At 44.7% G+C, this 939,851-nt stretch overlaps 1 protein-coding gene across 6 annotated transcripts; it reads right to left on the bottom strand.

Moving 5' to 3' along the window:
- Positions 1-106,957: 106,957 nt before the first annotated feature.
- ARHGAP44 (Rho GTPase activating protein 44) lies at positions 106,958-926,673 on the bottom strand. Of its 6 annotated transcripts, XM_069654564.1 has the most exons (23): positions 926,240-926,673; positions 460,893-460,932; positions 409,285-409,389; positions 402,217-402,324; positions 348,226-348,302; positions 346,804-346,915; positions 345,684-345,760; positions 321,685-321,802; positions 307,552-307,620; positions 307,360-307,441; positions 291,572-291,699; positions 286,934-287,045; positions 286,710-286,791; positions 285,385-285,465; positions 247,435-247,548; positions 245,905-245,996; positions 239,925-240,105; positions 211,197-211,418; positions 153,689-154,120; positions 136,049-136,194; positions 131,833-132,207; positions 130,323-130,374; positions 125,136-125,269 (listed from the first exon to the last, which is right to left on the bottom strand). In XM_069654564.1, exons 1-22 carry the CDS (start codon positions 926,290-926,292, stop codon positions 130,367-130,369), a joined length of 2,814 nt encoding a protein of 937 aa, XP_069510665.1. In that variant the 5' UTR covers positions 926,293-926,673; the 3' UTR covers positions 125,136-125,269; positions 130,323-130,366. The 6 variants fall into 6 exon arrangements, with proteins under 6 accessions (XP_069510663.1, XP_069510667.1, XP_069510668.1 ...); XM_069654562.1 differs by lacking the exon at positions 130,323-130,374 and having other exon boundaries at positions 106,958-125,269; XM_069654566.1 differs by lacking the exons at positions 130,323-130,374; positions 131,833-132,207 and having other exon boundaries at positions 106,958-125,269.
- Positions 926,674-939,851: the final 13,178 nt, after the last annotated feature.

The following is a 939,851-nucleotide window of genomic DNA, read 5'->3' as shown; positions in this document are numbered from 1 at the left end:
CCCATTAACTCTGGCCAGTCGGACCATCATGGCCCGATTTGGTAAGGTCTCATGATATCCGGTTTTGAGTGTTGATTTGTGTATTTTATGAATTTCCAGGAAGTGATATCATGCTTATTTTGAACCCAATGACACAAGAGGAAGTGATATAACATGATGGTTTACCTACCTGAACTGACTCAGGAACTTGCTATTTGTTCGCTCACCCAAATGATCTATTCCCCTTGTGATGACAATTTCAACAGCCGATTAAGAAACAAAAGCCCTGCTCATCAGCATTTGAGGAAGACTGGATGAATAATAAAACACTTGAATAAATCTGGGAATAACAAGTAGGAGGCTACACCTAAGTGGTGTTTTCCGTAAGTAAAAAGGGGTTGATTTAGCCATCTGGGTAACATGGGGTATACAATAGGTCATTTCTTGTTCCATAGCTCCGGGCAGCACCAATGAACCGATATTAAAACTGTCTACTACAGTTAGAGTTAAACCCTGATTTCTGAAAATGGATACTGTTGTATTTAGACATAATGTATGTTTGTATGTGCTCCTTGAATAGTGCATAAAGTCACCCTGAAGCTGGATCAAAGTGATCCAGAGAAATTTCAGAAATGAGGGTGGCAGGAGGGAGGCGCAAGCGACAGACAGCCACATTTGAGCTGCTAAAAAAAAACCAAATAACATGATTGCTGAATTAATTTTCAACAGACAAACTGCTTTTGGGGAAATCGTGCGAGTTCTCAAAAATTGCGAGTCTTGAGAAGAATGTATACATTACTTTCAGGTTCTTTATTGTTTAACACATTCTTCTGAATCTTAGTGGAACATGTGTTTAATAATGCATCAAGCTACATGAGACATCACTTATCCAGTACATTTAAGAAATACGTGAAATCAGTGAAGTCTGGCTTGATACCAAATGCAATGGTGCAAAGCAGAAATTAGAAAGCAAATGATCAAATCAAAAGTGGGGTCAGACTCCTGAGAATTGTATCTCATCTATCAGTATGCAAAATAAATACATACAACCGTAGAGCGAAAATAAGTGATTTTATGTCTGTATATTGTGAACTCAATGATGTTTCCTCCACTGGTACCAGGCTAAAGATAGAGCTCATGCCCAAATAAATGATTGTTTGGGTCCACTGAGATCAACATACCTATAGGATGCACCTTCTGTACATTGATGGGTATCGGCCTCTGTTATCAAGTCATATGAAAAGAGCAGAACACTGATGGATATCCTCTAATGAGCGCAGGTGACATCTAGCGCACATCTCCAGAACAATGGTGCGTTACCTCCCCTGCTATCAAGTCACATCTAGAGCCCATCTGCATGTGAATGATGGGCGTCCATTGCTTTTACCAGGCGTGGTGGAATAAAGTGTGTTCTAATCAAACGAAACATGAAAATAGCATAAGGGCTCTAGACTCAAGAGAAGCGCCAATATACCGAAAAGGCTACATTCGTCTAGGCTAGGCCATATGACTCTAGACTGGTCTGATTAGGTAGAACACTCCATCCTGAAGCAACAAACGCTTGCCTACAAGATGCTTTTCTGCTTTGCACGCTAAAGCGAGAACATTTGTTTTTCATCACTAAGCTTCCGTTTGGGGGGCTACTTTGTTAAAATCTGTTCACTGTTAATTGCCTAGTCGAATCCCGGCTGACATCGCTTTTAGCCGACACTAGACAAACTATTGTAAATCCACTATAACAGGGTTGCAGCAGCAGGAGGATATGTGGGATGGCCAGTACAGGTCCAGTGAAAATGAAAGCCTAATAGCATGTGTTTGAAGTTCCCGAACATAAGCAGGAAACAGAAAATGCCTCCTTGCAGTGAAGTCATTAGTTTGTAAATCCACACCTCTCTGATGGGTTTCAATGTATTCACACATGTACAAAAACTGAGACATTTAGGGAGGGGCACGCGCATGGATTTTTTCTTTTGGCAGCTGTCCTGTCAATGTATATGATCACGTCATATATTGCTTCCCTTTGCTTTGCCACTCTTAAAAGATGCACTAAGCTGACCACATTCATCATTTGATCTCGAGTTTGGATTTTCCATTATGCAGGCCATGCTAGGAGTGCCATATCTGTTCAATTATAGGATACCTCTGCTGCTTGATGGTCGCCACAAGCGTGCACCATGAGAATGAACAGAGGGTCCCTGGAATGGCCCTCAGCTGCAAATGTCAATCCGCAGAAATAAGAATGAAAGGTGGAACTCGTTGTTCGGCCAGCCAACAGGTGCACCAATGTATCAATGATATGACAAGAGAGAGTCTCTCAGACAGCCATTTATACCCTATCCAGTTGATGGTTTCAAGGGGGCCGAGGTCTCATCAATGGACCAGGTCGACTGGCAGAAACACCAAGCAGTGATGATGTCATTAGAGACATCACGAGACGCAGAGCTGGTGTCCAGAGCCAAGGATAAGGACGGGTGGAAAATTCCTGGTTCCCGAGGCAGCAAGCCACCTGAAAGAATTCAGAATAAAATCCTCATAGTTGCAGACAGAAGGGCTCAGTTTTGCGGTCCATTCATACGTGACACAGCAGAGCAAGACGATGCCCATTTACCCGTGATGGGAAGAGAAGCTGTTCCCAACGAGACAGGGTAAAATGATACAAGTGTTGCCCACCAAAACTGCGACCTTAAGGCACTCTCTCATGCTAGGTGATCAGACCAGTAGCAACAATATGGAACACACAGCACTCCATAGTCATTCCCATTACTTTGAAAAGGTACACTGAGCTCTGTGAACAGAAAGGGGTCCCAGGCCTGGGAGGTCCCACTTTAGCCAATCCAGAAGCTCCATTTGTAAGATGGTATGAAATGTTGCACAGGCCAATGGTCTTCCTGTGACCCTGCAACAATGTAGTGGACACTTTTTGGGGTAGTCTCAGGTGGAGCCACCTGACATTGTGAACCAATGGGATAACTAATATAGGTGATTTCTATAGGTGGTAAACCCAAATTAACCAACGGGGATGTCTCATAGGTTTTTGGGGTGGACCTGATTCTTGTGACGTCACTAGGACATAAAAACCTGTGACACAAGTTCGGGACCTGAGATTGCTGGAGAATTGCCACTGCTGAAGAAACCTGGCCTAGACTTAACTAATCCCAACAATCTGCGCCCTATAACTAACATACTCTTCTTGCTCAAGGTGAGTGATAATATTGCCACCAGCCAATTCCAAAGCCATCTGGAATTCAAGAACATCCTCCACCATACCAATCAGGATTCCAGCCTGCTCACGGGGTGGAGACAGCCTTGGTGGACCTCCAGACCAAAATGCTGAACAGGGGAAGGCAGGCATCCTGATACTTTTAGACCTATCAGCAAACTTTGACCTGCTAGACCATTCCTGCCTCCTAAACTGAATGACCTCACCAGGCCAATGCTCTGAAAGTGGCATTAAATGGATCTCCTCATTTCTAGGATCTCGCGTGTGAGCTGGGGAAAGGCCTCCTCGGGATCTGAACCCATTAAGGAAGGGGTTCCCCAAGGTGAGTGTTTAATCCCTGCACTATTTAACTTGTTAATCGGGCCCCTATGTGACCTGCTGCATTACTTAATGTGTATTTCTCGAACTATGCAGATGACACTCAACTCATCTTCAAGTTGATTGGCAACTATAACCAAGACTTAGAACAGTTAGAGCATATCGTCCATATTATCAACAACTAGACAGACATTAATTCTATGTGCCTCAATATATCCAAAACTGAACTGTTGGTCTTTGGGTCAGCACATGCCTGATGTCATTCTCTCTAACTCATGAATCCATTTTCACGCACCTGAAGTCAAACTAGGTAATTTACATTTCTAATTATCCTTGTTCATTTGTGGTCACGGAATATATTGTGATTGTCCTACCCCTTTTCCTAATAATGGGAATTGTGAAAACCCTAATCCATAACCTACGGTTCGTGTCTTCCAGGTGGGGCTAGTTTCGGTATCCCTTGCAGCTCCCTGTGGGGCTGTAATGACCCTCTCTCTTCCTCATATTCTTCTTGTGCATCAATCAGCACTATGCTTCTATGAAATAATCTATCTTGTCATCCTTTCGTCCCCTACATCTGTTCATCTCATCTTCCCTTCTTAGAATCTCTTTTCTCTTCTTCCTCTTGCCTTTTCTTCAACCTGTGTACTTTCATTCTCTGTATTTCTATCTCCTCTTGCTTCTTCTCTTCTAGTCTCTCTTTTTCTTTCCTTGTCTTGTACCCTTCTTCGTTCTTCCTTTTGCTTCCTCTTTTTCCTTCTCTTCTTTGTATGCTCTCTCATGTCCTCTTTCTTTCTTTTCCCGCTCTTCTATTTCTTCCCTTTCTTCAATGCCCTTGTCATCTAGCTTAAGTAATATCTGTCCTCCTGTCCATTCATTGTGTACTATCGATACTTCCTTAGCCATGTCTTTCACTTCCCTTTATCTCCTTGCTTCTTCCTCTATCTCCATCTGGTTGTCATTTTGTCTTTTCTCCCATCACACTGTTTACTGTTATCGCGTGTTGGCATATATTTGCATTCTCTACCCTTGCTCTCTTCCATGTTTTCCTCACTGTTATAAGCAGGGGGCTCATATGTCAGATTAACATACCCCACTGCTACTTTCAATTCCTTTAAAGAATATAATCTTTGTTCCTCAGTATTTGTAATCTTGTTTTCAGAAGGAAAAGAGGAGCTGAAGGCTTTATATCCTGTGCCTTATGCTGATTAAGCATCCACTCCTTCTCAGGTGGATCTTCTTTCTCCCTTTCATAAATGTTCTACAATTGTAAAATAGCCAATCTTTTCTGTAATTTCTTGCGCTTGTATGTAGCAATTAACCCCCCTAATGCCACAGCATTAGTGTTTTATTAGTCGTGCCTCTAACCCATTCCACGTGATACTGTCTTATCTTAAGCGTGTATCTCGGCAGTGTCCTGTATAGGTGCAGATGAGGAGTGTCCCCCATGAAGACAAGTCAATCTAGACTGTCAATACTTACCAGATCGTTAATTTTATTTATTTGTTCAAGTATACCACACTGAGTAATTTGAGCAGGAACCATCAATCACCGCTTATTACCCAAAACATTTTTTTTAACCATTTTAAAAATCTATGTAACAATGTTCTTTTTGTTCCTTCATTTATATATTCTATTAATTTTAACTGTTTCATTTTTTATTATTAATTTTTTTAAAGTCTCTTCTTTGTTTATTATTCTCCGTAGATTTTTACCCTCCTGATTGATGTCAAACTCTTGATTTAAAAATCTGATGATTTACTTTTTACTAGAGTTTAATATCTCCTAATCTAGACACAATAAACATTTTATACTGACATATTTATATCCCCATACATATGTGCACTTTTACATTTTCTATGTACGCCTTCCTTCACTATCTTAAGTAAATGTATCTCATCTTACTTTTTACTTCATTTTGGAGTTTGATACACTATCTTATTCTTGGGGTTGCCTCAGGAATACTTAAACAATACCTCTATTTGGAGTTTTTGTCATACCCTTCGCCCCTCTTGGAACCAGGAATCGAGGTATCTATTCCTCTCCTTTCTTATCCCCAAAAATCCTATTACTTCTATACATATATTTATAATATAGTCCCTCGCCCTATTTCTGCCACCTTGGGTTTTCTACTTACATCTTTGTCTCTGCTTGAGTCCCTCAGCATTGACTCTTCCCCAATCGACCAGTTCACCTCATACATGTGCATTTGCATGCCGATCTCGACTAGAAGCTCACCGGTCTTCTGGCTAATTGCGGAATCAATGAAGAGTCCAAGAGTCTAGATCTGGGTCTAGGGCAATTAGACCAGAACCATCCTCTGCTAACAAAATGTGCTCTAGCACCTTGGAAAATCTCATGTGCTCGATGGAATTACCAATAATGATCTCAGACCCAAATAGCCGGACAGACTCAAAGAATATAGCAAAGTACAACTCTATTATCAGCATAGAAATAAAGTAGGGCAATCCAGTGAATAATGGGCAGCAATTCACGCACACACACCCAAATGTGATTATACAAAGATTTTATTTCTCAATCTGCGTGATCTATCACATCATGCTATGTGGAAAACTAAAACCTATTGAAGGAGGGATGGTACATATGTACCTATAGTATACATAAGTGTTAATAACTTCATTGGCTGCCCATTATCTGGTGGGAATGCCTCGGACCACTTGTAAACATGTATAATACTGATTATAATACTGATTATAGCAGAAAAATGGCAGCAGGTTGGTCTTTGAAACATTGTGTAGCATGTTGCTACATATACCCTCTGGTACCGAGAGCAATGTCAGACTACTCCCCACTTTCCCACTTAGTTCATTGTCTCTGATCAGTCAGGCCACAAGCCAAGGCTTCTCCTTTGTAGTTGACATCAAAGCCTGCTCTATGTTCGGGGACATTCAAGGGTGCGTAGGCACACTATTATCTTTGTTTGGGCTTAAGGAATAGCCTTTGTTTTCAAATTCTGAATCACGTGTGAGGAGATCACACATGTGTCCATCTCAACCTCTATTTACTGCTATTTGATTAAATTTGAACTCTGTCTCTTTACCCTTCTTAGCCTCTGGAGACTTACTCACTACAGCTTACATGGGTTTTAAGCATCTTTAATTGTCTAATACTTGCAGATGTTTTCTCCTTGGTTTAATCTAAGAGAAATATGTCTTACGTACACGGCGTATGCTTTTGACTCTCCTTGTGTCTTGCAATTATTCCTTGAAATAGCATCCTTGTTCTCAAGCCAATAGATTCATCTTTATTCCTCTCGCAAAGCTTGTTTTCCAGCGTCTCCTGACTCTGCAGCCCTCGACTGTCTCTAAGGTAGCTTGATTACTTTTAGTATGAGTCCAACATCTATCTTTCCATCATTGCCTCTCTAGCCATGTTAGGCTTTCCTCTGCAGCAAGCTTGTATATATCTCATCTACTTTACGTTTCTGCGTATATACCTTCATTAACCAGCAGGTTACTTTATCTTCTTTGCATACATAATTTCTCCAGATTCGATTACATGTTTCTCTGTTACATCAGCTACGTCTTTATTCTTTAAGTATTTGCATATCATTTCAGCAAATCTCAGTATCTTTCCTCTATGTTGTCACACTGCTCTTGTCAAATTTCACTTATAGCTCTATAATGTCCAATGGTGTGTGCAGACATACTTCCACCCTCTAAGTGCAAAAGTACATTCGATATGGTCATCTCTCATGCACTCGATGCAGTATTGGGATGATACCTGATGTCCCACATAGAGCTCTTTTCCTGCTGTTCCAGTATGACGGAGGTGAATGGGTGGGAGCTAGACATAACATGTCCACCTGCTCCTCTTAACTAGACTTCATCCCTGTTAAAATATTACTTAAAATCACTATTCTGTTTCATCATACTTATTGCTGTTCCTTCCATGGTGGCCTTCCTGGCTACACTCTTCTTCCACTCCGGTCAGTTCTTCATTCATCTGTTAGACAATTGTTTGAACTTCAGTTTTAGTCCAATTGTTTCAGACGACAACACATTGACAATTGCCATAGTCAATTCTGGACATTACTAATGCAATGATTAGGGCTACACACTATGCAGATGCGATGCAGCAAAGCGAGAACCCCCTGGCTTGAGGTGTAGATTAATAAATGAATACTTTATTTTGCACCATGGTCATTGGGGGTGGGGGGTGACAGAAAGGTCTTAATTAAATAAAACACCAGACCACATGCAATTATTAAAGTTAAAGTGGGTGTTCTCCTGCTTAGAGACTAGTAAAACAGAACTCAGGAGATAGGATCAGCATTAATCACTTTCTCTCTACCCACCCCTCTCTCTCTCTCTCTCTCTCTCTCTCTCATGCTCCATCTCTCACTGTGTATATATATATATATATATATATATATATATATACATGTGTAGCTGAGTATCGAGTACCACAAGAACCAAAAATGAATTGCTAATAACTTTTGACTCGTACGACAGATTTGGCTGGAATTTTAAAAACAAAATAGCACGTATGCTCCCCTTCCACCCCCAACCCTGCCCCCCTCCCTCCTCACCCCCCAGGCTGGACATTTGGGAAAGACCCATTTAAAATTAAAGAAGTAATTAAGAAAATAAAAAAATGCAATTTTGGCCTAGTAGCCATTCATTTCACCATAAAGGAAATCGTAAAAATGTGCTTGAGCGCCCAGCGAAAACCGCTGGATGGGACAATGTGGGCACAAAGCATTGACTCGATTTTCTGGGGTGGGGGATGATGTTGGGGGTTATCCAGTAGTCTTTAAGAAATATGACGGAGTAGGGGTTGCTCGCTTCTCCCAAAATTATAGTGATATCTCCCATGGTGCTTTGCAGCAGGGAAGCTTTTCAAAAAGGAATAAGCAATCATTTCTTTGATGAAAATCACAAATATTTGGGGTAGTATTCAGGGTGGAAAAACAAAAGTGGAATAAATGCCTTTTGGAGGAGGGTGGGGGAAGAGGATGCCATGTGAAATTGGGGAGTGGGTGGCCTGGGGGATTGCCTGGGGAGGGGGTGGGGACCAAGTTCAGAGCTCGAGGTTTTCCCATATTCGTGGTTATTCTCGCATATTCAGGGTTAATTTTTGCATATTCATGGTTATGGCCGAAAGCTAAATCAGGAATAAAAACTGTTTCGCAAGAATAATAACCACAAAGATTTTTGTAAAATATTCAGTTGTTTGTAGGTTGGAAAAAGATTTTTTTGTTTTGAAGAGAGAGTTTAAAAAATGAGATTCATGCAAAAAGTGGCATTTTACAGCTACAGTGAGGTGTGGGGTAACCTATTGGGGCATCATGTCAAGGGGTGTAATATGGCCCTGGTCAGTGAGAATGAAGGCTGTGCTTACTGGCCAGGCCCCTGGTAGTGGGCCAAAAAGACATGTACAGTGGCTGTGTGTCCACCTAGTGGGCCCAAAGGAAACATACTGGGGGAACATCTAGTGGGCCAGTAAGACAAGTTTAGTGGCCATGGCTGAAAGTTGTGGCCACCTATTGGGCCCAAAAGAAACATATTGGAGGAACATGCAGAGTGGACATGGCCAAAGACCATGGCTAGTGGCCGGTAGTGTTTTTAATATATACAGTGGGCACGGCCAAAGGCCTTGCTTACTTACCAGGGCTAAAGACCTTGGCTAGCTTTTTGGACCAAAAGACATGTACAGTGGCCACAGCCACGTGTCCACCTAGTGGGTCCAAAAGGAACATACTGGGGGAACATCTACAGTGTACACAACCGAAAGCCGTAGTCGCGGGCTATCACTGAAGGCCATAACTAGTGACCCAGTAGTGTATTATAATAATCAGAGGGCACTGTTGAAGGCTGTGCTCATTGGCCAGGGCCAAAGGCCCTGGCTGGTGGGCCTGAAAAAAATGTACAGTGGCCCCAACCACATAACCACTTAGTGGGTCCAAAAGAAATGTATTGGGGGACATGAACAGTGGGCACGGGCGAAAGCTGTGGCCACTGGCCATGGGTGGAGGCCATGGCTACTGGCCGGTAGTGTTTTAAAATAAACATTGGTGTCACCGCCAGGGGGAGCGGAACATGACGGACCTGTGAGCTCGCGCTCCGTCAGCACCGCGGGGCCTAGTGTGCTTCTAGGATCCCCGGCCGGGATTTTAAAGCAGCCCCAGAGGAGACCTCTGTCCCCGGATTAAGGGGGAAGCCCCACTCGCCCAGCAGCCCGAGACGACAGCCTCCCTAGGCGCAACCACGGAGAGAGTCGCTGGGAGCGGGAAAGACACAGCCCGCCGAACACGCGCGTCGCCTACAGCGTGGGAGACACCTCCGAGCTTCCGCCGAGCGGGCCCCTTGTAGGCACACGGGAACCGCCAGCGGCGTGGGAACTACCCCCCCACAATCACCACAATATCAGGGAAGCCGGGGCGCTGGGGGAGGCACCCCCTCATCCACAGCCCGAAGAGAGACACCAGGGGCCAGATACCAGAACGCTGGGGGGAGAAAGATGAGGCCAATCCGGACCCGACCCTGGCCAGAGAGGACGGGACTGCCCCATGCCGATCCAGGCGCTCCCCGGCTGCACCCCGCGTGAAAGCCTGGGCGCCTGGACCACAGAGGACCCAGAGAAAGTCGGGCCGCACACGTGAGGGACCACGCTCCTGCAGCTCTCGGGCCCCACACAGGTGCCTGGCCTGAAATCAGCCGCCGATACAAGGTGAGGAGCCGAAGGGGGGGAAAGCAGGTTGGTGTTGGCATTGTGGCCGCGGCACCCTACAACAAGAAGGGGCCGTGATCCCCGACCTGAGCTTCTAGAACATTCCAGGGGGACCCTGCATAGTGGCGCCACCTCCCGGGTGCCTGCCCTACCCCCGATCCTGGAGCAGACCTCACTCTCTGGCGCTATTTAGTTCTCTCCAGCGGTTTCGCCGCCAGTCCCCAACCCAGCCCGAGGGCCCCAGAGTCATCATGCCGGCTGTGGGGGACCCCCCCCGACAGCACTGACCAGGGATGACCTCAAGGATATCCTCCAGGAGATCAGAGCGCTCTGCACAGACATACAAGCCTCCATTGTAGACCTCAAGGGGAGAGTGGACACCCTGGAAGACAAAATGGAGGGGATGGAAAACAACCATCTACAGGCGAACCTCCTCGACATGAAATATGAGGCCAGGTTAACAGACTTGGAAATGAGAGAAGAGGACATGATCCTTAAGATGGACGATCTAGAGAACAGGGAACGTCGAAACAACCTGCGCATTATGGGGGTGTCTCAGGAGAGAGGGGAGACGCCCGCGGATGTGGGGAGAAAAGTCCAGGGCCTAATCAATCAACTCTTTGCACTGGAGGGGGGCAAAGAGGTACAGCTGGAAAGGGCGCACCGAGGTGGAGGCGGTGCAGGGGGAGGCCCAAGATCCATCGTGGTGAGGTTTCTCAGCTACAGGGAGAAAATGGAAGTACCGGAGAAGGCAAAGAGGCTGGGGAGCTTCATCTTTGAAGGGGATACCATTAAGATTTATCAGGACCTTTCGACCCTCACGCTCACCCGCAGGAGGGAGTGCCGTCCACTCACACAATGGCTGACAAGCCAGGACATGAAATACAGATGGTACTTCCCGTTCGCCCTATCCTTCGAACGGGCGGGGGTGGACTACAGGGTGATCAGTGGTAAGGAGGCAACGCAAGTTTTACAGGCGCTCAAGGGAGACCCTCGGGAGGAGAGAGAAGGAGCGGGAACCCAGCCCAGACCGGAAATGGAGAGGGGACCCTTGGGTCCCTGGTCGACAAAGAAGAAAACAAAGGATAGGAGGAAATTTAAAAAACCCAACTCCCCACCATCGGAGGCTGGAGGAGACTAATGAAACAACTATAAACTCCTGGGATACATCAGGTTCATAGTGGCACAACCCTGGCCGGGGACAGGATTTTCTTTTGACCAAGAGAACTGCGGTGCACAATCATGTTTCGGCTTTGGCGGCTTGCCTGTTGGCAGGTGTCACAAACAGGGGAGGGAGGGGGACAACGGGCTAGGGGAGGAAGGAACTCTCGGGATCTCCTCGGATCCAGTCATAACGGGGGACAGGGCAGCTCCCGCCGAATCGGGAAGCCAATGAACACCATGCTTGGGAATAATGGCAGACCATGAGAGAAAGGGACGGGTCGAGATGATCAGAATTGGCTCACTCAACATCAAAGGGCTTAACTCCACAACTAAGCGCTCTCTTCTAGGGCGAGAAATGAAGAACACGGGGACAGACATCCTCTGTGTGCAGGAGACCAGATTGGTGAAGGGTGAGGAGAGGGCCATCCCCGGATCGCATGTGGGCCAGGTATTTTGGGCGTCCAGCGCCACTAAAAAGGCTGGGGTTGGAATCCTGATCCACATGCACCAAAAACTAACAGAGGTTTCCCATTGGGAGAGGGAGGATGGGAGGGTCCTGATGGTATCCGGTAATCTCCACAACTCAAGAGTCTCCTGGGTATCCATTTACTGCCCCAATGTAGGCCAGAAGGAATTCATCCACGAGGCCATGGGAGAGGTGATGCGCAGGGTGGAAGGTCTCCTGGTACTGGGTGGGGACCTCAACATGTGGGCGACCAGGATTTGGACCATAGCGGGGGACCACCCAACCAGGCGGCGTGGGGGGAGGCCTGGAATGTGGGCTCAGAGACCTGATGTGGGAAAGGGGACTTGTGGACATTTGGAGGGAACGTCACCCAAGAGCAAAGGGGTACACCTTTTACTCAGCAGCCCATGGGACAAGGACAAGAATAGATTATCTGTTCACAGGTCACTAGTTCATGAGTAGAATAGACGCGTGTGATATTCGCCCTGTCAGTTGGTCAGACCATGATATGGTCTGGTCGGACCTAAGCATCTCTGGCTTAAAGGCCAGGGAATCTTTGTGGAAATGCAACAACTTCCTGCTCAGGGACACAGTCTTTAGAGAAGAAATGTCCTTGGCTATTAGAGAATATTTCGAGCTAAATGACACAGGCGAAGTGAATCGGGATATCGTATGGGAGGCGGCGAAGGCAACTTGGAGGGGTAGGCTGATAAGTGAAGGAGCCTCCAAGAAAAGAGAAAGGACCCTTCTAGCTCACAGAATGAGGTCGGGTATACTCTCCCTAGAAAGATCGGAGGGGAAGGGGGAAGGAGAAAAAGAGGGGGACCTAGGCCTCGCGAGGGAAAAGAGACAGGAACTCAGGGATCTAGAATTGGGCAAAATAGTAGCAGTACTCCAACACCTGCGTCAGAGGTACTACGAGAAGGGGGACAAGGCCGATGCTATGCTGGCGGCCAAACTCAGAGGTCAGAGACCGGACAGGTGGGTCCAACAAATCGGGGATGATGTAGAGGGGAAATGTACGGATCCGGAAGACATAGCAGAGAAATTTGCTAGTTTTTACGAGAACCTATACGGAAGAGAGTGGGTAGTGGAGAGGGAAGCACAGGAGGCATACCTCAATGGGGTCTCACTCCTGACCCTTGGAATGTTGGAATCCGCGGCCCTAGATGCCCCAATAACAAAGGAGGAAGTGCTGAAAGCAATATCAGGGCTGAAGCTGGGTAGGACCCCGGGGGAGGATAGATTCACTGCAGGCTTCTACAAGGCTTTCTCGGGTTTACTGGCGGGTTTCCTAGCGGGTCTATTTTCAAACATAATGTAGAAGAGAAGGCACCACCGTCATTTGGCAAGGCACTAATGACGGTGATCCCGAAGGAGGGGAAGGACTCTACGGACTGCCGCTCCTACAGACCTATCTCCCTCCTTAACGTGGACGCGAAGCTGTTCACGAGAATTGTTGCCACGAGGCTGGACGCCCATATGCCGAACCTAATCCACCCAGATCAGGTAGGGTTTATAAAGGGAAGACAGGGAGCCGACACCCTGCGCAAAACTCTGCATCTCATGCGGGTCGCGGCTCCGATGGGTGAGAACCCAGTCCTTGTGTCCATAGATGCCGAGAAAGCATTTGATCGGGTCGACTGCGGGTTCCTACATGGTGTCCTAGAAAAGCTGGGCTTTGGAGTGGGGATCAGACGGGCCGTCAAAGCCCTATACATGTCACCTTCGGCCAGAGTGACTGTCAATGGTCGCCTGTCTCACATTTTTGGCCTCCAGAGGGGTACGAGGCAGGGCTGTCCCCTTTCGCCACTTCTCTTTGCCATGACCATGGAGATTCCCGCAGAATACCTCAGAGGTTCTTCCATGGTGCGGGGCATAGTGGTGGGAGACCGTACCTTTAAACTCGGCCTGTACGCAGACCACATCCTGCTCCACCTGAGGGAACCCACGCGTTCTGTCCCGGCGGCCCTTCAGATCACCGACCAGTTTGGCAGTTTCTCAGGCTTTAAAGGTAATGCCGGCAAGTCCGTGATCTTCCCATTTTCCCCGGATGCCGAGAGGTGCTTACCTGAATTGCCCCCTTTGGGCCTTCAGGTCTGCGTTGATGGGATAAAATACCTGGGGATCAACATCGTAAGACCCGATGAGGACCTGAGCCTGGCAAACTACCCGCCTCTGTTTGAGAAATTGTTCAGGGAGATGGAGGGTTGGGGGAAGGGACAAATCTCATGGATGGGTAGAATAAATGCGATAAAAATGAACCTGCTCCCCAGAGTGCTCTACCTCTTCCAGATGCTCCCATTGGAGGCCCCGGTGGCATACCTCGGAGAGGCCAAGAGGCACATACTGAAGTTTATTTGGCAAGGCCAGAAGCCCAGAATAGGGTATGAGACTCTCACCCTTCCCAAAGAAAGGGGAGGTGTGGCCCTCCAACCTCTCGACACGTACCACAGGGCCACCCAGCTCAGGGTTTTGGCCCCCCACCTTAGAGAAGACCCCAACAAACAGTGGGTCTACATTGAAAACTCCTTCCTGAGCCCAGTTACGGTGGGTGAATGGTTGTGGGTCCCACTTAAGAAACTTCCGAGAAGAATTAAAGACCACCCCATTATGGGAACTATGTGGAAGGCACTAGCAGGGAAGGGACATAAGGATGGAGTCACCACATGGCCCTCCCCACTCAGTCACATATGGTCCACACCAGTACTGGAACAGATTCCGGGACACAAACATTACCAGTCCTGGTTCGAAGCGGGGCTTTGTAGGGTTGGCAAACTGGTGAGGGTTAACTCTTTCATACCGATCCAGGAACTAGAGGAGGCGCTGGGCATCGGCAGACTTTCGCCACTCCTATCCCTTAGACTCAAGGGCATTCTAATGAACCCAAAACTGAAGAAATGCTTACAGAGGGGGCTCACCCCGGTGGAAAAAATACTGGACTCCCATACGGAAATGAAGGGCCTCATCTCATTCCCGTACACGGCCCTCCTGGCTCCCCAAGAGGGAACCACTGGGAGCCTCAGAAGAAAATGGGAAAGGGATCTAGGCTGCACCATAGGGGCTGGTCTCTGGGGGAAGCTCTTCACGAGGGCCTTCAAGACGTCGACTTCATGCCAATATAAGTCCCACGCTGTCAAGCTCCTCCACAGGTGGCAGTACGACCCGATTACTCTTTCCAGGATGTTCATGGGTGTGGGGAAAAAGCCAATTACTGGCATATGTGGTGGACCTGTCACAAAGTCCAGACTTATTGGTCTGAGGTGCTTAGTTGGATCAGGGATGTGGGGGAGGGGGACTAACCGTTGGACCCAATACTGGTGATTTTTGGCCTGCAATATAGAGATGAGCACTGGGAAAAGGTACCGGCCTTGACACACGCCCTACTGCTGGCTGCTAGAGCGGCACGGGCCAGGACCTGGAAAAGACAAACACTCCCAACGAAGAGGGAATGGGTGACAGTGGCCAAGGACATTTACTTCATAGACAAACTAACGGCCGCAATACACGGCTCTAGTGTACAGATTGAAACCGACTGACTGCGTTTCATGGAGGTGTTTGTCAACTCGGAGGACAAGTCTCCAGGGTAATAGGACACCTCCACCCGGCCCATAACTACCTTGTGCATGGATCCTTATGCATGGGAATCTGAAGAGTTGATTATACATAGTTGGCCCCGGGCCCGGCTGGTGCTGCCCAGAGAGAAGAATCACAAATTGCGGACTCTGAGTTCCCGAGGGGGGTGAGAAGGGAGAGTGAAAAGCGTTAAAGCCTTGTGTTCCTATCAAGGTTTGAAGTCATTATGGGCATGTGCCCAATGTATACTACATGCATAAGTTTGCTTTTTCTCGTTCTTGAAAAACCTATAAAAATTGAATTTAAAAAAAATAAATAAACAGTGGGCATAACCAGAAAAGTGAAGGAAGGTTTTGATCTGCCAGCCCACAACTGCTGAGGCTTTTGAGCATGTCACAAAAATATTTGAAAAACCACAGAAAGCTGTGTCTATTCAATTACAACTTGCTGTGATGTTGGCAATAGAGTTACTGGCCTATTCCTTGGCAGAAAACTGTGGATTCAGATGTTTTCTTGCTCTCACTGAGTTGGCACTTCTTCTTTCGAAAAACTGTACCATGCCTCTAAAACCATGTTGTGGCATCAGTGGGAATGACACAGACCATGTGGGCAAGAAATTCCACCTAACAATGGACTTGTAGACCAGTCCTCGAAGCACTCAAATTTCATGGCTATCACTGTGAACTGGGTCAACTTTCCCCATACCTCCTCAGTAAAACTCATTTGCCAGCAGGACATTTTGTGTACAGTTGTACATCCTGGACTTGATCTATGGTTGTAAGTAAAGGAGTGTTACACTGGCGCATTCCGGTGCTTTACAAGTGGGCTTTGTGGCAGCCAATAATGGACCTTATGTTGTATCTGCCATAAGGTTAGGCATAATCATGCACATACCCTTCTTTGCCCAAACCTTCCATTTTGTGGTGACAAGCTTCATAATCCAGTACTCACCACTAAATGAGATGTTAAGTGTGGTTCAGAATATATGTACCCACTTTAGATTGCACTACAGTGCCCGGACCATGCTATAAAAGATGCAGTCACGCCAGCTAGACACTGTAATGCTTATTCAGTGGCATTCAACCTACCAAAACCTGGAGCATTTGCGCAAACAGTGCACACCTTCACCATCCTTTCCCCTCACTCTCTGTCCGGCTTCCCTTGGCCCTCCTGCTACCCCTACCTGTGAGGCTAAGAACCTCGGGGTCATCTTTGACTCCACCTTTCCTTCTCCGCCCACATCTCTGAGGTCTCTAAAAAGTCAAACTTCCTACTGCACCTCCTCAGAGGTACTCTGCCTTTCCTCTCCTTCCCCCAGAAGCTCATGGTATCCCAAGCTCGGGTTCTCTCTAGGTTGGACTCTTGTAACAGCGTCTTTCTAAATCTACCTGCCTCTACTCTCTGCCCTCTGAAACTAATCCAGAGCAGGACTGCAAGACTTGTCCTTGGCCTCAAGCCATGTGATCGTATCTCTCCAGCTCTGAAATCTCTCCACTGGCTCCCAGTGGATGCAAGGATTAAATTCAAAACCCTCTGCATTGTCCACAAGGCTTTCTGGGCCATGGGTCCAAAATACCTTCAGCTATCCCTCCGCAAATACTTCTCCTCTCGAGCTCTTCACTCCCCTACCACTAACTCCCTCAGGATCAGTTGTTTTTCAAAGAAACAAGCTGGGGGTCGATCACTGTCTTCAGCTGGGGCCTCCCTCTGGAACAGCCTCCCTGTCACTCTAAAACTTGAGAAGCATCTCTGGTTCCGGAAGCACCTCAAGACCTTCCTCTTTTCTTCTGCCTTCGCTCCCCCTCTCCCCTGCTGATCTGTTCTCTCTTGGCACCACGCACCTGGCCACGATCTGTCCTCTGGGCCCAAGTACCTGCTCATCCTGCCACTCTCCCGCACTGCCTCCGGGCAACCCCTTGCACTGGGGTCTGTATCTGTACCCATACAGCCTCCCCTTTTTCTTCCTGCACTTATCAAACCTACCCAGTCTGCTGCCTTAAACCTAGCACTTGCCAATTGTTGGCTGCATTAGCACTGTTTGTTGCCTGTATTATTTATTTTTCTTATTATTTTTTATCTGTTTCTCCTTTGCTTCACACTTTCCACTTCTCCCCCCTTCCATGTACTTTCCCCCCCCCTCCAATGCACTTGCACGTTCTCAATGTCTCTTGTCCTAGTAAGATCGCTGTTTTGTTTTCCACTGTTCCCCTCCCTTGCCTTGTCACTCTTTGAAACACTTGTGTACGAGCGCAATAGAAATAAAATATCAATATCAATTAAATGAATGAGCACTGGATGGTGTCTACTTCGCACTGGCACAGTGGCAAATGTTGGACAATGTTTGCTCTTTGTTGTAGCCATTTGACGAGGCCACCAGTGGTTTACTCTGTGTGATACATAAATGAGCAAGGTGTTGCCAATGGGGCATCTTTTTGAATTAGAATTATCCAACATAATACATTAACTTTTTGGCATTACAGAAGCACAGCAACTGGCTATAAATCTCCTCTCAACCTTTCAACAGTATCCACATATTGTTTGGTATTAAGGGGACTTTGGAGTACCTCCTGAATCTTTTCTTGAACCAAGATTTAAAGTCAAGTTGTCAACATTTAAACAGCATGTGGGTGAGGATGAGGAAAATGCTATGGTTTTTCATTCACATAGGGAAATGCTAGCCATGTGTAAGAATACAGTAAAGAGATGTTTAAAAGCCTGGCTGGAACAAGAAGAGAACCTGAGGTCCTGGAACAACAACCCCGTTTGGTATCCCACTACTGGAAGAAAATGTACCTGCCAGTGCACATTAATTCTCCACAACTCCAGACACCAAGCTGCATCATAGTGAGCTTTTAGATAGTGGAAAACTACAAGATACTGTGGGAGAGAGACCTTCTCCAGTGTGGCGTGCTTTATCTATTGGGGTCACCACAAAAATTCTGCAGGCCACTGAAGGTTGATTCCCAAGTTCTCAACACCTGCCAACTTGGTAGTGTGACAATGTCTGGCAATTATTGCTTGGCAAGTGGTCAGTGTTTTTGCATGTCCTGTCTTAATGACCTCCTGAGTAGATAAGGACTCTGCCCACTCGCAGTTCAGCTTGGAGACGAGTCTAGCAGCCATATGATGCAAGCAGAATAAGATATAAGTCACTGGAATGACTACAAAGGGGCATCTCCCCAGGCCAATCCAGAGCTGATCTGTGCTCTTGCTAGAATTATTATATTTGTAATTCGTGGACCTCAAGGTGTTTCCCGTTCCTCCCTCACATCATTAGCATTTTACAACCCTCAAAACCCGACATCTTACTCACAGGTTCTGCAACCGTTAATTGTATATTGTCATGACGTTTCCTAATGCACTATGTAGGGAAGGCAGGGTATCACAAGTATGGCACTGACACAATGGATACCATTTGAAAAACCTTTATTGAAAATGTTGGGGTCGGAGAAACTCCTATTGCCTCAATAACTAAGATGGAAGTAGTCTTGATCATCAATCAATAAACTAAGCAGTCCTAGTGGAGTCCATCAAATCAAAATGGCCTATGCTAACAGAAACCTAATGCAGGTAGTTGAACCAGCTCTCCTCCTCACGAGTAAGGCTGTTCTTGTAGGCAGAATGACATACTCTGGCTTGGTTTCTTACATTCTAAGCAGTTCCAAACCATGGATTGAGGCCTGCGTGGTTTTCCACCTTAAAGTCTCTTTCTTGACTTTCATAAAAATTGTATTCCGATGTAAAGTTCACAAAGGTCCCCCTCTGCCTGGCTCAGACCTTGCAGCACACAGTTCACGCAGGCCCCCCTCTGTCTGGGTCAGACCTCTCACATCATAGTTCAACTCAAACCTGCTGGGGGGCTCCCTTCCCCAAGCTTATTGTACTTTGTGTCTCCCTTAAGCGGGCTCGGACTCCTTTCAGATGTCGAAACCTTTCAAATGTGTATGGCTCTCTTTATAGACCACCGCAGGACCACTTTGACCTAAAGTTCACCTTTAGTCACGCTTAAATCACTTTTGCTGTTTGTTCCCTTTATAACTTCAAACAGTGTACCTTTCACAGAGACTTTCGAATGGGCTAATTCCTTCCGCCGGACCACTCCGTTATTTAGTAATGTTAATCTCGCAGCTGCCTTTTACTTCAAAGTTCATTCACATGTCTGCCTTTCTTCGCATCTCATCCTCACACGTGTAGCCTTCCCTTGTGATATAATGTTGCTACTACCTTCGCTTAAACACACACCGGTCTCTCGGGATGCTTGCCAACTCATTGGCTGTGTGCGCTTCTTCCTTGTTTTGCTATTTCCATTTTACCATTTCCACAACTCTGACATTCACCCGGGAGGGTCACTGGTGTCCTTGAAACACAATGCAATCTTCAATTGTGGGATCTGGCCTTCTCCATGTGTCTTTGGTGGTCTGTCAGAGGCAACAACCTCCAGTAGGGAACCCTAGGAGTTTTCGACCCGCTGCTCTCGTCTCTTGATCTGTTGCTCTTCTCCAGTAGGTGTGCCTTTGTCCTGGAGGTTCTGCTCGTAGTTGTGTTCTGCCTTGCTCAGGGTGTGCCTTTTGTTGTTGCCTTTTATTTGTGTGAGGAGAGCTAACTGATATCACGTGTATGTCTGACTTTGCCTGACCCGATTAACGTGACATGTACAGTACGATGTGAGAGAGTAAGTCTGGTTACTCTCAGTCAACCTCTTCCTTGGTCCAGTGTTTATGTAAAAAGGGGGGGGTTGGGACTTCGCAAAATCTTACAAAATAGGATGGGTAGATGAACAAAAAAGGGGGAATACCATGTCTCACCATCGGCTGTCTCACCCCCACTCCCTAAAACCCCACTGACCCAGATGATCCTCCCACACTGGTCCACCTCCAGGGTCTGGATCCAAAGGCAATGGCCATGCCCTGGCCACCTGAGAGAGAGAGGCCCTCAGGGGCTAGTGGGTGAGACACCCTCTGGTTTTTCACAACACCCAGGTAGAAGAGCGATTGAACGACTTTGAGAAAAGAGAGGCAGAAGAACAAATCACACACTGCTGTTGATAAGCTAGTCACACAATATTTACTGTACCCGTATTATACCAGAGTCAAGAACAAGCAACAGTATGTATAAAATAAGCATTGTATTTACAAACGTAGCCCCTCAGTTCTTCTTACCAAATCAACATAAGGTTCAAACACATTTTTTGTCATTTTCAAAGTTCTTATAGTCACCACTCGTAACTAAATCAACTTGACATCAATTCTCCCCACATGGGGCTCAATCCACATTTTAAACACAAAAAGCCCTTTCCAAGGAGAAGTGCAAAACTTTGCAAATAAACCAATCTGCTCAGTTCAATGAAACAATACTGTACAAGGTACTCAAACCTAATTCTACTATTTCCAAATCAAACCAAAAGCTTAATTCAATAAAGCAATCACGTGCATCTTAACGAAGTGAAACAATTCAATGCAAAGCACAAAGCCGCAGGACCAGAATTGCACATTTATCAGTCACGTAAAACCCAAAGTATTACAAACCCTAAAACTATACATAATTTAAAGGAGAGGCTCAGAGCACACCCCTGTCTGTAACCTCTGGCATGGCATAGGCAACCACTCTGGCCATTGGGCCAGCAGCCTCTTTACACTATTTCTCACTCGGAATTACCCCTTGCCATCAATGCTGTCACTGTTAGACGAATCACTCAGCTTCTGGCACACTGATTTTGAAGTACCTCCCTTTCTCCTTAGGATAATGGTAATAAATATATTTTGTACCACCTCTAGGCGCTCGGACGATTTATCAGTGTCTGCTCCATGCCGATTTATTAGTGATGGTAGCAAGAGGATTTATCTATCTGACCTGCCCTGGATGTCCCAATCTCAAGGCTTCAATGTCACATGGTGATTTGCTTAGCTTCCAAGCAAGTTGCTGCCTACTCTGCCAAAATAGAAAATGGAGTGGATTTGGTTTCACTGCTTAATCTTTATACCTATATGTTTGTATAAGTATAAATGTACTGGACTGCTCAAAACTACATTACATGCATGTATGTTATGATCAAGCTGCTTAGTGTTTTATTATGTTGAATGATTACACAAATGAATGAGTAAATGAATGTTAACTCGAATTGCACACTTTTCACTGTGTGTCTTTGACATTACTGCTATAGCCCCTTTGCTATGTAGCTGCTTTTGAGTACAATGCTAATATAGGCCTCTAGGAGCCCATTTCAACACTAAAATGCTTTGAGTATACTGTTGCTGTGACGTATTGCAGTTTATACTGATTTAAGCGTGCATCAAACTACTACTCATTCTACCTATATTTAAGCATAACCTAATATATCCTTTCAGAATATATTATAGGAATCTATTTGCTCATTCCCTTCAAGGCACTATATTGTACTAGTTATGCCTTCTAATACAAATGCTATAATTGTACTTCTACTATGAGGGGGAATTCGGAAATGAGATGGTGTCTCATCTGTTGCTCTTACCCTGCAGGGCAGAATGGGCTGACATCCCATGACAGTGTGGCTATTTGTACTTGTTCAATTAGCTGCCCATCTGCTAGAGTGCTGTATGAATGTGTTTTAGCACTGCTGGAGCTATTGGCGCACACCACGCGATATTATGTAATGACACACATGTGAGAGACCTTACTTCCATAAAAATATATGAGCATCTTTTCATCAATGACTATGATAAGAGGAAATACCAATGCCATCAATTGAAAGACCACACAACAAATTCATCATCAGATAATGAAGAGGTTTGTGCATGCACGCCACTGTCACCTGGATGGCATGCCATGAGGAAATACTTTGGAGGCTTGGACTCTGACAATAGTGGTTGAGTGGATTACACAAGTAAGAGGCTGGTTCATGGAATTATTTGCGCCAAAAAACAGGGATTTGTGCGCCATTCTGCCCGCAAATCCCTGTTTAACAAATGGGGAGTTGCGGGCACAATGGCGCACAAATCCCTTTTTTTTCGGCGAAAATAATTCCATGAATCTGCCCTTAAATCTTTCGTTTTTCGTTCATCATAAATGTATTTGGCCCTACCAACCAGCAGAAGCACTCTCTGAGCCCAAGTACCATGCTCACAAGCTCAGGGCTCTGCCTCATTGTATTGGGCACTACCAACCAACTGAGCCATTCTCCGAGTCCTAGTACTACGCTCACAAACTGGTGATCTTTTTTATTTTTTATTTATTTGACTCTATCAACGAGCAGAACCATCTGTCATTTTTCAGCTCTGCCACAGTGTAGTGTGTTGCCCTTTTTAATAATTGCTTGTCCAGTCATATAGAAGAGTGTTGGGTGGTGCAGAGGTACGTGCTTCTTCATGGCATCCACCAAAATCTCGCCATCCAGCTACACCGACTGACAGATGCCATGCAATGCATGCAGTATGTGCCTGTATTCCTGATTGCTCTCTCTCATCTGTTCTTCTTAAGTGTCACCCCACCAACAGGAGGCTGCACTGCTAGTATTGGTAAAGTGTCTCTGCTAGGTAATGGCGCCACCGGGTCAGGCTATTCTGGGGCCGACATGGGGGAGTTGGGGAGATGATTTTGCTGGCCTCTATGGGGTCTCTTGCTATAGCATTACCGGTGGCCAGTTGGAGTGTCACCTGACATTCACTTGTGACCACCGTCACCACTGCAGAAGATTGCCCTGCTAGCTGCATCTGTGGCATATGATTTGCACTCCTTCAGCACATCTTTGTGCCACAGCCTAATGTGCTTGCAAATTGAATACATGCCTACGGTACTCTTAATTGTGTAACCTCTGACTCCTGTCAGAGGTTGCAGATTGGACTCCCAACCTCTCCTGTGATACTCTCACCCTCCAGCAAGCTGAAATAGTCACACACCCATGAACAGATTAGCCGTGATGTCATGGGTAGGGATGTCGTCTTCATCCTCTTAAGGAAAGCTCAAGTCTCTGTGCCCCCTCCGCACAGGCAGGCAATGCTGATGTGCCGCCATTCCCTTCCATCTGAGCCATCGGTTTTAGGACCTCATCTGTCTCCTCCACTCGGTGCTCTTTGGTCTCCTGTAGAACTGCAACCTACTCTTTTCTCCGCCACTCACACCTCCTACTTCTCTCTGCTGCTCTTGGAGTTCTGCCTCTTCTCCAAGTGCAAGGGCAAGGTACTCATTCAGCTTCCACAGGTACATCCTCCTCAATCTTTGTCTCTCCCTTCTTGTGCTCCCCATGCTCTATCTCCTCCTCCCCATTCATAGTCATCCTCAACCACCGCCTTCCACTTATCAACAACCATCTCCTTCCCTCAGCCACCGTCTCCCATTCCTCAACCACTGTCTCCCCTTCCTTAACCACCATATCCCCTTCCTCATCCACTGTCTCCCCAACCTCATACTTCATCGCAACCTCCATCTGCCCCTCCTCTTCAGACTCTGTCTCAACTGACTCACCCATTCTCTGACATGGAGGAGGAGTAGTCCAGCTCCTCGTCTTCTCCCCCGCTACTCCCTCCAAACAAAGGGACTTGTACTAGCCTAAGGCCACAGTGTGCAAAACACAAATGTGCCTAATGTATCAATGGGAAAAACACAAAACAAATGACAAAAACAAACAAAGGGATTATCGCAGGAATTGCATGATGGGAAAGGGTTTTCGAAACACACTAACAGTAGGGAGGGTGACTGAGCACAGGACTGGAACATTTCTCGGGTTCGTACACAAAGGTTACTCTACAAACACAGAAAAGAAAAGGTTTAGGAAACCATTTTTGTTCTCGTTAATTGTTTGGGTGCCACAAAGGGAAATGGCAAAAGTATATAAGGAACGCTTTTTTTTTTTTTTAAACTCCCAAATTCTCCTAAACATGCCAAAATCACTTCCAAATCTCCTGCAAAAGCACCAGAATTGTGAGCCTTTCAACCTTTAACTTCACACCCAAATAAAACTAAGATAGGAAACGGGAAGCAAGCTGGGCTTTTTGAACGTCTTCAACCCTATTTTAGAACTCTCCTCTCGAGTGTTAGGCCTGGTTATTAGATTTTGGGCCTCAAGCCATGTGTGTGGATGTAGGGGGCAGTTCTACATTCAGCAAACCCTGAGATAATACCGTGTGGCAGCCCAAACCTGCCCAAAATATTCTTGACTCCCTTGCGTGGCAAACTTTGTTAAGTTCAAGTACTCTTACCTTTTAGTTTGATTGCCTTCCTCTGCAGTCATCTTCATAAATTTGCTCGGGAAACGTGAATCTTGGAATTCGCCGGTTTTCTCTGCACAGCTGTTTGATCACTGAAAGAATGACTGGATTTTGAATCATTCGTGTGTGGGTTGAGGGCTTGGGGTCAGAGGAGGTTTATGGCCAAATGGGCAGAATGGGTGAGATAAGGGGCCCTCCTTCATTGTTTTACATTTTGTACTTTGGAGTGAAAACAAATTTCACTTTAAATTGAATTGATGAGGGCTCTGGGAGGTATCCCTCCTGCAAAAGTTTTCTTTTCTTTTGATCCCTGATATGCCATTTTGGAATGTACTGTAGAGCGGTTCCACACCTACAATTCATAATAATTGAAGTGTATAGAAAACTAGTTGTTCAGTAACCTGTGTTTTTCAACAACAAAAAATATACATTTATTTTGGAAAATAGCCCCAGTTCCTTTTTGCAGATTCTGGGCGATGCCGTTGCAGAAGTTGATAATCACCCCAAAGTGGGTCAAAGGAGTTGTTTTTTAAGAGAACAATACATGTGCACACCTTTAAGGCAGCATGAAATATAAAGGTGGACAACTTAAGGTAAAACGTATTTGTAGAGCCAAAGAATTAGCTATTTGTACATTGTGTTTCTGCCAAGGATTTTAAGAACAAAATCATGCATAATGTGATGCAGATGTTCTTCTGTAACTGTGCATATATCACGTGCACATTGGTTTACTGCTGACCAGCTGAGCAGCATCCAAAATTAAGTGATTAGCTACAAAGAACACATCAACTAAAATAAAGGGATATTCTATAAGTGCAAAAGAACAGTTCTGTAACTATGATATCATGTGTACATAGTTGTTGAACTACAATGGTCAAAAATAAAAATAGTAGAACTTAGTGCCCACCTTTGGCCTACGGAAACTCCTCACCACATGTTACTTAAGGCTTAGGGCCTCATTACGACTCAGGCGGTAAGGGGTTTACGGCGGCGTAAACAGCGCCGACCCTTACCGCCTGATTCCGAGGTCCCTTAGCGCCATGTAGGTTTTAACACCTGCTTTTAGCAGGTGTTAAAATCCATGGCGCTAAGGGACCTTGATGTTAATTACGCCACCGTAATTTACGGTGGCGCAATTAACGCCTTCCCCACTCCCATTATGCCCTATGGGGCAAAAATGGGAATGGGGAAGGGTAAATGGGGATTGGGGACTTACCGCCCCGCCAACCTCGGAATGGGGCGGTAAGTCCACCAACCACCATGGCGTAAACGTAGTTTACGCCATGGTGGTAAAGGTACGACCCAGGCGGTAACTTACCGCCTGGGTCGTAATGAGGCCCTTAGACTCTTATCACAGCAGAGCGTTATTTCCACTATCTGCCGCCATTCGTCTCTTTAGCAAATGCAGCCTCGCGCTGGTCCAGCTATTCCACACTTCAGCCTCGGAGCCTAATAAACAAACAGCAAAATGGCATGCAACTGTCAGAGGTGTACTATGTAGCACCCGGTCACATACAATTTTGGGGTGTGGTCGTAGTATATGGTCATATCTATTTGCATTGTCAGAATGGACAATGATTATTAATATTATTGTATGTATTGAGAATGGACCGAGCTTCGAGAAGCAAGAGAGCGCTTTACAGAAGTATATAGCAATACTGATAGATAACGGAGAGCAGGCACGTCATTTGGGGGTCGCAACTGCAACCCCTGATGTCTCCCTTGCAACCCCTGTGGTCTCCTTTGTTACCACTACAAATGGAAGGTCCTGGGCTGTGGCCATGTGGCTCTTAGTTTATGGGGTGGCTCGCTTTCTTGTTCAGGCCTCTTAAAAAACAGGGGGTTGCACAAGTGTAACACTTTCAGCAGTTACCCCAAATTAAAAAGAATAGGAATAACCAATAGTCTTTCTGGAATTCTATGCAATAATTGCTTGACAATTGTTTTAAAAGTTTATTTTAAGCAGACTTTAGGGGTTAAGTCAGAGATTTAGTCTGTTTTTAAACACCTCAAATTCACAATGCAGACAAAAACTACATGTATTGAGTCGCAGTTATAGCATGTTTTTTTTTCTTCTGATGCTGTCTCTGTTACGATCATCACAAGACATTGCATCTCAGTGTTCTCGGTCACTTGACAAAATCCTTGTGATTCAGATGTTCACTATATAACAGACAAGCAGTATGCGTATTAATTTCAGATGGAGGGACAACTTTTATTTAAATAGGAACGTTTTTAATCTCTTCCTGGAGATTTCCAACGACGGACAGGCTTGAATGTCCAAGGGTAACTTGTTCCAGATCTTTGGCCCAAACACAGAAAACATCCTGTCTCCTTTACATACCTTTTTAGTTCGAGGTACACACACCAGGATTTTGTCTTCGGAGCGTAGGTCTCTTGTAGGGTGATAAACAGAAACATTGGTTGCAAGATACCCAGGTGCCAGGCCATTAATACACCTGAATGCCGGACAAGCCACCTTAAATTTAATATGGTCTTCAACCTTCATCCAGTGCAATGATCTGCATAAGGCAGAAACATGGCCCCTCCTCCCCAAGTGCCCAATGAACCTAACTGCTGCATTTTCTGCCCTCTGTTATCTGTTAATCTGATTATCTGGCAGGCCTGCAAGGAGGCTGTTACAGTAGTCTAAATGTGAGTTGGTTAGCGCGCCCACCACTATTGCCTGGTTCTCCTTTGGAATGAATGGAAGCACCTTTCTCAACACCCGTAATGAGTAGTAGACTACCTTCACTTTGGCACCCACCTGTGCTTTTACACCCATGCTCTCTTGCCACAAGCACCCAAGATTTCAAGCTTTCTTAGAGTAACATAGTTCTTCCCCCCATATCTGTGGAGGGGGTATTTGTTTTTCATGGATCAATTTCTCTTCCGGACCGAACAATATAAGTTTGGTTTTTGAAGCATTTAACTGCAATTGATTGCCTGCCATCCATCTCTTGATTTCTCTCATACATTGATCAGTTTTTTCGAGTGCATCTTTGAAATTATCGATCTCGATGTAAATTTGGGTATCGTCTGCGTAGGAGTGGAATTGCAGCCCATGTCTCCTAAAGATGTTAAATACTGGGTGAAAATAGAGATTGAAAATCAGGGGAGACAATGATGATCCGTGCAGGACACCACATTTCATTCAAAACTCTGAGAGAAATCCTCCAAGGGCAACCTTTTGTGTTCTACCCTTTAGAAAAGAGCTGAACCACTGTTTCACTAATTCCGATGCTCTCCCAACTTTGCTTAAGCGTGCCGAAAAGCTTGTGTACAGTGTAGACATTTTTTACCATAGCTCATTAAGTGGCCCTTGACTTCATTATGCCACAATTAATGTTTTGAAGTAATGTGTCTGTTTCCTATCTCCCTGGCATGCTGTTCAGGATGTTTGTTTGCATGTATGCGGTAATGAGTGCCCAGAGTACAGAATGCCATGTGAGTGCGCTGCTTTCCCTGCGCTTATCTAAATTCTTTAATACAAAGTTATGAACGCTCCCAATGCCATGTATTTTGCCACCCTCTGAAGCCTGAAAATTAGATCCACGCAGGCTTGACATGTGTCCAACTTTGCACCAGACCTGCAGATGGACGGGCATGCTGTTAAATCTCAGTTACCAGTGTATTAGTATATACTACAGAGTGCAATTTGCTTTCTGACTTTGAAAACATTCAGATATGTAATTGCTCATTTTACTATAACTGGTAGGAAAGCTATAGCTGGAAGGATCGCTCAGCGGGTTGAGTGCTCATTGCTGCAATGTGTGTGTGGGATCTGCAGGTTGCAGGTTTGAATCCCGGCAAAGCCAACTCAGCCTTTCATCCTTCTGAGGTCTATAAATGGGCACCAATACAGGTAGGGGGTTATTGTAGGTATATTTGTTCTATATAAAATGCTTAAATGTAAGTGCTATAAAATATCACATCATTATCATTTGGCCTTGGACGTCTGCTTGCATTCATGGTCATTTGGTAATATGGGCCTATACACACTGACATTAACGATACATATGGTGATTCATTCTTGTATGAAATGTATGTCACATTACAGTGATATTGTAACCATATGTATCACAGTGTACTTAGGAACAATGCTATGTGATGCCACTTCCTGTTTTGTCAAGGGGTGAGAGGTTGTGTTCCATCATTTCTGGTGATGTCACTTCGGGGTGGGGTCAAATGACATCACTTGCTGTGATGTCATCAGAGGTCAAGGGTCTGGTGATATCACTTTTGCTACCCTTAAGCATTTTGGTGAAATAACAACCCTGATGGAGTGCCTTACAGAGGTGTACAACAGTACAGATGCATAACAGAGTGCTTTTCAGAGGTAACAACAGAACAGATATACAGGTGGGGGTAGGATACAGAGGGGCACAGAGGAGGGGTACAGCTGTACAGTGTGATGGGGAGGAGTGGGAAGGGGTGGTGTAATTGCCTAGGTGTTGAGGAGGAGAGACTCCTTGAAGAGGTGGGTCTCGAGTTCATTTTTGATTTGTAGGAGCATGAGGGCGAGTCTGATGCTGACAGGGAACAGGTTCCATAGTCTTGGGGTGTAGGCAGAGAAGGCTTGTTTTCTGGTCCTTTCCTTTTTTCAGTGGCGGATTTCAAGTCTGCACATGTCCTGGCTTCTGGTGATGTGCTGTTCACTGGTAATGCTGAGTTTTTCTGTGAGGCAGCTTGGGGACCTGAGGGCGACTGACTTATAGATGATGCAACAAGACTTAAAGGTGATGAGTGCATTGCCCCCATTCAGGTGGGACAGGACCAGGGCTTGAACAGTGGATCTAAAGCTGTCCGGTGGGAGGAAGGGCTTGATTTTCCAGAGGAGGGAGAGCTGATACCAAGCAGTCTGCATTTTCTTAGCTATGTTTGTTTTGAAGAAGAGTTGTTTGTTTATGTGGAACCTGAGGGACTTTCCGCAGGATTTGAGCTCGGATGTGAAGCCCTCCGAGTTCATGGTTGATTGTCAGGTCTTTACATCTGGGTTTTCAGTGTTTTTGGTGAGAAGTAGGAATTCAGTCTTGGAGGGGTTGAGCTTCAAGTATGCACTGGAGAGCCAAGACTGGATCAGCGAGAGGCAGGTTTTGAGTCTATGGATGTCCTTGATGAAGTCAATCTTGAGACATAGCTGTATTTCGTCTGCGTATTGGTGGAGTTGAATGTTTTGTGTGGCTAGAAGGGCTCCCAGCAGTTGCATGAATAGATTGAAGATCACTGGGGAGAGGAGGGAACGCTGCAGAACTCCACAGATGACGGATAGCATGCATGACCTAGAGGAATCCATCTGAACAAACAGCTGGCTGTTGGCGAGGTAGCACTTCAACGAGTGTAGTACAAGGATGCTGAGTCCCATGCACCAATGTAGGGTGGCTGTAAACACCTGGTGGTCTGCTGTTTCGAAATTGGCCAGGAGGTTGAGTAGAACCAAGAGGCATATGTGGCCGTCGTCAAGGTTGCTGAGGTTGTCATCAACCACCTGTGTGGTTGCTGTCTCCATGCTGCATCTGGATCTGATCCTGGGTTTGTAGGTTTGGAGTAGATTGTGTCGATGTGTTGCTGCAGTTGTGTGGCTATCACTTTCTCGATGATCTTACCTAGGAAGGGAAGATGGGGGAGGCAGCAATAGTTACCCACTCTGTCTGGATCCAGAGTGGGTTTCTTTAGTAGAGGGAGGATTTGTCCTGTCTTAAAGGTCAATGGGATGGTGACTTGAGTTAGGGAGCTGTTGATGATCTACAGGTATGGAAGGAGAGCTTCTACAGAGAAGGTCTAAATTAATACTGGGAGGTTGTCATCTGCATATGATGTGGCTTTGAGGTTAGCCAGGGTTTCTACCAGGTCCTCTGTCTAGAGTGTCCTGAAAGTTGTCCAGGGTGTGCAGATTTCACGAGGAGGGAAGTGGGCTGCTGTCTATGTGCAGGCGCATCTTGCTGATATTGCCAATGTAGAAGGTGCTGATAGCATTGGATTTTTCGATGGAGTATGGTATGACAGGGTCAGGTAGTGGATTGATGCAGTGCTTGACCGCTTTGAAGAGGGCTCTGCTTTTGTTGTCGGTTTCTGCTATGGTGTTTTGATATGATAGTAGGTGGTATTGGTTGTGTTGATTAGTTGTCAGCGGGTTGCTCAGAGTTCCTTGAGAAGCGCCAGGTCATATGCGGTCCTGGAGCAACACCAGGTTTTCTCTTGTTTCCTGATGACTCCTTTGCTGAGGTTGAGTTCATGCGTGTACCAGGGTACTGACGGTTTCAGTTTGCAAGTTCATAGTTTCAGAGGCGTTTATCGGTTCATGGAGGCTGAGAGGGTGGCATTAAGTGCTTCCAGTAGAGAGTTGCAGTTTGGTTGTGAGTGTTCGGTCCATGTTAGATGGAGGTGACGTTTTTTGTGAGGGCTTCCATCGGTAAGTTCTTGAAGGACCTGAAGGTTTGTCTGATGGCTTTCTGCTGGAAGTGCTTGACTAGTGTGGTGTGCAGGATGTTGAAAGGCACGGCTTGGTGGTCAGACCAGTCAAGTGGGAGACGGGAGGTGTAGTGGAGGGAAGATGGTGTGGTAATGATTAGGTCAAAGATGTTACCTTTCTCGTGTTTAGGGTCTTTCAAGTGCTGTGTGAGGCTAAGGGTGTCGAGAAGGTGGAGGGCGGATTCCTTCAACAGTTTGGTGGACTTGTTCCCTGGGAGGTTGAAATCGCCTAGGAAGATGTTGTTGGCATGCGTGATGGACATGGTGGTGACAGGTCAGTGAAGTCTCCGATAAAGCTGATTTGGGGTTTGGGTGGTCTGTAGATGAGATGGAAGGTGACTGTGTCGGTCGGGAAAAGCGGGAAGTGGAAGGAGAGGGCTTCAAAGGAGCCAAATTTGTTGATATCAAGTCTGGTGCATGGCCACATGGTCTTGTGGATGATTGCAAGGCCTACGTCTGCCTTGTTTGCCATCGGGGACAAAGACATCAAGGATGCGGGTGGAGATGGGTGTCAGCCAGGTCTCTGTGATGACGATGTCATCAAGGTTGTGTCTAGTGATGAGGTCGGCGATGTCAGCTGCATGGGTGATAGCAGAGCAGACGCTGGCGAGCATCAGCTTCCGTGTTGTGGACAGTGAGGGGGTGAAGATGGACTTGGAGCTGATGTGTGGATCAGGTTGTTAGCCTGTCCAATAGCACAGCGAGTAGAGCGCTCGCTTTGACATCAGTGCAGAGCCTGCTGACGCAGGTTCGAAACCCGGCAGGGCCAAACTCAGCCTTTAATCCTTCCGAGGTCAATAAATGAGCACCACATACCGTGGGTAATAATAAGCAGCGGTCAGATGCCTGAGGATTCGTAGCGGTATTTAAATGCTATATTATTATTATTATTATTATCATTATTATTATTATTATTATTATTATTATTATTATTATGGCAGAGTCCATGCCTTAGATGAGATGAGGGGTGATGTTGACATTGCCTGGTGATGGTGGGGATGGCCTGTGAAGACCAAGGGAGAGAACACACATCGGAGCATGCTTACCTGTTGTCTGAGCAGGGGTTTGGGCCCTGGGTCCTCCCGGTCTAAACAGGTCCATAAAGGAATTGCCATTTTCTTCATCTATCCTTCACTTCAGACGCCCAGGCAAGAGACACCCTTGATCTAAGAGTTAAGAGCAGAAAGGAAGAGGCAGGTCTAAGAAGGTGGGTGGGACTTAGACCATGTGACCTAGAACCACTTGTACCTGCTCACCAACTGCAAAGGAAAAGAGGATGGAGTGCTTCTTTAGGGAAAGGGTGGCAAAACAGGAAGGCACCAACAGTTTAAAGCTATTGACAGGCAGCCGGGGCTTCGGCCACATGACCTAGATCCACTAGCACCTGCTCACCAACTGCAAAGTAATGAGGCGGAGGGCTGCTTAAGTAGGGGGAAACGGTGGCAAAACAGGAAGGCCCCAACAGTTTAAAGTGATTGACAGATGTACAGAGGTTAGGCTATGTGCCCTAGATCCAATTGCACCTGCTCACCAACTACCAAATGATGGTTTTTAGATGCTACTGTCGGATTATGTAAAGGATGTAGCACCAATAAACAAATGGGCAACCAGTGCAGGTATAACAGGTCATTCTGAGGGTGCATCAACATATTCATTTTGAATAAAATAGGTCATGGCTGGCGTTTGTAAGAACCATGATGGTTATCGAGCACTGACATACCAGGTCATAACTAGGTTGCCTTTAGCAAAATAATGGGCTCCAAGTGCGGTTATAATGTGTCATTTCTAGAGTAACGCGTCTAAGCATTGCTAGGGCAGTGCAGTGATCTAATGGTAGGTCATCATAGAGTACTAATAGAACAGTGATGTGTAGTCAGTGCTGGTATAAAGAACTTATAATGACAGCACTCCATGACCTAGTTATGGCCTGTTAGATGAGCAATAGATACCGATCATTGCTCTAACAAGACCCCATGGACCTGGACTCTAAGATCAGCACTGGGGACTGTCATTGCATTTTAAAGAAAACTCTTGGACGAAGGCCTATTGGAAAAAGGGGTGTCTTAGCAAGCCGTGAGATTAAGAAATGATAGCTAAAGTGACGTTAAGGTCTATTCTAAAGGACCTAATTTCCTTGGTCCAGTCCCTAATCTACTTTACATCTCTGAGGTATCCACCTAAGATGTACGGTTTCAAGTCATTCACAGTCCTTGGGTGTTTAAAGAGCCAGCCCCTTCTAAACCTTTCTATTGTTGCTTTGGTCATGGTCTTTGATTTGATCATTGTCCCTTTCATTGCCTTGGTCTTTGGTTTGGTTGTCGTCTTTCACTTTTGCTTAGGCTGTGACTCTGCTGCCCTGTATCAGACCACACTTCCCCTAGAGGTTTTCCCTTTGCAATTGAATGTAGCAATTCTCTGCTCTTCTTGTGTACTTTAATCCTCTAACTTGGATCACAAACGTTGCAGAATTCTTCAGCTGGGCTGATGGCTTAGCAACTGCCACCAGGACTTGGGCTATATCCCCCAGCAGACTTTTCTCAAGGCCTCGCCCTTGCTACTTAAGGACTAAGCTCCTACCAGGCTCTCTATTCTTAGCATTTACCTTGGACTTGACCTGGATTAGGATGGGGCTCCATTTATACAGCTATATGTGTCTAGTTGGCCCCCTTGGCTTGGACAGCAGCAATCCTGTCTCTCCTCAGCCCCTCCAGTCTCTCCTCTCAACATACCACGAATCTCTCTCTAAACACAGCCCTAACCCCCAACATTCAGGAAGTTTCTTCCCTATTTGTATACAGGTGTTGGTTGAGGGATGGATCAAATGAGTCTTCTGATTTATTCGGCCATGTTTCCGGTTATTGTCCTTGTCCATAAGAGGTCCCATTCTAATGGGCCCACCACTTCCCCATGTGTTTGGCTTCCAGTTACCCTTGTTCTCACTTGGTGACTGTTTTACTAATGGTGATCGACCTCCATGGTCCAAGTTGACAAAACTTTGGCTGCCATGTTGAGATCAAACAGCACTGCCATGGCGGTCCCTTGATCTGGTTTCTCCGATCCTCTACGTGTCAGTAAATGTGTGCCTTGGTCCTCTGAGCCTTAGGGTGTTATGAGAGAAGAATTGCAGTATCTTTCCCGAAGCAGAGATGTGTTTTCTTTTTAAATAGCTCTTCCTATAGAAAATCAACAGACTGGAATAGTAAACTTTATATATTGCGTCCTCACCATTGCCCTGAGAGAGAGTATACCATTTGGACTGCACCTCAGAGGTAGGAGACTTTGTTCTACGATGGACAACTTTTACATACAAGCGAATATGATGACATTATGTTTGGGAAATAGGCGGCTACCAGATTTATAGACAGAACATACCTGCTGTATTCAATTAAACAAACAAAAGTCACAAGTGTTGGGGGCTGCTCCGGGTCACCGGGCAGCCCCATACTCAGGTCGGGGGACACCCGACATGAGACACTGATGTGCGGTGCTCATGCCGCCGACGCAAGGGTGGGGGTCACCTCAACCGCTACGGGACACCGGAGCTCCACACGTGGCCAGGGCACCCGGCGCACCACGGCCCTGGCAGGGGCACCGTCCGGACGGCGCTGCCCGGCAGGGGCACCGTCCTCAAGCTGGGCCCCGTCCTCGGGCCCAGCGACCACGGCGCAGCGCCAGCATGGCGCGTACAAAGGACAACACCGGAGCCTCAAGATGGAGTGACTGGCGAGCTGGAAGCGGCTCGCTTCTTTTATTATGTTGGTCACGTGGCTACTGCCACGTGACCCATGACAACATCCTGGGAGCTTCCATGCTCCCAGGGGTTTACTTTGCAACAACAACTACAATTGTTTTCACCACAAAATTGTGCACATGCAGTGCAAAACCTTATTGTGAGAATCTGGCACATATTAGATCTAGCACAGCCGCACCTTTCAAAACCCCTTTTTTCTTTTGAAAAGTCTAAAAAAAACTATTGTGAGGGCTTTAAGAAAAGCAGATGATCCAAATAGTGGGTCCCCATCACTCAATTGATTGTAATTGGTTATTTATAACGCACTTAATCAGGGGTGTTGCTAGGTCTGGAAAAGATCCGGGCCTACACTAATGTCGGGAATGTTGGGACTCGGGGCTAGCTAGCCTTTTGGTTGTCGAGCCTGAGATTCTATTGGGGGCTAGAACCAAAAGACCCAGGGCTACAGCCACCTAACAATGCCTCTGCGCTTAATACCCAGAGTTTTTTAAGGGCAAACCCGAGGATCGAACCTGTGTTGCTCCACATCATCTAGGGGAGCGTGTTGCCCCTGAGCTATCCTCCCGCGACCATTGGAATTCAGAGCCACTAAAAGATCATTGAGTTTGTGGTAGCTGCTTGGTGTGCAAATTTACCTTAACAATGACCAAATTCTCGGTTGATTACAAATGGGAACTATGAATAAATATAAACAGTAATATCAGTTTTGCAGTTTATGCAATCTGCTGTTCGTGTAATGTTATGTAGGGAAGACACACATGGCAATGCTCGGCAAATTGAAGATAGATCTAGAATTGAGCAGAAAGTATGTATGTTCAGTGCAACATTATGTCAATTATGGTCCAAGTGAGGATTATATACAATGGTTCATTATTGAAAACCTTCAAAAAGATCCAGCAATTCCTGGTATATAACTAAAGAAAGGCAAATGATGGTTTAAATGAGACGAGCAATAGATACCTTCATTAAAAAGGGGAAATAATGACTCTGCAGAACAGTGTTAACTTCCACAAGACAGTGCTTCAGTGGACTCTCCAACTCCCGACTCCTAAATTGAGCAAATAAAGTGACCGTCAAGTATTTTGAATGCTAATAATAGAGAAGAAACAGGACGGGAAATAGCCAAATTGATTTCCGTTTCCGGGCACGGATGTGACGATCTAAAGAGAGGCGGGCCCACGTGGTAGATGTGATGAGAGATGGTACCACTTCTCAAGGTAGACATAAAACGAATGAGTATAGCCGTATGCAGTGAGGATAGCAGTTTCTTTAGCATTACATTTGAATTTGTACGTCAGATAATCCCAAAACCAAACGAGCAATGTGTACAGCATATTGACTAGTCCCTGAGATTCTGGATGAAAGGTATGTGGGTGCTTAAGAGTGAGTACTTTAATACTTATACGAATTATGACAACTTTAATGTATTTTGTGAGCATTCCCTGGAAATGGCATGGTCTTTCTCTTATTTCGGATTTGGTCCAAAAGAAAAATCAACTTTTCTCAAAAATTCATCAAGATGCTGACTGCTGTGAGACCTTATATGACAAACAGGGTAAATCAATAAAAGTTATAACTACGAGTTAAAATTGGCCAAGAATGGATGACTATCACTACATTTATAGTTTACATTGCTAGCCAGGATTGATTTGGTAATAAGAAAGAATTTATTGTCATGCAATATTTAAGGCTTGACATATGCGGGGAGATAGAAATGTATTGAAATATGTTCACAGCACGATGTATTGCCCAGATGAAGACACGGCTTCCGCTTCAATTGATTTAGCGTTTATTTGTCGAAACTAGTCATTACTAATAGGGAAAAGCATTCAGGCAAAATGATGAATATTGTTATGCAAAGAGTGTGCAAAGCCATAATTAAGCGAAGGTAGATGAATTGACTTAGCATTTCTGGAAATTAGTCTGCATGATGTATTAATGTAAGCGTATGAAATTATATAATGTCTGTATTGTGAAAGGTAATTGGAGTATTTTTTACGGCTTTGAAATATATGTGATTAAAAGTACTATTTATTATTTATTTATTGGGTATTTGTAATTCGCCTATACATCAAGGTGTTTCAAGGAGCAATAAGACAAGGGAGGGGGCAAGGATGAAGAAAAACAAAAAGGTCCTACTAGGCCTTGTGAAATTCACATTGTGCAAGTGCAGTAACAAGAAGTGCGAGGGAGAAGGAAAGGTCCGGTCAGGGTGGAAAGGGACCATGGGTTATGTGAGTGCCAAGGGGAGGCCAGGTGGACAAGCGCCAGGAGAAGGTCCACATGCTAGGTGTGAGGGACGGGCCTGGAAGGGCTTAATGGGGGGCAGGCCCACCCAGGTTAATGCAGGGGGAGGGAGTTTAGGAGGGCAAGAGCAGGTTTAGAGGCGTCGGAGTTTCAGGAGAGACCAAGTGCAGGGGTAGACTGGGCGAGGAGGGCCTGGTGCCCTGTAAGAATCTGACGGAACCGAGCAGCCAGTCAAAAGAAGCATAGGGGGACATTAGCAGGGGAACAGGAGGAGAAGGAGGAAGAGATTTGGCTCAAGCCTGAGAGGGGGAGGGAGGCCATTCCAGAGGGAAGAACCTACGGAGGAGAGAGATCTAGCTACCCACTCTCTGCTTGGAAAACCGTCTGATCTGCAGAGAGCTGGAGCTAGAAGAGTGAAGGGCTCTGGAAGGGAAGTATTTAGGAGACACTTTTGAATGTAGCAGGATCCAAGGCCCCAGAAAGCCTTGTGGATGATGCAGAGGGTCTTGATCTTGTCCCTCACTGCAACCAGGAGCCAGTGGAGAGATTTTAGGGCTATAGAGATGCGGCCCCTCGGCTTGAGGCTGAGAATACATCTTGCAGTCCTATTCTGGATTAGTTGAAGGGGGCAAAGGGAAGAGTTAGGCAGAATGAGGAAGAAGCTGTTGCAGTATTCCAGCCTGGAGAGGAGCAGAGCTCTGGAGACATTGCGTTTCTGGGGGAATGTGAGGAAAGGGAAAATGCCTCTGAAGAGGTATAGCTGAAAGTTGGCCTTCTTGCCAAGGTCTGTGATGTGTGGAGAGGAGAGGAGTTGAAGATAACACCCAGTATTTTTGACTCATTTTTGAGGATAAGGGGAGGTGCCATGGAGGGCAGCCAAAGTGAAGGAAGGAGCAGGCGTCCCAATGAGAAGGATCTCAGTCTTCCTGGCATTAAGGCAGAGATCGTTAGCAGTACACCATGCCTGAATGGCAGAAAGACAGTCAGGAATCAGAGAGGAAGAGGAGGAGGCAGTGGAGGGCAGCTTGAAGGAGAGCTGCATCTTGTCCGCGTAACATTGGAAGTTAGGAGAGAAGGCAGAGTTGAAATGGGCCAGAGGAGCATGGTACATGTTGAAAAGCCAAGGCAAGAGGATAGATCCCTGAGGGAAACCACAGCAGGAGAGTGAGATGGAGGAGAGAAAAGGGCTCAGTTTGAACCTGGGAAGGTCAGGTGTAGAGCCAGATCTGTGATGCAAAGAGTATCACTGAGCTGATTTATAAGGGTGGCATGATTGACCATAGCAAAGGCAGAGGGAAATGTCAAGAAGCATAAGAGCAGAAGGAGAGTTGGAATCACGAGTAGAGAGCAAGTTTTCGCGGGTGTTCAGGAGTGCAGGGTTTGCCCACATAGGGGCTAATGGAGACAGGGAGGTGACGGTTCAGCAGAAGGCCTTTTGAGTAGATGGTGCACTATAAAATGCAGGGCTCTTCGGAATTAGTCAGTTGGTCATTTTTCACGTAATCTCTATGGAACTTGAATACATTGTAGTTTTACCCATTGATTCCATGCCTTTCCTTGATTCAGGAAAATTACTGATTCATTTCAGTTACGGTCAAAAAGTAAGATTTCTATCTAAAGTTGACTCAAGCAATCCTGCGTATAGTTTAGTGCATACGGTCACCGCAATTTAGTAAAGGTGTGTAGTTAGTTCCATAAGAAACCTGTACATTGAAGTACTAATAACATTTGACTTGCAGGACGAATTTAGCTAATATTTTTCAAACAAAAGGATTGTGATGGATCCTCACCCTCCCCCCCAACCCAGACTGAGGATTTTAGGAAACATTTGTTAAAAAATTGAAAAGTTTTTAAAAATGAAAAAAATGTTGTTTTGGCCTACTCCCAATCATTTTCCTATAGAGAAAAGGTCGAAATGATTGCGCAGCGCAGGGCAAAAACCACTGGACAGAATTGGACCAAATAAGAAACAACTTGGGCAAGAAGCTTTGACTCGATTTCCGGGTGGGGTCTATGGTTATTCTGTTAAAATATTTGATGGGAAGGGGTGCAGAGGGCCAGGACAAGTGGGCTTGAAAGAAACCTAGTGTATTAAAATATGCAATGGGCATGGCCAAAGACTGTGTTCATTGGTCAGGGTCATAAGCCATGGCTAGTGGCCCCCAAGGAAATGTACAGGCACAACATGTAGGCCATGGCTAGTGATCACTAAATAAACCTATTGGTGCAACATGTACGGTGGTCACGGCTGAAAGCCGTAGCCATGGGCCATAGCTAGTGGCCCTTGAATAAAATATTGTATGACAAAACCCTTGAAATTCATTGAAAAAACTTTAGTTAAGAGGCATTTAAGGGGATAATATTTAACACAATACCCTTGAAATTCACTGCAGGTGCCAAGTGATGATCATCTTAACTCGGAGTCCCCCCTGTTGCAAAGCCTATGTGCACAAACATGACAGATGGAATTCACAATGACAAAATTAGAGGCCCTCAAGAAAGCTCAGTGGGTTGAGCGCTTGCTGCTGCGATCTGTGTATGATCTGCAGGTCGCAGGTTCGAATCGAAGCTGGGAGTGAAACTGTATAGCAAATTATTTTCTGATCTCAAATGTTCTGCACACTTCTTGTTTGGCTGGTGTTTGTGGAGTTTCTTCCCATAGGGAAAGCAGCTGATGCTTTTAGAGCATCCTCGACCCTCAATCACATGCCTCCTACAATATTGTCTCCTTGGAATATATACGCATTCTGTGCTGACTTAGATAATTGTAACCCTTGGAAATTGACAGTAGGAAGACTTTGGGGGATGTAACAGCATCCTCTGTGCTTGACGTGTAGAGAAGGAGCCAAGTACCGCCACCTCAATTGACCCGCCCCTTTTACCTGTATGCTGTAAACCAGAGTATCTGAACTATACAGAACAGCTGAATCAAAAAAGAGCAAAATATGGACTCAGTCCAGTGCCAGTGAAAGGGCCAGCACCTAAGAGAATCTGGAAGCCAAGGCACCCATAGAGAAAACCTTATCTGCATACAAAGAAATATGATGGCCATCTGAACGAGATCCGTGAGGAAGCAGAACCAATAAACGGCAAGGATGATGGTAGTATTACTAGCCATTGCCAAGTATATGTTATATGGAGCTGAAGATAAAGTACATAAAAAGAGGCAGTGATCAGAGAATGCAGATATTCTATAAGGCATCAAGAAAGCAATAAGGATAACTGACATCTTGGGCTCAAGGATAAGAAACTTATGCCACAGAAACAGATGAAGATATTAAATCATTTTACACATGTACAGTGCAGAAGAAACGCAAGTGGCAAAGAATTCATGAAGCTAGCTCTAAGCTTATAGTAAAATGGATTACGGCAAGCGCCAATGAATACATACATACATAGGAATACGAGAATTATGGATGTTTCCACTAAACGTATTAAACCGGGTTGGACATTAGCAAAAAGGCAGGTCGAGTATGTCACAGTTAAAAAAGCAGACATTTAATTACAGAAGTGGAGCTCAGAAAGGCGAGGTTGGATGAGCCCCAAGAAGTCAAGGTCTTATCAAACTGGAGTAAACTGGCTTTGGATACACGATCGTGTGAAAGAACAAACCTCCTGTCCAGACGGAGTGAACATTACAAGGACGATGTCAGAGGTCTATTGGAGTAAAATATTAAATACACAAAAAGGCTTAATTTTATGGTCTCTAGTCACATGGAAGCATGAAGTTGGATGAACAAAATGGTCACACCTTCGCATGAAGCCAGACTCTGCTGATCACTCCCTAATTTTCTCAGAGCTGAGAACACACTCAGGGACGAAGTTCAAAGGCCTAATTGACAGTAGACCACTGAGGTGATGATGGATTGATATGCTAATTGGTGGGAAGCTAAAGTTAAAGAAAACTCACCAGCATCTGGACGGGCAGCCTGCAGGCTGCTAACATAGGTGGAAAAGTACTGAAGATGAATAGAGTGCCAACCAATTGTGGAGGACCTGCGTATTAAGGAGTCCTATAGTGTGTAAACCAATGGGACGTTGTGTATTTAGTGACGGTCATAGTGGTCATTTTTAGAGGAGAGCTTAGTTGCCCACCTGATGTTAAGTAACCAATCACATAGTTACACTTTTTTAGACTAGTATGGATCATATACTTAGATGTTCTCTTAGAACCAATCACCCATGCTTTTATAACTTTTTGTAGGTTAACAATTTAGGATGACTTTGGTAGTGACGTAGGTCAACGTCATTGATGACATATTTTGCTTATAAAAGTACAGTTATTTCTTAAATGCTTTGAGTTTGAAGATCAAGCGTTTGCGCTGATGTTCTTTATGCTGCCTGTGTTAGATAATTGACATTAAAACAGTCTTCCTTTTATCAACTTCCTGAGTCGGCTCTATTATTTGAGTAAGATCTGCATCCAATTCCATCTCAAGGGTAATTGGTGCTCATCAAAGGGGCTGGAATATCCAGTTCACTTGGTAACAGAGAAAAGATGGTTTAAGAGCCATCGATCTGAGTAAACTTTAGAGTTTCGGTAATATCGTAGACCTTTGCCTTTCGGTTGAAAGTACGTGAAGCTCCCCTTAGATAGTGGTTAGTGTAAAGCCAAAGAAGTGTCTTGCAAGACCAGGTGTGACACGTCCCTGAATTTCAGATAGAATCCCCTCCCACATCTACGCAAAGCAGATCGATCAGAAGGTTGAATAGGCAATAAAAAAGGTGGATGATCCCAAGAGTCAGAAGAGGAAAAGATGGTATCGGTGAGCAAAAAACTGAGTGAGCTGACAAAAGCATGCAGGGCCGTCACAAGGGGGGTGCAGGAGGGGCTAAATGCCCCAGGCCTCGTGCTTGGAAGGGGCTTCGCGGCACCCTCCCGAGTAGAAGGCAGCACAGCCCTCCCATATTCTGTATTCATACGGGGGACTGTGCTGCCTCCTGTCAGCCCCTGCAATGATTTTGATGTTTGTTGTGAGCCGTTTGGCCCCGCAATAAACATCAAAATAATAGGAGAAAGCAGGGCTCAAATGTGAGCTCTGCCGACTCCCACTATTGAACACAGAGCATAGACACGCTGAATGACAAGAGAGGACTCCTCTCTGTCAGACAGCGTTTCAATGCCTCGAAGTGAAGGGAGGGACATCCGTGGCTGCTCAGGCACTTTTAAAGGATATGGTAAGTTTTTTTTGTATTTAAAATTAAATGTGTATATATATGTGTGTGTGTGTGTGTGTGTGTGTGTGTATATATGTGTGGACAAAGGAACAAGCAGCGCCGAGCCAGATGGGAATTCAAGAACACGCTCTGGTCAGAAAAAACAGAAATGAAGAACAGTACCAAAACTGATAACAGTATCATAAATCTGCCGAGTTATTCCCTTAATATGGATCAAATTAAAGTTTTACAGTATGGATTTAACTTCTGTCCAACTTTTTCATACGACTATGCTGAAAGTAGGATTGACTTTTATAAATACATGCGGAAAATTAGATTAAAGAAATTCTTTATTTTGAATCCTCCGAAAAGCAAGCCTAAACAAGTCCTTCAAGGAAAAACAGCTATTTGTATAGAGGATCTTGATGCTTTACTTGATTTGGCAGAATTGGAATCAACAAATAATGATGAAGAGGCCATGTCAGATATCTCTTTAGAAATGTTGAATATAGAGACAGACTGGCCCATGAAAAGCAAATTGAAGGTTAAATCACCTTTTAATCCACTATTTCAACCTGGTGGTAAACTAGAAGCTTTTCAAGATTTGGTGATTCACGATCTTCAAAAAGCACGATTCAAAACAACTAAAGCTAAACCCAATTTTTCCGCCAAAGAAAGACAAACCCTGAAAGAAATACAAGAAATCAGCAGTATTGTCATTAAAGCCTCTGACAAAGGTACTAATATTGTTATACAAAACAGAGTGGATTATATCAGAGAAGCTGAAAGACAATTATTAGATACCAGTTGTTATGAAAAACTTGAAGGAAATCCGACAGAAAGAATAAAACTTAAGGTGGAGTGTCTTCTAAAGAAATGGTCCGATTTGGGCCTTCTGGATGAAGACGATTGCAGATTCCTGTATAATAAATTCCCCAGCATTCCAACCATCTACTTTCTCCCCAAGATCCACAAACATCCTACCAATCTTCCAGGCCGTCCCATTGTTACCCTGAATGGAGCTTCATTAGAAAACCTCTCTAAATATGTGGATCAGACTCTTCTTCCCCTCGTATTCACTTTACCGTCATATTTACGAGACACGAAAGACTTCCTCAGTAAGATCGAAGGAATAGCATGGGAAGAAAATGATATGTTTGCCACATTAGATGTTGTCTCATTATACACTTCTATACAGCATGAGAATGGTAAAATGGCTTGTAAATATTTTTTAAACACAAGATCTCTCAACTATCTTTCACATGGTGAAATGATAGTTGAAATGATAGAGATGTGCCTCACCAACAACATCTTTTTGTTTAATAATGAATTTTACAACCAAATCAGAGGAACTGCTATGGGTACGAGCTTTGCACCAGCCTATGCAAATTTAACCATGGGATGGTGGGAGAAGTTTATAGTATGGACTGAAGGTAACATCAAATACACAAATCAAGTGGTCCTGTGGCTCAGGTTTATTGATGATCTCTTCATCCTTTGGAATGGAGATGAGAGTGATTGGCTGGAATTCCTCAAAATATTGAATACGAATAACATCAATTTGAAATTTACAGAAACCCATAGTCGAGACCAGTTGGTCTTTTTGGATGTGTTAGTGAAAACGAATCAGAAGGAAGTTTTAACTGAATTGCATTGGAAACCGACAAGTTCCAATATGCCTCTTTTCGCAATCAGCAATCATCCGGTGTCTTTAAAGTGGAGTATTCCCTATGGCGAATTCATCAGAATACGACGCGATTGTAGCACAATAGAAAAATTTGATCAGGAGTGTCAATTCACTGCTGCAAATTTCGCCAAACAGCGGTATCCAAAATCAGTTTTGGAGAGAGCCTATTTGAAAGCTCGTCATTTTAACAGAAATACCTTGGTCTCTTCCAATCGTACTCCTGAGAAAGACAAACAAGATGACGAAACAAGGCTAATTTTGACATTTGGAACTCACGCCAATATGATGCGTCAAATCTTTCATCGACATTGGCATATTTTGCAATCTGATGAAGTACTTTCTACCATCCTTAAAGATCGTATTAATATCACTTTCAGAAAATCTCCATCAATCAAAGACTCATTAGTCAGCAGTTTCATGTCCCCCGTGGAGAAAATATCGAACAGTTCTTGGCTAAATGCAAATCCAATAGGATTCTACAAATGCACTAAATGCAAAGCCTGCAAGTACGCCCTAAACAGAACAAACTATACGCATCCAGTTACGAGACAACTAATTGAATTGCAAAATTACATCACATGTAATACGGAGTTTGTGGTCTATGGACTCATATGCCCATGTAACCTTTGGTACATTGGAAGCACTATCGGCAAATTGAAGCTGAGAATTTTACAACACATGCGAGCCATAAAAAACTCAGACCCCTCCTATCCTATGACTGTCCACTTTAAAGATGTTCATCAGGGCAAACTGGACTGTCTAAGTTTCCTTGGCCTACATCATATAAAAGCCAACCCACGGGGAGGCAATAGAGAACTTGATCTGCAGAAAAAAGAAACCAAATATATTCTAGACTTTGAATCCAAAAAACCCAAAGGACACAATCTAGATGAAGAGTTATATACCTACTTGGGAACCTAGAGCCACAGGACCAATATAGCTTATTTTTGGGTGTATTGTCAAGTGCTAAGCTCTCCATATGAAGTCTGTTCGTCAACAAAAACATCTTTTTAAATTTGTGTTGTGTTATATTGTTAAATTTTATTCACCTAGATGGTTCTTATTGCCAGTTCTTCATTTTATGGTTGTCCAGTCAAAAGGTTGAATTGAGAGGTTAACTTTTAAACATAGTCATTTCCCCTACATTGCATAATTGTTCTAAATCCTATTGTACTATGACGGTGCACATATTTTTATTGGTTTTATCGCTTTTGTACTGAGTGGTTTATTTTAAATATTTATGTTTGCAGATTTAATAGCAGAAATTGGTTTTAGCCAAATTAGGCACTTTATGCATTAGCACTTTACCTTTGTTGCTTTATGTAGCAATAGATGCACTTTAGCACATGACACTTTTGAGCACCTAGCACTTTACTACTCTGCTTATATTTAATCAGCTGCAAACATTTATATTGAATCATAGCCTGTCAATCGAATTTTTCAGGCATGTGCACTGTGCAAGTAAAAGTAAAAGCAAAAATGAAAAATTAAGAATTTTAGGATTATATGTTTTCTATTTTTGAATTAATAACTTCTTGACTAATGTGCAATTTCGAAAGAGATATTGGTTGTAACCCTGGCAGATTTACAATAGAGTTAACCCACTCGGGTTATACTTGCCAGAAATAAACCCCTTGTTAACATGGTTTAGGCTATAACACATCCATTATACAAGGTAAATTTGCCACTTACAAAATGGCCGCCATGCTTTTCTCTCAATTCACTGAAGCTATATATATAGCCGGTACTAGAAAGCGACAAAGGACAAATGGCAGAAAGAACCATAGAGACTGGTTAATTGTTTGTAAACCTATATTTACACAGTTGGTGTGGGTTTCACTTGTACGTGAACAAGCTGCGAGTAGGCGGCGAAACGCGTTGTACCGTGCGCTTTTAAATCTGGCAGATGCCTAATAAAACTGGATAATGAATTCAACTCTACACTGCATTGGTTTTTGATTCGAGGAAGTAACTGACACCAGCGTTTTGTGTATTGCCACGAGTGCCATCCCTCCCTGGGAGAACTTGAAATTCTTTTTCCCGGCTTTGCAAATAGACATTGCGCCCTGAGGCAGGCGCTGGATGTGCACCGCTCCAAATTTTGATGCGAAGGGAGTATCGAGTCTCTTCACGGAGTTCCTTTATAACGCTCCAGACCCGGATGTCGCACAGCTGAATGCGGGACAGAGCGGGTGCAGCTGTTTGAGGTCGTCTGCAGCAGCGGAGGTTCCCGCGTATATCGGAGGATAGACGTGAATCCTGAAACTGCGGTAAGACTTTCTCTTCTGGCTCCCCGTCCATCCCTGTATCCACGTCCGTATATGTGTCTGCAAGAGATTTACACTTCCAAGCATTGTGTATTTGGCAAAACATAATAAACGCCTGAATTCAACAAATTCATTCCTCTAGTAAACCCAACTAACAATTGGACTTGTACTTACCCAAGCAGTTTATTCCAGTATATTACTGCAAATTATGGCATCACAGTCAGACAGAGAGAAGGCACGTCGTGAAAAGGCCCAGACTTTATTTTGTGAGACCTTACAAGTTAATGCACCGGTTTCCAACACAGCTGAGAACAGCATTGTGGATAAAAATGAAATTAGCCTACTTAAAACATTGGACAAATTGGAGAAAAAAAAGAAGTAAGTAAATGAGGGGAGGAACATTCCCTCCAAAATTACTTGGATGTTGGCAGAATCCCACGTGGCCTTCGAATTCTAATCTCACCATCTTTTGAGGATCAAGATCCTGAAATGCTCAGAGAGTGGGGGGACTCTACCAATGGATGTTCAGGACAATTTCTGGATATCTTGACAAAATATGCACGTAAAGATAGAGAAAAAACCCTAACTCAAATGGAAGAAATTAATGAACAGCTATCCCAGTTACCAGTGAGTGAAGAGGGCAAAAAATTGAGAGGCAATATGGAAGCGAATCGCAAGACTATTGAAGAAGAAATCAAACAACGCAAACAAAGAACATTTCTTCGAGATAAAGACGATTATGAAAAGGGTAGAGTGTATACCTTTGCCCGGAGATTCGACCATTTAAGGAAAAATCTATCAAGTAAAAATAATCGCATCAATGAAAGTGTAGCCCCTTCATCTAGCGAGACAGCTACAACATCCGAATCTGAAACCTCCATCAGTGAAAACGAAAAGGAGAATGCTAAAAAATACCCCAATTCTTTAGAGGAGATGAGAATGCTAGGACAAGACGGCCGCAGCAACTCAAAGAAATTTCCAGGCAAAGGTCGGGGAAAATCGCTAGGACGAGGTGGAAAAGGAAAACAAGGAGGGGACAAAGGAACAAGCAGCGCCGAGCCAGATGGGAATTCAAGAACACGCTCTGGTCAGAAAAAACAGAAATGAAGAACAGTACCAATACTGATAACAGTATCATAAATCTGTCGAGTTATTCCCTTAATATGGATCAAATTAAAGTTTTACAGTATGGATTTAACTTCTGTCCAACTTTTTCATACGACTATGCTGAAAGTAGGATTGACTTTTATAAATACATGCGGAAAATTAGATTAAAGAAATTCTTTATTTTGAATCCTCTGAAAAGCAAGCCTAAACAAGTCCTTCAAGGAAAAACAGCTATTTGTATAGAGGATCTTGATGCTTTACTTGATTTGGCAGAATTGGAATCAACAAATAATGATGAAGAGGCCATGTCAGATATCTCTTTAGAAATGTTGAATATAGAGACAGACTGGCCCATGAAAAGCAAATTGAAGGTTAAATCACCTTTTAATCCACTATTTCAACCTGGTGGTAAACTAGAAGCTTTTCAAGATTTGGTGATTCACGATCTTCAAAAAGCACGATTCAAAACAACTAAAGCTAAACCCAATTTTTCCGCCAAAGAAAGACAAACCCTGAAAGAAATACAAGAAATCAGCAGTATCGTCATTAAAGCCTCTGACAAAGGTACTAATATTGTTATACAAAACAGAGTGGATTATATCAGAGAAGCTGAAAGACAATTATTAGATACCAGTTGTTATGAAAAACTTGAAGGAAATCCGACAGAAAGAATAAAACTTAAGGTGGAGTGTCTTCTAAAGAAATGGTCCGATTTGGGCCTTCTGGATGAAGACGATTGCAGATTCCTTTATAATGAATTCCCCAGCATTCCAACCATCTACTTTCTCCCCAAGATCCACAAACATCCTACCAATCCTCCAGGCCGTCCCATTGTTACCCTGAATGGAGCTTCATTAGAAAACCTCTCTAAATATGTGGATCAGACTCTTCTTCCCCTCGTATTCACTTTACCGTCATATTTACGAGACACGAAAGACTTCCTCAGTAAGATCGAAGGAATAGCATGGGAAGAAAATTATATGTTTGCCACATTAGATGTTGTCTCATTATACACTTCTATACAGCATGAGAATGGTAAAATGGCTTGTAAATATTTTTTAAACACAAGATCTCTCAACTATCTTTCACATGGTGAAATGATAGTTGAAATGATAGAGATGTGCCTCACCAACAACGTCTTTTTGTTTAATAATGAATTTTACAACCAAATCAGAGGAACTGCTATGGGTACGAGCTTTGCACCAGCCTATGCAAATTTAACCATGGGATGGTGGGAGAAGTTTATAGTATGGACTGAAGGTAACATCAAATACACAAATCAAGTGGTCCTGTGGCTCAGGTTTATTGATGATCTCTTCATCCTTTGGAATGGAGATGAGAGTGATTGGCTGGAATTCCTCAAAATATTGAATACGAATAACATCAATTTGAAATTTACAGAAACCCATAGTCGAGACCAGTTGGTCTTTTTGGATGTGTTAGTGAAAACGAATCAGAAGGAAGTTTTAACTGAATTGCATCGGAAACCGACAAGTTCCAATATGCCTCTTTTCGCAACCAGCAATCATCCGGTGTCCTTAAAGTGGAGTATTCCCTATGGCGAATTTGTCAGAATACGACGTAATTGCAGCACAATAGAAAAATTTGATCAGGAGTGTCGATTCACTGCTGCAAATTTCGCCAAACAGCGGTATCCAAAATCAGTTTTGGAGAGAGCCTATTTGAAAGCTTGTAATTTTAACAGAAATACCTTGCTCTCTTCCAATTGTACTCCTAAGAAAGACAAACAGGATGACGAAACAAGGCTAATTTTGACGTTTGGAACTCACGCCAATATGATTCATCAAATCTTTCATCGACATTGGCATATTTTGCAATCTGATGAAGTACATTCTACCATCCTTAAAGATCGTATTAATATCACTTTCAGAAAATCTCCATCAATCAAAGACTCATTAGTCAGCAGTTTCATGCCCCCGTGGAGAAAATATCGAACAGTTTTTGGCTAAATGCAAATCCAATAGGATTCTACAAATGCACTAAATGCAAAGCCTGCAAGTACGCCCTAAACAGAACAAACTATACGCATCCAGCTACGAGACAACTAATTGAATTGCAAAATTACATCACATGTAATACAGAGTTTGTGCTCTATGGACTCTTATGCCCATGTAACCTTTGGTACATTGGAAGCACTATCGGCAAATTGAAGCTGAGAATTTTACAACACATGCGAGCCATAAAAAACTCAGACCCCTCCTATCCTATGGCTGTCCACTTTAAAGATGTTCTTCAGGGCAAACTGGACTGTCTAAGTTTCCTTGGCCTATATCATATAAAAGCCAACCCACGGGGAGGCAATAGAGAACTTGATCTGCGGAAAAAAAAAACCAAATATATTCTAGACTTTGAATCCAAAAAACCCAAAGGACACAATCTAGATGAAGAGTTATATACCTACTTGGGAACCTAGAGCCACAGGACCAATATAGCTTATTTTTGGGTGTATTGTCAAGTGCTAAGCTCTCCATATGAAGTCTGTTCGTCAACAAAAACATCTTTTTAAATTTGTGTTGTGTTATATTGTTAAATTTTATTCACCTAGATGATTCTTATTGCCAGTTCTTCATTTTATGGTTGTCCAGTCAAAAGGTTGAATTGAGAGGTTAACTTTTAAACATAGTCATTTCCCCTACATTGCATAATTGTTCTAAATCCTATTGTACTATAATGGTGCACATATTTTTATTGGTTTTATCGCTTTTGTACTGAGTGGTTTATTTTAAATAGTTATGTTTGCAGATTTAATAGCAGAAATTGGTTTTAGCCAAATTAGGCACTTTATGCATTAGCACTTTACCTTTGTTGCTTTATATAGCAATAGATGCACTTTAGCACATGACACTTTTGAGCACTTAGCACTTTACTGCTCTGCTTATATTTAATCAGCTGCAAACATTTATATCGAATCATAGCCTGTCAATCGAATTTTTCAGGCATGTGCACTGTGCAAGTAAAAATAAAAGCAAAAATGAAGAATTTTAGGATTATATATTTTTTCTATTTTAGAATTAATAACTTCTTGACTAATGTGCAATTTCGAATGGGATATTGGTTGTAACCCTGGCAGATATACAATAGAGTTAACCCACTCGGGTTATACTTGCCAGAAATAAATCTCTTGTTAACATGGTTTAGGCTGTAACACATCCATTATACAAGGTAAATTTGCCACTTACAAAATGGCCGCCATGCTTTTCTCTCAATTCACTGAAGCTATATATATAGCTGGTACTAGAAAGCGACAAAGGATAAATGGCAGAAAGAACCATAGAGACTGGTTAATTGTTTGTAAACCTATATTTACACAGTTGGTTGTGGGTTTCACTTGTACGTGAACAAGCTGCGAGTAGGTGGCGAAACGCGTTGTACCGTGCGCTTTTAAATCTGGCAGATGCCTAATAAAACTGGATAATGAATTCAACTCTACACTGCATTGGTTTTTGATTCAAGGAAGTAACTGACACCAGCGTTTTGTGTGTTGCCGCGAGTGCCATCCCTCCCTGGGAGAACTGGAAATTCTTTTTCCCGGCTATGCAAATATATATATATATATATATATATATATATATATATATATATATGTGTGTGTGTATTTACATTAAATGTGTATGATTGTGCACATGTATAATGTTGTTTATCTTTGCGTCAGTGCTGTATTTGGTTTTATTTATGTGTGCATGTAAGGGGTTGTTTGGCTGGTGGAAAAATGAATGGGTAAAAGTGTTGTATGTGAGTGTGTGTGCCAGCCCCCACCCCTAAATTTAGTGTCCCACAGGTTGACTGCTGGATTAATGCAGGGGTGAAAGTGATGTATGTGAGTGTGTGTGACAGTCCCCACCCCTAAATGTAGCAGCCCTGTGGGCCACTACATTTAGGAGTGGGGGCATGGCATTCTTTTTAGTTTGAGATATTAGGTGGCACTGCCACCAATAAGCCAAAACTCTTGCATTGGATTACAGACAGTGGTAGAAATTGACTTTATTTAAAGTGGCAGCACCGGGGAAGGGGAGCGGGTCCAGCGAGGAGAGGATTGTGACCATGCCCGGCTGAAGATACAATGGGGACCATTTCAACATGATGGTTGGGGGGGGCCCTATCTAGAGCAAAAACAATCTGAGGCACCCCTGGGGTGCATACATTACAAATGCGACACAGATATGGTTAATGGTCACTGATTTTCACGAGAAGGCCATCCAGCAAGGAGCTTAAACACTAAAAGCCCACTGAAGAGCTGTAAACCCTTCTTTGCCAGCAAGTGGCTGATGTGTAGTATCCAGTCTTAGGAGGCAATGAGGTTCCAGGAAATGCAGCACATTCTAAGCCCCAGAACGAAAACAGAAAAAGGAATATATTGCTGTGTTACAAAGACTACTGACTGGCAGTATGGGGTAGTTGCTGATGCCCCCATGAGGCCCCTTCCTTTGAAATGATTGAAAGGCCCTGATGCCATCCCTGATTGGGAGGGTATAGGGCAGGTATTTTTAGTCACCCTCATAAACATTTGCCTTTTAGCCCCTCATATTTATCATCAACACCTGGAAAATATCCCCATGTCTTATAATGTTGTCAGCAAAGTACAAAATCTGCACCCCTTAAAATGCACATCAGTAGTTCAAGTACAGTGTCACATTGACAAGGGATTTCACAGGGATCCTGCTTAGACCTTCAAGTGGTCTTGTGGCACAATGGGGGTCATTACGACCCAGGCGTTAACCATGGCGCTATTAGCGCCATGGTTGACTGCTGTATTTTACCGATTGCGCCATGGTGGATGGTGGAATTACCGCCCCATTCGAAGGTTGGCGGGGCGGTAACTCCCCATTCACCATTGGCCCTTAGCCATTTGCATTTTTGCCCCCATAGGGCTCAATGGGAATGGGGAAGGTGGTAATTACGGTACCGCAAATTGCAGTACCATAATTACCTCAAAAGTCCCTTTGCAGGTTCCTTCCTTAACGGCTGGTAAAACCAGCCGTTAAGGTGGGGACCCGCACAGGGACCTCGTAATTAGGCGGTAAGGGCTTAACGGCGCCACCACCTTTTACAGCGCCGTTAACCCCTTACCGCCTGGCTCGTAATGAGACCCAATGTCTCACTTCTGACCCTAGAGACCACGGTTCATATCCCTGCCTGACATAAATATGAATGCACCACAGCATTCTAAAAAAAATGTATAGTGCACAGAGGTTAACCAGGATTGTAGAGCCAGCCAGGTCGGAGATCTGGAGAGATATTTTCTGACAGATCTTAGATCCGGGAAGATCACGCCCAATGACAGCATGAGGTACCGATAGCGAGAAAAGGCATATGAGGAGGGACACAAACCTTGCAGGTGTGATTTGGTTGTTTGCCAAACAACTGACTGCCCATGGCCATGCAAATACCTATGGAAATTCCAACCCAGTTCCTGACCCCCCTCCCAAAATACATCCTCACACAAATTCTTGGAACTAGCTTTAATCAAGCCTTACCATCAAACTTTGCACTCTAAGTGCCTGCAAGTTTTTTCTCAAAGGAGGCGTCTGAGAGCTAATGCCTTATTTGGAGTTGTAAACACAACACTGGTGTAATAGAAATGTGTTCACCTGGTCTGCCTCAGCCACTCGATTCAAAAGCCCTATGTGTGTCCTTCACTGAAGTCCTGTTAAAAACATGCAGTGGCAAATCCAGGTGTTTTGGCTTGTGCATATGGATTAGGCATTTGCCAGGCACTATTAGAGGCAGAGGTACTCGAAGCATTTTGCACCTGCTACCATCAACAGCAAGTTAATACCGATACAGCAGTGCCTTGCCCATGCCTACACGAAAGCACATACTGTAAGCATTACTAATGCTTGTTTTGTTTTATCCTTGATGCACAGGACTATGCATCAAGGGCAAACCAAACATAAATGGTAGTAAGTGGCTAAACTGGACCACATTGAATGTAGAGCATTGTAGCCAGTAACAATACTTATGGTGCACTGCCAGCCGGGGTATACTTTCTGTGGCATGGCATTTTTACTTGCTGGGAGTCCTTATATGGCAATAATGGCATATGTTGGTGCAGCATAAATAGACATACATGGGAACAGCCAGCATGAATATATTTTTATACTGGCATATGTTGTCGGAAAAGGCAGCATGAAAAGCATTGGAAATGTTCCCAGGCACAGTTGGTGACTTGCAACTATTGGGTTTTCCATGTTCTACCATACAAAACCAATTGGAAACAGTGTGGCTGTCTACCCAATTTTTCAAAGAAACTTCTGTAAAATGCATCATTTTAAACCACTGCTTCTAAAGTTTTCTTGGAAGTGAAAAACCCTCTCAAGCATCCTTTGTTTGGATTGGGCTCCCCACTGTGCTCTATCGGTCCTGCATAATTGGCACCAACATTTAAGTCTCTTAAGTTCAAAAATTCACCAGCCTCCACTATACATCATCTGTCCACCACTGTGTATGATGTGTTTTTTAATGCGCACACATGGATACAGCACTTCTTAATGCTGGCGTCAAGCACCACATGCCTTCATGCCATCCTAAATATATATAAATGTATACAATACAAAAGTTGCTCTGGCATAAACCTTTCTTCAGTAGAGAAATCTAACTTTGCTGTAGTTGATTTGCAGTTGCAGCAATAAACCATAAAATAAATATAGGTTCCTTCCCACGTAAACTCAAGGTGAGATTTCTCCTGTCTCCTGTTTGTGGCAGTGCCGCCGCTGGCACAGTGCAAAACAACAAAAGGGGGCCTCACCACACCTTGTGACAGCCCTGAAAGCATTGGTGATGAGTGAAGAAAAAAGAGTGTAACGGAGAGAGGCGGGATAATATATAACGTGAGAGTAAGTGTATAATATATGTAGGGAATGAGATATTGACTCAAGTGTGGCCGAGCAATGATATAAATCGTGCGAGTGGCCACGATAAGAGAATACGCCCTGGCCTGCATTTTTTATGATGTAACAGTTTGAAACCAAAGTTCCATAGCGGAATACTAGGAGACGATCCCGGTTAAAGACGGGACTAAAGGGGTAACATAAACTCCAGTCGGACTATTTTTAGAGTTGTAACAAGTATTAAGAAGAGAATTATTAAAAATCTATGTAACCGGGTGAGTTTGTTTGTTTGTTTTATGTGGATTTTGTGCATGGTGATGTCATAATTGGAAAATATAATTTTTTTGATTAGAACTGAACCTGATGGTTATTTTTAATAAGATGAAAGTAAAAAATGGTGGTTAGCGGGATTGGAGCTTGCGAAGATTGGTGCTCCCTCATATTATATTATTTTTATGAATAGTACCTTTTAAATCTGTGAGGAAAAACAAACAAGTGTTATATTAAGTTAAGAGTAGAAGAGTCAAGAATGCAGGATATTACTCCACTCATGCATCTCTGTAAGCAGTTACCAAAACCTGCACCTAAGCTTAAACAGTATAGTGCGGAATGGGTTAAGTGAACCGTGGATAAAATGTTCATGCCGTGGCCACAGGGAGGTTCGCTATTGAAGGCAGTTTTGCAGCATATGATGACATATCTGCATGCAGTATACACAGGAAAGAATCTAGAAAAGCGATTAGCTAGTTTAGAGCTTTTGAAGAAGTATCAACAAGAGGAGGATAAAGAACCTCCTATAGATTGGATTCTTAATATATGATGAGTGGGGGGTGAGGAGCCTTCTGCTCCCCGCCCCAGGTGAAACAGGAGACGAGAATAAGAAAGATGATGGGTTATATCCATTAAGGAAGCTGAAAGCAGCAACAGGATATAGTAACCCAGCATATGAGTCACCTGTGCAAAGCAGTGACGAAAGCATGGAGAAAAATACTAAGAAAGATGTAATCTTTAAAGTCCCACGGGACAAAGAGAGACGCAATAAGGAAAGGAGTGATCGAGCCAGTACATCTCTAGATATAGTAAGAGAGATAAAATGATGGAAAGGATAAAGAGACAAGGCTGATGAGATAGTGATTTTACAGAATGAATGGATGGGTGGTCAGATTTTATTAAAACTCGATGTTAAGAGCATTGAGGATGTAAGACAACCGGAAGATCAAGACAAACAAGACAGAAAAGCTAAGGAAAGAGAGGAACCATTGAAAGATGAAGGAGCAAAAAGAAAGGATAGGTAGAGACGAGAGCAGTTATACCAAGTCAAGAAAACAAGAGAAAGCAGAAGAGCAAAGAAAACGCAATAATAAACAGAGAGCGATCGATGAGTCGGAAAGGTTAGAACAGAAAAGAATAGAAGCAGAAGATAAGGGATACAAGAATACAAAGGCAAAAGGATGATGAGAGATACGCAGGGCAAATGAGAGAAGGGATATGAGGAAAAAGGAGGAAGACAGAGTAAGAGAGGAAGCAAGGAAACAAAGAGAATTTGATGATGCTATAGAATGAAAACGAAGGCAGTGAGCACGTGATCTTGATCGCCTGGAAAAGGAGATAAGAGATCCTGAGCCAGAGTTAGCATGGGACGATATAGAGTAATTTTTTTCAGAGTACAAGTCATTATCAGGCCTGTCTAGAGTAAATCTAGTCTAGAAGATGAGTTTGACTTGAGGAGCATTGGGGAAACAATCAATAAAGTATATCATAAAAAGAAAAACCCAGAAAGAGTTGAAGGGGAAGGAAAAAAAAGATTGACTCGGGAGTACTCATTTGTATGATATAGAGGGAGCCTCATGTAGTATGAGGCCAAAAGAGCTATCTGTACATAGACTGACTCTGAGGAGAGATGATGATGAGAGAAATTGCACAAGTTGGGCACAGGAAATGTCAGATGAAGACAGAGTCACCTTCCATAGGGAAGGAAGAAGGGATCCATGTCGCCCTTAGGGATGTTTTTCAATGGAAAAAGAAGTCAGTTGGCCAGATTTAAACACACCTGTAACCAGGGCGCCAGAACCACTGACATTCACATAGACCTAAGGGGCAATTCCGTAGTGAAATGGGAGAATCGCTGCCTTTTGTGAGCAGATTAAGATCGCTATCTGGTAAAGGCGATGTGGTAATATGGTTTCTGCATTGGACAGACAAATGATGAGAGATGAGAATGAGTTTGGGGCTTCACAGTTTCCCTTATTGGAAAAAGGAGGGGCCAGACCACAATATATACTGTGGCCCCAGATGGATAAAAATAACTTAAGGTGTAAGCTCCCAAGCTTAATTTAGGGTGCTGGAAAATGGATACATGAATTAGAGAAAATGACGGGAGGAAACACATTAGCCATAGGGGACATTAAAGGTCTCTTCATCGCCATACTCAGTGAGAGAGCAGGGTACCCTGGTGTGACTATAGTTAACACTGCTCATGATGGAGCACCATTCAATAACTGTAGGGCGCCGATCTGGAACAAACTCAGAGTACTATAGCCAGACATGTTCTATATATGGGAGCTATAATGACAAAAAGCTGAAGGACAGAGATTATCCATTGCTTTACATTCAACATTTTCAGGAATCTTGGGCTTTGGAAACACGCGAGTCTTGGGCAAAATCTACACCCGTATTTTATCATATATTATGTCAGGGGCTACCAGTATCTGCACAAAAGCAGCTTAAGAAATTAGTGGGTATTGAAGCCAAACTGTGGTCAGAGATTCAGCTGGCCATTGCACACTATTGCATACTCTGGCAGGAGAAGAATCGCAAAAAAGATGATGCCCGCTGCTATACTTTGGGCAGACTCCTGTCAATATATTGGGTCCAGATTTGATGACAAAGCTCAATATGACCATCTCATTTACCGATGAAGGCATAGTGTGCTCAACTCCATGGAAGCATTATTTAAACGTGTCTGAAATTATTAGAGCATTTACAGGACAAGTAGCCATGAGAACAATACCCTTAGAGCCAGAAGTCTTTCATTATGGAGTGCATGTTCTATTGGCATATCTGCCAGGCCTAGCAGGCAAGGCAATGAGAATATCTGATGAATTTCTGCTTAGACCAAAGATACCTATGCGCAAAGAAGAAGTGCAAGTATTTCCCTTGTAATTGCAAGCAGCCATAGTGCGAGGTGAAATGGCTTGGCTTGATGGGAACGATGACAAAGGCAGACAATGGTGTGCAGTGATTGCCATTGGAGAAGGTTACACATTAACTGACGTCACTGATGAGGACATGTTTGACAATCATCTATCTGATGACGAAGTAGTATTTGAGTATTACGTATTGGGTAAGAGCAATCAAACAAGAGGTACCTCAGAAAATGATGTTGGCACAGCAATGTTCTGAGTATTTTGAGGAAGATATGGCAAAAGTGCCACCTTCATTATAGACCACAGGCCTCTACGACCTAGGCCTATTGAAGAGGGTTGGAGAAGTGAAGATTAAACTGAAACCAATAGCAATTTTACCTTGGGAACAACAGTATCCCATGTCTCAAGAGGCAGAAGAAGGTATTTTCAAAAGAATTTCCGCCATGATGGAGCAGGGCTTCTCAGTGACTTCAGAGTCACTGTGCAATACCGCAATTTATCCTGTGAAAAAAGGGAAGGGGGTCTTGAAGAGTAATTCAAGATTTAAGGCCGATAAACCAAATTGTAGAAGCCGAGTTCCCCCTAGTCCCTGACCCAGCCACAATTCTATGTAATATACCTTTTGGAGCACGATATTTCACTGTGATTGATTTGAAAAATGTGTTTTTCTCAATCCCATTGCACAAAGGCTAACAGGATCTGATGTCATTTAGGTTCAGACAAACGTGACTGAAAAGTACTTGCCCAGGGGTATTGCGAGTCTCCATCGATTTTCAATAGAGTCCAGCAGATTGACTTGAACAATATTGATTTGGAAAGTGTTGTTCTGCAAAACGTAGATGACATATTAGTTTGCAGTACTAAGGAGGAAGAGTGCAGACATGATTCTGTCCAGCTGATGATAATACTTGCTGACAAAGGATATAAGGTTGACAAAGAAAGGTTACAGTATTGTCAATAAGAAGGGTTGTACATAGGCTAATTGATTTCACATGAAGGAAAGAAGGTTACTCCTGAGAGGGCTGAGGCTATTTTGAAAACCGCAAAAGCACACACGATAAAACACATGTAGAGGTTTTTGGGATTATGCAATTACGTCAGAGCATGGGTCTTTGATTACAGTTCATATATAAGGCCTTTACTACAGGCTTTAAAAAAAGCACAGGTAACAGGAAAAAGTCACGTGGACTGAGAAAATGGAGGAAGCATTTGAAGAGCTTAAAAAAGCTATTTGTACAGCTGCAGTTTTAGGGATTCCTAATTATGCTGAGGAATTATTTTTATTCTCCACACATATGGCACTGTTATAACAGCAGTCCTTATGCAGAGAACCACGTTGAGGTACCAGCCCCTTGCATATTACAGTAGGATTTTCGACCCAGTAATGAGAGGTCACTTTCCGTGTGAACGGTCTTTGGCTGCCGCCACGTTCGCCATAGAGGAAGCTGCGAGCATAGTGATGGGATGTTCTATGACATTATTTGTAGAACATGTACTATTTGTCATTTTAGAGAAACCTTAAGGGCACATTGACTTCTCTAAGGGCTTCTGCCTATGAGGTAGTTATATCAAATCCAGCAATCACAATAGTTAAATGCAGAGTAGTGAATCCTGCCATGTTTGTATCCAAACCCCTGGCAGAGGGTGATCATGCGCACTGTTGAATCTACGAAGAGGTTTATGATAAAATCCCAAGAGTAAAAGAAAATGCCTTGCCAGGTGGAGAAATTGTTTTTATTGATGGTTCTTCGAGAATTGATCAAAATGATGGACAGAGATACACAGGTGCCGCTGTGGTAAAATACACAGCCAATGGGGAGTTTCAGACATTGGTAAGTGCACGACTCCCGTCTCACTATTCAGCACAAGCTGCTGAGTTGGTGGCGCTGATTGTCGTGCTCGAGAATCATGCAGACCAGGAAGTACAATGTACAGTGACTCCGCCTATGTGACAACAATAGTGCACGCAGGGTTAGCACGTTGGAAAAGGAGGGGCTACCTCCGAGCGGATGGCACACCAGTGCAGCATGCAGCCTTATTGGACAGGCTTATCAAGGCACTACAACTCCCAGATGCCATCGCAGTCATTAAATGCGCAGCTCACACTAAAAGACAAGCTTTATTTCACTCGGAAACCAAGCCTCAGACGATGAAGTTAAAATCGCTGCATGTCCAGAGAATATAATGTCGTTTGAAACAATTGATGTAAATGAAAAATGGTTGTGGTGATGAATGTGGTTGAAAAATATATTGATTTCTCAAAAACGCAGCTTATGAGGGTTCAGGGGGAAGGACCTCAAGATAAGAAAGATTTGTGGACACAAAGTGAGTGTTCTTTAAACCCCTCTGAAGCATTGTTGCAACAGGACAGTAATGGTAAACCAGTGATGCCTGTAGCCTTGCAGAGGGTGGCGCTGGAACAGCTACACTACCCTGCACACACAACTAGGGAGATCCTTGCTGCAACGATTGCTGAAGATTGGTTTGTACCAAATCGGTTAGAGCATGCTACCTTCTTTATGAAAAACTGTTTAATTTGTCAAAAATTCACGCCTGGGCATACACTGTGCACAGTTAGGGGGGGTTATTCCGAGACCCATTGAACCCTTTCAGCATTTGCATATCGACTACATCAATATGGTTCAAGTATGAAATGGATATAGGTACATGATTGTTGTGGTATGTCCCTGTTCAAGGTGAATTGAGGTAGGTCCCTGTAAGCATCCAGACTCCACCTGTGCAGTTAAATGTTTGGTGCAGGAGGTGTTTCCTGAATGGGGAGTATGTGAGGTAATAAGGTCAGCCAATGGTCCACATTTTGTGAACCAAACATTAGAGAAGATCAGCTTGTTGCTTGGAATAAAGCACAAGTTTTCCTCGGCTTATCGTCCGCAAGGAAATCAGATCTGTGAGAGGCTCAATGGCTTGCTTAAGAAAAGGATAGCCAAGTTGAAGCTTACTGTGAACAAAGGGTGGTGCACTGTCTACCACTGGCATTATATGCTTTGAGGAACCAACCATGTTCTGACCACCATTTCAAGCCTCAAAAAATGGTGACTGGGAGGCGGATGAGAACACCCCTAATGCCTCCAACTGGAGTTAGAAGTGATGCTCAGTCAACTGCAGATTTGTTTGGAATGGAAATGCATGATTATTTGAACTGTATGACTTCCAGTATTTCTGTCTTTTCAGCACAGCTGCAGCAACAAGGGTGCTGGGCAGTACAGAACACAGAAGGAGATGCTTCAACAAGTCAATCTAAAGAGTTTTGTCTTCCCAAATTATTTGCTGGAGATGAGGTCCTAATTCGGAACCACACAAGAAAAAGGCGGGAGAAACCTCATTTCAGTGGCCCGTTCATAGTAGAAGACGTCACGCCATCTGCTGTCAAAGTGCAGGGCATGCGTGCATGGATTTCTATTGGAGACGTAAAAATATTTGCTAGAGAAACCTCTCTGCCCTGCGCACCCCACCGAGAAGCACGTACAAGCATCGCGAAAGAACCACAGCACGTGCAGACGAGATCTATGATGAGGAAGAAGGACGGAGAAGCTGACAAATCAGAAAGGTAAAAAAAGTTGGACTGTGGCTTGGTCTAGAACACTTCTTTTTACTGTCTTTGAAAAGGTAAAGGGAAGAAAAATTCAAACACTCTGTCAAATCTGTTGCAGTATTAAGGGAAGATATATATTCTTAAAGCCACAGTAGCTTACTGACTTTGGACTGAGGCATGCTTAAGCATTGATAAGAAGAGCGATGCCAGACTTTGATTGTGGCTTTGATAACTGGAAGAGAGTGCAATATCCTGATTCGTTGACATACTGAGTTCTTGTTAAGAGTTGCCCATGGTGTTATCCAATGACAACGTTTCAAGGATTATATTTGAAGTTTTTCTCTATGTGCTGAGCTGATATCCAGCGATTGTGCGGAGAACTTCTAATATACGTACAGATTTGCAAGATCCTAAAAATGGCCCGATTGTAAGGAGACTACTTGCAGCAATTATCGAGCAAGTGTTGCAGTTACCGGAGTATAGTGGGGATAGCACAAATGCCTCTGTCACCTGAGGCTGCACACAGACTTGTAGGAAGGGTTTTCTTTCGTCTGATTGAAGAATACCCGTATCTTGTTGGCAGACCCACGGATATGCTCACATTCCTAAGGGATCGCAGTAACAGTGAAAATCTGGCTGAGATCTTGGAGAGAATAATTATCCAAGTAAGCCGATATTCTGAGAGAACCCACAGGACGGAGGTGCGACACATTCCTTCAAGGGACAGATCGAGAAGGTTGCTGGCAAAGACAGACATTTTGTTTTATGCTGAAAGAAGTTCATCATGTTGTCTGGCTTAAAGCAAATTCGAGGAGTGGAATGGGAGCCGATATATGTCGTAGAACTGATCTAGACATATTGAGAGCAGTTTTCTTCTAGCTGGAGACATTTATATTTCGCATTGTTAAAAACTGGTTCCAGAAAAATAAAGATTCAGAGTTCATTTCTCTTATTCAGCAAACAGACCAGTGGATCAAAAACGAAGGTGCCAAGGCAGGACAGCAACTTCCAGGAGGAGTGTGTAATGCAGATATATTAAAAAATTAATTTTACCTTCCTTAGGCAATACAAAATGGGTAGTACTAGTAGCAACTTTGTGATCCCGGACATAGAAAGACATTGACATTGTCCACGGAATAGGTGTTGTACATCAACATACCTTTGCCTTATTTATGGTTGCATTCTGTTTATAATCATACTGCTCTCACTCACAGTCCGCACATTCTACTACCTTGATATACATGGAGCTAAGACTAAGACTACAATGAATCTTCCTGAGCAAAGGGAAGTAGTAATTGTGTCAACTACGAAACACCCAAGGCCCTATGTAGTTATTCCTGTTCTTAAGAAAGATGACCAATTACTTGAATCTGAGATAAGCACTATTAGCAACCATTCACATTCAAGAAAGGTTGTAGAAACCTTGTTTGGACACAAGACAATGTGCCTGTAATGCATGCAATACACCTGATCCTGTGGTGAAGAACCCAAAGGTAACTCCTTGAAGACAGACATATATATGGAGTTTATGTGAGACATTTTTAGGCCTAAATGGGCAGCTGAGCAAAGGAAACTCTTCGAACTTTCTCCTACCAGGGGAACCTTCACAGGTGTACCCTGTCCACAGACAGATGTGCCTATGATTTATCCAGAGAGAAGGAGGTATGCTGGTACACTTCATGACATGATTCTGGAAGGTCACATGAGGAGAATGAGAACTAAAAGAAACACTCAAGAAGATGATTTCAAATTAAATGATTATTTGGACAGTACAGCACATTTGGGAAAAACATTTGGTATCAGCATATGAAAGAATTCGGAAGAAGGACCTCGAATGAGGAATGTTTTGTGTGTGCACTAATGCCGTACAGTATGGAAAAGTTTAAAATCTTCATAGCTATTGAAATAGATGTCCAGACAGCTCATTGTCTTTCACACATAGCACTTTGCAAAACCAGTGGCCAGTTCATGGGTCGAAATGCCTACCTGAAATGGGCAAGTGAATGGACAGATCCAGATGAAGATGACTATGTGCAAGATATGAAAACAAGAAATAAAGCCCACACTTGGAATAAGATGGGAAGTGAATGAGAAATTGGAGGTTGCAGGAAAATCTGCAGAGTATGCTTGCAGATGGAAGAATAGAGGTCAAATGCAGATCTGGGGATCTGTGTTATCACCCGATGGATGGGAAGAAGGAGTGGTTGTCTGCAGAGCCTGGGTGATCATTGGATGCTATAAACCAGTCATTGACATTGTGCAGAATGGCTGCAACTCATTATGGCCAAGACTAGCTAAATTACTGACTTGAGTGGAAGACAGAGGAGGACCTCTGCAGATTGTGCCATTGGAAAGTTCAAAGCTGTGCTTCAGAAATAATGGCAAAAGAAGAGTTGGAGAAAATAAGAATTGTGGTTGAATCTTTGATGTTCCAGGATGGTGCACGGTACAGCAGTGATCATGGATCATTATTGGGCTTGTGCATTCAGAGCCTATATCAGATTGCCTGCAGATTGGGGAGGAATATGCACACTGGTGAATGTCCATGTTCCAACTTTAGTGATTCCGAAGGGTCATTTACACATTGATAAATTCCCAAAAAGCAGATGCTCACCTGAGGAAGAAGAAATCTGTGGAGCTGATAAAAAGGATGAAGAGAGATAACTATTTCTCAGCAAAGTCAATAGAAGCCTTAGATGCCATACCATATGATCACAGCACAGACTGTTTAGCCAGACCTCACCTGTGTTCACGTTGATCTTCAGGGTGGCAGGTAAGGTTGGAGCAAACACCAAGTGGCTACAAATCACCAGAAGGAATTTCTGCAGACAATTAACACTGCAATGAAAGGATTCAATGCAACCAGAGAAGAGATGAGAGCCATATGATTGATGACTCTTCAGAACAGATCTGTCCTGGATATAATCATAGCACTGGATGGAGGTTTTTGTGCAAAAATTGGAGAATCATGTTGCACATTTATACCTTCTCTTGATGATGAGAATGGGACATTGACAGAGGCCATAGACATGCTGACAAAACAAACTCCATGCCCAGATGATAGAGGAAGTAGAAGACATTGCTGATGACAGCTGGTTCGGATGACTCTTCTCTTGGGTACCACAATGGATGGAATACATTTTCAAGTTCCTTGGAGCCCTGATAGTGATGATATTGCTTGGATATTGTGTGATCAAGATAATAATCTCACAATGCAAGAAGACAGCAAAGAAAGCCATGGGGATGAAGATCATGAACGTTGTCGAATCAGGATGGAAGCCCAAAGACCTGACAGATGAAGAGATCAGAGACTTTGTGAAAGCCAGTATCCATGCACCTGAGGGGACAAAGTTCCTGTATCCAAAGAATCGTAAGAAATACGTGGGAAGGTGGATCTATTGCAGTCCAAGTGGACAGTGCCAGCTTATGATATGGAATAAGGATGAGCATGTGAAAACAGCAGGATGCCTGAAGGGAGTCATAAAGATATGGGTCCCAAAGAAGTTGTTCTTGAGGCCAAGCTGCCTGGATGTGAAGGATGTTGCAGGAGTGGTCGATGAATCGCCCAGAGGGGGAAGTGTAGAGAAGGAGCCAATTAACCCCACCTCAAAGACCTGCCCCTTTTACCTGTATGCTGGAAACCAGAGTATGTGACATATACAGAACAGCTGAATCGACAAAGAGCAGAATATGGAACTCAGTCCAGTGCCAGTGAAAGGGCCAGTACCTAAGAGAATCTGGGAGCCAAGGTACCCAAAATCTTATCTGCATACAAATAAATATGATGGCCATCTGAACGAGATCCCTGAAGCAGAACCAATAAACGGCAAAGATGAATGGTAGTATTACTAGCCATTGCCAAGTATATGTTATATGGAGCTGAAGATGAATTACATAAAAAGATGCAGTGATCAGAGATTGCGGATATTCTATAAGGCATCAAGAAAACAATAAGGATAAGTTACATCTTGGGCTCATGGTGATGAAACTTATGCCACAGAAACAAATGAAGATATTAAATCATTTTACACGTGTACAGATGCAGAAGAAACGCAAGCAGCAAAGTAATCGTGAAGCTCGCTCTAAGCTTATAGTCCTTTCCTACCCTCACAAGAAGAATGCGATTCAACCCAGATCACCTTCTTCAATAAAATCTCCAAAGCTAGGGACTCTATCACAAACAACCTGACCAACAAAAATGTGACAGTCACTCTTCCAGTTGAGACCGCAACATCATATATTGAAACTTTCAAGTTCACAGAAATTACCAGCAGTGAAATGACTAAAGTACTTGCCTCCATGAAACCTACGACATGTGCAGAGAATATCATCCCCCCCAAAATAATACTGGACAACATTGACATATTCGCCCCTATATTAACAAAGATCATCAATGCCTCATTCAGAGATCAGAAAGTGCCTAATGTCATCAAAATGGTCACAGTGACTCCTCTGGTTAAAAAACCTAATCTCGACCAACGAGATCCGAATAACCTCAGACCTATAACCAACTGCAACTTTATCCTTAAAATCATAGATAAGATCGCCACCATGCAGCTCCAGGCACATGTGGAGGCTTCAAACTCCCTTCACCCACAACAGTCGGGCTTCCGCCCTGCCCACAGCACTGAGACAGCCATGCTAGACCTACAGACCAAAATGCTCAGCATTATTGACAAGGGTCTCCTCATTCTCCTTGACCTCAGCGCCGCTTTTGACCTCCTCGACCATAAACTACTCCAGAATGCACTAAAAAAGACCACCAACTGCTCTGATGAAGCCATCGGCTGGATAATGTCTTTCCTAAAAAATAGGATATCTAGGGTGCACTGGGGGGACAAGTTCTCCTTGGAAAAGGAAATCCTCTGCGGAGTCCCCCAAGTGGCTAGCATGTCACCACTGTTATTCAACCTCTACCTGAGGTACCTATGCCTTGTCCTCGATCATATCAACACCTATTTTACAAACTATGCTGACGACACGTAGCTGGTGTTTGAATTAAGTGGCAACTATCAGAAAGATAGTGAGCAATTTACCATGATCTGCAACAACGTGGAGCAATGGATGGACTCCAATTGGATGTGCCTCAACGGGAAAAAAACAGAGCTCATGATATTCGGCTCATCTTCAGCCCGAGCAAAACTATCTTCCTCCTACACGTCCTTCCAGATTAAAGATATACCCATACCGGTCCTGGGTAAGGTTAAAACCCTTGGTATGATGCTAGAAGCATCACTCGGGGCAGATGCCCAAGTACAGTACATCAATAATAACTGTGCTTACCACCTCAGACTAATAAAAGCTTTTAGACCCTTCATATCAGAGGACAACTGCGAGACTATAGCAAGAGCCACCATCATGTCACGCCTTGACTATGGCAACGCTCTAGTCCTGGGTGCCTCTAAGCAGTGTCTGCAAAGCTACCAAGTTGTCCAGAACAATGCGGTAAGAATTGTTAAGCACAAAACTAGATCAGAGCATATCAGCAACTCCAGAAGGGAGCTTCATTGGCTGAAAATCGAAGATAGGGTGCATTTCAAGACCTTAACCATCGTTCACAGATGTATTTACGGAAAAGCTCCGGCTTACCTAAAAACCAGGATTAACCATGTGTTCCAAGTAGAACATTGAGATCGTCCCAGCTTGGTAAAATCTCAGCGGCCCCACACAAACTTAATAGCGGCCTAGGCAGATCCTTTCCGACCCTCGCAGCCAGTCTTTAGAACAATCTTCCGGACCACTTAAGACTGGAAACCAACTACATCCGTTTCCGCAAACTGGTGAAAACCCACATCTTCAAATAAATGACATCCCCAGCCCATGCCTATTTCAGAGTAAATTTATATGGTTGTCCTGTCCTCCCTGTCTAGTCACTGTTTGTCTGTTTTTGTGTCCTTGTATCTGCGAACCGAGGCTTGTGAGCTACCGGCGCATTATCAATATTAAATAAAAAAAGTAAAGTAGATTGTGGCAAGTGCCAACATATACATGCATAGGAATTAGAGAATTATGGATGTTTCCACTAAACATATTAAAGCAGTTTGGACATTAGCAAAAAGGCAGGTCGAGTGTGTCACAGTTAAAAAGGCAGAGATTGAATTACAGAAGTGTAGCTCAGAAAGGCGAGGTTGGATGAGCCCCGAGAAGCCAAGGTTTTATCAAACTGGAGTAAACTAACTTTGGATACAAAGTCGTGCGAAAGAACAAACCTCCTGTCCAGAAGTAGTTAACATAACGAGGAAGACATCAGAGGTCTATTGGAGTAAAATATTAAATACACAAAAGGGCTTAATTTTATGGTCTCTAGTCACACGGAAGCATGAAGTTGGACGAACAAAATGGTCACACCTACACATGAAGCCAGACTGTGTTGATCACTCCCTAATTTTCTCAGAGCTAAGAACACGCTCAAGGACGAAGTTCAAAGGCCTAATTGACAGTAGACCACTGAGGTGATGATGGATTGATATACTAATTGGTGGGAAGCTAAAGTTAAGGCAACCTCACCATTATCTGGACGGCCATCCTGCATCCTGCTAATGTAGGTGGAAAAGTCCTGAAGATGGATAGAGTGCCAACCAATTGTAGAGGACCTGCATTCTCAGGGGTCCTATAGTGTGTAAACCAATGGGACATTGTGTATTTAGTGACATTCATAGTGTTCATTTTTGGAGGAGGGCTTAGTTGCCCACCTGATGTTAAGTAACAAATCACCTTGTTACACTTTATTAGGCTAGTATGGATCATATTCTTAGATGTTCACTTAGAACCAGTCGCCCATGCTCATACATTTTTGTAGTTTGTGACGTAGGATGACGTTGGTAGTGATGTAGGTCAACATGATATATTTTGCTTATAAAAGTAGTTTTTTCTTAAATGCTATGAGTTTGAAGATTGAGCGTTTGAGTTGATGTTCGTTATGCTCCCTGTTTTAGGTGATTGACATTAAAACAGTCTTCCTTTTGTCAACTTCCTGAGTGGGCTCTATTATTTGATGTATGAGTAAGATCTGCATCTGCTCATCAAAGGGCCTGGATTATCCTGTTCAGACGGGGTGGTGGATAGGTTGGTCACGAAGTCCAGGTGCAACCACCTGCACCATGATGCTGGCCTGCAGACTATACATGTTGTATTCCTTCTAACCATGTCACCACTTTCCAGGGTTGTGTCAGGGAATTCCCACCAAAGATATGCACCTGTACTGCCATCTACTTTTTGAGGTTTTCTTGCGTATGTGGAGAAGAAGACCCCTGCTGTTGGCCAACTTATCTGATTTAAATGCGGTAGCACAAATCAGGGAAAGTAGGTGTAAGTCTTACTGAACCCCCGAGTGCAAGCAGTGCCATGACATTGGGATTTTAGGTTGCTGTGGGAGCCCAGAGAGGAAATGCTACGTGAACTACATTCACACGCCAGAGGCAGAGTTACAGGAATGGAAACCATAATTGCAAACCTCCACAGAGCTGCCCAATGTGGCACCTCTCATTTTAAAACAGGCAAATTGAAACTCTGACATTGGTCAAACCAATTTGCAAGATATACTATCTATCATACACAAGTGGAAGCACTCCCAAGAGAGTACACCAGGGGATGGGTTGGGCCTGATAAAAGCAGCAGGCATTCTGGGAACAATGTGGGTTAAAGGATTAAGATATTGGGTGGTAGTTCTGGGTGATGGCGAAGTGAGGCATAGGCGGGGAAGCAGCAATGCTGCCAGTATTGCTACTGTAGGCACACATATGTTTTCTGTGCCAGTTAATGCCAGTACTTCGACTGTACAAACACACCTGTATTGGTTTTGCTCAATCAGTTCTGTTTTGCCACTGTAAGAAATGACCATGCTGGATGTGTAATAAGTACACACTTCTGTTTGCATTGCACAATAATGCCATTGCTGCCACTGTTGGAATACATTTGTATTAACCTTGACCAATAACGACAATACTGCCATTGAAAGTATACACTCTTGTTGATTATCTCCCGAGGTGCCAATAGTGCCACTCTAAAAAGACATTTCATACTGATGGCGCTTATATATGTCATTGCAGTCACTGTGATTACACACATCTGTTGACTTTGGCCAATAATTCCAATCCTGCTACCGCAAGTATACACTAATGATTTCTTTGCCCAAACACTCCAACACTACTACTGTAATTAGACACTCCTGTTGGATTAGCCCCAAAATGCCAGGACTGCTACGATAGGAATATGCTTGTGTTGGCTTTGTTTATTAATGTGCGTATTTTCACTGTAAGAATACGTTCATGATAGCTTTGTGCAGTAAGACCAGTGCTGCGATTGGAAGAGCACTCATGATGGCTTTGCCCAATACTGCAAGCTCTGACACTGTAAAAATACACTTGTATGGCTTTGTCCAGCAATGCGATTCCTGCCACTGGTAGAATAGTTATATTGACTTTTCCCATAAGGCCAGGACCCTCTACAGTGCCACTGTAACCTCTGGCCTCCCTTGCATACACAACACACATGGCTGTCTTGGCAATTACATGTATTGCCAACATGTTCTTTTTTGTTGCTGTTGTAAACGTACCCGATCTTTAAGAATGGTCCCACGCTTGCTCCCTGAGCAGTACTTCTTTTCTTCGCCTGCACAGAAACAGTAAGCAGGGAGGGAAGATGATTGTCATTTTACTCACTGAGTTATGCCTCCATCACGGCTCAGAGAAAGACCTGGAAAGAGCCTCCATATAAACACCCTCAAGGACTCTCTATAGAAAGTTCTGCCTTGCTTCATCTTCTCGCTGTTGGGACAGAAGTCTAGCTGACCTTCACTTGGGGCAGCATCCCAAACAAGAGTCTACAAGGTCTCCTTTTCTGTGGCCAGCAGGCAAGCATATGGGGGCGCTGTTTGGGACATAAGTTAAGATTCATAAATATATATATTGAAAACTGAAATGTATACATTATATACTGAGATATATATACCATACATTGAGATGCATACATTAGATACTGAAATATACACATTGTCCACCAGAATATATACGTTCTATACTGATGTATATACTGTATTCAGTAAAAAACAAAACTTTGTTAAATGGACGTTATGGTTAAGTTGCACTACTAAAAACCTATGCAATTCAGTAAAAAAAAAACTTTAAGGGGACACTATGGTTGTAGGTTGTAAGCGATATTCAATCAACACTACAGCTAAGTCAATGCCTAGTCTGGGATGCTGAGGAAAACCCTTATTGATGTATTTTTATGTCCAGTTCAGTACTCTGGATGACAACCCTTGTATAACACTCCCCTCTTAGAATCCCCCTGACCCCACTGAGCCAAGAAGTAGGTTTGTTTTGAAAATTAAAAGGTTTATTTGAAAAATTACCAAGATATATATCACACTTTTATAATAAATGAATAATTGATATCGCACTTATGGATATAATGTTGATCAACAATGGGTAATCTGGCACAAGCACACTTCTTTACAATCAATGAGGAGTTAGTATAGGATGGATAAGGTAGCAAAAATACTTTTATGGTTTCAAGGGAAAAGCAATGAGGAATAAAATGCAGTACAGAAATACTTGATATGATTTTAGCAAAAGATAAGATAATCACTTTTTCTCTGGCAATTCACCCCCCCCCCCCCTCCTATGCAATGTAAGAAATGGAAGGAGATGGAAAGAGGAGCACACAGTTCTCAGGAATGCAATCAAATACAATACGAAATTCAGTTCCCCCCAGCAAGCTTAGAGGAAACAGGTAGAAGTTTGAAACACAGGCCCAAAATGCTTTTAAATGTGATGGCAATGGATGGGAAAATGTGCTAACTGATTTTAATTCCCTCTAGAGATTCAGGGTGAGTGAGAGATGCTTGTTGGTATTAGTTCAGGCTCACTTTAGCAATGCTCTATGAGTTATTACCAGCTTGCAAACGGATTTTAACAAAGGAAAGAATGGAGCTGCTATTTTGACAAGTGGAGAAATTGAGCCAAATCGCAAATCGCGGTAAAATTTGTGAGTGTGTGAATCGTGATTACGGCAAAAGTATAAGAAGTAGCAAGTCGGTTTTAGGTTCGTTGGAAAGCCTAGAATCTTAGCTTTCAGATGACAGTTAGTGCTAGGTACTCACACTATAAATTTGAAATAGGCCTCGTCACGGATCTGGTCAACACGTCCAGCGGCGGTTCTCTCTGCTCGGTGGGTCAATCGTGCACCGGTTCTGCTCACAGAGATCTGGGTCTGGTCAGCGGTTCTTGCAAAAGTTCTTGGCAAAGAATTCAAACAGCTCGCCCGGCTGTTGAATAGTTTGGTTAGGTTTGCTGGATTCTGAATGCCTGCTGAGAATACTTTTGCTTGCAGTGGGCCTTCTAGGTTTAAAGTTCTGTAGTCTATGGGTCCCTGGTTCTGGTCTCTGTCTGGATGGGATGTCGGCCGTCAAAATGCTCCGCAGAAATGGAAAATGAATGTCCTATCTGTCCTGCACTGTCTGCTTTTATGTGTTTAGAAAGTGGGTGGAGAGGCTAGCTTCACTAAGCCTGTCCCTCTCTTAATTTGATAGGTCAATAGATTCTTTGGTCCCTGATTTGGGAAGGGATAGTGTGTCAGAATGATGTCATTTTTATGGCCTCCAGAAAGAACACTCCCCTGTCATCTTTACACACAAATCTATTTCTGATCCAAATACATATTTCCCAGGTACACAAGTGGTTGACATTACATGTACATATTACACCTTGCTTAAGGTAGTGTCTGTTCCGATGCTGGCATTTCTAGGAACTTGCATTCAAATATGGCAACTTATTTTCGATTTTAGTGGGTTTTGCAACATTGGTTTTTCATCAAAAATTATACAAAGGTACACCCTCCCTCTCCACACATTCCAGCTATTTACTAGGTTTCTAGCATAAACCCGGTGTCTGTAATATCAATAAATAGCGGGGATTGGTCCTAGAACACCGTAGAAATTGGAGTTTAGACTCAAATCGTGAGGGCATTTTTCATACTAAGAATCTCAAAGTTGTACATTCCTGTCATTTGGTTACAATAAGTTATCAATGTTTCTATAACATATATATTTGCTGCAATTCAACTCCCCAAAGTGTTTGGGTCTGCCTCCAGAAGTCTGGGTGGGTCAATGATCACATGTCTCTTCCCCACATCTACCCAGTCTATTGATTCAGCATGGGTCAAAACCCTTGACAAACCCCCCCGCCCGACTACGCTTTGATTCAAGTCGAGGGGAAGTCGGGTGCAAAGGAGGTTTTGAGCCCTTGCGCTGGTATGTCCACATTATCTTCTTCCAATTCTGTAGATGGCACAGTTCAGCATCTTTTCCTCCACCCAGTTGGATCGATCGGTCCTCCTCGCAGGTCCTGATGGGAATATTGGGCGGTACCCCGGGCCCCTCGGATCTTTGCTCCCGGTCCCTGGGTGTCCTCCTTGGCCAGTCTCCAGGTTTTCTTTCTCCTAGGACGACAAAGGAAAGCGGCAATACCTATTCATAGACATTTCTCCCCCACTATTGATATAGTGGGGCGACATATACATTTTATACTTTAATAGACATACCATTCCAATTTTGAAAAACAAGATATAATCCAGAGACAGTGGTTTACAAGCGTCATAATATTTTAGAGACTAGATGTGGGATATTTTAGGGTTGGAACTGAATTAATCTGGAGCGGTCCCCTCTGGTATTGCAGAGGACTCCTCCAGTTGCTGCAGAGTGTGCCTGGGATGGCAACACTTTAGCTGATTTATATGTACCCACTTGTCTTCCCCTTCCACCAGACTACCTTTGGGGATGCAGATCTTATACGCTACAGGGGAGATCTTGTCTATAATTTCAAACGGTCCCTTCCATGTAGGCAAACATTTTCGCTGTTTGGCTTGGTTCCTTTGGAAATTGTATAGATCGACCCGGCCCCCCACCTCATATACTTTCCTGGTGGTTTTCAGGTCGTAGTGGGTCTTCATGCTATCAGCTGATCTTTCTAGATTCCGCTGAGCACAGGCAAAAGCATGCTGGAGGTGTTTCCTTAAATTCTCCATATACTCATGAGTTGTGGAGGCATTTATCAACGTTTGCTCTTGGATTCTGTAGAGCAAATTCTGGGGAAGCACCATCTTGCGTCCGGTCATCAACTCAAATGGTGACATTTTAGTTGCAGATGAAGGGGTAGATCTGATGGCCATTAGGACCAGAGGTAGTCGGATATCCCAACTTGGCCCAGAATCTGCCACAAACATTTTTAAGATGCTCACAATGGTTCGGTTGTATCTCTCCACTGCTACAGAAGAAGCTGGCCTGTAAGCAATATGTAGCTTCCTTTTGACCCCCAGTATCTCCCACATCTTTGTCATTACTTCACTGGTGAAATGGCTACCCCTGTCTGACTCAATCCTTTGAGGTAGACCAAAACGGGAAAAGATGTGGTTAATCATCAGGGCATCTGCTGTTTCTGCCTTGCAATTTGGGGCTGGGAGACATTCCACCCACTTGGTAAACAAGCATGTGACGGTCAACATGTACTTGTTTCCTCTAGACGAGCGAATCACAGGGCCTACAAAGTCGATTTGCAAATCTGACCATGGCAGTGTCATCCCCCTCTTTTGGAGAGGCGCCCGGTGTGTGAGGGATGATGGCTGAAACTGTGCACACACAAGACACCCCTTCAAGTATTTGTCGAGGTCCTGCCCCATGTGTGGCCAGTATGCAATCTCTCTTAAGATCTCAAGTGTTGTGTGAAACCCCCTATGACCAGCGGTGGCCGCATCATGGGCGTGACTTAACATCAGGCTTCGGAATGAGGTAGGAACCACCCACTGATCATGGCCAGCTTGGGATTTCCTTACCAACAAACCGTCTTGGATTCGGAAACTTTTTGGACATTTCATCAACACTCTTAGGTCCTCTTTCCCGATGTAATCGGTATCCGTCAAGGGAAAGTTCTCAGGGTCCTCAATGTGTTGGTAAAACTTACCAATTATTGGATCCCCCTTCTGAGCTGTAATCAAATCAGCATCAGGGGTCTCATTACTCCATTGTGCAGTTGAAAGATCATTGTGAGCATTTGTCTGGGACCTAGTGATAGCAGTGCCCTGGATTTCCCCCAACATGGACTCTATTTCTATTAGATCCCCTTGGATGGCCCCGGTTTTGGCCAGCTGATCAGCTAAGTCATTTCCAGTTTTGTCTGGTCCCTCTACTTTGGAATGACCCTTGATCTTTTTCCAGTAGATGGTCATCCCATTCGATGTGACCAGATCATCAATATTTTGGATTAGCTTCCCATGTTTCAGGGGTTTGTTATTAGCACATAACATGCCTCTGGTTTTCCAATTAACCAGGTGGAGTTGATGTTGGACAGCAGTGAGGATGGCTTGAGGATGGCTTGATGCACAGCCATCAATTCTGCCACCTGACTACTTCGGGGACCAATTTTGTATCCAGCAGAGGGTTCTGGGGACTCATTCACCCATGCATTCCCTACGCCGGCCACCAGTTTTTTCTCCCCATTGTTGTCAACATGGTACGAGCATCCATCCACATAAACAGTGGGCATTCCCTCACACTTGTCTTCTTCAAAGACTTTGTGTGGGGATTTAAGGTATGCTTCCATGTTGTCCTTGATTTTTAGACTTTCGTCCTCAAGACAGTTTTCTCTGGCACAATCATGCAAGTCAGCCAGACCTTGCGCGAGGGGACTCTTCTTGTTTTGGCCATATCTGACCTCCACAGGAAAGCCTTGCATTGACAGAATCCAGGAAGTAATTCGGGAATTACTCACATTTCCGGCCTGGATTCTGTCACTTTGGAGATATTGCAGAGGCTGGTGTGGAGTCTCCACTATGATGTGTTCCCCCTGGATAAACGGGCGGTAATTCTTCAATGCCCACACCGTTGCCAGGAGTGCCTTCTCACAATCGTTGAATTTTTCCTCCACAGAGGATAAAGTTTTGCTCGCGTAGGAGATTACTTTATTGACCTTGTCATGCTGCCGTCAAGCAGGTATTAGAAAACCCTTTCTCCAGGAAGAACTCCTTGTTTCTGACAGGGTAAGTTAGGCAAGGAGCTTGTGAGAGGCTTCTCTTGAGTTGTCTTAGTGCCTCGGATTGTTCTGGACCCCATTCCCACTTGACCCCCCCTTCAAGAGATGAATCAGGGGTCTGGTGATCTCTGCGTAGTCCTCAATGAACTTTCTGCTGTAATTAGTCAGTCCAAGGAGGCTCCTTAGTTCCCGCAGAGTTGTGGGATCCTTCAGTTTCTGGAGTGCTTCCACTTTCTTTTCTTGGGGACAGAGACCCTGAGGAGTAATCTCATGCCCCAAGAAATTAACACGGGTTCTACACCACTGTGCTTTCTGAAAGGAAAGTTTTGCTCCGGCGGCCCTCAACTGTGTCAGAACATAACAGATCTCCGCTATGTGTTCTTCCACAGATGAACTTTTGATGAGGACATCATCTACATAAGCCAGGTTACCCCTCGCACCCAGGTCGGGCATGGCCTTATGTAGGAAAATGTTGAATTAATTGCCGGAGTTGAGGTATCCGAAGGGAGTCCGGGTCCATGTGTACTGCTGGCCTCCAAAGGTAAAAGCCAGTTTGTATTGGTCCTCCCTACTGACAGGCCCGATCCAGTATCCATTGGTGAGATCTATTGCTGTGAACACTTGTGACCCCTGAATCTGGGCCATCTCTTGGTCAATGTAGGGCAGAGGCCATCAGGAAGTATGGACCCATTTGTTGAGCTCCCTAAGGTCGGCGCAGAGTCTCCACTGGCCGTTTGGCTTCAATATTCCCAGCACCAGATTATTGAAAGTGCTTTGGACTGGACGGATTATTCCTCGGGGCTCAAGGTTCTTAATTATTTCAGTAAGGGACTCCATGGATGCGAAAGGCAAGCGATATTGCTTCACAAACACTGGAGTCATTCCAGGGTCCGTGGGAATTGTTGTGGTGTGGATGTCGGTGCGACCACAGTCATATGAGTCTACCGCAAAGAGATCTTGGAAATCCAAGAAAACTTGTTTCAACTTTTGCTTCTGTTCCATAGTCACGCAGGCATCAGCTAGGTTGACCCTCTCTTCCACCATCTGCCTGAAGCCTGGAAAGATTTCTGGTTTGGCTATTTCAGCGGTCTCCTCCAGCTGGGTGGAGAAGTCCCTGGTCAGAGTGCTGATTTGGACTGGCGGCTTCAGGTGGGGAAGGCAGCCTTCATGGAGCTGGAAAATCACCTCATCCCTCCTGAAGTCACAAGTCACATCGTCCTTACCATAAGGGCAGGAAGTGTACACCAGGAAGTTCCCCCCATGCCGGGTGAAGATCCTGTCTGGTGTTGTATTGTCATTGCTGTCACTGTCAAAACAGTCCTTGGGGATCGGTCCTAACAGTTCATTCCCTAAATCAATGGAAAAATGTCGGTCATCAACCGCCATTCCGATAATGGTGCCTGTGGCGAGAGTAATACTCTTTAAGTCGCTGTTATCCACCTCTATTGGAATGGTGTCATGTTCTATGTTGACAAATGGTGTTGGGTTTACCCCCAACCCTTGCTGTTGGAGAGAAGCATTTAGATGAATATAAGCATCAGGGTTTTTCAATTTTTGTCCTCTTTTAACTTTCACTTCCAGGGAGAATTGTCGGGTCCTTTCTGGGATGGTGACTTCCTCTTTAATCTGAATTTCAACTGCATAAGGTAGCAATTGAGCTGACCTAAATGCTTTTTCTGGATCATCAGAGCCCATGGGATTATCCGCTAATCGGGACCAAGCTTTGAAGTTTATTAGGTCCAAACTAATGGCAAAGCGATTGAGAATGTCACTGCCTAAGTAAAAGGCGGCAGTGACATCTGGCACAACCCAACAATTATGGACTATGCTCTTGTTGCCAATGGAGACTTTGAGCATACACCTGCTTGGCAGGAGATGTTTGGAATTAGGTGCTTCCAGGTCCATTTCCCATTTGTCTATCAGTTTGAATGTGGGAATGGCTGGATCTTTTGGTAGTTGGCGTAACATGGCTTTGCTAATGAAGCTCTTACCGTTGTTCACACACACTCGAGCGAGAACAGAGTCCTTCCCATCATTTAACTGAACAGGGATGAACAACTGCTCTCCAATTTGCTGAATATCAGCCAGGCTCTGAGCTGATTTCAACTCTTCCTGGTCTATAGGAGTGGGAGTGTCTGATTGTGGATTGGTAAAGAATTTCAGAGTGTTTCCTTCCAGTTTGGAATACCACCTTAAACTGGAAGGAAGGTTGATTTTCAGAAATAGAGAGGACCCCCCATCACCAGTCTGTTGTCCTACTGCTCTTACTGTCACGTCTGGAATTTGGTTGTTCTGGAAGTGATATTCTACTTGGTCAGATTTTTGTTCAACCATGTGGCAGGTGCCGTTTAAACTAACATGGTTGACACTCTGTTTTAATTTTATTGGTCGGCTAGTCTGGGTCCAGAGGACCTTGTTTACGCAATCTATTAGGGGTGACAACCTTCTCAGGAGGTCATTCCCTAGTAAACAAGGGGTGCCCTCTGGAGTCACTACTATGACCGGGTGTTTCACCTTGTGTCGCCCAATTTTGATGTGCAAATCTGCAGTCCCCTCGACAGGAATTTCCTTCCCGTCAAAGTTCTGCAGTTGTCCATGATGAGAGGTGAGAGGAATACGGAAATTCTCCCCCCTTCCTGCATTTAGTTCATCAAAGGCCCTTCTGGACAGAAGGGTAGCTTGGGATCCAGTGTCCACCAGTGCGTAATTGTACCCTGCACCTGTACTTATACCGGGGATAATATATTCCCACCTTCTCCTCAAGGGGGCACAGATAATGCACATTTTTTGGACAACTGGTGGGCTAATTTTCTGGTTTTGGACATTGCAAGAGAAGAGATTTGGGCAGAATTCTATGGAGAGCCTTGGGAATCTAAAAGAAAAAGTTGGCAACTGGAGATCAGAGCCATTGTGGGTTCCCCTGGTTCCGGTTCTGGGCCGCCCCCCCTTTTTGGAGGCAGTCACCAGGTTGGGTTTGAACGAGGGGATTTCGGTATTGTGGGTTCTGGGATGAGATGATGGGCGGCGACAGCTCAATCCCCACATCTACCCAGTCTGTTGATTCGGTTTTAGGTTCCCCTAGTTCCGGTTCTGGGCCACCCCTGCCTTTTGGGAGGCAGTCACCAGGATGGGTTTAAACCAGGGGATTTTGGTATTGTGGGTTCTGGGATGAGATGATGGGCGGCGGTAGCTCAGTCTCAATGTCTCCCCAGTCTGGATTGGAATCCCTTGGGACCCATTTTAATTGGCAGGAGTTCCCCCATCTCTAAAGGAGAAGATCCTTTTCCCAGGATCCTCTGAGGATTCCTCTCCCTCAAATTGGAAGATCTGTACCTCCTCCACAAACTGGGCCTGTTTGGGTACTTTGTTTCTCCTACCCCCCCTCTGCTCCTTGGGAGGCAGGCTTTCAGTGGCAGGAGATTTTGTTTCCGGTGCTCTAACTGGGAAACCCACTCAGGCTGATACGGGGCTCTATTTTCTCCCCTGGACTGATCCCGGGAAGGGTAGCTATCCCTTCTCTGGTAATACCCTGGGTTGGGAAGATTCGGGTACCCCTCCACCCTTGGCCTCCCCTCTCCCGGATTAGGTTGTTTGGGCTCAGGGAATTGGGGAAAGAAGGATGGATGATTTTGGGGTTGGAAATTGGGTGGATACCTGGGAAAAAAGTTCTGCCCAGGATTTGGTGAATTTCTGCCCTCCTGGGGGAAGTTAGGAGGGAAGTTCCCTGGGTCAGGTGCTTGGCTGGATCCCCCCCCTTGGGCTGGAGGAGTCCACACATAACCCAGGATGGGTCGGTTTCCCTTGTAGCGGGGACTTAAATAATCAGGGGAGCGAGGGACCCCATTTGTCGGACTACCTCCTAGACTCCCTGTCTGTGACAGGCCCGAGGGCCTTCTGGGCTGTGAATTATTTGGTGCAGGCAGGTTTTTAGGCCCCCCCATCTCCAAATCTAAAACGGGGGCGACCTTTACCTCTGCCACCTTGGCAGCAGCAGGGGTGCTGTTGGTTTTGGGGTTTTTCTGCGCATTATTTTTATTTTCGATGGGTTTCTGCACCTCATAGATCCGGGTAGCCTGTTCAATGACCCAGTCTAAAGATCTTTTCTCATGAAAATCTCTCACGAGCTGGGTCATTATGTATTTGGGTAAGGCATGGAAAAACGTATTGATAAATTCTCTGCTATCCGTGCGCACCCTTCTGGTGGTCTGCGCAAAAGCACGCTTTAATTCTTGCACAAACTCTTGTGGGGCCTGATCCTCCCCACATTGCAAATTGTAGGCTGCCTTGTGAGCCTCTTGAGGATTTCTGTGAACAGAAAAATGTTTCAAGATGGCCGCCCTGTATGTGGACCACCTTGAATGGTTTTGCAAAGAAACTGGAGTATTCTGGTAAGAAGGTCCATTTGACGTACTGGATGCAGCTACTGCTGTCCTTTAAATGGAAAGTCTCCATCATTTGCTCATAGAGATCCAAGTGTTCCCAAACAGAATACTTGGCGTTCTTATGATAAGGCGTGATGACACTCCTTATTGCCTTTATTTGTTTCAATGGGTCCTTAAGCAAGGCCCTTTTTGCCTTATTGGCCATTTTGGTTCGGGTAACCCTGGTCCATTCATCATCTGACTCAGAAGCACTGCTCCCAGAGGTGCCCGTCTGATCTTCCAGGTTTTCCCGGATTCTGGGAGCCTGGGAATGGCTGGCAGAATGTGGGGACCTGGTCTCCTGTGTCCTGTAATGCTCAGAGTAGTCTTCAAATCCCTCCTTGCTGCCAGGATTTGATGGGTACCCCCCCACTGACTAACTGGGCAGAGGTTTTCAGGATGCCCTTAATGGGCCTACTCTCCTGGGGTTCCCCACTAAATTGCACTGTGCTTGGGTGCCCATACCCGGATGCCCGCCCATCCATTCCTGGGAGGTACTGGCCTATGAGCCCCATACTTCTAGCTGGATAGTAATCTGCCATCCCAGTGGCCTTGGGCTCATGTGCACGAGGGGACATGGGGGTGGCAGAGTCCAGGGACTGGGAGAGATGAAGGCCTCTGGTACTAGGGCTCCTGAGGTTATGCTCAGGAGTTTCTCTTTCCCAGCGAACCTCATCTCTATCCGCCCCTGCTCCCTGTTGCAATGCAAGAGCCTGCGCTTTCAGTTCCACTACCTGTTGCTGGAGCCTATCATTGTGCTGGCAGAGAGCCTCATTCTCTCTCTGTGCCTCCTGATTGATCCTGGAGTACTGGGCCAGTCTCTGCTGCAGGAGGGTTATCTCCTGAGTCCCATCCCTACTGGCCAACTCCTTTCTTGCCGGAACCTCCTCCACCCTCCTGGTGTGCTCTATCAAGTTCTGGTGTTCTTTTTGGAGGTCACCCAGTCCCTGGAGGGCCAGGTGATTTTCTTCCATTTTCCTTTTTAAGTGGCAGACTTCCTGGCCTAAGGTATTCCTTTCCTGACTAAGAGCCTGCATCTGTGCCGCCAGGTCGTCCCTTTGCCTTCGGAAGGCACCAGCTTTCTGGCGCTCCTGGGTATCCAGGTCTTTCAGAATCAATTTATTGCTTTCCTCTTTTTCCCTATCTAGGTGGCTTTGCAGGGTGACTACCTGCTCAGCACATGCCCTATTGAAATCTAATTGTTGCTCCAGTTTTTTCTGGCTCTGCAGTAGGGAGTCCAAACCTTCTTGGTACTCCCTCTGTAAGGTCAGAAATCTGGTATCCTGGTCAGCCTTTTCCTGTTGCAGCACATCCATATCCTCCTTTATTTTAGTGATGTACTGTCTGCTGTCATTTTCTGACCCCTGGCTCCTGAGCAGCCTCTGCTCAGAAGAGTCCAGATTAGATTGGGCCTTCTCTAACGCCATCTGTTGCCTATTTGCCAGATCTTGGCCTTCAGCACATTTGTCCTGCATGGCTCCCATATATAGATACAAATATGCCGCTATCCTAACCATCTTGTTGTGTTCATCTTTAGCTTTAGGAGCCATATATAATTCACTCAGGGCCACATGTAATGGACCCTGATCTCTCCATATATCTGACCCTGTTTCAGTGACCTGTTGCGCGATTGCCTGCAACCAGACCGTTTGGTCCTGATGAGTCCACTCACCTCTCACAAATAGCTTATGTAAGAAGTGCTCTCTGGCTATTTAGATGTATACCAGTGTCGTCATTCTGGAATTTGAGTTCCTTCCTGACTTACAGAAGTTTGTATTTTATTTTGCAAAACAGACCTTCTCCTTAGAGCGTTCCTTTGAGGAGTGCTTTACAGCGTACCACAGCGTGGTGATCTGACCGATGTATGTGTCCCGTCAGTTAGCACACTGTATTAAGCTGCACAAGTGCTAAATCTAACCCAGAATATCCCGGACGAGCCCCCACTTTGCAAGCGATATTCAATCAACACTACAGCTAAGTCAATGCCTAGTCTGGGATGCTGAGGAAAACCCTTATTGATGTATTTTTATGTCCAGTTCAGTACTCTGGATGACAACCCTTGTATAACACCCCCCCTCTTAGAATCCCCCTGACCCCACTGAGCGAAGAAGTAGGTTTGTTTTGCAAATTAAAAGGTTTATTTGAAAAATTAACAAGATATATATCACACTTTTATAATAAATTAATAATTGATATCACACTTATGGATATAATGTTGATCAACAATAGGTAATCTGGCACTAGCACACTTCTTTACAATCGATGAGGAGTTAGTATAGGATGGATAAGGTAGCAAACATACTTTTATGGTTTCAAGGGAAAAGCAATGAGGAATAATATGCAGTACAGAAATACTTGATATGATTTTAGCAAAAGATAAGATAATCACTTTTTCTCTGGCAATTCACCCACCCACCCCCCTATGCAATGTAAGAAATGGAAGGAGATGTAAAGAGGAGCACACAGTTCTCAGGAATGCAATCAAATACAATACAAAATTCAGTTCCCCCCCAGCAACCTTAGAGGAAACAGGTAGAAGTTTGAAACACATGCCCAAAATGCTTTTAAATGTGATGGCAATGGATGGGAAAATGTGCTAACTGATTTTAATTCCCTCTAGAGATTCAGGGTGAGTGAGAGATGCTTGTTGGTATTAGTTCAGGCTCACTTTAGCAATGCTCTATGAGTTATTACCAGGTTGCAAACAGATTTTAACAAAGGAAAGAATGTAGCTGCTATTTTGACAAGTGGAGAAATTGAGCCAAATCGCAAATCGCGGTAAAATTCGCGAGTGTGTGAATCGTGATTACGGCAAAAGTATAAGAAGTAGCAAGTCGGTTGGAAAGCCTAGAATCTTAGCTTTCAGATGACAGTTAAAACTCGAGCCTAGCACAAACGGTTCCAGAGATACAGACGATTTTGTGAAGGTAGTTTTTCGGATTTGAAATTTAAAAGTTCAAAATGACAGGTGACAGTTTTCAGTTTTAAAGATGACAGAATGACACGATTCTAGGAGGCAGTTCTAATAGGCTAAAATAGTTTGAATTAGATTATTTTAACTAAGAGATTGGTTCTGCACAGTTCTGCTAGGTACTCACACTATAAATTTGAAATAGGCCTCGTCACGGATCTGGTCAACACGTCCAGCGGCGGTTCTCTCTGCTCGGCGGGTCAATCAGGCACCGGTTCTGCTCACAGCGATCTGGGTCTGGTCAGCGGTTCCGGCAAAAGTTCTTGGTAAAGAATTCAAACAGCTCGCCCGGCTGTTGAATAGTTTGGTTAGGTTTGCTGGATTCTGAAGGCCTGCTGAGAATACTTTTGATTGCAGTGGGCCTTCTAGGTTCAAAGTTCTGTAGTATATGGGTCCCTGGTTCTGGTCTCTGTCTGGATGGGATGTTGGCCGTCAAAATGCTCCGCAGAAATGGAAAATGAATGTCCTATCTGTCCTGCACTGTCTGCTTTTATGTGTTTAGAAAGTGGGTGGAGAGGCTAGCTTCACTAAGCCTGCCCCTCTCTTAATTTGATAGGTCAATAGATTCTTTGGTCCCTGATTTGGGAAGGGATAATGTGTCAGAGTGATGTCATTTTAATGGCCTCCAGAAAGAACACTCCCCTGTTATCTTTACACACAAATCTATTTCTGATCCAAATACATATTTCCCAGGTACACAAGTGGTTGACATTACATGTACATAGTATACCTTGCTTAAGGTAGTCTCTGTTCTGACTCTGGCGTTTCTAGGAGCTTGCATTCAAAAATGACAACTTATTTTCGATTTTAGTGGGTTTTGCAACATTGGTTTTTCATCAAAAATTATACAAAGGTACACCCTCCTTCTCCACACATTCCAGCTATTTACTAGGTTTCTAGCATAAACCCGGTGTCTGTAATATCAATAAATAGCGGGGTTTGCTCCTAGAACACCGTAGAAATTGGAATTTGGACTCAAATCGTGAGGGCATTTTTCATACTAAGAATCTCAAAGTTGTACATTCCTGTCATTTGGTTACAATAAGTTATCAATGTTTCTATAAAATATATATTTGCTGCAATTCAACTCCCCAAAGTGTTTGGGTCCACCTCCAGAAGTCTGGGTGGGTCAGTGATCACGTCTCTCCTTGCTGGCAGAGGGCTGTTGACAGGAAACACTCAAAATTAACATACCCCATTCAACTGAATGGGGCTATTGTCTCTCTCCTCCAGGCTGAAGGGGAGACCCCCTCCCTCTCACTCAGAAGAGCCATGTCATATCCTGCCTCCTGTTGTGAGTCTCTGGGGTGTTAAGAGTTCTCAGCCTCTTGGCCTCTGGGAACAGCAGGTGGCTAAGATTTTTTAATTAACCCACAGGCTTTGAAGTCCAGTTGACTCAGGTCCCTTTGTCAGCCAGTTCTCCTGTCAGAGTTTAGACCGCCAGTGCCGCCTTGTGGAATTTGTCGGTACTGCATCCATTTTTGAGTTGTCTTGAATTTGACAGGAGATTTTTGCTATTGTTTTGATGGGCATCCTTACATTAGAGTGGTTATGTGGAACCCCCCCACAGAAGGTTGAATCTTTAGAGTGGTCTTGTGCCCATGATTTCAGCAACTTTTTGACATCAGTAAAACGGACTTTTGAACAAAGGTCTCCGGTATTAGCTATCTTGCAATGTTTGAACTTGACATTTGGAGCTTGCCCTCAAAGAAACAGATGTGATTTAAAAGCGCTTTTCCTCTGACAGGTGCTGCTATTTTTCTTTGGCACCACCTCTCACCCCTGGCGCTTTTGGTATGCGCACAACTGTGCGTTTCTCCTGGACTCTGGGATGGAATGATGGGCGGCAGCAGCTCATCCCCACATCTACCCAGTCTATTGATTCAGCATGGGTCAAAACCCTTCACAAGGTAAAATCGAAAAACCCCTGAAATTCGCCAGTTATGGTAAACTAAGCAACCATAACTCGCGCCACCACCATGCACTGCTAAGACAAACACCCAGGACATCAAAGATGACATCACAAATATCCTTGATGACATCACTGATGACCTCACATGTGCATTTACATTTCATACATGGGGTTGTGAATGTAATGTTGCCAAAAGAGTATCAGGGATTATTGAGAGATGTGTAATACACTACATAGTTTATTACACAAAGTAGTATTCTAAAGAACATTCCATTGCAGTGTGCATTCTAGCATAGGAACCTATTCATACAGAAATGTAGGTATTGGCTGCAGCATACACCACAGAGGTGCTATATTTGTAATTTTTCAAATTTATATAAAAAAAACAGTGAATGCTTCTGTATCACACTTTTCCGTACTGTGAAACATGCAGTAAGTAGCTAATAATGTATTACTTACAACATATTTCTACTAATACACAAAAACCACAAATAGAGTTCAATGCATACAAATATGAGGCATATACATGGAGAGTAGAATAAGCAACCAAGAGACAGTATCATTAGCAACTGTGTATAATGTACATGCTTGTATTCACGTACAAAAATGATTGCTGTGTTTCAGTCCTGCTTCTTCCCCTATTTATATGCATCATATGATGCGCCTGAACTCTAAGGAAAGTAGTGTAAGAACATATGATAAGGGTAATGTCTACAAATATAGTACCTTTTTGAATTTTCCGTTCGTGACTCAGCGAAGAAAGCCACCTGGCCTAGATATGTCAGCAAACAAAAAAGAAGGAGCCAGACATGTGATGTCATCAGTGATGTCATCAATTGTATTTGTGATGTCATCTTTGATGTCCTGGGTGTTAGTCTTAGCGGTGCACGGTGGTGGTTAGAGTTATGGTTGCTTAGTGTCAGGAATAAGGGGTTGTGCTGCAGGTGTAAGCGGGTACGGCATGCATAAACTACAATTCCCAGCAGGCATGGGGAATGTGTAGTTCCTTGGGTCCGCCGGTACTCAGCTGCAGGCACTTTGCAATCAGAGATTGGGCTCTTAACGGCCGCCCGCCCGTGCTCAGTTGCTGATGATCAATGTTGGAGACCATGGGCACGGTCGCCGGCGGCGGCGGCAGTAGCGGAGTAGCAACACGAGAGGTGTAGGCGGGCAGCGTGAAGAAGTCACGCCGGCTATGCATCCAGGCATCTTCATTCCATGGGCTGCGGCGGTGAACGCTCCCTAATCTGCTCAAGTACTACAGGTCCGGGTCAGCCGCAGGAGGCTCCCGGACCCTCAGTTTAGTGTTCATGTGTTTGTTTGTTCTTGCCGGGCTGCGGCGGTGACACGGAGCAAAAGCAGACGCTTCATTCTTTCATGTCCGGACGTAACAAGGAAACGTCCGGACCATGAGTTAAGTGCGCTCTCATAATACATATATGGGTGCTTCTATCTGTCTAGGTCTAATGTGATAAAGAGGTTTTGGCAAATAAACGCCGGTCTGGTCGCAGGCACATTGCTTTCTTCACGTTCTAAATACAGAGGAAAAAACAACCCTACTAATCTGCATTTCCAGTCCCATTGCTTTTCCACATGGAGAAAAGCGCCGTTCTATGTGCAGTGTTTTTGTGTTAATCCATGTTTGTGAGGCATGTGTGTGTCTCAGTGTTATCAGCTCACTATCTGTGTATTGTGGATTTAAGTCATGGTTGCTAACATGCAGGAGGTCATGTATAGTGAGTTATGTATGGTATGAAGGTTAGGTTCTGTTCTACTAATTTCTGAAGAAAAGGTCAGGTCAGGTTGTAGGAGTATTACGCTATCAAGTCAGGAATTGTAGGGGTCTTTTGCTGTTTATGTCTTGTTGTCTTCCATTCCTTTCCTTTATTTGTCCATCCCCTTTCCCTAACTCCTTCTTCCCCCCATTGGCTGCCATGTGGCTACCTGTAATTCGAACATCCAGGCGCCTGTGCCAACCACGGTGGGAGGGGTCGATCCATTCGGCTTCTGTGGTTCGGGAGAGGGGATTGAAATCCTTCTCCCTTAAGTTCAGTTGTGACACTTAGCTTACCATAACTCGCGAATTTCAGGGGGTTTTCGATTTTACCTACAACCATACCGTCCCTTTAACAACATTTTTTTTTAACTGAATTTGAAAAGTTTTTAGTAGCGCTACTTAACCATAACGTCCCTTTAACAAAGTTTTTTTTACTGAATTTCATAGGTTTTTGTTAGTGCAACGTACCATAACATCCTCTTAAATGGATAAAGACCATTACTACCCTAGCTTCCCAAAGTGGGAACCAGGGGTGCTAAAAAAAAGATGTTTCTTCCCAAAGCGGTACACCTGCGGCGTCCCGGTGTAGGAAGGAAAATCCTTTAACAAGATGGTCACCATGGAAAGGGAAGGTGGGGTTCCATACAGGGCCCCTCTTCACTTCACAACACGTGTGTGCGGTCTTCGCAGCTACGTGTTTTCTACAGCGCATGTGCATGTTCAGATGAGGCGCGTGTGAGCTTGGATTCATCTCATTTCTGCATGTTTTTCTTCAATGCGTGTGCGTGGTCTTCTCAGCTACGTGTTATGGAAAGCGTGCGTGCGCGGTCTTTGCAGCTATGTGTTATCTACAGTGTTTGTGGTCATCACAGCTATGAGTTATGTACATAGTGTGTGTGCAGTCTTTGCAAAAATGTGTTTTCTACAGCGCGTGTGAGTGGTCTTCCCAGCTACGTGTTATCTACAGCACGTGTGTGTGCTCTTAGCAGCTATGTGTTATCTACAGTGCCAGCACATGTGCGTGGTCTTTGCAGCTATGTGTTTTCTACAGCACGTGTGCGCGGTCTTCACTAGTAAGTGTTTTCCGTTAACACCTGTGCGCAGTTTTGTTCAATGCGTGTGCATGTTTGGATAAGGCGCGTGTGAGCGCGGAAATGCGTGTGCATGGTATTTGTAGCTACGTGTTATCTACAGCGCGTGTGCATGGTCTTTGCAGGTATGTGTTTTCTACAACACGTGCACTTTGCAGCTATGTGTTATCTACAGCGCCAGCTCGTGTGTGTGGTCTTTGCAAATACGTGTTTTCTACAGCGCATGTGCGCAGTCTTCAGTGGTACGTGTTTTCCATTAACTCCTGTGCGCGTTTTTGTTCAACGCATGTGCGTGTTCGGATAAGGTGCATGTGAGCGTGGAAACGCGTGTGCGTGGTCTTTGCAGGTACATGTTTTCTACAGCGCGTGTGCACGGTCTTCACTGGTACGTGTTTTACGTTAACTCCTATGTACGGTTTTGTTCAATGCATGTGCGTGGTCTTCTCAGCTACGTGTTATGTACAGCGCATGTGCGTGTTTTCTACAATGTGTGTGCGTGGTCTTCGCAGCTACGTGTTATCTACATTGCGTGTGTGCAGTCTTTGCAGGTACGTGTTTTCCGTTACCTCCTGTGCGCGGTCTTCCTTTCTGCACGTTTTCTTCAACGCATGTCTGTGTTTGGATGAGGCGCACGTGCGAGTTTGAAAAAGAAAGTGTGTGCGCATTTTGACTGGCGCACTATATGTGAAGAGCGGGTGAATTAGTTCTGCGCATGCGCTTTACTGCGTGAGCGTGGTCTACACCGCTACATGCTTTCTTCACATTTGGATGTTGTTTAGTTAACACATTTTTGTGCTTCTTGCAGCCATATTCCATCCCAACCTCATCACTCCTCAGCTCCCCAAACATTATTTGATCAGCTTGACGATGTGCAATGTTGTTTTTTTTTAAATGTTTTGCCACGTTGTCCGGGGACACCGGACGAGAATCCGAGATGGCGGGCGTCTCCAAAAATCTGGCGCACTTCACGCTTCACCCCAGCCAATCAGAGAGCACGTCATATGTCCGCGGACATCACGCAAGCCGCTTGACCAATCCGTGTCCTGTTCGTGGAGCGAACAGGGAAGTGTGTCCATGGAGCAGACATAGATATCACTAATTTTTGTGCCTTACGTTTTGGTCATTTTAAAGAAAACTACTGGACGGATTTACACCAAATTAACAAAAGCACACATTTGGGACCAAGCCACTGCTCCTAGCACACATTTGGTGAAAAACTGTCCAGCAGTTTGGACTCTAGGTGTGAACAAAAACATTTTTCCATTGTGTATATGCAGATTTCCACAAATTTGGGACCCCCTAATAACTTTGCCCCACACCGGACATTTCTTTAAATGATGAAAATGTTGGTACAAATAAATTACAGATATCAGGGTCCAGTCCGTAGACTCACTTGCTGATTCGGGGTCCACGGTAATGCCTGGACCAATCAGAGAGCAGCGCGATGTTTACTGACATCATACATGCTCACTGATTGGTCAATTAAAAACATGAAGTGCGTCAAAACATTTGAAACAATGCCATGTTAGATTCGTGAACAAAACCCGTAGGCCGCAGACATCGCGGTGAAAACATATTAAAAAATACAACATTGCACATATATAGCCATAAAAAGCCAAAAATCTGGTGTTTTTCTTCTCTGGTGTCCGGGAACATCTCAGTTTTTCGGGGGCGTCCATGCATATTTCTGCATTACAGGATCAGTGAAAAGCAATTGTTGGATGGGTTATAACTTTGCTGCCACTCAATGAAACTGCATGTAATTTAGCAATATCATTTTAGACCTGACCCTGAAAGGTTCTACAAAGTTTGGTGCTGTTTTGCCAAGAAAGGGCAAAATTAGAGGGGGGGTCCCAAATTATTTGGAAGGCTTATACATTTGGTGCTTGTTTGATGAATATGCACACAAGCTTGCAAAACAAATTTAGACCCAGCTTTGAATGTTTTTGCAAAGTTTGCATGGAATTTGTCAAGAGGGGACAAAATTAGAGGGGGGTCTCAACATTTTTAGATAACTTTGTTGCTGTTAGACGAATATGCACAAACGTTTTCAAAAAGATTATAGACCTAACCTTGAATGTTTGTGCAACTCTTGATGGATCTTGTCAAGTGGGGGCTAAGTTATACGCCTATTATTTGTACGTACATTTTGACATTTTTCAAAAAATAAAACATGGACAGAATTGCAGCAAACTCACACAAGAAGCATTGGCAAGGACCCGAAAGCAGGGTTTTGTAAGTGTCATAATGTAGTTACAAAAAATAGTGATATACCTTTGGTGACTGAGTTATAAAGTGTGGCCATGGGCAGTGGGCAGTGACCCAGACAATCTGGCTATTGGCCATGACCACAAGAGACCAGCTATGTTGTAAAGGTTTTTGAAATGTAGATAGGATTCAATGGGAAAACAAATTCTGCTTGTGGCTACAGCCCAAACTGCTGGACAGGATTGTAGCAAACATTCACGAGGAGTATCGGCAAGGACCTCAAAGCATAGTTTTGCCAATCTGTCCTGTGTTTTATTTTTTCTAATGCATCAAAATGTAAGTACAAAAAATTGTGATACAGCTTTGGTGCCTGGGCAATGGGCCTGAACCTGAGCAAGGACAACTTTGTACTCTGATTTGCTTATTGGGGCGTGTGGCATGGCCGAAGCCCTAGTATTGAATGGGAACAAATATTCTGCTTGCAGTTACAGCCTGAAGTGCTGGACTGGATTACAACAAACCTGCGTGAGGACCATCAACAAGGACCTGAAAGGATGCTTTTGCAAATCTGTCCTGTGTTTTACTTTTTTCAAAGTGTCAAAAAGTAATTAAATAAAATAGTGATATAACTTTGCTGCCTGGGCAGTGGGCCTGGCCCTCGGCCAGGACACATGTCTACTTTGATATGCCTATTGGGGAATGTGGCATGGCCGATGCCCATGTCACATGGATTGTGCAGATTGACCATGGCTGCAATCCATGAGCACTGCCCATTGGTCACATTATGAGGTTTTAGAGGACACTGAATAAGGATGCAGGGTGAAGTGCAGTGGATAACCAGGGTGGTTTGGTGGAGCTGGGGCCATTGCCGAGCCTCATACCCTAGGCAATTCAACCATGACTTGCATGCTCAGAATGCACTGCTGATAACGACACACATCAGTGTGCATTGCAAAAAATATGTGTGTTAAAAGAGGTTTACAGTTCTTGCATATATATTAAAAAAGGAATTATTAATAACTTATATGCATCATGAAAGAGTTTCACTCATAAAAACCAATGAAATCCACAGAATAAACTTTGTTAAAGGGACGTCATGTTTAAATTGCACTAATAAAAACCTATGAAATTCAGTGAAAAAATGTTGTTAAAGGGACGTTATGGTTGAGTTAAATGAATAAAATCTATGACATTTAGTTTAAAAACTTTGTCAAGGGGACATTATGGTTACAAGTAAAACCGAAACCCCCCAGAAATTCACCCGGTATGTTAAGCTAAGCAACCATAACTCGTGCCACCACTGTGCACTGCTAAGACTAACACCCAGGATATCAAAGATGACATCACATATCTGGTCCACTTGCCTTTGTTCATTGACATATGTAGGCCAGGTGGTTTTGTTCACTGACAGACAGAATATGAAAATTGAAACAGTGCTATATATATCTAGACGTTAACCTTCTTCAATGTTCTTAAAGTACTTTCTTTAGGGTTTGCTCTCATCTCATGGTGCACATATATGGGGTAATAAGCTGGCCTCAAACACACAATGCATTTGTATACATGATGATGAACTATAATTTCATTGACATTTTTGGCTGATGTTGTTTCTTCCTTCCTTACTTTAGTTTCCCTATATGTGCCACTCATGTGTATACATTGTGAGATTTCATATGTATTTTTTATAACAAGTGTGTAGTAAGTGTTGAATTGTCAGCTATGTATTCCATGTTTAACATTACTTAAAACTTTGATAGGGTATCATTCATAATGTTACTATACAAAATGATCACATTAAAAATATTGTACTTCTATGGTGCATGATGCAGCCATTGCCTGTGTATTTACGATTAGGTTCCTGTATTAAGAAGAACACTACAATATAATGTTTTGTTTAGATGAGTACATTTCTAATACAATAAGTTGCTCATAATAGCTCTCCCAATTACCCCTGACATCTTGTTAACAATATTATAACACAACCCCTTGTAGGTACTGTTTATCCAAAGGTATTTCATATATGATGTCATCAGTGATGTCATCAATGACATTTGTGATGTCATCTTTGATGTCCTGGGTGTTAGTGTTAGCAGTGCAAAGTGGTGGCATGAGTTATGGTTTATTAGATTACCGTAACTGGAGAATTTCGGGAGGGTTTCAGTTCTACTTGTAACCATAATGTCCCTTTAACAACATTTTTTCACTGAATTGCATATGTTTTTATTAGTAAAACTTAACCATAATGTCCCGTTTACAATGTTTTTTCACTGAACTTAATGGGTTTTTAAAGTTGCACCCTAATTTGCAACAATTTTGTAATATCATACCAAGACCCAATATATCAGCATATTCAGCCAATCTAGAAAGTTTCTATTAAAAACTGTGCCATTCCCCACCTCCTAGTAACATTCTAAATACTTCTATCAACTGTCTACACTGGTTTTTCTTCGCCGAAATTCGCGAACGTCTGATGTCATCGCAGACTATCTGAACAGTGTCATGTGACCAAGCACGTGCGGTGTGATGACGTGTTCAAGAACGAGTCCATGCTTCACGAACTGAAGTTTTAAGCTGAAAATGCACCCTAGCATAGTTCCTAGTCCTATTCTTACTGATTTTATATCTGCAATCCAGGAGAGAATACATGTTTGGAAGAATTTAGCACAACTGCTATTTAACTTCAATAATGGCATCAGCCATGGCGATTCCTTGTCTCCAGGAGCCACCACCACCACCAGCGAAAGGGCCTAGACAGGGGCAAGTGAGAATGATGCAGAAAATAATCAAGAAGACCAGGAAGATGAAATAGAGGAAATGCCTTCCTCCAGCACCCAGAGAGAATCATGTGTGTGGTGGTTCTTTATCACCATTGGGGGTGTACAGGATCCTAAGGCTACCAAGGTGAAATGCACTGAGTGCATTGTACTCAGCCAGGGATAACCTGGGCAGTATTCTTATGGGACCACCTCTATGTGCCGCCACACCAAATCCAACCAATGGCATTCTCTGAGAAATGCTGTTCCTTTTTCAGGAAGTAGTAGGCTGTCTTCCTCTACCTCATTTTCCTCAACAAATTCTGCCACCACACAGGCTACCCCTGTGGGCACAAAATCAATCCTGCTACCTTGCAAGCCATAAAAGAGGCTGTTGAGCCATATCTTTCGAAGACAACAGTATGCTGTATATACTGTAATATACCACTCTGCAGGGGGAGCAGTTTGAAATGCTTTCAAGGATGTAATAAAGGAGCATGAGAAACACTGCCCCTACCTCAAATTAAGCACATGCCCAACATCTCCACCTGTCTACCTGCCCCTCCATATCTGTCTTTGGTGCACATTCCCTCATTTCCCTCACCACCTTACTTCCTGGCATCTAAAAACCCAACAATCTAAAATAAAAAAAAATAAAAATGTTCCTTTAGGAACCACCTCTCTCAGTAAAAAAATAGACGTAAAAATAAATAAGCTTATAGACTCCATCTACTTTACATTTTTCAGTTAAGTAGTTGGACTCAATACGATTCTTCAACATTCCCAGTAGCATGTTCTACTATACTAATGGGAATTATGGACAATTGTATGCTAGAGAAAAAGAAAAAAGCACAGATACAATTTTCTGCTCCAAATACTTTTCTCTGGCATACAATAAACCATATTCCATGCACCATCATGACTATTCGCTGTCTCTGGAGTCCCCTCTTCAGGCCATGCATCATTAAAAGACCCTGATTGCACATACACACTATCGTCCAAGACAGCCCTTCTACACTTTTTACTTTTATGTTTGAACACTCCCTCATTGCCTGCTTTCAATAAGTCACACATCTATCCACCAAATAGTTTTTAAATCTCTACATATAACCCTATCAACATATTAAAGTTCCACACACAAACTGCCACTTAAGAATGTTCTACAAATCGTTTGTATCTGCATTTTCCTTGCTTATCCCAAAAAATCGTACACAGTGCTGCTATAAATGCATATACGCATTGTGCAGTAAGATAAGTGCATGAATGGAAAGGTGATTGCAAAGTGCTGATAGGAACCCAGAAGAAAAGTGCCAAGAGATGCCAAGGTGGGAGGCCACTGGCTAACTGCTGGGGCATATGAGTCCGCCCAGGGGTGGGTTACACAGCCGCCAGGCATTAGAGACAAGGGCAGTGCTAAGGGGGGTGGGGTGTACTGGTGTCAACTACATATAAGGCCTGGAACCTGTGAGGTTAATGAGGTACCAGACCACCAGTCTCAGGGCTAGTGCTATGAGTTAGCAGGAGAAGGGATCAAGTTAAACAGGAAGAGAAACTCAGAGTTTTCAGAGGTTTCCAGAACTTAAGGAAGACCAGCTCAAGTATAAAGGGAGCAGGAAGGCTGTTCCAAAGAGAGGCACTGGTTGAAGAGGGAGACATGCCTACCAATCTTTGTTTCAAAAAGTGTCTGACAAGATGAGAATTGGAGTTAGAAAAGCACAGGGCTCTAGCATGGCAGTATTTATGGGGACAAAGTTGGAGATATTGTAGCCTTAGGCCCCAGAAAGCATTGTCAATGATAAAGAGGAACTTGAATGTCATCCTTTCAACCACCAACCAAGTGGGAGGTTAAGGAAGAGGCTGTTGCAGAAGTCCAGCCTACAGATGACCAAGACTCTAGAGATGCTGAGCTTCTGGGGAAAGTGAGGAACAGTAGAATGCCTGTAAGGAGGTGAAACTGAAATGGGCTTTCTTTTACAAGCTCCAAAATGTAAGGAGTAAAGGAGAGAGAGTACTTAAAGATGACCCCAAGGTTTTTGGCCTCACAGGATGGTGAGAGTAGAGGGCCCAGAGAGGGCAGCCAGATGGTAGGCGAAAAAAAGGGCACAGGTGTCACAATAAGAAATACCTCTGTCTTACTGGCATTGAGACAGGGATTGTTAGGTGCACACAATGTTTTGATGACAGTCAAACAAAGGGATAAACAATGAGGAGAAGAAATTAGTTGATGGATGTTTAAGTAAAGCTGTGTGCCAGTAACATAACACTGAAATAAGAAAAGAAGGAGGACATCAGGTCAGCCAGAGGGATGAAATACATATTGAAGAGCCGCAATAATAGGATAGAACCTTGGGGTACTCGGCAGGTAGACAGTGAGGCGGTGCAGTAGTAATGGCCGAGTTGCAGCTGGGACAGGCAGTTAGTGAGGAAAACAGGTGAGCCAGTCCACTGCACGGTCCATGATGCTCAAGGTATCATGTAACCGTTTAACAAGGATAAAATGGTTGACTGTGTGAGAGGTGTAGGAGTCATCGAGGAGTGCTATCCTCAATTGTCCTGCTATCATAAATACAAAATACACTTCAATTATATCATTTCACCATATTACAATTACTGTATACTCCACCTACAGTATCTGTAATTACTATACACATTTTATTATAGTGTGTGTGGCCAGAACCACCACAATATAACTAAACCATATAACAAGTACGAATAATACACCTTCAAATAACAAAACTCACCCAGAACCGCCTGCCAATCAAATTATGTCCACGGACACTAAAGTTGAGCGCGAACTCAGCAGCATATGCAAACCCTTTTTTCACTTAGAAAAATGGCCCCATATTAACTTTAGTCCACTACCGCTCACTTTCCTGTCCCTCTTTCAGCCACCAAATAACCCCAAATCTGTTTTCCAATCTGTTTGTTCACACCGTTTTCTACAGACTACCGCAGCGTCCGCAGACTAGGCGGCACCCGCACACCCTTTTTTTCACCTGTAAATACAGTTCCATGTCAACTTTATTCCATTCTCCCACCCTTTCCAGGGCCTCTTTCGGCAATCAAACATCCCCAAATGTGTTTTCCAGACTTTTTCCCCACTGCGCTATCCGCAGACACTGGCAGCTGTTCGAGAATCCAACATGGTGACCGTTCATAAAAATATGGAGTGTCTCACATTTTTCACCATCCAATCAGCGGGCGTGTATGATGTCCACGGACAACACACCACCCCCTGATTGGCCCAGACGTGTCTGCCTACTCCGAATCGGGAAGTGAGTCTGCAGACGGGGCCCAGATTTCACTAATTTTTTTACCTACTTTTTGGCTGTTTTTAAAAATAAAACGACCTGACAGATTTACAACAATTTTGCCAAAGCACATTTTTGGGACCAAGTCTCTGCTCCTGGCACAAATTTGGAGACAATCCATCCAGCGGTTTCAGCTCTAGGCGCAAGCGAAATTATTTTTACTTTGCGTCTGAGGATTTCAACACATTTTGTGACCCCCCTATGACATTTCCCCCCTTCTGAATGAAAACGTACCAAACTTTGCAGAATCATTCCGAGGGGGCCATATACTTTTGTTTGCAAAGTTTGGTGAGGATTCATCCAGCGGGGGCAAAATTGTACACATTTTAGTGTTTGTTAACTGCATCACATATGACGTGGTGTATACATAATTTTTATATGTGTAATGGTACATAATAAAGTTTATTTTTTATACATAGAACTGACCTTATGTCTCGTGGAAGAGATATTTGACAAATGACTCTTAAAAAAAGTGTTCTGAGATAACTGTTACCAGTCAGAGTGATATGGGCGGAGAGAGGGGTAATCAGTTTCCCATTTCTGTCTTTCGTTTGTTATTTTTCCTGTTTGTAAACTGATCCCCCAGAAACAATAAAGCATGGAAAATACCCAATTCGTGATAACAGTGCATATAGATACATATTTTAATATATCACATATGAATTTCACTTGACAGTACAGGCCTCTCAGTATACAATGAATGTTTTTCAGCATGCGGTGTATCTATTTAAATATATAATGCATGCATCTCAATGTACAGTATATACATCTAGTGTAGACTGTATGCATCTCCGTGTACAGTGTGTATATTTAATATCTAACACATGATTCTCAATATATAATATATACATCTCAGTATGTAATGTATACATTTCAGTGTTCAGTATATACATTTATGAATCATTATGTCCCTAATGACACCAATACTAGCATTCCGTCATACACATGCAATGTAATGCTGTTATGAAAGAATAAACGATGGCTACTTCACAGCGAAAGAAGCTGTGCCCCAAAGCCCATTATGCACATATTGCCACTTGCTGTGTGATGCGACCTCTGCTTGTAAAGGATTCAGTAAGCCCATTATGTCCTTTCAAAATACAAGTGAACGGAATGCCAATGATGGATAAAGTTTGTAGAGGTGCCAAAGGGACACCTGCTGGTGAGGAATTTCGATATACAGGTCAATTGGTGCAGTATTCGTTCAGATAGTGATATATCCCTTGCCAAGACACTGTGCTAGTACATGGTCCTGGCGCCTAGAGGCCCAGAAGTGAGGTTTTAATGGGTCATTCCCATGACAGTATGTTTGAAGAGTTTAGGTACACATAATTCATACTTAGTTTTCAGATCCCCTCTGAAAAAGGGAAAATAGAAGCAAAAACTTGATAGCAAATGTCCCTAGGCCTGGGCGAGCCCTAGACACTGTGCAGGAAGGTGTGAACAGGCTACGTCTATGATGGTATATTGGAAGGGTTTGGGTACCAACAATCGATAGTTGGTTTCCCCATCCCCTTTAGCATTTTTTACACCCAGTACAGCAGCTCATTTCGATCAGAGAAGTAGGGGTCTGGCTTATTCTGCTCTTCTTCCTCAGGTGTAACTTGCTCAAGAGCCCCTTGAGAGGTTGGGTCATTCCCCTGGATAGCAGCACAGCAAAGTCAGAAAAGTGCTTCCTGCAAATCCTCTGCAACCTAAAAATAACATTTCAGGCTTTTAAGGGGGATTTGTGGAACCAAACCCCTAATTTCCCCTTCCCATTGGAGGTAGTTTGGAGAAATGTAATACCCCCATGACGAAAATAAGTTTGCTTATATCCTGGATGATAGGGTCCCCCTTTTCAATGAAGTAAGGGCCTTGACCATCGTTAATGATAATTCCATCATCTGATAATCTATTTCACCTGCTTCTATATCAATACAATAATTAACTAGCAAGCCAGACTTGGGGGAAATCTGCCCGTATTTTCCTTGAGGCACCAACATACTCAGATTGGCCTCCACTATGGCCTCTATTCCTGAGAGAATGACAATGATCCGCATTATGACCCCGGCAGTAGCCGTGCTGGTAAAAACGACACGGCTGCCACCAGAGTCGTTTTTTTCCGGTACCTGGCAATGGGAAATTGCCTGGGCATTACAGCCCCGGAGGTCCCAGGAATTCCCCATAGCGAGGTGCTGGGAGAAATTACTCCCCATTCCCATTGAGTCCCATAGTACTCAATGGGAATGGGGAGGACGGATGCACCGGCACTGTGTGCAACAGTGCCGGTGCCATTCTGCCGGCAGAACTCGGAGTGTGCCAGTCCGCTAACATGGCGGTATGCCGGTTACCGGACCGGCATACTGATAATGAGGCACAATGTCCACAGTGCTGTAAAGTTCAAACACAATGACCACCGAGGGACCCCTATAAGGGAGTTGGATTTGGGTGACATAGACATGAGCGCTAGCTTGAGAGGTGGTGGAGGTGGGCTTATAAGGGCTCAACCTTTGGCACCATTGTTACAGGATGGATATCACAAAACACATACACCAAATGAAGAGGTTTCAAAACCTTTAATGACCTCAAAATCGAGGAGTTGGAAGAAGGCCTAGTGGATCGGATTTCAACTTAAAAAGGTCAGTCTAAAAAACATTTGATTGAGGGAAGGATGAACCAAATTACATGAGGCACTAGCCTGATGGACATATTGTCTTGAGACTAATCCCAAGAGGTGATGTTTGAAGTCACTCGGAATCAAAAGACATCTCTGCTTTTTGTTTGCCCCAGTTGTTTTTACTTGTCTTTATCAGTGTTTTTGTCTTTGTCTTGTTTTTGTCTTTCTCTTTTTTTTTCTCCTTGTCCATGAAACTGCTACCTGTGGAATCCTCGTAGCATTCCCCTCTATCTAACCAAGGACATCTTAGGTTCTTCTCTCTGAGTTTGCAATTGAGGCATGATTCTATGATTGTGGTGTACAACCTCCAGCAGTCACCAAGAGCTGAGATAGAGCTCCCAGCTGGCTCTTCCTTAGTGCTGTTCTCAAGTCCTAGGTCATGGTCAACGCTTCCGGGCCAGGCTCTAAGCAGCCTCTCCATCTGGTCTTTTTCTTGGACGTGGCCTAATTGAAGATGTGGCTGAATTGGCACAGCCACTCCCTATTTTTCCATTTTTGTATAGTTCGCCTCCTTGGCTTGCTCAACACCAGTTCTGGCCCTTCTCTACTCCCCTCTTTTATCTCACTTAACCACAGCCCTCTCTCTGGAACACCATCCTAATATCCACCAAGTCAGGAGGCTTCTGCCACTCTTTTTTCATGTGTTGATTGAGTGATTAATCTAATTCGTGTTCTTATTCACTGATTCATGTTCCCATTACGGCCCTTTGTCATGTGATAAGACATTGTCTATTAGCTCCTCCTTTTTCCTGTTTGTTTAGCTTTTAGTTACCCTTATTTTCTGGTGTTTCGCTGTTTTGTTAAAGTAATCTGCACATGCCCCATGCCCCACGGTCCTCCAAGTCTACAAATTGTTGAAATGACATATTAATTCTGTAGAACTACTGCTTATGACCTATACCAAGTCCCCAATACTAATGATAACAGGTCATGTGTTGGTACTTGTTAGGACTCTGGTAGGTACCCTATGCTGATATCAGCAAAACAAAGGAGGTGATGGATGGAACGTTTAGAATTAATCTTTTTTTTTTTTTTATTTCTTTATTGTTTTTTTTTAAACAACAACAAACACATAACATACAAACAACTTTAACATAGGTGGCTTATTGGCACTTCATGCGGATCTTGTCTTTCCATTGTGGTTTCATAGTTTCCCCAGCAACCTTATCAGTTCAGTCTGGACCTCCCGTGGAGTCGAGCACCAGGTCTGGTACGCACAATGTTCTATTCTTGGGCTTCGTGCTAGCCTTACTATTTCAGCTACGGATCCTCTATTTCCGAGGGATCTTCAGAGTTTCCTTCCTCCGGGTGGCCAAAGAGGTCTTGTATTAGTGTGTTCCATGCAGACAACTTGTGCGCAGTTTCACCTTCCCCTCTTGTCACTGCTCTTGTCCACACCACTGTCTCTGCCTGCGCCCACTTCTGAAGGTCTGACCACCATGCCTCCACACGCGGGCCCTCCTTTGAATTCCATGTCATTGCTATCTGTCTCTTGGCCAGTATACTTATCAAATCTTTCATCTTTGCCAGATGTGAATCATGCTTACCCCCTCTCGAGAAGAGGCCCAGTAGGTACTTTTCGGGATGTTCCGCCTGGATTTGAAGTCCACTTCCCGCTATCTTGAGTCTGATCCCGTCCCAGAACTCCTGTATCACTGGGCAGGACCAGAACATGTGTACCATGTCCGCTTCTTCCGACGAGCAGCGGGGGCACCCGCTCTGAACTCCTGTATGGACTTTATTCATCTTCTTGGGTGTGAGATACGCTCTATGCGTTACGTATAGCTGCGCCTGCCTAAATCTTGCATTCCTGGATACCTTTTTTGGGTATCGTAAGGCCCTAGTCCATTCTTGATCGCTGAGGGGCCCCCCCAACTCCTCCTCCCAACGCTGCCTCGTGTGTTGTTCCTGTGGGTCCTTGGCCTTCAGTAGCTGTTCGTATAACCTAGAGGTTGTGTGCGTTCCCTCTGCATACCATACCATACCATACATCTAATGCTGTTTCCTCACCTGGTCTTCCCAATCTGGCCATCTTCCCGTGATGTTTCTCAGCATGCCGGTATATAGGATAAATTGACCCATATGTATTTCGTGTTCATCTACCATTTCGTGGAAGTCCGCCCATCTTCCCTCCCTTCTCAGGTCTCCAATTTGTGCTACCCCTTTAGCTTCCCAGTGTGCTCGGTATGTTGCTAATGTATTTGTGTTCCCTCCCAGGAGACCCGCTAGAGGGATTTGCGTTGACTGCGGATCCTTTACCCCTTGGAGTTTCCACACTCTTTTCCATAAGTCCACTGCAATTTTAAGCATGTTCGGCAGGGTTCTGAGCCGGGGTCTATCGAGCCATAGTATTTCCCTTAGGTAATACTGTTTCAATGCAGGTTTGAAAATGTGAGTGTCTATTGTTTTATCTTCCCCCAGCCATTTTACTGCAAATTGCAGCTGTCCCGCTAAATAGTACTTCTCAAAGTGTGGTAGTCTGATACACCCTTCTTCGTAGTCCTTCTGCAGGGTCCTTATTGCGATCCTATTTCTCCCTCCCCCCCCATAGGAATGAACGCGTTATTGTATTTAGTTTGGTGAAAAAGGCCTTGGGTATGTTGTATGGGATGTTCGTGAGGAAGTAAAGTAGGCGGGGCAGCACCACCATATTCAGGAGGGCTGCTCTTCCCATCATTCACAGTGGTAGTGTCCCCCAGAAAGTCATTGACCGCTGCGTTCTATCTAGAGCGACGAGCGTGTTGGATGCATGGGTATCAGCGTTATTATGATGTATCCCTATACCCAAATATTTAAAGGTATGGGGTGCCCACGTCAGACCCAGGTCCGGCTAACAATGGGGGGGTGTATTTCAGTCCTGCCAAGGGGAAGAGGAGGGACTTCTCTTTATTAATAGCTATGCCTGAAAGCCTAGTATACGCCTCGATCGCCTCTAGGAGGCAGGGTAGATTAGTGGTTGGCTCGCATACGAATAGGAGCATATCGTCCGCGTATAGCGAGATTTGGTGGAGCACCCATCTATGTCCAGTCCGGTGTCTCTATATTCTGCTCTAAGGAATAGTGCAAATGGCTCTAGAGCCAAGATATATAACATTGGCGATAGCGGGCACCCCTGCTTGGTTCCCCTATGTATCTTCCACTCCTCGGAAATGAATCGCCCCGTTTTCACCCTTGCTCTGGGTTCCCTGTATAGTAACCTGATCCACCGGAGGTACCCCTCCCCGATACCAAAGTGGGCGAGTACACCCATCAGCCATTCCCAATGCACAGAATCGAAAGCCTTAACAGCGTCCAAAGACACTATTACACTCTCGTCTTGCAGTTGATTTGTCTCATCTATCACATGGTGAAGTCTGCGGAGGTTCCAGGACGTGTTCCTTCCCGGATTGTAGCCCGTTTGGTCCGGGTGGATCAGCGTGGGTATTACTTGTTTTAAGCGGTTGGCTAGGACCGCCGTTAATATTTTGGCATCCTGATTAATAAGGGATATTGGCCTATAGGAGGAGCATTTCCTGGTGGGCTTCCCTGGTTTGAGAATCGGGACAATTATCGATTCCGACAGGCTTGTCGGGAGACGCATGGTCTCATATGCGTCTCGGAATGTCTCAAGCAATTTCTGGGCAATGGCGCTCTTGTACGTCTTGTAGAATTCCCCCGGAAGCCCATCTGGGCCTGGGGTTTTGCCGGTGGGAAGCTCTGCGATCACCATCTCAATTTCTTCCACTGTGAGGGGTGCATCCAGCAGCTGGGCCTGTTCCTCCTCCAGCCTCGGCAACCCTATTTCTACCAGTGCATCTGTTATGTCCTCCGGGTCTATTTCCGGATTTGGGGCGTACAGTTGCTCATAAAAACACGCAAACATTGCGTTAATGTGCCCTTGGTACCTGATCTCTGCCCCAGTGTGATCGTCTAACACCGTTATGGGATCTTTTTTATTCTCTTGTCTGGTAAGCCAGACCAGGAGCCTGCTAGGTTTATCCCCTTCCGCGTGTAACCGCTGTATGTACCTCCCATAGTTTAGCCTCCTCCCTAGTTTTTCCCAGAGCAACATACATTTAGTCCGCGCTCTATCAGCTCTCCAGGTTCCTCCCCCTCTAATCCCGCTCGTTGTTCTCTCAATTCGATCACCCTCTCGAGTTCATTCAATTCCCTCATTCCCACAATACTCCTGTTTTGCCTATTGCCGCTCCCCTTATTACCACCTTGAATGCGTCCCATAATACGGCGCCACTCTCAACACTGCCCTCGTTTTGCTCAAAATAATCATCGATCATCTCGCGGAGGTGTTCCTTAAACTCACCCTCCCTCAGGGCCTCTGCTCGAAGTCGCCACGTTGGGATAGGGGCTTTCCTATTGGTGTGTGCCCATGTCGCCACTACTGGGGCATGATCAGAGAGTGTGCGTGCTTTAATGGCGATTCCCATGATATCTTGTAGTGATTCCCTGCCCGCGAATATGTAGTCTATACGTGTAAATGTTCTATGTGGTGCACTGTAGTGTGTATAACCCCTCCCCTCCCCATGTACCTGCCTCCATACGTCTTCTAGCTGTAGCTGGTCCAGGATCCTACACAGTTCTTTGGCTGGAGGCGCCGGCTTCTTGTATTTATTATCAGATCTGTCGAGGAGGGGATTCAAGGTGCAGTTGAAGTCGCCGGCCAGATGAACCTCGCCTCCCTATATTGCGCTAACTTTCTGAAGAAGTCCGTTGCATCAGTATTCGGTGCGTAGGTGTTGACCAGGCATACCTCCTTGTTTTGTAGCATGCCATGCACCAATACCAGCCATCCCCAGGGGCAATCCATATTAGTACACCTTGTGCGTAACTTGAATATGTGTGCTGTAAATCTGTCCTCCCCATTTCTAGTCCACCTTGACCTGCCTGTCTCTTGTGAGGTGTATCTCCTGTAACATCGCTATCTTGATTTTCATCCAGTTTAGCTAGGCATAAACCCTAAGTTTCTTGACATACACATTGAGTCCTCTCACATTCCAGGTGGCTATCGTCATTTCATCGGGTTCCATGATCTCCTTTGTTTGCTTGGCTTCATTGTCCCACTGCCATGTCCTTGCACCCTGCGCTTTATTCCTCTCGTGCCCATCTCCCTCGGAGTCCTGGTCCTGGATCTATGCCCCTTGATGCAGCGGCTGCTGCTGTCACATGGCTCCTGTCCCATGTTGCTCCGGTCGCTTATTGTCTGTATTATTTCAGTGTTCTTTACAATAGTCCTTCCGTAGTTTGTGCCTTGTTCTGCCCATTCACTCCATTCAACGTCCATAACTTCAACAAAAACTGAAAAACGAACGCCCAGCCACCCTCCCCCTGCTCGGGCTCCACCTCTTCTCTCGCCATGCTCCTGTAATGGGCGCAGACTCGCCGCAGCGTGATGCCTTAAAACTGACATCCAAACTGATAGTTAATTCTTCTCGGGGGAGCCGCTTCTCTCAGCCAATGCAGCTAAAGTGGGGCCGATTGCTCCTCTATGCTTACTGCTAGCTTCTTTTAACTTACGTAATGCTTATTTTCTTGTTCCAGGTTGCCTTTGTTACTTCTCATCGGGGTCTATTTCCAGGATTATTAGCGTTTCTCTGCCTCAGCTGGGGGAAGCCTTGTGAGTCCATCCAACTGTGGGCCTCTTCAGTGGAGTCGAAAAAACATGTTTTGCCTTGGTGTATCACCTTGAGTTTAGCGGGGAAAAGGAGCATGTATCTCACCCCCGCGGTCCTGAGGCGTTCTTTTGTTGGGCCGAACTGTGCTCGTTGCCTCTGTACCATGGCTGTATAGTCCGGATACATTGTGATCTTGGAAGAGTTCCTGATGATTCCCCCCCCTTGAGAACGCTAGTATTTTCTCCCTGTCTTTGTAGTTCATGATCCTAGCAATCATCGCTCTCGGGGGGGCACCCGGTTGGGGTCTTCCAGTCAGGGCTCTGTGTGCCCTTTCTACCACAAAGCCTTGGGATAGAGTACCTACTCCGACCTCCTGGAAGAGCATGTTCTTCACGTATTCAGTGGGGTCTTTGCCCTCCTCACCTTCCGGAATTCCAATTAGTTTAGAATTAATCTTAACCACTCGCATTGCTCTTTGTAAGCCTCCAGATCATCATTCTCCGCCCGCTAAGCCATTACAGAAAGGGGAAAGACCACATGGAAATCATGCCAAGTCCTACCACAAACGGGGCAGTCTAGACCGAACAGCCTGGTCACATCCCTTCTGCATGAGACCACAAACGACCACATACATGTTTTGGCCTCATTGGGCATCATCAGTGAGGTGCAGGTGAGGGGCAACATGGATCCCTCGGCCAAAAGGAAAAGGGAACCATTTACGGGCATACGCATACCACTCTGGATAACATCACCAAATCAAAGGAGGTTATTGCTGGATGGTTTAGAATTAATCTTAACTAGTGGCATTGCTCTGGACCATCTCTCTTGTGCATCCTCCATACATTTGTAGGTACCCAGTGCTGATATGCCAGGTCAGTTTTAAGGTGCCTCATCAGAGCCATAAAGATTAAATAGTGTTGATGTAACTGGTCACGTCTAGGGTGCCTCATCGCAATGAAAGACAGCCCTGATCAGTACAACGGATAATGAGTAGCGCTATTGTTATAGTCATGATAATGAGGAACTCTAAAGCTAGAGGATGGAGCTGACATAACACTGGGGCGCACTGAACACCGTCTTCTCAGTGATGTGGGCCCCCACAGCAGGAATAGGCACCCTGGTCCTTCCCTAACCTTGAATGCATACCCAGTGACACTGCCCAAAACAATGTGAGAGGGACAACAACAGGCCGGAAAGCACACGAGTAAGGAGAGGAGAAATTCAGACAGGCCGTGGGCTCACTAGAGCAGGCATCTGTGAAGGAAGCACTGCCTGCGAGGACAAATGGCTTGTTCAGAGATGCAAAAATACAAGTGTTCCCGCAGGTACTGTCTGTAAGCCCCCCACCCATGTTAAACTTCATGGGACAGTGCAAGAAGAAAAAAGCATGAACAATACCAAGCCATGAAGAGGGAGAGATACCAGCTGCATCAGCTGATAATGGCCTAGAGTGACATGGTGGGTGAGGATACAAGGGCCTCGGGTAAAGCAGCCACTAGGTGGACCACCAGCCCATCCATGTCATCTGCCAACACTGTATTCCCAACCTCTTGCACCCAATCCACAGCCACAATGCTCCACTTGCCACACCCAGAGGCCAGCATACTATTAGGCATCCTCTACCCAGCACTGGGTGGAATTGAAAGTCTAAACGCACAGCAGATTAGTGTGTTTGTTAGGAGTGGAGAGAGGGTGTTAGGTGTGAGGCAGCGGGCAGTGTAGCAAGCAAAGTTTGCAGTGGAGAGGCAATCATGGGGAGAGGAGGCCAAAGGTGAAGAAGAGAGGGCGGACTGGAAACAAGTGTTGGAAAAGGGAGGTGAGAGTGGAGTAGGAAAACCTGAGAAATAAGGTGATAGGAGGAGCAGAGAGGGGAATAAGAGGATGCACAAAGACCTTGAGAGCAGAGGAGAATTGGAGGAAAAATGCAGCAAATGTACGAGCTGGAGTGGATGCAGGAAGGGAGGCAGAGCTGGCAGAAGGCATGGATAACAGACATGGGGTGGAGAATGCGCAGGCAAGTGGGTGTCGAGAAGGCAAAGAGAAGTGGGGGGGACAGGTAGTGAGGCCAGGAAAGCAATACCAGAGGAGGGAAGGAGAGAAAAAGTAGAACCAGCCAGAACAGAAGTGAAAGTAAGACTGGGTAAAAGGGAAAGGGAGACTGAGAGGAGGTGAAGAGTAGAGGTGCACAGAGGCGAGAAGGGGGAATAATCTGCATGGTGGGGTGACGAGGACGCCCTAGAAGAGCAGGACGAAGAAAAGATAACCAAGAGAGAGAAGGTGGGATAAAGGAGTAAGGAGGGAAGTAGAGTGAAGAAGTAAAAAGTCATGAAGGGCGGTCACCCAGAAAAGTGACCACATGATGAGTCATCCAGCCGGAGACATAGGATGCCAAGCTCAGCACCAACCCAGGGGTGAAGAGACTAGTTTTAATTCCAACGTTCAACGTGTACTCAAGAGCCTGGAGTCCAACTGTCGTCTGGTCGACCCAAGGCACAGTGGGTGTGGGGACAGGTCTTTGATCAATTCAGAAGAAGAAATAACACATCCTGACCTGAATCGGCACAGGCAAGAATGAAGGAGGTGTGCACACACTCAAACCCCCAGATTGACTGCTAGCCGACAAGAGGGCAGATTTAGCAGGAAAGTAGAGGAATGAGGGATTGAGGACCACCAATCGGAGAAGCTGTTTTCTTTGCACTTGTTTTTTTGAAAAACCACCTCATGGTCAAAATTAAACCCAATCTCCTGGCGTTTCCATTACTATCAGTAATCAGTAACACTTTTTGACCCCATTTCTTGGCCTTGAATTGCCTGTCAATTCCGTGACAGTGTCCACTAATGTCATACTATGTCCCGTTTTATGGGGACCAGCCCGTACCCTGATGTGTAATCAGGGGTGTTGCTAGGCCTGGAAAAGATCAGGGGCTAAGCTGTTGTCGGGACTGGCGGGACTCCGGGCTAGCTAGCCTTTTGGTTGTAGCTCCTGAGCTTCTATCCGGGGCTACAACCAAAAGACCCGGGGATATAGCCCTTTTAGCCCCCCCCAGCAACGCCTCTGTGTGTAATCAATGCTAATAAAAATAAATAAAAGCTCAGGTTTAGGGTGTGTCATTGTGTCAGGGATGAACTGATGTAACAGATCACAACAATTGTCTATCTCTACAACAATGATGGGTACTCGTTGCTGATATCAGAGAATACGGCCCGGGCGTTTGTAAGAACACAGCTGTGTATCAAGTGGCAATATGACATGTCCTATCAAGAAGGCTTGTTCGAACAATTATGTGGTTCCAGTGTTAGCAAGCATATCATTTGCATAGCTTAATTCACTATTTTTTTTAAATGACACAGCATGACCCCATCTGCTAAAAACAAGTGAGACAAGAACCATCATCATTTATTGTTCTTTAATATAAAAAAAAACAAAAAAAAACATTTTGAGGAGGTACGGCTGGAAGTGCTGCCTCTTTTAAATAAGCCGCCGGGGCTGCATGTTGTCTGGATATTGATATACACACCGAGTACGACACAAGGACCTGCAGCATGTTTGTCGATTCAGGTACAAGAGATATAGTGGATGTGAAAGAACCCATTTCTAACATGATAATATTCACAGCGATTTGTACATCTTTTTCGGGTACTTTCCTCTCCCTAATTCCCACCCCACTACCCTCCCCCGCCCCTCTACCTCAAATACACAAAATCAGTGATGAGATGCACTTGCCACAGTTTGTGCAAAAGCCATAACACCTTTAACTTGCAAATACTGCTGTGATAAGAAAAAACAAGTCCATAAGTTTTGTACATTTACATCAGAGCTGGTAGAATTTCAATATCGACACCTCAGTTATATATTTATTTTATACATTGTACATTTGTACACCAGTTTTGATGGAATGGCTCAAATATAGAACAAATATATATTATATTTATTTATATATATATATATTTTTCTTTTAATAATAAAAATCCAGCTTTTTCCTATGCGTACACTCGCACACACACGCGCATACACAAACATACATACATACAATCCCAAATCCCTTTTTCGGCCCCTCCCATCTCCCGCGCCAAGTGGTTACAGCAAACAAATCCACCAAACTCCCCCAATATATTTATTGGAATTTGCCCTTGAAGTGAGCCACTTACCAGCAAATTGATTAAGTACAAATTATGTATATCTCAATAAAAAAGAAAACTATTATTTGTTCATAGGATTGTGTTTCTTTTAAGCTTGCCCACTACCCCCTTGTGAGTTCCTACTTAGAAAGGCAATCTTGTCATTTGTCATAAGACAGTCAATCCTTTCTTTTGCCACGATGATGAATAATAATCAGATCAGGAACTTGGTATTGCAGTTTGCTAGGCTGATACGTCAGGGTCGGCTGCACTCAAATCATGGGTGGTACAAACATTCAAATGCCAAAACAACAGAAGATATCCACTAGAACCAGCTTATGATCATTGATATCAACCAGTGGCGGTGACATAGTTGAGACAATATTTACGGTTCTCCGTGGGATGTGGCTCAATTGTCACTGTGCAGCAAGTTGGGGCTAGAAGAAGAAATCTGATGAGTGATATAGGCAAGAATCGAATGGGTGTATATTGTACCTGGATGCCATGCCATGAGAATGACCTGTGGGTGCAGAATCACAGACACACCATAGGGACCGATTAGGTGGAGAAGGTGGTGAAACCACTGCGATAAGAGCTGTGTTTAAGACAGTTCATAATTACACTATTAAGACTGGCCAAAAACTTGTGCTGTTGAGTTTGAGAATTATTGGGAGGCTTAAGTGCTAAAACAAATATATGAAAGCAGAGTAAATTATATCCGGTAGGGTGCAAATTCCTACCTTTGTATGCTGTTAGACACAGACTACTGAGCAATGGTCATCATCAGTTGCTGTGCATCTTTAAGGAAAGATGTTTAAAAGCAGCGAAAAGGACCAATCGCCCATCATAACTTGTTGATCCTGTCATAGGGTTACTGGGGGGCTTGCAACCACCAGAGTTGCTTCTTAGTGGAGATGAAAGGTTATAGAATAAATAAGCCAGAAGATTGTCTCTGAAAGAGGATGGGCATATTTATTTTCACAGGTGGAACTTGATCATCAGTGTGGTGAAGTGTGGTGCATGCATAAAACAGTGAGATGCACGGAAATCAAAATGTGCACGCCCTGAAAGAACTAAGATGGCATACCACTGCGCTTATACTATGACAGGAGCAGAGACTCGTTCTGAATCAAATAGGAATTGCATGAGAAATTGTTGTGATGGAAAGTTTGAAAGGAGTTCGGCCAAGAAGGATGCATCTGAAACGTTTACCTGGACAGGGATATATTTTACGTTTTTTTTTGTTTGTTGGAAACATGGAAACGTGGGCACAGTTTGGTACGAAACTTGCTTCCATTTTTAGTTTCTTTAAAAAAAAATGTAGTTTCATTAGTTCTTACTTGGATAATAGAGTTATGTTAAGTAATGTTTGAGATGATATGTGGTTTCGTTAGCCTCCAAGTTCATTTGTACTTCTGTATTCTGTAGAACATTGTTTACCTCATATAAATCCTCGGGTAATATGAAAACAATCCTGCTTTGTGTATCACAGCTGACCAATTGGCCAATTCACAACCAGTGGCTTCCATTTAAAAAGTAAAGTCTTGGACAGTGTAATGGGTCAAAGCTCTACTGCGCAAAAAACCTTGTTGAAAAAGGAGGATTTATTTTGTGGTTACTTCATCAAGTATAGAAGTGTGGGATATAAAAAAATCTTTTCGGGCAGTTTTATCCCCCACTGACTATTTCTGGTGCTGGGCAGAGTTTTGGAATATATGATATTTTAATTGGTAAACTGGCAAATGAGAGATCGGTGGTAGAAAAAATATCAAAGCAAGTGTCTGCATTCACTTCCTTCAGCTTATCATTAGGGAAATGTCAATGCGTGTAAACCGCAATAAAGCCACAGGAACAGAGAGCCCAGTAAAGGACTGTCAGTTGTATTTTATATGAATGTGTCTAGTGAATCCCTTTGCCCACAGTCTCTCCTGAAGTGGCTGAGTCCCTACGAGAGCTAGAGAATAAGCTGTACAAAAACAAAGAGAGATATGCTGGTATGCCAAAAGGCAAAGAGGGTTCCTTCAATTGCACCATGGCACATTCCACTTCTAAGTATAGCTTGAGACACAAGCACATTATTGCTAGTCAATTCCACTGGTTAAACACAAGAAGACATCTAGATCAGGGACCACACCCCACAGCCACTTGTCCCGCCCCCTCCCTCTTTTTTACAACATACATTTTGCAACTCCTTGCCTGGTAATCAGCAAGGAAAGTTAACCACCCAAAACTACTATTGTTTCTAAAAGATGGTTGAATGAAAACTCATGAATATCAATGGGTTTCACAATGTTTTCTCACCACTGAAACAAAACTGCTTTTCTTCCGTATTTAACACATAAAGATCACAGGCTTTATCAACATGATGCCAATTTTGTAAGTAATATAGCATATTGTTGGTTAGTACTGTGCATGTTTTATTGAAGATTGGGAGAATGTAGATAGGGATAACATTGGTCAGGAAAATGTTTTCTTTCCTGTGAGACACAGCACAGGAAAGAAACAGATGCAATTTCCAATTCTGTAATAATATGGCACATATTGCGAGGACAGAATCTTAATGCATTATGTTTTCCTGTTTTCTTAGTGGATCAGCACATGTGCTATCATAGTGTTATAGCACATTGTCAGATGTGCTAATTAATTGTGGTGTGGGTCTATTGCATGACAAAAAACTGGTTGAATTGTTGTAACTTGACTTGCTTGACATTTTCTCCACAAAATGTAGATAGTGAGTTGGGCATAAGCAATATTGGTAGGGCTGTGTTGGGGGATAGTGGCAGTGGGAAGGGATGCCCCCCCCCCACTTTCTACAGTAAAAAGTTTGAGAAAAACAAATTTGATCCATAGACATACATCCAACGAATTTACTACTAGCCTCCAACAGGAAAGCCAAACCTGCCCTAATGTTTCCCCCTAGTTACTGTTTGTGCAGGAAAACAAGACACTGATATTCTTCATGGGGCACCTGCGAGGTGTCCACTGTGAAAACATGGCCATAGAATGTCTTGCTGTGTCTAACTGAAGGGGCAGATATGAAATGTATGCTATTTGTGTGCTATTCCATGCAACTATTCTAATTATTTTCAGAATTGTCCTATGGGAATTGCTGTCCTCCACAATCCTCACCCACATGTTCTATGTCTTTATTCATTTGTAGATTTTGAAGATTTTCAGATGTGTAACTTAGGTTTACAACTAGTGAAGAGCGCATAAGGAATGCGTAAAATCCTTGTAAGTAGAGTTGGAACTGCTTGTCAATGACATATATATGTCACTGGGCCATAGGGACCTCTGCAGTCATAGTCTTTGCACTTCATCTAATGTTGCAAAAATTTCAACAGCAATAAATCATAACATATCATACACCCATTGGTGTACTGATGCTTCCAGTGTTTAATACATTCTGTAGGAAAGGTAAATACATCTATTATTCTTTTTGGATCAACAAATCTATGGATCACAAACATTCAAACCAACATCTGTAAAAAATGCAATAAATCCATACTGCATTTCCTACAGAGAATTGTTTGATTCCTAGAACAATGTACCATTTTCTCAGAGTTACTAGAGATTCAGTAGCACTTGCAAATATTCCTAAAAGAAATTCTGAAGAAAATCTGTATTGATTAGTTATGGATAATTGATGCTTGTTTGAGTACTTGTAGTATTAACCTAAAAATGTATATTGATTTCTTTTTAAAATCTGTGGAACTAAAGAGGAATGTCTGATAGATTTCTGATTTTGCTAATGAAAATTGTGCACAGAAATCAGAAAGAAAAATATGCAACTGTTTCCATTGAAGATACAGGCCCTTGGGAGCTGTTTTGCCAGTGTTCAAAAGGAAAATGACAAGAAAGAGACTGTAGGGCTCATTATGAGTACGGTGGTGCAGGAAAACATGGTGGTAATGCAGTTCATTATTGCTGCATTACCACACCACCATACTACAACTTTGGTGGTAAGGTGGGTCATTTTCCTCCAGCAAAATGCTGGAGGTTAATCCTCCACCTTACCGCCAAAAATACCACCAACCAGAATAGCCGTTACTGCCACTTGGATCCACAGATTTCCCAGAGGATTAAAAGTGTTAGTAGGCAGTGTAGGACCCCACTTTTTGGACTCCATAGGACTCCATGGGGATTGTTGCAGAACGAATGCAGGTGGAATTATATGAATGGTGGAATCTTTAATAATATTATGTTTTGTGTTGGTTTTTCTGGCTAATTTATAAATGCAATAATTTACCCAATGGCTCAGTTTGTCACCCTATTCTCCTGATGCCTAAACTTTGTAAGCGCTGAGGGCTCTCTCAATGAATTGTCAAGCATAACAATCCTATATAATCGGTGTAAATGTCCTTTGAATCATGGTTCTCAACCTATAAAATACATAAATATTCTTCATTATGATTCCTTTAGAGATGATAGATTTTCATAGATTAAAGGGGATCAATTATACGCACATGGAAATGCCAGTTAAAAGTACATTCTTTACTGGACTTCACCATGATTATTTTATTGGACAGACCTTACCTGGGAATGACTTTAGTCCATGAGTAGCAACAGAATAGTGTTATGATAGATCTTTCTTGACCTTTCAATATTTTGAAGATTTCTTGTTGCATTGTGGATACCGCTCTGGAGCCCGCTTTGAAGAGACTGCTGGCAACAGAAGCAGCAGGCGCAGCCCAGGAGCTAAACAAATGCCCACCTGTAACCTTACCTCATTGGCAAATATGCTTGCCAGTAATGACCTCTTTAGCTCAGGGGGCAGAGATCATCCACATAGCACCAGGATGTTCATGATCATGGCACCATGCCAAGGAGATGCCCTGTCTCTCCTTTCATAAATTGCAAGGGTTAAAGTTAACCTTTATGACTATAACTTTTCCATTACATTTATTTCATGAGTTGGGCTTTGTACACTATTTCCTGATTCAGAAACAACTGATGGATAGTATTGGATGTGCATGTCAGAGTTACATTGAGCGAAATGTATGGAACCATCTTTTTCAGGAAATGTTTTTCTTTCCACTACTTCTCAATATTTATTTTCCATATATATTCTTCCCAGGATGTTTTATTTTCCCTCATGACCGTGCACATTTGAAAACATTGCTTTCATGGTTTTTCCATGATTACTTCAATCAATAATATTTTGTGCTTTTACAGGTGAAAAGGTGGTGAGTCATCTAGCACACCTTGGATGTCCCATGAATATGGTTTGGCCCAATCTGAGTTTCTTTTCGGGAGTAAAGATCTGGTTGGTAACTGGGATATTGTGGGAATGGTGAATAACTGTGACTCGTTTAAAGAAAGTCTTCACTTGATCAAGACAATCATTATTCAATACATGGAGTGATTTTGCTCATGTCAACTTTTGCCAAAACAGTTGAAAAGAATTTGCCAAACGATACTGACTAAAGGTGCCGTTCTGTGCACAAATGTGTACAATCATTTCAGCCATTTTGTTTCTTTTGTTGCAAGGTATTCTCGGAATTCCTCACATGCACTGAAGCAAATTGATGAGACAGACATTGGGGGTCATTCTGAATTGAGCGGTAAGGCTTTACGGGCACCGGTAAGGATGCCGGTGCCGGTAAACCCTTACCGCCCTATTCTGAGGTCCCTTAGCGGGTCCCAGCAGGAACAGCTGGTCTGACCAGCCGTTTTTTGCGGGACCTGTTAAGGGACCCTGGAGCTAATAACGGGGCCGCAATTTGCGGGCCCGTTATTAGCTCCTTCCCCATTCCCATTGAGCCCTATTGGGGCTCAAATGGGAATGGTGAATGGTTTACTCAATGGGGATTTACTGGGTCCGCATAGGTCAGAATGTCCCGGTAAATCCCCATTCAGAGAGACTGGACCCGGACCTGGGTTTGGAGGCAGCCATGGCTCTAAAAGCGCCGTGGCTGCCTCCAAACTCGTAATGACCCCAATTGTTTCTTGTCTGAGAAACTTCCGAAGGAAGAGTCGCAATCCAGTTGCAAAATGGTGTGGTTGTGCTTTTTTTCTGCAGGTCGTATGAATTTTGTCTAAAAGACAGGTTCAACAATGTCCCGGAAGAATTTCGCTAGCATTCCTTTAGAATGTGTGTTTTTCATGAACTCCAAAAAGAAAAATATTGGATAAGATTTCCATGACTTCCAATCTATGCTTCATGCTCGTGAACCCAAATGGCCAGCTTAGATTTGGTGTTGCCCGCCTCATCTCACAGAAATCGAGATTATAGTGCAACACTGTAGATCACCATACCCATCTGCACGAGAACAACGGCTGTAGTAGTATGGTAATTGGCAGAGGTAGGAAGGAATTTTAGTTTCCAACCCACCAAGGATAACAGTTTTCACCACAAGTTATTTTAGGCCCATATCAGAAACGCTCGTTTTTTTCAGTGTACATTTTAAAACTTTTTTATAGCTAATTTCTCGATGTCACCCACTGGACAGGTCCTGTATTACTCGTTAGTTCATAGGATAATATGTCAAGATTGGCGGCCATGTAGCTTTATCCACCTTTACTTTGAAGATATTTGAGATGTTAAAAGGCAATCATGGCTGGAACCTAATCCCCAATAGCGATGAGCAATTGCATTTGTGTTCATTTTAAGCAATTCCTATTTGTATTAATGGTTAATCCCACTCACCCCCTCGTTGCACCTCAATTGTATTTATCACATAACCTCACAGTCAGTCATTTCAGTAGTTATCCTATATTAGACCCATTCACATAGTGCCAGCATGCCCTGTCTCATACAAGAGAGGCTGATACTGCCTTTTGTTTCTATATTTGTGGAATTTGTAGTTCTGGGGTTATAATGGGAAAAGTGACACTACAAGCCCCAGAAGGCAAAGACAAAAAGCCTGGTTGAGCATCAACAAAATGAGATGGGGCATGCCTGCATGTATGACTTCAGCATTTTAGTTAATGTTGTGTCCCTACTGCTTTTTATCAAATGTTCTGAGCGGGAGGAAGATCTACCACTGATATGCAGATTTTCAGACAAGATTTCTTTAAACAAGATCGTAGAGCTAAGGATTTTAAAGAGTGCGTGGAGACATGACACCTGTAGCATTTACAGAAGGGAGGGTCAGTATTATTGAGAAGATGCAGCCCAGCTTGCCCCATGACTCCCACATAGGTTACCTCTCTGTAGGATAGTGGTGAAATAAATATCTGCTGTAGTTAGTTAACAGGGCAATCATTACAAGTACAGTGTTACATCAAATAGGGCAGTAAAGGAGCGATAATTCTGTTACCGCCACATTACCACACTGCCGTACTACAATTTAGGTGGTGCAGTGGAGGATTTACCACCGGGAAAAAGCTGGAGGTAAATCTGCTGCTTTACCACCATAAATTGGCAAAATAGGCAGAATTACTGCCGTGGTAATTCTGCTGAAATCCCCATGAACTCCAATACATGGGGACTAACACCACCCCTTGTAATCCAGCAGCAAATCCACTGGACCAAGTGGCGGTAACAGTAATTCCATTTGGCTTTATTCTGGCAGATTTATTCGTGTACAGTGTGCAAAACCAGGCATATGTGGTTTATGCCTTAGTTGTACACTCCTGCAAATCTTGAATCGATTTGGAGGAGGAGTAGTGGCATGAAATGGAATATGCATTTCCGCCATGCATTCCTCGTCTGCTTTCATGCTTTTATGCCAGCATAAGATTTCTATGCTGACGTAAAACCAGTAGATTCCCATGCAATACACGTGTATTTATCACATGCTAAAAGCAACCAGATTTCATAGGAATCCATTTTAAATGCTGTCTGCAATGTGTAAATGGCATGCTGTAGTTACACCTTTTGCAAACGGAGTGCAAAGACAAGCCTCAAAGGCGATTCTTACTGTTTGCACAATTTAGGTTTGCACTTTGTTTTGCAAATTATGAAAATTGGACCAACAGGATCCAACAAGACATAGGTGCTAACGTTGGCGGTTTTCTCCAAGCCATTCCCAAACACAATGGCCCTTGCTATCAATAGGGGGATATTTACATTTCACTTTTTCAAGGTGAAAAGTGAGGTGAAGCAATCGGGGGTTAAAGGCCCCAAACAACTTTGTTTTAAACATATGCCAGATGTAGCCCTCCACGCGTTTTGGATTACATCTCCCACAATCCTTCACCACTGACTAGGCTGGCAAGGTCTGATGGGATTTGAAGACTTAAATATCTTGAGGGCCACATAATGAGTAAAAATGGCATATGAAACAAATATGTATCCGTTTGATTTTTATTACTGTGAAATGTGGTATTTCCTAACTTAAAAATGACATGGTTGAGTGCTTCAACTATTGATAAAGCTTTGAACATGTGCCACTTGTATGCCTCTTCATGCAATCTTATTGACTATTGCGGCAGTTCTCAATCTCAGAACTGGATCTGGTCCAGCTGCCTATACTTTGCAGAGTCCACGTTATCAGGCTGGGAATCCTGAGAGAAGTCCCATCTCAAATGACGGGGACTATTCAAAGCAAGAGACTCGATGAATGGTATGAAGGCTATCGATGAATGGTATGAAGACTAGTGAAATAATGTTACAAGGAGCATTGGATCATTCAAAGCACGAGACTCGATGAATGGTATGAAGGCTATCGATGAATGGTATGAAGACTAGTGAAATAATGTTACAAGGAGCATTGGATCATTCAAAGCAAGAGACTCGATGAATGGTATGAAGGCTATCGATGAATGGTATGAGACTAGTGAAATAATGTTACAAGGAGCACTGGATCATTCAAAGCACGAGACTCGATAAATGGTATGAAGGCTAGTGAAATGAAGTTACAAGCAGCATTGGACCATTCAAATCATGAGACTCGATGGATTGTATGAAGGCTAGTGAAATGAAGTTACAAGCAGCATTAGACCATTCAAAGCATGAGACTCAATGAATGGTATGAAGGCTATCGATGAACGATATGAAGACTAGTGAAATGAAGTTACAAGCAGCATTGGACCATTCAAATCATGAGACTCGATGGATGGTATGAAGGCTAGTGAAATGAAATTACAAGTAGCAATGGATCATTCAAAGCAAGAAACTCGACGAATGGTATGAAGGCTAGTGAAATGAAGTTACAAGCAGCATTGGACCATTCAAATCATGAGACTCGACGAATGGTATGAAGGCTAGTGAAATGAAGTTACAAGCAGCATTGGACATTCAAATCATGAGACTCGATGGATGGTATGAAGGCTATCGATGATCAATATGAAGGCTAGTGAAATTAAGTTACAAGCAGAATTTGGCCATTCAAAGCATGAGACTCGGTGAATGATATGAAGGCTAGTGAAATGAAGGTACAAGCAGTTTTGCCAGCCAGATGGCGGTGACTATTCGACGCATGGAAAAATCTAAGAAAGATATAAAAAGTGTTGCCGATAGTTAACGCTTTTGTAACCTTTTCTTGTAACACTTCCAGCATAGCCTTCTATGTTGTCATATCATACCATGAACTGAGATTTCTCAGTCCACACTCATTAAAGGAGTGCTTAATAAGGCAACAATACATGGAAGCGCTTATAAAGTACAGGATGAGCTGTAACCAGCTGCCAATTTGCCGACCCCCTCCCTAGGCAATGTTTGCACAAGAGAACAGTTCCTAACACCCAAGTCTAGGTTTGGTGCAAAACATACAAGCAAGTAACCAAAAGCATGCAGGTTTATTAACAAGGGAAAGACCAGGACAAGGCTAGGGTTGTGGTCCTTCAGGTCTTAGATGAAGCTTAAGATGTTTCATTTGAAAATGAGATCTTAAACGTTTATCTTTACGCAATTAACACTATTCTCATATAGAATTAAATGACAAGTGGGCGATGCCTTCCATGCATTGGTGTCTACAATTCTCAGGTCATCTCTCCTACCATCGAACTATTGGAACCTTCCCTCTCTTATGCATCTGTGCTGCAGCACATGCCGGCACCTCAATGCCTTTGGTGATAGTGGACTTCATGCATCTCATCACCCCAATGAGCTACAGAAGTAGCAGACGACAAGGGACATAGAGAAGCGAGAGATTACAGTAACACAAGAAAGAGCAGAATACATGGAGTCAACATTAACAGAGGCACAAAGGGGATTATATACAAAGTAATGGTGTTTCCACATTCGACTACACAACTATCCAAGATATGCTAGCCAGGAGGGTTCCGATATCACTGTCCGTCAAAAACTAGAGTAAATATTGCATTGATGGCAAAACAGCTGATGAGGAAACTCATACACCAGATCTAAGAAACACTGTGGAAGAATTCCTCTACTGCACGGCAGCAGCATATAATGTTGGTCTGCCACGTGGCAGCGGCATACAATGTTGGCCTTCACGGGGTTCCAACATGCCTTGTTTGAAATGAATGAGATTTGCTACATTTGGGGGTGGGAATTTCGCATTGTGAGCTGCTTGGAATAAGTTACCACTGAGGTGCATTCCAGCACTGTTTTTTGTTGCTCAGCTGGGGCCTTACGAGAGAGGGTCAACCAAATGCAATTCCACCTGACTTCCATTATAGCCTGATCTGCTAAGCCCCATCCCCTTTGCCCAGATCAAGAGCATGTTGTGCACGTTTATGCCTCCTTGGTTTTGTCAGTTGGTGTTTTCTGAGCTATTAATTACAGCACAGGTGAAGATCCACGTTTTGATTCCCAATACTAGAGCTATGGCATTTAGCTGGGTTTTGATTTCAAATTACAACTCAATGACAAAGTGCAAAGATGCAGAAAACCTTCTTGCTTGTTGTTGCTCCTTTAAGGGAGGTAGCATGGTCTAGCAGCAGGTTCGGACTGGGATCTGAAATCGGCCTGGCAGCCAATAAAGAAGTGGCCTACAATCACCAATCGCTGTTTGCTACAGTTCTCCATATTTTCAGTAGTACCTGGGGGCATATTCTTGGTAGCATTTATGTTAAATAGTGCTTTTCTATGCATTTTGGGATAGTGCCACTAGTAAAAACAAAAAGTTGTACACAGCACAAATCCACTAAAGTGGCTACAAAACTGGCCTACATGAGCCTCATTTGGCCACTCTTTGGGCATTGCCCCATTGCTCTGTTGACCAATTTAAGCCTGTCCAGTTGTTCGGCAGTTAGCGACATGAATTCACTAAAATTCCAGAGGTAGAGGAAGGGGCAGCAAACATCTGATGACATCACAGAACGGTGTGTCACTTAACCTTTTAAAGCAATGGCATCACAGGAAGTGACATAATATGAACTTTGACACCAATGGCATCACGGAAATGGTAATTTGATTTGTGTACTTATAAGGCGCATATCCCAAGAGAACTAGGGAACACAGCAGAGACTGAATCCGTGAACAGATGGAATAGAAGCTTGCTCGCTGCATAGGGTATACATATATCCAATAGTGATAAAACGATTTACATGAAGAGTTACGTTTTTAACTGTTTCCGTAATATTTTCAGTGAGTTAATTTCTCACAATTTCAGTGGGAGGGCATTCCAAGTCCGGGCCAGCAATGGCAAAACCTCTGTCTAGCCAAGTGGCAGTTCTGGAGAAGGGAACATTTAAAAATCCTTGGCCAGTAGAGCGCAAGGTACGGTTTGAATGATGGACAGTGATCTTGGAGGATAAATAACCCTGAGCCAGATCATGAACACATTTAAAGATCAGAGACAAGGTCTTAAACAGTACCGGAAGCCAGTCAAGGTTTCTTCGAAAGGGAGAAATAAGTATTTTCCTGGGTAATCCAAAGATTCTCCGTACTGCTGTATTCTGGGAACCTGTAATCTTTGAAGCTGATACTTCGGAATGCCCATCAACAGGGCATTGCAGTAATCCAGCCGAGCATTAATTAAGGTTCCCACTACCATGGGTTGATCTTGGCCAGCCTGTATAGGTAGTAGGCATTTTAGAAGTTTAAGTTGAATGTAGACTGATTTGACCGTCTGATTTATGTGTAAATAAAAGCTCAAACAGGACTGCCAAACATCCTAGATTTTTTACTTTCTCACTATATTTTGTTGAGGCCCCAAACAGGGTGGGACAGGGAACCAAGTTTAGTACCTTGGTAACTATTCTTTGGGCCAAAAACAATAATATTGTTTCTTGCAGGGTTAAACTGGAGCTTGTTTTCCCTCATCCAGTTTTGGCTATCTTTGGCACAATTTTGGACTTGTTGCAAGGCCTGAACTGGTGGCTTTAATCTCACATAAATGGGTGTGTCATCCGCAAAGGAATGATAGCACAAGCCAAAATGGGTGAAAATATTTAGCAGTGGGCGGATGTACACATTAAACAAAAGTGGTGAGAGTGATGAGTCCTGGGGCACTCCACATGTGGCATTCAAGGAGTCTGATAGATAGGGACCTGCTTTGACCTGTTGTACACAATCTGCCAAAAAGGACGTAAACCAAATGGTGCGATCTCAGACACCTGTGCTACTGATGACAGTCTGGATCTAAGGATGTCAAAGTCTACTGTATTAAAGGCGGCCGAGAGGTCCAGCATGACCAGCATGCTGATATCGCCATCATCGGCAGCCTCAAGTAGATCCATCCATGGTGAAGTGGATGTAAAAAATAAACAGGTAGTTAATAAAGTAGTAAAAAGAAAATGTTAGATACCAACCATAATGTATCTGTTGTGCTGCCTTGATATGCCCGCATAAACAATAAGGGGGCCTGCCAGCATGTGCCAGTACAGCTGCATACACACAGTTATTGCCATCTTATGACATTATAGACTTAAACATCACGTATAATCATATAATAACTAAAACCCAACATTCCCAGATGCTGGCAGGATATGCCAAGTGATGCTGCCATCCTCTGCCTGCTATATCCTCACTGTTGGGTATTGTTATATGTTACAGACCGACATGTTGAGACTGCCGTCAAATGCCAAGTGCCACCTCTTATATGTAGATACTACCATCCTATGCCTGTTACATCCACACATGCCAGGTATAATTATAATATGGTAAAGCCTGACATGTCAAGGCTGCAGTCCTATGCCAAGTGCAGCCTCCTTGTATGCCTTTCGTACCACTTGCATGCCAGGTATAATCACAATATGTAAGGTGAAGGCTGGCACATTGAGGTGCTGTGATCATATGCAAGTCTCCTGTTGATTGCCAGTTAATGTCTCATATACCTGGTATAGTTGCCATATGGAAGAATACCCATACATGTGCAGGTGATACCATCCTATTCCGAATGCATATTTAAGGTAGAGTTTAGCTTATGCTATTGCTGCCATCATATGCTAAGCGCAGAGTCAAATTTCCCCGCAATGCATTCCATTGCAGTTAAATCAGGCATGTAGGATGCCACCTCACATGTGCAGTTATGGCTGCATTAAGCGATGGGCAGCCTACGTCCCTCCTGCATGCACAACTGCATGCTCACTGTACTGAAAGTACAGCTTGACACCTGCACGCAGAAGCCATCTGCCTGCCCACACCTGCACTTGCTTAGATAGAGGCATTTCATGCATGGATATGATTCATGGTCTCAGCAACAGCAACACACTGATTCATTTTTGCTTCTGTTTCTCCTTCGTGGCTTTGTGGCCGCAGTGTCCTGTTGACACACTGAGGGCATGGAGGAGGGATTCCCCTGTGTTTCCCTCCTCTGCATCCTTGGTAGTCCCTGAACCAGCGGTAGCAAGGGTAGTGCCAGGGACACAAAGGGGGTGGCCAAGTGTAGAGGCTCGACTGTGGCCTTGGGACAGACTGACTTGCATGTGGTTTCTCCTACCTGGTAAGAGTTGAGCAGCGATTCAGTGCACCTCGGAGGTTATTTCTCCTCTCGCACAGAATACATTTCACACATTCCTATCATAACTTCAGTAGTTTGTTTTACATATGATTTAGGATTGGAAGGAGGGACGTAAGGGTATATTTGAACATTCCTTCGAGTGCAGCCCTGCATAAAAAGGAAGTGCAATCAAGCATAAGAAGGGTCATAAAGGAGGTCACTCTAATTATAGATGTGTTCTCCTAGGGATGCTGGGACTTCTAGACCCACAGTAACTGATGGAGAATTCTTTCACCCAGTGGGATCGGGCATTTTTGAGCAGTGAACTGGGGACTTATTCCAGAGTAGTTAACTTGTAAAGAGATATCTCTTGTCAGACGCCCTCTTGTTCAAAGCTGCACTGTACACGTAGTTGGCCATACAATTCTATCAATCCATTCCTTGTTGAGCGCATTATGCATTGGGAGGTTATCAAAAAATGTGGTGACATTTGATCTTTAGTTTCTGAACTAGAGCAAAGTCACTGTGATGCACAGAGTGCATACCTTGAAATGCACCGATTTAGGTCCATTGAGTGAACATCATCCAATTGGGTCACCATAGAACCTTTACTCCTGGGATCTACTGGCTTAAATACAAGTAATTCGCTCATTGAGACCCAAAAGGGATCTAAGTGGCATACCTCTAAACTGGCACGCTTTTGGCGTGTGTCACCCACCATGCAACCAGTTGACTCACCCGCCAATACACTTGAATGGGATTTCAGCCGCCTGAACAAAATCCTCTCTTTTCATCCACCCGGCAATTCAAATTATTGAGAGGTATCAAATGAGCGTCTTCCCACTGAGGTGCCAAAGATCCATGCAGGGGATGATCGCCTTGAGATTCCCATTGAGAACCAATGGGATAGGAGTGAATTTTGTATTGCAATTGCATGTGTGGGCCGCAGGGAATCCTACAATTGACAACCACGGTGCAGACAACATGCAGTGTTGCTGTCCAAAGCCATTGGCAAAAGCTGCAGGAAGTCTTGGCATTGGGACCTACTGCACCAAGTGCAGGAAAAGTGTCTATTATTTAGAAAATCTAGATGATCCCTACAGTCTCAGGTCCATCATAATGACCATAGCAATTGAGCCAATTAACACCAATGAGGCTCACGACAGAATGTTTTGCTGATGTATTCATCTGGGCTAGCTGGGGGGAATTTGCAGTTTATATATTGTGATTTAGTGGATCAGTAGGGTGTTGCCTTTGAGGTCAATTGATCTAATCACAAACCTGCACTACCATTGTGGCATATAGGCCTAAACGCTGGAAATGTGATCACTGAGAAAAACTGGGCTAACCACAGGAAATATTCTCATCACTGATCTCAACTGGAGAAGTCGAAAAAATGTTCCTATTGTGATCTCATTACTTAACCACAGGACATCTTCTCACTGAGATTATTTGGAAATATTTAGTCATTTTACGGTCTTGCGATGTATTGCAAGGACCAGAAGTAATCCTATTTTTGAAATCTACGTGTTGAACCACGTGCATTTCTTCCTATTGAAATTATTTGCGATTCCTACAAACCACAGGAAGTCTTCCCATTGAGGATCATATCACAGAAAACAAGTGCTTCCACAGTGTAATAAACGGGAAATGCCCCTACACGGATCAGTGGGCGGGCCACAATCCTTCATCATTTGCCATGCACAGTAGAGACCCCAGCAAATGCTTCCACTGAGGTCCATCAGACAGATCACGTGGCCCTTGCGCCGTACAATCTGCTGAGGAAATAAATAAAAAATATCGCCCATTAAAGACAATGAGCAGGAGAAAGAGTCCTACAAACTAGTTGTGTACACAGAGTTTTTCTACTCTAGAGGCAAGCATTTAGCCTAGCGTTGAATGGACATATTGGAAATGACTGCAACTTAACTCGTTTTGCAGATAAGCCAAGTCCAATTAACAGAAGTGCCAAGATGGCAGCATTGCCTACTTCAATGCGCTGCGCTGACAAAAATGTCTTCACCAAAATGCGATCTGACCAAACGTAATCACCAGCACATACTTCCGGGTATCCACTTTGTTGGTAACAGTTTGGAGTGTTTTAGTTTAAAGGGGCAGGACAACAGACAACATTCCTTCGAGTGCCCCCAGAGACAACCCCACTTTCACATAAATGCTACGCTGTGGGGGGGGGGGCCCTCTACTGAGAACGAACAGGGCCAACTAGCCTGTTCTCTGGGGTGAGCCCTACTCAGGAGGGTCTACCAGCACGTTTTAGCCCACTGTAATTTTCACAGAGGTGACATCTACATTTGCATGTCAGGCTGGCCCCGCCCACAAGGACAGTCAACCACTAAAATGCCAGGCAGTTCTCCTCTGAACAAGAGTACCAACAGTGACAAAAGATATTTATTTGTGCCGTGTTGGGCATCATCAGAGAGGTGAAGCTAACCCTTTCTAGGGCACAGTGATCAAGGGGTCCACGTCTGGACTACCCTTTTAACTTGGACCCCTTGTTCGCTGTACCCAAAGTCTAGCATTTCGGTGCTGGACTGCCCTTGTGACTGATATGCATATGGATATTTCCCCTCTGTGAAAGGTACAGTGGGCTCAAACGTGGCTGTTGACCCTCCTGAGTAGAAACCATCGCAGCGGACAGGTTATTTGGCCGTTTCCCCCTGTCTTGACCCACTTTCACATGCACTTGTTTTTGCAAGCATTTGAGTGTGTTTCTCAAAAGGAAAAACGCGTTATATGTTAACCCCTCGACCCCCATTGTTACGCACTGTTCTTCAACATACAAACCAGATCCCCGACCAGTCTGATTATGTCACATTGGGGAGTGTACTTAGATGAAAGAAGAGTCACATTTGATGCAAGCATTGTCAAATACTGTAGGAAACGGAAGTGACATCATGTTGACATTACATCCATTACAAAATATACGAATCTTGGAAACATCAAAAGATTGCTCTTTCTTATAGTTACATACCTGGTCATGTGAACAGAACCAGTAAGGTGAGGTTGTGAGTGGTACTGACACTTTAAATAACAAAAGACATCAATCTGACTCCGCCCCCCTCGAGTCCACTGAACAACCGCACTCCTCCTCTCGCAGCTGGATTGAATGTTCTGGGGAAGCCGTACTGTCCCCTCAAAACATAAAAAACCTCAGAGGAGGAGGTTTGAATACCTTACCCAATGACCCTTTCCCAAAAGGTGGAGTGCATGTTTGTAGCATGATTACATGTGAAAAGTACAGCCGTCCGAAAGGCTAAAACTGAATCCGCCAATGCTTCAAAAAAGCAGAGCTCGTGCATCCAACCCACCACCCATGTAAATCTGTACACACTTCCCACAAACTATCAGTCACATATGTTGGGTGCGTATATGGAGTATATCTGATAAGAGTTAGGCACCAGGTAAAAGATAAGAAAGGAAAAGGCAAACATTGGATAAGGCAAATAAATAAAATTAAAACAAAATAAGATTGCATCAAAATGAATGTGCCAAAGACCCTGCGGTTACTTTAGGCCAGTCAGTCTTGCTGTTGGCATCCAATGGGCAAAGTGCCACGCTTGGCAATTTTGCAGTACGTATCCCCATTCGGTAGTGTTTATGCCAGGACTCTGTCCTCTCTTAAACGTCAATAGAGTCTCCCCCCACCCCCCACCAACCCTGCGGGATGGAAGTCCTAATGTCATAGGGCCGTGCTCTCAGACTCTTCATCCGACTGGGTCTTCTCTTCCGCTGCTTCTGAGTCCCTCCTCTTTTTCTCCTCCAAGGCGTCCCGCTGCAACGCGGCGTCGATCTCTATGAGTATGGAGGGGATGTCAAAGTGGACGAGATCTGCAAGGGGGCACAAGGAGAGTCAGCGTTAGCTACTTGGACACAGTCCAGGACAGCTGGGGGCCTAGGATGCGTGGTTGGAACTGTGCCACTGCCCCTGGGGGGTAGGGAGTGGGAGATTAGAAGCAATAGAGTTCCAGCAGTATTTAAAAGCATATAGTATGTGCCCACAGATAGAGAACATAATCAGGCAGCTGATATGTATTGCTAGGTAACACATCTTATTTAATTTCATTAAGCAATAACGTGATGTCAAATTCGATGTGCAACTATGTTTTATTTTTAATGTTAAATATATGCGTTTACAGATCACCTAAATGAACGCTGTGATTTTTATTGTTTATTCTGTGGCCTTTTTTTATGGTGCATATTATTAATAAAGTATATTTACTGCACTCTGCAGTGTTGTTAATATTACCCAACTGAATGGTGTTAATTTTATTTATTTATTTATTTATTGCATTTGTTACACGCCCCAACCCAAGGGTATCATGGTGTTGGTTACTTAGAAACTTCACTTATTACAGACATGGATAAAGGTTAGATACATATATTCGGTTGCAGCATATTAATGACAATGATGGGGTGGTTACAGCCTTAGCCGCATTTGTCAAAGAGCCAAGTTTTAATCATTGTTTTGAATCGCTGGTATGATTGCTAATTTCTAATTCGTGGCGGTAAGGTGTTCCAAAGCGTAGGCGCAGCTATTGGGAAGCTAGATCCTCCCGCTCTTTTGTTCTTATAGCAGGTGACGTTCAGGTGTTCATTTTATTGACATCAGAAAGATGAATGAGTCATTCTACACCTTGGACCTGTGGTTCTTCATGTGGGACACAAACCCTTGGTCTGCCTTATAGGTTTATGCGATAACCACCATGCATCCAAGTACATTCACTTACGCAGAGACAATTTGCTTGGGTGTCATTCCCCCACACATAACCACTGTGCTGCTCTCCGCGGTACCTGCTTGTATGCCTCGTCCCGCCTCCTCAGCCTACTGTGCCTTACCTAAGCAGATGACTGCACTGGGCAAGTTCTCCACGCCGCAGGCCACAATGCCACCGAGTCTCTAAGCCCCCTTCTGTTGGCTACTACTCCTTGTGTGGAGGGCTTGTCAAACCCTACTCCCTCAGCACAAATGATTTCCCAGCCACAGCCACCCAAATCCTTTCTGTGCTCTCGCCCCGATCTGTGAACTATTATGTTCCCTAGGGGCAATCTATGGAGCTACAGATTGGTAGCAAGTGCTGGATTACCTAATGATACACTTCATTACTCCTAGCTCTGCTCGTCCTCATCACATTACTTACTCTATGAAGGCAATTTGCCTCTATGACAGTCATATGCCTGTTTTATACCCAAACCTTTAACTCCACTCTGCTCCCCTCCCTGCCCCTATAAATGTCAGGCACTCCCCACAAACCTCATGGAATACCAAGAAAAGTGGATGCGACCCTGCCCAGGATGGAGGGGTCGGGTATAAGTGCTGGAACGGGGGAGAGTAGGACTTTGAATACCTCCAACCCCCTCTTCCGTGTAACAGTCCTTACTCTATGAAGCATACCAAAGCCAAAAGCCAAGGCACTCTGGCAGACATTCACAGGACACGGTAATGCAGCACACCCAGGGAATTTGATTGACCTGATAGTGTTTTAACAAAGTGAAAAGGGGTAGCCCAGCTGGCAGTCCTATAAATAGCCAAAACAGAAGCCCCATGTGCCTCCTCCCACGAGGCAGCCGCTCCTCTTGTAGATACCCATGACACCCAGAAGGCATTGGTCACACCCTAGAGAGTAGGCCAAAGTGATTGTTTCCTTCATCCAGCACTGACAGTCAAAATAGAGACTTTTCTTTGCCTCCACAAAGCCTCGATTGTACACATAGGCTGCATGAGGACTGAAAGGCACCAGTCCTAGCCAATGGTGTTAGGAGAACTTGCCTGTGGTCCAAATGAGCCATACAAGCAGCTTCTTCCCTTGACAGACCCTCCACCAGGAGAGAAAGGATGATCATGTCTTGTCTTAGGTGAAAATAGGAGACCCCCTGCTGCCTGAAAGTAGAGTCAAACTGTAGGGTTATGGTTTCAAGGGAGACCCGTAGATACGATGGCAGCAAGCCAGGGCCCACCCCACCTCCCTAATCTGAATCTGCTGGGGCAGATGTTACAGCCACCAGAAAGGCAATCTGCAAAGTCAGGGGCTTCCAGTCCACCGAAGTGGGTGAGCATTTCACATTTGGAAGGGTGAGAGAAAAGCGCATTAACAGTGGGGACATGACAGGGGCCGCAGAATCCATGCTCCCAGCTCTCTTCCATATGCCACTTTAACTATTATGAATTCTGCAGAAAAATAAATAAATTATACTAAATGAAAAAAAGAGAAAAAAGTAAATATGTACATGAAACGATACTTGTACTTTTTCTGTGTATAGGATGATTATGTGTATTAGCAATTTCTTTAAATTATGTGCATAATTGTGTGTTATTGTGGAAATTGATTTGTATTTTTAAAAGTGTTATCTGTAACAAGTTTTTTTTTTTTACAGAATTCATTATAATTAAAGACCAAAGACATTTCTAACACACAGTTTAGTGTTTTATTTTAGGAAAAGGCATCCATACTTTAGAGAAGTATTTTTTTTTTTTTTACATCATAAAGTTCATGGGGTTTGGATCTATCCTATTGGACATTATGTTTGTATTGCCTTTTCCATATTGCCCCAAGTGGCCATAGTGTATGTGGCTTCCCACAGTAAATCATGTTCTTCATATGTGTCATTGCCCAGCCTAGTAAAGTCCAGGGCTACAGGGACCATCAGTAACCAAATAAAACTTCATGCCATCTAGGAGAAGTTTATGGAGAGCTGATTTTATCCCCTTACCTTTAGTCCTGGATGAGCTATTAGCTATTAGCACGCTTTCCTCCTAGGAGGTTCCGATCTGTCTCAGCTTGCAATGCCACCTGAATGCGAGTTACAAGTGGAACACTTTTCGGCATGGTGCAGTCCTCGAATACCAGGGCAGAGCATGCATTAATCTGTGTCACATCTCAAGTGCTGTACAATTGAAAAGTGGTGGGGCTTCTACTGCAAAATATCTGCTTGAGCAAATTGGTGTGAATGGCATTTGCACCAGAGCATCTCAAAGATGCTCCAGCTGTAGCCTTTTTAAATCAGGTGTAAAGCAGCAGGAGTACATTTGAGATGCTCACGGGCATCCCTGAGTTGCTCCCTTGCTATTCTTTATAAACCGGGCCCACTGTAACGCGTCTCACATGGAAGGTGGCACTGGACACATTTATCGCATAAACTGGCGAGAGATTTCAGTGAGCCAAGTGCTCACCCAAGACATCCGTGTTCAGCCTACAGGACACAGGTTTTAGTTCTGGCAGTGCCAACTCAGCCCTTCATCCCTCCGAGTGCAACATGCGAAAACCATTCAATTGGGTAATAATAACACCTATTATTCTAGCTCCTAGGAGTGGGAGGAATCAGGCATGAAGCGCTATATAAAACATGGTGTTGTTGATGAAGCTCTGGCGAGAGAAAATCTTCACATTGTTATTATAAATGTGGAGGTAGCCCCTCCGGTATCATTTCGATGGCTGGGTGTTGTGGTGCAAACTAGAGCAGGCTCATGAGATTGCAGCAGCACTTAATTTCCTATTTATCCAGAGCAGGCAATGGGCAAGCAGTATCTGGTTGTTAAAAGTGCTGGCACCCATGATGGTTTAGTACTTGTTCGTGCCAGGTAAACAAGCCAGGAATGGTTCCCGCGCCCAGAAAAAATGCACTCAATTGTTTAACCGGCTCAATAGGAAGACAATGGGGCACTTCAGTATAAATCTCTTCACTTAAGCTTCAAAGCAAACAGTCGAACCTCAGAACACATGTAGGATTAACACCACAGTAGCCCTGAAGAAGGTCACTGAAGTCCGAAACTTTGCCCTAATTATGGTGACGTCTGTGTTATCAATTTGGACCTTAATAACGTGTCTGCCTCTAACACATATTCGAAATAGAACTATATCTTAACTAAAGTAAGTGATTATTGGCAAAGTAATCACATTTTTTAAAATCACTCGAGGCAGGGGGGTAATTTCATTAACTTCACCCCACACTAATATGTTTTAAATACTTTTTAAATATCAGGTTATCCTCTCCAAAAATGATGGGCGAGTTTCACTATACAATCATGTATGTATACAGATAATAATAATATGTGTTGGAGTAGCAATTCTCTGTTCTGTTCTCGTGGCTACATTTGATATGATTTTGAGAAACATGTCAACTCTTTATTGTTATAAACACTGGGGCAACCTCAGTCTATTTCAGGCAACCCCCCTTTTTTTTGTTGCAAACTAACGACAAAGGATTAAGATTAGGACTAAACATATGATACAGATTCTCGGTGGGATGGGATGGGACCAGCACTCTAACGAAGACACCTTGCAAAACGTCCCAAAATAGTTCGATGAAAAACAGACCCTGGAAAAAAAAATCTTGCTCTAAAAACAAGCATCTAGAGATGGTAAGACAGCCTTCCCCACATGCAGCTTGAAGAAGGTCCTGCCTGATGCACAGGATATACATCCTGTGGTGCAGCAAAGTGACACAGTTCCTTCATAAACCAGAGATCAGAGCTGGCTTAACATTGGAAGAGAAAGCAATGGTATGAGGTCCTGGGCCAGCCATGTGTGCAATGGTGAAGGTGAACGCCTGTTATATGCCAGGCCATCATTCAAGCCAGAGGAAAGCAGGATGGTAGTACTGGTCATTATATGATTAGGTCATTTCTTTTTTAACAATGCCAAAAATACATTAAGACCAGGCAGCAAGGGGCAGGACCAATGCAGAAATTACGTGTGAATTTGCGTGGGGCGTGATGACAGTCTCAAGCCATGCACCTTTTCTGGACAGCCCCATGCACAAGGCCAGAGAGGAGATGAGTTAGTGGCAACAGCCGGCATTCAGCTGCAGGTCCGCCCAGGCGGGGTTTGGGTAGGTAGGGTTAAGCTTGAAGGGCCAGAGAGGGGAAGTTGTAGCTCCAGCTTACCCGGAAAATCCCCCTCACACTTATCCAATATTATGTCACTCGCGTCAAACAGCTGCAAGCCCACAATCAGGGGATTTTTTTGGGAGAAAAAAGGAAAGAGAAAGAAAAACACAACAGAAAAAAATCGTTCAGAGTGTTTGTTGATGGTTGTGGGGTTGTATTTTTTGGTTGGTAAAGGCAAAAGAGAACACTGAACAAACTAACTTACATAATGGGTTCGATACATGAAACAGAAAGCACAGGGCAGGGTGAGGAAAACTAGGAAACACATATACAGCGTGCTGGCAACCCCTTGGCAAATAATGCTTCAAACCACCTCTAGTTCCTCCTGACACAACTAGGTCATGTCCCAATGTGAGCGACTCTTTATCTCTACAACAGTCAATCAACAGTGGCGCAATACCAGGCCGCACACATCCCTCCCTTCCCGCTCCCCTAGGGGGAGCAGTGATGCCTCTTTGCATGCAAAATCTATACAACCCTCTGATTGGCCAGGGCAGGGACATCCTATGACAGATCCCTTCCTCAGGGGGGGTTTTACGTCTGGTAAACGGAGCACTCGCAACCAGATACACTCGAACACTTAGCTCACATGCCATTGCATGGGAATCTTGAGCAACAGAACACCACAGCACACCTTTTATGGGGAGGTCTGCAGGTCGGGCCAGAACTGCGGCACACCCTAAATCGCTGAAAGGAGTGGACACCTACAAGCTCACCCATAAATTAGGGGATTCAAAGTTTGGCCGCAAGTCCTCTGAATGGAGCTATCATTGTGACCCTATTTTGCAGGCACACACATACTTTAAACCATAGCATTTCGGTACTGGACTGCCCATGTGGGCGGGACAAAGACTGATATGCAAATGGATATTTCCCATCTGTGAAAGGTACAGTGAGCAACAAGCGTGGGCTGCAAACTCTCATCTCAGAACAGGTTCTCATGCCATGTTCTTTCTGGAGAGGAGCGCCTGCTACCTTTTTTGAAACACCTTTAAGGGGAGGTCTGCAGGTCTGGGCAGAACTGCTGCACGCCCTAAAGCGCTGCAAGAAGTGGAGTAGACACACACAGGTCTCACCCATAGCTTAGTGGACAGGAAGTTTGGCCGCAAGTCCTCTGCATGGAGTTATCATTGTGACCCAATTTTGCAGGCACAAACATACTTTAAACTCCAGCAAAAGTACACCTATAAACTAGCTGCGTCACTCTGTTACATCTTTAGCACACAGAGTCAGTTGTGATGCACTCAGAGGGATTCTAGTTCATAGCACCACAGATAGCACTATATGGAAATATATTGCATGCCACACTTTACAAGCACTCCCAGGCTGGTGGAATGCTTTAGAACGGTGGAGGCCTACGTTATAAAGTGTTCCTGGGGAGGTAGAGCACTTTCATATCTCCTACTATGATACCCAATTGCATATCCCGCTATCATCACACACATGTCGGACTTCAAGCACTTCCCTGCCACATGCAGTACATGTCAACCACGTGGGTGCTTATTACCTGTGGACATGCTCTCCCCCGGGGACAGGCCATCTAACATGGGGTGCTCCGTGGACTGAGGGCTAGCTCCAGGCATGCTTGCTGAGGGGGGCTGTGGGGGCGGTAGCGTGGGTCTCTGCCTTGGCTTAGGAGTGGGCCGGGATTTGGTTAAAGTGCTGTTCAAGGAAGGTGGGGATAGGGAGGGCGTGGTGGCCCCAGAGCCTTGGCACACAGGTAGGGAGTAGCCTTGCTGGTAGTTCAGTCCATACGGCGAAGGGGTGCTGGGAGGGGTGGGGGAGAGGCTGACCGGGGAGGGCTGGCCTGTAGATTGGTCTGACATGCCACCGGACTGACCATAGGGAGCCTTGGGTGGAATTGGTGCCAGCTTCTTGGAGACTGTAAGGAGAGAAGAAAGAGAAAGGAGAAGAAGAGCAAACAGAGCTGTAACACAAAGACCATTTGACGAATGAAATATGCAGGTAGCAGCTGCCATCATGCCACATGAACTCACATCCCATCCAATGAAAACACAGATCGCATCTAACCAAAGCACAGATCCCATCCAACCAAAGCACAGATCCCATCCAACAAAAACACAGATCCCATCCAATGAAAGCACAGATACAGATCCCATCCAATGAAAGCATAGAGACTTAGAGTATGTGCGGCACACATTGCTTGCAACCACTTAAGGAGGCCATTGATATTACATATGTGGACGACATCGGTACCTTGCAATGTGATGCAATAAAGTAAGGGAACGTTGTATCAACTGCAACATCGCTAATTCAAAGCAGACACACAGGATTTAGGTAAAAATATGTAGGGCTTGATTTCCAAAAACAGTTTAACATGGGACGGTCCCATTGAAAACATGTTTGTTAATCAGGCACTAAATATCAGTGTAGTCAGTCTCTGTTCAAATCAAATAACTAGAAGCCCTGAAGCCCCCAGAGCTGTCATCATGGGTATGAACCGGAAGCACTGTGGGCTGTGAGCTAGGAGGCTTCGTGCTACAGTCCCTTTGGATAGCAACAAAAAAAGATGATTTGGGGAATCGTGGAAATCGTGGAAAAAGATTCTGCAGGGCTCCAGCCACTAGCCTTTGATGCAATCTCATTTTAAGAGGGAACTATGTGCATCAACCTTCTCTCTGGGTCCTGTTAATTCAGTCCACAGAGGAGAAAATGTAGCTGGGAGAAAAATAGTTGAAGCGCTTGAGGCAAATCAGGAGGGACACAGGTCAGTATATTTATTTAACCCTGGATTGCTGTTAGAGGCCAATGGAGTAAGGGAGCCACCCATTGAAAGCGACCTCATCACTGGGCGTCCTGGGAGTATCCTACACTAATACTAGTTTAAGCAAACTACCCTGGCCTATTCAGAGGACTCTGTCTCTGATTAATGGGTTAATGGGTCTTCCACATAAACATGTTCTACTTACTATTTTTAATTACATTTTTTTAATGGTATAGTTTGATTACAAGCCTTTCATTAAACATCCTCTAAAAGCATTCATAATATTTGGAAATAAAATGTCTACATTCCTAGGTTCTCATTCATTTTCTATTTTTTAGTCCAAGTCCATATCAAATATATTATATTTGTATCTACTACTATCCTGTTAAATAAAACAGCTTTGCACTGCATTATTGCACATTACAATTTAGCAGTTTGTATCGATTCTTCTTCTTCTCTTAATTCCCTGCTATTTTGCATTCATTACAGTTTCCCAAAATGTGATCACTCTAAAAACGAGGGCCTTGTTATTGCCTAGCAATATCTGTGCCCACCGTTCTTCTATGTCCATTTGAGAAACTTCTTGAGGGAGCGTATTTGCAAATATTTTTCTTTTAGCACACAAGGCTGTACATTCCATGATGATGAGGAATAATGATTCCAACTGATCCGTCTGTTCACAAAATCTGGAATAGGCTTCTCCAACTGGCAATTGTTTTGATTTTGTCAAAACTTCCTGTGTGTGGGGAGCACATTCTGACGCATTCGTAGAAACGTGTTTCTGATCTGTCGCTCTGGGAAGAGCTTCAAATACTGTGGTCATTGATTTAATGCTCTCATTTCCAAATGTGAGTTTATGGCCAACAGATATTGCGCTTTTTTATTTAATCGATCCAATCTTTGCGTTGAATTTCTTTTGTTTACATCTATTGGACGATTGGCTAGCATTTCATGGATTGCATCGGCATTGAGCAATATTTGTGTACATGCTTCTTTCCACATGTTTATCTCAACTTCATTTGTTGAGTTATGTTTGGAACACAGAATGTCAATTCGAGGTATGTCATCATCTATGAGTGTTTTTCTGAATAATTCAAGATATTTCCAGTTTACCATGTATTCTAAGGATTGGATAGCCAGTTCGAATCAAATACGTGGTGTCGGATATGAGGGAGGTTGAGACAATAACTTTTGCCAGAAAATACCCTCTTTTAGATTCCGTTAAGGCCGGGACCCGCAAAGGGACCTCGTAATCAGGCGTTAAGGGATTACCGGTACTGGTACCCTTACCGGTACCGGTAATCCCTTAACGCCAGGGTCGTAATGAGGCCCATGTTCGCTGAGGCAAGGTAAGCATAGTTTCACTCTCGTATGTTAGGCTTGTTACCAACTTCTGTCAGTAAAATGGCAATACCGGTTTCATTGAGAATTTCCCAAATTTTCTATGTATTGAGAGTCCTTGTCGAGCTAATGAAAGGGTTTTATTTTTCAAATATATTGTCCATCCTTTTTCAATTTCAGATTGATTTAGCAATACTCCTAAATGTTTGGTTGATTTTACAAGTTCAATTATTTTCCCTTTGATGTAGACTGCCAGAGGTTTGTTCTTTGAGCTTTTGTGGCTTGCTTGTGATTTTTTTTATATTGATCGTTAGGTCATTCTCCTCAATATACTTTTCTAGACTGTCCAGTCTCTTTTGTAGACCCACTTGGGTCCTATCAAGTATAACAATGTCGTCCGCATACATGATATATGGAATTTCCATTGCATTCAATTTCGGTGGATTTGCAACTTTCGCAGCTTGCTTCTCTGTCAGGTCCGATGTATTCAAGTTGAATAACGTTGCTGCCAAGGGGCAGCCTTGTTTTAGACCGTTCCACGTTGGAATTGCAGTTGACATTGCGCCCCCCTGTTATAGTCTTACTCGAACAGATGTCTCTGAGTAGAGTGCTTTTATTGGCTCCAATAATTCTATAACACATTTCCATAGTGCCAGTTCTTCCCATAGCTTTTGGCCATTCACACTATCGAATGCTAATTGTAAGTCTACAAATGCCGCGTGGGTGGGCGTTTTCTTCCTAAGGGCTTCCAATTTTAGCAGGTTTAGTAGTATTAGGTTGACATTCGTACCTACGTTCTTGATAAAACCAGTTTGCCTTGGATCACGTCGCCCATTCCTTATAGCCCATTCGGTTAGTCTTCTCAAAAGCATTGATGCGAAAACTTTTCCCAAAGGGTCTAAGAGGGTTATTGGGCTGTAATTGCAAGGTGATGTACTATTCCCGTGTTTAAATATAGGAATCAATGTAGCTGTTTTCCAAGTCATCAGCAATTGGGTCTGTTCCTTAATGATGGTAAACATCTGTGGGAACAAGTCAGCCCACGCTTCTGGATTCCGTTTAAGGGTTGCGTTACTAAGGCCATCAGGGCCTGGAGCTCATGATCTTGAGCTGTTTAATGTGCATAGTTATTTCCTCACAATCCCATTTTACATTCCATCTTCTTGTAGGTTCTGATCTAACTTCTACCTCTGGGTTGTTTTTTTTCCCATATAGAGTTGAGAAATATGATACACACATCCTCGTCCACAGTTCAAAATAAAGACAGAAGCCCACATACAACTCTGAACACAAATCTCAGGACGGCAAACACAATGTTGAAAGCAGGCGATAAGCAACAACACTGACCACGGTCGGATATGTATGCATGTATTGTTGGCATTGTGTATCACCTACATGCTTCAAAGGACACCTGGGAACTAATGTGGGCAATGTCACTACTGGGCGGTTCCTCTGAAAGGTTGGTAGAGCTGGGCTAGTTAAGACCGAGTCCTACTGTGATTGACTACCACAACCAAGACAGCCTTTCGGATTAACCGACCCGTCGTACGACAGCCTGCCGCGGTCCATCTCATACCAGCAAGCCATCCGTGTCCTCCCCAACAACTGAAACTCACCTCCTAACACCCACCCACCCTGGTCAAGGCAATTCATGTACCTTTTCTTAGGGAATGGGGGCTCTGGTCCACAGAGAGCTGGCTGGCACCCGCTGCCTGTGGCACACCACCAGGGGGTACCACGTAACCCGAGCCCAAGCTCCCTTTGGGACCAGATACCGGCGAGAGTTCCTTGCTTTTCAAAGCACTGTAGAAAAAAAGAGGAACAATAATTATCAGAACGAAATAATTTCTTAATATTTTGCATATCACACAAAAGAATCATGCACATTATTCATTTCATCTGTTTTCTTTTAACTCTCGGTGTACTTTTTCCCAATACAAAGACCATAGATAACAGCAATGTTTTTCTTTGAAAACTGTTTTTCTTCCAAGCATCTCTCAATATTTCAACATATTTAAGGAGATAGAGTCCTTGTGAATTTGGGGATCTAAGAAGCAGGTCACACTATGAGATTACACATGGTTTGCAATGCATTACTCGAGTCCTAAAGCTGCCTGGCTTCCGAGAAGTTGCTGTGCTGTTTAAATTGCTACTTTGTATTGTTTACTGCAGGGATTTGCACCAACTCAGAAAGAGCAAAGGGTAACAGCAGTGTCTGTGCTGACTGCGAACTGCCAGATTCTGCCAGCGGCAGAACACCGGCTGCACTTTATGACAATGTCATCCCACAGGTGGAATCCTACAGGCTCCTCTGGTTCTCTGCGACAACACCGGTGAGCCTATCTGCAGACAGCATGCAATCCCCGCTTCCGGTCCTTATAAAGTGGCACCCACCACCCCCTCTGAGCCTTGTTGCTATCTTACCCCTAAATCTCCCCTAGATTAGCGATACCCGACTCACCTTTACCTTCAGACCATCTGTTTTCGCCCACTGCCCCTCGTGCAGCCCGTGGCACCTCCTGTGCTACACAGCACAGCCAACCAGCGTGTGGGTCTTTCTGGCGTGTAATACATTGGTGGGCATATAGTGGCCTATTAGGAGGTTGGCGCTACACACCCAGCACAGCTGACTCTTCCCCCTAGATGCAGAATCTGCAGAGTGCCATGCATGCTTAGAATTGATACAGGGTATAGAGAATGCCTGGGCCCTCACTTAAACAAATGCAAGATGCATCATTATTTATTTTGAATGGAGAGTATCTGAAGAGCCAAAAACATTATTTACTGCAAGCTCTGGAACCAGGCAGTTAGTTCCCTTCCCATCAGCTCTATTATACGCTTCTGGAATACTGAAAAAATGTTTACACGCAAGATGCTGCAAATGGAGAAGAAAATGGGCATTTGTCTCCAGAGGCAATACCATATTCTCACCATTATTTAAATACTTGTGTTGGCTTAACAGGGCTAAATCAAAGTAGTGTGCAAAGCAGCCATCGAAACACTTTTAAAACACACATTGGCAATGGCAAGAGTTTGGGTAGGCATGGGAAAGGTGTACAGGCACTGCCCTGCCGTAGTGGTAATAACTGACCATTGAAGGTAGCATATGCTAAATGGTGCGAGGACCTGGGCTTATAATCGCAGTGTATAGAGTGAGGGATATGAGGATTTGGGTGTCGTCAGCGTAGTTTGTGTAAGAGATCACAAGGACATTGATGTGGTCGAACAGGGGCTTTTTATACACATTGTACAGAGTGGAGGAGAGACAGGAACCTTGGTGTACCCCACAGGATGCAGGCGTTGGCTTGACAGCGGCCTCTATGGCAAATACTAGAGAGGATCTGTCGGCCAAGAACGAGGCAACCCATTTGGCAGCTTCCATGGAGAAGCAGGATGAGGAAATGAGGGCATGACAGAGGATCTCGTGGTCTACAAGGTTGCCCTGGTCATTGGCGTAATCAAGCTGTTTTTTGAAACCTAAGAGGGCTGTTTCGGTCCCATGCTTTGGCAGAAACCTGATTGACGAGTCTCCAAAATGTGGTGGTGTTCTAGGAAAGACTAGATTTGTACGTATGCAACGCTTTCCATGATTTTCAAAAGGAAGGGGACTGTTGTGATGGGTCGATAGTTGGTACAGATGGCAGGGTCAGGGCAGGTGAGATGGTACAGGAGGTGAAGAAGAAGTTGATGATGGTGGCAATTAGAGGAAGGAAGGGGATCAGGGCATTCCTTGACCAGCGAGGCTGGGCATATGAACCTCTTGCAGCGGGATAGTTTGAGCCCAGCGACAGTGTTGGTGAGGGTAGACATGCTAATTTGTTGAAACTTGAAAGGCGGGATGTTGTTTCGGGCTGGATAGGGTGGGTGACAGGCAGCTGGTATAGAAGATTGCTTAGCTTTTATTTTCCCTTGTAATTGTGTGATTTTGCCTGTGAAGGTGTCTTGGATCTTGCACCAGGCATTGTGTTTCATGATGGAGAAGGGTGTGGAGAGGTGGTTTCTAGCTCCTGGAGAATGGTGAAAAGTTCATGAGAGCTAAAGGTAGTGTTGGAGATTCTTTCATTGTAGGTAGTTGCTTTTGAGCTAAGGATACACTGTTTGTAGTGGAGAGACAGCCTGGAGAGGTGAGTTTTGTTGGCCAAGGTAGGGCCTTTGTGCCAACAGGCTTCACCTGCTCTCTTTGTAGCTTGAGAGGTGTCAAGGTCCGGGGTAATTACCAGACCATGGGTAATATAACAGATTTCTAATGGGGGACCAGGATGAGGAAGAGGGATTCTGTAATGGATTAATGATGGACTACCAGGATGAGGATGAGGGAGGTGGGGCTAATGTAAAGGATGACTAATGTGCCCTTGATTACTAATGGAGTACAAGCAAGAGAAAGAGGGAGGCAGAATGAGGAAGAGGGATACAGGGTAATACAATGGATGTATAATGGTGAACCAGGATGAGAAAGAAGGAAGCAGATGTAATGGACTACAAATGGGGTACCAGGAAGAGAGAGAGGGAGGCATGGGATAACGTTATGGATTACTAATGGGCTAATGGGGTGAGGAAGAGGGTGGTTGGGATAATGCAGTGAGTTACATATGGGATATCAGGACCAGGGCAGTATAATGGATTACTAATCAGAAACTGAGGTAAGAAAGTATGAGACAGATGTAATGTAAAAGGTTACTAATTGGGTACAGGAATGAAATAAATGGAGGCGGAAGGTAATGTCATGGATTACTAATGGTGCACCAGGACAAGATAGAGAGAGGTGGAGGTAATGTAATGAACTAGTAATGGAGACGGGGGTAAGGAGGAGTGAGTCAGTGGTGATGTAATGTGTTACTGACGGGGTACCGGCATGGGAGACAGGGGTTATGTAATGGATTACTAATGGTGTACTGGGATGGGAAGGAGGAAGGCAAGGTGAGGGATAATGTAATGGTTTATTAATTGGGTTTTGGAGTGAGGAAGAGGGAGTCATGGGTAATGTAATGGATTACTTATGGGTACCATAATGAGTACGGGGGAGTAGAAGTTAATGTAATGGATTAATAATGGCTTAACGGGATGAAAAAGAGGGAGGCAGGGTAATGTAGCTGATATTAATGGTGTATTTGCATGAGGAAGAGGTAGACAGGGGTTGGGGTAATGTAATCATTTTCTAATGGGGTGCCAGAATGAGGAAGAGGGTTGCAGGGGTAATGTAATGTGGTAATGGAATTGATCAATAATGGGGTACCTGGACAAGGAGGAGGGGCAGGATAATGAAATGGATTACCGAGGCGAGGAAGAGGGAGACAGGGGTAATGTACTAGATTTTTAATGGGGAATCTGGATAAGGGTGAGGGAGGCAGAGTTAATGTAATGGATTTGTAATGAGGTACTGGGATGAGGAAGAGTGAGGTGGGGTAATGTAATGGAATAATTTTAGGACAACAGGATGAGGAAGATGGAAGTGGTGGTAATGTAATGGATTAGTAAAGAGGTATGGGGGAATGGAAGCTGGAGAAGGAGTAAAGTTGGGGATTACTGATGAGGTAAAGGGATAATGAAGAGGGAGGCCGGGATAATGTAATGGATTCCCGATGGAGTACGCGCAAGAGGGAGCTGTGAGTGATGTAAAGGATTAACAACAGGCAATCTTGACGAATCATAAAGGGTTAACGTTAATGCAATGGATTACTAAAGGAGTACTGGGATGAGTAAGGGGGGAGGGAGGTAATGTAATGGATTAATAATGAGCTACCAGGACAAGGATGAGGGAGGTGGAGCTAATGTAATGGATGACTAATGATTTACTGGGACAAGGAGAAGGGAGGCAGGGGTAATGTCATGGATTACTAATGGGGTATAAGGATGAGGAAGAGGGCGGATGGGGTACTTTAATGGATTTCTAATGGGGAACCAGGATGTGAAATTGGAGGCAGGCAAATTAAATGGATTTATAATGGGATACCTACCCGGATAAGTAATGGATCACTAATTGGGTAATGGCATGGGAAAGAGGGTAGCAAGGGTAATGTAGTGGGTAAGCTATGAGACTCTGGGAAAGGGGTAGTATAATGGAATACTAATGGGGTACCAGCATGAGGAAGTGGTGCTAATGTAATGCATTACTGATGGGGTAGCGGGATGAGGAAGAGGGAGATGGGTGTTATTTAATGGATTAACAATTGGTTCTGGAATGAAAAAGAGGTAAGGAATAAACTATACACAAGTGTTTCAAGGCGCGACAAGTCAAGGGAGGGGAAACAGAGGGAAGACAGACAGCGATCCTACTAGGCCAGGTGACATTGAGATTGCGCAAGTGCAGGCAGAGGGGAATGGGAAAAGTGCAGGTGGAAAGGGGAGGGGGCAATTCAGTACATAGGACAACAGTAAAATAAATTAAGACAATAAATAAAACTGCACCCAGCTGGTGGCAATTGCAGGGGTAAGAGCAGACTTCGGGGGTCAAGTGCTAGTAGCGGCTGAAGGGATAAAAAAACAGTCCCAAGTGCAAGGGTCGCCAGGGGGCAGTGCAGGTGTGCGACTGGTGGGGAGGGGACCTGGGCCTGGGATCAGAAGGTAGCCAGGTAACCAGTGAAATTCAGGTTCTGCCAGGAGATCAGCAGGGGAGAGGACGAGAGGAAGAGAGAAAGCAGAAGCAAAGAGGAAGGTCTTGAGGTGCTTCCAGAACCGGAGATGGTTCTCCTCAAGTTTCAAAGAGAAAGGGAGGCTGTTCCAGAGGGAAGCCCCAGCAGAAGAAAGAGATCTGCTTGGAGAAGCAACTGACTCTGAGGGATTTGGAGGTGGGTGAATGAAGAGCTCTAGAAGGAAGATATTTAGGAAGAGAGAGTTGAAGGTATTGAGGACGCAGGCCCCAGAAGGCCTTGTGGACAATGCAGAGGGTTTTGAACTTAATCCTTGCCACCACTGGGAGCTAGTGAAGAGATTTCAGTCCTGGAGAGATATGATCCCTGGGCTTGAGGCCAAGTACAAGTCTTGCAGTCCTGTTTTGGATGAGTTGCAGAGGGCGGAGAGTAGAGGCAGGCAGATTTAGAAAGAGGCTGTTGCAGTAGTCCAGCCTAGAGAGAACCAGAGCTCTGAAGACAGTGAGCTTCTGGGGTAAAGAGAGGAAAAGAATACCTCCGAGGTGGTGCAGGTGGTAGTGTGACTTCTTAGAGACATCAAAGATGTGTGGAGAAAAGGGAAGTGTGGAGTCAAAGATGACCCCAAGGTTTTTAGACTCACAGGTGGGAGCAGGAAGAGGGCCAAGAGAGGCCGGCCAGAGAGTGACAGTAAAGGAGGGAGTGGGAGTGCCGATGAGGAGAATCTCAGTCTTAGTGGCATTAAGGCAGAGATCATTGGCAGCACAATACTCCGAGATAGCAGACAGACAGTCAGAGATGAGAGAAGGAGAGGAGGTGGTGGAAGGGTTTGGGTGTCATCCGCATAGCACTGAACATTGGGGCAGAGACCTGTAATGCAGTGGGCAAGAAGTGCCAGGTATTGGTTGAACAACCAGGGGGAGAGGTTAGATCCCTGGGGAACACCACAGGTAGAGATAGAGATAGAGGAGACGAAGGGCCCAAGTTGGACCTGGGAGGGTTGATCGGAAAGGAAGGAGGTCAGCCAAGCCAGGGCCTGATCGGTGAAATCCAGGTTATCATGGAGACGGTTGGCAGGATGGCATGGTTGACCGTCTCAAAGGCAGAAGGACGATCAAGTAAGATGAGGACACAGAGGGTGTTGGAATCAAAGTTGGAGAGCAGGTCTTCACGGCTGTTCAGGAGAGCAATTTCCGTGCTTCTGGCAGCTCTGAAGTCAGACTGATGGTCATGGATGGCAACTAACTGATTCAGTGTGAAGATTTTCCAGGAGTTTGCCCAGGAAAGGAGTGATGTAGATTGGATGATAGTTAGCTGGGCATAGCGGGTCAGCAGAGGGTTTCTTAAGAAGAGGGTGCACAAGGGAGTGCTTCAGGGGGGAGGGGAAGACTCCAGTGGTGAAGGAGTGGTTGCAGAAATCAGCCAGAGCAGGAGCCAGGGTGTCAATGTGGTCCTTAATGGTTTATGAGGAACAGGGTGAACCTGTTTTGACGAGAGTTTCATAGATCGAACTTGTCTAGAAACTTTGTCAGAGGAGAACAGGGGAAAGGCAGAGAAGGAGGGAGGAGAGGTGGCCACAGAATGGTCAGAGGAAGCGCATGGAGTAGAGGGAGGAGGGGGAGATGAAGCGGAAGAGAGAGAGGATAGGATGTCCTGGGTTTTAGAGATGAAATGAGAAGCTAGGCTGTGCAGAGGTCCTGGGAGGGCACAGGAGAGGTAGAGACTGCAGCAGGATTGGCCAGTTCTTTGCAGATTTTAAAGAGTTCAGCTGAGTTGTTAGATGCCGTGGAGACGCGGACTTGGATGTGGGCTCTCTTCTTAATGTGGACAGAGAGCCGGAATTGCCTTTGCAGCAGGTGGCAGGCCCGTTTTTCAGAGGATGTACCGGAAGAACGCCAATTTCCCTTCTCGGCCACCCTGCACTTGCATCTAAGGGTGACGAGGTCTGAGTCATACCAAGAGTTACACTTGGCTTTGGGTTTCAAGCAGAAAAGACAGGGGCAAGAACATCGAGAGTATCGGATATGGTAGAGTGGAGCATGCAAAGGGCTGTGTCAGGATGTGAGTCAGCCAGAGGAGGAGGAGGGAGGGGGGTGAGAAGGTGGCGGCGAAAGCCTCAACTGACACACGCTTCATAGGATGGATGACGGAGAAGGCAGTGCTGGAGTTGGCTTGAGAGCGTAGAGAGAGTGAGATGGGGGGAAAGGAGAAAGTGATCACTCCAGGAGAGAGGAGTGGTGAGAGGGAATGAAAGGGGAAGGTCTGAAGCGATCAGAACATCCAGAGTGTGCCCTGCAGAGTGAGTCAGGCCGGTGGGTAGAATAGAGAGAGAGAGAGAGAGTTGCAGAGGTCACGAAAGAGTCCAGTGGAAGGACAGGAAGCATCCAGGTGGATGTTGAAGTCTCCAAGAAGGAGGAGTTGAGTAGTTGAGACCAGGAGGTTAGAGGAGAGGTCCACCCACTCCGAGAGGAAGGAGGAGAGCTGATCAGGTGGCTGATAGATGGTAGCCACAGTAAGGGAATGGCCGGTAGAAAGAGAGAGCCTGCAGATGAGGCATTTGAAAGAGGAGGAGTAGACCTGCGTAGGTATAACAGAGGCAGGAATCCACTTAGGAAAGATCAGGCTACACCCCCTCTGGAACAGTTGGATCTTGGCATGGGGAGGATCTTGTAGCCATCAGGGAGAAGAGTGTCAAAGCTTGTGACAGAGCTGGCCGTGAACCATGTCTCAGTGAGACCGAGGACATCGAGGTCAAGTTCCTCCAGGAAGCGGCAGATGTCAGAGGAGTGTTTGACAGCTGAGCGAGAGTTTAGAGTAACAATATGGAGAAGGTTGCTGTCCTTGAAAGACTTCCGGGGAGGGGTACAAATCAGAGGTATGCCCTGCAGAGGTGTAGATGCAGCCCGAGAGGGGCAGAAGAGGAAGGAGGAGAGGGCAAGGTAGCCGAGGAGGAGACAGCAGGGGGAGGCAAGGAAGCCGTGGAGGGAAGAGAAGGGACAGCAGGAGAAGAAAGGAAATTGATGAGGCGCAGGAAGCGTCTATCAAAGAGGAGAAGGTTGGCTTGAGGGCCTTGAACAATTCAAGTCAACATTAATGATGACCTTAGAGGAGTGGAAAGAGGACAGGAGGATCTCCCACGGGTGCCACCATTAATCGGAGAAGAAGAGAATGGAGAAAGCACAGAGACCATTATGTAGAGTCCATAGGTCAGGCGAGGGAAGGACAAAGAGGATGTCAGTGAGGGTTTGCCTGGAGGAGGCACTGGTATAGGTGTCAGCGATAGGGAGGCCTGGGTTGGAGACCAGGATGTCCTTTTTAAACTTCTTCCTACCAGATTTGGTGAGGAGAGCAGGATAGTCGATAGATAAGTAGTTAGAAAAGATAGGAAAGACAGAGAGCACCATAGAATAGGCGGGGAGAGGAGAGAGGAGGAGGGGACAGGGAAGGGGTGAACCCTAGTACCCAAAAGTCACCAGTTCAATAAAATACACTGTTCAGTTGGGTTTACTATCACAATTGGATTGGCTGCGGTAAGCGTTCCAAAGTTCAGGAAAGTTCAGAAAGGTTTCTCTCCCACTCACACCACTCAAGGGAAGGCCCAAGCGGGATGGGAGGATGAATCCCTGACCACACCACCATCGATTGTGGTCAGGCTACAGAGGGATAGGAATTTATGCCCATGCAACCCTATGATGCGAGGGCAGGAATAGGCAGCATAACTTTCCACCTTACTCCGATTCTTCCAGTGACCATTTCAGGGTTTCCTAGATACGCTGGGCTCTCTTACTTCTGTGATGTGTCTGCTCGGGAGAGGTCCAAGGGCCGCAGGTACAGAAGTCACTTTTGGTGTCAGGATTGGGTCGGGATAGTACACAGTTCAGACTGCGGTGGTACGGTTCTGAAGAATGGACAGCTGGACCCTCTTGGAACGTAGAGATGCAGATGTCCACAGGACAGGCAATCTCCAGGACATGAAGAAGACTGATTCCCCTGGGAGTCAAAATTATCGGGCGGGTGTCAGTCGATCTTGTAAGATTAACAAAGGAGCATGCCTTGCACAGCTCGTCTTCATTGTTGAAGGCTGAAACTGTGGGAGCAGACGTCCTGATGTCAGGGGCATTGCTAGGATTGTAAAAGGTCTGGGGCTAGAGCCCATGACAAGTTTAGACAACCACATAACTACATCATATGAACGCACGCACTGCGTCACACTTTGAAGCATTCAGATTGCATAGTACACTGCTCATACTCATTTGGCGTACTGCTAACATGTAGCTATACTGCCACTCAGAAGTGTGAACATTCATCCAATAGTGCTAGGTAATACTTTGAGGTTATATAAGACAAAGAAAAGCCTTTGCACAGGAAGGCAAATGCTTTCTGTGGATTGGGAAATTGTATTTAAGCAGCAGCTGGAGAGCTACCCGTTTGCCACATTAGCCATACAGTCTTTTGCTGCTGGTTTTTGGGCTGAAAACTGACGGGGTAGCTAGCAGCCTTAAACAGTGGGACATCTTTTAATAATATAATGTAGCGAGTGCAGCCAACATAATGTTGCATCATCTATAAGTCTTTCACCCTGAAGTCCCCAACCTACCCCACTGAGAAACTCAGCATCTCCGAAGGCCTGCAATCCACCATATGTAAGGACAGGAGCAGACTTCATCTCCGCTGGTGCAGCAAGGTAAGAACCAGAAGACAGGCCTTCTCTGTCAATGCACCAAGACTCTGGAACCTCCTCCCCATCATCAGGCTCGCTCCATCGCTTTTACAGTTAGTAAATAGCTCAAGATGTTCCTGTTGATTGAATGGCTCTCTAACAGCTAGGTCCACAGAGCATCCACTCCCCACGCTACTTGAGACTTGGTGATCTCCTCGCTGTTTCCTCCCCTGGTTGCTTTTAGATCACTGGCTGCCAATTGCTTGCCCTCCCCTGTTGTTCATTCCTGCTCCCTTTTTTTAACTCCCCTCATTGTGTTCTCACCACTACAATTGGGGTATTGGGATGAGAAAGACAGAGGCGGGGGAACTGTTATGGATTATTAATGCGGTACCAGTAAGAGGAAGAGAGTCAGGGTTGGTATAATGGATTATTAATACGGTACCAGACGAGGAAGACAAGGGTAACACAATGGATTACTAATTAGGTAGCAGTTGGAGGAATAGGGAGGCAGGGATAATGTAAAGGTTAACATATAGGGTCCTGGAATGATGAAGAGGTGGAGTAATGGATTACCAATGGGGTACTGGGACAATGAAGGAAGAGGAAGGTAATCGATTACTAATGTGGTACTACAATGAGGAAGATTGAGGCGAGAGTAAAGAGGTACTGGATGAAGAAGATTAAGGCTGGGGTAATGCACTGGATTACAAACTGGGTACTGGTACGAGAATGAGGTAGGTAGGGGTATGCACTGTGTTCCTAATGGGGCACCAGGACAAATAAGGGGAGATGTGGGTAATGTCATTGATTACTAATCATTGGTATGAGGAAGAGGGAAATGAGGGTAATGTAATGGATACCTAATGCAGAAACAGGATGATAACAATTACTGAAGGTGTTTGTGACAAGGAAAAGGGAGGCAGCATAATGTTGGATTACTAATAAGGTACTTGGATGATAAAGAGTGAAGTGGGATATGTAATGGATTACTATTGGATGACAGGCCATGGGGGTAATCACATTTCTTTACATTTAATCTCAGATCCATGGTGAATTAGCCCCAATCAGCTTTAAACCTTCATTTCACCAGATTTTTCTCTTTACTAGAGGTGTTCTAATACATGCGCTGTACTTGGCATATCATACACAAATAAAACACTCTGTCTCTCTTTCTGTCTTTTTCTCTCTCTCACTGTGCTGACTTTTGCTCCGTGTGTCTCTTTTTGTCTCACTGTATGTCTCTGCCTCTCTGTCTCCCCCTCTCTTTCTGTGGGTGAGAGTCATGTTGTGAGATACAACTTTGCTAGAGCCACCACAGCCATTGCTGACAGAAGCATGACCAGATAAAACACAAGGACATCTTGACAAAGGGGGATAGAGTATGTTTCGTTTTCATGGTTAAAAGTAGGAGAACAACGGTGATGGATCACTCCCAAGGTGGTAGCCAGTCCAGTGTTGGATGTGTCCTGTAAGAATGTCACCATCATTGTCCATATGGGGGTAGTTAGAACGATGAGGATTGGACCTGCACGCAGTGCTGAGGTTCTGACAGTCTTTTACAAGGGAGCAGAGGAGTAGGCTGCCGGGTATACAACTGCATTTATTTCCTGTTTATTTCCTGTTTTTGTTAGTGCTTATGCATACTGTAACAAATGTGGGTTTCTGCAGCACTACCACCCAAAGAATGTCCATCACACAAAATTGAAGATTGTCTTGGCCGATCACACAGTAAGAAGATTTAGTTTGAGTGGGAGCCTTCCAAAGAAAGGACATTTTGAGAGACAAAATTGCCTTTTCCAGAACATACGCCAACAATAACAATAAAATATTGAAATATTAAATTGTTATAATATTGCAAACTGACACTTTAAATTAAACAGTGTTCATTTTTAATGATACTGTAGTCATAATAAGAACATTACAGCTTTCTTACCGAGCAAAGCAGATTATGAAAGCCTAGAAAAACCATATCCATTATTTTCTGATAGAAGGTTATCTTTCTGAGATGGACAGTTTGGAACAATACCATTGTACTCTTTGAAATAGCCACACAAGGGGCCTCATTACGAGGTGGGCAGAATGGGTTTAATGGCACCGGTAATGGTGCCGGAGCCGGTAAACACATTCCGCCCTATTACGAGGTTCCCTTGCAGGACCTTCTCAGAATGTCTGGTCAGACCAGACATCCTTTGCGGGTCCCGCAAGGGGACCAGGGAGCTAAAAACGGGCCCGTTATTAACGGGCCCGTTATTAGCTCCCTCCCCATTCCCATTGAGCCCTATGGGGGGATGGGTTTTTTGAATAAGGAATTACCGGGTCCTCCAAGGTTGGAATGACCCGGTAATTCCTCATTCAAGGAACCCAGACCCGAGTTTGGAGGCAGCCATGGCGCTAAAAGCACCATGGCTACCTCCAAACTCGTAATGAGGCCCAAGGAAAAAGGAAGTGACACATAGGGCCTCATTACACGGTAGGCGGAGGACCAAGGTGCTATTAGCATCTTGGTCGATGCCGGTAAAATACCGGCACCGCCTTGGAGGAAAGGGGAATTACCGCCCTATTCCAAGGTTGGCGGGGCGGTAATTCCCCCTTCCCCCATTGCCCTTCCCCATTCCCATTTTTGCCCCATAAGTCTCTATGGGAATGGGGAAGGCGCTAATTACGGTACCGCAAATTGTGGTACCGTAATTAGCACCCTGGTCCCTTTGCGGGTTGCTTTTTAACGCCTGCTAAACAGCAGGCGTTAAAGTACCAACCCGCAAAGGGACCTCGTAGTAAGGCGGTAAGGGTTTACCGGTACCGGTGCCCTTACCGGTACCGGTAAACCCTGACCGCCGTCCGTGTAATGAGGCCCATAGGCCCTCATTACGACCCAGGCCTTGGACCATGCTGCTAATAGCACCATGGTCCATGCCGGTAACTTACCGACCCCGCCATGGCGGAATGGGGAATTACCGCACCATTCCGAGGTTGGCGGGGCGGTAATTCCCCATCCCGCCATGGCCCTTCCCCATTCCCATTTTTGCCCCATAGGGCTCAATGGGAATCGGGAAGGCGCTAAGTACGGTGCCGCAAATTGCGGCACCGTACTTAGCACCAAGGTCCCTTTGCGGGTTGGTTTTTTAACGCCTGCTAAAAGCAGGCGTTAAAGTGCCACCCGCAAAGGGACCTCGTAATCAGGCGTTAAGGGTTTAACGGCGCCGCCACCTTAACGCCTGGGTTGTAATGAGGGCCATAGTACCAATGAATGTTCCTGGCTACTTTGCATGGGCTTGAAGGACTTTATGGGTTCATAAAAATGACCACAGCTCTTTATATTTGACAAATATGTCCATGATAAAAGGGTTGCATGCTTGAGTCACTAAGAACAATACAGACAATGTGCCTAGTAATCATTTAATTTTTCAGAGCAATCACCCCAACATTAAAGTGTTGATAACCTTGAACTACATATTCTCATGCAGTTTTGTAGGACCAGGCACTGGGTCTCAAGGTAAAAAGCTTATCTTTTGGTGCATCCAAAGACACCTTTGGCGAAATATATAAATGATGGTCTTTTTTTAGCTGGAACTACTTACATGGTATTCTTATGATTCGATAACACCCAGAGACACCAACGGTTTTGATTTACACTATATAAGGATTTTAATACATTGATAGGCCACATGGCGGCCATGATAGCATGTTTAGCAAGCATCCTGAATGGTTGTATGAGTGTTCTGCATAGAAACCTTCAATATGTTATTGCAGGCACAGCAGTTTTCTAGTATGGTAATTTTATGAGGCTCACCAGCAGTGGGGCACCAGGTTCTGCCATTTAAGGCCCACAGACAGCAAAGGCGGCACCATTGCAAAGGAGGATATACATCTTAATATCGATTAGAGTCTAGCAAAATGAGTTGTGTTTTTATTTAAATTAACAATTTTGCAACCATTCTGAAATATCTTTTTCAAAATAATCTGCTGTCTTGTAAGACTATTAGATTAGAAAGAGAGCCAGAAAATATAATAGAGCAATACTATCTGAGATTAAAAAAGTCTCAATCAAATTTTGGTTAACTGTTATTGACTTAAAGATCAGTGGTCACATCATTCTGATACCCGTTTCAGAATTGTGGATGCTTAAGCTACCAACACAGTAGTTCTGGACCTATAAACTTGTCTAAGGATCTTGGTGCATGCGCACACGAACACAGCAGGTCTTAACTTGGAAACCGTCCCACCTGCTTCTGACATTGAGCACGCTTACCAAGCACGGAAGACGAATGGCCTCAGGTAAAGACGCAGTTAACAGATGTCACAGCCATTATATCCTCACATTCAAACTTCTGAGTCTGTCAAACTGATTATATATGGGTCATGGTGACAACGACTTTAATGTTAGGGTGTGCAGTAGAAAAAGAAATGAACACCAAGCCAGTGTGCCGATTCACACATTCATCCCTTTTCATCACAGATCTATTTGTGAAAGATACAGTTCTCTGGTAATTCCTGAAGTCCCATAAAGCTCTCTGGTAATTCCTGTAGTCCAATGATGCTCTTGGACTTCATGGAAAGCAGCCAGGTAACTACTGTGTCCTTTGTCATAGTGCTATTTGAAAAGATTCCACTTGATCATGTGCTTTTCTCAGTAAGACAAGTGTAAAGGTCTTATAATAGAGCACACACCAGCACCAATAACTCGTGGACAAAAAAAAATAACAAATGCAATTGAATTTCCTGCAGGCTCGTCCTCTGGTCTCTGTTAGAACCCAAGCCCCCCTTTACCCAAGCAGACCCCCTCCATTTGGCCAACATGTTGACAATGTGATGGCAACATTCCTACAGGACTCACACAATGGCAACATACAACTCTAAACACCAGACGGGTACCCACCTCATGGGGTGCCTCTGCTCTTCTCATTCTTTTAACCATGAAAATAATCTCCCCTTCCTTCAAGATATCTGCGTTATTTCTTTGGTCATGCTTCCGTCGGAAAAGGTTGTGATGGCTATTTGGAACATACATCAGACAATGCTTCTCTCACCCACACGGAGAGAGTGATAGACGTAGAGAGAATGAGAGATTGAGAGATCGCAAAATAGTCAAGAGAGGAAGGGAGAGAGATAACGCACAGAGAGTCGTCTGATAAGCCAGGTATACCTAGTTCTGTTTAATGATGAAAAATAAAAGGCCGGAATGACTGGTTCATCGAAAGATGACACAAGAAATTGGGCCATGTGATAAGCATGCTGGTCCAGAAACAACGGTGCTGGTAAGCTTACAATTGTTTCCCGACCAGCATACTACAGGTCTGCCTGCCAGAGCCACCGAGCCCGACAGGTCTAACCCTGCTGGACACAGCGGCCATGGTAGGCGCCGGGAGTCAGGCACCAGCAAATCATTACGGGTCCGGCGGCAACCTGCTGGTAGCTCCAGCACGGTTACCGCCAGACCCGTAATGAGCCCCATTGAGTTTAGAAACTGGAAAACATACTTCTAAATTAAATACTGAAGCCTGTGTCTCTGAAAAGAGAAATCTTGCAACAGGTGAAACGATTTCATATTGTCTCTTATATGATTGTCCTCTAATGAGTCCGTCCTAGAACCTCAGTACCGATTATGTACTGATTATGACACTGATGGCTTTATGGTTTCCCTTTTTGTTTGCCTGCATGTATATTAATTAACATTCCCCTATCTCCAATTCCTTCTCTTTTTCCCTCCTCCCTTTCATCGTAGATACCAAGTGTAGGACTTTTGTAAAGTAAAATGTGGTGCTTATTTGCCCTTGAATAGTCTGCCCCATTATCAGTAGTTTTGCTACTGATGTCAGTTGTTAGGATATTGTATTAACGTGGGCTAAAGAAATTCATTTAATGTCCCAGTCTTAGCAAGATTTGCAGTGGAAGTTGCACGTAGCACAGCTTGACATAAGGTTGTGAACTATCAGGCTGAGATGCAAAATAGTCCTTACATTTTCCTCTAAGTGAGTACATCAGTAGCTCACTAAGGGCCTCGTTGAGAGGGTGGCAGTGCAGTAAAAAGGGGTTACAAGATTGCCACCACTAAAGTAAGAGATTGTACTGAAACTCAATAATCTGCCTGGTTTCGTGCGCAGGAGAATTCCTCCCCACAATCTGCCTGTTTTTTTGCGGATGCAAAATTTCTGCATGCAGTAATATGCAATCCCCAATGGAGTATGATATGATATGATAATGTATTTATATCGTGCTCCTACACAAGTGATTCAGAATTGAATTGTGTGGGAATCTAAAAGGTGGATGAGCTGAATGGTCTGCATGACTCTGAATCATGCAGTTCCTTCAAGTTACTGCATGCTTGCAACATGTGGTAATGGTAATTCCATTTGGTGGTATTAACACACCTAATCCCACCACACCTGTAATAAGGCCCTACATTTCCTTAGTAACATCCCTCTCCCCAATCAGACGGCCATCCTTCCCCATTGTCAACAACACTGCATAAAGGTAAAACCCTTCTTCCTCTCAATTAAACCTGTTTCTAACTCTTTTTCTTTCCTTTGGTGCAGGCAAGTGCTTCAGTCCATAGGACGATATCCAGCTTCCCCCGCCCCCCAGCCTCAGTCTTCGTTGACCCTGCATGTTATCAAGTAGGCACTTCCTAACACTGCTGATTACACAAGGCATTGATGCTGAACGTGGAGGACAGGAAACTAAGCTTGAGGCCAGCACTGTGCACTTATATCCATTGGAGGGGGGAGGGGTATTGCACATTTCAAATCAGAAGCTTAATCTTTACACACTTGCAGCCTGAAAGTGAACAGATATACACATCTAGACAAAAAAGTGACCAGCTCTGTGGTTAACATTTGTAACACATACCATGAAAAAAGGCGGCTTTTAATGCTTCCAAAATAAAAAATGTTTAGCAGATGCAGAGGTCGAATTGAGCGGAAATGGTCTGGAGTGTATTTTTATGTTTTACTTTTAACCGTTCCACTACTTTTTGCAACCATTTTCACCATTCCGGAACTGTTCCCTGTGAAGTTAAAGCACATGTCTCCACTTTACTACCCATAGCAGATACAGCTAAACTGAAAACATTTTTCACCTCAATTGGCTGTCAAACAGCATGGCTGCAACCCTTGTAAAATGTGTTGTACGTTGCTCCCCGGCCGGTCACAGCTCCACTTTGATTTTGGTAGACTTCTACCACTGAGTACATGTTGATGCTCTGTTATCCATGGGCCTGTTCTGGATCTCCCAATTATCTGAAAACCTCTTATTCCCGATTCCTCAATCGCTTGAATCCTGAAGAATACCTCACAACCGATTTCCTCACCGGTGACAATGATTCGGAGTGGCCCTGCCAAAGCTTAGACTGCTGATAAATCCAGTCTCTGACGGTATCTCCTCTTCCATGGTCACACCTTCCTTAGCAATTAAAGTTTGTCCTATCTCATCTTGACTTAACCCTCATATTTCACAGGCACTTTACTGCAGTGTTTACCATACATTGAAATATCATTTGAATGTTTTTTTGTTTTTTTTAATACTGCTCATCTCAAAATTGTACCACTGTAAAATTAAAAAACCTTGCCCAAACAAAACCACCCCAAAACAGTATGTTTCTAACAAGAGATCTATCTCTTCCCAAACTTCCCATAAACGTATTTTCCACAGCCATCAGTTGGTATCTGTTGTGTGGTAGAAACCCTGGCTACACTTGGCGCAACCTTTTTATTCTGCACACTATTTAGCAAACCCCTATGAAATGTTGGGAAGCCATCTAGGCAAACCTCTTGAACATGTTAGGCTGCTACTGGGGTAGGGTCTGCTATTAAAATGTTTCCAAAAGGACTTTTTGGCATCTCCCTACCAGATATCTGCCACCTGTAAGAATGATGTATTACTTGGATACCGGGGAAAAAAGACAAGCAAATATTTGCAGGCTGAATTAAGAGAAACACGATGGCCCCAAATGAACAGCCCTGAGATTCAGATAGTTGGCAGGAAAAAGGCATTTTAAAATTTGACTAAAAAAGAACAGCACTTTGTACTGAAAAGTAAAGACTTGAGTAATTACCTAGTCAGCCTGGATCCTCTGTCTCTGGAACTTGCCCAGTTGGCCCACGGGGGAGCGGCTGACATAGGAAGGGGGATACAAGGCGTGCTGGAGGGGTCAGGTTTGGTTAATACGAGGGGGGTTTTGATGTACAGGGGTGATATGTTAGTTTCAGGAGCATGCGCGTCAGTGAGGGAGCTTTGTTTGGGAAGGTGCAAGAAGCACGGTTTAGGATTAGAGTTAATGTCAAGCGGTTGATGGGAGGCAGGCAAGGTGTGGCTATACCCAGTCCACCGGTAGGTGGAGGGGCTCTCTGGCTTAGCGGAGGGCTGAGCCTTGGTGAGCAGGTGATGATGGGGGTGTTGGTAGCCAGGGTAAGGGGGGGGTCTGTCATCCTCAGGGGACACACAGTTGTAACAGGAATCCGACCACTGGGACGACACATCACCCGGGCTGTAAAATGTGGGGAAAAACAAACAGAAATAAAACAAGAAAAACACAAGAGAATAAAAAATGGTTTACATTGGGAGATACCAAAGCGAGAGAGAAGACTGGCACGGAAACTAAACAAAGAGAAGCACAGAATTAGAAGGAAGAGGGGAAAGAAACAATGGGAGAAAGAATTGAATGACAAAGTAGCTATTTATGAGTAACAGAGCAGGGCAAGAAGAAAGAATGGGTGGGACGAAGATGAAAAAGATGCAAAAAAGAAAAGACAGACGAATGCATACATCTATAAAAAGACAGACGAAAAGAAAAAGAAAATAAACAAGAAAGAATAAGTAAACTTTGGAAATAAGAGCAGGGAAGAGACGTAAAATAGAAAAGGCAGGACAAGAATGAGTGAGAGAAGGGAAAATAAACTAAGAAAAGAGGAAGGATAAGGGGAACAATGAGAAAATTCAGCACAGTCTTCAGATCAGGGTGCGTTCGTACAACACCTGCCAACTGACCTCGGGTCACACTTGTGTTTTTGAGCGGCTCTGACTTTTATTTTTGCTTTCTCGTTTAATTATGTGATATGTTGTCAACGCCATGTCTGTTTCAGAAATGCAAGTAAACATCCCAGAATGCCTTGGGATCAGGTATAAAGTCGGGTCCAACCCCCATTCACACAAGTGAGAAAGAGAAAGTCAGCAGGTGTGTGTGCGCGTGCGTGTGTGTATGCGTGTTTGTGTGTCAGTGTCGTTGTCAATGACTAACAGAAACATAAGACCAGAGAAGGAAGAGTGCGTAACAGATCAAATGAAAAAAAGGAGACAGAAACATCACAACTGACACAAAACTTCCGAGCTGTTCTCACAGTTTGGCATCAGAATATGTGTGTATTCACTACTAGGCAATCTCTTCTGGGTCTCACACAGTGGCACGGTGTCAGTATGCCTGGCATGACACTGAATGCATGGATTTACTTTAAAAGAAGCATGCCATGTCTGAGCCTGTCCCGGGGAAGTGTGGGCAAGGTTGCAACTATTATATTTCATCAAAGAAGAAAGGATCAAACAGCCATGTGTCATGTAAAACGTCAGACAGAAAGATTTTAACACGTGTTGTATAATGTCTTTTGTACTATACTAAATAATAATCCTTTGAATGTCTATTAAATTATTGTCCTTGGTCTAGTACACTCGCTTTTTAAGAGCTCTAATTGGTCCTTCGTTAAAGCTGCAAGTCTAACGACCTACCTGTTAAGCATGCCATGCATGTGTATCTCTACACACGTCAACTTTCATTTCCTCGCAGTTTTCATCACAGAACAGGGCAAGTCACTCACCTGTAGATGGCATAATACTTAGTTGCACAGGGACTATGCACATGTTCAACTCTAGGATAGGCAGTATTCTTATTTTTATGAATAATCATAACAATAGTAATTATGATAATAGTTAAATTACTCATCAATTGAAGATCTTGCCCTCTCAGTCTTGCAGGTCTGTAGGATCCCTGATAGCGTAAGCCTTAAATGCTCTCGCTAGGTGAAAGACTTAAGTGGGCCCTATTCTTCACAGTATGTGTATTGCAGGAAGTCTCGGATCCTTACAGCAGCCTGAGCCTCCCAAACTCACGTCTACTGAGGGCTCCAACCACCTGCAAAAAACGCATCCGCGATGCACAATGACAAGGCAGGATCTGTCAAAATTATACATAGTGCGGAACACACCCAAAGCAATACCCCCAAAAAACAACCACAAAATAGCACACCGACCTGAAATCTCACAAAATCTAGATAACTTTCTTTACACACAAAAATGTTCCTAATTCCATTGAAACCCACGGATGGAGTTGGTTCAGAGTGGAGGGTTGGAGCGTACACCTCTGCGTTCCACTCTTTCCTCCGCTTAGACTTGTTAGCTTCCTCTTGAGTGCTTCCCTCATCACGCCCAATCAACACATTTAGAACAAAACTTTTAAATCATCTGTTTTGACTGAATTTCTAAGAGCTTGTGGAACTTTCTAGTACTATGCTCCTAAGACTCTAGTCCCCAAAAATGTAGTGACTCCTCTAAGTACAAAATGAATCTGGAGGCGTGAGATATGAATGTGCTCAGAGCCTTCTAAAGACTCCTCCTCTGCGACGCTGTGTCTCAATTTGTCCATTTACGATGAATGCTTTCTATCGTGTCACCTACCTTGGAGGTCACATTGTTTGGACTCCTACCTCTCATTACAAACATGGGGCAACTCGTGGTAGCATTGGGATAGGTGTGGTACATCCAAAGTGTATTCAACTCTGCCTTCCATCCAAACTACCTCCTATTGCTAATTGTAACGACCCTCAGCTTCTGAAACGGGTTATTCAATGCTCAATACGCAAGTGTATCAGGAAACAGGCAATTTTCTCTCCATTTAAATTGAACCCATTCTCACTCGCCAAACATTTGGGTAGGTGCAATTCTTGAACACCTCACTCATAAAACGTCACATGTTCTTCTCGGGGCAGAACGCATTTCGGCACACTGTCTACCACCTACGTTCACCAGTTAACCTCCATCGAGTCCTAGTGATTTATCCAGCCACCCCAACTATGCCTCACCCCTCTATCAACATGATTTCTGGATGCCCTTAATGGCCCAACCCCACTCTTGGGTGGTATGATCTTATGATCACAGAAGAAAATCATTTTGTACAGATCCATCCTCCTAGAACTCTTAGACCGGTTTCTCAATTTCCTCCACCCAAGACTTTCCTTTGTTTCAAAGGCGTTGGTGCACTGCCTTCTTTGCCCTCTTCTCTGTTTTCCACGGTGAAAGTATCAGCTATTCAATGCATAGCATCGACAACTAAGCCTTCCTTCCAGCCTTTCTTCTCCTAATCCTCAACCAGAAGACCTCATTGGACAGAAGATCTGCTCCAACTTTCCCAAATCTAGGCAAGCCTTCCACTGAAGGCATGGGTTCACATATACAATGAAGCTATCTTTAAAACTAGTTCAGATGGAGCTTTGGAAGCAGAGGTAATTATGCCATCCGTTCCTACATGTCCTTAGAGGGCTCAGTATCAGTACATCTGACACTTGCCTCATATATAAATATAGGAGGTTAAGGTGTATAGAAGCTATTCAAAAAGTGTTATTACCAATTCAAACTACCTCTTGGAACTCCTTACTCCATTAATGTTGAGGATGCATCTTCATTTGAGATATTAGTGAAAAGTGTTATTGGCTAAATGGTACACACATTTGGCAAAAGAAATGGCCAACTTGAGAAAGGACTACAACTCATTGGTATTGGAAGATGCAGTGCCATCTTCTTGATCGTCATGAGAACAGTTGGCCGAATGCAAAGAATTGCCACACGAACCGAGCTCTGTGGGGGGGAAGAAAGCCAGACACAACAGAAATCAATAAGATAGGAAGGGGAGAGTGATGTTGAGACATGGGAGGAAACTGACACGCGTCAGGTGTGGAGAACCGTGAGCCTTTAGGTTCTCGCTAAAGGTGCCATGCCAGAGGCATGATCTGTGCGAGGTGTGGTGAGAGGCGGCATCTTGCCTGGATGGGTGAAGACTTGAGCCCAGGTGGCGAGCTGAGCGTACAGAGGATAGTGTATGTGAGTGAATGAATGACTTTTCCTATAGGGGACGGGGTAGAGAGAAGCCCACCGGCGCGTGGAGAACATGGATGGAAAAGAAGTGAGAAAGATGGCAGGTTCTGGATCACCATGTTCCATTGCACGGTGCGAGCCATGGGAACACATTGGCAGTAGCATGGGCGACGCTGTCGGAAATGATGGCGGCGCCAGGATCGGCATTTTGGGTAAGGATAAGTTCATCTGGAGATACAAAGTTAGAGGGATGGAGGGCAAATTGCATGTGGCCAGGTAATTATAGACCATTCTTGGGTGCAGACACCGGGCGACACTAAAATTGAATTAGAGCCCGATGCCGATGAGCTGCTGTTGGTGGGAAAGAAATAACTGCAGTAAATGAAACATAGGGAAAACACATGTATTGCCTGCGTTTAAATGTGCACCTTGTTATGTTACTAAATTGCAAATGACTCTGAGTAAAGGAACAACAAGATACAGCAGATTTAGAGATTTTAAGTCCAGAATCGTATTGAATAGGGGGCGATCTCCGGCATGCTCACCCCCAGGGGCGTTGCTAGGGGGGGGCTAAGGGGGCTATAACCCCTGATCTTTTGGTTGTAGCCCCGGATAGAATCTCAGGAGCTACAGCCAAAAGACTAGCTAGCCCCGAGTCCCAACAGTTCTGACATCAGCTTAGCCCCGGGTCTTTTCCAGACCTAGCAACTTCCCTGCTCACCCCATTTCGTTGATGCAGAAGGAACGTTCAGAGAGAGATTGACAGATCCGAGAAAACTGAAGCAGCTCAGTGGGTTCTTCCCGTGATGATCCTGTGCTAGGCGGCTGGAGGCTTGATCAGGTTGTGCCTAGGCCTGCATTTCCATAATGGAAGCTTATGTGTGAGCAATATGGACTCACGTTCCAGCCGAGATTAGAAGACAGTGCAGCTGCAGTGCACGTATTTTTCACATGCACGCAGGAGCTCTGTAAGTAAATGCGCACACATTCTACTGAGCCAGCCGCTAACTACACAAGTGAGTCTTCAAACTTATAGCTACTCGACCTTAAAGCCTTCAGGTTACTGAGCAGAGAACTCTCCATACCTGCAAAGAATATTTGCTGTTAGTTCAACACTTAGAAGGTAATTGATAATGAGAAGATATGCTTCACACATTAATGAGATTAAGCATTTCTAATTCTTGACATTTTTTAAAGGAATGCTTTTTCTATTTTCTTCTTTTTCCCCTTCTAAACGCCATTTTTGAAAATGCTTCTTGGTATGTATATGTTATATTCAAATCATGTTCTATGTATTTTCTAAAGATGGTCGTTACATCAATCTGTGTATACCTATGGTGGCACCTATACAGGACTCTTTCTATGATAGAGGGCTTGCCCCTGATGAAGGAGTTTGTAATCTCCGAAATGCATTATCATTAGAGCTCTCTTATTTATTTCTGGCCCATAGCTGGCCTTTGCTTTTGTTCAGATATTAAACTGCTCACTTCAGATTGGAGTACTTTTTGAATACTTTCAACGATTAAAACAGAAGACGGTACATTAGAAGAACTTTATTCATACCATTATTTCACTTCCAGTAACCCTGTTAGGGATACAGCATGAGAGCAACTGTTTAACTGGGTGTTTTACTCCGTTTTTTTTGTTTGTGATATATATTGAGTCCAGGTGTCTCTGGACTTTGCACAGGCTGCTCCTTTAAATCTTCATTGTTATCATTTTGAACTTGTATTTACCCTACCTCGGAATTTAGTTGTGCCCATCCTTTTCTTTTGCATTAGCTTATGGGAGGGCTGCCACAAATTACCAAAGGTCAATGAAATGCGGTCCTTGCAAGCAGGGGCTAACTACCTCTCAACATTAAATTCATCTAATGCTTATCACCAGTTCGAATTGTGCAAATAAATGAGACAACTGACCTCTCACCACCCCAGTAAGGGCATTCCTGGTCAGTCGTGTTCCAGCGCCGGGGGAGGAGCTTTTTGAACGAATACACTGGGTAACAGTTATAAAAAGAAATGATGGAAGTGTAGAGGAACATGACCAAGCTCTGCTTCAAGCTCAAGGGATTTAAAAAAGTCTGGGCACCCCCTGAAGACGGAAACATGCAGGTTCTGTATGACAGATGCCACTTGGGTGAGATGTGTGGATGCAGTGGGCAAACGCTCAGCCCCAGACACAAGGATGACTTGAAGACTGTGCAAGACCTGGCAATATATGATTCCATGTTTGGCAGGATCCTTGCAGCGGAATGTGGCATGTTGATATGCTTATTACAAAACGGTAGGGCAGTCCCCCTGCACAATGGATGTCAGAGGTACTGGCCTTAGGTGACATCTTGACTCAACTGGGAGAAGGACAGGAGATGATAATTGCTTTTGCCTCGAGATCCTTACAGGGAGCTGGGGACCATTACTCGATAGAGGAGGTAGGCACTACCAGGTCAGGTGGCAGAAGAATGTGTTACATTTCTTTCTATAGCATTTTCCATTTCCATTGTCTCGGGAGGATAGCTCAGGCACAAAGTGCTCACCTTGGGAGCAAGATAATGCAGAGCACCACAGGTTCGATCCCCGGGTCAGTGCTTAGAAGCCACTGGGTATAAATAACCAATTACAATTAAAATTTAAAAGAAGAAAAGATTATGATCCCGTGTTTTATTTTTTGCGGCCGGTTAAGCGCTATCAAAAAACATCTGGGAAGTACCCGAAGTACGGCTGTTGGCTGGGGATCTCTATCTTGGAGTTTGGATTGTTGCTTTGGTGCTGCTTGCCGTGTTTGGAAACCTTCCGTTCTGAAATTGACAGGACGTCTTTAAAGGCAACACGGAAGTTGCCTGTCCTCGTGGAGCACCAAATACTCTGATTGGTTATTTTCTGCTTAAGCCCGCCCCTGTTACTGCCCACTGGAAGAGTTCAAATACGCTGTGCACTGAGCACCTGTGCGCCCACTTGGGAAGTACCCGAAGTACGGCTGTTGGCTGGGGATCTCTATCTTGGAGTTTGGATTGTTGCTTTGGTGCTGCTCGCCGTGTTTGGAAACCTTCCGTTCTGAAATTGACAGGACATCTTTAAAGGCAACACGAAGTTGCCTGTCCTTGCGAAGCACCAAGTACATGTTTTAAAAACAAACTGTGATTCCGTTAATGGCTAAAGGTTAAAGAGTAAGCGGTGTGCCTAATCCTCATTCTCTACCCCTCCTCTTACAGATACTCTGATTGGTTATTTTCTGCTTAAGCGCGCCCCTGTTACTGCCCACTGGAAGCGTTCAAATACGCTGTGCACTGCGCACCTGCGCGCGCACCTGGGAAGTACCGAAAGTACGGCTGTTGGCTGTTTGCTGCGTTGCGCAGTGTGCAGTCAGCAGCTTTTTTGTCCATGTTTGTTAAACTGGAATTTGGATTAAAGTCTTTAGGTACTGTAGCAGGGAAATACAGCCACATGAATGGTGTTTGGTGAAGGAGGTTGGTTTGAGCAAGGTACGTGAAGTGTAAAACTGTGTATACGCGTATACGCGTGTTAGTTGGTACTCCTCTATTTCCTTAACTCATTGGATTAGTAATGAAAAGAAAGCTTGTGCGGGGTAAAAAAGATCCAGCAATATCAACGAAGAATATAAAAACGCGACATATGAGTATAGCGCATGCTATTGCAATAGCTTGGCCATTACCCTCTGACTCTGATGAGGATCTAATTGAATGTGCCCAAAATGAATCCGCTAGTATGATTACTGAAAAGAGAGATGATGCAATCCCTGCCTCCTCGCAGTCTCTGTTCGATGAGGAGCCGGGACTGGGAGGAAGGGAGGGGATCGATATGGGATGGAATGTGGCGAATCAGTCGCATCAAAGGCAAAATACCGTATCATTTATAGACACACCTCATATATTCGCCTCTGGAGAAATAACTTTACTGGGTTTATCTGAACATTTTGATTCCTCCACACAATGCTCTAATTCGGTGTGTAATATGGTGAACACAGAGGAAGTTTCGAGTGAGTCTAGGAGGTCTGGTTGTCCTCGGATTCCTGAGAAAAATGATGGGATTCATGATGATATACTAAAAGAAGTGAAGTCGCAGACTTTTATTCTAAAAGAAATATTGCTTGCCTTGACAGCTTTCCCTGAAATGCTAACTGAAAATATGGCAAAGTGGAAATTAATGCTAGGGGAAGGGCTGCCTAAGAATCCACCTAATATAGCAAGTAATGATCAACAGGACTCTAGTGAGTCGTATTTGCTTTTGACAAAACCGGCCATGGTAGATAAAGAGCAGGTACATAACACATTGAATAACAATAGCTTAGCGGATGATTTGCTAATTCCTGCTGCAGCCAATGTGCCTATCAGGGTGGCAGATATATTTAATGTCAAGATATCCACACAAAAAATGAAAAAAAATAGACAAAAACTGGTGCGAGATAAAAAGGCTTTGAATGCATCTTCCTTAAAGTTTTTGCGGGACGTTAATATAGGCAACCCTGATTTGGCAATGACAGAGAAAAAAGGTACTGAACAATCAAAAGCTGTGATGGAAGTGTGTGTGGATGATGGTGAGCTGGTGAAAGGAGGGATGATGACAAGAAGCCCCCTATTAAATCCTGCTGCCAAAAAGACAGAGGGGTATACTGCTCAGTTGGGGAATGTTAATGGCAAAAGTACTGAACCTAGGGCGATCCTGGTTTCTGATAGAGGGACAGATAAGGATTTAAAGGTAACTGGTTATTCTGATGCGGTAAATAAACTTTCGGAGGCTATGAAGAATAAAATAGTCACCGATAGAATTGATACTAATTTGAAAAACCTGGAAATGGGTATGCTTGACATTTTTGATTTATTCAAAAACCCTGATGCCCAGATGCGAATAAAGATACCTCTTAGAGATACGAAGATGATTGACAAGTCAAACGATATTACTGAGAATGCCAGTAAGCTAAGGCAAATACATGCAGAGTTAATGGGTGAGCAAAGAGAGGGAATAAGGGGAGAGAGATATCCCGAGAGAAGTCCTGAGAGAACTCAAAAAGAAGCTACGATTGTAGAGCAGACGCCTATTTCGATGGGGGCTCAAGTCATCTGTAACCCTGTGGTGAGTGTCACGGATGGCATAGTAGGAATGCCTGAACCAGAGATATTGACAAAGAAAGATAATATTCCATCCAAAAAAGAGGACAGAGAGGATAAAGAGAGGCCTTTGACTGTGACAAGTGTGCGAGACATAACCCAGGAATTATTGTCAAATAAATCTGGAAGAATGCCGGTGATAGAAAATGCAATCACTGAGAATAGTATGTTGAAGGATATTAGATATAGTGAATTAAGTAAAGGTTCCTGCCTAAAACCTATGCAGGAAGCGAGAGTACCGGTGGCTGTAAGTTCTCATTATGATGATGCTCCTAGGGAGCGAGGGGAGAACGCCCATAGAGTGCAAGATATGGCATATGAAAACTATGTGAATGGGAAAAATCAGAGCAGTAACCAATACGATAAAGTGCGACGGACTAAGCGACCTACTGAACCAAGTTTCATCCTATACTATGTGTTCGATGATGGTTACTATCCGATCTTAAATAGATCTTATATCTTGAATCTGTTTAGGGAGATACCTGAATTAGCTCTTGTTTCATCTTGTGTTATCCAGCTGGTGGATTTTATTGATCCACATAGGTTGGACATTGTGCGCCTAGTGATTGCATCGCCAATGGTGCGAGCCCTTATACTTAAGGAAGCTGGGATTCTGCAAAAGAGGGGTTTGACACGTACGAGTATGTGGATTCTGATGAGAATATGCAAGAGAGAAATGAGGAGCAATTACCTCAAAATAATAATATAGTAGAGAAACAAAGAGTGATGAATCAAGTGGGGGGTGAGCACTTAACACTAAGAGAAATGGATGAATGGAGAGCAATGGCGATTTCACTTAGGGACACTCTGGAACAACTAAAAGGTTTGGGTAAATCCCTTTAGCGATGATAGCTTTTTTAACTTGGTGTCTTGGAATTCAAGAGGACACACACATTTTTGGTACAAAACAAAAAATTATGCATGAATCTAGAGAAATTTGATTTTGTCCTTTTACAGGAAACTTGGGCTTGTGGACCACTGTTATGGGACGGCTTTGTTGTACTCTGCCTATGTGGCATGAAGGGGCAAAGAGGTCGACCCAAGGGTGCTTAGCGCTTGCATATCGTAATGATCAAGATATATCATTGATAAAAGAGATACATGTTCAGGAGTCATGCCAAGCAGCACATTTTAGAATTGTAACCAATGAGGGGAATACTCATCTTATGATCATTAATATCTATTGGAATGATGCGGAAAAGGATGATCTTATGCTTAAAAAGCTGTTGACAGAGTTGAATACACTGTTAGAAGAGTGGTGTAATTTTGCTAATTCCTGGGGCTTGACACGGTTGTTTAACGATAAACCGACCTGGAATGCGCGTGGAGCATTTTCTATTATTGATTTTATCTTTGCTAGTGATCTTCTAATTGGAAATAGGTCAAATATGCATGTGGAAGTCAACTCGGTAAGCGATCATGCAATGTTATCAATAAATATAAATATAAAGAAACAAAATATTCTTACCAAAGCATATTGTGCACAAACAATTGTAAATGTCAGAGGATCGAGAATAAAGTGGAATATGAACAAAACAGCCAAATTTAATAACATGATGAGTCATGATTTTGAGAAATGTGATCTAGAGGTAAAAAAGATTCAATACTCGGTTGATAAATTTGGTGAGTTTTTGGACACAATGATGGACAAGTTAGAGCAACCAACATCTAGAGTAGCGCCAAAAGAAAAAAACCATAGGCACACTTTTGACCTTGAGATCAAGATGCAAAGGGCCAGGTTGAAAACAAAAGTTACTCCCGGAAGATTACAGAGAGCAATGTAGACGGAGGCGACAAGCTTATAGGAATCGGAGGTTATATCATCAAGCCTCCTTATTACAGATGGATGGTGAAAAAATGCTGAAAGCCATGAAGGAAAGTAACTCGAGAAATTATTGGGCTCTCATCAATAGTACCGAGATTACACAAACCCAATTAAACACTAATCCGATTAGTGAAAAGGTATGGTGTGAGCACTTCGATAAGTTATATACACATTCTTGTAATGAGGATTTTGTGTTAGAAAGAACGGCTCTCAATTGGACGCTTGATGTATCTGTGAATAAAATACTATCCATTATAAAGAAAATGAAAGCCTCGTGTGCTCCGGGTCCCAATAATTTGTCTACGGTACTGATAAAGCAAAATGTTCTGTAGTGGGCGAAAATATTCCATATGATATTTAAAAATGTAATTGAGACGCAAACAATGCCAGTCTCCTGGAAAGTTTCTTATGTAATACTGATCTTTAAAAAAGGTAATCGACAGAGTACATCAAATTACGGACCAATTTCTTTAATAAACATCGAAACAAAGATATTTTCAGCTATAATTCTAGAAAGTTTATAGATTGGATGGAGGAAAAGGATATTTTAGATGTCCGCCAGATTGGCTTTCATAAAGATCTGGGTACCGATGCTGGGGGTCTAATAGTGACCATCTTGCAGAATCAAAGATCTAAAATAGGGAATGGCCCCATATATGCTGCATCTATGGACCTCTCTGCAGCATTTGATATGGTGGATAGGCCACTCCTATGGCAGAAACTGGTAATGTTAAACATAGAAGGGGGCCTACTATCCATGATTATTTATATTCAAATACAACGCTAAAGGTTCGTCTTAATAATGAGGGCCTGATGCCTAGGGAAATCCTATCAAAGAATGGCTTGAAACAGGGCTGAGCCTTTGCAGCAATTTTATTCAATCTATATGTCTCTGGAGCAAATGCTAGATTGGAATATGCGGGCCTACTAGCTCCCAAGGTCGGTGGAATTGTGATCAAGTGGTTGGCTTACACGGACGACTTTATGCTCCTCGACAAAACTAAGATCGGCCTACAGAGGCTTATTGATGCCTTCGTCAGCTTTATTAGTGATCTGAAACTGAAAATCAATCCACATAAAACAGTGGTGATTAACCTGGGGGAAAGCAATACAAAATCTGTAAATCCTGTGTGGTATGTAGAGGGAACCGCAGTTCATCTACAGAAAGCATTCAAATACTTGGGCTACTCCTTTGTTAGCAATATGTCATATAGCTTTGTGAAACAATGTTTGGAAGTTAAAGCCATTGATGCAGCGAATCAAATGAGAGTAATTGAAAGCAAATATGGGAAATTCTCCATGAATGCTTGTAGGGATTTCTACATCATGAAGTTGACTCCAAGGTTGGCATACGGAGAAAGAAGTATTACAGTTAAAAAGTATTGAATCTAAAATCTGGAAAAAGTTACTCTTCTTTCTGCCAAAATGCATACCGATGGAATTAATAAGATATGAGTTTGGTTTTAATTCCCTAAAATGTTGTATGGATTGTAAAAAAGCAATGCTTTATAGAAAATGTGTGCTTGCTAAGCATAATTCATTATATCAAGTTTGCAGGAATGATACTGGGAGATATATGTCTGATTTGAAAGCTGAGGTGGAAAAGACGCTGAGTAATATTGGTGCGACAATGGTTTCCCTCTTGGAAAGACCCGCCAAAATCAAAATGATGATTAAAGCCTTTGATTGGGTAGCGAATAATTCTGTAATAATAAACTCAAAACTGTATGCGCAAGTATTATCCATCTGGAAATGGTTTCCCGAACCTGAGCAGTATCTGGTAAAATGTCCATAGCGGAAATTGCGACATAGTATTATGAGATTCAGACTGAATGTTATGAATACTAATGAAATAGGAGCAGTAAGAAAACTGATCCCAGATAATATGAAAGTGTGCAGATTCTGTATGCATGAAGATTTTCCGGAATCACTGTCACACTCGTTACTTGGTTGTCCTATGTTAAAGTAAGAAAGACTTGCTTACTTTGCGGAATTTGTAACTGACACCTCGTGTGTATTCAGAGAGCAATTATGGTTCGAAATGCGACATGTCGCAACATCATATTGATAATAAGGGTGATAGTGTTTTTGGCAAATGTATGCAAAGTTGCATAGAAGGACTCAAGTCAGTTTTTTTTAGTTGAAAGTAATGAATTGAAATGAAGACTGGAATGAGTCTATTTTACGAAAGAAATTGTTTATGCAGTTGGGGACTGAAAAAAAAATGTTTATTTTATGTGTAAAGTGTTGGCTAAAGATGCTTGTTTTAAATCATAACTGCATTCTTATTATTTTATGCCTTGTTAATGAAAATTTGTAAAGGTTTTTTTAAACCAATATACAATAAAGAAAAAAAAGAAAAAAAAAAGATCTCCTAAGTGATGAGGATGTGAACGGGCTGAAAGCAAGAACAAGAGTGGCCATGTGCTAAAAGTGCGGCCAGCTTTGTACTGCTGCTCATCACCACTGGAGAGGCAGATGGTAGTGAAGTCAGTAAGGAGGGAGGTGGAGCGGCCGTGTCACGCGGAGGAATCCATGGTTCCATGATGGCCACCTTAGAGAGTTTGGGGTGATCGGAATCAAAGAAACAATGGGCCTGATTCACGGAATTTCAACCGTGGTGCAAAGTCACTTTTCTCTGGTGCAAATTCACTTGACCTAGCAACAAAGACCCTGATTCACAGAGCGGTGCAAAGTGTATTTTTGCAGTGGAAAGTTACTTTGCACCAGTGCCGAGTCAGTGCACCACTCTGTGAATCAGGGTGTTTGTTGGCAGTGCAAAGTCACTCTGCACCAGTGCAAAGTCACTTTGCACTGCACTAGAACATTCCATGATTCAGGCCCAAAGTCTTTTTCAGAAGATTTGAGCATTCCAGAGGCTCAGAGTGAGTGCAGTTGGGGAGCAAGAGGGCGGAAAGCTCGATGGGGGAGTTCAAAAAGTGAGACGGTTGGGGTAGATGAGGTTGGAGCAAGTAGGGTCCAAGAGAGGGGTACCACTAGGGTGCCATTTAGGTAGTTATTGGGTGATACTGATAGGGGCAAGACGAGTGGGGTAGAGGAGTGGTGGCATGGATTGTGGGGTAGACAGAGGTCCCGTGAGAGAGGGATAAAGAGGGGACAGTGAGAAGTAAGGTTAGAAAATAGAAACATGCTGTTCAGGGAGTGAGAGGGTATTAAGGATTGGGATTTGGGGGTGAGGACCCAACAGTGCATGTGGGTGTGATGCAATCTTTGCCAGGCGTGAGTGGAGTGCTGTATGGCCGGGGCTGTGGCCTTTGGGCTGTCTCTCCTTCACAGGCAGCTGCAGTGTGTGTTGTGTGCCAGCCATATAGAGCACCCTCACCCTGAGCCTCAGAAGCACAGCAGTGGGTGTGGTCAGTGATTGACCTGCCACGCATGCGCATTATGAATTAAGACTAGTTGGGGTCCGTAATGATGAGGTGTCGTGTAGAGACAATGGGTGAGGTTCTTACACTTCAATCTTGTTATCTGCACTGTGAACAGATGTAAGAGCAAGAAAACTTAACAAGGCAGTGCCACATTCAGGACGGAAATGTACTCACATATTTTAAAAGGCGCGATCGTGACTTTGTAAATAAAATCTAATCCTGTGTTTGTTTCATTCTCTGATAATGCTCTGTTTATTATTTTTCTTGTTTGATATATGTCTTTAGGATGGTCGCTTCATCTGTATCTTGCCCTGTTCTTTGCATCTCACATGATGTTTGTTTTTCAACGTAGTTATTAGTAGCATTTATGAGGCATGGATGAAAGTGACTATTGAATATCTAATGCAATGCATCCTTCCTAAAGTCATTGCCAGATATTTGTGGGGCAATTAGGATTATTCCTTCCTATATGTAATTACTGCCAATTACGTGAATGGTTTCCTTTGTATGTTTGCAACTGATATACAATAAAAATTAGCAATTAGTATATCATGCCACGCGGACAATAAATAACTACCAACTACATAGCGCAAACAATTTGAATGACTAAATATGACCCGCCTCAATGCAATCAGTTTCTATAACCTAAACGGTAAAAATGATCAGGCTGGCCGCAGTGACCAACAACAAAAAATGACTAACATTTCTGAATCGTAAAAATGATCAGACGGACATAATGGCATTCTAACAATAAATGATTACGAGCTGTGCCTGTTTCTTCTTCAAACCTTGCTGACAACTATCTTTGTTACAACGTTGCCATCTAGTGGCTATTTTCAGCTTTTAAACACGTCAAGGGGGAGTATGTGCGTTTTATTTACAAAAGAATACAAAAGAGTTACAAAATAAGTCATTCAGCAAGAAAAAGAAAGAGAGAGAGAAGGAAAGAAAGAGAGAAGGGAAGAAAGAAAGAAGGAAAGAAGGAAAGAAAGAAAGAAAGAAAGAAAGAAAGAAAGAAAGAAAGAAAGAAAGAAAGAAAGAAAGAAAGAAGAAAGAATTCTCCAGTGGGACATTTTTTTTTAAAAAGGGGAACCGGGAAGAGAAAATAGACATGAGGCACACAAATATTTGAAAGGAAAGAGACAGAAAGAGGACAGATTCCTAGGGAGAACATAGATAAGAAAGGGAGTGAGAAAGATACAAAGAAGGGGGGGGGGCAAAATGAATGAGAGAGAGGGGGAATATTAAAGAGATGGAAATAACACGGATAATAAGAGATACAGAAGAAATAAGGGCGAACAGACAGACCTCGAGAAAAAAAAAGGGGGAGATCAAGAGAGGATGATGGGAAAAGAACATGAGTATAGATTAGTCTTTTACCTCTAGCCGAGGCTGCCTACTGCAACCATACTAGAGGGGGGCTGGGGGGCACTACACAATCTGCACAATCTGCGGGTCCCAAGGCAACCTCCAATAAATGTGGGTACAGGAGATGGGCTACCCAGCACCGAGGTGGTGCCCCGAGTCCCTACCAAGCGGGCGGATATATACTGACTGGACGCCAGCTCCAAAGGTAGATTTATGGGGGTGCATGGGAGAACCATCTGTTAAATGCAACCTTGTTGGCCTCTGCCCCTAACACAAAGGGGTTTCATTCCTAAACTTAAATCCTACGCATCCGGCGATGAGCATCACACTCTCTTCAGTCAGGGGACATGCGCAGCAGGCTGAGGTGAGAGTAGTTTCACCATTTCACAAGCAACACTGTAACCTCCCAGGCGGCCTTTAAGTGTAGCTTGCTGCCCACCTTCAGACCCTCCTGACTAGTGGAGTTACCTTGCTGAAAATGTTGGGGGGGGGGGAAATGACTCGGGAGGCCAGCTCAGGGGCAACGTGCTCGCCTTGGAAGCAAGACGACCCGGAGCTCCCCGGGTCCGCGCTTAGAAACCTCTGTGTATTAAGCACGTTATAAATAACCTATCATATCATGACATCTAAATGAAAGGGGTCCCTGCCAAATGAATGGGACAAAATGCTGTGAGGTTGGGGTGGGGACAAACACCCTTGTCCCGCCCTACAATTACGCCAATGCTTGTGTCAGGAATCGTGCCAGATTAGGGCCTTAGATAAGCTGCTGTAAAACGGTTTGCAAACGGTACAGCAAAAAGGAAGTACTGATGTAGCTCCACAAGGGGGTGCTATGTTGACTGCGTTCCTTTAAGCGGGATGACGCAATGAGCACTCCCAAGGCAGTCCTTGTGACACCAACACACACAGCAAGGTGTCCGTCTATCGTTTCCCCAGTGCAACGCATGGGCCATACAGCACCAGGCCAATCAGGTCTATCTCCAATAACTGGCGACAAGTGGGGTGGACGTCCCGGTGAAGCTGAATCAGGAGAGAGCCTGTGCACAAGATCTCGTGCCTCACTTAAATAGGCCACTGAGCCCGAGGCATATTTTAATGCAGTCAGAAAAGATGATGATACAGCCAATTATTTGATATTGCTGTACATTTAATTAATTTATTTATTACATTTGTAAAGTGCACGCAAACCCTCAGGCATCAGGGTACTAAGAAACCAGCTACATGAAGCTTAGATGAGAGAGCAGGACACATAAATCATAGTTCCAGAGAAATAGAATAGTTATACAGTTGTTACAGGTCAAGTCGGGTGGGAAGTAATACAGTGAGTGTCTAGGGTTAGTTGAATAGCCAAGTCTTGAGGGATTTGCGGAAAGCTAGGTATAAAGCTTCGGATCTACATGGTGGGTCCGGCCGTTCATCACATCTTCTCCTGCTGATGGCTCATGTCAGGCAGATAAAACAGCTCTAGAGAACTGCTTTTGTCATATAGTGAAAGTGGACTAGGAATGATTTTTGTTAAGAGATGCTAAACAGAGGCAAGAGGAAACTGTGTACGCCCAAGGAATCTGACGTTTACGTGCAGCCTGCTCAGTAAAGAGGATGAAATAAGGGCCCAAGCGATTCAGAACGGTTATGCGGTAAAGCTCTGAAAACAAATATTGCTGGAGCCAGCTATATCGCTTCCATGAATTATGGTACTGGGAAGAACCTATGAACTGGCCGAAGAAGGTGCAGTCACAAGAATGCAGTGGAAGAGGCATGCATAGTGAACAAGACACGCACCAAATCCTTTAACAAGCCTCCCAAAGTGAAAGGTCTGAGTAGCTCCGCGGGAATCTTCACCCACTGTGGTACCATGCTCCCTTACACAGGTGTATGCCTGTTGAAAGGACACACATGTGGACGATGTGGGTGAATCAACCAGTTTGCTAAAGTGTGCGCCTCCCATTTCCCACAACCCCCACACAATAAGGGGTGGGATAAAGTAGCACAAGTGGAGACATTGCAGGATCCCCCAGAAGGGACTGACATAGAAGATGGTGATATATTTTTCATATCAAATATTGTTGGGGCAGGGCAGAAAAAATAAAAGGCAGCCATTATGTGCTGAGAAAATACACTGGTATTAATAGACGCATTAGCAAATATCATGGCATACATGCATTTCAAATTGATATGCGGACGCTGACGACTAGTACCAACCAAGATGCAGATATAGACCTTTGGAGGATCTTAACCAGTTCTTCTGGACGGATCATTCATAGCTGAGGACAAGCTCCAGAAGGTCAAGGCAAGGTTCTATGTGGCAGCAACTACTGAAGCCTATGTGATTGATTGAGGCTGAAGCAGCAGAGGCCCTCCAAATGGCCAACTTCAAATATGGAGTGTACGTGAAAAATCTTAACAGCCTAGTGAACAGCTTTTTCAAGGACTAGGCTACCTAAAACGAAATCCGTGATGACTCCATATTGATGAAACTGTCCAGCAGTTAAAGCTCAGGAGTGTACCTTTCAATCAGAGGAACACATTGGAAAAGGAACTGGAAAAACCTGGGGAAGAAGACATCACTGAGAAGGTAGAGGGTCCTACTCCATGGATATCCCCAATTGTCACAGTGGTCAAGCCCAAGCAAACAGAATTTCCTCAGTATATGTGTTGATGTGCACCTACTGAATCAGGTGATAAAAAGGGAGGGATACATCACACCAACCATAGATGATGTGGTGGCAGATTTGCAGTGTGTGTCGTTTTTAACAAAACTAGAACTAGAGGACGGATATCACCAGGTGCTACTACATGGCATCCCAAATCAAGATACATAACCACTTTTACCATGCACAGAGGATTGTACTGCTACCAAAGGCCCAGTTTTGGAATATCCTAGGTAAGTGAGGTATTCCAATATGTCATTAGATGGATGCTAGTGGGTCTTTCCAAGGTTAGTCACGATATCCTAGTATATGCATACTCAGAAGACAAACATTTAGAATGGATAGAGATGATTTTGGAAAGGCTATTAAAACAAGGCTTCACACTACATCAGGCAAAATGTGAGTTCTTGTGCAACAACTCATTTCCTGGGCATGTGTTTCAAGCAGAAGGGATATCAGAGGATCCAAAGAAAATGCAAGATATATATGAAGCCGCAGCACCTAAAAATCCCTCAGAAATCAGATATTTCTCGGGAATGGTGACCTATTGTGGTCTGTTCATCAATTATTCAGTGACTCTCTGTGGCAATGGACTGCATTGCAGGAGTCCGCATTTTAGGACATGAAGAGGGTGCGGTCCGACCGGTGGCCCATGCGAGTAATGCCCTGTAGGTGACCGAGCAGAGATACTCGCAAATAGAAAGAGAGGCACAGGCAATTATGTGGGGATGCCAACACTATCATATATACATATATGGTAAATCCATGTTCTGTGATAAGTGATCATAAGCCCCTAATACCCACCAAGATGGGGGCTGCATTAGGTCATCTAGCCCACATTGAAAATTCGCCGTTAACACTCCAAGAATATGATGCAAACCTGACATATGGACTGGGTGGGGCCCACCCTGCTGATTATTTATCACACCACCCGCTGATTATCTATCACACCACCCACAGGCGCAAATGTCAGAATGCAACCAGGAGAAAAGTGGCACTAAAGTGCACATAAATGTAATGAGCGAAGGGGCAGGGCTGGTATCATTGTTCCTGAAAGAGATTACCAAGAAGTCAGCAATCAAGTTCTGATTCCAAATGGTATTTGCAGCAGTCAGAGCAGGTCGAATGCAGACACATGCATGAATCATCCGTGAACCATCGAACTGACATGGCCAAACTGATTCTCCCGAGGCTCTGGAGAGTGAGACATGCGTTCTCAATATCAACGGAAGGACTGCTTCTAAGAGATACTTACGTTTCCACTCCAGCATCATTAGTTCCAAGGATATCGCAATTAGTACATCGTGGGCACCAGGTAGCTGCCAAGACAACAGATTTGGTTTCCCTATAAGTGATTGATGGCCTAATACGGAGGTTCCTACAGTGTCAAGCATCTGCTCATCCAGTCTTCAGACAGAACCTGCAAGCCATTGGAGTGCCTGAGTATGGATTTTGGTTCAACCAGCACAGACCACCACTTAGCAGACCCAATACCCAGAAGTGAAGTTTGTCCTCTCCCTGGCTGCCAGCAGGATCATTCCAGTACCAGATTATATGTTTATGACACATGAGTTTCCTGAAGAGGTGAAGTCTGACACTGGCCTTGTATTTCAGGGAAGAGAGTTTCAGAACTATTTGTTAAGATCAGAGTTTCATTGTCAACTAATTACTCTCAGGGGCCTCAAATCAACTGTGATGTTGAATACTTCATGCAGGCACTGAGCAAGGCTTTCAGAACTGCACAAGATCAAAGGATAAAGCAGAGCAAGGCTCTTGTTATGTATGTGCATCTCCATGCTCTCTCGTGCTGTTCTGGAACCACGGTTATGGAATAGTCTGGTGAGGGTTGTGACGTGAATATCCCGTGGCTATCTGACTGCTAGTTGCTTCCCCTGGGGGTCTCCTAGTTTCTGTTATAATAAACATCTCCTCGACTGCATACCTTGTCAGCTTCATCTGTGTCATCTTATTAGAACAATTGGCGCAGAGGAGCCGAGTGCCATCACTGGCGAGAGAACACCCGCACGGCCAACCTACAAGACTGCCAGTGCTGCCGTACTCTGTTTGGCTTTGCGCCAGGAGTTCAAGACCACACTGGTGGTGGGAGCGACACCAGGTAAGAGCTCCCCAGCTGAAATTGGTGGGGGTGACTGAGCCAAGCCTCCACTGCGCAACTCACGCGAAGGCAACTCTCACCCTTTACAGCCTGCTCAATCCCGAGCGCAATTAAAGGAAAGTACCTAAGAATGTCATCTAGACGTCCTCTACTTGGGAGCAATATTGTTAACAAGGTTTCCCCTGACAACTGCTGGAAATAGCGGCAACGGAACGAGGGACAATTACACATCATTGTTCTTTCTGCAAGCCCTCCTGACTCCCCAAAAGTGCTAAATCTTGAAGTTATGCCTAATTAAATGACCAATCCAGTGATCCCCACAAAAAACATGTTTTTTTCTTTGTCTCCTTGCCTTTGTATTAAAACAACAAACATCTGGGCTGGGCCATATCATCGACCATGCAAATAGACCTGCTCCAGCGGTTTTCTTGCCTCCTCTGGGGATTCCCCCGTATCTTGGGAACAATGGGTAGACTCTTTCCAAGTGTATTTGCGTGCCATTGGAGGAAGCAAATTCAATGATGGTTTGAGAAAAGCATCCCTGCTGAACTGTATCGGTGCAGATGCACTAAGAGATTTTTTGCACTCTTCCTGATGTACAATGCACAGAAGGGGGAGGGGATTGCCAGCACCACAAGTATCACCAAGAAATCTGACTGTACTCTAGCCAAACTTGAAAAGTACTTTGGAAACAAGACACTTGTTGTACTAGAGAAGCACTACTACTTTTCAAGAAAACACAATAAAGGAGAGTCTGTAGAGAGTTACACAGCAACACTGAGAGGCCTCATGGCTTCCTGCAAATTTACAGGTGTTGCAGACGAATACCTCAGGGTTCAATTGCTGCTACACACTTCAGACCCGCAGGTTCAACAGAGATTGTGGCAGGCCAAGGATACTACCTTGGAACAAGCTATTGATCTAGCAAGGGCAAATGAACTGGGGAAGAAGTGTGTGAAAGCTATTCAGCAAGGGGGAAAGTTACAGAAGTAAAAAGCATAGGAGAATATAATGAAGATAGTGACGACCAAATAGTTGCATTAGTGAGAAGAACACGTTGCCGGCAACATCCCCATTCAAAAGGTTACAGGTGTGGACACACCAGGCACCATATTGGCGAGAAAGAATGTCCAGCAACCAACGCAGAATGTTACCAATGTGGCATTATGGGGCACTATGGAAGAGCATGTAGAAATTCTAAGGTGAAAGAAAATCGCACCATAAGAGCTCTTAAGGAAATTGGAGGTCCCAGCAGTCCCCTTACCATAGTGGAGGATGATAATGATCAGATATGCATTCTTTCAATGAATTCTTCCAAAAAAGAAGACCCTGGGAAAAGGTAAGACGTTGACAAGATTCCATTCGAGGTGATGATAGATACTGGGTTTCCGTACACCATGGCAGACGTAATTAAGTACCGGAATGAATTGAGTGGTGGTATGGAGAAGCTAAGACCTGCACAAGTAAGAGCTACGGGCTACGTCCATAGTCCCATAGATATAGTCGGATTCAAATGAGTGCATCTCAAGTTTAAGAACAGAGGGACATATTGCAAACTGTTTGTGGCCCAAAAGGGTTCATCTGTCTTAGGCTGGGCTGAGCAAGCTGCCCTACAACTCAAAATACATCCTGGAGAAGAAAAATCAATTTTGAGCATCACAAACCAAGATATTTCCTCTAAAGAGAGCCCTACAGAAAGAATTAGAAAAACGTTGCGAGGAGGACATCATAGAACTGATTGAGTCCTCTTATTGGCTATCCCTACTTGTAATGGTAATGGTTCAATTTGCATGTGTGTGGATCTCAGAGACCTTATTACCAACATTTGGGTGGACAGACATCGCCTTCCCAATACAAATGTGCTATTGACGATGATGAGGCCCGCTAAATTTGTCTCAATATGAGATTTGTCATGTGCATATCATCAGGTGGTTCTGGACGAAGAATCAAAACACCTAACATCTTTTGTTACACCTCTGAAGCGTACAGATACAAACACATGCTTTCCGGGTTTGCTTCAGCCATTTTTTAGAGGCTCATGCAGCAGTTGTTTGGGGGACTCAAAGGAGTTTATTTTTTTCAAGACAACATCTTAATAGCAGCACCAAAAGAAAAGGAACATGATGCAAAACTTCAGGAGGCGTTACAAGTAATTAGAGTAAAAGGGATTATGTTATAAATAGAGAAATGCAAGATCAAGGTCCAAGAAGTGACATATCTGTGGCATGCAGCAAAAAAGGCAGAGGGATCAGACCGAAGAAGGAGCTTGTGGATACAATGTGGATACAATGACAAAAATGTCTGCCCTCAACAACAAAAAGCAACTCGGGCCTGTCTTGGGCCCAGCCGAATATTACTCCAAATTTGTATTATGCTTCACAGAAAAACCATAACACATGAGGGCACTTATGAAGACGAGTATACGATTTTGGTCTGAGCAGTGCCAAAACGAATTGGATATGATGTCAGCAAGGCACCAATACTCACAACGATTAATACCACAGCAACAAGTATAATTACAGTAGATACCAGCAATGCAGGTTTGGGGGCAGTTCTTGAACAAATACAGGATGGAAAAGAAGCAACAACTGTCATTGCCTCCCGCGTTTTAAAGGAGTCAGAGTTGAATTACTCCACTATAGAAAAGGAAGCATTAGGGATGAGATGGGCATTGAAGTATTTCAGGACTCTCATCCGGGGCCTGCCTGTAGAAATGAAAACAGAGCACAAACGTCTCATCATGAATTCCAAAAGTCCACATCTAGACTCAGCGAGAATTCGGAGATGGATTCTTGAGATCATGCAATACAATGCCAAAGTTATTTACACTCCAGGAAAGGCAAACATCATTGCTGATTGTCTATCCAGGTTTCCCTGGGCTGAGGATACTGTGCAATTAGAGAGAGAAGTCACAGACGAGGAGATCATTGCACACATTCAACTGGGAATCGCAAGATAGGATGGGATGAGAGAATCGGAGGGACATCCTGAACAATGTCTACTTAGAAGCGACATCCATGAAGGATGGGAGAGCACAGGGAAGGCTCTTCCCGAGTTGACCAAATTTGAGATTTGATTTGATTTGATTTTGCATTCATAACGCGCATATCCTAAAGTCCAAGCCAAATTACATCTACGCGCAGGTGTTAATTAAAAACCAATCACTGGCACCACAAAGCTGTCACTCAAGCTTATGCTAACAGAAAAAGACAAATCATACAAAAAGATACATCTTTAGTTTCCTCCTGAACACGGATAAGGACACTCAGTCTGCCGGAGGCCCCTGGTAAATGGATTCCAAGAGCGGGGACCAAAAGAAGAAAAACACCCATCGTCGAATGTTGTCGTTTTTTTCAAATGGAACAGCCAGCAGACTTTTCCCATTGATCGAAGTGTGCGAGTAGGATGATGCAGTTTCATTTTTCGCATTAAATATGTCAGCGCCAAGCCATGGATACATTTGAAGACCAGGCATAATACATTGTCCCGGGAGGATAGCTCAGCGGCAACATGCTCGCCTTTGAAGCAAGACAACACGAAGCAACACAGGTTCGATCCCTGAGTCCGCGCTTAGACACCTCTGGGTATTTAAGTATGTTATTAATACGCATCTAAGAAAAAAAAAACAATTACTCAACTAAAAAACAAGGAATTCCAGTAACAGCGCCACGATGCCCGCAGGCTGTGTTAGCACTTTAAAAATGCGAAAATAAAATAAATAAAAATAGATACTTTAAACAGAATTTGCTGTTGAAGAGTGTGCCAATGAAAGCTTCTCTGGTAGTGAGAGATGGAGGATATCCTGGGAATTTCAGAGTTCTGTGCCACTTGCAGTCTTTGTGATTGGAATTTTTGAACATCCATGAGAAGAGCATTACAATAGTCTAGTTTTGAGTTTGGTAAAATGCCAACCACTGTTGAGTGGTCCTTTTCTGCAATAAGAGGCAACAAAGGCTTGAACAATTTTAATTGGCAATATACAGACTTTACCGTCTGGTTGACATGCAAATTGCAGTCTAATTTGGACTGCCAGATGCAGCCAAGATTATTTACTTTATTACAGAACTAAGATGGCCATGGAGTATTTTTAAGAGTGTTCGCCACATTTCATTTGGAACCGAGATCAATAGCCTCTGTCTTTGATGGATTCAGCTGGAGCTTGTTATCCAGCTTTTAGGAATTCGACCATCCGCAAGGGGAGAGTGTGCTCGCCTGGGTTTTTTGATTTTTTGTTAAATGAACATGAATGATGGGAGACCAATCTCAGAGAAATGGGTGCGGCTATTCCGCACGCATTTCATCTGCTTCCTGCACCAAACACAAAGTCACATGTACTCCAGGAAGACACAGGCTCCAGGTGCCAGCTTCCCCTGTCATATTCAGCTGGAATGTGACAGCCCTGGTTACATCAAAGCATTCCAAGAAGGGGGAAGGCACACCTTCCTCCAGCCATGAACCGCCTAATTTAAATATGAAAGGCTCAATGGATCTGCATTCCTTTTGTCTGTCCTGTGCATACTAATGAGAGATAATTGCAGCAAGCCTAAAGGGGCTTGGTTGCCGGAATAGAAAACAGGAAAGGCATGGCTAACACCCCTTTGGTATGCTATGTGTCAACTTGAGGCTAGTTTCCACCCCTCTGTATGAAAGGCAGTGAAATGCATGTCTGGGTCCACTATTTACTGTAGGCAAACCCCTGCAGATCCGACCCCTTTCAGAGGGGAGAAGTATGTGGTTTGGGGGAGACAGGACGTCTGCTCCCAGCACAGACTTCAGGGGAACCTTGCACTTTAATCAAGAGTCACAATGGGCACAGTTAACCAGGGAGACGCTTTGATGTACAACAGATGGGGAGATGGGTGGGACTTAGGTATGTGTTGTCACCCCTTGTCTGTCCTATTGCAGAGCACTCTGGTCCTGACCTCATGCATAACAGAAGGTTGTTAGTGGGGACCCAGGATTGTTTCATTAAGGTAGGCTTATCCTGCACCAATCAAAAGGGCCAATTTGGCCTTAAAAGAGGGCTGAGCCCCTCACTTAGCAGATCATCCAGCGGCTTCAAAAGGAGTAAGATGAAGGACTAATGTGGACCCTTGCTGAAGGTACAGTCTGCCTTACATCCTCCACCAGTGAAGGAAGGCCAGGATTTCCAAGAGGGAAGCATGATCCCTCCCCTAAACATCTCCAAGGGAAAAGAGGGAGATACCAGACTCAGAGGACCCATCCAGCAGCTCCAGAACCGGTACCCAGCCAGCACACAGCATGCCCTGCTAGGTTCTGCCAGCAAGCTTCCTAGGTGGGAAGTGCCAGAGAGTATCGGAACAAAGGACAAGGCCATTGTCTTCAAACACTCTCCTCAGCTTTGGGCATCTTTTGGCCGTCCACCTTAACAGGACGACATAAGCCCTGCGAAGAAGGTAGTAGGAGTGCCACAACAAGCATCAACTAGCGTCCATTGTTTAAGGACATTTTCGAGGCAGTTGAGCCCTCAAACCACGACTGGCTGCACCACTGATTGTTGTCATGCTGCAGTCATTAAAGCCGTCTGAAACCCCTCGACCAGTGTTTCAAATCCACCAACTAACATAGAGACAATGATTCTTGACCCCCGAGCCGCTGTGTAGGCCAGCGGCAGCCGTCTGACCAGCCTTGCTTGCCAAACTGCCTGCAGCCTGATACCTGCAGCTATCTGCCGCCTTCAACTCTGTCGCAGGAGCTGCAAAGCGTCTTGGAACCGACTCAGCACTCTCGAGCATCAAGATCATCTCAAGCACCAGGTACATTGTGGTTTTGCCTCCCTAGTCTTTCTCCGGAGGCCCCTATTGACATTTGAAACCCCTTGCTTCCTTGGTGCTGAAATAAAATGACCTTGAACAGTTAACACTGATTGCTTTTACCCTGCTGTCCGTATCCACAGTGCATCTCTTTCCTCTGTGAAATTGTCTGTCCTCTGTGTTCCTTTACAGGATGGGCTGTATTTTGTAGTGTGCTAGAACTGCCTGTTGTAATAATAATAAAGTAGATAGTTTTATACTGTAAGTGGTTTCAACCCAGAACTCCAACTAAGTCAATGCCTAGTATGGTATGACCAATGGAAACCCTTATTTATATATTTTTATGTCAAAAGTTATTTTATTTCTGGATGATGTACCCTTATATAACGCCCCTCTCTTTGAATCCCGCACGGTCTCACCAACCAAGAAATAGGTTTGTTTTGCAAAGATAAAAGATTTATTTGATGAGTTGCACAATATATATATATCAAACTTTTATGAATATGAACAATTTCTGAATATCACACTTATGAATATTTATACAATGATCCACAATGGGTAATATGACAATATCAACAATCTCTTTAATCAATTAGGAGTAGGAATAGGAAGAATAATGTAGCAGAGAATGACATTGTATGGGTTCAAGGAAATGCAATGATAGGAAAGAATGCAACACAGAAATAAAACTTGATATGAATTCAACCAAAGACAATGGGCCTCATTACGAGGTGGGAGGTAAGGGATTACCAGCACTGGTAAGTGCACCGGTGCCGGTAATCCCTTACCTCCCTACTACGAGTTCCCTTTGCGGGTCATTCCCTAATGCCTGGTTTTACCAGGAGTTAAGGAAGGGACCCTCAAAGGGACTCTAGAGCTAATAACGGTACTGCAATTTGCGGTACCGTTATTAGCGCCTTCCCCATTCCCATTGAGCCCTATGCGGGCTCACATGGGAATGGGGAATGGCCCTGGTGAATGGGGAATTACCGGTCTCTCCAACCTCAGAATTGACCGGTAATTGCTCCATTCATCAGGGCGGAGTCGGAAGGGTTTTGGAGGCAGCCATGGAGCTAATAGCTCCATGGCTTCCTCCAACATCGTAATGAGGCCCAATGTGATCACTCTTTCCCCCTGTAACTACTCACTCCCCCCAATATGTGATGTGAAGAGATGGAATGAGGGCACACAGGTATCAGGAATAACAATCAACAATTGCAGTTTCAATCCCGATTCCCCCCCCAGCAAGCTTAGAGAGAACAGGTACGATTTTAAAACAGGTCAATTGCTTGTAGATGTGGTTTGAATTGAATGGGAAAAATACTAAAAATGATTTTAATTCACTAACTAGGGTTCGGAACTAGCAAGCGTTGCTTTGGATTGGTTCAGGGAAATACTAGCAATGATTGTTGAATGATGGTTAGCAGATGGAAAACGAAATTCAGAAGTTCAATGCAAGAAATAGAGGTTTTGACATGTGGTGAAATTGAGCCAAATGTGAAATCGTGGCAAACTTTTCAACGCACGAAAAACGATTACAGCAAAACTATAAGGAGTTGGAATGCAGTTCTTAGTTCGTATGAAAGCTGAGGATGTTAGCTTCAAAATGACATTTACATTTCGTTAAATACTAAGTGGTTGGTTATGGACAGTTCTACGCTAAATACTCACTAATATGGTTTGGAATGGGCCCGTCAAAGATCTGGTCAAAGGTTTAGCTGGAATTCGCTTGCCACCGGACAGGTCTCAGGCACTGGTTATGCTCTTAGCAAGGCCCTCTGGTTTGCACGGCCTCTTGGACTGGATCTGACGGGTTCCTGGTTCTGGGTTACAGCTCTGCTGGACTGATCTGGAGCTTGGTTTCTAGCAAGGGTTCTTGGCCAGAGGTAGCCAACACAGCACAGCCAGGCTGTTGAATTGATTAGGCCCAGTGGAAGTTTAGGGGTTAAAATCAGGTTGCAAGATTTTTAAAGGCCCACTGAGAAGGTTTCACCTTTTTTTGGTTGGGCCTCTGCTTCAGGGTTCTGGAGTCTGGTTCTGGAGTCTGGATCTGGAGTCTGGAATCTAGAGATGGGTTCTTCCTGCAGAGCGCTTCGCCGGTAGATCAGTGATGAGTGAATGTGTGTGTCCTCCTGGTTCCTCAACAGTCCCTATTTATAAATCTTCCAAAGGGGTGGGGAGGCTGATTATACTATGCCCAACCCTCTAAGAATCTCATAGGTCAGAGAATTCCCCCTCTCCTGATTTGAGAAAGGAACAGTGTGTCGTGTGTCACCATGTGTCAGAGTGACACTGTGTTTAGGGTCCAGAGAAAATCCCCCCTCTTTGTTACCCAGAAAATCTATTTTCCTCAAAAAACATATTTCCAATATCCACAACTTGTTAATAATACATAATTACATGACAGATTTTCAAAGGTACGTTTCTGTCAAAATCTTATCTTCCTATGAGTTTTGGTTCACAAATGACCATTTTTTGCGTTTTTGGGTGGTTTCTCAGTGTCAGTTCTGTACCAATTTGTACACATGCATGCACATACCATCTGGGCACATTCCTGTAAATGTTCATGTTCCTAGCATAATCACAATAGCTAGGATATGAACATTTCTGTGGTTTAGTCTCTGAATGTCAGACAGATTCCAGATTAGTTTTAAACTGTGAGCAAACTTTTCATTTTGATAACCTATAAATTCCATATTTTTATCAGTTCAGTACAATTTGCTATAAGTCTTTTTCTCAAACATACAGTTACTTCAGTTTCAAATCCACATTTTCAGTCTGGCCCGCCTCCAAGGCTTGGCTGAGCCAGAGAGTAACATGAGCTTGTTCCTGCATGGGCTGGTTTCTGTCACACCCGAATTAGCATTTTCTTTCAGTTCAAGAAATCCATTGTCTCTTTTCCAGAGCAGCAGAGGAAGTCTTCTCCCCTTCTCATTAGCATCCCCATGAGATATCCTATCCTTTTGGTGGGAAGGAACAGGGTGGTGTGTTCTCAGTGGAAAAAAAAAACCTTTGAAGTTTTAGCTAAATCAGGTTACCTTATGGTCAATTGTGACATTGTTCCTTGTGGAAAATTAGTTACAAATTTAAAATAAGCAACATATCTTCAATTCCAGTCTTTTTCAACATGAAAATCAATGTGTGGCACCCTATATTGCATTTGATGGAAGTCCCTTCTTTCCCCACACTTAGATTTTGAGACACAAGTTTAACCTGACAGATTTAGAGATCGCCAGCTTCTGACAGAGGCGAGTAGCGGTATTGCACCTATTTTCAACATATGTTCTCAAGCAAGCATCTTTTACATGTGGATTTTCTTCTGATAAATGTACTTCTGCTGACATTATATTTATGTGGATTCTTGAAGCCAAATTATGTTTAACATCCAACAAGGGGGTTGGATCTTTTGTGTGGTTTGTGAACCATGATTTTTGCAAATTTGCCAACCAAGAAAAATGGATTTCCAAACAGCTATGTGTTTCTTTTGCAATCAACATTGCTTTTTCAAGTAGTTTCAGGCTGCTCTGTGGGTAGCCCAATGGTGGGTTTTGACAGTGGTCTCCTGTGTTACCACTGACATAGGCAAAAATGGATGGCGGCCTATTTTTCAGATTTTTCCTGCGCACTTCTGGGTGATTTTAGTGTGCACAATGCTTTCCAGTGGTCATTCCGATGTTCCTGATGCAAGCAGCACACAGGAAAGTTGCAGGGCCTAGACTAGTGGGGGAAAACATCCCACAAGCCCCCCTCTTGCGATTTGGCATTGATCGTCCATCAACGGGAATTCGCAAGACTTGGATGTCAGTTTCATCTCTTCTGATTCCACAAATGGCATAGTTCATCCTCTTTTCCTCCATCAGGGGTGGATCGATCGGTGCTCCTAGCCAGTCCTGATGTGAGTATTGAGCGATACTCCGGGCCCTTCGGATCTTTCCTCCCGTTTTCCGGGTAGTCCTCCCTGGTTAGTCTCCATGGTTTCCAATCAAAACTATGGGTGACACAACAAAAACATATATGTAGACATTTCCCCACCACTATTAATGTAGTGGGGTGGACACATACATTTTGATAAATCAGGACACATGTTTACATGGTAATCATGGACTATACATGGAGTATTTTAGAGCTGGAATTTTATGGAGCTGGAGTGACCACCTCTGGGGTTCCAGCAGACTCCTCCAGTTGCTGCAGAGTGTGCCTAGGATGGCAGCACTTTAGTTGATTAATATGGACCCACTTATCTTCCCCTTCTGCCAGGCTGCCTTTGGGGATGCAGATTTTGTAGGCGACTGGTGAGATTTTGTCTACAATTTCAAAAGGACCCTTCCAGGTAGGCAAACATGTGCGCTGTTTGGCCTGGTTCCTTTGGAAATTGTATAAGTAGACCCGGTCTCCTACATTTTATTATTTCTTGGTAGTCTTTAAGTCATACTGGGTCTTCATGCTGTGGGCTGATCTCTCTAGATAGAGCATAGGCAAAAGCATGTAGAAGGTGTTTTCTTAGATTTTCAACATACTCATGTGTTGTGGAGGCATTGATCAATGTCTGCTCTTGGGATCCGTAGAGCAGATGCTGGGGAAGCACCATACAGTCATCAGCTAAAACGGTGACATTTTAGTTGCAGATGAAGGGATAGATCTGATGGTCATTAGGACACAAGGTAATCCAATATCCCAACTTGGCCCAGAATCTGCCACAAACTTTTTTAATATGCTCACAATTGTTTTGTTGTATCTCTCCACTGCACCGCTAGAGGCTAGCCGGTAAGCAATGTGTAGCTTCCTTGTGACCCCAAGTATCTCCCACATCTTTGTCATTACTTCGCTGGTGAAATGGCAACCTCTGTCTGACTCGATCCTTTGGGGTAGTCCAAAACGCAAAAAGATGTGGTTGATCATCAGGGCAGCTGATGTTTCTGCCTTGCAGTTTGGGGACGGGAGACATTCCACCCATTTAGTAAAAAAGCATGTCACGGTCAACATGTACTTGTTTCCCCTAGAGGAGCAAATCATGGGCCCGATAAAATTGACTTGTAAATCTGACCATGGCAGTGTCATCCCCCTCTTTTGGAGAGGCGCACGGTGTGTGAGGGATGTTGGCTGAAATTGTGCACACACAAGACACCCCTTCAAGTATTGGTCGAGGTCCTGCCCCATGTGTGGCCAGTATCTAACCTCTCTTAAGATTTCAAGTGTTGTATGAAACCACCCATGACTGGCTGTGGCCGCATCATGGGCGTGACTTAATATCAGGCTTCGGAATGAGGTAGGGACCACCCATTGATAATGGCCAGCTAGGGATATCCTTTCCAACAAACCGTCTTGGATTCAGAACATTTTTGGACATTTCATCAACACTCTGAGGTCCTTTTTCCCTATGTAAATGGTATCCGTCATGGGAAGGTTCACAGGGTCCTCAATGTGTTGATAAAACTTACCAATTATTGGATCCCCTTTTTGAGCCATAATCAAATCAACATCTGGGGTCTCCTTACTCCATTGTGCAGTTGAGAGTTCATTTTGAGCATTTGTCTGGGACCTAGTGATAGCAGTGACCTGGATTTCCCCCAACAGGGACTCGATCTCAATTAGATCCACTTGGATGGCCCCGGTTTTGGTGAGCTGATCAGATAGGTCATTTCCAGTTTTGTCTGGTCCCTCTACTTTGGAATGACCCTTGATCTTTTTCCAGTAGATGGTCATCCCATTCGAGGTGACCAGATCATCAATATTTTGAATTAACTTCCCATGTTTCAAGGGTTTGTTATTAGCACATATCATGCCTCTGGTTTTCGAGTTAACCAGGTACTCCACAAATCCGTTCCGTACATAATCCGAATCAGTGATTATGACCAGTTCGTGGAGTTGACGTTGGGCAGCAGTGAGAATGGCTTGATGCACAGCCATCAACTCTGCCACTTGACTACTTCGGGGACCAATCTTGTACCCAGCAGAGGGTTCTGGGATCTCATTCAGCCATGCATTCCCTACGCCGGCCACAATTCTTTTTCCCCGTTGTTGTAAACATGGTAAGAGCATCCATCCACATAGACAGTGGGCATTCCCTCACACTTGTCTTCTTCAAAGACTTTGTGTGGGTAATTGAGGTATGCCTCCAAGTTGTACTTGATTTTTAGACTTTCGTCCTCGAGACAGTTTTCTCTGGCACAATCATGCAAGTCAGCCAGACCTTGCGCGAGAGGACTCTTCTTGTTTTGGCCATATCTGACCTCCACAGGAAAGCCTTGCATTGACAGAATCCAGGAAGTAATTCAGGAATTACTCACATTTCCGGCCCGGATTCTGTCACTTTGGAGATATTGCAGAGGCTGGTGTGGAATCTCCACTATGATGTGTTCCCCCTGGATAAACGGGTGGTAATTCTTCAATGCCCACACCGTTGCTAGGAGTGCTTTCTCACAATCGTTGAATTTTTCCTCCACAGAGGATAAAGTTTTACTCATATAGGAGATTACTTTATTGACCTTGTCATGCTTTTGGTATAATACTGCAGTCAAGCATGTATTAGAGAACCCTGTCTCCAAGAAGAACTCCTTGTTTTTGACAGGGTAAGCTGGGCAAGGTGCCTGTGAGAGGCTTCTTTTTAGTTTTCTTACTGCCTCGGCTTGTTCTGGACCCCACTCCCACATGACCCCCCCTTCAAAAGATAAATCAGGGGTCTTGTGATCTGTGCGTAGTCCTCAATGATCTTTCTACTGTAATTAGTCAGTCCAAGGAGGCTCCTTAGTTCCCGCAGAGTTGTGGGGTCTTTCAATTTCTGGAGTGCTTCCACTTTTTTTCCTGGGGACAGAGACTCTGAGGAGTAATCTCATGCCCCAAGAAATTTACACTGTGCCTTTTGAAAGGAAGGTTTTGCTCCGGCGCCCCTCATCTGCGTCAGAACATACTGGATCTCCGCTATATGTTCCTCCACAGTTGAGCTTTTGATGAGGACATCATCTACATAAGCCAGGTTACCCCTTTCATCCAAGTCAGGCATTGCCTTATGTAGGAAAATGTTGAATTCATTGCCGGAGTTGATGTATCCGAAGGGAGTCTGGATCCATGTGTACTGCTGCCCCCCAAAGGTAAAGGCCAGCTTGTATTGGTCTTCCCTAATGACAGGTACAGTCCAGTATCCATTGGTCAGGTCTATTGCAGTGAATACCTGTGACCCCTGGATCTGGGGCAGCCCTTGGTCAATGTAGGGAAGAGGCCATCGGGAAGTATGGACCCGTTTGTTGAGCTCCCTAAGGTCGGCGCAGAGTCTCCACTGGCCGTTTGGCTTCAATATCCCCAGCACGGGATTATCGAAGGTGCTATGGACTGGACGGATTATCCCACGGGACTCAAGGTTCTTAATTATTTCAGTGAGGGACTCCATTGATGCGGGAGGCACGCGATATTGCTTTACAAACACTGGAGTCATGCCCGGGTCCGTGGGAATTGTTGTTGTGTGGATGTGTGTGCCACCACAGTCATATGAGTCCACTGCAAAGAGATCTTGAAAATCCAAGAAAACTTGTTTCAGCTTTTGCTTCTGCTCCAGAGTCTCACAGGCATCAGCTAGGTTGACACTCTCTTCAACCATCTGCCTGAAGCCTGGAAAGACTTCTGGTTTCGCTATCTCAGCGGCCTCCTCCAGCTGGGTGGAGAGGTCCCTGGTCAGAATGCTGATTTGGACTGGTGGCTTCAGGTGGGAAAGGCAGCCATCACAGACTTGGAAAATCACCTCATCCCCCCTGAAGTCACAGGTCACATCTTCCTTACCATAAGGGCAGGAAGTTCCCCCCATGCCGGGTAAAGATCTTGTCTGGTGTTGTGTGTCATCACTATCACTGTCAAAACAGTCCTTGGGGATTGGTCCTAACAGTTCATTGCCTAAATCAATGGAAAATGGAAAAATGTTGGTCATCAACTGCCATTCCAATAATGGTGCCTTCGGCTAGAGTGATACTCTTTAAGTCGCTGTTATCCACCTATATTGGAATGGGGTCATGTTCTATGTTCACTAGTGGTGTTGGGTTTACCCCCATCCCTTGCTGTTGGAGAGAAGCATTTAGATGAATATAGGCATCAGGGTTTTTCAATTTCTGTCCTCTTTTAACTTTCACTTCCAGGGAGAAGAGTCAGGTCCTTTATAGGATGGTGACTTCCTCTCCAATCTGAATTTCAACTGCATAAAGGAGCAGTTGAGCTGACCTAAATGCTTTCTCTGGATGATCAAAGCCCATGGGATTATCTGCTAATCGGGACCAAGCTTTTAAGTTTATTAGGTCCAAACTAATGGCAAAGCGATTGAGAATGTCACTGCCTAAGTAAAAGGCTGCAGTGACGTCTTGCACGACCCAACAATTATGGATTATGCTCTTTTTGCCTGTGGAGATTTTGAGCATACACCTGCTTGGCAGGAGATGTTTGGAATTGGGTGTTTCCGGATCCATTTCCCATTTGTCTATGAGTCTAAATGTGGGAATGGTTGGATCTTTTGGGAGTTGCCGGAACATGGCTTCGCTGATGAAGCTCTTTCAGTTGTCCACACACACTCGGGCGATAACAGAGTCCTTCCCTTCATTTAACACAACAGGGATGAACAACTGCTCTCCAATTTGCTGAATATCAGCCAGGCTCTGAGATGATTTCTCATCTTTCTGGACTATAGGAGTGGGAATGTCTGATTGTTGATTGGTAAAGAATTTCAGAGTTTTTCCTTCCAGTGTGGAATGCCACCTTAAACTGGAATGAAGGTTAATTTTCAGAAATAGAGAGGACCCCCCCTCACCAGTTTGTTGTCCTACTGCTATTACTGTCATGTCTGGAATTTGGTTGTTCTGGAAGTGAAATTCTACTTGGTCAGATTTTTGTTCAACCATGTGGCAGGTGCCATTTAAACTAACATGGTTGACACTCTGTTTTAATTTTATGGGTCGGCTACTCTGGGTCCAGAGGACCTTGTTTACGCAATCTATTAGGGGTGACAAACTTTGCAGGAGGTCATTCCCTAGCAAACTATGACCGGGTGCTTCACCTTGTATCGCCCAATTTTAATGTCCACATCCGCAGTCCCCTCGACAGGAATTTCCTTCCCGTCAAAGTTCTGAAGTTGTCCAGGAAGAGAGGTGAGAGGAATTTGGTAATTCTCCCCCCTTCCTGAATTCAGTTTATCAAAGGCCTTTTTAGACAGAAGGGTAGCTTGGGATCCAGTGTGCACCAGCGCCAGAATTGTACCCTGCCCCTGTACTTGAACCGGGGCATAGTATTTTCCCTCCTTCTCCGCAAGGGGGCACAGATAATGCCCATTTTTGGACAACTGGTGGGTTCGTTTTTTAGTTTTGAGAGAGAAGAGATTTGGGCAGAATTCTGTGGGGAGTCTAGGGAATCTGCAAAGAAAAGGTGGCAACTAGAGATGGGAGAAGTTTTGAGTTCCCCTGGTTCTGGACCGCCCCCCTTTTTTGGAGGCAGTCACCAGGATGGGTTTGAACCAGGGGCTTTTCATGCTGTTGGTTCTGGGGTTGGATGATGGGCGGCGCTAGCTCAGTCCCCACATCTACCCAGTCTGGATTTGAATCCTTTGGGACCCATTCTTCCTTGGGAGGAGTTCCCCCATTTCTGAAGAAGATCCTTTTCCCAGGATCCTCTGAGGATCCCTCTCCTTCAAATTGGAAGACTTGTACCTTCTCCTCAAAAGGGGTCTGTTTGGATTCTTTGTTTCTCCTACCCCCCTCTGCTCCTTGGGTGGCAGACTTTCAGGGGCAGGAGATTTTGGTTCCAATTCCTGGGTTGCCAGGGGCTTTTTACAAGTGGGGAAGGAAGCTTCCTCCAAGGCTTTACACCCCCCTTCCCCTTGTGCCTCCTCCCTGGGAACAGGTGGGTTGTCGGGGTGCTGCCCCGTCATTGTTCTGGGGCACCAGGTCCAGAGTTTGAGGCATTCTGTGCCGGCATGCCCATATGAGGGTTCTGTTGAGCCCTCAGCATGCAACCCAGATCCTGTGCCATGTTTTGCACCTGGCGCTCTAGCCGTGAAACCCGCTCAGGCTGATACAGTGTTCTCATTTATCCCCTGGGCTGATCCCAGGAAGGGTAGCTATCCCTTCTCTGGTAATACCCTGGGTTGGGAAGATTTGGGTATCCCTCCACCCTTGGCCTCTCCTCTCCCGGATTAGGTTGTCTGGGCTCAGGAAAGTGGGGAAAGAAGGATGTATACCTGGGGAAAAAGGTCTGCCCAGGATTTGGGGAAATTCTGCCCTCCTGAGGGAAGTGAGGAGGGAAGTTCCCTGGGTTAGGTGCCTGGTTGGATCCCCCCCTTGGGCTGGAGGAGTTCATACATAACCCAGGATGGGTCTGTTCCCCTTGCAGCGGGAATTTATATAGTCAGGGGAGTAAGGGATCTCATTTGGAGGACTACCTCCTTGACTTCCTGTCTGTGACTGGCCCGAAGGTCCTTCTGGGCTTGGAATTATTCTGCTGTGCCGGCAAGTTTTTAGGCCCCCCATCTCCAAAATCTAAAATGGGTGCAACCTTCTCCTCTGCCACCTTAGCAGCAGCAGGGGTGTTGGTTGGTTTGGGGCTTTTAGCATTATTTTGTTTTCTATGGGCTTTTGCACCTCATAGATCCGGGTGGCCTGTTCAATGACCCAGTCTAGTGATCTTTTCTCATGAAGATCTCTCACTAGCTGGGTCATGATGTACTTTGGTAGAGCATGGAAAAAAGTATTGACAAATTCTTTGCTGTCCGTGCACACCCTTCTGGTAGTCTGCGCAAATTCTTGTGGGGGCTGATTTGTTTTAAGGGGTCCTTAAGCAAGGCCCTTTTTGCCTTATAGGCCTTCTTGGTTCAGGTAACCCTGGTCCAATCCTCCTCTGACTCAGAGGCACTTCTCCCAGAGGTGCCGTCTGGTCTTCTAGGTTTTCCTTGGATTCTGCAAGCCTGGGAATGGCTGGCAGAATGTGGGGACCTAGTCTCCTGTGTCCTGGGGCTCTCAGAGGAGTCTTCTGATTCCTCCTTGCTCCCAGGATTTGATGGATACCCCCCCACTGTCCTAGCTGGGCAGAGGTTTTCAGGATGCCCTTAGTGGGCCTACTCTCCTGGAGTTCCCCACTAAATTTCACAGTGCTTGGGTACCCATACCCAGATGCCTACCCATTAATTCCTGGGAGGTGCTGGTCTATGAGCCCCATACTTTTGACTGGATAGCAATCTGCCATCCCCGTGGCCCTGGGCTCATGTGGGCCAGTGGACATGGGGTGGCAGAGTCCAGGGACTGGGAGAGATGAAGGCTTATGGTACTAGGGTTCCTGAGGTTATGCTCAATTGTTTCCCTTCCCAGCGAAATTCATCTCTATCAGCCCCTGCTCCCTGTTGCCATGCAAGAACCTGAGCTTTCTGTTCCTCAATCAAGGCCGTACTAGTCTCTATCAGTCTCTCTTGCATGGCTACCTGCCTGTGGAGCCTATCATTGTTCTGACAGAGAGCCTCATTTTCTCTCTGTGCTTCCTGGTTTGTGTTTGAGTATTGGGCCAGTCTTTGCTGCAGGCGGGTTACCTCCTGAGTCCTGTCCATACTGGCCTGCTCCTTCCTTGCCAGAGCATCTTCCACCCTCCTGGTGTGCTCTAACAATCTATCATGCTCTTTTTGGAGGTCACTCAGTCCCTGGGGGGCCAAGTGATTTTCTTCCAGTTTCCCTTTTAAGTGACAGACTTCCTGGCCTAAGGTGTCCCTTTCCTGAGCAAGAGCCTGCCTCTGTGCTGCCAGGTCGTCTCTCTGTCTTTGAAGCACGCCACCTTTTTGGCGCTCTTCCTCAAACTCTGCCTGGGTGTCCAGGTCTTTCAGAATTAATCTCTGCCTTCTCTCTATCTAGGTGGCTTTGCAGGGTGGCTACCTGCTCTGTGCATGCCCTATTGAAATCCAGTTGTTGCTCCAGCTTTTTCTGGCTCTGCAGTAGGGAGTCCAAACTTTCGTGGTACTCCTTCTGCAAGGCCAGGATTATGGTTTCCGGGTCTGCCTTTTCCTGCTGCAGGATACCCATGTCCTCTTTTAACTATATACTGCCTGCTTTCATTTTCTGACTCCTGGCTCCTCTGCAGCCTCTGCTCAGAAGAGTCCATATCAGATTGTGCCTTTTCTAATGCCACCAGTTGCCTACTTGCCAGATCTTGGCATTCAGCATATTTATCCTGTATGGCTCCCATAGATTAATATAGATATGCCGCTATCTTGGCAATCTTATCTTGCTCATCCTTGGCCTTAGGGGCCATATATAGTTCACTCAGGGCCACATGTAAGGGACCCTGGTCTTTCCAGATATCTAACCCTGTTGCAGTGATCTGTTGTGTGATTGCCTGCAACCACGCATTCTGATCCTGCTCAGTCCATTCATCTCTCACAAATAACTTATGCAAAAGGTGTTCTCTAGCCATCTTGATGTCTACCAATGTCGCCATTCTGGAAATATTAATTTCCTTCCTGACTTACAGAAGTTTATTTTATTTTTGCAAAACAGACCGTTTCCTTAGAGAGTTCCCTTTTGAGGGGTGCTTTTACAGTGTAACACAGCGTGGTAGCCCAACAGGATTTATGTATCCTATTAGTTAGCACACTCTATTAAGCTGCACAAGTGGTATATCTAATCCAGAAATCCCAGACGAGCCCCCAATCTGTAAGTGGTTTCAACCCAGCACTCCAACTAAGTCAATGCCTAGTATGGGATGCCCAATGGAAACTCTTATTTATATATTTGTATGTCAAAAGTTATTTCATTTCTGGATGATGTACCCTTATATAACGTCCCTCTCTTTGAATCCCCCCTGTCTCACTGAACCAAGAAATAGGTTTGTTTTGCAAAGTTAAAAGATTTATTTGATGAGTTGCACAATATATATATCAAACTTTTATGAATATGAACAATATCTGAATATCACACTTATGAATATTTATACAATGATCCGCAATGGGTAATATGACAATATCAACAATCTCTTTAATCAATTAGGAGTAGGAATAGGAAGAATAATGTAGCAGAGAATAACTTTGTATGGGTTCAAGGAAATGCAATGATAGGAAAGAATGCAACACAGAAATAAAACTTGATATGAATTCAACCAAAGACAATGGCCCTCATTACGAGTTCGGTGGTAGCCATGCCGCTATTGGCGGCATGGCTGCTGCCGAAATCGCATCCGGGTCCGGCTCCTCAGAATGAGGAATTACCGGGCCATTCCGAGTTTGGAAGGCCCGGTAATTCCTCCCTCCAAGGACCCGGACCCGGTCCTTCCCCATTCCCATTTCAGCCCCCATATGGCTGAATGGGAATGGGAGAGGGAGCAAACAACGGGCCATTATGAGTTGGCCCGTTGTTTGCTCCCTCTTCCCCTCGCGGGATCCGGTAAGCACGCCTGGTTTGATCAGGCGTTGCTTCCTGGGTCCCGTGAGGGGACCTCGTAATGAGACGGTACAGGGTAAACGGGCCTCATTACGGCCAGGGTCGTAATGAGGCTCAATGTGATCACTCTTTCCCTCTGTCACTACTCACTCCCCCCAATATGCAATATGAAGAGATGGAATGAGGGCACACAGGTATCAGGAATAACAATCAACAATTGCAGTTTCGATCCCGATTCCCCCCCAGCAAGCTTAGAGAGAACAGGTATGATTTTAAAACAGGTCAATTGCTTGTAGATGTGGTTTGAATTGAATGGGAAAAATGCTATACATTATTTTAATTCGCTAACTAGGGTTCAGAACTAGCGAGAGTTGCTTTGGATTGGTTCAGGGAAACACTAGCAATGATTGTTTGAATGATGATTAGCAGATGGAAAACGAAATTCAGAAGTTAAATGCAAGAAATAGCGGTTTTGACGTGGTGAAATTGAGCCAAATGTGAAATCGTGGCAAACTTTTCAGCACACGAAAAATGTGATTACAGCAAAACTATAAGGAGTTGGAATGTAGTTCCTAGTTTGTATGAACGCTGAGGATGTTAGCTTCGGAATAACATTTACATTACGTTCCTGGGAGGTATGGTTCAGAAGCTACAGAGGTTTTAGTCAAGGTCGATTTTTCTAAAAAGAGTCACGATTTCAAAATGAAAGATGCGCTGTTGAAGATTTGGAACAAAGATTCCTTAACACTAGGGAGTCTATGGAGCCGCAAACTACACAACAGCACAGCTACCGATCCAGAGGCAGCTCCGGATGGTTTCCATTTGCCTGAGACGATTGCCTTTCTCCAGAAAATATATATTAGCGCCAAGATGATTATCACTACAATTATCACAGGATGAGAGAAGGAGTCAGGATAGACAAAGGAGATTCAATCATACAGTCTGGATATGTTGTAATGGGTTGGATTGGGTTACTTAATACTAAGAGGTTGGTTATGGCAGTTCTACCATAAATACTCACTACTATGGTTTGGAATGGGCCCGTCAAAGATCTGGTCAAAGGTTTGGCTGGAATTTGCTCGCCACCGGACAGGTCTCAGGCGCTGGTTCTGCTCTTAGCAAGGCCCTGTGGTCTGCATGGCCTCGATCTTATGGGTTCTGGGTTACAGCTCTGCTGGACTGGTCTGGATCTTGGGTTCTAGCAACGGTTCTTGGCCAGAGGTAGCCAACACAGCACAGCCAGGCTGTTGAATTGATTAGGCCCCATGGAAGTTTAGGGGTTAAAATCAGGTTGCAAGATTTTTAAAGGCCCCCTGAGAAGGGTTCAGCTTTTTTTGGGTGGGCCTCTGCTTCAGGGTTCTGGAGTCTGGTTCTGGAGTCTGGATCTGGAGTCTGGAATCTAGAGATGGGTTCTTCCTGCAGAGCGCTTCTCCGGTAGATCAGTCCTTCTGAGTCCTCAACAGTCCTTATTTATCCATCTCCCAAAGGGGTGGGGAGGCTGATTATACTATGCCCAACCCTCTGAAAATGTGATAGGTCAGAGAATTACCCCTCACCTGATTTGAGAAAGGAACAGTGTGTCATGTGTCAGAGTGACACTGTGTTTAGGGTCCAGAGATAATCCCTCCCCTTTGTTCTTACCCAGAAAATCTATGTTTCCCAAAAAACATATTTCCAATATCCACAACTTGTTAATAATACATAATTACATGGCAGATTAACTAAGGTACGTTTCTGTCAAAATCTTACCTTCATATGAGTTTTGGTTCACAAATGACAGTTTTTCGCACTTTTGGGCGGTTACTCAGTGTCAGTTCTGTACCAATTTTTACACATGCATGCACATACCATCTGGGCACATTCCTGTAAATTTTCATTTCCTACCATAATCACAATAGCTAGAATATGAAAATGTTCATGGTTTAGTCTCTGAATGTCGCACAGATTCCAGATTAGTTTTAAACTGTGAGCAAACTTTTCATTTTAATAACCTATAAATTCCATATTTTTATCAGTTTAGTACAATTTGCTGTAAGTCTTTTTCTCAAACATACAGTTGCTTCAGTTTCAAATCCACATTTTCAGTCTGGCCTGCCTCCAAGGCTTGGCTGAGCCAGAGAGTAACATGAGCTTGTTCCTGCCTGGGCTGGTTTCTGTCACAACCAAATTAGCATTTTTTTTCAGTTCAAGAAACCCATTGTCTCTTTCCCAGAGCAGCAGAGGAATTCTCCTCCCCTTCTCATTAGCATGCCCATGAGATATCCTCTCCTTTTGGTGGGAAGGTACAGGGTGGTGTGTTCTCAGTGGAAAAAAAAAACCTCTTTGAAGTTTTAGCTAAATCAGGTTACCTTATGGTCAATTGTGACATTGTTCCTGGTGAAAAATTAGTTACAAATTTAAAATAAGCAATATATCTTCAATTCCAGTATTTTGCAACATGAAAATCAATGTGTGGCACCCTGTATTGAATTTGATGGAAGTCCCTTCTTTCCCCACACTTAGATTTTGAGACACAAATTTAATGTGACAGATTTAGATATCGCCAGCTTCTGACAGAGGCGAGTGGCGGTATTGCACCTATTTTCAACATATTTTCTCAAGCAAGCATCTTTTACATGTGGATTTTCTTCTGATAAATGTACTTCTTCTGATATTATATTTATGTGGATTCTTGAAGCAAAATGATGTTTAACATCCAACAAGGAGGTTCGATCTTTTGTGTGGTTTGTGAACCATGTTTTTTGCAAATTTGACAACCAAGAAAAAAGGATTTCCAAACAGCTCTGTGCTTCTTTTGCAATCAACACTGCTTTTTCAAGTAGTTTCAGGCTGCTATGTGGGTAGCCCAATGGTGGGTTTTGACAGTGGTCTCCTGTGTTACCACTGACATAGGCAAAAGTGGATGGCGGCCTATTTTTCAGATTTTCCCTGCACACTTCTGGGTGATTTTAGCATGCATAATGCTTTCCAGTGGCCATTCTGATGTTCCTGATGCAAGCAGCGCACAGGAATGTTGAAGGGCCTGGACTAGTGGGGGAAAACATCCCACAATACAACATTGACTGGACAGCCCCTTTTATCATTGGGTAACGATTGTATTTTCCCTGTGTTGCAACTAACCAACGATCCATGACCTTGCAGATATAAGCCTGCCTTTCCATCCACATTACCAAAATCGGACAAGGAGATTTATAATTTACTTGTGCTTCCAATCTGTTTGGATCCCTTCTGGTTTACTAGAGGTGTGGGGCTGATGATGGTTTAGAAACCGATATTCATCCCTGGATCACTGGTGCCCCGGAAGTTAATTAGTCACATTGGTGGCAAGCAGTCAGATCAGTTGGAGCCTTGCGCACAGCTTAGTCACACAATGATAAAAGTACTGTTAGTAATATTTCAGTAGAAGCGAGGGCAGTTGGGTAGAAGACCCCAGGGGACGGGCTAGGCCCTGTGTACCCGAACGGACAAAATCTTCTGGAGGGGGAAAATGACAAGGACGACCGCATGAGCAGTGTTTCTCGCCAATCATCCCACCAGGGGGTAAGTGTGGTTTCTCAACACTCAAGAGTGTCAGTGAGGATAGGGGCTAGTGTGGCATCCCACAGATCCCAGGCCTCAGTACACTCTCTAAGTGGCCCAGTAATTGTTCCTGCTGTTAATGAGGTAGCGGCTAGAAAGCTCCTGTTCAAGGAGAGGACACTAGCGGTAGAGGAACAGAAACAGCGGGACAAGGTCACCACAGAGCTGCACAGTGTGACACTTGAAGAGCAGAAGGAAGTGAACAGATCCACCTCTAGCGAAAGCAGCAGTAGTGGCTCAAACCAGAGTGCCCGGTATAAGCCCCGACGGCACATCCTCAAAGACTTAGTACAGGCTTATGAAGTGGGGAAATATATTTTTTACTAATTTGAAGCACTCGAGCTGGCTTTCCAGCTACATGAGGTGGAGAAGGTACTGTGGGGTAAAGCCCTGATGAATTGCTTACTGACACCAGGGACTGATGCAATTCTTCAGTTAACTCCTGAGGAAAGGCTTGTTTATCAGAGCATGAAGGCAGCCCTCCTCAGGAAGTTCTGAAAAGCCCCAGAACAGTATCCTAAGAGTTTCAGAGAGATTGGAAACAAAACTGGGCAGACATTTGAAGCATTCACACACATGTCTTTTTAATATCTGAGCGGGTGGGTGACTGGTAGTGACTGGTAACAAAGTTGACACATTTGAAGGGATGTAAAATTTGATTGCGTGTGAGCACATATTTAAAAATTGTGAGGTTGACCTACGGCAGCATCCTGTGGACAAGACTATCACAGACCATAGGGATCTTGCAAAGGCTGTCGACAGGTTTGTGAGTACTCAAGTCCAGAAAAAGGCTCAGGTGAGCACACCCAAACAGAATAGAAATCGGCGGACAAAAAAGTAAACAAGGATGGGAAGGATAAAGGTCCAACCTAATCCTATTCAAAGTCAGGTCCACAAAAGAATGAAAGGAAATCCCAAAACTCTAGTTCAGCCATGCACACCAAAAAGAAGAGTGCAGGCACCCCTAACACTGGTATACCTGCGTTCTCACCACCCAAATGTTGTTTCGTGTGTAAGAAGCTGGGCCATAGGAAAGGGGATCCTGCTTGCAAGGGCTTACCCAAGCAAGTCATAGTGAATGTTGGACTCGTGGAAGAGGCCACCGTTAGTGTGGGCCTCTTAAAGTTGGACTTCCCAGTAGGCCAGGGAGTGGATAAATGTGGATTGGTTACACTGAGTGGGAACAGCACCGGGTTTCCAGAAGCGATCCCAGTTCCCAATAACACTCAACTCTAGCTAGAATATGTGTATATCAATGGACACAAAAAATCTGCGGTCCGAGACACCGCGGCTAGTGTCATTTCTGTCACTCGGCAGTGGGTACAGCCAGACCAGTATATTGATGGGCCTGATTGTAGTGTAAGTGGGTTTGATGGAAAGAGTAAGTGCCCCTTGGTGATAGTAGAGTTCAGCTGGCGAGGTGAAATGACCCATTGCCGTGTAGTGGCCAAAGACTCCATCCCTGTCCCATGTTGGTTGCAAAATGATCTTCCTGATCCTGGAAAGTGACAGTGGCTATCCGATTGAGGGCCAAAGAGATTGCCAGATTGAACACTCTCTGAGCCTTAGGGCCTGGCATGCTTCCAGAGGGCTTGTTGGAAGGACCAGAGTGGCCGGTAGTCACTAGTCCAGTACCACAGACTACTGAGCGCCCTAATCCTACGGGAGAGGGGATAGTATCCACTAAGGACCCTACTTTGGTAGCAGGGGAATCAGTGACTTCAGAGTTGCTTGGTGAAGTACAGGAAACTGAGGTGAAGGACCAGGTGGGCACAGATCTGAAGGGCCTAGCCAAACTGCATGAGTTTGCATCAGCTGTGGGCCCTGGTCAGACTGACTTATTCACAGCCCAGAAAGAGTTTCCCGCTCTGTCAGGTCTGATGAAACAGGCAGACAAGCAGGCTAAGGGTGAGGCCCCTGGACTGTGCAAAGTGTACTGGGAGAATTGACTACTGTACAGTGAGCCAAAAGACTCATAAGGCAAGGTCATCAGAAAGTTTGAGATTCCCCAATGCCAAAGAAAGTTCTTTTTGGATTTGGCTCACCACATTCCTTTAGCAGGTCACTTGGGAGTGACTAAGACATCAGATCAGTTGTGTGAGCACTTTTATTGGCCGCAGTTCGGGTAAACGTTAAGGAATTTGTCAGGTCCTGTCTGACTTGTCAAGTTTCTGGCAAATCAAGTGGTGCCACAATGGCCCTCTTCATTCCACTACCCGTGGCTGGGCAGCCTTTTGAGATAAGAAACATGGATATTGTGGGTCCTTTGGATCCTCAAACCAGCTCAGGCATATCGGTGGTGGAAGGCCACACCACAAGATACCCTGAGGCTGTCCCTCTGAGGAGCATCAAGGCCCCGTTGTTGCGAAGGCTCTGATTGGGATATTCTCCCATGTTGTATTCCCCAAGGAAATCATTTCTGACAGGGGATCAAACTTCATATCAGCGTATATGAAGGCCAGGTGGGAAGAGTGTGGAGTCACCTATAGGTTCTCTACATCTTTCCATCCACAAACAAATTGGTTTGTTGAGCAGTTCAACAAGACCCTGAAAGGCATGATAGGTGGCTTGGAAGAGCACCTGAGGAGAAAAATTGGATATTCTCCTGCCATGCCTTCTATTTGCCTACAGGGAGGTGCCACAGAACTAGCAGGGTAGGGTTTAGTCCCTCTGAGCTACTGTTTGGACACCCTGTAGGAGGTCCCCTCAGTCTAGTGAAAGAGGGATGGGAAAGCAAACCCTCATCCCCTACATGAGATGTGGTGGACTATGTACTTGTCCTTCGGTCTAGAATGGCAAAATGCATGGAACACTCAACAAAAAACCTAAAGGCCAGCCAGGAGTTGATGAAGCACTGGCACGACCAGAAGGCTACAGTGACAGTCTATTATCCAGGCCAGTGGATGTGGATTATGGAGCCTGGCAAACTAAGTGCCCTTCAAGACAAGTGGACTGGGCCTTACTGATAGGTAGAAAAGGTCAGTGAGGTGAATTAGCTCATTGATGTTAAAGGACCTAAACAGATGTGCAGGGTCATTCAAGTCAACCGGCTAAAACCCCATTATAGCCGGGATGACTTGGCCATGGCATTAGTGACTGATGGAGAGACTGAGAACACTGATCCCCTTCCGACCTCTTGCACACTGAAGCCACAGATGGGTCTGTTGAAGGTGCCAACCCTGCAATGGACCTGTCAGAACAGCAACTGACAGACTGTTGCTGTTTAAAGGGACAGTTTGCCGGTCTGTTTTCTCTGACTCCCGGTCATGCAGATTGGTGCACCCATGATGTGTGACACCGGAGACAGTAAGCCGGTGAAGAGTAAGATTCACTGGATGTCCGTTAAGGTCAGGGTCACCATGAAGGAGGAAGTTTCCAAGATGCTGTCCCTTGGAGTGATAGAGCCATCCCCCAGCCCCCGGTCTAGCCAAGTGGTACTCGTGCCTAAAAAGACCAGTGGTGGATGACTGAAGTTTGCTTTGTGTGTCAATTATGTCACAAAGACAGATGCTCACCCCATTCCTCAGGCAGACCAGCTCATTGATAAGCTCACTGCTGCCAAGTACATGAGTACCTTTGACCTCAGAGTGTGGTATTGGCAGATTTTCTTGACAGATGGAGTGAGAGAGAGGTCAGCATTCTCAAACCCAGAAGGACATTATCAGTTCACTGTGATGCCCTTTGGATTGAAGAATTCCCCTGTCACTTTTCAGCAGATTGTTAACTAGGTTAGAAAAGATTGCTGTCTTCAGCCACACCGGGAGGATCACTTATCCCTTCAGAAATAAGCTCTTCAGGCGCTGCAGAATGCAGGTCTGACTATCAACGTCACAAAGTGCCAGATAGCGACTTACCTAGGCCATCTCATTGGTGGAGGTAAGAAACAACCTCTCGAAGCAAAGGTACTGGCTGTGAAGGATTGGGATATCCCCACCACACAGACACAGGTGAGAGCCTTTCCAAGTCTTACAAGGTACCACTGGTCGTTCATCAGAGGGTATGGGACCATTGCCATCCCCCTGAATGATGTAACTTCCAAGAAGATGCCGAAGAAGGTAACTTGGAGCCCCGCCTATCAAACCTCCTTTCAGGATTTAAAAGGATGGATTGGGTAGGGCCCCAGTACTAAAATTGCCAGTCTATGGTCAGGAGTTCATTATCCATACAGACACCTGTGATTTTGGGATTGGAGCAGTGTTAGCACAGATGAACTCTGAAGGGGTAGAGCAACCTGTCACCTACATTAGCAGGCGGTTGACAAAAAGGGAGAGGAACTGGGTTGTCATAGAAAAAGAGGAATATGCGGCCATGTGGGCCGTAAACAAGCTGAAACCCTACATCTTTGGGTCTAACTTAAGATCCAGACAGACCACTCTGCTCTGTGATGGTTAATGGCGATAAAAAGGAAAGAATCCTAAGCTTTTACATTGGGCCATATGCCTACATGGATTAGATATGGACATCCAGAACAAGCCAGGCTCCTAGCATGTAAATGCAGATGTATGATCCAGACAGACCACTGTGCTCTTTGATGGTTAATGGCGATGCAAGGGGAGAATCCTAAGCTTTTACATTGGGCCATATCCCTACAGGGATTAGATATGGACATCTAGCACAAGCCATGCTCCCAGCATGTAAATGCTGGTACTTTTGCCTTGATGATGAACCGGACCCTCAATAGGGTGATGGTTCACATGTTGAGGCTAGGGTGCATGTGAGGAATTCGACCATCCGCACAGGGAGTGTGCACTCACCTGGGCTTTTTAGATTTTTTGAGATAAAAATGAATAATGTGAGATCAACCTCCGAAACTGTGTGAGGCCATTGTGCACACATTTTCCCTGCTCACCACACAACAAACGCATAGCCATGTGTACTTCAGGAGGATACAGCCTACAGGTGCCATCCTTCCCTGTCATGTTCAGCTGGAATGTGACAGCCACGGGTACATCAAAAACATCTCAGAGGGGGAAAGCATGACCTTCATCTGGCCATGGTCAGCCTAATTAAAATATCAAAGGCTCCATGGATCTGCCTCTCTATTGTCTAGTTCGTCTGGTTGCGGTGCATACTGATGGGAGTTAATTGAGGCAAGCCTGTGAAAGGGGCTTGTTCACAGAGCAGACAAAAAGGAGACAGGACTAACACCTTTTGGATATGAAATGTCTCAACTTGAAGCTAGTTCCCACCCCTCTGTATGAAGGACAGTGAATGGCATGTCTGGGTGCACTATTTACCGCAGGCAACCCTTACAGAGTGGACCCCTTTCAGAGCGAGACATATGTGATTTAAGAGAGACAGGAAGTCTGCTCTCATCACAAACCTCAAGGGAAACCTGTGCTTTGATCAAGAATCACAGAGGGCTCAGTTAGGCAGAGAGACACTTTTATGTACAACAGACAGGAAGATGGGTGGGACTTAGGAGTACATGGTGTCACCCCTTACCTTTCCTGTTGCAAAGCACTCAGGTTCTGACCTCATGCATAACAGAAGATTGTTTGTGGGGCCCCAGATTGGTTCCTTAAGGTCCCATTTGGCTTTAAAAGAGGGCTGAGGGCCTCACTTAGCAGGTCATCTGACGACTTTGAAAGGAGTAAGAAGAAGGACTCATTTGGACCCTGGCTGAAGGTACAGTCGTGGGAGAGCTGGATGAGCAATGGTCGTGGGAGCAGGACTAGCCTGTAACATTTGGAATGGGAGAAGGGACTAAATCTAGTCCGAGAAGGGACTAAATCTAGTCCCGTTTCCCTGTCCATTGTAGCCGGGGAAGAAAGGGAAGGAACTCTGGGATTCCGCGCTCCGAACGGAGCTTCAGGCAAGTCTTACCCACGTAATGACCCGGCGAGGTTCAATCAGATAGTTTCTAACAATCTGATTGTCCCTTGCTGGGTACTAATACAACTATTGATTTAAACTATTAATCACGAAGAACTGTGCTTGTGTTTCTTTGATGCAGTTATCCTGATTTGGGATGGGAGAGAAAAATAGATTTTATTTGGTGTTTTCTGTCAAGTGTAAAGCCTGTCTTGCCATGAGTCTGCCACTATTTTGGGGTGGTCAATAATCTTTCCTTTTAGGTTGGTTGGTGTAAGGAGGAGGTTAACACGCATGTGCCCCTTGAGCCTACTGTGAAAAGTTACCATCTATACATAATTTGCCCCCAGCTCGTGTCATGTCTGAAAACATGCATGCCATAAGCACACCTCCTCACCTTCTCTGGCTAGGGATAATGGCAGCCGCCTCTTCACACACACATAATTCAGCATTATGTCTTTCTTTACGCCAGTGCCAGCACAGGAGCTGTCAGTGCCCAGGCAGCATGCCACCTTCCTCCGAGGAGCATTTTTCAGAAGCAACTGGGCCATCTTGCACAGGTCCTTAGTTCGGGCATGGGCAGCATCACCACAGGGCAGCTGCATATACCGTCCTTACCCTCTCCCCAATGGTACTCCTCCAACAGTACACAGAGTGGTCCATTGATCCAGACACTGCGGGCTGTGGGGTTGGGAGGGGGTTTGACAAGTGCCTTTGCACAACTATGAAGGTGCCAAGCATCCCCTACCACTGTGAACAGTCCAAGCAAACATCCCCTGGCAGCATCCACACTTAACTAAAAGTGCTGCTTTTTCCATCTGCCACAATGCTGAATCATAACAAAACATGATTTGATGAAATTACATGGTTTCTGGTGCTATTCACTCGTTGGATGGTGTCAGGTAACCCTGGGAGAGGCTATACTAGAGGGGTTCAAAGAGTGTACCAATAAAAAGTGAGGAGATGTAGGAAAGCAACTATACACAGCAAAGTGGCTGACACGGTGAGAGTGAGGCTGAGACATAGTGAGAGCAGTAACGTGATGGGATCTAGGATGGGAAGAGGCAAGAGATGCGAGGTTTGGTTTTTTTTGTGTATAGCGCGCAAAGCCCTTTGGCATCTCGGCGCTTGACTTAAGACAAGGTCACAATAAGTGCCATATGTGGTTACAGAAGAGGCATATATGAGGGCGAGGATCAGGTATTATAACATAAGAGGTCTGCATACAAAGGCAATAGCATACATCCTATTATGTAGCAGGAGCTTAAAAACATATACACAGTGGCTATGTTAGGGAACTAGCGGGTAAAAACGAGTAAATAGGGTAGAGGGCTAATGCACCAAGGGACGTTCACCTCTTGTAGGGAACTGCATCAAGTACATATAGGTGAAATAAGGTAGTAGGTATATCCAACAATGGGACATTCGCCTCTTGTAGGTAACTTACATATTAGGTCAACAATAGGCGTCAGGCGAAGGATGCCTGTCGGTGAAAATATTTTTGATCAAAATGGCCACAGCAGCTGAGCAAAGCATGTGATATTATGACAGGTGCAACTATCCCATGTATAAACACCAAGAATTGTCGGTGGGTGTCCCTTCGGCTACTGAGCTGTGGCTAAAAGTCATTGGTCGGTGCAAGAAGATGGGATAAAAAGATGTGTAGGGTTTAACCATACTGTGCATGAGCAAGTCAAATGTTTCCAAGCAACCCAATCCAGAGACAGGATACATTGTCCACATACCTTACGTGCTTCAGTCATCACCCCAACCAATCTCGGTGACGTGCCACAGCTGCCAAATCACTTCCCCACTGATATGGCTAATCTGCCTTGAACTAGGGATCAAGTGATCCTCTGAGTTGGGGCCATGCACATGCATAGATTTCTACAGCTGGTCTTGGCTAACCATTTGCATACGTCGTGGTGCTCATTCATTCTGCTGAACCTCACTTGTCCTACCTGCCTCACCCAGCCTCTTCTGTGTGCAGACACAATAGTATCAACAGGACTAAAAGGCTGTTCTGAATTGACACTCATAGGGCCACAACCTAGGCTTTAAAAAGCCACTCAGACAAGTGCTATTGACCAGGTGGACTATAAAGAAAACCAATACATCCGCGGATTGCTTGTGTTCTGCCGCTGGCATTCATTTGCACCCACTACCTTCGTCTCAGACACATTGAGCAGGCGCACTCTCAGTTTGCAGTGCGTCTCAGAGGAATGTGAGGCGGAGAGAAACACATTCAGCAAGTAGTCTCCCTAAGCCTGATGTAGTCGGAGGTTAAAAAAAGGGACATGCCAGACTTCAGCCTTCTAGACGCTAGAGTGCTCGGAGTTGCTGTTGCCTGTCCTACTAGCTGCTGCTCTAGCAATGTTCATGGGAGTGACTCTCCACAGCAGCATGTTGCACCTTAATATTATTATTATTATTAGTATGGTATTTATTGAGTGCAGACCTAGCTTCGAGAAGCAACGGAGCACTTTACAGAGGTAGCACTTACAATTGAGTCTTTAAGTGTCCCACCCCTGAACGGTGTCTGAAACACAGACACTCCCCCTTTAAAGTGGGGGGCCTATAATTGATGCCAAGAGACGTTTAAAATGTTGGTTCATGCTTTTGTATGGATCCACCATCACTTAAGACTCACAGAATTCATCTCAGATTCTGCATAATTGTCTGGCTAGCGGAGTCCAATATGCTCCTGTTCCCTGCTAGACAGATTGATACCCAGCAAGTATATTAATGGCAATGCCTTGCGGGCTCACAAAGGTCATAGGGGACAGAATGTAGTGGGCAACATCTGCCAGATGTGAGTTGGTGTAAATAAACCCCCCTCCAAAGGCCAGCTGTGGATTTTCTTGAACTCACTGACAGTGCTGCACTGCTCAAACAGATGGACTGGATATTTCCAGCTGTTGGTGTGGAAATATAAGTCACAAAACAGATGTGGTGCTGTGAGTCTGTCTGAAATCAATGCAGATTGTGGGTGTCACATAAAGTATGTCACACACAGACTGACATCTGAGGACATACTGCATTAACAGGAGTTTGATAACATGGGCAAAGCAAGGGTTATGCACAGTGCTCCCCAGCCTCATAGTAAAGACATCTGAGGGACCTTGTGAAGCTTCCTCAACTTTTTTGGGCCAAATGAAATTTTGCTGAATTCTTTTTACTGTATTTGATGTTTCTGTACCACAGAAATTGGCAGGAACACCCCTGCAACCTGACCTTCTATAAACCCAACCAAACCCACCAATGTAAAAATAATGTTCGCCAAATGGTTGGTCGAAGAAAATGGGGAATACCCATCGGTGTGGTTGTCCACCCTGACATTTTAAGTAGCCAGAGAGGTCAGCTTCTCAGAGGCTCTTAATGTCTCTAAAACTTGCAAAAACTTCTTCTGTGAAGTCGACTCATGGAGAATTGTTTCCTTGCTTCAGATCTGTGTAGTTCCATTGCAATTGCAACAAGGGAAACAAGGGAAGCGTTGCAGGCAGAATAATGCAGACTGGAAACTTGGCAGCAGTGGTCTGTTATGTTATGCCATGTTAATTTATATGGCACACTTCTGCCATTTCCATCGTCTCCAGGCGCTCACATGGCTCTGTAAGGTAAAGTGGGGTGGGTTGGGTTGGTTAGTGAGGGAGAGATGCATAGGATAGATGTTGTACTCCTCTGTTGATGCGTGCAGAACCAGGAGCAAGTGGCGTCTCTGTGTGTGAGCTTTCTAGGTGTGCAATGTTTGTTGTAATCAGAAGGGTAGCGTCCAGTGTTTGTGTTGTTTGGTGTCAGAGATGATTGGTTTTGTAGTTTGGTTAGAGAGTGATGTGCAGTTTGAGTGTTTTGGTGGGATTTTTCACTAGCCATCTGGGCATGTGTGGTGTGGGTTTGTAGAAGAGAGAGGACGGTGATGGTTACTGGGTTTTGGGTTGTCTCTGCATATTGTGTAGCCATGGTATTTCTTCCTCTCTGTAGGTATTGATCCTGTGTTTTACTTGTTCCAGGCTTACAGTAAGTAGCAGCGTGCATGCGGGAGATCCTCTCGTGGGGGTGGTGGTTGTATAGTTGATCTTTATTTATGTAGGTGAGTTGCATAGCCAGGTGTTCAGTCATTTCCTGTAAGTTAAGTGGTCTTCTCTCGTTCATATTTCCTTTGGGATCAAGTTCCATTGGTGGCTACCAGATGGGAGAAAGCAGTTCCTCAGAATGCCCTCTTCTCGTAGCGTCTTGTTTCTGTTTGGAGGTTGGTGCTAGATCTTATATCTCTTCTCAGTTGGTAACGGGCGATTTGATCAATGCTTGCTAACCTTCTAAGATGCCACCTATGATGTATCTTAGCACAATCAAATCCTAGCGCATGGCTGTATCACTGCTGATTCCCCTGCCGCCACTCTCCATAAGGATGCTGATGGTAATGCTAGGATCTGATGCTTCCATGCACCACTGTGATTCCTTGAGTGCTGCTGTGGTGCCGAGGCGCCACCGAGATGCCCTTTAAGGTGCATTGTGACATTTCTCATTTAAGGGCAGAAATCAGGTACCCACAATAGTGCCAGGCCCTTGTGGACTATAGGTTCTGGCAGATGCAGGTGAACAACTGTGGCTGTTTACTGCTCTGCATGAAAACATTATACATAGGAGATATGTGTTGTGAGACTGATGTGCTGTTGGGCAGGAGGGGGGTTGGTGTGCTGCCGTTCAGTGGGCTTCACAAGTACCATTGGTCTTATGGTAATCACTCACATCTCACAAACACAGTACCATGTTGTCCATCTTCCACTTCCACTGTGAGAATTCACAGTTGTGCTTGCTCTTCCTACCCTCCATATATGGCAGTGGTCTTCCAACTGGGGCAGCCCAAATGGTGTCTGGCTGAAAGGATGCCCGGGGTGGCTCTTTTAAAATGGAATTAAGATGAATTTTTAAGATAAACAAGGATTAAGATGCCACTGATTCTGTGACTGTGGCATAGAATGACTGTGTACAGTTCCACTTCTACCTTTTTGTGATCATAGGGCGTGTGGGTTTTAAACTGGCTGCAATGAAGTGACTATTCACACCTGGAGAAGGGTGCTCGGCGAATCAGGTGGCTGGAAATACGGTTGGAAACTGTGAGTGTCTGCCCTCATTGACCCCCAGCCAACAGTGCTCCTTTGCCAGGTGGTGCCTTTTTTTGTAGTGATCAGCCCTGGTCTCTCCCTGTCCCACTACTCCCTAGACCCCTTGCCAACCTGCGCCCCTCCCACGGTCCTGACTTACCTTCTCGCCGGGGGACCTCTTTTTCTGGCTTCCCTTAGGGCTACCTAGTCTCGGGCTGGTGGGCTATTACAGGTCCTGTGCGCATCTGAACATGGAGGTGATTGCTATAGCATAGTAGGGCCAATACTATTTAACAATTTAATTTACATCAAGTGCTTTTTCAGCCAAAAATATTTATTGAATGACTTCAAGTTCGAAAAAACATGTATATTTAATTTTTTTATATCGTAATTACATTTTTTTAACATGAAATGTAATAATATAACATTGTCAATGTTTAAATTTTAATAATATAAAAACGATTACAACTTTCTACTGTTCAATGAAATGTTTATGTAGATATCTTTTTTAACCACCTGGGGCCGCTGTTCTGTCAATGTTTTCCATTCACTTCTATTGACACCAGTACACCCTGTTTCGGCGCCGCCAGTTCGGCGCGGGCCGATTCGCTGCGGCCGGTTCGGCGACGGGATGTTTCGGCGCTGGGATGTTTTGGGGCGCCGCACACCAGTGCACATCGCCTGCTGTTTAGGGAAACGTCCAGTGCAGTGCACTGAAAGTGGGAGTTTCAACTTCATCCCACACTATTTTAAAATGAAACTGTCCTAGAGCAGTTTCATTTTTTTTTCATTTCCTGTGCCGAACGGGCCGCGCCAAATCGTCCCGCGCCGAACCGGCCGCGCTGAAATGTCCTGCTCCGTATTGACACTCATACGTTTCGGTCATTTTGGATTTCCTACTTTTGAGTTTGGGACGTGTTTCATCCGAGTTCCTATTGGATTTGCTATGTTTTTTCCGTGGATTCACTGATTTTGCTCTTTCATGGATGTGGATTTTTTTGCTAGATTGCCGATTTTTGTGGATTATGCTAGGTTTTTTTCATGGATTTTTTGCTCCTTGTGGATTTTTTATGGAGTTCTCATGGATTTTTCTCTGGTTCGCCAGGATTATTTATGGGTTTTATTATGGATTTTCATTGGATTACATTTATGCCGCTTTCATGGATGTGGATTTCGTGCTGGGGATTTCATGCTGGATTCCATTTTTTTTTGTGGATTTTGGTTTCTTTTGCCGGTTCTCCTGGATTCTTTTGGTTTATTTTATTGGATTTTGTTTGTGTTGCGGATTCCCATGGGTCTGGATTTCTCACTGGTTTCGTGTTGTTTCTACTTTTCCAGAATGCTGTGGTAAATCTATTGTCCATTTTTTAACACTTTATATTGAAACCAACACTGTTCAAGATGTCATTTTCTCTAGCTTCTCCAACGATAACACGCATTCTTGCGACTGCTGTACGGTCCTTTTGTGCATGAATATTAATTATTCTACAACAAACAACATTGCAAATCGAGAGCATGTTTTACTGAATTCTTTTTCCATAATGCTCATTTACCGATTTTACATTCAAAAAGTGAAAAGTGTCTATATGCCGCAACTCTTTTCGATAAGAGTTTCGGTGTATAAACTCATTTGACTTTATGAATGTAAATTCGGTGAAACAGATTTCGGCAAAAAAAGAATCGGTTAAACATGCCCTCGATATTTATTTTACGATGTAAAGACATGAGACCTACGTAGCATAACCTGTGCTTCTGGCTGTAGCACGGGTGTCATCTGTGGCTGCTCCTGGCACACCATTCACAGAAAAAACATGCAGCCAATGACATGTGTGTGTAAACTGGCCCGAGGTTTACTGCTTTTCCTTATTCTTCCCACATTAGGCTGATGCGACTTGCCTCACACACTGTGGGGATTGACAGTACAAGCCTAGCCTGCTTGCCAAATGTACGGACATTACATTATGAAGCAACACCCACAAATACATAACCAGAGATGTGTTTCATCGCAAAGTGATCCAGACATGTTGCCGTGCCCACCTAACACAACATCAAGTGTATCTAGATGGGCTGTGAGTCCCTTGAGTGTGCAGCATTCAGATTGTGCAAGTCCAATTCAAAAGCCTATTGTTGAGGCCTCCCACCAGCTGCTTTGCACCACATGGCCACCACCACTGCCACACCCATAGACTATCCAGCAGTGCAGAATGTTTTCTTTTAGTTGTCTGTGTGGGTGGTGCAAATCTTAAACTTTACTCAGGGTTCTTCTATGTCCCTACATCGAGTTTTTTCAAAATATTTTTTTTCGATGGAATTATTTTGAAAAAACGAATTGAATGGTATTAGTTTTATATTTTGGGGGTGTCCCCCTAAGCCCCCACTTCCTAATTTTATAAACCTGTACCCTGACCCCCTCCACACCCCTTGTAAACCTTTACCCCTCCCTCATATATTTTGATGAGATTATTCAAAAGAATGTCAGGAAAAAAAGTTGATTTCTCCATGATTACATTTTAAATGAAATGACCCATGTAAATTATGTTTAATTGATCAATAACGTGTAGATAACATAAATAGCAGCAGTTCCATATCTGTTGGCTAACTGTTGAACAGACGGGCCATTTTTAGATGCATTAATTGGGTCCCTCAGGGCTGGACTGGGAACTAAAAGAGGCCCTGGAAATAATTACTGGGGACAAAAAAAGGCCCTGGAAATAAAGTTCAAAGTGGCCCCATATAACACATTTTCAGCAAGCCCAATGCTTTTCCTATGAGAAAATTTGGAAATACCACAGACCTTTGCTGACCGGGGGCGCCTACTTCCTACGAGCATCTTGACCCCCTTGAACCTGTATACTTGCTGTAATTACTGTATGCCTGATCTGTCTAACCCAATGTAATTTTAATGTACATTTTGCTATGATGTAACCTGTAGGTTTCGTATTTCCTTGCCACTGCGCCCTGTTACCCCTGGGTCTGGCGCGCATAAAAAGTGAATAAAACAAACAAACAAACAAACAAACAAACAAACAAACAAAAGAGGCCCAGGGTGCAGAGGCCCACCGTGAAATCTCCAGAGTTCCATATAGGCCAGTCCACCCCTGGGGTCCCTTATCTAATTTAACCCAAACTTCATAAAAGTTTGCAGAATTTGACTAACTGCATTCCGCCACAAATCTGTCTGCTCAGAGTTCCTCTGAATTAGTAAAGGGCAGAAGAGCCAAAAAGAGAATTGTATTTGACTAGGGTCAGAAAAGCAACTTTAGCAGGAGCGAAAGCAGGAACAGAAGGTTCATGGGGGGATAAAGCCAGCTGGGGAACATTACAGAATCTGATCTCAGAAAACAAGACATTTGGCCAGGCTTACCTTGTCCACTCTGCAGCCGGCTGTAAGCTGACACAAGGAGGTGTAGGGGAGGGAGTGGCCGGAAAATCAAAAGTCTGCTCCGGGATTGGGGATTGGGGTGTGCCGGCAAGCTCAGATGGTGGAGCCGGTGGTTGAACAGCAGGCGGAGTGGAGGATGTTTTCCGAACCAAAGACGAACTCCGGCGGGACACCCACGAGGTGTCCATCACCTTCACTCCCATGCTGGAGGAATACAAAAGTAATTCACTAAACCATTGAAAGGATGCAAACAGATCAAAGAAACACATGTGTGTGAAGATTGTACATCAGTACTCATCGCATTCTACACAAACAATACTGCAGCACCTGTCACTAAATGGAACTCTGGGACTGACCTTTGCATTGCTATTATTACGTCCCTTTTTTTTTCTCAAATTTCATACCACCTGCTTTCCCAGGCTACTCCATATTTTTCTAGAATGTTCTATCTCAAGCTGCTGGACTCCCATCAATCACTTGCCCCCACCAAATGGATCTGGATCTCGGTCAAGAGGGGCAGTTGAGAGCAATGGTTCCAAGCCTTCCAAGAATAGAAATAAAAGAAATACTAGATGAACAACTATTCTCTTGTCTTCTCCGTTCACCTTCCGACCCCCACCTTCCTCCAATAAATGCGTGATAATGTGGTGGCCTTCTTCAATTGAATTGGGAACCTTTCAAGGTGCTTGAATCAGAGCTCCACCAAAAAGCAATGGAGGACACAAGATTACTTTTAATGACTTTGTTGAACAAATATGGCGATTTTCAAATAGCACATGCATTGGATGGATGAAATTAGGCCCAGCAAAGGTAGACATATAGAAAAATACTCTTCTAAAGGTAGACACCGTAAAAGCGCACAACCTCGATCTGATTCAGTTGCAAGGCTCACCGGCATCTACAAACGGAAAGCGACTTTTGCGATTTTCCAGAACTTTCTATGATTTTGGCCTCTTCTGCGCAATCTTTGCACGTGGTGTAAAGTCGTTACTAGCAGCCGCATCATGTTGCGTCCCAAAATTGATAGCATGGTTGCTCCATTCAAACATAAGAACCATATACACTGCCTTGTCCCAGTATGTGATTGTGCTCTTCACCCCCGGAAGCTGAGCATTAAAGAGACTGATTAAAGGGATAGGTTTGCCACGTGCTGACTTCTCGGATTTGAATGTCCCCCCTGCCCGAACCCCACTCGCCTCCTACACAGAGAGACTGCTAGCTGCTTAAATAGTACTGAAGGTCCTACAACTGACAGTAGGAACATCCTTTCTCTAGCGTTTGTCTCACAAATAATGGCAAATTGTGGACATTATGACTGCCATGTGTTTAGCTTTTCATCTGTGCGCCCCAGAGATGGTGTGGACGAGCAACCAGTACCCTCCTAAAGGCACTGTTATATTTTCCCAATGTCCAGCATCCCCGGAAAGTTCCTGACCACTTTGGCTCTTCCACTTACCTCCCGTCTTCTCACCTGAAGACTGTGGGAGGAAACAGCTGCCCTACACAGGAATGAAGTGTAGCTGTTGCATCTACTAGATTGAATATTTCTTGGAATTGCAGGTAACCTTCAAATCAATTGCAGGTGACCTAGAAATGAATTGCATGGTTCTCAGTTTTCGTAATAAGGAGGGTGTGATATTATTTCCAGCCAGTTTCATTGGCGTGGGGGCTGAATATGACGGGAATGCTGCCTGCAGTTGGCATTAGTAAAAGTGGATAAAACGCAAAAGCATTCCCATCACATGTCTAAACTCTCAGGCTGTACATATGTTCTCAAGTAAATTTGAGATCAAACACAGGGTTCTGCAAAATAATCCCTGGCCGAGGTCAGGAGGTGAACCTGGGCACCTGGTGGTCACCGGCTCAGAGCCAAAGTGCTTCAAGTCATGCATCTGTGCCGGCCCACAACAGCCACAACGGAGAACCACCAACCAATCCTGCCTTATAACAAGAGCGGGATTTCACAACCCAAACTGCCCACGCCATCACTCCGTGGCACGAGCAAAGGGAGCGAAATCCCCGGCATCCCAGCAAATTCTGTTGTGGTTTTCTGTCATGCCACTGGGACCGGAGTTCCAGTCTGTGGTGCACTCTCGTTCACTGTCCGGAGTGCTCTGGGGTGGATTTTCACCACTGTGCCGTGCTCTTGGGTCGGTACCTAAACCTGTGGACATCAGGAGTGATGGCTGAGGAACGTGAGAGAAAAGAATGTCACTCACAAACACTCAGGTCAGCTGCTGCTGGATATACATTGACATGTTCAAGAAGGACCGCATAGCACAGCACATGGTGCCATGCCTTAAAGCAACACAATACATAGGAGCAGATTGCCAGGTTGGTATGGGGGTCCGCTTGCTGAGCTGGCAGTGGGTTTGACCAGTAAAGAAGGCACACATATTGCGCTACATCTGCGATGCAGACACAAGCTCTGGCAGTTAATTAATGGCAACTGTGGAGATGGTGTAACGAGGGAGTGGAGTCGCAACAAAGGGAAGAGGGGTGTTGGGGCACATAAGAGCCTCAGCCCCCCCACCCCCAGAACACAAGAAGTGGGTTACTTGAGTGGTGAATGGAAAGAAGACTTAATGATATTGATGGCAATGTTGCCTTACTTCTACTGGGCTGGAACCTTGCATTAAGCAAGGCCTATACAAGGCATAGAAATTAGGGGACACACCGTCCTCTACCAGTCGATCTGCTTTTATATAGGTGCTGTTGTATATACCATCCCTTATTGAGAAATTCGGATACACGAGCAACCACAATGCTGAAGTGTGCATGGCTCTTCAAGTCTCGGGAGGATAGCTCAAGGGCACAGTACCAAAACAGGGAATTCCTTGTTTTGGACATAGCGTTTCTGGAAGAGGTAAAGGGTAGTAGTGGCATGTGGGCATCTTGTCTCGACAGGATAGCTCAGTGGCAACGTGCTCATCTTGGAAGCAAGACAAGAGCAACACAGGTTCGATCCCCGGGTCTGCGCTTAGAAACCTCTGGGTATTAAACGCTTTATAAATAACCAGTTATAATTACAACGAGCAGAGCAGCATATGTGACCCCACACACTATGCTTCTAGAACACCGTTATATGATGGAAGCCCAACCCCCACCCTGCATCATTGCACTTGTAAATAAACTTCTTCGTCACCAGATATAGCCTCATGACTTCTTTGTCCTCTTCACTGTAACCGTGATCCCTGCTACCCCATTTTGAAATAAATTGTGCTCCAAGCGGAGGGGGCACAACATGCTTGATGGCGGCGGTGGTAATGTATGCAGAGGGAGAGAAAAAACACCAGCAGTAAAGCATGGAATCTAGAAAACGTGAAGGGAGCTACCTCCCCCACCCCCCCCAAAAAGCTTCTATAACCATGTCCCTTGCTACCAGTAATGCATCCAACCACAAAAGGAAAACTATGCGAGCAGGAAGGGTTTCAATGACAAAAAAATGTATCCATTGCAACTGTGATGGATGACGAGTGATGAATGCAATGCAGGGTCCGAGATGCTTGTGCCAATATAAATATTGTCACACTTGTGCACATTTAGGATTATGCACCGAATGGAAAAAAATAGAACTTTTTGTAATGGCAGAGCTGAGAGGTCTGTATTACCCACTCATATCATATCATTAACAGATATAGCTGTAATGGAACTCAAACAAGGCATTTCACCATAACTATTATGTACAAATGACCATTCCAATATGGAGGCCATTCTGGTTATTGTAAAGTAACTTTACTAATGAGATCACATGATCGTGGGACACGTGATGGTGAGGGATATGGACCTCTCTAGCACTGCATTTTTATACTCTATGGTGCATTCGGCACAAATGGATTTTACAAGTCTGAAGAAGCCTGAGCATTCAGGCGGAACACATGACTTTCTCCTCCCGTTGTTGGGTGAGTGTTTTGCAACCACATGGCTGTCATTTGTGTGAATTAGTTTTACATTTTACATTTCATCCCTTTTTTGTAATGTGTTGTACATTGTTTGATTAAAGACACTATTTTAAAGTAGCCAGGTCTTGTGTGCTTGGGTGATTTTGTTTATATGCAGATAGTGATGTTTTTTGTAGTGCTTCAACCTCACAGAAGCATACATACATACACACACACACTGCAATTTAGTTCAACAGAGTTTACACACTTTTATTATGATCAAGTATGCATAAATACATCAATTCACCCTTAAATTTTAATTTGTAAATCTCTATTACACCAACATGCCCAGTGCTGACCTCCCCGACTACAAATTCACAAGTCTCAAAACAGTGCTAAGTGCAGCCGCACCCTCATCAACAGCCCTGAGAAAACTCTGTCCCCTCAGTTGTCTAGACGAGAATTCATGTGCCCCACTGGCACAGCCTATCCCACAGCTCCAAGAGAAAAACATTGGCTACCAACACTCCAACAATCCAACAATCAACTCCCTCTTGCTAAACCATTTTTCTCAATCTCTTAAGGCCTCAGGCTATTAAAAACTTCCAGAGACAAACCCCAACTTTAGAGGAAAGGGACATCATTTCCAAATCCAGAAAAAAACAAGCTGCTAATGTGCAGCCATGGCTTCCTTCCCACGCAGGAGATTTAGAGGACACGCAAACAACGGCACATGGAGGCAAGTGCAAAGGACAGGCCCGGCGGCCTCGGTGCTTGTGTGGTTACAAGAGCCTGAAAAATAAAATGAGGTGTCGTTGCTTTATGAGAATCAGGCGGATGACGTGATGAAGAAGCATTTGCCAGCAATTAATGTATGGGCTTGACATCACCAAAAGACAATGCACTGCCAATCAAAATACAGCCTTGGACGCACGGAGCCCCACATCCATGCAAAGCAGTGCTGCAGATGAGGGGCAATGCTTGTCCGGGCGATTGCAGGAAGGACCGCCTCCTCCTGGCAGGAAGGACCGCCTGCTCCCGGCGGACACTGGCTGGTAGCTATGATAAGATACTATACCTTTGGATTTTCCTAAGGCTGCATGGACAGAAACACAACAAATATTAGTGGATCAGTTGGCTGGAGGGCGGCAGATTCTTCTTCGAGCATCATCTGAAGCTGGACGTTCGGATTATCGGGGGAATGCAGGAGTAAAGAGGGGTAGGTGAGGTTTCAAGGTTAAATGGGATGCAGGACAAGGGTGAAATAAATGATTGAACTTTTGGGCTGGTTGAAAAAGAATTGACCGCCAAAGTAACCCGATTGTAACTAGATGGGAAAATATACGTCAGTCTGTCAGCCAGCAATGTTAATCAGGGTATTTGCCTTAAGTCCGTACCCGCTACGGCATCACTATAAAATGTGTGTTCACCCAAAACTAGAAGCAATAATGGCCTTTTAGGGGGAGGAGGCGTACCTTAATCTCATCAGGGCTGGCTATTGGGCCGGATTTTCCCAGATTCGGGATCTGGCAAAAAAAGTCATCCTAGATCTCGGATCCTGGAAATCCATTTCCACCAGTCTTTTTATTTTAGTGTTTCTGACTGCCTTTTAGCAGTCCCATGCAACCAACGCCGGGATTCAGACCTCGATCGCTTGGATCAGAGGTGAGCCATTTATACCCAAGGCCACTTCAGCAGCTGATTAGGAGCACTTGTACTGTGCAGGAAATGTGGAAACATTGAAGTACATCTTTTTAGTTTTAAAAGGTGTGCATCTTTAATACTTTGCTTGTAACATAAGGGGACACTGTCCTCCTTTGGTGGTATTTTTCACGTGTTCATGATTAATCTTCTGAGACACAAATATTGATGTGGAGGTGGGGCGAGAGCAATCCTCCTGCTCCCCCTCTTTCCCATGTCGAAGGAGGGATCCCACAGTAAAAACTGTCCATTTCCAGCTGTGCTTATCATATATGATCATTTTATATACCTCTGTGCTGGAACATTACCCAAAGCAGGAGGTTCAAACGAAAGCCGGAGGTTCATACGTGTGCTATCCCTGTATCAACAAAAGTAGCAATAGCATGTACGGCCATCCGGTCACTACTGTACCCCAGCGTCTCCTATGGGAGGACATATATTACAAGAAAGGGGCACCTGGCTATTCCCTGTCCACTCCAGGTATCAATACTTTATAAACTATTACAAGAACCGAGCGACTCCCAGTCTAGTGTTCATCCAAAAAAAACTCTTTACATAGGGTATATGCAATTTATTTCGTACAATACATTTATAAAGAAATCCATATTCATATGTCTACAAGGATATTGTAACACAGGTGAATAAAGTGCAAACATTATATTTGTGCTCAATACAGGTTAAAAGAAAGGAATCAACATTCATAAACTGCGCCATATATCACTGGGTAGGGGCTATTTAGATCGTTGTGCCTGATTCACTAGGCTATTGAAGTAGTGTACATGTGGCACTACTATTATTATCAGCTTGTCGTCGACCCATCTGTGTTTCGGCCTATGGAGCGATTGGTAATTGCTCTAGTTGAGGCGGCCTTCATCAGGATGGAAAACTATTGAATCCCTTTGGAGAGGGTCCCTGTGTTCATTATCTGGAACTGAACGTAAAGATTTGAAACGGGGTTACCACAGGTGTAGGGCCAGATTTGTTTTTCTGTATCACTGAATGTGAGAAACTAACTTTCAGGTCCCACAATGGGACACATACTGTGCATTCTCTTTTATCTCGTGAACGTCTGATTGAGCAGCAAGGCATCTGCTTCAATATTTAATTGGAAGTTTTCAATAACGATACCAAGTAGATAAATAATCTATGGTACCAGCTTAACTTTGGTTCAGAATATACATTATTCTAAATGTAGCGACGGTTAGGAGCCTGGCAAATGTTGGAGGGGAGAGTTCTAAAGTTAAGCCATAATGATCGCAAACCTTCTGTCACCCACTGGAGCAGATTGGAAGAGAGGAGGATCCAGCAAGTTCTGGGTGGAGAAACAGATGGATTGGGAGGAGGTTTGTGGGGGCAGATCAGGTTGGATAGGTAATCATGCAGTGCATTGTGTACTAACACCAGGGCCTTTAATGTGCACCATTCATTTACTGGTAAACTTTGAAGTGATTGTAGAGAAGGCTGAATGTCATCTTGTAGATTGATGCTCATAATCGGAGAGGCTGCTAAATACTGGAGGATTCACAGCTTGCTGATGAGAGCATAGTTTAAACCTACGAGTATGGCACTGCAGAACACCAATCTGAGAGTGGTGAGTCTAACTTATAGCACATACATAAGGCTGGGAAGGAAAGGTTTATGCTGCACAGGCGTTTCAATTTGTAGTAGCCAAGTGAGTATGGAATTAACTATGTGCCTTGAGAGAATGAAGGATCAAGTGCCAGACCGAGGTGATTGGCTTTTGTAGCCCTGAAGGTGTGATTCTGACAAGTGGAGCATGGGTTAAGGATGGCTTTGTGGGCTAAGAGGGTCAAGAGTTTAGATTTGTTAATATTCCAGGCCTGCATTTTATTGTTCATCAAGGATTGGATCTGTCTCTGGATTTAAGTTATCCGTTAGATATGAGGTGTGCCATTGGCAAAGATGCCGTCTGCCCAAATGTAGAACCCGAAGCTGTCAGAAATCAGGAAGATAACCAAAGGGTTTATTTAAATATGAAGAAAGTGTGGGGCGGGTGGAGGACAGATCCTTAGGGGACTCCACAGATTGAAAGAAGAGAATAAGCCATGAAAGGACCTTGGCATACTTTGGAGAATCTATTGTAAAGAAATGATTTTAACAATTTTAGAGTCAAAGGCCTGCATGGACCACTGATAATAGGTCAAGGTACCTGTTCTGTACTGTAACTCCCATGATCCTTCACCATTCACTATTATGGCTTGGGTTATTGGGAGTTGTAGTTCAAAACATTTGGAGAGCCAAAAGTTGCAGACCCCTGTAATAGGTGGTCAACAAGGATTTGGCGGACCATAGTGTCAAATGCAGATAAATGTTTGAGGGCAACCTATAATGCACAACCGTTCAAATCAGTGATTTAACAATAGTCCTCTACCACTGTCACCAAGGCCGCTTTGGTTCAATGTTTTGCCTCAAGCCATATTTGGTCTTAAGCTAGCATTAAAGTTGATGTTTTCCAAACTGTTTTTTGTTGAAGTGGATCATTATGGCACTTAAAAGTTTTGACCCTCCTGAAAAGCTATTTGGATTTGTTTGCTGACTTTTTTTTCTTTTTTTTTTGGGAGACTTGATTTTACAGGAGTAGCATTATTCAGCTCACACTGCTTTACATGTAGGATGTTTCTAACAAGCATGCGGTTACTTTACAGCTCCTCGGCACAGTGTGCCTTTGTTACGTAGTTATCTGGTGGATGTCACAGTTAGAGTATTCATTATCCAGTGATAATGTCACAGTGAAAATGGCTGTCAACTGCGACATTTCCCTAAAAATGCACCCTCCAGATAATCAAACACTTTCCCCAAATATTCTAGGATTGGAGTTAATAATATATAATTATACCCCATCTACAATATTTGCAAATTTGGGGAAAGAATTTTATGGGTCAGGATAAAAAAGTTGTCAAAAAGTCGGCTACCTGACGACTTTTTTGGTCAACATTATCACATGCACCCCCTCAAGCACAGGCCCCTGGACTGCACCTGGTGCTTAGCACAGAAGCTGTGCCAGTTGCATCCCGGGGCTCTCCAGTGCATTACAAATAAATAACTTCTCCTGGGCATGCTGCAGCACTCAGCAGTGTTGCAGCAGTTTAGTTAGAGGTGTGGCCGCACCCACTGATCTGACAGATACTCTATACAGATCATGCTTCACGTGTCCCCAGACCCTCCGTCATTAAGAGTCCTAAGCCTCCCCACAGGGTGGGGCACAGCCAGTTACCACCAGCACCCAAGCCAACTTTTGGTGGAATTATTTCCAAATTGACTTTCATGCCCCTCTTGTTGTCTTCTCAAACGGGCACGTTGGTAGCTCCACACGCAGAGTGTACCTGCAGGGCCTTATTTCCGTGTTCATGCTTTGGTATGAAATGTATGCATGTGTGCAGCCGAGACGCCCTACATGCAATGGGCATGAGCTCCCCACCCCCTTATAATGGGAGGCTGCAAAACTAGTGGGTATGCGTTTGATTTTACAAAGGTGTCTTATAACCCTTCAGTAACACTAATGTGTGGCCCAAGTGTTCTGTGTCTTTGTATGATTATATGTGTGCGAATAATTTACTGCTGGAGCGTGTTTGTGATTTGTACATGATCTCTAGCATCTTTAGTGATCATGCGTTACTGAGTTTGCATGTGAAATGGGAGGGGGTGACGATAGAGCATGGGGTTGGTGGCTTAGACGTAAACCAAGAAGGTAATCGAGTATATTGGTCACAGGGGAGTATAAATAAGACATGTAAGGCATTTAGGAATATGTTAACTGGTCCATCGGTCTCATTATTCACTCTTACAGGGGACGAGATTAAAGCATGGCTTTCCAATACTGCCCATAAATCAGGGATTATCCGAAGTAGGAGACTAGCAGCTCTGGAAAAAAGAGATCTGGCCCATTTAACCCTGATGTACAGGCAGCTAAACGAAATGTACCCAGGGAGATACGACGAATAAGGAAGTATTTGGTGTTCCAGCACAGTGTTCCTATTGAGATTAGAAAGGCCAACAATAGTTACTCCAATTGACTTAAAAGACGGGAGACCATGGGTTTAACTATAAATTGGCTAAAGCTGATTAATGGGGTGCAAATTCAGTACCCTAGGACAATGGGGAGAGTGCTTACATTGGCACGTGGCGCTGGCGACACCAAAACATTGAACCCTATCGCTGAGCAGGGGTGGAAATGTTTCATCGAACAGAACATGTTTACAAATATTAATACACCCGACATTGAGTTGGAAGTTTGTCAGCCCTGGCCCCTGCATGTGGAGAGCCCCCGCCTAAGGATAATGAAGTAAAATGATTCTAGAGCACCCGGCCCTAATGGACTGTCTGCAGCAGTCCTCAAGGGAAACCCAGGTGGGTTGGGCTACATTTTTGTGTGTGCTATTTAACAAGGTCTGTGAATCATGTACAATTCCTGTGCCCTGGAAGTCTGCTATATTGGTACTAGTCTATAAAACAGGTGATCGTTTATCATCTGAAAATTATATCACTTTTAGACATATCCGGAAATGTGTTATCTTCTCGAGTGTTGAAACAGCTTCAAGAGTGGGCCGACAAGCATAGCATACTAAACCCCTTTCAGTCAGGTTTTCATTCAGGGTCAAATACAAGACATAACTTTAGATTATTAGATATCCTGATTAGTCGAGATAAAAGTATAGAGGGCCTGTGCTGTATATTACATATGTTGATTTTCGTGCAGCTTTCGACTTGGTAAATTGACATTTGTTATGGGGAAATCTAAGGGGATGGGGTGCCCCCATTAGCTGTTGCAAAGTATTATAACATAGTACATACATCATGCACACACCTCTGCCAGAATAGGAATGGGTAATAATGGGACTCTATCCTGATACATTGACAAAAATAAGGGTGTTAGAGAGGGATGTACACTGGCCCCACTTCTTTTTAATTTATACATTGAGGATATGCTAGAGTGTTTAGCAGTCAAAGTGAATTGTCCCCCTAGAATGGGGTCTACATCCATCTCTGCAATGCTATATGCTGACGACCTTGCCATTTTTTATCAGACTTTTTTAGGAATGAAGAAGCAGCTGAACAAATTAGGCTGTTATGCAGAGAAAAACGTGTTATTAGTCAACCTGGGAAAGACTAAGGTTATGCTGGTTTCCTCGAAAAAAGTTAACAAATTAGCACTGAATACGACATTGAGATTGATTGAATACACAGATTTCTACAGGTATTTGGGGCTGAAGATATCAAATCGCTCTAATTACAAATGCATTACAGAATCCAAGACGAGGAAAGTGAGACAAATAATGTTGCTTGTATGTAGATTTGCTGGACAATATACAGGTTATTCAATAGGAGGAATAGTTGTATTGTACAGTATTATTGTCCATCGATTTTATATGGCCTAGAAGCATTGGCTTGTAAGGAACTGAACTGGCTTAATAGAATCGAGGGATTTATCTGGCATAGCATTCTAGGTTTGCCTCAATCGACTCCCATGGAATACCTACGCTTAGAATTGGGGCTTATTTCTTTAAAAGCAATGCATTAAAACGGAGAGTTGAATTCTTTATTAAATCTGGTCTCGCCCCTAAATGCCCATTACTAACCTTAATTGGGACAATGTGTAAAAAAGAGCTACCGTTAATGGGACGTCCCTTCACAAAACTGAGCAATGATCTTTTCGAGAGTTTAAAATGGTTACCTGATTTTAATAGGGGAAAGAGCTTCGACACACTTAAGGGAGCCTTCGCAAGAAGACTGGAAAGAGAGGATGGGGTACACAAGTATGATCACTTATCTAATATGCGTGGTTATGCCCCAGTTGGTGCAGTTACCAAATCCTATAAGAAGCCCCAACCTCACATTTTGCAGTACCTAGATCCTGCAGTGCCAAGGTTGCGCCGTTTGAGGCGCACAAACCATGCGCACAAACCAAATTCCTCTGCATGCCTCACACAGAGCCAAATGAAAGTTACCTAGTAAGTTAAAGTTTTGCAGAATGTGTCAGTTACCTGAAAAGAAAGAGACTGTTAAGCATATGTATACCGAGAGCTATATATTGAGCGCATTGTATATGGTGACCTTAGGCAATTTGGTATTCGATATTCATTCAATTGAATCACAAGGGTTTTTGAATTGTTGATTCAATACAAACTCATATTGCATTTTACCACATTTGGTTATGTAAAAAAATATTATTTTTATGGTCGGTAGGATATTTTGAAAGTGTTCAGAGTTTAACTATTGATATTGTACTAAAATATTGGCGTTTTCGATGTAATTGTGTGTTTGTGTGGATTAATATTTATGTAGGTTGATGTCATGTTTGTGAAAGTAATTGGCAGGATGTAATTATGCAGTATAAATGATGAAATGTAGATGTAGTGAATTTATTTTTCTAATAAATATATGTATTGTACTTAAGCATGTGAAAAGTTTAATTTTAAACTATATCACATTAAATAAATACATATATGGTTATAGTGTGCTTTGAGTTAAATCAAACCTTTCAGACTGTATAACCATACATTAAACCAATCAATCATAGGATTATTCACCAGCAAAAACAATACCCATATTCAATAAAACATCAGAACAGTTTTGAGTTGCAGATCAGGTTTGTTCAATAAAAGCCATATTTGTTCTGAAACAGCTACAACCTCAGCAGTCAATGAGAGCTGGCCACCACACTATTTCCTTGTCTTGAGTAGGGCAGCCTCGTTAGCAAAAAACCCCAAGTACTGATGACATAACTTGCCGTTTATGTTACAAAATGTAATCAGATGTTCCAGTGTTTCAAGTTGACCATTGTCAGAACCGAGAGTGCAGGTTCCTTGGACTAGTTGAATATACGTTTGTACATTCATTTATTAAGGGAAAACCTTTAGGTTCACAAAAGAGAGAGTCTTAGTTTCAAGATGTCCCACATTGCTATTCCAATCATGATTCTAGCCTCTATCACGAGTGACCTAATTAATCTTCATGCCGAAACACCTCCAGCAAAAATGTTATTTTCAGCAAGATCCTTCAATGCATCTAAAAGAGTTGGGCATGTCGAGAGGCTAGTTTAGGATTCATATTTAACACAAATTACCTGCTTTCTTATAAAGTAACAAACGACATGAAGCACAATTATGCCCTTACCAAGTGTATCGGAAGACACTTGGTTGAAACCAATATGTTATGCCAGAGATTTCCCTGGCGCAGAACATCTAACCACATAGATATGACAATAACATTACAGCTGGTGCTAACTTTTTTCAGTAGACCTTAATTAGGGGTAATGGGGAAGGCCACCAAAATCATTATCACAACGTCATAAAGACCTTATTAGTATCAGTGCTTTAGTCTCTTTTTCTGCATCTACTATTGGCCCTCATTCTGTGGTTTACATACGAGCCCAATGGCAGGGGTTTTTCACAACTTCAAGTCGGACCCTGATGCCGTACAGGATCAGCAAATTTCAGAAAAGATATAAAACACCAGAATTCAGCCTTCACAATATAGATCTCATGGTTTAAGGATTTTGAATAGCTCAATATTGCTTTTAAGCTTCTTTGCTATCCTATATTGCTAACATCTGGCATTCCCATATTATCTGTGTAGGCAAGGTAATGCGCTGATCGTTGAGTGTCAGAGTAAAATTCTCAATATCCTGCAGAGGAAATAAATGTCGTCTATGTACAGACTAAAAAGCAGGGGTGCCAGAACGCATCCATGATTTCATCCACATTGTGTCCAAAGAGGCTCTGTCAATGATGCAGCGGAATCCGGTTTTACTCTCACCATTGCATGGATGTGCAAGAGTGCTTAATGGTTTAAAACCCCCGGGTTGATCTCTAATTCAGATGCTTCCTCCACAACACAGGTCTCACTACTCTGTCAAAGGATGCCGTAGAGTCTGCACAAGCCACATACAGCTGCAGGATTCCGACTCACAGGTATGTTTTGCCAAAAGGTTGAGACAAAGATTGTTGTGAGTTGTAGCCATTTCACCTCTAAAACCCATTTGGCAAAAGATTTCGATCTCCAGCTCTTTTGCCCATTTATTTCGTGTGTTTAATAATGTTGAAACAAACATTTTACTTACAGAGCAACGAGACAGTTATTCCGAGGATTCTCCGGTTGATCTTTCTTAAAAATGGGAACTAAAATTACTTCTATCCTCGTGCATCGTAGAGTTAGGTCGTTCACCATATTCGTGAATATACTGTGCAAATATTAGGAGCATGCTTAATGATAATGTTAGGAAGACCATCCCGACCAGGGGCTTAAGAAGGTCTCAATTTGTCAATGATATCTCTAGTCACCGAGACTGTGAACTCCCCATCCCAGTGGATGGTCCTATCGATCTTATGCAGTGGATAATAGGTTTATTGAACTGCATGATACTATTTTCAGAATTATATAGAGTACACACTAATGCTTTTTAAATGGTAAACAATCTTAAAATGCAGAGACCAATGTTATTCAAAACACAGCCTAGTAAATACAATTATGAATGTGTCTTTTTCGTATATCACACTTGTGTGCATATCTAATTTGAATTCTGGTTTGCAAAAACATTCCAATTTTCAGGTGGTTAAAACTTGCTGGTAGCATAACTTAAGGGTTATACAAATAGCAACTTAGTAAAAGGTTTGCAGCCTAGTTAGTTGTTGTTTAGTAACTGCTCGGTTCAAAATCAATGGAGTATACAGGCCACACATGGTTCATTGCTTATACTGGTTCTCATCGGTAAGGGCAGACACATTTCTGAAATGATTGGAGTTTAGAAAGAGCATGTTGGCTTTGCATGCTTTTGTGTCATTTATGGAGCAATACATGGCCAATTCAACAGTCTCTGGGGTTAAATTAATTATTATGATATTAGTTATTTAAAACAGTCATTTCTGCAAATAGGAACAACTTTTTGAAAGGGTACAATGTTGCTCATTACCAGTTATTTTTTATGAGTTTTTTGCCGAAATATTTTCAATGGAAAACTCATCGAAAAATATAGGGTGTACGGGTATATAAGGTGCAGGGGAGTGGAGAATAGCGAGTGAATAATAGCGGATGGAGGCGTCGGGGGGAACTCCCCCAAATATATATATATTTATCTCTATATATCTTTTTTTAACAAAAAAACAATGTTTTTTTCGATTAAAATGTTTCAGCAAATGAATTATTGAAAAGAAATGGGGATGAAAAAACATAGAATCTACATTCTAGTCAAATTAGGGTCACATTATCTCTAAGCTATACAATTTGCCAAGTACACAAGCCTGAAGTAAAGTGCTTGACTTTTATGCATGTATGGGATTTATGAAGAGCAAACCTAGCTTGGAAGCACAAGAGTGCTGTACATAGGGGACACACCCATGGGATTCCAGGCAGGGTGCAAAGGTGGCAGAGGTAGCTGCAATGGGTAGGGGGACAAGCCGAGGGAGCAGAAGTAGCGTTGAGTAGAGTGAGCAGTGATTAGTGAGATGTTACTTGAGGAATAGATCCTTCAGGTCTGTTCCTGAAGTGAAGGATGGAGGGGGCAAGTCTTCTTTACTTTCATAACTTGTCGCAGAGACAGGGTGTGGAGCACAAAGAGGACCGTTTTGTAGTTCTTTCTGTTTAATGGAACACCTAGAGCAGGCCTAGCTAGACTGGATGGTGGCAGCAAGTCAGACAGCTACATTATTGTATAGAAGGATCTATTTAGGGTATGCTTTCTGGATTTAAATATCTGCTCTTCTTCGTGTTCCAGTAAAACATAGGCCTAACACAGTGTATGTGATTCACAATTGATGTATTTGCATGGTAATGGTACTATTAAATGGATAAAACCCCCGGTCAGCAAAGTGTGAGCGCTTTGTCAGAGGACTGCTTTTGATCACTCTTCAGGTGGAGTGCAAATGATGGGGGCACGCAGAGGATGTATGTTATTTCTAATTGCCAATAGTACATGGTTTTACAAAATGTGGGCATTCAGGAAGGACCATTTATGTCCATCCAATGATATGATATGATAGGTTATTTATAACGCGCTTAATACCCAGAGGTTTCTAAGCACGGAACAAAAAAACCTGTGTTGCTCTGTGACGTCTTGCTTCCAAGGCAAGCACGTTGCCCCTGAGCTATCCTGCCGAGACAGGATGCCCTCGTGTCACTACTACCCTTTACCTCTTCTAGAAACGCTATGTCCAAATCCAGGAATTCCCTGTTTGGGTACTGTGAACCCCCCACCTAACTCTGGGGTTATCTAGTGGGATGACCAACGAGTCGAAATGACTCTCTGAGCTAGTGGAGGGCAGCTCCAGTGGTGGTATGCTGACGATCCCCTGGTCACACATACTTAATACTCACATCACATTATTTATTGCCTTGGAGCTGTGTAAATGGCATTGTAGGACTTCATATGTAACAAATAAAATATATTTTAAAAAAACGAAACTATTTAAAGACAATGTCTCTTTAATTGCATAAGCACCTACATCCGTGGTTTGGGGGTGGGAGGAAGAGGAAACAATATGGAATCATTCCCATTTCCCAAAAGACGTTTTTAAGTTTTTAAGTTTTCCTGAAGCAGTGAAATTTATAAAAACTGTCCCTTTACATTTTCTTCGGCACTCGCACAGCGAGTCCACTTAAAGATCAGAGGCACACCACACTTTGCCATAATTATCACACAGTGCACCCACTACGAAACAGATAGTGCATTGTTTTCCCTACAACCCTGGGCTCACAGAGTGAAGCAGTGCAAAACGGAGTGCTTTTTCATTGGTCGCCATCTGTTGACTCTCCCGTGTGTTCTGTGTGCGCCCGTGCCTCGGGCCGCACCTCAGTCACGCTTGCATACACGCAGGCACACAAGAAGACACGGGACACGCTGTGTGCCCTTCCGCGTCCCGGCGGCAACTACCCGCACGGGTATGATTTATTGTAACACGCATGCGCGCAGCCCAAACGAGGCTCGCGCATGCGTCATTCGTGACTGGCACGTCACATCCCTTTTTTTCTTTAACAAAAAACACAACATAACATTATGCTACAACAACAGTGCAAACTGTGAACACAAAACGATTAACCCAACCAGTTAGAAGTCTGCTGTGACCTCGGCTCAGTCTCCCGAGTCCAGGACGTAGTCCTTGAGGTGAGCAGGCGGTCTGCGGTCTCTTCGCACTGGATACCTCGAGGTACTTGGCGTAGTTCCGCTGGGACTGTCTCCAGATGGGACGGCAACCCTCGGGGCGTCATCGGCTGGACCCTCTGGGATCGCTTCGGAGTAGGGACTCTCCCCCGGATCAAGAGTCTCCAATGAAGTATCCACTTTTTTTGAAAAAAGATCTGTTGCGGGTGACAGTGCCACGTTCACAGGCCGCCGTCACCATGGTCCCTTTCACGTGCGTGACCATCCACGGGTGAGACTCATATGGCAAAGACAGTTTGCCCTCTGGGTGATGGTTCCGGACTAACACTGAATCACCTACACACACTTCTTTGTCTTGTAGACCTCTTCTCTCACTCTCTCTCTGATTGCGTACGGCGCGCTCCTCTCTTACTTTCTCATTGTCAATGACCCCTGGTCCTCGGCCCTCCATTTCCGTTATCATGCCACGGGGGCAGCGTCCAAACAGAGCTTCAGCGGGAGCAACCCCTGTTGACTGGTGGGGGTGGTCCGGTACTCTCTTAGGAATTCCACAAGCTTCTTCGGGAGGTCCTCACCCCCATTAGCGGATATCCTTAGCACTTTGTTCAACGTACGCATTAGCCTTTCGGCTTCCCCATTAGTGCGAAGCCACAGCGGTGATGGATGCCCCTTTCCTTGAGGTATTGGGCAAACTGACTGCCGGTAAATGGAGGTCCATTATCGGAGCATAGTATTTCTGGGAACCCGTGTGTCACAAACATTTTGTCCAGGGCTCTAGTGGTATACTTCGTTGCTGTGGATTCCACCACCTCCACCTCAGGATACCTTGACCATTGGTCTACCGCCACTAAGTAATACATGCCCCGACCTGTCCATCCGAGATCCATATGGACAGTTCCCCAGGGCTTTTCGCTACGTTCCATGGAGCTGATCAGTGGAGCCTTGTCCCCTGGAGTTGCTGCTTGACATGGCAAACACCTTCTCACAAAACGCTCGACCATCCCTTCCAGATCAGGGAACCATACCTTGGGTCGGAGCCTCGCTTTAGTCTTAACAACCCCTTGATGTCCAATGTGCGCTAACTCCAGGACACGATTCCTTAGTGCCTGTGGGATCACGATTTGCCTCCCTCTCAGAAGTAATCCGTCATCAGAAATGGACAGCTCATCCCTTACCCTCCAGAGTGCCTGAAGGTCCTTTTGGGCATCTGCCTGCCGCCTGGAGTTATTCCGCAGTACCTCTCTCCAGCCGCCACTTCTCACAGCCGCCTTGATGATGTGGAACACCTCATCCTTGGACGATTCAGTCGATATGGCGAGTCTCGACAGCGCCACCGGTAACGCACCCTACACCACGTGACAGAGTAGCCCTTGACAGTCAGACACCTCCTCGTTCTTTTCCACACTCCCAGTGCTGGGGTGTCGTGATAGATAGTCCACCGGGTTATTGATCCCCGGTCTGTACACGAGTCGAACCCCGTATTTCATCAGGGCCAACATCCATCGCTCAATTCTGGGCAGCGACTTCGATGACACGCCCGCCAGGATGGGCAGCAAAGGCTTATGGTCAGTCACGACCACAACAGGCTTACCCAGGATGTATAGACGAAAATGGCGCAGCCCCATAGAATGGCCAGAGCCTCTCCTTCAATTTGCGAGTATCGCTTCTCCGTGTCCGAAAGCGCCTTGCTCGCATAAGCGATGGGTCGCATGTCCCCTCTCTTGTCTGGCTGCAGCAGCACCGCCCCAACACCCACGGGACTGGCATCAACAACAATCTCATATTCCACCGAAGGGTTAAAATACGCCATGGTTTCCCCATCGGATAGGGCATTCTTGAGGACCTGAAATGCCTCCTGTTCTTTCCTTTCCCACATCCATACGGCGTCATTCCTGGTCAACGCCCTGAGGGGTTCCGACAAGGAGGCCAAACACTTAATGAAGCGCCCACAGTAATTTACCATCCCCAAGAAGCTCCTCACCTCCGTGGGGGATTGGGGTGCTGCGGCCTCTCGAACGTCATTGATCTTAGCCGGATCGGGTGACACACCGCTGGCGTGAAAGATGAAACCAAAAAACCTGATCCTATCTTTGAAAAACTCACATTTTTCACGGTGTAGTGTAAGTCCCAAATCGTCCAACCTCTTCAGTGTGCACTCCAGTCTATTCATGTGCTCTGTCTCAGATTCGGCAAACACTAAAAATTCATCACTCATATTCAAAACACTTTTGAGACCTGCCAGCACCCCCCTGATGGTGTGCTGGAAGACTTTGGCAGCAGAAGAAATGCCGAATGCTCAGGCGCTTAAACTGATAGAGGCCCTCATGCGTCGTAAAGGTTGTGATAAATCTTGAGTCTGGGTGGAGCGCAAGCTGATGATAGCCCGCCCGTAGATCTAACTTCGAGAAAACTCTTGCGCCCTGCAGTTCTCTTATGATATCATCAAGAGTGGGCGTTGGGGAGGGGCATATCTACGCAGATGCGCACCGCTCCGGGCTGTTTTGGCTTGGGGGCGGCCACGATGGGTGAAACCCAGGGCGTCGGGCCTTCCACCCTTTCAATAATGTCCATCTGAACAAGTGAGCGGAGCTCTTCCTCCACCTTCTCTCGGAGGTGAAACGGGATCCGTCGATGCTTGAGAGCTGTAGGCCTGATGGTGTTGTCAATGTGCAGACGCACTGGGGGAGCCTTCAACTTTCCCACTCCTTTAAAAATTCCTGAGAATCTGTCCAGCAGCTGCTCGATGTCCACTTGGTAGACCTCCCACGCAAAATGCACTAAGTCCAGGGCCTCAGATGCCGCACAGCTGAGCAGAGAGTGAGGGCTCACGTCTGTGATGAAAAATTGGACTTTTATGGTCTTGCCGCCCTTGGACACAGGCGCAACGAAAACGCCCTTGATGGATAGTGGTGTATCTCCGCCAAACATGAACATTTTCGCCGTCGAAGCATCCAGCGCCGGTGGTCCCGGGATTGACTGGTAATGATCAGAGGCAAGCACGCACACTGAGGCCCCCGTGTCTATCAGCACTTGTGTCGGCACCCCTGAATATCCACGACACATTTGGGCTGTCTCTTTTTCCTCACCCCTGTGGCTATGCTCGAAATGAAGAACACTTCATCTTCTTCATCTTCCTCCTCCTCGGCCATATTAAGCCTCTGCATCTCCTGTTCTAATGCCGCAATGCTCCTCTGCCCCCTTGAACCACCACCACGTGCCTTGGCCGGGCCCCTCTGTACAGTCAATGGAGCGGGAGCGCGACACATCCGGGCATAGTGTCCGGGTCCGTTGCATCTGCCACAGGATCTTGATTTGGCGGGACATTCTTCAGAGTGCGGCAAGTCATATCCGCAGTATTGGCAAATAGACGCCGCCCCTTGCAGCGGACCAGCTTCCTGGCATTTCTGGCCCCACTTGGCTTTCGACGTGAACTGTTTTCCAACTGCAAACGCTTCTTCTGACTTACCCAGACGCACCGCCGCATCCATTTTAGCACCCTCGATTCTGCCAGTTCATAGCTCTTTCCACTGTCCAAGATCTGTTGCAGAGTCCAACCAGGCTCCCTCAACACTTGCCTACGTAGCTTGCCTGAGCCACAGCCTTGGATGACCTGATTTCTGATCATCGACTCTTCGTTGTCCCATCGACAAGTTGTGGCCATTTGTCGCAGGCGAGCGCAGAACTGGTCAAGTTACTCCTCTTCCCACTGTTTTTCACCACAAAACAGAAATCTCTCGTAGTCTACGTTGGACAACGGAATGAAATGATTCTCTAAGGCAGTCTTGACAGCGTCATAGGTGGCTACCTGCAGGTTAAGGGACTCATAAATGCGCAGAACGTCCATGCCAGCAGAGTACAGGAGAGTGGCCCTCTTTGCGTTGTCATCGGTTTCCCCAGTTGCAGTAAAGTACATGTCCAATTTTTTTATCCACAATAACCATCTTGGGCCCAATTTCGAGGGGGGACCCGACGTGTCAAATTCTTGCATGGGTAACAAAGCCCCCTGTTGTCTCCTTACTACCACTCTCGCTGTTTCTGCTTCACCATCACTTTCCGCCATGTTCACAGGTCGCACAGGCACCTCCTGGTGGTTCAGAGGCTGCAAACCTGACTTGGATGGACAGAAGACGTACCTTGGGTCACTGTGCAACCGTGGCACCTTCCAGTTGTTGAGGGCCTTCCCCTATGCTTGTGTTTCCTTCCAGTCACCCCTTGTGTGGTGGCCACTGGTTCAGGTGCAGTCCTCTTGGATGATGAAGACTGCCGAAGTTCCAAAAATTGTTTTGGTGTAGTTTCTTTCCGGTATGAGCAGCGCACGAGCACCTTTTCAGGCCGCTACTGCCTCATACCATGTGTGAAAACACATCCGCTCTGCTCGCGCCGAGTTCGTGACACGCAACGGTGTAACGTTACGAAGATTGACACGCAGCGTTGTGTCAATAAACGCTCCGCTTGCATCCCGCCTAGTCACCAGATGTTATGTGTGCGCCCGTGCCTCAGGCCGCATCTCACTCACGCTTGCATACACGCAGGCACACAGGAAGACACGGGATGCGCTGTGTGCCCTTCCGCGTCCCGGCGGCAACTGCCCGAACGGGCGTGATTTATTCTAACACGCATGCGCGCAGCCCAAACGAGGCTTGCGCATGCGTCATTCGTGACTGGCACCTCACACCATGCATGTGTAGGCTCCAAGCCAAGAGCAGGCAGATCATTCTCTGTAAGGCCTGAGCAGCAGTATCTCCGCAATTGAGAAAAGTCATACCCAAAAAGGCAGATCCACCTTTTAAAGGATTGGTCCGGCCCCAAAGATCCAAATCAGGCAGAGGTGAACCAATTAAGAACAGCCAATCTGAGATTCACACTTGTTCACATCCAGAGATGCAGTCCTTCAACAAAATCCCAACCCCAGGATAAGGGTCCAAAGTCTATGCAATCCCAGAGTCACAGTCGGGCAATGTGGGTGTTTTTAGTTGGAGATGAAAGCAGAAGTTTTGAGAGAGCTGTAACAGTAAATGGTTATTCATAACATGCTTAATACCCAGAAGTTTCTAAGCGGGAACGGGGGATCAGACATGTGTTGCTCCGCGTCGTCTTGCTTCCAAGACAAGCGTGTCGCCCCTGAGCTATCCTCCCGAGCTGGTGATTTAGGAATGAGCTTTGAGGGCGACTGGAGACAGGAAGATGTTGCAGATGAAAGGGGACAATTAGTCATTAGAAGGAAGAGGATGGTTTTAGCAAAATATAGGAAGTTGGGCTGAATTATCAGGAGAAGGAGCTTGGTTTGAGAGATAAGGAGGCAGTTGGGTTAAGATATTAGCGGATTGTTTGGAAACATCAGGAAGTTGATTGGATAGACAGGAGGTTGTTTGGAAATAGCAGGAGGAAGCAGTTTGAAGAGATCAGAAGGAGGTGGATTGGACAAATCAGGAGGTGGATGGTTTGGACATATCTGGAAGAGGTTTTGGTGAAAACTCAGGATGAGCTTGAGTTGTAACATCTGAAGGAAGATGAGTGAAAGTGTCAGTATGCTGGCGAGGACATAACATAACTGTCCAGGGCAGAGTGTAAGGATGAGACCCTGATCTGAAGGGATCAAGCCTATGGTGCGAAGGGGAAACAGAAACGTGGCATTGTGTTGAGGAACACGACATAAAGAGTAGGGTGGTGGTAACAGGGGAGGTCAGAACCCTAGGCGATGTAGGTGATGGTGCTTTCTGAAGTTGCCTGTGGAAACTGGACTAGGCAGACTTAGTTGGTTCTGCATGACAACGTACGAGGAGCCCTACTACTACCTACATCTTGTGGAAGAGACACAGCAACATCTACATGAACTCCAAGGCGAACGTGGGGTCGTCGTATCTCACCAAGAACCAGAGACAAGCAGGAAAGAGAAAGTACCTGTAAGAATCTGAGTGATAGGAAAGCACCTAGAATCTTGTGAACATTTCAAAGAAGCACACACTGTTGTGAAGAGATTATCCTGATGTGCTGGGTTTTAATTTAACCCAGAAGAGCCGTTGTGTGTTAATCCACGTTAACCTAAGAATTGTGTGCAGCCTCTCTATGGATCCACTTTGCTGCATAAGAATACCATAATAGCTGTCTTTTTGGGTCAGTTAGTTCTTTAATCATTACTCTTACTGCACAAGTCCTTTCTGCAGTTATTTCTCTCTTTGCAACAAGAGCACAGACTGTTTAACAGGACGCCAGATGTCCAGTAGCACTACTGGCAAGACCCCGGAAGACAGATTGCACATTGCTCTTTCAGGGCCTTCATGGCGAGCCATCTTGAGAAAGAGGTTGTTTCTAATACAGTTTCACCATTTGCAGTACTTACAAAAGGTGGAGAAGGACTATAAAGGATGGAATAAAAAGAATCTCTCTCATCAGTGATGAGGTTCTTCAGAGGGTGGAGCTTAATCTAGACTCACTGTGAGAAGCAGCAACAAGTACTGCCCTTGCTTTCATCAGAGTCGCCCCAACAACATTAGACATAAGATCTTGTGATCTTGTGAAGAGTTGCAGAGGTGTTCCTGTTTGCGGCATCGCGTAACTACTGTTTTTAGTGGCAGGCCTGTTTAGGCACTCCAGAGCAATGGAGGCTGGAGAGTGCCCTCCTCAGGTGAAGTTGGCTCTTACTCTCATTGCAGCGCTGGTCCAGAAGACCAAAGATAGGCGCTGCAAGAGAAGGTCCCAAAATTGCAATCTTCTTCTGCTGGTTTGTGGCTTATGTCTTTGAAACCGCAATCTGCATTTTGTCAACATGAACCATAATGAGGAACCACAATCTCTAACAAAGAAAAAGTGGCAGTGACATTTCCTGCAGGAAAGACAGCAGATGATAGATAAATGATCTCACTCTCTCACTCCCTCACTCCCTCACTAGCATGTACACCTTTCTCGAATCTCCGACAAGTGTCTTCGTGCAGCGCTCCAAAACAAACCCAGATAAATGATTTCACTCTCTCACTCCCAAACTCCCTCACTCCCTCACTAGCATGTACACTTTTCTCGAATCTCCGGCAAGTTTCCTTGTGCAGCGCTCCAAAACAATCCCAGGTAGGACAATCAAAGAATATCTCTGGCCCAACAGAAACAATGGTCTTTCTCCTTTCAGCAACCCTTGCCAATATCCATCATCAAGCCTTGGCCAGAATTTTGGAAACAAACCTGGGATTCAATGACAAAGCACTACAATTTTTCTCCTCCTACAATGCCAACTATATGAAAGTATGAAACTGCATTGCCACTGATAAATGGACCCAGAATTGTGGGACCAAGGGAGACACATGTGTGCAATAACTCCAGGCAAATGCGTTTTTTTGTGAGAATATATACACACACAAAACGGAGAGGACATATATCTGTCTCATAGATTCAAGGCCAACAGCCAAGACTGGGCCCTCCCCCACCCCCAGCAAGAGTTAGATTGCACACCTCTCCATGCTTCTGAAGACCCTTGCAATACCCAGGGAAACACCCTGCAAGGAACCGATTAATAGGGCAAGAACTGGGTTGTAGGAATCTGACAGCACATTGTAATATTGGGCATTAGATGTATTTAGCATTTCCAGTAGGTCCAATACAAGAGACTGGGAACCACTAACCAGAATTAAGAACAGGCGGAAACAAATACTAACTAAGAACAGGAGGATAATATACAGATTGTGGCAGGTCAGTATTAAGGTGATTAGTTCACAGAGTATCTAAGGTTCTGACTCTATGATCATTTTAGTTGTTTGGGTTTAAAAAAAAAGGTTTTATGAACAAAGTGGTTTTACAGACATGTTGTTGCTTTCCAGGGTCCCTATATAGCAAACGGTCCTGAGGAAGGTGAGAATACTACATGTCCACCGAAGCGTCAATCTATTGATAAAGGAACATAATAATTTTCAGAATTGTTTCTAAACCCGACGTTGACCTTGTTGCAATCAAAATGATGTTTTCTATGGGTTTATAGATCACAAGGTGATGTTGACTGCACAAACAGCACCAGGGCTCATGATAGAATTGTTAAACAGTTGTAAAATGTGAACAACTACCCTACTGGTTTAAAACCATGTTAAAGACCATAGGGCATGTATGATGTTGAAACCTAGACGAGCATATAGGTATGTAATATGCAACATGTGCAGTGCCATTAAATAAATAATGCAGAAAGTATATTGGGAAAGAAAGAGCCAGTACATCAAACTTGATCAACTATTAACAATGAGTGTGTTAAGAGATGTGTGTTTTAAGCATTCAATGCTCAAATGAGCGAAGTTGTATGCATACAGCAAATACAAAAAAGAAAAATGATCACATGTTGAGGGACAACAGTGTAATTAACTATGTGAAAGAAACCAGCATAAAGGTCATCCACTCACTAATAGACTGCCCTACCCACCCCCAAGCATGGACCTCAAGTGACTACCCCAGGATGAACCCCAACATAACCAAATTCATAACCCAGACTAGCTCCTTGATAAGAAGCTGTATTGATTCAGCACAAACTCAGTCATTACGATTAATCACCTCCCGCAATCTCACATTCAAGACGCATATTGAAAAGAAGAAACCCAGACGGTTTGGTACTGGCTCTATCACCTTTCACAGTGGAAACACCTAAAACTCTTCTACCTTAAAGCTTCTCCCACTATTAGCTATTGTACCCATTAGAGACATTTGAATAAGACCGGTGAGCCATATGCCTCTTAGTAATTCTGGACTATTTACAGTTGTGGGAGAGGAATGTTATCATTTTGTCAAAAAAATGAGTATTTTTTTTACTGCTCTGGAAGAAGAGGAGGTATGATATGATATGGCATTTATAATATAAGGTATCTCTTAATCACCATACATTTATACAGAGCATTTGAAGGAAAAGCCAACATTTTGCTATTGTCAAAACACTGGGCCTCATTCCAAGTCTAGCGGTCTGTTAAAAGAATGCTGGTATTCGTGGATACCGGCCATTTACCGGACCACCCAACTATGGGTTTGCCGGTGGGGCACCTTGGCTTACCTCCAGCTAACAGCTAACAGCTGGAGGTAAGGCAGGTGCCCAGCCAGGTGCCCTACTGTCAAACAAAGCCCAACATTGGCGGTGCCGGTAATCACGGCAAATCCCCTATGGGACTCCATGAATGGGGATTTACTCGGTCCCTCTGGCACTCATAATTTGGCGGCAATGCCGCCGGACTGAGCACCAGAAATGGTAACAGCCTTTGCCGGTATCCTGGCAGGTATACCGCCAGGATACCAGCAAGGTTGTAATGAGGCCCAGTGCCTTTCTGCAAACAAATAAGGACACCCTTTATGGCCGCATTCTAGGAAAAGGTGACAACTGTGAGCAGTTGGTTTTGCTTAGCATTACAACAATTGGCAAGGATAGTTGCCATTGAAATGGAAGGCACCCACCGTTGAAGAATACATATTTCGTAAGCCATGAAGAATTTTTATCCATATATTAAATGAATATGTTGAAAGCACTGTAAGCACGTTTTAGAGAAGTAACAGTTGCAACACGTGGAAAAGACCTTTTTAGGCTATTCAAGAATTATGAATGCAACATACAGTGTATGATATAGCCTTATCTGATGTGGCTAATTTAAATGTTTGCCCATCTGCATAAATGGACTTCAATACTCATAATGAGCATATCCCAAAAATCAGTGCCAATATGACGGCCCCCTTCTAACCATGACCTGGAAATTTGACGCGTAGCTGTCCAAAGAGCGGAACATATCTGGCTCTATCACAGTGTATGGCTGGGGGTTATCAGGGAAAGGGCAGTTTTTTTTTTTTTAAAGCACTGTATGGACTCAGAAGGTTTAATAAAGACAGTATATTGGCCCCCAAAAGGGATACATTAGGTTGCATCCCAAAGAGGAGATGTACCCAATAGATTCTAAGCCAGTTGTATCCAAGCCATGGATTGGGCAACAAAGGTGCAATATCTAAAGGCATGGATGGGCTGATATGAGAGTAAGCCAGCCTGCATATATTGGCCAGCCAAAGGGACAAAGTACTTTATAACCCTCAGTAGATGGTAAGGCAGGTTTCCTCAAAAGGCCTCAATGGACAAACCAGTGGTAAAACATACTATATGTTGAGTTGTGAACTATGATGAGGCTTACACCTTGGCCTCATGGGACAACATTCTAGGCTCCGGTTTGGCCGCATGGCTTCACGTAAGGCAATTATAAAGAAGGGATCAGTTTCTAAAATCTAATACCCGGCAGCTTACGTCCGTTGGCCTAATCAGCAGGTATTCCATATTATTAAGCCGTGAGCATAACCCCCTCCTCAGAAGGCCATTGCCCACTCCTGCAAATAATACCCGCACAGCAGACAAAGGTATGAACCCCTGTGCTGAGGCTGTGGCCTCAGAAGTGGCATTCTCCTTAAGGTTTAATTACCAGTTGAAAGACACCAAAGAGCAACATTTCATATGCCGGCAAGTGTCCCTTGTGAAAGTGCTTCGATACCCAAGGGAAGACATTTTGACATCCCAGCTTCAATTTGACCCTTTTTAATTAACTGCCCAGGAAAAGCATGATCTCTGTGAGCATTTGGGCAATTATCAAAATGCTGATTCAAGTTACTTTGGAATGTGGCATAAACGGTTTGAATGGCCTGTCCTAAAAGACTGTATTACTGTTCATGAAATTTCGCTAATGGCAACATGCAACCCCTCTGACACCCAGCTAATTTAGTTTTGTTGAAATTGGGTTCCCTAGCTGCACCCCAACTCCAACACAGGGCACAAATGCAGGGAAGGGGGTTTATGCCACAGGCATCTGGGGAGAAGGGGAGCAGTGATCATAAGTCAAGGATATACAAGATGTGTGTGTGTGTGGAAAGTCCACAAATCAATGCTGTCTACTTCATATCTGGTAGAACATAAACAGTGACAGATCTGGGGCCTCGCCTTTCTTACTAGCCCATGTACAAAAAGTGGCCTGGGGTGAAGTGTGTCTTTTGCAATTGGGTGGAAAAGACCCTCTCTGGGAGCCTTTAGGCATATGCATATGGTTACCTAATGGAAGACAGCTGCGGGCCAAGGATTCATAAAGCATAGCAAAGGACCAGAAGATGGGTGATGGGTTCAGAACCTTCATACACACCCTCTTCAGCACAGTGTGGGAGAGATGTTATATATGTGTCTTGCAATTGGTCATGCCTCCCAGCCCCGAGTGTTTGTAGCGGCCTCCCGTTGTTTTCACAAAGTCAATTACTTTGTGGTAATTTACTTTGTGGAAAAAACTTCCAATTACTTCGAATTTATATACGTATTTGTAGGTTAAGGGGTAAAAAGGTGGCAGGGAGGGATGATTGGGGGGAACCCCCATACAAAAAAAACTCTGAGTAAAAATTCGAAGTGCTTTCCATGAAGTCAATTACCACAAGCTATTTATTTCGTTGAAATGACAAAGAACATTTAGAGCAAAAGCATGAAAAGCCATAGGGTTCGGCAAGAGTAGGTATATGGTAAGGAAAGCTGAAGAAGCCAAAGCTCGAAGGAAAGACACTTAATATGGACTCTGCATCTACTTCAAACCAACTAAGTTTATTTCTGTCGTAGACTATTTTACTTGTAGGATCCCAAATTGAAACCCCTCTGCTCCACTATATACTGGTGCGTGCACGAAGCTGGCAAACAGACTGACTGCAGAGAGGTTTCTAATTTACAAAAAACAGACTTGCAGAGTTTGCTTAGGGTGAGGTGGAAGAAAAAGGAAGGGTGGGAATATTTAAAACATTCAAGAAAGGAAAGAAAACGGCTTTATGTAAAAGAAGAAGCGTGGGTAACATTGCTGAGGGAGAGGCAGGGATGGTAAGAAACCAGGAATGGATCGGTGACCAACCTTAACTAAAGGAGTGGCTACATTGATTAAACAATCATAAGTAACTGCTCGTGCCCACATAAGCCCCACCACCGAACACCAAATTGGACAGATGGACCACCGGTGAGGTGAGTGCATATTTCCACCCTTCAAAGTGGGCATAACGTAAGCCGCATCATACCCATCCTTTCTGTAGAACTCCAGCATCATGTTGTCTGTCGCAACGCTGAGAGGCCGTCTAGCTTGGTCGTGAAGTTTCCTGTCCGAGTGGTCCATATCCGGGGAGGGCATGGAGCTGTAGTTGGCATTATGGTTGATATGAACTGGGCTCCCATAATTTCCAGACACGTTGAATTCTATCTCTGCTCCGGGAAAAGAAAAATAATATGGTTTCAGTTTTCAATGCCATGAGGAACATGGAGAATGTCACGAAACTGACTGTGCAATTCTCAATCTCTTTTAAAGGAGTTGCAGAACGTTCCAAAGAGTTAGACACCTGGACATGTTTTGTTTGGTAATTCTTGGGACTTGTAAAGCATGGCGCCTGCTGCTGCTCCTGAGCCCAATCCTTGTTCCATAAAACAAAGGAGCACGGAAAGAGGAGATGACTCAGCCAGAGTTAAGGTCTGCAAGAAGGGACAACGTGATGGGAGCACAAGATCAACATCAGGTGTGGAAGGGATTCATGTGTGATGGGACAAGGGTCAGGACACAAGCGGGGCTGTGCGGTCCCCTGCAAAGAGCAGTGTTGGTTATAGAAGTACACCGATGAAAGGAGAGAAAAGTGTAGGGTGCAGGTAAATGAGCAGATGAGACTGATAAGGAAGGGTAGTGACACTACCACCGTCAGTGAAGAGAATGAATGAAAGATCTGAAGCCTTAAGTCAAGGAGCAGGACATCACGGAGATGGCTAAGGGAGGACTCCAGATGCAGAGCGGCGTTAAGCGACTGAAGATGAAGAGAATGAATATTTAACTCTAATAGACGAAAGCAGGGACATCTGGGCTGACATATGTCATGTCTGTCTGCTTTCCTCACATGCATCCTTACTCCAATTCATCACACTCTCACCAAAGCAACAAAGCCTCCCTTCTGCCAGCTGGCATTCTCCCATGCGCCTCTGTACACATTGTCACTCAACTAATTGCACCCACCCAACTCACAAATCCCCCTGATCTACAAACCCTCAACTTACCTGTACCACTTGTGCCACTTTCCACTACTGCCCATTTTGCTCTCATGGGATGCATTTAAACCCACCAACCTAAGCTCAATACTCTTATTTGTGAGCACTCTCCGGCCTACCTCCACAACCCAATACTCACACTCACTGAAACACAATTGAGCTCATCATTCTACTAGCCCACCTGTCCTTGCTCCACTTCTACTCCCCTATCTCCATTTATTCAATTACCAAACACAAATATAATCCTGGCTCCCAGGCTCCCTTCCACTCTGAGGAGAATCGGAATCCTCCCTCCTGGCCTTATCTCCACCTCAGGCCACTTCCAATTAATAGAGCTTCAACAACCTTAATATGCTCCTCAGCTCACCTTTCAAGAACCCCTGCCCAGCTGGCACCTTTACCCCCACGAGCCCTCTCCTCAGACCAGGATCACTACAGACATTCACCATTTTAAGCCAACCATGTTGTGCCACTGGTGCACATCTGGCTCCCCACTATGCCCTCTTGCCACTCTCTAAGGCTCTGGATTCCATTAAATCTAGCTACTTCACCAACCTCATTCTCTCCCTCCCCACTCACCCCTGCGAACGTGCCATTATCTTTAAAGCAACATCAGCCCCGTAGCACACCAGTCAATTCTTTCCTTCCTGTATGCTAATGGCTGTGCCCTCTAGTTCTCGTTCACCCTAAATCTATATGGCACTCTCTTTCCCTCCTCTCATGCTCTACTTCTCCATCCTTCACCTCTCTCCCTGTTACCTATATTGTATCATGCCTTTGCCTTCCACCCAACCTCACCTGTGGAGCAGGTTCACATTCTTCAGGCAGCCAACCAAGCATCTGCGTTGACTGACACATTTTCTCCACAAACCATTAAAGATATCAAACATAACACCTGCTCCAATTTCTCACTTCTCTTCAAACAACTCTTCAGTATCCGTATTGTCACCCTTTTCCCCACGGTAACCATTGTTCAACATATCCTCAAGGGCCTATCCTTAAGAACCCCTATGCTGACCCTAACAATCCGGCTAAGTACCAACCTGTTCAACCTTTCCCTCACTACCCTAAAAACCTGGAGCGTGAGGTTTTAAACAGGATCAACAATGTCTTGGATGGACTCAGTGACCCCTTCAATCTGGCTTCAGCATAAAATAACGTGTGTACCTGTAGAGCACAAAGTTCCCCCCCACAGCGTATCGTCCCACTGTAGACAAATAACAGTTGTATACTTTGTATATGATCTGCAGCCAACACTACACAGAAATGGCCCTGAACCACATCCCCAATTCTGTTACTAGTCTACACCCTCATGGACATCTTTCACATGTAATGCTTCCCTTCCCTGAACAACATTATTGATTACAACCCTGAACCTGGTGGGAGACCCCAAAGGTTGTTTCCTCAGCTGAGTACTCTTCACCCTCTACTCATCCTTTCTTTTGGGTTTTCTATCACCTCCCTGCAGATAACACACTAATCGTCTTTTTTTTTCCTGTCTTAACCCCAAACCTCTCCTCAAGGATCTGAGCCTGTCACTCACCTATCAGCAACTAGGTGGCACTTTGCATTTTATGCTCAACTTCTTTAAAATGGATGACATCAATCTCCTTGCCCTGAATGCTACACACCACTTCCTCTCGGCCAAATCCTCCCCCGTCCCCCGATCTTCTCTCTGCTTTCCCCAAGTCTCACAATTTTAGGGTGTTCTTTGACAGCGATCCAAATGTCAACGAATTAATCACCTCTACTCCCACCGCTACTATGATAAACCTGCTGACCTGACAATTCACTGAAATTCTCCTCTCCACTCTATTGCTGAAGCCTATGCCTGGGTCTTCCCCTCCACTCCTTTGCACCCCTTAACACATTTCCTAACTTTGTAATTTCTGCTGTATGCACACCACTTTCTCAGTGGCTACCTCTCCATGCACAGCCTCTTCCTCCGCAAATGCCTATCACTCCTCTTCAAATCTCTCCAGGGGCTAACTCACCTGTGTCTGGCTCCTCCTATCACCAGCGGCTCCCTACCTGGAATGCTCTGTTCTAGCACCATTCTAAGTTTCCCCATCCTCCACCAACACTTTGCATCCTCTCAATGTCGCTGCTTCGCCCACCCTGTGCCCCAACCTCAAAGCTCCCTATGCCCTGAAATCATAAACGCCACTAACATTCCTGCATTCAAGATGGCCCCCAAGGATCATCTCCTCTACAATGAAAGGGCTCCCACGCTATCCTGCCACATTGTGCCCCTGAACCCTCTCGTCATCACCCACTTGCAGAGTTCCTGTGGCTACAATTTTGACCTGTGCATGTGTTTCTTGTCTGATCACCATGTGCTCCACAATAATACACCTGCAAAATACAAATACCTCCCCTTACTGTAGGCAAGGAAATGCATCCTTATTCTAAAGAATCACCCACTACCTTACTTCCGCCTGACCATCCCTGTCCACCATCCTCTTTCAAGCATCCTTAAAGCAACCAACCACGTAACAGCTTCCTTTGTCTTGTTACACTTTACCGTTTTCAATTCAAGTGTAAACATGAGTCCATTTTGTTTCTCATCTCCTTTTTCACTCAAATGCCTTTCTGTTCTTCTTTACAAAATGCCAAAATATGCCATTGTGACAGAGGTTTTAAGGTGCCTCATCATACATGTTATTGAGGCCCACTGTGTGCCTAGTTTCCTAGTTTCTGTCATTTAATCGACACTCGTTTTTACGACGGATGTTTTGTTGCGTAATTTTTCCCGAAAAAACCTTTTGAAATTTTGTTTACAATTATTTTCTTTTCGTGGGTGTTGCCCCCCAAACCCCTTGTCATTGACCTATTTTTTATTTCTCAACCCCCACAATCGTTTATATGCCCTTGCCCCTCCCCCCCCCAAACAAATTGCAAAAAGGGTTTTTCAGCAAAAATGCCATGGCAAAACACCCGTCGTAAAAATGGGTGTCGATGAAAGGACGCTATACCCTTTCCTATGTATCTGCGGCCACTTGCATGTCAATAACGTGTATCTCCTACCACCCGATCACCTGCTTGGTTACTGAATCAGCGATACCGGGCGCTCTAATGTACACCTAGGTGCGTTGCCTTCTGCATACCATTTTCTAGTTGTCATTGCAGGAGGTCTTCGTCATTAAAACTACTGTACTGACACATTTTCTCCACAAACCATTAAAGATATCAAACATAACACCTGCTCCAATTTCTCACTTCTCTTCAAACAACTCTTCAGTATCCGTATTCTCACCCTTTTCCCCACGGTAGCCATTGTTCAACATATCCTCAAGGGCCTATCCTTAAGAACCCCTATGCTGACCCTAACAATCCGGCTAAGTCCCAACCTGTTCAACCTTTCCCTCACTACCCTAAAAACCTGGAGCGTGAGGTTTTAAACAGGATCAACAATGTCTTGGATGGACTCAGTGACCCCTTCAATCTGGCTTCAGCATAAAATAACGTGTGTACCTGTAGAGCACAAAGTTCCCCCCCACAGCGTATCGTCCCACTGTAGACAAATAACAGTTGTATACTTTGTATATGATCTGCAGCCAACACTACACAGAAATGGCCCTGAACCACATCCCCAATTCTGTTACTAGTCTACACCCTCATGGACATCTTTCACATGTAATGCTTCCCTTCCCTGAACAACATTATTGATTACAACCCTGAACCTGGTGGGAGACCCCAAAGGTTGTTTCCTCAGCTGAGTACTCTTCACCCTCTACTCATCCTTTCTTTTGGGTTTTCTATCACCTCCCTGCAGATAACACACTAATCGTCTTTTTTTTGCAGAGTTCCTGTGGCTACAATTTTGACCTGTGCATGTGTTTCTTGTCTGATCACCATGTGCTCCACAATAATACACCTGCAAAATACAAATACCTCCCCTTACTGTAGGCAAGGAAATGCATCCTTATTCTAAAGAATCACCCACTACCTTACTTCCGCCTGACCATCCCTGTCCACCATCCTCTTTCAAGCATCCTTAAAGCAACCAACCACGTAACAGCTTCCTTTGTCTTGTTACACTTTACCGTTTTCAATTCAAGTGTAAACATGAGTCCATTTTGTTTCTCATCTCCTTTTTCACTCAAATGCCTTTCTGTTCTTCTTTACAAAATGCCAAAATATGCCATTGTGACAGAGGTTTTAAGGTGCCTCATCATACATGTTATTGAGGCCCACTGTGTGCCTAGTTTCCTAGTTTCTGTCATTTAATCGACACTCGTTTTTACGACGGATGTTTTGTTGCGTAATTTTTCCCGAAAAAACCTTTTGAAATTTTGTTTACAATTATTTTCTTTTCGTGGGTGTTGCCCCCCAAACCCCTTGTCATTGACCTATTTTTTATTTCTCAACCCCCCCAATCGTTTATATGCCCTTGCCCCTCCCCCCCAAACAAATTGCAAAAAGGGTTTTTCAGCAAAAATGCCATGGCAAAACACCCGTCGTAAAAATGGGTGTCGATGAAAGGACGCTATACCCTTTCCTATGTATCTGTGGCCACTTGCATGTCAATAACGTGTATCTCCCACCACCCGATCACCTGCTTGGTTACTGAATCAGCGATACCGGGCGCTCTAATGTACACCTAGGTGCGTTGCCTTCTGCATACCATTTTCTAGTTGTCATTGCAGGAGGTCTTCGTCATTAAAACTACCTTATGGATGGTCATGATTTAAATGATTAGCATGGTGGAAGGGGGAGATAACCCTGATCTTGCTGATACATGCTTCCTAATACACTCAAGGAACATTTAAAAAGAACATTGATTTCCACCACTTATCCTTTGATGGCCATAAATTACACATGTTGCAACCATTGACACTTCTGCTTGGAAAGGAAATCCAGTCCCTTCTCTGGCGCTAGCGCAGAGCCGTGGAAGCTCCTCGCGCGCATATTCTTATTCAAACAGCCAGGCATTATCTACTGAGCTCGGGCAAAATACAGATTGGCCAGTACCTCCCGGGAAAAACCAGTCTGCATGCTGGATAATCGGCTCGATGATTCCAACAATCTGCAGCGACACGGTGGTCATCATCTCCGTGATGTTCCTAAAACAGGACATAGACATTGTTATGAGAAACTGCTGCATTTGGTATATGTAGCCCCCCCACATCATTTGCTATGATAAACACCTTAACGATTAGCTATACCGGTGAAATGTGAACTTTCAGTCCAACCAAGCAGATCTCCTCCACCCCTCCACAAACTCCAAAGAATGCCATTAATGCAACACGTAGATGTATTAAACAATGATGTTCAGTTGTTCTGTATTGACTTTAATTTGTGATCAATGCTGACTCTACCAACATCTGGGGCGCAATCCATTGTGCCCAGCTTAATGTAAAGCACTCCTTTGTGGAGCTGCTCTGACCTCAACTGCAGGCGATTATCGGGTGTTTCTGTTGGAAATGCCATGTCTATCATTCATGAAGACAAATACAATTTTATGGACAAATTCCAGGTGTGCGAAACGCTAGGATAATTTTTCATCTGATTGCAAAAAGACCAGCAAGCCATGCGGGTCGCAGTCTAAATTAGCATGGCAGAAAGACGGCATGAGTGAACTTAAGGCATGGTATCCCAAGCCACCACGCAGGACCTCGTCTGCGAATCTGAAGATGGATGGACGCATCTCTTTGGGTGGAGGAAAAATCTGGCAATTGATTTAACTGGTTTCCTTTCCTGAGGATTAGAGTAGTTCTGCTTGTTCATTTTCCGCAGATTGGACAAATTCCTATGTACATGAGACGGATCTACGCGATCACTGTGCGCCCTCGTTTTTTCAAATATGAAAATGTTGAATCCGAAAATGGTGGTGCGCAATGATCACTTAGATGACAGTGTACCAATTTCCCACTACCCGACGCTCCCTACTTAGCTTTTGTTCCGCTTTCTTCCCTTCACTCCACGCTGAGCCTAATCTCACCTGTCCTTTTTTTGCCTTTTATTTCTGAATTTTATTGAACGCCGGCTCTGCAACCCTTCCATTGGAAGCGGGGGACACCCCTGCAGCCCCTGAACCCATTGTACCATATAAAGGCAGCGGGGACACCCCAGCAATGCCCGTTCCCCTTGTTCGGTATGATGGGATTCAGGATTCTCGTCTCAGCCGAATGTGCACTAAACACGCATTCAGCATTATTTTTTGCTATTTTCTGGCGATACCCATAAGAATACCATCTGCACCCACTGCTAAAATGCTTTTAGAGGTGCACTACACTATATATGCACAACCGATGCTGATTAAGTGCCATGCCCCCGACCCCAGCAGCTTTCAGAGGCTCTGTCCGACCAGGACTTTCCTGGAATTACTGAAAGTGTGCTCCCCAGTGCCAGAATAACCATGGCCACTTGGGTCTTTAAGGAAGGACTTTGCCCTCTGATCATTAAAAGAAGGACACGGCCTTGCTTATCCCACTAATACCTTCATGAGTTATCACATACATTCTGCTCCGTCCATCTGCCCCCATCCCTTCTCAGACTTACCCCTCTGCTTGAGGCCAGAGCAGGTTGGGCCCCAACACGATGGCCATGTTGCTAGGCGTCATTTTGTTCGCATCCTGGTACTCTGTCAATTTAGCTAAAAACTTGATCAAGTATCTGGAAACAAAGGGGACAAGTATTCACTGTAAATGTCATGGAAGTCTCATCAATAGAAAGCAAGCACTCAAAGCGACCTTCTATGGCATATAGACATGATTATACTTCCAAGTGCTGCCCTTTCAGGGGCTTTTATGGTGCCAGCAAGAGGCCATTTTCCAACGCGTGTGCCAAAAAGCTGTAGCTGGGCACCTCTTTACTCATGAACAGACCTTTGGCAACGCGGTCCTTGATGCAATCATTTATTAACGCTTAACATTAAAAGTGCCAGGTGTCCCAGAAGTGACATTAAACACCTGTTGACATCATATGAAGTGTCACCCATGATCCTGGCCCTGGTGAGATCCCTGGAAATTACATCTATCTTATGACCTTAGGCCACAGTGATATCATAAATGTAAGAATACATATCTACAAGGGTAAGCCTAATAAAATAGCTATTTCATTTTCCCACCGCATAATTAAGTACGGTGCCGCATCACTATTGCAAGGGTGCAGTCATGATATGTCAGGGGTAGCAGTGCTTTCATATCCATTACAGCCTCATAGGGCCAATTACTTCCATCCCATGTCGGGTAAAGTCATATAGACATTATATGCTACATGTAGCTTGACCTGCCCAGGCACTGCCAATATGTGCAGTCTCATATGCTCAGGTAGTGCCATATCATTCTATGTTAACTCTTCTTCAACATGTATAGCCATCCCTCTGCCAGGAAAAACATATGTCAAGCACTGCCATTTTATGCAGGATCATTTCTGATATGTTAGGTATAGTCAATATATGTATTGCAGCCTCACATGCTCAGGTGTGTCCATCATGTTATGTCAAACGAAGGCTAATTTGCCCCAAACATCCCTATGCTATGGCCGAGCCATGTCCCCTGGGTAGTGGCAGATTTAACACAAATGGCCTTGTAGTCAAGAAGGCCAAAGAAGGCCTTGAATAGATAGGGTGTGGAGGAGGAACAGGTGAAGGGGGTGGGTTTGGGTGAATGGGTTTTGGCGTGTGACGATAGTGCATATTAGGGGGAAATAATTCAGCTTGTAGGCGGCATACTGAACTGAATCGCATTAGGTCATTTACCTTTGTGCGGTTAAAGAAAATACTCTTCGGAGCATTTCTGTGCATTTCAATGTGCATTCTGAATCCGCAAATGGAAGGCACTTTGAAGTGTGCAAATATCAAAGACCTTCTCCTATGCCTGATTGGACCAAGTGCAGGGGAAGTTGCGATGAATGAGAAGATCATTTCTGAACCTTTCATGCAGTCAGAACTGCTACTCACCACTCGAATTTCTATCACCAAGCAAGGTAGAGGAGCATGTTTCTTTCTTGCAGCAGTTTCTACAGCATTTCATCGTTCACAGTGGGGGCTGGGAGCCTATAATATATTAGTGTCGGAAGCATGCGCCCCACACTAAAGAATGGAAGGGGGATGAACAGAGTATTTTTTTGCGGTGCTGCCCAGTCCAGCCGAAATGTGCAGATCACCTTGAGAATAAAGTGACCTGCAGCTTTTTTAAATTAATTCATAGGGAACAAGCATTGGCAATGCCAACAGGTTTGGTTTTTGTGTAGATATGGGAAAGATATTTGCCAGAAATTGCCTTAATGGTACTAACGGGCTATTAATGGGAGCAGCTTGAAAATGGTGCAGTGCATGGGCATATGGTAGCAGTGCCTGGCAAATGCCTATCTAACACCTAAGCACAAGCCAACACATTTGGTTTTGCTAATGCTCGTTTTTAACACAACTTTAGTGAAGGACATGCTTACTGCTTATACATCAAGTAACTAAAGGCAGGCCTGGATAAGACATTTTTATTACACAAGTTGGACATTTAAAGCACCATTTAATCCATTAGGTCTCAGAAGACAGCTTCCTTGATTTTAAGGCTGAATAAAATTAGCTCAAAGAGATCCCATGAAGGTGTGTTTTGGGTGGGGAAGGTAGGAAGTGGGTGGTATTGGCCATTGGGATTATCAGGGCTATGGGCAGTCATTGGGTGGGTAAATATCAAAACAACATCTACAAACATTGTGCCCCTCCCCATATGCCAGCTCTGCCTAGCTGTACACGTTTTGACTTATAGGTGGAGCTAAAGTGCTAACTTATAGCCAAAACTTAAAGGTGCATCCTCGGTACGTTTATCATTTGTGTTCCGTTTTGAGAATCTGGCCCTTTATTCAAAGTCACCAATACACCAAGTAGACCACATTTCCTGCTATTTTATCTTTAGCTCTGCAACAATATGCAAAGAAGTAAGCAGTATTCTCTTCCATTAGCGGAGCCAGATCTTTATTTTTATTTATTTATGTTTCCATTGGTAAAGTGCTCTTAACCCAGGGGCATCAAGGCACTGTTACATGAACCAGTTACTTGCAACAAATGCAGACAGTTAGCGAATCAGGACTGACATATGTTTAATGAAGGCCACACAGAGAAAAGGTCAAAACCAAAGGTCATTATTACAATCACTTTATGATATATGGGTCAATGTCATTATGCTAAGGATCGCAACAGCAGTGCCAATCGTACTAAAGGCATTGCCAAGGCAGCAGTTTCTACCCTGGGGACCCCTAAATGACTTCCATACTTTGACGTCACCAGCAACCATAACATAAGCTGAAAGAATGTCACATAGAGACATGCACAGGAGCCTCTGCTGCATGCCTTCCTCATGATGCTGCCTGCATACATGTCCATGCAGCATCACATCAGGGCACGGAGACGGGGTACCAGCTGCAGCCAAGCAGGCACCACCTCTAGTTCCAGCTCCATCAACGATCACCTGAAGACTGTCAAGCAGCTAGAACCCCCACGGACATTAACAGGGGCGCACAAAATCATTCTCTGGCTTTCAAACAAAACAGGGTACATCCAGTGGTGGAAATGGAAAAAATGGGGTGGGGATCCCACAAGGGGAGGGTAGGGGAGGAGTGTGGGGGGTGCCGTGCCCGAGGGGGCGTGGTCTAGAGGGGGCGGGAATGGTAGTGGACATCCGATAAAATGAATCTTTGGGCCTAATTCACACTGGGGTTTTGACATTATAAAACGCTTCTGTGAATTTGGTTCATAACTGTTTTTGCATCCAACAATGCTGGAATACTTTTAATTTTTTTTTTTTAAAAACACCCGCGACGGCTGCATTGCCTTACTGCCAGCTCTGGCACTGGTGTGTATTGCACAATTCTCGCCACATGTACAAATTCAGTTCTACACGTATCGAGCATTTTGCATTACACACCAGTGGCAAAGCCGGCGGTACAAGGCAATGCTGCCGTCGCGGGCGCATTTTTTTTTTAATGTTCCAGTGAGGTTCATGGGCTTGGCCGGCTGACTCTGACCGGATCCCGAGATCCGGCTACACATCTGGTGCCGGATCTCGGATCCGCCGAGAGCCGGCCCAATCGCCAGCACTGGGAACATCCACCTGAATGACTACCGATGACTGGACACGTCCGACCAGCCCAAAGAGATGCTTCATCGCATGAAGGCGGGGCTATGTTTGCTCTGAATGGCTAGTAACTAAGGATGTGCAACACGACCTGCAAACAAGGCACTCCAATTACACTACCTACAGAAATATGAAGGACAGGCAGTAGGGCAGAGTCTGTAAGGGCTAAATAGAAATCTTCCAACAAGAACGCAAAGAACTTCAAAAAGATAGGGAGCCTCCATTAGCAAATACTAGTTAATGCATTACAAAGCGTCATCAGGAAACAGACCACGACAGACGTGTTTTGGGCAAGGTTTCTTAAGATCGCCCCCTTAGACATGTCTACCATGTGGCAGTCACTATTATATATTATAATCAAGGTCGCCAGCGACGACTCAGCCATGTATCCCTCAGAGCTTCTTAAACTTAGGACTGTTGAGTTATGCAACACTATAGGGGATAAAGCGCCCCCCAGTGTACGTTATGAGGATATTGCAAGTCACTGAGGAGTTCTGTGACTAAACAGAGGAAGAATGCCAAAGGCTAACCTGCTTTACAAGGTCACGGGTGACTTGCACCATCCATTTCAGCCAGAGGTTTCTAAGCGTGGACCCGGGGATCGAACCCGTGGTGCTCTGTGTCGTCTTGCTTCCAAGACAAGCACATTGCCCCTGAGCTATCCTCCTGAGACTGCACTGCCCTGCACTGCCATCCCCTTTGATGCCTGACATCTTGCTTAATGTAATGCAAGAAATCTTCCAGTTACTGATACATATATTCAGTGCTGAATCTGTTTGGATTAATACAACACTGGTCATATGCATCGGATAATGTGCTGCACAAAAATAATGTGACCAGTTTACTGAAATGTGTTTCTCTTGGAGCTTTCAAATAAGCAATAGCATGCAGATGTACGGAATATCATGCAGATGTAAGCAATAGCATGCAAATGTAAGCAATTGCATGCAAATGTTTTGCTCTCAGGTCAATCAGTGCATACAATGAACATATTACCATAAACAGTTTAAAAAAAAATCAGTTAATGGCTGTACATTGCCATAGAATACTATTTTACAAGAAAGAAATTTGAAAAGCATTTCACAGCTTTGCTTAAGTGCTGCAGTGAGAGCTTGAGTTCTGCCTGCTCTGTGTGGGCTCAAGCAGCGGTCATTGCAGCATCACAACTGAAGCGTAACAACTGCGTACAGAGCAGTAGTGATGTCATTTTCTGATTGCAGGGCACTAGTGATGTCACACGTGACCTGTAACAAGGACATTATTTGCAGGCTTTTACACAGGTACTGCAGGCAGCCATGTGTCATAACACATATCATTACAGAGCTTAGAAGCAGCAGGGGGATCCACAATAAACGTTAAAAGGCGTATGCATTATTATTTTCATTTACACAGTTTCAAAACACTGCTGGCTGATGAATCAAGTATGTGACAAAGAGCATCTTCAGTCCCATAGCGAATGAAACCAATGATCTTATACAAAATAACTTCCATAATACAAATAGAGCAAGAAACCTAAAACACATGAAGGAATCAGTTTAAAGTCATAATGATAATGATGTGTTATTTATATAGCGGCTTAATCCAAAGCACTTTACAGAGCACATATTTACATTCAATATCACCCAACCGAAATTGGTACTCATTTATCGACCTCAGAAGGATGAAAGGCTGAGTTGGCCTTGCTGGGATTCAAACCTGCAACCTGCAGATCACGTTCCGATCCCAGCAGTGAGTGCTCAACCCGCTGAGCTATCTTACCAGCTCACAGACAACGGACTTAGCCAAGGAAAGGGATATATTCTATATATTTATTAAAAGTAAAATAAATAAAACAATCATATTCGACTGCCTTAGTCAATGAAATAGTGCTAATTATACTGAAGAAACATGAGTGCTAGACGCATGAGTTTATTTTCGGTTCCTTCACATGATCCAGTACATTAGCTCCATCTTGTGGTCAGTATAGAAACTGTTCACAAAAAAACCAAGTTTTCTTACAGAACCAAACATTCAATAGAAGTCATTAGTATTTCGAAAGACCATTTCCCCCAAAAGGTCTGAAGTCCATAATCCATGTTCCAGTCTCTTGGTGTCCATAAACATGACAGGTGATCCTTTAGCCGCAATATTATTCCCATGGACATTATTTACATACACTGCACAGGATGACTACAATGTCAATCTGCTCGGAGAACCTCTCCCCGAGGTACATTCCTAAATGGTGATCTGGGATGGCGAGGTTGATTCAATGCCTCCGTTTACAATAGTCTAGCTCAGCTGCTTTGCACGGTCAAATAAACCTTATTCTCATTGCTATTTCATCTGGATATTGATGTCACCATTCAAAATAGCAATACATACTACCATCCCAGGAAGGCATTGTGTAGGCCATAGCAAACACACTGCCAATAACAGCCTCCTGACATTGTAAACAGGATTTACTGATAATACAAAGTAAGAGATGTCCCGCCTTAGTTCGGTAGAGGATCGGTAGCCATGGAAAACGGAAGTAACAGCAACCCCCGTCCCATCCACTTCCCTTTCTGTTCCATCTGCTGTTATGGCATTTGATGTGACAACCACATATCTCTATCTTTCTTAATATAAAACAGAAGATCAGTTAGTTTGTTCCTTATACAATTCCACACCATTCCACCAATCTGCACCAAATGTTGCATAGTTACCTGTTAGGGCCCTTCGGACATGACTGGCTACATGACATTTGGGCGTACCACACCTTTCCCCAGATTTCAGGCACTTCACACATGAGCCGGTTGCCTGAAATCGCCGAAACATCGATGTGGTCGCAGAAAGACCAGGCATAGCTCATTTAAAGCGTCTCGACGCGAGGAACAAATCTCAAAGGTATGGGACCTTGAAAACCGTCTTTCAACCTTTCAAGGCACTAGAACACACCGTTTCTGGGATATTTGCACAGCACTGCACTGCACCATACCAGGGTGGGGCGACAGGTGGGGAAAGTGCACAGAAGGTCCCATTATGCTGGATCACGCCACCTCTTACCTCTCCTCCACTTCTGCTCTGGGGTATGTCAGCCAGAAACCTGCACCCATTCTCAGTGCAGCTCACTTCAAGCGATAGGTGACTTGGAACAGTGACCTACAGGATCACTGATTTTCAACAATTGATGACAGAGTTATCATGTCTGTCTACAGAACCCATGCGGGTACGGGTACTTTTTGCTAGTTTAGGAGTAAAGGAAGGGGAATCTGAGAAAAATGTCACACTGCTGCCCTTCGGAGCCTGAAAAGCAAAGTAGTGGGGGGCTGGAAGGAGATGCACAGCACTTCATTAAGCGGATCAGGCGTGGAGGTGAGGGGACATGCATGGTGCTTCATTAAGAGGATCAGGGGAGGGGGTGAAGGGACATGTGTGGTGCCTCATTAAGAGGATCAGGCGTGGAGGTGAGGGGACATGTGTGGTGCTTCATGAAGAGGATTAAGAGTGGAGGTGAGGAGAATGTATGGTGCTTCATTAAAAGGACCAGGAGTGTGGGTGAAGGGAGATGTATGGTACTTCTTCAAGAGGATCAGGAGTGGAGGTGAAGGGACACACGTGGTGCTTCATTAAGAGAATTTGGTTGGAGGTGAAGATAAATGCATGGTGCTTCATTAAGATGATCAGGAGTGGCGATGAAGGGAAACAGGTGGTGCTTCATTTAGAGGATTAGGAGTGGAGGTGAAGGGACATGCATGGTGCTTCATTAAGAGGATTAGAAGTGGATGTGAAGAGAAATGCGTGGTGCTTCATTAAGAGGATAAGGAGTGAAGGCAAAGAGAAATGTGTGGTGCTTCATTAGGAGGATCAGGAGGGAAGCTGAAGGGACATGCATGGCTCTTCATTAGGACAATCAGGAGTGGAGGGGAAGGGGCATGCATGGTGCTTCATTCAGCAAATTTAGGAGTGGAGATGAAGGGAAAACATTTTTGGGTAAACAATATGTTTTTCACCCACTAAACACCCTTCCCAACCGATTTTTGAACTGATGCGATTATGTAAACTCTAGAACTAGAATATGTGGGGAAAGTACTGGATAATGGGTCAGTAAAAATATTGCTTCCTCCAACGATGTTTTCTTCTAACGATAATATCACTTTGTGAAACGAGAAATTATATTGGACCTCCTATTGCAACAAATATGTGTATATTGGCCTACGCCAAGCTGCTTATAAGCCACTTGCGAAGAAAATCCATGTTGCAAGGTCCTGACCTCAGAATCAATGTCAGCCGCCATTTTAGGTCAATCGCCATGTTAGGTTCTCTCTGTAAAGTCACCCTGTGAGTTAAAATGGTGGACGATGTCATTCCGAAATACAACATGGCCGTCTTGACCTCTGTGTGTAACTAATATGTAACCTGCCTGCAGGCCACTTGTTGGGGTCGTGAACTGAGACCTTGTCCTTCGCTGACCTGTGTGTAAAGGATTACTCGTGCCAATGAAACTAATCCGCGAGCATATGAAGAACAATGTATCCAAATACTGAACTAAGAACACTTGTTTAACTACATTGTATTAATGTATGAGAAGACCTTTATGAGAAATCCTAAAATACACTATTACCGTGTAGGCTTGTTGACGTATGTATTAAAGGCAAACTTGTTGCATGTAGATGTGTGAACTCGGCATGAACCCTAAATCAGTAATGTATTAGAGGAATATTAACCCGAAGTAGGGTTGGACATCATGTTCGCAAATGGTATAAAAGAGCAACGAATTCTAATGTACAGCGTCTCTCACTAAGCACACTGAGCCAAGCTGGAGTTTGTTGTGTTGTACTGAGGGCCGATAGCTATCTGTTATTTTTCTTGGAAAACTGTTCAGTATAAAATAAAAGACCTTTGTATGTTCCTTTGTAACCCGAGTTTGGTGTATTTCCTTTTGGGGTACTCAGCCTCGATATTTTGATTTTGTTTTAACAACTTGATACATGTACATGGCGTTTATCAATAGGATCTGCACGGGAAGCTGCAGAGTGAGAGTGAGTGAATGACCACACGTTTGGGGTTTTCACAGCATGAAAATGTGATAAGTCAAAATATGTCATTTCATTTAACTTTTTTCTTTTTATCTTCAGTGATCTTTGGTCTAAGAAGAATCCAATGATTGACAGCTTTGTAAACGGATACTAATTCTAATATCACACACGATAGATATTCTTCGCATGGCAATTCATTTAACTTAATTTAGAAAAAAAATCATCTTTGGCTCCTCATATTTGGGGTGACAGAGCTAATAAAGTGGCGGACGAGAAGTTCCATTCATCCCTGACATCTTCTTACTTTCTTACTTATTAATGCATGAATGACTTACCAGTAATCTTTATCACCCCTAGTGATCTTCTCCCTCGTCACAGTACTTACACTTCTGAGGACGCATTGTAGCTTCCGGGTTTCCCCATTCCCTTTTCTTTTTGTTGACCACGCCCTGCACCAGGATATAAAACCCATTTGGGGAAGCAGCTCTTTCTATAACATACCAACTGCTCTCGATCGATGCTCTCACATGGGTGCAGCTGTGGGCATAAATACTGTGATGAAGGAGAGTCGGACTCGAGGTAATCAAGAGTACCAATAAGTGATGAAAGCACTACCCCTATGTCCCTTTTACTAATCAACAGTACTTGCAATACTGAAGCATACCAACAATTGATTGATCTGACAAGAGACCACAAAAACCATAATGCACTGCACACCAAGTGGTGAGTTTTATTTGTAAACCACCATACACATCGACTGAAGCTTGCAGAGCTGCTCAGAGCGCAGACTGTGCAAAGGGTTGGTGTTCATATCCTGATAGGTGCAGCATTAAGTGCAACATGAAAGTGGACAGTGAGGACCACTTTCCTGCCCTACAGATATAATTTCGAGGGGCCCATCTTGCTTCTGAGCATGAGGTAGCCATCCCTCAAGGTCGATCATCCCTGGATCCCTACTGGTAATGACACCTCTGCCAGTGCACAAGCCAAGGAAATCCCTTTGTTGAACCGCAGGATGACAGGCGATGTATGCACTCTCCCAGCTGCCCCATAAATCACAAACAAACACCGTGACTTTAGAAGGGACGCTGACCTCTCCACATGTAGCAGCAAAGCACTGGTGACATCCAATTCACCGTCTCCTTTGCCTGACCGGGCAGACCTGGGAAAACGGTTTCCTGTGCCATGTGGAAGGACGAGGCTGACACTGCTACATCACTGCCTCTGGAATAATCCTGAACAACGAAGCCACACACAAATGCACTCGCGGCTCGACAGTTCTCCTGGCACACACAGTGGCCACAGAAACACCACTTTAAGCAAGAGAAAGCTGATCAGCGCTTCACCAATGGTTCATATGAGGATGCTGTAATGACGTACGTACCAGGGGTAAGTCTCAGGTTGGGACCAGTGGCCGCACTCAAGGACATTCAATTGTGAATCCCTTAAGAATGTTGGCTATCACAAACATGTCCTACTCTTACTCAACCAAGGGCTGCCCAACTGCTCTAAAGGCTGCCCCCTGTGACCTGAGAGATGACAGAATTCTTGCAGCATAAAATCCGTCCTGTAAGAATTGGAGAGGTCTGGAATGCCATACTGCAATGGAAGGACCCCCCTTTACAGAGACTAGACCGTGAAGGCCCTCCCTCCCCAGTGCTTATCATACGATGTTCGCTTTGACTGCCTCCTACCCCACTGGATGGAAGATGACACCCCTCCCAAAAGGCCTTGCCTGGCAAGTGCCTCCCTTTCAAGGACCACGCATGCTGACCAGCGCCAGTTGCTGCTTTGCATCCAAGGAGGAGGGATCCTCACCAGGGACAGCGCCCTAGGAAAAAGAATGGGAGGAGCCACGGCCAGTCTGAGGTGGGTGAGAAAGCATGACCTTCTCGGCCAGAAGGGGGCCTCGGGATTCCCCTACACTCTGATCTCCCGATTTTGCTATGGATCTTTGGGAAAATGGGAATTGGCGTAATGGTACCTTTGTCCCCCCTCCTCCTTCGAGGCATTGGACAATAGGGCAGGTACAGTGATCACCCTCAGACTTGGAGCCGGAAGGATAGTCCCCAAATATTGCAAGGGAAGCTCTGCAGGTGTCTGAGAGAGCCACAATGAGCCACAGAAGCAGTGAGGTTGCACCCCTGCCCGTTTAGTGGACCATTGAATTTAAAGGAGCACTTCCAGAACAGAATCAAATGCATGGACCAAAAAGTGGCCCATGTGGAGGCAATTTGTGAACGTACAACACGTGTTTTCCCCTATTCCTTGTCTATCTTTCAATGCCCTCTGCCTTCACTTCCACTACTGCCTACATCTCACAAGATTCTATATCAATTATATGAGGGTATCCCTCCATTAATCACACCCCTGATTTTTACCAACTCCACCCACTCCCCCTCCTCAATCTCTTTTGCTGTTACCTTGCTTGTGTGTCCCTTGTTCGCCAGCCTTCTTATCCTTTCTGACACAACGCATGTGAAAACTACACATGCTATCAATCCTTTGTTTTTATTTACTCAATTTACTTTCAAGAATATTTTTTTTCAAATGTATTTTTCAATATGTGCAATGTGTTAAATATGTTAATAAAATGACTATATATCAGCCATCACTAATATCATTAATGTTATTGCAGTTGTCATAATTGTCATTCAGTTCATCATGCTATTATTAGTTGGTAAATTCTTGCCACATTTGTAATTTAATGTGAATAAATGTATGTTCTAGCTTCTGGAAGCGCCTATGGGCCCAATTTATAGAATAAGCACATAGACCCTACAAAGTACTCTGCGTGTACTGTGCGCAAAAGTTCCTTTGCACGTACCATGTACTCATGGAATCAGAAGCACAAAGCAACACGACCTGCAAAGAAATCCGAGCTGCGCGAGGCATGCCCACGAAACGCCCCCATGAAAACCAAAACTATTGCCAGAGACCAACCTTTGCACAAACCTTTGTGTCCACCTATAACACACCATCCAACACCCCAGTGACACTGCATGTGGTCCCCCATAAGTAACGGCTTCACCCCTGCAAAACTGTGCAAAATCCCCCATAAACAACGGCTGGACCCCAGTGAAACTGTGCAAGGTCCCCCGAAAGCAACGGCTGGACCCCAGTGAAACTGTGCAAGGTTCCCCATAAGTAACAGCTGCACCCCTGCAAAACTGCTTGAGGTCCCCCATAAGGAATGGCTGCACCCCTGTGAAACTGTGCAAGGTCCCCCATAAGTAACAGATGCACCCCTGCAAAACTGCAGACAACATCCTCCCTACTCCCAAGGCACACACATTTCTGGCAGATATCCCTAAGTCGTGGAAGCCCCTCAAGTCCTGACACCACCCACCACCCCCTCTAACCTCAACTGCTACCCCTCAGGCAGCCCCCACAAGTCCTGACATCACCCACCAACCCCCTCACCTTTGCCACCACCCCAGGCAGCCCCCTCAAGTCCACAGACCACCGTCCACCCCCCACCTCCACCACCTCAGGAAGCCTCATCAAGTCCTGACACAACCCATCAACCCCCCCCCACCTCCACCACTACCCCCAAGGCAGCACCCTCAAGTCCTGACACCACCCACCAGCCCCCTTCATCTCTGCCGCTAACCCCCAGGCAGCTTCCTCAAGTGCTGATAACCCCCACCAGCCCCCCTCACCTCCGCCAATACCCCCCAGGCAGCCCCCTCCAGTCCTGACACCACCCACCAGCCCCTCTAACCTCAACTGATACCCCTCAGGCAGCCCACACAATTCCTGACATCACCCACCAACCCCCTCACCTTTGCCACCACCCCAGGCAGCCCCCTCAAGTCCACAGACCACCTTCCACCCCCCCACCTCCACCACCTCAGGAAGCCTCCTCAAGTCCTGACTCAACCCATCAACCCTCCCCACCTCCACCACTACCCCCCAGGCAGCCCCCTCAAGTCCTGACACCACCCACCAGCCCCCCTCACCTCCTCCACACCCCAGGCAGTCCCCAGACAGTACAACCCCCTCCCCTCACCTCCAGAGATCTGCCAGTACCCCCATGCTGGCCCTGCTGATCGACACACCTACCAGTCCAATTTTGACGAACAACTCACCTCATCAACAGTGGCCTGTAGCAAACATGAAGTACACTGGCCACATATCTCCCTCCTACCCCCCCCCCGGCATGCACAACTGGGATCACTGCTGCAGAATCCATCGCCAAAGCTCTTCACAGGACTCGACTCCCTGGTACATCACACTCAGCTGCACATCAACAGGACAACAGAACGTTGCACCAGCAACACTCGGACCACACTATGTACATGTGAAATACTAATACTAATGAAATGGAATGCAATGAATGTATCATTCTGCCCATGTCCCATTGCAATGGATTCAAAGCACTTGGAGGCCCCAAGTCTGACACATCACAGATTGTACAGAGCAACATGTAACGTGTGTCTGCATAGAAGCCCGGACAAAGGAATCAAGGAAGGCAGTGAGGTAGGCAGTCAGTGGTAGCAAAGTCCCCGCAAATGACACAAGTCCAACTGGCATGTGTCTGGGTGATGTGAAGGCTGTCTAAGAGTGGGCGAGTCAAGAAGATGGACAATGTGCACAGGCAGACTAAATAACAAAGAATCACAGAATCCTGCATGTAAGTGGCTGATGTGCAGTACGAAGTGAGAGCAGGATGTGGTTGAATGCAGATGTGAAGGGGGTCGGGGCTAGGCCTTGGGAGGGATACAGCTACCAAAGAATTAGTGCACAAGTGATGAGGGCAGCCCACATGTACACAGTGAGTTCCCAAACCATGTGACAGTTATAGTTGAAATGCATTACAAAAACGTAGCAAAAGTGATTTTGCACATAGCCAAAAAGAGACTGCAACAATTGGGCGATCATGAAAGATAAATCTATATGATGAAATGCACACAACAAAAAATAAACATGCAAAGGGTGAAATGGCCAGGGCTGATAAACAAAACTAAATCCAAAAGAAAACCTAATACTAAGAACTATGTACACAGGTAGCGGTCTTACATGTCCTTCAGTGCGTCCTCCAGGGCAGAGTCATATTCAGCATCTGCCGGGGGGCACAGTTCCAGCACTGTCCTAAAGTGTCAGCTGTCCGACCACTGCCTGTCCCTGTGTTAGTTCCCGGGCAGGCACAGTGATCACCTCATCTGTTGCACGTGGGACTTCCACCAGAGGCAGGGACATACTCAACAACAGACCAGGTGGTGTGGGTGGGATTGGTGTACAGGGGTCCGTGTCGGAATGTGGCAGGGAAGGCCTCCTGGAGAACAACTTGGGCACAGAGGAGGGAGTGGAGCAGGGGGCAATTGAATGTGCCAGTGCACAGAGACCACCCGAGAGCAGTGCTCTTGCCAGCTGGCCCATGTATTGGCACATGGAGTTGAGATGCTGAGACAGCTCCTCATGAGTAGATGACACAGATACAAATTATGCCTGTCCACCTCATCAGACCAGCCAGCAGGGCCTGCACCAATTTTGAGGTGGTCTCCTCGGGCACAAGGGGGGGGCTCGTTCTGGGTGAAGGCATCCAAAAAGGTGTTCACTGCCACAACAGATGGACCAGGGACAGCAGGTTGTGCAGCAACCTCCACGATCCACTGCACATCCCTGTGTCCCTGGCCAATGGGTGCAGCCTGAACCGTCCTACTGGATGCCCCCACCAGACCCAGTGTGCTGGCCTTCTGTTGCCTTCTCCTCCACCACCACCTCCATCTCCTTGGATGACTCCAGGGAGTCGTCCACCCTCAATGGACCGTCTGTCCCCGCACCCTGGCCCACAGCCACTGAGGAGACCCCCAACACAACCACCTCCTGGGTCTTACCCCCAACAGCTCTGCCTGATGGAACTTGCGCTCCCGCAGCAGAGATGGTGTCAATAGCGGCTGGCCGGGATGTGTGCTTGAGTCTGGTGGCCCAGTCTCTACCCTTCCACCCAATAGCAAGCCCTGTGCCCCTCTTCACGAGCTGTGGCAACTGTGGAAAATGTCACAAAGGACATTGACATCACTTACCGGTGTCAATGCATGTGTGGCATACACGACATTAACAGTACCAATCATGCAGCATTCGTCAAACAGAAACTGGAACACACACAATGCACACATACACACACACAGGCACGCCCATGCAATCTGCATAACTACTGCCACGTAAGTGTAGTGGCAATGATGAATCACAGTCATGATACATGCACATGTCAACACAGCACATTGTTGTGTGGCCACAAACACATTACCAAAAACGTGCAATGCCACCAAACAAATGCTCAGCACTTACATATTGCATGTAGACATGTAAACTTGAGCTTCAAATGCAGTGGGATGACACATCACATGCCTCTCCCTGAGACGTCAATGCACCAACTTGACATTCACAGACATGTGTCACTCTCATCAGATGTGTATGCGTGGATTCACTTGCAGGTATGCCACACCTGGAGGTGTCCTTCATGCACATCCCTCACATGGCCACAACATAGCATGCTGGCATCCGTACTGTCCCTGCACTTGATTCATGATCTCACACAGCATTTGCCTGTGTTCACCAGGTCACTGAGGAAGAATTCTGCAAATACCCATGCATATGCCAAAAAACAATGTCTGCAACCACATACACCCAGCATTGGCATGAGGAAGCATGCTGCAGTGCCTCACACATACACACATGCTGCATACAGAATGGAGCACCTGCAATCATGCATTCCACACACACAGTGTAGAGCAGTGCTCCACATGGATACTCACCAGCAGCTTCCAGACGTCTTCTCAACGCACAGATCTGGAGTCAAGGTCCAGGTAAAACCTCTCGAGGACCCGCAGCTGGTTCTGGGACAACAGGTGACAGCCCGAACAGTACACCTTCACAGTGGGCTCCGTGGTGAGGGCTGCCTCCACCTTTGTATGGCTACCGGTCTTGAGGTCATCCCATCTCCTCCTGATGGTCTTCATTGGATGGTCGGCCACCCCCTCCACATTGATAGCAGCCGTGATGTCATCCCAGGTCAGCTGATGTGGGTCATGACCCAGCTGTGTTACAGTATTAAAGAGGGAACCATAGGCACCCAGGATACACCAGGATGCCAAGTTCTGTGGGTGTGAACTTGGAAGCCCTCGCTGGTGTTGCTGCTCTCTCGCTCTCTACCACTCTCTCGCAAAGAGGTTCATGGTCCCAACAAGGCACCACCCGAGTCAGGTATGACTTCACTAGGTCCTGGATAGGTGCTGTGGAGCTTTGGTGGCGTTGGTAGGGAGAAGTAGAAGTCCAAAATCACAGATTAGGTGGTCACAGGCCAAACACAGGAGTACAGGCAATTCCAGTACAGCTGGCACTCCAAGACTGGTATCAAGCAGGCACTCACACTCAATCAGGCAGCATCAGAAACAGAGTGTTTGAGGCAATAAAGGGCCGGAAGAGGCAAAAGCAATGGCACGCAGGCAGGGGGAGCTCTGGTGCACGTCTCTCATCCGAGGCAGCCAAAAACAGAGTAAAGGCCCTTAGCGTGTAAGTTACACGACATGTCCTGTATGCAGCACGGCGCACGTGAAGGTATGAAGAACGGGAACGTTTTGCATACATACATTTGGGGTGCTTTGCAAGTTGTTTCCTTCATTTAACGCTTACTACATTTTTCTTTTTGGGGGTTGCCTCTGCACATATGCCCATATATTTTTGTCAATTTTGAGCCTACGGAGTGTCGAGAACGCAATTTCTTTGCTTCGGTGTTCCACTGCGTAACGCTTTTTTCACCTTTTGGAAGCTATTCGGGCACCACATACACAATATTTGGAGTTCGGGTGCCTCTGTTTATTACGTACAACCTTTTAACCTTTCAGATGTTTTCCGGTTATCGCATATGCAATTTCTGTTTTTGAGATGCTGCTGCGTATATCGTACTGCATATTTTTGCTTTTGGGATACATTGCAGCATTGATGCACCACAAATCTATGTAGGACATCACGTAGACTGTTCCGTTCCACATCTTGCCCAGAACAATGTATTGGTGTACATTCCATTCATCCATTACATCTGAAACATGATTGGAAAGGACCCAAAAAGGAAAGGGAAAAGGATTAGATGGGTACATGGTGAGGAAACATCTGCCCCAGACCAAGCCCCAGGAGGACGTGGTGTGCCTCAGCTCACAGGTGAACCGGCACCTGGATGTGGTCAGAGGAAGAGAGGTGAAGGAGTACCACCAAGGGCCACTCGGTCCAAGAAGGGACGACCTGCAGAGCATGAAGTTGCTCCATCCCAAGACAATGCACAGGATAAGGGCTAGCAGAGGAAGAGGCGCTTCACTGATGAGGAACTCAAGATCCTTGTTGCCTATGTTAGCGATCACCATCATGAGAAGCACCAGCATGCAGGGTCCACCCATACACCCACAAAACAAATTGTGGATTGGCTGCATGCCACAGGACTCATCAACGCCTTAGGTATGGGGAATTGCACTGCTGAACAGGTCCAGAAGCAGATGAATGATCTCACGCTTTGGACCAAGCATAAGCTCAGAGTCATCCTGGATCTGGACTGGCCACAGGAGGAGGTCCACCAGAGGAGGTGCAGCTGATTCCATTTGAAGAGGCCACACGTCCATTCATCACCATTGAGCAGGTGCAAGGTGTTGGAGGTGCGGAACCTATGAGGACACATCTGGTGAGTTGCATTTGTGCACATCGTATGAGTGAACAATCATGGTTGACCTACCAATATATGTGTAGTAGTAAAGTTGGCTGCATTTGTTATCCATCCTTTGGCAATGCATGTTTGCTACCATGTAGACTTCTGTCACATGACCTGTGTTCTGGGAGGTTGCTGTGTGGTTCACATGTGCGGCACATGTCATTGTGACAGTACACATTCCTGTCTGCTGGCCTTCACAGCTGTGCCAGTACTTGCATGCATGGGTTCATTGTTCGAAATGATGTGCAAATTGCAAGACCCCATGATGTGCACCCCTGACAGGCACACATCACAACACCTCTGTGTCATGCCAAAATATTCAACATCCACATGTATCGATTTTTGAAACCTTCTTGTGACTTTTCTCTTTGCATTATACATCAAGCACATGCAATTTATGACGAACAAACACATCATTTGCCGCTGAGTTGCATGTTTGTACTGTCACCTGCTCTTACAGGATACCTTGTCAGAATACAAATCCAAGCTGCTGGCCATGACAGACTGTGTTGTGATCAGCCTGCTAGGGCACCAGTGCGCACAGACCACTGCCCTGTGTAGCAGGTATTCTGTAGATGAAACTTAACTTGTATATAGCAAGGGGCAACACTAGACGAAACATAGTGTGAAACACACGATGGGGGTCATCATGCCATGGTAGCCAGTCTGTGCTCTCAAATTGAAATGTCTTTAGACAACCCATGTGAAAGTTTGCAGGCATAAATAATGTCAATGAGTGTGCCTGTCTGCATTGCATGTCATGTATGTGCATGGTCGATTTTCAATGAGTAATTCCAGTTCATATTAGAACCACCAATCTGACAGGAAAGGCCAGCATGTGTTAATCAGTCGATGCATGACAGATACATGCCTTCTTCCACGCATCATTGTGGACGACACTCGCACACATTGGCCTGCCTGTGTATTTGAGACATACATACTTGTCTCAAGGCACGTGTAATCTGTTTGAAATGTAATGACATGGCAGCAACATCACCCACTCATATGTGGCATGAGGGCTGTGTTGCTACTTGTGTCATTGGATCTGTAGATGAGGAGGTGCTGGTTCTCAGTCCGAGCATGCCCTGTCAGGAATACTGACACATCATTGTAGGATGATGCTCATGGACAGGAACTGATTCCCCAACAAAATCACCTATACAGGATGCATTACTGTAGGGACTGATTGCTGTACCTACGTACCACACCCAGACCACAAATGACCTTCAACAGTATGAATGACAAAGGCGGCTCATGATATGTTGTATGGGGTCCACATTCACACAGCCACTGCCTCCTCACCATCAGGCATGTCTCATGGATGAATCGTGCACAAAAGAGGAGGGCCATGCTTCGACTGGCAGTGCTCGGATTAGTGTCTCTTCTCAGTGCAGGCCTGCAGCCAGTGAATACCATATTGTGGCTGTGTGGCAAGGGGGTGTTGTACAGTGGAGTAAAGAATTTGAGGCGAATTATGTGTTTGATCCATGTGATTTAGTGTGGGTTCAGTATGGCACACTTGTAGTAGATGCATATGTCAACGTTCCAAGTGCACTATTGAATGTACAAGTGACATTGAGCTGGTGCAAGGCACTACCAAGTTGTGCGTTCACAAATGGCACAGAAGAATATTGTGCAGAGCAAACACACACAATGTGCATTGCCACTTTGCATTGGCTGAGATGACAGTGCCCGTTACATGACAGTGTCAAACAAAGAGACAGTCAATTATTGTCACTCACTCATGGCCAGTCATCACCTGACACTTCAAATGACTATGTCATGTGAATGGCACTGTCATCACACACAATGCTATTTGACAATGCATATCCATGCATTGTGCTAGGCATACAGCAGGGGACTCACGGCCATGTGAACCCATACACAGGGTGCTTGTACACCTGGGGTTGTCAGTGATGTGACACACCAGACGGTAACAGTCATATGTGTAGTCACATATTGGCAAAGCACAGGGAGGCCTTCACTGAGACAGTTGTCAATTGACCATCTTATACATCATTGCTTCACTATGCGCTTCAAAATGACGCAATGGACCATGCTGCCCTGATCAGGGTGCAGAATCACATTTAGGTGAAATGTGGCAGTGGCTGATTTGTTGGGTGGATGGTAAGGATACTGATGGTGATGGAATGCATCTAGGCCATGCCCCAATATATAGACGGGAGCACTTTGGCAAGGACATCACTGTTTGGCATCTCAGGCACGTAGCATATGTAGCAATGGAGAGAAATGGAGGAGCAGTCTACATGTGTGATTTGCAGTGTCATGGTTATCAAGTATACATTTTGAATCATGTATGTCTGTCATATTTCGATCTTGGTGGTATATGTTGATTGGGCCAGTAAATCCATGCCATGTGCTGGCCCATCAGTCATTGTGTATGCCACTTTTGTAAGGCTATGTGTCCACTAACAGCATGGCCAGGACTGTGGGGGAGGAGGGGTCTTCGCAAGTCAGCAAATGAAACACATCTGTGTCTTACAGCTCACAGTGTGCCAAGTCAGAATGTCAGATGCATGGGTGTCCAGCCATTTTTTGTCTGGCTGCACTTTGATGTACATGCGCATGTTTGTCAGGAAACACATGACTCATACTGTCGTCCTCTGTCCATGTGATGGTGCAGTGGATACAGAGTAGGAGGAGGGAGAAGAGGAGCTGGCACGTCAGTACACCACTGGAGGCTGTGGTGTCTTTCGCCATGAAAATCGGCTCCTTCCTCTTCAGACTCTTATGACTGCTGATTCAGATTCAGAACCAGAAGTGGATTACTCGCAGAGGGAGAAGGTGAGTGCCCTAATGGGCAGATCAGATGGGGCCACTGAGTTTGCAATGGTGCAGCAGGTTTCATATGGCTGGTCAGTGCAGTGCCACACATCCACAATGTTTATGGCTGCAAGACCTCCCTCCCATGATTTGGTGTCTGGTTCTAGGACTAATGTCCACTGGAGGGTTGCAGACCTGCAGCCATCGAGAGGGGGCCCACAGCAACGGGCCTTGTCCCTCGCATCACACTGCAGTGGGCCGCGCACACGTGGTGGACGTGGGCATGCCGGAGAGACAGTGTGGGAGCAGCAAATGTTGCTATATGTTGAGTCATATTGCAGAGGGCATGGATCACCTAGCCAAGTACATGTCCACACCAGTGGCCCCGGATACGCAATGGTAGCAAAACATATGGTCCTCAAGCCACTCCCACAGACTGGGCATGAGAACCAACATCAAGGGCCTACGGGCTGATTTAAAGTGTCTGTAGGAGTCCCTGCATGCAGATGCTAGGGCACATAGAGAAACCCTGATGCATGAGGTGTTGGCATCTCGTAAATCCAATCGCCTTGAGATGGAGAGTTTGAGGGCTTCACTGCACAATGAACACTCAGCCATGAGGAGATGGATGCCTTGAGGCAGACACTGTCCCAGCAACTTGATGTGTCACGAGTGAGCGCACATACAGACTATGTTATGTTATGAGAATTTATTGAGAGCACGTACACCCGGAGGCATCTTGGCGCTAGCTGTGCAGAGGGAGAATGATATAGTAAGTAGGACTAAAATAAGAGCATCTTCAGCGAGCAGCAAAAGATGAAATGATCCTCAGTCCCACGTAAGGTGAAAGGCAAATTGTTCCAGGCTCTGGCAGCAGCTACTGAGAACACGCTCCTGCTTGTTCTAGAGAGTCTGAAACAGGGAACTGTCACTGAACAGGCAGAGTGAGAGCGCAGCATATGAGCGGGAGCATATGGTACACATTTCTACTGCAGGTATTCTGCTCCAAAGCCATAAAAGACCCGATGCACCATGCACAAAGCCTTGAAAAGAATGCGTCTTTCAACAGGAAGCCAGTGAAGTTTCTTTAATAAGGGGGAGATATGTGTGCCAAAAGGGGGGCAAAAAATAGCTCTGGCAGCCGTATTTTGGAGTAGCTGAAGCCGGTTTAGAAGGTAGCGAGGTTGAGCCAGGTAGAGAGAGTTGCAGTAGAGAAGCCCACTCAAGACCAGCGCTGCTACTACCGGAGCCTGACACTCTACTGGAATGAAAGGGAGAACCTTCCGAAGAATCCGGAGCTTGAAATGTCAAGTATTGCATACTGCCACCACCTGCTCATCCAAGGCAAGAGAGGCCGAGATTGGCCATTCGGGATGAAGTGCATCTTGACCTCATCACCTTTGGTGTGCTAGTGCATGCATCCGTGTCATGGCTGGCCCTGGCCAATGAAGAACAGGGCTTGTCACTGTGTGGAGTGAATCCACCGGCACCACCACAACCACCTGGCAGTCCCAGCACACCCACGCCTCCCCAGACACCACTGCCATGAAGGCCATGAGCCCATAGATGGATTTATGATGTTTTATTTCTTTTTTTGTGTTAATTTTTGTGGTCCACTCATGTGGTTATTTACACGCACCATCCATCTGCCCCCTCTATGGTAGACATTTATTTGACCCCCAGTCCAGGATCGACATTTATGGTTTGTTTTGAACCTGACCAGTGTGGTCTGATTTCTTTTTTTCTTTTTGCCCCCTTGATCGGGATGGACACATTTTTCTTATGTTCCCATACCCTGGTCCAGGATGGAGGCATGTGTTGTTTTTTCCCCTGTCCTATATCGACTGTTAGTATTTTACTTTCCTGACCTTGGCAGATGTGTTGTTGCCCTCGCAAGGGAATAGTAAGTTTATTACTGGAGATGCAGCCATGCACAATGGTATGAACTGCCATGGTTGACTTGAGAACAGGACAACATGTGCAGGTAACAATGGGTTGATGGTCCTTTTTGAACATATGTGCAGTATGCATGAATTGCTACTATGGCTAATGACATACAATGTCCCATGTTGTAGCAGTGATGCTGATTCCTCCAGTGACTGTACTCCATGGAAGGTCCACCACCCTGCACCCTTTCACCTCTCTAGTCCCCATGCCCTCTGCCGGGTACCGACCCTCCATTCACATATGTGGCGATACAGTTTACGGTGGAAGTGATGAGGGAATCACATCAAGGCAGCTCTGTCAGCAGGTAAGGATGAGCACTATTGTGTACCATCTGTATTAGTGGTCACTGTAATCTTTGCATACATTCTCACACATTTGCCTTCTGTGGGTGTAATCATTTGGTCACAGTGAATATCAATGTAGATGTGTTTCTCCACATGCATGTGTGTGTATGTACCATTGCACATAAATGCCTGTGCATTGATTTTCAAGTTGTACTTCCACAATTGAAAGTCTAATTATGGGAATATGTAGCAGGAATAATACATGTGCCATTGGCAGTATTTGACACATTCTGAATCTACATCCTCATTCATGTCCTGAATTCCCTGTGCATCTGTGTTTTTGGTTGTTCACCACTTGCCTCACTCACCGTTAGGTGTTCTTACTGCCATCCTTCTCCTCCCCCTGCCCATGTTTCCTACGGAGCCCTGCAGGTATACTTCCTGTCCACACTACTCTTTGACCTGTGCCGGAGCCCACTCCACACCCTTATCCACTCACATGACTTGCCCTGCTATAATTCCACATCTTACACAGCAATTGTCAGGTCTACACATCCTCTGATGCTCCACTTCGTGGCCTTGCCTCTGGTAACACAGATCTTTCTATTTGTCTCCATTGACGCCACAGGACAGGTTTGGCACACTTGGTGCATCTAGGGTTCTACTGGTGTGCATGTTTATGCCAGACAGACTTTACCTGTATCCCCCAATCAAGTAACTTGTTGTTCATTGTTGTTTTTGGTATGTTCACTCTACCTGAATGTATTGCATGACTTTGTTTTTCAATTGCTTGTTGCTCAAATCCAGCATTGTGAGTGACTGCACAGTGTGTGTACACATGGTGGGCACATGCATGTGGTATATTGTTCACTCCCCCAGCTTCTATTCATCCGTTGTCCCTGTAGGTGTTGCCAGTGCACCCTATGATCCCCACACAATTACTGGGACTGTATCACCTAGGGTGTGCATTCTGTTGGAGGGTGAGACTACAGCAAGGTATTGTTGTAATAGCCATTTACTGGGGTGTCGAACAGGGGGGGAGGGGTTGGTGGTAAGTGCAGGGTCTGGAGAGGCGGTTGAAGGGGCTTATTTGAGTGGATTCTGTAGACATTGGTCTCTTTCTGATTTTACATGCCATGGTGGGTTACGAGTGTTGTTTTTGTAATGAGGAGCTGGGCATTGCTCTTTCACTGGTGGCCTCTGTTTCCCAGTCCACTCTTCCCCCTCGCCCACTATTATCCTTCCTCGCCCTCAACATGTGCTATTTTTCCATCTATGTGATTTTCCCGGTCTTTCTGTCTCTGTCTTTCAATCTTCACCACCTCCTCTCTGCCCTCTCCCACTGTAAAGGCCAACATCTCTCTCCTCATCGCTCCACCAGCCAATCTACTCCTTGCACCACGATTCCCCTATCCCTATCTCTCTATCTCCACTCCACAGCTACATATTCATCACTCCCTGCCCTGTCTTCCTCTTGGCCACTGTCATCCTTCACATCAGGTCCCACACTTGTACTTCCACTCCCAGACCGTAAGTTGAAGGCACTCAGAGGGGTACGGGTTATGGTGTCAGTGGTGGCAGGGAGTCTGGCACTGTGTGGGGTGACCTTATTTTGCCTTGGGCCGAGGGGAGCTGGTCCGACTTCATGGGTGCAGGGACACATGGTGATGGTAGACTGGTGAGTCTATGCTTGCTGTTATTGCATGGTAATCAGGGGGCACTGGTTGCGAGGTGTTTGTTGTGAGGTAGGCTGTCACTGTAGGGCATTCATTGCTGTATTATCCTGAGGTGAGCAGGTCCAGCTGCATGGGTGCTGGGACACATGGTGATAGGAGTCTGGTGATTGCTTGCAGATTTTGCATGTGTCTTGCCTGCCGCTCAGCATCACGTTCACTCAGCTTTTCATGGCATGTTTACACATGCTAGCAGTCCACTCCTGAGACACATCCACACACAGCACAGCATTGCAGGCCTTCTGGAGGATGCCAGGTTGACCACAGACACCAGGCATACACTATTGGCCTGGTGTTGTTGTTTGCCATGGGGATATGTACCATGCACGGTACACTGGCAGATATTTTGATATCTGTTGACAGCTTCTCAGTGCATCTCATTGCTTCCTTCAGTTCCCAGCACATTGTTCTCTGTTGAGTGCATGCCCTATGAACTCTGCCTTCCCTTCTTCTTGTCTGTTACATGCTTCCTTTTGTGTGGCAGTCGCCTTGACCTCCGTTTCTCATTCTTTTCTGTTGTCTGCGTGTCTCTTTTATGCCAGTTGCCTCTGTGCCCTATCTACCAGTATGACTGCTGCCTCTTTGACCAGCTGCCTTCTGGCGGATCCTATCTTCACTGCAATTGATGAGATCTTTGCATTCCGTCGTCTTGGGCTTTCTCTCATCGGCTCCCCTGCCCGTGTTTACTGCATTGTCCTGATGTCACATTAATCAGGGATGCCATATCATGGCATTGGGAGTGCTTTCAAGGGGTTCCTAGATTTGCAACCTCTCCATGATTTCTATTTGTGAGTCCTCCCAGTGTCATTTTGACTCCAGCCAGATCTGTTTGTTCACAATGTCCCCTCACCAGAACAAGAGGTAAGTGGTACCTGATCCTTCACTGCATGCCACTCAGGGGGGCAGCAATCTAAGAGTTGTAGGTGAGTAAGGTGTCACTAGGTAGGGTGTTTTGCTTGCATTGGCCTTGGGTGGGTGGGTCTGGCTAAAACGGGTGCCTGGAGAGTTCTTGGTTGCATTTCTGGCATTGCACTCAGGGGGGCACATATTGCAGTGCAATTGGGTGCATGGATGGGTTACCAGATCTGACCGGTTTTTGTGTACTGAGGCATTCAGTGTGGTATTGTGGAGAAGAGTGCTGTCGGATGCCTGCACGCGACACGTCAGCAGAGTTGGTTGGTTTGGGAGCCTACCAAGGGGAGGAAGGATTCATTCCAGGGTGAAACTGCAGCAGGCCCACAAGGAGAACACGTGTGAGGTGAGATGTGCATCTTTCTTGTAGTGTACCTGTAGTTTTCACATTCTGTGTGACTATATTGATGTAGATGGGAATTATGAGCATAATTGTTGTGAGGGAATGGGGTGGTCACTCAAGCTTTATATCATTGTGAGCCACGCATAGGGTGGCCAAGGTGGTCCACACAGGTGATAGTTATTGATTAAATGTTGTGCTGTGCCATACTACTTGTGTTCTCCTGTGTGTTCTTGTGGATCTGCATGCACTATTGTTGTTGGTGGCCATATGACTGTGGTCGGGGATTTCGTTGCTTGTATTGTGTGCTTTGGTGTGTGAAACATGGTCACTGTTGTTTACAGTTGCTTTGACTGTTTCAGTGTTTGTTGCAGTTGATTTTATGGCTATGGCCATGCACAGTTTGCCTCTCCCAGACACACATTCTCGGGGTTTTGTTATGGACATGTAGGATTGGCCCCAAGTCATCATTGAATGGCTCCAGGGATGTGGCTTCACTGTGTGAGCTCCATAGGGGCTGATTTTAATGAGAAGTATGTTTGCATGAGCTTTACATGCAGCCTTTCCCAGCGTCCTTTGGCCAACCAAGGGCAAAGTAGGTGCCTTTGACTAAGGGTGATGACCCTCCTGCATATCGACTGTTATGCCACGCTATGTGCCAAAGATGTGCAGGGACCCGCGCAAAGTCACGGAAGGCACGCAAAGCCAGTTTCAGGAATCGATGAAAGGAGTTTTGAGTGTTGATTAGTCATTATTCAGCGAGCAAAACATTCTGCAAATCAGGCCCTATGTCCGGTCCTTTCTTGTTGTTGTATAATGCTTCAATGTATGCAATGTGTGTTGGGGATCGAAAGACGGAGTTGGACTGGGAAGCAAAAGGATCTGTGACAAGTTGTGATCAGAATAAAACACTAGGGGCATGTTAAATAATTTTGCTGAAGCATACCAACAGACACAGAAATAATGTATTTAGTACCGCAAAGGAGAACTTGTAGAAGGGTCAAAAGAAAATGAGAAGACACATCAGTAGGAAGCGACTTCTCTTCCACTGTTTCTCTTATACGAATGTTTCCATGTCTTTCTAATTGTCTTTAGTTTTTGGCTTATTACCATCCCCTAGAATAAAATAACGTCTCTCTCTCTTTCACTAATACTCTTTGTTCTTTCTGCCTTAGAATGTTTGTTTCAAAGCACTAAGATACCTATTGGCTTATCAGAGCTTACAAATGAAATCAGTGAACGTCCATTAAAACTTAAAGATTCAATAGTAGTTGAATCTACTGTCGGGAGTGAAATACCCATTAGGTTACAATAGAAACTTGTGAATTTGCTAAATAGTATGTTCATTGATGGCATTATTCAAAGAGTTGAGTCCATAGAGTTGCTAATCCCTTTCGTCCCAGCCCACAAAGGAAGTGGATATGATTTCCATATGTGCGTGGATTTACACAGTGATAATTAGAAAATCATAGTGGCTGTCATCCTTAAATAAATATTGGTGAAATGGTAAGCAAGTACATTTTTTCTCAACTTTGGATTGGAGGTCTGCCTACCCCGATCAACCTTGTGGAGGCATCTAGAGAATTAACACCGTTTGGAGCTTTCAATTTGTGGCCATACTATTTGGCTTTTGGCTGGGGCCTTTTAATCAAATATTGGATCCTCTATTTAAACTCATCAAGGAAATAGTAGGTCTCCAAGACAATGTACGTACATTAACTGACTGAACGAAGGGACAAGAAAAAGTGCTTAAAGAAGTTCAAAAATGTACAGAAAATAACTAACACTTAAGGACAATAAAGGCAACATATTTTGAAGTAGAATATTTAGGGCCTGGGCCTCATTACCAGTTGGGCGGTAGCCCTTAAATGCGGCGGAAATGCTATTACAGCTGTCAGCTGGGGGTAAATGTACCAACTTAACGCCTATTTTTCTGTGCAATTAGCGCGTCGCTATTAGCGTGCGCTAATTGCGCTTTGACTGACACACTGGGTCCAATGGACCAAATGGGGAATGGGGAATACCCATTACTGCCCAACCCTTGATCCGGCGCTAAAAGCGCCAGACAGGGTAGCGGTACCGCTATTAGCCCGGGCGGTATCCCGGATGGTAATACCACTGGGATACCACCCAACTCGTGATGAGGGCATTAGCCTGTACAAAAACAAAGTCAAAACATATTGAGACAGTAAATCATTTGCCACTCTCAAAATCAATAGAAGAATCAGTATTCTTGTGGGTAACTGTGAATTCTACTCCCAATGTTTGCACAGCGTAGTGGCCCCTGTGGAGACTTTAGGTAGACTGCAGAGCAAGGGTATCAACTTCAAAGGGTGCAGAGAAGATTAGCAAATGTTTGTTTTTGCTAAAAATGTGATTGTGAAGTTGCCTCTGTTGCATGAAATCTGAACCACAAGGTATCCCGTTTAGTCTGTCGATGCTAGTAACTAAGGATGGGTGCCGTGTTGCCTCATGTGTAAGGGAATTTGGAATTCACTACAGCTTTTGCTTCTCATGTTTAGAAGCCACCAGAAATAAACCATTCCGTCATTACATGAGAAGCATTAACTCGTGTGTGTAGTGTAAACCCCTTTATACGCTTTATATCAGGAACGCCTTTAAGCTTAATACAGACCAGAACCCAGTACTTTACTTACTGCAGCAAGCACTTACAGAGGATCCCCTGGATGGCCAGGGTTTCACCTTCACTACAAGAGTGCAGCACGTGTGGAAGGTGGAACACAAACAGCAAGATGACTTCGCCCGGTGATGAGGTACACGTATGTGATAAGGATATCATTGCCCTAATGGATGATGTCGGGGTGGTGAATAAAGGTGCTCTGTCAAGGGAAGAGTGGTTACGGGCTGGCTAGGAAGATGATACGAAGCAAAAGGTAAATAACTCTGAGGTATAATGTGTCCCCAATAAAATGTGTGGAGAAAAGTCTTGAGATCCTGTCATTGGGTCCCTGAGGAAGTTTAGGAGGAGATATTGTGTAGGGTGTTCGGATGACGCCACCTAGTCGTGAGAAGAATAAACAATTATGCAGTATGATATATGATATGATATGATATGGCATTTGTAACGCGCCTGTACAAAAGTGTTTCTTAAAGGACAAGTGTATCAAAAAAGACCATCTTGGCATTAGATTTATAAAAAAGAATCAGAAATTATTTTGATGTGGGCAGCATTTGAAGGATGTGTGCGGGAATGTGAAACGTGTTCTGAGAGAATAATGATTAACTTTGCTCACATAGCACCAAGAATATCCCAAAAGGTCCATGGCATAAAGTGTCACTAAACATTACAGGCCCTTATTACAAACTGCCTGATGAGAAAGGGTATGCTTTGTGTTGTGATGTAACCAGAGCGGTGCTGTCATTAAATTTACTTGAGCCTCTATTACATGTATTACAGTACTTTCGTTTCACCCTCCGGTGCGGATGCACCCTATCCGTCTATCAGCAGGAATACAGTAACTGTGACTGTCTTCCTTCCTGCTCTATAGAGAACGGCTGTAGTGTAATGGTCCGTGCCGGGATCCGCGGCGGGTGTCAATGGGAAAATCAGCACTTACTTGCAGGGACACAACGGCTGCTCGACGCCGGGGAAAAGCGGAGCAACCTTCCCTGTGCCGATGGTGCTTGATCAGCTGCTCAGCGCTGTGGAGGGACAGGGTAGTCTCTCCTGAGCTTACTCCCACGACGGCTCTTTCCGGAAAACGTCCCGCAAATGTAAAGCCTCCACGACGGTGCCCGTCGTTCACTCTGGCGGGCCGCTCAACGCAGGGAAAGGGTGCGGAGCAGCCCGTTGCGGACCGCGGCTCTTCCTCTCTTCCGAGGCAGGGCCGCCGCTTCTCTTTAATGGGACACTGGGGCACTTCGGTTCGCTCCTCTTCCAGGTCACTCAACGCCGAGCACAGGCGGAGCAGACCTCAGGAGCAAAGCGGACACCCACTTGCGGGCCCACGTTCCTACCAGGTGTGGCAAAACAGGTACGGCTGGTTGCTGGGGGTCTCCTTTCACCCGTCTGCAGTGGCCAACTTATCCCATCCTCGTCGCCATTGTTATGAAGCGGCTGGCGCAGACAGGTAAGTGATATCAAGGTTTTATTTAGATTATAATAAGGGAAGAAGACCCCCAACATTAAGAGGCTCCTCTCCTTCAGCTCCTTCTCCAACTGACAAACATTAGAACACAGAAACAAGAAATGCTGTCATCAACATTCCATGACATCATACAGGGAATGAAGCATTATGAAAAGCATTAAAGATTTCCTTCTCTTCATAAGTCATCACAACACTTTGGTTTTGGTGTAGAGCTTAAAAAGGAAACCACAGAGGTCAAGCATATAAAGCTGGACCTTGAGATCTGGTGTAACAGGCCTGGGCAGCTTAGAAGGTTAAAGTTTGAAATGTGCCACACTTAGTGTGCGCATGCTGCATGCTGCATGCTGCTAGACCGGGTCCCAAGTCCTGGAGAAAAGTTGGCATATATTCATTAAGATGCTGCCGACTGTGAAACTGAGTCTTACCTCGCAGAGTAAGGTGGGATGAATTCATTGATTGATGCACTGTTTGCTGGAAAAGTGAGTTTTAACTCTAAAATAAAATTGAGGATACACTCACTAACTGTTTCCAACCTATAGCGAATTTAGAAACTATGTATTAGCAGACAGATGTCATGCTTGGAAACTGAGTCGTTCATCACAGAATGTGCTTTGCAAGTACTCACTACTCACGCATGTTGGGAACCTGAGTCTTAATTGCCAGAGAGAATTGAAAAATCATTACAAAAAAAAATAATTATTGGAAAAGCAGCATGATAGGAAATTGTGCGCCAATTTCCAAACTAAACTGACAATCCACTCACTGTCTGACAATGCTTTCTGCACAACTGATTCTCAGATTCAAGAGCACAGTGAGAACGCAACAACTATCTATCAAGTCGGTCGTGGGTATAACGGGACATAACTCAATACGGAAATTGAGAAATAATTAAGTTGTGACCATGCCACATACTGGCCCACTGAGTACATTTCCAGAGAGAAATGAGAGACACCATTCGCTGGTGGATGATTCTTCATACAGAGTACAGTAGCCTCATACTGCGCTTGAATCTATTGACTCTTATACAGAAACCTACTACAGACAACGGGCCTGATTCACAGAATGTTTTCCGATGGGATTGTGCCATTATAAAACACGTATGTGAATAATGCCAACAGTGTTGACTCAACCCCAAAGAATGGGGGTGAATCCTGACTGCCAGAGACCCTTTAAAAAATCAAGTCAGGTTTAACTATGTGGGAGCAGGGAAGCATGAAACAAATAGAGAAATGATTAATGTAATAAATGAAAACATGAAGAGAGACTAAAATTTACTATGGACACCACATCAGTGAAACCTTAACATTAATTTCCTTTTAGCGCACAGTGTGATGCTCCAAAGTTTATTAAAGATGGCTTGGCTGTTGCTTGTTTACCTAGAGGGCTCCAAAGCATGTGTATACAATAGGGCTGGAAAAGTGCTGTCTTGCAGACACTCCAGCCACGGAATTCTAGACCCAAGTCACTGATTTAGTGTTTGTGTTCGGAACGGACAACATATCGCTCAGAAGAGCACAGATGATGATACGATGGGAGGGGTGTGAATGCCCTGTGATGGTGCGCATCTGAGGAGATTCATCACGTGACATGGTATGCAGAAGTTGATATCGAGAAAGGACTAAATGTGAATGAAAAGATGCATCGGTTTCAGGAGGATATCTCAGGGGCAACGAATTCGCTTTGGAAGCAAGACGACACGGAGCAACACAGGTTCGATCCCTGGGTCCACGATTAGAAACCTCTGGGTATTAAGCGCGTTATAAATAACCAATCATATCATATAGCTGGGAGGTGGAATGTTTCTACTGGAAGGCCTAGTGCTGGTTTCCAGAACGTTCTGGGGTTTTGGATCCGTCATGTTATAGCAGTCAATTCCCAATAGATGTTGGATGCTGTTTTTCTTGTCTTGCAAGACAAGAATAAATAGAACAATAAAGCTGTCTTTTTTGTCATCATCTGAAATTGCTGTGTGAGCCTTGTTTCTCCTACAATTTCTACCTGTGGAGTCTCTTCTTTATGTTGTCGAGTCTGTTGCAGAGCATTTATTCCCACTTACAGGGCCCTTAAGCTTGTCACGTCTTTAAGACACTGCAGATAATTGTGTTCCTGCATTGCTTAGCAGATAACAGGCGTTAGAAGAAGATCTTCATGAAGCTGTATGATGTCCCTTGTCAGAATGATGGAGCACATTAATGGCAAGACACCTGATAAAATGCCTGCACTCACCCCAGATTGGCTGTGTGTGAACTGCAGTTCCAGGTTCTATTTCTGGGAGGATGACTCACCTACTCCTCCATCAGTGGTTAAATCTGAGTCCCAATAAACTGAGTAAGACTAGCAGCAGTCAGAAGCCAGAGTGAAGACTGAGATGCTGGCAAACAATCAGGATGCAGGGTTTCCAGGCAATACTTGCTTGCCACTGTTGCCAGGGATGCTGATATCTATCAGGATCTCCCCATCACTAAGGGTACCTGCTGCTCATCTCACACGCCCCCTTGTCACTGTATTTACCTGGTTCCTCTCCTTTTCCTCAACTAATGCCTTCATCTTTTATTCCACCTGCCCTCCATGTTGCCCAACTTGCCCCAGTCCCAATGCCCGGCACTGAAATATGAAAGGACACTGAACACACGGGCACCCATCATCGGCACAGTTATAGGGTGGATTATTCCTTTATGACACTCCTATTTCCTCCTTCATGTACCAAATGGTATGTAGAGTACAAAGATTGAGGGTCAAGGCCTATGATGCTTCCCTGTATCAACAGCCCTACTAGCATTACCGACCATTACTACTGGGGGTTATGGGCCCCAATCCCACCCTACACACCCTTGCCTTCTGCTCAGGCCCGTAAATCAGGCTTTAGGGCACTTACCCTTAATTATTTCATAAAAACATGATGTATCTAGAATAAAGAGCTATATAAAAATCTAAAATATGATTATTATTATTATTTTTATTTTTATTATTATTATTATTCTTTAAGGCAAGAGTTTTTTTGAGAATGAACTGCTGTTCAAACCAAGATATGTGCTTGCTTCTGTATCTTTTCCACAGCATTTCACAAGGATACTGCAAAACAGAATTGACAAAATGATAAGGTCCATCTGCAGCGTGTGGTGCCTGCAGATGCCTGAGCTCACTCTGCCCAGCAGCATCAGAATGCTACATTGTTACTCTACATTATCTCTGCCTTCTCAAAGGTTCGAAAATGCTTGGAGTCAAGCAGCCTATTTGACATATTTTACATGCTGGGAGTGAAGAAGGTCATTTGGCAGATCTCATCATACCAGTAAAAACCTGGCTGAAATGTTTGGTCTGCAGCGGTTTGAAGAGCGTTTCAAGGTCAGCATCAACCGACTGAACCAGAAAATAATAGTTACAGAGCATCTCATGATGAACACTTCTCTGGAATACTTAGCTTTTAAAGGAGATGTAATCTCACAATACCCAACTTGACATCAGTATATAAAGGGATATCTTAGAACCGCTATTGAGGCGAATAGTTTGGGTGCTGGACCGGCCGGTAATGGCCCAGCAGCGCGAGTACACGGGGTGTGGTACTATTACAATGTAGCATGTGATGGAGCTGATAAAAATGGAGACAAACTGGGGACAGCAACAGTTTCTTTTTTTTTTTTTTAAAGATACGTACCTTTATTCCGCGGCTGGGCGCAGCGCAGAGTTGTCCTCCAGGCAGTCGCGCTTCTGTGTGAAAACGGATTTACTGGATGACAGCACTGCGTGGTGTCGGGCCGTGGGATAAAGGTTTGTTATTTTAATTTCTTTATTTTGAAAACACCATTTGCATCCACGTAGGTAACTACCCAGGTGCTAATGGTGATATTACACGAGGCGGCGGGCCGACCCCATCGGTAAAGGCACTGTCGCCCGCTTTAAGGGACCTTCGCTCGCTCGGGCCCACATATAGAATTATGTACATGCAGTCAAATAGTGTGAATACAATGCACTATTCATCCATTTGACTACCTGTTATAGGGATGGACATCTGTAAATCTGTGCCCAAGGTTCTATCGCAAGTTGGCTCCAATATGTTTAAATGTTAGCCAAATGGTACCTTTACTGCCTTAAGATTTGATAGAACAGGTGAGCGAATGTACTCAGAAGATGTCATAGGCTCATTGTAATTCTTATGAGAAAGGACAGACTGGCTTAATAATTGTGAAATCGGTCTCTTTACAAAGATTGCACAATATGGTTTGATAAATAGGTCACCGCGTGCTGTAAGGATGCACGCGCTGCAGTCAATAACACATTAGAAATTAGCCGGGCCTTTGTGAAATGACATAATGAATCACCTTGGCATGGACAGTACATTGCAAATGCTCTTTCTTGTGACTGTTGCAGGCCTTGTAATTGCTAAAGCAAAAACAATAACTTGTAAGTGCTTCTAGCTCTTGAATTAGTCCACCTACATGCAAGCAACAGGTGGCTGTAATAACTACTCACAACAGTTTCTTTTTGGCGCATTTTTCAAAATCATATTGCAATTTTAAATTTGTTTTTAGAGTTTTAATTACAAATTACGGTGCACTGGAATGTCATATGTCCACTTATTATTTAACCATGGCATTATTATCCATTTGATCAAACTTGGAAGGATGAAATGTACGACTTTATACTTAAAACCCGCAGATTGCCCAAACATCAGTGAACAGGATTAAAAAAATAATCTTACCTAAAGGATCATTGAAAGAATCTGTTAGTTTCTTCAGGATCCAACAGTTGGCAAACCCTCACATGTCATTCAATCCTCTATTGCGAACCACAGGGTTAGAAAGATCTTATCTGAAATGGCTCTTAAGCATTAACTCAAAGGTAGTAGGCTTTACCACCTTGTAATGGACGGCAGACAAAACCACACGTCGGAGTAAGGTAAGGGTCTTAACACAGATTCCAGAGCCATTACCAGGTGATAAAACCCCCATCGAGGGGGGTGGAGCTATTGGTACCCAGCACGCCTTCTGGGGTGCCAATAGGCTTTTTTTTTAAATTGTGAAAAACATGCCACAACACAAGTTAACAAAAAACAACAAAAGCAAATGGCCGCCAAGGAAGAAGGAAAAGGGAACTACTCCCAGACTCTATGGTGGCCTTGGGGAAAGGGATGCGGGCTGGCTGAGGATGCAACATCTGCAGAGGCCGGCAGCGGTGGCGGAAGTTGCGGGCGTCCAGGAGCAGGAAGTAGGAGGTGAGTGGGTGTGAGAAGGGTTTGTGGGAAAGTGCCTTGGGGGTTCCAAGGCACTGGCTGATAGGCACCCAGGAGGAAAATTGACAGTTCATGAACATTATGGAGCTGGATTGGACAATAGCAAGCGATAAAGGCAATTATACAAACTCCCTGATTGGCTCATATACCTGACTACGTCGCATACTGAGTCATACTATTATTTTACACACTCCAAACATTTCCATTATGAAAAGGGCTTTCCTAGGTGCAACCCGAAACATATAGTCAGAATGATTAAACTCGTCTTTACTTAAGAAAGACAATTTATTTTAAGATTTCTAAAGGGATTTAAGACATTCAGACTATGGAAATATTTAGAAGAACAAGAATGCTTCCGGGAATATTACCGATTCGATCCGCTCTGCAAGTGGCTGTATTGTATTGTATACAACATCTGTCAACTTTTAGTGTTTATAGTTCTTTTTCTTTGTATGATTGTGGCTTGTGCTTTGGTGCACACCTCTCCAGTGCCCGCTGGGATCTGGTTCACACTTTGTAAGAGTATTTAATGCAGTAAAATAGAATAATAGCAAATATCATTTAGCGCTAAGAGCTTTAACCAGCTGCCAATGTGCCTGGCAGTCTGGGGATACATTTATAGCCCCTAAATTGAGGGGGGCGCATGAAATAAACTGTATCTGAGATGCAAGTGGTGAAAACCTTGTTTTTTTGTAAAGCTGAATGAACCGGAGGGGATCCCATGCAGGTGTTATACTATTTGTAGTGGGCCTTTCCCATGGAAACGAGGCAATCCTTGTGTTGTGCCAGCCCTTTTCTCATCACAGAACAAGAACAGGGGTACCCCTCCTTCCTTTGATAGACTGTAGATAACACAGCATGTTGTTGATTGGCATTTTGTGCCCTGAAAAGGGGACTTGTAGGGGAGTGCTAGGAGGGACACACAGATCCTTCAGTGACCCGTATTGTCAATCCAACATGCTCTGGTACAGAGCCAAGCGGCAAACCTGCGGCCATGTTTGTTGGCTCTGTTTCTAATCAGTTAACCAGCCCCTCGTCTTTGGAGTTGGTGTATTTATTGCGGTACCGTTATTAGCTCTAGAGTCCCTTTGCGGGTCCCGTCCTTAACGCCTGAAAAAAACAGGCGTTAAGGAAGGACCCACAAAGGGAACTTGTACTAGGGCGGTAAGGGATTACCGGCACCGGTGCCCTTAATGGTGCCGGTAATCCCTTACCGCCCACCTCGTACTGAGGCCCACTGTCAATAAAGGAAAAGCTACTCCAGTGACCACTGCAAGTTTGTTATGTCCTAAAGAGAAATAACTGTTAATATTATTAATGGCTGAACACACGAAGCACTAGGAATGGGGTACTGGGTGTGAGGTGAAGCAACCCAACTACTAGGGACAACCTCAACTTAAGTTACTAAAATAAAAACTCATAAAGGAAACCTGCACACAAATCTTCAACACCAACTATAATTCCCTCGTAAAGTGCTCACTTGGCAAGACCTCTACTCACTCCGCTGGTTCAACTCTTGCATTAGAGTACAGATCAGGAGAAATGGCATAGAAAAGGGACACACAGGTTGTATGTGTTGTTTGGTTATTTGCCCACCCATTGGCTGCCCATGGTCATGCTAATCCCTATGGCCATTCTTAACCAGTTCCTGCCCCTCCCTGCCCAAAACAAATCCTCATGAGAAGTCTCTGAGCTCGATTTAATTGAGCCTTTCCATCAAACCTTGCACTCAAAGTACCTGCTAGCGTTTTTTAAAAGCAGTCTTCTGAGAGTTAATGACTTAATCTGAGCAGTAAACCCGCAACTGATGTAATAACAAAGCCTCTCGATTTATAAGCCCTATGTCTGTCTTTCACTGAACTCCTGTTAAAAATAAGCATAGGTGAATCCAACAGATTTGGTTTGTGTATAAGTATGAGGCATTTGCAAGGCATTGCTATTATATGCCCAGGCAGTCGCATCATTTTGCAGCTGCTACCATCAACGGCCAGTTAATACCACAAAGGAATGGCCAGGCAAGTGCCTTACCCATGCCTACACAAAAGCGCAGGCTGAGGGCAACCTGGAAAACCTGGCTATTCGCTTAGCATCTGGACCTTTACTGGCTACCACCCTAGCCATAAGTAACTGACTTTCGACCACTTTGAGTGTAATTGGTTTTAACGGCGCCATGATGCACGGGGGTGTTGTGCTCTTTATAAATGTATAAATAAATAAATAAATAGATAAATTGCCATTGCTTGTTTACTTCTGCATCCCGTTATCCAGAATCATTCAGATACATGACAAGCCACTCGTCTCTAAGCACAACGCACATGATATTCAATATCAGAGGAATCATAAGCCTCTGAGTGACACATCATGCCTGGAATTGGGGGCCATGTTATTGTTTTGTAACCCGTCTTGAAATCCATCCACGGGGTTGACTCCCCCTTAACTGGCAGACAGTATCTCTTGCTGCTCTCCTTCAAGCAGCCTCTGCTGCAACACCCTCTGCACCCCGATTCCTCAGATCCTCTCACTTCCGCTCCTTCTCCTTCCTTGCTCCTCCACACTGGAGCGCACTACCCCACATCAAAAGCGCACTTCCATGCACTGATTTGCAGCTCCAGTGGAGCTCCACTTTCTGAGCCTAAAATGCGCACGCTCAACGTCTGTCACATCACAGCCTTCCATGACTGCCATGCCCCTTACCCCACTGTGTTAAGCATCCTGTACGCATCGAGTGCCCTCAGACTTCTGTCTCTTTCACCTCTGGGCCCGTCCCAGGCGTATGTATCATGCATTCCGTAACATCAACTGGTGAGTTTGTCGTGATCATTTCCTTAAATGGAAGGCAATGGTGACATCGTTGTCACATTTACTCTTGTTCCTATAATACGTGTTTATTGTGGAAACGCCTTGGTCTGGCAATGAGTAAATATAACACAAATACAGATAAAAAACTCTTTGTTTTTGTTGTGCCATGAAAACAAGTGTAAGTTGATACTGCTGCACCAGTGCTTTTGCCCCGATGCATTGCCAAACCAGTGTCTTTGCATTGAGGTAAAGACATGGCACAGGGTGAGTGGTTAGCTAAGATCCGGACGGTGAGATCAGAGCGTGATCCAGAAAAAGAAAAGGAGAACCAGGAAAATAATCTGTATGTTAGGGAAATATAGTGAAAGTGACATGAGACTCTGTTTTAGGGATGGCAAGGTTGTGAGTTGCAGTTCACCAGACATGTCATCAGGGTCCCCAACAATACCTAGTTATCCCCAAAACAGACGACACCAATGGATCCTCAACAAGACTGGACCAACCCCAAGATGGTGGAATCCCAAACTGCACTCACGTACCTGAGGTTGTTGTAATTGGTCTTGGGGAGCTTCTCGCAGGCATTCCATAGGGCCTGCAGCCTTTTGTCTTGGTCCTGAATGCTAAGGAAGACATTTCAGTTTGAGTTAATGCTCAGGTTTGTCCAAACATAACAGATATAAGCCTGTCCTCACATTTCTAGGAGTTCTTCCATGAGATGCATGACTTCTATTTATTTTGAAGAAGGCTCTGTAATCAAATTAAAGACAGACTTCTCCCTAGAAGTGATTTCCTCCTGGTGAAGTTAATCGTTTCCTCTTCTATCTATGCCTACTTCACTTTTAGAGAACACCAGCCTCCCAGCCAACGACAGTATTAACATCATACTGAACCCCCCACCAAGGTTAAGTCATCACTAAGCGTCTATGTTTAAGAACAGATTTGGCCAGAAATTATGCCAACGTGCACAACTTTGTTAGTGTCGCCTCCATTTGAACTGATTTAGCATTATGACGACTAGAATAGTATATTTGCCAAATTGTCTTCTGGGAGAGCGTACGAGTAAGAGGTGATTTATTTACATAAATTACATACTGTATTTATCCCAGAATGCACCTCTGTGCAATTCATATTTCAGATGGATGCTTGGATCAGGCTTTTAAAATTTCAAAACATTTCACCTGGAGTATATACCTCATCACAATACAGTAGAAAGAAGACTGTTTCAATGAAAGAAAGGATTCATACTCACATCCTCGGTGTAGGTGAAATAAGGGAGTTGTCAATGATCGGGCATTTCAGGAAGATTTGGGAAAGTTTGAAGAAATCAGAAGAATAATACCTTTAGCTCATGGAACCTAGGCCCAGGTCTAGACTTCTAGGCAAACAGTAATCCGCCCACATAAAGCTAAACACTAAAGCTGCTGCCACCGTCCCATGAAAGCACACAGCTTTGCTTACTACACAAGTGCGAGGCACACATCTTTGAGGATATTAGCAGGGGCAAGATAAAACCATCACCAGTAGGAAGACTAACTACACTGAGACCACTTGACCACTGGCATCCAGAGGAGATACGAGGGTCGATGGTAGTTTAAGAGAGACATCATTATCGTTGCTATCCAGCCATACACTTGAAAGTCTATAGTTGCATAGACAGGCCTCATTGACCTGTGAATGGGTGAATATGCCAGGCAGCTGGAAGTGAGTGTCACGTGGTCTTTGCTTGCAGCCTGCTTGCCTTCTTGCATATTTCTTCACTTCATATAGTGCTTGTGCCCGGGTCCCTATCTCCATTGAAACGCATTGTGAGGCAGTATAAGTGCCATTTATCTAGGGAACTGTGTGGCGTAACGCAAAGACTCACTTGGATGCTTGTATCCATTCATCATAGAGTTCAAAGGTCATGAGAGGTTCTGGAAGCTCGCGAAGGTAAGACTTTAAAGCTCCTGAAAGACAATGGACCATGATAGTGTAAGACTGGCATTCATTAGGATGACTTTCACATGTACGCAGCATAGAGGATGGATGACTGAACCTCCTGGGGCTCCAGTGCTGCCAACCATCCGCTTTGCTATCTTGCCCACTTACCTGCAATGGCATGTGGGTCCACTGAATATTCCGCCACGTCCACCACACAGCAGTCCAGAGCAGCCTTTAGCTTTTTTAACTTTGAAGCCGACGGAGCCACTCGAAACAAGCCCTGATGGGAAAAGGGACATCACATTAGATTCATGTTCAGCTTATTATGTTGCTGAACAGATGGCAGTCCAATTTCTTAATGAGGAAAAGGTAAATGCAACCCCATTTTACATGAATGATCTTATATTTCAAAACAATATGCTCTGACACGTCTTAAGAGATGTATGGAGCATTTCAAAGCTGCATGTCTGGGTGGACTGCTCACAGGTTAAGCACTTGCCTTCACCAATGGACTAGCCTGTACTTCGAAAGTCTGAATTCGGCATCAAGGCGGACTCAGCCCTTAGCTTTAACAGAGTAGCGATCAATTGAGTAATATTAACACCTGTTCTCGCAGTGCTTAAAAGGATGAATCTTGCATTAAGCACTATATAAGTATATAAGAACAATTATTATATAGGAAATAACAAACATTATATATTAAACAAGATGTCTAGAATCGCAAATACTTGAAACTGAGATGCCTGGATCACTCTCGAGCGGTACCCTGCCTCATCAAGATATATTTGAGCCAATCAATCAGAATTTGGATAGGAAAACTGTTCTACCCATGCTTAGGTTTGCTCTAGGGCTCTGTGAAGACTCATGAGCCACTAAAAAGCACCAGGACATATGTGACGATGGCTTATAGAAAACCTTCGTATATCTATCACTGATACCGTTAAACTCAGTTTATTTATTTATTTAGAGCACCATATCACATTGTGAATATTTTCAGATCCCTGTGGGGGGAAAACAGACAAGGCTACAAGCAATCACATAGCAATCAAATGAAATCCGTATCCCAAAGGTTTGGTAAAAAGTGGGCCAGAAGCTTTTGGCTAGTATAGTGTTCACTAAGGAAGCAAGGTACGTTGTTTACCTTCAGTTTGCACAGGAACGTGTTCCACAGATCTATCCTTTGTGCAGCAAAGGATCTTTCACCATAGTTTGCCAGACCAAACCATGCTCGGACCAGTCTGGTAAAATGGGCCGTAGTGAATATTGGTGGAGTGTCAGGCGAGTGTGGTCGGTGGTACTTGTGGCTCTTAACTTCATTGGAAAACTCTGCTGGCAGACTTTCTACACTGTCAACCCTGGGTGCAGGAGGAGCTTTGATGCGAAAATAACAAAATAACAATTCCCGCGCAGTGCGCAGCATGGAGTGTCCGGCGAGTGTCGTCTGTGGAGGACAGTGGTGGCGAGAGGTGGTTGACTGCCCTTTTATCGCCTAGCAAGGACATGACGAGGTGAGTCTCTGCCTGCCTGTGTGTAAAGGATTACTTGTTTTACTGAATCTGCACTTTGTGAACTTGGCGAGACTATGTCCCAATATGAATTAAGAACACATCTCGTGCCTTACCCCACGCCTGTTCTCTGCTCTACCCCTTCTTTTCCAACAATGTGGGTATTCCAAATGTGGATTTGAAACGTTTGCCCCCACAGGTGGTGAGGGACGCGTTTCACTTGGACACAGAGTCAATGAGATTTGGGAGATTTGAGGGTAAGATATAGGCTTCTGAATAAATACCCTTAGACTTGGCCAAGTTTTCTTCAGGTAAATGTGAGTAAGAGGGTAGAGAGTTGAGGTGAGGTCCAGTCGTAATTGGATCATGGACCCTGATGGAGAGAGGGTCCCAAATTGAATAGACCGTACAACCTATGCCAAGTGCTCATGATCCAAAACAAACTCATTTGATGTAATGATTCTAGATAGGTACTCGATTCTACCTTGAATAAACTTCTACAATCAACAGGATCCTAATGAATCTGTGAAACAGCTACAGTTTACCCAACATCAGACAATCTGAATCTTCACAGGCTTAAAGCAATACAAGTGTATCTCAGCAGCCCTAAACTCCCACACGTGCCTTCCAGTAAAACAATGGGTGGACTTTAAGCTCTTCTGCAACAGGCAACAAGATTATTGGAGCACAAGGCCCAATAACATCACTAATCTTGAGACACAGTATACCTCCATCAGGATTCTCATAAGATGAGGGGCCAGACTTCTTCAGATTACCAAACACAAGAGAGGCCAGTAGGGTGGCAAACTGATCACACACATCCTGCCCAAGTTGTGAGATGTTCCCTTGAAAGCATCGAACTTGCAATATGAATTAAACTGCACCTGGACTAGACAGACTGTGATCCAAGGTTGTAATCACTTCCTGCGTAGTCACAACCTATTAATAGAAGCTTCACATTAGTATACACATGTACAGTGTGTCTATCACAATCTAATCTTTGTGATTCTACATGTGATTTTCTTTGTTGTTTTATTCATTCTACTGCTTTGCTGTTTTTCCACACATTTATGTGTTATTGTTATGTTATGTCATGTATTGATGCACCAAAAAATTATAATGAATACATTTATATATTTTGTGATACATATTCTAATCTAGAAGGATATATATCTCCTCAGGATTCCTGTCTAGATGAGTGAATGGTACATATAGACATTGCTCCCCCCGATGGTCTCAGGTTCTTTAAATGTATATGTTACTGTCCCTTTTTCTATCTACATATTCAATTATTTGTGAATATGTCAACACATTTTGGGAGCCCACCTTTGTAAATAGGAAATGGATATCTTCCATTTCAAGAAGAGCCTAAAGTCTTCATTACTGCAACAAGCATTCTCCTGATAAACATTGCCTCCAGGAACCTGTCTGGAATCAGGGCTACAATCCAAATCACCAGTTCCCAGGCCTGGTGGGTCAGTCTGTCTCTGTTACAATAACACTCCTCAGTTGATGATGACAGATTGTTTTAATCATATAGGAATGGGATCCTTGATCAACCACAATGCCGGAGCAAAGTGAACCAAGGGCATGATGTTAGAGGTCATCCCCCTTTCCCAGTAATGACTTTGAAGCCATCTGCTCTGCCTGTAAAGCATGATATAAAACACCAGTAAGTAGATATAAAATAAGCAAGTTGGGGAAGGATAATGTAATGCCAGCGGGCATACACTTTAGTTAATGTTTGTGGTGAAGAGCCGATATGTTAGCCAATCTGCAGACACAATTCTGTCACTTTTGTTTCAGCCCTGGTTTGTGGTACAAAACAAAGACCCCTTCGAAATACCCCTCACAAAGTCTGCACCGAACCCATGTCATTAAATAGGTAAGTCATAGAGTCTGACCAAACCAAGAGGAGATGTGTGGCAGGGCCGTAGACCGGGAGAGGGATCTTCCATAAGCAGAGCTGATTCACCTTCATCCAGGGCTGCGTCCCCTGAAAACACTCTGCCATCACCACGCTGTCGCCGCCACGCTCCTCAAGGTGCATGAGGGCGTGGAGGGCATTAACATACAGGTGGCTGTGAGGGGCTACATTTTCAGTTTCAGCACCGGCCTCCGGAATACACTGCTGACGCCAAGTGGGATATGATCATGAACCTCTGGCTTCCTTTTCTGTCCCCACCAACCTCTATGCCGTGGAGCTCAGAAGCTGCTTCAAAGTGTGTAACACCTTGCAAAATTATGGTTTGAACAGAATAAATCTGGTATTATCCACAATGAGTAGTTTATTTTTCATGTTGGCTTTGGTTCACTTAATAATGCAGAGGTTGAACATTCACATAATCCATGACTTCAAATGCACTGGAAGGTTTCCGGTCACAGGAGGATTAACCAACAAGCAACAGGGCCACATGGGGCTATACTATGACACCATACCAAGTCAATGCCCCTATTGTCAAACTGTGACATTTTGGAGCCAGGATAAATACATTGGGCCTCATTACACGGATGGCGGTAAGGGATTACTGGCACCGGTAAGGGCACCGGTGCGGTAATCCCTTACCGCCCTATTACAAGGTCCCTTTGCTGGTCCCTACCTTAACGGCTGGTTTTACCAGCCGTTAAGGACGGGACCCGCAAAGGGACCTTGGAGGCAATTAAGGTACCACAATTTGCAGTACCATAATTGCCGCCTTCCCCATTCCCATTGAGCCCTATGGGGGCTCAAATGGGAATGGGGAAGGGCCAATGGTGAATGGGGAATTACCACCCCGCCAACCTTGGAATGGGGCGGTAATTCCGCCATTCACCATGGCGGGATTGGTAAATTATCGGCGGCAACCATGGCGCTAATAGCGCCATGGTTACCGCCTTCCGTGTAATGAGGCCCATTGACTTTCTCAGGACAACAGGTAACTCTGTATCCTGACAAAAAATAAAAGGAATTAATGGGAAAATTGAAGGGGACAGTGCGGTATAGTGAGGCATAAAGTATGATGACATGCAAAAAAATGAGAGGCCTGGCAAACGTCATCAGGAAAGGTTCTAGTCATCATAAAGGATAAAGGTGATTGGGGTCAGATAAAGAAAATAGAAACAATGAACATTGCACTCAGAGTCTGTGGAGGGAGGGCATGCTAAAAGCAACCAGGTTAAATGGGGTATAGCGCAGCATATGAACAAATGTGGGGGAATAACAAAAGAATTGGGTGGCATGGCAAAGAATATTGGGGGTTATGAGGGGTATGGAAAAGGCGATGTGAGAATTTTGATAGCAAAAACAGAGCGTCAGCACTACCTCTTCCTGCATGCCGCATTCAAGCAGCATGGTGACGCAGGCTTCCACGGGGAACGCAATGTCTCTTCCGCTGAGGGTCAGATGGTCATCCAGAGGCTTCCCGAAGGAAGGTTTCTCAATCCAGGCCTCTGTTGGGAAAGGAGCAGAAGGAGAATGATCAAATGCTGAAATCCTTCCCAAGCCTGTAGCTTGACTCTATGTTCTGCTTTTCTGTTCAGTTCAGATTGAAGAGCTCTCTCCCACACGCTCTCCCATCCACACGCAATCCCTTCAGTAAGGATTCTGTGCTGGTCTGCATCCCACTGATGGGGAAATAGCACCATAAGAGCTTTGAAAAACTGCATGAATTAGTACATAAATAAAAAGAAAACAAAGAATTTGAGGGAAGGCAACGGCCTCTGGGCCTGGCTGTTCTGACTTTTTAACTGTGTGCCTCGCTAATTCCCACTTTACTTGCTCTCCGGATGTGTCATTCCATTTTCTGGACCATAAGGCCATCCATGGGCTCAGAATTCTCTTCCTGTTTTCTCTTCTCTCTTTTCCCGTTAGAGACTGCTTACACATTGAGCATTTTCTTTACTATCTCTGTCTTTACATATCTTATTCATTAGCCATTTACTTACCTCTCTCTTCACATTCTAGTATGAGGACTTCTACCCTATGGACTCCCCTAGACCTGTCAGTGGTTCTAACACAGATGTCAACTCCATTCTAATCCCCAGGCAGTAGACACTGAGGGGTCAGTAATGCGAGGCGGACAACTGCTTGTAGTTTTCTCAATACTTGACATTTTATTTTTTAAAATGTGCACATATAACCTAACTATACCTACTCTACCAGGGAATTCCCTACCTAGTCCATGATCTAAAGCGAAAACTCCTAACAGATGCAAAACTGGGCCGCACTCTAAACAACAGAACCATTAAAGCAAAGCATAAACAACAAATATACAAGATTGCCACATAACCAGTGTCTAGGATGACTTCTACTTGTTCTGGGTAGATTCTGTTCCACCAGAAATGTCCCAAAGACAACATCTTCCAGCAAAAAAAAAAAGTTCCAAATCAGTTTGTACAAAGTTCACAAGAAACTAAAGTTCACCAAACAAAAATTCACTGGTAATAGTTCTTTCTTTGGTCGTTGTAGGGGTCGACTTCCCAAGTTCCACAAAGAACACAATACCAATGGTGATCCTGGATGACCTCCTTCCAGGATAGAAGGGAAAAAGTCAAGATAAAAGTACTACTTCAACTTGAATAACTGTTATTCTCTTGTAGTCCCTGCAACATTGTGATTACTATTTGTCAGGATGCTGCTTCTAAGGAGGTTGCTTTTGCTGAGCAATGTCCTTCTAAAAATTGTACTGTGAAAGCAGTCTCCATTGCCTCAAAGTCTACTAATGCTTCAACTTCATTCAACTGCAAATGTTATGTCAAAATTATAAACAATCACAGTTCCGCTGCTTCTGCTGCAACTGGCTTTAGAATTATAGTAGGCAACTTCATACAAGACTCTTCGACCTCTTCAGGAGGGCAAGACACTCTTATCTCCATTATCATAAGAAAGGGCAGCCACATATGCCTTTTCTTTTAGTATTGCAGCTACCACGAATATCTGTCTGAGCTCTTGGACTGTCTTTCTCTTTCTGCTTCACCAGTCTCGACTTCAAAGATTTAGTTATGTTAACAAGCACACAAATCCCTTACCCAGCTTCAGATACACCTTTCTGCTTCCAGTGGTTACTCCAAAGCTGTAATGTCACCCTTCTAGCCCTGGACAACCTTGTCACCCTTGTATCAGAGGACCTTGGATTTACAGCAATTTCAACATCTTCAAGACCATGATGATTAGTTCTTAATTGTGCCTGTGTAATCTTAAGAAGGCTTTGTCTACTGGCTTGGGTAGTGCTTGTTACTTCAGCGACTTCAACAACTTCTGCAATTATTAAAAGGTTTGTTTTAAGGGTTACAATATTCACGTTTCCCACCAGAACCAGGTTTAGGTATACGCAATCTTCTTTTGTAATAGAACTTCAACTTGCGTTCCTTTTTGATATGCACATCATTCTGCTTTAACAGTTACCGGGAAAAAAAATATATCATACGTGACATCTCTTTGTTGAAATATCCTTGTAACACTCGGGGAAAGTCATGTGAAACTTTTAAACCATTACCAATAACTTTCTCTGCCTTAATAGGAGACACACTACTTCTCCGGTAATGAATATTGGGTAACAATAGGAAAAGGAAAGATTTCTTCTTATGCAAGCACTTTGCTGAATGCTAAACAAGCGTGTGCTACAATTCCCTTCGCGAAGCAGGACTTCCCACAACCGTGAACAAGTCTACTTGCTTTTACTTCTACGCAAGTATGAACTATGCTGGTTACAGTTATCGGCAAGGTATTTTGTAGTCATTCGGAGTACAGAGCTTTATTCACCGGCTCCGAAATCACAACGGTTGCGGGCTGCTTCCACCGCTCGACATTCTGACTTCTGCTACTGCTTCCACAGGCTCTCTTGGGACCCACACTCATCCAAAGCACAAGTGTCTCTGATCCAACCTTGATTGGGGAGACTCCTTCTCTCCAGCTTCCTTCAGCTTGCTTCTGCACACAGGCCTTGGGTAAACGCACAACTTCAGCTCTGCAGTCACAGCAAATAGGCACACCTGGAAAGACTGCCAATTGCTTCCAGTCTCTTTCAGTGCTTGCAAAGCCAAACAGGATTTGTGAGCACAGGACCAACTCAGACCATGCACGTGAAATCTGCTCTTCCTTTGCTCTTTTGTCCCTTATGTGGTCACACTTACTTGTGAACTGCCAGCCTTGTGCTCTGATTCTCCTTCTGCTACTGCTGCCAACCTTCCAGCTCCTGCTCCAGCTTCTTTCTGTTGCTCCTTCCTGTAGCAGCCTTTTATGCCCTTCAGGTGGGTCAACTGGCTTCAAGTGCAGGCCCTTCATCTTAATTGCCTGACCTTGCCAAAGGCAGTTGGGTCTGCCTGCCTGGCTTTCAGCTCTACATACCATTTCAATGCTCTTCAAACCTCTTCTTCACAGTCCCAGAGGGATTCTGGGATATATGGTCCTTTTTAGGGAAATTCAGTTTTATTATTCCCTTACTACTTTTGATACTACTTTCATTTTCTCTCATATTGTTGGAAGAGGGATTGTGGGATTTAGTCTTTTTAGAGGCAGATGGAACATGAAGGGCTACATTCATTTCCATCATCCTTTTTGGTGTACCTTTGGCATTGGGGAGGATATATAATTTTAGGGAAGCAAAAGATAGGGAGCCTGGCCTCTCAAGTGAATTGCTTGCCTCTCTGTTGACCAAGCCAGATGGTTCCCAGTTATTACTCTGTATCCAGATGCCAAGGAACATAAGGAACACCCATGGCCAAATCGTCAAGTTTAAGACCTTAGCCGAGAAAAGAGCACTGATTGATAAGACACATCAAAATGAAAAAAGTTTAATAACGGGGTCTGAACTTTTGGCAGTTAACCAGGATAGATTAGCCAATCAATCTGTTTCTAGTTGGCAAATGAGGAAAAGCTTGCACGGTAGAGTACACGCTGGAGTAAATCATGGCCTTGACTTACACTGTGCTTCTCTAAGAAAAACAAATGTTGCACGTACAGCATCAGCAAATTTTTTGATATTAGAAAGAATCCTAAGTATTGAGGACGGCTTAATATTAAACCGAAACAACATCCTGCTACTATTTCTAAATGTTCCAAAATGAACTGCTGACAACTAGGGTCACTAATTAATGTCAGGATGTTGGGCCCAATGAAGGGTTTACAATAAAATATTGAAACACCAGGGGCTTTTCCCATTTGTTTAATGGTACTACAGATAACGGGGCGAATGTCAACATCTTCTGTTTGCAAGAGACTTGGTTGAGGGAAAAGCCCCCGGTTGATGGCTATTCATTGTATTTAAGTATAGCAAAAAAAAGGTCTAAAAGGCCGACCGATGTCGGGCTTATTGGTACCGGTCAGAAATGGTATAGGGCTAAGATTTAAGGAAATGGTTGATTCTCATCCTCTCATACAGGCATTGCTGATGGAAGTAGGACATTGAGAGGAGCAAATGGTTGAGACTACTAAACTTGTATTGGAATCCTGTGGCTAGTGAGTGCCTAGATTTTGTTGATCAGGCAATTGATAATTTGAATGTCATATATCTCCACCTAAAGAATATAATTTGTGGGGATCTGCATATAGATTGTCTAAAATTTAAGGGACAGGATGTAAAAAGTTTGCAAATCCTCTCTAACGCCAAACAAAGCAGGGCGTTAGTCTGCATGCAAGCCCTGGAGGAATGAAACATTTATATGCTAAATGGTATACCCTGGGAGATATCCAAGATGCTTCAACTTGGTATTGAGGTGACCAGAAGGCATCCCTTGACTATGTTTTCACATCAGCTAATACCCTGCTTGAGGTTAAATCACTAGAAGTAGTAACAATGAAACATGGTGACCATGACTAGATGAAGCATACTTGGTCACTGCAAATTAGGAATGGGTACGAATGGTGGCTGGGCACGGTGGAAGTGACCCCAGGGAGAAATATGTTAAGGGTTCAACCAACCAAAGTCCTTACCCTTACAGATCATTTGTCGAAGGGCATTAGTACTTACTCTGAAGAAATAGACTACATGCCACTCCTCTAAGATTTCATGGAAAAAAAGAACAGAGGGGTCAAACCATTTTTTAATCGACTCCACAGGTATAATAAGGATCTTGCAGAACAAAAAAACCTGTATGTTCAGATATAAAAAAACATGTGGGAATTGTCCATATTGATAAGAAAGGAACTAAGGAGAAAAAGCAACCAAAAATACAGGAATTGAGGGATTGCCCATAAAAGTATCATGATGCAGAATGACAGAGAATTAATGCTGTAGGTAGTTTTTGAAAACAGCTATAGATATTTTGGGGAAATCTTAAATAATAGAGGTGCCCCACAAGACGCCTTACACTGCACCTAAAGATAAAGGGAATGTCCCTGATTTTGAGAAATTGAAAAACTGGGATATTCCATTTGACAGAGATGATATTTTGATCCTAATTAAGAAAGTTAATATTTTGCAAACGCCAGTGCCAGATGGTCTTACAAACTCCATTCTAAGATCTTCCACAGAAAATTGGACGGAATGTTGTTAATCCTTTTTTCACATATTATCAAGATTGCTCAGATACCTCCATGTTGGAAATCAGCAATTCTGGTCCCTATTTTCAAGAAGGTAGAAAGGTTGGACCCAAAACATTACCAACCGATCGCCCTCTTGTATGAGCTGGAAGAGGTGTTCGCCTCTTTGATATTGACCAAACTAAACAAATGGGTGTTGGAATCCAATAATTTTGACTGTCGCCAGACTGGATTCGTTAAGAGAGTAGTTTGTAATGTAAATGTGTTCCTCATTAACCTGCTAAAAACAAGATGTTTAAGGATTAAGAGGCCACTGTACTTGGCATTCATAGAATTACAGCAGGCTTTTGATAGTATTGATCAAGCCTGTCTCTGGAGGAAAACGAAAAATTGGCATTGTTCATCAGAACTAATCGCAGCAATTAAGTCTCTCCATGAGGTAACTACAATACAAATTCGATTAAATAATCAAGGATTACTATACAAAAGAATTGGGACATTTAGAGGTCTAAAACAGGCTGCATTGCTCCCAACCCTTTTCAGTCTTTTCCTTAAGGAGGCTTTAAATTTGCCATTAACTTTCCCCTCAAGGATCAATGGTACCCCCATAAAATGGATGGTTTATGCTGAGGACCTGGTAATTATGGATCAGACTCTGATCGGGCTACATAGTGGCCTTGAAGCTATGAGGGGCTAGATTGAGGACAATGGTTTAACAATTAACGTAGAAAATTCTAAAATGTTGGTGTTGCAAAACGTGTGTGGCAGAAAAAAAAACATTTTCGCTGGAGATTGGGAGATGAATCTGTCAGAGAAGTACTCTTTGTTAGACACCAGGATGGAGTTGCAGACACATTGCGAAGATTCTGTAAAAGGACTGTAGAGTCTATACAACACTTAGCACTCTATTGTCCAAGTTTGAGATCAAGGAGAACAAGACATTTGGGTAATATAATTGCTTTGAAACCGCACTTGAATGCTGACGGACGGTGGGACCATTTTAATGGTGGTAACGATTTTAGGCTGATTTTCGCACTAACAAACTTCATGGAAGAGATATTGTAAAACATTTTTGTAATGAGCCAAGCAGGGGTTGCACAATGTTTTATGAGTAAGGGTTTGATGAATTTTAGTGTTATTACTGTGTCTTGTTTTGTATTTGAGGTAAATGTTTATAATAAACTGAATACCTAATAAAAAAAAGGACTTGTTCTGAGAATGTGACATAATTACACTTTTTAAGTTCAGATTTAGGTTTAACCATAGGTGGAAATTCCTATGCACTGCAGCAGGCTATAACCTCTCTCTGAACAGGTGGGGGCCGTTGGTCCCAGTCCAAGCCGTCCCGCTCTTTCTATGTTGTCATGACTTATAACCTGCGGATTAGTGAGTCAGGCGGGGGTGGGGGAGGCTGGCCGTTCCTGCTCCTGGCAGGGCTCAGTGGCCACCACTGTGCGGGTCTGTACTTAGTGCCGGCGGGTGTCACAACCTCGGCCCATCAGGCCATTATGTGCTTCCACAGTTGGGGCATGTGGGGACAGCAATTTGGTGGCTGCTTGTTCCCCGTCTCTCCGTATTGCTGCTGCACACGCGGAGGAGCACTGCTTCTTCCTACGGGCAGGGGGTGAAGTGCTTGTTCATCCCTCACGTCTCGGCTCACTGTCCATTATTATGTACAGCAGAGCAGGGGGACGCACCGATGTGTTGCTGTGGGGCCGTCCACCAGGTGAGATGGTCTGGGCTGCGGTGTGACACAAGCTATGTTGGTAGGGGGCCAGGGGCTCACCTATTTATTCCATCTTCAGTTTGGGGCTCTCTCACTTTCCACTTCCTCGCCTGGCCATCGGTTGCGGATCTCCGGGCTGGATGGCTCCGCCCTCGCCGCTTGTTTCGGCATACAGGTCTCCCGCCGGCATGTTCTCGTGCCCTCGTCTCCGCTCCTCCCTCCTGTGCCGGTGGTAGGGGCACTCGCTGTCACACCCCGCTGCGGATCACTCGTAAAACCCATGTCTATTTTCCCGCTGGGCCTGGAGTATCAAGTTTGGGCGGCCCCTCCTCCTCATACGCAGCCTACCTAGGGGAGCTGCACGATACGCCACACATATCACTTCACCAAGGGCACCTCCCGGGCTGTAACTTTGCCACTTTATGCATGTGGATTACATAAGGACATTCCGCTGGTCCCAATGGGAAAACCGGTCGGCTGGAATCAGGATATTATTTAGGATTGGGGAGCCGTCGCCGGAGCTTCTCAGGCAGTGGCCATCTTGGACAGCCGCGCAACAGCGCCCCCATAAGGTGTTTTCTAAAATCAATCACTCATTGTCTGTCCATGCACTTTAGGCCCTGCTTGCCTTTTAACTCTGTGCATTCTCATGAAGTCTTCCTACGCATTTTAAACCCTGCTCTCCCTTTGATTCTAGATGATACGTAGCACTGCTCTTTGTACATAAACGGAACCAAGGATGTAAACGTTGTTGTTTGTACAGCTAACCCACTCCTCCCCTCGCACAACGTACCTTTGTAAATTTGCGGAAGGCACAGGATCATTTCGCAAACACTGCACTCACCTATAACACAAACACAATTGCACAACACCTCTGCCATAAGAATGAAGCTACTTTTAAGGACACAAATTCGAACTGTAGCATCCCACATAATTCTCTATCTCCTTAAACTAAATCCACTTTTTTAAGTTCATAGATTACCTCAGCTGCGCGCATCCACATGCCATTCAGACATGGGTGACTAGCAGGGTCTGTGCCACCCTCACATAACTTTAATGGCTGAAATGCACACACGCATAATAGCACCTCCCAATTCTCCTGAATGTGTTCTCTGGTCCCTCCGAGGATGTTCAACCAACAAGTGTGTTGGGTCCATTATTATGGTGAAAGGTGAAATACAAAACACAAAATGAATGAATGAATTGAGTGTCTTAGAGGCTTCCCTGTTCCAGGACCATCTCCTTGATCTGATCTTCAGGCCAGCATACTCGTGTGTGTTCAAACGTCCTACAGATAACGCAAGCAGATCCTCCACTTTCATTTGGGGCCAAGGGTAAGGGGCCAATTCAGATGTATATTCTCTATATGTGGATTAAGACTGGAATCCAGGTGTCCCAGCTAAACCGTTCTAATTTGCTATTGGACACTGCAGCCTTGCAAAGGCCAACAGATGCATAACCTGTAAGCACGGCCCTAAACTACAGGAAAGCTGTACCCCGAGAAACTGAGACAAAGCTGCCACAAAGCAGTGGCGGCCTCAGAGTACATGGTGTACTGCTCGCCCTGAGGGCTTAGGGTCTGTTAGTAGGCACACGTGATAGTAATGTCTCTGACGGGTCCTTGGATCAGAATTCATCAGGAGAAACAATAATGTAAACTTCTCAGGTCAAAATAAATACACGTGGTGATCCCAAACCAGAGTCACACTCTATGACTTTCGGTTTCACGCACATATCTCCAAACTGATGAGTTGACCATTACAAAACAAAAGTTTCAAATTTCGGGGGAGGAGTTAAATACTTAAACATTATTCATCAATGCCCCTTGACAGCTGCCACAAGCCCCAGTGAAAATGCAACTGTGGTAGACATTTAGCCATGCACGCAGGCGCACACTCCCACACATGTAAGAAGTGAATGCCTTGGCAATCTCCCGACATATGCCAGGCTTCCATATTCAAAGGCTACTTCTAAGCTAACTCTCCCCACAGGTCTCTGAAAGATGGCAATGGCCCCAGGAAACGTTCAGGCATTGTCCTTTTATGTGGGCATTCTAACTGTGGATGTGAAAACCACTTATGACATCGTGTACAATTGTAATTCGTTATTTATAATGTGCTTACTACCCAGAGGTTTCTAAGTTCGGACCCGGGGATCGAACCGTGTTTCTGCGCATCATCTTGCTTCCAAGGCGAGCCACGTTGCCCCTGAGCTATCCTCCCAAGACACTGATACACAAGAGGCACATGGTAGGAACCACCATCTGAGCCCACTGCTTACTTCAAAGTCACAGTTACTAAGACACACATGTAACTTACCGCCTGGGTCGTAATGAGGGCCACAGTTTGTTGATCTGGTGATTTTGGTTGGGAAACATTTGGAATTCAAAAATCCTTGCATGAGGTGGAGCTCTGATAGGTTTCCTTACGGCTCTTGCTGAAGACGAGAACAATTGAGAAAACCTGGGGAGAGGCGTCGTGTAGCCGGGCCCAAGGCACCTTTGATGCATTGTCTAAGAAAACATGACTAAGAACCTGCTTCATTCTGAAGAGAGGTGGTCCCAAGGAAAATACCATTTGCCTGCACTGTTATCCAGTGCCATTGGAGTCCGTTTTTGGCAATATACGAATATACAGTAGCCTTGTGGGGTGGGTTGGGTAACCAGGCCGCCTGTCTTAAATAAAGCCAAGGTGTCAAAGAGGAGTAAAAAAAACTGGTGCAATGTGTGCAAGTGGCAGACATCGACTATCTGGAGGACTGCGTAAAGCCAGCCTACTTTGAGGGTAGTCAATGTAGTCTTTAGACTTCCAATGATGAGCTGAGATAACACTTGGCCCTGCACCATGATGATCAGCCAGTGGTGTTTAAATTGTTTTGCACTGAGCCCCCCTTGACCAAAGTCTTGCTTAGATGGGCTCCCAAACCAGTCGTTGGTCATTAGGGTTGCTGGCTCGGGAGGACATTTCCATGAACCCGCTGTCTGCAACCTTTGGCTCTCCAGATGGTTTGGACTAAAACTCCCATGAACCCTAACCTCTGGGCCCACTGCCACTGCTTGCCGTCTGGGGATGTGTGTAGTCTACGTGCAAAGACCACCAGTCACTACACTGTGGAGTAATTGAAACACTCTAAGGAACTAGATAAATGGTCACTTCGCTGACTATGGAAGGGTGATGTGAGAAGGCAAATGATTGCTTAGTTATTTCTTCGACACATTTCTGTCCTGCAAAAAAGACTTCAATACATGTTTTACCATCTCTTTCTTATGAGTAGCAAATTGGCGTGTTCAGTCTTAAGGTAGTGGGTATGCTAGATTGAGTGAGTGGAATTACCAGTATAGCTCTGTTTCGTCAGGGGGGTGTGCCCTGCATATCAGACACACACTGAAGCATCATTCACATTAGCCCTTGAGCGGTTTTACTGGGATGGCACATTCTGACCTGTAAATATTTTACTCTAGATTATTTTGAGGACTTTCGGTATTTCACATTTAGACGACAACATTGAATAACTTGCCCTCTTCATGTCTGGTGTGTTTTGTCATAGATCATACACATGACCCCATATGTTAAGCAAATCCATTATAAGTTAGATAATGACACAGGCAAGGAATCCTGAGTACCCTTCCTACTGACAGATGGCTCATGAACACTCATGTTATGTATTGCTGTAAAATACATAGGGGGACCAAGGCCTATCGAATCCAAGAGTGAGATGCCCTAAAAAAACATGGGAACAATTTAGTAGAACATTGCAGAGGTTCCAGGAAAACACAACTTAGTGGCAGGGATCTTCAAACCTTAACCTAAAGAAGCACTGTGGCCCTCAATCCAGTTTCCCTAGTATTAAGCAGTTTGTGGTCATGGTTGTATAGCCCCGATTGCTTCACACAAAGTAATGTACTGTTCTGGAGTGATTCATGCAAGATCACTCACAGTCCTTTACTGTTTTCAAGGGTCCAGGGACCCATCTATGTTGGCTGATAGTAAAATATTGCCCTTCTGGGGATAAATGTTCATCATCTATTTGATTGATGGATTGATTTTGGGATGCAGTGATTACCGTCAGGCCAGCCCTCCCCATTCAGCATGTTGAGTTCTGTGATAGTCTCTGGCTCAGGTCAATCAAGAGCCCAACACAGGCTCTGGCTTCTCTAGGAGAATTCCAAGCCTGGATTTTCAAGGAACCCTCTTCGATCAGGTTCTCAGTGACACCTCTAGCTTATCGGTTTCTATGAACCCTCATGGCTCTGATTCTCAGGGCGCCTTCCTGGCTTTTATTGCCAATGAGACTTCCTGACTCAGGTTCTCAGCTAGCAAGATGTATTTAGTTTCTTTAGTGGGCTTTTTAGTCCTGTCAGAGTCAAAACCCTGGTTCCTAGATAGCCTTGAGCTTCTTCTCTCTTTCTTTCTCTCACTCTCTCTGTTCCTCTCTTAGGATCCACAGGCTTTGTCCATACCTGTCGTCTCTGGGCGCAAGCCAACAAAACTCTCAACTTCATCTAGTACCTGTACCCTAGCTGCACCCCAGCCCAGGCCCTGCAGGTCTTGCGTCTGTCTTCCAGCACCACATTTATACTTTGACTCTCTTGGCTTGGCCAATGCTGATTATCTATTTTGGCCCATTCGGTCTGCTTCCTATTCCTCTCTGACCATCGTCCATCACCATGATCTCTCTACTTCCAAAATACTCCTCCTTCCTCTCTCTACTTTTCACCTCTATCCTTGTAAACGCTATTTCTCCAAGTCCCTCCTTTGTCCTTCCTACAATGCCAGCTCTCTTTCTCACCTTCAATGTCAGCCACACCCCACAAATCTTCTCTCCTCCTTCCTCTCTCAATCTCTCTCAGCCTTCTCTCTCTTTCCTCCAACATAAACATCTCCCTCACAATGTTTCCTTCCTCCTTCTTTCACCACTCATTCATATTTCCCTCTTCCAACTCAGCCACTCACTGGTTCGTCTTACTTTGGAGGGGATAGGATGCCCTTATTCTCCCTGTGTGGTCTGTGGTACCTTGGTCTCTGCAGTCTCTCTTGAAGCTCTTTGTCCCGCTAGCACCCCTCAGCTCTCTGGGAACTTAATTTTGTACAACTCTGCAACAAATACTAGCCCTTCAGTTTTCAATATTCAGACTGAGGAAACATAGACTCCTTTATGCTGACTGGACCATGTGTCTGCTTCCTGATTGTACAGAGTGGTCATGTTTGTCCCAACAGTCATTTGATTGGGAGAGAGGCTTTGCAGTGAGTACCTCGGGAGTGAGGCCCGACTTCCCCCCTTCACTTCTTCCTTGTTTTCCTTCACATGTGGTGTTCTACGGGTTTCTTCTCTCTCTCTCCTCTTATGTTTAATCTCCATTTTCAGTCGCTTTCTGCTCCAACAGAATAATGGGGGTACAACTGTTCTATTTAGGTGTGTGACACTCATGTCCAAATCCATCAAGACAAAAACCTGTGTCCGTCTGAATCTTGTTTTCAGAGATGTATATCTGACTTTTCTAGCTGTAGTAAAGTCTGATAAAATAGAGGTCATGGAAGACGGAGGATCTCCATCTGTCTGGGCCACCTAGTTTTGGACTTCGGCCCTCCCTCCACGTCCGCATCTGGTCAGCCCTTGACGCAGTATTGGATTCAGTCTTGAGCAGGATCTCTCCCTTCTTGCTCAAATCAGCTCAACTACTTCTTTCTGTTTCTACAACCCGCTTCTCAATCACCTACTCTCACCCTTTCACACCCAATCTTCCCACATCTCTGCTAAACCAGCTTTTGTGCAATTCCAACTGGTCTATGGTAATTCACTTTATCGTAGGCTAGCCAATTCCTGTCTATGACACATGCAACTCCTTCAGAATGCTGGTGCTTGACTGATTACTGAATGAAACACATTCAGTCTCATTTCTCCTTTTCTCATCAAACGCCACTCATTGCCTATTTGCCATAGTGTGCTTTTCAAAGTTTGTTCATGGTCCATCGTTGTTTCATATGGGTCCACAGTTTGTATCCAATTGTCTTCTTAAAAACACTCCATCACGATCCGTCATGTCCCCTCTTAATCTCCTTTTGATCTGCTCGTAAAGGCGGCAGAGCCTTCACTGTTCTTGTTCTCAGGGAATGGAATCACCTTTTGATGCAATTCAACTCCATTCATAGTTGGTTCCTATGTATCTGCGTCTCTATCCACACACATCGTGTCTTTGTCCCCACTTTCCCAGTAGCCACAGCACATAGAAACCACTTTTGGAGATGTATACATGCCTAACAAGTTAAAGCAACATAACTCAGAGGGAAGAACTTAGAAAGACCGGTGACCATTTTGAATCCAAGTCATACAGCCTGGTGGTTGGTGAGAAGGTTTTATATATCTCCCTCTGTTTTGCTCCTTTCCGCAGGCAAAATGGTTTAAGTCTCGGTAATTTTGAACACCTGCGGCCTTTCAGTTTCCCTCTTTCTGGAAAATCTGGAGTTGATGTTTCTAGTGAGGTTGTGTGGGAAAATATTTTGCTTTTGAAAGTTGTGCTGCTGAACACTGAGAAGCAGGATTTCTGATACATATTTCGGGTACAATGTGGGCAAGTTATTGTTTGTGCATGAAGAGGGAGCTTGGAATGATTTCATTATCCCCTATTTGGTGTTTAGTGTACCAGCGTTTTTATGCAGGTAATGAGTCTGGGTTCTATTTACAGTGACAGCGTGGATCCCAGATGGATTTGGTGAACATGAGGATGTGGCTGCTTCTTCCACCTGAGGAGGCCTCTGGAAATTGTGTCTGGAAATGTCCAGACCCCTTCTCAGAGTACACCTCACCCCTGTTCCTGTGGGTCTTAAATTGATGGTTCCCTTGAAAACAATGGGGCAGGTCTATTTTGGATGATAGGTTTCTGGGAGATGAACTCTCCTTCCATCTGTGTGGAGCATTTGGAATGTGGGATAATGCTGCCTAAAGGGTTTGCAGCATGTAGCAAATGGCATCCTCTGACCCCCATGCTATCCTGGTCCTTCCCAACTAATCCATATAATATGGCTTTGTCACAATACATGGGCCACAACCATGAAGAGTCCATAGTTACTAAGACTTTGTATGCCCTGTCAGAAAGTTGTATCTCTCAACAAGCAATGAATTAGTATTGTAATGTTGTATCCCCTCTCTCATCATGTTTTAATTCTACTTTAAAGAAGGATAGTGCAGAACGCTGTTATTAGGGGCAATGCATTTAAAACTTGCAGGCAGACTCCGACTTTGGGACGGACTGGGGTGAACAATATCCAGAAACTAGGAAGTTGCCCCACCCGGGATGACTTATATGACATATTCTTCCAAACAACTCTTTTCCTAGTGTACATATTTCATAGTGTTGGGCAGGAAGTACCAGGCAGGGGTTTTGATTCAATCAAATACAAATAACAACCCAAATGTTTTATCATTCATGCAGACAAAAAAATTCATTTCAGTCATTTATTTTTGCTGAAGTAGTTCATAAACACGTGTTAGAAAAACATATATGATTTGTACACATAAAATATAAAAGACATTTTATGACAACATAAAACATGATTTGTCACATACTAGTCACAGACAGAATTTACCAAAAATGAAACGCAGAGAAGAGTAACAACTATATCTAATCATAGGGACCCTGAAATAATGAATGTATCTAATGGTTTGTCCCTAAATATGCCTAACTATTTAACTATTAGGGAACTGCTGACAAAACAAGACCATTTATGCTGACTTAATGGTACAGGGATCTACGTATAGTGCAGAGTCAGAACTACCACTGGAGTATCTCACATGTATACCCACACAAATGTCAAAAAGCTATATGTTTCGGCAGATATAGCACCTAGCTCTGCCTTCTTCAGGACCAATACAATGGGTATTGCAAGCACCCATAATGCCCAGATTAAGTATAGGCACAATTATGGCTGGGGGCAGTCCGATGCCGGCATCAATTCAAGGAGCCACATCTACCAACACACTGCGAAGCCTAGAGAATTCAGACGACTGGTTCTCCAAGGACTCCAAACCAGTACTACACCTCCACTTCAGAGCTCATCATGAACTCCCAGGGAGGAGGGGCGAAAGACAGGTCAAATCCTCATGCAGAGATGTATCCTGCAGCTTCTGGTAGTGGAGTAATTTTGCTGAAAATGTTGGGGGGGGGGACAGGACAGCTGAAGAAAAGATGCCACAGCTAAATGAATGGGGACAAAATGGTGTGCCATGAAAGTTGGGGGGACAAACACCCCTGTCTTTCTAAGTCAATGGCTCATCATCATGGAACAGGACTGACTGATTGATAACCCTATCCTCTGCCCAAAAGGTGGCCATAGTTGGTCTTCAATATCTTAACTGAAGCTTGTGGAGCTATGCTAGGTTTCTGCACTCCAGGAAGACCACTTGGTGATGAGTAAAACGTGAAAGAGTTTGGAAAAGCAACACTCCATCAATGGTTGCTGGTGGGCCACTTAACAGTTCATTCATTTCCCAGCCCCACAAAAAGTGCAGTAAATCTTGCTAATCTTGGTCTGTCCTGAAATGCACCTCGGCCAACGCATCTAAATGCAGGATTAGCATGACCAATGGACCTCTATAATGTAATAAGTGATAGGATAATGGCTTTGATCCTGGGTCTTTCTCTCTCTCTCTCTCTCTCTCTCTCTCTCTCGAGTCACATTAATCTGATCTACCCAAAAAGGAAATGTTTGATATATAAAAATACATTGCAGTTTTTTAAAAGGTAATACGCACAATTTAGCAGCAATCTCAAGGGATCAATGTATTGAATAGTCAATTTGCTTATACTCTTGGCATCTAGGTCACATGAACTCTTAGTTCCTTCTCTATTCGTGGGTACCAATCTAGGTTTAATTGGGGTTTATAACTGATTGCACAGCGGTGCACTCACCTTGCTGAGCCTTGATCTGAGGAAGCATAGTTTGCAACAGTTCTAGCGACTTTCGATGGTATTCTGCTTGGACTTCTATCAACTGTGAAGAAATCAAGAACAATGTAAAATAAGGTTCTGGTTACAAACCTTAACTGGACTTTGATCAAAAGTCCTCGTGAAGGGTATTTGAGTATCTGGAAATGGACTCACCGTCTGAAAGTAGTTTGCATAGTCGATTTCTTTGGCCACAAAACTATACATGTCAGCTGACAGCTGGTCCTAAGGAAAACAGACAATGCCAATGTGAAATGCACAGGAGCAAAGTGAGGTGCAATGACAAAAGAGAAAAGGCCACAGGCAATGATAAGCGGTCTGTGTGTGTCACAACACGAACATTCCCGCTGATGTCTAGAACAGGAAAATAAGTCGTCCATTAAAGCACAGTCCATCAACAGGTGTTGGGGGAGCGTAGCAGAGAAATAATAAGCTACACAACTGTAAAGTGTACTAAACAAGCACACATATGTAGACAGTATATCAAAGGGGGAATTAGTACTTACTATGCCATAGGATGACACACACACAATATCATCATTACATGTATTGTTGACACTGGTCAACAATACACTAGATTGTGAAACCTAGGCCCTTCTCCCACTATACAGGACTCTCAGACCTAGGTGTGTTGTCTCTGGTGTTTAAACTACACTGTGAAAGTAGTGCTGTCTTTGGTTTTGAATTCTTAGCAAAGCGTTCATCCAGCAAACAGTTCTACTATAGTCTGAGCTCTTGTCGTTTTGTCCAATTGTCTATTAGTGTCTGGTCTCTCTTTGTCTCGTCTGCTTGTGCCCGTCTTTATGCCCTTCCCTAGTGTTCTCCCGGCCCCCACCCCCCTCCAATGCCCCTTCCTCTCTGTACCTACTCTATGGGGCTGTCTGTCTCTCCTATCTTTTCTAACTGCTTCTCTATCGACTATCCTGCTCTCCTCACTAAATCTGGTAGGAAGAAGTTTAAAAAGGACATCCTGGTCTCCAAACCCAGTCTTCCCTATCTCTGACACCTATACCAATGCTTCCTCCAGGCAAACCCTCAAGGACATCCTCTTTGTCGTTACCTCGCCAGACCTATGGACTCTCCATATGGTCTATGTGCTTTCTCCTTTCTCTTCTTCTCCCATTAATGGTGGCACCCGGTGGGAGGCCATCCTGGCCTCTTTCCACTCCTCTAAGGTTGTCATTTATGTTTACCTGAATGGTACAGTCTTGGTCCAAGGCCCTCAGGCCAACCTTCTCCTATTTGATAGATGCTTCCTGCACCTCATCAATTTCCTTTCTTCTCCTGCTGTCTCCTCTCTCCCCTCCAGGGCTTACTTCCCTCCCCCTGCTGTCTCCTCCTTGGCTACCTTGCCCTCTCCTCCTTCCTCTTCTGCCCCCCCTCGGGCTTCTTCTACACCTCCGCAGGGCGTACCTCTGATTTATACCCCTCCCCGGAGGTCTTTCAAGGTTGGCTAGCTTCTCCATATTGCCACTCTAAACTCTTGCTCAGCTGTCAAACACTCCTCTGACATCTGCCGCCTCCTTGAAGAACTTGACCTTGATGTCCTTGGTCTGACCGCAGCATGGTTCACAGCCAGCTCTGTCATGACCTTTGGCACTCTCCTCACTGACGGCTAGAAGATTCTCTCTGTGCCCAGGTCCAATCATTCCAAGAGGGGTGTAGCCCTGTTCTTCCCTGAGTGGATTCCTGCCTCTGTAATTACTATGCAGGCCTACTCCTCTTTTGAATGCCTTGTCTGCAGGCTCTTTCTCTCTCCTAGCCATTCCCTTACTGTGGCTACCATCTATCGGCCACCTGGTCAGATCGCCTCTTTCCTTTCTGAGTTGGCGGACCTCGCCTCTTCCCTCCTGGTCTCGACAACTCAACTCCTAATTCTTGGAGACTTTAACATACACCTGGATGCTTCCTGTCCTTCCTGTGGACTCTTTTGCAACCTTTACAACTCTCTCTCACTCTCTATCCTCCCCTCTGGCCCGACTCACTCTGCAGAGCACACTCTGGATGTTCTGATCTCTACAGAAGTTCCCCTTTCTATCCCTCTCACCAATCCTCTCTCCTGGAGTGATCACTTTCTCCTTTCCTCCAAGCTCACTCTCTCTACCCCTCAGGCCAAGCCAACTCCAGCACTGCCATCTACCTTCTTAGTTATCTGACCATGAAGTGTGTGTCTGGCTTGGCAGACCTCTTTCCTCTCCGATCGGCACTCCAAGGTCCAACTTGTGTCCTTCTTCTCCTCTATCTCTATCTGTAGTGTTGCCCAGGGGTCTAACCTCTCTCCCTGGCTGTTCAACTAATACCTGCCACTTCTTTCCGACGGCATTGACGCTCTCTGCCCCAACTTTCAGTGCTATGCGGATGACACTCAGCTCATGTTCAGGCTCCCTTCCGCCACCTCTTCTCCTTCTCTCATCTCTGACTGTCTGTCCGCTATCCAGGAGTGGTGTGCCGCCAATGATCTCTGCCTTAATGCCAGTAAGACTGAGATTCTCCTCATCGGCACACCTGCTCTCTCCTTTCTTGTCGCTCTCTGTCTGGCCTCTCTTGGCCCTCTTCCTTCTCCCATGTGAGGCTAAAAACCTCTGCGCCATCTTCAACTCCACACTCTCCTTCTCTCCTCACATCTCTGACGTCTCTAAGAAGTCACACTACCAGCTGCATCTCCTCAGAGGTATTATTCCTTTCCTCTACTTCCCCCGGAAGCTCACTGTCTGCAGAGCTCTGGTTCTCTCTAGGATGCACTACTGCAACAGCCTCTTCTAAATCTGCCTGCTTCTACTCTCCGCCCTCTGCAACTCATCCAGAGCAGGACAGCGAGACTTGTCCTTGGCCTCAAGCCCAGGAATCATATCTCTCCAGGACTGAAATCTTGGCACTGGCTCCCAGTGGCTGCGAGGATTAAGTTCAAAACCCTCTGCATTGTCCACAAGACCTTCTGGGGCCTGGGGCCTCAATACCTTTAACTCTCTTCCTAAATATCTTCCTTCTCGAGCTCTTCATTCATCCACCTCAAACTCCCTCAGGGTCAGTCGCTTCTCCAAGCAACAAGGTGGTGGTAGATCTCTTTCTTCGGCTGGGGCCTCCCTCTGGAACAGCCTCCCTGCCTCCCTGAAACTTGAGGAGAACCATCTCCGGTTCCAGAAGCACCTCAAGACCTTCCTCTTTGCTTCTGCTTTCTCTCCTCCTCTCCCCTGTTGAACTCTGGACTGAAACTGCACTGGCCACCCTCTGATCTCGGGCCCAGGGCCCCTCCCCCGCCAGCTGCACACCTTCACTGCCTCTCTGGCAACCCCTGCACTTGGGGGCTGTTTCTGTATCCTTACAGTCCCCACCAGCTCTTGATACTTGATGTCTGCACTTACCCCTGCACTTGCCACAAGCTGGCAGCACTTTTTTACATACTGTTTTGTTTATTCTATTTATTTTTTACTGTTGATCCTATGTATTGCACTGCCCCCTCCCACTTTCCCCCACACTTTCCCTTTCCCCTCTACCCTGCACTTGCATGATCTTAATGTCACCTGGCCTAGTAAGAACGTTGTCTTTGTCTTCCCTCTGTTCCCCTTCCCTTGCCTCATCGCGTCTTGTAACACTTGTGTATAGGCACTTTATAAATGCCATATCATATCATATCACTGATGGTCACTTCAACACAGGCTATTATAAATCCTGTGATAAAACAAGCATTATCCAAATGACCTTTTTTTCATACACCCGGTTCCCAATATAAAAAGGCTATGAATTTTTACAACCTGCAGAAATCTGATGACTCTTGGTAAGATGTTGTGTGAATTGGAATGCTTATGGAAGGAATTACCACAAGGTGGATTTCTGGCTGATCTCCTGATCCAGCAGCATTGATGACCCAGGTCTCCAAGTGAACTGCAATGAGACTGGTTGACTATCAGGAACATTGGTTGAGGAGCACAGGATTAAATTTACCTCATAGTCTCCAGTGTTGCATGAGAGCAATACTGGCAATATCTGGACAGGATTTTGAGGCTTAGACTGGCCATAAAAATGGGAAGTCTGCACAATTCCACATTATGCCGCCGACAAGAACATGCCAGATCCTTCTCCAGCCAGGGAGCATCATCATGACCATTTAACTTTGAAATATACAACAGAACCACCCTATTTGGCAATGGGAATAGTAGGCCCACTTCAGCCAATTCGGTTTATAAATGTGGCTTCGGTAACCAGCCCAGTTCGTCTTTGTAGTGGCTCTCCTGTAAAGCAATCGGAAAAAGCCTCACATGATAGCCTTTAGATATTACATTGATCTCTGGTTTGTGGGACCATGACTCAGAAAATCTTTAGGCTCTCAGACAAAGGACCATCAGGTTAGCACAGCACCCCACTTCTCTGTTCTTCGAGATTGTGTGTGACTACATCAAATAGGGTGAGAGCAGAGCACAGCCAACTGGGCAAAAGGAACTACCCAATCACTTTGTTGTACATAACATGAGCTGGAAGGCTTATCCAACTCGAGGCCCCAAGGGCAGGATACATGTCAGGTTTTCAGGATACCCCCTCATTAATATTCATGAGATACATTTGCATACAATGATTCTAAATGTATGCATATTTTTCCTCATGAATATTTATGAGGGATATCCTGAAAACCCGTCAGGATCCCGGCCCTCGAAGGCTGAAGTTGGACAACCCTGAGTGGGAATTTAGCCTGAACACTCTAACTAATGTGTATTGGAGTTTATGAGCCTAAGCTCTTTTATGGTATTTTAGCTGTGCAGCTTTGGGGTTGCTCTGAAATGTTTTGGGAAGGGACACTTCCCACCAGCACACAAACAGACAAAATAAATCAAGCAATAATATCAGATCAAGCCAATGTATTAAGGCAATTATTGCATCATTTAGAAAGCATTAATAGGCTATTTATAGAAACATGCTAAACACACTACAGCAAGTCTTCCCTTTCTACAAAAAGCGAGGGCCTTTACACATTTTTTTAAGTTAAGAACATTGGAACCTGGATCTCTGCCATCTACTGGAGGACTTGCACATTTTTAAAAATCACACTAGCCCTGCAGGGCGAGTTCCTTAGTTTACATATTCGTCCTAAAAGAAATATACTTGCCCCAAAGTGACTGGAGACAACATATTTACCAATGCTTTTTGTAAAATGGCGCATGTAGTGAAACCTGTATTTGCCATTTACTGCACACAAAGTGTGTTTGCAGGAAATGAAAAATAAGTTTCTAACATCCCCATACTTGCCAGCAAGGACGAGTATCATGCCAATGGTACTCGCCCATCACAAAAACTAGTTGCCAATGCTAGTGGGCTAGTAGAATTTGCGAGCCCTGTACTGGAACTCTAAAGAAAACGAAGTATCAACTGTTAAACTAAAAATGAACAGTTGGTCACTTAGCACATTCTCAACATGTCTTCTTTATTACAGAAATGAAAGCTCTGGGGCGACTATTAAAGTATTTCTCTGGGTGCCTGATGTAAAGGAGTGCGCTGCTGAGGAAAGAAGAGCATATGGTGTTGTGCGGTGCTGCTGTTTTGCATCGTAACTACCCAAAAGTGGTAGCGAAACCAGCGTTCATGAACCACAACCCCTAAGTCAGGCTGGCACTTAATGTTGGGGGTAAACTGCTCAGCAGCTCTTAGACTCTTGGTGGTAGTCGTGTGCGCAGCCGACATGTGGCATACATGCAAATCTACATTATCTGTTTTCTTGGTGGCTTCACTACCCCCCCTGCTACACCCATCTGCACCCATCTCTCCGTGCACTCTTCACCCACTTAACCCGGGAAATAGTTATTTAAAGATTATTTTAAACAGGATTTAATTATTCTTAAGCATATTATTCCCTTGTATTCTTTTGTCAGCCCTATAGAGCACAGTTAAATAAAGAAAGCTAATTGTTAAGCATTCAGTACATAATAACATGTGGCATTGAGACTGTATACAAATATTTATTTTTTAGAACACGTAGGACTTCTTCAAGGATGCTTCGTGTAATGCTTAAAAACATAAATCCCCCACTGCCCTTCACCACTACTTCTCTCTAGTGCCCGCAAAGAGGAATATTAACTTTGATGATGGACATTGCCCATTGATTGTGCTGGATGATGGCACAGTTGCATGCTATGCACGCTTAAAAGGACGGGCATTGAAGAGCACCAGCACCAAACTGAAAATATTAAGTTCTGAAGGCCCTGCCATTGGATATCTTTAAACACACCCAGGATGACTCATCCCATTGTTTGTAGTTATCCCATTACAGTAATATTGTGTTTCTGGACTGAAATATGTGGTCTACCCCAGAATCAGAAGATTCAAAGGAAGACGGCCAGGTAAGTAGTCCATGCTAGGGAATGTATACCACTCTACATTCAAGGGTTTCCATGCCTAATTGATCAAATGAGTTTTATGCGATTTAAGCTTAACCAATTGCCGATTTATGAAAGGATTCAGCATTGGAAGGATTTTCCCACAATGTCAGCACACAACCATTCCGAGAACCAATGTAGATTCTGGGGGGTCAAAGACTCTTCTGAGACCTTGAGACGCATAGGTATTATGTGTCCTTACTTTGATGCTATGCGTTTGGAGAGCTTCAAAGATAAATATGATAAAAATTTGGAGGACTCAGTGAATCTTTTCTGGTGTAGATGCATGTGGGGCACTAATATTTTCCTGATATTGGCCCTAAACGAGTTCTTGGTGTTAGTCACAGTCGAACTGGACAAAAAGATTCTTTTTTTTTAAGAAAACACAAATAGAAATAAAAGAAAAATGTCATAATAATTTCACCATACATCACATTAAGACTTCAATAGTAACTTCAAATACATATTAAAGAAGAAAAAGGAAAAGAAAAAAAATTAAATCATTACAGATTTTTGACCAACGTCAAAAAAAGAAGAAAAAAATATCTTGGTATTTAATGGGAAATTGCTAAATGTACTGAATTGGTCAAATGGACTGAGGTTATCATGTGACGTTGGTCAAAAATCTGTAATGATTTTTTATTTCCTCTTTCTTCTTTAATATGTATTTGAAGTTACTGTGTATGGTGAAATTATTTTCGACATATTTTAATATTTGAAGGAGTTTTGTAAAGAGATTGATTCCCAAATTACAGTCTCATCAATGTATGGCCCTATGATTATTGAAAAGTGTATTGTCTCCTCTCGCCAGTGGAGATGACAGCTAAATTAAGAAGAGGGTAAGTGGGCGCTGAGGTAATTCAATGTGGCTATACAAGGTTATGGCATACATTCTAAGCAATCGGGTTTGACTCTTCTTGTTACACAGGAATATTGGCTCGATCTGACATTGATTGCTAATTTGTGGAAACCCTAATTCTGGAAACTATTCAGAATTTGCTCAACGGTATTCTCTGCACGAACCAGGGGGATTACATTGTCCTGAACCCGGGACCCTCCCTGGCAATCTCTGCAAACAGATGTCTGCATTGTTTATGAATACATTAAACACACAGCCCAGCCATTCCCAACTGGGCATATGGACATTCTTGGCTCCTTCCTTCACTGCCTAGACTACGAGATCCGCCATGAACAAAGGCACTCCTGTTTGTTGCATAGAAGTCTTTGCCCATCATCACTGGGGTCAGATTATCCCATCTGTGTTCTGGATTTGTGAAGAATACAGAACTGGTCTCTTTTGGCTTTTTACCTGAGCAGCATGAGGCTTGTTCTCAAGGACAGGTAAGCTTCTCACCAGCACATACACTGTCAAAATAAATTAAGCAATGATATCGGGCACAGTCACATTATTAAGAAAATGCATTTATGGCAAAATGGCGACAGCACAAAAAGCCCTGCATCCATCCGATATACCTAGGCCAAATTATGCCAGTTTAAATGTCCTGGTCCTCTGTAATCTTCTGGACCGCTAGAAATACAGTATGCTTCAACTATTAAGGTTTCTCTTGTAAGGCAAATTTGGGTATTTTAAACTGGTGACAATGAATGCCCATATTACTATTTTGAGTAACAGGAGTGTGGGTAAATCTGTGTCCATAAACTGACATGAGCAGTAGAAAAGCACTGTGGCACCAGATGTCCAGAACAAGCATGTAGAGATGAATGGGGTCCGTTCAAGTGAAAGGGATATTTGTGTTGGCAAATATGAAAGCCTAACTTTAGGATGCTCGTTATATACCAACAGAACCAGGCAGAGTCTAGTAGATGACGATGCCAGGAGTGCTACATTGGGAACAGTGGTTTGCTTTTCAAAATGGCCACCATAGGGGACTCATTTCACCCCTGAGGACCTCCATAACCACTTTTACGTTATCTGAAATGGCGTGTGCATATTTCCATAATGCAAAGCCTTTTCACAGGGCAATCACCTTTTCAACCTGGGCAAAGGGAGCAAAGGGATCGGCAGGCGTTGGAGCCGGCGAGGTATTCAGGTCTCCATTATGGTTAGTGTGTTTAGAAAGGGATGTGAGATGCTAGGCACAATGCGGGGAGCAAAGGATGAACAGCACTATGTAGAATATTTGTTTTAATAAGGAGGCACTGCAGACTGTAGTTCAGGAGCCGGTAGCTTCACCTTGCTGCTCCCCCATTCTCCATCGGTTCCCCCAGAAGTCATTAGTCATCTTGCAGATATGTTAGTGTATCCCCAATGCGCGTGTGCAAGAGCTGGTAGTGGGAACTCACTACAAGTCACTGGAAAGAAGATCTACTTCAACACATGTCTCTGTCTAGCACAGGTATGTCCAACTTCAGGCCTCGACGGCTTGAATTCTGATGGCTTTTCAGGATACCCCTCATTAATATTAATGAGAAATGTGCATACAGTTCTAAATGTATGCACATTTTTTCTCATGAATATTAATGAGGGATATCCTGTAAACCCATCAGGATACCAGCCTTCGAGGCCTGCAATTAGACAACCCTGATCTAGAAGGCAACACGCTAAGTGGGCGTAAAAAGGTATGATCTGCACCCTTCACCCACATCATTGCTAGTGGCAATCATGGGTTAATGCTCCATGCAGCTTCTTCTCTAGCAATAAGGGTGAATAGGCTCTGGAAACAAGGCTTTCATATGCACAGTGTTGCAATGTAGCATAGAAACCATCTGCGGAAAAGAAATAGTATGCCCCACATCCCGCACCCACAGAAAAGAATGATCAAGGCCACCCCCAGGGCTCAGTGGCAAAACAATGATTCAGATATCAATGGTCACAGGCAGCTTCTAAACCCATGGTCCTCTTGTAGGGAGAACGTCAAGATGCAGGGGAAGTGCTCCTGACCATCTCTCATAGGCTGAGCTGGGGTCTACATTATATGCAATAGTGTAATTTGCTTCAGTAGTTTTTAGTACATTACAGGCGACCCAAGGTCTGATGAACGTTTTTTCATAAGACACACTTTTTGTCTGGGGTCTTCTAGGACCACACAAGATTGCTTCAACTAGTGCTCATCTTCAATCCCTAAGCTTCGCCTCCTAAAAGTGTTACAAACAGAGTGAGGGGTACAACCGGAAGCCACATGAGTCAACGTAAACGTTTTCAGTATCGCAGAAAGGGGAGAAACGCTGACCTCCGACAAGCAATCTTTACACTGTCTAATGTTCACAAAAGCACATTTGTGGTAGCATGACGTTCAATTAAAACTGACAGTTGACAAGAAAAACCTGTTAATCTGAAAAAAATCGATCCCTTCCTGGTTCAAGTAAGACCTCATGGCAACCTTTGTGTTCCGTTCGAAAGTATCCTTAAGAGAGATATACCTTCTCCGGAAGTTAGACCGACCAAAAATGCTGTTTCGAGGTGGGAGCATCACATTTTAGAAGGCCACACATTTCAAACTGCATTGTGAAGAATGGGAAAAGCCATACACCTATTTATCATAGAAAATACAACTATAAACTCCAGCATTAACTCTATCACCATCCATTACCTAGGCAACCCGGAAATATATAAGCCCATTGCATCAGTTCAATTGATTTGAAAACTACTGGAATCAATAGTGTGCATACAACCTCAAGAACACCTGGAAGTAAACGTTCGACTTCATCATCTACAACCATGGTCAAGGCCAGACCATGGAACACAGATGGATCTTCGACTTATAGGTGATGGCATATAAGAATGAGCAGGAAGGTGGGTATACATCCTATCAATGCTATTACAGCTATTTTCTGAATTTGACTTAATTATCCAAGAAGCTCTACTTCTAGCATCCATTACGTGTGTGGGCACTGGGCACAGTGAGACTTTCAGGGTTTCACCCGCTTTAGGCCAACAGCGAGCAATGTAAACCCATTAGTGGATTTGATTCTATGCTAAGAAGGGATAAGCATGGGATCAACACTATTGCCTTTTCTATTCATCAAATGTATTATGGCTTCCTTATATCACTCAAAGAAAATTCCAATGAAAGTCAGAGATCATATCCGACAACACTCACAAGTTCAAATAACTCTGAGTGGTGTCCAGAATCAGAAGCTGGCGTAAAGCGTTGCATTGATCATGCTGGAATGTGGATACAAGGCAGCTAGTTACAGCTGAATCAAGTGAAAAATGGAAATGATAGATCAACCCAAGCCCTATTAATACCAGGACAAGACCAAATGCCAAATAGCAAGTTTCTTCTGACAGTGGAAAATAAAAAAAAAGATGTTTCTATTCATCATGAAGGCAGACAAAACATTATGGTAGAGGCCTTGGTTAACCGTCGCATTGGTTAACCGTCAGGATGTTCATTGTAATTCAAATAATTGAAGTTGGTGAAAATATGGCAATGTGTCTTACCACAGACCAAAACAAATTCACTCAACATACCAATTAAATTGAATGCAATCAACTGGATCCTAGTCCAGAATCATATAATAATTGAAATTGGACTCCTTGCCACCAACGAGGAAACCTGGTTTATTTTTCATGACCATTGTCATCTGGCTGAAGAAGAGAAGAGGGACTGAGAAGGAAGGGGAGTGAACACTCCAGAGGGAGTTCTGCAAGAGATGTCATGCGGTGATGGGAAAAATTCAAAGTTTCCAAGAAGGTTGGGATGCCAGACAATCACCCCGGGCGAGGAGCAGCAAAAATGAGGCAAGTAACATACCCAGACACCAGAACATAAGCCATCCCAGAGCAGGGTTGAGTGCGAGAGTTGGACAGGGAACAACAGATCCTGTGCCAAGTGGAACGAGAGAGTGTTTTCCGGAAAGGGAGGTCTGCGCGGAGTGAGTGGACCAGGAGGAGGAGATACAGAGGTGAGGGGATTTCAGGCTGGAGCATTGTTCACAGAAGACTGGCATTGGAAAGACGAAATACCTAGGAGAATGCCACTGGACAGAGAGAAGTTTGAAAAAGTTATCGAACAGTAAACTCGAACCTGCTAGCCTGCTCAAACATGAAGGCAAGGTTCCTAGAACTATATAGAACTGCATTGCAAAGAGATCCGCTGTGACAAATCAACTTTCGGGGCACCAGTGATCCAGGGATGAATATCAGTCTTTAAGCCATCAATCATACCCACACCTCTGGTACACCAGAGGGATCTGAACAGATTGGGAACACAATAGCAAATTATAAACCTCATTGCCCAATTTTCGTAACGTGGATGGAATGGCAGGCTTATCTATGAAAGGTTGTGGATCGTTGGTTAGTTGCAACACAGCGAAAATACAATTACTACCCAATGATAAAAGGCACTGTCCAGTCAAGGTTGTATAAAAATATCGACTTTATTATTATCAAAACATACAGTTCTAGAAAACTACAACATACAACCCACCCTGTAATGCAGAGGACAGACAGTTTCAAAGAAGTAAAAGAAATGCAGGAGGGTAGACGTTATAGTAATTAATTACAATAGTTCAAGGATACTTGGTTTCAACACAAAGGGATCAATGAGTCATAAAATATCACTAGGGACCTTCAAAGAAGACCGAGGGGGACAGAAGCACAATGTACCTTCTGTTGTAGGAGTTCTTGGTGCTCAACATGGTTGAGTCGGTTTCAGGGCGATTTGCAGCTTCTGCGACACAGTTCAAGATGGGCGACAGATGCGGGTATCATGTGATAGGCAGTTCGGTGAACAAAGCTGGGCAGATGGCTGCAGGCCGGTCTACACGACGGCTCTGGGTCAGACATTATTGTCTCAGTGCTTTTCGGCAGTTCTAAAGCACCGGACAAGGCGTCTCAGATGACATTAGCAACTGCGGCGTAACAATACTCAGCGGTGCAGTCGGTTGCAGCACGAGGGGATCGCCTGGCTCGAAAATGTCCTTTAAGGAGGATGTCAGTAGATGCTTGTCGATGCACTCCTCCTAGCTTCTTCACTGGGCTTGTGTTATCCTTTAAGGCAGATGGCCCAAAGCTGAGGAGAGTGTTGCAGGCAGCTGGCTCGTCCTTGGTTTGGTTCAGAGACTCTCTGGTACTACCCACCTAGCAAGCTTGCTGCAGAGTCTAGCAGGGCACACTATGTGCTGGCTGGGTACCGATTCTGGAGCTGCTGCAGGGTCGTCTGGTTTCTATATCTCCCTCTGTTCCCTGGGAGATGTTTAGGGGAGGGATCTTGATTCTCTCTTGGAGGTCCTGGTCTTCCTTCACTGGCAGAAGATGTAAGGCACACTGTACCTTCAGCCACGGTCCAATGCTGAGCTCTTCTTTCTGCTTCAGATAAAGCCTTCAGATGATCTTCCAAAAGAGGTTCTTTGCCTTCTTTTAAAGTCAAATTGACCACAAGTATTGATGTAGGCTAAGCGTACCTTAATGAACCAATCTTGGGTCCCCACCAACAATCTCCTGTATGTGAGAGGTTATAACCAGAGTGCTTTACAACAGAAAAGGGCAAAGGGGTGAACACATGTACTACTAAGTCCCACCCATCTTCCTGTCTGTTGTGGAGCAAAGGTTCTCTATTTAATGGAGCTCTCTGTGGTTACTGAAAAAAAAGGCAGCAGGTCTCCCTTGAAGCTGCAGCGAGACGAGACTCTCTGGCTCCTCCACACTACATTCTGGTACCTTCTAAATGGGGTCCTCCTGCAGGGATGACTACTGTAATATGTGCAGTCCCAGACATGAGATTTCATTGTCAATCAATACTGAGGGCGGAGCTGGCTTCAGATTGTCACAGTGCATATGAAAGGGTATTGGGGATTCTAGTCTCCTTCGTTAGCCTCTACAGCCAGGCCCCACGTGGGCCTGTTTGAATTAAACTCTGATTTGTCTGTGAATGCTGCCACCGGCTACTGTGCTCAACAAAACGACTGGGCTGTTCCATGGAGTCTTTGTTAGTTAATTAGGCTTGCTATGGCAGGGGGAAGGTTTGGCCCTCTATCATTTTGGAGATGCATGTTGTTCACCACCTGTCAGATCCCAACTAAATATGACCGGGTGGTGACTGCGCCTGTAGGCTGTGTCTCCATGGGCCTATGCATGTGTCACGCAGTGAGCATAGGAAACTGTGTGGGGATTACCCCACACATTTTCCAGAGGTTGATCTGCCATCATTCAATTTCTTTTAAAATTTCAAAAAAAGCCCAGGTGAGCTCACTCCCACCATGCGGATGGTCGAATTCCCCACACCCGCCGATTGCTGGCACCTTGCAAGCCAGGCTTCTAAAGCCACAGAGAAAATGAGAGCCAAGAGAAACACTGTATGGTGGAGCATGTAGGCCGTATGCCAAAAGCCAACGAGAAACATATTACAAAAAGAAACACTGCATGCTGGTGCTGGAAAACAATGTTTCTAAAGTCAATAGGAAACTGAATACCAGGCGGCATTGCATGCTAGAACTCGAAGGCGCAGTTCCTATAGTCATTTGGAGAGTGAATGATACAAGAAAAGTTTAAAGCTGGCACATAAAGGCCACGTTTCTTAAATTATTTGTGAGATTGATTGAAAAGAAAAATATTGAATGCAGGAACTTGGCGGTAAAATTCCAAAGGACACTTGAAAGACTGAGAAACCTGTGGAGGTACCAGAGCACAAGCTTTTGCAAGAGAGAGTGAAGAAAGAGTGTGGCAGCACAGCTACAACAACATGAGCCATACTCAGAATGAAAGAGAGCAGCAGGTGCCCATGCATCACACACACATCAGTTGAGGAGAATGTGTGTGCGTATTCTTGTGAGACACCGTACACCACAATTAATTCCACGTAGGACTGTTTCCGCATATTTGGGAAAATGAGCAATCAGTAGGGAGTGGGTAACCAAAATACCAACTCAGAAATCACTCCATTTTTCAGACGTCTCTTGCTTTGGCATTGTATGTCAGTGAACCCAGGCCTGAGAAATAACACTTCTTCTACCATGGACATACCCTACAAATTTCTACTCGATTGGCCGCCTCTTCCATTTCTTCCCTGAGAGCATCGGCTTTGGCACCCGAGGGCTGAGGGATAGTGGACATTCCTGACCCCTTGGCTGATTGTTGCCACCTGAAAGCAAAGAAAAATGACATAGTAAGCAACAAGCAACATAGTATTCAGTAGCATGGTAACCTCAGAACCACATTACAAACATTCATTTGTGAATTAAGGCAGATCTTTGAGACATGCTAGAATCAATCAGAACTGTATTCTAGTAGGTCATTGACATACATTAGAACTAATTAACTGAGACCCTTAAGCATTTTTCTTTGTTACAAGCATCCAGCTGTGAGCTAGCCTGTCGTGCATAACATTGTAAAGGTTTGTCGCTGGATCTCTGAGGTCCTTAAATCTGCAGGCCCTGGGTGATCCTCCGCCTACCACCTCTAGCGTTAGAATTGCAAAATGAGCAGTGATTCCCATCCCAAGAGACCTCCCAAACCCCATTCCCTTGCCGCTCCAGTGTGACCAAGTCACACCATCAACCCATATGCTATTATGATCTGGGGTCTGCACACATACTTATGCTTTTGTCTACATTTTGCATTATAGTAACTGAGACATTTGGGTGGGCACAATCATACCTTCCTTGCAGCCTTTTTCAATTCATGATTTTATATGAGCCTTGAAAATCACAGCACTTTCTGCACCTTTTGCATTATGGGCGTCATCTATCAAGGTAATATTTATGAATACCTTGAGAAACGTGTCATGAACATCTTATCCCCTAATGCACACAACTTTAAGGATTTCAATCAGGCTACACACATCGGACCAGAACCTTTGCCCTTAGCTTTGGATGTAGAACACAATTGGTATGCTTTCTCTTTATTTTCTGCAAATTCAATTTGAGATGGAACACAACCCATCTCACACCCGCTTTTACAAATAAACCGGGTCATAATGGACCATGAACAAGGCCGGTTGGTGGGAATGCAATATTTATTTATTTTAAAATTCAAAGAAATCACACACATTTTTTTTATTGGGCAGCAATCACCAATGGCGTGATAATTACAACGAAAACCACTGAAATACACTTGGTTAACCTTCTACAAGAACATATCCAAAGCACAAATGAGTAGGAACAGTTTTGAAATAGATAGCACCTGAGTTAAGATTTCCCCTGCAATGCTCTCCCAAACCCTAATGAATCGAATTTGGAGAGCATAGAAAGAAGCAGCAAGGAGTCTGGGATATGAGATAGCAAGCAGAATAAAAATCCAACCTTCCCTCACAAAATAAGAGGCCATTTTAAAGCCCTTTGCAATGGCATGAAATGACACTCGGAATTTGACAATTAATTAATGTACGGTTAAATCAATGAGGCAAATATGATTTCTCACAATAGCACAAATGTATAAACACTAGCAACCACAAGGCAAGGTATCAACAAAAGGCATACAGTTCAAAAACAAGCTGAAAGTAAGAACACAATGCATCCGAATCACACGTTGGAAAGTTGCATTTCACTCATTTGCAGTTTTAAATGTCAAAAAGGTTTTTTAAGAAAAACTGGTGAAATACTCAAAATCAGAATGCAGTTTTTGGGCTGGGGAATAGATGCACATCACAGGGGCAATATAGAAGTAAAAGGATGGCTGTAGCCGAAGAATTGGATGAGATTGGCAAGGTAAAAGGAGGTTTGGTTTTGGAAAAATAAAGGTGTTAAAGAGAGAAAATCGGTTTGGAAAGAAAAAGGTTATACTAGATTATCAAGAAGATAGAGCTGCCCATGAAACAGGTTAAGCGGCTGCATTAACCCGCTCCACGCCGTGTTTCTCTTTATGTGGAAATTACTTAAATTATTCCAAATATTATTAAGGAGTTACAAGATGGGGTGAATGAAAGAATGGCGCTAACGCTAGGAAATCACAGACCAGAAGCCCAGAGAATTCTGACAGTTGGACAATTTACCAAGGCATGGATAGGGTTGCTTAGAAAGTGGAAAAAAGACAAAAGGTCAAGATGGGGTAGGCTATGTTGCTATGGGATGGGGAATACTCACAATCTGCTCTTGAATTTGGAATTAGGAACAGTCAACCGGGTTTCGGTCTCCAAGGCTCGGGTGACCAGGTAGCGGTGGATTCTCCTAGCAGAACAACAGCTGTATGGCAGGGGTACAGTGGGCATACAGTTAGTGGGCAAAAAGCCGGTCTGGTCACAGGATGCTCCCCAAAAGGGTACCACAGCTCTCCCCCTTGGTTACTGGGGTTTTAATGGGATTTCTGAATCAAAGCCTTGCTGGGATAGGGTCAGCTATGTTTTGGCCTTACAGTTCGATCTGGAATCAGGCAAGATGAATGTAGAATATCAGGATACGCAGGGCTGTAAATTATGGAGCGAGTGTGTGTCTAGAGTCTGTCAGCCTCCATTACTTATAAGGCATGGTGACATTGTAGGATTATATGGTGGGGCAGGCTTAGCTGGGCACGCCTCTAAACAACTGGAATGGTCAAGGGTGATTGTTACCACCTTGCTGTTAGCTGGTTGGATTTTTAGGGACATGACATCAGCTTTATGAGGTGGGCTTTAAAATGCAAAGGATCATCCCACAGTTACTTCAGCTAAAATCATTCTTCACATAAATTACACATGTACGCAATTGTGGCATTTTTACAAATTATCTAGGCAGATTACGTATTTCACACAAACATTACAGTCTAACTCTGTAGTTTGTAAGACTTTGTTTCATCCGTCTTATAATTTCCCGTCATTTTCAGTGATAAATATTCAACCTAAAAATTCTATAACTTCATCCATTGGTACAGATTAGTATTGAATTTCAAATTGGCATCATGTACACTTTCCTCAGAATATCCAATTCTCTGACGTTTCTGTTCCCAATATGGCAGTGAAGGCTCCCACATCTTGTTTAAAAGCCACAAAAATGATATTTAAACAGTTCACTTTTTACATTCCTCCAAAGTCATGTTGCAGAGATAAAAGTCTTAAAAGTTTATTAATAGAATAGCATTTTGAGATGAATGGTTAGCATTGTCCAAATAAGGGCATAGCTTACAAGGCTGCTCTTGAGTTGGCTTTTAAGCTCCCAGTAAAAGTTGCGAGGACGTGTGATTTCCTATTTCACACGCATGTGTCCCAGAATCTCTATTGTAAGAGGCCTCTACCCAGACAAAAGTCTGATGGGCTGGGATGTTTAGTGCTTTTGGTCCATTCAAAGTTTTCAACGGTAGCAATTAGTACGCATGTGTCCTAGAATCTATTGTAGCTCCCTCTTTCGGTGGTTTGGCCACTCTTGTTGTCAGCCAAATGTCCCTTGAGTCATGGCAGAAAACCTGTTTGGGCTGATTTCCCCAGTGTAGCCACTGTCATTATTTCTTTATTTTGTTTTATTTTGTTTTGAATCAGAAGCAAGCCTGTTGAAATAAAACATCCCATATATGTCTCCCAGCAAAACCCCCTTTACATTGCTAGGCAAGGACACGTTTTTATTCGAAATTGTACTTGTAAAACAGGCACATTTTCTGGTTTGAAAAAGCCCATTTTGACACATGGTGAATGCTGCTGTGATTTCTCGCTCAAATTCGTTTTTTTTTTCTTCCATCTGAATTCCACCATTGTTTTGCAGCCCCAGTCAGTTTCTTTTATACACCAGTTAGTTCAAGACACGGGTTCACTGAAATTGGCATATTCCCATAAAGCTCGTTTTTTTTTAAGCATTGATTTTTGACATTTTGTAACCCAAAAGACAAGTGTTTTCCTGTGCGGCTGAAAGTAAAGCTTTTGTTAATTTCCCAGTTCTGGCCTGACACAGCCTGTCATACAGGGATAATGCTCTCTCCTGCTAGAGCACAATCTGGATATGGATGGGCATGGCAAGGCCTCATTGATAAAAGCAATGTGATGTTGCATATATGAAATTAGCATCAGGGCAGCATCCTCCTTTTCAATGTAAAATATTCCCTTTTCAATGGGAACTTTTTGCAAGCAGCAGAGCAGCGCCGCTTTTGAATTTACTTATTTTGGTGCACCCAAGAACACATACTGGTTGCCTTTCTCAGTGTGCTCTCTGTTCCAACTTCCCCAATAGTTGTTTGGCAAGATGGTGCAGCCATCATTTTTCTTTAGTGTAGCTGCAAAACGCAGTTTTGATGCGGGGCAATGGTGCTCCAAGGAGCCACACAGCCATTTTGCTGTTAACAGCAGACGTGCAGCTTGATCATGAATGGGAATTCTGCTGAGTCAGTCAATGTACCCCACAATTGCAATGTGCTTGGGCCTTTGAGTTAAAGTGACACCAAGCTTCATTAAAGTACATTTAAATATGGGTACATCATCATCAACATTATGATTCTTAGATTCGGGCATATACTGAGAAACATGCAGAACCTCAGCCCAAACAATTTTAAAGCAATGCTAAATTTCTCTTTAATAAGAACATTTCTGGACAGAAATAAATGCACATCAAACATTCACATCCATTGTTTCTATGGAAGAGACAGTTCTCTTGGATCATCCAAACAAGTTGCCCAGTACTATTTGTATGTCTGGCAGTGGATGGATAAATCTGAATGTGTGAGAAGGACCCCTATGAGAAACCAGAAGGCGTCTCTCCCACTAGTGCCCAGGGATCTGTCATCCAGGGGGCCAGTAGATGCCCATCACTTTTGTATCCAGTTCCTGGGGGTGCAGGGGTGCACCAGTGCGGGAGGATCACATGGGTGAGGGGTCTTTGGGGAGTAGGAGTGGGACACCAGATGGCGAGATACAATATCCCCTTCCCTGTAACACCTTTACCCCATACTAACCCTTTCTCATGGACAGCCCTCTATGAGAGAAAATGGACTAACACCCGGGCCGTATACCTGACATGTCCAAATACAATGGTCAGGCAAGGTCAGGCAATTACTGACTATCACACATGCCTGCCTTCTATTACACTTCCCCACAAAGATAAAAGGCAGAGCACGAGAGCACACTCTGAGTGGGGCAAAGCACACAAGGAAACAGCAGTTCCATGATGGCAGTTTAACAAGTGGAGAAAGATGGCGAAGCAGAACAGGATTGCAAGGAGGGAAGTTCACTTGATCTTTTCGACAAGGAACCATTACTTTCATGAAACCTTGAGAACAGAAAATTTAAGACTAAGAAACCCAGCTGAAGAATCCTGTATTGTGTGTCAGAGGTACCCGGGGCTCTCCTGCATCGATAATTAAGGCGGGGAGAATTGCCAGCTGCTGTGGTACTGTCTTTGGCTCCAACAAGGCAGTGTCAGTGAAATCAACGCAGCCGGTGAGTTGGGGAGACCAATACAGGACCGGTCCGTGTTGAAGCCAAGGTTGCAAGTTGCAACATCGTATGGTGAGTGCTGAAGAAAACATTGTTTGAAATGCATGTGATAACCAATGTGAAGTTGAACGACAGATGAGTAATTGAACTTTGAAACCAAGATACAATGGGCCTCATTACGAGATTGGTGGTAGTCATGGTGCTATTTGCGCCATGACTGCCACCAATAATGTGTCCGGCACCGGTCTCGTTCAATGGGGACTTACCGGTGTAGTCCACCTTTGCGGTCCCCATTGAAAAAGCCATTCCCCATTCCCACTTGAGCCCCCATAGGGCTCAATGGGAATGGGAAGGCGCTAATAACGGTACCGCAAATTGCAGTACCATTATTAGCTTCAAGGTCCCTTCACGGGCCCCGTCCATAATGCCTGGTCAGACCAGGCGTTACTGGAGGGACCCGCTAAGGGAACTTGTAGTAGGGCGGTAAGGGATTACCGGCACCGGTCTCCTTGCCAGTGCCGGTAATCCCTTACCATCCACCTCATAATGAGGGCCAATATCTTTGACAGAGTGGTCCGGCACCGCATGTGTGCTCAATCGAAGGTCTTTGTAAGGTATCCAGCTGAGAGTTAACAAAAGTGAAATAGTGACAAAAGGAAAGGTGAATCGAAGTGGTCCTGAGACAGGTCAAGTAGAATCCTGCACACAGTCAAAAGACTTCGATACTGATAAAGAAGGTTTATGGCAAAGTAGATATAGTTGGTCCAAGCCGGCAGAGGGGGATCAATTGAAAGCTTTGGGTTAAAGCCCAGCGGAGGGAGACTGATTGAAGATTTGATGTCAAAGTGGATCTGAGTCTGGCAGAGGGGGATCCGGGGTGAAAAGTGAATCACCTGAGAAATTGGATACCCCAAGAAAATATTTTAAAGTGGCTCTGATCCCAGTGGATGGGGATCCGAGGTGGATAATAAAATACCTAAGAAAAATGTGTATATGTGAAATACAAAAGGAAAGGCAGTTTATTGTTTGTTGTTGCATCAGGCCCTCTGAAAGAAGAGACTGTGAATGGCAAAGAGACTTTTGCACAGAAGGCCCCGATGTTGAAGTTTTGAACTGCACCCTTGTGCTAGAGAAACCAGAGACTGTGCTAAGCTCTAGTGTGCCGCCTTGTCTAAAAACGTGGGGAAGGGAAGCAAGCAGCTTGAATATCCTGACATGTGAGCAAAGGGATGAGGTTTCCTTCCAGTGCCCCCACATTGACATTCTTGAAAAAGTAATAGGGTGTCTTGGTTGTTGTGGGTTGACTCCGAATGGAGAGTGGTGTAGTGTTGAGCGGGGTGGCTATGGCTAAGTGGCCTGTTCCGTCCTAACAAAGGGTATGTGACAGGGTCAGAGTTCTGACCCTCTCAAGAGGGGATAGGGACCCTTTCAATCTGGGGCAGGAAGCCTACCAGGGTACTTGCCAGAGCTAGTCCTGCCCAATGATGGGGTGTGGAATTTGGGACCCAGGTTCCTGTCCATCAACATGTACCTGGTTAAATGGTCCAAGTGCCACTTATTTGTGAACCATACCCGTTGAGCAGATCACTGGCCCATGTCCTTTCTCTTTTCTTTTAGGAATACAAATACCAGGATTCCTAGCTGTGTAAACCGAGCACGTGGCTCACCGGAGAGAGAGGCTGTGACATGCGGAACAGCAGGGGAATGTCACATGCCTCTAACTGCCAATCCAGCTGCTCCACCTGACCCAAGCACAAGCATTGAAATGGACCATACATGTAGTTACCATAACTAAAAGCTGGCTGACCCACATACAAAAGGAGGTGGAGCTTAACCCCGGTTATATGCTTTTGGATGACTTTAACCTGCTCCCTATAGGAAAAAGGAGCCAGGTCTCAGAGCCAGCTAAGAGGGGAAACAATGGAAGGAGAAGGGGGGTACAAAAGGGGGCAGAAGGTTCAAGGTAGTGTGGAATGTACAGGTGAGGTCAAAGGATGACAAGGGGAGCCAGGAGATCAGGCAGGGGAAGGACGGTGTATAGGAGCATGGAGAATGATTATAGAGAGTGATTTGAGGTATTGGTTGGTGTGGGAAAGTGATACCTTGGATGTGAGAGTGTGTGCAAGGTGAGTTGACTAAGAGAAAGTGTAGGGGTGTAAGTGCTAGTGTATTGGAAGGTGACTTGGAGAATAAAAGGAGGGTGACTATGAGGGAATGTGAGTGGGGAGTGTACTGAGAGGGGCTAGTGTAGTGTTGAGCTGCATAGTAAAGGGGAGAGGAGTAGAAGGGAAAGCAGTAAAGCAAAGAGGGGGAGTAATAGAGTAGAGAGGAGAGGAGCAAAACATATGGTACAAGTAAGAAGTAGGAAGGGGAAAGAGAATATCAGAGGGGTGGAACAGAGAGAGAGAGAGATAAAGAGAGAGAAAAAGAGAGAGAGAGAGAGAGAGAGAAAGAGAGAGAGAGAGAGAGAGAGAGAGAGAGAGAGAGAGAGAGAGAGAGAGAGAGAGAGAGAGAGAAGACAGGCAGTAGGAGGAGAAGCCAGGAAGAGGGTAGGGGGAAGGGAAGGCTCCAGGAAGAATATATTGGCAAGGAGTATGAGGGTTTGAGAGGGCAGGACAATTACAGTCTGGGAAATTGCAAGGCACCTATTCATAATTGTGAAGACCATTGTTATTATTGTGGGATCCCTTGATGGGATCCACCTAGAAATTTCCAGAGGGAAACAGCTAGATAAGGATTTTGCCATGAGGTCATAATAACCAGTCAAGAGCTCTTAAACAGTAGGGCTACCAGAGCTTTAGTGACCATATTGAGGTTTGGGAACACCTGGACTCTGGAGTGAAAAGCCCACTGGAGACAAGAGAGAGATGGACAGCCCTTAGTGAAGGCTTTCTCCAACATTTCTATAAAAACCCTTGAACTATCTTTGAGATTTGGTGTGCTCATGATGCCACTTGGGACAGGGAGAAGACATATGATGGCTGGAGAGGTAGCTTGATGTCCATGTTGCCAATTAGTTCAAGCACAGACTCTCTGGTTTTCATGGAGGTGTTGTGCAGTTTGGAAGATGCTAGTTTTGTTCTTAGTTGATGCTTTTGTGATGAGGTTTGTGATTTCATCAAGAAAGGTCTAGATGGTTTGGGGTGGTTGGTAAATCGGTTGGAATGTAGATGTCAGAGTAGGTGATCAGCAAATGGGAAGTGAGGAGTTTCATGGATGCAGGTGTGGTGAGCTTCTACAGGTTGCAGATCCCTGACATCTTGTGGATAACAGCAAGCTTTCACAAGTCTTCGCTTTGTGGTCATTGTGCTGAATAATATAAGCAGTGGGAAAGAGGGCATTCAGCATGACTGTAGAGCTGGGGTGTGAGTTATGTCTCTGGGATACAAAGAGGGTAATTCATGGATTATTTGCACTGAAAAAAACAGGATTTGTGTGCCATTCTGCCCGCAAATCACTGTTTAACAAATGGGGATTTGCAGGCAGAATGGCACACAAATCACGTTTTTTTCGGTGAAAATAATCCACGAATTACCCCCGCAGTTTGATGTACAGTGTTTTAATTGATTTGCACAATATACATTAGCTTGAAATTAATCTACCTGAGCTGGCATCCTCTAATATAACACCCCCTATCACAACAATCTGCCACCAAAATTCTGGGACAAGAAGCATGCTATATTTTATAAAAGTATTCAAATTTATTGGAATAGTAAATCAAAACTACAGGTGGTCGGTATTGTGAGAAAATAACAGAAAATGTTCTGAATGCACTTTCGGTGCGTATTCGGCAGTTATGAAAATGCTGAATCCGAAAATACCAAACAAGGTGAGCAGGTTAATGGGTTCAAGGGCTGCAGGGGTGTCCCCCGCTTCCATTGGAAAAATGCAGCACTGGCAGATAATAAAGTTTAGAAAAAAGAAGAAGGACCCTGCAACGGAAGTCTCTACCCCTGGGATACGAAACCTGCATCACAGGGAGACAGGCGAGTCAAGGTTTGTTCAGGAGTGAAGGCAAGCAAGCAGAAGAAAAGGTAAATAGGGAGTGCCGGGTTGCGGGCAGGGGAAAGCGGTACAGTGTGATCTCTGTGATTACCGTGCGGGGCTGTTTTAGTATTCAACATTTTCGTTTTTGAAATAACAATGCGTGCAATGATCACATAGATCCCAGGGGATCTCCTACTTTATGCCTGGCAGGTCACCCATAATACTCTTTACAAACAAGTACAGGTCACTTGGCTATAGTAAAATATAACCTACCTGCTTATCAATGCTCACAAACATCCATTTGTATAATAAACACTATGTGTATCTTTGACCAAACAATATAAAACATATCTTTAACTTACTGCGACTTGTCGGCTTCCATATCTCCTAAATATTTTCATCAACCATAGAGAATGTAATATACTTTTGATTTTCTCCAACAATAATGACAAATTATACCTCAGAAATGTTTTTTCAAATATGTGCTTCTCTGGATGTTCTCTAACCCCAACAACAAGAATTGGCTTCAGAGAAACATTTACAATATATATAATAGGTTATTTAAATGTTCTCATGTATATGGTAATCAATTACATGTGTTTAATTCTGTTGGGTTCTAGTGCTAGCATTTATGTGAATTATAAACTGTGCAGGGTTGCACTAGGAACCTTTATGCTTGGGTTTAGAAAATTAGGCATTCATTTTTGGAGAGCACAGAATATTGGTTCTATTAAAAGTTCAATGCAAATGAAATTATAATTCTGTGAAAAGATATGAACTAGCCCCCCCGATCCTAATTGCCATTAGAATTCTGCTTAATGCAGAGTCATTTATTTTCAGAGTAATGTTAAGATTTGCATGGTCATTTAAATTGCCATAATTTCCTGGGGAATGGAAATAGACAGGCTGATCTCCCTCTCATCCAACCAGAATGGATAATTAAAGGATATTAGCCCCATGTGTCAAGGGAAGATCTCAATCATATTTGGACCCAATTCGCTTGTACCCCAAATGATTGGTTTGGAACATTCCCATTATTGAGGCATATATTTTTGGAATCACACAACACATTCAGACCCAGGGATATATAACATGCACTTGTAGCAAGAAAGATGACAAAGTTATATAAACAAATGTATTAATAATTGATATATAACCATATCATGTGTAGGCTCCAGAATGCAGAGTTAAGATCTATTCTTCCTTTTGGAGCTCATATGTCTTCTCTGTTCAGGCAGCTTCACGGATTATGTTTAAGTCCATGTGCATTGTACATCAGGCTTTCCATGGCATTGGAGCGGAATATTTGCAAGCCAAATTTGTGCACTACGTGCCCGCTCGTTCCCTCCGATCAGTCTGCTCTGTTTGTGGTGGTCCCTCGGTTTAGGCTTTCTCGGTCAGGAGGGTGAGCCTTCTCGTTGGCAGCCGCTAAAGCCTGGAACGATCTTCCCCATGCTTTACAGGGGACTGCTCAACACCTTGCTTTTTTCGTTGGCTACTAAAGACGTTTTTATTTTGATTGCTGTTTCTAATTAAACTCTCCTCTCACGCCTCCAGCGACATGATGCCTCTTGGTGTACGCGCGCTCAATAAATTCTGATAACATAACATAACAGGTGTACAGCATGGGACATGCTCTACTGTATCCAAAGTGGTTTTGCTTTCTAAAACCACAACATTGTTACAAAGTTATGGTCATTTTTGTAAATTATGTGCAGTCTAAAATTGACATTTCTGTACATGAAGGTACATTTAAGCCAATGATTAACTCTAGGTTGGGCATTTAAGCTATGGATTAACTCGAGGTTACTTTCCAAGCCATGAACTGATTGTACCTTACTGCTGAACCATTTCAAATGGTCTGAATCCGGCTAGGGCTTCACTTCTTTGATACATTGTACTGTGCAAAAACAGTCCTTCCTACATGTGACCAACTCAGAGCCACAAAGTGGAAGGAGACTGTGAAAAACAAGATTTTTACAATTGGGCTTATTCCACTGAATTTTCCTGTTATTGTTTTATTAGATGATGTATGGGCATATTCAATGTCCATCTGTGTGTTCACTTGAGCCTTAACATATTTTATTGGTTAGTGGGAGGTCAGGCTTTGGTAGATGGAAGACTCTTGACTTCAAAAGTCATTGACCTCCCACTTTATTTTGAACCATCTTTATCCTCTTAAAGGAACATGTATGATACAACCCCAGGAACAATGTATTTTCTTTGTTATTTGGCAATCAGCAATATAAGCTAGTCTGATATGGACAATGATTCTCTATGTTCTATATTTGCAAATGCTCTACAGTTCTATATTTCTTTGTATTAGAAAGCAAACAGATTTTACTTGACATGTGCATTGAAACAATTGTTACGATAGCTTTTATAATGAACAATTACACAGTGTATATGCTTGTAGAACGAAATACTATTTAAGTTGACTATGGGGTTACACATATTCTCAATGAGCTTCACATTATGGAGATGAAAAACAATGCTCATATACAAGTTATTCCGTTTTTAAGGACAGGGTTATACTTCTCGTGCAGTTAAATACTTCGGCATTATTTTTGGAGAAACAGGGATGCAGAATAAACCTGTCTCCTCTTAACATCTGCCTGCTGGTAACTTTGGGGAGGTTTTTACATGATAAAAAGTAAAGAATCCAAGCACACTTCGTTTGGTTCAATAAATTGAGTTACATTTACATTACGTATTCCTTAGAGTTCCAGGTAGAGAGTGAGGATGAGATCAGCAATGCCTGCTACACGTAGTACTGTGGAGTGAACATTGAAGATGATGAAGTTGCATGTTTGTTTTGGAGATGCTGTGTGGGTGGTGATTAGAGGGACGAGGTTCTGTGGGTTCATGATGTGTGTGATCAGGGTGCATACTCTGTTTCTGAATGTGTGGATTGGAGTGGGGCTGGCAAGGGTTTAGTGAGGTGTGATGCATGCGCTGATCACTTACCTGGGATGCATGGGGCGGACCTAAATTGTGCTTTTAGTTTGTTTATCCCAGTTCATATCCTGTCAAGTGTCATTCATAGGATCCACCATACTTTTAGGACTTGCTTATGACAAAGCAATGACAGGTAAAGTCAGATAGTCAAACACATTCATTAGCTCCGGGGGTGAAGCCAGAACCAATCAAACAGCCATAAACATGGGCGGGATCTGTCGGAATCCACCTTGTTCTCTTCCGGCCTGTGGCACCTTTCCTGTGCTTCTTCCATTTGTTGATTCAGTGGTGCCCCAGACCACTTTCTCTTGCCTTCCCTCTTGTGAAAACTCACTCACCTGCTTCTCTTCCCATGTCGCCTTAACTTACCTTACCGGCAGCTGCTCTTTGATCCTGCCCAGAGTCCTGGCCATCAGAATACCGGCCTTAGAAATAGTAAAGGGATCTCGAATGGTTAAAAAGGATTGATGGAAAGTTCTGGCACTCCCAACTTGGCCTTCCAAGATCTGTCCTCATTGAGAGGATACACTTGGAATTGGGGTTTGTGTCCTTGGAATCCCAGGTGACTCTTAGAAGAACAACTTTATTATTAAAATCTCTCAAAGATCCTCAATGGCCTCTTCTCAGGCTTATGGGGCTGGGTATGCTACTGGAAGGTGGAGGCAATAAATGTGCCCAACGGGTTAATTTTCTTTGACCTCTTTGAAAATCTGAATTGGTATCCAGACTGGTCATTGATTTTTTGTTTTAACAGAAGAACCAGCTGGGTTCTAAGGCAAGGGCCTGTAATTTGATTACGAATTTCTCCCATGTTGAAAGTCTGCAACGCTATACGAGTCATTCTCTGTTATATCACACATTTATGAAGGCACAAAGTGATATGCTGAAATGTCCTGCTAATGGGGTTTTCCGGTTCTCTTTGTTACTTCGATGCGATCAATTGCCTACTTTATCGCCCTTTGGCGCACAGATGGGGATCTCCAGAGAGAACTGAACTTGGTGTAATTTGTAATGATCCATCAGTACGCGAAACGACTCCACATGTCTTCACTGCTTGTTCGGCTATGGGGAGGCACTATGAGATATATTTGAGTTGTTTTGTTTATAGAACACAGCGGTTTAAGAGGACAGTTTTTGGGACTACTGTCTTAATTCTGGTAATACATCTCTGACGATCACTTTATTTAATATTTTGGAAAGGTGGATTGGAGAGAATTGAGTCTTGTATACAGGAAACGTCATAGATGAAGTAATTTGGCTCGATCAAAGAAGGGAAGTAAATATGGGGGATCTGTTAAGTCTTTTGTGGTCTGAATATGTCAATTTTGAGTAGTCTTTTCTTTAATGTGCTATATGGTTTTATATGTTTTTATATGTCTCAATGTTTTATTTGTGTAAATGAATGTGAAATAGTTCTTTGAACACATTATAATACTTTGTTTTGTTTTAAAGTAAAGGGGTCATTTCCCATATTATTGCTAACACCGGCACTCATAGTTTATAGTTTTTTCAAAAATGAATTTAATTGGTCTGTAATGTGCTCTCCGATTTACTTTAAAACCCCCCAAAAAATTATTCGACCCTGGACGAAAGCCCCAATGAACAGGGCATGTAATAGCCATGAGTCCTCACGATGGGGCTGGCTGCCCGTTACCTGCCCCATTTACCCCGAACGCTCTTTTTGTCACTGCATTAAAAAAAACATAGCCGATGTCGTAAAGATGCATACAAGTAAAGGTGAGGTGGCTCCAACTGCAACTTAGCAATAGTGGTATGATATCATAAAGCTTTTATACAGCACCGATCATGTCTGCAGTAATCTTTCTGTGCCTGTACCTTGTCTGAGAAAACGGTGTATTAATCGCCTGTTTGGGGTAATCAGACCATAGTCTGTGGAGGAAGAAGAAAGAAAAACAGAGCAGAACATGGGGGGCAGGTGTTAGTTCAACCTGGCATAAATCTAGTATGTGGCAGCCAGTTCGTTTCTATGAAGTTACATGTAGTCATCTGTGGCTCTACCAGTGGCTTTAATGTGTTTCAAAACCAATTCGATTTGAGTTCAATAATGCTGTACCTCTTAGCTGACCGCTGTTATATTGAGAGGTGCAAGAGAGCTTAGAAAAATAACTTTATTAATCAAATTCACTTAAATAATGGAACAGGCTCGCGCTGTACTGCTCAAAAGGCCTTTGCTCTAGCTGTCACTTAACATGTGCGAATGACTCACTCCAGGATAATGCGAAGCACTTCTTCAAACAATCTCATCCTCTTTTCACTCGTCCTCTCTCTCCTACACCTCTCTCTGACCAATGTCAGACCGAGTCGTGTCAATTACCGACAATACCCAGGAGAGCGCAGCTGAGTCATGATAATGTCAGTCAAGAAAGAATTCTGCGCCTCCCACGCCAGTGTGCAGCGATGAAAAAAACGCCCGAAAAGACGGTTGAGAGGAATAACGAAGACGATTGGCAGTTGATTCAAGGAAGAAGCCTGGAGACTTAAAAGCTTTTAGAGGGAACATACAAGAGGGAGGAGGGAGGGAGGGGAGGATGGGGGGCGCAACACAGATAAAGGTGGCACCAATGGAAGAAAGTGGGCCAAAGGGATCAATTAGGGAGTGGAGGGGGGGAGGTTATTCATGAAAGACGGAGATCCTAAGCAATACATAGGAGGCAGCTAGGTGCTAAGCCATGGCAATAACTAGCGAAGTTGTTAGGAGTAGGCATCATTTCAATGTGGGCCAAAAAATCGACTAAAATAGCAAGTGTCTAGTGTTCCTTATTTATAGGACTAAATAACAATATAGGATATTTGTTAAGAAAATGAAAGGACAAGAAATAAAGGAGGAGGAACAAGAAAACAAGATGAGGCCAAGGCAACGGAATAATTAGAGTTCAAAAACTTTTATTTTCACAACAGTAATCAACAGCAAAAGTAAAAAGTAAGCAGTATAAAAAACAACAAATAACATACTATTAAGCAACTCATTAAAGGGAAAAGAATAGAGAAACACAAGGAAAAGAAAATATGAGGAAAAAGAAAAGGAAACAAGAAAACAGAAGAAGGCAAAAATACATACAGCAAATACAAGAGCATCAGAAGTATAATGTATACAACCATGAACAATGACAGATGACAACAATCCACAGAATCAGGGACACAATAATCCCAAATGAAAGATCAAGATTATCCATAAACATCAAGAAAACATCCCCAAATATCTCGGAATAATTAGAAACTCCCAAGGTATGATCATATTCTGAAATGATGGGCCAGTGAAGAAAATAGAACGCAGACCACTTAAAATAAGGGCGGGGGCAAGTTATGCCACTGCAAAAAATACAAGAGACATCACTGAAATGTTAAAGGAATAAAGCAGAGGGGGCAAAAAAGATGCGTGTGTTTGTGACTGAACGTGTGAACTAAACTGTAGTATTATGGTTTAATTGTCTATGTGATTCATCCGTGGCTTGAGAATATCAGTACCGTTTGGGTCGCTCTCAGCGCACACTTCCCCTTAGCACTACGCCAGCCCGCCTTCAACTAGACAGATCAGAAGTAGCGCAGGGAACTTGGTCTCCACATCAATGCTTTTCATTGGTAGCTTTCTCGATGCCCTGCTTAGACTCCCATTAAGGGGCATACCTGATTTTAACTATTAATGATACAAGTGCCACATCTCCACCAGTCCATAACATATTTGGAAACAGGTGAATCATGGTAAATGTAGCCCTGAGTCAGAAGAAGGACGGTAAAGTGGAACATCTCAGAGTCCCAGCACCTTAAAAAGCCGATATAATGGAAACACGATTGCTTGAAGGAGGCTATGACATCGAGGGCAGGAGAGAATCAGGGTAAAGGCCCTGGCATGTGCAGGACTGTTCAAATGTAAAGTGACCAAAGCAAATGCAAGATTTCATTTGATGACTGCATTTGACATGATACATCAGCTGGACCTTGGAAGAAATCTATACTTGGGGACGCCTTCCTAACCTACTTTTGAAATCAAGTTTCTTCTTTTTCTAAACCATACCCACTGGCTTTATCTTTACAATCTATTGGCCTCCAGCACCGTTGACTTCATCCTGTAATGCCTTAGATTCTCTTCTCTCCTTTCTTCTTCCATTGGATGTTCCAATTCTTCTTCTTGCAATTGCAATCTTTATCTTTCTAGAGTTCATTCTTCTTGTCTTTTCGATCTTTACTTGACCATTACTGATTTTGCCAAATCTCTTCTCCCCTATCTCATGTATAGGGGTAATTCCGGGACCTCGTTTTCTGTTCCATTCCTTCCGACTCTCTTATTTATGCCCCGCTATCTATGATCACTTTCAGCTTTCCTTTCTCTTTACTCTTACTTTTCCCCCTATTGTTCCATTGGACTCCACATTAAATCCTCATAATTTAAAGTTTTTTTTTTTACTTATCTATGTTTATCACTTCCCTTCTTTCTACCGTCTGCATTACATGATTTGCGAACTTTCATCTGATTCTGCCACTTTGCTTTTCTCTTGCACACATCTCTTCTACTCTCGATAATTTGTATTCTTCTGGACGTGTTTTCTAGTATCCACCAGGCTGAGTGGTGCTGGAAAAAGTCAAAGTTGCTAAAGGATCTTGACTCTCTTTCATCCCTTTGTATGACTCTTCTTAACCTTTGAGCAAAACACAATATTACTCTAATCATATTATCACATTCTCTTCCATCCCTTTTGCTTATTTCAGCTGCTTAACCAAATCATGTCACCCACTTCAACGGATCCTTATCTCTCCTCCTCACTTTATTTTAATGACATTGCAAACTATTAATCTTCTTATGTCGATCTGCTTTCCTCTACCTTTGGCTTCTTCACCTTATCATACTTCCTTTTAAAACATTTCTATGTCTTCTGTCTCTGCTTATTTCTCTTCTTTCTATCCTCCTGGCAACTCTGACACATCTTCCCTTCTGTCTTGAACTCATCCTACTGCACCTCTTTCCGACACTATTGCATCCTCCTATCCTGCATTTGTATGTATATGAAGAACAGGGATGTTACTTTCGAACAGAAATGACTCACAATAGCACATTTAAAGATGCCAGAAGCATTCTCACAAAGTGCGCCTTTACAATAGCAAAAAGATGTGAACAAGTAGTGAGCCGGTTTATGATAGTGTAAAAATATTAGGACATATACAAGGGTTAAAAAACAGACAAAAACCAAAATGTACATATGAAAACAGGTGATTAACAAAGATAAGAATAACCTAAGGGGCCAAGTGCTTCCACTAAAGAGGTGTACTGATCAAATATAGACAGTTACACAATTAAGCATCACTGGGGACAGTGGTGGGGCAGGTAGGGAGGATTCATATGTTCCACCATTTTCTTGTTTGTTCACCACTGATCTTTCCACACTCTGGGGCTTTGAAAATGCTAAAAGTGCAAATGAAAGAGAAAAATAAACAGAAAGGCGACAGTGGTCACTCCTATAGTGCATTGTAAACTCCTCGATTGACATAGTAAAAACACCAAAAAGAAAAATGACCTTAGTGTAGTGTAAGTGTGATGGGAAAGGTGACAGAAAGACTCATTGACACAGTCCAAAAGAGACTAGCAAAAGTGACAAGTAGAACAGGGGAAGGGTAGTGTTCCCCTGTTTGAGGAACGTCAGGGAATAGGGACAGACAGTAAAAGCTGAATGGTATTTGGCAAGGTTCAAAGGGGAAACCATGTCTGTCTATAGCCCACACTAGGGACCAAAATATCATGCTGGTGCATCAATCCGCAAACAAAGAAAAAGAGAGTGAGAGAGATTACAAGAAGGACAAAAGAGTGTAGAAGGTGATGAGCTGGGAACGAAAGACACAGCAGGGCATGTGGGCTCAGGAAATGTGATGAATTGAGCATTAGTAAGCAAAAACCTGAGAAAGAAAATGAGTAGCCGTGCCAAAGAGTGCAGACATACTGTTCCTATGGGTATGGTGTGATGAATTGACTTCTGTCCTGCAGGAGTACAAGGATGAGTAGAGGGCTAAGCACCTACTCAGCACCTCACACTTCTACAAAGCAAGAGCCAACGCAACCATAAAGATAAAACAGACACAATTAAGAGGTAAAACTCTTTGTCATTTTGTCAACCACAATGTTCTTTAAAAGTATATGTTCTTGGGTAAAAAAGAGAGCAAAGTGACCTAAGCAGTCTCTAGGGCCCAAAAATGGACTAAGATGGTAGTATGCAGTCAATAATACCTGGTTGAGGTTATTTGTGGTTTTACAGGGTCGAGCTGTTGAGCAACTGGTTCGAGCCAAGTTTGGGTGCAGTGAGTCGTGTTGATCCAAGCAACGAGCCGGCATTGGTCCAGGTCAAATGAGATGGCTCAGAGTGATTTGAATGTAGTGTTCAAGTGATGCAGGTTTGACAGCTCACCAGGATCGGTTTGTGGTTGAGCCGGTTCGAGAAGTCTGGTGAGGATCGAAGAGTGATGCTCCAGCAGTTTGTGTCAAAGGTTGGCAATCGTTCAAAGTGGTGATCCTGATGCCCTGGTGTGCGGTTCAGCGATTTGGCAACACAAAGTTGAGCTGTGTCAAGTCGTTGAGTAACTGCTGGTTCGAGTCAGTGTGTGACACTCCAGAGAATCGAGTTTGGGTCGTGTGATGAGTTTATTCGAGCCGAGGATGTGGCGGGCTCTGTGAGGTACATTGTGGCATCACGCTGGTTTGAGACGCAAACACGCTGGTTTGAAGAGTTTGGTTGAGTCACAAAGCTAGCACTGGCAGTTGCTGAGGATCAAAATGTAGTGAAGCCAGTTCAAAAGCAGTTTGGTGGTTCGAGGTGATGAAAACATGGTTTCTGGCTGTCATGGCTGTCAGGATGCTGTGTATCCCAATCCATGGATTCAAGGAGCAGATTAGTCCTTGTTCTCTGGCTCCCAGACACAAGAGAGTCTGGCACACAACTGCAGGTATCTTTCAGCACAGTGAGGAACTGTGTACCATGGTACCTGGCAGAGAGCCAGGTCTTGTCCCAGCAGCAGTTCCCCTCCAATGGTCCACGGGATGGATAGGGTTCAGGGCTCTCCTCTGCTTGGGCACTCAAGCTTCACCTCATTGGCAGAGAACTTTGGAAAGATCAACTCTACCAAAAGTCGTCCAACACATTCTTCTTTAAGTGTTTGTCCAAAAGTGCTTCAAAGGAGTAGGAGATCCCTTCATTTTAAGACAGACATCTACAAGTGCTTGGGCAAAAGCATGTCTGCTTTAAGCATCCAATCCCTGCTCTTGAATCAAGCAGAATTTGTCTTCTGACATCACACTAAAAGTGATTTATACTACAGGAAGTGAATTTTATGAATTTAGACAGCGCTGAAAGTGTACTTAATGAATTCTTTATGTATTTGTTGCTGTGAATTAATTGCACACCAATTACTACAATTAACCGTGCACTACCACAAAGGGCAAGGATATGTAACCTTCATAGACCTGGCACTTTACATTTCAAATGGGATACTGCATTGTAAGATCTAACAAAAACCTACCACAACCGACTCCACCCTTTATGTGAAAAGTGCCCATCCTCAGAATTTGTTCCAAAATATAATCCACGGTAAATTCAGAGCATGAAAACATTGGAATAGAACAAAGATGTCAAATTACAAGCAGAAGTAATGGCATGTGGACTCCGCAAAAGAGGCTCTGCAAAGTCTACGATCTTTCAAACTCTTAAAACAGAAACTCTCTAGTGGCGCATGTTAAGAAGCAGTCTCCACACGGTAGGCAACCTCAGACCTTTATTTTAAGTCAAAATATAAACAGCAGCCCTAGCTGCCTGACATCACCCTCACCCCTTTGCTTTCAAATCTAAACATTCCAAGTTCTTAATCACCCCATAGTCTAAGATTGGAATCCTATATCACATCGCACATTCCCTTCATGGCTGCATTGTATCTAACTATTTACATTTTGTTTAACCCAACCTAATGATCACTCAAACCTGGTCACCTTCATAGGCAACACATCTCCTCCCCTTTATGGTACAACATAAGACATTGCTTTAAATAATGAAAGAAACGTGTACTAAACCTGCCCCCTTGGCACCTTTGCCACTCTTTCTTTGTTCCACACTTGCCCATTCTCCAGCCTCACCACATCCTCGGCCCTAGAGAACTTTAACATCCTTTTTAGCACATTCCGCCCTAGTTTCACCTTGAACATGGTGCCTGCTCTCATGGGCACATTCCTCAGAGTTCAACTTGTCATATGTCTCTTTTGCCATCTCATCTTTCCTTTCCACTCCCCTCTTCATCTCCTTTTTATTCACGCTTCAAGCATACTGGCATGACCTCATGTTTGGTTTTCTTCTCCTTAAACTCTCAAATATGACACCCCTGTATTATGTATCATGTGGAGATAATTATACCGGAATACCCTTTCCATGGCTGCATGCACACAATCAACTCCCATAGCTGTTGCAATCCTCACTGCATCCATTAAGGTCATATTAAACCTTTCTACCACAGCATTCTCTTTGGGATGATACAGTGCCATTGTTGCATACTGAATGACATTTTCTTTGAAGAATTCTTAAAATTCTTTGCTGACAAACTGTGGACCATTATCCAAAATGATCTTCGTCGGAAAACCCTCTCACCAGAAAACCACCTCGAAAAATGGAATAATCCTCTTTGCACTAATCTCCCTCATCTCACACACCTGGGGACACTTTGATAAAACATCCACCAGTACCAGACCATAACTACCTTGAGCTCCTCTGATGGCACACGGCCCCAAAATATCTGCTGCCACTACACCCCACAACACTTCTGGCACCAGTGGCACACTCATAGGAGTAGGTATTCTAGTGATCAACACCTTGTCACTGCCACTGCACTCCTCACAGTGCTGCAACATCTTCTCTCTGTCATCATCCATGCCATCCCATCCTCATCACCAGTATTAAGAAGGAGTCTCCACACGCTAGGTGACCTCAAACCTTAAAATAGACAAAACGTTAACAGCAGCCCTAGGCTTCTCACATCCACCTTCTCCTTCACTTTCAACCCCTTCTTCTTCAAATATAAACGTGCCACGTTTTTAATCACCCCAGATTCTATTATTGGAATCCTATCTCATATTCCACATTCCCTCCGTGGCTGCATCATATCTAACTATATACATGTTGTTTACTCTGACGTAATAACCAATCAAACATGCTTATCTTTATATGTACCAGCACCCAAGCCTATCCATCTGCCCAATCCCGTGTGAGGGAGAATGTCATCACATTCATGACAACAGTTTCTAAACAGTGCACTGGAGTGTACCAAACCCTGTGTGGGATTTGGCACGGTGTCAAGATGAGGACCTAAACATATGCGCCGTGAAAACACTTCTAAGCACAAAAATAGGCGTCAAACAAATAGAATAGATAGCTACCTCGACTTCATGGCGTGTCCTTACATTGGAGCTAAGGCATCAGCATCTCATTGTATCAAAGCAACAATGTTCAAGCATATTTTTCTTTTAGGACAAGAAATGTAAATTGGAAAAGGTGCAAGTGACATATTATGTAAAAGAAATTAAGGAAGGGGAATACTGATGGCTTCTCACTGTTTTGGACAATAACAAAAAAGGTACTCTTGCACTGATGTCTTTACACCAATGCTAAGGCACGCCCGTGGGGTTAGTACTGATGAAATTACATCCACATCCATTGGGCATTTACACATTTCCTAAATTAAATGTTTGTAGACTGTCTATTGACACATGCCTTTTTTCCATTTTTTGCTGCCTCTATGTTAAAATATATATGGAAAAAAACAAGATACATTCAAAGACTAGAACTGAACACCTCAGAGTAAAGTGCTACAAGAGCACGTGTTCACCTGTGACTGGCCGCCCAGACAGACAACATGATTACAATGCCAGCCTGTTTACGTTCTATGCTGGTGACCGTATCTTATTTCCTTGACTAAACCCACCCGCACCCTCTTGCTTTCTTTTCCATTTCTCTGCCCTCTAACCCCTCTTTCCTACTTGCCACTGCCGCCCCCTGTCTCTCTGTATATGCATTATATTTTGGTCTCCACTATAGATTTACATAATATGACATTCTGATTGGTCTTTGACTGCATGACCCCCAACTCTGATGATCCTCATCCAGGGAACAATAAACTTTCTGGAAGTAACTTCTTATTGTTTTACTTTTGATTTTGCTTTTACTGATCTCTGTGGGCCAGTCACTGTGGCTCGTTTTTGATCGTTCACATTACATATGATCAGTCCTTGCAGTAACACTTCAGTCACACCATCTTACACTGTTTCCAGTGCCCATAGGGCCAGTGTGGGCTTTAATCCTGGCGTCGCCTCTCTAGCCCAGCACTCTTCATTCTACTGTTTACTAATGTTCAATGAATCTCTGTCCTCCCACCCCCCAGTGGTTGGGTGCATCCGCTCTAACTGCACTCTTCGTTTACTTTTTCCCGATACTGCTTACACAGATCAGCACTGGCCTTTCATCTATTTACTGCTTCCTTTCCTGATTAATTTGTCTTTTTTTGTGTGCAGTAACCTGTTCATTTTTTTTAAATGTTCCTATCACATTTGCACTATGCAGAAGCCTCTTTTCTTTTTTAGGTGTTTCCCGTTGCATGCGCCATGCACTATGGGACAGACGACAGTCCCAATTGTACTTATTTTTTATCTCTTTCATTTGCATTTCTAGCTTTCAGAAAGCTCCTTTGTGTGTGTGTAAAACACGTTAGTGATAATAATCCAGCATTTGGTGTGCAGCTGTGAACTTCTCTTGTCCTGTTTGCCATGGTGTCCAGACTTCAGGATGTAATGTGAGCGAGAGCTGTAATTACCATTCCTGACTGACTTTCTTGCATCTGGCATGGTGGAACAGCACATTTTCCTCTCCCCCCTAAATTAAAATGATTGTGAACAGATATCACGGGTAGAATATTTTTCCGAGCGCAGTATCCAGTAACACCACATACATTCTACAGAAATTAGCGGATTCTATAAGATGCAACCAGAGAGAACACTTACCAGGTTTTGTCACAGTCCAAGTTTCCTGGTGGTGTAAATGATGATTCAGAGTTGACAAGTAATAGTTAATCATCCTTATTTACCACCTGTTTTATCTCCATAGCTTGTCTGTACCTTTGATTACTATGATCGTTCACCTCTTACTTCTTGCAATGTATGGGTCAAGAGCAATGGCATATAATCAAAATTAATGGAGAAGATAAACAGGGATGTATTTATCATAACTCTTTGTCCTTATGTGAGCCATCTAAAAGGAATGGCAGGTCTGCATCATGGCTGAGGATTCAAGTGCCGTCTCTGGGCAACTTGCAAACTCTCATAGAGTCACATAAATTCCTCTATTGAGAAATACACATCCTTGGGAAATGATTTTTGCACACTGCACTTTCTTTTGGCTTGTTCTGCCCATTATCTGAGATCTGGTCGCGTTCACTGTCTGGGGTGGCTGTCTGGCGTTAAGGTGGCTAGGCGTCCGCATGAGATATCTTACTCGTCTGAGCTGGCCCTATGTCCTTTGGTTGGTCATATGTCCGCCTGAGCTACCGTCCCCATTCTAAGTTGACCTCCACCCTGAGAATGGTGTGTTTGTCAGAGCATAGAGGTACAGGACACTTCACAATTATGCTAAATGAGAGATGGAGCATTTTGTACTGGTGTCATAGAACACCCCTGGAACACCCCGAGAGTAAGAAGCCACTCTGCTATTAAGTCTGCTCTTACCTTGTCCGAGAGGAATCCATATCCAGGACTAACTTCGCTAGATGTTTCCGCTGTTTTTGGATGTTGGGGATTTCCACCTGAAGCAGAAGGAAGAGAACAGTGGGTTAACAAGTTGGTCCTGGTAGAGCAAGTGTTGAGATTCTTTGCCATCTAAGACTTTACCAGGGACTGCAAAAGCAGTAATACATTATAATTGTTCTTTAATAACGTGCTAAATACCACAAGTGTATTCTAAGCCTGGCATCGGGATTCGAACCTGTGTTGTGCTACATTGCCCCTGAGCTATCCTTCCTCCCCAATGGGTATAGTGATTCCTGTCACATGCCAGTTCATTTGCTAACAATGGCTCCTTTTACTGCTCCAATGGTGGCTTTTTGGAGGCTGGCAGGAATTTGACAGACTTGTTATAAAGGATGCTTTCTCACAAAGAGTGCAGGGCTGGGCAAGGGTTAGTCACAGTTGAGGCTTTGTTTGACATGCGACTTACTCCGCCAAAGCCCAGCCACTTTTCTGAGATACCTGGCTGTCAGTCAATTTTTCTTTGTCCCAGTCGGTCTCTACTAATTACATTTTAAAATGTAAGCATGTAATTCTTTGGAAAAAGACAGCATGCAAACCCACATTGCTATGAATCTCACTAAGGAATAAAGTTTACTGTATCCCTTTGAAGTGCATAATACTATCCTCGGCCAGTGACACTCCCCAACCTATCAGGTAACTGTAGTCTCATTTGCAGTGAAGCACGTTCAGTTCGGGTGGTGTTTGGGAGTCGCTGTTTATGGACCCCCTTTTAAGACTAGACTGGTCAGGGTCGTATTTCAAAGGGGCTCCTCGTACTTGGAATGACTGTCATTCTTAAAATCTTGTGTTCCACCCTCCGGCTAATATTCTGTAGTCGAGAACTTTGATACCAACAAGGGGCACTCGCTGCTGACGAATATGCTCTGAGTGTGCTCCATACCATATTACTTTCAATCATTTACTGTGAATCTATCTTTCTTTGAAAGCAACTCAGCCTAAATAATTTGAATGGGTGATCTAGAGCCCTGCCGCGCACTGACGCGCACCACCTATCTTTTGAACGTCTTAATGTTGGGAGGGTGCTGTTGGAACCTCTTACCTCTGCCAAGACAAATAGAGGCTCAATCACATCTCGCTCCACTTCCACCTCAAAGTGGGTCAGCTCTTGGGCCAGTTTATCCTCAGCTTCCCCGCAGAGCCGGAGCATCTTCCTGTGGTGGGACAAATGAACAGCCTGTACACACACACACTAGGCGGCGAATGCCAGCACGACTCAGAGTATCTCAGGGAATATATCACTTTTGGGGCTGTATGGAAACTTCCATCACCCGATCATATGACTGGCAATGCATCCAAATATTCAGTGTCTGATCCAAGATCATACAGCCTCTTTATTGGCTTTTTCCAATCTCTTTGGCCAATTTTAAATTGTATAGTACACACATCAATAAACAGCAAGAAGGAGGAATCTGGTATAAAGCACTATATAAAAAGATGCTAATATTATTATTGCCCTTCGGGCAGTTGGGTGTGATTAATATTTCTCATTTAATCATGAAGCCAAATCTACATATCTGCCCTCTGCCCCTCCGCCCTCTACCCTCACACTTAGTCATGGTCAGAGGATGCCTGTCAGAGAATGCCTGTGTCAATTGCAATACGTTTAAAAACAATATTTCCCTTGTACAGAGCGTGATCACATGCATGCTCTACTTCCGGGATTTTTATTGACATCTTTTAAGGAAATAGCATAGAGCACTGTGGAGAAACATTAAGGAAGCACCTGACCACATAGCGTACATAGCATATAGAGCAAGTAATGATATTAGGTAAAGAAAGAGGAGAAAGGAGAGAAGAATGCAGTAAGTGGCAAAGGAGTAGCAAGAAGGGACAGGAATCAGAGATCTGGGGGAAAAGAGGCAAGTTGAGACGCAATCAACGGGCGGCCCCAGGTTGAAGTCTGGCAGCCAGCCGTGCTAGTTCGCCTAACTCTAAGATGGCGGACCACCATGTTGTGGCCTCGGATCTGCAACCCACCCCATGTCACAAACATGGTGATCACCTTCTATCAATTTCAGGGGAAGTGCATAATGGAGGGAGAGGGAGATGAGGAAGTGTGGAAAGTTGAAGGCAGATGCCAAGCATGAGGGAGGAGGAAGTGAGCTATGAGTAGCAGGAGAGGGACAAGACGGAGGAAGGAAAGAGGAGGATGACGGAGCAAGAGCAGAGGTGAAAGGAGTAGGAAAGGAAAGATGTCAAGAGTGCTGAACTTTGTTGGCTCTTGATAGCTTTTAAAAAAAAATATTCATGAAAAATGTACAAAAACAGGTTTGCTTATCACCAGAGAGTCTGTAAAGTCTGACTGTTACTGGAACATTACACATTTGGCAATTTAACATGACAGGCTTTCAGACAAATCTAGAGTCTGTTGCATTTCTTGCGTGTTTTTACCTGTTCCCCAATGGACATTAAACATGTTTTCTTTTCTGTTCCTACCATTCCTGGTTGACATGAATCTTACCCCAGCAGAGAATCGTCTCCAAGGATAGTGGATCCCTCCATGAGACACTGGGCCAGAGTGGTCAGAGGCAGCTTTTTCTGCAAAAGAAAGACATTCGTTATGGCCACGAGAAGAGGAAGCAGAATTGGCCGCACTGCAAGGAGCGATCAAGTAGAGGTCATGAGGATCTGTTGACATTGGCATGTTGGGGTCACCAGAGTTGGGCTCTTGAGTTCTATTCCGAATTGTAGGAGATTTCCAGATCAAAGCGTTTTTTTTTAATTACTTAAGGGACTTCGCTTGTTTTCCTGTTTAAGTCGGATTGTGAAATCCATGCTGATGGCATCATTCATCTGCATACAGGCTATTTCCCAAAGGGAACTTCTTTCACAATATTATGGAGCAGGGCTGCCCCAACAAAACATCCATGGGGGAGCAGGGGTGCTTTCTCTGAAACAGCCTGATAAATTGATGAAATGCTGTCCTCATAAAGTGTTCAGATTTTGCAAACCCTTAGGGAATCACATGTAATCTCCTACTCTGGAAAGTACATTTGTCAAGGGAGTTTGGAGGCGGAAGTCATGAGAATAGGGAGATGTTTAGTTGGCTGCCCTAAGGGCAACTAAATCAGCCTCGCAACTTGGATCACATTTTTATACACCCATGATTTTCAGTTTTTCTGATTTGGCACTTTTCTTTGTGAATGGAATTGGGGTACCAAGGCAATCATACCTTGCGTTTGATTAAATTTAGCAGGAAGAAGCCACGTGTTCTCCTATGGTCAGGGATTAATGGTTCCAGGTAAGAATGTTGACCTAAGAGGGCATTATAAATGCATCATCTCATGCAGGTGATATTCTTTATTCGTGGCAGTTTAAGGCAGATTGGACCAATGGCATGTCATGACTATGGCCAAAGGACACATTTAATGCCTAATGACATTTGGCATATTTCATTGCATCCTAAACGTGGTTGTAGACCCTCCTGAGTGGGAACCATCCCAGAGAACATGTTGTATTGCAGTGTTTATTCTCTGTAGAGGGGCTCCCGGTTCTGCACACTTCATCGGTGAGAGAATTTTATAGAATCATTTTATGACTGATTGCGTTATTTGGAAGCTATTTGGAGTGTTGGCCATCCAATCAGCTTCACAGGAATGCATGCTTTATATACAGATCAAAGCGTGAGTTACATGTTTCTGGCTAGCTCTGTGCCTTAGGCTGTTCGCTATCAGACTTGCCCCAGGACACAGGACTCATTTTCCTGGTCTAGCCCCCCACCTTTCCCTTTAATATTATTATTATTATTATTATTATTATTATTATTATTATTATTATTATTATTGTATTTATTGTGCATAGACATAGCTTCGAGAAGCAACAGACTGCTCAAAAGAGGTATACACCAATACAGATACATAACAGAGTGCTTTACAGAGGTATACAACATCACAGATGCACATCAGAGCGCTTTTCAGTGGTAACAACAAAACATATACAACGGGGGATAGGACACAGAGTGGCACAGAGGAGGGGTACAGCTGTACCGAATGGTGGGCAGGAGAGGGACATAAGGGGTCTAGCAAGGCAGGTGGCGCGAGGGGCGATGTGATGGCCTAGGTGTTAAGGAGGAGAGACTCCTTGAAGAGGTGGGTCTCAAGTTCTTTTCTGAATTGTAGGAGTGCGGGGGCAAGTCTGATGCCGACGTGGAGGAGGGTCCATAGTCTTGGGGTGTAGGCAGAGAAGGCTTGTTTTCTGGTACTTTCCTTTTTGCAGCGGCGGATTTCAAGTATGCACATGCTTCTGGTGGTGCTGTCCGCCAGAGATCCTGAGTTTCTCCTTGAGGCTGCTGGGTGAATTGAAGGCGACTGCCTTATAGATGATGAAGCAAGACTTGAAAGTGATTCATGCGTACAGTGGGCACCAGGAAAGGTCGATGAGGGCTGAGGTGACGTGGTTGTTTCTGCATAGACCCTTTATGAGGCTTGCACCCGCCTGTAGGCCCCTTCTCAGAGGCCCAAGTGAGGATGACGGGAGGCCTTCGAGGATTGCATTGCCCCATTCCAGGTGGGATAGGACCAATGCTTGAACGGTGGATCTAAAGCTGTCTGGAGGGAGACAGGGCTTGACTTTTCACAGGAGGGATAGCTGATACTAAGCTGTCTGAGTTTTCATTAGCTAAGTGTGTCTTGAAGGAGAGATGTTTATTGATGTGGAACCCAAGGGACTTGGGCAAGAGAGGAGCTCGGGTGTAAAGCCGTCACAGTTCATGGTTGATAGCCAGGTCTGTAAGTCTGGATGTTCGGTGTTGTTGGTGAGGAGTAGGAATTTGGTCTTGGCAAGGTTGAGCTTCAAGTAGGCACAGGGCATCCAAGACTGTATCAGCGAGAGGCAGGTTTTGAGACAATGGATGTCCATGATGGAGTTGATCTTGAGGTATAGCTGTGTGTCATCAGTTTATTGGTGGATGTGGATGTTATGTGTGGTGAGGAGGGCCCCCAGCGGCTCCACGTATAGATTGAAGATCACTGGGGAGAAGATGGAACCCTGCTGGACTCCCCAGGTGCCTGGTAGAATTGGTGATCTAGAGGAGTCCACCAGAACAAACTGCTTGTGGATGTTGAGGTAGGGATTGAATCAGTGTAGGACAACGTTGCTGATTCCCATGTGCCAATATAGGGTGTCTGTGAGTGCCTGGTGGTCTGCTGTGTTGAAAGCGGCTGAGATGTCGAGTAGAACCAGGAGGCAGGGATGGCTGTCGTCAAGGATGTTGAGGGCTTCGTCAACCACCTATATGGTTGCTGCCTCTGTGCTGCATTTGGGTCTGAATCCGGATTGGTAGGTTTAGAGGAGTTTGTGTTGTCGATGTGTTGCTGCAGTTGTGTGGCTACTGCTTTCTTGATGATCTTAACTAGGAAGGGAAGATGGGCGATGGGCCGATATTTACCTAGGTTGTCGGGATCCAGAGTGGGATTCCTTATTAGATGGTGGATTTTTTCTGTTTTTAGGGTCGATGGGAAGGTGCCTTGAGTTAGGAAGCTCTTAATGATCGCCAGCTAGGGAAGGAGAGCTACTGCGGGGAGGGTCTTGAGTAGGGATGCTGGGAGAGTGTCATCTGTATACGATGTGGCTTTTAGGGTGACAGCCAGGGTTTCTACCAGGTCCTCTGTCGAGAATGTTTTGAATGTTGTCCAGGGTGAAGAGATTTTACAGGGAGGGACGTGAGGTGGGTCTATGGGTGCAGAGCTGTTGTCTATGTGCTGGTGAATCTTACTGATTTTGTCGATCAAAAAGGTGTTGATGGCGGTGGATTTTCGGATGGAGTGTGGTATGGCAGGCTTGGGTGGCGGGTTGACGCACTGCTTGACCGCTTTGAAGAGGGCTTTGCTTTTGTTGTTGGCTTCTAATATAATATTCTGATAGTAGGAGGCCTTGGCTAATTTGATTAGTTGTCTGCAGCTTGCTCCAAGTTCCTTGAGAAGAGCCAGGTTGCATGCAGTCCTGGAGCGGCACAGGTTTTCTCGTTTCCTGATAACTCTTTTGCTGAGGTTGAGTTCTTGCTGTACCAGGGTGCTGATGGTGTCGATGGTTGCCCTCTACCTCATATCAACATACCTTTGCTACACTCGCCTAGCTGCATCTCAGGCCCTTGATCACTACTCCTGCTGCATCTGGTGTGCCGACAGCTCCTTTGCTGGACCATGAAATGAGAAGCGGGCTACGTTCAGAGCCACGCTTTGCAATTTCATGGAAGCCATGCTTCTTCATCTCACTGATTCCACGGGCCGTGTGCTGGACACATCCTATGTTGATTGTTTATGTTGAATTCCTCTTGATCTTAAAGCCATAAGTGTTTGCCCTGGAGTGTTAATAGCAATAATACCCCCTAATCGGGCCATTACTGGATGGTAACGGCCCGATATGAGTTCATTTAGACAGGAGAGTTACCACCCAGTAATGGCCTCGTAATGTGGCATTATTGCTTAAAATTCTGAATTCCAAGCGTTTCCCTTATTTGAGGCTACACTTGCTGTTCTTCTTTCAAAACTGGCAAGCCAAGCAGCGGAACATCATTGCTTTCCAGTTTCCAAATCGGGTTGAGGTGGTGAGTCGACCCAGAGACAGATTTCCAAAGTCTGACGCATGTGCCACTCTGTGCTAGGACGTCTTTAGGGTCTAGCCAACAAGGCCTCAAAGTTCCACTTACTCGGCCTAGTCTTTCCTGAACCCTGTGGCAATGTTGGGTATGCTATGAAAAAGTACTGATACAGAGTAGAAGGGTACACTGGGAAGTTCACATGCCCAAACTCCTTGACTGGATGATCCAAGCAAGGATTCTGCTTTTTAAACTTTTTACATCTGCTAATGGATGATCCAAGCAAGGATGTTGCTTTTTAACCTTTTTACATCTGTCCATGCTCCAACAGCATCAGAGCCAACTCCAGTGGCCTCTTACGTGTGCTTGGTGGATTCTGCCCTCAACAGAGGCCCACATCTTCAGCCAGCTTGGGACCTGACATAGGCAGCCGTAATTTACCACACAACAGAGCCTGCTGATAGGGGCTCTAAAGCCTCAATAATATGCTATGGTCACTTCATGACACATAGCATGATATGTAATATTTTGATGGCATACGCTTGCTACCTTTCAGAATGCCATGCCCTGCTGGCGTTTATGGGCAATGATTATATGTTATGTGATACGACATAATTTACCATGGGTAATTTCTTGACTTGTCTAAAGACAATGGGCCTCATTACAAGTTTGCCGGTCCGGGAACTACAGTACCAGTAAGCATGATGGTATCGTAGTTCCCAGACCGGCAAACTACGAGTTTTGCTTGCGGGTGCCATTTGCCTGCAAAGGCACCCGCGAGCAGAGCACGTCGGATGCACCGGCACCATTCACGAATGGTGCTGCTTCATCCACCTTCCCCATTGCCATTGAGCCCCATAGGACTCAATGGGAATGGGGATGATGGCAGCACCAGCACCGTTAATAATGGTGCCGGTGCTACTGTGAAAGTCTGCGACCTGGTGGGCGGGACATCAGCCGGTCGCAGACACAGAGTGTGCCGGTCGGGTAAAAACAGTACCGGTAGGCTTACCGGCACCATCGTTACCAGACCAGCACACTCTTAATGAGGCCCAAATCAATTGGCCAAACAAGTTTGAAAATGAACTGCTGTGGAAAAACATCCATCTTTGTCTCCAATGGGTTTACGAGGCATGTCTTTGTTGCTTTAGGGTGATATGCCTTTTTCTGTTCATAGTATGATGCACAGAGAAAAACTGCATTACTGGGATTTGGGTCTCTAACTGCAGTGTCTCAATACACAATGGCCCTCATTATAGGCCCGATTCATGGAACGTTTTCCTATGGGATTGCACCATTATAAAACACTTCCATGAATCAGGCCCTATGAGTTTGCCAGTATTCTGGTGGTAATACCGCCAGGATACTGGCAAGTAGTAATACTGTTAATGGCACCTAGTTCTGGTGGAATGCCCACCGAATTCTGAGTGGTGGTAATGGTTGTAAATCTCCATTCCATGGATGTAGTCCCATAAGATTCCAAAGGGGGTATTGTCCATATTACAGGCCCCAGTAGCACCGGTGCCGGTAATACCAGCTATTTTGTACCGGTAAGGTGGCACGGAATGACCTCCCTGCCACCTCACCGGCAAACTTGTACCTTTCCAGTGCATAAATGTGCCAGTATACGGTTATACCAGAATGTTAATTTTATTTTATTTTTTTTCTTTCTTTTTTTTTATAGTTCATTATAAACTTTTAAAATATGAATTCAGCAATTCCATTTTAAATATCATCAAATCAGTCACATTAAGCAGAACAGAAAACCAAAGAAGAGAAATAGAACAAGGTTTCTATCACCATTCCATAGAGGATAAGACAAATAGAAGGAAGAGCACATGTTTGTTAAGCTCCTCTCTTGTCTTCTGTTTGGATCTTCCAATAAACATTTTCATTTCTCATTTCCTTTGCAAGATTTGGAGTGGGCATCTATACAATGTGAGTCTTCCATTGTCATTAGAAAAGTTAAAAGTGGTATCTACTTCACCGAAATCAGGGTCTATAATTGTTCCAAAAAAAATATCAAGGCAAAGATCAAGTCTTTATCAGATCCCATGGTCACCTGACTCCACCAATCATCTCCACTTGAGGTGAATTTCTTTGCAATTACCTTACCTACGTATGTTGTTCTTAGATCTTGCAACTTGGTACAGTATAGGATCAGATGTTTCAGAGATTCCATCTCTATTTCACAGAATCTACAGTTACAGTCCATCGTTCCATTTTTTGAATCTTAAATTCATTATCGCTTTAGTTTGAAATAGATTTAAGTGGAACATAATGTATAGCTTCCTTTTTTTGACACAGGGGAATATTTGGAGATACTCTGGCAAGGTATTTACTGCTCTTGATTCTGGCGTTGCGTCAGCCATACATCTATATTGTATCCTCTGTTCTGTGTTTTCACACCAATCTTGCATCCATATTTTTTTTTACTGCTTTGGGGTTTTGAGTCAAACGCTCTTTGTTGACTTGCGATTGTGTAAGAATAGTTTCACATTTCTGTCTCCATTTGTCCAGTATAGTTGCAGCTGGTGTTTCCGGAGTGTTTGTTAACAACATTTTGAACTGAGGGATGTTTTCAGCTCCACTCTCTTTCCTGTACAGGGAGAGCATCTGCCATATTACTTTGGCATTTATGGACGTTAGTCCGAGGTCCAATGTGGGGGCAGCCCAGCATTGCTTCTCCTCCAAATGCCAGTGACGGTATTACTTTAGTTTTGTAAAATTCCAATGCAGACTTTATAGTAAATTTCCCATACATTTTGTTTATTGCTGTTCATTGTCCAGCCAAGAATTTACATTTTCTCTTGATTTTTGCAATCATCGGGTTGTCGTTTAGATATGAGTTTATTAGTAGACCCAGGTATTGAACCTCTGTAGTTATCTTAATTGAGTCCTGCTCTATAAACTATTTAAATTGTTTTCTTATGTTTGTTTTTGTACCTACTAGGTTTTGTAAGAGTAGGATTTCAGTTTTTGCAGGGTTGATTTTCAAACCATTTTTTTCTGTGTATTCTTTTATGGCTTGGAGTTTTCTTTGGAGCCCAATTGTAGTCATATCTATGAGCACAATGTCGTCTGCGTAAATCAGATGGTTTAGTGTAGTCCCGTTGATCTTTGTCCCTTGAGGTTGTGATTGTTGATGATAGGTTTCCATTTTGGTCCAGTCTCACTATAATTTCCGTCTTTGAGTATAGTTCTTTGATCGCCGACAACAAGCTCTGTGGGCAATTTAGCGATTTCATCTTTGTCCAAAGGAGCTCCCGATCAATACTATCGAACGCTTGTGCTAAATCCACAAACGCTAGATATATTTTGTATCTTTTATCTATTGCCTCCATTTTGAGCAAATTCATCAGAAAGATATTTAGATTACAGCCGACGCCCTTAACAAAGCCTGTTTGGTGTATATCCATTATATTATTTAGTTTTATCCAATTTTTCAGCCTTTTCAGATGTTGTGAGGCAAACATTTTTCCCACAACATCTAATAGTGCTATAGGCCTATGATTTGGTGGCTCTGTACGCAAGACTTTTTTAAATATTGGCACTATTCTGGCTCTCTTCCAGGATCTAGAGATCCTTTTCTCCATCATGATGTTATTAAACAGTTTAGTGCAAAAATTCGCCCATTCTTCAGGATGTTGTTTCAGGCTTTCATTCGTGAGCCAATCGGGTCCTAGGGCTCTAGATGAACTCAATGTTATGATGTTCTCTAAGATTTCTTCTTTAATAAAGTTGAGATCCCAAAGGCCCGTTTTTTTCTGGCATGTTATGCTTTGTTAACATTTTTTTTTCCTAAATAGTGCTTTGTAATGGTCTTTCCATCAGGCTTTGGATACTCTATTGGTTTGAATAGAGGGTTGTGCACTCTCCATGTTGTTGATAACCTCCCAAAAGGACGAATTGTTTTTTTTTGCTTCAAGATGTCAAGCATTTTTTTGGAGTCCCTCTGAAGTATACAGACTTTATGAGATTGCAGCCATCTCTTATATTTCACTTTTATTTTTTTTGTTTCAATTACGTAATTGCATCCAGGATTCCTCTTCAATGTCCTTATTGTTTTCCGTAATTCTCTTTTTTTCCTGACAATTTCATAGTCATACACATGCTTGTTCTTAAAATGACTATCCTTATGTGTATTTTTAATTTCTACATATTGTTGTAGAAGTGCTGGATATTCAATTTGGTTTTTGGTTTCATCGGCACCTGCCCTGGAGAGTTCATCTGTAAGTTCTATAATTTTGTGTTTATTTAGTCTAAGGCGATTCCTCCCTAGCATTACGGTGACCAAATTGTTCCAATTTTTATTCTCGTATTTTGTCAGTTGGACTATTTCGATTTTGATCAAATTATGATCGCTGTGTAACGTCGCTAGGATTTTTAAGTTTTGGATTTTTCCTCTTAAATTTTCTGAGACATAGAAATAGTCTAGGATGGAATAGGACTTCTCTCTGCACCATGTTGGGTTTGGAAGAATGTCCCCCTCAATATTGCCAATATTCCATTTCTTCATGCCAAGCAGCTTTAATTTGATCTTGAACTTTTGGTCTCCCAGCAGACAGATCTTTCTTATCTCCAGTTTGCTCAATCAGTTTCATATTCAGATCAGCGAACAGTATTATTTGTGGTTGTTCACCGTTTACTAGAATTGCATCTATTATTTTTACAATTAAATCCAGATATTCCCACTCTTTTACTGCTTTATGTTGCCAATAGATGTTGATGACATAGAATTCTACTTGATCATCGTGCTCATTCTGATATCTTCCGATATTCACTTGCTGTATATATGGTGAGTAGTTGACAGTCTTTAGGATCCTTAGACCATATTCTAGTTTCACCATAGTCAGCAAACCGGCCTTCGGCCTCCTTCAGAATTTTTTATCGCTGGGTTCAAGTCAAAACCATCCGCAGTTGGGCAGTTGACCAGCCAAGTTTCCTGTAAGCAGATGATGGCCAATTCTTTCAAAATCTTTGGGTTGTTATTAAAGAGGTGTGAGAAACCTCTTGTATTCCACAAGCTCATCTGCAATGGTTTTACTTCTTTGTTTTCCTGGCATTAACTATTGTTTGTTTTGTTTAAGCTTCTTGCCAGCCATGTCCAACTTTCACTGGAATTTATCTCCACCTCTTTATCATCTTCACCATTGAACGTTGCCGTATTTCCTTCTTGACATGAAAATGTTATTTTAATTGTTTTTTTTTTTCTTCTGGTTGCTCTTCCCTTTGATTCTGGGTTTCGTTATAATTAGCCTCCAAGTTAGCCATTGGAGGTTTGGAATTGATGTTCGGTTTTAGTTGCTGGTATGTTATGTCATCGTCCTCATTTCTCATTCTAGGGGCATCGCTTTTCTTAGTTTGTTGCAATTTTGACTCACCCTCTTCAAGCAGAACTTCTTTTACATGAAAGCTTCTAGCATTTAGTGTGCTGACATTCGTGACAATTATGTCTTTGATCACCTTTGAGTAGATGTGTAAAATAACTCTGTCAGTAGTTTTCTCGTCCACAGATTCCACTGTTTTGATGCCATTTGTTCGTACCGATTTTAGTTGTGGAATGAGATTAAATAATTGTTTGTATGTTTGTTTGTTTGTTTATTTGTAGGGTGCAAGAAAACCTTTGGGTAGCTGGGCGCGCAGAGTAGCAAGAATACTTAGAACCTGGTTACAGGTTACAGATTCCAGGTTGTAGGTATCATATGTTATATACAGTAATTACATTATATACATTCTTTACCTTTACATGTAGAAATAGAGGGTAACATATTATAAGCAGTAGATACATTATGTACATTTTACATTTGAGAGTGGATGGGTGCGTATGGTATCAGTACACAATGCCCATGGTCTCAGGTTTCAAAGGTCGTTGCGACGGAGCCAGGTGCGGGTATGGTGCCTGAAGCTGTTGTAGGACTGGTCCCTTCTTAATTCAACTGGTAGGGCGTTGCAGTACTGAGCTGCTTGCACGGGAAGCTATTGCCTCCTGGTTTTTTTTGTCAGAATCTTGGGGTTTGGAGTTGGCTGTTCTGGTTGGTCGTGCAGAGGTTTTTCTTATTATTCTGTCCCTGAGGTATGGGGGGCAGCATTGTTCAGGCATTTTAATGTTAGTGTGGCAATTTTGAGGGTGATCCAATCGCTAATTTTTAGCCAGTTGTAGTTTCCACGCGCATTTGAAATGTGCTCTCTGACAGGGAGGTTCAGGGCCGTTCTGAGCACGTTGTTTTGCAGGGTTTGGAGTTTATTGATGATGTATTTGTTAGCGCCTGCATAAAGTGCATTGCAGTAATCCAATTTTGAGAGGATCAGTGCATTGGCTAGGATAATGCAGCTAGCTGGTGAGAGGAAGGGTCTGCATGCTTTAAGGAGTTTACCAGTATAGGCAGTGGATGAGGCCAGGGAGTTCACTTGTTTCCTTAAGGACAAGGTAGAATCCAAGTAGAAACCAAGGGTCTTCACCTCTTTGGCGACAGGGATTATATTGCTGTCGATGTTGAAAGAGCTGTAGTTAGAGTCAAGTTTTTTTAGGTTGTTAGGTGAGCCTAGAATGAAGATCTCTGTTTTTTCTTCATTCAGGCAGAGGCCATGGGTTGCCATCCATGCCTGAATGAGAGTGTACATTTTGTTTACTAAAGCTGTATCCGTAACAAAATTGCCCGAAAGGGGGATGAGGATCTGGGTGTCGTCTACATAATTTGTGTAGGTGACACCCAGTCTGTCCAATTTGTCGAATAGAGGTTTAGTAAAGATATTGTACATCGTTGGTGTGACACATGTTGTCTGGATATGGTCTGCAGAGTCTAAGGTGGAGAAGACTTGCATACTTCTATTGTCGAGAAAGGATTGAACCCAGGCTATAGCTTCACTTGAGAAGTGGGCGGCTGACGCTAGGTGTTTGCAAAGTTCTGCGTGGTTCACTAGGTTAAAGACCGCCAACAGATCAAAGAGGAGTAGCATAGCTGTGTTTCCTTTGTCGCTGAGCTCGTCAATTTGGGCTTTGAGATCTATAAGTGCATTCTCAGTGTCGTGCTGAGGTCTGAAGCCAGATTGACGAGTGCCAAGGAGTTGGTTAGTCTCCAGGTATTTTTGGATTTGGAGATAGGCCACTCTGTCAATTATCTTCAGGAGGAAAGGGACAGTGGTGATGGGCCTATAGTTGGTGGGGACGGAGGGGTCCAGGGTTTGTTTTTTTTAGCACGGGGAGAACACAGGACTCTTTTAAGTTACTTGGGACTGTGCTAGATGAAAAGGAGGCATTGATAAGTTTGGTGACAAAAGGGGCTAGGTCTCTGGCGGCATTCTTAATTATCTGGGCCGGGCAGTAATCACCTTTGCAGTTTGAGGGTTTTAGTGAGGCAATGATTTTTTCAGTTTCATGAGTGGAAACCTTAGCGAATTTGAAAGGTGTTAAGCTAGGATTGGGAGTGGCCGTGAGTGTGGGCATACTAGGAGTTTCACTGAGAGGGAGCGAGGCTTTGTTTAAGGTAATTTTATATTGTAGTGTTTTCACTTTATTTGCGAGGGCGTTTTGGATATTGGTACACCGTTGCTTGTCTTTGGGTACGTTATCGGGTGGTGGTATGAGAGATTCAAGTTCTTGCAGGATTGTAAAGAATTCCTTTGTATTGGAACATGCGTTGGAGATTCTATCATTATAGACGTCTTTTATAGCTTGAATGATTGTTTTCTTTTAGTTAGTAGCGCATAGTTTGAGTTTAAGTTTGTTTTCAGCTGTAGGGGTGTGTCGCCATACCGCTTCAAGCTTCCTTTTTTACAATCTCAGTTCTTTTAGGTGGGGGGTGAACCAAGTATTGAGGTGGGATTGTTGTTTACTTTTACAGTTCTTCAGTGGGGCAACGGTGTCCATGGCTATGGCCATGGTGTCGTTGTGTATTTTGACCATGGTATCTGGGTCAGAATCTGTTGGCAGGGCATTGATGGTTGTAACACACTTTGGTGATTTAGTATTAAAGCTTCTTCTGCACGGAAGAGACTTTCCAATAGCAGGAAGTAATTCACTTTTGACATGTTCCTCTTTATGCTTGTTTGTTTTTGCTTTGAGTTTTGAGCTCTTGTGTCATTCCTCCAAGATTCGCCACAATTTGCCTGGCTATAATTTGTTCTTCCTTCTTGATTATTGTCATCTTTTCTTTTCGACATTTGGTTTTCTTTCGCCTCGTGGTTTGCGCAAACTTGTGGGGTCTCCTGTTGGGGACTAGCTGAGCTGCTTATTTTTGCTACAGCCTGGTCTCTAAGTTGTGCAAGCGTGAGAAATGTCTTCAGTATAGATCATTTTCTGTTTTCTATTGCTTCAGTTTTTTGGGGGGTTATTTCAATCATGCATATTCTGGGGTAAGCAGTCCACACATTCATTTTTAAAGATTGTTCAATCAGGTGATGTACATTAAGAGGTTGGCTTTTGATGCCAGGCTCGCCTGGATCATCCTCGACCTCTTCAAGGTCTATATCATATGTGGATAGATTCATTAGTTCTTCCATTAAGCATACTGAATCATCAACATCATTCTTTTTTTCTTTGTCCATGTATGGATCTGTGGCTTTCTTCTCAGAAATGGTGTTAGATTTAATTTCTTGTGCTTTCGGCCATTGATCAGAGTTTGTCTGCGTCTTATCTGAGATTTCATTTGTTTGAATTGTAAAATGTAAGGATTTTATATTCCGCAAAAATTTGCAGTAATTCCTTGCAAGAATGTTGTTCCTGTTTGACATATTTTTTGTTTTCATTAACCTTTTACAGGGTAGCTTTTTGTTATCCTCTTTCTTTTGTGCAGTTTTGCCTTTTGTTTTAAAGATCGAGTAAGTGTCTTAATTTGGCTCCGGCGTCACAGACTTCACTTTGTTGATAATTTCCGGGTTGGATGGTAACCCCTCTGCGTTTGCCGAAGTTGATGGGAGAGGAGATATCATATTTTCTACAGCATTCATCTCCTCTACTGCATCCACGGTTTCCATCTGCAGTGCATCTAGCAATTTCTTTTGATTTTTTTGTTTTGCTCTAGCAAGATCCTTGGTATCTTGCTGTGGTAGATTGTTCGGTCTGTCCAATTGCAGATGGCTAGGATCCAAATCAATAGTTCTTTGTGTATGATTTCGAGATGGATCTTCGAGTCTAGTATTTTCAGTTCTTCCTGCCCCTTCTATTGCGGGCTTATCTAACTGATACAGCTCTGCGTTGGCCTAGATTGAGCTTTCTTGAACTATTATTTGTCTTTTTAGTATTAAAACGGCTTCCCTTGCTACCTCAGCGAGGAGGCGTTTATCTGCCGAATTATTTTTTAGCTGGTCTTTCAGGATATCTCCCGATAATTCAGCATTTTTATAGTTGTTATCCAATTGGGAAGCTAAGATCTGTAGTGTGCTCTCCATCTGTATTATTTTTGAGTTCACCAATTAGTGTGTGTTGGACTCTCACACTTTCACTCAGATTTTCATAGAGTTTCATTAGGGGAGCAACAGTGATTGTCAGGGCCGATATTATATTTGGGCGCAGTTCGTTTATCACTGGCTCCACCATCTCTGTGCATTCATTCATGTTTTTTCGATAGGCTGATTGATGGGTTGCCTGATTTCTTTTGTTGCCAAGATGCATTTGTCTTCGGACTTTAGGAACATTTCTCTCAATCATTGAGGAGTCAGAGTCTGAGTCAGAATCAGTGGAGGACTCTTTCCATTCATCCATAGAGTTAGTTACACTGTTTTTACTTAAGCCCCTTAGCAGTTTGTCATTATTAATTTGTCTTTGCTTTAGCTTGTTTGTTTATGAGGTACGTTGCACTTTTTTATTTTGAGAAGCCGGCTATTCCGATACTTGGGCTGAGGCTGAAGTCCACCCGTTGTCTCTTTTTGGGGAGATTTGGCTGTTCCATCTTGTGGTAATCAGTTTCACCTATGCCTGCTTTTTTACAGGGTGGCGATAATTCTGTTGTTGCATCAAGTGCTTTGTAACTATTACAGCTGCTGCGATTTTTATTTTCTGGCGTGATATGTGCACTTATAGACACATTGATATTCTTTAGGTCGTGAATTAGCTTGTCTGCTAACAGCAAGGAATTTCGTCTTTCGTTTGTCCTCTTTTCAGGCATTATATTTTTGCATTCATCCAATGCATTAGTCCATAAGGGGGCATTAGTAAATGTCTCATCTTCCACATTGGTGATTGTGAATTCAGATTCCACATTCATAGCTTCTTTGTGTTTGTCAGAGTCTCTCCTATTAATGAAAGAGGTAGTTTCATGTGAATTGTGAGATCTAGTAAAACAATCAATCACCCACAATGGCAAAACTCGGAAAGACATAATCTTCGTTTTTTTTTTAGGCTGCTCTGTGTAGGGGAGGACTGGCCGCGAGGCCCTCCTCACCTACAGCCTTCTCCCCAGGTGAGGACCATGGCTCGATGGGCGTCCCCTCATGCCACCCGGGCCCAGGTGGAGGAGGGTTCACCCGCCGACGACATTGCCCACACGTATCCGTTCCCTGCATATACAAAAATTCAGTTAGGCCTAGAAGCCATCTTGTCTAGCAAAGATGGCGTGAGTTTAGCACACTGTAGCGCGGCCCCCCACCTTTGGAGGACTTTCCAAGCATCTCTGCCGCCGCAGCACTATGGTAGATCCGCTGCGAGCGCGTTCCCATGAGAAAGCCGGGTATGAGATAACCCGAGATGCTAAACACTGTAACATTTCGTCGTTCACAATGTAATACTGCATCCCGTGCGACCTGGTCCGCGAGGCCAGGGCAACGCAGAAATGAATTCAAGTAGTGGTATTAGTGAACTACTTTTCTTAAACAGAATCTGCAAACCATGAATTAGCCATAAAAGTGAAATGTTTATATGACTTCACATTGTGATTGTACTAATGCTGCTAGATCACAGAGAAAGTGTCTTTAAGTCATATGTAGACACATGAACCCCTATATGTCTCCTTAAGTCACCCATAGTGGCAACCGTCAATCTCTGTGGTCCATAATATAGTTCTACCTCATGTACCGTCGAATGTATATAGATACTTAAACACTGCAGTACATATAATACCATGTAATGAAAAGGTACTCGAATCGACTGTATTAAAGAAATGTGTAACGAAGTCGAAATATAGATGTGTGTTTAAATAAGATCAAAATAAGGCAAAACATTATAAAAGTTCTGCATTCAAAAGTCAGCAACGCACGAGGAAAAAACCTTTGTGAATATATGCAAGGCTATTCTCCCTCCCACCCTACGAAGCCTGCCAGATAAAGAAGCTAAGGCATGTGCCGCGCTCCCTCACCTCCCCCAACCAAGCTGGAGCCGCTTCAGAGAGTCAGAGGCCCCGGTACCGCACCCAAGGCCACAGCCCGCCACCTGTGTTATTTACAGCACTGTAATAAACCCACGTTTGAATCCACAGATCTACCAGCACCCTCTCGTAAATCCCACAACCCCCCTAGACCACCCCAAGAATCATGACCCCGTGCAAAGCTGGGACAAGACACAGAGCATTCGGCCCAGGCCCCAGAGCCCAGCCCCTCGACCTAAAATACCGGTCAATAGGACACAGGTAAATCTCACCCCAACCGACAACTACCAGACCTCTCACGAGGTGCATTCCTCATGTGTTGCATTTATTTTATAAGATAAACTGCTGAGCGATTTATTGATGAACTTAAATGTCGTTTCTTGAATAACTGCAGTGCGCATGGCCTAGGGCAAACGAGTCAGGAAAGGTATTCATCTTTGTCACAGGCTGCCCCAGCATACCAACACCACCCGGATGACCTCAAGCCGGCCTGCCAGGCCCAACCCAACCCACGAGGCTGACCAGTGACGTCCTCCCACCCGGACCAACCAAGCTGCAGCAACACCTATAGTTAGTCGACGCCACCCAATCCCAATTAACTTGTGCCCCCTATAGTGTGTAGGTTTTGATGACGTTTTTTGTATTAGAAATACGCCTGTCTTTGCTATTGTCAGACAGAGCGCTCTCGGGGGTTGCAGAGTTCTTTGCATGCCCTATTCTTTGGATAAACTCCCACTTACGCTCACCAGCACTCTGTCTTGGCCTTATTCCCATTACGGGAGTGTCCATCATTGTCTCCTATTACGGGGAGGATCGTGCTAACTTGGGGGCGCTTCCTTTCAGTGGTGACCCCGATAGCGTGATATCTCCAAATTATTTTTCCTAACTCCTTTTTAACGACCCCCTTGTGGCACGAGAATCTCCGGTCGAGAAGGGACACGCACGGTGAGCCGGCTCCGGGAGGCTGCCCGCCAACGGCGACCGGCACAATAAGAAGTGCGCACTCAATGAGAAAGGGTACGGGATCCCGATTGGAAAAAAATCCCCTTTGAGTGCCGCTCGCCGGAGCCAGGGGCTGACCGTTGAGTTACCGGTGACACTGCCTGGACGGACCCAGTTTCGGAGACTATCGGCTCAAGACGGGCACGTGAGTACCGAGTGCGAGCGATCGTAAAGGGGAAGGGAGGGGAAATTGTGAACAGAGGAACGGGGACAGGTAGAGGAGAAGAATAATGGGGGTCTACTAAAGACGGGTCTTGAAAATTTCTTTATCTTTTTCTTTGCATATGGCCATTAGGAGTAAGAAGTGAATGAAGAAGTAGAAGTGACGGGAACCTAGCTCCGAAAGGGGGTGGAAGGCGGCGCCGCATAGTGCTATCTAAACTAGTACTGGGAATTTATGAAGAAGTAAAAAATAAGTTATTGGTGTCTGGCAAAGGGAGACACTTAGGATACTTTTAGTGATTGCTACTCTTTCTATTTCTTTTGTTTCCGTTCTACGGGGTAAGGGGTGAAAGTGAAAAGGGTATAAGATAAATATACTTGTAGAAGAACTATAAAGTAGGGAGCACATTTGTAGGAGTGGGGATTAAGTAGTAGCACGTACAGACGTGAACACAGTAACCATAGCAGAAAAACAGGGACAGCTGGCCAGGGAGGAAAGGGAGGAAAAAAGTGAGGTGTGAGTGGGAAAGCATTGTGAGGGGTGCGCGCACCGTGTGAATAGTGAAGAAGAACGACTGACCGCGAGGGGGTGCCAGAGAGTGTGGACCATAACTAGCAGGTGGTTGATTGTGAATGAAAATTGCGCGGGTTTGAACAGGGATGCGAAGAGAATGAGGAATGGCGAGTAAGAAAGAATGTTAGTAGTGAATTTAACTTGCGTAATATCATTGAGAAGTCTGCTCTTGCCTGGGCCATAAAAATATACGTAGACATATCTATACGTAATAAAAAGTAAAGTAGGTGAACACGGTCAGTGCTATTGATTTAGAATATGGGGACAGAAACTCCCTTGTCACATATTTGTACGAGCTTACCGGGATACGCTGAACGAATCAAGAAATACCACGATCAATGGGTAACAGAATTAAAAGGGGAAGGATTGCCCCAGATTTGGCCTGAGGGGGGGTCTTTTGAAAAAAGCGTCCTAGATATGGTACGAACGTGCATTCACCTCAAGTACAAGGGCAAACAGTGGCAAAACAGGAAGGAGATATTAGATCTCTGGAGACTATTTGAGGAAATACCCCCACCCAAAGCTCCGGCGCCAAATGTCGATCTACCTTCCACCACAGACAACCCATTGATGATTCCAAGAGAGGAGAAGGAACAACTAAATACAGAACAACCTGTAGAGGTGATTAGTTTGTACCCGATATTACATAAACCGGCCCCCGCAGCAGGATATAGTGATCCTACTTATGTGCCTCCCCCTACAACTACTACACCCCTAAAACCAACAGCCCCCCCACCATACGAAAGCACTAGAGAGCGTGCCCAGAGAAGCGCGCAAAGAGGGGACATAGAAAAGCTAACGAGCGATTTAGAATCGAGGCTCTCGATAGCAAAGGATGAACTCTCAAGAATAAAAGACATATGTGAGCGTACAGCAGGAACTCCCACTCGATCAGGACGTGTATCCAGAACATCAAGTGAAAGTAGAGAAATTGAGGAAGGATGGAAAAAGGGTGAAATATTGTTCAGAATAGAGGAAGAACCGACAAGAATAATACAGGTGGAAACACCAGAGGGGAGCATCGGTGATGTATCACGGCAGACAGGGATCAGAGAGGACCTGCTATGTGATGTCCGAGGCGAAGTAGATGAGAGTGATAGGTTGAGCATGGCAGTAGGAGGGGAAAGCGAGGAGCTGGACGGTGGATGCTCACTAGGAACAATAGACGACGAGTGGATGGGGCGACTAAGGAATAGAGTGGGGAGGATGGCGCCATTGGGGTCAGCAACGACCAAAGTGGGTGAGGGCGCCACGTTAAAAGGAAAATTACAACTTCCACTAATACACAGAGGGGGAGGAAGGCCAAACTATATACCCTGGGCCCAGATGGATAAGGCTAATTTGATGAAGTTATTGCCCCCGTTGTCCGGAGGGGCGAGCAAGTGGATATATGCATTCGAGAAACATACTGCCGGCATACCGCTGGCAGTAGGCGATGTGAAAAGCCTACTAGTATCAGCAGTAGGAGATCAAGCAGACAGAGTATGGGTTAAGGCTGGTTTCCCGGCCGTGACATTAGATTGTGACCGTCATGATGGAGCGTCTTTTAATACAGTGCGGGCACGGGTTTGGGATGCGCTGCGGGAGACGTTCCCAGATACTCCAGATTTACAGTCAGTAATGCAGTGTACAATGAATGACGGGGAGGATGCTATGGATTACATACTTCGGGTGCAGGAGATGTGGAGAGCGGAAACGGGCACACCCTGGCACCAATCCACATCTCTATTTTATTTTATCATTAAGAGGGGGCTCCCAAAAGAGGTGCAGAAGGCACTCGATAAGATAGCGGGCGTTGAGGCAAAGGGGTGGCCAGAGATCCAAAGTATAATAGTGCACCATTGTAAAAGGATAAAAGAGAGAGAGAGGGAAGTAGCACAGAAAAGGTTGGCAGACGAGGCAAAGTTGGTACAATCAAAACTGGTGAAGGTTGCAGCAGCGGTAGCAGGGCTCCAACTCATGAGGGAGGGAGAGGAAGGAGAGGAGGGGCAAATAGCAATACAAGGAAGAATAGCAGCAAATTGGGCAGGGCAAGGACAACGACAGTGGACTGAGCAGGAGCAGAACGGAGGTCCAATGTGGCAAGAGTGGGCCCCACGAGGGGGTAGAGGTGGGTACAGGGGCCGAAGAGGAGGACAAGGGTATGGAGGAATGGGAGGAAATGGGTGGCAGGGTCCCAGAGGTCCACAGGGGAGCTGCTGGAATTGTGGGAGATGGGGACATTACTCAAGGGAGTGCAGAAGCAGACAAAACAACGGGTTTCAGGAGACAGAGCAGTACGGTCACCCCCACCCAGGAAGCCCATATGGCCTCCCCATGGGACAATACCAGCAACCAGAAAATGCAGGACAAAGAAGTAACGCACAACTACACGGACATCAGTACAGAACACAAAACCACCCACAGAGTAATGACAATATACAATACACGCCAGGTAACACTTTCGCCACAGTAGCTAATGGAGCGCCTGCCCCCGCACCTTATAGCGGCGTGTCAGTAGTTTCGGGGAACATTTTTGATCAAGGGGGGGCAATGAGACACCCCGCATAGGACAGCCCACAGAGAGCACTTGCGTGTCCGGTACTATCTACGACCCACAATGCATCAGAGGAACCATTGATAGGAGCGCAGATAGGAGACAAGCAATTCATATTCATGGTGGATTCGGGAGCGGAAAAATCATGTATTAAAGAGGGCCGGTTCCCGTTATCTAATAAAACTTTAGAGACGCAGGGGTTCTCTGGGGCTGTAATTGAAGTTCCTTACACAGAGGCATTGGATGTGACAGTGGGGGGTAAAACAGTGAAAGCACCCTTACTGTATTATGAACGCTCGCCCATTAATTTGCTGGGGAGAGATCTCTTAAGCAAACTAAATATGACAATATCATTCACAGAAAGTGGTATCGTATGTTCAACACCTGGCATATGTCCCCTCCGCATAATGGCAGTAATACATGGCCACACAATCATGCAGGAGATCAGAGGGTTACCAAGAAACGAGGAGATGTTTATTGAAGGCATGAGAACATTGGCTCTTATAGTACCAGAACTAAAACGGATGGATTGGAGGATCCCAGCCGAATTCCTTTTCCGCCCCATAGTGAGCCCCGACACAGCTCCCGGGTCAGTGCTATCGTTGGATTTACACGCAGTACACGTGTCAGCAAACAGAATATGTGTGATTGGCATTGACATGGAAGGATGCGAGTGGCGGACAGTACTGTGTACAAATGCAAATATCCCACTGCGGGAGCTATCGGACGAGGAGCTATTTTCCGACACTGAGAGAGATGGCGAAATAGTGATGGAATTAGCAATGCCGTGCGACATTGTAGTTACAGCCAGAAAAACTCAAGTTGAATTAATGGCAGTAGTAGGAGCACCACATGCATTTTTTGATGACGACATGAGGTTAGTACCCACTAACATATGGACAAATGGCCCCCATGATGTGGGGTTATTACATGGGGTTCAGCCTGTGGTAATAAAACTGAAACAGGGAGCAATTCTACCCCGGGTAAAACAATATCCATTGTCACGCGAAGCAGAAGAAGGGATCAGAGAGACAATAGATGCACTGTTAGCGCAAGGAATAATAGTGCCCTCAAACTCCCCATGTAACACATGCATTTACCCGATTAAAAAGGCGAAGGGAGGTTCATGGAGGATGATACAAGATTTACGCCCACTCAATGATGTGATTCAGAAGGAGTTCCCTTTAGTCCCGAACCCGGCGACAATACTATGCAATATTCCAAAGACAGCATCCCACTTCACGGTCATTGACTTGAAAAATGCATTTTTCTCGATTCCCTTAGCAGAAGAGAGCAGGTACTTAACAGCGTTTACACTAGGGGGGAGGAGGTTCGAACATTGCAGATTACCACAAGGATATTGCGAGAGCCCAAGCATATTCAACAGGATACTACATGAAGATCTGGGGAACTTGTCTGTAGAAAGCACGGTGATTCAGTACGTTGATGATTTATTGGTTTGTGCACAAACTGAGGAAGAGTGTAGAAAGGATTCAATAACACTCCTGATATTATTGGCCAATAAAGGGTACAAAGTGGACAAGGGCAAGTTACAATACTGCCTGACAGAGGTCCTATATTTGGGACAGCTGATATCAAAGGATGGCAAGCGGATTATACCAGACAGAGCACAGGCGATTAGAGCAGTTGGGGAGCCCAAAACAGTAAAAGAGATGCAGAAATTCCTGGGCATGTGCAACTACTGCCGAGCATGGATATTGGATTATGCAGCATACACAAGTCCCTTATTACAGGCACTCAAAGAAGCCCAGCAGGAAAACAAACACATAGAATGGACAGAAGAAATGAACACATCATTTAACTCACTGAAAGAGCTGATATCAAGCGCTCCAGTACTGGCAAATCCAGATTATGGGCGCGAATTCTTCCTATTCTCGCACTGCAAAGGAACACTGATGACAGCAGTGCTGACACAAAAGACATCGTTAGGGCACAAGCCACTGGCTTACTATAGTGGCACCCTAGATGCAGTAATGCAAGGTCATTTCGCGTGCGAGCAATCACTAGCTGCAGCCGCGTTCGCCATTGAAAAAAGCGCCACGATAGTAATGGGCTGTCCTGTGACACTATTTGTGGAACACTCACTCTTTGCAATATTAGAGCGATCAAAGAGCACATTGACAACACAACGCGCCACAGCATATGAAATAATATTGTCCAGTGCAAACATACATATAGTAAGATGCAAAACAGTGAACCCAGCCACATTCATCACAGAGGCGTGCACCATAGAAGACATGCAGAACCACAACTGTGCAACATACACAGGTGACGAAGGTCAGGACCAGGTGATTTTTGAGAATGCCCTCAACGAAGGAGAGGTGTATTTCGTGGACGGGTCAGCCTCAATAGACATGGAGACAGGAGAGAAACATGTGGGTATGGCAGTGGTACGATTAGAGGAAGGTGAATACGAAACACTAGTGCAACACCGCCTCCCATCACACTATTCAGCCCAAGCAGCCGAACTCATAGCACTAATAGAAGCATTGCATGCAGCTAAAGGATGCGCAGTGACAATATATACAGACTCAGCATACATGATAACAACAGTACACGGAGGGCTGGCACGGTGGGGGCGGAGAGGGTTCCGACGAGCAGATGGAACAACGGTTCAGCATGCAGAATTATTGAAAGAACTGATTGAGGCCCTGCAAGAACCCACGGCAGTGGCCATCGTAAAATGCCAAGCCCACACTACAAATACAGATCTTATATCTTTGGGGAACGCGGCAGCAGACGCCGCCGCCAAAGAAGCTTCATATTTTCAGAAAGGTGAGGTAGGAGAGTACATGTTACACCACACAGCAAGCCAAGAGGTCACCACAGGATACAACATGATGCCTACACAAGAAATAATAGAGCTGCAAGAGGGAGCAAGTGCAGAAGAGAAAGTGTTGTGGAATAAGAGGGGATGCAGCAAATCGCCGACGGATTTATTGTGGCGACAAGAAAGTTCAGGAAAAGCAGTGATGCCAGTCACATTGTTAGAAATAGCATTTCAACAACTACACTTCCCCGCACATAACGCAAAACAACACATAATGGCGGAGATACAAGAAGATTGGTTTGCACCTTGCCTCCAGGAACACATCACAAGACTGGCATTGGAATGCACGACATGTCAAATTTATAACTCAGGTATGACATTGCGCACACTAAGGGGTACGATACCAAAACCAAATGGCCCATTCAGAGAGCTCCACATCGATTATGTAGACATGGGAGAAAGATGTAATGGGGCCCGCTACATGATTGTGGTTGTATGTCCATTTTCAAGGTGGGTGGAGGCAGGTCCTTGTGCGCGTCCTGATGCGAAGGGCGCCGCAAAGTTCCTAGTACGGGAAGTGTTCCCGCGCTGGGGAATTTGCAAAGTTATTCGCTCAGACAATGGCACACATTTTGTTAATGAACTGTTCAAAGAAGTGACTACGTTATTGGGAATAAAGCACAAATTATGCTCGATTTATCATCCTCAAAGTAATGGCGTAGTGGAAAAGATGAACGGCCTGCTAAAAAGGAGATTGTCAAAACTGTGTTTTTCCCTTAAAAAGACCTGGATGTACTGCCTACCCTTGGCCCTGTTCGAATTGCGCAATCAGCCAAGCAAAGACCACCATTTGTCTCCGTATGAGATCGTCACGGGAAGGAGAATGCACACAGCGCACTCGCCTCTCCGTGAACGTTCTGATGCACACAGAAGCGCAGCGATATTGGGAGAGGAGTTCACAGAGTACTTGAAAAAACTAACACGGGCAGCACGCATTATAGCGAAGCAACTCGCCCCCCCCCTCTACAAGAGAGGAGGGGAATACAACAGAACGGGTACCACTGCCTGACAAACAATTACAGCTAATGCCAGGTGACTTTATATATGTCAGAAGTTTTGTACGAAGGTGGAATGCGCCACGTTTCCATGGCCCTTATGAGGTAGTGTTTTGCACGCCCACAGCAGTAAAGGTAAAGGGCCTAAGATACTGGGTGCATTTGACAGACGTACGCAGAGCTTATAGCGCCGTGGAAGGTGAGGTGCAGGACGAGGCACAGGCAACAGCAGACAGTGGTGTTATGGAGAATGAGTAAAGGTGATTTTGTGTATGTGCAGCGATTGACAATGAATGCAAATGATCACATGGCATTCGTACGAAAAAAGAAAAACCTTGTTCTCTCATTTTTTTTTGAAATTTTTCTTTCTTTTGAAGAAGATTTTATATATATTGTACAATAATCTAAACGTATTGATTGCAAATACCCTTGTCTGTGGAAACAAACCCTTCCCCTACCCACGCCCATGCTTTATGGAAAAAAAAAAAAAAAAAAAAAAAAAGTTAATAACGTCCGGGAAATGTTTACATGTCTGTACTTAATGCACTTTTGTATCTCAAACAGGAATTACCATGGCATCTAATGGGCAGCCTGCAACTAATAGATTTGTTAGGATTAGAGAAGTGTTGATAGATAGACTTACATATTCATACGAATGCGGATTGTCAATTTGTGTTATTATATTTTTCCTATCAATGTTTTGCCTGGTGACGTATTGGTTTATAGCGTTCATCTCTATCGAGATGACCGAGGGGGGAGGGGGGAGTAACATCACCCGAGCTCTGGGGAGCAATACAACTACAAGTGTAAATATAAAAGAAGGTGATTTTTTACTATGGGATGGATCACACTTTGTATGGGGTTACTACACTGAACCACCAACTGTCGCCCTGTCAAACTCAAGAGGTATACAAACAGAGATGGAAAGCAACACAATGTCCACACCTGAAATGTATAGCAGCCCCACTACCCTCCCCACCCCATTAGAAGAAAGTGATTTGTTGTTTATTGAGGAAGATGGGAATGTTATAACCATGACAGAACCTAAGGAAACATATCAGAAGTTTGACAAGGGGGGTGGGGAGGAGGAAGGGGGGCCCATTTTTTCATTTACCAAAAGCAGCCGTAGGAGAAGCAAGGATAGTAGGCGGAAAAGAGAGACAAGCAGGAGGGGGTATGATGAGTACTATGGGTTAGGCTTAGACAAAATGGAAGACCCCCGGCACCCCCACCAAGCAAATAAATGGTATGCTGATATGAGTGCCACAGCCAAACAAACGACAAATGAGAGCTGTTATGTCTGCTCGCTCATTCCCCATGCATCAGGCACACCTAAAGTGTTGCTGCCCAGAGAATTGCCCATTGTAGATGCCCAGTGTCTCCTTCATCTCACGCTATGCCGAATAAAAAACACCTTCCAGGCACACGACGTCACTTTCAAGATTATACAGACGGAAAAAACGTGCTATCCAAAAGCAGCTGGAGTGGTATGTCTCAAAGAACCATTTTTTGCGATACAAGGGACACTATTTTCTGAAAACAAATGGAAAGATGAAGAAGTACTGTGCAAAGCGGAAGCACTGAGAGGTGTCCAACCAGCCAGGATGCGATGGATAGAAGAAACATGCACACCAGTATGGAAGGAGCACATTTCCAAACTGACATGGGTAACAGCAATGGAGAAACCCTTCAAACTACAAAGTGAGATCAAGAACGAACTATGTTTTAAGGGAGAAGGAAAAGTGGCAATAGGGACGAATAAAAGCTGCAACAAGACTCTCACCATCCCAGACATGAGAAAAGGAACAGCCGCATTAATGGACACATACTGGGTATGTGGGAACCAGGCCTACTTGCACCTTCCCCAGGCATGGAGCGGCAGCTGCTCGATGGCCACACTGCACTCGGCCCTAATGGTGATTCCAGAAAGCCACGTTGATGAAAATAAAAGGACGCCAGAGAACATGCCCCAGGGTGTGGTTCCTCCTACTGCAAAATCACACCTCTATGTCCTGTCCTCCGGAGGGAAGGGAGAAGAGCTATCACGGAACAGACGGGCATCAAATTACATATCCCAAGCTTCATCCGATTTATTGGCACAGATCCCAGACAGGTACCGACTGTTCAGCTCTGTAGAAACATTCTTTGCCTCGCTGATCTCAAGTGTCCAAGCAAGGGCAAATGCAAAATGGCTCCAGATAACACGGTGGGAACTAATTCAGTTAGCCAATGACACTGAAGAAGGGTTCAACATAATAAAAGTAGAACTGCGAGCTCTACGTCTGATGACCATGCAGAACAGGTATGTTCTGGACCTGTTGACTGCGATGGACGGAGGTGTTTGCCGAAAAATAGGAAGTGCCTGCTGCACTTTCGTACCTTCTGAAGACGCGGAGAATGGTTCCTTATCCCACGTGATCGAAGCAGTACACAATCTGGGAGAGAAGATGAAGATGGAAGGTGGAGCAGAAGCCAGCACGTGGTTCGACAATATCTTCTCCTGGGTTCCCTCTTGGCTTGGAATGACAATTAAATTTCTGGTACCAGCTGTGGTGTTTCTCCTCGTGGCGTTCTGCCTGTGCCAGGTGGGCCTCCGATGTTGTGCAAATGCGGTCCCTAACGGCGCAATGATGATGGTGACAATGGGCAACTCTGGTGGTACAATTAAGGCGACACAAGAAGTACATGTACAGACAGGAACAGATAACACTCCCCGGTACCAGTTAGTGCCTATGTACCGTGATAAGTACATAGTAGACAAACTATGGCACACCACTATCAAAGAACCCCGAGATGTGGAACTGGAATGGTATGAGGAGGTCTGGGTAGACTTGGAAGGAAGTGGTGACTGTATATATTTAACATGTACACCAGACGAGTATGCTAGAAGAGGTGAGAGCTTGAGGGGAGTATGTAGGGCATGGATGCCTAGAAAAGGAACACCTGCATGGGATGACGCAGTGATAGAGGAACAAGAATGTAGAAGATTGGAAGAGCTAAAGAATTCGTTACTTTAGTAACGAAAGGGGGGAAATGTAGGGGAGGACTGGCCGCGAGGCCCTCCTCACCTACAGCCTTCTCCCCAGGTGAGGACCATGGCTCGATGGGCGTCCCCTCATGCCACCCGGGCCCAGGTGGAGGAGGGTTCACCCGCCGACGACATTGCCCACACGTATCCGTTCCCTGCATATACAAAAATTCAGTTAGGCCTAGAAGCCATCTTGTCTAGCAAAGATGGCGTGAGTTTAGCACACTGTCGCGCGGCCCCCCACCTTTGGAGGACTTTCCAAGCATCTCTGCCGCCGCAGCACTATGGTAGATCCGCTGCGAGCGCGTTCCCATGAGAAAGCCGGGTATGAGATAACCCGAGATGCTAAACACTGTAACATTTCGTCGTTCACAATGTAATACTGCATCCCGTGCGACCTGGTCCGCGAGGCCAGGGCAACGCAGAAATGAATTCAAGTAGTGGTATTAGTGAACTACTTTTCTTAAACAGAATCTGCAAACCATGAATTAGCCATAAAAGTGAAATGTTTATATGACTTCACATTGTGATTGTACTAATGCTGCTAGATCACAGAGAAAGTGTCTTTAAGTCATATGTAGACACATGAACCCCTATATGTCTCCTTAAGTCACCCATAGTGGCAACCGTCAATCTCTGTGGTCCATAATATAGTTCTACCTCATGTACCGTCGAATGTATATAGATACTTAAACACTGCAGTACATATAATACCATGTAATGAAAAGGTACTCGAATCGACTGTATTAAAGAAATGTGTAACGAAGTCGAAATATAGATGTGTGTTTAAATAAGATCAAAATAAGGCAAAACATTATAAAAGTTCTGCATTCAAAAGTCAGCAACGCACGAGGAAAAAACCTTTGTGAATATATGCAAGGCCATTCTCCCTCCCACCCTACGAAGCCTGCCAGATAAAGAAGCTAAGGCATGTGCCGCGCTCCCTCACCTCCCCCAACCAAGCTGGAGCCGCTTCAGAGAGTCAGAGGCCCCGGTACCGCACCCAAGGCCACAGCCCGCCACCTGTGTTATTTACAGCACTGTAATAAACCCACGTTTGAATCCACAGATCTACCAGCACCCTCTCGTAAATCCCACAACCCCCCTAGACCACCCCAAGAATCATGACCCCGTGCAAAGCTGGGACAAGACACAGAGCATTCGGCCCAGGCCCCAGAGCCCAGCCCCTCGACCTAAAATACCGGTCAATAGGACACAGGTAAATCTCACCCCAACCGACAACTACCAGACCTCTCACGAGGTGCATTCCTCATGTGTTGCATTTATTTTATAAGATAAACTGCTGAGCGATTTATTGATGAACTTAAATGTCGTTTCTTGAATAACTGCAGTGCGCATGGCCTAGGGCAAACGAGTCAGGAAAGGTATTCATCTTTGTCACAGGCTGCCCCAGCATACCAACACCACCCGGATGACCTCAAGCCGGCCTGCCAGGCCCAACCCAACCCACGAGGCTGACCAGTGACGTCCTCCCACCCGGACCAACCAAGCTGCAGCAACACCTATAGTTAGTCGACGCCACCCAATCCCAATTAACTTGTGCCCCCTATAGTGTGTAGGTTTTGATGACGTTTTTTGTATTAGAAATACGCCTGTCTTTGCTATTGTCAGACAGAGCGCTCTCGGAGGTTGCAGAGTTATTTGCATGCCCTATTCTTTGGATAAACTCCCACTTACGCTCACCAGCACTCTGTCTTGGCCTTATTCCCATTACGGGAGTGTCCATCATTGTCTCCTATTACGGGGAGGATCGTGCTAACTTGGGGGCGCTTCCTTTCATCTGTGAGCAGATCTGTGGGTTTAGGTAAGTTCAATATGTTAGGCACACAGACCAGTGGAACGGCATCCGGCACATATTCGCTAGCTTGGGAATCGAAGGGGAAGAAATCAGGTACGAAAGAAGAGCCTGTACTGCATTCTATCAGGGCTCGGTCGGATACGCTGTCCGTGGAGTGAAACAGCATTGCAGCCCCGCCCCATTGCTGGGGTCGCTGCTCAATCACGTCCTTTTGTGAAACCGCTCCAGAGACGGCATAATCCCAGCCTCTAGCAGCAGCTCTCTCCCTTTCATCTGGTGTCAGCCTCCCAACAGAGAAGGACATCCCGCCTCTCGCCGCAGTAGCACACGACGGACCAACAACAGCTCTCACGTCCCGCCTCTCCCCCCTCAACTCGTCCATGGAGTTGGGTAAGTTAGCTTAGGAGTTCAAGGAAGCACTATCTATACCATTTACTTCCTGTATTGACGGCATGTACGGCGGGTGCAAATGTGACAATACATGGGCAGCTGAGTCTTTCAAGTTTTTAAAAGCTTTTACTTCAGTTGTATTCATACTCGCTTTTACACCAGAGGATTCTGTACTTAAAGAGGTTGATTCTTCTCCTCTTTCTCAGCACTCCCATATCTCCGCCTGCAGACTCATGCATTCCCACTCAGAGCGGAATCGCCGCAGGCGTGCTCTAGTCAAAGGGAGAAGTGGGGTTTGCATGTTTGGTTTTGGTGTTTCTCTCTCCATGTTATAGGCAGCTCAAGGCGAGATCTGGTAACACCTCCACCGCCTCCCAACAACGAACACTCTGAGTCACTCCACAACGCTACGCGTTGCACCAGTGATTTTGGAAGTGTTGTTCCTCCTCCACCTAATAGAACAGGTAGAGTTACTCCAGGGCACTAGCAGCAACAACAAGCTATTCCAGGGAACACAAGGAACACTCTGAGTCACTCTTAGTAATTCCGCACCGGCAAAGTTGTAATGAGGACCAAGGGCTAAGTCGCAGCTTTTGCTTGTGTGTTTGTACCAGATTGTACTGTCCACTTGCCGTTTCTAAGAGAATTATTTTTTAAATCTGTGTCTGGGTTCATATTCAAATACAGTAGAGATTCAGGTTTGAAGACCATGTACTACTGGTATATTTATACCAGACAGTGGTCTGTGTCTAGCTGAAGGCCCACCAAGCAAGAATGTAGAAGTCAATAACCTCAGAGGAATAATAAACCATCCCAAACCTCTTTTTTCTCTCAGACTTGAGACCTCTCACCCACACTGATTGAAACAGAGACAATTGCAGGAATCCAAGGAGCAATGCTTAAAGGAAATCAGAACATTTGTATAAAAGGCTGTCCATGTTGGGGCCAGTTACGAGAAATGTCAGCTTCTGATTGGTTAAGGCTAGTGCCTGACACAACATGACTGACTTTGTTCAATCTTTATCATTCTGCCATGGTAATTGGCTACCTTGGAATATGGGAATGGATGACCTTCAAGCGGAATATAAACCTGCTTAGAGTTCCTATATCGCCAAAGATAAAAGAACAGGTGGCAGAGTCTGTCCCAGCAGATAAGCAAAACTCAAACCCTTACAATATCCAGGGTTTCGACCTGGTCGAACAATGCAACTTTTTCCCACGGTTCTAGAAATTAGGTTCTACTGAGTTTGACAATGCACCTATATAAAGGTAGGCAAGTAGAAAATCAGGACAGTCGATGGTTGGTGTTTGAAGAGGCAAAAGTAGGTCAAGCTAATTAGGGAAATGAAACATAGTCAATAATAGGACCCAGGTAGAGTTTGAGAACTAAGACATTTTTGTGGGGGGGTTAAGGGAGTGCTGTTTAAAGCCACATGAGTCATTGGCAGTTGTGGATGTAAATTCTGGATGGAGGAGAAGTAAACCCCACATCTATTTTGTAGGCATAAGAGAAAACCATAGTAATGAGAACACTATGAGCACTTAATAGGCATATGAGAAGGGAAAAAGCACTGAGACAACAACAAGTATTAGTAGATGAAGGGGAAGTCCAAAGCACCAAGATCCCCATGTGTAGTTATAAGTGAAGGAGAAGGAAAAATGTTGAATGACACATTAATTTAGTAGGCAGAGGAAAAGAGCAAATAACTGAGAACCCCTGGTCCTTTAGTAGGACCAGAATCTCAAAGCACAGAGCTCCACACATGCATTTAGTAAGCAGAGGAGAAGTGCAAATCACTGAGAATCCCATGTTCATTTCGTAGGTGTAGACAAAGAATAAATACACAGAACCACACATTCATTTAAAAGTAGAAGGCTAAGGTAAAAAATCTGAAAGCCCCTGGTGCAATTAATAGGCTGTGAAAAGGCTGAATCACTGAGAACCCCAGGTGAATTTAGCAGGTGTAGGAAAAGTCCAAATTACTGCGCACCCCATGAGCAAATTAATAGCCAACATGCTTAGAGAACCACCTGCCTTTTAATGGCAAAGTGAAGAAAAGTGAAAACCCCAGATACACTTAATGGGCATAGAAGTATGCCAAAACACTGGGTGACCCAATTGAATTTACTAAGCAATGCTGAAGGCCAAAGTATTGAGAAACTTCACCTACATTTCTAAGCCAGAAAAGGACAAAGGTCTGAACACCACATGTATTTTAAAGGCACAGGAGAAGGAAAACACACCAGGAACTCCAAGGGGCAATTAGTTTGCTTATACAAACCCAAAGCTCCCTACCTATCTAAAAAAAATCTCCAGATCTGTGGCTGGGATTAGCTATTCTTAGATTTCGTCTAAGATTTTGAGATTCAGGCTATAAGTGATAGTGAAGGGTAAAAACTTCAGATTTGTGATGTGTGATAACACCGTTAATCAGACATCCAAACACTTATTATCAAACTGTCCAAGTAATTGGAGTATGAGGGTAAGAAGATTTGGTAGGTTTCCTCATGTCATGAGTCTGCTCTCACAATGGAACTTGTTAGAGCTCTGAGGGAACTTAATTTGATTAATGACTAAGTTAAAAGGAGGAGAGTAGGATCTGAAGGCGAATGGGTGCCACGGGAGGGAGGGGGGATTAGTTTCTCCCGTTTTAAGTTTCTTTTTTGTGTTGTGGTTAGATTAGTAATTTATCTAAATCTCCTGTTTGCTTCTTCTTCTTCTGTTTTCTCTTTTTTTTTGTAGGTGTTGTTCTCTCATATTTTAGAGTTTGCGTTAGATTTTTGTTTTTTTTTAAATCAACAATTTAGGAATTCAAATGTTTTTATTTTATTTAAAGCTGTAGTTTTCTTTTTTCTTGTTGTATGAATGTCTTTGAAAAGTGTTTAAAGTCAAATGTTGGCTATGGCACGATAAATAAATAAATAATAATAAAAAAATAACCCAAAACCCTCACTAATACACAGGCATTTAGTAGGCAAAAGCCAAAGTACTGAAAACTCCACATGCATTTCATCCAAAATAAAAGAACGCCCTATCAAAGGTCTATACAAATAGAACGTTTAATATAGCTAGAAATGCACACAGCTAATAAAAACACTAACACCTCTCCCCTGCTGGAGAGATACAAACACACAGAATGAATACCTTTGTAGTGAAAGGTCACTCTGGGTCTTGAGGACAGAGCCAGACAGGCAATCGGTTTGTGTCTGAAGTAAGAATATGGGCCTCATTCTGATTTGGCCGCAAAGGGATTACCGGCACCGGTAAGGACACCAGTGCCGGTAAAGCCTTTGCGCCCTATTCCGAGGTCCCTTAGCGGGTACCTCGTTTAATGCCTGGTCTGACCAGGCGGTATGGACAGGACCCGTTAAGGGACTTCAGAGCTAATAACGGTACCGCAAATTGCGGTACCGTTATTAGCTACTTCCCATTCCCATTGAGCCCTGTGGGGGCTCAAATGGGAATGGGGAATGAATTTTTCAATGGGGACTTACCGGTCCCGCAAAGGTCAGACTACACCGGTAAGTCCCCATTGAACCAAGTCAGAGTCGGAACCAGTATGGGAGGTAGTCATGGCGCAAATAGCGCCATGACTATCTCCATACTCGGAATGAGGCCCTATGTCTTTGCAAAAAAGTGGGGAGTGTGGTCTTACAAGTCATTAGGACCTTAAGGTCGGGCTAGAGGGATAGGGGCACTGTAAATGTGATCATGACTTGATCTTGCAGCTCAACTGTGCAAAGCCAGGCTTCAAGCTGCTTCCAGAGGCAGTGATTCAGCATTGGGATTGTGAGCTAGGAGAATGTGTCCAACACACGGTGTGGTTCACAAGCAACAATGAAACATGGCATGAAGACAGGAGATTTCCAGGTCTGTGTGCCTCATAAGCGTGTTCATGCACTGATTGGGGCCTACAGCTGGTCCTTAACCTCTGGGCTGTTGGGAGGTCTCCATGGTCTCCAGGAAAAAGGGTAGTAGTTGTTCTGCACTTCCATGCAAGGGAGGTTACAAGAAGGCACCTGCAGGAACAGCTACACACAGTCGGTTTGATTCTGGTTTCAATGCTCGGGCAGCAAGTAAGGCCTTGATCTACACAACAGCTCCATCCCAATATAAGCCCCTGCAATTGTTGGGGACAATAACTTACCTCTTGTTTGAAAGTCTCTGGTCTTCAACTGTATGTTAGAGGACTTTGGAGCAGACCGTACTCCCAACCTGGTTCCAGGTGAATCCTTTTTCTTCTGTAGTCCAAAGAGAAGTAAACTAAGGGGTAGGGAGGCTCCCCCCATATGTAGAGGCAGAATGCCACAGGTAATTGGTTCCATTCTGGACTTCTGTAAGAGCTTCAATCAGGGCTGATATAACAAGTGCCATTTGACATCTGATGTCATGCATGGAGATCTCTGTCTGCGGGAAGCGGGGCGGCGGCAGGAAGTGTGCACAACCTAGCAAAATCCAAGATGGTTTGACTGCTCTCTGGACTGTTCTATTTCCCTAGGCAATTCTAACTCTACCCCCTTCCTCTGTCTAACAACAATGCTAATCATCACCGTGGTGTGGACTACCTTTTGTATCTTGGCTGGCATGTCTTTGATAGAAGGTTCCCATTCAACCCTTAGGGAGATGTCGTGTATTGGGGAGGATGTGACACTCATTCACAGGAGCATCAAAGTGCTTCCTTGCCCCCACCCAGAGTGTGCCCTGCTGTGACCCAGGCTAGACAAACTTAATCTACACAGCCCTGCTTTGAATGAGTCACTGGTCATCGGGTTGACAGTTATATGTTATCAATTTGCTTCTTGGCTGTGTGTGACCTCAAGAGCCATCCTTACAAATCAGGCAGGGCTTATCCGTACAGTTTATTGTGCCACCAGGCCCTTAAGACACATGGTTATGATTTCAAAATAGGTTAGACTTTGTATTGAAAGGCAATCCCCTAACCTACCTGGAGTTGTGGGCACCAACATGCTGTACCAGAATGCTGGAGACAGCCTCAGCAAAGTCACATGGGTGCACTATGCTATTACAGGCATGGAACATTAAGCGGTTGAGATCTGATTAGCACACCTCTCCTCCAGAAACAGAACTACCTGCATCATGTTATATATATAAAAATAAAAAAAGCTCAGGCTGTCCCACCCTTGCAGATGATATTCTGTCTCAGTATGCATCAAGTCCCCATTGGAATTTGGCTGGCCTACTACAGATGAGATGGTTAATGCCTATGTTCTTGACACATGTCAACTGTGTAGTGATGGTGATTCACTGACATATGACTTGGCAATCGGTCAATGAGACTATTTGTTCTTGCTCAATTAGTTGTGGAAAGACTAAGTTGCCTCTTAATTGAAGCACAGTTTGAAAAGGTATTTAGCACAACTGGGCTATTGTCCCAGATAACCTCAGTGAACACATGTGAAAGAGCATGCTTTCATGAAAATAAATGGCATCTTAGCCCGTAGATTGGTGGGTGGAAACATCAGACCTCTGTCTTGGAAGAGCTCACAACAGATTTCTAAGATGATAATGATGTGTGTGTGCAATTGCTACAGTTACATGGAAAGAGGGGAATGGGGAAAGTTTGTGGAGACTTTAAGTCTTGACTGTTGTGGTTGAGCGTATTGTAAAAGCAAATATTTGATTTTCCTTCATGCTCTACCATCATATGGATCCACTAGTGTCTTCATCTTTCTACCAGTCTCACAATCTGGAGGTGCTGCCTCAATTCACTTGGTTCTTCCAATCAACCAAGCCACTCTTTAAGTTCCAGTATCAAACACCCGAACTGGCGGGTCTGACTCTATATAGTTCACTTTATCAACTAGCTGAGCCATTTGCTGATTCTTTGCACACCACACACAAACTCGAGGTTCTGTCTCAATGTATTGCTCTATCAACCAGCATGGTAACTGTCTAGGTTCAGTCCTAGTACCACACACACACACACACACACACTGGTGGTAATGATTTATTTATTTAGTCTACCAAACTGTGGAGCCACTCTGTGCGTCCTAGTACTGAACTCACAATATGGAGTTTCTGCCTCAATTAATTTGGCAATGGCTACCAACTGAGCCACTCTCTGAATCTTAGTACTGCACACACAATCTGGTGGTTCTGTCTCAATTATTGTTTCTCTACCAACCAGCAGAGCCACTTTATAACTCCTAGTATTGTGGACTACACACTGAATTTTCTGCATCAATGTATTTCTATCAACCTACCAACAGGCATCCACCAACAACACAGGTGTCAGCCACCCCTGACTGACAGAGGTGCAAAGCACCGATGATGTGCTTGCATTCTTCATCACTATATTTTGCCTATCCAGACAAATGGCGCTGCATCCTGAACTTTACCACTACCAACAGTGAGCTATGCTGCTAGCAGTGATAAAGTGGCCTGCTATTCAATGGTGCAATTGGGATAGGCTGTGCTGGGCCAGTCATGACAGTCCGGAAGATGGTTGAGTTGAGTCAGAGTCAGGTGGTATTGGAGTTACTTGTTAAAGAGTTACTGGTGACAATATCTAGTATCATCGGACACTCCCCTCAAGCCATCAACACAGCAGAGTAAGGGTGCTGCACTAACAGCATCTGTGCCATGTGATGTGTGCTCATTGAACACATCGTTGTGCCAGCCCATATTGCTTGCATATCAAGGGGATGGCCAAGGCACACTTAATCTGATTACCCTAATTAACTGCCACCTGGGAGAGTTTACACCCAACACTGCCTGCCTCCCCAGTGACAGCTATACCATCCATTAAGCTGAAGTAACCCAGAGCCATGACCAGATACTCAGTAATGTCATGGGAGGGGAAGTCTACTGACCTGACTTAACCCTCTTGAGAAAAGCCTGAGTATGCTTTGCCTCCTCCATATGGGGAGGGAATGCAGCCGTGTCCCCAGTCGCCTCCTCCTGAGTCATCTTTATGGCAGACAATCTCTGTGAAGGTACTCACCTACCTTCTACAGGTAATCGATTAACTTGCAGCTACCACAACCTCTTCTGGATTTATAGGCACATCTTCTTCCTTACACACTGCCTGTCACTTCTCAAAAATAAGCTCCACCTCCTCATGCTCTGTCGCCACATCTGTCTGTCCCTCCTCAGGCTCTGACTCACCCCGTGGCGCTAGAGCTAAGCAAAGCAATCAGAGGAAGCAAGAAGCAAGGTGGGCCTTTAAATGCCCTCAGACATATTTTAGAATGGCTCAGGGCCTCTGATTGGATTGACTCTTGTGCCTTGCAACTGGACAGCCCCATGAGACCTGTGGCTAGAAAACCCACATGAATCGCTCAAGAATGATTCAGGAGTACACGCTGAGGGGATGCACAGTGGTAGTATATGCCTGTGAAATTCCTAGACACACCCGCAACACTCGATATCCAGAAAATACCAGCCAGCTTCTAAAAGCCACCCCAAAGTGGCACATTACAAGAGGAAGAATACAAAAGGACACTCTTGTGTTCACACCTTTCTAAATCTTTAACAATGGTGCCCTTTTATTAGTACATTTTTCATCTTAAATTGCCTTGGCCCTCATTACGACCCTGGCGGAGGTCCATGGTGCAATTTGCACCATGGACCATGGCGCAGAGCTGCCAATACCGCCATGGGGGTTGGCGGACTTACCGCCCCATTCCGAGGTTGGCGGGGCGGTAAGTCCCCAATCCCCATTTACCCTTCCCCATTCCCATTTTTGCCCCATAGGGTATAATGGGAGTGGGGAAGGCGTTAATTACGCCACCGTAAATTACGGTGGCGTAATTAACAACAAGTCCCGTAGCGCCATGGATTTTTCCGCCTGCAAAAAGCAGGCGTAAAAATCTCCATGGCGCTACGGAATGTAGTCTGGCGAAGAGGTACGCCATGCATTACGCTGGCGTAAACCCCTCTCCGCCAGGGTCCTAATGAGGGCCCTTGTCTTTTATTGTTATTATATGTTTTACCACTCCTTACATTTTTGATTGTCCTGGTGAAACATATAGCACTCTATTCTGCAAGGCTGACTTTGGTATTTTAGTCTATTGGGCTTTGGAGGAAGCATTTCAAAATGACCGCAAGCGTTATATTGAGCATTCTGGCAGTACAAAAGAGACTTTGATTGATTTTCTGATCTCCTATTGCAACCTGCAAAAAGAAACACCACTGCGATGATTTCTCCTTTGACTCTCGTGCAGCGGATAGCTGTGGGCCCATACCTCATGATTACAGGAAGATTAAAAAAGGAGCTGAAAGCGCTTTTATATGTGGGGCATTGATTTAGAGTAAACGTTCTAGATGCACATAGTTTCTTATAAACAAACCTTTTTCTAAGTCAGTACCGAACCCGACCCCATCCCCTCTCCCACTTCCCTGTTCCTCACCCTCCCACCTCCCAGCCTGCCACCCCCGATTGGTGGTACTAGGCTACCTTCCGTGTGCCTTAGTCCGGCACAGCTCCCTGCTTGCCACCTTTATCGCAGGCGAGGCAGGTGAGCCCATGACAAAGGAGACCCTCCTGGGCCTTTTCTAAATGCATCTTGTATTTTTTTTTGTGCACCCCTATCCCCTTTGGGTGCCCTTACCGAACCTAACCCCACTTCCCTGTTCCTCGCCCTCCCGTCTCCCAGCCCGCCCCCTAATTGGTGGTATTGATGGCCTTAACTGACCTTGCCAGGGCAGCCCTCTGCTCGCGCAGCCCCTGCCGCTAAGGGCCAGAGGCAAAAAGTGGCTTCTACAGAGGCAGCTCTGGACAGTGTCTGCAGGTGTTAGCAAGAAAAGCAAGTGGCCAGCCGTCAACCAGAAGCTACATTCAAGGTAGGAGTGACCAGGGTGGGGAGTAGAGCAATCACTCTACCCTGGAAGCCCTGCCACTTAACAAACTAGCCTATACTGTGATAATGCTGTGAATATTGTCCTGTGTCGGACCCTTAGAGTTTTGTTCTGACTGACTTGAATCACATCAAGAAAGTGCCACTCTGTGATAGTAATGTGAATATTAGCTTGCACCACACTGTGATAGTATTGTGAATATTAGCATGCACAACACTGTGTCAGTAGTGTAAATATTAGCCTGAGTTGCACTGCTAGAGAATTCTTCAGATTGACTTGAATCACACCTAGAAAGTGCCACTCTGTTATAGTACTGTGAATATTAGCCTGCACCACACTTTGATATTATTGTGAATATTAGCCTGCATCACACTGTGATAGTACTGTTAATATTAGCTTGCACCACACTGTGATAGTACTGTGAATATTAGCTTGCACCACACTGTGATAGTACTGTGAACATTAGCCTGTACCACACTCTGATGGTACTGTGAATATTAGCTTGAGCCACACTATGATAGTATTGTGAATATTATCCTGCACCACACTGTGATAGTACTGTGAATATTATCCTGCACCACATTGTGACAGTACTGTGAATAGTGCCTGCATCACACTGTGACAGTAGTGTGAATATTAGCCTGCATTGCACTGATAGAGAATTTTTCAGATTGACTTGAATCACAAGAAAGTGCCACTCTGTGATAGTACTGTGAATATTAGCCTGCACCACACTTTGATGGTACTGTGAATATTAGCCTGTGCTGCACTTTGATAGTATTGTGAATGTTAGACTGCACCACACTGTGATAGTACTGTGAATCTCAGCCTGCGTCACACCCTTAGAGATTTGTTCTGACTGACTTGAATCACATGTAGAAAGTGTCACTCTGTGATATTACTGTGAATATTAGCCTGCATCACGCTAGGATAGTACTGTGAATGTTAGCCTGCACCACACTGTGATAGTACTGTGAATAGTAGCCTGCACCAAACTGTGATAATACTGTGAATATTGACCTGCGCCTCACCCTTAGTGAATTGCGGGTGAATCCTTAGGGTCGAGATACTATAAAGGGAATTAGATTAAACCCTGGCCGCGTTATTTGTAAGTACTGAGGGGTGGGGGTTTAGAAACTGACTACATCCTGGAAAATAAGTAAATATTTCATAAGCCTATGCGCTTCTGGAATTATAGATCAATGACATAGTACCTATGGTCTGTACACAGGGAGATTATTTGACTCCTTTCTGTGCAGTGTACAAGCACAGAAGAGCATAGGCCATCTCACTGTGTGAATACCTAGAAAAATAAAGTAATTAAAGTCACTTCCTGAATACGCCATCAAGTAGAATACTGTTGTTAAAGCTAAGTGTACCAGACCAAAGGGAGAGGGTGATCATTCGCTACACATTGTATTGCTGTTTACAGTTTCCCATTGAAAGTGAGAAAGGTAAACTTGTGCACAATATTAAATAGAAACAGCACTGAAGGGAATATAGGCTATAAACTTGCTGACAATACATTTTCATTTTTATAATCCATTTACATACCTAAAGGTCGAGTAGCCTGTTTCAAATGAGAATAAAATGCTGTTGAAATTATGACATGTCTATTGATTAAAGGCTGTGGTATCTATTTTGAATAAAGGGGAAGTAGCGTGAATTGGAGGTCAATCAGGTTTGCCTCCAGGCCTAAGGCTCTTTATAAATGTATAAACAAATATGTAAATAAATAAATAAAGGCACGGATATTCTAAACTAATTTGTTTTTTTTTTCACAAATGAAAGATTCCTCCTGGACTCTTGTGCATTCAATCCATGGTGCAGGCGTGCTCAGGGTATATTAAATGCATAGACACCAATGGTGACGTGTGTGTTACAAAAGTCTCTATTTCTTAAGATGCAGCATTGGAAACTGAAGTGACTAGCGTGCTGATTATTTTTCATCATTGCAATTGCATTTAATAGACGTGCAACATATTTTTCGTGAAATTGATCCAATTACTTCTATTTGATTAGTAAATATACCTTCTCTGAAACCGTGTGTGATTTTTGTTCCGAAAGGGCAAGTTAGCTGTAAGAAATCAATGTTTTTAAATTGTGCGTCCCAGATTCATAAAAATAACTTGACAAACTAAAGTAAAATTGTGTTGCGTGGTTAAGAGTGGAAAGGTTCCTTGAATTAGATGTTGTCCTATTAAAACATTTTACAAAGGTTTATAGAGCACACTTGCAGGGTCTGTAAACCTCCAGTGAGCTGGTTCCTGGTTACCAGTGGTTTTAGCTAGTATTAGGCCTAGCCCAGGTAGCAGATCACTGCGAGAGTCCCTTTGGAATGCTTGAAGGAAAAGTCTTGCCCTCTCCTTGGAAGTCTTTCTCTTCACCTCTATGGGAGAATACTTTGGAGCAGACACCCAACAAGTTCCAGGTGTAATCTGTAAGGAAGGCATGGTATCAAAGTAAGACAGTGATCACAGTTCAAAGGTGTTTATTTGACCGTTATCAAGAGTGTGAACAATGCCTATCTAAACCTAAATCTAAGATGGGAGCAAGCTACGACCATCAAAAAATAATAATGCAGTCCTAGGGAGTCCCGTCAAATAAAAAAGGGCCTATACTAAAAAATCTATTGCCAATCCTTACCACTAAATTACAAATAGTGTGGAGTAATTCTCACAAAAAGAAAAAAGTGTTCACAAAATGATAGGTCAGGATCTTCAGGCCATTGGCCTCCCTTCCCCATGTTTTTAGCACGGGACAAGGCGATTCACTCAAGCTTAATACACTCTTGGGCGTCTTCAGCACAAGGTCACAGTTCCTTTTACCAACATCAGTACCTTCTATGCCCAAGTCTCTTTACGATCAAAGTCTCTTGATTTAGAGGGCCTGTAGTACCAAAAACAACAAACAAAAAGTTCCTTCCCAATTATTCAAGTCAGGCGATTCACTCTTCCGCCCCCCCTAGCTCCCTCAGCCCGGCTCAGATCCTTTTTATACAATTAGCCTCCCTCAGTCGGGCTGAGACCAATTTTAGTTTGCAAGCATCCTTAGTCAGGTTCACATTTGCCACTCGCAGGCATCCCTCAGTCGGGTTCACATTTGCCACATCAATATCTTCTCGGGTGACTTGCGGTTCACCCAGGATCCCCCTCTTCCGGGCTCCTATTCCATTATTACACAATTTCAGTTCACAGGCAATCAAAGTCTTTTGAATCTGCACAGGATTTACCTGAACCTGCTGCAGGACCACTTCGATTTCACAGTTCAATAATTTCTCACACGCCCAGCTGGATACCAAACAGAGACCTTCGAGTGTGCGCCCACTCTGCATCTGGTACCTATCTTGGTTTCATAAAGCAATTATTCACATGCAAGTCATCTTTCCCCATACAACTTCCTCGTACAATGTTGCTGTTTGCAACCTTGAGTGTAACACAGTCTGGTCTGTTATCAGTCTCTCCGACTCACTGGCTATGCTTTGTTGTCAGAGCCAAGGACAGTACCACAGTGGCAATCGTTTTTCGTCACTTTGGCTATCAATGTGATAGGGCCCTGTGTACCTTCTACACACACTGCACCATTGTTCAGCTGCAATTCCCGGATCTTATGTTTCTTTTCCTTGATGCCTCTTGAAAGTTGTTGATCTTCTCCGAAAAGTTTAAGGGTAGTTCCCACCTTGCCGCCCTCTCTGATCTTGCTGCCTTTCTCCTCGATTTAAACGGCCATCTTGGAATTGCTGCTGCCTCGTGTGTTTTGCCTTGCTCAGAGTGTGTGGTCGTGCTCCGCCTTTTACCCTGTGGGTAAGTGTAATGGAAGTCAGGGGTGTGTGTAATTATCAGTAATTGCCTGACTTTGCCTGACCCTTGTATTGGGACATGTCAGGTATACGGTTCTGGTGTTAGTCCATTGTCACTCACAGTGAACTGTCTGTGAGAAAGTGTTTGTGTCAGAAAAGGGGGTGGGGGTTGAATTCCCATGTATTCTACCTGGTAGTATGTGGAAAAGGTGTTATTGGGAAGGGATACCATGCCTTATCCTCTGGTGTCCCACATCCACTCCCCTAGGACCCCCCATCCAGGTCATCCTCCCACATTTGTCCAACCCCAGGAATTGATTCCAATAGTGATGGCTATGTCCAGGCCACCTGAATGACAGATCCCCAGGGGACTAGTGGGTGAGACACCTTCAGGTTTCTCATAAATCTCTCCTCTTCAGTTGTCCAAGAATGATTCAAAAGGGTGGGTGATCTACCCTTAAATAGTCAATCTTCTGCAATGGATTCTATAGTGGGCTGGTTCCCTTCTAGCCTTCTGTAAGGGGTTTGATCCTGGATGCCATTTCAGATTCTTCTAACTGTTGATGTCAGACCCAGAGTGTCCTGTCTGCAGGAAGTTTGGCGGGGACATGGGAAGTATTGGAGTCCTGGTAGTTTCCAAAGAATGGGAACATTCTGTGGACTTCACTCCTGGCTACTGTAACTCTGCACCTTCTGCTGTCTGCCTACATCAAGCAGTCTCTATTAATGATCTCCCTGGTGTGAGCTACCCAGTCTACTGGCATGGCTTACCTTTAAAGCAGTGGTTCCCCGTTAATGCAATGGAAAGATTTTCTGAACCCTGGAGAAGGTGCCAAATCTTTGCAGAAAGATGAAAGGGATGCATCCTGGGCTGGTCCCAAATGATCAATTTGGCAGAAGCCCATATCCCAGACACTGATACATATAAGGCCCTGTCAATGAAGGAGCCAGTAGTAAACAAGCTCATAATAATATGACACCATTGGGTTTTGGCCAGTATAATTGTATATTCCGAGCAACCATCATGTCAAACCAGACATGGCATATATTAATGTATTAAAAACTGACACCGGAAATGGGAATGCAGAGTTGTGTATAATTTGGATCACGGGTGCCCACGGTTAAAAAGGGCATGCCCTGGCATTAAACCTTTGGGTACAAGTAGGTAGTCTTCAGGAATGCACAAGCTACTCTAGCTGCCATGTTGTCAACTACAGGGCAGCTGTAGTTTGTCTCCGTAGAATAAAGAGCTAAGTTATATCAAATAAGATCTAAGTGCATAGTCTTCATCAATTATAACATAACTTCATGGGTCTTACATTGATACTGGCCATATCGCTTAGGTCTAATGCCACAACAGTTAATCCCTCATAGTGCCTATTTTGAGTTCTCAGGTTGCAACAACCATATACCCAAACAAGTTCTAAAAGATCACAATGTACAATAGAACTAAACACTTACTACATAACTAGGGAAGACAGTTCTGCACTTAGAAGATAGCATAGTGATCAAATATTACAGAATAAACTTCTTTTGTCTAGCTAATGTCTGTGGCCTTACCTCCATTCAAAAGCTAACAAGTCCAATAGTACAGCCATCGTTACTTCCTAGTGCCTTTGTTGGTTTATATTAGTGATCTAATTAGTTGGCATTATAATTCAATTATATTTATTCTGAGTTCCTGACACAGTTTGAGCACAATGCAGTGTTAATTTGAAACATAAACCGGGACATCTTCAATCCAGCTTCCAAGGCTTTATACACCCAATTCATTTATACTAGCACTTGGAAGGATAGCTCAGGGGCAACACACTCGCCTTGGCAACAAGACGATGCGGATCAACACAGGTTTGATCCCTAGTCCATGCTGAGAAATCTCTGGGTATTAAGCGCGTCATAAATAACCAATTACACGTTAGCAATTGATTTGTTGCCTTTATCAATGCTGCCTTAACGCACCATGCACTTGTCAGATATTTTGCTACTGCGTATGTGGTGACCTCATCGACCGTGCTTCTACATAGAAACATTGCTTCAATTGTACATCTGATATCGTACATGGTACCTCTCGGTTTAAGGTAGCATCTTATTTGCTTAATGCACGCTGGGCAAAATAAGAAAAAAACTGCTCCTCATTTTCAGTGCACATACTGCAACAAGGACATTTGTCTGGCAACGTATTATCCCACTTATTGAAGCGGTAGGCCAGTGGCAGTTTTCCCAATCTAAATTGAATATAGAATGAGTGCATAGCGTTGGGTTACATACTATCCATAACTATACAGACCTTGATTTCTTCCTGAACAGAATTGTTCTCATCATTTCTTTAAAGGTACTAATAATACAGGGATTGGTAGCTACTGTAATATCCCCTGGTTTATTCCAGATATCCACTTGGCCTATGTCCGTCAAGATTTTCCTACTGTATACACACCAGGAAGAGGAATTTCCCTCCTCTTGGCTCCTTAGGTCCAATAGTGCCTCCCTTTGTTTTACCAGTATAGGCGAGGACCACGACCTAACCCATTATAAGAGTGGTCTCAGAGCCACAAGCTCACAGCAGTTGGTAAGATCCACCAACATGTGTAACGAGATAGATGGCGTGCTACTTGGTAGACCCAGAAATGTTTTCAAGAGCTGTTTCTTTGTGACATCTAACCTCTTCCAGTCACTTGGCCGCATAATTCAGCCCCATATATGGTGACTTGCTAAACCTGTAATTTGTAGGCGATTAGGGCCGGTTTGAATGCACCATACCCATGTTTCTTTGCAATGTTTGGGTTACCCCACTGTGTCTTATCATTTGCCTTTGCTAACTGTAACTCTCACTTGCCTTCCTCTGCAAATCTGTATCCCAGATAATCATGTTTCTCTACCTGTACAATGTTATTGCTCTCCAATACAAAGTGTACTTTTGGCTGTTTTCATTTGTCAGGAAAAAACACGCTTTATAACGTTCAGAGATGGAATTACCACCATTTTTTTAAATAAAAAAATTTAAAAAAAGGTTCAGACCACTCCGCCCTCAGAGGTAGCATTTCGTCACATTGTCTCTTTTAGAATTTGAGCACGACAAACACACAGGTACGAGTGGTAACACTAGTCATTTTCTTTTCAAAACATTTAAGCAATCACCAGTGTCACCCTGGAGACTTGCAATTGTCTTTATGCAAATCTTCACACCGGCCTGACAAATGCACACACAAATTGACTCATGTGGCGAACTGGAAATATCCATTTTAGAATTAATCTTTAACACTCTACTGCAGCTGTTATGAAGTAACAAGGAGTGATTGTTGGCTGAAGCCTGCCACTGTTCAGCGGAGGCTGCCTAGTGTCTGAAAGTAAACCCAGGGCCAGCCAGTATCTCTGCACTATAGAGTAGACACTATAACTGTCCAAAGAGGGAGAGAGGAGAGCGAGAGAGAGGGAGAGAGAGAGAGAGAGAGAGCGAGAGAGAGAGGGAGAGAGAGGGAGGGAGAGCGAGAGAGAGAGAGAGAGAGCGAGAGAGAGAGAGAGGGAGCGCGAGAGAGAGAGAGAGCGAGAGAGAGAGGGAGAGAGAGGGAGAGAGAGAGAGGGAGAGAGAGCAAGAGAGAGAGCGAGAGAGAGAGCGAGAGAGAGAGGGAGAGAGAGCGAGAGAGAGAGAGAGAGAGAGCGAGAGAGGGAGGGAGGGAGAGAGGGAGAGAGAGGGAGAGAGAGCGAGAGAGAGAGAGAGAGAGAGCGAGAGAGAGGGAGAGAGAGCGAGAGAGAGAGGGAGCGAGGGAGAGAGAGAGAGCGAGAGAGGGAGGGAGGGAGAGAGGGAGAGAGAGAGAGGGAGAGAGAGCGAGAGAGAGCGAGAGAGAGCGAGAGAGAGAGAGAGGGAATTCATGTTTAGTTAGATTGTCTACTCTGTAGTGCAGTTATACAATGTGTGCCTATTTTCATGCAAGAAACATCCCCAGCAGAACAATGTTAGGCTTTCAATCACCAATATATTCTTGCTACTTTGCAATGGTTGCTACAGAGGGGCAAAGATTCATTCTAAAATGGCTGCACAAAGTTCCCCAGAGGAATTCAATTTTGTGGATCAACACAATATTGTGTGGTGTCAATTTCTTTGATCACTTGATGATATTGATTGGATCTACTAAAATAATAACAAAAAGCTATTAACACAGTAACTACAGATCTACCCCGGGGCCTATATTATGGCCTTCAGCCCCTAGGCGTGGGGTGGACATGGCCATTAAGCATGACCACCAGCCCGAGCCATGGTAGGGCCGAGCGAATTTAGGGCCTCGCGTGGGCTTGGCCCGTTACTGGCCATGTCCGCACCCCCGTCTTGGGGTGAAAGCCATTCCCACCCCCTGGGGTTCATCCAGGGTGCAAATGTTTTTTTTCACCCTCTGGAGATTCGCTGCTTACACAGTCAGTCCCCTGACGGAAGGGAAAAAAAAAATGAGAGCAGGTGCCGGTGCTCAAAGCAGGTAAGTTGGGAGGGGTGTGGACAGGGTGGGAAAGGTGGTACATTGGTTTTGGGGGATGGGAGAGAAGTGTGGAGGCAACAGGAAGAGGCTCCCTGTTGCCTTCCCACATAAAAACGGGCCTCGGGTGTCTGGAACAGAGGGCAGATAATGTGTATTCCAGCCATCTGATTAGCTAGTGGCCCTTGTGAATAACTGATTATATAATCCTTATGTGGCAAGACCCTTGGGACCTTAACTAAACAACACTCAAAAAAAACAAAGCCATGTATGTATGATCCAGCAATACTCAAGTCTACCCCGTAATTCCATCGCATTAGAAGCACAGAGAGAGGCCTAAAATGTCACAGTTTATGGTCACGTTTTATATATCGATAAAGAGTTTCAACCGCTCCAATGGTATCATTAAAACTCTGGTTCTCTCACATGACCATGGTGCCGCAACACACTATACCCATGACCAATGCTGGTCAAATGGAGCATACCAGGAAAGCCAAGCCCCTACACATACTGAATGTAGTAAGTGCCTTGGTGATGCAGCTGTGACAAGCTTGTTGAACAACAAGATGACTTTCACAAAGGTAATTTTGTGTTAAGAAGTAAGCCAAAGGGACTTTGAGTGATGGGTGCCTTCCAGTTAATGCTGAAAATGTACAGGGCTAATAATTTGCAGTGTGTGCTTAACATAAAAAATGCTGACTAGTATTCATTTTTGATTGTAAATGTCATTGGTCATTGTTAGCCCGCCGCCGGCTGCGTTTACTGCGTAAAGGCACAAGGCTCACATGTTCCTGTGGATATGCTTTCAAATGTCCTATTTGGATGAAGGCACAGTGATTTACAAAATAACCATAGGACTTTAAGACCTCATGAACCCACACACTTTCACTATAGCTATAGACTTTACGGTGTCCGGCAAAGGATCGAATGCAATAGGGTCGAGTCAATAGGACCTAAAACAAAAGGGTCGAATTTTTTTTTTTTAATGTATCTTTTTTTTGGGTTTCCATATAGGACAAAAAAGGTGATTTTTAAAACCAAAAACAGGGGCTTGGGGGTGAATCCCCTACCCCCCATAAAAAAAAAAAGAAAATTCGACCCTTTTGTTTTCGGTCCTTTGATTAGACCCTATTGTATTTAGATCCTTTTGATTCGATCCTTTGACCTATAACCTGGCACAGGCAAGACAGGAATTGCACCCCTGTTTGTTCCACACTTATGCAGCCACATAAGGCGCAACACATAAGCGCACACACACACACCAGAAACGATGTTGAACTATGGAAATAATGCCATAGAGGTGACCCCATGGCCAGATCAAAGGGCCTGAATTTTGATGATCAGTGCAGAATTGTTCAATGAAAACTAGAGCCAGATGGCTCGAATGCTCACCCGAGTGGGCCCCCAAATGCAAACTGTAAACCTTGGAAATCAGGACAAAGCCAGAAACCATGAGAAATGTGATTGTTCCTCACTGGTCACTGACACTTCATGGACAGTTTATTGGTTTGGAGGGGCGTATAGGTTACTATTTTGAGTGCTTCAAATGTAGTAGACTAGCCACAGCAGGGAAATGAAGACTTTATTATGAGTGGGTCAACCATCCGTGCTTGTTTTCATTAGAAGAGGAGGGTGGGATGGGATTTTTATGAACTTGAACATCTATATAAATGGGTCATATTAGGAGTTAGCAGAGAATCTGGTCAACAAAGGAGCAACGAAAGATCACATCTCCACCCACTGAATAGATTAATCACTGTTGCAGTAAAGGACGTTTAAAGAGCACACACTTAGACTGATAAAACATGCTCATTTTAGCCTCCATGTTTTAGGCACAGATTGACTGAGTTATAGGAGCGGCACGGTCATTTAAAATCGCCCTCAAAATAGCAGACATTGATTATGTTTAGTTTATCTGGTGACAACACTGGAGGGAAAAGTGAACTTTGACCTCAATTTCTCCAACAGGTGTCACTTAGTTGGCAACTGATATATGTCATATCTATTGATTTTTGCAGTGGGGAATGCACATGTGTCCCACTCCAGAGCACAGACCCAGATCATGACACTTCTCCCTCCTTACCCAAAAATGCCTACAAAACGCGATGGACTCCTAAGAACGCAGGACCAAAACTAGAAGCCCCACTGTGGAATCCAGAAAGGAAACAAAAAACAGGAATAACCAACCACAACTACACTCTCAACATATCTCAAAATAGCCCAAGAGCCCACCCGGCACTCTGAAAATAAGACAGCACCTAACTGCCCATACCCATGTATGATGGAGAAGCACCTGACCGCCCATAACCCGTTTCAAATGAGTCAGCACCTAACTGCCCATAACCCCATTTAAAATGTGACAGCACCTCACAACGCGTGTCAAATGAGTCAGCACCTCACTGCCCATACCCCGTTTCAATTGACGTGTCAAATGGGTCAGCACCTCACTGCACATACCCCATTTCAAAGGAGTCAGCACCTCACTGCCCATACCCCATTTAAATGGGTCAGCACCTCACTGCACATACCCCATTTCAAAGGAGTCAGCACCTCACTGCCCATACCCCATTTCAAAGGAGTCAGCACCTCACTGCCCATACCCCATTTCAAAGGAGTCAGCACCTCACTGCCCACACCCCATTTCAAAGGAGTCAGCACCTCACTGCCCACACCCCGTGTCAATTGGGTCAGCACCTCACCGCCCATACCCCAGACCCCATTTAAATGAGTCAGCACCTCACCGCCCATACCCCAGACCCCATTTAAATGAGTCCACACCACAAAGCCCATACCCTGTGTAAAATGAGCCAACTCCTAACTGCCCAAACCCAACATCACCAATAGCCCCACCAGAGCCCGCACCCCGGCCACTCTGTAAATTACCAGGGGAAGATCCCCTACGAACAAACACAGAACACCAAGCACAACAGGTAAAACCGCAAAAGCATGACATCCCACAGCTGAAAAGCACCACGGTACGCCCCAACCAAATGACACAGTGCTAAAGTCCAGCGCTCTGCCCCCACGTCCTCATGTCCAAAGAAAGCAAAACAGCTACAAACCCCACAGAAGAGAGTCCAAACACCCCCCGCAAAGAAAACAAAATACATCAAAGAAATACACACACACAATTACCTTGAACCCTGCGTCCACGAGTCCACGGAAACCCTGCAGTATCCTAAACAAAATTGGCCACAAACACAACAATCTTCATAATTCATCCAACAGGCCCAGACCACTAACATCAACCCATGGCCCAACCCCATGGCAAACACTATCCCCCGGAGCCACAACATATACAAAACATCATTACAGGCCTCCCCAAACACCACCATACTCAGTCCTCAGACCTTGAAAGAGCATTCATGCGCATGTATGAACTCCACAAGTCATGATCCAGCTTCCTCAAGCACACCGCCACACTGCTGCACTTGTCGCATAAAACTTGTTGGTGCAGCCACCCCTTGGCGCACATGAAGCATGTGTCATCCTCAACGAACTTTCTTGAAACACACCTTCTCTTCCGCTGTTCCGGCCCGTCCTCACCGGTCGCCCCATGACCGACAAACAAACCCTGGTTCTTGCGACCTCTTGCATCTCTGCACCGTGGACCACCAAACCCTAAAACCGCATTTCCTGCAATGGGCTCCGCCACGATGACAGATGTCCCGTGTAGCTCAGAAAACACTCCTGTGGTTTGCGCTCCATAGACACGCAGGAACAGCCATCCTTTCCATTCTCATTTCAAAGCACGTCTCTCGGCGCCCTCATCACCAGCGCTGAGTTCCAAGAGAACGTTACCAACCCACGCAATGTTGCGTTCCCGTTGGCGAAGCTGGAACGCGACTTCCAAATCCTCCGACGTCATCATATAGTCCACGTGCACCGGAGAATAAACGTCCCGTCCAGCCCCAGCCCCGACTGCTTCAGCTACGCCACCTTCTGACAGCTGCTGCTCGTCCCGACACGCAGTAGCCATCAAAAATGTCCCAGAGACCCCTATCCTGAACCACTCGCAGCAGTAGCCATCAAAAATGTCCCAGAGACCCCTAGCCTGAACCACTCGCAACAGTTTGGTAGCAAACACACTCACTACAATGGAGGTTCTGCCTTGCTCTCCATGACAGCGCTGCCTCAATTACCGTCACTGCAAAACAGCACACTGGCCACTTCTCATCTGCTGATGCTTCCTGGCTGCCAGAACAGAGGCTGCACCTCACAGCCTGGTATGCCTGGAAAGTACACAAGGGCCGTCGCTCGTCTTGACTCCTCTCCGCTCCTCTTGACCATGGGCCACCTCAGCCCCCTGGCACCATGCTCATCCACAGCGCTGACAACTGTACATCCAACGTATGGACCACACCACTCTGTGATCCAGCCTGCCACTTGCCAGGGCCACCCTCACGGACCCCGACAGTGGTCCTGCTGCTGCTCCTGCACCACCCGGTCTACAGGATCCGCCGAGCCAACTGCTTCTGGCCATCCGGAACTTGATATGGAGAATGAATGTCACCTAAGGAAGGCGGTACTCCTCACCAGCTGCTCCTTCCCAGCAGACTAACCATCCTCGTTGCCAGTGATATAGCTACCAAAGGTAAGTTTTAAGTGAGCTTATTGAAGTATCAAAGTAGTAGAGGAAAATATTGGGACATCCACATCCATCCAGTACAATAGCTAACTGTCAACCCTGGAATCCCAGAACCCTAACCATGCCACCCTTTCATGCAACTTGAAGGTTCCACCATGACCTCATAGCACAGGACCCAGGAAAGCACAGACCCAGATCAAGATACTTCTCCCTGCGTTAAGCAATCCCAGATCATGACCCAGGTAAGCACAGACCCAGGTGATGACACTATCCTTCCTCCCTGTTCCTACCTGTTGTATGTGTCTACTCAGCAAGACCTACAGTACCATTTTATTGTCTGTGCCATGCTAGAGGAAACCTCCTGATGTATATTCTTTGTTCATTTCATCTAGTCAGAATGATGGCTTTACCACATGGTAAACCTATGCTCCGAGCCTCCCCTGAGCTGGAGGCCATCATCTTCCCCCGCCAGATAACTAGGTAAGTGCTGAGCTATGGCCCGTGGCCCCATTCAGCCATCTCCCCAACTCCCCCACACCCTTTTCCACATATTTAGTCCCCCCCACCCATCTTACTATGTGCTCCTGTCCCCCTATGGCGCTGGGAACAGTAGTGTTACCCGCGTGCATCTGATGCACGAATAACCTCCATGGAAAAGGATAAGGGACTGCGAGAAGTTCCCTTGACCCCAATCCATGGCATCGTATTTTGTAAGTTGAGAAACGCTGAACTAGTTGTTTCTCAACTTAAAAAATAAACACCATTATTACACCGGTACAACGTGCTATCATTTTCTGGCCCTGGGCATTACCTAGTCCAGTAATGCCCCCTCGCTCCACCCCCGCTCAGGTAATGTTGCTTAATTAAACCATCTCCCAGTTTCTTTATTCTACAACCATTGAAATCATCTGCAAATGAGCGTCCATTCCCTATCCTCTTTGATCCTTCTGGGGAATGATCTCCGCTTTCTTTGTTCTTGATAATCTGTCCCATGAACTCATCTAAGAGGACTCTTCTCTCTGTTGCAAACTAGCCACACTAATTTCTACATTAAAAATGTTCTTCAATTCCAGTGCTTGCTCTTTCACTTGCTTTTCATGCTGTTGACATCCCAAACTCCTCTTCGCTCCATCACTCTAGTCTTGAAATGTTCAGACTATTCTTCCTTGGAGTTGTGATCATCTCTCATCATGCACCCTATCTGTCTTCTTGCAGGTTATCTTTCTGCAGCAATATCACTTTCTTATGGGGTTTGCCAAGACTCTGCTGTTGGCCTCATTTCGGTTTGAAATTCTCTCTTCTACTTACCTGAGTAATCACCTATGTTGGTTCTCAAACACATCTATGAGGATGTCAAATATTTCAATTGTATCTTTCAGTCATGACATGGAAGCCTAGATCGTGGTCCTAACCCAAATAAACCCTCTCTTCTGTTTCTCTGGATAGACACAAATAAGAAGGAAATCTGCCTGGCATTGTCTCCTATCCTATTACTGGCTGATAAGACTATTAACTTTCAATTTTAAAAACGATGTCTATTTCAAGACTATATGCACAAACACACACACACAAACTGGTATAATGTCAAGTGACTTGAAGAGTATAACGTTAAAACAACAGCTTCCATTTCCCCCAATACATAATGACAGTGGTTAATGTCAGCCTTCCAGAAAACGCTCAGTTTCAGTCCATTTTACTAATACTGTTTGTACAATGTAGTATCTATCATATTTTTCTCATTGTATTTATGTGAATTCCTTACTTTAAAACCCCTTGAGCTTTGCCTTACAAATATTTGTCTACCCTTCTTTCTACTTTTCAAACTTTCTGACTTTGTCAGGGCCCATATACACTGTTCATGTTATTTTTCTTTACTCTTTCGTTAACCCACATTTTGTAATCTCCCCATTTTACCTGACCTTCACCTACCCATGCTTTTTTAAAACCAAATGTATATCTGTGTTCCCTTCTGACTTTGGATTCTAATGATTGATATTGCAATAATGTACCACTCATCAAACCTTTTGCTCATATTTTTAGTAATGTATGCATAGCACTTAGGATAAATGTGGTCTTTAATTTATTTATTTGTATTTATTTCGAATGTTTCCATAACATGAACATGGCAAACAAGTGCATCTGAGCTATAATTCATTTCCCAAAGATACCCACACTCTTAAACCAAATTAGAGTTGCAAAAAAAATGGATAATACCTGGATCCTCTAAGATACCACAAAACCTTTTTCATAAAACAAACTGGTTTTCCACCTCGTAGCTTAGTGCCCTAAAACGCGTGGTTCCAGAGCCAAGCTTTTAACATTTTTCTTAACTGCAAGTAATCTTTGATCATTGAGTCACGTACATTTCAAGTAATCTTTGATCATTGATTGAATATTGAGTACGATAAGCAAATAGGTCTTGAGACGAGTTTGATCACATCTTTTAGTGGATATTTTGCTAGATAATTTTACAGATGCAAGCAAGTGGAAGAATGTTCTACTCGATTGACCTGTGTGCATGTTCATTCTACATATCTATGCAAATATAACAGTGTCAGCTTAAATCACTATATCCATTTCCAATCCACGTAACATCCCTTTTTTGTTTAATTCATACTTGGTTTGATATGCATAAAATGGGCAATGCAGAGTTTGGATACCAGAATATCCCTTTAAAATGATAGGAATCACTGCCATATTTCGAGATAATCCATGAACCTGATAGATTTGCTGATACAAATGGGTTCATTCCTCTCAAGGGATCACTGTTATTGTCAGAGGAAACAAGGGATTGAGGTTGTGGGGTGTGCCGAACAAGTGCAGAGAGCGGAAGAACAATCTAGAAGCAATCATTAAATCCCCAGATGTCACAAATGGCACAACTCTTAAGACCAGGTAATGCAGTAAAATACTGATTGGTGCTAAGAAAACAGAACAGGAAAGGAGCTGCTGAGCACTAGTAATTAGAGGCCAGGAGAGTGCAGATGTCAAGAGTTTGTTGGAGGAAAACCAAACAGTGCTGGAGAAATAAAGGCAGCACGAGTTATTGTGAAACTGACTACCCTAGGTAAACAGTATGGCATCCATGTCCACTAGGGAGTCATGGACTTCAAAGTCAGTGTCCAGGGGCTTTACTGACTGTAGGATGTGTAATCCATAAGTGTCTGGAAACATGTCTCCATCAAAGAAACATTAGATTCAATTTTAAAAACACAAATCTAGAGAGTCTCTGGGACCAGGCTAAAATATTGTAGAATTTTGTAAGTTCATTTCAGACATGTCTCCACAGTGATACTGGTATTTAGTTCTATGAAAGCTTAAAAAGGTAGAAGCTCCAACTTTTAGGCAGACAGTTTTGATACCAATTTTCAAGAATGGATCCCTCGAAAAATGTACATATTACAGACTAATTTTACGGTTAAAGGCCAGTGCGAAACAATTCAATACATGTATTCATACCCAGGGGATAGAATGGGTAAATGTTGAGATCATCATCACACCATGCCAGTATGGCCTCCAGCTGGGTAAAAGCAGCATACACCAATTTCGGAACTTCTGTTTTATTCTGGCCGAGCAGGTCCATACGTACCATTCTCCTAGCTACTTGGCGTTTATGGATCAGTGAACCGCCTTCGACAGTGACGACAGGAACAGGCTGTGGTCTGTTCTTGATTTGATTGGAGTCGAGGGAGGTATGCTGAAATGTACAATAGCCCTTTATGAGCATAAGAGATCCGGAATGAGGTATGGAATACAAGGCAATATGAATGACACATAGAAAGAGGTGCACCAGGAATGAGTTCTGGCGGCTCTTCAGTTATCTTCTTAAACAATTTGGTAAAATGATTACATCAAGTGTCATCTGATGAATCGAAGATGGGAGGCAGTAAGCCTACAATTCTGCTATTTGTAGGTAATAAAGTAATTATATTGCAACATGCTGCAGCTGCTTATTACTACCTCTGGAATCTTTTGCAGTCAGTGTGAAAAATCTACGAACCTGGTGACTGGAGCCGAAAAAGAATATACAATCAATTCTATTCTGCCTGTATGTTTGCTTGAGTTGTAATATTCTATGTCTCAAAAGGGGGTCAGAAGATTTTCATGGATTCTAAAGTAATCCTGCCATGTTGCCAATGTTGAGCTGCCATAAAACAGGCAATGTGTGTGCATGTATCCCTGCATAGATAGTTCTGGGGTTCCTCGGAAGATTCAGAGGTTCCTCCATCCCCAAGCTACTCTGATGAGCTATTGAGCAAAGATAAGAGAAATAGAATCTAGACTGCAAAGCAGTGGGACTATGAATTTGTAATGAGATTACAGGCAGATATAAATACATTCCTATATTTAGGAGTGACCAAATGTACACAAGAAGTCAGACTTCTAGTTTATAGGGCCAGTGTAATGAGGAGGCCAGCCTTGAATTGACCTCATAAACAACCATTAGGCCTCAAAGGAGGATCAGAATATGACAAAGCATCATCACCCCGGAAAGGCTGGCCTTGACCAATTTACTGGGATTGTCAAAGAGCTTACCATTCAAGCATGCCTTTCAGTAATGATGCTTGTCCAGAGGGAAAGGGTTCAGAGTAGTGTATTTCTTAGCAATGTTATAAAATGAACAGTACTGATAACTCATACTGGAAATCGGGTCAGACAAATCTCTATTGACAACTCTTAATTAGGCCGCATGACTAGAGATTTCACAGTTTCCGACTAATATAGGCTGAAATGTTTTAAAATAAGAAATGTATTGTTATTTGATTGTTTCTCAGTGAGAGTCAACTTTTGAGTGTTTGCAACATTTTGCATTAAGCATACTGGCAAACAGGATCATATGAAATACAATATTATGGATTGTGATAAAAACCACAATCCACAAAAAATAATGCTACACTGGAATTGACCCCCATCATCACTTTTGCAAAACTTTTCTGAATGAAAAGAAAATAGGAAGACATCCAATAGCCGACTGACAATTGCTTCAAATGCTGAGAGTGCCCCAGGAAAATGTGGTTTCAGATGGGAAGTCTCTTGTGTAACATTGTGGATTATAATTGAGCTGGTGCCTGCTAATACATTCTAATAATCCAGCCCAAGTCCAGACTTTCTGCAGAGGATGGCTTTAGGCAGAAAGAAAACCGAGTTAAATGGGCCATGGCCTCCGACTCTGCTAGTTCAAGGGTTTCAGCCCAGGGTTATGTGATACAAATCACATGACACTGACAACATACCGGACAGAAACATGAGAGACTGCCTTCAGGGGAACAAGAGAGAATGTTGATAAGTCTGCCACAGTGCTTTACCATCATGAATGGCCTGACAAGACAACCACAGGTTCTATGTGAAAATGTCCCCTGGGAAATAAATTGCCTGGTTGGCGATTTCTTTCCCTTTTTCCCTGCACCCGTAAAAGCCTTCCCCCACATGATCTAGGACAGGTATTAATTACTATATTAACTCCAGTTCTAGAATATTGGGGGACACTGCTTGATTTTTGTGGAGTGCAAATTTGTGGAAAAGTAGTTCCCTGGTGACCTTTTCCCAGGCGACTTTATCACTGGATACCCAATTCATATTGTTTGTTAGCAGGGTGGCCGCCATAAGGTTGGCCGTTCTAGTAAGCCTTTGCTGCCTTTTCACCCATCAATTATGGGAACCCCAAAGCTTTCAAAGATGGAGGACTTACTGGAAGGATGGGCCCCAGTCATATTGTGTCCTTTTGGGGTCAATTTGTGAAAGATCAGGAGCTTTCTAGTGAAATATATGGTTTCTAAGGCATTTCCATGAACTATAACATTCCGAAAGATGTTAAAATACAATATTTTTGTTGAATTTAACTGATTACAATAATGACAATGAATGTGTGAGATGGGGCACGTGGCAGATGGTAAACATTAGGCATTCCGCTAGATTATCAATTCGCCTGGTTTGGGCTGTGTAGTACCTTCAACTTTTGTTTTTTTGTCATTCAATATCTTCCATACAATAAAACAGTTAAAAGGTCATATCACAGACCGGCTAGGAGAGGACATCAATACTGACATATTGATCATATCAACTCTGCATTGATCCAATTAACAATTTGCTAATACAGATTAGTTGATAATCACTTCCCTTCTTCCCTCGTGAAGTTATTTGGCATCACAAAGCCTCAAATAAGGGTGCGTGGCAGTGAAAGGGAAGGATGGCCGCTCCTAATGCAATCCAAAAAAATAAGATAAAAAATGTGGGACTGAGTCACAAAGTGTTTTTCAATGGGATTTCCTATTGATAAACGCTTTGTAAATCAGGAACTGTGTGTGTTAACATAGGTAGGTTGGAGTAGATGCAGGAATATTAAGTATGGGCGTGTTATTCATGAAGGCCTTCAGACTTTTACTTTCAGTGTGGATATCATGTTGTGATGTGAAGCCAGTCATATGAACTCAGGTCTTTGATGGTCACTCATAAACCTAGCCCCCTAGCTGGACATTTTTATAGTCTCTGAGTAGTGTAACAGATTGTTCACAAATTTTAGAGCACGCAAATCCACTATGGTCCTTCCAACTGCAAGTTATGATCTGAATGGCTGATAAAACCATAACCCGAAATTACCTATACTGAAGACACCATCTGTTTATGCCTAGCCCTGTACAACAACATGATGATGCCCAAGGAGAGCCGGGTATTCACCCTTGCAAATTAACAGATATAGAGCCAGATTTTCCCTTGGAATATCCGATCTGGTTCTGGCAATAAAAGCACTTTTCAAATTGGTTTCGTTTGGGTTTTTTGATCCTCATTCTGGTCCAGACTATCCATGGGCTGAGAAAGTAGACCGAGTGATCTTGGAGTCCCATGAGGTTCAGAAGACACCTTCCCAGTTTTTCCTAGCCTTTCCTATCCAAAAATGAAACTGCTCTGCCTTTCTGAGTATGGCTTTTCGTTACATTTTTGACTATCTTACCAGTCTCCTGTCTGGGTTTTTACATATGTCTCGGGCAGAAAAGGCAGGCGTAGTGTTGAACCCCTCTGTAATTCCTAATGGGATGGTTCACTCATCCCCTGCCCATCTTCCGATGCCTGCAATACGTCTAAGAGACTAGCATAGAGCAGGAGGTCCTCGTCAGTGAGTTCAAATCAACTCTTCAGATCATGAAATTATCTACTATTTGACCACTCTAAAAACGAATCAATACTTATGCAAGACACAATTAATCATTTGTGAACCAAACTTCGCTAGTTTGTTATGTTATTGTGGTTCTTTACATCTCCCCCAGGAAGGGTCTTCTTCTGCAAGGTCACATGTCTCTCTATCCATTTTTTTGAGTTTTTCACAACTGTGTGACCTCATCTCATCTTACAGGTGGACAATAAGCAAACTAGTCCAGAATGGTTTTTATCAGGCCCCTTTCAAACCATGAAGGCGTTTCTTCTTCCTTAAAATCTGCGGAACACAATCTTTGTTAATTGAACGCATTATAATATTTCTCAAAACGTGTTTGTGTATTTTTCACTTAAGCACCAAACAATCAAATCAAACCAATACCCCTGCTAAGAGAGTTTGGAGAGAGGAGGTCTGGGCAGAGCGGGAGGGAGTACTTGGGTCAGATTGGCTTACTGTGCTGGTTAACAGGGGTTTGACTGACAATAACCATGTGTAAAGCAGTCTTGTGAGAAGGGGTGGGATACTCCAGAGTGGTGATGAGAGTAGCTGCCTCTTTCACTTGACCAAATATCCTTATAATACTGGGAGTGCACACTTTCTGTGCAAATAATGACCACTTAGCGAATGTGACAGTATGCTTTATCGAGCCCCAGACTTTGATGTACCGTACTGCACAGCATGCTGATGTACCGTACTGCACAGCATGCTGATGGCAATTTTTGTCTTCTCTCCACTCATACCAAACTTGGATCCCAAACCATTCTTTTAGGAGACATGAACTTTGGCATCTTAGACCCTAATGATCATCAAGCTCTACCTGCGGACAACTCGATCACCAACCTGTGCTTTATACACAGAATCACAACACCCACCAATTCCAAAGGTAGAACGTTGGACTGGGTCTCTGACCTGAACTGCTCTACCTCTATTATCCAAAATGAACCCGTAGCCTGGTCAGACCATCATCTCATCCTATGCTCCATCCCTGGACCCTCTTCAACCAAAACCACTCTAGCACCTCCTTCGTTATCCAGAAATTGTCACAACATAATCATAGACAACCTCCAGCCGCTCATTAGCAACATCCTTAATGAGACTAAATTCAGCAACCTTGACCCGCCCAACTTGGTAGACCTATACAATAACACTCTCAAATCTGCTCTTGAAAAGGCAGCCCCTCTTAAACTCAGGAAAGCCAAACCACTGGCTCACCTTAACAAATGGTTCACCCTTGAACTAAAAAGCCTCAGAAATACAAACAGATCAGCTGAATCTACCTGGCGTAAATCCCCGTCCATCATCAACAAAACTGCATTTATGTCAGCGTCCGCAACCTACATAGCAGCTATCCACACGGCCAAAGAAGAAACTTATAATTCCAGAATCCAGAATGCAAAATCCAGCTCTAAGGAACTCTTCAGTATCCTAAAAGAACTCGAATCCCCTGCACCGCCCACACAAGATTGTATCAAAGATGCAGAATGGTGTACTAAAATCCAGCAAGCACTCGCAGATAAAATCACCCTGCTCCAAAATAAGATCAGCGCTAAAAAGGCAAGCCTCACCATCGGAACCCAACAGGCCTCTGACCCAAAGAAAACTCATCACCCGTGCACTCCTTTCAGCCTCTCTCAAGTCAGCCCAAAGGAAGTTGAGGAAATTATAAAAAGTCTGAAACCATCTCACTGCCAAGGCGACATCTGCCCTGCCACCGTGATTAAAGAAGGTGCCAAAGACCTAGCCCCCTTCCTCATCGCACTAATTAACTCCTCATTCGCCTCCAATGAAGTACCCAATAACCTCAAGGAAGCTTGGGTTATGCCTCTACTAAAAAAAAAAACAACCTCGATCCAAATGACCCTACCAACTATAGGCCCATCACCACCGTCCCATTCCTTCTAAAAATTCTGGATCGGGTGGCTTATCTGCAAATACAGAAGCACCTAGAGGAGAATTAACTCCTTGGACTTAGACAGTCAGGTTTCAGACCCAAACATGGAACTGAGACAGCCCTCCTAGATCTAAAGATCCAAATGGACGAGGCAAAAGACAATGGTAAGTTAGCAATCCTCCTACTCCTAGACTTATCCGCTGCCTTCGACCTCGTTGAACACCAAATCCTACCAAACACCTTAACCCAGCAGCAGCCTTCTCCACTGATGCATCTGACTGGGTTAAATCCTTCCTATCAAACAGAACCACCAGAGTCTTCTCCCTGTCAGCTTCAGCTGACCCCACACTGAGAGTCTGCGGCTTCCCACAGGGTTCCTGTGTGTCGCTCACACTCTACAATATATTTAAGAAGCTACTGTTCGACCGCCTTGATAACATGGGTGTCATCTACACTAACTATGCAGATGACACTCAAGTCCTCATCTCCAACACTAGCTGCTACGATCCTGATTCAAAACTACTAAACACCATCTACCTTGAAATCCAGGCTAGGATGGCTACCAACAGTCTTTGCCTCAATGATGACAAGACAGAGTTGATGAGCGTGGGTACTCAGGCATGCCTGAATAAACTCAACCCCAGATACTCATCTTTCGTCATTGACGTCAATACTATCAATGTCTCCAAAGAAATAAAAACACTAGGGGTCTACCTTGACTCAACTCTCTCTCTCAAAAAACAGGTAAACAGCGTGGCATCTTCCACGGACTATACCAATAAATTGATCTATAGCTGTAAAGCTTACCTGTCCACAAGCAGCTGCTTAACGTTGGCTAAAGCACTTGCTCTATCCAAACTCGGCTACTGCAACACTCTCTTCCTGGGCTCTTCTGAACACAACCTAAATAAACTCCAGGTACTTCAGAATAAATCTCTGAGAGCAGCCCTCAGTATTCCCAGATCCTGCCACATCTCCACTCATGGATATAACGCCAACTGGCTACCCATCCGTGACAGAATCACACTACGCACCCTGGCCATCACGCACAAATGCCTCACAAACAAAGCCCTGAAATACCTGGCGGACACAATCTGCAAACACCAACCCTCACGCACTACCAGATGATCTCATTCCCACAACCTGATGGTACGAAGATTCAATCTAAAAACAGCTGGAGGAGCTAGTTTCCCAGTACAAGATGTGAAACGTTGGAACTCCATCCCCATCCCCCTCAGACAAGAACCTTCCTTCCTCACCTTTAAAGCCAATATAAAAAGTTGGCTGAGCAACAAGTCTCTCCACTAAGATGCCTCCACCATGTACACTTACCACTGACTATTTATGACTTTGTTTATCCTGTGTCTGTCATACCAGACTCTACCTCCATGATCTCCTGCCTGACCTACATGTAACCAGGGTCCTTTACTGTTTTTATTGCATTGGATTGTAATGTGCCTGCACTTTCTGTATGTAACTACTAAGTTTCTCAAGCGCCCAGCTACCTCAGGGTTTGGTGCGCGATACAAATGATAAACAAATACAAAAATACAAATCTGAACGTGGCTTGAATAATATAATCAATGTCATAATCGTATACAAGTATAGTCACTCACCGATCTCTTGTCGCCCTCCACCCCTTGCTGCCCTTGCAGGCATGCTGTCAGCTTCTTGTGGGTGTTGTGGGTGACCTGTTTGACCAGCTCCAACCGCTTCTCAACCTGTAGGCAGTAAAACGCATGCACAGCCATGAATATTGAATCGTGATCACAAACGGGCACAATGTGGACTTTGCTTAGTGTGAGAAACCCCAAGTTTATGTTCTAAGCTCAGTAAAAACAATATTCAAGTTGCAATGGCTTGCCCGATGACCACCCATGAAGTGGTATGCCTGTGTCACCGCTGCTACAATTAAGCCTGGTTGAGACAATTGATCACTTGTACAGAATCATGGCACATGTGATTTTACATAATGGATTTGTAAGGGGCATTACTAGCCCTACTGGCTTTACCGAAACACTTTCTTTCTTGGACGCAAACAAATAATACATGTGATCTGAAATCCACACATTAACCATAATGTGGACTATTGACATTGTGATTGAACCCAGATGAATTCTCCAGACGGGGTGGAATACAACAAGAACGGCAGACAATCGGGGGCAAGATTGAAACGTTAGACCCCGTAGCAAAGTTGATTTGGTATTATTAAATTTCCTGCAAAATATATTGTTCGGTAGTCAGCTGGATGATCAGTAACAGCTTGTGCACATCTCCACCCCTTGTTTGCAATGTTTGTACTTCCTATTTTTGGTTTTGGCGCATATGGTGGTGCTTTATCACCACCTTGTGGGCAAAACAAAGCCTAGGGAGAGAGAAAGCGTGCAGAGAAGCATATTTCCTTGGCATTGTAAATGGCAATGATATTGGCATGCATTGGCTGTATCCCAGATTGTTATTTTGTGGCCTGACAAACACCATCTTTTGCTCTTCCATCTTCTATCAGGGCAGGCACAATTAAACAAATGAAAACTGTAGAGTGATGTAGTTCATGGAGTGTGAGACTCAGTCCCCCTTCTATTTGTCATCCTTCTTCCTCAGCCCTCTAACCTTCCTCATACCTCATCCTAGACCATCTTCTTTGTCTCTCATCATCTTAGACACACTTTATAGACACTCTTACTCTTCCTGTCAGACTCTCTTCCCTGTCCCTCTTTTGCACCTTAGTTACTTCAACTCCTTCCTCATTCTGGTCCTTCAGGCGAGTCCTCCTACCCCATCCTAGACCATCGTCCATGTCTTCAAACTCCATGCCACCCTAGTCAGTCTTCTTCATCCTACTCCTCCATCCTCTTCATTGTTATAGTCCCTTTTCCTCAACACTCTTCCCCTTTCTGTTCCTAGTGTCTCTTACACTTCTTTGTCCTCTATTCATCCTAATCCATGTGACTCATCCTAGTCCTAAATACTCTATGTTGTCCTTGCCTCTCTTGATTGCCCCTCTTCCCTGTTTCACTCTCTGGGGTGTCTTCCACTTCCCCATCCTAGTGTCTCTTTCAGGCTCCCTGTTATAGACCTACTTCTTCATCCCAATCCCTCTTCCTTGGCCTAGACACCGCAATAGTCACCCTTCTTTATTTTAGTCAAACTTCCTCTTACTTGTTTCCTTTCCTCATATTAATCCCTCTTCATCACCTCAGAACCTTTAACTTGTCCCTCTTCCTCTGATGTTTGTTATCCCAGTACCATTTCCTCATTCTAGCTTTTTGTCCCAGTGCCTTCTCCTGTTCCCTCTTTCTTGCTCTGCTCCCTTCTTCTAGTCTTTTTTCTCGTCCCTCTTATTCTTCCTAGCCATTCATTCTAAACCTTCTTCCACTTGTTTATCCCTCTTAGTAGTTCCCCTTGTCCATCACTCTTGCGCAATTTAGTACCCTTTCCTTGTCCTAGTCCATCACTCTCGTCCCTCATCCTAGTCTCTTATCATCCTTCTGCATCTTTTTCCCTTTACATTGTCCCTCTTGCTTCTGTTAATCCCCCTACTTCACACTAGTCGCTTTTCCACTTTGTAGTTTATCTTCCCCATCCCACTTCCTAGACATTCTATTTCCACCTAGACCTTCTTCCTCTTCTTTCTCCTGAACCTCTTCCTTGATTTAGTGCATCCTCTTCACCCTAGTCCCTATTCCTCCGGCATCCATCACCTCATCCTTGTCCCTCCTTCTTGTACCTTTTTCTCATCCTACTCACTCTCCCTCATTATAATCCTTCTTCATCATAGTCCCTCGTCCACTTCCTTGTCCTAGTCCGTCTTCCTAGTGCTTCACCCACATCATAGTCCTACTCTCTTGACCCAGTCCACTTTCCTAATCCCAGTCCCTCTTCCTTGTCCTTAACTCTCTTCTTCCACATCCTTCTTCCTCATCCTAATTATTCTTATTTGCCTCTATTCTTTGTCCAAGATGCTCTTTCTTGTCCTAGTCCCTCTTCGTCACTGTATCTATTTCCCATGTTCTATTTCCTCATCATGATTCCTTTTCCACATCCTAATCCCTTGGCATAGTCCCTCGCTCTAGCCCCTTGTCCCAGTTCCTCTTCTGCATCCCTCATATTCATCCTAGCCCCTCTTCCTGATCCTAGTCTGTCTTCTTCATCTAAGTCCCTTGTCACAACCTTCATCTCCCTATTCCTAGTTCCTGTTTCATTTCCTCATCCCTCTCCCTAGTCCCTATCACTCATTCTAGTCCTACTTTTTCTTCCTTATTCTAGTGCGACTTCCTGTGGCGTTATCCATTTCCTCATCCTAGTGCATCTTTCTTGTCCTAGTCTCCAGTTAGAATGCTACACCATTTTCATTCCAGTATCTCTTCCTTATCATAATCCTTCTCATCATTCGTGTCCCTATTCCTCTTCTTCATCCTTGTCTCTCTTCCTTATCCTAGCCCATGTTCCTCTTCCTTGCCCTGGTCTTTATTTCACATCTTAGGCACTTTTCATTGTCTTAGTCCTTTTTCCCTCATCATAATCCTACTTCCTAGTCCTTCAACCCAGTCTGAGGCCACATCCTAGTTTTTCTTCTCAGTCCCCCTTTCTCACCCTTGTCTCTTTTCCTCATTCCTCTTACTCTTTGTGAAGAGACTGTTGCAGAACCAACTCTCCTGAGGAGTCTGAGAATCCAACTTAAAGGTGCAACCAATTTACAAATATGTTTTTACCAAACTCTCAAAGGTAAAGTGACTGAGCAGTCAGGTTAATACCCAGAAGGAGGAAGTCTTGGCGTGATGTTTAGTTAACAAGAACAAAATCTATCAAGGAAGAGAGGTCCACTCAGGCAAATGTAAAAATATGCTATGTGTTAACAACAAGAAAACATCAGGTTTAACGCACTACTAGTATGCTACATCTGTTATGTTATATGGCATGTGTACAGCACCCACTGCCATTGGTATGGCCTCGAAGCGCTATGGGGTTGAACGCCCTTTGGCCCATTTGGAACATAGTCAGATATGTAAGAGGTGATAAAAGGATTTCTAAAATGTGTGTGCACATTTTTAGCCAGTGCAAAGGTGGGTAGGGTTCGGCTAGGTCCCCAGCATCAACCCATAGTTATCAGGGGAGTGGGATCTCTGATTATCAGAATGGCTTGTCTGAATTTTCCGTGGTTGTCAGTTGTATGATGAGGTGATGCGTGTTTTGGGTGTGTATAATCAAGTAATGTATATTGAGAGCTATGCAGGTGAGTGGGTCCTGCCCGTGCAGATAGGTTTGACATTCCATTGAAGAGAGACTAACAACTGGTTGGAGAACATCTTGCAGAGCTTATCACAAAGGCTTGACTGGGATGTATTCAATGGGGGGTGATAATGTGTCCCCCCTTATCAACTCCTCAGGTGCCCCAGCATTCCCATCTGGGATGAATAATAATTCAGCCAGGAGATGAGCTGAGTGTATCAGGCTGTCGAAGGGAAGGGCCAGGTTTTGTGAGCCTTCCTAAAGGTGAGGTGATCTTCTATGCGGCAGATAGTTAAAGCAATCAAGTACCAGATGATGGGTGCTTGTACTGAGAGAGCATAGCCCCCTTTTCTTGTTGATTTTGTAACTGGGATGTCGAGGAGAAGTGCTGTGCCTGACCTGAGGTTTCTTTTAGGCCTGTATTGTGCAAGTTTATGCTGCAGGTATTCCAGTCCTGTGTGTCGGTAGCAGATGCACATTGCCTTGAAGGGGGATCATCACCTGATCAGAAGCCAGAGGGCCAGTGAGATGTGTTTCTCCAGGTCCAAGGACTAGGAGGAGCTTTACAGCTGTGATTTGTACCCATTGGAGTTTTCTTAGTTTTGTTGTGGTGGCTCCAAGGCATAGGGTCATAGCATAGTCTAAGCGAGAAAGGATGATAGACACGATTTCTGAGACTTTGAGCGAAGGTCATGTAGGGAATGTAGGGAAATAGGCTGCAGAGAATGAAAATGTGTAAGTAGCAGCTTTTTTCACAGAGTTGATGTGATGTAATAGGGGCAGGTCCGCGTCCATAGTGCATCCAAAGTTTTTTACTGTTTTGGAGGTGGAGGGCTGTGGGCCTCAAGAGAGTGTCCACGAGGTGGGTTAGTGAAAGAGGAAGGTCTTCCCACAGAGCATGATCTCAGTTCTGCCTGGGTTGAGTACAAGGTGCTTGACGGTCAACCAGTGCTCAATTTCTGAGATGCTTGTTGCAAGATCTGGGCAGGTGGTAGTGGGTTCCTTTGGGATTTTGAAGACAATTTGGGTGTTGTCTGCATAAGTGTAGCATGTTAGAAGGGGACTCGGGTAGAGATAAAAGAGCCATGGAAAGAAGAGACACCCTGCGGCTCTCCCTGGGCCACTGGGCGGGGGGTCGAGGAGAAAGGAGGCAGGTGTAATATTTGGGATCTGTTGCAGAGGAAGGAGGATATCCACTTCAGAGTGTTGTCCCTGATGTCAAGAGAGTGAAGTCTGACTATGTGGTTGGGGTGGTCAATGGTGTTGAAGGCTGCCGAGAGGTTAGCTAAGGTTAGGGTGGCACAGCCTTCCAAGCATGAATGTCTTTTAAGAACATCCAAGATGGAAACTAGGCACTATTCTGTTCCTTGTAGGGGTCTGAAGCCAAATCGGGTGGGGTCGAAAATCTTGTTGGATTCTGTGAGCTGGCATAGTTGTGAGTATGCTGAACGATCAATTAGTTCAGCTACAAATCGGTCGTTTGTGATAGGTCTGTAATTAATCATGACACAGGGGCTAAGCATGGGCATTTTGAGCATGGGCTTCATGTAGGAGGTTTTGAATTCTGCTCGGAAAGTGCCAGAAATGGGAGATGTTGATGATGGATCTTGTGAAATCGTCAGTGCAGGTGGATGTCAGGATTTCTAATAGACGAGCATGTCGGCAGGAGTTTGCTGGTGATCCTGGAGTGCGGCTGGTAGTAGCTTGAGAAATTTAGGGTGGGAAAGTGGAGAGAAGGATGAGAAGATCCAGAGGGTGGAAGGCAGTGCTGATGTCCCGAATGGGGTCAAGTTGGAGGTAGGCGAGTGATGTTATTTTAGAGACAATGTTGTTGTTTCTTTGTAGGGTTATATTGTGGAAGTGATCTGAGAGGGAGTTGCAGAGGGATTAGGTGTGGATGGGGGTGGAGGCAGTGCATGCAGGTGAGTACAATTCGGAGATAAGCGTGTGAAGTTTGCTTGAGGTGGTAAGCAAGTTGGTGAGTCTATTCCAGTAATAGGTTTTTTTTATGGCCTTGCAAATTACTGCCTTGTAAGCCTTGAACTGGGAGCTGCATGCTAATCTGGCATATAACAATATTGCCATATTGTTGCTCAACATATCTGTTATATGATGAAAATTGTGCCTGTGCTGACATATGGGATTGAGATATGGGGGCATGGTTTCATCAAGGAACTAAAAATATTTGAAGCAAAAATGCTTAGAAAGTTGTTCTGTATGCCCCAAGCAGTCTCCGTTGAATTCTTTTATCTTGAGTTTGGACTCACATGTATTCAGTCTACTGTAATCAACAGATCATTTGTGTGTGCAGTTGATGTGATGACTCTGGACAATAAGACCGTCACTGGTGACTATGCTAAAGCATTTCTAAGCTTTATCAACTTTATTCAATTTCGGACATGGGGAAAAATATTTACGGCCTTTAATAAATAGAAACAAGGATGCAAACTTAATTTATTACCTAATAATATTAATCGAATTAGACATTGGCTGAAAAAGAAGATCAAATTGTACGACTATGAAAATAACGTGGTCCTCCTTAGTACCAATTCACAAAGTGGCCCCTTTATTGAATATATCATGGCGAGAAATTGCTTACAAAATATATTGTGGTATTTCCTGAGGCTTGGGTGGTTAGAGATTATTTACTATTGAAATTTAATCAAAGCAAGCTGGCGAATGACTTTGGTGCTATGTGGAGAAAACACGTATGAATCTCTTGAGCACATAATGACTGAATGCCCAAGTCTGCATCTTATCAGATATCGATGTATGAAAAGTTATTGTAACAGTTTTAATTGTGATGATCCTAATCTTATGTGGAAAATGTTAATAGGTGGAAATGATGTGAATTTTATATTTTATATGATTAAATTTTATAGAAAATGTATTGAAATATTTGAAATCTATGAATTTTTAAGTACCGTTTAGGTTTATATCTTGTGCTACACTTAGTTGTATTTTAAACGTGACTGCAAATGTTCATATGTACAACATCTATTTGTAGAATTGTACGCCTTAATGAAGCTTTATTTTAATAGGATGAATTGTATTATATGTATAGTGTTGCGTTTATTTTTTGTTTTATGTTGTATATACAAAGCATTTTTGGCTGAAAGTATATTAATACATGGAAATATCTGTTAAACATATTCACACCCACAGTTTGGTAACAATAAAATGGATTTCCATTATTGAATTTCACACATTCATAGGCATATACAAAGGAAATCAGATTAAGTGGGAGAAGAAAAGAATCATAAGGAGTTTCTCAAGACATATGAACAATGGTTTAGAAGTCCTCCCCACACTTTTCAGAGTTCAGTCTCTAACAGATAATCGTATCCAACTGGCTATTTCAACATTTGTGGTAAAAAGACCAGAGTTAGTCCTCCAGCTATGAGCGGTCTAGACTACTAGTACTCATGTCATAGATGATGCTACAGAGGACAACTCCACTTTATGCCCGATAAATTAGCATACTTTTTAAATAGGGACTTTAGGCCCAATGCAAGTCAATGAGTATAGGGGTGCTAAAAGTGATATGAGGTATTTCAAGCCCCCAGATTCTAACTTGCACATTCATGGACACCCCAGGATAGAGAATCAGAGTGGACAACAGGGCTCACAGAAACTGAAGTTACTGAAGGCTCAGATGCTGCAGGTTTAAGGCTTCTACTGAGAGTTAGCTCAGGCACTTGAAGAGGGTCAGCTTGATTTTGTAAAGAAAAAATGGGGCCATGGAAAGGCAGAACTGCCTTATTCTGGAAATTAAGGCCCTTAGCATTTTGCCTGACAAATTTCAACAAAAACACTCCTCCCAAGTTTGATATAAATATCTAAGTAATTACTCATTTTATGAAAAATATGCCAAACTCTGGGAGATAATATTGCAATGAATCATATATTTCATGTTTTCAGCATAAATTACCAATCAAATCATATGTATTGTATGTATTCATTTATTTAAGGCTTGCTTGTTAGGCGCTTATACAGGAAATACATATTGCTTCAAAGCGCCCACAGGGCAACAGGGACGGGACAAGGAGATGTGAAACAATTGAAATACATACAAATATTAAATGCAGTGGGGAGGGCGGCACCCCTACCATGCCTTGTGAGTTTTCAGAACGTGCAAGTGCAGAAGGGAGGGGGACTGGGATAGGTGCTGTGGTGCTCATGGGTGAGCAACAAGTGAAGTGCAACGTAAGGTAAGTGCGAGCCTCCTGGGCGGAGGGTGAGCCAAGGCAAGTGCTGAGGATAGACAGAAGCTGTGGCTGATTCGGTGTGGGAGGTCAGGGCCCTGAGAATACATAAGGGATCTGAATACCAAACAAGCGACTGTGCGCTTAGCAGAGCCATATGCCATGTTTCACTGTGTGCATTCAAATAGAACATTTATTTGTTCATGGATACTTAATTTTTGTTAGCAATTATTCATTGTCTCATGATTTGAACTTAATAATTGCACCTGTTATTTTGCCTGCACGTGTTTCACTCCTAATGGGAGCTTCCTCAGTGTCAGGTCCTGTGCGCCCACTCCCTCCTTCTGTTGGGCACACAGGAAAGCCTTTGACTGGCGAGTACCAGGGTGTCTTCTGCAATGGTATTTCCGCCAGCCTACTACAAATCTGAGATGCACGGCATGCACGATCTGCACTACCACGCCATTACGTGATGATGTCAGCAAGCCTGGGACACCTTTCAGACCCACGATTCACATGGCTGCGTCTATGTAAATGCCAGCAGCAGCAGGCTCTGCATTTCGCAAGAAATTGCGGACACCAATAGCAGCTTGTCAGTAGCATTTCTTGTTTGTTTTTCATTGCCTGTGTGAACAACCTTGTTTTTTGGGGGGATGCCTGACATGCTTTCTGGATTATCCTTGTTGGCTTGGTTAACCTGCTGGATTTCTGTTTTTTGGGCTTGCCTGGCTTGGATTGCTGCCAGCACCGTGATTAGGACACCATATGTTGGGAGCCAAGTTTTTCATTTTTTGCTCTCATCAGGAGCCCCTCTGTATTCAGGGACCTCAAGAATATTTGGCGGTGTGGATCCTTTTTTCTTTTGTTTATTTGTACTCTGACTCCTTAACTTCCATCCTTGTTGGATCCCGGGTTGGGTCCCTGTGGACTGTAACTCTTTCGGTCTGTCAGGCAACATAGCAGCGGGTGGTTTCCTGCTCTATGGTCTTTCTCAACCTCACAAAGAGAAACTTGGGGCTGGTCGGTATTAGGCATTGGTGCACATTGTCACAATATTTTGACTATGTAGTGTTCTGCGCTTTGCAGCCTGGCAATGAAACAGACTTCCATCCTCCAATTTCTTTTCTGTCTGGGCCCTTAGTCACAATGTTTTATAGTCCCACCGAGGCTGCGTTCTTGGTAGCAAAGTCACCCTTTAAATAGGATATCTGGTGCATTTAGTCAGCTACGTGTATTTGTATCGGCCGGTGTCTGACAGATTGAGAAGCCCTACACAATACCAGTGGAGACGATCCAATGGCCGTTTTATTGCAAGCCATTGCCGGCATCCGTATGGACATGTTGGCAGCTCGCGCAGCTCTAAATCATGGAATAGATGCAGTCCAGAGTACCGTACCCCGGCTTCCCCAGATGAGAGTTTTGCGGGCCCTACAGCCAACCTCAATCGCCTGGTGCTGGTTGCCCCCGCACCTGGGACACCTCTGCTTGTGCTACCTGCCCCTTTTCCTTTAGGCCCTCTGGAGCATTTTCCTTCGAAACCCGATATATATCGCACTTGCATACATCAGTCCAAGTCGCTCTTTTTGTGTAGTCTGCTTGCATTTCCGGGCACCACCACAAAAACGAATTTTGTGTTTTCCATCCGGAAGACACAGCTGCCGCTTGGGCTAATCCCCTCCTTCAGGCAAACAATCTGGTATTATACAATTTTGGTGCCATTTTCAAAGCCAAAAATCTGGCGTTTGATACTCAGTTTAAAGCACAAGCCGCAGACCTCAACTATTGGATTTGACCCAATCTAAGGCTTCTATATTGACTTATTTTGGCCAGCTTCAACTAACCGAGCTCACCTAGATGGAACATAAGAACGCTGCAGTGTTTTATAGAGGCGTGTCCAAAGACCTCAGTGACACCCTAGCCGTAGTACAGTCTCTTCCAGCTGCCTTCCCAGAACCTTTGGATTTGGTTCTCCAGGTTGATGCTTGTCTGTCAGAAAGGCATGGGGAACGGAAACCTCCAGACATGCGCTAGTGGGCAATCAGAATCATGCAAATTGGGGCTATACCCGATTCTAATACCCAGGAAGAGAGAAAAAGGAGGAGCGCTTCTAACTTACTGTTGACAGGCAGATGAATACGTCATTCATAGCTACTGCTCCAACTCTACCCCGATATCACATAGGTGAGAAACGTTACTCACTAAGGCAACCGTATCGCCCTTATCCCAGAAATGAACCTTCTGTAACAAAAGAGGGCAAGAACGGACAAACTGACAGTGAGACAACATACATGCATGCAATAGAAACAAAGTAAATATGCACTTACCATGAAGAAATAAGGACATTAGGTCAAATATGCATTTATACGTGAACAATATTGTTTGAAACCATAATGGCATGAAGAACATAACATAAGCAAGGTATAAGTTGAATTCAACACAAATGACACACATGTATAGCTCACTAACAGAAACACTGCAGTACTGAGCAGCCACCTTTTTCAAAATGGAAGCAACAGCATTCATTGAAATGAATGAAAGGCCTTGAGGCTTTGTGACAACTCAAACTGCTGAATTGACTGAAATGCAGACCCATGCAGGGCACATACAGTAGCTGCGTGGACCCAGTCAAGGTTACTGAGATATTAGGGAGTGTCTGGACGGCTCAGAGACAACACGAGATAATAATTTCAAAGCAAAAAACATTTCTTTTCTAAGATTAAATAAAGAATACCCAGCTTTTGAACATCAGGTGCAGAATAGTTAAAAGCTAAAAACTTCATAGGGAATGGATCAACCATGTCCCTAGTGGCCGAGAAAGTAAAAACACTCACACTTATATTAGCTAAAATCCCAATAAATGAGGGTGAAATTATTAAAAACACTGTCCTTTCACAAGTGACTCATAATTCAAGAACACTGTATATTTGTTAGCCCTGGACACAGATAGGGCACCTGCCCCGACTCCCCACATATTCTCAGAAAAGAGGCGCCTTACAAGGTTAGCTATAAAGAAGCTGCTCTGGCTCATGGCCTAGGAATAAGGCTTAGAACATTTTTTTAATTGAAAGGAAAGTAATTCCTAGGCCTCTCTCCCCCTACTCCAATCTGGCTCATGTGTTGACAATCTGTAATTGTCCATGGTTGGTCAGTAAAATGCCAACCAATGAAAACCATCAATTCTAAACTGAACAGTACATGTTGCACTAACCAATCACATATTGTAGAGCTGACATGTATTCATTATTATCAATTTAGAGGTGGTCTCAGCCATCATATATGTAACATTCAATAAGAAGACTAACCTCTATATAATGCATATATAGTCAATTCCCTTAAACAATCCCTTCACCCTGTAGGTTTTTGTTACTAAGATAGTAGTATGAGGTCAGAACTGACATGTTTTTGATTCATAATCTGTTGCTGCCATGAGAGCTCTGAGAGAGATATGAGAATGTAATGCTTGTATGCTGTCCCTGCTTTATGTTGGATTGTTAATAAAGCGGGTTTGGCCTTTCACTTTGACTATTTCCGTTATTGAGTGTAGGATTATCCGCCCCTCATTTCTGCTTACACTGGGGATTTCCAGACCATCTTAACATTATGTTTATGCTGTGGCCAGTCAGGCCATTTTCTATGGTCTTGCACCAAACGCCCAACTAAAAAGCCAAGAAACACCAAGACTTGTCCCTAGATGGAGCCCTGTGGATGAGTCACAATGACCCTGGTTTACCATGCGCTCCCTGCCCGATGCATATCTTTTTATGAGTGGAATCCCAGGTGGTAATCTCGAAAGAAATATTCTTCCAGGTCATGTTGGACTCCGGGACTACTGGGAACTATGTTGACATATAGTTTGCCGAAAGACATGGGTTTACTGGAGCACCCAAATCGCCTTGTGAAGCTTTGCATGCCACAGACAGCACTCCATTTGTGCCAGGGAAGGGAAGGTAAAAGAAAAAAACTGATTTAGTTACCATGGTTACCAACATATGTTTTGATTTGATCTCCATCCCTCACTTTGGAGTCATATTAGGGTTCCCAGGCTACAAAGTCATAATCCTGTTGTAGACTGGGAGAATAAAACAGTGATGTTTTTGTCCCAGTTTTGTGGAGACCATTGTTTTGTTTCAGAGATGGGCGCCCTTTTCTGCCCCTGTCAGATACTCATCTCTGGGTTTTCTAACATAGGTGCAATCTCCCAGAGCTCCCTTGCTGCCAAATCTAAAAGAATACCATTGGGTAATGGATGTTTTCAATAAATGACGGGCAGAGCAGCTGCCCCCAAATAGGGCGTATGACTGCCATATTAACTTGGAACCCGTTGCTATTGCACCAAGTGGGACGGTCTATTCACTCACTACTGAAAAATACCAAATCCTAACCGAGTATCTGGATAAGGCCTTACAGAACAGGCACATCCGCCATTCACAGTCACCGGCAGGGTTGCCCTTGTTTATTGTTGGATTGAAAGTGGAGGCTCTCAGGCCCTGCATCGACTATAGAGCCTTGATTTCGGTTACAGTAAAAAAACAGTACCCACTAGCATTGATCCCTGTGCTACTCGACCAACTGTAGTCTGTCCTTTCTTCTCATACTCTCACTGCTGAAGAATGGAATTATGAGATTGTGGAGCGAGAGTTGCTAACAATCAGATGGCTTTCAAAGAGTGGAGACACCACCTTCTGGGGGCTAAGCATCCTGTAAATTATTCTACACACCGCTGGACCCTACAAACACTTGCTAACGCCAAATATACTAAAGCCTGACAGGGTAGATGGCTCCTCTTTTTTGCCATGTTTAACTTCATGGTCACTTGTTGTCCAGGTGCAAAACACGTAAAGGCTGATGCTCTTTCCAGAATTTCGGAAGAAAGGCATTCTCAAAATAAGTATTGTTCAAAGCTCCCATCGGACACGTTGGTCAGTGTCTGCACTGCTTCTATTTATTTATTTATTAGCTATTCATATGGCGCATATACAACAAGACAGTGTTTTAAAGCACCACCAGACAAACTGGATGGGAACAAGGGAGCAAATAAACCATGGAAGTGACAATGAATAAATTAGAAAACAACAAACAGCGGTCTTACTAGGCCTTGCAACATTCAGAACGTTCAAGTGCAGAGAAAAATAAGTGGTTTGGGGGGTAAGAAAGTAAGTGCTAAAGGCCCCCGAGGGTAGAGGGGGAGTGCCAGGGTGCCTGATGGGGAGGCAACAGGTAAGTGCATGGGCAGAGGCATCACAAGCCAAGAGGGAGGTTTAACACCCATCAGGTAAGTGCGTGGCTGAGACAAACCACCCAACTAGTAGGTGTAGGCCAACAGGGTAGTGTAGGTGTGGGGGTGGAAGCTGGTGGTGATTGGGCAAATGTCCAGGACCCTCTTGGACTCTTGAGGGACTGGGCTGCCAATCTCAGCGGCTGAGGGGATGATTAGTATGGGAGGGAGAGAGAGAAGGAGGCCGAGAAGAGGAAGGTCCTGAGTTGTTTGCTACATTTGAGGTGATCCGGTTAAAAACAGAGAGTGAGACTGTTCCTGAGGATGGAGCCAGGTGAAGAGAGAGATCTGCCATCAGCTCTCTGCTTGGAGACGCGTTTGACCAGCAAGGTGTTGGAGCAAGAAGATCGAAGGGATCTGGAAGGAGAGTATTTAGTGAGAGAGAGTTGCAGGTAGCATGTTCCCAGGCCCCAGACAGCCTTTGCCTTTATTGGACTTGACATTTAAGTGGACCCGAAAGTACCCTTTGGAAATTGAAGACACAAATGCTGTAGTGGTGCAAGGGCTCCCATATATCCAAGATCAGTTGTAAATTATAACAACTACAGGCCATCAACAAGCCCTGCAATGGTCTCACGACTCTCAGCTACACACCAACCAGGGACAATGAAAGTTGCAAGAACAAATATGAAGATTGTGTTGGTGGCCCACTATGAAAAGGGATGTTACAGACTACATCCTTAACTGTGCAACACCTGCCAAATGTAAAGACATACCTGGTAAACCAATTGGTTTCCTCGAACCGATGCCGATACCTCATAAGCCCTGGTTTGTCATCACAATGGACTTCATAGTCAAATTGCCTTGTGTAAACAGCCTCAACACCATTTGGGCAGTGGTAGATGCCTTTACAAGAAATGTTTCACGTCATTCCTTGTTACAGTATTCATTGTCCTTTTATTTGGCTTGCTTCTATAATTACCACTGATCAAGGCTCCCAATTCATGTTATGTTGCTTTTTTTATGTGCCCTGACAAAGTCTTTCGGTATTTATGCCAGATACTCCTCTTCACACCATCCGCAAACAGACAAACAGAAAGAGGCAATGCCACTGAAGAACAATACCTAAGTTGTCTATCAAAGAAATTGGATTTCCGTATTAGGTGCTGTGGGTTTCACATACAACACCTCATGTTATGTTATGTTATGTTATGTTATGTTATATACATACTTCCGTTGGGGTTTCTCATTCTTTTGCCCTCTCTGGTGAACACCCTCAGACTCTGCCTCCTGACACCCCCATTCCAGTGCAGGTCTCTGCAGCAGGACAGTGAGTGAGCAAGTTGTAGCAAATATGAGCAGACGTTTGCCGATCGACTCCGCAGACCTGGCCCTGTATACCAGCATGAAGATAAAGTGTGGTTGTCCATGAAACATCTCCATCTTTCAGGGAATTGTAAGACCCTGGCTCCAAATGCCAGGCCCTATGAAATTCTGCTTGTTCAGCACCCGGTTACTGTAAAGCTGCCTGTCCCTGTGAATTGGCATATATATCCGGTCTTTCATACCAGCATTCTTAAGCCTTGTCGACCCGCTACCAGACTTCCTCAGAATCCAGCCCATATATTGATACAGTGAGTAAGAGTACGAGGCACAATCCATCCTAGATACACCTGTATGTAACAGCACCAGGTATTACCTTGTTGATTGGCAGGAGTATGGACAATAGCCATGCTCTGCACTTGCTTCGCCATTTCCACGTTTTGCATTTTGCATTAGGGAGGAGTCCCTGGGCGTTGCGGGAAGATACTGTGAAGTCTCATGTGCCCACTCCCTCCTACTGAGGAGCACACAGAAAAGCTTTGGACTGGCAGGTACCACAAAGTCTTCTGCAGCAGTATTATCACAGGTATACTACAACTGCCAGAAGCCCTCAAGGGCACCCACTATGCTGTGGTGACATCGGTATGCCTGGGACACCTTTCGGACAGGGCGATTACCACGACTGCATCTATGGAAATGGCAGCAGTAGCAGAATCACCCCTTCTCAACGCATTGAGGACTCCTGTAGCATCTAGTGAGTAGTGTTTCTTGTTTGTTTTGGATTGTCTGTGGGAACGACGTTGGTTTGTTTGGATTCCTGGACCTGCTTTCTGAATTTCTCAAACATTTAACTGGTAGGAAGGTGAACCATATCTATAGGTGAATTTGTGCTTTCATTCCTCAATATAGGTAGGAGAGGAAACCTGGGGGGAGGTTGTCGTTATGTCTTTGGTGCATGTTGTCACAGTATTTTGACCATCTTGTTTTTTTTTCCCTTTACAGCCTAGGAGTGAATCAGTCTTCCTTTCTTCTGTCTTTTCATCAGAGCCCCTTGCCACCGTGTTCTATATTATCATGGAGGCTGTGCTCTCAGGAGGGAAGTCCCTCTTTCAATAGGAGATCTGGTGCATTTAGTAACCTTCATGGATTGTAAGAAGCCGGCGTCCGACACTCAGGGCTGCTAACATTATCAATGTCTTGGTTCAGGCCCACTCATCCATTTTACAAAGTGTGATACATTTTGAAATCCTTTACTTATACTGATTTTACAGGATTTGTAGTTGTGCCCTATTTCTCATTGTATGAAATACATTCTCCTGGTTCTTCTATCCCTAATTGTTAGGAATACTTTCATATATATGATTCCCTTCAAGGTTTTCAACATATTTAGTAAGATTTTCTCCACATTGAGGATGGTTCTTCTTCATTGTTCGTTGCTCATTATGAAAGGTAACAAGTCACTTCTTGGAACTTGTAAGTTCAACCACAGACAACCTATTCTGCCAACATAATGCATGGGACTACCTTGATTTTGGCCAGAGTATCACAGAAGGACTCCACAGAAGCAGATGACAAGGGGAGCAAAATTGGTGTGACCCAAGAAAGGGCCAGTAGGTCCTTCGGAATAGAAAGGTCAGAACTTGAGATCCAGCATGCCCTTTATCATGGTGATGGGCGGTAGCAGCAGGTTGGCTAGGCACCAGCAGAGCTATGATAATCCCAGCAAGGTTTCCAGCATCAAGGCGAGAAGATGCACATGCAACAGTGTAGTCACATTTCAGGCAGGTGTAGACCAAATCCTGACCCATCAACCTTGGGAAAGCAATGGGTGCAGAGCAGGGCTTCAACCTGGTTGGTACCAATAGTCTACACTTGGTTCAGGTCTTCCCATTTCACTTGAAAGCAGCGATATGGCATGCAATGTTTGGCTTGGCCAATGCTGGTCATAGCTGCAGTCCTCCGGTGGGTCTCTAGTTGTCCATGAGATTCAGATGCTTGGATTTTGTGGCTGACAATCTCAAAAGGCTCCAGGTTCTCTCCTTTTTATTCAGAATTCAGGATGGGGTCTGCTTTAGCCCACCTATGGAATGGACCTGTAACAATCAAACTGATGGAGGCTGTCCAATCAGCGACAGTCTGCCACCTCACATTCTGCCTAGCAACAGCACATACTCTAGCAGAAGTGCGGATTGGTACTAGACAGTCCAACAGGCAGTTTCAATCAGTTAACTCACACAAAGCACTTACCAGGAGTCCAAGGCTTTACTACCACAACTGTGAATGCCCTTATATTGAGATTTCTGACTTGAGGATGATGGACATGGGACAACAAAGAAGATGTTACAAACAACAGTGCTTGCACCATGTGGAGAAGCCATTCTGAGTATATGGTATTCAAAAAGGCCTTTTCACAGTAAAAAGTAAACATGCACAGTAACAATTATTCCACTGCCATCAGCCTATTCAGTACACATCACAAAAGGAACTGGGATGTTACTTGAAGAAAAGTTATAACATGTTCATGTAGCAGTTGTGGGAAACCAACTGTATTCTCCCATGTAGACCCAGAGAATCCTCTATTCTGCAGGCCAGGGGAGGGCAGTCGCTTTTGGATCCCAAACGTGGGGGTGGACGAGCGGCGAGGGAGGATCACCTGGGTAGGGGAATACGGGGTTTCACTCAGGAGAGTACCCTAGGCGAGATGCAGTATTCCAACGAGATGAAAAGGGAGGGACGGGAAATCCCAGAAGCCTTTGTGGCTTATGTGTTGGTTCCATCATCCCTGACCAGAACCTCCCTAAACTCTACCCAAGGGAGAACAAGAGACAATTAAGACAAAGAGATGGTCTTAAGGGAAGTATACCTTTATTCCCTCCTACTCTAGATCACAGGGAATATTATCAAATCCCATGTATATATGCTACTATGTCAGGAATCCAAAGTGACCTACTGAGAGGGAAAACTACTCCTTCAAACAAAACCCAAGTTAGAGGGCTTTTGTATATCCCCTGTCAGTCACTTGTCATTGTTTTGATAAACAGCCAAATTTTAACTCCCCCTCCCGATTTTCAACTAACACTGAGATGAGGAGGAGGCAACTAAGATCAGTAAAGATTACCCATATGAATAGCAATAGGTACTGGTGAAAAATTAGCTATCCAGGGGCTAGTCTATGTCGTTCTGTATTTGATAATGTATAGTTACAAATTAAGCCTACACCAATCGCTTGGGCTCATTTTGCTTTAAAAGAGGGCTGAGCCCCTCACTGATCAGATCATCTGAAGAGTTTGCAAAGAGTAAAAAGCAGGACTCATTTGGACCCAAGCTGAAGGTACAGTCTACCTTACATCTTCTGCCAGTGAAGGAAGGCCAGGAATTCCAAGAGGGAAGCAAGATCCCTCCCTTAAACATCTCGCAGGGAGCAGAGGGGGATACCAGACTCAGAGGACCCGTCCAGCAGCTCCAGAACCGGTACCCAGACAGCAAACAGTGTGCCCTGCTAGGTTCTGACAGCAATTTTCCTAGGTGGGAAGTGCCAGAGAGTCTCTGGACAAAAGACAAGGCCGTTCCTGCTAACACCCTCCTGAGCTTTGGGCTGTCCGCATTGAAAGGACAGGAGCCCTGCAAAGAAGCTGGGAGGAGTGCGACACAAGCATCATCCAGCGTCCATCTTTTTAAGGACAATTTCAAGACAGTCCAGCTCTTGAACCGCATGCGGTTGCACCGCTGACTATTGTCACGCCGCAGTCGCCTGAGCTGTCCGAGACGCTTCGACCATCACTCCTGATTCGCCAACCAGCACAGACACGCCGATTCTTGGCTCGGAGCCACCATGCTGGACAGCCTGCAAATGTCCGTCCAGCCTTGCTTGCTGAACTGCCTGCCGCCTGGTACCCACAGCTATCTCCTGCCACTAACTCTGTCTCACGGGCTGCAAAGCGCCCTGGAACCGCCTCAATGCTGTCAAGCACCAATAACTTCTTCAACTGCAGGTACATTGTGGTTTTGCCCCCCTGGTCCTCCTCTGAAGACCCCTAGAGATGGTTACGACCCTTTACCCCTTTGGTGTTGAAACCAAATACCCTTGAACAGTCAGACTGATTGCTTTACCAACTACCCTCCTGTCAGTATCCAAAGTGCTTCCCTTTCCTTTGTAAACTGTCTGTCCTCTCTGTTCCTTTACAGTGTGGGTTGTAATTGTAGTGTGCTAGAACTGTCTGTTGTAGTAATAATAAAGTAGATCGTTTTATACAACCTTGACTGGACAGTCCCTTTCATCATTGGGTAATAATTTTATATTGGCTTGTTGCAACTAACTAACAACCTACAACCTTTTAGTGATTAGCCTGCCGTTCCGTCCACGTTACAAAAAATATGACAACGAGGTCTTATAATTTACTTGTACTCCGATCTGTTTGGATCCCTTCTTGTGTACTACAGGTGTGGGGTTGATTGATGGTTTAGAAACCGATATTCATCCCTCGACCACTGGTGCCCTGGAAGCTGGTTCATCACAAAGTGGTCTTCAAACCGTGGGGATGGCCCCCCTAGGGTGTCCCGAAGGATGTCCACGGCGGTGTGTGAGGCTCATCAAAAAGGGAATATGGTTACTACTTTTAACATACAATATATGCAGCTATGGCATCTGGGGGTTCAGCAACAATATTGTTCCTCAAGGAGGGCTCAACATAAAAAAGCTTGAATGCCACTCCCCTATTAAGTTTCAATAAATGACATTCCGATTTATTTTTGGGGCATAATGAACATAGCCTTCTTTAAAGAAAACATTATTATGGAGGGGCTGCTGCTATATGGGAGGGAGCATTACCTGGAGGACTCCCCGTGAGTTGTGCATCCTTCTCATACAAGACCATCACCCCAGACATCATTCAAAAGCAGCCCTTATGTTGGAACAGCATCTCACTTTGGTTTGAACTACTCTGGAGTCTCATGACCTAAATCCTATTTAGTTGATTGGGTACAACTTGTACAGTACTTCTAGTGTGTGTGCAAGCTCACCAACAACACATAACTCTTGGAGGCCATTGTACATTGTGGTTTCAGTTCATGCTTCCAGATGACTATGCAAATATGAAGAACCACATTAGGAAGGAATCCCAATATATGAATGTACTATATGCCCCCTCTGAATGCTTGTATCATTATTTTATATTATGTTACTACTGCAATCTTCATTTTAGTCATATATAGCGCATGGTGCGTTGGCAAAATTGCAGGGTGACACCCCTACTCCCCCAATATGAATGACTAAACTATGCCCCTGGTCCTAATCTCTCTTCCTAGTCTTTCTTTTTTTTTTTTTACCTCTCTATGTACTTCTTATAGTTTAAATTACACAATCTCCCGCAGAGCTAGAGCTCTACGCATTTCTGCTGCAAATGGTTTATTGCTATCTCTACCCAACACTGCCCCCAATTCCGCCTCTGCCTTCTGCAATTCTCTTTGTATGCCTCCTTGCAACCCTTTAGATTTGGCCATGGCTGCACTTCTCATCACCACCTTAAAAGCCTCCCACAAGGTACCGGCCGATTCCACACTCCCCGTGTTCTTTTCAAAATATTCTATAATTTCCTCTCTCTGGTCCTCCTTGAATACTATGGGCCTCATTACACGTTAGGCGGTAAGGGTTTACCGGTACGGGCACCGGTACCGGTAAACCCTTACCGCCTTACTACGAGTTCCCTTTGCGGGACCCGACCTTAACGGCTGGTTTTACCAGCTGTTAAAGTAGGGTGCCGCAAAGGGACCTTGGAGCTAATTACGGTACCGCAGTTTGCGTTACCGTAATTAGCGCCTTCCCCATTCCCATTATGCCCTATTGGTGCAAACATGGGAATGGGGAAGTGACTTGGTGAATGGGGAATTACAGCCCCCACTCACCTTGGAGTAGGGCGGTAATTCCGCCATCCACCAAGGCGGACACAATAAAATATCGGCGGCAACCATGGCGCTAATAGAGCCATGGTTACCACCTACCGTGTAATGAGGCCCTTTATCTTTCAGTTCTTCTGCTCTAAGTCACCATGTTGGAATCCTTGCTCTTGGGGGCAAGTATTGCCATGTTAGGACAAGAGGCACTATTTTCGCCACTGTCTCCTGTGAAACAAACATATAATCTAAGCGTGTGTACAAAGTTTGTGGGGCTGAGTAATGTGAGTAGTGTCTATCGTGTGGGTGGTGCAATCTCCATATGTCTTCTAGCCAGAGTTCTCCCAAAAGGGTCATTAAGGTTTTGGCAGCGGGGTGGGTTTGGCTGTTTTCCTGTCTGATCTGTCTATGCTCGTGTCTAGTGTACAAGTACAATTGAAGTCGCCCCCCAATATCACCGCTCCTCCCAGGTACGGGCTCATCTTGCTATATAGGGTCTTGAAGTAAGCCACTGTATCTTGATTCGGGGCATATGTGTTAATGATGCATATTTCTTTGTTTTCTATCAGTCCCCTTATTGCCAGCATCCTCCCATCTTCATCTGCTGTGGTATGTAGTAGTTGAAAGGGGACATGTGGTGCCACCCAGGTAATCACCCCTCTGGCATAGGTTGAATATGTTGTGCCTATAGTAGTTCCATTTCCTCTTTATCACCTCTAGTTTTTCTTTCGTGAGGTGCATTTCCTATATTAAGGCTATGTCTATTCTCTGTCTTTTTAAGTACATCATAATCTTATTTCTTTTCTAGTAATTATTAAGCCCCCTAACATTCCAGGTGGCTATCTTAAGGTCCCCCATTTTTATTTGCTCTGCCTTGTCCTCTCCATTTTCCCTCCTGGTTAATTGCTTCAGGCTCAGACGCACATGTATATAAGCTTGTTCCCTTAACTAATAACACTGCCAAACCCCCAACTCCCCACCCTCCCGCCGTTAGCGCCCCTCCAAATACCCCAACGTCCCCCTCCCTCACCCTACCTCCCGTCCCCAACTGGTGCCCAGCTCCATACCTGGATCTCAGGCTATCCCACACCTAGTCCTACAAGTAGAACCCAGCAGGGGGTCCACCCTATTGGTGTCCCGACTCAACTAACTACTGGGGGTAAGAACGCATTGTCTCCATTGCTCCTGCATTAATGGCAATGAGCCATTCACATTTTCCTGACACTCGCTCCCAATATCAATCCTAACAATAGGGCTACTCCATGGTATCACTCACTGTCAGTGTCTTCTAGCTTCTATACATGCTCAGAGGATTTGTCCGCTAGTTTAACTTCAGTCACATTCAGCTGCCCACAAGCGGCTGCTTCACTTATCTTGTCCCTTCTGGTCACGATCTCCTGCGTCCGCTGGGCAACCCTGTGCGTCTAGCCAGTTCATTGCCTCTTCGGGTGACTCAAAGAAGAACGCTTTTCCTTTGTGCACGACTTTCAGTTTCGCCGGGTAGAGCAGCATGTATTTGAATCCAGATTCCTGCAGCCGCTTCTTTGCTGCCACATAATGTAATCGCTGCCTTTGTACATGCATGGTGTAGTCCAGATACGCTGTGACGGTCGCTGATGCTCTGCTTATCGTTCCGCCCTTTTGGAAATATTCGAGGATCTTCTCTCTGTCTTTATATTTCAGAATCTTGGCAATAATTGCTCGGGGAGGGGCTCCTGAGCAGAGCCCTGTGTTCTCTCTCCACTGCGAACCCTTGGTGAGCACTTCTGCTCCAATCTCCTGAATCAGCATGTTCTCCAAATAGTTTATAGGGTCCATACCTTTCTCTCCCTCCGGCAGACCTACCACTCGTATGTTGTTACGACGCGCTCGCCCTTCTGCCTCCTCTGCTCGGTTTTCCAGGTTTCGCACCTGTGGCTGCAATATATGCACCTCCTTGGCATTGGCTGTGCTGATCTCCGCGTTAGTTTGTACTTTCCTTTCCAGGTCACTTGTGCGTTCCACAAGTGCAGCTTTCAACTATGCCATGGCCGTGTCGATTTTACTTCCCCACAAGGCCTTCAATTCCGCTATGGACTCAAGGATATGATGATCATCCCGGGGTGGGGCGATCTTGTCTTGAGTGGCTCCTTTTATGGGTGCGGGTGCCTCCGTTGACTGTGCCTGTTTGGTGAATATGTCCATCATTGGTTGTTTTCCCTTGACATTGTTATTTTTAGCCGCCATATTCCCTGCCCCCACACTAGCCCCTTCAGCGTTCTTTTATGGTATCTCTTCTCTGGTTCTCTTCCATTGCCCGGTCAGGGCTTTGTTGGCCAACCAATGTGTCCGCTTGACAATCTGGGTTGTGTTTCACTTAGCGGGTACTTATAGGCTGCTGCACCACTTATTTGTGTCCTAGTGCCAGCCAGGATCCAATGCCGCCAGACGCTTCCTCAATGTCTGTGAGTCTGCCAGATACCTCTCGGTGCCTTATTGTTACGCCCATCTCTCAGTGATGTACTCTCACCCTCATCCCGAGACCCCTCGGGTGGGGTTGTGGGGCTGTCACATGTGTTGTCTGGGCTGGGGGGCCTTATGGTATTATGCTCCACCCAGCATTCAGTTGTAATTATGGGTGTCCACAGGTGCCTCCCACCTAGCCCGCTGTATGTGCAGGGGCTCTTATTTAGGAAAGTGTCTCCCTCCTGCTTTCCACCATTGCACAGACTGTGTTGTTGAGTCTGGGAGTGCCCGTCTGCAACCTTACTGCCCAGTGTCTCTCACTGCATGACTTCTGATGTCTGGTGTTGTGTTTTTTCCGAGTATCACTACAGTTCGGGTCCGCTCCTCCGAATGCCTCAATACCTCGTCAATTTCACTGCTGGATGAGGTAGTGTTTCCCATCCAGGGCCTTGTCCGCCTCACTTAACGTCTGGGTATTGTCCCTAGGTTATGCAGTGACCCATGTGAGACTCTACTATTCACGTTGCTCTCCTGATGTCCTGCCCTCTCAATCCATTTGGAGCACCTGCAGGAGTCACACGAGAGTTCTCTTGCTCCTATTAACCTCTCTGTGTCAGTGGGCCACAGAATCAGCTATGCGTCCGATTTTAGCACTGTTGCCACTGTGTATCCCGTTCCAGCTGTATTCCTTTGTGTCCACCGGCCTGCGTGTACAAACTCTGCTATGCCATCAAAGTGTTCGGTTTACACCAAATGTTCTTGCAGGGCTTCTGAACTTGCAACCCAGTATTTTGTTTAGCATTTGGAGGCATTCACATTAACACGGTGCGTTGTTGCTGCCTGCGGAGTACTTCAAGCACTCGTATATCTGCAACTGTACCAGCCCTCGCACAGTGCAACAATGTATCACTTGTTTAGCCGTTCCTCACGCTCTTGCTGTTTTCATCTGTGCTTCAGCTTTACTGTACACCACTACCATTAGTAATGTCGCTCCGACCCCTCTTACAATACACTGGGTGTGCATGCAATACACGACAGCACAAAGCTTCGGATTCGTTGTGCTACAATGCCGAGCTCTTCTCTTTGTTTCCAGCAGGCACCATTTTGTATCCTTTGTCAGCAGAGTCCCACAATCTTCTCCGACCAAGAATTCCCTTCTGCATGTGTGTTTCTCCTTGCGCTTTCAGCCGCTGAATTCTCTCGATATTCATATTGTCGCAGCTCCAGCTCCATGTCGCACAGCAGACTCTGAACGCCTCGTTTTAGAAGAATCAATGACGGATCAGCAGGAGCACTCAAAACTCGCATCTTAGTCCGTGGCCATGTAGCCACGCCCCTCCTAGTCTATCTTCCTTATTTTAGAGATTGTTCTTGTTCGCATCCCTCTTCATCATCCCTCTTCCTCCTCCTTGGCTGTCATTGTTCTTCCTCATCATAGCCTTTTTTCCTTTTCCCTCCTCTTTGTCCTAGTACCTCTTCCTCCTCCTAGACCATTTTCCATGTCTTAATCCCTCTTCCTCATCCTATTGTCTCTTCCCCATCTTAGCCACTCATTTTCCTTACTTATCCAAGTCTTCCATTACTTGTCCTTGTCTCTCCTCCTTGTCACTTTTCCTCATCCCATGTCCTTGTCTTAGTCCCTCTTTCTCATCCCTCATCCAAGTCCCTCGTTCTAGTGTTTATTCCTTGTGTGTATCTTCCTCGCTCGATTCCTTCTTTCTTGTCCTAGTTTCTCTAACTTGTCCTTGTCCCTGTCATAATCCCACTTCCTCTTTCTCATCCTAGTCTCTCTTACTCATCATTGCCTCTGTTTTTCTTCCTTGCCCGAATCCCTCTTTCTCTTCCTCTTCCCAGTTCCTCATACTTTCCTCACCCTTCCCCCTCTTACTCATCCATGTACCTTGTCTCGTTGTTCATCCTAGTACCTCTTCCTAGTCACCCTGCCTCATCCAGGTCCCTTTTCCTCACCCTCATTCTTGTCCATTTCCTTTGACATAATGCCTCATCCAAGTCCCTCTCCCTAGTACCCTTTCCTTCTTGCTTGCACTAGTCCCCCTTCCTCGCCCTATTTCTTCTTCCTCATTGTAGTCTCTCTTCCTAGTCCCTTTTCCACATCCTAGTCTCCTGTCATCATCTTAGAGGTACTTCCTTCTCATAGTGCATCTGTCTTTGTCTCTTCTTGTGCCTGCTCCATCTTCCTTATCTTTCATCCTAGGCCCTCTTTTCATCCTAGTCCTTGCTGATGGTATGTTTTCATCATCCAAGTCTCGAATGCTAGTTCCTCTCACTATCCCTCTTTCCTGTCCCTCTTCCTTGTCCCTTTTCACTATTTGTCTTCCTCATCTTAGCTCCTCTTCCTTTGTGTCATCATCTTTCTTCACCAACCTAGCAGCTCTTCCTCATCATCCATCTTTCACATCCTAGTGCCATTTTCTCGTCACAGTCTTACATCCCTCTTTCTTTTCCTAGTCCATCATCCTAGTCTTTCCTTCCTCATACTGGTCTCGTTTCCTTGTACTCACTACACGTCCTCATCTTAGCCCATCTTCCTCATCATAGTCCCTTGACATAACCCTTGTTCTAGACCACTTCTCCATCATATTGCTCTTCCTAGTGCCTATTCCTCATCCTAGTCCCTCTTCATGTCAGTGCTTCTGCCTCACCCTCTTCGTCTCCCCCATCCTCATACCTCCTCCCGCTTCCTCATCATTGTCCATGGTCAAGGTCACTCTTCATAATCCAAGTCCCTCATCCTTGTTCCACTTCCTTGCCACGGCTCCTTGTTCCTCTTCATTGTCTTAGTTGCCCTACCTCTTTGTCCTCATCCTTCTTCCTTAGCTTAGTATCGCTTTCACATCATTGTTCCCCATCCTAATTCTTCTTTATTGTCATGGATTTTCTCCCTCATTACATGCGTTCTCCCTCATACCAGTACATTTTCCTTGTCCTAGCCACTTCTCATCCTAGTCCTCTTCCTCTTCCTAGTTACTCTTCCCCAATCCTCTTGCCCAGCTTGTACTCATTCTAATCTCTCTTCATATTGGTAGATCATCATTCTAGCCCCTCATACTATCCCCTCTACCACTGTCTCAGTCCTCTTATACTTCCCCATCCCTCTTACTTCTTCTCGTACCTCTAACTCATCCAAGTCCCTTATCCCCCTCCTCATCATGTCCCTCTTCCTCATCCTAGTTCCTATTCCTTGTCATAGACTTGCTTTCTCATTCTAGTCCCTCACCCCTTCATAATCCTAGTCCCTCATACTAGTACCTCTTCCTTATATGTTCTCTCATCCATGTCTTAATATTGCTTGTTCTTCCTTGCCCGAGTCCTTCCGCATTCTATTTGCTCTTCCGAGTTCCTCTTATTGAGCCAAATCTCTCTTAGCCATTTTTCTTCCTTGACCTCATGTTACTTCCTCTTTCACATCAGAGTCCCCGTGTCCTAGTCCCTCTTCCTCTTGCCTCTTCATCTTCCTAATCCCACGTCATCCCCTGTTCATCCTCATCCCTCTCTCTCATCCCGGTCATTCTCAATTGTCATAATGCTGTTTCCTCATCCCTCGTCATCATCCCCCTTTTTAACTCCTTTCCCTCATTTGAGTCCCTCTTTCTCATCATCCTAGTCCCTGTTATTTATTTTTCTTTTCTTTTTTTTTATTTGAAATAAACTACAGTTTATACACAAGGCACAAACTTTTGTTTCAAAAAAGAGGTCATCACACTTAGCCAAGCGCCAAAGATAATTAAACCAAGGCAACTTCCTTAACATTCACTCACTCATTTCTTTACACTAAAACAGCCTAACTCATAATTCATAAATGCATTCATTCCAAGCTCACAAAATCACTCAAAGAAAAAAAGTGCGATTTGCCGGTGATGTATTACATCAGACATCTGCTGCCAAAATCATGTTGAAGTAATTGACAATTGCACAGACAAGTTTTATGTTGTTCCCAGAGATGCTCCTAAACCACCACTCATCCATGTTGTTATCGAGTGGGGCAAACTTTCCAAGGTGTAAAGAACGTTGATTTGCTGTCTGAGTGCAATCAATAAGTAAGTGTTTTAAAGATTCGACACACAATCCACAGAATCGGCAAAGATTATCTTTCAAAGATTTGTCTTTCCTCAGCCAGAGTATTTCTTTTGTTTTTAGGATGTTTAGCCGAAACTTGAGGAATTGATTGTGATGATGGCGAGATGGACAATGCAATAAATAACGTGGTGGATCATTTAATTGTTTAGCGAATCATAGATTTTGTTGAATGCATTGTTTGACGATTTTCTTGGTTTACAATCCAAACCCAATTTTCATACTGCTTTTTTGCACATTGCGGGCGTTTTAAGATCTCTTGATTGATTATGTCGGCGGCTTCCACAAATGACAGTAGCTTGCTAAACCACAAGTTGAGTAAATTTTGGTTGTTTGGAGCATACTCGTTGGCAGAAATTTGGTTTGCCGGAGCTGTCGACTTTAAAGCCATCTTTCGCATTGTCATGATAGAGTTCCAGACCACTGTGCTATGTAGCGAGTTTAGAGATAGTTCGTGTCGCAATAGCGTCATTGATGTTGATTGAGGCAGCCTTAACACATGACGCCAAAAGAGCCCTTCTAACATTTGCCAGGTTTCTTCACATATATTCCACCTTGCCTCAGCGCCAAAAGTTATAACTGGAACTGCTTTTTGGAGATAGACTCTTAAAACAGGTTCCAGTGAAAACTTTCCATAGTTCCTGTCTATTTTTGCAGCTTGCCGAGTGAGCATCAATATTTTTGATTTTAGATCTTTGATCCAATGATGCTCACAAATGGAGTTATTAAATGCGATACCAGAATTCACAGAGGCAATGTTGGCATCCACAACTTTCCATCTGAAAGCTTTATCTTTCTTTGTTTTTAGGTTTCCAACTGATATCATTTTTGTTTTAGATGTGTTTATGATCAGTTCATTTGCAATCATATATTCCTGAAGACTTGTAAGCAGGCGCTGAAGCCCTATTTGTGTTCTGTCTATCAGCACCAAGTCATCCGCGTATACTATGCATTTGATCAGTATGTGATTGATCGTTAGCGAAAAGCAAGGACCCCGCTCAAGATGAATTGGCAGGTCAGCCAAGAATAGTTTAAAGAGCTCCGCAGCAAGCGGACAGCCCTGTTTCACACCTTTATGGGTCCAGATGGTATTGGATAGCAGGCCGCTGTTGTTTAGTCACACTCTCATGGATGTTTGGTCATGAAGGGCAATTATTGGTTCAAGAATGGAAATTCGACATTGCCATTTCGCCAGTTTTGCCCAGAGCAAGCCACGATTCACACCGTCAAAGGCCTGTTTCATGTCTATAAAGGCAAAATTAAATTTTCTTTAACGATTCCAGTTTCAGAATGGTAAGAATTAACAGATTTACGTCAACACCGACACCTTTCGTGAAACCAGTTTGGCCTGTGTCCGCAATCAGTGAGAGTTTAGCCCAATTTGCAAGTTTTAACCTTAGATTTGACCTGAATATTTTGCCAATCGTGTCCAACAGGGCAATTGGGCGATAGTAGTTCGGATCGTCCCTATTGCCCCTCTTGTGAATTGGGACCACTATTGCAGTAGTCCACGAATCAGGCCATTTTTTTTGTACTGCAATTTTGGTGAATAAATTGCCAATGAAGTGTGCCCACTCACTTGGATGTTTTTTGAGGGCTACATTGGAAATCAGGTCAGGTCCAAATTTTGCGTGTATTTCTAGTCAAAAGTAGATGCAACATTGACTCTGCTTGATCTTGATCGATGGCAATCGCATGTGATTTTGCCCAATTTCTGTAGAGCGCACGTCTTGACTTCACCGCGTCTTGTACCTCTGATCTTGGCAGGCATTTTCTTATTACTCTTAGAACTTTAAGCAGTTCCTTTTTAGCTTCGTATAGCACTATGCTGTAGAGATGTCGATGCGACTGCCCATAGTGCGTAGACAATTTTGTAACAGAAATGAAATCTGTTAACAGTGGAATATGGATTTTCCTTGAATAGCAGAGATATTCATTAGCCTCGTCCCAAGCCCTTGAATCTGTTTACTATGCAGTCGGAGGCGATTGCCCTTGGAATTTGTTTCGAGGGGATTCTGATACAAAGCAGCCTCAGCGGTTGTGGTCATCATGCAGCTGAATTCCAAGAGATTGTGGTCAATGTAGTTCATTTTCAGGACTTGAAAGTCAGAGATCTTTGATTCGATGTTTTTAGATACCCAGATGTAATAGAGTATGCTGTGCATTTTTTCACGGTGCCACATTGGTTTTGGAGGGACATTGCCATTTACATGACCGTTCAGCATAGACAGGTCACGCAGCGTCATTTCTTTTAGCCATTTCTGCCCTCTAGCCACAACAGCGACGTCAGGAAGTCGCTTATAGTACTGTAGAGATTCATCGAACTGGAACCATGAACAATTTAAGTCTCCACAGCAGATTATTGTCAAATTGTTGTAGGCTAGCATTGCTTCATCTATTATCTCTAAGACTGCCTTTATGAAGTCTTTGGTACTGATTTCTGCTGGATTCCAATATCCATTTAAGATCAATAGGTACTTCCTTAGTTGGGAGCTTTTTACCATCGTATGGATCAGGGTGCCTTGCACATATGGATTTGGATTTGTCATGACAGGAGTTGACCATGTTTGCGTTATTCGCACCATTGTTATTAGACCGGAACTTGGACGGCCTTTATCATTTTTTTCCGTAGTATTTAGGAGAGTGGGGAAACCATTGGAAATAGGGGTTTTACAGAGCCAGGTTTCCTGTAGGCATATTACAAACACACGTTCCAAGGACAATTCAAGGTCATTGAATAAGTGTTTGAAACCACGTGTGTTCCACGATAGAAACTCATGCATCGTCTCATGTTCAAGCAGTTATGGTTATTGGAAGCCCCGTTTCCTGATCAGATTTGCTTTTTTTGATGGAAAGTTTTTTGGCAGGTTTCGTTCAGATTTGGAGTTTTGGCTAATACTCATAGACTGCCGTAACACTGCAGAATCCACAGGTTTTGAGTGCAGTTGGTTTAGCTCTGTTTCCTTATTGCGTTGTGTAAAGTTTTCCTGATCAGGTTCAGATGAGATTTCGAATCCAAAAAACAAGAGATCATCGCTGGCTCTTAAAAGAGTGCTTCTAACACCTGCAGAGTTAATATGTAGAAGCACCTGATCTGATGATTTCTCTGTTGCATACTCAACAATCTTTATGTCGTCTGATTCAATTGTGGGAAGAAGTGGAATACACTTGAACAGTTTCATGATGTTTTTCGATTTAAGTTTACTTCTTTTTCATCACTGTGTATATTTTGTAAACGTAATCTGTGACAAGTGAATGCGCTTTTGTTGTGTGTGTTTTCATGAGCCCTTGTTTTAAAGTGCACACGCTGGTTATGTTGGTTTGATGTGCCTGTTATTCCTCCTAATACTTCTTCTTAATTCCATGTCTCAGTCCAGGGTATAGTCGCTCTTCCTTTTTCTAATCTTTTGTCCTAGTCCCTCATCCCAATCCTTTGTCCTTGTCCTCCTTTTTATGAGTCTTCCTGGTAAATTTTCCTAATCCTAGACCATCTTAATTTCCCTCTTATTAGTGCATTTTTTGATCTAGTCTCTCTTCCCTGTCGTGGTCGCTCTGCCTTGTTCCTCAATATATCCCTGTCTCACATCCTAATTCCTTTTGCTTCTCCTCTTCCTCATTTTAACATCTCTTCCTTATCCTAGTCTCTCATCATAGTCTCCCAACTTTGTCATAGTTCCTCTTCCTCTTCCACATACTACTTCCTCGTCCTCCTCCTGATCTCACTCCCTTTCCCTAGTTATTCTTACTAGTCCCTTTTACTTGAGCCTCTTCCTAGTCCCAGTGCCTATACCTCCTTCTAGTTCCTCTTCCTCGTTCTAGTCCCTCTTCTTCTTCTTCCTTATGCTTGCCTCTCATGCTAGACTGTCTTCTTCATCCTCGTACATCTTCTTCTTCCCTGTCCTAGTCCCATTGCTCATACCTATTTACCAAATTCTGTCATTTTCTAGTCCTAATCCTAGTCTCTTTGTCATAATCCTTCTTCCTCATCCATCTTCCCCTTCATGGCCCTAGTTGCCCTTCCTCTTCCCTTTTGTTTGTCCTAGTTCCAGTGCTGCTTCCTTTTCCTAGTCCCTTGTTCTAGTTGCCCTTCCTCTTCCCTTTCTTGTCCTAGTTCCTGTCATAGCCCTTCTTCCTGAAATGAGTTTTTCTTCCTTGTTTTTATCCATCTTCCCTTTGTCATGTTAGCCCCTGCCCCTCTTTCTCATACTAGTATCTCTTCTTTGTTTTAGTGCTTCTTCCTCATTCATCTTCATCATACTTTTCTCATCATAATCCCCCTTATTTCTTTTAGGCCCTCATCCTAGTCCATCATTCTAGTCCCTCTTCCTTTTCATTGTCACTTGTGTTCACTCTATTAATATTTCCTCATTCCTCTTCCTATTCAATCATCACTTCCTCATCCTTGTTCCTCTCCCTAATCCCCTTTCCTTTTACCTCTTCCTCCTCCTAGTCCCCTTTACTGGCCCTAGTCCCTTGCACTAGGCCATCGCTGCATCCTTCCTAGTAGTTTTTAATGATATTTGGCACAGACAAACTAGACATGCATCCGAACTTCAGTGGCCAATCAATGGTAGTTTTGAAATCTCTCGTATTGAATACTAAGAATCCATATTATTAAAGAAAAAGGCTAGACCTGCAGCATTTGATGTATTACAGATTGGAAGAAAGAAGCTGTGCAGTAGCTTAAGAGTAGAGAAAAGCATGCGCCCCGTCATATGACCAACGCCGAAACAGCATTGTTATATGACCAGAATAAACAGTCTGAGTCAATTAGGAATATGGATGGGTCTTTTTCACTTGGTGTCCAGAAAATGTATCCTTCTAAAGACTTTCATGTTTCTGATGAGGTTATCGATAAACTGTTAATTGAACGAAGGCCTGGTGCCACTGTGCCACCTCCGTATGTTCCTCTTCCTTCTGTTTTGCTTCTTTCTGCTGTTATTCCTCCTCCTGTAGTTCCTCCTGCTCCTCCTATTGTTCCTCCTGTTGCTCCTCATCCTCCAGTTGTTGTTCCTCCTTTTGTTGTCACTCCTCCACCTGCTCCTCCACCCTTGCCAACTGTTGTGGGCCCGGTGGGCTTACCTGGCGCGCCAGTGATAGCACCTTTGTTTCCGGATGTTCAAAACTGGCCTACTCTCCCTCTTCCAAGTGGTTCTACACCGCTTGTAGTAGATCGGGGAACAGTATCGGGGGTTGTAACTCATAATACCGTGTCTTCAGAGAGAAAGCATGAATTGACTGCATGGGCTAAACGTTGCATGGAGAGGGGTGAACAAGCTGATGTTCTTGCCACACTTTATAATTTGGACAATTTTCCTGAGAAAAACATTTTTATTGAAGGATTAGGAATTCATTTACGTATAATGTGGAACAGGCTAAACGATATAGATCTCCCACAAGGGTTGAGGGATCTGAATACTTTAGCTTTTTCTAGAGATACTGCAGAGAAAGTAAATGAGCATGTCGAGAGGGTTTTTGTGTACAGAAGGGAGTTGGAAAGGTTATGGAATGAAGATGTAGATGGTGATAGTTTGGACGCTATGTTAGTACAGAAACTGTTCTTTCCTTGTCGTAAGACAATAAATGAGGAAACACGAATTTGTACAAAAGATGTGATTAGGTGGATCTGAGACACGTCGATAACTCCCGTAGAAGTATATGACACATATAGTCAGTATACGCCACAAATGCAGAGGAAAGTGATACAGGTAATGGTAGAGTACCTGCAGGATAAATGTGTCAAAAGAAAGATTTGTTGTCCCGCAGAGTTATTGAGTATTTATAAGAGGGCTTTTTCGTTTGACACTTCTTCAGCTGCTTTAGCGCTCGATCTAGCTCTGTTGCTTAGTATGCGTTCGGAGTTGCCTACTTCTCAGTTGCATATGAGAGAGGTTCCTCCGACATTTGTTCCAAACGTTGAGATTCCGGCTAATCCTGCAATGGGTGCAGCTGCTCAGGATATTCCTGCACATTATGTGTCGCAGTCTGTTCACGTCCCGTTCTCGAGACAGGAAGTGAACATCATTAAACAATCTATTCCTGACATTAGGAAGAATCCGACATGGTTCTACGAAGAGATAGAGTCTGTTTTGCAATCATCAGTATTTACCTTGAGCGATATTGATTTGTCATTTCCCGTGCTCCTGCCAGTTGACTTGTGGAAGCAGATTAGGACTTTAGATGATGTACCAGGGTTAGGGGATACATGGGATAATATGGTTAGGCTAGATAGAGAAAGGCTGGCTGGCGAGAGACCACCACAGGTAATACTAACTTTGCCTGATAGAATAGTTACAAAACTGAAAGTTATAATTCCTGAAAGAAGGATTATTTGGGACAAGCTTACTGCCTGTGTCCAAGGAAAATCTGAGGGTGCTACTGAGTTCTTTAACCGGTTCGAACAAGTATTTTCAGATTTCAGTGGGCAAGACTTAAGCACAGAGTCTGGGAAACGACAATTCGTGGACAAATTTGTGCGTGGATTGCTGCCTGACATCCAGTCACAAATTATGACCTCAGAGAGCACTTGGCAAGGGAAGTCTCAGTCAGAAGTACTGCATATGGTTCAGTACTATGAGAATCGTGTCAATAACGAAAAGGAAAGAGTTGAAAAGAGGAAAGGTGACTTAAAGACAAAAGTATTATTGCAACAAATTGTTAGAGGCCCTAGCGGGGGTAATTCACAATTTAGGAGTCAGTATGTTCCACAAGGAAATGCGCCATTGGGTCCTGTAAACATAAACCAGTGTGCTTATTGTAGACAAGAGGGTCATTGGCGTGCACAATGCCCGATCCTCCAGCAGAGGTCGAATAACGCATTTGGGAATATGGGTAGACGATCCAGAGGCCGCCCTGGGGTAGGGGGTCCTGGTAGAAGTCAGTTTTCACAGGATTCACAGCAACCTTTTTCACAGGACAATCAGGCATCTAGTGTGGACAATAGAAACATTTTTGATCATCCTTCTGCTGCTTACCTCTCTGTAGAACTTCCTTTTGACGACATTCTGTTTCGCTAGGATTGCTCGAAGCAGGGTTTGGAACCAGCACCTATTCCCGTTAATCAGAAAGGTCCCTACGTTGAGATGATAGTGGGAAATAGGAAACATCTATTCTTGATAGATACGGGGGCACAGAAGTGTTCCATTGACCATTCACGGGTTCCAAACATTCCACTGTCAGGGCAAACCAATGTTTCTGTAGGGTTTTCTGGCACACCAGTTGTCTGTCCGGTTTCTTCGCCGGTACCTATTACTTTGGGTCCATTTACGGACCACTGTCCATTCCTTTTGACTACGAATTGTGGAGAGAATCTGTTGGGGTTGAATCTTTTGAAGGAATTAAATGCGGTAATTCATTGTTCTTCTGATGGAGTGCGTTTGACGATTTCACTGCAGCAACTTTCTGTCTCCCAATTCTTGACCAGACCTTTGCCACCGGAATTCAGTGATGTTCCGGAGTGTTTATGGGCAATTGATGATAATGATGTCGGTGTTTTGCAAATTGAGCCTGTTAAGATTATTTTGAAACATGGAGTGAAGTTGCCACGTATTCCCCAGTATAAAATCTCGGTCGAGGGTGAGCAAGCTTTGAAATGCATAGTCTCTGAATGTGTGCATCGTGGGGTAATTGAGGAAATTGCAGGTAGTTTGTGCAATAGTCCGATTCTGCCCGTGTACAAAAAAGACGAAAATGCAATACCTTTCTGTTTCATTATTGATTTACGTGCCATTAATAAAATCGTTGCTCCACAATTTCCTATTGTGCCTGATGTGACGACAATATTAACTATGAATCCGGCTTCAGCTACTCACTTTAGTGTTGTGGATCTTAAGAACGCTGTCTTTAGTATTCCTATACGTAAAGACAGTAGATACTTGTTCGCGTTCACCTTAGGGGGACGCTCGTTTACCTTCACCCGTGCGTCGCAAGGTTACACAGAGAGTCCTAGCATCTATAGTAGGGCTTTGAAAGAGCAGCTTCACACACTCGAGTTGCCCACTACATGTACACTGCTTCAATATGTTGATGATCTACTCTTAGCTGCTGACTCAGAGAGCGCTTGTAAGGAGGGCACCGTGTTTTTGCTTATCCATCTAGCACAACATGGACACAAAGCTTCACTTAAAAAATTTCAAAATTGTCGACAGGAGGTCACCTATTTAGGCTATCTCCTGTCAAAGGAGGGAAGAAGGTTGACACCTGAACGGATAAAAATAATTTCTAGCATGTCTGTCCCAAATACACAGAAGGAAGTTAGAGCCTTGATAGGAGGGCTTCTTACTGTAGACAGTGGATCCCGAATTTCTCCTTAGAGATTAAACCAATGTTGGCTTTGACGAAGAAGGGCGTTTCTTCGCCATTTCCATGGAACGTGGAACACCAGCAAGCATTTGATCTGCTCAAGACTGCCTTGTGCTCGGCACCAGTTTTGGGCGCACCAAACTATGAAAAGGCCTTTGTGTTGTATGTTCATGAATGTGATTGATGTGCTTTGGCTGTGTTAACGCAGGAACATGGAGGGAAGAATAGGCCGTGTAGCTACTTTTCTTCTGCCCTTGAGCCTGTAGCATGCGCTTTGCCAAGATGTTTGCGAGCTGTCGCTGCTGCTGCTGTGTCTGTAAAATAGAGCGAGGGAATGGTCCTAGGCCATGCTTTAACCCTGATGGTACCTCACTCTGTAGATGTTTTATTAAACAGAACACAAATGCAACATCTCACCTCCGCAAGATTAACGAGATACGAATTGATCTTGTTTGCACCGCACATCAAAATTCAGAGATGTTGTGTTCTCTATCCGGCTGAACTTTTACCTTTCCCGCAAGGTACTGCTTGCCGTGACGAAGAGTCACATGACTGCCTTTACACTACAGAACAAGAGACAAAAGGCAGAATTGATCTAAAAGACACTCCTTTGAACAATCCAAAAGGGGAGCTGTTTTGTGATGGCTCCTGTTTCAAACTCCCGGATGGTACATCCACAGCTGCTTATGCAATCACCACATTAAGCACGGTCGTGGAGACCAAAAGAATCACGCATAACTCCGCGCAGGTCACAGAGATTATAGGATTGATCTGAGCTTGTGAACTTTCCGAAGGGCTTACAGTAAACATATATACTGACAGTCAGTATCCCTTTGGGGTGGTTCACAACTTCGGCAGACTTTGGGCAGAAAGAGGTTTCTTGACCTCACATGGTACAAAGATCCAACATGGCTCCTTGATAGTATGGTTACTTTCAGCACTTGCACTCCCTACTCAGCTAGCTATCGTAAAATGCGCAGCACATCAGGAGATTGTAGACAATGTAGGAAAAGGGAACGCTTTTGCTGACCAGATAGCCAAACAGACTGCCACTAATCTCTCTTTAGAAATATATACTTCAAGGGAAGCCACAAATGCCTGTACTCTGGATGAGGGTATTGACTCCGTAAGGGATATCCAAGCCGATGCCACATTAGAAGAATCTCAGAAGTGGGCGGAGGGCTTGGGGAAACTGGATGATGATGGGTGCTGGGTGGACAAAGTTGAGGGGAAATGGTTACTGCCTCACGCATATATTATGATGATGGTTGTTATGGCTCATGCTCCCACCCATATATGTGTTCGAAAACTCACTAAAATGTTGCAAAATGTGTGGGTGAATGACAAAATCCCTAAAGTAGCTGAACGCTTCGTTCAGGGGTGCATGATTTGTTTACAGCATAATGTGGGAAAGGGCACATCAACTCCTAGGGGTAGTTTCGGTCCACCTTCTGTCCCCTTTGAAGTGGTTCATTTTGATTTTATTGAAATGGAGCATTTTAACAACTTGAAATACGTATTCATTGTTATCTGTGCCTTTAGCAAGTGGGTTGAAGCCTTTCCCATCAAAGATGCCACTGCTATGACTACAGCAAAGACCATGATGAAGGAATATTTTCCTAGATTTGGTTTGCCAAGAGTCATCTGGTCAGATAATGGTCCACATTTTATCGCTGCCGTAATTCTGCAGATATGCGCGGGATTACAGATCGATAAATGGTTCCATTCGGCCAGGCACGCACAGAGTGCTGGACTAGTAGAAAGACACAATGGCATCATCAAGAACAAGCTCGCTAAGACGTGTGCCGGCACTAAACTAAAATGGCCGGACGCCTTACTGATCGTGTTGTTATCAATGAGAACAACCCGTCAAACTAAGACTGGGCTCTCTCCCTTTGAGGTGGTTATGGGTGTTATGGGTAGGCCAGCTAATATCTGGAATGTTCTGAAGTCTCGTTCTTTAAGAGACGTTGAAAATGTACTTCTCTCTGACTACTGTGGCCAATTAACTAAAAACCTGTATTCGATTTATCACCAGGTGCGAGAGACTTTACCTGTACGGTACGAGGGTCCCGGTCACAGCATACAACCGGGCAACTGGATCCTCACAAAGTCGTTTGAGCGATCCTCTTGCCTCGCACCTCGTTGGCGGGGCCCCTTCCAAGTTTTGCTGGTCACACAGACTGTGGGCGGGTAGCAGGCTGGAAACACTGGATCCACGCGTCTCATACCAAGAGGATTCCACAACCAGTGCCACACGATACAGAAGATACAGAACCCCTCACCGATGCTGCAACAAATGATCACGAAGCAGCAATTTGCATCGAGAGAGCATCGGAGGTTCTCCCTGAGCCTGTGAAGCCTAGGGAAACAGCTATTTCGTCTCCACACTCTCCAACAGTTTTGTTTCCGGAAATTGTCCCGATTTCTATCTCTGATATTGCTTTTGATCATTCGCCACTTCCAGTGGGAAGTGATGACACATTGCTCGCAGATCATTCAGTAGCAGGGATCACAAGGTACGATCTGCGTCCAAGGAAGTAGACTTACTGCATGGTTCGGCTGTGCGATCAAGGAAAGAATCATCAAATGGCTTGTCTTTTTGGCCCGATCATCTGTTTAAAAAGGGGATTCTGTTGGCTAGGGTTTGTGGAAGGACTAAGAAAACGCTCGGCCTGAAGGTCGCCAGCAAAATAACACTGGTGCTTTCGTTTGAAGAGTACAATGCCTGCTACCGCTTCCGCTCATACTGGACTGATGAGCGAACGTGTGACCAGCTGTGAAAATAGACAATCTGTTACATGGGCCCCGAAAAAGTACTGCCGTTTTGTGATAATGTTAATTGGTTTTGTAATAGTCAGTGTTTTAGGGTTCTGGAATCTAGAAGAGGTACATCCGCTTGAGAATTTGTTGCCGACTGAAAATGTACCTACTGTTTCTACTCTTTTCGTGCATCGGCACACTCTATCTCCTAGAGACTCTCAGCACAGACAGAGTTATCACAACAGCACATACTCATTATGAATGCTACACATGCCATTTTTAACAAATCTAATTGTTGGGTCTGTTCACATTTACCACAACATGGGGACAAGGGGTTGGGCTTGTATATTCATCCTTTACCTTTGACAACTGCTTAGTATACTTCTCTTAGAGCACTATTCTTTGGCTGCTGGAACAATAGCATCTCGGGGAACTTTGATGAGACTAATCTGAATCAGTTTGAAAAACGTGTTCTGACTCCCTTAGGATGCTCGCTCTTCGCAAATAGGAGTGAGCTTAATGTTGCTTCTATTAGGCCTTCTGATAGACTGTCCCATCCTTTTCAATCTCTGATCTCTTTCAAGATGGCTCCTATAGGCAATAGGGATGCCACGCCACCTTCGTACACTGTCAACCACAGCTCCAATTCAGTTTCTTTCTGCATACAGAGGAATGGTACTCAGTCTATGGGTGATTTCAAGGGTTGTGACAACGTTGCAAATTTGACTAGTGAGGACAGACCTTTGTATGTAGGCGAACCTGTCTGCTTTGTTTGCGGTAATGTAGCATTTCCATGGTTACCCAGGGACTGGCAGGGAACCTGTTATTTAGGGATTCTATTACCCGGGGTATTCATTGCTAGCACTGTAGAAATTTCAAAGGCTCGTCCACGGCGGGATGAGAATGGCGATACTTCAGCACAGGTTCTGGGCGATGTAGCTAAATCCTTGGTGCCATTTTGGGGACAAATACTGAACTCTGAAGATATCATGAGACTAGCGAGAGGACTGGAGAGGACCATCAACCGGACCACTGACATACTCTATAATATGACGTTATAACAGAAAGCAATAAGGTTAGTGGCACTTCAGAGCTGGATGACTGAACGTGGAGGGGTATGTAAATTAGTGGGGTCCGCTTGCTGTGTCTTCATGCCAAATTCCTCCCCAACTATCTTTAGGGTGATTCAAAATCTGCATGTTCTCAGTTCAGAAGTGCAAGTTCCCGAGGGAAACTGGGATCTTACTGCTTGGTTCTGGGACTTCCTGCGATCTTGGGGATGGAAGCTACTTTCGGTCTTGCTGATTATTTTAGGTATTCTGGTGTTTTTCTGATGTTGTATACAATGTCTTCCTGGTATATGTTCGATGTTAGGAGGATGTTGTGCACAAGCGATGGGTACGTTAGGGCACAAGGTATACGCCCCAGAGAAAATATCTAATGAATTTGTGCTGAATGAAATCTCAGTATCAGACCTTATGGCAATTGATAGCTCCGATAGTGACTCAGGATGTAGGGACATTGAGACGTGGAGTTACTCGTAGAGCGACTAGTTTAGTTTAGCACTTGGCTTAGGCCAAAAGGAGGGTTTGTTAAACGGAAATCATATTAGTTCCTCCTTTTTGATTCATATTGGCCTAAGTCCAAGTTGCTCTATGGGGAAAACCGCATTGCAAAGTTCTGAATTAGAATTGACTTTCAAGCGCCATCTTGGAAAGTGCCCTCCATCTTGGTTCCAATTGCTGCTCACTCTCCAGTAATGATGATACCATGTTTTCAGCTGCAAAGTAGAATCAACCTTTGAGCCTCTGTCAACACCAGGGCTGGCAGAGCAGACTATTTGTCCTGTGTAAACAAGACCTTCCAGGCAGAACGAGCTCCCATTCAAAAGTGTTATCTATGTCTACAAACCTCATCTTCCCACAAATAGTGTAATACAATGAATGAAAACTGATGCCGCGGTTTCTCAAGGAATTCTGTGTATATTTGAAAGCCAAAGACACACACAGCTGGTTTGTCAATATGTGTAAAGAACCTTGGGGCTAAAGTGAACTCCAGATAGAGTGTTTTCTGTATAAACAGTCTTCGCTGTATTCAAACAACGGAACAGAATGCTAAGTAACTAAAACCATGTGCTTTGACAGAAAAAGTTTGTGTTTATCTCTTGAAACTGGACTTACATTAAGCTCAAGACACAAGTGAAGATCAACATGGCCGAATTAAACAAAGTTGTTATTATTGTATTCTGTCTATAGGAAAAACATGACTTAAGCCTGAACACAATATTGGTGTATTTGTCATATGAACTGGGCATGAACCCAAATCTGTAACTCATTACTTTGGAGATGGGATGAGCTATTGCTAGAATTCTGTATAAATACTGCCTGTTTTGTGATGTTCAGCACTCACTCTACTCACAGTGTTTCTGGTGCATGCTGAGAGGCATTGTGAACCAGATAGCTATCTGTTCTTGGTCTTTGACTCTGCGCAAAATAAACCTTTGAAAACTTTGTGACTGGCGGATTCAATTTTTGGTGGTATCAAGCCTTGATATTTCCTTGATTTTACATACTGATCCCTCTCCGCTGTAAATTGTCCTAGTCACTTTTCCCCATTGTAATCCATCTTCCTCATGGTAGGTGACATTCCTCATCCTAGATACTCATCCGAACCCCTCTCCCTGTTTCCATTCAAATCCTTTTTTCATCATGGTGCCTCCTCGCTCATTTTTCCGCTGCTGCCTTGAACAAGTCCTTTTTCATCATTCTAGACCCTCTTTCTTGACCCTCTTTTCATTGTCCTTGTTCTTCTTCCTCATCCTAGTGCCTCTTTCTCATCCCTCTTCCACGTCCTCATCCTTCTTTCTCATCGTCACCCCTCTTCCTTATTGGAGAGGATAGCACAATCACTAGCATGTGTTCCTCTGATGCGGAGTAAATGCTGCATTGACGTGAGTTCCCCTGCTGGCCTACTTTCGCTTCAAACCAGAAATGAGTACCACAACGTGGACAATAATAATTGTCTTTATAAGATCTGTTGCCAAGCACTTTGAACCAGATTCCCTCATGGGTTGGCGCAGTATACATTTATATTATTATCCTGGTTCCTCTTCCATGCTAAGTCTATCTTCCCCATCCTAGTTCCTCATCCCTCTTCCCCGTCCCTCTTGTTCTCCCATTTTCTTCATCCCATTCCCTCTTCATTCTGTTTTGTGCTCATCCCTTGTTATCATTCTAGTCCCTCTTGTTTTCGCTAGATCCTCCTCATCTTAGTCCCATGACTACATATGCTTCCTTGTACTAGTCCTTCATCCCTGACCTCATTACTCTTCCTCATCCTTACTCCTTGTCTTAGTGGATCATCTCACCCTAGTCCTTCTTCATCACAGTCCCTCTTTCTACTACCTATTCCTTTTCCTAGACTCTCTCCTCATGCCCATTCTAATCACTATTACTTGTCCCTCTTTCTTCTCCTTTCTGTTGCATCTCTTCCTCTACTTAATTCCTTAGCAGTCCTGCATCCCAGTCCATTGGCCTACTACATCTTCCTCGTCCTTCTTAAACCCTCTTCCTCATCCGAGTCCCCCTTATTCTTTGTTCTCATCACTCTTTCTATCGTCATTCCTGTTCCATTGTCGTAGTCCCTCTTTCTCTTCCTCATCCCTCTTCCTGGTTGATCTTCCTCTTACTAGTCTTGTTCTCTATAATCCCTCTTCCTCATCCTTCCTAGTCTACATTATAGCCCCTCTTCCTTATCCCAATCCCATACCCTAGTCCTTCATCTGAGTCCCTCCTCCTAGTCACTCTTCCTCTACCTCACACCTTTTCCTCATTCCTCTTTCTTGCCCTAATCACTCTTCATCCTCATTACACTTCCTTTTCCTATCCCTTCTTATTTGGTCTAGTCCCTATTCCTCTTTGTGCACCTTCTTGATAATCCTCATCCTTATCCCTATTCCTCTTCCTCACCCTAATCTTCTTTCTCGTTCAAGTCCCCTTTCCTTGACATAGTCCGCTTTCCTCATTGTAGTCCATTTTCCTCTCCTCCTGTCTCGTCCTCGTCCCTGTGAAGCCAGAAGCAGTAGAGGTTGTACCGGCAGATAAGGATTGTAAAAGCCGGTGTGTCAAACCTGCCATTCTGATTCCTTGCGAAAGCACTGCTGGCAAGAGTATCCAGTCCTTTCTTCACTCTTGTATAGAAATAAGTGAGCTGAAGTAATTTGTTAAACCTTTGACAATGGAACAATGAGAAAGTAGCATTTGCGTGTGATTGGCAATCTTTTTATTTCACTGGCGTGAAGAGCAAATGTTACTGAGAGCCATTGTCGAATACTTTGAAGTTGTAAAACTATATGAAGAAGTGGTTGTGTGTGCCTACTTTCACTTTCCAAGGAAAGAGTGAACTTTTACATCTTTATTTATGTGAACAGAATAAATGATTAATAACGAATTAAAGCATTTAAACTTTGTATCTACCATTGAAGAGAGAGCAAGCATTTTCCAAGCCAAGACTATTTCCCTATTAAACGTGCATGCCGCTTTCCTTAAAGCTAGAATACCACCTAAGACTGTGAGCCTATAGAAGGTTTAACATTGTTTAAGATACAAGTATTACCTGGAGCCAAGAGAGTGGCACCTGGGTAATTATTTTGGCTGACAGTTGGCAGATGAATGAAGGCCAAGTTCAGGAAGGAAAACTTGCTGCTCATAAATATGACCTGAAGTTGCTACAGACAAGAAAGGCAGAGAGGCCTCCCATTTTGAAGAGATATTCAGAGAAAGACGCCCTACAGATAAGGGGTGTATCAACTACTTTTACTCCCTACAATAGGCAAATACTCCCGAAAAACAAATAGGGAGTCAAAATAGTCCCAACAAAAACAGGAAACAAGACAAGTAGGACCTTACGTCTATGCTTTCACTCACACAGCTATATGGATATGTTTGAACTAATAGTGCATGTAGTACCGCAGAAACTACTGTTATGGCCTGATTGGATGAAGTATACATGTATCTTTTTTAATGTGCATGAATAACTAGAATCAAAGAAATAATGATTCCAAACATTTTTTGTGTTCCAGTTAAAACATATTGGTAATTGAAGTTACATTGGGAGTCCCTAAAAAATGATTTTACTCCCAACTTTAAAAAATAGGGAGTAAAATGCACCCACTTCCAAATCTTATCTAGAGCACTGAGAGGAAGAGTGCCTTGCCTGGTGGAGGGTGTTGAAGTGCCTGAATCTAAGCCATGTCAAAACTAAAACCATTTCTGTATTGCAAAGTACTGAAGCTATGGTGGTATATCTAAGTGTCAGGAGAAGCAGACATTCAGAAGACTAAATGAAGTAAAGTACTATGAGACAAGGGGAAACGTTCTCACAGTAAACCTGAGTAGAGGTAGAAGTTGAAGTTGTTGAAGTAGAAACAGCTGTATTGTGGAGCCAACCTGACAATTAGACCTATTGTGAATACTTATTCACTGTTACCAAAAAACTGTGTTTCACTGACAGTTGTAGAAGTGGCTTTTCTTTTGGACTGTGGCAAAACTCCTTGAATTACTGAAGTGAGGCATTTAATATTGTTTATACTTTAATAAATCATCAAGCAGTTGTCCACCTCATATTGCTGACCCCTTACACTAGTCTTTCACTCTGGTGCATCATCCTAGCCCTTTGTCCCAGTATCTTATCTCTTTTCCACATCCTAGTCGCTTATCCCGTTTCCTCACTCAAGACTCTCTTCAATGTCCAAGATCCTCGTCATAGTCTTCTTCCTTATCCTAACCCCTTTTCCTCCTCATAGTCCCTCTTCCTCATCCCAATTATTCTTTCTTGTACTTCCTCTTCATCACCATAGACCTAACACTCTCTACTATTCACTCTTCCTCATCCTAGTTCTTCATCCAAGTCTTAGCTCCTCAACCTAGTCCCACTTTCTAATCTTTGTCCCACTTCCTGATTCATCCAAGTCCTTCTTCAACATTTTAGTACTACTTTCTCGTCCTAGTTCCTTGTCATAATCCCACTTCCTCACAGGAGTACCTATTCATCATTGTATTACATTTTCCTTGTCCTACACCCTCTTCCTCATACTTGTCCTAGTCCCACGTCCTCTTCCTCATCCTCTTCTTCATCCCTCTTTCTCCTTTTCGCCTACTTTCCTCTTGTTAGCACCTCATCATCATCATAGTCCCCCTGCCTTATTCTAGTTGTTCACCCTTATTCTATTTCCCTATTCAGTGTCCTTCGTCATCTTGCTAGTTCCTCTTACGAATATATCTCTAAAACGTCCTTGTTCTTCTTCCTTATCCTAGTCTCTCTTCCTATTGCTTTGTCCTAGTCCCTTGTCCTAGTGCAGTCGCTCATCCTATTCCCTCCTCCTTGTCCTTCTTCCTTGTCCAAATCCCTTTACTCAATCCTCTATCACTTTCTTATCCCTCTATCTCTTCCTCAACCTTGTTCCTCATTCATGTCATATTTCCTCATCCTAGCCCTTCTTCCTCATCCTGGTCTCTCTTCTTCATCTTAGTCCCACTTCCTCATCCCTCTGCCTTGTCGCTCATCTCTTCTTTTCCCTCATCCTCCTCCTTATTTCCCATCATTGGGGAATATAGTTCCAGCTGGAGTGGAAATAGCACAACAGAATACAAAGTAAAAATTAAAGGCTGTATGGAGACTGTGTGATCCCTAAGCTTCACTCTTTCAATTGTGGACTTTGATGTTGCGGTCCATGCAGGTTAATAGTACTTACTTTGGGCACCGTGCGCGGACAGGTTAATTAGCAATTTAGAATTTGTAGACACACTTAATAATCACTTTGGTCTTCAAACCTTGGGTAATAGCTCTGCCACAGATCTATGATACCTAGTTTATTTTACCTGCTATTAGGTTATATATGCATACTTGCTGCAGTCTATTCAATTAATAGTGATTGTGTTGTTTGCTTTGTCACCAATGGGAGTCTAATGTAGTGTCTCCCCCCATTTCTTTTCTTTCGTGTTCTGTCGATTTAGGTTTCCGCATATGCGAAGCATGAGAGGTAGGATCTTGTGTTACTTACCTAGCGCTGTTCACTTTTAAAAGTGCTTTAAATTGGTATTTGGAATTGGTATTTTGGAAAGCAACTTTCCGTTGACAGAGTTACATATTGATCTGGTGTTGAGTTTTTTTCTGAGGTTTTGCCTAATGCATATTATTTATTTCCTTGTAAATGTAGTTATTTCTTATTTAATGAGTCACGTTGAGACCCGTGTTATCAATCCAAGGTACAGTGCACATTTTTGCCTTTTAAATCTGGCCCTGAATTTTATATTCACATCAATCTGGTCACGCTGCACTTTTTGGTGCCATATACTAATTAAAAATGTGTGGAACTTTGTCCTTTTCTCGCCCACTGTTCTATTCTTTTTTCATTTTCTCCCCCTTGCATCATTCGGTTGCGGTTTACACTGCTAATCATGTATGTGTATCTTTTTATTGCTATGCCAATTGTAACATGTCAATTTGACCTTTGTGGCAAAGGTTTTTGCTCTTGTGTGACATAACCACCCCAATGTACCCTACTGTTTTGGGGACCTTGTTTCTCATTTTTTCTATTCTCTTGATTACTTTTGTCATACTTGTCATTTGACTGTAAATTGTGACTAATCAGCCTCGGAAGAAGAGCTGGATAGCTCGAAACACGTGCCAGGCTGACCTTCCTCGTTTGAATGAAATGCAAGATTGCATCTTCAAAATTGTGGACTCTTTGTGGCGCAGTGTGTCTGGAAAACATTTGTGCTTAGTTCGGTATTACCTTGGTATATATTGGCAGTATACCCAGCCCTTTTCAGTTCGCCTGCAGCCTTGTAGTCCGCCCTTAAAGTTGTGTGTGCAAGCGCTGGGCATCCCTCAGGTTTTCGTGACGTTAGTTTTTCACTTTGTCCTTTAGAAACACAACTCAGTTAAGACAACACTTTAGGACACATCCACCTTCTCCATTTTGTAGTACTAGGGTCCAGCAAACAGGACTGACACACGCCCAGACTAGCAGAAACCATTGCTCCTATGCTGCATCCCTCCCGGTGTTTGTAGCATCTGTTTTCCTTCCACCAGCACACTATGGTCTGGTTACACCTGGCGGGAGGTCGGTGGGGGGCGGGAGGGGGGCACAGTTTGCCACACCAGGGACAGGTCTAGGCCCTCTGAAGCTACGTCAGTGATGATGTGGCACAGTAATCAGGGGTAACATAACATAACATTACAGAAAGGCCTAGCATTTTGTTCTCACTACGGGGTTCATACATTTTTGTCACACAAGTACAAGTGTGACAGCCAATCCGAAAGAACAATGTTTTGCGGAAAGATATTGCTAACTCTGAGCATACAGTGAGCATTGCATTTCAGTCAACAAATGGAGAGCAGTGTCCAAGATATCTTGAAATGATCTGGGGAGAAACACTATTTTCATAGAGGCGATGGAAAACGACGGTAATTGCGCAATGTACAATACATCTGCATCCTATATTGTTACTTTGACAGTTACTAATTTCAGATTTGTACACATGTGTGCAGAATTAGGGTGTGGGTGTATGTGTGTGTGGGGGGGGGATTTAAATCTCTGTCTATTATACCCCTCCACCAAACCCACAGAAGCCTGCATGTTCCCCCTGACTTTCGTTGTAAACATCCTGAAGGAAAAGGTATCTGGAAATATATTGAATGAGTGGGATACGCCGTACACTGACCACGCATTCTTTTGCAGTGTCTCTAGAATGACTTGTGGGACGTGCTCATGTGCCACTCCTCGCCCATATCATGGAACGCAATGCTTACTTGTGTAATGCAGTGCCGTGCTTACATACCATGAGGCCACCGCAATGGAAAATGCCAGAAAACATACTATCATATCTCTCGTCCTGCTGTGGAAGGGGACTTGCTTGACATTCAGTTGTAAAACAGATGATTTAGGTGCTTTGACATTTCTTAATGCAATTCAGGTTTCCAAGTGTATTTACTGCCCACACACTCGTCTTTTCTGCTGCTGGGAAAGTGCCTAATCTCAGAGTCTGTTTTTGTGCAGGTCATTGTGTGTTTCAACGGGTTTTAATATAATGTGTCCTGTTTTAAGGGTTTCTGAAGTATTTCCTAGCCTTTCTATAGCCCATATCTATGTTTCGTCTGATGCTGGTAGAGTATGTTGTCTGAAAGCACACAGACCACAATGTATCTCGCCTGTGAGCATGTAGTGGAGCAAATTAATGTGTGTTTCAATCAAAGGTTCTCTACTTTGGGCTGAAGGCTACCCTGTTTTTCTTCCATTTCCAGAATGCTTGGAAATCCCAGCACATATAGAACGTTCACTCCCCAGTTATTCACTGAAATATACCAACATCACTCCCTGGCATCTGCATATTCCGCCACTCTGTGCCTTTCCTTCCCTATTCATCTCTCGCCCTCCTGTAAGTGTGTGGTCCATTTCAGAGCAATACGAAGAGCAGGCTGTCAGTAGACTGAGCTGTTTTCCACAAAGTTACTTGCTTCACTCTACCTCCAACCATTAACCTAACGAATCAACTGCAGCTCGGGTTAGTGCTTGGAACGAGGTGGTAAATGTACAGAATCTTCCCCGTGGAGTCCAGCAACCATCTGATTGTGGGCCATTGTCCACAACGTCCCAACGTAGGCTTCATGAAAGAGCCCGATGACTGCTTAGGCAGCACTCTCACACTTTCCCGGAATATCATAAGGTTCACCCAACTATAGCAAGCAGAGAACTATCCATTTGAGGCTTCAGGGCTCACATTGTTGGATTGCAGCCTCAAACACTTCCCTCCTGTTCCTCACCCTCAGTGCTTAGCATGGCATAAAGCGCTATCCAAGCAGCAGGCATCTAATAACCTTATGTGGAGACTATTTTGTAACACACGCAACCCCCAAAACAGGAACCATGACTTGTGCAGAGACTGCAACCTCAGACAATACATTTCGATATATTATGAGAATATTACACTATTTCCTCCCACTGCACCTTTTTGTCAGCATGTGGCCAGGTACATATGGCACGTTTATGGATCAAATACACTGGAATTCTATTCCCCTGTCTGTCCACCGCCTTCACCTTGCACGGTGCACCCTGAACACTCTTGCCAATCCCAGATTTATCCCTCTGGGATCAGCCAGGTTATGTAAGAACATAACGGAAGATATACCCTCTGCTCTTCAAGGGTACACTTGAGTACATCTAAAGCTCATCACACAACCACTACACAACTTATGTCAGTTATTTCCTGTATTAGAAACAGCCCACACAGATATATGATTTCTCACAAAAGCATAACATCTTTGCTTTTTTCTGATCACTGCTACGGTTCGATCACTCTACACTGAATAAACAGGCATGCAAGCTAACAAACTTTATCCCCACCCTGCATTCTTTTTCTTACATGTACAGATTTCTTCTGAGCATTTCACCGTTCTCCCTTTTTTGTTCTTTACTCTCCTCAAATGCCCTTTTCTACTCTCTCGTGGACCAAAGTTTAGATAGGCCTAGCAGGGGCACAATAAGTCACATGACTGGTAATCCTTAGTACTGTTGGGCCACTATGAAGTGTGGGGACTCCTGCAGATCCCTCACCAAAACCCTGCCTAGAGACCAAGAGAGGTCAGACACTTCCTGATCCCAACCCTGGGGGTGGTGTATGTACTGCAGGACGATCACCTGGGTGGAGACAAGGCCCAGGGTAATGGGGAGATTCCGTGGGATGAGGCACAGTATCTTTCCTTTGAGAGGGATACTCTTGCCACTATGTCGGAGGAGGTTTTGGCTTATTGCTACTTTAAAATATCCAACCTCCTATTAAGACTAAAATGGTAAGTTTCAAGAATGTAACTTCTCAGCCTATTACATCAACAGAACAAGTCTTAGGTATCCCTAAACTTAAATGCCCTCCTCAATGCCAAGGGTGCAACCAAAAGGAATGAAGAAAGTTTTGCCTTCTCTATACCACCTATCACTAATAAGACTAAAACCCACAAAAAAATCCTCTTCTAATAATAGTAAGGGAATTGAAACTACCTTTAATAATGTAAAAGGAGGAAACCCTAATTTCCTTAAAAAGGACTATGTGTCCCATAATACCACTGGGACTGTAAGGAAGAAGAGAGCTGAGGAGCCATGCAGAAGGAAAGGGCAGGCAAGTAGACCTAACAGCCTTTGCCAGGGTCAGGCAATGAACACTAATGACCTGCACCTGAACGTAATTGCCCCAACCTGAGATGCATAAAAGGCTGCAGCAGGAAGGAGCAGAGAGAATGAGCTGGAGCAGAAGCTGGACGTTTGGCAGTAGTAGCAGAAGGAGAGCAGCACAAGGCTGGCAGTTCATGTGGAAGTGTGATCACTGAAGGGACACCGGGACAAGAGAAGCGCAGATTTCACCTGCAGGTTCTGAGTTGGCCCTGTTTTCACAAGCCCTGTCTGGCTGTGGCTGCACGGAGAGAAATATGGCGAAGTTAAAGGCTTGCCCAGGTGCGCCTTATTGCTGTGACTGCAGAGCGGAAGATGTTCTACACCCCGAGGCCCGTGTTCAGAAGCAAGCCAAGGGACAGAAGAGTGAAAGAGACTTCCCATGATTGAGGCCGGCCCGGAGACACCCATGTTGCAGGTGTGGGTCCAAAGAGTGCCTGAAGCAGTTGTAGTAGAAAGAAAAGTTGGGAAGTGGAATCCGCCCACACCTGCAGTGTTTCTATGTTCTAAAGCCGATGAGTGAAGCCCTGTACACCGAATTACTGAAAACCCCTTGTCAGTAACTGTAACCAACTCAAATACAACTTCCTTATATGATGGAGCAAGTAAAAGTTGCTTGTTGCTATAAGACATTATATTTACAAAGGAAATGTATCACACATACATTTAAATTCTGTTAACGTGCTCGCGTAAAGAAAAGCTTTCCTTTTGCCTATTGTCGACTAATTGACTTTATCGCAGTGGTCGTGTGTCTCCAATTGAGAGGGATAATGATGCTGAAATCACCCCAAAAGTTAAACCTGAAGTTTACGAATTGTTGAAGTATTATAACATCAAGGGGAAATTGCGTATGGACAATTCTGATTACCGACAAGAGTCGAATTATTACTCTGCTTATTTGAAGGGGAGTGTAAGTCCTTAGGTTGCTTTGAAGCTTCAAATCTTTATCAAAGAGTGGTCGCGTATATATAAATCTGTTTCTCCTGTGAAGGTTGAATCTTGTTACATTCAGAAGAAGTATTTTAAAACTTTAGAAGTTGTTGAAGTACAAAAAATAGCAAGCATTACCCAAGCCAGTAGACCAATCCTTTCCGCATCGAAACCAGCCCTATTCAAATCTAACCACCTGTTTTTGTAGTCTTTTACGTTGTCCTCTGATCCAGGGGTTACAAGGTTATCCAAGGCTGGAAGAGTGGCAATACATACTGGAAGCAAAAAGGTGTGCCTAAAGCTGGGGAAGGGAGCTGGGTGCTTGGGGAAGATTGAGTTTATAAACTGTGAGTCTGAGACTGTGTCTGAGACTGTGGAAGCTGAGAGAGGAGCTGCCTGGACGCAAGGCCGATTATTTTCCATAGCACTAAGACAGACAGAAAAGGTACAGAGTCTGCCCCTTCCTTGTGGCATAAGAAGGAAGAGTGCTTTGAATACTTGTGGAGGTCGACGAGTCTTGTCTTAAGTTGCCTAACAGTCATTAAGTCTAAAGTTGCAGCAGAGCAGACAGAACTGTGGTTGCCTATAATATTGTAAGAGAACATTGTGTTGAAGTTTGTTGAAGCATTAGAACACTGTGGATCAAAAGAGTCTGTTTTCACAGTAGCACTAGCAGAAAGGGAGTTGACGAGAAGGGAGCAACACCATAAGAAGAAGCATCCTGACAAAATGATACATTGAAGATGCTGCAGAGGCTTCAAATATTTGGACAGTGGTTGAAGCAGCATCAGTACTTTTGTCCTTTGAACTATATTTATTCTCTCCTGGAAAGAGGATATCCCGGATTACCAATGGTGTTGTTTCTTTATTGTAATTCAAAGGGGAACTTTTCAACAAGAGGATAAAGAACTGTTGCCAGTGGATTTTCTTTTGGGTGAATGTTTGTTTCTTTTGGAACTTTTCAAGAACTGACTTAAGATTCTGTTTTCTTTATGGACACTTGGTGAGAGTGACTTCGGTACAATCCTGGGAAAAGGATCAACCCGGGGTAGATGAAGATTATCCAAGTCATTGGTTGTTTGATTATCATTTAATTATGTTACTACTTTGCTTTGAATGTTCTGGTTAGTGTGAGGGCTAGTTTTGTGTATGCTAGAATTCCCCTTAGAACCTAGACGAGGTAGGGAATCCCTGTTAGAGTAGATATAATTAGGTTTTCTTTGCACTTTTTGATATTTATAAAATGTCACATGTTGAGAAAACCACAAACAGATGTCCCCCTCGCATTACTGACCCTGCACAGAATGTGGCTGGCACAGTATACACGTTTTTCACATAACATATACCTGGTAGAATTAAATCAGGTACTATTATCATGGCACACTATCAAATAGATTACCTGGCTTTGGGGGTTTTACTCTATGTCAATACAGGCTCTTTATGGGGAGGGTGCATGCTTTGGGGCCACAGGACAGAATCAGGACAACCATGACCTGTTGCAGAGTTATTCAGCTTCTGAATTCCACTTCTATCCAGGTGCGGGAAGGTACACATACAATCTTTTAACATATATATATATATATTACAAACAAAATGGCAACTTACTTGCAAGAGGTCGTCGCTAAGGACTTCTGTTTTTTCAGCCCTAGAGAGGAAACATGATAGAACACAGGTTAATATAGAGAAAAGTATAAAAGTCATAGAATGTATACATTTGACATATGCAGACTTCTCAAACAGGCATAGGAGGTATCTCCTAGTGTTGTTAATTGCACTTATTGGTTAGGTGCTACTAAAAGCCTTTATAAGGCAACCTGCACTACTCATGATGATATGATATGAAATGATGCGTCATTTATAATGCACCTGTACACAAGTGTTTCTAGGTGCGACAAGACAAGGGAGGGTAGACCGAGAAATTACAAAACAAGCGATCTTACTAGGCCTTGTGTCATTCAAATCATGCAAGTGCGATAACGCAAAGTGCAGGGGGGGGAGAAGGGGAAGTGCCAGGGAGAAGGAAAGAGGGAAGTGCAATGAGGGCTGCATTGCTCTGAGTAGGTGCAGCCAGAGCAGCGCGGCTCTGGGTAAGTGCAAGGATACAGGGGACTGTTGGGTTACAGTTACAGTGTCTAAGCACGAGGTAGGCCTGAGGGCAGTGCAGGGGCAACTGGTTGTGGAGTAGCCTGGTATCCATTCAGACTCTGAGGGTAGCTAGGCCAACAGCCAGAGCAGCAGACAGGCAGGTCAGCAGGAGAGAGAGAGAAAGCAAAGGTGAAAAGCAAGGTCTTGAGCTGCTTCTGGAACTTCAGGGGCCCTGACTCAAGTCTGAGAGGGGCAGGGAGGCCATTGCAGAAGGGAAGGACCTGCAGAGGAGTGAGATCTACCCCCTCCCACTCTCCCTGGAGAAGTGTCTGACCCTCAGAGAGTCAGAGGTGGCTGAGCGAAGGGCTCGAGAAGTAAGGTGTTTTGGAATAGAGAGTTGGATCTAGCATGGTCCGCGGCCCCAGAATGCCTTGTGGACGATGTAGGGGGCCTTGAACTTGATCTTTGCAGCCACCGGGAGCCAGTGGAGAGATTTTAGGTCTGAAGAGATACGGTCCCTGGGCTTGACGCCAAGGGCAAGTCTTGCAGTCTTGTTCTGGATTAGTTGCAGAGGGCGGAGTGTAGAGGAAGGCAGATTGAGAAAGAGGCTGTTGCAGTAGTCCAGCCTACAGAGAAACAGGGCTCTGGAGACAGTGAGCTTCTGGGGGAAAGTGAGGAAAGGAAGAATACCTCTGAGGAGGTGCATCTGGTAGAGGGCCTTCGTGGCAAGGTCTGTGATGTGAGGAAAGAAAGAGAGAGTGGAGTCGAAGATGACACCAAGGTTTTTTGCCTCACAGAAAAGCAAAGTAAGAGGGCCCCAGGAGGGCGGCCAGAGTGAGAGAGGGAAAGCAGGAGAAGGAGTGCCAATGAGAATGATCTCAGCCTTACTAGCATTAAGGCAGAGATTGTTAGAGGCACACCAATCCTGACTTGCGGATAGAGGAATGAGAGAGAGAGGAGACTGAAGGGAGCCTGAAAGAGAGCTGAGTGTCATACGCATAACAATGAAAGTTAGAGGAGTAGTTAGAGATAATGTGGGCCAAAGGGGCCAAGTAGACATTGAAGAGTCAGGGTGAGAGGTTAGAGTCCTGGGTAGCACCACTTGTGGAGAGAGATGCGGTGGAGAGAAAGGACCCAAGTTGGACCTGGGAGGGCCGGGTCAAGGAGAAAGGAGGACAACCACTCCAGGGCTTTATAAGTGATACCCAGGTTCTCACAGAGTCGATTGATCAGGATGGTATGATTGACCATGTCAAAAGCAGAGGAAAATGCCACAGAGGATCAGGACAGAAGGAAGGCTAGAATTGAGATTTGTGAGCAGATCTTCACGGGTGTTCAGGATAGCAGTTTCTGTGCCTATGGCAGCTCTTAACCCAGACTGATGGTCATGGAGACAACCAAGAGCTTCAGTGTGGAGTTTAAGCTGGGGGATGGCCAGCTTTTCCAAGAGTTTTCCCAGGAAAGGAGTGATAGAGATCGGGCGATAGTTTGCCGGACAAGTAGGATCGTCCGAAGGCTTTTTAAAGAGGGGGTGCACAAGGGAGTGCTTGAGGGGGAGAGGGGAAAGATCCAGTGGAGAAAGAGTGATTGTAGAAATCGGCAAAGGCTGGAGCTAGAGTGTCACTTGTGGTCCTTGATGGTTCTGGAGGAGCAGGAGAGCAACTGTTTGGACAACACTTTCAAATAGCGGACTTGTCCAGAAACTTCATCAGGTGTTGTCGCTTTGAAAGAGGAGAAAGGAGGCAAGAGGGGGGGCAGCCAGAAGGGGGCTGACAGAAGTAGAGGAGAGGTAGAGGAGAGTGATGACCAGATGTCCTGAGTTTTAGTGGTGAAGTGAGAAGCCAGAGCTGTACAGAGGGACTGGGAGGGAGTAGGAGAGGTGGAGACTGCATGATGATTGGCCAGCTCCCTGAAGATTTTAAAGAGTTTGGCCGTGTTGTTACAGGTGGCAGAGATCCAGGCTTGGATGCGGACTCTCTTCCTTGACAGTACAGAGTCTGTATTGCCTTTGGAGCAGGCAGCAGGGCAGTTTGTCAGAGGATGTGCCTGATGCCCTCCACTTGCTCTAAGCCACCCTGCACTTGCGTTTCAGGCCAGCGAGGTCAGAGTCATTACAAGAGTTGCACTTGGAGGTAGGCTTCAGACAGATTCTCATGACAGGGGCGAGGACATCAAGAGTGCTGGAGATAGAAAGATGCAGGTTAGAGAGGGCTGTGTCAGAGTGTAAGTCAGCCGCAGGCATAGAAGGAGCAGAGAAAGTAGCGGCAAAGGCATTCAGTGAAACATTCTTCATGGTAGGCCAAGAACCTGACGTGCACCTTCGCCACTTCTACGGCATTATGAACAGAGGTCAAAGCATACAACTTTCCCTTGCTTTTTTGGAAATCAGTGATCATTACCTTACATTATTTTACCCAGAGCACCATTCCTGGATGGCTGTGATGGAAACCTTTATTTATGTATTTAACAACTTCTTCCCTAATGGGGATTATAACCTTGGTTGTGGTGTAACACTAAAGTGGCAGACCATGCTGAGCTATCTTGCAGGTGCTGGATTGTTGTTGTTCCTTTGTATAGACTTCCTGAGACATGACACACAATGTCAAGCAGTCACAAAGCCCCGTTCTCCGCACTGATATGTGTCTTCTGCAATTAATCATGGATTGCTGCAGACACCGTGTCCGCATAGGGAATGGGCAGGTGTGTGTGCCTATAGCCCTAGGAGTGTCCTCAAGAGGTGGGAATGGTGGGTGATTAGATGGGGGAGGCTGCCTGAAGCTGCATGCTGTGGGGGGGCAATAACCAACTAATGGTGGTTATTTAAATGCTGCCTTTTCTTTCATTGTGTTCTCCTCTGTCTTAATAGTACTGCTGTAAACACAGCAGTGTGGGGTGCAGTGGAGAAAAGGAAGGTCTGGTGTTTGCATTGTGGGAGGGTTGAGTATGGGGCTGCTGGTGAGGGGGGCAGGGGCAGCTGGTGCAGGAGTAGAAGGGGACAAGGCAGGGGAAGATATTTAATGTTAATGTTACTGTTACACTTCGACCACTGATTTTGAACGATAAATGAACGCCAGACGTGCATGGCTCGTTCATGTAAACAGCAGTTTGGTTCGTTTTTTTCTCCCAGTGTTAGTTCAGAGCAGCTTAGGAGCTCTGAGGTTGAACACATTTTGTTGCTAGCTATGACGGTGCCAGTAGTGGGTTGCATGGCCTATAAAAGAGGCGGTGTCTGACGTTGCCAGCAGTAGGTTGTGTTGCCTATAAAAGAAGCAATACGTGATGGTGCCAGCAGTGTCTTTGCTGGCTACAAAGGAAGCAGTGTCTGAACGTGCCAACAGTGGCTGTGCTGCCTATAAAGGAAGCGTTGTCTGACGGTGCCAACAGTCAAAGGAAGCGGTGTCTGACGGTGCCAACAGTGGCTGTGCTGCCTATAAAGGAAGTGGTGTCTGATGGAGCCAGCAGTGGCTGTGCTGCCTATAAAGGAAGTGGTGTCTGACGGTGCCAAAAGAAGTAGTGGAGCCAGGAGTGGCTGTGCTGCCTATAAAAGAAGTGGTGTCTGATGGAGCCAGCAGCGGCCGTCCTGCCTATAAAGGAAGCGGTGTCTGATGGAGCCAGCAGTGGCTGTGCTGCCTATAAAGGAAGCGGCGTCTGACGGTGCCAACAGTGGCTGTGCTGCCTATAAAGGAAGCGGCGTCTGACGGTGCCAACAGTGGCTGTGCTGCCTATAAAGGAAGCAGTGCCTGATGGGGCCAGCAGTGGCTGTGCTGGCTATAAAGGAAACGGTGTCTGATGGAGCCAGCAGTGGCTGTGCTGGCTACAAAGGAAACGTGTCTGATGGAGCCAGCAGCGGCCGTCCTGCCTATAAAGGAAGCGGTGTCTGATGGAGCCAGCAGTGGCTGTGCTGCCTATAAAGGAAGTGGTGTCTGATGGAGCCAGCAGTGGCTGTGCTGCCTATAAAGGAAGCGGTGTCTGATGGAGCCAGCAGCGGCCGTCCTGCCTATAAAGGAAGCGGTGTCTGATGGAGCCAGCAGTGGCTGTGCTGCCTATAAAGGAAGTGGTGTCTGATGGAGCCAGCAGTGGCTGTGCTGCCTATAAAGGAAACGTGTCTGATGGAGCCAGCAGTGGCTGTGCTGCCTATAAAGGAAGTGGTGTCTGATGGAGCCAGCAGCGGCCGTCCTGCCTATAAAGGAAGCAGTGTCTGATGGAGCCAGCAGTGGCTGTGCTGCCTATAAAGGAAGTGGTGTCTGATGGAGCCAGCAGTGGCTGTGCTGCCTATAAAGGAAGTGGTGCCTGATGGGGCCAGCAGTGGCTGTGCTGCCTATAAAGGAAGCAGTGCCTGATGGGGCCAGCAGTGGCTGTGCTGGCTACAAAAGAAGTGGTGTCTGATGGTGCCAGCAGTGGGATGTGCCCCATTATGTAGGTGGCACTGGCGTGTTCCTTCACCACACAATAGGAAAAGTGTATGGCGGGAAAAGCGTCTGGAACGCTGTCGTTATTTATCTCTTGTGACGCACCGTTATCTACAGAATATACCTTGGAACATTTGCAAAAAAATCTTTAATACTACGATACATTGACTAATTAGGCATTAATGGCATGTGAGGAGCTCTAGACTGACCACTACCATGAGTGCCTCTGCAACGCGATCAACTCTAAACCGTCTTCAGCTGTGCCCTTGCGCTTACACTTTGAATGCAGTGACTAACAATTGAAAAATCTCTCGCAGCAGCTAGTGAATAGATCCATGCCCCCTTCCTTAAGTGTCTCTCTCACACTCTCTCTCGCTCACTCACACACCGTCTAAGACTCTTGAAAATGAATGCATGACGCAATCATAACCTGACACAGACAAAACACCAAACAGTTCCACACGGAAAGCAGAGAAATGCTTCACAAGAATCCGGAAGCCAGTCTATTAGGTTTACTGCTTCTTATTTCAGTTCTGATACTATTGCAAGGTGCGTGGGGAGAAGGCAGAGGTGTAGACAGGGTAGGGCCTGAGGGGCAAGGCCCACCCGAAATCTGCACTGTGTGGGCATTACAGATATTAATGTCACTGCAGTGGGCCCAACTACATTAGCTTCAGGCCCCATATGTTAGACACTTCTGGCTAGGCCTCTGGGAGAAGGCGAGCTGTCAACCCCCTACACTGGGTGGAATAGAGTGGGGTAGCTTCTGGCCTCTTTACCAGAGACCGCCATAGCTTCCTTTCACAGCTGGCAGGCCTAATCCCAAGGACACATTTTGTGAAAAGCTTGGGGCACGCAAGTGTATACGCTGAGGTTCTTAGGACACGTCACCAGAAAGTGGCTCAGAAAGGAAGAGCGTGGGGCACTTGGTGAGATGGTTAAAGTGTGCGAGGAGACTGGCACATAAGGGCATACGGTGCGAGGAGCTTGGGTCAGAAAGGAAGAGCGTGGGAAACTTGGTGAGATGGTTAAAGAGTGCGAGGAGACTGGAACATATGGGCATACGGTGTGAGGAGCTTGGGTCAGAAAGGAAGAGCGTGGGGCACTTGGTGAGATGGTTAAAGTGTGCGAGGAGACTGGCACATAAGGGCATACGGTGCGAGGAGCTTGGGTCAGAAAGGAAGAGCGTGGGGCACTTGGTGAGATGGTTAAAGAGTGCAAGGAGACTGGAACATATGGGCATACGGTGCGAGGAGCTTGGGTCAGAAAGGAAGTGCGTGGGACACTTGGTGAGATGGTTAAAGAATGCGAGTAGACTGGCACATATGGGCATACGCTGCGAGGTGCTTGAGTCAGAAAGGAAGAGCGTGGGGCACTTGGTGAGATGGTTAAAGAGTGCGAGGAGACTGGAACATATGGGCCTACAGTGCGAGGAGCTGGGGCCAGGAAGGAAGAGTATGGGTCACTTGGTGAGATGGTTAAAGAGTGCGAGGAGACTGGAACCTATGTGTATACAGTGCGAGGAGCTTGCGTCAGAGAGGAAGAATAGAAGTGGCACAGGCGCACTTCACTGGGTACTGGTCCTCTTTACGTGGACAACCACTACACGCAGGCCTGGAGGAGTATAGTGCGTCCCCATCAAAGCTGCGCACAGTAGTTCTAGCCAATCAACACCCTGACACCTGCACGTTCGACCCGGTCCGATTGAATGGCAATGCCTGGTACAGAATAGTCAAGAGAATTCATATCACGGAGCCATACTCAGGTGCTATCCCGCTTTGGTGCAATCTAACATGGGTGGGACACGGACGGCACACTGACCTTACACAACCTCTTCCCTGGTGGCTCTTTTGTAACACCAACAGACTTCTCAGAGAAGCTGGGCACTGGTCCCACTAAAACACCACAGTACCACAGAATAAAAGCGGCTGTCAGGGCGCGATGGTTGTCTTTCCCCAACGAACCTGAGGCGAGCGAGATACTAGAGGCAGTGACGGCGGGTGGGAACCACAGAGGGTTGGTATCCAAATTATATAAGAAATGTCAAGGCACACAATTGCAACCTCAGAAAGTCAAGGGGAATTGGGTGGAAGTTCTTGGTGCCCCATTGGACAAATTACAATGGACATGATGGTGCCGCTTTACCAAGGAGGTGGCCCTGAATGCCAGACACAGACTCATTCAATTTAAAGTACTCAATAGGCTGCACTACACCCCTGCGAAACTTGCCAAGTGTGCCCCTCTGCGAATGATTTTTGTGTTAAATTGAAGGCGGCCAGGCCTGGTGCACATCACATGTACTGGGGATGCCCCCGCATCACCCAATTCTGGCAGTAGGTTTCAGATATACTACATGGATGAACGGGAGTCCCACCGTCCTAAACACTGCACAAATACTTGTTTGGTGATATCAGCATGGTTTCGGTTAAGCGGAGGCGACTTTTCAACGTTGGCTGCTTGCTGGCCAAAAAGTGCATACTACTTAAATGGAAGTCCAAAACCGCCCCAGACATTACGATGTGGGTTCACGAAATCACATATGTTAATGAATGTGAGGTATCCTATGTAGCACTCGGTATATCGAGCTGCAGACCGAAAGACACTTGAGAGCTTTTCCGTGAATATTTACGAGTACAGAGAACTGACTAGATACCAATGTTTAATTCTGATTGTATCTAAAAGGGTGTCCATATGGTGACTAACAGGTGTGGTCACTGAATTCCCAAGTTGATGTATGAACTGCAATCCGAGCTGTAAACTGTGTCTGGGGATGGATGTCTCACTGTGTTGAAAAAAAAAGTTTACAAATAAAAAGCGAGGAGACTGGAACATATGGGCATAGGGTGCGAGGAGCTTGGGTCAGAAAGGAAGAGCGTGGAGCACTTGGTGAGATGGTTAAAGAGTGCGAGGAGCCAGCCCAAAGATTGAACCATCTAATACTGTGCGCGTTACAGCGGAGTGCCAAGCAAAATCTGGTGTTCGTTCTATGCCAACACCCGCACGTAATTGTAAATAAAATGCACATGTGAACATTTGGATTGGTGGTTGTGATGATTTGGACCGTGCACACTGGACCACAGTTTGTATTAGTCTAGTCACATGTGTTTACATAACATTAGAAAAATCTACCTGAGATTTTCTTTTCAATTGCAATCAAAATTATAGACATTTGGGACATTTTCTACAAGCTTTTGCCAAATAGGGGAGTGGACATATCACTGACACACGTGGAACCCTGAGTCACATTACAAAAATCCTCATTCCTCAGCAGGTTTTTATCACATTTTTTAACGATTTGTGTGTAAACTCTGCCTGCCCTCCTGGTTAAATTGATTGGTTAAGATCAGCACTTGAATTGTCCAGTTCATTAATTGAATTGCCACGGGCTACCAGATTTTCCAAAACCTGGTTAAGTCACCATTAAAGGTTCTTATAGCGATGCTCCTTGTTTTGTGTGCAGCCACCAAAGATATCACCGTACATATGGTCGTCGGGAACAGCCATAGGCGATATTTTTGGTGGGGATAATTTATGGGGTAAATGGATGGGGGGGTTGCAGGGGTGTCCCCCGCTCCCTTTTAAAATATATGGGGTTTGCGGGGGTGTCCCCCGCAGGTTCCATGGGGTAATAACGCCGCAACAATATGGCGACATTTTTTGTATGGGGATATTTTTGCGGCGATATTATCACATGGAACCAAAGCACACTGCCAAACCCCCTGGATACGCATTGGCTGAATTACAAATGAAACCATTTTCGTACTCTTTTCAAAGCAATTAATCCATTTCAATAATACCTGTATTCTTAAGGCTGCATATTTTATTCACCACGTTTCACAACAGGTGGTATGCTTCTATCATACAATGATTACAGAAGGTGACTTTATCTAATGGGTATAACACAGAAGTGAGAGTTCAGAGATCCCAAGATGCCCCATGCGAAGTAGGAGATGCTTAGCCAATCCTGGCTTACAGGATCACATCCATTTGCATGCTGGTACTTGCAGTCTTTCATTTATAGCTTGAAAACAATATCCCAGGCTCTGCTCAAGAATGACAAGCTACAAAGCCCGAACGTGCAGGACATCTCAAAAGTTACATGGAGCAGTTTAAGACATTTCCTTTTCTATATTTAAAAACAAATTAGTTAATAATTGGGCTTTCAGGGTCCGATTCTTGAGATTGCAACTCTGGTTCGTGAATCCCACAATGCATTATGCCATTTCTGGATGCCCTAGCCACCACCCCTAGCGTGCTGTTGATATCTGCATTCTCGGCATGAGGGGGCACAGAAAAGCCGCCGAATCCTGGAAAAGGGTGAGCAATTGAAATACCAGCTGCGTCGGGGGTTGTCAGCAGGGATGTCATTTTACCAAAATGCCTGGGGTAGCGGAAGTGACATCACACGACCCTTGACCCCTGACGATGTCATTTGACCCCACCCCGAAGTAATATCCTGGGAAGTGATCTAACACCCGTTGACAAAACAGGAAGTGGCATCACATAGCATTGTACACTACAAAAAATATGGTTAGGATATCACTATAATGTGATGTACATTTCATACAAGAATGGATTGCCATATGTATTGTTAAGATCAGTGTGTATAGGCCCATATTACCAAATTACTGTGAATGCAAGCAAACGTCCATGACCAAATGATAATGATGTGTTATTATATAGTACTTACGTTTAAGCGCTTTATATAGAAAAAAATATACATACAATATCACCCAACCTGTGTTGGTACTCATTTATCGACCTCAGAAGGATGAAAGGGTGAGTTGAGGCGTTAAAGAACAAGCTAAATCAGTGACTCACCCCCTGAAGTGTGCCTGAAATAAACCTTTTATGAGTTTAGCAATGATTGTCTAGAATTCCAGAAAGATATTCCTATTCTTTCTTATTTAGGGTTACTGCTGAAAGTGTTAGATTTATGGCACTCCTGTTGTTTTTTTTCTTGTTTTTTTAAGGCGCCTGAACAAGAAAGCCAGACACTCGAGAGCCACATGGTTAAGGAAATTGCATTACAAAAAAAAAAAAAACGTACACTTTTTTTGGGGTTCTTTTTTTTTTTAGAGGTCTCAAGGGAGACCTCAGAGGTCGCCGTTGTGACCTCTGGCGACCCATATATGACGTTGTCAATGGGAATGTACACAATTTCTTAGGAGCAGAAGGCTTTCCAACACCCAAAAATCGAATTTTTGGGCAGTGTGGAGAGAGGGTAGAGGTGCGTGGGTGATGGCTGGGAGGATACCTCAGGGGCAGCGCCGAGCGCGCTCATCGTGGGTGGAAACAAGACAGCTCTGGGCAGCACAGGTTCGAAACCTGCTCACGCGCTTAGAGGATGACATCGGTTTCAAGCGCATAAAAGAAATCCATTTTGTTGTTAATGTTTTTTTTTATCACAAATGTGGGCGTATACATGTAAAGATGGCACTCACAGGACATGGACAGGCAGCCGCTGAGCACTGCCACTGTCATGGCAACGTTATTTGACCAGAGGAGAATACTTGTGGCATAAACACATTTCAGAATCTGGCATTTCGTATGATGATGCCATGGATGTAAAGGAACCCGTCAGTAAAACACCGAAAGTGGCTTCTCAGAAAAGGTGTGAAATACCCTTACTTGACAGCCTCACTAAATTTGGACCCTCTATGAGGCAGTCCTCAGTCTGGCTACGGCCGGACCTTGGGGGTATGTGGCCCTGCACAGAGCATGTTTTCATCCAGGATAAAAAGAGACCGTTTTGGAGCCCGCCCAGGCATGTGTGATGCCCACTCCTTTCCCGTCTCGATCGTGAATTGTTTGGGGTCACTCTTTTCTGTGATGTCACAGGCTTAAGACTGCGCCCCTCTACCATGAGAAACGTAGAAGCTGACACTCATGATTGTAAGCAGTACTGTGTCTATTACAGAAAGGATGGGAAGGCATTTTCCCGATAGAAAAAGCACCGCCTTTAACCATCCTGGCAAACACCGCCATGAACCGCTACTCTTTTAGCTCCCAGCCTTTGTCGGTCTAGAATCCACTCAATCCAACACTCGGGGAAAAACACCCCTCTGAGTGACATGTGTATGTGGGAAATGTCAAACCACAAAACATGGAACATTTCCCTGAGGGCTGCTGGTGAACCGGTCTGGTGGAGGTTGGCCTACCACCCACAATTCATTATCACAGCCTGGAAGCACCAGAACCGAACTCTTTTTCCATCTTTCCTTAAAGCTCTTCGTTTCCATTAGAGCAATAGGTTGGAGAGCCACAAAGCAAGCAAATAAATATTAGGAGCGGCGAGGATGATGTACATGGATGATGTACATGGATGATGTACAGATGAAACCAGAAATCATATGCAACTCACTTCTTTGACATATGACCCGCAGAACCTCCCCGGCCCAAACTGAGTAAACCCGAGCAGGGATAGACGGGAACAAGACGGAGCGCCCACCCCCTAGTCCCCGGGGCTATCACATCACCCTCGCAGACCATGCCGCCCTAAAACTAGGCACAGAGCTCTGCCTTGGTGAAGCGCAGGTTGCTCATATTGCAAGGATTGCACGAAGGAGTCGCTTTCGGAACACTTGCCACTGGAGACTGCATACAGAACTGCCACATAGCCTCATGTAGTGTTTCAGCTGTCCAAACTGGTATATATGTCCTGCAATTTACAGACATCTCTTTATTAGGGTGACTATTGTGACCAATCAAAACGGAAGAGTCCATTATTCGCTTACAAGGGTTTCTTACTGAATCACTATAAGACATGTTTAACATTTAAAAGTGTGTATTGTATTGTATTTGGTTATTCATATAGCGCTCTTTACCCATTTGCATGGCCTCAATGTGCTTTGTGATTGGAACGCCCTCAGTGACTGCAGTCAATGTGATGGAAGGTTCTAAGAGTTAAGATTAAGAGATGCTTGTGTGCATTTTCACCGGCTTGGGACTGGCTGGCTGGCCTCCACTAAGCAGCCCAAAAGGTCAGGCACGTGGGTGGGCGCTGTTGGTGGCTTTGGAAAGAGTGCTATTGTTGAGAGAGTCGATGTGTGGCCGGCTATACCGAATTTCTTTTGTTAGTAGTCGCTGTATGCTAGTGGCAGAGGTGTTCAGGTATGCCAGGGGATTCAGTGTGGACGGCTATGTGTGCTGCTTCACCAGAATGGCCTAGTCATAGCTGCATTCTATGGTGCATAGATGTTTAGCCATGTCTGAAGCCTGTGTCCACAGACGGGGTGTAAGGTATACATATTGTATGGTTTAATATAGTTCGGATACAGCGTTCTTTTCTTTGTCCAGTGTGGACGGCATGGTCACATTGTTCATGGCCTCTCTGGAACGAAAGTCTGAGCAGCGAGGGTGAGTGAGGTTTGTTGCGGTGTGCCTCAGCAAATGTTGCCGTCTTCTTTGGTGTATTTATCTGGTAGGAGTGTTGTACATAGGCAGCTAGTTTGTCAGGGTGAGCCGATTCGAACACTGCCGATTATCGGTGCTGTGTTTTGACGAGGAGTAGGGTTTATTGTGGTGTGCTTCAGTGAATGCTGCTGGCTTCCCTGCGGTATTTGTTGGGTAGAAGTGTTGTTGTGCCTGGGGGCGATAGTTTCTCAAGGTGATCTGCTGTGAATGCTGCCGGCATCTGTGCTGTAATTGGTGTATAGGAATGTTGGGTTCAGCAATGTAGTTTAGATAGGGGGAGAGTTTGAAAAGGATGTTGGGAAAAGCGGGTTTTAGTGCCTTTCTGAATTTCAGGTGATTTTCAGTATTGCAAATGTGTAGGTGTAGGGAGTTCCAGGTGATCAGTGCTTGGACCGAGAACAAGGATCCGCCCAGCCTGGAGGAGTTGTGAAGTGGGACCACTAGGCAATATGCTGTGTGAGATCTGAGACTCCTTGAGGGCTGTTAGCGCAGGATTTTGTCTTGAAGGAATTCCGGACTCGTTTTGTGGATGGCGTGGCGGGTGATGCACATGGCTTTAAAGGTAGCGCGTCTGCCAATCGGGAGCCAATGGAGGACCGTTAGTGTATGGCTGATGTGTTCTCTGGGAGGTAGGTTAGTTAGCAGGCACGCATCTGTGTTTTGGATTCTTTGCAGTTTCCTTAGTTGAAACGCTGGAGCGCCTAGGTAGAGGCACTTTACGTAGCCTAGGTGGGACAGGATGATGGAGTTGATGGCCAAGAAGTGGTGAGGATCGGGGAGTTAAGGGAAAATATGCCTCAGAATTCATAGATGGAAGAAACGGTTTTAGATATGGAGGTGGTGTGTTGGGTGAGGGATAAGTCCATGTCCAATGTGTACATTATGATGTTCCCACAATGCCCGTTGCTTTTATGCAAATCGCCAGGATTGGAATCTATGAAGAGATACAGTGTTGCACAACCTGGGTGGGAGGGTATGCCCCTTGGCCCTGCCACTCCTGCCCATAGCCCCGCCCCTTCAAAGAGGTGATAGATCCCCCAGTATTTCTTTTCCATTTCCAGCACTAGGTAAACCTTTCCCTACCTAACCTGTATGGCCTGCCTGGAACCATTGGCACCCATCTTCTCTTACCTTTCATTTAGTTCCCTCAACACTCTATCCTCTAGAATAGCTATACTATTAGCTAGTAGTTCTGCTTCAGTTTGTTGTGAAGCACTGTTGTAGCCCAGGTAGGGTCAATCTTTGCTTTATAAACCCAAAACATATATACATAGATACATACTGTGGCAAAGCCACATGGGACACCCCTCCATATTGGGATTGGAGGGGCTCTGTGAAGAACTTCAGAATGGCCCATATTCTGCAATCTGCCTTGGCCAGTCAGTTCAGGGGCGGGTGGGGACTCCTTCCACTAATGGGGCCCCTGGTGTGTGAAAAATCTGAAAATATATCGAATTACTTTGTGCCCCTGTGGTCCCTTGGAGGAGGGAGGAGGGATAACAGCCTCCAAAAGAGCTGCTAAGTGAGAGATTGTTCAATTATTCCTCACCTTGGAGGTTGCCTTTGTTCCTTTGTTGACCACAAATCTGTTAAAACCTTATTCCTAAATCAAGCTCCACCTGCCACCTATCATACTTATATTTTCTGGTGTGGAGGATGCAGTGGACATATCATATTTTGGGAAAGTTCATGAAAAAAACCTAAAAGTCTCTTTTCACACAAAATCTTGCTGATTGCTGTGGGGAAGCAGCAAGGAGTACGAGCGATGCACAAAATAGCATTGTGGTCGGCTAATGCACAACTGCATGTAGCGATTCACACTGGCGACCTCCAGGTGAGGCGGGGCGAAGCGAGGGAGGAGAGCAGGGGATGTGATAGGAGGAAGTGGTGGGGCATGAAGGAAGGAGCGTATAGACTCCACAGTGCAAATGGAGGTTGGAGGAGCACTCCCACCAAAACAGAGAGGAAGGGCGCAAAGGTGGAGAGTGACCTTGTGGAGGGAGCAGCCTTCTGCAATGTTGCTCTTCTGCCAGCGATCTTCAAGCATAGATCCAGTTTGGCAGTCAGCCATTGAATGTATGTGTGTTGGAATATCAAAAACTGTATATACCTTATAGGTTTCTGTGTGCTTGTGGTAGCTATCTTCAAAGGATATGTGTCCCAAACAGGTAGCATGTGGGAGGTGACTGGAAAATCAATTGCCTGTGCTACTTTTTAACAACCATGGAAACCACCAAATCCCTTTAACACCTAGCATCTCTAGTGTCCTCAAACTCAGAGGACCTCGTCAATAAAATATCTGTGTCCACTAGCCTAACTTAGGTTCTGCTACAGAGAAGCTTCCTCTTTTGTCATGACAGGTGAAAGCGTCTCCATCAATGAATGGAAGACTCTTATGTGAAAAACACCACTAGCCCCCATCTTATTTAGCAGGGCCTGGCATTGGGGCCTCATAAGACCTTCTTATGTGCCTCTTTCTTACCAGCGGCACATACAAATTACACCTTCTGAACATGGACGGCAGCAGAGTGCATTGAGTAACAAACCCTCGTACTAAGCATCAATGATGGGTGATAAGAAATGGAGGGGCACTTTAGTACCTGAAAGTCTCTTCCTCCCCCTCAAACTCTGGTTACCTACCCGTAGCACTCACATTGCGCTACCATGACTCATAAGCATGTTGCACTGCTCTATATGTTCTCAAACATAAGCATATTGCATATTATTCCTCACTAAAACATAGCATTCAGATGACTACATAGTGGCACACAACGCACTCCCAGACAATTTTAAACTCGTAAAAAAGCAAATACAGAAGGCAGGAGAGGAGGAGGCCTTGCTGTGGTCCATGAACATCACCTCATCATTTCATCAGTACTATTAACCGACTTCCAAGGTTGCAGATACCTTCTTATCAACTAATGTTAGCCACAGAAGGATCTTACTTTTCCTACCCATATGCATTCCACCCACCAACAATCAAGGTTTCGCAGAGAAATATGCAGACACAATAGCCGACCTAGTAGTGGAACATGAGATCATCTTCAAGCAAGAAGATCTTAACATCTGGTTTGAGAAAGGTAGTTATTGTATAAAGAGCATGTGTGAATTTACAGGCTTGATAGTTACGCACATGATCTTAATGAGGATTTTGATTGCGCGTTGTTAATTCAGTGAGTTGAGAAAAACATACTTGCTGGACCTGTAATATGCCTATGGCCAAGCAGGCTATTATTTGTTTTCTTTCCTTTCCCTTAAGTCATGCAAATGAATGAAAGATAACAAAAGCTGTCAAAATAACAGAGCAAACCTTTTTGTTTGATTACGATAAACCACCCATCTTATTTTCTTTGATTTATTAAATGTGATGATTATATTTGGGGTATTCTTTGTCGTTAAACAAAATGTGGGGTTGACAGTGCAAATATACCGATGTAGCAGGCTATTTACTGTCTGAGGACATTGCTCTCATTCCTTGGCCAGAGTCATTTATTCATTTCCACTTATCATAATTCTATGTATTGTTTTCAACTAGATGTCTTTACAATTAACTTAGACTGATACTAACTAGTTATACAAACAAGTACTTCACTAGGAACATTGACGTTGTCTGTCGACTAAAGCAGGAAAAGACCACATACTTTTTCTTAAAGTCAATGACATTTATATTTTCAAATGTACCATCACATAGGGATGATATATATTGATAATGGGTAATAATAACAGGTACCCATACACACTTTGTTTCCCGAGAGTTTACAAATCAGGCAGCGACCTTTGATACAAACGTCATCACGCAACGTATGCTAAGTGTTCATGACAAAGTCTGGCTTGCTGCATATTAAAATACCAGCCGGCGGTGCTTCTTTCGAACCCTTTCATTTTTTTGGACATACACGTAGATCCAACAAAGAGCTAATGATTAGAGAGTAGAAGGGGGAGATTGTAAATGCTTTTAGTGTGGCACACTTTGGTACTATATTGCATGATGTCTAGTTTGGAATCCAATAAGTGAGACATTGCATGCTCCGCCTGTTTTATAGAATTTGCAAATGAGAGGCTCCATAAACCAGCCCTTTCATGTGGCTACATACACCGTCGGCACACTACACAAGTGTACACACATGTAAAGAATTGGCCTTAAAGAAGTGTTTGGGCATTTGTATTTGGTTGCCCCTAAGTGACATGGTTTTACAAGTACATTGTATATTGCTAAGGAGCAAATCTAACCAGGGTTTTGTTCCCTGGTCATTTGTATTTCGTATTTCATGCAGAATTCTGATATTAAAAGGCTCCACTAACTTTGCCCCAATGTGAGTGTCTGAGAATTTAACAAGGAAAAGAGGTGGGTGTTCTTCTTGGATATTGACAGTGCAAGCAACCTTTATTTTCTCACTGACCACCACACCTTTTGAGTTGTTATAAATCTTTCTAGAAACATATGAGAGGCTGACGATAGTAGGAGATAACAAATATATGATTCAATTCTTTGTCCTCATGAAAGTGACTGCAAATCTATTGAAGATAGGGCTGACAACGATTTATTCTACAAATAATCGCATAAGTAACTACCAGCACCCCGTGTAGGTCCTGATGAAGGCATTTCAATAGGAAATGGCAAACTGCCGAAACCTCCCTGCATTATGTGATAGTTGCAATGTCGACCCTAGACTTTATTAAATTGGTCTTTGGTGTTGATACACGAGGATGTAAATAATTTAGCTGGTTGTTACATCACAATTTTTCTTCTGACTACAAGACTGCAGTATTGCTTGTGTTTTGTTTTTGTGGTTCCTTTTTCCTCTGAAGTTTTGTTTGATTACAGTCTAAATGTAATATGGATGCTCTTGTAACATTTAAATGAGCACCATACAAAGATAAGCTATATCTGTCTTCTTCTCTTGAATTCTTTCTTTAATGTTGTCTCTGTTGGAATCAGTATCTATGTATTCTTTTGAGTTTCTACTTATGAAATCACAATTAGACTTGTTTTAACTTGTTTCACATATTAGTAAAAATCTATACATTTTTATATATTTTTCTAAGAAAAATCTTTTTTTATTATTGTTTCTCTTTATGAATGAAAAATAAGTTATTTAGTAAAATAAATAAATATGGGTCCTTTATTAAATATGCCAGCATGACAAAGTAGTTTATAACCATTACATCTTATAACATTTGGGATTACAGTTGAAGGGAGTTGACATCAAGTCAATTCTCTCAGTTCTTACCTGGGAAGCCTTTATATCAATACAATGGTGAACAGAGTCTCTCATTTGGCCGGATACACATTACTTGGACTTTTCAGTAGGGAAAGACTTACAATCATCACTCCCAATTCCGTTGATCTTGAGCACCACATGAGCCCGTATACAACCAATACTTCAACTCGTAAACCAGCTTCACATAGAAACCTAGCAGCCATAGCCAAGAGAAATTGGAAAAACCATCATGTACAGAAACTAGTACAGTTAATGGAGAATAACATGCCCAATATCCTCCAATTGAACATAATGATGCTGAATACATTCACAAATGAACTCCATAACTGGATGACAAAAAGCCTGGATAAGCCGCAAGAGGTTTACTCCACAACTCATAATACTCAAGAAAAGATACAGAAAATTAGAGAAAGCCTGGTGAAAACATTACAACTAGCCTGACAAAGTTAATACCAACAGCAAAATCATCAATAAAAAGCACCCAAGTTAAAAACCAAGAAACTTCACTAGACCAAAAGTATCACAACAGCAGCCAACCCAGAGAAGGAAATGTTCAAAATAGTCACCAAATTGAAAAGGCCTCATACAACAACACCCTCCACAACTTCTAAGATGCTCTTGAATAACATCTGAGGCCATTTCAGGAACAAAACAAAAAAAAAAACAACATCCAGCAGGCCATCAATACAGCTATCTCAAATACAATTAACAACCTCCCCAATACAAAAATGCAACAGCACCAACAGAACTCAGTCATTTAAGACCCATTATCACACAAATCTGTATCATCTAGTGAAAGAAAGTAATAACCACTGCCAGCAGGGTGTTTTCAAAAACTTACTTAGCAATGAAATCCCAGCTTACTATTTAAAAAAATTGATGAATCGATTGCTGGTAACTGGAATAGTACCAATTGCTTTTAAAGCCAACTGCATTAAACCTCTCTTGAAGAATACTGCAGAAGGAGCAGACAACCTGACTTACTACAAGCACATATCCAACTTTCCAGACCCAGTCAAAATCCTGGAAAGCTACATATAAAAAGAAATCCTCAAACATATGGAATCAACTAGACTAAAGGACCAATCTCAGATTGGATTTAGACCAATAAGAGGAACGGAATCAACAATTCTATCCATTTGGGATGACCTAAATATTAATCACAATAACATATTGTAAGCCCTCATTCTAGTTTTCTGTGCCCTGCAAACCTTAGAGCAGCTCCTCACTGTGTAGCTTCCTTGGCTACACACCACTGAAGGTAAGCAGCCACCTTACCATCACGGCTTGCCCTGGAGTTTGCCAGCACCATCGCACTCTCACAGCCTCCCTCCCCCTCCGTTCTTCATTCCCCCTATATCTGGCTGCCCTGTGAAGTTTTGCCACTGCCTTGGGTCTTGCTGCACTCTGATGTTTGCCTTTGGATTGAATCTAGCTCCCCTGTAAAGTTTTGCCACTGCCTTAAGTCTTACCACACTCCGAGGTTTCCCACTCTTCTACATCTTGCTGTGCTCCAAAATCTGCCATTGCTTTAAATGTTGTTGTATTCTGAAATGTAACATTGAATTGAATCCTGCTGCCATAAGAACTTTGCCACTGCTTTCAATCTTGCTGTGTTCTGAAGTTTGCCATTGGGTCACATCTAGCTGCCCTGTGAAGTGTTGCCCCTGCCGTGGGGTCTTACCACACTCTGAAGTTTGCCACTGCTCTAGATCTTGCTGTGCTCCAAAATTTGTCATTGCTTTAAATGTTGCAGTATTCTGAAATGTATCATTGTGTTGAATCCTGCTGCCATAAGAACTTTACCACTGCCTTGGGGTCTTGCTGCGCTCTGAAGTTTGCCATTGAGTTGCATCTAGCTGCCCTGTGAAGTGTTGCCACTGCCTTGGGTTGTTGCTGTGCTCTGAAGTTTGCCATTGAGTTGAATCCTGCTGCCGTAAGAACTTTGCCACTGCCTTGGGGTCTTGCTGCACACTGAAGTTTTCCATTGAATTGAATAAAACTGCCCTGTGAAGTGATGCCACTGCCTTGGGGTCTTACTGCGCTCTGAAGTTTGCCATTGGGTTGAATATGGCTGCCCTGTGAAGATTTGCAACTGATTTAAGTCTTTTATTATCATCATCATCATCATCATCATCATCATCATCATCATCATCATCATCATCATCATCATCATAGTATTTATTGAGCGCCTGACCCAGCTTCGAGAAGCAATGCAGTGCTTTACAGAGGTATACAACAATACTGATATATAACATAGAGCTTTACAGAATTGTGCAACAATACAGATGCAAAACGGAGCACTTTTCAGAGGTAACAACAGAACAGATATACAGCATGGGTAGCATACAGACAGAGGGGCACAGGTGAGGGGTAGAGCTGTAGGGGGTAGAGGGGAGGACAGGAGTGGGCGGTGTCTAGCACGTAAGGTGGCACAAGGGGCGATGCGATGGCCTAGGTATTGAGGAGGAGAGACTCCTTGAAGAGGTTGGTCTTGAGTTCTTTTCTGAATTGTAGGAGAGTGGGGGCGAGGCTGGTGCTGCACTCTGCCATTGCTTTAAATCTTTCTGTGTTGTGAAATTTGCCATTGTGTTGAATCCTGCTGCCTAGGAACTTTGCCAGTTCTTGAAATATACAACCCACCCCTGCTCCTTGCTCTTCTACCGCACACCACCCACGTACCACACACACCTGCATGGGCTAGCCTTATTACACACAAACACACAAGCCACACATCTGCCACAAGAACAAACTGCTGCAAACACCAAACAACCCAGACACTGGATGTTGCTCCTCCAGACATTATATGTTATGTTATGTTATGTTGATTTATACCACACACTGCTACCACCCAGGGGCTCATATGGCCCTGCAAGAAGGAGGACGGGGTTGGTTAGTGAGGATGGAGGGATAGGATAGGTGGAGAACCAGGAGAAACTGGCGTTTGTGTGTATTGGGTTACAGATGGGTTGCTTGCGTGCACTGGCTTGTTATATTTGTAAAGGTGAGGCCCAATGCCTGTGATGGTTGCTGTAAGTGAATGTCTGTTATGTTGGGTGCGTGTTTTATGTGTAAATTGGCTGGGATTTATGGTTGTGGTTGAGCACACTGGCTTGTGTATCCATATGGGGGTGAGATCCAGTGCCTGGATTGTTGTGTTTGAATGGCTCTTATGTTAGGTGTGTGTTTTATATGTTAAAAGGCTGGTATTTAAGGTAATGGTTCTATGTACTGGCTTGTTGTGCACATTGGGGTATGGTCCAGTGCCTGGGATTGTTGTTGTAAGCAAGTGTTAGTTATGTTGGGTGTGTGTTTGTGTGTAGTTTGGCTAGCCTAAGAGCGTGTATAGTAGGAGGGGAGCTGGAGCGGGGTAGTTAGTATATTTGGTGCTCTTAAAGTCCTTCTAGGTGGCTGATCTTCACGATTCTAGCTAAATGCAAGGCATGGCTGAATTTCACAATTTTGTCTAAATGTGACGCATGGCTAATCTTCACAATATCCCCAATGCACGCAATCAAAGCAAACTCAGAAAGCCAACACGCACAGATGCCAGTTTCTCCTGGTTCTGCAAGCACCAAAAGAAGAGCACAACCTCTCTCCTGTCCCTCTTCCCTCATTAACCTCCCCCCACTGACTTTCTTACAGAGCCACGTGAACACCTGGAGACCATGCAAATGATAGCGGTGTGCAGTATAAATCAACCTAACATGACATATATCGGCAGCTTTCAACGCCTTCATCCACACAACCTCAATGGACAGACAAGAATCTGTCAATCCCAACACCACACTACAATGGATACAATCGTTCCTCGCAGACAGAGCTGAAACAAATTATCTACCTTTTTTCACCACAGAAATATGAAGCATCAAATGAATATCGACTCAAAGCACTCCCTTAACGCACAACGACGGATATCCCCCACTGATTCCCTGGCCTGCAGAAATGCAATGAGGCTGGAAACCTTAAAGCGGAAAAACATTCTTAGAATTCCCATGGTAGTGGGCTCACACTACAACCACATGTCAACACGGATGGAGGGAAATGCTCTGCCACTTAAGGTCAAACACGTATTTCCTGCCATATCTCAGTTTTAAACATAGGACCCTTGCCATAATTTCACTGATATTGTCAAGAATTGAAAATGCAAAGAGCCTATACATAGGAATGCCACACTACCTCACCAAGAAATCGCAACACACCCAAAACATGTCAGCAAAGCTTCTCCTCAGACTAAATAGGAGGGAACTCATTGCCCACTATATGGAAAGCCTCTGCTGGCTACCAGTGAAGAAAATAATCATTGTAAAGCATTATGTATTGTACACAGTAAATTGAAGAAATTATTGTTTGTTTCATGGGTCTCTTTAATTGGCTCTTTCCTACTCTTTGATTGTTTCTTCCCATCTGCCCTTAGCTCTTTGAGTTGCGGATATTTTGGTGTGCTCTGATAACTTCTTTGGTCGTGAGCTCTATATAAATACACCAAATCAAACCAAATCAAACACAGCGCCTGGTCAGGTTGTGGCATTGCTTCGATTGAAAACCACCCTCTTCCAACCACGAAGCATCCTTAGATCAGGCAATGACATACTTTATCGGACCCAGGGGCTTTGAGAAAAACAAATACGCAGACGCAGCTTTTTCTACCCTCATAGGAACACTGGGCAATTCCATACTTAAGGAAATCTGGACAGCAGAAGACCACTTAATATTTAGAAAACTCATGAGAGCCTGGATTGTGAATATACCAGGACAGATAACAACTCATAACCCAGTGAGAGACGAATACACTACAACACCCCACCACAAGATTGTCGCCATTGTATCACCTGGCACATCAGAATGAACATAATGACCAAAGAATAAGTAAAGAACAACCTAACAAAAAACCCAGATGGCAGCAATTAAGTAACGCCGAACTAGCATACCATACAGGTGCTGCCCTTCTGACACCACTACCACCAAATGAACCGAGAATTACACATGGAAGTAATGAACAACAAAACACAAATCTACAGGGAAACACAAGTGGTAGCCACACAAATTGGGCATCAGCCCGAGTTGGGCTGTAGCCCTTAAATGCAGCAGTAACACTATTACCGCTGCATTTAAGGACTGGCCCAATCACGAGTTGGGTGCTAAATGGGCTGTACTACCTCTAGCTTTTTGCTGGAGGTGAAGATCCAATTTAGTGCCCCTTTTTGGCGCTATTAGCGCTGGTGCTAATAGCGTCCCTAGACCTTATTGGGTTCAATGGACCCAATGGGGAATGGGGATTTCCCACCTTACCGCTACTAGTTATCTGGTGCTAATACCACCAGGGTAACGCCCACCTTGTGATCAGGCCAGCTTTAGGCTAGAATGATCCACAGATCTCAGGATAAAGAATAACTCTGAAAAAAAGCGTGAAACAAACAATTATAGCATATGACTATAAAGCACCCCCAGGAGACAACCTGACACCCAGCCATTCCTATCAGAATGAACAAAAGGACCATCACCCAACAAAGAACAAACCTGAACACGATGCAAACTCCACTAATTCTAATAATCTTGGGACAGCATGACACCCAGGCACAACACATCTAGCATCACTGAAATTGGAAAATATGACAACCACCCCAAAAGAAACTCCCCCCAGGCAGAATACAAGGAAAAACGTAACAACTAAGAACACGCCAGAAGTAATATTCAAATGGAATTTCCAAACTGGTACTTGTAGGCATCCATTCAGGGTGGGAAAAACAAAGCTATAGTTGTGCTCTTTTTGTTCAACATATAATCCTATAAGTATTTATATATGTGCTGGGTTGGATTTTAATGTGATTTGGGTAGAATTCTTTTCATCTGTATAAAACAGAGTATTATTTGCAAACATTGACACTAATGTGTACCAACTGGAGCTGAGAAGATGTGTAATGAAGTGTGTAAAGTGCAGTCTGGGTCCAAATCCTGGTGTCACATCTTAACTGAAGTGTGTGATCCTGGGCAAACCATTTACTCTCGCACACGCTAAATTATAGACGCCCCACATGGGTTTTGTGATGCAGAGTGTGAAAGGGATAATGCCTGTTTTTCTGACTCGGATCATGTTTTGTTCTTAGAGCCCAGCGAGATCCCCAGTGTTGCTGCGGGCCTGCTCTACCCACAAGGAGTTCAAGAAAGGAAAACTCTACCCCTTTTATGAGGCCACTGTATTGTCTACTGCTATACGATATTGATATTGTTTTTGTGTTACGAACAGTGGTTATCACAATGTTATCTTTGTTTTTCTGATACAACTCCATGTAAGGGTCTAATGAAATTGGGCACAATCATGTAAAATAAAAGATAACATTCTAATGTATTCAGTATAATGATGCTGGCTGGGCTGAGTCTGAAACCATTGATTCATCTTTTCCCAGTAGATAATTCTGGGTTTTACAAAGGAAGCTAGCATCAGTGCAATGGCTTTGTGACACAGTTCTGATGCCATTGCCTTTTATTTTGGATTGACAGCTGACAATCTGCTTCATGGTAATCGAACACACAATAGTGCTCACCTCATTGCTTTAACATTCAGAACTGTCCATCGTCCTGGATTGCTGCATGGTAAGCACAGATGTTCGCAGCTCCGATGTCAAGTGGCTATTTTTACACAGCTGGAGTGTGAGCCCCCTGTCCTTGGGCTGTGCCGTCACCGTACACAGGAGATTGTGCCCGCGGAGAGAGCTGGGCAGGCAGACATGGGTGGCTGTCAGGACACGGGATATGGGGTCCTCATGTGCAGCAGTGGTCTTCAACCTGTGAGGCTGTCCCAGTAAATGGTGAGGGTGGCAGGGGGGGCTGAGGATCTCTCATATTGGATGACGGTAATGGAATTTAACAGGAAACATATGCCGTTCTGGCAATGGGAACTGAATGGAGCTGCTAGTAGTGCTTTTTTTACTTAGAGGGAGGGGTGCTCAACATAGAAAATATTGGAAACCACTGATGTAGAGTAAACGCATGTGAATCTCCACGTCTGCTCACTGGTTTAACTCCCAACACAAAATTAATGAGTTCAATTTCACCTGGAGTGTGCCAGTAAAGCTACATTGACCTCCACTGGAAATTGGCTCCTGCACTGAAACTATCTGCTTAGGTCATTGGTCGGACAGGGCCCCCTAAAATGAAGATTCTTAGTGCACTTGGATAAGAGGAAGGGTGTTGGTCTCAGGAGTGACAGCGGTTAATTGTATCCAGGAGCGACTGCAAAGTTGTACTACCAATTGCATGTGTTTTTTGTACCATCTTTGGAAAACACTGCACATTGGCACCCAGGGAAAGTCTGAAGCTTGGATCCTGTGTACAGCACTTGCACTTGGCAACTGTATGGGCTTGTCAATGACTGCACACTCTTCTTCTGTCTCTTGCTTTCTTTCGCTCTCTGTGGTATAGGCAAAGGAGAGGTGCCCGAGTCTCATTCCTGAGTCCCAGGATGGAGCATACTCTTTGCCATGTTCTAGAGTGTCATCTGTTTTCAAGGATATCATAGGTGTAGCAGTTTTAGTATGACCCTCTTCTTCATCATCCCTGGATTGGTCTTTCTGTTGCTGTGTTGCTGAGCTCTCTTTGGCACATCAGTATGTGGTGGCACCCGTCCTCCGTCCTCTGGCACCCGATGCATATGCAAAGGTGCTGAATACACAATTACATTTCTTCCCAAGGCATCAGATTCGTTTGACACAGATATTTTTGTTGGTTGCAGAAGAAGAGTTTTGCGGCTATGGGTTGACTACTCTGGCCGGAGACCCACATACTGTTTGGCATTCTCCAGCACAAACAGCTGCTGCTATAGCAGATACAAAATGCCCAAGTGATACATTCATACCCGGTACCCTGCAGTGCCCCTACCATGTTTTGGTGCTGTAAGAGATTCAGGCATGTTGGTTTTATTCGCCACTTCCCTTCTATAAATGCACGTGAGGTGCTCAGTGTGTTTGCCTTCCTGCACCTAATAAATGCATGTGTAGTTCTCATGCTTTGGCTTTCTCCTCCTCCTACAACATGCATTTGTAGTTCACAGTGCTTTGGCTTTCTCCTCCTCCTACAACATGCATGTGTAGTTCACAGTGCTTTGGCTTTCTCCTCCTCCTACAACATGCATGTGTAGTTCACAGTGCTTTGGCTTTCTCCTCCTCCTACAACATGCATGTGTAGTTCACAGTGCTTTGGCTTTCTCCTCCTCCTACAACATGCATGTGTAGTTCACAGTGCTTTGGCTTTCTCCTATGCCTACTAAGTGCACTTGGGATCCTCCGTACTTTGACTTTCTTCTACGCTCAGTAAATACGTGTGTAGTTCTCAGCATTTTATATTCTCCTACGCCTAGTAAATGCACTTCAGATTCTCAGAGTTTAGCATTCTCCTATGCCTACGAAACGAATATCTGCTGCCAACCCTGAAATCATGTACACCAATGCTGCCCTCACAAAACAAATCCAACCAAGTTCCTTTACTCTACCTAGCGCCCCTTATTGATTTAATTCACCTATAAACTTCAGTATCCTTGCTATAAACCCACTCCCGAATCAGTGCCACTCCTGCCTCTTCAAATTCAAATCATCAACTCTCCCAATATTTTACTCGCCTGTCTTTATATAGGCGTGAGTCTGATCCCACCAGAAACTGATAATTTGAACCATGGGAAAAACCTGTAAAGTTCGATCTGGTCGAACCTTTGGAAATTCTATAGGTTTGCGTTTTGAACAACCTGTCTCAGCCATGCCAAGGTACAAGCACCTCTTGCAGCCCACTGACCACTATGTTTGCCCTAATTGCCCAAGAAAATCACAACCGTGTTGTTCAAACAGTGTTCTCAGGCTCTTTGGCTATTCTGGGTAGACAAAGGTACCTTTCTTTATCAAAGCATGGTAATCACGGCAGATGTGCAGAGGAAACAGGTAGAACATATTTTCCCTGTGTTCTCTTTTGAGACACTAGCCTTGTGGGTCCACCGCATATGCAAACAGATCGAACACACCACAGACGATGGCACCTCAGGAATCTGCACCCTCATTCTAGAAGATCTAGAATCATTGAGAATTACAGATTATTTTATAAACACAAGCTATATCTGACTAATGATGTCCAACGAGGCTGAAAGATGTCTGGGGATGCATGCGTTGTCGTGCAGAAGGGATGTGAAAAGCTTTTTGGGATGGACTGTCCTTTTGGGGTGGGTCCAAGCCTGATTTGCATATGGTCTTTCCCTTTTCTGTAATGGCTTGGCAGGTGAACAGCAATGGTCATGAGGTTTTCCCAGAGCAATGCCAGAGGTTAAGATTAATTCTAAACCTTCCAGCCATCTCCTCTTTTGTTTTGCTGTAATCACCCTGAGTGGGACGGGTATGCCCAGACATGGATCCTGAGCCTGCTCGCCTAGAGACCCAAGCTGCGTCTTACTGATGATGCCTAATGAGGCCGAAACATGTCTGTGGTTGCTTGTGGTTTCCTGCAGAAGGGATGGGACCAAGCAGTTTGGGATGTAAGGCCCTTTTTGGGTGGGACAAAGCCTGATTTGCACATGGTCTTTCCCCTTTCTGTAATGGCTTGGCAGGCGAAGAACGATGGTCTGGAAGGTTTGCCAGAGCAATGCCAGAGGTTAAAATGAAGAGGGATTGGCTTGACTATAGGTTACCATTTCAGAAAAGGTAGATCCAACAGTCATTCAATGCTGATTAGATTGAAGTCCTCTGGTGGAATCAAAGAGTCAGTGCCTCCATATTTATGCTTCAAGAAGGATCATTTCATGTACACATTAGGAGATAGTTCTTAAAATATGCGCCAATCAGACACTTTTCTTATAAAAATCATGCTTTACATTCAAACATTCATTGCATCATTGACAAAGCAATATACAGAATAGTATCTTTCATACCTTAAAGATATGCTGACCATCGAAGGGCATACCCCAAGCCAGATTAGTGTGCCACCACACCATAAAAACGAACAGAAAAAAGGTCTGTTATAAGAACTAAGTTTGCTTTAAACATCTGTTCATGGATCCATATCTTCATGTTTCTCAGCTTCCTAAAGGGGCTCCCTTCTATCCCTTTGTGGTCCTCTGTAGACCTGAAGGCACCCTCCGTATACTGTATCAGCACACAATCTGGAGACTCCTGGATATTTCACTTGATGTTATTTCACCCAACACATTTAACTTTGGCTTCTAAATGCAATACAATATAATTCCTCTAATGTGCACCTCGAGAAGAGCACTTAGCCAGTCAGGTGGCTGGGAACGTGGGCGGAATCTCCCAATGCTGGTTACATTCTCCAAACTACCTGCACACCTCACCTGGGTGATGCCATGTTGCTTTTCCCTCTGTGCCTCCCTCGGCACACCTGCTCCTTCCTCTCCCCACGCCCTGACTTCCAACCCTCTGCCCAGCTGCAGCATCCAGCACGCTCACCCTCCCCACCTCATTCTACCTCAAAGACCTACCTGCTCACCGGATCCTATTCCTCCGGGCTGAGGTGCGCTCCCCCACCATCCTTGCCAGCATAGAAATAGAAAAGGGGTCTAGTATCTTTGATATTCCCCATGGTGGTGGCCACATTTATTTTTGTTCTTTTTATATGGGAGATTAGGCATACACAGAATGCACAGAGCCTGCCTCCTGTTTAAATAAATGCGTACCTTATTTGCACCCTACAGGAAGCACAGGGGTGCAGAAAGAATCACCTCCCTATTTGGGAGCATACAGGGCAAGTACCTTAAGCTCAGTCTGGTGGGCCGTTACTGGCACTGTACACCCCTGAACATGGGGGTGATCACTACATTAGAACATTGAAAAGTTGGAAGTTTCATTACAGACAATGCAGTGGCAGTGTAGTAATATGGTGTTAATCCCCAGTTCCAGCCCGGCAGCACATGTTATCAGCCTGAGCAAAGTGAGGGCCTATAACGAGGGCACCAGACCGTTATTCCCATTCCAGCCCTTGCAAATGGGGATTAACGCCATTAGCACCAGAGGTTACCAAAGCGGTCCGTTGAATGAAGGAAAATACTTTACCAAGATGGCCACCATGGTTATAGAAGGCGGGACTCTGTACAGAGCCCCTCTTCTATGACCATGGCGGCCGGAAAAGGGAAGCCGCAACAGTCAGGTAAGTGGGGAGGTGGGTTGGGATTTAAAAAAATAATAATAAGAGTTACGGTGGGGAGCTGTAGGGGAAAGATGATGGCCCACAGTGGGTGAGGCAGCCTGCAGGTTCTGTGGAATGTGGGCTGAGATTACAGGTTTCAGCTCGCTATCCGCGGAACCTGATGGGCTGCACTCCCCGCCCCAGGTGCTAATGGCTGATATAACTCTTCTGCACCAACATTCCGATTTCTCTCTTTTGTCTTTTCATGTTTTAAACAGAATATTCTACTCTTGTTGGGTGGCATGTTCATTGTAGACGGTATGCATCAGAGCATCGAGTAAAGACAGATGAGAAGAGATAGGTCTATTGTAGCAAAGAGAGGAGTAAAATCTGGAGGTTTCTTCCACAAATTGTGGTAAACGCATGAAACCATTTTCCCGCAAGAGTACAATACAAGTGGCCAAATTGTGAACAGAAATAGAAATAACTGAGAATGTATGTGGGGAAATCTGAGTGGGAGGGTTGATAGGTCCACACCTGCCAATGCTTTCTATGGATACATGTGTTTAATCTGCAAAGACCTATTGCAATAGGGTAGGATACAAAGGGAGTATGACAGCTAGGACTGCTTCTGCAGGCAGACAATGCCTACACGCATTCCACACAAAGGCGGAGTGGGCTGTAATGAGCGGTAATACCTTCCCACATACTGACTCATTCTCCATGTCAATGCAAACAGTAAAAGAAACAATGGCCACTGTCACAAAGAAAGGTGAACACTTAACATATTTAAGACACCATCTCGATCGATTGCAGCATATCTCCCTTTCCAGAATATGAAGAGCAACAATAAAAAGAAAAGCATGGACATATCCTTTGTGGGAACCAAAACTAAATCGAATTCATCACTGAATGACAATCAGTGCTATCTTTTAATCAGTGGTCAGTAAATAGTTTAAATTCTCAAAAGCATATTTACAATTGTCCCTATCTAAAAAAATGAGAAACGCTGGGATTGCAAGTCAAACACCCAGAGATTATTGTTTTTTATTTGTTTAAACGTTTCTTTATTGGTAAGAAGTAATGGCAGGGGCACAGCACAGTACACAAACAGCTATAATCTCATTATTTGCTTTTTTTTACAGTGCATTAAGAGATGTTCGGTGGGGGTGGGCTGTCAGCCCCATCTCTTGCCTAGAGTACCAAGTCAGCGCTAGTCCTGTGCGCCTGGGAGGGAAGGAGAGTCAGGTTCTGTGTCCTCCCTGTTGTTGAGATAGCTGCAGAAGTATGTCCACACATGTTTCGGGCGGGATTGTGCTGGAAGGGAATTGATATATTCCTCTTTGCATGTCTGTGTCCATGTGAGGGTTCTTAACCACATCTCAAATGTGGGAGGGCAGCAGCGTTTCCAGCATTGTTGTATGCAATTTTTAGCCACCATGGCGCTCACATTAAAAAATGTTGACATCCTCTTTGCGTCATCTCCATCCCACATCTCAAATAGAAGAGCTAAAGGATCAAGGCCCACGATGGTCTCAACTATTTCTGAAAGGGCTTCAGTCACTGCACTCCAGAACGCGCTCAGCACGTTGCAGGACCAGAACATGTTTATTTGGTCAGCATTTTCGGATCTGCATTTAGGGCAAATGTGTGTCTGATTTCGTGTGAATTTCGCAACTTTGTGCGGTGTGTAGTATAGTCGATTGAGGAGTTTATATTGTATGCAGCGGAGTCTAGAGTTAAGGGAGACCTTGCGCGTGTGTAAACACATTTTTCTCCGCATGCCATCTGTGATCTCCAAGCTAGCTCCTCGGCCCACTCGTCACGTAGTCCGGAGGGTGCATCCTCAGAATTTTCCATCACTATCTTATATAGAGAAGATATTATGCCCCTACTATCAACGGAATTATCGATGTAATGGATCTCAGGAGAGTCTAGGGGTTCGTCCGGGTAGGAGGGCCACATATCGCGGACCGCAGTTCTTAGTCTGAAATATTTCAACAGCTCCAGTGTGGATCCCGAGTGGCCTGGTCGCTATGTCTGAGGTGTTATGAATTTGCCTTTGGGATATAGGTCTGTCAGTGCCTGGTATCCCAGGGCTAGCCAGTGTCAGGCAAGTAATTTATTATGAGTGGGGGTGAGACCGGGGAATTGCCAGATAGGTAGCCACTTGTAGTACGGCCGATGCTCAGGTTGGCAATGCAATAATCGATTCCATGCACTAATTCTGATGGCCACAGGGTGCAACGGGCCATCTGCACGGTATGTACGATGTAGAATTAGGGACATGACATTGATTTCCTCGACTGCTAATTTTTCAAGATTTACGTGAGGGGGTGCAGTTGGAAACTTGTACCAGCGTGTGGCTTGTTGGGCTTGTGCAGCAATCCAGTATCTGGTGAGGTCGGGGCTATAAAGCCCCCTTTCTCACAAGGGAGCGTCATGTGTTGTCACTTTTTACGAACCACACCAGAGTGCCAGAGGAATTGGGCGCATGTGGAGTGCAGCTTTTCAAAGTAGTGTTTCCCAGGCCAGATGGGGACGTTGGCAAAGATGTAGAGGAGTTTGGGGACTACTATGATCTTTATTAGGGAGAGTTTTCCTGCAAGAGAGAGTCGGAGATTCCGCCATCTTGCTATTTTTGATTCTATGAGCTGCGCTGTAGTAGTGTAGTTGTCTGTCAGTAGGGAGGACCCAGATAGTGACACCTGAACCCCAAGGTATTTGATATCACCTGGGGACCAGCGGAGAGAGAATTCACATGTTGGTTGCTGGGTAGCTGCAGTGAGTGGGAATATCTCAGATTCAGAGTAGTTAATAGTAAAACCCGAGAATGTGCCTATTTTGGTGTTGTCGCGAATAATGGGGTCAAGATGCATAGATGGGTCCCTGATGTACAGAAGTGAATCATCAGCATATAGTGATATTACCTCTGGTGTGTCCTGCAGGCGTATTCCCTTGTGTCTATGGCGAGCGCTGACACAGTCGGCCATTGGTTCAATGGCTAATGCAAATAGGATATGGGAGCAGGAGCAGCCCTGACTAGTGCCCCTGTGCAGCTTGAAGGGTGAGGACGCCATGGAGTTCACTAGTACTCTGGCAACAGGATATGTGTATAGTAGTTTAATATAGGACATCATACGCGGGCCAACCCCCATTCCCTCTAAGACTGCCCAAATGTATCGCCAGGACACCATGTCAAATGCCTTCTGAGCATCCAATCTGACAGTGACTGCGTCCGCTTTCGGATCGAGCCTAGACATCACGTTGAAGAGCCGTCGGATATTGAGGGCAGTTGAGCGTCCCGGGACAAAGCGGCTTTTTTCTTCGTGAACAAGATATGGCATAATTGGGAGGAATCTGCTCGCTATTATCTTAGCAAATATTTTTGTATCTGTGTTTATGAGAGATAAGGACCTGTATGACCCGCACTCATCGCTGGGCTTGCCCGGCTTGGGAACACAGTTATGAGTGCCTCTCGTAGTGATTGGGGCTAGGGTGGACTGGGAAAGTGAATCGGTCCAAACTTCGAGTAGTTTCGGCGCTAGAATGGCCACGTGTTCTTGATAAAATTCTGGTGTGAGCCCGTCCGGGCCCGGGACTTTGCTTTTTGGGAGGTCTGAGATGGCTTTAACTATCTCCTCAGGGTGATCGGAGTGTCGAGTTGTTTTCTAGTGATTGGGGATATCTGAGATATTGGAATTTGATCCAGTAGATCATGAATATTTAGGGTGGCATGTATCTGTTGGGGTGCATCTAAAGCGGCATAAAATTCCGAGAAGGTGTCAAGGATCCGTTGGTCTGACCAGTGTCGTGTCCCTCTCGCATCTATAATGCTATCTATGCAGGACCTGCCCCGCTCGGTGCACACTAGTCTGGCCAGAGTTCTCCCTGGTCTGTCTCCTTCCCTGTATTTCCACGCCGCTGGCGGACGTGTGTAGTACTGCATCTCCCTAATAGCATTGGATTCAAAGGTTTCCAGCTCTGATCTGATCAGTGCCAGTTTAGCTGGGGTAGCCTCTGTGGCATATTCACTCTCTAGTTGCTTGAGTCTAGTTTCAGAGCAATGTAGGTCGTGTTTTATGAGTTTAAGTATCCTGGCTTCCCTAGGGATGCACATGCCTCTGATGTAGACCTTGAATGCCTCCCAGCGAGTTCCCTCTGTTGTGTAATGTTGTTTATTGCAGTCGAAGAAGGTGTTTATATCAGATAATATCTCAGCTTTGAACACAATATGACACAGTGCCTCTAATTTGAAGAGCCAGGCAGTGTGGGTGGGCATGCCCGTCCCTAGCCTCATTTGCATTACAACCGGGGAGTGGTCCGAGAGTGTTCGCGCCAGCATATGAATATCTGTGAGCCTGCCCATGAGGCCACTCGATAGCAGAAAGAGATCTATCCTGAAAGAGCTGTCATGTACTGATGAATAATAGAGGTATTCTCTTAAGCGTGGGTGAAGTGTCCTCCAGGTGTCAAGTATGGACAGTGATCTCATGTGTGTGTGCAGTCGGCGGGCAGTACGGGACATAACACTGTGGGTTACCCCTGTTCTATTAAGGTTGTTATCTAGTATGAGGTTCATATCTCCCCCCATATAATAGAGACACCAATGTATCCCATGAGGAGGGTGATCACCTCATCAAAGAATTTGGGGGTGTCTACGTTCGGGCCATATGTGTTAACCAGCAAGCAGTCCTCATTTGCTAACATGCAGTGGAGTATAACATACCTGCACTCCGGGTCTATATGGCTCGTCTTCAGTGTGAATTCCACTGATTTATGAACAAGAGTCATCACACACCTGGATCGAGTGGAGTATTTTGTGTAGAACCTATTGGGTCCCCAGGTTGGTGCCAGGCACAATGCCAGGTGCCCCAGGTCATGTGTCTCTTGCAGAAGGTGTATTTTGGTTCCGTGTCTCTGGGCATACGCGATTATTCTACCGGCCTTTGTATAGTTACTCAGCCCCCGAACATTCCACGGCATGAGTTTAGTGGTCATGATGCAGAGTTATGGAACATCCCAGCAGTAGGATCTTTCGCTGTTCAGCAATGTGCGCGTTGCCGCGGCACGCTTGTGGCGTGCTCCAACCCCAGCCATAACCATCCTGCCAGTTTTCTCATAACATCCACCAACTTTGTCCACCCTCACTGCCCAACCCCAACGAGCAGTGTAGTGTTTCCTCCCTATAAGGCGGACTTCAGCATGCCAACCCCAACTTAGCATAGTGAGTCCGCAGGCCCAACGGGGGCACATACTCAACAGTTCCAATTGAGCAAACATTGCAGCCGCAGCGGGTGTCGCCGCTGCCGTGTGACCAACATTGCTTATAACTTAGTGTAGAGAGGAAAAGGAGAAAAATTCCACATTCATCTTTCAACGGCAAATGGTGCCCTGAGTTACAACATTAGTTACAATATGCATGACGATAGGACCATAACATATGAGATATGAACATCCAAGTGCGCATTCATTCCAGTTAGGTTGTGGTGCCATCCCAGTGGGTGCAACAATGTCTGACAGAGTAGGAGATGACTCCCAGACTGGGTATAAGTGAAGCTGGGATACTATTGTCAGGAGGTGGTCATCCCATGATGATATGAATCATGGGTAAGGTTGAGCTGTAGGCTGAAGGATAGGGTTCCGTCTGGGGAGGTCCAACAGCAGATGGCTAGCAGCAAGAGTCTCAGTCATTGACCACCAGGTCATCCACTGGAGCGTCGAGTGGAATATGTGCCTCTATATATTTCAATGCTTCATCTGGGACTGTGAAGAAGTAGAGTTTATTGCGATGGGCAAATTTTAAGCGAGCGGGAAAGAGCATTGCATATTCGATCTTCCTGTCTCTCAGCATCTTTTTCACTCCATTGAATTGCCGTCACTCCATTTGCACCCCTATGGAGAAATCTGGGAAGATCCTAATGATTTGCGATTCAAGCCTGAGCTCTCGTTTTTCACGTGCCAGTCGGCGTATGTGATCTCTATCTCTGTAGCTCAGGATCTTTGCAATTATGGGCCTGGGGAAGTCACCCGGTTTGGGGCAAGGAGCTAGCGCGCGGTATGGGCGCTCCACAGCAAAGAACGGGGAGAGTTCGGGATTACCAAGCAGGTCCTTGAGTAAGTTTTTGGTTGCAATCTCCATGCGTCCTTTGAGTGCTGACTCAGGCACACCCACGATGTGAATGTTATTTCTGCGTGACCTGGACTCCAGGTCATCGCACTTGGCTTTGACTAGTTTCATGTCACAAGCTCTGTAACAGAGTTCTGCGGCGCCTGGACTCCATCTTCGTTAGCGCTGATTCTAGATTCCGCTTCCGTAATCCTGGTTTCATGTTGGTCAAGTTTGGCTCTTAGCGGCGTCATGTTAGCGTTTATATCATCCAGTTTCTCAAGGAAGGATGCAAAATTCTTGGCCATTGATTCCATCATGGCTGTCAGGTTGGGGTGAGGAGAATCTGATGGTATGTACATATCTTCCTGGGCTCCGGAAGGGACCCCTGCTCGGGCCTGGGCGCCGCTTTGGTGAACTTGTCCATAGCCCCAACTTTGTTAGCAGCCCGTGATCTATTGGACATCGTGGATGCGGGCCGTATGCTCCCTGGGGCGTTCAGGCGCCGTTCATGCACCCACAGAATGCTCAGCGATGCGGCTCACACAGTTTACAGCCAGGTAAGGGGCAGTGTGGTGTTCATTTTAGCACTAATCATGCAGTGTACGGTCTCAAGCCATCCAGTGGGGGCCCAATGAGCTCACCACGCAGTGTGGGCTGTCGGGAGGAACTAGCCACTTCACCCCTGTGCCTGCTGGGGCCAGGAGGACCAGGGGTGCACAGGGAGGGCGCTGCAACAGAGCCACGGGGGGGGGAGTGTTCACTAGGTGACCCTCAGCATGGCAGGCATATAGATCTGCAGTGTTTCGTTGTCATGCAGAAGTGTATGTCAGGTGAGTACCAGCTGCGTTGCTATATCTGCAGTCGGCCAGATTCGTATCCCAGAAGCAGCAGGAGTGTGTATGGCAGCTCAGCAGTTGTTCTTATTGGGCCCCTGAGAGTGTCTGTCCAGATGGAGATGCAAGAGTGGATCCTAGGTGGCAGCCGTGGGCCCAGGCTTTGAGATATTGCTGCAGTTCAGTGAGAAAATGGGGCGGGCCTCTGTGTTATGTTCAGCCAGGTCATGCAGGAGGAGCTTGATATTGTAGGGCCCTTGGCGATGTAGCCCGCGGTCAGCTCTGCATAGAGTAATATCTGGGCTCAATGGGCTCGGCCTCAACCGGCTCAGCAAGAGAGAGGAAGGGTCCAGCAATAGGGTGGTTGGGCCTATCCCCACAGTCAGAGCCTCCAGTGCGGCCCGGGCCCCGGTCCGGGCCGATGATTGGGTGGGTAGGAAGGAGGCGGGAGCCACACCACGCCAGCAGCAGGGGAGGCAGGTTTGCAGCAGTTCCCCCCCGCTAGAGTGGGCCTTGGGGAGGTACAAGCGAGGGTCCGGCAACACGCAGGTGGCCGCAGATCATAGCGGCTGCATCGCCCCTCACACCCCCCTAGTGCACCTACCTGGGCTGCCCGCAGTCAGCCGCAGCCCACGGTGGCACAGGCAAGGCACTGCAGGTCCGTCACTGGGGCGCACCACCCAGTGCAGCCCCTCGGTTGCCCACAGCAGGGCTGCCTTGTCGGGTGCGCCTCTGAAGTGTGTTCCCCACTGGGTCCTCAGGCCCCCGGGTGGTGCACTCCAACCGCTCGGCAGATCACGCCCACCTCCAGGCACGGCCCACGGCCGGTCGACAGCAGTCGCGGCCACTCTGGTGTGGTACGCTCGCCTGATACAGGGCCGGGGCCGCGCATTGCCACACAGCATGGCGGGCAGGCCCAACGTGAGCTCAGTCAGCCACGAGCGTAAGTGGCAGTATCTCGTCATACATTTCCGATTCTTACAGATTTTAGGAATGAGTGTTCCCTGCACCCGCGGCGAGGGGAGCAGATGATTTCAGGGCTCAGAATAGCAGGATTACGCCGTTGCTGTCGGATTGTTGTCGGTGGCACACAGAGCTTGCAGGCTATGCAGCCATTTTGCAGGCTGCTCAACAGCGCCCCCGAGATTATTGTTTTTTGCAGTAGATTGAAGAATTGCCGGCTCATGCGTAAAATATAGATTGCACTATGCCACCAATTGCCACTAATCATCAAAATAAAAAATAAAAGCATTGCACTTTCTTCCTTCTTTGGCATCGGTTCATTTAAGCAAATAACACAGTCACCTGTTAGGACCAGCATGTTATCACATTAGATATCTTCCCACCGCTAACCACCGCCTTCTGGCAAGCCTGCTCAATAACCTGAGTCTGAAGAGGCCCACATCTTACTCCACCATTTAAGTGAATCATCAGGGAACTGTGTGGCTTTTTACCTGCTGTGAAACAGAAAGTGAACCGTAAAATGCACACTTTTAACCACTTATTTAAAAAATATTCTTGGGGGGAGTGCCCTTCTGAACCCGCCTTCGTTGGTTCACTCTCCATCGCTACGCTCAGTATCTCCTACAGATTTTGCAGGGAGAAGATCAAGCCCGGTTCCCTCTTCGGGCTCCCCTTAGGGTGAGGCTACTACATTGGCTCCAGGCCCCACTTGTTATACAATTCTGGCTATGCCTCTGGAGAGTTGGGGGAAAAGATGCATCTAATGGGCCAAAGGAAGGCACAATATCTACTCAGCCTACTGGGCTCGGGGTGTGGATCTACAGCAAAATAGGTTTAATGGCCCCACACATTACCGGCTTTCAGAACTGCCATCCAGCCCCCTCTCAAAAAAATATTGTGGCTGTCTTTGCCCTGCATATTAATGAGCTAAAATCTCCAGGACATATGCAATTCATTGTTTGACAGTCTCTCGAGTGAAATTGCAGGCTGCATTACTCTAATGTAATTTTTAGTGCAACTTCTCTTTACATTGCCATGAAGCATGCCGTTTCCAGTTTATAAACACAGTTTCACAATACAGCTCTACACACTGCGCAATAATACTTGCCCACACCATTGTGCTATGCATCTCTTTCGGCCAAGAGCCAAATGCCCGATCTCCAAATCTGAGCCGCTCTTAGCATTGGGCAGATTAATTGGCAGCGGACACAAGTCGGCCAGGCTCTTAATAGAGGAACATTCTAGATGTGTTGAGCAAAGAGCTGAAAGTCAGGTAAATGCTACTCCGGCAACGCATCGCCCTTTTCCGACCAGATCTATAAGGCTATTTATATGCTGAGATCTCGCTGGTAAATATAATCTAGGGCTTTTAACATGTTAAGCAGTAATTACGTGCATGTACATCAAACTCCCTGCCGGACATCATCTCCATTTAGTGTCGTACAAGATACATCAGGAGCCACCATGAACTGGATGAGCAATTGGGTTAAGAGCTGCGTGTGCTGTCAGGTGAAGTGGAGATTGGGCCAGAGCAGCAGCAGCATGGCTAGATGGGACGGGCGCATGCGCCTCAGTAACCACAGAGTGGGCAAGGGCTGCATTAGCAGGGCTAGGTGTTGGCGTCTACTGTGAGAGTGCTTTTCCTGGGAACATTACTAGACAGACACTTGGGGGTAATGAAGAGGACATTATGCTGCTTTTCCAAAGGAGGGGACGGCCAAAGAAGCACTTTCCCTAAGGCAGTATACACCTTTACAATGGCTTTCGCCAAGAGCTAAACTAGAAGGGCTGGGGCACAACCAGATGATCTCAAGTAAGTAGAATGAATACGAGCTACAGTAGGCAGAAGGAATAGGACCTACAATCCAATCGCTAAGCCTAGAGCTAAATGCCTAGGAGTTCCAGTGCAATCACTAGAAACTGAAGAAGTGCTAGGAACTACAGTATAATGGCTAGGGGTACAGTGTAAGGTGTGGTAGAATGGTTAGGTACTATCATGGGCTGAATGAATGGAGCTGCACTTGACTGCTTAGGGGCCATAGTCGATTTAGCCGTGGAAACTGCGTAGCTACTAAGAGCTGTGGTAAAATTGCAATTGGCTATTGTAGAATGGTTAAGGGGTGTAATGGAACAAGCTGAATGCCGCAAACTACACAAAGGACTGATAACACAAGAAGCCATGCATGAGGGAACATGAACAGCCCTGATATAATAGCTTTTCAGATATTAACCAAATTTCACTGCTGCAAATCACACTACTGCGTGTGAGCTGCACGCATAACAAGTGATACTGTACAAGTGACGGTACAGTAATCATAATCTGATCTAATGGCAATAGAATTATTGCTTCTTTGGAAGTAGTGTGAGTTCTACTGAACTGAACATTTGCCAGGGACATCTTCCTAAAGAAGCTGAATCTGGACCTAAAGTAGGTAGTTTCATGCCCATAAATACTGGAAAATGAGGACTGCGGGGGGCTACAGGTTCCTTGAATTCGAGTTCCAGGGAGAGGCATAGGGTGGAAACAGCGCTGCTGAAATTGAGGGACGATGGGCTGAGCCTGGCATGTCAGCACCGAAGTCTGTACTCTCGGTATTATTCTTCATCATGCCTGATAATCCCCCATGAGACAGAGCAGATGCCATCACTCTCGCTCCCCGACTGCCCATTAATGTATAAAAGAAAATAGTCCAGATTGGGCTATAGTCTTTCTTAACATTAGAGTCCAGTGGAAGGGGTGAAGGCATAGAAGTCCTACCCTTGTGCTCACCACTCTAGTGGGCTGCGGGATGGGTTCTCTCCCTGGCCCTGCATAACCTATTGTCTCGGGAGGATAGCTCTGCGGCAACATGCTCGTCTAGGAAGCAAGACGACATGGAGCAACACAGCTTCGATCCCCGGGTCCGCGCTTAGAAACCTCTGGGTATTAAGCGTGCTATAAATAACCTATCATTTCATGTTATACCTGAACTATCTCATCAATGATGCTGAACTATCACTGCAATCATATACTGGCAGTGCACAGCCATAGCTATCTATAAGCTCGATACAGCCAAACGTTGATCAATTTACCAAATTCCTACATTGCATTCAAAGGGTGTATGCAAAGAAAGATGGTTGCAGCTCGGTGGAGGGTATTCTTCTAGGATCCCCCCATATTCCTAACCAGCCTTTTTTGATGGGGCATCCTAGCACCACGAAGGAGATCACTTCACTCAGTTATGAAACTATAGTCAGTGCCCAAGGCCTACTCACTCGATGCTGTGACTGTCTTTATTCACTTCTAGGTTATTGCCTTGCACAGAAGGTTTCCAATAAAGGATATTCCTTAACTTTGGTGAGTTGCAAATCCTGCCGTCCAATTGGCAGGTAACTGATGAAGACATGACCATGTTTCCACCACTAAAATAAGCCCATACCTTTTGCTATTGGTAGATGGGCATTCATTCAGGATACTAGACTGGGTCCAAAGCGTGTTTATCTGCAGGAGCTGTGCCCTTGGTCAGACTCTTTCTAAAAGTGCAAGAACAAATATTGGAAGTTCCCAGGACAAGGGGCTGGGCTGGAGAAAACAAGTGCTCGCCCGTGCAAGAAGTATGACGTCAACTCAAAGGACAAAGGTCATCAGTGGGATCAAGAATATTGTTTTTTACAAGTAAATACGGAATGTTTATTGACAGTGACATTACATAATCATATAACTACTGTCAATCGGAAATGATGTATACAAGTTTCCTGTGTTTTTAATCAGATGATTACTCTATGTATCCCTATGAGATCGCTGGAATGGCAATGATAAAGAGGTCTACTTTTATGCACAATGTTTCCTGCCAAGATGAAGCGTACTTCTGTGTGAGGTGGGTGATCTCCATTGAATGACTCTCTTGCACCTTTTTTGCTAGTCGCTCCACGCCAGGAACACCAAAAATAATGAGAAGCCAGTTTTCTACTGCTGCGATCCTGAGACTGGCTTTTCCTTTGCTGGTGCCAAACTATTGTTGGAGGTCTTGGGGGTGCTATTCCAGCCAAACGTGAACTTGGCTGCACGCTTGATTGCATGAACAGCGACGCAGAATACAGCTGGAAGACGTTTTTGAGGCAGATGTGTTTGTAGTGCTTCTCCTTAAGGTACAGGTGGTACTTCAAGATGGGGCTCTCTTGTTAGCTGTGCTTAGGGGCAGGGGTGTTGCTAGGTCTGGAAAAGATCTGGGGCTAGGACTGTCTGGATTAGGGGGCAGCTAGCCTTTTGGTTGAAGCCGCTGAGCTCCTATCCGGGGCTACAACCAAAAGACCTATATCCCCTCCAGTCCCCTCTTAGTGACATCGCTGCTTAGGGGTGCATCTCACGGATGAAGACCAGCAAGAGTGGAAGATGCCTGAGGTTGCTTTTGTTTCTTTGCAAGAGGGATGGGCTATGTTGCCCGGGTCAGGGCGGGAGCAGAGCCAAGACTGCTTTGCATGTGGTTGGTCTTGCTAAGTCATGTCATAAACGATAGAAAAGAAAGTTACTGACAGTATTAGTGGTTATGATTGACTGTAAACTTTCCAGCCATCCCCTTTTGATGTTTTTTTTCAAGGTACAGGGGTCAGACGTATACAAATAATCTGAGCTTTGTTTCGAGGTTAATCACACAAACCCTCATAAATGACAAATGACCCGATTTAATGGCAATCGTGTTATCAACCGCAGCAGAAGGAAGTAGTAGCAAGCAAACAGCTCGCTGCAGCGTCCACTTCACTGACAGCTAGGTACCTTTCAACTGCAACACTCCATGATTTCTTCTTGTGAAGGTACGCATTAGATGAATCCAGAAGCGATGTGACGGACTACACCTGCGAACAGTGGCATAATATATGCCCATGGTGACCCCGCGTTCCTTCTCAGGAGCCTGCTGCTGGCTCTTTTGATTTCCGGGCTCAGCATCCCATAAAATGTCATAAAATGCCACACCTGAGCATGCGTCTCTTGGTGGTAGCCGCGGTCCTCCTTTTGCAGCACAGACGCCTGCTCTTGGTAGGCAGGTGGATGGGACAGTCATATAGTTTGCAACACATGGATATTTTTGGGGAAAAGTGTAGCAAGGCGAATCTGTAAGCTGCATCAAATGTGGTACCGCCTGCAGAAGCCAGTCCAATAAGACCACATTATTAAGCACAGCCAGGATGGCATGGAAGGCAGAATGTGGTGCCAGAGAACCTAACATGGCGTCTGAATCAACCAGTGATGCACATTAACCAAGTTAGCTTATGTTTGTGGAAAATTGTATTTCATTTGAAATGTATGTTGAATTGACACTGGCAATTGGTTTGTCCACTAAGGCCAACATTACAGTTGATTTCTGAAATTAACCTTCCCTCTTCTCTGGAGCTTGTATACATGTATAAGGATGTGACTGTTAATCGAAATGTTCCATTCATTGCACTGAAACCCATTGCACATTGCGGTCCAGGAATGGTTGTCTAGATGCATATTGCTCACTGAGATAGCTCTATGGAATCTTTCCATGTGAAATTGAAGTCAATCATCTATTTTGCTGCCACCTGGCAGGTGGAGACAATTGTGGATTGATAATATATTCAGAGATCTTCTTATAACTCATTGCTCAGGTAAATTAGCCATAACTCTCTGTTGTGAGTCTATCACAGGATCCAGTGAACCAGGGGTTTGTTTCACCTTTTCGCCTCTCGGGGTCAGCTCTTACTCTGTCCTTAGCATAATTCCCTGATGGTTGAGTGATGGGGAGGTATTTTCCCAGGGCTACTGCAGCAGAGTGTGGCAGAAAGGACAATTTGAGGTTAGGTGCACTTGAACAAAGAGTAAGATGGTTGACGGGCAGCAGAAGGGAGCAGTGTGTGAACACCCTGTCTACAGTGTGCACATAAGTAAACTATGATGAGGATTGGTTTGCTCCCAAGAATTGCGCACACAACCGAGAATTATAATGCTCAATTAGGCGTAGTTTAATGCAGTTTGAAGACAGCCAACATGTGTTTCGAGCAGCAAGCTCTTCTTCCAAGGCTCTAAAGTTATGAGCATATTTTATACATTTTTGACAATCAATTATTGGGATGAGTAAAAGTTATACAACTGTCAGGTCCAAAAACCATGGAGGTTTGCCAACATAAGGGTGGCATATAATATAACCAATACAACATTTCCCAACAAGATATGCCAAATACATTAGCATTGCAAAATATGTTAATATATCATTGCAGATTTGAAATAAACATGAAAGGATATGTGGCCCATTTAACCGTCGAGTCAGTGCCATATATAAGAAAGGAAGAACAAAATAATTGTACAATAAGATGAGTGATAGGAACGGCCTCGTAATTCCAAAACTGGTTAAGCTAATATCCAAGTACTATGGAATTATTATTAAACACATTATTTTACCTGAGGAGGCTTGGCACTAATTCTAATACATAGGGAAAGCAGAAAACACAGGTGTTTGTTACTTAATGGGCAAATTAGGTATTTGCGAAAAACTAATTTGCCCATTAAGAATTACGAGGCCGTTCCTATCACTCATCTTATTGTACAATTATTTTGTTCTTCCTTTCTTATATATGGCACTGACTCGACGGTTAAATGGGCCACATATCATTTCATGTTTATTTCAATTCTGCAATGATATATTAACATATTTTGCAATGCTAATGTATTTGGCATATCTTGTTGGGAAATGTTGTATTGGTTATATTATATGCCACCCTTATGTTAACTCCATGGTTTTTGGACCTGACAGATGTATAACTGTTACTCATCCCAATAATTGATTGTCAAGAATGTATCAAATATGCTCATAACTTTACAGCCTTGGAAGAAGAGCTTACTGCTCGAAACACGTGTTGGCTGTCTTCAAACTGCATTAAACTACGCCTAATTGAGCATTATAATTCTCGGTTGTGTGCGCAATTCTTGGGAGCAAACCAATCCTCATCATAGACTACTGTGGCAGAGGTTTTCAAAATGAGTGAAGACCACTTTCGGATATATCCACCTGTGAACGCAAATGGGTGCTTGGGGCGTGTTTGTGAATGTTCAGTGGGAAACTTCTCTAGCTGCGAGGGCAGTCTTCTCTCATTTCAATGGGAATGCTGAATGGACCTGAGCAAGGTAACAGTGGGACTCATGTGTGGAATCCCCATTTGGGAAAATCACATGTGCAATGCAATGTTTCCTGTGAGAGTAGCCGTGAGGGGACTCCGTGTCTGCCTGTATGATATCTCCCACCGATTGCGTTATAAAGACCACTCTGAACTACCAGTGTGGTACAAGCGGAACAACTGGGGAATTGTCCTTCAGTCTGTGGTCGTATTACAAACATCATGTTCTTAGAGGGTGAGAAAATCCTCTACTTATGGCCATTTGTCTTTGAGAAGACAGCCTGCCTGCATGCTCCGTATAGTCATAAATCAGTCCCTCCTTCAGTGTATGGCGCCCTACCGCGAAACGTCTTCTAGCCCCTGTGACATATGTCTGCTACTTTGGACAAGAAGTATTGTCCTGTGGCTTTTCCTATAAGTGCTATCCTATGACATTCTTCCAAACATGCTTAAGGTATATTATATTGGATAGACACACGCTGATATCGCTCAGGTAGCTTCCTGGCATGGACGGATAATCAGGAGGTCTAAGTCATTGTCACTAGAGGAGGGTTAGGGATAAAACAATGTGAATTTCATAAGCTTTATCAAAGTTACAATGTTTTTCCACAGACCTAAACTGGGTAGGATGGGTCTTTTAAATGATGGCCATGCCTAGAGGAAAAGCTTAACTGCCCGCTGGCTACTTACTCAGTTTGGAATGACGAAAGAAAGCGTAGCCATGGATCCAAAGAAACTCCCAGAGGCATATCTCTTTAAAAAGTCAGACCCTATGCATACACGGGCCTGTGTGCCCGCAGAAAGTGCATCTGTGTCAGAACCGGTGTAATATGGTAAGATCATTTTAGTCTAAGTAAGAGGGGAGCCGCTGCATCACGCAACCTCTGCATAAAAATCATTAGGTATCTCGGGAGTCATAAATATGCAATATAGGCATAGTCCAGGTCCAGATGGGCATATACAATGCTATAGTTACTTGAGATGTGCCAGGGAATTTCTTGTGTGAAAAGAGCTGCATGAGACGTCTCAGTACGAACAAAACAATTCTTTCTGACCGCTGCACTCATATAGGGTCCATTGCCAAATTTTCATTTATTAGTACACATGTTTTCCACCATGTAGGACGGATAGGGACAAGTGCTCAGGTAAGCGGGCCAGAGTGTGAGTGACCAGGTGTCAACAGTCTTACCACTGCTAAGATCTCAGCCCTGTTCGGATTTGTTTTAACGCACCTAGCCATCGTTCAATGGTTTATTGCAATAAGGTAGCTTGGAAAAGAATCATTGCTAATTTTGTTTTTTGCATCCTGCACTTAGTTTGATGATAAGCTGAGTGTCATCAGCGTAATTCTACACAGTGTCATAAAATGATCTAATGAGTCTCATCAAAGGGGTGAGGTAAATGTTAAAAGAGGATGGCGGAAGGGCCGAACCCTGAGGGACTCCACAATTGAATTTCCAGACCTGACCGGTATGGTGGTAAAGATCATTGAGGTGGGGAATCCATTGGATTCCAGCATCATCTTTCTGGGAGTTGCATATACCACTTCTCCAGCAGTGCACTGAGCATAGGAAGTCGAGAATCACTGCAGTGCAAAAATTGGATCGGCATGAAAGAATTTGCATTGTATTCTCGACGATGAACCTGTCTAGCGGGAGGAAAAAAACCATAATGAGCTGCCCAATAATACTAATTCATTTCAATTGTAGCAGTCTCTGAAGTTATCCAAGGCATCTCTCTCCAGAGGGGCCTTGTGGAGGTCAGGTATATGGCACACGTGGAAGATCATTTGTGACCCAGTAAGCTGCTGGGGGTGGAGGCAAGTCTGGTCTGCACAAACAGGGCTGTCTGTAACAAAATGAAGCTGGAATATGACTGTGTACTGTTTGGTGTTCCCTCTGTCACTGGGCATCATAGTGTGGCCACTGGACCCATTGTGTACTCACCATGATCTCGAGTCACAGTGGGAACAACTAACAGTGCATACAACTGGAGATCAGGAACTGCGCTCTAAAATGTATGTCAGTTTATTTAGAATATTGTCTTGGTGAGAGAGCTCTTCCTCACACCCCTAGTAAGATGGTACCCCTTCTCCTCTTAAGATGGTGCTTCTTTGCTGCTATCAATAGCTATGATATGGTGCTGGTTTGACACAATTGTCCAGGGCTGCTTTTGGTTCCCAATCTGGCCCAGGATATGTAGAAGCTGTACTCGACTGGCCGGTGGAGGAAGGACAGGATAGTGGTGAGGGAGGGGGTAAGCGGGATGTCAGATATTAGAAAGCTAATCCCCTGTATATGTCTGTCTCCACAAATGCCAGAAAAAGGGCTAAGGCCACGTACACTTTTTAATGGAGCAGTTTGTTCTCAGACAAGTAGCTAACGCCACCTCCGTTACACAAAATGAACAAAAATAATCAGAAGACAAGCTAGCTGGTCGATGAAAGAAAAGAAGGATATAATAGATATCACATGTAACAATGTAGGTCATGACTATTAGACTGTGTGCAAAATTTGGAGGATGGCCTGACTGACAGAGTTATGACTTGTCAGGGTTAACAATGAAGTTGCGTTGTAGGCTCAACATATAATTTATTTATTTATTTTATTTGTAATGCACATCAACAGGGCCCGTAGGCTTAAGAGCGCAAGGACATACAGATAAGACAAGAAGATAAGGTTGAGGAGGCAAGGAAAGTGTGGGCTGAAGTATCTAGCAGAAAAGGAGTATCCTGGGCAAGTATTTATACAGCTCCATTCTGGTGGCTACCCCCTCTTACAATGAGGCCAGAAGTGATGGTTTCAGGGCCAAAGGAGTGACATCTGGTGCCCTTGTGCGGACGACGCTCTACGTAGCTGCCAAAAAGAAGTAGTGGCGATTTAAGAAGGGCATCGCCCTGCTGAGGCAACGTCATGCCCTTCAATTTGAGTTAAAAAATTCAGGGCCTGGTATTGCTACAGGAAATCCCGCATTCTGCTTTAAGAAAGGGAAAGCAGCGCGACGCCAGGGCAGGAAGGTGTGGATGTTTTGGGGCGTGCACTGCTTCTGCCTATTTTGCACGTGCTCCTCTGGGATCTGGAGACCAGAGGAGGGTGTTAGGGCTGGCAGTGCCAGGAGGAGCTGTCAATCATTCCACGGATTGACACGTCCACAGAGAGAGGGGCTAACCAGTGGCAGTAAGGAGCTGAAGAACGGATCATTTTCGCTGGGACAAGTCACGTAGCCAGCTCCCAGGCGGAGTTCATAAGCCACAATGTTGCTCTAATTTTAGATTCAATTAAGGAAATGAACATGAAAGGACAAATCCCAGGAAGACCAAGGCGGGGTTGGGTGGGCAGGGAGGGAGCTTTTAAAAGGCCTTTAACATGTGCTTTTCAATGACTAATTCAGCAGGAAAGGCTGCTGTTTTGGACCAGAAAGAGGGCGAAATCGGATGAGGAGGGAGAACATTTTTCTAGAAACAAAGACCCGGGGCCAGAACAAGTGCGACGCGTTTTGCCAGTGCCAATGTTTTGGTTTATGCTAAATCTGGCGCCATGTTGCATGTGGTCGCCATGGGAGGGTCTGAGCAGCAGAAATGATTGTAGCAGAGGTGCAGGAAAGCAAGTGGAGATTTGGGGTTTCGGTTGTAAAATGTTGTTAGCAGCAGTGTGCACATCTGTGCCCAATACTTCTTACAGAGGGGAGCTTGGTGTTTTTTTCTTCAGTTCTGAACATTTACGTTAAGTCGATGTCATATTGTGTGTGCTTGAGTGCTGCTGCGCTTCCTGTTGAAAAACGATATGCAGAGCAGCCCCTTTGTTCACAAAAAAGAACACTTTCAATACCACTGTCCATGGCTTCAAAGTATGATTGTCCGCTTCAGCATTTATAGAAGCGCAAGAGCACCACACGTGGCCATAGTTCATCGCTGCACCTAACTCGGGTTTCCGGTAGCATATACAGCGCACAGTGCCAGAGATAGCGTGGGACATTGTTGTTGGTGGTGTGAGTAGTTAGAACAGTAATATGTGCAGGGCTGGTGTTACAATAAGGCAGTACCAATGCTGTGCGTAGGGAGCAACCACTAGCAGGGGCAAGTTCTGTTGCGCTAAAAGTTTTGAGAGGGGAAGTAGGTGCCACAATGGCACGTTGCTTGGCAGCATAAATCTTGACTTGCGCTATCTTTATGTGCCTAACGCTGAATGGCCCAAGAATGCGCTAAAGAGCCCAGTTCCTGCACAGCTTATGCAGATGGTCGCTTGACTGGCAGAGAGTCCTATGGTGGGAAACTATTGCCTCGGAGAGAGATGGCCGCGACTGGCCAGTTTGGGTCTGCGCCAGGTTGCCCTCAGAGATCAGATCGCATTCCATGCATCTTGGCTATGGCACAAGAGACATTTTTCAGATTCATTCGACTGCTGCCCTGGACTTCCAAAATTCTTCAGCTCTGCCTCTCGCCGAGTAGTGGCAGGGTTTTGTAGGGCGACTGCACCGACTCCACTTGAATATATTCCCGTGTGATCACAGTACCGCTGTCACTGAAGCCACACTTTTCTTTGCTTAGTGTTACCCCTGGATCGCCCCAGGCCTTTCAGGGTGAAGGCTGTTAAAAGTGAGTGAGTAATTATGAGCATCCAGGGCTTTAAGTGCACCCGGGTCTAGCCGGTGGCCCTCTTAGGTCCCCTTCTAACCCCAGCCCACCAGGCTGCTACATGGCAAGGCTTTTTTTTCTAAAGCCCGAAGCTCTCACTTACACGCGAGAGCTTCAGGCTTTAGAAGAAAAAAAAAACATCACCTTTCGTTTGTGAACAGGTAAGAGGTGAGGTCTTTTTTTGTAAAGCCTGAAGCGCTTGTGAGAGAGTTTCAGACTTTACAAAAAAAAAAACACCTCACCTTTAGTTTGTCGTGCCGACGCTGCTGCCAGCCACCTCTTTCATCAGAGATGCAGGGGTGATGATCCCTCATCTCTAATGAAACTGAAAGGGGTGACTGGCAGGGGGTCGGCGACGCAGTGAAGAGGCGTTTTTTTTGTTGTAAAACCTGAAGCTCTCGTGGGAGAGTTTAAGCCTTTACAAAAAAAGCCTTGCCTTTTGATTGCGTCGCCGACCCCTTTCATAAAAGATGCAGGAATGATCACTCTGCACCTCAGGTGACAGGGTGATTATCCCCCCCATCTCTAGTGAAAGGGGTGCCCCGCAGGTGGTCACTGCCCCAATTAAAAGAGAAGGCAACACTTACCTAACCTAAATGCGGGCAGTTAGTCCAGCATTCAGGGAATGAAAGTGTTGCCTCTTGATTGGCGCACCGACCCCTTGCCAGGCCACGCCCCCAAAGAGCCCTGGCTCAGTCTGCAGGCCACTTAAGGCACTGGGCCTCATTAGGACCCAGGCGGTAAGGGGTTTACGGCGGCGTAAACAGCGCCGACCCTTACCGCCTGATTCCGAGGTCCCTTAGCGCCATGGAGGATTTAACACCTGCTTTTAGCAGGTGTTAAAATCCATGGCGCTAAGGGACCATGTTGTTAATTACGCCACCGTAATTTACGGTGGCGTAATTAACGCCTTCCCCACTCCCATTATGCCATATGGGGCAAAAATGGGAATGGGGAAGGGTAAATGGGGATTGGGGACTTACCGCCCCGCCAACCTCGGAATGGGGCGGTAAGTCCGCCAACCACCATGGCGTAAACATAGTTTACGCCATGGTGGTAAAGGTACGACCCAGGCGGTAACTTACCGCCTGGGTTGTAATGAGGCCCACTGTGAGGATCTGTGCCGAGCAAAGCGTCAAGCTTAATTATGTGCAGGTGCTTTGAAAAGCAGTGGGCCCGGATCCTATATGTTGTCCATCCTCTGGGGCCCGGACGGACAAAGTAGGAATGTCTTCTGCAAAAGCAAACTGACAGCACAGACGTCCATTGGGCCGTAGTAAGACATTGCACCAAAATAGCTAAGAGGACCCCATGAAGACAACTGGTGCACCACAACGTCCTCAGCAGACACATCTCAAATTACAGGTTAGTGGTAAACGTCTGCCTCTTTCCAGCAGAGCTTTCAGACTCACCACTAGAGGCAGTAGAGTAGAAGATTGCACAGCAGAGACCAGGGCTGGCAGAAGATGAGTGCAGACTCATCGGTTCCCATTTCATAATGATGTTTGGAGTCCCCCATCTATAATAAGTTAACACCTTTTATAGAGATCTATCTTTGGCCGGCAAGTACATATTTAAAGGTACGCAACCTCAGTTTGGGAAGACTAATGCTTCCTTAGCGAACATCTGCATACCCTCGGACACCCCTTGCACCCATCCTGCTGCTTTATTGTGTGGCAAAATCCTTAAATAAGCAACAGAGGGAGGGGGCGAGAAGTTTCAGACTACCGCTTTGTATTGGTCCCTATAATGTAATGTAATTTCACATTGGCATAGTGCCTTTATCCTATTGGTGCCTTAAAGCGCTGTAGGTGAACGCCCTCGGGGGACCATAGTCCAAGGTTTGGGAAAATGGATCAGAGGAGTTTAGAATGTGTGTTTGCATTTTGGCCAAAGCGAAGTGGGGTGGGGGTGGCCAGGTCCCTACTACCTCCACATATCGAGCTGGCAAGTGGCTAGGTGCTTTGAAGTTGACAAGAGAGTATGCAAGAGTAGTAGAACTCATTATGTGTCCAAATACACCACATTTTTGTTGTGGGGGATAACTGCATTCTAATGGCAGAGGTGTTGTTCGCTGTGTCATTGGAAGTGGTGTATGATTTCAGATATGTGCTAGTGGGTGTCTTTGCGTTCGGCTTTCCTCCATCAACATGGAGTGTGATACGTACCCTTGTGTTCTGGCTGGTTCCCTGATTGGCATGGATTCTGTCCTGTTTTCTGCTGGAGATTGTTAGATTATATTTACCATCACTCAGTGATTTCATGGAAGTTCTTTGTTGCTCCGGCCTACCTGCATTGGTTGACTAACTCAAGACGGCAGGGTTGGACAGGGTGTAGGTTTAATAGCCATGTCTTGAGAGCCATCCGCAAGGCCAGGTGGCCCTCTGTGTATCTGATGTTCAGCAGCATTGAATTCCAGATAGTGGGGGCTTGGACAGAGAAGGAGTGCTTATCCTGAATGCAGGTTTCTGCTGGGTTGACAGCGGGTGATTTTCTGTTGAAAGTATTCTGGGCCTGTCTTGTGGAGGGTGCGACGAATGATGCACATGGCTTTGAAAACAGCACATAGTCAGACCGGGATCCAGTGGTGGATACAGAGGGCGGTGGTGATGTGCTCTCTGGTTCCGAGGGTGAGTCGCCAAGCTGCAGAGTTGTGGACCCTTTGGAGCTTTCTGAGTTGATAAGCAGGGGCACCCATGTAGAGGGTGTTGGGGCCGTCTAGGTGGGAGAGCACAATGGATGAGATTACAGTGACTGTGTGGGGCTAGGAGAAATAAGGGAATATGCGTCTGAGAGTGCAGAAGTGTAGGTAGCAATATTTAGACACAGTGTTAATGTGGTGTGAGAGTGTCAGGTCAGTGTCCATTGTGCATCCCAGGCTTTTTACTATGGTGGATGAAGCTGGGCGGCGGCGGGAGCTAAGGGAGAAGGCCAGGGGGTGGTTGGGGGAAGAGAGCTGTCTTCCAACAGATCATGATTTCTGTTTTCCTGGGACTGAGGAGGAGGTGGTTGGCCATCATCCAGTGATGGATGTCTGTGAGGCAGGATGTGAGGTCCGGGTGGGGGGGTGGAGATGAGTTGGGTGTCATCTGCGTAGTTGTAGCAGGTTAGGTTGTACGAGGTTGTATGAGCAGTTAAGTGTGGGGAGAGGGCTCAGGCAGTTATTGAGAAGAGGTGATAGGTAGGCACCTTGTGGAACTCTGTTGTTGTCTGGACTGGCTGTCAAGGAGAAAGGAGGGAGGTGGGTGAAGAATGAATACCACCTTAGTGCTGTGTACCTTATCCCGTGGGAGTGGTGTCTGTCAATGAGGATGCTGTGGTCTATGGTGTTGAAGGCAGCGGAGAGGAGCAATACAAAAAACAACAAGACCACTTCCCAAAAGTTATTCAAATGTATTTTTCAGCAAGGTGGTGCTGTAGTGGAAAGCAGAATTGAAAAGACGGCAAGGTGATAAGAATTAGCGCTCTGTTAGATATTGTAAGGCGAGTGGGACTGGGCAGACTGGTGTCAGCAAAGGCAGTCACTAACGTGTGCACTGAAAGTCATGCATTTAATGTACTGATTTAAAGGTGTATTTGCTTTATGCTAAGACTGCCAACAAAGGGGCAATGGCTCCGGCCCACCGGAGTCTCAAGGCCCATTTCAACTGCAAAGGTTGAAAAGCCCTATCTCGTTCCATGGCAGTGACTGTCAATTAACCTGGAAAACATTTGTGTCTCCAGTAATTAAGCTTAACATCACTTATCGTCAGCCTCTAGCAGTTTTCTAAGCATTTCCAATTTCCATGAGGGAAACTGTACCACAGAAACGTGCTATGTCTAGTGCATCTCAACTTGGTCAGGTCGGGGAGCTAGGAATAGATCTTGGCTCCAACGATCCCACAGTCAAAACCCTAGCCACTTACATGCACCTAATCTCAGTGTCAGTATCACAGCACACCTAATGTTTGACCAGCCCCAAAGCAACATAAAAAGAAGAAAGGACAACAGAGTGAGTTAATTCCATTCTACACAAACACTGCATTTTTTGTACTCAGGACAGTTAGCCCTCAGGGCCACTTCACCGTACTGCTCCTTACATGTGTTTCGCTCCCCTTCTCCATTTTCCCCTAATTAATAATTTTCCCTAATGTCCGGGTCCGGGTTCCCTGAATGGGGAAATACCGGGCCATTCCGAGTATGGAGGGCCCGGTATTTCCTCCTTCAGGGAACCCGGGCCCGGTCCTTCCCCATTCCCATTCGAGCCCTCATAGGGCTCAATGGGAATGGCGATGGAGCTAACAAGGGGCCCATTACGAGAGGGCCCGTTGTTAACTCCCTGGTCTCCTCGCGGGACCCGCTATGGACGTCTGGAAAAACCAGACGTCCATAGCGGGTCCCGCGAGGGGACCTCGTAATAGTGTGGAGTGGGTTTAACGGCGCCGGCACCATTACCGGCGCCGTTAAACCCATTCCGCACAAGTCGTAATGAGGCCCATGGTCTTTTGAACTACAGGATCTCCAAGGCAGCTTGCCATTCCGAACCTCTTATAGAAACTATGTTCCCTGTTAAATTTTCAGGTATCAGTGGTCCGAGGGCAGTTTCTATAGCCGATGCACCCATTCCAAAAGATTGAAGGGCCAGTCCAAACTGCTCTACTGGGATGTTTTCAAATCTGATCAGGCTCTGTGCCACAATGTTGAGAGCCACTCATGTGAGATTAGCTTGGGTTATTTCCAGCTTCCAACAGCATGAGCTGCTGGACAGATAATTGTATTAGTGCATGATAAGTAGAAAGATTAGCCTAATCTGAATGGAAAGAAAGCATGATCATCCAGACATCCCTACACCAGGGAGTTAGGGAGATGATCTGGTGGCATTGGTATCAATGAGGACCAGTTTGCATTTCTGGAATGTGTTGGGCCTGGTGGAAGTTGAGATTTAAAAGGATGGAGGTTGATCCACCATTTTAATTAGGAAAACATTGTTGGCACTGTCTGTGTGAAATATCATTGTGTTAATTGTTGCTGCACATCGACCTTTTCTAAAATAATTAAATAATTTGCTCTCAGTTTTACAGACTTTCGCAACAAGGAACACCCCAATTGGTGGCCTCAACTAGTCAGTCGAGAGCGTAAAAATCTTGCCTTGGTCATAACATAAGAGGCTGGTGCTGGAGGGCAGCGTGAAAGGCTGACAATGGTGAACAGTGGGATGAGCTAGCACTGGTGAGAGATAGCCTGGCACCGATGGAAAGCAAGTAAGCTCGTATTGATGATCAGTGTGAAAAGCTAGCAATAGTGATCAGGGTGAAAAGCTGACACTGATGAATACTGTGGGGAAATGTGTTTCCACAGAGCAAAGTAAAGTACAATTCTCGGAGCAGACAGGAAAACTCAGATCACTTAGGAACACCAAAGGCAAAGCTCCTACTGAGCCTCAAGGTACGCAGTCAAGCACCACTTCGGTGGACACCAGCTTCAGTCACGCCACCCATTTGCACGCATTCGCATCCATACACCAGACTAATATATGAAGTACAAAATCTCTGCCATCAGAATGCACCTACGACCTGCGACAGAAATTCAGTGTTGCTGTACACATAACGAGTTCTCTTGCATCAAAATGCAGCTACGTCCTGTGACAGAAATTCCGTCTAGCTGTACACACGAGTTCTGCATCAGAATGCAGCTAATGCAGAAATTCGATCTAACTGGACACATAGCAAGTCTCTTACACTTGCACACTCTAGTGATCACCTCCCAGCAACCATCCACATGCCTGACCATCATGGGTAGCTTTCTGTGGCACGGCCAGCCCACCAACTCCCTACATCGGCATAATGCGCACACACATTCTATTCTTTCTTACATTTTCCCATATATTGGACCCCGATCCCCTGAGGGAGTTCCCCCACAAGCGAATTGAGGCCATACCAATGGGATGAAGGTGCTATATAAATGACAAACTACTACTACTCCTCCTCCCTCCTTCCATCCACCCCAAAGCATAAGTCCAGTCAATCGAATCTTCCTCATAATAATTCATACGCTGATGTCACTAAAGGTATGTCTTTATTATAAAGAATACAAGTTCGCCCCATCCCTCGCCATCAGCCCTCTTTGGAAAGAAAGCCATAATGCGCAGAGAGCCATTTGGGAGGGGGGTGACTGCTATACTGTACAGCACTATTAGTATGTTTTCAGCACTTTATCACTGCTATGAAGGTCGTCATTTTGTGTACAGTTTACTTGGATGCGAGTCACTGAGTTTCCTGCACGCCTTGTTCTTTGTACTGAAGACCTTTAAGCAAATTGGAGTTTGGTTGTCTGGAGTCTTCCTTAGGAGTGCAAGCTGTCACACTGCACAACACCTCTAGCAGTGCCAGCTTCAAGTACTTTCCACCAGCAGCAGCTTCTCACATAACTCTCCAGCACTGGCGTTGCACACTGCCCACCAGTGCCAGATCCCCTCAATGCCCGCTAGTGCCATCTATTCCAGATGCCCACCAGTGGCAGCTATTCTGCCTCTATGTACACATCCTGCTTGCCTCACTGTCCAGCACTCCCATGTGTTCTCCCTGCCTGATCTATGGGATTACTGCCAGGAATAAATACTGATTACAAACATGCAGAATTTCGTTTTACTTCGCTTCGAGCAATTATATGCGGGGGGTGCCCTCCCACCCCACACGCCTCTCTTACATGATTAATTAACCTTACCACCCCCCCACATATAATTCGAAAATGGGAACAAAAGAGGCTTTTTTGTAGTCGGTATATTTGCACTTGAAGTAAACAAGTGATACTTCCCTGCACACTTACTTGATTCTGACATGCCCAAGCAGGGTAGCAGGGCTACATCTTCTTGATGCCAGCCAGTGAGGGATTCTCACCCTGCACAGCAGTGCCAGCATTTCCCCCACACTATTCATCAGTGTCAGCTTTTCACCCTGATCACTATTGCTAGCTTTTCACACTGATCATCAATACGAGCTTACTTGCTTTCCATCGGTGCCAGGCTATCTCTCACCAGTGCCAGCTCATCCCACTGTTCACCATTGTCAGCCTTTCACGCTGACCTCCAGCACCAGCCTCTTATGTTATGGCCAGGGCAAGATTTTTACGCTGTCGACTGACTAGTTGAGGCCACCAATTGGGGTGCCTCTTGGTGCGAAAGTCTGTACAACTGAGAGCAAATTATTTAATTATTTTAGAAAAGGTCGATGTGCAGCAACAATTAACACAATGATTTTCCACACAGACAGTGCCAACAATGTTTTCCTAATTAAAATGGTGGATCAACCTCCATCCTTTTAAATCTCAACTTCCACCAGGCCCAACACATTCCAGAAATGCAAACTGGTCCTCATTGATACCAATGCCACCAGATCATTTGCCTAACTCCCCGGTGTAGGGATGTCTGGATGATCATGCTTTCTTGCCATTCAGATTAGGCTAATTTTTCTACTTATCATGCACTAATACAATTATTGGTCCAGCAGCCCATGCTGTTGGAAGCTGGAAATCACCCAAGTTAATCTCACATGAGTGGCTCTCAACATTGTGGCACAGAGCCTGATCAGATTTGAAAACATCCCAGTAGAGCAGTTTGGACTGGCCCTTCAATCTTTTGGAATGGGTGCATCGGCTATAGAACCCCTCGGACCACTGATACCTGAAAATTTAACAGGGAACATAGTTTCTATAAGAGGTTCGGAATGGCAAGCTGCCTTGGAGATCCTGTAGTTCAAAAGACCATGGGCCTCATTACGACTTGTGCAGAATGCGTTTAACGGCGCCGGTAATGGTGCTGGCGCCGTTAAACCCACTCCACACTATTACGAGGTCCCCTCGCGGGACCCGCTCTGGATGTCTGGTTTTTCCAGACGTCCATAGCGGGTCCCGCAAGGGGACCAGGGAGCTAATAATGGGCCCTCTCATAATGGGCCCGTTGTTAGCTCCATCGCCATTCCCATTGAGCCCTATGAGGGCTCGAATGGGAATGGGGAAGGACCGGGCCCGGGTTCCCTGAAGGAGGAAATACCGGGCCCTCCATACTCGGAATGGCCCGGTATTTCCCCATTCAGGGAACCCGGACTCGGACACGATTTTGGAGGCAACAATGCCCTTGTTAAGGGCATGGCTGCCTCCAAAGTCGCAATGAGGCCCCATGTCCAGGACCTTCTGAAAATGTAAATATACACATACATGATAACGATCTTGCTGACAGCACTGAGGATAAATACATAGAAGGGTGATACAAAGACAGCATAGTATAATAGAAACACTGCAAGCAGAAGAACAATGGCCTAAGTGCAGAGACTGTATTTTGTATTTTATTTGTTATTTATATTGTGCTTTAAGCCAAGGTGTCAAAGTGGAATATTAAATATGCCTCCTATTGTAACAATTGTACGTATATTGGCCGACGGCAAGATGCTTAAAATTGTATGCGAATAACTCTCTATGGCAAGGTCTTGACCTTAGAAATTGATGTAAGCCGCCATCTTGAAGCAAGCCTCCATTTTAGGTTAAGAACCGCCATTTTGGGGGTTTTGTACAAAGTCACCTTGTAATCTAAAATGGCCGTCTCGTGTGCTCTTGTTCTTGCCTTAACCTCTTCAACCTCTGTAGGAGAGTTAATGTCCAACCTGCCTTCAGGCTACATGTTAGGGTCATGTAGACCTTGTCCTTTGTTGACCTCGGGAGCAGGGGATTGCTTGAATCATCAATGTTAAACCACAAGTATACAAGAACAGTAAAGCTATCCAAATACGATATGTGAAACATTTGTTTGATCTGTATTAAAATGATACGTAAAGAGTGTAACATTCAATTAAAGAATAATGGAGTGTGTTAGTAAATGTATTCAAAAGTAAACCGCATGCACGAGATATGTAAATTAGGAAAGTGAACCTGGCGCGACCCTAGCCCAATGTATTATTAACTTGTAAGAGGCTGGACATCATTTTTACAAATTGTATAAATACGTTGATGTCCAGCTAGGAAATTCTGTTCACTGCTCACATTGAACCCTGCTGGTGGTCTCTGTGATGTATTGACAGCCAAATAGCTATTTGTGTACTTTGTTGAATACTGTTCAGTTTTGTAATAAAGATTCTGGGAATCTTTACAAGCCTGTGTCGGTGTATTTTCCTTTGCTTGGTGTAACAGCCGTAATATTGTATTTTTTCTGATTCCACAGATGGCGCCTGAATAGGGACTCTCAAGATTGACTTCGTCTCTTTGAAGGTTGGCTCGGCTATCGGACCGGGATCGGACGGTGCCAACAGAAATAGCCACTCTAGAGGAGAAGCAAATTCCTCGACGAAACTGCACAATCTGATCCCTGAACGGTGAGCTGTAGCCCGAGACGACGTCTTGACGAGGGTCCATATATTTGAGGTGGGTAAATTTGCCGAAAATCACCAGACACGTGGGTCCTTAGCATTGTCCTTAGTAACCCGATCGGGCCTCCCAGTCCTTTGGTCAGGTGAATCGTGTCCCGATTCTTAATCTAACCCTGACAATTTGATTTTGGAGCATTGTACTCGCGAGCACAATTATTTAACCAGGTAACACCAGAACTTTGATATGCCTGGGAAATTGTCTGCCTGCTTTAGGGCATTATTCCGCAGCGACAGACAGTCTTTGGAAGATAGCCGTCCCGCACCACAGGAGGGGTCGCTGGCATGTACTATGTACTGTAAGAAAGGCTTTGGTAGCATAGCATTTAATGACATTTGGCACAGACAGACCAGACATAATTCTAATCTTCGGTGGCCAACCAATGGTAGTTTTGAAATCCCTCGTATAGAATATCTAGAGTCTGTATTAGTAAAGAAAAAGGCTAGACCTGCAGCATTTGACGCATTGCATAGTTGGAAAACAGAAGCTTTGCAGCAACAAAAGAGTATAGAGAAATATTTGCGTAGACATATGACAAGTGTCGAAAAGGCATGGTTATATGATCAAAATAAACAATTGGAGTCAGTTAGGAACACGGACAGGGCGTTTCAATTAGGCATTCAGAAAATCTACCCTTCAAAAGATTTTCATACGTCAGATGAATTGATTAATAAACTTTTGCATGAACGAAGGCCCGATGCCTCCGTGCCACCTCGGTACGTCCCTCCTCCTGGCGCTCTGCCCCTTCCCGTTGTTGTTCCCCCTCCTATAGTTCCTCCGGTCCTCCCTGCTGTTCCTCCTGTTGTTCTTCCAGTAGTCGTTCCTTTGCCTGCCCCCTTGTCTTCACCTGTTGATATTCAGCATGCGCCTACTCTTCTTCTTCCAAGTGATTCTGCATCGCTTATAGTAGACCAGGGAGCGAGACCAAGGGTTGTGACTCGTAATACAGTGTCCCCAGACAAAAAGAGTGAATTGATTGCTTGGGCTAAACATTGTATGGAGAAGGGTGAAGAAGCCAATGTTTTTTCCACACTCGAAAATTTAAAAAGTATTCCTGAGGAAAATGTTTTTATTGAAGTATTAGGGACTCATTTGAGTATAATGTGGAATAGACTAAATGATGTAGATTTCCCACAAGGGTTACGGGATTTGAACGCCTTAGCGTTGTCCAGAGATACTGCGGAAAAGGTATATGAGCATGTTGAGAGGATTTTTGAGTATAGGAAGGAGTTGGAAGAGTTACAGAATGAAGAAGCAGATGGTGGTAGTTTAGGTATTATGTACTTACAGAAACGGTTTTCTCCTCGCCGAGAATTAAAAGGAGAGGAAGCGCAAATTTGTATAAAGGATGCGATAAGATGGATTTCGGATATGTCGATAACTCCAGATGAAGTATATGACACATATAGTCAGTATACGTTAGAAATGCAAAAGAAAGTGATACAGGTGATGGTAGAGCACCTGCAGAATGAGTGTGTAAGAAGAAAGATTTGTTGTCCCGCAGAATTGTTGAGTGTTTATGAGAGAGCCTTTTCGATTGATACTTCTTCGACTGCCTTAGCGCTTGATTTGGCTCTGTTGCTTAGTAAGCGTTCGGAGCTGCCTACTTCTCAGTTGCCTATGAGAGAGGTCCCTCAGACATTTGTCCCAAAGGTTGAGGTTGCGGCCAATGCTGCACAGGGTATACTCGCTGTGAACATTCCCGCACATTATGTATCACAGTTTGTTCACGTCCCGTTTTCAAGACAGGAAGTGAACACCATAAAGCAATCTATTCCCGATATAAGAAAGAATCCGACCGGGTTCTATAAAGAAATAGAGTCGGCCTTATAGTCGTCGGTATTCACCTTAAGTGATATTGACCTATTATTTCCCATACTTCTGCCAGTTGATTTGTGGAAACAGATTAGGACTATAGATGACATACCTGGGCTGGGAGATACATGGGATAACATGGTTAGGTTAGATAGAGAAAGACCAGCTGGCGAACAACCACCTCAAGTGATATTAACCTTGCCTGATAGAATTATTGTAAAATTGAAAACTATGGTTCCAGAAAAAAGAATCATTTGGGACAAGCTTACGGCCTGTGTCCAAGGAAAGTCTGAGGGTTCTACCGATTACTTCAATCAGTTCGAGCAGGTATTCTCAGATTTCAGTGGACAAGACTTAGGCACAGAGTCAGGGAAAAGGCTGTTTGTCGACAAATTTGTACGTGGATTGCTGCCTGACATCCAGTTACAGATTATGTCTTCTGAAAGCGCTTGGCAGGCGAAGTCTCAATCAGAAGTACTGCATATGGCTCAGTACTATGAAAATCGAGTAAATACTGAAAAGGAAAAACTTGAGAAAAAGAAGGGTGACCTGAAAACTAAAGTTTTATTACAGCAGATTGTTAGAAGCCCTAGAGGGGGTAATCAATTTAGAGGTCAGTACATTCCACAGGGAAGTGCGCTCTTGGCTCCGGTAACCGTTAACCAGTGTGCCTATTGCCGGCAGGAAGGCCACTGGCGCGCACAATGTCCGACCTTGCAGCAAAGGTCATTTGGGAACATGGGTAGACGATCCAGAGGTCGCCCAGGTGCAGGGGGCCCTGGCAGAGGTCAGTTTGCACCAGAATCACAGCAACCTCCTTCACAAGATAAGAAAGTTTCGAATGTGGATAATAGAAACATTTTTGATCACCCTTCTGCCGCGTACCTCTCTGAAGAGCTTCCTTTTGATAATATTCTGTTTCGCTAGGATTGCCCGAAGCAGGATTTAGAACCTAAGCCTATTTCCGTTCATCAGAAAGGCCCCTACGTTGAGATGGCGGTGGGAAATAGGAAGCATCTATTTTTAGTAGATACGGGAGCACAGAAATGTTCCATTGATCATTCATGGGTTCCAAATATTCCCCTGTCAGGGCAGTCCAACGTTTCCGTAGGGTTTTCAGGCACACCAGTAGTTTGTCCGGTCTCTTTGCCGGTACCGATAACACTGGGTCCCTTCACGGAACAGTGTCCATTTCTACTTACCACAAACTGTGGGGAGAACTTGCTGGGGCTAAATTTGTTGAAGGCATTGCATGCAGTAATACATTGTTCTCCGGACGGAGTTCGGTTAACAATTTCACCTCAGGAATCACTCGCCTCTCAGTTTTTGACTCGACCTTTACCGCCAGAATTTAGTAATGTTCCAGAATGCTTATGGGCAATTGATGATAATGATGTGGGCATTCTTCAAATTGAACCTGTTAAAATTATTTTGAAACATGGAGTAAAATTGCCTCGCATCCCGCAATATAAGATCTCAGTTGAAGGCGAACAGGCTTTGAAATGTATAGTTTCTGATTTTGTACATCGTGGAGTAATTGAGGAGATTAGGGGTAGCATATGTAACAGCCCCATTTTGCCAGTATACAAAAAAGGTGATAATGCGATTCCCTTTCGTTTTATAATTGATTTACGCGCTATTAACAAAATTGTGGCTCCTCAATTTCCTATTGTACCTGATGTTACAACGATACTAACCATGATTCCGGCTTCTGCCACTCATTTTAGCATTGTTGATCTTAAAAACGCGTTTTTCAGTATTCCCATACACAAGGATAGCAGGTATTTGTTTGCGTTTACCCTAGGTGGATGCTCGTTTACATTCACTCGTGCACCACAAGGGTACACTGAGAGTCCAAGTATTTATAGTAGGGCATTGAAAGAGCAGCTTGATACTCTCGAGTGGCCTACTACTTGCATATTACTACAGTATGTAGATGACCTCCTCTTGGCTGCTGAATCTGAGAGCGCCTGTAAAGAAGGCACAGTGTTGTTGCTTTGTCATCTAGTAAAACATGGCCACAAAGCTTCACTTAAAAAATTCCAATATTGTTGTCAGGAGGTCGCCTATTTAGGCGAACTCCTGTCAAAGGAGGGAAGACGGTTGACACCTGAACGAATAAAGACTATTTCTGGCATGTCTGTCCCAAATCCGCAGAAGGAAGTTAGAGCCTTGATAGGTATGGCTTCTTATTGTAGATTGTGGATCCCTAACTTTTCGTTAACGATTAAACCAATGCTGGATTTGACAAAGAAGGGCATTTCTTTGCCATTGCCATGGACTTTGGAACACCAGACAGCATTTGATTTGCTCAAATCCGCTCTGTGTTCAGCGCCGGTTTTAGGAACTCCGAATTATGATAAGGCCTTTGTATTGTGTGTGCATGAACGTGATGGATGTGCTTTGGCTGTATTCACACAGGAGCATAGAGGGAAGAATAGGCCGTGCGGTTACTATTCCTCCGCCCTTGATCCTGTAGCATGCACTTTGCCAAGATGTTTGCTGCTGCTGCTGCGTTTGTAAAACAGAGTGAGGGAATGGTCCTGGGTCATGCGTTAACCCTAATGGTACCTCACTCTGTAGATATTTTATTGAATAGAACTCAAACACAACACCTCACTTCTGCACGATTGACAAGATATGAACTAATCTTGTTTGCCCCCCACATTCAAATTCAGAGGTGTTGTGTATTAAATCCGGCTGAACTTTTACCTGTTTCGCAAGATACTGTTGATGGTGACGATACATCACATGATTGCCTTTATATAACAGAACAGGAGACTAAAGGCAGAATTGATCTGAAAGACACGCCTTTGAATAGCCCACAACGAGAGCTAGTTTATGATGGCTCTTGTTTTAAACTTCCAGACAGTGCATCCACGGCTGCTTATGCTGTCACCACTCTAAGCCCAATTGTGGAAACTAAAAGAATTATGCATAACTCTGCACAGGCCGCAGAAATGACAGCGTTAACTCGAGCCTGTGAACTTTCTGAAGGGCTTACAGTGAATATATATACTGATAGTCAGTACGCTTTTGGGGTAGCCCACAATTTCGGTAGACTTTGGAAAGAACGAGGTTTCTTGACCTCGCACGGAACGAAAATCCAGCTTGGCATTTTAATAGTGCGATTACTTTCAGCACTCGCACTCCCTGTTCAGTTGGCTATCATAAAATGTTCAGCACATCAAAAGGTTACAGATGATGTAGGAAAAGGGAATGCTTTCGCCGATCAGATAGCTAAACAAACTGCCACTGATTTCAGTTCAGAAATATATGCTGTAACAGAAATTGTAAACGTTTGCACTTTGGGTGAAAGTATCGATGCTGTAAAAGATATTCAAGCAGATGCTACCATAGAGGGAACGAAGAGATGGATCGAGGGTGCAGGGAGATTGGATGACGATGGGTGTTGGGTAGACAATATTGAAGGGAAATGGTTACTCCCTGACGCCTACATTACAATGATGGTTATTATGGCTCATGGTCCGACACATGTTTGTGCGCGAAAATTGACAAAAATGCTACTCAGTGTATGGGCCAATGATAGGATTTTTAAAATTGCGGAGCGTTTTGTCCAAAGCTGCATGGTCTGCTTGCAGCACAATGTAGGAAAAGGTACCTCGACTCCTAGAGGAAGTTTCGCTCCACCTTCTGTTCCGTTTGAGGTTATTCATTTTGATTTTATTGAAATGGAACGTTGTAACAATCTGAAATATGTGTTGGTTGTCATTTGTGCCTTTAGTAAATGGGTCGAGGCCTTCCCGGTTAGAGATGCAACGGCCATAACCACGGCAACAACTCTGTTGAAAGAGTTTTTTCCTAGGTTCGGTCTGCCGAGAGTCATCTGGTCAGATAATGGGCCACACTTTATTGCCACTGTAATCCTACAAATTTGAAAAGGATTGCAGATTGACAAGTGGTTCCATTCAGCCAGACATGCCCAAAGTGCCGGATTAGTGGAAAGGCACACGGCATTATAAAGAACAAACTTGCTAAAACGTGTGCTGGCACTAAGCTAAAATGGCCGGACGCCTTACCGATCGTGTTACTGTCGATGAGAACAACCCCTCAAACTAAGACTGGGCTCTCTCCCTTTGAGGTGGTAATGGGGAGACCTGCTAATATTTGGAGTATGCCAAAAAGTCGCTCATTGCGGGACATAGAAAATGTGCTTCTTTCAGATTACTGTAACCAGTTGACTAAAAATCTGTTTTCAATTTATCACCAGGTGCGAGAGGCATTACCTGTGCGCTACAAGGGTCCTGGTCACAGTCTACGACCGGGGGACTGGATCCTCACGAAGGTTTTTGAGAGGTCGTCTTGCCTTGCACCTCGGTGGAGCGGTCCCTACCAAGTCCTGCTAGTCACCCAGACTGCTGTGCGGGTAGCGGGTCATAAGAACTGGATTCATGCGACGCACACCAAACGGATCCCACAGCCCGTGCCATACGATACAGAAGACACAGAATCCCTTCCCACTGTTGTAACTAGTGTACCTGAAACAGCAACAACCAACAAGGGAGAATCGGAGACCGCTTCAGAATCCGCAGGGCCGGATAAAACGGCCATCTTGTCTCCGTACTCCCCAACAGTGGAAATTCCGGATCAATCCTTTTCTGATCCTATTTCGCCACTTCCAGGAGGAAGTAACGACACTTTGTCCTCACCAGAAACTGCAAAATATAATTTGCGCCCAAGGAAGTAAACGTACAGCATGGTCTGACTGTGCGATTGAGAAAAATCATTTGAGGGCTTACCTTTTGGCCCGACTGTACGGGAAGATTCTGTTGGCTAAGGGTTGTGGGAAAGACATCAAGAAGACGCGCGACTGGAGTCGCCAGCAAATGAAGAATTGGTGTTTTTTCGGTTGAAGACGACAATACCTGCACCCGCTACCGCTCGTACCGAACTTTTAGATAAACATTTGACTAGCAGAGACAATGATCAAGCATGTAAGGGGACCCCCAAAGTGTATTGTTGCCTTTTTGTGATAATTACTGGATTTTTAGTAACTGTTGGGTTTGGGTTATGGTATCTGGAGGAAGCATATCCGTTAGAGGACTTTTTTACCTATCGAAAATGTATATGTTATTCCCACTCCTTCCGTGCAATTGCATACTTTATCGCCTAGAGATTCTTTGCATAGACGGAACTATCAGAATAACACTTTTTGTTAATAATGAATGCCACTCATGGAATTTTTAATAAGACCAATTGCTGGATCTGCTCACATCTACCGGAACATGGGGATAAGGGGCTAGGTTGGTATATTTATCCCTTACCTTTGACAACTGCTTGAACGCTTCTCTTAGAGCACTATTTTTTGGCCGTTGGAATGATAGCATCTCAGGGAACTTTGATGGCACAAATTTAAATAGTTTTGAAAAGAATGTTTTGATGACCCTGGGATGCTCGCTTTTTGCAAATAGAAGTAAGCCAAACGTTGCTTCTGTTAGGCCCTCTGATAGATTGTCTTGTCCCTTTCAGTCTTTAATCTCTTTCAAAATGGCTCCTATAGGCAATAAGGATGCCACGCCTCCATCTTATTCTGTTAATCATAGCCCCGATTCAGTATCCTTCTGCATACAGAGGAATGGAACACGGTCAATGGGTAATTTTAGAAAGTGCGCCAACGTTGCGAATTTGACTAGTGAAAACAGACCTCTGTACGTAGGCGAACCTGTCTATTTTGTTTGCGGTAATGTGGCATTTCCATGGCTGCCCAGGGATTGGCAAGGGACCTGTTATTTAGGGATTCTATTACCTGGGTTATTTATTGCCAGTACTGTAGAAATTTCGAAGACTCGTCCATGACGAGGTGTGAAAGGGGATACTCCAGCGCAAACTCTAGGAGATATTATGAAATCCTTTGTGCCATTTTTTGGGCAAATTACGAATTCAGAAGATATCGGGGGACTAGCGAGAGTATTGGAGAGAACCATCAACCGGACCACTGACATACTCTATAATATGACGTTGGAGCAGAGAGCGATAAGATTAGTGGCTCTTTAGAACCGGATGGCATTTGATGTCATTCTGGCCGAGCGTGGAGGAGTATGTAAATTAGTGGGGTCCTCTTGCTGCGTTTACGCACCAGACTCCTCTCCGACGATCTTTAGGGCTATCCAAAATCTACATGTTCTTAGTTCAGAAGTACATGTTCCTGAGGGAAACTGGGAACTTAGTACATGGTTTTGGGACCTCCTACGGTCATGGGGATGGAAGTTGTTCTCGGCCTTGCTGATTATCTTGGGAAGTTTTCTGTTTCTTTACTGTTGTATACAGTGTCTCCCTGGTATATGCTCAGTATTAGGGGGATGTTGCGCGCAAGCAACAAGTGTACTCGGGCATAAAATATACGCCCCAGAGAAGGTTTCCAAAGAGTATGTGTTAAAAGAAACTCTGGTGTCAGACCTAATGGCAATAGATATGTCAGACAATGATTCAGGGTGTATGGACAATGACGTATGGAGTTACTTGCAAGGAGATCAGAAGTAGTGTTAGCACTTGGCATAGGCCAAAAGGAGGGTTTGTCAAACTGGAATATTAATTATGCCTCCTATTGTAACGATTGTACGTATATTGACCTATGCCAAGTTGCTTAAAATTGTACGCGAATAACTCTCTACGGAAAGGTCTTGACCTTAGAAATTGATGTAAGCCGCCATCTTGAATCAAGCCTCCATTTTAGGTTAAGAACCGCCATTTTGGGGGTTTTGTACAAAGTCACCCTGTAATCTAAAATGGCCGTCTCGTGTGCTCTTGTTCTTGCCTTAACCTCTTCAACCTCTGTAGGAGAGTTAATGTCCAACCTGCCTTCAGGCTACATGTTAGGGTCATGTAGACCTTGTCCTTTGTTGACCTCGGCAGCAGGGGATTACTTGAATCAGCAATGTTAAACCACAAGTATACAAGAACAGTAAAGCTATCCAAATACGATATGTGAAACATTTGTTTGATCTGTATTAAAACGATACGTAAAGAGTGTAACATTAAATTAAAGAATAATGGAGTGTGTTAGTAAATGTATTCAAAAGTAAACCGCATGCACAAGATATGTAAATTAGGAAAGTGAACCTGGCGCGACCCTAGCCCAATGTATTATTAACTTGTAAGAGGCTGGACATCATTTTTACAAATTGTATAAATACGTCGATGTCCAGCTAGGAAATTCTGTTCACTGCTCACATTGAACCCTGCTGGTGGTCTCTGTGATGTATTGACACAAGCTAGGAAGAAAAGAACTTCTGTTTTTGAAGCATTGCGAACTAAGAAGTGATCGGACATCCAAGTCTTAATAGCGAAAAGACAAGCTGAAATATTCCAGTGAATAGTAGGTGTGAAAGAAGAAAAAGATAAAAAGGAGCTGGGTATCATCAGCATAAAAGTGATGGGATAACCCAAAAGAAGAAATAATGGGAGCAAGCACGGAAGTGTAAAGAGACCAAAAGAAGGGACCAAGAACAGACCATTCAGGAACACCTTGAAAAAGAGGAAAGGCATCAGAAGAGGTTATGGCCCATGAGACTGAGTAAGAACGGTTAGATAGATAAGACTGAAACCAAGAAAACACAGATCCAAAAAAAAAAACAAATGAAGAAAGAGACTGTAGAATGAATGTATGATCCACCATGTTGAAAGCAGGAGATCGGTCCAGAAGTATAAGAATAGAGGAGTGTTTACAATAGTGAGCAGAGAGCAAAGCATCACAGACAGAGAGAAGAGCAGTTTCAGTAGAGTGAAGAGGACAACACCTGGACTGAAAATGGGGAAGAATAAAGTTACAGTGACAAAAGAGGAAACTTGAGAATAAACAAACTGTTCCAGAAACTTAGAAAGATAAGGAAGAAAAGAAATAGGGCGCACGTTTGAAGGAGAAGACGGATCTAGAGAAAGGTTTTTTTTCAAAATAGAAAGAATGATAGCATGCTTGCGAGAAATAAAGTGGAAGTAAAAAGAGAGATACTGGAAAAACTAGTAAGATAGGAATTAAGAGAAGAATAGATTTTATGAATAAGAGATGAAGAAATATGCTAATTAGGGGAGGCATTAGAATGAGCCTGTGAAGAAGCAAAGAGATATAAGACTTGAAATTCAGGGAAAAGGAAGAAATAACTGTAGATGGAGGAGAGGATAAAGAAAGAGAATGAGAAGAAGACGAGGATTGAGCAATAGCCGCATGCAGAGTATCCACTTTAGAAGTACAATAAGTAGTGAAGTCAAGTGCAGTTAGGGTCGACTTAAGGGCGTGGTAAGGAAAAGGAGGAGAAAGTGAGTGAAAAACACAGCTATAATGAGAAGAATGTGATTGTAAAGTTCAGAATAGTAAGAACGGTTAGAAGAAAGACGTACTTAATCATAAAGAGTATGATAAGATCAAAATGATGCACAAGCAGCTTCAGATTGGGAATTATACCAGCTCCACACTAGTTGATGAAGAGCTCTCAGCATCGAGTGAAGTTGAGGAGGAATCAAGTGTTGTGAAGGTTTCCGAGAGGGAGTGAATTAAGAAACAGGATATAATGCATCAAGAGATGAAGGAAGAGAAGTAGAAAGAACAGAGGCAACCTCATCCACCGAAAGAGCGGAAAAAGCTGGATGGGATGGAATACTAGAAATACATGAAGATACAAACAAAGGAGTATTAAAAGCACGGAGGTCACGACAAAGATAAGAAGGAATAAGTACAGGAAAGGAAGAAGGAGAAGTAGAAATAGTAGAACAAAATTGAGAACAAAAGGAAATGACGATTGGAAGAGTGAACAAGGTGAACAGAGACTGTGGATGTAGTCAAGGATGAAGTAAAAATAAGATCCAGACAACAACCAGAGGCATGAGACGGAGGAGTAGAAAGAACTGAGAGATGATAGGAATGAAGAATACCTAACAATGGAGTAGATGCATGAATAGAATAAAATGAAGGTTAAAGTCACCCATTAGTATAAAGGAGTTAGAACACTAATAGCACTAAGTAGTGCATCAATATCATCACAAAAGGTGGTAACAGGACTCAAGGAGTTGACAGATTAAAAGAAAGGTCACTGTAGAAGATTTAGTGAAAGTAGTCAGGGAAAATGTAAAGGAAGTAGAAGTAGGAAGGGAGAGTGAAGTGGAATTAAACATAAAAGATGAACAATAAAGAAAACCAGTACTCATGTTCGGTAAAATAACATAGACTAAACACTGATGCCGAACACAGCAAGGCTGAAATGCTTGCATTTTTCAAACAGCTTTTTTATATACATATCCCCCGCTTTTGATGTTATGTAAGTGGTGAACAGCCCCACAATCCCCAAAACCAATAATGCCGAACTGGGTGTTTGGGGGACTCCCCAGCTCCCCACATTCTGCATTATTGGATTCAGCATTTTCTACTGTGTCGAATGCCGCACAAACGTTCATGCATTTCTTTTTTTGGATTAATGCATCCGAAACGGACCAGTACCACCACCACAGCCGAAGGACGAGCAGTGTGTATAAAAGCAGTGTCAGAGGCGAACAAAGATGCAGGAATAGCTGTATTAAAAGACGAGAGCCAAGTCTCAGTGACACAGATGAATTGTAAGTTAAAAAGCAAAGCCATATCAAGAACAGAATGTGATTTTTGGACAGTGACCAAGCATTCCAAAGGGCAACATTAATAGCAGAAGAATAAGAGGCAGAAGATGGATAGACACGATTAGAATAATTGCCAGAAGCTAAAGAAGAAGAGAGAAACGGAGAAGTCCAGCGCGTGGGAATTGGGCTAGGCATAGTACCAGCAGTATTAATAACATAAGAATCGGAGCAGATGAATAATAGCAGTGCAAGCACTAGAATGGAATCAAAAAGATCAGCAGCTAGCAGGCGAGCTGGGCGTGCTGCTGGCGGGGAAGTCGGCAGGGTGGGCCGTGATGGACCTGAAAGGAAAGGGCCAAAGATGCACATGATAGTAATAAGTAGAGAATAAAAGAAGAGCAATCATCAGCGGACAGCAGCAGAGAGCTGCACCAAGACTTAACTGGACATCGCCTGGGCTTTGCCCAGGAAATGACATAATATAGAAGGCGTGGCCTGCGTGCGGCCCAGAAGTGGGCGTTGCCTGTGATCAAACCTTGTGCTGAATAAAGTGCTGTCCAAAGCCCCGAGGAGCAGGTAAGCGAGTGGCATCCCACCACGGGGATAGCAGAGCTTCACCTCACCTGCCTTCACAACCAGGTAAGGGCTGTTGCAGTGAGCGGCAGAGCCCGGAGATGAGGCTCGGTAAGGCAACACAACAGTCTTGGTAGCAGACAGCTATGCACAGACTAAACCAGACTTCACTTGGGCTCTTCTGAGGAACTGTTGAAATATAGAATCCATGGCCGGTGGGTGGGCCAGAAGAGGGCGTGGCCTGTCATCAAATCTCACGCCGGAAAAAACGCAGGAACGCTGTCCAAAGCCTCGGAGGAGCAGGCAAGCGAGTGGCAGTCCCCCGCAGGGACAACAGAGCTTCACCTCGCCTGCCTTCACAAAAAGGGAAGACTGCTTGAAAATGTCCAACCCTACAGATTTAGACAGTATGCTACTGGTTTTTATGCAAACCTACCGCCTACAGATTTCGTTGACAGATTCCACTGCTTTTTACAGGGGCAGGTAATTTATGTGACTCTAAGGCAGGCTGCAGGACAAAGCATGCAACACATTAGTTAGTCTGTCTGTGCAGTGGCCTGGTAGGTGATTACTTTGATTGGGCTCAGACCAATCCACTGACCTGACAGCTAGGTGACTCTGCCCTGCACTCTGGCTGGGGCAGGCCTTAGGTGAATCACCAGTGAAGGCAAGCAACAGAGCATAACACCATCACACAGCATCGGCCTATCAGACTGAGCGGGGTATCAGTCTCCATGTCATTCAGTGTTCACCTTACACTGCAGGAATACCTATGTATTTCCCAGGCTCCTGCTACAGAGCAGTGGCAAACGTTGCCTACCAGCTCTGTGTGCATACCTTCGGTGAAGTTAGGTAATTGAATTTGGTGTTAATTTACCATTCAGAATTATAAATGTTTAACATTTGACTATCTTTCTATGTTGTGCTGTTTGATGGGTTGTGTATTTTAGAATGCTTCAATGGTGCCAACAATGTATGTTTAGTATTTTCCTGTGATGTCATTGTTATGCAAATTATTATTTTTGAAACTTAAACAATCCTACATCCTTTTGATCACACAATGTTGGCAAGTATGCAATGCACAGCACATGAACCTATACATATGCATGGCAACAACATACATTCAACTGGAGGCACACAGCCTAGTATTTACCAAAAAACACAGCAATGCAGATACACACATACACACACATTTCCATCTTCGCAGATAAACGCACACAGTCTCTCTACCTATTCCCTCTCTCTTTCTCTCTCTCACACACACGTGCGTGCACATACACATACACACACCCCGTGCACTTATCCATGCATGGACTCACTCGAGCAGCGGCCAGGCATAACAAGCCAGTGAATAGTTAATTAGCTTCTACAGGAGTTCATTAACTATTCAGTGCTTCGGCATCCCCTGCACGAGCAGTGGGCGTAGGGGCACATCATGAAGCAGCTTTCAAGCTGCAAGGCGGTGGGAGGGAAACTCGGCTGCAGGGTGGGGGTGCTGCACACAAAACCGCTGCTATGAGGGTCACAAGCAAGGGTTGCTGAAACCCACTCTATTGACTAGCGACCGACATTATGTATGGCAAACAGATAGAGAACGAAGAGGTGCAAATGGCACCCATAATGCCGAATGCATTTTGGGGTGAAAGCAGGGGTGCATGAAGTGGGCATTGCAATCATTCTCTACATAGTGCCGCATCTGTGCATGTGTCTGGCATAAGAACTAGCACCGACAAGGCACCCACACCCCTTTTCGTCCACAGCGCTAAGGCACACACTTCTTTTTAAAGCTCTGCCAGAGATACAAGAACTCAGTCAACACTGCTTGACAGATGTAAGCATGGTGTGATATGCAAATCCACCAATCATAAATTAACAACCAGAGCTTTAAGTGGGCTGGGTCTAGCCTGGGCAGACCCTCCGCAGTCTCCAGAAAGGGCTCCTGAGCCAGGGGCCTTCGTCCACAGACTAGCACCAGATAGGCCGACCCTCTCAGGCAGCCCATTTAGCCAAAGAGCTACATGGCTAAAGGGCTGCCGGCAGGTGTCTGCGTTTCTGATTAGAAAAAAGAAGCGGTGTGGGACAATGCCTTTTCTTTGTTCTAATCAGAAGCGCTGACACTTCCCCAAGTGTATTTCCCTTTTCTGTACAAACAGTGATGCATGCCACATGCTTTCGTTTCTTCTCAGGTACCACTGCCCAAGAGGACAAGACGAAGTTATATTCCTTTGTTAAATAACTGCTTAAAATGAGCCTTTGAATGCAGCAGCCCCAACGTTGCTGGTAAAGGGTCCGGGTCTAAGGATCCCCGGGGCTGACATGTCCGGCAGAGCCTGAAGTATGGCTTGCTCGGCCTAACCCCTGTTGTCACATCCAAATTACCTGGGCATATGAAACTATCCTTATGATACAATGCCAGTATCTGGTTCTATGAAGCTATACTCAGCCTTTGTTATGTAAAGTGATCTCCTACAGGGCAACCTCTGCTAGACACTGTGCTAAAGAGTTTGCACTTGGCATACAATGCCAATAGATGGGATTGTATCTGGGAAACTGGGGCTGAATGTAGACCTGTGAAGCTGTGCATATCATAAGATGGCAGCGCCCGGGCATATGGAGCAACAGTCAGGTAGTCTTTAAAGTGTGGTGACCTCTTACAATTAAGATTTCAGACAAGAAACGGAGTTCAACAAGATGTGTTTTTGATGCATTATTCTGTAGTTGGGAACTCTAATCTCTGTATTTTGGCCAGTTCTCGTGGATTCCTTTTGGAAGAGTAGGGACTTTCACTTCAATCCCCTTGGGTTATCTTAGTCTCTGGGGTATGAGGGACTTGGCCCGGCTCAAAGTGATTCGGGACTGTTGCTTTCAGTTCCAGAATTCAGCGCTTTTCTGCTTTATTACTTTTCAACTGACGTCAGGAACTCTAAGCCCACGCCTCAAGTTCGGAAATAATTATCAGTTCTATCGTTTCCTTCTCACTTTCAACTAAATATAGGGACATTGCCTCCAAGTTCCTGAGTCCACTGTTACTCAATTCGCCTTAATTCCTAAGTTCCATTTTCCATTTAAACACTAATGTGTCGCTAGGAATTTTTCTTCCAAGTTCCAGCACGCACCCATGCCCTATCCAATACATTTCTCATATGGTTCTAGGAGATTTTCCTTCAAGTTCCAGCATGCACAGTTTCTCTGTTAACTTATTACCTCAAACGGGCAGTTTCTAGACCGTTCCGTGAGTGTGAAGCTCTACTGTTTTTTACCCTCAGATATCCTTAGGCCTGCTGCCTGCTTCTCTCTAAAGTGTCTGCAGCTCGCAAGCCTCTAATCACTATTAGTTTAGGTCACCACCTCTTCCCTGCCTCCCCTTCTGATCACTCAGACAGACATCACAGTCCCAGAAAACTCCTGTGGATCAGGTCTCCATAGCGTCTAGTGTGCCTTCCAAGGCTTTAAGTGGGCAGGGGCCGGTCGGGGCCAAGCACCGGCAGGCTCGGAAAATTCTGTCTGAGACAGGGCCCTCTTAAGTCCCCTGCTAACCCCAGCTCATCAGGCTGCTACATGGCAATGTTTTTTTTTAAATAAAACCTGAAGCTCTCACATGTAAGGGAGTGCTTCAGGCTTTAGAAAAAAAAGGCTCACCTTTTGTTTGTCGTGCCGGCTGTGCTGCCAGCCACCCCTTTTATCAGAGAAACAGGGGTGATGATCCCACCCATCGCTAGTGAAAGGGAAAATCCAAGGAAACACTTACCTGGTATGAATGTTGGCAGTTAGGCCACGGCCCCAGTGAATTTGCAAAATCGAGCCGGGGCGTGGCCTAACAGGCAGCATTCAGGTTAGGGAAGTGTTGCCTCTTAATTGAGGTGCCGACCCCCGCCTGGCCACGCCCCTTAAGAGCCCCCGCTCGAGTCTGCAGGGTACTTAAGGTTCTGGTGTCTACTCTACCTCGTCATCACTGCGAAGACCCTGTGAATCACTGCGAAGACCCTGTGAAACCAGCCCTACTGTGACAAGACCACACAGAATACAAACCCAAGACTACATACTCAACCCGAGAAGATGGAGTAATGAGGCTCAAGACTCGGTATCCAAAAATCAACGCTGATGGATAAAAATCTGTCAGCAAGAAGAAGAACAAGCGCTCGCTCTACCTCGTAGTTGCACTACCACTCAGCAGTGCCTTGTTCTTAGGAGCTCCGTTTTACTGTGCTTGTCTTCTCCTCACAGCTTCCTGCTTTCTCGTCATCATTGCCCAGAAATCTCCACCAATGCAGCCGCTACAGAATTCTCCATTTCACGGGTTCACCTAGACTTTTTCTGTTCCATAGCACTGCAGACCATGTCACATGATTATGGCAGGGGAAGAAAGACTCAGTGTTCTGTGTTATTTTCGATGTCACGAAGGACATTTCACCACAAAGAGCAATCAATACCTATGTGCTGATTTCATATATCGTGTACCTAGCTGTGAAGCACATAGTTAAAGAGACTTTAGTCGGCATATGGTATCACCAATATCTATCTGGTAAGGTGAGGATGAATGTAGGCTTGTGTGACTGGACATATATGTTGACAGTACAGGAACACATGTTATGTTATGTTACTTTGCATTTATATAGCACCTTATGTACCATTGGTATGGTCTGAAGGCGCTGGTAGGTTGAACGCCCTTGGGAACCGGAGTTTGGGTCAGTGGAGAGAGTAGGAGAGTCAAAGGTGCATGTGAGCACTGGATATGTGTGCAGCTGGTGTGGCATTCTTGTAGTAGCTGCTTCTTAGCGGTAGGTGTGGTGGATGAGAGATCAGGAGTATGTGTTCGTTCTGGGAGGATTTATCCAGACCGATTGTGGCTGTGTTAGGCCTGAGGAGAACGCCTGGCTGGGGGTGTGTAACCAGCGGTGTTTATTTAGAGTGATGGGAAGTATGTGGTATATGTTAGTATGAGAACAGTTATACCGAATGGTGTCATAGTATCTCTGTGTTCTAGTTGAATGGTGGTGTAAAGAAAAGAGTAAGCGTGGTGATGTGACATGATGGGTTATATGCTCTTCGACAATTTCAATGCACTCCAAAAAATTCCATGTAAGTCAGGTGTTTCTATGCACTCCAGTCTGCTCCATGCATTCCATTCCGCTCCACGCACTCCAGTATGCCACACGCACTCCAGTATGTCACACGCACTCCAGTACACCACACTCACTCCAGTACGCCACACTCACTCCAGTACGCCACACGCACTCCAGTCCGCTCCCGCACTCCACTCCGCTCCACGCACTCCACTTCGCTCCACGCACTCCACTCCAATCCAATCCATGCACTCCACTCCAATCCACACACTCCACTCCAATCCATGCACTCCACTCCAATCCACGCACTTCAATCCAATCCACGCACTCCAGTCGACTCCACGCACTCCAATCCGCTCCACGCACTCCAATCCGCTCCACGCACTCCAAGCCGCTCCCGTTTCTTCCAAATACGTTGCCCGTTTCATCTACATACATCACCCTTTCCATCCACGTACGTCGCCCGTTCCATCCACTAACGTTGCTTGTTACATCCACCTACGCCTTCAATCTACATACGTCACCCGTTTCATCTACATACGTCACCCATTCGATCCACATACGTCAACCGATCTATTCGCGTACATCATTTGTTCTATCCATATACGTCCTCCATTCTCTTCACATACTTCACCCGTTCCGACCGCTCTATGCATTCAGCGGCATGTCCTATAATGGCAATATCTGGACAAGTGAGGCACATCATGCCAGTAAATGTGTAGATGAGGCGGACCTTAACATATGCTTGTACTACCTGGCCTGTACGTATACAGAATCATATGGTAGTGCATGGCGGATAATACTACACCTGTCATATGGTGGCATTATCTGGGAATAAGAGGCGGCACCAAACATGTGATTGCAACAACTGGAAATGTGAGGCTCTACTGTACATAATATAGGATGGCTTTACCTGGCATATGAGGATCCATGTGGCATACGGGGGAGAACCTCAGCATATGAGTATTGGTATTTGTTGGTAGTGCTATTTATGCCTAGTGGCATATCATGGCAGCAGCAGAGTTAATGTATGGTTGATAACAAAAATATTTGGTTATTTACTTTAATTCATTTTTAGTTGTTTAATTAATCCGATACTCCTTGTCATTTTTTTAAAAACATGTCATATTTTTCCTGTGATATCACTGGCGTAATAGGGCACACCATGTCGCTGTTTCTGCCATTGGCATGTCGGCGTATTGATGTCAGTGTACAAGCCTCATGGGCTAAGACCACAGGAGTCTTCTTCTTAGGCAGAGATTCTGGGACAGACTACGCCTTGCTCTCCACACTGATTGGGGGCACAGTACTACAAGGCATCCAAGGGGTGCAATGTCTTCATTGAGCGACAACATTGCAAACTGAAAAGGCGAAGCAGCCCCCGTGCTCTACCTTGTGAAAATAACTATTTAAATAAATAAACCTACCAGCTTCTCTTCGATTTTGGGATACAAGATGGTACAGGACAATTCCCCTGTCCTACTTGTGCAAACAGTGAGAGTACTGAGATGCATGCATCTAGATGACAGAATGTTATGCCCTATCATTTCTAATTTTGCAATATTTTAATTTGCAATATCATCCCCAGGGATGTCCATATGGAATGCTCTCTTCAGAGATGTATGATCTGTCCTCGTTGTGTTTGCTCCTCCAATGCCAGCATCGGCTCCAACACTGCACTGAGTAGTCGCGGTGAAGGCTAGTGTAGGGCCCAGGAATTCTGAAGAAAGGAAATCCTGCCAAAGGCTGATGGGGGACTGTGCCATAGGCAGGGTGGAGTTGCTTTTCATGGGGCTTTTCATAGTGCCGCATGCAGCAAAGGACAGTTTTTCATGGGAAGACAATTCAATTTATACAGGTCCATCACAGCTCACAGTGCATGGTTAGTAGAAGGCTTGGCTAAACAGAGTAGACTTTGATGGGATTTAGTTTGCTTCAAGCTACTCTTCTATCTTCCTGCCAAACTCTTAGCAACAGCTGCACAACAGATCACATATTCCAAATGATCAAACAGCCGCGACACAATACGTCTCTCTCCGGACCAACCTTGGTGCTGTTAGACCACTAAGTTGTTGACCGGAGGAGTCTAAAATAATATGAAATGTAACCACATGATGAGACCGCCTCAATGTGACCAGGCTCGTCACGTGACCCCCTAGTGTTGCTATCAGTCTAAATAGCGGGTTGATGTGCCAAAGCTGGGGAAACTGGCATGGCAGTGCATGGCGTAGTTTTCTGGCAGTTCACCCTGGCAGGCAAGGTGGGAAATGTGTGGCAGGCCCTTGGCCAGCCTTTATGCTGGCCATTAGTCAGGGCAGTTTGAAGAGACAAGGCCAGTAGCACAAGAGGAGGGATCCAGACCCAGCATAGGGGAAGCTAAGCCAAGCAGTGCAACAGCTGTTCACCAGTGCTAATGGATTCTAGTACTGGCGCACACATGGCTGCAGTTAATCCCAATGACATAACATCATAACATTGCGTACCAGCCGCACGGACTTCCCCATGCTTTGGCGCTGAGGGCATTGCTGGAGGACGAACCGGAATCACCCAGACACTGGGTGCGAGATGTTAATATTATCTGTATAGTTCATTATCACTCTCAAGCAATAAATGAGAAATATTGTCACATCGTGTTTTAGGGTGATTAATTTACACACTTAAGCCGTAGTAGCGTGTTCTGGAGGGAATGGGGGGGTAGCCAATTGGTGGATACGATGCTGCCAGCTGAGTGTGACTATTTTAACGGCCCTCAAAGATGGCGGCTGGCATCGAAAGAGGACCATGACCCCCCATCTTTATGCAGAGACCCTGCTGGCCTTCAGGTAAGTGCATATTCAGGTGCTCAGCTGCCCTCTTCCCCTTGAATCAGTTCCCTGTGCTCTAACGTACGGGTCTAGATTCGTGTTATCCCCCCTTTAATCACTACAGGTTAATTAATGAATAGCCATATTACAGGCCCCAGCCAGCTCACATAGTGCAGCCGGCAGCCCATTGCTAATCCACCCGCTTTGCTTCCATTTGGTTACATGACCAGCATTTTAAGTGTTCTAACCAATTATACAGGCAGCTTTGTAACCACTACTTGGATTCACCGCCCTGGAACGCACTACTACTAACCCGTGCTCCTTCATTGGAATCGCTCCTTGCTCCTTTCTATCCCACCATAATTCTATGACAGCCCCGGGCCTCCCGCCACCCCCAATGACTATCTCCCACCAGATGGATCAACACGTGGATTAACAGCCACCAACCCATACCGAGGCGTTCACACACTCAACTGGTAGCATCGCCCACACCACTTGGCTCTCCCCCCCACCCCTAGAACGCGCCACTGCGGCTTAAGTGTCTAAATAAATCACCCAAAAACACGAAGTGACAAGATTTCTGATTTATTGCTTGTGAGTTTTAATTAACTATACAGATGGGGATTCTTACCCAAAACCCACACTGGCCTCGCCAAGACATAAGAGCACCCCTCACCGGCAGCAGGATCTACTAACTTCTTTCCATGATCAGCACAGTGATCTACATGTTCTAGTGCTCTACCCACTTCATACACTGCTGGAGGAAGTTTCTGTCACTAAATACACATCAGAATATTGACATTCTGGCAGGCCATTGTGAACAATCGGGCTGCAGAGGCCTTTAAGCACTGTTTACAGAGCTATAGTTTCTCTCCCAACATTACGCCTTATTCCTCAGTGTCTCTCTAAGCCAACTAACCACCAGGACAATGCTCAATGCAAGCTTTCATGCACCTTCTTCAATAGTTTACTTTTGTTTTTAACCTGTTTTTGTGATTTAGCCATATTATAGTGGCATTACAGCCCTGGGGGAGAAGGTGGTGGCTGGTGTTTCATCACTTACCCTCATTTTGTGCCTTCAACTTTGTCTAAAGGCCATAACTTGGGGGTGGGCCGATAAAACGTATTACAGCCCTCTCCAAGTAGGAAAGAAGAATTATCTAAGGAATACAGAGACATTCCAATTAAAAGTTAGCACCCGGTCCGGCAGGCGGTTTCAGGTGTTATCAGACCGGGAGGAGAGGGTGTCAATGCTATTAGCACCCTGGGTTACCAATCTGATAACCCGGGCTACTTAGAGCATTGTGTTTTGATTGAATGAACGGAACGCCGTGCAGCACCCCATTTATTCAATCAAAATATTGCATCAAGATGGCCACCACAGAGATAGATGACGGGGCTCCGTCGAGAGCCCCTCTTCCATTACACTGTTGGCATGGAGGGACTGCAGAGTCAGCAGCAGAGGAGGTGGCGAACCGGGCACCGCCGCCAATACAAGAGGTACGTGAGGGTGGAGGGGTGGGAGGAAGTAAACAAAAAAACTTAAGGAAATGGAGGCTGGGGATCAAGATGGTGTTGCGGGGTGGGGGAAGCAGCCAGAAGGCTCCTCGGGACACAGGCTGAGATTAGCAGTTTCAGCCCGTGTTCCGAGCAACCTCATTGTTGGTTGTGGTTTCAGCAGAGAATCACCTATGTTGCATTTAATGTCCATTAAAAAAACAATATATATATATATATATATTCAGTAAAATAACTTTGTTAAAGGGACGTTATGGTTAAGTTGCGCTTAAACCTATGAAATTCAGTGAAAAAACTTTGTTAAAGGGACGTTATGGTTCAAAGTAAAACCGGAAAACCCCTGAAATTCGGCAGTTATGGTAACATAAGCAACCATAACTCGCGCCACCGTGCACTGCTAACACTAACACCCAGGACATCAAAATGACATCACAAATGTCATTGATGACATCACTGATGACATCACATGGCTGGCTCTCCCTTTTTATCCTTTACTGACATATCGAAGCCACATAGTTTTCTTCAGTAACAGTCAGGAAGTAAACATTGAAAAGGTACTATATTTGTAGACTTAGGGTCAAGTCACATCATATGAAACATATACATAGCGGAAGACACAGGCTTCAAAGAGAGCAATCCTTTCTGTGCATGAAGATAATCATTAGGGTTATCAGCACTTTCTCATAGTTTTATTTTTATTACTCTACCTTCCCTGTATATGCTCATATTTGTATACATTAGACTCACTCTCCTTTCCTTTGGATACACATACATATGGTAAGTAGCTGCTTTGAAACAGAGCAATAGTTTCTCTGTATAAAGATAATCAGTTAGGTTATGAACTGTTTCTGCTACTACTTCTGCTTTTTTGTTTACTTCACTGTCCCTGTATATACTCATATTTGTATGTGTTGTTGTCTCTTTGTGTTTTGTCTGTAATGATTATGTATTAAGTGGGTTTTATTATCTACTTATTACATGTTTCACAGTACGCAAAACTCTAATAAGAAAGCAGTTATCATTTCAGTATTCAACATGGCAAGATTATGAATATGGCACCTTCATCATGTATGCTGCACACACTGCCTATGTTTCTGAGTAGCTTAGTATACTGGATAGAACTTCATAATAGAATGCTACTTATATCAATGCATTGCTTAATGCACTAATTAGCTCATGATATTTATCCCAATGATCCTTGACAGTTTTTGGTCAGCATTATAAGAATCCCTTGTACAGAGTTTTTATGAAAAGTAAATGCACATGTGATGTCATCAGTGATGTCATCAATGACATTTGTGATATCATCTTTGATGTCCTGGGTGTTCGTGTTAGCAGTGCATGGTGGCACGAGTTATGGTTGCTTATGTTACCATAACTGCTGAATTTCAGGGGTTTTTCGGTTTTACTTTGAACCATTACGTCCCTTTAACAAAGTTTTTTCACTGAATTTCATAGGTTTTTAGTAGCGCAACTTAACCATAACGTCCCTTTAACAAAGTTTTTTCACTGAATTTCATAGGTTTTTAGTACCACAACTTAACCATAATATCCCTGACTTCATATACATGTAACATAGAACATACTAACCCCCTCGTAGTGATTTTCATGTCCGCGGACTACCGCCATGTCCGCGGACATATCGAAAATCTGAGCGTGGTGAATGTAAATTTAAATAGTGTGCCCCATTTCCCCTTTGAAGTTAACTCTGAAAAGAGCCGTTTTTTTTTTTTACAGATGCTTGACAGACACCTGTTATTTTGTATTTTTTTTCTTGTTTTTTTTTCTTACTTTACTCCTAAAATCTTCACATAACCTTCTCCAAAGCAACCCTTACATTCCAAAATGGAAAGGCATTTCCCGTAAAAGATAAGGAAATGCCATCTTCTTTAAAATTAACAGCATTACTGGCATCAATATTCTGATTATTACAAAAGAACATACCAGCTCTAAGCATGAAGGGACACATGCCTCGGTTGATGACACACCTAGCAATGTTTTGCTGAGGACAAAAAACTGAACTATTGTCCCATATTGCCCTAGGTAGTAATCCAGAAAAAAATACTTTTGCATTTGGAAGGATCTTCATTACGGCTTGAACCAAGCGTTTCAAATCAGCCAACAAAGTAGGGGCACTGACGTTGCCCAAATGGAAAGCACCATAGTGCAAAACTACCACATGCGGACTGTTCATCGTGGCCATATCCTCACAAACTTGTACAATTCCCTGTACATTGCAATCAGGCACAGTGCTCCACACCACCTCCACTCCTTTCACATCAAAGTTCTTTGCAACATGCTTGCATTGAGCCTACTGTTGTAAACCATACACAAACATATCTCCAAGCACCAACACCCTGACTTTCTCTACTTCTGCCATCTTCACCACACACAGTCTCTTTCAACACAAATCCACAACCTCGACATCTGATTGGCTGATCCGTACAGTCTTCTTTCCATGTTGGATTTCCTGGAAAAACCCGGATGTAGCATGCCCTGTCCACAAACAGCCGCGGTGTCCGCGGACGGCGTCCACTTTACTCTCTGTGCCATTCCCTCATTGCATACAGCTAAGCAATCACACAATATGAATAACGTCCTCAGAACACCCCCATTTTGTGAATTTTCGGACATTTCAGGACAATTATAATTTCATTATTCAACATATCAACATTACAAATATTATACTTTCATCTTGTACTCTGCACACAATGCTGTTTCTCCATTAGTAGCTCAGTATACTACATAGAATCCCATAATACAATGCTATTTATATGAATGCATCGTTCAAAGCACTAATAACGGTAAGATATTTATTGCAATATACTTGACACTTTTTTTGCAACATTATAATAAAAATCCCTAGTACACAAATTCCATGAAAAGTACATACACATGTGATGTCATCAGTGATTTCATCAATGACATTTGCGATGTCATCTTTGATGTCCTGGGTGTTAGTCTTAGCAGTGCACGGTGGTGGCGCGAGTTATTTTTCATAGCTTACCATAACTTACGATTTTCAGGGGTCTTTCGGCTGTACTTAGAACCATAACGTCCCTTAAACAAACTTTTTTTAATATCACGCAAACAATATACAAACATGGCGTGCAAAAACCAACTTCTTCAGATGGCTTTACACAGAATGTTGCAAAGTAAGAATTTATGCTCGTTCACAGTGAAGGTGAGCTGCTTCCATTTTTTTCTCGGGCCCCGGAGAGGCTCACGAAGCGGACTATAAGGTTGTATTGTGTTTTGACCTTGACAGACAGAGATTGTGATGAAAGACTTCTTTTGAAGGAGTGTTGCTAAAACGTAAGAGAAGATAAAGATGAAATTTCTGAAACGAAACCACTTTTATATATTATATCACTATGCGAAAGGTCGTTTGCACACACGGAGTCGTATTTTGGGACTGCACCACTCGTAGACAATGGAAATTGCAATTGTACTGTAAGTAACCCTTTAGATTATTTTATACCAAATATAATTACAATAGCGTAGCATTAAAGACCGCTCAAGTTGAACTTGTTAGTTGAAAGTGGCATAATGTTTTCTACCGCTCACTATCACCGCCGAATTGATCCCCTGTCGTTTAGAGGGCTCTGAAAAAGGCAGACGACACAGGGTGGGTTAATAGAAATAATTTAACGGGTCTATAGGCGGTCAAGCGCTCTACTCGCTGTGCCACTTCACTGTAGCCTGTCAAGTGGCACAGCGAGTACAACACTCGCTTTGAAATCCGTGCACAGCTTGCTAACGCAAGTTCGAATCCCGGCAAGGCCAAACTCAGCCTTTCATCCTTCCGTGGTCGATAAATGAGCACCACACACCGTGGTTAATAATAAGCACTGCTTAGATACCTCACGGTTCTTAGCGCTATATGAATTGGAAACTATTATTATTTTATTATTAACATACTTTGTTGCACTATCTTCGATAGCAAATAGTTTCACGCCCTAATAAATAAAATGCTGATTTTTAATGAAGATCTGCTGGTGAGACTAATTTATGTTTTTTAAAACAGGTATGTGGCCCCATTTTGCCTATGTCACGATTTACAGACTCCAGCGGATGGGGTCTTCAACTGCCAGGTGCAGGTCCAAATATGCAACTTCATGACCCTCACCATTTTATGGGACAATCGCCAAGGACCAATATGCCCTTACGCAGTACTAGCGGCTACAAACAACATACCAACCAATAGGGTGGTCTAATGGCTCGTTGTTGGAGCAACCTTTCGATTATCAGAGTGACCATTTACTGCTTTTATCATAAACCAACAGCCTATCTACCGCAAAGGAACAACGCGTGGCTCCAAATAAACTTTTGCTGATCGACAGCAGAGACAATAGCAAATCGCTGAATATTCACTAAACATTTCATGTGAGATCAATGTACTTTACCAAATGTACAATCCTGCTGTTCACTTTTAAACCACAGTTTCATATTCCGAATTGTGGCGCGCTGTGTTGTGACATAATATGTGTTGTCTTCCGGGTTCTGTATTAAGTCACTTAAGACTGCAGAGAACTGGGCGTGTTTGATGACGCACCTGTAACGTCACGGAGAGAGGCGGGGAATATGAATGCTTTGATAATATCAGGCTTAGGGGCGGGAGATATGATTTAGTGTCGCAAAAGCAAGTCAGCCATGTCAATAGCGCCAGTCATAGGATTATCACATAATGTCGGCGCACACCAGCCGGATTTATCGTTTCTTTAGTGGACAAAAAGTCGGTTGACGCCCATAGGAAATTGTACTATTAGCGGAGAAAAGGAGTGGTTTTAAAACACTTTCACCCTGACAACGAACAATACAAACAATGTTCTCAGAACACCCCCATTTTGTGTAATTGCAACCATCTCGGGACACCGCGAGTGTTCTTAGAACACATTCAACTAGACAGATTGCAATACGGACAGCGTCCTGAGGACACCCCTAGTTTGTGTATTTACGAACAATTAAGTACACCGCGAGTGTTCATAGCTCATGTTTACCTTCCTTGCGAACAAAAATGACACATACTCCGTCCTCTAAGCACCCCACCATTTAGTTTATTTACAAAATGCCAGAACAGCCGTGTTCTCCGCGGACAAATCGAACGCAACAAAAACGTCTAGCACATAAAAAAACAAAACATTGAACCTATCTCATACTCCCCCACCCTCCCCAAACACTCTTACACACCAACACACGGCACTAAATACAATTTTTTATCCACGTTTCACCGCGCTGTACGCGGTTGACGGCGAATACAAGATGGCGGGCGCCACAGAAAATCTGACACGCTCCACACCCCTCGCCGTCCAATCAGCGAACACGTCGCATGTCCGCGGACATGACGCAAGGCCATGGGCCAATTGGGGTGCTGTCCGCGGAGCGAACAGGGAAGTCCGTCCACGAAGCGAACACAGATATCACTAATTTTTTTCCTTACATTTTGGTCATTTTTTAAAAAACTACTGGACGGATTTACACCAAATTTGCAAAAGCACGCTTTTGGGACCAGGCCGCCGCTCCTGCCGCAAATTTGGTGTAAATCCATCCAGCGGTACGGGCTGTAGCCGTGCGCAAAGCTTTTTCCCATTCAGTCTATGGGGAAAAAAAAGTTTTGGGACCCCCCTACAACTTTTCCCCCCCTGGACGAATCCTCACCAAACTTTGTAAAGAAAATGCAGAGTGGGCCATATACTTTTTTTGCAAAGTTTGGTGAGGATTCGTCCAGGGGGAGCGAAGTTATAAGCCACCCAAAAAGTGCTCTTCCTATGGAAACACCAACTTAACCATAACTACACGGCCACTACCGTGGCCATGTAATATGTATATATATATATATTGGCATGTTTGCAGCGCTTAATTTATGGAGACCTGTGCAACTCTGTTTTAAATGCACTGTGTTACCTATCTCCTCTATAACCATATTAAAACCATGCAGTGGTAGCACTAAGCATAATAATAATAATGATAATAATATAAATAATTCTGTTGCTAATATTAACACATTGGTTTTTAATAAGTGTTTGTCGTCACTCACTTAATGCTTTATAGTGCTGCACATAAATTAATAGCAGGTGTTACTAATGCCAACTCACTAGCTGTCTTCTTTTCAAATCTAAAAGGATGACATGCTGAACAGGCCCAGCTGTGATCTTTAGACTGCTAAAAAGTTCACTAAAGCAGGTGCATGAACACACTGATCTCTCTTACCAGTTTGTGCACAATGATGTAATAGGACCACATCTCTACTTAAACATAGTGCTTCTGAAGAAGACAATTTAAATCTTAAATAAGAGCAAAGAGTGAGACAAAGAACTCATTGTAGTGGATTTTCGAGAAAAATGAAACCCCACCATTACTCACAAATGCCCTTCTCGCCTTTAATCAAACTTTATAATTTAAACTATATCACAATAAATATTATTATTAATCAAACTGCATTCTCTCAGCTGAAATGACCAACAGTGGTCATCTACGTCACGCCGCAATCCAACAGTTGATCAACAGACAGCCACCTGTAGGTAACAATGCTGACTCAGTTTGGATTGGAAGGGCATGTATGTTAACAGACTAATCAAAAAGTGATAAGTACCGCGGAGACTCCAACTAACACAGTAAAGCATTGCTTGTCTACGGACGATCTAATTCACCCTTGCCGCCATGACTGAGATAATCAATCACTCATGGTACACAAACGGAGTGTGTGTAATGTTGGTGCAAGCACCCACATTCCCACCCAAAAACAAACTGGCATCTATTCTTTAGTTTAGTTTAGTTTAATGTGCTTGAAGTTCAAAATGGCCATCAAGGCGTATACAGCCTGCAATACAAGTAATCACTAGGGGCAAACCACAACTACTGACCTCTTCACTTGCCACTTCCTGCTCATGCACATTGGCTAGCTTACACCTGATATACCTACCACACCAATCCCGCAAGGTATTTCCCAACAAAACCATCACAATAGTATCCCTCAAGAAAACATCAAATATCTTCCTGTGAGTCGTCTCCTGCTAGGGAGTCACGCCACCAAGAAAATCAGAGTAATACCACTTGGACATCAAGCAGCATCTCGCCAGCCATTGTATGTCCCCCACCCACCTTTGCAATGGGCAAACCACACAGCCATACCTATCCTGCTACACCACATCCCCCCACAATCTGCGACATTCTTCGAGAATATCAACCCCCTACTAGCCCTCAGAGACCCCTGACCCCTCAGAAAATGTCAACCACCATATAACTGCTCTTAAAGACAACCTAACTGAGATCACCAACACCCATGCACAACTGACATATCGATTCAGCAAACATAAGCTCTCCACACCCTGGCATACACAGGAGCTCATCAACAACAAGAGCCTCATGTGCAGAAAAGAAAAGTGCTGGCGAAAATCCCACCAACTAGAACTAGAAGACCTCTTCACACTGAGAACCTCTATTCATAACGCAAGCAACTCATCACCATAGCCAAAGCAAACTACTACACAAAACCACCATGGAAGCATCCGATAAGAGCAGAGTGATCTTCCAAGTAATGAAGCATTGCAGCAAACCCTTGTCAGAACCTGCAATACCACAATCAACTGACAAGTGCAAAGCCATCAACTTCTACATAGACAAGCTAGATAAGGCAACATGTTGATAGATCCAAACACAGCACAGGTGCCCCATCCAGTCCACCCCGCAACAAATCATTATGGACTAAATTCAGGACAATTACTCCAGAAGATCTAACCAGTGCTCTCACAGCCCTCAAACCCATGAGCTACACAGACCTTCTCCTTGCTATCATTGTGAGGTCATTGCAGATGAAACACTCACGCCTCTTCTCAAAATCATCACTGTATGCCAGATGCAATGAAAATAAAACAGATGTTCAATTTTTCAGAAGAAATGCACACTTGACCCAGATGCCCTGGCCACCTATAACCCCATCACACATCAACCTTTCCTTAGCACAGTGATTGAGTAGACTATTGCCATCCAGTTGCATGAAAGCATCACTCAGCACAATCATCTATAGTACTTTCAATCCAACCACGATTCAGCATATAGATAGATCACCACAATCCAACTTATTGATGATGCTGTTACGGAACCAGGACAAAGAAGACCTCTGGTTACTCATCCTACTCGACATCCTTGTCACTCTGAATACTGTTGACCATGAAACCCTCTTCAACATCCACACAACATGCATGGGCTTCGATTGAACAGTACTGCGTTGGTTTGCTACCTACCACTGCAACAGAGACCAACCCCTTTAGATCTTTGATTCACCAAGTAACCTGTAGAGTTCCATAAGACTCCATACTGGCCCATGCCCTCTTCAACCTCTACATGAAACCACTGCAGGAACTCCTCACCATTACTGACATCAACCTACACCAATACGCATATGACATACAGGTTTACCTAAAGATAAATTACATCAACAACATCAATCGACATAAGCAGTGCATGTTCTTCATCCAAGCCTGGATGCCAAGTGCATAACTGAAGTTCAGCCCTACAAAGGAAATGTCACCACGCATGCCCACATCCAGTACTGGCTGACTGAGAATCTCTAGGGATTGATGCCATGGATTTACCCAGTCACTAATCTCTTGGTTTTACGAGTGTCTGTGGCCTCTCATTCAAAACATACCTCTCCAAGAAGACCTAAGTAGCACGCTACCAGCTTACTCTCCTCCACAAAATCAAGCCTTGTATCCCTACGTAACGTTTCGTAACAGATGTCCAAGACCTGGCTGTCTCCCACATGGATGGTGGAAAGGCTCTAGTCGAAGGAGTCACAGATACCACCTTGGCCTCTATAAATCTTGCCCAGCATTCTGCAGTATGCCTCATCACAGGACTAAGAAAATGTGGCCACACCACCCCTTCCTGAAAGAGCAGCACTACCTGCACGTTCGGTATGCAACATGCTGAAGACAGACTACAACATCGACAAAGGAGTCACAACCAAAACACTGCTCTACCTGGCGACAAATTCACCATCTCTGAATGTCAGTGCAACACGGGAAGTAGAAAAAAACAAAGAGTAGGCATTTTCCTTCTATGCCCCCTGTCTCTAGAACAAGTTAACAAAGCAAATAAGACTGGCTCCCTAGATGTGAAGACCCTACTCTTCAAACAACATCTCATCAATTGCTGATAGCTTTGGTTATTCTTAATTCTTCCCCGCTGGAGCTCCACCCTCCCCTGCTCCACTATACATCCCAGCATCTCTGTTACCACAAAACACTTACGTGTAACACCAAAGGACAGTTCTTTGGTGCTTCCCAGCTAGGTTTGCACTTTATAAATCCCATACAAACACTCATACATACATACATTAGGAGTGATTTTAACAGAATTTGGGAGAAAGGATAGCTCAGGGGTAAAGCGTTTGTCTTGGAAGCAAGGCAACGTGGCGCAACACAGGTTCAGATAGTACGCTTAGAAACCACTTGCTGGTATTAAGCGCGTTATAAATAAACAATATAGTGAGCATTCGGTATTGTAGACTTGCTGGAATCGAAAACAAAGGATCAGCGGATTGTCTTCATCTGTTCTCTGATCCTCCCAAGCTCCTGGATAAAACACGTGAAGTGATCTGGTCAGTCCCCGTTGTGGTCAGGAACAGAGAAAATGTAGATGTCCTGAGAATGGAAGCTCCGTGCTTGCTTATACATTGTTGCTCCAGACAGAGAGAAAGAGCATCGCAATGGGTTTGGCCAGGTTCGTGACCGACATACAGTAGCAATAGTACAACTATGTAGGGTAGGCCTTGAGACTATATAAGCAATGTGCCCGGAAATCAGGTGGGACATGGACAGTTAGCTTGTGCACGGCGAGCATCATGGCAAAAAGGCAAAATGTGTTGTTAACCCGGTTTCTGCCAAAGCAACACCGGAGCAAAAATGTCAGATATTACACAAGGAGACAACAGCGGAGATAGCACATTGCCTACACTGCTAATATGGGCATAATATGAGTTGGAAGAAAATCAGGTCATGCATATTATTTGCATACATCCAGAGCACAGTGTCATGGGATGAGTTGTCGTCTGCTCATTAAGGAATTTGGGATGTGATTTTGCACTTTACAATATTCACCATGTTACATACGGACCTCTATTCTGGCAGTACAGCAAAGTGTGACAATTTAAATACCACACAGCAACTGGTCTTAAAATGTGTGCTGTGATTGGGGTGGGGGGTGAGGTGGCAGAGGCGGGGACAGGGACTGTGTACACCCCACAGACCACTCTGTCACACAAAAACGGGTGCTAATGTTTTAGAACCTGTTCAGTTAAAGTACTTTTCTCAGCATGGCTCACACAGCACCCAAAAAAGATATAGCTATTAGATGAGATTTCTGAGGTCACATTCTAAGCTTGAATGAGCTTGATCTTGAGACAGAGATCTGAGGTGGACATCTAAGCCTGGAAACAGAGCCATCAGCAATCATGCAGGTGGACAACTAACTTCTGAACGAAATAGAAAGGGAACTGCTACTTTCTGAGACCGACGTGTAGAATTTTTTTTTTACAAGATGGCGGAAAATCTATGGTAAATACATCCGCTGCTGATAATGCATGAGCCAAGGCCCCACCCTAGACCCTCCCTACAGGAACAAGAACCGCTTGTTTTCAAACAAGGGTCCGATTCTCTTGGCGTTGTCCTTTACTGATGAGGGGGAGGTGATGTGTATATTAAGTACCATTCCAGGTAAAAGCATGGGTGATGTTTTTTAGAGTGGCTGGGCTAAGATCCTACATTTCTGGTTGACCGCCTTTTAATTCTCTACTCCGGTTGCCCTGTCCATCATTTGTAAGAGGGGTCCCATAGGGCCATGCCTTAGAGCCATTACAGTATTGGCCTTTATTTTTTAACCTTAAGTCACTTGGGGTTGCATCCAAGATTTCTCTTGCAATCCAGACCAAAGCCGACATTGTGTTGGAGAGCATGCCTTTTCATTCCAAATACAGATGTGCAAGAAGCCGCTGGGCACTGCTTTTTTGCCCTGTAGGAGTCTGAGGATAGACAGAGGGAGCATAGCCCCCATATGTTTGGCAGGTGCTAGCCTTGATGGATCACACCTGAGGTATGTGATCAGTAGCCTTAACCTGCTCAATTGCAGAATAGATCATTGATGCTGAGTTCCTATTTAGGTGTGACCCTCCCAAGGACGCTTTTTAAGCCACAAAGGGGCTTTTTGCAACTGTCCTTACTGGCAACTGCAATCCTACATACAGGGTTGAGGTTTTTGAAATAGCCAAGACATTTATGCCAGCTCCAACTGAAGGCCTTTTGCAGATCAATACCCAACCTATTCATTCAGGGGCAAACAAAAAGCAATTCTATCTCCCCTTTCTCCTTGTGTGTGAAGTTAGTAATTTCTCTCCAGAGATACGAAGCAAGTAGTAAATTAGTTTATTCAAATACAAACGTCATTAAAGAAACACACACAAATCAGTTATATTAAACACATTACACGTGTGTCAATTGACCGCCATTGAAACGCAAAACAATATGGTTAACAATTTCAAAATATCTAAAACTTGAATCTGTTAACTACTACCAGGGCTGCCTTTATGAACTGGGCTAAATCAGATGAACAACCCACGTTTCTACACTGCATTAGATAAGCCAAACTGTCCCTGCGTGTTCGCAAGCAGTTCGCTATTAAATGTGGTCTGGTCCACTGCCTTCTGAGCTGTGTTCAAAAGCTGCAGTCCAGAAGGAAGCGTGCTATATCCTCCCCACGCCACAGTATGCAGGGACAGATCGCTTCCACTTCAAGCCATGGCGTCCTTGTTCTCAATAGTAGCACATTTAACCTAACACGTGAGATATTCTTCACTCAGCCATCATTATTTTGATAATTGCCAGAATACTACCACCATGAATTGGCCTGGGGCTATGCAATTTTAGGGAGGATAGATTTGCACTTCTCGTCCGGAAGAGCCTTTAGCACAAGTTCTCCTGCTTTATCCTTTAAAAGAGTGGTGCGGTGCCTGCGCGTCAGTTCTTCCAGCGCTGTTACATCATTCAACCCCATCTCTTCAACAGATCGAGTCCACGCTTTCATGCTGCTTGTCAATCAAATCACGAGGCCTGCCTCAAGAATATATGCCAACCCAGCATTGCCCCCTTCATGCTGTTTGTGACCGAAGACAAGACAGTCATGAGGCCTATGTCAAGAATGTATGCCAGCCCTGCCCACTTTGACGCTGCTTGTGCCCAAAGAAGATGCAGACGATTCTTCAACCATATATGTCTGCATTGCTACTGTAAAACATGTATTCATCTGCTGCCCACAGGAAATAATCAAGCCTTTTTCAACAGCAGCATTGCCTTAGTAAAACCCATGTTCATTCTAGTCACTGATATATGTCAGTGTTGCTGCTGTAAAACATGATTTCATCCTCATAAGATCCTGGACTCCTTCACGCCTCAGAAGTTGTTTGCCCCTTCTAGAGTATGGAGCTCTCCAAGAGGCTCCCGCCTCTTAATCTTCAGACCTGATCACCTGCCTGCCCCTATCCTGCTTGGGAGCCATTACAGACCAGATGGACTGCTTATAGTCCAGATAAGGTAAAGGGCAAATAGGTCCTATTGCTTTCCTTTCTATCCATCCCCTACTCCATCCAGCATATATGCAGTTTAGCTGTTAGTTGAAGGTAATTTATATAGTGCAACGTATGCCCTCAAAGTGGCACTTTGACTCTTGAGATGATTCTAACAGGCCAAGGCTCCTTTCCATTAGTGAGGGTAAAAAAGAAAAATGATAATGCAGAAAATGAAATACAGTATACAAACATATTTAGGGAAAAGGAAGCATGTATTCTGTTTACTAAAAACAAGTGATCATTTTCCTTCTGATGAAATTCTGGTATTTTCAGGGGATGAGTTTGAGTTGAGAAAGAAAAGCCACCCCTATTTCATGAGTCCATATTTATATGAAACTAATACATTGGCATTTGAAGAGCATATGCCATAAACATTTCTTCCAAGGAATACGGGATATTTTTAGTGGAGGCCTTTATGTCCTAGAAAGAGGGCTCCGAATGTTATCCTTTCCGCAGCTGGAAGCCAGTGCAGTTGTAATAATGGGTACGAGAAATGTGCATTCCTTTGAAGTTTACGTAGCATTCTAGGTGATTAATTTTGAATTCTTTGTACTTCACAGAGTACATATTTGGGGGAAAATCAAGCCGCGTTATCATAATCAAGTCGACAAGTTACAGATGTATGAATCACTTGAACTTCATAACTGGATGAAAGTAGGAGCACGAGTTTATTCAGTCGTGTATTTGGATAAAACAGATGGCAGTCGCAGTGTTAATCAGGGGCACAAGAGACACTTGAACTCTGTGTACTCGATTCGGAAGGTTTAGCACAGCAGTTACCCAGAAGGATGGATGACAGCTAAGGAATTCTGTTCCCCTAGCATTGAATTATAAACGACTTTGGTCCATCCAGATACTGACTGAGATAAAGATGTGGAAATCATGAAATCAGGTGACGGTGACACACAGAGCCCGATGCATGGAATCTTTTGCACGGTGAAAAGTCACGTTTCACTGCTGCAAAGTCACTTCACTGCCAACAGGCACCAGGATTCATGGAACGGTGCAAAGTGTATTTTTGCAGTGCAAAGTCATTTTTGCAGTACAATGTGACTTTACACTGTAAAAATACACATTGCACAGTTCCATGAATCAGGGTATGTGCTGGCAGTTCAAAGTGACTTTGCAGCAGTGAAAAGTGAATTAGCACCTGCAAATAATTCCATGAATCTGGCCCTCGGTCGTGCCCGTATGTGTAAACATGCATTCCATAGTTGTGAGCAGTGGTCGAAGTGTACGAAAACAAGCCGTGGAACTATGTTTCCTGCTGGCCTCCGCCAGCTCCCCACAAATCCTGTCGTCACGCCGCCCCACCCCACGCACAACACAAACACCCAAACACATGCGTTTGCTATTTATGGGAACTCTCACTGCAGTGCACTGAAGTGCAAGTTTCAACTTCTTCCTACACTTTCATTTTAAAACGGAACCATTCCGGAACGGGTTCTTTTTAAAGTAAAAGTATTGGGACAGTTAAACTTAATAAAAAACAAGTAGAGGAGCACCGCTCACAACCACTGCCGCCCACTACAACCACTGGTTGTGAGAGTTTTGTGAGTGGTTAAAGGTAACCTGCTTTATCATAAGTGTGTCTCTTTAATGCCTGTGTAATAGATAACTGATTTGCTCTCATGGCCCTTTCTGTGCTTAAAAAGTGTACTTTGTACCTTGCATCTTTCGTTCACCCAAGGCTCTGTAATATAAAAGTGTACTTTGCACCTTGCATCTTTCGTTCACGCAAGGCTCTGTAATATAAAAGTGTACTTTGCACCTTGCATCTTTCGCTCACCCAAGGCTTTGTAATATAAAAGTGTACTTTGCACCTTGCATCTTTCGCTCACCCAAGGCTCTGTAATATAAAAGTGTACTTTGCACCTTGCATCTTTCGTTCACCCAAGGCTCTGTAATATAAAAGTGTACTTTGCACCTTGCATCTTTCGCTCACCCAAGGCTCTGTAATATAAAAGTGTACTTTGCACCTTGCATCTTTCGCTCATCCAAGGCTCTGTAGTATAAAAGTGTACTTTGCACCTTGCATCTTTCGCTCACCCAAGGCTCTGTAATATAAAAGTGTACTTTGCACCTTGCATCTTTCGTTCACCCAAGGCTCTGTAATATAAAAGTGTACTTTGCACCTTGCATCTTTCGCTCACCCAAGGCTCTGTAATATAAAAGTGTACTTTGCACCTTGCATCTTTCGCTCATCCAAGGCTCTGTAGCTCACCCCAGGCTCTGTAATATAAAAGTGAGGCTCTGTAATATAAAAGTGTACTTTGCACCTTGCATCTTTCGTTCACCCAAGACTCTGTAATATAAAAGTGTACTTTGCACCTTGCATCTTTCGCTCAGCCAAGGCTCTGTAATATAAAAGTCTACTTTGCACCTTGCATAATTTGGTCGCTTAAGGTCCTGTGATTTAAAATGATACTTTCAACCTTGCATCTTACGATTGTCTAATGCCTATTGTTTTTGCCTGCTGGAGGTCATGTGATTTAAAACTCGTATCTTTTGGCCGAACGAAACCTTTTGATTTAAAACTGTACTTTGCATCTTTTGATCGCCCATGGACCTGTGAGTTACATTTATTCTGTCACTTTGCACCGTGCATCTTTTGGTCACGTAAGACACCAAATGTCACTCTGTAGCATACATCTTTTGGCTTCCTCAGGCTCTGTGCTTTCAGACTGTACTTTGCAGATAGACCCCTTCACGTAACCGTGTAGTTTGCACGTTCCATATTTTGGTTGCCAAATGTCCTATGATTTACAATTCTACTATGCACGTTGACTCATTCCATCATCTAAGGGCCCGTGACTTAAAATTGTACTTTGCACTTTGCATCTTTTGGTCACCTAAGACCCTCTGATTTAAACCTATAATTTGCACCTTTCCTCTTTTGTCGCGAGGGTTCTGTGATTTTAAATAGTCCTTTGTTGCTTGCATATTTTGGTCAACTTAGACTCTGCATCACCACGTCCTTTCAATGGCACTGTATTCCCCTACACTCGCTCATTATCACTCACTACCCACCTGCCTATGCCTTAATTCCTGCCCACTGCCACACTACCTCTCCTACAACTCATCTCTCTATCCCCTTCTGTTCTTTCTTGCCCTCTCCTTTCCATTCCCTCACTACCTACAGACCTCCTCTTTCTTGCTCAGACCTCTCATATCTTCTTCCACATGTTACTGCTCTTCTAATTATGTGACTGCTCTTTGACTCATTCATTAATGGCCCCCAGGATGACTTGTTTTCTAATCTTATAAATTCTTCTGGCATCCCTGTCAGTGCGTCACCCCCTCACCCTGCCCCACTACTCTCACACTCAGGCCCTGAAAGTCAAAACTGTTTCACCTCTGATCACTTTGATTCTTTGATTCTCTGGCAAGCATTGGTAGCATTGGTAGCATTGGTAACATTGGTAGTATTGGTAACATTGGTAGCATTGTAGCATTGTAGCATTGGTAACATTGGTAGCATTGGTAGAATTGGTAGCATTGGTAGTATTGGTAACATTGGTAGCATTTGTAGCATTGTAGCATTGGTAACATTGGTAACATTGGTAGCATTGGTAGCATTGGTAGAATTGGTAACATTGGTAGTATTGGTAACATTGGTAGCATTTGTAGCATTATAGCATTGGTAACATTGGTAGTATTGGTAACATTGGTAGCATTTGTAGCATTATAGCATTGGTAACATTGGTAGTATTGGTAACATTGGTAGCATTGGTAACATTGGTAGCATTGGTAACATTGGTAGCATTTGTAGCATTGGTAACATTGGTAGCATTGGTAGCATTGGTAGCATTGGTAGTATTGGTAACATTGGTAGCATTTGTAGCATTGTAGCATTGTAGCATTGGTAACAATTGTAGCATTGGTAGCATTGGTAACATTGAGACACCTGCTGGCTTACAGCCCGGTGCTGCTCCTTTCTCTCACTACTCCCACTCCTCTAAAAGAGGAGGCTGATTTGGCCTTACGATTAGCTAGGCTCGTCAATCTGGTCCCTGCCACCGTTATTCGACCACTCTGATGAATGAACTGCCACCTACATCCTCCCACTCACCTGTCCCACCATCCTCCTATTAATTAACAACCAGGCCCCCTCGTCTTCTTCTCTAATCCAGACCCCCCCCTCAACTCCTTTCCTAGGAAATCCTAAACAGCACTCATTGCTGATTTTAGCCACCCCAAAATCTCTACAGCCCCCCAATGGGAACAGGACTCCCTCCTGTCAGACCATTCCTTTATCTCATTCAACAAAATGTTCACTCACTCTCAGGAAAAGACCCTTGACCCCTTGTCTTTCTCTTCATATTTAACCACACTACTGCCCCCTTCCTTTCAAGCCCCTCTATCCTCCAATTCATCTTCGCCATTTACTCACTGCCTTCCCCCCTTCTATTGCCACCTTATCAAAATTCAAATTCAAACCTTACTCCTGGGTCCCATACCGAGATGAAATCATGCCCTCCCTCTGCACTCTGAAACACTTGTGTATGAGCGTGATACACAAAAAATATCAATATCAAATATCCCTGTAGCTCCCTGTAACTCCTCCCCGGATCTCAGCTATTGAACACATTTTGATCTTCCTCTCCGCTCTCCCTACAATACATTGCCAGTATTTACTCCTCGCCTGCAACCCTGTATCACACATCCAATGCCACTGTTCCAGGTGGTGCAAGGGCCACACCCACACTTCTCCTCACCTATAGGCATGCAATGTCATTGCCGCTCTTTGATCTCTCCTCCACAAATTCTCCTCCAGTCTCTAAGGCATGCTGGGTTCTCCTCACCCTAGTGCTATCTCCTTTTCTCTAGCCACAAATGAATCTACACATTACTTTGTCTAGCGGGGATGAACAGGAAGGACCTGGGGCGCTCCAGAGAGGAGGCAACAAGGACCGTAGAGGTCGCGAATGCTCTGATCCCTCAATAAGGCGGCACACCACCTGCCGATGAGCCCCCCACTGACCCGCGGGCCTCTGACCAGATCTTGCCCCACAATACAGACATCGGAGAAAAGCAAGCGTGTGCTTATACCACAGCAGAATGTGGCTTAGCCCCCAGAGGTGGACTGTCCCATCAGGAAAATCACAGGGTCAAGAAAGGCCAGAGGATCGCCTGCTCATTTGCTTACCTAATGCCTTATTCGGGATTTGATTGGTGCCCATGGTGGACAAGCAGCGTCGTGAGTCTCATGACAAAAGAAAATAGAAAGGGAGAGGGGAGGGAGCACAGTGATAGGAGAGAGAGGGTAAAGGCGCAGCGAGAACACGGGCTATGTCATCAGAACCACCAGTCCCAGTAATTCACATCATAACCCAGGTTATGTGAGTGCTCAGCGGCCTCGGCTATTTCAGGCGCCTGCGTAAGTGAGCCTGGGGAGCCACTCTGAGATGCGATGCCTCTAGCCTGTAGCATCGAATCGCCGCATTTCGCAACCGCAGAGAATATAGGCTATTGTGGCAGGCTTTATGTGGAAGCCGGAGGACCTCACATCCATTTATTAATGTGGACTAGTAGATCTAATGAAGCAGGGCGAACAGTGTGTTATCGCTGCACATTCCTGTAGTACATACACAAGCATCCCCCTCCATTATTTCACAGTTTCTGCGGCTGAGTGGGCCTCAAGGAACTGGTGCAATTGGTTCCCATTCCATACATGCCAACATTCCCAATTCCAGTGGTAGGATAATGGAGACATGGATTACTGCAAGTCCCAGAACACAAACTAAAAAGAAGCATCTGCAAAGCCAACCATGTTGACATTTGTCGAAATTCAATGGAGTTTAAATTCATAAGCTTGAATTTGTATCAAACCATAAATAAAGAGGCTAGCACACATAATTGGAAAGCTGAAGGCCGGTGATCATGCCACTATTATTACACGAGCTGTTAGCCCCCACTGGCTGACTACATACTTCTAACATTTCACATTGTTGATTCAGAATAACTTGGCAAAGTTTTCATGAACTACATCTAATTTAGAGCTTTTATTGTCCAGCTCGTGTACAAACACTCCATACTTATTGTGCCTTTTCCATTCCGACTCCTACCACGCTCCCAGTGAAAGGGTAGGGAAAGAGAGAGCAATTGAAAGAGAAGCAGAAACTGAGAGTGGAAAAAGAGGGACATAAGGAGAGGGAAAAGATAGACCAAGCAATGCAGGGGAGGGCAAGAGAGAGAGTATGTCTAGCTGAGGGACTTGGCCTAGGAAACCATGACAAGCAACTGACTAGGAGCAGGTTTGAGACTGGGACCAGTGCTATGATGAGAGACGTGGATGAGTACGAGAGACTATGGATGGAGTGAGAGACTAGGATGAGGGACGAGGAGGAGTGATTAGAACGAGGGGCTTGAACAAGGAAGAGTAAAATGTACTAAGATTGGGAAGATAAGGAGGCATGAGAACGAGGGACGATGGGTAAGGGATGAAGATAAGAAAGAGGAACTATGATGAGGTATCAGGAAGAGAGACTAGAGTGAGGACAAGGTATAAAGATGGAGAAGGTAAAAGAGGAAAAGAACAAGGGATGAGTAAGCCTGGCTAGGACATGGGGCTGGTAGGAATAAGAGGGAGAAGCACAAGGAGTGGGAATGATGAAGAGGAACTAGGACATGGAAGATGGGCAAGGACGTTGGTCTAGAATGAGGAAAAGTAATGGGTTGAGGATAAGAGATGATGAAGAGGAATAGGCATTAGGACAAGTAACAGGGACCAGGATGAGGAAGAGTGATTAGGGTGAATAAATAAAAGGAGGAGGAAGAAGTAGAGGAAGAGCTTCTATGATGAGATGGAAGGACTATGACCAGCAAGAACAAAAAGGGCCTAGTGTGAGGAAGAGGGATTAGGAAGAGGTACTAGGATGAGAAAGAGGGACTATGGTGAGGATTATGGACAAGGAAGATGTAGAAGGATGAAGACTACAGCCTGGGACAAGGATGAAGGGCTAAGAGGAGAATGAGGGAGATGGACTGACATGAGGGCGAGGGATAAGTATGAGGAAGAGGGACACACATGAGGGAGAGAAGCTAGGACAAGGCAGAATAAGAGGGACTAGGATTAGAAGGAGGAACAAAAAAGAGGAAAAGGGATTAAGATGAGGAAAAGGGAATGAGATGAGGGTGTAGAAGGTCAAGGACGGAGGACTAAGATTAGGAAGAGGGATTAGGACAAGGAAGAGGGACTAGGATGAGGATTATGGACTAGGAAGAGGAAAGTGGAGTAGGACAGAAGGAGGGTTTAGGAGAAGAATAATGAAGAGGGACTAGAATGAGAACAAGGTATACGGATGAGGAAAGGGTTTAGGATGAGGAAGAAGGATGAGAATGAAGACGTGGGATGAGGAAGGGGACTAGGAAGATGAATATCGACTAGGAAGAGTGACTGTGAAAAGGAAGAGCACCTATGAAGAGGAAGAGGGCAAGGGAAATTACTATGGACTATGAAGAGGCATAATGACTAGGAAAAGTGATAGGTACTAAAATGAGGTAGAGGAGTGTTAAAGAAGAAACAAGCCGATGAAGATGGACTAGAAAAAAGAACAGATAATAAGACAAGGAAGGGAAGAAAGAGTAGGATGATAAAGAGGAAGAGGATACAGATGATTACTAGGGACTAAAAGTAGGACAGGGACTGGGAAAAGAGACAGGGACTAGAAGGATGAATGAGGAAGAAGGAATAGGATGAGGAAGACAGGCTAGGATGAGGAAGAGGGACTAAGACACAGAAAAGGCACAAGACAAATACGAGGTTCCAGGAGAGTGAAGAAAGATGAGGCAGAGGAAGCAGGCTAAAACAACAGGACTAGGATAATTAAGAGCAACCAGGAAGAGGGACTATGGTGAGGGACGAGAATGAGCAACAGCAGCAAGGGAGAGGGACTAGGATTAGGAAGAGAGACAAGAACACGTGGCATGATTAGAAACAGGGGCCAGCAGAAGAGTGAGTGAGGAGAATGAAGATGCAATACTAGGATGATGATGATGTGGGACAAGGATGAGGAAGAGTGACTAGAATGAGGAATATGCACTAGGAGAAGGAAGAGGGACCCATTTGTGATGAGGTATACAGACTAGGAAGAGGAACAGGGACAAAAAGAGGGATAGGGACTAAGGGGAGGGAAGGGAAGAACATCTAGAATGAGGGACATGCATGATTAGGAGGGACTAGAATGAATGAAGTAGACTAGGAAGGGTAGCTTAGACCAGGAAGAGGGACAAGGACTAGAAAGAGGGAAAAATCAGGGATTTAGGAAGAGGCACTATAAAGAGGGTTGAAGATGGGGGACTAAGATATGGAAATGAGACATGGAAGAGGGATGAAGACAAGAAACAGGAAATAGGAACAGGACCAGCAACACGGTATTGGAAGAGCGATGAGGAAAGTGGGGCAAGGATTTAGAAGATGGGTGATAAGAGAACATGGGAAAGATAAATAGGATGAGAAAGAGGGATTAAGACCAGAAAGGAAGAGGAGGAAGAGGGACTAGGGCGATGAAGAAGGACCAGGAGAGAGATGAGGAAGTGGTATAATAATATGGGACCAGGATTATTAAGACCAGCAAGCAAGTGGGAATAAGATGAGAAAGAGGAACTAGGAAGAGGAACAAAGACGTGGAATAGGAACAAGGATGGGAAAGGGCAGGGCAAGATAGAGAGACTAGGACAAAGAAGAGGATCAAACACGAAGGGCAAGTACGTGGAACTGGGATGAAGTACAGGGATGGGAATAAGGAAGAGGGATGGGGATGAGTGTGAGAGTGTAGAATGAAAATGAGGGAGCAGTTCTAGGATGAGGACATGGGATAAGGATGGCGACTAGGAACAGGAGCGAGGAAAAGGAGCTACAATGTGGAAGAGGGAACAAGATGTGCAATAAGGAGTAGGAAGAGGGACAAGGAAGAGCAACATGGAGAAGAGAGAATGTGCAGGACTATGAGGAAGGGCAAGGAAGAGGGACCGAGATGAGGAAGAGAGGAATGGATGATTAGGGTGGGCTAAGAAGAAGGACATGGACTAGGAAAGGGAACAGGGATCTGGAAGAGGGACAGGGACTAGGAAGAGGGATTAGAACAATGAAGAGGGAAATGACATCAAGTCTACGATGAGGAAGATGAACTAGTATGAGGGATAAAGTAGCAGGACTGAAATGAGGAAAGGGGATGAGGACAAAGAAAAGGAATGAGTACAAGGGTGAGGGCTCCCAAACAGGACAAGCAAAGAGTAAGAGGAAATGGAATAAGAAAGAGAGACTATGACAATGAAGAGTGACTTTGACAAGTAAGAAGACGGGAGAATACGTTAAAGAACTAGGGCATGGAAGAGGAAAAACATTGAGAAAAAGGACTAAGACAAAAAAGAGAGACTAGGAACAGGAAGAGAAATAGGGAAGAGGGACTAAGATGAAGAAGAGGGACTAGAATGAGGAAGGGGGACTAGGAAGAGGAAGAAAGACTTAAATGAAGAAGAGGGTCTAGGACTAAGAAGAGGGATGAGGCCGAGTGATGTGGGAAAAGAATAGTGTGAGGAAGAGGGACATAGAATAAGGTCTTGGATGAAAAAGAGGGATAAAGAATAGGTAGTAGAATGAGGAAGGGGGACTAGAAAGAGGAACAAGGAAGAGGAACAAGGGAAAGGGTCACAGAAAATGGACGACGATGAGGACTGACTAGGGACTTGCATGAGGCAGAGGGATTAGTACAAAGAAGAGATACTAGGACCAAGGAAGAGGGACTAGAGGAATGGACTGTGCAGCATTTATCTGCATGTGTGGTCCTTTTATGCACAAGCTTTCTACACCCAACCGAATTTGCCTAGAGCAAATTACACAATAACAGCAGGTTCATCTATGTCATCTATACTCTGTGTCTTACACTGTTATTTCGCATCAAGTTTCTAGAGAAAATCACCTTCAAGCATCTTTATGAGATGTAGAAACACCAATCACTGGATTTTAATTAAACATTTATATTTCAGAGCAGAGGGAGCAAGACACAGGCTGGCACAGATGGTTGGGCAGCCTATAAACAGCTTAACCACAGATCTCCATGGAACAATTAGGTATCGTGTTAAGGATTCTATGTCCAGAACAATATGCAGATTAACTTCTCCTCTGTAATGAGGCCTCATAAAGGATTCACCACAAATGTGTGCCGTTTAAGGGGGCAAAAAAAGAAGAGCTAAGGCATGCATACAAATGTCATTTTTATGAGCTAAGGAACACAAAAGCAGGTTTATTTCTTTAAAGCAATGTTGCAGATCAGTGGAATAAATTCTTGCCGCAGATCACCATTTTCTTCAGTCTATTGCCCAATGAATGTGTCCACTAAATGCTATCCCTCACCAGAAGCCCACCCTATCCCTGTGGGGTGTGCTATCCCTAGGCAAGAGGTGGAGCACAGCCTTTCTAATAGAATAGAATAGAGGGATACTTCCCCTACCACTACAATGAGTATTACAAAACCAGTAATCCCTCTCGTAGAGAAGGCACACACTTCACGTAGGGTGAATACATCACAGTATTGTGCCACTCACAAAATACTCCCATGTGAACTGTCCGGTTGTGTAGATAGCTATGGGAGAGGATCCCAGCTACTTTTAGTGGTCTTCTAATGCGCATTGTAGTGGTAGGGACAGTTTCCCTCTATTCTAATCTATGAGATAGGCGGTGCACCACCCTCTTGCCTAGGGATAGCACACCCCACAGGGATAGGGTGGGCTTTTGGTTAGGGATAGTGTTTAGTGGACACATTAATTGGGCAACAGACTGAAGAAAATAGTGATCTGAACCTGTCTTTGTTTGTGTGTGATACCATAGTGTATATTCAACAGGAAGGTCTACATCCCTTTGAGGTATAAGAAATGTAATTCATTTTTCCATATAGTGGCATCAATTCTTACTGTTCAGCTAAACGTGGAGTGCCTTTGGCTGGATGAGACAGCAATCTGTAATGGTCCCTGGTGATGAGAAATTGGGATAAACAGGCTGTGGCAACCTTCTGGGGATAACTTCGATGGTAACTGCCCACAGGAGCCCAAGCCCTCTGTGATGGGTTAGGGACGTTACCACCCGATCTTGACCCAGAATGCAGAGCTTAATGCTGTTAGTGCCTGGCTTGTGTTGCTCGCTTGGATACTACAAGAGCTTTATTTGGGAAAATATGAAGTTACCTTTGATGGAGGAGCGTGCACGCGGTGGTGCACTCATCCATCAAAGGAAAGATCAGCCGAAGCAAGATGGCTAGCATGGCAGCAAGAGACGGGCTTCGGAGTGGGTACCTTCTCGATTACCATGGACGCCATGTTGAAGCTCAAGGAGAATGAACTTGCATCAAGTAATTTTGGGGGTGGGCAGGTTTGAGGGTAGTTTGGGAAGGAGCGATTGGTAGCAGAAAACTCAGGACATGAGGGAGCAGTGATCAGCTGTCCTTGAGCGCAGGCTTATTGCGGGGGATTTAGCCTGTAGTTCCAGCACACTTATTCGCTGGTACAGAGGGGACAGTCCTAATAGGTTTTTATCAGTGACATGTGAATCTATTTGTTGAGCCATTTAAAAAGGCCCATGGAGAAAAAATAATTCCAATATTCGTATATTGTTGTAGAGTGCAACATTGTTCCAGCATTGTGTAGGTTAAGGGTAGGAGGAGAATATTGAATCTTAAATTTAACAGAAGAACGAGCTGAGGTTGGCACTGAGATCTCTTCGTGAGCTTCCTGCAAACCACAGAAATTAAAAGGTTGTTTCTACTTCAGTGTCCGTAATTGCCGAGAGCTGCTAGCTATTTAGCTCATGCTTCAAGCCTAGGAGAGCCTGATTAGCTACCAGGAGCTACTTTGCCTCCCACCCGTGGGGCATCTGGTGCCTTACAAACATGCATATGTGACATTGACTATGTGAAAATGTTAATGAAGACAAATTGTGGCACTTCTAATATCTAAATGTCATGTTTAAGTTAGATTTGCCATGCACTGGCTACTCACTCCTTGGTCTCCAGAGGCAGGAGCTACCGCTGGAGATAAACTACAACCAAAAAAGTGATGGGTGGAAGGATAGCAATGAATCTGAACCACTGGCACTTCTATGGGCAACCTTGCACACCACTGGTCTTTAGCCCATCTGCACCAATGCAAACTGAGTACAGCCATATGCAAATCAGTCAGGTACTGCCACCAATGGTACCAGTCTGGCCCGAACTGTTAGGCCAGGTCCCCTCTGCACAGAAACCCAAGCAACCCCAGACATGTTTCGGCCTAGTTGGGCCTCCTCAGTGAGGTACACCTTGGATCCCTGGGGCGCAGCAAGCAAGGGACCCACGTCTGGGCATACCCTCTCTAGCATAGGTTGAGACCCAGGAGTGAGTAGCCTGTTCTGCTGTGTGAAAATTGGGATATTATTAAAATCAAGAATATTACAGCCTAAGCCATACTCTTCCCGTAAACCAGTCTTTTGGATGTGACGTATATATACATCAATGGGCATATGCGGCCTGTCTGGAAATGTTGTGAAATAAAGCCTAGAGTACCTCCCGAATTCAGGCAAAAATGGTCCAGTGAAAATCAGAAAAGTTTGGCCTGCGTGAGGGCAGACCTGTGCATGCTTGTGCTCATCATTCAACACAGGATCTTTTCTGGGATCATTCATGTCTACCCTGGATCACTGAGTGTTATCGGCAAGTGTGGGACTGAATTTAAGCAATGTATAATTAATTCAGGAAAACAATAGGGAAAGGGCTGGAGGAGGGATGTGGGGGGTGCAAAAGGACTTCTATTTGCTGAACACATGGAGTACCTCCCCTTCAATTTTCTGCGGCTTTGCAGGAGATCGCCTATAGATGGCTCCACCTGTACAATGTTCATGTGAGAAGCCAATGAACCTGTAAGGAGTGCACTGTAAAGGTGCTTTTGCTTATGATATCACCACAGCCACTTTTTTGTTGGGACTGCATGGAGCGGAGCTGGGACCATATTGCATCCATTAGGTCATTCATCTATTATTTCACTCTGGCATTCATCTTGGCATAAGTTACAAGAGCATCCAATCTCTGGTTAATGAAACTATTGAATCCCCTTGAGCTCCAACAAAGGAGAGACATCAATGAAACACTAGAATCCTGGTCTTTGCCACATAGTTGCCACAAGAATTGAGGCAAGCCATGACCAGTCGGCACAACAGTTAGTCCTCTGTTTGGCAATAATCTGCCTCCGCCCCACCATATCGACACTTTAACATAAATAAGGACCTCTCTCAATCACACAAGTCTCTATTCCTTTCCCCACTCTATTGTGAAACGAGGACAATGCCCCTGACTTATATATCTCAAACCCCCTCCATAGGAAGTCCTGTGGAGCAGTTAGAGTCAGTTTGAATACCAGCTCTGGAAAAAGTGCACCTTACATTTCCACAAATAATTGTCATCAAATAAACATACCTGCTTACGATCAGCTGAGAAGATTGCACTAAGAACAGGCATTGCTTTAAACAGAGCTAACATTCTTGATCTATTCAGTGGAATCCCAGGCTTTTCCTTAAAGATGGATAAAAAAAACACAGGACTCTAGGCTGCTCAATTCCTTCCCCTCCCTCCACAAACTTAGTATTCCATTCCAACTGACCCTTCCTCAGTATATCCTCCCCCTCCATACTCTCTTCAGCCTGCACCCTTCCGACAGACTCCTGCCCTTCCCAGCAAGTATGTGATTCTACCGGCACTCGCAATAGTCGAGCCATATCCTCTCCCAAGTTCACTTTCAAGGCTGTATTTTTCACCGAAGTATCCTGTGCCAAGTTAGTTAAGAGTCGCTCAGGTGGATTGGAAGAAGTGTGTGATAGCCTTCTCTTTCTTCACCTTCATCTTTTTGCTCGCCATACCCTTCCTCTTCAGCTCATACCCCACTTCCCTCTCACCAACCACCTCCCCCATATACTCCCTATCTTGAATCCCCTCTCAGTTACTGTCCATCATGTCTTCTTCAAGTCGGAAGTCCGGAATAATTATCATCTTCACGGGGTAGATCACGCGTCAGATTCCTCATTGTCACCCTTAAAATGTTCCGTAAAAACGTCCATGACCCTTTCTGTGAGGCTCTAGGACCAAATCTTTGATTTGTTTGTCTTTTTCTGACCTGGGCATACATTCTTATTGGCCTTCACCTTAGTCACAGTAGGCAGGCTCAGTATTCAAACAGTTTCAGACACTGCATCTCCGACTTGCAAGGTGTCCTTGCCAACCAAAGTAACACAATACCCCTTTCCTCTCCAAACGAACTGCCCCTTAATATCGCTGATCATGGATCTCAACTCTACCAGAGCCCCCGTATGTGAACTTATCTCCCTGCTAACATCATCATACAGGCGGACCAAGGCCTCATACAGGCGGATCATAGCCGCCAGGGAACTCCCTCCCATTGGTCTGTCCGTCTGAAAGGTATCATCCCCATGAAAGGGGAGCGAGCCACGGGAACCCTCCTAGGAACCTCCAATGTTGCTCCAGTGGATGCTTAACCCCTCATCCTCTGCAGAAAACAATACGTTTGGGGAAGAACGGAGGCAAGTCTGTGGTATTTCCAAGCCTTGGATTTCCTCTTCCAGGCTGATGCAAGCGTTCAGCAACAATGTGTTCTTTCAATCGGGGCAGCTTTAGGGGAGTTTGCATCCACACTTACTGTGGGTTACAAGGTTGTAGATTCGTTATTGATGAACTCTTCCTGACTTGTAGAAGCAAGGGCACCCTCTTGCGACGATTGTACCACTTCACGGTCGGTCTTTACTGAAGCTGGGGGGAAAAGGGCTGTAATTTTCTTCACAGCCACTCGAGTAAGTCTGTCTTACCCATTTTGCAATACATTGCTCAGTTCCTTATCCAAAGGAGTTTCCTCTTTGCTCCTAAGTTGGTATCTCTTCCCACGGCCACACATCTTCTCCATGCCCAAGTGAAAAGTACAAAGCAGGTGCAATTCATAGTATTAAACGGGTATACATTCTAAAACAGTGAAGGGCAATCAAATCTTTGCATTCAGGGTAGACCTGGGCCTCACTAAAACAACAGAATGACGGTTCGGAAGTAATACAACTGCCGCAAGCAGCAGCTCGCACCTCCTCAACTCCTCCAACTGCGCTCAATCATTGGCACTATGATCTGTCACACTCCACGCCTGGCGCCTCGTTTTAAATGTGCAGTGTGCTCACCAAAACGAGTCCTCCAGCAATGCCTGCTGTACTAATTAGCTTCCTCCGCTAGCTACACTCGACCTCTGGCACTCCGCGCTATGCTATTGCAAGTGTGGAAATTGTAAAATTGCAGAGTGGTTTACATCAAGCCGCACTGGCCAGAAAACACTGTGCTGCTGCCTCCGACGCTTAGCACAATAGAGAACTATCATTACAGCATGAACAATATTGAGACGCTGTAGTACACACAATTGTCACCATTGTCGTCACATTCCTCCAGGGAATTTAATCAGAAAGCACGCGGCAGAAACAACCTGAAGTGGGAGAATGGAAGACCAGGCTCCCGTCCTTCGCCTCTCGCGCTTGGCCTAGAGGGTCACGACCCAAACACCCGCCACGAGAAGAGTTTGTCCATTTACCAGACGACCAGATACCCTGGTACAGGAACATACGGATGTGTCCATCTGCTTGCCCAGCAGCCCGCACTGGCCATGCCGACACCTGCGGCACGGATCAACTAGACTAAAATCTACACGTCGTTAGAGATGCCATGACGACCTAGACAACGGGAAGCACATCTGTACAAATGTACACACTGGACATTCCCACACCAACCTACACGAAGAATATACTCAGTGCTATGACGTAGGCGACAGGCATATTCACGGACGTGCATCTTTATTATTTTTACATAGGCTTTCAGAATGCAGAAACGCAAGACGCGTCATGAACTCTTCTACTAGCTTGCTCACGCTTCTCTTGAAACCAGTTACCGCCATGAGAAGTATAATGAAGACAATACTGGTCATGAAATTATATGCTCCTATAACCTAAAGCACCTGTGCACCAAACGGACAACTTATGCACCAGGCCCAAGTAGGCCTCAAACAAGAGCTCCCGTGGACATCAACAAGGCAAGAGTCAGTTGCTGATCCTGCAGAATGAGCTCGGCGAAGCAACCAGCCAAGGTCGCAATGTTGCAAACCCACGTTCCAAGAGCAAATCATCAAAGGCACGATGTTGCAACCTCGTACTCCGCGCACCAACGTTAAAGTCACACCGACAAATTAAACCAGACGCGCAGTAGAAAAACAATATTAATTGTGCAGAATTCTGCCTCTTTCACGGTCCCTCCCCACGTGACCAAGCCAAACCTGACGAGATGCCAAACCCAGGAGAACAGAGGCGTCTGGATCCCTCGCTACGAGACACTGGCAGATACACTTGAAAGGCTCAATGGACATCTACAACAGTGGGAGCGGTCCCCCGTCCAGCTATGAATAAGTCCTCACATTGTCTGCATGTACCCATAGTGAAACATTGTTGCAACTTACAGGTACACCGAGAGCTGGGAACGACGGTGGTCCCAGGCTGGGAAGCTCACGGGCGCACCAATCAGAACATGGGGCTCTTATCACTGACGCCAGCAAATTTAGCCAATCCTCAGGAGTCTTCATGTAACAATTCTCATGTATCTAATTGTAGGGACAACCCAGATATACCACCTGACTACACCTTGTCCACTAATATCTTTCTCTATATGTGTGCTATACTAACCCTACCACTCGAACACCCAATTAAGAGTGGCGATAGGTTTTTTGTTAACTTTCTGAAGTGACGCAAGTAGCGCGTCATATTACAGTAAAAAGGGCCTGCGAGCCCCACGATTGTGTGTGTGTCAGGACGAACGCGTACGCTCCTTGACCCATCCCTGCCGTTTTGTCTAATAAACAGTCACCTTGCTCCTTGTGTGCGTCTCATACTCTATCTCATCTCATCTGGGATATACACGGGAGGAGTTGGGGCCTCCCTGCCTGGAGGTCCGCGGACGGCCCGGCCGACCCCGGCAGAATTTCCCCCCGACAAGTTGGAGGCACTGCTGAGATCTGTTTAAGATTGACTTTTTATTTTTTACTTTTTCCAGGCACTCCCGTTGCGAGGAGGCCCGGCGGCGCGGCCCCCTCTGCCGTTGCCCCCTTCTGAGGACTACAGGACCATCGCGGAGCTGCGAGAAGACCGGACAGCGCAATCCGGATATTGGCCCTCGGGAGCCGGTTGAGAAGTATCCCGCCCGCGGTTGGCGAGTGTCCAGACGTGGTCCAGACGAGGGGAGGTGGCGAGCGGCTTGGAAGGGTGCACGCAGTCGAGCGGCCCTGCATCGAGAGAACTTGGTGAGCATGACACGCACAACGAGCAATGCGAAATTGTGAGGGAGGGGGAGGAAGTAAATAAGGGAGGAGGGAGGTATTGTACAGATGCGCGGCGAAGGTTTAACAACTGAGTGTTGCTAATGGAATGAATGGTGGCGAGACGAGTGCGAGAGCAGTCGACTACGTCACGCGAAAGAGGGGGGCGGAGCACGAAAACATCACGTGTGGCCGCTCGTAGACACTGATTGGCCTAAATCGCGACTAACGTGTAGGGGTGGGTGTGTGTGGTTTCCTACGATTTGACATTTATTGATCAATGAGTAGATGAGGTTCCCTATTGTTCGAGCAAGAAACTCGATAGGTAGATGACGTTTCCCTGTAGGCGGTAGCTAGTTGCATAGATGCCCAATACGGAAGATAATTGGCTGGTTAAGCCCTCCTGTTGAGGGGCGTATCACACGCGAGGCGACGCAGCGTGCGCAGTCCGATTATATTATTGATGAGATTACCTTGTTCCAGGAGAGACAGGAAGACAGCTGTAGGGTTAGCGGGGGTAGATTGCAAGTTTATTTTGAAACTAATGATGAGAATGTACCAGTAGCGTAAAGACATCGGTGATGTCACCAGTAGGGATTTAATAGAATATCGCGAGTACAAGGAACCTCGGGTTTGAGAGTGGTGGGGAAGAGAAACATGATAAGGGAGCGGATACGAAGATAAACGATAAACGAGTGGATCGGAAGAGGAGAAGGGGAGAGGGGCGTGGCTGCGCACGGAGAACGCCGGCCACGGCAAGTGTAAAAGGGGGAGAAGAACGAGGAATCAGGACGACTGTATAAGATCGTCGTAAGGGGTACGCAGCCACAGGGGGCTGCGTGCGCCTCGGCCGCAGGGGGCCGTAGGGGGCCGTAGGGGAAGGAATATACAATATAAAATTATGCATATATATATATATATTTGTGTTTTATTATTTTTTGTTTTTTTATTAATTATTATTATTGCATAATTTGTCAAAGGATTGTCGTAAGTCCCCACACTTACGGGGCCAGGTAAACAATATAAGGTTGTAAATTGTAAACTGATAGTGAAGGGAAGAGTAACAAGTGGGGCACCACTATGTCATACGGGACAGGGTCGGGAGGGTGGGGGAACACCCTCACTACCCCACTACAACACATATGCACCACACTGCCACCCCATAGGGAGAAATTAATTAAGTACAGCATAGAGTGGACCCAGGGGACGGATAACAAAATGTTAACACCATGGCCGCCTAATGGTAGTTTTGATCCATATGCCCAACATTCACTGCTAAACCATCTGCACAATACATACAAGGGGAAGAAGTTGGCGAGCCATGTGGAGGTGTTTAACTTATGGAGGATGTTCCAGGGGTCCCGACCAGGACCAAATGGAATGTTCACTATGGGGGAAACACCGGAAGTAAAGGAGATTAAGAAAGAAGGAACGGATGGGGAAAAGGGGTGTGAAAGGACAAAAAATACGGGGAATGAAGGAGAGGGAGGAGAAAAGATTGATAAATTAGACAACATAAAAAAGGAACCGAGCAACGAGATACCCATAACACCGGGAGTGAAAACAGAGGGAGAAGGGTTGTACCCTTTAAGAGAATTAGGAGAAATAGAAGGACAGTTAAGGGCGGCTGAAGGATACTCGAACCCGGCATACAGCCCTCCACCATATGTGGCTCATAGGAAGATGACAGTGGGGGAGGGGAGGATTGGGGAAGAGCAGATTGTAGAGATAAGACATGATGAGTGGGTAGCTGCACAGATATTATTAAAATTACGGGGTTCACTAACGGGAGAAGAGAGGGAGGCAGTAAAGAGAACAGACGAGGATAGTACAAGGGAGAGTGAGATGAAGGGGGAGGAGCTATTACGACAAAGAGAAGAGATTTTGGAGGAAAAATTGGCAAAGCTAAGGGATGAGCAGAATGAATTAATAAAACAGCTTGAGAAGGAGCAAAAAGAGAGAGTGAGGAAAAGGAAAGAGGGTAAAGACGAATTGGACAAATTAAGGGAACGAAATGAGGAGCAAAGGATAGAAGCTGAAAGGGTAAAAGCAGCAGCAGACAGGGTGTCAAAAGTAGTGTTGAGAGAAAAAAAAGAAGGAAGAAGAAGATAAAGAAAGGGAAATGGAAATATGGAGGAGGAGGGTAGTATCAGAGGCAGCTAAGAAATATGAAGAGGGGAAAGCAATAGAAAGAGAAAGGGTGAAATGGGAAAGGAAGAAAGAGGATGAAAGAATATTGGAACAGATGAGCAACGAAGTGATGGAGGAACTAAAAAGGAAAAGGGAGGAAAATAGTAGGGAGATGGAGGAGAGGAGTGAAGGGGAAAGAGGAGGGAGTAATAGGGAGAGTGAAAAATGGGGGGATGTATATAGAAGTAGAGAAGTAGCAACAACATCAACACCAGGGGGAACAGTTGGTAACAAAGGAAGAGGAGAAATGGAGCTAATAGACTTAGAAACAGTAACAGTAAAAGGGAAAAAGGCAGAGTGGGGGATACCATTTATGACTGATTTTTGCAGTGAGGAGGAAGAAGGAGTAGAGAGGGGAGGAAGAAAGAGTGAAAGGGAAAGCTTAGATAAGCTGTACCTCACTAGAACAAACATAGACTCGCCATGGATCAGTAAGAGAAGGGAGGAGCTGGAACGAAGTGAGGAGAGGGTGGAACAACAAGTGGAAAAACAAACTCATGAAGCCACACCATCGCCATCTCCATCACGCCCTCCCCCATCGCACCCTACATGCTCAACCGCCACACGCTCGCTGCGCACAATAAAGCTTGCGCCCTTCATGGACGAATTGACTCCCTATGCATGTCGGCTTAGAGACCTCCCTAGCCGCAGGCAAGACAGACAAATAAACATACCCATATTAAACACAGGAAATGACGAAAAAAGGGGAAAGGACGGAGAGGGAGGTAGGAGCAGGGGTAGTAAGGAAGAATTTGAAGTGGTAAAGGAAACGGGGGAAGAGGAGGGGTGTGAGGACTCAATATTATGGAGCATAAAGGGTGACACAAGACACAACTTAATGCCACTATTGGAGAGAGGAGGGGTTAGACCGCAGTATGTACCTTGGAAGCATACGGATAAAGAAAATATAAAATGTAGGCTCCCATCACTAAGTGGAGGTGCGGGTAAGTGGATATATGAAATGGAAAAACACACCGCAGGACAGAAACTAGCAGTGGGAGATGTGAAGGGCCTGTTAATATCAATATTAGGGGATAGAGCGGACGACATCTGGAAGAGAGCAGGATTCCATGGGGTAACAATAACGAACACATCGCATGATGGGGCGCCATTTGCAAACTGCAGACATGCGCTATGGCAGGCACTGAGAGTACAGTACCCAGACACATCAGACATAGGAGCAATTACTTCCCGTAAGATGCGTGAGAATGAGGATCCTGTTGATTATATCCAGGATATTCAAGAGAAGTGGCGCATGGAAACTAGAGAACAATGGGATAAAACACCAGCCATATTTTATCATATACTAGTACAAGGGCTCCCAGAAGGAGTTCAGAAACAACTAAAGAAAGTAGTGGGAATGGAAGCTAAACCATGGCCAGAAATACAGCTGACTATAGTACATCACTGCAGGATATGGCAAGGAAAAATGAAACAAAAGGAAGAGGACAGGAAAACAGAAGAGGCCAAACTAGTACAGAAAAAACTTACTAAATACACAATGGAAGGGGCACTAATAACTACGCCCACACCAATGGCCCAAAGCCCCACACAAGTAGTGGCTGCACAAGATCCAGCTTAAATAGCACCTCCACAAAGTATAATACAGCAAGTGCCGCCACTGCAATTAAACGCACCAAACGTGGGAGGAGGGTACCCAATGCAAGGAGCTGGGTATTATAGTTATAACAGGGGGAGAGGAGGATTTATGAGAGGGAGAGGATACGGATATAATACCCAACAGCAGGTGGGGGGACTTGGAAATTCCTACCCCACAGGGCAACCGGTATACCAGGACAACAGAGGGAGCTTCCCATGGCAGAGCAGGGAACCACCCGTGTGTTGGAGTTGTGGATTACTAGGACACATGTCACGTACGTGTAGGGTCAGGCCAGGAACGCCAGCATGGAATGAACAGGCACAACCTAGGCCATCACAAGAACAGCAGGGCATACAACAACAACAAATAACGCAACAACAGCCACAAACATATTCACTGCCACAACAACAAATAACACAACAACAGCCACTGCAACAACAACAAGTAGCGCTAACACAACAACCCCAAACTGAACAAACGCAATTGGGTAGGGTGACGGTCTTGGGACACAACCCTTACACAGGGAATGGCCAATCATTGTACCCCCAATAGGACAGCCCACAGACGGCCTTGGTGTGTCCCATCCTGTCAGTAACACCTAATAGTGCGGAGGAGCCACGCATAGAGGTAACGATAGGTGACAAAAAATTATCATTCCTTGTTGACACCGGGGCAACCCGGTCTTGCATAAGGGAAGGTATATTTAAGATGTCAGGCGAAGCCATGAACACCCAAGGATTTTCTGGGGCTAAAGGGTTGGTTCCTTTTACTGATAACGTTCCCTTATCTATCGGAGATTATGATCTGTCAGTTCCACTTTTGTATTATAGTGCCTCACCAGTAAATATACTGGGGAGGGACACAATGAATAGGTTAAATATGGCAATCTCCTTTACAGAGGATGGTATAATTTGCTCTACTCCAGGAATCAACATGCTAGCAGCACGACAGATTATGCAAGCATACTGCGGGCAGACAGCGATTAGGGCGGAACCAGTAGATGGCGAGCTATTCCAGTATGGAACAGACATGGCATTTGCATGGATGCCAGGGATAGAAGGGAAAATATGAAGGAGGCCAGCAGCTTATCTGTTCCATCCAGAAACACCTGTTAATGAACAAGAAGGAAAGGTGTTTGTAATAGACATTGAGAGCATTATTGCAACAGCTGAGTATATTGCTGTGCACGCCCAAGACAAAGAAGGAAGAGCATGGAGGGCAGTGATAGCACTAGCAGAAGGATGTAGGTTGACCCAGGTGTCAGATGAGGAGCTGTTCTCAGAAGAAAAGGAGGAGGGGGAAATGGTGTTCATGATGAGTGTAGAAATATGGTTAAGAGTGGCTCACAAACAAATAGCGCAGAAAATTGCGATGGCACTTGAGGCACCTGCATGCACCCCAGTCCCTTTCTTTAAGGAGGATATGTCAAAGGTGCCCAAATCATTATGGACCATTAGCCCTTATGACGTAGGATGCATAAAAAGCATAGGGGGTGTACGGATAAAATTGAAAAAAGGTGCCATACTACCAAGAGTAAAGCAGTACCCATTGTCAAAAGAGGCAGATGAGGGCATATATGAAACTATAACGGCCCTTATAAACAATGGCATATTGGTCCCCTCAGAATCACCATGTAACACGGCTGTGAACCCAGTGCGCAAGGCTAAAGGGGGGTCTTGGCGCTTCAAACAGGACCTCAGGCCCTTGAACAACATAGTGGAAGCAGAATATCCAGTAACAGCAAACCCGGCCACAATATTGTGTGGCATTCCAGCAGAAGCATCACGATTTACAGTAATAGACCTTAAAAATGCATTTTTCTCAATACCATTACACCCCGACTCACAAGATTTGACAAGTTTCACTTACCGAAATACAAAATGGAAACATACCAGGTTACCACAGGGGTATTGTGAATCACCCTCAATTTTCAATAGAGTAATACAGATGGATTTGGGTAACGTTGAGGTGGAAAGCACAGTGTTACAGTATGTGGATGACATAATAATTTGCAGTATAAACGAAAGTAAATGCAGAGAGGACTCTTTAAAAATGTTGACTATATTGGCTGAAAAGGGGTATAAGGTAGACATGGAAAAAATACAATACTGTCAGGAACAGGTACTTTACATTGGCCAACTGATATCCCAACATGGAAGAAAGATTGCACCACAAAGAGCACAGGCCATCTCAAGCACTCCCATGCCACAGACTCTGAGAGAACTGCAGCAATTTCTGGGGCTATGCAACTACTGTAGAGCATGGGTATTTGATTACAGTTCATACATAGGACCCCTGCTTGAGGGTTTGAAGGAAGCAAATAAAGGGGAGAAAAAGTTGGGATGGACTATGGAAATGAGGGAGGCATTTGACGAATTGAAGGACGCGATATCAACAGCTCCAGTACTGGCATCCCCAGACTATGAGCGACGCTTTTTTATATTTTCACATTGCGACTCAGCAGTAATGAAAGCAGTATTGGCCCAAAAAACAAGCATGGGCTATAAACCAGTAGCATTTTACAGCGGTCACTTAGACCCCGTGATGTTAGGCCACTTCCCTTGCGAACAAGGTCTCGCTGCAGCTGCTTTTGCAGTAGAAAAGGCATCAGCAATAACCTTGGGGTGTCCAACTACACTGTTTGTGGAACATGCACTATTTGCAATATTAAATAAACCCAAGTCCACACTAACGACACAAAGGGCATCAGGTTATGAGATCATTTTGTCTAGGGCTGAACTAGCGATTGTTAGATGTAGCACTGTTAACCCTGCAAGATTTCTATCAGAAATAATTGAGGAGGGAGATTACGCCCACGACTGCACCCAACTAAATGAAATATATTCATGCACTAGAAAAGTTGAAGAAAATGCACTAGAGGGAGGTGAGCTTTTGTTTATTGATGGGTCATCAACTATTGATCAAGGAGATGGGATACGGAGAACTGGGGCAGCAGTGGTAAAAATGATGGAGGCTCCGGTGTGCGTGGCTATGAAGTGTGTACAGTTACCACAGCATTACTCTGCTCAAGCCGCTGAACTAGTTGCACTAATATTGGCATTAAAGGAAAGTTTTAACAAACGTGTAACAATATATTCCGACAGTGCATATGTTACATCCACTGTCCACTCAGGGCTATCAAAATGGAGGAGAAGAGGGTTTAGGAGAGCTGATGGCACTCCAGTGCAACATGCCCTCTTGTTGGCTGAATTAATTGAAGTAATAAACGACCCCCAAGAGCTAGCCCTAGTAAAATGCACCGCACACACCAATGGTGAAGACCACGTCTCAAAAGGGAATGCAGCAGCAGACGCACATGCGAAATATGCTGCATACTTTGGTGATATATGGAACCCCACAGACTCACAGAGAGGGAGAGGGAGGGGAATGGCTAGGGAGATGTTAATAAGAGAAGGGTACACCCTTCTCCCAGCCACACAGATTATGGAATTACAAGCAGCTGCACCAATGGCCGAAAAGGAAATATGGGTAAAAAGAGGATGTACAATGTCACCAACCGACGCACTATGGCGCCAGGGTGGTACTGGGAAAGTTGTAATACCGTTGGCACTTTTAAATACCGCCCTGAGCCAATTACATCACCCAGCCCATACAGGCAAGGAAATAATTGCAGCACGAATTAGAGAAGATTGGTTCTGTCCCGAGTTAAATTCTCATGTGTCAAATTTTATCAGCAATTGTCTCACATGCCAACAGTTTACGGCCGGTCATACCCTAAAAGTGATAAGAGGTACCATACCCCGGCCAGAAGGACCTTTTCGGCACCTTCACATTGACTATGTTGATATAATCAACATATGTCAAGGTAATAGGTACATGATTGTAGTAGTATGCCCATTTTCTAGGTGGATTGAAGCAGGGCCCTGTTCACACCCAGATGCATTTAGAGCAGCCAAATTCATAGTAAGGGAGGTCTTCCCCAGGTGGGGAGTGTGCGAGGTGTTAAGATCAGACAACGGCCCACATTTCGCAAACGAAATGTTCCAACATATCACAGCCCTGCTGAGCATAAAGCACAAATTTGCATGTGCATATCACCCACAGGCTAACGGTGTATGTGAACGCCTAAATGGCTTATTGAAGGAGGCAATTGCAAAGATACAACAAACAACAAAGAAAAGTTGGTTGTATTGCCTTCCGTTAGCCCTATTCGAACTAAGGAACAGGCCAGGGTCCGACCACCACCTCACCCCACACGAGGTGGTTACTGGACGTCAAATGCGCCTTCCCCTAACGCCAACGTCAAGGGCATTCACTGACCACGAAAGTTCAGCGAGTGTACTAGGTGATGAAATGTATCAATATGTGTCGTCTTTGATTACTAGTGTTGTGTTTGTGTCTCAACAGCTCGAGCGCACGCGGGGCGGGTCCACCAGAAATCAAGAAGAAGGCGCCAGTACAGAATTAGAAAAAGAGAACTTGTGCAAACTTGCCAAAGGTGACCACGTGCTACTTCGCAATTTCAATAGGAGGTGGAACGACAAAAGGTTCACCGGCCCACATCTGGTAGAAGACGTATCAACAAGAGCAGTAAAACTAAAGGACAAGCGTGCCTGGAACCACCTACATGATGTAAAGATATACAAACTGCAGACCTGCCCCAGCGCCAACGACAGGTCCATTGGAAGAACAGCAACAACATCCCCGACAGCGGAAGGAAGTTCTACCACAGACAACGACCCAATTGTTCCCTTACCGTGTCACTACCCAGCTACCCCAGAAACAACAACTGATGAAGAAAGGGGTGATCCCTACACTGCCCACCCCATGGTCACACGTTCAAAGAGTAAAAATACTTCCGCCATCTGAGCGCAAAACCCCCCTCCCCCGCCCATTGACTCCCAAGGACAGTTGTAACTTAAACTGAAAGCCACTGGCCGCACAAATACACATGTAAACACGTGAATGTTCTCTTTTTCTCTCGCACATACAGGAACTGCGTATTATTGTATAATTGCAACTTAAACTGAATGTTCTCTCGCACAAATACACATGTAAACACGTGAATGTTCTCTTTTTTTCTCTCGCACATACAGGAACTGCGTATTATTGTATTGTTAAGTAGAGAGCTAATTAACAAGTCCACTGTCCAGGCGTAGATGGTACTCCCAGACGATAACTACCCTGAAGAATTGTCACACCAATTTGAATACGAAATAAAAAGGCCAACATACCTAAAAAGAAGAAGGGTACGTGTCTACTACACAGCCTTCCTCCTGGCCATAGAATATTACATGCCCCACCTCCGCCCATACTTGCCGGTCCTAAGAGACCAATCACTTAGAGTAGCGTGGGAGCAGCTCTTCGCCTGGGCACTGAATGACTATTTGATAGGGAGAGCTTAAATAAAACAAAACTAACATCTAAAAACGAGCATTTCTGAGAATTTTTAGGCGGGCAACTTTAACGTCGCAAGAATACGCTGCCAGGACTGCAGCAAGGTAAGAGCAAAATGCCGGTGAGATTAGCAGTTGTAATAAAAATAATAGGGATTTTGATGATCACCGGATTTTTGGCTGCCTCTGTCTGGCAGTACAGCTGTGCTATCAATTTTGTTGCTGCACCCAAACCTAATATACCCCCCTTCCTTGCTGCAACAGGTGTTACGTCAGGTGGTAGTAGTAACATTGCACCCAAGCAAAATAGAGTTAAACGCAGCACATACTCAGACAATAAAGGTATTGATAATTATGTACAAGATTCAGCACACGTCACAAACAACATATGGTACCAACACATGACCCGCATTGGCAAGCAGACAACTGAGGATAGCTGCTACGTCTGCTCATTAATACCATACGCCATGAGTGCTTCACGAACATTTGTTGCCACAGAAATAAATGAGAAGATAGCGCAGTGCATAATATACTTGGCACTGTTCCAGACGAAAGGAAGATTCCAAGGAACTGTAGTGCACATGACATGGAAAACACGAGACTCATACCCATATGAAAACAATTTCCTCAAGACCTACTTGAGTTATCACAAGACCAGTTTACATGCTGAAGCATTCAAATATATAACAAGTGGCCCTGCAAAAGGAGAAACACAGAAAGTAACACTGCAGTATCTACCATGTGATTGGTACGCCACTGAAGTTCCGGGTAAACAAGGATGCTGGGAGAGGCCGCTACTGACGATAACAGGAAAGGTGTATCTGGACAACAGCTGGGAGATAGGAGTGATTGGCAGCAACATGGTAACAAAAGAAACTATCTCAACCATCGAGACACACAATCACCGATGTTGGACGACGTGGATCAAGTATGTACCAATGCTCACGTGGGTAGAAGAAGATGAAGACCCAATAACGATACTACCGTTGACTGCGCCCAAGGTATGCTACCAGCATAAAGGAGAGGTGGACGTAGGATATAACACCAATTGTGCAAGTGTGACGGAGTTACCTGAGGGGGGAGCGGGAACAGCAGTAATAATGGACCATTATTGGGCCTGTGGAGAAAAGGCATACCATACACTGCCTCCCCTGTGGAATGGTGTGTGCACAATGGTACACGTCAATGTACCATCACTAGTGGTACCTAAGAAGCACGTCAATGTGGCGAAATTTCCTAGAATGAATGAAGGGGATAAGAGAAGAAAGAGATCTGCACCACTTCAGGAGGAGCAAGGGAACAGGACCAACAGCAATGACACTGTCCTAAATAGAAGAAAAAGACAAGGAGAGCCGCTGACAGGAAATTACCTGTGGGGAAGGTCAGAAACGGCACTAACATCAATACCGCCAGAACACAGACTATTTAGCAGAGCAGCAATGTTATTCTCCTCAATAATACACCCAGGACTACAGGCTTACGCAAACGCAAAATGGCTCCAAATAACTAGATGGGAACTAATGATGACCATCAATTCTACAGTAAATGGGTTCAACGCAATAAAAGAGGAGCTGCGAGCTGTAAGGATGGTAGCACTCCAGAACAGATATGTATTGGACCTTCTCACAGCAATGGAAGGAGGAGTTTGTGCAAAGATAGGACAATCATGCTGCACGTTCATACCTGCCAATGATGCTGACAATGGTACACTGACAGAAGCAGTTTCGCAATTGGCCCAGATGCACTCCAAAATGATGGATGAAAGCAACGGTGTGAACAAGGATAAGAGCTGGTTTTCACTATTATGGTCATGGATGCCATCCTGGCTGTCAGATGGACTGAAAATAATAGTGGGCTGTACTATATTGGCTGGAGCTACCCTGATCATAATTAGATTTTGGAAGGCACGAAAGGCACGCACTACTGACGAGTTGCTGGAAATGGTGGGAATGCACCCCTTGATGCCAGCAGATGACGGCCAGCATACACGTGTAATAATACAGGAGAGGGAGAAGCTGCGCACCCAAATAATTACCAACCATCTAGACCCACCATCAGTGAAGATCGAGAACCCAGGAAACCCCAGGAGCTACATAGGAAGATGGGTATACTGTACTCCTGGAGGTACCTGTGAATATATGTATTGGTCCTTTGAAGATCATGTAAACCACTATGGACATCTCGGAGGAATAACTAAGATATGGCGAGTAAGAGGAGATAACGAGAAGGATATGTTTGTGGTCGACAAGTCGACCAGAGGGGGGACTGAAGTGGGAGAATGGAAGACCAGGCTCCCGTCCTTCGCCTCTCGCGCTTGGCCTAGAGGGTCACGACCCAAACACCCGCCACGAGAAGAGTTTGTCCATTTACCAGACGACCAGATACCCTGGTACAGGAACATACGGATGTGTCCATCTGCTTGCCCAGCAGCCCGCACTGGCCATGCCGACACCTGCGGCACGGATCAACTAGACTAAAATCTACACGTCGTTAGAGATGCCATGACGACCTAGACAACGGGAAGCACATCTGTACAAATGTACACACTGGACATTCCCACACCAACCTACACGAAGAATATACTCAGTGCTATGACGTAGGCGACAGGCATATTCACGGACGTGCATCTTTATTATTTTTACATAGGCTTTCAGAATGCAGAAACGCAAGACGTGTCATGAACTCTTCTACTAGCTTGCTCACGCTTCTCTTGAAACCAGTTACCACCATGAGAAGTATAATGAAGACAATACTGGTCATGAAATTATATGCTCCTATAACCTAAAGCACCTGTGCACCAAACGGACAACTTATGCACCAGGCCCAAGTAGGCCTCAAACAAGAGCTCCCGTGGACATCAACAAGGCAAGAGTCAGTTGCTGATCCTGCAGAATGAGCTCGGCGAAGCAACCAGCCAAGGTCGCAATGTTGCAAACCCACGTTCCAAGAGCAAATCATCAAAGGCACGATGTTGCAACCTCGTACTCCGCGCACCAACGTTAAAGTCACACCGACAAATTAAACCAGACGCGCAGTAGAAAAACAATATTAATTGTGCAGAATTCTGCCTCTTTCACGGTCCCTCCCCACGTGACCAAGCCAAACCTGACGAGATGCCAAACCCAGGAGAACAGAGGCGTCTGGATCCCTCGCTACGAGACACTGGCAGATACACTTGAAAGGCTCAATGGACATCTACAACAGTGGGAGCGGTCCCCCGTCCAGCTATGAATAAGTCCTCACATTGTCTGCATGTACCCATAGTGAAACATTGTTGCAATTTACAGGTACACCGAGAGCTGGGAACGACGGTGGTCCCAGGCTGGGAAGCTCACGGGCGCACCAATCAGAACATGGGGCTCTTATCACTGACGCCAGCAAATTTAGCCAATCCTCAGGAGTCTTCATGTAACAATTCTCATGTATCTAATTGTAGGGACAACCCAGATATACCACCTGACTACACCTTGTCCACTAATATCTTTCTCTATATGTGTGCTATACTAACCCTACCACTCGAACACCCAATTAAGAGTGGCGATAGGTTTTTTGTTAACTTTCTGAAGTGACGCAAGTAGCGCGTCATATTACAGTAAAAAGGGCCTGCGAGCCCCACGATTGTGTGTGTGTCAGGACGAACGCGTACGCTCCTTGACCCATCCCTGCCGTTTTGTCTAATAAACAGCAGAGTCACCTTGCTCCTTGTGTGCGTCTCATACTCTATCTCATCTCATCTGGGATATACACGGGAGGAGTTGGGGCCTCCCTGCCTGGAGGTCCGCGGACGGCCCGGCCGACCCCGGCAGAATTTCCCCCCGACAAACCGTGTCTCACAACTGGAGTTGGGGCTAAGAACTTGAAAACTTGGAGCCGCTCCTCACTGCTCTCGTCCCTCTTCTCTGATCTCTTCACTCCTCTCGCTGCGTGACTTGAAGCCTCAAGCCTCGTTTAGAGGGACACAGTCCTACCTCAATTTACCAGCTCACCAGCAGGGAGAGAACTCTGAGGGCCCCCAGAGGGCTACAGCAGGCAACCGAACCGGAGCCAAGTGATCGTCGGCAGATCCGGATGGAGCTACAAAGACAAGGCTGCACAGCCCATGTATCACTATAGCGCTCAGGCCATGCGAGACTGAACCGGGGCCACGCGACCCTGGGCAGATACGGAGGGAGCCACAAAGACAAGGCCACTCAGGCCGTGCGAGAGAATTCGCAGGAAAGCAACTAACAACGTGAATTTATGTCTAGCAGATAAAAAAGTATACTTGTTAAATAAGAATACCAACTGAAGCCAACCGATAACTCAAGACACAATTACCAGTTGTAAAATGCAATGGGAATCAAGAGGATTTCGTAAATATCACATGCATGTGGTCAAACAGAATTTCCACTAGGACAGTCATTTTTGCTGTCTGTGTATCACCACTAGTATATAGGCCACTGGCTGAGGACACTCCCAGGTAGTTATTGACCTTGTGGCTGGCTCACATTCACTTTTATGAAGGGTCAGAGAGACAGACCAGTTCGGCCTCTGTGGGCCAATTCCATGAGTTAGTGCACTGTGCGGTTTTCAGTTTTTATTGAGGATCCTGACCCAAGTGCTTCAAATTGCACCATTTGTCGCCTTGTTTCTGGTAAATTTACAGTGGGTGGGTAATATTTTATGGAAGGGACTTGAGCTTTTCTTCCCAATCCGACCCTTCCTTTAGAAGTGGAGAGCCCCCAGATTCTTGCTGGATCCCACTTACTGACTGCTCTATAATATGATAAAAGACCTCGGAGCATGGTCAACGTACAGCTCCTCCAAGTACTTCACACCAGGTCTCCGCTGCACTGCATGGATGAACTTGGAATGCGGAGTGTGTGACGCGGGAATGGAATTTTGGAGGGAGTGGGAATCCACATAACAGGCATTTGATGAGCGACTGGAAGAGGCGTGTATGTTCATGCTGGGTAGCCTTCTGGAAGTGTTTAATTACCTGGATCCCTGGACCAATAGGAATAAAGAAGTATTTACCCTTTAGAGCGACCGGAAGAGGCGTGTATGTTCATGCTGGGTAGCTTTCTGGAAGTATTTAATTACCTGGATGCCTGGACCAATAGGAATAAAGAAGTCTTTACCCTTTAGTTACCTGGCTGCCGGGTGCATCTTTCCTGTGATGTACGTCACAGTAGAAACCCTCTGATATTGGGGCTGGGAAGTAAACATGGAAAGGAGCAACGCGGAAATGCACAATAAATAAATGAACACCCTAGAAGCCTTTGTTAAGTTTTTCTTGGCTCTTTCTTCTAGGGCTTCTGATGTTTGAAACGAAAGGGCTCTGGCAGCTGTTGACATCCGGCGTCCTGTCTTTGCTCCGGACTGAAGTTGGGGTCACTGACATTCGCGCCATTGGGGCTGTCTAGGAGGGGGCGCGTGGTACTTCAGCACCCAGAGAAGTCAACTTGAATGACCAATGGCACGGCGTGCGTGATTTGGGGCCCCTCTTTTGTGTGCATAGAAGAATACAGATTTAATTTCCTTTTCAATGTAGTCGTATTCATAAAACACCTAAGATCAGCAGCACACACGTTCTAAGGCAACAGCTCTAATATTGGTCACATGGTGCAGATGATTGATATGATATGGTAGGTTATTTATAACACGCTTAATACCCAGACGTTTCTAAGCGCAGACCCGGGGATCGAACCTCCGTTGCTCGATGTCGTCTTGCTTCCAAGGCGAGCACATTGCCACTTAGCTATCCTCCCGAGACAATTGATCACAGCTCCAAAGATCCCCCTGTAACTCAAAGGTCATTATTTAACATTCGGGTTGGGATGACTCCATTTCTCCACCTCCTGAAATCCATAAAGTGGATATCTTCTGGTTAGGTGGTAAAAACATCAAGTGCTAAGTGGCAAGACGACATTCAGAAATGCCCAACGTCATTAATATCATGACACGTCTTTGTGTAAGGTAGAAGGGTAGAAAAGGAAATGGGATTCAGTTGTCTTTAGCATCACGTGACCTTTTCTATATCATCGGTCTTCAGTGCTGCAAATCCTCCTTCCTGAATATGCATCCACTCATAGGCTCTTCTATCTTGGTTTATTATTTCCCATAAAATGGCCAGCCAGGTGCTTGCTATGTGCCATCAATGGTCACACTGTGTGTGGGATGAAAACAATTGTCACTACACAGTCTGAACCAGTCCATCGCCCCTCCACCCTTCTTCGCAGAAGTTGTGTGTAAACTAGTTCACAGAGCCATCAAACAGCACACATCTTTAGTCATTTGCCGCCCTGAGAACTTTCAAACTGTAGAGCAGCAGGTAGATGCTATCCTCCCAATTCCTGCCACCAAACCGCCGTCATATTGGAACAGTCAGAGAAAAGCAATACATGGGACCCCCTGCATTGTTCCCATAATGCATCAAGTGTATGAGAGACGGTATGCACTCAGACAGCCGTAGAGAATGTATCCTCTCACTGAAAGTGTCAAAGGATGTCACATGGAGGGATGCTATATGGAAGGATGTCGCCTGCCAAGATGTCATAATGCATCAATGAATCTTATGGATGTACGTTAAAAGTGAAATCTGATGAGGACAAAGTGATGCTATAAATAAGATATATGAACCTATGCTAAAACGACATGAAAATATTTAGAAGTAATAATGTAATTGAAGCACTAGGAGGAACATGTACATGAAGCTAAAGTAGTCATGAATCTAAAGAAGATGAAGTAACTTACTGGCCAATAACTGTAAATATGCAGTAACACAAGATAGAAAGACAATGTATAGACGCTTGCTATAGAGGAATATAGAACATGTCAAGCACAGCAGGAGAATGGACGCTAGCTCAAGTTGAACTTAACCAAGCTACATCAGAGAAAGGCCGAGGCTGTAGAATCAGGAGACACAGAATCAAAACGGCTCAGTGTGCAGAGCCGACGATGAGTCAAGGTTGGCCCAGAGTTAAGGATGCTATTTTTAAAGGATAAGCACAGAGCACAAAGGGAGTACCTGGAGAAGCTCTGAATGTGGGACATTCTTCATAGATAGAAGAAGAAGAAAACGTCTGTGAGGTCCAAACTGCCCGTCAATTAAAAGTATACAAAGTTCATGTGAGACAGAGTGAGCAAGTCTCTAGAGGCCAAGAGGAGCAACAGCATCCTGCATAATTAAATCAAATGGCAGTAAATAAAAGGCTGAAATGAACACATTTGTGGTCTCTTCACAAGTTACTCGAGAAGTCAAAAACAAAGGCTATTCATTAGAGACATAAGCTAAGATAGTAGTGTGCTCACACTCCCTTGAATGTTCCAGGACAGTGATCAGGCAACAATGTCAACTACAAATGGAAAACTTTTGCTGATGGCCTACCGATGATAGATGATGGACTTATTAGGAAAACGGGAAGTAGTCTGATGGGATTAAAACACCTAAATTTGGTTTCACTTATGTGCTGCTAAAGAGCTTAAAGTCAGATAGTATGGCAACTAATCCGGGGGGTTGAGGGACAACCTAACATACAATGTTGCATTGACCAATCCACTGTTGTTTTGTCTGCTACAATCAGTACTATACTTATTTAGAGGTAGTTTAAAGTGTGCCATACATATAAGGGGCAGCCAATGATGTACTAATCCTTATATGTTCTGTAGGTAGATGTGTTACCTTAACTGATGCCTTCCCTTGATAAATTTTGTATTTTTCCCTCGTAGAATGACATCATAGATGACACATATTGGCCTACAGGACCGCTATGTAATCACATTTCTGTGTGAGTGTGCATGCATCAGTCCAATGTCTGTGAGTTCACCCTACATTATTAAATTGGCACTAAAGTAGTACTTTATCATATTATTCTTGGAGTCTGTCTGATTATTTGGTCTGAGATCATTATTGTAAGTCCAGCTAGAGCACAACACTTTTCTGGAAACTAATACGTAAATGTTTGTGGTTCACCAATGAGGGCACCAAAAGTGCAGTGGGACATGTCATACTTTTCTTCTATTTCTGGGGTAGTGTGGAAGAATGGTGAGTGGTGTATTTAAGTGCTTTGGGGCAGTTGGTTTACCTGGATCATACCCCCAAAGTGACCCCTGAATATTCACAGAACACTGAACATTAGAAGTAGTTATCCACACATTTTCGTGGGTTCCTTTAAGGGGCTTACCCAGGAATACTTCAGATGTGATATGCACTAGTGTGAAGTGTTTGAAGTATACATTGCTCCGGAGTATACAAGGGGCTTGTTCCATGATGAGCTGCTGTGCAATGCCTTGCTCAGTGGCTGCCGTTCCCCATCCTGGACAGACCCACTCCACACCAAAACAACACAGATGTATTCAATGTGTGGTCACACAGCATGCACTTTGCATAAAATATCATCTGAATGCAAACATTGCCTTTTTTCCAGGGATTTCGCCTTTAGCCATTTCAGGCCATTTTAGACATTTGAATTCTCGTGTTTGACATATTGTTTTTTATTATGCATGTTTTTTGGTTTTCCTTAAATTCTTTGAGATTTTGTTGAATCCATTTACCTTAAATGTCCACCCACCACCCCCCCAAAAAGGAAAAGAGAAATAGAAACCCTTTGTGGAAACCTTTCTGACATCTGTAATCTTTTTTTTTCTGACAGTTTTGTCTTTTATTTGCCTCAGTGCCTACAAAAATGAGGCCACAAAACAGAGTCTATCTGTCAGATAGTCAGCAGAGAGGACACAAATACACCTGCAATCAAACTGAGCCCTCCAAGTCACACACAACATCCACATCCGCAATACGCTGATGACACACAGTCATACCTCAAGATCGACTCCATCAAGGACATCCATAGGTTCAATATCTGCCTCTCGCTGATCCAGTCTTGGATGTCCAGTGCATACTTGAAGGTCAGCCCCTCCAAGAACAAATTCTGACTTCTCACAACAACACCAAACACCCAGACATACAGATCTGGCTATCAACCATGAACTCTGAGCTCATCTCCTGCACTAAGTCACTCGGGTTCCACATCGACAAACACCTCACCTTCAAGACACACATAGATAAGAAAACTCATGCAGCTTGGTATCAGCTCTCCCTGCTGCGAAAGGTCAAGCTCTTCCTCCCTCCGGACAGATTTAGATCCACTGTTCAAGCACTTGTCCTATCCGATCTGGATGGGGCAATGCAATCCTCGAAGGCCTACCGTTGTCCTCTTTTTTGCCCCTGAGAAGTGGCCTACACGCGACTGCACGCCTCATCAAGGGTCTACGCAAATACGTCCACATCAACTCGGCCCTCATCAACCTTCCCTGGCTCCCACTGCATGCACACATTCCATTTAAGTTATGCTGCATCATCTATAAGTCTGTTGCCTTCAAGTCACCCAGCTACCTTGCGGAGAAACTCAGCATCTCCGGTGGACAGTGCACCACCAGAAGCCAGGTCAGACTTGAAATCTACTGCTGCATAAAGGAAAGGAGTAGAAAACAAGCCTTCTCTGCCTATGCCCGAAGACTATGGATACTCCTCCCTGTCAGAATCAGACTTGCCGCCACACTCTTACGATTCAGAAAATAACTCAAACACCACTTCTTCAAGGAATCTCTCTGCCTCAACACCTAGGTCATCACATCGCCCCTTGCACCCCCTGACTCTCTAGACACCACCCAACCCTCACCTCCTTGCCACCCAGTACAGCTGTGCCCCTCCTCTGTGCCCCTCTGTGTCCCACCTCCCGCTGTATATTTGTTCTGTTGTTACCTCTATAAAGCGCTCCATTATGTTTCTGTATTGTTGTATACAGCCCTATACATAAGGGATGTATCGGCCACTTTTACTCCCAAAAAACAGGCAAATACTCCGTAAAAATAAAATGAGGGAGCAAAAATACTCCCTACAAAAATAGTAAATGGACACGTAGGACCTTGTGCTTCAGCTTTCATCCACATAGCTGCATTGATATGTTTGGATCAGTAGTGCACGTAGTAACATAGGTGGAAACTACTATTATTACTGCCTGATCAGAAGAAGTAAACATAGTTTTTAATGTGCATGAATAACCAGCTGCAAAGGAATAATTATTACAAAAACATTTCAATTTTCTAGTTACATTTTTTTTACTCGCTTATAAAATACTCCCATTGGGAATTGGATTTACATTTTTACTCTTTAAAAAATAATTTTACTCCCATCTTTACAAAATAGGGAGTAAAATACTCCCACTTCAAAATCTTATCTGGAGCACTGGTTGTATACCTCTGTAAAGTGCTCCATTGCTTCTCAAAGCTAGGTCCACGCTCAATAAATATAATAATAATAATAATAATAATAATAATAATGTATGAAACGGGCACAGTGTACTGGAGTGCCAGGACAGTGAACATGATATTTTGTCATAAAAATATTCAAAGTGTGCCTCCACCTGCCACACAAAATAGAATATACGGGTTTGCCATGCACCGAGCCGTGAACGCCATAGACAATGTTACAACTTCTATGAGGAGATGAATTAACTAATTTAACACTTACAGGCTAAATGATGAAGTTCTTCTGTGCACCAGGGCTCTATTTTTTCCTTGATCACTATTCTCCCTTAATGTTCTGATAGGATCGTCTGTGAAGGCACTATTGACAACGCCCTGGCTTAGCATTAAGAAGACCTACACCACTAACGTCAGGAGCACCTGTGTCTGTAATGCATTGAGAACAAACAGCAGTATTACTATGAGCAGAGAGACGCAGAAAAGTTGCCAGGCTCCCACCCTGAATGAATAGGAACCCTGCCATAGCAGTAATGTGAGTGTGTCTTCTGAGACTCTCCTCTAAAAAGGCAAGGAGATATTACAATCAGGGAATATTTAAGGGGTTTACGGGAACCCACACCCTGTACCATTAAAGAGATCCATCCTTATCTAAATATATATGTGCAAGAGCTTCTAGGCCAATACCCAAATCATAGTGAACAAGTATCTAATCAGTCATCAATCTATACCTATTGTCAATTGTCTTACTGACAAAACATGCCAGAGCACATCCGGGGGTATACACCTGCTAGCCAGAGGTGTTCTCCCTCTTGAAAAGCTTCTCTGTTTTCATGACAGTAAATGTGCAAAGCTGCATTTACATGTTGGAAAACTCTTTCCCCAGCAGAGAGGAGGCAGTCAGCAATCAATCTAGACAATTTCGGTTTTCAGCCTCTACCTTACACTCATCCTCTTTCAATGTCCTACATCATCTCCCTCACCTACACCAACGTCCTCCTGTCTCTGCCTACAAGTCCAATCTTTAACTCCAAAGCATGTGCCTTACATAGTATCTGAGGCTGAACTCGCCGGGCCCCCGCTGCGTCAACCTCAAAGGAAGTCCGAGCAATGTTGGACTGGCTGAACCGGTGGCAATCTAAGGATTCACAGTGTACATGAATAGTCTCTCCCAGGCTTATTGTTGAGACATACACTTCGTTGATGCACTGCCCAAGCTGCCGAATTAACAGATCATTCAATTATTGAAATAAAGGAGCTCCAGAGCTCATCGGGCGCCGCAGTCTTCCACAATGAAGTGGGTACAGGCAAGCAGAGCTTGGAAGCGGAGATATGCTCTAATGCCCAGAGGGCGAATACAGTCTAGCAGAGCAGCACAAAAAACTGAACTGCCTCCAAAGTGATACTAAGCGAGGGTGACAGCATGTCATGGCTGCTGGACCGTGAGGAGGATATTAATGCAGAGCACGAGGGAGATAATAGGGCCGAGCGGCTGAAGGCGGGCGGAAGACCTAAGAATGCACATGATCATTCCGGCCAAGGCCCAAGCACACGAATAATTTGAGATCGAGAAGAGTGGCAAGGGGTGACTAGGATGATGCATTGTCAGCGTTTGGGATAGGAAGGACACGCCAGCATTAATGATGGGCTCGTTAAGGGATCAGTGCATCCGCATGTCTCTATGGTGGCTGAGGGACTGCTCCAGGAATTCATGTGTAGCTAGCAGGCAAAAGATCTGAAGCGGAAAAGCATTCCATCATTCAGAGATGAGTAAAATGGATACAGGTGATAGGAAATGGGGTGCCCTGTGAAAACGTCTCCCTGAAAAAAATAACCCTTTGCTGAAAAGATTGACTTAATTTAATCGTTTTTGCAAGGTATTCTTTTTTTTCTTTTAGAGGAATGACAATTTCCAATGCCCGTTATTTGCCCCGCCTACTGTGGAATATTTTTACCCATGCGAATGCACCCTACTACACCCCTTTGCCAAAGGGGAATGAAAACTGCCAAAAATGGACGCACTCCAAATGTGCAATGCCAAATCTGCAAAACTGTGCATAGTTCATAAACCACAAAAGAGCTGCACACCTTGCACACACAGGCAAAGTTGTATAAAAACAGGAATCACTACTGTCACCAGTCGCCTGTCACCTGTCACCTGAAGCAAGGCCACAGAAGGGCTAAAATCTGAAAATGCCCTTAAAAATTCAGTCATTTTCCCAGTGAATTATTGAAAGGAAAAGGGTGCTGAAATCATAGATTCTCCAGGCAGCCAGAGGAATCCAGGCCTCACTGCCTGACAGCTGCTTAAGGAAATTAGCTGTCAAACTCAGTTTAAATGTGTTTCGTTTTCTGGAAGAAATTGCAAAATGCAACAAACTGGCCTGATTCCTGGTTCAGTGTGACCTAGGGGGTATTTTGAGAAGGGTGTGATATGAGTGGTATATCATTCAGAATTTTGAACTTATAGACACAAATAAATAAGGGTTTCATTGCGCACTACATGCTAGGCGAGACCTGGGTGTTTGCCTGATTGAAATCCTTAACACTACTCATTTCTCTTCCTTACCGTGTTAAACAATGTAACTACTTACTCTTTACCCATATGCTTTTAGGAGCCTCTCGGCCACTTTCGACACAGTAGGCCACAAGGCATTTACGGACACCCTACATCGCTGCCTGGGGATCTGCAACCTTATCCTATGCTGGTTCAAGTCCTACCTCACCAACCGCCACCAGTTTGTTCAGATGGAAATCTATAGGCTCAAAACCTGCCCATCACGGATCTAGTTGAAAACATAACAAAATATCGCCCCTAACACTGTGACCATTGCATTACTGCACCTTTACGCTGTACTAAAATGCCAACCCCCCCCCACTACAACGACTAATGTGAGCAGGGGTTGCGGTGGTGTCCCTTGCTCCCCTTAGTCAGTGTAGTGGGTGTTTCGGGGGTTGCAGTGGATGTCCCTGCTTCCAGTAGATGGTAGCAGGGAGAAGAAAAAAAAGTATAAAACATCTAATTAAAATTAGAATAAGGATCCTGTGGTCCCAGTTCAGATCCTAAGTTAGTGGGAGAGAACTGATGCTGCAGGGATGTAGGAGAGACAGTGACACGCACAGAAGTGTGCCACCAAAAAGTTACATGGGTAGGGGTGAGGTGGGTAGGGAGGTGCAGGGGGACATAATGGGCATCAGCAATTTAAAACGTTAATATTATGAGTGGTGCAGTGATCACATACACCCATCTAGTCGTAGATATACAATGCATACTTGAAGCTCAAACCCTCCAAGACCAAAATCCTTCTCCTCACCAACAACACTGAACACCCAGACATACAGATCTGGCTATCAACCATGAACTCTGAGGGCTTTACACCCAAGCTCATCTCCTGTGCCAAGTCCCTTGGGTTCCACTTCGACAAGCACCTCTCCTTCAATACACGCATAGCTAATAAAACAGCTTGGTATCAGCTCTCACTCCTGTGCAAAGTCAAGCCCTTCCTCCCTTCGGGCAGCTTTAGATCTACCATTCAAGCACTGGTTACTAAACCACCCAGATGGGGGCAATGCACTCCTTGAAAGGCCTCCTGTCATCCCCCCTTGCGCTCCCGAGAAATGTCCTACACATGGCTGCATGCCTCATCAAGGGACTACGCAGATATGGATACATCACCCCGGCTCTTATCGACCTTCACTGGTCCCATTGGACACACAAATCACCTTCAAGTTTTGCTGCATCATCTATAAGGCAGTCACCCAGCTACCCCGTTGAGTAACTCAGCACCTACGGCGAACAGCGCACCACCAGAAGCCAGGACACGTGCAGAGTTGAAATCCGCTGCCGAATAAAGGAATGGACAAGAAAACAAGCTTTTTCTGCCGATGCCCCAACATTATGCAACCTCCTCCCCGTAGGTATGAGACTCGCCCCCACACTCCTACAATACAGAAAATAACTCAAGACACACCACTTCAAGGAGTCTCACCTCCTCAACACCTACGCCATCACATTACCCTTTGTGCCACCTGACTTGCTAGACACTGCCAGCCTCTCTCCTCCCCGCCACCATGTACCCCTTCTCTGTACCCCTCTGTATCCTACCTCCGTTGTATATCTGTTCTGTTTTTACCTCTGAAAAGTGCTCCTTTATGCATCTGGACTGTTGTATACCTGTGTAAAGCACTCTATTGCTTCTCAAAAATAGGTCAGCGCTCAATAGATATCATAACAACAATAATAATAATCAAAATAATAATAATAATAATAATAATAATAATAATAATAATAATAATAATAAAAGAAGCTCTTTAGAGCAGTTGACCTTATTGCCCAAGCCGTTTTTAAAACTCTACATTCATGTTAGCTCCTAAATTTGTCTGAAACCTCTGCATGACTAAGGGGTCCACTCATCACATTTTGAAGGCAGACACATTTGTTTTGTGGTAGGCCACTGCCCTCCCACCCCCACTCGTGCTCCGGACCTCTTTGGTATTCTGGAAGAGGCAGTTCACCCATAATGGGTGAGGGGCCGCTGACCCGCCCAGACCCCCACCCTTTATGGAGGAGCTGCGCTTAAACTGTCAAAGGGAAACATGTTTTCCCTTCGACAGTTTCAGTTCCCCAGCACGCCTTGCATGGCCCATTGAGGATGCAGGCAGGGAACTGCATGTTTGAATGTGCAAGGGAGGGGGTTCTCCTGTGCCTCCCTGCACATTGAAACAAATTGGAATGCTGCATCAGAAGCGCTCCAGCTCCTGTGCCTATCTGTTCCTGCTCGTACTGCGGTGGTTGGAGCGCTTTCAGGGAAGCGCAGCGTTTGACGTATCAAGACCACGGCAGAAGGTAAGAATAACTTTAAAGATTATGTATGTGCCCTAAGACCAAATTAGCAGGCTCCCCTGTGTAATGTGGTTTGGAGGGAACCGTTTCATGTATGGATGGCGCGACGGCCAATGATAAATTACAGAACGTTTGTTACTGTATAATATTTTTATGGGAGGAACAAGGCACTCCTCTTTTATCATATGAAATTTGGAACTATCACAGTCCAGTGAGGTAGGGTAGGTTCTTAAAATTCCATATGTGATTCCAGAAAGATGCTTCCAGCGAGATGTCCTAACGGATGGCTCTGCCTCCTAAAAGCAGCCCTTCACCCAGCAGCCCAGCGAAATTGCTATAAAAATCAAACCACTACCAAAGTATGAGATCAATGCATTGTCTCAAGGGAAAACGGAGCAAGGCTAGCTAGCCGTCGGTGAGGACTGCACACCCTAAAGACCATAAATGGTTAAACCATAATGTAGTCCATTGTTCTCCGATTCTCTCTGTAACTGTTACTACAAATACTCAAAGAAAATAAGATGTGATAATTTGTAATAACTGAATAATTAGCTTGTGCCTTTAGGCCTGACCAATGCATTTCGGACCATATGGTCCTTCATCAGGGCAAAATCTTTCATGTAAACCAAACAGAAAAATCATAAAAAACATAGACTACTGAATAGTTTGTTGCAGTATCAGTATGACGTGTGCATCTCAGACGCCAGTTACATTAGTGCCATTATTCCAATGTTGATGTTAAAAAAGCAGCAGAAGATCATATATTTGCTAAACCCAAAAATATGTTGCAGACCATATGAAACATTTAACTATTAAAGTAGTGTGCGTGAATTATATTAATAGGTCAACAACATTGAAATGAAATCATAATTGATATGAGGCCACAGACATACAAAAATACATCAAACATACAGACACAAAAAATATAAACAAAAACAGAAATCATCAGGATAGGTAATACTCCACATTTCTCAGATCTATCTAGATCAAGACAAAGACACGTCTGTGCACAATGAGTGGATGTGTGAGACTCTAAAAAAACATAGGCACTCTCTTTTATCCAGATCAGGGTTCTCAGAAGAAAAAGAAAGAAGCAGGTGACAGCAAGAGAGTGTACCCGAGGCACCAGCGAATCAGTGACTTATTGCTGCAGAGACAAGATATGTAGGTTTTTGACTGTGAAAGAAGGTTCTAGACAAGGTCCAAGGTTGGGGGTTTACATTCAGGGAAGGCCAATGCCTGGGGCTGTAGTTGTTTCCCTGTGTTGTTTAATCTAGATTTAAGCTGGGCTTCTGGAGATCAATTGCCTTCATTCACTGGTGGAGGCTATGGGTGTAGACAGGGCTCTGACAATGATAACCACAATCTGGGTGTCATCGGTGTAAGAGTAGGTTCCGAGTCCAAAGGAGGGAGTCAGATCAGCTAAGGAGTGAAGTGAAAGGTGAAGGGTAAGGGCATGGGTTTGACAGTGGTCAGATTTGTGCTGGGAGTGAACGGGTGAGAGTAGGGAATTAACCCTGGATCGTGCACTGCATTGCACCCCAGTAAAGATGAGGTTGGAAAGAAGGACATGGTGGGTGGTGCTCTGAGTCAAAAAATGTGCACATTGACGCGTCATTCAGTTTCAAGAATTCACGCTTCTTCTAGGATACATGTAAACGTGAAATGCCTGGCCCTTATTGAGTGAAAACCGACCTGGTTGTTGTCAAGAGGTGATTATCCACCAAGTGAATAGAAGCTGGCATGTTGCATTGATGTCGAGGAGTGTGGGAGGATGTGGAAGGCTGGCGATTGGATAATAGTGTCCTGCTGTACGATCATTGTAGTGCTGTTTAGAAGCAGTTTAATAAGAGCGTGCTTTAAAGGAAGGTGGACACGTTTCAGAGATTGAGGGTAATTGAGGTTGTGTTGTAGACAGCTAGAGAAAAAGCAGGGGAATGTTCTTTGAAAAATGCGCGGAGCAAGAGTCATTGAAGAGCAAGAGTTCATAGAGGACGTTAAGCAGTTGTGGAAAAAGGAACTTGAGAGGAGAACAAAGACGTGCTTCTGGATCTGAAAGGCTAGGACAGGTCGGGGGACCATTGTCCATGCCATGACAGACTGTTACGGCTTCATCAATGAAGAATTTCACACATCCAGCAAAGAGAAGAAGCCGTGATCTTGGTGTCCAAGAGCCCTCAAACGGAGGACTGGCTCTCTCCTGTGCCTCTGGAGGTATCCCAGGAGGCGACATGGATCTCTCATGTGTAAGATTCTTCATGGTTGATAGGCATGGAAGAAACTGCAGGGTCAGACTCAAATCCGAGTTGTTCACTGACAATGTCAGTGTGTGCATGCGTGTCGATGTGCACAGTAACAAGGCGTAACATCCAGCGGACTCCATATACAGGCGGTGAGCAGCAAAGGTAAAGGAGCAGTTATTTTCTTCAAATGACTAACTGAATTGCTTCCTCTAAACTCATTTTCCTCTCACTGTGGATGTCTCACCCCTGGAGACCTGCAGTGGGCATCTAATCTACTGTCCCTTGCACTAGATTACTGACACACATGGCTGCGGGAGAACAGTGTGGCAGAGAAGGTCCATTGAGTTGTCAGAGATCCAGGATTAGACAGGAAAGAATGACCAGTTGGAAAGCAGACCTTCTGTTGCCCTGCTTGTATCAAGCTGCAGTCTGTGTTCTGCAGCCCTGCGACTGCTGGGATTGTTGAATGAGAGGGGGCGGAGCATCCCACACAGACCAGCATGGACGAAGACGAAACACGCATGCACTGAAGCAATGCCGTCAGGGTAACTGGGTGAAGGCCTACCTGGCCTACATGGATGTATACAGCACACCGTGCACAGACCAGCGCGGCAATAATGAAGCACACGTGCAGTGGAGCTGCACTCAGATCTAGCCAGGAGCATCTGCTGCTTGCCTAATGTGCATGTGTGCAGACACAGCGGTATTCAGGAGAATTTATCCCCAATCCTGCTTCACCTTCAGAAGGACCCATGCACACTGCCAAGTGGCCACCACCTGGGGTTGATGTTGCTTTATTCATTCCGGTGAGTATGTTTTGAAACCACCTGCTGGCTCTGCCTCGTCAAATGTATAGCAGCACTACTGCAACAGTCTCTAAAAGGGCCACAGTTGATGAGCGATGTGCCAGTACTATTCTACAATGGGTCCTAGGAAGTGCTGTCACTGTCATTCAAATATAGCAGCCATGCTAGAACAGGCTGATCCTGCACCGCTTAAAGGCATGATGTGTGATTTTACGAAGATTGCAATGGCATCAGCAAGTTTACAAGGAAGACCTAATGGCACAGGTGGAGTGGGGTTCAATGTACCAGGTATGTCATTTATTCCACTAGTGTCCCCGCCTAGTATAAGAACAAAACTATTTCACAACATGAAGTAAGTAAGAAGTGGCCATAAAAATGTAAATACTACATTGTTGAGAAGAGTTATTGATTCAGACATCCAGTAGAAGTTTAGATTACTACATATTTTATTCTTGAGAAAATGATGACACGCTTTTAATATGAGGCGAAGGAGTGGAACTTTATAATAATATAGAGTTAGTAACCCATTGCATGGGCTATAACGGGGTCAACGGCCCAGCAGCCCGAGTTAAAGGCCTGAGCGAAGTGTGGGTTTTTAACGAGGACAGGGGCGTTACCCCAGGTATAGCCCATGGACCGTGTTACTAATGCCATTAGCACGCCAGGTTTTCAATCCGGTAGCCTGGGGTACTGATAGCAGTGTCATTCATAGAAAGGACTGTATAAAGATGGCAGCCACAGAGCTGGATAATGGGGCTCCAAGCTGAGCCCTCTTCCATTTCCATGGCAGCAGCCATAAGGAAGTCGAAGAAGCAGCAGCGGCGACGAGCTGCTGGTGCAACAGCCATCAGGTGGGGGTGGGAGGGACGGGAAACCTATGTCAAGGGAAGGGAGGGTGGGGGAATTGGTGGGGCAAGCAACCGCCAGGTTGCTCAGAACGCAGGCTTGGATTCAGCCCACAATCGAAGCAACCTGATTGGGTGTGCCCCTGCCCCTGGGTCTAATAATGAACAAATAATAAAAATTGAAGTGTACTGCGCCACCAACGTTTTATGGACGGGGACTCAATAAGAACATGGGCCCATGAAGTGCAATGTTTCAGGCTGCACTGCTTTAGTGTATGAAGAAATAAACAAAGACCAGTCTCCATTGAGAGTTTTGAGCCTGGTGGCGTACAAAGGGTTGTGATCTCCCAATAGGCAAATGAAGGATTTGAAGCATACGAAGGAGGTGATGTACCCATGACTGGGCATCAACTGAGTTGTGCGAGGGTGGCAGTGTACAAAGGATTGAACATCTGTTGTGCTATTGAGGTACATTATTGTGGTGATCTTCCAAGGATGGGCCACCATTGAGGTGTTTAAGGTAAGTGACAAGGGCTGGAACAAGACTCCATTGATGTAGCACAGCTTTATAATGTATGAAGGACTGTACATGATTGGTACTCTCCTGACTTGTGGCAGTGTACAACGGATTGAACAACTATTACGGTATTTTGGTGACTTTACAAGTATGGGCACAAGGATGGGCATCCATTGCAGTGTTTGAGGTATGTGACATGTGATGGATTGAGACTTCAGTAATGTAGCTGAGTCTGATAATGTAGGAAGGATTAATACCTTCCCAGTAGGTACATATGGGTGATGATATATATAGAATTGGTAATAACCAGATTTGTATGAGGGTGTCAGCGTACAAATGATTGCACATCTATTGGAGTATCTAGTTGGCTTTCCAAGGATGAGCACAAGGGCTCGGCATCAATTGATGTATTTGATGTAAATGTTGTTTGATGCACAGAGTCTCCATTGATGTGTCTGAGGTTGGTGATGTCACCACCTCTACCCGCAGCAAGCATTTGTGGGTGTTGATACACACATTAGGTAGACTCTACTGAATTGTGTGAGGGTGGCAGAATGCAAAGGATTGGGAATATATTGATGGATATTATGGTGATGACTTTCCAAGGATGGGCATTCATTGAGTTGTTTGAGGTAAGTGATGTGTGATAGCATCTTCATTGATGTTTTCAAGGGCCAGAGATATGTAAAGAACAGAGGCGTGATGGAAATATGTTGTTGCGGTGAGGTAAAAGGGATTGCGACTATGAACTGTGTAGAGAAAGGGATGTGTGAATAACTGTGTTTTCATTGAGTTATTTGATATTAGAGACGAGTGAAGGACTGAAATGCATATGTCGTGTCATCTGAAGCAATAAGACTTCACTGTGGTGATGTGATACAATATTTGTGATACAATATTTATAACGCGCTTAATACCCAGATGTTTCTAAGCGCGGACCCGGGGATCGAACCTGTGCTGCTTCGTGTCGTCTTGCTTTCAAGGCGAGCACGTTGCCGCTGGGCTATCCTCCCTGGTGTCTGATGATGGTGATGATCAAGGAGCCAGACTTCATTGTGGTGTTTGAGGTTGATGATGATCAAGGAGCCAGACTTCACTGTGGTGTATGATGATGGTGATGATCAAGGAGACGGACTTCACTGTGGTGTATGATGATGGTGATGATCAAGGAGCCAGACTTGATTGTGGTGTTTGAGGATGGTGATGATCAAGGAGCTAGACTTCATTGTGGTGTATGATGATAATGATGGTGATGATCAAGGAGCCAGACTTCATTGTGGTGTTTGAGGTTGATGATGATCAAGGAGCCAGACCTCGCTGTGGTGTGTGATGATCAAGGAGCCAGACTTCACTGTGGTGTATGATGATGGTGATGATCAAGGAGCCAGACTTGATTGTGGTCTTTGAGGATGGTGATGATCAAGCAGCCAGACTTGATTGTGGTCTTTGAGGATGGTGATGATCAAGCTGCCAGACTTGATTGTGGTGTTAGAGGATGGTGATGATCAAGGAGCCAGACTTGATTGTGGTCTTTGAGGATGGTGATGATCAAGCAGCCAGACTTGATTGTGGTGTTTGAGGATGGTGATGATCAAGGAGCCAGACTTCGTTGTGGTGTATGATGATGATAATGGTGATGATCAAGGAGCCAGACTTCATTGTGGTGTTTGAGGTTGATGATGATCAAGGAGCCAGACTTCACTGTGGTGTGTGATGATCAAGGAGCCAGACTTCATTGTGGTGTAAGAGGATGCTGATGATAAAGGAGCCAGGCTTGATTGTGGTGTTTAAAATGAGCGATGTGGGGAAGATTGAGAATTCTTTCAAGTGGAAGAAGAATGTGATGTATATGATGTATTTGGTGTATGAGAGGGACCATGTAACACCCTTGAGGTCGGTGATGAGTGACGCCCTCCATTAAAGGTTAAAAGGCTATACGGCTCTTTTTGTACTGAAATGCAATTTCACAGAAGCGCCACCCGCAACTATTGAGACCATGTCTAACCTCTACCCCCACACACAGTTGATTAGAATCTGACACATGCTGTCCACAGCATTCACACCCTCTGCTCAATGCAGACCACACCCAGGTCGCTCCCATCTATGAAGTACCCTAGACCAGATGGCCTCCAGTTGGCCTAGTCCCAAGTGAAATTTGCACTGATCTACCCTGGCAGTAGAACCAGATGCAAGCAGCTGGGCATCAGCAGCTTACACCAGGCAGAGCATAACCAATTACTTGTCCCATGGAATGAATGTCACGGCTAGCAGGGGGTAGGTGGAAAGGATTTGCTGGTGAACACTGCATGGCGGGTGCTGATTTTTTCATGTAAACAATAGCTCTTCTCAGACTCTCTTCTCACCACAGGGCTGCTGCATCTGTTTACCAGCTCATGCTTTTTCATGTTTGGCAATGATTGGTTGCAGATGTTTCCTTCAAAACATTGCTAGCAGACACTACTTAGCAATATTTATTCAAATGAGGCGGTGGTTAGTTTTCTGGCAAAAAGCTATTTTCCCAATAGCCTCTGAAGTCTTGGCCTGGACAACGCGGTCCCTTTAGCACCAATACTTTACAGATCAGCTAACAGGTGCTAGCAACCCTTTCCCAGAGGTCCCCACAAACAAAATATGGCGTCATTGTTGATGGCTATCCTCTGACTTTGCATAGACAGAAACTGGCACCTGTCGCTCGGAGGCAGGCTGCCAATTACATATTCCAATGGCCAGTATGTGTTGCTGCTGTCCATCTATTCTCTCCCCATCCCGGGGGCAAATGAGAGTACTGTAGGCTACTGCCACAGGGAGTGTTACAGTTATGCCTGTTCTCTACCCTCTAGGCCCCCCTTTAGTCTGCTGCTGATTGAGATGTGATGATGAAGGCGCTCAGCGTGGAGCATCAGTGGAGACCAGGCCTGGAGTGAAATGGAGTTTCCCGCTCGACCTGTGCCACTGAAAGGGCACTAGTGCTGGAGAGCACAATCCACGGTCAGGCATAGAGTAGGCCATGAATGCATATGCGTGCAGGGTATATCGGAGGCGTAGCCAGGATTGCCTAACAAGTAGAGCCTGAAGCTAATGTAGTTGGGCCCAACGCTCTGACATTAACATATGTAAATGCTGACACAGTGCTTCTCGAATTAGATTGCCTCCCTACACTTGAAGTAGAGGGAGACCATCTAACTCAAGAAGGGGTGGCCCACACATCACCCTGAGGAAGTAGCAGGCTATGGGGAGAATGAACTGGGACAAAGGGATACATCCCCTGCTCCTTTCTTCCCCCACCTTGTCTCAAATATTACACATATCTTAACCGACCACTCCCAGCACAAAGCAAAAAATAATAGGGCTGGCCCTACTGATGTAGCTTTTAATCCCACACATTTTCCTTTGGCATTAATTTGCTTGTGTTTTCATCAGTCAAAACGCTTCTAGCAACATGGTGATGCCGGTATAGCGCACAGATGAACAGGCACTAACGGTAGGTAAAGGCCCCAAGAGATAAGAGCCGGCACAGCAAAGAAACACACACTAGATTCTGTTTCACCCAGAAGAGAAGAGAGCATATCACTGATGAAGGTGTCGAGGGCAATGCTGAGAAGATGCGTCTTACAGTGCGGATGTGAGGATTATTAGCTGCAACTAGAGAGCTAGGGACACTCATCCGAGATAACAGCACATCCCCTCCTTGTTCCCCATCCACTCCCGGATTCCATGTGATCAATTGTGCCTTTTGGGGTTCCACTGCACCTGAGAGGTGTGGTCGAATGCCAGAAGTGTAGGGGCCTCATTACAAGAGTGGCGGAATGGGTTAACGGGTGCTGCAAAAGGATGCGGACCCGTTAACACCATTCTGCCACATTACGTTCACCAGACGTGCAGAGCGGGTCCCACAAGGGGAAGAGGGAGCTAACAACGGGCCGGTCGTAATCGGCCAATTGTTTGCTCCCTCCCCCATTCCCATTCAGCCCTATGGGGGCAGAAATGGGAATGGTGAAGGTCCGGGCCCGGGTTCCTGGAGGGAGGAATTAGCGGGCCCTCCGAACTCGGAATGGCCTGGTAATTCCCCATTCTGGGAACCCGGACCCGATTTTGGCGGCAGCCATGCCGCCAATAGCGGCATGGCTACCGCCAAAATCGTAATGAGGCCCAAAGAGTGATGATTGCGCCAACATCCTTCTCATATGGTGCCAACATTATTAACAACGTGGTGTGTTTCTGTGCTTTTTGATCTTAGCCCAAAATCCACGACACAAAGGCGAACAAGCACAGCATGGGCCAGGTTACATACACTTTGCATTGGTGCGAGTGGACATTGAACAGTATTAGCACTAGTTTTGCCTAGTTCAAAAATACCTGGGACATACTATAAAACCTTTGCATCCTGACAAGGGCCATTTTGCAGAATGTTAGCACAAGGACAAAGTTTTCCCATGGCCAAAAAACGATTATTTTATGTATTTTTCCATCAGGGCAGTTTGACCTAGTGCCAATATAGAATGGTATTAGCACTAGGGCAACCTTGCCCCTGGTTCAAAAAGGCATAACAAAAATATATATGTTTGCACTGGGGGAATGGTTGTCCTAGTGTGAATACCGTGCACAATTTCACTTGCCATAGTGCAAAGGTTGGCTAACTTGGCCCCTATGTTTTTGGCACTGGGGTGCTAACACCATGCAACTTTTCAGAGTTATTAGTGCTTGAAGAAGAACTAGGGTGAGTGGAGCGGTTTTAATCACATAAATGCACTATACCTTAGGATATGTGGATTATCAAGCACGCCAGGAATTAATGTTGGGATGATGATTAAGTTTTCACTGAATTTGTAATACAAGCACTGCTTCACGAGGTGCTGCGGGTGCACAGCTTCCCTCAGGGTAATTACTCTTGACACGCCAATGAAAATGATAATAAGGTTTTGGTGATGGTTCTTATAGATAATATGATCAGGTGTTGATATTGCATGTTTACAATGAAGTAATGACAGATTTTATTTGGTCTCTCTCTCTTAGTTATTTGCATTCACATTTTCTTTTGAATACGGTTTAATACCATCCCTTGTTTTCCCTATTCTCTTTTCTTCTGTTTCTTTTTGAGTTTTAATTACATCTATTTACTTTTGGTTCTGTTATGGGTTATGTTTTAAAGTAATTATGTTGGGTATTAATATTGTCCACATCCATATGTTGTTTTTTTGGGACTTTGCTCAACTGTTGCGGAAATCTCCTCTTGAAAAATCTGATGGGAACTTTTGTATTGTTTGGTTCTGTGCAATGATACGTTTATTATTTGATGTGGACGTAAATTGTACAAATTTGAATTTATAACATATTATGGAATCTATGTTTTAGAAGTGTATTTGCATTGTGAGAGCTCACATTTAAAGCCTTGAAGAGGACCAGTGGTCGAAACACGTGTCGGCTGAGCGCATCCAATAAATATTGACTAATTATAATTTCGAGATTGTGAATTTGAATTATATTGTGATATTGCAAAAGGAAAAGCGCAAGACCCTGGGAGGCAAACATTTTTCACCATGCAACTTTGCACTTGTGAAACGTTCCTGGATTCTGGCCCCATAGCTGTTACCTTGGGGGCGGGAGGGCTGGGGGCTACGTCATCAGAGTTAAAGGCCAGCAAATTGCTACCGTATAGGGACGTTTGACTCAGAAGGAGGGATGGCAATGTTGCCTGCTTATCAGAGCACAGCTAAATATTTCTGGAGGGCGTATGTTGGGCTGCGCCAGCCTTTGACTCATGAATTCCCGCTTTGTTTTCCTAATTGCAGTGTGCCATTGTAAATTGCTGTTTTTGGTGCCAGCTTCAGTATCTGGTTCGACGCCAGCCCCATTCCCTGTTCAGTAAACTGCTAGCCATGGTACTGATGTCTTTATTGGGGTTTGTGAAATGCTCCCGCCACCCCAACCCTCCCCGCCCCGCCCCCCCCTAGTAAATTGAAAGTACACCTAGATCAATGCAGTGCACCCGGTGGGAACTTATGATTGGCACGTGTACAACACAGATGATCTGCTTGTTACTTACAGGTCAATGGGTGAGGCCATAGCTATATTCCAAGTGCCTTTGTTGCCAAGTTTAAAACACTGAAATAATTACAATGATTAGAAACCACTAGTTTTAAAGGAACTGTTTCCAAACATCGACCTGTCAAAGCCGACACTTGTTATGACCCCTCTTAAAGGAAACGGGACACTGAAAAGCTATAATTATGTCACTAAACAGGCAAAGGACATAGTGTGCAGGGCTCTAACATCCGAATGCATTTAGAGATCTGTATTCCAAACACAGGGCATTTAGAAATCTGCATTCCAAACACAGGGCACAGGTCCTAAAAAACCTAAGTGGTGGCATTAGTAGTCATCCGGGATGTGCAACACTACAGGAAGGACGTCAGAGGAGATAGGGCAAACTGCAAGGCACAGGCAACGCCTTGTAGTGGATGGTGGTGGGCTAGGCCCCCTCGGATACAGTGGCTTGATAGGCAGTAGTGAAATGCATGGAAAGTAAATTATGTATTTATTTATTTTATTTATTGATGAAAAGGACAACATGAACTAACATAAACCTAATAAGGTATAAAAACTACTGCCCACTTTTCGCATTTTACGTCACTCCTTGATCATTCACGCCTTGTTTATAAACCTTTACACAGTCCGCAAGGGATCCCAACTTTAGTTCAGACAATTTCCAATTGCTGTAGCCAGCCCTACATATAAGCAACACAGCAGCCACATGTGTTCCCTAAATGTAGGCAAGTACACAAAGGGCCTCATTACGACCCTGGCGGAGTGGGTTTACGCCAGCGTTATTCGCGGCGGACCCGTCCGCCCTACTACGAGTTCCCGTAGCGCCATGGAGCGTTTTCCGCCTGTTTTTTCCGAGCGGAGAAATCCATGGCGCTACGGGACCTTGTTGTTAATTACGCCACCGTATTTTACGGTGGCGCAATTAACGCCTTCCCCACTCCCATTATACCCTATGGGGCAAAAATGGGAATGGGGAAGGGTAAAATGGGGAATGGGGATTTACCGCCCCGCCAAGGTCGGCATGGGGCGGAAAATCCGCCAACCCCCATGGCGCTATCGGCAGCTTTCCGCCGTGCTCCGCGGTGCATTTAGCACCGCGATTTCCGCCAGGGTCGTAATGAGGCCCAAAGAGAGTTAAAAAAACAAAACTCTCAAATAACTTGTACCCGACACGACAGTGCTGGAAATGGGAAACATGTATTGGGGGAACCCTCTCATCCCTGGAGGGGTGGGGCTCTGGGGGAGGGGTGGGCAGGGACGAGGGACGTGGTCCCAGGCCAGGTCACGTACTACAGTATCTCTTCATAGAATCCAAACCCAGCGATTTGCATACATGCAGAGCCTTCTGGGAACATAAGTATGTCCCCAATTTTAAATTTGAAACATGTCTTATTGTGATTCAGTAAGAAACCCTTTTGAGAGTATAATGGAAGATGGGGTCTGCAGTTTTAATTGGTCACACTACTTACACTAAGGAAAACATTTCTCTACATTGCAGGACATATATACCAGTCTGGACAGCTGCAGTAAGTAGGTGAGGCGTTGGCTGTTTCTGTATTCAGTTGCCCATGCCGAGTCTACTGAAAGCGTCTGTTTGTTGAATCGTGGGTTGCTTGTGCATGTGATAACTCTGCTGCAGATCTCGCTGGTAGTATCCTGTTCTGAAGCAGAGGTGTCACACACTTGCACAAGCAACCCATGCTTCACCAAGCAGACTGCGTATAGAAGACTCTACAGTGTTGTAGAGCTTTCTGAAGACTGCTCGTTAAAGCGTGGGTGTTGCATACAAGCCCCCTAGTCTGGGGACAGGTCGGTTTGCAGGAGCCCCGCTCTGCCGTGTTCCGGCCCATTCCCTGTGCTGGTTTGCTGCCTGTTTGAGCTTAACTGCTCCACCGATATGTTCGCCTCAGTGGTACCTGCAGAGGAGTGCCAATGGGCACTTTCAGGTACAAATGCATCTTTTAACTTACAAATAAGTATGAACTACAACGCCCTTTCAGTTCTGGAGTTTAACATATATGCGTGACCGTCTAAACAATATCCCCAGTGAGCCTTTGTACTGCCTAAAAATCATCTTACTCCCAACTGCAAAACATACTCCCCCCTCTGAATCTTACCTGGATCCTTGTCGGTAATGTACATACAGTTTATGCTCCCTGTATAAGTGTCGTCTCACAATTACCAGTGATCAAGATAACATGCGCAAGCCAGGTGTTGCTGGACAGCATATCTGACATGGGACAACGTGGGCTCTCTAAACACTGCAACCAGAAACAGTCATAAGGACGCACTCCAAAAGCCCGTGATTAATTCACCGGCTTTTGGCATTTACAGCCTGTAATGCATAATGAGATTACATCAGCAGTTCAATGCGACCAATGCGTTCTAATGTGTGAAACGAGCAGACTACTTCAGGGAAACGAGAGGCCGCTGTAAATGTCTTCTTTTGATTCCGATCATGTTTGCTTGCCTGCAGATAACTATTGAGAAGCCAACTGCGGATGTGCGAGGGGTTGGCGTGAGATTGAGATGACAAACGTGTCTCAAAAGAGACAGTAACAGGTTGCTTGGCAACTGTAGCCCAGCATGCAATCCTCTAGACTACTCAGCTGCACAGGCTCACACTTAAATGGAACTCCACCTCCTTCTCCCTTGGCTGGTATCCTCGCCCCCACCCTACAAAAGAGTAGGGGATCCCATTCTCTCATGAGTATCCTCGAGATAGGCCCTGCTTCTCAATAATTCATGGATAGACAGGGCTTTAAGCGGGCCGGGGCCGAGCTCCGGAAGTCTCAGAAATCTCGTTCTGATGCAAGGTCTTGCCGGGGCTCACTAATCTCAACTGGCAGCCCCGGCTGCTGCAGGACAAGGTTTTTTTTTCTAAAGCCCGAAGATCTCACTCATGTGCGAGAGCTTCAGGCTTCAGAAAGAAATGCCTTTCATCCAAAATGGTGGCGCCGCATCTGCGAGGCATCCCTTCAAGCAAGAGATTCCCGTGGGCCAGCGCCAACATTATGGAGAGAAAGGTGAGGCCGCTGGAAGCAGAGGCCTTTTTTATCAAAATTCTGAAGCTCCCAAGAATGAGCGTGAGCTTCACGATTTTGAAAAAAAAGGCCTCTTCTTCAAGCAGCCTAACCTCTTCGAGGCGCTGTCCTTTGCCAGGCAAGCCTTTGGAAAATAAATTCAGAGGTCAGCACCCTCACCCCCACGGCGAAGAAGGTCCGTGCGGGGTTGCCTGTAGCCCATTTAGTCAGAGCTTGTGAAGAGGGCATGGCCTAACGAGCCGGCAGGCGACCTCCGCTGTTAGGCCACGTCCCCTTGAGGAGCCCCAGCTAATTTTTCAGTGCCATTTAAGGCGCTGGATAGATGTCAGAAAACAAAGGAGCTCAGGTGTTACTCAATGTAAATCTTATGACCAACATTTGTGCATTTTGAGGTGATTGATTTGGAAGAAATAGAACAAGATATTTTTAAGAGAATCTGGCTGAATTACAGCCCGTCTGGAGAATATTCGTTGGTTTAAAAAAGAATAAAGGAAAAAATTAAATTTTAAATAATGATTGAAATAAATCTAAAAAACAATGTAAAAGTAACAATTAAGATTGGAGGAACACATATCAAATAAGATTAACAATTTTCAACTAAACAGAGCCGGTACACAAATTGAAAAACATGTTAGATACTGTTTGATAGAACATCGAATAAGAAGTAATGTTGGGAAGGGCTAAGAATTGGCCATGAGATGTGTATCCCACGTTATACAAAAAAGGGCCTGATTCACAGAAGCGTTTTATAATGGTGCAAGCCCAATGAAAAAGGCTCTGTGAACCAGGCCCTAAATGTATTAGTTTTTTGGTATAATATGATTGTGGAAAGTGCCTGCAGCAGAATATAAACTCGAGTAGTGCCCGACGAGTCATGAAACAATACATGGGGGTGGAGCAGGAGTGTTGCTAGGTCTGGAAAAGATCCGGGGCTACGCTAATGTTGGGACTGTCCGGACGCGTGGCATATTTTGACACCGCCAGGGTTGGTAGTAAGGCATAGGTGCCTCCATGTGTAATGGAGTGGCCTAACAGGTGCACTCAAATCTTCATATCTGGCGTATTATATAAGATAATCAGCAGTAAAACTCAACTATAATAAACATATTCAAATACAAAAATGAAAACAATTAAGTCAGCCTGGGTTCCAGACCTCAGTTAATTTGAAGGAAATTCATAATTCTATTTAGAACGGATGATGTAGTTCTAAACATGAGGCGGCTGCCATCTACTGGGAAAGAGAAGAGTTAACTCTAAACACCATTTCATTGACTTTCAGTGAAACAGTGAGAAAAGGTCAGGGAGGTCTGGAAGGGCAATGTTCGGGCTCTGCCAAGGCTGAACCCCCGAGAGCTGGTCCCAATTACAATCCAATTTGTAAAATATGGCATCAAACTAACTTGCAAGATTAAAGTCCTCAAGGGGAGGGGACTGCCTGAGTGTTTCAAACCCATGATGGGTGCAGTGAGAATGGCTGGGGCACAGTGAAAGTGACGCTTCTAAAACCAAGACCCTGATGATTTGTGAAACTGCAGGAGTTAGGAAGAAGTAGAGCAGATTTTTTTCTAACATGTAAATGACTTTCCTTTCATACTGCCAGTCTTTCTCAGGCACCAGTTTGTCATTAATATTCCAATGTTCTATTATGTCAGGCTATTTCTTTCTAGGATACAGGATGGCCTTTAAGTGAGCTGGGAGCTTTTTGGACTCAGTCCTGGCAGTGTCAAAAAATGTGTCTTGAGCCGGGGCCCTGCTGCGGTTTCCACACTTGATTTCCCCATGTGCTAAAAGGCTGTAACAAAATGAGTGCCAACACTTCTTTTACTAAGCAGATTAATTATCACTGGTCAATAGGTAGTGGTGAGTGGACATTTTGCGACCAGATGTCACTCTTACCTCAAGGACGGAATCATTTCATCAGTTTTCTGTATTCAGGGTTAGAACACTTGTACTGTAGTACTCTCAAGGGAAATGTACGGATAAGAAATTTGGGTTTCCTTCACAAGAATTGAGGGATTGGAACATGCCCTAACCTTTTTTGATTTGGATTCGATTTTATATTTTAATATTTTTTTTAGTTAATTGTTTGACAGCTAGGGCCCCGCCACAAGATTTGTATTCGCACTTTTAGCACTGGATCTGATGACCGCCAAGACTGTGAAATATCTGGAGGCGATTGGCAGATGCAGCGGGGTAGAATTCAACCAACCAATGCCAAACAGAGGCAAAAGCCCAGATTCATTTTTTCATTAAGAGTTTTGAACAAAAAGGAACCATTTTGGTTTTAGGGAAGAAGAATACAAGGTGAAACATATCGTTTTCTGTTGTTGGTAGTGGAATGTAAACATTCCCATAATGGGCACAATACTAGGGCTCGGTGAATGTTTTTTCATCCTCGTAGAAAGTGAATAGTCAATCGGAAAATGAGTTTCTGACAGCAAATTTGCTTTGTTATTCGAAAGAAATTGTGTTTTTTAGCAAATAGTTTTTTTTTTAAAATCCTGTTTTATCCAAATTCATTCACTTATTTTAAAAAAAAAACGATTTCCTTTTTGGACTAGTTATTTAAAAAAGTCCATAGGAGACTGCACAAAATTGTTCTCTGAGGGAGCCTGATTTGCTCTATGTCTACAAAAAAGTGCCAAGAGTCTGCAAATATGTCAGAAGTGGAGTTATATAAGACCACCTCACTGTACATAACAATGTATTTCCCGAATCTCTCCTGGGGAATGAATTAAAATGCCTTTTCTATAAACCAACTTTCCTCGCTTTGTTCTGTGTTATGCCTTGCTGTGTTATGTAGTGCTTTGTTGTGTTACATTGCGTTGTGTTACAGGAAGATTGTATATCAAATTATGGGAGTCATGTAGATGATAAATCAAGGGCACAACCTGATACTTAAGGCCTTAGGAAAGGCCGGGATGTTCTCCTGCCTGGGGAATTGCAGATTTCGCGAGTTTCATAAGGAAGGGCCCACGGTGGAGAAATGTTTGAGAAGTGGGAAGGGTTGCTGCAAAAGGCGAGCCCCATGAAAATGTGATCGATCTTTTTAACATCAATTTTCCACAACAAACCATTCTGAAAAAGAAACCGGAGACAAAGCCTGACTGCTGGCGGAACCTTCTCCTGACACGCTTCCCACTCGTTGCTAATAAAGAGGGAAAGAATCTATCACAACGGAATACATTTAGTAACTTGCTGTTCTTTCTTAACGTGCCTCCAGAAATTCTCCATTAAAAGATACAAATATAATGGCCCTCATTACAACACCGGCGGTAACCAATGGCGCTATTAGCACCATGGTTGCTGCCGATATAGTAACGAGTCTGCCAATGGTAAATGGGGAAATACCGCCCCATTCCAAGGTTGGCGGGGCGGTAATTCCCCATTTACCATTGGCCCTTCCCCATTCCCATTTTTACCCCATAGGGCTCAATGGGAATGGGGAAGGCGGTAATTACGGTACCGCAAATTGCGTCCAAACCAGCCGTTAAGGCCGGGAGCCGCAAAGGGACCTCATAATCAGGCGTTAAGGGTTTAACGGCGCCGACACCTTTTACGGTACCGTTAACCCCTTAACGCCAGCATCCTAATGAGGGCCAATGTGTGTGGTTATATATTTGCTTTCTCCGTTGCTTTTGGGCAAAAGCCTTAGAAGTCATGATTGCGGCTAAAGGCATTTCCTGTTGGCTGTCGGTCGAGCTCTGTTTCTGGTTCTAGCATTTACAGGGGCAAGTATTTAGTAATGATGCATCATTCATTCACTGCATTCCCCATCTATATAAAATCAATCAATCAATAAATACTTTCCGCAAAATTAGCCCCATTGTTCTTTATAAAATGGGGTTCGAACACAGCCTTGTTTCAATGCCATGAAGCCAGACGCGTTGCTAGGGGGTGGGGGGACTAAGGGAGCTAAAGCCCCTGGTCTTTTGGTTGTAGCCCCAGATAGAATCTGAGGGACTACAACCAAAAGGCTAGCTAGCCCTGAGTCCCGACAGCCCCGACATTGGCGTAGCCTCAGATCTTTTCCAGACCTAGCAACACCCAGGCATGAAGCCCCGCCATCCCTGTTTTTAGCCACTCATGCTTGATAGCGTGAATGAAAAAATGTATGATTCAAAGTGTGAAGCGCAAATGTGAAGAGGATCAGTGGAGGAATGGACAGGGGGGTCTGGCTTGGTGGAGGGCCTAGAAGAATGAATGCAGAGGGCTGAAGAGGGGGAGCAAGAGAGAAGGAGGGGGCCAGCTTTCAAGATTGTGTTCTTTGAAGAGCATGCTCTTAACTATACACCATACAGTAGAACACTGTACACTGTAACCTGTCTCATTGAAGTATGGATGCATGTGGGCAATTGGAAAAGATCACGATAATGTTTTGGGCCAGATCCTCTTTTAGCTTCTTAGCTGGGATTACAAAGACAAGAGGATCACTCTTTGCTCAAATCACAAAGGTAAAAGGAATGTCTTCAAATTGCAGAGACTACAATACAGTATATGTTGTGCTGCAGAATGGCCTATAGTGGGCCAAACTGCGATTGGTACACAACAAGGGTATCGAAGAGAAGTGTCAGGGCACTGAAGTGGCTTGGCAGAAATGCTCCACACCCTCTCTCCAGTCAGGCTTAAAAACAGCCTGTGGCACAGTTTCATACCGACTAGGGAAACATTTGCTATTTAGTGTCTCATCCCCCTGTGATGCTGGAAATGCATCAGAGGGACAGGGCCTCCGTATCCTTGTCCTTTACTGTTTTTTATCATGTGTTCTGTCATGTTTTCCATGCAGGAGTTAATGTGGAACTCCTGCCGGCGCAGCTCTCTCTTTTGGTTTGGTGAACAGACCCATGGGATACCCTTATGGCACCCCTGGGTGGGGGTACAACAATGTGCCCCTAGTGTATGTTTTTGGGCCCACACCCTGCCCACAGAGCAGGGTATGGGCTGGTCGCTGCTCCATGCTGAATTTGACAGGTGCCCTGAGTATCCTCCATTTTGGGATACCCAGGCCCTGCCATTGGAATCAGTTGATTCCTGTTAGGAAATAAGAAGGCCCCTGTGGCTTCTTGCTCTCTATTGCTTATTATCTTGTTTTCCCAAAGTCCTGGGAAGCCCTGACTCTGTCCCTTCCCCCTGACCGGCTGTTGGGTGGAAGTTCCATATATGGTGTTGTTGTGAAGTCCAGGCCAGACTGGCTGGAGCCTTCCCATTGACTGTATGTTGTGGGTACATCCTGTGGGTGGGACCTGGGTGAATGGAGTGTGTGACGAATATGCATTCTGTGTTGTGGGTGTCTAGTATCTGGTGGTTGACACAATGACTGAGACAGCCCTGCCCGAAACTGGTATGAATGCAGTGTGGAGTGTTGAATGGCTGGGTACTTGTCCCAATACACATAACTTGTTGTGAGTGTCTGGAGCGAAGTGAATGGTCTGAATGCACTATGCATCTGATTGGCTGCCTGCCTGCATGAATGCCCTTCTGACCGATTGGTTGCCTGAGTGAGACACAGCAGAATGAATGGGAGACCAACTAGTATATCTGGGGGCCTCTCACTGCTAGAATTTGTGTTCAGAACCTGAAGAGTAACTGGAGTAACTGAAGCTTAACCTTGAAGCCCTGCTGCAAGAGAAGAATTGTGGTTGCTCTCCTTCACAATCTGTGTCTCCAAGAACTGACCCAGAGAGGACCTAGTAAGGCGCCCTCTTCCCGAGCTACGGGGGACCATCGTGCACCAGCTGATCTTTGCCAAAGCTCCCTGGTAGACAGACCTACAACAGGCTGCCGACCGGAGACGGGGACAGCCGCGGAATCCCAAAGAGAAGCGTTCAGACTGTGTCCGCCTCTGTAGACGACCGCCGTCGCCGACTGGAGCCGCCGTACTCCTATTTGCCTAAGAACTTCATTTGATCCAAGGACGCTCTCGTCTGCATCGCCGCCCGCTTTATCCCGCTGGAGAAGGCCCGACCATTGACGCACCGAGGAGCATCCGCCGGTGGGTTTCCCGCCACCTAAAGACCACAGAGACGCTGACGACTCAATGCCCTTGCTGGGCCACAGCTCTTCATCATCTCTTTGCGGTCCAGAACTATCGTCACCGAGGTGTCCCACACACCTCTTCCTTGCAGGACGCCAACGCTCCATTGTCGACGAGCACCGCTAGGACCGAAGCTGCCACTTCACCGCCGTAGTTCACCCTGTTCTCAGTCGGACGTTCGACGACCCGTGACTCCTGCCTTAAAGGGAGGGCACTCAAGAGGGCCGGCGATATCCCGTCGACGAACGCTACATATCCAGGTACATTGGGGCTGTAGAACTATTGTAGGGGGAAATAAGACTCATAGAACAATATATGGACTGGACTTGTGCTATATCTTTATCTTACAGGTTGCCCAGGTGGGGGGATCTCCACACAGAACTGTGTCTAGTGGTATGGGGCCAGCATTCTGCCAATTGTTCAACCATCTTGCTTTCCTTCCTCTCTCCACTGCTGGTTTTCTCTTTATTGATCTGTGTGACATTTTGAAAGTATAGTTGATGCACTTTAATGAGATCTGATAATATTTGTGGTGCCACTGTAGAACTGTATATATTTACCATTGTTGATTTTCTGAGCACAAAGTGAGTTATTGTGATAGTGTACATAACCTTGAATATTAATTATATAAAGACTGTGTTTTAACCCATACAGTGTGTGGACATTCCTTTTTGGGGGCTTGGGGACTACACTGTACTTAAGAACCAGCCTGCATCACCTCCTGAGAAGCTAGGCCTTGATTGATCGACCACTATACCAATAATAGAGAATCTTGGCTGGGGTCCTCTGTGCCTCTCCTCTACCATATAGAGAGCAGAAGTACAGACCCCCCCCTCCAGTCTTTACACCCACTCCCTTGCAGTGGGACCAGATTTGATGATTTTAGAGCATTTATTGCACCACAGGTCCCCACAGCTGGGGGTGCACTGGTTGTCAACCCATGATGGCCCCACAAGTTAGGCATTCGCCCCAGATCTGAGTTCAGTCTGCAGCATACTGGTCTGAATATTGGCAAACCATCATTAAGTCCTTCCTCCTTCCGATGAGGATACAATTGAGTATTATTAAGTTGGGTAATGATAACACCTACTATTAAAACTAGGCGAAATCGTTGAAATCACTAGGAAGAAGGATAAAGCACTATATAAACATGCCAATATTATTATTACTATTAGCCTTATTTTAAATGTTCCTGTATACAGCAAAGCCTACAGAGACACTCGAGATAGACAAAAAATAAAGAACGTCTCTTTATGTTATGTTAAGAGTTTTGTATACTGCGCCAGTCACCGTTGTAGTGGTCAAACAGTGCTGAGGATTGTCGAGGATGTGGTGTATCGTGCCCTCAGCAAGAGTATCCAGGCCTTGGAAAAGTTATTTGCATGTGAAAGGTTTGTAAATATAAACAAGGGAATGAGGCAGAGGTATAGAGGTTGTGATAGTTTGTAGACTTGTAGAGTTAGTGTGGAAAGGTCAACGCATAGGGCTGATCAGAAAAGGGCTACTGCCTACTGCTCCTCTGAATGCGTGCATACACGAGTGCACACTGTCTAGTACCTACTAGGAAGCACTGGAATGAGTTAGTGAGTGGTTGCATGTTGGGCTCAAGAGATGCTCCAGCGTGCCCTTGATGTGTCGAGGCATGTGTGTCCATTAGGCGGTACTGTAACGTTACAGATTCCACAGAGCTAAAGCTGGCAGTGCCCATTCGACTGTCAGAAGCGACATAGCACAGAGTTGACTAATTGCAGAAAGAATGAGGTGGGCACCCAGGGGAAGAGAAATAAAGTGGCTACGCGTCTCCAAGAGGTTCATAATTGCTAACTCCAGAAGTTGGTCAAATTGTTCCTTAGTCCAAGAAAACGGTGGTATAAATATTACTGTCATCACTGACTTCTGATCAAGTGAGGGTATCTGTCCCAACCTCAGAGGTAAACCAAGAATCCACTCATTGTGACATTGCACTGCCCTGAGAGGGCCACCTGCCTACTGTACTGAAGCACACTATCATGTCTTAGGCAATGCTAATCCTACCAGCTATAGGTCAATTTTCACCAGGTTTTAAGATAGCGTAAATAACATAAGACATTTTTCTCCTATAGGACCTCTAAAATATGGTGGACAAATTGGGAGCAGTGGTACTGGTCCTGCTTGACCTCAGCATCTTTGCACCCCTTTGGCCATATTCCTTCCTTGGAGACCTCAAAATAGGGGTTGGTGTTAGCCCCCCGAACCTGGAGCATTTAGAAGGCTTATTTAGAGTTCAATATCAAAATTGGGCATATTTCATGACTGTTTTTGCACAATGCATTAACATGCAAATCGAGTTAGGCATTTCTTAGTATGTGAAGAACCAATTGTATAGGAATATTGCTCATATTCAAATTTGTTGGTGGTTTCTTGGTATTCTGGGTCAATTCAAGAGCAGCTGGTTATTACTTTTGAGTCAGTGTGGAACAAAGGGCCCAATGGTGGTTATTACACTATCTGTCTCAAATTATCACCAAGTTTAATAAATGTTGACACTGTTCTTCACTAAACATTCTTCGTCCAAGAATCAGTTTGTCGGCTAATACATTTGAGGGTTTTTTCAGCACGGGCTGGGAAATCAATTTTTCAATCATATCTTTTAACTTTGCTTGTTTTACCTTCATGATTGTGTTGGCTCTTGGCATGTAAAACTGTGAGGGCTAATGGACGTGTCAGCCCGTACTCATCCCTATACTCCTGCAAGGCAGGAGTCAATTTGTCATAAAGAGTTCATCTGTGTCTGAAAATAGAGTGCCAGTCTTTCTTCTGTGAGGATCTCTTTATAGATTTTTGGTGGACAGGGGTCTGCTGCAGGGCATGCTTTGTTAGTTTCCTTCAGCGGTTTTCTCAAATCCATTGCTGAGACTGGGTTCAATTGGGGAATCGTACCGAAATGTCGCCCTCACAATTACGACAGCTGAAAATGTAGTTTTTTTTTCTTATCCCCCCTTACACCACATATATATGTGGGAGGGTATAGAATATAATATTAATATGGGGGGCAGCAGGGGATCTCTCCACGCATATGTGGTGTAAAGGGGTTTAAAAAAGCAAAGTTGGCATTTTTGGCCGTCTCAATAATCACATAGATCCTTCAATTGGTACAACATTGGGATTGGGATTAGGATTGGGTTGTTGTTGGGAAGGATTGCATCTATTGCAACAGTATGTGCTGCATGTTTGCTTTTTAGGAAAGGAAATTGATATCACACAATTTCTAGGAAGTTGAGGGTGTTTTGTTGCATGTTTTAGAGTTTCTAATGTCCTTGATGATTTTGAACATTCACGGGTAATCCAGGACTGGGTGGATAGCTCAGGGGCAACACATTTGCCTTGGAAGGAGGACAACAAAGATCAACACAGGTTCAAATACTATCCGTGCTTAGAGACTGGTCACAGGTATTGAGCACATTCTAAAAGATTAATTAACTCATTAACTAAACTTTGTGTTAGAGTACAATTTACTGGGTTAAAATATACTATTATTTCACCCGAGCAGGCTATCTGGAAGTGTATGGTGCGCGCTCGCTCATGAATCAGGCCAGGATTTGCAAATGTAGCTCTAATTAAATATGCAAATTAGAAGAATTTGCTGAGATGCTCACAGTGGCAAACCGGGATGACTGACCCTCTGACATTGGCCATGCACAAGGCATATTGTCCTTATCATCTCTGATGGCTTGTAATGTCATGAGCAGTGCATGGGGTGGTGCACGTCATGTTTGCTTTGGTATCCACAGACGGGGAAAGTTCAATCGATTTTACAATGTTACCATAATGTCACTTTAACTGATATTTTCCTGGATGGGTAGATAGAGATAGATCTTTCGAACCATCCAATCGATTATAAAGTAATAGTCATATGCTTAAAAAAGAAAATAGGGGCTCTTCGGTGGTGACCATGCGAATGCACTTATTTTTCTCCAGAAGCAGAACCCCTTTCCCGTAATTCGCTCAGCTGTTCCGTTGTTTAATAAAACCACTTAAGTGGAAGGGAGCTTAACCCTTAGGTGTGCGTGCAACCACATTGCAAGCAGTGTCAGATCCCGAATGCTCACAGCCGACCTGAGTGAGTCATCTCGCGATATGCTGCTGCCTGTAAAGATATGTTGCTAAGCAATGCAGCTACGGTCCCCAGCTCCCGGCGTGGGATAAAAATACATTTGTCGTAGCGCTGCACAGCCCGTCGCCCTGGTTTCCTCCTAAAGGACTCCCTGGCGGTGGTTTAGGCATCAGTCGCTTGCATGCTGCATTCACAGTCAAAGCCTCGTCTTTTCACTTAAATCGTGCTCTCTCTCTGCCGGTATTTCCCTTGCCGGTATTTCCCCCTAGTCTGTGTACTCTCCCTTCCGGTATTTCCCCTAGTCTGTGCACTCTCCCTGCCGGTATTTCCCCCTAGTCTGTGCTCTCCCCCTGTCGGTTTTTCCCCCTAGTCTGTGCACTCTCTCTGTCGGTATTTTCCCCTAGTCTGTGCTCTCTCCCTGCCGTATTTCCCCCTAGACTGTGCACTCTCCCTGCTGGTATTTCCCCCTAGTCTGTGCTCTTTCGCTACCGGTATTTCGCACTAGTCTGTGCTCTCTCCCTGCCAGTATTTCCCCCAGTCTGTGCTCTCTCCCTGCCGGTATTTCCCCCTAGTCTGTGCACTCTCCCTGCCGGTATTTCACCCTAGTCTGTGCTCTCTCGCTGCTGGTATTTCGCACTAGTCTGTGCTCTCTCACTGCTGGTATTTCTCACTAGTCTGTGTTCTCTCCCTGCCGGTATTTCCCCCTAGTCTGTGCTCTTTCGCTGCGGGTATTTCGCACTAGTCTGTGCTCTCTCCCTGCCTTTATTTCCCCCATAGTCTGGGCTCTCTCCTTGCCGGTATTTCCCCCTAGTCTGTGCACTCTTCCTGCTGGTATTTCCCCCTAGTCTGTGCTCTCTCCCTGCCGGTATTTCCCCCTAGTCTGTGCACTCTCCCTGCCGGTAATTCCCCCTAGTCTGTGCTCTCTCCCTGCCGGTATTTCCCCCTAGTCTGTGCACTCTCCCTGCCGGTATTTTCCCCTAGTGTGTGCCCTCTCCCTGCCGGTATTTTCCTCTAGTCTGTGCTCTCTCGCTGCCGGTATTTATCACTAGTCTGTGCTCTCTTTCTGCCGGTATTTCCCATAGTCTGTGCACTCTCCCTGCCGGTATTTCACCCTAGTCTGTGCTCTCTCCCTGCCGTATTTCCCCCTAGTCTGTGCACTCCCGCTGCTGGTATTTCCCCCTAGACTGTGCTCTTTCGCTACCAGTATTTCGCATTAGTCTGTGCTCTCTCCCTGCCGGTATTTCCCCCTAGTCTGTGCACTCTCCCTGCCGGTATTTCACCCTAGTCTGTGCTCTCTCCCTGCCGTTATTTCCCCCTAGTCTGTGCTCTCTCACTGCTGGTATTTCTCACTAGTCTGTGTTCTTTCCCTGCCGGTATTTCCACCTAGTCTGTGCTCTTTCACTACGGGTATTTCACACTAGTCTGTGCTCTCTCCCTGCCTTTATTTACCTCTAGTCTGGGCTCTCTCCCTGCCGGTATTTCCCCTAGTCTGTGCACTCTTACTGCCGGTATATCCCCCTAGTCTGTGCACTCTCGCTGCCGGTATTTCTCAATAGTCTGTGCTCTCTTTCTGCCGGTATTTCCCATAGTCTGTGCACTCTCCCTGCCGGTTTTTCACCCTAGTCTGTGCTCTCTCCCTGCCGTATTTCCCCCTAGTCTGTGCACTCTCCCTGCCGGTATTTCCCCCTAGTCTGTGCTCTTTCGCTACCGGTATTTCGCACTAGTCTGTGCGCTCTCCCTGCTAGTATTTCCCCCAGTCTGTGCTCTCTCTCTGCCGGAATTTTCCCCTAGTCTGTGCACTCTCCCTGCCGGTATGTCCCCCTAGACTGTGCTCTTTCACTACCAGTATTTCGCACTAGTCTGTGCTCTCTCCCTGCCAGTATTTCACCCAGTCTGTGCTCTCTGCCTGCCGGTATTTCCCCCTAGTCTGTGCACTCTCCCTGCCGGTATTTCACCCTAGTCTGTGCTCTCTGCCTGCCGGTATGTCCCCTAGTCTGTGCTCTCTCGCTGCTGGTATTTCACACTAGTCTGTGCTCTCTCGCTGCTGGTATTTATCACTAGTCTGTGTTCTCTCCCTGCCGGCATTTCCCGCTAGTCTGTGCTCTTTTACTGCGGGTATTTTGCACTAGTCTGTGCTCTCTCCCTGCCTTTATTTCCCCCTAGTCTGGGCTCTCTCCCTGCGGTATTTCCCCCTAGTCTGTGCACTCTTCCTGCCAGTATTTCCCCCTAGTCTGTGCTCTCTCCCTGCCGGTATTTCCCCCTAGTCTGTGCACTCTCCCTGGCGGTATTTTCCCCTAGTATGTGCCCTCTCCCTGCCGCTATTTTCCTCTAGTCTGTGCTCTCTCGCTGCCGGTATTTCTCACTAGTCTGTGCTCTCTTTCTGCCGGTATTTCACCCTAGTCTGTGCTCTCTCCCTGCTGGTATTTCCCCCTAGTCTGTGCTCTTTTGCTACCGTTATTTCGCATTAGTCTGTGCTCTCTCCCTGCCAGTATTTCCCCCTAGTCTGTGCACTCTCCCTGCCGGTATTTCACCCTAGTCTGTGCTCTCTCCCTGCCGGTATTTCCCCCTAGTCTGTGCTCTCTCGCTGCCAGTATTTCGCACTAGTCTGTGCTCTCTCGCTCCTGGTATTTCTCACTAGTCTCTGTTCTCTCCCTGCCGGTATTTCCACCTAGTCTGTGCTCTTTCACTGCGGATATTTCCCACTAGTCTGTGCTCTCTCCCTGCCTTTATTTCCCCCTAGTCTGGGCTCTCTCCCTGCCGGTATTTCCCCTAGTCTGTGCCCTCTTCCTGCCGGTATTTCCCCCTAGTCTGTGCTCTCTCCCTATTGGTATTTCCGCCTAGGCTGTGCACTCTCCCTGCCGGTATTTTTCCCCCAGTCTGTGCACTCTCCCTGCCGGTATTTTCCCTTAGTCTGTGTTCTCTCGCTGCCGGTATTTCTCAATAGTCTGTGCACTCTCCCTGCCGGTTTTTCACCCTAGTCTGTGCTCTCTCCCTGCCGTATTTCCCCCTAGTCTGTGCACTCTCCCGGCCGGTATTTTGCCCTAGTCTGTGCTCTTACGCTACCGGTATTTTGCACTAGTCTGTGCGCTCTCCCTGCTAGTATTTCCCCCAGTCTGTGCTCTCTCCCTGCCGGTATTTCCCCCTAGTCTGTGCACTCTCCCTGCCGGTATTTCACCCTAGTCTGTGCACTCTTGCTGCCGGTATTTCGCACTAGTCTGTGCTCTCTCGCTGCCGGTATTTCTCACTAGTCTGTGTTCTCTCCCTGCCGGTATTTCCCCCTAGTCTGTGCTCTCTTGTTGCCGGTATTTCCCCCTAGTCTGTGGTCTCTTGCTGCCGGTATTTCTCACTAGTCTGTGTTCTCTCCCTGCCGGTATTTCCCCCTAGTCTGTGCTCTTTCGCTGTGGGTATTTTGCACTAGTCTGTGCTCTCTCCCTGCCAATATTTCCCCCAGTCTGTGCTCTCTCCCTGCCGGTATTTCCCCCTAGTCTGTGCACTCTCCCTGCCGGTATTTGACCCTAGTCTGTGCTCTCTCCCTGCCGGTATGTCCCCCTAGTCTGTGCTCTCTCGCTGCTGGTATTTCACACTAGTCTGTGCTCTCACGCTGCCGGTATTTATCACTAGTCTGTGTTCTCTCCCTGCCGGTATTTCCCCCTAGTCTGTGCTCTTTCACTGCGGGTATTTTGCACTAGTCTGTGCTCTCTCCTGCCTTTATTTCCCCCTATTCTGTGCTCTTTCCCTGCTGGTATTTCACCCTAGTCTGTGCACTCTCCCTGCCGGTATTTCCCCCTAGTCTGTGCTCTCTCGCTGCCAGTATTTCGCACTAGTCTGTGCTCTCTCGCTGCTGGTATTTCTCGCTAGTCTGTGTTCTCTCGTTGCCGGTATTTCCACCTAGTCTGTGCTCTTTCACTGCCTGTATTTCCCCTAGTCTTCACTGTTACCTGTGCATGGAAGCGTTTGACTAGTTCTGCATTGTACTGCTGTAAAGGACATACGAGGTGCCTCCCTGCTGATAATCTGCACGCACCTGAGCACGCCGCAGATATGTAGTGGGGGGTTGTATCCAACTTTCCCCATTGAATGCTCCCTTTAGCTCGAGTGATATGGAGGAAAAGCTCACAGCATTTCGCAGTGCCACTTTTGTTGCTATTGGATCCACTCAAGTTTAATTGCTGTCGCCACCTTTGGATCCCCTGGCACCGCTTCTCGTCCCACCTCCCAGTCCCCTGCTCTGCGTTCTCTGCTGCTCTCCAGCCAGGTCCACGCGATTTAAATCCCATACATGCATACATGCATACCACGTATGATCGCAATGCATACACTAACCATCTACATAGTCTGCAGAGCACAGATGAGAACGTAAGGAAACATCGGTGGCACTCAGCCACCACGGACTTCCATTACTGTGTCAGTACAGCAGAAAGATCACTCTCATCAAATTGGGCATGGGGTCTTAATATGTTATAGTTACTGGTTTCTAACGCGCTTTAGAGCGAATCGGTTTCTAAGCCCGGACCCGGGATTTGAACCTGTGGTGCTCCGCGTGGTCTTGCTTCTAAGAGGAGTGCTTTGCCACTGAGCTATACTACCCATGCCCCACGTTAAGGGGATTGATATGGTGCATTGCTGCCTTTGGATGTTCTCCAGGCACTCTGAAAGAAAAGGGGGATGGGTTAGGTAAGTGGGTAGAGAGGGGAAATGCAAGATCACGTTGCTTTAGTGTTTGCTCTGCTTGCGGGTCTATTCCTAGCTTAAGCTTTTCGAGGGGACAGCAGCATGCATGGGGTAGCGCCAGTCCAAAGCTGTGTGACGCCGACAGTGGACTGAAATGATATGGACATATGTGTTGAATCCCCTTGAAGTCCACAAACATGTGGAGATTGTAGAACACTGCCATCCACATTGCACGTCTAAAACCAGCCCTGTTGCAAGTAATGCATGAATGTTTCAGGTAGACCCTACCTTCCGTCCCTCTGTCCTCCACAAATATTCAACTTCCTACACAGTCTGTTCCATAGTAGGCCACACTCTGGCCTTAGGCTTGGCAGTCCCAGAAATCATATTCTGGAGTTTGTCCTGCGGCACAAGTCAAAAGTGAGCCTTAGCAAATAAGGTACCAAATCTTGTGGGATTGCCCGAGCACATTGCAAAGCCCTCACGCATTCAAATATTACACAGTGTACTGATTTTCCTACTCTCCAAATCTGCCTTGTAACGCAGTTCATTTGATCCCATACTCAATTGTAATTAATGCATTTCTTCTACATTGTAAATTCTATAGTCTACCTAACAGGACTGATATCCACCCACACTACCACAGAACATCCTTCCTCTGCTTCAGCTCTCCTTCCTTTTATCAGTGGCATTTATCCCCTCTTTCTCGTCCTGCATTTCCCTGGCGGGGGCACAATACGACAACTCTCTGACAACTCTAAGGGCCTCATTACGAGTAGGGCGGTAAGGGATACCGGGCACCAGTAAGGAGAATGGTGCTGGTAATCCCTTACCGCCCTACTACGACTTCCCTTAGCGGGTCCCTCCTTTAACACCTGGTCTGACCTCAGAGCTAATAACGGTACCGCAATTTGCGGCGCCGTTATTAGCGCCATCCCCATTGAGCCCTATGGGGGCTGAAATGGGAATGGGGAATGCCTTTTTCAATGGCTACTTACCGGTCCCGCAAAGGTCGGACTTCACCGGTAAGTCCCCATTGAACCATACCGGTGCCAGACCCATTATTGGAGGCAGTCATGGCGCAAAATTTCGCCATGACTACCTCCAATCTCGTAATGAGGCCCTAGGTGCTCTGAGACATCTATGGTGGTGATTCCGCACAGCAAAACAATAACTATGAACATAGCATATCAAATTCCCTGAGGAGTCCACCTAGTGCTACACTTCAGCATCACCAGCACCTAGGTCATTTTAAACACAGGTAGGAGGGACATTGGCTGAACGCTGGCAGGATCATCCGTAGCTTGAATTGATATTTTAAAAGCAGGGCTTTGAAGGCTCCTATGAGCTTGAGGGACTCGGAGCCAGAAGCCAAAGAGCTGTTCACCTCTGGAAGGAGCCCGGGCTCCACCACAGCAACCATCTCAACCACATCACCCTGCTGTGCCACAAGCAATGCAAAGGGTAAGTGCGATTAAGGATAGTCTGTGAGGGATGAGCATTCTTTAGAGGACAACATTGATGTGTATCGAGGCAGTCGAGTCAAATGCTGGCGCAATTCTGGGATTTCCTAGGCACTTATTGGAAATAAAAGGAGGGGGTTCCTGTGTGAATACTCACATATCCACACTGCCTGCTCAGGCTCGATTCTAAACTGGAAAACCTTCATGAAAGGATGCGAGGGTGGGAGTCCAGATGACTATGGGTAATGTAAAACGTATCGTGATGCTCTATTACATATTCCTTCTAGAGTTATATGGTGAAAGATATGCCCTTTCTTTGGAAATACATGTGTTTAATTTGGCACAGACCATCATTCATTCCGTGGCTTGCACGAAAAATCAACGAACTTTAAGATGCTATTAGTGGGCACGTGGACCTTAAATCCCTCCAGAGCCTGAAATTAACACAAAACTCAAGTCTGGGAAAATACTCCTATCAGATCATGGGCTCTGCAATATTATTATTGGTCAAAAGGGCAGGTGTCATTATGCCGATGTAAACATGCAAACTCAACTGACCAATTAGCGATGCTTGATGTATTTGCAAACGTGGATTGAGGATTGCACATGAAACATCAAAACCTAAAGTCATTCTCCTTTGCCTCTTTCGTCCCCCATTATCACACCTTAAGCTGTTAGTTACCCTTCCTCTGCCGTCTCCCACCATTGGAATAACTCAGGGGCCAGTCAGCGCTTGGGTGTCTGCTTTCCTAGCTGTGCGGCTTTAAAAGGTTCTGATGAAACTGATTATCAAGGCATCCAATTTCTAATTGAAAAAGCATACATTCACTCCTAATTGCTGCCGTACACTGATACTTGGCAATTCCCCGATAGACTTTGTAGTAATAATGAAGTGCAATATAATAATAGCACTGCATGCCTACTCGACTGACCTCACCAAGACGTAATCCCGAGATCACCTGGTTGCACAAGATCACTTCAGTAGGAACATTAATCTATTGAGGGATCTTGCCACCTTAACTCTTTGAACTCGAACACCCAGGCCAGAGACGGCCTGTGAGGAATTCGACCATCAGCACAGCTGGTGTGCACGCGCCTGGTCTTTTATGATATTTTGTAAAGAAATTGAATGATGGGAGATCAACCTCGGAAAATGTGTGGGGCTAAACCGCAAACATTTTCCTATGCTCGCCGCACAACAAACACATAGTCAAGTGTACTTTGGGTGGGGACAGCCTACAGATGCAGTCTCCCTGTCATGTTCAGCTGGAATGTGACAGCCATGGGTACATCAAAGTATCTCAGGAAGGGGGAATGCAACACCCTTCCCCTCCTGCCATGGACAGCCTAATTAAATATCAAAGGAATCATGGATCCGTCCTGCCTATTGTCAAAGTTCTTCTGGTGACAGCGCATACTGATGGGTGTTAATTGAAACTGGCCTGGGAGAAGACAGATTGCAGAACTGACACAAGGGGACAAGAAACCAACACCACTTTTATATGCAATGAGTCAACTTGAAGCTATCTCCCAACCATCTCTAAGAAGGGCATTGAATGTCATGTCTGGGACCACTGTTTACTGTAGGCAACCCCTGCAGGGGGACCCCCTTTCAGAGGGAAAAGGTATGTGATTTGATGGAGACAGAAAGTCTGTTCTCGCAACAAACTTCAAGGGACATCTGCACTTTGATCAGGAGCCACAGAGAGCTCAATTAACAAGAAAGACACTTTGACCCACAACAGACAGGAAGATGGGTGGGACTTAGTAATACATTTTGTCACCCCTTACCTTTCCTGTTGTAAAACACTCAGGTTATGACCTCACACATAGCAGAAGATCGTTGGTGGGACCCAGGATTGGTTCATTAAGGGAGGCTTATCCTGCACCAATCACCTTGGCCCATTTGGCTTTAAAAGAGGGTTGAGCCCCTCTTTTGGCAGATCATTCGATGACTTTGAAAGGAGTAACATGAAGGACTCATTTGGACGCTGGCTGAAGGTACAGTCTGCCTTACAGCTTCTGCCAGTGAAGGAAGGCCAGGATTCCCAAGAAGGAGGCAAGATCCCTCCCCTAAACATCTCCCAGGTAACATGGGGAGATACCAAACTCAGAGGACCCGTCCAGCATCTCCGGAACTGGTTGGTATCCAGATAGCACACAGCATGCCATGCTAGGTTCTGCCTGTAAGCTTCCTAGATGGGAAGTGGCAGAGATTCTCTGACCAAAGGACAAGGCCGTTGCCTGCAAATACTCTCCTCAGCTTTGGGCTGTCCGCCTTAAAGGGTGACACAGGCCCAGCAAAGAAGCTAGGAGGAGTGCCACAACAAGCCTCACCCAGCATCCATTTTTTAAGGACATTTCTTTCGAGGCAGTTGAGCCCTCGAACCACGACTGGCTGCATCACTGTTGTTACAGTGCAGTCACTATAGTTGTCCGAGACGCCTCGACCAGAGTTGCAAACCCGCCAACCAGCACAGTGACAATGATTCTTGACCCCGAGCCACCGTGTAGGCCAGCCTGCAGCCGTCCGTCCAGCCTCGCTTGCCGATCTGCTTGCCCTCTGATACCCGCAGCTGTTCTCCCATCATGAACTCTGTCGCAGCAGCTGCAAAGCATCCTGGAACCGATTTAAGACTGTTGAGCATCAAGATCATCTCAAACACCAGGTACATTATGGTGCTGTCCCCCTGGTCCTTCTCCGAAGGCCCCTACTGACATTTACGACCCCTTGGACCCTTGGTGCTGAAACCAAATAACCTTAAACCGTTACGACTGATTGCTTTGCCGACTACCCTCCTGTCAGTATCCAGAGTGCATCCCTTTCCTCTGTGAAACTGTCCTCTGTGTTCCTTAACAGGGTTGGTTGTATTTTGTAGTGTGCTAACTATCTGTTGTAATAATGATAAAGTAGATATGTGTATACAACCTTGACTGGACAGTCCCTTATTGGGTAATGATTGCATTTTCGCTGTGTTGCAACTAACCAACGGTGCACAACCTTGCAGAGATAAGCCTACCGTTCCGTCCATGTTACTAAAATTGGACAAGGTGGTTTATAATTGACTTGTGTTTCCAATCTGTTCGGATCCCTTCTGGTGTAATAGAGGCATGGGGCTGATTGATGGTTTAGAAACCGGTTTTCATCCCTGGACCACTGGTGCCCCAGATGTTGATTCATCACACTGCCCAATAGCAATCAAGTCAGAACGATCCCGGGAAAACGGAAGTGTGAGTCTGCAATGCTGTCATTAGCATGATTGATTTCCAGAAAGAGTAAGTGGAGTCTTCAAGACAAAGGGCACCGCAATCTAAAGGACTGCATGAGCACCTCCGCTGGTTTTTACTGATTAGTACCAGCGAGGGGGGGGGACCGGCCTCCCAGCTAATGAAGAGGTTCAGAATGGGGTCTTTACAACACTGAGAAAGACCCCTCTCAAAGCCACCACAGAGTGGGAGGCCGCCATCTTCCCTCATTGGGTAGCAGGTTAAGTGCGCTCCCCTTGTGTGACCTGCCCCTTCATGCCCACCCCCAAACCCCTTTTCCACATCTTCAATCCCCCTCCTCCACCCCACTTACCATTGCCTGCCTTGTTCCTCTTCGGCGCGGGAACACTAGTGTTCCCAACGAGTACCAGGTGCACAAATGGCTGCCCTTGAAAGAAGGGACTACTGTTTTTCCCTTCTCCCCGATCCATGGCAGCCATATTTTTCATAGTTTTTTCTCAAGTTGAGAAATGGTCAACAAGCCATTTCTCAACTCGAGAAAAATAAACTATTAGTACCCCGGTACAATGTACCAGGGTACTAATAGCAATAGAACCTCAGAGGGACAGCATTACCGGACTGGTAACATCCTGTGGCTATTGTTAAGGCCCTTGCTTCGCTTGGGCTTGCAACTGACGCCCCAGGGCATTACTAGAACAGTAATGCCCCTCTCCTCGGGTTCTATTGTTTAATTGAAGCTGGCAATTACATACTGATTATATACTGCCCACTACTGAAGAGGACAATTTCAAAAGGCAGTAAAATGACCACAGATGAGAACTACATTGCCTCCAGCAGTTGTTACATTACCCCGAGTCACTTACAATTCAGAAAGAAATATTAGCTGCAAATTATCCAAATTACTGCACCAAATAAGATCAGCAGAAGGTTATCTTGAAACTGCTACCCAGCTGTTGTAAAGTGAAACAAGTTGTGTTTGATGATTACACACTCAATCAATGACAGAGGAGTGATGTGAGCTAGACCTTCCCTATGCTTGCACATGAAAATTAATCAGCAATGATCAGTGTTAATGTTTGCCTCCAGCAGCATTTGTCTCGGTGCTGATACGCCTGTAAAATGCGTGTTCTGCTAAATTTATTTACACAATGTATGATATTTACCTCTAGCAGCATGTGTTAATTGCAATGGTCACAGGATTACTGCCAAAGTGGTAATCTCACTGAAGTAATGATCAGATGGCCTCAGGATAAGTTTGGTGGTATCTCAGCAGTAAATCTGCCGAGATACCACCAAACTGTAATACTGTTGCCACCACTTGGTCCGGCAGTATTGCTGCCAGATTACAAGTGGTGGTAGGCAGTGTTAGCCCCCATTAATTGGTATCCACAGGACACCATGGGGGATTTCAGCGGTATTACTGCTGGTGGTAAATCCACCAGCAGTAATACCGCCAAATTGGCTTTTTTTGGTGGGTGGTAAGGTGGCGGAAATACCTCCAGATTCTTGCTGGAGGTTTTTCTCTGATCTTACCACCAAACTCATAGTTGAATGGTGCAGTAATGAGGCGGTAATGGTATTACCACCCGATTTTTATTGGACTGCCCAACATATAATGAGACCCATTGTATAAAGGATTGTACTTTCAACATATAACTTTCTCACTTTCTCTTCTGAAAAGAATAAAAAAAATACATATACCACTCAAGAACTATCTTTCGTGCAACATATGGAGGGATCTCACCATGTGCTTAAGTGAGTTGAGAAATTGATGAGGACCCTAAAATGACATTAAAAAATGTTTTTGAGGGGATGTGGCGTAGGAAGTGCCTGGGAGAGGTCCAGGAGATGAAATGTAGTTACCTTGTTTTTTCTTTTTTTCTTCCACCAGATATCTTTACCGCTCAGCCTCTACCCCCACTGGGCTTCATTACGACCCTGGCGGTAGCCGTGCCTGTAATAAAGGCACAGCTGCCATAACAGTTGTTTTCTTTCTGGCGGCCTCGAATGGGCAATTGCCAGGGTGTTACCACCCCGGCGGACCCGGTAATTGCCCATTCCAGGGTACCGGAAACAATTCTACCCCATTCCCATTTGGCCCCATAGGGCTCAATGGGAATGAGGAAGCCTGATGCACCAGCACCGTTAATAACGGTGCCAGTGCATCCGACATGCTGCGCTCGCGGGTGCCGCTCTGCCCGCCAGGTCCGACCTGGTGGGCAGAAAGGCACCCGCGAGGACAATTCGTAGTTTGCCGGTCCAGGCACTACGGTACCGGCAAGCTTACCGGTACCATAGTTCCTTTAGCTCTCTCTTCATTGACCTCTGTCTCTAACCCCGGCCATTCTTAACCTCTCTCTCTCTCTCTCTCTCTCTCTCTTTCTCTCTCTCTCTGTTCATGCATTCGCTCTCATAACCTCTGCACCTCGCCCTGCCTCATTCTCTTCATCTTTCATCTCTTTATCATTTACCTCTTTCAGATACGCTCTGTTTACCCTCCCCAGTCTTTGCTCCTTCTCCCTGGTTCCCACACTTCGTGCCCCTTCCTCTCATTCCATCACTGCACTCTTTTCATGTCTATAGTTACACGTTTCATACAGTTTCACATTAATGTGGTTGTTAATTGGGGGTTTAATCAAATGTGACGCGCCATTCGCCGATTGATTGACCACGTGGGAAAAGGAATGGATGCAGTATATTTTGTAGACAACAATGTTTTGGGGATGAGGAGAGTGCAGCGACACTTTAAGTGCTATGAGGAGAGTGCAGCTACACTTTGAGTGCTTGCCCAACTCTAGCTTCCACTAATAGCCCACAATATTTGTGCCTCCTCTTGGTAGAATTTGGGAAACTGCTCCTGCAAACAAGTGGCATGGTACTTCCAATCTGCTTGCCCTTCTTCTCTGACGTCACCTTCTGCACACTCCTGATGCACTGTGCATTCACTGGTGAAATTGGCACGGTGTGCAAAGAGGTGTGTCTGGTTGGGGAGAGAGGACAGACCGCTGCTAGTTTCACCCTTCCTTTTGCTACACGGACCTTGACTGCAGTCCGCTTTCGATCTTCATTGAACTTTCAGAGAACTTTCTACTTAAACACCGCGCAGGCACGGAGCGCAGGGCGGTGTGCGAAGCAGTGTGTCTGGTGTTTGGTGGCAGGAGTCAGGTGGCGAGGCAATCAGCCACCCCGCTCAGGATTGTGAGTATTCTATCTCTCAACCTCACCCTGTCCCCATGGCACCTCTTTCCCCTATTGAAGACGACATTAGTCGCCGCTTGCGAAGTAGTAAAGCATATCAGGAACAACAGGACCAATACGAAACCGGCGAGGGGAAAGCTCGCAAAGCGGGTAAAGGAGCTGTTATCACTGCCACAAACTCCGAAAACTCTGAAAACATCAGCAACGCCATTTCCCTTGCCCTCAATACGGCCCCACGGTCCCCAGAATTATCGCCTCAGCCTGTGAGCTCAGGTGTGTGGGTGGATAAAGACGACGAGGGCGAGGGTCCTTCCACAAACGTGCACCTTCCAGCAGCAAGGGAGGCAGGGTGGGGATGCTTCACCCGTTTCCAGCGAGGCCGATCAAAGCAGTTTACCTTCAAGATCCACGCGGCTGAAAGCGCCCGGCGCAGTACCGTTTTGACGAGCGATTTCTCGCCAGAGACTGTCGGAGGACGGTCGCGGCTGGGATCTAAACGGCCGGGGGCGGCGTTCAAGACTCGATTCAGCACAAGCGCCAACCAAAGCCTACAACTTCCAACACTGGCTCGCCCCCATCCACCAACTCGGGAGGCCAGCCCCAGCAACCGTATGGACCTTACTGAACAGGACTAAACGCCGGGCGGAAAAAGCCATGGCCTAGGTATCCCGATCATAGCTCAAATTCACTATACCCAAAATGTACCTGCAGACCAGCTAAAGCGGCCCCAGGAACGCAGGTCCAAAACCGCCCCTCTTAGATCCAGCTCAAATGACTCCTGGGACACCGAAAACGAGGACCAGGTGTTCGCACCGAATAGGCAGTCCGAAGATGTTTTGGTTACGGAAGTGAGTCACGTGACAAACTCCACTCACCGGGACTTGGCCACAGATCTGCATGACTGCAAAGACTGCAAGAGCAAAGAGCAGTCCACGGTTGATGCAGCGGACAGGAGAGGTGTGGGACTACATCTCGATTCGGCACCCTTACGTCCTAACTCAAATCTGACCGCAGACTGTCCCCCAGTCCCAGGCGAGGTCCAGCAGAAGGACTGGGGGCTTTCTGGCACAACCTCAAGGAAATCAAATCAGGTACCAAAGATTTTGTTCACCAAGGGAAACACCAAACCTAAAACCATGTCGGAAAAGATGCCCACAAAGAAACAGTGAAAGTTGGCCTAAAAACCCAGATGGGTTCAAAATGTTTGCCAGCCCCGCTGATTTCATCATCCCTGAAAGAATATTTCATAAAACAGCATAAAAGGAAACTAGGCCAAGAGGCAGAGTTGTCGGACGCAGAAATCTTGGAGGCCATTCAAGACCACTCACCGATGAACAACGCAAAAAACGGATTTAAATCTACAGGGGCGCAATCCAAACCCCAAATTGTCCCCCCAACCAAGCCCAATCACGGACCCGAGACTTGAGACAGAGAGGCCAACGTCGACAACAAACTCTCACTCTAAACCTAAACCGATCCATCAGACCGAAATGGGAGCCGGTTTCGATAACATGGAAACACCAAAAGACGGCCCAGATAGAGAGTCGAGGCCTGCAGCAGTGGCCAATAAATCTCCTGACGTCTCAGTAAGAGACAGGTCCAGTCACAACTACAGGCAATCCCATACGGCGGACCTTTATGCATGGACCCGTCCACACATCCAAGGATACTCAAGCAGAATGTCGGAGGAAACCCCGCACACCACTCAAGAGCCAACTACAGCCTCAGAAAGAAGGTTTTCGGAGAGATCTCTGCAGCACCAAAGCGAAAGAGGTCCCAACACCCCCCCCCCTTAAAACCAGACGGCTAAGTGAAATTTTAAGCACGTCGGAAAAAGAGACACGTCAAAAAAAAAAGTAGATCTACTATCTATTATGTCAGCACTCACAATAGCCCTAAATCCCGTCGGAAAGCTTTACGAGTCAATCCATGAGGCACTCAAAGACAAATTGACTTTCATTGAAGGGTTCCTAATTGCCACCAAACGAAATTTGAACAACGTACAAGTCAATTTGAAAGAAAAAATAGAAAAATTGGGTGAAGAACTCAAAAACAGAGGCAAACCAGCTCAATCCATCAAACTGTCCATGTCTAAAGCCACTCAGACCTTAGAGAGCGAGAAGCACAAATATGTGGCCCCAATATTCTCAAAAATTCCACCAAAATCTTCTCTGCAATCTTCGACCGTGAATACTGCATCTACGTCCACTGGGAGTGTCAAGCAGCCAATGAAGTGCAATCTACCTATCACACTTCTAAGCACTCAAGAAAGATCGAGAGAAGTCTCGCTGGCTTGGGGTGTCAGCCCCGGGGGCGACACGTCAACAAAGCATCGGGGCAAAAACAGACCCCCATCAATAAACAACCAAGCCAAGGCTGGACCACCAGTCGTATTAAAAACAAATGATGACTCTGACGCGATCTTGGATCTGATGAATATATCACAGCACTCAGATGCCATGGAAGTGATTTCTTCACTATCGCCAAAGTCTGGGGTACTATTCAAGACATCACAAAAAATTCCTACAATACAAGCGGTGCCCTCCCCTCAAGAGGGATAAGAATGCACGTCCGAAGACCCTCCCGACTGTAACCAACGTCCTCGCTCAAAATCCCCAAGCGCTGCAATAGAGGCAATAAAAAGCCTAAAGAAAACAGAAAAAGCATCCAAGTATAGATCATACCGGGAAAGCGACTCAAGACCGGAACAGAACTATCGGCAAGGGAGGCCCTGACTTCCATCCCAAAAAGGAGGCCATAAGATCCAAAGAGGTTGAACCCAAGAAAGAAGCAAAACTGGCAGGGACGTCACTCTTCAAATTGGAACAAATCTCAGTAAAGGACAGTTACCTGGTATTGAACCAAAGGACAGTTCTAAAAATATTGGGAAAAGTCAATAGGTTTCGACATTTAACAACTGACGACCTCAAACTTGTCGAACCTTACCACGGGAGCATAGAGCCAAAGCTTACCTGCATGAAACAAGGTGATAAGTGAGTTTTCCCCCGAAGTAATGAAAGATCTGCATCACCTAGGACTAAAACTACATCAGCTACAGAAGCCCGAGCCGGACCTGGTAGACCGTGGAAGGGACAAGGGGGGATCCTCGAGACACCATCGAGAGCAACTTCGGTCAAATGATCTGCCCAAGAACTCCAGAAGGAATGAACCCTCGGATAGAAAGGAACGGGAGTGGTTGGCACAGCATGCCGACCGCACAAATAATCGGATACATGGTAACTATGAAACACCTAAAACTCAAAAAAGACCTGTGGAGAAAACCCAGGAGGAACATTGCATGGGAACAAAGGGTTCCAGGTCGAAGATGGAACCGAACGAAACAGTCGTGTCCAAACCATGGAGATGGATTGCTGACACCTTCTCCCGCAACCACAAGAAATAGCAGCGAGCTCAATCTTCCATTGACACCAAGAGGCAAACTAAGGAACCACCGAACCATCTCAATAAGAGCTCCCTGCATATGGCATTATGGAACACAAGAGGATACCACCATTTAACCACACCGAGCGACGTGAATTTGAGCTCATTCGACCTGATCTGCCTGCAAGAAACATGGCTATTGGACAAACCGTCTTTGGACGGATTTGCAATCGAAGTTTCGCCAGCATCCAGGTCCATCCCGGGCCATCCTTCAGCGGGCCTATTAACGGCAATTCGCCTGGGCTTAGGGATTACACCAAAAGGCAAAATCGCAGAAGGGTACGGCATGCTTACCATGCTAACCACATGGTTCCATCAAGACCGGGGATGAGACGCTTGGGTAAATTCTGAACTGGCCATAATAAACTTGTACTGGAACCTGGAGAAAACAACCATCAAAAATTTCTGCATCCTGGTAGCCAACACAATTGACGAACTCACAGTCGACAGGAAAGTGCCCAACATCATAATATGCGGAGACTGAATGAAAAATGCGGTGAGGGACTAGCTGATGGCCAAGCGCAAACGATCAGCCCGCTGGTCGATGAAAGAGGATGAGCATGGTCGAATTTAATGAAGATGAGAGAGTTCCACAATGTGTCATCGCTCCAAGACCGAAAAATCCAAATTCCAACCTGGGAAAGGTTGGGATCGTCTGCCACCCTGGACTATATCTTCATTACGGAAGGCCTGATCCCACACTTTAGCGATTTTGCAATCCTAAAAACAACTGAAAGTGATCACAACCTCCTTGAAATGTCGTGGGGGGGAGCTGCACCGATAAGACTTTATTATCTACCTGACATTTAGTCGAGCAAGAAACAAAATCAAATGTGTTTAACGTCCGAAAATGTCAGAACCTTCAAGGACAAATTAAGCATGAAACTTGGCCAAATAAGTAGAGGCACGGCTGAAGAAAGACCAGAGTACGTGTCTCTTTTGGCCCCTCACAAGTGGGTTTCACGGGTAAGAGCCAAAACCAGTCAACCCACACGTTTAATTCCTCGGTGGCGGTAAAACGACAAGAAGTGAGAAAGCTAAAAAACTGGCACTGAGAACAGAAACCTCAGAAGTCTGGTCCACGTACCACACTGAAGCAAAGCACTACAAATCATGGCTCAAGCAACAGAGGCAGACTATGTATCAGAATGACGCGGTAGCTATGTTACATACTTGGGTGTCAAGGAACACAAGAGACTTTTGGTCACTTCTCAAGAGAATAAATGGCCAGAAGGTACACTCGCTTTCTAACTCTGTGTCAGAACAAAAGTGGATCCTACACTTCACGGAACTCTACGACGACCACCAACTTCAGCCCCACTGATGCCATCTTCGAGCAATGTACCTTGGATCCATCTATCAAGTGTCAAAGACATCTTGGAAGTTATCTCGAATCTAAAATCATCAAGGGCCCCGGGGCCAGACAGGCTGACTAACCTAGATCTAAAAAAACACCCGAACAATTGGGCTCGAGCGATTAGCGAGTTATTCAACTACTGCCAAAAGATGAAACAAATTCCGAAAACGTGGCCGGAAGCAGTTCTGGTGCCGATTTTCAGAAAGGGGAATAGAGACAGCCCGGCAAACTACAGACCAATAGTTCTACTTGACATTATTGGAAAGATCTTCGCATCTCTTTTGTTGCGTCACTTCAAAGGCTGGGCCAGTACTTCCCCGGCAGCAGACATCTTTCAAACTGGCTTTCAAAAGGGAGCTGGTACAACGATAAACCTCCTAATCCTTAATATCACTAAAGCAAAAGTGAAGAGAGGCGCGCCCTAGGTCCAGATGGCAATGGTGGACCTTTCCCAGGCCTTTGACACAGTGGATCGTAACAAATTATGGTCTAAGCTAACATCCTGGAACTGCCCGGGCCCGGTACTTGAACCAATAATGGCCCTTCACTCATCGACATCTCTCCGGGTCCGCCTAAATCAGCAAGGGATCCTCTCAGATCAGATACACACGGAGCGAGGAGTCAAACAGGGCTGTCCTCTGGCACCAACCCTGTTCATAGCCTTTATTGGTGATTTTCAAGAGTCTGAAAAAACGGTGCAATCTTTTCCGCCTAAAGTTGGAGCCTCCAAAGTGTCAAGACTGTGGTATGCCGGTGACCTAATCCTAATGGACCAGACGGCAATAGGCCTACAAAGGCAACTAACAAACTTAACCACATTCATTGAAAGCAATAATCTACAAATCAACAAAACGAAAACAAACATTTTCATTTTCCAAAACACTCAAGAAATGTCAGAGCAGTCCATCTTGGTTTCTTGACAAGACACAAATCGAAGTGGTCAAAGAATTCAAATACCTGGGAGTCCTGTTAGACAATACACTCAACGAAAATTCTCTCCAAAATTCTGTGTGGTTAAAAATGAGAAACCTGACAGCGCAAACTCAAGCAGTGGATAAAAAATTAGGGAAGTTTTCATGGATGCCTGCTCTCCAGTTCTACAAGTCAAAAGAAGTCCCAGCGATAACTTGCAGAATGACGGCCAATCTAAATCTGGCCGCTGAGTTTTGCAATCAGTTAGATGGATTTCTGTGGAAATCTGTTCTGGGCCTGCCCAAATCAGTCCCAATGCTAGCCATTCGGTGTGATCTTGGCCTACCATACTTAGCCTCTATGATAATGCAAAGTGCCACACTGCTCTATAGAAAAATTCCGATGCCAAGCACTCCTCCGATTTTCCAGGTTGTGGCCTCTGAAATCAACAAAGGATCCTGCAAACCGCTAAACGAATGGGTCAAGAAAATTCAAGTCAAGCTTGAAGAAGTAGCATGTAACGAGGATTCTCTCATCACAAATCCTGGCCGAGTTAAGATCAAACTATACCAACAAGACAGGATTAATACAAATGAGAAAATTCTGCACTAAAAATCCTTAAAGCATCTCCCACCAAGCCATAACCAGCTAAAGGCTCCTCTAAGGTACTGTGAAAAATTTCATGAGAATGAACTAAGAAAAATCTACATGCGTGCTCGTTTAAACTTGCTTCATACCAGGGAAGTCTTGGCCACAAGAGCGCTTTCGCCTGTATCAAACTGCCACCTGTGTGGATCCTTGGATCAAGTTGAGACAGTACGCCATCTCCTCACATCGTGCTCAGCACTAACACATGAAAGAAAGGCATACTTGGCACCACTCATCTCACAGCCGTCAGTACTAGATGAAGAAACGAGATGGTTTCGGTTGATTGCAGGTGACTCCACCAGATGGTCCAGGATGACAGCGAATTTCCTGGAAATGGCCCTCAAAAGAGTCAGTGTGTCAGACGTCACCTCACCCGGTGATCAGCCTCCATGGGTCTGCTGTACCCCTTGAAGTCTTGGAACTTGAAAAACTATTCAACCCGAAGTGGTGTCCTAAGTAGCCTACACATGGCAGAAAAATACTTCAACGCAGAACTTTTGTAAAAAAACCAAATAGGTTTAAACACAAAAAAGAAAAAAAAAATCGGATTGGCTTACACTGACAAGGGCATATGGGGACTCGCGGAGCCCTGGAAGAGCCGTCACTTGGGAGCAGTGTTTGGACACAATCTGCTTAACAACTTGACCATTGAACACACCACATACACAACTCTAAAATGTTTTTTTCTTAACACAAAGAAAGCCCCTGTATGAATGTGATACAAACATCAAGAACCTTCCCATACAAACAGTTAACTAAGACTGTCCTTTCACCTTTCTTGGGTATCTTATCGTCCACTCCACTAAATTAGTCCAACCAATGAAGTCCATTGGGTATCCGATTCTGCCCCCTGATACACGTACATCGAAAACTCCCTTCTCAGGAGAGCACAGAATCTGAATCCAACGACACCCCTCCTTGCAACCTTATCAACAGAGACCCTACGGCTCAACGGGGATGCCCCCCCTGCCCAAAAGAGCTGTTCACCCAGCTAAGGTGACTTTAACAGGAAGACACAAGCCCCCAGAAAAGCCGTCAACAACTCAAAGAGCCCACCCCTTGGGCCTCTACACCACCAGCTCCACTGACCCTCCACCTTACCCAAGTGCGCAACAACGTGAATTGCCAGGAGCCGAGTAGCCCCTCCACTGGCTCCCCAACCTTAAACGAGATAAGACGACACCTCTGACCAGGAGACTCAAAGCATTCGACCATTGAACAATCTATACCCCTAGTCAAGACACCATAGGGCCCTGACTCTTGGACCCCCTATCCTGCAAACCACGCAATCTCTTCAACCGAACTATACCATTGGTAGGAGACCGAAAGGGTCCGACCCTTGGATGCTATCCACAACGTTCTGAAACTCCTAAAGCACTCCGAAACAGCTGATCAAGACATCAAAGGGCCCCGACCCTTGGACCCTCTACCTCGCAAACCCTCCAAACCATTCAACCGACCTATTCATTCATAGGAGACCGAAAGGGTTCAACGCTTGGATCTTACCCACAACGTTCTGAAACTCTCAAACCACTTCGAAACAGATACACCCTTCAACCCCAAAGATCAGCGAAGAGATTGAGAAGGCTACTCCCACAGCATCATGGATAACACCAGTCAATTCATCTAACGATGAAGATCTACTCAACCTATCCACCCACAGAGATCAAAGACCAGATGACACACCTCCATCTATACAACCTAGAGTACATGCAAGCTTCATAATAATAGATGAATACGTTCCTAAACCATCAGCAGACAACTACGAAGAAATCTCAGACGCTTCCCTGGAAGAAATCTCAGACGCGTCCTTTAAAAGTGACACAATGGATGCAACAACAGAGGGAACATACGACCAAATCTCATCCGATTCACTCAGATCACGATCAATAGATCACACCAAAGTCAGCTGCACATTCCATCATTTGTTAACCCGCTACACCAAAAACAAATCTATGAAATTCACATCGAAAATGAAACCAACAGACATGAACCATTAATCCTTAACAGAACTAATGTCTTACGCCTCTTTGTAGCAATAACGCAGCTCCACAAAATAGCAACAAGAGACATTGACCTAATAATATTCAAAGATGACCGGCACCTAGAGAAGATCATTGTTGAACTAGGCAACCCCAACGACCAAGAACTGATTCTATCAAGGCGTTCCCAGTTCCAAAAGCTTGGATTCACATGCTGGGCCTCTACATCTACAAGAACAATCAACACACAAAAACACAGACCAAAGAAAGACAAAGACAATTACTGGCAATATCAAGCAATGACACAAACGACCAATTATATTAACAACCACCCAGGAGCACCCAGAAAACAGAACCAATCACCACAATCAGAACGATCGATCAAGATAGAACAGTTGATGTGTCTTTAATTTTATGTTTACTGGTAATGTGAGATTGGGAGGGGAAGAAATCAGCCTCTAGGTGCCAACCCTCAAGGCCACACCTCCTCATAGACATGGTGCATTACATACACCTGACAGTCCAATATCGTCCCCCAGCAGGAAGCCATTGCCAGTTCCGCTTCAGTGGTCCCAGTGCTACACACATTAATGGCAGCGCAGGAAGGCAAAGCCAGCTCTAGGAAGGGTACAAGTTACATCTCCCTCTCGTTACGCTACTTTCACCAACACAGTCCGCCACTCTAGCCTCTGCAGTCTCAACGGTCAATTGGAGCCGGCAGATTAGGTTGCCACTGCCTTCGGTGACAAGCCATTCCCTGAACGGCCAACATTTCAATTCTCTAACTAGATCATGTTTGCTTCTCTTTAGACACTCAGAAAGTGTGACTTCCAGGTTTAAATCACCAACAGAATCCTATATTCCATGTTTCTCCTTTGTTGATCTCGCCATTTCCAGGTCTCTAGCCAATCACCAAGCTTAGAATGGGGGCTCTAATAACCTGTATAGAATACATTTCAAGCGTATCTCTGTGATGTGTGCACAATGGGCCCTGGACAAAGAGACATGGACGAGCTCTGACACAGGAAGCCACAATGTCCCCCTAGCACAAGCTCTAATACCGTTAGAGCCTTACCATTGCGCTCTTTTCTTTATGAGAGTTGACCTGTGCTCTCATTAGAGATTATTTAGTTTGTCTCTGGACCACTAACTTTGTGTGGATGGTGGGGGTGGGAGCTCACCTGCACACACTAGCGCCCTCTGGTGGAGGCTGCAATGCTTCAATGTGGATTTTCATCTATAAAACATACCTGAGATACATTCACATTCCCTACACCCAAGCCAAAACAGCCATTTGCACAGCAAATGGATTCATTATGTATGTATGTACGTACACCAGTCCTTAAATGATCACGTGTTTTATTCAACAAAAGTATCACTCACTTTCACCGCGATTGGAATCTGTGCGCTGATGTGTGACAAATAGGAATGCAATTGTCTAGCCAATCGGAATGGGAGTCTTGAATTCCAACATGCCTTGTTGTGACCCATTGTTGGAGAAATGTAATCAAAACAAAGCAAGCCTGGGATCGGCTGCTCTTCAGAGCGTGTGATGCAATTCCCAGGCATCTCTCCTTATTCATCCGAGCTGGAAACTGTAATTAGGTATGGTTCCACGAAGGACGAGAAACCAAAGGAACATGGCAGCGACGATTACACAGGCTCCGAACCGTGTTTATGGCTGGCACAGCTGTGTTTTCTTATATATGTATTACTGTCAGGGGGTTTGGACGTCTTTATTAAGATAATAGCTGGCTTGGACCCCGTGCAGGGTAAACATTGTTTGGTCTGTTTTGCACCGATCAGATCGAAGGTTCTCTGGCAAGCTTTGGAAACATGAGGTGGGCTCATAGGTTACAATGTTGTGGCAAATGTCAGCGCAGAACATGTGTCTTTGTGTGTAGTGGTTTAGCACGCTCTGGCTGGGAAGCAACAGAGGGCTGTTGGATAAGAGAGGGTGGACCCAGAAGAGCTGACTAGCAGTGAGCACAGACACTAGAAAGGCAGGGATAGGTCCATATAGAGAGCGATATGTCCAGTCACTTTTGACTGGGGTGGCCCAAGTGGGGCACTGACGTACGCAGGGGTGGCAAGAAGTACGAGCGATCCTAGTTTAGGATAGTGGGGTGGCACCTGGGGTGGGGGGCAATCAGATTCCAGGGGTAGCACGTGCCGCCCCAGGCCATTCCCTGGACGTGCCACTGCATCTAGATTCAGAGATCAGCTGCTGATGAAGTGTTCTTTGAAAAATGAAAAATCTGTGTTTACAACTTTACATCAGTACAGATACTATGATTATCCTTTTGCATCTTCAATCAATTAACACGGTGTACCCATTTGATATATTTTTCATAGTAACAAAGTGTCAACAACACTCCATGAAAAGTTCTAGAGAGCAGTACATGATCAGGATAACATATATATAACACCAGTTCAGAAGGCCTTCGCGTAGATATATATGTATATAGCTATATTGTATTTTGCTTTGTTGGTCTGTAGCACACCAGCTACAAAGCGAAGGGTATCGAGGAAGACTTCTCCAACTGTGGTCGAAACCATTAGGCTTCTATCAGTGTATCTAGGTTGTTTGCTTCGGTGCTCTGTATAACATGCTATTTCTGTTGTTTGAAAGTGCTATGAGGCACTGCCAGAAACGAGGGCAGCTCTACCTTGTGTGAGATGCACATGGGGAAGGCTTGGAGGAGGGCAGGTATAGAACTGGAAGCATTTTGTGTCCAGTGAGAGAAGCATCTTTCTGCCCATGTGATGCCCCTGGATGACGGTGTGAGGGGTCCTCACAAGTTGGTATATTTAGTAGGCTTAGCCAGGAGGCAGGGAGGGATCATCACACAAAGGTAAGGTGGTGCTGAGCTAGGTAAAGAATTGGAAGCCTGGCAAAGAGCATTTCTTGACGCAACAAGATCCTCTAAAAAAGTACATTTGGATGAGTACAGTCCATTCACATGATCTACTTTTCTGTTAATTAGAATTTCCACCAGATCTGGTTTTGCACATACATAATGTGGACTAAGTCAAACTTCTTGTTAACAAGGAGGCCACTCTGGTACCTACAGTGACCTATGAGCTCATGTGGAAATCACTGCCCAAGTAGATCACCAGGAGCTTCACAGTTTTGCTGTATGTGGCTAGATAGTTGAAGAAAGCGGGAGGAGGATAGTTGCATGTGGTAGCAGATGAGAAGACTTCAATGAGCTCCTTGATTGCAGATCCCTTGCACTTCAACCTTCTGCTCATCATATTGTACTGCAGGACATTCGGACCATTAAAAACAGAGCCAAAGAGCTCCACTGGAGCCACCGACCTTAGGGTAGATCCCTGTGTCATCAGCCTAGGAGGAGAGATTGTAGCTTCCGATTTGAGTGCTGTGTAGCAGCAACATGAATATAGTAAAGAGGAAAGGTGGGCATAAGGGCAAGGCTTTTCATTTTCACAGCTGACTGGAAAAGGACCTAGAAGGAAAAACCAAGAAAGTACATGGACATAGGCTGTAACTGGTATAGTTGATTGGTCTCAGTTTGGCGGCTCCCCACCTATAATGGTAACTTAACTAGGGTTAATTTCTTAACTCTATGTATGTGTCACCCTGTGCTTTTGAAAGGAAGATCCCCTTTGTCAATCCATGTTACCCCTCATTGGTTAATGGTTTGACCAATTGCTTTGTGTTGCCTGGAACTCCCAATGGGCAATACAATTCGTTGGATGAGCATTCTGTGTATGATAGTCTCGAATGCTGCTATCAGGTCATGGAGGATACAAAATGTCCACAATTCCTCCACATTTCCTTATTTTTCATTTCAGGTTTTAATTAGTACAACTTTCTTGCAGTTTCCCGGCCAGTATCCTGAGGTGATTTTGGACTGTTTGTTGGATGAGTTGGGCAGCAGCAACAACACATTTGTAGACACCATTTGGAAATCTGCTATAACGTAGCTGGTCAATGGTGTTATTTAGTTTTCTCAATGCAAGTGGGAGACAACGGTTAGAGTAAAGGTCTCCTGCGGTGGTCTAGTGGTCAGGTAAGGGGCAGTTGACGCTGTCATGGTTGTAGAAGTAGAGCAGATGTCAGCGAGATTGCATCCCAATCCTGCCATTGCGGAGAAAGTCTGGCTTCTTGTGTATGCTCTTCTAGAGGTGAGTCGTAGGCCGAAGTGCTTTGGCATTTGTAACAGTCATTTCTGGAAAATGAATAGTAATATGACAAAAGGTTGTGCTTTTATGGTGACCCCGTGGCAGTCTCAGAGCAAGGGAATAATTTGGCCTTAAGACAGCTTTCAATGTGTAAGACCTGTTATATGGCTTTTAGGTGCCGTTTATCTGGTGTCTGGAAAGAGGATACGGCGTGGAGTTTAGAAACTCTTATTTTCTTACTGGCAAACAAACTGTATCTTTGAATCTTTTGTGAGTTTAGTAAAGGAAATTGAAGCTGGTCCATAGGCCAAAGTAACATTTGAAATGCAGTAATATGGATGGGGGTGACGGGAGACACATTGGTGGCAGATTAAAGTGTATCAATTGCATGCAATGATTTGATTCTGATAGTTCTTGAATATCAAAAGATCCTATGAGTATTAGGAATGGCCATGTGTCTTTTCTTCAGCACATGGTGACATGCAGATCTCAGGGTTTTCAGCTGGTGCAGATGCAGCCTTCAAAAGTAAGGTCACATGTTTTAGAGGCAGATGAAAGAGGCCTGTAGAGTGCTGCCGATGACTGTCAATGACTTTCTAGGGAGGCCATTCAATTGATGGACTATATTGAGCAGTCAATGCTCCTATCTAATCATCTCCCTTCTGCAAAGTGATACCCCAAACTAATCAGATTGCAGGTGTCAGAGACAATGGTAAGCCATTTAAACATCCATCCCAAGGTTGGCTGGTAACCAAAAAAAACTCTGCTGGATTCGAACTAGAGGCCTGATGTTAATTACCACTTACTACTGGGCTACACTACATTCAGGGTTCGGAATTGAGGGGAACTTGGAGCTATTTAGCTGCTTCTTGTGGCCTAGAAGAGCCTGGTTAGCTTGACACCAACAGATACCAGGAGCTATTTTTGGCCCCCCACGACAGCTAATTCCAAACAAAAACACCTATGTAAATTTAAATCTGGGTGTTTGAGACAATCTATAAATAAATATTTAGACACATCTATACAACATCTAAAGCATTATGGGTCATAAATAATGGACAAAGTCATAGGTTTAAATCTTATGTGGAAGTTAGATTTGAAGAACGGTATGTACTAGCTCCTGGCTCCCTAGTGATAGAGGCTGCCCACTGGTTAATGCTGGATACCCAGGAGCTGCTGTAAACACTTGCCTATCAAATATTAATTTCGATCCCTGCTACAGGACTACCCTTCAGCTTGAACCCATTGCCCTCTTGGCTCAGCAGACTTTGGCGGCAGTGGTGACAATTTGAATGGAAGATGATTTGGCCCAAGAACACTTTCTGCTCCCAAAGCAAACAATTCATTTTTTGAGGGGCATTCTTTAGATGCTGTCTTGGTATCCTGACTGAGATGAAACCTGAGTTTCAGGTTTTTTCAGTGTCACAACAAGAGATTCTCATGTACGGCACTTCTGAGAACTTGTCCAGAACTGCACTCTGCTCATGTCATGTCTGATTTTTTACCATCCTTCTACGCAGAACTGATGATAGTGTTGGTGTGTCAACAAAGGGACATATCAGGAACTGGAGGCACTCACCTACAGGGAGATTACTTTTTCCAGAAAGACTTTAGTCCATATGTTCCTGAGATCTTAGCCCCATATGTCACACTCCAAAAGCCAAACGTATTTCCCTTCTTGCTCAACACGTACATGAGCCTAATGTGCAATGCTATCTAGAGGAGTGGTCTGCAAAGCTATCACTATACCACTGATATGCACATTTATCTCCCTCTCTTGCTCTGGACCTAGACCATTGGGGTCTTGTCTCCATTCAATCACAGGTCCAAAGAAGCTCAATGGGGAGAGCTGCGCTGGATATTTCTGATCCCAGGAAGTTAGGATTGGTTGCGTAATCACATTGAGCCATAGGTTTACCCATTAGATTATAGCTGTTGGCAACAGGCTCCCTTACTGTCGTCCAATGATACACAAGTGGAGGGCATTATATTATTTGCCATGTGACTACATTGAGTGCAGGGGGCTTTATTAGATGTCTTAACACTGGTGACCCAGCACTAAGATTCACTAACCGTATAGACTCTCAGTGGTATAGCTGGACATTGCGATTTAATCTAGCCAGGGCAAATGGAAGGTGTCATCAAGTATCAAACCCACTGCCATAAATTCTCTTTCGAGCTATCACAGCTTTCATCCACCAGCACCCAAGAACAATCTACGTTATGGGCAGTTGCCAGGGATAAAAAGGAACAGCACTGATAAAGAATATGTTATACTTCACTCTACACACGTGATGGATAAACTCCAACCTCAAGCATATCCTAAAAGACTACGCAAAACGAGTTTTAAACTGACTTCAAACAGCAATGCATCACTATCAGACCCCACTGGTGCCAGTGACACGAACAAGCCAGTTTGTGTCAGTGCATACAGCAATTTATCAAGATTAATAGAACCATTCTCATATAATTGGAAAATCCTACAAGAGGGCCCATCCAAAGTCAACAAGCCCCTGTTTGCCTTTAAATGAACCATGAATTTGCAAGATATTCTTGTTCATACAGATCTCAGGAAAGAAAAGCCTCATAAGGCGCAAAAACGCCACAGGTCCCTCACCTTATAACACATGAATATATTGGTCTTTAACTCAACATAGTAAAGAAGTAGATGAGGGGTGGAAATCTATGTGGAAGCAGACCCGATTTACTAACGCCAAACAAGTTCTCTATTTGGCCCGTGCGGGTTAATTTACATTGGCATCACTGGGAGGTAAATACAAATCTACACAGGAGATCACAGGAGTTGCATCCGCAACCAGGGTCTCACTGCCCCACCGGTGAACATTTTAATAGGAATGGCCATAAGGAATCCGATTTAACATGGACCATGTCCACTTCCATTAAATGAGCCAGAAATGTAGAATTGAGCCTGTTACAGTTAGACCGTCTCATTTTCAAAACGCAATCTCACATCAGTGGACTCAATGGAGATATAACTGTTCTATAAACCCAGGGGTTTCTACCAATCCTTTGAGGCTAACCATCTTTTTGATGTTTCATACTGTTAATCAATTGTTGATGCTATCCATTTTTTACTCTTTACAGTGTAAAATAAGCGTTGACATCACACTTTTATCCAATGGTTCTACAAATAGTTAAACATCCATTGTATCTAATTAGATGAAATGAACCTTCAAATGTGAACAGGAATTCTTCATCTCGAGCCTGGTTAACACATTTTTGGGACCTATACACCTTTAATAATATTTATTAAAAGCATAAGTGTTCTCAATTTTACCTTGGCCCTTTTGGGCTATAAGTTACATGTTAATGGATGTTCAAGTTACTCAGGAAAGATTGCACTGTAGTAACAAGATTGATGATATTGTTGAGATCATAAAATCCATAATAGACTCATGGGTTCCCGGCATTGGTGGAGTTTGCAATTACCTAATCATTATGAGTCCCCTCGGGTGGGCACAGATACTTCATGTTGTATTCCAGGCAATAAACATAAGTGTCACGCTACTGTGCTCTTGGCAAAAAAGCATTATTGTTCCAGTGTATAAGAAAGGGCCTAGGGGTAATCCTAGAAATGATCGTGTTCTTGAAATGCTAGACATTCCATGTAAGATGCTTACATGCATACTACTGATTGAACTAAGCCACTGGATAACTGTGAATAACATCATTCCTTTTAATCCAATGGGCTGCCATAGGGGCATAGGCACCACTGCTCATCTTTTGGTGCTCACCACTGCAGTGGAATTTACCTTGAGCATATTCAATCTCAACATGTATGCCGCCTTTATTTGACTTCAGGCCAGCGTTCGACAGTGTCATACGTGAAGCTCTCTGGCAGAAGCTGAAGCTGAAGAATTGGGACATTCCATTATGGCTATTACATATGACTATCCTGTTGTATAGTATGACGTGTGTTCAGGTCAGGATGTCTAATCAGGGTGACACCAACAGTGCTTTACCTACCTTTGTGGGATTTAAAGAAGGATGTATATTGGTTCCCACCCGTTTAATCTATATCTCGCATACCTCTCTCAAGAATTAGTGGTAGAAATCCCCTCGACTTTGGACCAGGCAAATACAGTGGCTGGGCTACGCTGGTGATATTTTGTTGATGGATTATACTGAAAAGGGGTTCCAATTGCAATTGAATAGTATTGAGGGGCATGCTAAGCAAATGGGCCTTATGATCAACTCTGCTCCATCTAAAATCACAAGTTTCAAATCAAAAGCACATACAATGCCACCTAGCTTCACATGGAGCATGAACAAATACAACTTAATGATTGTTCCCTCTTATGATTATCTGGGGGTCGCCATTGATGATAGGTTATCCTGGAATACTCAAATGGCCAAACTTGAGATAAAGCTAGGGCAGAAAATGGGAGTAATCAAGTCCTTTGCCAATTACCATGGGGGCTATTCACTGGAATCTATTATTATAGAAGTATATCAAAGCAAGATCTCTCCCCTAATATTGTATGATGCAGATAAATGGGGACTCAAACATATTGAGTTGTTTAGGAAGCTAGAAGGGCAATGTTTGAAGACGCTCACAAAAGATCCAACCCGTCTCCCTTTAGAATATATGTACTTGGAGCTGGGGCTTTGTAGCACTAATTGGCTGCTGAATAAAGTGCTGACTAATTTATCCTGGAAATTGGTTAACAGTCCTGCAAACTTCTTGTTTCATATCATTCTTGAAACTACTCGTCGCCCTATGATTGGCCATGAGAGATCTTGCTTTATGTCTTCAGTAGCCAAAGCTAAAACCTGGGGCCCTTCAGCTGGTTTAGAATGGGCGGCCATGTCCTTGCCAAATTTCCAAATTATCTTTAAAGGAGAATTAGGGAATTTTGATTGCAAACAAATTATCACAGACTTAGCCAGTTAATCCTTGAATGGTGAATGCATTTTACAATTGACTAATCGTGCTAAACAACCTCTTTGCCTGTCTCAATATCCTTTTAATTCATTATTGTATGATTATTTATGTCTTAAGTTAAGTCTGGTTCCCATCTTGGATGCGCAGGGTGGCAGATTGAACTTAACAAAAGAGAACAGATCATGCAGACTGTATGGATATTCACAGGTTGAAAGGCTGACTGTCATTCGTAGACAAATGCAACTAGCCTGTGTCAGGACTGTACCAGCCGATTGCTGCTTTGAAATGGTTTTGGGAAAGACTGTTTGAAGGTCATGATATCGCGGTTATCTATCATATAATGAATATAATGAAGATGTGGGACTCGATAAAATCTATCCTAACCATCCTGTCTGATTAACAAATATAACAGACCATGGCTATCGAATCTGTTAGCAATCACACATAGTATGCGCATTATGAGATATAAGATTACAAAGCAAGAATGTATGGGGGAATAGATGAAAGCACCAAACACTTTGAAGAAATACTTTTTCCTGAAGACAGCTAAAACGAGAGCGATAGACACCAGGGTTGGTGTCTTAAACATTCACTTAGCCGAAACATATGTAGACACATCCGGTGGACACAAATGGAAGTTGTCCAAAGAAGAGTCTTTAATATCTGCCTCTTTATAAATTGACATAGAAAAATCCCTTTGACAGAATTGCAACGTGGTTGATTGAAACAAAAGTCAAATCATGTACAGAAATAATATTTGGCACATACTTACCCCACTATTAAGCCCTATTCCGGGTTTGTTGAATGGAAAATACATGTTTTTTGTTGTCCTGTGCAATGTGCCTTGTTGTAATACAGGCAAATGTATGTTTTTTAGTTGTATAATGATGCACTGATATATTAATAAAATTTGTTTTTATTATATCTTAAACATTAGGTTGGCTTGACATAAGTGTTGTGGCCAATTTAGTAGACAACACAAACTGTAGAATACGGACGGCAGACATGGTGGGCTTAGAAAGAGGTAGTTACATTAATTGTTGTACTGTTTGCATTGTAATTTAAGCATACAGTGGTGCAATCATGTATGATCGCTAAAGGGAGGGGTAAACAATTCCCAACTATATATATTTATTTTGCACTTCTTTATAGTTCCCTACTTGGAACTGGTCCCCCGCAAACATAATAAATTGGGAAGTACCCATATTTCACACATAGAAATAAAACCCAACATATCGTCCCAACATTGTTGCTGAATTGTTAAATGGCAGATGTTAAGAAAGGTCACTGCACAATATGTAATGAGCACAAATAAAGTGCAAATGCATAGAACAGATAAACCAATGGTTAAAACTAAGGGGGGAGTATCCCCCTAACATCACCAATCAATTACTGAGTGATAATCGCTAAAGTTACAAAATAGCAATCACTGAAAAGAGTGCGCTGTGCAAGATGCAATGAGCACCCTCTAAAGTGCAAATGCATAGTGCAAACTGAACCATCGAGTAAAACAGAATGCAATATTGCCAATACATTGCTAAATGGTAATAGCTGAATACGGTGCATAGTGCAGTTTGCACTATGCACCGAGAAGTGCCCGTGCGTAGGGCAACCCACAAATGGGAACACAATAAGGACAAGGCTAGATATGTCATATTCCCGATGCTTCCACAGTGAAAGTGAGAAACGTGCACATAAAGTGCAGAGTGCAATATTATGAGATTTCATAATAGAAAAGAGCAGTCATGAAAAGACAAATAGAATGATAAAACTGATAATAAAGACTATGATTAAAAAAAGTACAGATTTCCGCAGGTGCCTAATTAGTTGTGCAGTTCTCTGTCAATGTTATGTCCTGTGGGAACCTTGGTTTTGAAATCAAAAACCATCTTTGTTTCCAACTAATGCAATTTCAATGCCCTTTCCTCTTATTGGGGATGTTTTGGAACATGGATTATGCCCAGGAAACCAAAACCTTTGCAGAGACCCCCACGCTGTTCATGAACATTTTTAGCCATGGGATTGGTAAAGTCGGCATTGTTTATGGCATGTGCTGTACAATTCTGGCCTTTAACTTACAAGTTGTGTGCCAACATACAATTGTTTGCAAGGACAACAAAGTATGTAAACTACAAATTCTGTGTCACAAATTCTGTGTCGCACGTGATGTGATACTGTCTGGCCAACATGGATCCTAATGTTGGATGAACATAGGTGTTTAAAGATATTGCATATATACACACTGTACATGTAGAGCCTTTAGCAAAGCCCTTGCCCTGTTTATTTAACCATGTGCACCCAGTGGGTTTAGATATTTATGAAGTGTTTCATTAGCCCCCACCCCTTGATCCCTGCTCTATTTCAAAGGGCATTAATACAGGTGTAAATGGTTGATAATCCAGCACTGTCTTCCTTACACTACTTTGATGTTCAAAGAAAATAAATTATATTCTTTGGACGGAAGGGGAACAATAAGAAAAATCAATCAAAACAGATACTTGATTTCCCAAAAGCCCATATAAAGAATATAATTTCAGCACATACCACCCTCATAGGATGTGTGGGTGTTGTAATGATCTTTAGCTAGCGGTACAGGATTTCACCTCTCCAGCTTCAGCAGCCGCTCAATAGTCTACTTTGGCACAATCTTTATCATTTTTTACATTTTTATTTTAGCTGTAAAGCACATTCTGCTATAGGGCATGCATCTTTCCCTTTACTTTTTGCAATCAATAATCTAGTCATAGCCAGCAGCACATTATGTGGGTGTCCTACAGTGCATATCTGTGTCTGTCATGCAAATGCAAGGTATCCATCAGTGGCAGTGGTCTGTCTATTTGGGTATCACGTTCTTCCTAACTATAGTATGTTTTTCGTCCACCTCACATGATCCCACACATTCATGAAACTGCCCGACCACTCGTCCAAACCTCCACTAGCCTTCTGTCCAATCATCCACCTATCCATCCATCCACCCAAGTGATCTCCCATCCATCCATCCATCCATCCATCCATCCATCCACCCACCCATCCATCCATCCATCCATCCATCCATCCACCCATCCAACCTCCCATGCAGGCAGGCACACATCCATCCATCCACCCACCCATCTGACCTCCCATGCAGGCAGGCACACATCCATCCATCCACCCACCCATCTGACCTCCCATGCAGGCAGGCAGGCAGACATCCATCCATCCATCCCTCCATCCATCCAACCTCCCATGCAGGCAGGCAGACATCCATCCATCCACCCCCCCATCTGACCTCCCATGCAGGCAGGCAGGCAGACATCCATCCATCCACCCACCCATCTGACCTTCCATGCAGACATCCATCCATCCAACCACGGCTATGTGCTAGGGATATGAAGAGAAGGATTTATAAACAAAAGAACGTGGCAACTTACATTGATGATTTACTGATATTCACAAAGGCTGGATTTGACGTGAGGGCCAATTTTTAGTTGTGGAAATGGGGCCTCAGAACATTTTGGTGCAGGGCACGCAGCTAATTAAGGGCCACAACATTTGCAGCAGGCCCACATATGTCTTGGGAGGGGGCCACTTTCTGGAAGGAAGGCCTTTGTTGAGTGCGCCTAGAGAATACATTTTAGTGTAGAAATGTAAGTGATTCTTTGCATGGCTGTTTGCATGAACACAGTCGGGGTTTGTTGTGGGGTTTGTTGACTCAAGAACGCTGCAAGGGTATTGTTCAACTTCCAGTGTCACGTGAATGACGACCACACCCGCCACAACGCAATCATGACAGTACTGGAATGGTGAGGCACTCACAGCCTGTGATGGAGGGACTCGTTTTACAGGTCCACCATGTAGTTAGAAAAAATAAAGCGGCTCTTATTATTTTGTCTCTTGCTCGGTCTCTAAGCCAACAGGTTCTAGTTCCAGGGATCATGCCATCTCTCTCCTAAACGTAAGGCAGAGGAAGATGGCCGATCGGCTTCTGAACCATTGAGAGGACTGTGTGAGATCCTTGTTTCAAGGGAGACCCTTGATGTGTCTCGAGCCACGTGTCCGTGCCCACAGACAGCACATGCTTCCATCCTAATGTGGTCATGCTGGCCCCTGGTCCCCAATCTCACGGTGCTCCCTAACTAAGCCTTGGCTCACTGTGTGACCTCGTCAGATTCAATGTCAGCCTTTGACTTCAATTCATCCGCCCCTCTCTCCTATTTCAAATGAGCCGCCTGAAGGTGGTTGTTTAAAAAAAAAAAAACTATTTAAAGACACACAAATATCCTCCACTCCTTTTCACTCCTCACGGCTGGAGTTTGGACTGGACCCCATGCACTGTACGTGATGGGCTGTAATGAGAGAGTGTGACAGCATGAATGGGTGCACAGTGAAAACGCGAGACTTTGCTTGTGTTAGGGCAGTTATCCTGGGGGTGCTTGTTTGACATATTTTACCTTCCCTTTAAGCCCATTTCCTGTGGAACTCTGGGAGATATAGTTTTGTTCTCCGTTGATTAAACGTTGCTGCTGAGGAGTGAACAAGAGAAAAAGTGATGCAGAATAGCACGAAGACCCGGTGGTGGCACACTGAGTTGTACCCATGCACGTCTCCATTTTCTTTTTTTAAACGCCATCCCTCCATGTTTTCAACATTCATTTTAAACACCCCTTTTTCCCGAATTCAAGGAGTCTGCAAACATTTACAACACCCTGATGCTTGAAAATGTCTTACCTTCACAAGACTACCAGACATCTTTGGGTATTGCCATACTTGTCTTCACATCACAGAATTGTTTCACACAAGCACCTTCGGAATAAAATGTGCAAGCGTGCATGCATTGCACTCTTTCGGGCTTATGTGGTGCTCTCATTTACTGTGGAGAATAGGCACAATCACGAGCTTTGGAATGCTTATAGCCCCTTTCCCAGTGGGCTGTGAATTATCAGAGAAAAGGGGCCATTAGCACCCTCCAATTCACAGGTGTCTCCCCCAGCCCAATAATTAAAGATAAGGCTTCTAAGAAACAGACTTGGGGAATGACTTGGGGGCCCGTGAAGCCCAGCTATGGCCTTTACCATATCTTGTCTTTGTTACGTCAAAGCCCTTATTGCCAACCTGCATTAAGCAAACAAACAAAAAAACCTTCTGTTAAGATTTCAAGCAGGCAGATCAAAAAAGCACCCCTTTCCTCGTGTTTGGGCAGCAAAAACAGCACAGCAGTTTAATTGCCATCACCAGATACTATGCCATCTGTCTTGCCATAAAATTGAGTTTCTGTTCAGAAACTCTATAATGACTTATCCTGAATGATTGTCAATGAAATGGAATAATCCAGTAAGGAAGCTCAGCAGGGTTGCAACAAAACCTACATTTTAGGAGCAGCTTACTGGTGATGGGAGGGGCCACTTCGGAAACTGGGTGAGGTAAAATTCGAACCTCCCCTCTCTCTGTTAAATCCCATGGGTTGTCTAAAATGGGGCTCAAGTAGGGTACTTTTAAAGCGCAACATGTCAGCAAGAATTACCAAGTGATTTAAAGATAACATACACATTTGGTTGATTTGATCATTTTTATATTTAACGGTCAGTTATCCCATCAGGTATCAGCTTTTAAGCAAAAGCAACCACCAGTGGATCAGGTGATAGTACAGTGTGCCACAAATCCAACTTCCATACGAGATACAAATTATGCACTTCTGTTCATTTTACCATTACATGCCAGTGTAAAAACATGTTCATGATGGCTGTGCCCATACATTTCCATTCTGGCTGCACCAAAATATGCCAATATTCTCATATATGAACATACTCATGTTTGCTTTGGGCATAATGCCAGAAATGATACTATAGGAAAACCTATCCATGCAGGCTTTGCCAATATACGGCAGTATTCCCACGTAAGGACAAACTTCTAATGGCTTTGCCATTAAGAATGCCATATCACAATAAGAGAACATGTCCAAAGTGGCTGCACAATATGGCCCAGTCTAGTCACGCAATTACACTTATCATGCTTACGTTACAAGAGTAAAACATGGCAAGCCACAGAAAGAAATGGCTAGACTGACTGCACCAAAATGCCAGGCTAGCCATGTAACAACATGTCATGCCTACTTTATTATAGATGCCCAGTAAATAAAATGTCATGCCACAGTGATAAATGTCTAGACTGGCTGCACCAAAATGCCATTCTAGCCACATAACACATATCATGCTTACTGTATCATGCATACTCACAAAAAATGGCATGTTTAGCAAAATCACTGAAACTAGCAGATTTAAAGTTTTGCTGCGTTTGTGCAAATACTTTGTTTTGCACAAACACAGTAGAACTTTAATGCTGCAAGTTTCAAGAAAGGCTTCCCTCATCTCTCTGTTTAACAAAAAACTACTGCGCACATCACCCCCCTCACCTCAGATTTGTGAGAACACATAGCGTTGTTATATGTTAGCTTGCATCCCTGGGGGCAGAGGGGGCTGCTAAGTGTGCATTTGATTTTTGTTAAGCAGACAGGTGAGGGAAGCCTTTCCTGAAACTAGCAGCTTTATAGTTTTGCTGCGATTGTGCAAATACATTCTTCTGCACAAACACATTAAAGCTTTAAGGCAGCCAATTTCAGGAAAGGTTTCCCTGCGCTCTCTGCCTAACAGAAAGCAAGTGCAGAAACCCCGGCCCCTCCACTCATATTTCAGGGGTCGGGGGTGGTCTGAAGCCCCGTTAGCTCAATGGCGTTGCGCGCCTGAAGCTCAGTATCTTGAGCGCTTGCTCAAGAAATGTGTGTTATTTGACATGACAGTAGGAGGCAGGCAGTGTACATAATGTACGCATGAGGGTTGCAGGTTTAAATCTTTGTCACATATATGCCATATACATATGTACCAATTTGCGTGTTCCCAAAATGCTTTTTGATTGTATGTAAAATAGTTTTCGTTGGTTCTATTTCCCCCCCTGCTCTTTCTCATGGGTGACTTCAGTGCCTGTGGAAGAGGCATGGGGGGTCAGGAGGGACCGCTTTCTGAATGATGTTTGGGGGCTCCATTATGCCAGTCCCCTCCGAGGCAGCTGTGTGGTGCATAGATTATAATGGAGATGTTTCCTAATGCAAACTACAACCAGTGATTTCCCTGGGTTTATGACGGATGGTGCAGATATTGCAAAACAAGAGCAACACTTTCAACGCCATTATTCCCCAGCATATTCCCTGGCCCACATCGAAGATCTGAAAGCCAGTCAAACATGTCAGTGAGAACACCTTTTAAAGAGCGTTGTCTTTGACCAGGAACACACATTCTCATCCTAAAATGTAATGCAACCACCCTAATTTGTATAACTCACCCTCTTGTTGTAATGTAACCTTACTGTTCCTATCGAATCCTAATTATGTACCTGTAGCGCCGTGATACCTCCGGGTTTGGGTGCTACCAACAAATACAATAAATAAATAAATATAACCTTTAGTTTGAGGAGACTGGTGACTCCCTACATAGTAAGTGCATAGCATCGGTCCTTCATTGTGGCTTCATACTGTGGTAAAATACTGGAGCTAGTGGGTTAATAGCTGCAGATTAAGCAGTGAAGTTTAAAACTTAAATGTGCACATAAGCAATGGGCCTGGGTAATTTCTTTTACAGAATGAAAGTGATTTTTTTCACTGATTGAATTGTGTATATACTGAGTGAGAAACTCCTTTATTTACAGACAGCAATTTATTTACTAACAGAAACAGGGGACGTTTAATTTACAATACGCAGAAGAGGCCAACAGACAATGCCGACCCAAAATACATGTTTTCAGGCACTTGTGATGTATTATTTAGGACAGGCAGCTCTTGACCAATCCTTTAGGCCACCATCACCAGTTCACAACCCCTTTACAGAGCCCCCTCCCCCTTGATATCGTATGCCACATATAGCACTGCCTAAACCCCACACATTGCATACAGAGTAACAGCCAAGGACAAAGGCAGCTTTTAGTGTGGCTATGTATGAACAGTAAACGCCAGCTGGGCTGCACCGCCCAACCACAAGAAGCGCAAGCAGAAACATTAAGCCCTTGAAAACATCAGGCGAGATGTATCGCGTGTGTACCGCCTGTCCAGGGAGTCTAAATCATCCCGACTTACAGTATCCTCTGAGGTAGGGCAGGGTAGGCAACTCCAGGGGTGCGTGTTTATGCCACGGAGGCCGGAGCACTTCACTTTACCGCATTAGCTGGGATGACTCATGCAACGGTCGCACATCTATGGGTTCTTCCGCTCGAGCGGCCTTCCTGGATCATCAACATACGTCACAGGCAGGAAGTCCCCGGCCGGCCGCAAGAACCGGCCAATGGCCCGAGGCCAGACCTTTCTGCTGACTTGCATATTTCAGCATCCCTTCTTTTCGAAATTATGCATCTGGGGAGGGGGGCAAGAAGGCCTTAGATACAACCTGGGGAGAGAAAATGGCCTTCCTCCAAAACTATTCTAGAGTGAATAGTAGCCGCCCTCTCAAGTACAGCGGTTACATTCTTTGTGTTTAAATGAGAATTGCAGACACGTCAGTCGGCTGGAGGAAAAACAAAACGCAATTTCCTCTAGACGCCACAACAACAGACGTATTTTTACCCACCTCAAAGTTTGTAACTGTGACAATCTTAGTAAAGATGAATGGCTGAGACAACAATTTTATGATTCAAAGATGTCTGCATTTTACAGAGAGACCTCTATATCAGGCACTAAGCCCATTGACCTGTCTAAATGGCATATTAAGCTGCCAGCAAGATTTCATCTACCATAGAAGTTATGTTCCCGGAGGGGAGTGTTTGTGTGTGTGCCAGATAACAGCAACAACAAGATCTTTCTGGGAGCCGCCGACTTTAGTCAACAGGGGTTGCCATATCGACCATTAACCATTTAGCCTTCTGAGGCAGCATAGGTCCTGACTGGTGAGCAGAAGGGACTTGACATATAGATACATCAAGAGATTTGCCTGGCAGCCACCTAACTACCTGCAAAGTGTGGGAGGGTGGGGGGGGGTGGGGGTGGGTGGATGCCTGTGGATACATTATACTTTGGGATGCTAAATAGAATGCCCCCTATTAGCTGCTTGCGTTCAGCCATATCATTCTGAGCTATCCTGGCTCTGTACATGGTCACAGAGCAAGAGAGGAACGTTGACCTAGCCTGATGCATAGCTACTGTTCACAAAGGAGAAGTTACTTACCTGCAACATCATCCGCGCAGCTTGATATTTATTTATTTATTATTACATTTATAGAAGCGCACAAAGCCCTCGGGCATCTAAGCGCTGGTTACAGTCAGAAAGTACATCAACATTTATATAATGGGTGGGTAAGTGTCTGGGGTTCGAAGAAAAAGTGTGTCTTCAGGTTTTTTCTGAATAGCCGGTAGGAGGTCTCAACATGTCTGCTCAAAGTCACCTGCTTTCCACGCACCTGATAGCTGGAGAATTGGCCTGGAACAGTCTCAAAAGTTTGAGACACAGTGTAAGGATCCAGAGTGTGGGGTTGGGACCATTCTGGGATGATCTTGATCGAACCCTGGGGGCGTCCAAGATGCACCAAGATACCCTTGGGCTTATGCTGCGCTCTATAAAATTCATTAAGATAAGATCCTATGGTACCAGATGCAGAAAGCATCTTTCTTCATGCATGAATGTGTTCGGTTGGTAAAAAGTTTGCAAATCATCTGACCACACGATTGTGAAACCTCATTTAAGGAATGTTGCTGTGGGGTCGCTGTGAGGAATCCCCAATGCCATCTCTGAAAGCATTGCTGCTGCCACAGGATGCTGTACTGATGAAAGCAAGGGTTCTCGTGCCCGGCTCAATTTACTGAGTCTACGGCGGGTGGCCACCAGCCAGTCTTGGTTGCCTGGGCAGAGATAGTTGATGAGCCAAATAGGTACGAGTCGCTGTCAAATGGCCCCTTGCCATGAGTAACAACATGAGCCGTCCTGGATTTTCACTTTGCATGCAAGGGTTTGAGCCACATACTTGAAATGGGCAAAAACAAAAGTATAAGTTCCGGCATGTAAAGGGAAAAGCCAGGGCGTGGTCATGGTGCCACGCCTCACATGGGGCACCTTGCCAGCTATGGGTGTGCATTGACTGCACATTGCTTGCAAGGGTGCATGTGGAAATTCCTTGGGACACAGGGAGAAACATTGGTCCTAGGCATTGCTTACGTATGACCCCTTTACTTTGAAAAAGCCAAATTCGCTTTTACTGCACATTCGGCTTAAACAGAAAATGCTGAATCCCATAATACTGAACAAGAGGAGCGGGAGTTGCGGGCTGTGTCCCCTGGTGCCCTTGTATGGTATAATGGGGTCGGGGCTGCAGGTGTGTCCCCCTAAAGTATGTGGAAGATTGTGGCAGGAAAATAATGTATTGGAAAAAAAAGAAAAAGAAACCTGCAACGGAAGTCCTTACCCACTCTGTTGCAGGGTTGACAGGTGACTGGAGGCACCAGCGAGAAGGAAAGTAAGCCGACAAAAGGTAAGTAAGGTTTCAAGGTTTATGGGGAGGCGCAATGTGGGAAAGTGGGATCTTTGGGAACACAGCGTGTGGCAATTTTCAGATTCAACATTTTCGTCTCCGAAATTATGGGGCACGCAGTGATCACATATATCCACCGCTTCCAACACAGGCAGCTCCTTGTAGTAAACAAGGACATGTGCCCACTGCACGGCAAGCGGAGCCAACCTTGCTAGACATGCAGACAGACGCTGGGTTCCGCTCCAAGAATGGAAGACTGATCTTGCGCTGCCAAAATAACTGAAAGAGTGTTCCAACAGCCAAGGATGGAAGAAATCAAATGTTATGAAGGAAGTAACGATCCAATATACAGCTTCTACGGCAGCGAGCATCGCACCCACACAGTGAGCTGACAAGCCCTCCGGAATGGCAGGAACATTTCACTGGTCTGCCAGTGCTGGTGACAGGGGCAATTCTGCTGCTAATTCACTGCCCCGATCGGCAAAGTCAGAGTATGCCGGTCTGAAAGAAATGCCGGATCCGGTGTTCCTGTTCCGGTGTTGCCATTATGTGCAAATATAAACTTTTCATGTATAAGTAGAGAAAAAGTAATGTAGAATAAAAGGACAATGCACAAAAACCCACAAATGCATGAAGCAGACCTTGGCCACCTTTCACTTGATGTCGCTCAGGGTTGGTGAGAGGGGAGAAGGTGGAGACATGTGTACACTGTGGCAATAATGTAAGCGTCATATAGGCATTCGGATGATACCAGGAAAAGGACAAGACATATTCACGGATCTGCAGCATGCGGTGCTACAGATGTTTTGGACTATGACTCCCATTATCCCTCACCAATCAATATGCTGACTAGAACTGATGGTAGTTGTAGTCCAAAACATATGTAAAGCCAAAGATTGCAGAGCGCTTTGTTATAGTAAGGACACCATTTACACTTTACATCCAAGGGTGTAACTACTCCTAACTACCACCCCCCTCGTTCATGGACTGCTCTGATTAAAGAAATATCTCTTAACCTGCTGAAAAACCAAGGTGGTTGAAAACAGTTTTGTTTCTGATGTGTGAGAGCCCGTTAAAGTCTATGAAGGGGTATGTGGCTTGCCACGAATGTGATCTGAGTCCAGGGTGTGTGACACTCCCCAAATCAGTTGAGATGAATGCTAAAGGTCTATTCAGAGCTTGACATACGTCACACTTTGCGTCAGTAACCCAAGTTCACCAATAGCGTGACTCTTTACCCCCTGCCATACATCAAAACCACAATTAGGGAATTCCAGGGGTAATTAAGAAAGAGAAGGATCTGCAGAAAATAACAGCTATAAAGACAAAAAAAGGCTCTCTCATTTTCCCTCCATTCAGGTGTACTGCTATTCTCTCATCATTGTATTATCATCTATTAAAAGACGAAACATTGTCCCTCATTACGAGTCTGCCGGTAACTCGCCGGTGCTACTCGCGTTACCGTTACCAGCGCCTGCTATCCCAGTGTTGCCGGGACATTACTGGTGTCAGCAATGGCAGTAAATTCCCATTCCATGGAGTCACATAGGCACCGGTAGTAGTGGTCCTGGTGACAGGGGCAATTCTGCTGGTAATTTACTGCCCCTATCGGCAAAGTCAGAATATGTCGGTCTGAAAGAAATGCCGGATCCGGAGACCGGCATACTCGTAATGAGGGCCATTATGCACAAATATAAACATTTCATTTCATTTCATGTATAAGTATAGAAAAAAACAATGTAGAACAAAAGGACAATGAACAAAAACCCACAAATACACAATAAATGATTATCTACCACATGACGTTAATAAATTGACCCAAAACAAAATACAATCACCCATACCTATAAATTACCATACCTATAAATCACCCATACCGACATATTGTATATGTATAACAGTCATCAAATGACTACTTGTACGTACACCACATATCATTAAAAATAATAATTTGGTGTAAACCAAAACAGATTTCCTATCAACTAATGAATAACCTAGGGCCAAATGTACACAAAGAATTTCCTGCATGTGTTGCCCCCTTAAGTCATTTTTGGACATTATTCAGGCTTTGAAAAATGAGGGTCATCCACTTTTGAAATTTGCTGACTTTGGGATGTGAAACATTACATGTTAACTAATATATACACAATGCTCCAAATGTTCATCTATTAAACCCGTTCTACCAATAAAATAATGTGTGTTATGGAGCTCTGGCAGTTCCTTGAATGTGTTAAGAAGGTACTGCGGTAACAGAAACTGCAGTGCGCATTGGTACCACCAGCCCGTCTACCTGTAGAAATCGATGGCACGCGGCACTCCTTTAATAGCCCTGAGGTGGTTCTGGCACACATAGAAGCACTACCTCACACTAGCGATTAAAAGTACTGAGTAATGCACAGAGGACCTAGAACTGGAGAAGCCAAATCTACAGAGTATGGCAGCAGTCTTTTTAGTTGAGTACGGCATAAAAGTGTTTGTTTTACTAAGAAACTAAAGTGTGGGAGCCACGTTGGCAACAAAACAGCATCCCCTGATCCCTCCAAGTCCCTTTGTGTAAGGGGCACATTTGTGACACTCCAGGTGTGTCCTTGACTGTATACACCACAGCATCGGGGAGTAATTGGTGTTCATAGCTGATTAGATTAAGCGGGAGGTATTATACTACTAGAGTATCTCCTAGAGCTCTTAGGTAGTTATAGTTACACCGCAAGTTGGGGCTGTTGAGAATGGGTGAGGGGTATGTTTGGGTCTTATTGTTCAGTGATGACTCCCCGAAGATTTAAGAGGAGGTCGATGGGCATACACATGGGGGGCAGTAGATGCTACCGGAGTCTCAATGTCTTGAAAAATTGAACTGCTAACATGTAATTTTAGGGGCATCAACAATGTCACTAAGCAGCATAGAGTGGGCGCTCTAGACGTAGGAAGAAAGTGAAAATCGCAATGCTGCAAGAAACGCATCTAACAAAGGTAGAACATGAAAAACTGAGAAGTAGATGGAAAGGCCAGTTGTATTATGCGTCATTATCCTCACCAGGGCTGGATAGCTCCTGGTGTACAATTTGCACTGAAGAAGCAATATGCAGATGGCACCAGACGCTTCTTGGGGCTACGACGTAACATGGCTGGCACTGAGGGGTTTCTATTAAATTTGTACACCCCTAACATAGATGACGACAGCTATTTTAGCCAGATGTCAGCACTCCAATTCTAACACATAGGAGGAGCAGTGGCAGACCATGAGGTTTAGCACCCAAAATGGCAATTAATGTATTGACACGTTATAATTTAAAGGATGTATTGTGAACTCTTCAGCCGAGGGAGGCAGAGTATTTCTACTGGTCCCAAATGCATGGCACGTTTTCAAAGACCCACATGCTGTTCACTAATAACGTGCAGCTATAAAGAGGAACACATGCTGAGTATTTAGATCGATTCCTTTCACATAATTCCCCCTTGTTAATTCACACGAAATTGGGAAAGCGGCTGACAGCTGTGCCCAACTGGAAGCTAAATATAAATCTTCTCACTGACACAGTGTTCATGCATATGATGCGTACTGAAAGAAAGAACTTATTTTTTCGCTGACAACATACAGCCAGTCTTGGCCAAAGGAATACTATAGGAGGCATTCATCATGTCCTTGCAGTGGGGGGTAGAAGAGATGCTGCACAGGGAAATTCCAAAACTGGAGGATAAGATTAAAGAACTAGATATGATATGATATGATATGATATGATATGGCATTTATAACGCGCCTATACACGAATGTTTCAAGGCGCGATGAGGCGGGGGGGGGACAAGGGGAGATGGACAACGATCCTACTAGGCCAGGTGTCATTCAGATTGCGCAAGTGCAAGGGTAGAGGGGAGGGGAAAAAGTGCAAGGGGGAAAGGGAGAGGGGAAGTGCAGTATATGGTTAGTAGAATAGCAAAAAATAAATAATAAGGGCCAGCTGGTGGCAAGTGCAAGGTAAGTGCAGACACGTGCTGGGAAGGGGGGCTGTAGGGATACAGAGACAGTCCCACAGTGCAGGGGTTGCCAGGGAGGCAGTGCAGGGGAGAGTGGCTGGGCCAAGGACCGAGTTCGGTGGGTGGCCCAGTAGCAGATTCAGTGCAGTTTCAGTAATTCAGTAATAGGCACCATGCAGTTGAAAACTCAGTGTGGCAGCAGCTAAGTGAGACATGCACTGAAATAGCACAGAGTACACCAAAGGGATTCTCAATAGGGCTGATACGTCTGGCAGGTACCTGGCCAGGCAGATTGGTGGAAATTGTGCATATACGCCTATTTCCTGGATTGAGGTGGGGCAGACTGTCACCACCAGCGATCTAATACATATTACTAGAGCCACCATCCTGGAACTCTTTCAGAACCTGTCCTCACAGCAAGTCAGAATGAGCATATACCAGGTGCTAGAATGCTTGGCCAAGTCTGAACTGACTTGTTATAAGCACCACTAGACAGGTGCAACATTATGTGGGAGGGGTAAAGGCACCGGGACTTGGTGGGTTTTCCATTGAGTTTTACACTGTGTTTCCAGAGGGGTTAGCTCCTCAACTTTTAGGAGTGCTAGAGGAGATCTTGCAATGTGGCAGGCTGCCACTATGAGGGAGTCACTAGTTATCTTGTTGATCTTGTTGAAACTAGGTAAACCTGAGACTCAGTGCAATTCATACCAGCCGTTATCTCTCATAAACTCAGATGTAAAAATACTTTGAAAAATGATGGTAGGGCCGGCTGACATGTATTATAGAGAAGTGGTAGGCAACGATCAGGCCATTTAGTTTTCCAGTAGAAATACAGTGTTAAATCTGAGGAGTCTTTTCCTTGTACTAGACTGGGCAAACACTAACCAGGCCAACTGGGCAGTTACCAGTCTGGACGCAAACAAAGCTTTCGATTCAATTGACTGGGAATGTATGCACCTGACATTAAGACAATTCGGTTTTGGTCCTCATTTTCTGAAATGTTTGCATCTACGGTATAACAAACCTCTGGCAAGCATGAAAACCAACGATTGTATATGTGATTCAATTGAGATTGGTAGTGGTACCAGACATGGGTGTCTGTTGTTTCCCCCAACATTTGCGCTGATGGTAGAACCCCCTGCATTTAGGTTGAGATTATCCTTTGCAGATCAAGGCTTGGCTGTGGTGGTCTTGCAACACGTTGTATCATCATATTCCGATGATGTCTTGTTATTTGCAATGCATCCAGCAACTAATATTTCACAGATACTTCAGCTGTATGAGGAATATGGCTGTCTGTGCTTACGATTAATTGGCAAAAATCTGTTTTATAATCACTCGCCGGGTGCACAATGGAGGGATTACCAAGACTACCATAACAGGTGACCACCAAGCCATTTAAGTACTTAGGGGTAATGATGCATAGAGACTTTAAAAGAGTGCATTGTGATAACTTCGAGGACCTACAGGCAAAACTCTAAAGGTTAATTGGCTTCTGGGCTGGACTTCCAATATCTTTAATAGGTAGGGTTGCAGTGACCAAAATGATCATACCATTCCAGCAAAGCTTTGAGCACATTGAAAATACTGTACGCATTGCGTGGATTTGGTACACCAGACTTTCTTGGTTACTACAGTTTAGCTCAGCTCCAACACGCAGTCTCCTGGTGGGGTGAGACTGCACTTGACTTACTTGGGAACATGAATCAAAATATAATCCTACCAGAAACCCTTTTAAATGTTTTATGGGCTACCAACCGTGTAACCGCACGATTACCAGGCCCAATATGGAAGTTACATAGGATTTGGTAAGCATTAGGCACACTTAAACCACCATCCACAATAATTGCAGGAGAAATCCCGTTGTGGGGGAATTGTGTGTTTTAGGGTTCCCTGTCACCATCAGCCAGGCAGTTTGGATACTAGCTGTTTAGCATAGTTCAAAATGTTTGTATTATTCACTCCCTGCTTAGAGGCATCGACTGACGTCCATACATCTAAGTGAAGGAAGACGGGTGAGCAAGGTAAGGAGGGAAGACCAGGGTTAATTGTGTGCCTGTGTGTGAGTGTGTGTATGTATGTATGCATGTATGTATATGAAAGAGTGAAAGGGGGAAGTAGGGTGGAGAGGAGGGAGAACGGAAGGGGACAGAGAGTGGGTCAGGGGTATCAGGGGTGTCAGGGGAGCTCAAGTTCACTGTTAACCCTCAGGAGACTTGCATATAAAATTAATACTGAAGAACTGTAAACTTGTTTAGTCTCCAGTGTGAGCCTCATGAAAATGTTTCGCTATAGCGTAAATGTAATCAGCATTTCTCATAGCTTGTAAAATGCATATTTTTAATTTGCAAGTAATAGTCAACATACAAACTTTTACACAGACATACCAAAACATATACCACAAATTCTGTGTAACATGGTATTTTAGATCTAATTTCTATGGGATTCCCCAAAATGGGGTGTATATAAGTGGTAAAATTAATGGCATGATGGCAAGCCTTCCATTTGTTGCATTTGTGAAAACCATTTCCTTTATTTTTTAACCACTGTGGTGCTTTGCCAGAAATCTTTTCCTTTTTGTCATTCTGTAAACAAACTTAATACAAAGGTATCTTTAAGGGAAGATGATTTAGGATAAGTGATACTAGGTGACATTTTAAGTATGCAATACACGTTTTTGTCAACCTTGAGTACATGCCAATGTTTCTGGATGATTTGTCTTATTTGTCTTATTAAGAATTAGCAGGTCTCTTCTGATTTTTCCTTACTTACTCATGTACTGGTGGCAGATGTCAGTAGTTCTTTATGATTAGCAGAATGTGCATGCTAATAGGCTTGTTCTATCACTGTGGTGGGATAACCTCTATTTCTAAAGATTTAAGATGTTATCCTACTTTCTTTGGCATACGTCATAATTTCTGCGCAATTTCTGCATAAACGAATGTATTCCCTGTAGGGGATACGGTATTTGAGGTATTTCGGGTGACTGCTGAGTGTGTGTAAAGGAGAATTGTAGATTGTGGGCTTTCTATAAGCACTGTGTCTAGTTCACGATGTTTCGGTTTTATGAGAACATCCAGATATACTATAGCTTACTTACTGTGAGATTCTGTGAATTGTAAATTTAAGGTGTTAGTATTCAAAATACTCACAAAGTAGGTCCAATCCTGCCCACTACTATTTCAGATTATGAACAGGTTATCTATGTATCTCAGCCATATTTTTGTCTTCTCAGTGTAATAGGTGTTAACTCCTGACCACACAACACATTTTTCCCTCCAGTCCATCGTTAAAATTGCATATAGGTGCAACTTTTCTCCCCATTGCTGTGCCTCTCAGTTGCCTGTAAAATATTCCATCAAACAGGAAGATATTATTTGTAAAACAGAATAATATGATGTCTATGATCATATAATTGAGAGACCTTGTGCTGAGAAAAGGTTTACATGCATTCATCCCTATGTCATGTTGTATAGAGGTGTCGAGGGAAATCACATCAAGAGTAGCTAAGAAGAAGCCCTCCTCCCAAAGGATATGATCAACTTTAGTATAAAACATCCTCAGCATCTCTTAGATGAGATGGCAATACTGATACAAAAAGGAGTAGGACCACATCTATATATCTAGAGAGGTTTTCCAAAAGAGAACCATAAAGTTGGCAATAGGTCTTCCTGAGGGCTTCTTGAGGGTTTTGTGGATATTAGGGAGGAACTATATGCAGGGTATAGTTGGATGCTCCAAAGACCAAAAACGTACCATGTTCTTCATCCAAAAGTCCAATAGTTAACCACTTATTTAGTATGTATCTATACTGTTTTTTATCTCGTCTGAGGGATCCTCTTTTAAGGTACAATAACAGGTATGGTACTTGAGTTGTCTTTTGGCTTCTTGTAGATAGTCATTTAGATTCATGACCCCTATGATTGAGTCTTTATCAGTTTTGAGCTGGAGGTGAACTTCCAGCGATGGCTACTAGGTGGCATTGTGGAATGTGTGACTTGGCTCTAACCGATTATCCTACTTTCACATTTCCAGTAAAAGGGTGTTTTGCAAGCATATTTAAACCAACCATAACATTTTTGGTGTTTTGAATATATGCCCCAATGCTCAAACCACAAGGCTGTCAGGACTATACTGCAGTGATGATACCTAATAAGGGTGAAACCAGGCATGCAGTTGTTCTGACAGCCTTTTAAAAAGGCTGTCTTGAGTTGATTAAGCTAGGTGTAACATTACACTGCCCTGTAAGACAAAGACAATTTCCTGGAGAAAAAGGCTAGCATTTAGGCTAATTTTCATACCTAAAATAACTTGCTGATGTGGCTCAGAACTGGTGGTGAACTTCCTGCAATGGCTATTAGGTGACATTGTAGAATATGTGGTTTGGCTTAATGAAGTATTCTACTTCCCAAACATCTGGGTTGTTTGCGAACATCAGAAAAAAAATCACCCATTTTGTGCCCTTTTCCAGACATGTCACCTCATTCTCATCACCCCTTCATATGTACGTCTAGTGAAATGTGTTTTTGAACATTTGTTCTGTGATGGCCACAGACTACAGGTGATGTTTGTGAATGAAATATGGCATCCTTTTCAAGATTTTTGACAATCCTCATGTTTTCTTGTCAACCAAACTGGACCTTTTTGGAATGTCTGGGAACATCGCTGGTCATTCTAATTGGCCAAGAGGCAATTAGACACCAAATGAAGAAGTGAGTTAATGGGCTGGACAGAGGTATCACAAATTGGTTACCTACTTTTCAGCAATTGTTAAAAAAACTGCTGGACAGATTAACAGAAAATTGGCAAAAGCATGATTTTGGGACTAGACCACTGCTTCTCACTCAAGTTTGCTGAAAATCCATCCTCTCTTCAAGGTAAGACAAGCAGGATTATCAAAACGTTTTGGGCTCCTGTATGACTTTGCTCTGCCCCTTGATTAAACCACACACAAAAAGACAGATCTATAATTTGTAGGGAACATTTTGTGTGGATTTGTCAAACAGTGCCAAAGTTATAAGCAGTCCAAAAAGTGTTCTTCCTATTCCAATCGGAATACTGATGCTAATAATTTTTGACTCGCTGGATGGATTTTGATGCCATTTTTTAAAACAAAGTTTGTTCTGGGTTCCTCCAAACTGGAGAAAAATTTTCAAAATGAGGAAATGTTATTAAGAAAACCAAAACACTTGTGTCAACGTAGTCCCATTAATTTTCCCATAGAAGAAAATTGCTTCGATTGAACACTGTGGTGCAAAAACTACTTCATGGATTTACACCAAATAAGAAACAACTTGGGCATAAAGCTTTGCAGACGAGCCTTTTGGTGGTTTGTGGTAAATCCAACCAGTAGTTTTAAAATTTTCGAAAGAAGGAGGTGCCCCTTTTTCACAAAAAACCTTTAATATATCTCCCATTATGCTTTGCAGCAGAGAGGTTTTTCCGAAAAGAAAAAACACCTTTTGTATGGCTCGATGTGTGTGATTCAGGCAATACTACCATGGGAAGCCAAATTAAATAGCACTCAAAATGATATTTGGAGGAGGAAACATATTTCATTCATATCAGATGGGGAGGGCAAAAGAGGACCACATGTGCAGTGGCAGAGTTTTGTATGCGCTGAGGAGTGTGTTTTGAGGGAGAACATTTGCAGCTTATCAGTGGAATCCCGTGGGAATCTCATGAGATGCCTGCAGTAATGTTGCAAGGCTTGCTCAGAAAAAGAAAATGTGTCGCACAAACAGTGGCGTGTCCAGGGAGTGGCCTGGGTTGGCACGTGCTACCCCTGGAATCTGATTGGCCACTCCAGGTGTCACCCCATTATCCTAAACTATGATCGTTATGTGTGTGTGCGCTCACACTTCATGCCTCCCCTGCAAAAGAGTCTGGACACGCCACTGCACACAAACCAAAGAGTTAAAGGGATTTATGGGAGAGGTTCAGTGAGGTAAAACACAAATGAGGGGGCAAGAAAAAAGTAGGGGTACATATGGTAAGTGACAGGGAGGATGGGGACGATGCAGGCAAAAATATTGCAGGAATAACAAGAAGGGGGTTAACCAATAGCCTATTGTCCACAGGGACTTGGTAATAGTCTTTTGAACCTGCTGCACTGAGGTGAGATCAGAACTACTAGGCAGGGGTGGAATGGGTCTTTTTTAATAAGTAGTGCTAAAGGCCATGGTTAGTGGGCCATTGGCAAAGGCCGAAGTATAGTGGACCATTGACTTAGGATATGGCTAGTGGATCTGGTTAGTTTCTATGAAGGGGTTATGAGTCCCTGCCCATAGGCCATGTCAGACAGTTTTCCCTCTTTTAAAATTATTGGTGCAACATGACCACTGGCCATGGTCGAAGAAGAGAAATGAGCCTCATTAGGAGGTAGGCGGCCACAGAACGAACAATGCCGGTAAGGGACCGGCACAGTTTATTCCGGGCCGCCCTATTACGAGGTCTCCAGTGGGTCCCGCTCTGGAACGCCTGGTCAGGATGCTAACAATGGGGCCATCATTAACAGGCCCGTTGTTAGCATCCTCCCCATTCCCATTGAGCCCTATGGGGGCTCAAATGGGAATGGGGATGTACCGGGTCCGGCAAAAGGGATTTACCGGGCCCTCCAAGGTCGGAATGGCCCGGTAAATCCCCTTTTGCGGGTCCCGGACCTGGTACCAGGTATGGGGGTAGCTATGCCGCTAAGAGCGGCATAGCTACCCCCATACTCATAATGAGGCCCAATGTCTAGTGGGTTCTGAAGAATTATAGCATAAAAAAGCCCCTGGAAGTCAGTGAAAAAGATTTACTTAGGAGGGAAATAAGGTGATCTTATTTATCACAACAAAGGCACGTGAGGGATGTGGTGAGCATCTTAATTCAGCATGCCCCTGTTGTAAAGCCCATAATCACAAATAATAGATCACAGAAGGGAGTTCAAAATGAAATACCAAATGATATCATGGGGGACATCAACAGGAACATTCTCAGTTAAAATGCACATCACTTACTGCACCTGCAGAATTTCAATGGTTTTGTTGAGATAAATCAGAGCACATTAACTCTCTCTTAATTAAAGATTTCACACTGAATATGTAAAAAGTTATATAGATATATGTATGTCAGTGATAAATATTTAGTTAGGAGAGGGTTAAGATGATTGAAATGGTGGAATGCGTGAAGTGATGACAATCTGAACTTTGAGTCACCCCTAGATGTCAGTCAAGTTGTCATTTTTGATCTCATTGTTGATCACTGCTGTAATCTCATGTATTTGCTCATGTGCTGAGCAACAGGGATGACTCCAAGCTAAGACGGTCATTACTACCCAAACCCAGGTCATTTAATTGGTTTTGTTGCAATACGTTATTTTTTTATGCTATAGCTTCTCCACGGCAAGTGTCCACTCTGTAAAAATTCATATAAAAGACTGCGACTCAGTGCCCATCATTTTCAACCATCACCTCTCTCCCCCTCGTGAGTAAGTAGCCTGATCCGACCAGCCACAGCTTTAAGCCATACCCACTGATGACTTTTCCCCAATTAGGATTAAAGTGCATGGCCCTATGGCCATAGCCCATATCCCCTTCAATAATATGCAGGATCCCATAGGCCATGGCATTTGGCCATTGCTAGCACCAACAACCATCCGCCATGGCTGACTGTATCCATCACTTTTAAATGCCTGATCAATGCGGCACCCCCTTATCTCTCAGACAGAAAGATCAGAAGAACGTTGATCCGCCCTACGAGATCATCTAACTCCCAGTGCTTAGAAATTCCTAGATTCAAACTGTGCAAATCTGGCAGAGCCAGCTTCCCAGCTGAAGCGTCTCTATCCTGGAATGCTCTCCCCCAAACCTTCAGAATGTAACAGCCATACCATAGATTCAGACGCAACATGTTAAACTGGCTTCGAGCCAATGACATCTAACACTTGCTTGTTTTTGTTGATCTCATATGTGCACCAGACTACCAGATTATTCTTTTGTCTCTTATCATTTATCTATTGTAACAAGCTACTGTATTGACCTCTGCACTTGTCCTTTGTCTGTTACAAAGTCCCCCTGGCATTCCCTAACATTTTTACTGTACCTTTACCATGCTGTAACTAAGCTTCAAGTATACATGCAACTGCTGTACCCAGCTAGCTAAGGGTTTGGTGTGCATTACCAAACAAACAAACAAACAAACATGGCCACTGTCCATGTTGCCACAATTGGGATAAAGACAGATCACTATTTTTTCAGCCTTCTTTCATTTACTCGATAGTTTCACCCAGCTATTTCTGTGGTAGCATATCCACAACCACCAGAATGGAGCCTTGTTTTACTATAATAATCATTCATGTGGCAATGCAGGTATTTCTGTAGGGGAAAACCAAAGACGAATTGAGACTGGTGCATTGTCTAATTTTTCCTGACAGGAGTGTTCTTGAGATATGCAGGTAGTTACTTGCTTCCACGGGCAAAAGCATCTGACAAATGGCATAGAGTTTGCCATACCCTAAAAACAATTGGAGCCACATTCTAAACCCATAGCCAGAAGTGCTGAAAACATTAATAAAATAAAACTGTCTGCAGGTATTTAAAGTGGTGCATTGTCTCACTGGACTAATGCAAAAGCCGAAATAATCCTGCAGCAATTGCTAGTCAGGAAAACATTAATGTTGAAGTAAAATACTTGTCTATGTATTCATGTGTCATTGTATAAACTAGAATGTTGGTATGTGCTCATTATGAAGCCTTAAAAAAATAAAATGTTTCTATTTTATTGGCAATGTTTAAATTGCTGAATTAATGTATTCAGTACATGTTGAACATAAAGAAAAGAAGCCATTGACATGTTGTTTGAGGAGAATGGCATGGACATTATCATTACAACAGAACATACACAATTATGTGAGGTTTTCAGTTGATTTAGGCAATGATGGATAGCTCTCCAGTGAAATCTCTCACAAACATATTGTTTCTGGTAGCCCTGCATACATGTTTCAATGTGAAGGAGGTTTTTGTGTCCCATAACACTTGCGTTGGACCACCTGGAGTGAAAATACTTATGTTTTTTGTTCATGAAAACTCATTAGGCTCACAAATACAAAAGGCCATCACTTCAAGATCACTGAATTAATGGGAGCCCCACCCTTATGAATTCATCCCATGGAGAATATATCATTATAAATAATAGCTAGAAATATTTCCAAGTTGACATTCATGATGTGCAGGCTGATAAGCTCCATGAGCAGATGGTATTGCACTTATATTGGTACCTAAAGGCAATAAAGATGTCCACAAGCGCAAACAATGGAAGGCCACTGCCAGCAGCTCCTGCCTAATAATTAGTTGAGGGCAGACCAGAAAATGTATTTAAAAGCACATAATATCTGAAGGTGCATTACAAATGCAGAAAACAAATGTGCTTATAGAATTACAACCACACCACTTAGAAACAAGCAGGAACATGCAGTATGGGGCTGGGGCCCTCCTCTAACAAATTAATCCAAACGCAATATGGGTCGGATTTTTACAAATTAATACAATGATATATATTTTAATATGAATAACTTTAAGAAAAGGTATCCCGCACATTTGTGTCACTTATCGAAAGGTCCGTCTAGGGTATGGGGAACTTAGAAATACATATTTCATTGTTACAGCATGTTTCTTTTATGTCAGAATTATGCTTACCCTAAAAGAACTGTGGGGTTGTATTCTATGAGAGTGCTTGATTATTAAGCAAGCCAGTAGACATTGTTGGCCAATCAAAAAGTCTGACATAATAAAAAACAAAGCGTGGTAATACAAGTGATTATAAAAAGCAGGATCATACAGGGAATAGGAGCTGGCTCTGGAATAAAAAGCTACACAGAAGGGATATCACCTGTTCCAACTAAATGAGTGCTGAACCTGGATATTAATTGGAGAACTCGGCCCTGTCCATGAGGAGAATATTACTTGGACAAACTTGCTTTCCAAGCGGGATGAGAGGCTGACTGGGCGTTCTTTTGAAAATTCATGAGAGCCCATTCTGACGTTAAAGAATATTTCAAACTGATTATGAAAACTCAACAAAAGTAATGAGATAAGCCTCTCTGGGATAATTGCCCTGCTAAATCCCTGGAGTGTGAGGGAATTGGGAAAGTGATTTCCACTAGGAGGGTGCTCATTCTCAATTGTATTGTATTGTATTGATATTTTACAATTTACAAGGCAAGAGAGGGAAACAGGGGAGAACAACACAACAATCTTGTAACGCTCACCTGGTATCCACAAGGACGTCACTCAGCCTGTTCTAACCTCTTACGACTTCAAACCCTTCCCTGGAGTCTACTCGACTGGAGACTGGGCCTGAAACACAGGATTGGTAGAGTTTAACTCCCTATTGTCTCAATGTGCTTGAACCCCTTCTTCCCTGGGGTCCAACCCTTCCCTTTGATCCACAGCTCACCTTGTTTTCTTGGAAAGTGTGCTCTCCATCCTGCTTTCAGCGCAGGGGCGCGTTGATTGATGCGGGCTCGTTGCTGCCTAGTTACTTCACTGGCAAGAGTCCCACAGTTAAGTATAATGAGTCTTTTGAACAGTTCTCTAACTTCATTCCTTTCCTTGCTTAGATGATGGCCGGCGTCCGGGGATGGCGACGTGATGCTGAGATGAGTAGCGCTGAAGGTGAGTGAGAGCGCGATGCAAAGCTTTCGTATTTGCATTGAACTGAGTTCTTTTTCTGTGTCTTTTAGGTGCCGCGACGTTTTCAGCGTGGATGCCGGTTATGAAGAAGAAATGCGGTGAGTAAGCACGGTATGCGGTGCCTCTAGATGTTTTCACGCTAACCTGGCATGTCTTTTCCTTCTTGCAGATGGATAAGAAGTTTCAGAGACAGAGTTCCCCCAGAGCGCCTGGACTCAGGTAAGCGTTTGAAGCTGGTACAGTCTTTAAAAATAAGCGAAGATTTGCTGAATGCTTACTAATGCCTTTTTTCTGTTCTTTTCCCTTTTTCTTAGGAAGCGGCGTGCCGGGTTAGGAATGACACCACCGAAGATGCCCGCAGAACAGAAGGAGCGATGAATGATGGGCAGAAGCGTCGCAAGATAAGGCTGTTCCTAACGGTGATCTTCTTGCAGGAGTTGAGCGCAGAAGAAAGATGCAGGCCTACTGGAGACCGAACCGAACATGGTGAGTGTCACGCTGCAGGTGCAGAAAACACAAAGCATGTTTCTCAGCCTGGGTGTGGCTTAAATAGCCTCTGCGTATCCCAGATATCTCTGGGCTGAACCACACCCAAAAGACTAGACTGCACATGCAGTTCTGGGAACCGAAATATCTGGGGGCATCCATCTTGTCCCCATCAATGCACTACAAGTCCAATTCCCCAATGTTATCCTATGGGAGTGAGTGAGTCTGGTGCCACAAGCGCCAAGTCTGACTCCAAGTGGGCCTTTGGAGGGATGGAGAGGCCCTTGAGGGCCATGTAGGTGATTGTGGCCTGCCTCCAACCTGACATCTTGGAGGGCTGGGGACATGAGGGCCAGGAATCATGACAGCACTCCCCCCCCAAGGCCCCTCTCAAGGTGGCTCTTCTGTCTGGTCCTGGTTTGTTTGGATGGTTTTGATGAAATCGTATAAGCAAGCGAGGTGCATGGATGTACTCACAAGGCTCCCATGTCCTGTCTTGTGGACCATACCCCTTCCAGTCTATTAAGTAGCATAATTTGGATCTGATGTACTTTGAATCTAGGATGTCCTTGACTTCGAATTCTGGCTCCCCGGCGATTACTACTGGCAACGGTGGCGTTGCTACCCGGGTCCCAGGTTGAACAGGTTTAAGGAGAGACACGTGGAACACAGGGTGACTCTGCATGTTTGATGGCAAAGCTAGTCTGACCGCCACAGGATTAATCATGGATGTGACGGGGAATGGACCCAGGTATCTTGGACGGAAGGTTCGGGTTCCTTTAATGGACACGTGTTTAGACGCCAGCCAGACTTTGTCTCCCACTTGGTAGTTGGGGGCCTTTGCTCGGTGTTGATCAGCAAACTTCTTTTGGCGATTCTTAGCTTGAAGTAGGTGTTCAGCTGCCCTTTTAAAGGTTTGAGAAATGGTCGTGTGCAAGGTTTTGACTGCTGGCATTTCCAGGGTTGTAGGAACGTCCAACTCAGAAGTACGTGGGTGCCTGCCATACATGGTATAAAAGGGTGTCTGCCCAGTGCTGGTGTGTAGGGAATTATTATAAGCATATTCAGCTATCCACAATAGGTCGAACCAGCTTCCTTCAGCTTGTTGTAACATGCAACGCAGATACTGCTCGAGGGTCTGATTTGTCCTCTCAGTTTGACCATCCGTTTGGGGATGGTGACTGGTGGATAGCCGGATGTCGATCTGGGCCGTAGAGCAGCATTTTCTCCAGAAGTTAGATACAAATTGAGTACCTCGGTCTGAGACCAAAACTGAAGGAAACCCATGGAGCCATACGATGCCTTCAAGAAATACCTTTGCCAGAGTGGAAGCATTTGGGAGCCCCTTAAGAGGAATGAAATGTGCCATTTTTGAAAATAGGTCCACGACCACAAGAATAGTGTTAAACCCTTGACTGGGTGGTAAGTCAGTAATAAAATAGAGGGACAACATGTGCCAGGGTGCTGGTGGGATTTCCAATGGTTTTAATAGCCTAGCCAGTTTCTGCTTGGATGACTTGTTTTGAGCACACACTCCACAAGATAGGATGAATTGGATAATGTCTTTACGCCACGTGGGCCACCAATAATTTTGTTTTACCTTGGCTAGGGTTTTAGTGATTCCGGGGTGGCCCTCGATCAAGGAATCATGATAACCGGACATGACTTGTTCTTGTAGTTCTTGGTTTGGTAAGAATAAACGATTCCTGAAGTAGGGCAACTGAACTTTTATCATGTAATGTTCTCCTTGTGCACTCCACGCTTGTAATTGCTCCGGACTCATCAGGTTTTGGATTTCTTCATGTAATTCTTTCTGAGTTATGGTTTCTGAGATTCCTAGGAGCTTGTCACTCGGGATGATTGCTATTGGGTCAGGGGTCTGATACCCTTGCTCTTCCACCCCCATACGGGAAAGGGCATCGGCCTTCCCGTTTTTCACCCCTGGTCGAAATGTAATCACGTAGTCATATTCAGCAAAAAAAAGAGCCTAATGTAGTTGTCGTGAGGATTGGGTCTTTGCCGTTTTTAGGTTCTGGAAGTTCTGGTGGTCAGTTATTACAGTGATTGTGTGTCTGACGCCCGAGAGGTAGTGCCACCATGCCTTAAAGGTTGACTTAATGGCCAGGAGTTCTTTGTCTGTGATAGCATAATTGAATTCAGGGGGTGTGAATTTATGCGACCAGAAGACAACAGGGTGAAACTGGCCTGTTTCGGGGTCCTTTTGTGAGGGGATGGCTCCCATTGCCATGCTTGAGGTGTCCGTTTCCACCAGGTATGGGAGATCAGGGTGAGGGTGGCGTAAGATTGGTGCAGATGTGAATCTTGCTTTGAGTTCCTAGAAAGCTTCCTCGGCTTCTGTTGTCCACTGGAACTTTTTGTTGCTTTTCCTTAGCAATGACGTAATGGGATGCACGATTTGCGAAAACTCTGGGATGAACCGGCGGTAGAAGTTTGCAAAACCCAGCATACTTTGAATCCCCTTGAATGAATTTGGGGATGGCCAGTTCAGGATAGCATCTACCTGGTGTACATCCCTTCGGATTCCATTCAGGCTGAGAATAAAGCCCAGGAATTCCACCTCGGAGACGTGGAATGAGCACTTTTCGAGCTTGGCGTAGAGCTGGTGTTGATCGAGTTTCTCTAATACGGATCGGACATGTTTAACCTGGTCCTGCTTTGATGTGGAATATACTAGAATATCGTCGATGTACACTAGAGCACAGACATCAATCAAGTCCCGTAGGATATCATTCAAGAAGTATTGAAATGCTGCAGGCGCGTTGCAAAGGCCAAAGGGCAATACTTGATATTTGTACAAGCCGTATTTGGTGCGAAAAGCGGTTTTCCATTCGTCCCCCTGTTTTACGCGAACAAGGTGATATGCCCCCCTCAGGTCTAGTTTTGTGTAGATTTGGGCATCTTTGACTTGATCAAGTAATTCAGGGATCAGTGGCAGGGGGTAGAGTTTTTTTACAGTAATCTGGTTCAGTGTGCGATAGTCGATGCATGTTCTCAAGTCCCCCTCCTTTTTTGGTATGAAGAATAGAGGACTGGCTGCTGGAGACTTCGAGGGACGGATGAACCCGTTGGCCAGGTATTGGTCAAGATAGGCCTTCAGGTGCTGGTTTTCTGGTTCCGTGAATGCCTAAATTCACCCACAAGGGATTTGTGCGCCGATTATCAGGTCGATTTGGCAATCGTATGGTCTATGCGGTGGCAGGGTATTAGCCTGTTCTTTCTGAAAGACATCTTGAAAGTCCTGGTATTCACTTGGTAGGGTGCCGATTGCCACAGTTGCAAGTGTGGAGGTTCTGGTGTCTATTGGTTGTTTCTCTTGGCGATAACATGTGTGGGCGCAAGTCTCGGGAAAGGCCCATTCTTTTGCTTGCCAATCGATTTGAGGATTGTGAGCTACCAACCATGGCATTCCCAAAATCAACCGGAACTGTGGTGCCTTAATGAGGTCGAAAACGATAGATTCTTGGTGTCCGTCCTGGCACAGAAGGGTTAAAGCTGCAGTGCATTTGGATACTGAACCAGAAGGTATTTCTGTTCCGTCGACAGTGATAACAGTGTCAGTGGTTGATTTAGGGCGTAACGGAAGCCCCATCTTTGCCGCAAGATCCTGGTCGATGTAATTCCCAACGGCTCCACTGTCAAAGTACGCTCTTACTGCGTGTATCCGAGATGGTTGTTGGTGATTGATCAAGACCACAGATAGTGCAAAATGGGAGGTCTGTAGTTCACTTTCTTCGCTCGACAAGTGGTCCACTACACTTGCCGGGCTGGGGAGTTTTCCGATTCCTTGATGGTATCTTCCTTTTCCGTGGCCCCTACCGTCCTCCTCGGTGGCTTCACAGGGCACTCTTTAAGGAAATGACCTGACTTTCCACAGTACAGACATAACTGCTGCTGTCTCCTTTTATCCCTTTCCGCGTTAGTCAAGGGGATCTGACCCCCCCCCCGATTGGCATTGGTTCTCCTGAACCTTCCGTTGTGCGGGCAATATTGTCCTTTTGATGCACATACACAGGGCGAGGGTCCGGTCTGGTTCAATCTGCTCTTCGGTCCTGCAACCTATGATCCAGTTGAACAACAAGGTCAATGAATTCTGAGCAGTATTTTGGGGGGTTTACTACTTGTGCAAAAACATCCTTGAGCTCCCCCTGCAACCCTAAGATGAAATAACGTGGTTCTCTTCTCCACTGGCCATTCTGCTTCAACTATGAGTCTATTGAACATGGCTATGTATGTTAATAGGTCTTGATTCCCTTGGCGTAGGGACAGAAGTTTGTTATCTAATGCCTGCCCATGAGTACGACAGGCAAACAGCTTTTCCATCTCCTGCTGAAAGCCCCTGAAGTCATGCAGCAAAAGATCGTCTTGGGCCACAAAGGGTACAGACCAGTCCGCGGCACTACCACTCAGGTAGGATAGCACAAATGCGACCCGTGATTGGTCATTCGGAAAGGCCCCTGGTCTACAAAGGAAGTGCAGGCAGGCACTGGTTCATGAACGTTGCAAACCTCTTGGGATACCCCGTAAATCGTTCAGGCGGGGCCAAGGGAACTGCCACAGGAAGGGTTATCTGAACGGGATTGGCTGATGGTGCTGGCATAGAGGGCACGCTTCCCGGCAATGGTGCATGCCCTGCTTGTGATTGGAGAAGTTGCTGGCTTAAATCATCAGTGCGATCTTTGGCTACTATCAGCTCTCTCCTTAGGGTGTTGATCTCCTGCCTGGCAGAATGTACTCCGGAACGTAGCTGCCCCAATATGTGGGCTAACTGGTCGGTTTCTGACGTTTCCATGACACCCAGGTGGATATTGATGTGAGTCTTTGTGTTCTGTAACGCTCACCTGGTATCCACGGGGACGTCACTCAGCCTGTTCTGACCTCTTACGACCTCAAACCCTTCCCTGGAGTCTACTCGACTGGAGACTGGGCCTGAAACACAGGATTGGTAGAGTTTAACTCCCTATTGTCTCTGTGTGCTTGAACCCCTTCTTCCCCGGGGTCCAACCCTTCCCTTTGATCCACAGCTCACCTTGTTTTCTTGGAAAGTGTGCTCTCCGTCCTGCTTTCAGCGCAGGGGCGCGTTGATAGATGCGGGCTCGTTGCTGCCTAGTTACTTCACTGGCAAGAGTCCCACAGGTAAGTATAATGAGTCTTTTGAACAGTTCTCTAACTTCGTTTGTTTCCCTCCTTAGATGATGGCCGGCGTCCGGGGATGGCGACGTGCTGCTGAGATGAGTAGTGCTGAAGGTGAGTGAGAGCGTGATGCAACCCTTTCGTATTTGTATTGAACTGAGTTCTTTTTCTGTGTCTTTTAGGTGCCGCGACATTTTCAGCGTGGATGCCGGTTATGAAGAAGAAATGCGGTGAGTAAGCGCGGTATGCGGCGCCTCTAGATGTTTTCACGCTAACCTGGCGTGTCTTTTCCTTCCGGCAGATGGATGAGAAGTTCCAGAGACAGAGTTCCCCCAGAGTGCCTGAATTCAGGTAAGCGTTTGAAGGTCGTACAGTCTTTAAAATTAAGCGAAGATTTTCTGAATGTTTACTAATGCCTTTTTTCTGTTCTTTTCCCTTTTTCGTAGGGAGCGGCGTGCCGGGTTAGGAATGACACCGCCGAAGATGCCCGCAGAACAGAAGGAGCGATGAATGATGAGCAGAAGTGCCACAAGGTAAGGCTGTTCCTAACGGTGTTCTTGTTCTTGCAGGAGTTCAGAGCAGAAGAAAGATGCAGGCCTACTGGAGACCGATCCGAACACGGTGAGTGTCACGCTGCAGGTGCAGAAAACACAAAGCATGTTTCTCAGCCTGGGCATGGCTTAAATAGTCTCTGGGTATCCCAGGTGTCTCTGGGCTGAACCACACCCAAAAGACTAGACTGCACATGCAGTTCTGGGAACCGAAATATGTGGGGGCATCCATCTTGTCCCCATCAATGCACTACAAGTCCAATTACCCAATGTTATCCTATGGGAGTGAGTGAGTCTGGTGCCACAAGCGCAAAGTCTGACTCCAAGTGGGTCTTTGGAGGTATAGAGAGGCCCTTGAGGGCCATGTAGGTGATCGTGGCCTGGCTCCAGCCTGAGATCTTGGTTGGCTGGGGACATTAGGGGCAGGAATCATGACAGATCTTACTAGGCCCAGTGACATTGAGAACGTGCAAGTGCATGGGATGGGGGAGGGGAAAAGTGCATGGAAGGGGGAGAAGTGGAAAGCGTGGAGCAAAGGAGAAACAGATAAATAATAATACATAAATAATAATGGGAACAAACAATGGTAGTGCAGCCAGCAAGTGGCAAATGCTGGGTTTAAGGTAGCAGACAGGGTAGGTCTGGTAAGTGCAGGAAGAAAATGGTGGGGGCTGTATGGGTACAGATACAGACCCTAGGTCAAGGGTGGCCCAGAGACAGTGCAGGAGGGTGGCCGGGTGAGCAGGTACCTGGGCCCGGAGGACAGAGGGTGGCAGGTGCATGGAGCCAAGAGAGAGCAGATGAGAAGGGGAGGGGTGAGCGAAAGGCAGAAGTAAAGAGGAAAGTCTTGAGGTGCTTCTGGAACTGGAGATGGTTCTCTTCAAGTTTTAGAGTGACAGGGAGGCTATTCCAGAGGGAGGCACTAGCCAAAGATAGAGATATAACCCCAGCTTTTTTCTTTAAAAAATGACTGACACTGAGGGAGTTGGAGATAGAGGAGCGAAGAGCTCGAGAGGGGAGGTATTTGCAGAGGGATAGCTGAAGGTATTTTGGACCCTGGCCCCATAAAGGCTTTTGGACAATGCAGAGTGTTTTGAATGTAATCCTTGCATGCACTGGGAACCAATGGAGAGATTTCAGAGCTGGAGAGATACGATCCCAGGGCTTGAGGCCAAGGGCAAGTCTTGCAGTCCTGTTCTGGTGTAGTTTCCGAGGGCGGAGAGTAGAGGCAGGTAGATTTAGAAACATGCTGTTACAATAGTCCAACCTAGAGAGAACCAGAGCTTGGGAAACCATGAGCTTTTGTGGGAAGGAGAGGAATGGCAGAGTACCTCTGAGGAGGTGCAGTAAGAAGTTTGACTTTTTAGAGACATTCGAGATGTGGGCGCAGAAGGAAAGTGTGGAGTCAAAGATGACCCCGAGGTTCTTAGCCTTGCAGGTGGGGGTAGGAGGAGGGTCAAGGGAGGCCGGCCTGAGAGTGAGGGAAAGGATGGTGAAGGTGTGCCGATGAGGAGGATCCGTCTTGCTGGCATTCAGACAAAGATCATTGGCGGCACCCCAATATTGAATGGCAGTTGGGCAATCAGAGATGAGAGAGGGAGAAGAGGTGGCCAAGGGCAGCCTGAAAATGAGTTGTGTCGTTAGCGTAGCACTGGAAATCTGAGCAGAAAATGGCAATGCAGTGGGCGAGAGTTGCCAGGTATTGGTTGAAAAGCCAGGGCGAGGGGTTAGAGCCCTGGGGAACACCACAAGAAGAGAGTAAGATAGATGATAGGAGGGACCCTAGTTGGACCTGGGAGGGTCGATCAGAGAGGAAAGAGGTCAGCCAGGCCAGAGCCTGATCAGTGATATCCAGGTTATCACAGAGATGGTTAGGCAAGATGGTATGGTTGACCGTGTTGAAGGCAGACGAAAGATCGAGGACAATGAGGACAGAGGGAATGTTAGAGTCAAGGTTGGATATCAAATCTTCATGGATGTTCACAAGAGCAGTTTCTGTGCTTCTGTCAGCTCTGGAGCCATACTGGTGGTCATGGAGCCAGCCAACAGAATTGGAATGTAGTTTAAGCTGAGAGAATGCCAGCTTTTCCAATAGTTTGCCCAGAAAGGGAGTAATGGAAATTGAGCGATAGTTAACCGGACAACAAGGATCAGCTGTGGTTTCTTGAGAAGAGGATGCACAAGGGAGTGCTCATCAAAACAGGTTCACCCCTGTTCCTCCAAAACCATCAAGGACCACATTAACACCCTGGCTCCTGCTCTGGCTGACTTCTGCAACCACTCCTTCAACACTGGAGTCTTCCCTTCCCTCTGAAGCACTCTCTTGTGTACCCTACTCTTAGGAAACGCCCTGCTGACCAGTCCTGCCCGGCTAACTATTGCCCAATCTCCATCACTCCTTTCCTGGTCAGACTCCTGGAAAAGCTGGCCATCTCCTGGCTTAATCTTCACACTGAATTTGTTGGTTGTCTCCATGACCATCGGTCTAGCTTTAGAGCTGCCAGAAGCACAGGAACTGCTTTCCTGAACATCTGTGAAAAAGTGCTCTCCAACCTTGATTCAAACACCCCTGTGTCCTCATCTTGCTTGATCTCTCTTCTGCCTGTGACACGGTCAACCATGCCATCCTGCTCAACCGTCTCTATGATAACCTGGGTATCACCGATCAGGCCCTGGCTTGTAGGACTTCTTTCCTCTCCAATCGACCCTCCCAGGTCCAACTTCGGTCCTTCCTCTCCTCTATCTCTATATCTATATCTACCTGTGGTGTTCCCCAGGGGTCTAACCTCTCTCCCTGTCTGTTCAGCCAATTCCTGGCTCTTCTCCACCACATTGCTGCTCTCTGCCCCAATTTTCAGTGCAATGCGGATGATACTCAGCTCATTTTCAGGCTCCCTTCTGCCACCTCTTCTCCTTCTCTCATCTCGGACTGTCTGTCTGCTATCCAGGAGTGGTGTTCCTCCAATGATATCTGCCTTAATGGCAGTAAGACTGAGATTCTCCTCATCGGCACACCTGCTCCCTCCTTTCCTGTCACTCTCTGTCCGGCCTCTCTTGGCCCTCTTCCTGCTCCCACCTGTGAGGCTAAAAACCTTGGGGTTATCTTTGACTCCACACTCTCCTTCTCTCCTCACATCTCTGACGTCTCTTAGACGTCACACTAGCGGCTGAACCTCTTCAGAGGTATTCTTCCTTTCCTCTCCTTCCCCCAGAAGCACACTGTCTCCAGAGCTCTGGTTCTCTCTAGGCTGGACTAGTGAAACAGCCTCTTTCTAAATCTGCCCGCCTCAATTCTCTGCCCTCTGCAACTAATCCAAAACAGGACTGCAAGACTTGGCATTGGCCTCAAGCCCAGGGATCATATCTCTCCAGCACTGAAATCTCTGCATTCGCTCCCAGGTAATGCAAGGATTAAGTTCAAAACCCTCTGCATTGTCCACAAAGCCTTCTGGGGCCTGGGGTCTCAATACCTTCAACTCTCTCTTCATAAATATCTTCCTTCACAAGCTTTTCGCTCATCCGCCTCCAACTCCCTCAGGGTCAATCGCTTCTCCAAGCAACGAGTTGGTGGTAGATCGCTTTCTTTGGCTGAGACCTCACTCTGGAACAGCCACCCTGCCTCTCTGAAAATTGAGACAAACCATCTCTGGTTCCGGAAGCACCTCAAGACCTACCTCTTTGCTTCTGCTTTCTCTCCTCCTCCCCCCTGCTGAACTCCTGGCTGAAACAGAAACTGCACTGGTCACCTGGCTACCCTCTGTTCTCTGGCCCGGATCCTCTCCCCACCAGTTGCACATCTACACTGCCCCCTGGCAACCCTTGCACTCTGGGGCTGTTTCTGTATCCCTATAGCCCCCTACCAGCACTTGACACCTGATGTCTGCATTTACCCTTGCACCTGCCACCAGCTGGCCATATTTCTTATATGTTGTTCTTATTTATTGTTTTTTTTTTATCTACTGTTTATCCTATGTACTGCACTTTCCCTCCCCTTCTCCTCGCACTTTTCCCCTTCCCTCTCCCCTGCACTTGCGCAATCTCAATGTCACCTGGGCTAGCAAGATCGTTGTCTCTGTCTTCCCTCTGTTCCCCTGCCTTGCCTCGTTGCGCCTTGAAACACTTGTATATAGGCGCGTTATATATGCCATATCATATCATATGATATATCAGTATTGGGTAATAAAATTGCGGCAAAAATGTCACTGATAAAGAAAATCGCTGCATAAATGCTGTGGTTTGACCCGGTAAAGGTGGACCCCATTATACCATTTGAGGGGAGCAGGGGTTGAGGGGGTGTCCCCTGCTCCCCTTAAATGGTATAATGGGTCCAGGGGTTGCGGGGGTGTCCCCCGCATCCTTAACATGATTGTGGCGGCAAAACCACAGCATTTTTGCCACAATATTTTGTATCCACTGCCATTTATGCCACGATTTTAGGACATGGAAACAATATATCATATAGGGATGATGGGAGTTGAACTCAAACAGAGAAGTCGGTAGTTGCAAATCATACCCTTGATCCAATTAAACTGTAACTCCATGATGTATTTAAAAAAAGGATCAACATTTTCAATTAAAAAATACATTGCTGTTTTGCAGTAATGAACATGGTAAAGTAAAAAAAAAAGAAAAACACATACTTTGAAAAAAATGCAGTCCGGCCAAACAGGCACAGCTGCAATGACCTTGGACGATCAACAAAACCAAATTATTGTAAGAAGAACATGGTACGGCAAGGATTTTTTTGATAAGAGATACGCAATTTAACAATTTGGTCAACGTGAAAAGGCGTGGATTTTCGCAAAAAGTAATATAGTAAATTACGAAGAATGTAATTACTTCCATTTCTGAAAATAGCGAGAGGGAGCGTGAAACTCATCCCACATACCATTGAAATATGGAAGCGGCCAATGTCGTGTATGTGTTTGGGTTAACATCCACGAATAACATCTAACTTTGAACATGTGGCTTTTTTGAAGATTTGATATTTAGAATGATGTAATTATATATTGGAAGTGGCAAAGTTTTCTTTTTTAAAATGAAACTCTAGGATCCATTGTTGCTGTTTTGTTTTTCAAGCTGCATAGTCTTATAGTCTTTCTCCATTTGCTTTGCGGTATTTATACCATGGTAGTATTCCTTTGCGTGATGAAATTGTGACTTGGAGTGATCATATTTTCTATGGGGGCAGAGCAGATACATGTGACTAGAGGAACATGCACAAAGTGCAAAAAAGAAAAAGTCATGAGTTTTCGGGCTACTCCATATTACAATCTGGGAGTAATTGGATTTTTTTAGGGGACAGGGTAAACAGATGTGACATGAGGAACAGGTGCAGAGTACTAATCAGTTTATTTCTCCAAGAGTACACATCTCAAGTTTGTCAGTGCCATGGTTTGAATGTGCCAACTAATGAGACTTATAATAATCATTGTATCATTTCACTTCCAAATGTGCAAACTGGCACCCTCCTCTGGCAGAACCCAGGAACAGACGTGTGCCAACATGTTTATCCAGTTATAATACGCACTGCACAAATACAACAGCTGTGAAATGAAGATTCGGTACTAGCTGTCAAGTACAAATTACAACATCATGTCAGCATTGCAGACATATAGTGGCGGTAGCCGTGCCCTTATGAATGGCACGACTGCCGCCGGTAATTATTTTTTTACCGGGCCCATGGAATGGACGATTACCGGGTCATGCCGACCTTGGCGGACCCGGTTATTGCCCATTCCATGGGCCTGGTAAAAATGAATCCCCATTCCCATTGAGCCCAATAGGGCTCAATGGGAATGGGGAGGGAGCTAACAACGGGCTGTTCATAACGGGCCCGTTGTTAGCTCCCTGGTCCCCTCGCGGGACCCGGAAAGGATGTCTGGTTTTACCAGACATCTTTTCCGAGTCCCGCGAAGGGAACCTCGTAATAGGGCGGAGTGGGTTTAACGGCACAAGCACCATTACCGGTGCCGTTAACCCCATTCCGCCCACCTCGTAATGTGGCCCATAGAATCAAAAGTGGTTGTCTTTACTCAGTTTTGTGGGTTACAGATGATACTGAATGTTTCAAACATGGTGGACAAACGTTTAAGAAACAAAACCGATTGAAAGACTTAAGTGTACATACCTGCGAAACATTTTAAATATTCCTACTCATTACGGATCAGCGTGGAATTGGAAGCAAAGGCATGGAAAATCTGTAATTAAATGTATGCTGGTTGTGATGCCAGGATGGGTTTTTGGAATCTTATTTGTATTGCTGAATAAACAAACCTTTAAGTAACACTGTCATGTTCAGTGCCTTCTTCATTCCATAAATTAAATTACTTAAAGTATTGTTTATATGTAAGTTGGGCGAAAGGCTACGTTGAAAGAAAGTGTTGGTAGGAGTGTCTTCCACATATTGCGTCAATGCGGCAAATTACATTTCGAGTCTGCCGTTATGTACGTCATGGACAGGGGAGTGTGGTTTATATTACTGTCGTGTAGGCATTGAACAACATTGAACAATTGAACATTGAACATTTAACATTGAACAAGTTGGTGCCATTTATAACATTATCACAAGATGACCAGGAGAACACGTTTTATGTGCATCAAAATATAAGTAAGGCAACTTATAAAAAGATTTACTGCATCTCGTTGGGAGTGGGCACTAGCAAAAATACAGCATAATAAAACCCTTGACATTCTGTGGAAAAACTTTAATTGAGAGAGGGTTAAAATGATCTGATTTATTGAGACGAAAGCCCTGAAATTCAGTGGATATGAGCAGTGACCATTTTAACTCGGAACCACCACCCCCTGTCACTCTGTCCATGAGCACATACATAACATTACAGCATGGATTAACAATGTGATAAACAAGAATTGGCAATGTTAACAGATTGGGCTTTTGTGTAGGCACGGGAAAGGCACTTTCTTGGGACAGCCGTAGTAGTATTAACTGGCCATTGATGGTAGCATGCGCAAAATGGTGCGAGCACCTAGGCATTTAATAGCAGTGCCTGGCAAATGCCTAATATTTATAACCAAGACACACCTATTGGCTTGGCCAATGCTTGTTTTTATCAGGACTTCAGTGAAGGACACGCATAGTGTGTATAAATTGAGTGGCTGATGGCAGACCTGGTCAAGAATTTGTATTACCCCAGTAGCATGTTTACAGCTCTCCTATTAGGTCATTAACTCTCAGAAGAGTGCTTTGAAAAACACCGGAAGGCCCTTCAAGTGCAACGTTTGATGCTAAGCCTTAAATAAAGTGAGCTCAAAGAGTTCCCAAGAGGAGGTGTTCTGGGAAGGTAGGGGTAGGAACTGGGTGGGAATGGCTGGGCAAATAACCAAAGAACACATACAAGCTGTGTATCCCTCCTCACATGTCATTCCTCCCTATCTGTACTCTAATGCAATCGTTTCAGTAGAGAAAGAGAGAAAGAAAAAGAGGGGGAGAAATAGAAGGAGCCTGCATATGTCTCCACAGTGTTCAAGTATTTGTACCATTAGGCCAAAAAAAACAACATTTCAGTGCCTCTCCCCTGGCAATGCCACAACATTTGCAGATTGTATGGCCAATCTAGCTGCCTCTGATGATGGCATTCTAAAATACTTGCATGCCGCTGGATAGCACCTCATTAAAAAGTGTGCACCAGGCCCCGCCACCCTTTCACAAGCGGCTACTGTAGTTTGGCATGTCCGGTTCCGTCCTCTCCTGGCTTCTACGTGAGATGGGTGTCAGGCAGCCACTGCACGCCATGATGAGAATGCGCTGACTTCTGTTTCCATTTTGGTCTTGGGCTAGAAGAGAGGGCTGTAAGGCAGCGCAGTGGGTCTACTCTGCTGGGAAGAGCCAATAAAGTCTGCCGCGATGGCTCATTAATCACCGTCTCCCCTCGAGGAAGTGCGGTACCACGCAAACATGTGTTTGGGTTCCGCCGCTGCCATGTTCTCTTCTCGGGCTGGTTTCCACTGGTTATGCTTTTAATTACTGAAGCTGGAACAAGCCATCCTGTCAGGCAGCCCGGAGATTCCCTAACACTCCAGTATCTCTTGAGAAGGCAGTAGAGCTGGGAATGAGGCAATTATAGGGTTGTCCTGGTCAAATCAACATTTTGCAGACCAGTGGTAGATCGAGGGATTTAAAATGGCTGCTGTAGCATCTGAAGGTTGGTGCTGGGGGCCGGAAGGAGCACAAGAGACTCTGGTAGAAGGGGGAAGGAGGCGAAAATTGTATTTAAACAAAACATGTATTTTAACTGCACTTTATGGTGGCTTTTTAGTGTCAAGCAGGGTCGTTCCATTGGCCGATGGCTTTACTGAGCCCAATCCAAAATGGTGACCTGTCTTACAGACATCTCCATTTCACCCATTGACAAAGCAGGAAGTGGCATCACATAACATTGTAAACAACAAAAAATATGGTTACAATATCCATACACACCCAATATCACCCAACCTGTGTTGGTACTCATTTATCGACCTCAGAAGGATGAAAGGCTGAGTTGAGGTGTTTAAGAACAGACTAAATCAGTGACTCACCCCCTAAAGTGTGCCTCAAATAAACCTTTAACGAGTCTAGCAATTGTTGTATAGAAATCCAGAAAAACACATTATTTGGTATTCATTTTCTTTTTTATTAAGGGTCAGTGCTGAAAGTGTTAGACTTGTGGCACTCCAGTTCTTATTTTTCTTCTTTTTTTAATGGGCCTGAACAAGAAAGCAAGCACTCTAGAAGTAAAGAGCCACATAATGCGGGTCACAGCCCAGGAGCTTGCATTTTTAGTTTTATTTCTTTTAGAGGTCGCAAGGGAGACCTCAGAGGTCGCAGTTGCACCCTCTGGTGACCCTTAAATGACGTTCCTGGTTTTGAACTTAACTGCTCAATAGCGTGCTCCGGCACTGAAGGTACTTTTAAGCTCAAGGGTCCACTCATTGTAGGGAATGGACTGCCTCTTAGTTAGGGTTTGAATTGTTGAAGGACTGCCTGAAGTATATGCGCACTGTGTGACACCTTTCTTTGCAGGCCATGGATCTCTACTCCGTAATATTCCTTTAGGCCATTAAGTTACTGTATGTATGTCTCATAGTGTTGTGTTAGTTTGGTTAATATTGCTTTGATTCTACTTTGTGTTTGACTTAAAAGGCATTTAATATATTTATATGTATTTTTGATACATAAACCTGACTGAGAGTAATTTGTGGTGTTGTTTACTGTGTGTGCTCATTGTGGGCTTTCGATCACTCTCACCACTCCTGAAACCTAGACTTGACCGCCACCAACACTACCCTGATTTGTCTGGCTTGTCCATAAGGTTACCCTGTTCCAATAAACTAGCCTGGTCTTCTGAACCTCTGCCCACCAGGTTAGAGTTCAGAAATCCATCTTAACACTTGTAGCTCTGAAAATCCAGTTGGCATGGGACTAGGCACTCACAGGACACAATCCTTACATGCTTGTGACGTTAGCCCTAAGTATCCTTTCAGAGGCACAGACATGTTGGCAATTCTCTGACCTGTGCTCCATGTTGACTTCCAACCTTGATGCCCAGCCAGGTTGCTTTAACAACCTGCTGCCTGAAGCAGCCCAAATGACCGGGTCAAAAGCAACTACAACCAGAGTGTTATTGGGACCCAAGAATTTAAAGTGGTCAATGGAGCAGTTGTTACCGGGCATGTGTAGTAACTGCTAAGTAAGAAAATAGACCAGTAAAGCTAGTAACACACTGAAAAACCACGGCCTACTTCTCTCACAGGCTCATATGGTAATGATGGTATTTTGCTTAGAAGTAGGTGGACTAAAAAGAGACTTTATCACCATTATAAAACAATATGCAGAAAAACAGCTTTTATGTTGTCTTGCACCAGGTCTGAGATGCTCTGCGAGTAATCCCGTTTTAGCGGATTATTTTGGTGTTGATCAGAAGATGCCCACTGCATTACAGCCCTAGGAGTAGTTACACTCAATGCGCTGTTCTGTACTTCAATCGCCCTCAGTATCCTTTGATTGCCTCAGTGTGACACTGCATCACTACTGTAACATTGAACTTGTAATTTAACTCTGTACTGTACGATCGTACAGGTAATCTGCATCACCAATCCACTATCTCGCTCAGTATTGCACTTTCCATTGCTTTATTGTCCTAGACATCTTAAGGAAAAACTGCTTGCCAAAGTCCTTTTATTGTAAGTTTTTGGAGTCTACAACATGTTCTGGATTAAAACTCGGATTTACCAGTTCATTAAAAGACTGACCTCACCCCATCACACGCCTGTGTTTATCACGAGCTAGAGTCACATTAGTTTCAAAAGATCTAAACTAAGCCCTCATTTCAGAGCACATGTTCCCAAAAACCTATCAAGAGATTCCTTCACCTCCAGTAGATGGAGAACGAGCGAATGGGTAGACATACTGTAAATGTATACATGAACAATCACATTCAAAATGGAAAGAAAAAAAATCAAAAAGAATTGTCTGAATAACAACCCTGATACCCCATATCTAGGACTTGATTGGGCCACTGAAACAAAGAAGGGTGAATAGATAGATATGCGTTCACTCTAAATGTCTTTTTTAACTTTCGAACTGAACGCCCCATAAATGCTGGCCTTCGCTGGAAGAAATAACTCCCATCGGGACCTAAAAATAATAATATCTACAATAATGGAATTATAATGTTACATGCTGAAGACTAGACTCTGGGTACGCTCAAAATTGCATTCCTAATTTTACCAGTTTAGCCACAGACAACAGTAACCTGTGATGACGTCATAGCTCCCCAATGAGCCTGCCACTAACCTATTTTGATAACCGCCAACTTCATCAATCCTAGAAACTCCTCAAATGTCCATGTCTAGGATGAACACCCCTAATTAAAGGAACCATCACAGCAATTCAGTTACCCATAAAGCCGGAAAACAAAGTCTTTGACACCTAACCCAAAGGAGGCCACAAACACGAGAACCCCCAGTGAGAGCACTGCTACTAATTTAAGAAGTAAAAGTACAGAAGGTACCTCTTTAAAAATAGGTCCAGTCATCAGTAGATCTGCTAAAGAAAATGGCCACAGCATTTGGCAATGCATTTTGGAGTTTAATATTGACTAATTTGTGATCAAAGAAACCTGACCCCTAGAACTAGCATCCCTGAAAAGAGCAGAATGCAACATAGAACATAAATGGAGACAATCTAAATCACCCAATGACACTTTGGCTTGTAAATTCCATAGAAGATGTTACCACAGGGACATGGAAAGAAAGAAAAGATTATTGATCAAAACTGTGTCTCTACCTACCAGTGCAAAACTAAAGAAGTTTTCAAAATCTATTTGAGCTAATACTTTAGTACCAAACCAGAAAAGACCTTAAACCATTAGAGGAATTGGCTGGCTGGTCTTCCAGTATAAAATATTTAAAAATGCAAAATAACAATAATGAATAGAACAGACTGACTAATGTCACATTAATTAGCTCATGTTGTCCTACTAAATTCTAGGAATGCAACCTAAGGACAACGTAAGACCTGGTCAGAATTATTACACATCTACTGAACCCCTGCCAAGCCACGCTGACCAGGAATCTCATAGCTGAATGAGTCAATCAGTTGTGTAATAACTTTCTTTTTTTTATTGTGGTTGGTTTGTTAAAATCTTTCACAAATACAAAAATATCATCATAAAATACACACATAGACCAGAAAAGAAGAAACAATTTAAAACAAGAAAAATCCACGTCAACATCTACCATCAACATCTAGGACCTTATACATAAAATTAATTGCAGCTATTATCAAAGAAACATGATTACCATTTAAAATTCGAATCAAGAAATCATACTGAAAAAGAGGAAATTCATTATGTACAAAAGATTTGAAACACAAAACACAGAGATCATTTAGAGCTGAACAATCAAACAAATTGACCTAAGTTTCAATTTTGTTCACCAGAATCGACATACTCTTCCATAATTCCTTTCTAGCAACACGGATTATCTAATCCTTGTTTAAGGCTGTTATTAACCTACCTCTGCTGAATGGACTTACACTGACTCAGAGAGTGGCAACAATAGTAGACCTATATTTAACATCCTGCTATTACCAATGTATTGGACATGTTAACCACCCAACTCATTCACCAGAGTGAGGAGAACCTGCTCCTCCATAAAAAATGTTTTAGTTTTCAACCAAACAAGAGTACAGAAACAAGACCCCTGTTTAAATTTAGAAATCACCTGAAAATAGCAGTGCAACAGTCCTTGACATTTTTGCTGCATATGATATAGTTACCCTATGTGCACTAGTACAACGACTAAAATCTCAGATGGGATAAAAGAGGGACATGCTTGGTCTGCATCGCATATTAAAAGATAATTGAAGGGTCACTGATGTCAGCCTGGGTTTAGCATATACATTCAATAGCGTTGGTGATACTAAAGAACTTTATGGGTTCAAAATGACCTATTTCGACTGCTGAGGGGCATTCTTTTAGTTGGCGATCCAGCCCAAGGATGCCCCCTTTAATTCCAGTCTCAAATGCCTTCCTCTTATACAGAGCTGGTGCTCAGGTAAGGCTGAAGATGAATCCTGAGAACAACAATCTACATATTACTGACGCACTCCACCAGGATTGGACCATCTACAATAACACCGGCCTTAGCACATCCAAGGCAGATTATCTTCCCCTGGAATCACTATCCCTACCATACTACCTTTCAAATGGTCACCCCTTATGGGCCCAGCTCTATCACCATCAGAGAACGTTACAAACCTAGGGGGTGTTTTCAATAGAAACTAACTCCAGCCACAGGTTGATTTATTTACTCGAAATCATATTTCCTTATACACATCCATACAAAAATGTTTCCCTACCTCGGAATGTCACACAAAAATGAGGTGACAAGGGCACTGATCCTCTTACGTCTAGAAGCTGTGACCTCGGTCTGAAGAAAATCAACCAGGATAACTACAGCTGTCCACGATATGATATGAGTATATACATATATGCATTATGGTAATGTAGACGTGTACCCATGTTGCTTTTTAGCGCTATGTCCAAAAAAGTTAAAATTGAAGTACGAAAATCCATATGGCAAAAGAAGCATTTTGTAGCAGGAGGGTATTTTTGGAAATACATGTCTATTATATATTTTCCCTAATCGTATGTGGAAGGAACTATCCACCTTCCAGCAATATCTGTTTCAAAAAAATAATACCAGCGCTCGTGGAAACATATCTGCAAAGACATCTATGATTTTGAAGCCATGCCTACGCAATGAAAGTAGCTAACTCATGCATTCTAATGATCTCGAACGTAATCTCTTGTGATCGGATAGGAACTGTCCAACGGGGACAGCTCTAATGCACAGATTTCCCCAGAAGATTCCAACGAAACATTCAGCCAAATCCTTGGGTTTTCCATCTCAGAGGTTAGATGAATAAAGCTGACTCCACCTGGAAGACCAAGCAGGAATCCATGCTTACCACTTTTCTGTAAATGGGCCATGGGGCAGCGTATTCTAATCAACTTTTCGGTGGACTGGCTGGCACTCACCACTATCCGCTGAGATACCACTGTTGGCAACAGACTTGGTGTTGTGCTGGTGAAAAGGAGCCACAGCAGGCACAGTGTGTGGTCCGGTGTCATTCCTTCACTGAAGGCCACTTAGAGAAAGATGACAGCAGAGAGAGCATTCTCTGCAAAAGATCCAGTACAGAAGGAGAAGCGAACACTGGTGGGGCACCTACGCCAGCGCCCGGATGGCTGGGAAGGAGACCTGGGTTGTGCAAGGATTTAATCACCCTATCCCATCCACGACAAAGGAAACTGTTACATCTCCCTATCTTAGATGATCCGATGGAGGGTGTCAGAACATTAAGGTAAAAGACATCTTCACCTTATATGGTCATTGGTAAATGTTATCTGAGATCTAACATTAAATTATAACCGTTGCAAATAAACTTGTTATGGTAACTTTACCATACATGAGAGTAAACATGTTGATAATTCTGACAAACAAACATGTGGTTCTTATGCCAACTGTATATATAAACATTGTGTGTCCTCATGCACTGTTTAAAGTTGCATCTTGCTGTTATTGCTAGTGATCCAGATACGATTTAGAAGTGGTACTATTATACTCCCTTTTTTTTAATTAAAGATGGAAGTAAAAGTATTTTGTAGGGAGTACAAATGTAAGTGCAATTCCCAATGAAAGTATTTTATAAGTAAAATATGTTTTAGCTGAAAAACAGAAATGTTTCTGTAATATTTATTTTTGTACACCTAGTTATTAATGCACATTAAAAGATACATGTTTACTTTGTCCAATCAGGCAGCTAAAATAGTTTATTCCTGTGGTACTACGTGCACTCCAGGTACAAACATATCCATGGAGCTGTGAGGGTGAAAGCAGGGGGCGCAAGATTCTCCATGTCTTTTTTTTTATTTTTTGTTGGGTGTATTTGTACTCCCAATTTTAATGTTTTGGGAGTATTTGACAATTTCTAGGGAGTGAAAGTGGCCGATACACCCCTTATCTGTAGAGCTGGTTGTTGCCACGTTTGTAGAAAATTATAACACACATGTTTTGTAATCACCCTGAGGTATAGAATCTTGATACAGTTCCACTGTGCTGTATAAACATGTCTAACTCTCCAGATGCTGAGCTTCATCTGCAGCAGGAGGGCTTCTTTCTTTCATAAAAATTAAATACTATTTTGAGGCAACTCACATTGGCTCCAAGAAGTCCCTCACTTCAGGAATATTGTGCCACCTCGTCATGCACAAATGGGGCTACATTTGCTATTTGTGTGGTGATATTTCCATCCCTGCTGGTGGCCCTCTAAATGGCTGCCAGTGCTGCCATTTCCTAGAACTGGCACTCGATGAGAGATTCAGGAGAGAACAGTGTACCCAGCTCCACAGCCTTTGCTGAATCACAATATGCACTTTTTCTACTCTAAGAACAGGCAAAGCCTCCAACTAAGAGAGTTCATTTCAAGTATGCGGCAGCAAGGCTAATCGATTGGACAAAGTGGGAAATTCAGCAATCAGCAAGTCCCTAACAAGTGGCCTTCCCCAAACCAGCATCTGATAATATAGCGCTAAAGGCGCCATTCTACCATGTCAACTCATATTATAGCGCTTTGATGCCCTTGAGTGCGCTAGCGCTACATAAAAACTGGCATTTGTATTATTATCATTAATGGCTGAGAGTGTGGATCAGGCCGAGCAACCATCTGTGCCTAAGATACAAAACAGCTTTGAGGACCGAGGACAAAGAAGCAGGCCTGGGCCCTTGTATTTGATCACAGTGCAAAGAGGCCTTATACAGTGCAACTTCTGCCATTTTTGCCAGATCTTTCCCTATGAAACGCCTCAGTTGCTGTTTGGAAAACACCTGTTCATCGTAGGATTGTTTCACCCACCCCTCACCCAGGGGAGCTCGCCTAGTTCTAATACACTGTACCGTTGATGTTTGCTTTTATCTTTCCCCGTGTCTATCACGCCTCTGGGACCCCATTGACTACCAAACTGTCCATCTAGGTGCTTAGTAGAACCTTACTTAATTAGGTATGCATTTAATTTAAAGTGGCTAATATCAAAGTTTATTCATTACAATAACTTGCTCGCCTCACCCACCTACTAGTGTTCCATTGCTGAGAAGCCAACATGATTGCCATCCATATAGTTACTTTATAAAGGTTATTCTGCTAAAAGTAAGACTAATCTACAACTGATTGGGTTCACAAAACCTTGTAGAAAACAAATGTACAACAATGCCCAAAGCTCATTCTCTTAAAAAGAGAGCAGGAGTCTTCCTACATTTTCTTGTAGACTCTTTTATCTGCAACTTGTTGAAAAATGACCAATCCCCTTTACTGCTGCATGCCAATCCACTAAACTCATGCCCCTGATGCTTTGACAATGCTTTTCTAAGCACTGTAGACTCAACTGGTGGCACCAAATCCGAGTACATTGTCCACTTCTGAAGGCCTCGCCTACAGTATCGTGTCCACTTGCAGAGACCATAGCTATGGCAATAAGCCCAGTGCTGGAGGCCGCAATGTCTATGTCTGCAGTAGTCTGGAAGCCACCACTCCAGACGGGAACAACCAATTTGGAAAGTGTTCACAGTGTGCCACAAACATGGTGCAGGGTGAAACCATGAGCAATAAGAGGCGAGGCTCAAATATTGACACATGTATACACTGGACAAAAGAGCCAAGAGGCTATAGATACATTCAAATTCCCACGGGCATAACACTACTAACGCTACAGCTCACAAGATGGCTCCCAGGGAGTGTGAGGCGCAACATTCTGGAAACATTTGTCACAAAAGGAGTGACTGTCAGACTTGAGCTTACATCAAAGATACAAAAAACATAAATGAATTCCAAGAATCCGAAGACTAATGGCAGCATTAGCAGTGAGTAAGCAAGAGACAAGCTTCTGTCCATACTGTGGGCCTCATTCTGAGTTGAGCGGTAAGGGTTAACGGTCACCTGTAATGATGCCGGTGCCGTTAAACCCTTACCGCCCAATTCCGAGGTCCCTTAGCGGGTCCCAGCAGGAACGGCTGGTCTGACCAGCCTTTCACTGCGGGTCCCGTTAAGGGACCTTGGAGCTAATAACAGGCCCGCAATTTGCGGCCCCGTTATTAGCACCTTCCCCATTCCCATTGAGGCCTATGGGGGCTCAAATGGGAATGGGGAATGGTAAATTGAATGGGACTTAGCTAATAGCGCCATGGCTACCTCCAAACTCGTAATGACCCCTGGGTGAAGAGCAATCATGGTAATGTCAGATTGTATGGGCTTGGTGGTTCTTAGAGGGAGTGGAGAGTACTCATGGGAATGTCAGATTGGATGGGCTTGGTGATTCTTAAAGTGGGTCGAGAGTACTCACAGGAATGTCAGATTGGATGGGTTGGTGGTTCTTAAAGGGGATGGCGAGTACTCACGGGAGTGTCATATTGGATGGGCTGGTGGTTCTTAAAGCGGATGGTGAGTACTCACGGGAATGTCAGATTGGATGGGCTTGGAGATTCTTAAAGGGGGTTGTGAGTACTAAATGTTAGATTGGATGGGCTTGGTGGATCTTAGAGGGGGTGGAGAGTACTTATGGGAATGTCAGATTGGATGGGCTTGGTGATTCTTAAAGTGGGTCGAGAGTATCCACAGGAATGTCAGATTGGATGGGCTTGGAGATTCTTAAAGGGGTTTGCGAGTACTCACAGGAATGTTAGATTGGATGGGCTTGGTGGATCTTAAAGGGGGTGGAGAGTACCCACAGGAATGTCCGATTGGATGGGCATGGTGGTCCTTAAAGGGGTTGGAGAGTACCCACAGGAATGTCCGATTGGATGGGCTTGTGGCTCTTAATGACTGCCAAATTATCCTGTCGGTATTCAGAGTTTCAAGGGTCAGGCTTGTCCTTGAGCTGTTATGGGGTCTAGGTCGCCCTGTGACTTGGTGTCCGCCTGTGCAGGGATGGTGTGTATTGCCTACTGCTGTGGGGTGGATGTTCCATGTAAGGTATTCCTTTACCAAGAGCAACGTGGTGGGGACTGCGTGGTTGGCACGCCAGAGTTACCGAGGAGGCATGAAATGGTGTAATGAGTTTCTAGGGTCCGTGATGTCATTCAGCCAAGTTTTTCAATCCAAGCTTGCTCCTTTATTCTAAACTATCAAATTTCTCTTCGTCTTAGGGGGCCACTTTCTGATTCCAGGTTACTGTATTTGTATTTGTACTTTTTATTTACAAACCACCAAAGCTAGCCTAAAGGCATAAGGGCACAAACACAAACAGACAACAACAATTAAACAAGTATAACAACACATGACAAAATATTAAAAGTAATGTAAAAGCCATCACATATTTAAAAGATTGGTCATTATGTGTTAGGTAAAATTTCACATACTGCTATTTTACCTCTATATTTGTGAACCCCCCAACTTTTTGCTTTTGTTTTAGTCTTCTGTCCTGATTTCCTGCCAATGAAGCGCAGCCTTCAGCTGCACTTCACTAGACTTTTGCTCATTGTTATGGGGAAACTGACTTGCCCTTCTGACAGTCAGTACTGGGAACTAGTTTCCCTTAGTCTTATGACTTTGTTGCCACTTTTGGCAACTGTATTTCAGTGTGCAAAGTACATTACAGTACCGCACACTGGGTTCCTTGTGTCTTCGGACCCTAGACATCACTTAAGGATCTTTTGGTAACTGGACAAGGTGCCTAGGAGTGGATTGGTGACAGCAGAAGTGTTTTTGCATATTTGTATGTACTTTTACCAAGCTATTCTGCACTTATTGAGTCTGGCTCCTGACTTTGACTAGTGCCCGTCATGGCCATGCCACAAGGTTGTTTGTCTTCTCCCTTGGCCATTTTGTGCGTTGGCCTTCCTCCTGGTCTGAATGACCTGGGGAATCCTTATTTGGGCATGTAGTCACCTGTGAAAGCCTGAGTGTTTTGCAGGCTAATGCATGTCACATATGTAAATACACAGGAAGTGGGCTGGGACTGTCTAGTCCTAATCCACATTACTGGTGCCAGGATGGCTGGTGTGCACAAGAGCATGAGAGCCACAGTGTTCCCTGATTGGACCACTGCTGGCGTGCATGAGTGGGGCAGATCTACTAATTGGCCAGCTGGGTGCGAGCACTCACTGGACTTTGGGATATGAGGAGGGGGCCTGAGTGCACACCCGCAGATCACCGTTAGGTCTGAATCGACCTATACACAGAGCCAAGTATACAGGGAAGTGAAGCAGATCCAAGGACTATCCAGAACTGCGCAAAGAAGGTTTGTCACCCTGAGCCCACTGTTGGCCTGGGAGAACCCTGCTTTATGCTCGATCTCCGAAGACCTGCAAAGGTGCTTCAACAATTCTGAGTGGTAGGACCAATCACTATCAACGCCTCCTTGGTGCCCTGCAAAAGAGTCTTCTCAGAAGTGTCCCTGGGCCCCCCAGTGGACTGACCAACTTGTAACTTGGCACCATGCTGGAGCATTGCTACATCGATATTCTGCTCGAGCTTTGGGAGAACCCTAGTTCGCACTGCAAAGTCTCTTCTCGCCAAATCTTGTCATCCTTACTGCTTCGGGCTGCGAGAGAGAAGCATCATTCCACAAGATTTGGGTGCTCCTGCGTCACTGTGCGACAGTGGCCTTTGCTACTGGTGACTTTCCCGCCTTTCCTCAAGTGTCTTGAGACCAGCTACATCGGTGCTTTCCTGTTCCTGCATTCGTGATGAGAGATCCAGCTCCAGTTGTAAACCGGACCCGCATCTGCACCCGCAGCACCTCCGCACATTGAAGCGTAACCAAGGAGCAGGTTTTGTAATCTAGGTGACCTTCTTCAAACCTGCCAAGTTTGAATCTGGACTGAGCTAAGGGCAGTGACTAATCATACCACTTACTGGTGGCGCCTAGTTCATCCATACTTTTTTTTACGCACAAAAGGATCCCTTGTGGTTCTTGTCTTGGCTTGGGTGGCTCTTGCTACCTATAGTTGTCCGAAGGTTGGGGACAGCTTTGTTCTCCATAGCAGACCCGCCTCTGACTATTGGAACTGAGTTCTTCACACTCCAGTGTCCTTTTCTAACTTTTCCTTCCCATTGCAGTTTACGCATCAACAAGCATTTTTACGCACAAACATAACATTGAGCACAAGGCTCCAATCTTCATACAGCTGGACTTCTTCAGTTAGGGATATCCATTTCTGGAGTTGGCCATTGTGATAAAGTTTGTTTGCTCTCCCTCCTCACTGGATTTGGTGGCAATACGCACTTCACTGCATTTACCGTATAGTGACTGTACATATATTTTACATAGTGTGTGCCTAAGTAGTAGTAATGTTTCCCATTAATAACTTGTGTTTTTTCTGGGCCTAATAAATTGTGTATTTTTGATATACTTCTGTCAAAGGGTAATTCTTGTTGTCCCACTTTGTGTGCTCATCCAAGACCTCTGATCACCCCCACTACTCCTGAGAATTAGCCTTGGCTGCTCTCCAAGCTACCTTGAATTGTCTTGGCTAACTTCACAGAAGTGTTCCCTGTTTCACTAAACAAGGGTGTACTTCAGAAATCCATTCTTACAGTATGCTGCAGGCACGAAACACAATATGCAAAATGGACTATCCTTTCAAAATCATATCAAAAAAACTACACAGACTATCAATTTCAGATTGAAATGGCCATGGGGAAAATCTGTAAGAATGCAAATGAAATGTGGGAGGTTGCTGCCACCAAACACCATCAGCACACAATCTCTATTTTCCTGGGAGCACATCTATCTAATTCAATTCACCCAAGGACCTTAAAGCCAGGTTCTGATAATCCCAGGGCCATTTTTTTGGCAGTGCCATGCCAGCATTTATTTCTAACTGCTTCCATGGACTCATGCCGTGCTGTGGGACTCTGGCGCTTTTCTAAAAAAAAATTTTTCAGATGTTGTTCTGCGTGCCACAATATTTGTCACCCCTGCTTTACTGCTTTGTTGCTTTGCTCCGGTTCTCTACGGCCTTCCCTTTATGCCGTGTGTGATGTTTGCGTGCTCGCCGCCATTTGTCTTCACTTACTGGAGCTGTTTGCTTTGAAGCAGGATTGTGTTGCTCTTCTTTAGTCCCACATCGACTCCTAACAGCTGTCTGTATCTTTTGCTCGCCGCCGAGCACACGCTTTCAACGCTATTCTTGGCCTCATGGAAGTGAAAATCACACGCCCCCCACTATGTTGAAATCGGCCTTTTATACTCTTCATGACATACTTCAATATGGACCATTGTCCAGTGAAGGCTTGGAGGATCCTGCTGCCAGTCTATTCATTATTGTTAGAGTTTTGAAAATGGCATTATAAAACAGTTAGGAGGGAAGTCATTGGGCCTCATTACAGAAATAGCATGCCCGTATTTCCGTATAACGGCACGTTTCCGCACCGGCAAACTACAAGCAAACTACACGTTTGCCAGTGGGGGTTGGGGGCCTGATTTATCCCAGCCAAGAGCAGGAAGTAAATCAGGCCTCCACTGGAAAAAAGCGGCCAGTATTACCGGCACCGGTATTTACCAGCTCTGGTAATACCGGTAATCCCCATGGAGTCCCACAGAATGGGGAATTCCAGTAATTACCGGCACTTGAAATCTGCCAGTAATTCTAGCAGTACAAGTGCCGGTAACAGTAATTCTGTCTGGTTGTATGCCACCAGGTTTCCCAGCTGGATACCACCAGGCTTGTAATGAGGCCCACTATTGTGCCACTGTTCACGTCTCTGATAGGGCCACATGAATAGGACACCTTTCAGATAAAAAAGTATATGACAAAATTAGAAAACGTAGAAAGGCAGCCAACGAAATAATTAAAAGCATGGAAGTCTTGGGTTACAATGACACGTTTAACCAGCTGAGCCTGAATGTCACAGAGGAAGGGCGGAGAAGAGGGGATGTCATTGCCTCGTGAATGTGTATACATGGACCTTGGTCAGGTTTTGGCAGGTAATGTGTTCAGTCATAGAGCGACAGGAAGAAAGCACGGACCCTGTGAAGATCTGGAATGAAGTTACCTGTGTGCATTTGTTTACAGTCAGTGAAGACCATCACATCGAGTAACAGAAATACTTTATTTTAGAGTGCTTAGAAGTTAGAAGCTGCCATTTAGCGCTATACAAGAACGTTGTATTACTGTTAGCCAAAAATGGTGGTCCTTCTGAAAGGGCCCAGGTCTGGTTTGGGACCCATTTGACTAACCCTTCCAGAATTATAAGGCACTAGACAAGTGTTTGCCAAAGTTTTCTATGCCCTGCCCACCCTGACTTTGTAATAAAAGCAGTCACCGCCCTCCCTTTGGAAAGAGATTTCCTACTCCCCAATACCGAGCCTTCTCGGGGAGCCTCCCTAGGATGACCAGCCCCACGGTTTGAAGGCCACTAGACCGGAGCGATATTCTGTTGGGAACTGGAATGATGGCGCTCAGCAGCAATGACCGCCCCTGAGCAGGTGCTGCTCCGTCTTGCACCCCACCAGGGGAGGGCTGCGTTAAATGCAAACCTTAGAACAATTCACAAAGCAGATAACAAAGACCCTTTGTTTCACAGTGTGAACAAATACTTTATTCTTTGGTCTGGTCCAAACAGTGCCAGTCTCTGATTTTACAGCCATGTCCATGAAGCATGGAATCAGTGGACACTAAGGTGAGCTAGAAAGAAGGTACAGCACGAATGTTCAAAGCATGATACTTCGGAACACTTTTCAGTACACCCATGTAGCGTAAGGATGGACTAGAGCTTCAGTATGTGCTTCCCCTTCCTTAGGGCCAACGGAATTAAACGTACACGATGTTGGCAACTGTTGAATTTGAGAGACATTGGTTTTCAGTCATAAAACAAGTTAACAAGACTTGTGATGCAGGGTAGGCGTTCTGCTCTGGCATGGAAGACAGAGCAGCGTGAAATAAGAGCAGGTCCTACTGGAAGGTGGGCGCAGGCCCTTGCTGCGGCCATGGAGCACAGCACCCTCGTCCGCCACCGAGAACGGTAGCAGAACCCATCCAGGCCTGCCTCTGTTCTAATGAAAATGAGGACTGCGCAGGTACCAGCAGGGGTACATCTGATTTCAGCAGTGTCCCCTCCTTCCCTTTTTTACCTTCCAGCTGCAGGAATTCTGGTTAGAGAGTTCCCGCACCGTAACCAATAACATAGAAGGTATATCTCACCTCGAAGACCCTGTGCTCCCAGATAAATACATGCTGCATGGTGTGACCTATTCTGGCCTACGCATGAGATGGCAAGATAGCCGAGCAAGAGAAACTCTCACACCAGACACCTGTGTCAAGCTAGCAGGACACTGGTTTAAATCCTGATGGCGCTCACTTAGCTATTTAACTATCTGAAGTTGATAAATTGCATACCATTAAATTGGGTAATCTTAACACTAATTAGCACCCAGGGCAGGCGTGCCAACCAAACAGGTTGCTCGAAACACGTGCTGAAACCGCTAATTTCAGCCCATGTTCAGAGCAGCCTACTGGCTGCGTCATCCGCCTGTAGCGCCATCTTACCCCCAGCCTCCCTTATTTTATTTTTTTATGTTTCCCTCCGCCCTCCGCCCTCCTTACTTGTGTTCAATGGTGGCCCCTCTAACGCCACTGCTGCGTTTTCGCTGTTGCTCTTTGGCCGCCGTGGACATAGATGCGGGGCTCTGTATGGAGCCCCGCCTTCCATTTCCATGGCGCCCTTCTTTAGACAGTATTTGCATTCATTGAACGGGGCACGAAGCTTCGGTAACACAGGGTGCTAATAGGCATAAGACACTCTCTGGCGTGCCGGATCAGGTCTTTAACTCAGTCTTCACTTGGGCCTTTAACTCCTCCTTTAACTTTAGTCTTAAAGCCACATTATTACAGTACTCAGAAGTAAGAGGTGTCCATAATGAAGCATTATATAAAATCAAAATATTATTTATTATTCAGGTCTTAGAACATGCAGTAAGTTCTGATATGGAAAACATTAGACAGAAAAACCCCCACAGTTCAAAGTAGAACTAAAAGGGGAATGGTCTTAGAAATTGGAATGGTCCATTGAGTGGCAAGGAACGCCTCTGCAACGGTAGTGCTCCAGCTCGTAGGTGACCCAGAGGGAACGCGGCCACAGGTCATTAAATGCAAGCCACCGAAGAATTGACAAATTAGATAAAAACAGAAAAACACAATACAAAACGATATTGATCCTGCTGGTGTACCAGAAGGGAAGCTGATGCGGAGAAATGAAAGTTGATTAGAGGAAGGAGCTGACAGAATCACTAAGCGCCAAATGAACCACTCCTCCTTGTAGCAGTACTGACCTTCTACATCCTAATAACAGACTCAGCAATGAAACCACTGCATCAGCCCGCTTCGCTCTCCACATTCCTACTGCAGGCTTTGCTAGACGCACCTTATTTTAGGGGTTTAGCCTGGGAAGCCTGGGGGTGGGTGATTCGGGATATATGGGTGGGTGGGTGGATGGATGAGTGGTCAGGGATGGATAGGTGGATGGTTATGGATGGATGAATGGATGGGTTGTGATGGATGGGTAAATGGTAAAGGATGCGTGGGTGGGTGGTTCGGAATGCAGGGATGGATGGATGGATGGATGGATTTTGTTGGTTCGTGATGCATGGATGGGTGGGAAGGGATGGGTGCATGGTTAGGTATAGATGGCTGGATGGATGGATGGTAAGGTGATGGAAAGCGGGTGGTTTGGGATGCATGCATGGATGGGTAGGTATGGATGGATTTATATAGGGAAGACATTAAAGATAAAGAGATGAAGCTTCTGATACACAAACAAGACTTTGCCTATATCCTGCTGGTAATTCTGGCCAAACACCAGGAAAAGGTCCTACTGTTCCCTCTGCCTGATATCCCTAAATTTCCAGGATATTACAGGTGGCAGGAATACTGGTAATTCCCCATTCCACTGAGTCCCATAGGACTGGTAATGCTGAGGCCAGTAATACTGGCTGTTTTTTGTTTTGCCAGTGGGGGCCTGATTTACCTCCAGCTTTTGGCTGGTGGTGAATCAGGTAACTCGCACCAGCAAACTTGTAGTTTGGCAGTGTGGGAAAAGTGGCGCACACGGAATTACTGCCACTTGTTTCCCACGCCTCTAAACCTATGAGGCCCAATGAAGATGCAACCCCCGAACAAAGTTCATACAATGGATGACTTGTGAGAACAGGTGCTGCACCCCCCTAAGCTTAAGTGGTAAACGTGTGGCCCTCAGAGGAACACAGACACAACCACTCATGCGTTTATTTCCAGGTGGTGGAATGTGGCGATTGACATCTAGCGCAGTGCTTGTGCTGTTTTCTAACTGCACACCCGCTTCCTCCATATGCAGCTTGCATTGCCTGGTATGCAGATGGCAAGTGATGGTGGTGGCCATTAAAGCCATGGTTTCAGAGCCACAAAGGAGGCTGACTGCTCACTGGCCCCTCGAGACTGCTTTCCTGAGCAAGAGGTGCTTGCTTAATGTCCTGCAGCAGCATGCCCGGTAGGACACAGGACAATCCCAGGGAACTGCAGCCTGGTGTTAAGTGTGGTCTGACCACCTACCCTCCCCACCTGGAAACTGATCTTTTTGGGGTCTTTTTCCCTTGGCCAGTTTCAACCATTGCCCCATTCCCTTCCTAGTGATCATGCAAGGCCTTCAAATAAATAGCCACATGCATTTCCATTATTCAGATAATGTCCTCATGCGCCTCCTTTTATTGCTTGCACCTGTCCCTGCCCTGCCCCTTGACATACACCTGATATTTTGAGAGAAGTTAAGGCACCAACTTTAAATTACTAAACCCCTGAGTCGAATTTGTATTTGTTTATTTGTATCACACACCTAACCCTGAGGTAACTGGGCGCTGGAAAACTTAACATTTTACAGGGATACATAATTACATAATTACAATGAATACATACATAGGAAATCAACAGGTGGGTCGACCAAGGTTACAGGAAGGTCTGGGAGTCAATAAATACAGAAAAGGGCATATCGATCAGAGCAAAGAAGACACAATACAGATCCACTGGTAGCCGGAGGCTTAGTTGTCAGACTTGTAAGAGAGACAGAACTTTACCCTGGTTTTGAAAGCAGTGAAGGAGGGTTCCATTCTAATGGTGGGTGGCAGGGATATCCAGGACTTGGCTGCTTGGATGGGGAAGCTGGCTCCCCCTGCCGTTTTTAGGTTAAACCTGGGAACTAGAAGGAAGTGTGTCTGGGTGGATCTGGTGGGTCGGGCTGGTTGGTATTTGGAGAATTTGACAGTTATCTAGCGGCAGAGTTAGACAGACTTTTGTGGGTGATTGCCAGGGCGCGAAGTGATATTGTATTGCGCGCTGGGAGCCAGTTGGATTTCGGCCTAAGGCTGGAGATTTGGCTGGATCTAGGAATGTTTAGTGCTGATCTTGAGGAGTTGTTTTGTAGGACTTAAAGTCTATTGAGATTTTGTTCAGAGGATCCTAGGAATAGCGTGTTGCAATAGTCTATTTTAGAGATCGCTAGAGCTCTAGCTAACATTCTGCAACTAGTGGGGGACAAGTAAGATTTACAAGCATTGATGCTGTCTCCCACGGTTTTTACACCTGTTATCGTCCCCTTGGGGTGGGTGTCATTGGTGGGAAGAGACCAACGCCTCTTCCCTTTCAGGACCCCTGGCACCTAGTTCAGCTGCCTGCTGGGAGGCCTTGCATCTGTGTTGTGCCCACGCTTTGATGGTTGGTGTATGGTTCTGTAGAATGCAAAGGAGTGACTGAGGCGCAGCCGCTTGATGGAAGATGCGGGCAAGTGCTGCCTAAAGCTGCGCCATTGCCTTACTTCTGCAATTAGGCCTCCATTTCCCCTTTCTGAGCTGGGTGCAAGGTCCCAAGAACCAAACCTCCTCAAAGGTTCTGTATTTTTTCATATGTTTGTACTTTTTCTGTACTCATCTCAGTAGGATAGCTCTGGGGCAACATGCTCACATTGGAAGCAAGACGACACATAGCAACACAGGTTCGATCCCCAGGTCCAGGGGCGCTGAGTACGTGGGCGCTCCAGGGCCCGGGCACCCGCCAGTAGAATGAGGTTGGGGCTGAGCACCCCCCCCCGGGTCGGAGAGAAGAGACGCAGTATGGATGGCCCTTTGTTTCATCCATATTGCGTATCTCTCTGGCCCGGGTAAACGCGCAAACATTTCTAACTAAGCCCTCCCCTCTAGGCCTCATATTGGTGGATGGTCCTGGAGGGGAGGGTTTACGGGCTACCGGAAGCTTCTGTTATTTTGCTTCTGGTTCGCCCGTGTTTGAGGAAGTCCCAGCAAGCACACAGGACACAACGCCACCATCCACCAGCCGAAGCAGAGAGGGGGCAGCACGTTCGGGAAGCAGCATCAGCTAAGGTTTTTTTTTTCTTTACTTTTCCTGTTACAGATTTGTCGTGTATGTACAGACTTTGTTGTGTATAATATCGACCCTTTCGCATTCCTAATTGACAGTAGCATTCATGTAGCAGCATGATTGGAGCACATAACTTGCCCTCATACATGAAACCCACAACTCTCTGCCCACTTAGGACATACTGCACTTCCACCCATGTACCTACTCATATGAACTGGACCAGGGGTCTGCAACCCACTGCTCTCCAGGTGTCATGGACTTCGACTCCCACGAGCCTTCACCATTTATTATGTTTGTTGGGCTGATGGGAATAATAGTCCAAAACATCTAGCCAGCCAAAAGTTGCAGAGCGATGCCTGTATGACCTGGAAATATTGGTTGCACTAAACCAGCACCTAAATCCCTGCTTCTAAACATGAATGAAAAAGACACAAGGCAGAAACATAACTGCACCCCATGCCACGCACTGTACTCCCCTTACCGCCGTTACTTTATTTTCCCAACACCCCTTTTCTATTCTACTACATCTGTGCCTCTGTTTCTAAAAACCGTTTTTTGTTACGTATACTTCTACATCTGCGCACCCCTCTTCCCACGAGGGGTGCACAGATGAAGAGGTACACCCAACCCAAAACGATTTTAAAAATGCAGGCACAGATGTAGAGGTAACATTGTTTTGGGTTGGTTGTATTTGAATATCTGTGCACCCCTCTTGCTTTGCCTCCATGTTTAAAATCGTTTTGGGTTGGGTGTACTTCTACACCTGTGCACCCCTCTTGGAAAGAGTGGTGCACAGATGTAGATGTAACATTATTTTCGGTTGGGTGTATTTGAACAACTGTGCACCCCTTTTGCTTTGCCTCAGTTTTTAAAATAATTTTGGGTTGGGTGCACATCTACATCTGTGCACCCCTCTTGGGAAGAGGGGTGCACAGATGTAGAGGTAACATTATATTGGGTTGGGTGTATTTGAACATCTGTGCGCCCCTTTTGCTTTGCATCTGTGCCTCCATTTTTCAAATTGTTTTACGTTGGGTGTACCTCTACATCTGTGCATTGATAAGATGATAAGAGGGGTGCACAGATGTATTGAGAGCAATAATATTGAGTGTTCCCTCCATAGCATCCTGAATAGAGTAACACCACTCAGTAGCTCTAGTAATACTGCCATGGGCATTTTGAACCAGATGTTCTAGTTCTTTTAGAATTATGAATAGTTCTTTGGGATGGGATTGTGCTAGATGGATTCTATTATCAAGTGAACACTTGTTAGCCACTATAACAGCCGTCATATACAGTTTTGCCATCTGTTTGTAGTTCTCCTTGTCTGTTTCCATAAGAGAGGCCTTCCATAAATAAAGGATCTTAATCTTAGCACTCTAAAGCATCTGAAGCTCAGGAGAGAACCATAGATTAGCCTGCCTCTCAACAGTTTTATTTTTAGGGGTGCCAAACAGTCAATGGCATCCAGCATGCTTTCATTCTTTCAACAATGTCATCTACTGTCTCCATATATTTTGTCTCCTTCTCCAAGGCTAGGAGCCAGGGGCGCATTGTGTCAGATGTAAGAATCCTGTTGTTTCTAACGGGAATCATAATCGTAGAGAACTCCTTAGTTATAGACACTTTTGAACAACTAATTTTAGACTGAATGAAACAGTGATCCGACCGTGGGCCTGGACTAATTTGCTGACTGGATATAAGCAACTTAGAGTAAGATATCCAGTCAAGAGTATTGCCTTTATTATGGGTGGGAACTTTGACACATTTTTCAAAGCCCAAATCCCGCACAGCACCCTCTAGTAGTGTGGCGCCAGTATCATTCTTAACCCCTAACCAATAGTTAAAATGCACTAGTACTAATGCTTTGGTGTTAACTTAAGAAAAGAGAGCAAAGAGTTGCAGAGTTGGTTGGCAAATTCAGGCATCGATGAGTGGGGCCTGTAGATTCCACACCTGTCCTAATCTTAACCTGCATCAATTCACAGCCTGCAATGGCTGGGTTCCATCTCTCCAGAAATCCAGAGTATGGTTAAAGCTAAACGCTACTCCCCCACTTATACCCCCTTTTCTATCTTGATAGATTTTGTAGCCCTCAGGCATGGCAAGGGTCAACAGAGGACCAGCCGCTGCATGGCTCCAGGTTTCAGTTAGGGCACAAATGTCAATATCGTATAGAACTATAAATGTAGCAACATCTAGCGCATGTTCTACTAGTAATCTAGTGTTTAGTAATACGATCTTCAATGTTGCCAGGGCCTCATCTTTCACTATAGTGGGATATATGGCCAGAGACTACTCTCTGAGCTGTACTTGGTCTGTGCATGAACAAAGGTTGAATAGATGTTTCCCTTGGTGTGGCTATTTTATAAATGAAGAAGGCATGTGCTGCTGCTGCCCTTGGTGTGTATGATCTCTAACAGAAGAAAGCATGCACTGTTGCTGCCCTTGGTGTGGCTGATCTATAATAGAAGAAAGCATGCACTGCTGCTGCCCTTGGTGTGGCTGATCTCTAATAGAAGAAAGCATGCACTGCTACTGCCCTTGGTGTGTATGATCTCTAATAGAAGAAAGCATGCACTGCTGCTGCCCTTGGTGTGGCTGATCTATAATAGAAGAAAGCATGCACTGCTACGGCCCTTGGTGTGTATGATCTATAATAGAAGAAAGCATGCACTGCTACTGCCCTTGGTTTGTATGATCTATAATAGAAGAAAGCATGCACTGCTACTGCCCTTGGTTTGTATGATCTATAATAGAAGAAAGCATGCACTGCTACTGCCCTTGGTGTGTATGACCTATAATTGAAGAAAGCATGCACTGCTACTGCCCTTGGTGTGTATGATCTATAATTGAAGAAAGCATATACTGCTACTGCCCTTGGTGTGTATGATCTATAAAAGAAGAAAGTGTGTACTGCTGCTATTCTTTGGGCGAAGAAAGCATGCACTGCAACTGCCCTTGGTGTGGCTATTCTATACGTGAAGAAAGCATGCACTGCAACTGCCCTTGGTGTGGCTATTCTATAAGTGAAGAAAACATGCACTGCAACTGCCCTTGGTGTGGATGATCTATAATAAAAGAAAGCATGCACTGCTACTGCCCTTCTGTGTCTATTCTATAAGTGAATAAAGCATGCACTTCTGCTGCCTTTGGTGTGGCTATTTTATAAATGGAGAAAGCATGCACTGCTGCCCTGGGTGTGGTCATTCAATAGGTGACGAAAACATGCACCTCTGCTGCATTGTGTGTGGCTATTTTGTCAAATGAGAAATTATATCGTGCCTCCTATCGCAATGAATATATGTATATTGGCCTACGCCAAGATGCTTATAAGTCGCTTGCGAAGAAATCCATGTTGCAAGGTCCTGACCTTAAAATCAATGTAAGCCGCCATTTTAGGTCAATCCGCAATTTTTGGTTCTCTTTGTAAAGTCACCCTGTGAGTTAAAATGGTGGACGATGTCATTCTGAAATACAACATGGCTGTCTTCACCTCTGTATGTAGCATATATGTAACTTGCCTGCAGGCCACTTGTTGAGGTCGTGAACTGAGACCTTGTCCTTCGTTGACCTGTGTGTAAAGGATTACTCGTGCAATGAAACTAATCCGCGAGCATATATTAAGAACAATGTATTCAAATACTGAACGTAGAACACTTGTTTAACTAGATTGTATTCATGTTTGAGAAGACCTGCATGGGAAATCCCAGAATACACAGTTGCCGTATGGGCTTGTTGATATATGTATTAAAAGCAAACCAGTTACATGTGGATGTTCGAAACTCGGCATGAACCCTAGATCGGTGATGTATTAGCGGAATATTAGCCTGAAGTAGGGCTGGACATCGTGCTCACGAAGAGTATAAAAGACCAATGCATTCTAATGTACAGCGTCTCTCACTGAACACACTGAACCACGCTGGAGTTCGTTGTGTTGCACTGAGGGCCGATAGCTATCTGATTTTGCTCTGTTCTTCGTAACTGGATTCAGTATAAAATAAAGTACTTTGTATGTTCCTTTGTAACCCGTGTTTGGTGTATTTCCTGTTGGGGTACTCAGCCTCGATATTTTGATTTTTGTTTTCACAATTTTATAAGTGAAGAAAGTATGCACTGCTGCCCTTTGTGTGGTTCATCTACAAGAGAAGAAAGCATGCACTGCTGCTTCCCTGGGTGTTGCCATTCTATAAGTGAGGAAAGCATGCACTACTGCTGCCATTTTATGGCCATTCTATAAGTGAAGAAAGCATGCACTGGTGCTGCCCTGCGTGTGGGTGCTCTATAAGTGAAAAAGCATGCATGCTGCTGCCCTATGTGTGGGTGCTCTATGAATGAAAAAATCATGCACTGCTGCTGTCTGTAAAGGACCTGTTCTTGGGGTCCCTCTGCCTATGCTCCTCCTATATCATGCGTATCAGGAGTGACATTTATGTGTAACTAATGCAACCTTTTTACTTCCACTTGCATTAAATGTTGCGCCATAACAGATATTCTGCCAATATGTGGCACAGAAGTTCCAACTTCTTCTGCAAACTTAGCTCCCTGTTCTGCCTGGGACAGAATGTGATGTACTCGGATATAGTGTAAATGTAAACTTTACACAAATCTTCTGGGTGCCTCTTGGAAAGCGGAGTTTGGGGGCCATTTCAGACCGGGACCCCGTACTGCACAGCATCTCTTTCATTTTGGTCCTGTGGCACTAACTGCAAGGCGGTCTTAAATTAACCAATCCATCCTCAATTTAGAAGAAAAAAATACATTATTTTCGCTGTGTGCCTCCTATAAAACACATACATTCTTTATTAGTTCAAACCCCAAAAAATGGTCCCCAGTGAAAATTACTGTTGGGGTAATAAAATGTGCCTTCTGCCACTGTGGCATGTCGGCCACCCCCTGACCCCGGGCATCATCGTACTACTCTGCCTCAAATGGAAGCATATTTCTTCGATGCAGGACTGGGCTGAACACAAGCACGATTAAATTAATGATGAGGGAAGTCACCAGATGGACTCTGCAGGAAAGTACCCCAGGCAGCGTGAATGAGAAGAACACATTAGCAGCGCACCTGGACGACCCCTGCAGATGGATCCTGTTCCCTCCAGGGATAGTAGCGAGGTCCTGCACCCCTTTAGCTTTCCTTAAAATGCCCTGTGTCCAATATCCTTCACGTTACCAATGTAATTGCATTCCCACCCTCTGCAATCAATGGAAACCGCTGAGAAGAGTAGCAAACATAGTGGGCATTTCTTGAAGCTGTATAGCGATTGACAGGAGGACTCCATGTTATCCATATGGATTGTATGGTCCCTAGGTTCTCGGTGTGCACAGAGATCGAATCACAACTCACAGCTTCTGATCGGTGGATAGAGTGGTGTGAGAAACAAAAGGGTTTCTCACCTACTAGTTCCAGGGGATCTCTCTCAGGTGGCCAGGGCAAGGCCATAACCTTTGGATCCAGACCCTGGGGGTGGACCAGTGTGGGAGGTTCACCTGGTTTGAGGGGTCTTTGGAGAGTGGGGTGAGGCAACCGATGATGTGGCGCGGTATTCCCCACTTTAGGGTTCCCATATCTCCTTCTATCTTATAGGATTCTCTGACTCCCAAATCCCCTCTCAACCCCCTTTCTTCACAAGCACTGGGCCAAGGAAGAGGGAGACTGAGAGTAAAGAAGCTAGTCCTTACATATCACATTGGACATGTCCCACTAATTGGGTCAGGCAAAGTCGGGCACATGACTTTAATCATATACATCTAATACCCATTAGCTCTGCCCACACGGATAAAAGGCCGAACATAGAGACACACTCTGAGCAAGGTGAAACGAGAAGGAGCATAACCTCCGGCCCGAAAGTGGACCTACTGGAGCAAAACGACCAACAGAGGGACGAGAGCAAAGGGTAGAGAAACCCAGGAGATACCTGGAGGAGGTTGTTGCCTTCGAAGAGCCATGGAAGATATGCAGAAAAAGGACAAATCCCAGACAAGAAGAATAAATTGTGTTTCAAGGATGCCCGCAACCCTCTCGGGTGAACGACAGAGTTGGGGAGGTGAGGCCAAGCCAGTGGTGGTAACCTTGACTCGTGGATTAAAGCCGAAAAGACAAGAAAGGAATTCACACAGCCAGTAAATTAGCTGCACGCATGCCGGTGAGACGTGAAGGAATGCTAACCAGTGATGAATTTTTAAGTGGATTATTACTGTGAAGCCAGTGATATAGAGTAGTGGAGTCTGCGAAAGGAAGTAGCTCACCCCAAAGTCTCCACGAAATGTGAAAGGTTTTGTTATGAAGCAGCAAAGTGAGCAAACTCTGAAATGTGTAATGGTCAAGATCCACCCGGCAAAAGGGGAAGTAAAAAGGTGAATGCTTGAAGACCAAGAGGCACTGGGGCAAATAACATAAGAGTCTGAGTTGGAGAGAAAGTCGAAGTGGTCCTGCAGAGGTCTATAGTAAAAGCCTTGCACTTTTGAAAATCTTCCACATCAGTAAAAGGTCCGTGCCCCAACTGAGGGAGACCAGAAGTGTGATAAGTTAGTCGAAGGGAACCCTAACGAATGTGAATAAAGCTTGGGGAATGGAACACCTGCAAGTGCTGTGTCTGAGAGGTCCGATCCCAGCTGAGGGAGACCTATGTGAACCGTTAGAGCTTTGAGAAGTCCGAGCCTGATGGAGGGAGACCTACGTGAACTTTTTGTTGAACTGTGAAAAAACTTTTGGAACGCTGGGATAAGTGACTTTAAAGTGGAAGGCCAGGAGAGCCTCGATCCACGTTTTGAACTGCCTTTGTTTTGAGAACCTGAGCCAGAGTGTGTCATTCAGTCTACAATGGGTGCCGTACTCTGTGCTGTTCAACGTGCGGAGAAGAGCCTACTCAGCCATCTTGATGCTTTATGTTATAACATAGATGTTCCTTTACATAGATGTCTACTTCCTTTCGCAGACTCCGCTACTCTACATACATATTCCCCATTACACACTTTTTATATAAGAAATTGGGCAGGCATTTGTTTTTTGTTAGTATACTACTAGACTACTCCCTAGCTATAGGGTAAGGAGGAGTTTTTCAAAACCCGGAAAATTGAATAAATGTTTTGAAATTGTATCTCTTGTGTCAGTGTCATACTTGTGATACCATGCCTCCCTTACAGTGGTCAGAAAAAATTGACACATTTTCAGAATGTTGAGAAGGTTAATGCGTGCATAGAGGCTGTGAGGAATTGCTGCAGTCAGTGGCCTCTATCAAAGAAGACTTTAGGTGCCGGAGCAGGAAGGTGAAGCAGGAAGGTGCTAGGAGAGGGGATGGCATTGGAAGCTAGGAGAAAGATGACATCCATTTTTTAAGAGTTCAGCATGAGGCATTGGAGAGTCATCCAGTGATGGATTGCAGTGAGACAGTTGGTATTCTGTTACAAGATGGCTGGGGTGAAGGAGGGGAAGGAGAAAAATGTAAGTTTTGTCAGCATTGAGTTGAAGACAAGGTTAGTCTTCCTATGGAATAGGTATAGAGGGTGAAGAGCAGAGAAACAAGGACTGGGGTGGGGTGTCGATAGGGAGAAGTGTAGGAGGATTGCTAGTACAAGGAGATTTTAAAGGAGCAACTATCCAGATAGGAAGCCATCAAGGCAGGAGCAGATTTGCAAAACCCAAAATCGTAGAGAGAGAGAGGAGGAGTCAATAGTTTTGAAAATGGCGGACAGGTCCAAAACGATGAATATAGAAGAGAGTTTGGAGTGGTGAGCATCTGAGAGAAAGCTGAAGGCACACATGAGTGCAGTCTCAGTAGAGCATAATGTTGTTATTTTTCCTTAATAGACTGCACTGAGAAAATAGGGGAAGACATTGTGATATCCAGTGAGAAAGACCGCATTTATTTTTTTTAAAAAGAAAGCACAAGTAAACCTGGAGATATGATACAGTCTTTTGGGCTCATAACTCATATTATTGGTTGATAGCTTTCAAGACCGCACCATCTCTACAAGATCTCAATATATATTTGCTTTTCAAAATAAAACAATTGGAAGGTATGGGAATATGTTATCTTATTACATTATCCAATTAAGTGTGTGCAATAGGTTTTCAGAGAAAACTCTCAATCTGTGATGTGATCATGCTATATCCCTGACCACAACTACTCCTGGCCCATACAAAGATACCTGTGAATGATGTTTTCATTGAGTAAACAGAATATGTTAACCAGTGCATTCAACAGTGAGATAGCTCACTGCGCTAATTGTATTCTGCAGTTACATGCGCTTAATCAGCAGGTCACAGGTTCAATGCTCAGAATGATGGACTCAGCCTTGCATACCTAGAGACTGATCAAATTGGGCATTGAGTGATAAAACAACTATTCCCCACGTGCCAAGAGAAAGTTCATTTTGTGGTGTAATGAATATTAATATTGCTCAGGGAATTCCTCGGCTATCCCTGAGATATCTGGCTGGCCTCTTGACCATCTTCATGAGTACTGCTTTCAGATCCTTTTTCTGAGAAATTCCTTAAAAGGATGCTTTTCCTCCATGTATTTTTGTCAAAAGACATCATATTTTCTTTTTCTGGAGAAGATGTCACCAAAGGGGAAAGTACTTAAGAAAGGAAATGATTATTGGAATCATGTAAATCTGCTGAGAAATTAAAAGAATTACAAAGAAAATCGAACTTCATCCTTGCCCTGTGAAATACCCCCTCGATCATGAGGCCCTCAACTCTACCACACATTACCTGCAAAATGTTTTTCCACCATCCCTGATCAAAAATGTTACATTTTCAACTTCCATCAGTGGGGAGAAGGAAAACTCCTCCCTGACCCCACCTCCCCCTTGCCCCTCAATAGAGTTCCAAATGGATGGCAGATTAAAGGAGTTTCTATGTTTCTATCAAATCATGTTTCGCTCACACCAACCCCCCCCCAGCAACTCAGCTGTGTTTGAGTAAAACATCATGAATAGTTGATGGTTATCAGAAAGTCAGCGGCCCATTTCTATCTGCTTTTAACAAAATTGTGTTCTCAAGCACTGCCAGAGTAGCAACAGCAGAGCACTGTGTGTCGGCAGTGCCCTGGGGGCAGGGGGGAGCGGTGGGGGAAAATATGCATGTTGCATATTTGATGACAACTAGCCACAATATGCATGTGAAGCACTTTGGGAACTCTAAGAGGTCCTCCCCCCAGCCCCCCGGCCTGGTATCCCACCTTAAAAGCTTTTCATGTGTCTTAGCCACCAAGAGCCCTTCCCCCGCACTTTTTACCATCTATTTCTTAACCCTCTCTTACCCGGAGTTCAATGGGAAACCCAACATGGTCGAACTAGCAGGACATTATAAACTGCACTCCATTGTCTTACTTTATGAACTGCATGCTGTTGGAGAGATTTTGCGGCACCTTGCATCAGACTAAAGGGTTAGGTGCTGACTTGGCTATGGAATGAAGTCGAGATCGTTCATTGCACACAAGGCCTAGATAACTCGCAGATTCCCACAAGCACTGCTTTAAGTGGGCAGGTACTTGCTGGTCCTGAGTACCTGCACTTCTTTTATTTAAAAGACATGGGGCCTCATTATACATTTACCAGTATTCCGGCATTAAATCCGCCGAAATACCTGCAAACTGAATGGCTGTTAGCGGCACTTGGCCTGCCGGAATTACCAGCAGATTATGAGTGCCAGTAAGGGCGGTAGATGCCCATTCCATGGAGTCCCATAAGACTGCATGGGGGGGATGTTTCTGCAATTACCGGCACAGTATTACTGTGCAGCTAATAGAGGCAGGTTATTTCCGGTAGGTAGCAGATTTATTTATTTTTGCGATTTGTATAGCGCACCCAACATCGGAGGCATCTATGTGCTTACCTCCAGCTTTTAGCTGCAGGTAAAACCTTAACCCCTACCAGAAAAGTTGCAGTTGGCCGGTCCGGTAAAAGTGCTGGTAAACGTTATTACTGGCACTTTTACCATGTACCGGCCAAGTCGTTATGAGACCCATAGTACCAACATTTCCCAGCAGGAAGCCAATAATTTTAAAGGAGGAATACCGGCACTTCTAAACAGTGAGCAGGTACTCTGTGTGGGTGAGTACCTGCACTTCTGTGTTTCCATTTCAAGCACTGAATCTTTTTCACTGATCTGTGCAATATATATTCAGTCCTGCAAGGCAGGCCTTTGCCCAGACAAAAAAAATAATCTTAACTCCGTTCACATCTATATCTAACACTCTATAGCAACCTGACAAACCGGGGTTTGTCTGCGTTTGCCTCGCTATGCTGTATTGTATACAAACACACCTGCAAGACAACTCCATTTGAAGAGTGAAAGCAAGAAGCATTTATGAAAATGTGAACAAACTGCAAAGATGCTCTCAAAGGACACGTCGGTGCAAAATAATGGACCTGATTTGGAGTCTGAGGAATTACCCCAAATTCAGTGACCGTGATAACCATTCGCTCACATGGATTGTATTACTGGTGGTAGCAGAGTGGCAGTCCCCCTTTTTGGAACCCCCAGGGGGATTCGGGCAGATTTACTACAAGTGGTAATCCCGTCATTGTTAATCAGTCAATGGGCCTCATTACGATTCACCCGGTATGGAAATAAGGGTGGCGGTAAACCCACCGCCACCGTTGTTTCCATACCGGGTGATCTCGAGTCCTGCAGGCGGAGGTGTCATTCCCGCCAGGTCTGACCTGGCGGGTTTAACACCGCCCGCCTGCAGGCGGACGTGGAAACACCGTCACCATCACGAGATGGTGCGGGTGTTTCCATGGTCCCCATTCCCATTGAGTCCTGTGGGTATCAATGGTAATGGGGATTTACTGAATTCTGCCTCCCGAATTCCTGGGTCACCGGGGTTGTAATGCCCCGGTAATTCCGGGAATCACGGATGCGGAATGGTAATACGAGTCCGGCGGTAACCGAGCCGGAAAAACTGGCAGGTTACCGCCGGACTCGTAATGAGGCCCAATATTTGGCCTTGAAGGGGAGGATTTACCGCCAGTGTCTTGCTGGAGCCAAATCCTTCCCTTAAGTCCCAAAAGAAGTATTCTGCGGTGCAGTAAAACTTACCGTAATGGAATTACTGACAGTTCTTACTGCAGTGGTGCCCCTGTAATGAGGCATAGTGTCTTTTAGAAAAGTGCATTTTGAAGGTACATGGAAAGAGCATGTATGACAATATGTGTGCTCTGTCTTTAGTGAATAAAGTGTGGATGTTATGTATTTCACAATATTCTATTGTGACTGTGAATGACAATGGTACCTGTTTATTTTCTGACATTTTTGCAGGTTAAATGATTGTTAAATAAAGTGCATGTGAGCAACGGGATCCAGTAGAATCCAACCAAGACACTCCACCCTTGCTGTGATAACCATAGATGCCTCATTCTTATTAAGCAAAGGCAGGGTGCCCTGGCATACATGTCAGTTGGTTATTTCCAAAATAGTTTCTATGGGACCGATTAGATCAGAGATGAGTCTGTGAACATCTGCTGAATTGCTAACAAGGAAGATCCAGGAATTATTTTATTTGAGATTAATTCCATTATTAAATCCCATACGTTACAACTGTATCCAGTAGGCACCATGTGTTAGATGTGATTTGGAAGTTTCACCAACACGAGCTACACACAGCTGTCATAGCACTGCCACAACCAGCATTTGCCGTCTCATGTTTTTCACTTGAAGGTAGAATGTTCATGTGGATGTTGCACTCGACTATTTCAACTGGTTTCTACTGGAGTCACTTTCAGATTTATGGGGTTTGTACATCTCTGTGCACTGCACTACCCGCCATCTCCCTGATCATATATCTGCTGCAGTGTCTCTCAACGCCACCCTTTCTGTCACTAATCACCACCCTCTGTCCTACACTCATCTGCACTTCTTTCATTCACCACACCTCTTTCCATTGCTCCCCTTTCCCTCACCCTTCACCCCCCCCCCCACTTATCACAGGTCATCTTTGTAATGGCTGTACTAACGCAAAATGTATTGCCTTTGGCAATGCTTGTTGAGATTTTACTTAGTACTTCTAACGATAGTCATTGATGCATGTACAGTCACTTTTGGCACTTAAGTAGATGGTGGTACAAAGAGAAGGTGAAATGCCCAGGCCTGTAAGTGGCTCAGAGCCAGCCAGAGCCGAGCCCCGGCAGGCTTCAAAATCTCGTTTTGAGGCGGGGCACTGCCGCTGTCACTAGTCTCCCCTGGCAGCCCTGGACACAACATGACAAGGATTTCTTTCTAAAGTCTGAAGCTCTCGCTTGTGTGCGAGAGCTTCAGGCTTCAGAAAAAAAATGCCTGTCATCCATAATGGTGGTGTCGCACCTGCGAGGCATCTCTTCAAGCAAGAGATGCCCATGGGCCAGCACCACCATTATTCAGAGAAAAATGAGGCCGCTGGAAGCAGAGCCCTTGTTTTTTCTAAATCCTGAAGCGCCCGGGCATTCACGGGAGTTTCAGTCTTTAGGAAGAAGGCCTCATCTTCCAGCGGCCTCACCCTTTCAGCCTTAATGGTGACACTGCCACGTCCCAGCTGGCGAGGAACAGCGCCACTATTAAGGCTGAATAGGCGAGGCTCTGTCCCCCTGCCAGGCAGGCCAATAGAAAATAAATGCAGAGATCAGAAGCCTGCCTGGCGCGAGTGCCTATAGTCCATTGAGCAGGGGCTGTCAAAGGGCGTGGCCTAATAAGCCAGCAGGTGACCCCCCCCCACCATTAGGCCATGCCCCCTTGATAAGCCCTGGCTGATTTAGCAGTGCCACATAAGGCACTGGATATGCCCAGCATTACTCCAGTAAAATAGCTCAGTAGGTTGAGTGATCTCTGTTGAGATATTTGTGTGATCCGCAGGTCTGAATCCCAACAAGGTCAACTCAGGTTTTCAACCATTCGAGGTTGATAAATGAGTACCAATTTTACTTGGGTAATTATTACATATAAAAATATTGTATGTACAGCACTTTGGCAAAAACACTAAACATATTGGCCCTCATTAAAACACCAGTGGTAACCAATGGCACTATTAGCACCATGGTTGCTGCCTGTATTGTAACGAGTCCGCCAATGGTAAATGGGGAAATACCGCCCCATTCCAAGGTTGGCGGGGCGGTAATTCCCCATTTACCATTGGCCCTTCCCCATTCCCATTTTTGCCCTATTTTTACCCCAAATTGCGGTACCGTAATTACCTCAAAAGTCCCTTTGCGGGTCCCTACTTCAACGGCTGGTCCAAACCAGCCGTTAAAGTCGGGAGCCGCAAAGGGGCCTCGTAATCAGGCGTTAAGGGTTTAACGGCGCCAGCACCTTTTACGGCGCTGTTAACCCCTGAACGCCAGGGTCCTAATGAGGGCCATTGTATTTTATTAGGTTATTTATAGAGTGCTCTTTCCCCATTCGTATGGCCTCCGTGCACTTTTTATCCGGTTGGAACACCCTCTGTGACCATAGTCAATGTGCTGGAAAGTTCTAAAGGTTTAGATTAGGAGATGCATGTGTGCATTTTTGCCAGTTTGGACTTGGGTGGCAGGCTAGGCTCGACTTAGCAGCCCGAAAGGTCCAGGCACGTGGGAGGGTACTGTTGGCGGTTGCGAGAGAGTGCTATTATTGAGAGAGTCAATGGGCCTCATCACGACCCAGGCGGTAAGTTACCGCCTGGGCCGTGACTTTACCACCATGGCGTAAACTACGTTTACACCATGGTGGTTGGCGGACTTACCGCCCCATTCGGACCTTGGCGGGGCGGTAAGTCCCCAATCCCCATTTACCCTTCCCCATTCCCATTTTTGCCCCATAGGGCATAATGGGAGTGGGGAAGGCGTTAATTACGCCACCGTAAATTACGGTGGCGTAATTAACTCCATGGTCCCTTAGCGCCATGGATTTTAACACCTGCTAAAAGCAGGTGTTAAATTCGCCATGGCGCTAAGGGACCTCGTACTCAGGCGGTAAGGGTCGGCGCTGTTTACGGCGCCGTAAACCCCTTACCGCCTGGGTCGTAATGAGGCCCAATGTGTGGCCGGCTATACCGAATTTCTTTTTGTTGGTAGTCGCTGTATGCTAGTGGCAGAAGTGTTGAGGTACCTCAGGTGTTTTAGTGTGGATAGCTATATGTGCTGCTAGACCAGCAAGCATAGTCGTAGCTGCATTCTATGGTGCATGGGTGCTTGGCAATGCCTGTGGCCTGTAGGTATACGTACTGTAGTCTTCAGAGATTATATGTATCGTGGTTTTCTGAGTTGTTCAGCTGGTGCAATCCCCTTCAGTGTGGGTGGTGTGGTCTCGTCATTCATGGTCTCTCTAGCGCAAGGGTCCGAGGATGCACTGGGCGTGGGTGAGTTTATTGTGGTGTGCCTTAACGAGGGCTGCAGGCTTCCCTGGATTAGTAGTCTCAGTATTTGTGGGCTCTCTTGTGCAAGGGTCTGATGGGCAGTGAGTGCAGGTGAGTTTCTTGTAGGTGTGCCTCAGGAAGGCTGCTGCCTTCACTGGTGTACTTTTCGGGTGCTGATGCTGTTGTGCCGAGGGTGATAGTGTGTCAGGTGAGCCGCTGCAAAAGCTGCCAGCCCCTGTGTTGTAAGTGGTGCAAGGGGTGTTGGTTCAGTGATATAGTCTCAAGGTACCAGGATACAGGGGAATATTGGGAAAAGCCAGGATTTAAGTGCTTTCTGAATTCCGTGTGGTTTTCAGTGTTGTGAACATTTAGCGGTAGGGAGTTCAAGATGATTGCTGCTTAGACGGAAAAGGACGAACCGCCCAGCTTTGCTGAATTGTGAGGTGGGATCACTAGGCGAAATGCTGTGCGGAATCAGAGGTTCTTAGAGGGACAGAAGGGAACAATTATTTCTCAGAGGAATTCCGAGGTTATCACACAATTTGGTAACGTGAGGATTCCAGCTTCTCAAAAATTAAACAGGTGTATAATTTTAAAATTAAAATTATACAGCTGTACCTACAACAACCTGACACTAATATAAATTGTCAAAAACAGTCATAGCAAGGAAAAGTAACTCCTTCCATATGTTTTTCAGGCATTGGGTAGAAAGAGTTAGTAACTTTTATTGTTTAACCTGGGTAAGGCAACAGATCTGCCGTCTATATTGTTATCTTTCAGAGGACCCATTTCCTAGGGAATCTCCCCACTCACAATGCGGTGCACTCTTTTCTAAAATCAAGATTGGCTGACTTTTAGAGGAGAAATGAGGGCAAGAGAGAATGCATACATCCAAAAGGCAGTGCATTAAAAAGTTGGACTAAAACATTAGAAATTAAACAATGCATACCTTAAGATTCCAAAAGCAATGAACTGCTCCATTGGACAATAAAAGGGCACCACTCTCGCAAAGTCCTGCCCCCAGCTTCTGGGCTGCACACAACGTCATTCCATATAATTGGACCCCCACCATGAGGTGAGAATATCTGTCAGGGGAGCCCAGTATAGAGGAATGTAAAATCAACAAAGGAATGGGATGGGGGGTGTTCGGTTTCGCAACTCCAGCAAGACTGCCAGGTGTGAAGAGAAACAAAAATAACAAATTAAATAAGGGGGAGGGGAAGGGTATTCACAGTTCTCGGTGCACTGGGCAACCGCCCAAGTGGCCCGTGCCTAAGAGCGGCACTGCAGAACTGCTGTTTTCAATCTTGGACATTTAGAGTCGAGGTCCACTCCTACACCAAGGACATCGAATCACACATTGAATTCTCTTCCTTCGATGCCTGAGAGCAATGGCTTGCGTCAGTCGGAGAGAGGGGTGTCCAGCATGGTGGAGCGTGAACGCAGAAAGGCTAAGGTGATCCTCTTCAGTCGAACGGTTTGGATTCCGTTAAAGGCTATTGGACCATGTCAATGGTTTTGACCTATGTTGAATCATTAGACTGGGTAGATGTGGGGATGAGCTGGCGGCGCCCATTATTCTATCCCAGAACAAACTAAATCAATAGACTGGGAGGATGTGGGGATGAGCTGTTGCCGCCCACATTCACGCCAGAATCCAGGAGAACTGCGCAGTTGGCACAAGACCACTCCAAAGATACAACCTTCTTGTGGGGGGTTCCACATCACCACTCTAATGTAAGGATGCCTATCAAAATAATAGCAAAAATCTCCTGTCAAATTCAAGACAACTCAAAAATGGATGCAGTACAGACAAATTCCCCAAGGCGGCGCTAGCGGTCTAAACTCTGACTGGGAAACTGTATTTAGGAGTTGCAAGAGGGGCAGGGACTTCAAAGCTTGTTGGTTAATTGAAAATCTTAGCCACTTGCTGTTCCCAGAGGCCAAGAGGCTGAGAACTCTTAACACCCCAGAGACTCACAACAGGAGGCAGGATATAACATGGCCCTTCTGAGTGAGAGGGAGGGGGTTTCCCCTTCAGCCTGGAGGAGAGAGACAATAGCCCCTTTCAGTTGAATGGGGTATGTTAATTTTGAGTGTTTCCTGTCAACAGCCCTCTGCCAGCAAGGAGAGACATGTGATCACTGACCCACCCAGACTTCTGGAGGCGGACCCAAACACTTTGGGGAGTTGAATTGCAACAAATATATATTTCATAGAAACAGTGATAACTTATTGTAACCAAATGACAGGAATGTACAACTTTGAGAGTCTTAGTATGGAAAATGCCCTCACGATTTGAGTCCATACTCCGATTTGTACCATGTTCTGGGGCAAAACCCTGCTAATTATGAATATCCTAGACACTGTATTTAAGCTAGAGACATGGAAAGTTACTGGGATATATGTGGAAGGGAAATGTACCTTTGTATAATTTTTGATGAAAAACCAATGTTGCAAAACCGACTAAAATCGAAAATAAGTTGCCATTTTTGAATGCAAGCTCCTAGAAACGCCAGAGTTGGGACAGGGACTATCTTTAGTAATATATGATGTGTGTATGTGATGTCAAACAACTGTGTACCTGGGAAATATGTATTTGGATCAGGAATAGATTTGTGTGCACATTGACCAGGGGAGTGTCATTTCTGCAGGTCATAAAAATGACATCACTCTGACACACTATCCCTTCCCAAATCAGGGACCAAAGAATCTATTGACCTATCAAATCAAGAGAGGGGCAGGCTTAGTGATGCTAGCCTCTCCACCCACTTTTTAAAACACATAAAAAGAGACTGCTGGGACAGGTAGAGACATTCATTTTCCATTTCTGCGGAGCATTTTGACGGCCGACATCCCATCCAGACAGAGACCAAAACCAGAGACCCATAGACTACAGAACTTTGAACCTAGAAGGCCCACTGCAGGCAAAAGTATTCTCAGCAGGCCTTCAGAATCCAGCAAACCTAACCAAACTATTCAACAGCCGGGCGAGCTGTTTGAATTCTTTGCCAAGAACTTTTGCCGGAACCGCAGACCAGACCCAGACCGCTGTGAGCAGAACCGGTGCCTGATTGACCCGCCGAGCAGAGAGAACCGCCGCTGGACGTTTTGACCAGATCCGTGACGAGGCCCATTCATTTCAAAATTAGGAGTGAGTATCCGCCAGAACTGTGCAGAACCCAATCTCTTAGTTAAAATAATCTAATCCAAACTATTTTAACCTAATTAGAACAGCCTCCTAGAAATTGTGTCATCTGTCATTTTTAAAGCTGCACAACTGTCACCTGTCAATTCTGCAGCTGCAAGCTGTCACCTGTCATTTTGAGTTTTACTTTAAATCCGTAAAACTACCTTCACAAAATCGTCTGTATCTCTGGAACCGTTTGTCCTGGGAACGAGATTTAACTTTCCTCTGAAAGCTTAGAATCTAAGCTTCCCAAAAGACTAGTACCAACCTACTCCTTATACTTTTACCACAATTGCACTCGCAAAATTTACCACGATTTGCGATTTGGCCTGATTTCGTCATCTGTAAAAAGATAGCCGCTTTTGCCTGAACTGCTAAAATTCGTTTGCAACCTAAATAACCATCCCTGAACCATTGTTAGTTCTGACCTGAACTGATTTAAAGTGTCTACCACTGACCCTGAACCTCCTATAGGGAATTAAAAGCAATTTTAGCATTTTTCACTTCCTTGCCACCACATTACAAAGCACTCTTGCCCGTGTTTTAAAAAGCATACCTGTTGTCTAAGCTTGCTGTGGGGGGGGGACTGAATTCCGTATTGTATTTGATTGTATTCCTGAAGACTGTGTGTGTTACTTCCATCTCCTTGCATTGCATATAGGGGGGGGTGAATTGCCACCAGGGGAAAAGTAAACATATTATCTCTTGTGAAACCATATCAGTTTATTTTCTGTACTGCATTTATTCCACCTTGCATTTCCTTGAAACCATAAAGCATTTCAGCTACCTCATCCTCTATACTACTTCTAAGTAACCAAATCAGTTTACCAGTAGAACATTATCCATTGTTGATCACTGTCATATTTTAAGTGTGATATCCAATATTAATTTATTATAAAAGTGTGATAGATATATATTGTTATATTTCTCAAATAAACCTTTTAAATTTGCAAAACAGACCTACTTCTTGGCTCAGTGGGGTCAGGGGGATTCTAAGAGAGGGGTGTTATATAAGGGTTGTCATCCAGAATACATGAACTGGACCTAAAAATACATCAATAAGGGTTTCCCTCAGCATCCCAGACTAGGCATTGATTTAGCTGTAGTGTTGAAGTGAAGCCGCTTAACAACCCGCCATTACATGTTGGCCACACTCCAGACCGACTTTAGTTTCTTGCACCAGTGCAGTAGTTGAAAGCTGCTCGTTTTATCTTCATGAACTTAAGCCCAGCACTCAATTTCTCCCTTCACAACACAGAGCTATTGTCATATGATCCCTAGTTATTTCCATTCTTGACTACAGCCATGCTGTCCCTGCTGAATTGTAATCCGCTCACATTCTTAGTCAACATTCACACAAAGCTCTGCCCATTGCCTTCTCTCTTTATCACTTTCATTTATTTATTCAAGTTTGATAATGCACTTACCACCTTGTGACAGAGGCACAGAAGTCCCACCCACAATCTGCACATTCCCACTCCTCAGCACTGTGTGGCCATTTACGGATGTCGGTGTGCCAGCCGAGCAGCAGGGGTTGCTCTCAGGCTCATTCATACATATGAGGAAGCAGGAAGCTCCTCCTGCTTCCTGGTTCCTGTCTGCAGTGTTGATTTGGAGCTGCAGTTTACAGAGGTACAGATACCGAGAAGTGAAGCCCTTATATGGGTTGTTGCGCACACATTATGATTGGTTCACTCAAAAAGTGGTTATTCTAGTATAAACGGGTCATTAGCAGCAGTAGCAGAGCTTAGAAGGGTAACTTCTCGACTCCCCTTCTATACAATAAGCAATAAGAAAGGTGATGCCTGCCTATCTGCGCTACCCTAGCCAGACAGTAATCCAAGGTTAGTTTTGTAGCAGAAATTAACCCAATGCCACACTATCGTGGGTTATACAGCAAGTATTTTTAATTAACAAAAGCAAATCAACTCTACACGCCAACACGTGTTTCAGCCCTCTCTGGGCCGTCCTCAGGGCGTTTGTATATTACAATTAAGTGCAACTGTTCAATAGGCATGACGAAATACATTTAACCAATGTTAAACCAAAGTAATGAAACAGCCAATCCATTCAGTAGAATCAAAATTAGTTGCATGGATCATATAATTCATAAGGTGGAGAGGAGGAGTAGGATAGAGGGCAAAAGAAGGGGTGTGGGGAGAAAAAGGAGAGAAGAAAAAACAAAATGTTAGCATTAAAAAATGAACATTATTATTGAAAGTTTGACTTTAAATAAAGGTTCATGTTATCAACCTGTAGTTACTAAGTTACTTGATACTGAGTACTGGAGTAACTTATAGAAAATTATTCTTATTAAGTGAAGTCGTTACACCAAAAAGACAGATACTTATTTTAACACACAGATCAGATGAAATATTGTAAGTAAGCTGCTGGCACCTTATAGAATGTTAAATATGCTTTTGTATACTCACTACAGCCTTTTTCAGATTCGAACCTATCTACCCTACATAGGACACCTATTTGGCAATATCAACCAATTTAAGGTACAGCATAACATTTGACCATTTTGCTGTCTTTTTGGTGTAACGACTTCACTTAATAAGAATAATTTTCTATAAGTTACTCCAGTACTCAGTATCAAGTAACTTAGTAACTACAGGTTGATAACATGAACCTTTATTTAAAGTCAAACTTTCAATAATAATGTTCATTTTTTAATGCTAACATTTTGTTTTTTCTTCTCTCCTTTTTCTCCCCACACCCCTTCTTTTGCCCTCTATCCTACTCCTCCTCTCCACCTTATGAATTATATGATCCATGCAACTAATTTTGATTCTACTGAATGGATTGGCTGTTTCATTACTTTGGTTTAACATTGGTTAAATGTATTTCGTCATGCCTATTGAACAGTTGCACTTAATTGTAATATACAAACGCCCTGAGGACGGCCCAGAGAGGGCTGAAACACGTGTTGGCGTGTAGAGTTGATTTGCTTTTGTTAATTAAAAATACTTGCTGTATAACCCACGATAGTGTGGCATTGGGTTAATTTCTGCTACAAAACTAACCTTGGATTACTGTCTGGCTAGGGTAGCGCAGATAGGCAGGCATCACCTTTCTTATTGCAGTTTACAGAGGCACTGCGGAGGCAGCGTCATGCTGAGTCCAGTGGGAATTAGGCAGGGACCAATAAAATGTGTGTATGCGCGGATTGTATGAATGTATGCCTGCATGTAGGCGAAGGGGTGTTTAAGTGCACTTATGTAAATATGTATGTATGCGAAGGAGGCGGTAAGTGCAAGCATATGAATGAATGCGGTGTGAAGGGTGTATATGGTTGCGTGTGTGGATGAGAATTAGTGGTGAATGTTCTGGGTGCTCATGTGAATGACAGAGAAGGTGTATGGGTGCGTGACTGGCGGGAGAATGTGTATGAATGTGTGTGCGCAGAGCAGTTTGTTGGGGTGGGAAAAGATGGCAGCTGAACGGGGTCAAAGTGGGGGAGGGATGCGCTGAAGAGGCAGCCCACAGTGTGAATCAGTCCCCCGCCTCAGATAGAGAAGCACTGATATTGTGTTTCCTCTCTGCCACTCCTGCTGGTCAAGTTTCGCCATGCAACCCTCTTCCAAAGAATTACCACTCTCACAGATCATTTGAGAGCTGTGCATTGCATATCTGTAGTTGTAGACTATACTCCTCGATGCACTTTAAAATGTAGGCATTCTTTTTTCAATCACCCACCTAATGAGGGATTCAAACCCAAATCTCCTGGTGGCAAAGCAGTCACTTAATGTTTTCGCCACTGCTCTTTTCAGGTAGAGAATGACATCTAGTTGACATGCCAAACCAAAAGAGTGTCCCCTATCCTTAAAGTGCTTTGGTGGTGCCCCTCCTCTATTTAAGTGAGGCACAATCTTGTTCCTTCCTTGTCCTTGCTTCTAACGTCAGACAATTGAGGGCAAGGGAACTATTGATGGGCGTGTCACACTTCTATATACTCGTTTTACCTGAGTCTAAAAATTAAAACAACTTCAGCCAAACATACAATTATATGTGTTTTATATATAAACAGAAAAACAAGGCATAAAAATCAAACAGGCAATGTGTGTAGTGCGACAAAAATTATTCACAATGGCACATACATGGAGTGTAAACAAAATATCACATTCATCTTCTGATGTTCAATAGCTAGTCAGAAAGAACAAATGCTGCAACCCTTATTATTTACAGTAACATATTTACCGTAACATATACAAAAACAGAAAAGTAAAGTAAAAAATCCACATTCGTCTTGTGGAGGATCTCCTAGATCATATCAAATGTGACATATTTGTGACTTCATTATTTCTGGAAGCGAAAACCAAAACATTTTTTTATTTTCACAGATGATTCTAAGTCACATATGTTCTCACAGTCACTGTCCTCCTAATTTGTATGAACTTTGAGGTCTGGGTCTTGGACTTACAAGATATCTTTATGTTTGCCATCCGGCAGCGGGCAAAGGACAGAAGCCTGCTTTAGCCGGCAATTCCCTCCCAAATGCAAATAGGATCTTTGACATACTAAATGTCTTCCATTTGTCAAGGCACAGTCAGCCATGTGGAGTTGTGACCACAAGCCCACCACATGTAGGGATAGGAAGGAGCCGCTCACATGTTGGGGTGCACATTTTCACAGTTTGCCCTGGGTACCATATTGCTTAGAAACTGCCCTGTGTGTGTGATTGGTTATGTATGCAAGTCTAGGGCCCAGAGGGGTTATCGGAGCATTACAATTCTTTAACAGGGGAATGGCATGTTGAAATGTTTTACTGACATTTCTGGATAAAGCAAAGCCAACTTTAGTGTTCTTATGTGGGGGAAGGGCTGGGGTTGGTTTGGTACTACTGTGGCATGGAATTGTGTGCTTGCGTTAAGGGAAAAGGTAACATGGTGAGTGTTCCAACATGGGGAAGGCAAGGGGATGTTTCCTTACTGTGGCATGGCATTTTCTTTTCTCGGGTCAAGGTCAAAGACAAAATGATGGGTGTTCTTACATGGGGGGGGCGGGGGCACGTGTGCGTTCCACAAGGCAATGTTTTCTTAATGTGGCATGACATTTTTCACTGACGTTAGGGGAAAACAACAACAGGAGTGTTCTTATATGAGGAGGAGGGATTTGTGTAGCCAGCAAGGACAGGTTTTTCTACTGTGGCATGGATTTCTTTTTACTGCCATTACCGCAACGCTAACATGATCATGTTCTTATGTGGGAATACTGGCATATAGGTGCACCGGCATGAACAAGGGCACAATCAGCATGAACATGTTTTTTACGATTGCAGAGTACTGACATACAGTGGGCAAAGGCATTTGAAAATGTGTTTTAAAAGGCTCCTGTGCATTGTTGTCAATAGATATTTTTCATATTTTACCCTACAAAACCTATTGTAAATAATGTGGCGTTTTACCTTATTTGTCACAGACAGTGTACTGTAAAATGTAACATTTTAACCCATTATTTAAAATTAATTCTTGGGAGGGGGGACTCGCCCGATCTGCCGTTCATTGATTCGGACTTCCTCGCTATGCTTAGTCACTCCTCTGCATTCGGCCGGGAGCAGAACCAACCAATGTCCCTCTGCGGGCTGCCCCTGGGGTGAGCCCTACTGCCGTCGCTCCAGGACCCACTTGTTAGACAATCCTGGCTACGCCTCTGCCTTGTGATTACAAAATCACAACAAAGCGGGTGAGAAGGATGCCTGGAAAGTCTGTAGCTATTTGCAACTGAGCTTGAACTCCCCCTTCATGTTCTGATGGACAGAGAGGGTCCAGTCAGGTGTCCTTCACAGCTATGCCCGAAGGCTGCCTTCCAGATCCTGGGTGAAGAGCCAGAAGAAAGTGGATGGAATGTCCTAACAAGAGAGATAGGGAAAAGCAAGTTTAGTCAAACAGCAGCATTCCTAAAACAGAACTGGTGGAGTCGAAGCCAGACTTCCGAACCAAGTAACAGAATTAAGAAACCATGGGCAACCATATTATTGACACCTTCCCTTAACAATACAATGCATGCAAAGGCCACACGAGTTGGTAGCTAATAGGTTCTTACACAAGGAATGAGCTGTGCTCCCGACAAAGAGTTGTAGCAAGACCCATTTGGTCTACTGTCTTTGAGGGTCTGTAAGAAGATGGTAGCATGGGTAGTATCTCTGAGAGGCCTTAGTTAAATGGGGATGCATCGGCTAAGATGTGTTACCTGCAGCACTCTCGTACATATTGGCGAGGTGGGTGAGGCAAGAAACGCGCAAACAGGTGGCATACGTTGCCATTGCTTCAGCCCCGGCGAGCAACCCCATCAATGGTGAGAAAGGAGCTTCAGCTGGGAGTTCTCTCCTCCAACTACCAGTGGCACAAACATTCTTATTGAAAACGAGTTATCTGGCCTTTAAAGTGACACAAGAACTTGCCACCCAAGCGCATTCAATTCAAGACTGTGCCCTATATCTTACCAATCCTTTTGAGAATTGCTAATCAATGCCTATTCCTGTTGTTCTTTTACAGACTCCGTTTTGGTCAAAGCAGCTAAAACATGGACCATCCCTTCACTCTTCACCAATCTAGAGAGAACCAAGCAGCCTCTTCTTGATTGTGAAGGGAAACGCAAGACCCCGGAGTTGTAAACACCACTACATGGGCAGCATTGCATGGAGACACTGTACAGCCGAGGACTGTGAATGGGAAGTTCGTTGTAGGCTGGTCTCTTCTCTTCTCTAAGACCTGTGCCACCAGTGCCTGGGAACCCCTAAAAGGCCTAGGATGAAATGTCAAAATATGAGGCAAGAGATGTCAGAGGGGGAACGTTTGTATGTCTGTTTCCTGCCTGCCTTTATGACTCAATTGCCCGACATAATTAGAGGCTATGTGTTGGTAGTTGTCTTGCTCTTTTCTAATTGCTGATGGTGTTCTAATTCAAATGATATGTTCTGCAGATACCATGTGTCACACTGTTTGTTAATTGTGTTATGCTTGTTGACCCTCCAAACATAAAACCCTCTAGGTGATGCAATGTATTGACAATAAACAAGGCTATTTCCTTCAAGAATGAAAAAGATACTCTTAGAAAGAGTTATTCATTTTTAAAAAGATTTAATCTATTTCTATGGAACTAACTGTACCCGCCAATCTAGCGCTCTCTCCCTCTCTCTCTCTCTCTCTCTCTCTCAGAAGCAGGGTTTTTAATGGTTAAAGGCCCGATTCAGGGAAATATGCGCAGTAATCCCACAGGGAACGCGTGCCGAGAAGGACACTGCGCAAGCCTGTGCGCAGATCAAAAAATGCATGCTGCGTGTATTCATGGAATTTACTGTGCAAAGAAACAGCATTCGCAAGACAAACCCAGAACGCCCCCAACAAGCCACCACACATAGCAAAAACTGGCAGAACAGCGACCATTGCATGCTCCCCGGGCACGAATACACACACCCTTCAAACAGTCTGTGGGAGACCCCGCAAGCAGGACTGCATCTCGGGGACCCTCCGTAGGGTCCACGACAACTGTATCCGGGACCCCAGCAACATGCATATGAAAAATTGTAACTCGGTTCAAATCTTGGAAAATCTGCATGCAAACCCCCATAAACCGTTCCTGCATCCTGCTACACTGATATGCGCAACCCTACGTTGGATCGGTACCCCAGTTGCGTACATGCACCACGGAATTTGACTTACTTACCCACCTGTGCGCTGCGATACCTATGTGCAAGTGAACTTACGCCTGCCTTCGGGTGGCGGATATTATGAAGGACGTGTGTGGTCATCTCCCGGCCAAGATGTTGGGAGATCAAATCCATGAATATGACTCATGCCGCGCAATTGTGGGCGTGCGAGGGGCTGCCTGCTTTTTAGCAAGTTCTTCCCCATTTTTGGTGTTCCACCCCCTTTCCAGCCCTTTTCACAAGCCACACCCATGCTCTGCGAGGCGTCTCACGCAAGGCCCTTGATGGCTCACGGAGACATGCCAAGCCTGCACAAACTCCACGCAAGTCCATGAAAAGTACTGTGCATTCAATTCCATGAATCGGTGAATGCAGATTGGCGTGCAGTTTGGTGCGCAAGTACCCTATTTCCCACGCAAATAATTCCATGAATCAGGCCCTAACTGTAGAATGACAGCTGCAATGTCAGAGGCATCCCCTGAGGTGTAGGCTAGCCTGGTATTTGGAGGCATACATTGGCATTGCTTGTGTCCTGCAGTAATGTTGCCATTACACTGATGGTGCCCTGCTCATAGGGTGAGCTAGGTGACTAAGGGCAGGTTCTACGGGCATGCTGGTGTTCTGTAAGACCTTCTAAGGAACCAGAGGGCAAGGCTGCAGCATGTACAACATAGTTTGTTTGTTTCTATTGTGTGTTCATTATTAGTGTGTCTGCATATTTTACCAAACATGTGGAATCAGCAGAACTACCAACCAATCAGTAGCCATCACTCATAATTAAAAAATGCTTTGGCGCCTATAGAAGAAACAAATAATTGGTGTCAATTGAAGCATGGCCCTTTTCATGAAGGAAGGATATTTTGAGAGACAAAACAGTGGGTATCCTCAGCAAAAAATCTATGAAAAGGGGAAATAATTTAAATGTGTGAACATTGTAATCAGGCTCTTTTGTAGAATTGAACATGTTTATTTCTAACGATCACTTCCAGTATAAATTGTAGTCATAATAAGGACGTTACACTTGTCTGACCAGGCAAAGCACATTATCAAAACCTAGAATAAACATATACATTAATTTCTGATAGGAGGTTATCATCCCAAAATTAGCAGTCTGCTACATTAGTTTTCTGTTTCAAAATACACTGATATGAAAGTCGAAGGAGATAAAAAGCACAAATGTGGGCGCCCGGTGTCTCCGATATGTCTCTGATAAAACAATGTCCATGATGAAATAATGTACAGATGGATATCTCAGTATATAATGCATCCTGGGCACGGTGCTCCTTCAATTAGAAGAGGAGGTGCTGAGAGGGGAAGCTGGATCTCAGGGTAAGGATGTCTGTGTGCCCAATTCAAACATCTCCGTAGAGAGTTATACATAGAGAAAGAAAGTGTTCTTTATGTAATGAAAATATTCAGCTAAAAAGGCACCATAAGCTACATCTCATTAATGATACTAAATGTGGCATCCCTAGGAAGTGGTTGCAGCATGCGCAGGTCGCAGGAAGACCTTACGCGGTGCTTGACTGCTTCTGTGATGGAAATAGACACTGTTAACTTGTGTTTATAATGTTGCTTAGAGGCTCTTCTAGGCTGACTGCTGATTGCTTGCTTTTGTCTGTGGATGTGTAAACAAATTCTATTACAACTAAATATGCTCTTACTGGAAATGTGAAGCAAAAGAGACTACGCGGAGCCCAGAAGCAGATCATTATTGTACTTCCTGTGTTCCGGATTCCTCTGGCAGGGCATTGCTGCATGCAGCACACCTGATCCTGATTGTGAGAGTTCCTGCCTGGGCTGCTAACCAGAGCCAGAGAATGGCGTGCAAGAAAGCAGAATGCATGGTAGGGAAATAAGAGAATCCACAGCAATGGACATGTCTGCGGGAAAGAGGTGGGCGTGCCGGGCGGGTGAACTGCCACAGAATGCAGAATCAAGAAGAAAGCAAACCTCCGCCCCCCACCCCACACCCCAACCAACCACCCCGCAGGTGTGATTAGAATAAAGACATCTGTTTTGTGCAGTCCTTCTGGTACTTGTAGCCCTGCATCAAAAACGAGAAAACAAAAATAGAATTATCAGAAAACAAAAAAGAAAACAGGGCTGGGTCAACTTCGAACATCTTGCATGGGGACAACATGAGCCCTATAGGAAAGTGTTACCCGATGCCAACATTGAGGGTTTGAAAGATGTTACCATTAATGTTGCAAAATCTAAAAATCCACCCCTAACTATGTCATTTTATTTTGCTTGCTTGTAAAGAGCTAACATAGGTTTGGGAAGAAAAGGAGAGGTCTGCATTGGAGAGGAGTGGCGGGGCGTTACATGTCTACATCAAATCACCTACAGAAATAAATAGAGCTGCAGAGACAACATTCCTCATCTTTTTGGAACAGAATGAAAGTCCACGACTGGTCTTTTCTGATACCCATTTACTTCGTCTCTGGCTTTGATGGTGTTCAGCGGCGATTCCTCAAGATCACAGGTGTAGAGACAATCCACTGAGTACCGCAGCAAGCACCTGCAGGCCAGGTGAACTGCAAGTCCCCTCCTGCATGGCTGCACCGGGGAACCAAGAGGGGATCAAACTCCATCCAGTGCCACTCCCTTCCCTGCCATCGTGACTCTTCCCCAGCTTCTAATCATCTGGCATTACCAACTTCCCTCCTTTTCCTCGGCCCCATGCGGTGGTATGGGCTGCGTTACAAAACCCATAATTAAAATGAAAATCTGTTCCCAGTACTGGCCTTGAGGGCAAGACCTCTAGTTGGAGCTGCAAAGGGAGTGTCCTACGAAGTTGCATCTATTGGGCTGTTGGAGAGAGAGAGCATAAGCCCCACTCACCCCAGAAAGCCGGTCACATGGTGTGGCCGTGTGGAAAGTGGGAGTAGAAAGAAACGCTTTGAATAGTGAAACCGGTCTGGGTGTGGAAACGTGGCATACGAGAGTGCCATCGGTATAGAGGTCTAGGACAGCCACTTGCAGCAGTGAGGCTGTACACCCCAAGAGGGATGGTTTTTGTAGAGTGCATGGCTGTGGCAGAGGCTGGCACTGTTGCTCTAAAGGGAATTCGGGTCCTGCTTCTCTCTATTTGCACTCTTGATGTAGCACAGCGCCACTGAACTTTCAGGGCTCTTTGTGTGCAGAGCACATGTTTATAGGGGGCAGACAGTGGGATTGATGAGAGGGATCATGAAAGAGGTACCACCCATAGTAGAAATCGGAGATGTGCCCTGATTACTTTAGTTACCTCCCACTGAAGATCCTATAAATAGTTCCTCCATTATTATTATTTTTTTTTATTTAAGTGTATTTGGTTTATTGCAAACCTTTCACAATCAGAAAAAAGAAAATTTCGATTCTAACAAAGAGATCTAACTTAAGTAAAAGAAAAATGCAGAAAATACAGAAGAGAGATCAAAAACAACAAACAAACCCTTAGTCAAGTAAATAAAATCTAACTTAATAAAAACCTTTAAATTACACAACAGGTACTTGAATAATATTTAAAAACAATTTTTTGCAGGTTTTACGATAAAACAGTACATCTTCCTAGCTACACCAATTAACTTTTTTGCATTGCATCTTTTTCGTCGCAGACGTCTAACTTTTTAAGGGTTTGTTAAAAAAATGTGACCGTTACAAAGTTTATTTTTGGAGTTCGACAGTCATATATTAGACTCCTCCACTTCTACGAGTCTAAACCGCATAGATCAACAATGTTGCTTTTTAGATACAAATTTCTAAGATCTCTTAACGTAAGGCAAAATAATACCAAGTGTCTGAGGGATTCTTCACTTCTTTTGCACAATCTACACGTTGTGCATATCTTTTATTTGGTGTATCTTGCCTTTATTATTATTATTATTATTATTATTATTATTATTACTATTACTACTATTATTATCGTATTTATTGAGCGCGAAGCTAGCTTTCGCGAAGCAACTGAGAATCAATAACTGTGCTCACTTCGAAAACCATAAGTGAACATGGACAATCTCTGAGTCCAGTAAGGTGAGAGAGGAAGCGTCCTCTGACTTAGATGAGGCAAAGTAGGCTAATGTATGGTGCAGATGCCCTGTACGAAAAGGGCCTTTCCACTTCGTCCCTCCTCCTTTAAGCCACCCTAATATCAGGAGTGTGGATATAGGCATAACCTAAAAGCTTTTGACAGGTTCAGCCACTCATGAGGCATAGAATGGATCAATGGCTAAACACCACAACATCCACAGATTTACTGCCAGCTGCAGAAACCCGATCAAATAGAAGACTCCCAGAGAACAACCTAGCCACCGTGTGCGGAGGAGAATCGCGCAACTGGAGCACTGAAGCATATAGTGCAAGGCTCTGCAACCTGTGGATCTCCAGGTGTTTATGACTACAACTCACATCAGACCTAGCCATCACAGTCAATGGTGAGGGAGCATGGGAGTCATAGCATCACACATCAGCAGAGCCAAGGGTTGTAGACCCTGTTATAGTGAATAAATAATAGATCCAGGAAGCCCATATGACAGCCCTAAAATGGATTAGCCAAAGTTCGACTGAGATAAGAAATGTATCCCAGATACCAAAAGAAATGATCCCCATTCACAAATTTCAATTCAGAACATTTCAACAAACTGATTAAGTAGTATCTGTGGCCTATTTTGGGGATCATTTCTTGCATATGGTGCATTTTCCAAAACTCTTGGTCACTTGCATTGGTTCATTGTTAAAAATCCACCTTCCCAGTGCTTTACGTCATTAAAGTGGCCCAAAGTGGCACCGTAACCTGGTGCTCACTGATCTGCTGGCCCAGCCCTTACATTGATGCCCAGATCACCCAATGGGCAAGTCCAATCCTTACATTGGAACCCCCCTACACTCTTGCCCGGAAGCTGCAAAATGACTCTTGTCAATTTACTGTGAACCAATGGCAGATGCGGGGACTGCCTCTGCCACTCAACCAGCACAATGATCTAGTGCACCCACTGATGTAATAGTGCAGAAAAAGGCTTGTACCCTTGCGGGAAGGCCCAAAACAAAACACAGTCAGAAAGATGGGGGGGCATTCCACCACGGATTGTTCTCCTTGAAACTACAGTTGCAAAGAATGCTGCAACACTTGAGCAGATACCATCCAGGCCATCAGCATCACCCTCTGCATCATGTAGAAAGGGGGTCTCTGTCTACTGGCTACGCTCTACCCCTCTACCATTTTCAAATCCTTCAAACGCAAGACCCTATTCAACCTCCCTGCCTCAAGCATGGGTTTGTGTATGCAGTCCGGCACTGGATCACCTCATCGCTCTCACACAGGTGCCAGAGCGCACAGACAGGCTCCAACTAATCACAGCAGTGCCCAGTCTTCACCGACGGAGACCCACAGGGATCCGTCCTCCCCCCAGTCATCGTCAATCTCTACATGGAGCTACTGGGGGAACTTCTAACCATCTTCAACATCAAGATCCAGCAATAAGCAGACGACACACAACTTGACATCAACATCAAATGCATTGAAAGCATACGTGAACTGAGACACGGCCTCTTCCTCACACAGTCTTCAATGTCAAGCACCTACCTGAAAATGAACCACACAAAGGCAGAGCAGGTCCACCTGGGTGGCCCTCCAAGCAAGCCCAAGTCGAAAATGTGTTAACTGCAAAGAATGCAAATGTTTCCAGTCCTCACACTGCATTTTTGGTGAGAACCCTCCACTACAATACCTTAGTTAGAATAGACATTGCAAAGAGAACATAGACAATAGGGGGTGGCTGGATGCCAATCAAAATGGCCTCTCTTCCTCAGATCTGGCACTTCACCCAATAGAAGCAGTGGAAATCTGTATCTGGATGTTAAATCAGCATGATTGTGTTACAGTATGGCCGCAGAGCTGCAGGTAGCATGCGGGCCGAAAACAGAAACCACTCAAGCGAATCGAGAGTGAGTTACCTCCTGTTGTGAATTGGGCACGTCTCTGCTGGAGTGAGGCGCTGTGTAATCCTCACTGGTGCCCCCCGTCCTTCAATCCCGCAGTCACCACAATGTTGCTTTCTGAAGCACAGTATATTGCCTAGGTTGATGTGAAACTCTGGCAGCACTCAATGTGAAAAAAGCGTTGGTTAATGATGAGGGAAGGTTCGAAAGGGCGCACCACTGAGGCAAGGGCCCGAGCCCATGATAACCCGGGTTGCAAAGGATGGTAAGCAAAGAAGCCCATGGCATGGTTGCAACACATTTCAAGCCTATATAGATGACACCGTGAAGCAAAGGATTTGTTTTAATGGAGGATGTTAGGTGGCACTAAAAGAGGACTGTGATGGCAAGCCTGGTGGCCACATTTAAGCACTATCTTTTTCATAGGTTTAATCAATCATTGATATTACAGATAGACTGCTACAACATCTATTGGACGTTAGTGACTGTGCTCTATGCTCAATAGTCTCTACAATGGGGTTCTAACAAGCTACCAGGTTCCTTCCCCATTTGTACAGATCGGCATATTACTGCAAGAAGCCTCACTACCTTATCACTTGCATAACATTGGGATCAATACTCCCGGGATTCTCTATGATCGTGTGCGGCCCTGAATGAGCAATGCCCCTGTGAAGATACAAAGGTAAACATATGCGAAATACTGAGACTCCTACAAGCCCAACCCCTGATACCTTGCCTTCTATGACCCAAGTAGTCGTACCTGATGCATCTGCACTCGATCAATTACACAGAAATGGCGATTGGCAGCTTTGCGCACCACAGTGGATGCCATTACACCAGCACTGTAGATGAATACACAGACGTTGAAAGTACCAAGGGATTCGGGAGATGCAGGCGGTCAGACTTGCAGAAATGGTGCAGCATATCTCTGCAGAAGAAGATCAGGTTGGAAACTTGGAACAATTTACAAAATACTATAAGAGCTGCTCGTGACAGCCAATGCAGGGCTGCCAGGATGATATCCGCCTTTTTTTTTTTAAATTCCCGAATACTTCAAAGGAACAGATCCGATCAAGTTCATGGAAAGGTGGCACCCCAAACTCCTTCAAATTATTTTTGGACTATGACTCGAAATCCAAACACTGCATGGGCGTTGATTGCATAACCTTACAAGGAAAGAGGTGATGTCAACTCATTTAACTGTCTGACTTTTTTGACATGAACATACCAGACCAGTAGTGGTCTTCCTCACGGCTTTACAAATTAAGAGACTCATTCTCAAAATCAAACATGCCAGTGCACTGCTTGCAGTGTGAAAATAAATCTGCACAGTTTGTAGCGTGATTGCCTTTAGAGTATCTGCTTCCCTATATAGCAGCGGATTAGGGTCCACAACATCAATGTGTCTTTCACCAGCGTTCGTCGAAATCCCTGAGGAAGAGCAATTCTGGTCGAAACACATGTCGGCTGACTCATGAAGAATAAATGGCTTCAATTACAAATACCTATGATCAAGTCATTATTACAAGGTGGTCACATTGATATAGAAATCTGTACGCGGGTTGAGAGTAAGAAACACCCACTCATCGCTTCATTTCCTCTGGAATCCCTAGCCAGAGTTCATGTGAATCATCCTCCCTGCAGCCTCTGTCTTTGATCTTCCAAACACGGAGGAGAGAGCAGACCTAGGAAAGCCCCCATTATGTGTGCACTACACGCGCAACAGCTCCCACTTCATGATATTACAGCCCTCAACCAGTCAGTTGCCTACAATCGGCTCTACTGCCCCTTTTGCTGGCGCTGACTAGCCATGGTCCACTTTCACAAAGAGGTCTTGTCACCATTCTGGCGTTAGCCGGATAATTTCTCTATTTACCAAACAGACCACTGTGCTAGCAGACTGCCACATCACGGAGTGTAGCACAGTACTAATCTCAAACAAATACTTTGCACTTTCTTGAGAACAAATGCACACAAGCACACAAAAGAGGACTGTAGCTCAATGAAGTGAACATATTTTGCATTCTTGTAATGCGTGGAACACATGTTCTTTGTTCAACTTTAAAGGTGCCAGCTAAGTGATTTCAGCGGATTTCATGTTTGTATTCCTCTGCGGGCAAAGCATATGGAGATCTGATAGTTGAGCAACCATTGCCAAAGCCAACAGTTTTGTCTTTCTCATAGCCAGACGTACCCTCTAGACACTTACTTTTTAATAGTCCAAACATTGTATAATAATAGTACAATTGACACCAAATCGCACCAATAACATGGTGTTACTCCTAGTCTTGAACATTTCACTGCCAAACAAAATATAGTAACATGTTACTTCTAGCCTTTCATTTTTTTTTTTTTTTTATAAAAAGGAATACAAATGAGACAAATACTTAACTTAAGGGTTTTGTGCTTAAGGTACAATTGGTCAAGAAATGTTAATTAGACCGAGAACTTCTCAATGTATCGATTACCTTTCGAACAGCCGTTTTAGAAGGCAGAAATGGCTGTTTAAATCACAATATGATTTTAGAAAAAAAACAGATACTGTGCCACTGGTGAAGCTACTGGCATACACTTAGCCGCCCAGAAGGGCCAAGTGTCAAGCAAACATATGCTTTATAGAACTATTGTTTTTGTTCTCGTAGAGATGGCACCATCCCTAACACCCAAAACTAAAAGTAAGGCTGCTACTACCCATAAGACGGGCATGTTAGATGGGCCTTGCATGGCTGTACAGTCCGAGGATGTGGATGAGGGCACCAGAACAAGACTGCGCTTCAGCATTGTGTGTCTAGTCTCAGGCACCGGCGGGGAGTGCGCTTGAGGCTCACCTGCGGCTCACCTGCGGCACCGGGCTGTTCTGTTTCCAAAGCTACTTTCCGGAGTCTGCCAAGGGTCAGAGGAGACATTCGAGAGAAAAAGGAAGAACAGGCATACTTAAGTATTCTGCACCTTTTTGAATGACATTTCCAACAAACCAGGTCAATGATTGATGTGTTCTATGATTTCAACAATAGATGATAATTCCAGAACAGTAAAATGTTGTGGCAAATGCTCTTTAGTGAGGCGTCCGTTCTATTGTATTTGATGTTTGCACTGTGAAATTTTAGGATGTGATTGGAAGAGAACATCAGAAAAACGGACTGGTTCACACACTAGAAATACCAGTATGTAAGCCGCCTGATATGTTATTTGGCATGCACAGCCAATACCTTAGCTCAGTGAGTTAATGTGACTAATGTACAAGACTGAAGTGTGTGCAGCCGGCAGGTGCCAATGACAGCCGGTGGGACAACCCGGCATTTCTTTCTTCCTGGGTAGCCATGTTTATAGCTCACCAGTTCACAACTTGCGCAAAGCCTGCACTCTGAATCTTGCCCAGGGCGACTCAGCCCTTCATCCTACAGGGTTGATAAAAATGAGTTCCATTCAATTGGATAATAATAAAAACGAACTTTAGAGGGTTTAGAAGCAGGAGGAACCTGGCAAGAAGCGATACATTGAAAACCCTGAAATCAAACTGAGCTGGGTATATCTGCATTGTCCACAAGGCTTTCTGGGACCTGGGTCCAAAATACCTTCAGCTGTCCCTCCGCAAATACCTCCCTTCTCAAGCTCTTCGCTCCTCTACCTCTAACTCCCTCAGGGTCAGTCGTTTTTCAAAGCAACGAGTTGGGGGTAGATCTCTGTCTCCGGCTGGGGCCTCCCTCTGGAACAGCCCCCTACACTCTAAAACTTGAGGCAAATCACTTTACACTTCTCCTCCCTTCCATGCACTTTTCCCCTTCCCCTCTCTCATGCACTTGCACATTCTCAATGTCACTGGGCGTATTAAGATCGTTGTTTTTTTTCTCGCCTGTTGCCCTCCCTGGCCTTGTCGCGCTCTGAAACACTTGTGTACGAGCGCAATAGAAATAAAATATCAATAACAATATTAATATCTGTTATCAGTACTCACCCAGTTAAAACTTTAAAAGCACCCGTTCTGACGTTATCAATATCATAAACATTAGTATTATTATAACATGTTTATTTTAATCATTTTCTCAATCAGAAAATGACAGCTGAAGTGAAGAGCAGTCTGAGAGTGACACATAACTTGACATATAAATAGTGAGCAACGTTACATGCTTTTTTGAGCAACGCTTAAAAATAATGCAGGAAAATTAGAATTAACGCGCTAGAACGGTTTTCTTGTTGTGTAGGGTGGAGCAATTGATTTCTGTTTTTGTTCATTTATTTTTGCCAATTTGTTATGTTATGTTAACAGTTATATTTCAGTGCTGGAGAAACTCAATGAGTGATGAAAGTTTACAAATAGCAGCGAGTTGGAAGTCCTGAGTTCAAGGACGTGCGTGTTGCAAGCGGTTTTAGTTGTTTTCTATTTTCTTTTTTTAAACGGGGCTAAAGTCCCATCTTAACTCCTCCCCGCACAGCCTTCCACATTTTTGCTCATGGAACTTAACTGTATTTTCTCTACCATCTGTGGACAAGTTAGGTCTGGGGGTCTGCTTGGGCGAACCTGGAGACCGGCTGAGTTTATTATGCTTAAACCTTGCCACCAGGTAGGTCAGTGCTTTATCACCAACATGAATGCGGTCCTGAAGAGGGTGCCAATGAAGGCAAGGCCGAATGGGAGTCACGTGAGTACTGTACAGAGCAAGTGTAGCGATACCTGTAGGATTGTTGTGCAGACCCTGCGATACAGGGTCCTAGTGGTTCCCATTTGCAGGCTGTTCGTGTATTCCAATTTAGCTCCCAGGATCACTGTGACAAAATGCGATTCCTCTGGGTAACAGAGGGTCCTTATCGACAGTCGGGTGTAGTAGCCCGTTAAGCTCGCAAAAGAATGGACTTGAGCCATTATGTAAAGTTGTGAGTCAAAAGTAGTGCCTAGGGTCTTAAAATTCTTTTCATAATGTTCATTGAGGATTAAGCACGCTTTCAAAGAAGACGGCACGAACATCAAAACAAGGGCAACGGCGAAAGCTGCAGACAAATTTAAAAACGTGGAAAATAAAATTAACAAAATAGCAATCAAAATAAACAGGAATGGAAAAACAAGCGCATTAAAAACCAATGCTGCAAGATTTTTCTCTACCCTTCATGTTCTCTCTCAAATCAAAATCTCCAAAGGATCATGATGTGAGCTGGTCCAGTCTAGCAAAATCTCAAGGGGATCATGATGTGAGCTGGGCCAGTCTAGCAAAATCTCCAGAGGATCATGAAGTGAGCTGGGCCAGTCTAGCAAAATCTCCAGGGGATCAAGACCTGACCAAGGCCAGCCTAGCAAAAAATCCAGAAAATTAGGACATGAGCCCAGCAAAAGGTCCAGAGGATCACAATTTGAGCTGTGCCAGCCAATCGAAAACTCCATAGTATCTGGATGTGAGCTGGGCCAGCCTAGCAAAAGCTCAAGAGAATCAGGGTTTGAGCTGGGCTAGCCCAACAGAAACCTCAGAGGAACAGCATCCGAGTTGTGCCAGCCCAGTAAAACCCCCAGAGGATCACGACATGAGCTGGATCAGCCTTACAAAATCTCCAGAGGATCATGATGTGAGCTGGTCCAGTCTAGCAAAATCTCCAGGGGATCATGATGTGAGCTGATCCAGTCTAGCAAAATCTCCAGGGGATCATGATGTGAGCTGGGCCATTCTAGCAAACTCTCCAGAGGATCATGAAGTGAGCTGGGCCAGTCTAGCAAAATCTCCAGGGGATCTGGGCCTGACCAAGGCCAGCCTAGCAGAAAATCCAGAAAATTAGGACGTGAGCCCAGCAAAAAGTCCAGAGGATCACAATTTGAGCTGTGCCAGCCTATCGAAAACTCCATGGTATCTGGATTTGAGCTGGGCCAGCCTAGCAAAAGCTCAAGAGAATCGGGGTTTGAGCTGGGCCAGCCCAACAGAAACCTCAGAGGAACAGCATGCGAGTTGGGCCAGCCCAGTAAAACCCCCAGAGGATCACGACATTAGCTGGATCAGCCTTACAAAATCTCCAGAGGATCATGATGTGAGCTTGTCCAGTCAAGCAAAATCTCCAGGGGATCATGATGTGAGCTGGGTCATCCTAGCAAATGTCCCAGAGGATCAGGGCATGAGCTGGGCCAGCCTTGAAAAATCCCCAGAGGTTCAATACATGAGCAGGGACAGCCTAGCAAAAACTCCAGGGGATCAGGATGTGAGCTAGGCACGCCTATGAAAAACTCCAGAAGATAAGAGATGGGCCTTTACAGAGGCACATACGTCTGTGGTTGGAGAGGGGCATAATTAACCAAAGGTCTCCGATTGGCTGCCTCCAATTTCCAGCTTTTCTGAAGTACACATCAGTGATAAAGCCATGAATGAGCAATATAGCCACAATTGTGTGAGAATTCATTTGATATTACACTGTCAACTTATCTGTATATTGTAGTTGCAAAATATCAAACAATGAATTTGTCGGAATGACAAAACAGCATCTTAACTGGCATTACCTCTCAGCTAATGAGAAAACCGCAGGTCACAGGTACAGATCCCGGCGGCCCAGGCCCATCCAATCACTGTTCAGGGAAAGGATGCTAGATGTACACTATCAGGGCAACTAATGTAGCCTAGAATACATCCTAGGACCATTAGCCAGAGCATGCAGCTTATAGAAATGCTGGGCAAAGAACGAATTAGCATCATTTGAGCAGCAAATCCTAGTATTTTGCCCATCTGTCACTCATTTCAATTAGTCTAACAGGAAAATCAATGCCAATTTATGATGCGATGCCTGGAACGCACACTCCCAGTGTTCCAGAAACACACACAATTAAATGAAGGCATCCCACTAAAAGTACTTGTTTCTAGCCAGGAGGCACAGAATGGGTATCAGCCATGGAATTTTGGAAGTTTAGTAGCTACCAACTCCTAGATTAATTAAGCAATATGCCCCCGCCGTGAGGGGCATATTACTATTAGTAGCCTGCCCTGCAAGATCTGTTTGACCGGTGCACTAAAAGCAGTTTTTTCTGTCCCGGGACAACAACAAAAAAAGACCAAGAAAATGGCTGCCGGGAAAGGGAAAACAGAGTCCGTTTTCCCTTTCCATGGTGGCCATCGGGAGCGGACATGCTGGGAACACGCATCCGCTCCTGAAAGACGACAGAGAAAAAGGTAAGTGGGATTGAGGGGTGGGGGAGGGAAGAGAAAAAAAAAGAAGAAAAAAAAGACGCACCAGAATCCCCAGCGGGGGATGATGGTAGCCTCCGGCCGTGTGGAGGCGCGCTGCAGGGATGCCCCCGATTCGAGCCTTCGACAAAGGAGGCAGAAGATAAGTGGGGTGGGGAGGGCGGGGAGGTGGGAGGAAAGGGGAAGAAAACAACAAACAAACAAAAACTTTATCTGAGTCCCCAGCGGGGGGTGAAGGCAGCTTCTCAGCCGTGGGGGGGCTCTGAGTGGGGATGGCCCTGCTTCAAAACTCCTCATTGGCTGAGGGACTGCCACGCCCCCCGTCGATAAGACAGCTGGAATCCTGGCCGAGAATCAAGGATTTTCGGCCAGGTAATGACCCGGCGAGAGCCATTCAGAATGCGTGTTGCATTCTGCTTGACTCTTGCCGGGTACTAATTAAGAATACATGCAGCAAAATGTGCATATAATGCAATGGTCCGTTTTTCTTGCCACACTTCTTTGAAGCCAATGCCAACATACGTGATGTTATGCTATTATGTGTATATGCCTCAGCGGCCTGACTAACATGGGCATGAAGATCACAGACCTTTAGTGCAGCATGTTTGGGGGTGAGGATATAGGAATGGCCAGGGAGAGGGGCCAGGGTTTTTCCTGGCCACCTTGGATGCTTTAGAGAGTTTTGGAGTGAGGATACAAGAACGGCCGGTGAAAGGGGGGTTTCCTGGCCTCCTTGGGTGCTTTAGAGAGTTTGAGGGCGAGGATACAAGAACGGCCAGGGAGAGCAGGGGTTTCCAGGCCACCTTGGATGCTTTTGAGAGTTTGGGAACGAGGATATAAGAACGGTCGGGGAGAGGGGGGGTTTCCTGGCCTCCTTGGATGTTTTAGAGAGTTTGGGGGCAAGGATACAAGAACAGCCAGGTAGTGGTGGGGGGGTTCCTGGCCTCCTTGGATGCTGTAGAGAGTTTGGGGGCGAGGATATAAGAATGGCCAGGAAGAGGGGCTGGGGTTTTTCCTGGCCATCTTGGATGCTTTAGAGAGTTTGGGGGTGAGGATACAAGAACGGCCGGGGATAAGGGGGTGGGGGGTTCCTGGCCTCCTTGGATGCTTTAGAGAGTTTGGAGGCGAGGATACAAGAACGGCCAGGGAGAGCAGGGGTTTCCTGGCCACCTTGGATGCTTTAGGGAGCATGGTACAGAAGAGGTCGTTCTACAGAAGATAACGCTTCGACAGTTCCAGCTTCAAGTACAATTTCAACTCAACTAAAATGGCAAATGGTAGGGTGCATTCATGCACTGTGTTTCTCAGCAACGCTGTGAATGCTGGGTAGCATTATGATGGCTGTTAGCAACACATGCTATTTACAATCCGATGAAGCCAAATGACTATGCTAGCAAGCACCATTCAAACAAAATGGCATCCTTATCACACAGTAAATGTTCCAGACACGTCTTCTGAGTATGTTCATGCTATCTTCGCTTTTTGGGTAGAATCCTTCTATTTTCATCCCCCATCCATGGGACTCAGGTGCTGATCGCACTGGTGATGTCCCGGCTGGAATATGCAAATGAGGTATGTCTGGGCCCCCCAGACTGTCCCTTGACACTTCTAGAAAGGCTGCAGAATACGATACATGAATGAGGACGACGCTGACATCAGAGCATGGCGCACTCTCCATTGGCTGCCAGTCCATAACATTATTCAAAGCCATGCACATCACCCACAAGGTAGAGGTTGTGTTAACCCTGCATTGTTAAAGGAGAAGTTGGCCTATCACATTCCTCGCCTTCAGCTGCGTTCTGGTGGCTGTCGGCTCTCAGGTCCAGCAATAAGGTTGTGGAATAAGCCTCCTACTTTACTAAAGGCCGCTGAGAAGCACCTAGCCTTTCACACATATTGGAGATATTGCTGTTCTGAAGCTAAAGGCCCCAAGGTATGTCTAGGGTGTACTGTTGAATGCAATATCCTACATATGCTGCTGTGCAGTTCCTTAAAAACTATTGTAATAACGTCTTGCAATAGCCGGTCCAAAAGCACAGTGAGTAGAGCGCTCGCTTTGACATCTATGCAGAACCTGCAGATGCAGGTTCGAATCCCGGCAGGCCCAAAATCAGCCTTTCATTCCACACACTGTGGGTAATAATAAGCAGCGCTCAGATGCCTGAGGGTTCGTAGCGCTATATAAATGCTAAATTATTATTATAACACAGGGTCTGTATGAAGTTAGGAGTGGGAATGTTTGCAGGGGAAGGCGACCCTCAGTCACCTGGTCTGTTCACCTGTACAAGTCATTGTTTTCACAGGACACCAGGCTGCACCTACACATGCCTCTCTACTTGAATAACACACCTTGGCCAAAACAGATCAAACAGGCACCAGGCACAGACACACAACAGGCTGCAATTTGGTGGGCTCGAAAAAGGGGTCCTCCCTGAAGTACACACCTCTTGCCTCTGCACCTTAACATCTCTACTTCCAGTCTACACTCGAATCTATGCCATGCCTTGCTCTCCCCATGCCTGTTCACCACCTCCATCATCACACCGACTCATCGGCTTCTAGCATTCTCTTACTCCCTATCTTTCTTGCGCGACTCTCTCGCCCCCAGTCTAACTCACTCCCCCCTCTCCTTAACTCTTCACCACTCGGTTCGTATTCCTCAAGCCGGATACATTCAAAGGTATGCGTTCAGATGCTGGTGCCGTAGGCTAGTAGCCAGTATCCACTCCCTCGGCCATTAACATCTAACATCACACTCCAGCAGCAACGTGGCGGGGTGCAGGCCGGCCACAGAAGGAGCGTGATTGCGGCTCCCCGTGCACCCCTTTCCCAGATGTTATGCACACAGAGATCACCTGCCTGCCACCCGTACTCTTTGCAGCTTGCTTGAACAACCTGGAGACCCTGCTTCCCGCATGATCACTGGCCTTATTCCTGTCGGTGACCCCTGCCCTATCCCCACCCACCCCAACCGCTTTAAGGAGGAAGAGTGCCCAGAGGAGTTATTTTGTAGGTATGTTTCCTCTGGTTCATGGCCACTTGAAGTGTTGGGAGGCAGAACAGTGGTCTGTCCAGGGGTTACGTTTGGGGACAGCGGACGTACAGTTGATATCATTAACAAAGTCTGCCCTATATATAGATCATATTATCACACTTATAGATTGGGATCAGCCTGATTTGTGTCCCCAGCCAGCTGTGTGAAAGCACCATCATCTCACTGAATGCATTTAGTGCCTTGTGTCATTTAGCTTCAGACATGTCAGTGTGGCATAAGATCCACGCAACTCAAGGAAGCAAAGAAACACGTGGATATGATTTCCATAGAGGCAAGTCTGAAGTTACATAAGGATAACAGAAGTCACACGTATAGCTAAAGGCACTCATTTAAGACTATGACATTATTCTAAGCCTATGCTTGGATTTATTGATGCTAATATTCCGGCATTTATAATAATCCATAACTGATATAGCACTTTCAAAGCACTTTACATAAGACACTCATATAAAATGAATATAACCCGGCAACCAAATGTAATGCTCATTTGTCAACATCAAAAGGATAAAAGGTTGAGACGACCTTGCTAGGATACCAACCTGTGTCCTGCAGATCACACACAGTTCCCAGCAGTGAGTACTTGACCCTCTAAGCAATCTTAACAGATATTTCTCATTAACTGTGTGTATCAGAGCATTTGGTAATGCATTGGCTTTGGTGGTTACATTTCTCATCAATGTAACACCTATTATTACTATGCTTAGAAGCAGGAGGAATATGACCTGGCCCACTAGTAAACGTGATACTAGTGTTAGATTTTGTTTTTGAAAGGACTGGTGGGGACAGGAGAGGTTTGTGAGTAGGCATCCTAATAAATGTTTCTTTTTCACTGCACAGTTGATTAAACCGAATACTGTGTCACAATTGCCTAGCTCAGGGAGTTCAGATCTCAACTCTGACATGTGCCAGTCTTCACTTCATATTTCAGCAGGGCAGTATCAGCACTTCATCCTCCTGAGGTTGATACATTCATTATGATTCTATTTGGTAGTAATAATACTTATTTACTCCCTTTAGGAGCAGGAGTCGTCGGACATTGAGCGGTATACATACAAATGTGATATAATACCAACTATTCTACCTGGAAATGGGAATATCTAGGCCACAGAGACACCAAACACAGAGTATTTTGCACAACTGATAGGCCTCAGAAAGTTACAACAATCAAGTTGCCTCCACATACAGAAGCTCTGGGTCTGGGGCATCCTGTCTGCCTGGCCTAAAGAGACACACACTATGCTCCAGCTGCACCTTTGCAGATGTGGCACATTCCAGAAAGCCAAAACACACGTGAAATAAGTAAGGCTTTTTGGTAGGGAGTTGTGATAGATTTTATTTGACTTGAGTGTCCAAGATAGGCTCATGGTCCATAACCCTACAGACCGGTGGAAGATGACATAAATTGGGCAACCATGACTTGATCTTTGCAAGATTTTCAGTGTGCTCAATCTCCAGATTTAATCTACACATTTTTTTTTTGGGTAAGTGCAATTGACCAACAACCACATTTTAGCTTAGCCCAGCCGCACCCAGAGGGAGTCCTTAACATGTCTTTGCCTTCTACACATAAACTCAATGGAAGAGTGTTTGGATCTCCTTTTTGCGGTGCCGCTGGCACAGTGCAAAAAACAGCAAGGGGGCCTTACTAAATGTATTGCCCTAGGCCCCACCAACAGACCTATGACAGCCCTGCATTATATCCCTCACACGCCCCCTCTATTCACGCTGCGTTCACCTTGCAGAATGATCATTCCACGTTAATGCTTTCCCACCTCTCACATTCTTTCGCTCTCCTTTTCCCCACTCTACTTTCCCCCTCGCCCACACACGCTACCCCCTCTCCAACTTCGTTTTGATTTTCCCTTGACCTCCTCTGTCTCCCACTCTTTCGTCATCAACCTCCCATTACATACACATGTATGAGCTCATAGGCCCTCAGGGCAGTCTCAGGTCTGGGAGCAGGTAGTGTAATTAGAGAAAGTATTTTGCTGCAGGTCAAAGGCACCGAAAGGCACTTTGCAGTAGCACGTGTAACCGTAACCCTCCTGTGAGCGCCATTGAGGCCTGACTCCCCCAGGGGCTGCAGGCTCCCTCACAAGCTCTCGCTTCCTTTGCATAAAGAGAAAATTGCCTTCTAAGCACCTGCTTCTGTGTGCAAATGACAGGCACTGCCTCTCTTCAAGGGCCCAGAATCAGATGTGTGGGGCCCATTTCAACATGATGGTTGGGGGCCCTCTAGCTTAGAGCGAAAACAGTCTGAGGCGCCCTTGGGGTGGATACATTACAACAGCGGCAAGGAGAAGGTTAATAGCCCCCTATTATAACGCGACTGCCAGCCAGCAGGGAGTGTAAACACTAAATGCCCACTGAAAAGATATAAATCCTTTTTCAGCAAGGGGTTGATGTGGAGGAACTGGTTTTTAAAAGGCAACGAGGTGATGACACTTCTGTATACCCTGAGGAAGGTGATAGCTGGAAGAGCTCCAGCAAACGCAGCTTGTAAGGAGAATGCTGCAAAGAGAAAATTTAAAGCCTCAGAAATAAATATTTAAAGGAATATATGGCTGTGTTATAAGACTGCTGACTGGCAACATGAGGGCAGTTGCTGGGAGATCCCCCTGAGGCTCGAGGCCCCTTTCATTTGAAAAAGTTGAAAAGCCCTCCTGACGCCATCCCTGCCCAGAATTCAACAGATGTTACGCGGTTGTCCCAGATTCACCACCTGCCAGCCTGTGATCTCAGAGGAACAGGCCATGATGCTGCATTGAGCTCCTTATCGTTCAGCACAAATATTTGGCATTTCACATTAATTCTCACAGTGTTTCCCCAACAGGATTGCCAGAGGATAGTCGAATGGCGGTAATCGGTCTTTCTCAATTACCATTAATGGACCCCCTTTACTCCCATTGCAGACTCTACTTCTGAATGCGCTTGCAGCAACCTCCATCTTGCCATCACTCAAACTCTTAACACTCTTGCCCCAGTCATGAGGATCTGCCTAAAACATGCCTCTAAGTATAACACCTGGTACGACTCTTAACTTGCAGCCCTGAAACGCAAGTGCAGAGCTGTGGAACAGAAGTGGCAGACCTCAGGCTCACTCACTGACAAACTGGCCTGTCGTCTGCTCCAAAGTCAATACCGACTCTCCATTCGCACCAAAGAAAGGGCCCACATCAAAGCTTGTGTCACTGGTGCATCCAACAACACAGCTGAACTCTGTAAAAATCTGCAAGGAACTTGCCAACCCTTCCGCAGTCTCCACCTCACCTCTTTCCTTACAGGCCCTCTGCAATGCAGCAGCCACACACTTCACTGCAAAAACTCAGGACATCCTGAGCATTCTAATTTCTCTTTTCCCCTCCCCTTCCCCCACCCTCCTGCCACCTATGGCGTCCTAACCCCCCTCTGCCTTTCGCTCCTATCAAATCTGATGAGCTCACTAAAGTCATCCACTCTATGAAGATCTCTTCCAAACAGGTTTCTTCTTGCTCTTCCAGAACTATTAAGGACAATATTGGCTCTCTTGCCCCTGCACTTGCTGATTTAAGCAATCACTCTTTTGCTACTGGGTCTTGCCCCTTTCCCTTCAAGCACTCTCTTGTGCCCCCCCTCCCGAAGAAAACCTCTGCAGACCCATCCTGTCCTGCTAACTACAGCCCCATCTCTAGCAGCCCCATCCTTGGAAAACTCCTGGAAAAGCGGGTTTTCCCCCAAATGATCCAGAATACTGATCTTGTTGATTGCCTTCATGACCATCAATCTGGATTCTGAGCATCCAGAGGCACGGAAACAGCTCTTCAGAACACCTGTGAATAACTGCTTGCCTCTCTTGACTCTAACTCTCCTGCTGTTCTCATTCCACTCAATCTCTTCTCTGCATTTGACACAGTCAACCAATCCGTCCTCATAAAACGGCTCTACAATACCTTAGGTATCACAGAGTGGGCACTGGACTGGCTGACCTCTTTCCTCAATGACCGTCCCTCCCAGGTTATCCTGGGCTCTTTCTCCTCTCCTACCTCTAGCGCCATGTGTGGCATTCCCCAGTGCTCAAACCTTTCTCCATGGCTCGTTAACATCTATCTTGCCCCGCTTGCACACCAAATGTCCACCTACTCCCCTTCCAGTGATAAGCAGATGACACACAACTCTTTTTCAAACTTCCCTCTGATCCTCTCCTTACCTCCTGCATCATTCCTGATTGCCTATCTGCCATCCAGTCCTGGTGTGCCCTCAATGATCTCTGCCTCAATGCCGGCAAGACCGAGGTACTTTCCACTCAGACTCCTGCTCCCTCTTTCTTCCCCTCACTCTGGCCACCCTCTATGGGTTCTCCTCCTTCTCCTTCATCTGAAACCTTGGCCAGGGTGGGATTTGCCCCTCTGCCTATCGGCCCATGGCCGGGCCGAAATCGTCCCTGGCTGGAGGGAGCCGGTTTCTGGCCATGCATGGGCCTGTTTGGAAGAAAATAAAATTGAAAAAATATATATTTTTTTTCACATTTCTTTTTCTTCTAAAAAGCCTTTCATCCTTCTTAGGTCGATAAATGAGTACCAACACAGGTTGGGGGATATTGTATGCATATTTGTTCTATAAAAAAGAGCTTTAGCGTAAGTGCTATACCATAACATAGTATCATTTGGCCTTGGACGTCTGTTTGGATTAACAGTAATTTAGTGTACTTTGGAACAATGCTATTTGATGTCACTTCCTGTTTTCTCAAGGGGTGAACGGTTGTGTTTCATTGCTTCCCGGGATGTCACTTTGGGGTGGGGTCAAATGACATCACTTTCAGTGATGTCATCAGAGGTCAAGGGTTATGAGGCAAGGGGTGGGCCACTTTTTTGAGGCCAGGGGTGGGCCCATTTTATTGGGGTGACCGGGCCTATTTCTTGTCCCAGTCTGACCCTGACCTTGGCATCATCTTTGACCCCTTTCTTTCCTTCCTCCCTCACATCCAGGACCTTGCCAAGAAGGCCCACTTTCAACGCTACCTCCTCAAAGGAATCCTTCCTTTCCTCACTTTTCCACAGAAGCTCAATGTGTGTAGAGCTCTGGTACTCTCTAGGCTTGACTACTGCAACAGCCTCTTTCTTAATCTACCCTCTTCCTCTCTACGTCTCCTCCAGCTAATCCCGAATAGGGCTGCGAGACGTATCCTTGGCCTCAAGCACAAGGATCGCATCTCTCCATCCCTAAAAACTCTCAACAGGCTCCGGTTGCTGCACGGATCACATTCAAATCCCTCTTCATCATCCATAAGGCTGTGTGGGGCAGGGAACCACGCTATCTTCAATTTGCTTTCTCTAAATAAACTTCCTCTAGATATCTATGTTCCTCCGGCACCAACTCTCTGCGTGTCAAGCGATTCGCTAAACAGCGAGCTGGTGGACAAATTCTTTCCTCAGCCGGCTCCCTCCTCTGGAACAGCCTCCCCCTTCTTCTGTGTCTTGGGTCAGATCTCCTCAAATCCGGAAGCTACTCAAGACTTTCCTTTTCACCTCCTCCTTACTCCCCTCTCTCCTTTGCTAAACCCCACAGTTGCTGAGATTGGTGATCAGGGCCCTTATGTGTCCACCAAGGTCCTGGCCTCCCACCCCAATCGCCTTCAGACTCCGCCCACGCCAGGCACATACCGCAGGTACCCTCTGGCCTGTGCTATCACAGAACTGCACTGCACATACTTTTATTTGCAGTTGGCCACTCTTACCAAGTGATCTCTTCCAGTCACTTAAAATGTAGCAACTTACTCCCTAGCACTTCCCTTCTTGTCACTCCTAGCACTTACCCCACACTCCCACGCCCCCTCCCTCATCCCATTCTCTCTGCACTTGCACGCTCTGAATGCTCCCAAACCCTAGTAGGACTGCCTCTCTCTTTTATTTATTGTTATATTTACCTTTCACTCACATGTCCCTCCCTGTTGCCCTGTGGGCGCTTTGAAACACAATTTACCTGATGTATAAGCGCCTTACAAATGTTTCTGATAAGTTGGCTAGTATGTTGCAGGATGTATCTATTAAGGAGAGAATATTTTGGATCACTCTTTGATTATGATGCAGTTGAATATAGGACATGAGAGGACAGAGTTCTCCAGGTGGCGACTCAAAACTTATATTCTGAAAGAACAGGGGGTAGCTGAATCTCTGGAGGATTTTACAAGGAACTTTTTTGACACTATTGTTGGCTCGGCTTCTGATGTCATGGTTTGGGAAAGTTATAAGGCTACCGTGTGAGGGGAATTGATGAATGTTACATCTCGAGCTAGGAAGAAAGGTATGCTTGAGCTTCGGAAATTGGAAGGGGATTTAGAGGTGGCGCAGAAGAATTTTCCAGTTTCTAAGAGTACGAATGATAGGAGGGTGGTTGGAAAGCTCAAGGAACTGCTTAAACAAAAAATGGATACACAATATGAAAAGGGCATGTTCTTTATGAGGCAGAAGTTCTGGGAGCAAGGTGACAAAAAAGGGAAACTTCTGGCAAATAGGTTGCGGGGCATAACAGATAACTCTTTTGTTCCGAAACTGGTAGATAATGATGGTAAGCATATTACCAAGAAAGGTGAGATTTGTGATGGTTTCAGGAAATTTTATGATACATTATATTGTGAGGATCAATTCCCATCTCAGGCTGACATGGACTCCTTTTTTGATAAGATTGCCATGCCGAGTGTATGTGCAGATCAGTCTGTGATGGAAGTTAGTCCTATTACAGAGGAGGAACTGTTGGTGGCAATTAATCAACTTAATGAGTGTAAGTCACCATGAATAGACGGTCTCCCAGTAGAATTTTACCAGACACTGAGTGGTGTGCTGATACCATTCCTATGCACCCTATACAATAGTTTCATGAGAGACGGGATAATTTGCCCCACTATTAAAGAGGCTTGTGTGGTCGTCCTTCCAAAGCCAGGGAAAGATGGTAAAACATGTGAGAATTATAGGCCAGTTTCGCTTCTGAATGTGGACCTCAAGATTTTTACTAGAATTTTGACTAATAGATTGGATGAGTGCATTGGTAAACTGATTGGTAGTTCGCAGGTCGGATTTCTGAAAGGTAGATATGGCTATGACCATATTAGGACATTGATTGATGTTATGAGTTTACTGAAGACAAGAATTCAAGATACCCTGTTGCTTTTTATGGATGCGGAAAAGGCCTTCGACAGGGTCAATTGGTCTTTTCTTTACCACACTCTTCAGAGGATGGGAGTTGGTACCACATTCGTTAATACTATAAGAGCCTTGAACTCTGATATTAGTGCAAAGGTGTGGTTTAATGGGGCTATGTCCACTTCATTCTTGTTATCTAGGGGGACTAGACAGGGTTGTCCTTTGTCTCCGTACCTGTTTACCTGGCACTGGAACCCCTCATTTTGTACTTGATACAGGAACAGGGCCTTCATGGTCTTCGGTTTAGAGATAATGAGATGAAAGTTCTGTGCTACGCTGATTACATGACTATTATTTTATCTAATCCAGCAGAGGGATGTGAGAGACTCAAACAGATGTTTGATGAAGTGGGTCGCTTGTCGGGCCACAAAATTAACTGGGGAAAAACTGTTGCCTTCCCCTTGGATGTCGAGGTTCCATGTGGTGTTTTGGGCTCTTGGAACTGCCACTGGGAGAAGGGGGCTGTGAAGTACTTGGGTGTTTTCTTGGCCCGAGACTTGAAAAGAATGACAGTTTTTAATGTGTCACGAATATTGGGGGTGATTAATAGGGAAATATTGAAGTGGAACTGGTTGAAGATGGGGCTGTGGGTCAAGATCAATGCAATCAAAATGGTTCCTTTACGAAGAATTCTTTACGTCATACAATCCATCCCCCCAAAAATTCACCAAAAGAATGCTTGCTCCCATTGACAAGGCATTCCAGGGTTTACCTAAATATATTCTGACTTGTCCTGTCAAGCATGGGGGATTTGGTTACCCAAATTTACAGAAGTATTGGATGGGTTTCCTATAGAAAAAAATCAACCTCATACTTCTCTGCTGGCCGTGACTATGTTCCCAATTGGAATATTATTGAGAGTTCCCAATTTTTGCCTTATGCCCTTAAGGATATATATTCTATGTTGAAAGTACCGTCTTCAGTGAAGATGTTACCTACAATGTGCGCTACTAAGGAGGCAATATTGCGCTTTGTAGAAATTAATGGGGGTAATGCTTGAATGCATTATGATGCTTCTTTGTGGCATAATGCGTGTTTGCAGTTAGCAAACAAACCCTTATGCTGGAAGAGCTGGATCAATAGGGGCATTCTTCATATTCGTGATGTGTGGTTAGATGGTCGTATGGTTCCCTTTGACCAATTGAGAATGTCTTTTGGGATTGGTGCTAGAGAGAAAAGTCACTATGATGCTTTGAATGCACTATTGACTGATCGGACAGGAATGTTGGATGGTGGGGTCATGGAGAAGAGACCTTCATTGTGTGAACGTCTCCGTTCGGCCTCATACGTGGTTTCCATGTACATGGGTTTAATGCCGTTGGATGAAGCGGATGTGAGGGCTTGGGATAGACTTCGCCTGTCCTGAACGGACGAAGTTGGTGCGGATATCCCTGTTAAGGAGTGGACCTATTTACTTCAGGTGGGGGTACAAACGAAGATGGATTTGCAACTGAGATATATTAGACAGAGGATCCTCTATAGATTATATTAGACACCGTCTAAGATGGCCAGGTTGGGTCTTTCGGACTCTGATTCGTGTTGGGGATGTGGTTGTAGTGGAAGTTCTTTGATGCATATGTTGTGGATGTGCTCGAGAGTTTCTGATTTTTGGTCCAATGTATTGGACAGGTTACATCTTGTGTTGGAGGAGAAACTTCCGCGTACATTCCTTTCAACCATATTGTTGTCCAACAGGGCGAGAGGACATAGGGCTAGGAAGGATGCGGATTGGATTAACAGAGGTCTGGTTTTGGCGATGAAACAGATCTTGTGAGTTTGGAAATCTAGAAAGAAACCTGGTGTGGAGGAATGGCTTTTTGACATGCAAGGCTTGTCGAAATATGATAAGGTTATGCCTTTTGGTCAAGGAAGGGAGGGGCGTTATTGTCTGATTTGGGGGCCTTTTGATGAACTATATGGTTGAATACATAGATTTCAGGGTTTGATGGCCTATTCTTTGAGTGGGGGGTGGTAATGGACTGTTTAGTTGTGTGTTTTATGTTGTTTTGTCTTTGTGTTTGTGTGTCATGAATCTTTTATAGAGTTCAACAATGTTATTTTATAATTTTTATGGATGTCCAATTTGTTAGACATTTATTTATCTTCAGTTCTGCTGTTTTCATGAGTTTTACGATTTGGACGCTTTGTTAGGGTATGATGATTGTTGTATTGATACTTGTAATTTATAATGTTAAATAAAGAGTTTTAAAAAAAATGCAAATTAAATAAATAAATCAATAAAATACTAGATTATGTAAACCAGATGACTGTAAATGCATGGCCTTTTTCAAAATATATGTTACTTGAATGGGCTTTTCTGTCCTTCTCAACTGCCCTCAACTAGGTTAATTGAATTATTGTAATATTCGCACCCGGCTGGGTGGGGTTGGTAGTGTCCTCCCAGTCAATCAGGAGGCTCGGACCAGGGTCTTTACTTCATGGTAAAGCCCCCACACCGAGCTTCCTGGGACACAGGAGGCTGCTATCTTCCCCACTGGGAATGAGGAAAGTGCGCACCCGCTGTCCCCTTCCACTTCTTCCCCACCACCAAACCTCAGTGTACCCATCCTCACCGACCCCAAGCTGCCCCACTTACCATGCACTCCTTTGTCCAGCGCCAGGAAAACTAAGTGCTCCTGTGCATCTCTGTCACTGCAATGGCCGCCATGGAAAGGGAGAAGGAACTATGTGTAGTTCCGTTCTCCCTAATCCATGGTGGGCATCTTTGTCATTTTTTGTAAATTGAGAAACAGCAACCGTGCCATTTCTCAACTTGAAAAACAAGTATTAGCATTCTGGTAAAAATGAGGGGATGCTAATAGCAATAAACCCCTCCAGATGGAGGCTTAACCGGGGCAGGTAATGGCCAGGTGGGCCTGAGCATTACCTGGCCCAGTAAAGCCTCTGCCCATCCGGGTTTATTGCATAATTATGTATCTAAAGATATTGCACTGGGGTGCAACTAGACAAATGTGAAGGTCGGGGTAATCCGACCTTCACATTTGTAGGGGGAGGCTAACTTCAGAGACTGTGGGGGAGGGGCCAGTTTACTTGTGCATGCATCTAACTTCTTTACACATTCTAATGAGACCATGCACCTTCTATGTTACAAGCAGTTAACTCTCCCTCTGAAAACACATTTAAGGACTGCTGTGACAATGGGCTGTCTCTTGAGCCCTCCTTCCCACTGTTCCAATCACTCCCCTGACATGCAAGTACTAACCCCCATTGTGATTTCAACTGCCTAAAAATGTATGCATACGAGTGCCGGTGCTAACACTTACATGCTCGACACTAGTAATTGCCGGGCCTTCAGTAATTTTGTAGACACAGTCATCAGTGTATTACTACAGCTCGGTAGGTCAGCCAGGTCAAGTCAACATAACCCGACATGTCAGGAGTGAGGTGGCTAAAGCCCGATCTGCCCATTGGTCGTTGCTCCACTGGTGCTTCTCCTTTGACAGTGATTTGTATTTGCCACAACTAGTCACAGTCACTCGGTGGCACCTTGGCATAACGTTAGACGGTTGGTGGAAAATCCAAGGTCCTTCTCCACTGAAAGTGCTTGATGTTGTTGAGTGGGTTAATAGCAAGAGCCTACTTCCAGATTCACTCTAGGGTTCCTCCCAACACCCTGCCCGCCATTTGTCTGCACTATTTGTACATTTACGTCCTGACACATTAGGGGGAAAAAAAGAGTCACAACTCATGTGACACGCTTTGAAATCCCTAAACAATCTGACTCCTGAATTTTATAATGCCAACATTTCTTTATCAAAGGCAGAATATAGTTTTTAGCTGTTTCTTTCTATTAATCAATGTTTGCTTATGCTCGTTTATTAATATATTTTTATTGTTCCTGTATAAAGCGCATAATACCAGCTAGTGGTTTCTAAGGGCAGGATCGGGATTCGAACCTGTGTAGGGCTGCGTTGTCTTGCTTCCAATACAAACGTGTTGCCCCAAGCTATCTTTCCGTCCTCTGTGTTTGATTAAAACAAAGGACCAACAATCTTCCCCGTCTTGACTATGAACAGTCAACAGAGCCTGGCCACTCCTATTGTCCACACGGCACATTTTTAAAGCGTACTTCCTCAGATAAAACTGGAAAAAGCCATTGGATATACAAGCGTCACTACATATAATACCGCTCAGCAACAGTTACTCAACCTGCTGAGCTACATCTACAGCGTTCTACTTTAGCGCTCTAACTTAACTTTCAATAGAATTCCATTCAACGTGGTATGTGGATCCATAATACTGCACAGAAAGACTGCAATGGCAATAGGGCATTTCCTATACATGATTTAAAGGGCCAATCGACCCCAGCACCATTGACATCTCATTGTGGATGCACCTTCAGGAACGAAACACCCTACTTATCTCTACAGAGGCAAATGAGGTTCTTGCCCCTGTTGCTAAATACCGGAGGGGCAGTGGTCGCCTGTGCCCAGCCCCCCCACTCCCTGCACACGGCAGCTATGCCACCAATTCGTGCGAAGAGGACACACACACTCTCTGTAGCTTGGCAAGGCTCTGTGAGTCCCGCAGGCAGGTTCGTTTCCAGACCGGTGGCCCGCAACCAGGGACGGCTCAGACTATGCAGCCAGATGTCTGTGTACCGTCAGCAGGTGTACTGCGCTCCGCTGGCGGCTCAGGGCAGGGAAACACAGGTGAGCTAGACTCCCTTCTGCTAAATATAGCTGCTGAGGAAACCTTGCACCGGTTGGCAGGTCAACGCCGCGAGGCGTCTAAAAATAGATGCCCCAGTGAGTTTGTGTGACATCACAGGTGAGCGCCATGGCTATGCTGGAAGGGCACATGTGATATTATTCGCCCACGCCCTCCTGAAACGAGGCAATGAACGTCAGCCCAAGGCACTGATGGGACAGGGCGCCACAGCCAGATCCGGTGAGAGCCGAGAGCTTCAGGTGAAGCCATTGCGAACAGGCAGCAGCAACAAGCATACAGTGGCAGAAGACCAGCCTGCCCATAGCAACATACACCAGGATGAAGCCACAGACCTCACTGCTCTGCTCTGACATGGCTCACACTCCCAACTATTAGCACCGCTTCCTTCCACTAAATATCCGCAACACTGGACGAGATGATAGATGCAGTATTATGTCATGTTAGGTTATGTTGATTTATACCGAGCACCGGTACCACCCAGGGGCAGACTCCAGGCGCTCAGTGGTTCAGAGCAAGGTGTGATAGAAAACAATTATCAGCCTCCTGGCTTCAGAGCAAGCAAGAGCCAAAGGAAGTCAGTGATTGCGTGTGAGAGAGAGGGAGACAGAAAGAGAGAGGGAGGGGTGTGCAGAGGGAAGGGTGTGCAGAGAGAGAGAGAGATAGAGAGAGAGAGAGAGAGAGAGAGAGGGAGGGGTGTGCAGAGAGAGAGGGAGGGGTGTGCAGAGAGAGAGAGAGAGGGAGGGGTGTGCAGAGAGAGAGAGAGGGAGAGAGAGAGAGAGAAAGAGAGAGAGAGAGAGAGGGGTGTGCAGAGGGAGAGGGGGAGAAAGAAAGAGAGAAAGAAAGAAAGAAAGAAAGAAAGAAAGAAAGAAAGAAAGAAAGAAAGAAAGAAAGAAAGAAAGAAAGAAACGAACGGAGGGAGAGAGAGAGAGAGGGGGGGTGTGCAGAGAGAGAGGGAGGGGTGTGCAGAGAGAGAGGGAGGGGTGTGCAGAGAGAGAGAGAGAGGGAGGGGTGTGCAGAGAGAGAGAGAGGGAGAGAGAGAGAGAGAAAGAGAGAGAGAGAGAGAGAGGGGTGTGCAGAGGGAGAGGGGGAGAAAGAAAGAAAGAAAGAAAGAAAGAAAGAAAGAAAGAAAGAAAGAAAGAAAGAAAGAAAGAAAGAAAGAAAGAAAGAAAGAAAGAAAGAAAGAAACGGAGGTAGAGAGAGAGAGAGGGGGGGTGTGCAGAGAGAGAGGGAGGGGTGTGCAGAGAGAGAAAGAGAGAAAGAAAGAGGCAGGGAGAGAGAGGGAGAGAGAGGGGTGTGCAGAGAGAGAGAGAGAGGGAGGGATGTGCAGATAGAGGAAGAGAGAGAGAGAGAGAGAGAGAGAGAGGGGGGAAAGAAAGAGGCAGGGAGGGAGAGAAAGAGAGAGAGAGGGAGGGGGATGTAGAGAGCAAGAGCAAGAGAGAGGAAGGGAGATAGAGAGAGATGTTATGCACGTACTGCAGTGACCCATGTATAATTTGCAGGTCACACATGCATGGGGTGACCAGATTTTGCACCCCCAACACCAGGGCAATTGTGTTGCCTGAATATAACAGATTGATAAAAATGACATTAAAGGCTGAGCGCTGGTAAACATTACAGGCCAGCAGATCTAAGCCCAGATACAGACTGGAAGCACTTGCACATATGTCACTGATGTTTGGGGATTTTTCATGAGCAACTTATAGTTTCGGGGTATTTTTGGGACGGGTACATGGATGAGCTAGTGATGATGGATTCTGATATGACAGCTTGGAACTAAATTGGGAGGTACTATATATGCGATCACTTCCAAACATTCCTTTCTTTTCTCTCCTTTATTCTTCCCTTATTTAACCTCTCCGGTCTTTAACTGCATCCCATCTTTTCTCCACACCGTCTTCTATGTGATTCTCGCTGTTTTCTGATCCGTTTGTCCTCAATAAGGGACGTTTGCTTTGCAGCGACTTTCGCCCCCACACCGGACGTTCCTGGCAGCTGTCACTTGACCTGTGTCCATAGTTTTATCAGAGAAATGCTCTGATAAGGATCTTGATTCACAATCTATTCTGACACATGGGACATGTCACTAGTTTGCAGTAGCTTGTCAGATCAGCAGGGACATTATATAACAACCGAGACTGTCCCACCAAAAACGGGACACATGGTCATCTTGACATCCAGCGCCTCGTACTATACTGCTAGCGCTTTGCTTGCTGTGGGGCCACCTGTAGTCACCTCACATCACCCCAAGAAGGTGCCCTGTTTGATTCCCAGCACATGTAACTTATTATCCCTGACTGCTGTGCTTCACGTACTTTCTGTTTTTGTCAGGTCCTTTGGGAGGAAAGTGTTACACATGCCAGAGTGCACAACGCAAAGGCACAGTGCACAGCGGGCATCAAGCTCGGACTGGCCTATCGGGCAAAAGGCCCAGGGCCGAACCAAAAATGCAAAATGCTGGTGTGGGTCCGTTTTTTTGGTCAAAGTGGGCCAGTTTGTTGGCCAATGTGGGCCAGTTTGATGAGTTACTTCACTATGCAGTTAGTAGTTCAGTGTTGCTGAATAACATTCTTTAAAATGCACAATTGGCATCACATTTTGTCATATAACTCCCTCTTCGGTGCTATTCAAACAGTGTCACAAAAGGAATGAATTGCCATTTGCAACTGTGGGACACTTTTTCATTGGTGCCCGAGACAATTTTATGGCCCAGCCGACCCTGGTTGGTATGCAGGCATTTGGGGGCAGAGGGGTGATATTTGGTGTTGGGTGATAAAGCCTGATTCCACGCTAGCCGGTCAGACAGCACAGCGAGTAGAGTGCTCGCTTTGACATCCGTGAAAAGCCTGCCAATGCAGGTTCGAATCCGGCAGGGCCAAACTCAGCCTTTCATCCTTCCGAGGTCGATAAATGAACGCTGCACACCGTGGGTAATAATAAGCATCGCTCAGATGCCTGAGGGTTCTAAGCTTTATATTAAATAAAATTGGATCCACCTTTTAAAACTGTCCTCCAGCACCCAAAAATGTTGAGGCTGGCCCCACCCTGCTACGGGTTTGTAAGTTTTGGGTGCTGGGTGGTCCTTACAGGCAACAGGCGGATAGGTGGATTGCCAAAGCCAGCTCCGGCGAGGGACTGCTTCCTCTACCATCAGCACTCCATTCCCATGATGCATCACACTCATTGGTACAAGATCAGGTGGGTGTTGAGAGGGCTGAGGGTGAACCTATGCCTCCAGCAACGGCTTCTTCTTGGCAAGGAGAAGTTTAGTTATGTTATAATATTCTACTGCTGCTACCACCAGGGCCCCCTGAAATTAAGACGAACAGAGACATCCCTTCATCAGATGCTGGTGGGAACAACAAAGGTCTTAATCTGCTTCTTAAACGTGCAGTGATCTGTCATAGACCACAGGGTGTGAGATTGATTATTCCAAAGCTTTGCAGCACAGATAGAGAAAGCCCAGTCACCCAATCGGCATGTTCACAAGGTGTACGCCTCCAAAGCACAAACTGGGCTCAGGGAGATGTAGACGAAAGCTCACTGATAAAGAGGCCAGCCTTTCTGTATGAATTGGTCGCTGGACCATGCATTCTGCTTTGAATTCCACTCGGCTTTTTACTGGCAGCCAGGGCAGAGTCCTGACTGCAATAGATATTCTGTCGGCCATTTTCAGATGAAGAAGACGATGAGCAGCAGCATTGCCAATGCATTACAATCTCTGCATGGGGTGACTTGATAGGCCTAGGAAAGTACTGTTGGCATAGTCTAAGACAACAACAAACGTTTTATAGCTGAACAATGTAAGGGGGATTCCAGCAGGGAAAGATTATTTTGTTTTTTTTTTTTAATTAAAGAAGCACTTTTGTATTACCGGTGATATCTGGGAGTTCAGCAAGAGGTTTTGATCTATCAATATATCTATATTGTTTACAGTTGTTTGCGGCGTTGGAAGAGATCCTGGACAGATAAAGTTGGTGACTCCTACTAAGAAAATGCAAAAGTCTTATAAGCATTCATTAAAAAAAAGTATTTTGACACCTAGGCTTCAACTATAGTGAGGTTATGGGCAAATCAAGGACCACATTGATACCCTCACTCCAGCCTTGGCCGATTTCTGCAATCACTGTTTTGCCACTGGAAACTTCCCTTCCCCCAAAGCACTCGCTTGTGCAGCCCCTCCTTAAGAAGCCCTCTGCCGATCCTTCCTCTCCGGCACACTACCACCCGATCTCCATCACTCCTTTCCCGGGCAAACTCCTGAAAAAGCTGGCCATCTCCCAGCTTACTCTCCATTATGAATCTGTTGGTTGTCTCCATGAACACAAGTCTGGCTTTAGAGCATCCAGAAGCACAGAAACCTCTCCCCTGAACACCCATGAAGACTTGCTCTCTAATCTTGATGCTAACCTTCCATCTGTCCTCATTCTCCTTTATCTAGCCTCTGCTTTCGATACAGTGAACCACGCCATCCTGATCTATCATCTCTGTGACAACCTGGTCATCACGGGTCAGGCCCTGGCCTGGTTGACCTCCTTTCTCTCCGATCGACCCTCCCAGGTCCAACTGGGGTCCTTTCTTTCTACTACCTCTCTCTCTCTACATGTGGTGTTCCCCAGGGATCTAACCTCTCATCCTGGCTCTTCAACCGCTACCTGGAACATCTGGCACACCTCATGTCTACCTTCTGTTCTAACGTTCAGTGTTATGCGGATGACACTCAGCTCTCCTTCAGGTGCCCCTCAGCCTCATCTGCTCTCGCTCATACCTGACTGTCTATCCGCAATTCAGGAATGGTGTGTCTCCAACAATCTCTGCCTTAATGCCAGTAAGACCAAGATCATTTTCATTGGGACTACTGCTCCTGCTTTCCCTCTTTCACTCTGGCCGCCCACCCTGGGCCCTCTACCCGCACCCTCCTGTGAGGCTAAATACCTCAGGGTCATCTTCGACTCCAACCTCTCCTTCTATCCTCACATCTCTGACATCTCTAAGAAGTCTCACTACCGGCTACACCTCCTCAGCGGAATTCTTCCTTTTCTCACTTTCCCCCAAAAGATCACTGTCTCCAGAGCCCTGGTTTTCCCTAGGGTGACTATTGCAACAGCCTCTTTCTAAATCCTCCTGCCTCTATTCTTCACCCTTTGCAACTAATCCAGAACAGGGCTGCAAGACATGTCCTTGGCCTCAAGCCCAGGGATCATATCTCTACAGCCCTGCAATCTCTCCATTGGCTCCAAGGATCAAGTTCAAGACCTTCTGCATCATCCACAAGGCTTTCTGAGGCTAGGGACCACACTACATCCAACTCTCTCTTCCTAATCCTTCACAAGCCCTCCACTCATCCACCTCCAACTCTCTGAGAGTCAGACCTTTCTCCAGGCAGAGGGGGTGGGGGGTAGATCTTTGTCCTTGGTTGGGGCCTCCCTGTGAAACAGCCCCCGTGCCTCTCTTAAACGTGAGCAAGACCACCTAAGGTTCCGGAAGCAACTCAAGACCTTTATCTTTGTTTCCGCTTTCTCTCTCTCTCTCTGACCCCTGCTGATGCTCCTGATTGCTGCGTTAACTGGTTACCTGGCCACCCATCTAACCTCATAGGGACCATGCTCCTGCACGCCCAGAAGCCCCATGCGCTGCTTCCGGGCCTCCCACCCTCTTGGGGACTGTAGCTGCAACCCCACAGTGCCCTGCCTCACTGCACTTCCTTGAGCCACCCCCAGGCAGCACCTACCACGTTTTCAACACTGCACTCTCCTCCACCCTTCCTCCCTGGCAATTCTCCTCTTCCCTCCCCCTCACACTTGCACAATCTGAATGACACAAGGCCTAGTAAGATCATTTGTTTGGTCCCCCTCCGTCTACCCTTCCTTGTCTTGTCGCGCCTAGAAACACTTGTGTACAGGCGCACGTTATAAATGACTTATCATATCATAGCATTGACTGCAAAAGTCTAAAACGTGGGGAGAGCCCTGTCAGCATTCAAACATATGCTGTTTTCAGAAAGAACTCTGCTGATCAATTTATATGTGAACCCAGATGACCCAGCAGGATGAATGTACATGTTTTCTCTTCTACTGCACAAAAGAAACCTGCATGCAAATGAATGCTGAGTATGAATAATCTAAAGACCACCAACGCGCTAGTCATACTCACAAACCGCTCGCTGCCTTCTCTGCTCGCCTGACATAACCACATTTGCATTCTTTTTTCTTAGAAATATGCTGAAACAGCCCTACATCCATGTTCTGTAGGTTCTGGCATGGGATCTGAAACCCATGGCACAGTTTGCACAGATGTTAACACGCTCTAGAATGGCCCGTGTGATAGGAGCACCTTCCTGTAGGCATTACGTGATACTGGCATGCATAGCCCTAGGGGGGCCACAAAAATGTGACCGCATACTTTATGTGTCAAAAAACGACGTCATGGACAAGTCAGTTTCATTTATGTGTATAACTTTGTGATTCAGTTTACCTCGGTATAGGCACAGACTGAGAAGCCAAGTGGGGTCTTTAAAATGCTGTTGGCCCATCCAAAGGCTAATGACCCAAACAATGACAATACATGGGAATGGTGACTTCTCAGTCTTTACTCTGCGTTGTCTATTGAACCACTAATAAAACGACTGCTTATTGGACATGGATTGCTTAAACCCAAAAAAGTGCACAAACAAGCATTGTGCAATTCAATGGGTCTGGCTTTTGTTTGGAAAGGTGTTTGTGTTGCCACACTGGTAACACTTTTGTACTTTGAAAGTACTGTGTCACTTGCGAAAAATCCGTATTTATATGCAACCGGTAAGATAGCTCAGCGGGTTGAGTACTTGCTGCTACGGTTCGAATCCCGGCAAGGCCAACTCAGCCTTTTATTCTTCCGAGGTCGATAAATGAGTACCAATTTCGGTTGGGTGATATTGTATGTAAATATGCGCTTTGTAAAGCGCTTTGGATAAAGGTGCTATATAAATAACACATCATTATATGCCAAGCACACCCTCAATGATCCAGTAATGCCATTTACTGACGTGTGCATAATATCCCCTGCGTTTAATAATAACGTGACGACTGACGTGTCCAGGTCCTGCTGCATCTATATGTCCTTACATCGAGGCAGGAGACGCGTGCTCCATTTCCCACTTCCTCGCACCCTGTCCTTACTGGCTGCTTGTATTGGAGCAAGTTAGTGTGTCATAAAACATAAAAGCAGATACATAGATGAAATCTGTGCTGAAGCCACACTTGACCGGTGTTATATACCGAAGGACAGATTTAGTTATAAAGCTTCCGCTATTATATAGGTTTAGCCTTTAAACTTACCAAGTGCTGACATCTTGTCCCAGATAAATCCAAATGTACTAGATATAATCCTCATACGTAACGAACATCTTCACATGATCAAGTGATGTCATTGTACGCAAACTACGGCCTCAAATGTCAAAGTATGGCCAGCCTATGCCCAATAATGCCTCATATTTCTATCTAGTACAGCCATGATATGTAAGGTACAGCAGGGCCAGCCGTGGGGGTGGGCCGCTCGGGCGACTGCCTGGGTGGGGAGCTGCCATTAGCCCCCACCACGTCAGCTCCGGGAAGTCTTTTTCATGGTGGGAGAATGCGCGGCAGGCGCCCTATTGAAATTAAACGCAGTCCGGTCTCGGGAGCGGAGCGTATTTAATAACAATAGGGAGCTGATGCAAAGCGTGTATGAAACATGTGTATTGAAAACATTTGGCACCCTTGAGGGAGGGGGGTGCCACATTTTTTTTTTGCCACCCAGGGCACTATGGCCACTAAGGCCAGCCCTGAGGTACAGCCTTGCATGCCCAAGTGTTGCCATCGTTGCACGTGCACCCTCAAAAACACACCTTGCCCATGTCGCTCTGACCTTAAGGGCCCTTCTGTACCAGCTCAGTCCAGAGCATAGCTGTCTAGTCTCCGGATTTACCCCGGAGACTCAGACGGGCTCCCGCGCCCTACAAAGGAGGGCCCCTCGGCGGGGGGCCCCCCTTAGTGACAACTCCCTCATGAAGCACGGCGGAAGTGGAGTCGGGGGGGCATGGGTGTGACGTCACCACGAGCGACACGGGCCGGCGCACCCCAGCCATTCGCTACATAAGGCCCGGGAAAGTGCAAGTGGGCCAGCAAAGTGTGACCATCCTGTAGTGCCAACCGCTCCTCCAGGTAGGGCAGTAGAGGGGCTCCCAGCAATCACGGAAAACAATTATTTGTGTTGGCACATACCGGATTGTGTGCAAAAAGAAATTGCGAAAGGGAGGTTCATTGACACCTTTTCATTATTAGAGCACAAGACCAAAGGTTACGACACCTTGCAAGCTAGTGGGTGCAGGGAGGCGGTAAAAGCCAGGAAGAGAGTGAGGCCAGAGGAGAACTTGCAAAACTGGTTGGCAGGCTTCAGAATCATGGCGCAAATCATAGTACAAAGCAAGCCGGAGCAAGGGCCAGCGTTATACAATTACAGCCAGTGCGTAATTGAGGGGCAAAGGAAGTGGGGTGGCACAGCATGGCTTTTGAGGGACCAAAGGTTCAGGAAGAGGATGGAGATTGACCCCAACCTAAAATGGGAACATAAATTGGTGGAGGATTGGTTGGATCCAAGGCCAGTGTCAGCAGACATCCTCATCACAAGGGGAGCTAGCAATACAGGGCCAGCTGTGGAGGTCACGCGCACAGTGCAGCATGCTTTGCCAGCCACACCGAGGATAGAGCGTAAGGAGTTTCCACAGACAGAGTCTGCTACAGGGTCAGGGGGGCGGAGGGGTATGCAAAGCCCACAGCCGAGGAAGAGGGGGTGCAGGCACCCTGGGGCCGGCACGCTCCTCCTACCCGTGCAGAAACTTTAATGAAGGACACTGCAATTGGGTGCCCAACTGCCGTTTTAGACACGTGTGTTCAGCGTGTGGCAGCATGGGACACGCTGCTAAGTTTTGCAGAACTTCGGGTCCGGGGTCCAATCCGTGGCCGCCCAAGGATGGAGCGAGACCTAACATGTAACTAATGAGCAGCCATGAGACTGCATGTTATTCCCTAGGTCTTGTCATTATGTGTGAACTAATAAAATGTATCTCTCTTTAAGGTAGCACAGCCCACGTTTCGTTTGACTTGAGAGAGCACAGCGCATACCCAAACCCCGGCACATTGGGGTCCCCACACAATGGTAATAATGGTCAATTGAGCGGCATGATAGGGGATTGCGGGCAGTCTGGAAAGGGGGGCAGTCAGGGGGGGAATCCAATATGGGGGGGAGAACGCCACAAAGATTTTGTAACAGAATGCATTGCCCAGAATCGGGGGGACCTCGGCTCAAAGGGACCATCACCCATCATAATACAAAAACTCCTGCCGTGGCTAGCCCGCTACCCTCTAGTGCGGGAGAGGAACATCTTATTAAAGGGTTTCACTTGTGGTTTTGTAATTCCGTATGAAGGGCCCCTGCTGCCACGCTCTGCAGACAATTTGAAATCAGCCAAGGCTTTCCCAGAGGTGGTACGGGAGAAGATAAAGAAAGAGCTAGGGTTGGGTAGGGTGGCAGGCCCTTACGCGTCCCCGCCTCTGGACAATCTCATAGTGTCCCCCCTGGGGGAAGTGCCTAAGAAAGAACAAGGAAATATTGCTTAATACATGACTTGTCACACCCCAAGAGCGACTCAGTGAATGACTGGCTGGACGAGAGGGTATGCGCGGTTTCATATGCTTCCTTTGACCAAGCGGTAGATGGGGCTAGGAGAGTGGGGAGGGGCACGTTGCTAGCTAAAGTAGACATCGAGGCGGCCTTTAGATTGCTTCCGGTTCACCCGGACAGTTTTCACCTGTTGGGGTTCCAGTTTGGAGGAGGGATTTATGTGGATAGATGCATGCCGATGGGCTGCAGCATATCCTGTGCCTAATGGGCATGGGCATTGCATGAGTTGGAGATCAGGGGGTCAAAACCCACTACTTGGGCGATTTTCTGTTCATTGGGGATCAGGGCACAGACATTTGCAGCTCTGTATTGAACAAATTCATCGGTTTAGCCACAGAACTAGGGGTACCATTGGCAGCAGAGAAAACGGAGGGACCCTGCAGGCTGCCCCGGGAAAAGGTGGCTGAATGTATTTCCCACATAGACACAGTGTTGAGCAGCCACAGGGCCTCCTTGAAAGCTATCCAGTCTCTGATTGGCAGGCTGAATTTTGCGGGAAAGGTTATCCCGGCGGGGCGGGTGTTTGCAAGGCGGTTAACGGCGGCTGCAGAGCGGGGCTCCAAAGGATGGCACATGATACGTTTGGGCGCTGGCATAAAGGAGGACTTGCGCATGTGGAAGGGTTTTCTATCGGACTTCAATGGGGTGCGCTTGTGGAGGGCCCCCTGGGTTACATGCAACGAGCTTCAGTTATTCACAGACGCAAGTGGCAGGCACGGGTTTGGGGTGATTCTGGGGTCGCAGTGGTGTAGGGCGGATTGGCCCAACGCGTGGGTCAACAAGGGCTGGTGCAAAAAAAACAATGTGCTCGAATTGTTTCCCATTATAGTGGCACTGCATCTCTGGCCCAGGGAGCTGGCCAACAACCGTTTAACTGTATGGTCTGACAATATGGCAGTGGTAGTGGGTATAAATACCCAGGTGGCCCGTTGCCCAGCCACCTTGAGCCTGCTGCGCCACCTGGTGAAGATAGGGCTGAGGATTAACACGGAGGTGAGGGCGCGCCACATCCCGGGTGTTCTTAACAATGCCGCCGATGCACTTTCTCGTTCGCAGATGGGTCGATTCCGGAGAGCACTTCCAGGGGCGAACGAGGAAATGGTACCGTTCAACAGCGAGAGGTGGAGCCAAGTGTCCTGGAGAAGGGTATGAGGGCATTAGCAGCTAGGGCACTTTCGGGGGGGTCAAGGGAAAGTTACAACAGGTGTTTCAAGACCTTTTTGGAAATCACGGGGGATGGTAACAACGATCACAGGGAAGTGAAGGTTCAACATTTCCTTCTATGGGCAAGGAATAACCACAAATCCAAATCATAGCTCGCAGGGCATTTATGCGCTATCGCCTTCCATAGCCAGCTAGCAGGTTCAGGTGACCCCACCAAGGGCTTCCTAGTCAGGGCAGCATTGAAAGGCTGGGACAGGGAAGAGCCCCCCAGCAGGGATGATAGACGACCCATCCACTTCGAACTTTTGAAGAAGATGCTTACCCGGGATGGCTTGATATGCTACTCCCCTTATGAGTGCACTCTTTTTAAAGCTTGCTTTACGTTAGCCTTCTTTGGAGCCCTGCGCCCAAGTGAGTTGATTGCCCGCTCCAAGCACGATCAGGAATTCAGGGCATTGCAGAGGGGTGACATAAGCATCTCAGAGGGATCCCTAAGGATGAAGATAAGGAGCTCTAAGAAAGATCAGAGGGGCAAAGGAAGAAACCTGGTAATGCGGTGCTTGGGGGTAGGGGAGTATTGCCCTGTCATGACCATGAGCACATTTTTGGGGGCCAGGAAAGGGGGCCCAGGGTACTTGTTCATACATGAGGAGGGATCCCCCCTTACGCAATTCCAATTCAGGAAGGTAATGGCTTCAGCCCTAGCTGGCATTAAGGGCACCAACGGGCACTACACGCCCCACTCTTTCCGAATAGGGGCGGCCACAACCGCATTCCAGGAGGGACTGGGTGAGGAAGACATCAAGAGAATTGAGAGGTGGGAATCGGACAAGTACAATAAGGCCTTAAGGGTCATAAGGGGGAGAACCCCAAAATGGGGTAGGGGCTGGGGAGGGGAGCTAAGGAAACTAGGGAGCAGTGCAAGGCATGGGACAATTCACCAATCGGCAACGTTCATCTCTCCACAGATCGCAAATCGGTGTGGGTCATCGGCCACTCATTTGTGGCCCGGGCAGTAAAGGGCGTGGAGAAGGAATACAATGACTTGCATATGGGTTTTTTACAGACCTGAATTTTATGGGTAGCCAAAGGAGGGATGAGATGGGACGAGTTGTGGGGGGCGCTGGACGATTGCCGTTGGTGCCATGGCCGCCCAGAAGTAATAGTGATCCACTTGGGGGGAAACAACCTGGTGGCAAGGGGGAGAAGGGGGCTATTGGCGGGGATGAGGGCCGCTTTTACCCAAATAGGGAACATTTTCCGGGGCACGGCATTGGCATGGTCAGAGATCATACCAAGCCAGTCTTGGAGGGGGGCGGTTTCCCAGGGAGGCGTCGAGGAATCCAGGAGAAAACTGAATGTGAAACTGGGGAAATTCCTGATCAGCAGGGGCCTGGGATGGATCAAGCATGCCTTGATTAGTTTGAAAACTCTGGGTTGCTTTGAGGAGGATAAAGTTCATTTATCGGAAGTGGGGGTGAGTGTAATGGTGGCAGCCTTGAAAGATGCGCTGGAAGGTTTGGGCTGCAGATGAACCACAAGAAGAGGCCAATGGGGACAAGGGAGGGAAGGGGGAGTTAGGCACTACCCACGAAAAAGGCCGTTAGTTGGCCCGAAACGCTCCCTCCCCATCACTTGGGAGGGGGTCTCCGCTAAGGAAGCGGAACGGAATGGTCAAGGGAAGACCTCTGTTCGGCACGCTGCTGCCAGGTCAGTTGGCCCTCCTGCAATGGAGTACGGAACAAGAAGATCAAGCTAACCGGAAGAACGCTGGCAGGAAAGGCCGCAGCTCAATTCATCACGCCACTGGTTCAATCCGGAGGGCCAGCTTGTCTGTTGTGAACGGAACGAATGGGGGTAAAGGTATATTGTTGGAATTATGGCTGGGTACTGGGGGTGGCACAGGCGACCAAGGGAATGAGGGGAACTCACTGCGGCCGGTGACCCGCTGTGAGTCATGGCTGAGACACCGGTCGCAGCGACAGGTCTCTTGCGGACAAGCCCAGCGGATGTTACATGGTGTTCCCGGTAGAAAGCACTGGCGTATACCACAAGGGGAACTGCACAGCCATCAGTTTAGTATGACGGCGCCCAGGAGTATTAGACTCAGGGGAAGCCCACGTTAATGGGGAGGGTTAGGGGGCTTGGAAGACCTTCCAACTTCAAAAGTGGGTGGGGGAAATGGGAAGTGCATCGTTGGAAACAAAAGTGGAGCAACAATGAAGTCTGCAAGGGGGGGGGGTAAATTGAAAGATTGCACAGTAAACGGGGCTCCAGCAAGTAGGTTGGAAACTGAGGGTAAGGGGGCCCATGGGAGATTAGGGGTCGTTGGGGGGGTTCAAGAGAAGTGGGGCATTCGATATCGGCAGCTCAAGCAGATCCAAAGAAGCACTGGGGAGGGGGGGCCTTGGAATGCAGGGGGTAGGGGCCAGGTCGAGCGGGGTGGATAGTATAGTTGAGGAGGACCCCTCTTTAGCGAAAGGCAGGGGAAGAAGATGGGGATAAGAAGGCGGCTGGGCTCTGGGGGTAGGAAGCGCTGGATGGATTGGGCTCGCGAGAACAGGAGGGTGCTATGGGGAAGGGGCCGGAGGGGGGTGGGATGGGACAACTAAGGCGGGGAGAGCGAGGGCAGCCCGGGGGTCTTGGCGGAAGGGGGAGGGGGGATCCCTGGTAGGACGGGCTAAGGGAAGACCATTTTGGGGGTGAGAATATTAAGAAAGATTACAAGCCAACCAGGAAAAGGGGAAGATGGAATTTGGGGGAAAGGGAAGAAAAAGGGGGAAAAAGGAGACCGGAACGCATCCTTGAAAAAGGAGCCTAAGTGGAAATGGAGAATGAAAAGAAAGTATTACATGGAATGAAAATTGCACTTAAATAGAGATGGGAAAATGTAAATGAAAAAGAAAAATTGCAAAATAAGAAATGGCCAAAGGGTAGAGAGGAACTGTTGAGAAAGGGACTGGGCGCCTGCGTCGGGTCCCCCAAGGACCCGAAGGGGCGGGGGAGGGGGGTTGCATTGCGCAGAATCCTGAGTATAAAACGGAACACCTGTAAGATAACTCCTGACTTTATGTATGTAAATAAAGTTTGCTGTGGCAATTCTTCTCCCACTCATCCAACTAGTCATGCCTCTCATTGGGGTCAGAAGGGGGGTTGGGCTCCAGGGGAGGAGGGGGGCCATGAAGGGGTGTGAGTCTGAATGAGAGCCTGGGGGGGTGGGGGGGCACCGTGAGCAAGGAGGGCCAACGAAGTGCCCCCCACTGAGGGTGTCGGCGCTATGGGTTTTTACTCTCTTCTAAGGGACTCTGGGGAAGAGCGCAGAGTCTCTGGGTTTTCCCACAATCTAAAGAAATCCACCAACGCTTTGATGTGATTAATGACACACACACCGTTTGTGGCCAATAACATCGAGGTGTGGGAGGAAACCAAGGATCTGTAACAGATCTGAAAGGCGGTGCCCAGTCAGCAGCATCTCCTGCACTGATGTGAAGAGGGTGACATCCGCACACAGGCAAAAAAAAGAAAAACAAGAAAGACTGCTCTTTTTCTTTTGTTTGCGTGATCGCGTGTCTCGCAGCCGTTTTCTTTTTTTCTTAAAGTGGCCGAGTCGGGTGGGCGGGTTCTTGGGGAAGGGGGTGGGGCATCAGTGACATCATTCCCCAGGTTTTGCTTTTGGGAATGTAGGCAGGTATGGTCCAGAGTGGCGGGGCTATCATGTAGGGCAGGCTGTGGCAGACAGTCTACCTCAGCCCAGGAAAGTGAGCTCTAGCTCCTCCCCCAGATTGTCTGGCCCATTTGCATGGAAGGTTCGAAGAGCTCCGTGTGCTTGGTGATACAGCATGTTGCTCTTCCCCCAGCCGCATCTTCTTCACAGCTGCACATCAAATCAACAACTTCCAGGTGATGTAGTGTGGGTGGGGGGTCTGGAGGCAGAAGCCTCCACTCCTTAGCCTTCTCAATGTGCCATGCGAACTGGTAACGCAATTTGACAGTCATCTCACAGGTCAACTTTGAAGTGCAATATTTTCTGCAGAATCCTTGGTGATTACTACAGCTGCTTATTTTGTATGCAAGCTTGCACTTGCGAACATCAGTTCACTGTGAGTTTCAATATGTTTTGGCTGTACAGAAATGCATGCATACCAATGCCCTGTGATGGACAATAGCATGATGCACTGTATGTTGGCATCTTATTCAGCCTATCTTTGTGGGCTTCGGTAATTGCACAAATAATTATAGATCGTTTTAGGTTGAAGTGCTTGTATTATATATGTTTTACATTGTATCCATCAATATTGCAATGTGCTCATGGAGTGATATGCTGATTTAATATTTTAATATTGTACTATTTATTATGATATATTTGTATGTGTAGTGTGAAGGTTTATTTTAAACCATATGCATTTAATTGTTTTAAAAAATGATGCTTCTCTGAGTTTACGGAAGGAAGAAAAGATGTGTATAACTGCAGAAAGCACATATGAATCTTTGAGAGCAATGTTTGGGATCTCTCCCCAATATGTCTTCCTCAACGACCTCTGACCCAGGGCTTGTGCCAGGAGTGCCAAAGGAGTTACGAGGTGTAGTATCTGCTACCACCAGTGACCACCGATTGATGCCGGTGCCCAGCCTTGTGGACTAGAAACTGAAACCAAAATGCACACAGTCATTCCGATCCACGAAAGCGAAAAATGAATGAAAGAAATTGGACCGCACTCATAAGATCACAATGTTATAACACGTGGTGCTCTACCTATGCGCATGTCAAAGAAAGCACTTTACTCGAGAGTGAATTGAAAAAGCTGAAACATTGCGAAATTAAGGAAAATTATACTAGTACACTGCACTGGATACCTGGCCACCCTCTGAACGATGAGCCCAGATCCCTGCCCTCCCAGTAGCGTACCTGCACTGCCTCCTGGCTACCCTGCACTTGAGGCTGTATCTGTAACCCTACAGTCATCCTACCTGCACTATCTATCACTTGCTGCTCTGCAGTTAACATTGCACTGCCACCTGTTGGCCGCACTTCTTGTCTCCTGTTGTTTATATTCTATGTCCTGCACTTGCTCATCCGCCCCTTCTCTTGGCACTTTTCCCCTTCGTCTCCCCTGCACTTACGCAATCTCAATGTCACTGGGCCTAGTAAGATCGTTGCCTTGCCCCCCCTGTTTCTCCTCCCCTGCCTCGTCGTGTTTTGAAACACTTGTGTATGAACGCGCTATTAATAAAATATCATATCATAGTATAGTCTATGCCAGAAACAGATATCAATATCACAAATAGAAAGCTAGCGGCATACATGGGACGATGTGGAAGGCAGCTGTCTTACTTAATCAGAAGGGCTACAGGGCCAGCCCATACAAGTGATCTGCTCCCTGAATGACAGGCTGCTGCAGTCACATGTGTGAAGACATGAAACATTTCACAAACACACAAAATATGTCCAAATGAAACCAGGATCACAGAAACACCATAAAACCCCTATTGATACATTGTAAATCGAAAGATCGGTCAGAGGCGGTGAGTCCAAAATAGAGCAGCACCCAGTGCTTAATTTGGGGGCAGTTTGCCGGGGCTCAGCCCCATCACTTATTTCAGATCTCGGGCACTTATTTCTGAGCCTAGTTTGATTAAGTTGTGGTATTTTGGCAACTTTACTATTTTATTTGTCAGTCAGTCGTAGTAACACAACAAGCAATAACAGTGTGGCTTAGGTTGGCAGGTCATAAATAACAATGAGTTGGAAGGTGACAATGCTGGTCACTCATGCTGGCCATGTCTGCACACTGCTCCACTATTCCTGAATGACTTTGGTGCAAATGTTCTACCTTAATAACCAGCAGCACTGCCACAGCAGGGTGGGTTGGCAACAACAGGTAAGATCGTTGCCTTGCCCCCCCTGTTTCTCCTCCCCTGCCTCGTCGTGTTTTGAAACACTTGTGTATGAACACGCTATTAATAAAATATCATATCATAGTATAGTCTATGCCAGAAACAGATATCAATATCACAAATAGAAAGCTAGCGGCATACATGGGACGATGTGGAAGGCAGCTGTCTTACTTAATCAGAAGGGCTACAGGGCCAGCCCATACAAGTGATCTGCTCCCTGAATGACAGGCTGCTGCAGTCACATGTGTGAAGACATGAAACATTTCACAAACACACAAAATATGTCCAAATGAAACCAGGATCACATAAACACCATGAAACCCCATTGTAAATCGAAAGATCGGTCAGAGGCGGTCAGTCCAAAATAGAGCAGCACCCAGTGCTTAATTTGTGGGGCAGTTTGCCGGGGCTCAGCCCCATCACTTATTTCAGATCTCGGGCACTTATTTCTGAGCCTAGTTTGATTAAGTTGTGGTATTTTGGCAACTTTACTATTTTATTTGTCAGTCAGTCGTAGTAACACAACAAGCAATAACAGTGTGGCTTAGGTTGGCAGGTCATAAATAACAATGAGTTGGAAGGTGACAATGCTGGTCACTCATGCTGGCCATGTCTGCACACTGTTCCACTATTCCTGAATGACTTTGGTGCAAATGTTCTACCTTAATAACCAGCAGCACTGCCACAGCAGGGTGGGTTGGCAACAACAGGACAGTCACCAGTGAGGAGCCCCAACACAGGGACAAAGTCAGTGAAAAGGCCGATATCGAAGAAGACTGCCTGTCACAAGTGACAACCTATACAAGGTGTCCACTAATTCGCCATCACAGGAAAGCACGTTTGCTCTTTTGTCTGTTTAAATGGTGTATATGCTCCACTTGCCACCGATAGAATTAGAGCAAAACGTTAACACTGATGTGTTTTAAAGAAACTCTTAACCATTCATGTTATTTCGAGCCACAACTAATATGTTATGTTGACACTGTCGGAGTCAGGTCCTTCATCAGCTTCAATGAGCCGGTGAGAGTTGCAGGCTTACCCCCAAATATGTTGACACTGTATGCAGCAGACGTGGGTTCTGTCCACCCCTGTGTGTCAGAGGCGTGCTAGAAAATATTTATTCCCTGGCACTTATATTCAAACAATTTAAGCACTGGCTGCACCTCACCCTCCAGGAGGTATGGCATGCCATCAAAACACTCCACAGTAACATGTTGCTATTGGGAGGCATGTTAATAGCCGACTACTACCAAGAATATGCCTCAGTACGAGCATTCAGGCTACTCAAGGCATACTTTGAAGCACCATCTGTGTATCGTCCCTGAAGCTCGGTGAAAATGTAACTGGTTTGCAACAGCGCCCTGATGCCTGAGGGCTAAGGGCCTTTTCAAATGGAATAAATAAATAAATAAATAAACTATCCCATGGGTCCACAACCTTTGGCTCTCCAGATGTTTTGGATTACAATTCTCATCAGCACTAGCCAACATAAAGAATGGTGAGGGATCATAGGGTTCATCGCAAACATCTGGAGCTCCCCCTGTTGCAGACCCCTGCATTGTCCACAAGAGTGTTCCTGTCCTCAAAAAGGGGTCTAGAATGATACTGCTGCATAAATTAGGGGGAGAACGTTTAATCCTACAGACACTTCAACCATCACACACCTTGGCACAAAAAAACACCTATGCCGCAGACGAGATAATGCCCACATGTGACATCATTCAACTCCACATAGCAAGCAAGGTTTAACGGTGGAGGCGCCCCAACACCAGCCTGGCAAGAATGCCATTACACACCCGTGCGCTTTGCAGTTCACGGTCCCCAGGCTACTTGATGCAGATCACACGTGTGGCTCTGTGCACTGACATTTCTATGCAGGGCTCGTGCATACCCAACTACACCCACTGAGTGTGCTTATTATACACTGACATTACTGCCAAAATGAAGGCTGTGCGGTGAGCAGCGATAAGTCTCTTCAGGGCTAGTATACATTGGTGCACACTGGGCCTCATTACGACCCTGGCGGAAGACCATGGTGCTATTAGCACCATGGTCCATGCCGGTAAGTTACCGACTCCGCCATGGAGAAAGGGGGAATTACCACCCCATTACAAGGTTGGCGGGGCGGTAATTCCCCCTTCCTCCATGGCCCTTCCCCATTCCCATTTTTGCCCCATAGGGCTCAATGGGAATGGGGAAGGCGCTAAGTACGGTGCCGCAAATTGTGGATCCGTAATTAGCACCAAGGTCCCTTTGCGGGTCCCTACTTTAACGGCTGGTCTACACCAGCCGTTAAGGTCGGGTCCCGCAAAGGGACCTCGTAATTAGGCGCTAATAGGTTAACGGCGCCGCTGCCTTTTAGGGCGCCGTTAACCCATTAGCGCCTGGGCCGTAATGAGGCCCACTGTCTTGGGAGGATAGCTCAGCTGCAAGGTGCTCGCCTTGGAAGCAAAATGACACGGAGTGAAACAGGTTCGATCCCCGGGTCCGCGCTTAGAAACCTCTTGGTATTAAGCGCGTTATAAATAACCTATCATATCATATCATGTGGCCTCTTGATCAATATAACAGACTGTCCTGCTCACCAATCAAGCCATGGCAGAGACACAATGAAACCGGAGTGTGGGTGGTGGGGACCGAACCTGGCATCATTTTATGCGGGCATCCTACTGTACGCCAAGAACCCACAGCAATTCCTGACTAGTGACTACAACAAGAGATCACGTCAAATACCCGGGACGAAAGGTAAGTTTACAGAAGATGGAACGATAACCACTGTATTTAGTGAAGCAGGCTATCCTGCCAGAACAGCCTTCTCAAGGGCACTTGATGGATTGACTTAGCCTGAGCTGCACTTTTCAGAACTTGAGATCAGATGGGCAGGATTAGCATAAGCATCAAAACGCAAGCGTTGAAGGCAAAGCGCACGCACCGTAGAGCTGTGACCTTTCAATCGGTTTCTACATGTCCTCGCTGAATGCTGGAAGTCCCAAACATTCTTCTCTTGTTTCCATTTACATCTTTAGTGAGACTTGGTTGCTATTACCAATCATTCTTATGTCATGTTGGTTTACTGTATAGCACTTTACCCCATCATTAGACACTTCCAAGGAGCTGAGGGCAAAGTGCAGAGAGGGAGGGGAATTTCTGAGTACAAAGGAGTATATGAATGAGGCGGTATGCCCCTAGGCGACGGGCCAACCCTGTCGGAAACGATGCCATTACCGAGAGGGTCGGGCCAAATCCATGGGGCATATCGCTATTAGCACCTGTGTAGTTCGCTGCACGGGTGTTAATGGTGGTTTTTCTTTTTCATTAAAAAAAATAAAAATAAAAAAGAAACATGCATTTCCTTTCCTGCCTGGCCCTGCGCCGTGCAGTGCTGCTGGAAGCCTCAGTCCGTTTTTAATGTCGATGACTGTGACGTCAACAACATGAAAACGGACTGAGGGGACAGCAGCACTGCATGGCGCCGGGCCAGACAGGAAAGGAAAGGTAGATTTCTTTTTTAATTGGTTTATTTAAAAAACAAAAAAAAGAGACACCAATACCACCCTTGTAGCAAACTACATGGGTGATAAGATGAGGGAAGTGGGGAAGTGAAGGGGTGCTGGCAACCGAGGCTGCTCGGAAACATGGGCTTGTACCATAGAATACAGCCAGCGTTCCGAGCATCCTTATAGGACAGCGCCCCTTCCCAGGGTGCTAATGAAGGGGGATGTTACATGTTTTGCTGCTAACGCGCTATACCACTGTCAGCTCTCACACAGAGCTGAGGGTGATGAGAAGCAAAAGGGGAGCAGTACAAGGAAAGAGCAAGTGGCAGGTGGAAGGAAGCAGTATATCATGTTGGATGTTTATACAGCATTTTATACCACAGTCATTCCACTTAAAGAGCTAATGGTGATGATGAGGAGCAAAGGCAGAAAGGTACAAGGAAAGAGGTGGGGGCAGAATGAACAAAACAGTAGATCATGTTGGTAGCTTGGATAGGACATTATACCATTGTCAGCCTTTTCAAAGATCTGAGGGGAAATAGCAAAGGGGGAGTGGCAGAAGGAATCAATAGTTATGTTAGTTGCCGGCGGAAGAGGTAATCCAGGAGCGGCAGACACAGGTAGAAACAGAGGTGAAGGAGGGCGAAGAGCAGAGCAGAGATTTGGAGGAGGCCGGTGGTGCTGCAGGAGACTGAAGAACACCAGGTGGCAGAGCCAGAGATGGTGCCCCAGCAGATGGTTTAGGAGGAGGAAACCTCGGACACTGCACCCTTGTATTCCCATTCGCAAAGGCGAGAGGGTCTCACGCTTTCCTAAAGAGGGTGAAGTCAGGCAGAAGTAATTGTCTCCCAAGTCATCACCAACCATCTGGTCATGGCTTTGGGGCTAATTCAGCTTGCTGGTGGGTGCGACTGTCTGGCAGGAGGCAGCAGCAGAACATGCAACCTCTGCCACACAAGACAGTTCATTGAGGTAACCCAAGTAAGAGTGCCTTGTGCACCCCCTTGATGTGTCAGTCACTTTAGTCTGTGGCACAATTATGTGTTCATTGAGTGCAAATCACATGCCACGAACGCAGTTAGTGCAGCACCTTCCGGCCGCAGTGACAGTGACTGCATGGGACTATCAGATGACACTCCAGATTGGGTTCACTATGATTTTATTACGGATATAACAGTGATGTACAATTACAAAGTGTAATAAATATTGCAGGAAAACATTTTGAAATGCCTTTTACAGTGCACATTGTAAAATACCTATTTTCGGGGGGACCCTTGAGCCCCCTTTACCTTTCCTACTCCTAAACTCTCCTTGGCGCCCTCTCCTTGTGCCAATTTTAACCTAAATCTGTTTTTGTTTTTTTTACACCTAAAACCCACCTCTATCATTACATGTTCTTTTCTTTGTTTTGATATTTCTCCTGCTTTTAGGTATTGTTTACACACTCTATTAATGTTTGCAACATTTTTACATCTTTGTAAATTCAGTCTTTATTATTTCCTGCAATATCATCACTGCATACCCCCAGATCGTAACAAGTAATGCTCTAAAATGCAACCACCAACCCCCAATTCTGGGTGGTCTCAATCATCTCCGCAACTTCTGACTAGCACCCCTCCCACCCAGTATTGACCAGCACAGCCTGACCCAGTGACACGGTAGATTTGCAGCGCCACCTAAGTGCCACTAGCAGCGCAGCCTCCTATTGATGGCGGTAGAATCCAGGGTGTGCTACTGCTTGGGAAAAAGCAGGTGATGAGGGATTCCGGCACATACTGCGTGCATTGCCAGACCTCTGTCAGTCATTGTGAGCTCAATGAAGATCCAGCCATGGATGTCATTGAGAGGCACATCCTCAGCACCACCCGACCCTTTTCTATATCACTGGGCAAGAAGGTAGTAAAGTGGGAGGCCTAGCGCATCGGAAGAGTGCACAAAAAAAGCCAAAGATGGTGCACAGACAAGGCTTATCAAAATCTGTGAGTCGAGATTTGATGGAATTTGAATAATTTGATTATAATTATTTATGAGACGCAGAACATGTCTTAAGAAGCATATTGAACTGCAGCTGTGCGCAGGTGATGAATAGAACTGTACGAAAAAGGACAGAACCTCAGCTAATGGAAAATATCGTTCCTAAAACCTTTCTGCAAATCAAGGATACATGTAAGCCTATAAAGCTCCTAGGGGAGTCAGTACCATAAATGAGTGCTGAGTACTGAAACCCGCCCATCACCTCTAGACTTGTAACGAGTGAGGAGAGGGGGGACGACAGTAGGCTACAGTAATGTGAGGTTGGTCAAATTAAGGTGGGGCCACTTTAAAATGTACTCTTTGTGTACAGACAGCCGGTTCAACAATTATCTAAAAATGGACACCCAAGAAGATTTGGGCAGCTTAAAGATAAAATGAATGTCCACATGTTTCAATGTTTCTAGACTATCCAAAATTTATTTAGGAATCTCTGCGTACAAAGCATTGACGTAATCGAGTCACAAATTAATCAAAGCCCCTATTGCCATTGCTTGGTCTTCTTTAGGGATGTAAGGAAGAGTGCAACAAAGTAATCAGTCAAAAGGAGGAAGATTTCAACTTTTCATTGATTTAATGGGCCAGACTCAGGTCGGACTCGCAAAGCACACTTAGGTTCTTCGTCTTATTGAAACACGTGGTAGGTAGAGCAAAATAACCTCTCCATTCAGGCTAAAGGGTCAGAGGTAATAAAGACAAGTAGTTAGCATACACAAGTCTGTAAGCAGAGGTATTGTGGAGTTTTTCTATTCAAATAACCGGCATTGTGGATGTTCCGGGGTAGCAGGCCTCTCTGAAGAAATACAGCCCTCTACTTAACTACCAGGAAAACCACAGCAAGTAGATGGCTGCAGCATGGCTGCATTCTTTTCTGATGTCAAAAATATTGTAACATTTAAGCAGCCCCTGTGTCTCTGAGATGCCCGGGGCATGGCCAAAGACCAGCCATGGGGCAACGGGTCTACCGGACATGGCCGCATACCAGGCACGGTGGGTACTGTGGACAGGATAATTTAGACTGACACAAAAAATAAAAATAACAACAAAAAGGTACAATTATAGTTAAGCTGCTGAAATAAATGCCTTGAAAATGCACTGAAGACAAGTTGGTGGTAGGGATGTTATGGTTGCAGGGCAAAACATCCAAAGTGCAGGTATTTGACAGTTATGGCACTCAAAGTAACCATAACTCAAAAGCACCACGATACCACTCATGACACTGCACAGGACGGCCAGGCAGATGGCATGCATGCAATCGTGGAATGAGGAACAAAGAGAGCTGAGGATGAAAGAGCAGTGCGCCAGGCGACTTATTCTTAGTTTTCAGTCTGGGAGCAAATACCAAAGAAACAACAAATAGACGGTTACGGATATTTTCAAGAGTCTTCTTTCCATTTCAAATAGCGCAACATTTGACATAATGAGCAGGCAGTAGTGGTTGCTTTGGAAACCAGTCCTGGGGAATTCCTGTTTTTTTCCAATGTTTTTCGCTGGAACCATAACGTTGCTTCAGCTAACTTGATTTTTAATGAATATGTATATAGAGCTGATAATTGTCTCCTCATACTCATTAATCATTTGGAGTTTGACCCCCGACATCCAGGGACACTGCTTCTTGAGAAGCTTAATCTTGGAAACCAGATGAATATATTTCACATCAACCTCGTGGCCTCATGGGAGAGCACAAGACTCACCTATACAAGCGCCTGAACCTTACAGCATCCGTCTCCACCTTCAAGCCAGTTAACTTATGTGCAATTGCAAAAACAGTTTCTAAAATGAAGGCCCCTTCCTTGCAAGTCTTCCCTGTCCCAGCACCAGAGGTATTGCTAGGTTTGGAAAAGATCCAGGGCTACACTAATGTCGGGACTGTCGGGACTCCGGGCTAGCTAGCCTTTTGGTTGTAGCCCCCGAGCTTCTATCATGGGCTACAACCAAATGACCTGTGGCTATAGTCCCATCAGACACCTCCTAGCAATGCCTCTGCCCAGCATCCACCATCAAAGCCCGCAGTATCGCGCTTGCCCGTGTGTCAGCCTCACTACTCAACAGCTTCTCTGAGCAGTTTTGTTGATGAAGAAAATTCGGATATCTCAGCTCTTTTTGCTACCACTTCCCATCTGGGTGCAATCTTGGGGAAAATGGTAACACTACAACTGCCAAATCAGTAAATCACCAGAAATACTCCACGAAAGCCGGTCACTATTTCGTCCCACTCGGGGGATGGAATCAACACCCCTGCTCATGAGAGAGCAAATACCTAACCACTGGGGCCATATTCTCCAAGCGCCCTCAATTCGTCCCAATCTGTCGACTGCATTTGACACTGTCGACCGTACCACCCTGATCAACCAGCTATATACTTCCTTCAGCATCAATGGCTGTTTCCTGAAGTGGAACTACTAGTCATATCTGCACCCTTCCCTTTTAAGAGCTTTTAAGAGTCTGCAGTGTCCCACAAGGGGTTGTCCTTTCACCCTGCATCTTCATTGGCTACTTGGAACCCCTGGTTGACCCCTTTCCCTGCTTCCTTCCATATCTTCGGAATAGGAGGCTCAGCACTGGAGCACACACACTTGGATGCATGCCTTTCTTAAAACCAAGACCATATCGCAGCCTCTGTTTCCATGGCTACAAGGCAGGGATAATCTACGTGGGAACCTCAGCATGTGCCTCTATCCTGTTTGCACAGCCTCCAACAATGTCCCCCTCCCCCAACATGTGCTCCTCAAGCCAAAAAACGATTTGTTTCCTTTGATGAACAGAAATATCACACGTTTGCTTACATATGCGCAAGTGCATAGTCCCCTACCTCAATTTATCACACCAAGTGGAAACGGCAAGAATGGTCCTCTCTAGGCTGGGCCACTGCAACCGTCGATTTGTTGACCTTCGTAAATGCCGTACCCACCAAATCCAACTGATCCAGAATATGGTTGCCAGGTTGATCTTAAGGGGTGCAACCCTGGCACCGCGTAAACCACCGACTCTCAGACCCCCGCCAAAAGCTTTAAGTTGAAGCCCATATTGTGTTTAACTCTCCTTGTAACATCCGCCAGGTGTTCTGGTCCATGATTCCAGGATAACACAAACAAATACAAAAATAAAATACCACCCTGCTAGACTCCTTTGATTTGCCAGCCCTGAGACACTTACCATCAGACAATGAAGGAACAAGAAGCTCAGGGGCTGAAGAATGGACAATGCAGGAGCTGTCATCTGGAACAGCCTTCCAACCATGCCCAGATCCGAAGGAAACCACTGCTCTTCAGAAAAACTCAATGCTCAATTGATCCAAAAGACGTGTGCACACTAGCTGCAATGGTCTGCTGTTTGTGACCCCTGAGGGCTGTGCAGCCAAGATGATCCCCAAATTACCCAGTCCCATGCCCCAGCACCGCCTGCAGGCTCCCATGCTTCTCATGCTTCTCACTGCCTAATCCACAGTTCTCCTCTGTGATATTCCCCCAAATGACCAAGCCCCAGCAACACCTTCAGGCTCCCATGCTTCTCGCTGCCTAAGTCCACAGTTCTCCTCTGTGATGTTCCCCCAAATTACCCAGCCCCATGCCTAGCACCACCTGCAGGCTCCCATGCTTCTCATTGCCTAAGTCCAGAGTTCTCCTCTGTGATGTTCTCCCAAATTACCCAGCCCCACGCCCCAGCACCACCTGCAGGCTCCCATGCTTCTCACTGCCTAAATCCACAGTTCTCCTCTGTGATGTTCTCCCAAATTACACAGCCCCACGCCCCAGCACCACCTGCAGGCTCCCATGCATCTCACTGCCTAAGTCCACAGTCCTCTGTGATGTTCCCCCAAATTACCCAGACCCACCCCCCAGCACCACCTGCAGGCTCCCATGCTTCCCGCTGCCTAAATCCACAGTTCTCCTCTGTGATGTTCCCCCAAATTACCCAGCCCCACACCCCAGCACCACCTGCAGGCTCCCATGCTTCCCGCTGCTTAAGACCACAGTTCTCCTCTGTGATGTTCCCCCAAATTACCCATCCCCATACCCAGCACCACCTGCAGGCTCCCATGATTCTCACTGCCTAAGTTCACTGTTCTCCTCTGTGATGTTCTCCCAAATCAGGGCCAGCCTTAACGGAAGCAGCGCACTGGGTGAATTGGTGCCTCCACTCACTCCCCGCGTGCCCCTGGGGCGGAAGGGGGCTGGCCACTTTTTTTTATTTTTTATTTTTTTAACCAGCTCGCTCTGGCGAGGAGGTAATGATATGAATAGGGTGCGTCAGCACCCTATTGTCATTAAATGAGTTTGCTGCTGTGGGTGCATTTAATGAGGTGCCTGTCACGTCTTCTGCCACTACGCCAGCTCGGGAGAGCCCGTGAAAGACTCCCCGAGCTGGCGTGGCAGGGGTTAATGGCACCCTCGGGGGCGTGGTGCCCCTGGCAGTCGACAAGCTCACCCCCCCCCCAAGGCCGGCTCTGTCCCAAATTACCCAGCCCCACCTGCAGTCTCCCATGCTTCTCGCTGCCTAAGTCCAGAGTTCTCCTCTGTGATGTTCCCATTCTTTATTATGTACCTCATGTAACACTCTTGAACTTATCCCCATCCGCCTGCCCCCTAATGCCTTGTTCCCTCTGCTGCTCCCCCGATTGTCTCTACCCCCTTCCACTTTGAGCCCTACAAAGTGCCTGTGGTCGTGGTTGGCACCTTATGAAACACTGACCCTTATCTATCGTATGTCATTGCATGTTCATAGAAGCCAGGCGGCTCGGTATCTTTTCGCCAAAGAGCCCTTGGTTCCAAGCCCTGAGCTTTCATTTTTGAAGCCATTAATTTGGCACTTCGGGTGCAAGGCTCTAATTTCCAGAGTGCACGCGGCTGCTGAATGAGAGGCCAGGGCTGGCACCTTGCTGGCCCCAGTGAGATGGCGCCATCTGGTAACCCTTTATTCGCTGCTTGCCTCTCTTCTCTGCACGCGCTGTTTCCCTGCTTGTGTTGTGCTTGTTCATTGGCCGCGCAGAGCGTCACACGGATGCCAGTGAAGTGGATTCCCGGCCGAGGCTGCAGTGGCACGGGAGTGAGGGAAGCAGCTTCCCATCCCCTCCCTTCCTTCCTAACGTTGCCTCACTTGACCTCAAGGCAGAATTCCTGGGATAGCTGCGTGATCCTGGGAGGATATTGCACGGTGGACTATTTACAAGTGGGAGGGTGCGGAAGGGAAAGAGGCAGGCAGAGGCAGACGTGGAGCGTGAGAGCGAGGGGGAGGGCGAGCAGCATCCCCGTTTCTGCAGATTGGCAATAGGCACATCTAAGGATGTTCCTGGCATCTAACATCACTTTTTAGTTGGGGCTATTAAGTGGCGTGCCCCACTTATAAGTCGAAACAATTGCGTGTGAATACAGACAGACCCGGCCTTGGGAGGTGGGGGGGCAAGACGGACGCCATTAGCCCCCGCCACGCCAGCTCAGGGGAGTCTTTCAAGGGCTCCCACGAGCTGGCGTAGCAGGAGAAGGTGCAGCAGGCGGGCGCATTCAATGTCAATCGGGTGCTGTGCACCTGAATGTCACCAAATGCACCCCTTCGCCACGGGCGACCTTCACCAACAAAAGGCACGGTTAGCCACGCCAGCGGGGGGGGCCACGCCAGCTCGGGGGAGTCTTTCAAGGGGTCCCCCGATCCGGCATAGTAGCGGCAGGCACCTCATTGTTAGTCAATGCGCCCGCGGCAGCGGAGCGCATTTAGGAATAATAGGGTGCTGATGCACCCTATTCATAGAATGACCTCCTCGCCGGAGCGAGGAGGTTTTAAAAAAAAAAAAATAGAAAAAAAGTGACACTGCATGACTACGCCCCCTGGCGCACGGGGAAGGGTGGGGTGTGGTGGGGGCGCACAGGGAAGGAGGTGTGAGGGGGGGTGCCAATTCTTCCAGGCTACGGCTGCCCATAAGGCCGGCCCTGAGTACAGATAAGGAGAAATGTCATGAGGAGGGACACAAGATTTGTAGGTGTTGTAAGGCTATTTGCCCATCCATTGACTGGCCATGGCTATGCTTAGCCCTATAGCCATTCACTCCCCATTCCGGCCCCTCGCTGCCTAAAACACCTGCTCATGGGAACTCTTTGAGCTTGTTTTAATCAAGCCTTGCCATCAAATGTTGCACTCAAAGTGCCTTCCAGTGTCATTTTAAAGCCATTAACTGACAGTAACTTAATTGGAGCTGTAAAATGCATGACTGGTGTAATAAAAATGTCTTAACCAGGCCTGTCTTCAGCCCCTCGATTTATAAGCAGGCCTTCACTGAAGTCCTGTTAAACACCAGCATTGACAACGCCAAAACGTTTGCTTGTGTGGTATTAGGAATTTGCCAGGCACTGCTATTAGATGCCCAGGTATTTGCATCCTTTTGCACATGCTACCATCAATGTCCAGTGAATACCACTACGACAGTCCCTGGCATGTGCCTTTCCCATGCCCACACAAAATCCCAAAATGTTGGCATTGACAATGCTTGTTTATATAACTATTTCTCATTAAATGCTGCTTCAAGACTTCTTCCTTGATTCTGTGGCCGAAGCCCTTAAATGTTTATGGAGTTAAGTTAACTAGGGGTAAACTTGGGTGGTGTGTCAATAATCATTGGGAATTCATGTTATCCTCTGCACATTATGAAGGGCTTATCCTCTTTTGCTGAGATTTTATGGTATCAGCCAAGAGAGAAAATTAGCTGAGATAACCCCCGCCCCCCCTGACAGTGAATATATGAATGAACATAATAAGCAGACCAGGTCTGTCCCCGAACAAACAGAATACTTATGACAGGTCATTTGTTATCAAGCCTGAGGGAGTCTAGGAATGGCAGTATTAGGCAGTATCAGTTATATTCACTTGCATCATGTCGCATGGTAATAACATCCATCCCGCAGTATACGTGCTACCACATTAGGCACTAGAGGTAATAATAACCTAATAATAACCTACAACAGACAGCATAGATTAGCAAAGCCAATAGTTGTAGCCTTTGTATAGGGAAACGATTTTAGGTGGTATGGCTAGGTCTGGACGCACTTCCTAAAATGGGATTGAAGGGATCCTCATATCTTTCTCGCTAATGCAACCTATTCTGTGAGTGTATCCTGGGTTTTTGAGGAAGTTGAATACCAGATCCAATCTCGAATCTCAGGTTGATTTGTCAAGTTCGTTCAGCCAATAGAATGCCTCGAATATCCTAATGTAAAATGGAGTAAGCTGGAGTAAGCTTTAGTCTCTATAAAAGGCCCTGTATGGAAGTGCTTGGGCATGTGGACACACTGAGGACTGCCCCGGATATATGTGGATGTGTGTGTGTCGAATATGTGGAGAATGAGGAAATACAGCGTGATCGCAACCAATGTGACCATGCTCTAAGTCCCACTCAAAATGAACCTCCTTGAGCAGATGTTGGTTGCACATGTGCTAACTCCCTTCTCATTTCATAGCTGAGAGATCTCGTGTCAATCAAATTACGGACAATGTATATATTCTTAAGATATCACCAACTGTATTCCTGTATATCAACCACTAAAGCCTGGTCTGAGCCGGCACGTGTTTCGCCCTACTCAGTCTTTATCAAGGCTCTGACAACAATAGAAAGTGTCAAGATTTGCTCATTTTGGCTCGGTGGTCATCTGTGTTTAATCTTTATTGCAACTTGTAGTGAAATTATCCCAGCTGTTTGCCCGGTGGCTTCCTTTACCTTGGTCTAAGTGCCTTGTTAATCTTTGTGAATACACTGTGTGTAGATCTGTGACTCTCTTTTATGAAAGTGCTATGCTTGATAGTCATTGCATAATTCTCCATGGTATTTATGATGCCCCGGGTTACTGGGTCCATAAAAGGCACAGCTCACTTTCTATTCCATTGTTACTTTTGTAAAGTGCTGAAACAATGAGTGACATTGGGAAGGTTCATAATTTTCAGCATTTTTAAACGTTTTGACAACTTTGATCTTTGTTTCTTGTTTTCTTTGTTAATATAATAATTGATGTCTGTATGGTGTTAGTTTTCCCCTGATGAAAAAGGAACACAACCCCACCCTTTCCCCTGGCCCCTTCTCTAGTTGTTTACCCTTAAAAAAAAGTATAAAGACTAAAAACTATTCTGCCAAACCCCCACACTGTCGCCGACAACCTCCAATTTTTTTGAAAAAAAACCCTTCAAAATGTTATTTACGGCGTTTTTGTTGCCGTTATATCCCCATATGTTTGTTGTGTGGGTTTGTCATTCTTCTTGAGTATTGTCATGTTCATTTGTTTTGTATCCTGTTCTTTGGGTATGTTTCTTTTGGGGGTTCCTCTTTTTCACAACCTCCTCCTCCTCCCCACCATGGAGCACGTGTGTCATTTAGAGTGCCTACAACACCGAATGGTCGAGATTACCGCCTGCCTCCCACAATCATTGATATTTTCTCCAGACTCATAAATGCCACCTTAGGGCATATGTGTTATAAAGCCACATCAAGTTACTGAATAAATCAAAAACCGTTAAAAAAACGAGCCTAAATCTAGGTCACCGGGTACTCACTACCTGTAGCCACTCTTCTTCCTACTAAACTACATCAACTTGACTCCATTTCCTTATACGATCCCTACATTGCATAAGCCTGCCTCCAACAACAGCCGCTGGCCTCTCTGAAAGCCGCCTGACTCTGGCCACAGATGCCTTCGTAGTCCACAGGGCTGAACTTCTTTAAAAGTTTGTACCTGGTTGAATCCCCGCACACTGAACAAGTTAATCCGGTCCTAAGTATGCCCCTCAGCGGTACCATATTATGCTGTACAGTAATGACACCATCCCCAACTAGGCAGAACTCCTTCAAGACCAACTATGTCCCCTGGCAGGCAATACATGAATGGCCTCCTCTTCAGGCATGGTACCAATGACCCCCCCCCCACAACAGTGAATACATGAATGTACATAATAAGCAGAACAGGTCTATCCCCTCAACAGGGAGAATGAGGGAGTCTAGGACGGCATCATTAGGCAGTATCAGTAGTATTCGCTCACACCATGTCGTATGGTAATAACATCCATCCCGCAGTATAAGTGCAAACACATTAATAACTAGAGGTAATAATAACCTACAACAGGCAGCATAGATATAGCCCGGACAGGTAGGATAGAACAATACGGCCGCTGGACAACAGAAGTATGGCCACATTAGGCAGTATGTGTGATAAGAACCTCATTAGACAGTGCTGGTCCAGCACCATTAGGAAGTGCAGCAAATAATCATTCTCATGTACCCCCTTCTAGGCATTGCAGTATTTTTGACTCCATTAAGGGGTATAAGTATAAAATTAACAGGCAGATGATGCACACAATAATAATGCTATTGTTTTCTATAACGTGCTTCATGATGGATTTCTTACTTTCAAGCACTATAATAATCAGTATCATTATTAGCAACTCACTGGCATTTAATGTTTCATTCTGGGAAAGATGAAGGACAAAGGGTTAAGCACAGGTAGAACTACACCTACTAGGTAGGTTAAATAGGACCACAATGGGCAGAATCAGTAATCATGACCCAGAGTATGCAGAAGGTATACATCATCCAGCAAGCAGTATGTGTATACACCTATTGGGTACAATGGGCAGTATTGGTAATCATGACCCAGGGTATGCAGTATTAACACATCATCCAGCACGCAGTATGCATATACGCCCATTAGGCACAATGAGCAACATGGGTAATCATGTCCCAGAGTATGCATCATGACCCAGAGTATGCAATATTGATACATCATCCAACAAGCAGTATGGGTAAACGACCATTAGGCACAATGGCCAGTATGGGTAATCATTGACCCAGAGTATGCAATATTGATACATCATCCAGCAAGCAGTATGCGTAAACACCCATTAGGCACAATGGCCAGTATGGGTAATCATTGACCCAGAGTATGCAGTATTGATACATCATCCAGCAAGCAGTATGCATATACACCCATTAGGCACAATGGGCAGTATTGGTAATCATGCCCCAGAGTATGCAGTACCGATAGACCATCTAGTAAGCAGTATGCGTATACGCCCATTAGGCACAATGGGCAGTATGGGTAATCATGACCCAGAGTATGCAGTATTGATACATCATCCAGCAAGCAGTATGCATATACATCCATTAGGCAGTAAAGAAAATAATGTCTATTATTAGTCAGAGCATGTATCCCAATAAACATTGCATGAATTAGTGGGTGCAGGCAAGGGAAGCATCCATTTTTGTTTTCTGTCCCCACCTACAGCAACAGGTCACCCAGCGACTACTGCTGCCTCCCCCTATATTGACAGCCTAAGGGATGGCAGGTCCTGGGGTGGAGGCGGGGATGAGGACCAAACAGTTTAGGGCTGGAGAAATTATATGATCTAACTCCAGTCCTAGAGTATTTGGGAAAAGTATTGGATAGTGCCTTTAAAAAAATATAGAATCAATTTCGATGTGATTCAGTGTTATGGTTTTCGTTAAAATCATTGTGTGGGGTGAAATAACCCTAACACCATAGCTAAAGACCGGAGTCAGTCATGAGGGCTCCCCAAATTGAAAGGCTTGCTTTGAATTAGCATAGCAGTAAGGCCTTGCAAATGTCAAAGCTCAAAGGAGCAAATGTCCACATCATAAATTGAAGATACCTAAAAATGTGCATTGCCTCATCGAAGAGAAAGACAAATGGCACAATATGCCAAAGTAGGAGAACGCTGAAATAATACCCTCTCGAACTACAGTCTACAGAACCCTAAAGGGGATGGCAGCATTGTGAGCTACAGTTACTATGAAGCAGATTACAGCTCAGAAGAAATATGAACAGAAATGTGAAATCCGTTTTCCCCTTTATATTAAAGATCTGCTCCTAAAAATGTGTGCTAAGGTATAATCAAGGAACCGGAGTCCTGTTCACAAGGAGCCCATCACAGAAGAATTCTTTAACTGACAAGAGGAAACAAGGAGATGTGAGACTGCAACAGAAAGGTTTAACAGTGAAAAGCTGCCCCAGTAATGTTGCAGTTGTACCTTAAAAAAGTAAATTTGAGGCGTTTAAATGCACAGCTAAAGTCTTTGAAGATACATTATGTTGTTTTTCTATAATCACTGATTGCAGGCAACCACTGTGCAAGGGTTTTTACATACTGGAATTGTGCCATTCTAAGAGTTGATTTAATAAATATGCTTGCAGTGGGTTAAAATGCTTTGGTATCAGTTTCATTTCTGTGGTGGGTTCCTCAAGTATGAAAGTAGCTGTGTCCAAGCCTCATTGCAAAGGGAATTAGTTGAGGAATTTCCTTTCCTATGCAATAACTTGGGAAGTATTAATGTACACTATTCATGTTCAGATTTATGGAAAGCTGTTAATGAGCTGTTCCTGATTAGACCAAAACGATTTTTTGCGACACATACACAACCCAAGTTATTTAGGAAAATTTTATGGCACATTCTTGGTGTGAAGCAGAAATATGAAAAATTGAGGAAACATGAAAAAGCTGATCAATATTCTGCCCACCGTGCGCCAGATTTGTCATGAATATAGTTGGGGAGTAAATGAGGAAAACATGTAACTCTGCCACAGAATAACCTACAAACTTCTAGGTGGGAACATGTGATTCACAAAAAATATAGTGTCTAGAAATGCTGTCATATGTCCAAATATGATGAGAAAGGCATTTGTCATGCAGTGGGATTTCCATGTGCAAAATCCAGACCCAGCCTACTGTCACTGTCATATGATGGATGAGGTATCCTCCCTGGGTTTCCCAGAAACGCCAATTGTCTCTGGACCTATCGGCCCACAAATGGGAGGGATCCCTTTATCACTGCCCTATCAGTTGTGTGAGAAGGATGACACATCATGTATGTCATTTGCCTTATAAATAGGTTACTCCACCTCAAATGAGGACCCTCCTTCCAAATCCTGAGGTGAGCAGCTGCCAAAAATTGGAACCATCCTTGCAGCAGTGAGGCCTAGATCTTGCATTGAAGCCAGGAGCTGGAGTAAGCTTATTTGGGACCATTTAGGTAGACAAGGATTGGGTAGGCAGAGAGAATCCTTGACTGACCCCTGGATGTCCCAGTGATGAGGCCCTGATGCTTCCTGGTGCCCCATGCAGCCCGCTCTGGTAAGTTTAGACATCCCCAGCAATAGATTAAACAAGTCCTAACTTCTTTAGCACTACCCTAGAGATTCCCCATGGGAAAAATCCCCTATCCTATCTGTTTGTGAAATTCAGTAATTTCCCTATTGACAAGCATTTTTCTTGTCTGTGCATTGTGGTAACTCTCCCCTTGACAAATCCTTTGTTCACCTGTGCATTTAAGTAATTTTCCTATTGAACAAAATCATCTCTCATTTGCCTGTTGATTGTAGTCCTTTCCCACTTGAAAAGCCCTTTGTTTGCCTGTGTATTTAAGTCATTTTCCTGTGGAAGAATCCATTATATGTCTGTGCATTTCTGACATTTCCCATTAAAGAATTTCTAGTGTTTGTGTGGATCCCTAGTTTATCTTGCTCATCAAATCAATTAATTCCCACATTACTTCACAGCATAGGGAAAATTAGAATTCAAAATTAACTTTCAATTCCCTGTGTCTTGAGAGTCATTATACGTATAAAATATTCCCCCAGAAGCCATTTCATTAAGAGCTGAAAAACCTATTCTTCTATGTGTTAAAGTGTGTTTTAAAAACAAATCCCCATTTGCACTAGTCAGATTAAACCCCAACCGTTCCTATTGAGAGTAATCTCTTTGCCCAAGTTTACCTGTTTGTTTCCCCCGTCATTTTAATTGAAACATTTTCCTATGTGAATTCCCCAATGTCCTCTGCAGCCTTAGAAAAATGGATGTAATGTACGTTTTTGTTTTTTGTAAAATTTCACTTAACCTTTTAAAAATCGTTTTTCCTAGTCCATCCCTCTTCCCCTATCATACTCTGAGTGTGGATTTTGAATGGCCTTTCCTTTATTTTTCATTGCCTAGAGCTTGCCTGCCATTCACAGCCTGAGAAAAACGAGTGTCATTTGCATTTTCGGTTTCTTGGAAATTTCGCTTAACCTTGCAAACCAGTTTTTCCTGGTCTATCCTCTTGCCCTATTGTCTTCTGATAACAGATTTGCGATTGCATTCCCTTTATTTTATTTTTTTATGTTGCATGTACATACATCGAGTTCCTATTGTGTGCTAGCTAGTCTGTTTTGAAGTCCTATGTGTCTCCTAAAAGCAAGCAGCACAACATGCCCTGGTGTGCTATCCCATAGCAGGAGCCCTCATAGAGTAAAAACTCATGTACCTGGTGTAGAAACTGAATTGTCCCATTCATTGCTGTTCCCATATTGTGCCTCGAAAATCCCATTTCAAATCCACTTTTAACCTGGTGAAATCCCTTACAAAATCCTTTGTGTGCGCATGCACTTTCCTGGGGGTTGCATTAATTTCCATGGTATTTTCAACTGATGACAGTACTGGTGAAGTCAGTAAAGTAAATCCTTGGGCCATACATGTTTGAGGTGTCTTGAAGTGCTACTTGACCAAAAATACCCTGAACTGTGTGTTGCCATCCCCTGGTGGTCATTGTAACTGTTTATTAACATTTCCAATAAATCACAAATTAATAAAATATTCATTGATAACACACCGGCCTGGTTCCTGGTCTACTGATCACCGGGTGCTTTTGGAGGTTGGGTGCAAGATGGGTTGGAGGCCTCCTTAAAAAAGGAATTGGGATTATAAAAAAAAACAGTTTATTTTGCGCCTCATCCATTTGCAAGGGAAAAAGATCCCTGACTCGTCTGGGCTGCATAACATATTGTGACAATTGGATACCAACTCCACCTGCAGACAGAACTAAAAACAGCACCCCTTTCTAAGCAATTATAAGAATTTCTTGGTCCAACCTTCTGGTCTAAGTGAATGTGCATCTACATTATCAAGCATTACAAATAAATTCGCCTTCGGGGACCTCTTGGTTGGAAAATACTATCTAAATCTAAATTTAGATTGTTTATTAGCACAGGTCCTAAATCAGCTTTCATGGGCAGCTGCTATGGACCCACCTGCATGGACACCCCTTGCACCAGCTCTTATCATCAGGCCCATTCTCTGTAGCACCCCTGGTTATAGGCTCAACAAAAGCATCTCCCTATTATCCATGTTCAGAGATAGGTGGCCTCCACCCCTCACTGAGAAACTGAGTTCTCTCATGTGGAGGGCGCCCTCCTGGGATTGGTACAGCACTGACTCAACCGGCAAGGCATTCAGTTGTGGGAACTTTAGTTTGTTTGCACCAGGGGCTGGATTTCGGGCCTCTGCAATGATTTTATCCACAAACAAGATGACTCGTAGCCTAGACTGGCCATGCAGTTTGGACCAGTTGGGCGTGGTGTGGAGCTCCAAGGTGCTGTATCCTCACAGGACCCTACAAAATAATATTTTTAACAATTGAACTATTGAACTTGTAGAACACACATATTCATGAATTTCTCAAGACATGCAATAGCATTTTGGTTTCCCTTGACAAGGCATATGCAGGTTAATTATTTTGTGGTGGGCAAAGTGAAGAACGTTTGTACTCTCTAGTGTTTCAGAAGACAATTAACGGGAAGCCCTACCCTGTTAAACAATCTGCAAATGCCCACCTGACAACAGGTACTGAAAAAGAGGACTGAGTAAATAAAGCGTTTGTGGTCTAGATGCCGCATCCTCAGAAGCCTGGGTTACAAAAGGCAACACACAAAACCACGGCATGCATCCAGAGCACACACTGAGCAGGAAGCAGGCAGCTGGAGACCGAGCCGGCAGCAGGTAAGTTGGGGAGGAGGAGGGAGCACGGTGGACATAGATGGAGGGGGCCACATAGCAGTTGGCGGCATAGGGTGACCCCCTGAAAGGGGCCAAGAGCGAGCCAGTTACAAAAGGTTCCACCTCCGGAATGCGGCCTTTTGTGCCCGAAATCCGCAAGTGTGCCCTTTTGTACGCTGCCTACAGCATGGATGCAAATAAAGGTATTTCTTAATTGCAAAAGAAACTAAAGAAATCTGTGAAATGGGATATATGGCAACTGACAAAAGGTAGCAGTGTGCACACTCAAAAGAGCCTGTTTTCTGTCCTGACTCTGGACAATCCTAACCTGCCAATATAAAGTTCCACCCTCCCGTGCCACTGAGTTCTCATATCAATCCAAAATAAAACTGGTTTGCCATATCAGAGCTCCTGCAAGTCGTCTATATTTTAGCTGAGCGGTTTCCAATCTACTTTGTTCATCTGGTGCTGCCACCTAAACACATGTTTGCAATATTCACAGGCAGACAAAGCTTGCATTACAGAGTCTATGAGTGCAAAGGCTGATGCAATGCAAGCTGCAGACAGAAGTACATGACAAAGTGAAATGAAAATGGATTGGAATGAATCTAGACAGTGCAGTAGAGAGTCATCTGGGGAAAACTGGCATAATGATATGCCAGGGTCCAGCTCAAAAGTGAGTTCTGCACCTGGATACACTCTTGTTGGTGGGATCACAGGAGACTGGGTTTCAGGACTCAACAGACCAGTGCTTTTCTAGGACTTGGAGAGCTTGTGGGATGTGTTGACCTACTCCACTGTGCTATGCAGCATCACTCTAATGCTTATGGCGCAAGAAACTGCAACAATGGTGGCAAAACCCTTGTGTGTGCCAAAAACCTACAAAAACCACGTTCTGCAACACAACAAAAAGATGGATGCACGACCTGCCACCCATGGTGGATGTGTGGTGGAATAGAGCACACCCTGCAGAAAAGGTGCCAGTGGGCTCCATGACCAGCAAACAGAGTGCAGAGAGAGAAGCAGTGCTTTGCAAATGAAATTCCAAAATGTGTCTATAAATGACATTTGCTTTGTTGCTAAAAACTCCAAAATGCCTACAACACAACACCCTTCAACATTCAAAATCTTGCTTGGAGCTAAACTTCATGTAGTCTTATGAAGCATTGCGAACATACAAAGTCCTAAATGTGAAGAGCAAACCATTTCTTCAGAAAAACCGGATTGTCTGTAAACTGACAGCCCCTGCCAGAATCTGGGTGCAGTACACTGGGCTACCTGAATGACAGCTGTCAGATGAGTTACTGATGAAACTTTAAAGTGATCTAAGCTAAAAAGTCTGCTGGATCAGCAAAAATAAAAAGGATTGTGGCTAAAATGAATACAGATCTCAGTTGCTTTTTATCCCACAGAGTTAAAGCTGAGAAAATAATGTATTTATGTTTGATGCAACAAATGTGGTTTTTCCTGGTTTTAATTAAGAATAAATTAGCTTGGCTGAGCTGCAACCCTTTGGAAGTGGACAAACAGGTTTCTTCGACGAGGAGGGCCTTCCTCTCAGCAGAAACTCATGGGGCGGTGCTAATTGTGGGTTAACCCAGACTATTGTCTACAGAAAGAGAATGAACAATAGCAGGCCCTTCAGCCCAGGAAACGGAGGCGTGAGAGGGTTGTAGATGGCTCCTGAAAGGAACAATCAGGGAGGGGGGTGTTCCTAGACTCCAGGGAGATAAAAGGGGCGTACCATTTGCTGTTAAGCATGAACAAAGAACATTTTTTAAAGACTCATAACTTATGATTCAAAATGGTGAAAAATATACCAAGGACATATCTGTTAGTCTAATTTTTGGTGGCATGTTTTAAGAGGTGGCAGAACCGTGTAACATGTTCAGGACAGGAATGGCAATATATGTGGTTTTATGTGAAATGTATGAATCCTAGAATTTTGAAAATGTACACACACATTCCTATGTTAAACACACACATTTGTGGAAATTTGCATAAAGTTTGGAAAGTACATAGCACAAAGGACAACATTCTGTAGAAAGTTGAAACAAAACCCCACAGCTGCAGGATTTTGAGGAACAGATGGTACATAAAATATGGCATCTTTGTATGTGATTTGTGTAAAAGTGACCAATGTAGAAATGTGTATTTAGTATAAAATCTGATTTTGAGACCAGTAGCTAAAGGGAGGATTCTAAGAACTGTAAAGCAAACCATAAAATGTGACATCATCCGGCATTGATCCAATCACTCAAATACAAGGCGGAGATGAAGTTTTGACCCAATCCCAGCTCACAGGGGCAAGCTTAGCTAAGCCGGCCCATACACCCATTTTGTGATGTCATTTTAAAGGATAAATAGAGACAGCGGACAACACATAGGGACTCACTGATTCTTTCACTTTCCTGATTCCGGCGAAGCACTATGATCCAGCATTCTACATCCAGCTTTAACATCCTTCCAGATCCAGATGCCAAGACTCTTGCAAGCAGTAGAGATCTATTGACTTTCTGCAAGGCATAATCCTCAAAATTATTCTTGCAACCCAGTGAAGCGCTGTGGTGTAAGAAGGCTTTTTGAACTAGTATCCTGAAATTCTCTGACTTGCTACTACTAGGCTTGCCTGAGGAACTCGCTATCCAGCTGATTGAAATCACGGATTGGCAGGGAATCTGCCCTCCACAAACAAGGAGGGCAGATTCCGTGCAAATCCGGTGACCGGCCTAGCTGATCCGATCCCGTGCCTGATGTGCTGTTCTTCCTAGACCAGATCCAATTCATGACCAGAACTGATGGTCCAATTTAATAAATTATCCTGTGAGTATTAATAGGAAGAACTGTGACCAATAGTATATTTGCATTGTCTCATCCCAATCTCAAACCCATCCTATCTTTCATTCAGAACCATAGTGTTGCTAGAACTATCTTTGCACTGACTCTTTTCTCATCTGAAGAGGTAGAGTATCCACAACAGGCGTGTTACGCTTATCACATGAAGGGCCGGCGCTATGACTAGGCAAGGTTAGGCGCTTGCCTATAAGCAGGGGTCAAGTCCTAAAGATTTAAGTGGGGGGAATCATCAACAAACGCAATGGGAGGTGATATCACCAGAAATTAGCATATCAAGGCAGAATATGCACATTTCCTTAAATTGGCTTTGCATAACCACCCAAATTGAACAGGAGGAATGGCATTTGCCTTTCATAAAATCAACATACACACAAAACCAAGACAGGATATTTTCTTCTAATAGTGTTTTGAAAACATTAAAAGGTGTGTATGTTTTATACTCCAAGAACCAATACAAATGTTTTCCCTGGGACTTGCAGTACCGAGATGGTATATTTCACCTTTAGTTGTTTGTTATTTTTCATCAGGTTATATAATGCAGTGGTGAAGTGCCTGGTCTACAAACCGGATGACTGAGGTTGGCTTCAAATCATAAATTCAAAGAGGACATCCAATGTTTCTATTTTAGATAGGGGGGACTGAGTCCACCCTCGGAATAAAGTGGGTGGACTCCATCCCCCCGCATGTACCCTCGACTTGAGCCCTGCCTATGCAAAATGTTAGAGTGGCAAAATGCTGCTTTAACGCACACTATGCTTGTGCTGCTTTACCTTGCCTGTGATAGTCCCCTGTATACTGTCTGCAGGCTGGCACGGCGGCGGCAGCAGCAGCAGAGTCAGATACCAGGCAGCGGCGTGAAGGTTTGGGTTGGGCAGTCCTTGGTCACGAGTGGCATCATGGGTGTGACAGCGCTGGCTGGCACCTGCACATTACAAATGGAGCACCCCACATGCCCCTCTGCTCTGCCTGTCTTCTGTGCATCATTAGAAGTAAGTACCAGGCATCCCACAATATTCAAAGGGATGTTGTGGAAAAAGGGGTGCAGGCAGCTGCTGAACAAGAAGAGTTTCCTGATAGTGCCTTGGCAGAGGGAGCAGATTAATCAGGTGAGACAACCCGGCCCTTTCCCCCAGCTCTGTGTCATACCCTTGTCCCTGTTGCTGTTGTTACCCTCTCTAAGGTGCCTCAGCAGTTTCCATGCATACCTGTTACTTGTAATAATGCCTCTATCTGAAAATCAAAATGTATCTCCCCGCCCCCATCGGCCCCTCCCTTCAGTGTGTATATGTTTACCCCCCTCTGAATAGTGCCCCAGTCCCCATGTGGTGATTGACTTGACCCCTGTACTTGGGCCGGCTCCTCTGATATGATCGCATTTTAGGCCTTTTGTGTGAGGCGGACCAGCGCTGCATGGAGTCCAGGACCCATGGGCTCATGAAGCGCCTTAAAACTGTCTTTAGAAACACCAGCGCTGATACTTCACCAGACAAATTCCAAATCCTTGGCAGAGCAGGGATAACAGTCCATCATATCTGTGAAAATAGAGGAAGCAACAAGGGCAGCGTTGCTAGTCTGGCCTTCAAACATCACACATTTTACATAAATAAGAAGGTAAGAGTCTTGCTGAGAATACAGATGAGTATGTCTTTTTGACATAGAAGGATAAATGCCTACTCACAAGGTTTTTTGGTAGGCTGTTCAAGGATGCTTGTCTGCGGGCCATTAAGAAGTACCCGCCTTGCATTGCCCACAGTGAGTAAGTATACACAGAACACAGGAACTGGCAAGACCACCCGCAGGTGTAGAAATCACTGCAAGTCTGGCTAAAGTCATAGAGCTCACACTGTTCCACTCTCCTCGTTCTGTATTAGGAGACAGCCAAATCTGCCCAGCAGCACCTCCAAGCGCTTCCATTTGAGACTGTTTGCAATTGTGGCCTTGAAGTGGTGTGTACTTGCCCATGGAGCATCACACATTGAAATGAACTTAAAAAGACAAATAACTACTGGGAGCCGAGCCTTCGATAAATGCAACATCGGGAACTGCAAGGCTCAGTGATTTGGTGATGATTTACAGAGTGGGCAGTGAAAAGTCCTCGATCACCTGGTGAATTGTTTGGTAGCAATTTCTAAATGAGTTTGCGAGTAGTGCATTCGGTAAATGGAAAATGTCTACTTTTCCCAAAAAGCCACTACAACTGCTGAACAAGCATTGGCAATGCCAAATGTTTTTACTTTTGTGTAGGATAGGGATAGGTATTTGCCAGGTACTGCTGTAATGGTATTAACTGACCATTATTGGCAGCTGCTGTAAAATGATGCGAGTACCTGGGCATATAACAGTAGTGACTGGCAAATGATTACTTAATATCTATAAGCATGCCAAACCTGTTGACTTTGGCAATGCTTGCTTTTAACAGAACTTCAGTGAAGCACATGCACACTGCATATAAATCAAGTGCTGAAGGCACACATGGTTAAGACATTTTTATTATACCAGTAGTGCATGTAAAGACCCAATAAAGCCATTGATTTGCAGAAGGCTCCATTGAAATAACTCTGAAAGGCATCTCAACCAAAGGTTAATGCTACTTCCTGATAAAGCTAGCACAAAGAGATCCCAAGAAAATGTGCTTATAGCAGGAAGAGGCAGAAAGTGGGTGGCATGGCCATGAGGATTAGCATGGCTATGGGCAATTAATGGGTGGACAAATAACCAAACAACTCCTATACATTTTGTGTTCCTCAACACATCCCATGACCCTCCTAGCTGTACTCCAATGCAATAGTTCCCACGTATAGGTAGTGCTTAGGATCACCTACTAGGAAAAACAAAAAATGCCAATGTCTTCTCTATTGGCACACCAATAAGCAAACCGTGTGGCCTAAATAAACTCAATTTAAACAAACTTGACAGTTTTTGCACTCTGGTGCATCAGTGCAGAGGGTCTTCTAGTGAAAATGTCACTCCATGTTCCTGTCTTCTCGATCAGCCACTGCTTGCAAGCACAAGATCCAGAACTGTTCACATCTGTCCATGCCTAGACTTGAGGTGTGTGCTACACAATTACAGTATTCACTGTGGTGTTTTATCAGCTGTTTCCATCAACTGCATTATAAATGCAATCCTCATTTTTCCACTGTCAGTTTCCCAGTGTAATGGCAGAGGCAGGGATGACTCTTGATCACACATATCTTTAATACATTTATGCTGTCGCTATGCAAAATATGGTGGCCCATTAAAGACCAGCAGGCTGGTGCCTCAGAGTGGGCGCACCACGCCTGGGAAAAGTCTGGTTCCCTCCATAATCAATGTGGTGCCAGCTCCTACTCTGCCACTGTTGTGATGAGGTGCTGGTTGCTAGAGTGTTTAAGTGTGTTATATTTTGATCTTTATTGCGTCTCCTTGTGCGTGTCACTTTTATCTTTCCGGGTGTGTCTGAGGGATGTAATAGAGGGTATTGGCCCTTGCATGTGGTGGGAAAAGTGGTAATGTGGTACCCTGTGCTGGGAAAGACCTCAGTCCTTAATTGTCACTCTGGGGGGTCATGATTTGTTGGTCTGGTTTTGGCACCCATTGCCTTACCCGTTTACCAGGCCACTATGAACTCATTGGCCGTCCCATAGCCAGGCACAAGGCTCTGGACCTCACTGTAGCGCTTTGGAATCAAGGGTATTATGACAGGGATGTTCAGTGCGGTAATGGCACTCATGTGGGAATGTTTCCCACAGAATTGCCTTGGGTGATTTTGGCTTGTGGGTGGCTGACCCCTTAGATGATGTGTCAACAGCTGTAATTTACAGTGTGGGTATTATGCCAGTCTCTTCATAGTTCTGACTTATACCAGAGGCACTGCATGGTACGCAAATGAGGTGGTGGGTCTCGGGTTCACTGTATCTTACATGAGAGAGTTATGGAGCCGACTTTGTTCTACTGAGCACAGACATCAACACATTATTCCTCCTTTACCTTGGAGGACAGACTCCATGACAGCAGAGCGATGTGTGATTGTGTGCTGGCGTCACCTTTACAGGCCACCTCTGGAAACTTTGCCTGTAAAAGATTCTGAGAGTTTCCTGGTATTCCAGTGTCCTGCAAATGTCGAGACATGAATTCTGACAGAAGGATCCTTGAAGCTGTAGGACACAGAATGAGGGTGACCTGATATTTAGAAAAGGTGTCATAAATGCACAGATTCCAGTGTGAGGGCAGAGTAGGTCAACCTGAGGACATCCTTCACAAGGAGGGCTTGAGGGTGATGGGCCTCCAGGTTCATCCTGGTTAGCTCTCCACCACCTCAGCATTAGTTTTGGCTATTAGGTGGAACTGAAAGTGCCACCTACAAGCTGAAACTCTTGTCATGGGGAGGGGAGATACAGGAGATACAGGAGATACAGGAGATACAGGAGATACAGGAGATGGGATCCAGGAGGAAGATATTTTGGGTCTTGCAATCTGTGGAGGTACACACAATAAAAAGGTTATCTTTATGAAGATAGTGGCATGTTCTTAACATGAACATATGCAACAAAAGAGTTGGAAGTTTGTGACACAATCTCCATACCTAACTTAATTTATTACACAACCTCTTTTAGTTTGTGTCTGAAAGTGGTGTAAGTACAGTGGTCTTAAAAGAAATTGTTTCAGGCTTGTATTATTTTGCATTCTGGCAATATATATGAACCTACACATTGAAAACCAAACATATTTGCACCAAATACATCTTTGTAGGTGTGTGGCCAAGTGCTTAAAAGCAGAGTGGATTAAAATCACTGCTTCACTATTGACCCAAATTGTGTGATCCTGGACAACTAATTTAATCTGCCCCTGGCATAACTGTGCACAGGTGTCTAGTATGTATTACCAAAATCATTTTCCTACTGCCTTCGATATTGCCTATTTATAATTTACAGAACGAATTAGATCCACATGCTCAGCATTACATTTGTTGTTGCTATAGTATTATTGACTTTTTTCAATCAGTTTAATCAACCTGTACTCATGAAACACACAGGCTTTAATTTGACTTCTGAAACCTAAATCTCTGAGTAGATGTGAGGGTAAGGAAAGTGCAATGGGATCCATCCACAGCAGAAGATGTGAGCAATGTGTTAGGTGGAGGTAATGGGTTTTGCGGCAATCGGTAACACAATGAGGACGGTTTGTTTAGGATCTGGAGTGAAGTGTGGGGGGGGGCACAAATATGACACTGTGCCTAGGGTGGCAAAATTCCTTGCACCGGCCCTGATCACATGACTGTAAGATCCATCTGTGGCATTCTCTTCTTCATAGTCGTAATCTTTTGTACTCAACCCATCTGTCATTTTCAAAGTGCATTTCTGTTTTCCATTCTTGAGCCTATTTTACAAAAAACAACCTTTACTAAAGCCTCTATAACTCCCTCAGTTTTTGTGATAGAAATTAAATTTCAACTCCTACTTGTACCTAACATCCTTAGCTATCCAAAGAACCAACAGTGTGATTCTCCCGTTGTAGCAAATATCGCGTAAGGAAAAGTTTGCCACAATTTTACATTCTGAGAAATTGTACATTTGTGAAATAGCTTTAAATTGTTTCCAACTTGGACTTTGAGATTTCCACTGTTTTCTTTTGACTAAACCATTGCTTGTGATTATGTGCATCTGTTCAAAGCAGCTCCCATAGGAATATATAACAATTTAAGTATTCTTGACCACATTTGGTGTTTTTGCTCAGTCAATTCCAAAGACAATTTCAAAGCCATTCTGACAGCTGTTCAGTCAATTCCGTTTTTCTCTTGTGTTTGAAGGGGAAGTTGGGACTGATATTCTGTTTGATTTGTGCTATTCCTGAATACCTGCTCTCTCCTCCCATCTCTTTACATTGCCTATTGGGGGTTGAGGGGTGTTGCAGGGGGAACTCCTAACCATAGTGCCATCTGTTCTACACCAATTCAAAGTATTATTTTCTGTACTGCATTTGCTTTTGTGCTCATTACTACATAGTGTATTAAAGATATCATTCAGTGTTCTGTCACCCCATTGGCCATTGGTGATTGTTGTATACCTATTAACATATATGGTGATTACATTTCAAATACATAAATAAATATGTGCCTTAGCAAACTAGCGAAACTAGCCTGATTCCTGGTTCAGTGTGACCGTGGGGGCTAGGGAGTTTCCAGGAGAAGGGTGTGATACGAGTGATATATCGTTCAGATTATTGAACTTTTAGATAAAAATAAATAAGGGTTTCAATTGCGCACTACATTCTGGGCGTGACTTGGGTGTGTGCCGGATTGGAATTACTTACAAGCTAGAGCACAGCCAATCACATGACAGGTAAACTTGTTGATATTTGACTGACTCTTCCCTAGGCCTTTGGGGGAAATTATCCAAGATCTTTCTAGCCAATTGTATCTCTAAAGCGAATGGGGGAGAAGGGAAGTTGATGTTCCAGTCCAGCCCTCCATTTATGTAGATCTCATCCATTAACTTTTCTGCCACTATCGCACCCCATCAGAGGGTTAGTTTTCTTATTAAAATTGAGGGTGACTTCCAGTCTGTAATCCTCCCACCCAGCAAATGCCACTCTGCTACCACCTTCTCCTTGCATGTTGCATGTATTCTCTTAATGCCCGCCAACACTTTGTCACTTGAAATGCTTATGATAATCACAGGGTAGACAATGAGCCAGAGCAAGATCAAGCGAGGCCCAGCACCCCCAGTCCAAACAGGGTCAGCATCTGGTCGCTAGCCTAGCAAACTCAAAGATCTGTTCCTGAGCCCAGCTCTCACGCACATGCCACCAGACCTTCAGGAGAGGGAATGTTCATGGTAAAAGCTCCGTCCAGAAACAGTCAATGCCTCACATCCTGCGGGCAAGCTATCCAACTTGGAATATACATCTAACAAGTTACAGACTTTATTTGTTAGCCTGAGTTTTGAGACAAATTAAAAGAGAGCAGACCCCCAACTTCCATTACTTGCTCAGAAGGCTTTTTTGCAGAATCACTAACAGACATATTTCAAATAAAAATGTCAGTGGGTATTCTTATGTTCTGAAAATGCTCGTTGATTCAAATCTCCAGGCTTGGGTTCCTTGAATAGGCAGGTTGTTGCGTGACTTGAGCTTTCAATTTCTGGAATAGACCCATATGTTTTCGGGATGTGGTTCAATTCAAAAGTGGAGTGTTTTGTCAAAAACAGAGCTATCTTCCATGTTCCCTCTCTCCTAACTAACCTAGCAAACGCCCTCTCTTTCAGATCAGATGTGCCAGAGTGCCTGCATGCATGCACATGGCTTCGGCACACAATATACATCCCAGTGGTGTAACAAAAGTTTCAATCTCCAGATGTCCACAATTTGATTTCATAAACGAACTAATTTGATTATGTTCTTGACCTTGACCGTGTCTGCGGGGTCAAAGGTTGCATGCAAAGGCCATCTAAGGTGTCAGCCATCTTGTGTTGCCCTTTTGTGTTTCTGAGTGCACTGCGTTCCAAGAACGGCTTAGCTGTGTGGTAGGTAGGGATGTGATTATTCACACACAATCGCGTTTCAAGCCCCTCTTGGTAAGGAAAACATCTTGAAAGTAGCAAAAAATGCAATTACGCGTCATGCGGTTTTATGTGACCTCCTCAATTTTGGAGAACAGTGTGACTGATAAGCTGTTATTGAAGTAATCAGTTCTGCAGAGACATCTGACAGACCAGAGGGAGGATATACCAACGTTATGCCCTCCCGTGGAGCCTGTGAAGGTTTGTTCCATTGCTTTATGCCTGTCTATGCTGCTGTGCATACAGGGTTGATTGTGCCCCCTACAGAGGATTCATTTCCGTCACTGCACAACACACACCACTTCCGAGGTTACCGGCATTGTTCTTTGTCTTCTCAAAAGAAATCGGCAATTGGCAATAGGCTGATTTAATTAATCAGTCAATACAACCAATTACAAGTGACCTGGAATCACTTCATTTTTGGCAAGTGGACCAAACAATGATATGGTTTTCTACATTCTGTTTTATGATGCTGGTTCTATATATATTTCCATGTGCGACTCAAGGAGAGAGCATCTCCCTTCTCAACAAGGAGCTGTGGCAAGACTGCCCTTGTGTTTTCGTGGACACTGGATACAATGGCGTAACACAAAATGTGGGGGCACCCTGTGAGCCATGAAGGGGCCCCTCAACCCCCTCCCAAACCTGGGCAACAGAGCATGGCCAGCTTGGACCACTACATCATGATGATAATGCTGCTGCTGGGACATGCCGCACACTGCACTGGATGAAAGATGCAAGTATGTGTTTTGATCAAACCTTACATCTTTCACCGAGCATAGAAATAAGGGGACTGTGCCTGGCTCCTGGCACCCAATTGCACCAGCCAACTCTGTGCATGCCCATTAATAGTATGCAGAGTAATGCAGTGGTGTAGCACAGAATGTGGGGTCCCCCCTCTAAGCCATGCTGAGGCCCCCCTGTGCCCTCCAAGCTCCATAACAAAGCACAGGGCATGCCACACCCCAAAGCGGCCCGGACCACCCTGTGTTTGCAATGTCCATGATGATTATGCTGCTCCGTATTAGAAGCTACCAGGAAGGTACACATTGCATAGCATAGATACATATAAGAACCTACCAGGAAGGTGCACATACTATAACATAGATACAGGAAAGAAGCTACCAGGAAGGTATGTATACCATAGCATAAATACAGATAAGAAGCTACCAGGAAGGTGTACATACCATAGCATGGATACAGATAAGAAACTACCAGGAAGGTGCACATATCACAACATAGATACAGATATGTACATACAATAGCATAGATACAGATAGGAAGCTACCAGGAAGGTGCACATATCACAGCATAGATACAGATAAAAAGCTACCAGGAAAGTGTGTATACCATAGCATAGATACAGATAAGCGGCTACCAGGAAGGTGCACATACCAGAGCATAGATACAGAGAAGGATCTACCAGGAAAGTGCACATACCATAGTGTAGATACAGATAAGATGCTACCAGGAAGGTGCACATACTGGAGCATAGATACAGATAAGAAGCTACCAGGAAGGTGCACATACCATAGCATAGATACATGTGAAGCTACCAGGAAGGTGCACATATTATGGCATAGATACATAAGAATCTACCAGGAAGGTGCACATATTGGAGCATAGATATGCAAGAAGCTACCAGGAAGGTGCACATAGCATAGTATAGATACAGATAGGAAGCTACCAGGAAGGTGTACACATCAGAGCCTAGATACAGATAAGAAGCTGCCAGGAAGGTGCACTTATCAGAGCATAGATAAATAAGAAGCTACCAGGAAGGTGCACGTATCATGGCATAGATACAGATAAGAAGCTACCAGGAAGGTGCACATACCATGCCACAGATACAGAGAAGTATCTAACAGGAAGGTGCCCATTCCATAGTGTAGATACAGATAAGATGCTACCAGGAAGGTGCACATGCCAGGACATAGATACAGATAAGAAGCTACCAGGAACATGCACATATCAGAACAGAGATACAGATAAGAAGCTACCAGGAAGGTGCACATATCATAGCATAGATATGCAAGAAGCTAGCAGGAAGGTGCACATAGCATAGATACAGATAGGAAGCTACCAGGAAGGTGCACATATCAGAGCATAGATATGCAAGAAGCTACCAGGAAGGTGCACATAGCATAGATACAGATAGGAAGCTGCCAGGAAGGTGCACATATCAGAGCATAGATATGCAAGAAGCTACCAGGAAGGTGCACATAGCATAGATACAGATAGGAAGCTACCAGGAAGGTGCACATATCAGAGCATAGATACACAAAAAGCAATCAGGAAGGTGCACATATCAGTGTCTAGATACAGATAAGAAGCTACCAGGAAAGTGCACATATCATAGCATAGATACATAGGAAGCTATCGGGAAGGTGCACATAGCATAGATACAGATAGGATGCTACCAGGAAGGTGCACATATTAGAGCATAGATACACAAAAGGCAATCAGGAAGGTATCAGTGCCTAGATACAGATAAGAAGCTACCAGGAAAGTGCACATATCATAGCCTATATACATAGGAAGCTACCAGGAAGGTGCACATATCAGAGAATAGATACATAAGACGCTACCAGGAAGGTGCATATCATAAGAAGCTACCAGAAAGGTGCACATATCAGGACTTAGACAGGTTAGAAGAGGTCCATGGTTTTCAAGTGGTGTTAGTGAGCAAAGAAACACATGACTTTGTGGTGTGTGATATCTCAGTGATCACTGTTATTATATATAAACAGGTGTACACATTTCAAGTTGCAAGCTACTGGCCAGATATAAGAAGTCAACTGTTAACTCAATTGAAGACATACACACAGCACACCATGTATTATTTGCCAGGGGTCAATTATCACTACCCTATGGCTAGTTGCAAATTGAATTCATATGAAGCAACACTATAGCCAATTAAATTATGAGTGAGGTTGTTTTAAAAGTCCTCGGAGCACTAAATACCTCTTCTGGGCTGTCAATTTGAAATATTTAGGCACTGGAAAATGTGACAGGTTAATAAGGTTTCCCAGGATCACACACTTTATTTATGGGGGGATGCTGCGATTTGAGCACTGTGTGCACCGTCTGCCCTTATCCAAACACTTTTCCAGTTCTTGTCATATAGCAAGGAGCAAATATTTGTGAATGTTTGACTTTCATGATCTGCAATAACCAAGTTTCTAAGACCTGAACTGGAAAAATCACACATCACATAATAACCTGACAATTAAAAAAACAACCATATAGACAAATGTTATGCTACATATGATTGATTTTAGCTAAATTTTCGCCATCATCAAGGGAAGTATACAAGTACCAGAATACTAATAGGTGCAAGCATAAAAAATCTCATCTGGGTTTTTTCCATTGCATTGCATTTTTAAATTTGAAATACACCCAAAACACAGTCTTGCGGATTGTTATTCATGATGTGCAGAAGAACATATGAAGGTGAACAAAAAAGTCAACCGGAGAATGTGATTGGAAACATTTACTTAAAACAGCACAGTACTATAGAGCGAGCTAAAATGATGTGTCCAGAATCATTGTGTGGTAAAGCCTGAATATGAGCCTGAAGTTAGGTTCCACACCCCGGCATGTTGCTACCAAACTCTCCTAACTAGCACTTTATGCTTTTCATTGGGTACTGCTGCCCAATTTTTTCGAACAACTTTTCAGGAGATGCCATTTTCCTTTTTATACATTCTAGTGCGGGTGCTTTGTTTTGTAGCAGAGTAGGTTTTACTATTCCCAGAATACATGCAGATGCAAGTTCATCAACCTCGGAATCTGTTATGGTGATCTGGCGTATGAACAAAGATCTATGCAACCGGTGCTTAACACACTGAGCTATCTCCTGAAAGACAGTGGCACTCAAACGTATCAATATGCATTTCATCTCTGCTCTTGCAAGCAATCAATTGATTGACCACAAAAACATAAAAATACTACAGCCATTGTGCTATCAAATCAGGCCTGATTCACAGAAGTTTCCTATAATGGCGCAATTCAATAGGAACACGCTCTGTGAATCAGGCCCATAAACTGCATGCACTACAGTGAACGCAGGATACATTGCATGGTTAATCGATCTAAATGTAATATACTTGTCAACAACAGCTAGAAATAAGGTTAATAACTTCATCTGTGCACTATACAATATCCTGCCGTGTTAGTCATGAGTTAACAAAAATAGGCAAAGGACCTCATTGCGAGCTTGGCGGTACGGTAACATCCGTGCAGGTAAGGCACAGCTGCTACCTCACTGCCATGCTCCAAGTTGTGCTCGCGGGTGCCTTCAATTCCGCCAGGCGTGCCCTATGGGGCGAAATGGGGATGTGGAGTGCGTTCACACCAGCACCCGCGAATAGACAATTACCGGTCTGCCGAACTCGGGAAGGACCGGTAATTGCCCATTTGCGGGTGCAGATCCCGGATGCAACTCCAGCAGCAGCCGTGTCGGTACTACTGGCACGGCTACCGCCGGGGTTGTAATGAGGCCGAAAGACTTCTTAGCATCAGGCAGCGATGTGGGGGTCAGGGGCGCGTGCCCTCTTTGGCTGCCCATAATAACGTCTCGCAGCTTATCAGGGTTGCAGCATAGAGTGAAAAGCCTGGCATTCAGGTGACTGCTGAATACCTGCCTGATGTGTCTGGCACCCGGTCTTAGAGGGGCTGTGGCCGAGAGCCAAGAGGACATTTGTGGCAGCCAAGACCTTAATGAAGCCCTTGATGAGCACCAGTGCAAACACATAATCAGGGCCGACTTTAGGCCCGGGAGACATGGGCAGTCGTCTGGGGCACCACATTAGTACCCTGCCACGCCAACTCAGTGGAGTCTTTCATGGGCTCCCCTGAGCTGGTGTGGTGGGAAAAGTCGCCCTATTGAAAGGCAATGCAACCCGGTCTCACCAGCGCCAGCACGAGAGCTGGGCGCATTTCCTTTAACCTTCACTGATACTAAACCCGCATCAGCGCCCTATTTCCCTATTGAAGTGATTAACTCCCCCTCCATCACGGAGCGGGAGGTTTATCACTACATTAGGGCGACCATGCTAAACCAGCATGTAGCAGCCCTTTAAATGTCAATGGGTTTCCCCTTATTTTACATGTCGTAACTTTAAAACTGATCCCTAGTTACCAAAGTCACGAACAAGCAAATGGGCCTTGACAAAAACATGTAATTTCCCAGTGCAAGGGCTATCTGAAGCCTCGGACCCTTCTTCCTCCATGCAGCGCCCCACGAGCAACACCCCGGATCAATAAAGGCTGTAGCCCGCCGAGGAATGGGACGCGTCCCTGTTATATCCGGAAGAGGGAGTGCCATGGGAGAGTCTGTTTACAGTAGCTGAACCGGCATTTAACTTGGACTCCGGGTAAGAAAACATTTGGCGACTTAGTTGTTTGCTTAGTGAACACTGGAACAATCGACTAATTTACCCGACGCAGCATTTTCCAATAAACCAACAGCAAAGCATGCACACGACAACTGGCAGGAACACAAGCAATAGCCGCTGGCGCTTCCGCTTCCGCTGCACAGCACAGGACGGTTGATGGAGAATGGTGGGGCATGGGACGTAGACAGCGCATGCCTGAAATGGGACCCCTTTTGCTTAGACCCAAGTCCATGTATTTACCCTCAAGCAAAACCAGAAAAAATACATTAGACTCGGCCAGCAACCCAAGTCTTGCCAAATCATAGAGCGAGGTGGGAATGCGCATGGATTTGGTGACTTCGGTTGAGGGCTGGGGCAGGAGCTTGGGTGCTGTCTCAGAGTCAAGCTCAGACTGGCAGGTAAGGTCATGCCCATCTGGATACGGTTCGCCAGTTTAGTGATACCATGGGATTCTCGTTTATTGAGTTGGTGGTGCAGTGTGCAGCTGTTACTTTTGACTATGCTATTGACCCAATGTGCACTGAAATTATATTTAAACTAACATGTTACTGGGTACAGTTTGTAACAAAAAGCAACACATCGCAATGTTATTGTGTGCCACTTTCTATTGCGGACGGGCGGGGAGATATGCAGACAGACGAGGAAGTACGTTTCTACAGTGGCCAGTGATATCTGGATCACTTCTAGGCGCTTGGGAGGCTTTGCCTTACGGTGCACCTCTGATGCTGTCCAGAATTGAGAGCTGGGACCTGTAGTTAGCATCAAAAGTAGAAACAGGCCCCACAACACCCTACCAAGAACTTGCCACCAGGTAGTGGGCACTTAAGCCTCCGTACCAGGTCACATTTTGCCCCTCTGCTGAGAGTTGGGGGAAAAAAAGTTACATTTTAATGTTTTTTTTTTTTCCTGAAGTGAACAACTGCCTGCTGAGTGAGAACGTCTCCAAGGATCGCACACACGCTTTACGCAGACGAGGTAATAAACTCCTTTTGGTTCCAAAATTCCGCACCCGCGATGACAGGTTATGGTTTATTAGCCAAAACCACTGCGCGAGCCAGCAATTCCCTATTTGAGAGAAAGTGGAACTCAGAGGGAGCTGCAGGGGTGATTTAAGCAAAGGGAGTCAGCAAGAAGGTGGCAGAAGAGGATTAGAAGAATAACAGGACTAAATATGTACATTTGGAAAAAATAGAGAATTAAGAAATAATAAATATCTGGTTGGAGCTAGCGCGAGAGACCACGAGAGCAATGGAGAGAAGACAGGTCACCTTTCCCCTGTTTAGATGATGCACTGACATATGAACCTTGGAGAGAAAGTTCCAGAATGCCCTTGCAATGCTGGCCTGTAAAGGATAGGTGGGGCTTCACCCTAATGAGCACAAGGAGTGGCCCTTGTGTTCTGCGCGCCTGCAACACAATCCTCGTCCTGTGCTGCTGCGGTGAATGGGTCTTTATTTGTGCAACGGGGAGATCTTCGCCTTTGTTCGCGAGGCTCTCATGCACTTGGCGCCATTGTTCTTTGTCTTGCATTTTTGCAATTTCTTCAAGGGCAACGGTGCGTCGTTCGGGTCAATTCCCTCCACCCTGGCGAGGGTCCGGATGGCCAGATCCTGACGGCATGGTCTCCACTTCAGCACGCAACACGTTCTGCGGCTCTGGCCCAGACTGGATCCAGCAAATTAGAATCAGCAAGTTGGATGCCTTGCGAGGCCAGCTGCCAAAATGGAAACCGTGGCTTGTCAGTGCCATTCCATCCAACTCTTGGTCAAAGTTGGCATTGGTTGTGTTGTGGATTTTTTTAGCACCTTGATAAATTAAGTTTATCTGTGCCGTGTTATAAATCCCTACGCGGATCCCGAATGCAGTCCACTGGAACTAATCCCAAGAACATTCAAATCGTAAATAACACAAAGCAAATTTAAACAAAAAACCTCAAAAAAACAATATATTTCCCTTGCTCCAAAGAAAAACAGTCTAACTCAATGTCAAATGGGTGATATGGAAATAGTTTACTTCAATGAATGAAGCACTTGCCTTCACCCATTTGACATTGAGTTAGACTGTTTTTCTTTTGAACAAATGAGAATTGTTTTTTTGAGTTTTTTTGAATTTGTGTTATGTTAGTTACGATTTGAATGTTCTTGGAATTAATCCCGTTGGAGTGCATTCGGGATACCCGTTGGCAACAATGGGCTCTCTATTTTGTTAACTTTATTGGAGTCCCATATGGTCAAGGAACTTTACCCATTTGCACCTGAAAATTATATAATTATTGAATCACATTTAGGCCCTGATCACCGGTCTGGCGGGATACCGCCAGGGCAAATAGCATTACTGCTACTCGGTCTGGCGCTAATAGCGCCGAATCACAAGTAGCGGGGTAACAGTTATTGGCCATTCCCCATTGGGTCCTTTGGAAACAATGGGACTGGGGGGTGACATTAGTGCTGCTGCAAATTGAGCCGGCGCTAATAGTGCCGAAAATGCTAATTCTGCCAGCGCATTTACCTCCAGTGCTGAGCTGGAGTTAAATGTGGTCATACTCGGGATTGGGCGGACCCTTTCATGCGGCAGCAATAGCGTTACCGCAACATTTAAGGGCTAACACCCAACCCTTGATCAGGCCCTTAGACTGTGAATCAATGATTTTTAAGCTTATATGTTTCAGTAGTGCACCGCTTTACCTGAGTGATATACATCCCTGTCACACACCCATGCAATCTTCATTCCTGGTTGCTCCTCTGTACCTTTAAAGCAATGGTATGGCTATAAAAGCAAAACAATTAACATTTCCGTGGAAAGCAAATGCCAGGATTCATGAAGAAAACTGAACTGGAGAAAGGTTATAGGTCAAAAGTTCGAATCAAAAGGTTTGAATTACAATTGGTTCGAATCAAAAGGACCGAAAACAAAAGGTTCGAAAAAATTATTCATTTTATAAAAAATGTTTTTTTTTGGGGGGTCCCCCCAACCCCTGTTTTTCTGATATAAACCACTTTTTTTACCTACACGGAAACCCAAAAAAATATATATAATTAAAACATTTTTTTCGAACCTTTGGTTTTCGATCCTATTGACTCTCACCTTTTGCATTCGAACCTTTTGTAATCGATCCTTTAACTGGACAACCTGGAGAAACACATAAACGTGAACAAGAGCTCAACACGTGCACTATTGCTGATCTTAAAAAAAACGATTGTGGGCAGTGCAAATGACTGGCACAAGAACTGCTCAAGGGCAAGCTACCTTCAGCCAGTAGCCTGTGGGCACTATGCCACTGAGAAAGATCCGCAATGGCACAGAGCCCATGACCAACTTGTTCGAGGCACCTTCCCCGTTAGCAGGACTGACACAGGGACAAGCCTTCCTTTGGCCTTGCAAGTTTTCGTATTGCAAAAATGACTTTGCGCTGACTTTGCACTGCAAAAATACACTTGGCATAGTTCCATTAATCAGGGTTTGTTGTGTCAACAGTGCAAAGTCACTTTGAGCCATGCAAAAATGTCCATGAATCGGGCCCTAACACTATAACAGCTGGAAGGAATGCATGGGAATGACTGTTTCAGCAGCACATCTTCATACTGTCGACAATAAGTATTTTATTAATTATGACAGGTGAAACATATGTGTCATGATTAGAATTCCTTGCACTGATGTTGTCTATAGCGTTGAGAGGCGTAGACAGGGTAGGGCCTGAGTGGGCAAGGCCCACTCAGAATCTGCAAATCCCCACTCAGCAGTGCTGTGTGGGCATTTACAGATGTTAATGTCACTGCAGTGGGCCCAGCTACATTAACTGCAGGCCCCACATGTTAGTCAATCCTGGCTACGCCTCTCCTGTATGACTCGTTGATAGCCCATGACATGCATGGTTCTGGGCTGCAGCATCTCTTCTATGGCATAAGTGTGCCACTTTTCTCCTCTAGTGAAGTGGTGCAGTTCATCCTGCATGGGCTACAAGTGGAGCAAATACTGTGCCACCTGCTGCTAAGGCATCCAGTGGGTGCCCACGCAGCATGGTCTGCCTTGAGGTGCTCCCCGTTTGCGATTGCATATGCAATAACACTCACCCTGAAACAAGCCCATCTTGACAGAGGTGACATCTTTGAAATTCAATGGGGTGAGCGTTTTGGGGAAACCTTTGAACCTTGTGATGTCATCAGAAGGAACATAACGGGGAGTGGCATAAAAGAGCATGAAATCACAGGAACCTGCATCACCTCTGGTCGACACACTGACTGTCAAAGCCTTATTTTTTTAAAGACACGATGCTTTTCAGAAGATTCTAAATGCATCATAACAACTGCAATTACTCTGGGCGACCATAATCATCATTATTGTTTAATTGGCCTGAGGCATTACAGTGGGGGATGTGCCATGTGAAAGTCAGCCTTGATCCTGCCACCAGGGGGAATAGTCTGCCTAGAGCTGCTTGTATGTTCCCCTCTGCATGTGAACACCGCCGCCCCAGGCCTGCTTTAAACTTGCTGGACCCAGGTGTAACTAGCAACGGGCTCACACCTGAACACACGCTCTTACTTAGGGAGACAATCTAAAGCCAAACAGTGATAGGTGGAAGACTTTGACTCAATCATAACCACTAGAATTGCTCTGGGCAGCCGTCTGTAGACTTGTACTTCTCGACCATGAGGCTAAATCATGACTCAGGCTACTTGTGTTCCTGAACCGAGGGAGCACGACCCAGCAAGGCACGTGGAAAGTCTCCGGATTGTTATGTGGCTGGCTCTCTTCTGTATTGACACAGGGTGTCTAGAAACGATGATTTGGAAGGCTGCTCAGAGCAATGATAGCGGTTATGATTAATTCAAAGACTTAACATCCTTCACTGTTTGATTTTACTCTCGTTTCCCCTCAAGAATTATATTTTACTCGTACCAACCATTATTTTTCACCTATCCTTAAGTAGGTAAAGCCTTGGAATAGATCACTGGAAAATAATGTGCACGGTACCTCACTGTGTTGATGCACATGCTGCTGAGATTTGTGTGCAAGCTGCAGGTCACACGTTTGCATTCCATTATTCCATTCCACTATTCAAGAGTGCGACAGGGCACTGCACTTTATTAAAGATCTCCACAGTTTGCTAACCACTATTGTTAACAGTCATTATGCACATGTTCTTATGTATATGTCTCTATATATATCCTTTCACGCCGGATCCCACACGCTTCCACGCGGTGAAATTAAAGCTGCCACTGCCCGACTTCATGGTACACAATGGGCCTCATTACGAGGTTGGCGGAATGGGTTTACCGGCACCAGTAATGGTGTTGGTGCCGGTAAACCCACTCCGCCCTATTACGAGGTTCCCTTGCGGGACCCGTGCAGAATGTCTGGTCAGACCAGACGTCCTTTGCGGGTCCTGCAACGGGTCATTAACAGGCCCGTTATTAGCTCCATCCCCATACCCATTGAGCCCTATGGGGGCTCGAATGGGAAGGGAGATGGGTTTTTTGAATGAGGAATTACCGGGTCCTCCAAGGTTGGAATGCCCCAGTAATTCCTCATTCAGGGAACCTGGATACGATTTTGGAGGCAGCCATGGCGCTAATAGCACCATGGCTGCCTCCAAACTCGTAATGAGGCCCAATGTCTTGCACTCGAAAGGATGAAGCGTTGAGTCACTGCTGCTTGGATTCAAACTTGCTTAGTGCAGGCCGCCCCATAAACAAGCTATCCACCAATTGGAGACTGTAACATGTTGCTGTCCACGATCAACAGTGTTTAGGCTGCACTGCTGACTACCATAGTATTTAATACTGTGTTACCTCGATACTCTGTTGCACGTAGGGATTTTGATACCGCACTGTTCACTGTTAGAGACTTTCACAATGTTTTGCACTGTTAGGGATAATAGCACTTTGCTACCCACTATAATGGATTGTGGTGCCGTTCTGATAAAATGACTGGTTCTCAGCAGGAGTACAGGGATGAGAGCCGGCTAAAGCATACTCAGCCCCACACTACAAAACCAGCAGTGATCCCAATCATAAATGTGAAATCGGCACAGGTAAGAGATATATGTCCGAGAGCAGGCTACACTATTAGGAGGGGTGTGAAAGTGATAACAGTAGCAACTCAAACAGCAATAGTACAAACAGTCCCCAAAATAAAAGAATGTCCAATGAAGGTTCTATCCAAATATAGATACTTTCCTTAAACACTCAAGAATGCAAAAAACGCAGCTCAAAAAGCTACCCAAACTTGCCCCTGTGGAAAGAATAGAGAAAATGCATACCATATATATGATAGCACTGGGAGTACCCGAGCACAGGTGAATCAGGCAAGCCATTCCAGCAATGTCACTGTTCAAAGTATATGCCGTTGAAGAAAAAGGTAGAAATGGGGGCATAAAAGGCATCACCTTGCACCAAAACAAGGTGCAGTCCAATTCCAAAAAATGCCTTCAAATGAACGCATCTTAGGTGCACTCAATCAGATGCCCTTTTTTACAGCTTTGCACAAATAAGGGGGTGTTTCTTGGCATTTTAAAAAACATCTTAAATTCACAAACGGGATGCACTTGAAAATGCCTAAAAATAAGGTTCTTCCATCCGCGCCTGTTCTAAAAAGGCACAGGGGGAGGTGCAAATCATGACAGCGTCATTTCAGACCGTGTCACGAATTTCTTTTGATGGTTAAATTGCGGCTGTCACACTACCATTTCCATCCCCCAAAACAGGGTGGAATGTTTTTTTTTTTAAAGTAATAAAATCATTTCATCTAAACGGGCCCTTTAACGGTGAAATACACTCCCAGCAATGACATTGCTACTGGGAGCCGCGCTCCTGACACTAATGCATGCAAGGGGGCTGAAAAGCCCATCTTTGCGCCATTGTCCAGCCCCTCCTGAAATGATTAGGCCACCTTTGTGAATAAGGCAACCTAACCATTTTTGAAAATAGCGCAAATGAAATGAGCGCATTCTCTGCACTATTTTTATTTGTGCTATTATTTTGACACTCTGGCCTCCTGAGTCTCTCCTTCCCACTGTAAAAGCTGTTGCACCCATTTCGTCCACTCTAAACTAACTTGAGTCTATGCTGCCCAATGTGAAAGATCTTGAACCAGTGTTCCATACTGTCAAAGACTGTCCACTGTGAAATATCTTGAGCCTGTGTTGACAATAATGCAATATAAGAGACACTAAGGGCTGGCAAAGGTCCTTGGGCACAAGTAAACAGCTGAGTGAAGCAAGGGCCTTAAAACTGGGCCTGCGCCATTACCAGAAAATAAGGCCACCTCAGAGGTGTGTACAGCTTTCAGCATACCAAGCAAGTGAGCCAAGGGTCTAATAGCTTTTTTCTTTTTAAAGCACATTTGACGTTGGGCTTAGCACGCACACCAAATCCCTTACACAAAAATCAACATACAAAGATGGCTGCCATGGACCAAGAAATATTCCTTTTCAGATTCACCCAGGATTGTGTAATCCCGGGTAAATCATTTTCTCTCTTTGTGGCTTGTGACACTTAAGTGTTGAAGTGGGAGTGCATAAATCATCGGCTACCTCATAAAGTGCTATATAGAAACTAAATGAGAATTAGCAATCCATTAGCTCAGGCTTTGGTATAGGCATTCGGAAGAGGGTCTTTGAGGAGTGATGCAATGAGGGAAGCTGAGGAGTAAGGAAATGAGGGGTCGAGGAAAAGAAGGGCGATGAGTAGTGAGGAAAAGATGATTAATTATTAGCGGCGGGAAGAGTAGAGCCTTCATGGCCTGGTCCACAGATGTATGATCAAGGAGAGGGAGGGTGGTGCAGGACTTAGGGGTGGATATAAAGAACCACTGAAACTTTCTTCAAATAAGTTCAGGAGAGGTACAAAAACCCACATGTGAGCAAATTGATCCAGTAGGCCCCACAAAGTAACATGTCGATGTTGCGCCTTCCTAATCACCAAGAAATAAAAAAGTGGAACTTGGGTCCAAAAGAAATATGTGCTTCCCTTACGAAAGCCTTAGGCGGTGCAGACGATAATAGGGATGCATAAAGTAAAAGAGGATGCCTCAGAAAAGGTCATTTGGGTGGCAAAGGATGGTCTACCCTATCGAAAGAAGGGTGTTTGCTCAGGTACATCATTTGGGGGTTGCCACAGGTCACACCTGCGACCCCTGAGGTCTCCTTTGCTACCCCTGTGGTCTCCCTTGCTACCCCTAAAAAAAGAAAAAAAACAAAAGCTTTTTTTTTATTTTATTAAATGAAAGGTCCTGGGCTGTGGCCAGCACCATGTGGTTCTTTGATGCTGGAGTGGCTGGCTTTCTTGTTCAGGCCTCTTAAAAAACAGGGGGTTCCAGAAGTGTAACATTCTTAGCAGTGACCCTAAATAAGAAAGAATATGAATAACAAATAGTCTTTCTGGAATTCTATACAATAATTGTTAGACTCACTAAAAGTTGATTTTAGGCAGACTTCAGTGAGTGAGTCAGTGATTTAGTCTGTTTTTTAGCACCTCAAATTCACAATGCAGACAAAAACTATGGCCCTCATTCCGAGTTTGGAGGTAAGTAACGTCCCTTACCGGCATGGCTCAAATAGCGTGTCCGTGCTGGCACCAGTCTGCTAATAGAGGACTATTACGACTTTGCAGGCACAAATTTTACGCCATGCCAGTAAGGTATCTTGCGCCATGCCGCAAAAGGCTCCCAAAAAGCCCTTACCGGCATCAAGCGTAGCGCAGATAACACTACCGACCCAGTCCAATGCGTCATTAGCAGTGACTGTAAATAGCAGTGACCGTAATTAGCGGTCACTGCTATTTACGGTCACCGCTAATAAACGGAACCGGAAATAGCGTCATCGCACAGGAACGGGAAGGAGCACGGGGGCCATCTTTAAAAACACAATCCATTGCCAACCTCAGCACACAGGACACCTGGGACATTGCTGATCGCCAGAAAACTTCCTCCTACAAGACCAGAATGCCTAAGGCCCTGAAGAAGGGAGCTGCCCGCCTGAGAAAGGAACGATTTAATGAGGAAGAGCTCCAGATGCTCGTGGACACATTGCACAAGCATGCAGGCACAGTCTTCTCCAGAAACATGAGGAGAGATTCAGTGCTACGGAAAAAAGAGATCTGGGCACTTGTTGCCCAGAAGGTTAGTGCCATGGGCAACACACCACACACTGAAAGACTGCCGTAAGCGATGGGACGACCTGCGCCTAAGGGTGCGCAACACACAATCCGTCAATCGCAGCCAGGCAATGGGAACAGGAGGAGGTCCTAGTTCCCCTATAAAGCTCACCCCGTGTGAGGACACATGCGCAGGCATGATTGAGACGGAATCCATTGAAGGTGTAGGCGAGATGGAGTGTGGCGCCACAACATCGGGCGATGGAGGTGAGTGTCCAAAGTAAACACTGCTATGCCAAATCTGATGAAAGTCAACCCCAATGTCAGTCTGAAGAGTCACGCCATGGTCGCCAACACACAAACACATTGCCCGTAAAAAGTAGGCCGAAGCATAACAGACACATGCTGATACCTGGTGCAAGGCAACATTGTACATGACACATAGCACACAAAGTAGGAAATTCCACGAGGCACACAGCGTGCATAACCAAAACAGTATGCATGTCAGACAGCACTGTTCCTGGCCAACATGAGTGAAGCCGACATATGCCTGCATTTACCACCCATGTATCAAATGACGTGCCCTTCCAAACACAAATGCCTATTACCCCCAATTGTGTGGATGAGCAATTGTCCTAATGTATTTATGATGCCTATCAAAACATCACTCATGCCGTCCCTCTGTTCCACCCCCACAGGCAGTGACCATGACAGCGATGGGCAGGACGCTACCCCTGCACAGGCCACACCCGGAAGAGGTCCCAGGAGGATAGCAACCGGCCATCAACCTCCAGGGGACAAGCCAGGGGGCGCCATGTCCCAGCATCCAAGCCACTGCAGGTACACATTGCACCTGTGCCACCAAGGCCCGTGGAGGACACAGCATCACCACCACCTCCACCCACTGGTCAGCCTGGAGACACATGTGAGACACCCCATTCAGAGGAGTCTAGTTTGGTTGGGGAGGTGGCAGCCACGGCAACCCTGACTGTGGATGACACCAGGAGGCACCATGGAGGATGATATAATGGATGTGGTCCATACCCCAACCCAACTTGCATCAGCCCCAAGTATCATCTTATGATACCGGGAACGCCACCACCCCAGAGCAGTCCGGCCATGACCACACCAAGGGACATCTCAGTCCAGTTTTCAGTGTTGGGGAGGCTGTGCAGGCTGGGCATGACAGCCAGGTTCCCAGCACATCCACAGGTGCACCCGCAGGTCCGCAGCGGGCTGACCAGCTCACTGCACTCGTTTGTGAATTTGTACAGGAAAACCGTCAGGCCAGAGAGGAGTTGCGTACAGAGTTAGCTGCACTAGGCCGGTCCATTACGGACAACGCTGCCCCCCTGGTGAGATCTTTCACAGACAACACCAGTCACCTCTGCGAGGAGGTCCCGGCTCTCCGGCATGTGTTAGGGTGCATCGCGGATGCCATGGAGGCAGGGCATGCCGCCACACTACCTCAGTAGGCGGCCACACCGTCGTCTGGCAGTTCTACACAAACGAGCCCGCTCCGCAGGTCGGCCCGTACACAGCGCCGACCATACATTCCACCCCCTGGGTCAGGGAGTGCCGAGTAATAGTTATGGCAGCCTCATGTAGGCTTCATGTATGCTTCGGGGACTCAATGGGACTTGTATGGGGGAGTTGTGGGGCGAGGGGGTGAGGATGTGTGGGGGAGTTGTGGGGGGGAGGGGAGGGTGGTGAGGGTGTGTGGGGGAGTTGTGGGGGAGGGGGGTGAGGGTTTGTGGGGGAGTTGTGGGGGAGGCGGAGGGGGTGAGGGTGTGTGGGGAGTTGTGGGGGGAGCGGGAGGTGGGTGAGGGTGGTGGAGGGTTTTGTCACTTACATTTATATTGTTACATTCAATACACCGGTTGTGTGCAAAAGAAGACCTGAGTGGACATTCATCATTGTGCATGTGTCATTTATTAATTTACAGTGCATAGTGTACATGTACCCCCACACTCAGTGCCCTCTGTCCAACCATCATGTCATCCTCTGCTGCCATGTGTGTCAGACATATTGTGCAATCACTGACTGGCGCACAGCACGTCTCTCCTGTGCATCGGCACTGTGATGATGTCCTGCCACATCTTCTTCTTCCCCTTTATCATCATCAGGTGGAAGCAGTTCAGTGTCAGGGGGCAGAGGCACATTCCGGCGGATGCATATATTGTGCAGCATTACACATTCCATGATGATCTTGGCCACCTTCTCATGCCTGTAGAGGAGTGCCCCACCCGACCGGCTGAAGCAGCGAAATCGTGCCTTCAACAGGCCAAAGGTCTGCTCGATGACCACACGGGTACGGGTATGTGAACGATTGTAGTCCTCCTCGTGCCTGTTCTGTGGGTCCCGGACAGGGGAGAGGAGCCACGGCATCAATGGATAGCCACTATCACCTGCATGAGAGGTAAATAAAGGTAAATGTTAGGCGATACATGATGGACAGCTGTACTATTCACACATGCCTGCAGGTTATCGTTGCCCACATGCACATGTCCCTAGATGCATTGATGCCATTTTCAGTCCCTCAATGTGTCCTGTGCCATGGACTAATGGTGTGGGTTGCATCTTCAAGTTGATGCATGGTGTGCACTGATATCTTGTTGCACATGCATCGTGTATGCATACAGCTGTGTTAGTGTCAAATTAGTGAGGTGTTGTGTTCTGTGAGATTTACTTGGAGGGAGCGTTGGCAGTATTGGGCAATCAGCGCTGATCATTCACATGGTGACATGCAGCACTCCTGTGAGTGTACCGGCCCTGTGGCAGACAGTGGATTCCCTAATAGGTTTAGTGTGATGCACTCCCAGGGATGCTTGTCCTGTGGGGTGATATGCTGGAGACAGAAACATGGTGCATATGCACAGCATGGTGCAGGATGGCGTTACGGAGGGTGAGGGTCGCTGATGAGTGGTGCACATGTTGTGGGATGTGGGGTGGTTTCCTGTTTGTCATGTAGTGATAGGTGTTGACCTTACTTCATTCATATGGGATTTGGGTGTCATGTACGGTTTGTGATGGTTTGGGGCACAGTGTTGGGTGATGTGCACATTGTGTAGTCACATCAACATTGGCAGCATGGTGGTGTGTGCATCTCTCCCCCCATTTCAAGGACATGTGCCAGTCCTGCTACTTACCAAGCAGCCAGGTACGTCGTCCAGCATGTCACTCCATGAAGCGTGGTAGCGTGGAGTTCCGCAGGACCAAAGAGTCATGAGTTGATCCTGGATATCGGGCACAACAATGTGTCAGGATCTTGCTGGCATCGCACACCATCTGCACATTGATGGAGTGGCATTGCTTGCGGTTGCGGTACAACACCTCCATGGCATGTGGGACCACCAAGTCCACATGGGTGCAGTGGAGGGCACCTACACAATTGGGCATGCCTGCCAGTGCATGGAAGGCAACTTTTCTACCAAATATCTCCTGGGGAGTCTGTGGTAGGGATATGTAGTTCCTTGTAGTCCCTTGTGTGCTTGAGGAGGGCATCCAGCACTTGGTTCAGAATCCGGGAAAAAAAGGGTTGTGATATGCTATGCATGTGCCGCACTGCATGCTGGTAGGTGCCTCTAGTAAGGAGGTGGAGCACAGACACTACCTTCAGTAGAGGGGGGATGGCGGTGCATATTTCAATGAGGCTTACTATGTCATCGTGTATCAGGTCCACTATGGAGGGGATGGTGTCCCGGTCCAGACGGTACAGGGTGTGGATCTTCTCAGGGGTTAGGTTGAAAGGACTGGCTCTGATGCGAAGGATTGGGGGCTGCCGGCGTGGTAACAGTGGCTGCACTGGTGGGGCATGCTGGGCCTGTCTCACCCTCCTTCTCCTCCTGCGACTCCTCTGTGGTGGTGCCTGTTGTTGTTGTTGATGTTGTGGCAATGCAAGCAAGTCTTCCATCTCCAGTAATGCTACTACTATTGGTATCATCTTGGTGTGGGAGGGGGTGTGGTGTCTGGGTGTGCTCCTTTTGTACTGGGCCTGACTCCATTGCCTCCACCTGTGCTGATTGTGTGCACCTGTGGCAGTTGGGAACACTGCTCAGGGCATTTTACGGTAGGTCGGCGATGCCGGTATTTACGGCATGCTGGTAACCACTTTTTCCGCCTTCATGAGGCCGTTATTTGCATGTTCGCTTCACTTGTGACCTACTCCAGTTTATGGCATGCCACTAATGCCGGCATGGTGGGTCACGTGCGTGCGCCCAGACTGCTATTAACAGCATCATACTTTACGATGCAGCTAATAGCGGTCCGGCTGGTCAGAATATCCCGTAGCGGAAATTGATGACGGTATTCTATGCAGGCTTGACATGTGGTCAACTTTGCACCAGACCTGCAGATGAACTGGCCTTCTGTTGAATCTCAGTTACCAGTTTATTGGTATCCATTGTAGAGTGTAATTTGCTTTCTGACTTTGAGAACATTCAGACATGCAATTGCTCATTTTATCATAGCTGGTAAGATAGCTATAGCTGGTACGATAGCTCAGTGGGTTGAGCGCTCGCTGATGCAACATCTATGTGATCTGCAGGTTGCAGGTTTGAATTCCGGCAAGGCCAACTCAACCTTTCATTGTTCTGAGGTCTATAAATGAGTACCAACACAGGTTGGGGGCTATTGTAGGTATATTTATTCTATATAAAGCGCTTAAGCATAAGTGCTATATAATAACACATCATTATCATTTGGCCTTCAACGTCTGCTTGCATTCATTGTAATTTAGTAATATGGGTCTATACACGCTGATATTAACAATACATATGGTGATTCATTCTTGTATACAATGTATATCACATTACAGTGATATCGTAACCTTATTTATTGCAGTGTACTTAAGAACAATGCTATGTGATGCCACTTCCTGTTTTGTCAAGGGGTGAACCACATACAGTGATGTCAGTTCGGGGTTGGGTCAAATGACATCACTTCCTGTGATGCCATCAGAGGTCACAGGTCATATGATGTCACTTCCGCTACCCCAGGCATTTTGTTGAAATGACATCCCTGTGTTTGGTAGGATGGACAAGAATGCATGGAGCTGCTTATAGACTGTGAGGACACCTGTGATACGCCTGGCATGTGACAGTGACATCCTTATGGCTATCAAGTGAAACTCAGTTGCAGAGACTGGTCATTTAACGTTGGTGAAAATTCCAGTCATCCAATTTACTGGATCTATTTGGTGGCATGTGCACTTCAGTTCATCCTCTGCACTACCCTGGAGATACACAGTATTGATTCGAATTCCGCACAGGAACTGGTTATTGGTACTTAATAAACACTTATGAGGTAAATTGAAATTTCTGCGCAACTAGCAGCCTGCCCCTTGATTATTGGCTCGTGAATTGCTTTGTTTTCTTTTATTTGGGGTCATAATAAACTTCTCAGTTCAAGTGCCTCCATACATAAACTCAATTCTGTTTTGAATAAGAGAAAATGAAAGGCAAGCCCTTTGAGCAATTGTGTGAGTTAGCAGCATCCCTTTGTGCATAAATTCACTCGTGGGTGTCGGACTCATTTGAGTGTCCTGTCAGCCCTACAGATAAGGGGTCTATCGGCCACTTCTACTCCCTAAAAATATACTGCCAAAAACATTAAAATAGGGAGTAAAAATACTCCCAACAAAAAATAGGAAATGGACACGTAGAACCTTGCGCCCCTGCTTTCACCCATAGAGCTCCATGGATATGTTTGGACCAGTAGTGCACATAGTACCACAGGAAGAAACTACTATTATTGCTCCCTGGTCGGAAGAAGTAAACATCTATCTTTAAATGTGCATGAATAACCAGGTGCAAAGGAATAATTATTACAAAACATTTCCATTTTGCAGCTATTTTAGCCACTTATAAAATGCTCCCATTGGGAATTGGACTTAATATTTGTGCTCCCTAAAAAACTAATTTTGCTCCCAACTTCCAAATCTTACCTGGAGCACTGTGTCCTGTCCTTGGCCATGCCATGATCATGAGAATCTGCACATGCTCCACCCCTTTTTCATGCCCCCAGTTGCACTCATTCACACTTTGCGGTGTGCAGTCTACATGAAGCAAACGTGTCCTACACACAGGACCATTAGGGAGCGAAATAGGCTTTTCAGAACCAGACCCCTTTTTAAATGTAATTCTAGTCACATTCAGCTAATATGCTCCATAGCAATTTTCTTCAGCTAGAACGCAGACTCCCCTGGATGCCCTACCACACAGGTGTAGCCAGGGTAATTATACCCAGTAAAAGTCCAGATGTTACGTCTTATAGCCACATATTACTTCTTATTTCCACTCACAGCACAGTGAGGGTGCTGGCAGAGCATGCAGAGTTGATGGAGCAGGGGGTGAGATTTCTTGGAGATGTGATATGATATGATAAGTCATTTATAATGTGTTTCTAAGAGTGGTTTATTCCCTGTCACTACTTGCATGATATCGTCAGTGGGCCCCCATGCCCTCTGCTTGACGTTGCTCTTCTGTAGAGGAGCAGATGAACACGTCATCCCTAGCTCCCGCCCCATCACCTCCATCTTATTGGAACAGCAGGAGACGAGCCCTATGTGGGACACCAGGTATTGTCCCTATACTGCATGGATTGTTTGAGAGATGATATGCACTCAGACAACCGTATTGAATGTGCCCCTGCACTGAAAGGGTGGGAGGATGTCTGCACACACCACTGGACATCGAAGAGCTATAACTGAAATCTGACGAGAGCAGAGTGACATCATCAAGGATAGACACGAAGATGCACTGAAACAATATGAAAATACTTAAAGGATAAAGATGTAACTGGAAGTGATAAGAGAAACATGTAATTGAAGACGAAGAAATCATATACACCAAATAAATAAGTGAGGAGCTATGAAGTGAATGTACATAGGCAGAAACGCAAAGTAGCTGAGGCATATGGAAGTTTGCTGCAGAAGAAAACATAACATGGCAAAGGTGGCCATGAGAAAAAGTTGGACGCCGGACTTGTGTTGAAACCAATCAAGCTACCTCAGAGACAGACCAGGGCTGCAAAGTCAGGAGATTCTGGAAAAAAGCTTTGTGTGAGGAACGCAGAGGTGTCTATTGGCCTGGGATCAAGGATGTCACTTCAAGGAATAATTGCAAGGCACAAAGGCAGTCAAGAGGATAAGCCATGTACGTAAGTCTCTTAGATTAGGCAAAGAAGAAAACATCTGCAAGCTCCAAATATTGGACAATCAAAGTTGTGAAGAGCATATGCAAGGTGGAGTGAGCAAGTCTCCAGAGGCCAAGAGGATTAAAGACACCCAGCTTAATTAAATAAAATAGCAGTAAATAAAAGAACGAAATAAACAAAATTGTGGTCTCCTCAGAAGTCGAAAACAAGGGCTATTTATTAAGCTCTAGACAAAGATAATGGTGTATCTACACTCCCTTCTCTCAACAGAGAGAAGGCTGCAATGTCAACTATGAAGAAGAGGTTTTGGCTTGGAGCTTGACCGATGAGAGATGATGAACTAATTGGGCAAGCAGGCATTAGTCTGAAGTTGCTCTCTACACCTGAGGTTTGTTTTGATTACGTGCTGCAAACAAGCCGAAAGTCCAAGGTTGGGAGAGAATGCCAACCAATCAGAGGATCTATGTAGCAATATGCTATACAATGTACACAGTCCAACCCAGTGCTGTTATTCAGCTATATCCTGTATTATACATATTTAGAGGTTGTTCCAGGTGTGCCTACTACTGTCCCGGGAGGATAGCTCAGAGGCAATGTGCTTGCCTTGGAATCAAGATGACGCGCAGCAACACAGGTTCGATCCCCGGGTCCGCGCTTAGAAACCTCTGGTTATTAAGCACATTATAAATAACCTACCTTATCATATAATAGCACACTACATAAGGGGCATCCAGTGATCTTATTAATACTTATATGATATCTTGGTACAAATGTTCCCTTAACCAAACCCTCCTTTAAATGGGTTTCACAGTTTGCCACGTAATATGATGTCATAGCTGACATACATTGAGGTATAAAACCTTTGTGTAATCAAAATTGACGTGTAAGTGGGTGAACAACAGTTTGTTGTTCGCCAGATTGCCCTACTTTTTATGAGCTGACAATAAAGTAGTACTTTGCCATACTCTTTGAATTCATCTGGTTATTTGGGTCTGAGATCATTATTGGTAATTCCATCTAGCACATGCAATGCTTAACGGTGCTTTTCGGAGGGCACCCATGCACTTTATCAAAGTAGACTGTACCTTTTCAGCCCAATGATCACCACTAAGTTCATGTGTGTGTGCTTCCCTCTCCCGCCTATAGTTTAACAGCTGGCTCTTTGACATAGCGGTGAAAGTCCAAACTCAGCCACTCCAAATACTTTAGGTACAGTATCGCTGCTGCCACATTTCACAATACCTTGCCTGTGCACTGCCAATAAACACTCAATAATTGGCATCCACACCAGTTTAGTGTGAAAATAAGTGGCATAGCTGCTTTACTGGCGAGAGTTAACTTAAAGGTGATGTGCATTTCATTAGCCAGCTACAGGAGCTATGGCTTCACATTGTGACTCCCCCGCCCCATGAAAGGAATCCTGAGTCCCTGCATGAAGCAGACCCATCACATCGTTTCTTAATCATTCACATTTGCATCTTTTGCAACAACACATTTCCCCCTTCAATTCTTCAGGTAACGGGTAAGTTTTCAGGCCATTTTCTTTCATCAACAAGTTATCGTTTAGAAAACATTTCTTGCAACGCAAAGTGTTTCCCATTTTGCCCCCTCCCCTTACTGTTTCTCTTTGATTCCCATGATACAGACCTCTCCATGTTTCCCAACGTGCTGTGCCCATAAGCTCCTGCCCCAAATGTGCTTTTGACCCTGGCATTGCATTACTCCTTGGGTGAATCAGGCACCTCTGCTGTGGTGCCTCTCTACGTCAAAGAAATTTTGAATACAACACAATAGGTTAATGATGCTGTCATTAAACTATTTTCAAAGCTTTTCTACTAGCAGGTTTACCTTTGATTAGCATGGCAATTCCTATATGAGTGCTGTACGTGTAGGGCTGGAGTGTGTATGTTTGAAGTGCCATACCTGTATGTTTACAGTTTAAGTATGGCAGGGGTAAACATTGCAGACCTCAAGTAGACACACACACATATCCAAGCATTGCAGTCCAAGCATTGCAGACCGCTTAAAAAAGACATTTGATAAATGTATATTTATACTTTTTACATTGTCTAGAGCATGGAACCTACCCACGTGCCAAATTTCAGGTGTGTTGCATGTTGAACATTTGGAACAGACACACACACACATATCCACATATGGCAGGGGTAAGCATTGCAGATCGCTTAAAAAACCCAAATAATTGAAAAAATGTATGTTGAATATGTTTTACATTGTCTACACCATGGAACCTACCCATATGCCAAATTTCAGGTTTGTAGCATGTTGAGAAGTATGCTGAACATTTCGAACACACACACACACACACACACACACACACACACACACACACCCATACCCCCCCCCCCCGTATTGAGTCCAAGCATTGCAGACTGCTTAAAAGAACAATATATATATTTTATGCTTTGTACCTTGTGTGCACCATAGAAACTATCCCCATGCCAGATTTCAGGCTTGTACCATGTTGAGAAGTATGCTGAACATTTCAAACAGACACACACACATATCCACAAATGGCAGGGGTAAGCATTGCAGGCCATTAAAAAACAAAGAAAATGGAAAAATGGATATTTTATATTTTTTACATTGTCTACACCATGGAAGCTACCCACATACAAAGTTTCAGGTTAGTAGCATTTTGGGAAGTATGCTAGACATTTCGAACAGACACACACATATTTTCCCATATATATTATATATATATATATATATATATATATATATATATATATATATATATATATATATATATATATATATATATATATATATATATATATATCTGGGGTGGTAGAGTGTGTCAAACTGTTCCTTTGGATCACAAAGAGAGAGGGATTCCAACCCCAGCACGTCCTTCTTACTTGGTGCATGACCCTGCCCCCCACGTGGCCTATCCCCTGCATTTTGATGATGTTTCCTGCACCTCCCCCTCTCTGTTTCTCCCTTTCCCAACCTGCCCTTCCCTTGGCCACACGTATTGCAGCATGGGTGGTCGAGAATATCCAGTGGGCGTCGCCACTAAGTGTGGGGCCTCGAAGGCCTCATGTGAGTGGCATGGCCCCACCCCCCCTTGTCTTATCACTCTGGACATTGGAGAGCAGAGCGAGGGGCCTTGGTGTCGCCACCTGGTGTGCTGAGGCGCAGGCAGGGATTGGGGAAGATAGCACTGGGACATACAGGGCTCTCTGTGGGACCCTGGTTGCTTCTGCTGCGTTGCATAGCCTGCATGATGTTGGGGCCTGTGTTATGGTGAACGGGGTCAGTTTACCTGACAGGAATCGCAGCCAGTTGAGTTTCCAATTCTGCCTATCTATGGGCCTTTCTGTTTTCCTGCGTGCTGTGGCTGGATTGGCTCTGCTGTTGGTTGGCGCCATCTCTGAGGTTTCTATGGATGCAATGTTCTGCTGCATTCTCCCTCCTCCTTAGATACCGCCTCTTCAAGGATATGCCTCTCACTACCGGCCTCACGTAGCTAGTGACGTGTCATTAGAGCAGGTTTTATTTGCAAAAATACTCGCCGTGGACTGTTTATTTGTCTATCCCTGTATGCGTGTCATTCTTTTATGTGCTTTCTTTCATATTACTGTGCCGTACACCGTCAATGTACTGATGTACTTTATTTAGGTCACCATTGTGGACAGATTACATTTTGTAAAGCGTTTTTGAAAGAAAACTCTATATCAGTAGTGTGTAAACAATCATTTCATAAATATTGACAGTCTAGTAGGTGTTCTCAGTGGCATTCTGTGCAATGTTATATATCATCTCTTACTCCAAATGTCTTTAGATTAAAAAAGGATGTCTTGTGGAAAGCACATGACTTACAAGGCGTGTCCCCACTACACTGTAGATGGTAAACATGAGCCTGATTTACAAAGCGCTTCTCCCTGTAACTGCGCAATTGTAAAACACTTACGTCAATCAAGCCCATAGCATCTGATGAAAGTATACTTAGAATACATATTTATGTGCTGCACTGGCAATAACTGATGCATATTGGTGCCAATACCTTGGAATATATCACACGGGTCCCTTTTGTTTGCTTAAGCTTCTGGAACTGGTGTGTGTGAGACACCAGACAAGAGACGGAGAGAGATACAGAAAGAGAAAGAGAGAGTGTGTGTGTGCGTGTGTGTGAGAGAGAAAGAGAGAGAGAGAGAGAGAGAGAACAAAATATTGGAGATTTATAAGCACTAGCAGTTATGTTATGTTATGTTATGTTATTTTGCATTTATATAGCGCCTTATATACCATTGGTATGGTCTGAAGGCGCTGGTAGGTTGAACGCCCTTGGGAACCGAAGTTCAGGTCAGTAGAGAGAGTAGAGAGAGTCCAAAAAGTGCGTGTGCGCACCAGGTATGTGTGCAGCTGGTGCGGAATTCAAGTGGTAGCTGCTTCTTAGTGGTAGGTGTGGTGGTTTAGAGATCAGGAGTATGTGTTCGCTCTGGCCGGCTTTTATCCAGATCGAGTGTGTCTGCGTTAGGCCTGAGGAGAACGCCTGGCTGGGGGGTGCAAAACCAGCAATGTTTACTCAGAGTGATGGGAGTGAGCGGGAGATATGAGAACAGTTATACCGAATGGTGTCATAGTATCTCTGTGTTCTAGTTGAGTGGTGGTGTAAGGGAGAGAGTAAGCGTGGGGTGTGGTATGATGTATTTCCTGCATTCCAAAGCATAATTATGTACGTCATGCAATTCCGCACCGTCGTTACACTTCTAAATTTAACTTTCTCCAAGAGGCAATTGGTCACAACTTCTAAATGCAATTGGGTACACTTCTAAATTAATCTTTCTCAAAGAGACTATTGGGCACAGCTTCTTAATGCAGTTGGGTACACTTGGGTACACTTCTAAATTCAACTTTCTCAGAGAGGCTATTGGTCACAACTTCTAAATGCAGTTGGGAACACTTCTAAATGCAATTGAGTACACTTGGGTACACTTCTAAATGCAGCTTTCTCAGAGAGGCTATTGGTCACAACTTCTAAATGCAATTGGGCGCAACCTCTAAGTGCAATTGGGCGCAACTTCTAAATGTAGTTGGGACCGACCACTTCTAAATGTAATTGGGCGCAACTTCTAAATGCAATTGGGCACAACTTCTAAATGCAGTTGGGAACACTTCTAAATGCAATTGGGTACACTTCTAAATTCAGCATTCTCCAAGAGGCTATTGGTCACCACTTCTAAATGCAATTGGGTACACTTCCAAATTTCAGCTTTCTCACAGAGGCTATTGGGCGCAACTTCTAAATGCAGTTGGGACCACTTCCAAATGCAATTGGGCGCATCTTCTAAATGCAATTGGGCGCAACTTCTAAATGCAGTTGGGAACACTTCTAAATGCAATTGGGTACCCTTCAAAAGTGACAAATTCGATCATCTACACGGTGGGTGTGCACTCGCCTGGGCTTTTTTAAAGTTTTAAATGAAATTGAATTATGGTAGATCAACCTCCAGAGAATGTGTGGGGCTAATCCGCACATATTTTCCTATGCTCACCACACGACATACACATAGACCTGTGTACTTTTGGTGGACACAGCCTAAAGGCGCCGTCCACTGTTGTATTTAGTTGGAATATGACAGCTAAGAGTATGTCAAGGCATCTGAAAAGGGGGAGGGCAAAACCTTCCTCCTGCCATGGCCATCCTAATTAACCAACAAAGGCTCCATGGATCTGCCCTTTCCTTTGTTAGCTCCACCTCTCAGTATCAAGGGCAGTGACTTGTCATATCTGGGACTATGTATTTACAGTAGTCATCCATGCAAGTGGACCCAATTCAGAAGGTATGCCTATGTGATTTGTCAGAGACCAAAAGTCTGGTCTCGTCACAGCTTCAAGGGAGACCTGCCACTTTAATCAGGAACCAAAGGTAGCTCCATTAACTAGAGAGCACCTTTGATTCACAACATACAGGAGGATGGGTGGGACTTAGTATTACATGTTTACACCCCTTTACCTTTTCTGTTACGAAGCACTCTGGTTTGTTTTGTTTGTTTGTTTTATTATTTATAATGCATGCCAGAGCCGGGGTATCAGGGCGCAGAAGGCAACAAGGATATTTTCAGCTTTGGTAACAGTGCTGTACAAGTATATACGGAAGGTAGAAAGGCAACATTTGGTTAATTATATACAGGCATAGATATGTCATAATTATATCCAGGCAAGGATAATCCTGGACATTCAACTGTGATGAGGCAGAGGTTGCGAGGAGGCGGTGATATATACATAGTGCGATAGTGTGGTGGTCAGGGTATTAGTGATCGTTTTCTTTAAACCAGTTGAGGATGCTGCGTCTGACATGGGGATATGTTTGGTCTGCCCTTAGGGTCGGGGGTAGGGAGTTCCACAGCTGGATAGCTTTAACTGAGAAGCTGCGTCTGCCAGTTTTGGAGAGTTTTAATCTGGGGACAATCAGGGAGTTAGAGTTGGCCATTCTGGTAGGACGGCTGGATGGGGGTCTCTTAAATCTTTGTATCAGATAGTGTGGGGTGGCGTTGTTTAGGCACTTGTGAGTAAGTGAGGCTGTTTTAAGCAGGATTTTATCGTTGGTGGTAAGCCAGTTGTTCAACCTTCTAATCTCTGATATATGCACTTTTTTTGCTATGGCCAGTGCGGCCCTAAGGGCGTTATTTTGGAGGATCTGAATTTTATTGATGATGTGTTTGTTGGCTCCTAGGTAGAGGGCGTTGCAGTAATCTAATTTTGATAGAATTAGTTCTCTGACCAGGGTGGTGCAACTGTACGTGGAAAGGAAGGGCTTGGCAGCTCTAATAAGCTTGCAGGTGTAGGCTGTGGCGGATGCCATGGAATTTACCTGTTTAGTGAAGGAGAGGGTAGCGTCTAGGTAAAAATCTAGTGTTTTAACTTCCTTGAAAACTTTGATGGTGTTGCCATCAATGTTAAAGCTGGTGTAGTTGTGGCCGAGTTTGTTCAGGTTGGGAGTGGTGCAGAGGATTATGAGCTCAGTTTTATCATCATTCAGGCATAGACCATGGGTGGCCATCCATGCCTGGATGATGAGGTACACTCTATTCACCAAGGCCAAATCCTTGTCATAATCTCCCATCAACGGTAAGAGGATCTGTGTAACATCTACGTAATTAGTGTAGGCGATACCAAGACCGTTGAGATCATCGAAAAGGGGCTTAGTGAAAATATTGTACAAGGTCAGGGAGACACAAGAGCCCTAAGGCACCCCGCAGGTGATAGGGATAGGGTCAGCAGATGCTGAGGGAGAAAATACATGCATGGTCCTATTATTAAGAAAGGATTGTATCCAACCTATTGCTTCTTTAGAAAAGTGCGCGGCCGAGTCTAGGTGGTTACAAAAGACGTCATGGTCTACCAAATCGAACGCTGTCGAGAGGTCAAGTAATAGTAGTAAGGCAGTTTTACTGTTGTCTCTAAGTGCGTCGATTTGGGCCTTAAGGTCTATCAGTGCTGTTTCTGTCCTGTGTTGGGGTCTGAAGCCTGACTGGTGAACTCCTAAAAGGTGGTTTTGTTCTAGGTACTGCTGTATTTGGAGGTAGGCAACCCTGTCAAGGACTTTGAGCAGGAAGGGGACTGTGGTGATGGGTCTGTAGTTGTTGGGTATGGAGGAGTCTAGTGTTTGTTTTTTCAAGAGTGGGAGTACACAGGGCTCCTTAAGGTTGCTAGGGATAGTGCCGGTGGAGAAGGATGTGTAAATTAGTTTGGAGATGAAAGGGGATAGATCTCTCGCGGCATCCTTAATGATTTTGGCAGGGCATGGGTCACCTTGGCAGTTCGATGGTTTGAGGGTGAGGATGACTTTTCCAACCTCTAGGATGGACACTTTAGCGAAGCTGAAGCGATGTAAGTTTTTGTGTAAAGGCATGGTTGTGCTAGGTTATGGGGTGGAAATGTGAAGGTTTTCTTTTTTATTGGCAATCGTATTGTGAAGGGATGCTACTTTATTGGAAAGGGCTTTTTGTATGATAGTACACCAGTTTTTGTCCTTGACACAGTTATCTGGCACAGAGATGGGAGCTTTGATTTCTTTGAGGATTGTGAACAGTTCTTTTTTACTTTAGTTAGCTTGCAAGATTCTTGTGTTGTAGGATTCTTGTTTGGCTAGGAGTATTTCTCTCTTATAGAGGGAGGATATGAGGTTAAGGTTGGACTTGTCAATCAATGGTAGATGCCTCCATTGAGCTTTGCTTTTTCTTTTCTTTTTGGCGCAGTGATTTGAAATAAGGAGAGAACCAAGTGTTCAGATGCAATTTAGGTTTGCTCTTTCTTAATTTTAGCAGGGCAATGGAGTCTAGCGCTTCAGACATTATTTTGTTGTATTCGTTGACGAGGGTGCAGGGGTCTGTGGACTCTGGTAGGGCATTTAGTGTGGGAAGTATTAAGGGTACAATTTTATCGGCATTCATGTTTTTTTAATTCCTAGTGGGTATAGAGGGGGCCGAGGGGTGTTTTTTTGCGGTGGGTGTTATGGCTTCCAGTGAGAATGCTAGGATGTGGTGGTCAGTCCAGGACTGCAGGGTGGTGGATGTAATGGAAGCACTGCAGTTGTAGTCTGCCACCCAATCAAGGGTTCTTCCTTTGTTATGGGCGGGGCAGGTTACTCTTTAATAGAAACCTAGATCAGCAAGAGTGTCAGCAATGAGTTCTCCTTGATGGTCTTTAGGGACTTTGAACCCCAAGTTAAAGTCAACTAGCAGCAGGATTTGTGACATGGTTTTTAAATTGTCCGAGAGGATGGTGGTAAGGTCCTCCACGAACGACCCAATGGGACCGGGGGGTCTGTATAGTACATTAATGGTGAGAGTTTTGGTGCTGGAGATCGGTAATTTGGAGATCAGGGATTTGCAGGATTTGACATCAGGTAAGGGGGCTAGTCTCATCGCTAGGTTGGTTTTGGCTATTATTGCTATGCCTCCTCCGCTGGCCTCGATTCTGTCTGCTCTGAGGATTGGGTAATCCTCAGGGACAGCCAGCATGAGGGCAGGTCTGGCTGCTGGATGGAGCCACTACTTGGTGATGGCTAGGAAGTTGAACTTTTCTAGTTGTAAGAGATCAGCTATCTCTATGGTATGTGCCAATAAGGATCAGGCGTTTATTAAGGCCCCTTTGGGGTGAGTAGTCTTATTTCCTGTAGGGGCATTTGGAGGGAGTTGGTTATTGGATTCTTTCTTGGGGAGGATGTATACAGGAGATTGTTGGTGGGGACCCAGGATTGGTTCATTACTGTAGACTCAGCCTACATCAATCACTGGAGCCCATTTGGCTTTAAAAGAGGTTTGAGACCCTCTTTTGGCAGATCATCTGAAGACTTTGCAAGGAGTAACAAGAAGAACTCATTTGGACCGTGGCTGAAGGTACAGTGTGCCTTATAGCTTCCACCAGTGAAAGAAGGCCAGGATTTCTAAAGAGGGAAGCAAGATCCCTCCGATAAACATCTCCCAGGGAACAGAGGGAGATACTGAATCCAGAGGACCCTCCAGCAGCTCCAGAACTGGTACCCAGCCAGCACACAGCATGCCCTGCTAGGCTCTGCAAGCAAGCTACCTAGGTGGGATGTGCCAGAGAGTCTCTGAACCAACCCCAGGACAAGGCCAGTGCCTGCAACACTCCCCTCTGGGCCATCCACCGTTAAAAGATGACACAATCCCAGTGAAGAAGCTAGGAGGAGTGCATCGTCAAGCATCAACCAGCATCCACCTTAAAGGGCATTTTCGAGCCAGTAGAGCCCCCCGAGCAGCAAACTGACTGCATCACTGGCTGTTGTCACGCTGCAGTTGCGAACATCGTCCGAGACACCTCGACCAGTGCTTCAGACCCGCCAACCAGCCTGCTGCCTGATACCCGCAGCTGTCACCCGTCTTGGTCACAGGAGCTGCAAAGCACCCTGAACCCGACTCGACCCTGTCGAGCACCAAGAACTTCTACAAGCACAAGGTACATTGTGGTTCTGTCAGCCTGGTCCTTCTCCGAAGGCCCCTGGTGACATTTTACGACCCATTGCTCCCTTTGTGCTGAAACCAAGTATCCTTGAATTATTGCAATGAATTATTTTACCGACTACCCTTCTGTCAGTACCCAGAGTGCATCCCTTTTCCTTCTTTCCTCTGCATTCCTTTACAAGGTGGGTTGTATTTTCTAGTGTGCTAGAACTGTCAGATGAATAATAATAAAGTAGCTATTTTTATACAACCTTGACTGGACAGTCCCTTTTATCATTGGGTAATAGTTGTATTGTCGCTGTTTGTTTGTTTGTTTGTTTGTTTATTTATAGGGCGCCAGGAGAACCCTTGGGTAGCTGGGCGCACAGAGTACCAAGAATACTTAGAACTTGGTTACAGGTTACAGATAACAGGTATACATAAATACATTCTGTACAAGTGGGATGGCAGGTAGCATATTGTAGGCAGTAAATACATTATGTACAATTTACATATGAGGGTTGGGCATCATATGGCAGCCGGTCCTAATACACATGGTCTCAAAGGTTTCAGAAGTCATTGCGTCGGAGCCAGGTACGGGTGTGGTGCCTGAAACTGTTGTAGGGCTGGTCCCTTCTTAGTTCGACTGGTAGGGCATTCCAGTATTGAGCTGCTTGCACAGGGAAGCTATTGCCTCTGTTTTTTATTTTGACGGAAACTAGGAATTTGGAGGCAGAAGGAGTTGGCTGTTCTAGTTGGTTGTGCGGAAATATTCCTTATTATTCTGTCTCTGAGGTATGGCGGGCTGCCTTGTTCAGGCATTTGAATGTGAGTGTGACAATTTTAAAGGTGATCCTGTCACTGATTTTTAGCATTTGTAATTTCTACATGCCTTCGAAATGTGCTCTCTGAAAGGGAGGTTCAGGACCATTCTGAGTGCATGGTTTTACAGGGTTTGAAGTTTATTAGTGATGTATTTATTGGCACCTGCATACAGTGCATTGCAATAATCCAGTTTTGAGAGGATCAGTGCATTGGCTAGGATAATGCAGCTAGCTGGTGAGAGGAAGGGTCTGCATGCTTTGATAAGTTTACCGGTGTAGGCAGTGGATGAGGCCAAGGAGTTAACTTGTTTCCTTAGGGACAGGGTAGAGTCCAGATAGAACCCATGCATCTTCACCTCTTTGGCGATGGGGATTACATTGCCGTCGATATTGAAGGAGCTGTATTTGGGATCGAGTTTTTTTAGGTTGTTTGGTGAGCCTAGAATAAGGATCTCTGTTTTTTCGTCGTTCAGGCAGAGGCCATGGGTTGCCATCCATGCCTGAATGAGGGTGTACATTTTGTTTACTAACGCTGTATCCGTAGTGAAATTGCCCGAAAGGGGTATGAGGATCTGGGTGTCTGCATAATTAGTGTAGGTGACACCTAGTCTCTCCAATTTGTCGAATAGAGGTTTAGTAAAGATATTGTACATCTTTGGCGAGACGCAGGAGCCCTGTGGGATACACATGTTGTCTGGATGGGGTCTGCTGCGTCTGAGGTGGAGAAGACTCGCATACTTCTATTATCGAGAAAGGATTGGACCCAGGCTATAGCTTGACTTGAGAAGTGGGCGGCTGACGCTAAGTGTTTGCAAAGTACTGCATGGTCCACTAGGTCGAAAGCCGCCGACAGATCAAGGAGGAGTAGCATAGCTGTGTTTCCTTTGTCATTGAGTTAGTCGATTTGGGCTTTAAGATCTATCAGTGCGGTCTCAGTGCCGTGCAGAGGTCTGAAGCCCGATTGACGAGTGCCAAGAAGTTGGTTAGTATCCAAGTATTTTTGGATTTGGAGATCGGCCACTCTGTCAATTATCTTCAGGAGGAAAGGGACAGTAGTGATGGGCCTATAGTTGGTGGGGATGAAGGGGACTACGGTTTGTTTTTTTAGCAAGGGGAGAACCCAAGATTCTTTTAAGCTGCTTGGGACTGTGCAAGATGAGAAGGAGGCGTTGATGAGTTTAGTGACAAAAGGGGCTAGGTCTCTGGCGGCATTCTTAATTAACTGGGCTGGGCATTGGTCACCTTTGCAATTAGATGGTTTTAGTGAGGCAATGATTTTTTTCAGTTTCCTGGGTAGAAACTTTGGCGAATTTAAAAGGTGTTAGGCTAGGTTTGGGCATGGGCGTGGGCGTACTGGGAGTTTGGCTGATAGGGAGCGAGGCTTTTTTTATTGTAATTTTCGATTGTAGGGTTTTCACTTTGTTTGCGAGGGCATTTTTCGGATATTGGTACACCATTGCTTGTCTTTGGGTACGTTATCGGGTGGTGGTATGGGAGATTCAAGTTCTCGCAGGATTGCAAATAGTTCCTTTGTATTGGAGCATGCGTTGGAAATTCTATCGTTGTAGACATCTTTTTTTAGCTTGGATGATAGCTTTCTTGTAATTAGTAGCACATAGTTTGAGTTGAAGTTTATAGTCAGCTGTAGGGGTGTGTCGCCATATAGCGTCAAGCTTCCTTTTTTCCAGTCTAAGTTCTTTTAGGTGGGGGGTGAACCAGGTATTAAGGTGGGATTGTTGTTTACTTTTATGGTTCTTCAATGGGGCAACGGTGTCCATGGCTATGGCCATGGTGTCATTGTATACTTTGACCGTGGTGTCTGGGTCAGTGTCAGCTTGCAGGGCATTGATAGTAGGGAGGAGCAGGGGTAAGATATTCTCAGGTGAGAAGTTTTTTCTAGATCTGGTAGGAACCGATGGTGCCATTATTTTCTCAGTTCTGAGCATCTTGTTGAATGTTAGGTAGAAATTAATGAGGAAGTGGTCAGTCCATGGCTGGGGTGTTATTTTGGTGATAGTCGTAGGGCAATTCGTTGTGGCTACCCAGTCTAATATTCTCCCTTTGTCGTGTGTGGGGCTGAGAACTTCTTGTGTGAGGCCGTGTCCTTCAAGCATAGTGGCAATAACTTGCACTTGTTTGTCATCTGGATCGTTAAGACCTAGGTTAAGATCACCCAGGATCATTGTTTGGGATGACTTTTTTGTATTGCTCGCTAGGAGGCTGGATAGTTCCTCTTCGAATAGGCCTAGCGGTCCTGGTGGCATGTAAATGAGATAGATGGCTAGTGTTTGGCATGGGGATATCGGAAATTTAGTGGTCAGGAGTTCGCAGGATTTTAGGGTGGGCGGTGTTGTTAATCTTACATTCAGGTAAGATTTGTAAATGATGGCTAAGCCACCACCTCTGGCGCTTTGGCAGTCTAGTCTTAGTAGTTGGTATTCTTTAGGTATTGCTAGGTAGAGGGCTGGACCTGCTGCATCATGTAGCCAGGTTTCTGTGACTGCTAGGAGGTCAAGGCTATCTAATGTAAGGAGAACGGCTATTTCCGTGGCATGGGCCACGACTGATCTAGCGTTGATCAGTGCTCCTGTTACAGAGGTTGTTTTAGGAGGGCAGTTGGTATCAGAGTTAGCGGAGATTGGTTCTTTCAATCTGGTGTTGGTAGGTAGTTGTAGGATGGGTGGCGTTGTGTTCCTAGTCTGGTTTTTAGGGATAGTGCGACGGTTCAAGTGTGCGTTACTGGGTACCTGTGGTTCGTAGAGGGTGGAGAGTTTAGCGCAAAGTCTAGAGTTTCTGTGGAGAGTAGGGCATGGTACGTGTTTAAATTGGTCCATAGTTGCTGCTATTGATTGTAATAACAGTAGTAGCAGTGGGGCGTAGGTTGATAGAATCGTGCTAAAATGCATTCTACTAAAGAGAACTTATGAAACACAATGTAATGACAGGTTAAGAGTAGTTTAGAAAACATAATATAGTGGCATGCTAGGCATGACTATCAAATTGCAATGTAGTGGCAGCTTAAAAGCAATTTAAACACAATATAGTGGCAGGCTAGGTGCGACTATCAAATTGCAATGTAGCGGTAGGCTAAAAGCAATTTAAACACAATATAGTGGCAGGCTAGGTGCGACTATCAAATTGCAATGTAGCGGTAGGCTAAAAGCAATTTAAACACAATATAGTGGCAGGCTAGGTGCGACTATCAAATTGCAATGTAGCGGTAGGCTAAAAGCAATTTAAACACAATATAGTGGCAGGCTAGGTGTGACTATCAAATTGCAGGTAGTGGCAGGCTAAGAGCAATGTAAACACGATATAGTGGCAGGCTAGGTGCGACTATCAAATTGCCATGTAGTGGTAGGCTAAAAGCAATTTAAACACAATATAGTGGCAGGCTACGTGCGACTAAAATTGAAATGTAGTGGCAGGCTAAAAGCAATTTAAACACAATATAGTGGCAGGCTAGGTGCGACTATCAAATTGCCATGTAGTGGCAGGCTAAAAGCAATTTAAACACAATATAGTGGCAGGCTAGGTGCGACTATCAAATTGCCATGTAGTGGCAGGCTAAACACAATTTAAACACAATATAGTGGCAGTCTAGGTGCGACTATCAAATTACAGGTAGTGGCAGGCTAAGAGCAATGTAAACACAATATAGTGGCAGGCTAGGTGCGACTATCAAATTGCAGGTAGTGGCAGGCAAAAAGCAATGTAGACACAATATAGTGGCAGGCTAGGTGCAACTTTCAGTGGCGGTGCGCTTTCAAAGGCTAAATATTTGTGCACCTGCGTGGTAATATAATGAGTATGGCTAGCAAGGATGATACAGCAGAAGGCTGGGTATGGATGGCTTGTGGAAAACTTGGGCAGTGTGATAGAGGTTCGCCAGGGGTGCGCAAGTGCTATTAGACAGCAAGGGATTTAGGCTGGTGCAATTGTAACAACAGACATCTTGAGAAATAATTTAGCAATAATCAGCATAAAGTACAGCGGTGCCGGCAACCAAGAAGTTGTTAAGGCTGGGTGGCTGTAGTGCAGACACAAGTACATGTAATAACCAGTTGACAGGTGTCACTGGTAGTTATGACCATAATGCTTAGGAATACAGGCACAAGTGTAGGTAGAAAGTTTAGCAGGTTGTGCACAAGCACAGGAGAGTACGACTTACATGCTGCTCACAAGCTAGATCTGTCCTTGGTGTAGTATTGCCATGCGGATGTGCAGTACGTGCGGGCTGTTTGTAGGTGGAGCTAGTCCAAAGGCCAGGTGCAGTCGACGATCAGTGGGTGACCCATAGGGATGGAAGCCGGGCAGCATAACTGGCCCACGGTCGTACGGCAGACAGGCCCTTTGGCTCGCCGCACGGAGCAATCAAGGGGCGGATGTAGAGGGGATGGGATATAAAGGTGCTGGTTCCTTGCAGGATCTATATTGGCAGAGTTCCGTGGCCAGGTGGCCCGGCGGCACGGACATGCACAGACAGATACGTGCCTTGTAGTGTGTGCCTTTCGGGGGATGTACCGGCTCGCACCTTCCGGAGCTGTGTTGAGGAGGAAGTAGCGTCCTCAGCCAATCGGCGGCCCTCAGCGTCGGAGTAGGTTGCTAGGCAACCGATAAACAAAGGGCATGGTGGCCCTTTTTCAAAGGCTCCTCGTGTTGGGCCTGGATTTCAGGTCGCAAAAGAGGCGAGAATGGGTGCAATAGAGCCTGATGCAGATATCACAGGGCTCCAGGACTGGATGCAGAGGGGAAGCAACGTGCCTGCTTACCCTGGAGGCTGCACTATTTCCGCCGAATGTCGCGGGCGCTTCAGGTCGGCAGAGGAAGGTGGAGGGCTGGGCTCCTACCCACCCAGGTGGCTGCTGGCTCTGGTTGCAACTAACCAACGATCCACAACCTTTCGAAGATAAGCCTGCCGTTCCACCCACTTTACCAAAATTGGACAAGGAGGTATATAATCTGGTCGGATCCCTTCTGGTTTACTAGAGGTGTGTGGCTGATTGATGGTTTAGAAACCAATATTCATCACAGGGCCACTGGTGCCCCAGAAGTTGATTTGTGACACTATCTTGCTGAAGTTTTGTAGCATTGTAGAAGGAGTGTGAACATGTTCTTAGTACAACGTAGAGCAGATATAATTAATTTCACTACCAGTCAAAGATCACTTTATAATCCATTTAGTCTACACACAAACCGACATTCAATACATCGAACCACAATAAAGTATGCCTACATGATTTAGATTTGGGTGGGAAAGGCCACCAGGTATATTGGGAATGTGAGGGAAAGCATACATTATCAGCATTTGGCGGGTCCCCTCAGAGGTCCATGATCTCTCCATGATCCCCAGCAGGAGATAAAGTATCCTGGCCATCTATGCTGTAGCACATATATGTCAACACAGTTATAAAATATCCCTCTCACTCATGCAGATGTTGGCAAAGTATAGTTTTATGAGTTTGTTTCACTGGTCTCCTCAATCAGTGTTGACTTATAGGTGATATCACACTGTGTACAGATATATGCATCTCAAAAAGAAACAACAAACCTAATGAGGCCAGTTCACAAACAGGTTACAGAGAGCAACTCTGACTTACCCAGGACTTTCCCCTAGGGAATACTACTCAGTATTACCAAATTTGATGTAATATTATTGATCAAATGGTACATTTGACAGAATTCGGCCAGTACCATTTGATCGATTTGATCCGATCAATGTGGGTAAAAAATACCAAACATGGGGAGAGGAGGTTGCAGGGGTGGCCCCTGCTCCCCATGTTCGTTATTTGTTTGCCTTCGGGGAGCAGGAGTGTCCCCCGCTTCCTTACGATTTGAGGTGGGGGATGAAAGAAAAAAACAAAAAAAAGAAAAGGGGCCCCTGCAGCATCGAATCTGACCCGTGTAAGAGGGACGGAACTGATGCTGCAGGGTCAGGAGAGGCAGCGGACAGAGAAAGGATTAGTGCGGGGGTATGTGGGGTTATATTGGGGGTTGCGCCACAAACAATTCTGCCAGTCAAACAAACCAGATCCATGTTACTCATAATCAAAGCCGCTATGAGAAACTTTTACTAGCGCCTGGCATACTGAGAGTAAGTTAGGTGTAAATTGAAGTTATTCATACCACTCCTAGTAAATCAGATGTAAATCCGAGTTACTCATAATACTCCCAGTAAGTCAGGTGTAAATCCGAGTTATTGATAATACTCACAGTAAGTCTGGTCAAAATCCAAGTTACTGATAGTACTCCTAGTAAGTCAGTTGTAAGAGTAATATCTGGTGTATACACGAGTTACTGATAGTATTACCAGTAAGTCATATGTAAATTCAGAGTTACTGATTGGACTCCAAGTAGGTCAGGCATAACAGTTACTGAGAGTACTCCCAGTAAGTCAGGCGTAAATCCCAGTTACTGATAGTACTCGTAGTAAGTCAGGTGTAAGAGTCACAGATAGTACTCTGAGTAAGCTATGTGAAAATCGGAGTTACTGATATTACTCCCAGTAAGCCTGGGGTAAGAGTACTGATAGTACTCCCTGTAAGTCAGATGTAAGTGTTACTCATAGTACCCCCAGTAAATCTGATGTAACTCAGATGTAGTCATAGGGCCTGATTCATGGAATTTTTAGCGCAGTGCAAAGTGACTTTGCACTGGTGCAAAAACACTGTTACACTGCCAACACCCACCCTGATTCTTGGAGTGCATTTTTGCAGTGCAAAGTGCCTTTGCACTGACTTTGCCCTGGAGCAAAGTCACTTTGCACTGCAAAAATACACTTGTACCGCTCCATGAATCAGGGTGTTTGTTGGCAGTGCAAAGTGACTTTGCACCAGTGCTAAAAATTCCATGAATCGGGCCTTAGTCTCTTCTTTTTGTGACTAGCATAGCACTCTCCAAGGGTTCAGTCAAGGGTAACTCAGGACTACTTGTGTAGCTTCTTTATGAACTGGCTCCTTAGTGTGCAAACATACACAATGTCCACTGTCTGAAATCCACTGGCCCCTCTTGTGCATTCCTGTGTATTTTTTGAACGGGCTTTGTTTATCTGCCTGATCCATGTTATGCTGAAACACTGCAAGGGATGCTGGCCCGTGATTAAAAATGTGTGCCTATGTTACTGGATTGTTTTTACAGAGATACAAGTTGGAAAAAACAAAAATAAATCTTACAATGTATACTTGCTTGTAAAATATTCCAAAATAAATGCAGTAAAAATGTGTAGTGTTGCTGGATTGGTTTTATTGAGAAACAAGTTGAAAAAAATCAAAATAAATCCACCACTTTAAAAGCAAGCAATCCTTGCTTCAAACAATCCAAAATAAATCCTGTAAAAATGCTGTCTGCCAATTCGTGTTAGTGGATTGTTTTTGCTGAGAAACAAGTCAGTAAAACTCCTGAATAAATCCTGCATAAATGCCTGCTTGCCAATTAGTGTTAGTGGATTGTTTTTACTGAGAAACAAGTCAGTAAAACTCAAAAATAAATCATGTAGAAATGCCTGCCTGCCAATTAGTGTTAGTGGATTGTTTTTACTGAGAAACAAGTGAGTAAAAATCCAAAATAAATCCTCCAACCCAAGACAAATAAATCATTGCTTGAATAAATCCTCAAAAAATCCAAAATAAATCCCCAAAAAATCTGCACCTTGAAAACAATCCAGAACCAATCCCAAAACAATCCGAAAAGTGGATTTCTTTTTTACTAGGGGAGGTTCCTGGGAGGATGTGTGAAGTGCTACGGTTTCTGAACACAGGTGGCTTAGGGCAGAATCCTTCAGCTGCCGGGCCACGGACTCCTCCCCAGCCCTCTGGGTCTTCTGGAGGTAATGAGGTAATGACGTCCAGGGTGACTACAGCTACATCCACTACTGCAGGTAGGTTTCCTTCCACACCATGTCTAATATTTCTGGTGGATTTTCTTCGCACTGTTTCTTCCTTTCTCGGTCCCAGGTGTGACGTCGATAAATGGAACATTAGACGGCCAATGGAAGACAATGGAGAATGCCTGCTCAGCGCTGAGCTTTAGAATCGATGCACCCATCATAGCTGCCTACACAGCAAAGCAGACTCCATTTCTTTTCTCCAATTCTCTCGGGTCAAATAAATGCAGGTGTCCGATGATGAATATACTTCACTGAACTGAAAATAAAAGACGTTTGCTCCCCTCGTGCCTGATATCGGGTCTGCTGCCAGTCAGAAGGCGTTGGCTGGGCCCTCTCTGACTCACACGCTGGGTCTAAAGAGGTTTGCATTGGCTGGGATTCCAGAACAATTCTCACTGCCTTTACATGGCGGGCCCTTATTTCACCTCTAATTCTGGACATCTTGGCCCTGGCAGGGAATAGTCCACCGTCAAAGACATCCTCTGTTCTGGGGCAAAGTATGTGTCCGAGGAAGGCCCCCCATAATCTGGGGAGCAGGTCGTATCTGGCACGGATTTTCAGTCACACAGGCGTTGCACTGAATCTTCCAAGAAGGCCGCCGCACGAAGGACCACCGACCTGCCTTTCCTCCTGTGGGGACGGTTGACACCTTTCACTGAGGACACTAGATCCAGAGGTCGGGCTTTCAAATGTGATCTGACCAAAAACGAAATTGGCATTTTCTTTTTTGTTTATTTGTGAATTCTTCTCGTTGGTGAATTATGAATAACTGCATTTTTTACTGAAGCCGTTTGAAAAAGAACCTATTTTCTTTTTTAAATGATCCAATGCTAAAAAATAAACTGCAGGGATTTTTGGGGAAAAACAAACCTCTTTGAAAAAAGGAAGACTTGTTCATTTAAATCCATTGGAAGAATTTTTAGAATGGCTCACTATTCACAAAATGCCCCAAACATATGCTAGCCCTACACAGGAGCATAGGAGGGCTAATTAGGGGGAGATCTGAACATCTCAATTCACTTAATCCAGCATCCAAGCAAACGTTCAGATTGTGCCAGTAAGAGCGAGCATACAAAGCTTTTTCACCAGCCGGGTCGCTACACCATCACCACTGCGGCCTGAGGCTCAGGACCCACGCCTGAACCTCGATTGGCCTCTCCTGCCAATCTGGTCACTCCTCCTCCTGGGTAATCCCAGTCACATAGCATGGGGTTCATCAGCCTCTTGGGGTGCACTAATTCCCTTCCCAGTCCAGGATTTGGGGACAGTTCTGAAGCCATGCACTCCGCATTAGCCATCTGGTAAGGGGTTGCCACGGTGCTCCAAACTGCGTTCTTGGCCCAAGGGGGCTCCCTGAGACAGCACCCTCATACATAGCAGCTCTGGATTCTCTGTGTTCTAATGTTTTGTTCTCCAGCTGGGAAAGTCCATTGCCCCAGACCACCTCACCGGTGACCAGATCACTGAATTCTTCAGCCTTGGATTTCAAATGACCCCTGTGAGTGAAGCTGAGCTATATACCAGACAACCACAAAGCAACAAGGATACACAAGTTACCTAACACATATACTCTCCCCACATCAAATAAAGATCATTTGAACAATTAATGGTGTGCTAAATATTTATTTATGATTTTAATAAACGAAAGTAACCGCATCCTAAGTAGGCCCTTCCTACGCAAGGGGTTACGTGTGTGGTTGAGTGCAAGTATGTAGGCGTGTGTCTGGGATTACAGAGCGTTAGCCCTGATGGCAAAGGAGTGGTGTACAAGGGTGTGAATAAGATCAAAGAGTGGGTAGGGAGTATTTCAGGTCAGATACCATGAGAGGAGGGGGTGTAGTAATAGAATAAGAGGAAGGTGGATTTCGTTATTTGCCTGGTGGGCCATGAAGTGCTCGACTGATCCTTTATTGGAGGCTGAAGGGGTGCTCTTTCAGGGTATTTGTGTGTAGTCCCTTTTCCGAAATATATGAGGAATGTGGATCTGTTGTGCGGCGGCAGTTGGTACAGTGTCTGATTGTGTCGCCTGAGAAATTTAGCTTGATGCTGCTTTGCTGTGCTAATGCTTTTCTTGAGAACTGTGACAAAATAGTGATGGTGATATCACAATGAAATACATTAAAAAAGAAAGAAGTATGGAATGGCCCAACAAATACATTGAAATGAAAGGGTTTTTTAGAACTAAAAACCAAGCACCTTCAAAGAGTGAACGAATAGCAGACCGAATAGGGCAGAGCCCGGCACAAGCAAAAGTGTAGTGAGAAGCGGGCAACAGGAATTGCAAAACTGCTGTCGCGTCTGGAGAATACTTCTAGCACGCGTAGGACGGAGTTTCTAACAATAAGATCAAATGGTCAGATGGGCTCAGAAATCACAGCAAAGCATCAAAAAGGTGTCTTCTGAAAGCTAGAAAATAGTCGATGATTGGGAATCGCACAAAACAAAGGTTTGCGTCTTCCTCGCTCTGGGAAGCGATAAAGCCCATGCCACGTTGCAGATTTCTGTGCTTGTGCTGATGCGATTGAGGCCGCATTCCAAGAAGAACCCCACTGATGGCTTTCTAGGAAGGGAGTAAGGGTTGCATGAATGCGCAGCTGCAGTCTCTAACTAGGGGAACAACGACGACCTGATGTTCCCCCATGATCAACAAAGATGTCCCCTAGCAAGAGATGAACCTCAACTGGGAGGATTCTAGACCCCCTAGGTCAGCTGAGGTGTAGGGGACTCCCACACCACATCCCGCAGGCCCTCGGCACCCCTCAGGGTCCTGATGCTTCTCAATCAATGATGCTGCCGGAACCCAGTATACATTTGAGACCGATGTCCACCTCCGTCAAGTGTAATGCCATGTTGGAGGCCTTCAGTACATCAATGATGATTTTCTGCCAGTCTGCTGACTCTAGCAGTGGCGGGCGGTCCATTGGAAATACTCGGATGGAAGCCTCCGAGAAGTAATTTCATTGCTGGTGAATAGTTCAGTCTAATCTGTCCACTATGTTTAGCTCTGTCAAGCTAAAGCACTTTAAAGGGACTTCTAGGATCCCAAACGCACCCCAGCACAACTGATAGATATCACAGGAATGGTACACCTGGCTGGTCTGGTGTGAACCCTTCAGCAAATTCATTTAAAATTAAGGTTTTGGAGTAAATGAGTTGTGTGTCCCTGGAAATTGGAGAGCCCAGGGATGACCCCGGTGGGCTCAACGCAACTTCAGTACATGCCGCTCTGTCACTCACAGTCCATCACATTCAACTTATGATTCACAGTTTACACCGTCCCTTTACACTTGATTACAAACTACTGCTATCAACCAGTGTTTGTCCCAAGTCCTTTACACTTGATTACACAGTAAAGTTATCACTCAGTGTTTTCCCCAAGCCATTTATGGTTTAGTACTCAGCAATGATATCACCCAGTGTTTGTCCCAAACCCTTTACAATTCATTAAACAGTACTGTTTTCACCCGATGTTTCTCCCAAGCCATTGACACTTGATTATGCAGTAGCGTTATCACTCAGTGTTTGTCCCATGCCCTTTACAGTTGATTATGCAATATTGTTATTGCCCAGTGTTTGCGTCAAGCCCTTGATACTTGATTATGCAAATTGTTATCGCCCAGTGTTTCTCCCATGCCCTTTACACTTTATTATGCAATATTGCTATCGCCCAGTGTTTGTCCCAAGTCCTTTACACTGGATTATGCAATATTGCCCAGTGTTTGTCCCAAACCCTATACACTTGATTATGCAATATTCTTACTGCCTAGTGTTTGTCCCATGCCCTTTACACTTGATTATGTAATATTGTTATCGCCCAGTGTTTGTCCCAAGCCCTTTATACTTAAGTATGCAATATTGTTCACTCTGCCATCTTTGGCTAGTGTAATCTTTATCACAAGACTGACAGTGCCAATACAATCTCTGGGGGAGTGGTCTGCAACTTGCGGCTCCAAATGCTTTGGTCTAATATTCGCACCCGAGGACGGGCGCTCAGCCAGTCAGATGGCTGGAAACATGGTCGATAACACAGAGTACTGGCCACGTTTCTCCCAGGGTGCTGACATCTTGATTGTGGAGAGGCAACAGGAAGCACCTCCCTGTTGCCTCGCCATACCCCATCTGCAAGACTTTCAACAGCCTTCCCCCACTCCCCACCTTCCCACTTACCTGCTGGACGGGAGCTTTTGTGTTCCTTCCCACTTGAAACCACAATCGGAATAGAAAAGGGGCTACATCCTTTTCTATTTACTATGGCAGCAGCCATCTTGTTTTAAATTTTTCATGGGAGATTGGTCTTGTTTAATAAGCACAAAACCTGTCTCCCATAGATAAAAGGGCCTGATTATGCGCCGTTACTGGCCATGTACACCCTCCAAAAAGATGGTGATAACTGTCATCCCTCACTATTGACAATAGTGGTTAGGACTGATGGGAACTGTAGCCCAAAGCATCTGCAGAACCACATGCTGACTATCCCTGTCCTAGCAGAGGTGAACCATGATAGTAGAATACATCTATCCCAAAACTGTAGATCCACTTATTGAATCAATGATTCCTCCATTTATATAAGATGTTCGTTGCACAAGGGGCACGCACATCACAATTAAGATAGGTTGACATGCTATATTTAAAAAAGGTGTGTAGAGTAGAATGTTGCCAAATAAAATGTATGTACTGATCTCATTATTTACGTTTCTTACCAAGCGTTTTTATCGAACGGTTCTTTCCAATTACAAAGAAGCAAACAGTACAATAATAATGAGTAAACATTAGTATCACCAAAAAACGTATAACCAATCCGGAGAAGAGAGGCCACAAGTACATTCCTGAATCCGTAGCATAAAGCAATACATTATTTTTTAGGCTGCTTCCTCCTCAACAAAGATAAAGTAGAAGAGGACGGAACATTAAGAGGACGAGCCTCCCATATTTTCGAAGCTAATATCTGAACAGAATAGAATCAAGAAGCAGCAGAGGGAGGACGCTGAGAGAAGAAACTGAGAAGCTGAATGAAGAGATCGAATAGGACAATAAAGAGAAGACGAACAAATCTGAAGAGGAAGAACCTTCCACATTTTAGGAGCTAATAAGTTAAAAGAACAGAATCAAGAAGAAGCACCGGATGGACTTTGAGGGACAAGGGCTGCAATGGTAATCGACTTGCAGAAACCTGGACACATTCTGTGAATAATATAGAGTTGATAATGAACACACTACTGCTAATATGTGTTCATAGCAAGGGAAAGAATAAAACAACGACTTGTGAGCGCTTTTCGAGATAGGGATCACCCCGGGTGCAAATGAAATAGCCAAGTCAGAGGGCACAGAAGCTGGGAAATCCAATCCTACTCTCACTGCAGTGCAAGATTACTGTGGCCAAACAGGCTAACCCGATTAGCAGAGCGTTTGTGGATTAGATCCACCACTTGTTCAATTAGGTGAAGGAAACAGTTCCATTTGCAGATGGGCATATTCTTAGAAATCGCAAAGGGCTAAGCCTGAGCAGAGTCACCCTACAAAAGAATGTGGACTCATCATACTGATTCACAAAGGGGTCGGGTTTTATGCAGTGTTTTGGTTCGGCTCCTGGCCTGCCCTTTCAGAAGCCAATCATTGATTAAATCGCAGAGGTGACATGCATCTTTTCAGAGGCCGGACTGCAGTTATTATTCCCAGAGATAAACGCTCGTGCAGATCATGCATATTCCCATCTTTTGTGTATGTGTTACGTTGCAAAAGCTCAAACAGGGGCGGACATGTAAAAACTGCAATTGCAAAGCTGGGCCCTTTGACCTTGCATTACAAAAACACTGATTAACCCCATATTGGTAGATACATGACCCCAGCCACTGCACTCCCTCAACTAGCATTTAACACCACGGTTACCTTTCCAAATGGCAACCTATGTGTTTGGAGGGGGACTGACAATTAGCTGTACCTTGAGGGGTTGGCTGGGGGCTCCTTGCACATGAAGCTAGGGCCTTCATATGAACACGAATTCCTGTAGTGAATTTGCTTGCAGGGAAAGGCTAGAGCATAATGTGAGGGGCACTTTGTGCCTTGCATTCTGCTCCCTCAGGGCTTTGTGAAATGGCGCCCCATCTATAAGTATAAGGAAAAACAGCAATGACAAATATGAGGGGCTGGGTTATGTGTGTGTGAAGAATCCGACCATCCACACGGCGGGTATACACTCGCCTGGACTTTTCTGATCTTTTTTAAAGAAATTGAATTATCGGAGATCAACCTCAGAAAATGTGTGGGGCTAAACCGCACACATTTTCCTATGCTCGCTGCATAACAAACACATAGTCAAGTGTACTCTGGGAGGACACAGCCTACAGGCGCAGTCCTGCTGTCATGTTCAGCTGGAATGTGACAGCCACAGGTACACCAAAGCCTCACAGGATGGGGAAGGCAACCCGTTCCTCCTGCCATGGCCTGCCTAATTAAATATTAAAGCCTCCTTGATCTGCCCTACCTATCGTCAAAGTTCTGCTGGTGGCAGTGCATACTGATGAGAGTTAATTGAAACAGGCCTGCGAGAGGCCTAATCGCATAACCCACAAAAGGGGACAGGAAACCAACACCTCTTTGATAGGCAATGTGTCAACTTGAAGCTAGCTCCAACCCCTCTTTACAAAGGACAGTGAATGTCATGTCTGGGACAACTGTTTACAGTAGGCAAGCCCTGCAGGAGGACCCCCTTTTAGAGGGAAAAAGCATGTGATTTTATGGAGACAGAAAGTCTGTTCTTGTCACACACTTCAAGGGAGACCTGCACTTTGATTGGGAGCCACAGAGAGCTCAATTTACCAGAGAGGAAACAGACAGGAAGATGGGTGGGGCTTAGTACATGTTGGCACCTCTTAACTTTCCTGTTGCAAATCACTCTAGTTATGTCCTCACGCATAACAGAAGATTGTTGGTGGGGACCCAGGATTGGTTCATTACGGTTGGCTTAACCTGCACCAATCACTGGGGCCCATTTGGTTTTAAAAGAAGGTTGAGCCTCTATTTTGGCAGATCATCTGGCAACTTTAAAAGGAGTAAGCAGAAGGACTCATTTGGACGCTGGCTGAAAGTACAGTCTGCCTTACAGCTTCCGCCAGTGAAGGAAGGCCAGGATTTCCAAGAGGGAAGCAAGATCACTCCCATAGACATCTCCTAGGGAACAGAGGGAGATACTAAACTCAGAGGCCCAATCAAGCAGCTCCAGAACCGGTACCCAGCCAGCACAAAGCATGCCCCGCTAGGTTATCGCCAGCAAGCTTCCTAGGTGAGAAGAGCCAGAGAGTTTCTGAACAAAGGACAAGGCATTTGCCTGCAAACACTGCCTCAGCTTTGGGCCGTCTGCTTTAAAGGATTACACAAGCCCAGCTAAGGAGCTACGAGGAATGCCACAAGAAGCATCAACCAGCGTCCATCTTTTAAGGACATTTCTGAAGCAGTCAAGTCCTCGAACTGCTGTTGTCATGCTGCAGACAGCTCCCGATCTGCTCTAGTGTCATGCTTTGTGAATTAGGTATGTTGATAGCGGAAGAGCATCTGAGATGTGCAGGGCATCTCCTGAGTTGCATCACTGCACCACACAATGTGGGCATAATTTTGCCTCTGAATATGCCCATCAGTGTGCAACAGATGTGTCAGCCAATTATATTCAAGTATATGAGCATACAACACAATATGGACAATCTTGTTTGGCAGAATATCAATATTGATCCACAGATAGTATGCCTATAAAGGCACTATAAAACAAACCCTGCTGCAGGCAGGTTGCACCAGCTGGTAATGGACTGCCAGCCTGAGCGAATGGCCTGAGTGAAGCAAGGGACCTTACAGAGGGCTCAGGGCCATTTTCAGCCAGTACAACCCACCTGCATGGGGTTTACCCAGCATATCCACCCAGTGCTACAGCTAGGGCACTGAATGCATTTTTTTTAAGGTGAAAAGTATACAAAATATGTCTGTCATGTAAGCAGCGACCTGGGCTTCAGCAAAAGAACCTCCTCTGTTTCCATAGTGGCATCGAAGGAGCAGGAGTGGCAAGGTGGAGGCGATGAGGCAGCGGTAGCAGCACTTGCTAGTGTGTAGGTGTGGTGGATTTCTAGATGTTTGTGGTTTACTGGTTGTAAGGGGTTGGGGCTGGGCAACGTCAATGGCGGGTGAGGTGAGGGGGAGTGTAGGTGCACATGAGCAGCCATCAAGCTTAAACTATTGGATATAGCTTCAATTTGGAGCCACCTGATTGATTGCATGCAACTGGATGTTAATATGGAATAAACCTACATCTGTGACCACCAAACATAGCTGTCATTACATTACCTAATATGGGATTCAGAGTAGACACAATATGTTCATTATTATACAGCAGAATATAGGCTTTGCTTTAAAAGCCCAATCCACTTTCTCTAAAACAAAATGTACTCATAACTGTTTCTCAGTAGTTGCCTCTCATAGGGTTGGAGTCTAACCCCCCTCCTTAAAAGCTACCACAGTGCAGCTTGAAGCACTCCAAAAAGCATGTACCAGCAGGATTTTTCAAGCCAGAGCCCAGACTCAGACTGCGTTCTTTTTCTTGTTGTTCTTGTTCCAGGTAGAGTTACTGTTTAACCCGCTCCTCTGCTTGTAGTCCACCATCTTGCATCTTAGAAGAGTGTCTCTGAACAAAGAACTAGGCCGTTGCCGGCAAACACTTTTATCAGCTTTTGGCCGCCCGCCTAATAGGATAACACAAGCCCAGCAAAGAGGCTAGGAGTGCCACGATAAGCATCAACCAGCATTCATTTTTTAAGGAGATTTTCGAGGCCATCAAACCTTCGAACTGGGACTGGCTGAACCACTGCTTGTAGGCCGTCCATCCAGCCTCGCTTGCCGAATTGCCTGCTGCCTGATACCCGCAGCTGTCTCCCATCTTGAACTCTGTTGCAGGTGCTGCAAAGCGTCCTGGAACCGACTCGACCCTGTCGAGCATCAAAATCATCTCAAGCACCAGGTACATTGTAGTTCTATCCCCCTGGTCCTTCTTTGAAGGCCCCTAGTGACATTTACAACCCCCTTGCTCAAATTTTTGTGCAAGTGAATATTTTTGGTGACACGTGAGGTGATGCGCAATTCACCAGCATCGCAAATTGTGAACCAAAATATAAGAATTCAATTTTATGTAATAGAAATGCACTGCACCCTAATTGTAGTACATCAGTGAGCATAGGGAAAAGAAAAAAAAAAAGAATTTAATAATAATGAAAAAATACTGAAAAATAAATATATCGGGGTGGAGGTAAGGGGTTAAAAAGTGTGGTGGGTGGGGTTTAAAAGCATGAGGAAACGGGAGGTTTAGAGGACTGGCTCCCCAATTAAAAAAAATATATAATTTTGTTTGATTCGTTATTATTTAATTCGTTGTTTTTTTTTATATTCGGTAAAATCACATGTAACCTACACCAATGTACTGCAATATATGCCCATATTAAGACCACAGAATATGACTATACTTTGGAGCAGATTTTTGGGGGAAATAAATACACACATTTCATTTGACAACATTCGACTGTGTACACGTTTTCCAGATGTAGAAATTGAAAATAACTTGGACAAAATCAACCATTTTCAATTGTAAATGAATAGAAGGATGATGTGGCAGAGTCAACTTCACGCCTAGAAACACTTGTGTACAGGCGCGTTATAAATGCCATATCATATGATATCGTATCAATAGCAGTCGGGAGATCAAGTAGGATTTGGTTCTTTGCAGTTAGAAGACTCAGGGAGTGGTATTTGCACCAGTGACATAGGCATTGATGCATGGATGGCTGTAGTTGATTAATGGCTGAAGCGATCCATGGTTGATGGTGGGCTAGCATGGGTAAAGGAGTGGGGAGAGAAGTGGTAGTCAAAGGGGGTTGTGAGTGTGTCACTGAACTCTGTGAAGGCAAGTTTAATGGGGCGAAAAAAAAAGCAGTAGAGAGAGTTTGGAGGGAGGAATTCACTTGTTTCCAGTATGGAGCCATGGAAATTGGTTGCATTTTTATACTATAACTTTTGATTATAGTTGAATGGGGAGATGAGTGTGGGTAGAGAGTGTAGCAAGATTGTGAAGTGAATGAGGGAGCGCTCAGAGAGAGGGTGAGGAATTGAGGGTGCAAGACAAGAATGCACCATCGCCGGAGCTTCTACGACCTTGGATGAGAAGCTTATGAAGCGCAACAGGATAGTGATTGGATTTACTAGTGTCAAGTTGTATTTGATGAGCCTTAGTCATGCTGGGGAGGTTGAGATCTGCTATTATGACCAGGAGAACATCTGCTGGAAGAGATTCAAGTAGTTGGTCCGGGTCAGAGAAGAATTGGTTTGGGCTACTAGAGTGTTGGTAGATGAGGAGGATAATGAGAGGGGTGAGAGCAAAGAGTTGGATAGGTTTGTGTTTAACGTAGGAGGGGGTAAAGTCAGATGGAAGAAGTGGGGCTGATGGCATTCCTTTACGGATCATAAAACCAACACCATTTGCTTTTTTGAGATTTGAGGGGAGTGAAAAAAGTGGTGAGAACATTATGGATTGCAGTAGGAGTTTCAGTATCATGGGAAATCCAAGTTTCAGTGATGTCCATGGCAGGGAGTTTGGATTGGTGGGAGAAGAAGTGTTTGGTGACGAAATAAGATTTATTGCAGATTGGGCATTTCAGAGGGCGAGTGTGAGGTAGGGGCAGAATAGATGAAGGTGATAGTGGGGGGCAGGGGTGAGAGATAACCAACAGGTTAAATCAAGCTTGGGTAGGTAATGCGTGAGAGAGATGTGTAGCCAATTTCCTAATTAGAAGGAGAGAAGAGGATAGGGATGGACATGGTAGGCGAGTGGGGTGGTGGGAGCAGTGAGGCAGAGCATTAGGATATTATCAGAGACCAATGGCGAGAGGATGGTGAGGAGAAGAATAGATAGAAGCACAGTGAGAAGAGTAGAGAGGGTGGCGGATGACTGGATAGGTCAGGAGTAGAGACAGGTTTAGGGTGCCTCGGGAGACTTTGTCATGGGCTAGTAATGCAGGCAAGTACGTCATAGGAACAGTATGCTGGTAATAACCAGAAAATAAACGTGAGGCAAGAGTTAGGTTCAGTGATGAGTGTAGGTAGTGTAGCCGGGGTTTGTATGGTCATTGGGGACCAAAAATGGGCTCCACTTCAATAAGAATCCGCAGGGCCATAGGCGATGGGTATTGTGTGTGTATGTGTTTATGTGTAGGGAAGGAGTGGCAGGTAGAACAGGCCAAATTCATATCTCTCTTGCTACTTACCTTCCCAAAGCCCTCACAGCATGGAATAATTTAACTGGAATGTCAACCACACTTGATAGACAAATCATTGCTGATGAATCGAGCACTAAGTTACACTGAAGCCCCATGCATGATTCCCAAAGAAATACAACATGAAACAGAGAAAAATATGCTGTGTAAACTTTGGATGATGGTGTATTGGAGACACAAAGAAATAGGGATCGGCGAACAGGCTCGAATCCGATTTGACCCAATCGAAATAATGTGGGTTTCAATCCGCTGGAATGATTGGAAACAATTGGAGCTCAAACTAGAAATCATTTCAAATATTCAACCCTCATTTGCAGCCGGTCAGAGATCAGCGTACCTGGTGGCTTCACCAAACTTGAAATTCAGGCAGCTTTCCCTTTTTTTATGTGATTTCTTTTTTGGATTTCATTTTGATTTTATTTTTTTATTTGTTAGGTCTTTACTCAGATCGGAATCGATCTGACCTAATTCGAAGCAAGAGCTGAGTATGGCTCACATGAGTTCAAAATGATTCGATTTACAAACAATGCAAATTGGGCTTTTTAAGGCTCGGTTCGACTCCCCTCATCTGTCCACCCTATAGAGAGGTCTGTCTAATTGAGACAGAATACATAATTGATTCATAATCGATGCCTTCGGGCTGTTTGTGAGCTTTAAATATTTTAAAAATAAAATAAATAAATGGGGTGTAGAATCTTAAGGCTTGCCAACCCCTACAATGAAGGATGGAGTAAATGGTTCTGTATGGCCTGTACTTCTTTCTTGCAATTTGAATCTCTCTATTTGTGTACCTACTTGCAACGCATAGAAGCGCTCAATGCCATTGTTTACTGAGCCAAGACGTAGCGCTTGCTCCAGGGTGCTGACATTTTCTGGCCAGTAACCCATTTCTATGTCTATTGTTGCAGAAGGAAGGGCAGAGCGTTGCTATGATATGATGCCAAGGCCAGCCTTCTCCTGCTTTAGCTGGAATACAATGCTGCAAATGTTTCTTTTCGCACTCAGGAAAATTGAAGCACACGAAGTGAAGTGAGTTGCACTTCCTGATTTTCAAACTACAAGCTATGTTTATCTTTCCTCTTTTTCGGTATACTCTCTTTCCATTCCAATTTACAGAAACCTTTACTCTGTTTTAGGTATCCCTTTCTAACAAACTGTCGTTTTTAAAGGGAGACCCTCTTCTTGAAAAAGGCAAAAAGGGCTTTTATGTACAATAAGGCAGCAGTTTCTGCGTTCAGCCTGAATTCTTGGGGCTAGCTCTCTATAGAGGCTACAAATCAGCATCCTGATGAGCCAGTGCTTTAAATGGGCTCTCAGGGCCAGCACTTCTATTTTTTCTCACTATTGAGTACCAGAACTTTTCCAAGCTAAAGGTAACTACAGGTACTCAAGCATATGGCAAGTGGGAAAATAAAAGCTTTTTAAACACTATGCACAATAACTGCAGCCTTTACTCTGTGTGGTAAATTGGGATTGCTCCATCTCCATTCACTAGCAACCTACAATGTTACATCCCTCCATGCCTCCTTTCAGCCCCACCCTCCAGTAAGAAGAAAACCCAAGGTTACCTTGCTAACATTGGGCCTCATTCCAAGTTTGCCAGTATCCTGGCTGAAAATCCGCCAAGATACCGGCAAATGAACCTACCGTTTTCACTACCTGGTATCCTGGTAATACCGGGATAATACAGATGGCAGAACCACTGGTAAATCCCCATTTCATGGGGGGATTTGCCGGCAATACTGGTGCCAAAAATACCAACCGTTTTATGCCAGCAGGGGCCTGAGTTACCTCCAGCTCTTGGCTGGAAATAAGTCAGGTTACCACTACCGGCATACTCTTACTCTGCCGGTCCGGTAAAGTGCCAGTATAAATAAATACCAGTACTTTTTTACTGCACACGCAGGGTCATAATGAGGCCCATTTTTACGATGCCAAGTCGTTAAAAGGCAGCACCAGCCTGGGCACTAGAGAACGGCCTCACACTGTGCTTGGACCTCCAGCTAAGCCCCTTTCTCTGTCTCACCTCTTACCTCTTTATAGTACTGTGACCCCACTTAACAGATAATCTGTATCGCAAAATCTGGAAATAGCACAGCTGCAGCCCAGTTGAACACATCCTCCACGTGTAGCCTGGGTGCATGTGATTTAAAAACACGCTCATTGTTTCCTTATTGGGCCCATCATAAACAACCTGAAATTAATATAATAAACAGGTTTGTGGTTTGCTTTCACTTGAATGGTAAGTCTGGGTTCATTTCGATCAGATAATTGTTGCAAGGCCTCTTGTTGGTCTTTCAGGATGTGCAGTTTGCTGTATGTTCAATCAAGCTGATTTGCAGTGTATGTGGTAAAAACACACACATAAACATGCTTTATTTTGAAAGCTTGCGGGCTGTGATTGTAAGGCCAGAAGGGAATGTGCCTTGTTTACTGAGACGTAAATGCACTGCATGTTTTAAGCAATCATTATAGTGCCTAAATTTGAGCTTAATTGTCTTTTGTAGATTTGTTTTGTTTGTAACTTTGCCAGTGCTCACTACCAACCGCACATAATGCTATAATAAAGAATTCTAATAAAGATGGAGTCTGCCAGAGGTTACCAGTCGGCTGCATCCCTGATTACTTACTAGTAATCTTCATTACTCCTAGTCCTGCTCTCCCTCTCCCCAGTACTTCAATTACTCTATAAAAGCTTGCCACCTTCCTGAGAACCTTATTCAACCAAAAATTCCAAGATTGATCTGGGCTCTACCCCTTACTTCCCCCAACCCTCTGCCCTTAAAGGAAGCCTTCATAGAGTAACAGAAGTACTGGGGTGAAAAAGAGGAATGTGGAGTTTGAGCTGGGTGGCGCAGCCTCTGGTATGAATGCTGAACAAACAAAGTGTTCATATTTGATGGTCATTCCCGTCCCCTGCACACCTATTATTACTGAAAGGGATCTTTCAGTCAGAATTTCATAGGTACTTTCAATCTGTTAACCCCATATTTTATATACGTTTAGATAATAAACTGATTTCATGAATCTTCCATTACCATCTTTGGTGATTTATTCGAAATATGAAAGATTGTTGCATATTACAATCATTTACGTGATATCATCAAATTTAGCAATTCAAATATAACATTTACTTAATTTGTACAGCATGGTTTTCTGAATTTGGTGTCATGTTAGTTCGCATAAGAAACATAGCTCAAAATAGATTAATTTAAAAAAAAAAAAATAATTCAAGAGTGAAGCTCTACGCATTTCAAGAGAATACTCTCTTCTTCCGGAGCAAAAAAAAAAATGTTTTATATATAATTCTCAATCTTTAGTAATCAAATAAGATGCACAATTCTAATGTGTTCATCACAATAGTTCATTCATTGCTTAAAATTTGCTGTGTCTAGTATTTCGGCTACTGATACCGATGTGACTTAATGGGTGCATCGCTGGTGAGTTGACCCAATCTGAGGATACACCTGTGGGATATACAATAATTGTATATTTATTATCTAGGATGTGCTATGTCGTTTGATTAAACAGTAATGCTCAGTGCTAATGACCTAATGACCTGGTAATGGTTTGGAGATATCTTGTTTCTTGAGTCGGCCTCTGATTACTTTAGGTGATGACAGTACTTCTTATTTTCATGAGAAGGATGTAAAGTGTCCTAGAATAAAACAATGTTCTAGTTTGAATTCGTTGTGAAGTAGTAATCATGTGTGAGATAACTGATAGTGATACTCACCAGAGTGCTGAAGAGTACTGCTGATAAGCGAGCTGTGTCTATATACACATCAGTTAGCGATGTTCACCAGTATGAATATGCACCAGCCATGTTGGGCAAGTGCACGTATTGTAAGAAGTAATGCAAGTTTATCTATGCTTATTTTTCTATGGTAGTCACTATAAGACATAGTTTTGCATAACCTACTTAAGTCTTCTGTTGTACGTGGCGAGTGTACTCACCCTGCGTGTTCTAGCAAAGATTGTAACTCGTACTGCTAGGGTTTACCATCTGTCAGAGCCTTGTCGGTATCTGAAGGCAATTGTACGTATTAGTATATGTACAACGCTATTTTTCGGATTTCCTATCATATATGTTGAGCCAGGAATTTGTTCATATGCGTTTACCATCTGTTTGTTCATGAGCGAAGTAACGTTTCAGGGCCGGCGGAGCCTCCGCAGTCGTGTAATGTGTAAGTGGGTTGCTAAGAAACCAGTGGCCTGATTCATGGAACATTTTCCTATGGGATTGCGCCATTATGAAACACTTCCATGAATCAGGCCCCAGGTCTTTTAGAGTAGGCGTGCTGCGCGTCTAACGTGACCACGCTGCAAAAAGCTGGGATTGATGGGAAATGAAGTACAAAGTGATTACTAGAGTCTCGAGTGCGTTCCATAGTTGCATATGGATCATTACAGGATGTGCTTAACTCTTATACTCAATTCCAATGCTATCTTGTCTATACATTTTTATGAATGTTGTCATGGCAACCTTCTTGAGATCCCTTAGTGCTATTGTCAGGCTATATTACGTTCTGTGAATTTGAAGTATTGCCATGCTGTGAGAACATCGTGGACCTGATTTACAAGGCATTTCTCAATGGGATTTCTCCATTGAAAAACACTTGTGTAAATCAGGCCCCGTGTCTCACACCGCCTCCACCGTGCTGCAACCTATTACAGCCAACAGTAGCTTTGCCACGGTTCTCTACATCATCTTTCAGCGCATGTACAGATGACTATAATTGCTACCTATCATGACCCTGTGCTGTCATTACGTATCATTGTTCTGCAATGTACAATGTCTTTTGCCCACTGCCAGGTGTATATATTTCTGGTGCTGTGCAAACAGGTGATAGGCAATGGCGGGACAGGGGAAAATGGGTTGAGAAAGACAACTCGAAAGGGGCACAAGGAAGGTCATTAAAGAGACAAAGGCCCTAATTACCAGTAAGTCAGTCTGGGAAAAAATGCCTGTAAAATGGCTGGTACAACCGGATCTAGCACTTTTCATGGACCAGCATACTCCGAGTTTGCCAGTAGGGGCAGTGAACTATCAGCAGGCCTGACCTGTCGGGAGTTCAGGCCCCTACCGGCAAAGAATTACCCCTATCACCGGTATGATAGAGGCAAACTCACTTCATGGAGTCCTACGGGACTCCCTGGAATGGGAGCTGGTAATACCGGGACATCAGGCGCCGGTAACGGTAAGGCGAGTCTGCCGGTAAACCGTCAGTAGCACTGGTGGGTTACCAGCAGTGGTAAGGCGAGTCTGCCGGTAACCCGTGGGTAGCACCGGCAGGTTACCGGCAGACTCGTAATGAGGGCCAAAATATTAGGCACGTATAAAAAGTCAAATGGAGAACTAGAGAGATGGCCACAGAGAGTGTGATTAGAAGTGGGATGGGTAGGCCTGCTGGCACCCAAGTACAAGAACAGTTTTTGGACCTTGCCTAACCTGAGGCCCTGCTCACTCAAATCTAGACTGGCGACTACCTGCACTTCTTTTTGTTCCAATAAAAGCACTGGATGCAACACAGACATTTAAAGAGGTTCTCGTATTATTGGCTAGCCGGCAGTGCACGTCCCCCGCCCCCCACACTAGTGACAACGTGCACTGAACGCCTGTCAAGTAAACGTAAGGGAAACACACAGAGCATCCGCGGAGAGATTCTGGCGCCTCTTCAGAGATCACAGAATCAGGTACACTGGCTTTTATCTTTCTCAAGTTCATCTACATGAGTCCAGTGAGTCTGGCACAGCGCTTGGGCCAGTGAACCTCACCAACCCTCAGAAGGTTGGGTGTGCCTGCCTAGAAATGAAATGGCAGATACCTCCAGCGCGACATGCTCACCTTGGGAGCAGGACGATGACGCATGGCATAGCCCGACAGGGCCCACTCTGCTCGGGTTGATAAATTGGGCACCACGAGTGGGTGAATGATGCGCGCCTCGAGGCCTGTGGGTGGTCTGGCGCATTTACAAGAATTTAAATAAAGAAATAAATGAATACACACAAATGAATACAGTGCTTTGAAAATGGAAGAATCCGGTATGAAGCGCTATATAGCCCACCACATGTTATACATGATAATTGTTTTGGTGGTAGCCAGTTCTAGCGGAGCTTTATTGAAATCGCTTTCCTTTCCTGGAATTTGGTAGTTTCCCCCATCAGCCACGTTGGGGTGATATCTATGCCCATTATTTGCGCTCTGCAGTGCAGCCTGTGGTTATACAAATAGGGCGATGTCATTAATACTTATTGTAGCACTGGGTTGTGTTTGGGAGCCACACACAGCCCGTGCAGAGATGGGCCTGCATGGGGAACCGCGGCGCTCCACTCCCTCCGAGAGACTAACGTGTAATACGCCCGCCTGGAGTGACGAAGAAAGCCTTCCGTCGCTCCCAGAAACTTGGCTCGCGGCCCGGTCGCTTCATGCAGGTGTCTGAAATTGGAGAACTCTGATTTTCGAATTCCTCTTTTAAAATGCTGCCAGATGCAGTGGGGAAAGTAAGTGATGTAGCAGGAGGGGGACTCTGCGGGGTTGTCGCCCTGCCAAATACGCAGCGGGCCTGCGTTCATATCACATATTCATTCTGCGCGTCCGATTCCCCCCTGCAACATTTTGGAACGGGCCGTGGTGCTGGCAGCGCGGCCCGCTCTGAGGCTGTACTGCGCTCCACCGTCTGCCTAGGCCGCATCTGGATAGCTGCTACTCAGGCCTGAACCAAAAACGCACTATGCGAGTGTGGGCCAGTTTTGTGGGTCAAAGTGGACCACGTTTTTGCCCAATGTGCGCCAGTTTGATGAGTTACTTGACTCTATGTGGCTAGTAGTTTTTACCATTGTTCCTGAATAAATATTCTTTAGTTTGCACAATTTGCATCACATTTGATCAGAAAACTCCCCTTGGGGTACTATCCAAACAGTCCATCACAAAAGGAATGAGTTGCTATTTGCAACTGTGGGCCACTTTTTCATTTTTCAATGTTATGCCCCAGTCCCACCCTGGTCCTACTTGAAGTCTCAGACTCCGGAAGCATCCACATAACTGTTGACATAACACAGGGTGTTCCCAAAAGCAGTTCCACGTCTCTGCTGTCCTTGCCTTGCAGTCCTACGTAATGATATGAAGAGCAAAACCAGAACTACCCTAATGCTGAGAAACCAAGAGGTCTGCAGAACTCTTCACAGTCAGGCCCCACAATAAAAACCGTGGGCACTCATATAGCGTTTCATGGCACTCCTCTCGATTCCAGGTGCAACAATAAAAGGTGTTCCTATTACCCAATTTAATGATATGATAGGGTATTTATAACACGCTTAATACCCAGAGGTTTCTAAGCACGGACCCGGGGACCGAACCTGTGTTGCTCTGTGTCGTCTTGCTTCCAAGATGAGCACTTTGCCCCTGAGCTATCATCCTGAGACAAGGTGATTGGGTTTCGGGCAAGTATTTGTATCACTCAATGTATCGACATCGGAAGGCTGAAGGGTTTGCCTCATGTCAGAGGCGAGCACCTAACACGTGAACTATCCACCCACTCTACCACTTCTGCTAGCCGTCCACACGTGTCACTGCTCACATAGGCAGCCAGTCTTCCTGCTTGCCTGTCTCCCTCTCTGCAAGTCATTCTCCTTTGTTGCAGTAATATTATGTTGCTATGTTGCATAATCCTGGTATAGCGCAGCTACCACCCGGAGGTATCTTGGCACTGTAGACAGGATAAAACCCTGCGGGGCAGGGAAAAGTCAGAAAAAGGGCCAGACCCATCAATTATTGGGGGTAAAGAAATGTTTTGAGAGCCTTCCAAAAATCAAGACTATCAATGTCCCGCTTCCGAGAGGTCACTCGACCGTCCTATTAGCCAGGACCCTTCCTACAATAACACCTCTACTTAGCAGCCTCCCTCCCCACCTGTGCCCCACTGACTGCGCGGCTGCATGGAAGCCAAGCTAGATCTGCGCGATCCACTGTGGTCTGCGAACTGATGCGCTCAAGTTGGAATGAAGGTGCATCAACAGACTCCATGGCGCCTTGCTGACTGACTACGAAGCGAAGCGTCTGCTAAAGTCAAAGGAGTAGTGAATCTCGTGTGCTCAATGTTACCGGCCTAATGACAGGCCTGGATTGCCTTGAGCACAGGATGTCTCTTGGCTTAAAACCTTATCGTGAGGTTATCTCCCCTCCATTCGAAAATAAATCCTTATATTTAAGATTTAGCTTGGGCCCTTTACCTGTCGTTTCCTGTACCAAAAACTGGCGGGTATCTAATACAAGTGCGTGTCCCCTTTGTGGGGCTGTCAATGAGACAGGCAGTCATATTTTTTGCTGATTTGGGTCGGATCCATAAAACAGAGAAATACATACTTGAAGCCGATATTTAGAAAGGCGGGGACTCGCCAGACAGCAGTGGCCGAATGGTTATTTAGCAATCTTTGCAAGTGGCCGTTTTATACATAGGGCCTGGCTAGTAAGAAGGAAGAGCTTGGGGCTGGCTGGAGGCAGTTCTGATGCTAGCTGATGTGGGTGAGGCTGCGAGATTCTCTTATTTTAAACTCTTTTTTTCTCTCATCGCCCACACTGCTATTAGTTATTATCTGAGTGAAGTCTTTCTGAGGATTTGTATAGGTCTATGTTTCGCACAATGTATCGGTGGATCGAACCAGTTACATTTATTTTTACATTTGTCCTGATTATATCCGGATTATTTTTACTTGGTCTATTGTGCCGTTGTACTGGGCCACTTAAATCATACTTTTGACTGTACTGTATGTATTGTGGTGGGGGGGGGGCACATTTCACCACATGTTGTATTTTATATGTACGTTTATGGCTTTCTTGCCGAAATAAAGTTTTTATGCGTGTGTGTCTGGGTGCATCCTGAATGTGTTCGCTGCTGGCCTAATGATGCCAGCCCGCAGAAAGCCCAAGCATGCAGCATGCTGAATGCATCACTGGAGGGACCTGCAAATGATCCCTACGAATTCAGGATGATTGACCAGTTAGCTGCAAAAACAGTCCCACCTAATGTCTTGTGACTAACCCAACTTTCGGACAAATGCCAGAATCTGGCTAATTATCCATTCATGAGACTGGCCTCCTCCATCTTACACTGCAGGGAGGACCCGAAGGCCCTACTCTTCAAAGAACATCTCGCCAATCACTGATAGATCCACTCAACCTAATTCTCCCCTTCTGGAGCACCCCTCTTGCCTGTACCCCCTCTCCTTTGCTTGTAACCCCTGCATGTGTGCCCGGTGTACAGCTCTCCGTTACTTCCCAGCTAGTTTAGCTCTTTTCAAATCCTGTGCAAACATACGTGCATGCACAAATACATACATTTCAAGACAAAGTCACCACCGGTGTCACATCAAAAATACTGGGCCATCCCAGAAAATCCATGGGAGTCAGTGGAAGGTTCATAAACTCTCCTTTTGATTAAGTGGGACATGGATGTGCTTGGCAAATAATAGCATGAGATATTCATGTAACATTAGCAAGGGTTGTGGGAAATGGTCCCTTGGTTCCCTATATTCAAATCTGGCAAGAAAAGACGCCATTATATATCTGCAAAATGGGAAAGTTTGTAAGGTGACCAGATTGTAAAAGTAAAAAACCGGGACAGGGCAACTAACATAAAAGTAGGACTAACTCTTGAAAGTGGCTGTGAAGGCATTACACTTCAGTAGCGGTTGGAGGAGAAGGAGGTTTAGGTATTACTGGTGGAATAAACACATATTATAATTAATTTATCACAAACTACTACTACCTTAATTTGTAAAATGCAGCATTTCTTCTGTGTAAGATTTTGCATTCCCGCCTGCCAGCTATGAAGACCTACTACCAAAAACCGGGACCACTGCATTTTCCAATGTAAAAATAATCTTGAGAAAGCGGGACAGAGCACCGAATACTGGGACAGTCTGGCAAAACCGTGACCTCTGGTCACCCTAAAGGTATGGGGCTCCCCATGCTCAGATATATTCGAAAGTTCACACTTTGCACCGATATAATGCAGAGGTGGTCACCCCCCAGAGGGGCATAGCACTGTGAGATTCCTCGACATGCTCGAGTACTTTAACACATCAGTCATATGCCTGGCAAAGCTTGGCCAGCCCTCTTGCAGTGTTGGTGAATTTGGCTTACATAGCTCAGCTCACCCGCAGCAAACAATGAATTCTGCAGCATGCATTTTATTGTAGGTCTCACATTGCTGAACCTGCAACGTCATCCCAGAGATATGTTATGTTAAGAGTTTTTTTTTTCCATACTGCTCCAGTTGCCACGGTAATGGTGTGATAGTGTTGAAGGTTAGCTTGAATGTAGTCTAATTGAGTGTTGCATAGGCCGACCAATGTGTTCCCTTTTCAAGTGATTTAATTGGACTTCCAATAAATTTTCCTTGTCAATTGTAAGAACAGAAGATTTATGCAAGCACAGTGATGGCAGCATGGTTTGCGCAAGTGCTGCTGCCATGTTGTTTTTCAAAATGGCTGCTACTAAAATCAATTTCCATCGATCTGTTACACAGGCGGCTGGAATCCAAACTACTCAAGGCTGGCACAGTGAGGATTAAATCTGATGCCAGTCTTTTGAACGTAATCTTCGGTCGATACAGATAGAAAGCTTTTACTGCGCCACTATTATTTTTCTTTAAGCCTCCAAAGTCCCAGATATGAATAAAGAGTAAAACCATGATCGCACATGTCTAAAGACCAGGAGAAAAGAAGTTAAATTGATTTGGTATTTGATAGCAGTGCAAGCAGCTTCTGCCAGTGGAAAGAAACGAATCCCGCTGATGCCTCCTTCCACAGCGAGCCTCTTCGCCCAGTGGATGGTGCATGGACAGCTGCCAATGGCCTACATATTCAGCCAGGGAGAAAAGGACAGAGGGAATTGAGACTGCAGCTGCTGCTGGAAAGACCACAGGCCATCATGCAGATTTAAAGAGAAAACACCACTTTTAGTTGAAATGTATCATTCCGCCCGTCCCCACTTCCCTACTTTCTAAAAGTGGGGAAGGTACTGTATTTGCAAACCTTGCTGTTGTACAGCAGGTAGGCGGAGACCCTTCACCCACCGTAGAAGCAGTAAATAAAGACTACCACCAGCATGTTACTTCCAGCAAGCTATTTCTCATGGAATATGACATATTAATACCAGCGACGGACAATGAGATTGCAACAAGCAATCTCATTGGCCCTCGTTGAGTCGTTACCAGCCCGACAAAGCCTTTCAATACTCAACACATTTTTGAGTGGTTGCCATGGAAAGGGAGAAGGGACTGCCCTTCTCCCCGTTTCATGGTGGCCCTCTTTTTTGTTTACTTTATTTTCTCTCCTTTTGAATGGCTGCCACAAAATCTTCATGAAAATGAATACTTCACAAGGCAGAGTGTTGTAAGGCATGGTGAGGCTTGGCCAAGAGTATGCAAAGATCATTCTTGCTTGAGGAGGGTAAGCTAATTAGCATAACCCCTCTGTTTAGACCTCTACACCCTTCCCGGATTCACCATTCCCGTACGTAGCACTTGACTCACATTTTCCACTATTTCCTACACATGCATGCAGAGAAAATAATGGCAAGAGCAACAAAAAAGATAATGCCTACATGTTTTCTCACTTTCGTTTTAAAAGTTACAGAGGTAAGAGTTTAAGAGTGCCCCTCCCACACATTCTGTAAATCGTGTAAGAATCCAAAATTCAGAAAGCCAAAAAAATCTTATCCCCAGAAATATGGCACTTAGGTGTGTAAATAGGGTAAACGTGTGGGGGCTAGGGCGGACTAACCCTTCAAATTCTGTGAGTGGGGCTAACTTGGGGGAGCGGGAAACGTACTTGTGTGCAGGTATCTAACTCCTTTACGCATTCTAATGAGACTATTCTGGTGATGTTTCAATGTTACAAGCTGTTAATTCTCTCCTTAAGGATTGTTGTGAGAATGAGCTGCCTCTGCCCCTTCCGACCCTTCCAATCCCTCCGCTGAGTGCTAACCCCAACCATCACGATTTCAATTGCCTGAAAATGTATGCATATCAATGCAGGTGCTAACAATGACATTATTTACATTAGTAATTGCTGTGCCTTTGTTAACTGTGCAGAGGCAGGCACCATGTAATGCCCGTACTGACCTGCCACAGCTCTGTAGGTCAAACAGGTCAAGTCAACATAACTCATCATTTCGTAGGGAGGTTAAAACCCGATCTACCCAATGGCCATTGCACCACTGCACTTAGTTCAGCACTAGTCCATGCTCTGGCCCACACTGGTGTCCGAACATGAAACTTTGGTGCCTAATATGCATTTCTCACTCGCAATTATATCGCCAAGATTCAAAGATTCACACATGCAATAATATTGCCTAAAATATGTTGAGCCAGGTCCACCCATTCAGTCGCTCAGCGTGAGGACTGCACCATAAATTGAGATTTGCTATCGTCATCCAAGTGTTCTGGGAGCACAATAAACTGCAGGGCCAAAGCCATCAGCCGAGGGTTAATGTGTGAGGTGTGGTGCATGCTGCGGGAACTGCACCACATTGTTGATCCACCTTCCCGGGGAATGACATAACACCGGGATTACTTACCGTTGATCTCCATTACGAGTCCCGCTTTTTCTCATCAAATGGCTTTTTCTATAAAGGTGATTTATGTCTAGATAACAGGCAATCTTGCTAGCTCTTTAAATTCAAGAAATATTGTAAGTTCCTTACCTGCCACTTGCAAAAATCACATGATCAGTCATTCATCATTTTGTTAGTAATGTCCAAGCAGTAATGTGGTGGCCCTCCCAACCGGACCCCACCACTGCGTCCAGTAATGCCTAATAATGGAATTGTGTATATTTAATTAGTACTCATCTTTAGTTTGTAGCACTTGCCCCCTTGGGTTAATGTTACCTTTGTAAGTTACCTGTTTCTTATATACATTTTGTTTCTGTTTGTTTTGTCACTTGTATATGTCCTAATTTTTGACAGCCTAAAGAAATTGGTTCAATACTTGTTTTCATCTTTATGCTATTGTACAGACACCCTTCGTGTGAATGCTTCCACATCTGTGAATTTGTTATTTCAAATCATTTCTGATCGATATTGACATCTTAGTTCTTCAAATAAATACAAAGACACACATCACACAGACAAGTGGGAGCAAAGAAATTGAGGCTTGTAAAAGGAAGAGTAGACAACATTATGATGAAGATTGGTGGATAGTAACCAGAGCATTACCACCAGGTCCCTCTTCCTCATCAAAGTCCTTATTCGATGAGGCTATTGCAAGAAGTGTCAAGTCTTTGACCAACACTCCTTGGCATCCAAGCATGAGTGATGCAATGACCATGACCAATAGGGCATTACAGGTTCTAACACACAAGTACACAAGTGACTAATATAACATCTTCAAATCAATGGTCGAAGAAGAGTTGCTATCATACTCCCAAACTGTGAAACCACTACACCTGCAAAGGAACAGTGTCGCCAACAGTCAACATGTCTAGGTGGCAGACAAACAAAGAACTGCAGAATGATGAGCATTAAAAGATAGAGAAAGCCTGCATGATGCCAAAATAACCCAACAATGATTTTCTAACTTGTGTTCTATGAAATGAAACCTAGAGAAACAGAATGAAATGGAGCATAGCATGCAAGCCTGCATCGATATGAACAAGGGAAGGGACCCTGTCTAGAGATGGAGTCTGCAAACAGTGTGGTCGCAGGTAAGAAAGAAATACTGAGGAAAAGAGATGCAAAGCAAAACAGCGAGATAGTTTATGTAACCCCACAAACCCACCCAGGAGATGCAACAGTACAATGAACAGCTTCAACAAAGCAATCTAGACCAATAAACAGAGTGGAAAGTAGACTCAGGTCACCACACTAGCCAATCACAGCAACGTTTGGGCTGCATGGGATAAAAGGGCCAAAAGATCCAGCAAGCACATGACCCTAAGGGGCGGGTACCTGCCCCACCACTGGTGATGGAAGACTAAAGCAATAGCAAGCACCCCGGCACAAATAGAATAACAGGGGTATGCGAGACCAACAAAATGGTACAGGGCCACAGCAAATGTTGGAATAAAGGTCAAAGATTGCATCTTGTCTTTTACCCGTCAGGCAGCATTTAAGCAATGAAAGCCAGCACCCTTACATAGACAGTCCAATAAGAGCGACTATGAAAAGATCTGCAAAGCCCCGCAGATCTTGCATGGATGGCAATAAGAAAAATTAAGCAAGAGTATGTTGGATGTGGAACCCCAAGATCAGTCATACATCCTGACCTGTTTCACTCACTGCCAGCAGGCCATTGGTCTTGGCCTCCAGTTAACGCACGCCAGCAAGCGTCCTTCCAAACCACGGGAGTGGAAATTGGTTAGAGGAAAGTGTGAGCAGGATCCCACATTAGTGCCTGGCTTTCAAGCGTATGGCATCTGAACACCTGCTGTATCTTTGCCCACCTCCCAGCCAATCCAGACGATGCCATCACCTCCAGGAAAACCAGGCGTAAATACTACAGAGAAGGAGACAGAAGAGCTCCTTTCAAACATGGCATGGAAGAAGTAATGTGTCATGCTAGACCAGGTATATCAACTTGCACGTGGCAGCCTGTCACCAACCCTTAATGAAGAAAGCCTCAACGGTCTGCAGCACTATGTATACCTAAAATACAAATAATACTTAACTTCTTCCCATTTCCATTTATCTCAATGTATGCAACTTCTACACAGGTTTCAAACTATGGTAAATTTTCCCAGGCACCCTTCGACATGGGTATTCATATAAAATGATGATTAAAAAGTAATAAATTAAAGTAAGAAAATGACGATTACGGCACAGTAAATAAAAAGAAATCCCAAAATGTCGGTCAAGGAGAGCAGGGTTTGTGGCCGTGTGCCCCGCTCCCTATGATTGACATTGCAGGTAAGTAAAGTAAAAAAAAAAAAAAAAAAAAAAAAGGAAAGGACCATGTAGCGTCAGTTCGTTTCCACATGCACGAAGGGAACCAGGGTCGTAGATGGGTAGATGGTTGGCGAGGCGGCACACACTTCGCTGTTGCTGCCACAAAGTAAGTAAGGGGTTGGGAGGAGCGGGTTGTCTGAAATGACAGCGGGCGGAAATACCAAAAGTTATTTTCGAAAAAATAACTTTCCGTTATTTCTCCCTCGGTCATTTCGGATTCGGCCATATGACGTAATCCTTTGACATGTACTATTATCCAACTACATATCTGTTGGGGGCCTGCAATGCCCTTTGTCTTGAGTCTCCTAAAGGCCTACGGTCTCCCAGGCTTTACTTTGTGAAAGCAGTTGGGCACAAGTCAATGCTCTAGTGCAACCCCCAACAATGTGCCATCCATACCGTCCACTACAGGTCTCGGCTGCGTAAACTTGTAACATTTCTAAATTTGCAAAAACTCCTTAAGCGCAGGACTGTCATTTGTTCAAAGATCGAATGCTGCGCAAGAGAGTCCGGCAGCCAGAAAGGTTAGACATGGACTGGCCTCTTAATGCGCCAAGTGGATTTCATTATTTGGCTAAAATGAGGCATGCTGTGAAAGAGTCTTAATGCCCAGAAACACTGTGTATCCCAACCGCTGGATGCTGCAAAAAAGGGTGGTTCCTGCCGTGAACCATCATTTGCTTAAAAAGGTTCCAAGTCTTTACATCTGTGCATTTATATCTTCAGTGTTAATCCCCACTCCTACAGTACACACCTTTCTTTATTTTTCGATTCCCCTTTACCCTTTTTAAATGGTGTTTGTTCCCTGAAAAATGATCAAACCCAATGTACATGCAATGATGGAAATGTCCTGGATCAAATGCATTGATGCAAAGAAATTTCACTATTTAAATGACTAAATACCGGAAGAGGCCATCTGAAAATGTAACAGCCCTTCCAGTGTGAGAGACTTTTAAAGCCTACCATGGCCAAAATTGTATTTTTCTGAAAAATCGGCATATGGAGTGGAGGGGCACATACATCTTAAATCCCAGAACCACCTTTTCTCTAAACCATTGGATGTTGGAAAGAGAATGTGAAACCACAAATTACGGTGAATTGTTGTCTACATCCTTGGAAAGTGAGTCTGAAACCACAGACAACTGACAACCCACTTAAGGAAGGCAAATGCAGACGGAAATCAAAGACAAAAGACAACACTGACGCCCAAACAAGCGGTTATAAAACACTCTTGTTCCTGAGGATCAACACTCCTTAGGCCGGTTTTTTCTACCATTTCTGCCTGCTTTTTTGCATGCCTTTCCAAAACCAGGGAGAGGGGGGTCGGAAAGGTCTGGAACAAGCAGGAAAACAGATGAAAGATGAAATCACCAGTGGTGGCTGATGAAAACCTCTGCACAACATACTGTGATACTCTTGCAACTGGAAAGCCAGGAACTGGTAGAGTGACCCGATTTACAAAATAAAATCCCCGGGACAGTGTACCAACATGAAAACAGAACTAAAGTTTGAGAGTGGCTGTAAGGAGGACACTTTAGTATTGGTGGGCGGGGGTGGGGGGTTGGAGTGAGAAATTGAAACTGTTCTGATTTAGCTGTGACTCTAAGGATACTCAACAGGAAGGAACATCAGCACAGTCTCGGCGTCACAGTTGGTTAGTGCATATGGCTATGAACGGGATCGCAGCTGCGCCTGATGCTCTGCCCAAAACTAGAACGGGGAAAGAGTGGCCGGTTCTGGGACATCAGGTCGCCCTACCTATAGGGCACACTGGAGCATTCCCTATCACCAGCAGTTGGGCTAGTTAGTTGGTCGGATGGACAGGAATAATGGGCATATAGATATGCCCTGCTAACTGGTCCGGTGAGCTGGTCTGGCAGGTTATTCAGCTGGGCAGTAGAGGCATGAAGTTAAGTTGTCGGTGTTCGGGCCTCAACTGGTAGCCACTGTACCCAACGCATTTGGACATAAGGTTCAAGGCGGCCGTCGCGCTGCCACATTTGGAATCTATGGAGGTCTGAAATGTGTGCCTGTTTGCAACCATCAGAGGCTAATGCACAATGCACAGGGGAGAGTGATGCACAGCACTAGTGAGCAAATCACTCATCACTACATAGCCAAGTCTTGTCAATAAACCCGCCATGTCCCATGCCCCTTTCTTGCATTCGTAGGTCAACATTTGCATACATTTTACACACATCATCACTCTCTATACCTGCACCCTTAAAATGAGTGATAATCTCATAAAATAAAAAGAGTATTATTAAATGTAGATCTCAAATTACCAGAGCTGAATTACTAGGTTGCTGCCCAGTGCAGGTTTTCAGATTACCAGTGCAACATAATATGGGATCTCCTCAGTGGCTTGAGAAGGTGAAAGACAGCACTACAATTACCAGGATTCATTGTTATACGCGACATTGATAAGTAGGAGTGAATGAACTTGTCACGTTTAGGATGGATCATTTAGAGGCGGTGCACTGTAGCCTCATCAAGCCCTGCTAAATCCTTCCACAAAGGTGTCAGCAGAGATGGGCTGGCCTTTAGAGTCTCTGGTTTCCTTTAGGGTTGGGCAGGTTCCTACTGATCATACAATGGCTTACATTTACCTGCTTCTCTGCAAAAAGGTTTTTTTTTCATCCTCATCGTCAGCCATTGTGTAGGATTGTATTATCTTTTTTTCTGAAGGCCAAACTAGAACGGGCCCAGGTAATTGATCACCTTGGCTCATATGCTTTCTTGAATATACTGCAGTGCTCATGCCACTCCTGTGGGGTTCCTGTAACTCCTTGCAGTTCACTGTGGGGTTGTGTCAGCTTTCCTACAGGATTCTGGTAGCGCTCTGTGAAGCTCTCGCTGCTGGCAGTGGAGCTCTTCCTCCAATCAGCTTTGGAGTTCTCGGAGCTCATAATGAGATTCCTGAATTTCCCTTTGCCGAACCAGGAACTCAGTAGAGGGACTAAGCTCCTGATGCTATTGGTCTGGATTCTTTGGCTGAAAGTGGAACTCCGCAAGCTAACTTTGAAGTTCGAGCAGCTCATTGTGCGACTCCGGTGGCTCACTGTGGGATTCCTATGTCTCACTTTGGAGCTCCTGGCTCTCTATGTGGACAACCGCCCTTCCATGTGAGAAGCCTAATGATGTGGTCGCTGCAGCTGACAGTATGCCTCTCTCTGTTGCAATGGACCTCTGTCTATTCCACTTGATATCTCTCGGTGCAGCACATGTTAGTTTTATTATTGCACATGGTGGGCCCTTCTAGCTGCCCACCTACAGAGTTCATATAGGAGTTTGGAAACTGAACGCATCTGTAGAAAAATGATTCGGGATTCTGGCCCATTGCTAGAACGCCTGCCAAATGCCAGTATTTGCCCAATGGATGTTGACCTGACAGGCAAACGCCCATCAAGTCACAGTGGGCTAAGCACCTGATTATGTTATACAGAGGTTTAGGACGGCTCCAGGCCTGCAAACCAAGATACTAAGAAAGGGGAGATCAGCAACTGTAGTTTCATATCCTAGGTAGCTTATGCCACAGAACAAAAAGTGAACACCCCCCAGAACATCTAGCAATGAGTAAAGTCCACATTTACATAATCTGCCACATGCAAATACGTGTTGGACATTGTGTTCAATGTATCTATTTCAGAGTTGCGGAGAGAGGAGGAGATGAAGAGAGAGAGAGAGAACGAGAAAGTGCAAGGGTGTGACAATGGAAAAGTGAGAATGTGAAAATGGTTGCTGTCTACAAAGGCCAGTGGCGAGGTGTGGTTAGGAAACTGTGCTGTGCCCGGTTATGCCTTTTCATGCCTTCTACTGCATAGTTAAACATTGTATGTCTTGGCATGCATTTTCATGTCTGTGTATGTCATGTCATGCCTTGCTATATACATTGTGTGCCTTAATAGCCCACTCTATGTGATGTTAGCCTCCCTCTGGCTAGCCCAGCTCATGTTACACGATGGCACAAACTTAGAGCCTGCATCCTGGAGTGAAATTGTGCAAAGTAAGGTTTCAGAACCCAAAAGTGGTTGTCATCGCTCAGAAAAGGGTCTTGTAATCACCTTAAGAATGGTATTGGAATCATGGAAAAATTGAGGTGGAAACCTACACCGAAGGGTTGTGTTCCATAATGCAGCATCTTACAATACTCCAAAGGGCAGTCTTGCAGTTTCTGGAAGAAGGTATTAAATATGATTACAAAAAGCGTCTTGAAATGTGTCAAGGAAAGGATTATCTTGAGAAGTGCTTTGCAATGGGCACAAAGAATGCTTGAAATTGTCAGGAGGGTAAGGAAAATATAATGACATACAGAAGCGTGCTTGATCTCTCTCAAGAGCGCTTGCAGAGTTTTCTAAAGAGTGATTAAGTTATGCAGCACCCCACTTAATAACGTAAACATAACATATTATTTCAGAATGAGCACCAAAGCATCATCCTACAATCACCAAACCAGCAAATGTAATAGCTTCATGTAAGCCACTTTTTTGACCTCATGGTGACTTAACCATTGCATCACATTTGTATTGGACATTTCTGGAACAGAATAGAAATACAAATGGTTAAATATTCGACAGACTGTGGCACAGTGGAAGTGATGTGCTTACATTTAGTCCCCTTCTCAAATGGCAGAGAAACATCAAAACCAGATGGAAAGGCTTTCCGGAGATTTTTCATGACATTATTTCTTCTCGGCTCTTCAATCTACTCACTGGAAAGCGCGTATAGGAATCCAAAGAACAACCAATACATTGAGTCACAAAACCACATACATGAACATTATGCAGTCTCAGAAGGGACCCTGAATGATCATTTATTTGAAATGAGGAGTCTGTGATGTCTGCAGGCAAACCCAAAGGTACACAATCCATGCTCCACCTAATGGTTCACAGTTTCAAAGGAAATCCTTGAGCCAGGCCTTGCGACCTGTGTGTGAGTGATTCTAAAAAATAGTTTCATTTTGGCAAAAAGCTATCGTTTCATTCTATAGAAAGAACCACCTGCACAAACAGTTCACCCTTGATCAAAGAAATGGGGTGATTCATAACAATGTCCGTATAGTTCCACCTGTAATAAGCTTGAAATGTCTGTGCGTGAAGGGGACATCCGCACTGGAAGACTGTATATACATCCATGATCGCTTTATTTATTTATTTTATTGGCTATTTATAAGGCGCGTATACAGCAGGAAAGTGTTTCGAAGTGCCAACTGCTCTAGGTCTTCTTTCCAGAAGAAGGCCAAGACCATTTGAGTAGAAATACAAGATGGCTGTTGTGTACCAACTAATCAGCTATTATCGATATGATCCCATGAAATAACAGCATTTATATACACTCTCAGCCGGCTACAGAGAAAGGCAGTGTAGCAGGTATTTCACTTCAGAGAAAAATGACACGTGTAGCCCCTAACATGCATCTACTGGAGTATTAGTTAGCCTGCCAGGTAACACTCGCTACAACATACTGCTAATTTACAGGCCACCCAATTAAAAAACAAAAACTGTTTGTGGGCAATTTTGCCAAGGTGGCTGCAGAACTACTATTATCCAACCACAGCCTGCGGATCATCTTGGGAGGCCAAAACTACAGGTTTCTTGATACTCTGGACACAGAGGACTTTGGACTGACACCACTGGTTACATCCAGCTTACACCAGGACGGACATTCCCTTGACCAGAACTTGTAATTCTTTTTGTAGTTAAAAACATTTGACCCATTCCCCAAAGTCTGATCTGACTACCTTGGGATCCCCTTCTTTCGAACCCTGCCCCCACCCAAAGTTTAAGGAAGAATCACACAATGGAGAACGCAGATCTTGGAAGCTCATAACTAAAGAGTCAATAGGCCATTTCAGCTATTTGACAAAGTCCCTCAATGCAATGCTTACATTATTCCACCAGGACCATCTCAATGAGACAGTTGATGGTAGATTGTGGTCGTCTTTTTGCCCCCGAACACATTTTACAGAAAAGAAGCAAGATGTGCATTTCAACAGGATGCTCCACCAAGTAAATTGGAGGGAAAAGTCAGAAAATCAATACTATCCTCCTGGCGACGGTGGGATAGCCCTGTGGCAATGCGCGGGTCTTGGTAGCAAAACCACGCTGAGCAAACACAGGTTCGAATCCCAGACCCGCGTTTGGAAAAAACAAAAAATAAGTGTGTTATAAATAACCTGCACTTCTACACTGAAACTAGCGTCTAGATACCTACGGGTTATGTGCGCTGTCAATAAATACAAACATAAATAAATAAATAAAATACATGCCCACATAGCTCATGCAATACACATTACATTAAATAGCCACACAACAAAATAGCAGCGTGATATCTATCTTACATAGGTCAATATTACAGGCATGATTCACAGAGCGTTTTCCAAAGGGACTGTGCCATTATAAAGCGCTTCTCTGAATCAGGCCCTATATATCATACAAGAGCACTAGAAATAGCTCCCTAGCAAAAAAATATGTAGAAATGATCCTGGCATCAGCCATGCCATTTTCCCCTACCAGCATAACATGGACAGTAGTCCCACAATTTGCTTTTGCACACACAGTCAGTGCTAAACTCACAATCCCTTGAAATACAAGCCACCACAACATGAAACTGATTCCACAATCTCCATTCAAACAATCAGTGTAGAGGTACCGAATGTAGTCCAAAACAGCATGATATTTCGCCCCACAATCAGCATGGAAATGTTGCCGCAATCAGCATGAAATCTCACAGTCCCATGAAGCTGCCCCACACACATCGCACGGAAGCCATGAAATTGCCCCCGAGTCGTACTTCAGACATTACCTCATCTATGGCATTACATCCAAAAAAGAACGTTTACGAACTTTGAGAAGCGATATATTTAACGTATAGTAACATCCTGACCAATTATTAAATAATGCTATTGATCACACATATACTGGGCAAGTTTCTGAACAAGATCTATAAATGAATTACTCCAATGGGTCAATACATCGCAACTCAGATGCCACCAAAATCCCCAAAGAAGAAAAATGCATAAGCCACGTATTACAAGCCTGACATTAGCCATTCATTACTCCCCATTACCTATTACTTCAACGGGGATGGGAAGCGCACCCATACTACTGCAGACGGGCATAATCAGTGCATCTTTTATCACAGGCAGCGATGTTCACAGCACAGGGAGGTCCGACTGTCTTCTAGCACCGGAGCAGTTTATTTGTTAACAAAATAGTCATCAGATATCCTCCAATCAAGATACCTTACTCTGGGCCTCATCACTATTTGGGTGGTATCCCAGTGGTAAATCTGCCGGAATACCGCCCAATGCAATTACTGTTACCACCACTTGGTCTGGCGGTATTACAGCCAGATCAAAAGTGACAGTGTAAGGCCCCATTTTATTTTAGGCCATAAGACTCAACAGGGAATTTTCGGGAATTACAACAATGGTAATTGTGTATCAGTAATTGTGCCAAAAATGGGCCAAAAGTCGTGGATTAACCTCCAGCTCAGAGCTGGAGGTGAATCCTCCAACTTTCCACCCAAATCATGGTTAGCCGATGCAGTAATGCAGCGGTAACGCTATTAACACCGCATTTTTAGCACACCACCCAACTTGTTATGAGGCCCTCTGTTTTAGTAACCACGCAGGTGACACGAACTGTCTTCGAGCACTACACCTGTCTGTACCTCAGTTACCATACAGATGTAGACTCTCTTGGTGTACACTGGTGCCCTGAAGGAGAGGGTTAGGAAGAGCAGAAGGACGGGGTAGGGTTAGTTGAAACTTAAATTTGTGCAAAAGCTGCCTCAAGCAATTCGGTAGCATGAAAACTGTATTGAGGAGCTAGAGCAGGTACAGATGAGTGACTCTTGGTTAATATCAGTTGTAGAAGTGTACCAAAAAAGTTGTGGAACTGTGGTCTCGGCAGGTAAGAGTGTAGGCGGAAGCATAGTGCAAAATGGGACAAGGTGTTGCGACGGGGGCCTTGCAGTAGTCTAAGCGAGTAGTAACGAAGGCTCCTATTACAACTTTACACTTGCAAAGAGACATGAATGGGCAAATCCTCTGTGCAGAATGATGAATATTATTGCAAAAAGTAGAGGAATGGTAAACAGAAAAAAATAATAGTAGTGGAACATCGATCCTGACCGTTCCCGCTCACTTCGATCACTGATTAATAGGCAGTTCTTGGTCCTTCATAAGTTAGTATGAAAAGGGTGTGTTCTTGTCGGTGGTGTGTGTCTATGTGATACAATGGTCACAGACCCAAGCATTGCCCTGAAGTGTGTGAAAGCCTGGTTGTGCTGGGCATGCAAACCCTGCCCAATCAAAAACCATGTGCAAGATCCTCGGACTGACAATTACGCCAAGCGTTGACTGTGTAAGAAAGGTGAATGTGACAGGAGGAAGGGGAAAGAATGTGATATGCCATGCTGCGCCATTCCATGAGATTACATGCCAAAACCTCCCAGTATGCTACCTGTTCGTCATTCCCACTAAGTGTACAGTTTGGCATTGCCAGAAAGCTTGACATTCACATAAACTAGCTCCCAGTTCACGCAATTCAAGTAGACTGGAGTACAACATTTACAATTAGCTCCAATTATTATGTAGTGCAAACTACCATTTGAAAAAGAATGTTATTGCACAGCACAGACAGAGAAGAGCCAACACATACCCATAAGCCCCATAGCACGTGACATTAGACAAAGTGGCGAGGTTCGGGACCAAACCCTCTGAAACATGTATTCCTCGGGACACACATGAGTACATACAATCTGCTAACAAGACATCAGATCTTCTGCTAGCGCCTAGAATGACCTAAGCATAAAGGAGCAGGCGTGTCAATGAATCCATCTATCCAGACAGCCTTATGCCGGCATCACCCATCCAAGTGCAGCACATAAAAGATAACAAGAAGACATAGAACAATTGAAGAAACAACACATTGCATACCATAATTAAAAATAGGTTCTAACATTCCTGCCCTGCTATTACATGTTAAAAACATTATAAAACCAAATGCATAATCAAGAAAGACAATTATGTGCATTATTTTAAAACGTATGTCCTCATTTAAAAGAATACAATATACAATTTTCAAAAGTCAGGGAAGATTCATTGGACAATTCAAGAATCAGACAATTGTCTTGCTCTTCCCAACCATGCCCTAAATACGTACGGAATGACATTTCAATGTGCTGCAGTTGACCGGCCCCTGCAGCAAACATTAAAAGCATCATTAACAAGTCTAATGTTACAGCTCCGAAAACGTTGAACAAGAAAAAGTCGCCTTAGAGAAATGTATCACGGACACACACGTCATGTGTAATGTTTTTACTTTGATATGACTGATAATTTGACACAGCACCCGTCAAAACGCCTTTGCAATATGGGCTGCTGTTAGAGACCTAGCCATTCCATACCTACCTTCTATCTGGCTATACATGTACACAAACACGGTTCCACTCCTTCCATTACTTTTCAACGCAGTCTACGGTCTTCCAAAGGGCGTTCATCCTCACATACCAGTGGCAAATACCACATAACATAACATAACATAACATATGAGGGTACAAGAACAACAATAACCCATAGACATGTACATCACAGCCCTCAAAGTTCCAGCCTGTTTATGCAGCCCTGGGAACATATTAGATGAAAGACTACGTTTTGCACTGTGAGGGAGGAATAGTGGCAAGAGGGCAACCCATCCCTCGATTAAGTGTTGCTGGCTCCAAAGGCTGTATAAAATAACATGCAGCAGGTAAGATAATACACATTCACAAAGGATAGGTCCTGGCTAAGAGTATAGCCAACCTGGATATGCAAGCAGCGCCGATCAGTAGTAGAGGAAAACGTGATACGGGGAAAGGTGAGGGATTTCATAGTGTATACCTTCATTTGAGGCAAGATGACTAGAAAGGGGCAACAGATCTTACAGGCAGCATTTCAATTGATTGGTTTCATAGCTTGACCCACTTAGCATACAGGAAGGATTGCCCAGGGCTTTCGGCATTGTGTACAAAGTGTGGATGCAGAGGGAATATTGCATGGTGCTGTAAGGTAAGCCTAATCAACATGGTGGATGACTTATCAATGGAAGAGGAGTATGTGGTGATGGCCAGCAGAAACAATTTCAGAACTGAAACTAGTGGTCTGGGACTGGATGCCATGCTCCTGCATATAGAAGAGAAGGAGGAAAATGTGATAGCATTTGTCTCCAGACTGTTGAAAGGCCTAGAGGTAAGCTACACCTCTTACAGGGAAGGAATTACACACCATGAAGTGGGTAGTGGCGAAGTTTAGATCCTTAGTGGGGCATCAAGTTAGAGGTTTGCAATGACCACAGGCCACTGAAGGAGATTTGCACCACCAACCGCTTTGATAGAATATCAACACACGTATAAGTCAGCAGACTGCTCGTCAGAAATTAAAGCCACGATGGAAGCTCAGGATGATTAAAAGGAGCAAGTGTTAGTGGTTGATGGAACAAGATCATGCCGCAAACATGGAAGTGGATGAGGACTTTACCATTGCAAGAGAGGCCAGTGCAGATGAACAACCTCACAACACATGTATCGGTATGAAATGTGGCGGGATATCGGAGGCAAACTCCATGTTGAACATGTTGCCTTGTGGAAAGGGAATCGAATCCTGCCACCATTGGGTCGGCACAGATGCATCGCTGGTCTGGGTCATGAAGATCACAAAGTAATTGTGCAATGCAAACAGTAAATAATAGCAGATTACTGGTGGATTGGATGTAATATGGAGATTGGAAAAAGTGTCAGGGATTGCTTGATCTGTGAAAGAAGGGCTGACGCAGAACTATCTCGAACACCGTCAATGGAGATTACCAGTATTTTCCGAGGGTACCATGGGTGAGAGTAGGACTAGACATCCTGGGACCCTGTGAAAGGCTGTACAGGCTCAGAATATTGTTTGGACCTCATCGATCACCTTTCAAAATAGACAGAAGCCAAGTTCACAAAGAACATTTGTACCAGAAATGGGATCACATTTTTGGAAGCAATCTTTCGCCATACAGGATATCCCATAAGCACCACAACCGATAAGAGCATGCAGTTTACATCAGTGGAGATGGTGGGTTATTTGAAGGACAATTAAATCCAATGCAGTGGCGTATATCATCCTCGGTTACTTTGTTAGCTACGGCTGGGTCATCCAATGTGCGCCACGTGTTTCTTAGCTAAGAAGTACATTCAAGAGAATACAATAGTAGTTAACAGACTGGAAACATATGTTTCCAGTCTATATACAAATATATATATATATATATATTGAACCATATTGGCACAAACATGAGAACAACAATTGAAGTAATGTGAATATTGAAATTAAAGAAACTTACAAAAGTGTTGTGACCTGTTAAGATTATTGCTAACACAAGAGCTGGCGCAAATTTGATGGCCTACCTTTGGCTAACAAAGTGATACTAAGAATGGCAGCCACAATATTGGGACTTCCATTGTCGACAGCTTGGCAGAGAATTCAACAAATTAGGACTTGCCACAAAAGATTGACAAATGCTGCCTGCATTTTAAGCCAGTTGAATCATCATGTGTTAAATGACCTATTAAAACGCCTCAACTGGGTGATCAAGAATGCATCCAGAAGGCCATATTGTTAGACATGAACTGGAAGGAAGCAGGGTTGGGGACAATTACTCCTCATCAAGAACCTCCTATTCCACTACCAATGTGAGGCAGTTGGATGCTCTTTGGTACAAGAAACCCAATACCAATATATGCTGCCCATTGCATGGTGGAGTAAAAGTGGCTGAGGTTAGATTACAAAGGAGTAAAGTAAAGGATAAGAGATCCCTAAAACCAAGCTGTTTTGATCCAGAGGTGGTTGGCTGCATTAGTATCAAACTTCCAGAGAGTCTCAGACATGACCCCAAAATTTGGTTATCAACAGCGAAGAGACTTGGTGTGTTCCCAACACTGTATGAACAACTGAAGTGAGAGTGTGGCACATCAACAGGGTGTGCCTATTTAAGGGGTCACATGCCGATACGAGAGTGTTTACACTGTGTGGTAGAAAGGCTACTAGTCATCACAATGCAGGACCTCATGTCAATGAGATGGAGATGGATGTGCACGGTCAAAGGGATACACAAGGAAGCCTAGCTAATTGGATGAATATAATGAATATGTTCAGAACCTCATAACCTTCCTGAGGGACCCCTGCTCTGCTTCTTTCTCCTCAAAGACACACATCCAAGGCTGTACACAGTTGAACAGGGCCCCCCAGTGAGGTCTTAGCGTTTTAATGTGTCTCAGCAGCATACCATTTATAAGAAGTGATTAGAGAGGGGAAAATGTAATTGGCAGTGACCACTAAAGATTTCTTTCATGTGGGCACTTTGACTATACTCTGCTATTTGCTTTGCCCATAACATTTTACTTGATTCTGTATTCAATTAGCTTAATTGCAAGGTTTCATTCAGTTCGGTATTCAACATATAATTGGCAAGCCTAATTCCAGGTTTCCATTCAGTTTGGTATTCAATATGCATTTGATATATTGAATTTCAAGTTTGCCTTCAGTTCAGTTTTCAATATGCATCAATATGGTTAATTTCTATTCAGTTTGGTAATTCATTACCTATTTGCCCCGACTGTCGAGTAGCTTTCCCCGACACTCACCGGTACTCAACATTGTTCCTCCATGGCTCCTGCTGCTTTCTTTCCACTCTGTATGGTCAGAGGGCCAGTTCCTCTGAGCCCCGCTCGCACACCGGGCTATCTTGCACACCCCAGTAGCTCCGCGGTCTTTGCCCGGATGTGGACGGTGTCCTTTTTTCTCCTGTTTGCTGGCAGTTCCTGCAGCTGGTTCCTTCACACAGAGGCTCCCACACTTATGACAGCCCAATGGCCCGAATCGCCTAGGGTTGCACAGGTTCTCTGGGCTGCTGGCCGGCGTCCTGGCTCCACCACAGCTGCCTCCTTGGGAAAAAGGGTCTCCTGTTGGTCTCTCCCCAAAGGCCTCCCTGTTGCTCTCTGTGCTGTTCTCTGGTCCTCTCTTTAAACACCTGCAACCACTTAACAGGTTGCAGGTGTAGATCCTTAATTGGGCTTGCCTGACTATGATTAAGGGGACATGCCTGACACTCAGGCATCTTCTTCGTCCCAGTACCAGAATGGTAAAATGAAGGTTTAGTGTTCATTACTCTCAGTCTCCGCTTCCTCGTCCCAGTACTTTCAGAGGGTAAAGGTGACAAAATGAGGGGAGAGGTTTTGCAGTAGCCCACAAACACTGGGGAACGGGGAGGTTGGTCATCAATAGGGAAACGGGGATACCATGTCTCGCCTTGGGGCACCCCACTCCCAATTACCAAGGACCCTCCAACCAGGTGATCCTCCCTCGCTTCTCCACCACCATGGTCAGGATCCAAAAGCGATTGCCTTTCCTTGGCCACCTGAGGAGAGGATCCATGGGATGTAGAAGTGAGAAGACCCTCAGGCTTCTCACAGTGGTGAGCATGGTTTGGTTCCATGAGAAATGTCTACAGAGACTGTTAAATTCATAACCGACCAGAAGGGCTGAGTTAGTCAGTTATTTGTCAGGCAGACTAACATGACTCACCTAAGAAGCCACATGTTGAGAAATCTTTCCAGTTTTCCAGGCCCACTGCCAGAGGGATGATAGATTGGTGTGAGGACTCTGTTTGCAACACATAGTCAAAGAGCTATGCCGTGCTGGTGAAATTGGTAAAAGGGGCAAATATTTTGAAATCAGAAAACTTCCCAACAGGTAGGCTGCCTTGTCTATGTCAATAAAGGCTGGAGACGAGTAATTTACATGTCTGGAAACGTGAGATGCAGCTGACATTTCCCAGCACACATTGGTCTCTTGGGAGAACTTGCTTATTGGCAAATCTCTCAAATAACATCAAAGGTCAGTCTGTCCCAACGTGGAATGTGTGAGAGAACAGAGAGTGACAGAAAACACTTTTCTCTAACACTCTCTGCTGCTGGTGTTGTGGGGTGTTGGGTTAAAGAGTTAGGGACAGAGAAAAAGCCACAGGGCATTATCTCCTTGAGTGCAGTGGGAAGGAGGGGGGTGCATGTGGACATGGATTGAGATGTGAAGGAATTGAGCGAATACCAAACAGTAAAGTGCTATCTTAGAACTCGTAAGGTTTGGGCAATCCAGTCACACGTCAGACTTTCCCACATGTGATTAGCCCTGCTTCAACCCTATCAGCCTCGCTTGGAGAACCCTTTCTCATGTTTGGCATATGGGAAAATAATAGGGAGGCGGCGTCAATTACCCCACATGAACCGTCAACGAGGTTTCTGTGTGAGCAGGAAGGAAGGCTAGGAATTCACTTTCCATGTATGCTACCATGCAACTCGCAATAAATTGCAATGTATGCGACTCCCAATGACAGTTGTTCATTGCAACCTAGCAGTTTGCAGTCATGAAGTCTACAACTTTAAATCCTTCAGTAAATATGGTCCCAGACTTTTTGCTAATCTGCTATTTTCTGGATTGTACCGATTAAATAAGGATTAGATGTTGATCAAAATAAAGAGAAATCCATTAAACATATTTAAAATAATGATTTGATCTTGTTTCAATATATTTTTCAAGTTTGTAATGTGATTTATTAAATAAAACAACTGCTCGGCTTCATATCAGGTTTTGCGGCATACTTGACGAACTATTCGGCCAAATAGTAAACATGCTATTCGGTGCACCCCTACTTTTAAGAGACACTACACAGTCACATTATCCCTCCTGCCAGAGAATGTCCCGGATGCAGCGCGGTCAGGCAGAAGAGCAGGAAAGCCCCCCCCTCATATGAAACGGTATGAACCTTTCATAGCTCCAGAGGCCTCCAGCTTGTCACGCCACCAGATTAAGGATATCAAAATGAGACTCTGCTTCCTAGAAAGGCAGGCGCAAGACGATGTCCAGTAAAACAGCGTGGCTTGAAAAGCGAGCCATCACGGGGAGTGGGTCTTGTTAAACATAAACAAAAACAAAAAAGCTAATGAGAAACAGAGACATCCAAGGACATTTTTTTGTTAAAGCTGTGCTTCAAACCACATTGCTTTGTTTGCTGAACAGGACCGAACAATGTCGTGGGGACCGGGAGGCATGTCTGGCTGCACACAGTCATCCATGCTAAAGGCCCAGCAGGCATTTTGATTGCAAAACAGGAAGTGGAACTCTGGGTAAAGTCCCTCTTCAGAAGAGCATTTCACAACGGGAGCAATGCCCTGCTTCCCGCTTCAACATCTGTATTCCAGCGAAGCCTTTAAGCTTTCCATTATTGAAATTCCTGGAGATTCCTAGGACGCCATGGAGCGTACGGTGTGATGGGTGCATTCAAGTTGGAGCTCCCAACACTTACCCGGGCTCCACTTTTTACTTTGCATCATTTTTTCATCGCTCTGTTGCCAAACATTTCATTTTCATTTGCACAGGTGGCCTTCTCCTGTCTGAACCAAGCTTTAGTCCTCTGATGACCTGTAACGAGGCAAGAGTTGCTATTGCTCACAAGATGCTTTATTGCTCTTTGGTTATTGCTGTACCAGCAATTGGCATGTGGGAGATCGGATATGCAAAGACTTTGCCAGAATTCAGACATTGAATCAGGCTGTGATTGATGAGTTTCACTTAGAATGTGCTTCACTTGAAATCGGATCCTACCCAGAGTTCCACTTTCTCTTTTGCATAAATTATGAATCGTGGCTAAACTTCAGAGCATTTTCTTTCCGGGATATGCATTAGTGCATTAAATCATTTCATGGTGTTGTATGGGGTGAATCACACCAAAAAGTAGGATTTGAGGCGCTTCGCAATAAGCGTGTGCCAAACAGCATAGGGAAATGTGACTAGAAAGATCACAAATTCAAATTGTGCACATCACATGCTTAGAACACATTTAGAAGGTTATCCCTGGCGGCAGTAGCAGTGATGAAGGGACTGAGCTAAAGTACACCGTGGATCCATAGGGTTGCATGTCTTGGGTTTCATCGGTGAGGAGGTCATGAAGATAGGGGAGAAGTTATGGAGGAACAGGGTTAGCATTGGAGGCTGGGAGAAAGATGACTCGTTTTGGAGGGAGATTAAAATCAAGCATGGTAGAGCCATGCAGTGACCGACTGCAGAGAGGCAGCATAGCATGCATGCAGAAAGGCAGCATAGCATGCATGCAGAGAGAGAAGTGGTAACGGATACAGAGGAGATGACTTGGGTATTACCAGCAAAGAGGTGATCATGGAAGTCAAAGGCTGGCATGAGTTTGGGCAAGGTGCAAGTGTAAAGGATGAAGAGCGGGCACATGGCAGATTATTGGGGGATACCAATGAATGGGAGGCAGCTTGCAAAAGGGGTGATGTAGTTCTAAGAGATGTGGGAGCAGAGGTCAGAGTGGAAGGAGGTTAACCAGCCAAATATAGTGTCCTTGAATCGTACAAATGAAAGATTCTGGAGGAGGGAGGTGTGCTTCACAGTGTCAAAGACGGCAGAAAGGGCATGATGTGTTTTACCACCGAAAAATCACAGCAGAATATTTGACTCCTGTTTTTTTACCAATTATTTTGCAGCAAACTACGCAGGCCGGTCTCCTGGCCCAGCCTAATGCCACACACGACCCACCTCACCCCATCCCATATTGTCTCACCAAAATCTCCCGCCTGCATTTTGTGGAAAACATTCAGTAAAAATGGTGTGCTTCAAAAAAACCTTGTGATCAATTTTCAGCAGTGAAACGACTGGATACTGACAGAAAGATTAAAAAGAATAAGAATGAAAGAGATGTTGGAGATGTGAGCCGTGGTACCCAGACTTTTCTTTTTTTACAGAAAACATTTTTTTACTGCACATTTTTTGCTGAATTTTTGCTGCGCAAATGCAGTGGGTGTTTGGGTGATGGCAATGGGGATTAACAATTTTCCGGTTCCTGACTTCCAGGATCACAGGGGTCGTAATCCCCCCAGTGTTTCTGGCATGCCAAGGGATGGAAAATATTGCGAGTCTGGCGGCAACCCGGCGGCAGCACCGGCTGGGTTACTGCCAGACTTGCAATATTTTCCGTAGAACCATGGTAAGAAAGATGCCTCCATATTTGGTGAGTGTTTACTGTGAAACCTAGATTGGAGCGGGTTGCATAGTGTGTTCCTCGCGTTCGTTGATGATACAGTTAAAGACACGTATTTTGGTGAGGTGTGAGCAGAGACCAACTGGTAGATAAAACCAATGATTGCTAGAGTTACCAGTAGGATTTTTCAAGATGGGTATGACCTTAGCCACCTTGCAGCAAGCATGGAAGATGCCAGGCGATTAAGAGAGATTGAAGAGGGAGAAGAGATGAAAGCAGGTGATAGGAGCAACTACTTTAAGTATTGGAATGCAAGAGATAAATAGTAATGCATGCTGGTACGTCAAAGAGGAGGACTGGGATTAGCCCATTAGGGGAACTGGGAGCAAAGTGAGATAGTGAAAAGAGAAAGGTGGTGGAGTAGCAAGGCGGAGGTGCGGCAGAACAAGAGCTATAAGGGAGGACAGGTTGGCCCAGATTTTGGTGACCTTAAAGTAGAAGTAGGAATCCAAGTCATAATTAGAGGGTAAGGAGGATAGGGTGCAAATTGTAGGTGGGGCAAACCATTCCAAAATGGTCATGGATCCCTATCCAGGGGAATGCAGTAATAAAATTGCGGCAAAATATTGCTGTTACAAAAAATCACAGCAGAAATGCTGTGGTTTAACCCAGTAAAGGTGTATCCTATTATACCATTTAAGGGGAGCGGGGGTTGCTGAGGTGTCCCCCTTTCTCCTTAAATGGTATAATGGGTCTAGGGTTTGCAGGGGGGGGGGGTTGCTGCTTTTTTGCCGCAATTCTTTATGTAAACAGCCATTTTTGCTGTGATTTTAACACATGGAACCTTTACAGGATGTGAGCATAATAGGAAATATGGAAGCAATGTCGTAGGGGAATTTAGCAAAGTCTCCAAAAGTTGTGAAGCTAGCGGCGAAGTTCCCCTGCACAGTAAGAATAGTAATGCAGTGGTCTTGACACCAGTTGTGTAAGTAGAGACTCCTAGTTGCCCCTGGATGTTAAAAACGTGAGGGTATCCATGGTTGTGTGCACGTGGTGGGGGCGGGGGTGAAAGAGCAGCCTGGACTGTGATGCCCAGTTGGTGGGAAACAATGGTAGTTAGTGCAATATTGAACTCAGTAAAGGCAAGTTGGGTAAAATAAGCTAGTAACGGGAGCGAGAGCTTGGAGGTAAGTGCTGGCTATGTCAAGATAGAGACAAGGGAGACAGACTTACAATTCCAGCAGCACCTACTCATTCCTTTAGCCTCTGAGGTCATTAGTGTGAGTATAACAAGGTTTAGCTATACTTACATCTGTATTACAGTGCTATGAAAGAGCAAAACTGTGGCACTGATTGTGAAGGCAGCTGAAGGGAATCGTCAGACGAGTTTATGGAGAAGATGTTTGAGTGATGGCCTGAGGTGGATGCGAAAGAACCAACCATGAGGTTGTGGAAGAGACTGAGCAATGTATGGTTGAAAAGGATTTTCCCAGACCTCCAAAAAACCATGACCACCCTTTTTGTAACAACCTTAATATATTGGGCATCACTGACTGACACAACCAATCATGCCGCTTCTTTTGCAGTCCCACAAGATTATACAATCCTGAGGGCTTATCGTATTGACAAGAGGAGTGGAGGAGTAGCAATCCTCACTAGAGAACAATGGGACTGCCATGTGGTGGAGCATCCAGGACTAGCAGGATGTGAAAGCCTACTTATTAAGGTAAACATAAATCCCAACGTCTCTATCAGTATTCTTACCATCTACAGACCACCCAAGGACATGCCGCTATTTGAAGAGCAGTTTTTGGATCTTCTTGACATTATAAAGAAACCTACATTACCCGTCATCATCTTTGGGGACTTCAGCTATTGGCCTGAAGATAACCGAGATAAGCCAGCCAATTTGCTTTTGACAGCCCTGGACACCATTGTTTATATCCAATGGATCACAGAACGAACATAGGCACACTTTGGACTGGGCCCTTACTCATCGGTTAAACATTCTGAACAACACGTTATCTAGCTGCCCATGATCTGACCATTTCATGATTTATTTCATGGTGTGTCTCCCTGAAGCACCGGTTTGCCTGCACAAGCTGTCAAGAACTGGGAAAAAGTGTTGTCATTTTAAAAATGTCTCTAAATCTGCATTTTCTTCACTACTGGAACCTAAACTGCTCCCTCCAGAATCATTTGAAAAGTAACATCGCAAATCTCTCACTTGTCCTCTGCCATCTCCCTTGTCATGGAGGTACTATACTAGCTCCAGACAAAGAAAAACGAATGAAGCCAATGACTCTAAAAAAACCTGATTTAATGATGACATTCTTCAGTTTAGACTGAAGAAAAGGACTCTGGAAAGAGAATGACGTGGAAGCCCATCACCCTTGACCCTAACCAATTATTAAAAAATCTGTCAAGATTTTTAAAAATGCCATCATTGAGGCTAAATCAGGAGATTTCAACAGTAGAATTACCAACACTAAATACAGTTGTGGGGAACTGTTCAAAATCTTGAAGGAAGTTGAAGGCAAGAGTGTTAATAACACTAATATCACACGAGACGCTGCCTGGTGTCAAACAATCCAGGAGGAATTTTCTAATAAAATTCAGGGCTACCAGGAAGTCATTCAAACACAGCTGCCTGGCACAAATGCCCTGATGGAACCCAAACGGGCTTCTATTGCTCCGAACTGTGACCTTTTGACACCTGGTTTCAACTTTTGACAAAGCTCTGAAGCAGAGATGATAAAAATAGTCAGAAACCTAAAACCCAACATCATGTAAGGGGGACATTTGCCCAACAAATATTCTTAAAAAATCTTTTGACTTGTTACCATGGATCACCAGAATGTTGAATCTGTCCTTCAGTGAGGGTGTGGTTCCTGCTTCTCTTAAAGAGGTCTGGGTTACTCTCCTCCTGAAGAAGAGCTCTCTCGACCCTCTTCTATCCAAAAACTATCAGCCAATAAATAACGTTGTTTTCCTGCTCAAATTCCTGGATAAAGTGGCCTATCTTCAATTCCAGGATTTCATGGAGAAGAATAGCATCCTAGGTACCCACCAGTCCCGATGCAGAGCACAGAACAGGACAGACACGGTCCTACTGGACACCTGGATCTTAAAACCACCTTGATGGACATAGTAGAGAGAGGACATCCAGCACTGTCGATGCTACTTGATCTGTTTGCTGCCTTTGACATGGTTGACCATGTTATTTTTGTCGACCAGTTTAGGGGCCTAGTAGGCTGCTCCGACCTGGCCTCTGACTGGATCGCATCCTTTCTTGGCCCTCAGGTCTCCAGAGTATCTTTTGAGGAAGCATAATCTCTCCCTAGCATCGTCAGTGCTGGTGTCCCACAGGGATCTTGTATATCTCCCCCTCTCTTCAATGTTTATATAAGACCATTGTTGGATTTGCTCGACTGCCTGGGTTTCCGGTACACCAACTATGCAGATGACACCCAGGTGGTCATCAAATTGTCAGGCAACTACTCACAGGACTCCGTATTCATTAACCAGGTGTATGCTGCAATCCAGTCCTGAATGGACACTCATTCTTTTGCACTCAATGACAACGGGACAGAGATCCTCATTGTGGCCACTGAGCAAGGGCTTAAAAAATTGGACATCATGTATAAGAGCTTCGACATTGCGAACAACCAGATTATGGTCATGGATTGCATTAAAACCCGGGGTGTCCATCTGGACGCTGAATTGAGTATGAATCTCACGTGTCACATACTAGATCATCTTGTGGTTATGTGGTCTGACTTCTTAATCAAATCAAGCCTTTCATCTCAGTCACTAACAGATCCATACTAGCGTCGGCTCTTGTGAACTCGAGACTTGACTATTGTAACAGTCTTTTAATTGAGACAACGCAGGGGAATCTCCGGTCTCTGCAAACCACCCAGTACGGCACTGTCAGAGCAGTTTTTGGTCTCTTTAAACAAGAACATAGCTCAGACTCTCGTGGTACTCTGCAATGACTGCCTGTTAGGCAAGGATCATTCATAAACTCTTGGCATTGTCCTACAAATGCCGGACCTGCATTGCTCCTGCATATCTCTCAGAACGATTAGTCGTTGATCACCCCTCCAGAAATCTCTGCTCCAACGAGAAACAAACTCCAACAACCATGGTTCAGGCTAGCTAAATTTGGAGGTGCTAGTTTTTCTGTACATGCCCCCAGAGAATGGAATACCCTCCCTTTGACTATGAGAACATCCAATTCCTTGTCCGTATTTAAACGGGCAGTTAAAACCTTCTTGTTTAACCTTAAACCAGGCTAAACCTGCTTTATACTGCTGAACTCTAAAATAATAATAATAATAATAATAATAATAATAATAATAATAATAATAATAATAATAACAATAATAATATCTTGCGTCTGATAATGATCTCTATGAGATCTCTTGTTTCTCCTGTGGGCATGCGTCTCTTGAGCCTTCAGAAGATGAATTTAGTCTGAAATAGAAAATATCAACTCTGGCTCCTTTTCACTGAGAGCTCTACCTTAGTTTTGAAGGTCATTGGCAACGTTTCGTGATGATATTTACCAACGAAGTACAATAGCACAGGATTTAGTTAAATACAATTAGCAATAATTTGCCTTTTTAAAATACATCTAAAGAGGTAAAGTCAGCTTCACCTAGTTTGCATTTGGTTTACATTCCCTGGTACTAGAGTGACAGTCTAGTCAACAAGTATTGCCAGAGGATAGTATTAATAACATAGAAGAAGAGGTACCAGCTTTATATATGGGAAACTCTAGAGGTGGGACCATCAGACTGAAATATTTCCTTGACAGTTCAATATTTGTAATGGAAAAACAAACATCTCCTAAACTTAAAAGGGTAGCTAAAAGGATAAGTAGCAAACATAAAATGAATAATCAGTTAAGGAAAACATATCAAGGAACAAAGTGCAGGAGTCAAAAAAACTGGCAGTGAATATATTATAGAAGGATTGAGTGATACAACCTTAATTGAAACAGTTGAGGTATATGAGATCACAGAACAAGGCCTTAGGGAGAAGAAAGGATGTGGTTAAGGTTAAAGGAAGACGCAAGGTGGACCTGTTCAGAAGATTAGGGCATGGCAGGATCTTCTAGTAATGTGGACTATGGGCTCACAAAGTAAGAAGTATGTCTCAAAGGAAAAGCAGACATCAGAGAAAGAGTTGATAGAAGAGAGACTACTGGTTAAGAACGGAATGAGGGTTCATGCAGGGAGGCCAAAAGAAATAAGGATGTGAGAGATGTTATAGAAAATGATTGTGGCCTGTGAGGCGTCTCAAGCATTCTGGAGGGTGAAATGGTCAACACACACATTTTATGTGGATACAAAGAACTGTCCAATGAGACAAGAGCTTTACAGGTATCATCGCCTGTATTGAGGGCAAATATATCTTTGGAATCTCAGTTTAAAACTTAGCTTGATTAAGTGGAATATAAAGTTTATTCAGGTGATTATAATGGAAGACGTTTTTCGGCATGAAGGATCAGCTCCATTAAACAGAAATCACATATTGGCTCTCTGTAATGAAATGACATTCTTAAGAGAGATGGATGCAAAGAGATATTGCTTTTGTTGAATGTATGGGCTTGCATGACAACTGCACAGGTTAGGCTATATTTGAAATCAATGGCAATTGCAAATCTAATATTGGTCAAATGCAAAGAATTGCAAATTATTGAACTGTGAAGTATAACTCTAAAGGAGAGGATAAAGGAAAACATGTTATAAGTATATCAAATGATTTAAGCTTTAATAGATAGCAAAAGGATGTGTCTGAAGGGTTATAAATAAACTTTTTAAGTGGTAGTGTAAGGTCACATGTATTTGAACACATAGGGATGGACATAAAAACAACAAATCCCCTTGGACGGGACTTTTCATGGCTGCCAGAAATTCTACAGGCAGAAGTAATACAATGTCCCCAAAGGAGCGAACTCTCAAGGGGTCATAAAAACTGTCTTAGTGCTAGGAAACGTTTGGATTACATGGACACATAAGACATGATTATGTTTGATGAAGCCTGGCTAACAGAGCCTTGACCAATTGATAAATGTACTTTTTTTTTCAACCTACTGGATAGGCTCCCAAAGGTGGCTATTCTTAGAGGCTAACAATTCAATAGTGATAATTGCATTTAAAGAGAGTCTTTCATCTCAAAATATTCATGTAATATTAAATATATATATACCTTTTCCAGGCTCTGATGAGACCGAATGTACTGAACACATTTTCATATTTATACTAAGTAAATTAAACGTTAGAAGTTTGGCTTACAGAGATTTTATTGCTTGCTGCCCAGCGAATAACAGGGACTTAGGTTATGACGAGTTTGAATTTGAGGTGATGATTCTGAATGCAAATCTGACACAAAAAAACTGTTTTGGTCCCAGAGATCAGCAGACTGGTGATTAGTGCTAAATGGGTGATTGGATGGGGATATACCTTGTCGGTACTCATGTTTATGTGGTTTGTCTGAATCCACTTTTGATATGTTTTTCATTAATGGGAGTTATTTAAATTTATTTGAGAAACTGTCAATTACTCCAGCGTCTGTAGGTGACCATTCATATGAGTCCATAACTATGTATGTAAAGGCTGTAGAATTCCAAACAGGTGGATAAGTGGGAGAGACTAGGATCAATATAGCTGGCAACAAAACTGATTGGTAAGAGCATGCTCTTCTGGCAATTGCTGGTATATGAGAGCTCTTCTTGAGGTAGGAAGCATTTACCATAGACAAGATGAAGAGATTAATGATCCACACATCTTTTCTGATGGGATTATTGCTCTGACTAAAAGTAAATGGTTGTTTAGCTGGTGGCCAGGTTGTCTTGTACAGTGATCCTAACTGGAGGCCTTGCAACAGACAGAGAGAGTTAAGTAAACAAAGATTAAGACATGACATAAGGGGTATCTTGGTGTGAGAGAGCATTGGGTATTGAGCAATTAATTGAGATAACATAAATTATGGCAAAATATCAAACTTGTTGTTTTTAAATAAGAATACAAGGGTAAATAAACAGTGGTAATGTTGGTCCTTAATCACTAATATGGATCGTCAATTTAAAGTAGCTCAACCTAAACCTGCATAGATTCTACTTGTATTACCCCCAATGAAATAATTTAATTTGGGAGGCAAGAATAATTTCAAGCTGGTCTAAAGAGATTACTTCAATAGAAATGTATGGCATAATGATTGGTTGGAAAAGGTCCAGAGACCTAGGTTCTCATGAGATGGCAAATACAGTGGTGATTAGATAACCTGAGACATGGGCCAGAGTTTTGCCCTTAAGTTCAAGTGTATAATTGAACCTTTGTTAATGCCTGGTACATAGGAAAGTGAATGGACAAGAACAGAGAAAGTATAGACTCATTTCACTGCTAGATATGTCTAGCTAAATATCTACTATCATATAACTGTAAGAACATTAAACATGAGTTCAGGAAAATTATTTAATACATTTCAACCAGACAAGTTTTCAGGAGGGTTTGTCTGCAGTGCATAATGGTTTGGTTTTTAACGTACTGGTGAGCAGAGCATTACAAACAGTAATTCCACTGTTATTCATAGCATCCCTTGATTACTTGGCCATGTTCGACTGAGTGTTGAGAGGAACTTTTTGGAGTAAGTTGGATAAATGGGGAATCAACCACCATACTTCAGTACAGATAAGGGTGGACCTGTAAGGGATCTTTGTGAACTGGATTTGGACCAGTCAGAGCCTCGAATAGTGCTGATTTTTGTCCCTGTCACTGTTCACTATATATGTGGCTGATTTGCAACTGTCCTTTGAGCACATTAAAATATGACTCCAGAAGTTTGTGTAAGTACCACATTGCCTGGTTAGCAAAAGTCAATGAAATGGTTTTACTTGATCATAAGGAAGTTGGTCTCCAGTAGAGTACATATGCAATAGAAACATTTTCAGAGAATATTGTTTTAGAAATAAATAACCCCAAGACAAAAGAATTATGAATTTTCATACCAAAAAATGTAGAGAAAATTATTTATGCAAGATTGGTCCCTCAATGATTGAGAATCTCCCAATATTTCTATGTATGTATACTGAGAATATCAAAATTACTAATTAGGTTATACCTGTGATGACATGTCTGAGGGTTTAAGTATGGAGGGTTTTCTTTGACACCGCTGATTATGGCCTACAGACAGAAAATCAGTGCTTTTATAATGTATGGGGTTGTCGCTATACTTCTTTCTTTGAACAATATATTCCCACTGAATTGGGCATTTTGTGTTGGCAATTAAGGCTAAAATTAGAAAAGAGATTTTATATTTGTAAATCAAAATGGCCAAATTTTCTTTTTTTAAACTACTGGGAATGGATATATATATATATATGTAAAACCTTTGTTAAAGGGAGGTTATGGTTACAAGTAAAACCAACAAACCCCAGAAATTCGCCAGTTATGGTAAGCTAAGCAGCCATAATGCGCGCCACCAGCGTGCACTGTTAAGACTAACACCCAGGACATCAAAGATGACATCACATTGATGACATCACTAATGTCCTTTCAACCACGTTTTTTCATTGGATTTCATAGGTTTTTATTAGCGCAACTTAACCATAACGTCCCTTTAACAAAGTGTTTTCATTGAAATGTATAGGTTTTTTCAGTGAATGTCATGGGTTTTTACAAGTGCATGTTATTTTCCTACAGTTTACTAATATCATACTTACCCAAAATAGCAATATTTGTGTCCAATTTACAAAGTGTCACCTTAAAACTCTGCCATTTCCCACCTTCTAGAATCATTTTTAACACTTCTATACACTTTTTGCAACTATTTCAACAGTTTTGCATCCATAGATGTCTACGAACATCTGACTTCATTGCGGACCTTCCGGACAGTGCCACATGAGCATACGCTGGCGTGCGGCATGATGACGTGTCCAAGAACCCATCCACACTTCACAATAAGATCCGTGCTTCGCAGACAGTTCAGAACTGCATTTTCTACTGATCTAGCAACTTTCAACTTCAAAATTTCCCTTGCACTGCTCCTACACCTATTCCTACTCATTATCCATTAACAATCTAGTACACAGTACATACTTTTAGCAAAACTGCTATTTATCTTAGAATGGCATCAGCCATCCCTCCTCCCCAAGAGCCACCACCACTGCTGTAATTAAGAAGCATGTGAAACATTGTCCCCTACCTTAGAAATAACACACGTGCAACATTTTCCACTATCCACCTGCCCCTCCATATTAGTGTTTGGTGCCTCTTCCCTCATTTCCCTTCCCACTTTTCGTTTCAAGCTCTCCTGCCAAAAAAAATAAATAAAAAGAATCCAAAAACAACAAAAGAAATGTTCCTTTAGGAACCTCCTTTCAAAGTTAAAAAATAGAACTAAAAAAAAACGTATAGACTCCATCTACTTTACATTTCTCAGTAAAGTACATAGGGCCTCATTACATGGATGGCGGTAAGGGTTTACCGGTACCGTTAAGGGTACCAGTGCCGGTAAACCCTTACCGCCTTAGTACGAGGTCCCTTTGTGGTACCGTAATTACCGCCTTCCCCATTCCCATTGAGCCCTATGGGGGCAAAAATGGGAATGGGGAAGTGCCATGGTGAATGGGGAATTACCAACCCCACACACCTTGGAATAGGGCGGTAATTCTGCCATTCACCATGGCGGACTCGGTAAAATACCGGCGGCAACCATGGCGCTAATAGCGCCATGGTTACTGCCGTCCGTGTAATGAGGCCCATAGACTCAATAAGATTTTCCAACATTTCCATTTGCATTTTGTGTTCTGCTAATGAGAATATTGTGGCGTTCATCCCCCGTTCCAGGGACTGGAATGGTGGATACCGGCCGGCAGCCCAAGTTATCAGCCCAAGCGAAGCGAGGGTGGATATCGAGGTCTCTGGACCATTATACCCCCATTTCAGCCCCTGTGATGGGGAATGAAGGCCATTAGCACGCTAGGTTCCCAAAGCGGGTACCTGGGGTGCTAAAAAAAGAGGATTTTTCCAAGATGGCCACCATGGAAAGGGAAGGCAGGGTTCCATACAGGACCCCTCTTCGCTTTCCATGGCAGCCTGCAGAAGGCGAAAAGAGAACCATATGACCATATTACCACAAGCACATTTTTCTTCCCTTTCAAACCTATCCCAATTTCGAATAACTTTACCAGAAAGCCAGTCCCATGTGGATATGGCCACTTTAACCCCATGTGTTGTCCCTCGTGGTCATGGTCAGTAGCCAGATTGTCCGGATCATGACCTTATTCCATGACCCGGACAACCTGGTCACTGCCCATGGCCACAGGCTACACCTCTGTCACCAAAGGTATATCACTATTTTTGTACCTACATTATGACACTTGTCAAAAAGTAAAACACAGTAATATTTGCAAAACCATGATTTCAGGTCCTTGCCAATGCTCCTTACACATGTTTACTGGAAATCCACCCATGTTTTATTTTTTCAAAAGTGCAAAATGTATGCTCATACAATAGTCATATAACCTAGCCCCCACTTAACAAAATCCATTCAGACTTTACAAAAACATATATAATCTTTTTGCAAACCTTTGTGTAGATTTGGCAAATGGCACCACATTTATAAGCCTTTACAATATTTTGGGGCGTCCCCTCTAATTTTGCTCCCTCTTGACAAAATCCCACCAAACGTTGCAAAAACATTTATATCTAGATCTATACTCGTTTTGTAAACCTTTGTGTAGATTTGTCAAATGGCACCACATTTATAAGTCTTTACAATATTTTGGGACCCCCCCTCTAATTTTTCTGCCTCTTGACAGGATCTAAACTTTGCAAACTCATTCTGGATCAGGTGAGGAATACAATTGCAGAATTTCATGCAGTTTCATTAAGTGGCGCCAAAATCATAAGCCATCCAAGAACTGCTTTTCACCAACCCTGTAATGCAGAGGTGTCTACAAACTTCACAGGACTGTCTGCGAACATCCAGACTGTTTGCAGACTTTTACGGCACAAAACACACGTTCTTTTGCTTCTTGCAGCCATATCCCATCCCATCCTCATCACCGCTCACCTCCCCAGGATTATTTGATAAGTTTGACAAGTGCAATGTTGTGTTTTTTAATATGTTTTTACTGCGATTTCCGCGGACATCGGCCGAAGTCCGCGAATCCAAGATGGCGGGCGTTTCCAAACATCTTATGCACTTCATGCTTTTCACCATCCAATCAGTCGGTGCCTCTCATGTCCGCAGACAGCACGTTGCCTTCTATGCCAATCAGAGTCTGGTCCACAGACCGAACAGGGAAAAGAGTCTGCGGACCGGACCCAGATATCACAAATTTATTTTTAATCAACTTTTTGGTTGTTTTTTAAAAAACTACTGGACAGATTTCCACCAAATTTACAAAATCACTCTTTCGGGACCAAACCGCTGCTCCTGCTGCAAATCTAGTGAAAATCCATCCAGCGGTTTGGGCTGTAGGCGTGAGCAATGTTTTTCTCCATTCAGTCTATGGAAAAAAAAATGTTGGGTTCTCCCCTATAACTTTGCCCCCCCTTGACAAAATATCACCAAACTTTGCAGAAAAATTCAGAGCGGCCCATATACTTGTTCTGCAATGTTGCGTGAGGATTCGTCCAGTTGGAGCAAAGTTATGAGCCGGCCAAAAAGTGCTCTTTCCAGGGGTTTAGCAACTTAACCATAACTACACCGCTGCTACCGTGGGCTGTTTAATATACATATTGATATTGATATTGATATTTTATTCCTATAGCGCTCGTACACAGGTGTTTCAGAAAGCGATATATATATTGAAACACACTCATAGCAGGGAGCCCCTTCTGTCACAAAGCAGAGGCACTCACATCAGAAAAAATGTCAGTGACTGTGTTCTCTTCAAATAATCTTTTCCTTTATTGGTTCCATGGTGAATAAAATTTAGACCGAGAAACACACACCAACGCGTTGTATATTTGTACAACAAATTTTGCTTTTTAAAAACTTTTCAGTAGAAGGTGGACTTTAATCATAAAACAGGCATATGGGATTGGTTTGGGCAATATCTTTTATACAAAATCTCCTGCAACTGAGTATGTCAAGATTTGTCCTTGGCATGTAAAACCCCAACCCTACACCTGTTTGCTCCCATACAGTGACAAAAGATGGATATTTATTAAGCTTAGTAGAAGTATGTTGGATCTGGTTGAAGTAGTTGGCCCTATGAAACAACTTGATAAAAGATCAATATTTTGTAGAATTTGTAAAGATGTTTAGATTTTAAATTAAGTGTTGATCTACTGTTATGAATTGGACGCAAGGTGATTACAATGTATGTGTACATTTGTTAGAGATCCTGACAAGATGATTAAAACAGGGTTTTCTACAAGATATATATGGCTATCAAACTATATTTTGGGGCAAATATAGAGGAATTCTTTATCCGAAAGAAATGTAGAAAATGATACTTTTGAATATGCGGCCGCGAGGAGATCATAACTCCAGAGAAACACAGGCACAGGGATTATCACAGTAACGAATGACCAGGAATACACATTGCAACTTCTAAGATATCTATCTTGTCAACACTTGGGTCAATGTCCAGGTTGGAAAAAGGCCAGGGGCCGAAACACGTGTAGCCTAAGGACACACCGATAAATAAAATTACCTCACCTGGCGCAACTTGTTTGGTGGCAACTCTTTTTGTTCTAGTATACATGAGAGTAGTAGGTCTACTCCAAGCCCGCACACAATGCGACAGGTTCTCCGATCATTATATACCCTTGAAAGAAACCATTTGATTCCAAGTAGCAGAGAGATTCACCCAATCTAAACCCACATCAGCTTGAACATATGGTATTTTATATTGTATTTTTATGGTATGATATTTAAGATGTATGAATTTTATATTAACAGTGTGTACGGTTTAATTGTAAATAAAATCATGCTATAATAAATTAAAAAATAATATAGTACTTTATTTGTGTGACCAACCCAATTCACATCAAATTAACTCTTCTGAACAATACCACTGTGGGATGTTTTTACCCATGCATCCAAGCCCTACCATAAAACTGTGCAGTACTGGCATGGAAAACATCATGATGGCCAGACTCCCCAAAGAGTGCATAGGGAAAACATGAAGAATAGGCTGCCACCCATTTTTGCCTATGTTGTGAGCACAGGAGGGCACTGCCTAAAACCACCATTGGGCTACACACACAGTAGCCTGAAACCATTGGGAATGGCAATGCTGATTGCCAAAAAGCAGCTCAGAACTGTGGGGAATTAATTTTCTTAATCCCAAAAATGGTTGCATTACCAGTACTCACCACTATCAGAAAGCCGGCGTTTTAAAACCACCAGACTTTTGTGTAAAACTGAACAAAAGAAACAAAACCAGACCAAGGAAAGACTTGCTAAGAGGTGGATACAATGTAAAACTATATTCTGAAATGACTTGAACCACCAGACTTTTGTGTAAAACTGAACAAAAGAAACAAAACCAGACCAAGGAAAGACTTGCTAAGAGGTGGATACAATGTAAAACTATATTCTGAAATGACTTGAAGGAAGTAATTATTTAATGTATAGGTACAAATTGTCAGTTTGATTTGAATGTAGAAAACTGGGAACAAAAAGTGACATTTAGCTGAAACCTGGCTTAATGAAACTGAATACTGCCTGACAACTACCCCCGACAGGAGTTGAAACTGGATCAACAGCCACTCTTCCCAGGCCTAGCTGCATCCTGCTGCACCTTGCCAAAAGGAGTTGACACCTCTCTGATTAGATTAGGGGTGGAGCACCTGGAAACTCGAAGGGACCGAACAATGCAACTTCCTTTACTCAGGCAAATGTTATATTGGGGGCGTCGTAAAATAGCTTCCTCTTGGGAGAAACTGGGGGGCAGCTGTGCCTCTGTGAACAAGCTGGCTTGGGGGAAGTGGATAAACCAGTTATTCCACCATGTGATGGATAATTCATAGTACGGACTTGTCAGAATTATAGAAGTAATACCATTATTCTTGTGATTTTTCGGTGCACATTTTAAGAGGCGTTAGGACCCTGTGGTGTATTCTGGGGGGTTGCTAGCGGAAAATAGGGTCTCACTCCAAATGTATGCATGTTAAAAATCTGACACTTTATCATCTGTAACCCATATCCCTGGTGCACATTTGTGTAAAATCTGGAAAGGTTTAGAGGTCGTTATCTGGATGAAAAGGGGAGAATTCTGTCATCAGTGGACACAACATCGTACAAAGACAGGGATCGGATGGTTTGGTGCTACAGAAAATATGTTAACTGGACCTATAATATTAGAAAAATGGTACATAGATAAATATGTATTTGGGTCAGAAATATATTTGTGTGCAATCTGACAAGGGGAGGTTCCTCTGACCATAAAACCTACAGCATCACTCTGACTCACATTTCCTTCCCCTAATCAAGGGAGAGACGAGGAATTGGCCAATGATAAGTGAGAGGGGCAGGTTTAGTTATGACCAACACACACACCCACTTTCCAAAACACATAAAAAGAGACTGCTGGGACAGGTAGAGACATTCAATTCCATTTGCTGCAGAGCATGCTGACCGACGACTTCACATCCAGAGATCCAGACTTCAAATCCATCAATCTCCAGAACCTGTAGCAGAAATTAACTCCAGAATGTGTAACAGAGAGGCCTGAATCCACCAGCTGAATCCTCTTCAGCAGGCCTCAAAACTAACCAAACTATTCAACAGCCGGGCGAGCTGTTTGAAGTTTTGCCGAGAATTTTTGCAAGAACCTGTAGCAGTACCCAGAAAGCAGTGTTACATCCAGAATCCAGAGAGGCTAGACCAGCAGAGCAGAGCTGACCCAGATCGCTGTGAGCAGAACCAGTGCCTGATTGACCCACCGAGCAGACAGAACCGCAGCCGGACGTGTTGACCAGATCCGTGACGAGGCCTAGTTCAAATTTATATTGTCAGTACCTAGCAGAACTGTGCAGAACCAATCTCTTAGTTAAAATAATCTAATCCAAACTATGTTAACCTAAGTAGAACTGCCTCCTAGAAATCGTGTCATCTGTCATTTTTAAAGCTGCACAACTGTCACCTGTCAATTCTGCAGCTGCAAGCTGTCACCTGTCATTTTGAGTTTACTTTAAATCCGAAAAACTACCTTTATTTAATCGTCCGTATCTCTGGAACCGTTTGGAACAAAATTTAACTTTCCTCTGAAAGCTTAGAATCTAGGCTTTCCAACCAGCCTAGAACCGACTTCCTACTCCTTATACTTTTTCCGCAATCACGATTTATGCACTTGCGAAATTTACCGCGATTTGCGATTTTGGCTCAATTTCTCCACTTGTCAAAATAGCAGCTCCATTCTTTCTTTTGTTAAAATCTGTTGCAACTTGGTAATAACTCATAGAGCATTGCAGTGAGCCTGAACTAATACCAACACGCATCTCCCACTCACCCTGAATCTCTAGAGGGAATTAAAATCAGTTGGCACATTTTCCCATCCATTGCCATCACATTTAAAAAGCATTTTGGGCCTGTGTTTCAAACTCCTACCGGTTTCCTCTAAGCTTGCTGGGGGGGAACTGAATTTCGTATTGTATTTGTTTGCATTCCTGAGAACTGTGTGCTCCTCTTTCCATCTCCTTCCATTTCTTACATTGCATAGGTGAGGGGGTGAATTGCCAGAGAAAAAGTGATTATCTTATCTTTTGCTAAAATCATATCAAGTATTTCTGTACTGCATTTTGTTCCTCATTGCTTTTCCCTTGAAATCATAAAAGTATTTTTGCTACTTTATCCATCCTATACTAATTGATTGTAAAGAAGTGTGCTAGTGCCAGATTACCCATTGTTGATCAACCTCATATGTCTAAGTGTACTATCAGATATTAATTTATTATAAAGTGTGATATATATATATTGTTTAAATTCTCAAATAAACCTTTTAATTTGCAAAACAAACCTACTTCTTGGCTCAGTGGGGTCAGGGGGATTCTAAGAGGGGGGTGTTATACAAGGGTTGTCATCCAGAGTACTGAACTTGACATAAAAATACATCAATAAGGGTTTTCCTCAGCATCCCAGACTAGGCATTGACTTAGCTGTAGTGTTGATTGAATATCGCTTACACCACTAAATAATGAGCATGTATTGGACAGGCCTTTTTAGTCTAAAATGGGCTTAATTTTAATACATGTTAATAACATTTCCTTTGGTACTTAAAATTGATGAATCTTTTCCATGTAATTGATGCACTCATATAGAACCTTGAGAGCTTGGAATAAGTAGTCTTTACACTTTTCCCAACCTAAATACATGAGTCTGTATTGCAGTTTAATCCCTCCACTTCCCAGTGCTGAATGCTGTCCTCTCTTTTTTGCTATGGGCAATAAAAATTTTGTGAAGTTCTCTGTGGGGATCTTCGTAGCAGCAAGGTGTAAGGGCCTTGGAATGAGCAGTGATTTTCAACCGTCTTACAGCACTTCTGTTACTCCCTGCTCATTCAAACCTGCTGTGTCATACATTTGCCAACTTCTCATGAAATAATTGTTCTTTGTATCTGATGTGTGCACCAGTGTACAAATATAGATGCACATGTGTTAAAACATACAGTTTGATGGACTGTCTTTTGATCTTTTTGCCAATATGTATTCTCTTTCCACTTTTGAGAATTATATTTACTTTTTGGATGACACCTTTCTAAAAGGATTTCTTATATTTTGTAGGGTTGGTTTTTCATGTGCTTTGTATAGTTACTGCTTTGTATAGTTACAAGTCAGCACTATAAAATAACACTATTATTTATGCTCCTGTATTATAACTATAATTGAACTGATAGAGCACCTATGCACTTCTAAGGAGCTTCTTGGTGATTGAAGGAATGTGAAAAAAAGGGTAAAGGTTACATACATAGTAATACAAAATGGTCAGACCAGAAAAACAAAGAACCATGATAAAAGAATCACGGAAGACCAATGGAACCTCCAAGAATAGAGCCCCGCAGAACAATGGAGCTAACATTGTACAAATTATACACAAGCAGCCTATAGGTGAATTGTAGGACTCTGCACGAGACATAAAAAGGAGCATCACACCTTAAAGGCCCCTCAAGAGATCCTAAGGCTGTGAGAACCCACCTGGGGAAAGGTTGACGCTGTTGGAAGCTGCCACTGGATGGAGTCAGATACCCCAGACTGCCGTCAAACCCCATCAGTTTCCCCTGGGGTAGTAGCACCAAATGATGCCTCACAGGAACAAACTCTGTGAAATCCCTCTATTCCAGGCCACAGGCCATGACAATTCATCACTCCAGCACAGTCCACAATTCTCCTCCAGATCCTACAAATCTCTGTCTTTGCACCAACCATGCACCCACTGTCATTGACTTCCCTCTTGGCCTTCAGAGAAGCGGCACAATTCCATAGGGAATCACTTCAAGAACAGATCAGTTGGCTCCAATCACGGGACAGGAAATGGCAGCGGAGAAGGTGAGGGAATCATCCTCTGCCCTCAGCCAGGCAAGCCCAAGCGATGATAAAACACCAAACATTCACAAAGCATAGACTATTATTATTCAGCTTTAGATGCAAAGAGAAGTGGTCAAGTGGCGTGGTGGGGTGCCACCCTCTCGTCATCGAGAAATTACTATTGCTTCTGTAATACAGTGCTTTCTGGGTTAGTAAACATACTAGGGAGTGCTTAGCATGTCAGTGCCACCTAATTCCTTTGGAGACCGATGCCCTGCAGGCCTTAATGTGGACTGCCATCCCACAATGGGGCTATCTGTGCCTCTTTGATGCGTGTGTGTGTGGTGTGTGTGTGTGTGTGTGTGTGTGTGTTTTCACATGTTCATGGGATAGAACAGGGGTGTAGAGACACAAATGGGACAGATTATGGTCACAGTGACTTTGGGAGTGCCCTTCACCACCAAGAGCCACGTTGGGGCAGAAGTTGGACACATATAGACAAATTGTGGAAGAACCTACCAGACTAGGGCAACATCTTGGGACAGAGCACCACATTGGAGCAGAACGTGGGTACAAAGAGCCACATTGGGGCAGAACATATGTACAAAGAGCCACATTGGGGCAAAACGCAGGGCCAAAGCGCCACATTGGGACAGAACCTGGGCTCTGAGTGCAACCTTTGGGAAAACAGTCATGTTGGGGCAGAGCTTGGGCAGAGGGAGGCATACTGGGGCAGAACTTGAACTACATGGGTGCAGAAACGGAACACAGAGAGAAACATTTGGGCGGACCTTGGGCACAGAGAACACCATTGCAGCAGAACTGTAGCACTGAGGACTACATGGGGAAGAATTTGGGTTAGAGCATACAACATGGGGCAGGAGTGTGACAGTGAGTGTTCCATGAAGCATGCCTTAAGCAATGAGCAAGACATGAGGCAAACATGGAGTATGAGATTGATATGGTGCCAGAACGTCTAACAAGCAGCATGATAATGTGTTTCACAGTGGTAATGCTGGCATATATTGTTGAATCAGGCATAGTGATATTTTCGGTCACAACCAGTCTGAAAGTGGGTACGGGGGATGGACAACATTGTAACACATTGTTCAGACAGCCCGCTTGATTTTCTGTGGGCACAGCTAGCATAACAGGATGGGGGCACTGTCATATATTGTTGAGATTGGCTGCATGATTTTCCTCAGGCACAAGCCTTCTACAACAATGTTTTTATTGCACCCACAAAGAGGTAGGCTCCTTGGAAGAAACCCAGACTCCAGGGAAGGTTGATAACTTCCTTTATGGCATTCCACCAGGTAAGTAGCAGAAGCAAGAAAGGTACATGGAATGACAACCATCAAGCATGCCTGCCTCTGGACAGGTTTTACATCAACTGACAATGATTCACATTCATCAACATTCCAATGCTGACAAAAAAGGCATTCTATTCACATGCATAAAATGATGTCACAGTTTTACAATGTGTGATGAAGTGGAGGAATTTGCAACTTATCCCAAAGGGGAAGCACCTCCTTGTGAGGCTAGGTAGGTGAGTCTGCTCTGCAAACAAACTCCCTAGGGGTCAAGGCAAGTCAGACCTCACTGGCAGAGACTCCCCCTTTGGGGACAAGGTCTCCTGTGCCTGTGAGGAACTCCCTGATGTCCTATAGCATATATGGAACCAGCTAATATACAAAATAATAAAGACCAGGAAGAAGAGAAAGTGAAGTTACATTACCAGAAAGAAAGAGGAGTTGTCTCTTTAAATCCAAATTTCCAGGTAACTGGGATGAGTATGTTGAAGAGAGGACACGCAAAACGAGCTGGAAATAGAAAGAGAAAGAAGAGCAGATAAACACAGGAGGCCCACTGTCTGGACTGCACCGGAAGGAGGTGGAATAAAGGTGGAGAGCAATGCCCACGAAATTCAGAACGCCATCGAGTCAGAGTGGGAGATGCTGGCACCCTGGCATGTACAAAGCCAAGACAGCTGGAGCAGAAAGCTTGGTGGTGGCATTACCCATTCAACTACACCAACACCACCTAACGGAGGAATAATTAACAGTCCGGTCAACCGTACATGCATTGAGAAGCCAAAACAGAGGGATAAACCCAGAAGAAGCAGACGACGTGGAACGCAAACCAAGAAGCAACGAGAAGGAAGGAGATGGTCCCAAGTACCTACCGGCATTGGAGACAAACCCCTACAAAGCTGACAGTAACGGGGAGAACAAGGATACCGGGACACCAAAGGGGACTCTTTATAGCATCAGAGAAACTCATCCCATTACCAGTGACGAAACTGGGAAAACCAAGTTCATGAAGTTGAATTGTGCCAATGCGATAAATAGAAGCTTAGAAATCCAGAAGAGAGAAACAGAAAAGAAATGTCATTACCTTGGGAAAAGGACAAAGTAAAACCGTTTTGCCAGACATAAAGAGTTTAAAAGCATCGAGTGAGAAAACTATGAACTGAAAACCAAAGAAGTTCAAAGGAGAAACGTTGTACAGGAAAGTCTATATGAGGAAAATCTGAATGATAAATATCCAGGAAACAAAAGCCCCAAAAGAGAAGGCATTATAAAAGAATATTTAGAATCATGAAACCCAGAAAGAAGGATTTAAACAAGGGGAAAGAAACCCCCATCAAAGAGTAGAGAAAGACTATCAGTCCCATGGGGGAACGACATTCACTGATACAAAGGATAACAGGAGACTATTTGAAAATTGTATAATAACCAGAACTCTAAAAGAAGCGATTGTGTAAAAGCACCGACATCAGGAGAAGGAAGTCATTCTCATGAGCTTAGTTGATTCGACTAGTGGGTGGGTCAGATAGGTTCGTTTTGGACAGCTGACCTATTCCTTTGGACATTGGCTCATGACTGAAGTGCACCTTAGTTAGTAAACTAGGTAGGGAATACCACATATCTATAGGGAAAGATAGGCCTTATTCTTGTTTTTTAATATACAAGGTATAAAATGTCCTTAGATTGTCCGCGCCCTTCTTCTGATCCGCCACAAATGGCAATGATGGCATATATTGTTGACATAATCCTCATGTCTTTTTGGGCACATGGTGATATGTTTTGTATATATAGTTGGGCCAAGTTAGCTGAAAGTGAAAGGTTGGCAGTGCAGGAATAGATCGTTGACACAGACTGCATGGTTTTCTTTTGGTACAGACTGGTATTTCCTGGGCGTGGGAACAAGACAACACTGCCCAACTAAAGCCTTGACACTGGAAGACCACTCCAATAGCTTTGGGTGCAGAATATAAACATATTACCATAACATAGAATGTGTTTAAAGTGTTTTTTAATTGGGCACAGCTGGCGTGAATGGGTGTTGTGTAATGTTCCTGTGTATTTTGTCTACATGCCAACTTTTGTAATATTTCTAGTGTTGCCTGCATAACCAGTTACAACGTCAATGATGTTTTAACCATGTATTCTGTAGTCTGTGCTGTAAAATGCACTGTTTCAACTCATAATTGTAAAGAATACATTTCAGGCATACACCGCCTCTAGGTTGTTTCAGGTTTGCTTGATCATGCCATTTCCAGTACAACCTTTAAACGTACTGTTTCACAAATTCACTGGTCACCACCGCTGGTCAAGCACCTAAATTACAACCTATGCTCAATACTCAGCACATTAACTTACCCAAGGTGTATGGTCCTGGGTACATCATTTAATTTCTGCGAGCCCTGCGATAGAGTCTCTTGTTCCAGTTTTATGAAGCTGATTGACAGCACACACTTGCTCCATTGAAATGCTTTCCATGTTTTCATGATGTCATGCCTGTAACTATTTAATAGTATAACTTTATCCTCTGATGGCAGCTCAGTGTTATGCAATGTGGCGGTGACTCGGGGCTTAAAAGCCTGGCATAGGTTGAAGGATATATGCAAGTCTATGAGGGCCTTTTAGGGCATGGATAGTGAATCTAGCTGTATTTTGTGTCTAGATACTGTTTGGAGCCACTATCTTGCATCTTTTTCTACAGGGATGGTGCCATGGGCCTGTAATTTGGGCCAGGCTGCATTTTGAATCTAACTACTGCTTTCTGACACTGCTTTGCATCTCTTTTGACAGGGATAGTGCTGTAGGCTTGCATTTCAAAGTCTACAGGGACTCTCTGGTATGTATAGCACTCCATCTCAATAGAGCATAGCCGTATCCCGTCCGTGGCACAGCCACTCACTCGCATACATCTGTATCAATTCACTACTCGACTTCATTATGCACATCTCCTCCGCCATTAGAATGCAGCTGAGTCCCACAACATAAATTCAGTCCAGCTGGGCACATAATCAGTCCATTGGACTCGCTTACTCTCATGACAGTCTATCACAGCCCCCATCCACTAGACAGATCCCCATGGGTTGCTATCGGGGACTTAGCCACCCCTCCCTACTCTCGTGCTTGCTAAAATGCACACACACATTCTAAAACTCCTCCTATAATTCTCATACCTCGGACTTCGGTTCCCCAAGGTCTTTCATCCAACAGCACTTTGAGGCCGTACCAATGGCATTGGGTGCTATTATGGGCTTTCAATGTTATACACTGCTCGTTTGCTCATGCTCTTGATTGACACCTATATGGCATAGCACTGAGCTTAGATCCTGACACACTTTCTCCAACCAGTATCTGTTAAAGCTTAATAGTAACGTGATGGGCTCTGTGTCCTTATACTCGCCACATTAAGTAAATATTAATGGGATTTCTGTTGTCATTAGTCCTGATATTCGTATTGTCGATGGATCTGGTTCACAGACCCCTTTGGTCCATAGCATAGCACTATGAACTCAAAAGAAAGGGGGATTTACACCTCTACCGCCAGTTGTAATCGAGCGGTATCACTGCCGGACCAAGTGGCGGTAACAGTAATACAGTTTGGTGGTATTTGGGTTGATTTACCGCCCAGATACCACCAAACTCGTGTTGAGGCCCACGTGTGCCTTACTTAATACTAGATAGACAGTCTCAAATTCTCTTTTACTGGGTGATCTTATTCAGGACCACAAGATTGATGCTTTTACGGAAACCTGTCCAACAATTGCACTGCTTTACATTAGTGCCAGAAATGTGCTCAATACTTTGGGAAGATGGGGAACTTAGGCGGGTAGAAGGCCTTGCAGTTATTTCTAGGAACTACTTTCATGTTGCTTGCAATCCAGCCAATCTGCCCGTTGGGTCTGCAGAACTATTGACTTTACCCGTAACCATTAATAACCACTATTAAGATACTTCTGTGTTACCAGACTCCTGGTACTGACACTTCTTTATTGGCTACTTTTGATCAACTGTTGTTCCGCCTGCGGATTAGGGAGTATGTCATCTTCTGATTTAAGGGGATTTAAATGTTTGGGTTGATGCCCCTTCACGGGCAGCTAGTGTCAGGTTTTAAGATATCATTTCTTGTGGCATACGTTGTTAATTCCATCCGCTGAGCATGACAAAGGGCATAGCCTGCATCTCATTCTGACTCAAAAGGTTCATCTTGGGTATGCTTATTAACACTATCCCTGTACCTTGACCTGAGCATTCGCAATACCTTCAAAGGTGATGGTTGACTCTTATCCGAATCTCATTCAATCTCAATCTCATTGAGGAAAGCCTTCAGATCTAACATACGGCTCTCCCCTATGCTAAAGAGAGCGATTTTGGAACTTCATTTCTTGTACAATATATAATGGCCAGCTCTGGGTTTCTTGATTCGATGCAAACAGCCTAATAGGAAATGTCGAACCTCAACTCAAAATGCAAAAGGTCCCCTTGGTTTAACTCTGATCTTTGGACCATGCAACCGACCTATAAGAGGATTGAAGACAAGTGAATACAATTGGTTAACTTAGTGGACCTGGAGCAGCTGAAACAAGCTCCTGTTTTCTTCAAAAAAGAAGCTCTTTTAACAATCAAGAAATGTTTGCGTCATGACAGAATTACCTCAGCTATTAATTGCCTCAAACTGGTTTTTCAGGTTCCCCGAGATGTTTTTGCTCTATTTTGTAGCATGGGAGCCTTTGTTCCTAGAGCCAAAGCCTTCGAGTGCCTGAATGCCTTTTTTGTGAATAGAATGAATTCGTTGCATGTAGAAATCCAAAGAAGTTGCTCAGGTCTTGGCCCCTCTATTGATAGTAGATCTCCCTGTCGCCCCCACCGCCTTTTGTTTTTTCTGAAGCCACTCCAGTGGAGATTCCGCCCCTTTTCACTAACACAAGGACCACCAATAATGTGGTGGGTAATTTCCCAGCGTTAGTAAGTAAAGAACATGCTGATGCCCGAGTGCTGCGGGCGTCCAACTATATCCATCTCTCTTTTTATTCTGGCTGTCTTCCCTTGGAAATAAAATGATCAGTCCTTACTTCCCCTTCGAAAATAATCAGGATTGGACCCCAGTGCCTTCAGTAACTTGAGCCTTTTTGCAAGGCGTCCCTCGGTATCTACAATTCTTGAAAATATAGTTGTCAAACTATTTCTGAGACATCTAGGTCAGGTTAGACTCTTGGATCCATTCTAGTTCGGATTTCCATCCTTATCCTGGACCAGAGACTGTTTCACTATCCGGTTGAGGTGATATTTGATCATAAGCACCCTTCTCATATATGTTATGTTATGTTGTGGGTTCTTATACTGTTGCCACCTGCGTGGTCTCTTGGCACTCTATATATTTGGACCTATCGGTGGCATCTGATGCCGTGAATCAAGATGTACATTTGGTATGATTATGGCAGTGAAATGAAGTTAATGGCTTGACCATGGGGTGGTTCAGTTCATTCCTGGCTGACCGTATGCAAAGCATTCAGCTGAGCCCATACCGATCCCCTTTTCTCCTGCTAAACGGACGAGCAACGCAATGGTACCTGCTCTCCCTTCTTCTTTATAACATTTATCTGCTCCCGCTTTTAAAAATATTGGACAAGCTAGGTCTGCAATATTTTTCATATGCAGATGACACTCAGATCTTGGCGGGAGCTGCTGGACCATTTGAACATTCTGCAGTGCTGTCTGAAACCTGGATCAAGTAGCAGATGGCCTTGAACTTAAATCCTCAAAAACTGAGATCATGCTACGGGGCCCTTGTCACTGATTGCTTAATCCCAGGTTAGATCTCCAGGTTTCTTACTCTCGGAAAATTAGAGTCCTTTGGGAAGCCAACCTGAGTCTCATGACTCAGATTAGTGCAGTGGTCAGTCCCTAATTTTGTACAATTCGCCAACTGAATCTGACCCTTACATTTGTCTATAGGGAAATGTACCACACTATAAAAGGGACTCTCTTTAATTCCAGACTGGATTATACCAATGCCATCTATGTCGGATTAAATTCAGGTCTAGTTTCAGATCTACGTTAATGAAAAAAAACAATAAGGCAGAAAACACTGATTTTTTTATAATCGAATTTTGAAAAAGATTTTTCTTTTTCTTTGCACTTTTTTTCCTAATTTTAATGCAGGGGGAGACGCCCTGGAGGACCCCTTCCACCACATCCCCCACCTTACTTCATTCCCTAGCCTAACCCCCATCTATTCGTTTCGAAAGAATTTGCAAAAAGTCCGAAAAATTCAATAAAAACAATGTGGTGTTTTCAGCCTCATTATTTTTGCATTTTTCTCTGTTGAGGCGAGATCCTGTTTTCTTGCCTACAGACCATTGAAAATGCTGCAGTTCTATTGATCTATTGTCTCAACAGATTTGACTCTATTTCTTTAAGGTCAGGTACTTCATTGCCCCCTCCCCATCCCATTGGTAAGCGCATTGTGTTTACAATCTGCTGTCTGATCATTAAGGTCCCAACTCTGCTCTTGCCCCATGGACCAACCTTTATGCACAGCAGCATTACATATCCATGTTATTCAATTATTCAAACGTAGGACAATAGGTGGCAGGGACTTCATGGTATAGGGCTCTTGAATATGACATTCTCAACCTGTTCAACTTCGTCAGTTACCTAGTCTGCACTTAAGGCACATCTCTCAATGTAAGCCTGGCACAATCTTTCTTTTACACACCAAGCAGTGCACCTAGAGGCAATTAGATTTGCTGGCATGCCAATGTCATCATCATGTTGCAAATACCAACATTTGATCAAATCAATGTCATGTTTCCTTATCTGACAGAATTGGGAGTCCCTTGAAGAGATTCAGTTCAGAGTGATTGCTATTATGATTGATTTAAAAGTGCAGCTCAATATATCATAATTCTGACTGTTCAAATGTTGCACACCACAGAATCAGTGGTCTCTTGTCTCAGTCATGATAACCACACTTAAAAACCATGGCTATCTTCTGAGTGGAAACAGAAAACAAATATATCTTTGAATGTGCAGGGGAACGCTAATTTTAAATACATGAATACTTTCCAATGCCACATATGTGCTAATTTGCTGTGTCCTTGCGTTCTCCTCAGTGACACCTAGTTTTGCATGTTTCCACTTCTGCCCACCCCTACTTAAACGGAATTATGGGTTAATGGGAGGCAGGAGGTGGGGATACTGCCCACCGATGAGGCCACAATGTGGTTAATGTTTGGATGGAAGCCCCAAGGTGGACCTATGAATTGTGGATGGGAATGTGGGGTTAAATGACAGCCTTGCATGACATGAACTGAAAGGCCAAGTAGACCTCTGCTGCAAGAAACATTCCATCGAATGGCCAGGAACACTAAAGAAAAATGACAGGCCTAAAGAAAAATATAATACAGTAAAAGGGCCTGGTGAATGAACATATGTGTCTTGCTGAAGATGACACAGGGAATAGTGGATTAAGGAAACTGTGTGTCTTTCTGCAGTTGAAATCCAGAGAATGGTGAAAAAATATGAGTGCAGATTGGAAAGGCAAATCACATTGTTGGCTGAGATAAATGCAGCATTTTCACTGAAACTGCCACACATTGAAATGCTGTGCACACTGGGAAATAAGGAAAACTGGGCCTCGCGTGTGAGAGCTAAAACATGTAACATTTTAATTTAAAGTGAAATAAGGCCCACCTTCCAAATACAGAAGCCCCTCATGAAAGTTTACAACATTAATAAAAATGGAATGTGCGCAAATCAAGACATTGGGCCTCATTCCGAGTATGGAGGTAATCATGGCGCTATTTGTGCCATGACTACCTCCAATACCGGTACCAAGTCTGCCCTGGTTCAATGGGGAATTACCGGTCTAGTCCGACCTTTGCGGGACCGGTAAGTCCCCATTGAAAAAGCCATTCCCCATTTCCATTAGAGCCCCATAGGGCTCAATAGGAAGGTGCTAATAACGGTACCGCAAATTGCGGTACCGTTATTAGCTCTAAAGTCCCATAACGGGTCCCGTCCAAGGGACCCGCTAAGGGAACTCAGAATAGGGCACAAATGGATTACCGGCAACGGTGTCCTTACCGGTGCCAGGCATCCCTTTGCGCCCAACCCGTAATGAGGCCCATTGAAATTAAAATGGCTTGCAATATGCGTTTTGCAGTTTCAAAGTAAGAAATTAGAAAAATGTTACCCTGATAAAATAAAAATATCAGGGCAAAAGAAAGGTGTGTGTTTACAAGATGCAATGTATTAAAATATAGATTATGCTTCAGATGCAAAATACCGGCAACAATTTAAAAGAAAAGGCCACTTTATTTCTTTCGGTCAGATGTAAATTCCAATTAGGCCTGAGATAGACCCTGCTGCTTGTTGGGCAGATGTTCAAAGGCATGCCTTGCTACCTATCTGGAAGGAAAATCTCTGTCTAGCTAATGTACATTACAAGTATTTACGACAGGGCCTGATCAACACAGACACAGCCCTGAATGGGAAAAAATATAAGACAATAGAAGGTTTAAGATCAAAATGGTGGTCAACTTCAGATAACAGGACCAAGTGCCAGATGTCAGTATGGCCTAATGGCATTACAGGGCAGAGGCGAACAGTTTACAGCCTGATAAGGATCTCCTCAACCCATCAACTTTTAAGAACAAAGAGACTAATGGCTTTTACTCCAGCCTTAGAAAAACACAGTCTAGGAGGTTCTGGTCACATGCTTGCAAAGAAATGAGAGCTGTCATGTGAAACTAAATATTATATATGTTAATGATGTGGACGTAGACTTACACTGTACATGTGATTTTATTCAGCAATTGATGGACGGTTATGGTAACAGAATTGTGGAAGATGCCATTTTAGGGATAATTTTAAGACAATTTTGTTGAAATAAAGGTTATTCACATGCAACTTATGGAATTGCAATAGCAAGCTAAAATGTGTGAATGGATGCCCTGAAAATGTCCAGAATTTAAGAATAAGTGAGCTGATGGAGAGTAGAATTAGGTATCTGTAGGTCAAATTGCATGTTCAAAACTATTATACTATTGGTGTAAATGGTGAAAACTTGCCATATGCCAGGGCAATAAGGTGCAAAAACAAAAGTAATCTTCACTGATCCGTTTTGAGGAGAGGAATGTTAATAAATGTATATCATGGCATTTATTGATAAATTACAAATGTTATCTACTTTCTGGCTGAAATGTACATAGAAACAAAATTTGAATTTCAAATGGGAGTTGCGATATTTCTGTTCTAGACTCGGAGTCAATCCTTAGACAGGGGCTGGGCTTGGGGGTTCGAGAGAAATGTGAAGGACCAATAAAAGGTGCGAGAATTCTTGCAGGGCATTACCGAATATTAAAATCTTGCTTGTGTCTTCACTGGTATATAAGGTGGATGCACTATGAGAGGGGTGAGAGCTGCAAAAAGGTGACCAAGAGACAGCTGCTAAAAATCACCAAAGGAGCTCTACTAACATTTCATCTGGGGAAAATATAGGAAGAGTGCTGGGAAAACTAGAAAGCAGAAGCTGGGATTCTTCACTGAAGCCAGAGGGGGAGAAGTGCTGTGGGATCCAGTTGACTGAAGTGCTGGATAGAATCCTGTTTTTCCCTACAAGCAAAACTCTGCTCACTCCCTTAGTGCCAAACCCAGAGGTTTCCATAAGTAAGTAGATTGTTCAACAAAAGGTAAGTGTGGGGATTATTTAATTAGCCCATTCTCTTTCATTGGTGGATTCTTGTCCATTAGTGTGAGGGGGCAAACTGGGTAGATCCTTAGAATATTTGGCTGAATATTAATGTCATTAATTCCCCTTTAGCAAAACAACCTGGGTGATTTTTGTTAACATTCGAAATTAGCAAAGCTCATTCCCAGTGTACGCTAAAAACTATAGCCTGTAATGTAATTGAGTAATCCTATTTTTCCTGTTGACCCCGACTTCTTTAAGGAAGAGGGGTGGCCTTGTCCCTAAACGAAAATCCCTAAACTGTCTACAACTTCCCCAACATGTGCCTTTAAGTGAGGGGGGTCTGAAAAACAAACTTCTAAACTGTCCCCAATTCCTAGACCTGGCATTTGAATAGAAGGGTGCTGCATGTAATTGATGCTTGGGTCTTTGGGTCTGAGGAGAGAAGTGCTTTGCAAAGATGAGACTTCATGTATCCAACACTGAACATGTGATGTATGTCTCGCTTTAAAATCACCCTGAGTTTATTTCGAAGCAAAGTTTTGGGTGAAATATTAATTGCCAATTGCATTTGTACAAATCTGTAAACCAAACTGCTAGCCTTTTAAGCATGCAGGACAATAGTAATTGCACAGCACTGCACATGTAAATAGATGTTGTTCATTGACCAGTGTTGATTATTCATTGAATTGAAATCTGCATAAAGTATTGGGATTTGTGCTCTCCATACCTACTTGTGTGATTTATTTATGTAAAAAGAAGTTTAATTGTGAGCCACAGAGAACGTGGTGTGTGTGTAGTTTTAATGCAATCTCCATTACATTTAATTTAAATAAATATAAACATCTTTTCTGTACACCATCCGGGTTCTTGGTTCATTGGTGGCACAGGTGGGGGATGGGGGGGTCCAAGTGGCTTGACATGAGTCTGAAATAGGGCTCAACTAAGAATCCATTAAACAGTTTTTTGTGTGACACCTTGATGGGGAGGGAAGGAACTCATTGTGTTGAGTGTGGCCTCTCAATAAACCGTTACAGGAAACCCATGGGTATCATGGGATAAGTCTTGTTCCCCAAACGAAATGTATTGGGGTGATCCAGGGATGCCTGGGCAGCCCCGTGGAAGTGCACAAGACAAACGCAAATGTCTCTTGGAATCTGAAAAATGTGTTATTCCCCTACACATTGATGCTCACTTTATTAAGCATAGAGGGATAACAATCTAATCTTCTCTGGATTCTGTTAGCAGCAGATCCCCTGCTAAGCACACTGAGATCCTAATAGTTAGATTTATAGGGCCATATGCCGAGAACACACCTGAGTGTAAGTGCAACTCAGTGGCCGGCCATGCAGAGCATATAACAGAGCAGTGTGTGAACGTTTAATTGCTAAACCTCTGTTGGCAATGTGGCAATCTTTAGGCTCATCTTGTAATGCATTTGTACACATTTTACTGAAATCCTTTGATGTGATTCCACTTCTTGAAAAACACTTCCAATGATGCCCTCAGATGTCAAAGAATATGCTGACACTTCGTGTGATGTCATTGATGTCCCTTTTGGTGAGGTCTCCACAGATGCAAATAAAGGGTCCTTGCAGGTCTTTTGCAACCCAGAGCCTCACAAATCCTAGGATTGGCACTGAAATGAGCATCTCGAGTCCAAAAAGGAAAAAATAAAATATGAAGTATTTATAATCCCTCAAATCTTCCTTCCACTTAAATAAGTCAGACACCTCAAAAATGATCTGCCCATGCATGCTACAATTGTAACCGCTGGCACTCAGGTGCACTGCTAACCACTGGTTTGAAGGGGCTGATCCCCTCCCCATCCCAAATGTTGACAAACATGTGGTAAAATTATAAACTAGCCCTTGGCAGAGCTTTACAAGTCGGCCAAAGCACGCACTTGGAGCATCTCTTGGGCTGGAAACAATGACCATGACTTTTCAGACAGTTGCTATATTTTAAGCAGTATTTTTGTTATATGGGGATCTGACATTCAATTTAATCAATGATGAATGAAATGCTGAAGAGACATTGGGCCTCATTACAAGTATGGAGGTAGCCATGCCGCTTTTAGCGGCACCCATACCGGGTACCGGGTCCGAGTACTTTGAATGGGGAAATACCGGGCCATTCTGACCTTGGGGGGCCCAGTATTTCCCCATTCAAGGAACCCGGACCCGGTACATCCCCATTCCCATTTGAGCCCCATAGGGCTCACTGGGAATGGGGAGGATGCTAGCAACGGGCCTGTTAATGACGGGCCCGTTGTTAGCAGCCTGGTCTGCTCGCGGGACCCGCTAAGGACGCCTGGTTTTACCAGACGTCCTTAGCGGGACCCGCAAGCAGACCTCGTAATGAGGAGGTAGGGAGTTAACAGCGCCAGAAGCTCTACCGGCGCCGTTAACCCCCTACTGCCTGGGTCGTAATGAGGCCCATTGTTTTCCGAACAGTTGCTGGTTCCATTAATTGTTAATGTTTGGAAAATAGCATGCATTACAAGTGCACATAGCCCTTCCAAATCCCCCGGTTGGATTTCAATCTGTGCCTCAATCACGCCCAGCTAAAATTCTATTTTCTCTATATGGTTTTTAAAGACCTTCATAATCTGGCTTAATCTTATCTTTCCTCTTTGGCCTCATTTTATGGTCCTTCTCGATCACTTCGACCTCAGTCTCTTTTCTTACTAGTTGTTCCTCATCCTCCGTGTGCTCCATCCTGCTTTTGTTCTGTTTCCCTTCTCGCTCCTTTACACTGGAACGCACTTCCTCTTTCTCTTTGCTCCTTATCCACCTATTTGCTTTTTTCATACTGCCCTCAAATCCCATTGTATGCAGTGATTATATGATATTGTCACAAAGTTATTGTACTTTGATGTGGCATGTTTAGCACTTTGGCAGAAAGCACTTTATAAATAAAAATACATATACAAGAAAAGTGAGCTACAGTGCTGTGTCAAACAATGACAAAAAGCAGGTGACTCTAGCACACATGTTTCACATGTTTTTTAGACTGTGTCTGTTTATCTTAAAAGTGCAATAGCCAATCTCAAGCTGCCCCGTAACAAATGTGAAATAATAAGCCGTCCTGGCTTTAGGCTCTTTTCATAAGATATTCTGGTACTTATATTTCTGCAATTATTAGGTGGAAAAAAATCAATGTTTCAAATATGCAAAATGGCATGTGCTAAAAAAACGATGCTGTAGAAATCAATTTTATCTGAGTAGAAATTACCAAATTAATGTAACTGAAAATGGCAGGTAAAGAGGTATTGTTGTATAGTGCATAATAGGTGGGGTGTGGGTTAAGGGTATAGGTTAGGGTAGGGAGGGGAGAGGGGGGCCTTTGGGGGTCATCCCCTGCATTATAAAAAAAAAAGTAGAAAAAGTAAAAAGTTAGTTTCGTTTTTCTACTTCTCCATTAGGTAAAATATTTTTGAATAAATCACGGACATCAGTAAAAAACATCTGTGACTGCAGGACAAAACTTGCAATCTTCTTCTCAACCTGTTTCAATTACTGTCACCCGTCACTGGTGATGTCAGGTGAGAAAGGTGGACAGCAGGTTTATTGCCAGTATTACCATGGAAGTCTGTAAAATAGCTCAGTGAGTTTAGGGCTTGCTGCTGCGATCTGTGCGTGATCTGACGTTCAAAGGTTCGAATCCCGGCACGGACAACTCACCCTTTCATGCTTCTGAGGTCGATGAGTACCAACTATGGTTGGATGATATTGTATGTAAATATGTGCTCTGTAAAGCGCTTTGGCAAAAGCGCTATATAAAATAACACATCATTATTAGCCTTTGGGGCCTTTAGGGCCTTTAGGGTTTTTGTACTGAGGAGTCAAGATATGCTACTTCACGTGCAGATTACTGCTGTGCTGCACAACAGGGACCATTTACTTACGACACTGAAGTCGGTTCATCCCTCAGGATCAGGTTCACAATCATGTAGATCTCCAGAGATCACTGTAGCTGTGTGGACATCCGTGTGTGACATACAAGTGCAGGTTTGGATCAAAGCAGAGCTGTCCCTTTCTTTCATCCTACCTCAGATGATAAAATGGGTACGAGTGAGTGGGTCACTTGTAACATCTGTCATTTACAATGCAGCAAAACTGCAGGCTCGAGCAGTATGCAGGAAAGAGGTTTTATTGTTGAAGTGAATTGCGTCATATGAAGGTTTTCCTGGTATACGATGGATGCAAACTGGAATGAAAGATTGAACGTGGGCCATCGGAGGGTGCTCCTGGTATCCACAGTGTGTTATTGATCCCGGTTTATTAATGTGTCCCGGCATATATGGTGGTACAAAGGATTCTGGGGCAGCAGTAAACGAGAGTACTTAATAACAAAGTAAAGTGGCATTGGGTGATCACTGGGAACGCCCTTTGAAGTTATCCTCCCAACCCCCACACCCATTGGTGGACTGGCCTACAGGGAACTCTGCAGATTGTCCGGTGGGCCTGTGCACCGTGGGCCTCTTCTGTGTGGGCACCCCTGTTTTCTGATCCTCTTACCCTCTCTCTCCGATGCACCCTACAACCTTCCCTCCATCTCGCCCGGATTCCCCACATCCCTTTGTTGAGCGTCACTATTTTTAATCCCTGGATAGTAGCAAATATTCTTTCAGATTCACTACATGTATCAATTGTTTCAAAATAGTCCCCTTGAGAGAACCCCTAAACCCTTTCACAGTTTAAGTAGACGCAAGCTTTTTTTTAAACATAGACCATATCAGAGCAGAAAAGCAAAGCCACACTCCCACATGAAACGTGCTTTTGAAAGCGAGAGGGAATGCCATGCAAAAGCTGGCAAAGTGGGCGCACCTTTGTGGCTAAAAAGTGGCAAATTGCTGCACGCTGAGCAGATTCGAATTCCCGCCCTCCTTTCGTGAGTTCCGCAGGCGCGTTCTATTAGGAGAGGGAAAACATGTCTAGCGGGCCTCAAAGGGCAGCTATTGCAAAATCACGGCCCTCCGAAAACAATAAACAAAACCACGCGCTTGGCCACGCTCCAGGAGAGCACGGAAAATCACAAACGGCTGCCCGCCTCCACCTGCCCCCCCCTCCTCGCGCCATCGCTAGCCCCCGGGCTTGTGTGCTTGGAACAAAAATGCACCCGGCACAGATGAGAAACGATGGCCAGGTCCTCAGCGCCAATGTGTCCAAACGCTGCGTACGATTGCGATAGCAATTCCGATCAAAATGGCACCGCGCCATAATTCCCCACCTAGCAATACGCACGGGAACAGCATTCTGCAACAGTGCTGGGTTATCATAGGGCCCAAGGAATTCGGGGACACCCGAATGAAGCAGCAGCATTTCCTTTCTTCGGGGACGGGGGTGAGAATGCTCAGGTGTGTGGTGTTGTGGTGGCCTAATCTGTCGGTACAAACGCGGCCTTCCCTGTAGAACGTAGCAACACAGCTCGCTCAACTTGAAGGTATTCGGCCCTGTCAAAACCACGCAACTGGCCCCAGCCACACACACCTCTGCCCGTGGCCAGTTGTGGCGGCCCCTTTCCCCTGACTCTCCACTGGGAAATGGCTCTGCCCCCGCCCTCTGCGCAAGTTCCCTCCGCGGTTTGTGTTCTGCACAGCTGGGGCGCACGCATCAGCTTCCTTCCAGCCCGACGCATCTCCGCCGAAGCAAGGACATTTTCCCTGCGCCATCGAAATAAACCCTCAGTCCGCCGCGAAATGAAAGGAGGCTTGGGCAGATCGCACCGGATTGCCGCACAGCCACTTCACACAGTGCGGTTGCGACTTTTACACTTCCTCCTGCCATTCCCAAATGACATAATCATAGGTTTGCACAAGCAGAAGTTCTTTCAAAGCATGTACTTCACACAGACCCTTGCACACCCCTGACTATGTTCCATAATTCAATGTGACATCATTAAAGTGGGCTATGACTTTCAACAAATGGGATGCCAAAAAAAAAACACCACAACTTTACCTGCTCACTAAAATAATAATGCAATACCTGGTTTCTGTACACATGAACTACACCATTCAGTATCCAGCCTTAAGATGCGTTATCACGTCAGCAGAACCACTCGATGCCATTATAGGACCATAATGCAGGGCTGCCTGTTTTATTGTGGCATATCTGTCATTGTTGTCCCTTCGGATGTCGTGGCCTAAACGTGAGATGCGCCAGTAAACAGCGTAATAGCATATTCTTTGGCATCTTCCAGAATCATACTTCACAGGTTCTGATCTGCACTACGTCACCGCGTTCTTCAGGCGTCAGGGCCCAACACAGGATGTGGTTGGGGTAAACTGGGTATTATCCCCTTAAAAAGTTCCTGGGTGTCAAGAAACTCCCCGGAGAAGCTGGACCTCAGAAACACACCAACGTCACCTCCACTGGAAAGGCACACAAATACATGTAACCCAATGCACAATAAGGCACCGGTAGGCAGTATAATATGGCATTCATTCTCACAGAGGAGGGACTTCCTGACCAATCAGTTCTACTCTCTATCACTCTTATGACGACAGGTGTCGGCGTGGTGGGCGGGTGGGGGTGTGGGTGGGACAAGTGCCTTTGTAGACTTAAACACACGTTTCTTCACGTATATAGTTATACAGCTGTGTAATTTAATATGACTATGGACATTATCTGTAGGTGTGAGTCCATGCATGCACATATATTTAAACTATATGTCAAGATAACTTGTCTTTCACGTAACCAGCGCCCAGATGCCTGTTGGGCTAGTGTGCGCTTTATACATTTAAATAATAAATACATAAATCTATCAAATAACAAGGAAAACGGTGCACCTGAAATTATACTGTACTCATGAATGGGGCATGTTGCCCCGCCCCTCACTGGCTAGTAAATAGATGAGCCCTGCTGACACATGTATTATTAATGGCAAGCTGTTTTGAGAGGGGAGAAAGGGACAGGGCTGGTCAGATGCATCCACACAGAATGAAATGGACATGTTTTGCATTATCAAAACAACCCAAGGCGCTTCGGCTCTGAAAACATGTCCCACTTGATGAAGGCGTCAGGATAACAGAGGTGCCTTCAGCTCCAAATGCTGTCGCCCTTCGGCGAACACCAGCTTCTAACTGCAATGTTACTGTGCATGTGGGCACTCGGCTTTCCTCAGCTTCCGAAACCAATGTGCCCCCTTCCAGTGTAAAGTATGACTTGGTGGTATATGTTGCACCATACATTGCCCTGTGCAGTAATGGCATCTTAGAGCTATGTAACCTCGCTGGGTATGTGCCCCTCTTGCAAGCCCCCCGCACGCATCCCTCATATACGCACGCTCGCTCGCATCGGATCATCGCACCATCACTAAAGAAAAACCACCAATATGTCAGTGCAGAAGCCAATACACGCCCACAATAAAGGCCCTCATGTTTCCCACTGTGAGCCCCTCCCCCTCCCACCTAGTCTCTATTCCTAGAGATGCCCGCCCGTGTGTATGAAATAATCCACGAATTTCCATATTTTGATTTAAACACATTACTGAACCTAAACTCTCGCATAAAAAAAAATACTCCCCGACAATGTAGCGTGCCACATCCGAAATTGCGATGTTTAAACCCAGAAAATACATAGTACGGCCACCTTACCTGCCCACTGTCTGGTTGGCCAGCTGCCTCATCCGATTAAACTGCTTCTTCATTTTCTGCCGCCCAGTCCTCAGTTAAATAAAATAAAAATAAAAATGTGTGTGTGTAAATGTATATATCCCCCTTCCTCCGCAGCAATTACATGCCTCCTGCAGGAGAGCCGGGGCTTCTGCACAGCAGTACCTCACAGGCTGGTTGCAAGTGGCTGCTGGCAGCACCCATCCTTTCCAATGGTTTTACAAAAAATATATGCTACAAGCAACATTGATACTACGGGGAAGGGGTGCGCTCGGGGGCCCGGGATCCTTTGCTCTATTGCATTGTGGTGCAGGGGAAAGGGTGACGGTCCCCGCTGCGGCTCCCCAGGCTCACTCCCCCTTCGTTGGATCTGCTGTTTCCCTGCTGCTGCTGCCCGCACCCTCCCCAGCGCCAAGCTTCTCCCAGGCTGTCTGGAAATTCCTTGATGCGCCTGCGCGAATGAGGCCACCGAGTAGACCGGGAGTTGTAGTTCTCTTTCCTGGCTGCTGTCATTGAGTAAAGGTTGAGCTGCTGACGGATTCAGCTCAGGGCCCGCGGGCGAGTGTTGAGGGGGTGCAGCCAGTGAGTGATATTTCCTTACAATGCTCATTTTAGGATACATGCTAAAATGCATATCCTGAAAATCTGGCTTATTGGTTTCACGTTGCAGATGCTGTATTTTCCACTTTCCTTCCCGAAAGAAAGCCCTTCTTGCCTGCCTTACAACTGTTTTGCAGAGGATACATACACATGTGTAAACCCTGAGTCCTACGACAGAGGATGTCTATGGCGAGTCCATTAAAACCCTCAAATAAAGGACATTTTGCAATACGTTAGAAAATATAAGGGATATATTCAAGCCATTACAGATTCGATTTTTTTCCTACAGGACTGGTGATATATAGTATTGATACGTTCAGGTCCTTTACAAAACGCTTGGTTCCACAGTGGTGCAGCTTCAAAGCATTGCAAATAATACGTGTTATCCTTACATTCAATCTTGTCGTTTCCCATGTCAGCAAAGCCCCCCAAATGCCGTCTTAGAAACAATGCAAGGTTGTTCAATATTTTATGCACCACAGTTACGGTCGAATTTTGTCCCTGTTTTTCAACATCAGGGATTCGTGATCCGGGTGAGCGATAATCACTTCAGAGATCCTTTTTTTGTACCATACCGGATCCCATCAGATCTGGGTTCTGGCCAGCAATCTGGCAGCAGGGCCGGCCACAGGGCAGGACGGGCCGGGCACCATTAGACCCCCAGGACCCCATTAGCATCCCACCACGCCAGCTTGTGGGAGTCTTTCAAGGGCTCCCCCAAGCTGGCATAGTGAGAGAAGGAGCGACAGGCGCCCTATTGTTATTAAATGCACCTGAGGCAATGGGGTACATTTAATAACAAAAGGGTGCTGATGCAAAAGCATCAGCACCCTATTGAGATGATTACCTCCCCGCTCTGACGCAGGAGCAAGGTGGTTTTCGTTAGAATAGGGCGCTCCTGCATTAGCATAAGCGCACTATTCCAGTGAATAACTCCCTGCTTAGGCGCCCCGCCCCCTGTATTGACCCGGGGTGCATGGACAAGTTAGGAGAGGGAGTGGGCGCCACATTTCTTTCAAACCGCCTGGGGCGCTGCCGCCGCTAAGGGCGTCACTGATTGTAAACAGAGGCATTGGTAAGGGCGTCTGGGGGCAAGGGGTAGGGCTATTGCCAGGGGGCCTTTGGTTGTAGCCCCAGATAGACGCTCAGTGGCTACAACCAAAAGGCTAGCTAGCCCTGAGTCCCGACAGTCCCGACATTAGCATAGCCCCAGATCTTTTACAGACCTAGCGACACCCCTGATTGTGAGGAGTTGTCCTGTCCATCCTGGGAATCCTGGATGATGTATTGCAAGTCACGGATGCTGAAGGGTGTGGTGTCTTGGCCCTTCTCGCCTTGCCTGCCCCCTCTTATGCAATGGACTATGCAATTCTGCTGCGCCGCCTGCCATAGGCCTCTCCAGTCTTGAAACCGTCCCTTAAATCATCATGCAGATTCCTCATTACTATGACCTGAGTCAGCAATTTAAACATCACTGCCTTGCTGACCTATGCGCTTTCCCGAACACGACACTGCCTGGGCTATTATTTATTAGTATTTGCATGCAGAAGAGGGACTGAGGCTCTCAGGAGTCAGAGTTGTGACCCCCGCATCCCACTCTTCATGAGACATGCACAGAGGAGGATGAATGGAGAGGCATTTGTTTCTCTGCACAGCCTGAATTTCCAGTGCCCATTTAGGAAACACAAATGCAGTGACATCACGAAAGCTCGCACTGATGACTTTCAAAGGGCTCTACAGGAGACAGTGCCAGCCCACGACGGTCTACAGCCCTAGCCCAAATATGAAAGACATTAAGAACACTACCAGTCTTAGCATTCACAATGAGTGTAAACTAGGAAGACTGCATTAGTAATTTACATTTTCAACCATTTTACAGTTTGGGCTATTAATTCCAGCTACAAGGAGAAACTATTGCATTAGAGTAAGAGAGGACAGGCATATTAGGGGACACACACAGCCTGTAAGCATTGTTGAATTATTTGCCCACCCATTGACTGCCCATGGCCATACTAATCTCTATGGCCATTGCCACACAGTTCTTGCCCCTCCCTGCCCAAAACACAACCTCATGGGAGTTCTTGAGCTCGCGTTATCAAGCCTCACTATGAAACTTTGCACTGAAGAGCTTTCGAGTGTTTTTTTTAAAGCACTCTTCTGCGAGTTAATGACTTAATTGGAGTTGTAAACTGCTGCTTGTGTCATAAAAACGTCCTATCAGGTCTGCCTTTAGCCACTCGATTTATAAGCACTCTGTGTGTCCTTCACTGAAGTTCTGTTCAAAACAAGCATTGGCAAAGCCAACAGTTTTGGCTTGTGTATTAGTATTAGGCATTTGTCAGGCACTGCTATTAGATGCCCAGGTACTTGCACCATTTTGGACCTGCTACCGTCAATGGCCAGTTAATACCACTACAGAGTTGCCTGGCAAGTGCCATTCTTATGCCTACACAGAAGCACACACTGTTGACATTGCCAATGCTTGTTCCCTGCATCACAAAACTGCGTTTTTTGCAGTTACAGAAGTCATGGCTGTGCTGTGTCTGCTGAGCACATATGGGGTGAGATGGAGCATAGACACCCCGAGAATGGCTGCATTCAGTTTTTCAAGTGAATCCAAAAAGAGGAATTCAAAGGCAGCCTGGCTCAGCACCGCAGTGCTGTGATTTGCAAAAACTGAAAACTGCAAAGGAAAATGTTCTGTGTTTAAAATGACCTTTCACTGGTGCTATTTCCATCTTTAAGTTACCTTTAGGGATGCTGAGGGTACAGAAATATTAGGGGGCAGAGCCCCAGCATCCACCATAGGCGAGCTGCTACTGGCGCCTGCACTATTGCCCTTCTGTCCTTCTCCTGACTATGCACTTATTGTTCTCCTGCATGTCTCCGATGCCTTTTTCCACCACACATAACTGATCTGAATGTATCAAAAGCCTCTAAAAGATTGTATTCCCAAATCCACTACCTTTCAGCTTTGGAAGTGCTACAAAGTGACTATTTAAAAAAAATGTATTTTTTTATTTAAGACACATGGTTTATTACGAACCTTTATCTAAAATCACAATTCCTCCACATCACAAATAATATACACATTGGACTAGACTGAAGATTGCTGAAACATTTTTCCCGACAATATCCATGGCCAAAAATCCTCAGCATCTTCTAATTGTGTCAATACCAAGTTGCCAATATGTCTAGTTCGAATCGAAGTCAGGCAAGTACAACACAACAAAATATGCGTTATAGTTTCTCTTTTCCCTTTTTTGTCATAGAATCTGCAATCAGAGTCAGGGTCATGCTTATAAATCTTCAGAATCTGCTTAGTTGGATAAATATTAAAGCAGAATGTCATGTATTGTTGTCTGTACCAATCATTAGAGAATCTGACCACATTTTCTGGTAAACAGTTATAGCTGTTATTTTCAGTTTTTATGTTTCCTTTGTGGGGTACATTTACCAGCCCAACAGAAATCCCTGCATCACAAAACTGCATGTTAGCAGTTACAAAAATAATGGCTGTGCTGTGCCTGCTGAGCACATATTCCCCTGCATCACAAAACTGTGTTTTTAGCAGTTACAGAAGTCATGGCTGTGCTGTGTCTGCTGAGCACATATGGGGTGAGATGGAGCATAGACACCCCGAGAATGGCTGCATTAATTTCTTCATGTGAATCCAAAAAGAGGAATTCAAAAGCAGCCTGGCTCAGCGCTGCGGTGCTGTGATTTGCAAAAACTTTAAACTGCAAAGGAAAATGTTCTGTGTTTAAAATGACCTTGCATTAGTGCTATTTCCATCTTTAAGTTATACTTTAGGGATGCAGAGTGTATACAAATATTAGGGGACAGTCAGCACCCACCATAGGGGAGCTGCTAATGGCGCCTGCACTATTGCCCTTCTGTCCTTCTCCTGACTATGCACTTATTGTTCTCCTGCATGTCTCCGATGCCTTTTTCCAGCACACATAACAAATCTGAATGTGTCAAAAGCCTCTAAAAGATTGTATTCCCAAATCCACTACCTTTCAGCTTTGGAAGTGCTACAAAGTGACTATTTAACAAAAAAACATGTATCTTTTATTTATGACACATGGTTTATTACAAACCTTGATCTAAAATCATCACAATTCTTCCACATCACAAATAATACATAAACTATTTTCAGCAAGGCCAGCACATTTCCAATTATCTCCCAAGTTTATGAGGTCCTCCCAGAAGAGTTCCTATGATGCCACCCATTTTGCTCAGGTTTGGGGCCTATTGTCCCATGAAATTATAAACTACTCTCAGAAATTGGACTAGACTGAAGATTGCTGAACATTTTTTCCCCGACAATAACCATGCCCAAAAATCCTCTGCATCTTCTAATTGTGTTAATACCAAGTTGCCAATATGTCTAGTTCGAATCGGAGTCAGCAAAGTACAACACAACATAATACGCTTTATAGTTTCTCTTTTCCCTTTTTTGTCATAGAATCTGCAATCAGAGTCAGGGTCATTCTTATAAATCTTCAGAATCTTTTTAGTTGGATAAATATTAAAGCAGAATTTCATGTATTGTCGTCTGTACAAATCACTAGAGAATCTGACAAAATGTTCTGGTAAACAGTTATAGTTGTTATTTTCTGTTTTTAGGTTTCCCTTGTGGGGTACATTTACCAGCACAACAGAATTCCCTGCATTCCAACACTGCATGTTAGCAGTTACAGAAGTCATGGCTGTGCTGTGTCTGCTGAGCACATATGGGGTGAGAAGGAGCATGGACACCCCGAGAATGTAATTCAAAGGCAGCCTGGCTCAGCGCTGCAGTGCTGTGATTTGCAAAAACATAAAACTGCCAAGGAAAATGTTCTGTGTTTAAAATGACCTTGCACTGGTGCTATTTCCATCTGTAAACATCACACAGTTTAGTTCCAGTAAAACACAGCCATGCCCATCTATATTCAGGATGAACACCATCAAATGAGGGCCATTCCTCCATGAATGGCATTGTTGTGTCAAGTAAAATCTGTGAAGAGCATAAAAAAATCATTTCAGCCTGCACGGCCAGCGTTCACTTTTGCAGCAAATTAACACATGCAGAGCTCTTCAAAATAAGCTCTTTCTTCTCTTTGCTTTGTGTCAGTTTCAAAGAACCCATTTCTTGAACATATGCCTGTGTACAGAAATTGACCTGGGCTAGGAGAGCTTTCAGGAAGCAAAATGCGAGGAAAACCGCATTTTGTTAAATGAACATAAAAATAAAATGAACCCATGTTACTTTGCTTTGCAGAGAAATGAAATGATATTATGAAAGCTAAACGGGAAAGAATACCTTAAAAGGCCCAGAAACAATTGCCATTTGGCTCAAAGGCCAAATGTCACAGTTCCCTGTGATTTGATTCTGTCAGAGCACGGACCCTGTTCTTTGGGCTGACAGGTGTGATAATTACAGGGTGCCTAAGACAGCATGGCAAAGATGCTCCCAAGAACAAAGGGGGATTCTAACCCATGTGTTTGCCTCAGAAGTGTGAAATCCTCTGCATTAAAACTGAAGGACTTCAAAGGAGATGCCATGGCAACATCTAGGCAAGCTGGTCAGGGAAAGACATTTGGCTGAGGGGTTGGAAAGACTGCCCACTTTTGGGAACAAAGCCAGCCCATTTGATTTAAAATACCTTTTACATTAAGCCATTTATTTCAGTAATCTGAATAAGCAGTAATGTGAAATGATGATCGTTTTTAATGTAATTTCTGTATCAGCAAGATGAGACTATTTGGGTCTTCCTAGCATGTGGAGGACATGAAAGGCATTAAAGAGGCATTTCTGAGGAAAGCGTGCATGACTCAGATGTAAAATATTAATGGAAACATGCCCGACATTTATAGGCATATGTGTAGTCATTTGTGGAATTTTAGGTGAAATGTTTTCCATAGAAATGGTGAAAGATTGCCAGAGGGACAAACACCATTGCAAAAACTTGGGGTTTGGAATGGCATATTCCTTGTAATATATGGGGTCTGCCCCCATCTGATTTTCAGGAGGATAACAATTGTAAATATATTTTTTTTTTTATAACTGATTTTTGGCAAAAGTAACTGTTGTGTAACAAAGCACATCATAAAACACACACCCTAAAACTGATGCCACTTCCCTGGGTCCAATCTGCTTACAGGGAGGCAGCAACCTCCACAGCCTGACCTATCCCATCTTAGAGGTATGTACAGGTTATTTCCACCCACATAGTAAAAATCCTCTGATGTCATCCTGCTTATTAAAGGAGGAGGCATAGGGGGAGTCAGGACATTCAAAATCCGAAATTCCAAATTCAGAACATTCAAAATTCAGAGATCCAGACATTCCACATTCACCCTGCAAGACTCCAGACTCCAGAGCCAGTCCAGAGATAGCTGAACCAGATCCAGGCAGAACCTCCTATACAGGCAGAACCACTTATCCAGAATTAATCCCTACAAAAATCCCAATATTTCCGGGAGAAAGGGGGAAAGGCTGCTGACCCTTTGGGAGAATCAAGTGACCAGACCTGTCCTTGCCCAGCTGATGAACCCGCTGTCCACTATGACCAGACCCTGGTTGCCCGCTGTTCCCTCAAAGGAGAGCCCAGCCGCTGGGCAGTGACCAGATCATTTTTCCGCAGTCCAGAGACCCAGTTAGCTGTCCAAACTACCCAATTCAAGTGCATTTTGTAAGTATTACCCTCCCCAGTAACCAAAAAGCTGTATACACTGCTCTGTTACCTTGCATTCTGTCCAACCCAATAAAAATCCTATAACTACCCTACTAAATTCTTAAATTGTCAGAATCATCTGTGTATCCTAACCTTAAAAGAATCTGTGTTAGTCTCCATGTGTTAGCGCAATTCTTTCCAAATAATTTCAGTCCGTTGTGTAAGTCCTTAGTATTATTTTGAACAAATTAATTTATTTCCCATAGAGATGAGCGCAGCGTGAATAGGTTAACTTTACAAATTAACCTCCTTGCGTACTGTGTCTTTCTTTAAATATCTAGTCCTTAAAATATAGTTGCAGTAGAACCAATCATTTTGCTAACAAAACCAAATTTGCCTGGGAAAGTGTTTCCATTTTAAAAATCCGATTTTCCTTCCCTATAAAGAATCCCATACTGTCACCCAACAAGAGTCATCCTTTCACTTTAGTATCATACCTGTTATGTGCCTTTGTACTTCATCAGTAAAACCGATTTTTGATTCTGTCTGTTTAGCCCATTTCTGAAGCTTGTTTTAAACCCGTGAAAACTATTAAATTGCAGTTTTGCCACGTGTGATTCTTGCTGCACTGTTGTTCCTTCCCAAAGTCGATTTTCTAACCTCTATGCATGTCGTTTAGTACCTGGCCTTGTAGCTCCTAGGTTTTCTTGCTTCTTTACTACAGCCACACAAATTCCTGTCTTATTCATTCAACCGCACATGTAAAATAACTATTCAGTGAATTCCAAGTGCCATTTTGCTCAATTTCAAGGGTTTTCAATCTGATTTTGGCCTCCCATTCAGAGGTGGTAGGTCGAATTTCCAATCTGACGGTTGCCTATTATACCTGACTCCTTGCTACTCCTCTCCAACCACACAAAACTCGCTTAACAGGAGTTTCGGGGACTGATGCTGGGGGAATGCATAACAATTATCCCATTTAAAAGTATTACCAAAGTTGATCTGGTTTTCATTCATATTTGCATTACTGTGTCTGATGTCAGAAAGTTAAATTAGGTGTATCCTATCATTTTGCTGTGTAATTATCACACCACTGGTGATTGCTGCCCTATATTGAATCTGTTTGATTTTTATTCAAATTTAAAAAATAAAGAAATATTTCATCATTACACACCGGCCTGGTGCATGGTCCATTGCGACACAGGGTGTACGTCAAGGGGGTGTGAGACAGGTTGGCTGCCTTCTCAAAACAGAATCTAAATTTAATAAACTTGAAAGCGTTTTTATTGTGCGCCACATCCCTGACCAGTAGAAAGAGACCTGGTCTGGAGTGTGCGTGTCTTTAAATCTGTGACACCATGCACATAGTGACTATTTTTCTCCTTTATGGTCTGGATTGAGTCAAATTCCCAAAGTCTTTTCTTGACCCGTTCTAGGTTCAGCATTTACATTTCTTGGTTTGTTCCTTATTGCTCTAATATAGTATAACAAGTCTTTGCACATTGGTCAAATAAGTCATTTTGGCGATTAGACAACTGAACATTTAAAATGTCATAGGGGATAGCAGGCCGAGGAAGACTACCTTTCCTAAACAAGGAAAGTGATTTACAATTTGTTCCTACGTAAAGAGATATGAAACCGAGTTTGAAACTAATGACTGAGGTTGGAACTATACCGGGGAGGTTCAAAATATTCCTCCAAAATAGCCTTCCAGAGAGGACCAGATTTTCCATGGAGTGGCTAAAAAAGCGTCAGAGCCATAAGTTATAATTTAGACTACTTGAGACTAAAGTGACCATATTCACGGTTTGCCCTTTATAAAAGCCCAACCAATAACATATGGAAACTTTCTCAACCAAATAATGGTATTAGAGTATGCAATAGGTTGCTGTCACATCCTAAAACCCTGCACAGAGTACAAGGGGTTCCTCAGTGTGCTATGTAGAAGCTGGCCTTGAGTTTATGGACTGCGATAAAACAGCACAATCCAAGGATTCTGCTTGTGGTCTCGTGCAGAAGGGATGTGACCTAGCAGTTCGGGCTGGACTGCCCATTTTGGGGTGGGAGCAAGCCTGATATGCATATGGTCTTTCTCCTTCTTTACTGGCTTGGCAGGCTGAAGAACAATGGTCTGGAGGGTTAGCCAGAGTAATGCCAGAGGTTAGGACTAATTCCAAACCTTCCAACCATCGCCTCTTTTGTTTTGCTCATATACAAGAGACCACAGCATATTTAATATGCATAAGATTCTATATCTAGTCACTGTTACCACTGTGGATATATGTAGCTCTGTGGTAAGTGTCCACATTGTTTTCGGGTGGGGTGAAATCTGTTAATATTTTGACATCATAAAAGGGTGGTATGGGTTTTGTTTCAGGAAATGTTCTGTCCAAAAGAGGAATCCAAATCTATGGAGCAGTATTAGGGCCTAATGATGTTCCACCAATCACTTCTTTGACCTACCCTAAAATGTAACTAATGCACTTTATTTTAATCCTGTGATTTATGACTATAAAAGCGGCACCTGCAGTAGGCAGAGTTTGAGAACCTTTAGATCAGTTCCGTTTGTAGGACTGTCTAAATTGCTGTCTCCCAGTTGTGCGGAGACAACAAAGCTCTGTTTCTTTGCACAGTGTCTTCTCGTCTGTGGAGTATTCATGTATCCTTTTATGGAGTACTTATTAAAGTAGTCTCTCTTCACATTTGGTACCAGAGGATGGCTGCTCAGTCTTCCTAGACTACAGCTGAAAGCAAGGTGGGGGCTTTCCTGCCACACACACTGAGGGCACAGGATGGGCCAAGAGGGACCAGATGGTGCACCGAAGAAAATGCTTTGCAGCTGCCTAATTTATCAAATAGCTGACTGGAGTAGGATGCAAACCTTTTGGCAGGGCAGAGTCACTTCATAAATTACGTGAGTATACACCATGCAGGAAGGAAAATGCAAAGTAGATAATGTGAGATTTGATATTTGTGGTTATGTTTTGGGTGTGAAACTGTAGTTTTCAGGGAGGACATTTTCTGTTGTTGTTTTAATAATAAGAGATTAAAAGAGATGGAATACTCTCAACAAGGGTTGAGTAAGACCCCATGGTAAGACTCTTTTAGGGGCAGAGATACAAAAGTGATGAGCCACCTGCATATGATGGGATAGTATTTAGAATTGTTAGGCGGTAAGTATGGACTATATCTATTGAGATTGTGTTATGTTATGTGATTTTGTATTGTGCACTGTTGCCACTTGTGTGATTTATTGGCACTTTGGCAGATTTGACAACGAAGAAGGACTGAGAAAAGCATTGTTAGTGGGATTTGAGAGGGATAGCTCAAGAGCATTGAAGTGCTGTTGGTAGCTTTAGTTAGAAAAAATAGATTATTGTGTGTTGCTTTGTGGTTGGTGGTTATAATGTTGTGTTTGGTGTATGGAAATTAGTTGTGTATTAAATTGTTATAATAGATGGGGTTCATTTGTTATATGTGATGTCTAAGTTAAAAAAAAACAGTATTTAACAATTGTTTAATGTTGTGCATTTTTCAATGTTAGGGAGTGATTTATATTTTTGTTTTTGAATAAAAAGGGTTTTAAACCATGGACAGTGCTGTATTTTTAATTAGAAAAGGTGGGGCTTCCTGGCAAACTGTTTCTTTGCAGGCAGATCATTATGTTCTTAGAACTGCACTCGAAAGGGAGGGGGGGAGCATTTGCTCATTGGCAGACAGGGAGAGCTCACACAGCTGCATTCCTGAAAAAAGGGAGGGGTTGAAGCAGAGTGTGGAATGGTAAAGACAGCTCAGTGGGGTTGGTGCTTATTGTTGGCTTGCCACACTTTTGGAGCACTATGTATTTGAGGTACAGTAACATTAAAACAGGGGACATGGGTGTATGGTTTACTGATTATGGGCCTCATTCTAAGGCTTGCACCGGACCGCTTCATTATGGGAGTGCCGATTATGAGTAAAACCAGGCGTCTTTTCTGGGTCCCGCAAGGGGAAGAGGGAGGCATCAACGGGACACTCATAATCTGCCCATTGTTACCTCCATCCCCATTCCCATTGAGCCCTATGGGGACACAAATGGGAATGGGGAATGGTTTCTGCAAGGAGGAATTACCGGGTCCTCCAATGTTGGAATGACCCGGTTATTCCTCATTGCAGGAACCCGGTAAATGAGCCCGGTTTGGCGGCAGCCATGGAGCTAACAACTCCATGGCTACCGCCAAACTCGTAATGAGGCCCTATGTTTGCCATTTTAAAAATAAGTGTGAAATAATGAGAATACGTTTAGTCTATTTGTATTGTGTTAGCCAAGGGTTAAACAGAATGTTGATCCACAAGAACACAACAAGTAAATACATTAATTGGGCTGACAAAGTTTGTTTGTTTGTTTGTTTATTTGTAATGTGCGCCAGACCCAAGGGTATCAGGACACAGTGGTAAAAGAAGTCTTACAGCTTAAAGTGATTTATTTTGCATAGTTTTGAGCTTTTGTGGAATGTCTCCAGTTCCTCAGGCAGACATAAAATTAAGCGATTGAAACACAATATAGCCCCATAGTATATATAGACCTCCCTGCAGACACCCCGTTATCTGTGCCTGTTTATATTTGATTTGTAGTTTTGTTCAGAGAAGCACATATTGCACCTTTAACTCCCCCAAACACTGCGATCTTCAGGGTCTAAATGGTGTACTGTGTTAAGTGGGGCAGAGGTCAGTGAAACTGGAGAGCAGGAAAACACATCAACCCACCCTGTCAGAGAGCTCTTAAGAAGGCAGGAGGGGTTGGTTAGTTGAAGTTTGGTATGTCAGGTCAGTGCCTTTCTAAGATCGAGGGTATCACAAACATTAACATATCAGGCTTGTGCCAATAGAAGTGTGAACGATGGGATACATCGTGAGTTTATGTGTTTAGGTTTGTGATTTGTGGAGGACAGTTTGGTAACTTTGTGTTAAATATTGAGGAAAGGGTGGAGTTTGACTAGAGACAAGTGCCCTGAAGCTATCTTGAAGCTCTTTTAGTTGGGGCATTTTGAGGGCAGATGGGCCTGGCACGGAGAGAGTTTGACAATGTGTGGATGCCTTAGAGAAGTTGGGGTGGCTGGTGCAGTGTCAGTTGAATGTCTGTGGATGGCTTTGGAAAAAATAATGAGAAGTGTTTGTGTTTTTATGGGTGGAGAAAGTGAACATTTGTTAGTTGGGACAGTGATTTATGAAACTGCGATGGATGTTTAACTCATGGTCTGTTTGTAAGTATTTTGAAAAAGCACATGAGAAAAAGCTGCCGTGCATTAAAGATACATTGCCCTAAGGACCAGTAGGGGCATTTGAGAAGACATGTACACAGACACACATTGACACACAGGAAGATGTTTTTTAATTTAGTATATATATATATACATATGTATATATATATATATACAGTTCAGCGTTACTCAATATATATATATATATATATATATATATATATATATATATATATATATATATATATATATATATATATATATATATATTGAGTAACGCTGAACTGTAACGTGAAGGAGATGCATTTTGTTTTAGTTGTCAGGTATTGATGTTAATGTGGAAGCTAGAAGAGGAGAAGGTTATGGAGGGTAGACTAATGGACAATTCATCTCTTTATATTATTGTTGGTGTCCTGGGCACAAGGTGTGTCTATGGGAGATATTGATTTGGGAGGCACACAGGGAAAGTGAAATTATATGGAGGGATTGATTGTGCTAAAAGTGGGGGAAGGGCAAATTTGGAGGAGAAGTTTGAAAATGACAGGGACACAGAGGTGGGTTTTTGGAAAGGTTTGCATTTTTAATAGTTTTTACATATAGCTGATTTTTTTAAACAAATTAGAGAGCAGCTGGGGTAGGCATGTTCATGATAACATGCAAACTATGGATGTAGAAGAAAGGAGGATTATGGATAAAGTTGATTAAAGAGATTGGATGTCTTTCTTAATGGTGTGATCTTGGGCATAACGTGTGTGTATGAGAGAAATAGATTGGGGAGTCATGGGATTTTGGAGTAGAGAATAAAGAAAGGAGTTTGTTTATGTTTGACATACATTTGGTTAGCATAGAGCTATTGAATGAAAGGTTTTATATTTTTTATATAGCAGTCAAAAGCAACATATGGTATATTTTAGTGTTTTTTAGACTGACAGTATTAGTAGAGAGAGTATTAGGAATGGTTCAAATTGTACACATTGAAGAACTGATCACCAAAGCAGACCAGGTACATTTATCAGAAAGATACACCACAGAGGATAGAGAGAGATACCTGATGAAGGAAGAGAAACAATTTTTTGAAGTTCAGGTATA

Source organism: Ambystoma mexicanum, chromosome 3q (assembly GCF_040938575.1).
Source record: "Ambystoma mexicanum isolate Mex_15411 chromosome 3q, UKY_AmexF1_1, whole genome shotgun sequence".
NCBI lineage: Eukaryota > Metazoa > Chordata > Amphibia > Caudata > Ambystomatidae > Ambystoma > Ambystoma mexicanum.
This window is presented reverse-complemented; position numbering and strand designations above follow the sequence as displayed.

Excerpts from the sequence above, each read along its gene's own strand:
- ARHGAP44 (XM_069654562.1), bottom strand. The coding sequence starts at position 926,292 with ATGAAGAAGCAGTTTAATCGGATGAGGCAGCTGGCCAACCAGACAGTG. Across the intron at positions 245,997-247,434 it reads CTCTGGCCTCAAGCAGAGGG|GAACATCACGGAGATGATGA; the intron begins GTAAGTCTGAGA and ends GTCCTGTTTTAG. Across the intron at positions 211,419-239,924 it reads GAGTTCTACAGAAAGGATGG|CATGGGAGTGAAGGTGATGG; the intron begins GTATGATGCGGC and ends GTATTCCTCCAG.